Source organism: Pleurodeles waltl, chromosome 8 (assembly GCF_031143425.1).
Source record: "Pleurodeles waltl isolate 20211129_DDA chromosome 8, aPleWal1.hap1.20221129, whole genome shotgun sequence".
Lineage (NCBI taxonomy): Eukaryota > Metazoa > Chordata > Amphibia > Caudata > Salamandridae > Pleurodeles > Pleurodeles waltl.
The window spans coordinates 1340236032-1341389464 of record NC_090447.1 but is presented as its reverse complement, the minus strand read 5'-3'; the positions used below and the strand labels follow the sequence as shown (position 1 = coordinate 1341389464).

General features: G+C 44.5%; 1 protein-coding gene across 5 annotated transcripts; it reads left to right on the top strand.

The window, feature by feature from the left end:
• The first annotated feature begins 203967 nt into the window (after window positions 1-203967).
• GRIA4 (glutamate ionotropic receptor AMPA type subunit 4) lies at window positions 203968-1096278 on the top strand. 5 transcript variants are annotated; one of them, XM_069202351.1, is made up of 16 exons: window positions 203968-204959; window positions 206013-206171; window positions 562117-562356; window positions 862823-863007; window positions 904652-904705; window positions 908878-909036; window positions 952445-952612; window positions 974040-974144; window positions 992083-992193; window positions 1037191-1037397; window positions 1038189-1038559; window positions 1039899-1040097; window positions 1053928-1054175; window positions 1085070-1085184; window positions 1091378-1091512; window positions 1095132-1096277. In XM_069202351.1, exons 1-16 carry the CDS (start codon window positions 204872-204874, stop codon window positions 1095294-1095296), a joined length of 2709 nt encoding a protein of 902 aa, XP_069058452.1. In that variant the 5' UTR covers window positions 203968-204871; the 3' UTR covers window positions 1095297-1096277. The 5 variants fall into 5 exon arrangements, with proteins under 5 accessions (XP_069058452.1, XP_069058451.1, XP_069058455.1 ...); XM_069202350.1 differs by having other exon boundaries at window positions 204025-204959; window positions 1091378-1091625; window positions 1095132-1096278; XM_069202354.1 differs by lacking the exon at window positions 1085070-1085184 and adding an exon at window positions 1075635-1075749 and having other exon boundaries at window positions 204025-204959; window positions 1091378-1091625.
• The last annotated feature ends 57155 nt before the right edge of the window (window positions 1096279-1153433 follow it).

Sequence of the window (1153433 nt, the reverse complement as noted above, 5' to 3'; positions counted from 1 at the left end):
ATGGCAGCTACGGACGTGTCTGTGTTCCTGAAGGTGAGTGTCTCCTTTTATACTGGTCATTTCCGCCAGGGTTTTAGTGGTGGTCCGACCGTGCTGGATATCCTGGCGGTGTGTAACCGTGTAAAATGTTTTTTATCTTAGAACGAAAAAAATTAGTTTTGCGTAAAACAACATTTTTGCAATCATTCTTAGCGAGTACGTGTTCATACTGGAGTCCAAAAGTGCATACTTTCTCATCAAGGCTCATCAGCGACATGGAGCAATGGCACAGTGAAATAACTCACCCAAGTAAGTAACATACCATAATTGAGATACATTTGAACCTCTAATAATGACCTAAGGAATTATTGACACATCAAATGTACTAAAAATAGGAACATGAAAAAGGAGCATGTAGCTTTTGGTGTGCAAATACCAAAGAACTGTCAGTTCTAATCAAGCGACAGTTTTAAACTAAAGTGTTTTAAGATAGAACAAAAACTAAAGGGATTAAATTTGCACAAAACAACATTTTTACAATCACTGTAAGCAAGTACATGTTCATAATAGAGTTCTTGACTATATGCTCTCCTAATAGGGCTCAAGACCAAGAACGAGAGCTGCCTAAAATATTAGCGGAAACATATTCAAGTATCGGTCGAGATAGCTTAGGGGCCAGACCACAAAAACCTCAATTTCAGGGTAAATCAAATAAAGATAATTCCAAACAACAACCTGAGGGTAATAAGAAACGCTGGGATAAAAAGCAACAAACGCCTAAAAAAGAATGTCCACGTACGGAGACCCCACAGATTAGGTATAATCTCAGAAATAGAGATAATATCAAAACGCCTAATAGATATCAATATACTGATACACGCCAATCTCGTTCCTTTCAGGACTCATCGGAAAAGAGAAATGAGAGAGGTGGGCGATCAGAGCAAAGAACAGAGTACGTGAAACCGAGACAGGAATCACAACGCTCTTCGGAGGTTTCTGTTAAAAAGGAAGAGAAACCTGCCCAACAAAAGCAACAATGTAAAAAGAAAAAAGTAGCAGCAGTCGCAGTCCGACATGCCACACAGGAAGAGGGTTTTCTTGAAGTACAAGAATTGGGCTCTAGCACTGCTAGACAGCGCGGCAGAGGTCACAATAGTTCGCCGGAATTTTCTGGAGCATCTGGAGGTGAAAGCAACTGGTGTCTTTATACAAGTAGAAACAGCGGACATGCGTGACTCCAAGCCTGAGAGGGTGTACAAAGTGACGCTGCAATTAGAAGGATACATTGAACGCACAATAAACGCAATTTTTTGGGATCACATAGTAAAAGTGTATGATGTCTTGTTGGCCGAACAAGATTGGCCGCCTGACTTTGTCCGTACCTGCCCATATGGAGAAGATGTCATTAAGCCTTCCTTCCCCCCCTTGTTCCAGAGGAGCTGGCTGAATCCTATTCCACTGAATGGGCTCTAGCACAAGTGCCTGCATCATACAGAAATCACGTGGGGTGGGATAAAGACTCCCCCTACCATGTAATTCCAATTAAAAGTGAACCTCAGCCACAACCGCAGTATCCTATAAAACATGAAGCAAAAGCACCATCGTTAGAAATACTCACGCAATTAGAGTACCAGGGTGTGATTGAACCCTGTGTCTCGCCAATGAATAACCCTTTATTCCCCATAGCTAAACCGGACCATTCATACAGAATAGTCTTAGACTACCGACATTTAAACAGTCATACACGCACCTATGCTATACAAAATTCACGTAGCACTGCACTAATGAACAACATAGTGCGTAAAAAATACAAAACAACATTAGACATTTCAAATGGGTTTTTCTGCCAGAATATAGCACCTGAAAGCAGGGACCTAACAAGCTTTAGCGCCCTAGGCTCTCAGAAAATTCTGTCGTTTACTTCAGGGATATAAGAACAGCCCAGGACTGTTCGCGGCTCGTGTCACTGCCAGTTTACACGAGATTGACCCTGAAGCATTGTCCTATGTAGATGATATATATCTCACGGATGATGAGTTACTACAACATTGAAGATGGGTAGCCCGCATTGTTGTAGGGTTTGCCAAATTTGGCTACAAATTTAACTTCAAAAAAACAAAAATTGCCTTCCTCAGTGTCCTGTTTATAGGTTATGAGCTGTCAAGTGAAGGGAAGAGCCTAGCGCCACAATTTTTAGAAAAATGCGCACAGTTACAACCACCGAATACGATTAAAAAACTCCAATCATTATTGGGTTTCTTAAATTTTGGCAGAACCTATATTCCAGATTATGCTACGCGCATAAAACCTTAATATGACTTAATACGTCCCGAGTTTTCAAGTAAATTCTGGACAACTGAACATGCACGCATTCTTAGAGAATTGCATACAGACATGCTTGCAGCACAACATTTACACACAAGGGACAACAAAACACATTTAGTCATCAGGGTAGTAGCTGGGGCCATTGGTTTCACCTATGGTACATTTAATGAAGGTGAGACAGTCACGATTGCATACAAATCACATTTGTATTCAGTAGCTGAATAATGCTTTGCTCCCACAGAGAAAATTCTCACCGCTGTGCAGATGGCTGTTATTAAAGAAAGACCTCTTGCCCAAGGAAAACGCATTGTTGTTGTTTTTCCAGTCCCAGCCCTAGAAGCTGTTACAAAAGCTAGCGTTACAAATGCAAAAGCACTACATCCACGTTGGATACAATGGGCTACGTCATTAACAGCCACTGATGTAGACTACATTTTTGACCCAAAGTTACAAACCCAGGAATTCCTACAATATGAAGTAGAATATCCAGTTCCAGCAAGTGTCTTGCCTATTGATCAGTATCATAGAGTCATGTACACCGATGGCTCTGCACAACCTGCAATTGGAACTAAACATCAATATTCTGCTGCTTGCACAGTCGTAAGTGGCTATATGGAAGGGGATACATTTTGTCCTCTACATACCTTTACACAGACCCTAGGGGATTGTACAGCACAATTGGCTGAGCTAAAAGCTCTGCTTATGGCACTGGAACACATGGATCCAGCACAGCCTACGCTGATTGTTTGTGATTCATATTATTGTGTCCAGTCTTTTAATGAATACCTGCATTATTGGCGCCAGAATGGGTTTAGAGACTCCAAAGGCAACACCATTAAACACAGACTACCATGCGGGAAAGTAGCGGATCTGAAAGAGACGCTACCGAATGTCCATGCTGTGCATACACTTGGACACCAGCGCGTTGGAATACACGTTGCTGGAAATACATTGGCTGATGAAGCCGCAAAGTCAGCAGTGGCAGTAGCCACTGTAGCTGCAGTGACTCGCTCGAGTTCCAAACCAGACGCAGACATTTGGGCAGCGGTAAAAGCTACGGCTGATGGTACGCCCCATCCTAAAGGACTTCTTAACAAATATCAATACCATATGGGAAGTATGCTGAACGTTAAAATACCAGGCGTAGGCGTACGAGACGTCCCTAACGAAGATATAAGACCACAATTGATCAAAGCAGCACATGAGGGGGTGGCATCTGCACATGCTGGTGTGGCGGCTACAATTTTAATCTTACCGGCCCGTTATTGGTGGCCAGGTCTCTATAAAGAGACTAAGCAGAATGTCCTTTGTTGTGACATCTGTCAACAAATTCAAGTTTCCACGGCCAAGCGCCCGCCGCAGACACCCCTCTTAATTTCAAACAAACCATTACAGTGTGTGTACTTGGACCACTGCGTTCCTCTATCATCTGATAGTGCATACAAATACATATTAGTCGCTGTTGATTCATGCTCCAGATTTGTATGGGTGTGGCCACAACGCTCGGCTGACGCTCAGACTGTTATTAAAGATTTGCGAGTCTTTATCGGTACATATGCAGTTGCGGCATTCCATTCGGACCAGGGCCCTGCTTTTGCCTCAAGGGCATTCAGGGACACCATGGCTTTGTTGGGGGTCCAACTGCAGTACTCGTCTCCATTTCATCCTGAGGGAAATAGTGTTGTGGAGCGATTAAACCACGATTTAAAGCAATCCTTAACAGCCAGAGTCTTAGGTATGGGTCGTAGTTGGCTCAATCACCTGTATGGAGTCCAGAGAGCACTAAATAACCTGCCTAGAAGGTCCCTGGGGGGTCGTACTTCATATGAGTGCCTGTTCGAAAACCGAATGCTTGTTCCGGATCTTGATGGTCCTGGCATGGAGGCAGCAGAAACAGTTCCTGAATCCCTCTCACTACTGGAGAAGAAGTTCCGCTACAAGTTGTTTATACCAACACTGATACCTCTCCGAACTTGGGGAGGGTGGAAGATGATCTTGCATTAGTTCCACTAACATCAACTAATTTAGAAACGTTTGAACAAGTAAACTCGACTACAAGCCAAACGGATGGTGCCGTCTATAGCGTGCCACCACAGGAAACACCAACTCCACCACTGAAAACGGGTACGCCATTTGCACGAATTGCCTCTGGTTACTTTGCCGACTTCCCCGATGATTTCTCAGACTCATTCGCCTCTTCGACAGCTGATTTGTCAAGTGCACGTAAGCTAAAAAATTGGCTTAAAGAAACATATTTCATTTTTCCATGGAACTATGTATGGCTTTCTCTGACTGTCCTAGCCTTTCTCCTTTGGATTGGTTCTGTTATTACCTTTTTCTTATTAATACATGGTCATTTTCTTCCCGAAAGATCAGCGGTTGAACAGGTGGAGGAGGTTTTGAAACCACATTTTTCATCACATATGGTCCGAAGAGACTTATCCTTTGTGAATATTTCCGCAGTGCCAATTCCTGATGGGATTGTTTGGGAAAAAGTAATGTTTGATATATATGGTTCCACAGAAATTATTCAAATACAGTATGTGTTCAAATTATCAATGAATGATATAGTAATACCAGGCATTGTATCTGATGATTGGGATGTGAAAACAGTTGATTCGATGATGACAGAATTGCAATATTATATTGTCTTTGAAAACGAAGATGTTTACAAATTCAAAGAAAATTATGGTGATATATTTTGCTATAATTATTATGGGCACCACTTCGTACATAGGGCAAGTAGCCTGAAAACTATATTTAATTACATGCAATGGAAACATTGTCCAACTCCACCGCAAGGGAGTTCTAAAACTTATACTGAAAAGTTTACGTATTTTCCTGGGCACAATCAAAAGAATGCTGAGTCATATTATTTTAAAGTACCTTCCACTAAGGATATAAACATGTTATTGACCAATAGGAAATTCATATATTCGGAATCTTTTGTTTCCCGGTTATCACTAGAAGGTTATGAATATTGGTCCAAATCAATTGATTTGAAAAGCGTCTGGGTAACGAAAAATTAGCAGATCAAGGTAAAGGAAACATTGTTTAGAGCATGTCTCGTCCTTGTCCAAATGATCTTTTTAAATGAAACAGTGCAACAAACAAGTTGTTTAGGCTTAGCAACAATCAGAGAAATAAACATGCCCAGTATACCTGCCCCTGCAAAATTTGACAACTGGCAAAAATATATGAATGCAACTAAAGATGAGCTCAATGAGTGGGTCCAGAATGGTACGTTTAATGCTTCACTGACACATCCAGGCGGGTGGTTATTGTGGCCCATAGATGCCAACGGGTGTCATCAACGTTTTATTAACTCCTCGGGGGGTTTTAGGGCGGGTAGGCCAGACCAGACCCTCGCTATATATCGCCAGAACATGCAGATAGCATTACAACATATAGGGGGTCATTCTGACACTGGCGGTCAGTGTTAAAGCGGCGGCCAACCCGCCAACAGGCTGGCGGTCCAAAAAATGGAATTCTGACCCTGGCGGGAACCGCCAACACAAGCCGCCGCTTTAACACTCCGACCGCCACGGCGGAACAAACAAACAGCGCGGCGGTCACCGCCAACAGCCAGGCGACAGACAATGTACCGCCCACCCTATCACGACTCACCAATCCGCCACCTTTTCCGGGGCGGGAGCCCCGCCGATAAAAACACGGCGGAAACCGACATTTCCAATGGAAAACGCTCACCTCGACACACTCCGCGCGGAATCGGGACAGCATGGAACCGGAACTCCACATCCTCCCAGCCATTGCCTTCCTGCTCTTCTTCCAGGATCACGAACGTCGCCCCAGACGACAACGGTGAGTACTGCACCTACGACACAGGGGAGGGGGGAGGAGGAAAGGTTACGGGCACACACATACGCCACACACCCACCCCCACCCTCACCCCCACCGAAATACCTACACACCAATGCAGATTAAAAAGTCAGAGTGACACCCCCAAACCCCCAAAACAAAAATGCAAAGACAAAAGGCAATGATTTTAAAAATAGAACTATATTATAGCAATAATTAAGTATAGCGAACTTAGCAATATATAAAGAATTTTTACACATCTCGAACAATATATATACAAGTAGCAAAAGTCCGGCACAGTTTTGCAAAGTTCAAATGTCCGTGGGCCAATGTACAGCAACACATGGGCAAAGCCCACACACGAGATCGGGTCCATTGGAGAGAACACTGCTGGGGCATCACAAAAATAAAATACTGGCACCTCAGGGGGAAGGGAAGGGGGGGCACCTCAGCCACAAGAGTCCACGACGCCAGATCCACGAAGGGCCTCCATGCCCACTGTGCCATCCTGGGGAGTGCAAAGCCACAGTCTCTCAAGTCTCACAAGTGGGTGGATTGCCCACTGTGCCATCCTGGGGGGTGCAAAGCCACAGTCCATCAGGTGGATTACAGAGTGCACTGGTCATGGAGGAGGCATGGTGGGCAGAGTGCCTCGTGAAGCCCTGCCCGACACAGAACCGGGCCTGCCAATGGGCCAGCGGTGCTTGAGATGAGGGCCCAGCGGAGCGGTGCTTGAGATGAGGGCCCAGCGGAGCTTGACAGGAGGGCCCAGCGGAGCGGTGCTTGACAGGAGGGCCCAGCGGAGCGGTGCTTGACAGGAGGGCCCAGCGGAGCGGTGTTTGAGATGAGGGCCCAGCGGAGCGGTGCTTGACAGGAGGGCCCAGCGGAGCGGTGCTTGAGATGAGGGCCCAGCGGAGCGGTGCTTGACAGGAGGGCCCAGCGGAGCGGTGCTTGACAGGAGGGCCCAGCGGAGCGGTGCTTGACAGGAGGGCCCAGCGTAGCGGTGCTTGACAGGAGGGCCCAGCGGAGCGGTGCTTGAGATAAGGGCCCAGCGGAGCGGTGCTTGACAGGAGGGTCTTGTTCAGCGGTGCTCTTCACGGCGGGCCCAGTTCAGCGGTGCCTGTCTTGGCGGGGCCCTGTTCAGTGGTGCTCTTCACGGCGGGCCCAGTTCAGCGGTGCCTGTCTTGGCGGGGCCCTGTTCAGCGGTGCTCTTCACGGCGGGCCCAGTTCAGCGGTGCCTGTCTTGGCGGGGCCCTGTTCAGCGGTGCCTGTCTTGGCGGGGCCCTGTTCAGCGGTGCTTCTCACGGCGGGGCCTGTTCAGCGGTGCCTGTCTTGGCGGGGCCCTGTTCAGCGGTGCTTCTCACGGCGGGGCCCTGTTCAGCGGTGCTCTTCACGGCGGGCCCAGTTCAGCGGTGCCTGTCTTGGCGGGGCCCTGTTCAGCGGTGCTTCTCACGGCGGGCCCAGTTCAGCGGTGCCTGTCTTGGCGGGGCCCTGTTCAGCGGTGCTTCTCACGGCGGGGCCTGTTCAGAGGTGCCTGTCTTGGCGGGGCCCTGTTCAGCGGTGCTTCTCACGGCGGGCCCTGTTCAGCGGTGCCTGTCTTGGCGTGGCCCTGTTCAGCGGTGCCTGTCTTGTGTTTCGAGTGAACCACACCTGGCCAATACTTCCCGCTCAGTCAGCCTCGGACCTTTCCGTTGCGGGGCCCTCCTGTGATGGAGTCCTGGGGCCCTGGGTCTCCTTCGATACCCCCGGAATGGGGCTGGTGGGGCCCTCATGGCCAGGTCGGCTGCGCCCTGCCTTTTGCGCTTTGCTGCCCTTGCCCTCCTTGGCAGACTGGGGTAACCAGAGTCACCACCAGCCAATTGGCTGGTGGTGGCTGAGGTGTTTTGGGAACTCTTACGAGATGGAGGGGGTGGGTCAGGTGAGGAAAAGAGGTCCAGTTTAGAGAGGAATAGTTTTTTAGGAGCAATGGGAAGGGTAGCTGGAGTGGGTATGGGAGTGGAGGAAGAGGATGTGGTTGTAGGAGAGTCAAGTCTGGTGTCTTTGGGTGCAGGTGCTTGGGCTGGAGGCTGACGTGGGGTGGATGGCTGTTGGTTGGGTGCCTGCCTGCGTTTGTGTGGGTTGGAAGCGGGGGTGACAGACACACTGGGAGAGGACACAGGGGACGTGTACATGGCAGTGGGGGTGGTGAGTGCACGTGTGCGGACTGGTCTGGAGGGTGTGCTGGTGATGGGTGTACTGGCTGATGGTGGTGTGCATGCAGGTGTGAGTGTAGACGTCACAGGGAGGGAGGAGGGAGACGAGGAGGTGGGGGACACAGAGGAGGTAGTGGCTGTTGGCATGTCTGCATCTGTATGTTGCTTGTGTGAATGCTTGTGTGTTCTGTGGTGCTTATGTCTGGATGAGCTTCCCTTGGGTGTTGAGGTGTGTGCAGGCTGGTCTGTAGGTGTGGATGGGATAGGCAGAGGAACAGGGGAGTGGGACTGGGTGGAAGGAGTTAGAAGAGGGAGGCTGGAGACAGGGACAATCGCTGCCGTCAGTGCTGAGGCCAGAGCGTTGAACGATCGCTGATGGGCAGCCTGACCCGAATGAAGGCCCTCCAGGTATGCATTGCTTTGATGCACCTCCCTCTCCACACCCTGGATGGCATTCAAAAGGGTAGACTGCCCAACAATGATGGTCCTCAGGAGGTCAATGACCTCCTCACTGAGGGCAGCAGGGGTGACTGGGGCAGGGCAGGAGGTGCCTGGGGCGAAGGAGATGCCCACCTTCCTGGGTGAGCGGGCACGGGGCAAACGCTGAGGGGCTGCTGGGAGGGCGGAGCTGGTGCGCTGGGTGGCGGCTGTACCTGTAGTATCGGTGGGCACGGATGTTGCCGCCACCGCAAGGGAGCTCCCATCCGAGGACGTGTCAGTGTCACTGACGTCTGCCCGGGTCCCCGTGGTGGAGCCCCCCTCGCCCTCCGTCTCACTGGTCATGTCGGAGTCGGTTGCATGGCCCTCCGGGGCCATGTGAGATGCAGCTCCCTCTTGCGCCGATGCCACTTCTCCTCCGCCTGATGATGCTAATGCACACATTCACAGAAAAACAAAGAAAATGGGGGGGGGTGGAGAAATAAAGACAAGTTGAGTGCATGCATTGGGGACACCGTTGGCGGAGAGGACAGAAACAGAAGCCCCCTGCACTACGCTGCGCACTTGGGGTACACTACTCATTCACTGCGACATGCCCTACAAGCCTATGTGCGACAACTGCCCACACAGAATACACAGGTCCATGAATAGCGTTACTAGGCACCCTACAGAGGTGGGGGGCGGGGGCACAGGACCATACCTCACGGAGGGGCCTAGCCTACAGAAATCACCCTGGCCTATGGATACCCACAGCCCTCCTCCCCCACCCAGGCACCTCCACTGCGCGCAAATATAGCTGAATGTGCTGGTACTCACCCCCTTGTGTCTGCTGTGATGTCCTCAAGCGCCCATCTAAATCGGGGTAGGCCACCGCCAAGATCCGGGACATCAGGGGGGTCAAGGTACGACTGGCACCCCTCCTAGGTTGGGAGGCCATCCCCAGCAGAGCCTCGGCGGTCTTCCTGCTCCCGCGGCGGATGTCCTCCCACCTCTTGCGGCAGTGGGTGCCCCGTCTGTTGTGGACCCCCAGGGCCCGGACGTCCTTGGCGATGGCACGCCAAATATCGATCTTCTGATGGGCGCTGACCTATGTGACATGTACAGGGGGGGAGAAGAAACATCATCACTTTTCTGCATGCTCGATGTGAGTGGCCCCCCCTCCCCAAACTTGCCATGTGGCACATGCTCTCATCTGTCGTGCCATGCATTCGCAATTCACTCCCCTCCCCTCCATCGTACATCCCTCCCACTCATCACAGGCATTGCCCACTATGAATTGGCCCCCATGTACTCACCTGTTGGTCTGGAGGACCGTAGAGTAGCGCATACTGGGGGAGGACCCCGTCCACGAGCTTCTCCAACTCTTCGGAACTGAAGGCGGGGGCCCTTTCCCCAGTCGCAGCAGCCATTGTCACTTCCAGACTGAGGTCACAGCAGCACTTGCAGTATAGGTCCTCTCCCGTGGATGCTCAGGTCTCGTGTGATTAAGCAGAGAGAAAATGGGGGTCACGCCCGCGGCGGTGCGTACCGCGACCGCCGGCGCACATCGTCATTGGCTCCTGAAACCCATAGGGTTCAATGTTAACCAATGCTGCTTTGCGCCGCGGTCTTCGACCGCCTACCGCCACGGCATGCCACGCCAGCGCAATGACCTCACTTCACATTGTCACACTTCACAGGTCAGGCAGCCGCCATTTCAAGGGCCCACATGGCTTAATTCCTACTGCGTCACACATGGCTAGGCCTTGCTTCGACACTCATACAAGCCATTCAATCCAGAGAGAATCGTGTACTGTGCAGGCTGTGGGAACTTACCTGTGGGTTGATTGACTCTGTGCTCCATGTTGTCCTTCCTAGGCACCGTCCGCTGGGACTTGCGAGGAGACGGAGGAATCTTCCCGTGTACAGACCGCTGGTGGACCTGTCGACAATGGAAGAACGACATGTCATACTCACCTACAGACTCAACAGTGCCACTATACAGGAACTGTGTGGCCAGCTGGAGCCAGACCTGATGTCACCCATCCGCCAACCCACGGGGATTCCGCCTCTAGTGCAGGTGCTGTCAGTGCTCCATTTTTTGGCTAGTGGATCCTTTCAAACTACAGTGGCCATTTCATCTGGGATGTCTCAGCCTATGTTTTCCGGGGTATTGTCCAGAGTGTTGTCTGCCCTGATGAAATACATGCGGAGCTACATAATTTTCCCTGAGGTGGGTGACTTGCCTACAGTGAAGGGTGATTTCTATGCCCTTGGACACATTCCCAATATCATTGGTGCCATTGATGGTACCCATGTGGCTTTGGTCCCCCCAAAAGACAATGAACAGGTGTACAGGAATCGAAAAAGTTATCATTCAATGAATGTTCAGGTGGTCTGTTTGGCTGACCAGTACATCTCCCATTTAAATGCCAAGTTCCCAGGGTCAGTGCATGACGCGTACGTCATGCGAAATAGCAGCATCCTTTATGTGATGGAACAGCTACAGAGACAGCGTGTGTGGCTAATTGGTGACTCTGGTTACCCCAACCTGCCTTGGCTATTGACCCCAGTGAGGAATCCCAGGACAAGGGCAGAGGAACGGTACAATGAGGCCCATGGGCGTACTAGGAGGGTGATTGAGCGGACCTTCGGCCTCCTGAAGGCCAGGTTTAGGTGCCTGCATATGACAGGTGGATCCCTAATGTACTCACCAAAGAAGGTGTGTCATATCATCGTGGCCTGCTGCATGCTTCACAACCTGGCTTTGCGACGCCAGGTGCCTTTCCTGCAGGAGGATGGTCCAGATGGTGGGGTTGTGGCCGCTGTGGAGCCTGCGGAGAGTGAAGAGGAGGAAGACGAAGAGGACGACACAGACAACAGGGACAGAGTGATGCAGCAGTATTTTCAGTAACACACAGGTAAGAATCTACTCCTGCATTTTATTTTATCTGTAACAGTACTGGTTCTCTACTGTCTGACCTTTCACCCCAATGTATGGTAACTCTGTTGTGAATTTGCCTTCCTATTTCAGTGATCTGGTCCCCACGGAGTGTCCTCTGGTTTATTTCCCCATGGACTACCGCTGTGTGACACTGGTATGTTGTCATCACAATGTAATTTTAAATTTTTGGTTGGTTATATCGAATACATTTGGTTTAAAAAAATAAATAGCAGACTCCTGATGGTTTTGGTGCAATTATTGTGTTTATTGAAGTGCAAAAATTGGTGTATAGTTCAAAAAGGGTGATGGGTGATGGTGGATGCATGTCCATGGCAGAGTCCAGACTCTCGTTCGCACAGGTGCATTGTCCATATGCCTGTGGAAGGTGGAGCAGGGGCAGTTCAAGGAGGACAGGGTGAACAAGTGGGACAGTGGGATGACATCCGGGGGGATCCGTGCATGGCGAGGGTCTTGACATGCTACTCTGTCTTCTTCCTAGGTCTCAGGCCTTTCTTGAGGGGTGGTTCATGTTCTGCAGGGGGTGGGGTCCGGGTGGCCCGTTGCTGTTGTGTCGGGGCCTCCTGACCACTACCACCGGCGGAGGTGGCGGGCTGTTCTTCCTCCATGCTAGTGGCAGGGGCCCTTTGGGGGGCCACATGGTCCCGCAATGTGGTGACAATCTGGTTGAGTGCCATCACGATTGTACCCATTGCGGAACTGATGCTGCGCAGTTCTTCCCGGAACCCCATGTACTGGCCCTCCTGCATGGCCTGGACCTCCTGGAACCTGGCCAGGACCGTCGCCATCGTCTCTTGGGAGTGGTGGTACGCTCCCATGATGGTGGTGAGGGCCTCTTGGACAGTGGGTTCCCTAGGCCTGTCCTCCTTCTGTCGCACAGCAGCCCTCCCAGTTCCCCTTTGTTCCTGGGCCTCTCTCCCCTGGACGGTGTGCCCACTACCACTGCCCCCAGGTCCCTGTTGTTGTTGGGGTGGTGGGTTGCCCTGGGCGCCCTGTAGTGGTAGACACACCGCTGCTTGACCTGTCCTGGAGACAGAGGCATGGGCCCGCTGGGTGGGAGCTGTGCTGGGGTTTCCAGAGGGGGGTAGGTCTGCTGTGGCCTGTGGCTGCCTGAGGGGAACCAACTGTCTAGAGGTCCCCGATGGTCCAGGCTGGTCATCAGGTTCTAGGTCGACAGAGCTGCTGTCATCACTGGGGGCCTGTTCTGGGGGTGGGATGGACATTTCTGGACCCTCCGGGCCGGTGTGTTGGCGTTCGGGTCCTGCAGAGGTAAAAGAGTATGGTTATTGCTTCTGTGTGTGCCATGGCGTGCGATTTGTGGGTGCCCTTGTCCCCCAGTGCTGGCATTCCCTTGTGGGAGGAGTTGTGAGGGTGGTTTGGGGGGGGGATAGGTATGTGCAGTGGTCATGCTTAGGTGATGGGTGTCCATGGTTTGTGTTGGCATTCAGGGGTTGGTGTTGGTTTGGGTGGGTTGTGCTGGTGACACATTAGCAGGGAGGATATGTGCTGGGGGGTTGGGGGTGAGGGTGGGGGTGTGGGTTGGCATGCTGGTGGTTGGGGGGGTGAAGTAGTTGAGATTAGACTTACCAGAGTCCATTCCTCCGCCTACTCCAGCGAGGCCCTCAGGATGCAGGATGTTCAAGACCTCTTGCTCCCATGCTGTGAATTCGGGTGGAGTGGGTGGGGGTCCGCCGCCAGTCTTCTGCACAGCGATGTTGTGTCTTGACACCATCGTCCGCACCTTCCCCCGTAGGTCGTTCCAGCGCTTTCGGATGTCTTCCGATTTCTGGGATGCTGTCCCACAGCATTGACCCTGTCGACGATCCTTTGCCATAGCTCCGCCTTCCTGGCTATTGTGGTGTGCTGCACCTGTGTGCCGAAGAGCTGGGGCTCTACCCTAATTATTTCCTCCACCATGACCCTGAGTTCTTGGTCCGAGAACCTGGGGTGTCTTTGGGGTGCCATGGGGTGGTGTGGATGAGGTGTGGGGTGGTGTTTGTGGTGATGAGTGTAGTGGTGTGTGGTGTTTTGTGCGTAGATGTAGTGTGGGGGATGATGTTGGGTTCCTGTGTGTGTTGTGGTTTGCGTTCCCTGTGCTCTCTCTCTGTGTATTGCGCCTTGTCTCTGAATTTCGATTTGTAGGGGTTTGTGGGTGATGTGGGTGTGTGTTTTATATTGTATTGGGTGTGTGGGAGTGGTGTTTGTATGTGTATCAGGTGTGTGTATTTGTAATTGTCCAATGTGGCAGTGTTTTGAAAAGGTGTGTGTATTTTGAGCGCGGCGGTGTGTACCGCCAATGGGATACCGCGGTTGAAAGACCACCGCGTGGATTCGTGGGTCGTAATGGCATGGGCGTATTTCTGTTGGCGTGACGGTGGAGGTTTGGTCATCTCCAGTTTATCGCTGACCGCTGATGTGGCGGCCTGCAGTCGAGGTCGAGTTTTTGGCGGTTTGGCAGCTGTGGGTCAGAATGACCCTGGCGGGTTACCGCGGCCGCGGCGGTGTTCTGGCGGTCTTCTAACCGGCGGTAACTGCCTTTTACCGCCAGGGTCAGAATGACCCCCATAGTGTAGGAAAATTATGCCAACAGTGGCTAAAATCATCCTCACTAAATGAGGTTAAAGCACACCTCAATCTCTTGTCTAACACCACTGACTTACAAGATTTCTTGTCAAGCCCCAGAATACCACATAGGAAGCGTTTCTTATATGCAGTATACAATGAAATATGGAAACTTTCCCAACAAGATGCTGCAGCCCGGTTAAGGCGAAAAGATCTGGAAAATATGAAAAATGCATTAGCTGTTGTGGATAATGGAATCAACACCTTGTCCGACTGGATATATACAATTAACAACATTGTCTCTTCTGCCATAGACATTACACGATCTGATATGTCTTCTTTATATCATGGACAGAGTCAGACCAGATCCATTATGAAGTTGGGTTGGACGCTTCAAAAATTGAAGGGGGGTCGCGTTCCATGGCAGCACGTCAGTGCAAGGGAAATATTTTTTCCTTTAATCTAACGTGGCAACAACAACTAATGGCTAAGAAAGAAGCGACTTATTTCATGCTTAACATCGAGAAACTACAAAGCTTGTGTTAGACCTGACAGCCTTAGGGTGGTCACCCCGAACTTTTTGCCTGCCTCCCTCCACTTTTTGGACACTGTTTTTGCAGGTTTTTAGCCTCTGCACACTTTACCACTGCTAACCAGTGCTAAAGTGCATATGCTCTCTCCCTTCAAACATGGTAACATTGGATTATACCCAATTGGACTATTTAATTTACTTATAAGTCCCTAGTACTGTGCACTATATGTGCCCAGGGCCTGTAGATTAAATGCTACTAGTGGGCCTGCAGCACTGGTTGTGCCACCCTCTTAAGTAGCCCCTTACCTTGTCCCAGGCCTGCCATTGCAAGGCCTGTGTGTGCAGTTTCACTGCCACTTCGAATTGGCATTTAAAAGTACCTGCCAAGCCTAAAACTCCCCTTTTTCTACATATAAGACACCCCTAAGATATGCCCTAGGTAACCCATAGGGCAGGGTGCTGTGTAGGCAAAAGGCAGGACATGTGCCTATGTAGTTTACATGTCCTGGTAGTGTAAAACTCCCAAATTCGTTTTTACACTGCTGTGAGGCCTGCTCCCTTCATAGGCTAACATTGGGACTGTCCTCATATATTGTTTGAGTGGTAGCTGCTGATCTGAAAGGAGTAGGAAGGTCATATTTAATATGGCCATAATGGTGATATAAAATCCTGCTGACTGGTGAAGTTGGATTTAATATCACTATTTTAGAATTTTAGAAGTGAGCATTTCTCTGCACTTCTCTGCACTTAAACCTTTCTGTGCCTTACAATCCACGTCTGGCTGGGTTTAGTTGACAGCTCCTTGTGCATTCACTCAGACACACCCCAAACACAGGATACTCAGCCTCACTTGCATACATCTGCATTTTGAATGGGTCTTCCTGGGCTGGGAGGGTGGAGGGCCTGCTCTCACACAAAGGACTGCCACACCCCCTACTGGGACCCCGGCAGACAGGATTGAACTGAAAGGGGAGCTGGTGCACTTCTAAGCAACTCTTTGAAGTCTCCCCCATTTCAAAGGCACATTTAGGTATATAAACAGGGCCTCTGCCCCTCCCAACTCAGACACTTCCTGGAGAAGAAACTTGTAACCAGAACCTGTATCCTGCCCAGAAGAACTACCTGGCTGTCCAAAGGACTCACCTGACTGCTTTCTGTGAAGGACTGCTGCCTTGCTGTTGGCCTGCTGCCTTGCTGCTCTTTGGCGAAAAAGTGCTCTCCAAGGGCTTGGATAGAGCTTGCCTCCTGTTCCCTGAAGGCTCAGGACCAAAAAGACTTCTCTCTTGCAACTGGACTCCTTGTGTGGCGAAAATTCGATGCACAGCCTGTCCCGTGGTGAGAAATTCACTGCACGCCGAACCGGAACGACGCAGCCCGACTTCGCAAGGAAAAGATCGACGCGGCGCCTGCATTGCTACCGGAACTTCGATGCACAGCCCACCGGATCGACGCACAGCCGACATAGGACAATGCAGCCCGACTTCCAGAGGGGAAATCGACACAGCGCCTGCCGTGCGGGAGAAACTTCCCCGCAACGCCCACCGGAACAACGCAGAGCTTGTGACTTTGCTCCGCAAGCCCAGGATTCCACGCACAGATCCCGGGGCGTCTAAAAACCCCGCAACCCAAAGAGGATCCACGACCGAGAGCCGGAAATTGACGCACAGCCGTCCCTGCGTGGAAACTAAACAACGCATCGCCGTGTGCAGCCCGAGAAATCGACGCACACCCCTTTGTTTCCACGCTTCTCCTCCTCTGCGGCCCTTTGCAGAGATTTTTCATGCAAACCAGGTACTTTGTGCTTGAAAGAGACTTTGTTTGCTTTTAAAAGACTTAAGACACTTTGGGGGTCATTCTGACCTCGGCGGTAAAAGGCGCTTACCGCCGGTCAGAAGACCGCCATAACACCGCCGCGGCCGCGGAAAACCGCCACGGTCATTCTGACCCGCAACTGGCAAACCGCCAAAAACCCGACATCCACAAAAGTCCGCCACACCAAAGGGCAGCGAAAAAATGGCGAAGGTCAAACCTCCACCGTCACGCCAACAGAAATACGCCCATACCATTCCGACCCACAAATCCACGCGGCGGTCTTTCAAACGCGGTATTCCATTGGCGGTACACACCGCCGCGGTCAAAATGCACACACACATTGAAAACTCAGCCACATTGGTCAGTTTGAAATACACACACCTGATACACATACTAACACCACTCCCACACACCCAACACAATATAAAACACACACCCACATCACCCACATGCCCCTACGACCCGGAATCATTGACGAAGGCTAGAGAGAGAGCACAGAATAGACAATCCCACAACACAGAGGCACACAACACCATCACCCACACAGAATCCACGCACCAAACACCACACACCACCACACGCACCACACTCATCACCACAAACGCCACCCCACACCTCAACCACACCACCCCATGGCACCCCAAAGACACCCCAGGTTCAGTGACGCAGAACTCAGGGTCATGGTGGAGGAAATAGTCCGTGTAGAGCCCCAGCTATTCGGGGCACAGGTGCAGCACACCACAATTGCCAGGAAGATGGAGCTATGGCAAAGGATAGTGGACAGGGTCAACGCGGTGGGACAGCATCCACGCAATCGGGACGACATCAGGAAGAGATGGAACGACCTACGGGGGAAGGTGCGTTCCATGGTATCAAGGCACAACATTGTGGTGCAGAAGACTGGCGGCGGACCCCCACCTACTCCCCCAGAATTTACCGCGTGGGAGGAGGAAGTCTTGCACATCCTGCATCCTGAGGGCCTCGCAGGAGTATCTGGAGGAATGGACTCTGGTAAGGCAAATCTTCACTACTGCTTCCCACCCCCACCCCACCTGCATGCCAAATCATACCCCCACCCTCACCCCCTCCCCCATCACACCAACCCCTAGCAAAAGGCACACCATCACAACCCACCCATCCCAACACCAAGCCCTGCATGCGACCACAAAGCATGGACACCCATCACCAAAGCATGCCCACTGCACACACACATCACCCTCACAAGCCACACTCACAAAAGCCCCCACAAGGAAATGCCTGCACATGGGTACACGGACACCCACCCATCACACGAAATGCCACACACAGAAGCAATAACCATACCTTTATACCCCTGCAGGACCCGAACGCCACCACACCGCCACAGAGGGTCCAGAGATGTCCATCCCACCCCCAGAAGAGGCCCCCAGCGATGACAGCAGCTCTGTCTCCCTGGACCCAGACGACCAGCCCGGCCCATCGGGGACCTGTGGACAGTCGGTTCCCCACAGACAGCCACAGGCTACACCAGACCCAACCCCCTCTGGGAACACCAGCACAGCTCCCACCCAGCGGGCCCATGCCTCTGTCTCCAGGACACGTCAATCAGCGGTGTGTCCACCACTACAGGGCACCCAGGAAAACCCACCACCCCAACAACAACAGGGACCTGGGGGCAGTGGTAGTGGGCACACCGTCCAGGGGACAGAGGCCCAGGAACACAGGGGAACTGGGAGGGCTGCTGTGCGACAGGGGGGGGACAGGCCTGGGGAACCCACTCTCCAAGAGGCCCTCTCCTCCATCATGGGAGCATACCACCGCTCCCAGGAGACGATGGCAACGGTACTGGCCCGGTTCCAGGAGATCCAGGAACTGCAGGAGGAACGGTACATGGGGTTCAGGGAGGAACTGAGGAACATCGGTTCCGCAATGGGGACCATCGTCGTGGCCCTTACCCAGATCGTCACCACATTGCGGGACCATGTGGCACCCCAAAGGGCCCCTGTCACTAGCCCAGGCCAGGAACAGCCTACCACCTCCGCCGGCGCTAGTGGACAGGAGGCCCCCACACAAAGACAGGCCACCAGAACCCCACCTCCTGCAGAAGAAGAACCACCCCGCAAGCGGAACCTGAGATCTCACAAGAAGACAGAGTAGGATTGCAAGACCCCTGCCAGCCTAAGATACCCCCTGATGTCATCCCACTGTCCCACATTGTCACCCTGTCCAACTTTGGACTGCCCCTGCTCCATCCTTCCCCAGGCATATGGACAATGCACCTGTGCGACTGAGAACTGGACTCTGCCTAGTCACAATAACTGAGTAGTGTACCCCCATTGCGCGGCCTAGTTCAGGGGGCTTCTGTGTCTGTCCTCTCCGACAACGGTGTTGCCAATGCATGCACTCAACCTGTCTTCATTTCTCCCCCCCCCCATCTTCTTTGTCTTCCTGTTCATGTGTGCATTAGCATCATCAGGCGGAGGAGAAGTGGCATCGGCACACGAGGGAGCTGCATCTCACATGGCCCCGGAGGGCCATACAACAGACTCCGAGTACACCAGTGAGACGGAGGGCGAGGGGAGCTCCACAACGGGGACCCGTGGAGACGTCAGCGACACCGACACGTCTTCGGAAGGGAGCTCCCTAGCGGTGGCGGCAACATCTGTGCCCACCGCCACAACAGGTACAGCCGCCACCCAGCGCCCCAGCGCCGCCCTCCCAGCAGCCCCTCAGCCTTCGCTCCGTGCCCGCTCGCCAAGGAAGGCGGGCATCTCCTTCGCCCCAGGCACCTCAGGCCCTGCCCCAGTTACCCCTGCTGCCCTCAGTGAGGAGGTCATTGACCTCCTCAGGACACTCATTGTTGGGCAGTCTACCCTTTTGAATGCCATCCAGGGTGTAGAAAGGGAGGTGTATCGGAGCAATGCATACCTGGAGGGCATTCATTCGGGTCAGGCTGCCCATCAGCGATCGTTCAACGCTCTGGCCTCAGCACTGACGGCAGCCATTGTCCCTGTCTCCAGCCTCCCTCTTCTGACTCCCTCCACCCAGTCCCAGTCTCCTGTTCCTCTGCCTATCCCATCCACACCATCAGACCAGCCTGCACACACCTCTACACCCAAGGGCAGCTCATCCAGACATAAGCACCACAGGTCCCACAAACATTCACCCAAGCAAAATCCAGATGCAGACATGCCAACAGTCACTACCACCTCTGTGTCCCCCACCTCCTCACCTCCCTCCTCCCTCCCTGTGATGTCTCCACTCACACCTGCATGCACACCACCATCAGCCAGTACTTCCATCACCAGCACACCCTCCATTACAGTCCGCACACGTGCAGTCACCACCCCCACTGCCATTTACACGTCCCCTGTGTCCTCTCCCAGTGTGTCTGTCACCCCCTCTTCCAAAGCACACAAATGCAGGCAGCCACCCACCCAACAGCCATCCACCTCACGACAGCCTCCGTCACAAGCACCTGCACCCAAAGACAGCACACTTGACTCTCCTACAACCACATCCTCTTCCTCCACTCCCATACCCACCACACCTACCCGTCCCTGTCCTTCCCAAGTCCTTTTCCTTTCCAACCTTGAGCTCGTTCCAATCACTGACCCACCCCCTCCATCTGGTAAGAGTAAAAAAAGCACCTCAGCCACCACCAGCCCTGCATCTACTGTGACCAAAGTGCTGGGCTATTGGAGTCCACCAGATCCTAGGGCAGGGACATCGGTCAGCAGCAAGGGGACAGCCAGCCCACCCCCTGGGAAGAGGACAAAAAAGAAAAAGGCCCGGCGCGACAAGACTGAGACGGCTGCCACCAAGGAAAGTAGGCTTGCCCCGTCACCTGCCACATCATCCAAGGGAGGCAAGGGCCACAGAGCATCAGCGAAGGAGGGCAAGGGCAGCAGGGCGGAGAAGTCATGCAGCAGGCGAGCTGCCCAGGAGGGCCCCACCAGCCCCATTACGGGTCTGACGGACGACACCCACGGGCCCAGGACTCCATCACAGGAGGGCGCCGTGACCGCAAGTTCGGATGGTGAATGAGCGGGAAGTCTTGCCCAGGTCTGGCTCCCTAGACACACAGGACAAGCACCGCTGAACAGGGCCCCGCAAAGACAAGCACCGCTAAACAGGGCCCCGCCGGGAGGAGCACCGCTGAACAGGGCCCGCCAAGACAAGCACCGCTGAACAGGGCCCCGCCAAGACAAGCACCGCTGAACAGGGGCCGCCGTGAGAAGCACCGCTGAACAGGGACCCTCCAAGACAAGCACCGCTGAACAGGGGCCGCCGTGAGAAGCACCGCTGAACAGGGCCCCGCCAAGACAAGCACCGCTGAACAGGACCCCGCCGGGAGGAGCACCGCTGAACAGGGCCCCGCCAAGACAAGCACCGCTGAACTGGGCCCCGCCGGGAGGAGCACCGCTGAACAGGGCCCCGCCAAGACAAGCACCGCTGAACAGGGCCCCGCCAAGACAAGCACCGCTGAACAGGGGCCGCCGTGAGAAGCACCGCTGAACAGGGCCCCGCCAAGACAAGCACCGCTGTACAGGGGCCGCCGTGAGAAGCACTGCTGAACAGGGCCCCGCCAAGACAAGCACCGCTGAACAGGGGCCGCCGTGAGAAGCACTGCTGAACAGGGCCCCGCCAAGACAAGCACCGCTGAACAGGGCCCTTCATCTCAAGCACTGCTCCGCTGGGCCCTTCCTGTCAAGCACCGCTCCGCTGGGCCCCGCCGTCTCAAGCACCGCTCCGCTGGGCCCCGCCGTCTCAAGCACCGCTCCGCTGGACCCTTCCTGTCAAGCACCGCTCCGCTGGGCCCTTCCTGTCAAGCACCGCTCCGCTGGGCCCTTCCTGTCAAGCACCACTCCGCTGGGCTCTTCCTGTCAAGCACCGCTCCGCTGGGCCCCGCCGTCTCAAGCACCGCTCCGCTGGGCCCTTCCTGTCAAGCACCGCTCCGCTGGGCCCTTCCTGTCAAGCACCGCTCCGCTGGGCCCCGCCGTCTCAAGCACCGCTCCGCTGGGCCCTTCCTGTCAAGCACCGCTCCGCTGGGCCCCACCGTCTCAAGCACCGCTCCGCTGGGCCCCGCCGTCTCAAGCACCGCTCCGCTGGGCCCTTCCTGTCAAGCACCGCTCTGCTGGGACCTTCCTGTCAAGCACCGCTCCGCTGGGCCCTTCCTGTCAAGCACCGCTCCGCTGGGCCCCGCCGACTCAAGCACCGCTCCGCTGGGCCCTTCCTGTCAAGCACCGCTCCGCTGGGCCCCGCCGTCTCAAGCACCGCTCCGCTGGGCCCTTCCTGTCAAGCACCGCTCCGCTGGGCACTTCCTGTCAAGCACCGCTCCGCTGGGCCCCGCCGTCTCAAGCACCGCTCCGCTGGGCCCTTCCTGTCAAGCCCCGCTGGCCCATTGACAGTGCCGGTTCTGTGTCGAGCAGGGCTTCAGGAAGCACTCTGGGCACCATGCCTCCTCCATTAACAGTGGAGTCGGTAATCCATCTGATGGACTGTGGCTTTGCACTCCCCAGGATGGTACAGTGGGCAAGCCACCCACTGTAGAGACTTGTGAGACTGTGGCTTTGCACTCCCCAGGATGGTACAGTGGGCAAGCCACCCACTGTAGGGACTTGTGAGACTGTGGCTTTGCACTCCCCAGGATAGTACAGTGGGCATGGAGGCCCATCGTGAATCTGGCGTCGTGGACTCATGTGGCTGAGGTGCACCCCCTTCCCTTCCCCCTGAGGTGCCTGTAGTTTTATCATCTGATGCCCCTGCAGTGTTCTCTCCAATGGTATCTGGTCTCCGGTGTGGGCTTTGCCCATGTGTTGGTGCACATTGGCCCACGGACTATGGAACTTTGATGGAATGTGCAGGACTTTTTGCCTATGTATATATTGTTGAATCTGTTCATTCCTTATTTTTGTATCTTTTATATGGCATATTTCCCATACCTTCGATGGCGCTATTTATACATATATATTATAGTTCATTTTAATTGTGTCTTTGCATTATTCCGGGGGGTTTGTGTGGTGTCACTCTGACTTGTTGCTTGGCATTGGGGTGTAGGTATTTGTTGTGGGGGGGTGGGTGTATGGCGCATGTGTGTGCCCGTAAGCTTTCCTCCTCCCCCCTCGCCTGTGTCGTAGGTGCAGTACTCACCGTTGTCGTCTGCGCCGGCGTTCGTACTCCTGGTAGATGAGCAGGTAGACAATAGCTGGTAGGATGTGTAATTCGGGTTCCATGCTGTCCTCCTTCCTCGTGGAGTGTGTATAGGTGAGCGTTTTCCCGTTCGTAGTCTGTTTCCGCCGTGTTTTTATCGGCGGGGCTCCCGCCCCGGAAAAGGTGGCGGATTGGTGGGTTGTGATAGGGTGGGCGGTACATTGTCTGCCGCCTGCCTGTTGGCGGTGACCGCCGCGGTGTTTGTCTGTCCCTCCGTGGCGGTCGGACTGTTAAAGTGGCGGGCTGTGTTGGCGGTTCCCGCCAGGGTCAGAATTCCATTTTTTTGACCGCCTGCCTGTTGGCGGGTTGGCCGCTGCTTTAACACCGACCTCCAGGGTTGGAATGACCCCCTTTATATCACATTTCAGTGATATCTCTACATTTACTTATTGCATCTTTTATCGTTTTGACCTGCAAAGATCCAGATAAATATCATATATTTTTCTAAACACTGTGTGGTGTGTTTTTGTGGTGCTATATTGTGTTATTGTATGATTTATTGCACAAATACTTTACACATTGCCTTCTAAGTTAAGCCTGACTGCTCAGTGCCAAGCTATCAGAGGGTGGGCACAGGATGAAAATTGGATTGTGTGTGACTTACCCTGACTACAGTGAGAGTCCTTGCTTGGACGGGGGTAACCTGACTGCCAACCAAAGACCCCATTTCTAACAGGTTGCTTTTCACTGTGGCCGAAATACCATAGGCAGAGTGGTTAATACATGGGGTTAGTAATCTTATTTCAACACTACAATTCTCCTCCTGTTTGAAACATATTCAAGTAGGCAGATATGAAAAACTGGGAGATAGTTACATCCATGAGGTGTGGGAGCTTCCCTTCTCATACAAATGCTTCAATGGCATGAAAGAGGTCTTTCTTAGTGGTAGTGAATCCAAAACTTCTGTCATCCATTCGATGATTTGTAAACAGCTGTCCTTGCATGGGGCGTGTAACGCCTCGGCTGAAAACTTGGCTTGTTATCTTAAGGGAGTTCCAGTCCCCTTGATTAGACCTACGTTCCAGGTGCTTTCAAACAGCAGCTACGTCCTTCTCAATAGTGAAGACTGTTGTGGCATGCGAGCCGGAATAGTTTGCGTTGTTTCGGTCTCTAAGGTTGTTACATGCTGCGGGAACGTACTGTTTCCCCCCACTAAAATGAAGGAGGTAGCCGATATCTGGCCTCACATTGCTACTTCAAACGTGAATTTTGACAAGTTAAGTAGACTCAAGGCTTTATTGTTTCAAACGCATGTGGCCCTTACCTCTGCACGCGAGACCTACGCACTTCAAGTGGCAAGGTTTTCAGCAGAACTTCAGTCCCTGTTAAAGACGAACTTTCGAGACACTTTGGTGAACTCGTGGGACGAATATTTAATGCGTCCAGCAAGGCTGGATTAGCACATTTTTTCAAAGCTGTTGGTTCTTGTTTTGTTCACACCTTCTCCTCCATATTCGGTTTGATACCTTCAGCTATCCACTCAATTTTTGGTGGTATTTTTGGGGGATTTCCGATAACTTTGGCTTTATTAGCCGACATTCTGCTGTTGCTGTTGTTTATGCGCAATGGCTGTCCCGCCGCAACAAGGACAAATGACGGCGCTCCCATCAGCGCAGCTGTGTCGTGAACGTATGATGGAGCATTTCGGAGCAACACTCCTGGAGCATTTTGAGTGTAACTGGTCTTTGTCATTCAGACCGGTTTTCGATTGTGGGTAGCCTGTGTTCCGGTGCCATTGGTGCTCTTTTGAACATGCACTGGAAGTTTGTCTTTCACAGTAGTGCCCCCAGCAACAGATGCTGATCTGTTGATGTTCTCGTTGAGGGTTCATCACCAGACATGCGCACTGAGGCTGCGTTTGCTACGTGAAGCTAATTATGAGATACCCTTCCTGGAGGAAGTTGCCAGCAACTCATCAATGGGCACTGCACGGGATGCCGCCTTGGTTGATACTGGGGCTATGGAACACACATGCTCCTCGATCATTTTTGGCGCAGACTTTCCGGTTTTGTCATTTGCCGGAGTCGAAGATCTCCTGCTTTCCATGACTCGTGTTTGATTTGTAACTCTTCTAAATTGACATTTTCATTGAATTTGGTTCTAAGCCACATGCTCATGTTTTAAATTGCCAAGTACTATGCTTGTGTGTCCTTTTAACTTGTCAAAATTGAGTAGGGTTTTAGGTATATCTTAGGTTGAGATATTTTAGTTTTGGCTTGAACCACTTTCTACCGACAAGGGGAGGGTGTTGGGTAGCCATTTTAGTTATAGCTCCATGCACGTTAGTTTAATACAATAGGCCGCTGTGCACCTTGACCTAGATATATTTTATTCAGCTTCGCATTGTTATTTTTACAATAACCAGTTTTACAGTCTTGTTTTAATTTCTTCTATCTAACTGTTTTGCTTAGTCTAGCACTGAGTTCTCAAACAACACATTCTGGATCACTCTGTGCTTCAGTCAAGGCTACAGTCTAGTACATTGCCGGTAAACGTGGTAGAAGTTTAGTCTCCAACATTCGTAGAAAATACACACCCTTACGCAGGGACATTTTCTTAGAACATCAGCTGTGTTAATTATAAAAACACTTTCTAGTCCCATTACACATCAAGAGGGAGATTCCAGTCAGGGAACCACAACTGTATACTGAATGCTTCGCTGCAGATGCTGACGCAGATTACAGGCCTTTGCTCAGGTATGAGGGTTGATGTCCTCCCAGGGGAACCTGAAAGGCAGGATTAGAGCTTAACATGCCGTGCTCAAAATATGATTTAGATAGGAAATAGTCCATCGATTCTAGTGGCAATATGATAGCATTATTCTTATGCTTCACTCTCATCGTCACCATTTCAATATTGTTGTGTTGTGTCATTCTGGTTATTGCAGCTCACACTTTGCTATCTAAAATGCAGTCATTTTATTAAACGAATCTTTAAAACTTATACTGCTCTTATTGTCATATATGTATGGGACCGAATCGTGAATGAGAGAACCGGATGCGACCTGAGTGACCACGACTTCCCTGAAAAGTACGATATGTCATGTGCTCGGCTGCCCAATCATCTCTACCTTTCGGGAGGGATGAGGCACTGCTAGTTAGCCAGAGCAAAGTCCAGATTTGGAGCGACAGGTGTCACCCACCGTGGGTCAGACTCAGTCTCCCACACTGTGGATGATCTTGCTGCTAAAAATCCAGTAGTCTCATTAGAATAATGAGAGCCTACACAACAGGTGTACTTATGGTTGTTGTCGTCGTCGCTGGTTCTGGAGTTGTAGGGTGGTCAGGAACAGTGGGAAGACTTCAAGTTCAGGTACAATGGCAGCTCTGGACGTGTCTGTGTTCCTGAAGGTGAGTGTCTCCTTTTATACTGGTCATTTCCGCCAGGGTTTTGGTGGTGGTCCGACCGTGCTGGATATCCTGGCGGTGTGTACCCTTGTAAAATGTTCAGCAGTAACATGGTCCCTGCTGGACTGGAGATGTCTGCTGCTGGCTACATCGGTCCGTCCGCACTGGCAGTACTGGTGGTATATTGGTTGTGTCCCGTTGGGAACATTGCTATGGTCATAATATGGCGGTCTTCTCCAACGGGCCTGCCGCGGTGCGGCTTCTACCTCTACTGTGACAGTCCTCGGACTACCAAACTCGTAATGAGGCCCTAAATGTGACAACAGGATTTAGCTGCTCTGTATTATTTGAACTTCTTATTCCTTTCTGTTGGACTTGGCACTCTCTGCAGGGTCACCGTAAATTTTTGCCTTCACCCCACTTGTTTTGCTGAATTTGGTTTTGTTGGCCTTGGGACTCTGTGCACTTAACCATTTCTAATCAGTACTAAAGTGCTTGTGGTCTCTCCTTTAAACATAGTAAAATTGGCTTACACCCAATTGACACATTTTATGTACGTATATGTCTCTATTAAAGTGGTACTACATGTACACAGAACCTGTAAATTAAATGCTATTAGTGAGCCTCCAGCACTTATAGTGCCACCCTACGCTTGTAGCCTTTCTAAACATGTCCCAAGTCTGCCATTGCAGCCTGTGAGCAGTTTTAAATTGCCAATTTGATGTGGCAAAATAATCCCCCGTAAAGCCTAAAACTCACTTTTTATTACGTATATTACCCTTAATGTAGGCCTTAGACAGGTCATAGGGAGGGTGCATTGTAATTAAAACTTGGACAGATACTTTTAAGTTTTACCTGTCCTGGTAGCAAAAATATCACAAATTTGCTTTTTATTAATGTAAGGTCAACCTCTCCTATAGGACAACATTGGGTTTCTGTATTACGTTTAAAAAGTGCTAACTTCTGATTGGGAGCAGGTAGGAAAGTCATGTTTTGTTTCTGAGGAACTGTAATTTAAAATCATCTTTAATGTTAAAGACGTATTTCAAGTCACAATTCTGAAAATGTTACTTTTGGAAAGTTTGCATTTTCTTGTCCTAACCATTTGGTGCCTGCAGACTGTTCCTGTGTCACATGACTAGGAATAGCTGCTGCCTTAAGCCTACTTTGTGCCTCCAGAAATCTGCCCTGCTGCTTGAGACCTGCTTTTCTGCCTGAACCTAGGACTTCCAGAGTGACTCCAAGGGTTAGTTTGCTGGCCTCTGGTCAGAGCCTAAGGGACAGAAAAGGATTTGACCATCTTGAACCCACACTTGGACCATGCCTGAGTGAGTCCTGGCCCACCAAGTAGTGCCCCACAAGTCATGGACGTATCGAAGTGGAAGGTGCCCAAATCCAAAACTTGGGATTTAGCTACGACTATGTTCTTCTCACCAGCAGCAAATAATGTTCAGCGGCTATTCACAGAGGGGATATCCAGCTTCATGGAGCCGTTGTCCGCTACAGCCTGCAGGTTAATCCCACTGGAGATTTTCGTCTTCCAAAAAAAGGACTAGGTCCGAATGTAAAAATCTTCACCTCCAGTGGCTCTCCGACGATGACGTCTCCACCTTGGACACCATCTGCTGCCTTGCCCCGCTGAACTCTTACCCTCTAAGGCATTTTTCTTCAACATTTCTTCTTAGTCTGAAGGTAAGCAGAGACTGGGAGCAATCCACTTTGCTTACTCGACTCACACTCCATCACATTTGGCCATAACACTTGACTTTGTCCCAGTCTCATGCAACTAGATGCCCGTAGTAGTGCTGACATCATTTAGGCAGTAATTTTCACTTTAAATTTTAACAATTCATCAGTCTGGGTCTAATGATTTGATTTTTGTCATTTGGTATCAACAAATGTATTACCATTTACTTTATTCTTCTCCATTGGTGTGTTGTATTTTCACTTTATTGGTGTTTAAGTGCTGCTTAAATACTTTACACATTGTCTCTAAGTTAACCCTGACTGCCTTTGTGTGAAGTTACCAGAGAGTTAAGCACAGGTTAATTTAGTCACTTTCTGTGGTTCACCCTGACAAGGTTTGTGGCTGCTGCTTGAGAAAGGCTCGGGCCCACCTCAACCAACAGTCCAATTTCTCACACTTTCTGTGTCGCAATGCTGCTTTTAGTTTGTCTTTCTTCTTAGCTGTCCAATCTACCTTTGGGTAACATCACTACTGCACCCTCACACAGTTTTATAAACAAAGTGCCACTTGATATGAACTTATTCTTGTCTGAAGAGAGCCTAGGGTAAATACAAATGGCATGTTTTGTCAGTGAGTAAGTGGTGAGTAAGTGACTCTGCAGAAGGAGTGCTTAATTTGAACCAGTGGGTGCCAGTGGAAATAAATATATATACTAAATGCAAATGATAACTATATTGTTTTAAAATAAATAATTCTCATTTAAATATAACTAATAAAAATAGTAATGCAATTGATTATAATTACAAACACTAGATTTTAAATAATAAGAAAAATATACAGTCATATTAGCATAAATAATAGTATAATAATAAATAATAAAAATCAGATAAAAAGAATTAGAGATGGAAGGATCACATTTACTACTTCCACTCAAACCTGAGAAACAGTGGGGAAAGTGTTGGACACTGGAGGGATGAGATTTACTATTCCTTCTACAACATACACAACAGTAGAGAAAGTGCTGGGCTTTGGAGAAGTTAGATTCCCACTCCAACATAAGCAACTGTAGGGAAAATGTAGGATTATGGAGGGATCAGATTTATTATTACCACTCCAACATGGGCAACAACAAGGAAAGTGTTGGGGTTCATAGGAGTCAGATTTACTATTCCTATTTCAACATAAGCAACAGTAGGGGAAGTGTTGGACTTTTGAGGGATTAGATGTACTATTCACACTATTACATGAGCAACAAAAGGTGAAGTATTGGACTTTGGTGGGATCAGATTTACTCCAGTATAAGCAACAGCAGGGAAAGAGCCAGACTTTGGACGTGTCCGATTTACTATTCTGACTCCGACATGAGAAACAGTTGCAAAAGTGTTGGACTATGTGGGGTTAGATTTACTATCCCTGCTGAAACCTAATGAACAGTAGGGAAAGTGCTAGACTTTGTAGGGGTCAGGACTACTATTCCCACATAAGCAACAATAAAGAAAACATTTTAAGACAATTTTTAAACTAAAGAGCCACAAGCCGACTTATAACTTTGTGCTGTGTACTGCTGTACCCGGAGTGTATTTCCTGCAACCATTGATGCACTGTAGGCAGAGGTTACCCTCCAAGCAGGTGGAGATTTCTCAATATGTCAGGTGCTCATCTACCAGGAGAGCAAAGGTTAAAGACTCTGCTGACTTGTCAGAACAGACTATAGCATAAAGAAATGACTCTATGAGTTGCTCACAAATTGAATATCCCTTGGAGAATTTCCTCAATTGCATGCTTAAATACCTTTTGCCAGCATAGTATACTGTGACTGTTCGAGTATGTGCCGCCTGACAGGGAAAATATTAGCATATAAAGGTTGTGACCTTTTACACCATGGAAGGAATGAGCAGTAACTACAAAAAACTAAAAGAAATAAGGTAAACTCTCTGTTTTATATCAGAAACATTACTTAAAGCTTACAGCTTCACAGATATGTTTTGTGCCTCTTTCAACATTCATCAAATCTTTCTCAGCTAACAAACACTCAAAAAGTGATGGGAGGAATGCATGTTTTGGGATGGAAATGTACCTTAAGCCCAAGGAGATAAGAGAAAGTAAGAGAAAAGTAGGGTGCTAGATGTCTCTTGGCAATGGCTTGATTGATCTGGCTTAGTGCGTAGACAATGTGAGATGAGTTAACCAGAGAACAAGCTGCACATCAGTCTCAGATTGGGTCTGGGATCATTCAGGATTTGTAGGGAACAGGACAAGGTAGTTTGCAAAAGAAAAGGCAGACTCAGAACGGCAAAGGCTGTGAAAGCCATCACTTCTGCTCCAGATTGAGGTGAGGATGAGGGTCCTGAAGTGAACTAGTTGCTAGAGTCTGGGTTGCTTCCAGAGCTGCAGGGTTTGCTAGCTGTGGAAGTACATTCTCAAGAAGATTTCTGCAAGGCACAGGATGCGTGTCCTATGGACTTCAGAAGGAAGCCCAGGAACAGGTCAGCAAAGGACTGGTCGGGCAACATTATGTTGGCTGGGGGGATGACCTATTTCATGGTGATCCAGTAAATTCTGAGCCAGGAACTATAGAGAGGCTAGTGGCTCCATCAGTGTACAGAAATTTCCTGTTGTCACTAACCCATAAAAGACCCCTAGCATGCCTCTAAAGGATTAGAAAAATTCATGATAGATTTGGCCCTCTGTTCTATTGGCCAGGGATGCACTGAGACACATACAGGTTCTCTAGAATCTGCCCCACTTGAAAGATGAGTTGTAAGACAGGACGGAGGACCAAGGTATCATTAGAGCCTCTACCAGATGTTGGTGTTCCATGTGAGTGGGTGGAAATAGACATAATTGGCTCTTCTGATCCCATTTCACAGTCAGGTAACAAGTACCTCTCGGTTGTGGTGGATCCTGCTACCAAGTACTCTGAAGCTGTATCTCACGAGGAGCATGATTGCACAGGTGGTAGGGAGAGCTCTCCTGGGGATCTTTTCCAGAGTCAAATACAAGGACAGTAATTTCTGACTGGAGAACCAACTTTATCTCCTGGTACATGAGATAGATGTAGGAGCAAGTTGGTGTGACATACCACTTCTACATGACGTACCACACACAAACCGATGATTTGGTAGAGCGGATGGGAATACGGGAGGAAGTGGGATCTTCTCCTGCCATGTCTTGTTTGCCTATATAAGGAAGTAGGGTCAGCCCCTTTGAACTTCTGTATGGACACCCGGTTCAGGGTTCACTCACCTTAGTCAGAGAAGGGTGAGAAGGAACCTCAGAGTCACCGCAGAAAGATGTAGTGGACCATGTGACTGGCCTCAGGAAGCTGATGCGCAACAGTCAGGCAAAGGAAAACCTTCAAGCCAGCCATGCCTTGATAAAGGAATGGTACAACCAGAAAGCTACATTGACTGTGTGTCAGGAAGTTCAGGAGTTGCTGGTGCTAAAGCCAATTTGTCCAAGGGCTTTGGAGGATAAATTGTGTGAACTATACAAAGTGACTTAGAAAGTTTCAGCAAAAAACTACTTGGTGGACACAGGTGCCACAAGGAAATTCAAGATGGTGTTCCATGTGAGTAGGCTGAAGCCTTACTTCTGGAGAGATTAGACAGTGAGTATCATTGCTATGGCAGAGGAAGTTGAGGAAGACAGTGAGCTTCTTCCTGACTTTCTGCAGAGTGATACGAAGGATGGAACTTTACAAGAGGTTCACATAACCCCCGAATTAACACCAGAGAAGCAGAGAGAATATAGAGACGTGTTGGGACAGTTTGCCAAACTCTTCTCCTTGACTTCAGGGTTGACACCTGTCCGTATGCATATCACAGACAGAGGTGACAGTGTGGCAGTGAGTGTCAGGATATACAGAATGCCTGACCCCTGATCCAGGATACATTAAAGTGGAAGTTGAAAAAATGTTCTACCTGGGGATCATTGACAGATCTCTTAGCCCTTGGTCTAGTCCTTGGGTACTTGTACCAAAGCAATGGTCTACTGACTTGAGGTTCTGTGTGTACTACCTAGCCTTCAATGATATAACCAAAACTGTTGCCCCTCCAATTCCCGGAGTGGGTGAGCGTGTGGGTCAGTTAGGTTCTGTCCAGTACTTGAGCACCCTGAATATTGGCAGACTGCTTTGGCACCAAACTCCAAGGACAAGATTGCATTTTCTATGCCGGAGGAGCTATATCGGTTCAAGGTGATGCACTTTTGGTTGGAGAATGCTCCTACCACTTTTCAGAGACTGGTGTACATTGTTCTCACAGGACTGGACAGGGTCTGTGTGTTGCTTACCTGGATGACATTGCAGTGTTCAGCAATTCATGGTAAGACTACCTGAGACACTCAGGACAGGTGTTGGCTATAGAAGGTGAAACTGACTATCAAGGCACCCAGAAGTGGGGAATGGGAAGATTTGTCCTTTGGATGCCAAGTGATGGAGTGGAAAGTGACTACTACCAAGACTGAAGAGAGGGCCATCCTAGGACTGACCAGGTATACAGGAACTTTGTGGTGAACTATGGAAGTATAGTTGCCCCACTGACCGCTGTAATCTCCAAGAAGCAGCCCAGATAAGTGATATGGACTGCAGAGTGTCAGAAAACAGTTGAGGAACTGAAGAAGGCATCTGTATGGAAAGGACCTGACTCCAGTCAGCCTTTCATTGTACAGATAGATGCCTCTGACAAAGAAGTTGGAGTGGTGTTAGCTCAAATGGATGACAAACGAAGAGAGTATCCAATAGCCTTTATTAGTAGGATATTAGTACCCAAAGAAAAGAACTGGATGGCTATTGAGGAGCAGTGCTTTGCCACAGTGTGGGCCTTACATAAGTTTGGCACTTAGGCCCTCATAACGAACATGGCGGCAATCACGGCCAACCGCCGTGGCAATGGTGAACAGAAGACCGCCAGTGGCGGTGAACAGAACACTGCCAAAAACGAAAACCTCAAAAAATCCTGCAAGCTCCAGCCTCCGCCAGGGCCCAGGATGGCAAAAAAGGCTGTTCACCTCACCCCGCCACCGCCATGCAGACAAAACCTCCGCCCACCAAATAATGATACACAAATCACTGTGGCGGATAGTGGATGTCGAATGAACATTGGCGGTACGGACCACCAAGGCCAGCAATGGGACCCAACAATAACAAATGCACACATTGGCAAGTTTGAAACCCACACACCTGACACACATCCACAGCACTATAAAGCACTGACATACACACCCCAACAATCCTTTGCAACACCAATTGCACGAATGAGACTGACAACACAACACACATACACTGAACACAACATAACAAAAGTCACACATACAAATATACAACAGCACCATCACCAATACACCCATAACACCACACCCATAACACACAATGGCACCCCCTAAGCACCCATGCTTCACATATAGGGAGCTAAGAACCATGGTGGACGAAGTACTGAAGGTCGAGCCACAGCTTTTCGGGGCACAGGTACAGCAGACAACCATCCCCAGGAAGATGGAGTTATGGCAGACGATTGTCAACAAAGTCAACGCAGTGGGAAACCATCCACGCACAAGGGCGACATCCACAAGAGATGGAACGACCTGCGCGGAAAGGTGAGGTCTATTGCATCCAGGCACAACATTGCAGTACAGAAGACTGGTGGAGGACCCCCACCTACACCCCCGACTATACCGACTGGGAGGAGAAGGTACTGGCTATCCTACACCCGGAGGGCCTCACTGAACTCACTGGAGGACTGGACCCAGGTAAGTCAACTACAATTACTTCATATCCATCACACCTGTAATGCATGTACCACCTCACCACTCCCAGTACCACCAGGACCGCATCCCCACCCAGGCCACAACATCCACATCCAGTCACCCTGCATGCCCACAAAACCACTAACCTGACCCTAACCCTGAGCACAGTCACCTACCCCTGCAAGGATTCGCAATGGCACTACTGCACCCACAATGAACCTCCACCCCCCACGCAAAATGAAAGCATAAATCCATAAAAGGACCCTGCATGGCCTGACAGGGGAATAAAAGCACAAAATAGGGCAGCGCTGTGCATCCATTTCCGAATTAGTACATGTAACATACATGGCCATTCCCCCCCCCACAGGCACCACTACCCATGCCACCTGGACGGAAAGGCCAAGGAGTGCCAGCGCCCCACATGGAGGCAGAGGCCCCACTCAGGAGACTGGAAAGGGATGTATGGACAGTGAGTAATACCCTGGCCTGTCACACAGTCCTGGACTGTTTCCCTCCAGCAGCCCCACCCAGGATACCACTGACAGCCCTACCACCCAGCCACCACCATCAGCTCTGGCCAAACGACCCCACACCAGTGTCTCCAGGCTACAGACTGGCGGACCACATGTACAGAGGCCAGAGTGTCCACCCACCAACAGGCAGGATGATGATGGCCCCAGTGCAAGTGGGACTGCCAGACCTGTGCAGGGGACACAGGCACAGGGGGCAAGGGCCAGTGGGAGGGCATCAGTGGCCCAGCGGGGAGGCCAAAGGATGGATGCTGCAGCCCAGAAGGTGATCTCTGAGGTCCTGGGAGCATACCACCATATCCAGGACAGGATGGGCCAGACCCTGGCCACCCTGGAGCAGAATCAAAGGGTGCAGATAGCACAACACCAAGAGGCCATGGAGCAATGGAAACAACTCAATGCCACCATGACCACCATTGCCGGGGTGCTGCAGCACCACTACCCTACACAGCCTGAGACCCCCACCCACCTGCAAGCCCCTACCACTAGCCAGGACACTGCCCTGCCATCTACATCTGCATCAGCAACTGGACTGGTGGCACTCTCAGAGGACACACAGGAGACCAGCACCCCTAGCCCTGCAGCCCAGCACCAGTCACTCAAACGTGCCCTCTGGCCCAGATATGGCAATGGAACACCTGCCAAGACCAAGGCTCCCGCTAAGAAGTGACTCTGCCCTGAAATGTCTCTCATTCTGTCATTGTGCTACCATGTTGACCCGCCAATACCAACACAGCATCTACTGAGGGACAAATGGACCAATACCCTCTGCCACCAACAGCTCAGCCCATGCACCAGAGTATGGAAATGCACCATGAGCCCACTCCATATCACTATACAGCGAACTTACAATTTTGTGACACTTAATAAAACACATCTACACCAAATCGTATGTCCTCTGTCATTATGAGTATATAATTGTGAGTGTGTATGCATTAGCCAGGCAATTTCATAATCATACCTTTATTGCAGGAAGGGTATCCCATGCACTGTAGTGTATGAAGTAAGTCACAATGTACACCATTTCGGTTTCCCTGGCACATGCCACTTCAGTCTTCAGTTAACAGTGTCAATGACTACAGACACCACATCACCAATCACATGAGTCAGACTTACACTATGCAGTGAAGACAACAGCATCAGTGAACAGTACCTCATAGTCACTAGAAGTATAGGCGGATCAGCTGGTTCCTGGAGTTGACATCTTCCCCCTCTTCATCCTCACCATTACTCTCATCCCCTCTCAGAGGTTGCAGGTCTGGTTGGACAGCACCCTCCTCCTCTAGAAGGGGGAGAGCCTTCCTCGCAGCCAAGTTGTGCAGCATGCAGCAGGCCACTACTATTCTACACACCTTCTCAGGGCCATAGCACAGGGATCCCTCAGATAGATGGAGGCAACAAAATCTAGCCTTCAGGAGACCTATAGTGCGCTCAATCAACCTCCTAGTACGTCCATGGGCCTCATTATAATTCCTCTCTGCATCTGTCCTGGGATTCCTCACAGGTGTCAGGAGCCATTACAAGTCGGGGTACCAAGAATCATCTGCAAAAGTGGGCAAAAGAGGACTTTAACAAACTGCCATTACTTGCATACAGCCTGGCTTTCAGCTATGTACCAATCCAGTGTCATTCACACTCACCTATGAGCCATCCTCTGTCCCCTTGTAGTTCTTCCATTAAGTGTGGGACACTGCTATTCCTCAGGACAAAGGAATCATGGACTGATCCTGGAAACCTGGCATTTACATGTGATATGTACTGGTCAGCAGTACACACCAATTGTATGTTCATGGAGTGGAAGTTCTTTCGATTCCTGTACACCTGTTCATTCTCTCATGGGGGTGTGAGAGCTATGTGGGTCCCATCAATGGCACCTATCACATGGGGAATGTTAGCAAAGGCATAAAATCCAGACTTGATGGCAGGTAGTTCAGACCTTTGGGGAAACTGAACATATGTCTGCAGGATGAATGCATCCAGGAATTTTGACAGGATGAGGCTAACCATTGGCTGTGAGAACCCTGCACCCAGGCCCACTGTCACCTGAAATGAGCCTGTAGCCAAAAATGGAGTACAGATCGTACTTGTACTTCAGTAGGGATGGCATGCTGATTCTGATTAGCCGGTCCAAGTACAGGATCCAGTAAGGCACATAGGTCATGGATTGTTGCACGATTGAGTCTGTAGGTGACAATGATGTGACGTTCATCCATGGTTTCCAAATCAACAAGAGGTCTGTACACAGATGGGGCCCTCCCTCGCCACATGGGTCTGTACCTATCGGGGATGAAAGAACACATATGAGGGGCACACATACACATACAAAACAGGTTGTGAATGTATTAATGGATGTGCAATACATAGGTTACACACACAGATGCTATGTATTATGTACAACGCTAGGCACATGTTTGCAGAGTCTCTGTTGTAATGGCATCCCAGTGTGGACACATTTCATAAGATGGGTGCATGTGAGGATCAGTCACTCATGTGAGAAAGCGACTAAGGGCTGAGATTTGGAGGCCCTGAATGGGGCCCCTGGCCAGGATATAGGTACGTGGTGCTAGCAAGATGGCAGCCTCCTGCCATCCAGGTCTGATGGAGTGAAAGTGACATAATTTCGCTGGCGGTAGTCGTCATGGCGGAAGGCGCTGTTCACCGCCGTGCACCCAATCATTGGATTACATGGTTGTTAATGGGGAACCTGAGCATATCATGATCGCCGCCGGCGGTGACGGTGCCCATCACCGTGGAACGTACACCATGTCGTCACACCCATGACACTTGACTCCTGATATCCGTGCAAGCAAGTACTCCACTGCATCCCAGATGCAGCAATGCATAACTGGAAGGCATTCACTGTGCCATGTCTGGCCTACAGAGATCTTTTCAGGCTCTTGCCTCCTCTTTGATGGCAGCCAGTGTCCCTGGTCTTTCCGACCCCCCTCCAACAACCATTACCCCTTCCAGCACCCCACTCCTTTCACCCATCCCAAGCTCACATCCAGACAGCCATGCACACACATCAACACACAAGCAGCAGACAGACACACACAAGCACCACCCTTCCCAACACAGGCATACACACACCCAACATACAAAGGTACATACAACGACATCCACTTCCCCCAGTGTGTCCACCTCTTCCGCCTCCCTGTCTGTCACCTCAACATGCACACCCACAAGCACTGCACCCTCAGTCACTGCTGCTGTCCCCATTCTTGCAGTCACAACATCTAACATCCAGTCATCCACCCGACACCACACCTGCACTCACCTCAACTACTTTGACTGACACATGCAGCACACTCACCAGATCTGCAGACACCCAGACAACAACCATGTACACTGGCAGCCTATCTTGTCCCACTGTGTCTACCCCCCTCCTCCCAAAACACTCAAACATTCACAGACACCCACACAACACACATCCACCACACATAAGCATACTGCACAGGCACCTGCATCCACGTCTGGCATACACCTGGTACAAGCACTCCCTCTACCTCCACTCCCACACCTTCCTCCAAATCCACCCCAACTGCCCCTAAGAAACTTTTCCTCTCTCGTGTTGACCTGTTTGAACCCACTGGCCCACCCCGTCTCGTACCTAAAGGTGCACATCTCCTTGCCCAGTCCACTCCTTCCTCGTCCAAGTCCGCAACAATCCACCCTTCCCATTCCTGTGCCTCTTCCCCAGGGAGGAAGAAGCCCTGTGTTGCCCCAGGTCCCTCTGCCACCCCCGGTCCAAGCCCACTCACCCACCTTCCAAGGGCAAGCCCAAACCCCCTCCATCTCCCAAAGGTAAGCCCAAACCACCCCCTTCCAGATGTAAGTCCCCACCCCCACCAGCCCCTGCCCCTGTTCTCTAAGGTGCCTGGCTGCCACATTGATGTCCCTTTACAGTGAAATGCCCTGTGACATGTGGGAGTCAAGTCCGGCCTATTTGGGCCCTTCAGGGTATTCGATATGGACTGGCAAATGGCCTTATTCGGACATTACATTTTTCTACTTATATTAAAGGTTGAGTGCCCGGTGGTGCTATTGGCACAATATGGTGACGTTGTTCATCGTTTCCTTGTAGGAGTGTGGTGTGCACATGTGTGTACTTTGGTGCCGGTCTTTGGTGCCTTGTCCTGGGTAAGCACATCTTGTTCTGGTGTGTATGATATGGGATGGTGTGAGGGGTTGGGTATGCATTGCAGGGTGGGTGGGGTGGGTGTGTAACTGTGCCCTTTCATCTCATGTGTACTAGGTTGTTGTACTTACCGTTGTCGTCTTTGTCGGCGGTCACGGTCGTGGAGGTATATGCCAAGGAGCAGCAGTGGCATTATTTGCAACTCTCTCCACATGTCTGCTTTGGCGTGTTGTGTGTACCCCCGGTGAGTGTTGCCTTTTATTTAGGTTGTTTCCACCACGGGTTTCCGCCCCGGAACTGCCTGCGGTCTTGTGCTTCATTATTTGGTTGGCGGTGAGGCCTTTCCGCCAGACTGTGGGTGGTCTCCTCCGTCCTCGTTGCCACTCCAATGCTGGCGGTGTGTGGCTAGACCGCTACTTGTTTCTCATGTGCTTCATTATTTGGTGGTCTGGACCACCACCACCGCCATGTTCATAATAACCACCTTAGTTTGTGGTGCAAACAGTTCATAAACCACTGAAACGATTGATGGCTTTGAAGGGAGAGAATCCCAATTTGTTGAGGTGGTCTGTTTCTTTGTAAGTTTAAGCTTTGTAGTGGAGAACGGAGCCATATTGAACCACAACAATGCTGATGGACATTCCTGTTGGTTATATCAATCTGACCACCTAACCTTTCCAGGTTGTCAACCCGTCAAGCCAAGGTTGTTAACATACATTTGTATCAAAATATTATAAATCATGTTTATTTCGTAATGCTTTCATTCATTTTAATCAGTGTGATTGAGGCTGGGTGAATGGTAGTTTTTTCTTGTCTTTTTTGCTTATTTTTTGCGGCCTTTCCCAAGTTATTTATTGATTTTCACACACATATATTTATATGTATATATATATATATATATATATATATACACATATGTACAGCATCAAATGAATGTAATTATAATTACAAAATAAACATGATTTATAATATTTTGATACAAATGTGTGTTATTGACCTTGGCTTGACGGGTTGACATTATCAAATTCAGGGATTCCGTTTTACTGGAAACGCTGGTGAAGGTGGGTTAATTCATTTGTGTTGTAGGAGTTGGCTTGGCCCGTTCTGATCTGAGAGGGTGTCTTTTGGGGTGGAAAAGTCCTCTACAAGGTAAGGGACATGTACCCCTGCCCTGTGTGTTAAACTGTACTAATTTCTGGATCCCTAATGCTGATTTTTCTTTTCATGGGCAAACACGGCTCATGCGTGCGTGCCATGTCATATCCCTGTCTCACGGATTGTGGTCTTGTTGGACCAGGAGGGGCACCCAAAGCGCTACCCTCATAGGGAAAAGGGTACTACCTTCACCATAAGTTATGCATAAACAAAAAGCTCCTTCAAGGTTTTGTTCTCTAAAACATTTGCAATAGTAATTGATTAATAATTAGTCCAATCACAAATGTATTCAGAACATATTGCTAAATCAAACTATATGGAGACTTGGAAAGGAAACTTTTTTTTTAATAATCAAAGTATTTAGCAGAAAAGTTCAAAATACTATACAAGAGTATCTCCACCTAATAACAGTACTGTTCTGTAAAGTAAGGCGATCACACAGTGCAAAGTTAAAATTATTCAAAAAAGGCATGCTTTGTAAAGGCAAATAGGCGATGAGCTGGTCAATTACAGGACTAGTACATAGGAAAAATTGTAGGTCACAAGAAGTGAAGTTATTATAAACTTGACCAGGTTCATAATAAGCTGTCTTTGTGCCTTTGATGTCGATGGAGTTACTACCCTTAAAACAATTTATGGGTCATCATCAGAATAAGAGACAATTGTAGAGAGCATGGGTAGATCTATGAAAGGTATACATTGGAATATGGCTGCACTTGGCTAGAAAGAGAGTACTCAAAATTAGCCATAATGCTTTAAGCACTTGTATGGCTTATGTTGTTGTGAAAAAGGCCACAAGCATTTACTCAAGCAATTACTTAAAGCACATAGTTATGGTGGCGTATGGAGTAGTCTTGAAAACTGATATACCAGAAGGACCAAAATTTAAGTGCCCCACTAGAAAAAAAGGATTAAAGTATATTAAAATTCCAGGGGCAAAAATTAATCAAGGCCACCAAAGAACTTTAAAAGGAGCTTACTGTAATGAGCCAGCCATCTATATCAACTGGAGTGCAGAAGAACTAATCAAAGATTCAGCCATCTCCGAATGTAAAGGAATAAATCCCAGTGGCAGTGCGGAAAGGAATGGTAAGTATGAGGAAGGCATATAGAGATAAAGTAGCATGTTGTCATGGTGACAGCAGCATCAAGAAGGCAATGCCTATAGTCTTGTCCATCATCTTGGAGGATGTTGTAAGAGTGTAAAAAGGTGAAAATCTGTAATTGAAGAGAGAAAAACGTGACTTGTGTATGTAGAAAAAAGGGGGACATTAGAAACCCAAAAATTATTTAGAGAGCATCAAGGGGTAAGTGCAATACTGGAATTATAAATAAAATGTCAACCAGGACATTGAAATGGAAAAAAGAGAAAAATTACTGTGAAACTGGCCACCATATTGGAGTAAAATACTCCATATAGCAATTAGGATTGAAAAAGGATGGGCACCAAAAAGGGAATACAGCTATTAAAATTGTTTGTATGATCACACATTTCAAAAAAGCATCATGGAGGGAACAGTTAATACAGTTGACCTCCTATTTATGAGACACAACAGACTAATTGCAAAAAAACAATAATTACAAGAGTCACACAGAGACAGATTATATCAAAGATTTCCATTCATACAAAGTATTAGGACCTTGGATTGCTACGGAACATTTCATAATCCACCTAGATTCACATCTATTTAATAGCACTTGGATATCTCCTCCAGTGGGGGTGAGTTTAACATAGTCAATCACTACCCATCTAAAAGGTGTCTTTGGGTGGCACATATTTCTGAAGTGAGCAACCAATGAGGCATTCACAACTTGTCTTCTAATCCAACTTTTATGTTGTGTGATTCTAGCTTTTATTTTGAGTGGTCTGTACTATATAAATTAAATTATATGGACACATAATAGAATAAACCTTGTTGTTTGAGTTACAATTTATAAAGTGTATGTATGACATTGTTATGTTCAAATGTTTTTGTGTCAAAGGTTTGGTTACAGATAGAGCACTTGAGGCATTTGTAATGGCCTACTGTTCAAGGTAGGTACAATAATACAGAAGGCAAAGTCTGAGTGGGTTTCCAAATCATAACACTGATCAAGTGATCTCCTATATTTCTGCCTCTGCAAAACAAAAAAAGTAGAAGTTTGTTTATTAAACCTGGGGTTCTTCCCAATTTTTTTTACATTTTGATAGAAGCTGGGAAAAATGTTGTCATACATGCCATCTGATTGGTTTAATTACAGGATTTGGGGGAAAACTAAGTTTCCCTTGGACAATACCACGCATGATTCAGGGAAAGTGATATTAAACTTTTAGGATATCCACTCTCTCTAGGTTTTGGCTAAAACCTCTGCTTTTCTGAAATTGTCACTTTTCAATTTACAATTTCTATGAATTCTAAGAAACTGGCCATATGGTAAATTGTTCTTTAGGCAACAATGGTGAAAGCTGCTGTAGGATAAAAGGATGTTATGTTCAGTTAGCTTTCCCTATAGATCAGTCCATACTTTACCAGGTTAGATGTTAAATCAAGAAATGCCAATGAGGTATCACTGAAATTATGAGTGAAATGTTAATGTGTATGATTATGGGGGTCATTATGACCCGGTGATGAGTGGTAATGTGGCGGTAGTACCGCCAACATGCTGGCGGTACATACCACCACATTATGAGAATGGCGGGTTGCCCAACCCGCCACTTCTCCACTCAGACCACCATGGCGGTAGTAGCCGCCGGGCCGGGGATATCAATCTCCAGCCCGGCGGCCGCTATAGTACCGCTGGCAGCATTATGGGCCATCCTACCACCATGGTTTTCATTGTGTTAGCAAAGCCACAAAAACCATAGCGGTAGGCCCTAACAGTGACAGGGAATTCCTTCCCTGTCACTGGCAGGAGGCTCACCCACCCCCCAAACACTCCCCAGACACCCCTTAGCCCCCCATCCATGCTCCCCCCTTTCAATCTCCATTCCCCATACACACAAACACCCGCAGACACACTGGCATACACGCATACATCCAGCCATGCTCGCACACATCCGTATACACATTCATACTGACATACGGACATACAGTCACATTTCCATTCTTACACGCATTAACACACATGCATACATCCACGCAAACAACACTACACACACATACGCATTCATGTACACACTCACACATTCATGCACACAACCCCACGCAAACACACACACACACAACACCCCCCACCCCCACTCCCCTGTCAGAAGCCCAACTTACCTTCATCCAGGTGGTTTTCCGTCAGGGAACAGGACGTGGTGCTGCTACCGCCAGCAGAACACCATCAGGCCGTATCACAGGTCATGATACGGCTGGCGTGGTCTACTGGCGGGCGGTGCTGGTGGTAGCAGCGCCACCTTACCACCATCCGCCAGTATGGCCAAGGCCAGATTTCTGCCCTTCTTGTGGCGGAAGTAGGAAGTACCGCTGTGGTCATAATCTGGTGGACGGATGGTAGCCGTGGCGATGGTCTTTTGGCAGCCGTCATCACGGCGGTAGGCGGTTTCTACCACCACTGTCATAATATGGGCCTATATGTCATAAAAGGATATGGGTTCTGTGATGTTGCCCCTCCAGGTCATGAAAACATCATCTATAATATGTTTCCATCTTCTGATGCTGGTGTGGAAAAGGTTACTATGCTATACAATAAGCTGATTATCAAAATTATTAGGATAGATGACAGCAAAATTAAAGGCAAAACAAGCCCCTATAGGTACTCCTTTACACTGTTGGTAAAGTGTTTTCAAATTGGAAAAAGCTTTTCGTGAGGGTGATTTGAAGAAGTGATGTTGGGCAAGATGTAGGGTAGTTCTACTTTCCCATAGGGTAAGTGATTACATCAGTGCCTTCTATCTCAGGGATGTTGGTACAGAGGGGTTCCAAATCCAACCCTACTAACCAATCTTGTTGTGAGTCATAATTAAGGTCCTCAGTCTGATTAATGGGATGCATACTGTCTTTTATGTATGTAGTAGCGTGAGAGACAAGATCTTTAATAAAGAGGCCCTGGTATTTTCCTATAGGTCAGAGAATATAGCCACAACCAGAGAAAATCAGGGCCTTATTTATGAAATTGAGCAAATCACCTTGTTGTGCTGCACTGAGATACAGCAAAAGGGCAGGAATGCACCATATTTAAAATAATATAATTCATTCCTGCCTTATCCCAGTGCTGGTGCCTTTTTGGCTGCCTAGTGCCAACACCACCACTTTTACACCACGGTGTAAGGATGCCTGCATTGCAGACAGAATTTTGTTTGTGCAGGAAGAGGCACCTTCCTGCACAAAAACAATCCCCTGAGGAATTGTCCCCTTTCTATGTGTGCTGGAGAAAGCAGCATGCAAAGACAGAGGAAAAACAAGGTGAAATAAAGATCTTTCCTCTCATTACACCTCACCTAGGGAGGCATAGCAGTTTTTGTACATTCCCAAGTCTATCACTCATGGTAAATCGAAATGCATAAAAATCCAAGTGTGTTGCATGGAAACACCCACGCAACACCCATGGAATGCCTCCCTGGGACAGAGTAATGCAAAGCAACAATTTGCACTGCATTGCTCTACTCTGGATATATCAAGCCACTCAGGGCCATGCAAGGTGGCCTTGCATGGCTTGATAAATTGCATTTTGGAGTTGGGCCATGCATGTACCACGTTGCTTGGTGAAAGAACGACACAACTTATAAACATGACTCTTGATCTCCCTTCTGGGTTGTTCATGCTCTTATGAAATTTAAGCAGCAAATATATGACAGGCATTCTAGGTGTTTTGTTGTTTAAAAAATAGTTCATGATGGCTGAAAAACCAACTTTCTTCTCTAATTTTGATATTTTGGAGTATACCTTTCTGTATGTTTTTGGTTGGGTTTCCTTTCAAAGGTAGGTAATGTTCTGTGTTTGCCAGCTGGTAGAGGATTTCCATCCTATTATCTGTGTGATTCATTAACACTATACCTTTGCCTTTATCTGCTGGTTTGATGATAAGGTCTTTATTGTTTTTTGAGGGAATGAAATACTTTTCTTTCCAATTGTGTGATGTCAGAAGGGACATATTCAAATGATTCTTTTAATTTGGCCACATACTTCAAACCACGTTTTTAAATGTAAGCACCTCACTGGGCATACAAAGACTGGAAGGATTAAAAGTAGATTGTGGACATAGATTTGTGGCATTTTGTGAGCCCAGGCCAGGTTTACCTTGTAAATGATTAAGAAACATATTCTTAAGAAGAACCTGAGCAGATCTTCCTGTAGTTGGAAGAAGTCACTTCTCTCCATGGGTATTGATGTTTAACCTTTCCTCAACATTAGTCTCTTCGGCAGTAAGAATGTGTGAGCATACGTTGAAAATGGGAATAGTAATAGTAAGATTTGGGTTTCTGCCCCTGCCAGACAGCAGTGGCTGGCTGGAGTCATAATAACCCAGCTCTAAGACAACGTTGATAAGAACAGGTCTTCTGCACTCACCAGACCCCACCACCCAGGCTTCCTACCGCAGCATATCTTCCCATCTCCCATCCACCACCACTGATGGTGATGGTGCTCCACACTGTTATCAGCAGTAAAAAAGACTGCCTCCAATTCCCACAACTTCCGGACCCATCATTGCAATTCACTCACTCTGGTATATCCTGTCCCAAGTGAGTAGTGCATCTTATATTTTCTCACCTTGTCATGCCTTCATATAACAGGTTAATCTATTACTGCAGTCTATCACTGCAGTGAGTTACCATTGGGTACGGTGCACAGCCATTTATCCTCTCTGACCTTTTTGGCCAAACAGTTCAGGCCCCAATTATCATACAGCCCTGAAGAAAACTCTATTTGGCATGTATGTTTTGCAAGTGTTTTTTTAGAGTGTGGCTTTTCCCCCATGAGGGTATCCAGGCTCTAGGAGGGTGTTATCTAAGTCTAGTTGAGGATGATGAAGGAACTAGTGTACTAGTCTAAGTGCCAGGTCTACAGCTTCTTTCAGAATCCCAGCATTGATGTGGAGGTCCTAATGTAGAGGGGGAGGTCAATCCAGGATATCACTATGAGATGGGGGGAGGATTGGTCTCCACCTCTGCTTCTGCTTATGAGATGTGCATGGGCATATCGGAGAGATGCAGAGTGAAGGTGCCTGGAGGGCTGGTGGAAGTTGAGGTAGTGGTTGAGATAGGATGGTCCAGTGTTGTGCAATGCATTGAATGCATGTGTGAAGAGCTTGAAATGGCATAGTTTCTGGACCATGGGCCAGTGCTGCTGCCTGAGGTAGGGGGCAATGTGAATGCGATCAGGGAGGTCAAGGATGAGTCTGGTGGTGGTGTTCTGGATGGTCTGGAGTCTTTGGAGGAAGTAGGTTGGTATTACTACATAGAGTGTGTTGCTGTAATCCAGTCTCCTTGTGACAAGGGCCTGGATGACGGTGTGCCTTGAGTCCTGGAGAGCCACTTGAAGATATTGTTTAGCATACTCAGGATGAAGAAGCAGGAGGATGTGACAGCACTGATTTGTGTTCAAGGGTGATTCTGAGGTTTCTGGCTGACTCAGTCGGGATTGGTGTGGGACCAAGCTCTGAGGGCCACCATGAGATCCATGCGGACTTCCTGCTTCTGAAGGTCAGCACCTCTGTCTTGTCAGTGCTGAGATTTAGGCAGTTCTCATTCATCCAGTCTGTGACAATGCAGTTGTGGAAATTATTCTTGGTGTTAGTAGGGTCTTCATTGTTTGCTGTGGCAGGTTTGGAGAATTCCTTGACAATTGCAAAGAGGTTCTTGTTGTTTTAGGGTTGGTTTTGATTCCTGCTGTGAGGGCTTTTTTCCTTGTTTCCCATAGTTTGCAGTGGTAGTGGTTGTGTCTTTGCTGGTAATCCATCTCCTCTCAAGTTGTTTGCAGTGGCGCCTTGAGTTCCTGATGTTTTCAGTATACCATCTTGCTTGCTTGATTGCTCTTTTGTGTTTGGTCTGCTTGTCTAGCGCAAGGGTGTTGGTGCAGTCCATGATCCAGGTATTGAAGTTTCTGACATTAAGGTCCAGGCTGCTGGTGGGTTCCTGCGTGTTGGATGTGAGAGCATTGATACAGTCTGACTCTGTGACATTGCTCCTTTTTCAGCTGGGACTGCCAGGCCTTCCTAGGGGCTGTTGGGGGGGAGCCTGTGGAGTGATGATGCTGAAATGTATTGCGGAGTGGTCTGTCCTTGTAAGCTGGGTGGTGTGGCTGTAAGTGATTATGTCGTTGGAGGTGAAAATGGGGTGAGTGTATGTCCTACAATGTGTGTGGGGTCATGGACAAAGTGGGAGAGCCCATTATAGTGTAAGCAGTTAAGGAGGTCTGTTGAGTTAGGGCCCATGAGGTCATCTAGATGGAAATTGAGGTCACTGAGGAACATGTAAACTTTGGAGTTGATGATGAGGGGACGAGGGAGACTGTAATGAGATTTGCAAATTTGGTTCGTGATCCCAGGGGTGGTACACGAGGGTCCCCATTATGGTGGTTCTTTCGTTGATCTGGAGTTTGAAGTTCATGTGTTCTATGGCACTGGTAGTGTCATCCATGGAAGTGGCGCATTGGATGAAATCTCTGTGGATGATGGTGATTCCTTCTTCTGGTTTGTTGATGCAGTCACCACTGCTGATCCTGTATTTCCAGGACAGTCACAGCGATGTTGGGGTCAGATGACAGGTTGAGCCAGGGCTCAGTGAGGAAGAGGGTGTCTGGTGCAAGCGAGCCAATGAGGTCCCAGACTTTGGTTGAGTGTTTTGCGAACATGTGCTGAGGAGTGTGCAAGGGTTATGCTGTGTTGTTGCTGATGTAGTATGTGAAATAGTCAGAGGGGGCTGGAGGCAGTTGGAGTGTGTATGGTGTGGCAGGTGAAGTGTCAGGCGCTACAGGTTAAAAGTCCTATTGTGGAGAGAGAGACTGGGTTTTAACAATGATTGTGGCACCATTCGGTGTCAAGGGTGCAGACAGCAGCCAAACTGTGGGTCTGGGGACAGACCAGGGTTTGTGGCACTGGGCACGGTCCTGGTGCTGACAGTTGCAGACAAGCTTGCCTTTGATACACCTGCTGTGCAGCTGCATTGCAGCTACCATTAAGTAGGTCCTGGGGTCGGCAGGGAGGGAGGGAATGGGGGGAGCCTGCGAGGTAGGAAAAGGAGGCAGGAAATTGTGCAGGAGAACAGGTAAAGAGGGACAGCAAAAAGGGGTGATGACAAGAAAAAAAGTCAAAAGAGATTAAAAGGAGTCAAAAGGCTGAGAGCAAAGAGCATTAAGGCAAAAAAGTGGGCCAAAGCAACAGAGAGAGGTGAAAGCTGAGAAGGACAAGAATGAGAGCAATGAAACATGAGTGAATGGAAGAAATTAGCCACAGAGAGACAAAGCGAGGCAAAAGCTGGAAAAAGCACGAGTGGGTGCAAATAAAACACAAATGGAATGAAAAAAGGGGCACAGAGAGATAAAGAGAGCCCAAGCTGAAAAAAGAGTGAGTGAAAAGGGTGAAAGAGACAGAGTACGGAGAGATAACAAGAGGTCTACAATGGGAACACTGAGCAGGATCTAAAAGGTCCTTGACTGACCAGAGGACCAATTAAGGTAAGTGGCGTTCCTGGGTCATGAAACGTCCTCAACAGTCTAACACACTAATTGAATTACAATGTCTTATTAAGTTATCAATAAAAATTACTCAAATGTGTGTTTTGGAAATACATGCCTGAAAGTGTGTTGTCAATAATTGGTGTAATCTTTTCACTTCTCTGTAATTTCTCCTCACTGAGACATTGTGCACCTTTTATGTATTTTTGTTGTGCAATTTTGTCTCAAATCACTTTGTATTTTTGTATGTTTGCATACTGGGTTCTGGTTTGTGTATATTCGCAGTAAAAACCCTTACACCAAATGTTGGAATTTTCAATGTGTTTTCAATTTATGGGTACTATGAGTACACCTTTGCGAGCTCCTAAACGTATGATTTATGTTATGACAGGCAAACCACTATATTTAGTTAACACTGATTGCCCAGTTTTCCTCTGGTTTCCAGGCTGTCCTTGTTTTTGTACATACACAACAGCAGCAGCACCTTACTGTACTCAGGCAAAGAGGGCAGAAAGGCAGTGGCGAGCATGTTTAAAGCATCTTGTTTTGGGTGCCTTAGAATCAAGGGCAAAACATTAGTCTGGTGTAATTGAAAAATTTAAAGGGTCCACAGGGTACTATGTTATTGGCAGGGTTGCCCACAACTACCATGTCATAATATTCAATTAGGAGTGGGTGAATGGCCAACACCTGTTTCCAGGAATTTGTTTTTATAACATTTGAATAGAGGGCTCTTAAATTTTTAACACAGTAAAAGCCCTGTAAACTAGACAGAGCCCTGACAGGGTGAGTGTGAGAGGTAATGAGATGTGAGAGAGGGTATTTGTAGGAAAGTACTATCTTGCCTGGCATGTTACCCCCATATTTCACTGTATATATGTTGTTTTAGTCTATGTGTCACTGGGACCCTGCCAGGCAGGGCCCCAGTGCTCATAAGTGTGTGCCCTGTATGTGTTCCCTGTGTGATGCCTAACTGTCTCACAGAGGCTCTGCTAACCAGAACCTCAGTGGTTATGCTCTCTCTGCTTTCCAAATTTGTCACTAACAGGCTAGTGACTAAATTTACCAATTCACATTGGCATACTGGTACACCCATATAATTCCCTAGTATATGGTACTGAGGTACCCAGGGTATTGGGGTTCCAGGAGATCCCTATGGGCTGCAGCATTTCTTTTGCCACCCATAGGGAGCTCTGACAATTCTTACACAGGCCTGCCAGTGCAGCCTGAGTGAAATAACGTCCACGTTATTTCACAGCTATTTACCACTGCATTTAAGTAACTTATAAGTCACCTATATGTCTAACCTTCACCTAGTGAAGGTTGGGTGAAAAGTTACTTAGTGTGTGGGCACCGTGGCACTAGCCAAGGTGCCCCCACATCGTTCAGGGCAAATTCCCCGGACTTTGTGAGTGTGGGGACACCATTACACGCGTGCACTGTTCAAAGGTCACTACCTATGTACAGCGTCACCATGGTAACTCCGAACATGGCCATGTAACATGTCTAAGATCATGGAATTGTCACCCCAATGCCATTATGGCATTGGGGGGACAATTCCATGATCCCCTGGGTCTCTAGCACAGAACCCGGGTACTGCCAAACTGCCTTTCCGGGGTCTCCACTGCAGCTGCTGCCAACCCCTCAGACAGGTTTCTGCCCTCCTGGGGTCCAGGCAGCCCTGGCCCAGGAAGGCAGAACAAAGGACTTCCTCTGAGAGAGGGTATAACACCCTCTCCCTTTGGAAATAGGTGTGAGGGCTGGGGAGGAGTAGCCTCCCCCAGCCTCTGGAAATGCTTTGATGGGCACAGATGGTGCCCATCTCTGCATAAGCCAGTCTACACAGGTTCAGGGATCCCCCAGCCCTGCTCTGGCGCAAAACTGGACAAAGGAAAAGGGAGTGACCACTCCCCTGACCTGCACCTCCCAGGGGAGGTGCCCAGAGCTCCTCCAGTGTGTCCCAGACCTCTGCCATCTTGGAAACAGAGGTGTTTGTGGCACACTGGACTGCTCTGAGTGGCCAGTGTCAGCAGGTGACGTCAGAGGCTCCTTCTGATAGGCTCTTACCTCTCTTGGTAGCCAATCCTCCTTCCTTGGTAGCCAAACCTCCTTTTCTGGCTATTTAGGGTCTCTGCTTTGGGGATCTCACCAGATAACGAATGCAAGAGCTCACCAGAGTTCCTCTGCATCTCCCTCTTCACCTTCTACCAAAGGATCGACCGCTGACTGCTCAGGACGCCTGCAAAACCGCAACAAAGTAGCAAGACGACTACTAGCAACCTTGTATCGCTTCATCCTGCCGGCTTTCTCGACTGTTTCCAGGTGGTGCATCCTCTGGGGGTAGCCTGCCTCCTATCTGCACCAGGAGCTCTGAAGAAATCTCCCGTGGGTTGACGGAATCTTCCCCCTGCAACCGCAGACACCAAAAGACTGTATCACTGGTTCTCTGGGTCTCCTCTCAGCACGACGAGCGTGGTTCCTGGAACTCAGCAACTCTGTCCAAGTGACTCCCACAGTCCAGTGACTCTTCAGTCCAAGTTTGGTGGAGGTAAGTCCTTGCCTCCCCACGCTAGACTGCATTGCTGGGTACCGTGTGATTTGCAGCTGCTCCGGCCCCTGTGCACTCTTCTAGGATTTCCTTCATGCACAGCCAAGCCTGGGTCCCCGACACTCTAACCTGCAGTGCCCTCTGAGTTGTCCTCCGGCGTCGTGGGACTCCCTTTTGTGACTTCGGGTGGACTCTGGTTCACTTTTCTTCCAAGTGCCTGTTCAGATACTTCTGCGGGTGCTGCCTGCTTCTGTGAGGGCTCCCTGACTTGCTGGGCGCCCCCTCTGTCTCCTCCTCCAAGTGGAGACATCCTGGTCCCTCCTGGGGTACAGCAGCACCCAAAAACCTCTACCACGACCCTTGCAGCTAGCAAGGCTTGTTTGCAGTCTTTCTGCGTGGGAACACCTCTACAAGCTTCATCGCGATGTGGAACATCCATCCTCCAAAGGGGAAGTTCCTAGTCCTCTTCTTTCTTGCAGAACTCCAAGTTTCTTCCAACAGGTGGCAGCTTCCTTGCACCCTCAGCTGGCATTTCCTGGGCTCCTGCCCACTCTCGACACTGTCGCAACTATTGGACTTGGTCTCCTTGTGTTACAGGTACTCAGGTCTGGAAATCCACTGTTGTTGCATTGCTGGTGTTTGTTCTTCCTGCAGAATCCCCCTATCACGACTTCTGTGCTCTCTGGGGGTAGTAGGTGCACTTTACACCTACCTTTCAGGGCTTTGGGGTGGACTATTTTTCTAACCCTCACTGTTTTCTTACAGTCCCAGCGACCCTCTACAAGCTCACATAGGTTTGGGGTCCATTCGTGGTTTGCATTCCACTTTTGGAGTATATGGTTTTTGTTGCCCCTATACCTATGTGCTCCTATTGCAATCTACTGTAACTTTACATTGCTTGCATTACTTTTCTTGCTATTACCTGCATAATTTTGGTTTGTGTACATATATCTTGGGTATATATCTTATCCTCATACTGAGGGTACTCACTGAGATACTTTTGGCATATTGTCATAAAAATAAAGTACCTTTATTTTTAGTACTTCTGTGTATTGTGTTTTCTTATGATATTGTGCATACGACACCAGTGGTATAGTAGGAGCTTTACATGTCTCCTAGTTCAGCCTAGGCTGCTTTGCCATAGCTACCTTCTATCAGCCTAAGCTGCTAGAAACACCTCTTCTACACTAATAAGGGATAACTGGACCTGGCACAAGGTGTAAGTACCTCTGGTACCCACTACAAGCCAGGCCAGCCTCCTACATTGGTTGTGCAGCGGTGGGATAAGTACTTGTAACTACTTACCACTTTGTCATTGTGTACTTTTCATAAGAGACTATTATACAAAACAAGTTCAATGTATGTACACCTAACCAAAAAGTTTTGCTTTTCTCCTCTTAAACTTTTAACAAAGTTCTGAAAAGTTTCTCTAAACTTCTAAAAGTTTATAAAAGTTTATAAAAGTTTTTTTTCTCTGTTCTTTAAAAAGTTCTGAAACTTTTTCTTTCTTCTCACTGTCTCTAAACCTTCTTCTATCATGTCTGATGTAGAGTCTGCTCTTAAAATGGTCAATACTACCTATGACAATTTAAATTACAAGAGCCTAAGGAGTCTCTGCTTGGATAGAGGTTTAGTGATAGGAAAGAACCCCACAAAAGAGTTTCTATATAACATGCTTATTGTGAATGATGAGTGACAAGCAGGCACTTCAAATGAGAGGTTAATAGAAGGCTCCCATTCTGACTCAGGGGATCACCTTGAGGGAGGTGGGGAGGGTTCTGTTAAAAATCTGCCCCTTAGCAGACCACCTAGTAATACTGGTAGTAATGGAGGCTACCATCATAGTAGGGGTGTCTTTATTCCTGGAGGCCATGTTATTAGAGTCCAGTCAGTTAGGGACAGATCTCCCTCTGTTGTTTCCAATTTATCTTCTGTTTCCAAGCATTCCCAACCCACCCACCCTGAAGATAACATGTTAGAAAGGGAACTCAAAAAGTTGAGAGTGGAAGAGACCAGACTGAAGCTTAAACAGCAACAGCTGGCCTTAGACAAGGAATCCCTAGACCTGGAGAAGGAGAGACAGAGATTGGGGTTTGGACTCCATGGTGGCAGCAGCAGTATTCCTGATAGTAATCCTGTCAGAGAGCATGATTCCAGGAATCTGCACAAGATAGTCCCCCCTTACAAGGAGGGGGGTGACATCAACAAGTGGTTTGCTGCACTTGAGAGGGCCTGTATGGTACAAGGGGTCCCTCAAAGGCAGTGGGCTTCTGTATTGTGGCTATCTTTCAATAGAAAGGGTAGGGATGGGCTCCTTACTGTTAGAGAAAGTGATGCTAACAATTTTGCAGTTTTGAAGGATGCACTCTTGGATGGAGTTTGCTTAACCACTGAACAATACAGGATTAAGTTCAGAGACACCAGAAAAGAGTCCTCACAAGACTGGATAGACTTTGTTGACTGTTCAGTGAAGGCCTTGGAAGGGTGGTTACATGGCAGTAAAGTTTCTGACTATGAAAGCCTGTATAATCTTATTCTGAGAGAGCATATTCTGAATAACTGTGTGTCTGACTTGTTACACTAATATTTAGTGGACTCAGATCTGACCTCTCCCCAAGAATTGGGAAAGAAGGCAGACAAATGGGTCAGAACAAGAGTGAACATAAAAGTTGATACGGGGGTGACAAGGATGGCAAGAAGAAGGATGGTAAGTCTTCTGACAAGGGTGGGGACAAAAGTAAAACTGAGTCTTCATCAGGCCCACAAAAATCCTCTGGTGGGGGTGGTGGGTCCAAATCCTCTTCAAATAATCAAGTTAAAAAGCCTTGGTGTTATTTGTGTAAAGTCAAAGGCCATTGGACAACTGATGCCAGTTGTCCAAAGAAAAACACCAAACCTCCCACTACCACAACCCCTACTGCAAATTCTAGTGCCCCTAGTTATAGCAATGGTGGTGGGAGCAAACCTACTAATAGCCAATCCAAGGGAGTAGCTGGGCTCACTTTTGTTAATTTATTTGGGGTTGGTCTTGTTAGGGAGACCACAGAGGCTGTGTTTGTCTCTGAAGGTGCCATTGATTTGGCCACCTTGGTTGCTTGTCCCCTTAATATGGATAAGTACAAGCAACTTCCCCTAATAAATGGTGTTGAGGTTCAGGCCTACAGGGACACAGGTGCCAGTGTTACCATGGTAATAGAGAAACTGGTGCACCCTGAACAACACCTACTTGGTCAGCAGTACCAAGTGACGGACGCTCATAACAACACTCTTAGCCACCCCATGGCTGTTGTGAATCTCAACTGGGGGGGGGGGGATTACTGGTCCAAAGAAAGTTGTGGTTGCCTCAGATTTACCTGTAGACTGTCTACTATGGAACGATTTAGAGACATCAGCTTGGGCAGAAGTGGAGTTGGAGGCTCATGCAGCAATGCTGGGCATTCCTGGGATTATTTTTGCTTTGACAAGGGCTCAGGCCAAAAAGCAAAAAGGACAGGGTGACTTGGATCCTGGAACAATGGACCAAGTGCTCCCTAAAGCTAGGGGTAGCAAGGGTAAATCCCTACCCACTATCCCTCCCTCTACAGATGATTCTCCTTCTGAGGAAGAAGAATTTCCTCCCTGTGCAGAACCTTCACCAGAGCTGGCAGCAGACACTGCTGAGCTTTTGGGTGGAGGGGGGCCTGCCAGGGAAGAGCTGAGTGTGGCACAGCAATCGTGTCCCACATTAGAGGGTCTCAGACAGCAAGCTGTCAAGCAGCAAAATGGGGATGTCAGTGACTCACATAGAGTTTACTGGGAGGACAACCTCTTGTACACAGAGGCAAGGGACCCAAAACCTGGAGCAGCCAGGAGATTGGTCATTCCCCTGCAGTACAGAGAGTTCCTCCTAACTCTGGCACATGACATTCCTTTGGCTGGGCATTTGGGTCAAATCAAAACATGGGAAAGGCGTGTCCCCCTGTTTCACTGGCCTAGGATGTCAGAGGACACAAAAGATTTTTGTAAGTCTTGTGTGACCTGCCAAGTCAGTGGCAAGACTGGTGGCACAGTAAAGGCTCCCCTTATTCCACTACCTGTGGTTGGGGTCCCCTTTGAAAGGGTAGGGGTTGACATAGTTGGCCCCCTTGACCCTCCTACTGCTTCAGGCAATAGGTTTATCTTGGTGGTTGTGGACCATGCCACAAGATCTCCTGAAGCAATTCCTCTAAGGACCACTACAGCTCCTGCAGTCGCAAAAGCCCTCCTGAGAATCTTTTCCAGGATGGGCTTCCCAAAAGAGGTTGTATCAGACAGGGGTAGCAACTTTATGTCTGCATACTTGAAAGCTATGTGGAAGGAATGTGGTGTAACCTACAAATTCACCACACCTTATCATCCACAGACTAATGGACTGGTAGAGAGGTTTAATAAAACTCTCAAAGGTATGATAATGGGACTCCCTGAAAAACTCAGGAGGAGATGGCATGTCCTGTTACCTTGCCTCTTTTTTGCTTACAGGGAGGTACCCCAGAAAGGAGTGGACTTCAGCCCCTTTGAAATCCTCTTTGGACACCCTGTAAGAGGTCCACTAATACTTGTGAAGGAGGGTTGGGAACAACCTTTAAAAGCTCCCAAACAGGACATAGTGGACTATGTACTTGGCCTAAGATCCGGAATGGCTGAGTACATGAAAAAGGCCAGTAAAAACCTGCAGGCCAGCCAAGAGCTCCAAAAGCAATGGCATGACCAGAAGGCTGTTCTGATCCAGTACCAACCAGAACAGAAGGTGTGGGTATTGGAGCCTGTGGCCCCAAAAGCACTCCAGGACAAATGGAGTGGACCCCATCTAATTGTTGAGAAAAAGGGCGAGGTCACCTCTTTGGTAGACCTGGGCACTGCCAGGAGTCCCCTTAGGGTGATTCATGTCAACCGCCTAAAACCCTACTATGACAGGGCTGATCTCACCCTGCTCATGGCAACAGATGAAGGACAGGAAGAAGAGAGTGACCCTCTCCCTGATCTCTTCTCCTCCACTGAAGAGGATGCTTTAGTGGAGGGAGTAGTTTTAGCAGATTGTCTTACTGCAGAACAGAAAGACAACTGCATACATCTCCTTGGACAATTTTCTGAACTCTTTTCAACTGTGCCAGGCACCACATCTTGGTGTGAACACACAATTGATACTGGAGACAGCTTGCCTGTCAAAAGTAAAATCTATAGGCAGCCTGACCATGTCAGGGACTGCATAAAACAAGAGGTTCAGAAAATGCTTGATCTAGGAGTGGTTGAACCTTCTGAAAGCCCATGGGCGAGTCCTGTGGTGCTTGTACCAAAGCCTCACTCAAAAGATGAAAAAAGGGAGATGAGGTTTTGTGTAGACTACAGAGGTCTCAATCAGGTAACAAAAACTGATGCTCACCCAATACCCAGGGCAGATGAGCTCATAGATACACTGGCATCTGCCAAGTATCTAAGCACCTTTGATTTGACTGCAGGGTATTGGCAGATCAAATTGGCTGAGGATGCTAAACCTAAAACTGCATTTTCAACTATAGGAGGGCACTACCAATTTACAGTGATGCCCTTTGGGTTGAAAAATGCACCTGCCGCTTTTCAGAGGTTGGTGAACACAGTCCTGCAAGGGTTGGAGGCTTTTAGTGCAGCATATCTAGATGATATAGCTGTCTTTAGCTCCACCTGGGATGAGCACCTGGTCCACCTTTGGAAAGTTTTGGAGGCCCTGCAAAAGGCAGGCCTCGCTATCAAAGACTCAAAGTGCCAGACAGGGCAGGGAAAAGTGGTTTATCTGGGACACCTGGTAGGTGGAGAACAGATTGCACCACTTCAGGGGAAAATCCAGACAATCATGGATTGGGTTCCCCCTACAACTCAGACCCAGGTGAGAGCCTTCCTAGGCCTCACTGGGTATTACAGGAGATTAATTAAAAACTATGGCTCCATAGCAGCCCCACTTAATGATCTCACCAGTAAAAAGATGCCTAAAAAGGTATTTTCGACAGCTAGCTGTCAGAAAGCTTTTGAGGAACTCAAACAGGCCATGTGCACTGCACCTGTCCTAAAAAGCCCATGTTACTCCAAGAAATTCATTGTTCAAACTGATGCATCTGAATTAGGGGTAGGGGCAGTCTTATCACAACTGAATTCTGAGGGCCAGGATCAACCAGTTGCTTTAATCAGCAGAAGGTTGACCCCTAGAGAAAAGCGTTGGTCTGCCATAGAGAGGGAGGCCTTTGCTGTGGTCTGGGCTCTGAAAAAGTTGAGGCCATACCTGTTTGGCACTCACTTTATTGTTCAGACAGACCACAAACCTCTACTTTGGCTAAAACAAATGAAAGGTGAAAACCCTAAATTGTTGAGGTGGTCCATATCCCTACAGGGAATGGACTATACAGTGGAACATAGACCTGGGAGAACCCACTCCAATGCAGATGGACTCTCCAGATATTTCCACTTAGACAATAAAGACTCATCAGGTCATGGCTAGTCTTATTGTCCTTCGTTTGGGGGGGGGTGTAGGAAAGTACCATCTTGCCTGGCATGTTACCCCCATATTTCACTGTATATATGTTCTTTTAGTCTATGTGTCACTGGGACCCTGCCAGGCAGGGCCCCAGTGCCCATAAGTATGTGGCCTGTATGTGTTCCCTGTGTGATGCCTAACTGTCTCACTGAGGCTCTGCTAACCAGAACCTCAGTGGTTATGCTCTCTCTGCTTTCCAAATTTGTCACTAACAGGCTAGTGACTAAATTTACCAATTCACATTGGCATATTGGTACACCCATATAATTCCCTAGTATATGGTACTGAGGTACCCAGGGTATTGGGGTTACAGGAGATCCCTATGGGCTGCAGCATTTCTTTTGCCACCCATAGGGAGCTCTGACAATTCTTACACAGGCCTGCCAGTGCAGCCTGAGTGAAATAACGTCCACGTTATTTCACAGCCATTTACCACTGCACTTAAGTAACTTATAAGTCACCTATATGTCTAACCTTCACCTAGTGAAGGTTGGGTGCAAAGTTACTTAGTGTGTGGGCACCCTGGCACTAGCCAAGGTGCCCCCACATCGTTCAGGGCAAATTCCCCGGACTTTGTGAGTGCCGGGACACCATTACACGCGTGCACTGTTCATAGGTCACTACCTATGTACAGCATCACAATGGTAACTCCGAACATGACCATGTAACATGTCTAAGATCATGGAATTGTCACCCTAATGCCATTCTGGCATTGGGGGGACAATTCCATGATCCCCCGGGTTTCTAGCACAGAACCTGGGTACTGCCAAACTGCCTTTCCGGGGTCTCCACTGCAGCTGCTGCTGCTGCCAACCCCTCAGACAGGTTTCTGCCCTCCTGGGGTCCAGTCAGCCCTGGCCCAGGAAGGCAGAACAAAGGACTTCCTCTGAGAGAGGGTGTAACACCCTCTCCCTTTGGAAATAGGTGTGAGGGCTGGGGAGGAGTAGCCTCCCCAGCCTCTGGAAATGCTTTGATGGGCACAGATGGTGCCTATCTCTGCATAAGCCAGTCTACACCGGTTCAGGGATCCCCCAGCCCTGCTCTGGCGCGAAACTGGACAAAGGAAGGGGGAGTGACCACTCCCCTGACCTGCACCTCCCAGGGGAGGTGCCCAGAGCTCCTCCAGTGTGTCCCAGACCTCTGTCATCTTGGAAACAGAGGTGTTTGTGGCACACTGGACTGCTCTGAGTGGCCAGTGCCAGCAGGTGACGTCAGAGGCTCCTTCTGATAGGCTCTTACCTCTCTTGGTAGCCAATCCTCCTTCCTAGGTAGCCAAACCTCCTTTTCTGGCTATTTAGGGTCTCTGCTTTGGGGATCTCACCAGATAACGAATGCAAGAGCTCACCAGAGTTCCTCTGCATCTCCCTCTTCACCTTCTACCAAAGGATCGACCGCTGACTGCTCAGGACGCCTGCAAAACCGCAACAAAGTAGCAAGACGACTACTAGCAACCTTGTATCTCTTCATCCCGCCGGCTTTCTCGACTGTTTCCAGGTGGTGCATGCTCTGGGGGTAGCCAGCGTCCTCTCTGCACCAGGAGCTCTGAAAAAATCTCTAGTGGGTTGACGGAATCTTCCCCCTGCAACCGCAGGCACCAAAAGACTGCATCACTGGTCCTCTGGGTCCCCTCTCAGCACAACGAGTGTGGTCCCTGGAACTCAGCAACTCTGTTCAAGTGACTCCCACAGTCCAGTGACTTTTCAGTCCAAGTTTGGTGGAGGTAAGTCCTTGCCTCCCCACGCTAGACTGCATTGCTGGGTACCGCGTGATTTGCAGCTGCTCCGGCTCCTGTGCACTCTTCCAGGATTTCCTTAGTGCACAGCCAAGCCTGGGTCCCCATCACTCTAACCTGCAGTGCACAACCTTCTGAGTTGTCCTCCAGCGTCGTGGCACTCCCTTTTGTGACTTCGGGTGGACTCCAGTTAATTTGTCTTCTAAGTACCTGTTCAGGTACTTCTCCGGGTGCTGCCTGCTTCTGTGAGGGCTCCCTGACTTGCTGGGTGCCCCCTCTGTCTCCTCCTCCAAGTGGCATCATCCTGGTCCCTCCTGGGCCACAGCAGCACCCAAAACCCTCTACTGCGACCCTTGCAGGTAGCAAGGCTTGTTTGCAGTCTTTCTGCGTGGTAGCACCTCTGCAAGCTTCATCGCGACGTGGGACATCCATCCTCCAAAGGGGAAGTTCCTAGTCCTCTTCTTTCTTGCAGAACTCCAAGCTTCTTCCAACAGGTGGCAGCTTCCTTGCACTCTTAGCTGCCATTTCCTGTGCTCCTGCCCACTCTCGACACTGTCGCGACTATTGGACTTGGTCCCCTTGTCTTACAGGTACTCAGGTCCGGAAATCCACTGTTGTTACATTGCTGGTGTTTGTTCTTCCTGCAGAATCCCTCTATCACGACTTCTGTGCTCTCTGGGGGTAGTAGGTGCACTTTACACCTACTTTTCAGGGTCTTGGAGTGGGCTATTTTTCTAACCCTCACTGTTTTCTTACAGTCCCAGCAATCCTCTACAAGCTCACATAGGTTTGGGGTCCATTCGTGGTTCGCATTCCACTTTTGGAATGTATGGTTTGTGTTGCCCCTATACCTATGTGCTCCTATTGCAATCTACTGTAACTTTACATTGCTTGCATTACTTTTCTTGCTATTACCTGCATAATTTTGGTTTGTGTACATATATCTTGTATATATATCTTATCCTCATACTGAGGGTACTCACTGAGATACTTTTGGCATATTGTCATAAAAATAAAGTACCTTTATTTTTAGTACTTCTGTGTATTGTGTTTTCTTATGATATTGTGCATATGACACCAGTGGTATAGTAGGAGCTTTACATGTCTCCTAGTTCAGCCTAAGCTGCTTTGCCATAGCTACCTTCTATCAGCCTAGGCTGCTAGAAACACCTCTTCTACACTAGTAAGGGATAACTGGACCTGGCACAAGGTGTAAGTACCTCTGGTACCCACTACAAGCCAGGCCAGCCTCCTACAGTAATGAGAAGTGAATGAAAGTAATAGCACAATGAAAAACATTCTATGCTTAAAACAGTCTGACTTAAGCCCATTGGACACACTGCCAATATAAAGACCCAGCATACCCTGCATGACTTCTCCTTTAAATTAAATATGTGCTTTAGAAAAATCACTGCAATAAACAATGGGGGTCATTACAACATTGGCTGTAAAAGCCGCTTACCGCCGTGCAGAAGACCGCCAATACACCGCCGCCGCGGCGGGAGACCGCCACAGCTATTATGACACACATCACGGAATCCGCCGAAATTCAGACACCCACACAAGTCCGCCACACCAAAGGTCAGCGATAAATATGCGGAAACAAATCCTCCACCTCCACGCCAACAGAAACACGCCCATGCTATTACGACCCACGAATCCACGCGGCGGTATTTCAACCGCGGTATTCCATTGGCGGTACACACCGCCGTGCTCAAAATACACACACAAACACCACTCCCACACATCCAATACAATATAAAACACACACTCACATCACCCATAAACCCCTACGACCACAAATTAGAGACGAAGGCCAGAGAGAGACAGCACAGAATAGATAACTCCATCACACAGAGGCACACTACACCATCACCCACACAACATCCACGCACAAAACACCACATACCACTACACCCACCACACTCATCAACACATACACCACCCCACACATCACACACACCACCCCATGTCACGCCAAAGACACCCCCGCTTCTCCGAGGAGGAGCTCAGGGTCATGGTGGAGGAAATCATCAGGGTAGAGGCACAGCTATTTGGCGCACAGGTACAGTACACATCCATAGCCAGGAAGATGGAGCAGTCAACAGGGTCAACGCTGTGGGACAGCACCCAAGAAATAGGGAGGACATCAGGAAGAGGTGGAACGACCTACGGGGGAAGGTGCGTTCCGTGGTATCAAGACACAACATTGCGGTACAGCGGACTGGCGGCGGACCCCCACCTCCTCCCCCACAACTAACAACATGGGAGGAGCAAGTCTTGTCCATCTTGCATCCTGAGGGCCTCGGAGGAGTCGTCGGAGGAACGGACACTGGTAAGTCTAATCTTCACTATCACATCCCCCACCCTACCTGCATGCTAAAACACACCCCCACCCTCACACCCTCCCCTATCACCCTAACTCCTCACTAATCTACCCATAACACCAACCACCCATCCCAACCCCAAGACCTGCATGACACAACTAAGCATGGACACCCATCACTAAAGCATGCCCACTGCACAGACCCACAACACCCCCCAACCATAACCACACAAGCCCCCACACAGGAATGCCTGCACTGGGGTTCACGCACACCCATCCGTTGCACACCATGAAACACACACATGCAATAATCATGTTCTCATACCCCTCCAGGAACCCGAAGGACCGTCACCACACCAGAGGGTCCAGACAACACCACTCCACCCCCAGAAGAGGCCCACAGTGACGACAGCAGCTCTGCCCTACTGGATCTTGATGACCAGCCCGGCCCATCGTGGGCCTCAGGACAGTCGGTTCCCCTTGCCCAGCCACAGCCCAACACCGAAATGCCACCCTCTGGGAACACCAGCACAGCACCCACCCAGCGGACCCATACCTCCCTACCCAGGACAGGTCAATCAGCGGTGTGTCCACCACTACAGGGCACCCAGGCTAACCCACCACCCCAACAACAACAGGGACCTGGGGGCAGTGGTAGTGGGCACACGGTCCAGGGGACGGAGGCACAGGAACACAGGGGAACTGGGAGGGCTGCTGTGCGACAGAGGGAGGACAGGCCAAGGGAACCCACTCTCCACGAGGCCCTATCCTCCATCATGGGAGCATACCACCACTCCCAGGAGTCGATGGCAACGGTCCTGGACAAGTTGCAGGAGACCCTGCGCCTGCAGGAGGAGCAGTATTTGTGGTTCAGGGAGGAGCTCAGGACCATCGGCTCCGCCCTGGGCACCATCGTAGGGGTGCTGACGGACTTTCAAAAGACCTTGAGGGACACCGTGGCACACCAAGGGGCCCCTGACACTAGCCAGGACGACGAACTGCCCACCACCTCCTACGGCGCTAGTGGACAGGACGCCCCGCCACAGGACCACCACACCAGCACCCCACCCTCTGCAGACGGACAACCACCACGCAAGCGGGCCCTGAGATCCAGGAACAGGACAGAGCAAGATGGCAAGACCCCCGCCAGGAAATAAGACTACCTTGATTGTACCCCCACTGTCCCACTTTGTTACCCTGTCCAGATTGGAACTGCCCCAGCTCCACTTCCAATGGCCAGATGTGCAATGTACCTGTGAGAGTAATAGACTGGACTCTGCCATGGACAGTATTCCACCATGACCTCTCCCCATTTCACAATCCCCCTACATTTTTATGCACTTCAATAAACACCCTTGAAACCTCAATAATATTGGAGTCAGTCAATGATTGTGAACTTTGTATTGTCAATTACAGTGTTAAAAAAGGTTAGCCATTGGAAGGTTAACATACCAATGTCACACATCACAAGCCTTTCAAGGGTGCAAGCTGTTGACACGTAGGTCAACACATTAGTGAAACTGAAATGGAAGGGGACAACTCAGTTACCAAATAGGGAGTGAAATGTAGGTACAGGATAGAGGTAGACGTGTGAAATGTAATATAATGTGAAACATGAAATTGTACTCACCTGTGTCTCATTGAAAATATTGCTGTATGACTGACTCCCTGTTGTCGTTTTCATCTTCATCAGCTTCGTCCTCATCACTGTCCACAGGCTCCCCAGGCTCCCCCGCTGCAACAACACCGTCATCTGGATCATCCTCCTGCAGAAAAGGCACCTGGCATCGCAATGCCAAGTTATGGAGCAGGCGATGATGATGTCGCACACCTTCTTCGGTGAGTAGAATAGGGACCCACCTTTCATATGGAGGCACCTGAACCTGGCCTTCAGGAGGCCGAAGGTCCGCTCGATTACCCTCCTAGTCCGCCCATGGGCCTCATTGTAGCGTTCCTCTGCCCTGGTCCTGGGATTCCTCACTGGGGTCAGTAGCCAGGACGGGTTGGGGTAACCAGAGTCCACCAATAGCCATACACAGTGCCTCTGGAGTTCACCCATCATATCAGGGATGCTGCTATTCCGCAGGATGTAGGCGTCATGCACTGAGCCAGGGAACATTGCATTTACCTGCGAGATGTACTGGTCTGCCAAACAGACCATCTGGATATTCATCGAATGATAACTCTTCCGGTTCCTGTACACCTGTTCATTCCTGCGGGGGGGGACCAGAGCTACATGGGTCCCATCAATGGCACCTATGACGTTGGGGATATGTCCGAGGGAATAGAAGTCACCTTTCACTGTAGGCAAATCCGCCACCTCAGGGAAAATGATGTATCTCCTTACGTGTTTCAGCAGGGCAGCCAACACTCTGGACAAGACGTTGGAAAACATAGGCTGGGACATCCCTGATGCCATGGCCACTGTTGTCTGAAAAGACCCACTTGCTAAGAAATGGAGCACTGACAGCACCTGCACGTCAGGGGGTATTCCAGTCGGATGGCGGATTGGTGACATCAGGTCAGGCTCCAACTGGGTACATAGTTCCCGGATTGTGGCACGGTCAAACCGGTAGGTCACGATGACATGTCGATCTTCCATTGTCAACAGGTCTACCAGCGGTCGGTACACCGGCGGATTCTGCCATCTTCCAATATGTCCCAACTGACGGTGCCTTAGAAGGACAACAGCGAAAAAACTGTCAGCATTCCTCCAGATATGTACCCACAGTCATACACAAGACTACACCAGACAATTAACCCATCTGGGAAAGGTTTTGAGTGTAGGCCTCGGTATGTGTGACGCAGTAGTAAATGAAGCCATGTGGGCCCCTGAAATGGCGGCTGCCTGACCTCTAAAATGGGACAATGGAATTGTGGGGTAACTGCGCTGGCGTTGCACACCGTCACGGTAGGCGGTCGTGGGGAGCGGCGCAATGCTGCATTGGTTAACATTGGACCCTATGGGTCCCAGGAGCCAATGAACAGGTGCGCTGGCGGTGATGATGCGCACCGCCGCGGACGTCACCGCCGCAGACGTCACCACCATTTTCTATCTGTTCAATCACTAGATACCTGACCTTCGACAGGAGAGGACCTACACTGCTAGTGCTGCTGTGACCTCGGTCTGGAAGCGACGATGGCTGCTGCGTCTGGGGAAAGGGCCCCTGCCTTCACTGCACAGGAGTTGGAGAAACTTGTGGATGGGGTCCTCCCCCAGTATACGCTACTCTACGGTCCTCCAGACCAACAGGTTAGTACACAGGGAGCACGTTGTATGGGCTAGGCCTGGGTGGAGAGGGCTGGGTGGATGAGGGAAGGGGGCAGAGTACATAGAACAGTCATGCATGGGGATGAATGGGCCACAGGGATAGAGTTGGGAGGGGGCCAATTACAACGACGGTGCAGTAGGTAATGACTGATCCTCTTTCCTTGTGCATGTCATGTAGGTCAGCGCCCACCAGAAGAGGGACATTTGGCGTGCCATCGCCAAGGAGGTCTGGACCCTGGGGCCCACCATAGACGGGGCACCCACTGCCGGAAGAGATGGGAGGACATTCGCTGCTGCAGAAAGAAGACAGCGGAGGCTCAGTTGGGAATGGCCTCCCAACGTGGGAGGGGTGCCCGTTGCACCATGACCCCCCTGATGTTCCGGATCCTGGCGGTGGCCTACCCGGAGTTGGATGGGCGCTTAAGGACATCAACAGCAGACACAAGGGGGTGAGTTCAACCTCATGCAATGGACTTTGCGTGCTGTGGAGCTGTCTGGGTGGGGGTGGTGGGCTGTGGGTGACCCTAGGCCAGGGCGAGTTAGGTAGGCAAGGCCCCTCCGTTATGTAGGCCATGTGGCACTCTACCCCAGCTAAAAAATAAAGGCAAATTGATGTATAGTTGCCCCTTTGCCATCCATGTGCGCAGATGTCTACCATTGCCATGTAGGCCATTTCCCAGGAATTGCATGTGCAGAGGGCAGGAGCACGGCGTAATGCAGGGGGCTGCTGCGTTTGTCTTGTCTGGCAACGGTAGCGGTATGCCATGCACTAAAACTCTCTTTCTTCTGTCTCCACCCTTTTTCTGCTCTCCCTGTCCTTCTGTACATCAGCATCATCAGGCGGAGGTACAGTGGCACCGGGGCACGAGGGAGCTGCATCCCACATGGCCATGGAGGGCCACACCACAGACTCTGATTTCACCAGTGGGACGGAGGGCGAGGGGAGCTTCACGTCCGCCGCAGGATCACCAAACAGCGACACGGACTCGTCCGCCGATGGGAGCTCCCCTGTGGTGGCGGCACCATCTGTGCGCCCCACTTCTACAGGTACAGCCGCCACCTCCCCTACCAGCACCGCCCTCCCAGCAGCCCCTCAGTGTTCGCCCCGTGCCCGCTCACCCAGGAGGGTGGGCATCACCTTCGCCCCAGGCACCTCAGGCCCTGCCCCTGTCACCCCTGCTGCCCTCAGTGAGGAGGCCATTGACCTCCTCAGGTCATTCACTGTTGGGCAGTCTACCATTGTGAATGCCATCCAGGGTGTAGAACGAGAGTTGAAACACTGTAATGCATTCCTGGAAGGCATTCATTCTGGTCAGGCTGTCCTTCAGCGAACCCTGCAATCTCTGGCCTCAGCACTGATGGCAGCCATTGTCCCTGTGTCCAGCCTCCCCCCTCCAACTTCCTCCACCCAGACCCAATCCCCTGTACCCCAGCCCATCCCAAGCACACCTACAGACCAGCTTGCACACAAGTCAACACCCAAAAGTAGCTCAAGCAAACATAGGCACCACACTCACCACAAGCACTCACACAAGCATCAGACCCATACAGACACAGCAACATCCACTGTCTCCACTGTGTCCCCCTCCTCCTCTTCTCCCTCCTCCCTCCCAGTCTCGTCTACACACACACCTGCATGCACCACATCAACAGGCACTAGGACTCGCACCAGGACACCCAGCACCACAAGCCGCTCACCTGCACTCACCACCTCCACTGCCATATACACGTCCCCTGTGTCCTCTCCCAGTGTGTCTGTGACGCCCCCTCCCAAAGTACACAAACGCCGGCAATCACTCACCCAACATCCTCACGACAGCCTCCAGTACCTGCACCCAAAACACCTAAATTTACACCTCCTACAACCACCTCCTCTTCCTCCACTCCCAGAGCCCCTCCAACTACCCATCCCAGTGTACATCAGAAACTGTCCCTATGTCAAATTGACCTTTTTGCCCCCACCCCTCCCTCCAATTCATCAGTCCCGTCGCAGCACCTCAGCCAAAATGCCTCCAGTACCAGTGGTGCGTGTTCCAGGTTTTTGGAGTGCCCCGTCCACCAGGGCAGGGAGTAGGACCCGGAGCCAAGGCACTGTCAGCCCACCCCCTGTGAAGGCTCCGAAATTGGAGATTGGACGACGGGACCATGTCAAGACTCCTGGTGGTACAAACAGTGAAATAGGATCCAAGGCGATTGGTGAGTCATCTGTAACTCAAAAGAAGGTGGGGAAGGTCCAGAGGAAGTCTCCCCAACCTGTTGTGAGTGTCACGGCGGAGAAGTGCGCCATCATTTCCGGCGGTCCAGACACAAACGCCAGCACCCTCGTTACTGGTCAGGAGACCACCGCCAGAGTTATAGCCCAGGAGGGCTCAAGTATCGTCACTGGTCCAGAGACCACCGCCAGAGTCATAGCCCAGGAGGGCTCAAGTATCGTTAAGTATCGTCACTGGTCCAGAGACAATGAATACAGATAGACCAAGGCACACAGAGAGGTAAAAGTTCTTCGATGTTTCTGGGACGCAAGTAAAGCCCAAGTATTGTAAATCCAGAGGTGAAGAGTAAAAGCGATGAATCCAAGTTGTTGATATGTTAGAGTCTTTATTCGCAGGTATAGGTTTGTGTCGTCTTACAGGAAACAGCCAACACGTGTTTCGTCACGCAAGTGACTTTATCAAGGCTGTAAAGAAGTAATAGAAACATACCGATATGTACAATTGGTCTGAAGGTATGTACTAATTAAGTGTTAGAGACATAATGGTGAGCCCATAATCCGGTAAGGAAGGATGCATGTGCGATTGCAAACACGTGAGTGAGGTTTCATGCGGCATGGCACAGTATATGTTGTCGTAAACGCTAAAGACCAAGTGCAAGTTACAACAAAGACTATAATCAGTGATTTAGGTGTAGAGAACGTCTATGGTGGGTATTTGGTGAACCGAATATTGGTGAATTAGGTGCCAAAGAGATAAAGAAGCAGTGGTGACAGTGCTAGTAGAGTAGGGTAGGTAAAGCCAGGTGAGTAGGTATACACGAGGTATCCCTTAAAAAGTGGTAAAAAAATGGATAGAAAGTTGGGTACCAGATAGAAATACAGTTAAGATAAGAGAGGAACGTGCTAGGGGGTAATGATGGAGCTTGTGCAAAGGTACTCAGTAGTGAGACCCTACCTGGGCCCGTCCGGCCAGGTGCAGAAGACAGCAGTGAGTTCAGAAAGGCAAAAAATACGATGGTCAGTCCCGGGTGGGACTGCCGCGGGTATGCGGTGATCCCAGTAGTCAAAAGGCTGGTGCTAACGAGGCCCTGATAAGCCCGAAGTATTGATCCTGGTTGGAGAAAATGTATGAATAAAATTACTAAAGGTTGGGACCTCCAAGTAAGACTGCGTGTACAGCGAATCTAACGAGAGGTGTGACAACAGGGGAGGACCCAGATCCCAAATGTAACTGATTATGGACAATGCACACAGGACCGCCGTCAGATGGGTTTCAAGGTGGCTGTAAGGTGATCCAGAAGTATGAGGCCGGGGCCCAATAGTGGCATTAATTACTAGCGTGTGCAGAGACCTAAGCGTGATACCGGGCACGTCCAACATAGTTAAAATGGAGCAAGTCCAAGCTGGAGGCCAATATGTAAATCGCCTCGAGCAATCATATAACGGTACTTTGTAATGTAAGTACCGGCGCACGCGAGAACCGCGTTTAAGCGGGAGCGGAGTGTTGGTTTGTATGCCAATAGTTGATAATAAGTGGCGACGGGCTTGACTGCTAACAAAAGGATAACGGTCCAACATTGGAAGATCCCCCGAACAGTGGAAAAATGTTGAAAAGGGTTCCCGAATACCTGAAATTCAGTAAGGTAGCGTCCAGTCCATCACGCGAGGCGAGTCTGTATGCTCGATGTCGCGCGATCTATTTGAGCCGACTCTCGGTTAGAGAAAATAGAGGACGGACTGTTTTTTACAATGGTGTCGGGGTGGAAAGTAAAGAACACAGGAGAAGGACGGAAACCATGGCGGCCATATTAGAAAGAGAAAATTATTAAAGTCAGAGACAGTAGAAAAGTATGAGAGACGATTGGGAAGAAGGAAAGGTAACAAGCGATCAAGAGCAAGTAGGTGAATATTAGGCCTTAATATAATGGCAACAGTGTGGGGAAAGGTAGCGTATTGAGTGGGAGTTGGAAAGTGAAGAGTGGGATTGATGTGGTGTGTAAAGACACCCAAGAGGGTTGTGCGACGTACTGGAAAAAACTGTAATAGGGGAAGGTAGAGCTAAGAAAAATGGCCCGTTTATGCTATTCATCCTTAAAGGACACAAACTGTGATTCGGGCGTCACATTGTACAGGGTAGTGACTTAGCAGCACAACAGAAAAATATAGACAATGTAGAGGCGAAAGGCAGTAGAAGAGTTGAAAAACACATGGTACTGTAGAAATGTTAGGGAAAGCAACCAGATGCTTGATAACAGCAATAATAGGATAACAACAAATTAGCGAGGTAACTTTGAGCTAGTGAGAACGTACGATACATAAGGAAAATACAGTCAGATGACAAGTGGAGCTGGTGCCAAAAAAACATCCTAGGGCATTCTAAAACAAATTAGACAGAACAATGCAAATCAAATGAGAGAAAATAAACAGTAATGTATGTCAAAGAATACAGATATTTGTATCATTAGTTGTGAAAACATTTCATGCGAGGAAGTAATGTAATTCATGGTCGGTGTTAAGTCCAAATTCAACTGCACGGAGTTTGAGAATCCATTTGGCCTCGCACTTACGGAGGTCCCTGGTTCTATCACCCAGTCTGGGTGATCCTGTGACCTGAGCAATCCAGTGGAATTTGATGTTAAGTATGTCTCTTTCCCCATGTGTGGTGTTGAAATGAACAGCCAGCGGGTATGCATTATTGTTGTTTCTGATAGCCCTAATGTGTTCCTGAATACGTTCTTTGAGTGGCCGTGTGGTACTGCCAATATAGATGCGGCCACATGCACAGATGATACAGTACACAGTGTATCTAGTGTTACAGTTGATGAAGCTCCTAACAGTATATACCATCCTGGTATTGTAAGAGAAAGAAGTGGTTTTGTTGAGAGCCATTTGGCATGAAATGCAACCACCACATTTGAAGAATCCATTGGGTTTGGTAGGAATCCATGTTGAAGGGCATGTATGTGTGTGGGGCATGAGAAAGCTGGGGCATAGGATGTTCCTAAGGGTGCGTCCCCTGCTGTGAGTCATGGTAGGGGCGTTGTTGATGTAGTTTCTAAGACCTGAGTCTAGGAGTAGTAAATGCCAGTGTCGTTTGAGGATGTGGAGCACAGTTTTACTAGCAGGGCTGAATTGAGTGATGAAGGAAACAGGACGTTTGTTGGACGTTTTAGGCGTTTTTTTGGGGCCCCTGATGAGAAGCGAGTGTTGGTCAATAGAGGATACGCGTTTGGAAGCCGTTGATATAAGCTTGTCAGTGTACCCACGTGCTTGGAAGCGGCGTGTCAGATTCTTCAGTTCGTGTTTAAAGATGTCAGTGTCGGTGCAGTTTCGTCGAATTCTGATCATTTCCCCATAGGGAATCGCTTTGATTTGTGTCAATGGATGGGCACTATGCGCATGTAAGATAGAGTTGCAGGCTGTTGGTTTTCTGTATAACCTGGAGGTAATTCTATTGTTGGTAGTGTATAGGAGAAGGTCAAGGAACTCGATTTGAGTACGGTCCGCCTTATGTGTGAAGGTAAGATTGTAGTCATTGGTGTTAAGGTGGACTATAAGTGTGTCAAGATCAGGGATATTGCCTGTCCAGATTGTCAGGATATCATCAATGTACCTTCCCCAAAACAAGATGTGTTGAGTAATGTGTGCCGGGCACTTGGACCAAAGGTGAAACTTTTCAAATTGCCCCATGTACAGATTGGCATATGATGGAGAGAATTTGGCACCCATCGCTACCCCCTGGCATTGTCGGTACCATTTGCCATTATGTAAGAACACATTGTTTTCAAGAACCAAGCGCGTCAGATCGAGGAGCATCATTGTGTGTTCGTACAAGGTAGCATCGCGTGAGATGAGAGTCTTTGAGAGCATCTCCAGACCCTTTTCCAGGGGGATTGAGGTGTACAGAGAACTGACATCCAAACTGACGAACATACAGTCATCATTCCATTCTATGTCCTCAAGTTGGCATAGGAGATCCCTGGTATCCTGAATGTAAGAGGGAAGATTCCGGACCATAGGTTGTAGAAAGGAGTCAATATACTCAGAGATGTGTTCTGTGGGAGAACCGATTCCTGAGATAATGGGTCTGCCTTGTGGGAAGCTGCCTTGTTTGTGTACTTTTGGTAGAACGTAAATGCAAGGTGCTCGTGGTGCTGTCACATATAGGTATTTAAACTCCTGATCGGATATGAGACAGTTGTTTTTCCAATGGGTCAGTTTACTCTCGATTAGTGTGGTGATGTGAGGAAGAGGGTTAGTGTGGATTGTAATGTAAGCCCGTGTGTCTTCAAGTTGTCTGTTTATTTCAGAGATATAGTCAGATCTGTCCATCACCACTACGTTGCCCCCTTTGTCAGCTTCCTTGATGACTAAGTCTGTGCGTTTAGAAAGACTTTGTAGGGCTAAGATTTCTTTCTGTGTCAAATTGTTGTTACGTCTGTACGTGCACGTCCCAAGTTTGTCCTCGAGCTGGAAGAGGTCGGTACTGACTGCCTTGTAAAAGACGTCAATGCAGTTGTCAGGTGGTAGTGTCGGCATAAAGGTGGATTTAGGTCTGAGTCCACTGTTCAGATCCAAATTGGAAGGAACATCGAGTTGGATTAATAGTTCGTCCAGACAGTTGGAGGACAGTGAAGGGTTATCTAGTGAGAGTATTGTCTGTACATCTTGCAGATCCTTAATGGATCTGTTGCACAGTAGTGTTGGGTTAGGTAGATCCTTGTTGGGTGCTATTTTGTTGTGAAATAATTTTTTAAGTTTGAGATTACGTATGAATTTAAAAAGATCAATGTGTATGTTGGTGTAATTAGGCGTGGAAGTAGGACAGAAGCCCAGTCCTTTTTTCAGAACATTTATTTCATGTATAGACAGACAAGCGCTATAAAGGTTAATAACCTGTACAGAGTTATCTAGTGCGGTTGACGTAGCCTGATCTGATATGCTACTCAAGACTTCTGAGTTTTTGAGGTGGAGCGAGTTGTCACTCCCTCTCTTGTGTTTGTTGTTCCGTCTGAGCCCTCCCCTACGGGTGTGTTTCTGTTTGGACCTAATATGTTGAAATTCTGCCGTATCCCTTTTCTGTATCGGCCTAGTTCCTCTAAAAAAGCATTTGGTTGGTGAGAGGCATTTGGACGGATAGTGTTGTCAGATGACCTGTCCAAGGACAAGCCCGTGCTGTCACTAGAGAGATTGGAGACGTCAGAAAGACTATCGGAGATGGACTCACCCGGAGTGTTGATTCTAGCCAATTTGTTGGTGGTTTCCCTATTGACCTGATCAAACTTGCGTGCAAATGTGTAAATTCTTCCACTACTATAGTCATTCTCGTCCCTAATGAGCTTTCTCATCTTTTTATCTTTTACATATAGTTGGTATCCATTCAGGATGTCTTTCATGATGGCATAGTTCTTATTGGTTGCTTCAGTAAGGTTGAGATTCTTGATCTCCTCCTCTAGTGAAGCAATATCCAAAAGTAATTTGTTTCGTTTTCTGTCGGCATGTTTAATGAGTATGTTAATCATGCCGAAAGAGGTAGAGGATATGAGATGTTCCCATTCTCCCAGTAGGTCAGGGTCTAAGTCTTCAAATGAGGGAAATATTATGACACGTAGTCCCCTCGGGACTTGTTTTATTTCTAAGTAACGTTTGAGAGTTGTAATGTCCCACCAGCGAGCTAGTTCCTGTTTCCTAAGTCTCTCTAGTTTAATGAATTTATGTTTAAGCCCCTCTTTGGGTGGTGCAGAATTGATACTGCGTGTGGTGATTGATTTTTTTGAGAACAATTCAGCAGCCAAAATATCTCGGTTATCGTCAAAAGATGCCATGCCTAAGAGTTTAATGAAGAGTACGTCTTGGAAGTAAACCACAGCTGATGGTGCAAAATGTGTTAAAGTTGGCGGAGTGCAGCTATACCACAATGGAGGCAAGACCAAGCCAGAGACAAAAAATACAAGGGTAGTGCGTGGTAAGAAAGCCGCACTTCCGTTCCGTTACAGTTCTTGTTTGAGCAACAAAGTAAGTCCGATAAGAGAAAGAAGGTGCCACTCGGTCAGGTGCCCCACTACCCTGTTGGGCACAAAGAGTTGTGTACCAGGGTACACAATGACAATGAATACAGATAGACCAAGGCACACAGAGAGGTAAAAGTTCTTCGATGTTTCTGGGACGCAAGTAAAGTCCAAGTATTGTAAATCCAGAGGTGAAGAGTAAAAGCGATGAATCCAAGTTGTTGATATGTTAGAGTCTTTATTCGCAGGTATAGGTTTGTGTCGTCTTACAGGAAACAGCCAACACGTGTTTCGTCGCGCAAGTGACTTTATCAAGGCTGTAAAGAAGTAATAGAAACATACCGATATGTACAATTGGTCTGAAGGTATGTACTAATTAAGTGTTAGAGACATAATGGTGAGCCCATAATCCGCTAAGGAAGGATGCATGTGCGATTGCAAACACGTGAGTGAGGTTTCATGCGGCATGGCACAGTATATGTTGTCGTAAACGCTAAAGACCAAGTGCAAGTTACAGCAAAGACTATAATCAGTGATTTAGGTGTAGAGAACGTCTATGGTGGGTATTTGGTGAACCGAATATTGGTGAATTAGGTGCCAAAGAGATAAAGAAGCAGTGGTGACAGTGCTAGTAGAGTAGGGTAGGTAAAGCCAGGTGAGTAGGTATACACGAGGTATCCCTTAAAAAGTGGTAAAAAAATGAATAGAAAGTTGGGTACCAGATAGAAATACAGTTAAGATAAGAGAGGAACGTGCTAGGGGGTAATGATGGAGCTTGTGCAAAGGTACTCAGTAGTGAGACCCTACCTGGGCCCGTCCGGCCAGGTGCAGAAGACAGCAGTGAGTTCAGAAAGGCAAAAAATACGATGGTCAGTCCCGGGTGGGACTGCCGCGGGTATGTGGTGATCCCAGTAGTCAAAAGGCTGGTGCTAACGAGGCCCTGATAAGCCCGAAGTATTGATCCTGGTTGGAGAAAATGTATGAATAAAATTACTAAAGGTTGGGACCTCCAAGTAAGACTGCGTGTACAGCGAATCTAACGAGAGGTGTGACAACAGGGGAGGACCCAGATCCCAAATGTAACTGATTATGGACAATGCACACAGGACCGCCGTCAGATGGGTTTCAAGGTGGCTGTAAGGTGATCCAGAAGTATGAGGCCGGGGCCCAATAGTGGCATTAATTACTAGCGTGTGCAGAGACCTAAGCGTGATACCGGGCACGTCCAACATAGTTAAAATGGAGCAAGTCCAAGCTGGAGGCCAATATGTAAATCGCCTCGAGCAATCATATAACGGTACTTTGTAATGTAAGTACCGGCGCACGCGAGAACCGCGTTTAAGCGGGAGCGGAGTGTTGGTTTGTATGCCAATAGTTGATAATAAGTGGCGACGGGCTTGACTTCTAACAAAAGGATAACGGTCCAACATTGGAAGATCCCCCGAACAGTGGAAAAATGTTGAAAAGGGTTCCCGAATACCTGAAATTCAGTAAGGTAGCGTCCAGTCCATCACGCGAGGCGAGTCTGTATGCTCGATGTCGCGCGATCTATTTGAGCCGACTCTCGGTTAGAGAAAATAGAGGACGGACTGTTTTTTACAATGGTGTCGGGGTGGAAAGTAAAGAACACAGGAGAAGGACGGAAACCATGGCGGCCATATTAGAAAGAGAAAATTATTAAAGTCAGAGACAGTAGAAAAGTATGAGAGACGATTGGGAAGAAGGAAAGGTAACAAGCGATCAAGAGCAAGTAGGTGAATATTAGGCCTTAATATAATGGCAACAGTGTGGGGAAAGGTAGCGTATTGAGTGGGAGTTGGAAAGTGAAGAGTGGGATTGATGTGGTGTGTAAAGACACCCAAGAGGGTTGTGCGACGTACTGGAAAAAACTGTAATAGGGGAAGGTAGAGCTAAGAAAAATGGCCCGTTAATGCTATTCATCCTTAAAGGACACAAACTGTGATTCGGGCGTCACATTGTACAGGGTAGTGACTTGGCAGCACAACAGAAAAATATAGACAATGTAGAGGCGAAAGGCAGTAGAAGAGTTGAAAAACACATGGTACTGTAGAAATGTTAGGGAAAGCAACCAGATGCTTGATAACAGCAATAATAGGATAACAACAAATTAGCGAGGTAACTTTGAGCTAGTGAGAACGTACGATACATAAGGAAAATACAGTCAGATGACAAGTGGAGCTGGTGCCAAAAATACATCCTAGGGCATTCTAAAACAAATTAGACAGAACAATGCAAATCAAATGAGAGAAAATAAACAGTAATGTATGTCAAAGAATACAGATATTTGTATCATTAGTTGTGAAAACATTTCATGCGAGGAAGTAATGTAATTCATGGTCGGTGTTAAGTCCAAATTCAACTGCACGGAGTTTGAGAATCCATTTGGCCTCGCACTTACGGAGGTCCCTGGTTCTATCACCCAGTCTGGGTGATCCTGTGACCTGAGCAATCCCGTGGAATTTGATGTTAAGTATGTCTCTTTCCCCATGTGTGGTGTTGAAATGAACAGCCAGCGGGTATGCATTATTGTTGTTTCTGATAGCCCTAATGTGTTCCTGAATACGTTCTTTGAGTGGGCGTGTGGTACTGCCAATATAGATGCGGCCACATGCACAGATGATACAGTACACAGTGTATCTAGTGTTACAGTTGATGAAGCTCCTAACAGTATATACCATCCTGGTATTGTAAGAGAAAGAAGTGGTTTTGTTGAGAGCCATTTGGCATGAAATGCAACCACCACATTTGAAGAAAACTCAAAAACTCCCTCTCTTGTGTTTGTTGTTCCGTCTGAGCCCTCCCCTACGGGTGTGTTTCTGTTTGGACCTAATCTGTTGAAATTCTGCCGTATCCCTTTTCTGTACCGGCCTAGTTCCTCTAAAAAAGCATTTGGTTGGTGAGAGGCATTTGGACGGGTAGTGTTGTCAGAGGACCTGTCCAAGGACAAGCCCGTGCTGTCACTAGAGAGATTGGAGACGTCAGAAAGACTATCGGAGATGGACTCACCCGGAGTGTTGATTCTAGCCAATTTGTTGGTGGTTTCCCTATTGACCTGATCAAACTTGCGTGCAAATGTGTAAATTCTTCCACTACTATAATCATTCTCGTCCCTAATGAGCTTTCTCATCTTTTTATCTTTTACATATAGTTGGTATCCATTCAGGATGTCTTTCATGATGGCATAGTTCTTATTGGTTGCTTCAGTAAGGTTGAGATTCTTGATCTCCTCCTCTAGTGAAGCAATATCCAAAAGTAATTTGTTTCGTTTTCTGTCGGCATGTTTAATGAGTATGTTAATCATGCCGAAAGAGGTAGAGGATATGAGATGTTCCCATTCTCCCAGTAGGTCAGGGTCTAAGTCTTCAAATGAGGGAAATATTATGACACGTAGTCCCCTCGGGACTTGTTTTATTTCTAAGTAACGTTTGAGAGTTGTAATGTCCCACCAGCGAGCTAGTTCCTGTTTCCTAAGTCTCTCTAGTTTAATGAATTTATGTTTAAGCCCCTCTTTGGGTGGTGCAGAATTGATACTGCGTGTGGTGATTGATTTTTTTTAGAACAATTCAGCAGCCAAAATATCTCGGTTATCGTCAAAAGATGCCATGCCTAAGAGTTTAATGAAGAGTACGCCTTGGAAGTAAACCACAGCTGATGGTGCAAAATGTGTTAAAGTTGTCGGAGTGCAGCTATACCACAATGGAGGCAAGACCAAGCCAGAGACAAAAAATACAAGGGTAGTGCGTGGTAAGAAAGCCGCACTTCCGTTCCGTTACAGTTCTTGTTTGAGCAACAAAGTAAGTCCGATAAGAGAAAGAAGGTGCCACTCGGTCAGGTGCCCCACTACCCTGTTGGGCACAAAGAGTTGTGTACCAGGGTACACAATGACAATGAATACAGATAAACCAAGGCACACAGAGAGGTAAAAGTTCTTCGATGTTTCTGGGACGCAAGTAAAGCCCAAGTATTGTAAATCCAGAGGTGAAGAGTAAAAGCGATGAATCCAAGTTGTTGATATGTTAGAGTCTTTATTCGCAGGTATAGGTTTGTGTCCTCTTACAGGAAACAGCCAACACGTGTTTCGTCACGCAAGTGACTTTATCAAGGCTGTAAAGAAGTAATAGAAACATACCGATATGTACAATTGGTCTGAAGGTATGTACTAATTAAGTGTTAGAGACATAATGGTGAGCCCATAATCCGCTAAGGAAGGATGCATGTGCGATTGCAAACATGTGAGTGAGGTTTCATGCGGCATGGCACAGTATATGTTGTCGTAAACGCTAAAGACCAAGTGCAAGTTACAACAAAGACTATAATCAGTGATTTAGGTGTAGAGAACGTCTATGGTGGGTATTTGGTGAACCGAATATTGGTGAATTAGGTGCCAAAGAGATAAAGAAGCAGTGGTGACAGTGCTAGTAGAGTAGGGTAGGTAAAGCCAGGTGAGTAGGTATACACGAGGTATCCCTTAAAAAGTGGTAAAAAAATGGATAGAAAGTTGGGTACCAGATAGAAATACAGTTAAGATAAGAGAGGAACGTGCTAGGGGGTAATGATGGAGCTTGTGCAAAGGTACTCAGTAGTGAGACCCTACCTGGGCCCGTCCGGCCAGGTGCAGAAGACAGCAGTGAGTTCAGAAAGGCAAAGAATACGATGGTCAGTCCCGGGTGGGACTGCCGCGGGTATGCGGTGATCCCAGTAGTCAAAAGGCTGGTGCTAACGAGGCCCTGATAAGCCCGAAGTATTGATCCTGGTTGGAGAAAATGTATGAATAAAATTACTAAAGGTTGGGACCTCCAAGTAAGACTGCGTGTACAGCGAATCTAACGAGAGGTGTGACAACAGGGGAGGACCCAGATCCCAAATGTAACTGATTATGGACAATGCACACAGGACCGCCGTCAGATGGGTTTCAAGGTGGCTGTAAGGTGATCCAGAAGTATGAGGCCGGGGCCCAATAGTGGCATTAATTACTAGCGTGTGCAGAGACCTAAGCGTGATACCGGGCACGTCCAACATAGTTAAAATGGAGCAAGTCCAAGCTGGAGGCCAATATGTAAATCGCCTCGAACAATCATATAACGGTACTTTGTAATGTAAGTACCGGCGCACGCGAGAACCACGTTTAAGCGGGAGCGGAGTGTTGGTTTGTATGCCAATAGTTGATAATAAGTGGCGACGGGCTTGACTGCTAACAAAAGGATAACGGTCCAACATTGGAAGATCCCCCGAACAGTGGAAAAATGTTGAAAAGGGTTCCCGAATACCTGAAATTCAGTAAGGTAGCGTCCAGTCCATCACGCGAGGCGAGTCTGTATGCTCGATGTCGCGCGATCTATTTGAGCCGACTCTCGGTTAGAGAAAATAGAGGACGGACTGTTTTTTACAATGGTGTCGGGGTGGAAAGTAAAGAACACAGGAGAAGGACGGAAACCATGGCGGCCATATTAGAAAGAGAAAATTATTAAAGTCAGAGACAGTAGAAAAGTATGAGAGACGATTGGGAAGAAGGAAAGGTAACAAGCGATCAAGAGCAAGTAGGTGAATATTAGGCCTTAATATAATGGCAACAGTGTGGGGAAAGGTAGCGTATTGAGTGGGAGTTGGAAAGTGAAGAGTGGGATTGATGTGGTGTGTAAAGACACCCAAGAGGGTTGTGCGACGTACTGGAAAAAACTGTAATAGGGGAAGGTAGAGCTAAGAAAAATGGCCCGTTTATGCTATTCATCCTTAAAGGACACAAACTGTGATTCGGGCGTCACATTGTACAGGGTAGTGACTTAGCAGCACAACAGAAAAATATAGACAATGTAGAGGCGAAAGGCAGTAGAAGAGTTGAAAAACACATGGTACTGTAGAAATGTTAGGGAAAGCAACCAGATGCTTGATAACAGCAATAATAGGATAACAACAAATTAGCGAGGTAACTTTGAGCTAGTGAGAACGTACGATACATAAGGAAAATACAGTCAGATGACAAGTGGAGCTGGTGCCAAAAATACATCCTAGGGCATTCTAAAACAAGTTAGACAGAACAATGCAAATCAAATGAGAGAAAATAAACAGTAATGTATGTCAAAGAATACAGATATTTGTATCATTAGTTGTGAAAACATTTCATGCGAGGAAGTAATGTAATTCATGGTCGGTGTTAAGTCCAAATTCAACTGCACGGAGTTTGAGAATCCATTTGGCCTCGCACTTACGGACGTCCCTGGTTCTATCACCCAGTCTGGGTGATCCTGTGACCTGAGCAATCCCGTGGAATTTGATGTTAAGTATGTCTCTTTCCCCATGTGTGGTGTTGAAATGAACAGCCAGCGGGTATGCATTATTGTTGTTTCTGATAGCCCTAATGTGTTCCTGATTACGTTCTTTGAGTGGGCGTGTGGTACTGCCAATATAGATGCGGCCACATGCACAGATGATACAGTACACAGGGCCTGATTCTAACTTGTGAGGACGGTTTTAAACCGTCCCAAAAGTGGCGGATATACCACCTACCGTATTACGAGTCCATTATATCCTATGGAACTCGTAATACGGTAGGTGGTATATCCGCCACTTTTGGGACGGTTTAACACCGTCCTCCAAAGTTAGAATCAGGCCCACAGTGTATCTAGTGTTACAGTTGATGAAGCTCCTAACAGTATATACCATCCTGGTATTGTAAGAGAAAGAAGTGGTTTTGTTGAGAGCCATTTGGCATGAAATGCAACCACCACATTTGAAGAATCCATTGGGTTTGGTAGGAATCCATGTTGAAGGGCATGTATGTGTGTGGGTCATGAGAAAGCTGGGGCATAGGATGTTCCTAAGGGTGCGTCCCCTGCTGTGAGTCATGGTAGGGGCGTTGTTGATGTAGTTTCTAAGACCTGAGTCTAGGAGTAGTAAATGCCAGTGTCGTTTGAGGATGTGGAGCACAGTTTTACTAGCAGGGCTGAATTGAGTGATGAAGGAAACAGGACGTTTCGAGCATACAGACTCGCCTCGCGTGATGGACTGGACGCTACCTTACTGAATTTCAGGTATTCGGGAACCCTTTTCAACATTTTTCCACTGTTCGGGGGATCTTCCAATGTTGGACCGTTATCCTTTTGTTAGCAGTCAAGCCCGTCGCCACTTATTATCAACTATTGGCATACAAACCAACACTCCGCTCCCGCTTAAACGCGGTTCTCGCGTGCGCCGGTACTTACATTACAAAGTACCGTTATATGATTGCTCGAGGCGATTTACATATTGGCCTCCAGCTTGGACTTGCTCCATTTTAACTATGTTGGACGTGCCCGGTATCACGCTTAGGTCTCTGCACACGCTAGTAATTAATGCCACTATTGGGCCCCGGCCTCATACTTCTGGATCACCTTACAGCCACCTTGAAACCCATCTGACGGCGGTCCTGTGTGCATTGTCCATAATCAGTTACATTTGGGATCTGGGTCCTCCCCTGTTGTCACACCTCTCGTTAGATTCGCTGTACACGCAGTCTTACTTGGAGGTCCCAACATTTAGTAATTTTATTCATACATTTTCTCCAACCAGGATCAATACTTCGGGCTTATCAGGGCCTCGTTAGCACCAGCCTTTTGACTACTGGGATCACCGCATACCCGCGGCAGTCCCACCCGGGACTGACCATCGTATTTTTTGCCTTTCTGAACTCACTGCTGTCTTCTGCACCTGGCCGGACGGGCCCAGGTAGGGTCTCACTACTGAGTACCTTTGCACAAGCTCCATCATTACCCCCTAGCACGTTCCTCTCTTATCTTAACTGTATTTCTATCTGGTACCCAACTTTCTATCCATTTTTTTACCACTTTTTAAGGGATACCTCGTGTATACCTACTCACCTGGCTTTATCTACCCTACTCTACTAGCACTGTCACCACTGCTTCTTTATCTCTTTGGCACCTAATTCACCAATATTCGGTTCACCAAATACCCACCATAGACGTTCTCTACACCTAAATCACTGATTATAGTCTTTGTTGTAACTTGCACTTGGTCTTTAGCGTTTACGACAACATATACTGTGCCATGCCGCATGAAACCTCACTCACGTGTTTGCAATCGCACATGCATCCTTCCTTAGCGGATTATGGGCTCACCATTATGTCTCTAACACTTAATTAGTACATACCTTCAGACCAATTGTACATATCGGTATGTTTCTATTACTTCTTTACAGCCTTGATAAAGTCACTTGCGTGACGAAACACGTGTTGGCTGTTTCCTGTAAGACGACACAAACCTATACCTGCGAATAAAGACTCTAACATATCAACAACTTGGATTCATCGCTTTTACTCTTCACCTCTGGATTTACAATACTTGGGCTTTACTTGCGTCCCAGAAACATCGAAGAACTTTTACCTCTCTGTGTGCCTTGGTCTATCTGTATTCATTGTCATTGTGTACCCTGGTACACAACTCTTTGTGCCCAACAGGGTAGTGGGGCACCTGACCGAGTGGCACCTTCTTTCTCTTATCGGACTTACTTTGTTGCTCAAACAAGAACTGTAACGGAACGGAAGTGCGGCTTTCTTACCACGCACTACCCTTGTATTTACTGGTCCAGAGACCACCGCCAGAGTCATAGCCCAGGAGGGCTCAAGTATCGTCACTGGTCCAGAGACCACCGCCAGAGTCATAGCCCAGGAGGGCTCAAGTATCGTTACTGGTCCGGAGACCACCGCCAGAGTCACACCCCAGGAGGGTCCAGAATCTCACAGCCCCGCTGGGCAATGATGGAACGTCATGCCACACACCAATGTCCAGTGTGGAGATCGTCATGCCACACACCAATGTCCAGTGTGGAGTTCGTCATGCCACACACCAATGTCAGTATCTGAACCGCCATCTTAGGCTACCGCTGAACAGTCCATAGGCAGCCATGGCAAAGCACCGCTGAACAAGGCCAAGACCGCCATGGTGAAGACCTCTGAACAGGGCAAAGGCCGCCATGGCAAAGCACCGCTGAACAAGGCCAAGACCGCCATGGTGAAGACCGCTGAACAGGGCAAAGACCACCATGGCAAAGCACCGCTGAACAGTCCATAGGCAGCCATGGCAAAGCACCGCTGAACAAGGCCAAGACCGCCATGGTGAAGACCGCTGAACAGGGCAAAGACCGCCATGGCAAAGCACCGCTGAACAGTCCATAGGCAGCCATGGCAAAGCACCGCTGAACAAGGCCAAGACCGCCATGGTGAAGACCGCTGAACAGGGCAAAGACCGTGTGGGTATGAATAGTCCGGCACATCAGGCATCGTTCTCCCATGTGCAGCTGGGACAGTGACAGGACAGGTACTTTCACGGGGAGACTCATCCAGTCTGGGCACCAGTCCCCCTCAAGAACCAGTGGAGACCTGCATCTACCTGAGAGACTGTGGCTTTGCACTCCCCAGGATATGGCAGTGGGCAATCCACCCACTGTAGAGACTTGAGAGACTGTGGCTTTGCACTCCCCAGGATATGGCAGTGGGCAATCCACCCACTGTAGAGACTTGAGAGACTGTGGCTTTGCACTCCCCAGGATGGCACAGTGGGCAACCCACCCACTGTAGAGACTTGAGAGACTGTGGCTTTGCACTCCCCGGGATGGCACAGTGGGCAAACCACCCACTGTAGTGACTTGAGAGACTGTGGCTTTGCAGGATACATCAATGGGCATGGAGCCCCGTCGTGGATCTGGCTTCGCATTCATGTGGCTGAGGTGCCCCCCTTTCCCTTCCCCCTGAGGTGCCTGTAGTGTTTCTATCTGATGCCCCGGCAGTGTTCTCTCGGATTTTGGTCAGGTATCTATTGTGGGCGTCGCCCATGCATTTTTGGACTGTTGGTGCACGGAGATTGTTGTGTACATATCTGCACTACTTCTTGTTTTGTACATTTATTTTTGACAGATTTTGTGATATATATCCGTATATTTTTTAATGAGTAGTATATTGGCAAAATACAAAGTTTGACCGCTATTCGCTTTGTCATTGCATTCTTCCGGGGGGGGGTGTGGGTTGTTACTGTGATTTTTGTGACTGCATTGGTGTGTATGTTGTAATATGCGAGGGTGGGGGTGTTTGGTGGGTGTCCCTGTAACTTTTGCCTTCCCCCTCCCCGTGTCGTAGGTGCAGTACTCACCGGTATGTTCTGCGCCTACATCGCTGTTGGTCGTAGATGAGCAGGAATGCAAGGGCAGGTAAGATTTGTAGTCCCGGGTCCATGGAGTCCTCGTTCCTCGTGGGATGTGTTGAGGTGAGCGTTTTCCCATAGCAAAAGCTGTTTCCGCCGTGTCTTTATTCACGGTGAATCCGCCCCGGAAAAGGTGGCGGATTGGTGTGTTGTGATAGTGTGGGCGGTACATTGTCTTCCGCATGTCTGTTGGCGGTGACCGCCACGCTGTTTGTCTGTACCGCCCTGGTGGGCGATGTGTTAAAGTGGCTGTCTTTGTTGGCGGTTTCCGCCAGGGTCGTAATTCAATTTTTTTGTCCGCCGGCCTGTTTGCGGTATTACCGCAGCTTTAACACCGTCCGCCAGGGTTGTAATCACCACCAATATGTTTTGTAAACACTGGAATGGCACATTTTGTGTCTATTTTGAGAGTTAGACACCTAAATAAACATTGATAAGCAATGAATTAACGTTTGAAAAACACTGAGAAAACACCAGTGAAAAAACACACTGAGTAAACAGTGGAAACAGAGCAGCCTATCTATGTGAAAAAAAGACTATGCTAGCTGAAATATATAGGGTCCATCAACTATCTTCTGTGAAAGTGAATCTTGGAACATATCAGAGCTATTAATACTAAAGATTACAGCTACCCTATGGCTCATTATGATGAGACTGTTCATCAAGGAGATTAAAGGTCGATTAAATACTATGAAATAAGTATAGTGACAAAACAATGAGCATACTGGCATTCACACGAGAAAATTATGACAACTTAAATTAAAATACATAATAAAAGTAAAGACTGAAAGCTTGATTTAGACGTTAACGGATAGGCTGTTGTTCCTCTGTCATGGCAGAACTGATTGTTCTGTCGGACAGGCAGTTAATCTTCCACCACATTTAATGTTTGGGCTGACAGTCCACCATCCACCGTGACAGAGGAAGGCTGTCTGCGGACCTTCAGTCCTCTGTCATCAGTTCCCTCATCTTCCATCGACAGACAGCCCTCACTCAATATTGAAATAGCATCTTCCATATGTAGATTTGCCCGCCATCAGAGGTGGATAGAAGGATTCTCACAACAAAGGACAGGAATGAAGGAAGGGGTTTCTGATGGTGATGCATTTGTCAGTGTTGACGGATACATCCGTCAACACATGCCAGCTCAAAATCAACTACTCAACAACACCTCTAGAAAAAAAGACACTCTTCAAGTCACACAAACCCTTTATCACTCCTAACAGTATCAAAACGCCTGGACAAAAAGCTTCAACCATGGCTGGTAGAAGGCAAACCAAATTCTCAAAAAATGAGCAACTGTGGATGATGTAACTAGGGTTGACCCCAGTTATTTTGAGCACGGGCCCAGACAACAACCATGAACCACAGAAGGAAAATGTGTACCAGAATATTAGATAATGTGAATGCCGTCTCCAACGCCAGACTCTCAAAGAAGAATACTCGCAAGAAATGGAACAACCCTTGAGGGAGAGTCTGTTACTTCACTGCCAGGGTACACCAGGATGCATTACAAACTGCCCTGAAAGGCGAAGGTGTTGTCTGTACTCCACTCTAAAGGTGCTGTGGAAGTTTCAGGCAGAGTGGAGACTAGCAAGTACAAACACTAGCTCTCTCTCACTGATAAATTCACCATCTCCTCATTCTGGCACCTTAATTTGCTATTGGAAATCTCTGCACTGAAGATAATCTATTTGCACAAGTATGCTAACTGATGTTTTTTCAACTCATTACATTGCCCATGTCTTCACTATTTACCATTTCCTGACTCAGTCACAACATTGTCCTTAACACAAATTATATTAGAAACCCATTCAGACAGGTGTAACAACTCACACCCTTCCCTGTGTAACGCCATCAATTATTAGTTTACTCGTCCCTATCTAAGGAGCACCAACTTTTAACATAATCAGGTGGCACATACTGCCTCTCAGGAGCAACTACAGGGCCCTATCAAAAATTGCCAGCAGTACAAGGCAAAGCAGATAACTACATGTCCCTTGGACTAACCTGTTCCAGTTCATGGTTTGATTTTAGCGTATCATTTCATCCTGGATGTTTTGTTTGATTGTAATTACCTATTTAACATAGACACATGATTCTAATGTAACTTTAAATCAAAGCCAAGAAATGAAAAACTACTGTCACAATGACAGGGAATCCTCTTATCAACAAAGTAACACACTACTGTTGCATTCATAATCCTCATCCATAACAATGAGTAGGTTTGGGCTTAACAAGAGCAAAAACAACCGTTTTTATGAAAAACAACCCTCATCTATCACCCCATTTATAGTGAAGTGAGTATGATATAGAGAAAACCCTCAAGAACATTGTAAAGTGGCCTGGGTTCGGGGAACTGATTGGCCCATTTGTGTCCCTCAGCTGTGACAACCATATCTCTGGTAAAAACACATTGCAAGTAGAAAGGGCACACTTTCCTGCTGATGTCCACCGAAGGTTTTAAAGTCTGTAGCACAAATTAAGTCACAGATACTATATAAGAACTGAGGGGTAGTGCAGCACCTGCACAGCATTTCTTGATGTGGTATCACATATTGCCCTCTCTTATTGTGACATTCTGAAATACTACAATTGTTAATATATCTGATACTACAAAAGGAGGTGGGTTGGGTCTCAGGGAATTAGTAATCCTAGATGCCTTTTTCCCATGTCTCCATAATACGTAATTTGCATTTTTGTTATTTAGTGACATAAAGTCCACTTTTTACTGAATCTTAAGCATTGGTTGTGTGTTGCGATCTGACTGAAGCCTATGACTGACCACCATTGCCAACACTGACAGTTAAGTGCTCTTGCACAGTGTTGCTAAGGCATATTATGACAGGGACAAGAGAACAAAACAGCTATAGGCTCCACAGCTGAGAAACAGTAGTCCAAGCTGTCCCTGTGTCTCCACAAATGCCATTTCAAAATCAGTAACACAACAAGCTGGGTGTATATAAAATGCCCATGGTCAGTACACATAAGTATCATTAAAAAAAGATAAAAGGTTATATTTTTGGAAGTAACTCATATTACTATATCATCAACACAATACACTGCACAGCAAGATAAAATCTGATAAAAGTATTATTTTTTTGCAATTAATGTGTTGATGAATTTAGCTGCATAAACTCATACCTGAAAAGTACCTGAGGAGTGGCTGGCCTCCCACATAGCAGCACAACCTGCACACTCAGGTCAGTAAACAATATAAATGGAAGGAGCACCATAGGCTAAATATACTAGTAAAAAATGTGCCATAGCTATATGCTACAACAAACACCATAATGTTGCACACATGATAGATTTTTCAAACCACTGTCAGGACAGATCACAGTTTAACTATTTGCTGTGAAGTCTGTTTGAATTACTCTTAAAAGGTCAATTAAAAGTTGTTGGAAATTTAGGAAGATATTAAAGACATCACTTATACTTTGAATGAGAATGTAACTGAGAACAGTTGTTGATTAACATCATGGGGGTCATTATGACCCCAGCGGTGAGTGGTAATGTGGCGGTAGCACATTATGAGAATGGCGGATTGGCTGCAGCCAACCCGCCACTTCTCCACTCAGACCGCAATGGCGGTAGCAGCTGCCGGGCAGGAGATATCAATCCCCAGGCCGGCGGCCGCTATAGTACCACCGGCGGCAGTATGAGCCAGCCTACCACCAAGGTTTTCGTGGCATTAGCAATGCCACAAAAACCATGGAGGTAGGCCCTGCCAGTGACAAGGAATTCCTTCCCTGTCACTGGTAGGAGGCTCACCCACCCCCAAACACTCCCCTGATGCCCCCCTCCTCCATCCACGCTCCCCCTTCTGATTCCCCCGCCCCCCATGCAAGCAAACACCCACAGGCACGCACCACGCATACACCCCCTCCCTCACTCACTCTGGCATACACGCATTCATACACGCATACATCCAGTCATGCTCACACACATCCGTATACAAATTCACACTGACATGTAGACACACATTCACATTTCCTTCTTACACGCATTCACACATATGCATACACCCATGCAAACAGCACTACACACACATACGCATTCAAGCACACACCCACACATTCATGTACACAACCCCCCCCACACACACACACACAACACCCCCCACCCCCACTCCCCTGTCGGAAGCCCAGCTTACCTTCATCCAGGAGGTCTTCCATCAGGGAATGGGATGGGGCGCTGCTACCGCCAGCAGCGGCTGCCAGCAGAAAACTGCCAGGCCGTCTCACAGGTCATGATACGGCTGGTGGTGGTCTATCGGTGTGCGGATGCTGGTGGTAGCAGCACTACCTTACCACCATCCATCAGTATGGCCATGGCTGGATTTCCGTCCTTCTTGTGGCGGATGTCCGGCTGTGGTCATAATCTGGCGGACAGGTGGTAACCACGGCAACGGTCTTCTGGCAGCCATCATCGTTTCGGTAGGCAGTTTTCACCGCCACTGTTATAATGTGGGCTTATATCTCCAAATAACATATCATGCTGCCTGTGTGCCCTTCTATAAAGAATATTAGATTATTAAAAGAAGAGAGAACGTTCAGTAAGACTTCACTCTGTATAAATAGGCTGCCCTATATATCTGAGTTATGTTTCTTAAAATCTGGCCCCCTCAATTCCATCAATAGGGGGAAGAAAATAAGTGATGAGTTGTCTGACCTTACAAGCAGCAATAAAGAATAAGGCGGTGATTCTAACCGCCAAATGACCGCACCGCGGTCACAAGACCGCGGCGGCCATTCTGGCTTTCCCGCTGTGCTGGCGGGCGACCGCCAAAAGGCCGCCCGCCAGCACAACGGGAAAGACCCAGCAACGATGAAGCCGGCTCCGAATGGAGCCGGCGGAGTTGCTGGAGTGCGACGGGTGCAGTAGCACCCGTCGCGAATTTCAGTGTCTGCTAGGCAGACACTGAAATTCCTTTTGGGGCCCTCTTACGGGGGCCCCTGCAGTGCCCATGCCATTGGCATGGGCACTGCAGGGGCCCCCAGGGGCCCCGCGGCACCCCCTACCGCCATCCTGTTCCTGGCGGGAGACCCGCCAGGAACAGGATGGCGGTAGGGGGTGTCAGAATCCCCATGGCGGCGGAGCGTGGAGGATTCTCAAGGGCAGCGGAAAGTCGGCGGGACACCGCCGACTTTCCGTTTCTGGCCGCGGCTGAACCGCCGCGGTCAGAATGCCCAGCGGTGCACCGTCAGCCTGTTGGCGGTGCTACCGCGGTCATTCGCCCTGGCGGTTTTTACCGCCAGGGTTAGAATGACCCCCTAAATGTTTAATAGCGTAGCATTGTAAATTATATATTAACAGCCTTAATTCCCAAACCGCATGTTATCTTTTTCTTATTTTCTTCTTCCCAAACTGCATTGAGCACTCTGCCTGAGGATACAAGATTCCAAGCTTTCAGTATATGCAGCACTCCCACTTATGAGGAAGATCTTGATGACTAGTCTGGACCATTATGTTTGAGCAGTGCCCTATACCTCTCCCTGAGGACACAAGACTGAGAACGTCCAGCAGATTTCAGTCTCTGTTACCAACATCAGTGCCCCCACAAGCTCCCTGTAGCCCCACCCATGTCCTGGCTAATGTAAACCACAGTCATAACATCCGCAATATAGCCTGGACATATTGCATGTGGCCACCAAGTCATAGTCAAATAACAGTTTCGGAAGTGTTGGGGTGGGACCTGTTGCAAAGACATAGCCTTAGGGTATGGTCACCTATGTCAGCACCATGAGTAGAGACATGGGCCCATATTATAGACATGTATATAGACAGGGAATTCTGACATCAATCCCCTGACTGCACCTGTCTGGAGGGGAATGTCCATGAGACCCCCTTTCACCCCTTTCACCCTTCCAGAGTGCTGCCCTCAGGGGGCTGTGCACCACCTCCTTGCAACACTGTTAGTGTGCCACCTGGTGGTTTCTTTGCCTCTGATTCTACAACCATAATATAGCATAGTCACAGAGGCAAACTGATTTCTTCATTTGTACAGAGGCATAGCCCCAGGCAAATGAGGCAACATCCTTTTAGAATAGCTTGAGCACTATAAATGCACTGGTGCTATCTGTATGACATAAGAGACATAAAAGGCATAGGAGTATCTGCAATCTGCACCCTCTTCTGCAATACTACAGTGCCTGGGGACAGAAAATGGACACAGAGCAGGAGGATCAGCTGGGCCAGAATATTGAACTAATAGGAGCCCAGAATGAGAATCAGAGGGCCCAAGATGATATCCTTGAGTGTCACCTTAGTAGGTAAAGTTTACATTCTGGAGTGGGGCAGAATGACTTCAAACAGAGACTGCAGCACTGGTTTATTTGGCTAGAGCTCTCCGTGGTCAAGTACCATCTGCTGGGAGATCTGTTTTTAAAATGTCTCCAGTGGCAACTCCTTGGAAAGTGGGACTCCTTCGAAGTGCACATAGAGCCACCTACCCCTCACCCCCTCCCCGTTCTCAGTTTACTTCAGGTTACTTCAGTGGCCCAGCTGGCCCAGTTGAGAACTTGGCCAAATGACTTACCACGAAGAGAAGCAAAAACGTTTTGTGTTAATGTGAATTCCTGGACTATTCTCTTTATCCACCAGATGATCACATATTTCTCATCTGCTCATAGACCTTTGTCTGCAAAAGGACTCTCAACTACTGTTGGCTTATCGTAATTTTCTCATCCAACGTTTACCTTATCTTACTTTCTGGGAATCATACAGGGTATAGGAATTGGAAACAATATTGATTTGATCATAAATACATTCAATTGTTAATCAAAATATTAAATGTAATCACTTCTTTGAATCATTTTGCAACATATATATTTATTCTAACCCATGCAGTCTTCACATCAAAGTTAAAGTTAAATTATCTGATAATCATTTCATGACCACAAACTTTCACAACAGTAATGTTTAATTAACATGTGGGAGACCCCCAGAAGCCCAGCGAGAGGGACACATGAACAGTGTGCACTGACATACAGATCATGCTGACAGGACACCACATTTATTGAATTTAAAAATTTGGATGAAGCATGTTGAAGAATGAAATCTAACTTATCCAAAGGACACAACATTAATTAAATATAAAAATGTGGATGAAGCATGTTGAAGAATGAAATATGACTTATTCAATACAAGTTATGTAATGAATTCATGGATTGTGAAGATATAAATCAATGTTGCAGAACAGTGACAACTTGCCCTTTAATACAGTAGCTGTCCTCATGTTTTCCACCGTATTGGAAATTTGCTTTTTCTGTAGGGCTGCCCCAATTTTTTAAAACTTTTTTGCTGAACTCCATTTTTAGTGGATGCAGAACTCTGAGCATCTTTACTCGGAGTAACTCCTCTATTTAACATGGTAAAATTGGTATACTCCTGATTGGCATATTTTACTAACCTATAAGTCCCTAATATATGGTACCAAGGTGTACCCAGGACTCATAAGTTAAATATCACAAGTGGACTGCAGTGCTCATTGTGCCATCCACTATAGTGACAATGTTAATAGTGCAGAACTACCAGCAATAGCCTGTCTGTGCAGGTTTCAACTGCAAATTTGACTTGTCAAAAGGACCACTTTTGACAGGCCTAAACCTTCCTTTTCAATTTATAAGTCAACTCTAAGTAGTCCTTATTGCTCATAAGGCAACATGCAAGGTATTTAAAAGCCCTAAAGCTATTTTCACTGCGGCAGGTTTGCCTTTTGCATAGGGAAGCAGTGGGATACAATATGAAAAGACTTGGGCCTGATTTAGAGTTTGGCGGACAGGTTATATCCTATGGAAATCATAATATGGTGGACAGGATGTCTGTCACAAATGTGAAGTAGTAACCCATACGTCAAACCCTAAATCAGGCCTGTAGGGCCTGATTTAGATATTAGCGGACAGGTTACTCCGTTATAACAGTGACCCATATCCCATCCACCAATATCTAAATCCCATATGATATCATGGGATTTAGACATTGTGACGGAGTAACTCGTCCTCCAGTATCCAAATCAGGCAGTAATACTAAATCTAGGGAATGGGACTAGCTGAGCTTAATATTGGCTGTTAGACTTTTAATCCTTGGCGTGGTTTCCCCCAACTTTTTGCCTCTGTTTCCCAGGTTGTTGATGTGTGCTGGTTTTTGCTGTTTTTGTTACTCTGGGCACTTTACCACTGCTATCCAGTGCTAAAGTGCAAGTGCTCCTGTACAAAATGTGTATGTGTTGGAAAATGGGTTATTGGTAGGGCAGGTAGGTACCTACACCTAGCAACAAGCCACAAACCTCCACAAAAGTACAGTTAGGTCTCAGTAAATTAATCCCAGCTCTACCCTTGGTAGCTTGGCATCGAGCGTCAAGGCTTAACTTAGGAGACAAAGTGTAAAGCATTCAAATATCACAAAACAGTAATTAAATAAAACACAGGAAACAGTTTAAAAATCCAAAACCAATTTATAAAAATAGCTTATATTTTTATCTTTAAAATGACACAAAAACGATTAAAATCGGTTCAGGGGAACCGGAGATATGAATTTTTAAAGTATTATTATTTTCTAGCGCTTAGAAACAAAAAGCGCCAATCGGGTCATCTGGTTGCACCAGGACCGGGGCAAAGTCAAACTTTCAGGCCGACCGCGATGGAGCCCTGCTCGGCTACAAGTCGCGGGAGGCCTCGGTTAAAAAGTTACCTTCTGACTTAGTCTTTATTTTGAAGTTTTTCTTCACCGGGACGAACCTGCCAGTTGAATCCGACCTCCTGGAGCCCTTGTCCGGATACGCGAAGTCGGTTTCCTCGGTGGTGATTTTTACCTTCGGACTTAGTCGTTTTTTCGAGATGAAAATCCTTCGACCGGGGTAAACCTGGATCTTAATCCGACGTCCATGGAGCCCTTCTCGGATACGATGGCTGGGAGGTCCCGGTCAACTTTTTACGTTCGGACTTAGTCTCTTTTTTGGATGTTTTTCTTTACCGGGACGAACCACGAAGTCAGGCCGGGTCGCGGTTGAGGCAAGCCGGCTAGAATTTCCGCGTCGGGTCGGTCACTTTATGGAGCTTTTTTCCAAAATTTCTCCAATCTTTTCCAAACTTCTGGGGCTTCACCCAGATGTTCTTTTAAGGTTCTTTTGGGGTCCACAGCTCACCCCAAGGGTCCAGAAGTTCTGTGATGGTCCTTGGGAAGTGCGGACTTCAACTCCCAGAGTGCACCTGGCGCAAACTCCTTTTTGGCCACTGGACAGTGGTCAGCTGGTCACTTTTTCAGGAGTTGGTGCAGGGGACTCTGGTTAGCAATTTTTCACCTGTAGCAAACAGGGAGTCCCTCCTTGAACCAGTGGAAGCCAGGCAAAGTCCTTCTTGTGGTGAAGCCCAAGTGTGCAGCTGGTGCAGTCTTTCTGAGTGCAGGGTCCAGGTGCAGGCCAGGGGTCCAGCAGGGCAGTCCTTCTTCTCCTTGTAGTTCTTTCTTCTTGAAATTTGGTGGGGATCTGAGGCGTGGGTGCAGGTCTGCCAGTTTTATCCTTGCTCCTGGGTGAAAAGCAGGGGGGGCCCTGGTCCTCCAATCAGGGACAGGGTCGTCCCCCTGTGATGACCACTTCCTGGGAAGTGTGGCAAAAATCCATCCCAGAAGGCAACAGTCTCTAAAAATCCAAAATGGATGAATCTGATTTTTGGAGGAGAGATCTGGCTGAGCCCACCCACTGGTGTGGCTAAAAATCATAAACACACCCCTCTCCTGCCCTCTCCTAATCTAATCAAGGGGGCACCTAGCTGTCTGGGGTTGCAGGATGTGGGGGTGTTGCTGGGTGCTGCAAATGTCCTTCTCTGCCTTTGAAGACCAGTTTGGCAGCCCTCCCCCTTCCTGCCTCACCATCTGCTGAGGGGAGATTCTCTCCCCCAAGCACATTCCTTTGTGTGAAGTCAGGCCACTTCACACCTCATTAAAGTAGCCTGGCAGAAGCTGCTGCAGGCTGGCCAATCAGAGCACAGCAGCAAAAACAATGCAGAGCTGAAATTGGCAACTTTTTAGGTAAAGTCTAAACTTTTTACCTGCACTAGTTATATTAAATCCAACAACTGGAAGTTGTGGGATTTATTATAACAATCAGTTTGATACCAAATTCTTGGTATGTAACATTTAAGGAGACTTTAAAATTTTAAATAAAGTCTGCCCATTCTAGCCTATGAAGGCCATTTACTTCAATGAGGGAAAAATGAATTTGGCTGTTTTTACCTCACCAGGGCTTATAAATCTACTTTTATAAAGTCCCTGCTTATAGTTACATGGCACCCAGCCCTAGGGGCACATAGGGCACACCTTAGGGGTGACTTATATGTAAAAATAAGGTAGTTTAAGACTTTGGAAGTACCTTTAATTCCAAAGTCGAATTTGCATATAACTTTAATTTAAAAGCAGCCAGCAAGGCAGGCTTGCTTTTAAAATGACACTGGGCACCTCAGCAATGCACCTAGGTGTGCACCACCTATGCTGTGGCCCCTAAACCTACATGCCCTACCATATACTAGGGACTTATAGGTAGGTTAACTTAGCCAATTATAATTAGCCTAATTTGCATATCCATTTTACACAGAGCACAGGCCCTGGGACTGGTTAGCAGTACCCAGGGCACCATCAGAGTCAGGAAAACACCAGCATAAAGTGGAAAATGGGGGCAAAAAGTTATGGGGCCTCTGCAATCAGCCCCAGTTTCTCACACAACCCCCCCCCCAGCCCACACGCCCAGGAGACTCAGCCCAACCCTGGGAGAGTCTTCCTGGCTTGTTAGGCGAGGAAGACAGTGAAGAAAACTGGCTGTCCCTTTGCAGGGCCTACTCTGCCTTATATCCTCCTGTCAGGGTCACTCCCTCTGGGTAGTGATCCCACCTCAACAATGAAAGGACCCATCTCAAACTGAAACTTCCCTCTAGGGGGGTTTTCCTCCTCTCTCTCTGCCAACTTGGGTAGTGAGGTGCCCACCTCCCCTACTCTTAACTTTGCTAGGGCAACACCTAGCTTACCCAAAGAGGTCACCCAACACTTGAGCAACCCCACCATGACCAACAGGGTCAGGGGGCCTACTTTGCTATTGGCCTTGGGGTCTGCCTCCCAGGCCAAGTACAGTGCTGCCAGGAAGGCTAGCACCCAGCAGAGGCTACTGACAGCTGTCAGTACCCAGAACCACACCCTAAGCTCTCCACTGACAGGTGGCTGAGCTGCTTTAGGGGCATCTTTGGGGTCCTGGCACCCCTCTTGCTGTCTAGAGTGGGGGGCTACCACCTCCTGTGGCAGACACCCTCCTTCCACTCTCCCTTCTGTCAGTGCAGGGGCAACACCTTGCATCTGGACAGCTGCCTGACTACTCAGGACTTCCTTGGGGTCAGGTGAGGCCTCACCAGTGCCAACTCTGGGCTCCCCCCCTACTGGGGCAGAAGGCCTTTGGCTCCTTGGAACTCTCTTTAAGAGTGGCCTACCCTTCCTTTTCTTCTTTCCTTTTCTTGGGGACCCCTGTCTCCTAACTGTAGGGACTGACTCCCCAGGACTTTGGGTTGGGGGGGCGCCCTGGGCGACCACCCCATCTGTGACCAGACTCACCTCTGGGAGGTCATTGCCCAGGATACAATCTAGGGGAAGGTCAGCACTGACTACCACCCTAATCCAGTCAAGGATACCCTCCCTCTCTAGGGGCACTATGGCTACAGGTTTGGAGGTGACCTCCCCTGTGGCTATCCTGACTTTCTTTGTCTTTCCTGGGACATACATGTCTGGGGTCACTAACCGGTCACTCACTACAGTGTGACTGGCACAGGTGTCTCTCAGGCCAGTGGTAGGGATCCCATTCACTTGAATGTGGTGGAAGTGCCTACTCCCACCCTCAGGGATCACCAGCTTACCATCTGGTCCTGTCTCCCAGCACAATGCTAGGAGGACTTCATCAGCTGAGGAATCCTCCTCTATGGCTACACTGGACAGCCCAGTGCTAACCACTTTCTTTGGACAGGCTGCATCTCCTCTGAAGTGACCTGTCTGCTGACAGTCAAAGCAAGCCCTACTGTCCAAGAGCTTTTTTAACCCTGGGTCTAACTGTCTCTGCTGGTCAGAGTGGGATTTACTCTCCTCCTTCTTAGGGTTCTGGGGTACAGAGGGAGTCTCTGTGGTGGGCTTACCACCTCCCTCCTTAGGTTTTTGGGGACCTGTCCCCCCCTTCTTGGAGTCTCCCCCCTGGGACTTGACAACCACCCTGGTTCTCAACCACTCATCAGCTGCCTCCCCTAGCTCTCTAGGGTTGGTCTGCTTAGAGTCCACTAGATGCTGGCGTAACCTTTCTTGGATACAATTGGTCAAGATGTGCTCTCTCATGATCAGATTGTATAACCCCTCATAAGTATTTACTTTGTTGCCAATAATCCAGCCCTCCAGTGCCTTTAGTGAGGTGTCTACAAAGTCAACCCAAGACTGGGTACTGACCTTCTGGGTGTCCCTGAACTTCATTCTATATTGCTCTGGGGTCAGACCAAACTTCTTGGCTAAGCACCTTTTCATACTAGGGTATGAATCTGCCTCCTCCCCCCTTAAGGTCAGAAGCCTATCCCTCCCTGAGTTGGGGACCAACTCCCACAAAAGGGAACCCCAGTATTGAGGCCTAACCCTTCTCATTTGGAGTGCCCTCTCAAAGGCCTCCAGCCACTTATCTATGTCATCCCCCTCTACATAAGCAGGAACCACCCCCTTGGGTAATCTGGGGCAAACTCCCCCACCCATGGACACCTCAGCTTCTTTATCGCTGCTTCCATCTTTTTTTTCTTTGCTTGCCCACTTTTTCTTTTCTAGGGCAAGCTTATCTGCTTCCAAAGCTATGTAGGCTAGCTGGGCTTCCAGCTCTCTCTCCCTGATGGATGGGTTCTCTCCTCCTGAAAGGACCCTCTTCCTACCACTAGCTTTGGGTCTGCCCCTAGTGGCTGTGTCCAGTGAGGACCGTTCCTCCTCTTCCTCACTTGGGGTCTGATGCCTTCCCTCCCCTGAGTGGTTAGAGTTAGCATCTTCCTCTTCTTCTTCCTCCTCTGGAGCTTCCTCTGTCTCTACCTCTTGGGCCTCAGCCCATGCTGTCAGGGATTTAATCAGGATTTGCTTCCTGAGATCAGGGGTTGCAGGCAACCCCCTCTCAATACACAACCCCCTAAGCTGGACTACTGTCAGTGTGGGTAGGCTAGCCAGATCAAGCTCCATGGTTCCCTAGTTTTGTGTCAACAAAAACTTTTTGCAAAAATTGGTAACCAGAATTTAGAAAAATTACAAAAATCCAATAATTGAAATTAATCCAAATTAATAAAAAAAATTAAAATTAAAAATTAAAAACAATTTTTGCACTAGGACAATTTAAAGGATTTTTAATTTGTTTTATCTAAAACTGTAACGTGATATTGAACACAAGTACAGGATCCCGTCGCTGCTTCCAATTATGTTGGAAAATGGGTTATTGGTAGGGCAGGTAGGTACGTACACCTAGCAACAAGCCACAAACCTCCACAAAAGTACAGTTAGGTCTCAGTAAATTAATCCCAGCTCTACCCTTGGTAGCTTGGCATCGAGCGTCAAGGCTTAACTTAGGAGACAAAGTGTAAAGCATTCAAATATCACAAAACAGTAATTAAATAAAACACAGGAAACAGTTTAAAAATCCAAAACCAATTTATAAAAATAGCTTATATTTTTATCTTTAAAATGACACAAAAACGATTAAAATCGGTTCAGGGGAACCGGAGATATGAATTTTTAAAGTATTATTATTTTCTAGCGCTTAGAAACAAAAAGCGCCAATCGGGTCATCTGGTTGCACCAGGACCGGGGCAAAGTCAAACTTTCAGGCCGACCGCGATGGAGCCCTGCTCGGCTACAAGTCGCGGGAGGCCTCGGTTAAAAAGTTACCTTCTGACTTAGTCTTTATTTTGAAGTTTTTCTTCACCGGGACGAACCTGCCAGTTGAATCCGACCTCCTGGAGCCCTTGTCCGGATACGCGAAGTCGGTTTCCTCGGTGGTGATTTTTACCTTCGGACTTAGTCGTTTTTTCGAGATGAAAATCCTTCGACCGGGGTAAACCTGGATCTTAATCCGACGTCCATGGAGCCCTTCTCGGATACGATGGCTGGGAGGTCCCGGTCAACTTTTTACGTTCGGACTTAGTCTCTTTTTTGGATGTTTTTCTTTACCGGGACGAACCACGAAGTCAGGCCGGGTCGCGGTTGAGGCAAGCCGGCTAGAATTTCCGCGTCGGGTCGGTCACTTTATGGAGCTTTTTTCCAAAATTTCTCCAATCTTTTCCAAACTTCTGGGGCTTCACCCAGATGTTCTTTTAAGGTTCTTTTGGGGTCCACAGCTCACCCCAAGGGTCCAGAAGTTCTGTGATGGTCCTTGGGAAGTGCGGACTTCAACTCCCAGAGTGCACCTGGCGCAAACTCCTTTTTGGCCACTGGACAGTGGTCAGCTGGTCACTTTTTCAGGAGTTGGTGCAGGGGACTCTGGTTAGCAATTTTTCACCTGTAACAAACAGGGAGTCCCTCCTTGAACCAGTGGAAGCCAGGCAAAGTCCTTCTTGTGGTGAAGCCCAAGTGTGCAGCTGGTGCAGTCTTTCTGAGTGCAGGGTCCAGGTGCAGGCCAGGGGTCCAGCAGGGCAGTCCTTCTTCTCCTTGTAGTTCTTTCTTCTTGAAATTTGGTGGGGATCTGAGGCGTGGGTGCAGGTCTGCCAGTTTTATCCTTGCTCCTGGGTGAAAAGCAGGGGGGGCCCTGGTCCTCCAATCAGGGACAGGGTCGTCCCCCTGTGATGACCACTTCCTGGGAAGTGTGGCAAAAATCCATCCCAGAAGGCAACAGTCTCTAAAAATCCAAAATGGATGAATCTGATTTTTGGAGGAGAGATCTGGCTGAGCCCACCCACTGGTGTGGCTAAAAATCATAAACACACCCCTCTCCTGCCCTCTCCTAATCTAATCAAGGGGGCACCTAGCTGTCTGGGGTTGCAGGATGTGGGGGTGTTGCTGGGTGCTGCAAATGTCCTTCTCTGCCTTTGAAGACCAGTTTGGCAGCCCTCCCCCTTCCTGCCTCACCATCTGCTGAGGGGAGATTCTCTCCCCCAAGCACATTCCTTTGTGTGAAGTCAGGCCACTTCACACCTCATTAAAGTAGCCTGGCAGAAGCTGCTGCAGGCTGGCCAATCAGAGCACAGCAGCAAAAACAATGCAGAGCTGAAATTGGCAACTTTTTAGGTAAAGTCTAAACTTTTTACCTGCACTAGTTATATTAAATCCAACAACTGGAAGTTGTGGGATTTATTATAACAATCAGTTTGATACCAAATTCTTGGTATGTAACATTTAAGGAGACTTTAAAATTTTAAATAAAGTCTGCCCATTCTAGCCTATGAAGGCCATTTACTTCAATGAGGGAAAAATGAATTTGGCTGTTTTTACCTCACCAGGGCTTATAAATCTACTTTTATAAAGTCCCTGCTTATAGTTACATGGCACCCAGCCCTAGGGGCACATAGGGCACACCTTAGGGGTGACTTATATGTAAAAATAAGGTAGTTTAAGACTTTGGAAGTACCTTTAATTCCAAAGTCGAATTTGCATATAACTTTAATTTAAAAGCAGCCAGCAAGGCAGGCTTGCTTTTAAAATGACACTGGGCACCTCAGCAATGCACCTAGGTGTGCACCACCTATGCTGTGGCCCCTAAACCTACATGCCCTACCATATACTAGGGACTTATAGGTAGGTTAACTTAGCCAATTATAATTAGCCTAATTTGCATATCCATTTTACACAGAGCACAGGCCCTGGGACTGGTTAGCAGTACCCAGGGCACCATCAGAGTCAGGAAAACACCAGCATAAAGTGGAAAATGGGGGCAAAAAGTTATGGGGCCTCTGCAATCAGCCCCAGTTTCTCACACAACCCCCCCCCCAGCCCACACGCCCAGGAGACTCAGCCCAACCCTGGGAGAGTCTTCCTGGCTTGTTAGGCGAGGAAGACAGTGAAGAAAACTGGCTGTCCCTTTGCAGGGCCTACTCTGCCTTATATCCTCCTGTCAGGGTCACTCCCTCTGGGTAGTGATCCCACCTCAACAATGAAAGGACCCATCTCAAACTGAAACTTCCCTCTAGGGGGGTTTTCCTCCTCTCTCTCTGCCAACTTGGGTAGTGAGGTGCCCACCTCCCCTACTCTTAACTTTGCTAGGGCAACACCTAGCTTACCCAAAGAGGTCACCCAACACTTGAGCAACCCCACCATGACCAACAGGGTCAGGGGGCCTACTTTGCTATTGGCCTTGGGGTCTGCCTCCCAGGCCAAGTACAGTGCTGCCAGGAAGGCTAGCACCCAGCAGAGGCTACTGACAGCTGTCAGTACCCAGAACCACACCCTAAGCTCTCCACTGACAGGTGGCTGAGCTGCTTTAGGGGCATCTTTGGGGTCCTGGCACCCCTCTTGCTGTCTAGAGTGGGGGGCTACCACCTCCTGTGGCAGACACCCTCCTTCCACTCTCCCTTCTGTCAGTGCAGGGGCAACACCTTGCATCTGGACAGCTGCCTGACTACTCAGGACTTCCTTGGGGTCAGGTGAGGCCTCACCAGTGCCAACTCTGGGCTCCCCCCCTACTGGGGCAGAAGGCCTTTGGCTCCTTGGAACTCTCTTTAAGAGTGGCCTACCCTTCCTTTTCTTCTTTCCTTTTCTTGGGGACCCCTGTCTCCTAACTGTAGGGACTGACTCCCCAGGACTTTGGGTTGGGGGGGCGCCCTGGGCGACCACCCCATCTGTGACCAGACTCACCTCTGGGAGGTCATTGCCCAGGATACAATCTAGGGGAAGGTCAGCACTGACTACCACCCTAATCCAGTCAAGGATACCCTCCCTCTCTAGGGGCACTATGGCTACAGGTTTGGAGGTGACCTCCCCTGTGGCTATCCTGACTTTCTTTGTCTTTCCTGGGACATACATGTCTGGGGTCACTAACCGGTCACTCACTACAGTGTGACTGGCACAGGTGTCTCTCAGGCCAGTGGTAGGGATCCCATTCACTTGAATGTGGTGGAAGTGCCTACTCCCACCCTCAGGGATCACCAGCTTACCATCTGGTCCTGTCTCCCAGCACAATGCTAGGAGGACTTCATCAGCTGAGGAATCCTCCTCTATGGCTACACTGGACAGCCCAGTGCTAACCACTTTCTTTGGACAGGCTGCATCTCCTCTGAAGTGACCTGTCTGCTGACAGTCAAAGCAAGCCCTACTGTCCAAGAGCTTTTTTAACCCTGGGTCTAACTGTCTCTGCTGGTCAGAGTGGGATTTACTCTCCTCCTTCTTAGGGTTCTGGGGTACAGAGGGAGTCTCTGTGGTGGGCTTACCACCTCCCTCCTTAGGTTTTTGGGGACCTGTCCCCCCCTTCTTGGAGTCTCCCCCCTGGGACTTGACAACCACCCTGGTTCTCAACCACTCATCAGCTGCCTCCCCTAGCTCTCTAGGGTTGGTCTGCTTAGAGTCCACTAGATGCTGGCGTAACCTTTCTTGGATACAATTGGTCAAGATGTGCTCTCTCATGATCAGATTGTATAACCCCTCATAAGTATTTACTTTGTTGCCAATAATCCAGCCCTCCAGTGCCTTTAGTGAGGTGTCTACAAAGTCAACCCAAAACTGGGTACTGACCTTCTGGGTGTCCCTGAACTTCATTCTATATTGCTCTGGGGTCAGACCAAACTTCTTGGCTAAGCACCTTTTCATACTAGGGTATGAATCTGCCTCCTCCCCCCTTAAGGTCAGAAGCCTATCCCTCCCTGAGTTGGGGACCAACTCCCACAAAAGGGAACCCCAGTATTGAGGCCTAACCCTTCTCATTTGGAGTGCCCTCTCAAAGGCCTCCAGCCACTTATCTATGTCATCCCCCTCTACATAAGCAGGAACCACCCCCTTGGGTAATCTGGGGCAAACTCCCCCACCCATGGACACCTCAGCTTCTTTATCGCTGCTTCCATCTTTTTTTTCTTTGCTTGCCCACTTTTTCTTTTCTAGGGCAAGCTTATCTGCTTCCAAAGCTATGTAGGCTAGCTGGGCTTCCAGCTCTCTCTCCCTGATGGATGGGTTCTCTCCTCCTGAAAGGACCCTCTTCCTACCACTAGCTTTGGGTCTGCCCCTAGTGGCTGTGTCCAGTGAGGACCGTTCCTCCTCTTCCTCACTTGGGGTCTGATGCCTTCCCTCCCCTGAGTGGTTAGAGTTAGCATCTTCCTCTTCTTCTTCCTCCTCTGGAGCTTCCTCTGTCTCTACCTCTTGGGCCTCAGCCCATGCTGTCAGGGATTTAATCAGGATTTGCTTCCTGAGATCAGGGGTTGCAGGCAACCCCCTCTCAATACACAACCCCCTAAGCTGGACTACTGTCAGTGTGGGTAGGCTAGCCAGATCAAGCTCCATGGTTCCCTAGTTTTGTGTCAACAAAAACTTTTTGCAAAAATTGGTAACCAGAATTTAGAAAAATTACAAAAATCCAATAATTGAAATTAATCCAAATTAATAAAAAAAATTAAAATTAAAAATTAAAAACAATTTTTGCACTAGGACAATTTAAAGGATTTTTAATTTGTTTTATCTAAAACTGTAACGTGATATTGAACACAAGTACAGGATCCCGTCGCTGCTTCCAATTATGTTGGAAAATGGGTTATTGGTAGGGCAGGTAGGTACGTACACCTAGCAACAAGCCACAAACCTCCACAAAAGTACAGTTAGGTCTCAGTAAATTAATCCCAGCTCTACCCTTGGTAGCTTGGCATCGAGCGTCAAGGCTTAACTTAGGAGACAAAGTGTAAAGCATTCAAATATCACAAAACAGTAATTAAATAAAACACAGGAAACAGTTTAAAAATCCAAAACCAATTTATAAAAATAGCTTATATTTTTATCTTTAAAATGACACAAAAACGATTAAAATCGGTTCAGGGGAACCGGAGATATGAATTTTTAAAGTATTATTATTTTCTAGCGCTTAGAAACAAAAAGCGCCAATCGGGTCATCTGGTTGCACCAGGACCGGGGCAAAGTCAAACTTTCAGGCCGACCGCGATGGAGCCCTGCTCGGCTACAAGTCGCGGGAGGCCTCGGTTAAAAAGTTACCTTCTGACTTAGTCTTTATTTTGAAGTTTTTCTTCACCGGGACGAACCTGCCAGTTGAATCCGACCTCCTGGAGCCCTTGTCCGGATACGCGAAGTCGGTTTCCTCGGTGGTGATTTTTACCTTCGGACTTAGTCGTTTTTTCGAGATGAAAATCCTTCGACCGGGGTAAACCTGGATCTTAATCCGACGTCCATGGAGCCCTTCTCGGATACGATGGCTGGGAGGTCCCGGTCAACTTTTTACGTTCGGACTTAGTCTCTTTTTTGGATGTTTTTCTTTACCGGGACGAACCACGAAGTCAGGCCGGGTCGCGGTTGAGGCAAGCCGGCTAGAATTTCCGCGTCGGGTCGGTCACTTTATGGAGCTTTTTTCCAAAATTTCTCCAATCTTTTCCAAACTTCTGGGGCTTCACCCAGATGTTCTTTTAAGGTTCTTTTGGGGTCCACAGCTCACCCCAAGGGTCCAGAAGTTCTGTGATGGTCCTTGGGAAGTGCGGACTTCAACTCCCAGAGTGCACCTGGCGCAAACTCCTTTTTGGCCACTGGACAGTGGTCAGCTGGTCACTTTTTCAGGAGTTGGTGCAGGGGACTCTGGTTAGCAATTTTTCACCTGTAACAAACAGGGAGTCCCTCCTTGAACCAGTGGAAGCCAGGCAAAGTCCTTCTTGTGGTGAAGCCCAAGTGTGCAGCTGGTGCAGTCTTTCTGAGTGCAGGGTCCAGGTGCAGGCCAGGGGTCCAGCAGGGCAGTCCTTCTTCTCCTTGTAGTTCTTTCTTCTTGAAATTTGGTGGGGATCTGAGGCGTGGGTGCAGGTCTGCCAGTTTTATCCTTGCTCCTGGGTGAAAAGCAGGGGGGGCCCTGGTCCTCCAATCAGGGACAGGGTCGTCCCCCTGTGATGACCACTTCCTGGGAAGTGTGGCAAAAATCCATCCCAGAAGGCAACAGTCTCTAAAAATCCAAAATGGATGAATCTGATTTTTGGAGGAGAGATCTGGCTGAGCCCACCCACTGGTGTGGCTAAAAATCATAAACACACCCCTCTCCTGCCCTCTCCTAATCTAATCAAGGGGGCACCTAGCTGTCTGGGGTTGCAGGATGTGGGGGTGTTGCTGGGTGCTGCAAATGTCCTTCTCTGCCTTTGAAGACCAGTTTGGCAGCCCTCCCCCTTCCTGCCTCACCATCTGCTGAGGGGAGATTCTCTCCCCCAAGCACATTCCTTTGTGTGAAGTCAGGCCACTTCACACCTCATTAAAGTAGCCTGGCAGAAGCTGCTGCAGGCTGGCCAATCAGAGCACAGCAGCAAAAACAATGCAGAGCTGAAATTGGCAACTTTTTAGGTAAAGTCTAAACTTTTTACCTGCACTAGTTATATTAAATCCAACAACTGGAAGTTGTGGGATTTATTATAACAATCAATTTGATACCAAATTCTTGGTATGTAACATTTAAGGAGACTTTAAAATTTTAAATAAAGTCTGCCCATTCTAGCCTATGAAGGCCATTTACTTCAATGAGGGAAAAATGAATTTGGCTGTTTTTACCTCACCAGGGCTTATAAATCTACTTTTATAAAGTCCCTGCTTATAGTTACATGGCACCCAGCCCTAGGGGCACATAGGGCACACCTTAGGGGTGACTTATATGTAAAAATAAGGTAGTTTAAGACTTTGGAAGTACCTTTAATTCCAAAGTCGAATTTGCATATAACTTTAATTTAAAAGCAGCCAGCAAGGCAGGCTTGCTTTTAAAATGACACTGGGCACCTCAGCAATGCACCTAGGTGTGCACCACCTATGCTGTGGCCCCTAAACCTACATGCCCTACCATATACTAGGGACTTATAGGTAGGTTAACTTAGCCAATTATAATTAGCCTAATTTGCATATCCATTTTACACAGAGCACAGGCCCTGGGACTGGTTAGCAGTACCCAGGGCACCATCAGAGTCAGGAAAACACCAGCATAAAGTGGAAAATGGGGGCAAAAAGTTATGGGGCCTCTGCAATCAGCCCCAGTTTCTCACAGTATGTGATTGATTATCCATGATTGGCACATTTGATTTACTAGTAAGTCCCTAGGAAAATGCACTAGAGGTGCTCAGGGCCTTTAAATCAAATGCTACTAGTGGGCCTGCAGCACTGGTTGTGCCACCCACATTAGTAGCTCTGTAAACATGGCTCAGATCTGCCACTGCAGTGTCTGTGTGTGTACAGTGTTTAACCACCAATTCGACTTGGCAAGTATGCCCACTTGCCAGGCCTAAACCTTCCCCTTTCTTACATGTAAGACACCCGAAGGTGGGCCCTAGGTAGCCCCATGGGCAGGGTGCAGTGTATGTTTAAGGTAGGACATATACTAATGTGTTTTATATATCCTGACAGTGAAATACTGCCAAATTCAGTTCTCACTGTTGCAAAGCCTATCTCTCTCATAGGTTAACATGGGGGCTACCTTTAAAAATGATTAAAGCGACGATTCCCTTTGGGAGCAGATAGACATATGGAGTTTGGGGTCTCTGAGCTCACAATTTAAAAATACATCTTTTAGTAAAGTCGGTTTTAAAATTGTGTGTTTGAAAATGGCACTTTTAGAAAGTGGGCATTTTCTTCCTTAAACCATTTCTGTGACTCTGCCTGTTTGTGGATTCCCTGTCTGGGTCAGTTTGACAGATGGGCTGTTTGCACCTCTCTCTAGACAGTGACACAAAGGGAGCTGGGGTGTAGTCTGCATTTCCTGATGAGCCATCTGTGCTAGGAGGAAGGAGAGGAGTGGTCACTTACACCTGAAAGGGCTGTGCCTGCCCTCACACAATGCAGTCTCCAACCCCCTGGTGAGTGTCTGGGGCCTGGCCTGGGGAAGGCAGGATTTCACAAAGAAGAGAGACTTTTCTTTGAAGTAAGCCTATTTCAAAGGGCAAAATGGGTATAAGAAGGGCACCCAGAACCACAGACTTTAGATCACTTCTGGACATCAAGATGAACCTCTGCCTGGAGAAGAGCTAAAGAGATGAGGAGGAGTGCTGCCCTGCCTAAGACTGTGCTTTGTGGAGCCATCCTGCAGTTGCTTCTTCTGCCTGTGCAAGAAGACAAAGACTGGATTTTGTGTGTCTTCTTGCTTGTGAAGAAATCTCCAAGGGCTTGAAATAGAGCTTGCCTCCTATTGTTGAAGTCCTAGAGACAGAAAACACTTCTCTCTGCCAGCACCTGGAGCCTCTGCTGAGACTCCTGCCCTGCCAGGTGGTGCCCATCCAGTTCCTGGGACTCTGAAAGGAGAAGCTGGCAGAACAAGACTGAAAATCCACACACAGACCGCCGTGCGGGGAAAAAAACAATGTGCCGACCGGCTTCGTGGCAGAAATCGACGCTCCACCTGCATCGCGGCTGGAAAATCAACACACAGAGCTGGAAGAGCGACACTCACACCTGCTGACAGAGGCTGTTAACATCGCAACCCACATTGTGCGGTTTTGCTGAGACCGTGCGGCAGGAATTTCGATGCAAACCTTGCTGGGCCTGGAAAAACGACAAAACACCTGCCCGGACCCTAGTGTTTCCCGGATCGATGCATCGCTCCCCTGCGGGGAGGAAAAACGACACATGCCAGCCCGACTGGAGAAGGAGAAACAACGCATGAGCTCACTTGTGGGTAAGAAATCGACGCACTGCTTACCTTTTTCGACACACACTTGCTCATGCATATTATTTTGACGCAACCCAGGTACATTTCCACTCTAACCGAGTTAGGGTTGTGTTTAAAATCACATGAAGACTCTTAGGTTTTTAATTGATAACTTGACTTGTGTGTGTTGGATGTTTGTTGTTTTGGCCTTGTTTTGTTAGATAAATATTTTCTATTTTTCTACACCTGTGTTGTGTCATTTTGAAGTGTTTCATTAAGTTACAGTGTGTGTTGGTACAAACACTTTACACCTGCACTCTGGAGTTAAGTCTGCCTGCTCGTGCCAAGCTACCAAGGGGGGGAGCGGGGGTTAGCTGAGGGTGATTCTCCTTTACCCCGACTAGAGTGAGGGTCCTTGCTTGGACAGGGGGAAACCTGACTGTCAATCAAAAGACCCCATTTCTAACATTGGCAATAACTATTACAGGTCATGTAGAAACAAGAAAGACTCTGAGATTAGGAAAATTGTGTTTTTACATGTGTGGTCATATGTATGGGCTCATAGATCCTAGTGAAGTGGACTGTTAAGTTCAGAGGGTGCAACCTTTAACTTATGCAACTGGGGTGTGTTAGAAAAACTTGAAGCTATGTGAGTGGTGTGTGTGCAACTATTCTGATTGTAGACCCAGCCAACCAGCTGAAGGGAGGCATCATTCTACTTTCCCTTATGGACCTTTGATTTCTTAGGTTACTCACCCCAGCTCGTGAACTTTTGCACATTAGGAAAGTTTCAAGTGGCAGTCCATAGAAAATAGTGAGAGTGACATTAGAGACATGGTTCACTCCCCATGTGGTTGCACACAGTAAGCCCTCTTCTCCACCCAATCCTGTTAATCGAGGGCATCAGTCAACAAATTTTTGTGTAGGGAAGATACACTTTTAAAAGTTGATTTGTTTAGGGTCTACTTCTTTAGCAACATTTTATTGTTTTTATATACACAATTCAGTAATTGTAGGCTCCTTTTGTGGTGTAGCAGTAGAAATATATTATAAGATTTTCTTAGAAATAGATTTATCAGACCCTCTATCTATTTGTGATTCTGCATTTTGCAAAATGATACCGAAGTTCTCTGTAAAAACGGATCTCACGATTTTCCTGACATTTGCTGCTATAAAAGCAGAGGAACCTTGCAGTCAGTTGAAACCATGGCAAAGATCAAGGAAATGTTCTATAAAACTGTCAACACTTTGGGCCTCATTAGGGGTCTGGTGGTCTGAGGACCGCCATGAAGGCAGTCGTACTGCCAACAGGCTGGTGGAGAATACCGCCAAATTATGACCATGGCGGTATTCACAACAGAATACAGCCAAACCACCTCCGGAGCCACCAATGCTGTCAAGCCGCCACTGACGATTGTGTCCGCTGTACAGATAACGAGGTTGCATACTGGAAAGGTTTCTGTCGGGGTCGCACCCCCATGGAAACCCAGGCGGAAACCAACTGAATAGAAGGACACACTCACCTTCAGGAAGCCATACTCGCCTGGAGCCGCCATGGACCTAGAACTAAACATCTTCCCGCTGCTCCTGCTCACCCAACGACTTAGGAATCAGCGACGACGACAGTAACAGCTATCGTGAGTTCACACACTTACCTGTAACTGTTGTAAAATGTCAAATTACCTACTCACACACCACAAACCAATCGAGAACGGAAGGTGACACACAGACGTAACCACACACTAACATGCACACTCACACATAGCCACATACACACACACAAACACAGTACACACACTACAGCCATCACACGCACGCAATCACACATCAATAACACACACCTATCCCCAGAAACACAGCACCGGGACAGTCAAACACAACACCACCAAACGGCACCACAAAACCACAACCACAGCCCCATCAAAGCATTGGCAAGCACCCACAACAGACACTACCCATTGACAAATCACACATACAACACAATGTACCACCAACAAGGAACGAATACACACTATCACACAACCATACAACGCAGCATTCGACATACCCCGACAAACACACATCACAATGTATCTGACATTCTATTCATGACACTCGCTCACGCACACAGTCCAAACACACAAAGGCACACAACACTGCAACAAACACGTCAACCACTCAATACCATCACAAGAACATGTCTCCAACATACACATGCCCATCACACAACACACACCTATCACTGGAGGACAAATGCACTGCATACAACCTCACATGCTGCCAAGACAAAACAGGTAGCACAACCACTACTTGCACACAAATGTCAGCCAGGAACAGATATGTCCTAACAAAAGAAATGCTAGACAAAGATGTAACTTCAAAACCAACAACTGGTTGGCCCAATTATATTATTAAGGAATAAATAATTCAAAAAGCTAGAAGCCAGTCCAAAACTACAATGCGCAATATGCACACCATTCACATGTGTGTGCCCCTAACTTGACTCCTGACTGCCATTTAACCTACACAGGTAGTGGAATCAAGGGGGGAGGCAGGCACCTCAGGGATTGGGGGACAGAAAGGGAGTGTTTGGGCATTGGTTTGGGAGGGGATCTTTGGGTTTGGGTTTGGAAGGGGGTTTAGGCCTAGGCTTAGGGGAGGGTTGGGTACTCTTGGGAGGGGTAGACTTCTTAGTGGGGTGAGGGGCATGGGTACTTGCGGGGGGCAGGGGAGGTGTTGGAGGTAGAAGGGACGGGCCTAGGAAGGGAAACTGAGTATTTAAGGGTCTCAGAGGGGGGAAGAGGAGAAGGGAAAGGGTCAAAACATGAAAGGAACACTTTTTTAGACACATGGGGACAGTCATAAAAGGGGGGTTTGGGAGTGGAGGGTGAGGGAATGGTTGTAGTTGGTGGGTGTCTGTTGGATGGGGGAATAATGGCGTTTATGTGTTTGGACTGAGGGGATGGAGGTGCTGGGGATGCTGTGGTGGCTGGGTGACTTGTTGGGGTAGTGACTACAGGTATGGTGGATGTGCTGCTTGTAGGTGTGTCAGTGTTTGTGGTGTCTGTGGATGCGGTGTCTGGGGTGGAAGTCTGAGGGTCTGCTGTTGTGCTATCTGTGGGTAAGATAGGTATAGTGGCTGGATCTGTGAATGATGCTGTGGAGTCTGCCGGTATGTCTGGTGTACTGTCTGTGATGCTCGGGTGGTGGGGTGTCAGGGCAGGTTGTGACTGTTGCTGTGTCTGCAGAAGTATGTAGTTTGTGTGCATGCCAGAGGTGTGTCTTGTGGTGCTTGTGTTTGTCTGACCTACCCTTGGATGTTGAGGTGGGTGCATGCTTGTCTGTCTGTGTGCTTTGCCTGGGTCGGGGAAGAGGGATTTGGGATTGGGAAGAAAAAGGTGGAGGGGGGACGGAAGACAAAGGGTGACTGGCTGCCCTCAGTGTGGAGGCGAGAGCCTGAAAGATCTCTGTAGGCAAGCCAGTGCACCGTGAATGCTCTCCAGGAATGCATTACTCTGTTGGACTTGATTTGCAAGTCCCTGGTTGGCATTCACAGAGATCGACCTCAGGAGGTCAATAGCCTCCTCAATGAGGGCAGCAGTGCTGACAGGGGTAGGGGCAGAGGTGCCTGCGGCAAAGGAGACGCCCTCTTGGGTGATCGGGCACGGCCAACTGGATGGGAAGCTACAGGGAGGGCGGTGGTATAAAAAGGGGGTAGCGGACAGAGATGGTGCTGGGGTGGTTCCAGATGGGTCTGCCACCGCCAGAGAGTGTCCAGTGGAGGAGGACTCCAAAGATGATGATGTCAATCCTGTCTCCCCTGTGGCACTCCCCTCCCCCTCCTGGCCACTGGGTCCCTCGCTATCGGTGGTCTCAGCACTCCAGGTCCCGTGGCCGGCAGCTTCCCTAATCGCCTGTGCCCGTCTTCTTCTCCTGCTGATGCTGATGCACACAAACAGAGAGAGAGGGAGAGAGAGAGAGGGTCATCACATTCTTCAAACACACAAACATTACAACATGCACAACAGTCGCTTTACATCTCTTGCTAGGAAAGGCCCAGTCAAATACCCTTCATAACCTACATCATGTCACAAGAAGATACTTCCAACTTTCCCATTTGACAACAGTCTCACCAACAACATAAGCCAACCATCTGACCACTACTTGACCATCCCATCAAATCACCTGTTACTCAAAAGCATCATGCACTAGATGGATTGACTAAACCAAAACATGTCTTCCCATACAGCTTATCACTGTCCATCATAACATCAGTCTAAGGAAATGCAGGGGACTGATAACACAATATCATGCGTACTCCGACTCCACACCTGCCCAGTCTGTCACCAGAAGACATGTTACATGAAAGATAAGTCATCGTTCTTCACATACAACACAGCATCTTGACTTCCAATCACATATCTAACTGATCATTCTGTACATTACTTACTGTTAGAAATTGGGTTTTTGGTTGGCAGTCAGGTTACCCCCTGTCCAAGCAAAAGCCCTCACTCTAGTCAGGGTAAGTCACACACAATCCAAGATTATCCTGTGCCCACCCTCTGGTAGCTTGGCACGAGCAGTCAGGCTTAACTTAGAAGGCAATGTGTAAAGTATTTGTGCAATAAATCATACAATACCACCATATAGCACCACAAAAATACACCACACAGTGTTTAGAAAAAAATATAATATTTATCAGGATAATTGTAGGTCAAAACGAATAAAGTTGCAATATGAATTTGTAGAGATATCACTGAAAAGTGATATGAAGTGTCTTAAGTCTTTAAAAAGCAAACAAAGTCTCTTTCAAGCACAAAGTACCTGGTTTGGAGTGGAAAATCTCCTCAGAGGGCCACAGAAGAAAAGATACGTGGAAAAAGGGTGTGTGCGTCAATTTCTCCCCAGCACACACGGACTTGCGTCGTTATTTTTCACGCGGGGAAGTCGTGCGTCGTTTTACGGCACGCGGACAGTCTCTGTCTGTGGATCGCGGGGATTACCAGATGTCCCGGGTCTGTGCGTGGATTCTCCTGCTTGTTTACCGGCTGCGCGTCGTTTGCGGGGCTGTGTGTCGAAGTTTCGCTCTCACGGCAGGCGTCGTGTCGATTTCTCCTCTGGAGGTCGGGCGGCGTTGTCCTTGCGAGGCCGTGCGTCGAAGTTCCGGTCGTCCCGAAGGCGTCGCGTCGATCAGCGTCGGTGTGCGGCGGTTTTCTCGCCACGGAACAAGCTGTGCGTCGAAAATTTCGGCGCACGAAGCGTCCAAGTGAAAAAGAGAAGTCTTTTTGGTCCTGAGACTTCAGGGAACAGGAGGCAAGCTCTATCCAAGCCCTTGGAGAGCACTTTTACAGCCAGACAAGAGTTCAGCAAGGCAGCAGGGCAACAGCAAGGCAGCAGGCCTTTGTAGAAAGCAGTCAGGTGAGTCCTTTACGCAGCCAGGCAGTTCTTCTTGGCAGGATGCAGGGTCTGGTTCAGGTTTCTTCTCCAGCAAGTGTCGGATGAGGTAGGGCAGAGGCCCTGTTTTATACCCAAATGTGCCTTTGAAGTGGGGGAGACTTCAAAGAGTGGCTAAGAAGTACACCAGGTCCCCTTTCAGTTCAATCCTGTCTGCCAGGGTCCCAGTAGGGGGTGTGGCAGTCCTTTGTGTCAGAGCAGGCCCTCCACCCTCCCAGCCCAGGAAGACCCATTCAAAATGCAGATGTATGCAAGTGAGGCTGAGTACCCTGTGTTTGGGGTGTGTCTGAGTGAATGCACAAGGAGCTGTCAACTAAGCCCAGCCAGACGTGGATTGTAAGGCACAGAAAGATTTAAGTGCAAAGAAATGCTCACTTTCTAAAAGTGGCATTTCTAGAATAGTAATATTAAATCCAACTTCACCAGTCAGCAGGATTTTATATTACCATTCTGGCCATACTAAATATGACCTTCCTACTCCTTTCAGATCAGCAGCTACCACTCCAATACTATATGAGGGCAGCCCCAATGTTAGCCTATGAAGGGAGCAGGCCTCACAGCAGTGCAAAAAACGAATTTAGGAGTTTTACACTACCAAGACATGTAAACTACACAGGTACATGTCCTGCCTTTCACCCACACAGCACCCTGCTCTAGGGGTTACTAGGGCACACATTAGAGGTGACTTATAAGTGGAGAAAGGGGAGGTTTAGGCTTGGCAAGTATTTTTAAATGCCAAGTCGAGGTGACAGTGAAACTGCACACACAGGCCTTGCAGTGGCAGGCCTGAGACAAGGAAAAGGGGCTACTTAAGTGGTTGGCACAACCAGTGCTGCAGGCCCACTAGTAGCATTTAATCTACAGGTCCTAGGCACATATGGTGCACATTACTAGGGACTTATAAGTAAATTAAATAGTCCAATCAGGTATGATTCAAGGTTACCATGTTTTAAGGGAGAGAGCATATGCACTTTAGCACTGGTTAGCAGTGGTAAAGTGCGCAGAGTCTAAAAGCCAGCAAAAACAGTGTCCAAAGAGTGGAGGGAGGCAGACAAAAAGTTAGGGGTGACCACCCTAAGGCTGTCAGGTCTAACATGTGTCCCCCCCAGCTGAAAGTGGGGAGAGCTACCCGACCTCCTGGGAGCTCTCATCGCTAAGGCGGAAGTATCTGGAGAGACCATCAGCATTGGCGTGGTCAACCCTGGGGCGATGTTCCACCGTGAAGTCCATCCCCTGTAGGGAAATGGACCACCTCAAGAGTTTTGGATTCTCAGCCCTCATCTGCATGAGCCATCTGAGGGGCCTGTGGTCTGTCTGAACCCGGAAGTGAGTCCCAAACAGGTAGGGTCTTAGCTTCTTCAGTGCCCAGACCACAGCAAAAGCTTCTCTTTCAATAGCACCCCACCTCTGTTCCTGTGGTAATAGCCTTCTGCTAATAAAGACTACTGGTTGGTCTAGGCCCTCCTCATTTAGCTGTGCTAGGACCGCCCCTATGCCATGCTCTGAAGCGTCTGTCTGCACGATAAATTCCTGGGAGTAGTCAGGGGCCTATGGCTTCCTTCAGGGAGTCAAAGGCTTTCTGACAAGCCTCTGTCCAATTCACCAACCTAGGTTGTTTCTTGGAAGTGAGTTCTGTCAAGGGTGACACAATGGTACCATAACCCTTGACAAATCTGCGGTAGTATCCTGTGAGGCCTAAAAAGGCTCTCACCTCAGTCTGAGTTCTAGGTGGTTGCCAGGCCTTGATAGTTTCAATCTTGGCCTGGAGTGGCTGCACCTTGCCACCACCCACTAGGTGTCCCAAGTACACCACGGAACCCTGCCCAATCTGGCACTTACTAGACTTGATGGTCAGCCCTGCCTGTTGCAGGGCCTGAAACACCTCCTTGAGGTGGAGCAGGTGTTCCTCCCACCTGGAACTATAGACAGCTATGTCATCCAGGTAGGCTGCACAGAAGGCATCCTTGCCAGCTAAGACCCCGTTAACCAACCGTTGGAAGGTAGCGGGGGCATTTTTCAATCCAAATGGCATCACCCGGAACTGGTAATGACCATCAGGGATTGAAAATGCGGATCTCTCTTTAGCCCCCTCAGTCAGGGCGATCTGCCAGTACCCTGAAGTAAGATCAAACGTACTCAGGAACTTGGCAGCGCCCAGCCTGTCAACGAGCTCATCAGCTCGGGGGATGGGGTGAGCATCAGTCCGGGTGACTGAGTTGAGACCCCGGTAGTCCACACAGAACCAGAGTTCTGGCTTCGCACCTGGGGCAGTAGCCTTAGGGACCAACACCACTGGGCTGGCCCAGGGACTACTGGATTTCTCGATAACCCTTAAAGCTAACATCTTGGAGACCTCCTCCTTGATGCTGGCTTTCACCTTATCCGATAACCTGTAAATTTTGTTCTTCACAGGGAGACTGTCACCGGTGTCAATGTCATGAACACAGAGGTGGGTCAGTCCAGGAGTAAGGGAGAACAGGGTGGTGAACTGCTCCAACAGCTCATAGCAGTCTCCTTTCTGGTTTAGAGTCAGGGAGTCAGAGAGGATGACTCCTTTCACTGACCCATCACCTTCTTGGGCAGAGAGGAGGACGGGGAGAGGTTCACTCTCCTCTTCCATTCCTTCATCTGTGACCAGAAGCATGTTGACCTCAGACCTCTCAAAATGAGCCTTTAGTCAGTTGACATGGAGCACCCTTAGTGGGTTCCTAGGGGTTTGGAGGTCCACTAAGTAAGTGGCCTCCCCTTTCCGCTCCTTTACTTCAAATGGGCCAGACCAGCGGTCCTGGAGAGCTCTAGGCTCTACTGGCTCCATCACCCACACTTTGTCTCCAGGTTGAAACTTCTGGTCATACCAGCGTTTCATTACCTCTTGACTGGCCTCAAGGTTACTTTGGGCCTCTTTCCAGAAGCGGGTCATCTGGTTGCAGAGGGCCAACATGTAGCTGACCACATCCTGAGGGGGCGCCTTTGGAGCTCTCTCCAACCCCTCCTTGACAATGCTTAAGGGTCCCCTGACAGGGTACCCATAGAGAAGCTCAAAGGGACTGAACCACACCCCCCTCTGGGGGACCTCTCGGTAAGCAAAGAGAAGGCATGGTAAGAGGACGTCCCACTTACGCCTCATGGCCTCAGGGAGGCCACCAATCATGCCTTTCAAGGTCTTGTTGAACCTCTCCACAAGACCATTAGATTGGGGGTGATAGGGTGTGGTGAACTTGTAGGTTACACCACACGCATCCCACAGAGACTTCATGTATGTAGACATGAAGTTAGTGCCTCTGTCAGACACTATCTCCTTGGGGAATCCCACACGGGTAAACATCCCTATCAGAGTTCTGGTCACCACCGGTGCAGTTACGGTCCTCAGAGGGATTGCCTATGGGTAACGGGTGGCATGGTCCACCAAAACCAGGATGAACCTGTTGTCTAAGGCAGTTTTGGGGTCCAATGGACCAACAATGTCGATGCCCACCCTTTCAAAGGGGGTGCCAACGACAGGAAGTGGAATCATGGGGGGTTTTAACCCTTTTCCCTGCTTTACCTCTGGCCTGGCAGGTAGGACAAGATCTACAGAACTTATCTGAGTTTGTCCTCATTCTGGGCCAATAAAAGTGGGTGACAAGCCTGTCAAAGGTCTTGCCTTGCCCCAAATGTCCTGCCAGGGGAATGTCGTGAGCCAGACCAAGTAGGAAGGTTCGGTAACACTGGGGGACCACCAGCGCACGCGCTGCCCCAAAGGCCGGAACCTTAGGCTCACTGTAGAGGAGATTATTCTCCCAATATATGTGGTGATCGCCAGAGGCATCACCTGCCGCCTGGTCGGAGGCTTGCTTCCTCAGACCCTCTAGAGTGGGACATTCTTTCTGCGTCTTGCAGAATTCCTCCCTGGTGGGTCCACCCTCAACTTACCAGCCAGCAAGCTCAGGTAGGTCACCTAGGGTGGCAATGTCTTCCCCAGTTGGCTCTGGAGCCTCCTCCTCAGGAGCCCCGTCAACCACTGCGGGAACTTCTGGGACCGGTTTCCCGCGCCCCTTGCCCCTCCTCTTGGCAGCTCTCTGGGCCATTGTTCCAGGCTCCAGACGCCCTTGACTTCCCTCTCGGTCAGCCATGGACCGTGTGGTCATGCAGACCCACTCAGGTAACCCTAACATCTCCAGGTGAGATCTGAGCTCCCCTTTTTTCCAAGCAGTATGCTCAAGATCATTGCCTAACAGACAATCTACAGGCATGGCAGGACTCACAGCTACTTTCAGAGTACCAGAGACCCCCCCACTCAAAGGGAACCAGAGCCACCGGTAGTTGACTCTCACGATTGTCAGCGACTATGACCTGGTGGAATGTATAAGGGACTATCTGCTCTGTTGACACCAGCTGACTCTTGATAGTAGTCATACTGGCTCTTGTGTCACGCAGAGCCTCCACCTTCTGCCCATCAATGGTGACCCACTGCCTGTACTTGGAAGTATTTTGGGGCATGTGGGCTTTGGGCACCATTTCTCCTTCTCCCAGGGACACTAGGGAAATCTCTACCTGTTCCCCAAAGCTATCTGAGTCCATCTCCCCCGAGCGCTGCACTGTCCGGTAGTGGACAGTGCTCTCTTGGAGCACTGGGGGTCGCATTTATAGTGACCATACTGGTAACACTCCATGCATTTGGGGTTAGATTTCCCTGACCTATCATATGTCCCTGGCTTTTTCCCAAATCTAGAAAAGGAATGGTTGCCACCCCCTCCCTGGGAATTCTTTTGGGGGCCTTTGGAGAGTTCCTTATCTGTAAGTTTATCTCCCCCCTCTTTTTTCTGTTGGGAACCCTGACCACCTTTGTGGGTGTCCCCCCCAGGTACCTTCTTGGACACTCTGGTGCTAACCCAGAGGTCCGCCTCCTCAGCAAGCTTCCTGGGATCAGTCAGCTTACTATCCACCAAGTGCTGGCGCAACTCTGTAAAAGTAGTATTAAGCATATGCTCTCTCAGAATCAAGTCATATAACCCTTTATAATCATCTACTTTGTTGCTCCGCACCCATCCATTCAGTGCCTTACTGGAAAAGTCAAAGAAATCTACCCATGTTTGTGTGGTTTGTTTGGTGATGTCCCTGAACCTCTGATGGTATCCCTCAGGGGTCAGCCCAAACTTGGCAAGTAAAGTGGCTTTCTGAAGAGGGTATGTGTTTTGATCAGGTTGATCCAATGTGAGAAGTGTGTCCCTCCCCAATGGCGGCACATAACCCCACATAGCTACCCCCATTGCCCTTCAGGAACCTCATGAGCCCTTAGTGCAACTTCATAAGCAGCTAACCATTTATCTATGTCATCTCCCACCACAAAACTGGGCACCACATTTTTGGGTATACAAACCTTCTTTTCTCCAGCAGGTCCTGTCAGTATGCTGCCACCATTATTGCTGGATTCAGACTGCTTTGCCTTGAGATCCAGCTCCTTGAGACTCAGTTCATGAGCCAATAACAGTTTATTTTCAGCCAAGGCTCTCTCAGCTGCAGCTTCAGCTCTTTCAGCTTCAATCTGTTTGGCTGCTCTTTCAGCCTCAGCTTGCTTGGCTTCTCTCTCTGCCCTTCTTTCCTCCTGTTGAGCCTCAATTTTCAGTTTTGCCATTTGCAATTGGAACTCCCTTTCCTCTCTCCTTTCCTCTACAGTCAGGCTTTGCACAGAGACACTGCTCCCTGGCCTGGAAGGGGCACAATTGCAGTGGTAACACCATCCACAGATAGCAACAAATCCTCTGAGGGGCCATTTTCTGGCTCCTCTTCCTCATCATCCTCTTCTAAATGGGCTTCTGCCCAGGCCCTCAGTGCCATTTGAAAGTCCTCCTTTTTGGAGGTCCCTTGGGTGGGTACCCTCATTGCCCTGCAGAATCCTTTTAGTTGTTTGACCGTATATGTATCCAACAGGACTAGGTCAAAGTCTCCTATCTGAGACCCAGTCAGAGGCATGTTGAGTGAGGATTTAGTTTTTGAAAATTGTCAGGAAAAAACAAATTTGAAAAAGAGATAAAAATCAAGTTGACCTTCAACTGTGGGTAGGTAGTGAAATACTTAGCTACTGTATGTCACTGCACAAATATAAGTCCTATCCTCACCGCTGATCACAATGTTAGAAATGGGGTTTTTGGTTGGCAGTCATGTTACCCCCTGTCCAAGCAAAAGCCCTCACTCTAGTCAGGGTAAGTCACACACAATCCAAGATTATCCTGTGCCCACCCTCTGGTAGCTTGGCACGAGCAGTCAGGCTTAACTTAGAAGGCAATGTGTAAAGTATTTGTGCAATAAATCATACAATACCACCATATAGCACCACAAAAATACACCACACAGTGTTTAGAAAAATATATAATATTTAACAGGATAATTGTAGGTCAAAACGAATAAAGTTGCAATGTGAATTTGTAGAGATATCACTGAAAAGTGATATGAAGTGTCTTAAGTCTTTAAAAAGCAAACAAAGGGGGTCATTCCGACCCCGGGGGGGGGGGGCGGAAGCCGCCAAAAGACCGTACTTCGAATGGAGCCGGCGGAGTTGAAGGGGTGCGACGGGTGCAGTGGCACCCGTCGCGATTTTCAGTGTCTGCACAGCAGACACTGAAAACCTTTATGGGGCCCTGTTAGGGGGCCCCTGCACTGCCCATGCCAGTGGCATGGGCAGTGCAGGGGCCCCCAGGGGCCCCACGACACCCATTCCCGCCATCCTGTTCCTGCGGTAAGAACCGCCAGGAACAGGATGGCGGGAAGGGGGTCGGAATCCCCATGGCGGCGCTGCAAGCAGCGCCGCCACGGAGGATTCCCTGGGCCAAGGGAAAACCGGTGGGAAACCGCCGGTTCCCCTTTTCTGACCGCGGCTTTACCGCCGCGGTCAGAATGGCCCAGGAAGCACCACCAGCCTGTTGGCGGTGCTTCCGCGGTCATTGGCCCTGGCGGTCGGTGACCGCCAGGGTCAGAATGACCCCCAAAGTCTCTTTCAAGCACAAAGTACCTGGTTTGGAGTGGAAAATCTCCTCAGAGGGCCACAGAAGAAAAGATACGTGGAAAAAGGGTGTGTGCGTCGATTTCTCCCCAGCACACACGGACTTGCGTCGTTATTTTTCACGCGGGTAAGTCGTGCGTCGTTTTCCGGCGCGTGGACAGTCTCTTTCTGTGGATCGCGGGGATTACCAGATGTCCCGGGTCTGTGCGTGGATTCTCCTGCTTGTTTACCGGCTGCGCGTCGTTCTGCGGGGCTGTGCGTCGAAGTTTCGCTCTCACAGCAGGCGTTGCGGCGATTTCTCCTCTGGAGGTCGGGCGGCGTTGTCCTTGCGAGGCTGTGCGTCGAAGTTCCGGTCGTCCCGAAGGTGTCGCGTCGATCAGCGTCGGTGTGTGGTGTTTTTCTCACCGCGGAACAAGCTGTGCGCCGAAAATTTTGGCGCACGAAGCGTCCAAGTGAAAAAGAGAAGTCTTTTTGGTCCTGAGACTTCAGGGAACAGGAGGCAAGCTCTATCCAAGCCCTTGGAGAGCACTTTTACAGCCAGACAAGAGTTCAGCAAGGCAGCAGGGCAACAGCAAGGCAGCAGTCCTTTATAGAAAGCAGTCAGGTGAGTCCTTTAGGCAGCCAGGCAATTCTTCTTGGCAGGATGCAGGGTCTGGTTCAGGTTTCTTCTCCAGCAACTGTCTGATGAGGTAGGGCAGAGGCCCTGTTTTATACTCAAATGTGCCTTTGAAGTGGGGGAGACTTCAAAGAGTGGCTAAGAAGTGCACCAGGTCCCCTTTCAGTTCAATCCTGTCTGCCAGGGTCCCAGTAGGGGGTGTGGCAGTCCTTTGTGTGAGAGCAGGCCCTCCACCCTCCCAGCCCAGGAAGACCCATTCAAAATGCAGATGTATGCAAGTGAGGCTGAGTACCCTGTGTTTGGGGTGTGTCTGAGTGAATACACAAGGAGCTGTCAACTAAGCCCAGCCAGACGTGGATTGTAAGGCACAGAAAGATTTAAGTGCAAAGAAATGCTCACTTTCTAAAAGTGGCATTTCTAGAATAGTAATATTAAATCCAAATTCACCAGTCAGCAGGATTTTATATTACCATTCTGGCCATACTAAATATGACCTTCCTGCTCCTTTCAGATCAGCAGCTACCACTCCAATGCTGTATGAGGGCAGCCCCAATGTTAGCCTATGAAGGGAGCAGGCCTCACAGTAGTGCAAAAACGAATTTAGGAGTTTTACACTACCAGGACATGTAAACTACACAGGTACATGTCCTGCCTTTCACCCACACAGCACCATGCTCTAGGGGTTACCTAGGGCACACATTAGAGGTGACTTATATGTGGAGAAAGGGGAGGTTTAGGCTTGGCAAGTATTTTTAAATGCCAAGTCAAGGTGACAGTGAAACTGCACACACAGGCCTTGCAGTGGCAGGCCTGAGACAAGGAAAAGGGGCTACTTAAGTGGTTGGCACAACCAGTGCTGCAGGCCCACTAGTAGCATTTAATCTACATCCCTAGGCACATAGAGTGCACATTACTAGGGACTTATAAGTAAATTAAATAGTCCAATCAGGTATGATTCAAGGTTACCATGTTTTAAGGGAGAGAGCATATGCACTTTAGCACTGGTTAGCAGTGGTAAAGTGCGCAGAGTCTAAAAGCCAGCAAAAACAGTGTCCAAAGCGTGGAGGGAGGCAGGCAAAAAGTTAGGGGTGACCACCCTAAGGCTGTCAGGTCTAACACTTACACAATGGCATAATTTTCTGAGGAATATAATACATGTGTCATTTCCATATAGTGGGCATCACTAAATCACAGTATGTCTGGGAAACATCCATCAAAATACTAGGAAACATCCATCAAAATACTGGCTATAGATTCATCAGGAGTTTCTGCAGTCTCTAATCAGATGCATAGTCACATATACATCAACTTTATGTACTGCAATTGTGGGCTCCCTAGCACACAGGATACACCCACAGACAACCACAGGGAGCATAGTTACAGCAGCATAATAATGGACACCATACATTGTGCTTGAAGGACTTATATCATGCCACCAGTCATACTGAATAGAAGCATTGCATAACAACAGCTACATCACTAACAACTGTCCTGACATGTGATCCTAACTACCTAAGTACAGAGTTAACACGTACACAACTGATAACCAGTGTACCCATGAATGACACCTCCACCTACAGGAAAGCTATTTCACTTGCAACATATCCCACAACACCTACAGGTATATGTGATATGGAATAACTGCTACACCATAAAGTCAGGCAGAAATCAGCATAACCATAACTGGCCAAACAGCCTGAGAGCAGCTATGGTAAGTATGGGAAAAAAAATCTCATCAAAATGAAGTATCAATTGACACATGATGTAGGCAGCAAATAGCATATATTGCTTTCATATAGGTATGGCATAGGCCTATCTAGAATGGACAATGCACATGTGCTTAGGGTTAAGCAGCCTAGCTGCTTGCCTTCTCTACAACAAACACATTGGGATACAAGTTCACTTTTAAACATGTCAATGATATACCATGAAATGTGAAGGTCTAATGGACTACAGCGGTTCCACATTGTAGGATGTCCACCCTTATCAAACTTCACAATTCTTATAATATGAATATAACAAGAAGATGGGGACACCTCCTCAAACCTCATAGGGACAGTACTAAGTTGGCCATAACAAAAGCCAAATTTGGATGACAGCCTCACATGCAGTGTACAAATATTTCAGGACACAGGATTACTGGGCCCTGTAACTCATCTGTCAGACCTAATGTTGCACATAGAGCAGATCCTGTGAAATAGGAGAATTACACGTTAGTGCAACATTACTCACCATTTGGATGAATGAGCTTGAGGACACTAGGTGGGAAAAATGACGAAGCAGGGAAGATTTATATATGGCGGATTAGAGTCACACATATGACTCAGTCACATGTGCATCTCCACATGCAGTCATACAATTTGTTACATACAGGTGATCAACATGTTTCCATGAATATTACAATGGCCATATCTGTGTCTGCATATTGGCTACTCGAGTACCATGTATTCCCGCTAGTAGCACCTACAACATCTTCACAGCTGAAATAGTACTTACCCCCTTGTGGCTGCTGTGCTGCCCTCAAATGCCCATCCACCTCAGGGTAGTCCACCACCAAAATGTGGGCCATTAGGGGGATCAAAGTCCAACGGGCACCCCTCCCTCATTGGGAGGACATCCCTAGTGGGGCCTCTGCTGTCTTCCAGGCCCAGTGTCTCAGGTCCTCCTATTGCTTCCTACAGTGGGTGCTCTGCCGGCTGTGGACTCCCAGGGTCTGCACTTGCTTGGCAATGGCACGGCAGATTCCCTTCTTCTGATGCATGTTGACCTGCATGGATGACACAGACAAAAGGAGAAAGTCATGTCCACATGCACTATAACAATAGTAGTGGATAGAACATCTATAACAGCAAGTAGGCACACCATCCATCCTCTCAGCTCACACTCCTTCACAAAATACCATCTGCATGCATCAATACCTTCACTAGTTGTTGGACGTTTGTGCTTATGCAGGATCATCCCCAATCTTTTTGCCTCCTGCCTCCTATTTTTTCTGACCTATTGCTGTTGGCTTTTGAACTCTGAGCACTTTACCACTGCTAACCAGTGCTAAAGTGCGTATGCTCTCTGTGTAAATTGTATGTCATTGGTTTATCCATGATTGGCATATTTGATTTACTAGTAAGTCCCTAGTGAAGTGCACTAGAGGTGCCAGGGCCTGTAAATCAAATGGTACTAGTGGGCCTGCAGGACTGGTTGTGCCACCCATATGAGCAGCTCTGTAATCATGTCTTAGACCTGCCATTGCAGTGTCTGTGTGTGCAGTTTTAACTGTAAATTTGACTTGGCAAGTGTACCAACTTGCCAGGCCTAAAACTTCCCTTTTCCTACATGTAAAGCACCACTAAGGTAGGTCCTAGGTAGCCGCAAGGGGAGGGTGCAGTGTGTGGTTACGGTAGGACATATAGTAATGTGTTTTATATGTCCTGACAGTGAAATATTGCTAAATTCGTTTTTCACTGTTGCAAGGCATGTCCCTCTCATAGGTTAACATGGGGGCTACCTTTAAATATGATTAAAGTGTAGATTCCCTTTGGGAGCGGATGGACACATGGAGTTTGGGGTCTCTGAGCTCACAATTAAAAAATACATCTTTTAGTAAAGTTGATTTTACGATTGTGTGTTTGAAAATGCCACTTTTAGAAAGTGTGCATTTTCTTGCTTATACCATTTCTGTGACTCTGCCTGTTTGTGAATTCCCTGTCTGGGTCAGTTTGACAGTTGGGCTGGTTGCACCTCACACTAGACAGTGACACAAAGGGAGCTGGGGTGTAATCTGCATTTCCTGATGAGCCATCTGTGCTAGGAGGGAGGGGAGGAGTGGTCACTTACACCTGAATGCGCTGTGCCTGTCCTCACACAATGCCGTCTCCAACCCTATGGTGAGTGTCTGGGGCCTGGCCTGGGAAAGGCAGGATTTCACATTCAAAAGAGAATTTACTTTAAAGTATGCCTACTTCAAAGGAGAAATTGGGTATAAGAAGGGCACCCAAAACCACAGACTTTAGATCACTTCTGGACATCAAGAGGAACCTCTACCTGGAGAAGAGCTGAAGAGCTGAGGAGAAGTGCTGCCCTGCCTGTGACTGTGCTTTGTGGAGCTATCCTGCAGTTGCTGCTTCTGCCAGAGTAAGAGGGCAAAGATTGGACTTTGTGTGCCTTCCATCTTGTGAAGAAATCTCCAAGGGCTTGATTTAGAGCTTGCCTCCTGTTGTTTGAAGTCTCAGGGACAGCAAAGACTTCTCTCTGCCAGCACCTGGAGTCTCTGGAGAGACTCCTGCTCTGACAAGTGGTGCCCTATCCAGTCCCTGGGCCCTTGAGAGGAAAACTGGTAGAAATCCAAGAAAATCGACTTCAGATGACTTCGGACCAACGCCGCTGCTGAATCCGGAGACGTCGCCTGCAGCCGACTCCGTGATCTTCGCTGGAACGCGACGACCTTCGCAGGCCTGATGCCACTGCAGCCCCGCTGAAGTCTGCGACCCCGTGGAAGTCGCCGCTCCACGCCGTGACCGACGCCGCTCAAAGTGCATGGATTCAACTTTTCGCACACACGCCGTGATCCCCGAATTCATGCATCGACTTGTTTTCACTCTTCACCAAAGGTACTGTACTTGGGGGTCTACTCGACTCCGTGTCCGGCGCTGCTGGTGTTTGCTTGTTGGGAACGACTCCGTCACGACGCCGTATTAACACCTCATCGAAGCATTTTGTGTTTCTAAGCACTATTTTTTTGTTTAATCTTTAAAAATTCATAACTTGACTTGCGTATGTTGGATTTTTGTCGTTTTGGTCTTGTTTTGTTTAGATAAATATTTCCTATTTTTCTAAACTGTTGTTGTGGCATTTTGTAGTGTTTTCATTGAGTTACTGTGTTTGTTGGTACAAATACTTTACACCTAGCACTCTGAAGTTAAGCCTACTGCTCTGCCAAGCTACCAAGGGGGTAAGCAGGGATTAGCTGAGGGTGATTCTGAACCTGACTGTCAACCAAAGACCCCATTTCTAACACTAGTCTACATAAACTGTGCACCTTCGTTCACCATACCTATCACACATTGGTATGACATTGGACACACCTTCTCCTGTGGTGCACTATATAGCTGTTCACACAGGTTCCACTAGCTTCTCCAGCTCTTAAGGGGTGAAGGCAGGGGCCCTATCACCTGCAAGACGTGGCATGATAGCTCCCAGAGGCAATACACAGCATCTCAGGTCTTGGAGGTCTTGTTGGCAGCAGTGTCAGGAGTCAAGTGAGCAATGACGCAGAAGGTGGAAGTCACGCCTGCCATGTACACGACTGTCACTGCCGGCAGACTTCACCACTGGCCCAAGTCTGCCAAAAGCAGCAATGTGTTTCAATGGCAAATTACACAGCTGTTGTGACTGCCTACCGCCATGACGACTTCTGCCGGCGGACTTAGGTCACTTCCACAGTCCAGTACTGTAGGTCAGGCGGCTGCCATTTTGAACACATTTCATGTATGGAAGGGTAAAATGATCTGCGCCATTAACTATGCCCCATATTGTGCAGTACATCTGTTGGTCCTGCCCTGATGTGTAGGTGACTTTTTGTGCATCTGTGCTGTCAATGCATTGTTGTTGGAGGACATATGGTGACAGTAATGTCCAAGTCTTCAGAGGTTCCTATGTGTTTATAAATTATCAATAATGTCCCAAAACATGTCACACATGTCTAAATCTTCATCTTACAAACATGCAAGGTAACAGGTGAATTATTAAGTGTAATCCCATATTTAGTTGAGGTAATATGGATCAAGGAGGCTGTCATTGGATGCATAGCTATGTGCTGCACTGTATATGTCAGAGGTAGTTGCCGTCCTCGACAGCTGTTATGTTTGAGTAATTTATTAAACTGTACTTGATATGAGCATGCTGCATGTCACATACTATGTTTACATGTTTTCACATAGTTTTCCTGCCACGAGGAGAGGAAGACGACTACCAGTGTGCCATCCACTAGTAGAGCTGCACACCATGGAGGAAAGACATTGTATTCAGACATATTGTCTGAATCGTCCTACTATCATGGACCTTTGTAAACAGTTGGAGCCAGATCTGTTGCCTGCCATCCGCAATCTCTACAGCATACCTCCCATTGTTCAGGTTTTTTCAGTGCTACACTTCTTGACCACTGACTCCTTTCAGAATACAGTGGCTCTCGCTACAGTGATGTCTCAGCCCATGTTCAGTCTGGTTTTAAAGGATTACTGTGTGCATTGTTGAAAGACCTGGACAGCTACATCAGGCTTCCCGAAAATGCGGATTTGGCCTATGTGAAGGCTGACTTTTATGCAATGGGACACATTCCATATGTAAATGGAGCCATTGATGGCACCCATGTAGCCTTGGTTCCCCCCAGTGCCAATGAACAGGTGTATAGGAACAGGAAAAAAACTACCACTCCATCAACATTCAGGTTGTATGTCTGGCAGAGCAGTACATTCCACAAGTCACAGCAAAATATCCAGGATCAGTCCATTATTCCTTCATCATGCGGAACAGCAATGTTCCACTGCTAATAACAGGACTCGACACAGAGAGGGCCTTGCTGGTTGGTAAGTTGCAATTGAAATGCCTGTTTGCCATATATGTTTCCTTCTATCACAATGTTGCATGTCCCACATACATGTTTGTGTTGTTCTACCATTTTGTTCACAGGTGACTCTGGCTATCCAAACCGTCCTTGGCTGTTAACACCAGTGAGGAACCCAACAACACCAGGGGAAGTATGCTACAATGAGGCCCACGATAGGACAAGGCATGTAGTTGAGTGGACCTTTGGCCTCCTGAAGGCACAATTTAGGTGCTTAGACTTATCAGGATGAGACCTCCTCTATTCACCCACCAAGGAATGTCAAATTATAGTAGCCTGCTGCGTGCTACACAATCTTGCCCTGAGATGTCAGATATCATTAATACCAATTGACAGGGAGGCAGGAGTACCTGTGGGAGGAAATGCAGAAATGCCAAGTGATGAAGAGCCAGAGGAAGATGACGCAGGAGACTCTAGGGCAGATCTCATCAATCACTACTTCAACTGACTAATAGTTATGTGAAGTTGACATATTGTTCTGATGTAATTGTGCAAGCACATGTTTCCTCCTTTCTTGCATCATCTGTGGGGGTGTAGTGAGCTCCAATGCCTATGAATGAGTTGTGAATGCAGACTGAAAGCTTGCATTGCGTACAAGACAGAGTGATCTACAGTATAATGGACTGTAACAGCAGATGCAAATTTACACTTCCAAACATGCCTTCTCTGATGTGAGGATTGTATTGTGCTATGTCCTATCCCTTTACCCTTTCACTCACAGATTGCCCTAGATCCTGGTTGGCTCTGCAACCTTGGCTAATGTAAGATAGTGTCAGAAGCAGATGCAAATTGCTGACAGACATGAGAAGTGGACATGACTGAAACCAGGTGATATTTGTGTTGTGTAAGTTGGGTGCAACCGAGATTGTTAGACCGTCTGGACACTGGGGTGAAAAAGTGTTTGCCCGTTTCTTTCACCTTTTGGTAACAGGAGGTTGTCAAATGGTGTATATGTGTCTGGAGATGTGTCTGCCTCATGTGTAAATGTTGGAACATAGTCTCCCGTATTAGAATGGACTTAGTTGTTTGTGAGCTACATTGGACCTAGCTGTCATTGTGTTCACACTTTGCAGACCAAGGTGCATGTCACTGTAGACTGACATTGGTGAGTGACAATCCTACAGGTATGGGACCAATGTAAGTGAGAGGTTTCAGGACTAGGTACTTCAGTAAACATCTATGTATGTTCCATGGGATATGTGAATTTGGAGCTATGGTATAGGTATGTGATGAGGCTATACCAGTTGATACAGAGGACCTATCAGTCTGGCTCCTGCCTTATTTTAAGTGTACCATGACCCTGAATTCTGTATCCTGTGTTTTTGCAATGTGTGACCTATGTGCTGTTTGCAATTCTACCTATAAATGTGTGAAGAACTAAATATCAACATATTTGGAATCTGTCCTGTTACATTTCTGTTGAAATGAGTCTCCTGCTGATGGAGTCCCCGTTTGATGTCCATACCAACGGGTGTACAATACAGGGACACATAATCAGACCACAGTTGGCATGCATGACTATTATACATGGATGATAAAAGAGACATTCACAGGACCTGTGTTTAAGTTTGGTTCATTGTGCTTATCAAAATAATATATGTGACTATAAAAGGAATTAAATGAAAAATATGTGATGGGTGATTACATCATCAGGGTAGCTGCTACACAAGTGAGATACACAAGTCCAGTGCCCTTGTATCATGGGAAAATGGAGTTAGGTCTCAGAACAGTCAACAGGGTGTATCTGTGGCACACAAGGGGAACAGTTCAGGAGAGGCTCACTTCCTGGCAGTGGGTTTGGTCTTGGCATCTGCTCCTGCTGAATGTCTGTTTGGACATCCACATTTGTGGGGGGTTCTTCAGCTACAGAGGGAGGGGTGCCTGAGGCATGCCCTTCCCCTGGCAGGGCCTCCATTCCACTATCAGCCGCAGATGTGGAAGGGGCTGATGTTTTATTGCTAATGGAAGGGGCCAGATGTGGGGTATAAAACCTATTCAGGGTAGTATTCAGGTCCCTCGGCACCCCTGCTATGGAAGCCAGGTGGGCATTTTGTGCCTGCCACTGCACCATGACTTCCTGGTGGTGATCCTTCTATAACATTTGAATTTCCCCCTACATGGTGATGACTTGGGAACTTTGGTAGGCTCCCAAGACTTGGGAGAAGGTTCCCTGGTCAGTTGTGTCCCTTTGAGGCCCCATTATCTGGCCCACATCATCCCTCCCGTACACCCTAACACCACCATTGTCAGGGATGGCAAGGTTAGACTCAGGTACCTGTACTGTGGGGCACACCATAGATGTTACAGTCCTTGGGACACAGGTTTGGGGGCGAATGGTTGCCTGTGATGTCAATGCAACAGGGCTGGGAGGAGGTGATGTGGGCAGGGTGAATGCAGAGAGTAGTTGACTGGTTGTTCAACAGTGTCCAAGGCTGTTGTCCTCACTGGGACCTTCATCCAGAGGTGGAGTGACAGTCTCTGGTATTGTTTCCATGGTGGTAATGGCAAGGTTACCTGTGGAGGGAGTGAGACATTATATATTGTTGCATTTGTGTGAGATACAGACAGTGCTTTAACATGATTCCCAGCAATGACAAATAGACAGCTGCTGCACAGCATACCTCAGTAGTACATAGAACTCTGTGACTTGATTTCCATACTCCTTGTAAAGAGTTTTAATACTAGGTTGGTAATGATTGTACTGCTGATAGCATCTGATATTGTCTGATTATGGACCTGACTGTTCACCTCTGTCATCTAGTGAACAGTCAGGCATGCTAGATGGCACAAATTAGAGCTGTACAATGCACAATGATGCCCTTGCAGGAACACAGTATGTGTGTAAGCAAGGGACATTGACCTGTATATGAATGTACTGCATGTGCATCGACTCAGCCATCTGTCTTTCCAAACCAGTTGAGTACATTTATAGTTTGGAATCTTTAATCTATGGCCATTATTAATGGCCATTATTTATTCTATGGCCATAATTATTAGCTGTGTTTTGCCTGGGATGCAGGTGTGAGTGAGCCATAGCATTGCTGTCTTTGCCATGTACTGTACCACACTAGTACTATCAAGATGGTATAGATAGTAAATTAGTTATACATGCATGACATGATATTTTGTGCACATTCCAGGTTTTCACAATGATGGGATGGTACATTCTGGGAGTTGTAGTGATATGATTAGCCAGTAGTTCACGTGCCATTTCCATGGACTGTGAGGCCAGCTGAGTTCAATTGAGATGTGGCATGCCAGAGAGGGGTATTAGGTGATTTGGGTGAGAGGTGTAGTGGGTGGATGTTAATTGGGGTGGCTTTAGGTGGTGATGGAGCATGCAGGACAGGAGAACTGTGTAACATGAATGTTAGGGGTACTTACCAGACTCCACTCCCCCAGGTATTCCTGTCAGGCCCGCAGGATGTTAAAAATCTTCTCCTCCCATGATGTGAAAATAGGGGAAGGAGGTGGGGGCCCACCACCAGTCTTCTGTATGGTTAGCAGGTTCCTGGATGCCATGGAATGCACATTCACTGTAGGCTGTTCTACCTCTTCCGGATGTCCTCCCTTGTGTGTAGATGACTGCCTACAGAATTGACACTGTTGACTATTCTTTTCCACAACTCAATTTTCCTGTTAATAGATGTTTGTCGGACCTGTGCTCCAAACAGGTGTGGCTCTACTGTTACAATTTCATCCACCATGACCCTCAACTCATCGTCAGTGAAATATGAGTGTTTTTGTGGGGACATGTTAGTAGTTTAGGAGACGGTGTGTGGGAGTGTTGTGAGTGAAAGGGTGCAGTGTTTGGTAAATGGTGAGGAGCAGGTACTGTAATGTGAGTGGGTGACGGTGGCAGCGGATCGTGTGTGCTAGTGAAGTGTGTAATGTGAATGTTGTGCTGATGTGGAGTAAGTGCTGAGTGAAATAGGTATGAATGTATGTTTAGAATTGGACCGTCATAAAGCCAGCGGCAATCATCAAGAGAGATGCAGACTTTGTGGTAAATACAGAGATGGTGGTAAATCAGACCCTGCAGGATATTGCAGCATTGATTTAAGAATTCTGCAGCATAAAATCTGACATTTTGTGGCACGCAGTTGCATTTATTGCAGCATTTTTGTGGCAAATACAGTGATGATTAAAATGTAATTATTATTATATATTTTTTGGGGGGGCTACCGCAGTGGGCTACTCTGTCTCAGAAGGCCATTCCAGGCATCTTGCTGTGCATAAACCATCCCTAAAGACCTATATACTTGGCATCCTGTATCTTTTACCACCTGCCAAAAGATTTTTTAAATAAAGGCACTTGGATTAAAATCTGTTGCACGGTTTAGAAAAGCTGTACATTCCTGCTTTGTCCATTTTTTTTTCTAGTTAGCCCTTCATTTTCCACTAGTGAATCTCACAATCACACAAATCCATTGGAAGAGCACCTTTTTTTATTGCTGTTTGCCATCCTTGTGGTGCTTGAGTGGCCAGAGTCGACCTATGTGTATCCTGCTCTCAAGTTGCTACTGCCCCTTCAACCCAAACTATGTTGTAACTGGAATTGATGGTAGTGGCTTTGTAGTAGAGGGTCAGAGGCCTTTATTCCTATAGCTGTAAGTGGAGGATGCCCACTGACATTCCCTAATTAAGGATCCATCAAGTCACTATAGATTGGTTTGTTTGCTTTCATCATGTGTGAACATATGTGAAAGTTGTGTGTTGATGTGGTTTACACAAGAAAGAGTACATTGCAGTTCCATTTTGACCCTGTTTGTATAGGATAATGACTATCTTCTGAAAAAACTGGGTATTTGCGGCCTGACACTTCTCCCTCACAGGCCAGCCGCCTCAACAACAGAATAATGGGAGGTCACTAGCCTGTTGTTTTGCTGTAAGTGGTATGTTACAATATTGTTACTAAAAATATCATCAGAAATAGTGTGTTTTTATACCCTTCAAACATATTGTGCAATTAGGTGTAAATTATTTATTGTAAACTCCAGTGGGATGAGAAGATGGCAAAATATATTTAGGATTCACAAAATATACATAGGATTCAATATTTCTGTCCAACAATATTTGGTTGCAATATTCTGGTACCGCACTGCCTGAATGAAACTCACCCATCTCCATCTTTCAGTATTATTGCTGGTCTTCAATTAAATGGCAGAAAATGGAGAACTGTGTTTGATCTACAATTCATACACTAACAGGGCAGTTGATACTACCTTGACCTGTGAAACCTATGAAAACTGTACAATGACTGTGAGATGGACTTTGGCCACCATAGGAGAACTAACACTTAAGACATTATTTTGTTCATGGTCTGTTTTTATGAGGTTGGTTCTACATCAGAACAGGAAAGGATATTACAGTAAGATCATAGCCCTGCTGAGTTGCTGCTTTCTATCCACTCTGGCTGAAGTGCATGAATCCTTTGTGAAACTGCTTTGATGACTTGAGAAAATGATAGCCTATGTGACTGCATTAGGAGCTAGACTCCCTCTTTGTTTTTTGGAAAATAAAAGACAAATGGCCCACTCATCCTCAGTGTATTCTCCTGGGTTATGAAGGTCATTTTGTTTTTTTCCTCACCAAATCTTTTATGGTTGTGAGGGACAGGAAACAAATGTATTACACCATCCACCCAAAATAGGGTGGACAGTGTAGTGTCCTTCCCCTACAGCCTCGACTCTGCCATGATGTTGGAGGAAGCATTCAATCAAAGGAGACAAAGGGTCTTTGTCAACAGAATACTTATGGTTCACCTGACTCTAAATGAGACGGGCAAGCAAAGGTTTGGCAGACAGCCAAACTCTAAATCAGCTGCATAGTCATTTCAAATCCTGTTAACCCCTTCTCTGCTAGGCCCTTACCCCCTTTAGGCCTCCATAACTTTTTGTCCACATAAGCTATCCACACCAAATTTGTGTCCTATTTTCCAACATCCTCGGGATTCTAAAGGTGTCCAGAGTTTGTGGATTTCCCCAGAGGGGACTGAGAAAATAGGCAAAATATAGCAAAATGTTGAGCTTTTTGAGAAAAATAGGGAAAAAGTGCTTGAGATAAAAGTGTCTGTTTTTTCATTAAAAATCGTTTTCATGAATGGTTTGCTGTACTAAACTCACCATCCTCCCAGCTTTCAGGGACATGCAAAGCTGAATCAAAAAACTAATTTTGGACCACCATTTTGCCAATTTTCTAAGAGGTAGCCTATTTTCCCTATTTTGTATGCTTCCAGTTTGTGGTAGAAACCAGTGTGAAACCCATGGGTGATCCAGAAGAGCTTTTGATTTGTGAAAAGAAGTTACAATTCTAAATCCATCAAGGGGTCATGTGTGTAGATCCCTCAAAGCTTTCATAAGAAAAATAATTGTTGAAATAAAGAAATATTGAACAAAGAAAGGAAATAATGGGTATTTGTGACAACATTTTCATCTCTAACATTTTGTCACCATGGACAATTGACAAAAGCAATATATAATTACGTCTGCTACACCCTTCTAGTTGTAGGGATATATAGGGCTTGTAGGTTCTCCAAGAACCCAGGGTACCCAGATCAAACAACTGAGCTACACCGTACAATGTTTTTTCATTGAGTACCTAGTGTAGACCAATTCTTGTAGCGAAATAGGCAGAGTGAAAAATGGGAAACTTATGTATTTCTGAAATGGGCATAAGATATAGGCCCTCAGTAAGACATTGGCAATCTTTTCCGAAGACCGTCATGGTGACAGCCACCAACAGACTGCCGTGGAGGAGGTAATCCACCCACCAGATTATGACACACAAACACAAAACTGACAGAAACCAGCCACAACCACAAGTCTGTCAGACCCAACGAAGGCAAAGAACTGTTGGATGCACCACTCTCCTCACTACGCCAGCAATACACTGCCCTCCAAATTATGACTCACGAATCACCACAGCGGACATTCAACAGCGGTCAGCCATTGGCGGAGCACACCGCCACGCCAGGAATTGGGCACCGAACACCACTTTAAGCCTAGAACATTGGTCAGATCAAAAAACCCACACCTGACACATATACACATACCCTACACACCGACCTACAGCACCAGAAAACACCCCCCACCTAACCCACAATCCTTTGCAAACATGAAAAGACTGCTACACCTTGCCAGGCCAAGCCCTTAGAGAACTGCTCACACAGCACATCTACCTATACAACAATCAGGCATTTCCACCACATACCCTACCTCAACACCAAACACCCTCTGCACAACACACAGACCACACAATAGGCATGTCCCCACAAAAGCACCCCCTTTTACTGAAGAGGAGTTGCAGGTGATGGTGGAAGAAATCGTCAGGGTAGAGCCACAGATGTTTGGTGCACTGGTCCAGCAGATCTCCATTGCCAGGAAGATGGAGCTATGGCGGAAGATTGTGGACAGGTTGAATTCTGTGGGACAATTTCCACACACAAAGGACGACATTCGAAAGAGGTGGAATGACCTATGGGAGAAGATGAGTTCCATTGCATCAAGGCACCACGTCACCATCATGAGGAATGGCAGTGGACCCCCACCTCCTCCCCCACAGTTCACAGCATGGGAGGAGCCAGTGTTGGCAATCCTGCATGCTGAGGACTTCACTGGAGTCACTGAAGGGCTGGACACTGGTAATTCACCATTACTGACCTACCTCCACAGGTACCTGCACAGCACATCACCCCCTCACCCTGATTCCCTATGCCCCACTCCATCCCATACAGTGCACCATCCCTATGAACACCCTCAATTGTGTACCGCTGCATGCCCTACCCACTACAAGCACACTCCTCCTAGCTCTGCATGCACGCACAACAGCAATGCATGGACAGCATGTAGCTCTACCAATCCTATAATCCATTACCATACCCTAACCAAAGTTGGGAGGACAACACTAAACCCAAGGGAAAGACAGAAATGTGGAATATGTGACAGACATTGACCCTAACAAATCGCTTACATCTCCACAGGTGCCCCAGCCAATGTGCAGGTGCCATCAGTGATGACAGCAACTCTGGATGTCCCGAGCTGGATGAACTCCCTGGCCCATCTGGGACCACAGGTCAGTCGGCTTCCACATCCCACAGCCAGTCCACCTCAGGAACCCCCCTCCGACTCCAACACCACAGCAGCCAGCCAAAGTCCCCAAACCCCTGTCACAGGACATGTCGATTAATAGTGTGCCCACCTGTACAGGGACCCGAGTTGACACCACACAGGCAAGATGGTGAAGGTCCTGGTGTAAGAGGGAGTGGGCACATCATTCAGGAGACACAGGTACAGGGGGACCGAGACAGTGGGAGGATAGCTGTGTGCCAGGGGAAGGCCAGTAGCAGGGAACCGACTGCCCCGGAGGCACTCACACCTGTCCTGGGGGCATACCAAAAATCCCAGGACAGGATGGGCCAGGTGATCACCATCATGCAGGGGAACCAGCGGCTGCAGGGGGTACACCACCAGGAGGTCATGCAGCAGTTCCAGGCCCTAAATGCCAACATGGTTTCCATTGTAGGGGTGCTGGGTGACATGGCCAACACCATGCGGGAGAACAGAGCACACCAGCCGCCCACTTCCACTAGCCAGTCCACTCACCAGCCATCAACATCTGCTGCAGCTAGTGGCCAGGAGGACCTGCAACACCACCCACAGGCCAACAGCACCTTTCCCCCTGCAGATGGTGAACTACCCCGCAAATGTTCCCTGTGATGCAGACAGACACCAGAGATTGTTGCCAAGATCAAGACCACCGCCAGGAAATTAGCCCCTCCAGAATGTTCCCCTTGTGTGCCACTGAGTCACCTTGTTCACTTTGGACTGCCATTGCTCCTTTTTCTATGGCCCCATTGACACTGGGCCTGTGCTACAAACCAACTGGGCCACTACACTCAAGTTTCCGTCTACCATCACCCCACTCAATTGCACTATCCCTTCCTTTTTGTCACTTAAATAAACTCCCTTGAACACAACTGGAGTATTTGTGCTTTATCATACAATGTATTGGACTGTATTATCCTGTGCAAACTTCCTGTAAGGTGTGACGTCATCCAACAAATGTGTTTAAGCAGTCTGTAGTCATCACATCAGTACACAGTTGTGACCACACCAACATCTGCAAAAAGGGCAGTCATAAGTGACAGTCTATGGAAAAGAAAAGGTAGTGATTGGCACAACACAGGTGGAACACAGCACTTAACTTAAATGGAGATATGAACAGAATTACAGTCTTACCTGAGTGTCAATAAAAGTACTGCTGTATGATATGTGTCCTGTTGTCCACATTCTCCTCCTCCTCCTCATCACTGTCTTCAGTGTCCTCTGCTGACATATGTGCATTGTCTCCACCCTCCTCCTGCAGGTAGGGCACATGGCGCCTGAGGCCCAAATTGTGCAGCATGCACTAAGCCATCACTATCTGGCAGACCTTCTTAGGGGCGTAGCACAGGGATCCTGTCCTGTCAAATGGAGGCACCAAAAACTGGCTTTCAGTAGACCAAATGTGCGTTCGGCAACCCTCCTAGAACGGCCATGTCCTTCATTGTAACAACATTCTGCCCCCGTTCTCAGATTCCTCACAGGGGTCAAGAGCCAGGACAGGTTTGGGTATCCGGAGTCACCTGGAAGTAGTGAGGGACACACATTACTCAAGTACAATGGCATGGAGTACAACTCCAGTTAGCATACACTGACATACATTGTGTGAAGACTCAAGCTCACCTATTAGCCACAATCTGTGCCTCTGTAGTCGTGCCATCACCTGTGGGACACTGCTATTCCTCAATACATAGGCATCATGCACAGATCCAGGAAACTTGGCAGTGATGTGGGAGATGTATTGATCAGCAAGGCACACCATCTGGACATTTAGAGAGTGGTAACTTCTTCTATTCCTGCAGACCTGCTCATTTGCCTTGCGAGGGACCAAGGCAATATGGGTCCTGTTAGTGGCCCCAATCACATGTGGTATGTGTCCCATTACACAGAATCCAGCCTTCACAGTGGGCAAATCTTCACTCTGGGGGAATGAGATGTAGCTGCTCATGTGTTTGGGCAAGGCAACCAAAACCCTTCCAAGCACAATCAAAAACATTGACTGTGGCATTCCTACAGCTAAGCCCACTGTCACCTGGAATAAACCACTTGCCAGGAAGTGGAGCACTGACAGTACCTGTACTACAGGAGGAATTGCTGTACTTCTACGGATAGCAGGAACTAGATCCGTCTCCAACTGTTGACACAGCTCAGTAATTGTGGCCCTGTGCAGACGATAGCTGAGTATGATGTGCCGGTCCTCCAGTGTAGCCAAGTCCACTAGGGGTCTGTACACGGGTGCTTGCCTCCTCCTCTTCCTCCGCAGTGGTTGGTATCTAAGTAAGTCAAACAGGAGATGCGTGTGACTACAGGAAGTATAGACACACAATATCACAGTACACAGAGCATGTAGGTATGTAGAAGACTGGAATTGTCGTGGTATGTTCAATCGATGCCTATGACACACATAAATTTGTCCAACATAAGTACCAGCATAAGGAAATGAAAACCGCCTGTCCTGTATGCAGGGACAGGTGGAAGTGACTTCACTCCACTGGCATTTGGTGTCATGGTGGAAGGAGGTCTACACCGCCGTGCAACTCCTCATTGGCTAACATGGAGCACTATGGAGTATAGAAACCAATGATGATCAATGCGGGCGGTGATGGTGTTCACCACCGCGGATGTGACCGCCATTTTCTCTGTACCACTTCACTTGATTCCTGACTCTCTCCGGTTCAACATCTCCTCTATGTCCTGTGTCTGGAACCTGCGATGGCCCATGCTACAAGGGCAAGAGCCCCAACCTTCACATCCGAGAAGTTGGAGAAGCTTGTGTATGGGGTCCCCCTCCTGTATGGGGAGTTGTATGGGCCTCCAGACCAACAGGTGAGTACATCATGGGTACGTTGGATGCAACATGTCTACATGAAGATGTATGTGTGTGCTGGTAGTGTGTCATTTGGGAGGGTGGTTTCGCTGCATGCAATATGTATGCAGAGGTACGGGTTATGTGTGTGCTTAATGTGGGTCCTATGCAGTATGTAAGCCATTTGTGTTACAGAATGGAATGTTGAGTTCATGGTGTCCTTCTATCTGTGTCTCCTCTGCAGGTCAGCAACCATTAGAAAAAAAGGGTTGTGGCGAGCCATTGCCAAGGACGTGCAGACACTAGGGGTCCATAGACGGCAAAGCACTCACTGCAGGAAACGGTGGGAGGACCTGAAACGCTGGGCCCAAAAGGCCGCAGAGCCCCAGCTGGGGACGGCCTCCCAACGAGGGAGGGGTGCCCATCGGAGACTGAACCCCCCCGACCCGCATATTGGCAGTGGCCAATCTTGAGTTGGATGGGCGTTTGAGGGCAGCACAGGAGCCACAAAGGGGAGAGTACAGACTGTGTGGTATTTTGTTTTTGTTGCATGCCATGGGGTTTGGGTGTACCTTTCTAGTCAGTGTATGACCCAATATGCTGGTTTAGCTATTCTTGTGTGGACCTGCTTAGCAATGTAGGGTGGTATGCATATTTGGTATTGGTAAGTAGCTAGCATACAATGGCAGACATGGCTTAGTGAGTCCCAGTAGGTGTGCAGATGGTAGTGTTTGGGTTCTTTACTGCTGTTGTACCCTGGTATTGGTTTGTCATTGTGGTCCATACTGCACAGTGTTAGTCCCAGTGAGTGATTGTGATGTGTATGCCTTAAGTGCTGTTGCTGCTGTGACTGACCCTCTGCTCCCTTTCTTTCTCCCCCACCCTCTTTCCTTTTCTCATCCTGTCCTTGTGTGCATTAGCATCATCTGGCGAAGGAGCAGGGGCACCGACAAGTGGAGGACCTGGAGCCCACGGAACCCAGGAGGCAAAGTCCACAGATGCCGAGGGGACCAGTGGGTTGCAGGGCAAGGGGAGCACTATTGGGGAGACAGGACCAACTACATCCGACTCAGATTCCTCCTCCGAAGGAAGCTCCCTGGTGGTGGCAGACCCCTCTGGGACAATCCCAGCTACAAGATCTCCTGTCACCCCCGTACCAGCACTGATCTCCCAGTAGCCACCCACCCATTTGCCCGTGCCCGCTCACCCAGGAGGGTGGGTGTCTCCTTGGCCTCAGGCACCTCAGGCCCTGCCCCAGTCAACCCTGCTGCCATCACTGTGGAGGCTATTGACCTCCTGCAATCCATCTCTGTAAGGCAGTCAACCATAGTGAATGCCATCCAGGGGCTGGCATCCCAGATGCAGCAATGCAATGCTTACCTGAAGGGCATTCACGGTGGCTTAGCTACCCTACAGACATCGTTTCAGGCTCTGGCCTCCTCTTTGATGGCAGCTAGTGTCCCTGACTCTTCCGTTCCCCCTCCAACTACCTGTTCACAGTCCCAAAGCCCTCTCCCCCAACCTTTCCCATGCACACAATCTGAAAAGCATGCACCCAAAACAGCAGACAGGACTCGCACAGACAGAACACAAGCACCACACTTCACTCCACAAGCACACACACAGTCAACATACAGATGCACATATAACAACGGCCACTGCCTCCACTGTCTACCCCTCCTTCTCCTCCCTCACAGTCACATCAACACTCACACCTGTATGCACTGCATCATCAGTCCCAGGTCCTGCCACCTGTACAGCCTTGCCCACAGTCACCACAACACCAGACAAGCAGACTAGCACCCTATATACCACATGGGCAGTCACCACCATCACAACCTCATGCAGCACACCCACCTCACTTGCAGACACCACCACAACATACATACACATGTCCTGTTTGTCCTCCCCCACCCTGTCTGCCTCTCCCTCCAATAACAGATACACGCACCCACTCAGACACTTAACAGTCATCCACCTCACACATGCACACTGTCCATGCACCTGCACCCAAGTCCAGCACACTCCTCCTCCTACAACCACTCCCTCTACCTCCATTCCCAAACCTCCTCCCACAACCCACCCCATTGATCCTAAGAAACCTTTCCTTTCCCATCTTGACCTCTTCCCTCCTCCTCCCGTCCTGCCCATAAGAGAAAGAGCCCTCTCCCCCAGCCCAGTATCTCCAGCTCCCAGTCCTCTCATGCCCCTCCCCCTGCAGCTAAACCTAGCAGTAGGGACACAAGGCTACCACTCCGGCCCCCCCTCCAAGCCCACTCCTCCGTCCCTAAACAAAAGAATAAGGAACCACCCCCTCCCAAGCCCAAGTCCAAAGACCACCATCCCAAGAAGAAACCCCTCCCACCCCCTGAGGTGTCTGTCTACCATCACCATGATCCCTCTGCCCAGTAGAGTGACTTGGGCTGTCAGGAGTCAAGTTGGGCCTTGGACATTGCCTTGTGGCCATTAATTGACTATGAACTGACAAATGGCCCTTCCTGTATATTTGTGCATATATATATATATATATATATATATATATATAGATATATATATATATATATATATCTATCTATATATATATATATATATATCTATATATATATATATATGAATGTATATGAATATATATATATATTTATATATTAAATTGAGGTCGCTGTTCCCACATAATTACAGTGTTTGGACCAGAGGTATGTGTCCTAGCTTTCTCTACTCCTGGGTTATGTTGATGTTGATTAGCTCTGCAGATGGTTCTTGGTGTGTTCTGTGTGTATGGTGTATGTTGTGCATGTGTCACTCTCCCCTCCCTCCCTTGTGTGCTAGGCGGCTGTACTCACCCTCATCATCTTCGTCGGCGTTGGTGCTCCTGGATTGCCATCACGTGGTACAGCATCGGCAGGACTTCCAATTCGTGTTCCATTGCGGCTGCGGACTCCTCTGTGTCCCTGGAGATGAGTGTTTCCTTTTATATGAGGTGTTTCCGCCAGGCTTTTGGTGGCAGTGATCCCGCCCCGGAAGTCCTGGTGGTCTGCTATGTCATAATATGGTGGGCGGGTCTTTGTCTTCCCCCAGCCTGAAGATGCCTACCGCCGTGGTCAGTGGACAGACCGCATTGGCGGTTCGGGTGGTACATTGGCTGTCTATGGGAGGGATCACTGCCATGGTCAAAATTTGGCAGTCTTCACCGCCAGCCTGGCGACGATACTACCGCCATGGCCGGCGTGGCGGTCAGCTGACCGCCAATGTCATAATGAGGGCCATTGAGTTCAGCAGCAGTGATTATTTCTACATCTCTGAATTTATGCGTACCCATACTAGCGTATGATTTGAAGGCTTTTTTTCAAAATGTCATCTTTCCTATACACTGGCTTACATTTGAAAGCACAAATGCAGAGAAATACAACTGGTAGTACCAAATGTGCTACTATTCTATGCTCCCACAAGTCTCCCCATAAAAACAGTACCTCACTTGTGTGGGAAGCCCTAGTGGCCGTCATAGGAAACAGCCCAAAATGCAACATTGACATAGCACATTTTTCCACAGAAAACTGACCCTCTTTTTTATGTGGGTAGGTCTAGGTTTCAGACAGTAGCTCAACCGGCACCTAGGGAAACCTGGCCAACCTGTCAATTTTTTAAAACTAGACACCTAGCAGTATCCAGTATTGGCTGACTTGAGTGACTCTCACCACGTTTTCTACCCAGAATCCCTTGTGATCCTCAAACTTTAACTAAACAAACACATTTGCCTCTCATTTCTATGATGGGAAGTTCTGGGATCTGTGGGGAGCCATAAACGTACTTCTACATAGAAATCCCCCAAGTCTCCCAATAAAAATGGTACCTCACTTCTGCGGTCGGCCTATTGCCTGCAACAGGCAATGGCCCAAAACACAAACGGATGCAGTACATTTTTCCACCGAAAAGTGACCCTCTTTTACCTATGTGGGTAGTTCTAGATTTTGAACCCTACCTCAGCCAGCACCTAGGGAAACCTAGCCAACCTACACATTTTTGAAAACTAGACACAAAGGTGTCAACCGGAGGCTGACTTGCATGGCTCTCAACACATTTTTTACTCAGAATCCCTTGCAAACCTCACACTTTGACTAAAGAACACATTTTCCTCCCATTTCTGTGATGAACAGTTCTGGAATCTGTGGGGAGCCACAAACTTCCTTCCACCCAGCATTCCTAAAAGTCCCCAGATAAAAATGGTACCTCACTTATGTGGGTAGACCTAGTGCCCACCAAAGGAAACAGCCCAAAATGCAACATGGAAGCAGCACATTTTTCCACCGAAAACTGACCCTCTTTTTCCGATGTAGGTAGCTCTAGACTTTGGACCCTAGATCATCTAGGGAAACCGAGCCAACCTGTACATTTTTAAAGACTAGACACATAGGGGAACCCAGGATTGTGTGACTTGCATGGATCCTATTTGGTTTTTCACCCAAAATGGTCTACAAACCTCAAACTTTGCCCAAAATCACACTTTCCTTTACATTTCTGCAATGGAAACTTCTGGAATCCGTAGGAATCCACAAAATTCCTAACACCCAGCATTGCCCCACCTGTGCCAATAAAAACACTACCCCATTTGTGTGGCTGGGCCTAGTCTTGCTATAAGAACGGATCAAACACAGGACAATGGGATCCCTTGCATGGAGACTACTATAGACCTCGGTTGGATGCACTGTTGTCGCTGGCAGGAGGTCCAGCCACAGCCTCTTTAGAAAAAAAGCAATTCTTTGCTGGAATCTAGTGGGCTATCTGACTCCCTGGGGGGTATATGGAGGTAATAAACCCCATCTGTCCCCCAGGGGGGCAGAAACACTGTACACATTTTTTGTGGTGGGGCATGGCCATACCTATTCTGGGCAGCCCCCACCTCTACAGTAAAAAGAAAATAGTCCTTGGTGCCTACTGGGCTTTATGCTCCCCCAGGGGAGATCAGGAGATACTGCACCCCATCTGCCCCATCAGGAGTGTTAGCAAGACTGAATTTAAAAACAAAATACCCAGGAGGAGGAAAAGCCCTTGCCCAAGAGGCTGCTCTCCCCTCCTTGGTGTCTAGGGGTGGATTCCTGGTTGGGGATCGCCCTCCTGCAGCGGGCCCCAAGCAAGGATAAACTAGGGAAAGGTTTCTGCAGATAGGCTCATTTTACTTTCAAGCCGCCCTGCGCATACATGTGATTAAATGTCAAACTGAGGTATAAGACAAAAAATATGCCTCATATGTATACCCAACTGGTCTCTGTTCTGCCAAACAACTGAGTCTGGGTACAGATTTTATAGTGATACATGTACATTCTTAGTTTTGGTTCATAAACACTTGCAAGTGTAAATTAGCAACACCTTGTGGAGGTCTAGAATCAAATTTTATTTAAAGAACTGCAGCACTTCATCTCATTGCTGTGCCACTGGCTGCTTGCTCAATCCTTGCTTTTCCTCCCTTTGTAGTGCTAGACTCTCTACTTCAGCCCAATGACAGTATATCTCCAGCTATTCACAGAGAAAGTCTTGAGGACTGCTAGAGTAAGGTAATAGCTCTCTTATCTAAGATTAGTGCCATTCAATGAATGTCGAAGCCCCTTTGCACCCTTTAGGTTTTTGAAATACCCCCAGAACACAGGCCTACATTTGCAGTCATGGTTATGCTATCTGTAATTTCCACCCAGAAGCCTCCAATCCCATACCATATGCATGAAGCCTGCTGGTGTCTTCTGGTACCATAGACACTCTAATGATACATTTATGTAAATCATGTTAAGTGTCTGTTGGGTGAGGCAAACCCTAGCAGTAGGTTAAATTGTATGTACTTTAAGGAGGAGTACTGGGACATCCTATGAAGGCAGGGGCATGCTGTGATTAAGTGTTACTAAACACACACTGTATGTCTTTCTCCCAAAAGTCACTGTGTGGCATGAGTGATACACCTGAATGTTTAAATATTGCTTTAAAGAAAGAAGCTACCAAGGCCATCATTTTGACTTTGGTGGTCTTTTCCAAAGACCTCCAAAGCCGCGGGTGCCAGAAGACCGCCAGTGCTGGTGGTCTTCCGCCCACCAGATCAGAAGTACTGAAGGATGTCTGCCACATTTTGGGCAGATATCCTCCAGTAGTCGTACTGGCGGTCAGAGGCGCATGGGTGGTTCCACACCGGCCCGCCCCACCAAAAGGACTCCACCAGCCATATTATGAGCAGTAATATGGCCTGGTGGTGTCCTGATGGCGTGGCGCTGCTGGTGGTAGAAGCACCATTCCTGTTCCCTGTCGGACGACCTCCTCGCTGGACAAGGTAAGTGGGCGTCAAACAGGTGTGAGCGGTGGAAGGGTGGGGGGTGTTGTGTGTGACTGAGTGTTGCCTGCGTGTGTGTATGCGTGTTTGTATGCGTGTGTATATGTGTGTGTATGGGTGTGTGTATGCGTGTTTGAATGTATGTGTGTATGTGTGGTTGAAAGCATGTATGGATGTTGAAGTGAGTGCATGTATGGATGCTTGTGATTGAATGTGTGTATGTCAGTGTTGGTGTATGAGTGTAGGCAGGGTGCGCGTGGGTGCTGTTCTGGTAGAGGGTGGCAGGAGGAGAACACTATACTAGAGAGGGGGAGGGGGCACTGTACTAGAGGAGTGGGTGGGGGGTGCTGTACTGGGGTGGGAGGTGGGGGTGCTGTACTGGTAGTGGGTGCTGTTCTGGTAGGGGTGTTCTGGTATGGAGGGGAGGTGGGGGTATTGGGCTTGCAGGGAGGGTGGGGGAGTCATCTAGTGGTGACAGGAAAGAAATTTCCTGTTACCAGTAGCCTTTCCACCAGGGTTTTTATGGCAGTGCTACTGCTGCGGAAATCCTGGTGGAAAGCCGGCTCCCAATAGCGTTGGTGGTCTTCATTGGACCGTCAGGTCGGAGATGCTAATCTCTGGCCCAGCGAGTCCAACCGCCCTGGTGGTACAAGTGGGGATGTGGCGGGTTGACAGTGGCCAACCCGCCACACTCATAATGTGGCGGTCTTCACCGCCAGCCCGTTGGCGGTAGAACCGCCATCGTGGACCTGGCGCTCAGAAGACCCCCAGGGTCATAATGAGGGCCCATGTGTCTGCTGTCCCCATTGAATGCAAACCCTGCATGGCTACATGTGATTAAGTTTCTTTCTAATGATGCCTCAATGAACTTTGATCACTTTTTATGATTCTCCTATACAATAGCAATTGGTCACGGTCATGTCCATTGTCTTGTTCCAGTAACAGTAAGTTCAGTAGTGTCCTGTCTTTCAATTGTTTCCCAAGCCAACAAGTCCTTTGCGAGGAGGATACTAAATGGTGTATGGAGCCATTAAATGGAAGCGTAGGTGCATATGATTTAATTACCTGAGTTTTGTTCAGACTATGCGTCAAACAACCCAGGGCAATGCAAGTTAGAATTGGAGGGTTTTCAGCAGGGGGGACCAGGAAAGAAGGCCTCAAGCAATGGTCATATACTTTGTTGCTCCAGGGTACACCAAGACTCAGCCAGGTGACTCTCTGCCAGCAAATGTGCCACGGACTACAATTAAGCAGCCATATAATATGCTTGATAGACCAGACTGCCTTTAGGTGGTCATCCCCTAACTTTTTGCCTGCCTCCCTCAACTTTTCGGATAATGTTTGTGCTGGTTTTAGAACTCTGTGCACTTTACCAGTCCTAACCAGTGCTAAAGTGCATATGCTCTCTCCCTTAAACATGGTAACATTGGTTCATCCCTGTGATAGTTAGGTAATATTTGGGGAGGTCTAGGTTCTTATGAGCATACTCCAAATAGGAGACTACACTGGTTATGGTGAAAAAATTAGCTGGTGTTCATTTTATTGTTCATAAGGGACTGGAAGGGATTTATTAATGCCTATTCCTAGGAAAGGTTTGTGTGGTTTTATGTCCCCACTCCTTGTTCTTCGGTCGCCTTTAATGTTTCTTCTCTCTTCTCTCTGCAGGAAAGTTGCAGTTTCACCATGGAATACTCCCACGGGGCCAGAGAGGGAAAGAGAGATAAGGAGAAAAATAAAAAGCCTCTATTAGGTAAGTGTTTTGTGTTATATATGTTCTTTCTTAATTTTTTTCTTTTTCTTTTCCTCTTTTCCTCTTTTGTTCTTTTTTTTTCTTTTAGCACTTCACACTCTACCACCTGTGCTTTTTAATGAACACAGTTTATTATAGCAGTGCGTTTAATCTGTGCATTACTCCTTTCTGTGCTTACTGTTTTTATATTATCTTTTATTTAACTTTTTTTTTTTCCTGTTATACAACTTAGTGCTCCCCATAAGTGAGTCTCTATTTTATAAGTGTTTTCTTTACACTCAAGTGTGGTATCACACAAAGAATATAACAATAAAATTAAAAAAACACAACCGACAACAGAAAAGAAACACAGCTGCCGGTGTTCATGCGCATCGTATGTGATGTTATTCCCACCCATCTCCTTCTCTCCGTCTGGGTTGTGGCATCTTTCTCCACCGCTGCACTCGGGGTCCTGCGCCATCTTCCGTTGGTCTCTTCTGCCGTCTTCCCTCTCGCCGTCTGTCTCTGCTCCCCCTTTACATTTGATCTCCTCCCCCTCATCTTTTTCCTTTGATTCGTCTTCTTCCTCCGATCCGCCTTCTTCCTCCCGCTTCTCCTCCTCTTCCTGTCTGTCTCGCCCTTCCCAACACCTTTCCTCTAACCTCAGGACACCATTTGCAGTTGCGGGAGTATACTCTTGTGAGTTCCCCCAGGTAACTCAGAGTACCTCTCCTGCTGCCAAGTCTTCTGTGCCCTGCCACATTTGTTCTCCCCAGAAAGTGGCTGTTTGAGCCATGAGTTCGTAGGGTATTGAGACAAACAATCAGCATTGGTCAATAAAGAGCCCGGGAATGCCTGACCTGAAACATAAAGTGCTGTAGGGATAAGAACTATCGGGGAACCCTGGCATTAGTATCCTTATGTCTGGCCAACTATGTCAAAGGGGCATGATCAGTGAGAAGGGTGAAAGGTCTCCCTAATAGGTAGTATTGTAGGGACTCGATAGCCTACTTGATGGCCAATTATTCTTTTTCTAATGTGGAATAGTTCTTCTCTCTAGCCAACAGTTTCCTTCCAATAAATATCAGTGGATGTAGCTCTCTGTCCTCACCTTCTTGAGACAGAACAGCCCCCAAACCTTGATCAGATGCGTCTGTCTCCAACAGATATGATTTCTGGAAGTTGGGGCAATGCAAATGGGTTTGGTAGTGAGAGGGTTTTTGAGGGACACATAACTTAGATACTGACTACAAGGCAGCCTGGATATTTTGTTAGGGCGAACTTTCTTGGGAAGGGATGTTAGGGGGGCTGCTAGGGTAGAGAAATCAGGAATGAAACGCCTGTAGTACCCTACCATTCCCAGAAAGGCTCTTATGTCTCATTTGCTTTTTGGAATGGGTATTTGTTTGATTGCCTCAACTTTATTGACTTGTGGTTTAATATACCCCTTTTCAATTATATAGCCAAGGTAATTAATAGAAGAGTTGCCTAAGAGACACTTTTCGGCATTGGCTTGTTGTAAGGCCTGTAGGACTTTAGATACTTGATCCAAGTGTTGTTCCCAAGTTTTACTATAGATAACAATATCATCTAGATATGCGGCTGCATACTCTTGATGAGCTTTTAGGATGAGATCCATTAATCTCTGAAATGAAGCCGGGGCTCTATGTGGTCCGAAAGGTAAGATAGTAAACTGATGAGTCCAGAAGGGGTGAAGAAGGTAGTCTTCTCCTTATCAGAGGTTTTCAGTGGAGTTTGCCAGTACCCCTTTGTCAGGTCTAAGGTAGTTAGAAAATGGGCTTATCTCAATCGCTCGATTAGATCATTGATTCTGGGCATAGGGTATATATCGAATTGAGACATGGAGTTCAGCTGACAAACATCTATACAAAACCTGATCTTACCGTTTGGTTTGGGTATCAGCACTACTGGAGAACACCAGGGACTGGAGGAGGGCTCTACTATACCGGCTTCTACCATATCCCCTACCTCTTTTTCCACAAGTTGTCTCCTGGCTTCTGGTATTCAGTAGGGTTTTTGTCTAGAAACCTTCCCTTCAACTGTTCAAATGTGATGTTATATTAAATGAGTTCTGCCTGGGATTCTAGGAAAGACTCTTCTGTTGGTTTCCACTACCAACGCTACTTGTGCTCTTTGGACTTCAGTTAACTCTACCCCATAGTTAGGTTCAATATCTTGGTTTTTGTCGTTGAGTGTGGGAAGAACGGGAGTCTCCAAGGGTTGGGTTGTGGTAACGTATAAGGCTGTATTATTATTATTATCAATGGGGTTCTCACTCTCCTTCCGTTCCTTTAATAAATTAATGTGGTATATCTGGCTTTTATTGGAATCTTCGGGAATTTCAATTCTGTAAGTAACAGGGGTTATTTTATCGATAACTTGGTATGGTCCTTGCCATTTTGCCAGGAGCTTATTTTCCGAGGTGGGTAGAAGGATCAATACTTTGTGCCCTACAGTCCGTTCGTGTAATTTCTTGCCTTAATCATATTGTGCCTCTTGCTTCCCTTGATCCTCCTCTAGATGGGAATGTACCTCTTCCCAAATCGAGTTTAGATTCTCTTTTAGTTCCTCGGTATATGTGAGGATATCCCTTGATTCTTCCTCAGTTTCTTCCCACTGTTCTGCTGTCATATCTAACAAAGTTCTTGGCTGTCTCCCAAATAATAGTTCGAAGGGACTATGTGCGGTTGAGGACTGAACGTGTGAGCGGATTCCGTATAACACTAGGGGGGATTTCCTATCCCAATCTTTCCCGGTTTCATTTATGGACTTTCATAACAGATTCTCAATAGTTTTATTATATCGCTCCACTAGGCCATCAGTTTGGGGATGATAGACAGTGGTTCGTATCTGTCGGACGTCTAACAGTTGACAGACTTCTGCCATGAATCGGGACATGAATGGTGTTCCTTGATCCGTTACTATTTCCTTGGGAAAACCTACCCTAGAAAAGAACCCAATCATGGTCTGTGCTATGTTCTTGGTCATCAAGCTGGGGAGGGGAATAGCTTCTGGGTATCTGGTGGTGTATTCAACCAGAACTAACAGGTATTGGTGCCCCTTGGAGGAAGGCACCAGTGGACCTACCAAATCCATTCCTACTCGGGTAAATGGTGTTTCTATGATTGGTAGAGGGAACAGTGGAGGCTTCGGCTCATTGTTGGGATTAATCAATTGGCACTTGGGACATTTCTGGCAATGTCTCCTGATATCCTGTCATACTCCTGGCCAGTAAAATCGTCTCAGTAAGTATTCTTCTGTATTATCCCGACCAAAATGTCCTCCCCCCACCTGTCCATGGGCCAAATGCAATAGCTGTTCCCTGTATTCCTGGGGTACTACTAGTTGAGTTTTTTTTATTTCCTTGTTGTTGGAGAATCCTGTATAACAGTCCATTCTTGATCAGAAAATAGGGACCCACCTGATCTGTAGGATTTGAAAGAGACGTATTCCAGGCGTGTTTGAGGGTGGGATCATCTCTTTGACATATTCTGAACTCCCCAGAGCTGGTTTGTACCTTTTTCTCATTATTATTGTTCTCCCCCTTATTTCTGATGGTCTCCAGTCGATACGCAGTTTTTTGTAGTCTCTTCTGGGTTTTAGTCAGGTGGTCCTTACTCTTCATCTGTTCAATCTCATCCCGGCAGAAAGGAGCCTCTTCCCACCAAGGCTCCATTGTGTTTGTCATCTTCCAGCTATCTAAAAGATGCTGAAAGGCGGCATAATCTGTCCCTATGATAATATCCTCTACCAGTTCAGGAATCCCCCCAACCTTTAGCCATTCTTCCCCTCCTCTCCAATGTATAGTGATCTCTGCAACAGGATATGTTTTACTGTCTCCATGTACAAATGTAATGACAACAAATTCCTCCGGTAACCATTGTTCTGGTTGGACCTGTTTTCTGGTCACGACGCTCTCACTGCTGCCTAAATCTATTAAAGCCTGTTGGGTTTGGTTATTAACAGTTAGACTTGTTGTATACCTAGGTGTTGTGTCTCCTAACCACAGGACCCTCCGTTTAGCCATTCCTATTTCCATAGGTTCAACTGGACTCCATTTTTTAGGACAATTTAGGGCTATATGTCTCCATTCCACCCAATGGTAACACTGGGGAGCTGACATGGGTTCCTTAACGGAGAGACGGAGGGGTGGGTTTTTGTCAGTGGGTAACCCAATCATACATTTTACAGGGGGAATACGAGGTTGGTCTTTGAGGTCGACAGTTACATCTGAATTTGGGTGCTCTATGATATGCACAGGCTAATTCAATTGCTGAAGAACTGTCAACACTGGGATGTTGCCTTATCAAATTTCATGTGACTGAGGGTCGAGCGTCCAAGTATTGTCCTAACAATATGGCGTGTAACATTTCTTCTTTTGTGGACTCGTTAGGATTAAGCCATTTACATCCCTCACCCTGTACCCTATAAAATAAGGCGCGGGGATTGTCTGAAGGGCTCCATTTAGTGCAACGGAATGGATTTCTACAGCTTTCTTTATCTAGTCCAACCCTTTCCAATATCGCTTTTTTATATCTGTATAAGGTGTTATTCCACCCGGGTTCACAGCTTGGTAGACCGATTGTAAAGTGCCAGTTAAGAGTGGGGTGATATATTGTCCCCAACGATCCTGGAGCCAATTAGCGGAACCCGCAGCTCTCTCAAAGTTTGTGAAGAAATAATCTGGGTCCTCCCCTTTCTGATATTTTTGTAGTACCGAGCTAGGAACTGTGTGGTGAACTCTAGTTGTGGCAATGGACTCAGTAGGTTTTTCTAGGGCTGTTTCATGAACCAATTGATTACTAGCAATAATTGTAGCCTGGTTCTTTATAGCGTTCTGGAGAGCGTCACTATCTGACCTTGAGACCTTCACTTGTTCCTCCCATAACAGCTGGAGACGTCTCTGTCTTTCTGCTAATTGAGCTATCATGTCCGCCAGGGTGGGTTTGACCTCTATGTTACCTTACTGTCAAACGTTATTTCTAAATCCCACTTCTGACACCACTGTGATAGCTGGGTAATATTCGGGGAGGTCTAGGTTCATATAAGCTTACTCCAAATAGGACACTACACTGGTTATGGTGAAAAAATTAGCTGGTGTTCATTTTATTGTTCATAAGGGATTGGAAGGGATTTATTAATGTTTGTTCCTAGGAATGGTTTGTGTGGTTTTATGTCCCCACTCCTTGTTCTTCGGTCCTCTTTAATGTTTCTTCTCTCTTCTGTCTGCAGAAAAGTTGCAGTTTCACCATGGAATACTCCCACGAGGCCAGAGAGGGAAAGAGAGAGAAGGAGAAAAATAAAAAGCCTCTATTTGGTAAATGATTTGTGTTATATATGTTTTTTCTTTTTTTGTTAGCTTTTCTTTTCCTGTTTTATTCTTTTTATTCTCCTTTAGTGCGCCACACTCTGCCACCCGTGCCTTTTAATGAACGCAGTTTATTATAGTAGTGGGTTTAGTCTGTGAGTTACTCCTTTCTTTGCTTACTATTTTTATATTATCTTTTATTTAACTTTTGTTAGTTTTTTTTCCTGTTATACAACTTAGTGCTCCCCATAAGTGAGTCTCTATTTTATAAGGGTTTTCATTACACTCGAGTGCGGTATTCACACAAAGAATATAACAATAAAATTAAAAAAACACAACCGACAACAGAAAAGAAACACAGCTGCTGGTGTATGTGACGTTATTCCCAGTTTGTGCTGCTATATTAGGACAGGTGTGGCTCCCTCCTGCCCTCCCTTTTCACTCCCCACTCCTCCCCAGCCTTCCTGATTATATTTGGGACTGAACCACATAAGCGGTTCTGTACCTGTGAAAGCCACGTCCCTCCGGGAACATGGCTGGCTTCTCTGCCTGTCTACTGCTCTCCGTCTGGATTGTGGCGTCTTCCTCCGCCATCGCACTCAGGGTCCTGCGCCATCTTCCGTTGGTCTCTTCTGCCATCTTCCCTCTCGCTGTCTGTCTCTGCTCCCTCTTTACGCTTGCTCTCCTCCCCCTTGTCTTCTTCCTCCGATAAGTCTTCTTCCTCCGACCCATCTTCTTTCTCCTGCTTCTCCTCCTGTTCCTATCCGTCTCGCCCTTCACAACTCCTTTCCTCTAACCTCAGGATGCTGTGTCCTTCCCTGATGTCAACGCGCCCCATTTGCAGTTGCGGGAGGATACTCCTGCCAGTCCTCCCGTGGAACTCAGAGTACATCTCCGGCTGCCGAGTCTCCTGTGCCCTGCCACAAATCCCAATTGGCATATTTGATTTACTTGTAAGTCCCTAGTAAAGTGCACTACATGTGCCCAGGGCCTGTTAATTGAATGCTACTAGTGGACCTGTAGCACTGGTTGTGCCACTAACATAAGTAGCCCCTTAACCATGTTTCAGGTCTGCCATTGCAAGATCTGTGTGTGCAGTTTCACTGTCACTTTGACTTGGCATTTAAAATGACTTGCCAAGCCTTAAACTCCCCTTTTTCTACATTTAAGTCACCCCTAAGGTAGGCCCGAGGTAGCCTATAGGCCAGGGGGCTGTGTAGGTAAAAGAAAGGACATGTACATATGTCTTTTAAATGTCCTGGTAGTGGAAAACTCCTTAATTCATTTTCCACTACTGTGATGCCTGCTCCTTTCACAGGATAGCATTAGGGCTACCCGCATATACTGTTTGAGTGGTAGATTCTGATCAGAAAGGGGTAACCAGGTCATATTTAGTATGGCCAGATGGTAACAGAAAATCCTGCTTATTGGTGAGGTAGGATTTTATTTATTTATTTATTTTATTTTAGAAATGCCACTTTTCGAAAGTGAGCATTTCTATGCACTTAAAATATATCTGAGCCTTACATCCTGTCTCCAATCAATGTCTGGACAGGGCTGGTTTACAGCTTCCTTGTGCATTTCACCCAGACAACCACAAACACAGGCTACTCAGTCACACCTGCTCTCATCTGCATACTGAATGGGTCTTCTTGGGCTGGAAGGGTGAAGGGTCTGACACCTATATTTCAAAGGCTAGTGGCCTGCCCTCACACAATCGACTGCCAAACCCCCTAGTAGGAACCTTTGCAGACAGACCTGTACTGAAAAGGGAACCATTCTTTGAAGTGTCCATCACTTCAAATTTATTTTCTGGTATATAAACTGGGTCCCTGACCCCACCAAATCAGACACTTATGGACCTGAACCTGCCTGGCTGTCCAAAGGACTCATCCAGACTGCTTGGGTGAGAAGGACTGCTGCCCTGCTGTTGTCCTGCTGTCTTGCTGCCCTCTGACTTTGCTGAGAAGTGCTCTCCAAGGGCTTGGATTGAGCTTGCCTCCTGTTTTCTGAAGTATCAGAGCCAAAAAGACTTCATCTCTTCAGAAAACTCCTTGTGCGCTGCAAATCACCACACAGCCTGCTGGAAATGACGCACAGCCGTTTTGGAACTGAGAAATTGCAGCACATATGAGCCAAAATGACGCAGCCCAAATTCCCAAGTGAAGAATTAAGGCAGCGGCTGCCTTGCAGCCAGAAATTCGACACACAGCCTATCAGATCGACGCACAGCCGAACTGGAACGACACAGCCCAACTTCCAGAATGAAGAATCAATGCATCGCCTGCCGTGCATGAGAAAATTTTACACACCACCTACCGGATCGACGCAACGCATGTGACTTCTTCCCGCATGCCCAAGATTTCCCTGCATCATCCAAGGGTGTTAAAAAGATCCCCGCATCACAGTGAGGAATCAAGACGGCACACCGGAAATCAACGCAAAGCCCCTTGCAGCCCCAGGCACACACCAGGTGGTTGGAGACTTTATTGTGAGAGGGCAAGCACAGGCCATTCAGGTGTAAGTGACCACTCCTCCCTCCACTCTAGCTCATATGGCTCATCAGGATATCCATGCTACTCCCCAGCTCATTTCATCTCACTGTCTAGAGGGGATTCACTAACAGCCCAACTGTCAAACTGACCCAGACAGGGAATCCACAAGCAGGCAGAGTCACAGAATGGTTAAAGCAGGAAAATGCCTACTTTTAAAAGTGGCATTTTCAAACTAACAATCTAAAAATAAACTTCACTAAAAGATGTATTTTGAAAGTTTGAGTTCTCCATAATTCTATCTGTTCTCAAATGGAATCTGCACTTTAATAATATTTAAAAGGACCTCCCATGTTAACCTATGAGAGAGATAGGCCTTGCAACTTTGAAAACTGAATTTAGCAGTATTTCAGTGTTAGGACATGTAAAAACACACAGGTACATGTCCCACCTTTAACATGCACTGCACCCTGCCCATGGGGCTACCTAGGGCCTACCGTAGGGGTGCCTTACATGTATAAAAAGGGAAGGTTGAGGCCTGGTAAGTGTGTACACCTGCCAAATCAAATTGGCAGTTTAAAACTGCACCTACAGACACTGCAGCTGCAGTGGCAGGGCTGAGCCATGTTTACAGGACTACTGATGTGGGTGCTACAGGCCCACTAGTAGTATTTGATTTACAGGCCCTGGGCACCTCTAGTGCACTCTACTAGGGGCTCACTAGTAAATAAAATATGCCAATCATGGATAGCCAATTACACATACATTTTACACAGGAACACCTGCACTTTAATGCTGCTTAGCAGTGGTAAAGCACCCAGAGTATCAAAAACAGCACAGACAGAGTCCAGCACACACCAACAACCTGGGAAGCAGAGGCAAAAACGGTAAGGCACACCATGCCAAGGATGCCAAGTTTAACATACTGTATGATTTATTGCACAAATACTTTACACATTGCCTTCTAAGTTAAGCCTGATTGCTCAGTGCCAAGCTGCCAGAGGGTGGGCACAGGATAATGTGGATTGTGTGTGACTTACCCTGACTAGGATTGTGGTCTCTACTTGGACAGGGTATATATCTCTGCCTACTAGAGACCCCATTTCTAACAGTGCTTCAAAATCAGGGGTCTCCAGCACTCATTTATCTGTTAGAAAAAGTAATTTTGCTAATGCCACTTCCATTCTCTGAGATTCCTACAACCAGGGCATTTTGCACAGAATCAAGCTCAAGGAGGGGAGATTCATAAAAAATAAAGAAGTGGTAGCATAACCATTTTTATACAACCCACAGCATATAAGAGAGTGTACAGCAGAAAGCAATTTGAGATCTCAGCGACTGCATTAGAACACCCACATTGTCCTCCAAGAGAAATAACTCCACAGGGTGGTACTGTATGGGATAACGAGAATATGCTAAGCTTGCTCACTTAATATTGAAGCAGGAAACATCATAGAAGGAGTTGAGTGTGTTCATGATAGTTAAGAGATTACTTTCTATGTCCGTGACGTAGAGCTGCATGTCTTCTGTATAAAATGACATTGCATGATTGGTGCACTTGAGTTATATTTCTCATCTCACTGCTAGCAATGTCAGATGGGCAGTTATTATTGAAGTGATAAGCATTTGAGGTATTGTTGTTTGCACTTTCTTGCACACATAACCTATTTATTACTCCACCACACCAAGGAGATGGCAGTTATTTTTGACTACAGACTGTTGGTCTGTCTGCACTGAGACAACTACTGCATGACATGAAGCCTCCACCTAGACCAGCACAAGCTGAGGCTTTGAATGCTTGGGAGTATGCTGCTTATTGCAGGGATGTGAAGAGATACTGGACTAGGTCCGGGAAGAAAAAGATGCTTGCTCTCAGAAAAATGTAGTTCTGACAACTTCCCTGATGAACTATTGTGTTCCTGGCCTCCACCTTAAAATGCTTCCCAGTCCACTAGTGACAAGGAAGTCACGTCAAGCAATAGTGAGCCAAGATGTGATGTTGACAGAAGCACAACTTCCGACTAATCCAACTACAACTGTACCCATCCCAAAAGCTACTATCATAAGTATTCCCGCCCCTACGGCCCAGTCGTGCCTGCTTTTAGGTCAGTGCCTCCTGTTGTGACAACTAGGGTGCTGACCAGTCCAGATGTAACAGCCCCTGTGACCACTGCCCTAATGTCCATAGTTTGAGGAGCAGTTGGTGGAACTCCTACGATTGTTTTTGCACCTACATTGCAGAATTCACAGGTGGCCATATGAAGTCTCCAAAAATTGTAAAAACATACAGGATCAGGGGTGAGAGAAGTATTTATGACCCCACTTGCCCAAGGTGGTTCAGTGTGTTGGGCTTTGGACTGTTGCCCCAATGATTTGAGGAATCTCCAGACAGTGGAAAGACCGAGGAAGGTGAGACGGACCTAGTAGTTCAGTCAAAGCTGCGACCCTTAGAATAGGAGAAATAAGGCAGTGTTGGTGTTAGAAATGGGGCCTTTGGTTGGTAGTCAGGTTACCCCCTGTCCAAGCAAGGACCCTCACTCTAGACAGGGTAAAGGAGAATCACCGTCACTTAACCCCCGCTCACGCCCTTGGTAGCTTGGCACGAGCAGGCAGGCTTAACTTCAGAAGCAATGTGTAAAGTATTTGTACCAACATACACAGTAACTCAGAGAAAACACTACAAAATGACACACAGGTTTAGAAAAATAGGTAATAGTTATCTAAACAAAACAAGACCAAAATGACAAAAATCCAACATACACAAGTTAAGTTATGAATTTTCAAAGAAATAAGAGTGTTAATCCTTAGAAAACAGTGAGAATGCTGTTATTACACAAAGTAAAAACAACAAGTGATGGACGGAATGCTGAACATTGTCAAACACTCACCCCCAGTCATAGATCTGGGTTTAATCCATTGTTCTTTTGCTCACCATGCCACCCCAGTTTGGACCCAGCCATATGCAAATCAGTCTTGACCCTGTTCCTCATGGGAACAGTCCAGACCGAACTGCCAAGCCAGGTCCTCACTGGACCGGAAACAAGCATCCTGGGACCGGTTTCAGGGTTTCACCCCTCATCAGCCAGGCTAGCTTGAATCCAGTGGCATGGGAAGCACGGGACCCACGTCTGGGCATACCCTTCCCACTTAGGGCGACAAAGCAAAAACAACAAGTGATGGACGGAATGCTGAACATTGTCAAACACTTACACAAAGTACCTGCGTAGCGTCAAAATAAAGCTGCATGGGTGAGTGTGCGTTGAAAAAGGCCTGTGATGCGTTGATTTACCCCTCGCAAGTGAGACCGTGCGTCGTTCCTCCTCGGGTGGGTCGGCGTGCGTCATTTCTTCTCTCCTGCAAGAGAACTATGCTTCGATCCAGACAGGCACCTCGGGTCCAGGAAGGATTTGTGCTGATTTTCCACACCCAGCGATGTTGCATTGAAAATCCGGTCGCACAGTATCACAAAACCATGCTGCCTGGGGTTTGCGTCATTATCAGCCTCCATTAGCGGATGTTGCACATCATTTCTTCTGCCGCATTGCATCAGCCTGCCATCCGCGATGCAGGTGCAGCATTGATTTCAGCCGCGAAGCCGGCGGTCCGTCGTTTATCAGCCGCGTCTCGGAAGGTGCGTTGAAAATTTGCCCACACAGCGGTCTGTGCATAGATTTTCAGTTCTTGTCTGCCAACTTCACCTTTCAAGGGCCCAGGAACTGGATAGGGCACCACTTGGCAGGGCAGGAGTCTCAGCAGAGAGTCCAGGTGCTGGTAGGGAAAATCTTTGATGGCATTGAGACTTCAACAACAGGAGGCAAACTCAGTTCAAGCCCTTGGAGATTCTTCTCAAGCAGGAATGCACAACAAAGTCCAGTCTTTGTCCCCTTTCACAGGCAGAAGCAGCAACTGCAGGATAGCTCAACAAAGCACAGTCACAGGCAAGGGCAGCACTTCTCCTCAGGTCCTCAGCGCTTCTCTTTGGCAGAGGTTCCTCTTGATTCCAGAAGTGATCTAATTTTCAGGGGGTTTTGGGTGCCCTTCATATACCCCTTTCTGCCTTTGAAGTAGGCCTACTTGAAAGAGAAGCCTCTTCTGTTTTCAAGATCCTGCCTTGCCCAGGCCAGGCCCCAGACACACACTAAGGAGTTAGACACTGCATATTATGAGGGCAGGCACAGCCCATTCAGGTGTAAGTGACCACTTCTCCTCTCCCCTGCCCTTAGCCCAGATGGCTCACCAGGATATGCAGCCTACACCCCAGCTCCCTCTGTGTCACTTTCTACAGGAGAGGTGCAAACAGCCCATCTGTCAAACTGACCCAGACAGGGAATCCACAAACAAGCAGAGTCACAGAATGGTCTAAGCAAGAAAATGACTACTTTCTAAAAGTGGCATTTTCAACCACACAATCTAAAAATCAACTTCACTAAAAGATGTAATTTTAAATTTTGAGTTCAGAGACCCCAAACACAATGTCTCTCTGCTCCCAAAGGAAATCTACGCTTTAATCATATTTAAAGGCAGCCCCCATGTTAACTTATGGGAGAGATAGGCCTTGCAACAGTGAAAAACGAATTTGGAAGTATTTCACTGTCAGGCCTACCTTTTTAACGTATAAAAAGGGAAGGTTTAGGACTGGCAAGTGGAATTGGCAGTTTAAAACTGCACTCACAGTCACTGCAGTGGCAAGACTGAGCCATGTTTACAGGACTACTAATGTCGGTGGCACAACCAGTGCTGCGGGTTCGCTAGTAGTTTGATTTACAGGCCCTGGGTACATATAGTGCACTGTACTAGGGACTTACTAGTAAATAAAATATGGCAATCATGGATAAGTCAATTACACATACATTTTATATAGGAGCAAGTGTACTTTAACACTGGATAGCAGTGGTAAAGTGCCAAGAGTAACAAAAACAGCAAAAACAGAGTCCAGCATACATCAACAACCTGGGAAACGGAGGCAAAAAGTTAGGGGAGACCACGCCAAGGATGCCAAGTCTAGCAGTTGGTATAATTTGAGGTGGTGAACAAAGGAGAAAATGGGCACAAAGCTCCAAATAGCTGTTAACACAGGAGATAGACCATCTACAGCTATATCACCAGCTCACCATAAGAAGCTGGTAGAATACACTATTAAAGCAGAAGTCCTGACTGAAGTCAGTAACACTGACACATTGGCAGAATGTCTAAGGGACATGGGTCAGTGGCATGCCCCCCTCACAACTGTGTTTTTAGTAGTTATCATATATTTTCATTCAAAACATGCACATTTGATAGCCATGTGGCAAACACCCTGCCCAGTCAACATATTTTATAACATAATTTGGCTCAGCACATGACGAAATATATGGCATGCACTCTGGGGGTTATAATATTTAAAACTGTAGCTGTAAGGACAGCCAATATTAGAACTGAGCTCTAAATTCCTTGTACTATATCAATAATTACAAAAGTACTGTCATTCTTACTTTCTACCTGGCTGTCCAATACTACTTAGTGATTCTTTTCAAAATACTTTTGATGATATGTACTGCAATTTGTCATGAATTATATATAACCAGAAGAAAATAAAAGTGCCATGGGATATGAAGATGAGGGTGCATAAAGGGAAAGACCTGTATAGCCCAAACTGTAACAAAAGAATATGTGGGATCCTTATCCACCCCCACAAGAAGAGTCTAATGCAGTCCCTATGAAACCCAGCCACCACAACAACATTCAGCAGCAAGATGTCTGCCATCTACGAAGTCACATCTGCAGAATATAAAGCAGATGAGAAGTCATAGTCCTAACATCGGACATAGAAGAGTTAGAAGGAAGAACAACAATGCCCAACCTCATCAGAAAATCTTTGTTTGGTTAAAAAAGCATAAAAGACAATAAAATTAGGAAACAACGTCTAAAATCATGAATGAGTTAATAGCACATACAATGGTATAAGATACAAAAATATAAAAGTGCAGATACATATGTCATGAGGTTAGCCGTTAGGCACATACTCACACCCATTTTAGCTTAGGTCTGAGGCCTGTGATTCTTCTCTGGGTCACTTGGCATTTTATTCCTTGTATTATTTTAGCAAGGCATAATTTTAGTGGTAAACTTTTATTATTGTTATCTATTGTACTTCTTTGCAGATTTTTGTTATTCATTGCTTTGCATGACATTTCATTATGTGCTTGCATCACGGTTATATATGAGAGGTTCCCGGGCATTGCTGGTTCAGAGAGTACAGAAAGGGATGAATTGTCATGTCATCGCAGTTCCTAGAGTAACACAAAGTTTATTATAAAACAGCAGACTACCTTAGTATCCTTAGAGAGGACATTCCAGTCAGATCACCTTCTTATGCTGTCCGACGTCTTCGCAGGTTCATGCAGAAACTTGGCGTATCCTCCTTTGTCACAGAGGAAGATTTCCAACTGACTAATCAGCCTCTCCTTTACCTTCAACACAAAGATGGGGCTCGTGCTACACTCCCGGGACTAGATAGGCCAATTAGGACTGTCACCACTACTTGCTCTCATGTAGGAATGTTAGTAGTGTGTGTAGGAATATTAGTAATGCTATTATGGCAAATATGGTGGGGCTGTTTTTATGTTTCCCTTTCTTGGCCACGGTTGTAATAGTGTCTGGTTTCATCATCCTTATAATCGCACTTCATGCCTTTTTATATAGAATGTATTTGCTTCAATAAATCCTATTGAACCAAGATGTGCTTCTGCTTGTCATTACATGTATGAGCCTTGTGTAACTGAGAAGATGGGCATGATCTGTTACCATCATAACTTACCGAGGAATCTAAGAGTGTCATGCGATGGGCTGCCACAAATCACTTTTTCCTACGGTATCTGCTGATAGCTGGACAGAAGTGTTAGGACAACAGCTGCCACACGGTTTGGGAGCGGACTCAGTTTCCTATGCTTGGTGGTGCCGCCACCAAAAACTCAGCATTCTCGTTATTTTGACAAGAGTCTTGCAACACATATTAGAAGTTCAAAAATATAACAATCGTCAGGGAGCAACTTAAGCGGAAGGGCATGAAGTGTCATGAGCAAATATAAGCAAGCAGAAACACAGCATAAATACCAAATACATTACCAAGCTGTTTGCTTACTATCTTTCTCAGTCTCACAGTTGTAGAGATAAATGTATATCTCATCATACATACATCTTCGCTTTGTACAATCTGGAGGTAGAGCAGGGCCAGTCTACACCTCCTTATTGTCAGACTTCTTAACAAAGGTGTTAAAAATTACTTTCTAGGTTCAGCATATAATTTCCAAAAGAAACCAAAATGCAACACAGACTGAGATGAACAAGAATCACAGGGACATAACTCAAGAGCAGAAAAAGAATATGCCTTACTGGGATATGATACTAAGAAGTGAGAAATCTTAAACCTAAACCTCACCAGATAAAATCTTTCATGAGTTTGGAATAAAAACAGGAGATATCGTTCAATATAATCCATGGTCACTAAAGGGAGATAACTCTCCAACCTTTATTATCCCATCACGGTATGCTCTCTACTTTTTTTTAAATGGATCAAGCAGTCCTGCTTCAGTTTGTGTCTTCGGATAGTTAAACTACTCTATGGTCGATCAAAGCAATCAGACCTTCCTATTGCTGCCAGTTGCTCCTTATTGTATCTTAACCATTGGATACTAAGTGGGTGGTCTAGAGATAAACAATCATTTACAATCTCTTGGTCAAGCAAAGTCTCTTGTTTAGACCATATTGAATGCCACAACTTAATCAGGGCAAGTCTGATGCGTTCTTCCAGTGGTCCAAGGCCTAATTCATAGTGACATAAAAACGTAGCCATACTATTGGGCACTGTCAGAAGCCTTCTCAGGTACATATTCTCTTTAGTTTGCAGGTTCCAGATATCGCAGTAGCCACAAACTCCAGACCTGTAAGTAACACTAGAAAAGCAATGTGCCTCATTTATCATGATCATGGCATCCAGGGGTTTGGATCCCAGCTTCCCAGAAAATCTAAAGAGGGCCTCAATGATTTGGTCAACCCAAAGCCTTCTACTCTTGGTCAGGTGAAAACAGTTGTAGGAGGCTGGACTGGCTTGTAGTGAGTACCAAGGGGTACTTGCACCTTGCACCAGGCCCAGTTATCCCTTATTAGTGTATAGGGTGTCTAGCAGCATAGGCTGATAGATAATGGTAGCTTAGCAGAGCAGCTTAGGCTGAACTAGGAGACGAGTGAAGCTCCTACAGTACCACTTAGTGTCATATGCACAATATCATAAGAAAACACAATACACAGTTATACTAAAAATAAAGGTACTTTATTTTTATGACAATGTGCCAAAGTATCTCAGAGTGTACCCTCAGTGAGAGGATAGGAAATATACACAAGATATATATACACAATACCAAAATATGCAGTAATAGTCTTAGAAACCAGTGCAAACAATGTATAGTTACAATAGGATGCAATGGGGACACAAAGGGATAGGGGCAACACAAACCATATACTCCAAAAGTGGAATGCGAACCACGAATGGACCCCAAACCTATGTGACCTTGTAGAGGGTCGCTGGGACTATTAGAAAATAGTGAGGGTTAGAAAAATAGCCCACCCCAAGACCCTGAAAAGTGAGTGCAAATTGCACTAAAGTTCCCCAAAGGACAAAGAAGTCGTGATAGGGGAATAATGCAGGAAAGACACAAACCAACAATGCAACAACGATGGATTTCCAGTAGAGGGTACCTGTGGAACAAGGGGACCAAGTCCAAAAGTCACAAGCAAGTCGGAGATGGGCAGATGCCCAGGAAATGCCAGCTGTGGGTGCAAAGAAGCTTCTACTGGACAGAAGAAGCTGAGGTTTCTGCAGGAACAAAAAGGGCTAGAGACTTCCCCTTTGGTGGAGGGATGCCTCTCGCCTTGGAGAGTCGTGCAGAAGTGTTTTCCCGCCGAAAGACCGCCAACAAGCCTTGCTAGCTGCAAATCGTGCGGTAAGCGTTTTTGGATGCTGCTGTGGCCCAGGAAGGACCAGGATGTCGCAAATTGCGTCAGGAGAGAGAAGGGACGTCGAGCAAGACAAGGAGCCCTCTCAGCAGCAGGTAGCACCCGGAGAAGTGCCAGAAACAGGCACTATGAGGATGCGTGAAACGGTGCTCACCCGAAGTCGCACAAAGGAGTCCCACGTCGCCGGAGAACAACTTAGGAGGTCGTGCAATGCAGGTTAGAGTGCCGTGGACCCAGGCTGGACTGTGCACAAAGGATTTCCGCCGGAAGTGCACGGAGGCCGGAGTAGCTGCAAAAGTCGCGGTTTCCAACAATGCAGTCTGGCGTGGGGAGGCAAGGACTTACCTCCACCAAACTTGGACTGAAGAGTCACTGGACTGTGGGAGTCACTTGGACAGAGTTGCTGGATTCAAGGGACCTCGCTCGTCATGCTGAGAGGAGACCCAAAGTACCGGTGATGCAGTTCTTTGGTGCCTGCGGTTGCAGGGGGACGATTCCGTCGACCCACGGGAGATTTCTTCGGAGCTTCTAGTGCAGAGAGGAGGCAGACTACCCCCACAGCATGCACCACCAGGAAAACAGTCGAGAAGGCGGCAGGATCAGCGTTACAGAGTTGCAGTAGTCGTCTTTGCTACTATGTTGCAGTTTTGCAGGCTTCCAGCGCGGTCAGCAGTCGATTCCTTGGCAGAAGGTGAAGAGAGAGATGCAGAGGAACTCAGATGAGCTCTTGCATTCGTTATCTAAAGTTTCCCCAGAGACAGAAACCCTAAATAGCCAGAAAAGAGGGTTTGGCTACCTAGGAGAGAGGATAGGCTAGCAACACCTGAAGGAGCCTATCAGAAGGAGTCTCTGACGTCACCTGGTGGCACTGGCCACTCAGAGCAGTCCAGTGTGCCAGCAGCACCTCTGTTTCCAAGATGGCAGAGGTCTGGAGCACACTGGAGGAGCTCTGGACACCTCCCAGGGGAGGTGCAGGTCAGGGGAGTGGTCACTCCCCTTTCCTTTGTCCAGTTTCGGCCAGAGCAGGGCTAAGGGGTCCCCTGAACCGGTGTAGACTGGCTTATGCAGAATTGGGCACATCTGTGCCCAAGAAAGCATTTCCAGAGGCTGGGGGAGGCTACTCCTCCCCTGCCTTCACACCATTTTCCAAAGGGAGAGGGTGTAACACCCTCTCTCAGAGGAAGTTCTTTGTTCTGCCATCCTGGGCCAGGCCTTGCTGGACCCCAGGAGGGCAGATGCCTGTCTGAGGGGTTGGCAGTAGCAGCAGCTGCAGTGAAACCCCAGGAAAGGCAGTTTGGCAGTACCAGGGTCTGTGCTACAGACCACTGGGATCATGGGATTGTGCCAACTATGCCAGGATGGCATAGAGGGGGCAATCCCATGATCATAGACATGTTACATGGCCATATTCGGAGTTACCATTGCGAAGCTACATATAGGTAGTGACCTATATGTAGTGCACGCGTGTAATGGTGTCCCCGCACTCACAAAGTCCGGGGAATTGGCCCTGAACAATGTGGGGGCACCTTGGCTAGTGCCAGGGTGCCCTCACACTAAGTAACTTTGCACCTAACCTTTACCAGGTAAAGGTTAGACATATAGGTGACTTATAAGTTACTTAAGTGCAGTGTAAAATGGCTGTGAAATAACGTGTGCGTTATTTCACTCAGGCTGCAGTGGCAGGCCTGTGTAAGAATTGTCAGAGCTCCCTATGGGTGGCAAAAGAAATGCTGCAACCCATAGGGATCTCCTGGAACCCCAATACCCTGGGTACCTCAGTACCATATACTAGGGAATTATAAGGGTGTTCCAGTAAGCCAATGTAAATTGGTAAAATTGGTCACTAGCCTGTTAGTGACAATTTGAAAGAAATGAGAGAGCATAACCACTGAGGTTCTGATTAGCAGAGCCTCAGTGAGACAGTTAGTCACTACACAGGTAACACATTCAGGCACACTTATGAGCACTGGGGCCCTGGGTGACAGGGTCCCAGTGACACATACAACTAAAACAACATATATACAGTGAAAAATGGGGGTAACATGCCAGGCAAGATGGTACTTTCCTACACAACCCCCCCCCCCCCAAACGAAGGACAATAAGACTAGCCATGACCTGATGAGTCTTCATTGTCTAAGTGGAAATATCTGGAGAGTCCATCTGCATTGGAGTGGCTACTCCCAGGTCTATGTTCCACTGTATAGTCCATTCCCTGTAGGGATATGGACCACCTCAATAATTTAGGATTTTCACCTTTCATTTGTTTTAGCCAAAGTAGAGGTTTGTGGTCTGTCTGAATAATGAAGTGAGTGCCAAAGAGGTATGGCCTCAACTTCTTCAGAGCCCAGACCACAGCAAAGGCCTCCCTCTCTATGGCAGACCAACGCTTTTCTCTAGGGGTCAACCTCCTACTAATAAAAGCAACAGGTTGATCCTGGCCCTCAGAATTAAGTTGTGATAGGACTGCCCCTACTCCTAATTCAGATGCATCAGTTTGGACATAGAATTTTTTAGAGTAACAAGGGCTTTTCAGGACAGGTGCAGAGCACATGGCCTGCTTCAGCTCCTCAAAAGCTTTCTGACAGTTTGCTGTCCATAATACCTTTTTAGGCATTTTCTTGGATGTGAGGTCATTAAGAGGGGCTGCAATGGAGCCATAGTTCTTAATGAACCTCCTGTAATACCCAGTGAGGCCTAGGAAGGCTCTCACCTGAGTCTGAGTGGTAGGGGGAACCCAATCAATAATTGTTTGGATTTTCCCCTGAAGTGGTGCAATCTGTTCCCCACCAACAAGGTGTCCCAGATAAACCACCTTACCCTGCCCTATCTGGCACTTTGAAGCATTGATAGTGAGGCCTGCCTTGTGCAGGGCCTCTAAAACTTTCCATAGGTGGACCAGGTGATCATCCCAACTGGAGCTAAATACAGCTATATCGTCCAAATATGCTGCACTGAAAGCTTCCAGCCCTTGCAGGACTGTGTTCACCAACCTCTGAAAAGTGGCAGGTGCATTTTTCAAACCAAAAGGCATTACAGTAAATTGGTAATGGCCTCCAATGGTTGAAAATGCAGTTTTAGGTTTAGCATCTTCTGACAATTTGATCTGCCAATACCCTGCAGTCAAATCAAAAGTGCTTAGATACTTGGCAGATGCCAGTGTATCTATGAGCTCATCTGCCCTGGGTATAGGGTGAGCATCAGTTTTGGTTACCTGGTTGAGACCTCTGTAGTCTACACAAAACCGCATTTCCTTCTTTCCATCTTTGGAATGGGGTTTTGGTACAAGTACCACAGGAGAAGCCCATGGACTTTCAGAGTGTTCAACCACTCCCAGTTCTAGCATTTTCTGCACCTCTTGCTTTATGCAGTCCCTGACATGGTCAGGCTGCCTACAGATTTTACTTTTGACAGGTAAACTGTCTCCAGTATCTATAGTGTGCTCACACCAAGAAGTGGTACCTGGCACAGTAGAGAAGAGTTCAGAAAACTGACCCAGGAGATTTATGCAATGGTCTTTCTGCTCAGCAGTAAGACAATCAGCCAAAACTACACCTTCCACAAGAGCATCTTGTTCTGTGGAAGAGAAGAGATCAGGTAGAGGATCACTGTCTTCTTCCTGTCCCTCATCAGTTGCCATGAGCAGGGTGAGATCAGCCCTGTCATAGTAGGGTTTCAGGCGGTTGACATGGAGCACCCTAAGGGGACTCTTGGCAGTGCCTAAGTCAACTAAATAGCTGACTTCTCCCTTCTTTTCAACAATTGTGTGGGGTCCACTCCATTTATCTTGGAGTGCTCTTGGGGCCACAGGCTCCAAGACCCACACTTTCTGCCCTGGTTTGTACTGAACCAAAACAGCCTTCTGATCATGCCATTGCTTATGGAGCTCTTGGCTGGCCTGAAGGTTTTTACTGGCCTTTTTCATATACTCAGCCATCCTTGATCTGAGGCCAAGTACATAATCCACAATATCTTGTTTTGGAGCTTTTAAAGGTTGTTCCCAACCCTCCTTGACAAGTGTTAGTGGACCCCTAACAGGGTGACCAAAGAGGAGTTCAAAGGGGCTGAAGCCCACTCCTTTCTGGGGTACCTCCCTGTAGGCAAAAAGGAGGCATGGTAACAGGATATCCCATCTCCTGCTGAGTTTTTCAGGGAGACCCATAATCATGCCTTTGAGAGTTTTATTAAATCTCTCCACCAGTCCATTTGTTTGTGGATGATAGGGTGTAGTGAACTTGTAAGTCACACCACACTCCTTCCACATGGCCTTTAAGTATGCAGACATGAAATTGCTTCCCCTGTCTGATACTACTTCCTTTGGGAAGCCCACCCTAGAAAATATTCCCAGGAGGGCCTTTGCCACTGCAGGTGCTGTAGTGGTCCTTAAAGGAATTGCTTCAGGATATCTTGTGGCATGGTCCACTACCACCAAGATAAACCTATTGCCTGAAGCAGTAGGAGGGTCAAGGGGGCCAACTATGTCAACCCCTACCCTTTCAAAGGGAACCCCAACCACAGGCAGTGGAATAAGGGGTGCCTTTGGAGTGCCACCTGTTTTGCCACTGGCTTGACAGGTTTCACAGGACTTACAAAATTCCTTTGTGTCCTCAGACATCCTAGGCCAATGAAACAAGGGGACAAGTCTGTCCCAAGTTTTCATTTGTCCTAGGTGTCCAGCTAGGGGAATGTCGTGGGCTAGAGTTAGGAGGAACTTTCTGTACTCCTGAGGAATCACTAACCTCCTGGCAGTTCCAGGTTTAGGATCCCTTGCTTCAGTGTACAAGAGGTTGTCCTCCCAGTAAACTCTGTGAGAGTCACTGACATCCCCATTAGCCTGTTTGACAGCTTGCTGTCTTAGACCCTCTAGTGTGGGACAGGTTTGCTGTGCCACACTCAGCTCCTCCCTGGCAGGCCCCCCTTCACCCAAAAGCTCAGCAGTGTCTGCTTCCAGCTCCTCTGGTGTAGGTTCTGCACAGGGTGGAAATTCTTCTTCCTCAGAAGTAGAATCCACTGTAGAGGGAGGGATAGTAGGAAGTGGTTTGCTTCTACTAGCCCTAGCTTTAGGGATCACTTGGTCCATTGTTCCAGGATCCAAGCTTCCCTGTCCTTTTTGCTTTTTGGCCTGAGCCCTGGTTAAAGCAAAAATATGCCCTGGGATGCCCAGCATTGCTGCATGGGCCTCCAACTCCACATCTGACCAAGCTGATGTCTCCAAATCATTTCCTAGTAGACAGTCTACAGGTAAATCTGTGGCTACCACAACTTTCTTTGGACCAGTAACCCCCACCCCAGTTGAGATTAACAACAGCCATGGGGTGGCTAAGTGTGTTGTTGTGAGCATCGGTTACTTGGTACTGGTGACCAAGTAGGTGTTGTTCAGGGTGGACCAGTTTCTCTATGACCATAGTCCCACTGGCCCCAGTGTCCCTGTAGGCCTGAACCTCAACACCATTTATTAGGGGTAGCTGCTTGTACTTATCCATATTAAGGGGACAAGCAACTAAGGTGGCTAAATCAATAGCCCCCTCAGAGACTAACACAGCCTCTGTGGCCTCCCTAACAAGACCAACCCCAACTAAGTTACCAATAGTGAGCCCAGCTACTCCCTTGGATTGGCTATTAGTAGGGTTGCTCCCACCACCACTGCTATTAGTAGGGACACTAGGTGTAGCAGTAGGGGTTGTAGTGGTAGGAGGCTTGGTGCTTTTCTTTGGACAACTGGGATCTGTTGTCCAATGGCCTTTTATTTTACATAAATAGCACCATGGTTTATTTTCTTTGTTTTGATTAAAAGAGGATTTGGGCCCACCACCCCCACCAGAGTGTTTTTGTGGGCCTGATGAAGACTCATTTTTAGATTTGTCCCCACCCTTGTCAGAAGACTTACCATCCTTCTTTTTGTTGCCATCTTTGTCACCCCCTGTATGAACTTTTCTGTTCACCCTTGTTCTGACACATTTGTCTGCCTTCTTGGGGAGAGGTCAGATCAGAGTCCACCAAGTACTGGTGCAACAAATCAGACACACAATTGTTAAGAATATGCTCTCTCAGGATTAAGTTATACAGGCTGTCATAATCAGTAACTTTACTGCCATATAACCACCCCTCCAAGGCCTTCACTGAATGGTCAATGAAATCAACCCAGTCTTGTGAAGACTCCTTTTTGGTCTTTCTGAACTTTATCCTGTATTGTTCAGTGGTTAAGCCATAACCATCCAGGAGTGCATTCTTAAGAACTGTAAAATTATTGGCATCACTTTCTTTCACAGTAAGGAGCCTATCCCTACCTTTTCCACTAAATGATAGCCATAGGATAGCAGCCCACTGCCTTTGAGGGACATCCTGTACAACACAGGCCCTCTCAAGTGCAGCAAACCACTTGTTAATGTCATCCCCCTCCTTATAAGGGGGAACTATCTTATGCAGATTCCTGGAATCATGCTCTTTTGCAGGATGACTATGGGGAATACTGCTGCTGCCACCATGGGTTTCTAAACCCAACTTCTGTCTTTCCTTCTCTAATTCTAAAGACTGTCTATCCAAATCCAGCTGTTGCTTTTTAAGCTTCAGTCTGGTTTGTTCCACTCTCAACTTATTGAGTTCCCTTTCTAACAATCTGTCATCAGGGTTGGTGGGAGGGACATTTCTAGATACAGAGGTATGATGGGAATGAACAGAAGCTTGGCTGACAGTGTAATGTGAGAGCACATCATCTATATGATGTGACTCCACCTCAGTACCAACTATGCTAGACTGTCTAGTAATGGGCAGGCTCAGAAGTTTCTTTCCTGAATCTTTTCCTGGGGGAGCCCCTGGATCAGATTGGGAACCATTAGCTACTTTTTCAACAGATGGGGCACTTTTAGCCTTATCTTGTTCTCTAAGCATATTAAGTAACAATTCCAAGGAATGATTCTTCCCTACACTCAAACCTCTCTCTACACAGAGACTCCTTGCTCCTTTCCAGCTAAGGTGGTCATATGCAAGTTTGGACAGATCAACATTTTGGCCTGTGCCAGACATTTTTTAGAGAGAGTTAAAAGTGATAGAAAAAGAGAAAAAAGTTTTCAGAACTTTTTAGAAAGACAGAAAAAAACTTTTTAAACTTTTAAGAACTTTTTAGAAAGTTTAGAAGTACTTTTCAGCACTTAGAAAAGAGTGAAAAGAGGAAATGCAAAACTTTTTGGTTATGTGTATATACACTGAACTTGTTTTGTATATTTTTCTCTTATGAAAAGTACAATGACAAGAGTGGTAAGTAGTCTCAAAGCACTTATCCCACCGCTGCACAACCAATGTAGGAGGCTGGACTGGCTTGTAGTGAGTACCAAGGGGTACTTGCACCTTGCACCAGGCCCAGTTACCCTTATTAATGTATAGGGTGTCTAGCAGCATAGGCTGATAGATAATGGTAGCTTAGCAGAGCAGCTTAGGCTGAACTAGGAGACGAGTGAAGCTCCTACAGTACCACTTAGTGTCATATGCACAATATCATAAGAAAACACAATACACAGTTATACTAAAAATAAAGGTACTTTATTTTTATGACAATGTGCCAAAGTATCTCAGAGTGTACCCTCAGTGAGAGGATAGGAAATATACACAAGATATATATACACAATACCAAAATATGCAGTAATAGTCTTAGAAACCAGTGCAAACAATGTATAGTTACAATAGGATGCAAAGGGGACACATAGGGATAGGGGCAACACAAACCATATACTCCAAAAGTGGAATGCGAACCACGAATGGACCCCAAACCTATGTGACCTTGTAGAGGGTCGCTGGGACTATTAGAAAATAGTGAGGGTTAGAAGAATAGCCCACCCCAAGACCCTGAAAAGTGAGTGCAAAGTGCACTAAAGTTCCCCAAAGGACAAAGAAGTCGTGATAGGGGAATAATGCAGGAAAGACACAAACCAACAATGCAACAACGATGGATTTCCAGTCGAGGGTACCTGTGGAACAAGGGGACCAAGTCCAAAAGTCACAAGCAAGTCGGAGATGGGCAGATGCCCAGGAAATGCCAGCTGTGGGTGCAAAGAAGCTTCTACTGGACAGAAGAAGCTGAGGTTTCTGCAGGAACGAAAAGGGCTAGAGACTTCCCCTTTGGTGGACGGATCCCTCTCGCCTTGGAGAGTCGTGCGGAAGTGTTTTCCCGCCGAAAGACCGCCAACAAGCCTTGCTAACTGCAAATCGTGCGGTAAGCGTTTTTGGATGCTGCTGTGGCCCAGGAAGGACCAGGATGTCGCAAATTGCGTCAGGAGAGAGAGGGGACGTCGAGCAAGCAAGGAGCCCTCTCAGCAGCAGGTAGCACCAGGAGAAGTGCCAGAAACAGGCACTACGAGGATGCATGAAACGGTGCTCACCCGAAGTCGCACGAAGGAGTCCCACGTCGCCGGAGAACAACTTAGGAGGTCGTGCAATGCAGGTTAGAGTGCCGTGGACCCAGGCTGGACTGTGCACAAAGGATTTCCGCCGGAAGTGCACGGAGGCCGGAGTAGCTGCAAAAGTCGCGGTTTCCAACAATGCAGTCTGGCGTGGGGAGGCAAGGACTTACCTCCACCAAACTTGGACTGAAGAGTCACTGGACTGTGGGAGTCACTTGGACAGAGTTGCTGGATTCAAGGGACCTCGCTCGTTGTGCTGAGAGGAGACCCAAGGTACCGGTGATGCAGTTCTTTGGTGCCTGCGGTTGCAGGGGGACGATTCCGTTGACCCACAGGAGATTTCTTCAGAGCTTCTAGTGCAGAGAGGAGGGAGACTACCCCCACAGCATGCACCACCAGGAAAACAGTCGAGAAGGCGGCAGGATCAGCGTTACAGAGTTGCAGTAGTCGTCTTTGCTACTATGTTGCAGTTTTGCAGGCTTCCAGCGCGGTCAGCAGTCGATTCCTTGGCAGAAGGTGAAGAGAGAGATGCAGAGGAACTCGGATGAGCTCTTTCATTCGTTATCTAAAGTTTCCCCAGAGACAGAGACCCTAAATAGCCAGAAAAGAGGGTTTGGCTACCTAGGAGAGAGGATAGGCTAGCAACACCTGAAGGAGCCTATCACTGTTGGCACTGGCCACTCAGAGCAGTCCAGTGTGCCAGCAGCACCTCTGTTTCCAAGATGGCAGAGGTCTGGAGCACACTGGAGGAGCTCTGGACACCTCCCAGGGGAGGTGCAGGTCAGGGGAGGTCACTCCCCTTTCCTTTGTCCAGTTTCGCGCCAGAGCAGGGCTAAGGGGTCCCCTGAACCGGTGTAGACTGGCTTATGCAGAATTGGGCACATCTGTGCCCAAGAAAGCATTTCCAGAGGCTGGGGGAGGCTACTCCTCCCCTGCCTTCACACCATTTTCCAAAGGGAAGGGGTGTAACACCCTCTCTCAGAGGAAGTTCTTTGTTCTGCCATCCTGGGCCAGGCCTGGCTGGACCCCCGGAGGGCAGATGCCTGTCTGAGGGGTTGGCAGCAGCAGCAGCTGCAGTGAAACCCCAGGAAAGGCAGTTTGGCAGTACCAGGGTCTGTGCTACAGACCACTGGGATCATGGGATTGTGCCATCTATGCCAGGATGGCATAGAGGGGGCAATTCCATGATCGTAGACATGTTACATGGCCATATTCGGAGTTACCATTGTGAAGCTACATATAGGTAGTGACCTATATGTAGTGCACGTGTGTAATGGTGTCCCCGCACTCACAAAGTCCGGGGAATTGGCCCTGAACAATGTGGGGGCACCTTGGCTAGTGCCAGGGTGCCCTCACACTAAGTAACTTTGCACCTAACCTTTACCAGGTAAAGGTTAGACATATAGGTGACTTATAAGTTACTTAAGTGCAGTGTAAAATGGCTGTGAAATAACGTGTGCGTTATTTCACTCAGGCTGCAGTGGCAGGCCTGTGAAAGAATTGTCAGAGCTCCCTATGGGTGGCAAAAGAAATGCTGCAGCCCATAGGGATCTCCTGGAACCCCAATACCCTGGGTACCTCAGTACCATATACTAGGGAATTATAAGGGTGGTCCAGTAAGCCAATGTAAATTGGTAAAATTGGTCACTAGCCTGTTAGTGACAATTTGAAAGAAATGAGAGAGCATAACCACTGAGGTTCTGATTAGCAGAGCCTCAGTGAGACAGTTAGTCACTACACAGGTAACACATTCAGGCACACTTATGAGCACTGGGGCCCTGGGTGACAGGGTCCCAGTGACACATACAACTAAAACAACATATATACAGTGAAAAATGGGGGTAACATGCCAGGCAAGATGGTACTTTCCTACATCAGTTGCCTTTGGAATCAAATGGACGCCCAAGTAATTGAAGGACGGGACTTTAGCTAGCTTTTCTCCATAGACATAATGCAGTTTCAGGCCATTGAGTATTTTGCTCACAACCATCACACGTGACTTGGCCACATTGATTCTTAGACCTACATCAACCATGAATAAGACAAATGTATCTAATAATTCCTGTAGATCAACACAATCCTTGACATCACAACACAATTGTCTGCCTAAAGCAGGGCGGGGAGTCTCCTGATACCCACCCGGGGTGTATTGCACCATCTTTTAACCATATTTTAAAATCCTTAATATATAAACAAAATAAGAAAGGTGCCAACACACCCATGACTCACAAGAAAGTTGCTGGCACACACCCCTGCCTCTGCCATGTCACATCTTGTCGGGAACTGTGCACTCCCCATTAACGCTGTATCTTATGCAACCAGTGATATCTTTGTGTAACTGGGCCGGAAAATAGATCAAAGCTTCATCTACACTCGTGGCTAGCATTTTGTACTATAGCTTCCCCTGTTTACCTAGTCAAAAGCTGAGGTAAGGTCTATGAAGGCTAAATGGAGACAGCCATGCTCTGCTATTGTGTATTCATTAATAACAAGGGGAAGATTAAGGCACTGGTCGATGGTGCTGAGGCCCTTTCTAAACCCATTTTTCACATCAAACAAGCAACCCTTCTCTGCCACCCAGGTTTTAAACCAACTCTTCAGGATCCTCCTCAGGACTTTGCTGGATGAATCAATTACTAAAATGTGATGGTGGCATCGAGGATCTGCCCTGTCTTTCTTAAAAATGCAAACTATGATATAGCTAGACCATGACTTAGGAGCCCACTACAAACGCATATTGAAAATACATTAGTCTATTACGGGGCCCAAAAGTCTAGCTTATCAATGAAAAATCAGCTGTCACTGTGTTAGGGCCCGGAGCCTTGTTTTTAGCACTCTGTTCCAGTGCACATATAACCTCATTCAAAGTTGGACGCAGTGACTCCACACTGCCCTGAGGATAGTCCAGTGGGTAACATAAGGGGAGCCAGCACCAATGGCATCACTGTCACAAAACTTAGAAAACGGATCCAGCTATTTGTCCGGTGGAATCATAGCATCTATGTGCATATTATGCATGTCACAGAAGTAAGAGCCAGTGACTATTTTCCAAAAGTGCCAGAAATTATTTCTTGTGTATGGTTCATGCAATTGTTCACAGGCTTCTCTCCTAATGCCATCCTTCCTCTGAGCAATAGCTTGCTTGTAACTCAGCCTACATGTTCTCATCATCCCCTATCCCTGGGTGCCTGTTTCAAAGTGAGAATGAGGTCTTTATGGGCTTTAGAGCACTTGACATCAAACCACATCTGAGGCTTAATATTCCTAGCCTTCCCCTCCGTAGAAAGAAGGCCAGCAACACAATGACAGATCCTCGCAAAAGCCTGCAACGCACACTTGGGGTCAGATTCAGTATCCAGACATACCATCACCTCTTCCGTACTCCTGCCTATTAAATATCTAAGGGTGGCCTCTGCATCCACAGAGGCCTATTTGCGCAGGACACGCTTGTTATGGTGATAGGCAATTGGAGTTGCAGTAAGGACACCCTGCTTCTTACTGCCCAGATTGAGGCTAAAGGATAATGATCACTCACGCAAATATGGACTGTAGTGAAGTGTACAATTCTACTTCAACAATGATGGGGCAACACAACAAAATCTACAAGACTACCCATGCCTCTACCAGCATAAGTCACATGGCCTGTTGTGGATGGTGGTACAAGATTGATTGCAATTAACAGTGAATACTTGTTTAAGATGGAATTTAAAATATCTCTATATGGACTGTGCTCACAATGCAAGTGATCCTGAGTACCACAACCTAATTCCCCACATACTGCATTTTTAGAGATTGGACACAGTCAACAATTAAAATCACCACCCCAAGTTATTATACAATTTGTATTGATCTCAGTGAGGATCCTGCTAAGTGACTGCTTAAGAGTGGCTGCTAAATCAATATTATTAGATATGACGTGATAATGATAAAAAATAACACTCACAATCATTTCCCAGGGTTTGACCAAAAAGGTAATCTGTATCTGTAATTTACACCCAGATGTAAGAAGAATCAAGGTATGTTTTTGGGGTTACCGCACTCACAGTGGTTAAGATCAAGGTTAAAAGACCGCCTTTATGATGTCCCCTCCTTGATGGCTTCGCCAGTATGTGAATCCATGAAGATCCATTCATAAACATCAGCTCACACAATGTCAAAGTTCTTAATAGTGTCAAACCATTCAGTGTTACCTAACTTGCTTGAGAGACCAACCACATTCCAAAACATGAATTTAAATTTGGATCTAGAACCCATGTGTTGAGGGCTACCCCCTAAAGCAGAATAGAGTTAGCAGCATTTGGGGTAGTCTGTATCCACCTAGCCACTTGTGAGCCAGAGTCTTGCATATCATTAGCCAAGGCAAGATCTATTATTTCATCAATGGAATCATGGGTTAGAGGGGGCATCAACAAAGATTCATGCCTAGCTTGGTTCTGTTAAACATAAATTAAGTTAATGGATATATCACCCAAACAATGAGTGTGCAGTAGACTAGCTGGTAAGGGCCCTAGATTCAGGAGTCGGTTGACTTGTTCCAGGGGGGAGAACCGACTGTATGTTGGGATCACAAAAAGGCTGTAAACCTGAATGTCTACAGCAGAGGGTTTAAATATGTTCATACCCACTGGATTATAAAAATAGCGCAACAGGACTTCTGTGATGCAGTCGTAGGAGGAGCAGTTGAGGGACAGTTTTTCAAGCAAATTTCTGTAACATGTTTGTGCCTGAATTTAATCACTATACAGTCACCCAATTCATTTTTTTCAGCTGGACCTATCCAATAAACACAGTGCACACTCATAATATTATAACCTTAGAGCCCGCCGTAGCGGGCTCTACCAGCCATTAAAGGCCCGCTCCAGCGTTAAAGGCCTGAGCCGAAGGAGAGGGCCTTTAACAAGGGAGCGGGCCATTAATTGCCAGTAGAGCACGCTACGGCAGGCTCTAAGGCTATTGAAACATTCTGCAACTAGAGAGCAGAATGTTTCTAATAAATAAAACAAAGTCCTCACGGAACCCCAGGGGATTAAATCCCCTCTGGCTCCCTGATGCCTGTGTTCACAGCTATTGCTGTGAACAAAGAGAACATTGGAATGTTGACGCTCAGGGCTTTTACCAGCCAGTAAAAGCCCGGAACACTCCATTATCTGCAATGGAGATCCCAACATTCCAATGTTCTAATATAGCCTTAGAACCCGGCGTAGCAGGCTCTACCGGCTATTAAAGGCCCGCTCCCGCGTTTACCAAGGGAAAGGGCCTTTAATAGCCGGTAGAGCCCGCTACCGCGGGTTCTAAGGCTATTAGAACATTCTGCCACTCAGGACAGAATGTTCTATTAAATAAAAAAACAAATTGCTCACGGAGCCCACGGGTTCCGTGAGGCTTTGTTCACAGCTGTTGCTGTGACCAAAGCGAACATTGGAATGTTGGCGCTGCGGGCTTTTACCGGCCAGTAAAAGCCCGCAGCACTCCATTGTCTTCAATGTACATGCCAACATTACAATGTTCTAATACAAGATAGAAACTAATAGCGGTAAATATCCAATGTAGTTGTCAGCCAGTGCACAACTTTATTTTTTTAACTGGTGGTTATCTTCCTCCTCTTTGAGTTTTAAGGCTGGCATATTCTTTAATATTATCACCAGTGGTGTAGACTCAGGCGGTAAATGAAGTAAGCTATTTGTGACTCTACGGTCCAGACTCTGGGAATTGAAACCCCCTGTGCTAATGCTATGCTGTGATAACCCGGCATGTTGCTGGTGTTCTTCTGGTTGAGTATGATTTACTGGTCGTGCCTCCTCTTGAATACTCTGAAAGTTTGACTTGGGTTTTGCAAGACTACGATGTGCCTGCGTTCCCTGGTGTCCCTGATTGCCATTCTAAAGAACAGCATTTGCTCCTGCACAGGGCTTACAAGGTGATATGGTTTCTGAATTTGCCAGCACTCCTGCTATTCCCTTGCTCAATCAGGGTTTTCAATGAGGAGCCAATACCCCTAACAGTAGTTAGCACTGGCTCCAGATGTTTGGCTATGACAGCCTCAAGTGCGGCTGTGAACAGAACATAGGCCGGATCTTGCCCATGGGAATCCTTCCCCTGGCTCCCCTTGAGAGTCCCTGCTGATTCAATTGCATCTTAAGGTTTCTTAGCACTTACAAGCTGCATAGAGCATGTGGCAGTTTTCCTCTCAATGTTTTGGCTTTTTTAGATGGGGGGCTCATGTGGCTATTGCGATCAGTCTGATTGCTGCTAGTGTCAATTACAAGGCCGTCATTAAAGACACATGGGTTGGAGGATGAAGTATTTTCATTCTTTACAGTAGAACAAGATGGATATACATCCCTAATATCGATGACCACTGGGGCTAGTGAAAGAGCTTTTTTAGTAGCTCCAGTCTCTCCTCCACACTCTCAATCTCATTGTTAATTGCCCCATTGCATTTGTGAGGACGTTTGTGATAGTTGTGGTCAATTGGAGCTCTTTGGGATCCAAAGTTGTGGACTTCCCTTTTTCCCTTTGGTATTTCCCTTGAATGGGCCAGCAGATGGCACTAGGCAGGCAGATTGCAGTGGCAAGGGGGGTGGCCCAGCCCAGCCTCAATCGGCCGCAGACAGGCACAGACAGGCCTGCTCTTGGCCAGGTCTTCACTCAGGCAGCTTGCTGGCACATTTTGTGCACTTCCCACACTGAGCATGCCAGGTATGCACTTTATAGCATTGAAGTGCCTCCCAAATTGGCAGCAGGTGTGAAGATAAAAGGGCTGCCTCCTTGGCCCCTCAGTACCTGAGGGGAGTAGTTCTTAACACAAAGTATCGCCCGCTGTGAGTGCCAAGTATGTGGTTTATAACGCTGAAGTGTATCCCAAATTGGCAGCAACTGGAACAAATAGTTCTTAACACAAGTATCCCGCCAACAGTGCCCAATTTTCATACTCATGTGTTTTCATAATGTAGAAACAATCAGTGCTAGCTCATCAGCAACAATGGTTAAAGAGAATGAATACATTGGCATTCCAACCCATTGCTCGGGTAGCATTCCAACCAATTGTTCTTTTGCCCACCATGCCAGATCAGATAGACCCTGCCTTATGCAAATCAGCCTCCAACAGGAATCAGCAATCCAATAGGAACAGTCCATCCCGAACTGCCAGGCCAGGTCCTCTCTGCATTGAAATAAAAGCAATCCAAGAAAGGTTTTGTCCTGATTAGGGCAAATCAGGCAGGTGGAGCTTGATTCCATTGGCGTAGTGAGCATGGAAACCAACATCTAGGCATATAATGACATCAAACACACAAAAAAGTGATGCGTGGGATGCTTGCACTTTGGCTAACCACTGGCAATCACTCCTAGTATAATTCCAACCCGCTGTGTTTTTGCCCACCAAGCCAACCCAGTTTGGACCCCGCCATATGCAAATCAGTCTTCACCTAACTCCAATGAGAACACTTTCGTCTGAACTGCCAGGCCAGGTCTTCCCTGCACCAAAATCAGATATTTATGTCACTAACATAAGCACTGTTCTAGTGGTTGTTACTAATACGTTTTCTACACTTCTTTCCTTTAGCAGCTCGTATAGCTACTGCCCTGTTTCTGCTTGCTGTAGTAGCTTGGGGACTTCATCATCAGCGTCACCATTGTTGGAGTCAATTATCTTTGTGTCACTATGATACATAGGATAGCACAACAAGCTATGATTTATCTAACACCTTAGTGTAGGTACATAAATCTGCCTCCACCATTTAGTGTATTCTCTTGTGAGTCATATTATAGATCCTTTCCCTTGGTGTACTGGGAAATAGTTATGGTGTCCTGATTCATGTTTTGTTTTGCATTATTGAAAAATAATCAAAGATAAATACAGCACAATATGTGAATATACTTAAAATTGAGACATGCCATATAGAAAGCAGCATAAGTAATAGAGGAGAAATAAAGTATACATTAAATCCAATTACAGATGCTATGTAAAATAAGACAAATCTCAATGAGAAAATAAAGAAGCAGTTTTGCAACATAACACTAATGGCATTTTATAAATGATGTGTATTTTATAAAAGAAAATAGAGGATAGAAAGAAATAGGAGAGGGAGAAACTATGGTATATGAAACGTAATAAAGAACTAAGAAGCAAAGGAGGAGGCTGGCGATGGAATTAAAGAAATGAAAGAGCAAGAGGTGTACAGAAGGGTATGTAGTGAGATAGGAAATAACCAAAGAGGAAGTCCAGAAAAAATTTAATTCAAGGAGGTTTAGAGACTTCAACAGATTTAACATTAGTAGAGAAATGGCATGAAAGGTATGAAGTCAAGGGAAGCCATATCAAAACTCTCTTAGGCTGTCTGTAACGAGGAAGAGTGAGAGTTGTCCAATCTATGATTATAACATATCAGGTTCCACCATGTTACGTAGGAGACCATGTAAAAATGTTTCTACTTAGAAGCAATAACCTGAGCGGCAACTGCCAGGAGAAGATTTACGAACATGCCGTTGGTCTTGTTGCCTGACCATGTGACCGAACAACCGCCAGGAGAAAGACTAACTACATGAAAAGGAGATGAGATAGAAAATAATTGAGAACTTTAATGCCATACTTGCTGCCAAAAAGTTGAGAGCTTGGGAAAAAGGACAACCACATGAAGATGGTCACTGTTAAAGGAACCACAAGACCATCAGTTGTTATTAAGCAGCAGTTTCATTTTGAACAAAGTGGAAGAAGTTAGAAACAGCCTATTATAGAACAAAACATGGTCTGAGTAGTGCTGGCTGAATGAGAAATATATTATATCTTCGGCCACAATTTGTTCCATAATTTATAGAAAAGGTAGACTGAAGGTCCTGTTCCCAGACGAGTTCAGTTTTGGTTTTGACCCTGTCTGGATCTGGGAGAGAAAGCTGTTTATATATGAAAGAGCCTTTAAATTCTATAGAAAAGTAATTGTAAGGTGTAAGATCATTAAGAGATTGGAATAAGGTGGAAGAAGGATCAGCATGGTTTTGTCAAAGAATATTCAAGAGAAGAGAATATGTGTGTTTATGACAAAGAGGAATATGAAAATGGCTATACAACTCCTCAAAGGAGATTAACTTGTTATTATAAGTGATTTGGGAAATGTATATAATACCAGAGGTGAACCAGTAGGGCCTTTTAAGAACTTGTTAGATATGGTGATAGTAGGATTATACCAAATAAGAGATAGTAACAAGAGTTGGGAGGGAGAATATGTTTGGCTGTGTAACTGAATAGTTTAATAAAGGGGAAGACGTATGCCTAGGGTTTTGAGAAATAAGGACAAATTTAAGAAAATAAAAGGGAAAAATGAGTGAAAGTTTGAGAGATCACCAAAGGAGAGAAGAAAAATTAGATTCACCTAATGAGGACCAAATCTGCTTGAGGACAAAGGCTGAATGATTTTGTGAGAAGTCAGGAAAGTTCACCTCACTGTTTATTTTCAGCATCTTGAGTTTGGATAAAGAAATTTGACCCGGACATTTGTTCCGTAAGAACTTAGATAGTAGACTATGAAAGAAAACCGAAGAAGGTGCATTTGTAAGTAACAGTTAATAAAGGGCAAGAGCATTGTTTTAATAATAGCCAATCTGCCCCACCAAGAAAGGTGAAGACTGGACCATTTGGCAGAAAAGGTAGTAATTTTCTGTTGTAGAGTGTTTCTTTGATGGATGGGGAATAAAGAATTCCTAAACATTTAATCCTGTAGGAGTTCAATAAGAAACCAGTATCTTTAAACATAACCTTGAGACAAAATTTTAAAAGGCACAACTTCAGATTTGTCTATGTTAAGTCAATAACCGGAAACCGCAGAGTAACAGGGCAAAAGTCGAAAGAACTCAGAGATAGAGGTTGAAGGGTCAGAAATAAAATAAAATGTCATCAGCGTAGGCCGTAAATGTATTATGCAATTATTTATGGATATAGCAGTGAGAGCTTGGGAAATAAATAGCGATTCTAGGAATGGTTCAAATGCAAGGATAAACAGTAAGGGAGAAAGGTGGCAGCCTTGTCTGGTACCTCCATTGAGGGGAAAATATGGAGACTGAAGACCATTAGTAAAGGCAGAGGTAGAGGGAAAAGAGTATACATTGTTAATATGTTGCAAAAATTGAGCACCAAAGCTATGCCTCTTGAGAGCTCTAAAAAGGAAAGCCAGTTGACTTGGTCAAACTCTTTTTCTGCATCCAAGGTGTTCACAGCCAAGGGTATTTTACCTTTGTGAACTCCATGAATAATATTTAGTAAGGTGGAAAAAAATCAGAAATTTTACGACCCTTGATGAAACTGGACTGTTCAATTCTAACTAAATAAGGGATGAAATTGTGAGCCCGGAGTGCCAATATTTTGGAGATCATTTTGCAGTCCATGTTAATAAGGGAAATTAGTCTATAGTTCTTACATTCTGCTAAGTCTTTATCTTTCTTAGGGATCAAAAAAATCATGGCTTCCATAAAAGAGCCAGCCTTGGTGTTGAATAATAAAATGTGCTGAAGAAATTAGACACATGACAAACCAAAAGAGAGGAGAATTTAGAATAGAATTTGACTGTAAAACCATCAAGACCTGATGCTTTGTCCATTGGGAGTTTAGAGATGGGCGTAAGTAATTCAGAAAAAGAAATATCAGCTTCCAAAGGGGAGAATTCAACCTGTGGGGCTTGTGAATTTGGAATCATGTTAAAGAAGGACTCTAGAGAATCCCCAGATGGCCGTGTCCTCAGTGCAAAGATTAATGCAGACTTCGGCAAAACAGGTCTTAATTTCCTGATCTTTAAATAATTTAAATAATTTATTACCAGATGCACCATATATGACCTCTATCCTAGATCTCTGTTTTTTAACTTTTAAATAGTTGGCCAGCATCTTACCTTCTTTGTTAGAAATGCTATACTACTTTGCATTGATTTTTAGAAGAGCATTGTTAGCATTGGTGATGGAAGATCTATTACAATCAAGTTTGGCTTGAATTAGTTTATCTAGTACGTCTTTGTGAAACAGAGTAGTATGCATGTTCTAATTTCTTTGTGTGATGTGAAAGAGTAGAGAATTCCCTGCCAGCAGCCGTTTTGTTCCGGGATACATAATTTAGAATATACCCTCTCACTGTAGCCCTAAGGGAGTCCCAAACGTGGTGAAACTGAACATCTGGACTAACATTGTCCTAAAATAAAATCAGTAATACATTTCTGAAATCCTCTGACAAACTGATGATCTTGTAACAGCCAATTGTTGATGTGCCATCTGTTAGAGCAAGTGGAAGATTGGGCAGGTTCTAAATCAATAATCACTGGGGCATGATTGGAGAGAAGGATGGGGCCTAGTTCAGCATGTATGAGATGTTGTGAAAGATTTTCATCCAGAAAAATATAATCTATTCTAGAGGCACAATGGTGGGTAGGAGAAAAAAAGAGTATTCTGAAAGGTTAGGTTACAATGACACCAAGCGTCAACTTATCCTCTGTGTGTTATTGTTTTGTTAAAGGCCTTTTACATGTTGTTAGGGATATATTTGAAAGCAAATTTTTAATCTAAAAAGGAATCCATGAGTTGGCTGCAATCACCTCCAAAATCTAAGTTGGCATGCATTACAGACATTAGTTTCGGTGGAGTGAATCGTAAAGGGGACATCTATCCCAGTGGGTCTGTAAACTTTAAAAAAGGAGTGGGGAGAGCTATTCATGTTAGTGAGAAGAAGTAGCCATGTGCCATTAACATCAGTTTCTGGTCACATTTAGACATTTATGAAACAAAATAACCACAACAGCGGAAGAATAGTAAACAGAACCAACCCAACTTTTTTTTTACATATGTATATCTTTTTCGAGAAGATGAGTTTCTTCTAATATAGCAAAGTGATAGGACAATTTAGAACAGTGAGTAAGAATTCTCTGTCTCTTAACAGGGCTTCTGAGGAGCTTGACGTTCCTGGATACAATTAGAAAACTATTCATAAGGAATGCAGAAAAAAATCATATACATAAAAAGAGTAACCTTTCGTAAATAAAGAGAAAACAAAATGTTGCAACTGTATACCATCCAATTCAAACAGAACACAGTAGGAAAAGAAGAAGGGACCACAGGAAAGGGGAAGAAAGGAGAGAGAGGGAGTGAGTCCAAAAAAGACCCACAAGAAGAAAAGCAATAGTAGGATGATAAAAGGTTAAAAAAAACAGAGCCATCAGGAAAAAATGTAAGTGAGAAAAAGTATTGAATGAAGCGCAATGAGAGGCCATAAGTGATGGACCAGTTCTGGAGAACCCAGTCCAGAAACAAAAAGGAAACGAAAAACAGAGACCAGAGAGTAAGAAATAAGAAAGTAATAGAAATGTAAATGAGGTAACACCATACTATACATAACTGAACCATATTGCCCATTTACGAAAAGACAATTGGGATGAACTTTGGTAGGAAAAAAAACTAGACAATAGGTGGATAACGCACAATGGAAAGACACTAATGGTGACAAACAAGGGAACTGGAGAGAAAAAGAGACAACCCACTAATAAAAGACTAAAACAGTAATACAATAGAAACACACCATTCATGATTTAAAATAGAATTAGAAAGAATTCAGAACCCAGATATAACTTCAAGAAGTGCTCGTGTCCATAGATTCTATCTTGTGGAGATGAATAAATCCCTTAAGTTTTGTTGGAGAGTTGAAGGAAGTGGTCCTGTCATTGTAGGTGACCTTGAAAGTGCATTGACAAAGAAGGCAATATCTTGCATTCACAATGTGCAAAAGGGGGTGCATGGTTAAGAATTGTTTGCAATGAGCTGCTGTGACAGAGGAGACGTCTGTCAGAGAAATATCTTGTGGCTAGACCATATCAGATGTTTTCGCTCCTTGGAGGCTGCTAGAACCTACATCAAGTCAGTATATTAGAGGAAAACAATAATTATGCCTCTGGGTTTAGAGTTAGTTGTGGAAGCTCTGGGGCCAAGATGATGGGCATTTTGACTGTTAAGTGATGAACCGCTGGAAAGACCCACTGACTTTGGTAAGCTAGTCTGTAGGAAAGCAATCATATCTCTTCTTTTCGCCCCTTCTGAAAAACCATAAACGTGAAGATTGTTCTGTCTGTTATGATTTTCTAAGTCCTTAGTCTGTCGTTTGAGGGAGGCTTTTTCCTGAGTCATGTTGGTAACCTTTGAGGGGATGTTGCGAGCCTCAGATATTTGTTGTTCAACGTCCATGTTGGACATGGACCTCCTTAGGGAAAAATCCTGAAACCTTTGTCTTTTTGCCTCCTCGTGCTGGGCCATAGGACTCTGGACACTTCCCCGCTGTCTGGGAGGGAGGAAGTGAGTTTCCCACCCTACCTGTAGTAGGAAGAGGCAGGGAGGATGTGGCGGGCACCACAACCCAGTTAGCCCCATTAGAAAGGTGCATTGGATACCTGGGTGGGTGAATAACCCTGGTTAGCAGGAGACATTTGGGCACCTATGTTGTCCCAATTGTCGACCGCCTTAGCCCCGTCCAAGGCCTGATTGAGTAGGCCTGCGGGGCCTGCGGACACCGGCGCTCAGGGTGGGGAACCCTTGAAGGGGAGCTCATCCTGATTGGGCCCTACCCTGTCCCCAGAGGGCCCCCGTAGAGGGGTCGGAGGATGAGGTAAAGCCAGATGAGCGCATCGCAAAGGATGATCTCAGGTAGGGAAGGTCACCGAGAACACATGTGTGCACTACTCTTGAGAGTTGCTTTACCCATATGGTGATATGGGAAGCTGAGACATATCAAGTCTGGTTGCAATATTAGATTGCAGGGGAGCGACCTCATGCTGTTTGGTATTGTTGAAATCAGGATGACAAGCCTGCACCGTTGACCACGGTAGTTTTGCCATCACTGCCTGAGAAGTGCTACTTTGAGGAACTGGGCATTTCTAGGTCAGACTGGTTCTGGGACCCTGTAAATTAGGTTTCATTCCATCAGTCCCTAGGGGAAGAGAACATCTGCACATTCCCCAGATGACCGCTATAAAACTCGGCATCCAGAACAACAGATCCCTGCCATTTAGGGCCTGGTCAGATAGTTTTGGGGAGAGGTTGTGTAATTTGACCTCCCGGAGCCAGAGCCTGGCACCCATAATGATACAGCTCTCCATTCCAGGTCCCAAGGCAGACAGGGAGGACATTTAGGGGAGACATCTGTGGTTCGAAGGAATACCCTTTGAACGACCCGACTTCAAAGCATTTACCTAGTATAAATAGGGGTACTCAACATCTGCAACTTAGAGTGCCACTTACGGATACGCAGGACCAGTGCAGCTAGACCATTTTGGTGGTGCACTGTCAGAGGACTCTGGGTGCCCAGGAGGATAACTTTCCAAGGTGGGGATCTGCACACTCATCCAGATTAGAGACTGGCCTGTGGCTAATTGCCTGCTGCTGTGTGGCATCCGTAAAAGCACTCACCAAGGGCAGGTTGGCTTGCCCCATATTCTCAGCAGAAGTCTCAGGGGCATCAAAGACCTCAGGAGGGGGACTTACAGCATAATTGGTAATATCTGGAGAGCGGTGTTCTCTTTTGCATGTACACTGTGCCAGATTCCACCTGACAGGAAAAGTGCACATGTGGCCTAAGGGAGACGTCTGGAAGACAGGGCGCATCAGGTGCATGGTAGCACAGTACTACATGCATCACTGGTGTGTGGTCCTTCAAAGTGAGGACTACTGCACCCCAAGAAGGCTTGTGAGGTGAACAGATCACTTTTGTGGGACCCTGGAGGCTTTGTGGAGGTAAGGCGGCTGCATGCTCATTGTATGCTGTGCTCGTTCATAGGTTAGAATCCTCAGGGGTGTGGGCACAACCTGAGCAGTGTGGTGATTGGCCTAGTACTGAATGACGGAACTTGCGTCTAGTGTGTTCGTCCAGAGTGACGGATGGAGTACCTCAATCCACAGGGGTACAAGAACCAGGAGTTAGTTGGAGCAACCTTCTGCCATCAGGGAACCACAAGTCATTACATCCCTGTCTAGTGTCCCCTTTTTGTGGGGCACAGCACTGAGCACTTTCTACCTTGGATCAAACCTATCTGTTGAGGGCCTGTGGAAGTTCCCGGGCACCAGACAGGGTGTCTCCAGTCCAGAGGCACAGACCTGGTAACTTGCTGTGTACACTCTGAGCTCTCTTGGGCGGATCGAGACAACACGCCCTTACAGCAACTCTCCATTCTAGAAGTGCTGAACTTTGTTATAATTCTGCAACACTGGACTGTCTGGTGGGGCTGGACGCCTCCAAGTCTGTCGGCTGGCCTCAGTGACACTCCCCCTGTATTTTGCAGACCTCTGAGTGAACCTCCTACTTGTAGCCTGAACATCTCCACCTTGTTTGCATGGTGGCTGTTGTTTTTCCTGTCCCACACCATAATCCTGACACCTGAGGTGCTGTGACATGGTCGGGAGCGACTAGGAGCCCATGGGAAAGTACCATCCTCTGTGGGTTGCGCTGGGATGAGGTTGACTAGAGTGCTGGGTGGCAGGTGAAGGGTGGATTGGGATCCAGGGTGTTTGAAAGTAAATGGGCAACCACTTTCTAGTTATCAGGGCACTGCATTAGGGTGCCAGAAGTGAGTGCATATGAGAGTGTGTGCACGTGCACCTCTGCCAGCTGATACTCGGGTCCTCTGCCTAGGCGCGGGTTGGCTGTAAGCGAGTGAGTCTAAATGAGAACGAGTGAGTCCTGGCACAGCACTGTGATGTTGCTGGGTACTTGGTTTCTGCCACAGAGGTCCTAAGGTTGACATAGCATTTTATTAGCGCAGCTGAGTCGGTGGGTCTGAGTGAGAGAGTGTGAGTTCCGTGATGTACATTTTTGATGCTACTGCCAGCCCAGAGGCACACCCTGGATTACATGTGTTGCAATGATTGTGGGGGAATGTGAGGGTGGGCCTAGTGTTGACTGTGGGGGGGGGGCATATTATCTGGATGTGGGGAGGGAATCAGCACTTTCTCCATTGTATATACAGTAATTGATGTTCAACGCAGTGAGGTCTATTATCATGTGTTGCTTTGTTCACTGAGATTCATGCCCATGTTTACATTTTCTATTATTGTGCGTTGTGAGCTCATTGACCCTTAGGCTCAGATCACATTGAAATCCAACTGTGTTGCTAATGTGTGTGTGTGTGTTGAATATAAGTTTTCTATACAAAAAACCGGTGTGAAGTCTCTTTTTGGGGTTGTTCTACCAGGGTGTTGTGGGAACGTGCTGTTGCTTTACACAGTGCCTGTGAGACAAGCCTGACTGCTCTGTGCCAAGCTACCCAAGTTTGAGCATAGCTTATTTAGCAGGTGTGTCTGATCACCTCGGACAGGAGTAGCACGCTCCGCCTGGCTAGGCTCATGCTTTAGCCAACCGGACGGAACTGCCTCCAACATTTGTGACATTGCGAGTCTCAGAAATCTGTTGCTCAATGTCGAGACCCTAGACTCAGGAGATTACCATTTTTCTTCAAGACATTCAAGAGTAGAAGCAGGTTCTATCGTGAAGTGTTTAAGCATTTTCAATTTGTCCATTAAGCCTGCCATTGATATAGGGAGAGGAGATTTCCTTGGAGAAGCTGGGCCTTTTTTGAGGGGGTTACCACCTCAGCTGGTATTCTCCCTGCGGGATACCGAAGCATTGTTGTTGAGAAGGCCATTTTTTAACAGAAGTTTCCGTCCTCTGCCATCTTGATAATGTGAAGAACTAAAAAAGGAGGAACAGAACCACCAGCAGTAAAGCGGGACAGAAAAAGGCCATCAATTACTAAACTGAGTTAAAAAAACAGCAAAGGGTAAGCTAGCAGCAATGAAAAATGTATGGGAATAAGTTGTAAGCCAAAGTATATTAGGAAAAATAAAGGACTGAATAAAACAAAATGCCAAATATTTAGGAATTAAATTAGAGCATATTAAAATTCTAAAGGCAAAAATTTGGGAAGGCAGAGGCCAAAAAAGTAATTGTAACAAAAGCGGTCACGCTGAGAACAAGTTGGCGCTTAAAAACTGTAAACTTTACACTTGTATAGAGCACTACTCACCCATTAGGGTCTCAAGGCACTGTACTCATACTGCTATGGAACCCCTCCTGGCTTTTCCCTGTGAGGTGCCCACTCCTGGGCACCCCCAGGGTGAAGCCAAGCATCCAAGCACTGTTGGGGCCATTGTGGAGATTAAGCAAGCTATTGCCCAGAGTTGCAGAGTGGGACTCATTAATTAGATTAGGCACTGAGGCGAGAATTATCTGGTCCAAGGGAATTGAGCCCAAGACCTGGCAAAGCAGGACTTGAACCCTGGTCTTGAGCCAGATCTCTGTTTTAGGGTCTGCCACGCTAACCATTGTGCCACACTTCTCTACTATCCTGTTGACATCATCAATGGAGGGAAGAGCGCTGGCCACACTAAGCCGCAATGGAGAAGTGCGGTTTACTGGATGGCTGATGAAATAATCTATAAAAGACCTCACCGCCTAAGGCCCCTGACGTTCATGTGTACATTCTTGGCATTTTAAGAGGTCGAGTGAAAGAAAAAAATCTTGACTGGGGAGCTGGAAGTTTTCTAGCTGCCGACAGCCATCTTGTGGGCGACCCAGCCACAAATCCTCTCATTCATGTTTTGTTGGCATATGCTCTGTTCCCTATGATAAATTTCAAGCCATTGAATGTGGCAGGTGTGTTTAAAACATACAATTACGGGATTATGCATTTAAACTTACCTAAGAGTTAACCATATTGAAGTTCTCCTCTTTCAAAAGGCTCATCCAGGCCATAATGGTGAATCATGAGTGTATCCTGTGTACTGCCAAGATATCAAGCACCAAAACTGTGACAAGACAGTTGAAATTGCACATCGAGTGCAAATTGAGTGGATGTTGGCTTTTTCTGTTGCGTACAACGAATCTGTTGCTGATAGGAAAAAAAACACTCACAAAGCCAATCCTTGAGAGGATTAGGCTACACAATAAAAATAAGCCATTGAGACCTGCAACTCCTGTTGTGTGCTTACAAATGAAATATGTTGATACATCTTATTTAAGAGAGAATTCAAGAATACTCGGAAAGTAAGGAAAGGCATTATGGGATAATTCTGCTTACTAATACAACAATGTACTGCATGATGACAGCAGGAATAGAGAGTAAGACCTGGGCATAGGTAGGTATTGGCTTACTGTGCTGGGTGTTTCTGCTCAAACAGGGTGTAAGACAACAATTAATTTTAACATTAACCCCTCTGCTTAATCTTTATTTCCTACCAGCAATTTATTATTGATTCTGTATGGATGCAATTCAAATGTGCGAAAAAAAACAAAAGCAGTCTTTCAGGCGTTTATAGATTGTAACCAGAACATTTGCGTCTGGTCACTAAAATGGAAAACATTTTTACATGAGATATTAAAAGTAAATGTACGTCACGTCATATACATTCTCCATATATACAGATGAAAATCAAGATTGCCTTGCTGAACAGGGACAACTTCGAAGTAAAAACACCCATGCAGAGGACCCTAAGCAGCCACTATTTCACTCTAGGAAAACATAAAACTAGAAGAAGAGATGCTGAGTACACTTTAGTGCTCCTCTTCTAAGTCACCTCCCTCGCCCTCTTGAGGAGAGCAGTTGCGCAGAGGAACAGTAGTACTTTTCCTACTCTGCCCTTTCCACGACAGACAAGATATTTAACATGTTTTGTATGGAATTCTGTAAGTGGCTTGTAAGATAACAAGCAAAGGAAATCTTTTCTGGGGATACAAATAACAAAAATAATGGTTTCAAAATGTGAGCATTTGCTCTGCATCAGCTTGTTAGAGAGCCCTTGTATTTCCAAGAGTATTAATCCTTTCACTGTGTGTTCATGTGCCCTGAGTGTGCCCAGGGAACATTTCAACGCTTGATAAGGAACTTTGCCTATGAGTTCAGTGCTGCTGATCGCAGATTGAAACAGACCAATACATAGCCATGTCCTGATATCGTGGGGCTCAATTAAAAACTTAACAATGCATTTTTTTAAGGTGAATCCTAAATCTTTTACAAATATGCCCTTGGATGAGGGAGCACATTGTTGTTCTGGCACAGAAAGGGAATTTGAGCACTGCTTGGCTAAATGAAAATCAGACATGCTTCGCCCAAGCTTAACATTTGGTGAGGGACTTTTTGCTTATTCCGCTAGTGATGAAGGGCAGTCACTGAAATGCTGGCATCGTTACTGATGCTGGTGTCCACACAGGCACGTGAGGAATTTTATCTAATTTCCTAGGTCCTGTGAGTGTGTTGGGAGAAGATAATAAACTCATATCCTTCTTATGAACTACCCTAAATGGAAGATGATGATCAATGTTAATGAGACTTCCCACAAGGTGGCGATTAATTTGTTCAGAAAGGCATTTATGGATGAATGTGCATCTTGTGTCTTTAGTACTGATGAAGCTGAAATGAAGGTTTTACATTTATTTGACGCATAAACGTAGTGCTGCAATAATCATGTGTGACTTTAACCGAACTAATAAAGATTGTACGGGGACAAAATGTGCCCTCAGAGTAGTTTGCCAACATTTATAAGCGTGCTTTATATAATGTGATGTATTAGAATTGCACTAATCCGACATAATCGTCAACGTGTGCTATGATTTGCTTGTTTGAAATGTTTTAGCTTAGCATTACTTTAGTGCAGGCTTCGGCCTAGTTGCCTGGTCTCACGGTTTAGATGCTCGTATTTTTCCAATGTGCTATTAAACGTGTATTTCTGCTTGAAGCTGTACTTTTCCACTGAGATCGTTCACATGCTTATCTTAAGGTTTCGTGCCAGCCTGGCATTTTTCTCTTTGCTCCAAGGTCAATCTGCAGGTGCGGACAATGGAAGCTCTGAAAATGAGTTAATTGGTATAAAATGTTGCAACTTGCGTACCCGTCTCCAAGGATAATGTATGCTTAAGTAAAAGCTTGAGAACTGTTGTTTTTGATTGGACAATTTGAAGCTAACCTATGAACCCTCCAATGGAAGACCCTACTGGATTTGAACTGTTGTGTATTTAAACCAGGTGCACAAGAAGAAAGTAGCCATTACGGACATTACAGCCCATATACCCGTCATTTTGCAGGACATTGCAGCTATTATGGCCCACCTTGCTGCGACGCCATTTTGAGAGACTTTGATGCTTTCTCTAATCGAGAGAAAGAGACTTAAATGATTCTTACCCTAGAGACTTTAACTTTGATTTGTCCCTTTGCATGAAGTAGTAGTTTATCTTGCCGCCGTGAGGCAACTGCCCCGTCCACCCCGCCCCTTTTGCCCCGTCCCATGCCGATCGAGAAACGGTACCTGTGAGACGAAGACTTCCTTGAATGCTGATTGAAATTGGTAAATATGAAAGGAAATTGTACAATTGCATTGTGTTTCTTTTAGGTAACCAACTGCTGATTTTTGATAAGAGCCCTAGTTAGGAGTTTTCTAAATTAATGTTGCTAAATTGTTTTTGCATGAAGTCCCACATGCTGATGCTGATTTGAGGTTAGATGAGGATTCCTTTTGTCGCACGATGCAATTTGAGACCTTGTTATGCTGACTAAATGTATGCAATTAGCTCATTACAGATTATAGTCTTAGTGATTTGCATTGCTATTATCGAATGCCTTGTTATTCAAATGCTGCATAGATTGCACCTGTTTCGCCGTTATGGACAGCTATTAATGTTCATTTACGTTTATCATTTGGTGCTGAGACACATCTATATTGTGCTAGCTTTGTTAATATAGGGAAATAAATTCACTTACTTTGAATAAACTGGTGTGGTTATTCCTGACTGAAAGGTCAGGGTTCGCCGAAATGTATTCTGGATTAATTGTTAAGTGTTATGTTGATCAGGGCATTGCTTACGTTCGTTATTGATTATTGGTTTGATTAACTTGACTGACTAAGGGTGGAGAGGGTCCCACTTAGCCAAAAGATTCATCGGCCAAAAGAGCGTCCAAAGTACAGGTAAATTACTAGTACGGAACGCTCTATCAGTAGATGGTAGCAGAGGATGGTTACGCCTTTTGGGACCCCGTACTCTTAAAGTACATGGTGTTGAATTAACGGTTACGCCCTTTGAGACCCCACTCGAGAAGTTGAATTAGATTTTTCTTGGATAAAACAGATTGAGAGAATGATGATGGGCTAAGTCCACCGCGACTTTCCCGGGATCTCGGAGCTTGCCAATGAAGAGAATGGAGGTGTGAGATCGGCGTGGGTGGTACTAGTGACGGTATGAGAGGAGTTAGGATTTTGCACTTGCACAGCTTATTGCCGCAGATTGTGTGAAAAGATTGCGAGGATTTTAGAGAATAGCGGAGGTGCGACTCCGAGTGTAGAAGTAGGGAAGTCGTCGAACTTCATAGAAATAGCGGAGGTGCGACTGAGTGTGAGAGTAGGGAAGTCGTCGAACTTCATGTGCATGTGGCGCTTCGTGCATAAAAAGGTCCACGTGGTTGCTGTTGTTGAGACGGGCCCTGCGAGGTCAAGAGACTCCGGAGTATGTTGAAAAGTGTATGAGACACTTGTTTTATGTTGTGGTCTGGTCGGTTTAATAGGTTGATCGGGCGTGGTCAACAAGTCGGTACGTGTGTTAAGGGAGTGAAAGAAGCTTCGACTTCGGGCTTTGACAAAATTCTAAGTGCACTAGAATAGATCACTGACAAGTTGAGAGCAGAGTCTGCGGGTCAGATTTGCTTGCGAACGTGGGGACCGAGAAAGATGGAATAACTGCCGAGGCTAGTGAAAAATCCCTAAGGTCCTGAAGCGATTGTGTTACCCTTCCTGTAGTAAACCGACAGATCTGTTTTATTATTATTTGGTTGCTCGCGATACATGCAAGAAGTTGTTACGAGAGGAGCTGAGTGGAGGAGGACTAGCCGCGAGGCTTTGTCAGCCGCAGTGTGTGTGAGTGTGACGTCACTAGGAGCCGCGCTGAGATAGGTTGGTTGTAGAGAAGGGTCGCGCACGGATTGGACGCAGTCCGTGGGGCTCGATTGGAAGGGGAAAGGCAAGCGAAGAGTATTCCGGGAATTAAAGTCACCTATTGATTACATATTTTGTGAAATAAAAGACGAGAAAATGAAATTTTTTAAATCGTTAAGGAGTGCGATGAAGGGGGAGTCTTACATTAAAGCGAGCGTAGGAGAGGAGACGCCGCCCGAAGGTACACCAGCTTACATTGTAATGGAGGAAAAAGGGGTAGCTCCGTGCCTTTGGCTAAAGCAATGGCACAAGCTGACAGAGAAACATGGGAGCGTAGCGTTCCCGGTCCATGGGACATTCAATATAAGGATCCTAGAGAATTTGAGATTCGCGATGTACGACATGAAGGTACCTCCAAGGCCAGCACAGTTTGAGGCTCTAGCAATTTGGGAACTAATGGCTGGACAGCAGCAGCAAAATAAGTTCGAGACTAGGATAAGGAAGGTAGAAAAGACACTAGCGGACGCTAGGTGGGATAATGCACAGAAGGTGTGGAGGTCAGATGTATTGCAGGGGATAAAATTGTTTCCCGCAATTACTAAGGAAGAAGAGGAGACAGGTAAGAAAGCTACCTGTAAGACAAACAGGAGGTGTTCCAAGGATAGAGAGGACGAGGAAAAGTTGAGAAGAGAAGAGGAGTTAGAGGATGAGGAGTTAATAATGCAATTGCTGAACGACCGTCCACCACCTTATGCGGAGAGTGGACAAGGTCCAAGTACCAGTTCTGCCCCTCCGGCACCGGTACAGAACAGTGAAACTCAGAGTTCAGGAGCATCATCGGGATCTAAGGACCCGAGTTTACTGTTCACCCCGCAGATACCACAGGTTAGGAGAATATATCCAGATGTGCCCATGTTGAAACCGGCAGAAAATTATCAGCCGCAGGCCCCAAGGTACTACAGCAGTGACAATAGTACGGGAATGATTCTAGATCCAGCCGCAATGGGAGGACAGAATGGTCACAACCCAACACTGGCACAAGCTGAATCAACCCAGTTTTTGATGCCTCAAAAGCAGATGCAGGGGGGGAACGCACATGCTCAGATGACGGGGAGTCAGATGGGCATGCCGGCAATGATGACCCATAGTGTGGGAATGAACATGTCTCAGAACATGGGAAATGGACAGAACCCAGACGCGATATCACTACCCATTACTGTAGGTCCGCCGGTACCTTTGTACAGTCAGCCTAACTTAGGAATGAGCGGTCAGGGATCAATGCTGCAGAGTGGGACAGAAAGGAGGTGCATAGAAAACACTCCAGGGATAACTCCGATAGCGGCTCAGCCAACCGGATCTGGGTCCTTGATGGAGTTTAGTCCCATATGTGCTCAGTCGACAGTGGTGAGGTCGAGCCCCCCACTGATAATACCTCTAACATCGAACACTGAAAAGTTGCCGCAACCATCAATGGCAGTCGATGTGAATGCTACACTGATGGGGTTGAATGCGCAACAGCTGACACAGTGGTTCAACAGTCTGAATTCCACACAAAGCTCAGCCAGTGGGAAGGGAGAAGATTATCTGAATAGGGTCAGGTTGAACATGGAAGCACAAGAATTGGTGGAAGGGACTATGGGTGTGAATAGGTTAGAGTCCTACTCGGAAGAAGAGCTGAGGTATCTATGTCCCAGGATTACGAGAGAAGTGAACAAGGTACATAAAAGCTTGCAGGAAATAGCTGACAAAAACGGGGTTGACATAGACAAGACAAAACACTTGAGCAGGAGCTACAGGTTGGATTTCGGGACCACAGATTTTGAACACAAGAGGTCAGCAGGCATGAAGGCGCACCTTAGAGAATTGTTGCAGAGTGCACAAGTATGGAGGTGCTTAGACAAATGGGAAAGCAGATGGGTAAAGAGAAAGGAAAAGAGGAAAGACAGTGTCCCAGAGCTAAACGAAAAGACACCACAGAGTAGTGATGCAGTAACCATGTTACCAATGAGGGAGACAGCAGGGGGACAATTAATACATGTACCATGGCTTAGAAGCGACATTCAGTCTTTTACGGATGATTTTCCCAAACTGAGAGAGAAACCGATTGAATGGTATCAACAGACTGACAGGTTTGTGAAGCTTGCAAAATGTCTCTGGGAAGACCTGAACACTCTCTTTGAGATTGTGGTTCCGGCAGATTTGTGGGAGGATTGCAAAAGAGCTGTAGGTTGGCCGACAAGTGAACCGGAGAGAGACAGGGATACGGGTGCACCATCACCTATGGTGATGAGCTTGTACTATAAGGTGATTGAGCATTTGAAGACGAAGGTTGCCGCAAAAATGTGGATTGGCAGAAGATTGATCGAACTGCCCAAGAAGCTAAAGAGTCGATTCATAGTTACTATGAGAGGTTGTTGAAGGCGTTCAAGAACTACAGTGGCACGGAAACAATAGAGGCGAAGGACATGCTTCATTTTGTGTTTAGATTTGTGGAAGGGCTGAGACCAGAGATAAGTCAGATGATAAAGTCGCATTTGATTTGTTGGCAGTCGAAACCTATTGATGAAGTATTGAATTATGCGAAATACTGTAGCGACGAAATTGAAGTGAAACAGAAAAAGTTGAAAGAGAAAGTGATGATGATGCAGCTTAAAGCAGCTCAGACAGGTTTGCAAGGTCTGCAAGGGTTGCAAGGGTTCCAACAACAGGTACCGCAACCGCAGCCGCAGTTGCAGGGAAATATGGCGTTTCAGCCACAGGCGAGAGGCAGAGGCAAAGGAGGTTTTGTGAATAATGGTCCGGATTTGAACACTGTTGTGACTCCAAATGGTGTGCAGGCATTGAAAAAGGTGATGCCGTGTCACGTGTGCGGAATTGTCGGTCATTGGAAACGCGAGTGCCCGATGGTGGTGCAGGAAGGTGCAGGTGTTGGTCAGCAAAACAATGATGTCAATGCATTTCAGACAATGAGGGGACCGAAAATGAGAGGTCCAAACCCAAATTTTCAGACCATAAATCAATTACAGGGATTACAGCCCATGCAGCCGCAGCAGATGCAGATGCCTCGTATGCAGATGACGCAAATGCAGCCAATGCAACAGCAGTTTCCCATGGTACCTAATCAGCAAATGCAAATACCTTTGGCACCAATGAGTCAGCAGCAAGTGATGGTTCCTCCACAGGTCTCGGGTCAGGTAATGAATACAAATGGCACCATACAACAGTTCCCATTACACAGTGAGAGTGGAATAAACAATGTATGGGAGAGTGAAAGTTCAGGAGAGGAAGGAGATTGTGTGCTTGCAGCATCCTTGGAAGTTGATCAAAAGGGTCCGTACGTGGAGGGAAGAGTAATGGGTCATCGTGTCTCATTCTTGGTTGACACAGGAGCCACACGTTCAACTGTTAAGAGCATTGAAGTACCAAATTTGCCACTCTCAGGAAGGACAGTTCAAGTGGTGGGAGTAGCAAACAGGCACCTGACAAACCCAATTACAGATCCGGTACCAGTCAGCATTGGTAACTATCAAGGGTTACACAAATTTGTGGTATGTGACTCAAGCCCGATAGCACTGTTAGGGAGAGACCTATTGTGCAAATTGGGTTGTTCGATTATGTGTTCGAACGAGGGAATTAAAATACAGACGAGCAGTGATGGGGAAGAAGAGGACAGTGAAGAGGGGGATGAGATGGAAACTGTCGATGAAGAGTATCCTCTGATTTGTCTCTTCCCGATGATAACTGAAGAAGATATTCCAGCTGAATTACGGGAAACAGTTGGAAAGGAAGTGTGGGATATGACAGGGAAAGAGGTGGGATTGATAAAAGGAGTGGAACCAGTGAAAGTGACTGTAAAGCCCAATGCAACCTTTCCCCAGACCCCACAATACCACATGGCACAAGACACCCTCATGAAAGTTGCCCAACTCATTGACGAATTTGTAAAACAGGGAGTACTGAAAGAAGTGTTAAGCAGTCCATGTAATTCACCAATCATGGGACTAATAAAGCCAAGTGGAAAGGTCCGACTTGTACAGGACTTGAGGAAAATAAATGACATCATAGTCAAATGCTGCCCTGTCATACCAAATCCAGCTGTGATAATGTTTCAGGTCCCTTGCGATGCCGAGTGGTTCTCAGTCATCGACTTGTCACAAGCATTCTTTTCGGTGCCTCTTCATGAGGACAGCCAATTTCTCTTTTGTTTCAAATTCTTAGACAGAGTGTACAGTTGGTGTCGAATTCCTCAAGGGTTTTCTGAGTCACCGTCAATATTCAATCAGATTCTAAAGAAAGACTTGGAAGCATTAGAATTGCCATTCGAGTCAACCCTAGTACAGTACATCGATGACTTACTGATTGCATCAAAGACAGAAAGTGGCTGCACAGCCGATACCATTGCTCTGTTGAACCATTTGGGAAGGAATGGACACAAGGTGTCTCCTTCCAAATTGCAGTTCTGTCAGAAGAAGGTGAAATACTTGGGTCACCAGATAGAGAAAGGGTCAAGGAGAATAATGAAGGAAAGAATAACGAGTGTACTTCAAATGAGTCCACCAAAGACAAGGAGGGAGGTGAGGAAGTTTTTGGGAATGGTGGGCTACTGTCGTCAGTGGATTCCCAACTTCTCAACTCTAGCAAAGCCTTTACTGAAGCTGACCCAGAAGGATGCCTTGGATCAAATTGAGCTGAAAGGAGATGAGATGGATGCTTTTATTGAATTGAAAGAATGCATGTGCAGGGCTCCAGCTTTAGGTATGCCTGATTACACAAAGCCCTTCACATTGTTTTGTCATGAACGTGATGCATGTTCTTTGTCTGTCTTGACTCAAGCCCATGGTGGCATAAACAGACCAGTAGCGTATTTTTCAGCTACCTTGGATCCGGTCGCAGCAGCACTTCCAGGGTGTTTGCGCGCCGTAGCAGCAGTTGGTATCAGCCTCACTCAGAGTGAAGGAATAGTGATGGGACACCCAGTAACAGTCATGGTCCCTCACTCAGTTGAGATACTTTTGACCCGCTCCCGAACGCAACACATGACTGGAGCAAGACTCACAAGGTATGAAACGATAATTCTGGGCTCACCGAATGTGCAGCTGAAAAGGTGCACTACGCTGAATCCAGCAACCTTGCTTCCCGGTGAAAATGCTGAAATTGAGGACGCTGAAGACGTCGAGCATGACTGCCTTCAGGTGACTGAATTTTGCACAAAACCTCGACCTGACATTAAGGATACTAAGCTTGATGAAAATGACCAAATTGTTTTTGTTGATGGTTCATGTCTAAGAGATGGGATGGGGATTTTGAAAGCAGGATATGCTATTATGTACTGTAACAGGTGTCTTGGAAGCGTCCTGGCTTCAAGGAGTCTATACAGCACAAGTAGCAGAACTTGTAGCCCTTACAAGAGCATGTCAATTGTCTGCATTGATGAAAGTCACCATTTACACTGATAGTCAGTACGGGTTTGGAATTGTGCACGACTTTGGGCAATTATGGTCACAGAGAGGTTTCCTGACTTCTTCAGGATCCCCAGTGAAAAACGGGGAGAGGATAAGGGAATTGTTACACGCCATTCAAATGCCAGCCGAAGTTGCAGTGGTAAAGTGTAGTGCTCATACAAAAGGACAGGACTATGTTTCTCTGGGAAATGCATATGCAGATCAAGTCGCAAGATTTTGTGCCTTGAACTGTATATTACTCAGGGATGAATGGAATTCGATAAGTGAACCAGAACTCGAACCAGCTGAAGCATTTGCCTTGAAGGTCGTAGATACAATAGATGAACTAAAAGCATTACAGAATAACGTCAGGGAGGATGAAAGAGATTCCTGGATTAAATCACAATGTATAAAGAGACCAGATGAGTTATGGGTTTCAAATGAGGGAAAATTTGTTTTGCCAAATAGTCTCTTATCACAGCTTGCGCGGTTCTATCATGGGCAGGCTCACCTAGGGAGAGATGCCATGATAAGATTGTTCAAAACTGATTGGTTTAACCCCAGATTTCGTCAAGCTGCAGAAGCAGTTTGCCATCGATGTGTTATTTGCCAGCAGATGAACCCAGGAAAGGGAACAGTTGTGAACGCGAGCCACATTGGCAGAGCCAGTGGCCCGTTTAGTAGAATGCAGATGGACTTCATTGAGATGCCTGTGCATGGAGGTTTGAAGTATGTGTTGGTGATTGTGTGCATTTTTAGTCACTGGATTGAAGCATACCCCACACGTAGAAATGACAGCCTTACAGTTGCAAAACTATTGTTGAGGGAGTTAATACCACGTTTCGGATTCCCGATCTCTTTAGAATCCGATAGGGGAAGTCACTTCAATAACGAGGTGATAAAGTTACTTTGCGCAGCGCTGAACATTGAGCAAAAACTGCATTGTAGCTATCGCCCTGAAGCATCAGGACTGGTGGAGCAAATGAATGGTACACTGAAATCAAGAATGGCGAAAATATGTGCATCGACAAATTTGAAATGGCCTGACGCATTGCCCTTGGTGCTAATGTCAATGAGAAACACCCCTGATAGAAAGACTGGATTGTCTCCGCACAAAATTCTCATGGGCAGGGCCATGAGACTTCCTGCAGTTCCCGCAAACGCGCTTTTGAATATTACAGATGATATGGTGTTAGACTACTGCAAGGGTCTGGCTGACGTGGTTCGCTCTTTCTCTCACCAGGTGGAAGCAACCACCTTGCCACCGATCCAAGGTCCAGGACACACACTGAAAGCAGGTGACTGGGTTGTGGTAAAGAAGCACCTGAGAAAGTCGTGTCTGGAACCCCGTTGGAAAGGCCCTTTCCAAGTGATCCTGACGACCACTACCGCTGTGAAGTGTGCGGGAGTTCCCAACTGGATTCACGCCAGTCACACAAAGAAAGTGTTGTGTCCCACAGATGAGGAAGTTGAAGCGCTGAAACTACCAGTGCCTGATAAAACAGTGCTGAGCGCTGAGACAGAGCAAAACCGAACTGAAAGCGAACAGGCAGGAACGGAAGAGAGAGAGATATTCTCTGAGGACGAAGAGACAAACTCGCTTGGGGAAGACCAAGGAGAAAGTTCAGACAGCGACGAACCAGCTGAAGGTGACAAAGAACCTGAAGCAGCTGAGGGTAGCAAAGAGCCTGAAGCAGCTGAAGGTGACAAAGAGCCTGAAGCAGCTGAAAGTGATAAAGAATCTGAAGAAAATAACGGTGACGAAGAGCTCGAAAGAGGTGAAAAAGCAGGAGAGCCTGATCAGAGGAGGGCTTTCCCAGAAGCAGACGATAGAGAAAAAGAAAAGGAGAACGTGATTGATTCCCCAGAAGGAGGGGACAAGGCAGAACAGAACGAAACAGTTCAAGCTTCCACAGAATAGGTCGCAAGTCCATCAAATGGACACGGTGCAAAGAGGAGACTAAGTATATCACCAAAAAAAAAAAAAAACTAAAGAAAGTTTGAACGACGGAGAAAGGCCAAAAGTGAAAGAGAAAAGAAAGGAAGTGACTGTCGTGGTACCATCCTCAAGTGAAGGAAAAGACTTGGCCAAAGAGGAAAGTACCAGTGAGGCAGAATCGAAAAGAGAGGCAAAATTGAAAAGGAAAAGGATACCAAACAGGAGATATTCCGGTCCAGAATGGGCATATGCAGTCAATGACGATTGGACTGACGAATTTGTATCTCTTAGCCTCGAGAACGAAGAAGAAGAGATGCCAATAGAAAAGAAAAGTTTTATGGACTCTGTCGATTGAAAGGGTAATAAATGACATTGCTTGCTATAATCTAACATGATACAACCAGCTGAGACATTGCTAAACCGGATGAGACATTTGCTAACTTGATAAGACTTTGAAAACCTGATTGACTCTTAAACCCGATTTGAGCCGATAAGTGACTGGCCTCTTGAAGAAGACTGTGTGAACATCGCGCTCGTTCAGCTTTGTAACTGAATTACTAAATAGTTTCTTTACAGGTGCTTCTAGCTCTCTGATTCTATACAGATCATGACGCAAAACAGTAGAAAGAAATATTGTAAATATGTGTGTATAGGCTTGGTAATTGCATGTGTACTAATAATAATGATAATGGTGCTTGCAATGCATGGTAAGAGTGAGAATGAGAAAATTGATGCTTCTACTCTTGCTCCTGTTACTGTCACTGAACTAACCGCATTGAAAAGACTAGAATTAGATGAAAGACACTTGCATGATAAGAAAGAACTTTCGTATAATGTTTTCTATCGCTTGCTAACAGAATATGTTGAGACTATGGATGCGAAAGATTGTTATGTGTGTACACAGATACCGACATCAGTAAAGGAAGGGGTGACTTATCACCACATGCCTCTTACATACAGGATTACATGTAGTATAGTAATGTCTAGGTTTTATGGTCAGGCTAACATACAGTATTTTTACTCGAATTATGATGTTACCTTTGCATATGTTCCTATAATAGCGCAGCTAAGCCAGATTGCTAAAGATTGGGATGCTAAAATAATGAGGGAATTTTTCGACCCAATGCAACCTTTTGAAACGGCTCACGCTCATAGGGAAAACCTTACCTGCTCGCTCTCTGCAGTAGAAATAAGCTTTTTAGATCGCACAGATGATAGGAGGGCACAAATGAATGCGAAATTAGAAAAAGAGCTACATAAGAGGACTTCAGTAGATAATTATGATTTTGCCGCAATAAAGACACAAGGGAGAATAGCTTTAGATGCTTGGCATGTAGGGAAATTTTGTATATATCGAGGTGAATCTTATTATGATAACATTTTTGTAGGAGCGAGTGAGTGTAAACATACTTTTATCTTTAAGGCCAAATGGACATTCATGATGAACGGACTTGACCCTGTCATTCCAGGTGTATATTACATTTGTGGGTATAATGCCTATTATCGTCTTCCAAAGGGATGGTGGGGGAGATGTTATTTGGGTATAGTGTTCCCAAAGGTTTATCAACTGGATGACCTATCGATGATTTCAAAGACATCTGGATCCCATCGTATCCAGAGAAGAGAGACCGCAGCTGCTGTGGTAGGAGATATATTTGGAGCCATGATTCCTTCGTTGGGAGTTGTGCTGAATTCCATCAAAATAAGAAAGTTGTCTACTATAGTTGATAACATGTTGACAAAGTTTTCAGGTGCTATAATCCTGATAGATGCTGAACTTGCAGCGGAAAGAGCTCTGACTCTTCAAAACAGGCTTGCCTTAGACATTCTTTTAGCAAAGGATGGCGGCGTTTGCAAAATGCTTGGTGCACGACACTGTTGCACGTATATTCCAGACAATAGTGTGAAAATTAAAACAATGCTTGCTAATCTAACAAAAGAAAGTGGAGATTTGAAGGAACTGAAAGAACCAGGGGTGTGGGAGAAGGTTGGAAAAGGACTTGCTTCAGTGGAAAATTGGATTGGGGGAATTTGGAATGGAATATTACTAAAAATAATACAGGGAATACTAATAGTACTAATTTGCATATTTGGAATTTGGGGAATAAAAAGGGGAATAATAATGATTATGGAAAGAATTAAAAGAAGGAAGGAAGAGAAAATGATGAAAAGAATGGCAGAAGAATACAAAGCGAAAACTAGGGGAATTAAAAGGAAAAGAGAACTGACAGAATTTTAATGGAATAAAATTTGTGGGCATGATTTGGTGTGATGACAAGTAGTCATCAGAGGAGGGATTGATGAAGCTGAAATGAAGGTTTTACATTTATTTGACGCATAAACGTAGTGCTGCAATAATCATGTGTGACTTTAACCGAACTAATAAAGATTGTACGGGGACAAAATGTGCCCTCAGAGTAGTTTGCCAACATTTATAAGCGTGCTTTATATAATGTGATGTATTAGAATTGCACTAATCCGACATAATCGTCAACGTGTGCTATGATTTGCTTGTTTGAAATGTTTTAGCTTAGCATTACTTTAGTGCAGGCTTCGGCCTAGTTGCCTGGTCTCACGGTTTAGATGCTCGTATTTTTCCAATGTGCTATTAAACGTGTATTTCTGCTTGAAGCTGTACTTTTCCACTGAGATCGTTCACATGCTTATCTTAAGGTTTCGTGCCAGCCTGGCATTTTTCTCTTTGCTCCAAGGTCAATCTGCAGGTGCGGACAATGGAAGCTCTGAAAATGAGTTAATTGGTATAAAATGTTGCAACTTGCGTACCCGTCTCCAAGGATAATGTATGCTTAAGTAAAAGCTTGAGGACTGTTGTTTTTGATTGGACAATTTGAAGCTAACCTATGAACCCTCCAATGGAAGACCCTACTGGATTTGAACTGTTGTGTATTTAAACCAGGTGCACGAGAAGAAAGTAGCCATTACGGACATTACAGCCCATATACCCGTCATTTTGCAGGACATTGCAGCTATTATGGCCCACCTTGCTGCGACGCCATTTTGAGAGACTTTGATGCTTTCTCTAATCGAGAGAAAGAGACTTAAATGATTCTTACCCTAGAGACTTTAACTTTGATTTGTCCCTTTGCATGAAGTAGTAGTTTATCTTGCCACCGTGAGGCAACTGCCCCGTCCACCCCTGCCCCTTTTTCCCCGTCCCATGCTGATCGAGAAACGGTACCTGTGAGACGAAGACTTCCTTGAATGCTGATTGAAATTGGTAAATATGAAAGGAAATTGTACAATTGCATTGTGTTTCTTTTAGGTAACCAACTGCTGATTTTTGATAAGAGCCCTAGTTAGGAGTTTTCTAAATTAATGTTGCTAAATTGTTTTTGCATGAAGTCCCACATGCCGATGCTGATTTGAGGTTAGATGAGGATTCCTTTTGTCGCACGATGCAATTTGAGACCTTGTTATGCTGACTAAATGTATGCAATTAGCTCATTACAGATTATAGTTTTAGTGATTTGCATTGCTATTATCGAATGCCTTGTTATTCAAATGCTGCATAGATTGCACCTGTTTCGCCGTTATGGACAGCTATTAATGTTCATTTACGTTTATCATTTGGTGCTGAGACACATCTATATTGTGCTAGCTTTGTTAATATAGGGAAATAAATTCACTAACTTTGAATAAACTGGTGTGGTTATTCCTGACTGAAAGGTCAGGGTTCGCCGAAATGTATTCTGGATTAATTGTTAAGTGTTATGTTGATCAGGGCATTGCTTACGTTCGTTATTGATTATTGGTTTGATTAACTTGACTGACTAAGGGTGGAGAGGGTCCCACTTAGCCAAAAGATTCATCGGCCAAAAGAGCGTCCAAAGTACAGGTAAATTACTAGTACGGAACGCTCTATCAGTACCAATAAGGATGTGCAAGGCAATGCATTTTATTTAATGAGTCTACTCTGGTACAAGAAGCTGCAGGAGCTCTCTGGTTGACTTCAGCTGGAGCACTACACTACACCCTGTAGCACCATGGCTGCTTCCTCTTTTATTTCTCTGACATGCAGCAAATATGGAACATGGGTTGTATGTGCTAAACGTAGAAAGAGCTGAGTGGATGTGAGTGAAGCTCTAGGTTATGGTGGAAGAGATTGGCAGGAGTCTTAGCCAATTGAAGCAGAATTATAAAAAGCTGAGAGGGGACTGGAGGTGTGGCAATGGTGTGGCAGTTTGGGTGGTGGTGTGAAATGCTTGGTACACGATGAAACATGTGGTATTTCCTAAACCAAGAAGTGAATGAGAAATTGTTGTTTTGAAGATGTGGAGCATGGGCAATGTCCGCAAGTTGAGGTTTCCATGGAATACTCCATGGGCAGTTGATGCTTTTCTAATGATGGGTTAGGGGTCTGGAGTATGTTTGCTGTCTGGTCTGAGTGTGGATTGTATGAGTGTGTGTTAGTGTGCTCACTGTGTAGTGTCTTTTCAGAGGTGGTATACTGTGATCATACTAGTATTACTGGAGAAATATTATAGGTTGTCTGCCAGGGTTGACGTCAGTGATTGTTAGCGTTATCTGTTAAGCAATCAATATCTGGGTAGCTACACTCTGGACTTTCTTCTTCAAATACCCTATCGTTACCCTGTCATGCCAGAGAACTCACAGTTAGGTTGAAGAATCGGGACTGTCAGATCTGTGTAAGGGGCACCACTGGTTCTTGCTTGTGGTTGTAAATTCGGAGGGTTGGAGGATGTGTTCTTTATGTATGTATTAGTTTGCATTACTAAGATACTTGAGTCTGTCTTGATGGAAACACCGAGCAAGACCAGTCCAAAATAAAATTAGAATTTCCCAAATTTCACAACTTAATATTTATGTGATTCTTCCCCAATAAATTATGCTTTTCACATATCAATTTTCGTTTCACAAACCGTAGCCAAACCAAGTGCTTGTTTGAATGGAAAGTGAAATGGGTGGGGTATCAAACTCTATTAATTGCCATCAGAACAGCTAAGAACATAAATATGCCAGTGTTCCATTTCTCGTAGACTTGCGATACGTCTTCAAACTTAATGAATAGCATTCCTGGGCTGGTACGAGTCTTCTTGGCAAAGTCATTCATATCACACCTGGTCTGCATAAAATAAAAGTTCTCGGTATTAACCATAACCTCCTTGTCGCTAGTGTGCACATTATAGCCCGGGTCAAGCATAATCATCATACTTATGATTTTATGCTCATCTCCCATTGACTCCCGTGCGAAAATTACCATTTTAAAAAGACTCTGGCTTAAAACCCTATATTATCTTGAGCACTTCAGGGAAACGGCAACGCACGTCACTATCTGAACCCAAAGCGGCTCTCGTTTGCCCTCTGAAATGTTGAGAGCTTTGGGAGAAGTCATGCCGCAGTTAGCCTGAAAGCTAATCCTTTCTCCATCAGGCAGGCTTTTCTCGCCGCTGGCCCCACAACAGGACGCCAGCAGCCCGTGAGGACTCGGGTGCGGACCCCACACTGCCGCATGGGTGGGCTTCGAGGGGGTGGGTGGGGTAAGGACGCGTGCGGAACCGGCGGCGAAGGCGCCTGACCTTGACTGACCCTCCCCAGCGCTAAGTCCCGGTTCGCTCGTCCTCCCCGTCCACTTTCTCACCGGCTCTCGGGCGAGAGCTGAGACGTTTTTGCTGCAGTGACTCCAAAGTCCACGTGCACCTGCCGCCGCCGAGGGCTGGCTGCAGAGCCGCGCAGGGCAGCAGAGGAGGCAGCCTCTGGGTGAGCGCGCAGCCCGCCCTCCCCCCAGTAGCGCCAGAGGAGGGGACGTGCCTGGGCTGGACGTCGCGCATCCCGGACCGCGCTATCCTGAGCGAGGGCTGCGGGGAGCCTGGAGGAGCCGTGGACCGAGGAAAGTCAGTGGAGGCTGCGCGCCCACTGCGAAGACAGGGGAGATAGCGCATGTCTCATCCCTCCGTGCTGGTACCAGACGCCCCCACCGCCAACAACACCACCATCTTTGCATGTGCCACATTTGCAGCCGGACACAACCTCTACCAGGGCGATGGAGACTGCGGGAAAAATCCGACTCAGGATGGACGGTTGCTAAGAAGCTGCTCTCCGGGCCCCAAGCCTTTATATGGTTTTTATTTTTTATTTTAGCGGCGGTCCTGCTTCCAATGCCTCTCTGCAACAACTGAGAGAGAAAAACGGGACAGAGAAAGAATAAAGAAGATGAGGATTATTTTTAGGCAGATTGTTTTGTTATTTTCTGGGTTTTGGGGACTCGCAATGGGCGCTTTTCCAAGCAGTGTACAAATAGGTAAGTGTTTCGCCACCTGCCACCTTTCTGTGCGTCTGTAAAAAGTGTTGTGGATGATAATTACAATATTATTTTTGGGTGGTATTGCGGGGAGAGGTCTGATGGGGACAGTCTGGTGTGAAATTGGTGTTGGTTTGGTGCCTGGAAGGTGGGATTGCTGTTGCAGTGGCTGTGCAAGTTTAGCAGCAGTGGCGGCTTTACAACAGCATCTCCCCGATTGCACAAGAGATGCTCCATTGAGGAGACAGAATGCTCTCACTGGCTGAGGCTTCAGCGAGGATGTTGCTACAGCCAGTGATGCTGTGAGATGTTGCTAGCGCCTTATTGTCTCTGTGTTTTCTCTTAAACACAGCCTGATTTAAAGTTAAAAGTGGACATTTGTGCCCTGTCTGCGCAAATGGGATTGGGCCCCGCACGCTGAGCTGGGCTCTGCCTCGCCCTGTCCCCTCTGCCTCTTGTGGGACGCAGCCACGCGCGCAGCTCTCATCTGCCCGGGCAGCAGCACTGCATCATCCATCGTGCAGGACTTCCAATGAGCCTGCTGCTAATGAGATTCTGAGAGCGAGCTGACTCGGCCTTCCATGTATAATGAGGGGCTGCCGAGGCTGCCCAGAAACTTCATTTAATCCGCTTTGCTGTTCTCCCTTATTCATCTGGATAGGTGGACAGCTAATAGATAGCAGAGAGGCGCCTTTGTCGCGTGCGGCACACGCCGTCTGCCCCTGCATCTCTCCAATGGGCGAACTAGCGAATGTGCCTAGGGTAGTGCAGTGAGAGGCGCTCGGGATATGCGTTTAGATCATTCCTACCAGAGTGGACGTGCGTGCTGGAAAGGAGGGCGTGCTTATGTGGTGCAAGGGAGTTCGAAAGATGGGCAGTGGTGCAAGCTTTCGATTGCATTGCATAGGAAAGTCATTTTGAACGAGGCAATGCTTTTTGGCTGCTTGTCTTCTCACGCTCACTGGGGCAATGCACCATAGACAGCTGCATGGCAGGATCTTGAACCAGTGCTCTTTCACTAAACGTGCCCCCTTTTGTGCTGTCTTTCCGTAGGTGGCCTCTTCATCCGAAACACAGACCAGGAGTACACTGCTTTCCGATTAGCAATCTTCCTCCACAACACCAGCCCCAACGCCTCGGAGGCGCCCTTTAATTTGGTTCCTCATGTGGACAACATTGAAACAGCCAACAGCTTTGCTGTAACGAACGCCTGTGAGTAAATGAGCCACCCAGCTGCAGAGGTTATGCATAAATTATGTACAATGAGCACCACGTGCAGTGGGGCAATTGTCTCGGGCGGGAGGACCAGGGGAAATGTAGCACTTTATTTTCAGCAGGTGTCCCACTGAAAGGACCCGGCGGGATGGAGGGAGGTTACTTGTGTATGTTTCCAAACTTCAGAAATGCACTTCCTCAAAAATACTTCCTCGCCGTTGTAGGGTTTCCTCTCCAAGGCCGTAGTTAACATTAGCTCCACAGGTGAAATTGCATCTGGACCCATGAGTGTGAGGGCCCCACAAACTCAACAAACTCAACTACTCAATCCTTCCCTGGGACACATTCTGTTATTGCAATAGGGCTTATGGCACCCTTGCTGCACAAACGTTTTTCTTTTCCCCTCTATTCTACCAGATAGGAAACCCCAAGTATGGCACAGAACCACTATCTATAAAGACCATGCCCTCCGCCTGCGTCTCGAAGATGTGTGCGGCGCATTCGTGGATTCTGTGCTATTTGATGGGAAGGCTAGTTGCCTTTCGAAGGAGGCAGTGAGAAGCCAGCGGAGCAGTGATGTGTGCAATAATATATGTGCCCGGTTGATGCTGCAGTTGATCTGGTGATGTCACTTGAGGCTGCCCTGCTCCTCTATTCTGGGCTGTAAATGTCTCCTAGAATCACGCAGCGCATATATCCTCTGGATGGCTCTGCATGCGTCCATGCATCGGTGCCACATCACGTTAGCATCTGCTCCCCTTGGCTGCACAAGGGCCCCAACTGGTCATCACCCCAGCATAGCCATTACAGAGGACAGGACTTGCCCAGAGTTGTAATACATCAAATCATTTAAATCCCTTTAAGCACTGGTCGGCCCAATTTACGTTTCAAATCTTATTGTTTTGTAAAATAGATTATTTACATCGGTACATCTCGTTGCTTTTTTGTTCGTCTTCAAGAGACAATGCTCTGGTACAAGTTCATCGAATCTGAGAAGGAAATTAATGTGCGATTCATAGGTCCTCGTTATGCATAGTAATTATTCATGTCATTGAGGTGCAAGCAGTAGCTGATTAGAGTAAACCTATCCGCACAATATGGGGGTTCGGGTCATTTCGCTCCCCAGGGAAATGTCTTCTAGAGGGATTCCAGTTTCCTCTTTCACTTAAAACACCACGTCTAAGAAATATGTTTTAGCTTGTGCACGGGTTTGTGTATAAGCACATTAAAGCTGCCATCTCTAAACGTAACTTGTCTACAATTATCCGTAACTGTGAAATAATGTATCTTTTTTCCTGCTAGGCCTATTGATGTATAATTCTATACAGCGTAACTCAATGCAAACACATTTTTTGTGATGTCATTCTACTTTTTATGGCCGTGAGTCAAATATACAAAGTATACATGTGATATTCTAGAAATTTCCCACTTCTGCTATGTTTTGCTCAGTCTGTATAAATGCTTTTCTCCGTCGAATATCACGAGTTTGTAAAAATCACTCTAGCACATGGAGAAGTCCCCTTAGTGGAGAAAAGTTCGTCAAAAGTAATCTTTCAGTTTTGGGGCGGGCCTTTATCATGTACAAAAGGGATTTGTTGAAGCTGCATCACCGTTTCTAACATTCCTCGTGATTGGTAGATGGTAAATGTCACATCTGCATAACTTTTATGTACACCACATCTAAGCCTGTGAGCTGTCTTTTCTGGCACACTGGCTGCAGTGGTCTCTCTAACAGGTGGACTACCCTCCACCAGAAGGTCCACGGCTTCACAGCATATCAGGTAAAGGTAGTGGCAAAGCATTTCTCAAAAGTTCAGAGTTTCAGATGTGGAATGGGCACTGTTTCCAGACCCAGTGAAACCGACGGCACATATAATATACAGCTTATAGTGACTCATTGCAAGACTAGGGGAACCTTTGTGTTTTAGATGGAAGCCCTTCAGAGTTGGATAACTGTCATCACTCATGGAAGCCTTCAAATAGATTGGTTGTTCAGTGGAAAGATTGAGGTTGAATGATTCTGTGCAATGAGAGTTATGACAAACTGAGCTAATTTGTGTTGGAAATTATAAAAAATGTAAGATTTTTTGGAATTTTAGTAGGTTTAACATTTGTTGTAAAGTTAAAAATGTTCTTCTAATAACATATTGATCTGTAGAAATTCCACAGATAAGGCTAATGATACACATGAGGAGAGTATGGATTCTTGCGTAAATCTGGCATGGACTAGGCGAGGTGTGACAGAATATATTAACTAATAAGTGTAGGATGACTGTAGAGTTATGGTCACGGGATCCCAGTGGATATAATACAGTGTTTAGATATGCCCCCATTTCTCGACTAGTACTTTCCTTTGTTTATAGATATGAACAACATTGTTAGAATTCCCGTATTAAGAAGTAGCAGAGTTCTGTCTTCGATCCCACCAACGTGAATCATCATCCTCCCTTTTGGACTCTGCTTCAGCATAAGTCGTCTCAAGTCAACTAATATCAATAAACTGGCCGCAGTGTGTTAGACAAATTATAGTATGGTTTAGCACATGAGATCATGTAACATGGGTAGTTAATAGCCACAATGGCTGATTAATATTCTGTTTCAAAATAATTGAGGTAACCTTGACAGAGAGATCTGTGTGCCACTAGAAAGAACCTGGATTCAATGCACCAAAGCTGACCCTTCTGTCTGAGATGCAACCATCTTTATGTAAGTGTATCATCGGTCATATTTACACTCGAAAAATTACAAGTTACTGGTAATCTAAACATACTAGCTGGTGGTGTTATTAAGAAATGCGTATCTCAGGCAATTTGAGCACCATCTTTGGTTTTCCGCCTCACATCATTTATTTGATTAAGGTTTCAGGCCTCATGAGGTCAGCCTACTTCTGCGCTTGTGATTCTGATCTTTAAGTTTTCTTAAGTTACCCTTATATGATTCTCATATACATGCGTTGTATATTCAATTGATGGTCCAGTATAAACTACATATAGTTCCCAGGACTGGTAGAGTTGAAGCTCTCACTTTATGCATTTATATTTTAGCATTTACATTATTGAAATCCATAGCACTGCTCAATTAGTTCCATTCAAAATTTTCATAGGAATATATTGTTATAGAAGTATCGTAGACTGTACAGTGGGCATAAGTACAAAATTAGGGGAAGAATGGAAAGTTATTATTATTGAGCAGAGGTTGTAATATAATAAAGTCTTCAAAAACGGGAACAAGAGTAGGCATTTGAGCACAGGTCTGAACCAGTGGTAGGTAGATGGTCTCATATAGATACCCATAAGAGAGAGATTGCCAATAGACTAGTATCTCAAAACCCACATAGTGAATGTTGAAACTGATGAATAAGATGGCTTATCTTACTATCATTGCAGGGTACCATTCTATTCTAGGGAACAGATTTATGCCCTGCCCAAGCTGTGTAAAGAGCACAGCTCTGTTTGAGCTCCGTTGTCCCAGAACTGACTGGCTCCACTGATCACTGTCTGTCTTACATGTGTTCTTAGCCAAAAAGCATCCATTCTTTATGGCCAAATAGTGGTGGTGAGGAATGAAAAGTAAGGATACAGGTTGTGTAGTGGCAGAACAGGAAGATTCCTAGGATTGGTGGCAAAAAGGTTTTCAGGGAGTGGGGAGTGAACAGAAACAAGGAGCACACAACATGAACTAAATAGAAAACCACAGTTGGGGAACTAACTGAAATTTCAAGCTGACTCTGAGCCAGAGGGAGTGAAGACAACGTTTTTATGGAAAATCAAGTAATTGGCTAATTCAAAATCTATGCAGATAGCAAAACTGTAAAAGGTTGGAGAGAAAGTCAAGTAATTAGCTAATTGAAATGGTGTCCAGATGGCTCAACTGATGTTATTAGAAACAAGCTTCAACACTCTGTGACATGTGCATAACATAGCATTTGTTACTCACTTTTCCAGATTTTCCAGGAGGATCTTTACAATTGAAGGACTAAATCAAATGCAGCTACACATGACTGCTATGTGCTGTTCATATAAAATGAATCATATAAAACATGATTTCAGCTTCTCATTCTTGCTAGTTATTGCCATGGATGAATGTCTTTAAAAATACTTGATTAATCACTGGTAACAGGCACAGGTGTTGGACTGTAGCTGAAAAATGACAAAAGCATCCTTCCATTCCTGGCACAGTATTACACCTTTGGATTGGAAATGCCATTCAAGCCAACATGGAATGCATAAAAGTAACCACAGGCATATGTGTTTCACTCTTATTAGAGCTCATCAGAGAGGTATAGATTGTTCAGACACAATCTAGCAACCATTTCAACACAATACCCTACAAAGGCATGCCCTTTCCAAATCCAAAACTGTAATATTTTGTCTAAAATGTTAAAAAAACATTCGCCATTTTTCATCTAGGCGTGGATGGCACTTGCTAATCCAGTGATTAAATACTTTGCTCTAAAAATGTCAAAATGCTTTGTCACTTTCTAGCTTGGTGTTGGTGTCCCTGAGCTTATCTTGTGTTTTAAAACTCTGCTATAAAACAGACATTTCAGATGAGCAAATTTGGAGTGTCTTTGTTATAAAGTATTCCATACAAGAGAGCAGCTCTCCTGTAAAACTTGGAAACTACTCAGAGTTCCATGATTTTTTTTTTTGCATAATTTATGCAGCACGCTAAGCTTGAAAGGACATTGTTTTTACTTGATTTATGATGGGAAATTGGCCTCCAAAGCCTCAGTGACTCTCAGGGTAGCAGTGGACAAGCAGTTGTCTTAGCTCAAAGACAGTGATATGTGGTTGAGTATGGATACTCTATAACAAAGATATTATAGTTGCAGTAAAGCTTTTTTAACAACACAACACTTTCAAGACATCCTATTGTATATATATGTGTAGAGTAGAAACAAGGTGAATAGCTAAAATACATAAATCAGAATACTCAACCAAAGAATAATACAGTGATATTTCAGTGATAAAACTTGGGCCCCAGGATATAAACATTGCATACCATTTGTGATTGGCAGGTTATCGTGAACACCTAAACACAAAGTAGTACTGTCAAGTTATTATTATAAATATGATTAAGTGATTCACACAATGTATACAAACATATGCTGTTTGTGATCTCCATCTTATTTTGAAAAACATACCTCAAAACGATGGACGTAAATTCAGACTGAATAATTCATTCTCCATAGTAATTTAAAGTGTCTCAGAATTAAAGGAAGTGGATGGGGCTGCTAGACATTTTTTTCAGTGTAGGGTAAGTGGTAGTCAATCCCTCTAAATATGGATATCTTGTGACCTGTGAGTCCTAGAGGCCCAGGGTCAGTGGTTCCACACTCTCCCAGCATTGGCCCACACGGGAAAAGAAGCTGAATTTCATCCTACCCATAGAGGCCAGTCACAAGGGCATACATTGGGTTAATCAGCTGCGTTTCAGTCCAGGTAGCACACAGCAAAAACGGATGCTGTACCATTGCAAACACATTTGCTCCTAAGAGACTCAAAGGTAATAAAAGGTGTTGTATGGGAGGCTGTGCTCAGCAGGCAAAAGCACCAGTCTGTGCACCTGCAGATAATGAAATTTGTTACTTGAGGCAGCCTTCTTTTGCCCTCTAGGTCCTGAGTCTGTGGGCTTATATCAGGCTTAGGGCTTCCAAGAAGAGCAGCCAGAGCATAGCAGCCCACCAGAGCCTCTGGGTTTATTCATAGCGTAGAGTGAATTGGTATTGCACATCTCCACATTCTAAATGCACCTTAGCAGGACACATGCAGGTTTTGTCTCTCCCAAATCGGTCTTCAACATTGTGTCCATACCAATATTTAATCTGTGTGCAAATCCTATTCCTTTCATCGTATGTAGTTCAGCCATTAAGCCAACCATGGGGGACACCATGATGCGTGTCCTTGAACTTCAGAACAACATAATTCTACAACCAGGCATTCCAAAAAGTGGTCTGCCAAAGTTCTGAAGTTCAAGGACACGCTTCATGTTGAAGACAGATTGGGGAGAGATGTGTCTCTTGATGAAAGAATTTTTGGTGCCCTGAGGAAGTTCACAGGAAGTGAGAGAAACACATTGGCTGTGCTGCTTTGCACCGTTGATGAAAATGAAGTGTGAAATTTTCAGTATTGATCTGGACTTAATTGAAAAGAGATATACAATATTGGTGCACTATCAGTTGTATTTTTTGGATGGTTCTAGCCCCTCTTGGAGATGCACCCTTGGAGCAGCAGGTGCTTGTGTTACTGTGCACGTACTGGAACTTCTCATTTGATGGACTAATTGGGAGGTGCAGTGTTGTTAAAGGCTTGCTGCCTGCGGTTGTTGATAGATATCACATGCAGGTTTGATCTGAGTTGGTGCAATCTTACTCAAGCTGGACTTGAATTGCAACTTATTTGTCCTGTTTATGTCAGTCATGCAGCAGCTCACTGTCAATCAGTCAGTGCAAATTTTCAGCTCTAACATCTAATGACCAGTTTGGGGCAAAGCAAGAGAGGAAAAAGAAGCAGGGGCTGACTTTTCTTGTTCTCTAAGGGTAGCAGTCATACCCATAATAAAATAGCATTCAGACACATCTAAAGATGTTAGGAACCAGCCAAGGCAGCCAAGGATAATGCTGATGGCATGTGCATCGATAGTGATCATTAACTATGTTATCTGTGCATCCATTTCTATATTTATGAAACAAATGGAAACCCAATGCACAGAATGGTCACACACATTTCCACCCATACAAATGATCACAAAATGTCCCCTATTTCCCTCCGATTTAATTTGGAAGGTACAGTTTCTGCATCCCAAACAACTATAATGTTGGCCCAGCAAACTCTATGTGAGGAAGATCCAGGTGGGCTGCCCCTTTAGGACTAGAGGTTGGTGACCCATAAGGAAATTTTCCCCTTCTCAGGCAGCCAGAAGCTGTTTTGAGGATAACTAGATTACCAGTTGCATGGGTTCCTTAGTATCGGGGGCTCCACAAACTTGTCACAAATAAAAAAATGGGAGGGAACATCAGGAGAAAGATAAACTACATGAATGGTTCAGATTTAGAGGAGCCCAGGCTCTTACATCCTACCAACATTCAAAAGTAGCTTTTCAGGGGACAAGGAAGTTCATGGAAAATCATTTTTGGGCTATGTAGGTTGACCTGACCTAGCAGGTCATATGATATGTCCATAATTAAGTTACAGCAAGTGCATATCAAGGACAGAAGGGATACTGTTGTAGGTTAGCTCAGTTTTATGGGATTTAAGAGTTTCTGTGTTCATGTTTAAAGCACAATAATAATTCAAACATTCGCACAGACATAACTAAATCTTCAGTAGTCAGAACACCCAGTTTAACTTCAGGAATTAGTAGACAGGCAGGCAGTGAAGATGTAAATCAGAAGAACTCCTCTTAACAAATTATTTACTATGAGGTGAAGGATCTTACGTTTTTTAACAAGCGCTCAGCGTGTGTCTGAAAAATAAATGGGGATACATGCTAGGCCAATGAGACTTGTTACTGCTTGTGTAAGAAACACTTTGGCTTTTCCATGGCAGACTAGAAGATTTTTCTCTCTGTTACTTGGGTCATCCCTGCAGCACTCAATCCAGAAAACTAGATTCTTTCAGGATTGGTGGACAGTGTACTTGTGCTGCCTGGCTGGCAAGGAGACTGCTGAGCAAGGCTTCTCAAAGGCTTTTGCTTGCTGTCTAGGGATGCTTTTTAAGGGCTCATAGTAGTTTCAGACTCATGGGAGATCTCTTCTATAACGGAGTATTTCGGTTTTGTTAGCTCCAGGTAAAGCCATAAAACAGAGCATACTTTTTTAAAATCCAAAGCATGAATATTGAGGCTATTTATCTAATAAAATATTGAAAATCAGAAAATGAAAGGTCGATGCTACATCTGATGCACAGAAACATGTTTCACTTGCTTATAATTTGGCCTAAGTTATTTTATGTGAGTTTTATGTTTCCACTGAGATTGGTAATCAGTGTAGCAAGTGCAATAAAAAAAACCTTGTCACTCCAAAATGTTTGAAAATCGTTTCTAAAACAATCCATTCAATCGTTGTAGGGCCATCCATTATGAAGTGGCATTCACTCAGGATCTGGGACAACAGTCCTCGGACGCGGAGGAGGGCTCTTTCACACTTCACCTGAAATAGAGGAATGAAAGATCTCCTACCCCATCTCTAATCTACTCTCATACCTCCACCCTCTTTCTTGACCTGCCCACCTCGTAATATTAGCTCTTACCTTTCATAATATAGGCGTTGCTTCACTCATTACAGTATCTATAGATTTATCGAGCACCCAGGTTTTGAGTATGTGCATTTAGTATGTTTTTAAATGTAGTACCCATATTTAAACATGTACTTATATGTATGTAATATATTTTGTCTGCAATGCCTTTTTGGCTCAGTATTAGTTTGCCTCTGGTTTTACACATATATGCCCTACGGATACATTTTCTCCAAAATATAATCTTCCACTCTACACATCGGGCAGACACATGAAATGACCACGACACTCGCTTAAAGGGGTAAAAGGCCGCTTTAATAGAACAGGTCTGGCAAAATTACAACCTTGGCATAATAGCCTCACAAAACTACCCAATCCTCACTAATACAAAATTCATCACCTAACCCCTCCCCCTCCCTCTAAAATGACCCCACTGCACTACCCCTTGTCCCATCCCCACCTTGACTCGACCAACCATTGACCCATGTGTCCTGCAGTCACCTTCTCCAGTTCCCCTTGTCTGTGCAAACTCCCTGCCCTCTCATCTTTCTGATCTACCCCTTCCCCCCCAAAAGGCCACTTTATTAAACATAGAAAACCCCACCAGACCCGCCTATCAGCGGCAAAAATAAAAAACCACCCCCCCCCCCTTATTCACATATCTATGCCGTTGTCATCATAATGAAAAACAAAATAAAACAGAGTTGGTACCTATCCGATTCTAGCAAAAGTTAAATTTCAAACCCCAAAACCAAAACTCCTTAACAAACGTAATGTTCAAATCTACAAAAAACCACCTAAACGCAACACTAATATCTAACAAAAATTACAGGGAGGGCGGGCGGGCACAAAAACAAAACGCCCACTGGGTGTGACAACGGCCAAAGAGGCCTCCCACACCGAGCCCTTGCTCTTTATCCTCCCGCCTAAGCCACCGCCCCATCCTGTCCAGCCAACCAATCCCCGTTCGTGATCGTGGTTCATACCACGTCAGCCCGATAAGCCCGGGGGGAGACCGGGCAAGCCCATTGCTCCCCCCAAGCCCCCATCGGGCAGACACATGAAATGACCACGACACTCGCTTAAAGGGGTAAAAGGCCGCTTTAATAGAACAGGTCTGGCAAAATTACAACCTTGGCATAATAGCCTCACAAAACTACCCAATCCTCACTAATACAAAATTCATCACCTAACCCCTCCCCCTCCCTCTAAAATGACCCCACTGCACTACCCCTTGTCCCATCCCCACCTTGACTCGACCAACCATTGACCCATGTGTCCTGCAGTCACCTTCTCCAGTTCCCCTTGTCTGTGCAAACTCCCTGCCCTCTCATCTTTCTGATCTACCCCTTCCCCCCCAAAAGGCCACACAGGAAAACCCGCACCGGCGTTTTCCTGCCCCACCCAAAATTTTTTACTTATCCCATAAGTTTTCGCCCAATAACTTAGCAATCAACGACCTAAGTTCTAACAAGTAATGCTCATTACCCAAAAACGATAAGTGAACCCCATCCTGCCGAAACAATTCTACATCAGAAACCCCAATATTCTCATGTGTAAGCACCGAAAAACCTTGATCCTTACAAAAACTCCTCATTTCCCTGTTCACCTTTTTTCGTTGCTTCTCAATTCCTTTAAAAGAATAAGCACCCCTCCAAACCCTTCTAGGTACAAAACTCGTCCAAACAATATGTGTACCTGACCAACGCTCTTTGATCCTACATAAATCTAACTTCATCGCCTTCAACAAACCAATGCCCGAAAGCGCAACCAAATCATTTTCACCCAAGTGTAAAACTAATACATCAGGACAAACACCACGATCAAACCTTTTTGCCAAAACGTACAGCAACTCCCCCCATCTCATGCCACTCTTACCTACCCAACTAAGCTTTATTCTGGCCCCATCCAGCCCCAATTGCCTTCCAAAATGCCGCGATGCCGCTTGCTTCTCCGCCCAGCAAACGAAGGAGTGACCCACGATCCAAACGGCACAAACCTTGTCCGGCCCCCCGACGCAACCTACAAGAGAAATATGTTAATACACATCTTAAATTATAACAATCAAAACATACAGAAAAAATTGGCAGAGAGCATTTGTAAAAGAGCGGTACAGCAAATCAGCAACACTTGTACAAAACTACCCATACATAAAAAAACTCCCAAGAAATACCTAACTACTGCTTAAACGAGCGCACATACCTCTGAAAAGATCTAGACCTCCACCTGCCTAATTGCTTAATTGACTGATCTGATTCACCTTGTCTCCTCGCTTCCGTCGCAGCCCCGATCCTAAAAGAGTGTGTACCGTAACTACTAGGGTCTAAACCCAATCTCCTAACTGCCATCCTTAAAACTGCTAAAAACTGTGATGCTAACAGCGGCGAACCATCCTGATGAATAAATACAAACCTGTAATAATGTAACCGTAATGCCATGAAAGACAACCAACAACTCACTGGACAGTCCTTGGATCGTGATGCCTTCAATAACAGCTCTTGGCACCTGCCCAGCTGGTCCCCTTTGGAAAAAGGTAACCATATGCAAACTCCTTGAACACTCACATGCACGTTCTCCAATATAAGCCCCTGCCTCCCTTTTAACCCTAAAAGCTCCGAAATCCTAAAAGCCCCATGAAACAACCAGGACATGCAAAGAGAAATTAAAGAGACCTCCCACTCAGAAAAACAGACTTCCCCCAAACACCCCAACAGAGGCCTCAGCAAATCATGAGTTATAGGACGCCTCCTATCACACCTCACCCCACCCACCCTGGCCCAACCAGCTAAAATTCTCTTACATAACTCACCCTCCACCGGATCGTACCCCCAAAAATACTTACCATAAAAAGAAACCCCTGATAACTTACCCGAAATAGTCACTGCAGCCAGACCTAACTCAATCTGTTGCATAATGAATCGAACTGCATCGTCCTGTCTCTTATATATAACATCAGTCTCACCCCACCTACGTACCGCACCTGAATCCAGAAAATCCAACCATGCCTGACAGTAAGTCCTCCTCGTCGATGGAGCTATTGATTGCTGAACTAACTCCAACATCCTCACTCTCCTAGATCCCACAACTCCCCAGGTATAACTGTCTTCCGAACATCTGCTCCCGGCGCCAAACCACGAAATCTCTGCCACTGAAATCGAGATAAAGCATCAGCGATGTTATTAAAAACACCAGGCACGTGTCTAGCTTTGAACAAGATATTGAACTTCAAACAGTTCAGCAAGAAAATCCTCAATAATTTCAGCACTTTCTCATCTTTTGCCTTCTGTGAATTAACCAAATGTACTACGGCCTGATTGTCTACATTAAAAACTACATTCCTGTTGGCTAAAAACCGGCCCCAAAGCACCAACGCAACCACTAAAGGAAAAAATTCTAAAAATGCAATGCTAAACTTCGACTGTTTCCATTTAGCGGGCCAAGCCTCCGCTGCCCAATGACCGTCCCAAAATAGACCAAAACCATGAGCACCAGAGGCATCTGAAAAAATCTGAACGTGCCAAAACCAACTTTCATCTTCCACTAACATAGTCACACCGTTGAATTCCTTCAAAAACTCGATCCACATCTTCAAATCATCCTTAATACTTGCCCGAAGGCGAATGTGGTGATGTGGTAAAACAGCTCCCCGCATGGAAAAACCAAGCCTGCGACAAAATGCCCTGCCAACCCTAACCACCTTGCAGGCAAAATTCAAATGACCAAGCAATGATTGTGCCTGCCGCAACTCAATCTTTGGTTTTGCCACTGCCTCCTCCAACAAAGAAATCAAATGTTGCACTTTGTTTTCAGGCAACCTCACTTCCATTCTTTCCGAATCCAGTTCTATACCCAAAAAGGTAAGACATGACACAGGCCCTTCTGTCTTGTCACTCGCCAATGGAACACCAAATCTGGACATCAACTTCTCAAAATCCTGCAATGCTCTGCCACAACCGCCAGACCCAGACTTGCCAACAAAAAAGAAATCATCTAAATAATGGGTCACCAAAGAACCGCGGCTGCAAAATAAAAAACACCATTCCAAAAATGAGCTAAACATCTCGAACAAAGAACAAGAAACTGAACAACCCATAGGCAACATCCTGTCCACATATATGGCCTCCTCAAATTGCATGCCCAACAAAGAAAAATCATCTGGGTGCACCGGCAACAAACGAAATGCTGACTCCACATCTGACTTCGCCATCTCTGCGCCTTTTCCACATTTTCGTACCAAGGCAATAGCCTCATCCACAGATGCATAATGCACCAGTGAATCTTCTGCAGCGATGAAATCATTTATAGAGGCCCCCGCCGGCCAAGACAAATGATGTATCAACCTAAATTCCCCATCCTGTTTCTTCGGAACCACACCTAGCGGGGAAATAGTCAAATTTGACAGCGGCCAATCTAAAAAGGGGCCAACAATCCTGCCTAAATTCACTTCTTTTCCCAGCTTTGTTCTCACAACTTCTGGATGCTCTCTTGCTGACTTCAAATTATTAGCCCATCTCCTCAACCTCAAACCTTGGTAACGTAACCTGAAACCTTCTATAAAGCCATCCAACAAAAGTTTAGCATCGTCCCTCCTTGGATAAAACTGCAACCAATAAGCCATAACGTCCCATTTAATAGGAGTAGGACCCTTTTCCTGCAACTTGCTGTGTAAATCCTCTACCCCTGTCCCCTCCTCTTGACGATTGCACGTGCCAAGACCCTTGCATCCCACCAAAACATTGTGACACAGGGTGTCTCCCCCCACAATTGGAGCAGTCATGTCTAAATTTGCATTGTTGCCTGTTACAAAACCCGCTGTTAAAAGACCAACAGGACCCATTTGCTTGGAATTGCCCTCTATGCCCGAAACCCACCCCAACTTGGGTGGGACGCCCTTGAAAGGGTTTATATTGCACCGGCAAACCACTTGCTGTATGCATCGTTGGCGCGTTTCTTGCAGTCCTTAACCACTGCATCCATAATTCATTATCAATTTCTCCCCACAATTTAGATGAATCCATTACCTTCCTTGCTCTAAATTCTTCATCATACCTGAACCAACCAAAACCTCCAAAATCCATTTGAGCTCTCCGAACCACGTCCATGTATTTCAATAACGCTACACAAGAATCTTGATGCTTTTCACAATAAACACTTGCATAAATCAAAAAAGCCGAAGTCCAATTCTCTATCGTATTTGGAACTCGAGGTCTCCTAGCTAGCTCCCATTCTTCTTCTTTTGACCCTTCTTTTGCCTGAACCTCCCTATGCAATAATTTGAAAACATCAATAAACTCCCCTTTCCAGATCTTGTCTTTCAAATGCTGAGTGAGATGCGCCCCCAAAGGCATCGACACTCCCATGTAAGGCAACTTCTTTAACTTATTACCACTCACCGTCACGTCCCCACTAGAAATAGCACCCGACTTACCACCCACACCTGCTTCATCCTTTTCTAATGACTTATCAACGTTACCCCCACTTACTTCCTTCTTGCCTTCCGTTTCAGTGACCGCACTCACTTGAATCGCAGCATCCACCTTGTTTTGCAGCTCCTTGGAGCCCCTTGCAACATTAGAAACATTAGCCCGACTCAACTTCCCCGAAATATCACCACCACCATGAACGCCTCCCTCCTCACCTCTAGGTAAGCTGCCCGCTGTTCTCTCCTGACGATGAACTGGAACATGGCCGCCCTGAACCCCAAGCGGCTCTTCATCTGCCACTACTACTCTCTTCTTCGACATGACAGGCACCTCCACTTCTTCGTAATCGAGTAATTCTTCATCCAACCCAGCCCAATCATCACCAGCGCTCTGGCTAGTGGATGGCTGAGCCGCCACTGAAACTTCTGCATCCCTCGAAGTCGGATGGACCGCTCCTGATCGCACCCTCCCTTCAGGCCGATGTTTTGAAGGCGCCCGGACCTTCACCGGCAAGCTCTTATCACCAACAATCCGCCCAGATTGCCGATATATCGCCTGCACCCCATGCTCGCCCGAAACATGCGATGTGTCACACCCAGATGTACCCTCATTAACAAGTTGCCGACTATCTAAACCCACATAAACCTTATCCAGCATGCCCGAAATCCCAGCCTCACTACATACTATACCTTTAAACACTGCCCCACTGTCATCCACTAGCTCCACCTGCTCACCTAATTGAAATGCATCCTGATTATTAATTTCCCATGACTGAACCTTATGTATCATTGGACTGACCAATCTAGGGGTCCAATGTATCAACCTGTTTTTTATTGAGCCATGAGAAACCCGCGTACCACCCAAAACCGGGTCTAAAATCCTTCTGTCAGCTTCTTGCAATTCTTCTTCGCTGTCAATAATGACTACCACCTCATTAATTAACTGTGAACCAGCATTTACAGGCACATCTGGCTTGCCCACTACTGTTTCACTTATGACCGGCATCGATTGAAACTTTTTTCTGGGCGCCGCCATCTTGCGAGAGCCAGCTAACGTCCTTTCCTCGTCCTTCCTTGAATCTTGCTCAGCGCCTCTTTCTACGGGCGATTGGGCTTGTAAGCGCGCGCTCACTTGCACCTGCGCGCCTTTTCCCTGCGCCACCATGCGGCCCGCACTTGCTACCGCAGGCCTAGTCAGAGCGCTGCGGCCGCCTGACGAAATTCTCCTCACAAATGACGAACCTCTCCGCCGGGGCAAATACCCCCCTCGTCTCCCTCGTGACCTTGACGCCGAAACCGACAGCAAGGAAGTATTAGTATCAGACCCCAAATCAGGTGAGTGACAGACCTTCCGACCCTCAACACTTTTTCGTAAAAACTTCTTTCCCGATTTAGGGGGAGAACAAGCAGCCACTGCGGCTGACACACCCTCTGCCGAACGACGTTTCGGTCTTCTCAAACCCACCCAAGCCTCCTCTAATACACCCTCTTTTATTAAATCCTCCCTTCCTTCGTCTTGTAAAACTTTTAACGCCATAACCACTTTACTAGGCTCCATTGTCACAAATTCAAATAAAATTATTAAAATTAGCCTAACTCCACCCAATAACTCCTCAAAACACACCCCCTCTCTTGCAAATAAACGCCTACCTAGAACACTTTCACAAAAACAAAACGCCCACTGGGTGTGACAACGGCCAAAGAGGCCTCCCACACCGAGCCCTTGCTCTTTATCCTCCCGCCTAAGCCACCGCCCCATCCTGTCCAGCCAACCAATCCCCGTTCGTGATCGTGGTTCATACCACGTCAGCCCGATAAGCCCGGGGGGAGACCGGGCAAGCCCATTGCTCCCCCCAAGCCCCCATTGCAGATTTACTGAGTTTGTACATGTGCTATAGGCAGCACAATTCCTTCAGAAATAAGCACAATGATCCTTACTGTGCCTGTGCAACAGGATCACCATATGGCTGTTGGTGTCTTTGATAGTGTAACAGATCCTTTAACTCACTTTTTTGAAATTTCCTCTACTCTCTTAAAATATGGACTTGGATTTTCGAGCCACAGTTTCAGCTTCTTCTTTACAATGGACTAACTTTCAGATGAGTGGAGTGAACACCTCTTCTTTGTTATTTCCTTACTGATCATTGTGAAAGGTTGTAATGTGTTCTGGAGTGGACAGAATACATTTCTTAAACAATCAACTGAGAGGGCTCACTTGGCTGCGTGGCCAGGGATGTCTCATGAGAGAGTTAGAAGAATGGTTAGGCAGTCTTCCTGAGTCGTGTAAGCACTCCTAGTGGTTCAGGGTCAGTTCTGAACCAAAGCTTGGCTTTCCCCACATTTCATGATTGACAAATATCACTCAGTCATGTACTCACATCCCATTTCTTGTCTTTCAGGAATGGTCTGATATCATACTGAGACAGGCCGCTCGACAGTCATGCTTACACACAATCATGCAGAGGGCATAGAGAAGCTGCTCCAGATCCCCAAGGCCTGCTTGTTACCATGCAGAGCATCAAGGCAAAATACAAGATTGACTTACGTTACAAATTTAGTCTGAAATTATATAGTTTCTCACATGCATTATTGATCAAAGGACTTATTTATTGTTTCTATATAGCACAAGATACACGTGTTACTTGGAATTGTAAATCTCACCTGATTGCACTCTACATCGAGCCATATATTGTTGCATTAAAGGTGGCCAAATAATCCAGTGGACAGCTTAGTGTGCTGACATTGATTTAACTTGGGAAAATGAAGACATGCAATTGTACCAATTCGGAAACAAACTGCTAGCATGGATATGTTTTATATGAAATTGCAACAATTGGTCATAAACTTTCTATGAAGTATGTGACTCAAGATCAAGATAGGGTATAAAGCTTTGTTCAGCTATTCTTTTGAGCCATCATCTGGTTCAAAGTAAGACATTATCTGCATAAATAAATCTGCTGTGCTCTGTTATTTTGTATTTATTTTATATTTGGAATTTCAGGTTTCTCTTCCTTGAGAGTCTCAGACATTAGCAGTAGACTAGAAGAACTGAGTTGCTAACAACTATCATCTGCATCTGTGTTGCACTACAGCAAACCTGTGCAGTTGAATTTGATTAGAGCTCCTTTAGGAATGCAATGAATTCTGGCATCATAAATTATTTTGATCTTTCTACACGAAGCATGACGGGTTTCTTTTGCCTGGTGATTTCTAGGTTTTAATTTTATTGTCCATTACCTGCAATCATAACTTCTCCAAATGAGCCGTAATAAGCATGGAATGTTGTCCATTCTCAGGTACTCCTGTTTTCTGTTGAAGAAGGATAGGATGAAATCCCATTTGCTACCTGTTAGAAATGGTTGGCTAGGGTATACACCTCAGCCACGCAGAACCCACCACTCTAGCCAGGGCAAGTAAGTTACACACTAAGGATAACATGTGCTCACCCCCGGTAGCTTGGCACCAAGCAGTCAGGCCTATCCCCAGAGGACATGCGTAAAGCATCTGCACAGCACACTCGCACCAATAAATACACCACAAAAGAGACTCCACACCAAGATGTATAAAAATATGTACAATATACATATATATATATATATATATACATATATATATATATATATATATATATATATATACACACACACACATATATATATATATATATATATATATATATATATATATATATATATATATAGTTGTATTCCAAAGCGACATGAATCATAAAAAGTGTACATGTAAACCATTACTAAATGATGGTATCTATAGTCCTGAATCATACAATAATCACCCATGACCCGATCCTTAAATGCTGTGCAGGCATCAGAACTACTCCAATATTATGACATGTGGGCATTAAATACAACAGTTACTTTAGAAGTAAACTCATAAGCCATCATGGAATCACAGGGCACAGCGCTCCTGTGCTGTTACTAAATAGTATACAGTAATTCACCCCCGAATGAGGGTGACAGGTAGACCTGCATCCCTACTTCCTTGATTACGGTAATTTGCAAGGGCAGGGGAAGGCAAAATCGGAACCAACATGGAGGATTCACCCGTCCTGCCATCCATATCCAGTTACTCGGGGTTCTAAAGCACATATGTAGGTGCTCCCTCCATGGGAGTTACAGTATTTCAGGCAGGTGGGGGGCGCTCTAGTCTCTTGTGTAGCTGTCCCCAGCTAGGAGGTCATCATTGATGGTGGGGCCACCTCATGCCCCTGGCTGGGCCCAATACAAGCTCATAGCACTCCCACTCTCAGTGATACACGGGGGGAATGCCTGAGTCCTTGCACTGTGGTGGAGTTAAATGCTGCTGGAGGAAGGCAGCCACCACCCCCCGGGATCCAAACTGTGGTGTGAGCAGTGCCTTGGGCTTGATGATGGGACTTCCTGTGGCTTGAGAATGGCCGTACTGGGGGAAGTTCCCAAGGTGCGACTGGCAATCACCATCGGACCACAGCAAATCCCTCCTGCGGCTGTGCGCCCCATCTTACTTCTGCCACACAGTCTCCAGGGAACAGCACACAGGGGAGGGTGTGTGGTTGCAGTCCGTCTCTCCTATTAGAGGCAGTTGTGGCTGGGGCAGCTGGTTCCTCCTTTGCCTGGGCTACGCCCCCTACACTCTCTGGTGGGCAGGGCAGTGAAACAGGGTGAGGCTGCACTCAGTACTGCAGCCTCAGGGCATACAAACTTGGGAGCCAAACCGGGCTAAGTCCCCAGCCTACCCCAGCGCTCAACATGTGCTTTCTTCGCAGGAGGAGATTAAGGAAGTGCTCACTCTTAACTGGTTGCAATATGCAGGGGAAAATGTGCAGCGCTCCCCATACAGGCTCCCAGAGAGTAACAGGTCAAGTGCACACCATGCGCTTGTGTGCAGATGGCGGCAAGGACTGGGCTCAAAGTTCCACTGGCATGGATGGGGCAGCCACTAGTCACAGGACAATACTTTGGGGCACAAGGGCAGTAGGCAAGCAGGCCAGCACACTTGTCACAGTGGCAGCCTCTCCGCCCCCAGCCAGCAATGTAGCCAGCACAACAAAGAAAGTTTCTTGGAGTGGCAGTTCCTCAAGCAGCCCCACAGAACCTTGGCATTCCAGAGTCTGGAAACATGCTGGCAGCAGGGCAAGATGCAGAAAAGCAATCCAGTTGAACCCCCTTTGGGCCACCCAATAGACACCAGGCAGCAGGGCAACAAAAGAAGAGCAGTCCAGATGAGTCCTTTGTGCAGTCCAGTAGTCCCTCTGGCAGCGATTTGGTCCCCGTTCCAAAAGTGCTCTCCCAATCAGGGTGCTGCAGCCCCTCTACTTATACTTAGAAATGCCTTTGTTCAGGGGGTAACTTCAAAAGAGCCTTTCAAGAGAAGCACAGCACCCTATCAACCCAGCCCTGTCTCCAGACATCAGTAGGAGGTAATTAGTCCATTGTGTGATGGCAGGACACTGCCTATTCACACGTAAGGTGTGAACGGCCCTCCCTCTCCCCAGCCCAGGAAGACTATAAGCATGATGATGCCACTTCTGTCACACCTAGCCCTTCCTGTGTTATGGCTCACTGGAAAGTATGCACCAAGTGGAGCTGTCACTCTACCCCAGATGTGGATTGGACTCAGGCTGCAAAGTGCTAGATTTATAACGTCAGAGAAATGCCCACTTTCTGAAAGTGGCATTTCTAAAATAGTAATGTAAAATCCACGTACACCAGTAAGCAGGATTTCTCGCCACCATTCCAAGCATACAAAACATGCCTATGCTACTCATTATAGATCAGAAGATATCACTTAGACATATGTCAGGGCATTTCCAATGCAATCCTATGAGAGGAGCAGTACTCACAGAAGTGAGAAACTAAATGGGCTGTTTGTCACTACTAGGACATCTAACATATAAAGACATGTGTCCTACCTTTAACATACACAGCACCCTGCCCATAGTGTTATCTAGGGCCTGCCTTAGGGGTGACTTAGGTGTAGAAAAAAGGGAGTTTAGGCCTTGGCAAGTAGTTTGACTTGCCAAGTCAGTGTGGCAGTAAACTGTGCATGGGGGCACTGCAGTGGCAGGCCGGAGACAAGTTTGAAAGGCTTCTTCTGTGGGTTGCACAATCTGTGCTGCAGGCCCACTTGTAGCATTTAATGTACAGGCCCAGGGTTTATGTTATACCATTTTAAAAGGATTTACAGGTAAATTAAGTAGCCAAACAGGTGTAAGCCAATCATACATAGTTTTAGGGGTGAGAGCACATGCATGTTAGCACTGATTAGCAGTGGTAAAGTGCCCAGAGCCCTAAAGCCAACAAAAAGAGGATCAGACCAATAGGAGGAGAAAGGCTACACGTTTGGACATAACCCTGCATAAAGGACCATTTCTAACTCTACCTCTTGGGGTCTCCTGTACATTTTTCATTGTCTTAATGTTTTTAACTTTGTCATTGAAGTAATGGGTTTGGCTAAGTAACACGGATGTCTTGTGTGATAAATATGTTGAATCCCCTTTGATTTTTAGTCTCAGGACTATTAGGGATATCCTGACGCAAGGTTCATTTTAAGTTAGTGGTCAAAGCATGATCCCTCTTTGCCATCACTAATTTTGTGGGGGGTCTTCAACCATATTTCCTTCCTGGTTCAATTGTTCCAGGGCTGATTAATGTGTGATGTGCAATAGGTCTCTCAGTGTTTGGCCTCACAGAGCTAGGGATTACTTTAGCCACACTCTCAGTTTGTCTAAATGGTCCATCTTTGGTAGGAATTGAAACTGTCCAGAGTTTCTTCTTTCACACACTGACATCAAGGTGTCGAGTGCTCTCCCTCTTTCATTTGCTTGTGGTGTGTGCTTTACTCTGCATAGGATCTTTCATTGGGCATTATCCAGCTCTTTCAATTAGCGTTGTTCTTCCCGTACTCACCCAGTGTATGACAAACTTTAATGTGTCTTTACAGTTTTTCTGAATTTTCAGGTTGAGAACATTAGCCTCTGTTGGTACTTTCAATGTCATGTTATTTGTGTTGGGGAGTTTTGTGTCGAATATGGGGAGTCACATGCTTGGCCAACAGGGTAGCACAGCGAGCAACCATACTGCTCATTCCCTAGGTGCAGGTAAACATTACTTGTTTTAAAAAACCCAGTTCTCACTTCTGTTTATCTGGTGTGTTGTAGTTACACTGTGGTATGTTATATAGGTGTTGTAATTGGTTCTAATAATGCTGTTAAGTGTCTTTTGTGCAGACTATTATCCGATTGTTGTTATTTCAAAACATTTTGAATTGCTTCGAATAAGTGTTAGGATTTGAAGCCTTCCTCCAACTTTTACAGTTTTGATCTGGCCCTTATTCTTCCTTTTATGGATACACATCAGACTCTCCCCGTCTGATCAACTGATATGTAATTGTCTGCTGGTTGAGACCTTTCATCTGTCCGAAGCTATTGTAATTCTTTGTGGAAGGCACAACATGGTTCTCTGAAGTTTGGAAAGGACCACATTGTGCAACATTGTGTAGAAGTAATTGCAATAAATTGCAGTAGTTACAGGGTCAGTGTCTTGGATTGCGGCATATGTAGAGACTGCATACCCACAGTGCAGAGGGCCAAGTTATATGTGTCGTGTAGGAAACGTAAAATCACAGCTGTTTAGCATCATCAGGGGCGTTGAAATCCTTTTTGGAGCAGAAATGTGTCTGCAGTTCAGTGCAAGGACGCTGTACACTGTAATCTGAAGCACTATTAAGCGAGGAGGATTAGAACACCTAGGAGCCAATAGCAATTGGTGAGATGAAAATGCCCCTCAGATCTGGACTAGAATATGAGTGGCACATTCTGCAAGAAATGGCTGAAATGAACTATTTTGGTATTGATGTTATGAGCTCAGACGGGCAAATAGAGCTGTCTGTTGTCAGAATTAAAAATGAGGTTTGAAGTATGTCAGATTATGAGCCTGGAATCCAAGTGGAAAAAAACAATCAAACATGTAAATTCATAGAATCTCATTGTAGAGGCGACAAATTCCTAGTCCACCAGGCTGTGCAGTAATGAGCATGCCAATTTGGTGAATAATCCACACTGATATGTTAAGAAACTGACAGCAGAGTAATCTAATTGTTTACTAGAAGAAACACTAGAATGGAATGTTTGGTGGTTTGCGTTTTATGAGAAAGATGTGTATGTATGTACAATTTGTATATATTTGTGTTGGCACAATTCATATTGGCAAACTCATAAGGCAATTTTAATCAAGGTAAACTGAAGGTTGGCGACTGAGAGAACATTGCAGTAAGACAGGCTAAACCACTGTGACGTGACAGGCAAGAGCAGTGAAGAAGCCTATGGAAACTTAAAAGCAGTGATTAATGTCTATGAAGTGTAAAGTACCTACGGAAAAGGAGAGATTGAATTGAAAACTGAGATGCAGAATTGTGACAGGAAAGACTGAATTAGGATAGCGATCTGATGACAATATGGGCAAGTGCAGGTATAAATTACAACAGCATATTCTGGAGAATGTTTCATCATAAAATCTCTGAAACAGACAGGAGTCTATTGGCTGCATATACTAACTTAATGTAATCACTTAAATGTGTCCACTGCTTTTGAGCTTTAATGCATTACAATGCGCTGTAGGTGGATTAATATATTGCTTGTGACTAAACTACTTTGAATTTTGCTACCAAGTGAACGTTCTGCCAACAAATGTAAGCTCCGCCAAATTTTAGTTTTAAAGTCAAAACAGATAAATTACGCAGACGAATACATTTCTTTCAAGCATTTAATGAAAATATGTGAAAGATCCCACCTGTTTATTATACAACCTCTGATTTTGTTTGAGATTTTTGACTAAACTCTAGTTCTCGGTCCTCCACTGATGATTGAAACCCTCACGTGCCTTTTCATCAAGCGCTGCACTGGTAATGCAAAAGTCGCAAAGACCAGGTATATTGGTGTGTATCTGGTGTTATATTTTACATTAAAGTTCACATAGGAATGAACTCCCTGTGCGTCTGGACCGAAACTCATACCAGAAATGGTGTTGGGACAGATGCACAAAACAGGATAGCTTGACCAGATTTCTATATATATCTGCCATGTGAATTATGATGGCCTCGGACAGGAAATAATGAACATGTCCTTCATGTGCAAGGAGAAAACTCCCAACATACCAAGGCTAATTTCAATGTGGATCCTGGTACGGTACCCCCAATTAGGAGTTCCGTTTCACAAACTCAAATTTGGTTAAAGAGGACAGTGGTGGGCACAAAAGGGCACTTCATAGGAGTCCGAAATAAATTAAGTTGGACATGGTGTGGGTACAATAGGGCCAGAGACAAGAGCAACTGGATCTGAGAGGGTCACCACAGAGTTGGTCACGCACAGCAGCCACAGTGTTTCAACCACAGTGGGTCCTGTAGCCCAGCTTCTGCAAGTGAAAAAACACATCAACCACCTTGCTAACAAAGTCAGAATTGGTTAGATGCGCCCCTGCAGGTGTGGTACTGGTGCTTCCTCGGAGACACCAGATCTTCAATCAGACCTTAGACTTTATTTGGCAGCTGATGTTCTGGTATTGTGATGGGGACATCCTGTGGAGAGATTTTGGACGGCGCTAGTCTGCTATAACTGCATGTACCCATGACCTACTGGCGAAGGATGTACAGGGTCATCCCTCCATACTTTAAATGTATCCATATTTCATGGATATTTACATGCATTTGTCTGTACATATAGATTGTCAAGCAACCAGAACTATAACATTAATAGTTTTAATAACATTTCCCATAGACCAAAGTGGCACAAGTTTGGACTGAGACTTACCTTACTGTGTAGAGGATGTTGAATCTTTCATATAGGTCTCTCACGCCTAGCTTTGGGTCTAGCAAGATAATAATAATAATGATGATAAGGCGATTTCACAGGGTGTGGTCATCAGAACGAGACAAGGTTTAATATCCTAAATTCAAATGTTTAGCCTGAATCTGGTCCTCATCCTATAATTTGACTTTGTCTAAAATGGCCCAACTGAACCCTTTTGCACTGTCCACGTCCACATCTGAATAAAGACAGATCAATACCGCTTATTGGGAGTTAGACGGGGAAACATGCAGCTATACTATTTCCCTTGTTATTCCTTAAAAATGTATGACCTCTGGTCTTTCCCTGTCCCTGATTTATCTGGACCTCTGTTAATGGTAATTCCGTTGGTAGGAATGTAACAGGGACTACTGTGGGCCTTTAATATTGAAGACCTGTGCCTTAAAAGGCATCCAATTATATAGGAGCGTCACACAAAAGGAAGAGCAAAACCTTGAAGAGGTTTCCAACAACGCTCATATTGAACGTTTCTTAAGACTAAAGGCAGCTTGTTCCAGAGACTTGCTCCTGCAGCTGCCAGCCTACTATCCTCCATCTTTACTTTCCTACAATGAGGCTGGCTCCAGTAACCAGCCCACATCATTTCTAAATCCAGCTTCACCATCTCCAAAGCCATCATGGCCGCCATCCGAGCTTGTCACCTGGCTGTCGAGCTCACCATCTCTGGTGTCTGGCAGGACAAAGCCAAGATAGCATCGGATTGCAGGCGAAGTGCCAAACAGAAAAACCAAGGCAGCAGACCATCTCCATGTATGCACCCAGGTTCTAGAACAACATTGCAAAGACCATAAGAACTGCCCATACCCTGCTGCAATTTAAGAAGGAGCTGAAGACAAAACACTTTAAAGAACAATACATCAAATTAAAGTAACATTTCCAGGCTTAACTCACCCACCCCTCCAGTTGTACATAGACTGTATCTTTATCTGTGTCCCTGTGGTACCCTACGCTGCCTTTCGTTAGGTTTGCACTATGAAATCCCCACATTAATGCATACATATATACAATGAGGTAAAGTAACCAGTCCCTTATTTGTCAATCTTGAGACTCTCTCTGGAGTCCACCAAACAGATTTTTTTCGAGTATTATAATGCTCCTGACTGGAAAAGGCTTAGGACTTATGACGGCCATCTAAATAAAGGGATTATTTTCTTTTATGGGTGCTGGTGCATCTTTATGAAATTGGTGGACTGTAACTCATCCTAGGAATTTTTGGTGAGAGTCCCCACCTGTCATATTTGGAATGCATTGCAGATTTGTTTTCGTTTTCTCTCTCCATCCAATATATAACACGTTACAATAGTCTATTGAAGAACATGTAAATGGCCCCTAGCAATGTAGCCATTCCTTTCTTTCCATGAAATAGTTGTGGCCTGTGCAAAAGCTGTGTATAGTAGTTATAGATTTTTTGTAGCTACACGTATTTGGTGCTCCACCAGTATAGCAGAATTGAAGGTAACTCGCAGCATTTTCTTTTATCGAGGGCAGTATCAGTTATCTTCATAGACAAATTCTTTATGATGAACTGCCACACTACCTAATTTTGTGGCATATTTACAAGCCCCTTGCGCCACCTTGCATCACCCAGGCATAATTTTGTTTTTTTTACACTAAGGTGGCCTTTTCCCTGCATCAGATTTACAAAGTGGTGCAATGCTTGCATTGCGCCACTTTGGAAACCTTTGCGCCACATTATGTCTGCGTCAGGCATAATGTATGCAAGGGGGGTGTTCCCATGTAGGGAGGCCTGAAAAAATGACACAGTGAAATTTACAATATTTCACTTCGCCATTTTCTCTGTAATTTTTAATGCCTGCTCAGAGAAGGCATTAAAATAACACACCCATACTAACCTAAGGGCCTTCCTGTGCTTTGTTGCACTAGCATCAACATTTTTGATGCTAGTGCAGTAAAGCACTACAGTAGCATAAAAAATGTTTACTCTATTGTGTTAACGACTGCCATGGTGTGCCATAGTATTAATATGGCGCAACCATGGTGGCGTGGGAGAGTGCAAGAAAAGTGGTGCATCGGGACCCAAGCGCCACTTTCTTGTAGATCTGCCCTATATTCTTTTCCAACATAATCTCTGCCTTCAATAGTTTTAACCGCCTAACATTTTTATTTATCCAAACCTATAAGGCACTGACATTATTGGTTAACGTGTGGAATGATTTGTAAATTTCACTGATAAACTGAATTCTCCCCATAATTATGTGGTCTCATCCCCAGCACAGGAACAAAACGCATAATATCTTAATATATCCATCAGATAGACAAGATGAGAGGATTGCAGCCTACTGAGCTTCTCAATCCGACCAAATATTCTTTAGACTTTGTAATAGTTGGGCAAGCGTACATATTATTTTAAGGTAACTTCATTTTCATGCTCGAAAGATTCTCCTTCCAAGATAGTTCCAGATTGTCCACGTGCAACTGGTCCATTATTTTGATTATACTTTGGCTACTTGCCTAATGTTGGAATAATATTTTGGAAACACAGAACGGTTATCAAAGCCCATCACAGACCCTTTGGTACGTTCTATTGATCAAATTACGCATTTCTCGTATCGGAAAAAAAGATGGCTCAATGCGTTTTGCCTGCCAGCCTTTTTTAGTTGCTTGTAAAATGTACTTTTAAACTCAACTCTTTGGCTGTACTGAACAGCACTTGAGGACTGACGATCAAGCCCAAATTATTTAGCCCCACTCAGTTCACTCTACGAGGTAGAGAAACCTTTGACACCTTACAGATAAACACCTTTTTTTCATCCTCAAACGGGTGCTATCACTGTTCCTTCCAGATCTTCAGACAAGACCTAGCCTTTCTTCCAAAATCAAACTGTAGTGATGTTTATGCAGATTAATACACATTAAGACTTTTCTGGGTGAAAGTTGTGAAGCTATGTGCTGACATAGGATTTTGCTCTACATGTCCAATGTATAGTTGTTATGGAGGTCCCCTGTAGTTTTGCTTACAGGGCTTCATTCACCATGAGAGTGTTTGAATTTATTACAGTAAGTGTTTGTTTGCTACTGCCATGATCACGTGACTTCAGCCTTGTAAGCAGGTGCCTAAAATGTCACATTTAAATGGTCCTGTAGGGTTGCTATTCGACTGCGAGAGGCAGTTGTACAGCAACTGGAGCCAGAGGCACAAGACCATGTGCCCGGGTTTGTTTCCTGTGGACGATCCAAAACCTAGAGGAAGAGTCTAGGGGATGAGCTTGTTTAAAATACTGCCTAGTCCCTCCACATCCTGCTGATGAGATGGGGTGGCCCAGAGAATCCTGTCTTCATGTCACAAGATAGCAGGGTCTCCCCTTCTAACGTCTGGAAGGAGTGGACAAGAGTTAGACCAAAGTAAGACTTGTGTCACTGAGTTGAGTTGATAACAGATGGGTAACGGACATTCAGATTACTCTAAATTCAGAAATGCAGGAGACACTTCATTTATCTTTATTAAGATGGGTTTTAGAAATGACCACTCTATATTCCTGGTAATGTAATGTGATTTCTTGCAAAGACTAGAAATAGACTGCTTGAATCATCACAATATTGCCCATTGCAAAAAACAAATCTATTCACTCAATAGTTACTCCATGCATATTACGAGTTAGAAATTGCTCAATTACGTCTCGTAAAGTAAATCAGTGTGAGTTTCTAAACATGTTGCTCGGTTTATTGTAGGCATTTAGCTCACCTATTTGGTACACTGAAAACATAAATGAAGTCTCCAAATAATAATGCTGTTTTATATTTGCATTCTGGTAGGTATGTGCTAACATGCGTATAAATATGCGAATAGGAAAAGCTTCTTCTATTGCTAATCATTGGTGAAATCACTGTTTGTCAATTGTCCTAGTTTCCCTTAATCAATTAATTCGGTGTAAACATATACACTTTTGAAGCACTGAAGATACTGTTTTAGGGCTTGATTTCGAGTTTGGCAGATGGGGTTACTCTGTCACAAATGTGACGGATATCACGTCCACCATCTTACGATCCCATTAAATCCTATAGGAATCGTAATACAGTGGACTGTAGTATCTGTCACGTTTGTGACTGAGTAACTCATCTGTTAAACTCTAAATCAGGCCCTTAGTTTTGGGGAGTTAGCAAAAGATGCTAATCCTTAATTATTTGAAAATTCCACCATGGGGCAACACAGAGTTTACTCCAGTTTTGAACACGGCTTCATACCAACAGTGGTCAGAAGTGGGTGTAAGACCCTTAGGGGCATGTTTGGCCATGACATAATTAAAACATTTGTGCTGCCCAAGACAAAATATACACTCCCAGAATCAGAGCACTACAAATACCAGCATCTATGCCATTGGCTATTGAATCCCATGATCAAACAGGGAGCCACTAGGATGCTGACCCCCCCCCCCTTTTTGAAAAATACTGGATGACCTGCTCTGGAGCTAAGCATTCCACTTCCAAAATCTATATCTTGAACCTCAAAGGGGGACCAGAAATTCACATGTCAATGTGCTTGGAAGCAAAAATACTACACATTAGTGGGGACCAGAAACAATAGGAGGACATACTAACTCGAACTAACAACTTTAGTACCCATGCTGGAGGGAGGAACTATGCTGAAAATATTAGATTGTTGAAATTACACCCAGGCTAGGCTGCATATGTGAAGAAGGGATCATTTCACATTGCAGGGTGGAATACCAACACATATTTTGTGGCCCTGCCCTAGACATAAACAATTCTGAAACTCTGTGTTATCATCCATAGTGCAGAATACAGGGTCAGATTGTCCAGCGGGTTGGACAACTGGTCACAGACATCTGCCCCTGGCAGCCAGGCTTGACCCATTTCTGATTCACTACTGGCGGCCAAAAAAAGATCCTCTCCCTCTGGGCACAACACAAAATCCCCTCTGAACATACACAGTTAGAAAAACTTTGGTGGATTCTGGAAATAGAAAAACTCTCAAGAGCAGCAAACAGTGAGAAAAAAACAGTTTGGAAAACAGTGGAGTCAGCTCCTTGCCTTCTTCAGCGAGGTCTCAGGAACTCTCATGCCCAAGAAACTCAGGGCCTTAAAGATTCTAAATGATTCAACGCTTGATGATTACTATGACATGGTGCTACACAGGTCTCAAGGCCAGTCTGTACTAATTCTTGAACATTTTTGTGCATTTAAAGGGGAGCAGATTATTACAGTGACCTGGGTTTCAGTATGTGGTGGAAAGAAGGGGGCAGATATGTAATATGGTGGGATACGTGTAAGAGGATCAAGGCGGAGGAGTTTTGACTCTTGGGGACTTTTATACTTCTTAAACTGGTTGTAATGAGGATTTTTTTATTAAATGCCTGTAAGAATTTACTCAACCCAAACTAGTTGAAACTAATAAAAGAAAGATTCTGTTGGTGTATCAATGACTTTCTATATCTTTGGTCACTAATGAGCTATCTGCTGGCCTATGTTTGTCTGTCTTTCTATCCTTGTGGATGTCCATTGGTCGACTGTTCTGTCGGTCTGTCTGTCTGTTACCATAACTAGGTTGCTAGCTATTTGTCTTTCTGTCTGTCAATCTACCTAGCTAAGTATCAGTCGTTCTCCCTGCCTGCCTATATATCTAGCTTGCTTTCTAGCTATATGTCTTTCTGTCAGTCCAGCTAGCTTGCTAGCCATTTGTCTGTCTGTTGGTTTGTGTGCCTTTCTTCACGTCTGTCTGTGTGCCTGTCTGCTTCCCACCTTCACCATCCCCAGCTTCACCATTCCTGTACCCCTCCACAGATATATAGGGTGCGCTATAGAAGATCCACATGCTGGTAGTATTTAACTAATTATTTTAATGGTAGCACATGACACTGTCACAGTGCTCCACTTTGAATTCATTTAAAATGTATGAATGAGGTCAGCTTTGGCAGGCTAACACGAACATCTTCAACTGGAGTGAAGCTTTGTTTTTTCTGTCCGAAGGGTACCTTTTCTGTATTAAAGTAATTGATTACTCTTCCTGATCTGTGGAATCAGTATCACATTTTTTGGGAAAAAGGCGTTTTTGATTGTGCTTCAGAAACTATACAAAGCTTTATGTAAAATCAGTAAAGCTATATTTAAAACCGTAGTGTTATATAGAGGAGACATATGCCCAGCCCTGTATTGCTTTGTAGTTGAGTTTGTTCTGTGTCAGAAATGTTCATACATCCCTACAGAGCCAATTAGGATAGGTGACTTGCAATCCATCAGGATAAGTCAATTATGTCATGCCTCTGGAACTTACCTTTCAAGCTCTACTTCTTGGTACCCTTAGCACAGGTGACCAAATGATACGCTCTTCAAATTCAGATGTATGCCAACAACACCCAGGCCACCCTTTAACTGGAACTCACCCGGTGCTTGGGAATGCCCTAGCTCGCATCCACTTCCTCATGGCGAAATGTACCTTGGCCAGAATGAGAGAAAAATAATGGTGCTGGACAGAGCAAAATATCGTAAACTTCAATCACTCCCTTTTAGAGCAAACTAAAGCATACCACAACAGAGTCATCCTTCTGCCCTTTTTATATGGGCAGGTAAAAACAATTTTGCCCACTTCCGTTCGACCTAGCTCCTACAGCTTTAGCGGTGCATGCCCCAACTTCCCACAGCAAGTTTAGCAGTGTACACCCCAACTTCTTGCAGTGCCTTTAGTGGTGTACGCTCCAACTTTCCACAACACCTTTAGTGGTGTACGCCCCTTTGAAAAATATGCATGATTCCTGCCTCCGCTGCCTCTGTCAGACATTTTGTCGACAGAGGCAACAGGAACCTGTCTGCCTCTTGGGAGGGTGACCAGATTTTCACAACCTAAAACTAGGATGGGCACAAACATAGAAATAGAACTACATGTTGATACGTCATTCAGCAAGATATATATATATAGATTTATATCACTGAATGACGTGTTGTTTAGTGACATATGTGTATGTATAATACCCTCCCCCAATTGCTGTCAGAAGCTGCAGTGTCCGACTGTTGATGACCTGGGCCCAAGCTTATGGGAGACCTTATTCACCTCTCATTAAATCCTGCTTTGCTGCTTGGATGATGCGAAGCAGCACAGCAGACGACTCATGCACATGTTAAGTTGTGTCTCTGGTGTGATAAGAGGGCGGGATGAAAGAGCCTGCACAACTCTGTGATTAATGTCCACGTTCATCCGTTCTCTCAAAAACCGGGACATGTCTTTGTTTTGACAAAAAGTGTTGGAATACTGGGTCCTTAAACAAACGAGACTGTCCGGGCAAAACGGGGACGTCTGGTGTTAGTCCCGACAGCCTTAGGGTGGTCAGCCCCAACTTTTTACCTGCCTCCCTCCACTTTTTGACACTGTTTTTGCTGTTTTTAGGACTCTGCGCACTTTGCCACTGCTAACAAGTGCTAAAGTGCATATGCTCTCTGACTTAAAATATGGTAACATTGGTTCATACCCAATTGGCATATTTGATCTACTGGTAATTCCCTAGTAAAAGTGCACTACATGTGCCCAGGGCCTGTAGATTGAATGCTCCTAGTGGGCCTGCAGCACTGGTTGTGCCACCCAGATAAATAGCCCCTTAACCATGTACCAGGCCCGCCATTGCAAGGCCTGTGTGTGCAGTTTCACTGCCACTTCGACTTGGCATTTAAAAGTAATTGCCAAGCCGTAAACTCCCCTTTTTTCTACATATAAGTCACCCCTAAAGTAGGCCCTAGGTAACCCAGAGGGCAGAGTGCTGTGTAGGTAAAAGGTAGGGCATATATCTGTGTGTTTTATATGTCCTGGTAGTGGAAAACTCTTACATTCGTTTTCCACTGCTGTGAGGCTTGCTCCTTTCATAGGCTAACATTAGGGCTACCCTCATAAATTGTTTGGGTGGTAGATTCTGATTAGAAAGGAGTAAACAGGTCATATTTAGTATGGCCAGAATGGTAATGCAAAATCCTGCTGACTGGTGAGGTTGGATTTTCTATTACTATTTTAGAAATGCTACTTTTAGAAAGTGAGCATTTCTCTGCACTTAAATCCTTCTGTGCCTTACAGCCTGTCTCCAATCCAGGTCTTGGCTGTTTGACAGATCCCTTATACCTTTCACCCAGACAACCACAAACACAGGATGCTCAGTCATACCTGAACACATCTGCATGCTGAGTGGGTCTTCCTGGGCTGGAAGGGTGGAGGGCCTAACAGGTACATTTTATAGGACTGTGGCCTTCCCTCACACAATAGACTGCCAACCTCCCTACTGGAACTCTGGCAGACAGGGTTGTACTGAAAGGGGACCTTGTGCACTTAAAAAACACTCTTTGATGTCTCCCCCACTTTGAGGACACTTTTAGGTATATAAACTGTGTCGCTGACCCTACCAATTCAGACACTTCTTGGGGCAGGCACTCTGCACCAGAACCTGCAACCTGCCAAGAGAAGCTGCCTGGCTGCCCAAAGGACTCACCTGGACTGCTTTGCTGTAAAGGACTGCTGCCTTGCTGTTGCCCTGCTGCCTTGCTGGCCTCTGGCTGTGCTGAGAGGTGCTCTCCAAGGGCTTAGATTGATCTTGCCTCTTGTTCCTGAAGTCTCAGGGCCAAAAAGGCTTCATCTCTGCAAGAAAACTCCTTGTGCGGTGAAAATCGACGCACAGCCTGAGAAGCGGTGAGAAAATCACTGCATCGCCGAATTGGAATGACGCAGTCCGACTTCCTGTGAGAGGAATCGACACAGCGCCAGCCGTGCAGCAGAAATTCCTCTGCATCACCCACCGGATCGACGCAACAGCTGTGACTTCGTCCTGCACACCCAGGATTTCCACGCATCATCCCTGGGCATCTAAAGACCCCACATCGCAAAGAGGATTCAAGCCTGCACGCCGGAATTCAATGCAAAGCCTTTGCTGCGTGAAAAAGAATCAACACATCGTCTGTGAGTGCCCGGAAAACCGAGACACACCAACCTTTTTCCATGCAGCTCCTCTGCGGTCTTCGTGCGTGTAATTTTGACACAAGCCAGGTACTTTGTGTTTGCAAGAGACAATTGTTGCTTTGAAGGACTAAAGACTCTTCCTATCATTACAAAAGTGATATTTCAACTTGTGATTTTCAAATCTTGACCGTTTTGACCTTAATTTAATCAGATAAATATCTTATATTTTTCTAAACCTGTATGGGGTCTTTTTGTAGTATTCTCACTGTATTATTGCATGATTTATTGCACAAATACTTTACACATTGCTTTCTAAGTTAAGCCTGACTGCTCAGTGCCAAGCTACCAGAGGGTGGGCACAGGATAATTTGGATTGTGTATGACTTACCCTGGCTAGGATTGTAGTCTGTACATGAACAAGGGTGTATACCTGTGCCAACTAGAGACCCCATTTCTAACATCTGGTCACTCTACCTCTTTTGTTTTGCAGTTTTAACGATGGGATCTTAGGTGATTCCACAGACTCCAAAAACTAGTCTGTAACTAGTCTTGGCAATAGGAAAAAAAAATCCTGCGTTTGCTACCATGTATCAGCATACATACGGGTACAGTCATTCATATTTCAGTTATATTTTATGGTTTGGATTTTATAAATGGCTAAACCATTTCCCTTTGTTTTGATTTGGCGCTATTGTATGGATTACAACTATGTTGCTTGAATCATGCAAAATAAATCTAAGCAGGCATCACCTACCCGTGTGCGTCTTGTCTTTGTTAGAAATCTGACAGTGAGCTGCTGACTTTGCCCTTGCAAAGTGTAGCATTTGTTGTCCGTAAGCACATTTCACGGTTCTTTGATGCATTCAGACCACCTAGCTGCATACAGCAGCACCAACAGTTAATAATGCTATTTGTATTTTCATTTTAGGTAGCGATGAGCTAATGTGAGAGTAAATATGAGAAGCACCGCGCTGTTTAGTAACTGACTTGTGAAAGCATTATTTGGCAATGGCCCTCCGTCCCGTTTGTGAGCAATTTCTATGAGAGCATATCAGATTTTTAAGCACTCAGGCCCATATTTATACTCAGTTTGTGCTGTATTTTTTTACGCTATATCAGCACAAGCCTAACTCCATATTTAGACTTTGGCGCTAGACACGTCTAGTGCCAAAATAATGGAGTTTACGTCATTTTCTGAACGTGGAAACCTACCTTGCATCAATGAGATGCAAGGTAGGCGTTCCTGTGCAGAAAACAACAATATGGCCTTAGCACCATATTTATCCCCACTGTGCTAAAATCTAGCACGGGGGATGGGGGCCTTAAATAATGGCGCTAAGCTTGCTTAGCGCCATTATTTAACGCCTGGGTCAGGGCAGGCGTTAGGGGACCTGTGGGCCTGTTTCCATGGTCGGAGACCATGGAAAGAGCCCACAGGTGTCCTTCCCTGGCCCCAGGGACACCCTCACCCACCCCCACCCACCAGGAAGACACCTAAGGATGGGGGGACCCCATCCCAGGTAAGTAGAGGTAATTATGGGTAAGTATTTTCTTCTTTTTTTTTGTTTTCGAAGTGCTATGGGGGGGCCTAACTTGTGCCCCTCTACATGGCACTGGGCCCAATGGCCATACCCAGGGGACATATGTCCCCTGGGCATGGCCATTGAGCTTGGGGGCATGACTCCTGTCTTAACTGAGACAGGAGTCATATGTCCATGGGTTTCTAATGTCAAAATTTTTTTGGGCCTCTGCCCGTACTAGCGTCATGCTCTGATGCTAAACCCCCTGCTCCCCCTACACCTCCCCCACCGGCTAGCATCCTTTTTTATGACACTAGCCGTGCCTTACCGCCGACTAGCGTCATACCAAAAATATGATGCCCGGCCGGTTTCTTGGTATGGCGCTAGCCGGCGGTAAACTTTTCGATGCTGAACTGCGTTAGTGCTGTTCAGCATCAAAAAGTATAAATATGGGCCTCAGTTGCTTGGTTTTTGGATGTTCTAAGAAAGAACTATTGAAGACATCCCTGCAGGAGGGCAACACACTCCAACCACCAGCTAGTAGCCTTATTTTCTCGAGGATGGTTTGGCAGCTTGGTCTGCATCTTTCTTTGCCCAGGTGCATTGCCCAGGATCTAGGATTTACTCTGTGCACAGGGAGACGTAAGCCAAATAATAATAATAACTTTAGACATAGCGCTTACTACAGCACATCTGCCGTTTCTAAGTGCAACATTTTGATTATTTTGTTGACCTCAGAAAGATGGAAGGGTGAGTCGGCTTTGCAAGGATTAAAAAGAATATGTAATATTGACCTTACTGCTAAGTCTACCAAACGTGATTTAATGCCAGAGCAGAGGGTAAATTATTTTGCCATGTGACCAACCCCTGAACAGCCCCTCTCCAAGGACACAGGGGCTCAGCTTTGAGAACCTACCTCCATCTGCAGTCTGCCTATCCTGTGCCTACAATGATCACCCCCTATAAGTGGATGTGTTCCATATGGTGCACTCTACAGTCTTCATAAAGTCACTTTGGTAATTAATCATAAACCTGAACACCGGTCCCAATTTATGATGCCACTTTGCTAGGTTAATAGGTAAAAGTGGGTGAACCAACAACTTAACAGGGAGAGCGGAGCCAGAGCAAAGTCGAGTGTCTGGGTCTGATCTTAGAGCCCCAGAAAATATGTTATATAAATTATACAATAAACCCCGTAAAATATGATGAAGTCTCTTCAAAGTTCAAAAAGATATATTTTTTTAACATGTGGAAGGTTTGACATTATTAAGGCACATAATAGCACTGCACTGAGAAGTACTTTTAAAAGTGATAGTTGTACCAACTGGTTGTTACTTTGAACTCACATATTCGAAAGTGCTTCCATATGTGATGATGAAGAAAAGATAGCTTTTGTGAAATAAAATATTTACAGCAGCGATTTATCCAGGTTTTCTGGTTTCGCTCCATACAAAGTCAGTAAATAGGTGTCTGTATTTTATTTTCCTATGGCTGTGTTTTTACCTCTTAGTGCATTCTTTTGCAGTTTTTGAAATATAAACTAAACTCGATTCAAGGTATTGGAGCTCTTTACATGAGCAGCAGTTACATTATGCAGGGTGACGTGCATTCTTTATAGGCATAGGGGGATTAAGTGATTGGTCCAGAATCGCATGACGTTGAGCCAAAGCTCCATAGTCGGCTGCTGTAGCTTTAACACCACATCCCGGATAGAGGTAGGGAGGCAGAACCACATGAAAGCTTGGCTCATTATGGGCTCAAGGTTCCTACAGGACCTCAAGCCGAGCAGCTTTCAGGGGCTCTTCCGCCCATACCAGTAACTGGCTTCTCTGGTGCTGCAGCTGTATGTACGCCAAAGGCCTCATAATTACATCTAACGGAGTCCATGTTGTATGGCACTTCAGATGTCTGGATTTGAAAATATAATATTATTTGGATTCCAAACAGGTATTCTTCTATACAGAGTAAATAATTAACGAGTAATTAAAAAATCCTCTTGAAATAAAAAATCAACAGTCCTTCGCACCTATAGGGTGTGTTTTTTAAAATGATCAATGCATCATTTTACATTTTTTATTATTTGTTCAATGTTTTTTCTTTATTTTATGTAATAAAAACATTTGAAATTTATGAACCATGAAAAAAGTAATGCTTTGCTATTTTATCAATAATATATAGGGTGATCTGTACTCTTCTTCAATAAAATAAAACAGAACACTTACCGTAGGTAGCTGGAATATGTATTTACGAGTTAAACACATGCAGGCGTCAAATAACCTCTTGGTATTAACTGAATCCTCCCCTTCAGTAATTGATTTCTACAGTCTGGTGTTGTATCGTCGTCTTTTAGAAATATGCCTATGCTGATGACGCAGCTCACAGGCCTGGTACGTGCACAGTCGACTCTGATGATGGAAGCGGTAGCTAGATGCGAGGGCAGGCTGCTTTCTCTCAAAGAGGAGTTCCTTCCAAAATGTTGTTCGAAGGCTTTTTAAACAGACAAACGACTTTCTGTGCAAATCAAGACACAGTGAGCAGCGAAGGAATGAATGAATGCACCGCAAACTAAATTTAAGAAGAATCCTGAAAAGAATGAATTGTCTATTATCTGGCAGACACACGATCAACGTGATTGAATCAGCTCGGTTCACAAGCGTTCCCGGTGCACACGTGCGCAATTTTCCGGCGTAATTAAAGATAAGAAAACCAGCATGTGGCGACATATTTTACCAATTTCAATATTTAAAATAATACCCTTCTGTAAATGTTGGATGGGGAATAATATGCTACTGGCGTTGAATCTTACTTAAATTTTACAGAATTAGCGCGTCGTTGACTGATGCGTTGCTTCAGAGCGGCTGGACTGAAATGAATATTCATGTGAGGTCAAGCATTAGGATCTAAGACGTGACCGGTTAGCATTAATTCCATTTCACTGCAGAGGCCGCGGTGAAACGTGCAGTGACTGAAGCATTGTGGGCCGTGGGGAGGGTAGTCCATTCGGCTTCCTGTCACATCGTGTACAGCTCGTGGGCAGGGAATTGCGCCCTGTTTGAACACAGTTTATGTAATTTCCATCTTTTGTGTACATTTCTTTTCTGCCATGAGCCTTGACGTACCTTTTTATTGAGTGGACAAGGATAGATATTGTTATTGAGCCGTCTATAACTGTAGTGTTAACCAAAGCCATTTATTTCCTGGGTATGTATCTATCTATCTATCTATCTATCTATCTATCTATCTATCTATCTATCTATCTATCTATCTATCTATCTATCTATCTATCTATCTATCTATCTATCTATCTATCTTCCCTTCCTTCAACGATGGTAATAAACAGCATATTACCTTTTACTCTTCACCAGTTCCCCACTGCTGCCACACTTGCCAGGTTCCTTGCCCAGGCTCTCCCTGACGCACCTAGGCATCCAGGGGCCATAACCAAGGCCTCAGGGGCCAGCGGCACACCTTCACCACCACACCGGTCTCTCCCAGATTTTCTATTTTTGCCATCCTTTTCACCCATGCTGTATTCTTCTTGTTCCCTGTCCCTTGCTTCCTTAGTACCCTGCCCCCAGGCAAGACTGTCTGTGCCCAGCTATGCCTGGACCGCGCCCAGTGCTAGGAACCGCTGGCTCGCCACACACATGGATACCATGCCACAGACCTCATCACCCTGAACCCCGGATGAAACAACAAAGGCTACATCGCTTCTCCTCACTCCACAGCAGGACCCTTCACCTACATCCACTCCAGATTCACCTCCACACCAGGATCGACCACCACCACACCAACCGACACCACGCCATCCCCACCAGCTAAGTCCCACCCGGGACCCGGGACAATCCAGCATTATCTTGATCAATGGCAGATCACTCTGCAAACACTCCATCAAAATCTGGAACACCATCTTCACCCTCGCACCCGACTGAACTTTGCTCACAGAGACCTGGCTCATCCCGCTTCCTCCCCAGACATCACCACTCCCATCAGCTACAAGATGAAACACCGCAACCACACCAACAGGCACAGAGGCTGAGTTGCCATCATTCACAGATAGTCCATCACCTGCACCACTACAGATGACAAGACCACGCCAATCATGGACCATGTGAACTTCCAGCTTCGCCCTGACTACAACACAACCATCAAAGGCACCCTCACCTACAGACCCCCAGGACCCCAAACAGGCCTTAGCAACACCATTGCTGAATTCATTAACCCACTCGCCATTGAATCCGAGCACTACCTCTTCCTGGGAGATCTCAACTTCCACTTGGATGACCCCACAGACACTAACTAACACCGGCCTCAAGCAACTGGTCACAGACCCCACACACAAAGCAGGGCACACACTGGACCCCATTTCATGTCCAGTGACATAATCAGCTACAGCCACACCACAGAGATCACCTGGTCAGACCATTCCATCATACATTTTACCATCACCGTACCACACCGTACAACCCCCAACAACCACAGCACCCCATCTCGCAACTAGACCAGGGTCACTCAACACCAATGGAAACACGCCGTCAACACCACCCAACCCAATGCCACCACAGACCGGAACCAGGCAGTAGAGAAATTCAAATCTTGGATCACTGACGCCATTGAGCTAGTCACTCTCATCAAACCAGCCAGACCGCGTAGATCCAATAGGCAAGCCAGCAGGTATACCCCAGAACTCAGCGCAGTGAAACGCGAATGCAAACAACTTGAAAGAAAATGTCCGACTAGCAGAAACAACAATGACTGGGCCACCTTCGAAGCGGCCATGAACTACTACCACCACTATCTCAAAGCAAAGAAGAAGGAGGCCCTGAGATGAAGAATCAAGACCAGCACCAACCAAACCAAGGAACTCTTTACCATTGTCTATGAGTTAACCTGATAGCGAGCCACCGAAAGCTCAATCCCACCCTTACTGGATCTCTGCAACCCCATGGCCATCCCCTTCAACAACAAGATAGAAACCATCTACAGATACTTTGACCCCCAACAACAGACTGCCCCTGCAACACTCCCACCTCCGCCACCAACCACCCTCTCACCACATGGGACAGCTCACAACATTGAACATGTTGGAATTGCCCTTTCTGCAGGGTTTCCCTTACCTTTTTGGCTCCTGGCCTCCTATTTTTTTCATCCTGTGCTGAACTTCGTTTTTGCTAGCTTTAGTACTCTAGGCATTTTACCACTGCTAACCAATGTTAAAGTATAAGTGCTTTCTGTCTAAATGATATTGGCGATTGGATTATCCATGATTGGCATATTTGATTTAATACTAAGTCCTTAGTAATGTGCACTATCTGCCTGAAAATCAATTGCTACCAGTGGGCCTGCAGCACTGATTGTGCCACCCACGAGTAGCCCTGTAAAACATGTCTCAGACCTGCCACTGCAGTGTCAGTGTGGGCAGTTTGGAACTGTCAGTTCAACCTGGCAAGTGTCCCCACTTGCCAGGCACAAACATTCCCCTTTACTACATGTAAGGCACCCCTAAGGTAGGCCTAAGGCAGCCCCATGGGCAGGGTGCAGTGTGTTTACAAGGTAGGGCATGTACTGGTGTGTTTTACATGTCCTGATAGTGAAATACATCTAAATTAGTTTTTTACAATTGCAAGGTCTATCTCTTCCATAGGTTAACATGGGGATTGCCTTGAAATAAGTGTAATTTCCCCATTGGGAGCATTTAGAGATATGGAGTTTGTGGTCTCTGAACTCACAATTTAATTGCACAACTTAAAAAAAATATTTTGGGAAAGTTGGTTTTTAAAAAATAAGTTTGAAAATGACACTGTTAGAAAGTGGCCATTTTCTTTCTTAACCATTCTGTGCCTCTGCCAGGCTGTGGAACACATGTCTGGGTCAGGATGACAGTTGGGCTGTTTGTGAATTCACTCTAGACAGTCACAGAAAGGGAGCTGAGGTGTGCCATGCATATCCTGATGGGTCTTGCTGGGCTAGATTGGTGGGAGGAGCTGACACGTGCACCTGAATTGGGCTTTGCCTGTTCTTACATAAAGCAGTTTTCAACCCCCTGGAGTGCACCTGGGGCCAGGGCAGGAAGAATATGGTCCTGTGCACTACAAAGACTTTGCTTTGAAGTTTGCCTACTTCAAAGGCAGAAATTAGTATAAGTATTGGGCCTCTGAGACCACAATTTCAGTACACTTCTGGACTGAGGACATTCTGCTAGGAAGAAGAGCTGGATGCTATAGGAGGAACTGCCACTCTGCCTGCTGCTTTGTTGTGCTAGCCTGCTGCCTGCTGCTTCTGTCCTGGGAGTGAAAGGACTAGACTTTGCTTTCTGCATTCGTTTTCCAAGGTTCTCCAAGGACTTGAACTGAGCTTGCCTCCTGTTGGAAGTCCCAGGGACATCAAAGACTTCGCCTATCAGTGCATGGACTCTTCTGCTGAGAGTTCTGATTTTCCAAGAGGTGCCAAATCCAGTCCCTGGGCCCTTGGAAGTGGAAACTGGCATCATGAGGAAGAAAATTGATGCATCGGATTGTCATGGATGAAAATTAACACATCATCTTGCTTGCGGCAGAAGGATTGAGGCAGCTCCTGTAGGACCAGCACAGCGCCTGTTCCACTGCTGCTCTATCATCACTGTGTGACTGAATTTTCCCCCACATCGTCCCTGGGTGTCATTTTCACATCGACCCCGCACTGCAGCAAGGAGCTGAGGCTGCGTGAGGGGAAACTGCTGCATCCCCTCTCCTGCAGGGAGAGAACCGGCGCATCACTTCACCTGCCAGTAAGGAACCGACACATCACCTCCCCTGCAAGTAAGGAACCGATGCATCATCTTTCCTGTGAGGAGAGAATCGACATATCATCTCCCCTGTCAGTAAGGAACCAACCCATCACTTTTCCTGTAAGGTAAGGAACCGATGCATCGTTTTGTTTTCCGGCACCTCTCCTCCTCTGTGGCCCTTATTGTCTTTGTTTTTGATGCATCCAAGGTACTGTTTGTTAAAAAGGAACAAACATTAATTGCTCTAGATTAAGACTCTTTGCAACTTTTTAAAAGTGATATCTTTGCTTAGTATGTTGGATTATTGTCATTTTGGTCTTGTTTATTCAGATAAAAATTGGCTATTTTTTGGGGGTCGAGCGCGCAAGCGCTCTGTCCCAGTTGTAATCTCTCCGTGGGCTTTTAATCACGCCCATGTCAAGCCCATCACTTTCGTTGATTTGTGGGCTCACCTTTTAAAATTTGTTTCATTTCATTTGTGAAAGGCATGCATACGTCATGCCTTTCCGGTGTTTAGCCCTCCTCGAGCGCACCCGCCAACTACTGAAAACAAATGAGGCTCCATGTTTTCTATATGGTTTCTTAACTACTTTTTCTCTTTATTTTGTAGGCAGTGTGATCTCACTGGGAAGTAATTGAGTGCTTTTCATGACTACAAGTTTAATTCTATTGTTTATCCTAGCGCTCCTTTGCGAATTCAAGGTTTCACACAGCGCGATCACACTCGTTTTTTTTTTTTTCCATTACTATGCAAAGGTGAAACCGGACCGGTCTTTTTGTTCTTATTAATCACCTTCATGCGCATTGCATTGCGCTTTAAATCAGCTCCCTTATATGAAATTGTATTACTTTTCATTTTCAGTTTATGTGGCAAGAAAAGGCCGGTTAGGAGTTTCTAACGCTAATAACTCTAACTCGAGCAAACGCGTGACCTATTGCACTGTTTAAACTGGTGTGAAGTCCTTTTGTAGTGTTTTCACTGTGTTACTGTGTGTGTACAAATACCTTCCACATTGCCTCTGAGATAAGCCTGACTGCTCATGCCAAGCTATCAAGCGGGTGAGCAGGGGTTATCTTAGCTATGTGGCTCCATTACCCTAACTAGTGTGAGGGTCCCTATTTGGACAGGGTGGCAACCACTGCCATCTAGAGACCCCATTTCTAACAGAATACCAACACGCTCATGAACTCCATCCACTTGGAGCACCCACTGACCCATGCCCCTACTGACTCTTCAACTTAGCAAGAGACGAGATCAGTATCTAGCTTACCACAATCCCCAACATCTCTATTATCACAATCATCTTTCTTGATGCCAGGACACACGCAGACGTAAGATCGCTCCTCAAGAAACCATCGACCGACCCCAGGAACCTCCAGAACTACCATCACATCACTCTGCTCCCATTCCCCACTAAAGTCCTGGAAAAGGCCATCAATTTCCAGCTCACAGAACTCCTGGAAGGAAACAACCTATTGGACCCATTACAATCAGGTTTCAGAGCCAACCACTGCACCAAGACAGCTCTCATCCCCGCAGCTGATGACATTCGCACCCTGCTCGACAAAGGAGAATTGGCAGCCCTGATCCTGTTCGACCTCCCCGCAGTCTTTGACACCATCTCTCACCGCACACTCGTCCACTTCTTGAGACAGATCAGAATCACAGACGTGCGCTCAAATGGATAGCATCCTTTCTCTCAACGGACCCAGAGTTTCAGACTCCCTCCCTTCACATTGCAACCCAAGCACACAATATGCAGCTTCCCTCAAGGTTCCTCCTTCCGTGTCACTCTCTTCAATATCTACATGATTCTATTCGCGGACATAATCAGATCCCATGACATCAACATAGTCTCCTATGCCGATGACACTCAACTCATCCTTTCGCTCTCAGTAGACTCCACTACAGTGAAGACCAACTTCCACAACTGCATGAAGAGCACCTCATCCTGGATGAAGAACCACTTCCTGAAGCGCAACATGGAAAAAGACGAAGTACTGATCTTCAGCAGACACAACTCTCTCTGGAACGACTCCTGGTGTGCATCAGAACTCTAACCCACACCCACTCCAAAAGACTGCTCCCGCAATCTCTGCATCATTCTGGATGGTGAACTCTCCATGAAATACCAGGTCAATGCAGCTACGTCATCCTGCGTCTACACCCTCCTCCAACTCCACAAAGTCTTTAAGTGGCTCCCAGTCAGGAAAACAGTGATGCAGATTCTCATCACAAGCAGACTGGACTACGGCAATGCACTTTACGCCAGCACCTCCACAAAATGTATTAAATGACTCCTGATGATCCAGAACTCTGCAGCCAGACTGATCCTCAACTTGCCTAAAAGGACCCACATCTCCCAGCACCTAAAAGGCTTCCACTGGCTCCCCATTTATAAAAGATGTCAATAAAAGCTGCTGACCCACGCCTAAAAAATCCCTCCATGATCTAGGACCCACATACGTGAGCCACCGCATGAGATTCCATCTACCTCCTAGGACGTCTGCTCCATTCACCTAGCCCTCGTTCAGCTACCACGCATCAGCCGCAGCTGCACTGAAGGTCGCTCCTTCTCCTAGCTAGCTGCCAAGTCTTGAATTTTCCTCACCCTCTACCTTTGCACCTTACCCTTTCTGACCCACTTCAGGAAGGGGCTCGAAGCCTAGCTCTTCAACTGCTGCAGAAACACAGCACCTGCATACCTGCTCAGGTGACAAGCCTCACTTTATAAATACAATTTGATTGATTAATTGATTGATTTATGTGTCAGCATATATGGTTTTTGTCATGATCATTAGTCATAGTTGAGAGTGTTATAAAACACAGATAGAAATTGAGCTATAGTTCTGGCTCAAGCATGTAAAGCCATGGAAATTGACAGTTTTGGTTCATTGCATGCACAACGTGCTGTATATAAAACATTATCCGTTGTGGTCCAAACAACAATTTGCCAATGGCACAGGTAGGACAGGAAATCTAGCGTTATGTTTCTTATGGGCATGTGTTGCATTGCAAACCGTGACTGGTGAATTTCAGTGGATTTGTACATTTAAACCAAAACCATAACTCAGTTTATAACTGTTTTTTTTCAGTAAATATATATATATCTTCTATGTATCAAATCTGGAACATGGCACATGGCCATCTGTTGTGTGACTGGGGCTTGTTGCAGGTTGACTGGTAGACTCCTTAAACATTGCAAATCAGTGCTTGAAATCTTTAAAGAATCACGAGTTAGTCCAGAGCAGCTATTGCACATATATATTTATTTCAGAGCAGAGGAAAACAGCAACAACGCATTTACATCGCTTTTGAGGCTTGAGCCTATGACCCGGAAGAGGTCAAAATGCATTGTTGCTGTTTTTACTAATGCTATATATATCATGGTAGGTAAAGTGTGTCCCAATAACACATATGTTTTTAGAGCAATCATACTAAATAAACACTCATTTACACACGTATTATTGTAGTGCAATGTATTCATAGTAGGAGCAAGCAAATTTGCAAAGTCACAGATGTTAAAACTATTTTTTTTTAAAACTGCACAAACTTCACAAAGTTGGTGAAGTTAAACATAAAAAATATAGCTAAGAAGGAGTTCTGCCGATTAGCAGCCATTTTGATTCCGTGCTGCTGCTAAGATTATGTTTGGGAATTACTCTTGACTATAACCTTATGTTCTATCCACTTTGGGTGGGACATTCAGCTGCAGAGAATCGAGTTAGAACTGAAACTATTCAGGCAAACGTTGGAAATGGAATATTCTTTCAAATAGTGTGAAGTTCCGGGAATTTGCCCGACTGCATAGGTGCAATTAAAACTCGGCTAACCCTAATCCATAGGAGGTATTCCCACCTTAGTCAGCTCTCTAAGACCAAAATTCATAATAGGATAGAAAGTAGTAAATAGCAGTCACATGAAAGAAAAATCACAGTATGTTCACTTGCACTTTCCATATCGTAGGCTGTATGGTGCATGTAAAAACAATGTTACTTAAGTCACACTTCTCATAGCTGAATAACTGCAGCATATCACCTAAACCAACATGCATGTGGCTTGTCCTATCATTCCCTCCCTGCCTGATAGAGCATGGCCAGGATCAAGGAAAGAAGAAGGCTGTGCCTCGAGTCTTATTCCAGTTTCTGCATGTGTTTCCCAGTGCTTAATTTGTGCTTGTTGTTTCCGGTGCTGAGCACCGGCACTTATTGTTGAGGGCCGGGACTTATTCTTCTGCCTCAAGCATTTGCTGCGAGCAAAAGACACATGGGAAAGACGGAGGAAGGGAAAAATGAAAAGGCGTCACAATGGGAGAAAATAGAAAGCTGCAAGAGTGAGCTGAAGTGGCAGGGAGTGGCTTTATATGGATTGAAGAGACCCGAGATGGCTTCAGGATTGCCCTGCCTCAGTATTCTGTGTTCGTACATTTAAATGCAGCAGCCGCGAGTTTAAGAGGAGGGTTTTGGGCACCGGCACCTTTTTATTTACAATTAAGCACTGGTGTTTCCTAATGGGCTGATATAAGGGTTGAGAGAGGGTGATGAGCCAAGACCGGGAGGAACCAGGCTCGGATGGAAAGGTCCAGCGCTAACTCGCTACATGTTGGAAAGTAAGTTGGGGGTGCAGAGGGGCAGGATTAAGAAAAGTGCCTGCGAGTCGGAACGTGGTAGCAGGGAATGTTTGTTTCTTGGCGTTAAATGCACTCCTTACTCCTAGGTAAAGACCAGAAGGGGTGTTGGATTAGCAGTCATCCAATGTGACAGGCTCTCTCACAAACGAAGGCATCAAAAGAACAGCATTCAAATAAGTGGTTACTTGCAGAGACGTTTTAAGACAGGGACAAAGTAAGCTCTGGCCAGCGCCCAAAGCTTTTCAGGGAGCCCCCTCAAAGAGCTCTCCTGCAGAGTCTTGCCCCGATGAACTTGAATTATTCCTAAACAGGACAGTTAAAAATACCGTTTTCCTTGAGTTTATTGTTGATATGGGTGATGTGCGATAGTCTTTTACAGACATTTTTCAGAGAAATGTTATGTTTGTGTTTCATGCAGCATCCATAAAAAAGTTTCTCAATTCAGAACAGGGGACCTCACATATGAAAAAATGGAGGGTGGCACAGAGATTATTTGCAGGTGATATTAGTGAGCTGCTGGTGTTTTACAATATTAAGAGAACATATCACTATCCCTGAATATTAGATTATTAGAATTTAGAGGTGCCTGAGCACTGTCTGTGACCTGGCCACAAAGGGCATAAAAAAGCTGCATTTGGATCATAAATATAAAGCTGTTCTGGACAAGGGCCCCCAAAATCCTTAAGATGTCCCTGGTTACTTGAGGTCTGTTAACTTCAGTATATCTGGTATTTGTCCGCTGCAGCATGGATATTAAAAAAAAAAATTCTGGAAAATACTCTTAACCAGCCTTACACTTCCAAATAATTATCTCAATAAGTGACTTTGCCTACAGCTTCACACATGAAATATCAGAAACCTTCAAGCAGAAACAAACCTACTTGATAACAGCAAAACAATTGCATTCCACAATTCATGCAAAATCACAGCAACCACAAAACAAAAGAGAAGTAAGGATATCAGATGACTCTGAACTATAACCACCCAAGAATTAGAACCTATTCCCATTAAGGGATGGTAGACAAAACCACATTTGAAACTATCTCTCACTTTACCTTTCCAGGCATAAGAGCAGCTACGTGATCACCGTGGCATAGGAAGTGTATTCCACTTCCCATGGCACGCAACATCAAAGGACATTGACTGCTCTCCTAATACACACCCTTCTTCCCAGACCCAACAATAACTTTAAGGTAAACTTCATCAATCATTTTCTTACGCATATTCACTCTACCACATTATATCTGCCATTATCAATATAAAGCACCATTCTGGTCCTCACACCCAACATCAAAGCACTTCCTACATAGGCCTCAATGCCACTCAACATACTTCAAACCAAACAGATTCTACATTTAGAGTGGTACCCAGTATGATGATGCTGGTGAAAAGATAATGGTGTCAATTCTTGATGTATCACCACACTTTATAGCTGCCCCCAGGTTTTCTTCACACCACTGAATGAGGCAGGAGGTGCATGACTTGGGCTCTTGGAATTCATAGAGACAAAAAAGGACTGCAGACTGCAGCAACCTGCTTCTGTTCGTTAAGAGAAAATAAAACAACCATCAAGAGGTAGAAGGATGCCTCCAAAAAAGAGATTTAAGAGTATAAAGTGACACACACCTGTTTTCAAATAACATATGGTTAGGTAGGTGCAGTCGGTCGTCTTCCTGGGCCTGGTGATTGCAGTGGTCAGAGAAGAATCCTATGTATACTGCCCAGGACACCAAGATGCAAATTGATGTCAACCTTAGCTGAAGTAAGAGGAACTGTGGGATTGATCGAAAAGATCCTGGTGCGGTGACTTATTCAAGGCGTAGCGTAGGCCAGTGTTAAGGAAGTACGCTGCTTCCCGATTTTCAAGAAAATGACAGATCAAGTGCACAGAGAGAGTGATAGCGGACCAGAAAATAAGATGGTGGGGGAGGGGGATTTAAAGGTAGCGAGTTAAATGGGGGAGTCGGAGTAGGCAGGAAGAAGTGGGGTCCCGCCTATGTAAGCATTTTAAGTGCATGCATTTAGAGATAAGTGTACATGGTCTGTTCTCGCAAACACCAATAATAAGACTACAGGTGAAAATTGGGACAACAGGTGATAAAAGCGTTGATGTTCAGACTCAGAGACTACGTTTTTCAGACAAGCATAAGAAATTGTATTAGTTACTTCTTACGGTATTTCCAAAATTATAACTTAAGTTGATTATTTCACAGACTGGAAACTACTAGCAAATGTATTTCATTTCTGGAGTATTCCATTTTCATTTCTTTACTTTGTGCAATGAATGTGTTTGCTATACTATTCATCCATTGCAATCGAAGCATTCTGTAGCAGGCTGAATAATGCACCACGCAATAGCAGGATGGTGAGAAAGAAATACTCCCTTGAACTTCCCTTCCATGCATATTTTTTGTAAAAATAGTGCCCTGCTCTGGCAGACAACTAAAGCTGCCAAGCGAAGCCTAAACCCCAAGACGGAAGAGTTTAGGTCCATCTAAAAACAAGATTTCTCAGGTAAAAGTATCTTTTACAAATGGAAGATAAAAAGCACTGGCTTGCTTGGACTCGGACCAGAAATTATATATGACCTGGTGTGTCTACCACAGAGGTGGCACAGAAGTGGACCCTGTAGACAAAAATACATATATTTTTGTCAGTTTCTTCTGATGAGGATGCTGTCACATGAAAACACAAGCCAGTCTAACATAATCTTCAGTTACCAAATATGAAAACGATATGCTACTTTATCGTAATACTACAAGAATATTCATGAGACATAGTATTATTAGGATATATGATGAACTGCTTAATGAAGTCCGTTGAAGTTACCAAAATAAGATTCACCAATACCACAGCATGGAAGGAGAACATATTCATTATAATATCCAAAGAAATGAAGTTTAATTAACAAATGTTCCAACATACACTGAAGCATTTTTCACTTTTGTTACAGTCAAATAATACAGCCTTTCCTTTAAATGAAAGGTCAGGAAATGTAACTCTAAGGTAGACCAGAGCCATATTGTTTTCCTACATGCTCCAAAAGTTCAATTAAATTAAATCAAAGAATGCATTGCCTTGCATGGGATTATATAGTTTGTCAGATCTGTTATGCTGACATGAACTAAACAGCGGGATTATCAAAAGTGCTCGGTCTATATAGCTATTATAGTCACACCATTGGTTGGAATGCATTGGCTCGTATATTTGAATGCGGCTTGTTTGGCCGTATATATGATAAATGAAAGACAGAAGTAGGCGCTTAATGTTTGATAGCGAGGTTGAATGTTGGGAACCTAACTGGAGTCAAAATAACAGATAAAATAAACAGCGACGAGTCATACATGTGCATCCTAAACCCCAAAATATATTGGTTTGTGTCTTTATCCAGAAGACAGGGTTGATTATCCTTATTGTTGAAAGCAGGTACCTCCGGGGTGTCTTAAGTTCTCGTACTGGATATGTGTACATTTCGCACGCTAAGCCTGAATGTGCCTTTCACTAGAGTGCATACTGGTTACAAGGATTGGACTCAATAGTTTTTTACCTGGGATATATTGATATCATGCAGCTGATGTTGGTGGCAACCACCAAGTATTTCACTCATGCCACCAATTATCACAAATTCCATAAGACTATGTACTCACATTGTACCAAAGCTCCCCACTACTGACTTGTCCCACATATCAACATCATTGGACGAGATCAGTAGGTTATTCACCTATTAGACCGAACAGATCTAGGTAAGGGTCCTTCTACTGCCTAGCTGCACAGAAACGTTTGTCCCTTGTTCACTTAGATTACTCTATACCTGATGTACCTTTATATAATATAGAACGTAACCCCAAGACATTTTTAAATTAGGTTTTGTTAGCCCATCTTCTGTAGAAATCCACAATATAATATGGATATCTTCATGGAACATTACCGATTTTTTGTCCATTATTACCCTACTTGCCCTAACAAAAAAATTAAACAAGACAGTAAGCTCAGCAGTTTTTAAAATCTCTTGGATGTCTCGCATATTCTGAAACAAGTTCCATATGGATTCACACCCACCATAGGAACAAAACTACCTTGCTTGGTATATGAGACAACACACTCAACATCATTAATTAGGATGCTGCCACCCTATTAGTTGTGCTAGATCAATCTAAAATATTTGATATGGCGGTCCATCAGATTCTAATAAGACAGATGTGGTTCAGAGCCCGTTTTGAAGATTAGATGACAGTAGGAAAAGATGGGCTCTGTAACCTCAAATAACATCCCTCTCTCGTTTGCAATGTCTGCTTTCAGCATCTACCTCACATGATTCTTTGATGTCTTCCGGGACACCCACATGTCAGCCTAATCATTTGGAAGTAATATCTAACTCCATTAATTGTTCTTGTACTTGTCTTTCTGTAGACTTTGAGAGAACATATAGGTTGCTAACCTTTTCCAGCTTAATAGCTCAGAGAGCAAAGCAATCATTTTTGGAGTTAGGGCAGGTCATTCTTATCTCTTAAACAACAAAAACAGTTTATCCTCAGTTTAAAAGTCGCTGAAACAGTTTAAAAAACAGGGAAATGTGTTGCACTATGACGTTACTATGATGCATCAGAATAGTGCATTAAGCAGTGGTTATTTTCCTGAATTTAACACATTGCAACCCAATCTTCATCTGTTCACGACAGAAACTGTACTCTGGCTGAAGGGCAGTGATCAATTTCTGTCTAAAGCACTGCTATGACCCACGTAGTGCTACACCTAAAATGCATCTGTTCGGTCTACAGTAGGACTGAAGGTATGGCACCAAAGTTAATCGATTGGAATGTCTTTGCACCTGCTCAGAAAATACATTGTAAGTATGTGTGGTATTTTGCTGGATATACAAGAACATAATCCTTTGCTTTTGTAGCATGGGCTCATTTGCTGGTGTGTGATTAGTGTACTTTGATCAGTATGAAGTTCCAAAGTGATTTGTGTGATTTTATGTAAAAATAGCATTACCTCCAAGTAGGAAGCTCTAAGTTGTGTTTTATGTGTATGTTTGGACTTCCTGGTTGTTTCCCTTCAGTGGAGGACGTTTGTCCATTGCTTGGCTAGAGCACTGTGTTTTCTTCTACTTATGCATCACTATCCATAATGTGGTACCTCATTATGGCAATTACTGTTTAGCTTCGTATAAGTGCAATATACAGAGTACCCTTCAGTACAGCAATTGCATGTATGTGTTTCTGCTTCACAAAAAATATGGAACTCGAGACACGCAGTAGGAATGCAACTATGTCTTGCAGAAATTGCACATTTCTATGCTATTTGCAGCCCCACCTGCCAAGAATAAAGGGGAGCTATAGTTGTTATAGTTTTCTTGAAGTTTTCTAGTTTGCAATAGCCATCCACACGTGAGGTGTCACAAACTGCAGAAAATCTGCAGAGATTTAAAGGTACTGTGACGTTTTGCTGCTATTTTTCACCACATACCGATACTTACTTCTGCAGAAATTATACTTTTGTAGTCACTTGCCCACAATTTTCATACTTTTTACAAATATGATGTCATTGCTTACGTTTAGAAGCACAGACAAACATGGGAATGTTTAATTTGTAAATACCCATAAAGTTTCAAATTTCAGTGTTCTCATTTACATTACCCAATATTCCGCCAACGCCCCTGGAACACCCACTTTCCCAGGCATATAAATCTCTTACAGCTATGAAAAAATCTTCATAGCGTGTTAGTTTTCTGCTTTGTAAGGAACGTTTGCCACGTAAAGAGCTTAAGAGAATGTGCTGAGCACAAAATATTTTTGACTGGCACTTGAAAGAAATTAGGTTATTAGTCAAGGTGGGGAGATTAACCAAAATGAGTAATAATCACAATCCTGGTCATGAAGATCCTTCCAAATCACAAAATCAATCTGATCTCAATCCTGTGGTAACTACATCAAAGAGCAAACAGGCTTAACTTAGGTCAATGTGTAAAACATTTGTGCAGTACCAAAACAGTAACAAAGTCAAACCATAGCATAGTAAAAATCCAAGAATTAGAAACAAATAGAGAACATTGGAATAATAAAGTGACACCAGATAACAAAAATCCATTAAGGGGAACCGGAGATATGAATTTAAAATGACAATTATTTCTAAATAAAAATAGCACCGCAAGGCATTAAGCTCCAACCGCATTCAACCTATAGTGGTAGCCCGGGACCTCGGTGACGCAGTCAAAGGTTTTACCTTAAGACTTAGGGCCTGATTACGAGTTTGGCATTCTGACGAGTCGACCGCCAAACTTGCGGGGACGAGACCACCATCAACCTGACAGTCCCACCCAGTTGTATTACAATGTTCCCACCGGGCTGACCGATGGGAACATCGTATTATGACATTCCTGCCGGTCAGCCAAGAGGGGTACGGTACTATTGTATTAGCCTCTGCTTCCTTAAGGGAGGTGAGGCCAATATCGTAGCAAAGCATCACCCTCGGAATGCGCACTGCCTGCCTAGCATTGCCAGTGCCTAGCAGACAGTGCGCATTCTGAGGGTGCTGCGCAGGGGGGCCCATGCACTGCCCACGACCCGGTCGTGATCAGCATGGCGGTGCTGAACACAGTACCGCTGTGGCTGACCACGAGTCCAACCACCGTCAGCCCGTTAGACACCATGTTCCTGGCGGGGACTGCGGTCCCCTGGTGGTCCAACAGGCAGGGTCATAATGTGACAGTACGACCACCTGGAGTGTGGTAGTCCGACACCCACCGCGAGGCTGGCGGTCTCAAGATCACTAGCCTCGTAATGAGTCCCCTAGTCTTCAAAATGGATGTACCAAATTTTCAGTGGTGCAAGACACAAGGCGGTAGCTGAAGAGGACCCTGAGCAGGTTTCTCACTAGCCTGTTACTTTTGCTGCATTGACCCTTTCAAGATTTCCAAGTTCACAGTTGCTCATTGTTTCTGCTCCTGAAACCCTTCATTAGGGCAGCCACAGAGGACTACATGAGGTTGAATACCTTCTCTGCATGGTCTAGCTGAATCGACTTTACTGCTGTGGAGAACTCCAAATGGGAGAAACCTTAATTTTCAACCTAGCTTCAACGCACCTCAGTTGGATCAGCTTGGCAAGGTTTGTCCCGGTCATCCACAGGTCTTGAAGTTTCAAAAGTTCCTATGTATTAGGCTTTCTGGTGCGGCAGAAGAAGTACAGGCAGACACAGCGATGTGTTCCAGGACCTCAAGGATAATACTTGGGGGTCAGGGCTCACTCCAGCAGAGGCCAATAGCAGAGTGCAGAGCAGGTCCAGTTGGGACTGGTCAGCTGGGCAGTTGCAGGAAAAGCCTCAAGTAATTTGTTGTACCCCTGTAGCTTGAGCAGGGGGTCAGCCTTATGACCTTTGGAGTCTACATCTTTATCATGCATACAAGAGGGAGTAGCTTTCATCCTTCAGGATGCCTCTTAGGTCATAGACAGCAGGTCCAGCTTCCTCTGCTTTTTCCTAGATCCTGAAAGAAGAGGGTGTCAGTGGATTCCACATTTATGCCTGGCACTAGCCTAAGGGTAGGGCTGACTCCTGGTCCCTCCCTAACAAATGAAGCAAAAATTATCAGCTATGAACCTACCTACTTATGCAGTAGTTCCTTTATGCTGCAATCAGTTCCACAGTGCCCATCTCTGCCTAAATACAAAATAGTGAAACCCTTCTGCCTTGTTCAGAGCCCTTGTGTCCATCAAGAGGTGAGGCCAGGTTAATGAGTGCCTCTTCCTCTATGATTACTTGAAACCAGTTCTGGGGGCAGCTCCCCTCCAGCAGAACTTGCTGTCTGACGACTGGGAGAACAAAAGAAAGGGCCTGTCCAGGTGTCATCTGACATCTGCATGTGACAGGGAAGGGTCGTTGTAAGTATATTAAGTTCCGAGGCAGAACACGGATGGTCATCCTGCCAGAGGAACAAAAACTCCTCCAACATCCCAGCTTTTTCTCTGCTCTGAGAGGAGTTTTCACACCCCATCAGGACTTGAACAGTCAAAGGCCTGCAACTAGAGGCTTTTGCCAATTAGCCTCCAAAGGCTTTAGGAAGAGTAAAGCTAACTTTCTGAAAGCACATTTTCCTTGTTATTGAAAAAAATCTGATTTCACCCTTAAGTAGGGATTTTGCTAAATATTTAAAAAGTTGTTGAATCATATTTCTAGCTGGTCCCTATCCGAGAGAGCAGATTTAGGGCCTCATTCTGACCCTGGCGGCCGGTGACCGCCAGGGTCACCGGCCACGGGAGCACCGCCGACAGGCTGGCGGTGCTCCGAAGGGCATTCTGACCGCGGCGGTTCAGCCGCGGTCAGAAAGGGTAAACCGGCGGTCACCCGCCGGTTTACCGCTGCCCTTCTGAATCATCCATGGCGGCGGAGCACGCTCCGCCGCCATGGGGATTCAGACACCCCCTACCGCCATCCTGTTCATGGCGGGAAACCCGCCATGAACAGGATGGCGGTAGGGGGTGCCGCAGGGGCCCCCGTAAGAGGGCCCCGCAAAGTATTTCAGTGTCTGCCATGCAGACACTGAAATACGCGACGGGTGCCACTGCACCCGTCGCACCTTCCCACTACTCCGGCTCAATTCTGAGCCGGCGTCCTCGTGGGAAGGTTGATTTGCCCTGGGCTGGCGGGCGGCCTTTTGGCGGCCGCCCGCCAGCCCAGGGCAAATCTCAGAATCACAGCAGCAGTCTTTCGACCGCGGTGCGGTGTTCTGACGGGGTTACTTTGGCGGTCGGCCTCCGCCGCCCGCCAAAGTAAAAATGACCCCCTTAATATGTAAAATTGTTTCCCAATGTTTCTCTATCTGTCAGCCAGGCATCCTACAGAGCAAATAGTTTAGGGTGCTATTCACCGTAAGGACATGTTAACATTAAATTTCTTCATATACAATTTGTTTTGTAATTTTAACATGTATTAATACTATCTGGACCGAAGCATAACTGCAGCATCATTTTAACACCTGAATTCAGTGATAATAAACTAAAGGTTACCAAGTAACCTAAGTGAAATGTACCAGTTAACCTCTGTTATGCGTCTGCCAATACACTGTGTGGGGTGTATATTTCTAGAAACTTTGATTTGCTGTATCTAGGAGTCAAGTGTTTTTGTTGAAACCTGCAAAAGTATAGTAAATCAATAATTATGCAGAATTTATCACAGCAGCCAAACCATATTTTTTCTGTGTCCCAGTCTGTTTTGGTCAGATCAACTCTGGAACAGAAACTGATATTTTAAATATATAGCCTGGTTTAAAGACAGTAAATATCTTCCACACCAACTCTGGTTCTAAGGCCTCCCAGGTTTGGGTCTCTATGGTGGTGCACATGGTACCAGCAGAGAATTATCTGGCTCTGGTTGACATATAGGGGGTTATTACAACTTTGGAGGAGGTGTTAATCCGTCCCAAAAGTGACGGTAAAGTGACGGATATACCACCAGCCGTATTACAAGTCCATTATATCCTATGGAACTCGTAATACGGCTGGTGGTATATCCGTCACTTTACCGTCACTTTTGGGACGGATTAACACCTCCTCCAAAGTTGTAATAACCCCCATAATCCATCGAGGTTTGAATGTAACTATATCATTAAAGGTAGCTGATAAGCTGCCCAATTTAAAGTGAGTGATCCAATAACGTCTTTTTGGAGGTGCTGTAGGGAAGGAGACATACAAAGAATTTAGGGGTGTGGTGTCCCTATTATGCTGAGAAACCCAGATATACATTTTGCAGATGGAATGTGATGCAATTTGAAGCTTTGTAACTATTTGTAAAGTGAAATTTAGGTGTAAGAAAACAACGCTGCAGAAAAGGGGTGGCTCACTCAAAAAGTATTGTGCCACAAATGTATATTGGACCTATGAGACTTCAGTTTCGCAAGCTGAGAGAGTACGTGTATCCCATCCCCTGCCCCTCTCCAATTTCGCTGGTATCAGCAGCTAACATGTTAATCCGGCAATTGTATAAATATTAACCGCTCCTTTCTATGCAAGGTTTGCTTTATTGTTAAAAATGCAGTCATTCTTTGTCAGTTTTCATATTGACACTTTTGTTTTCTTCATTTCTTTTCCGATTATTTTTTTAGGAAGACCTAGCTCGCATTTTTAGAGTAATGATGTAGTGTTCAGATTCATCTAAGTTGTCTTAATTTTTAAGATATATTTGAAAACATTTAAATATATGTAGCATTTCCTCCAGATAAGTTACCTAAAGCACTTGCTTCAAATTATTCTTAACCACATCTGTTTTCTTTTATGCTAATATGCCTTCTCGGGGATAATTACTGAGGACTGGCCAGAAAGTGTTTCATTTTGTGCTTCTTTTTCTCACACTAATCTTTTCACATGCTTTGGTACGAAAAAAGTGTAAACGTTTTAGCAACATAAAAAAGAAATGTACCAGGGAGCAGATTACCTGAAGCAAATTGGCCAATGGGAATTATCCACACTCACCTTAATACAGCACCCAGAAATCTCGCAGACTGCCCATTTGTCTACATTCCAGACTTTGAATTTACATATTTAACTTTTCAATTTTTCCAATTTACAAGCTAGCAATTTGAAAGAATTACCCTCAGGATTTTCTGCAGAAAGCAGTGCAGCTGGCAGTTATTTGGCTGGTCATTCATGATCATTAATTTAGCTCGTTAAGATTACTGTAAAAGGATTGTCTCAGAGATGCTAATAAAAAACATACATTGGAAATAGGATTGTTAATACCAACAATGTGCAGGTGAATGTTTGCATCCTTATCCTTTGTGCACCGTCACTGTGATTTAGGTCTTCCAGCTGGGCTGCCTGGAAGCACATGTTCATAACTTCAGAAACTGCTCATCCTAAAACGTCCCTTCTAGATTTATGGGTGTCTCATGCGGTATCACAGTGAGAGAGGCCAAGAAAATACGAAAGACTCGAGTGGATCCAGAGGCACAGCTATCAGTGGGGAAACCAGTGCAGGGGCACCAGGGCCCAGGTCCTCCAGGGCCTACTGAACCCTGATTGTGGCTATACGTGGCAGCCTAACAAGTATGCATGGACTCCGTTTTTTTTGCTGGTACTGATGCCTATGGCACCCTTGCTACAACATTGATCAGAGGCTGATATTTGCCATGGGGCATAACTATTTGTTATGTGAATTGCAATACTATCAATAATGACTTCTGAGCTGCACAGTGATGTTACTCGTCAAGTTCAGTATATCAGAAACCATCTAAGTTTTCTCTATCAACAAAATCATTCAACATTTAAAAGACAATAAAATGATGCAACATAGAAAACAGTAGGCCTGTTAAGGAACAGATGAGAACTGGACCTGCTGTCTGTGACCTTTGTGGAGAACTGAAGGGCGGTAACTTCTTTCACATGTAACCAAAACTGAAGACTGGACTCCAAGGATGAGTTGGCTGACCTCCTGTAAAGCTACAGGGACATGCTGCACAAAGCCCTTTTTCCTGGAGTGACCAACTGACCAATAATAACTGGACCTGGACCGGACACTGTTGGTGGCATCTGGTGGAGTGAATGCAGGCTGCTAATTGCTGCCCAGAGGCCATTGGAGCCATAGCAGAGACCTAGAAGAATGACATCAGAAAATCTTAAAAGTTGGTACGTAAAAAATCTTTGGATTTCTAAGACCGTCAGAGCTTGAGCATAACCAAGAAGCAAAGGTGTTTGATTTCAAGAGGACTTTGTCATGTACAGGTTCCCGGCTTGAACTGCTGGAGGATTTTAAGCTCCAAAAAAGAGGCTAAGTTTGAACGTAGAAATCTTGAAGGAGCAAAGGAGCGAAAAGTGTCTGACTGATAAGAATTTCCCTGCCCGAAGCTTTTGCACTGGATTCAGTGACACATTGGCCAATTTGCATCTGATTTCCTCGGATACAGCCTTCAGCCTTTCCCCGCTGGAAGAGTTCAGCTTATGTATCATGTTTATCTTTGTGTATCTGACCTATGCTCACTGCAGTCACCCTGAAATTTTCCATATGTCCCACCAACAGCAAACAGTGACTCCAGATTGGCTCCCGACGTTTTCTTGGCACTTTCTAACCTGTACCATCCCAAATTCATATTTCCGGTTCCCCTTTTGGATTTTTATAATTGTTTTTCTTTTTCTAAATAATATTTTCTCTAGTTTGAAAATTGTTTCGGGGAATTCTATTGCGTTGGATTTTAACATTTTAACTGTTTTAGTACTGCTGGTAATTTACTTCTATTTTGGAATTTGTTACATGGGTATTTGTTTTTACAAACGTAATAAACACAAACATAATACAATAATGTGTTCAAGTGACCACCTTTGATAGGGATCCCATTCTAGCGTGTAATATAATTAGTTTAGCAGTTTATCCTGTACATGATAGGGTAATTTGTTCTCATATTCCTTTCTAAAATTTTAGATTATGTTTATGAAAATTATATAGAACAATGTCAACACTTTTAGCGTAGTGGACAAGGTATAGATGATAATTTCAAATCTGTAAATTTGATTATAACATAGGAGACAATTACAATTGTTAAAGTTAAACTTTAAAATGAAACTCAACTATTTAACTGATAGTAAGTTAACAGTCTTCTCCCAATGTATATTGTTTTTGCCATGTGACTTTGTTTACTACGAAAATCAACAGTTTGTTGTGCTCTTTACACCCACTTTTCAATATAATGCACCTCCATTAGGTCCTTTTGGTCTTAACTGCAGCAGGCTTTCTACCATTGCAGTTTTAATATGTACATGATATGTCATAATTTGACTTTAATTGATTATCAAATGGTTTGCAGTAAAAAAGCATGACTGTACTTATTAGTTAACAATTTATCCTTTCAGTTTATTATACCTCTAATTACCTCCAGGAACCTCCTGTCCTCGTCCCATTCATTACTAGTGAGATAATCCTATCTCGCTGACAGAAAAAAAAAGAACAAGGAATTCTGAGAACCCTACCCACTGGCAGTACATAAGGCGTAGTTACCCAGCATTCTGCCTGTTCTTTTTTCTGTCTGCCAACAAGATGTTCTGCACAAGGAAGGATGGTGGCTCCTCCAGGGCTGGGACTCGTCCTGGATTGCGTTTCTCATCGCCGGCCGGCATCTTAGCTGGGCGAGTGTGTCTGCTGGCTGAATACCCACCTCCCTCCCTGAGTGGCTTGGGGGGAGTGGTGTGGTGCTACGAGTGGCCAGGTGCCCTGGCTGTTGCTGGTGGTTTAGGTCGTTGGATCACTGGTGGTCATGTGCTGCTGCTGCTTGCTCCTGGTGAGTTTTACTGATGCCTCTGTTTGGGGCTAGCCCACCTGGTGAAGGGTGCAATTGTCCCCACTGGGCGGGGTTGTTGCTGCTTTTCTGGCGAGTGTCCTTGTCCTCTGCTTGGTAGGGTGAGGGGAACACAGTGCTCTGGCGTGCTGTGGATGCATGTGGCCTTGTTGCTTTACGGGTCTAGATTGAGGGTAGGCTGTGAGCATTTTTGGGCAGGTCCTTCTTCTGTCATGCTGTTCTGGCACGGGCTGGCCCTGCCTATGCAGTTCTATTCTGGCATGGGCTGGTCCAGCTTCCTACCTGTGTTTGTGGCTTCCTGGTCCTTCCGGTGGTTGGGCTGTGCATGTCTGCATTGCACAAAGCCCTGAGGCCTGGGAGTCATGTGGCTCCCACCATCCTTGGGTTTGGCTCTGCCAGGTCGGATTTGTTTTCTTCTCCCTAGCCACGGTCTAGCTTACTTCGTGGCGGGTCTGCTGTCTGCATGCTGGTCGGAGGGGTCAGGGCTTTCAGGCCTCCTGTACATCCAGAAGTCAGGCAGTGTGTGTTTCTGCTTCGCACAGCCTTGTGCGATTCAGTCATGGTCCTCCGGTTTGAATGAGTCTTTGTGTGTGCCGTGTTTCGTCCCGGGGACTGGCGTTCATCAGGTGAGGGCTATCTGCTTGTTTGTTTCACCGCCCCGTATTACTTAGCCGGTTTGCGTCCCATGGTCGCATGGTTTCTTTTGTTCCACCCCACCAGGAATCGGCCGGCTCGGGGGCCTGTGGTTCACCATACCCGGCAAAGCGATTGTCAAGCAGCCCGGCAGCTTGGGCCCAGTGGTCCAACCAAATTAGAAGAGGTCAGGTGGCGCCAGGTCTCGGATGCCGTCTGGCAGGTCTGGTCACCCATGTGCTACGCCATCGTCCACCCAGCACATTTCCACATCAGCTCGTGACGACGTTTCTCAGGGTGTCATCATGGGGTTCTATTTGATTTCTTGGCTATGGTCTTAGCACCCAGCAATGGAGCTTCAGGGTTCTGGTCCGGTCTGGATATGTATATTGCCCATTTCCCTGCTACTCCCGGCTCATCACTGGCCCAGCATGGTTTGATGGGATCCTGGTTTTGTTTCTTTTTTTTACTGAGAGGGCTTCTGGGCCCTCCAGGGTTGCCCCACCTGTCTGTTTTGTTTTCTCCCACCTTTCTCTGTGGTTGTGTCCTGGATGTTGTCCCATTTTAGGCCCTTTGTGCAGGGGTGTTGTGCCTCCTCTTTTTGTCTCTCTTCTTGGCTCAATTGGGTTCTGTGCTTTAGAGATGCCCTTCGGCTGTGTTGCTTTGTTCTGGGTCTCTGCCTTTTGGGGATTTTTGTGGGAGGGGCTTGGCTTTGGTGCCCCCCTCAATGGATGTCTGTTCCCTATTCCTGGTTCCCGTACTGAGGGCTGGCGGTCTGTGGGCAGATGCTGGGGGGCTGAATTTGGCCGCTTGGTTGGCTGTTTCTTTTCCCTTTTTGCAAGGGGTTCACATGTCTTGGGGCTTCCACCGTGTGCTCTGTGTATGCGCTGGCTTTTCCTGGGGCCCTCTTTTGTCTTGCTCTTTTGGCCTTTCTGCTTGCGTTGGCTTTCCTGCTGTTTTTTTGGGTGATGGTTTCCGAGTTTCTGTCTCTGGTGTTTCGCTTGCCCCTTCTTGGGGTCTAGGCAGTTTTTCTTTGCTGGTTCTCTCCTGTGTGGTTGCGTTGGTGGTGTACCTGGCATACCTTGCAGCTGGCCTCTCCTCCCTGCAGTCTCTGGTTGTGGGGTTCCCTGCGGTTGGGTTGGTTCAGTCTGGAGCCTGGTTTGGTATTTCTCGCCTGTCCTCCTGTTTGCTTTGCTGATTCACTTGGGGGGATTGTATCTCATTGGGGGTCTCTCTTGCTTGCCCAGCTTTCATTTCTTTTGTCTTTCTTCTTTAGTCCCAGCTACATCTGGCTGGGGTTTTCTCGGTTCCTTAGAGTGTCCCTATTGTGGAATTCTCCATTGCGGTTCCTTCCAGTTGGGGTCCTCTTGGATAGTTTTGTGGTCCTAGTGGGCTGTATCTTTGAGTTTTTAATGGGTTCTCTGTTGGCTGTTTGGTCACTGTTCGGAATTCTCTTTATCGCTTGTCTTCCTCTGCCTCTGTTGGGGGTTCTGCCAGGTGTTTCCTGGTCAATATCCTCCTCTGGTTTCTAGGCTGTCTGTGGTTTCCCCTTGAAGTACTGCTTTTGCTTGTTTCTGAGGTGTCCTCCATCTTCTGGCTGTTTTTTAATGAAGGCCAGATTCTTGGCTTGGGTATGCTCTCTAGCAATGAATGGGATGTGGACGGGAGGGACCTGGAGGTAATGCTCTATTACTTACCAGTAATCTTCATTACTCCTGGTTCAGTTGTCCTTGTCCTATTCATTGCGAACCTCCCTCCCTCCTTGACGTCCGGCCTTCTTCAGGGGGCTTGGTAGTTCAGGCAGAATGCTGGGTAAATACGCCTTATGTACTTCTAGTGGGAGGGGGTTGTAGGGTAGGGTTTCCAGCATTCCTTGTTCATTTTTTTTCTGTCGGCGAGATAGGGTTATCTCACTCGTAATGAATGGGACAAGAACAACAGGACCAAGAGTAATGAAGATTACCGGTAAGTAAAAGAGCACTAGTCTTGTAAAAGAAACAACATTTTAGTTACATTGCCAGATAGCCCAATGTTTCCTACAGCATAGCCCTAGTATCAGGACTTAATACAACCTGAGTTTTAAATTAGTCTGCATAAGTTTTTCCTTGCACGCTAATAAGGAACTGCTGTTCGCTGAAACATCTGCATCAATAAAATGAAATATTTGAATGCCTGCATTGTATTTCTATGCAAGTTCTTGGCCAAAGCAATATCTTTTTCTAGAACATGTATTTTCATAAGCCTTTTTGAAGGAGTGCTTTGGTTAATTTGTAAGTCTCAAAAACTTTTGATAACCTCAATTGCCTGAATATAAAAAGGAGTACTTCCTGAATGTACAGCCATGAAACCCAGATTTGCTAGTGGCAGTATACGTAGAAGTATACATTTTTCTATCATTTAAAGCAATCACTTAGCTAGGCTTCATTTTATATTTCATATCTGTTTGCTATGTTCATTAATTGAGAGTCAACTGATAAAACGCAAGTATTTTGGATCATTGGGTTTAAATCTGTTTTATAATGTTAAGTTGGAGCTTGAATACTTCTCAAGAGAATAATGTTTTGTTCCATGTTTGGCAGTGGTTTGAAAATCCAATATACCATCCGGCCTTTGGCTGAAAGTTGACTCAAGCGATAAACATCGGTCTTCACAATGTATGTGTTTTTTGTTAACCCTCACATACCATTTATCACAGCAAAGGCTTCTAATTAGAAAATCTAAAGCTATTGTGAGGAATTTTTCATTGGAAGTTCATGCAGGTGCCACAATATTGTATTGAAGAAGGTCCTGTTAGATTCATTCTATTATAATCCGTGCTCTCCCTTTAGTTCAGCTGGTTTATATTCAAGTATGGACACGACCAAGCTCAAATTAATGAATAGACTTTGCCCGTGCATGTGCTTTCATTACAGAGCCATTCACATAGGTAAAGGAACTTTAGTTAGATGTGCTACTTGTTTTCCACTCCAGTGTGCTTTTTGTTGGAGAATGGAGTCCTATAATCCCTCTGAACACCTAAGAGGATGTGAAGCCAGAGTGAAGATGAGGGTGTAGTGAAGATACTCCGAGACTGCTAGTATAACTGGAACTGTGATGGTAGTAGGTACATATGTGTCATGATCTCTGACCCTTGTGGAAGGACCTGAGGTTATCACTAGGGTCAGCAAGGGCACACATGGAAGGTTAAGCTGCTGTCTGCTGTGTGTATAGAGGGGCGTGCTTGTGGTGCATGCATTCGGGGTGTGTATTTACTGCACTATTCCCTAAGCATCTTTTTTTTGGCCCTTGATGGTGAAACTGTGGGTGGAAGAAGACAGGCATGCTTTACTCCACATTAAGGTGATTGGGATACAGGCAGACATTAAAATCAGTGGTTTTTAACCTTTTGGCTTCTGTGGACCCCAACTTAATCATTACTGTAACCTGGGACCCCCCACTGAATTATTATTACAAACTGGTAACCCTCTACTGAACCATTACAGGAGGCCAGGGGCACCAGCCTAAGCATTTGATGATTTGAATCGCAAACCGATGGACGGAAACAAGCACTCATTAGAACAAATAAAACAAACAATGAAGTATTTTGTTTATTTCACAAACAAATATAAAAATATCAAAACTTTAATTGTAATGTGAAGGTTAAAGCTTTCCTTAATTTAATTTAGGCAACTCATTGGCCATACTGTAATCTGTTTGATGCACTTGCACTGCTCCCAGGAATCAATCTGAGGACACTAGCTTAATTTTTATCCTCCAGTTGCAAATTCGTTCAAATTTACAGAACGTTTTACATTTTTCAACTTTACATTTTGCTTCTTTATTTAGGTATACTTTATTAATCTGTTAATATTTAATTGTCTAAGCAGTCGCAGACCCTCTGAGTAGATTTTGCAGACCCCAGATGTCCCCGGACGCAGGTAAGAATCACTAGGCTAGAGCACTAGACAGACAATGTACAGTCCGAGGTATCCCCAGCCTGCCTCTGCACAGTGCCACTGTGCAAGCAAGGGGGAAAGCAGAACCCCCAGTACATTTTTAAGAGCTGAACAGATGTGAAGTGAAAATTGCAAGCAAAACAAAACTACCGAACCCTTGCATTCCATTTTGATAAAACATCTTTCCTGCAGCGTAGGTACTCTCTGGTGGAGCATGCACTTTTTTGAGTAAATGCATCTGCATTTTTTCGAACAGCGAAAACACCACCTAAGTTTTAAGGATTCCTTTGTCTCTGTGACGCGCGTTCTTTAGCACCGGGAAAAATGATCCTTGAATTGTTTTTTGTTAATAATGGAGATGCAACCCCCCGCCCCCCCAAAAAAGCATTAAATGGTTATTTCTCATGCAGACAATATCTGCCCTCTGGTTATAATTTTGGTGACAGACTGTGAAAAATCGGCTTCGCTCATGTACAAATACATTCCTAGTGTCGTCGGCAGTGCAATTTTTCATTTCGTTCGCTTCATTCAGTGAGCGCATTTTGCTTTGCACAGCGTTTCCATAAACTGGAATACAAGTTAAATCTACATTACGTTTTAAAGAATGTGCACACTAAACGACTAAAATAACTTCACTTAATATGTAAAAATCTTCTACTTGCATTGTTTTCGATCTCTTCATTCAACTATCCAATTCTATGACAGAGGATTGTGTATTTTGGGCACTACAATTTCAGATTGTCCACAGCAGGCAAGGGTTTCTCAAAGGCCACTGAAATTGCAATACCAAGGTCCTCCTTATGTGTTTGGCGGTCATGGTGGGACCGCCAATCTCACGGGGAGGAATCCACAGCCATAGCGGTGACGTTCCCCCTGAGCATATTACAATGTTCCCACCGGGCTGACTGGTGGGAACATTGGTCTTATCAGACCCTGTATGTTGTCAGTCACACTCTTTACACAGATGTTCTAAGGCATGGGCAAGTGGACAATTGCCCATTTCCCCCACCTTCCAGGGAGGCCCATGGGAAATTTGACTTTCCCTCCATTTGACTTCTGTTTACTCTGTTTCTCTTTCTAAGCCTCTCTCCCTCCTTACCTACAACTCTCTTAAACTCTGTGTGTCTATTCAGTATCTCGGGCAAGACATAGACTGTTATTTGTGTCCCTGTTAAAATTTAACATACAATTTAGTATTAATGGACATCATTCAGACTCGAATTAGCAGGAAATGGGTAATACAATTCAAAATTATTCCATAGAGAGGCTCCTAAATATGTCTTGCCCAGGGCCCCTACAATCCTTAAGATGACACTGCACATTTACTAGGAAGGGAGGTGTGTGAGGTGATATAGAATTTTTAGATGAAGGTGCCAGTAAGACAAATATCATTCAGGTAAAAGTAGAAAACAAAAAAAATTCTAAATTCCCACCATGTTCAGCTCGGTTGCTTGCAGGGTAAAATGCAGTCTCAATTGAATTGGCCTAGTGAATTCGTGCTGGCATGAACATCATCCAAAATTCATATCCAAGAATACATACTTTTGCACATATTTTCCCATTGTCTGGTAATGTACACTGCCCACTCTACAATCACACACTCTAGCTCTGTTTGACTCAGGTTGGTATATATCCTTCCCTTTTTGAGAAATATTCATCCTCAACACTATCATGGCCTATTCAAGTCACTTCTTGAGGAGAGCTATATTTCCTCATACACAGGGATTAGACCCAGTACTCTTGTGAGCTATATATCCAAAAACTACATGGTAACAATTTACCTATACCTGCCTATCCCTTCCCAATATTCCTTTCTTTAGGCAGCGTTCAGGAATCAACCTTGAATGGTCGGGAAGGAGGGTGGCTAAAACACTGTTCTGTGCTATGGCAAACATTTTATAGTATCCAGCTGGTGGAAACCCCACTGAAATAGACCAAAACCCAAAAAAAGAGATCTCTGGTTTGTTATCTACTAGCACACCCAGAGCCAAGAACTGATTTTTGGGGAATGTGAGGTAAAATAAACGTAAATAGCAATATAGTTGTGAGATAAAGACTATAAAGTTACAAACCAAGGTTCCAAGATAAGTAAGAAAATTGTCATAACGAGATATAAAACAAATTATAGTGAAAATTAGACAATCAGTTTCACAATGTATTTTTATAAGGCGAGTGGTGAGCAAGATTCGTGCGCTGTTTAATGCTTTGAGGTTTCGGTTTATTTTCCTGAGCTGCTTGCAACCCACAATGCTATAAACTACTCAGGTTCATGAGCCCAGTTGCAGCATTGCTGGGAGAGTAATCTCTGTAAATTCAACTCTAACATCAACACAGAGGTGATATAGAAGGAGTATTGAGAATTACCCAAGTCCCACAAGCCCAAAAGCTGTAATGTTGTTACAATTACTCAAATACAGTCAACTCAGATGGGAGGTGTTGGCAATTGGCAGTTTTTGACATTCAACTTTTTGGTCTAACCTTCAGCAGAGGTCTTGTTTGCATGAGGGAGGTGCAGGGTTAGAGTTTCTTCAGTAATATTTACATTACATAATTATATTATAGTAATTAGGCTTCAATATATTGCATGGGTCGGAAGTAATGAAGTAATGTGGTAATGTGGTATTAATGAGACAGTTTGATACGTTATTGTCCATCTTTGGATAACAAAATGCAGACGCAGAAAAATTAGCCACTCTCAATCTTAGGTGCGGTTCCATTCCCACTACCAGAGGGTTATTCTTGGTTCTTGCTAAAGCCTTTCCTAGCTCAAACTGGGTCAAATAGTGAAATGGCTTCAAGAAGGTGGCCTTTAACTTGGCCAGGGCAAAGCACCAAAGTTGGACACAACTTCAGTCATGTAGACTTAGGTGGGCAAAAGAAAGTCACTGGGCTGATGGGTGTCATCTTGCTAGGCACATCCAGCCATTAGGATCAGGAAACAATAATATTAGGAACACCCTTCAGTGGCCTCAAAAAATCAACAAGATCCTGTCAAAAAGCTTCTCAGTAATGGGCAGTACAAATTCCAAAGTTAATGTACTCAATCCCAAATATATACAAAAAAGTAATGTAGTGTGACATTTTGCCAAATGACTAGGAATAGGGTTATCAATCAAGGAGTCATTTGGTAGAAAATCTAGATTGTGGTCTACATTGAGACCTTTCTACATAGAAGTTTGCTCCTGACACATTTGTGGTAAGAATGTTGGCAGGTGCTTAGATGGGTTTTGCTGGAGTTGTGCAGTAGATGAATAAGTACGTTTTTTTCTGCTGTGTAGTGAGTAGTGTGGTAAACTACAAGTTCAATCAATGTGTCTGCATATGAGAATAAAATGGAGCAGAGAATTTTGACACAATGAGACTAGACAGGTGTTGAAGGGTGACTTGTGGTTGTAGATTTAGGGGGTCATTCTGACCCCGGCGGGCGCCGGGAGCCGCCTGCCTGGAGGGAACCGCCAGAATACCGCTGCGCGGTCAAAAGCCAACAGGCCGCCCGCCAGCCCAGTGGGAAACACCCCTCCATGAGGATGCCGGCTCCGAATGGAGCCGGCGGAGTGGAGGATGTGCGACGGGTGCAGTAGCACCCGTCGCAAATTTCAGTGTCTGCTAAGCAGACACTGAAATTCAGGGTGGGGCCCTCTTACAGGGGCCCCTGCAGTGCCCATGCCATTGGCATGGGCTCTGCAGGGGCCCCCAGGGGCCCCACGACACCCCATACCGCCATCCTGTTCCTGGCGGCCGAAGCCGCCAGGAACAGGATGGCGGTATGGGGGTCAGAATCCCCATGGCGGCACAGCAAGCTGCGCCGCCATGGAGGATTCTACAGGGCAGCGGAAAACCGGCGGGAGACCGCCGGTTTTCCCTTTCTGGCCGCGGCTGAACCGCTGCGGTCAGAATACCCTGTGGAGCACCGCCAGCCTGTTGGCGGTGCTCCCGCCGACCCCGGCCCCGGCGGTCCTTGACCGCCGGGGTCGGAATCACCCCCTTACTTCTCATGGTCAGGCAGGTATATGTGGCCTAATCATATTTGCTCTTTTAGTAGTTTAGAGGTGGCCCTGCTACATGTTAAGTAACAGTAGAAAGAAATAGAACAAATGAGCAGAAAACACATGATTAAGCACCCCTCAAGCTTCTCTCTCAAGTTTGTTGTCATTTATTTTAGCTGTGTTACTCAATTGATTATTGTAATGATTTGAACATGGCTGTAGCTCCTTTAATGACGTTTTTTTCATTAGTCTTAAGCCACTTCCAAAGAAGTGTGACAGGGCTGTGTGTAAAATTCTGATTTCCTTGGTGCCACTCTGGAAAGTTTTGAAAGTGATGAACCAGCAACTTGGCAAAATGTAGATCAGTGTCAAATAAAACACGGACATTAGTTTTACAATCTTCATAATTGAAAATGCCAGCCTATCACTGTGGGCATGACCTGTGCAGCCGTGCACAAGATGTCTTATATCAAACTCACTATAGTGCTAATGTGGAGGAGGTGACCTGGCCATGAGTACGAAAGACCATGTCAGATAGAAAGATGTCTATTTCCTATGAATTCGTCTTTTTCTTTGGCAGTTGATACAAACCTCTGTCTCAGTTTACCACGGGTCTTTGCAGACTATTTCAAGAGCAATGTGCATAACAGAGATGTTACCATTTTTACACAGGTATTTGAACAATAAAAGCGTGCAGAAGCAAAGATTGTAAATATTTTTTTTCTAAGTGGTAGTTTTATTAAACTCACAAAGTGTATGCCTATGCAGGATTTTCAACATATCTCTTTCCCATATGATAGAGAGCCATTTTAGCCTGCCCTGTATTATTCCACGCCTTCCAATGTTAACAAGTTCTGCGATGAGCTGCTTCCTTTTGCCATGAATTTCATAAATTTTAACTTTCACTTTCCCAGACAGAAACATGCCAGAGTGACAAAGGTATTGTTTGTATATTCAGTTTGAAGTAATCACTGTCAACTTTAATATATTCTACTACTGCTTAGATTATTGGAAATCTGGCAGTAGTTAAAACTTTGATATTTTAAGGAAGGAGCCTACAGGCCAAGTAAAGTTAGTTGTCCAATTTTCCTTCTTGCAGTGTTGGTGACTGGTCAGTTAAATTGCTGATGCTGGTGGACTTCTCAGCTGTTTTTGACACCTTCGACCACCCTCTCTTTTTGAATAGGGGACAGTGGTGGAGCTATTCAGGTGGACTCATGACTAATTACTTGCATATCTCTTGGTCAACCTGGCCTTTAGAGTCAGCGTGCAAAACACTGCACCAGTCGCAGTTGGGTGTGCAGTGTCTCTATGGTTCCTGCCTGTCCCTAGCACTTTTTAACACTTACCTTTACCACTCTGTAATCAGTGCAGTCCTGAAAGTGTATTCCCAAAACTAGGTGGTTGATAAAAAGGTTATTTTCAAATTATTGCCATCTTGTGAAACGCATCTTGTGTTCATTCATTCATTCAGATGCCCGGAATGCCACCTAAAACTCTAGTGCTAGACCTCAAAAAAATTCATTGCAACCTTTCAAAATATCTAAATTCCAAGTGGTAAGTATATATACCAGAGAGAATGTCATCTTAGAGAATGTTTTAGTTTTAAGTACCATACACTGTTAGTCTCTTTGTTGCATCCAACCCGAGGTGGCGGAAGAACTTTCATTTTCCATGATAGCTGACTCCGGAACGCATTACAGTAATCTTTTCTAGCCAGAAAGAATATGTAATACCCTTCTGTACATTGATAAAAAAATCTGACACTGTTATCTGTCCACTGAAGTAGCACTTTCAAGTCACTGATTTGTAGCACTATATAAATGTAAAGACATTTACATTGATGAATATGTAAGCACCACAATGACAGTGTGACCTTCGAATCGCTGGTATAATCTTGTAGGAAACTTTGGGCCTCAATACAAGTGTGGCCGTCTGAAGATGGCCACACTCCGGTCGATGGTCGGACCACCGCAACTTTGGCAGCCTGACCGCCTAATTACAACCCTGGTGGGCAGATCCGCCAGTTGACTACTGTCCCTGCCGAAAATGTGGTTCCCGATTAAGAGCCTGATTACAACCTCGGCGGATGGGAAACTCCATCATAAATGTGACGGATATGCTGTGCGCCCTATTACAAGTTTCATTGTATCTTATGTAACTTGTAAAACTGCAAGTAGGACATCTGTCACATATGTGATGGAGTATCCTCTCCGCCAAGGTCGTAATCACGCTCTTAATCTCACTTTATTCTGTTTGATAATGTATGGAGTCAAAATTGTTCAATCACAATGCACTGTAAATTTGCATGCATTTCGTTGCAAGTTCTCTCCTTTCCATAAGCATAACCGTGCACCTCTCAATGTACATTGAACACATGCATAATATCTTTATTTGAAAATCAAAGAACTACGTTGAACCTTCAGAAAACCCTGGCTTTAGATTTGTATATCAGCAATAGGTTCCAGCTTGTGTGACGTTTGCCACCCGAATTACCTGCTAACGAAGGAGCACTTAATCTGTGTATGCGGTGGCACCAACATTCGTTTTTGAGGGCCAGGACTATTTTTTCATCATCAGAGAGAGAAAAACAGGAAAATAAAAAAGAGAAAGAAAAGAATAGCAAAACAGTGGCAAAGTCAAAACGCACGGGTGATAAGGTACCTGCAGGAGTAAGACAAAGAGAAAGGAAGTGGAGGGTGGTGGAAGAAAGAGGCTTGAGCTGGAGACCAAACTAGGGACTCTTGGTATTTGGCATCTGGATCGGCTCCTGAGTTAAATTTTGGACCCCTGCACTTTTTTCTAATTTGATGAGTTAATCACTGTGCTTAAGTAAAAAATGCATTACATACAAAAAGCCTTCACTTTCAATGAACCTGAATACTGTAAACCTTCTCCGTGGATCATCCCAAACAAAGCAGGTTCTAAAGAACCAGACAAAGTAGTTGCAATAACACAGTGATGCCACGTGACCCATTTAAAAAAACCTCATGCCTTCCTACCACTCAATGCATTCAAATGAAAATACTCATCCAGACCACCTAGCATTGTTTCTACATGTTTAAACTGTAGAATCAAACCAATAAAAAGGACGCGACCCTATCGTTTCTTTCTTAAAAAAAAAAAGGCAAGGTGCGTCTTCTCTGCCATGGTTTGTCTTTAGAACTGCATTTCCAGTCCCCACCCTTCATTTCTATAATTTCTAGAAAACATAAGGAATGACCTTTTACCAAGTAGTCCTGTACCTCCATCAATCAAACAGACATCCCTCTCATCCTAGGCGCACAACATCCGCACTCCACAGTACAAAACATTCTGATGAATTTTGCTCTTTGAAAATAACAAATTATTTTTCTTCATTACAGTATTATGGCATTTGGCACGCTGCTTTACGAAATTCAAAAGGAACATGGAAAACAGCATTTTCGTAGTAAAAGAAGGATGCTTGCTTTATAAAAATTGCAGAGACTTCCGATCAGAACGCAGGGTTCAATCGTTGCTCTGGAAACACACACCTAGTTAGATAACTATAATAAAAATAGCTCAGACGGCATATGTGCCCGTAAGGTTCAGTGAAAGTAAAAAGAAATAATTTAGAAGGCGGTTTTCTGGGTGCCTAAAACATTGTAATCCCTATTTTTAATCCCTATTAACCGCTCTCAGAATTCTCAAATAATAATAGCTATAATAATTGCAGGAAAGTCGTCAACCGTAGTGTTTCCCCAAAAGAATTTGATTTTGAAAAAAATTGGAATCGCATATGCAGAGGTTATGAAGTCTTAGATAGGTGCTCAATTATATACCTAATCTGTAATTAACACGCGAGCCTCCTTTATGTTAATATAATTGAAGGGAAGAATCTTTTTCTGTGGCCTTTAAAAATCTGTCTTGTGCAGCATACGTTGTGGCAACTATAAATACGTTTATCCTAAAAGTATACATAATAGAATGCAGTTGACAGACGCGGTAACCTCAGTCAACATGCTCCACAAGCATGATGCAAGAAACTGGTCCCCTGAACTATGACACTAAAAGTTAGTCCCTGCTAGGAGATGAGTGATCTCTCAGAGATCATTACTTGCTGGTCGGACAAAAGTTCAGGTCAGCTATTGGCAACCTTTAGTAGTACGTTTTGCTCATAGGAGCGGGTTATGGCTACTTGCTGACAGTCCGCAAGGTCTGAATAGCTTTACTTTTTATTGTATGCAATAAAGATCCATGTTCTAACTTTGCATGGCCTAGAACTGAAGGGGAGTTAGCAGGGGAAATAGATTCCCTTAGTGACTACATAATTCCACTGCAACCAAAGACCCAGTTTGATATAAATAAAACGTCTGTGTTCACAAAAACACATTCACCTCAGGGTTTTGCCTTCAATCTTTACAGATGTGCTTGTAATTACTAAAAACAACTGCAGGCTGAAAGTAGTTAATCACCAAACTATGGTGACTGGTCCATTTGAACCAGGGTAACTTTGCCAAATCCTTCTTTTCAGTTTGTCTGCTTGCTTCTTCGTCTGCCATTACGTATGGGGAAGAGGGTGGTGTGAGGGTGGGTGGCTGCATCCGAGCTGGGGTAGACCCCTTTTACGTCTTGAATCGCGAAGCAGCAAGCACTGGACAGATGGTGTCCTTAAGCACCCCAATACGCCATCATTCTCAAGACCAGCTTTCATGCTAGCCTTGTCACATTGTCAGCAAGCAGGTAAGAAAGTTCACTGACTAGTACCGTAGCATCAAGAGTCCATAAGTGGCTATAAAAAGGGATTGTTCCCCATTTTATATAGAGATCGAGGTAAAACTAACCCAACACAACTGCAACCTGCCTAATGTAAGAAATACCCTCCTTTCACGGATAACTCTAGCATACGTTTGCTTTCTGCAAACTTGTTCTTTTTTAATTCTGCTTGAGCCAAGTCCTTTTCAGCAAACGCCAAACTCTAGATATTTTGCTTTGAAATGGTTTTCCTACCCTTTAGCAGAGTCCTTTTGGGTGGTGAAGAGCTGCTGCTGTGAGTTCTTAATTATTACAAACTAGTTCAATGTTAACTGACCATCCCTTACATGGGTGACCTTGTATGATCAAATGCGTACCTGTGGTCTGAGACTAAAAAGTCCAATTGATTTCTACTGGTGTTTAGGGGCAGGAAGAAGCATAATTTATGGAAGCAATGTCGAATGTAGTATAATATTGCTCAATGTGAAAAGAAAATTGATATAACTCAGTTGGAGGCAAACAAAGTTAAAGTATCTGGAATATGTGAAAGATCAAATCAGTATCCAGAGCAAAACTCAATTATAAAGCACATTACCCCTGCTGTGGGAGGTATCAGCCAGCTGAAATCAATAAAACTCAGTTCACAGGATGTGATAAAGGGCAACAAATCCAGACTAATTCTTAGCCAACTCAGATGGCCTTACGGTGCTGTAAGTGCCTTTGTAAGTTGTAGCACTTTTGAGTTCCACTCAACTTACTGACTTTGGATAATTCTTTCCCTTCATTCTCAAGTGAGATAAGGATAATCCTTTGTAGTACTAGAGGTGGGAAACATGGCTGAGACACTGGTTATGATCTCAAGGAGGCAACTCATCTATCTTGGAAGACAGAGAAAATGGCCAGTGAGAACCCCCTGAACTAAATTCAAATCTTACAGTCTTAAATTTTTTTAATTGTATAATTAAGTGGCAAAAGGGGATGTAAAGAAAATGAGATTCTTTTTCAGCTTCAATCCCTAGGAGACTTAGACTTAGTGCCAGTGCCAGAGAAGCTAATTATCTCACACAGTTCTCAGGCTCAAAGAGACCTTGGTTTGTACTATTGCTTTCAGCTTGCGGTCCTGAGACGAAGGGACCAGAAGTCTTATCAGACAGTCCCTGCAGTACTGGACTTTGTGGAGGTTAGAAAGGACTTTAAACCTGTTTTAAAGTCTGCGCTGTTCACCGGGTGCTGGGGGCAAGTGGGCAGAGTTTGTTAGACCAGTTCTGAGGAGTTCTGTAAAATCATTTAAATAGCAATGTTTCCAGTGCCCATGCTCTGCAGAGACAACTTCACTACAAGGAAAAACGTTAGCATTTGTCGGTGAATCATCTGAGACTTCAGTGGGTCTGGGGTGCCCTTCCAAGAAAGACATGACATTCCTAGATTTATGGTGTCTCGCCCCATGTGGAGAGATTACAAATTTACAAAGCTTGCCCAGCAAGAGCTTATGTAACTGTTACAGGAATTTGTGGACCAAAACCTAATTAAACATTTCCATCTGAGCCTGTAGACTGATTGCTACAAGGGAACCAGACATGATGCGTTTGATAATAAGATTGATCTATTCACCTGTGGTGCATGCAGTGCTTAATTTGAGCAGGTGGATTCCGGTGTGGGGCACCGGCTCTCTTTTTTGAGGGCCGGCACGTATTTTTCTGCCTCAAGCATTTACTGCGAGCAAAAGGCACATAAGGGAAAGACAGAGGAAGAGAAAAATGAGAAAGAGTCACAAAGGAAGAAAGCTGAAAGCTGCAAGAGAGAGCTAAAGGGGCAGGTAGTGTCTGTAAATGGATTAAAGAAGCCCGAGATGGCTTCAGGATTACACTGCCTGAGAATTGCGTGCTCGCACATTTAATTGTATCAGCCCCATGTTTCAAAGGAGAGCTTTGGGCACCAGCATGTTTTTATTTACAAACTAAGCACTGGGTGCATGCTCTGCATGTCCGATGCAAACGGAGCTAGGTCACACACATCCCCTGCACCTTCATCCGGCTGGACTGAAATTTTGTCTAAATCGGTCGTTTATGGCCCTGCCGACCAGGCGGCTGTTGGGAGACTCAGCAAGCTCTGAATAATATCTAAATGAGGCCTTAACATGAAAGTAAAACCTATGACTGTTCTAACCCCAATATTTTTATATGAATATGTTCACTCTCATGTTGTCTTCACCCGCCCCATAGGCTTCACTGAGAAACTCACAAAGGTCCTTATTTTTTTTGGGAGATTTTACATTTTCCAAAAGAAATACACATTGACACACCTGAATTAACTACATTGATCCCAATTGGAAATGTTTGGATGTATGTTTTATCTTTGAAACTTGCTTTACATTTTCTTTTTAGTTCATATTTAATACATGTTTAATCTTTGTTTATTTTTTTTAGAAACCTGAAGATTGGAGTTTTACATTTTTTATCTCTCAGTTGTATTGTTGTATGTTCTGTAGTCTACTTGCTCAACTTATGCCACTGAAAGGGACACATTTGTGCCAGTTACAAAAATAACCCAGAAAAAATCCTTTTGGGCGCAGAGGCCCCCATTATGACCCTGGTGGTCACCAGACCGCCAGGGTCACGGTGGCAGTTGGACCGCCGTGGTCGTGGAAGTCCGACTGCCACATTATGACCGTGGCGGAGCCACCACGGCCCAACCGCCGACACCGCCAGGCTGGCGGTCCCGGCGGTTGTAGTCCACCAAGGCAGCGATGCACCCAGCGCTGCCCTTGGGACTACGAGCCCCGTCTGCCAGCTTGTCCATGGCGGTTTACACTGCCATGGAAAGGATGGTGGAATGTGGCACTTAGGAGGCCCCATGGGGCCCCTGCACTGCCCATGCACTTGCATGGGCAGTGCAGGGGTCCCCATGCACAGCCCCGTTGCAGTGGCGCTGGCTCCATTACCAGCCGGTTGCAATGTTAAGGCCCTTTTCCCCGGTGGGCGGGCGGACACACTGTTTCTGCCCAGCATTTAACTCAAATTAGGGCTGGCAGGGTTCAGGCCCACCAAACTCATAATGGGGACCACTGTGTTTTCCCTCTTGAAAAACCCCCGATCAGGTCATCATGGGTGATTAGCTTCAGCACAGAAACAGTATTTGTCTACTCTAAATATACATATATCAGAAACCAAGAAGAAAATGTCACCAGAAGTTATAAGTGTGAGACAAATTCATTTGAGCAGTGTGACACATACTCCAGTGTGAGAAACGTTACTGTGTTGAGGTACAAACACAGAAAAACTAGAAGATGCTGCATCTTGCTTGAATATCACCAGCTCCAGTTGGAACTATTTCCAGTTTCACACGTTACACAATTAGGCATCATTGCCAAGTCAGAATGATGACATTGAATTTTACATGCCTACAGCACACATCTCCTCCCGCTGTCTAGGTACCTTTCTCATTCCTCTCAATCCCACACTCAATTTGGTTCATGTGCGCCTGCAAGGCATCCTCCACATACAAATACAATGAAATATCTAAAGACCACAAAAGCCATTTCACCAACAAGTGGGCTCATTAACTTAAGTTGCAAAATGTGTCAACATTACAAAAGATGAGTGTTCATCTCTTCATTGTGCACAACCTAATAGCGTTCAATCTTAGGGTCGTATTGTTACCATCTTGAGGAAGCCTTATTAACAGTCCTTCCATTAGACGCATTTAGCAAACAGTAGTGCATTAAAACAATGGTAAATTTGTATTGCTTGAGATTGAAAACGGTTCTTCGATGGCAGTATTAACAAAGCCTCTATAAGAGCATGCAGTTGAGCAATCTGTTCGTTGGCACCCTAAACTATCAAAAGCTTGCCAAATGAGCATTTATTTCTGCTCCAGCCTATCACGTTTGATCTGATTTTTGTTTCTGCCAATGCATTTTCAGCATGAGTGTCTACTTTTGGCATGTTTTGTAGCAGTTCAAATACTTGCATATGGTGTTTCTAACGTGACTGCATATGCTAAAAGAATACTTGTAGGATTAGGTTAATATAATCATGAGGCCTCGGGCACCTCAGAGGAAGTGACGACATGGACAGGAACAAGACTGTGAGTGGCAGTGTGTCTACAAAGAATGCTGTGTTAATAATCTTTGAGAAAACAGCGGAATGCTACTAAAAAAATAAGGGCCTTATCATTTACAAGAACAGACGCATCAGCATCGATGCTTCAGTATTCTTGAGACTGCCGCAAATGCCCTTACGACTCCATGGATTTGCTGTATTCAGAATACAGGGATCCATGGCCCAAGGATTCACTTATGCGTCAGAAATTCTGATGCATCTTTTGGCACTAAAGTGATGCATTGCTGGAAGTGGTCGTAATACTGAATCTACTTCAGCCACCCATCAGAACACAGAGGTGAGTCCAATGTTAAAAGCCCTGCGTCAATCCTTACACCTGGTCTGGGGAAGCGTTGGGAGTTTTACACAGCAAATCGTAGAGTGACACAGTGAAAAGTTGGATATTTCACTGCATCAGTTTTACATGTCTTTTAACGTGGGATGCCTACCCTACATAGTTTATACCTGGCGCAGGTATAATGTGATGCAGGCCTCTACAAACTGACTCATTGGGCCCAATGCATCAGTTTGTAAATATGGTGCAGTGTGGAGCACTGATTGCGCTGCTGCTACATAAAAAACAAATGACACTGCAGTGGAGCAAAGCTCCTTGTAAATGAGGCCCTACATTTGGTAAAAGGTTTACATGTCTAAGCAGCACATAAACGAGGACGCATATTTGCATTGCTGTAACCCTTTTACGCATATTTTGCTTTAAAAACACCATAGTGCCAATCCATGTGCAGCACTAACTCATTATTCAGCTAGAGAGCCTGAGAAAAGAGTACGTTCTTTCTCTCTCTATGGTAGTCTGAGAGGCGTGTGGCCCTCTTGCGCATTGCACTCAACTTCAAATGTTCCTGAGTTTCTTTCTGAAATGTAGTCTGCTTATCCAGCTCAGCCAAGTGCCAAGCATCACATTTTAATGCTATTGTCAACATCACAGGAACTTTATCCTATGTCACCCCCAATTAAGCTCTTGGGAATTGTGCAACGAGGCACTGTAGCTCTCAGAACGCTGGTTGGCAGCACGCTTGCTGAGCTGCCCCAGGCAGTTGGAGGGTGATTTGGGCCTAAGTCCAGGTGAGATGTGGATATAAAACCATCTCAGCCTGCGTCCGATTTATTTACTTTAATGTCTAGCATTACCTCACACTCACAGTTAGTGCACAGTAACACTGAGGAGGCTGCCCCCAGCTTCATCTTCTCATGTTACATGCTATCCTGATGATCTGGCTCAGTTCTCTCTGATTTGGCCATCCAACACCATCCTCAACAAGTCTGAAAGGATGGCACCACATGGCCCTAGCCTGGGATAAGCACACCATTGACTGCAATGGTCTTTACTGATGCAGAGTACACCAGACCGCTGGTCATGGCACAAAGGTTGTGATAGAAATATTTTCTTCAATGTTTGTTGATGGGCTAATTTAGGGGTCACATGTATTCTCCCCACTCTGCTCACCAGAATCTCAGATCAGAGAAGTGGTCACAAATAGTGGCACCATATGCTTACACCTGTGTCCCGGGCATCCTGGCCACACTGAAGACTTAAAAGCAGCACCAGGAAATTATGTATTTATTTATTCATAGATTTGTGCACAGTGCAGCTATCACTCCAAAGGAGTCCTTTAGTGCTATTCGAGATTATGGGTGGGTGTGTGACTGGGCAGAACTAAGAGCTCTGGAGTTGAGGTTCACGGCAGTAAGCACAGTTTCTGAGTGTCGGTCATAAAGGTGTTCAGACTACAAGCTCATCTAGTCCTTGGTCTCTCTGGTGATTTTCACACCTATTGCAGTTGTAATTATCATTTTGTATGAAAGCATTTGTAGGAGGTAAATGGATGTTGAAATATTGACCGTGCCAAAGGCAAACAAAATGGTGTGTGCAGGTGATTAGAGAAAGAGTCGGTAGGTGTGTAGTCATGGTACTGCGACCAAAGGAAGTAGATGCAGAAGGACAGGGTGAAAGACAGTGAGAGAGAGGAATGAGATGATGTATGTGTTGTGCAGGTGGAAGATTTCAGAGAGAGGGGAGAAAAAGGTCATACGTGGCTAACAGTGCAAGACCGCAGAGGAATATGACGTGAAGGGGACAACAGGAGTGTTTGAGACATTCCGAAGACCAATACCACTCTGATAGAAATGGGGTTTTTGGTTGGCATCAGGTTGCCCTCTGTCCAAGCAAGAACCCTCACTCTAGTCAGGGTAAGTCACACACAATCCAAAATCAGCCTGTGCTCACCCTCCGGTAGCTTGGCACGAGCAGTCAGGCTTAACTTAGAAGGCAATGTGTAAAGCATTTGTGCAGTAAATCATACAACACCATAGCATAACACCCCAAAAATACACCACACAGTGTTTAGAAAAATATATAATATTTATCTCAATCAATCAATCAATCACGGTATTTGTAAAGCGCGCTATGTACCCGTCAGGGTTTCGAGGCGCTGGGGGGAACGGGGGGGGGGGTGGAGGTGTGCTGCAGTTAGCGGTCGAAGAGCCAGGTTTTGAGGAGTCTCCTGAAGGCGAGGAGGTCCTGGGTCTGGCGTAGAGATGTGGGGAGAGAGTTCCAGGACTTGGCGGCGAGGAAGGAGAAGGATCTGCCGCCGCAGGTCTTGCGCTGGATTCGGGGGACGACGGCGAGGGCGAGGTTGGCGGATCGAAGTTGACGTGTGGGAGCGTAGAAATTGAGTCTGGAGTTGAGGTAGGAGGGTCCGGCGTTGTGAAGTGCTTTGTGAGCGTGGGTGAGGAGTTTAAAGGTGATCCTCTTCTCCACCGGGAGCCAGTGGAGTTCCCTCAGGTGAGGGGAGATGTGACATCGGCGGGGTATGTCGAGGATCAGTCGGGCAGAGGCATTTTGGATACGCTGGAGTCGTTTGATGTCTTTGGTTGGAATGCCTGTGTAGAGTGCGTTGCCGTAGTCAAGTCTGCTGCTGACGAGGGCTTGGGTCACCATCTTTCTGGTCTCTGTTGGAATCCACTTGAAGATTCTGCGGAGCATGCGGAGGGTGTTGAAACGGAGGAGACGGAGCTGACCTGTTTGGACATGGTGAGTGCAGAGTCCAGGATGAAGCCGAGGTTTCTTGCGTGGCTGGCAGGGGTGGGTGGGGGTCCGAGGTTGGCGGGCCACCATGAGTCGTTCCAGGCCGAAGGAGAGCGCCCGAGGATGAGGATTTCCGTCTTGTCGGAGTTGAGTTTCAGGCGACTGTTGTTCATCCATTCGGCGATGGATTTTAGTCCTTCGTGGAGGTTTGTTTTGGCGGTGAGTGGGTCTTTGGTCAGGGAGAGGATGAGCTGGGTGTCGTCGGCGTAGGAGATGATGCTGAGGTGATGCTGGCGGGCCAGTTTTGCGAGGGGGGCCATGTAGACGTTGAACAAAGTAGGGCTGAGGGAGGATCCTTGGGGGACGCCGCAGATGAGGTTGGTGGCTTTGGAGCGAAAGGGGGAGAGTCGGACTCTCTGAGTTCTGTCTGAGAGAAAGGATGAGATCCAGTGGAGGGCTTTGTCTTGGATGCCGGCTTCCTGGAGGCGGGTCAGTAGGGTGCGGTGGCAGACTGTGTCAAAAGCGGCTGATAGGTCGAGGAGGATGAGGGCCGAGGTTTCGCCGTTGTCCATTTGATGTCTGATGTCATCTGTGGCGGCGAGGAGAGCAGTCTCCGTGCTGTGGTTTCGTCTGAATCCGGATTGTGAGGGGTCCAGGATGGAGTTGTCTTCGAGGAAGTGGGTGAGTTGTGTGTTGACGATCTTCTCGATGACTTTTGCTGGAAAAGGGAGGAGAGAGATCGGACGGAAGTTTTTGAGATCGTTGGGGTCGGCCTTGGGTTTCTTGAGGAGGGGTTGGATTTCAGCATGTTTCCAGCTGTCCGGGAAGGTGGCGGAAGTGAAGGAGAGGTTGATGATCTTGCGGAGTTTGGGGGCGATGGTGGCGTTGGCTGTGTTGAAAACATGATGAGGGCATGGGTCCGTGGGGGAGCCTGAGTGGATGGTGTTCATGGTTGCCATGGTTTCTGCATCGTCCACGTGGGTCCAGGCGGTGAGGCGGCAGTCGCGGTTGGAGACGTCGGGGGAGGATCTGGCGGTGGGTCGGTGTTGAAGCTGTTGTGGATGGTAGCGATTTTCTGGTGGAAGAAGGTGGAGAGGTCGTCGCAGAGTTTCTGGGAGGGCGGGATGTCGTTGGCGTTGGCTTTTGGATTTGAGAGTTCTTTCACGATGCCGAAGAGTTCTTTGCAGTCGTGGGCGTTGTTGTTGATGCGTTCGGTGAAGTGGGCGCGCTTGGCGACGCGGATCCGTTGGTGGTGTTCACGGTTTGCGTCTTTGAGGGAGGCGAGGTTGTCGGGCGTGCGTTCTAGGATCCATTTCTTTTTGAGCTTCTGACAACGGCTTTTGGAGGTGGTCAGTTCGTCTGTGAACCAGGCTGGTTTTTTCTTTCCTTGGTTGGCGGTGGGCTTCTTGAGTGGGGCTAAGGTGTTGGCGCAGTCGAGGATCCATTGATGGAGGTTGATGGCGGCTGTGCTCGGGTCGGTCGCGTCGGGTGGAGGGTTTTTAACGAGGGTGCTGGTCAGTTGATCTTGGGTGACTTTGCCCCAGCGGCGGTAGGGGGGTAGATGGATGCGGTGCTGCTCTGTAATTTTCTTATAGGAGAAGTGGACGCAGTGGTGGTCGGTCCAGTGGAGTTCGGAGGTGTGGCTGAAAGAGATGTGGTTGCTTGAGGTGAAGAGGGGGTCGAGGGTGTGTCCAGCGATGTGGGTGGGAGTGTTGACCAGCTGGCGGAGTCCGAGGTTGAGGAGGTTGGAGGTCAGTGCTGCGGTGTTGACGTCGTTGTTATTTTCCATGTGGTAGTTTAGGTCTCCCAGGAGGATGTAATCCGGGGAAGCGAGGGCGTGGGTGCTTGCGAGGTCGGCGATGGTGTCGCTGAAGGGTGTTCTTGGTCCTGGAGGGCGGTATATGAGGGTTCCTCTGAGGGTCGTGTTGGGGTCTGTGTGGATCTGGAAGTGGAGGTGTTCGGCTGTCTTGAGGGTGTCGTCAGTGTGGGTGTGGATTTTGAGGGTAGCTTTGTGAGCGATGGCTATTCCGCCGCCGATTCCGTTGGTTCGGTCCCTTCTGGTGATTTTGTAACCGTCCGGTATCTGGGTATCTTCAGGTCAAAAATGATCAAAGTTGCAATACGAATTTGTAAAGATATCACTGAAAACTGATATCAAGTGTCTTAAGTCTTTAGAATATTAACAAAGTCTCTTTCAAGCACAAGTACCTGGTTTAGCGTGGAAAAATCTCCTCAGAGGGCCACAAGAGAAGAGGTGCGCGGAAAAAGGGTGTGTGCGTCGATTTCTCCCCAGCACACACGGACTTGCGTCGTTATTTTCCACGCGGGGAGGCCGGCGTCGTTTTCCGGCGCGCGGACTGTCTCTTTCTGTGGATCGCGGGGATTACCAGATGTCCCGGGTCTGTGCGTGGATTTTCCTGCTGGTTCTCCGGCTGCGCGTCGGTCTGCGGGGCTGCGCGTCGAAATTACGATCTCACGGCAGGCGTCGCGTCGATTTCCCCTCTGGATGTCGATCTGCGGGGCTGCGCGTTGAAATTCCGATCTCACGGCAGGCGTCGCGGCGATTTCTCCTCCGGATGTCGACCTGCGGGGCTGCGCGTTGAAATTACGATCTCACGGCAGGCGTCGCGTCGATTTCTCCTCTAGAGGTCGGGTGGCGTTGTCCTTGTGAGGCCGTGCGTCGGATTCTCGATCGTCCCAAGAGCGTCGTGTCGATCAGCGTCGGTGTGCGCCGTTTTTCTCGCCGCCGAACAAGCTGTGCGTCGAAATTTTCGGCGCACGGACGTCCAAGTAAAAGAGAGAAGTCTTTTTGGCCCTGAGACTTCAAGGAACAGGAGGCAAGCTCTATCCAAGCCCTTGGAGAGCACTTTCACAGCCAGACAAGAGTTCAGCAAGGCAGCAGGGCAACAGCAAGGCAGCAGTCCTTTGTAGAAAGCAGACAGGTGAGTCCTTTGAGCAGCCAGGCAGTTCTTCTTGGCAGGATGTAGTTTCTGGTTCAGGTTTCTTCTCCAGCAAGTGTCTGATGAGGTAGGGCAGAGGCCCTGTTTTATACTAAGTTGTGCCTTTGAAGTGGGGGTGACTTCAAAGAGTCTCTAAGAAATGCACCAAGTTCCCTTTCAGCTCAATCCTGTCTGCCAGAGTCCCAGTAGGGGGTGTGGCAGTCCTTTGTGTGAGGGCAGGCCCTCCACCCTCCCAGCCCAGGAAGACCCATTCAAAATGCAGATGTATGCAATTGAGGCTGAGTACCCTGTGTTTGGGGTGTGTGTGAGTGAATGCACAAGGAGCTGTCAACTAAACCTAGCCAGACGTGGATTGAAGGGCACAACAAGATTTTAGTGCAAAGAAATGCTCACTTTCTAAAAGTGGCATTTCTAGAATAGTAATATTAAATCCGACTTCACCAGTCAGCAGGATTTTGTATTACCATTCTGGCCATACTAAATATGACCTTCCTGCTCCTTTCAGATCAGCAGCTGCCACTTCAACAGTGTATGAGGGCAGCCCCAATGTTAGCCTATGAAGGGAGCAGGCCTCACAGTAGTGTAAAAACGAATTTAGGAGTTTTACACTACTAGGACATATAACTACCCAGGTACATGTCCTGCCTTTTACCTACACAGCACCCTGCTCTAGGGGTTACCTAGGGCACACATTAGGGATGACTTACATGTAGTAAAAGGGGAGTTCTAGGCTTGGCAAGTACTTTTAAATGCCAAGTCGAAGTGGCAGTGAAACTGCACACACAGGCCTTGCAATGGCAGGCCTGAGACAGGGTTAAGGGGCTACTGAGGTGGGTGGCACAACCAGTGCTGCAGGCCCACTAGTAGCATTTAATTTACCTGCCCTAGGCACATGTAGTGCACTCTACCAGGGACTTACAAGTAAATTAAATAGTCAATCATGGATAAACCAATCAGTAGTACAATTTACACAGAGAGCATATGCACTTTAGCACTGGTTAGCAGTGGTAAAGTGCCCAGAGGTCAAAAGCCAACAACAACAGGTCAGAAAAAATAGGAGGAAGGAGGCAAAAAGTTTGGGGATGTCACCGTCAAAAAGCCAGGTCCAACATGACCCCCTACCAGCCTAAAGCCAGGGGAGAACAATCACTATCCAGATGTACTTCCCTGTTTGAGGCGACAGAACAAGGACCCAGGCCCACAACAGCAGGGGCATGCTCCAGTTCTTTGCCTTCCTGACTCCAATTGGATCACTCTGTCCATACTCTCAGGGCCCACTAAGCCAACCCATGGGGAACCTTTCTCCTTACCTGCGGATCCCATCTGTGCAGCACCTAACCTTACTTTGCTCACAGATGTATCCCAGGAGCAGGATAGTACCACCATGACCAACACAGTGGTGTTGCCCACTCTACCCCCGGGGTGTGACACTTGTCCCCTCCCCAGGGATAACTCGGTCCACCCGGACAGCAAGCCACAGTGATTAATGACAGCTGCCAGGGATGAGAGCCAGGCCCCAGGCCTCTCAAAGCTCTCCAACCACTGTGGCTGTGGAGAGTGGGGGGCGGTAGCCCCAGGTGCTGGGCACCCTTTAACCACTCTCTCTTCCACCAGTGCAGGGATGACAGCCTGAACCTGGTCCTCCCCTCTGGGGCTCTGTACCCTCCCTCCTGGAGCGGTACCCCCACAGTCCAACATGCTCAGGGTGCTTACAGAAGTCGCCCTGTACCATTCCTCCACCAGTGCAGGGCTGTTAACCTGCAACTGGCCCTCCAACCTGGGGTCTGTACCTTCAGGTTGGACTAGGGCCCGGGGTGAGGCTTCCCTCCCCCTGCCCTCCCTTCTGGGGTCCAGCACCCTCCAACTAGGAGTGGCCTCCTCAGAAGACAACATGGTAGGGGCACTGTTATCAGTAGCCCCTCCCTCCAGGTCCGGGGGGACACCCTGAACCTGGTCTTCCAGCCCAGGGTCTGTACCCTCAGACTGGATCACTGCCTGGCAAACCAGGACTTCCTGGGAGGCACACCTACCCCCCACCAGGTCAGAGTTTAACCTCTGCACCTGACCATTCAACTCAGAGTCACCACCCTGAAGTTGAACAATTGCCTGGCACGCCAGGACTTCCTGTAGGGCACACTGAACCTCCACCAGGTCAGAGTTTAACCTCTGAACTTGGCCATTCAATTCAGAGTCACCACCCTGAAGTTGAACAATTGCCTGGCATGCCAGGACTTCCTGGAGGGCACACTGACCCTCCACCAGGTCAGAGTTTAACCTCTGAACTGGGCCATTCAACTCAGAGTCACCACCCTGAAGTTGAACAATTGCCTGGTGCACCAGGACTTTCTGGGAGGCACACCTACCTCCCACCAGGTCAGAGTTTAACCTCTGAGCCTGGTTTCCCAACCCAGGGTCACCACCCTGAGGTTGGGCAATTGCCTGGCACAGCAGGACTTCTTGGGAGGCACACCTACCTCCCACCAGGTCAGAGTTTAATCTCTGAACCTGGGTATCCAACCCAGAGTCACCACCCTGAGGTTGAACAATTGCCTGGCACGCCAGGACTTTCTGGGGGGCACACCTACCCCCCACCAGGTCAGAGTTTAACCTCTGAACCCGGTTAGCCAACCCAGAGTCACCACCCTGAGGTTGAACCATTGCCTGGCAGGCCAGGACTTCCAGGGAGGCACACCTACCTCCCACCAGGTCAGAGTTTAACCTCTGAGCCTGGTTCCCCAACCCAGGGTCACCACCCTGAGGTTGGGCAATTGCCTGGCACACCAGGACTTTCTGGGGGGCACACCTACCCCCCACCAGGTCAGAGTTTAACCTCTGAACCTGGTCACCCAACCCAGAGTCAACACCCTGAGGTTGGACAATTGCCTGGCACAGCAGGACTTCTTGGGAAGCACATCTACCTCCCACCAGGTCAGAGTTTAACCTCTGAACCTGGGTATCCAACCCAGAGTCACCACCCTGAGGTTGAATCTTTGCCTGGCATGCCAGGACTTCCTGGGGGGCACTCTCCCCCCCACAAGGGACACACCGTCCCCAAGGGCCACACAAGAGTCTGGTTGGCGCAGGTCTCCCGACCTCTGCCCATCCGGCAGAGTCTGGGTTTCCCCCAAACCAGAAACGGTTTCACCTGGGTCATTCCTGGGGGGCTCTGCTCTCAGAGCTGTCCCCTGACTCTCAAGGTCCTCCACTGGGGTCTGCAACCCCCTCTCAACCCTATGTCTGGACTTCTGCACCCCCTCACTAGGAGGGGTACTGCCAGGCACCAGAACTGTTGGGATGCTGGCTACAGTCACCCCCCCAAGTTCTTCTGACACTGCGGGGCTTCCCTCAAAAGGTGGCCCTACGGTACAGGCTAGGCTTCCCTCCTGGTGTTCCCTCATGGAACCCTCTAGGACCTGGGACCTACCTGGGACACTACAATCCTTTCCCACCTCATTCGGTTGGGAACCACCTAGACCACTCCCTTCAGGAGCACCCCCAAATGCCTCTTCAGACTCTCTGGTACTCACCCAGAAGTCTGCCTCCATTGTAAGTTCCCTGGGGTCAGAGAACTCACACTCCACCTGGTGTTGGCGTAGCTCTGGAAAATAAGGACCAGACATATGCTCTCCAGCAATTACATCACTCTGCCCTTCACATGTATTAACCACAGTACCCTTCACCCAACCACCCAGTAACTCAGCCTTGGAAAAGCACTCTACATCACCCTCTTGAGACTGGTGAGACAGTATCTGCCTGTCCCTGACACTCAACCCATACTCTTCTGGGATGTCTCTACACTCTATATCCAGGACGTCCACCAGGGGGGAACCCTTTTCTCTGTCACTCTCTGCTAGAGTCAGTAAAGTGTCCCTTCCCCCAGTAGGAATATGACTCCCTGTGCCAGTTCCCCAATCCTTCTCAGGGACCCTGTGCATAACGGGAACTACCTCATACCCTTGAACCACCTGGGGTGTGTCAACTACCTTCTTCAAGTTGGGCACCACATCTATGGGCTTGTGCCCTTCTTCAGCAGTACTGGATGCAAGATTTTTGCTGCCACCATCTGAACTGGATTCAGCCAATCCGGCCTCCAGTTTCAGCTCTTTACAGCTCAGCTCTTGAGCTGCAATCTTTTCTTCTTCCAGGGCTAAGAGACTTGCTGCCTCAGCCCTTTCAAGAAACTCATCTAGCTCTTCCATACACCGTTGTAGAGCTAGGAGCCCTTCATCTCCCACTAGTTCTCTTTCCTCATCTGAGTAGTCTTCCTCCTCATGTGAGCAGTCTTCCTCCTCGTGTGAGTAGTCCTCCTCCTCATCTGAGGGGTACTTAGTCATTTGGTTTCTTGCTGCCTCTCTCTCTGCCCATCTTTCCTCCCCCCAGACTATGTAGTGATGTAGCATCTCCGCCTTAGTAGATCTCCTTGCTACAGGAAGGCCCCATTTTCTGCAAAGCTTTCTTAGGTCAGCCTTAGTGAGGTGGTCAGTACGAACAAAGAATGAGTAGGTACACAATCCCATTCTGATAAGATTTTACCAGCAAGAACCAAAATCCCAAGTCCAAAATATCAATAGTATATCCTGGAGGACATCAGAGAACCAAAAGTGAAAAAGATGAAAAATCAAGTTGACCTTCAACTGTGGGTAGGTAGTGAAATACTTATCTACTGTATGTCACTGCACAAACACAAGTCCTATCCTCACCGCTGATCACCAATGTTAGAAATGGGGTTTTTGGTTGGCATCAGGTTGCCCCCTGTCCAAGCAAGAACCCTCACTCTAGTCAGGGTAAGTCACACACAATCCAAAATCAGCCTGTGCTCACCCTCCGGTAGCTTGGCACGAGCAGTCAGGCTTAACTTAGAAGGCAATGTGTAAAGCATTTGTGCAGTAAATCATACAACACCATAGCATAACACCCCAAAAATACACCACACAGTATTTAGAAAAATATATAATATTTATCTGGGTATCTTCAGGTCAGAAATGATCAAAGTTGCAATACGAATTTGTAAAGATATCACTGAAAAGTGATATCAAGTGTCTTAAGTCTTTAGAATATTAACAAAGTCTCTTTCAAGCACAAGTACCTGGTTTAGCATGGAAAAATCTCCTCAGAGGGCCACAAGAGAAGAGGTGCGCGGAAAAAGGGTGTGTGCGTCGATTTCTCCCCCGCACACACGGACTTGCGTCGTTATTTTCCACGCGGGGAGTCCGGCGTCGTTTTCCGGCGCGCGGACTGTCTCTTTCTGTGGATCGCGGGGATTACCAGATGTCCCGGGTCTGTGCGTGGATTTTCCTGCTTGTTCTCCGGCTGCGCGTCGGTCTGCGGGGCTGCGCGTCGAAATTACGATCTCACGGCAGGCGTCGCGTCGATTTCCCCTCTGGATGTCGATCTGCGGGGCTGCGCGTTGAAATTACGATCTCACGGCAGGCGTCGCGTCGATTTCTCCTCCGGATGTCGACCTGCGGGGCTGCGCGTTGAAATTACGATCTCACGGCAGGCGTCGCGTCAATTTCTCCTCTAGAGGTCGGGCGGTGTTGTCCTTGCGAGGCCGTGCGTCGGATTCTCGATCGTCCCAAGAGCGTCGCGTCGATCAGTGTCGGTGTGCGGCGTTTTTCTCGCCGCCGAACAAGCTGTGCGTCTAAATTTTCGGCGCACGGAGCGTCCAAGTAAAAGAGAGAAGTCTTTTTGGCCCTGAGACTTCAAGGAACAGGAGGCAAGCTCTATCCAAGCCCTTGGAGAGCACTTTCACAGCCAGACAAGAGTTCAGCAAGGCAGCAGGGCAACAGCAAGGCAGCAGTCCTTTGTAGAAAGCAGACAGGTGAGTCCTTTGAGCAGCCAGGCAGTTCTTCTTGGCAGGATGTAGTTTCTGGTTCAGGTTTCTTCTCCAGCAAGTGTCTGATGAGGTAGGGCAGAGGCCCTGTTTTATACTAAGTTGTGCCTTTGAAGTGGGGGTGACTTCAAAGAGTCTCTAAGAAATGCACCAAGTTCCCTTTCAGCTCAATCCTGTCTGCCAGAGTCCCAGTAGGGGGTGTGGCAGTCCTTTGTGTGAGGGCAGGCCCTCCACCCTCCCAGCCCAGGAAGACCCATTCAAAATGCAGATGTATGCAAGTGAGGCTGAGTACCCTGTGTTTGGGGTGTGTCTGAGTGAATGCACAAGGAGCTGTCAACTAAACCTAGCCAGACGTGGATTGAAGGGCACAACAAGATTTTAGTGCAAAGAAATGCTCACTTTCTAAAAGTGGCATTTCTAGAATAGTAATATTAAATCCGACTTCACCAGTCAGCAGGATTTTGTATTACCATTCTGGCCATACTAAATATGACCTTCCTGCTCCTTTCAGATCAGCAGCTGCCACTTCAACAGTGTATGAGGGCAGCCCCAATGTTAGCCTATGAAGGGAGCAGGCCTCACAGTAGTGTAAAAACGAATTTAGGAGTTTTACACTACTAGGACATATAACTACCCAGGTACATGTCCTGCCTTTTACCTACACAGCACCCTGCTCTAGGGGTTACCTAGGGCACACATTAGGGATGACTTACATGTAGTAAAAGGGGAGTTCTAGGCTTGGCAAGTACTTTTAAATGCCAAGTCGAAGTGGCAGTGAAACTGCACACACAGGCCTTGCAATGGCAGGCCTGAGACAGGGTTAAGGGGCTACTGAGGTGGGTGGCACAACCAGTGCTGCAGGCCCACTAGTAGCATTTAATTTACCTGCCCTAGGTACATGTAGTGTACTCTACCAGGGACTTACAAGTAAATTAAATAGTCAATCATGGATAAACCAATCAGTAGTACAATTTACACAGAGAGCATATGCACTTTAGCACTGGTTAGCAGTGGTAAAGTGCCCAGAGGTCAAAAGCCAACAACAACAGGTCAGAAAAAATAGGAGGAAGGAGGCAAAAAGTTTGGGGATGTCCCCGTCAAAAAGCCAGGTCCAACACACTCCCACAGTTCTTAATAGCGCTAAATGAACAGTCTACTATTTTCACAATTGTAACATTTTCAAGTCTAATTAGTCACAACAAAATCATTGTTATTTGATAGAGCTAACAACCATTGGCAATGCTAAGTGGTCTGGCTTGTTTTGACCGTATGTTCATTGCTATGTAATATGTCTGGATGCAATAACGCACAGAGAGGTACACAAATACTGGTGTTTGCTTTGATTTACTCACAAAAAAGTGTCACTCAGAGGGTTACAGATTTGGTAGTAGAATGCCCATTATACGCACACTGAAACCATTGAAGTATCACGCAAAAGCAATCGGACCACTTGGGAGCTATGATAATCCTAGCCAAACCACATGTTTTGGTTTTCATCCATTTGTTATTTGCTGTATCTTAATGTGGTGAATCTCAGAACAATTGGAAAAAAACACTGTTTTTGGAGTAGTCATGAAATAAACAAGTGCTTTGTTAGTTGTGTAGTGATTTTCAATTATTTTGTTTTAAATGACTGCATCTCACGACCTTCATTTAAAACACGTTCTGATTATCTAAATGCAGATTAGCTCTCATTTATCACATAACCAATATTGCTGGTGCAGTGCAGCTTCAAAATGGCGCTTGCCATTGTGAGCACGTTCACAATTAAGACCTTTTACAGCACGTCGGGAGCATTGCCACTGAAGCAAAATGAAACCCACTGATAGATGATGTCATTACAAACATGCTTGCGTGCCAAGACGCCGCACAGGCCGCACCCTCCCCCTCCTGTGTTGGAGGGTTGCCTTGAGACCAAGGTATATTAAAAGGTATTGATATACTGGGATGGCGGTTTGTTCTCCGTTCAATACAATCCTGCAGGGGGTTTTTGCCTGCCAAAAATGTTGCTTTCCCGACTTGAAATAATTAAGGTTTTTGTGAATTATATTAGCCAGCTACAATAATAAATTGCATGCTGCAGCATTTGTATCATAGTGGTCCTGAACTGCATTCCCCCCCTCCTCCCCCCACAGAGTAGAAGCAACACATATGTTTTAATGTTCATATTCTGAAGCATTCCTAATATATGTTAGGCAACATCTTGTGGTGTAGGGGAGACGGATAGCTATATTTGCGTTATTTAAATATGTTATCCTCTTTTGATGTTAACAGAACTGACTTTTGTAATAAATCATTCGGCCAAGTAATACTTTATACATACTTGCCACAATAGTAAAAAGGTTCTACTCAAATAGTGCTTCACAATAAGGGCAATTTTAAGTACTCCCGTGCTTTTTGCATAATTATTATAATTATTATTATCATTAGAGACAATATTGGCCAAGAGGAACCACTAGAGCTGTGCCAAAAGCAGTCTCATATATGCTCTCGTAAACGTTTGTAGAGCACACTGTTGACTATTATTGTGGCAGATTAATCAGTAGGCATTGCAGCCATTTTGCAGGAGGCATTTGACTGTAGAAAATGAATGCATGAAACGCTATAGCGAGGGCTGCATCCCAGATCTAAGTATAGCCACTTGTCTTTTTGATCATGTCAACCAAATAATCTAGACATGGCAGCCTGTCCTTTAAAAATACAATAGCTTCCAAATAAATCCACAAAGACTTTACTGAAAACCTTAGTTTATTTCCAGATAGCACAGAGGCACGGTGAAAAAAAACCTTTAGCGGAGCCCAGCTCTCAGCAGGATCACTTTGGATAATGCCAGGCTGGAAGACAAGCTGTTAGAAATGTGCTAGGCCATTGTGTAAGGGAAGCAGTAAAAAGAAACACTCATCCCCACCTGACAAGCCTACACACAAAGATGCCTTGGCGATCCAAGGGGACTGTCCTCGGAATGACGGGTAAAAATAGGATTCTGACATTTTAGCTCTTGACAGCAAGTGACTTCTTGCTCAAACAAGTATATGATGTGATTCGTAATGTTAAAAATATGTTTTTGTCTTGAGTTCTGCTCCTCTAAAATGTTCTTTTGAGAACAAGCGGAGTGCGCACACCAACAAACAAACACAGTCGCACACACACACACACACACACACACACATATATTAAACACCAGCGACAAATGAATTAGATTTTGTGTAGTGAGAATAGCCGCCCTAAAACCAGTGCATCCCAGTGCTGCATACACAAGATTGGTGGTAGGAGGATGTTATATTCAATGGATGGGTTGTGGAATGGTAGGGGGAGAGGGAGACCATTGAAGTGAGGTCCGAGGGGAAAGAAGCAAGCCAGACAAGGTGTGAAGTCATGTATCTTCAGCCTGAAAAGGCATCCCAACCAGATGGGATGGATGATAGTTTCAAACACCGTAGAAGGCTGAGTAAGATAAGGGCGGCTGAGCCTCCCCCACCTGGAGATTAGATAATATCAGTTGAAATCCTGCTAAAAAAGCAGATTCTCTACTGTATAAAGGCCTGATGCTGTACTATGAACAGGGGGTTGGATTTAGAAAAAATGGAGAGATGCTTATTGACAAAGCTTTACAGGATCTTAGGGCCAGATGTATCAAAAAAAAATTGCGATGGCCATTTTCGATCGCAAAAATGCATTTTAATATGCAATAAGTCCACTTTGCGATTCGGTAACTTCTTACTGAATCACAAATTGGATTTGCGACTACATACAAATTCGGTATTATGAAGGGGTGCTTCAAGAGCGTCCCTTCCTGTGAGAGAACAGGGCTGATTGCAGAAGCCCCATAACTTTTTGCCCCAATTTTCCCCTTTTTGCTGGTGTTTTTCTGACTCTGATGGTGCCCTGGGTACTGCTAACCAGTCCCAGGGCCTGTGCTTTGTGTAAACACAGTATGCAAATTAGGCTAATTATAATTGGCTAAGTCAACCTACCTATAAGTCCCTAGTATATGGTAGGGCATGTAGGTTTAGGGACCCCAGCATAGGTAGTGCACCCATAGGTGCACTGCCGAGGCGCCCAGTGTCATTTTAAAGCCAGGCCTGCCTTGCTTGTTATATGCAAATTCGACTTTGGAATTAAAAGTAGTTCCAAAGTCTTAAACTACCTTATTTTTACACCCCTAAGGTGTGCCCTATGTGCCCCTAGGGCTGGGTGCTATGTAACTATAAGCAGGGACCTTATAAAAATAGTTTTATAAGCCCTGGTGAGGTAAAACAGCCAAATTTGTTTTCCCTCATTGTAGTGAATGGCATCCTCAGGCTAGGATGGGGAGACTTTATTTTAATTTTAAAAGTCCCCTTAAGTAACAGATACCAGAAGTTTGGTATCAAATTAATTGTTATAATAAATCCCACAACTTCCAGTTGTGGGATTTAATATAACTTGTTCCGGTAAAGAGTTTTAAACTTTACCTGAAAAGTTGCCATCTTCAGCCCTGCAGTGTTTTTGCTGCTGTGCTCTGATTGGCCAGCCTTTGGAAGCCTTGCCAGGCTGCCTTAATGAGGTGTGAAGTGGCCTGGCTCCACACAAAGAGATGTGCCTAGGGGAGGAAGTCTCCCCTCAGCAGATGGTGAAGCAGGAAGGGGGAGGGCTGCCAAACTGGTCTTCCAAGGCACAGAAGGATATTTGGAGCAACCCAGCAACACCCTCACATCCTGCAAACCCAGACAATTGGGTGCCCCCTTGATTAGATTAGGAGAGGGGTGTGTTTAGGATTTTTAGCCACACCAGTGGGTGGGCTCAGCCAGATGTACCCTCCAAAAGTCACTTTCAGCCATGATGGATTTTTGAGGAATGTTGCTCCATGAGATTGATTTTTGCCACACTTCCCAGGAAGTGGTCATCACAGGGGGAAGGACCCTGCCCCTGATTGGAGAACCAGGACCCCCTGTTTTTCACCCAGGAGGAAGGATAAAACTGGCAGACCTGCACCCACATATCAGTTCCCCACCAGATCCCTATCAGATTCCAACAAGGAAGAACTATAGGAGAAGAAGAAATGCCCTGGGGGACCCCTGACCTGCACCTGGACACTGCACTCTGGAGGACTGCACCAGCTGCACACTTGGGCTTCACCACTAAACGGACTTTACCTGTCTTCTACTGCTTCAAGAAGGGACTCCCTGTTTGCTACAGGTACAAAGGAGCTGCCCAGAGCCCCCTGCATCAAGTCCTGCAAGCAGAGCCCAGCTGACCAGCGTCTAGAGGCCATTTGAGAATTCTGACCAGGTGCATTCTGGGAAATGTAGTCCCAACTCCCAAGGAGCAACTCAGAGCTTCTGGAACCTTGGATCAAGTTGTGGATACTTCAAGGACCCAAAAAGGACCTCTGGAAGAAGATCCAGACATTTGGAGACGTTTAAAGCAACTCCATAAGTTGAAGAGGTGCATTGTGGGAGTTGTAGTCCCAGCCCCCAAGAGGCACACCAGAGCCTCTGAACGCTTGGCTGGTGCTGTGGACCACTTTCCTGAATCAAGAAACACTTCTGAAAGTAAGTGTGACAGTGTTACCTCGTCGGTGTCCTGAACTCTGGACTTTGTTCCTTTCCAGTGCTTCCTTTCTTTTTTAACCCGTTGTGCGCTAGTTGCTTCTATGTGCTAGAAAGCATTAATTCTTTAAAAATTCATATCTCCGGTTCCCCTTATCTGATTTTATTCGCTTTGGTGTCAATTTAAAGATAAAAATATAATCTATTTTTATAAATTGATTTTGGATTTTTAAACTGTTTCCTGTGTTTTATTTAATTACTGTTTTGTGATATTTGAATGCTTTACGCTTTGTCTCCTAAGTTAAGCCTTGTCGTTCGTTGCCAAGCTACCAAGGGTTGAGCTAGGTTTAATTTACTGAGACCTGACTGGACCTAAGTGGAGGTTAGTGGCCTATTGCTAAGTGTTGGTACTTACCTGCTCTTTCCAATAACCCATTTTCCAACACTTCCTATTACTGTATTGCAGAGGTATGTATGATTGTTTTATGACCGTGAATACGGTCGCAAAACAATCATAGTTACCAACAATTTCAAATTGGTTGTAACGCATTCACAAAGAGGAAGGGGTCCCCAAGGGACCCCTTCCTCTTTGTGAATGGATGCAAAAATGTTTTTTAAGAGCAGGCAGTGCTCCCAAGGACCACTGCCTACTCTTAAAAAATGAAAATAAAACATTTCATTTTTCATTTTTAAACGCATCCCGTTTTCCTTTAAGGAAAATGGGCTGCATTAAAAAAAAATAAAGATTGCTTTATTGAAAAGCAATCACAGACATGGTGGTCTGCTGAGCCCAGCAGGCCACCATCCTTGTCATTGTAGCCATTCGCAATGGGTCGCAAATTGAGACCTACCTCTTGAATATTAATGAGGTAGGTTCATTTGCGAGCCCTTGCAAATCGCAGAATGAAACTCCTGGACTTTCATACATTCCAATAGCAATTACTTAATTGCGATTTCCTAAAAATCGCACTTAGGGAATTGCTATTGTGAAGAATGATACATCTGGCCCTTAGATGCTAGTAGAAGTAAAGAAATAGACCTGACATTTAATAGGACTGTGAGATCAGTAAAGAATGTCTAATTAGGTCAGAGTTTTCATTGCCATTCCAATGTGCATTACACTTTCCGATACAAATGAAATTATGTGGGTTAGGTTCAGCTTGACAAGATTCATGCAGATCCATCAAATGGGGGACCAAAAAAGGTGGGATCAAAAAACGTGACATGCTTAATTTAATTCCCCTAGAATTCATTTTCTTCAATGCAGAAAAAAGACTGAACAGAATGACAACAAACTTAGGCATTGAAGTGTCTTATCTTGGTTTGGTGTACATCTGTTATGTGGTTTTTGAGAAATTAGCATTTAAAAAAATATGCTAGAGGGCTTGAACGGCCTAAAACGTCTTCCCAAGCAGATGGGATGGATGACAGTATCAAAGACTGTGGAAAGGTTGAGTAAGATAAGGACAGCTGAGTCTCCCTGATAGAGATTAGATCATATCTGTTAAACTCGGTTCGCAGACATTGAATTGACCACAAATATAAAAAATATTCATATCTGATTGGAGGATGGTTCTTTTTCCCCATCTGCCATTTCAGCCCTGTGTTCCCAAAGCCCAATTGACTGAACTGAAGCTATTTGACTGAGTGGCAGGAAGTTCAGGAAAAAAAATTGTCTGCTATCACAGGATGTGAGGATGTGGTCCCTGCATATTATAAATAAAGAAAAATGGAAAATAGTCATAAGGGGAAAGTAGCATCCCCTGACATGAGGGTATGAGGGTGGGATTGTGCGGTCTTTCGCTCTTATGTTTGGCCTTCATCCATCGCTTTCTGTAAACAGCTGAGCTTAGTTGTGGGCCCTAAAGGAATACCTCTGTGATTAAATTAGAAATGAAAGCTCTAATGGTTCTGTGGTGTTTGCAGTCCTTCCTCAAGTTCCATAAACTCTTTGCAATGTGATGCAAACCAACTCAAGTGCCTTGGATCCATGCATTGGAGAGAGAAATTGGCTTGCTGGTTGAGGGGGGTGTGAGCCCTTCTCAGGCAGCAGCCACAATCCTTGTTTAGATGAACCACAGTGAGTCACCAAATTAACCTATGCTTAACCCCATTTTACCTTGGCATGAAAACAGTCAGGCTTATTTTAGAGGCAATGTGTAAAGTATTTATGCAGCACACAAACGGTAATAAAGTGAAAACACAACACAAGGAAAATCCCACACCAATTTAGAAAATTAGTAAGTAAGTTTATATTATTGCATATTTACTTAAAATCATTGCAAAAGCAATTAAAAAGCCATAAAATACAAATAATAAAATGTGGTACCAATTATAAAATTTAAAAACAGATTTCATACAGATCCTTAAGAAACTAAACGTGTACAAAACAACAGCACTTGTTAGAGACACAGCCCGCACCTAGTCTCGAATTACTTTTCCGAGGCCAGGTACACTATTAGAAAGTGAGAGCGCCTCATGCAAACTGCCTTGTACGTTTTTGCAGGCTAAGGCCCTTCCTTGGGAACCTAAGTACAGAAGCCAGGAACCAAAGTGCCAAAGTGCCAGTGCAAAAATATATAGAGGCCCAAAAGTGTCTTGTACATTTCTTAGTAACAGAGGCTTCAGTAATTTAGCCAAAAGTGTTGTGTGCACTTAAAAAGAAACCCAGGGTAAATCTCTGCTGGCAGGTAGGGATGTGCAGTTCCTATCTCCTGATGGCCAGGACATATTGTTTGGGAATAAGGGCAACAAGTTAACATGTTTATTTTGGCTTTGGGACAGGTAGGCCCAACCCCCTGCAGCACAAACCCTTTGGTTGCCACTGTACAGACAAGGGAACTATCTGCAGTTGAGGTAATACGTGTCTGTGTGTTACAGCTGTTTGAACTTGTATTCATGGTTCATTAATGAAAAGCCTTTATTATTAGAGTGAGCGCTGTAAATAAACGTTTTAAGGTCACACTGCACTACTGACAGTGGTTCCAGTGGGGAAAGAAAGTGTACACGCATGTTTGAAAAGTTTAACAATATGAGGCTAAGTATAATGCTCCCAGAATGCTCTCTGATTAGATGTAAATGTCTGCAGAAGCTCATAAGCAAGAGTGATGATTCTTTGCTTTCAAAATAAAATGTTCAGAAAAAAATGCAAGTAGGAAAAATACGTTTCGCTACTTTGAAAATGTAGATGTTATTTCTTTGAAGCTCCATTTAGTAAAATGTGTTGATGCATGCTAGTATTTCCCCCAAAAAAATTCCTAATGGAAAATCAGTGTAATCCTTTTCAACAAGATTATGGGAAGCATGAAAATAAACAAGCTCTGGCAAAGCCAACCGACCCAACTTTTTTGTTTGTTTTTGGAGTGTTTTGATTTCATCAATGCGTGTCTTGTTTTGGCATGGCTTTTGTAACACTTTATTGATGTGGGAGTTGCCAGGCCCTCGTCATTGTAACAAACACTGGCAAAAAGAAAAAAAAGTTTTTGGTCTCAAAAAGCACACATTGACACCAGTGGTGTCCCAAAGGCCCCGCAGCCCCCTCCAGCGGGGCCTTCTCAGCACAGCACCTGCCCTGGGTGAGTCTGGAGGGGAGGGATGGGTCTCCATGTTCTTTCATGGCCCTCTCCAGTTTCGTTACGCCACTGACTGCCACAGTAGTTCCTGGCACTGAACAAAACTACTTTGTATGCCAATATGCTTCTTGTGGAAGGGCAGAATGTGATCACTCACAGCAAAGCCAGCCGATAGATAGAAAAAGAAATAGAAGTTTTTTAAAAACAAAATGTCTTTGTTAATGCCAGACCTAATTAGGGGCCCAATTCACAAAAGCGCACCCATGGTATATGTCTTTGAATTAGTGGCTTTCATGAATTCACAAGAAATTACAGAAGTAGACCAGGAAATCGTACTCCTAGAAAATATTTTTGAACTGTATTTTGGCATGAGCAAATATGCATGTGTAGATGTTCTCATTTGAAAATCTATTGAGTGTTTACAAATTCACTTTCCCTCCAACCACTTTTTTCCCAACTCTGGAAGAACTTCTACTTCTGCCATTGTCAGGAGTACATTTCCAACCTTTCTTATTTTGGGAAAAGATTAGAGAAGAGCTGGTAAAAATCCTCAAAACATGCAAGTTAGTAGATTTACAGACTCAAAGACAGTCCAGCCCTAGAACTATTGCTTACTGCTTCCTCCAGCCCCGGGTACATAGATCTACGGAAAAGTGGCAAATTAAGGACATTGCTATAGTAGGGATCGAAATTGCAAGTATCCAAGGCCTTCAATAGTAGTCCTGGCATAATCAGAGCTCGTATATAATGAGATTGCTGCCATAATGTGTCGCCGCACTACATGGCACCAAAGAGATAAGTAGATTTTTTTACAGGACAAGTAGATTTAAGAAGCAACTTGTCCCATGGACAAGTAGCTATTTTAATAAATTCCACACCCGTGCTCAGGGCCCATGTGCAAATGTTGCCAGGAGCATCCACGTGGCTGTCACTTCAGTTATAACAGTGAAAAGGTAGACAAATTATATTTTCAACTAAGCGCAACTGTTATGACAGTGAAAAGGTAAACACTTTTTATTTACAACTGGGCACAACTGGGGACTGGGAAAATCCAGGTCAAGGTGCAGTGGCATCTGCCTTTGGCATTTTCTTAGAAGCCAATGCAAGACATTTTACAAATCGGCAGTTCAGTTGAGGGTCTCCAGGGGCGAAGCAGGCCACCACTGCCTGTCTACGAAAACGGATCCCCCTTTGGTTAAAGTTTTTTTTTAGCAAATGTCTTATTTCCTCCAATGGACCCTTGCAGATACACAGTGTGGCTTATCTTCCAAGTCCGTGCCACATAATCTGCAGACATTCATTGTATTAACACTCTGCCAGTGAGGGAGATGCCGAGAGCAGGGCAGCAGACCCAGACGATGTTCCAGAAATGTCTCTTTCCAAAATCTGGAAAAACCTAAACTTAGGTGTTTCTGGGCTGCTAACATGGTGTAGGTATGCAAGATCATCCAGGCATGAGCTCTGCCAGAGAAGGTTGCATTGTCTTCCATCAACAATTGGAGTTTGATCGATTTCTACACTGCTTTTTTAAACATATTGTGATTGGTCTGGACTTCCCACAGCTCGGTTAACCCGGTCTTAACCAGAGAGACTTTAAAGTAGATTCAGGCCGGTGATATTTCTCCCTGTTGTAACTCCCGCCATAAGTAGTGGTTAAGTGCACCAGGCAGCTCCTTCCTTATCCCAGAAGATGTTGAGAGCTCCTTGCCTTGCCAAAGACTGTTTTAACAGACAAACTTCAACCTGATCTGTGCCGGAAAGGTGTACTTTGGCAGGCTAACGATTATTCTAAATGCCTTCACTAAGGTGTTGTCCAGGATTTTTGCATCCGTGTCCCTCTGGACTTTGCTACCATATGTTAGTGTCAGTAGGAGTTTGACTTGCAGTACCTGGGGAGACAGTGTTGGTCTATTTCAGCTATTCAGCTCTTAGGTTCTTTAGCAACACTGCCAGTGCACCCCTTTGTATTTTATTGCTTCCCTTTGGCGTGTAAAATTGCCTTCCTTGTCCACTATTACCCCTAAATATTTAAATTCTGTTCTTGACACACTAGCTGTGTTGCTCCAGAACCAAGTCTGAATCTTTTTCTGATTGTAATTTATGGACATGGGGCGTGTCTTGTCTAAGTTGAGGCTTAGACCATTTTTGTCACAGTATTTCTGTACTTTGTGGAGGATGTGTTGCAGGCCCACTGGAGTGCAGTTGACTAAAACTATGTCGTCTGCATAAAGGAAGCTCGACATTGGCAGACCCCTCAGCCTTCGGGCAAGGGAATTACAGTTGTCAAGTGCCAAGGTCAGATCAGCCAGGAATCAGTTGAAGAGTGTGGGAGCTAGGACAAACTCCTGCTTTAGCCCTTTGGTTGTTGGTATTCACCTTGAGAGGTGCGTCCCTTCACCCAGCTTCACCTGCACCGATGTATCTGTATGAAGAGTGATCCCCCAACCTGCCAACTTGCTACAAAGCCTGGTCCACTCCACGTGGTCAAAGGCAGCTCTGATGTCAATAAAGCAAAACTGGAGTGGTTGTTTTAAAGCTTTCGCCCTGTCTACAAGTAGTGCAATGGCCATGATGTTGGTAGTCATCCTGGAGATTTTTGAAAAGCCAGTTTGGTTAAGTAGAAATATTGAATTTTCTGTTGCCCAGACCAGGATTTCTTCAAGTAGGGTACCCGCAAAATATTTTGCCTCGTTGTCAATTAGGGCAATTAGACAATAGGTTTTTGGCAGGGACTCATCTGCACTTTTGTGTATTGGGGATATTAACGATCATCTCCAGAAATCCAGAATTATGCCAGTGAGCATAATTTCTAAGAAAAGTGGCTCTAAAGCCTCTGCCCAGAAGTCTCCATTCTATTTAAAAATAGCCAACGGGATACCATTTAGACCTGGTGCCCCTTCTTTCCTGCCTTTGCCTATTTGCCGCCTGATTAAAGTCGCATGTGTAGAGCTGGGAGAGAGCAATGACCCATTTGTTAACCAAGATAAATGTGTTGTAGAATTCCCTTAATTTGGAGAGAAGTTACAAAAAAGTGTTTTTCTTGCTGTTGTACCAGTTTCCCAGTCAATAATGGAAACAATAGCTCCTTGATTGAAGTGCTGCCCCAAGAATTTCGCCAAGTTCTCTCCTGGAATATATGAGGTTATACCCCAGTGTGATGGGCCCGCCAGTTTGTTTATCGTTTTCTAGAAACGAGCCCCATTGTTATGCTTGATTACTAGGGACTTATAAGTAAATTAAATGTGCCAAATGGGTGTAAGCCAGTTTTACCATATTTAAATGAGAGAAAACAAACACTTTAGCACTGGTTAACTGCAGAGAGTCCAAAAGTAAAAAAACACAGGTTCAGAAAACAGGAGGGATGAAGGCAAAAAGTTTGGGGATGACCCTGCAGAGAGGACCACGTCCAACAGTTGGCCTCCCATGGTTGGGTGCACCAAGGGTGGGCCTTGCACAAGGGTCCAGATCTCTTGTGAAATATGAGCTCCACAACACAAACACCCTAAGAACAGTTGGGATGGTAAAATATAATGTATTCACAGCACCTGTTAAATACCAATACATATGGGTGCAGTATTTAGAGGGTACAGAAAAATAACTTGTGATCCAAGCTTTCCTTTGGAAAATGGGAAGCTACAAGCAAAGCAGATGTTTGCAACATAAAATTCTGCAGATATGGGAGTTTGTCCAAATTATGTTCTCCAGACAGTTCTGACAGGAATGACCTGTCAACCTGCTGTTGTGTATAAATGTGCTGATTGCTCAGGGATCAGAATTTCCTCCCTTACTTAATCAAGGCATACCTCCTAAAGTAGCTTGGATTTATTCAGCAACACCATGTGCGTACACAAAATGACCTCTCTTTGGCCCAGGTTCCAGTGAAAAAGTCCATAGAGTTTTCTAGCCAGCTTTTTTTTACAATTGCTTCCTTGTGCACTGCTTTGATTTTCAGATATTACTGTGTAAATGATGGCCCCAGTGACCTATACTGAAATAGATAAAGACGTTTTACTTCAGTTTAAATTTAATGATTTGTTCAAATTTATTGTCCTGATTACTTTGTTTTCTTTATTTGCACTTGATTGGAATTTATAGTATTTGTTCTTTTACCTATACTGTTTATCTGAGATAATAAACAATACACGAAGCATTCCGTCTTTTTCTGTGATGTGCTGCTGACCAGCTGCTTATCCATTGTTTGTGTAAAAGTCTTATATCACTCAATCTGCAAAGGTAAATTTATCGCAACATGTATTGATACTGCTAGGAGAAGGGTGAACACTCAGTGTAAAGGGTTTAGATGGATACAGATTGATCATAATCTAAAGACGCCTTCGTAGTTGACATTGGAGAGCAAGTATGAGTTAATAGGCATTCTTCAGTGCACTGTCTTCACTATGAATCTTTTCAATGTATGATTACTCTGAAAGTTAGGCAACAAACAGAGAGAAAACTACATAAACAAGTACAACATCCCCAGTAATTGGAAAAGAATAATGTCACAATTTATTTGCTGTTATTTGCACAATATTTTTAATTACAAGCAAATTTGAAAGTGTGTTGGTTCCACACGTTTATGGCCAAAACAACACAAGAATACATGTGTAAATGTATTCAAATACTTTGTGAATTTGAGTTATGCAACAATCTTTGCAGAGTAGAATAAATCATATGATAAATCACAAGACCCTCTGGAACTTGGTTCCACAACTACATCATGGCAGTCTTTCTTGCTATCAAGTTTCAACTCAGAGTAAATTGGAAAGATTTTTTCATCTTTATAGAAATGCATGATCTTAAAATGAGGACCAGTCAGAAAGATGACTTAAAATAATTATGTTGAGCTCCACACTAAGGGGCATATTTATACTCCATTTGCGCCGAATTTGCGTCATTTTTTTAATGCAAATTTGGTGCAAAACTAACTCCATATTTATATTTAGATGTTAGACACATCTAACGTCAAAATATTGGAGTCGGTACCATTTTTTAGATGTGTGAACCTACCTTGCGTCAATGAGACGGAAGGTAGGCTTTTCCAACTAAAAAATGGTGCTAACCCCATAGCCCCAGAAAAAGAACTAAAACTTTCAGAACTTGTAGGCTAGTGGATGAATGGAAAGGAGAAGGGTTGAGTAGTGGTCAGTAGTGTTGGATTAAGGAAGAGCAGAGCTTGACACACTTCATATACAGGGAGTGTCACATCCTGCAATCAATACAGGCCATGGCGACCTTATGGGGCTCCGAAAAGGAGAAAGCAATGCGCAGAATGGAGGGTTAAAGGAAGTGAATCATAACAGAACGATGGGAGTGATGATAAGATGGATGGGAGCAGGAGTTCTCACCTTATGAGCATTACATTGAGGCAATACTAGTACTTGACACCCCAATTGCATAGGGTGAAAAATATTGCTTTTCAAGGACTCCGCGGGTACTTTCACTTGCTCTGTGTCTTCCTTGTGATGAGGAAATGGGGGAAAAGGCAAGTGGATAGAAAAAATCACAAATGGTGATAGGTTGATGAAATTGTGATGATTGATGAAATTGTAGATGTTGAAATCAGCCTGATCAGTTTCCACTTCAGCGTGCTGCACACGCAGGGTACTTTTACAGAAGTGTCAGGGGAATGGGAAAGGTATTTGCATCCATTTTTGCAACCCCCCTTTTCAGTTCAAAAAGTTTGCACCAGCGCAATGATCAGAAGACCTTCACACGTTTGCTTGTTCCTATTTTGTAATACTGATAAACATAAATACAAATAGGCTTGCCAGAGGAGAGCATGGGAGGTGAGTGCCGTTAATTAGGCCACCAAAGGCACCATTTCTCACACAGAACAGGGTGCCCCGGAGGCATTCAGGCATTCCCCTTGCAAGTTTGTAAGTCACACGTGAAAATCACAGGTCTGTGTGTCAGAGCCGTGTTGTTCTTTGTACAGGCACGAGATTGCATCTGTGCTGGGAAGAGCAGTTTTTTTCTAATAGGCACAAACTGGGACCATTCACCATTTTATATGATACCACCTCAAGAGTCCGACCCAGAGAGGGTTACTTTCGTTGATAGACCTTTGACAAATTTCTCTGCGGCTTTCACAAAACATTTTGGTGCACTGTTAATGATGGTTTCTGCTACAGACCCGTAATTCCAGGATTTTGGCAATGCACCGCAGATTCAGAGAATTCCAACGTTTCTCCGATATTTAGGCTTCGATTTTAACCAACGTGGACAGAGATCTCCAGGGCACTGCCATCCACCTCACATAGCTAGGTACAAGACAGTGGCTAAGAAGGGAATAGCAGCAATCAGGTGGTGGTCTCCCTACCTTTACCACCCACAGCAGGTGCCAAACGTTTGACATGTAAGAGTCAGGTGGCACTATTCACTGCCCCATGTGTACCTGGCTTAGTGGGTCATAAGAATTGTTGATGTGCCCCCCCCCCCCCCCACCCCAGTCAGGTAGTAGCCCAGATCTCACACGTTCACATTTCTATGAGACTGCCAAGGGATTCTCCCCAGACCGCTGTGCATGCATGAGTAGCTGAGGTAGAATTAATATCTAAGCCCCAGAGAGAATGGAGTACCCACAAAATAAAAGTACGCCCCTACAATGACACCGAGTGACCCTAGCAAGGACAATGCTCCCTGGAAGAGTTCTCTTCATTCTTCCTACCAGTGAACTATGGATCCACCCTCTGATCCTTCCATGCACCCAATTATCTATCCACTAATTTACCTTCCCATCCTTCAACCTTTCATCCATCAAACTTCCGTCTATGAATCTACACATTCTGTTACCATTGCATCCATCCATCTGTTTATGCACCCACTCATCCCTGCATCTGTCCATACATTCATCCTACCTGTAATATTCTGTGTACTTCCCTTTAACTTTCTTAAGTGTAATTCAACTCTGGTCTCATGCCAGCTCTCTGTTCTGTGAGTTCCGTTATAGAATGGTTGAGGACAGATTGGTTGTGCTGCCAGTCTGATCAGATTGGTACAGTGCTGTCTCCAATAAAGATACTTTTAACCACATATTGAAGCATTTATCTTTGGATGTTTCACTACCACCATCTATCCTGTTACAAATTGGGATTCTGGTTGGCAGAGGTGTGCACCCTGTCCAAGCAGGAATGGTAATCCTGGTCAGGGTAAGTCACAAAAACACCCTAAATTAACCTGTGCTCACCATCTGGTAGCTTGGCACAGTGCAGTTAGGCTTAATTTAAGAGGCAATGTGTATACTACAACTGGTTAGAAAAATATAACATGATAAATAAAACAAGACAAAAACGATATAAATCCAATAAGTAGAACTTGTGTTATGACTTTTTTAAGAATAAACTGTAGAATAGCTCTGAGAAGCAAGAAGCACCAATAAGGGACATTTGGTTGTACCAGACCAGGACAAAGTCAAGAGTACAGGCCAACCGCTATGGAGCATGGACCAGTTACAGGGACTAAAATAGGCCAGCTGAACAAAAGTACCTTGATCCTGGTTGCGTTGATGTTGAAGGCCTTGCAAAAGGGTTATTTTATCAGGTCGACATGTCAGTGCAAAACTGTGCACACAGGCTCTGCAATGGCAGGCCTGAGACATGGTTGGAGGGCTATATAAGTGGGTGGCACAATCAGTGCTGCAGTTCCACAAGTAACATTTAATTTACAGGCTCTGGCACGCGTAGTGCACTTTACTGGGGACTTCTATACAGTTGTTCTTAATCCAATGGCACCATGTTTGAGGAGCCAGAACACAAGCTCTTTAGCACTGTTTAGCTATGGTAATGTGCACAGTGTCCTACAGCCAGCATAAACGAGGTCAGAAAATTGGAGGAGGTAGGCAAAAGGTTGGAGGAAAGAACACCGTAAGACTGTCAGGTATAACACATCCATTCATTTTGCAAATGTACATTTTCTTTTAAATGTTAGAACTAGTCAGATATTAACGAGGTGAAAATATATGTGTAGTGGTTATGGCAAGCTTACATTTTCAGAGTAGGGCAGTTTGTTTTGCTTAACATATTTTCGTGGAGAATCAGGCTTTGATTTTTTTCAAACATGAGACATTTTCTCTAGCTTGACAAAGGCATTGCAGTGTTTTGTTCTGCATGAGGCAGCCATTGAAAGGTGCCCGTCACCCTGCAGGATTTAGCTGCATCACATAGTGAGTAAACAGTGGGATTCTTAGCCCCTAATTGAAATTCCTCTGGATTCTTGCACAATTGTTCAGGTCAAACAGTGCAAGGGCAAACTTCTCTGAGGAGCCTGGCCGTGCACAGTATGTTTCTAAACGGTAGGAGCAGACAATGATAGCCTTCAGCCACTCCCTGTGACACTGAATTCTTCCACGGAGCATGCTCTTGTCAAAGAATGGTGCGAAAGACAGTGAAGGCTTGTGAAATGCAATAATAAATCATGCCGTTTAAATTAATGGAGCAGCTAAATATTCATATTTAAACTTCTGACATGTTGCCAGACGAATTCTTTGATGATTTATATTGTGCTGCGTGTGGGAAAATCCCACTCCCAAGTGATTACATTTACAGCTGAATGACCACGAAATTAAGTATTTTTACAAGATCACTTCGGGCTGTGTTGAGAAATCATTTTGGTTACAAAGCAATCAAAAACCAGAGAGAAATGAGCTGCTGCAAGATGATTTCAGGTTGCACTCGCATCAATCTCTGGTTTGCTATGGGCTTTGTCTGATTATAAAAAAAGGTCAATCGTAGACACGTACATTCGAGGCCAAAATAGATCCACTGCAATAAATACTCACCACAACAAAGACAGCCTGTCCACTAAGGTGCTCTGTTAGCATTAAAGATGATCGATATAAGCGTATCTTCATTGTCTCACTTGCATGGATATTGCTTCTGTATTATCTGTCTCAACAGTCCAGTCTCTTTTATTTATCTGTTTATTGCTTCTGTTGTTAATTGGGCTCACTGACCATGCCACTAAATGTTCACAATAATTATCATTTGAAATGATGTAGTCAAAGGTGAAGTGTTCCATTTTGCGGTCTATCAATTTTTATCAATAAGGGCCTTATTTAGAATTTGGCAGGCTGGTTACAACGTCACAAACGTCTTCTTTATTAGAAGATCGGTGCATCTTAAGGCACTTGTAATAAAGCAGAGGAGATAGCTGCCACATATGTGACCGAGCAGCCTCTCTGCCAAACTCTAAATTGGACCCTAAGCCTCCTAACTCCATTTGGTAGATTCTTGAATATCCTCCTAAAACATGATAGATACAGTTGAGATTTATTTCCTTTTGCCTTCCTAATTATATTTAGGCTGGAATTGGCTTGAGACAAATTATGGGGTGCTTTTCCAGCTTGCTATGGAATATTTGGGCTTTTGTTACCACAGAGTAATACCAGGAGCATAGCTTCAGGGGGACGTGTAGTGTGTTACACCCCCTAATAAATGTATTTTCTGATAAATAGTTGGGTACAGGTGCTGTCAGTTGGGTATTGTGAACTGTCAGTCCGATTTCACCAGAAATGTGTACAAGCACACAGACAAAAACGCACACACATTCTCTCTCTCTCTGCTTTAAAAGTACTCAAAAATATTGGTTATTTTGACAAAATATTGTTTTCTGTGTACCAATCTGCATTCCTCTCCCTTTTCACTTCCCCTTTGGCCCCTCTCATGCACCCTGCTTGTTGTATAACATATTTAAACATTATAGGCCAGCTTCATTGTTACGAAACTGTGAAGCTCACACCACTGCAATCTTTATGACCAAGCGATGCACCCTGAGTAGTATTACTACGCCCTGGGCAGTGGAAGGGTCCAGACTTTTGCATAAGTCTCTCCTTACCTGTTGGAAAATGGGTTATTGGTAAGGGCAGGTAGGTACCTACACCTAGCAACAAGCCACCAACCTCCACTTAGGTACAGTTAGGTCTCAGTAAATTAATCCCAGCTCAACCCTTGGTAGCTTGGCAACAAGCGTCAAGGCTTAACTTAGGAGACAGTGTGTAAAGCATTCAAATATCACAAAACAGTAATTAAATAAAACACAGGAAACAGTTTAAAAATCCAATACCAATTTATAAAAATAGTTTATATTTTTATCTTTAAAATGACACAAAAACGAATAAAATCGGATAAAGGGAACCGGAGATATGAATTTTTAAAGAATTATTATTTTTCTAGCGCTTAGAAACAAAAAGCGCCAATCGGGTCATCTGGTTGCACCTCGACCGGGGCAAAGTCAAAGTTTCAGGCCGACCGCGATGGAGCCCTGCTCGGCTAAAAGTCGCGGGAGGCTTCGGTTAAAAAGTTACCTTCTGACTTAGTCTTTATTTTGAAGATTTTCTTCAGCGGGACGAACCTGCCAGTCGAATCCGACCTCCTGGAGCCCTTGTCCGGATACGCGATGCTGGATTCCTCGTGGAGATTTTTACCTTCGGACTTAGTCGTTTTTTCGAGGTGAAAATCCTTCGACCGGGGTAAACCTGGATCTTGATCCGACGTCCGTGGAGCCCTTCTCGGATACGATGGCTGGGAGGTCCCGGTCAACTTTTTACCTTCGGACTTAGTCTCTTTTTCGGAGATTTTTCTTTACCGGGACGAACCACCAAGTCAGGCCGGGTCGCGGTTGAGGCAAGCCGGCTAGAATTTCCGCGGCGGGTCGGTCCCTCTCTGGAGCTTTTTTACAAAAATTCTCAAATCTTCTCCAAACTTTTGGGGCTTCACCCAGATGTTCTTTTAAGGTTCTTTTGGGGTTCACAGCTCACCCCAAGGGTCCAGAAGTTCTGAGATGGTCCTTGGGGGGTGCGGACTTCAACTCCCAGAATGCACCTGGCGCAAACTTCTTTTTGGCCACTGGATAGTGGTCAGCTGGTCACTTTTCAGGAGTTGGTGCAGGGGGACTCTGGATAGCAATTTTTCACCTGTAGCAAACAGGGAGTCCCTCCTTGAACCAGTTGAAGCCAGGCAAAGTCCTTCTTGTGGTGAAGCCGAAGTGTGCAGCTGGTGCAGTCCTTCTGAGTGCAGGTTCCAGGTGCAGGCCAGGGGTCCAGCAGGGCAGTCCTTCTTCTCCTTTAGTTCTTTTCTTCTTGAAATCTGGCGGGGATCTGAGGTGTGGGGGCAGGTCTGCCAGTTTTATCCTTGCTCCTGGGTGAAAAGCAGGGGGGTCCTGGTTCTCCAGTCAGGTACAGGGTCGTCCCCCTGTGATGACTACTTCCTGGGAAGTGTGGCAAAAATCCATCCCAAAAGGCAACATTCTCTAAAAATCCAACATGGCTGAATCTGATTTTTGGAGGTTACATCTGGCTGAGCCCACCCACTGGTGTGGCTAAAAATCATAAACACACCCCTCTCCTGCCCTCTCCTAATCTAATCAAGGGGGCACCTAGTTGTCTGGGGTTGCAGGATGTGGGGGTGTTGCTGGTTGCTCCAAATGTCCTTCTCTGCCTTTGAAGACCAGTTTGGCAGCCCTCCCCCTTCCTGTCTCACCATCTGCTGAGGGGAGATTCTCTCCCCCAAGCACATTCCTTTGTGTGAAGCCAGGCCACTTCACACCTCATCAAGGCAGCTTGGCAAAGCTGCTGCAGGCTGGCCAATCAGAGCACAGCAGCAAAAACAATGCAGGGCTGAAATTGGCAACTTTTTAAGTAAAGTCTAAAACTTTTTACCTGAACATGTTATATTAAATCCAACAACTGGAAGTTGTGGGATTTATTACAACAATTAATTTGATACCAAATTCTTGGTATGCAACATTTAAGGAGACTTTAAAATTTAAAATAAAGTCTCCCCATTCTAGCCTATGAAGGCCATTTACTTCAATGAGGGAAAAACGAATTTGGCTGTTTTTACCTCACCAGGGTTTATAAATCTATTTTTATAAAGTCCCTGCTTATAGTTACATGGCACCCAGCCCTAGGGGCACATAGGGCACACCTTAGGGGTGACTTATATGTAAAAATAAGGTAGTTTAAGACTTTGGAACTACTTTTAATTCCAAAGTCGAATTTGCATATAACTTTAATTTAAAAGCAGCCAGCAAGGCAGGCCTGCCTTTAAAATGACACTGGACACCTCAGCAGTGCACCTAGGTGTGCACCACCTATGCTGTGGTCCCTAAACCTACATGCCCTACCATATACTAGGGACTTATAGGTAGGTTAACTTAGCCAATTATAATTAGCCTAATTTGCATATCCATTTTACACAGAGCACTGGCCCTGGGACTGGTAGGCAGTACCCAGGGCACAGCCAAGAGTCAGTAACCACCAGTACCTGTCCAAAAAGTGTGGAGGTGATCAGGGCAAAAAAGGAGGACTTTCCTACACTGCCCCCCCCCCCCCCAGATGAAAGGTGATGGGTACTAACCTACACCCTGGTAGTCCTCATCAGCTAAGTGGAAAAACCTGGAAAGGCCATCTGCATTGGCATGGGCAGTCCCAGGTCTGTGCTCCACTGTGAAGTCCATCCCCTGTAGGGAAATGGACCACCTTAACAGTTTTGGGTTCTCCCCCCTCATCTGCATCAACCATCTGAGAGGTCTGTGGTCAGTTTGTACACAGAAGTGAGTGCCAAACAAGTAAGGCCTCAACTTCTTCAGGGACCAGACCACAGCAAAGTCCTCCCTCTCAATGGCACTCCATTTTTTCTCTCTGGGGAGTAGTCGCCTGCTGATGAAGGCAACTGGGTGATCTTGGCCCTCTTCATTAACTTGTGCTAACACTGCCCCAATCCCTTCCTCTGAAGCATCTGTTTGCACTATAAACTCCTTGCTATAGTCAGGGGCCAGTAACACTGGTGCTGAACACATAGCCTGTTTTAGGGTGTCAAAAGCTTTCTGACACTCTGGGGTCCAAATGACCTTCTTGGGCTGTTTCTTGGAGGTAAGCTCAGTCAGAGGGGCCACTATGGTCCCAAAATTCTGAACAAACCTCCGGTAGTACCCAGTCAGGCCCAGAAAGGCCCTGACCTGAGTCTGGGTTTTAGGAGCCTCCCAATCCAGGATAGTCTGGATCTTGGGCTGGAGAGGTTGTACATGGCCTCCACCAACAAGGTGGCCCAGGTACACAACTGAGCTTTGCCCTATCTGGCACTTGCTTGCCTTGATAGTCAGGCCTGCTTGAAGCAGGGCCTGGAGCACTTCCTTCAGGTGGACCAGGTGGTCCTTCCAGGTGGAACTAAATACAGCTATATCATCCAGATAAGCTGCACTGAAAGATTCCAACCCAGACAGGACTCTATTCACCAACCGTTGGAAGGTGGCAGGAGCATTTTTCATGCCAAAGGGCATCACCTTGAACTGAAAGTGGCCCTCTGGTGTGGAAAATGCTGACCTCTCCTTAGCTCCTGGACTTAAGGCAATCTGCCAATATCCTGAGGTCAGATCAAATGTGCTCAGGAATTTGGCAACCCCCAACCTGTCAATGAGCTCATCAGCTCTAGGTATGGGGTGAGCATCAGTCCTAGTGACTGCGTTTAGACCTCTGTAGTCCACACAAAATCTCAATTCTTTCTTCCCACCTTGGGGATTAGGTTTGGGCACCAGTACCCCTGGACTGGACCAAGGACTATCAGAGGGCTCAATTACCTTGAGCTCCAACATCTTAGCCACTTCAGCTTTGATATTGGCCTTGACCTGGTCAGACAGCCTGTACAGCTTGTTCTTGACAGGCAAGCTGTCACCAGTGTCAACATCATGGACACACCAATTGGTGAGTCCAGGGGTCAGGGAGAACAGACTAGCAAACTGTTTCAAAACTTGTTTGCAGTCTTTTTGTTGCTGATCTGTCAATTTGGGAGAGAGTACCACTCCCTCCACTGACCCATCTTGTGCCTTTGAGGACAGGAGGTCTGGCAGAGGTTCACCCTCCTCCTCCTTCCCTTCATCAGTGACCATCAGCATGGTCATGTCTGCCCTGTCCTGGTGGGGTTTCATCCTGTTAACATGCAGGATCCTGTGAGAATTCCTGGGGGTGCCAAGGTCCACCAAGTAGGTGACCTCACCTTTTTTCTCCAGAATTGGATAGGGCCCAGTCCATTTGGCCTGAAGTGCCCTAGGAGCCATGGGCTCCAAAACCCACACCAGCTGTCCTGGGTGATACTCAGGCATGGTAGCCTTTTGATCATGCCAGAGCTTCATGAGCTCCTGGCTGGCCTCCAGGTTTCTGCTTGCCTTCTTCATGTACTCAGCCATGCGTGACCGCAGACCCAGCACATAATCTAGCACATTCTCCTTGGACTCTTTGAGAGGCTTTTCCCAAGACTCTCTCACCAAGCACAATGGGCCTCTTACTGGGTGCCCAAACAGTAAGTCAAAGGGGCTGAATCCAACCCCCTTCTGTGGCACCTCTCTGTAGGCAAACAGCAGGCATGGGAGGAGGACATCCCATCTCCTCCTGAGTTTGTCAGACAAACCCATGATCATGCCCTTCAGGGTCTTATTAAATCTTTCCACCAGACCATTGGTCTGTGGATGATAGGGGGTGGTGAACTTATAAGTAACACCACACTCATCCCACATGGCTTTCAGATAGGCTGACATAAAGTTTGTGCCCCTATCTGAGACCACCTCCTTTGGGAACCCCACTCTGGTGAACACACCAAGTAGGGCCCTAGCCACTGTGGGAGCAGTGACTGTCCGGAGGGGTATTGCCTCAGGGTACCTGGTGGCATGGTCCACAACCACCACAATGTACCTGTTACCTGAGGCAGTTGGTGGGTCTAGGGGACCAACAATGTCAATCCCCACCCGCTCAAAGGGAGTCCCAACCACTGGCAGTGGTATCAAGGGAGCCTTTGGCTTGCCCCCTGTCTTGCCACTGGCTTGGCAGGTGACACAGGAGCTGCAAAACTCCTTGACTTTTTCTGACATTTGGGGCCAATAAAAATGGTTGACCAGCCTGTTCCAGGTATTGGTCTGTCCCAAATGTCCAGCTAAGGGGATATCATGGCTTAAGGTAAGGAGGAATTCTCTATACTTCTGGGGGACCACTACTCTCCTAGTAGCCCCTGGTTTGAGGGCCCTTGCCTCAGTGTAGAGAACTCCATCCTCCCAGTAAACCTTGTGGGTCCCACTGGTATCCCCTTGTTCTTGCCTGGCAGCAGTCTGCCTCAGGCCCTCAAGAGTGGGACACTCTCTTTGTCCCAGGCACAAATCTTCTCTGCTGGGCCTACCTGCCCCTTGCAGTTCTGCCAAGTCAGGCAGAGCTTGCAGAGGAAGTGTCCCTCCCTCAGAGTTCAGATCCTCCCCCTCAGGGTTGGATTCTTCCTGACCCTCTGTATTTGTAGGGGCTGGCAAGCCAGACCCAGTGCCCTTTCGCTTCTTCTTGGAGGCTTGGCCCATTGTTCCAGGGTCCAAGTGTCCAGCACTTCCCTGTCGTGCTGCCTGTGACCTTGTCACAGCACACACCCATTCAGGGAGGTCCAGCATCTGTGCATGGACCCTTCTCTCCACCTCTGACCATTCAGATGCTTCAAGATCATTTCCCAGCAGACACTCTACTGGGAAGGCAGGAGCTACAGCTACTTTCTTAGGGCCAGTCACACCTCCCCATTCCAGACTCACCATGGCCATGGGATGGAGTTAGGTTCTGCTATCTGCATAAGTCACCTGGTGGAAGACACCAGGTAAGACCTGTTCAGGAGAAACCAGCTTCTCTGTGACCATTGTCACACTGGCTCTTGTATCTCTCAGAGCTTCCACCTCAGTCCCATTGACTTTAGGCCTCTGCCTATACCTCTCCATGATGGGAGGTAAGGTGGCCATAGTTGCAATGTCCACCCCACCCACGGATACTAAGGTGACCTCTGTGTACCCTGATTCCAGCCCTGGGCCAACTTCCACCCCAAACCCTACACTAGCAATCCCCTGGGATTGCCCACCAGTGGGGGGCTTCTTGGAGCAGATAGCATCTCCTCTTTTATGTCCAGGTTGATGACAGTCAAAACACTTGCCGGCCTTAGCAAGCTCCTGAAACCTTCCTGCTTTAGCAGGATCATAATTCTTTCCCTGATACCCTTTCCCTTTAAAAGTGAAATGGCTCGGGGCTCCCCCTCCCTGAGAAGTTTTTGGTGACTCTTGTGAGGACTCCTTGGGCTTTTTATCATCTTTCCCTTGGTTCTTCCCCTGAGAAGAACCATGTCCTCCCTTTTTCTGATCACCCCCTGGGGGTTTCTGGTTAACCCTAGTTCTTAACCAGTCATCTGCTGCCTCCCCCAGCTCTCTGGGGTTGATCAACCTAGAGTCAACTAGATACTGGCGGAGCTTCTCTTGGACACAAATGGTTAGAAGGTGCTCCCTCATAATCAAATTGTACAGCCCCTCAAAGGTACTTACCTTGTTGCCCTGTATCCAGCCCTCCAGTGCCTTTACTGAAATGTCCACAAAGTCCAACCAGGACTGGGTGCTTGTCTTTTGGGTGTCCTTAAACTTGAGCCTATACTGCTCTGGGGTCAGACCAAACTTTTTAGTCAAGCAACTCTTCATACTGGGGTATGAGTCTGCATCCTCCCCACTCATGGTTAGGAGCCTATCCCTCCCAGAGTTGGGAACTAACTCCCAAAGAAGTGAACCCCAGTACTGAGGCTTGACTCTCCTCATCTGGAGGGCCCTCTCAAAGGCCCCCAGCCACTTATCTATGTCATCCCCCTCTACATAGGCAGGAACCACCCCTTTGGGTAATCTGGGGGAAAAACCCCCACCCTGGGACACCTCAGCTTCTTTATCGCTGCCACCATCTCTTTTCTCCTTGTTTGCCCACTTTTTCTTTTCTAGGGCCAGCTTGTCTGCCTCCAAAGCTATGTATGCTAGCTGGGCCTCCAGCTCTCTTTCTCTGATGGATGGGTTCTCTCTTCCTGAAAGGACCCCCTTCCCACCACTAGCTTTGGGTCTGCCCCTAGTGACTGTATTTACTGAGGACCGTTCTTCCTCATCCTCACTTAGGCTCAGATGCCTTCCCTCCCCTGAGTGGTTAGAGCTAGCATCCTCCCCTTTTTCTCCCTCCTCTGGAGCTTCCTCTGCGTCTACCTCTTGGGCCTCAGCCCACGCTGTCAGGTATTTGATCAGGATTTGCTTCCTGAGATCAGTGGTTGCAGGCAACCCTCTTTCAATACACAACCCCCTAAGCTGGACTACTGTCAGTGTGGGTAGGCTAGCCAGATCAAGCTCCATGGTTCCCTAGTTTTGTGTCAACAAAAACTTTTTGCAAAAATTGGAAACAAGAATTTAGAAAAAATTACAAAAATTCAATAATTGAAATTAATCCAAATTAATAATAAAAAAAATAATAAATTTTTTTTTGCACTAAGACAATTTAAAGGATTTTTCATTTGTTTTACTTAAAACTGTAACGTGATACTGAACACAAGTACAGGATCCCACCGCTGCCACCAAAAATGTTGGAAAATGGGTTATTGGTAAGGGCAGGTAGGTACCTACACCTAGCAACAAGCCACCAACCTCCACTTAGGTACAGTTAGGTCTCAGTAAATTAATCCCAGCTCAACCCTTGGTACCTTGGCAACGAGCGTCAAGGCTTAACTTAGGAGACAGTGTGTAAAGCATTCAAATATCACAAAACAGTAATTAAATAAAACACAGGAAACAGTTTAAAAATCCAATACCAATTTATAAAAATAGTTTATATTTTTATCTTTAAAATGACACAAAAACGAATAAAATCGGATAAAGGGAACCGGAGATATGAATTTTTAAAGAATTATTATTTTTCTATCGCTTAGAAACAAAAAGCGCCAATCGGGTCATCTGGTTGCACCTCGACCGGGGCAAAGTCAAAGTTTCAGGCCGACTGCGATGTAGCCCTGCTCGGCTACAAGTCGCGGGAGGCCTCGGTTAAAAAGTTACCTTCTGACTTAGTCTTTATTTTGAAGATTTTCTTCAGCGGGACGAACCTGCCAGTCGAATCCGACCTCCTGGAGCCCTTGTCCGGATACGCGATGCTGGATTCCTCGGTGGAGATTTTTACCTTCGGACTTAGTCGTTTTTTCGAGGTGAAAATCCTTCGACCGGGGTAAACCTGGATCTTGATCCGACGTCCGTGGAGCCCTTCTCGGATACGATGGCTGGAAGGTCCCGGTCAACTTTTTACCTTCGGACTTAGTCTCTTTTTCGAGATTTTTCTTTACCAGGACGAACCACCAAGTCAGGCCGGGTCGCGGTTGAGGCAAGCCGGCTAGAATTTCCACGGCGGGTCGGTCCCTCTCTGGAGCTTTTTTACAAAAATTCTCAAATCTTCTCCAAACTTCTGGGGCTTCACCCAGATGTTCTTTTAAGGTTCTTTTGGGGTCCACAGCTCACCCCAAGGGTCCAGAAGTTCTGAGATGGTCCTTGGGGGGTGCAGACTTCAACTCCCAGAATGCACCTGGCGCAAACTCCTTTTTGGCCACTGGATAGAGGTCAGCTGGTCACTTTTCAGGAGTTGGTGCAGGGGGACTCTGGATAGCAATTTTTCACCTGTAACAAACAGGGAGTTCCTCCTTGAACCAGTTGAAGCCAGGCAAAGTCCTTCTTGTGGTGAAGCACAAGTGTGCAGCTGGTGCAGTCCTTCTGAGTGCAGGTTCCAGGTGCAGGCCAGGGGTCCAGCAGGGCAGTCCTTCTTCTCCTTTAGTTCTTTTCTTCTTGAAATCTGGCGGGGATCTGAGGTGTGGGGGCAGGTCTGCCAGTTTTATCCTTGCTCCTGGGTGAAAAGCAGGGGGGTCCTGGTTCTCCAATCAGGTACAGGGTCGTCCCCCTGTGATGACTACTTCCTGGGAAGTGTGGCAAAAATCCATCCCAAAAGGCAACATTCTCTAAAAATCCAACATGGCTGAATCTGATTTTTGGAGGTTACATCTGGCTGAGCCCACCCACTGGTGTGGCTAAAAATCATAAACACACCCCTCTCCTGCCCTCTCCTAATCTAATCAAGGGGGCACCTAGTTGTCTGGGGTTGCAGGATGTGGGGGTGTTGCTGGTTGCTCCAAATGTCCTTCTCTGCCTTTGAAGACCAGTTTGGCAGCCCTCCCCCTTCCTGCCTCACCATCTGCTGAGGGGAGATTCTCTCCCCCAAGCACATTCCTTTGTGTGAAGCCAGGCCACTTCACACCTCATCAAGGCAGCTTGGCAAAGCTGCTGCAGGCTGGCCAATCAGAGCACAGCAGCAAAAACAATGCAGGGCTGAAATTGGCAACTTTTTAAGTAAAGTCTAAAACTTTTTACCTGAACATGTTATATTAAATCCAACAACTGGAAGTTGTGGGATTTATTACAACAATTAATTTGATACCAAATTCTTGGTATGCAACATTTAAGGAGACTTTAAAATTAAAAATAAAGTCTCCCCATTCTAGCCTATGAAGGCCATTTACTTCAATGAGGGAAAAACGAATTTGGCTGTTTTTACCTCACCAGGGTTTATAAATCTATTTTTATAAAGTCCCTGCTTATAGTTACATGGCACCCAGCCCTAGGGGCACATAGGGCACACCTTAGGGGTGACTTATAGGTAAAAGTAAGGTAGTTTAAGACTTTGGAACTACTTTTAATTCCATAGTCGAATTTGCATATAACTTTAATTTAAAAGCAGCCAGCAAGGCAGGCCTGCCTTTAAAATGACACTGGACACCTCAGCAGTGCACCTAGGTGTGCACCACCTATGCTGTGGTCCCTAAACCTACATGCCCTACCATATACTAGGGACTTATAGGTAGGTTAACTTAGCCAATTATAATTAGCCTAATTTGCATATCCATTTTACACAGAGCACTGGCCCTGGGACTGGTAGGCAGTACCCAGGGCACAGCCAAGAGTCAGTAACCACCAGTACCTGTCCAAAAAGTGTGGAGGTGATCAGGGCTAAAAAGGAGGACTTTCCTACATTACCTTAGCCCCATACGATTTAAAGCTAGGCAAATATCGTGGCTTCCCTGACTTCCACCAGGCGCTCTCATTTCAATTTATTTCCGCCTGCAGGAAGTCACATTGTGGACAGCATTTCTCAGATGGCTAAAATTGGAGGTTGGGTCATTAGTTGAGTGGCCTACACAAGTTGTTGGTCTGCACTCAACTACTACTGGGAACCAAACACCCCATTGTAGCGCTTGACTGTTATAGGGTAGGGTTGCAGAGAAGTCCAATGCTTAATCAAGGGAGGTGGTGCGGGCTAGTAATCACCATTCACAAGCACATAATAAATGATTGTTCAGTCTGTGTTTTGTCTTTTGATAAAGCAAAAGTACATCTATTAAACATACATTATTCAATAAAATGCAACAATTCAGAAATATACACAAGCTGATGTAATTACTTTTGGATGACATAGTGTAATTATTCTTGTCTCTTCCAAAAGGAGATATAAACCAACAACCCACATGGCAGAACATTCACTTGTATGTCAATGCAATATTTGACTGTAACTTTGAATGAGAGCACCTAATACTAGCGATAAAGTACATCTACTTTGATCACAAGTGGCTGTCAGGCTCATTCCTCAAATAAGCATCCACAAGGAGCATGTCTAAGCAGGTTGGAGTGGTTTTCACTGTTACGATTACCCTCAGCATGATCTACGCAGTCCACCCACACCCCTACAGGGTGTGGGCCAACATTCATCATATTCCACATTGAAAAATTCAACATAAACCTGATGCACAGTTGACCCAGTTCCTAAAGGACATACCTTGGTTGTTAATCATTATGTAATACCATCTTCCACCCCTAGAGGGTGAATTTTCATATGACCCTACACAAGTCATATTATTGGCCACAATGCTGCAGCCATACATTTTGAATCACATTTAGCATATATGCTGCCATTTTAACCATAATCCCTAAAGGACTAAATATTTGTAACAACACATGCAATTACAGCCTTTCACACCTAGAGGGTGTTCACCATTGTAACAACCCATTGTTATTACCATTCAGGCCACAAGGACTGCAGCCATGATCTTCACCCCTAGAAATGGCAGTTCCCCCACCCTGAAACAAAAGTTCCAGCTGGGACTGACTTGAAAACACATTGAAACCTTTGAGGGGGCCATCATTTCCAAGTCCCCTGAAACTGAGGGTGGGGACAGTTGATAACTTCCTGGGGGGAGACTGTGCTCCTCATGAAGCTCCCCCCACCCTTGGTGACCCTTTTGATGGTGAACCCGCTCTTCTGGCGTCACCATGATGCCAAAACAAGTGTATTTCGGCAAGCTTTTGGCCAGGTCCCGCAGGCAATATGGGGCGCTCCTCGTGGAGCGCGCATACTTAATTAGCATCTCTCCTGCTGCACTGGGGAGAGCCACTGGCTGCCTTTTAGGGTTCCTCTTCCGTCTTTGTGACCTCGTGCCACAGTGCCTTCTGTTCCTGGGGTGTCTGGTCCCACCCAGACACCCCCACCCCAGGTAGGTTCCCTTGGGGAGCGGTGCTGCTCCCACTGGCTTTGTGCGTGATCAGCACGCTTCAGTGCTGCCCCGGGGGCTGGCACTCTGCAGCGATCTGCCCGCTGCTGCGGGCAGTCTGCTTCAGTCTTGCTGGTAGTCTGTCCTCTCCTGTGGGCAGATCAGGATAAGGTGACCATGGGGGAGGCGCACCGGCAATCCCCTGCCTCTTTGTGTTCTGTCTGCCCGTTCCTGCAGGCAGGTACAATTCTATCGACGACCGGCCTGGCCGCATGTGGGAGTGAGGCGGCACACCCACCCTCCTTCTCTTGTCATTGGGAGTCCCGGGGTAGGGTCCGGGGCACCCCCTCTACCATCTTCACAGGGGTGCGACGGCGTCCCACACTTGGCATCATAGCGGGGCCCCAGGATGGTGGCTGGAGACCCTTTCTCCATCTTCACGAGGAGCGTGATGGCACTCACTGGCTTTGGTTCTTTGTGGGGCCCCATGATGAGGTCCGGGGCCTCTCTCCTCATCTTCGCAGAGGTGCCACAGCATCCCTGACTTTGCTTCCTTGTGAGACCCTTGATGGGGTCCATGGCATCTCCCCTCACCTTTGAGGAAGCGAGTCAACACTCCCTCAATACAGCATGTTCGTCGGAATTTGCAACAGTGTTCCTGGCTCCATTCTTCTTTGGGGGCAGCCCCTCGGCACAGGCCCTCCCCGGGGGTAACATTGGAATCAGTGGCGGAGCCCCACATGCTTCGCTGCCGGTCCTCCCTGGGGTCAAAGGTCACGTACCTTCCCTTTGGGATATCTTGGGCCCCTTGTGCCAATTTCACAGATCTTCGGCTCATTTTGCTCCTGGTGGTGAGCCCTAGCCACCTGGAGCATTCTCTTTAGGCCTCCTGCCCTAGAGGTTTCCCAACTCGGTAGGGAGCAGTGTCACTGACTCCTTGCACCAGTCTTTCATCTGGGTACCTTCATTTCTTCTGGGCAGCACACTCTTCTTGCTCCAGAGCCCATTCTTTCCTCCAACTGCTTCTCAGGGAAGTAAGGGAACCAGCTTACCTGTTCCTGGGGTGTGTCCCACTGGGTGTGGAGTCATTCAGGGGCAGAGTCCTTCTCCCAGTGGGCAGTCAGAGGGTTCTTCTTTCCAGTTGTCCATGACGCCCATCTTCAGTCCCAGTGTTCTGCAGAGAAGCACAGCCAAGAGAGAGAGCCCTGCCCTGTGCAAGACCTTTTAAGTGGGGCAGAAGTGTCCATCAGGGCTGTGCCACTGGCCTATCCTGATGTGTCACGTCACTTCTCTGCCCCTGTCCCAACCTTCCTGAACAGTCTTCTGGGATAACTCAAAATGGCATTGCCCAGGAGTCAGTTGCCACATGTGTGCTGAGAGACTCAGCCTCTCCAACCTGACATTCCTGCCAGGGCTCCTCCCAGCAATTCCTCGATGGAGCCCTTCCTCGCTGCGGGTCCTGGGGCAGGCCCAGTTCATGACACGGAATGACAGCTGGCTGATTAATGCAAGGCCCTGCTCCTGCAGCTGAACAGAGCAGTGATTGGCCCTAATCCTGAGCTGAATCAGAGAAAGATGACATTCCTGAATGACCCATGAGCTGTACAAATATGCTTTTGAAAACTACTGCATTATTCTTTTCATACAGGTTACAGTGTGCGTTGGTGTGACTCTGGAGTCTGTAGACCCTAGGGAACTGGAGTTGCGCTCTAGGCCAGCCTTTCACATTGGGATATAATGGAGTGTCACTACAATCAAGACAGTAAGCACACTGACTACCCCTCACATCTGTACACCCATCTCATATGGCCAGGTCATCACCCACTCTGCATGGTCCCTTCAATGCCAGGCTACCTAATCGCAGTTCTTGGGTTGCGCAAACAGGGAATCCTCCCCACCCAACCCTCACACCAGTCCACATGCGTGTGAGCACATAATCACGTGTAACCAGCCCTGGACCTCCTACCCTTGCTGCATCACAGCAGCCTTTGCTTAACAAGGCAGCACTGGCGGTAAATGTGCAGTCCATTTTACCATGAGTTTACTGTGGGTAAAACTCAAACTATGAGGCTCCCTCACAATAAAAGGTCAAAAGCCAGGTGTGCAAAAAAACAAAACATCAGTGCGGACCAGATAGTTAGAACCAGTGCTTAATTTGTGCTTGTTGTTTCCGGTGCTGAGCACCGGCACTTATTTTTGAGGGCAGGGGCTTAGTCTTCTGCCTCAAGCATTTGCTGCGAGCAAAAGGCACATTTGGGAAAGACTGAGGAAGATGAAAATGAACAAGTGTCACAAAGGTAGAAAGTAGAAAGTTGCAAGAGTGAGCTGAAGGGGCAGGGAGTTGCTTTAAATGGATTGACGAGGTCCGAGATGGCTTCGGAATTATGCTGCCTCAGTATTCCGTGTTCGCACATTTAATTGCAGCAGCCGCGTGTTTAAGAGGGGGGCTTTGGGCACCGGCACCTTTTTATTTACAAATGAAGCACATATATCCTCCACTCTACTGTCTTAAAAGTGGAAGCGTTGCTCGGTTTGTAAAGACGACTTACTTAGAGGATGAAAATGGTGTCATAATTTTGTTCACTGCAACTCTTTATGCTTGGCTGATATGTTGCTACATGGGACTGGCATAGTAAATTTGATATGTAGATCCATCGAGATAATCAAATTATATGGGCAAAATTTGGATTTGAATTAATTTTAAAAAGCCATTAATACTCTTGAATATGTCTGGTCATCCACGCCTGAAACACTTTTAACTCTCATGGTAGAGTCCACCTTTTTCTGGTACTTGGGATATCTTGGAGCCAGTATTTGTTTTCTGCATACAACCTTGACCCACTGTAAAAATATATCTGATAAATGTATGTCATTGGCGGGTGCTGTCATTGACACTAGAACGTGCAGCCCTATTTAAAATGATTGCACTTTCCTGATTTGTATGTACACAACAAAATATGCTTTACAAGCTGCAAGATAAATTCTTCGATAGACTAAATTAATTAATTAGGTGATTGCTGTGAAGAGGAGGTACGCCTAGGATTTCACTAGCGACACTGAAAAAGTGAACATATGAAGGTGGCATTGTAAAAGCAAGGGGCATGTACAACCAATTTTAGCGGTCAGAAACAGAGATTCAGCATGTTTGTGACTGCTAAAACGGCCTCTGGCATATACAAAGCATATTTTGCAAGTCAGTAACCTATTACCGACTCACAAAATAGGGTTTGTGAGTCGCTTTTAGCAAGGGGAGTGCCAAGGGCATCCCTTCCTAAAAGCGAGCACGAGTTATGTACAATTGTTTTGCGACCAGAATGTGGACGCATAACGATTGCAGTTTACCACCTACTTCGAGTAGGTGGTAAGCCAGTCGCAAATGAGAAGGGGTCCCTTGGGACCCCTTTCCCTTTGTGAATGGTAGCGAAAATATTTTTTAAGAGCAGGCAGTGACCAAGGACCATTTAAAAAAAAAGTTGCTTTATTTAAAAGCAAACACAGACATGTGGTCTTCTGTCCCCAGCAGGCCACCAACCCTGTGTTATTGCCCATTCCCAATGGGTCACAAATTGGGACCTGCCTCATGAATATTGATGAGGCAGGTCAATTGCGACCCCATTGGGAATCGCTAAATGTGTCTGTGACAGATTAGTACATTTCCTTTTGCGACTCGCAAATTGCACTTAGCAAAAATTCGCAATTTGCAAGCCACAAAAGAAAATGGTTATACATCTGCCTCCAAATGTTCAAAAATTGTATGATGCTGCACAGATTCCGGTGTTCAATGATTGGGCTTTTGCACCACATAACGAGCAGGACTTGAGAGTAGATGGTGACGCCCATTTACTGTGTGGAGGGAAGCTGACAATGAAGCTTCCTCCAGCCATGTAAGAAGTGGCTGGTAAATAGGAAGACACTGCTACAGCCATGGAATGGAAAGGTCACAAGACCAGAACCTCTTTTTGGGTGTTGGCCTGGCTCAAAAAACATAATATTCTGTCAGGTAATAGGTGGAACACTGTTGGTATCTGTGTGACACTTTGGGTGACACAACTATTAAGAAATGACGGCAAATGAAGGAGAAATTTAGTTTAGGGGATGCATAGTTCCTCGGGTATTTCCATCTCAAGTATGCAGTGAGCAAGCATGGCAGTAAAAACGTGGCATTACCTGAAGCCTCACCATCTGCATATAGGCTTATAGATAAAAGATTGACCATAAATCCAATATTCCGAATTTATGATACATTACAAAACAATATGTTACAACCATTAGACAATCTGAAAACACCCTACAAATGAGACTTTGGAGTTATTGAAGACATAGGTTGGGAAGAGGTATTAATGCACACTAGAGAAGTCTCTCATCACTCTGCATTTTTTCTCATTCAAATAAAAGTATTACACGGAATCTACTTTACAAGGAAACTGCTCCTGAAGTTTGCAAACGTAGACGTGCTTAAAGCAATGTGAGCAGAGAGATGCTTTTTACTATACATAGTGGAAATGCTCATGACTTTGGATTTCTTGAGTGAGGTGGAAAGAGAGTTAGAGGCTGTAGGGAGCCAGTCATTTTGTTTGGAGGCACCCCTGAAATTTCCGGGTATGTGGGGTGACCAAGAGGTAACCATATACCAAAAAGATTTTGGGAACCTAGGGTTGGCAATTAAGATAAATAGTGCAGAGAAGGGGAAGGCCATGCAAACTCCACGACTCTGAATTGAGTTCACAGCATCAATTGGTGTGTGGAAGTGGAGGGGGTGTTTTCCAAGAGCAGGGATTGTCTTCATAAATCTTAGAAGATATGGGGTCGATCGACAGAATATTACAACTTAGAATTGTGGGTCTTGTTATAGATATAGAGTACCCTTGAGTTTAGTTTCTGGGCGGTATGCTTTCCTACCTTCAAGAATGTGCAGTGTCAGGTAGAATGCAATTAGACAGTGTATGGCTCTCAATTATCTGCTTAATATTGCTTATGCTGTACAGTAACAAAAATGTTGCATACAACTGGAAGTTTGATGATATTACCAATATTACATACATTGGTTTAGTTATTATGTTCGGTGTAACAAAATATAAAAAGTAATACAAAAAGTGTAAGAGTCGCTGGTTAGAAAAGATTTAAATTGGTTATTTTAGGTGAATAAAATATAACCGATCCAGAATAGAGATTACCCTGCTTAACGATAGCACTAGGCCACCTAAGTGAATCTTCTTAGGGTTGCAGAAACCCAGCTAAGCAATGCCTACAGAGTCCGATCCAGGCTAAGAAGAGATTCCAGTTATCACCAGCTGGTCTCCAGAGAACAGGCACAGGACATGCCTGCCCCCTCCCTTCATGGACTGCCCAATTTCTGCAAGCCTGCCTATTAATACTTTCCCAGGTTCATAGTATAAGGAGACAGTATATTCAGACGTGAGGGTCTTCTTACTTCTATATCCTGCAGGGCGCTGATTGCCTGTGCGGCGTTTGATATCTATAATTTTATATAGAGTTAGAGTAGTACCATCATTTGGGTTAAGTCTTGTAGTATGAAGTATGAAACACTAACTGATTGAAGTGTGGGTTTTCTGTAAAGGGGTCTTTTGAAATCACCTCGAAGTCTGCATTCAAATATAAGCACCCCTTGCCATCTGCCAGAGGAGTGTGAATTGTATCTCGGGCAGCAGGAATAGGATGCTTTAACTATTTACTGATGAGTTAGCTCCATTCATGTTTTTGGGCTATTAGTTGGCTCTTTTACATCCCTTTTACCCAAACACTTTAACTATGTTTCATTTGTACACTTACTGGACACTATGGGGGTCATTTTGAGTTTGGCGGACGGAAAAGGCTGTCTGCTATACTCCTGCAAACAGATTGCCGTCAGTGTGGCCGCCTTCCCATTGGCCTCATTTCGAGTTTCCCCTCTGGCCCAACGGGGGACAGCCTACAACATTGACGCAGGCTCATACTTGAGCTGGCGGCAATGTTGCAGTGCGTAGGGTTCACCAGCACCTGTGGATCTGTTCACTGTCTGCAGTGCAGACCTCCTGCACCCCATCTCCGTCAGCCTTTACATGGTGGTGCTACCGCCATGTAAAAGCTTGCGGAAAGCGGGGTTGTAATCCCCAGGGCAGCACTGCATGCAGCACTGCCCTGGCGGATTAAGACCGCCCGCACCACAAGCTCCTCCTGTGGAGGGAAATTGGCGGGTATGGTGGTCCGACCGGATGGTCTGATGGCAGTCAGACCATCACCAAAGCAGTCGGACCACCGCTTTGGCGGTGGTCCAACCACCACCACGACCCTGGCGGTCCAAAGACTGCCAGGATCGTAATGAACCCCATCGTCTTTATTTTGTAACTGTTTTACATAGATTTTTATTTCTTGCATACGGCAGAGTCTCCATTATACCACAGATAGCCTTAATCCTGCCTTTGTTTCTGGTCAGCTTGATTTGGAGATTGTCAAAACTCTGCTTCCTCATATTGTCTGTGCCGGCCTATTTTTTTTTTCTAAAACCCTTTCTCATTATCTAGTTCTTCTGCTATCTATTTATGTCATGCAGCCCATCTCCTCCATATCTCACTATTTCTAAGACTTCTAGATCTTCTATCTTATATAGCTGTCTTATATCTCTGCAATTTCGTTCATTTGAATTTGAATATCAGTTCTAACTCATTCAGCTGTCTTCCTAATTTTTCTATCTGCTTTTTGGAAGTCTTCTATGTTAGTTATCTGCTAATCTGCTCCTTCTTTTTTGTCTCCGGTCAATCAAAGTAATAAAAAACGTTCATTAGCCACCAAACCAATAAAAGGTATTGAGGCAACTGCATGGTGGAATCCTTATGTGGTAAACGTTTTAGAAAGCAGAAGTGTTGTTCTTTTTTTGTTAAACTAGACAAAGTCATCAGGCTTTCTGACTCTGCTACGGAGATTATTTCACTAGCACGCTCTGCATCCTGTAGAAGATTGCTGCTTTTAAGCACAGGAATCTCTAGTCATTCCTTTTCCATAAATTTGAAAGACATTCATTGTTTGAGTTAACATGACGTTCTAGTGTGTCAAAACGTTTTTAAAGGACTATTTCAAAAATCATGATAAGATCCTGAAATTCTGACCCTGCTCCTGCCACAAGAAATAAGCCAACCATGGCCGTGCAACAAACTATTGAATTTTTTAAGTGAACCTATAATGTTTTGTGGCAGCTACAAAAAGATTCCAGCAATAGTCAAGTCTTAAACCCAACGATTGTTACCCACTCTCTGAATGCATGGTCATTCTCGACGTAGGAAAACATGAGCACACAACAAAAATATGCTGGTAAGAGTCCTTTTAAAAACCACATAGTCATCTATGTAGGGATTATCTGCATATTGGATCAGAGTATCCCCTTCGCTTCAATTTCACCTTTGTTTGCTATATAATTTTTGGTGTTTGTAAAATATGACCTACCCTCCAACATTGTAGAGCTTGCTCAGGTTTCTATTTGTGGAGTTGGTTTAGACAGGGCATCAGCATCCACTTTGGAATCTTCACTCATGGGGTGAAGCAGGTGGAGTGGAATTGGCATAGATGTTAACACCTGTCCCACATGCTGTGAAAAGATTGTGCTGGGTCTTCATATAATTTTTGAAAAGCAAAAGAAATGGGGGAGCCTTAAGGCACTTTACATGTCAGTTCCACTGCTGGTGCTGTCACCCCATCCATGACCATCTGGGATGTCCTATTTATAATGAATTTCTTGAATCATTCAAAAGATGATGGCAAACACAAGCTATTTGTTGCAGGTGCTTAATGATAGTTGTTGAAAATGGCTGAAAGGTAACGCAGCACTAACAGCTGCTTTCCACCCTTCCACTATTTCTAACAGCCTTTCTTTTATGTCTATTAGCACAGTTTCTGTGCTAGAATGAAGCCTACAACCAGATTGAGATTAGGAGTAACTCATGTAATTCACTATACTGTACATATTCATGTGGAATTACTTAAAAATTCTGCAAGGCTATTCCTTCATTACAAGAGAAGAGTACTTTTTTAGCGCAATTTCTTAGCACAAAGATGCACCCTCGATTCCGAAATGAATGTGAGAATGCGTTTTATGCTAAGAAATAATGCTACATGCAACAGAACACATATAGCAAGCGGACGCTTGTGCTCACTAAATTTACTCTTGAGGTAGGATTTTTCTCCTAATTTACTACCGACAAATTCCCTCATGTCCAATATCGACGAGAGGATGCATTTTGTGCTAAGAAAACAGCACTAAATGCAGCAGAACACAAATAGCGAGCATGAGTGGCAGTTCGCACTCAGTAAATGTGCTCTTGCAGTAGGATTTTTTCCCCCAAATTACTCTTAATTACACAAGGTGGAGGAATCGCACAATTATCATCAAAGAGTAATGCCGAAATACTGAAATTACTTCAATTACTCTGGTGTAATTGAAATTCCGCCTAGGCTTAATTGAAACTTTCCCAAGGCATTGTTGTCTTTCATTTGTTTAGGTAACTTCTTTGTGAGCAGCTTAGCTAGGATTTTCTTGAGCAGGGGGTCCAATTTGTAAGATTATAGCTTTCTGCATCAGTAGGGTACAAGCATTCTTGGCTAACCCAAGCATGCCTTGTACACTGCAAATATTCCCTTCCGCCAGCAAGCTGTTAGTATTTCCTAATATTACTTTGTGAAGAATGTTCACAAGAAAGAAGAATATGCATCACCTTGGCATCGTGTAACATTCATACTGCTAATGATAACCTCCATCTTGTAAGATGCCACAGGTATCAATGAGAAGACCAGTGTAACAGATGGGTAGGCCTTCCGGATTCTTTGATTCCATGAACGATGAATGCTTTCCTCTTCCTCCAGATTCTGCGACTGTTTTCTCTCTGGTAGGTAGAACTGTGTTCACAAAGATCTCCTTGGTCACCTAATCTAACATCAAACACTTCCGTTATCCCAAAATGCTCTTTTATTGGTCTGGTTGTGTTCTTCCCTCATAGAATATTAATAGACTCTTCTGTTTATCTGAGCTCGTTTAGCTGCCAGTCTCTTGTGACACTTCAGTTTATGCCTTCTGTGTATCTCGTAGGGCTTTTGGCCAACTCTCTTCCCTGAAACACCAGGCACTTGCCTAGAGCAGTAACTCCACACGTGTGGTACATACCCCTAAAAAACACAAGTAGAACATGAATAAATAGACTGACAGTGTAATTTTGCCAGAAACCCTAAAATGTGCTTAAATCATCGCTAGAATAATTTAATAAAATGTTCTGAGCACAGTGCTCGGACTGGGAGCAGTGACTATATCTGTCTCTTTCAATAAATAAGACAAATGATTGATTTCTGTCAATCTTTTGGTTAAGGAAGAGACTATGAACAAAGCGCAATGTGATAGACACACTTGTAGTGATAGCGCCGCTCCTGTGTAATGGCGCAGGATTATCTTACACACATAAGGGAATAGGTCATTTGACAGATGAGCCACAGTCTGTGCACGGTCGAACCCAGATAGAACTTATATTTTTCAGCAGTGTTGCATCAAAATTCATCTTGAAGGTGGTACTTTTGTAGTCAGCTAGACATAGGAAAACTCTGTCAAAAACCTTTGATTGGTATTATTTTCACATCCTGGACTGCTTGCTGAGATTGAATTTCCAGTGACTTCACACATGCACTAAGCACTTTTCCCACTAACTGCCCTCTATTATTTCTCGTTTGATTGATAGATTTGTGCCATTAGCCAGTGTCAATGCTCCAACACATTTGGGTGCAGAGAGGGAGTAACAAGTATAATGAACCCTGGGATGGTGCTGACAGATCTCCCAGTCTGCCATCTGGAACATTTACTTTCCTGCCACGAAGTTTTAAAGTGACAATGCAGTGTCCTGCATATTGCATTTATCTAGATAAATGATTATTTCATGGCTACAGGTATTACTGTCATAGACCTCAGCAATACTGTAAAATCTGCCTAGAAGGATACAAATGGGCTGGAACTATTTTAACTGGTCTCTGACAGCAGCTTTGCCAAGCATGTAAAACGTATTCCTGGCTCGTATTTTATGGCCTCATTATGAGGTGCCTGTTAATGAGATGGGGGAAACTTTGTCCCGAGTTAACAATTCTGCCTGATATCATTTACCAAGAATCACGAGTTTTTTGGCCCTGGGATGAGTAATAACTCCCGGGACCCAGATTTAGCAATTCAAACACCCAGGACTTTCCTGATTCTGGGGCCATTTTCCTGCACATTTGTCGGAATGCGAGAAGGAGGACAACGTGCACGGAAACACATCCAGTAAAACTTATACTCTAGTGGGGCAATATTTCGACCATGGATACCACTGTCCCTGGCTTGTAATTCGCCCATTAATAGATTACATCAAGTTTGGGTGAAAGGATCAGCAATTTAAACATTAATTTGGCAAAGAAAAAAAAATATTATAGTCCAAACCATGTTTATCAAAGTTGTACCAATTTCTTAATTAAGTGGCTCTTAAATATTATGTAAAATATAATTGATAACACCAGATAAAATAAGTAAAAAACTATTTTATTAGAAGTAAGTCAAAAGGAATCAATGCATAAAGTGCAGGAGGTGATGGAAAAGACAGAAACATGTTTGAATGTTCCAGGTCACGTTGTTTACCTGAAAACTTCCCTTTCTTGTAGATCAGTTTTCTTCAGTGATGGTAATATTGCAATTTTCTGTCATGAATTCGGTGAAGTTAGTCTGAAATTAATGTTAATTTTTACAAACTCTTCAGCCATTAAATTCTTTCAAAATAGAAAAGGGGCACCTCAGGAGTCAGGGGCCAGCTGGTGGTTGAGATGTCAACATACAACTCATCTTGAGTCCTTACTCACCATGGATTCGACCAGTGCTTAATTTGTGCTACTGTTTGCTGGTGCTCGGCACCAGCACTTAATTCTGAACACTGGCACTTTTTTATGACACCCCACCACATGGCGGTGCTGTTTGCCTACTTTAAGCAGAGCACATTAGTTTAGTAATAGCAGTCCATCCATAGGCCATTAGTACTGGCATTTTGACATACTGTCTGACGCAATTGGTGGGGGAAGCTGCAGTTACATTGTTAGCAATACCTTGGCCCCTGCACTTATGCTTTATCGAAATTACGCACTGGACTGGACTGTGTGGAACCGACTTAGAGGCTTTGTACGTGCAGACAGATTGTTTTGCACCTCTTGTGTTTATCACCACTTATTCTTTCCTCATTTGCCACTATCCCTGTATTGCACCTTTCTCTCACTAACACTGTAGAAACCAGGGCCGGCTTTCGCATGGGGGAGCTGGGCCCACGCCGCCGACCTTCAGAGAGGCACATAGAGCTGTCTGCATACAGAATATTCAAAGATCCCCTTTCATCTCCTTCATACTTTTTCAAATGAGGGCGGGAAAGGAGTGAGGAAGTTTGTGTAATCAGCTAAGGCCTGGTTACAGAATAGCACCCCATCTCCGCACCCTTCAACGTCCCTACTGTCATATTTTACTCAGGAGCAGAGCGGAAGTCTTGGTCGAACAGGACAGCAGAGAGCCAGGCAGTGATGGTCTCTGTCGGGAGCCCCTAAACCCCTAAAAATATTGTTTTCTAAATGAGAAAATCTTCTGCCTCTCTGGGCAAATATTTGTAAGTGCGAAAGTGTTGTTGGACCTTTAGTAGTATTTTATTAAGTTGTTCAGTGTCTCTTCGCACTCCAGTACTTGTAGTTGTGTTTGTCCACACTATTAGTGCAGGACTACAAGTACCAGGATGCAAACAAAAATGTATTTGAAAAGTCAATGCAGTTAATGGTTTGCACTTTGTGTATCTTCAAATATCAAGTTGAATTCTACAGCTAGGAAGAAATGCATGCAAGGATGGTGTGGGTGGGGGGAGGGTATGGTCAAATTTGATTTCAGCCCAGAGCACTGTCAGAGCAAAGCCCAGCCCTGGTAGCAACGAACAATCTTTTGAAACATTGCTGTTTCAAATGTATGTTGAGATTTGAGCTGTACTTGTTTGTTGTAGATTAACTGACTGGGTAATACAAATTATTACTTACTTCAGTGGGATATCCCTTTATTGTTCTAAGCTGTTTTCATAATGAATCTGAGGAGACTACTGTTTTCTTGCACATAGTTCATACTCGGGTTCAAAGGAGTACAGTGTATTTGTTTTTCACTGTTTAAATGGTAGCACTGGGCCAACCACTTATCCCTCTTCACCCACATACGCTTGTGGCTTAATGGACTTCTCACAACTGGGTCTCGATTAGCTGTGTACTAGCCCGTGCTAAATACTGCACTGAGTCTGGGTTGGCCTCTGCATCATACCTATACTATAACTGAAGAAGTATTACGTGCAGACTCCTTTTTTCTATAAAATATGTGTGGCATGGTATAAGTACTACAAACTAAATTGAATGTATTTACTTATTTTTGCAGTTCTGTTTATTGCAAACATGACCTAAAGGGGTCAGAGCAATTTACGAATACATAATCAGGTGCTTACAAAATGGATAGCCTTAACCGTAAAAATAATAGTCTAATCAAGCTAACAGTTAAATGGCACTAGAAATAAAATAAAATATACTGTCGCGGGTTGCGACTCGGCAAAGTGGGGGGGGGGAGCAAAAAAAAAACAAATGTATATATATATATATATATATAAGTATATATATACAAAAATGTAACTGCCACCGTACTCCAGGACATACTCCAGGCACAGGCTCCCAGTCTGCCCTGTGCCAATCATGATTTTTATGATTGGCTGGAGCGTCCTGGCTGGGTGCTCCAATGCAGACTGGGAGCCTGGGCCGATTCTCTCCAACTCAGAAACACAGTGCTGGGTTGAAGTGAGCCCTTGTGCGCATGTGTGTTTAGCCGACCAAACATACATGCGCCCTGAGGGGAGTGCTCTCTGCACTCCCCTCACTGCTCGTCACACGCATGGCCCGCCCTTTTAAAAATAAAACATTAATAAACAGCGTACATTATTGTTTTATTTCTAAAGGTTTGCAGCTCCTGCTGGCGGGGGGCAATGCTCCTCCGCCCTAACGGAGGAGCCGCCGCTGAAACTATATACAATAACAGAAGACAAATGTGTGGCATAAATCCACTAACTGCTCGAAAGAGAATGGGGGTATAGGAATGAAGGAAATGTGGAGAGAAAACAACAAATACAAAGAAAAGAAAAAAACAGCAGGTTTAATCTTCAAATAGAATAGACTATCGCTGGAAGAGGAAAGGTTTCAGCTCTTTCTTAAAGGTTGCCAAAAAGGTGGTGGTGTACTCATTAAATAAGTACCAGAACCAAATGAAAATGTGTTCTTTAAGATTGCATTCTGTACAACTGTGCATAGCCCTTTTTGATATATTATTTATAGTATGCTTAGAAAGTAATGTTTTCCCATTTCCCACTAATAATTGTTACCTCTCTAGAACAAAACACAAAGGGCCTGATTCTAACTTTGGAGGACGGTGTTAAACCGTCCCAAAAGTGGCGGATATACCACCTACTGTATTACGAGTTCCATAGGATATAATGGACTCGTAATACGGTAGGTGGTATATCCGCCACTTTTGGGACGGTTTAACACCGTCCTCCAAAGTTAGAATCAGGCCCAAACTGTCTAAAGTTATTTCAAAGCAAAGCAGCATGCAAAGTAATCCTGACACAATACACCAGAACAACCCCAGAAATGTGTTTTCCCTTGTGTATGGTGAATTAATGAAACACCTTAAAGAGTATTCAGGGTGACATGCTTAGCACCTTCGAAAATAAATATAAAGATCTGCAGAAAGACCCTTAATTATAGTCACCTGTTAAGGCAAAATTCTGTTAGGTCACCCGCACCATCTCCTCCACTTCCTCCTGTCTTGGCTCAATTTGCATTTCAAAGAAAAAAATATAATAGCATTTTAGACGAGATTCTCAAAACATGATGCTTTTGCCTCAACATGGCCCCAAAACTTCCTTTGAAATTTCTAATAACCATTCTCTGCCTTACCTTTAATATAACATCTTTTACTTGTCAACACCTCTGCTTGTGCTGAATCACATGCGGCCGATGAGGCTCACAGAACTGTCATTAGAAAAGTCAGCAGTCTCGTGTCTCTCATGCCAGCCCTATATCTCCACAGTCATAGGTTACTCTTTCCCCTTTTCACTGTGTTTGTGCTCTTAGGACTGTGCTTTCAAATACACTTCCTGTATAAAACACTATTCAGTTGGCACAATGGTTACCCCGGATACCTCTGTAGAGAAGCCCAGTTTTTCCTGAGCTTATATTTGAAGATGCCGAGGAAGGTCTTCAAATGACTCACAAGCAGCACTAGAAAAATCATCACTCACACCCTAGTTCCCAGAAAGTAGGACTAGGGGAACACCTTCTACCCTGGGGTCACCAAAGAACTCATCAGAAGATTATAAACCATCCAGAACTCAGCAGCCAGACTCATTCTCAACCACCCACACAAAACTCACATCACACTGCACCTCAGGGAACTCCACTGGTTCCCGATACAGAAATGCGCTGATTTCAAATTCCTCACTCACACATTCAAGGCCCTACACAACTCAGCCCCAACCTACCTGGGGGTCACACTTCCTTCCACCAACTACCCAGATACCTTTGCTCCACAGGATTCCTACTCACACACATCCCATGCATGCACACAACCAGATCAGGACAGGCTTTCTCTTACATCACTTCTAAAGCATGGAACAATGTCTCACTTCTCATCAGAGACTCCTTCTCTCTTTTTGAATTCTGCAAGAAGCTGAAGACTTGGCTTATCAATTACCCAACCTACCACTGGCAAGGCTAGGCAGCCACACCTGCTCAGTGCCAGGATACAAATACATGTAACATAGCATCTACCAAACCTGGCTTGAGAATCAACAACAAGAAATATGAAACTTCTTACACCGCTGTATTGAACAGTTCTGTGTGTTATATATGGCACCTTTTCAAGCTTAAGTGATCCTGTTGCCAAAGTATTTTACATTCATAAACTGAACAGCACATAATGTGTGACCTACAAGCACAAATACAGATCTAGATTCACAGACTCAGGGACTGCAAACATTTAAACTAACAGATGGAATTTGTAAATCAAGAAAAACACAAGTATGGTAGTGAGCACACACAAAGCCACAGCTTTGTGGGGATGCACTAACCATCTCAACAATTCGGTAACCAATTCACATTCAGTGCAAAAAAATAATCTCGAATATATCCAGTGTGTGGATTCCACCACATTCTCTGAATGCTCTCGGAAATGTATTTCTTCACTTGGAAAAAGGTTTCCAAGTAAAGAAAAAAGACAAACTTTAATGTGAATTTTAGCCTTAATCCTTTAAGACCATCAGATTTACCTTAGAGGTAAAAACACCAGTTCTAAGTAAGCGTAGACGTAGAGACATGGCTCTTTTTGTGAACACCTACGAATATGTAATGTTGCAAAAATCGTAGGAGTACATCTACTTTACATAAGCTGTTATTTTCTTTCTCAAGGTGTTCCTTAAATTATATCACACATTTTTCAAAGGGCCAAAAATTCACAATCCACGCTGTACAACTAATTTAGCAAAGTGTACATGATTTAAAGAGGTCCGTTGACTAAATTTTCCACTTTTTATTCATTGCTAGACTGTCACAAACACATTAGCGGATTAACGGATCACTTGAACTTGCTAGAAAAAACGATGTGTTAATGGCGCTTTTCAATACATGTTTGACTGTATAAATCTGCGGGCAAATCTATGCTTGGTGTACATGCCATAGTAAAGTATTGTTGCTTACAAACAATCCCTCACACCTTTAATGGAAGCCTTATCTAATGATAATTGCTCCAGATCTAATGATATTTGCTCCAGATCTAATATTTGATCCACTCATGCTATGTTTTGTGTTTTTATTGTTATTTCCTTGCATGGAATTTCTGTTTTGAATTACCTGGCTGGTGTTGGTAGGATGCGCCCACAGCAGCGAAACTTGAGGGGGCCCTCTGCACCCTTCGAAATGTTCAGTCTCTATTAGAAACATCTTGCATCCTCATTTTCTGAGCTTTACTCTGTGGTGAGAGTACATTGGTCTCCATCTTGGCGACAAGAAAAAACTGCTTTTCCTTTCAATGGGAACACAAATGTTGATGTGACAGATCTATCTATGGCTTCAGTATTTCTCTGCTCACCTACACCTGTGAGTATTGTGCATATGGACGGCAGGACTTTGACAGGGAGGGACCACATTTTCCTCAATAGTGTCTGGGTTTGTAAGTAAGGGATGGATGAAGCAGAAAGATGTGCTCTCATGAGTGCTCATTACTAGTGCCCCGGTCATCCATCTGGTGTCGGTAACAGTAGCTACTGTATTACAGGTTTTGACATTTCACATGGAGATTTTTACTGCTCCCATCTGAAAATATTATCAGGGGAAGAAGTAAGGGAACTGCCACAGAAACAGCTATTTCCATCTTAGAGAGATGTTTGCAAGACGATTCTGAACTTCTGCTTTAAAATTAATAAACCCTTTAATACATTTTACATTTCCCCAGCTCATATGCCCTTTCCACAACTGTCCCTTTTATGATATAGATCGCATATTTTAGCATAAATCACTGTCATCATGATAGAAGCTGTGCTTTGTGATTAATAGTTCTAATAAACTGTACAATTGCTATATATTTTTTATTTCGTCAATAAAAAATGTTAAATCCTACCAGGATCTGTTTGTTATCGCAACTGCTAGCACCTCAGAGGACAAGCTTTAGGCCAAATGTCCCTTTCGGTGGATGTCTTTAATGAACTTTGTTATCATCCTGTTCTGTTGGATGTCACATGTTATTTCTAGAGATAAGAGTGGATTCTGATTTTGTGACATGTAGAATAGATTACTCAAAGTAGACCTTCAGGGCTATCATGAAGTGTCTTTCCAAGCTCTAACACTTAGGACCAGATGGACAAAAAACTGGCCACAAAATACTGGTCCCAATTTGCAACCAGTGTGGTGTTTTGCAAAATGACTCGTGCACTAATAGAAAAAAGAGTCATAGTGGGTCACAATTTGACCTACCTCATGAATATAAATTAGGTACGTTGCAAGTTGCAACTCACTATGATTCGCTGCCATCACATGGATGGTGGCCTGCTAGGGTCAGGAGACCACCATGTTGGTGATTGCTTTTTAATAAAGCAAACTTTTTTTATAGATCCATTCTGTTTTCCTCAAAGGAAACCAGACTTTATTTACAAAGAAAATGTTCTTTTTTTTTTGTTCAAGAGAAGGCCTTGATCACATGTACTGCTGCCTCCTTTTAAACAAGTTATGTTTTTACATCCACAAAGAAGGGTTCCAGAATGGTTGACTCCCTTCTTTAAGGTGCTGGTAAAATATCAATGCTTTGTGACTGGATTTCAGTTGGAAATCATTGATACATTGCATACTCATTTCGTGTTTGGAAGGGACACTCACAAAACACCCCTACCAAATACCGAATTGTTATCAAATTTGAAGCACATCTAGCAATTCGGAAACACTTTTCTGAATTGCTAACTGCATTTAATACATAGGAGAAAGGGTTTTAGCAATCACAAACCCTCTGATTAACGGACCAAGTGGGTTTCCAAATGCTAAAATGCTTTAGGCCCCATCTGCTTTCATTCTCTGCAAGCTTCTCATTGGTAATAATTTATCAGTGTAAAATGAAGAAAGAGTAATTATTTAATCGTACGTGTACCTGATACTGCTCTTCTATGAGATATTCCTCTCAAAGCCTGTTCCTTTAGCTCCAGTAAACAGAACTCTGCTTCCCCTACCTACAAGTGTGACTAAAGGTCAGAAGGGCAGCTGGTGTAGGTGCCTGAGAAAAGGATACATACAGTCCATGCACTTGACATCTGCTTATTCAGAAGCGTTGCTGAAGCCTGAGCAGGAAGGGATTTGGAGGTTATTTGCAAATAGGAGAAAACATGTGGAGGAATAGGTCTTGGGTAGGACAACTTTCACTCCCCAAAATTGCTGCAGGTGAATGTATGGTCCTACCTTTCTCAAAGACTTTTTCAATTGGTTTAGAGAAGGAAGGACACTAAGTTCCGCATCAGCTAAGTTTGCCATTGTCCCCAGATTCAAACTCTTGGCCTAGGGTGGCAGAAGTTTTCTTTGAGGAGCAATGAAGGCCTGGAATGCTCTGCTTATCACCATCAAATCAACTCCTAACTTACTGGCTTTCAGGAAAGCCGTGAAAACCTAACACTAATCTGGATTTCTCTTGGCTCTATGGTACACAGGAAGAGAACTGGTCCATATTGTCATTTCAAGCTAGTGCCAAGACACCTTCGGGTAAATGTTGCCCCCTAAGACCTGATTTAACATAACATATTCAGCCTATATTTCATAAAGTCTAGAACATCCTCTGCTCTTTGAAAATCCAACATCCTATGAATTGAAGACTATTATTTCTAAGACCTTCAATGCAGACCATACACGTTACTTTATCAGACCTGATGACGATGAATATAGAACACATAGGTGATATTGCCCATGTCCTGATGAAGGCCTCGTGTGGAAAAAATTGATCATTTATTTTCGTATATCGACTTGGGAGGCAGAAAGATTGGCCCTAAAGTCTTGCCTCTTTAGGATGGCAAGAGCTGCAGCACATTCCCTATAAACCCTAAACAGACAGGCTACTGATAGATCTCAGCGCCACCCCCAGCCAATCACAGAATTTTCTCTTTTCACCATCTTTCCACTTTATCTTTAACAAGATTATTTGGGACATCTTGCTGCAACGACTAGTCTGAGAATGTGGCCTGGGGCTTTAAGTTTCTAGATTACTTAATTTTATCAAAGAAACTACATCCAGTTTGCAAAGTTTACCTTCCCCATATTTTTGGAATTCATAATTTTAATCCAGTCAGTTTCATTTAAAACACAATGGACTATATAGTTAAGTAAAGTACTAGGACTGGAATAAGGACCTAAGTGATATGTGGCCAGTCTATGATCTTACATTTAGATTGTAACCCTTAGTCTTTTCCTGTTAAAAATAGTAACTGAGTCACCAATGTTTGGCTCTTCCTGGTCGAGCGTTTTCACATTATTTTGCCTACTGCAGAAACCGCTCCAGAGTAAAGGTCTGTTATCATAAACCGCATAGTAATATTAGATCAGGAATGTGGTGCTAACTCTGAAGTACTTAAATAGTGGTGATGGCTGCTATCTAGAGAAAATAGAACGGATGCTAGACTTTACACTCTTTATTTGTTTTCAGGGGATTAAAGTCAAGTTGATTGCTGTAGACACATTACACAGAAAGAATCAATTTTGCAACATTTCAGTAACAAAGCAAGCAGAATACACAGCTGTTATTTGGGTACATCAGGTAACGATATCTAATCACTAACATGCACCCATCTTCATTGCATTGGACGTAGTAGATTGGCTGGTACTGTAACTAAACGTGGCATTGAAAAGTAGCCATTCATCTTTTGCACCCGCTTTTAAATGTGCCAACCAGTGAATGATGCCAGAGTAGGTCTCCAAACATTAACAAAAAATAATCAAACAAACATTCCTGAATGCCCATAGTTGGCTATTGTTTTAGTACACGGCTGAGTGAAGGAGGCTGTTTCGTCTTTTCGTTGGGTGGCCCATTTAAGACCTCCAAATACAGACTGGGGGACATACGTATATAAGAACTGGCACTCAAAATGCTCAAGACTGTAGTGTTTAATTAGTGACATCTCTACCTGAAATATGTCTTCATTTTGCCCTCAAAATCAGAAGAGAATGGATGTAAGCATCTTCCTCTCCTTTCCTGACTGATGGGTAAGAAGCAACACGTCCATGCTGTTAGGAGGAGACATGAAAGAGGTGTTGGAAAGAATAATTAATATGGGTCAGTAACAACATAGTCTGGTGAGGTTGGGACATGGCATAAATACTATGTTTAAATAGTTTTTGAAGAAATGATTGCATTCTTTTCAGTGGTTATCTGTGGTGCCGGAGCAGGAAGGAAAGCCCGTTGCTTGCAACTTTGCAGAGCTGCAAAATCATTAAGAAGTTGCCAACATTCAATTAAAAATAAAATTATAATTAGACAAGTTAAGTGAAAAAATGAAAAACAAACTCCACAGTATCATAAAAACACATTTGAATATGCGGGAATGGTTAAGAAATGGTAACTTGCAAAGTATGCTTTGAATCTATCAATCAATGCAAGTTTTAAACTCTGTATTAGTGCTCAAACATATGTCTTTCTAGGCGTAATAAAGTATCATTTAAAAAAAAAAGTGTTCTTATGACAATATTGACATTGCAGTTGAACACCAGTGTATTTATAACAATACACAGTTAAAATGGCATCCTCAACAGCACGTTTCAAAAGGTTCTGTCTCTTTTTTAAGATACATTTTAAGTATAAATTATGTTAAGGGAAGCTCGAAATAAGATGTGTAGGGAAAACAGGACAGAGTGTTGAAAATGCGGTTTTGAGTTGTCATTAGATGTGTCACCAAGACTCCTGGAACGGTAGTACTACACCTTGAAATACAAATTCTCAAGGTGTGGTAACTTCCAAGTGTGATGTTATAACATAGATCTTTAGGAATGGGAAATTACCCCAGGAATCAGCTTTTCCACACCTGTCTTCGCATCTTTTTCTCCCATTCTTGGCTGCTATCCTTGGAGATTCCTTGGAGATTTATCAATCCACAAAAGGCCAACCTGTGTGGCCCTGCGTGGCTTGGTGCATCTAGTGTAACACAAAACACCGCAAGTAGCTGCCTTGCGTTACACTACATCGTGAGGATGTCACATGGGTGGAGCATGAGTGTACCCATGCATCCATCCATGTATTCTACCGAATTCCCAGATTAACGAAGAGAGGTAGCCCTAGGAATGCATCAGAATAGTACTACCTTCCCCCAAGAGGCACAACGAGGAAAAATATCTTTGTTTCTCCTCGTTGTTTCCTCTTTCAAGGTTGCTGCATTCTGTAATTTATTTTATTACACTAATAGTGAATAATATTACTTTAGTCACTAGTAGTGTAATAAAAAATGAAGTACAGTTAGCTGGAATATGGCCTTCCCTAGTGGCTGAAGTAAGCAAAAATTGCTTTTAAATGTATGTTGTGTGCGTGCTTGCTGGTGAGACTGTGTTTATGTGAGAGACATTGTGTGTATGTGTGTGTATGTGTAAGCATGTATGTGCATGGGTGAAAGGGAAGGTCAAAGGGCGTGTGATGTCACTTTCCGCTACCCCTGGCATTTTGGTGAATTGACGTCCATGGTCAAAGGGTGCATGCAGGGCAACAGAAACACCAAAATGAGAAAAACCTGTTCTCACACTCGAGAGACTTAAATAGTATGTGATTTAGTGTGGGAGTGGAAGAGTCTGTGAGGTGTGGGTGAGTGAGAACACCTATACATAAATCAGTGGCAGAATGAACTTTCTTGGGATGCCTGAGACTGCCATGTTATAGAGGTGGTGGTGTTCTGCCTTGTAGAAGAGTCACACAAATATTTTTACGCAGGTCTCCTTTTTGTCAAAATCCTTAGGAAGTGAACACAGCGATCCTCTCTGCATAACAAATAAACGTCATATGTATGCCCTGACAGGGCAAGCACAAAAAATAATTAAACACTTTTGCAGACGTTGTCCACCTCCATCAATGCTCCCGAGCTCTGTGTCACTGCCGTCAGTGCCCACCAACAAAAATCATGCTGCACATGTGGGTTGACTTTGTACTGGACTTGAGTCATGCTCTGAGTTGCAGATGCCCACAGTCTCTGGTTATTGTTGGGGCCTATATACATTTCCTGCTATAGTCTGGTGACAAGTGATATTACTTACAAGCATGACTTGAATCAGCTTGCAAGTAAGAATAACGTTAAAACTGCATCTTCTTTGGTTGTAGGTCTGAAACCAGTGAGCAAGGGGGCCTGGGTGCAGGACCTTCAAAGAGTGGTTGTTTCCACAAATGCTGCAGCCCATGTCTCCTCTGATCAGTAGGAGGACCTGTGCTGCTGCCTGGAGACTTCAGTTCCTGTGGGGACCTCACACCACTTGCCTCTCTGCTAGTACAAGCCCTGCTTGTTTGTGTATCTTCTTTCTTCAACTGTCTTATTATTGACCTAAGTGAAACTATGAGATCCTTCCGGTCATTGCTTGCTTCGCATTACTACTTCATGATTGACTGAAGGGTTAGGCACTTGGCCTACATTAGTAATTAATTCAAGAGCATTTTGCTGGTAAATATTGATTCGTCATGACACAGGCAAACTATTTTTTTTTCAGGTGTACAGTTTCTTTACGAGCAGATGTCGAAAATTGATCATTTTACGTGGGAAAACCAATTTCTAAACTAAGATGTAGAGACTTTTTTCTAATTGTGACAGATGTCCTGGATCTGTATATAGCCCTGTGCATCAGCTTTATTAGAGACATTTAAAATCATATTTGCAAGTTTATTTGTATTTATTAATAATGTTCACTTATATACTTCACTACTACCATTTGTCTGGTCTCTGAGCTAATCGCAGATGTTGATTGGCTATGCAGCTTGGATACTGATTGTGAAAGTGTATACGTGTTCGCATGTGTATGTGAATGTGCATATCTATGCACTTCTTAATTTTCTTATGTTCCAACTGGTCTTGGTGCCAGATCTGCTTCTACCCTGTTACAGGCTTGCATGGAAAGACCTTTGTAAATGTCTAGTCATGGTGTGGTTCATTTTATTTGAAGACATCTAAAAAATATTAAATGCTATAGTCCTGATGTTAAATGCTTTTAATAGTGCACTCACTGGAGAGGAGCCTGAGCTGTGAAAGGGCGTTTTTAAAACATCAAAGAAGTGTTAAATGCTGTTGAGCTAGTGGCTTTACAGAACACCTCTGGTTTGCTGACCTGGCTCACACCAGTCTTGCAGGTTTCAACATAATGGATTGACCAATGAAGGCAAGGAATTACAAATAAGTAGCATAATATGGTTATGGCAAAGGCTAAGCATAGCTCACTGTAAATAGCATGTGACTATCCATTATCCGATGCTAAGGTTAGAAAATTCTAAATGCTAGCCCTTAAAAAATCCTGCAAAAGTGCAAGGGGGGATTTCATCGACATCAACTTCAACGGATGACTATTAATGTTTTGTAAATAGCTCACACCTCACTTTCTACTCCGCAGCAAGTTTCATGTTGGCACTTCTAGTCCAATACATAAAGAAGAGCAAAACCATCATTTGTATCATTAGAAACATCTTCTGTAGTGTAACAGGAGAAGTTTTCTGTTGAGCTCTCAAATTTTATGTGTCAAGTGTGAGAAGCATGGTAGTCTAAATATTTTAACTCAGAATCACTTTTGCACTTTGACTCTTGGATTGTCCCACAATGACCACAAGAAACAGGAGCTCTATGGTGAGTTGATAAGTTAGTAGAAAATTATAGTTACATTCAAGGGGCAAAATCCTTTGAGTTATTTTCTATTGTAATTTTATTTGATTATTTTTGACAGAAGTACGCTTTCTTGATGTTTTTTAGCATCTGGCATATATTACCTCTTGCTTTCTTTTTTTTTTTTTACCATGGTTACAGTGGTGAGAAAAAAAAGTTAGTTGATATGACAACCACCTCACTTTAGAGTGTACTCTTCTGCACAATGTTATCAATTAGAATGTAATTTAATAAAAACAGCAAGCTACCTATTTTATACTAGATGCCCCCAATCAAAGTGTGTATTTTTATTATGTGCCATTTAGTGTATGAAACGGTGGGATATAATATAGCAAAGCGTGAAGAGAGCATCCTCAATCCTAATCCATCACTATATTTAGGTTCATTCTCTCTGCCTTCTTGCCATCATTGCTAAAACAAAGCTAGGTGCTATTCCGAGGGTGTCAGTTTTCAATGGGCCCTTCTTGTCAACAAGATCCAGAAGCTCCATCCCCAATATTGATGTACAACTTAAATTTCCAGTTAGACAATACCAAAGGTAGCCGTTAACAGGATCATTTCTTCCATATCCAATAGTATTTTACTGCACTAAAATAAAGCAAAAAGCTTGGGTGGCAGTCAACACATTTTTCTGAGGGCACCATGTATAGAGATGAAACTAACTGCCAGGGATCAAAGGGATCGCTACACTAAGGTAGAAGCTGAGAAGGATTACTGTGAATGGGAAGTGTCTCATCAGTTGAAGGTCTTTCTGAGATGTTCTGGCTTGCTAGGCAGTTGGGCTGCCTAACTATGATGTGACTGAAAAGCCTTCTAATGCATTTATTCTTTTTGAGGTTAGTTGTTTTAATAGGCAGTGCACATAGATGTATTACACCCTTGGGATTCATAAGGGTGAAGAAGTGATCAGATCAGTGGAGACTGAATGAATTTTAGTATAGGGGTGCTGTCCAGGCATAGTTTAACAGTGTTTCTTTTAAAACACAAAAATGCTACTAGAAGAGAACCCTTCTTCATTCTCTCTCCAAACTCCTTCAGGTTTTATGGTGGTACTGCAACATCTTCCACATCCTAGTTCCACACGACTGGTTCAGATCTTGTGCCAAGGTGGGGAATTCAAAGCTAATTTTAAGTAGCCTCGACGAAGTATCTTTTAGAAAACATTAGAGGATGGCATAAGGGATCCAGATGTAATTCATGTTTTCTTTGGATCAAAGCTGTTTACTCAAATGTCGTCAAGATAGCAATCCCAAAGCATGAGTCAGTAAACTCCAAGGTCTTCAGAATAATAGTGCATATCTCATTACACATATCTGCTTGCTTCCTGGTCAGGCCTTATTAAAAGAATGACTTTAAAATAGGAGGCGGTTTGCTAACAACTTTTAACAAACTCTCATATGAATCTGCTTATCATGCTAAAGAAAATGGGGTTCTTAGATGTTAGAAGCAGAAACTTGTGAAACTCTCTGAACTGAACCTCACCTTAGTGTTTACCACAGGACATTTCACATTTTGAAGTGTCCTGAAGTTCTGAATGTTTCTAGATGTTTCCTAAGAGTAAAAGCTTTATTTAAAGCTCAGCTGATGGGTTACTCCGTCACAAACATTGGCTATATTGCATTTGTAATACAGCAGATGGGATATCCCACGTTTGTGACGTACCATTAAAAAGTTAATTGGCCTCTTTTTAAAGGGCTCATGTAGCTTGGAGATTCCCCATTCAAAAATGGAAAGCTTGGGTTTGAATATGTGTGGCTGTAAGTTAAAGCCACCGAATGAATGTAATTGTCAGAACCCCATTCAGAGGGCCACGGTGTAAGTAGGCATTGCTGCCCTCAAATGCGGGGGTTGAGGTCTTTTACTCCTGCTGTCCCGAGACCCAACCTATAATAGGATCCTGAGCAACTAGATGAAGTACCCTTTCAACAATTGACTCTCATTGGTAGCACAGTTCAAGCATTTCAAGGCTTCTCGTGGTGGAAGGGTACACACAGGGGGGGTGAACATAAGCTCACATCTCAAAATGGACAATAAATGGATATTCCCATCAAATACTTACTTTATGGAAAAGGAGTATTTATATTTGACCACAAAGTAAAATATGACATTCACAAACAATACAAGGAGTCCCCTAAAGTCAGGGCACTAGTGTTTTCATAAACTGATTCCTGTGTCCCACTCCCCTCAAGCTAGTGGAATTGGTCATTCTCCATTCACTGTAGATGACATTCAGGTTAAGCTCCACTAATAGTCAGAGTCTCAGGAGTCCCTCTCTGACTCTATATTAAAGTCAAATGTGTTCTAGTGCAGCATCACTATCTGGTAAGCAAGTTCTCCATGGCCTAAAATAAGTCTTACCTGCACAAGCAAGTCCTGAGCGACCATAGTCTCTGAGCATGCCCCCTCTGTGGGCACTGGAGCTGCAGTGGCCAGCTTCTGTAAGTCTTTCTCATGCAGCCTAGGCAGGCTGCGCTTGGCTGTCCTAGAGTTCTCTCACATGCGGTCCTGCAGAGGCCTGGTTTTTTTTGCAGCTGCTCCCAGCTGGAAAAGTTCTTCAGTTATTCCCCCAGGTAGTGGGGTGTGTGATGATCCTGGCATTGGTATTCAGTCAAGGCTTAGACCGCTTGGGTCAACACAGTGGCCTCTTTCCTCCGCTAATGATCCTGACTAGCCCACAGTTCTTGCTTGATCCTGGTGCCCCCTTCTGACATACTGCATCACCGTTCCTGACTTCACACATGCTCTGGCCTGCCTATACAGCAGCAGAGTTCAGGGTGCCACCCCCAGCATACAGGGTCACATACCTAGCACCACGCACAGCAGCACTCTTCACAGCATCCCTACTTGGCATCACTTGGCTTATGGGGTCACCAGCATTACACTACACAAGGGCTACAGCCCGCTCGGCATGCCAGCACTTTTCACAATGGCCCCACGTAGCATATAAGGTCACCGACTTAACACGGCACACGGGCTATGGCCCACTTGGCACGGCAGCACTGTTCACGGTGATCCCACGTGGTATATGGGGTTGCAGACTTTGCACTGCACATGGACAATGACCTGTCCGGTGCAGCAATGATCAAGGCTCACTTCACAGCGGCCATCCTCTGGCATATGGGGATCACTGACTTTCCCTGGACATGGGCAATGCCTTGATTGGTGAGGCAGCGGTCTCCTCATATCTTTCTAAGGGAATCCACTAACCAGGATTCCCCACTGAAACTTGCTCTAGCCAACACTCTTCTCTTCCTCACAAGAAACACTGGTCTTGGCAAGCAGGCCAGTGCTGGTGCTCCCAGCTCCAGGGAAGGTGGTCTTGGATTCCCCAGGTAATGCCCCCTCACCCAGCTGAGATGCTAGCAGGCTTTGGCTCCCAGTCCTGGTCACAGGCAGACTTCTCCTCCTTGCACACACAGCCTGAACAGCTGTTTGGCAGTTGACCATTTTTGGGGTCTCAAGCTCCTTTCATTATAGTCCATTTCCAGACACCAAATGGGAATTAGTCTGAGCCTTTGAAGTGATATATGTATCAAAAGGTTACCCCAACGCCTCAGCCCTACTCATTATGATTATCTTATCAGCCCCATCTCCTCCTGAGATGTACCCAGACTCCTTCTTTATGACATCTTTCAATCAAAGATCACCCTTTGAAGTGTACTGGAGAGCCTGACTCTCCCTTCCTCCAGATTGTTCCATCCAGCTTACAGGAATGCAGCAATACACAAACCTGTCTGGGGCAATTCCTCTACCTCCTCTCCTCATGTTTCTGCATCCAGCCCTGGGTCTCCTACAAGGGAACCCAGAGGCTTCTATGTGTTGTATCCTTCATAGGCATATATACACCCAACACATGCATATAGCATTTATGCACTGCAGAACCCTACACATTTTATGTACGGTACCATTAACAGGAACACATACACTCAGCACATACATATAATATGCATGCATTACAGCACATGGATACCACACATTCACTGAGCAGCACTACACACCAAACCGATGAAGGCCAAGGGTGAGTTAAGCACACAGTAGTTGAACTTTAAATGAGTGAGCCTGTAGGCCTCACTCGAGTGCCACAGGGTAAAAGGGCATGGTATGCTGCCACCCCCGCACTTGTGCTACTTACATCCTGGTGAACGCAGTAGCCTTTCACCACTATAAGGATAAAGCTTTTGGTGGCCCTCAGGGTCCAACAAGATCGCAATCTGGGAGACAGACCTATGTCATGGCGCACACGCCAACTCTGGTTGCCTGTGACAAGAAAAGTCAGTATTAGGGATCCAGACATCAGTAATGTAGGGCACTTTTGGTAGCGGTGCATGCCCATTGCCATGCAAGGGACTTTTGTGTCCCAACAGCAACTTTTTTGTACATTCCTATCAAAAACAAGCACTTGCAACCAATTTTGAACAAAAGTGACCTACATTTAATTTTGCAGCAAGTGATTTATTTATTTTTTTGCTTCAGCTAGCTCTTCCAGTAGGAGAATTCTTAAGGGGCACAATAAATATTACCTGTTAATTTGACAAATCTAATGTTGGTATTATTAACAGTATTATAAATGGAATGTGAAAATATTGTAACGTTTGTTCTGATAATTGTGTTTCGGAATTAGATTAAATGATTTTGTTATGACTGCAGCTATTTACAAGGCCGCTAGAATAATAAGAGTTATTTGACTGAAACTTTTTCTTTGGGCAATATCTAATGCTTCCCCCTAATTTCACACATCTAATTTAATTCTGTTTGTATGGGTAGAAATGTAAATTCCAAGTCATTGTTTATTGTCATTGCTCTACCCCTTGAATATTTTTGCTTCTGGGTATTGTGTAATTTCTGCACTTGCTTTAATCGGATTCGAAGTAGCGAAATTCCAGATAGGATATGGTTTTCAAGACTCACTCAAATCCTTGGAGGGTCCGCAGATCCTTTGAAGCTATATTCCAAATATATTCCTCTAAACATAATTTGATAAACTTCAGCATCTTTTAACAAAATGCTAATGGCTGAAGTTGTGAACCTGCAGCATAGGAAATACTTTATGGCAGATGGGGGTTGCTGCAGGAAATGTCTCACTCTGCACCATTTCTGCATCTGCAGATGAGCGAGCAGCCAGTGAGGGTCATCGGCAGCAGATGTGTTTAGGGCCAAGCTTCTGTTCCCGCCTCTCCTGAAAATTAAAAAGGTTTCATTTGAAACACTGAGTTGCTGTGCTCCTCAGAGCCTTGCTGTGCAGTGAGGCATATGCAGGCAATCGCAGCATGTTTTGAATGCATGCTGCAGTGCACACAATCCATTTTTTACTTCGCGTTTAATCACTAACGCAGGGGTGGGGGCAGTTTGCCACAAGTCTCAGGGCTGGTGAGCGAAATATAAAAACGAAAAACATATGGAAAAACATTATGAACGTTGTCACGAAATGATTTATAGGCGCTCAGCTTTTCATTGGTGCCCAGAATCGGTCAACGTCTGGTGGCTAGCGTTCTTCAATAATTGAAAAATAAATAAAAAGAAATAAAAAATAAATAAAATAAGAAGAATCGATAAAAGCTGCCGCTCCACAAATTAGAGCTGTCCTTTGCTGCACATCACATACAATGACGACTGTGAAAAAAGTGAGTTACATGGTAAAAGGCACACAATGTGTAAATACAGGAGGGCCAGATCCACGCCAGAGATATCCAATGCCTTAGTGAGTTCCATTTGGAGTGACTTTATGTACATTCATATGACTGTATGACCTATACATGACTCCCCTGTTTTATCGCTTGCAGTCGCGGCTCAGCTCTCCTTCTATGCTGTGCTGCCAGTGACCGGCCTCCAAAACTGACCACTTGGTGTCTGCTGGTAGCAATGTAGGGCAGATGGCGCTAGCCTTTATGCTCGAGGGTTGCGGTGGCGAGTTTAGCGATGGAGAAGTCGCGGACTGGCAGCAAGCCTCACCTTTAGGAGAGCATGGAGGACAGTGAGCATCATGACATTTATCCCAAATTGATTGTAAGTAACAATGTAGAGGAGGGTTGTGATGCTTGGCAGGCTTGTCTAGATTGAGTGAGTCCTCAGGTAAGTACTGTTCGCCTTCCATTTCGGGGATAATATATGAGATGGAAAATCATGGCGCATGGGCAGAGCAAGGGTTCAGGAGCTCCAGTGGACTCCACTAGTATGGGGTCTTGTCCCCATTCACTTCGGTAGAGTAAACATGTATAGGTGGGGTGGTTCCCTTGATAAAGGCTTTCCTTCGCACAAATTCGTGTTCAAGCCTGTGCAAAAAGGGCTGGAGCCTGTTCAGAGTCAGCCTCTTGCGCTCTGGTGGGCTTATGTTGAATTCTCGCCGCCTCCCATACTTCTGCCCTTCAGCCATCATAATGCAAACACAGCAGAAGCCCAGGGAGCAGAAAGCAAAGCAAGGCAGTCAGGCCTGATCATTTCCCCAGCCCTCACTTCTAACAGGGCAGCAAAATACATGATTATCTGCAGGTAGAAATGGCTGTGTGCTGCACCCTCAACAAGTGCTTAATTTGCTGTTGTAAGTGGTTCTTGATGTTTGCGGCTCTCGTTTCTTGCTGTGCACTGAAAATGGAACATAGTGGAGGGCGCACACACATACACCCATGCCCCTCCTTGCCTTTTAAATTTCTAAGGCAGGAAAACGTTTCTTTGGTTTGGTTATACAGGGAAGTATATTTTCATTTGTTCTACTGAATTAGGATGCAGTGTAAAAACCTCACAATACATTTTTTCTTGGTGGCACAAGTGTAGCCTTCGGTATATAACATAAATGACTCTGCATGTCTATAAAGGATAAAATTAGGCAGCAGTAATGCTGCTGAGAGGAAATCAGCTTGCTGTACCACGTTTTACCTGTTCTTTTTGAACTTTTGATGTGTGGCTTCCGTTGAGAACTAAGGCTTGCATGATAGGCCTCTGTCCTGTGTGAGCTGACAACACACTATGCTTTTTTCGTGCCAGCACAATACCCACTACTGTAGCACTCTCCCGGTTCATTGAAAAGGCACTAGCCTAACAGCGAAAACACTACAAATGTTAAGATGAAGTCATTCATCAGACAACTGTAATTGTACTGGGCCACCCGGTTGGTTGTCCGGGAGTCAGCTAAGGAACTTGTAGAACTGTTTTATTCTTCTACTCCTCAGTTTATACACATGTTCCGGCTTGCTTAGAGCCTGTACTGACAGTGGTTCTAAAGAAACCACATCAAAGAAATGTAAATTGAACATTTTAGATCTGAAGTTTTCTAAATGTGATCAATACCAAAATTATCACATGTAGGTAACTCGGATTGAAAATACCAAATCTGAGCTATCTTGCTGCATACCGTCAGAAAATACAAACGTAAGACCGTGCATGAGCCAGACCGACTGAATGAATGAGTTATCACTGCTTTTCTTATAGCTCGAACAACAGTCAAATCTTCAGCTGGAGAAACCAGTTTCATTTACATTTTTTGACAAACCTGCCCAAGCCATCTCCCTCCTGTAGAAAGAGATACCACACATTTCTCAAGAAATTAGATGTGAGTCTGACTTAAGCTTGGTGTCATGATATAGTATTTCATGTTTTTTTTATTTTTTGTTATGTTTTGTTATGGCTATATATTGAACACGCAATCACCCTCATGTTTCTTGGTACTAATCAGAGCCCTAATCATAGCTAGTCAAGACATTAAATGAGTTGGAAGAACAACAATATTTAGGTGTTTAGAAAAGAGAAATTAATTAATATGACTCTTGTCAAAAATTGGGTTACTGGTGGAGGGAAGTGAAACCCTTCTCAAGCAGCAACTACAATTCTTCTCTGAGTGAAGTCACAAGTAAATCCTAAATTAACCTGTGCTCAGCCTTCAGATAGCTTGGCACAGAGCAGTCAGGCTTAACTCAGAGGCAATGTGCAAAGTATTTGCTCAATGCTTCAAACAGTAACACAGGGAAAACGCAGCACACAAAGATCACACACCAAGTTAGAAAAATAGAGTAAAATGTAATACATAAATCAAGACCAAAATGACAAAAGTCCAATCAGTAGAACCAAAGTTGTGAATTTTTAAAGAAGTTAGTGAATATAGTACCAAAAACCACAAAGCACCAACTTGGGGAATCTGGTCGCGGTGGACCAAGTCATAGTCACACTTTCAAGCCGACCATAATGGAGCGCAGGCCAGCTACAGTCTCCAGGTTGGGCCAGCTGAAGTTTACCTTTGGAAATTTGTGCCAAGAGCCCCGTTTACATTTAAGAGGGCTGCAAGAAGTAGGGAGAGTGTCACAGGAGGCTGTCTGCATAGTACGAAGAGCCAGTCAACATCACAGGCGGGCTGGCATTACTGGAACTTTGGGTTGCTGGTCCCCACTAGTAGTTGATGCTGGAGTGCAAAGAGTCAGGCTGAAGGAGCTTTGTGTTGAATCCTGATGCAAGTGCTGAGGTCTTGGTGTGAATCGCCTGTTTGCAGTCGCAGAGAGCCCAAAAGCTTGAATTCATCTCCCTTGAGCCACACCAGGGGTCCAGGCTCATTACTGGATATTGCTGCCTAGGATGAATACACAAAGTCCAACTGTCAGCTACACCCAGTCATGTGACCAGAAACAGGCTACAGGCACTACATGGCTAAAGCAGTAAAATGCCAACTTTCTAAAAGTGGCATTTTCAAAATTGTAATTTAAAATCTGACTTCACCCAAGGTTAGGCTTTTAAATTGAAATTCCAGAAACACCAAACATAAACTATTTACATGTTCTTATTTGTAAATTACACTTATAAAATATGATAGGGTAACTTTAATGTTAATCTATGGGAGAGGTAGGCCTTGCAAAAGTGAAAATTGAATTTAAGAGTTTTTCACTACCAGAACATGTCCTACTTTTTAAATAAATTACACCCTGCTCTCTGGACTCCTCCTGGCTGCTCTCTGGACTCCTCCTGGCCTACCCTACAGGTGACTTATATGTATTAAAAAGGAAGGTTTGGGTTTAGCAAAAGGTTTATTTTGCCAGGTCGAAATGGCAGTTTAAAACTGCCCCAAAGGTTGCAATGGCAGGGCTGTGACATGTGTAAAGGGCTACATAAGTGGGTGGCACAGTCGGGCTGCAGGCTGGGTGTTAGAAATGGGGTCTTTGGTTGGCAGGCAGGTTACCCCCTGTCCAAGCAAGGACCTTCACTCTAGTCAGGGTAAGTCACACACAATCCAAATTATCCTGTGCCCACCCTCTGGTAGCTTGGCACTGAGCAGTCAGGCTTAACTTAGAAGGCAATGTGTAAAGTATTTGTGCAATAAATCATACAATAACACAATATAGCACCACAAAAATACACCACACAGTGTTTAGAAAAATATATAATATTTATCTGGATATTTGCAGGTCAAAACGATAAAAGATGCAATAAGAAATTGTAAAGGTATCACTGGAAAGTGATATAAAGTGTCTTAAGTCTTTAAAAAGCAAACAAAGTCTCTTTCAAGCACAAAGCACCTGGTTGGAGTGAAAAATCTCCGCAAAGGGCCGCAGAGGAGGATATGGGTGGAAAATGGTGTGTGCGTCAATTTTGCCCCTTCACACACGGACTTGCGTCGTTATTTTTCACGCGGGGAAGACGTTGCGTCGATTTCCGGCATTTGGACGGGTCTCCTCTTTGGGTCGCGGGGTTTAAAGACGCTCCGGAGTCTGTGCGTGGCATCCTGGGCTTGTTGACCAGCTCTGCGTCGTTCCGGTGGGCGATGCGTGGAAATTTCTCCCTCACGGCAGGCGTGGCGTCGATTTCCCATCTGGAAGTCGGGCGGCGTTGTCCAGCGGGCCGTGCGTCGAAGTTCCGGTCGCACCGCAGGCGCCACGTCGATCTTTTCCTCGCGAAGTCGAGCAGCGTAGTTCCAGTTCGGCGAGCGGTGAATTTTTCACAGCGGAACAAGCTGTGCATCTAAATTTTCACCGCACAAGGGTCCAGTTGCAAGAGAGAAGTTTTTTTGGTCCTGAGACTTCAGGGAACAGGAGGCAAGCTCTATCCAAGCCCTTGGAGAGCACTTCTGCAGCAAAGCAAGAGAGCAGCAAGACAGCAGGGCAACAGCAAGGCAGCAGTCCTCTGTAGAAAGCAGTCAGGTGAGTCCTTTAGGCAGCCAGGCAGTTCTTCTTGTCAGGGTGCAGGTTCTGGTTCAGGTTTCTTTTCCAGGAAGTGTCTTAGGTGGTAGGGCAGAGGCCCTGTTTTATACCCAAATGCGTCTTTGAAGTGGGGGGCACTTCAAAGAGTGGCTTAGAAGTGCAGCAGGTCCCCTTTCAGTTCAATCCTGTCTGCCAGGGTCCCAGTAGGGTGTGTGGCAGTCCTTTGTGTGAGAGCAGGCCCTCTACCCTCCCAGCCCAGGAAGATCCATTCAAAATGCAGATGTATGCAAGTGAGGCTGAGTACCCTGTGTTTGGGGGGTGTCTGAGTGAATGCACAAGGAGCTGTCAACTAAACCCAGCCAGACGTGGATTGTAAGGCACAGAAAGATTTAAGTGCAGAGAAATGCTCACTTTCTAAAAGTGGCATTTCTAAAATAGTAATATTAAATCCAACTTCACCAGTCAGCAGGATTTTGTATTACTTCTGGCCATACTAAATATGACCTTCCTACTCCTTTCAGATCAGCAGCTACCACTTCAACAGTGTATGAGGGCAGCCCCAATGCTAGCCTATGAAGGGAGCAGGCCTCACAGTAGTGTAAAAACGAATTTAGGAGTTTTACACTACCAGGACATGTAAATTACACAGGTACATGCCCTGCCTTTTACCCACACAGCACCCTGCTCTAGGGGTTACCTAGGGCACACATTAGGGGTGACTTATATGTAGAAAAGGGGGAGTTTTAGGCTTGGCAAGTACTTTTAAATGCCAGGTCGAAGTGACAGTGAAACTGCACACACAGGCCTTGCAAGGGCAGGCCTGAGACAAGGTAAAGGGGCTACCAAAGTGGGTGGCACAACCAGTGCTGCAGGCCCACTAGTTACATTTAATCTACAGGGCCTGGGCACATACAGTGCACCTTACTAGGGACTTATAGGTAAATTAAATAGTCCAATTGGGTATGATCCAATTTTACCAGGTTTAAAGGGAGTGAGCATATGCACTTTAGCACGGGTTAGCAGTGGTAAAGTGCACAGAGTCTAAAAACCAGCAAAAATGAGGTCAGAAAAAGAGAAGGAGGAAGGCAAAAAGTCTGGGGCTAACCCTGCAGAAGTGCCATTTCCAACACTGGGCATGAGCCATTGTCACTATGGTTTAAGGAATGAGCATATGCTTTTAGCACTGGTTAGCAGCGGTAAAGTTTGCAGAGTCCTAAGGCCAGCAAAAATGAGGTCAGCAAAAATGGAGGAGGAAGGCAAAAGGTTTGTTGAGGGGACACCACCCCAGGGCTAACAGGCTTTACAAGTGTCAGTTACAGAGGAGGGTGATTATAAAAGATAGGACTATCACTGAAAATTATCATCCACCAAGTTTTTTTCCAGGATAGTGGAATAATGAGTATATAATGGTCCTGGGGTCTGGGATTCTTTGTAGGATAGTAACAAATACCTTTGTTTCTGATGAATAGCAGGGTCTGGTCATAGAAGGCATGCAGCGGGTTGTGTACTGAGTCCGTAAGGAGGCTGAAGTTTTCAGAAAAACATCTCTAGGAAGGCTAAATTTAATCTGCATCCACTAAAAGCAAATTGGACTGCTTCATTCTACATCAATTGAAGATGATGAGGAGAGCCTGTGTAGAGGCAAAGGTACAAAGAACAAACCTCATAAAGGTGCTTGGTGATATGCTTCCTAATGGAATATAATAGGAAATGATTCTAGCTAAGACTCATCAAGAGAAAATTAGTTTTGAAAAAAAATCTTTACTATTTTAAGAAAAAGGTGTTGAAGTGCCCTGTAAGTGAACTAGAATGACCTTTTTGATTATGTTGGGCTGGAGTGCAAATGGGAACCTCTTAGGCTTTCTCAGCTGTCAGGGATGATTGTTTATGGTTAGATACAGTGCCAGAACACAGTCACATCACAGTATTTTGAAAACTGGAGGGTAGAGTATGGTCTCATTATAGGGAATACATCAGGATCAACTTCTAATGACATTGTAGCTCCACTTTCACTAACAGACTCTTGGATGAATGATGCTCAAGAACAAGGATGGATCAGGAAGAAGGCAGGCGACCTTCCTGCTGCAGGAAGTTATTGCGCTGCCTGTTGCTGAAACCATGCAAAAGGTGTTCCTCTTCCTGAGTTAAATATCTGCTTCCAAACCTTGATTCAAGAACTGGGATACTAGTTTGATGACCTGGGTCCACAAGGATAGTTGGGCTTGTGTATGCTGGACATGAGCTTGCTGGAGGCCTACTTACTTGAAAAAATGAAGGGGCACATTGTTCCCGATGCGCCAATTTTCTTGAGTCGCCCCGGCCCCGTCTAACGACACCATGGTTGTGCTGCATTTACAATACAGTGCACCATGGCGTCGTGAGGACAATTGTGTCAACATTTTTTACACAGTTGAGGTGCTTTGCTGCAGTAGCGTCAAACATATTGGCGCTAGTGCAACAAAGCACAGGGAGGCCATTGATTAAAATGGGTGAGACTTAATAACGCCTGCTCTGAGCAGGTGTTAAAAATGATGGAAAAAATGGTGCAGTGAAATGTTGTAAATTTCACTGTGCCATTTTTTTCAGGCCTCCCTGTGTCGGAACGCCCCCCCCTTGAATTCATTATGCCTGACGCAGGCATAATGTGGTGCAAGGGGTTGCAGAGTGGCGTAATGCATGCATTGTGCCACTTTGTAAATCTTGTGTGAGGGAATTGCCACCTTAACGCTACCTTAGGGTCATAAAAATGACGCTAAGACTGCGTTAAGGTGATGCTAAGGGCTTGTGAATATGCCCCTAAGTATTTCCTGTAGTTGAGGCAGCTATTGAGCAGAGATAAATTCAAACTCATGTACTGGGCTAGGCATAACCTGTGCTGAAGAACTACTGAATTGTGTTATTGTAGATCTGCCTTTATCCTTTTAGAATCTTCAAACCTTGTACATCTTCCATATTGAACTAAAGACTAATATGAAAGACTGGCACTCAAATGAAGCCAATGATTCAAGAAGCATTTGATTTACAGGCCCTGGGCACACATAGTGCACTTTATTAGGGACTTGCCAGTAAATCCAATGTGCCAATCAGGGAAACCCAATTACCAATATCTTTTAGACAGAGAGCACTTGCACTTTAACACTGGTTAGCAGTGGAAAAGTACCCAGAGTATCAAAGACAGCAAAAACGAATTACAGCACAGGATCCAAAAACAGGGGGGCAGAAACAAAAAGTACAGGGAAACCATACTAAGAGCTGCCAGGTCTAACAGACACTTTGACCTGGACACTTCCATATTTCCTTTCCTTGACGAGCACTGCATTGTGGTTAAAACTGCTGAACCTACAGGCGCTTCAAAACCTTCATACAAGATGAATCAAGACCTTCACACTCTAAATGTTTTGGTTTCAGCCTAAGGTACCATCCAGGTTTTGGCTTGCCCTCCAGCCAAGAGTATCAAATCCTGGCTCTGAAGGGAACCCTTTGATGGCTGGAACTCTGGCCTGCCTGAGCAAATGACGAACCTTTACTTTTAGCCACTCACATCCAGGTCCAACATAAGACTGAGAAACACAGCCTTGGTGCCCAACCAACTGGAACTGGCTCTAGCTGAATATTCATTGAATCACAAGATAAATCATACCATATCCAAGGCAGGCAATCACTTTTGCTTGTTGGCCTGTCCTGAGTCCAATGTTCAATCTAAGACGTCTGTACACTCCCACCCCCCGAACCCTTGTATTATTTGTTATCATCATTTTAAATTTTTACTTAATCTTGATGTGGTTGTTTAGGCTTATTTTCTATCTTACTGTAAGTGCTGTTTGTGTTACGCTTTTCTCTGTAGATTACCTTGCTACTCAGGCCCAGGTGTCAAAAATGAGCTGGGACTGTTTAGACTGGGCTGGGCTATCGGGCAGTGTTAGAGCTTAGTTGCAACTCATTCTAAGATGGTGATCCCTCCACCTTAGTATGTCGAGATATTGTCCTACAGATAGCTTTGTGAAGCATGAAAGGAATTATATTTTCAGATGAAATGCTACTTGTCTAACGTAACATTAAAATATACTTATTTTTATGTTGCTATGAAGTGCTTTGTTCAGGGCAGTATTATTCGTTCTGGTCTTGAAAAATGCCAGGGTTGACCAGTGAATATGAATATTTGTATTTACACATAGCTTATTTTTTTCAAAATGGGAGTTTGCAGTGGATCCAGCGCACAAAGTCTACCCATTTTTAGGGTCGAGCCTGCGTCGCATGCGCTTGCACATGCGTTTCGCTTGCAAGATGCTTTAGTAATTAGAAAATGGCTCGGAGCCCCGTCCATGTCACGTCAGTGTCTTTCATTGGTTCGAGGGCTTGCCTTTCAAAATCTGCTTGCTTTCATTAGTGGAAGGCACGCATACGTCATGCCTTTTCTGGTGATTAGCCCTCCTCAAGCGCAGCGACCAAGTACTGAAAACATGCGAGGCTCGCTCTTTCCTGCCAGGTTTGTGGACAACTTTTTATCTTTTTTTCGCAGCGCGATCTCGCTTGGCAGAAGTCGAGCGCTTTCCATAACATCGACCCTGTTACATAGTTAATTGCACTTTTGCTGGTTACGTAGATAATAGCACTTTTGCCGATAGGTTTCTCTACGCGTGAACTGAAGCAGCGCTGTTTTTTTTTTTTTTTATGTGGCAAGAAAAATCCGATTGGGAGTTTACAACTCCTAATAGCTCTAACTCAGAGAAATGCGAGACCCTATTGCATTGCAAATGCTTGTTGATCTTGTAAGCTGCTTTTCTTTACGCTTATCTTTGCATTATTAGTGTAGCTTTGGTCATGTATTTAGTCGTCAAAATTCATTTAATAACTGTATCAAATAGAGCCACAGCTCTAAGTGTGAGATCTAATGAAATCTTCATCAGTGTGGCCTTAATTGGCAAGAAGGCTATCCTATAACATCTAATGTCTACACCAAACACTGCAGTGATATTTGATGCTAAAATGGTTTGCTGACGTACAATAGAATTTGGGGGATATAATTCTTGTCTGAATTGCCTTGATTTGCTCCCTGCCCTAAAAATATGACGCGTTTTTGAGATAGCATATTGGGGGTCCACCCAGGTTGGAGGCTAAGGTATTTAAAGAAAACTATTGAATATTCTCAGGTGTGTGCTCCATGGTCTCAGGCGTAAGTGTTTGCATCGCATCTTGTCTGGGGTCTTAAAATCTACGTCATATTCATTTACCTCGATTTTTTTTTTGATTGGGTTCTTTTAATTATAGCAGTGCACATGAACTTTTGTGAAGAGTGGAATGTCAGTATGCTGTGCTTACATTAGGAAATATCATTGGCATGTGATAAAAATTGATTATGATTTTTTATTCTTTTTTTAAATAGGATTTCATTTTTAATGGATGTATGCTGTTATTGCATTTCGAGGCCCATGACATTGAAATACATAGATAAAAATAAATAATCGAATAACAGTGAACACTGCTCATTTTACCGGCCTCAGTGGATGACGTCGGAGTCTGTCTTGCTTGGTATTTATCATACATGTGGCCTGCAAGTTACACCCATTTAATAAGTGAAAGATTCGGAACAACACGTCCGGAACCATGCCTGCGTTGTTCATGCAAGCGGAACAACGCTTGCCTGAACAACGCAGGCCTTTTTCTCTGCTTTAACCACTCATGTGCTGAACAAAGCACATGTGTAGTTAAGGCAGAGAAAAAGGAAGATCCATCGGGAGAGGACGCGGTCGTGTAAGTGGGGCTGGGGCAGGGTTGGGGGTAGTTTTTAGGGGTGGGACGAGGGAGTTAAGGGGTTGGGGTGGTTAGGTTATTTTATTTTTTTAAGGGGCGGGGAGGGGGATCAGTACTATAATTTTTAGGGTGGGGGTGGGGGGTTGTTTTTTTTTGTTTTTAGAGGTAGAGGTGGGGAGTCTGGGTAATTTTGTATTTAGGGGTTGGGGTTTTAGTGGCGGGGGTCGGGTAATTTTGTATTTAGGGCAGGGGGTCAGGTTTTTACAGGCGGGGTGTGGGGTCCGGGTAATTTTGTATTTCGGGGGTTGTGGTAGTTATGTTTTTAGAGCTGGCGGGCGGGTTTTTAGGGGTGAGGGTTGGGGTAATTTTGTATTTAGGGCAGGCGGGGTTGGGTTTTTAGGGTTGGGGGGTCAGGGTAATTTTGTTTTTAGGGGTTGGGTAGTTTAATTTTTGGGGGTGGGGGTCGGTTTTAGGGCTAAGGGTGGGAGGGTGGTATCGGAGTAGTTTTTAAAGGTGGGAGGTCAGGGTACTTTTGTTTTTAGGGGCAGGCGGGGTGGAGGGGTCGGGGTAATTTTGTTTTTAGGGATTGGGTTGTTTTATTTTTGGGGGTGGGGGTCGGTTTTAGGGCTCAGGGTGGGTGGGGGTATCGGGTAGTTTTTAAGGGTGGGAGTCGGTGTACTTCTGTTTTTAGGGGTGGGTTGGGATGGGTTGGGTTCATTTTGTTTTTAGGGGTTGGGTTGTTTTATTTTTGGGGGTGGGAGGTCGGTTTTAGGGCTCAGGGTGGGTGGGAGTATTGGGGCAGTTTTTAAGGGTGGGGGGTCGGGTACTTCTGTTTTTAGGGTGGGAGTGGCATGCGACAACCATGCATGCCGTTCCCACACATACCTTTACTAGGCATGCCTTTACAACGAAAAAACATTTTATAGACAGGCGTGGTAAAGGCATGAGTGGAAACAATGCGGTCGTTGTTCTGACCGCGTTGTTCAGGCATGCGTGGTTGCCACATGTGTGGTTTCATCATACAACCATTTAATAATCCCTTTCACTCAACCCACTGAGCTATCCATATACCTCTCCTCTATGCTTTCTTTGATTTCACAGATATTAGATAAGTGAGGTTTGTTTGAGAATGCTTAGGGGTCTCTTGCAAGGTGAAAATCATTGTATACCACGGATTACCAATTTGTACTTTCAATGTCATATATTTTATTAGTTAGTTATAATTAACCATTACGCCTGCTCAATTTAATTTAGCTGACATTTGCTCCATTATTAAATGTTTCAAACCTCTGAAGGAATACTGCTTGTAGAATGGTCCCCCTGCCTTTGAGAGCCAATTAATGTAAAACAATTTAAATTATTAAAACAACTACTGTTCTCGGTGTTAAATGAATGCAGCTAACGCTGCAGGGAAATTAAAAAAGCTTGTGTCGGCACAATTAAATGGGCACTTCATTCATTTTCTGTGGAGCACCTTCAAACTGTTTGCATGTTTCAGATGAAACCTTTACATTACGAACGCCTCAGTGGCAGAACAGAGAAACCTTGGTGCACAGCTAATACCACTGAGACAGAGGGAGGCAGTGTATGTGGATGTCACTAATGAAGGCACATGCTTACCCCACACTTAGAAATATAAGCTTCCCAGAGGTTATAGTCTTTCTTTTGAAATGCATCTTAAAACTGGATGGCTGGTGGTGATGTTTTTTTTCCTTGTGACAACTTGAAATTGGGTACAAAAGCTCCGATTTTAATGTGAAAAACTACATACCATAAAATGGGCATTTGTGAAGATTTGTGAAGAGAATGTTCAACCCTTGAGGTCCCTTGGCACTGAATAACATATATTTATTGTTACCCACTCAGTAGCATCTATTTTATCAACCTCAAAAGTATGAAAAGCTTCAGGGCGAGGATTAAATTCCCCGTTATTCGTTAAAGGTTGTTAGACCTCTAACTTGCGTTCTATTTCACATTCTCTTGGCCAGGTTGCATTCACCAGACCTATAACTCTGCATATATTTGAATTCCCAGGTAAAACACATAATAATGTCACCTGCATAAACGCTGCAATTAATCTCTAGTGGGCTAAACTCCTGTCCATTGGCATCAAGTAGAATGTAGTACCTTGTTGATCACAGGTGTGCCTCATCAATAGCTTGGCACACTGTGACATTATATCAACTGCCTCCTGAAGGACTTGAGATCTATGAAATTGGAAAGTGGGAAAATCGGTTTCGAACAGGGCTGATCAGAGAACTGAGAAAGGAGTTCGACAGGAAGGAAAGGCACAACATGGCTGACCTTACACCCACCTCGTGCAAGTGTATGTGTCTCTCATATTGATCATGAGAGATCAGTATGTCAAGAGTGGTATATTGGCCCAATAAGTAAATCAGAAGTTTTTTATATATTATTCTATATCCATTAAGTGTAGGACTGAAAGAAAACTATTTTGAGGACAGTCATCCAGGTGTAAACAAGTGAGGCTGGGTAATCATAAGCCCAACACTCAACTAAATCGTATTGTTTTGTGCAGCGTGTCTACAGTGCTTACTACCCCTCTGTGGGGAATTGAAGAACTTACCTACATGAGCAGCAAGTTAAGCCATATATTGTGTGGGGTTGGAGTGTGTTGTCTTTGTCTTGATCCTATGTGGGAAATGTTCCATTCCATGCGTGATGACCACTACAGTGCAGTTATCGTGTTATGGAATTTATCTTTAGCAGTGTGGTTGAAGAATAGCTGTGAGAGTTAGACGCATAGTTTATGGTTTTCAATAACCTGTCAGCTTTGCACAGCTCTGTGGGTCCCTTTATTATATTTCTTATGAACATAGTCTACTTTGTTGGTTATTGCACTGTGTGTTTTCCCAAGAGCAGATAGCATAATACAGCACGTTGTTGACCTGAGAAATGCTATTTTGCCTAATGAGGGCTGTACTGACTGTCAAAAAACATCCACCTTTGTGTGCCCTCCACTCCTGTAATAGCACCCACCTGACAACGGTTGCAAAAACACACAGAGCACTAGAAAACATGCACACAAACAGAGACAGGCATGGGCAGAATCCTGCTCAAGGCATGCAGAGCATGCATCAGGCAGATATCTCGTCATGGGGAGCATTAGGTACAGCAAGCGAGACAGACGTGGGAGCATGAAAGCAGGGGTCATGCACACTACCTTAGAAACTGTACATGTTGCCAATCTTTACATATTCCTGAGGCCTTGGGCAATGGAAATCAGGCCCCTGTAAGGCACATTGAATGACTCCACCATTTTCTTGCAGTGTTGGCACTTGCTGTGGGTGGGGCTTTAAATCCCCTACTCCTCCCACCTCCTCATTCACAGTCTGGAAATAACCTTTCACTTGATGCTAAATTTTATTTTATGGATTTGATTAGTGTTTGCTTTTGTTTTGGTTTGAACAGCTATTGAAGAATAGCTTAAGGCCTATAGAACAGGGGTCTTAGGATTTTTCTTATATATCAGTTGTAGCAGACACCATTGGCTGGCATGTTTCTTTCACGTTATTTGTACGTAGCAGAAGAAAAGTAGAAGGAACCTTGGACCTGATTACGATTGGGTCGATTAATTCCGACCCAAGTGTTAACCCCTGTTTACACATGGGTAGGAGTTACGAGTTTGACGGTATTTAATGTATTTGATAATTACTGATTGTGTTCAATGCATCATGCTTAATTACATTTTAGCGGGTCAAATCTTCCGAAATTTAGCAGAGGAAATATATGGGAAACATCCTGAACAACTAGGTCTAAACCACTACTTGCCTGAACCACTACTGCTAAACAACTAAAAAGTCTCTACAACTAATTACTGAACAACTACTGTCTAAACAACAATTGTGCCTGAATAACAATTGCCTGAACAACTAATTTTAAGGTAAGGTTTAGTTTTGGTTTTTATGGTTTATTAGTTGTTTAGAATATATATATATATATATATATATATATATATATATATATATATATATATATAAGTTGTTCAGGCAATTGTTATTCAGGCACAATTGTTGTTTAGAAAGTAGTTGTTCAGTACTTAGTTGTAGAGACTTTTTAGTTGTTTAGCAATAGTGGTTTAGGCTATAGTTGTTTAGGACCTAGTTGTTTTGTCACATATTCGAAATATATATGTTATTTACAGTACCAAGTGGATTGTGGTGCATTAAACACCAAAATACACGTTATTCACCACAAACTCGTGATAGGTGCTATTTATGGCAAACGAGAAATAACGTACCACGTGGTATCATTATTTATAAGGTGCAGTCAACAGCATCTACACTCATAATCAGGGCCTTAGTGTATTCCTATAGTTGAAATTCGTTTAGTTTATACAAATTTCATACACACATTTCAATAGAATTTGACTCTGGGCAAACTGGCATTGTCATTTCTGGACTGTGATTGATAATCTGGAGTTTGTTTACTAATTGGGAGTGATGTAAGCCCAGCTGGGGCATGGATTAGAAGACTGGATTTAATCAGCGACAATGCTTTAGAAAAAAACCTGTTTATTGTGAAAAAAGAGCTTGAAATGAAGGGTCTGTAATGATCCAAAAATGATGCAATTAGGTCAAGCAGTCTATGCTTTGATAAACTAATATGAAGTGCAGATGATCACTGTTATAGATATGGAGATAAAGACTGTAGAAGCGAGTGGAATTTATCAAATACAGTTTCAGCTGCAAACAAATGACTGATGTTGAAGAGTTGTATTTAGTCTGTGTCCTCACAAACAGTTCACCTTAGTACTCTGTTTTTCCTATCCCTCTATTGCTATTAAAAATTGCTTTTTTATCATTGGTCTTTTTTAATATCTTTTTTCCAACACTTAAACATTTTGGACTCGAGCTGTCTCCTAAGAGTTTCATGCTCTTGCCAAGCATTTTGCCATTGAATATTATGCCACATAAGGCATACACCCAAATGGTTGTTGAGGTTTGTTGGTGTTGAGCACTGTTTGTGAGCAAAGTCTCCCCTGCGTGCCCCATCATATTGTAGGTAAATATATATACTGTAACTCTGCTGCAAACAGTGTCCAACCATAAAACATACTTCCAGCTCTTAGATCCCAGATCCCAGTCTGATAATCAATGAGTATTCACTGCACAGGTGGGCACTGGAACTATTATGCTAAGAGAGTATATGTGCCCCACCTCTCTCATTGGGACTTGGTTTGCTCCTGGGCCTTATTGGCTGTTCTGCAACATTTTCCCGGTGATCTGAGCTTTTTCAGAGCAGGGGGGACTGCCGAGGCCCGCCCATGCCCACGTGGCCTTTTTCTGATCGCGGCCTTCTGCAGTGCGGTGCTAATTTTATCATTTTGCTAAGCCTAATTTTGGTTTCCAGTCCAGCCCTGGTTTGTGTTACTTCAATACTGAGATCAAGTTCACTATACGAGATGCTAAAATAAATGTATGTGGTGCGTGTTCAGCATATGATAGTTACGGTAAATCTTTGCATGGCAAGCTGCAGTAACAACACCTAGACATTAAGAAATTAAAACAAGTATATGGCATTTAAGGAGTGTGTGCATTTTCTGCAATTCAGCTCTTTAAGAAAGGTTTAAGTGGGATCTGCCCCTAAATGCCTTGTCACACGCAATGCTGTACTAACAGACAAACACACACAGAGGTACCGATTTTAAAGAATCATTGTCAGGTGTAGACATATTAACAGGACCGGTCATGCTCAGGTAGCACCCAGGGCAGAACCAAATGAGCACCACATCAGTCTAGTTGCAGCCTAGAACTTGCTTGATGGAGCAACCCGGTGGGCTAACAAATTAACATTTTCTTTGTATCCTGGTACCTCAGTTATAGGAAGGAGAAAAGAAGAAAACTGCGAGTACAAGGATGCAATGAGAGACGGTAGAACCTAATGCAATACTCACACTATATGAAATACAGCAATGTCCTGCTTGATAACATTATGACCACAAAGTGGAGGGATTTTGAAAACAAAAATGAGTATTAAGAGAAACTGACTGGAAATTAACATCTGACAACCTTTGGCAGGCATGACGATGACATTACGTTACATACAAGTGACCTGGGTCGGGAAAAATGTTCCTTTTGAGTTCTGACCAAGCTGGCATCATCAGAAATACATCTCATGACATGAAAGAGTGACCTTAAAGAATCATGACGCTTTTAACCTTTCCAAAGCTTTTCTTCATCTGAAGACCTTCCAGTGCAGTGCAATGATAACAGCTAGTAGTAACTCCACCTGCAGTTTTGAGTCATTCCTGTGAGAACACTGTACAGGTTTTGAACACCCTGAGGTAATTGTCTTCCTGGTCAACCTGCAGATGTTTTCACTAAAGGTTAAACGCGTGCACACTTAGCAGCAAACCCTATATTTTATAAGCCCCCCAGACACTTTGGCCATTCTTGGCACCAGTATGCCTTAGGCTTCTCTCCTGAGTGACTGTAAGCACACTGTGGCTGCAGGCCCCAGGGCGATCCTGCAGTGGCCCTAAGCACACAGTGGTCTCAGGCCTATTGTCTGGGCAGAGTGACCCTTCATATGTGGTATCAGAAGGCCACATAAATGAGGTCCACTGGCACAGTGGCCATTCCTAGCAGCAGCAAGTGTCTCTCCTGTGAGGACCTCAGAGATGCGGTCCCAGCAGCTCACAGGCCTATACCCCCTGGAATCCCCAAAGACAGGGGATCTTTGTGGCAACAGCAGGCCCCAGGCTTCTCTTTTGTGAGGTCCTGGGTGCCTTTAAGCATAAAGTGGCAGAAGGTTTCAGGTCTCGTGAGACCCGAAGGCACAGTGACCATTGACACACTCTTCCAGCAGACCCTAGACTTTTCTCTTAAGGGGCTGTCCCGACACAGTGGCCCTTTCTGGCAGCAGCAGGACACTGGTGAGTCTCTATGAGCCGCTAAGCACACAGGGGGCTCCAGGCCTCAGGGATGTCTTCTGTGAGGCCCCTTGACATGGTACTTCTTCACATCATGGTACCATTAGGCCTCCAGCCTATGAAGCATATGGGAACAGTGGTCCTTCCTGACAGCAGCAGCCCCCACCATTTCTATCCCCTCAGTCCTTGAGTGAACCTAAGCATGCTATAGAAACAAGCCCCAAGTTTCTCTCCTGTGAGACCCAAGGATACAGTGGCCATTAACACACAGTAGCAGCAGGTCATGGGTCTATCTCTTCTGAGTCCCCTGGATGCAGTATCTTATCCTGGCAGCAGCAGGTCCCAGGCCTCTTTTCTATGAGGCCCTGAGTAGCTTTAAGGACACAGTGGCAGAAGGTCACAGGCCTCTCTCCTGCCAGGATCCTGGGCACAGTGACTTTTTACAAAGGGTATAAGCAGGCCCTTTGGCGATGAGGTCCCATACAGAGTGACACTTTCTAGCAGCAGTAGGCCCAGTTCTTTTCTCCATTGAGACCTTCAGTGGTCCTAAGCCGACTGGCGCTGCAGGCCCTAGATCTCTCTCCTATGAGGCCCAAGTACACAGTGACCTTTAACACACTGTGTCAGTAGGTCCCATGTCTATCTCCTGTGGGGCCCCTGGACACAGTGGCCCTTTCTGGTACTAGCAGGCCCCAGGTTTCTCTTCCTGTGAGTCCCTGAAGACACAATGGCAGCAGGCCCCACGCCTTTCTCGTTCATGCCGCTTAACCAAAGTGGCCCTTTGCACAAGCTAGCAGAAGGCCCCGGGTCAATGCACCCCAACCTTCCATCCCAAACACAGTGGCCCTTCCTAGCATCAGCAGGCCAAAATCTTCTCACCGATGGGGCCTTGAGTGGTTCTAGAGCATACTGTCACAGCAGGCTCCAAGCCCCTCACACGCAGGTGCTGCTGCTACGGGTCTCACTGTTCTCACCACTGGCCAGGCCACATTCCCCAGCACCTACCCAAACCCCACGATCCTTCTGCCTCCTACCTGTAACTGAGATGCTGTCTATTATCCAGCCAAATTAGTAAAAAAGGAGACAATGCTACCAGGTGGTGATGGCAAGTTAGGGAGGGAATGCTGCTCTTGCCGTTGACCTTTGCTGCTTGGCTGATGATTCAAAGCTCCCAAGTCTTCCAGATCCATTCTTGAATAGTTCATCTAAATCAGGATTCTCTAGTATTCTGGGGCTTGTAATACTGATTTAACTATGAGAAAAACAAAACTACAGATCCCGGAATGTAAGGAAAAATTATTGTCTGGATGATCTACTCACACATGGTTCTTAGTATCTTAAGAGCTCTGATGATGGATGATGACTCATGTCCCATCCGTTATCGTCTTCCTCATTGCTGCTGGTGAGTAAAACAAAGCAATGGGGCCCTTTTGTGTTCACTGGTCATTCCTGACTGATTGCAACTGAATAGGAACTTGCCCAGGACCATCCCTGCTCCTCCCTTACCTCAGTTGGATCACCCACAGCTCAGGTTCTTTAAGCAGTCCTCATTTAGAGATGAGCGGCAGGTCAAGTGGAAAGGAATGGGGGATAGGTGGAAAGGGATGGGAAACTAGGTGAAAGGAACAAGTTGTTAAACACACACCTGTGACACACACCTGCGACATCTGTAGGAAACAAATATTAAAAGCAGTGTAAACTGAATTGCTGGGGTCAGGTTGGAGCGAGTCTGTTGCATGCTTGATCTTAATGAAGACAGTTCTTTGCACCCACCTGAATGTAACTGCCCTGGACATGGGCCCAGCCAGCCGAAGCTAAAGATCAACCCTGCAAATTAAGTAAATTCTAAAGTGACCATTGTTCCACTGATACACATTCCAGTTGATGAGTCACAAATTGTTTCTGCAAGATTCAGTATGTAGGGTTTGGGTCTGGAATATCACAGAAAAAATAGTGAACAGTCACAGTTTCATGACCAGAATATTGAAGCCCAACATATATAAGTATGTGTAGATTTTCAACAACTAACTCTATATCTAAATGCCTTGACGGGATGGATGGATGGATTCTTCAAGAGTCTTAAATGTAGAGTTAAGGATAGTAAATCTATACCTCCCTCTGTGCACTTACCTCCTTGATATGTTGGTCACAATATTACAGCCACCTACTTTCCTTCTTGGATATTCAAGACTACAAGCAGTAGGAAGCACATATATATATATATATATATCTTTGGATATATCATTAAATACTATTGAGAAAATACCAGTTTACTTTAGTTGTGTCTTGAAAGTGGGTATTATTGTCTGTACTGTGTTACAGGTTTGGGTGATGTTTTTATTCACCTGTAAAATGTGGATTTCTCCCTTGGGTATATGTAGGCAAATGCCCTAAAAGCAATGTGTAGAATACTCTAGAAACCATCGCTAAGCAGTCAACTGGAAATTTGATCCAAGTTGGTGTGATTTTCTATTTTCCTCTGTCACTTCTCTATCGAAATATCTTTGTCCACGCACTCTTTCTAATCCCAAACTCCCTTCCATGCCTCTCTCTTTACCTCTTTCTTATTACTCTTTCATTTTGTTGCCCCTCTCTTTTTCACGTTTCTTTCCTTTGTCATTTGTCTCTCTCTCCCTCCCTCTCTCCCTATTCTTCACCTCACTTCTCGACTCTTACCTCTCTCCCTACATTCCTATCTCCCCAGCACATTTCTTCTTTCTCGTTCACCCTCTTTTCCTAGCTCGTGTTATTTTCTCCCTCTCCTTGCCTCTTTCTCTCTCACTCTCTCTTTTAAAGTCCCACACTCACTCTCTTTCTTTCACTCTCCCCTGTTCCATTTTTTTTTCTTGTACATCTCTCTATGTATAACTTGCTCTCTTTCCTGTTTGGCTCTCTGTATCCCTCCATTCTACTGTTCTCTCTCTCACTCGCTCTGTCTCCCTCACGTTCCCTTTCTCCCTAGTTTGTTCCTCACTCATTCCTGCTTTGCCAGCTTCTCTTTATTTTTCTTACTCTCTTCTAATTCTATATCACTCCCTCTTTCCTGCTCCTTTCTCTTTCTGTCTGTTCACCACTCCCACTGTTTTTCTCCCTCTCTTTTACAGAGTTCTACTAGCTCCCCTGCACCCCATTCTCATGACTTTCCTGCTTTTTCCCTCAGTTTTTCCCGCTTTCCTGCTCTTTCTTACTATCTCTCTTTGCCCCATCTCACTCCTGATCGTTCTTTTCTTCCCCCTTCTACTCAAAAACAAATTATACAATCCATCATATGTGCTCACTTGGTTACCAGAAATCCAGCCTTCTGCTGCTCTCTCTCTGAGGTGGTCCAGAAATCCACCCACAACTGTGTACTCATTTTCTTGGTATCTCTGAACTTCACCCTGTACTGCTCTGGGGTCAAACCAAATGTCTCAACTAAGCATCTCCTCATGTGGGTGTAAGATTTAGCCTCCCCCTGCAGGGTCAAGAGCCTATCCCTCCCAGCTACTGGAATCAGTTCCCACAGGAGTGAACCCCACTCCTCACATCTCAAGGGCCCTTTCAAATGCAGTTAGCCATTTGTCTATGTCATCTCCCTCTATGTACCTGGGTACTATTCCCTTGGGAAGCTTGGAATCAAGCCCCCCACCCCTGGGCACCTCAACATCTTCTTAATTGGTACTGTCACCAATTATCTTGCTTTTTTCTCCTTCCACTGCTCCTTGTCTAACTCTAGTTAATGTCTGCTCCAAAGCGATTAACGTTAATTTGGCCTCAAATTGTCTCTCTGCGAGGGACAGTGGTGGTTCCTAAGTAGAGGCCCCTACCCTCCTCCCACCATCTGAAGTGACGGACTTTGTACTGGATGCATTGGTGTTCTAAGGCAATTAAGTAGATGTTTACTGATCTCAACTTAAACACTAAGTCCTCACACCACCGGTGTGACCAAAATGTTGGAGAGTGGGTTAGTGGTAGTGTTAAGCATGAACCTACCACTGGCAATAAGGCCACTAACCAAATATAGATTCAGTAAAGGTCTCTGTAAATCAGCCCCTTGCTCAACCCTTGGTAGCTGTAACCAAGCAGGCAGGCCTAACATAGGAGACAAGGGTGTAAAACAATAAAAAAAGCACCAATACACTTAGGGCCATATGTACGAAAGCTTTTTCCCATAGACACAGAATGGGTAAAATCCTTTGGTACATCTGGCCCTAAATGACTGAGACACAACACTCCATAAAAATCCCATACCAATTTATACAAATATATTATATTTGTATGAGTACGTAGACACCAAAACAACAAAAATCCAATGTAGGGAACCAGAAATATGAATTTTTGAATAATAAACACTTTCTAGTGCTTAGAAACACAAAGTGCCAACTTTACCAAAATTCTCCAAACTTTAGGAGGTAAATCCTGAAGTCCTCCTTGCAGGTACACAGGGTCCACAACACAAATCCCATGGTCTGGAATCTCCTGGATGCTCCTGGGAACCAGATATATGCTTTTTGTTTAAGAATAAACACTTCCTAGTGCTTAGAAACACAAAGCTGCAACTTTACCAAATTCCTCCAAACGTCTCCAAACTTCAGGAGGTGTTTCCCTCCTTGCAGGTGCAAAGGGTCTAAAACACAAATCCAAGGGTCTGGAATCTCCTGGATGGTCCTTGGAAATTTGCAACTCAATTCCTACAATGCACCTGGCCAAATCCCTAAAAGTCCACTGGATGCACTCCAGGCTGGGGGCTCTTGCTGAGGATGATGCAGGTGAGGCTCTGTTAACCTGTAGCTGCAGGGAGTCCACCCCAGAGTCCTGCTTGAAGCAAGGCACTGCTTGTAGTACCAGATTGTGCAGTAGGCACAGTTCACTTAGAAGTGCAGGCCAAGGGTGTAGATCCAGCTCCAGCAGGGCAATCCTTCTTCCTCTTGTAGTTTCAGGCAGCAGATCTGAGAGGCTGTGCGCCTATCACATATTTATTCTCAACTCCTTGGCATCAGGAAGGGGGGGGGGGGCACCCTGACCAATAGAATGCAGAGTGATACCCAGATGCATTACCACTTCCTCCAAAGTGTGGCTCATTCCTGTCCAAGAAAGCACCATTCTTCCAAAATTCATGATGGCTGAAATTTCAGAAGAGCAGTAAGAGCTGACTAAATCATTCCACAGTGTGGCTCATTTCCATAGCTCTCCTCCTCCTAACATCTGCAATGACCTTCCTTACACCTGGTATCTGGCTGAGGTGTCCAGAAGGGGAGGGGAGGTTAGGTGACATAGCATTCCCTCCTGTCCTGTTCTCCTTTGAGACTCTATGTTTTATTACCCCTCCCCCTGCTCTGGCATTCCTGTGGAACCCCAGAGCTGCCCTTCACCAGCTAGGCTCTCTCTGAACAGTCTCTTATCACTTAATCAATCAGCTCGGCTTATCCTGTATGCTGGATTTTGATTTACAGAAAGAAAAGCCTTATAACTTCTTCTGCTATAAATTCATTAATGTCAAATTGTCAGATTTATCAAAACAAATCTTTTGAGTCATTGAATGACTTTTCTATGCTTTTCCTTGCTATATTTACAATACACTACAATATTGCAATGATAAGCCTATAAAGCTCAGTATCTACAATGGGGCAAAATGAAATGAGCAGTTTTTCCCTCACAAGGGTTTATAAAACATCCTTTATAAGGCCCCTGTTTATAGTTAAATGACCACCCCACCCCCCGCCCCCCCAACACCCCCCTGGGACACCTAGGGGAGTATCTTGAGGTACTTAATATGTGCAAATAAAGATCATCATATTTAAAGTGCCTATAGCACCAAGGTTGAATTGCGACACCATTTCCATTTAAATGCAGTCTCCAGTGTCAGCCTGCATTTAAAGGTGACAGAAAACCTCCAACAGTGCCCACAGGCAAAGGGCAACAGTTCTGCTGGGCCTCTACTTCCATGCCCTATTATGTAATAGGGTCTTATAGGTAGTTGGCACCGCCTTGCCTTAATATTTACTATGGACTTATAGCTTCTGTCATGCAAATGGTATGAATTTGACTTTTAAAGACATGCTGCAAGGCAGGCTTGTACTTAAAAGGACAGAAGGCACACACCCGTGCACACATGCATGTGCAGAAATTCTGCTGGGCATCTAATCTCAATGCCCTGTTATGTACTATGGACTTTTAGGCAGATTGTACCCCCTTGCCCTACTATACACTAGGGTCTTACAAGGTCTGTTAGGTGAAGGCCACCGTAATACCTACTGTACTCTACTACATGTGTGTATTTTAACATAGCACTGGCCTCTGTCTGGCTAACAGCCCAGGGCACAGTCAGAGTCAGTTACCATCAGTCAGCAACAAGAAATGGAGGTGAAGGGGTCAAAGAGATGACTTTGCAACACTCTCCCTCCCTCATTCTTTGCCCCACTCTTTCTCTTCCTCTGTCATTCTATCACTTTCTCTCTCTCTTGTTTGTTAATTTCTGTTACTCATCTCTCAATACATTTCCTGTGACGCCATGGACTACTCACTCTTCAAGTAGCTGCCTTGCTTGGAATCATTTCGCTTCTTGTTTCAGGTGTCTCGCATTACCCTGATCCTGTGTTACATTGTAAAGCTGTGCCGCATGCAAAGTCAGCACAAAGCGATGGATGAGCAGAATTGTAAGGGTTGAAAATGTTTTGTTGCACAACTCGCACGGTAAAACATTTCCTCCAAGCTGTACTCATCTGTAAGCAAATGTAGATTTGATACCGAACCAATTACTTCTAATTCTCAAAGAATACACTGGATGTAAAAATGAACCGTGTTTTCGAGCAGGCGTCAGACTAAGCAGGAATGTACGTGAATGGCCCCCGCAGAAGCAGACAGATGTATTAGTAATCTTGCTCCAGTCTGTGTGCTGACAAGCAGTGCATAAGTAATGAAAAAGGGCTTTCCAATGTGACCCTATTACAGAGCAATAATGAAAAAAACATTTGCATTATCAGTCGATAGGACACACCGGAATAAGCCAAAAGAGAGGTATCTGAGCCCTTGAGAGATGTAATTTATTTATTTTCAACCCAATTAGTTGAGAGAAAACAGTCTTTCGCATTCCCCTTCCTCAGTTCTGTTCCTGGTCGGTGTTTTTGTGCAGCACAACACTCCATTCACTGCCCCCTCATAAGATGAGCTCTGACAGCACTGAGGGAGCACAGAAAAAAGTAAGAAGATATTTTTTATGGTATTTTTAGAAGCTTTTCAAAACTGGGAGTATCAGGAACCCTAGACCTCTGAGCTCTTGAAGGGATAGTAATACTTCCACGAGTAATAGAGAGAATGTGGGATCTGGTGGCTAAGTTGTTGGCACTGGAATTCGGGGACCTTGGTGCAAATCCCTGCCTCACTTCTTCATTGAGGAGTTATATGGCTAAAGCAGAATCGGTGGTGTGGACTAAGATATTGTTCCCAAGATGGACAATCTGAAAAGGGACCTACAGGGGCACTCCCTCTCTCTATCTGAGAGGTGCGATTGCACTTATACAAGTGACATTTCTTTAGGCTCTTCATATTCTACAAACCTACCCTTTTCACCTCTGAGCCACCATTGTTAAATGCCTAACAAATAGGCTTTTTAAGCCTTGGGTAAAGTCAAGTGTGCAATTGCACAGGGCCCGAGCCCTTCCTAGGACACCCCTGGGAAGGTTATCTTTTATCTTGCTTTCTCATCTCTGTCTCTCTATCTCGACCTCTCTTTGCGTACCTCAAACTCTCTCTACCCAGTCTCACCAGAAGGATCCATGGGGCTCTGGGCAGGACATTTTTCATCTGTTTTTGTGAGACCTCCCCCCGTCAGAAAGTGTAATGTTTAGTTCAGTATTGAATGGCATCAGATGGACTTGCATTAGCAGAAAAAGAGCTAAAAAATTCAAATTGTTCCTAAAACAGGGCCCCAAGATATATAAAACTCATGCGGGGCAAGAAAATCCTTGTGTTGACACTATCATCCTTGATGCGCTCTTTCCTACAGCAAAACAGAGCTCCTAGGATAGGCGTGGCAAACTTCATGTCCTAATGTGAAGTGGCTTGTCATACTAGGCAATGCTAGGCCGTATGGAGCAGGTGAAGACTGGCTTATTGAACTGAATAATGGGGGAAACTTCATTATTACGCTACCTATACAGAAGCCATCATCAAAAGACACCTCTAGAATATTTATGACGATATTCAAAGCCTGGAAAGATGCGACTGAGCAAATGAAATGTCAAGGGAAACTAACCATTGAAACCACTCTCTTCTCCAACTCTCTGCACTAGCAAGCTTCAGTGAAGGGACGGCTGGGGCTAGCATCTTTAGGGGCAGCCATCTCCTACAACGTTTTAAAATATTTTGTAGAGCTCAAGGAGAGGTCTGGACTCATGCAGTTCCAGTTTTAGAAATACGTGTAGCACCAACACTTATTGTCTCCTTACTATGCTCAAATTGACTCACTATCAGATTTTAATCTCTAGAGGCAAAATTTACCACAAATCTATTTTGGGAAGTAAATTGCTAGACTAGTCAGATCATTACTCATACACACGCCTGACACTTTCTTTAGCTTTAGGCAGGCCTAGAATTTGGGACCGCTCAAAGATATTGACTGGCAAGAGGCACTTGCGTGCCCATGGAGGTGGCCATATCAGCAATATGTCAACTCATACATTCTTAGTATTTACAATGAGTATATTACATGATGCTGAGACTATGTCGTGTGCACAGGGACACCTCACAAATGTGCCTGTGGTGTCAAGTGGTCTGAGCTTGCTTCCCTCTCCAAGGGTTCTAGGATTCAACTGAGGGAGTATGAGCAGAAGTATAGTACTCAGCCCTTACTCCAGGGATGGTTCTACTGAACATCCATTGGACACTCTTCTCACTAGCTACGAAAGGATATTCCTGAGTCTGGGCTTGGCTAGGCGGGATATTCCTCAGAATTTGATGAACCGTGAAATGCCAAGTATTGCTAAATAGAAACGTCAACTCAATGAATGAAGAATGCTGGAAGCACCCATATATGAGGCAGGAGGATGCCAAAAAATACACCAGGACTTATGGGGCGATGGGTGCAATACCGTGGCTTGGGGGCGTGGTGGAAGAGTGCAACTTTGACAGTCAAGTTATGCTAATTGAAGGATATGTGAGATACCGAGCTCTACATTTCTGGGTTGAATTCTTTGTTTTGTGTATAGCAAACACCAATTAAAATTGTTCATCCACAATGAAAAAGATGTTTGCATATGTGAATTCTTCCAAATTTGATATTCCTTTTTTATTTTATGAACTTAATTTCTCTATGGCAAAATGTAAGTTCCATAGCGCTTAATTCGAATTGCCCCTCAATAAAAATAAGTCATGGTGAAAATGATCTACTTCCTCCTATTCCTATGCTGCAGGCACGACGACATTAATCATTTTATTCTTTCAGTGAAAACAGTGTCGCTCGGAATCTAAAAGGCTATCAAAAGTCAATTTTATCAACTCGCCACTCTGTGGGTCTAGTTATAAACGCCTGGCGAAAGGTGTCTCTGCTGTTACCTGCAGAGTGAGAAAGAACAAAGAGCTGTGTTTCCCAGATCAGCGCCGCCTCACTGCTGTCCCAGGAGCAAGGGCTTGTGTTGACACAGGGCACAGAGTCACAGACACCTCCACATCAACCTGTAGACCTTGTTTGTATTCTGCCTGTGGTGGTGACCAGGAAAGGAGCATCACCGCTGTGCATACTTCCTGCAAGGTGTCAGGGAACCTGATGAGTTGGTGGCCCCTGCTGCGGGGTGAACCACTCTTTGCCCTCTCCATGTAGGTCTTTGCATTGCTGGTGACAGATGAACGCCAATCCTGAAATCCTCATATAAAATGTAATAGTGATGGAGATACTAGGTGCTTTGATGCAAACTTGCATAGCGCAAAGACAAGTTATGCAAAAAAAAGGTAAGCAGACTATAAAGGAATGCTTTCAAGTTCATGTATTAATAAAAAACTTCAATAGTGTCGTGAGGAAGTGATATGAGGAGGAGAATACTGGAATTTCCTTCACTGTAAGTAGAGAATGAATGAGAAAGTTGCACCGGTGGATTCTCTGTCAGCCTTAGCACTTCCTCTGGAAACGCAATTACCACCCAACTTTAAATTAACCCTAAGGGTACGTTGAACTTTCTGGTATTAAAGAAATGTTAATTTCACCATAGGCAAGAGCAAGGGAGTCTCAGCTTGTGTGTTGTACTTGTTCTCTAGAGCATACTATATTTATGTAGTGCTCCCTAGCCAAAAGGGACTCTCCGCTCTAGGTACTGTTTTTCTGGCACACTACATCAATCCCCTTTAAACGTGCCACTCTGAAACTTGTCAGTTTATGGCAAACATGCTCATTCTTAGTGTGTAAGCTGGAGTACAGAAACACTTCCTGTGGCAATGCCAACATGAAGGGCCTTAAAATGGTGCTGTGTTTCATGGCAGCTGTGAGGTGTCAGAGAACACTGTGGCAAAAAAAAGCATTAGTAGGGATTTTCGTCTTGTAAAGTTGTGCACATCAGCTGTTTGAGGATGGGTTGACATTTCAAAGCACTTTCTCCCGTATAGTAATTTAAATTGGTCATCCATCACACTGTACTCGTGTGGCCTGTGAGATACCTTCCCCTTCCGCAACACAGTCAGTGTGCATGGGGAATTTGTGATGCATCTACAGCAAGCAGGCCAAGTTCCAACAAAACTGCTAAAAAATAAAAATACACCCCCTTGATAGCTGTAAACGTATTGTTAAGTTGTGCATACAATCTTATATTGTCCATAAAAACAGAGATGGAGTGTTCTATGTAACCCCAAGAGTTTGGGACGATAAAGCAAAGAAAGTACTCTCCAAGATGAATTGAAATCCTACTGCCAATGCACCAAGGATTTAATAATAATAACGAAGTTAATTCATAGTTCATATATACCACATAGTGCAGCAAAAGCTATGCCCAAAACAAATTCATATCTATAAAATACAAATATATGCCTGTTAGAGAAACACAATTAATTATTTCTTAAGTAAGTGTCACAATTGCGTTAGAATGGACTATGAGAAAAATTAGCACCTCGTCTGAAATTATTTGGCTTCCTCAATGCCAGACCAGCTCCAATCACGAGCATGGACTTATAATAATACATGAACTCAATGATAAGAGGTTAAAATTGACCATCGAGTCACTTTAAGGTGTAATTGTGTCAACTACTTCTGTACCATATTGGTTAAGCATAATATATAAAGGAAAATATCCATAGGTATTAAGAATTTAATACCTTAATTCGCCCAACAAAAATAGCTTATTTGCAAGCTTTCATGACCAATATATCACTTTATCAGGCCATTTGCGAATGAGGGTTTGACAAAATTGATCCACAGCGTATCCTGAAAAAGAAGGATATTGGATTGACGTCGACTTGCCCATTTTACGAACTCGCCAATGGTTTTCCTTGAACAGTTTTCTTTGACAAGGGTTGCGCCTCTGCTGTGACCTTTTCCTGTAGATGTCTTCTGCCTCTGACCAGTGTACGCTTCCGTAGCAGCCCCACGTCGTTCATCAGCTCAGCGGGGGCGCAGCTATGCAGGGAGCCCATTCATCATTCGCCGACTCCACGCTATTGAAGGAGAGAGCCCTGGGAGTTCCTCGGACACCAATTATATTCTATTTCTTATATTTTGTTGCAGTTTTAATACGTGCACACGACTTCAAAGGAGGGGGTGGTTACAGTGCAATACACACAATTATAAAAAGAATAGAAAAGGTATCCTGTACAATGGCACAAAAATAGTGTTCACTGTGCCCTAAACTTGCACATAGCAGATATTTTCTCTTGTCAGTATATTTTCCAATTTACACTGAATTACCTTCAAAATGTAGATTCTAGATTAATTTCTTAGATGAATATCTGAGAATATTTTTGAGAATGTGCTGTCTTTTAATGATCTAATGATAAACTAAACCTTTTCTTTCATATCATGCCAAACACCACACTTCTGCTATTGCTCAGTGCCACAAATAGCAGATATTATGCATATCCAATTTGTGGGACTCAATTTACCAACCAAGAAAAGGATGGGGGGTTGAGCCTGCCTTGCCAGGAGTCAAACTCATGCCTTCTGGCAAACCACATTTTGTCATTGATAAACATTTAGCTCACTGAATAATCCTGCAGACCAGTCTATGGAATGCCGAGAGATCACTCTCCAACTTCAAATCGACAGGTAAATTGTTTCAGTATTAAAAGCATAACCTGAGATGGCCCAACTCAAAGTAGCCTCTTTTTGACACAGGCACTAGGACACTCACAAAGATTTTACTTCCGGATTAACACTGTCAGCATGGTACTCTGGACTTCGAAAAATAATTTCCTTATGAAAGGTCATAGCCAGCCTCATGATGCTGCAGAACAAATGGTGGTCCTCTGCTTCCTAGACATTCTGTCATTGCTATGTAGCGTGTTTGGCCCTGTCATGAGACTATAGCATTACTGGCCCCGCTGAAACTACAAAACCTGCAAAATATTCAGTTTGAAACATCAGCTGAGGATATTTTGCATTCCATGCCTTACCAGGGAAGGCTTTATAGGGGCATTTAGACCGGTCACATTGGCCCAAACATCTTTTAACTGGTCAGCATTCAAACCAGTATGATTGATACAAACATACATGTCGGTATGAAAAAGTGGAATAACCATGCATGTATTCCAACAGGGAAGAACTTTGTCCTCCGGAGATTCTGCCCATTCCGTCTGGTATTGCCTGGAAATAAGGCATGCATTCTATGTTTTATAGCATGTCTCCAAGGAAAACCACTGCAGGCATTGGTGCACTGGAGGTATATGTTGTTATAACTAGTGACACTTCTTTACCACTGCTGTAGCTAGCCCCTTGATGTGTAGGGACAGAGTTTAGAAAGCTTACCAGAATGACATTATCATTTTCCACAATAACTTCAAACTTGTAGTTCTAAAACTTGTTGAAGCATTTTGCCCTTTAAAACATACAGACCTGGATGGCTCATAACAGATCTGGGTAAATAGTTCAACATTTTTGTCGATGTGCACATAGAGTCTGCCGCAATAATTGCCTGCCTAGTACAGTATTGTTAATCACTTCACCTTTTCAGTGGTGTAGCTAAGTGCCTTTGGTGTGTTGTAGCCCTTGAGCACCGCCTACAAGGTAAACTCTTAATTCTATTGACTGCCCATCACCTGCCTTACTTCACATAACTGTTCCAACAACCGTTAGTATTAAAGAGTGGTCCTGCTTAGGCACACACAAATTAACCACTCTTAAACAATTGTATTACACATTTCACAGATTTAACTAAAGGAAACTTAAACTCGTGTGTCAGTGATTGTTTTTTGGTCGAGCAAGCAAGCGTTCTGGCCTGTTGTAGTCTATCTGTGGGCTTTTAACCATGCTCACAGCATGCCCTTCACTATCACTCGTTCATGGGCTTGCCTTTCAAAAATCCTTTGTAATCATTGGTAAATGCTTTACGTTTGTCCTCCTTGGGGCAGTTTTGTTACGGCCTTGGCCAACGACCCTGTTACAAGGATAATTGCACTTTTGCCAATACGTTTGACTGCAAGCGAACTTCTTTTTACTTTTGTGTCTCTTGAGCAAAGGCGAGACCCTTTGCATTGCAAATGCTTGTTTCATGCCCCAGTCCTTCCTGACTTCTCACTTGAAGTCAAAAGGAAAGACTAGTGATGAGTCTACCCAGTGGAGGATGGTAAACGTTGAAAGTGGTGGGACGTACATACGTACCTGTAATTGGGGCAAACAAGCAAAGTTGACACTCCAAAGGTGGGTTCAGGGGGTGTTTACCCTGCAAGCACATTTTGAGAAAACATTGCCAAATGGGCATTTTAGTGCACAAATCTAATGTAAATTTGCTAACAATTCAGAGGTGCTGAATGAAATATTCTAGTGCTTTTTTGGGGTGCTACTCCCAGCCAGTGTGTTGGAACACAACTTCTATAAAACAATTTTGAAAAAATCGTGGCATTATATTGTAGGGTTTCATCATAATTTCCCTTGGACCTGGGTAAAGAGCTGTATGTGATAGAGGGGTTAAAACATGGCTACGCCATAACACAAGCCCATCATTTATCAAAATGCACATAGCATTGTCCTTCATTTTTTCAACTTGCCTTTTCACAATGAGAATCACAGTCATATGTGTGAGGAAATTTCTGCATGGAAGGGAAACACATTTGGAGTCAACAGCAACACAAATGCAGGTATAATCAACTGCAGGCAAGTTGCCACAGTGCTAGTACAGCAATAAAAAAAAATAATAATAATTTTAAACAGTAGTCAGCAGTCTGCAGTGAAGTGCATTTTCAGTTACTGTTGGAAGACACCCATGGACACCCATGGAACACAAGGATCCTTAAAATATTAGCAGTGCTTAAGACAGAGGCTGTGCATAGTGACAGAAATAATGGCCACCCAACTGCAAATTAACTCAAACTTATACCATGTTTCTTCCCGCCCTTTTTCTGTTTAACCATGGCAAGATTGGAGGCTGAAGCACAGGTTTGTCTATATCGTCCATATGGTTATTATGGCACCATACAAAGTCATTCAGGGTTAGAGAGTGGGAAGACTGATTCCTCTCCTGGCTGAAACCAATGGGTTTGTGTGGGTGTTGGATTATGAGAAGTAAAAAATGATGATTGATGGGGCCAGGTCGATTATGTGGTTACTTGACATTTAAAACAGAGAAGTAACATGGATTAATGGAAAAAGGAGAGCAAAGACTTTGCAAAGGAGGCACATGACTGCCAAAAGGGGACCAATGGTAGATGCATGTAAGGGAAGTTGTAGGACAATTTGCATGATATTTAGAAGAGACTGCAAAGTATAGAGCAGTGCATATGAATATTAAGCACTTGCAGGGTATACATTCAGACTGTAGTAGAAACAAGATTTGAGTAATGTAGAATGAGGATTTAATCATGGCCAAGGCAACATAATCAAAGTAAAATGACTGTCACACTCTATTGGTGAAAAGGTTAATTAAAATACATATTAGAGCTAAGCTTTTTAAATATGATATATTTGAGTCCAGGAGGTCGGTATAGGAATGCAGTAAAATATTTTTTCCACTCCATCGAACCCCACAAAGCTTTGATATAATATTAGTCATTTTTACATGATGGATTTGGTAGGAACAATGTTTCAAGGATCTTTGATGGAATCTGCTGAATGAGTGGGATGGTCCATGACAACTTTCCTGATTTAGGGTTTTGTACTACACATTTTCAGTGTATGGCGCGAATGGCAGTGTGTGAGAGGCAACGTTTTGGCAAATTTTGTCATAGCGCTGGGGACATTTTTATAAGTGGTCACTTTGCTTACGGTGATTGCTGTAGATGCTCTCACTAGGAATCATTGTATATCATGATCTGACATTCATAAAAAAAATGCTTGCTCTTCCAAAATATGCAAAGACAGATATGAAAAGGCTGGTAGCTAATAAAGGGGTCTTGTAAGGAAGGTGTGCACATGATGCTGTATTCAGAATAATTGTGCACTATACAAGTGTGCACAGAATGTCCCCTGAAGACTGTCACTGCTCCTATGTAGGGGAACAAGCCAGAGGAGGACTGTACCTGCATCTTGAACCCAGGACCACCAGAGTGCCTCCAAGGTCTAGTGGGCTGGCCTCCTGAACATAGCCTAAGGGACAAAAAAGGCCCCAACCACCTTAAAGCTAACACCTAGACTCTGTCTGCTGTGAGTCTTGCCCCAAGAGGTGCTACCCCAGTCCTGAACCCTTGGACATGGGCCTGAAGGGCTCTGCCAGCCCAGAAGTGATTCCTGCCAGAACTGACACAGCACAACTCATCTCCTAGCAGCCCCACCTTAGAACCGCCTCTGAGCGACACATCCCCTATGCAGGAATTTACTTTGCAGCCCACATTCCATCGGAACCACTGCTGTGCAACTCATCCTCTCGCAAAGCTGCCTGGAACTGCCACTGTGTGTCACAACACTCTGCAACCAGGATTTAAGGTACTTTTTTCAGTGGGCCCAACTTCATCCCTGATTCAGGCCACACGCCATCATGGTCAGCCTAAACTTGTGACTTTGTTGCAGTCCAGCTCGACCAGATAACCACAGTTGGTGCTTTGTGCTTCTAAGCACTGGTTTCACTTAAATCTGTAAAATTCCATATCTCCAGTTCTGTTGATTAAATTACTGTCATTTTAATCTCAAAATAATTTATTAAATTGTACTCTATTTTCCTAAATTGTTGTTAGACTTTTCTTGTGTTGTGTTTTCACTTTATTGCTGTTTAAACTACTTCATAAATACTTTACACTTTGCCTCTAGGTTCAGAATGGCTGTGTTTGTGCCACACTGCCAGAGAGTTAAACACAGGTTAATATGGGGGTTGCTTCTGTTTCACCTGACAAGAATTGTGGTTGGTGCTTGAGTAGGGTTTCACCCTTCTCAACCAGGAACTCTATTTCCTACAGGTGAAAATCTGCAAGTATAGATTTACTAATTTATCAATCAGGCCCATTATATTTCAAAATAAAAACAGACTCAAAATGTACGTCTATTTTTTCCTTGTAAATTAAAACATCCACAAATAAGATGTTCGTGTGTAGGTCATCCTAACACAAAGGACATGTGTTGTGTGCATATTTCAGTTAATTTGTCACTCCTGTGACCCATTACACCTTAAGCATTCCTAATTTGAAATTAATTTAAAAACAGGAGACTTTCACAATAACAGGGCATGCCTTGTTGTCAAACGCATCAAGGAGCCTACTTTTCTTCACAGTGAATTATTCAAGACTGTGATTCTGTTCCTCATCTGATTTCACCTAATACCATGCCATATCCTGGGTAAGTTTATTTCCTAAAAATCCCTTACTCTTGAAAGACTTGAGAATTGTTTTCTTTCTGTGATGACTGTATGAACATAACACCTCAAATCAATGCACTTTCGTGGAGGGTCTGTCATCATCTGTGACATAGTCTGTGGTTCTCCTCATTTCCAGGGCTCATTAAGAGTACAGTATATTTGACCCAATATTCTTCCCCCCAAGCTACTTCTATTCAGGGCATTTTTAACTCCAGGGGAGTGGGGGTACGCTGTATTGCGTGTTTTGGGGATTAACAGTCAGGAACAACGATTCCCTAATATTTTCTCCAATACTGCTTTTGGGGAGTTACCAGGAGCCACAGAGCTGATGAAACATGGAAACTTATAAGCCAGATGGGGCCGATAACTGCTCTACCAGGCCCATAGAGATTAGTGGGCCTCAAAGAATGAGGACCTGAACCAACCACACAATAACTCAATGGTGCTCAGTATTGCAACAACATGATGGCCTCCAGGCAAGAACTATCTGACAAATCCCCTCCCACTACAGTGCTGGGTTCAAGAAGACTTCTTAAAATTCCGAATTTCTGCTGTCCACCACCACTTATGACCTAATGTTGAGCCATAATTTCTCAAAACACCACATCTAGACTTGCCACGTGATCTGGATGTCCCTAAATCTGCTTAGAAGTGCTCTGAAATTGGAGATCACTATTTTTGACCACTGTAATCATGTATAAATGAGTACATGCGTTTTTATCTCAGTTGTTTTCCTCAGTGTAAACATCTTTTCGTTGAATCCCATGTAAATGTTAAAATTCACATCTAAACATGTCTTATTTTGCGTGATCTTGATAACACGGATGGGGGTTGCTATTGGCCTTAGGGCAGACGTTTGCTGAGGATGGCTTGCTGTGATAAGTCGCTGCAGTTTTTAAAATGCTGTGTTCTTTCATGAAAATAGGCGTCCAGGCAAACTGTGAGCCCTCTGCCAAGAAGAAAAGTAGACCTTTCACGGTTCCCTAATTACCGGAGAATAATTGGCCACCCTCCAAGCAGTTGACTGTGAACTAGCAGGGAGGCTACCCAGTGAATAAAATGTTTTATTTGTTCAAAACGGACTTCTGTGTTAGCTATTAGCGTCCGTCGTTCCATTTCAGCAAAATCTTAGTACTGAAAGCAAGAATGTGTACATTGTGACTTCATGATATATGTAAATTACACACGCTAATAGGCAAACATCTAATACATATAAATATTATTTGATGTCATGCAAATAAATATTGTTATTTTTTTCTAGCTGTTATAATTGCAAGTACTGAGTTAATTAGATAAGGTTTTACAACACAGGCGCCAGGCTTTCAGTAAATTGTCATCGAATAGGTACAACATACTCTGCTTGAAGGCAGTTCCTGCAAAGGCTATGAATGTTAGATCATCCCCCACACCAAGAAGTAGAAGATCTGGCGATGCAGTCTTCCACTTTTACCACCAGGCTTTATAGAATATTTTGCCTGCTGATGTTGCTTTCTTGACTACTATTAGTGCCACAAATACGAAATACCAAGTATTGCTGATAGCTATGTAGTTCATGACAACAGTGGGAGCCTTAAGAACTCCAGAGGAATTCTTGGCTGCAAAGCTTCCTGACTGTAAAGACTTTTACATTTTGTAGAATCCCTTCTGAAACTAGAGCAAAACCCCAGTATTAGGGTGGGACAGAGTGGCTTCCAAGGCCTCTACAACACATCATGCTTGGACCTTTTCCATGTCAGAAAACTTTCCACAGCAAACTCCCAAAATCCTTATCCAAAGTTGTAAAAACTCTTTTCAAACACGGCCTGCAACATTCACTTACAGGGCAGATATAACTCTGATGACCATGTCCCCCCACAGCGATATGTATTTTCTAAGAAATACTATCAGATAAGTGCTCAGTTAAATATTTAGGTTGCTCTGATTTGAATATATTCAAGTTAATTGTCTAGGTGGATGATGGTCGACGTGCAATGTCTGCTCTTACATAATCAGAAGTGTGATGAAAAGTCCGCTTTACAAGTCAAAAATGATGCCAGAAGCAGCTTTGGCAATATACCAAAAGTCATCAGTGGAAGAAAGTGCAGAAACTGTACAGTTGAACAAAATTGCCAACAACCAATCAGCACCACTGGACAATAATAACCAAATCAGAAATGCAACTGCAAATCAACTGAACCTTTCTCCATAACAATTCAGTATCTGTACAAAAGCCCTTGTACTAGCAGTTGTAACCAGTATAAACTGTTTTTAATTACTCATTGCCCCTTTAATGGTGGCAGCAATAGCAGAACTGCGGTACTTTTTTGCCTCTAATTTGTGTCTGTTCCCACTGCCTTGCCTGGGTGTATTATGCTGTGATAAATCTGTAAACAGAAGAGAAGAAAGACTATGAAACATGTCATATGGGCAACCCGTGTTTCATACTAAAATTATTAATGTTTTTTTAAATACTTATTTCTTAAATTTTAGCACTTAATAATGGACCTCAACTCAATTCCCAGTCAGGGTATTTTTATTTTTTTCTAAACTAGTTCCTTAGAATTGCTTCGGATGAAAATCAAGCTGTTCCTTGAAGAAACAGAGAGCGACTCCGGATAGATTCAGAATCAAGATCTTTCTTATGTTCTGCTTTAAAGAAACTCAGCTACAACTCGGACTCCGCACGCGCCTTGTATACATGGACTCGTTAGAAAATGAATAAGAAGACTCCGAATATTTTAAAAACACAAATTATGATTTTCCTTTTTTCCAAAGCTAATGATTGGGCCAAGATTTGCAAATGAACACATCTATATGCATTTCATGGCTCTCACATACATGTTTATTCATGGGACTGAAGCAAAATCATCTGTGCTAATGAAAGATTCAGTTCCCAGGAGATGGCTTGCATCACCAGTGAAGTAAATATGAATGCAAAGGTATGGCCTGCATATGAACTTTCACATTAAACTTTGGCAGCGATCCTTGGATACAGGCAACCATGTAATCAATATAAAACTGAGAAGCTTTGCTCTGCTGTTCTGACAGTCCGTAGCAATAGTTGCTTAGCAACAGGTGTTCACAGTAAACACATTGCCCGACATACGTTGGTATATACATTATGGAGCTGATTTGCATAAGTCCCCAGGTGTGCTCCTCGAAATCTATGCAAGCTGTAGATTTCTATGAGTTCTCCTCCTCTACTTTTGCGCCTGCAGATTGTCCACAGTGCTAGAAAGAGTTATCTAGGTAACGTGCAGATGCCAAATAATGAAGGCAAAAACAAGGATGTGCCCTTGTTCCCATTGAACATCCATTTGCTGTTGCCCGGGCAATACCACATAGGACTCCCATGCCTGCTCAGCACTCTTAAAAGCCGTCACTGAACCATTTATTTACTCACTCGTGGGTGTCCTAAACTTCTTTAGCACATCATCCCCTATAAAGGTAAATCTTACACTAAACAATCCATAGGACGGTAATATCTGGGTTACTGTTCCGAGTGACCCCCATTCTCATTCGGTCGACTTAATTATCTGAAGGATGCTTTCTAACCGCATGCCCTAGTTCCTACATTTTAATCTTCTTTCACAGCGTCTTCATTTCTGATATTTAAAGCATCTGCATGTCTCCCTTCCTAATCTCTTTCTGTTATTTCTGTTTAACATTTTTTTTACCATTTAGCAGTAAATAACATGAAAACCTTCCAAAATATTTTGACGTCATTTTATGAATCTTATAACATTTAATTCTATGGCAGTGCTTGGAGTGGCAAGCGTTTAATACATCAATGTGCCCCCTATGGTGTCACCCTTTGCACATAACTCAGTCACCAGAACATCTATAGTTAACCTTTTATAAACAAATGAAACGAAGACCCTGCCTTACCTCACTGCCTCTCTATCCAGATCACTCACTTTCAGACTTGGGTGATTGCATATCCCACCCACGAAACCGGGTTCTTCATAAAACTAATTCAGCAACGTGTGCATGCTTCAATTTGTGTTCAAGAAAGAGCTCAGTTATCTATGGCCAAGGAGAGTGCCAGCTGTTTCAGCCTGTCTACCTATTACATGACCAAAGCATTAGTCGTTCATATAATATCTTATATACACTAAATATATTTATTTCTAATCTATTCAATGAACAAAAAAATAGTTTTCTATAATAAACTAACTTTAAGATTTGGGGGGTCATTCTGACCCTGGCGGTCATGGACCGCCAGGGCCAACGACCGCGGAAGCACCGCCAACAGGCTGGCGGTGCTTCCATGGGCATTCTGACCGCGGCGTGTCCCGCCGGTTTCCCGCTGCCCCAGGGAATCCTCCACGGCGGCACTGCAAGCAGCGCCGCCATGGGGATTCCGACCCCCTTCCCGCCAGCCTGGTTCTGGCGGTTTTCACCGCCAGAACCTGGCTAGCGGGAACGGGTGTCGTGGGGCCCCTGGGGGCCCCTGCAGTGCCCATGCCATTGGCATGGGCACTGCAGGGGCCCCCTAACAGGGCCCCACATTGATTTTCAGTGTCTGCTTGGCAGACATTGAAAATCGCGACGGGTGCAACTGCACCCGTCGCACACCAGCAACTCCGCCGGCTCCATTTGGAGCCAGCATCCTCGTTGCTGGTGCTTTCCCGCTGGGTGGGGCGGGCGGCCTTTTGGCAGTCGCCCGCCAGCCCAGCGGGAAAGCCAGAATGACCGCCGCGGTCTTTTGACCGCGGTGCGGTCTTCTGGCGGCGGAACTTTGGCGGGCGGCCTCTGCCGCCCGCCAAAGTTGGAATGACCCCCTTGATCTCTTAATATGTTTGACTCTAGCTAACAAACGTGTGATTGATGTTTTAACCATCATAATTTCTAAGTAAGATGCCCTAAGTGCCATAGAATGCCCAGATGTGGGTTCCATGCCTATATCTCAGAAGACTCAATCTGCACCTTGCCAAAGGTGCAATAGACTAAAACCAGCCAGGGGTTGCTTCTGTTTCAGTCTGAATAGGACCAAGCCTGGCAGGTTCAGCTGGACTATTTATTGGAGCAGACTCAGGATTATTTCCACACCACCTCCACTCCTTTTGTTAGTAATCATTTCAAATTCAAATTACAAATATATTGCCAATGTGCATAGTCAATTAAACCCATTACACTTTCTCACGATAAAACAGCTAAAATAAATGTTTTGTTTTTTCACTTGGACAGTAATAGAACACTGCAGTGAAAAACGTAAAATGATCAATTTTTTCAAATCTTTTCGAGCCAGCATAGAGTCGATTCACACAAATTGAAGTCATAAAGAGCGTGGTTTGCAAAGTGCCTGTACACAAGTCTCCTCCTGTGGACGTAGTCATCGTGGGTTCAAATGTGCCAATGGTTGGCAGCTCAGGATAGTCCTTTGGAATCAATGGCGGCGCCACCCCAGGGTGCCCAAGTAGCAGCTCTGTCATCATAATTGCCCTGGTAGTGCTGGCTTTCTGATGGTCAAGATGAATTTGCTTTCATCCCTTTTGATTTGCTAATAGTAGAGTCTGGGAATTTACCCAGCTCAAGCCAACGTGCCTTGAGAATTCAGAGTTATCTTCGTCATTGTTTGACATTTAGCATTTCTTGAAATTTCAACTGCCTCTCATAATCCACTGGCTCCAACCGTGAAGGAAACTTAAATTTTTTTTATTTTAAAGTGTTATGTTTTTTTTTGTGTGTTTACTGTGCTCGATAGGATTTGATTTGTGTGCTTTGAGTTATGTGTGCTTTCTTAAGCTTTTTCCACCTACTTTGGGGTGGAGGATGCTTTCAGATAAGGATTTTTTGTGGCTTTGAGGCTCCTAATTATGCATGTTTCTCCTAGCATTTTGAGTAGTAATTTTGACGCCACTTGACCTAGCACCTGTGCGTACATCATTGCTGCTAAATTCCCCAGTGCAGACAGAGATAGGATAAACGAGCACTTGCTTCGTTTATTTGTGGTGTTCCTGTTTAAGCACGCTTCCAGTAAAACCACAGAAACTAAAGGACTGTTTTTTCCTTTTTGGAGCATGTTATTTCAAGTTCTAGCTGTGTGTAGATGTTATTTTGTTGATTTGACATGCGGATGTGCCTTTTTACTCATCAAGTTTTTAGTTTGCACAGATTCAGGACAGACAGTTTACAAGGATGATCTGCGAGAAATGAAGGCGGACAGGGTTTTTACTAAGGCTGCCTTTGTTTATATAGGTGCGAAATGACCAAACAAGGATGCTCTGTTTGCCCAACAACTTTTGTTGAGATAATGATCTACAGTGTGGCATGTGCATTTACTTCAATTACTTCAGCCAGCCACATGAACGCAGGAACAAGGTAGAATTCTCTATGCACGTATGTTGGCCCAGAGCTTAGATTCGAGGGACGGTCTGTCCAGTAACTGGGAGACAAAGAGGTTTACTCTTGTAGCCACGTCTCATGGTATAAGAGTTATTGTGAGCCTACAGCTGATTTAATTGCATGTAAGTCTAGCCTCATCTGGCACAAAGGCACTAGTAGGGCTATGGTGCTCTGTCTCACTTCAGTGACTTCTAGATTGGAAATAAGTAGCTGGCCTTGTCCACAGCTGGATTGTACCGGTGCGCGTACCATGGTTAGAACGAACAGTTAGAGATGTATCTGGAGGTTGAGTCTTTCATATAGGGCTGTTTCTTCTGAGGATGTAGTATGGAGCATTATCTGCTTTTGTAACTAACCAAGACGTTATTGTAGGACAACAAGCAGGCTTGACCCCATCCGACCAGACGCCACGCCTGTCGCCACATCATGTGAGGCTCCTTGATTCACGCAAAAGTGGCGCCATTAAAAGCTAAGAGTGAGTAGATGCAGGATCATCTTCTTTACTAGCCTTCTACTGTAAACAGATTTTCCTGGGGGTGAATACATTACAAATTGTCTCAGGGGGATAAGCATTAGTTGCAGGTCATCCACGTGAATCTTGGCAGTGCCGACTCAGCATTTAAAAAATGATTGCCGTTAAACTGATTAACGGAAACGCCCCCATTTTTGCAGCACACAAAAACAGCAAAACCGCTGTATTACGTGGTATATGAAATATAAATGTATAATTATGCTTATTAGTGAAAAAACCAGATCACTACACAATACTACCTGAGCGAGAAGGCGGCCCAAGGCAGTAATACAGGATGGTGCGGCTTGATCCTGACTTTGTCTCATAGCCTGATAGTGTTAACACCTGCATTGCACTCGGGCGCCCGCTCTCTCAGCTAGCACTGATTGAAAAAGGTTTTGTTGCGCCACACGTCTGCCCCAGAATCCAAAGCAGCATCCTGGCTGTACTGCTGACCATCTGCTCTGTTTCCTAATATAGTCATAGTTTGTATATTGCCATCTTCTATTTCTATATACCTCTGTTGTATAACCATTATATATTGTTAACTCTTATTCTTTTTAATACCAAATGTCATTGTGTTTGCCAGTTACTATTTGGTTGCCGAAGCCCTCATATACACACTGCAATATGGTGGTCTTTGGTAAAGCTGACACATCTGTTCTTCAACTGGCCAATGACTATCTGACTTTCACTCCTACTGATTAACCACGGATTAATACGGGAAGCTTGCTATGGAAGGTTTTTAGACCCACATTGTTATGGGCAGATTCTGATGGTGATATTGATCACAGGAGGGAAAGATGGTAAATTAGGTATTTGGGGGATTGCATGAGACCTTTTCTCATTTCACTTTTAACAATACACATTCACTCACTTGGCAGTGGAACACTTAATACAAACTTGTTCAGGCACTTTTTGAGAGATAAGCACAGTACTTAAATGGTACTCTACTGAACTAACTGCAGGCACTGCAAGTGCATTTTAGACCCTGGAATGGTATGGTTTCTTTTATTTGCATATAGTTCCAGATGTGATTTGCCTATTATGGTTTTAAGTCTCTGTCTAGGAATGTATATAGGAAGTTTCCTGAATTAGTTTAAGCGCCAGAAGATTGAACGCTGACCCTTGTATTCCCGTGATAGATTGTGATAGAATACAGCTAAATTAAAGAACTGTGCAATTGCACCACAGAAACTCTAATCAAATGTGCAATTTACTTTTGAATGTGCGTTTGTTAAAATGGGAGCTTGTAATCTAGGTTTGTGTGCAGCTGCTGTGGCTTTTACCCTTTGAAAGTGGTGGGGCAAGTTAAGTGCGCCTCCACTTCCCAAACAAAATCTCCACTCCCTCAAAAAGCCCAAACCATAACATCAAATACAACATAAACAAAGCCATTACACTTACACGCACTACACACATACATGCATTACACACACATGCGTTATACACATGCATTAAACATTTAAAATAAATATAAAAAATGGCACTTACCCGCTAGCTGTGCATCCTTCTCTGTGCTCTTCTCCGATGCCAGAAGACCTTCCTTTACCAATCTCGACACTGCTCTCATGCTGGTAACCAGCAGGAGAGGGGTGCTTGGATTGGATGGAGAAGCCTGGTTGGATGCTCCTTCAGGCCCAAGAGGCCTGTGCTTGGTCTCCACCCAGCTGTCTTAAGACAGCTGAGTGGAGAGCTTCAAAGTGCGAATGTCACTTTGGCCCGGCGCAAAACAGCCGGCCAAAGTGACATGCGCACTTTGGAGCATCCAGTTAAGCCAGTGTTCCAGTCCTCTGCTGTCGGCAGCAGAGGACACGACCAGCATGTCTTTGGGCTGGTGCGCACTGTGCAAGTTAAAATAAAATGCCAATGAAATCTTTTTATTGCCATTTTATTTTTGCCTGCGCAGCTCGCAGCGGGGGGGTCTACCACTCCCCCCCCGAAGAAATTGCTGCTGGTGTGCAGTACGCTAAACTGCAAATAAAGGTTCTCTCTCTGTCTAATATATTCATCCTAGCATTTGGTTTGTGTAGTTACAAAATGAAAATACTGTACAAGGTAACGCAGGCATCTGCAATGCCAGTGTGTGTAGCCTTGGCAAGTAATGTTTTGCTAACATTTGAAATGAGCAGTAAAAGTTTAAAAGTAATACAAATCAAAACTTCTACCATGTCAAGGCGGCATGCATATGTTTGCAAAGAAAAACCCTAAAATGTGACCCATTATAGAAAGAAATAAGAATGAAATGTAAGTAGGAAAAAAGCAGGGTTGTTCCCCAGCCATGGCTACAGGGTGGGCAACTTTCTAGGTGGATGTGCACAAGAAGATTCCCGTCACTCGCAGTGAGGAGAGCCAGTGGCTGAAGTGGACTGACCCAGTGGCCCATGCTATGTGCTGTGGTCTGCGGAAGCAAAATGTGAGTGACAAGTGAGCAGACCAATGGTTGAAGGCAGAGCCAAACTCCCCCTATGTATGCTAATATATATGATTTATCATGAGTTTATCTGGAAATATGAGAGTAGCTAAACAACTAAAGTGGTCTCTTGTCCAGAAGTGCTTGTACCTTTCTTTTTTCCGCTTAGTGATGTACTTTGGTCAAGGCACTTTCACAGTATGTTAATCTTAACAAAATAGTATATGTCATGCATGTATGCATTTATCCATGAGACTTTTGAGACTTGATTGCGCTATCTGGGCCATTGCCACTTGTGGGGGGTGCTTGTGTGTCTCAGAAAGAAGAGCTCTCAGTAGTGCCGCAAACAAGTATATGGCACAATGTCAAATGTGTTTAGTAAGCTGCAGTCAATGTACCATTATCAAAATGCCTTCATGTTTAAAACAAGAGCCATGCCCAGGTGGCTTGTATGTTATGAATGCTCCAAAGAATAATTAATTACAAGTAGGTTTCCTCGTAGGATTGTAATGAATATATGCCACAAGTTAGTACGTTTCCCTTTCCATCTGCTTAATGCACCGGTTTCCATGGTATCCTGTTCTGGCCAACACTGTAGACACAAAAATAGGCACACATATATAAACATGTTAATTAAATAAATTAAATGGTTATGTTTCTTGGAAATGCAGGCCTTCGGTATTATAGCATCATGTTCAAAATAAGATAATTCTGTGTTACATTGATTCTGCAGTGCTAAAGGGGGCTTTTTTGTATACCTCACCATGCCTGTCCTCTGTTTTGAACATTTGTTTAACTGCTTTGATGCAAACTATTTCCAAAATTACCTCTACTGAGTGGCACCGGTCCGTACTTGCCTAGATAGGTAGTTAACAGTAGGGCTATGTATTGTGGGCAGGTCCGTCACAATTTGCAGCACATTTGACTGCCATCTGGAAAAGCACGTGAGGTGCAAGAACGCGATCAACAATTTTTGGGCGTCTTCTGCCTTCACTCCATTTCAATCCATGTCTCACTGCATAAAAGTGGGATCTGTTGACTTCATTGTTGAGGGAGATGGGGCGGTCCAGCACGCTGAAGTGTGTGGTAGGTGCACACTGCTGTGAGCGTGCGTACTGGACTCAGTGCAGGTTGCTGTTGAATGTCGATAAGTATTTGTGTAGGTGCTCACTGATAACTGGGACAAGCACAAGCTGAGAAAACAGACCGTGGCTTGTATGCAAGGATGAAGCAGGGGATGGTGGTTATGGTCTAGCTGAAAGGTTGAGATGTTATTCAAAGTGAAAAAGGCCGATAGTAGATGACAGTGCATCAACATTAGTTCTCTGAGCTAAGTAAGGCGGAGAGATTAGAGGATGACAGCATAGGATGAGGGGTGTGTGCATACATTTAGAACCTGTAGGCCCTAAGGTGACAGGAGGCAGAGGGAGACAATCGGTGGGATGAGTAGCTTTTTGAAATGGATCTCATAATGCCTCACCTTCACCTGATCATCCCCTTACATTTTCACAAAGGCATTTCTGTGCATAGTGCTTAGACAAGAAAGGAGCTTCCAAGAAAACACCCCCACCACCGAACCTTGAGCGGCCCTAATAAGGGAGAGCCTACCAAGCACATAAGCATATTAGGATTCTTCTCAGTCCTTAGGGACAAAGCTACTATTCAGAATGGGGAGATGTAAGGAAGGTAAGGGAGGGATGAGGGGGCAACATGACCCTTGCTATTACTCACTTCATAGATATTTCCAATAATTATTCGGTGAATGTCAAAACTATGTGAAATCAACCTTGGGACCAAAATAAATTCCAGCAATTACTCTAACCAGGAGGCAACACACATGAGATCATGTATACATTGGCAATTCGCCTAAGCCCCACAAAAATGTTATTATTTTAGGACGGCTACCGTTAGAAATGGGGTCTTTGGTTGACAGTCAGGTTACCCCCTGTTCAAGCAAAGACCCTCACTCTAGTCAGGGTAAAAGAGAATCACCCTCAGCTAACCCCTGCTTACCCCCTTGGTAGCTTGGCAGAGCAGTAGGCTTAACCTCAGAGTGCTAGGTGTAAAGTATTTGTACCAACACACACAGTAACTTAATGAAAACACTACAAAATGACACAACACCAGTTTAGAAAAATAGGAAATATTTATCTAAACAAAACAAGACCAAAACGACAAAAATCCACCATACACAAGTCAAGTTATTAATTAAAAATCAAAAAGAGTCTTTAAGTAGTTTTAAAAACACACTAGCGCTGCTAGGGTGAAAATGTACCTGGTGTGCGCCAAAAATAACCCCGCACGGGCAGGTGTGCGTCAAAAATAACTCTGCACGGCGGTACTTGAGTCAAAAATCCAGCCGCACGATGATTTGAAAATCCCGCCGCGCAGGTTGCGATCTCCCAGCCTCCGTCAGCGATGCTGAGAGTCTGGCTGGCGCAGGTCTCCTGACCTCTGCCCATCTGACAGAGTCTGGATTCCCCCCAACCCAGAAATGGTCTTACCAAGGTCATTCCTGGGGGGCTCTGCTCTCAGAGCTGACCCCTGACCCTCCAGGTTCTCCACTGGGGTCCGCAACCCCCTCTCAACCCTCTGTCTGGACTTCTGCACCCCCTCACTAGGAGTGGTACTGCCAGACACCAGAACTGGTGGGACGCTGGCTACAGCCGCCCCCCCAAGTTCTCCTGACACTGTGGGGTCTCCCTCAACAGATGGCCCTATTGTACAGGCTAGGCTCCCCTCCTGGTGTTCCCTCATGGAACCCTCCAGGACCTGGGACCGGATCTCGGGCACCTTGGGCCTCAACCCATCCCCATTCCCTCTCCTCTGAGACTGGACATGGGGTCCCTCACCCATCCCACTACACTGGGACCTACCTGGGACACTACAATCCTTCCCTACCTCACCTGGTTGGGAACTACCTAGACCACTCCTCTCAGGAGCACCCCCAAATGCCTCTTCAGACTCTCTGGTACTCACCCAGAAGTCTGCCTCCATTGCAAGCTCCCTGGGGTCAGAGAACTCACACTCCACCTGGTGTTGGCGTAGCTCTGGAAAATAAGGACTAGACATATACTCTCCAGCAATTACATCACTCAGCCCCTCACATGAATTAACCAAAGTACCCTTCACCCAACCATCCAGTGACTCTGCTTTGAAAAAGCACCCCACATCACCCTCCTGAGACTGGTGAGACAGTACCTGACTGTCCCTGACACTCAACCCAAACTCTTCTGGGATGTCTTCACACTCCATAACCAGGACTTCTACCTGGGGGGAACCCCTCTCCCTGTCACTCTCACCTAGAGTCAGTAGAGTGTCCCTCCCACCAGTAGGAATATGACTCCCCGTGCCAGTTCCCCAATCCACCTCAGGGACCCTGTGCATCACTGGAGCTACCTCATACCCCTGAACCTCCTGGTGTGTGTTAACTCCCTCCTTCAAGTAGGGCACCACATCTCTGGGCATGTGCACTTCTTCAGCAGCACTAGATACAAAATTGTTGCTGCCACCATTCCAGCTGGATTCAGCCCTCATGACCTCCAGCTCCTTCATTTTGAGCTCATAAGCCCAAATCCTCTTTTTGATCTCTAAGTCCCTCCTCCTTTCTTCCAACTCCTTCTCCCTTTGCATCCTCAACTCCTTGAACCGGCGAGCCCTCTCTGCCTGTCTGTCCTGTAACTCTTCAGGAGTCAGACCCTTGGATGACACCCTGCTACCCCTCCTGGGGACCCTCCCCCCAGGCGTAACAGGTACCTCCACTACACCACTGTGTATCCTCTGCACTTCCCCCCCCACATTCTCCTCCTCTGTGTGCCCTCCAGCCTTCTTGATTGTCACCCAGGCCCTCTGTGCCTTTTGCAGCTCCCCCTCCCTGGTGGGGCTCTCAGTGGGACAGTCAAGATCTTTAAGGAACTGTTTCAATTGAGCAACTGAGTACTCCTTCAGTTTCTCTATTTCAAACACAGCTCCAGCTGTTGCATCTCCAGATTGAGACATGATAGTCACAAGTGCAAAGTTCCAAAGGCAGAAAATAAGTTCCCAATGAAGTAAAAAGAATCAGTCAAGGGATCCGCAAAATCATGGAAGTAAAACAAAAAGGAGTCCTTAAGAGAAAAAGCAACAGATCACCAAACAAGTAGTATGTGGTCACATAGTGGTCTGAACTCAAACAGTAGTGTACACTTAATCACTGTATGTCAAGTACAAATACAAATCCAAATCCCGTCCGCTGATCACCAATGTTAGAAATGGGGTCTTTGGTTGACAGTCAGGTTACCCCCTGTTCAAGCAAAGACCCTCACTCTAGTCAGGGTAAAAGAGAATCACCCTCAGCTAACCCCTGCCTACCCCCTTGGTAGCTTGGCAGAGCAGTAGGCTTAACCTCAGAGTGCTAGGTGTAAAGTATTTGTACCAACACACACAGTAACTTAATGAAAACACTACAAAATGACACAACACCAGTTTAGAAAAATAGGAAATATTTATCTAAACAAAACAAGACCAAAACGACAAAAATCCACCATACACAAGTCAAGTTATTAATTAAAAATCAAAAAGAGTCTTTAAGTAGTTTTAAAAACACACTAGCGCTGCTAGGGTGAAAATGTACCTGGTGTGCGTCAAAAATAACCCCGCACGGGCAGGTGTGCGTCAAAAATAACTCTGCACGGCGGTACTTGAGTCAAAAATCCAGCCGCACGATGATTTGAAAATCCCGCCGCGCAGGTTGCGATCTCCCAGCCTCCGTCAGCGATGCTGCGCGTCGTTTCTCCTGCTCCGTGCGTCGATTTTTCGGTCGCGTTTCCTGCGAGCGTCGTTTCTCAGCTGCGAAGCCGGCGGCGCGTCGTTTTTTCAGCCGCAGATCTGATTTGCGTCAATCTTTTCCCCGCACGGCGCTCTGTGCGTGGATTTTCTTGTCTTTAGGCTGCCAGCTTCTCCTTTCAGGGTCCCAGGAACTGGATGGGCACCACAGGGCAGAGTAGGAGTCTCTCCAGAGACTCCAGGTGCTGGCAGAGAGAAGTATTTGCTGTCCCTGAGACTTCAAACAACAGGAGGCAAGTTCTAGATCAAGCCCTTGGAGATTTCTTCACAAGATGGAAGGCACACAAAGTCCAGTCTTTGCCCTCTTACTCTGGCAGAAGCAGCACTGCAGGAAAGCTCCACAAAGCACAGTCACAGGCAGGGCAGCACTTCTTCCTCAGCTATCAGCTCTTCTCCAGGCAGAGGTTCCTCTTGGTTCCAGAAGTGTTTCTAAAGTCTGTAGATTTGGGTGCCCTTCTTATACCCATTTTAGTCTTTGAAGTCACCTTTCTTCAAAGGGGACTCACACCTACTTGTGAAATCCTGCCTTGCCCAGGCAAGGCCTCAGACACACACCAGGGGGTTGGAGCCGGCATTGTTAGAGGCAGGCACAGTCCTTTCAGATGAGAGTGACCACTCCACCCCTCCCTCCTAGCAGAGATGGCTAATCAGGAAATGCAGGTTACACCCCAGCTCCCTTTGTGTCACTGTCTGGTGTGAGGTGAAAAACAATCAACTGTCAAACTGACCCAGACAGGGAATCCACAAACAAGGCAGAGTCACAGAATGGTTTAAGCAAGAAAATGCTCACTTTCTAAAAGTGGCATTTTCAAACGCACAATCTTAAAATCAACTTTACTAAAAGATGTATTTTTAAATTGTGAGTTCAGGGACCCCAAACTCCACATGTCCATCTACTCTCTAGGGGAATCTACACTTTAACCATATTTAAAGGTAGCCCCCATATTATCCTATGAGAGAGACAGGCTTTGCAACAGTGAAAAACGAAATTGGCAGTATTTCACTGTCAGGACATATAAACCACATTACTATATGTCCTACCTTATCCATACACTGCACCCTGCCCTTGGGGCTACCTAGGGCCTACCTTAGGGGTGCCTTACATGTAAGAAAAGGGAAGGTTTAGACCTGGCAAGTGGGTACACTTGCCAAGTCGAATTTACAGTGTAAAAATACACACACAGACACTGCAGTGGCAGGTCTGAGACATGATTACAGAGCTACTTATGTGGGTGGCACAACCAGTGCTGCAGGCCCACTAGTAGCATTTGATTTACAGGCCCTGGCACCTCTAGTGCACCTTACTAGGGACTTACTAGTAAATCAAATAGACCAATCATGGATAAACCAATTACATACAATTTACACGGAGAGCATATGCACTTTAGCACTGGTTAGCAGTGGGAAAGTGCTCAGAGTTCAAAAGCCAACAGCAACAGGTCAGAAGAAAATAGGAGGCAGGAGGCAAAAAGACTGGGGATGACCCTGCATAAGCAAAAGTCCAACAGCTACAATATAGTGTTCACATACCGTGCTCTGTTTCAGAGGAGAGAGAAAAGCAAGGCAATAATGTGGGTCTTCCTATAAGCAGAAATCTGACCATATTTGAAGTTTGTATGAATGAGCCCAGCAGGAGGCTATCAGCAGTAGATGAGGGATATTGCCAGCAACATTCCCATTTCCAAATTCAAGATATTTGTCTCTGGCATTGGGGGAGCAAGTGCAATAAGTAAGTGCTTGACTGGCACACCAGGGTAAAAGAATCATGTTACTGTCAGAAGGCCACTGGGGGCCTTTAATAAAAGCCACTTTATCCCCACTACAACAAAAATAGGAAAGCAAAATATGAAGATAATGTACCAAAATACCAGTATTTCTCTATACACATGCACATAACCTGAAAGCAACCAGGTATAGAATGTTGAAGAATGCTGGAAAAAGTGAATTTCCACTCTTATGTGTGTTAGTAGCATGCAAAATAATTGCATACATAACAATTCTGCAATGCGCATTCTTTGCAGTGCTTCAACAGTGCTTTCTCCCATTTTGTGGTTGAAGCTTAATTTGTATCTCACAAATGTGATGCATTTTGCATGGTGATAGATTCACCGGAGAAGGGAGTGCTTGGCCTGGCATCCAGATAGGAATGCCTACTATGGCTAGCTACATGCATGGTATCTTAGCTGAGAATGCAGCCCTTGGCAGATGTGTTTTTATTAGTCTAATTTGTGAGACAAACGATCTTTAACGATGTGGTAAAGCCTCAACTTCCAGATCATACATGCCATGTTTGTCCTCTCCTTGCCGCTCTTTTATATGTTAATTTAATACATTAACCCTCTTTGCTTTCCTTTCCCTTATTCGTGCACAACTATATTGGTTTCTCTATATTAGAGCGTAGTTGTACATTTTGGCGAGAGAGGCGTTTTTAAATGAGGTACAAAATACATGTAACAGAAACGGGAGGATTGTTGGTGTCAGCACACACATTTCTGTGTAGATAATATGGTGAATCAGTAAAAAAAAGTAAGGAGCTGAAAGTGTAGGGTGACTTTCCCTACATCTCCCCCACACACAGATTTTTATCATCTAGTTAGTGCCTTCAGGCGTTTAACCCAAAGGTACTGGATCATAGAAGCATTTCACAGCTTAGTTTGGGTGCTCAAATTGGCCACCTAAAGTGGATACTCATCATAGGCATTGTGGTTAACAGACAGTGGGAGAAGTCAAGGAATCCTTATGCTCTAGAGTCTCATTCCTACCAGCGTTCTGCTGCTTGAACCCAAGCACATGCCCGTTGGCAGAGTGTGATCCTAGATATCCTGCTCCATCTCCCTCTCGAGCAGATTCTGGGTGTGTGACCTCCATACAATTATCCTGATTCATTGACACTGTGTAAATGTGTTCTGCTCATCACATTGATTAGTTAAAAATAGCATCAGCTCACAGAGTGATAGGTTATTACTCATGACAGCTCTGTGTATACAATATAGAATGAAGATAATTTTTTTTAAATCTAGCACAAAGATTCACTCTTTACTAAGTAACTCATTCTAATTTCAGAGATTATCTACATTAAGAAATGAAACTCTCATTCAACTAATTCTTCTGTCTTTCACAGCGCACTCGGGGCTGCATCACATAAAAATCCTTTGTTTTTGTGGTACTGGAATTTGTCTGCAGTATGGAAAGTATCATATAAACAGATGTGTGTTAGCAGTATTTGAATTTGTCATCAGTGCATTTTTTTGGGTTTTATACATTTATTGAAGTAAAGCAGTATATGCTAAAGAACAAGCATTCCATTACAAAAGTACAACATTGTAGAATACAAATAGCAAGAAGCCATAATCTGCAACTAACTGAGCATAATACTACGCAAACCCCAAAGGAAGGGCAGCTATGACAAAATATATAGGGAAAAGATTACAGGGAGAAAGAGAAAGTAGAAGGAGAAAGGAAGTGATAGAGGAAAAAAGCATCTAACAACACAAATCTTCATATAACAGTATCCATAGCTTTATAATGATCACATTAAGTCAGGGTTAAAACAGGACAAATGGAGTGCAAAGTAAAAACAATATAGTTTGAAAAGAAAAACTATGGGCCTGATTTAGAGCTTGGTGGAGGAATTACTCTGACACAAATGTGACGAATATCCCATCCACCGTATTATGATCCCATTATAGCGTACGGAGATCGTAATACGGCGGATGGGATATCCTTCATTTCCATGACGGAGTAACCCGTCCGACAAACTGTAAATCAGGCACTATGTCTTGGAAGTCATAGAAGCATTACAAATTGTGGTCCTAGACAGCTACCTGGTAAGTGGTGACTACAACATATCACGTTTAACCAATAAATGACAAGAATGCAAATTACACCCGTCCAGTCTATGATTATGGCAAACTAAATTTCACCACTGTTGAATGGTGATATTATCTGTGGATTTCCAGTAAGAGGTAATCATCTGCAAACCAAGTGTGATTAGAAGGTCCACTAATTTACCAAGAGTTTTATTATAGCACCAAAAATGGTGTAAGCAACCTAGGAATAATGGGTCCAGTGAGCATGGTGTAGAAAAGTCTGTCCCATAGTTGATCTTCTAGGGCATAAAAAAAACACATGAATCTAGAAACCAGAATGAGTAATACAATGCTAACAGGCATCTTTTTAAAAAGGTTTACGTTTAAATAAGCATGCTAGAGTGTAAAATAATCTATTGTTAAAAAATATATAACATTTGGGTGAGGTTGGTCAGACGAACAGTAGAATATATACTCACCCATAAATTATCCCATAAGGAGATAGGCCAGTTATAGTGTAAGTTGGACTCCCATTAAGGTTCCTGCTTGGATTTAGACCTGTTGATATTAGGAGCTCTAAATGTTGTATATATGAGTGCTGCTTTAGAAGAGGTCATAACGAAGCTGGGGATGGTCTGCAAATCGTCACCCGGAGTAAGAGAAGGTGTGAAAGATGTAAGTGCAACTTGAAGAACAAGTTCTAATTTGTTATGTTGTTTAAGCCACTTAGAATGACGATTATTGGAAGAATATATTGATTCAAAAGGAATAATTAAGTTATTATTATGTAGTAATCGAGTAATAGTAAAGGGACCCTTATCTAACCAAGTCTGTTACGTCAATGTCTTCCCATTCTGTCTGACCATTTCCTATTCCAGATTTGATTGTGAATAAATTGCTATAAAGGGGATATGTTAGAGACCAAATACAGCTTAAGCAAAGAGCAAGAGTGAGGTATAACTGATGGTATTCAGTATTTGGGAGGTTGACACAAGTAAAGAATATGGCCCTCATTATGACTTTGGCAGTCCCCGAGCGAGACCGCCAAAGCCATGGGCGCCAGAAGACCGCCATACAAAGGGTACTGCCGGATTTCCGCCACCATTTGGTTGGATATCCGGCAGTAGCCATGCTGGCTGGCAGTGGCGCACTTGTGTTGCTACCACCTGCACTCCTTGCCAGAAGGACACCGCCAGCTGTATTAAGACCATTAATACGGCCTAGCAGTGTCCTAGTGGCAGGGCGCTACCACCGGTGGCAACACCCCTTCCCTGCCAGACAACCTCCTTGCTGGACAATGTAAGTCAGGCGTCCAACAGGGGAGGGGTTGGAAGGGTGGGGGGTGTTGTGTGTGTGTATCTGAGTGTATAGTGTCTGCGTGTGTGCATGCATGTGTGTGTGCATGTGTGAATGTGACTGTGAGTGCTTTGGTGTATGTGTGGTTGTATGCATGTGAGTGACTACGTGTATGAATGTTGAAGTGAGTGTGTGTCTGCATGTCATTGTGTATGCGTGAGAGGATGTGTGTTTGGATGTTTGTGTGTATGAGTGCCCGAATGCATGTGAGTATGTGTGAGTGAATGCGTGTATAAATGAGTGTGAGTGAATATGTGTATGGATGAGTGTGAGTGGATGCGTGTATAGATGAGTGTGAGTGGATGCGTGTCTGGAAGTGTAGGTGAGTGGCTGTATGCATGGTGTGTGTGAGTGTCTGTGTGCATGTATGCAGGGAGGGGGGTAGGGGTGCTATGTGAGTAGGGGGTTGCTATGTTAGTAGGGGGAATAGGGAGGCTGAGGGGTGCTGTGACTGTAGGCGGGTGGGGAGTGCCAGGTGCTTGCTGGGGCGGGGAGCTGTCTATTGGTGACAGGGAAGGAATTCTCTGTAACTGGTAGCCCTACCGCTATGGTTTTCATGGCGGTGCCTCTTTGGACCACCGGGTCAGAGATGAACATCTCTGGCCCGGCGGTTCAGACTGTCATGGTGATATGGGTGGAGATGTAGCGGGTTGGCAGCGGCCAACCCTCCACACTCATAATGTGGCAGTCCTCACTGCCAGCCTGTTGGCGGTGATATTGCGACATTAACCATGGCAGTCTCAAGACCTCCAGGGTCATAATGACCACCTCTGTTTCTGGGAAAAAAGAGATATGACTGACTCTTAATGAAACCACAATATATTGCTGGAATCTGGGGAGTCAGAGAAGCATCTCTGTATATGCTTAATGCCAAATGCTTTGTGTTAGAGAACAAATCCAGGAAAATTCATCCCTACTAAATCCTTGGGAAGTTTCAGTCTATCTAGAGAAATACAAGAAGGTTTCCCATTCCAAAGAAAATTACATAATAGCTTGCCTAGTGCAGGCAAATTATTTTATGGGAATTTTGATAGCTAACATCAAAAGAAAGACGCAATAAAATTAAGACGCAGTGAATATAATGTCAAATGTAAACGTAAATGTGCATATAAAGGATGGAGTCTAAACTGCACTACTCCAGTGCCAATTCTATCATGCACTGCAAAATAAAGTACAGCTGACAAATTCAGAGAGAGCTGGCACAGTGTTGTTTAACTGGCACAGCCTCTAATGCGGACAAATTAAATTACCTCTGATACAAAACCGTTTCTGGGATACCGCGTGGTATGCTTTGCGGGGGCCCTTACAATGAGGTAAATGCAGTCCTTGCTGCTTTATTTTTGCCTCTATTTGCAAATGACGCAGCTGCGGTGCTAGATTTAGTGTCAGTCGGCAGACAGCGCGCTGATGCCTCTTTATGGGGGAGGCATGACGAGCAGGACAGACTGGAGCCTGCATTATTCTGCCCCTTCCAATATTCCCTCGGGTGCGGAGTTCATTTGCTGTGGCTGCAGCGCGAGGCTCGGTGACGTGGGCGTCGTCTTCTGCTTGAACGCACACTGAACTGAAACAGTTGTCCATGCTTTCTCTGAGGGGTCTCTAGAGCTTTCCCGGTGGCTTCTCCTAGATGCTTTTTCTGTCTAAATAATCTCAGGCATTTTTAAAATGCCATCGCACGGGGCCTTGTTTATCCATTTCTGTTGGGCAGGTTGTTCACACGTATAGAAGAATCACAGTGATTTATCAAACTTTTTAGAAACAAAATGTGTTTTTTAATTATTGTTTTCAAACGTAATTGTATCGATTTTATTCATATTATATTTCGATGCATAGCCTATTGTCACTAATATAGTGGTGTTTGAGAAGGTGGTTAGGTATGCGTTCACACAGAACGAATAAGTGAGTTGGGAATCTCATAAAGCAGCGTAAACCTTGGACCTGATCAGTCTTGGACATAATGCATCAGACTTTTCAACCTCAAACGGACTGCTCCGCGTTAAGTAGCAAGCTTGACGTGGGTGTCAAGGCCAATGGCAACGCATTACAGTGAGATTTGGCCTTGCAAATATCTGTCATTTACAGTGCAAGTGATAGAGCGTTCCGACCTAATAAATTACCTGTATGTGGACGCTCTTGGGTCGATGAATCTTTTGCCCAAGTGGGGCTCTCCTCACCCAAGATCAGTCAATTTAATCAAATCAATAATCAATAACGAACATAAGCAATGCCCTGATCAACATAACACTTCACAATTAATCCAGAAAACATTTAGGCGAACTATGACCTTTCGGCCATAAATAACCACACCAGTTTATTCAAAGTTAATGAATTTATTTCCCTATATTAACAAAGCTAGCACGATATAAATGTGTCTCAACACCAAATGATATATGTAAATGAACATTAATAGCTGTCCATATCGGCGGAAAAGATGCAATCTATGCAACATTTGAATAACAAGGCATTCGATAATAGCAATGCAAATCACTAAAACTATAATCTGTAATGAGCTAATTGCATACATTGATCAGCATAACAAGGTCTCAAATTGCATCGTGCAACAAATGAATCCTCATCTATCCTCAAATTAGCATCTGCATGTGGGACTTCATGCGAAAACAATTTAGCAACATTAATTTGGAAAACTCCTAACTAGGGCTCTTATCAAAAATCAGCAGTTGGTTACCTAAAAGAAACACAATGCAATTGTACATTTCCTTTCATATTTACCAAATTCAATCAGCATTCAAGGAAGTCTTCGTCTCACAGGTACCGGTTTCGATCAGCATGGGTACCGGTTCCGATCAGCATGGGACGGGGCAAGGGGCAGGGTGGACGGGGCAATTGCCTCACAGCGGCAAGATAAAAGGACAAAACTACTACTTCATGCAAAGGGACGAATCAAAGTTAAAGTCTCTAGGGCGAGAATCTCTTTCTCTCGATTAGAGAAAGCATCAAAGTCTCTTTCAAAATGGCGTCGCAGCCAGATGGGCCATAATAGCTGCAATGTCCTGCAAAATGGCGGGTAAAGCTGGTAATGGCGAATAAGGCTAATGGCTGTAATGTCCGATGGGTAATGGCTGCTTTTCTCCTTGTGCACCTGGTTTAAATAGACAACAGTTCAAATCCAGTAGGGTCTTCCATTGGAGGGTTCATAGGTTGGCTTCAAATTGTCCAATCAAAAACTACAGTTCACAAGCTTCTACCTAAGCATACATTATCCTTGGAGTCGGGAACGTAAGTTGCAACATATTTTACCAATTAACTCACTTTCAGAGCGTCCATTGTCTGCACCTGCAGATTGACCTTGGAGCAAAGAAGAAGATGCCAGGCTGGCACGAAACCTTAAAGATAAGCATGTGAACCGATCTCACTGGAAAAGTACAGCTTCAAGCAAGAATACACGTTTTACTAACACATTGGAAAAACACGAGCATCGAAATCGTGAGACAAGGCAACTAGGCCGAAGCCTCCACTAAAGTAATGCTAAGCTAATACATTTCTAACAAGCAAATCATGGCACACGTTTACGGTTATGTCAAATACGTACAATTCTAATACATCACGTTATATAAAGCACGCTTATAAATGTTGGCAAACTACTCTGAGGGCACATTTGTCCCCGTACAATCTTTATTAGTTCGGCTAAAGTCACACTTGATTATTGCAGTACTACGTTTATGCGCTAATAAATGTAAAGCCTTCATTTCTGCGTCATCACAAGTGTGGTGATTCCTTGGGAGTCGAAAGAAAACAGTCCGTAAATGGACATTCCTTGTCTCCTGCAGTGAACGAAAAAAAGTGCTTCGCAACAGCTCCTGGGGCTTAACACAGGCCCCGCAGTCCCTTCGGCAACCCCCCCAACCCCCCCACACACATACACACATTAGACCCAAGCAAATTAATGTCATATAAAGGGGATTTATGAACCGTTGTCACGTTCTGCCGGCTCGACCCACCATTTTGATTTGCTTTACGCCACTGAACAGCTGATGTGTTCTCACACTGGGCCGGCACTACCGCGGTTGGCGCCAGGTGCAATAATCCTTTTGCCACCCCCAACAGCTCTCCAGTTCATGGATTCACTCACTACCACACCCTAACAGTGCCCCTAATCTCCCCACGGCCCCTTTCCTACGTCCATTTAATATGTTTTATAGATCAGCTCATACCAGCATAGGGAATCACAGCACTTTCCATCACCGATACATTATGCAGAGACAACAACTCATATGTGTGTAAATAACTCTATAGGAAATTTTACATAAAACAACGAGGATTACGGGGTTGAGGAATCGCATGCAAGCCATACTAGCAGAAAGTATATGTTAAGAGTGTTTGATCTGGAGAAGCACAAACTCCGAATTTAAAATGTACCACTGTGGTTGGGGGTTGGCCTTACTAATAAGACTGTATTCCTACTCAAACTAACCGTTGTAAGCCACATTAAGATAATGAGAGACTGGGGAAAAACATAAAGTCAATAGGTCACTGTACTATATTAGGATTGTACTTAATGAACTGCGAGTAACAAAAGGATTTATGTGACAAAAGCAATAACCCACTGAGTAACCACATTAAATACTGTGACCTACATGGTGCACTTTCTTTGCAGCAGGCATAGCAAACGCTCTGTGCTACTTTATGACGTGTCAAAAGTGCCACTAGACAAAACTCCAATCTTTCTCCAGCGGGAACACTAATCACCAGAGTTATATTCACATTTTTATTGTTGCCTGAAAACTGCTGAAGGCACAAGGAAAAAAGCAGCAGGTGCTTTTAAAACTATAAGTTTTTTTTTAAACGGAGTGCCCCTACAGGTCAGCGCCAGGTGCATCTCCCTAAAGCCAGCCCTGGTCTCCCATTATTGAAAGTGTACTAGTAGCGCTTGTCCAGTATCCATGTGTGTAGTGGAAACTGTCAGTGAGAATCATCTTCCACTGTGTGAACGACAGGTGTGGACACAAGGCTGTGTAGTAGGCAGCAATCCCCTGGTTGCTCCCGCAATGTCCCTTTTCCAAAATGTCAGTTTAAGCACCACAACCAGAGTCTCTTTAAGGGATAAAAATTGCATTAACGGCACTTCACGAATGCAGAGATAGAGGTCTGTTGTCCCTTGCAAGCCCCCCTCTCTTCATTGGGATCTGGTTGCAAGGATTCACAGAAGCAATCCTGCTCAATGAATATTGTGGAAGCAGGGTTTCTGCCAATCTTCCGAAACACAGTGAACATCTGGCACTGTGCAAAGAATGGTCTAGGCCGCAGACTAAGCTAATAACCCCCCCCCATGAGCTACAAAAGAAATTGTATTTGCGAGCTTGTCTGTTATAAAACATCACTAAAGTCGTTTAGGAATGTTCATCCTGATATGCACATGCACAAAGGGAGCATTTGTACTCTGTTCGAGAGTGACCTATGGGTAGGTCTGCATTTCATTAAATTCATAGGCTCGGCTTCTAGATGGCTCGTTTTTTTTGCGATCCCTGCATAATTGCAAGTGCAAGGGGTGAGGAATTTATCACACCAGGAATTTATCAAATGTCCTTCAGAGTTTTCCCTCGTTAAATCGCAGCAGGTCAAACCTACCATAATTTTGTACGTGAAAACATCCTGGTAAAAAATGAAATAATAGGCTGCTAGTAATGAGGCCCTTTGTGGAGAAATGCCACAAAACACGATTGCACTTCTACTGATTTCTTAAAGACTTCAGTACAATGTTGAGTACAATAAAGACCTAATGATGATGCGTCATAGCAGAAAAAAAAGTGGCCACTATCGATTGAGGCATCTTGAACAGGTCTGACCAGGAACAGATGAATTCTGGTCCAAGGAAAACCTCACATTGTGATTGCACATAATGGCCTGTTATGACCCCTCATACATGAATGATTGCCATTCAAGGAACAATTCAACCTCTTACAAAACGTAAGACAAGTCCAAGCAGACCAAGCATTGGAGAAGAGCCAACACAATCACAGTAGAATGAAAAATATATGCAGGTTTTGAATTGAAGTGTGTTCCCAAAACTATACAGATTCCTAGGTGATGCCACATACTCCGCCAGTCGACACCAGAGCTTGTACTCATTTTCAGGCTATCTGAAGTCATAGCAGTTCCATGTATCCTCATATTTGCACCAATGCTTGAGAAAGTGTAAATAGTTTTAACAAAACCAGATCATAATGTTGAAAAATCACATTTGAGTAGTATTCTGCTTTGCTTTCCAGGTCTGTCTGCTCTACCTTCTTTCAATCGTTTGTTGCATGTGCATGTGTTGCCTGTGTTTAGGGATCTTCAATGTGATGAGGCATTCTACCAAAAAGTGTACTTTTTGTCCACCACTCCATTAAATTTCCATTTGCTCTGATTCTGTATCTGTCTTCCATAGTCAGAGGTATGTCCGTTTTCAGCCGCCCTCCTGTTTCTCTTGATCCTATGGAAAGTGTGTATCTCAGCCACAGGTGCGTGGAGATGTTTAACTACTGTTTGCTCTTATCTACATGCCCAGTATGACATAGTAGTTCCTAGTGTAGTCAAGAAATATGCTATCAAATTCACTATTGGCCTCATTACGACCCTGGCGATCTTGAGACCACCAGGGTTGCAGTAGTGGTCTGACCGCCGTCAAAGCGGTGGTCCGACCGCTTTGGCAGCTGTCTGATTGCCACATTATGACCGTGGCAGTTGCGCCATGGTCAGACCGCCAGCACTGCCAGTTTACCTCCACAGGAGGGGCTGGCGGTGCTGGTGGTCCTAATGCGCGCGGGCAACGCTGCATGCATGGTGGTAGCACCACCATGTAAAGGCTGGCGGAGATGAGGTGCAGGGGACTCCGGGGAGGGGGACCTACACTGCCCATGCACTTGGCATGGCCAGTACAGTGGCACCCATGGTCAGCCCCGTCGCACTGTTCACTGCCTGCTTTTCAAAGCAGACAGTGAACAGCGCAACGGGTGCTGGTGCACACTACACACTGCAGCATTCCCTCCAGCTCAATTATGAGCTGGCGCCAATGTTGTAGGTTGTTTCCCGCTGGGCCAGTGGGCAGAAACATTGTTTCTGTCTGCTGACCCAGCGGGAAACTCCTAATGTGGCCTACGGAAAGGCTGCCACACTGGAGGTAACCTGACCGCTGGAGTTTGTCAGAAGGCCTTTTCCATTCACCAAATTCATAATGACCCCCTATGTTTCTAAATGTCTTCCAAGTATCTGAAGACTGTTCTATTTCTCAGGAAGGGATAGGATGTTGTAGGAAATTCAATTGCTATTCTATGGAGGAGCAGGGTACAGTTTGAATATGTGCCCTACTGACACAATGACCAAAGGTAGGAAGTCTGAAGTGCATGCACTTTTCAATCAGGCTATCATGGCTCATTGTTGGCAGCATAGGCTGAGAAGCAAGATAATCATTTGAGAAAATGCATGAGGTGTTGTATGTAGCAACCCAAACTAACAACTCACTCAACCAGACAGGCAGGTTGAGTCTGTGGGGTGGCACAGTGGGTATGTTCCTCTGTTCTTTTATTGGTTATATGGCCCCTGAGCAGCAGAGTATAAGAAAGTATGACACAGACATTTAGGAGCCGAAGTAGGGGATGGAGAGTTAATAAGGACTCCTGATAGTTCTCTCTAGTACTGTGCAGACTGTGATTTAAACATCTTTGGACCTACCCTGCTAAGTTGCAGGCTGTCCTAACAGTTTTTGGAGCATCAACTTTTTATTTTCAACCTGTATTTTTCACAGTGTGTTAGCTCTCAATTAGATAGAAGAGCGACTGGGATCACAGCTCCCTAATATACCTCAACTATTTACATACAATGAAAGTAAATCTCTTTTCATATTGCAGATTTCCTGTTGCATAAAGATCTGCCTATTTATGGTGTCAGCATTTATGCTAATATGGATTTCTAGGAAAATGAAATGTTTCTTTCTTAAGTATGATTGATGATTTAAGAAGTTTTATTTTACAGATGTTAACTATTGAACATTACTGAGATGACTGCTCTAGAACATTTGCATAAAAACAGTGAACACAGCTGGAAATCTTTACTATGGGAAATTAATCACAGTTTGGGTACTAACGTCATAAATCTTTGGAAGCAGCTTTAGAACACTGTGAGTGTGGTGTAGAATATCTGAGTGATGTGGTGAAACATTAACTGCCCGCAGCAAGCAGTCCCCACCTTTTGCAAGACAGTATTTAATGAGGCCAATTTGTGCACATTCACCATCAGACATAAAAAAAATGTAAAAATTGTAATATTAATTTGTCACTCAATCCTCATATCCAAAGAACGTAATCTGTCTGGGTTTGCTACTACAGGTAGCTAATTAGGCCTATAAGTTGGAGGGTTGCTAGGTTTTTTAAAACAATAACCAAGACAGGATATAGAAATGAAAGAAAGACTATAACTTGTTGTAGGTTATTGATAAACTGAGAAAGGGTGCAGGGACGTCACTCATCATAATAGCTGGACTAGTGAAATGCAGGCCCGATGAAAATTTATCATTGTTTTTTATATTGGTTTTGCATTTTACGTATTTCCACAGGCCAGAGAGTGTACCTAGTAGTGCTTAGCAACGGGAAGCAATTACTAAAGTCACAACAATACCTGATACACATAGTATGATCTTATGCTGCTAATTCTGCACAATCACTGGAATTTCTCGTTGAGACGGTGATTCAGAATTGGTTTGAATCTCGGCCCTCTGTGCACCCAGATAGCTTTGCATGACCTGGGTCTGAATGAAGGCACTTTCACTAGTCAAGGGACGCCTCTCTTTCTTCCACAGTGTCAGTCATGCTCCAAGAGCTAAAGAGGTGCAGTGGTAATGTAACACAGCATTCCCGCCTAGAGAATACAAGAGTTACCACTCTGAATGTGTGATATTCATATGACATTTTACTCATAGTCTTTTCTTATAAGATGTGCTGATATTCGCTGTTCAGTAAGCATTTTGTGATTGCTAATCCTTTCTGTAATCCATCTTGAATTTCCATTAGTGTCCACTGATCAGCAGTCATCTCATTCACGTTTATAATAGCAGACCCCTGTTTCTCTCAAAGATGAGCGCTGTTAAGTGATATTTCTCAATTAATGGACAGTATTGCTAGCCCACTCTCTGTATTATCTTATTATAATACATTTCTGCAGGCGTAACTTTTTAAGAGTTATTCTTTGTCGGTTTTGGGATGGTCATTACCTCATACTTCAGTATAATCAACAGGAAATGCTTAATGAACGCTATCTGTAAAACCTATGCAAATTTAATCTGAATAAAAAGTAACATTTGAATCACAGAAACACAGTTTCACCACTTGGGTCCTTTACGTACTAGAATTTCAACTTTAAGAAGGACTCTGCTGGTTGAGTGGATTGCACCTGCTCTGAGGGGAATTACACCAAGACACAGCATCTGTGGTGTACTATTTGAATATTAGTGGCTATTCTCACCAGGCACGTATCTCATTCACATACATTTGTTGGAATGTTTTCAGTCATTTTGGGTGTGCTGAAATGTATCCAACTTTAGTTTAGAGCAGAGAAAGATTGTTGAATATTTTGTTCCTCCAGAATGTCTACTGACTTTCCATCATTTGTGTAGTGCTTGATGGTACTTTCAGAAAGAGGACATATACATCGTGTCTTAATACTAAGTTTACCATGACAGTGTGACATACATGCCTGTTTAATTAACTAGCATTTGTTATCCATTCAAATTCCAGCAGGTTTGACCTGCCAAAGTTTAATGAATGGACGAAATTCATTGCACCTGCTCATTACCAGGTGTGATAAATACTACACAGCTGATAATGGTGATCCCTGCACAACATGTGTTCTGCACAGATCATAATTTAATTAAGCACTCATCATCAGGCCCTGAACATATTTAAGATTTTTAGGTTAACCAGAGGAATCCATACTAAATATTATCTCATACTGTAGTTTTCGTGCTGGCAATAGCTGTAAATTAGCTGCTAAAATCATTCATATTTGTACTGACGAAAAAGTAGCTAAACAAGAACTTTATAGTAGTTATATTTTTTTAAATTGTCCTTCAAAGATACACGGTCACTTGCCAATGACCTGGGGCATTGAGTACACTAATGTCAGAAAAATATGTAATCCCACTAGTGTAACACACCGACTGACATTTCTATAATTGGGCATTTAATGACAATTGATTGGCTCCTCCTTATGGCAGAGTTTCATAAACATCACGTGGATCCTATTTTATTGTGGTTTACACTTTTGATAATGATGGAGCAGGGGGTGGGGGGCTGGGGTTTGCACCGTGCAAAGCCTTAGTGCAAATTTCAAATCCCATCTGTACTCAAGTGGATGGATATTTATCTCGAATTGAGGCTTATGATCAACAGTTCAATAGCATATGAATCGCAATAAGCATAATTTGCCCCAGAAGAATGATAGGGAGTAATAGATTTGCAACCTGTATAGCTTTATTAGCAAATTCTCAAATTCAGCTTTATTTCGATTTAAATTAATAAACCATCAAAGCAAAACCACCACAAATGTTAACCCTTTAGCAGCTAAGCCTTCCCTCCCCACCCCGTGCTAAGCCTTTTTTTTTGGCTTTTTGACATAGTTCGCGCCCCCATAACTTTTTGTCCACATATGATATCCATGTCAAATTTGTGCCCTTTTTTCCAACATCCCAGGAATTCTAAACATTCTAAACATACACAGGGTTTGTGGAATCCCCGGGAGGGGATTGATAAATTAGCCAAAATGCAGCTAAATTTTGTTTAGTTTTTTGGAAAAATGGGAAAAAAGTGCTTAAGAAGAAAGCTTCTGTGTTTTTTCCCTGCAGATGGCATCAATGAAGGGTTTGGAGTGCTAAACGCACCATCTTCTCAGCTTTCAGGAACAGGCAGACCTGAATCAAAAAAACAAATTTTCCAACGTTTTGGCATTTTACTGTGTCATAGCCCATTTTTCCAATTTTGTGTGCTTTTAACCTCCTTCCAGATAGTGGTAGAAATGGGTGTGAAACCAATGAGGGATCACAGAAAGCTATACATTTCTGAAAAGTAGACAGAATTGTGAATTCAGCATGGGGTCATTTGTGGAGATCCTTCAAGGTTTTCCCCAAAGAAAGTGACAGTTGAAATAAAATAATATTGAAATTAAGTTGAAAAAAAAACAGCCATTTGTGTCTATGTTTTCATCTGTAACTTCTAGCTATGGCAGATTTGTGAAGGTAATATAACGTTATGTCCCCTGGACCCTTCTGTTTGTGGGGATGTATAGGGCTTGTAGGTTCACCAAGAACCCTAGGTACCCAGAGCCAGTAACTGAGCTGCACCCTGCAATGGTTTTTCATTGTGTACCGGGTATACGGTAATTCATTTGGTAAAATATAAAGAGTGAAAAATAGGTATCAAGGAAACCTATGTACTTCTGAAATGGGCACACTAGCATGTGAATTAGAGGGCATTTCTCAATCCCACTAACTCCCTGTGCCAGCCTTTTATCTGGGTGCTTTCTTTTCTTCTGGGTGGTGCGTCCTCCTTGTGCCAGCCCAGTCTTCCCCCAACCAGTCCTCAGGGGGGTTAAGGTGGGCAGCTTACCTGGCCCTGTATGCACCTCTCGGGGTCTGATCTCACTCAGGGGCAGAGTCCTCACCCCAGTGGGCAGTCAGGGTGTTCTTCTTTCCAGTTGTCCATGACGCCTGTCTTCAGTCCCATTGTCATCCAGGGAAGCACAGCCAAGAGAAATAGCCCTCCCTTGTGCAAGACCCTTTAAATGGGGGCGGAAGTGTTCTGCAGGCCTGCACCTTTGGCCTATCCAGATGTGCCACATCACTTCTTTGCCCCTGTCCCCTCTTTCCTGCATAGTTGTCTGGGATAGCGCAAGATGGTGTTGTTCAGGAACAAGTTGCCACATGCTCTGAAAGCCTCAGCTCCTCCTCCCTGAAATTTCTTCCAGGGTCTCTCCGGCCTGTTCCTGGCACAGAATGATAGCTGACTGATTGATGTAAGGCCCTGCTCGGGCAGCTGGACCGAGCAGTAATTGGCCCTAATCTTGAGCTGAGTCAGAGAAAGATGACATTCCTGGATGACCCATAAATTGTACAAATATGCTTTTGTAACATACTACATCATTGTTCCCTAATGGGTTACAGTGTACATTAGTGTGACTCTGGAGCCTGACCCTAGGGAACGGGAATTGCGCCATAGGCCAGCCTTTCCCATTGACATTTAATGGAGTGCCATGACAATGAAAAGAAACTAAGCACACTGACTATCTATCCCTTACATGTGTACACACACTCCAGGTCACCACCCACTCTGCCTTGTCCCTTCTGCGCTAGACTACCTGGTTGCAGTTCTTGGGTTGTGCACGACAGGAGTCTTCCCCATGCAGGCCTCACACAGGTGCACTTGCATGTGCATACGTGTTTACGTGTAACCACCACTCAGCCTCCTACCCTTGCGGCATCGCTGCAGCCTCATCTTAGCAAGGCGGCACCGGTGGCAAACACGCACAGTCCACTTTACCTTGAGTTTACTATGGGTAAGTCCCAGTCTTTGAGGCTATCTCACAGTGAAAGGTCAAAAACAGGGTGATCCAAAAGCAAAACATTGGGGTGGACCAGATAGTCAGAACTGCCTTCTCACACTTGCAAACCTCAAACTTTGACAAAAAAACACATTCCCCTCATATTTCTAGGATGTAAAGTTCTGGAATCTGCACAGAACCACAAACTTCCTTCCACACAGCATTCTCCTACATCTTTTGATGAAAATGGTATCGCACTTGTGTGGGTAGGCCTAGTTTCCGCGATAGGAAACGGTCCAAAATGCAACATGGATACATCAAAATTTTCCACGCAAAACTGACCTGTTTTTTGCAAGGTAGCTGTGGTTTTTGGGCGCTACCTCAGCTCACACGTATGGAAACCTAGAAAATCTGTGCATTTTTTAAAACTAGACACACAGGGGAATCCAGGATGGAGTGACTTGTGTGGCTCTCACCAGGTTCCGTTACCCAGAGTCCCTTACAGACCTTTTCCTCACATTTCTTGATGGAAATTTCTGGAATCTGAAGGGAGCCACACATTTCATACCACCCAGCATGCCCCCCGGTCTCCTTACAAAGACAAGCATCGGCAAAGCCAATAGGTTTCACCTTTGTTTTTTCTTTTGCATTCTATATTACTATCTAACTGGATTATAAATATTAGAAAAAGGCTATAATAATGTTTGTTTTATTTGATAAACCATAAATAGTTGCTCATATTGTTCATTAATTCAAAACAAATCCAATAGGTTTCGTCTTTGTCTTACAAATATTAGAAAAATGTTATAATATTGGTTGTTTTATCAACATTACATCTCAGCAAACTTCTCAGTGCTAACTTTTGGTTCATCTCACATTCCTCTATGTGGGAGCACCTAAAAGACGGGCTTGTGCTATATAAACATGTTGAAAGCACAAAATGAATCATGACATTGCTGTAAACCAGCAATAGCATCTCTGTCGGTAACATTGAGTCATCTTGGTGGCCTGTGTAGCGCTTATGTAGGCTGCTTCAAGGCACTGCAATGTTACAGAAGAGAGGAGGGCCATGTAGGACTGAACAAGAACTAAAGAAGATCTGAGAGTGAAGAAAGGGGTGTATAGGATGGAGAACTCTCTCCCTCCTGCGATCTCTCACAACCCACAAGCCCCCGAAAGCCTCTTTACTGCAGACCCCGCCCCCGCTCCCTTCAGTAATTGTGCACAACATATTGAGGGACCCCCTCGCAGCAACCTCATGCCTCTGCCGTAGCTAACATTGACCATTAACTGTCAACCAGAGTGTTAGATTACAGATTCTTGCACCGGAGTAACGAGTTACAGATTACTGGGGCAGCCAAGGTGGTCGATTACAGTATGATGAGACACCAAAGTGACTGATTACAGATTACTTTGGAACTAGGATAATGGGCTACATATTACTCTTGCAGCAAAGATGGTTGATTATAGTATAATAAGACACCAAAAGTGACTGATTACAGAATACTCTGGTACTAAAATAAAAGGTTACATATTACTGTGGCAGAAAATGTGTCTGGTTACAGAATAATAAGACACCAAAAGTGACTGATTACAGATTACTGTGGTACTAAAATAACAGCTTACAGATTACTGCAGCAGCAAAGGTGGTCGGTTACAGTATGATGAGACACCAAAAGTGACTGATTACAGATTACTCTTGTACTAAAATAATGGGTTGCAGACTACTGGGGCACCAAAGTTCACAGATTACAGTCCAGGATAATGAGACACCAAAGTGGTAGTGTGCGGGTCACGGGGGCACTACAGCAATTGATTATTCATTATAGGCCCATCAAGTAAAAGGCTTGCTTGTTACTGGCGAATTTTAATGAACAGGGCACCAACTTGGCATGTAATAGATTCCCAAACCATAAAGTGACATATTGCTGCTTAAAGTGATAGATACATGTTTAATGAAGCGTCACAGTGATAGATTACTAGGCATTAAACGACTGATTACATATCATTGGGCAGAGGCATAACGAATCCATTGCATCCTGTGGATTACCTTTGCTCACACTTATACCTGTGTTTGACAACTAGGGTGACCACCCATCCGTAATTTTCACGGACTGCCCGTAATTTCACCCTGCCGTCCGTTGTACGTGATGAAAGGCTTAACGGACGGCATTTGTCCATAATTTTAGCCTTTCACCAAAAGGACAGGGGACGGCAGGGCAAAATTATGGGCAGATTAGTTTCCCCAGCTGGGTTGAAAGGCAGGGAGTCTCCTGTGCTCTGATGGAGGGAGGGGCAGACAGATAAACAGAACTTCTTGCCAGGGTGTCTCCTTCCCTAAAGAAATGCAAATGTGGTCAACTAGTAAATCTGCAAATGCAAAGGGGCTTGAAAATCTACATTGACTTTAACCAAAGGAGCCACTTGAAGCTTTCTGATGGCAAAGATATTTTTCCTTTTAGAGAAGTACTGTAATGATGTTCCAAGGTGAGCTGTGGAGTGTGTGGTTTTAATGGAGTGTTATAAAAAATGTTAGTACTAAGTTTAAACTGTATATTTTTCGAATCTGTATTTGAGAAGCACTTTTTTATTTAACCGAAATGTATTTGCACATTTTGTAGCAGCCTATAATATGATGTAATTGTATTTATATAGCGCTTACTTCTCCTAACGAGGCGTCGAATGCATGTTTAAAATAAGGACTTGCATATTCACACTTCTTTTAGGGACTTCGGTACCTCATAGTACTAACAAACATTGATAAAGCCAATAAGTCTTGTCTACGCAAGAGTTATTGGCTTTGCCAATGTGTTTTAGCCATGTTATACACCAGAGTGGCTGCTGTTCAGCATGGCTAAAAGTTAGTGGTATAGTGGTGTGGAGTGGAATAGAGTGGTGTAGGAGCAGTGGCGTAGAGCCCAGTGGTGCTGAGTACAGTGCAGTTGTTCAGAGAGCATTAGCGTAGAGTGCAGTGGCATGGAGTGGCATGGGACAGAGTAGAGTAGCATAGAGTGCAGTGGAGTAGAGTGGCATACAATAGAGTTGAAGAGAGTGCAGAAGTTTAGAGTGGTGCAGTGGCATAGAGTGCAGAGTAGACTCGCGTGGCAGAAAGTACAGTGGCATAGTGTAGAGTGGTGCAGTGCAGAGTAGAGTATAAGGCTGTAGAGTGCAGTCACATAGAGTGGAGTGATGCAGAGTAGAGTGGCATAGAGGGCATTGGTATAGAGTGCAGTGGCATAGAATGCAGTAGTACAGAGTAGATTGGTGTACAATATAGTGGCGGAGAGTGCAATGTTGCAGAGTAGAGTGTCAGTGCAGTGATGTAGAGTGGAGTAGAGTGGCACAGAGAGCAGTGGCGTAGAGTACAGTGGTGCAGAGTAGAGGGCAGTGGCGTACAGTGCAGTTAGAGTGCATTGGTGCAGAGTGCAGTGGCATGGAATGGCATGGGGTAGAGTAGCATAGTGTGCAGTGGAGTAGAGTGGCATACAATAGAGTGGCAGAGAGTGCAGTAATGCAGAGTGGTGCAGTGTCATAGAGTGCAGAGTAGACTAATGTGGCATAGAGTACAGTGGCACAGAGTGGTGCAGAGTCGAGTATTGTAGAGTGGTGCAGTGCAGAGTAGAGTATAGTGCCTAGAGTGCAGTGGCGTAGAGTGCAGTGATGCACAGTGCAGTAGTATAGAGGGCAGTGGCATAGAGTGCAGTAGTACAGAGTAGAGTGGTGTAGAGTGAGGGGCAGTCAGTGCAGTGGTGTAGAGTGGTACAGAGAACAGTGGAATAGAGTACATTGGTGCAGAGGAAAGGGCAGTGGCATACAGTGCAGTTGTTTGGTGTGCACTGGTGTAGAGTGCAGTGGCATAGAGTGGCATGGGGCAGAGTAGAGTGGCATGGAGTGCAGTGGAATAGAGTGTACTGGTGCAGAATGTAGTAGTACAGAGTAGAGTGGTGTATAGTGGCGGCCAGTGCAGTGTTGCAGAGTAGAGTGTCAGCGTGCAGTGGTGTAGAGTGCATTGAACTAGAGTGCAGTGGTCAGAGTGGCATAGAGTGCAGTGGCGTAGAATAGATTGTTTCAGAGTAGAATGCAGTTGCATAGAGTGGAGAGGTGCAGGGTAAGGTGCAGTGGCATAGAATGCAGTGGCACAGATTGCAGTGGCATAAAGTGGATTGTTTCGCAGTAGAGTGAAGTGGCTTAGAGTGGAGAGGTGCAGTGTGAGTGGAGTTGCATAGAGTGGCATAGGGTGTGATGGCATAGAGTAAAGTGGTGTAGAGTGCCGTGGCATAGAGTGCAGAGGTGCAGAAGAGATTAGAGTGATGTACAGTGTATTGATGTAGAGTGCAGGGGCATATAGTTGAGTGTAACAGTGTAAAGTGCACTAGCATAGAGTGTATTAGCTGAGAGTGCAGTGGCGTACAGTGCAGTGTTGCAGAGTGGCATAGAGTGAAGTTGTGTGGACTAGATTGTGTTGCCTAGACTGGAGTGGTATAGCGTGCAGAGGAGCTGAGCCCAGAGGTGTAGAGAGGTGTAAAGTGCATTGGCATAGAGTAGAGTTGTACAGAGTAGAGAGGCATAGCGTGAAGTAGCATAGACTGCAGTGGCATAATGTGGAGTGGTTCAGAATGGAGAAGAGTGCAGTGCAGTGGCATGGAGTGGCGTAAAGTGGAGTGATACAGAGTAGGGTGCAGTGGTGTGGAGTGGTGCAGAGCAGAGTGGAGTGGAGTATGCATGAAGTGGTAACACACTGCCATTACAGACAACACATTTTTTATTGAAATGACCATTACATTTGCACAGACATACAGTTTTTCAAATAAAACTATACTGTGCACAGACGATGATGTGTGGAAATTGCATCACCTAATGCAATGATTTGTTTTAATCATGTAAAGGTATTTGTTTCCGGCACAGTTCAGAATTAACAACAATGTGCTTTGTTTGTACTCCTAATTCTGATATATTCTGAAGTTTATTTAAATGTTGTCATGTGATAGAAAAAACTCTTTCCTAACCTCAGTATCCAGCAAGATTGTGGCATAAATCCTCGTACTTTGAAGTCAGAGAAGGAAAAGTAAACACTAAGGGGGTTATTCCAACTTTGGAGGAGGTGTTAATCCGTCCCAAAAGTGACGGAAAAGTGACGGATTTACCACCAGCCGTATTACGAGTCCATTATATCCTATGGAACTCGTAATACGGCTGGTGGTAAATCCGTCACTTTACCATCACTTTTGGGACGGATTAACACCTCCTCCAAAGTTGGAATAACCCCCTAAGTTCCCACCGAAGACAGAGCCTGACATTTGACGTTGTTCTTTTAATGCACAGCAAATGTGAAGAGATAAGAACAAGATTTACAGGCCTTTTTACAGAACGGGAACACTCGGAATGATACTGTAAATAAGGTTTTGGCAAGGGAAGGGACGAACTCAAGCTGCATAGCCTAAAACAAATAAAGCCAGCAAATTGAAAGCAACAAAATGTGACTTACAAACCACAAGGCCAATGGCAAGCAACGGGTGGAATGCATTTGCAAGGAAGCACTATGAATGTACTTAAAGTGACAGCCATGGGATACTTTGTGGGGATAGTCCAGTATTTTAGCCCAGTCCATATCTTGCAGAGATTTGGCAGCATCAATCACCCAGGTAGTATGACGAGAAGACCTGGAGTGGTTTCCATGTTGCAGGAAAGGTCTGTACACCCATTCTCAGTTTGCCACCAGTTCCTATGGTGTAGAGCTTCTGGCACACCTCTTGTAGGGTTAGTGCTAGGTAGCAGACATGAAATAGGGCATTTAATGATTATTTAAGGTGGTTGTAAGTAAGGAGTTGACCAGGGTGAAGATGGTAGTCTGCCACAAGGGTTTGGAAATTTAGTAGCTCGCCGTCCAGAAACAAATTCCCCAATTTTAAGATACCTGCAGCATGCCACTGATGGAGTTTCTCTGAGCACAGTCATCCTGTGCGAGTGGGAAGGCTTAGCAAAGGTAGTGCAGGAGCATAGGGTTCCTTTGTGTCAGTGAGTTTACAAGTTCTAGCAAGGCAAGAGAAAGATGTGCATGATAACCCTGGATGGTGATCCGTAGAATGGTCAGTAGGAAACAATGAGGAGTGCATTAAGCCTTCATTAAAAGTCTTTATTAGTAAACCTCATCTCGTGCAGGGAGGTGGGCACAAAGCCAACGAGCCACCCATTGGACCTAAGCAGCTGAATTATAACATTCTAAGTCCAGAAGACCTAATTCACCCGCACTAACGGGTAGCTTTAGAATGGAAAGAGCTACCCGACGGCACCACAGCAACCAAATCAGATGTGTGGCATGTCTGAAGAAGGAATGAAGGACGAGCAGGGGAAGGTTTGCAAAATAATACTATCACGGGGGTAGCACACCATCTTCACTAATGCCACATAGCCTACTACAGAAAGCAGAAGAGAAGACCAGAAAGCAAACTGGGCTTGGAGGGACCGTGATGCTCTGCCGAGATTTCCATCCTACAAATCAGTGGGAGAATATTAGGTATTAATCTATAGGTATCAAAAGGTAACTGGTTCCCAGTTCAATCTGAGATCCAATTGTATATAAAGGGGAAAACAGTGCCATATGTTAAAGAAACACTAATTACATTTTACAATTCTTACATTTTGTATGTGCAATTTACTACCCAAATATTTTGAATATTCTATGTGTACTTGACACTTAAGGATAACCCAGATCAATAGTTTGGCTTTTGCTCAATTTCAAAACCTTTAAAGATATGGACAAAGCGGGCAATTGCCTTGCACAACCTTGCAAGGGGTCTGGCCCTGCTCACCCTTCACAAGTATGAACAGCAGACCATTGCACCAGAAGAGTTTGCCACAGTGGATGGGTGTTGCTTGTTCAACCACTTGACAGTGCCTCTTCCGTTTCTCTCCTGTGTGCAGAGACAACTCTCCAGGTAACCAATACCTTCTGTTAGTCTTGGTGGACCCATCTTGTCTGATTTTAGGAATTGTCCCACCTTGTTCTTCTCCACCTTATTTATCCAGTTCTTAGCAACAACCCTTTGAATCACTTGCCGTGGATTTCCCATTTGATCTAAATTTCATCCTCCTCTTTTATCATCTTTGATTGGTAGTCCGGGCTCCCGTTTCTGAGATAAATGTAGAGTCCCAGAGATACACTCTAGTGCTGTGATACTACAGACAAGTTGTGGGTACCTCACATCCTGACATTAAGTGTGAGACTGTCACCCACACCATCTGCCCTACCTCTTTAAATTTTTTTAGGATGAAAGTCCATGGGCGATTGGGGTAAGCCAGATGTTTTTGTTCAATTTGTTTAAACTAGCATAAGGGTAATTACCTTAATGTTTCCCAAACTGTTTGCCAGAGGTTTTTCATGTTTTTCAGGTTTTTGATGTTCAGAAACACATCAAAATGTTGCTGTTACTTTCTCTTCAAGAAAGATTAGGTAGATTTGGGTAGGGGTGATAGCCTTGCTGCAGTACTGAAGGCCATTAATTTACTACTGAACAAGGACGTAATTTGACACCTGAATGTAGGATACCAGGAGGCAATCACAAAAAGAACCAAAATGAATAAATAGTGCTATGTTAAAAAAGAGCAAATAGATGCACTGACAACACGATGAGGCATGGCCTCGCTTGCGTGTGTCTTTAGAACTGTTGTTTGTTCTTGAATTTTTGTCCTGAATTTTGACCTTTTGTCTTGAATTTTTGTCCTGAATTTTGATCCTTTGTCCTGAATTTTTTACAGTCCTGTCCAGAATTTGCCTCAATGCCAGATGGTCACCCTATTGACAACTGTGTTTAATTAAATTGACATTCAGTGGTCTCACCCTCAGGCACAATGGGAACTTTTCTTTTGGAAGAGGGGCCTGTATACTCCCCTCTACGATCAAAATTAAAACACAAAGCGTGTCAATAACTCTGCTTCATACATCTCTGAGTTGTCTGCAAATCACAACGTCAGTCCCAGACGTTCATCCTTCCAGCGTTGATAAAAGGCGTCCTAACAATTTGCTAATTGATAGCACCTGTTGTGTAGAGCCCTGTGAAGCCACAATCCTGTGGTAGAGCGACCTGCATTAATAAGGTTATTATAGTACAAGACGCATGGAACGCTGCGAGGGATCTCTGCTGGCTGTGTTACCCAAAGGCTGTGGTGTATTAATTTAAACTATTTTCCAATAGGTCGCCTCCCGCTTTTTGCTGAATGCACATGCGCAGTATCTGAGGGGAAAAAACAACCTCAACAGCGCCAGTTAGTAAGGCTATGGCACAAAGACGGTTTGTTTTTACAAAAATTAACAAACGAACCAGATTGAACGCCTGAGTTCCTCTTGTCAAATCGACCCCGTTTTCAGCGTAATCCTTATATTTATAAGTGCAACTGCCTCAAAAGATGTCAGATTTATAGGCAGCGCTGCGAAGCGTTGTCAATAACAAGAGCCATCCTTACCCAATGCGATTGTTTGCACTTAATTGCCTACGCATTTAATGGCATCCGAAGGTTGAAAGCTTGAGCGAATTAGCAAAGACCGGTGACTAGCAAGTTGCACACATATTTTAAGTGCAGTAGCTCACTGAGCTAACATTGGCTTTGAATAAAGGTTTACTTTAAGAGAGGGGGGTAGGGCGCTTGTTGCCACGCTACTGAACAGTGGCAACGCTCCAAAGTATCATGCAATGAAATTGCTCACTCAACAGGACTAATGTTTTCGACCTAGGAAGGATGAAACCCTGAGATAAGACCCTGTGACCTTCAAGTTTCACACAGGTCTCAGCAGGAAGCAATTTAAACCTCTTAGACGTTTTACTGGTTGTGAAGTCCGTTCGTCCTTTCTGCAGAGCGCTTGCTGCTGAAATGCTGAATTTTCACATCCGCTGGGATTCCAAACAGCAGGTTGCACAAATCTATACGCAGCTGTGACTTCAACACTCTGCACTATCTCACCACTTTGCGGCTGGAAGTGTGCAGAGTTGGCACCACAGTCCCACGAATCTGAGTGTCATCACTGGCGGTGAACATAAAACACGAAAAGCAACCAAGCTAAATAAAAAATAAAACATATATTTTCTGGAATTTAGGCACCACCTTGTCTTTCGAACACCTTCTTCAAATGGTGTCTGAATAAACGTTTGCTTTTCAGTAATGGGTGTAGTAAATTCAAGCATTGGCCCAGCCAATGGGTTTCACCTTTGTCTCTTTTTTTCTATGTAACTATCTGGCTTACAAATATTAGAGACATGTTATAAAAATGTTTGTTTTATTAAATTAAAACAAATATTTTTAGAACATGTTTCTAATATTTTTAAGCCAGTTACTTAGAAAAAAAAAGACAAAGGCGAAACGTATTGTCATGCATTGTCAAGGAAAAAGATAGAAGAAAGAAGACAGAAGATGGCAGAAGACAGGAGGTGGAAGAAGACAGAAGACAGAAGAAGTCAGAAGGTGTGAGAGGACAGAAGGCGGAAGAAGACAGAAAATGTGAGCAGACGTAAGAAGACAGAAGACAGGACAAGAGAGGAGAACGGAGAGGAGAGAAGACAGAAGGCGTGAGAAGACAAGACGTAAGAAGACAGAAGAAATGAGAAGAGTGCAGAGGTGAGAAGACAGAAGACGGCATGCAGTAAAGAAGATAGCAAAGACAGAAGATGGTATTCAGAAAGAAAAAAGGAGATGGACAGCAATGAAGAAAAAAGACAGAGAAGAAGGCATTGAAGAAAGAAGAAGTCAGCAAAGTAAGAAAACGGCATGCTGAAAGAAAAAAGACAGCACCGAAGAAAAAAGACAGAGAAGACGGCAGATAAGAAAGAAGACGTCAGAGAAGAAAGAAGATGGCATGCAAGAAGAAAATAGAAGCACCTTACGCATCACACCAGAGAAAGGACACTGGCCAGTGTCCAATAAGAAATGACCAGAAGGAGTACTTGGTCCACACGCAAGTCGACGGCAAGATTGGCGAACAAGACAAAGATCCCAACAGGAAGTGACATGAAGATGATGTGCTGGCCAATTCAAAGCAGGTAAATCAGCGTGACGGAGTGAGCCAATGCTGAGTTCAGGAAAGTAAGGGGCTGGTTCCAAGCCCCTTTAAAATAAAAAAATTCTACTAACAAAAGATTTTGCAAGCAGGCGTGCAAGCACGCATTGAGGCGACATCTAATGATACCTCACTTGTGTAGGTGGGCCAAGTGCCTGTCACAGGGAAGGGCAAAAAACATGTAGAAATTGATGCAGAACCAAAGCGGGTCCAAAAGGGCTGATTTTTTTTCTGACTCTGCTCTGGACACCCACACAAGAAAATACATGATTTCAGGCAAAGTTGGATGTCTTTAGGGCATTGTGGGTAAGAAAATTGTGTGGAGTGCAAGTGAAGCACACCACCCTGGACTCCCCCCATATGTTTAGGTTTCAGAAGTGTCTGGGTCTAGTAGGATTTTCACGGTGGCATCGCACCCAAGTCCAAAAAGTGCAGTCGCTCACCATTGCAGTTGGGACGATATTGGGAGTTAGCCAAGCTCTCTTGGCCCATATGTAAAATAAAAACCCAAAAGAGTCATATGTCCTCTTCTTTGCCAGTGGGATGAAATGCATTAGCATGCGGGAGGACAGAAAGACTGTTGTCCCCTTCAGTTGGGGTAGGGGGCATTACCATGCACATGGTGGTGGGAAGCCCCCACCCCTCTATTTAAAAAAAAAATACATTGTTTAAAAAATGCTTCCCTGGTGTTTAGTGGGCATTCAAACCACCCTGCCTACACTGGGGGGCAGATCAGAGTTAATAATCCCCAGAAAGGCTGTCTCCATTTATTTGTTTTGGGGGGGGTGGTTCATTACCATGCCCATTCTGGGCAGCCACCACCCCTACACTACCAAAGACAATCCCTGGTGCCTAGTGGACTTTCTGCCTCCTCTTGGGGGGAAGCGGGGGGCAGATTGGGGGCTATTGCCCCCATCTTCCCCCAGCAGGGGTAGAAAGACTGTGCTGATTTTGTTTGAGGGGGTGGGGCATTGCAATGCCCATACTGGTCAGTTCCAACCTATAGATGGATAAAAAGAAATCCCTGGTGCCTTGTGGACTTTCTGCTCCCCGGGGGCAGATCGGGGGCTATTGCCCCCAACCCCCCCGGGTGCAGATATACTGTGCTGTTTTTTCAAAGGAGTGGGGGCATTACAATGCCCATTTAGGGCAGCTCCCACCCTTAGATGTATATACAAAAATAAGTCCCTGGTTTCTAGTGGGCTTTTTACCCTCCGAGAGGAAAGATCAGGGGCTACGACCCCTATATGCCCCCCAAGGGGGTTAGAAAGACTGAATATGCCCAAAACAAACAGGGGGAAGCAAAACCCTTGCCCAAAAAAACTCCCTGGTGCCCAGCTATTTCCCCATCTGGCCCCAGGGGCAGAAAGACTGTGCTGATTTTGTGGGGGGAGGGGTCAAGGTATTGCAGTGCCCTTTCTGGGCAGCCTCTAGCCATAGATGAATAAAAAAATCCCTGGTGCCTAGTGGGCTTTTTGCCTCCACTGGGGGGGCAGATTGGAGGCTATTGACCACATCTGCCCCCCAGCAGGAGCAGAAAGACTGTGCTGATTTTTTTGGGGGGTGGGGGCATTGCAGTTCAACTACTGGGCAATTTCCCCCCTAGATGAATGAAAAAAATCCCTGGTGTCTAGTGGACTTTCTGCCCCCTGACTTTCCGCCCCCCTGGGAGGGCAGAAAGACTGTGCTGCTTTTTGGAAGGGATGGGGCATTACAATGCCCCTTTAGGGCAGCCCTTACCCCTAGATGTATATTCAAAATAAATCCCCGATTTCTAGTGGGCTTTTAGTCCTCCGAGGGGGGAGATCAGGGGCTACTGCCCACATCTGCTCCCCCCCCCAGAGGGACTGAAAGACTGAATGTGCCCTAAACAAACAGGGGGAGCAAAAGCCCTTGCCGAAGGGGCCGCTGCCCCCTCACTGGAGCCTAATGGCTTGACCACTGCTTGGAGATCACCCTGCAGCGGTGATCCCCAAGCAGAGATTCACTAGGGAGGGGTACCATTCAAAAGGAGAGATTGGTGGTCATTACAACCTCGGCGGTCTTTTTACAAGACCGCCGAGGGACCGCCGTGCTGAAGACCGCCAGTGCAGGCGGTTTTCCGCTCGACGCATTATGACCGCTGGCAGCCCTCCGTCCTTTTCCGGACAGAGAGCCGCCAGCAGCCATACTGGCGGACGGCGGGGAAGTGGAGGTAGCTCCTCCTTCACCGCCCCGTCAACAGAACACCGCCCAGCGAATCACGTCCTGTGACTCGGCGTGGCGGTGTTCTGTTGACGGGGTGCTGGCGGCGGAGCTGCCCCCATTGATCCCGTCCCCTCTCGGAGGATCAACGGACCAGGTAAGTTGATCGTCTGTTAGGGGAGGGGGGTGGAGGGGTGTTGTGTGATGTGTGGGTGCATGGGGGTGTGCGTGTGTGTATGTAGAGGGGGTTTGTGAGTGCGTGTATGCATGCAGGGGTGTTGTGTGTTTGGAAATGAGTGTGTGTCTGTCTGTATGTATGTCTGTATGGATGTGTGTGTGTATGTCTGAATGTGTGAGTTTCTGTTGGCATGTATGTTGGTGTGTGTGCGGGTATGTGTGTTGGTGGTGCCTGCGTGCGTGTCGGGTGTGAATGTGTAATGTAATGTTGGGGGTAGGGGTGGGGAGGGGGGTCCTGCCACCTTTGGGGGTGATGGGGGGTGTAGGGGAAGGACTCGGGGTAGGGGTGGGGGGTGGGGGAGACCCCTATCAGTGCCAGGGAAGGAATTCCCTGGCACTGATAGTGCTCACCGCCATGGATTTCATGGCGGTTCCAAACCCCAAGAAATCCACGGCAGTCAGCTGGGTCATGATACCGCCGGCGGTATTGTGACAACCGCCAGGCTGGAGACCAAGGTCTCCAACCCAGCGGTCGGATCGGAGAAGTGGCGGATGACCATGGCGGTAACCGCCATGGTCATAATTGCAAATTTTTTACCGCCAGCCTGTTGGTGGTAAGACCGCCGCTTCTCCTCCGACCGCCAGGGTTGTAATGAGGGCCATTGTCTCCTTTCCATTCATACCTCCACCGTCTGCCTCGGTGCTTGGGGGGCTGAGATAGTCTCCTAAGCACCAAGGAGGTGAAAGTGAAATGATTCAATCGACACATTCCACTTTCAGTGAAATGATGTCAGTGCGCCGTACGCCCTGATCATCATTTCACTGAAAGAAAAGAAACAGCCTCTGGTGATGGGAAGCTCTCCCCCATCTATTGAGGCTTCTTTTTTCTAAAAGAAATCCCCCTGGTGCCCGCACCAGAGGTATTCCAGTGCCATGTGTGCAGATGGCAGGGAACTGTCTGACGCACATGAGCACTGTAGCGTCAGGCGGCTCCCAGCCTTCTGACACACAGAAGTGGTTAAAACACCATCAGATAAAAACACATTACATCAATAAGAGGCGGAGGTGCTGAGGCATCCAGTAAGTACATAGCAGCATGAATTAATTAAAAAATCACAATTCATAATAAATAAATAACAGAACACAATATTGAAACACCGAATAAAAACAAAAAACGTAAGATACCCAGGTCACAAAATCAATTAGACTGGAACACCAAGGCATGCCTGTTCTGTAAGGCATGTTTAAGAACTGAGGTGACTCCTAGGCAAACCTTTTTGTCTGGGAGGGTCTGCTAATACAAGGGGCCGGGATGTGCCTGGAAATTGAGACCTCTCTTAAGAATGGGAACAGACACAACTTAGTATAGCAATTGTAGAACTCACCCAAAAAAGTAAAATGAGCAAGGGTTTTTAGGGATTGCTTGTCACAAGGACGTTACAATGTCCTCTGGATTAAACTGCCTCTGAGGGAAAGAAAGTTGACAACAAATCAAACCCAACCTGAACCTAGTGAGAAGCGTCTTGTCCCTTGCACATGGTAGCATCACCAGGTATTACTTCAAACCCTGGGTTGTCTGCACCAGCACATAATCTTTATTAGCGGGTTTCAACAATTCACAAGCCTCCCTTACCTTAACCATGATATCCTTATAAGCGTTTTTAAGCCACATCTCATCCGCCGCTGTCAGATGGCCAGAGGAGCTGAAAATATCCTACCTGCCCTGCTTATGGCACACATCTTTCACATGTCTTAACCATAGGATGCATAATCCCCCGTCACAAGCAAGGCAGTCCAAAATGATGTCTCTGTTCAGCGTAGCCTCCTTGTTACACCAAATGGAGCATCGTAACATCAAAGGAGCCAACTTAATGCCACCCTCCACATATGGCAAGCCCAATTCTTCATGAAGTGCTAAACTGAAAGAGCCGGGGGCATGCCTCGTAAATTTCTGCAGATCCTATTTTCTTCGGTCTGGAGGCTCTTGACATCTTTGTACCCCCACAGGCCAGCACCATAGTAAGTGTTGGGACACATTTCATTACATAAATTTCAATTAGGGCCGCCAATGACTTACTGCCTATTTTGGACACCAGACCAAAAAGAAAACCCGCTGAGGAACAAAGCTTCAGATGCCTTTGTTTCAGACAAAGATCCCAGGACCCATTTGGATAAAAAAAACAGTACCCAGATACGGGATTTAGTAGGTTAAGGTCAGAGAGGTACTTTGTAGTAGGAACCGGCAGGATTTAACTTACTTACAGCACCATGGCATCACAAGTGTTTTAGTTTGGTTTGTACACAGCCGCAAACTACTCATAAAATCAGCAAAATAATTCAATAGGGCCCAGGGGCCATTGGGTGTTTGAGACATTAAAACAGCATGGAGGTAGAGGTTTAGACATTGCTTCTGAGTCCCCAACACAGATCTAAACACATATTGGAATGGAATTCTGTAAGGATGCTATTACCTCAAGCCCATGACAGAATCCTATCCAAAAAACCCTGCCAATAACTTTGAAGGCAGAATCAGGAAGGGAAATAGGCCGATAACAACATGGTGAGGCTCTGCCTCCCTTTATAAAAATGGGGAAAAAAATTGCTGAAGGTTAGGTCTTGGGGTCTGGGTTTATTAGCAGATTATCAAAATTACAAATTCAAATTAGTCAGCGTAGTCATAATTCAACAGTCACCTGGCTACAGCAGGAGTCAATATAATCCAAAGTAATCCAAAGTAAACAAAAAAACAGTAACTAATAAGACAAGTTATATAAAGATTATTGTAGACAAATCAGTAAAGTTTGGTTATTCTGAAGGAAACTCCTTAATGCTAAGCTAAGGTTTCAAGTGAAGTCAGGGAAGTTTTAAGCAGAATATGTCAGCAATTAAAGCTGCTAAGGCAGACCCAAATGAAGGTTTGTGTCAGGCAAAGGAGGAATGCATTTGCTCGAGAATATAACTCTATGAGCAGCAATAAAATAAGCACATGGTCTTAAGAAAGACAGAAGGGCACATGCCTTCAAGTTTAGACAGGAGCCATCTAATTCTAGCTACCTTAGCAATGCACAACTAAACCAAGATTCAACATCTTGAAACACATCCCACCATTCCCAGGAACCAATCAAACTTTAACAACTCGTTGATAAGATGTCACCCCCTTTCTCAGGCATCCAACAAAAGATGCTCAGAGCTGTATGCCCTTCATGTTTTCTTGTTCTGACTGGTTCCTCTCAAACAGACAGTTCTCAAAACAGGTGCAGAATACTCATTATAGTGTTTTCTGTAAAACTTAAATGTATATACATCTCCCATAAAACTGACAAATGGGCTGCAATTAGATAAACATAGTTACTGCATTGCTTCTTCTGAATTAAGAGAAATAATGTGATAATGCACTGGAGCCGAGAACACATTTCAGCATTTAATATGAATTATTTTAGATAAGGCCTAGATCAGCAATGGCTACCTTAACATGAACACACTTTAACTAGAGATAACTATTAATGTAAGAACCACTAACTATCCTCAATCGGATCAGAAAGTCACACTTGATTATAAGTATACAATAATTCTATATGATGTGCATCGGCAAGTGGTCAAGCAAAGATGAAAAACAATGCAAACACGTCACCAATGGGATGAGCGAATAGGCAGCATATGCACTGCATCTCCTTGGTAGGATTATGTAGCTGTTAACAAAGGTTTGAAAGCATCATAGTGGGGTCAAAACCCCACATTTATACTTAATAGTTATGGTGAACTATTCATGTCCGTCCATCTGCACAGAACTATATAGATAAACAATGGGTTCTTAACAACATATAATTTTACATGCAGGTTCTTGTGGGGATTAAAGCATTTCTTTGGCTGGCTAAGATAAGCTAAGTGTATAGGGAGGAAATAAATGCCAGCAGAGAGTGCTAGAGAGCAAATGCAAACAAAAGTCAATTGTACTACACTTCTTTGCTTTGTATGAGTAATTTAAAAAAAAATAGCTATCTAGCTGAAAGCTTTCTTAACAAAAAGAATGAAGGATTCACTTGGGCTTTCACAGCGATGAATCACGAATCACGTCTTCTCAATGTAAAAGTCACAGCTTTAAGTAGTCAAAACATGTCATCTGCAGGAAGTGTGGGTATTGATGTGAGGGGGTGAACACTAGTGGTTTCTTCGAGCTGTGAAAAGAGTTTGGATGTGGAATGTCAAAGTGGTCTTTCAGACTCAAAAAGTCGACTTTTGTTTTCACATGTTGCTAACGTTAACAAAGAGATTTCTTGAGGTGTAGTACTTACCATAGACGATAATGCTATCTGTGGTGAAATATTTATCTCTTTTTAGGATTAACAGTGCATGATGGAGAGGGGAACATACTTACCAACAGCAATCCCCTGGTAGACTAACAACACCCTTATGCTCAGTGGTAGGTGGAGGTGGAAGTTCCCCAAAAGGGGTCAGCAGGACTTTGCATTCCTCTGTAATTCCCCAGGATTTTCTACATGATCTGTATTTGCTTATTATTCCAAAGCACCATAAAAAGCCTATCTTGAGGCTGTTCTTATTTATTAGAGTGTCAGAAAAAGTCCTGTGATTCGGTCAAGCAGCAGATTAGAATTATCCTTTTGCATTGTGAGGTATTTCAGCACACCAGCAAGTACCAGGTTAGGGTTACCACCATGATGGTATGGAAGCTCTGCAAGGCAGTACTCTTAGTTTAACACATTCTTCTATAACGGTTGTAGTGGATCACTAACACTTTGGTACCACCAATCCGAGAGGTCTTCTACAAACCAGACTTTTTAATCATGACTCAATCTACGACTGTTTATTCAAGTGTATGTTTAGCTTACATACTGTTAGATTCAAATTGCTAATTTACTAGCATTGTTAAGTCACCAGGGTGTTAAATGAATGATTTATCCTTTTGGGGCAAATGGTCAATGGTATGGAAAGATGCAGTTGCTTAAATTTAATCGTAGGGCAAAAGACAGTATCTTATAGAAGTAACATTGAATTGACTTCCATGAACACATACCTTTTGAAATAACATGAGCTTTCTTGTGGTATTTTTACCTTGACTAGTGGAGAGTGAAGTAGTTTTCAGGCACTGAGTTGTCAAAGACAGGAGCAGAGTGGTTCAGTAACAATGTTTTGCTATGAAAGAAAATCTCAAGATTTGCTTTAAAGGCAGCATACAAGATTTGAAATGATTGAGCAGAACGCGTATGTAGGGGAGAATAGTGTGCCGAAAAAAGGCATATGGCAAGGCAGCAAATAATATTACTGAGTTTGTCTATGAAATGCCCATCAACCCTTCTTGTGAGGCCTAATCTGGGAGCGTGACTTGTACTATCTCGCACAGAGTCTCTTTTTTTAATGTAGAAACTATCATACGTGTATCAATGGAAATGAAGTTATTAAGAAAGCAGCTGTGTTAATAATGGCGATGGAGGTGTTTATAGGTGCACATAAAAACAAAAAAAGGTAGAGTGACATTCCTAGACTTGGTTATACCCCACCAATTATAACATCTATAGAAAAATCAATTGACCTGGAAATATAGAGGCAGAAAAAAGGTGGTTCTTTATAGAGCAATGGTCCACCTTGCCCCTGATGTAATCATTGTACTCTAAGGACTATCTCACCAATATTAATCTTGTTCTGTTCCCCATCATATATAATATATTGCTGTAAAAAGAAATGTATGTCTTTATTCATGAAATGAAGATAAGGTACCTCATGACCCCAGAAGGCTTTTTCAGGTTCTAAAAATATTGTTCACTCCTACTCTTTGTTATGATAGGCACCACCATCTGTTTCATAAAGGGGACTATCATTACCTCTAGCTCTTGCAAACACAAAAGCAGTGGCTTTTTAATGACCTGTTAAGACGTATACTACTGTTGGCAGTTTATCTCCTAACACTGAGGGGGTGATTCTAACATTGGCGGGCGGCGGAGGCCGCCCGCCAATGTTCCCCCGTCAAAATACCGCTCCGCGGTCACAAGACCGCTGAGGGTATTTTGAGATTTGCCCTGGGCTGGCGGGCGGCCGGCAAAAGGCCGCCCGCCAGCCCAGGGCAAATCTACCTTCCCACGAGGACGCCGGCTCCGAATGGAGCCAGCGTAGTGGGAAGGTGCGACGGGTGCAGTTGCACCCGTCACGTATTTCAGTGTCTGCTTTGCAGACACTGAAATACTTTGTGGGGCCCTCTTACAGGGGCCCCTGGAGTGCCATGCCATTGGGGGGTGTCAGAATCCCCATGGCGGCGGAGCGCGCTCCGCCGCCATGGAGGATTCTGTAGGGCAGTGGTAAACCGGCGGGAGACCGCCGGTTTACCCTTTCTGGCCGCGGCTGAACCGCCGCGGTCAGAATGCCCTTGGGAGCACCGCCAGCCTGTTGGTGGTGCTCCCGTGGTCGGTGACCCTGGCGGTCACCGGCCGCCAGGGTCAGAATGACCCCCTGAGTGTCAAAACATTTTGAATACTCACAGGTCATTTTTCAAGCCAAAGTGCCAAAATAATTTTTAATTGGGAAGCATCAGTGATTTGTGCTGGAATTCACACTACTGTGTATAATACATATCTTATAAGAGCTCAAAGTCAGAACCTACTGCAGAGCAGCCTTGCATGTATACTCTCTCTTTAACCAGTAGTCCCCTTACCATATATTTGCCCTTTTCTGCAAAACACTGTTCTGTGATCTAATTTGAGGCCAATGGAGTCTGTACTAAGAGTATACCTAGGAAATCGGGTAATAACCAATCAACATTTAATTTACTGTGTAGCCAATTTGGCCACACAATGAAAACCCTAATCGGAAATAAGGTTAAATGCATAATTACAAATTATTACTCAGGTTAATATAAAAAACTCTCAAGAATATACTGGAAAGATACAAAATCACCAGGGGTAGTCAAATCATCTGAAGAAATTTAGTTGAGTTAACATGAGGCATACCAAGCATTCAGTAACCGCAATGCAAAATATTAACAATAGAATCTGATGTTCTGAAAATAAGTCCTGGTCATTTCTCTTTCACATTAGTGCAAGTTAAAAGCATCTAGCTAAGTTAACTAAGGGCAATTAGGGAAATTCCTTAGAGGCTAAATGATCGAAAATGAGAATCGAAGTAAACAACATAAGAGCAAAAGGTGAAAAGCAAAACCAGGACAAAAAATTTTGAAAAATGAAAAATAATTTAAATGAAGGTGGAAGGGAAGGTATCAGCATTTCAGAAGCTTTGTCAAGAGTTTTTCTTTAGGAATGAAGTGTAAGCCTAAGCCACACTCGGAAAAGGATAGGGTAAAGCATGGGGTAAAGAGGGAAAGTTAGAGGTATGTACCTTTCAAAGTCCAAGGGACTTTTCCTTCCAGTCAATTGTTGTATGTCCTAGATAATACTGCACAACTCAATCAGGTAATACCTTCTGGATCACACCACCACAAACTCAGTTATTCTCCTGTCCCACTGTGTTAAGTCCTAGTTAATACTGAACAACTCAATCAGGTAATGCCTTCTGGATCATGCCACCACAAACTCAGTTATTCTCCTGTCCCACGGTGTTACTTGCAACAGCAGGTTTTGGTGCCACAACAGTCCTGGGAAGGTTGCTGTTCTTGTTCTCCTGTACATCCTTTTCAACATGCATGAATAAAGGTCAGTCTTCACATTCTTGGTCTTTCTATGTACCTTCTCCAAGGTTGTTTCCTCAGACTGTATGAATAAGACAATAGCACATCTATTTCCAAACTAACAGTTCATGGAAAAATACCTACAATGAAATGTCACGTTAGCAGAAAATGGAAAACAGTTTCTCAGGTTAAAGAAATTCAGGCCTAGTCAAGCTAATATTAAACAAATTAACATTTTTCGGACGCAAATCGGTGCAAAACTAACTCCATATTTATACTTTGGCCCTAGACCCGTCTAGCACCAAATTTATGGAGTTAAAGTAATTTTTTGGACCTGGAAACCTACTTTGCGTCAATGAGATGCAAAGTAGGCATTCCTGTGCAAAAAATAACTCTATGGCCTTAGCGCCATATTATCCTCCTGTGCTAAAATCACACACGGTGGTGAGGAGGGGTCAAATAATTGTGCAAAGCTTGCTTTGCACCATTATTTAATGCCTGGGTCAGGGCAGGTGTTAGGGACCTGTGGAATAAGTCCACAGGTGCTCTCCCCAGGCCCCAGGGCCACCTCCATCCACACCAGAGGGACAGCGGAGGATGGGGGACCCCATCCCAGGTAAGTATAGGTAAGTACAGGTAAGTTTTTTTTATTCTAAAGTGCTATTAGGGGCCCTGTAATGGGCTCCCCCTACATGGCACTGGGTGCAATGGCCATGCCCAGGTGACCATGGTCCCCTGTGCAGGCCACTGGGGTGGTGGGCATGACTCCTGTCTTCCCTAAGACAGGAGTCATGTGGTATGGATTGTTTTGAGTCAGAAAATGACTCTAGGCTGGTTAGAGTAATTTATTTTTCCTCTGACCTGGCTAAGGTAATTTTTTGGTGCAAAACCCCTTTCTTCCATACCGCCAGCCACACCCGGCTAACGTCATTTTTCTTTACACTAGCCTACCCTTTCCACGGCTTGCACCATTCCATGAATATGGTGCTCGGCTGGTGCTCAGAAATGGTGCACACCGGTGCTAATCTTTTTTGTGCAAAACTGCGTCAGTGCAGTTTTGCATCAAAAAGTATAAATCAGGGCCACAGTATATGTATTTCGAACACTACAGTGAATGCATTCCATGATTATGTTCCAGTGCGCCCCCTTACATTAATTAGAGGTTAAATCACACAGTTTTTTTTATTCCTCATGAATATATATAGGTCACTTTTATGACATCAGCGGTAGCAGCCAATTATGTTCTGCACCAATAGGACAAATAAATATTCATGCACCAGAGATGACTCTGGAACAGATTGCCTTAAACAATCAGGCTATACAGCTTTTGAACATCAAGAGAGTGTGGTGATGAGACTGTCCTCTTTCAGTGAAAGGCAGTGTCTAGTCTTCCAGGCAAAGAACTGACAAGGACGAGGATTTTAGCATCCACTCTTTTCAGTGACATAGTCCTAACCATTTCACACTTTTATATAATGATTTAGTGAAATGCTTTGGGGTTGTTCCTGTCTTTTCAATTTGGTCAAATAGGAGAAAAAGCTGCACTGCCCATCTGACTAAATAGGATTTCAAAAATCCCACTGTAAAACATCTGTCCACAGTGGCTTTACTCTTAGTTTCCTACTACAGTAATAGTATGGGAAAACCCTAATTAGCTGATAACAGCCTCAAGGGGGGCAGATGGTTCTCTTTCTAGGGGCAGATTGAAGAGCTGTTAAAGGGCAGTTTCAAGTACCTGTGAATTTCTCTGATTTTGGGAAATGTATTAGGTGATAAGCCTGATGTTGTCTCTCTTTTTTAAGCAGTGAATTCTCCATTCCCTTAATAAACCAGCTGGTCTCATTTTTCTCGATTATTTGCCAAACAGTCTGCCTTGCATGTTTAATGATTGCAGACAAATAGCACTGCTCACTTTAGTTACAATTTGGTAGACATGTTTATAATTTCACATGAGGAATTAAATTATATTGTTAATGATGGTTTCCTTTATCCATTCAGGTCAACAGCACTGTTTGTAGTATTCATTTTATAGATTTGAAAGGTTGCATGCTTGGCATACTATGTGATTGTATATGTTTCCTAGCAGCCTGCAGGCCCTTTCCAACTACATGAAATGTATTTGTCATTTAAGTGCAAATATTGATAGGAAATGCCAAAAAACACTTTTACAATACACAGCTAATATACCCTGAAAGGATGAATGGTGAAATTTAATTCTAGAATTCAGTAGAGTTAAATTCAAAACTGATACCCCTGCATACGTTTTGGAGTAGCAGGTAAGCTCAGCTGAACAGAGTTCTAAAAGGCATATACATTTCTGTTGGGGATCACCCAACATTCACACCTTATTAGAAGAGGGACTGCCAACTGCTGACTGGTTTATCGTTCAAAATACCTTACATGATCCATTGCAAGGAAATACCATGCTTGGACCTGGAGAAGAAATACATGGTTTCTGCAAATACGAACTTCTTACTGTGAGTGAGTAGCATACATGGCCTCAAGCTGGCTTGATATTTAGCTTCCCTCTCCCTTCTCCATAATGAACAGGGGCATTTCTCTGAACTTTGACCCATAGGAACATTTGGATCAATCGCTTGATAACAGCCTGCCTGCTGGAGTAACTTTGCTGCTGGAGGCACGATTGCAGAAAAACTATGAAAAGCTGGAAATTGTTACACTGCTAAGGTGAAACATCCTGGGGATGCAAAGTGTTTTAGGAAGGCTATGTAGACCTGGGGCAGAGACGGAGCTGTTCAGAGAGACATCTAAAGAGTGCTGGACTCAAACAAACCTCCTAAAGGAACCAATACCTTTTTGGGGAATTTCTGCAGTTTTCCTTGAGACATCAAGCTGCCATAACACTTTAGTTTTGAGCCGCAATCTGATCTGCATCCCAAAGCATGACCTGAAACCCCAAGATATTTATCTGGCTCCTCCTGGGATCAATCCTGCCTCAGTCAGCTGCTCTTCCATGATTTAATCTGTTTGACATAGACTCTGTGGAACCCCAGTCTCTGAGAGCCATTTGTGTTGGGAACCAGCAACTGTGAATTGCTTTGTCTTCATGTTTCCAGCAATGCAAATTAATACCTTCGCCACACATCAACTTCTCAATGTCAGAACTCCAGTGACACTTCCTGAACCTTTCATCCGTTGAGGTTGTTTCAGTAGGTAAAACAGTGAGCTGAATTCAAACTCTAGATTCATTTGGACCATTGTTGGCCCATTTTAGTATGGATTTTTTACATATAGTTTACAACATCCCTTTGATATAATTATCATTCTTCATAGTGTGTGATATGACTTGCTTTATTAAATTTTTATATTTTAACTCCCCAACTTGAAGTGCTTTATATGTTATCTCTATTTTTGTTTAACTAGTTGTTGCACGCATAAGGCACACATTCTGTGAGACAAGACTTGCTGTTGGAGCCATGCTACCAGTGGTGAGTCGATGATTTATTAAAGAAACAAGGTTAACTCTGTGGGACAGATTGTCTAGTTCTGGTGCAGCAGTAGCATCTCACGTCAAGAAGTTGGCTTCTCTCTCCCATAACTCTGCAATCTGATTAGTTAAGGTTGATTTTAATTTAAGGATTAGGTAATGCCATATAATCATGCTTAATCATAGTTTTGTTTCTTGCTCTTTATTTGGTTTTGTCAATGAGACATACTTTATATATTTTGTGTTCATTTCCTTATAGTGGAATACCCAGGAAAACCCATGATGCCCATGGAGATAGCTGATATTTACTCTGTGTAATTTAATGAAGTAATAGGATGATTGATGAAAATGTGAAAAAGTGTTGTTTTTACGGTTCATTTGTTTGCTTTGGCATTTTGACCACTGAGTAATTGTCTGGTGTATGTTACTTTTAAGAAGTTTATTTTGTCTTACTAAACAAAGTATATCAGTTGTACTTAGTGATATGTTTTAATGTGCCTCCCTGCTTTGTTCAGTTGTCATTTTTTCATTTTGCTTTGTTTGTGTATGACCTATTTTGTCGAGGTTCCTAGGGGAATGCTTTTATGACATCGGGTCCCAATCCCTTTGAGTAAATGACATAGATGGTTTGGAAAACTGTATTGGTATATCTTAAATCTTAGATGAAAACTTAAACAAATAATTGTCAGGGATCTCTATGGTGAACCTCTTCGCCAAATACCTCTGACACAGAAGCAATTCCTCCCTGATTCTCATTCACCAACACCATGAAGATTTGATGATGGTAGTCAAGGACCCAACCCCTACCCCAGTGGATACATACAGTGGAAGTAAAGATATCCCTGGGTTTCCAGATCTTCGAGACAACCATTTGTCCACCCTGCAAAAAACAACAGAATTTTATAGAAACAGCCTGACATAGAGAGAAACTCATACTTATCTGTTGCCAACTTCATCTAGCATTGGTTTTTCAGATGGATGAAACTTGGAGGCAAATCGCTAGGAGTTCAACGTCCAAGACTGTTAAATCCTAACCAATTCACATGTTCTTCAGGAAACACTTGAAAACTCCTGGAAACTCAATTATTCAGTCTTGCATTACAAATGAACCGTCTTGCTATCACAGAACACAGGCACTTACATTCTCTGATTGAATGAGTTATCCTTCTCCTTTACACTGCTTTTTCTCCATATTGTACGCTGTTCACATCTTCCTTGTAATCAAAAGGTTACACATAGCATATAATGAAATTCGAAAAATAAATACATCATTACTACTCAAGAGCTTTCAAATGACACTGAGGGCACAAGCACTTGCAGGAGTGAGCATGAGCAGTGTGGCTTGTCAGCGTTCTGTTTTGGTCGCCCTGCAGCGTTCCATAGCCAGCGACACTTCTTTGAAAACTGCTGCCTGTAATACGGAAAAGTTGTCATCTGCCGTGCTTTGATTATAGTGGTTACAGCAATGAACAGGTGGCTCGGTTAAAAAAAAAGGAAAAGAACAGTAACAGCCATTAAGCGAGTTGTCACGTTCAAGAGATAGAGGTCAAAGTGCTTTGTTCTTTTCTGGGTGAGCGAGCCTGTTCTGGCTACTCAGACTTCAAGGCCCTCGTAGGAGACTTTCTGTTTTACAAATATCACCAGAGGTATACTATTCAGGATGCAAGTATCCTCACCCACCTAGGTGGCATGCTTCATCATTGGGTCCTGGCCCACGCTAGGCAAGCAGTGGAATGCCCAGCAGACTCCTGAACTGGGTGTTCTATGGTGTAGATCTTTTCCCTGCCCTTGTGAGTGGTAGTTTATCAGTGGTAATGGTGGGTAGCGAGTGCAGTGGGGAATATTGAAATTGCATAATCATTGCCCACAATCTTTGTGAGTTTAATTAGATTTTATAACAAAGTGTGTCATTTGCATCCCTATTCCTTGGTTTGGTGCGCAGTGATGATTACTAAATTCCTTGTGCCATAAACCAAGGGCCCTGTGGCTCTATCTCTAATCTGGAATCTTTGGAATGTGCACATCAGTCTGAATGTATTGTCATAGGGTGTGAGAACAGCAATCTCCCTGATTTCATGAGGAGACGCAAGAGAGCCCCCATCTTCTGCACTCACCAACAGTTGCAGTTACAGTTGCCCTAATCATTCCATTTTGTGCTAACTCAGATTGATCCAGCATACTAATAAGAAGTTTCTGCACTATGTTGCATTACTTGTTACCAAATGTTCTATCTTTAAGTCTTATTGTTCTTTGTAGCCCCAATTTGACTACAAAGATGATCGAGAAAAGTCTAGCTACAATTAGGAATTGAGCAAGTACTTGGAAAGACTGTTATTTTACTACTTTTTACCCTGGTAGCAGCCGCAGCCCATACTTTAGGGCGGAGGGGCCACGCCCCCCTCCTTTTGCCCCTCATGAAGAGTGCCTGTCAGGCTGAGCAAAGGTCAGCCTGACAGGCACTCTTCATGTTTAGCTCAGGCAGCCAGGAGCAAGACATACATGATTTGAGCAGACTCCTGGCTGCCTGAGCTGAACTTTGCCTTGCTGAAGAGGTCACAGCTCCTATGGGCGTGACCTCCTCTGCTTAGCAAAGGTGCCTCGTGGCCCTCTCCCTCAGTGACAAGGGGAAGCGTCACCAATTGACTCCGACCTGGGCGCTTCAGTTTTAAGCCTTGAAGCGCCCAGGGTCAGTGACACCTCGTCACAGAGTGGAGTGGGGTCATAAGTCTCACTGACCCCATCCCAAACTGTGACAAAGTTTGGACTGCCGCCTTCCCTCACTGGCTGACCTAAGGTCAGCCAAAGAGGGAAGGCAGCAGTCCCAACCCTCCTTGGACCTCCGAGCTGAAGGTAAGTGTGTGTGGTTTTTAAATGAATGTTTGGTGCGTGCGTGTATGTTTGAATGTTGATGAGTGTTGTGAATGGATGTGCGTCTGTGCGTGAATGAATGCGTGTGTGTGTGCTACCTGCCCGCCCCCCTCCCTCCTAAAATTACCGGCCGCCACTGCCTCGTAGGCACAGGCCTAATGCCCGAATGCCTAATAAAAATGCAAAATGCAAATTCATTACACAAAACAACTAAAATGGGTTCTATTTACAAAGAGACATTTATTTCATTTTCTATTACACGCCCAATTTTTCTCCCCACATGATCACATGAAAAAAGGACATGGAAGATAGAAAAATACATAGTTATATCAGGCATGACATAACATTTCCCTTGCACTGTCCCTTCTCAAGCGGATGTACTAAGTCATTTCCTCAGGCTTCACCAAAAATGCTATTCTGCATCAGTCCGTTGTAAATTATGCATAACTTCCTTTGCAGAAATTACACGAAATTCTAAAAAATACATGACATTATGCGAAATGCCAATCCAGCATTTTTAGCACATTTTATGTACAAGGGTGCATTTGTGAAAGAAATAGTGAAAAATCCCTTTAGCGCAAACTTCAGAACTCTCCTCTCTGTTCACATTGTTTCTGTTCTCCCACAACAGGATTTTTGCCCGAAAAGAATCTAAATGATAGAACATGGCCTAATGGCATAATTGCAGCAGTAGCGGCTCACAGGAGGGAAAAGTGGCAGGGCGGCTTGTGGCGGGGATGGATGTTAGGGGGGAACACCACATAAAAGAAATATATATAATGAAAAAAAACATACCCTTTTGCTCCGCAGCACGTCTCGCAGCTCCCATCTCATCCTAGACTGCACTGCATCCAGCTGGCAGCATGAAAGCAGCGTTAGGATTGGACGGAACTCCCAGCCAGGGTGCTCCATGGCAGAGTAGAAGCAATGCAGTGCCTGTGTTGCTGGGTTGGAGAGAACCCAGTGTGCATGAATGTTTGGCCAGCCGCCTCAGGCTGGCCAAACATACATGCATCCTGAAGGGGAGTGCTGTGCACTCCCTCTTGTCCTTGTCACAGCCCCATGGTCCTCCCCCTTTCACTATAAAACAATATTAACTGTAAATGTATTATCCTTTTATAGTGAAAGGTTTGCAGTTGCTGGTTCTGGCAGAGGAGTCGCCCCTGAATAGCAGGCACTTTGCATAACAACCCTAACATGAAATGACGGAAATTATGCAAGAGTTTGCAAGTGTAAACACAGTTTCACCCAGGCCTAGTCAGAATGTGGGTCCTGGAAAACACAGTACCTCTGTTTCCTTGCAGCCAAGCCTGCACAGAGACCTACATGGCTCTAGTCTACAGGGCCGTGGTGCTTGTTACACATTGTCCAACTTCTTTTTTGTTTCTTCCTAAAGTAAAGCCATTGTTGTCTTTGTGTTTTTACATTGATGACTTCTTTGCTCAATTTAATAAGCATCACTCTTCAGTACTTGTGAATAGACCGTCCTTATTTCTGACATGGGCATGGGCACACAACGTGATGGGCAGTTTTCAAATGATAGCCTGTGGAAAAAACATGTGTTGTATCATTGCTGCACTCTGAATAAAAGTATTGGGTGTGTGCCCAAAACTTGGGCATTAATTGGATTTTGTCACATCTGTTGGCAGAGAACAGTGACCTGCTAATGCTGGACGGCCTCAGACTCAGCACTTAAATGATGGATGGGAGAGTGGCTATAAAAATGTATCCTCGAGGGGCAATGATTTATAATAAAAACTTGACATTTCTACCTCTAAGGGTGTTCACAAAGAGCACTGCAGAATAACAGGGGGTGCAGTGCATGAGTGTTGATGTACAGGCAGTAAATGGCCTGAAATGATCCTTCTTTCACTTCAGGCCTAGAGTTAGCATACCCATTGGTGAGTAAGAAAGGCACCTGCTCATCATGACCCTGTAGGAGATCTTACTTGTGCAAATCCACATGTTCTGGGCTTGCTGAACCTCTTTGTGTACATTATAATTTATAAGGTATTCTGCATCATATATTTTCACAGGAGTGTGGAACATCTGTGTTATCACAACATTGTCAGCTCTCAGAAGATGAGGTTTTGGGGCCTCTAGTCAGAGGGAAATCTGACACCTTTTACACCATGTTTGGCCAAGGTGTTACTGCCATTTTTCCACTTACATTGTAGCATATTTAGGCCAACAGCATAAGCTGTCCCTAGAGTATCTGGTGGTTCTACCACTAAAAAATAAACTAGTGGTTGCTCCTCCTTACTTTGGGTGCTTTACGTAGTTAAAACATTTGGGTTATTTCACTGCTCCGCAGCATAGCAGCAGTGAGCACTCCATTCACAAACTATATAGAGGATCTAGGACAATTGGATTTGTTGCATATCCGGTTCTTCCCATAGGGGAATAGAAAATGTTCCTATGTCTTTGCTCAAATGCCTGGATGGTGGCCAATGGCAGCAGTATCACTGCTATTGTTTTGTTTACCGACAGTCTTTGACCAACTATAACAACCTGATCAGCCATAACTTCCAATTTTACATGCACATGGATAACGTACAAATCCTCCTGAGGCTTTAGAGGAAATGGGGGTTGGCTTGCAAAAAAGATCAACAGTTAATGACCGGAAAATGGGAATGGACTGCAGCAAGGGGCTGAAGCTATACTGCTCTAAAATCGAAACCATTGTAGTAGGTGGCATTATTGACGTCTGTGGCACACTTTTGGACTCCCATAAAGGAAAAGTGTTTCACCCATTTCACTTTGGATACAATCTAATGCTAAAATATGTCTGTTACCATAGGTGAATACACTTGCCTCAGCATTGCTTCTTTCACCATCCTGTGTTGAAGCAATGTTTTGCCCTACTTGACCACTAGTGGATAAATCAACTGTAATGTCTATCCTGCTGAAACTAAGAGAATGCACTTTACTAATTAACAGGCTACCTGAATGCGATAGTTTATTTGGTCACCACATTTAAAAGCTTGATAATGTTATCCCACTCCTGACATAACTGTGGTTGTCTGAATCTCAACCAGAAACATATTGTGGTACAAAAATATGTTAGTAAGAATATCAAAAACAAATATATCATAAAATCAAGTGTATAATAGTTAAGAATAGATTTACTAGATATTATGTGTATGTATTTACTATATACCATGTACTAAGATGCATATATCAAGGACAGGGATGTGAAGTGAAATATAGTAAATCCATTTCTTCATCTTTGCAATATTTTTGTTGTTGATATTCTTGGTGCATTATGGTCGCAGCGCAATAGTTAGGACTCCATATTCTGGTAGTAAACTCTCCAACTTTCCTTTAGGAACGTTATCCCAAATCCTGTATTCAATTTGTGTAGTAGAAGTCAGGCTTAAATTGTTTTTGGTTGATTCCTGAGACAAAGAAAGTGATGTTGGCATTGACTCCGCACCTCATGGCTAGTACTGTTTTTTTTTCAAAAGAAATTGAAGGCTTTCTTGTTCAGATCTTCTCTTTAGTTCTTTCTTGTCCACATCTACATTCAGCAGTTCTAATAAACCCACAAATGAATGAGTTCTTCATAAGCATAAATAACATAATATAGCAATAAAATATTTATTCACGTATTTCTCCAGTTAGATTTGTAGATATCATAGAAATAACCTCAAGGTTACTCAAATCACAGGCCCTGTTGAGTGCATTGTCATGGTTTTTGGTGTTATAATCTTTGTATGAAACTCCGTGTAATTGTCTGCATGGCGCGTTGTTAGTTTGGTTGCTGCATTTATACTTTTATTCTTTCTTCAAAACGAAGCCATCATCAATTCAGTGTTTATTATGCTGACAAAGAATAGTCTTAGAAATTATAGTTTTAATTATCCAACAAATGTATATATTAATGTTTTAAATCTCTTAATGATATTAATAATGAATCCTTTGTCGGGGGGAGGTAAAATTGAGTGCGCAGTTCAGGAATTAAAGGAAAGGAAAGGAAAGGTAACCGCTTTGTGATTTCAATTTGGGATTCGTTTGTGCTGTAGACCTCATAAAGCCTTCAAGGCTGAAAGCCATCCCTGAAAACTATTCGGTTACAGGCCTGTCAGAGGCATTTTACCAGCCAGGCATGGGAGATGATAATGGCGGCTGAGAGATTTGTCCATGAGACAAGGGACTGGCAAATTTGTATGTAATCCATGTGCCTCCTGTTCCAAACTTCTCTTGAACAGCAGCTCCTAACCTTTTGCCTTCTTTGGACCCAGACTGAATTACCTGGGGACCCACATCTAGACATCTACAATTTGACCCTCAAAACAATACACAAAAATACAAAAACAGGTATACAGCAAACAAATACACAAATTGATTAAATATTTCATTTTATTTATAAACGAAAAATGCAAAATTGTAATGAGAACCCAGAGATTTCCAAACTGTAGTTTTGTTTCTGAAAGACAAAGTAATATGCCAGGCTCTAGCTTATCATGTTGTCTTTTTTTTCACCTAATTCTCCAAAATTTAGTAAGTCTCCTTGAAGTTTCAGATATGTAGGTGGGAGTTCAGTTTGTAATTTTATATCTTTAATGTGGCTTGTGGGTCCTAAGCTCTTACATTTAAAAAAATCTATAAACATACAATTGCAGGAAAGTATACAGATTATTGTGGTTCTGGTTCCAAAAGGCCTTTTCTTTTCCCTAACTTCTATAAAAAAAATTGACCTAGGAATGGCCTTTGGATAGCCTAGATTTACCACGCTTCTATCTTTCATTGCTGTTTTATTTTGGTATTCCTTCTTTAGAGAACTTTATCAAAGAACATTTGTAATGTTATAAGCTGCATAATTAATTTGCTGTCGGGGAAGGTAATGGCTGAGGACTCCGTATTCTACAGTACATGAGCATTCCTCATGCACTAACTATTTGCTCTTTCTGTTCCTGTTCAAGCTGTTTCTAGTACAATAGAAGTGTTAAGCTTTAAGGATTGCTTGTAAGGATTTCCTGCATTAGGTCTTCTCTTGTAAGATAAATCAAGACTCCTATCAAGACTTCTGTGCTTCATCTGGTGGCCTAGCCTTCCGTGAGATGTCGATTAAAATGTGTAAGTGGAACTGAAGAAAAGAACCACACATTCTTCTTTACATTGTACTGGGAACTCAGGAGTCACCCAGCAAAAAACCCGCATTTGTATAGATCGTAAAGCACGAGTCCTTGCCCGAGGGGGCCCTTGGGAAGGATCATATAATTTGTACATAGTTTCGACAGAGCAGTCAGTTGTTCATTGCCTTAGTTTAGTATCCAAAGATTAACACATTTTTCAAGACAAAACGTTTCCTATTGATTTTCTGCACTACATTTTAGGACCAGACATTAATTATGAGAAAAGGACAAAGGTCATCCCTCATATTTGTTTCGTGATGGGGGTCGAGGGGAGTGGGAAAGGAGCTTCTAATTATCTTTCGGGAATTGAGTAAAAGAGAAGGGGACTTTTGGAGCCATGTGCCATAACTTTCGGTGCTATGGAGCAGCATGAATGAATAAATACCCTGAAGCAACACTATCAAAAGAGCAGTCGCAGGTCACACGACACTGAAGGGGTGGGGCGGTGCGCAGGGGGAGAGGGGATTAATAGGGGGAGAGAGTGACAGGGGGATTAAATTAAAAATAAAAAGATACACTTACCTGTGACGCTGCCTTCACTGTGGCGCTGCTCCTCTCCTCTTCTCTCCCAGCCTGCCCTGCACCAATCCTGGCGCTGCTGAGCAGCGTCAGGATTGTCTGAGAGCACCCAGCCAGGGTGCTCCCAGGCAGACTGGGAGCCTGTGCAGGCTCTCTCCAGCCCAGCAACTGTGTTACTGGGCTGGAGAGAGCCCTGTGCGCATGTGTGTTTGGCCGGGACGGCTGGTCAAACATGCAAGCGCTCTCAGGGGGGAGTGCTGGGCACTCCCCCTCACACTCGTCACCTCCAAGGCATCGCTCCTTTTCCACAAAAACAATAATAAACAAAGTTTATTATTGTTTTTGTGGAAATGGACTGCAGCTGATGCTGCTGGCGGGTGGGTGATGCTCCTCCACCCTTATGGAAGAGCCGCCCCTGCAAAAGAGGCCCCTGAAATGTTTTTTGTTGTGTTTTGATCTGCATCATTTGAAAGCTGTTACGTTCTTGAAGGTCCTACTTCATAGGATGGTATATTGACCAGGGGTGGCTCCTCCATGAGGGCGGAGGAGCATCGTCCCTCCCCCCGCCAGCAGCGACAGCTGCAAAACTTTTACCAAAAAACGATAATAAACTGTGTTTATTATCGCTGTTTGGTAAAAGGCCGTGCCCACTGGGGTGACAAACAGTGAGGGGGAGTGCTCGGCACTCCCCCTCAAAGCGCATGTGTGTTTGGCCGGCCGTCTCGGGTTGGCCATACACACATGCGCTGTAGGCTCTCTCCAGCCCAGCCCAGCCAATCCTGATTCTGATTTGAGCAGCATCAGGATTGGCCGCATGGCAGGCTGGGAGCCTGTGCCTGCAGTTGACAAGGGACAGAGGAGCTGCGCGTGGGGGACGAGGTGTTTTTAAAAAAAAAAAATATTTTAATACCCCCCACTCCCTTCCCCGCGCACTGCCCTGCCCCTTTACCTTGCCACAAGCCGCTCCTAATATAGACCCTGGTAGGTCGCGTAGTTCGGCCTAAGTGAGGTGGCCAGAGCATTGGAATAAAAGACACACAACACCAGTTTTTCTCTCTCTCTGACCACATAGCTCGGAGCCCTGGGACTTTTTATTGCCTTACAAGTCATGGCTAATTCCATTCCTGTCTTGCGTGACAACGGTCACCCACCTATTTCCCCCTCACTCATTTCACAAATTGTGATGTTCCTATCCCAACATAACATTCCTCCTTTACCCAAACAAAAACGATACATAAAAAAAACACAAATTAAATCAATACAGCATGCTAGGACCTGCTTGCAAACTAAACTTTTAGAAATATCATACCCAGAGCTTTACCTGAAAGCCTTCAGACACCATCACATGATGAACCAGAGAATAGGCAGGTACAGACTGCACCTAAACAGTAAAGAAAACATTCTCAGATTAATACAAAATCCTTCAATTTCGTGGAAGTCACTGGTCAAAGTCATGAATTATATCTCCCTTTGCCTTGCCTATGGGAACCAGGCTCACCCATCTCAGGCTCTTATCGATCTGCGCCAGTGCTGTCTCCCCGACTATTTCCATGGAGTTCGAGTGAACCTGTTTGCCGGGGATGACCATCAAGCTTCTTAGGTGGTGACGATAGAGATGTGCTGGTACCACCTTGCAGACCTCGAGTGTCCTCATCATCATCTCCCAGTTCACCCTCCTGAGCCTCCCCATGAGTATTTCCCGACTCAGAATCTGGTTGCCTGTACAGTTTGAAGAGAGAGATGTTTCTTGTGATCGTTTCACCATTTTTCCAGACAGGGACCATAGTTCCTTTCATGGCATTCTCCATGGCTCAACCTCAGATGGCAACATAAACTTGTTACCTGAATGTTTGTTCATGACTAGCACCAAATCACCGATCTGGAAAATCCCTTGCTTGGCCTGTCTCCTCCTTGACATGCTGTCATTCTGTGCTTGGTGTAGGTGCAACACGTCAGCAGCTTTCTCTCTGATTTTGGAAGTCTCTCCAACATGGGGAGTGATGTCTCCCACCGTCTGATTCATGCACAATGTGCTGGTGGACACTCCAGTTGTAGCATGCACTGTGAGACAATACTCACGAAGGAAAGCATACAAAGCACATTCCATGTTCTGACCATTGACTAACTCAATTCTCAGAACTATGTTCAAAGTTTGCATGAAGCGTTCTGCCTCACTATTAGCCTGCGGCCAGTGGAGAGTGAGCTTACAATGATGAACCCTCAAGAGGCCATATTCTTAGCAAACTCCTGATGAGAAAAAGTTGGCCCATTATCTACCGTAAGTTCCTACAACAGACCATGAGTGGCCATAACTTTCTCCAGTCGAGGTATGGTCTGGGCCACAGTTACTAATTCTAGAACCTCCACTTCAGGGTACTTTGAAAAATTGGCTTTCACCACCAACATGTGGCAACCATCCGGTAGGCTTTCGAAGTCAGCACTTGCTCGGTACCAGGGAAGGGATGGAATGGCTTTTGTCATGAGGGGTGCAGGCAGCTCCGCAGTACCAGCAGCTTGGCACAGAAAACACTACCTCATGGTCATCCAAACCAGGAAACCATACCGTGCACCTGAGCCTAGATTTCATCTTCACTACTCCTTGGTGGGCAGAGTGGGCTAAATTGACCACCTGCTTTTCCAATGATGCAGGAATCACCAACCGAGAAGCTTCATCTGTACAATGAGAGGCATTATGAGTGAGTGTGTGCCAGTTCCCAGATATTACGGCAGAGATTGCTAATTGAAGACAGTCATCTGACTGAGTAGCTGCTATGATGTCGTCCAGGGAGATAGACAGAGGACGTGACTGCTCTACCACCGGCCGCACATACTCTTCCACGTCCTCAGCTTCTGATGCTTCACCAGCTATGGCAGGTCTGTCATGCCAAGACAAATTGTCAGCTGGATTCTGTGATCCTGGTTGGTACACTATAGAGAAGCAGTATTCCTGTAGTTAAAGGATCCACTTCCACTCCGGAGTAAAGACCCACAACACCAGCTACTTTTTCTCTCTCTCTGACCACGAGGCTCGGAGCCCCAGGCCTGTTTATTGTCTGCCTGTATACATCATGGCTAATACCATTCTGGTCATGCATGACCACGTCACCCACTTATTTCCCCCTCCCTAACTTCATAAATTGGGATGCTCCAATCTCAACATAACCAACCCCTTCAATGGAGTAGTTACAGCTATAGAATTTAAACAGAAGGCAACTGCAACTATGGCAATATTATTAGAGATGAAAAACGCATACATCAGACCTGCACAGCTGACTGTACTTCCACGTTTTTGATGCCTTTCTGCTTTGCAGCCACTAATTATGGTTACAACCCTGTAGTTTATAAACATTTTTACCAATATGAGATGTGTCTGTCCTTGGACAGGGCCTTCTAAAAGGCATTACACTACTTGTGTTCCGTAGATGTTCTGAACAAGAATAATCCTTTCCATGTTTGGAATAGCTGAGTGATTTTTATGTATTTAGGAATTCTTTTTATATTTTATATGACTATCGCTCAGTTACAGCCTGTCCATATTGGATTAAGTATACTTGGGTGTTGGAAAATGGGTTATTGGTAGGGCAGGTAGGTACCTACACCTAGCAACAAGCCACAAACCTCCACAAAAGTACAGTTAGGTCTCAGTAAATTAATCCCAGCTCTACCCTTGGTAGCTTGGCATCGAGCGTCAAGGCTTAACTTAGGAGACAAAGTGTAAAGCATTCAAATATCACAAAACAGTAATTAAATAAAACACAGGAAACAGTTTAAAAATCCAAAACCAATTTATAAAAATAGCTTATATTTTTATCTTTAAAATGACACAAAAACGATTAAAATCGGTTCAGGGGAACCGGAGATATGAATTTTTAAAGTATTATTATTTTCTAGCGCTTAGAAACAAAAAGCGCCAATCGGGTCATCTGGTTGCACCAGGACCGGGACAAAGTCAAACTTTCAGGCCGACCGCGATGGAGCCCTGCTCAGCTACAGGTCGCGGGAAGCCTCGGTTAAAAAGTTACCTTCTGACTTAGTCTTTATTTTGAAGTTTTTCTTCACCGGGACGAACCTGCCAGTTGGATCCGACCTCCTGGAGCCCTTGTCCGGATACGCGAAGTCGGTTTCCTCGGTGGTGATTTTTACCTTCGGACTTAGTCGTTTTTTCGAGATGAAAATCCTTCGACCGGGGTAAACCTGGATCTTGATCCGACGTCCGTGGAGCCCTTCTCGGATACGATGGCTGGAAGGTCCCGGTCAACTTTTTACGTTCGGACTTAGTCTCTTTTTTGGATGTTTTTCTTTACCGGGACGAACCACGAAGTCAGGCCGGGTCGCGGTTGAGGCAAGCCGGCTAGAATTTCCGCGTCGGGTCGGTCACTTTATGGAGCTTTTTTCCAAAATTTCTCCAATCTTTTCCAAACTTCTGGGGCTTCACCCAGATGTTCTTTTAAGGTTCTTTTGGGGTCCACAGCTCACCCCAAGGGTCCAGAAGTTCTGTGATGGTCCTTGGGAAGTGCGGACTTCAACTCCCAGAATGCACCTGGCGCAAACTCCTTTTTGGCCACTGGACAGTGGTCAGCTGGTCACTTTTTCAGGAGTTGGTGCAGGGGACTCTGGTTAGCAATTTTTCACCTGTAGCAAACAGGGAGTCCCTCCTTGAACCAGTGGAAGCCAGGCAAAGTCCTTCTTGTGGTGAAGCCCAAGTGTGCAGCTGGCGCAGTCTTTCTGAGTGCAGGTTCCAGGTGCAGGCCAGGGGTCCAGCAGGGCAGTCCTTCTTCTCCTTGTAGTTCTTTCTTCTTGAAATTTGGTGGGGATCTGAGGCGTGGGTGCAGGTCTGCCAGTTTTATCCTTGCTCCTGGGTGAAAATCAGGGGGGCCCTGGTTCTCCAATCAGGGACAGGGTCGTCCCCCTGTGATGACCACTTCCTGGGAAGTGTGGCAAAAATCCATCCCAGAAGGCAACAGTCTCTAAAAATCCAAAATGGATGAATCTGATTTTTGGAGGAGAGATCTGGCTGAGCCCACCCACTGGTGTGGCTAAAAATCATAAACACACCCCTCTCCTGCCCTCTCCTAATCTAATCAAGGGGGCACCTAATTGTCTGGGGTTGCAGGATGTGGGGGTGTTGCTGGGTGCTCCAGATGTCCTTCTCTGCCTTTGAAGACCAGTTTGGCAGCCCTCCCCCTTCCTGCCTCACCATCTGCTGAGGGGAGATTCTCTCCCCCAAGCACATTCCTTTGTGTGAAGTCAGGCCACTTCACACCTCATTAAAGTAGCCTGGCAGAAGCTGCTGCAGGCTGGCCAATCAGAGCACAGCAGCAAAAACAATGCAGAGCTGAAATTGGCAACTTTTTAGGTAAAGTCTAAACTTTTTACCTGCACTAGTTATATTAAATCCAACAACTGGAAGTTGTGGGATTTATTATAACAATCAATTTGATACCAAATTCTTGGTATGTAACATTTAAGGAGACTTTAAAATTTAAAATAAAGTCTGCCCATTCTAGCCTATGAAGGCCATTTACTTCAATGAGGGAAAAACGAATTTGGCTGTTTTTACCTCACCAGGGCTTATAAATCTATTTTTATAAAGTCCCTGCTTATAGTTACATGGCACCCAGCCCTAGGGGCACATAGGGCACACCTTAGGGGTGACTTATATGTAAAAATAAGGTAGTTTAAAACTTTGGAAGTACCTTTAATTCCAAAGTCGAATTTGCATATAACTTTAATTTAAAAGCAGCCAGCAAGGCAGGCTTGCTTTTAAAATGACACTGGGCACCTCAGCAATGCACCTAGGTGTGCACCACCTATGCTGTGGTCCCTAAACCTACATGCCCTACCATATACTAGGGACTTATAGGTAGGTTAACTTAGCCAATTATAATTAGCCTAATTTGCATATCCATTTTACACAGAGCACAGGCCCTGGGACTGGTTAGCAGTACCCAGGGCACCATCAGAGTCAGGAAAACACCAGCATAAAGTGGAAAATGGGGGCAAAAAGTTATGGGGCCTCTGCAATCAGCCCCAGTTTCTCACATTGGGTTTACTCTTGAACCCAATTTAGGGGATTCTAATCCAATCACTTCCTCTTTTATGTACTGCATAGGTAGTTCCTATAAACAACAAAAATAGAGTCTGAACAGCATCCCCCACATATCAGCAAAAAAAAATTCAATATTAGATGGCTTGCAAAATAATCTTGAGCTAATGACACAAATAGGCAACAGCATGTGTATCAATTTAGACTGCAGATCCTCATCAATGTAGTGAATGAGGACCAGAAGGAGCCTATAAAATGTGTCAACCGGAGTTAAGAATGCTTTGTCACAGAACCCGGGTTAATGTCACTGGGCAACACTTATGTTATCTCAAACTGTGTCCAGAGCATATATTATCCACTTTATTGCCTATAACAGACTCTCAGATTTTTCTGCCTTAATGTGGAAAACACTGATTGTTCCTCTCTTCAAAGTTACCACAATCAATCAATTAAGGATTTGTAGAGCGCAGTTAATCACCCATAGGGTCTCAAGGCACTGTATGTAGGCGTGCTGCTCAGTCAAAGAGCCAGGTCTTGAGGTTCTTCCTGAACTGCTTGCGGTCTGCCTGAGCTTGAGAGTTAGTGCGTTCCATGTCCGGGCTGCCAGGTAGGAGAAGGATTTACCTGCTGTGGTTTTCTGGATCCTGGGGATGGGTGCAAGGGCGAGCTGGGAGGAACGGAGACTTCTGTTGGGTACGTAGAGGGTGAGGCGGTGGTTGGGGTATGCTGGTCCTGTGCTGTGCAGTGCCTTGTAAGTGTGGATCAGGAGTTTGTATGTGATACGCTTGTTGACTGGGAGCCAGTGTAGGCCTTTGAGGTGGGAAGAGATGCAGCTGTGTCGGGGTTTGTCCAGGATGAGCCTGGCTTTTGCAATCTCGACTCTTTGTAGTCTTGATTGAAGTTTCTTGGTGATGCCGGCATAGAGTGTGTTGCGGTAGTCCAGTTTGCTAGTGATGAGTTGGTAGGTGACTGTCTTCCTCGTGTCGGGGGGAATCTATTTGAAAATCTTCTGCAGGAGTCAGAGGGTGTGGAAGCATGATGAAGAGACGGCGTTGACTTGGCTGGTCATCAAGAGAGAGGAGGGCAGGATGATGCCCAGGTTGCGCGCATGGCCAGTGAATGTGGGGGCATTACCCAGAGTTGTGGGCCACCAGGAGTCGTTCTAGGCAGAGGGGGTGGAGCCAATCACGAGGATTTCTGTCTTGTCCGAATTGAGCTTGAGGCATCTGGCCTCCATCCAGGCGGTGACTGCTCTCATCCCATTGTAGAAATTCCTCTTGGCTTGAGCAGAGTCCTCGGACTGGGAGAGGATCAGTTGGATGTTAAGCTGTAACCTCAATGACCATCGCACGTTAGCACCATATCCTTTTTGGAATCAGACTACACCGAAACAGTGGCTTGTATGGTGCACAAAAAGGAAAGTTAGTCATGGCTTCCTCCTCACACTGTTAGTAAATAGTGAAAAATACAAAAAAAGAGTTAGCTTCCCATCCAATCCCTCCTAATTTTGAGGCACTAGTAGATGTGTGAGAATATGTCCTAGGTTTAGTTAAATGAACCTAGGAGTATTCAATATGTTAATTAAAGTTTGATTCCTGTGACTTTAGACATTAGTCAACTTATATAATTAGGTTGTTTATACAACTTAAAAAGCATGAAGAAGAATAGAGCTGTAACAGGGGCTCTCACAAAAAACGAAAACACCCATGAAACTTGACTAAAGATTTTAGAGAGGAAAGAGAAATATGAAAAAGTAGGTCATTTCTGCAGGTAGACAGAAAATGTGAATCTATGACAGTTGTCAGTCTTGTGTCTTAGTTGACACTATGCATCATACACTGTTTTTGAGTTTGACCTATTGGGCATCCATCATACATCACCATATTACCACTATCACTCAAAAATTCTTCATCACTCTTTTTCACAATGTTGTATGTTTGTTTTTATTGCTAGCACTGCTTCCCAACTTGTAGTATTGGGCTGAATACAGTACTTCATGGCTGAATTGAAAATAGAGTTTTTCATCACAGATCTCTTTTGAACGCTCTTTAATATGATACACCTTGATATTGAGGTCTCGAATGGGCCAGAGGAAGAGCAAAGATTATATGGTGTAATATTCTAATGGATGAGTAATTGATATCAGTCAAGAATTCTTAGCTATCATCTCTACCTCTAAGCAATTGCAGAACATTCTCATCTCTAATGTATTCTACAATACAAAGGGGGTTATTACAACTTTGGAGGAGGTGTTAATCCGTCCCAAAAGTGACGGTAAAGTGACGGATATACCACCAGCCGTATTACGAGTTCCATAGGATATAATGAACTCGTAATACGGCTGGTGGTATATCCGTCACTTTACCGTCACTTTTGGGACGGATTAACACCTCCTCCAAAGTTGTAATAACCCCCAAAGTCTCTAACAAAAAAATCTAATTTGTCATTTTTAGTGTGATAGAACCAAAATGTATCTGTAAATTGTATTTCTCTTTCAAAATTATTGGCTCATATTTAAAGTGTGAAGATGGTTTTGCCCATGAACACGGTTTGATATCATTTAGAATGAAATGTCATATTCAGATGCATGGAGATACACAAAATATTTTCTTGCATGTGCTACCTTGTATCTGATGACAACCATTGTTATCATACAGTTGGACTTGGCCCTTTCTGCAGGGTCTCTCCCAAAAGTTTTGTCTCCACACCTCTTCTTTTCTAAACATGTTTTTATTGGCTTTAAAGATTCTGTCCATTTTCACACTGCTAATGTATGTTAAAGTGCCTGTGGTCTGCCCCAAAACATGGTACAATTGGATTACTCTTGATTGGTACATTTAATTTACGTGAAAGTCCCTCGTATATGGTAGCATGGGTACCTAGGGTCTATAAATTAAATGCTAACAGTGGGAAGCGGCACTCATTGTGCCACCCACTAAACGTAGTCTTTTAAAACACATCTCAGGCCTGCCGTTGTTGCCTGTAGCTCATTTGTAAACTGCCAATTCAACCTTGCAGAATAAACCTTTTGCCAGGCCTAAACCTCCCTTTTTAATACATATTATCCATCCCTAAAGTAGACCCTAAAAAGTCCATAGGGCAGGATGAATTGTACTTAAAAAGTAGGACATCTGTTTTGAATTGCTACTTTTCCTGATAGTGAAAAGCTCCTAAGTTCATTTTTTATTACAGTAAGGACTACCGCCCCATAGGATAACATTGGGTTTCCTTATTACATTTAATACGTGCTAACTTTTGATTAGGAGCAGGTGCAAATGTAATTTTTGGACTCAAATTGTAATTTGAAAATCTTCTTTATTGGTAATGTTGGATTTTAGAGTACAATTTTGGAAATTCCACTTTTAGAAAGTTGGCACTTACCTGCCCTAAACTTTCTGAGATCTTCTGGGAGCTTCCAGCCACATGGGTCTTTTGATGCTCCTTCATCAGGAATGCATGTTGGGCCCAGAAAGTGAACAAAAGGACCTGGGTATATCTGGGAGAAGACCATCCTGCCAGGATGTGAGGGGCAGAGTTGTTCCCTGCCCCACTTGCATAAAGGAACTTGACACCATCCTATTGTCACCCTAGATCAGTTAGAGGTTGGGCAAGGGAATAAAAGGAAGGAAGGAACTTTCCAGAACCAGATGTAGGGAGTGGACTAGATGTTTCTCTCACTTCAAAGGGTTGCACCAGATATAAATATTGGACCTCCTGAGCCATTCATCTGTACACTCCTGAAACTGTGGACATTACAGAAGAAGGACTGCCTTGTTCCCCAGAGAACTGCCCTGCTAGATGAGGCCTCTCTTGTTCCTCCAGAGGACTGCCCTGCGGCCTGAGGCCTGCCTTGCTCCCCAGGGGACTGCCCTGCTGCTTGGGGCCTGCCTTGCTTTCTGAGAAGAAACACTGGACTTGCTCCCTTCCTACCAGGCTGACCAGAGTGACTCCAAGGGTCACTTGACTGACCTCCTGTTCTGAGGTGCAGGGAAAAAGCAAGCTGCAGAGGACTCTCTGCAACTGCCAAGCTTATCTGCTGCAACCGATCATGCTTGGACCTGCAATTGGAACTGCCTGAGCTATGCTGGCCTCTGCTAGAGTGAGTCCCTGACAGTGTCATGTTAAGGATTTTGGGTGTGCTGAGCAAGACTTTTTAAGGGCCCATTTTCAGAACAAATTTGAATTTTGATACCCATTTCCTGCTAATTTAAGCCTACGTGATGCCAAGCAATACTGAATTATTTATTGATCTTTAAGAAGGTCACATAAAACAGATGAAATATGTCTTGCCTGGGGCACCAAAAACCAATAAGATTACAGTGGGTAAAGAGACTGAGTCAGAGGTAAATATAGGCAGAGAGGGAGAGAGGTTTAGCAGGAGAAATTGAATAGATAAAGGTCACATAATAAGAGCATTCATCTTCCCTGGATGCCTATTGGAAGGTGGGGGTCCTGGGCAATTGCCTACTTTGGCTATGACTTAGACGACTGAGGTCCCTGATACCCAAGAGGTGCCTTCCCAGGTCCTTGACCCTTGGTTGACATCAGAGTGCACTCTCCTACAAGAAAAGGAGAAATCCTGAGGTTTTGTACTCTTCACATCAGACTTTGAGAAGGGAACTTTTTTAGCAGGTGTAGCCTGGTCCCTGTATCCAGCCCACACTTCATCTTGGTAGGCCTGAACTTATGACTTTCCGCTGGTATCGCATGACCAGTAGCACTTTGTGGTTTTAGGACCTATACATATCTAAAAAAAATGTAAGATTGCATATCTCCAGTTCTACTGATTGGATTCTTGTCATTTTGTTTTCAGTTTATGTATTACAATTTACTCAATTGTTCTGGATTGGTTGGTATTTTTCTTGTGTTGTGTTTTCACTTTATTACTCTTCTTGTGCTGCATAAATACGTTACAAATTCCCTCTAAGCTTGACTGCGGTATGCCAAGATATTAGAGGGTTAAACACAGGATAATCTAGTTACTTTTGTGGTTTACCCTGACAATGATTATGGTTGTTGCCTGAGTGGGACCTCCACGCCCTCACCCAATAACCCAATTTCTTACTCACACATCTGTATATTCGGATCAGCTATGGTGGAATATTAATACAAAAACATTAATACAATGCTCGGCAAATAAAATACACTGATTAAGGATCTTAATGTACATCAATACAACTAATTCCTCCTAATTATCAGTGAACTATTGATGCGTGTATGAATCCTGTGAAAATAATCAGTAGCAGAGTCAGTATTCTGGAAACATAGGGGCTGATTACAACCTTGGCAGATGTGATATTCCATCACAAACATAATACGGATATAATGGAACTTGTGATGTAGGAGACAGGATATCTGTCACGTTTGTGATGGAGTATCCCATCCGCCAAGGTAAATCAGGCCCTTAGTCTCTGAAGTGGTAAACATCCCTAAATTGAAAGCAAGGTACTCTTAGATAATATTGAAATGTCTGAAAATATCTATTCCTTACTTGGTGAAAGAGGTGGGGTTTGTTGTAATTAGTCATTTTCACAAATGATATTTCTAGCACAGAAAATGTCTGTCAACTCATATGGACAGGTATGCAGGTCTAGCTTTCAAACTAGCCTTGTAATAGAGGCTAGAAATGTCTGCATTCTTTGGCGCAAGGAAGGGAAATTTGTCTAGCCTGCTTGTTGGCTCTGTTAGTGGTGTGATTTACATTGAAATCTACTTTACATAGGCAAAATACTGTATTCTATCTTGCAAAGACATATTTATAGGCATTTCAGGCATTGTATTTCGCAGGAAAGCATCAACATCTGAATAGTAGTAAAAAATGCTTGTAATAAAGCACAGTTGGCATGCTGTTGTGTGGGACAACAGCTCCAGAGTCCTCAGATGTGATGATTATTAGGGGGACTATCACTCTTCGAAGTAAGCTCACAGTAGAATAACAGGGCATTCCTGCTTCCAGGTTTTCTCTTTTTAAATCTGATTTGTGTGTTACACTGTGTTTCTTTGGTCAGTGGGCCATCACAGGATATGTGTTTTTCCAACCTTCCTCTTTGTTACAATTCATGCAAGTTTTCTCTATTCAGAAATTTAATTGGGTATCACAAAGTATGTTGTCAATCGGCTATGTCTAACTGTAGTATTACTTTTACTGTAATTGTTTGTTGGTACCGTTTTCAACTGCTCTTCCTTTCTATGATTTAATTTGATCAATTCCAAAACAATACAACTTTATGGACTTTCTAGAGGACATGGACAAGTAGGGGTTCTTTAATCCATTTTAAGACAAGGAAAGGAAGACAGAAATGACTGCTGGTGCATGCTCATAGATGACAGTACCTGGCACACCCCTGAAACTGAACTTAACAAGATAAATTAAAGCAGTAGCTGTCATACCTCCTGGTAGAACACAAGGAAGTGCTTTTAGATCAAGCCTGAGTCAATATCTCTAAGAGATTTTTCTATTACCGTGGCTCACAGGACATTTTCAAGAAAAGTATTATCCTATTATCCATGTGTTTTTAGAAAATGTCTTTATTGGAGTTTATATAAGTAGAATACAGAAACATGCACACCATCGCATTCACCACTGTTGGGTGTCCAGCAACAAGAGCATAACAAGCATGAGAAGATACACTCTAGGAAATGTTGATCCAAATCATTATTTCACCCTGGTACAATTCAAGTTTACAGATGAAATACACAAGGTTCATACCCAAAGGAGTCTAGAAATCTACCTGGGACAAGGTATTTGTCACAATATTGAATTGGTGGGTGTGAGGGGCCATGAAATATAAGTGGATAAGACACTCAGAGAGGATAGGTGGAGGAACTGTGAGGGTGAAGGACAGGTCAGGAGAGGAGAAAAAGGGCCATTGCGTAGGGCCTGCAATTGCCCCTGATATGAACCAAGAGCGTCTAAACAAGGTACATAATGGTGTAATAAGCAGAAAGGACTTGTGTCTATCCCATGCTAATCATCCTCACTCTTCCAGCAGTAGCTAACTGCCAGCAATTGGTATGGAGTCGCAGTGCTTAATGACACTGTTCGAGTGGGACAGATAGAAGGGTAGGAAAAGGCGTGCATTTCTAGAAACTGTGATTTCAACAAGAGTCCAGGCAAGGCCTACATAAATGGTAAAATAGCATAATCTTGTCCCTTACTCCTTTTATAATGTGTTGATGTATTGCAAAACACAGCAGTACAGTCAGCAGTTCTTTTAGTGTTAGCATGCCAGTTGTTCTGTAATGTTTGGGGATAAATATATTGGTGAAAGACAGTGATGGGGCCATCCATCACTGCCAATGAAAGGTCATTTGATCCAGATCAGAAATGTCATGAAATAGTGTCATCCTGCTAAACTCCCGCTCCTTATGCAAACATACCACGGAAATCAGGCACACCATCATCACATATGACCCGTACGTCACCTTCATCACCGAAACATGGCTAACACTCTCCTCAAACCCTGACATCGCCGCAGCCATCACTAACGGCTACAAGATGATACACCTAGACTGCACCAACAAGCATGGCAGGGGCAACACCTTTATCTTCAAGGAAACCATTCAATGCACCATCACCAACGACGCCCCACTACCCCACATGGAGCACATCAGCTTCTGACTCCAGACCGATGCCAACACAATGATGCAGAGCACCCTCACATACAGACCCCACTACATCCTACTCAGCGATCTCATTTTCCACCTTAATGACCCCAACAACACCAATTCCACTTCCCTCATAGAGAACCTCAGAAACATCAACCTCACCCATCTGGTTACGAAACCCACGCACAAAGCTGGACACACACTGGAAACCATCATCACTTTTAGCGACAGATGAATTTCACCCATGTGACTGAACTCACCTGGACTGACCACTTTATCATCCACTTTGCCATATACAATTCCCAGCACACCACCTCCAAGCACCTCAGCACATCCTACTGAAGCTGGAGCAAGGTAACCATGAGCCTATGGGCACTGACCCTAGGCACCGCACAAACCGAGCCCACGGCAGACCTTGACCGGAACCAGGCCATCCAAATCTTCACCACATGGGCCACCAAATCCACCAACAGAGTCCCCCTGCTGAAACCAGCTAAAACAAACATCACCTCCAATCCAGTGAGATGGTACACTCAGGAGCTCAGAAACTCCAAACGCAACTGCCACCGACTCGAGAAACAGTGGTATGTGACCAAGGACCCCTCCGTAAGAGTCAATTACAAGGCAGCCCTCAACAGCTACCACCACCACCACATTCAAGGCAGCAAAAAGAGCAACAATCAAAGCCTGTATCAACACTGCAGTTAACCGCACAAAAGAACTCTTCAGAATCATCACCGAAATTCTCTAACCCAATAGCCACAGAGACCACCATCCTCCCATCCCAGGAACTCTGCGACACCCTCTCAGACTACTTCTACAGCAAGATCACAACCATATACAACAATTTCAGCCCTCCACCTCTAGCCTAGACAACATCTCTCAAGCAGCAAACACCAGCCACATGATAACTCCTGGTCCCTGATTACCACACAGACCACTGCAGCCATCATGTCATCCATCCGACCTCTGACCCCACCAGCTTTTCAACCTCGTAGCTTACACTGTTAGCACAGAACTAACCTGCATCCTCAACACCCCCATCTCCACCACAAACGACCTGGATGAATGAAAGCATGCAGAGGTCAGACCCCTTCTAAAGAAGCCCTCCACTGACCCCAGTGACCTAAATATCTACAGAGTAATCTCCCTGTGTCCTTTCCCGGCCAAAGTGCTCTAGATAGCCCTCAACCAACAGCTCACTGACTTTAGTGGGTCGCCTCTTTCCTCTCAGGCCACACACAGAGCATCCACCTTCCTCCCTTCACTTCTACACCCAAGAACATCACCTGAGGCATACCCCAAGGATCCTCCCTCAGCCCAACCCTGTGCAACATCTACCTGACCCCCCTCGCAGACATAGTCAGATCCTACGGACTCAATATAGTCTCCTATGCTGATGACACTCAACTAATCCTCTCACTCACCCAAGACTCCCACAACGCCAAGGCCAACTTATGCAACGCCTTGACCAACGTAGCAACATGGATGAAAAACAGCTGTCTCAAACTAAACACAGACAAAATGGAAGTTCTGATCTTTGGAAAGAACACCTCCGTATGGGACTACAGCAGGTGGACAGAACTACTACCAACACCCTCTCCATCAGACCACGCATGAAACCTCAGCATCCTTCTCGACTGCCAACTATCCATGAATTGACAAGTAAACTCATTCCCCACCTCCTGCTTATACGTCCTCTGTATGCTCGGCCACATCTTCAAATGGATCCCTAGCGACACCAGAAAGTCAGTCATGCACGCCCTGGTCACCAGCTGCCTCAACTATGGCAACACTTCTCTGCGCCAGAGTGTCCTCCCAGCTACCTAAAAGACTCAAGACTCTACAGAACACCACAGCCAGACTCATCCTTAAACTCCCCAAGCACTCAAGCATCACTCCACACCTCAGGAACCTCCACTGGCTCCCTGTCCGAAATAGATGCCAATTCAGAATCCTCACACTCACATTCAAGGCTCTCCATTGTAAGAAGTTGACTCTGTATTTACTGTATCAAAATCTGATGTAGTGTGCACAGAATCTACGGGTTCCCCAGAGACTTAACAGAGGCTAAAGTAGAAAATACTAATGCTGTCTTTTGTGGTAGTGTGGTTGAGCAGTTAGACTTATCAGAGTGTAGTGCAAGGCATTTGTTGTGCACACACAGTCAAGAAATGAGGCATACACTCAGTGACTAACTCCAGACCAATGTTTGTATATAGCAAAAATATATGTTTGTGACTTTATTACTAGAACCAAAAGGTCTTTGTTGCAGGTAAGTACAGTTGTAAGTAAGTATCAGACATATGTAACAAATGTACTTTGTTTGGGTTTTGCAGATAAAGCAGTTTACAAGCAAGTAACACTTTTCAATTTTTCATAGGAATCAATTCAGTCGTGGGGAGGAAAAGTGTTAACACATTTAACAGGTAAGTACTCAACTTACAATCCCAGTCTTCGGGGGTTAGGATGTCCACAAGTCGAAGTTTAGGTTGGCCCCAAAGATGCGCCACTAGCAACATGGGTCTGGCTGGGTGCAGAGGTCAAAGTTGGCGTCGGTTTTTCATTGGAATCCTATGAGAACTAGGGGTGGTCGGTAGAAAACAGATTGCCGGTAAGTACCTGTGGTTTCAGGACAGAGGCCAAAGGGGGTTTATGTCAGCACCGAGGGGCCAAAGGTCAACACCAAAAACACACCCTCAGTGGCACACGGGTATCCGGGTGTAGGGTGTAAACACAGTGCTGAGTGCCCAATGCGTTTTAACGAGGGGGACTCGGGGGTCACAAAAGATGCAGCAGGCTGGATCCAGGGGGTCAGTTCTGGAATACAAAGGCTAGACAAGTAGGAGAGGTGTCCGCTGGACGTTGCTGAACTGTCAGTCAGATTCCCCAAGTCCAGGGGACTGGGGCTGAAGGGGTAACTTGGGCGTCGGGAATCCTTGCCGGATCTGGTCACGGTCGGGAGGGTCCTCTGGATTCAGGCTGCAGGTGTTATTGTGTTGGTTAGGAGGGGTCAGCCCAGGGTGAACTCAAGGTCGGAATCGCCTGGGGACCTTCTCTGGACCGGTGGGCCACCTGGACTCAGACCGTGGGCGTTGGGTGCAGAGTAGGCAGGGCTCACAGATCCGGGGTGGTTCTGGAGTTCTTTTGAAGGGTTTCTTCTGGACAGGGCCACTGTCCTCAAGAGTTCTTGGTCCTCTGCTAGGAAGGCAGTCTACTGGGGGTTTGTAGAGGTCGCTGGTCCTGCAGGATGTGTCGCCTTTTTGTAGCAGGAGTTTTGAAGCTGCAGACAGGCCCATAGGGCTGGGGCCAGGTCAGTTGTCGCCTGGAGTCTTCACTACAGGGTCAGCTTTGCAGTCCTTCTTCTTTCTTGATGTCACCAGGAATCTGGTGAGTAAGGTTCAAGGGTGCCCTTAAATACTATATTTAGGGGTGTTACAGGGGTCAAGGGGCAGTAGATAATGGCTACTGTCCCTAAGGGTGGCTGTACCCTTCCTGTGCCCACTCCCTTTGGGGAGGGGGGCACATTCCTATCTCTATTGGTCCCTCTCCCCCAAACCAAGATGGAGGATTTTGCAAGGAGGGGGTCACTTCAGCGCTGGACACCTTAGGGGTGGTCCTAGCTTCAGTGGTCACACCTCTGTGTTTTACCTAATTTTTCACCTGGACTTGCTGCCAAAAATGGGGCTTGGTCAGGAGGGTGGGCATCTCCACTAGCTGGAGTGCCCTGGGGCACTGTAACATGAGGCCTGGGCCTTTGAGGCTCACTGCCATGTGTTGCAGTTTCTGCAGGTGGGAGGTGTGAAGCACCTCCACCCAGAGAAGGCTTTTTTCCTGACCACAGAGAGTGCAAAGGGTCTCACCCCATGCGATGAGAAACTGGTCTGTTAGTGGCAGGCTGGCACAAACTGATCAGTCCTGCACTAAAGGGTTGGGTAATATACAGGGGTCATCTCTAAGATGCCCTCTGAGGTGCATTTTACAATAAATCCAACACTGGCATCAGTGTGGGTTTATTGTGCTGAGAAGTTTGATACCAAATGTCCCAGCCTTCAGTGAAGCTATTGTATAGCTGTGGAGTTCGTAATGACAGACTCCCAACCCATGTACTTAATATGGCCACACTGCACGTACAATGTCTAAGAATGGACTTAGACACTGTAGGGGCCAATTGCTCATGCAGCTATGCCCTCACCAGTGGTATAATGCACCCTGTCTTAGGGCTGTAAGGCCTGCTAGAGGGGTGACTTACCTATGCCACAGGCAGTGGCTTGTGGGCATGGCACCCTGAGACGGTTGTCATGTCGACTTTACCTTTTCCTCCCCACCAACACATACAACAGCAGAGTGCATGTGTTCGGTTAGGGATCCTTTACAGTGGCAAATACATGCTGCAGCCCTTAGGGACCCTCCCTGGCCACAGAGCCCTTGGTACCACTGGTACCTTTTACAAGAGACTTAGCTGTGTGCTAGGCGTGTGCCAATTGTGGAAACAATGGTACAGCTCAGGGAAAGAACACTGGTGCTGGGGCCTGGTTAGCAGGATCCCAGCACACAATCAGTCACATTAGCATCAACACCGGGCAAAACGTGGGGGATAACCATGCCACTTTCCTACACCCACAACCTAGGGCTGTCCCATATCAACCATTGACTGAGGTTCTACATCCTAGCAAGACAACTACACTCTGCCTTGCTAAACCTCGCACAACCCCCCACATCCATCAGAGCTGCAGTGGAGGCTTCTCCTTCTCCTACACAGCAGCCAAGTACTGGTGCAGCCTGCCCCTTCACCTCTGAACAGCTCCCTCCCTGGCAGACATCAGAAGGAGACTCAACACATGGTTTTTTGATGAAGACACAGCACCCTCAGTTCCCAGATACCCTTAGAAGTGATAGTGCTGTGCTTTACAAATGCTATGATTGATTGATCTTTTCTGATATTTGAAAGGGAAAGTCTCTTGTCAACTGGAACTGCCAACGTCCTTACAGTATGAGACAACCTATGACTGGATCCGAATAAATGGGATAGGTCACAGTTCTGTAAACCACAGCTCCAGCACAATTCAGTTAAAACAGTTTTGCCATGTTACATTTGGCCAGTGACCAATACGAGTTGTGGAGTATTTTAAACTATGCATATTGAAGACGTGCTTCTCTCAGGACTGTATTGTGGCTATCGAATATAGAGGCCCAGTCCTCAGGTGTGTACTCTAATTGCAGCATCTTCTGAGATCTAAATCTGGCCTCTTGTTCTACCATTTTGTAAAGCAGGTGAGAAATTAGGACATTGCAAAGGCCAAAGATCACCCTTCAGAATTTATCTCACTTTGTAACATACAAAAGGATCAGAGTATCTTGAAGAGTATTTGACCATCTCTCAAATCTACCTTTCAGGAAGCCCATTAGTAGCGGGTGTTTCTGTCCCGGTCCTTGGATGAGGTGAAATTCCTGTCTAAGGTCCCTGAATGATTTAAATGCGTATTCCTGAAATAGGTCATCAAATTGTGTCTGTGCCCTGAGACTTCCATTCTTGTTACCTAAATTTGTTCAGAAAATAGGACCCTCCATTTTACCTCTTGATCCTCCCCCTAGGGAGAAATGAAGGGACGCCCACTGTGAGAAATCATTGTTAGTTTTGTCTATTAAGGGTTGCAGATTGTTCGTGACCATATTGTCCAGGCCCCTGTTAACCAAAACTCCAAGTTACTTTAAGCATGATATCCATCATTTACAATACAGCCACTAAGCCATTATTTTATTGTAGCCCTTGGTGAGTGACAGTAACTTACTTTCATCCCTCAAAAAGGATCTAAAATGGCTTTTAGGAAGGTATGTTCCCCTTTTTCTTGGGGTTAGCATGATGTTATCCGCATATAGCAATGACTTGGATAGTTCTGCATCTGTGCCCATCCATTTTATCCTTTCTGACTGTCTAATTGCTGCCACTAAGGGTTCTAGTGTGAAGAGGAAAAGTACTGAATGGGCAGCCGATTCTGTTAAGTTGTGTATCACAAGAATGCTGGAGTCTATTAACGTTGTCAAATCATTGTATAATCACTGCATTTTGCTAGTAAGTTTGGACATATCCTCACTCTTTTTTCAAAATGCAAAAGAGATAGGCCCACTGAACATGGTGAATCACCTTTTCAGCATCCAATGATATTGTCACAGCATCTATGGGGTTCCAGCACAAAGCTGACCTGTGTGTTATCAATAAGATATGGAATAACTTCTTAACCAGTTGCCCGAGACTTTAGACAGAATTTTAATATCAAAATTGATAAGTGAGATAGGCTTCTAATAAGAGAGCTGTAGTGAGACACTGCAGAGGTTTGAAATGATAACCTTATTAATCTCCAGACAAATCCCTCTTAAGAACTCATGCTCTTTAAACACCTCATACAAGACCAGGGTTGTCTATGTTTTGGTTATTCTGTAAAACTCATTGGGTAGACCATTGTTACCAGGTACTTTGCCAAATGGGAGCTCTGAGATCACCTCCTCAATCTCTTCCTGTATGATTTCACCCACCATCAGCACCCAGCCTTCTGTACACAAAATGGGAATTTGGACTCCATTACATCCTTTCTTGGTTCAATCAAATCCAATGGCTATCAAGAGGGATACATGTCCCATAAGTAGTTAAGGAATGCCTTCAGGATGGCAAATTAATTAGCTATGTGTATTGCCATCATCCTATATCACATGTCTAGCAGATTTAAATTCCTGTTGTTAAAAGTTACCACCAGCAATCTGCCCACTTTATTGCCCTAGTCCTAATAATGCTGACATTTCAGGTGCTCTACTCTTTATTGTGTTTTGGGTGTGAAAAGGGCATTATAGTTCAATGTTTTCCCTCTCAAGGCCCTTCCACAAAATAAGAGCCAGCCATGGCTCAGAGGTTTAGTTTAGTTTACTGCATTAATAGAGTGCATGACTACCCGAATGCTTCCCAGTGCTAAAACGGAACCACTGAACTAGGAAGTGCCTATACTGAGAATAATAAAGTCTTCAGTTTCCTGCGAAAGGAGTGTTCCGAGTTGTCTTGACGAAGTTCCAGAGGGAGAGAGTTTCAGAGGTTGGCCACGTGAAGGCAAGGGATCTGCCTCCTCCTATTGCTTTCTTAACACAAGGGGTGTTAATTAGCGAGTCGGAGGAAGATCTGAGTGCCCTCTGAGGGATATAAAATGTTATGATTTGCCTAAGGAAGGCCGCAGCCTTATTATGAAGGGCTTTGTATACCATACACATGGCTTTAAAATTAATACGTTGTTCTAAAAGAAGCCAGTGGAGTGAAGCCAGTGCTGATTTAGCAGAGAGATGTTTAGGAATGTTCATGAGTAAACAAGCCGCAGCCTTCTGCACAAGCTGCAGTCTCTTTATTACGTAGCTGGGAGAACTCAGGAAAAGAGAATTTCCATAGTCTAAGCATGACAATATAAGGGCCTGAAAGATTAATCTTTTGGCCAGAAATGGAAGAACTTTGAAAATGTTCCTGATAGTTCTTAGTAAGCTGAAACAGGTCACTGACAGCTTTTTGGAGTGGCATTCCATAGTGAGACAGGGGGTCTAACCAGAAACCTAAGCTCTTTATGTTCTCTTTAGGCAGAGGGAGATCTTTTAATCCTTCCAAAACAGGGGACGGGGACTTGAGGAGAGAGAAGTTCACAACCAACACTACTTCTGATTTCTCATCATTGAGTTTAAGTTTGCAGTCAGCACCCATCTGGCCACATCCAGAAGACAAGAGGATAAATTAGCCTGTTCAAGGTTAACATTGGTGGAGAAAGAGAGGAAAGACTGCATGATTCCACGATGTTGGCTAGAGGGGACATATAAATGTTAAAAACAGTGGGACTCAAAGAAGAGCCTTGCGGTACCCCACAGGTGAGGGAGAGCGTGTTTGAAAAAAGTGAACAGTCAAGAACTTGGAAGGTCCTATCTCTCAGAAAGGACGAGAACCAATTGAAAGTGGTCCCTTCAATTCCTACCAGTGATATTCTTTGCAGTAATATATTATGATCCACATTAGCCTGGTCATCCCTAATTATATGGCTAAGTTGGGAAGAGTGCCACATGTTGTCTCCAGGGGGCCACAGTGTCTGCGAAGCTGAAACAGAGTCCATTTTGGTTTCACACAATTTATCCCTCAAACAAGTTTTCTCCATCGGTTGTTTGTACCTTGTGACATTAATTCTCCACCTCTTGGACATAGGTGTGACATGGCCAACCAGTGAGGGATTTGCGATCCTACCCACTAGAACAGAACAGTGAAATAGGATCCTCAGGAATATATAAGAAACCTAGAAAGAAGTATATGCTTGAGTATGTAACATGCACACATAGTAGGAAGGTAAATTCCTTATGCGTAGGATGGGATATGCATCTAGGGTCCAACATTCGATGGTCTTGCATGTTGTAATGAAGTATCACCATATTTCTCCCAATGTTTTCTGTCAGCCAGGCCAGTTCTATCTGTAACGAGATATAATGCCAGATTCTAGTCACCTTCAATCACGATCCTCACAGATCAAAAGTCTATGAAGAGCTGTGATAAAGTGGAGAAGAGCGAAGATCTATGCTCGTTAGGGGCATAGATGAAACCAGCAATCAAAACCGGAGTCAAATGTGTTGATCTTGATGCATATATATCATCCTAAGGTATTGGTCCAAGTTTTCCAAACTGTATGGTGTACAGGGTTTTGGATGAGGATTCCAATACCACAAAGCTAGATGAGGAGTGGTGTTAGCCATGTGGGGGATCAGATAAGTGGTGCATTCTACTGCTTCTAATCTTCCTCCCAACCCAGTCACATTTTGCATTCCAGATTCAACCATGGAAATATATGTTTCTTGTAGGAGTGCAATGTTGGGTGATTTTGTGACCAGGTAAAATAATACCTTTGTACAATTAACAACATTTTCCATACTGTTAACATTTGGGGATTTCATGGTGAGGGGATTGTGGTGAGGCGTGGCATGCAGTGGTCCTGTGGCAGCAACACTTCCCTGCAAACGTTGTTTTCAGCACAGTCGTAACAAGACCACTGAAGAAGGGCTCAAGGGAAGGAAAAGAGTGAAGGGTAAATTGTGGGTTGAAGATGTAGGGAGGAGTTGGTAAGGGGCGGATGTTGTCAATTAGTTTGAAAAAGTAAAAGCATGGGGGTGACCAGTTAGTGTAATGATTAGAAGGTCGATAGGAAGGATTTGGCAAGGAATGACCACCAAACAATTAAAATGGAAGTGAAGAGCAGGAAAAGGTGACAAGAGACACACAAGTTTCCAAATCCGTTATCCACCCTTAGCGAAAGAGGTCACAGAAGGACACTGTAAATAGAGGCTTATGATATAACTTAAAGTCTAACTTTATCTGTAAACAATAAAGCATAGGTCCCTGTGACCCACATGCCATCATGAAATCAAAGTAAAACAGCAGTACTCTGTTAGCAACCTAATAATCAACCATTGAGCCATGGTAGGGACCAAAAAAGGCACTGGATATCATAGCAGCGCCAATCATTGGTCTGTCCAGGTGCTACCTTTTTGCTGGGAGGCATGTGTTTTAGGCCAGGACAGAATCAGTACCAAATATGCATTTCATGGTTTCAAGGGTAATCTAGACTTGTCCTTCCATGAGGGGACCATCTGTATCAGTTTTTGGCCCTATCCATTCAATGCTTGGTGACAGATCCAAGTCTTTCACGTTAACACATCTGTGATGTGGCATCAGATGCTGGTGTAGCTGTCTGTCCGAGCATTCCCCTGACATAAGCAGTTTGGAAGTGTCCATGGCTAGTGAGTCCATTTCATATAGGAGGCAATTCAGGTCTTCTAACTCATTGAATTTCCTATCCCTTACATGAACAATCAGCAACATTGTGGTTGATTCTAGCAGACTCCCATTTATAAAGCTGTGAGCGTAAGGCCAAGACACTTTTCAGGCACACAGTTGTGTTGAGGAAAACATTAGTCGTCATTACGATTTTGTGACCTCTATAGGTGATAGGGCTATTTTGCTTCCTTGCCACAGCGACTGCCTGGTGTTCCTGTTGGTTTTGCTGGGAAAAAGGATGTCAGAGGCTTGGTGGAATTTTGAGATTTGGAGTTCTTGAGTACATCCTGTGTGTATGTTAGAATCTAATGGTGGATTATAAAGTTGATTCATGAGTTCTGGCAAGAAGGTCTGGATCAAATTGACCACGTATTTTCTTTCAAGGCCCTCTGGAATCCCCCCAGAAACAGACATTGTTTTGCCAACTCCTGTCCTCCATGTCACTCATCTTTAGCTGCAAGTACCATAATTCCCATCTCAAGTCTAGGCCTTTGTTGATAAAATCCTTGTGATCCTCCAAGGCAGCCTATTTACTATTGTATCCATCTTGGATTACAAACTACATAATTCCGTCTGCATTGATTGATATGTTTTGCTGTCACCAAAGTCTCATCTCACAAGGAATCTATCGTAGTTCAGACAGCGGTAAGTTCCTTCATTAAGGGTTCCAGAATGATCATTGCCATTTTCGATGGTGTAGGCTTTTGCTTTTCAACCACAGCTTTCAAGAACAGAAGTTGTCTTCAGGACTTGTGCTTTGACGTGGCAGATCAAAATTCAATGTACATTTCAAATTTAAGGGAAGGGTTCTTTAATATGTTTATATTGTGTTACGCCTACTAGGTTCACAAAGTCAGGATACATCAGTGGGTCTGAATGCTATAGATAAATTGGGAGCATACCTCAGCAGAAGTCTGTATAAGGCAAAAACAATGGACATAGTCCAACTAGGGCTCACAGCTTCCAGACAGCATTGATGGTGCTAGATTAATCTCTGTAAGTCACTTCATCCTTCTGTCATCACATCCAGGCACAGGCAGCATGCAAAGTACAGTTTTTCAACATATGGCAGTCAGCCTTAGGGGGTAGTCTGGGACCTATCAGTATTATTGCATTTACATAATACTTACTTTCACTCTATGGTCCATGCTGATGACGCAGCATGATCTACCATCTCAGAAGTGCTTCAATGGAAGGCAACTTTTGAAATATAAGATGGCAAAGAAAACAATCCTACAGTATTATGAGGTTCAGCTGTAGTCAGATTCCATGGATAGATTGCAGGCTGTACATAAAAGTGACTAGAGAAATGGTTCACTGCCTTTGTCCAGCATCAGTGCTGCATAAATCGGTTCCATTATCATGTGCAGCTTGGTAGGCCTTGCAACATTAGGGCCTGCACTGATTAGTGTCATTCACACCAGATTTGAGGAGCTCCTTGTGTCGCAGAAGGTATAGGCAATAGTAAGGTCCCACCATTGTCACCTACTGCATGCAGAGATTTGGTGTAGTCTGTGTGGGGGAAAAGAGGTCCAGTGGGCAGAGGCCCTCCTCTTTGATGGCTCCTTCTCAACCTTTGCATTTCTGAGACTCAAGATAACAGTTCCTGTGGGATCCCAGATGTCACGATGCAGTTCTCCTGACTGGAGTTGTGTTCAGCCATAGAAGCGGGATTGATCGTGTACGCGATGGCTACACTTCTAATGGCCCCCACTCGAGCGTCTGATCCACAGCGCAAGCGTCCACAATCACCAATGGATGTTGGGGTTAACAAGAACTAAATCTAGAGCTGGCTATTTTAGAGTCCACCAAGCTTTGCCTCTGAGCCATGTTTTTATGTTATAATAAATGATGCACTTATTTTTCTAAAGGGTATATTTATGGCATAACTTAACATAGCAAATGTATAACCAGGTGTATTCCCAGGTTTCTTGCTTTCTGTAATATGGCTACAAACCAGCCCACCCCGTTTTAGTGGCATCTCGTTTCTTTCCACATTTGGTCCCAGCTACAAACCAATTTCTATGTGCATAGTTAGACATATTTTTAGGTGTTATCATCCTACCAAAATGTGACATTCGTAGGGCAAGGAAGCTAATGGACAGGTAGGATAACTACATTTCAAGAGCATGAAAAATTGCTTGCGAAAATGTATCCTTTAATGTGGTTTGATTCTTTTTTCATGATTCCTTGTTTAGTCTGGAACTTAATAGCATGCAGTTGGCATATATTTTTCTTTTAGTTGTCCTGATTTATTTTTTAAATAGCACAAGGATAGACAGCAAAACCTGTATTTAACGTTTGACTTTTCACTCCCTTATAATACCTGGAAAAGGGGTAACTAATTTTTAAGTGCTAAACAGAATCATTAGTTCTTAAGAACATGCTCTCAATTCTTTGACGATCATATCTTTGTCTTAACTTCCAAAGGCAATTAACTTTGAAAGCTTCCATAAAAACAAGAAAACCTTAAAAGTACTTGAAGAGAAAATTAAGAATGAAACGCGTTATTAGTGTTAAGTACAAATACACATTACAATCATGTGAATATAATTGTCCTCGAGATTCAGCATCTTTATATAAAGCCCAGAGCAGTGGTTCCCAACCTTTTGATTTATGTGGACCCCCATTTTAACATTAATGGAACCCAGGGACCCCCACTGAATCATCATTGGAATACGGGGACCCCCACCTGAATCATTACTGGAAGCTGGGGACCTAATTTGTCAATATTTGTTAATATTTTTTAATTTTCTAAGCAGTCGCGGACCCCCTGAGAAGGCTTTGCGGACCCCCACGGGTCCCCGGACCACAGTTTGGGAACCACTGGCCCAGAGTGATAACCAGGTAAATTTGGTTCTTTAATATGTTTGAGAAATATGACAGGTGAAGTTATAACATTGCTTTGAGATCTTCTTTGGTGCTATAAAAAGCAAAACTGTAGGGTTTCCTCATCTAAAAGGTTAACTCCCACAGCTTCTGCTTGGCTGCATTTATGGAAAGGCAAACCTAATATGTTAATACAGTCAGTCAAATAGATAAGCACGAGGTAAGGGCATGTCATATGCATACATCAACCAAGGTAAGACAGACACTAGTAACCTTTTTCCTATTGCCATTTTTGTTTATATTGCAAGGAAAATAGAAAAATAGCTTGGTATTTTAGTGTTTTCCTTGCCGTGCTTGTTCGCACCTGCTGAACAACCTTTTCACTTCAAGGATACAGTTGAGAAACATGGCACAGATACACCGAGCCTTTTTAATAAATTAGTTTAGCAAAATAGACAAACTGCTGGCAGTCAGAGAGGTCAGGTGAGAGGGAGGGACTTCAGAACAGATATATTGGTCAGTTTTAATTAAATTACATTAATGAAATGGATCACAAAGTGCCATTACAACTAGTTTGACATGAAAAAACAATCCTTGTAGGCTGTACATGAACTCTGTTAACAGTGGGCTGTGGGAAGGCAAATTTACCCTAAGGACAGATAGAAATACATATACAGTGGTGCTATATAATAGTAGAGGACCTAAAATTTGCTGAGCAAGTGTGGTCATTGGAATGCACTAGAAATGCCGAATGCACTTATATTGCCATGGTTCTAAAAGAGAAGAGTCTAGTCATAATGTATTGATACATTTATGCCTTTTAACAAGGAATAGAGAACACTGATTCACACCTATGTATTTTTTAGGAGAACAAAAAAAGCACTCCATTTTTGATATTAGCAGAAAGCAAGAAAGAAGGAGTATCTTAGGTTATGAGTGTGAGAAAATAAGTACATAAGATGAGTCGATGTTGGACGCCAGAGTTGTTAAGTGCTTCTGATGAAAAACATTTAGGGGGTCATTCTGACCCTGGCGGTCTTAGACCGCCAGGGTCGCGAATGACGGAAGCACCGCCAACAGGCTGGCGGTGCTTCTAAGCCCATTCTGACCGCGGCGGTAAAGCTGCGGTCAGAAAACCGGGACCGGCGGTTTCCCGCCGGTTTTCCCCCGGCTGGGCGAATCCGCCAGGGCAGCGCTGCAAGCAGCGCTGCCATGGGGATTCTGACCCCCTTCCCGCCAGCCTGTTTCTGGCGGTTGTCACCGCCAGGAAGAGGCTGGTGGGAACGGGTGTCTTGGGGTCCCTGGGGGCCCCAGCACTGCCCATGCCACTGGCATGGGCAGTGCAGGGGCCCCCTAACAGGGCCCCATGAAGCTTTTCACTGTCTGCCTAGCAGACAGTGAAAAGCGCGACGGGTGCAACTGCACCCGTCGCACCGCTGCAACACCGCCGGCTCTATTCGGAGCCGGCTCCTGTGTTGCGGCCCCCATTCCCGCTGGGCTGGCCGGCGCTTACTTGGTTAGCGCCCGCTGGCCCAGCGGGAATGTCCGAATGCGGGAAGCGGTATTTTGGACGCATGGCGGCCAAATGCCGGTTCCTGCATGGCGCAGAGTCGGAATGAGGGCCTTAATGTATTGCAGTCATATAAATGTATTATTTCATATGTAGGTAATATCTTAAATATATGCATGTTGTAATTTTATGCGGGTATCCGAGCAAATAGGATCTGAGGTCACGGTACAAACTCTATTTATAAAGTTGGAATTCTACTCACTGTGAGCCTCACTGTGAGCCTTGGAGTGAATTTGTGAGTTTTTAAGATTTCTTAGGAAGTTCCAGGAATACTGTATGGCTGTGTTACAAATAGAGCACACTGCCTCTGCTTGTACCATGATGCACCTTCAAATTTGTGTACCAGGCCCAAACAGTGAGAGTGCACCCAATAACTGATAATGCACTGACCCAGGACACACCAGAACATGCGCCTGACTGGGGACCTCCTTATTTTCGAAAGATTGAGTAGCTTTTTGAAGCAGCCAGTCTGTGTCTAGCAGTGCAGGCACCACCCAGCGTGCACTTTAAGGAGGAGTGAGGAATCCCCCTGCAGGCAGATGCAGGAACCAACTGCAACGGACCTCATTTTCCCACTGCAAAGGCTGCCATCAGGGGGCACACTAATTGTGTACCACCTCTTTGTGACACACAATGAGTGTGCCTCCTGACAGCCTTTTTACCTGTACGCCCATCTTCATAATATGACATAAGTGTAGAGGCAAGTGTTTGGTGTATGTCTTATTTGCATGGGGCCAAGCCTCCCATGCATATGAAGGTATGCCTTCAAGAAATTGGGTTACTGGTTGAGTAGGTGAAACCCTGCTCAAGCTGGAACTACAATCTGCCAGGATGAATTCACAAGCAAACCCTAAATTTACCTGTGCTCAACCCACTGGCACAGAGCAGTCAGGCTTAACTTAGAGGCAGTGTGTGAAGTATTTATGCAGCACTTCAAACAGTAATCAAGTGAAACCACAACACATCAAGAATACCACACCAGATTAGGAAAATAGAGTCAATTTTAATAAATAAATAAAACAATACCAAAACAACAAAAAACTCAATCTGTAGAACCAGAGATATGCAATTTTAATGATCTGAGTGATCGAGTCACAAGTTCAGCCCAATCATGGAGCATGGGCCAGCTACAGTGACCCAGTTATGCCCGCTGAACTCCAGTACCTTAAATCCTGGCTGCAGAGCATTGCAAGATCCTGTATCGAGGATGCATTGCACAGCCAAGACAGTGTTAGGTCCTAGTCAGAGATGCATCACCCAGTGTCGGTTCCAAGGAGCTGCAAGGCTGTGTTGTGAGGTCCTGTGTCTTCATCAAAGGGGCCGTCATTGAAGAGATCTTGTGATGCAAATTCCTGCATCGAGGATGCGTAGCACACAGGCTGGGTCCAAAGAGTCCGTAGGACTTGCAATGCAACGTCCTGAGTCATCATTGAGGCTGCCATCTACAAGGGCTTGTAATGCGAGGGTCTGCATTTGGGGATGCATTGTGCAGCAACTTTTCCGATGATGCTGCAGGCAGTGAGTTCAATGTGAAGTCCTTGTGTTAGTAGAAAACTCTTGCTGCAGATGCAATGTAACCGTTCAGATGGATCCACAAGTGGGCTGGCAGAGCACCTGCAGGCCCACTTCAAATGGTCCAGGACTTGGCTGGCACCACTTGACAAGGTGGAACTCACTGTTGCAGAGTCCATGTGGTATTTACAAGGGACTGGCTCTTAGAGTCAATCTGGTGGTCCTGGGTACAGGTTGCAGGCCCAGTCCTCACTGATGCAAGAGGCCACCAGGGTGGCACAGCAGGCAGCGGTCCTTCAGGGCAGCAGTCTAGCTCAGTGGCATTCTTTTCAGCAGCACAACAGTCCTTCCTTCTGGCAGATCCTCCCACGGGTCCAAATGTATACTGAAGAGTTGGTGTCTAAGGTCCAATACTTATACCAGGTGCCTCCTTTGAATTTGGAGACGCTTCTAGAGTTTTCCATTTGAAGGGCACAGTTGTCCTGCCTCCCCTGCCTTGGCTCCAGATGAACGATAGAGTATATGCAATCCTTTATGTGAAGGAAGGGCACAGCCTATTCTGGTGTAAGTAAGGTTATGCTCAACTTTGCCCTTCCATCCTGCCAGTGATGGTCTATCCAGGCATACATAAGTCCTCTAACATGTGTGGCTGTCTAATAGGAATACACAAAGACCAACTGCCAACTACACAGTCATGTGACCCTAAAACATGCTGCAGACACTAAGGCCCTCATTCCGACTTCGGCGGGCGGTGCCTGCCGGTCGAAAACCGCCGAAAGACCGCACCGCGGTCATAAGACCGCGGGGGTCAGTTTGACTTTCCCGCTGGGCCGGCGGACGATCGCCAGAAGATCGCCCGCCGGCCCAGCAGGAAAGCCCCTGCAACGAGGAAGCCGGCTCCGAATGGAGCCGGCGGAGTTGTAGGGGTGCGACGGGTGCAGTGGCACCCGTCGCGATTTTCACTGTCTGCAAAGCAGACAGTGAAAATCTGTATGGGGCCCCCAGGGGCCCCACGACACCCGTTCCCGCCATCCTGGTTCTGGCGGTGAAAACCGCCAGTAACAGGCTGGCGGGAAGGGGGTCAGAATCCCCAGGGCGGCGCTGCAAGCAGCGCCGCCATGGAGGATTCCCTGGGCCAGGGGAAAACCGACGGGAAACCGCCGGTTCCCCTTTTCTGACCACGGCTTTACCGCCGCGGTCAGAATAGCCCAGGAAGCACTGCTTCCGCTGCCCTCCGCCCTGGCGGTCAGAGACCGCCAGGGTTGGAATGAGGGCCTAAATGCCTAAGGCAGAAAAATGCCAACTTTCTAAAAGTGGCAGTACAAAAATGTAATTAATAATCCAACTTCACCATAAAAGAGTATTTTTCATTAAAATTCCAAAGACACCAAACAGAAACTATTTACCTGTTCCCATTTGGAAGTTACAGCTTAATAAATGTAATAAGGTAACCCCAGTGTTTTTGCATAAGTGAAGAATGAATTTAAGAGTTTTTCACAACCAGGACATGTAAAACTTAAAATTGCACGTCCTACTTTTTAAATACATTACACCCTGCCCTGTGGGCTATTTAGGGCCCAATCTAAGGAGGATGTATATATATTTTAAAAAAACAGGTTTGAGCCTGGCAAAAGGTGTATTTGTCAGGTGGAAATGGCAGTTTAAAACTGCACACACAGGATGCATTGACATGCCTGGGACATTTTAAAAAGGCTACTTAACCGGAAGGCCTAATAAGTGCTGTAGGCACACAAGTAGCATTTAATTCACAAGCCCTGGGTACACGTAGTACCACTTTATTAGGGTCCTACATGTAAATTAAATGTGTCCATTGAGGACAAGCCAATGTTACAGTGATTAAAGGAATGAGCACATGCACTTTAGCACTGGTTAGAGGTGGTAAATTGGATATAATCCTAAGGCCAACAAAAACAAGATACAAAATATGGAGGAGTAAAGCAAAAAGGTTGGGGGAACCAACCTAAGGTTGACAGGTCTAACAACACCCTCTTAAGACAACACTGGCACTGTACATTTGCATGTGGTGTCTGTAATACAGAATGGGACACATAAGCATCACAAGCCCATTCTGTAATACTACAGTCCCCCAGGATTGCAAATAGCTGTCACAAGCTCCTGTTGTGCATCTACGCATTGTACCTAATATGGCCCCAGGTGTACTGCTGGAAAATTGCGCCTTTCACAGTCTCCAGATGTACTCACTCTAAGAAACTGGGTTATTGGTTGAGGGGGTGGAAGCCCCACTCAGGCAACAACCACAGTCCTTGTCAGGGTGAACCACAAATGCCACTAAAATAACCTCTGCTTAACCCTCTAGAAGCTTGACACAAAGCAGTCAGGCTTAACTTAGAGATACAGTGTAAAGTATTTATGCAGCACAAATAGTAATAAAGTGAAAATACTACACAAGAAAAATCTCAAACCAATTTAGGAAAATAAAGTAAATGTTAGTGAATACAATGATACAAGAACAAAACAAATCGAATCCGTAGGACCAGATATATGAAATTTTAAAGTTTTAAGTCAACATAGTTCCCAAAGCACAATGTGCCACTCAAGGTCATCTGGTCGTGCTAGACTGGGGAAGACACAAGTTCAGGCCGACCTCAATGTAGCAGGCTGGATACAAGTGGTTGCTGTAGTGTGAAGAGTCTGGTTCACTGGAGCTTCACATTGGCGGACATCAGGGGTGGCAGAGTCTCTACATGAATGGGCCTGTTCACTGTCACGAAGAAACAAGGACTTCAGGGTTTCGCCTTTCTTCACAGGAGGACCTTAGCTGATGCCAACCAAATGTGTAGGACCGAGGTAGGCACCTCATTCCAGAAGAGGCCAGCATGGCTCAGGCAGGTTGAGTTGCAGGTCCAGGCTGCTCCAGTGCAGCCAGTCAGCTAGGCAGTTGCAGGGATGCCTCTGGACCTTGTTGTGTACCTGTAACTCAGACAAGAGTCAACCAACTGACCCTTCAAGTCACTCAAGTTAGGCTTGGATGAGGGAACGGGTCTAGTCTTCCTTCTCCAAGGGCAGTCCTCAAGCAGCAGGGCATCTCTCTGGGGGTCAAGGCAGTCCCCAAGTCACAGGGCAGTCCTCTGGCAACTGCAGGGCATTCCTCTGGGGAGCACGTCAGGCCTCAAGCAGCATTACAGTCCTCTGGAGTGCAAGGCAGCCCTTCTTCCTTAACATCCACAGGTCCAGGAGTATAGTGATGAGTGGCCCTTGAGGTCCAATATGTATATGTGGTACCAGACTTTGAAGTGGGGGTTGCCTATATTACCCCCACATCTGGTTTTGGAAAGTTAATCCATTCTCTGTCAAGACTCCAAGAAGCCTGGGGTGACAAAAGATTAGTGTCTGATTCCTTTGTGTGTGCTCGAGGCAAGCCCTTTGAAGTGTAAGTGGGGCTAGGTACAGCTCCGCTCAACCATCCTGGCAGGATTACCTATTCTGTCCATGCTTAATCCCCTTTGTGTCAATTTCTGGAAGTAGTACACACATCCCAACAGCAGAACTATTCCCAGTCATGTTACCCAGGATACTGGCAGAAGACACAAATGGTTAGAAGAAAAAATACCAAATTCTAAAAGTGACATTTGCGGAATTGTGACCTAAAATCCGACTTCAGCTTTAAAGGGTATTTTAGATTACAATTCATTTTAGTGTAAACACCATATCTCTATCCACTCTCAATCAAAGGTTAACACCTTTTAAATGTAATAAGGTGACCCAGTGTTAGACAATGGGAGAGCTAGGCGAAAAACGGCTTCAGGAATTTTTCAGTACTAGGGCATGTAAATTTAAACCCACATGTTCTACTTTTTAAATACAGTGGACTTGCCCTATGGCTTGTAGAGCCTACTTTAGAGGTGATATATGTATTAAAAAGTGAATCTTAGGCCTAATAACAGGTTTATTGTGGCAGCTCGAAATGGCCTTTTAAAACTTCCATACAGGCTGCAGTGGCAGTCCTGATACATATTTTAAAGGGCTACTTCAGTCAGAGGCACAATGGATGCTGCAGCCTCACTAGTAGCATTTGTTTACAGGCCCTGCGTAGATGTAGTACCATTCACTAGGCACTTACAAGTAAGTTAGATGTGCAAATTAGGTGCAAGTCAATTTTACCATGTTCGAAGGAGGGAGCACAAGTACTTTAGCACTGATTAGCAGTGGTAAAGTGAAGAGTACTAATGCCAACACAAATGGGTTCAGGAACAGAAGGCAACAATCTGAGGGAGACCCTGCAAAAAGGGTCACGTCCAGCACCCACTTAAAACAATATTTACATTTTGTAACCGGTGTACACATAGACATATGTAAATATAATGTCCCAGTGCATTTGTGCTTGAGAATTGTAGAAGGTATACACCTAGACATGTGTAAATATAAAGGTCCAGTACATTTGCATTTATGGACCTTTTTCCTTTTTCACCAGGAAAATATTTTTCCTTGTGAAGAAGCCCTTAAATTACAGAATCATTAATTGTGCCAGACACCCCTCCCTGTCCTCACTGTGGATGGAGAGTGAGGGCCTTATTATGAGTTTGGTGGTCCCAAACTCGCAGGGAAGACACCACTGCATGTCGGTGGTGTCCCCCCCATCATATTACAATGTTCCCGCCAGGCTGATCGACGGTAACATTGTAGTACACAGTTCCCGCCGGGCTGCCCGGTGGGAACAGTGCTACGATATTGGTCTAGGCTCCCATTAGGGGATCCCACCACGAGAAGGCTGGTGGAAAGCTGAGTTGTAATCAGCCAGGCAGCACTGAACTCAGTGCCTCCCTGGCTGAGTACAACTCAGACCACCATTGTACTGTCGTAAACCACATTCCCAGTAGAGACGACGGACCCATGTGTTTCCGCCTGCCAGAGTTGTAATGTGGTGGTTGGACTGGCAAAGTTGAGGCAGTCCAACCGTCACCACAAGGCTGGAGGTCCTTGGACATAATGTGGCCCCTAGTGCTTCATTTAGGGTTCGATACCTTTCACTGGGAGAAACACAGAGTAATACAATAAAACTTTACAACAAGGTCTGTCTCTAGTCTGTAGGTGAGAGAGTAGCCTTAATATAGCTCCCCCTTAAGAAAAACATCTCTTACTGTGAACAAACTTCAACATCAACTACGGGCATAATTTAGGGTGTAGTTAAATTGGCCATCTGCTGTAAATCTACAGATTGTGTTGTGCCACACTAGCCCTTAAGTATCTCTTTCTGCCTTCTTCTTTCCAGCATTTTTGTTGCCTTAAGGGCTTGCATCTCAGACAACCTTTGCTGAATGTAAAACTCCAATTTCTATACAGTGTATAATACTGGGGAAGTGCCTATTTCTAAATATACTTTTGGCACGTAAGAGGGATATTATGTGTTTTTCATAGATCAAACAATTTACTAAAGAAGGAAACCGGGGACTCTATAGCCAACAATCAAAGCTGTTCTCATGTATATTTGAGATACCATAATTCTAAATCAGTTATCTTTTTTTCCACTCTAAATAAAACTGTCTTGCTTCAAACTCTAGAAAATAAATATTTTAGCATCTTTTTACTCTGTATTTCATTCACGTTTTGTCTCCCCAACCCCTATTCGCTTGATCTTTGTAACTTTTCTCTTTACTCATAACGTTTATCATCTTAATGACTGCCATGTGTGTGTACCATAGCACATATATGTGCGTATTTCTTCAATTATTTTTGGATAGTGTTGCATACAATTTGTAGTTACCTTATACGGGTTTACAGAGAAGGGATTACATGAATACAATGGGATTAAGCAGGCTCTTTGGAAAAACAAGCACATCACAAAGAGGCAATTTTTGAAAGCCCAAAGTATAAGGAATTCCACTGTCCAGATAGTGTCGTTGCTCAGACCTCTTTGCTATTATCTGGATGACGATAGTATGGTGATAAAATCATAAAAATAAAAAGTATAGATAATCGTGCACTGACCAAGTAGATTGGTGAATGATGGAGGTCGATATTAGGCAGATGAGCCCTTGGCTATGCAAAAATAAAATACAGGCGAAACTATATAAACATGTGAAACAGGAGTGTGGAAGGCATGACAGCTGTTTGAAACTCCACGTCCTGATTCACTGAAACAGGATTAGAGGAAATTCAGTCTCTCACTTGGGACATAACAGTCAAAACAGATACGTTTGTGCATATAAACAAACACATCTGTAAATTACTCCCAAAGAAAGATGGAGTCAGTATCTCCAGTCTGTGAGATTGTGGAGAGAAACTTCAAAATGTGTTTGCCTTTAGAGAAGGGATTTATTCACATGGAAAAATGTACCTACATAGAAATGCAAATGTGCTTTTCCACCATATGATGGATTGTCCGCCTCGTTATCAATCTACCTCACCATGAATATAAAGGAGGAGAACTCCACACTTTTGTAAATCTCATAAAGTCTGGGCGCGACCACAAACACAGGAGGAAACCAAAGAATTCTTTGTGTTCCTTTTAAAGCGGGACTTTTCGTTTCAAACCCCAAATAAATTCAAGAAGGGAAAATGGTTTTCCTCAAAGCAGTTGCTTGACTTGGCCAATGCAAAGGTAATAAACAACAGCAAATTCCCCCTAAAAAATGCTGGAGAAAGTGTGCAAAATATAGTGAAATAATTTGTCAGAAGCTCCGAATTTCCCGAGAATACAGAAGTGACAAAGCAAAAATAAAGTTGTAATGTATTTCTACACATTTCTGCAACACGTATTGCTGCTGATTATCCACTTTGGACAATCCACAGCTTTACAAAAGTACCCCTGAGGATTTTTGTGCCTCGCCTGTAAGTCTAGGTTTTTTTGCAGGCAATAAGAGTAAATCTATGATTTATAATTTTCGGACTTTGGAGAAGTATTTATAAATCAGCGTCGTGATTGGATCCTTTTGTGGATAATTTAAGTTGTGCTTGACAGATGTCAAAACAAGGCAATGTCTTCTAGCCCAATGCTTTATTACAACTCAAGCTTTCAATTGTAGAGACAAAATATTATCATGTTACCATGACTACGAGAAATGTATAGCCAAGCTGCCGAATTAAAGACGTGCAGGCACCTCATAGAAAACGATTAAAATGTTACCAATGTATCCCACTGCTGCAATTAAACAAATCTTAGTAATTTCACATCTTGACAGTAAGTGGGGCTGAAACAATCTTTTCAAGCACATCTCATAATCGCCGCAATAATTATGTTGAACAGGAAGGCACTGTGGGTGCCACAGTCTCTTCTTTGGGATATAATCCTAAAAATATGTAAACGTTTCATCATAAATGTACATTTAATAGGCCACTGTTTCACCATAGGATTTAATATTTCCATAACACTCACTCAAAAACTGGTTTAAAGAATATTCCAATGCTTGGCTACATCGGTAATGTGCACAGCCTCGTCATCTGCAGTTTTGAATGTTTTTGGAAGGGCCAGCCCCGGCCTACTCAGTGGCTACAATCAGAACGTATTAAAAATGAACAGGATAAATAACTGGTGAGTCTGGTAATCTGTTTGCTAATTCTAACCGGTATCTCGGGGTCCCACACTTTTAAATCGATGTATGCAACTATAAAAAGTTTCAGAATGAATGCTCACAAAAACTTTCTGGTCATAATTCTTTCAGATACAAGTTTATTCACTCCACTTTGCAAAGTTATCCTGGCACGGCCCAAACAGTCTTATTTAAGATCGCTAATAGTAGTACAGACAGTTTTCTTTTGCTTCAAATGAAACAAACTTTACTTGAAAACACCTGAAAAAAGAGTGCAATGCATGAGATGGGGCAGAACTGGGCACTGGAATAGTTGGACCAAAATGGGGAAATGAGGTGTTGGTAAAAGCAGGAGAGTATTCATTGATATGCGGTATCATTGAACTAGAAATGCGACAGTACTGTATCTAGCAAGCTCGGATTCGTCATGTGTCACCATGGCTTCCTTTAATGGCTCTGTTAAAAGAAAATGCCTAGGCTGCCAGTGGCAGGTGTGAATAGAACACGCAATATTTAAATGCATTATTTCTATGCAGGCTTATTTATATATGGGATTTTTTATTATCTTGTTTTAAGGATGCCTGGAGCTCATTAGGCACTTGATAGTTGGTGTTAGAAATCAATGTGTGTTAGGTTGCAAATATATAAGGTTTTTAGGGAATGTTTCTTTTTTTCATTTTAGCTCATTTGCATATTCACTGTTCGAAAAGAGAAAAATCTCATTCACTCCATGTTTTCTAGCACAGTTAAAATGAACACTGACTACCTCTACCCTGAACTATTTCCTTCCATGGCACCTGTTTCAGGAACTCAGTCTTCTTTTTGGTTTTGTATATTTGTTCTTGATAGTCAGTGTCTTTAAGCTTGGACCTTCAAGGACAGTCACATATACTGATAAAGGTCCAGCAGGTTTTATCCACCAATACCCAACTGAGAACTAAGATTTACCACTACTATGATAGAGGGAGCAAATACAAGTTTCGGATTGCCTTAAAAACTGAATTTAATACAGTATCCCTCAACCTTGGGAACATTCGCAGGGAACTTTAAGGTTCAACATTTTTCAATAGAATCTCTGACATCAAACAAAGCTGAGCACCTACAAGCACCAGAGGGGAGGGGTGATGTATGGATCATGCACTTCAGCAGGATCTGGATCTCAATATAAATGGGAAATGTATTCAATCTGGTTTTACTCTCTTAAGGGGCATACTCTATCATTTAATCCAATCAACTCTTTTCATCCACTCACCATCCATTCAATTCAACATCAGTACCTCTGTCTTTGTCTCTCCTAAGTATGTGCCACCTACATGGTATCATATCCTGTAAAGCTCTGCTGTAGGTTTTCTATGAGTGGTGACATTGCCTCAGCATGTTCCATTGTGCAGGTACCACTCCCATATTTTTACCACATTTAGAATTTACTTCTAACGTGTCGGCAGTGTTCTAAGGCCCACATGCATTCTGAACAAGTTTATAACAATTCTGATCATTCATATAGCTTTTTACCTCTAAATTTGGTTAATACAATAAAAAAATATGGGAATCATTCAAAAACGCTATGCTACTTAAGTGCTGTGATGTGATGGTTCTCTATAAGGGATTTAATATTCATTAGTGGGTTTGTTCCTTATTGAGTATTTATTATAGGCCATCTTCTTGGCCTTCTCATTCTGCCTATTGTGTTACCTCCTCTAGACATGATGGTGCTAGTGAATACGCATGTACTGAGTCTCAAATATTTTCCGATAGGAGTCGGGTTTGACCATACTGCTTGAGCTTTCTATCACTCCCGATGCCTTGGCGTATTCCTGTGTGTTACCAAATTAGTTTGTAGTGCTTTCCAGAATGTTTACTGGAAATCCAACCCCACTGAACGGTTTTATTTTCATATTATGGAAGTTCTAAAGTGTCCATTTGGCTTCCTGATGCAATATGACTTGATATCAGATGGCTGAAACTGCACGAAATTCCTATGGACACTAGTGAAGTGTATACAATAGCCTATGAAGTCTGAACCTCTGTATCCTTCCTTAAAGTTAGTTTATCACAATGTTTAGTTCATAAAAAACCTAAATTTTCTGCTTTATCCATCATTAAATATCATGCAAGATGTATCTAATCCACTAATACATAATATAAATTGAGTAACATTCACTTATCGTTTGTGTAACTAAGACGAGAGAATTAAACTCTTTAAAATCTTCAAATTTTAAAGTTCATCTATCACAACCTATAAAATATTTAATATTTGAGGTCTTGTTACATGTCTTTCTTCACTGGGTTCGAGAGTTATTTCTTCCAGAAAATAAATACATTAACTTCTGTGGAAATCCATGTTTGGGTTACTAGTACATTTTATATTACAATCAAATGAAGGCCCTTTAACTCTAGGATATAGCTCAGAAACATGTTTGGAGGTGGCAACAGTCATTCAACGTGCTCATAAACAAGGGTACATTATATTTAATTATAGGTGCATGTTTCTGATTCTATCTGGTACACAACTTTAGCCCAGCATGTCAAAGAAGAAAACATAATTGATTCTGTTTTCAGCATTGCACACTCAACCCACTCCTCCACTCTTATTGGGTAGCTATATAACTTGATATTTCAATGCAGACCTTTGATGCAGGTTTAATTTGAAGTTTCAACTATCCCTGCATGTCCTGCGTTTATTACAGCTATGCACTTGTATAAATACACAAATGTACTATAAGGTATTTAAGCTAATAAGATGTAAGCATTTTTGATATTGAAGATGAGAGATTTATGACTTTTCTTCTGGTAAAGTTAGAGGAGGTCACAGAGTCAAATGAGCCTTCAATCCAACAAATACATCGACTACATTTAGTCTTCTGGTTCATCAGAGAAGACAGACAGAGGATAAAATAGGAGGCACTGGTTGAATTTGAACATTGGACATCATGTGCCAGTAGACAGGCAAGGTTGGCCACCATGTTTTGTGGATTCAGAGTTAGAAGGAATGTTTTGATAGTATAGTAGGTGTGTTGAAGTCCCAGAAATGGCTGCTCGTTGAGTATGGAGATGATGATCAAAATTTCTTTATGGGACCATTGGTTGTAAGAATCTATTGTTTGATAGAGTTCAAACGTTATTACATGCATTTCCAATGTTAATGCTGATTGACGAATCATAACTAAAGATGTGTCTCATCTGCATAGTTGTGGTAGAGGAGGATGTGCATCTGAAGGATGGTGAAAGGCGTAGGTGACAGCCTTTTAGGAACATTGCATGTCATCTGACAGGAGTAATGCAATTTGAGTGTCAGTGTGAAAAGTCAGGACTGACAGAAGCAAACCAGGAGAATGAGGATTATCCTGTTCCTCCGAAAACTGCAGAAATACAACATCAAAGGGTCTTAATAATGTTTATTCTTAATTTACAGGTTTACCAATAGTGGTGTCTTCAGACTAACAAACACAAAATAGCATACTCTGCAGGGTTTGAAGTTTGTGTTTGCCAGTTTTCCAGTCAAAAAGCAGTAGTGCATTGCCTTTTCAAGGAATACATACAGAAAATAATGAGCCTACCACTCCAATCTGTACAATTGACTGCAACCTAAAATAGCGAGATGTGGGAAAATCTGCGCTGGTGACTGAGATATATCAAATTAAAACAGATGCATAGGTCCAGCTATAATTAACAAGCTCTTATTAGAGAAGAATAATGCCCAATATTTTGAAGTTGTATGCTTCTAATTTGCAACTGTCTTTAGGAAAATTCACATCAGTAACATTATTTTTTGGAGAGTGGCTGCCAATGGCCTTGATGCTGTTAAGACATTGAATTCTGCTTCCTTCTTTTTAATTTAAAATTGACACATGACATTTCGTAGAAGAATTGGTTAGCTTCATAATTGCAGCATATCCAGCCATCTTCAGCACCAATGTTTTCTGACCTGTGGTTCTTGTGATATATAAACCCCAAAAGAGGACATTATTGTTTATAGATTCTGATTACAAAAATAAGAGGCAAGACCAATGTAAATTTATAAGACTACTTCAAAACGGCAAAAGCTGAGAACACCGCACTTTGATGATTTTTTGGGGTTGCTTTATTCCATTTCACCTAAATACATTTAAAACAAAATCAGATTCATTTGAGCCAATCCCTTGCTATATATTGAATTACAGACATTTTCTTTGAAAACTATTTCCTCAAAAAGTAATCGAAAAAAGTATTGATGTCCCTTGACATCCGTTTCTTCTGTAGTAATATGAATTTGTATGTTTTTCCAAAGTGTTTTTAGGAATACCGTGAACCATAACTCTAGCCCTAGCAATCCCAAGACCTGTGTTTCATCCAGGCTCAAATGTTTGGCCTAACCATACTCAAACCTTCTACATCACCCCCCCCCTCAACTCTAACAGAACTCTGAGTTCAAACTATGGCCCTCATTCTGACCCTGGCGGTCGGTGATAAAGCGGCGGCCAACCCGCCAACAGGCCGGCGGTCCAAAATATGCAATTCTGACCCTGGCGGGAACCGCCAACACAGCCCGCCGCATTAACACTCCGCCCGCCACGGCGGAACAAACAAACAGCGCGGCGGTCCCCGCCAACAGCCAGGCGGCAGACAATGTACCGCCCACCCTATCACGACCCACCAATCCGCCACCTTTTCCGGGGCGGGAGCACCGCCGATAAAAACACGGTGGAAACAGACTACGAACGGGAAAACGCTCACCTCCACATACTCCACGCGAGATTCCGGCAGTATGGAACCCGAGTTGCAGGTCATCCCCGCACTCCTATACCTGCTCCTGTACCAGGAGCACGCCCGGCGGCGCGGAAGACATCGGTGAGTACTGCACCTACGACATAGGGGAGGGAAAAGATTACCGGCACACACCCACCCACCCACACCCACTACAACACACACATCAATGCATTCCCACAGATCACTGTCACAACCCACAAACCCCCCCCTCCGAAATAATGCAAAGACCAAAAGAAGAGATCTTAAACGGGCAGATATATTGAAAAATGGACAGCAGTAATCCCAATAAATAAATAAACTATGTACAAAATATATACATCTACTAAATGTAGTCCAACCACTGTCCGTGGACCACAGGGGTCCTGAGCAAAGGGGCAAGGCCCAGTCCCACGACAAGAACTCCACGGAGAGAACACTGCAGGGGCATCAGAAAGAAAAAAGGACAGGCACCTCAGGGGGAAGGGAAGGGGGGGCACCTCAGCCACTTGAGTACACGACGCCAGATCCACGAGGGGACTCCATGACCACTGGCCCATCCTGGGGAGAGCAAAGCCACAGTCCATACAGTCCATACAGTGGGTGGCCTGCCCACTGGGCCATCCTGGGGAGAGCAAAGCCACAGTCCATACAGTCCATACAGTGGGTGGCCTGCCCACTGGGCCATCCTGGGGAGAGCAAAGCCACAGTCCAAACAGTCCATACAGTGGGTGGCCTGCCCACTGGGCCATCCTGGGGAGAGCAAAGCCACAGTCCAAACAGTCCATACAGTGGGTGGCCTGCCCACTGGGCCATCCTGGGGAGAGCAAAGCCACAGTCCAAACAGTCCATACAGTGGGTGGCCTGCCCACTGGGCCATCCTGGGGAGAGCAAAGCCACAGTCCAAACAGTCCATACAGTGGGTGGCCTGCCCACTGGGCCATCCTGGGGAGAGCAAAGCCACAGTCCAAACAGTCCATGCAGTGGGTGGCCTGCCCACTGGGCCATCCTGGGGAGAGCAAAGCCACAGTCCAAACAGTCCATAACAGACTCCACTGCCACTGGAGGAGGCATGTTGGCCAGAGGACATCCTGCAGCCCTGCCCGAGACAGATCCTGCCCTGCCACGTCTGCCAAAGGGCCAGCGGTTCCTGCCTGGAAGGGCCCAGTTCAGCGGTTCTTGCCTTGAAGGGCCCAGTTCAGCGGTTCTTGAGACGGCGGTCCCCAGCGGAGCGGTGCTGGAGACGGCGGGGCCCAGTTCAGCGGTTCTTGCCTTGAAGGGCCCAGTTCAGCGGTTCTTGAGACGGCGGTCCCCAGCGGAGCGGTGCTGGAGACGGCGGGGCCCAGTTCAGCGGTTCTTGAGACGGCGGTCCCCAGCGGAGCGGTGCTGGAGACGGCAGGGCCCAGTTCAGCGGTTCTTGCCTTGAAGGGCCCAGTTCAGCGGTTCTTGAGACGGCGGTCCCCAGCGGAGCGGTGCTGGAGACGGCGGACATTCTATGGCCAACTGCTCATTGCCTGGTGGTGCCCTCCTGGGCAGCGGGGATGGTGCTCCTTCAATGCCCACCTGGGCTGTGGGTGGTGGGGCCCTCCTGGCCAGCTGGGCTGGGTCCTCCCTGGGCAGCGGCTATGGGGGTGGTGGGCTCTCCCGGGGCAGCTGTGCCGGTTCCTCCCGGGGCAGCGGCTATGGGGGTTGCGGGCTCCTCCTGGGCAGCTGTGACGGGTCCTCCATGGGCAGCAGGCCTGCTGCCTGACTTCTCCGCCTTGCTGCCCTTGCCCTCCTTAGTCGGGAGTCTGTGGCCCTTTCCTCCCTTTGGAGCTGTGGCTGTTGACGGTGGCTGGCTAGTGTCCTGGGGGGATATAGAACCCGGGCTCCGGCGGCGGCCCTTCCGCCTTCTGCTCCTCTTCCCAGGGGGTGGGCTGGCTGTCCCCTTGCTGCTGGGCGAAGATCCAGACCTGCGGGCTGGTGGGCTCCAATACCCCTGCACCCTTGTCAAGGGGGCTGCAGGGCTGGTGGTGGCTGAGGTGCTCTTCTTACCCCGACGAGAAGGAGGGGGGGGCTCAGGGTCAGGAAAGAAGGTAGCAGTAGAGAGATAGATTTTCCTGGGACAATGGATAGTGGTAGGTACAGTGGGAATGGGAGTGGAGGGAGAGGATGTGGTTGTAGGCGAGACAACTTTGCTGTCTTTGGGTGCAGGTGCAGGAGCGGGAGGCTGTCGTGAGGTGGATGGCTGTTGGGTGGGTGGGTGGCTGCGTTTGTGTGGTGTGGAAGAGGGGGTGACAGACACAGTGGGAGAGGACACAGGGGACGTGTAAATGGCAGTGGGGGTGGTGACTGCACGTGTGCGGACTGGACTGGAGGGTGTGCTGGTGATGGAAACACTGGCTGATGGTGAGGTGAATGAAGGTGTGAGTGTAGACGTCACAGGGAGGGAGGAGGGAGACGAGGAGGTGGGGGTCACAGAGGTGGTAGTGACTGTTGGCATGTCTGCATCGGAATGTTGCTTGTGTGAATGTCTGCGTGATCTGTGGTGCTTATGTTTGGATGAGCTGCTCTTGGGTGTTGAGGTGTGTGCAGGCTGGTCTGATGGTGTGGGTGGGACAGGCAGAGGAACAGGAGACTGGGAGGAGGGAGTTAGTAGAGGGAGGCAGGAGACAGGGACAATGGCTGCCGTCAGTGCTGAGGCCAGAGCCTGGAACGATCGCTGATGGGCAGCCTGACCCGAATGAATGCCCTCCAGGTACGCATTGCTGCGATGAACCTCCCTCTCCACCCCCTGGATGGCATTCAAAAGGGTAGTCTGCCCAACAATGAGCGTTCGGAGGAGGTCAATGACCTCCTCACTGAGGGCAGCGGGGGTAACAGGGGCAGGGCCTGAGGTGCCTGGGGCGAAGGAGATGCCCGGCTTCCTGGCAGAGCGGGCACGGGGCGAACGCTGAGGGGCTGCTGGGAGGGCGGAGATGGTGCGCTGGGTGGCGGCTGTACCTGTAATGGCGGGGGGCACGGATGGTGCCACCCCCGCAAGGGAGCTCCCTTCCGAGGACGTGTCCGTGTCGCTGCAGGGTCCAGTCGTCCCCGTTGTGGAGCTCCCCTCGCCCTCCGTCTCACTGGTCCAGTCAGACTCTGTGGCATGGCCCTCCTGGGCCATGTGAGATGCAGCTCCCTCCTGCCCCGATGCCAATTCTCCTCCGCCTGATGATGCTGATCCACACAAGCACAGAAAGACAAACAAAAAGGGGGGGGGGAGAGAGAAATAAAGAGATTTTGAGTACATGGATCACCGGTACAGTTAGCGGACATGACAGACACAGATGCCCCCTGCACTAAGTTGCGCACTTGGGGTCCCCTACGCATTCCGTGGAACATGCCCTACACGCCTAGAGTTGACAACTGCACCCATGGATGACACGGCCCAGGGATGGCTGTACTGGCACACTACTGAGGGTGGTGGCTGGGGACACAGGGGCTTACGGGGGTGCCCAGCCTACAGATATCGCCCTGGCCTAGGGGGACCCACAGCCCTCCTTCCCCACCCAGACACCTCCACTGCGCGACAACAGAGTAGATAATGCTTGTACTCACCCCCTTGTGTCTGCTGTGCTGCCCTCACGCGCCCATCCAAATCAGGGTAGGCCACCGCCAGGATCCGGAACATCAGGGGGGTCAGTTGACGGCAGGCACCCCACCTACGTTGGGAGGCCATCCCCAGCAGAGACTCGGCGGTCTTCTTGGTCCCGCGGCGGATGTCCTCCCACCTCTTGCGGCAGTGGGTGCCCCGTCGATGGTGGACCCCCAGGGTCCGGACTTCCTTGGCGATGGCACGCCAAATCCCGATCTTCTCATGGGCGCGGACCTATGTGACACGTACAGGGAGGGAGAAATACCACGTTCAAGTTTGTCTGCATTTTCGTTGCCAGTGGCCCAACGCCCCCCATCCCCGCCAGGCCCCCCGCCAGGCCCCCCGCCAGGCCCAACATGCCCCCCATCCCCGCCAGGCCCCCCGCCAGGCCCCCCGCCAGGCCCAACATGCCCCCCATCCCCGCCAGGCCCCCCGCCATGCCCCCCGCCAGGCCCAACATGCCCCCCATCCCCGCCAGGCCCCCCGCCAGGCCCCCCGCCAGGCCCAACATGCCCCCCATCCCCGCCAGGCCCCCCGCCAGGCCCCCGCCAGGCCCAACATGCCCCCCATCCCCGCCAGGCCCCCCACCAGGCCCCCCGCCAGGCCCAACATGCCCCCCATCCCCGCCAGGCCCCCCGCCATGCCCCCCGCCAGGCCCAACATGCCCCCCATCCCCGCCAGGCCCCCCGCCAGGCCCCCCGCCAGGCCCAACATGCCCCCCATCCCCGCCAGGCCCCCCGCCATGCCCCCCGCCAGGCCCAACATGCCCCCCATCCCCGCCAGGCCCCCCGCCATGCCCCCCGCCAGGCCCAACATGCCCCCCATCCCCGCCAGGCCCCCCGCCAGGCCCCCAAGCCAGCCAGTGGCCCCAAATCCATATTGAATTAAACTCACTTGTTGGTCTGGAGGACCGTAGAGTAGCGCATACTGGGGGAGGACCCCATCCACAAGTTTCTCCAACTCTTCTCCGGTGAAGGCAGGGGTCCTTTCCCCAGGCGCAGCAGCCATTGTCCCTTCCAGACCGAGGTCACAGCAACACTTGCAGTATAGGTCCTCTCCTGTGAAAGTTCAAGTCGCAAGTGAATAAGTAGATAGAAAATGGCGGTCACGTCCGCGGCGGTGCGTACCGCGGCGGTGCGTACCGCCACCGCCGGCGCCCTTCGCCATTGGCTCCTGAAACCCATAGGCTTCAATGTTAACCAATGCGGCTTTGCGCCGCGGTCTTCGACCGCCGACCGCCGCGGTGTGCCACGCCAGCGCATTGACCTCACATCCCATTGTCACACTTCACAGGTCAGGCAGCCGCCATTTCGAGGATCCACATGGCTCAATTTCAACTGCGTCACACAGGCCTAGGCCTTGCATAGCCACTCAGACACGCCATTCACTGCATAGAGAATCGTTTACTGTGCAAGCTGTGAGTACGTACCTGTGGGTTGCTTGACTGTGTGCTCCATGTTGTCCTTCCTAGGCACCGTCCGCTGGGTTTGGCGAGGAGACGGATGAATCCTCCCGTGTACAGGCCGCTGGTGGACCTGTCAACAATGGAAGCACGCCACATTATCCTGACCTACCAGCTTGACCGTGCCACTATACATGAACTGTGTGCCCAGCTGGAGCCCGACCTGATGTCCCCCATCCGCCAACCCACAGGGATTCCCCCTCTGGTGCAGGTCCTGTCAGTACTCCACTTCTTGGCAAGTGGGTAATTTCAGACAACAGTGGGAATTGCTTCTGGGATGTCTCAGCCCATGTTTTCGAAGGTGTTATCCAGAGTGTTGTCGGCCCTGATGAAATACATGAGGAGCTACATCCTTTTCCCTGAGGTGGGCGAATTGGCTGCAGTGAAGTGTGATTTCTATGCCCTTGGACATATTCCCAACGTCATTGGTGCCATTGATGGGACCCATGTGGCTTTGGTTCCCCCAAGAGACAGGGAGCAGGTGTACAGGAACAGAAAAAGTTACCATTCCATGAACATCCAGGTGGTGTGTTTGGCTGACCAGTACATCTCGCATGTAAATGCCAAATTCCCAGGGTCAGTGCATGACGCCTACATCCTAAGGAATAGCAGCATCCCTTACGTGATGGAACAGCTAGAGAGACACCGTGTATGGCTATTGGGGGACTCTGGGTACCCCAACCTGTCGTGGCTACTGACCCCAGTAAGGAATCCCCGGACCAGGGCAGAGGAACGGTACAATGAGGCCCATGGGCGTACCAGGAGGGTGATCGAACGCACCTTCGGCCTCCTAAAGGCCAGGTTTCGGTGCCTGCATATGACAGGTGGATCCCTAATGTACTCACCTAAGAAGGTGTGTCACATCATCGTGGCCTGCTGCATGCTTCACAACCTGGCTTTGCGCCGCCAGGTGCCTTTCCTGCAGGAGGATGGTCGAGACGGTGGTGTTGTGGCAGCTGTGGAACCTGTGGAGAGTGACGAGGAGGAAGACGACGGGGCTGAAACAGACAACAGGGACAGAATCATTGAACAGTACTTCCAATAGGACACAGGTAACAATTCAAACATAATTTAGTAAATGTGAACTACTGTCCTGCATCTCTGCTGCCTGTCTATTTGCCCCAGTGTATGATGACTGAGTTGTGGCTTTTCCCTCCCTATTTCAGATCTGGGGTCCCCACTACGAGTCCTGTGCTTCGTTTCCCCATGGACTACAGCTTTGTGGCAGCTGTTTGTTGACTTCACTATGTACAAGGACATATTTGCACTGTCATGTCAATTACAATATTTTGAAATCACAGCCAGACTCCACATAGTTTTGTGCAAAATAGGTGTTTATTTCAGTGCTCAAAATGGGATGGGTGGTTTCAAGTGGGTGGGGGCTATGGTGAAGGAATGTCCATGGCAGAGTCCAGAGTAACAGTCACACAGGTGCATTGTCCAGAGGCCTGTGGAGAGATGGAGCATGGGCAGTTCAAGGATGGACAGGGTGACAATGTGGGACAGTGGGATGACATCAGGTGGTATCCTTTGCTGGCGGGGGTCTTGACATCCTACTCTGTCTTCTTGCGAGATCTCAGGGCCCTCTTGCGGGGTGGTTCTTCTCCTGCAGGAGGTGGGGGTCTGGTGGGCTGCTGTTGTGCGGGGGCCTCCTGTCCACTAGCGCCGGCGGAGGTGGTTGGCTGTTCTTGGTCCAGGCTAGTGGCAGGGGCCCTTTGTTGTTGTTGAGTGTCCGTCCTGGTGTTGATGAGGTCCTGCAACAGCCCTACCATGGTAACCAGGGTGGAGGTGAGGGCTCTGATGTCCTCCCTGTACCCCCGATAGTGTTCCTCCTGCAGTACCTGGATCTCCTGGAACCGGGCCAGTACCGTCGCCATCGTCTCCTGGGAGCGGTTGTATGCTCCCATGATGGTGGTGAGGGCCTCGTGGAGAGTGGGTTCCCTGGGCCCGTCCCCACCCTGTCGCACAGCTGCCCTCCGAGTTGCCCTGTTTCCCTGGGCCTCTGCCCCCTGGCCGGTGTGCCCACTACCACTGCCCCCAGGTCCCTGTTGTTGTTGGGGTGGTGGGTTATCCTGGGTGCCCTGTAGTGGTAGACACACCGCAGATTGACGCGCCCTGGAGACAGAGGCATGGGCCCGCTGGGTGGGAGCTGTGCTGGTGTTCCCAGAGGGGTTTGGGTCTGTAGTGGCCTGTGCCTGTGTGAGGGGAACCAACTGTCCAGAGGTCCCCGATGGTCCGGGCTGGTCATCAGTGTCCAGGTCGACAGAGCTGCTGTCATCGCTGACGGCCTCTTGGGTGGGGGGTGTGGAGAATTCTGGGCCCTCCGTGGCGGTGTGTTGACGGTCGGGTCCTGCAGGGGTATAGAGGTATGGTTATAGTTTCAATGTGTGGCATATGGGTGTATCTGTGGGTTCCCGTGTCCCCAAGTGCTGGCATTCGTGTGTGGGGGCTTTGGTGAGGGTGGCTTGTGGGGGGGATGTGTATATGCATTGGGCATGCTTTGGTGATGGGTGTCCATGCTTAGTGGACGCATGCAGGCCTAGGTTTTGGGATGTGTGGGTTGTGATGGTGAGACATTGGCAGGGAATAGGTGTGCTGGGGGTGGGGGTGAGGATGGTGGTGGGGGTGAGGATGGTGGTGGGGGTGAGGGTGGGGGTGAGGATGGGGGTGGGGGTGAGGGTGGGGTTCGAGGATGGGGGTGAGGGTTGGGGTATGATTTGGCATGCAGGTGGGGGGGAAGCAGTAGTGAAGCTTCAACTTACCAGAATCCATTCCTCCACCGACTCCTGCGAGGCCGTCAGGATGCAGGATGTTCAAGACTTCCTCCTCCCATGTTGTAAATTGTGGGGGTTGTGGTGGGGGTCCTCCGCCAGTCTTCTGCACGGCGATGTTGTGCCTGGATACCATGGAACGCACCTTCCCCCGTAGGTCGTTCCATCGCTTCCTGATGTCTTCCCGATTTCTGGGGTGCTGTCCCACAGCGTTGACCCTGTCGACAATCCTCTGCCATAGCTCCGTCCTCCGGGCAATGCTGGTGTATTGGATCTGTGTGCCGAAGAGCTGGGGCTCTACCCGAACGATTTCCTCCACCATGACCCTGAGTTCTTCGTCTGAGAAGCGGGGGTGTCTTTGGGGTGCCATGGAGTGGTGTGTATGATGGGTGGGGTGGAGTATGTGTAGTTAAGTGTGTTGAGTGTGGTGGTGTGTGTTGTTTTGTGTGTGGATATTGTGTGGGTGATGGTGTAGTGTGCCTCTGTGTGATGGTATTCTGTGATCGCTGATGTGTCTCTCAGTGCTTCTTTTCGGATTTTGGTCGAAGGGGTTTGTGGGTGATGTGGGTGTGTGTTTTATATTGTATTGTGTGTGTGGGAGTGGTGTGTGTATGTGTATCAGGTGTGTGGAATTCAAATCGGCCAATGTGGCTGAGTTTTGTTAGTTTGTGTGTATTCTGACCGCGGCGGTGTGTACCGCCAATGGAAAACCGCGTTTGAAAGACCGCCGCGTGGATTCGTGGGTTGTAATGGCATGGGCGTATTTGTAATGGCATGGGCGTATTTCTGTTGGCGTGACGGTGGAGGTTTGGTCACCTCCACTTTTCCGCCGACCGCTGGTCTGGCGGTCTGTTGTGGCTGTCGGATTTTCGGAGGTTTGCCTGCTGCGGGTCAGAATGACCGTGGCGGGTTACCGCGACCGCGGCGGAATTATGGAGGATTTCTGACCGGCGGTAGGCGCCTTTTACCGCCGAGGTCAGAATGACCACCTATATCTTCACTTTAATCATTATTCTACACCTAATTTTTAACTCTGACCCTAAATATTGAATAACCCTGACTTGTTCCTAACACTTATCCTAACACCAGCCTCACTCTAACACACAAAAGGTGCTATCTGTCTGACTGCTAGCAACTGCTCAGGGCAGCATTGCAACCCATCATTCTTTTGCCCACCATGTTGCCTCAGTTTGGACACAGCCGTAGGCAAATCAGTCTTGACCTTGCTGCAAAAAGAACAGTCCAGCTCAAACTCCAAGACCAGAGCAACCCAAGACCGCCAGGGTGCAGGCTGGCTGCAGCCTGGTGGTGCCGGCGGTTTGACCGTATCTGCCAAGGTCATAATAAGGTGGTCGGGTGGCCAGCCTCGTAATGAGGCCCTATATCTAATCCAGACCTTGAAACACACCTTTCCACCCAACTTTTGGCAAACTATATTTCTTTGATTTCGTGTCTGAATAAAGTTAATGTGCAATGAGATATCATCATTCAGATGTTTTCTCCTGTGCATTGTAATGGTAGGATGCCATAATGGACATTCCCAGAAGAATGTAATCTCAACACAGTTACAAACATTTTTTTTTCAAAAGTATAACTGGGGCACAAAACTCTCAAAAAACTGAAAAAGTTCTAAGAAAGGCATGTTCTGAAAATACTATATTGTCATTGTGTGCTAATGGACATTTATATTTGTAATCAACATTTATTTGAGAATGTGTAATATTTGTCATTGTATTTTTTATGCCTCATCCTACTTACGAAACAATGATCGGTCAGCACATTTAATGCATATTATCTTGCTTGATGGAACAAGGTCTACAAAAACATTTGCTAGGCTGTTGTTTCTACTCTGATTAATCTTTTTTATTGCTGTAATAGCACATTTTTGTAATCCATCCATAAAATTATCCGTTTGTGGAAACAGAAATCCTTGGTTTTTGGAACATTAGCAACATTGCTAATAGTACTGCTCGAGAATGAATAGCAAAAACTGTATTTTACTGTGCATGTGTGTGTGTGTGTCTGTGTGTGTGTGTGACAGGGAGAGAGAGAGAGAGAAAGAGAACCCTGTTTTTTTAAATCAACATGCTTTATTCTCTACTCTAAAGACATGCATCTTTTTATCATATTTGTATTATTTTGGGATTCATATATAATACCAATGCTGAGGCTATTATTGGATGACATTTAAGTGGGGTAATTCTATAGCAGTTAATAGTCTTTGAACAGGAAGAACAACTCAGGATAGTGCGAAATATTACTCACCACCCCCAAACTAGACCTTAATTATGTTTTTTTTCACTCAACCACAGAAAGCAGTTCACTGACAATCAGTACTTCAACAGCATAGGTAACCCAATGATTTATTTTTTATTTGGATTTTTTTAAATTGACAGCTTTAGCTGTCTGAAAAAAATATTATTTACGAAATATGATGTGTGCTCTCAGTCAGTTCCCTCTGGCCATTCTTTGGGGTTAATCTCATTATGGAAAGGAGTACACTTTTCCTACGTCATGCTATTAACTGCTTGTTGTACCTTCCCACTTCTAAGGGAGTGCTTCTATTGTCATGCATAAGGGACATTATTTTCAGCATTTGCAAGGGACTGTTTGCTGAATGTAGAATCCATCTTCAAAATAAACCTTCATCCATTAAAAGTGATCTGCGATTGCAGGATCAATGCTGCTTTTGGTGGGCACACACACAGTCACACACATACACGCACAGTCTCTCTCTCTCCCTCTCTCTCACTGTCTCTCTCTATCAATCAGAGGCCTGCTCAAGCCCAGTTTTCTGACCACTACCTTTCACAAAGCCACTGTTTAGAGAACACAAACACTGACAGCGGTATCAAAGGTGGTCACTGCTTGGGGGTGCACCAAAAATGAATGAACAGGAAGTTTTGTCTTTGTTATCTACCCTGCCATCTACTTTACGGTTATGTGCCAAGGATAGCTGTGATATCCATGCTGTTTGATTGCAAAGAGAAGGGGCTGCTGGGGTGTTAAATACTAAATGAGCTGGACCAGACTATGTCCACCTTGGTTGGTAGTCAATATCCCAACAGCCCTAGAACACATTCTGCCCAGCATGAGTTAGCACCAGGACCTGGCTTTCAAGAAAGGATATGCATCAAAATATTCATGAGCTGCCAAGTCACCTCACACACAGCCTTCAGTCCTGCACACCGTGGTTAACCACAGGCTGGAATCTGGCCCTGCACCAATATAGAGGCAGCCACTCCCCACTGCATACAGCCTTTAGCCATATGCAGCACCAGCTGGATGTCAGATCAGGCTGTTGGCCAAGCTCTGCGTCCGTTCCTCCACAGACAGTCAATCCCTTCCTGAATATGGTCTTTATTTACGCTTCACAGTCTAATGTCAACACCACTGTCATTGATGATGTATTAGTGACATTATCAACTATATTATTTCAGATATCATGAGTGATATCATCAATGATGTGATGTGATGTTATTAATGATGTCAATATTATGTCATAAAGCAGTTCAGTAGCAGTGCCTGGGAGCGAGTTATAGTTAGTTTCCCTAACCAGAGCATGATATAGTGTACATACATACACAACAATCCTGCTAACCTATAATATAAGTCCCTTGTTGTATCCAAGCAAACCAGGATATATTTTCGCTTTGAATGTTCATAGATGTAGTATTCCATAAACTAGAAATGGCTGTCAGTCTAGAATTTTCCATCCACTTAGAGACAATCTGAGGTGAAACAAAACAAGTCGTTTTCACAGAGTTTAGTAAGTGCAATCTAGACTTCAGTCTATTTGCAGTTGGCAAACTGGGAGTGCAGATGGTGCACCAGATTCAAAGTAAACCCATTTGCTCGTTTCAGAGTAGAAATTGGGAGGCTGAACCACTACTAGGCATTGAATTATATGTCATCCTAAAACAGCAGCAACATATTACTGCATATCCAAGGTATCCTTTTATCAGTGTATTGATTTCTCTGGTTATTACGTTTGCCCCGCCTTGCTCAAGAAATTATTGTAACCCTCATCTTCAAACATGTTACACCAGAATTTTAGGGAAAGGCTGTCTGCAGCTTTCAGAAATCAGAGAGTGGGTCTCACCCTTCTCTCGAAATTAATCCTGGAACACTTATGTTTTTAAATTTTGATGGATTCTAAACTTTACCACTTGTGACTTCAGTACTTGTGAAAGTACTTAGGAACTTTGGTATTTGGCATTCAGTTTATCATATGCATTCTTACTTGAAGCTTACACTTGCCCTAAAATCCTTTCAACTATACCTAATTTGTTCACGGTTCTCATGACAATAGAAGCATCTTGGCAGTGAATGAAAATAGACTGTGGACTTTTCTAACTCATTTTTATTATTGACACTTCAGAGTAACCCAGACCCAACACTTCACTGCTGGTCCTTCAAACTGGACCTTGCATCTGTGAAGTGAGCTAAGACAATGAATAACAAAGCTTACAGGTTTCATGGAGATATAGCTTTTACAGCTTTGTGATTATTTTGTCAATTCAAAAGAAAAGCCTATTAAACCGAGTTTGGCCATGTGATGCTTTATTCAGTCACTTATATTAGGTACGTGGGGCCAGATGTACAAAGCATTTTTCTGGTCGTAAATGGCTCGATTTACGGAATCAGGCAGTTTACGACCAGAAAAATGGTTTTTCAAATATGATTCAGTTACTTGTTACCGAATCATAATTTGCATTTGTGGTTATGTATTTGGAAGGGGCATGTTATGGGCATCTCTTTCAAATACCGAATCGGTATGGTATGTATTACTGTTTTGCAACCGAATTCCTATCTGAAAACAGTAACACGTTACCACCATTTCAAAATTGACTGTAACCCTTTTGCAGATGGGAAGGGGCCCCCTAGGGGCCGCTTCACCTTTGAGAATGTTGAAAACATATTTTTAAGGGCAGGCAGTACTGCCTACTTTTAAAAACTGTAACTTCAAAGTTTCTTTTTTGTTTCTTTTTAATCACATCCTGGTCTTTTTTTTTTTTTTTTTTTTTTTAGAAAGCAGTCTCAGACATGGTGGTCTGACCTCATCAGGCCACCATCCCTGTGATGGCTGCATTTCCTAATGGGTTGCAAATTGAATCCTACTTCATTAATATTCAAAAGGTATGTCGATTTGCAACCCACTAGGAATTGCAAATTAAGAAATAACATTTCATACATTTAGAATACTGATTACCAAACAGCAATTTGGAAAAAAAATTGCTATTTGGGAATCGTGATTCTAAAGGTGCGTACATCTGGCCCCTACTGAGTTGTCACCAAGGAATAGCAATGCAAAAAAAGATTATCTGCATTTGCTGAGTCTTATCAGAGGTTATGTGGTTATTAACAAATTCTTGTTGTGCACTGAAAAAAATGTAGTTGGTTTTTCTTTGCAGCAAACTAAATTGACATACAAGGCGATCTGTTTTCATTTTAGAGAGGTATTTTTGAACCATCCTGTCTGACTAAATTTTAGAGTGTAATTTCTATGTTCTGTTAGATGTCTTCCACTTTTATACAGTCCAAAAGAAATGTATTCTTCTTGGCTTTACATTTTCTCCCCACTGTCATTCACATCTTACTGTTACTTCTTTTGATAGTATTCCTTCAATTCATGCACAAATGCAAGAATTTTCAAGATCCTGATATATATATATCTCGAAAAAAGTGGATCACTGAAATTTATAATTTTGCCTACATTCCGCTTGACACACTTACCTATTAGAATCATACCCTTATCTGATGCAGAGGTGCCATTAACTCACATCCCAGCAAACTATTTTTTTGAACGAACACATCCTCTGTTACGGCTAGATGTCTGTCATAGTCTCTCTAGATCATTGTTCTTCACACCACAGCTTGCCACTAAATTCCTGTGAATCATTTAGCATTCTGCAGGAACATATTGATACCGGTAAAGAAGGAACTGGTACTATTGGAAACTATGCCATGCATTTTGATGGCTACATTAACCTGAAATGTCTACAACTGTTTCCATTAAGAGTACGTACATAAACAGAATGTCAAGGTAGACCTTGTTTTGTTCACCTATGTCTTATTACCAGGTCATACGTAGGCAGTGTGGTTACAGTCAAATTCTGCTGGAATATCCACTGTTACTGCGTGCAGAAAAAACATGGAATCTCAGGAAAATGCTCTATATAAAGGAAAGTATGTCTTTAACTTCTATTTCCTTAATAACGATCATCCCTTTCCGAAGTTCCTTAAAACGACTCACGTTTGCAGTTCATTAAGATTAGGGGCCACATGTACCAAGGTCTGAATTAATGATTTCCTAATTGCGATGTCCTGCAAATCGCAGTTAGGGAATCGCTAATTCAAATGCATGAAACTCTTTTGAGTTTCATTTGCGATTCACAGTGGGTCGCAAATAAACCTACCTCAGGAATATTAATGATGTTGGTCTCACTTTGCAACCCATTGGAAATCGCAAAAAGCACAGGAATGGTGGTTTGCTGGTTTCAGCAGACCACCATGTCTGTGATTGCTTTTAAACAAAGCAATCTTTTTTTTTAAATACAGCCCGCCTTCTTTAAAGGAAAACTGACTGCGTTTAAAAAAGAAAATGAAAAGTTTAATTTTTTTTTTTTTAAAGCAGGCAGTGTCCCTCGGACCACTGCCTGCTCTTAAAAAATGCTTTTAGAAACATTCAGAAAGGGAAAAGGGTCTCTTGGGGACCAACGCCCATTTGAGAACATGATTCAAACAATTTTAAATTGGTGGTAAAATGCGAACATTCACACATACCACTGTGATTCAATATTAGGAAGGGATGCCCTCAACACACCCCTTCCAAATACCGAATCGCAAATCCCAAATTGCGATTCAGTAACAAGTTACCAAATCCCAACTTGTGCTTTGTACATCCCAAAAAGCATTTTTCTAGTCGCAAACGGGCCGAGTCTGCAAATCGACCCATTTGCAACTGGGAAAATGCTTTATACATGTGGCTGTAGATTCTTTGCTTGATTTGGATTTTGCTAACATATTTTGCTTTCTTGAAAAGAGTTCAATACTAAATGTAAAGATAGAGCAGGAGTGATTTATTAGAAAAAAAGGAAATACCAAAAAAAAGCATCTGATAAGTTTTTTTTAGTTATTAAGGGCATCCTTAGAAGCATAACTAAATATTTTGCTTAATTTGAATTCAGTTTAAAGTAACAACATGGCTCATGTTGTGTTATTAATACGTCCGAGAAAATATAGTTCTGAAGTTCTGTCATAGTAAAAAAAGTGACTGGCCTTTGGTCATCCAAACATCGCTAATAGTGAGGATGAGGAAGTCTAAATATGAAGAAAAATTTGACCATATAATGACAGTTTAATACAATAATTTCAGATTGTATAGTGTCAAATAATAAAATAAGAAATTGTTTGTCAAATTATAAAATAGGAGCAGCAGTGCTGATATTGTGTTTGAACTCTGCTCAAAATGAATTATTTTGAGGCAAATCACTTTGCGAATCATTTTAAAGTGAGATGTTTTGAAACGCTTAATTTTGTGGGTGAGACATTTTTAATAGCAGGTACTTATTGAATAGCTGTGGTGACGTGATGGAGGATGAGGACTGGCTACCAGCTTATCCACTTGGGTAGAGTATTGCTAGTGAGTCTGTTAGGAATGATTTTGCACAGTGCACACCCAGTACTCAGATACTTATCTAGACAATGAAAGATATAAAAGGTGAGCTTGAGGCACTTGATACTAAACTTGGATAAAGGAGAAATGCTCAGAGATGAGACGACAAAGCTGTAATACCATGGCAGTTAATTTACAACACTGCCAAGGTAAGCCCTGACTGCAACTGACTGGAGATACTGCTGATTCTTAACAATGAAAGGGTTAGTTAGGTAGGTATGCAGTAATATGACTCATGGAGTTTGTACAGAGCAGGTCACAGAATCTTTTCAAATGAAAGAAGTTTTAAACGTAACATAAAATTTGAATGACGGTAACCCTTGTCTCCAAAGTCTAATAGAAAACTGTTTTGTTCTCTAGAGGACAGATGTCATTTTTTGTTTTGATGTTCTGGGTTTTCTGGATTAGGTATTGGTTGAAAGATAGATGGATGTAGGGATCAATAGATGGATCAATGGAGGAAGGAAGGAAAGAACAGAGGTTGTGTAGGGAGATAAGAAATTTAAGTGGTGAATCCCTGAAAACTAGTAGCCTCATTATGAGTTTTGGCAGTCCCAACGCGGGGGGAGGACACCACCGCCATGGTGGTGGCATCCCCCTGCCCTATTACAATGTTCCCACTGGTCAGTATTGTAATAGAGTGTTCCCACCAGTCAGACCGGCAGGAACAGTGCTACGAGATAACACTTGGCTCCCTGAAGGGAGCTGAGTGCTATCTCATAGCACAGAGGGGGCCAACCAGCATCCTTGGAATGCGCACTCTCTGCAAAGCAGAGAGTGCGCATTCCGAGGGTAATGGGCACGGGGTGCCCTGCACTTCCCATGCCATTGGGCAGTGCAGGGGGCCCCCTGTGGCCCCAAGCACACCCTCACCACCAGCCTTTCCATGCCAGTGAAACTGCATGGAAAGGCTGGCAGTGAGGGGACTTGTAATCAGCCAGACAGCGCTGAGTTCAGCACCTCCCTGGCTGAGTACAACTCAGACCGCTGTCACCATTTCAGGAACCATGTTCCCGGCGGGGGTGGTGGTCCCCTGGTGGGTGCACCAGCCAGGGTAATTGGGCAGACAGACCTCCCGGAGTGCGGCGGTCCAACCATCAACACAAGAGTTACAGTCCAAAGACTAAATTTGTAATAAGGCCCTAGGTGTCCTCAAAGTAATTCTGGTTTGGATGTGTGGGGGCACGAGGAATTAAGATAAGTAAATTTTAAGATATTTATTATGAAAGCAAGTTGGTTCTCCTCTTTTAGGCTATTCAACAGGTGAGGTGTAGCTGTTTATGGGGTACTCTTAATAAAACAATATGTCTCAAACAGGATGTGCATTCCTTAGCTGGTGTCCCACAACAGTAAACCATCTGCCTCCTTTCAAGCTATAGACTCTTTAAAGCAACTGGAGCTCTATTATGTATAGGGTGCTCTCTTCACCCCGGCACACCCTTTCCTGGGTGCGCTGTATGCAGATCGTTATAGTGCACTAGAAACAGTGAGTGGGCTGTTTACTGTGCATGTGTGAACATGCACCTGACCTGTAACAGCCCATAGGACCACCATAAAGTGCTCCACGACTGTGTGCTGAGCTGTGCCCCGATGTAAATAAGGGAATGTTCCTCGTGATTGTGCTGGCACAATTGTGCATCAACACAATCCGTATTATAGAAGGGGTGAAAATATCAACTGCAGCCCTTGTGTAATAACAAAGTGCCCTGAGCGGCATTTTGCAAGCACACTCACAAATTGTCCCCCAGAGGCATTTCTGTAATACAGTCCCTGTTTTTGTTAGTTAAATGTGTACAGTAATTATTTACTGTGTAGACTTGGCATTTATTTATTAAGTTTTGGGGCTCTTCTTTTTTCTTCGTAGATGTACTTTTTGAGAACGTATATTAAAATGGATTTAATAAAATACACGAGGAGTGGTGATAAATCTCAGGACAGTACTTCTGGCTACATCTACAATTATGTGATAATTCAGTTGTAAACGCTGCGAGAATGGGGTCAGTAAGATCAGGGGGTGTGAGCTTCAGATTTTCCAACAATCACGCTGGCATACAATGTCAAAATACATTATAGGACAAGCAGGGTTAGAGTGGGGCTAAAGAGGCAGTGGAAAGGGAGAGGAATACGGATTGATAGGGGTACTAAGTTAGATAAAACACAATGGGCCTGATTACAACTTTGGCGGAGTGTGTTAATCCATCCCAAATGTGACTGATATACCACCCGCCGTATTACTAGTCCATTATATCCTATGGAACTCGTAATACGGTGGGTGGAATATCTGTCACATTTGGGACGGATTAACACCCTCCGCCAAAGTTGTAATCTGGCCCAATATTTTGTAATATAACTGTTGGACTTTTTGCCTTACGCAGGGTCATCCCCAGTCTTTTTGCCTCCTTCCTCCTGGTTTTTCTGACCTCTCGCTGTTGGCGCTCGGACTCTGAGCACTTTATCACTGCTGACCAATGCTAAAGTGCAGGTGCTCTCCCATCTAAAGTTGGTATGATTGGCTTATACCTAGTTGGCATATTTAATTTACCTATAAGTCCCTTGTACAGTGGTATCTCTATACCCAGGGACTGTAAATTAAATACTACTAGTGGGCCTGCAGCGCTGCTTGCGCCACCCACTGAAGTAGACTTTTAAACCTGTCTCAGGCCTGCTAGCGCAGGGCCTGTGTGCACAGTTTTCTGCCACAGGGACCTGGCATCTAAACTTACTTGCCAGGCCCAGAACTCCCCTTTTACTACATGTAAGTCACCCCTAAGGTACGCCCTAGCCAGCCTTATGGGCAGGGTGCCATGTATGTAGAAAGGCAGGACATGTGCCATATTGCATGGCCTGTCCTGGTAGTGACAAACAGCCTAACTGGTGTCTCACTGCTGTGAGTGCTGCCTTCTCATAGGATTTGCATTAGAAATGCCCTGCCTTATGTGTAAGGGGTATTGTCTGATTTATGAGGGGTAGCGTAGGCGTGTTTGGTATGGTTGTGATGGTGATAATAAATGCTGCTTACTGGTGTGGGTGTATTTGTTATTACTATCACAGAAATGCCACTTCTAGAAAGTGCACATTTATCTGTGCTTATGACTCTGGTGTTTTGCAGCTTGACTCTAATCCACGTCTGGGCAGAGTGACAGTTGGGGCTTTGTGCATACTTTTCAGACAGCCTGTACACAGGGAGGGTGGAGGTGTCACAGAGGTGCATCTGCATACTGAATAGTCTTCCTGGGCTGAGAGAAGGGAGAGGCGGGCACACCTGCATTTGTAAAGACTGTGCCCTGGCCTCACACAATAGGGTCGTTAACCCCCCACTGATGTTTGGAGCCTGTGCTGAAAGGAGAGAGGGGGCACTGCCAGAACAGTTGTAACTGGCTGGAACCTCCTCTCCCTACCATTGTAAAACACTGTAAGAACTGACTATAAGTACAGGGGAATTTTCCCCACAATTTGGAGACTCTTGGAATCATCTTGGAACTGGACACCAAAGGCTGAAAGGACTCACCAGGAACCGCCATGGACTGCTGCTGCTGTGCTGACCTGTGACCTGCCTGGTCACTGTGAAGGACTTGCCACTTGCTGCCTTTCCCTTGTGCTGGCCTGTAGCTGGGCCCTCCACCTGAGGACCTTGTCTTAAGATTCTGCTCCCCAGGGGCAGGGTGCTGTGGCCCCTGACCCCTGCATCCATTTCTTCACGAGGGGTGCTTCTCCGTGGTTGCGGCTGCCATAGCGCTGATTGCAGCACGCTTATGGAGCCTTGGGAGCTCGTAGGCTCCTTGCTGCATTGTGCCCCTTTAAATAAGATCACCGCAGCGGCCAGGGAAGCTGGAAGAACACTCGCGCACTGCATCGGGTGCAGGCGAGTGTCTGCTCGGGCCCCAGGAGGGGTCCGATCTTCTTGTGGCTTCACGGCAGGACCAGGGGAAGGCACGGGGAGTGCCCCCTTCCCCCTGGCCTCTGCGTTAGGAGCAGGACGCTCCTTTTCTGCTGTTAGGCAAAACGGGCATTATTGTGGGCCCCCCCCTTGGTGGAAGAGCCAGTGGAGGTCCGGGGGGGGCCCCCCGAGATCCCGCATCCCGGGAGGGGCCTGTCATTAAACCGGAGGGGGTGAGTGGTGCCCCCCTCCTGCCCTAAGTTGTTTTTGCTGGCTTTGCCCCCCTCATGAGGGCCGGTTAAGGCCCTGGGGGCCCCCAGTAATCACGGTCCCCGGAGGGGCCTGTCTATAAAAGAGAGGAGGTGCATGTCGCCCTCCTCTGACCCCAGAGTATAAGGGAGGCCCCCATTTTGCGCATAGGAGCGCCGGGGGCCCCATTGTTCGCCTTCTAGGCACTGGAGGTGCCTTCATCCAACCAGGTATTGTTTAAAGGACCAATATAGTTGCAATCCAAAGTTCTTTCTACAGACTTTTGTTTGATTCATATATTACCTACCTGCGTTTGATGTTTTTACATATGTGTATGCAAATGTTCCTTTTATGGACATGCTTGCTAATATGTTTTTCTAACTTGCCATATGTTTTCTAATGTTCCTACTATGGGCATTTTATGATATTCTTATGACAAGTGCTGTGATGTAATAACGTGTTTTCCTGACTACTGCTTATCTTGAAGAATACTGAGTAACCTGTGTGTTATGTGTGACTACTGCTAGGTTGCAGAGTAACTAATGTGTAACGTTCTGACAACTGCTAATTGCCTTGTGTACAATACAGTATATTTTCATATAATCTGGTGTTGTGTTTCCTTTGTGGTGGAGATATTGCGTCACATGTGTTGTGTGTGTTGTGCAAACGCTTTACACATTGCCTCCAGGTTAAGCCTGACTGCTCGTGCCAAGCTACCAAGGCGGTGAGCAGGGGTTATCTTGGACGTGTAACTCCCTTGCCCTGACTAGAGTGGGTAAGTTCTGCCTGGCTGAGGTGCATACCCTAGCCAACCAGAAACCCCATTTATAACAATAACAAACACTTTTGAAGACTTCCAAAGCTGAGAGAGAGAGCGTGTTCTTGTCTGTGTGCATATAAAAATTCCTTGTGAAAGCTGACAGGACACCTCACCCTGCCCTACTGAAAACACCTGTACCCAACTCTTTTACTTACATTTATTATGGCGGTGTAACACACCAAACACCCTCCCTGAAGCTACGCCCCTGTCTTCACCTGCAAAGTCCCTTACAGTGAGTGCCATTATATTTTTGCTGACTGTTATAGACGGTGACTCTTCAGGCAGCTTTGACTAATGTTGCAAAAGGCACCAGCGGCCTTTGGGGGTCATTCTGACCCTGGCGGTCATGGACCGCTAGGGCCAACGACCGCGGAAGCACCGCCAACAGGCTGGCGGTGCTTCCGGGGGCATTCTGACCGCGGTGGTAAAGCCGCGGTCAGAAAAGGGAAGCCGGCGGTTTCCCGCCGGCTTCCCGCTGCCCCAGGGAATCCTCCACGGCGGCGCTGCAAGCAGCGCCGCCATGGGGATTCCGACCCCCTTCACCGTCAGAAACAGGATGGCGGGAACGGGTGTCGTGGGGCCCCTGGGGGCCCCTGCAGTGCCCATGCCACTGGCATGGGCACTGCGGGGGCCCCCTAACAGGGCCCCATTGAGATTTTCAGTGTCTGCTTGGCAGACACTGAAAATCGCGACCGGTGCAACTGCACCCGTCGCACACCAGCAACTCCGCCGGCTCCATTTGGAGCCGGCATCCTCGTTGCTGGTGCTTTCCCCCTGGGCGGGCGGGTGGCCTTTTGGCGGTCGCCCGCCAGCCCAGCGGGAAAGTCAGAATGACCGCCGCGGTCTTTTGACCGCGGTACGGTCTTCTGGCGGTTCCCGCCAGGCCGGCGGCTTCCGCCGCCGGCATGGGTCAGAATGACCCCCTTTGTCTCTAGGCGCAATTTAATTGAAAATACCTCAAAGGTATTCGTGTTAGCTGCACTTTGATTTCTGTGAGCAATGGCTAGCAGTGTGGAAATACAAAAACGTACATCTAAAATACCACTGACACATTTTTTTCCAATGTGTGATTCTGTTTTTTATAAATTCAAATTTGTTATTAGGTCATTCTCTCCAGAAAATGGCTGAGCCTGTAAAATAATTTCTGCAAAATGCTACCCCCAAATTTTCTTCACAGTATATTTTGTCTTTTTCTGTTTTTGCCATACCGTGGGAAAAATATAAGTCCTCGGCATTTCTATTTTTAGTGCTTTTCTCGCCACAGCGTTTTGAGGAGTTTGACTAATGAATCCTGGTGATGCCTCATGTAATATGCAGTGGTGACCGAGTTAAGTGCCTGCTAATGCAGTTAAGAGAATTGCTAAGGATTTCTGCATTGGCAATCTATTGTACAGCTTAACCACAGTCAGAGTAAATAAGTCCTTCCTCTGAAAGGAACCAGACATTCTTATGTCCAGATACAATTGATTTCCTTTGTGTCGGGTTAAGCACGACCATCTCGTGAAACGGTGCTGTTATGTATATGTGAGGGATGGTGTGAGTTGCTAAGAGGGCCACATGCTGGCTTTGTCTTTTACTCATTGATTCCCCCACCTGCAGTCTCTGCTGTTTGCTAATCACTGTATTGTAATGTGAAATCTAATTGCGCCTGCTGCAGTATATGATTAGGTTTGTTTCTGCCTGACCACTTGTCCAATCATCTGATTCACTTTAACATAAGAAACTACAAGCACTGGCAAAGTCAATAGGTCTCACATATGCAAGAGCAACTGGCTTTGCCAATGTGTTTTGCCATGTTGTACACCAGCGTGACTGCTGTTCAGCATGGCTAAAAGTTAGTGACATAGAGATGAGTTTCATGGAATGCCATAGCGTGGAATAGCGAAGAGTGGAATAGAGTGTTGTAGAGTGGAGAGGCAGAATGTTGTGTATTGATTGGAGTGGCATAGTGTGGAGTTGCAGAGTGGAATACATGGGAGTGGCACAGAGTAGAGTTGACTAGTGTAGTTTGCATTGGTGTAGAGTGTTGCAGAGTATAGTAGCATCAGGTGCAGTGTCATTTAGTGCAGTGGCACTGAATTCAATGGCATACAGTGCAGCGTGGTAGAAGTGGTGTGGATTAGAGTGGTGGATAGTAGAGTGCAGTGGTGCAGAGTGGAGGGGCACATAGTGGAGTGGCGCAGAGTAGAGTGGCGCAGAAAAGAGTGGCATAGACTGCAGTGGCATAGAGTAGACTGGTGTAGAGTGGTGCAGAGTGGAGTGGCATAGAGTTAAGTGATGCAGAGGACAGTGCTGCAGAGTAGAGTTGAGTGCTGTAGAGTGTAGAGTAGAGTCGAGTGGCATAGAGGGCAGTGGTTTAGAGTGATGCAGAGTAGAGTAGAATTGAGTGGTGCAGCATAGAGTATAGTGCCACAGAGTGCAGTGGCACAGAGTGCAGTTGCATAGAGTGGAGTAGTGCAGAGTAGAGTTATGTAGAGTTCGGTGGCGGAGAGTGCAGTGTTGCAGAGTAAGGTGTCAGAGTGCAGTGGTGTACAGTCGAATAGAGTGGCAAAGAGCACAGTGATGCAGAGTAGAGTGAAGTGGCATAGAGTGCAGTGCTATAGACTGCAGTTATGTAGAGTGCAGCAGTGTAGAGTACAGTGGCAAAGAGTGCATTGGAATACAGTAGAGTGGTACAGGGTAGAGTAGAGAGGCACAGCATGAAGTGGAATAGAGTGCAGTGTTGTAGAGTGAAGTGGTGCAGAGTGCAGTAGCGTGGAGTGGTGTGAAGTGTAGTGGTGCAGAGTAGAGTGCAGTGGTGTGGAGTGGTGCAGAGTAGAGTGGAGTATCATAGAGTGGACTATGCATGGTATGGTAGCACACTGCCATTACAGACAACACATTTTCAATTGTGAAATTCAAGTGCTGGCTGTACTTGGTCTGTGTTGATAACACACAAAGGAATGGGCCTTTCCCAGTGAGCATTCCGAGGGACAGAGGAGCAGTACTTTTCCCTGATGCAAACATTGCCAGGCTAAAACTCTCTTATCACGTCTACCTTCAACATCCCCCATGTTATGTTCCTGCACAGTGTAACTCGGTGCTGGTGAGAAAAGCGCAACCACATTCTATGTGGAAAACTAGCTCGGTGTGGAAAAACCCTGCGCCACCGATGTGACGGCACCTGAAGCTAAGCACAAAAATGGAGTCAGTGGTAAAAAATGGAGTAATTGGTCAAAGACAGATCGATAGTATTATACATGCTTATCAGTGTCATGAGACCAATGAATGAAAATATGTGTTTCAAATGCACCATAAGAGTCACTGGTAGCACTCAGTCAAATGCCGGGTGCTGAACACAGCAGTCTGTGAGTACCTACATGTTCTTACCTAAAACTTTTAAGGGGCCCCCGAAATTTCCCATATGGACGGCTATATTTTAAATCTGTGTCCACTCTTGTGGTTGGCTCAAGGTCACCTAAATGCTGAGTTCATCGGAAAAAAAGGGAAATAAACCTTATCTCCCAACCCTTGGCTGCATTCTTTGGTAGTACGTTGCTCTCTAACTGCACCCTGCAGGTAATAGGCGGCTCCAAAGGTTGCCCCTGCAAACACTGAAAGGATTCGAGGACGGGTGCTTTGAATATCCATCATCTCATGGTTATTGACATGGGGACCTGAACCACACAAATGAAGGACCACCCACTTTTTAATACCTGGCCCTTATATTTCTGAAAACTCATTTAGAATTACTGACAGAGACTTTTATCTTTTTTTGTATTACAAATCTGTGCCCCCCCAGGTTGATTGCTCATGAGGTAATCTAGTCTGTAGCAGAGTCATGCTTTGAGAATAAACACAAAACTGGTGTGTATATTTCTAAATGTTGCTAAAACAGTGCCCTCTTTTCAGTGTCCTCATACAGTTACTACAAATAGAGGGAGATCCACTTGCTGAACATGAATGTGGTGAAACTCCTCTTTGACTGCCATTGTGTGTAGTTCAGTGCTGTCAGTGAATGCTCCAGTAGTCACATAAGGGCTTCGGACAGATGTTTACCAAGTCCTTCAGGCATTCATTGAGGCAACTAGTCCTGCTGATTAGTCACAGCAGGGTGAGCATGATTCATGCCCCCTTGACATATCTATTTTTTAGGGAAGATGCTTTCCAGAACAGAGAAAAGGAGCTAAAAGAATAAAGTTAATATCATACTTCTGCTGGTGGCAAGCGATACCTGATTTTCAGGAGGACTCTTGAACAGCATCCAATTAAAATGTTAGAAGTATCTGGCAATCCCCCTATTCACTTCAAAATAAAAGAGGTATTGTCCAAAATTTGTCAGAAAATGGGGAATCCTGGAGCATCACGTAGAGGAAGGTGCAAAAACATTGATAAAACTGATCTCCCTACAATCATTTTAACAAAGTTCTACTGTTTCCCTGGTCTTCTATAGTTATTTCTGCATCAATTTAGCATTTATATTTTGATATGATGTGTCTAAGAAGTGTGTACTGGTTGGAATAATCATATAACTATGTCACAAATGATTCTCATGACTGAAACAGTCAAATGTTTTGACTTACACAAGATGTAATACTTTCCTTCTAGAGTAAGAATCATTCAAACCACATTTTAATAAAGATAGTAATACAAGCATTGTGTTTATTGCCTGAAGTGGAGGTCATTCTTAACATTATTTACATGTGTGACCTTGAGTAACTTGCACAAATAGCTTAACTTATCAGTGCATATCAACTTTTGCAAATTTGTTTAAAATTCTTTTGAACTCTTAAATGGATCTACTTATACAGACGTTTCCATGTTAGTAGTAGTAGTCAAACTTTATTTGGGGTTACCGAGGTAACCATAAAAGTACAGTACAAAAGTTAAAACACAATAAGATAAGAAACCATCGCAGACAACAAAACCTAGGGCTAGACAGGTAAATGTTCAATCACCATCAGGTCGTCCAGCAAATATATCGACCTGCACCACGAGGGACCTACACCCCGCAATGTTGCAGGCAATGTAAGGTGTGAATGCCAGATTAAAACATCTTTAGATTTCTTCGGTTAACATCGCATTTTTAAAAACTACATATTTGGATGGAGTGTCGAACATTTGCAGATATCCCAGTGCCTCCTTCGACTTTTGATGTCCTGTTTTCTTATAACTGAGAGTAAACCCCGTTTGATAAATGCATAGTTAAAATTAGAAAATAATGTAAAATGCAACAGGCTCTGAGAAGAAGATTCACAAGGACACAGCATAGTTTTTTGGGGGGCTAATTGGCCCAAAGGGAACCCTAGGTGCCAGGGAACAACCAGTCTGAAGCAGATGAGTAACATTCTGCCCCAGGAGCGATCAAACCACTCCAAATGCGGCTCTACACTGGGAGCGCAACATAGCGAGGCTGATTCCCTGACTGAAGTTTTAGCGAACTCAGGGGCATGTCTGTGGTGATGGCTATATGATTTAAAAGAGGTTTTAACCCTGGCCATGTCTTCTTTTGCCATGCTCAACAAATAGATGCAACTCACCTAGGTCTGCCAAAATGGTCTTAATGAGATGGAGATTGAACCAAGAAATGTTTACACCTCTATCACATGACAAACAGTCTTTGAGGATTTCCCTGTTAAGGGAAGCGTGCAGGTTAGTCCATATTGAGCACCACAGAAGTACAGGGGCCAATTGAATTGGATCTACTACGTATTCAACCCCGAGCCCCTGGTGCAAGATAAAGGTTGAGAACGCTGGTAGAACACCCAGTAATGTCCTCAGTACAAACAGGTTTGGATTGATATAACCCCAAATACCTGAACCATACAATAAGGTGGGGAGACAGTTTCTTCTCTAGATCTCCAACATAGGTGCCACAGGTTTTTTGCCAATACATCTGGAAAGATTAAAAATATATCCAACTGAGGTAGTACATTTCTGGCGACCTTTAGCAGTACAAGGCCCCAGCTACCTTTCCATGTGAGTAAATCTCTTGCTTAGTGAAGGAAATGGGCATTCAAAGGCAGAAATACCCTGGAGGTTTCTGACTACCTAAAAACGAGTATGCTTAGGGGTACCCACAAACTTCTTTTGACGCCTTCCCACATTTTGCAAGGTTGTTGATTTACTTCTGGCAAGGGCAGGGGTAAATCACATGGGAAATGTAGGTACACAACCTCATAATTGGTGTAGGAGAAGGTATTGCTAAAAGGGAAATGTATATTCCTCATTTAGGGAAAGCTAGAAGGTATGTTTGCTCGACCTTCCTAATGCAAAATATATGTCTGCATGTATGTTTTGTACGAGAACACTGGATTCACAATGAACTTCCAAAAGGATGTGTGAAACGAAGAACATGTAAGCTCCAAACGGTACACTAGAATTCCTCCAGGGTATCAGAAGGTTCCTCTTTTTCAAGGCTTCTGCAACACTTACTTCATGGGGAAAGCACTCTTCACTTTCAGGACTTTGACCAATTTTTCTCTGAGGGTCGGCAGGGACCTGTTAAAATTGCTAGAAGCAGAGGTTAGTGCAGAGCAGGACACATCTCTCTTCAATGGTTTTCAGCAGATAGGCAATAATGCATGAGTGAAAAAGACAGGGAAGTTGCCTTTCCTCTCAAATTACAGGAAGATTATTTCACTAGAGGAGGTGAAGCAGGGTGTTTTGAAGGGTGAACCAGTCAGTTGCTAGTCCGGAAGTCTTAACAACCGTAATGTAATTCCCAGGCTTCCAACTCTCAGTTATCCAGCAGAGCAACACGGTTTGTTCATTTGCACCAGTTAACCATTTCCATTGTTTTAAGCACCAGAGATTCAAAATGGTAATCCTCTGCCTCATTTTATTAGGTCTGTTTCCTGTTTCTCAGCGAAACTAATGGTCCTCCCAGGAACAACTCACTGAGCTTCAAAGGAAATGGGCCTACTCATGTCCTGACTCCAATGGATATCTTGTCCTTCCCTTTTCAAAGAAGATAATTTAAATAAGGTATTTTTAGGTACAGATGCCATGACTTGGCAGGCCCCAGGCTTTTCCTCCCACCCATGTTAGACATTGTTAACTAGTCATTTCAAGATGCAGTTGGGACGCAGGGCCTTCAAAAAGAGTTAATGGAGTATAGTCCCAGACACAAAGGTGCATACTTTTGAGAATGCATCTATGCTGAGCACAGGCAAAAATATTATCTCTTAAAAAGTTATCTCCTAAGTGCAATAAAATTAAAGACCGAAATGAAACCTTACCTATGGCTCTTTCAGCCCAGATTATCTAACCATTATTTTGTCTCTGCTATTAGTATTGGATGAACTGTTTTTGTATTTATAAGCCAATTGTATTCCGATCTTGACATTTTATGCTTTTAATGTAACATTTATGGTATTTTTGTGAATGAGGTTGATTAACTAACTAACTACCCATCCACTGCACATGCTCTTTTGAGGGCACTATCCAATCTTATGGCATCAATTCATGTTGAATAGGAGCAAATATGTCATACAGCAGAGTCTGCAAGAGAAATCTGCACTCTTGCTTTCTGTATCGGCACTCTGTTCCGCTGACCAGAAAACCTGCACACAGACAGCTGACAGAATGACAGTGATACAGTGACACATGTTATACTACTTGTCCATAACAAAAACCACGAGGGAGCACTTAAAAAACAATAGATTTCTACGGGGCCATTATCATAGATGGCAGGACCAGTGGCAATAGCTCCAAATGCAGCGAGCATCAATTGACATATCCCTCCAGTGACTGCGTACAGTGGTATCTGGATCCACAACAGAATGATATAAAGGAATCACCAGAGCCAAGGCGCACCAGCAAGGCAGGAGCACGTCAGGATTCTCATTCAAATGATATATATGTATGCGAGCCAGTTACTGGGCAACTGACTGTTTACATTATTGAATTGCAAAGGCAGCCACAGAGTGACCATACACTATGTAGAAAAAGGCATGTGAGCTCCTTATGCCCCATGTTTATTCCTGAGACTTTGTCGTATCCAGCAAAGAAAGTGAGGCTGATGGATGCCATTGCATTACTGTCACGTCCATGAAAATTGAAATTCTCAGTGATGAGCCCTGGTAGATGCTACATAGTCTTGACACTCTGTGTCTGAGTATCTGTACAGTAATACACTAGTTGTGATGGCTGTCTGCAGTGTCAAACAGGTCTATATATCAGCTGACATTATTTATGGTCCTTAACTGTGAAGCAAAATTTTACTTAACATTAACTTGAGATAGTCTGTTTATCTCATTCCAGATGAATCATTCAACAATGTCTGGTGGTTATGATACTGAAAGTACTGGATGCTTGAAGAGCAAAGAAAATGTCTGGCTGTGTTGGAGGCAATGTGTGATGCTATACAACCACAGAAAGTTTAAGGCAGACCAAATTTGGGGGAGATGGGCTTGGTCAGTTTTCCTCGTTGGTAGGAATATTATCTCCTTAATGATAGTGGGAAGGCAATAGTGGTTGGTGGTCTGATGGGGGGGTGTTGTCTCTCTTGTCCTACTTGTAAGTACCCCTCGGGCTTTTCATGATACCAGTGCCTGGGCTATTGGGGATATTGTTACCTTAAATGTGCAAGTCTTATCAGTATCTACTCCTGTTGGTCACAACCACCCTTATGGGACACTGCTTTTAAAATTACCTGCACCCCTTGGTGGACTGTAAATAATGGGCCTGCGGTACCCAAAGTCCTTGGTAAGAGGAAGAAACATGGATATACATCATCTAGCAGTAGTCAGGGTTTTCTTAAGATTTCCCATTTCTTCCTGTGGGCCTGTAAAAACTATTCTTATATTTGCATTTTCTCTTGCTGGCATATATTTTTAATATATTTAAGTTACATTAATAGGGGTTGGAGGAGATTACATACCATTAGAATGGATGTAGGGTCGGGTGTAACAAAGGCTGTGGTTAGTTGTGTTTGGTCTTGATTGGAGGAACAGAGAGAATGTTAGCAAATTTTACAGCACTAAGCATAAAGGTGTTACATATTTAACCATATGTTAAATATAATCATAATAGATGCCATGTATTCTGCATTGCTTAACCAGCTAATTATTAATACTATATATCTTGTTTTGGCATTATTTGGTTTTCATGCATATAAAAAATCATCATAGTTACAAGAGAAACATTGTTTTTTGTGATTATTTTCCTGAATGACACACTGTAGCAGGTTCTCTAAACATTTTCTCGTTCATGCTAATATTTTATTCCCCAGCTCGACCTAGCGTTACCTACCTCTATGCGGTTTATTAACTTTGTCACCTTTGCGTCGCTGCGCTTTTCTGTTCAGACGGATGAGTGACTAACTTTTCTGAACCCTAGAAAATGCGTTTCGTGTTTCGCGGCAGCTTAATCTAAATATGCCGGCCATCATGATGACAGACAGCACCCTTGCCGCAAGGACACAATATATGGAGTGACATTTCAGAATTTTCGCTTCCCTCACGTCAGAGAGAAGGTCAAAGTGTGCTTGTCTCGAGCAGCTTTTTACTTTCTATTCTGTGCAAAAAGAAACTACTATAAACATATGTCAAAATCACGTTTTTTTGTGCTCTCCCTATCTCTTTATTTATACGTATATACCCATGACGGTTATGTGTATCGGTAGGGAGGACGGGTGTAGCTATAGCAGTGCTTAATTTGTGCTTGTTGTTTCCGGTGCTGAGCCCCGGCACTTATTTTTGAGGGCCGGTGCTTAATCTTCTGCCTCAAGCATTTGCTGTGAGCAAAAGACACAAATGGGAAAGACAGAGGAAGGGAAAAACGAAAAAGCGTCACAAAGGGAGAAAGTAGAAAGCTGCAAGAGTGAGCTGACGGGGCAGGGAGTGGCTTTATATTGATTGAAGAGGCCCGAGATGACTTCAGGATTACATCGCCTCAGTATTCTGTGTTCGCACACTTAATTGCTGCAGCCGCGTGTTTAATAGGAGAGCTTTGAGCACCGGCACCTTTTTATTTACAAATTAAGCACTGAGCTATAGTGCGAAGCACAATAGGTTGTATTTCTGCTGCCCTGCTCAAATGAGTCAAGCAGGCATGGTGCGCTCACAACCTGCAAGTCGCTGCCCCTCCCCTCCCAGAGAAAACTCACAAGGTGAGAGAAAAACTTCGATTATGGATAGCCATGGCGCAGCCCATTATTCACACAGCATCAGTGAGAAATGAGAGCCATAGCTAAACAGACATTATAGTTATGAGAATACAGGACTTAAGATCAGCAAAGGAGCTCAAAGATTGTACAAGCAATATAACAATTGCATCCACTTTCCATTTCAGCAAAACACTTCAGAATGCATAGTGCCAGAAGGCCTCTATTACTTTTCCATCACCCATGCCCTCAACCAAGAGCATACCTTGGAGGCAACTTCCCCACCGTCTCAGGGAGGGATGGGAAATGCCTGCAGTTCCATACCAACACATACACCAGGAAACTGCAGAGTGCTCCATACCTGCAGGGGTACCTGTCAACCAGGCAAAGCTCCCTTACCCCTCCACAATGTACAACTCAAGGCAGAGTCCAAGACCACCAGCAGGTCAGTCCCTCCTCTTGCCTGCCCAGTGCCAACACAAATCAACACCCCTGCACAGGTCAGCTCAGTAAATCAGTCAACATTTTTGGGTAGCCTCCTTTTTCTGCTCCTAGAAATTCCACCACGGGGCGAAGAGGCCACAGGCAGTCTGGCCTGCTCCCTTGCCGCCACTTGAGAACTTCCGGAAGGCCCCAAAGATTGTGAGAATGCCGAAACGAAGAGTTTTTGGCCCCCTCCACAAGCTTGTGCCCCTCCAATGCACCCCATCACCCTGGGGCAGCTCTCTGTCCCCACGACACCACACTATGGGTGCTTCCAGTTATCCCTCTGCACCACATTTACCATTGGGTAACTGTTCACTTATTGACTGCACCAGGATGTTAAAGCATAGGCCGTACCGCACCCTTAGTGTGCACCATCAGACCTTCCTCAAAGGCATGTATAGATTCCATCTGGCTATGTAAATATTCCACCAAATCAGAGTTTCCACCCACTAGGAGGCTAACGTGCCCTAGCTCAAAGCCAGATTTACCCATGTATGGATGTTCACTTCTGTGCCTTCTCGGCATCTTCCTAGCTTACCTAGGACCCTATACCCCACCAATGGAGCCCGCCACTGTCATGTTTCTCTGCCTTCTAGCACCCAGAATCAATTGCTTGCTTGATGGTATCAATAGCTGAGTCCACAAATAGTCAAATACTTTGGAAATTAGACTCTGTATCGCAGGATTCACCTTTGCACCTTGTAGAATGACCACTGGGCCATACTAAGCAAGATATTCTCTCCAACTGAGAACGCTTTAGTTCCAGGGTTTGGCTTATCATTTTTATTCAGTGCCTCTCCTGGTGTGTGAAAAAGAGGCCAAGCCCTTGCTTCTTGATGCTTTAAAGCTCCCACCTGGCCGCCTCTCAATGACATCTCAAAACCTCCTTGACCACGAAAAAGAGAAAGGGCTCCTCACCTTGGCTTCTGCCCGTGGAGTGACTAATGTCACCCCTCCGCTATTTGCAGGGGGCACTTGGCCAATAGCACAATATTGGGTATCCAAGAAGAGTATCTAGTAAAAAATCCAACGTTTTTATGTTAGCCAATAAATCCCTCCAGTTGTTTCGATCAAATGTCTGTCTCTGTGCAGTTCATGATTTAAAGGCAGAGTTTAAAGGGGGGCAGTCAACTGCAATTGCAAGAAGAGGCCCAAAAGATGCAATCAAACTAGTTAGTAATGGATTACATCAGATTTAAAGAATTACATGGGTGTAATGTATAATTCATCAGCAGATAATTGTTCACGTATTTTCTCAGCATCCTGGAACTTGTGCTTACTTCTCATTTTTAATCATGCATTGAAGCTCTTTCTGTTGGCCGCAACTACAGAACCATGGCACGCTACTGCCGCCATTACTGTAATTTTAAACGGCGAGGAAGATATAGGAACGGGGAGAAAGAAAATGGTTGCTGCAAGTTAGCAGATGGCAACATGAACCCTGGGGAAAACGCCAACTCTCTATTGGCATATTCAGCTGTATTGGAAGGCAGCTGTTCTGCTGAGACATTTTATCTGAACGTTGTGCGGCAACTGCTCTTTTTTCATGAGAACAAAATAAATTAACCCAGAAGAGCTGAGTAACCTCACAAGGAAGAACTGCAGGCAGTAATTGCAGGAAAATCTCAGAAGCAAATATTCGGGTTCAGGAAGTATCTCCATCCTGTCATTTGCATCTGCATTAAGTGGCTGTCACTGCAATTCTTTACCAGGGCCCCTTTTGAAAGAGTGATGATTGAATAGTATATGGCATCGCTCAAAACCTCTTCAGTGCATCTAGCATTAGAGGAGAAACTATGAATATAACCTCACTTCATTATCTCATATCAGTGCTTAAATTGTTAAAAACAAAAAAAAAACTACATTGGCCCAATTATTTTTCCATTTACTACCATTGCTAGGACAGCACAACTTCACCTCTGATGCTGCGCATGACCTTAGCAACTATAGTCTTATGATATTAATAATCTGTACAGTTTTATAGTGCAGTTATACGAATTGAGATGTCTCTGATGACAGGGATTATTACAAAGCTCAGTAGCATTTGTGTACCTCAATAGGATGAAATTCCCAGTGGATGTTAGAGGTAGGTGAGCCAACAAATTAATATGTTGTCCCAAGCCAGCGCCGAGGCATGGGTCTGGCTCGGATCTTAGTGCCCGTGCACCAGCTGAGCCCTGAAAATCTGTTAGGTAAACCATAGAACAAACCACGGACAATATGATAAAGTCTCTTTAAAGTTAAAAAAACATGTGGAAGCTTTGTTATTAATAGGGCACAATATCACACTTTGCTGAGAAGTACTTGTAAAGGTTTTGTACAGCTGGTAGTCTGAACTCATGTGTTGAAAAGTGCTTCAACACACAAAAATGAAGAAAAAAGAGTTTTGTTGAAATAAAATACTTGAATATCACACAATCTAGGTAGTGAAGCCATGATTAATCCATTTTTTCTGGTTTTACTCTGTACAAATCAGCCAGTAAATGGGTATCTGTCTTTTCTTATGTTAAGTGTTGCAATGGACCTTTTTGCAGGGCTATCCCCAAACTTTCTGCTTCTGACCTCCTGCATTTTTTAATCCTGTGCTGAATTTCGTTTTTGCTGGCTTTAGGACTCTGGCACCCTTTACCACTGCTGGCTAATACAAAAGTGCATGTGCTTCCTGTGTAAATTTGTACTGGTAATTGGTTTTTTTCTGTGATTGGTATATCTGATTTACTAGTAAGTCCCTGGTAAAGTGAACTATCTGTATCCAGGCCCTGTAAATCAAATGCTACTAGTGGACCTGCAGCACTGATTGTGTCACCCAAATGAGTAGCCCTGTAAAATGTCTCGGACCTGCCACTGCAGTGTCTGCATGTGCACTTTTAAACTGTCATTTCGACCCTGCAAGTGCACCCGCTTGCCAAGATCAAGCCCTTCCTTTTACTACATGTAAGTCACCCCTAAGGTTGCCCCATAGGGAGGGTGCAGTGTATTTAAAAGGTAGGACATGTACTGGTGTGAAATACCGCTAAATTCGTTTTTTCTATTGCATGGCCTATCTCTTCCATAGGGTAACATGGGATTGCCTTGAAAATTCTTTTAAGTGTAATTTACCATTGGGAGAAGACAAAGATATATGGAGTTTGGGGTCTATGAACTCACAATTTAAAATACATTTTTTGGTGAAGTTGGTTTTTACATTGTAAGTTTGAAAATGGTACTTTTAGAAAGTGGGCATTTTTGTTTTTTACCCATTCTGTGCCTCGGCCTGTCTGTGGAATACACGTCTGGGTCAGGATGACAGTTATGCTGTTTGTGAATTCAATCTAGAGAGTCACACAAGGGGAGCTAAGTTGTGCCTTGCATATCTTGATGGGTCTTTCTGAACTAGAGTGGTGGGAGACGCTGGCACTTGCACCTGCATTGTTCTTACACAAGGCAGTCTCCAACTCCCTAGAGTGTGTCTGGGGCCAGGGCAGGGAAAGGCAGGGTCTTGTGCACTACAAAGACTTCTCTTTGAAGTTTACCTACTTCAAAGACAGTACTGGACGTCTGACCCCATATAGTTAGAATCCTTCTGGAATGAGGACATTCAGACAGGAAGAATAACTGGATGCTGTAGGAGGGACTGCCACACTGCCTGCTGCTTTGCTGTGCTGGCATGCTGCTTACTGCTTCTGTCCTTGGAGTGAAAGGGCTGGGCTTTGCTTTCTACAATCAGCTTTCTAAGGTCTCCAAGGGCTTGAACTGAGTTTGCCTCCTGTTAAGAAGTCTCAGGGGCATCAAAGATTTCATATACCAGTGCCTGAGGTTTTCTGCTGAGAAGCCTGACTTGCCAAGTGGTGCTAACTTCAGTCCCTGTGCCCTTGGAAATGAAAACCATTGACCTGAAGGAGAAAATCCATGCACCTATGTGCTGCAGCACTTGTACCGGGGCTGAAGAATTGACGCAGTGTTGGTCTTGCGGCTGAAGAATCGACGCAGGGCCTGCTTCAGCCTGATTCCATCTACTCAGCGCATCTGTATTTTCCACACATCACACCTGGTTGGCAATTTCTCATCAACCCCACACTACAGTTAGGAACAGAGACTGCTTTTCCAGAAATCAACGCATCGCCTTTCCTGCGAGGAAACAATCGACGCATCACCTCCCCGGCCAGTAAGGAACAAACACATCATCTCACCTGTGAGGAAAGAATCTACGCATCACTTACCCTGCGCAGTAAGCTTTTCCGGTGCCTCACCTACCCTGAGACCCGAATTGTCTTTGTTTTTGACGCATCCCAGGTACTGTGTGTTAAAAGGATACAACTATTGATTCCTATGGGTTAAGACACATTTAAGCCTTTGAAAAGTGACATTGGTACTAGTATATGTTGGATTTTTGTCCTTTTAGTCTTGTTTTACTCAGCTATCTGTGCTGTGCCACCTCCTCCTCTCCGCACTGCATCTGAGAGCAAAGGACCTAAGCAGAGAGTAACAGCAAAGCTGACATCTTAGGACCTCAAAGAAGGGCAGCAGATCACCAAGCAATATGGCTGAAAACATTATTGGAGGTCGTGGGCCCAGCAGTATATTGGCCAATCACCATGGAGTATATTGTTTGAACACCCAACAATATACAGTAAAATTATTGGTCAATGTATTACAAATATCTGCCTCACAGTGATGGTGCTTGCACGTATAAATTTGCAAATGCACAGAAAGAAGGTGGCCTGATGGTGTATGCGAATATATGAACAGGGTTGCTGAGCTATCCTGATGATCAAAAGAGCACATAGGATCATATGCCATGTGTGAATGGCCCTAGGTGGGATGGAATAAACAGTACATTCCATTATCGGTACTGCTGGCCAAGGGAGAATCAGAGGAGTCCAAGTCCCCAAAAGGGAGTGCTGATGGCGCCACTAGGAAACCACTGGCACAAATTAACCAGTGGCTCACAAATATTTTGTAATTGGCAAATACCTGAATATAACGCCTCTTTATGAGTCTGAACAAGCTTGAGGCACTTTGGCAGACAGTGTGGGATAGCTGGCAGTGACACAGAGGGATTTACCTTTTAGTGTCCCGGATTGGTGACATTTCAAACCTAAAGGGCAAAAATTGCAACAGCTCTATGAAAAACATATGTCCTCTTAAGTGTTGCCTTGGCATGCCTTAAATTCAGAGCGGTGACAAGTGAAAGTCAATCATCAATTAAGTGTTATTTGTAGATCGCCGCTTGTCACCTGCAAGGGTGTCCATGGCAGTTTGCTGTAGGTCTCATTTGAAGAGCCAGGTCTTGAGCCCCTTCCTGATGTCAGTCAGCGAGGTGCAGAGGTTGACTTTGTTTCTATTTTTTAGGTCTGGCATTAACCAAGATTTTTTGATTTTAATAAAATTATATGGATTATATATTTACTTAAAGAGGATTTCAGCCAGTTATCTTCATCCATTGGTCTGTTGTGTTATTTACATTTGTCTTCCCCACTACAGCATATAATGCATGGGGCAGTTGGTCAGCCTCATGCAGCCACTGACTAAATTCACTTGAAGTGACTTTATTTTGCCCTTTTACAAGTAACACATCCACAAACAAGGTAGTTCCCCACTGTAATAGTGTTTTTGTTTTTACTTCATTACTTTTGTGTTGCGTTTGTGTTTATAGTCTCTTGGGATAGCAGGACACTTTTTCACCAGGTATGAGCACAGGACACATCCCAGGTTTCTGCCTCCTGTTAATGCAGTTGCAAATTCCTTGTGGAGTAACTTTTGTTTATCTGAATGTTACTATTTTACAGCATACCACATTGCGTCCATTTGAAACTGATCTTTAAGAAGTTATCCTCTTTTTAGTATGCAGTAATGAAGTGCTTTTATAACTAGGCTGTATGTCATGCTGGCATATATTTTATTTGAGGACGACAATTATACTTGTAAATCCAATTTAGGGCCTGATTTAGAGTTTAGCAGAGAGTTGCTCCATCACAAATGTAGCAGATATCCCATCTGCTGTATTACAAGTCCCATAGGCTGTAATGGAATTGTAATACGGTGGACCGGATATCAGTCATGTTTGTGACAGAATGCCCCCTCCACCAAGCTCTAATCAGGCCCTTAGTCTGTTCGACCTGGTTGCCAGGATTTATAGTATGTTTGATTATTCTTGTATGTTGTGCTTATATAGACATTTAAGTATTATATTACTAATTGATCTATCTATCTATCTATCTATCTATCTATCTATCTATCTATCTATCTATCTATCTATCTATCTATCTATCTATCTATCTGTATGAAATTGGGTTACTGGTTGAGGGTGGTGAATCCCTACCCAGGCAGCATCCACAATTCTTGTCAGTGTGAAATCATAAGCAAACCTTAAATTAACCTGTGCTCACCCTCTGGTAGCTTGGTGCAGAGCAGTCAAGCTTAACTTAGAGGCAATGTGTATAGTATTTGTGCAACACTTCAATCAGTAACAAAATGCAAACACTTCTCAAAAAGGATCCCATATAAAATAGAAGGATTTGAATAAATAAAACAATATAAAAATGACAAAAATACAATCAGTAGATCCAGAGATCTTAAACTATTTCTGTGAATATAGCACCAAAAAAACCAAAGTGCCACTAACTGGTATCTGGTCATGCGAGACTGGGGGAAAGTCGCACGTTCAGGCAGACTACAATGGAGCATGCATTGAATGCTAGAACCAGGTTATTCCCACTGAAAACCTACCTTCACAGTACAGCACAAAGAGTTCCATTAGACGAAGGGGGAGATCAGAGAAGCAGAAAAGCAACAAAAGCTGTTGTCGATGTACTACGAAGAGCAGTTTTGGCTTCATTGTAGCTCAAAGATTCTGTTGTCATCAAGAATGGTTGGACTGGTACTCCACGATGGCACTGTCTGCGAGCGGTCAATGCTGTAGCATTAAGGGTCAGGCTGATAGAACTTTGGGTTGGCGGGTCAAGGACTTGCTTCAGCTGAATCTGGGTGCTGGTTTACGTGGTTAGGAGCCTGTTATGTTCCTGTGGCTCTGAAAAGGAGACCAGCAGACTAACCCTTGGAGTCACTCTGGCAGTCCTGGCTTCGGATGTAGGTCCAAATCCCTTTGACTGAGGCAGGTGGGCAGGAGGGCCACACAGCAGTCCTTCCTGGCAGAGTCTCCACAGGGCCATTAGTGTATTGAAGAGTTTGTTTCTGAGGTCCAATAATTATACCTGTTTCTTCCTTCCTTCCTTTGAAGTGGGAGAAGCTTCTAGAGGTTTCCATTTGAATTACTCAGGCTTCCTGCCTTCCCTGCCTGGCACCAGACTTATTACAGAGAGTATGCAGCCCTTTGTGTGGAGGCAGGACACAGCCTTTTCAAGTATAAATAGGACTGTGACCAGCTCTGCCCACCCATCATGCCAGTGATGGCCCATCCTGGCACAAATAAGCTCTCTATAGTATGTGACTTGTCTAGGAGGAATACACAAAGGTCATCAGTTGGCTACACCCAGCCATGTGGCCTAGAGACAGGCTGCAGGCACTAAATAGCTGAGGCAGGAAAATGCCAACTTTCTAAAAGTGGCATTTTCAAAATTGTAATTCAAAATACGACTTCACCATAAGGAAGGATTTTTTGGTTACAAGTCCAAAGACACCAAACATGGACTGTTTTCCTATTCACATTTGAAAATCACAGCTTATGAAATGTAATAAGCTAACTCTTATTTTATCCTATTGGAGATGTACGCCTTTCAATAGTGAAAAATGAATGTAATAGTTTTTCACCATTACGACATGTAAGACTTAAAGGTACATGTCCTACTTTTTAAATACATTGCATCCTATCCTCTGGGCTGTCCAGGGCCTACTCTAGGGGTGACATATGTATTAAAAAGGAATGCTTTGGGCATGCCAAATGTTTTTATAGTAGGTCGAAATGGCATTTTAAAAACTCCACACATGAGCTGCAATAGCAGGCCTGATATATGTTTAAAAGGCTGCTTGTGTGGGTAGCACAATGAGTGCTGCAGGCCCACTAGTAGCATTTCATTTACACGCCCACTTTACTAGACAATTACAAGTACATAAATAGGCCTATTGGATGTAAACTATTTCTGCCAGGCTAAATGGAGAGTGCACAAGCAGTGAAGCACTGGTTAGCAGTGGTAAAGTGCACAGAGTTTTGAAGGCCAACAAAAATGGGTGTTAGAAAACAACAGGAGGGTGAAGGTAAAAAGTTTAGGGATGGACCTGCAGAAAGGGCCATGCCCAACGTTGTCTATCTATCTATCCATCTGTCTGTCTACCTATCTGCCTGTCTATCTATCTATCTATCTATCTATCTATCTATCTATCTATCTATCTATCTATCTATCTATCTATCTATCTATCTATCTATCTATCTATCTATCTATCTACCCATCTAGCTATCTATGCTGTCTTCTTTATCTGTCTTTCTAACCTACTGTCTCTGTGTATCTACTTTTCAACCATATCTACTTATCAATCTTTTTTCAACCCTCTCTCTCTGTCTGTCACTTTTTAATCCTGTCAATCTATCATTGCAACCCCTGTACCTATTTATCTATCGTTTCAACTGTCTACCTATTTATAGTAAATATTTGCAAAAACATCAGATAAAAGCATTAGAAGTATTAGCAAAGGCAAAAGGTTGGCAGCCAGCACCAAACCAATTGATTTTTAGGGTCAAGAGCGAGCAAGCACCTGTTGGAATGTCATTGTGGGCTTGCCTTTTAAAATTCGCTTGATTTCATTAGTGAATGGCATGCATACGTCATTCCTTTTCCGGTGTTTAGTCTTCCTCTACAGTGCCGGTAAACTACTGAAAACATACAAGGCTCTGTGTTTTCCAAATGGTTTCTGCACTATTTATTTTTATTTCCTAAGCATCGTGATCTCGCTGGGCAGTAGTCTGGCGCTTTGCATGACATCGACGCTGTTATATGAATAATTCTACTTTTGCTGGTTACATGGATAATTGAATTTTTTCCGATACTTTTATCTGCGAGCTAACTTCTGGTTCCTTTTCTGTGTCTCCTTCACGCTCATGGCGATTGTCGGCTCGCATATGTGAAACTGTTTTACTTTTCATTATCAGTTTATTTGGCAAGAAAAGTCTGGTTAGGAGTTTACAGCGCTGATAGCTCTAACTCAAGCAAATGTGAGACCCATTGCATTGCAAATGCTTGTTTTAGGTCTGTGTTAGCCACAAACCTTTAGATGTTGCTACAGTTATGTGCATAACATAGTTCCTTATAGGGGTTATCACCCAGATTTTATCTATTAGTGTCTGGCTGTGTCATTTTTAATTTTTCTGCCACCCACTCAAGCATGCATCAGAGGGCACTGGATTGGCCCAGTTCAGCCATTGGCTTCACTGTTAGATATGGCAGGCTGCCTCTTCCCACAAGAAGCACATCAATGCACATAGTGGTTCTCTTCAGTGGCTAGGACTACTATGGTAATAAGGGTTTCCCTAACAAACACTTCATACAATTAAGTAGTAAAATTAAGTGTTTTTTATGGAATCCCTTATTCCCACCTAAGTAACTAACCCTGGAATTAAGTGTTCGTTTTGGTAACCCTTATTCCTAGCAAAGTAATAACAATGCATCTAAGAATGAGTCTTTTTAGAATTACTGTCAGGGCCGGCTTTTGGGCGGTGCGAGCGGTGTGGTCGCACCTGGATTGGGAGGGCACTGTGTTTAGCAATAACTTACGAAACTTGTGAACTTAAAAGCACCTGCAGGAAAGTTCCCTGTGTGTCCAGCCTTCAGCAAGCAATTAAAAAGTCAAGATACCTCTTGTAATGAATGTTCCTGCTAATGAGAGTGATGGAAGTTTTGTCTATCTGCAGCTTTGCCTCGCCATAGAGTAACTTTGAGGGTTGATGTATCTGCTGCAGAGAACCGAACTATGTTTTATGTGGATAGCTGAGTGGATTAGTAAAACCAGTCTTTACAAGCGCTTTAAAACAAATTAATGTATGTGAAAGGGGGGCTATGCAGAGATGATGGGGACATTTGCCATGTGAGGGAATCCAAGGAGGTGGTGATGGGGCGGGGGACACCAAAAAAGACTGTTGCACATGGCGTCACCAGCACTAAAGCCGGCCCGGACTACTGTTGATGTATTTTGTCACTGAGACGACTTTAGATATGATTTGATTATATATAGTTCCTGTTATTTAATAATGTTGTGTTGTGTCATGCTCTTATTTATTGGTATAATTATTGTGAGATCATACACATTGAGTTTGATGTGCCGTACAGAAATGGACATGCACTGGTGTAACAAAGGCTCCTTCAGCCCCCACGGTGCGGGTGGGGGGCTAGCTCCAGGTGCTCCCTCATCCAAAGTACCCTGGTCTGAGAGCTCACAAGTAAGTCTGAAGATGTGGCCCCTCCATGTACTGTGCAGGCCCCCCCCTCAAGTTTTGTTATGCTACATTGGACATTGGACCTATATACCTGACATTCTAACATAGCACACTGAAGAGCACACACAGTTCTATATGAGCCACACAAAATAGAGAGCTAAAAGAAAGGCATACTCTGGAATTCATATAGAAACCTCCAAACACCCCTCCGTCAGGACCGCCACCTCCATGATTAAAACACCTCCTCAAGGAAGTGTATGTGATGTTGCGCAAAGGGGCAATATAACTTGTTCCATCTCTTCACAGGAACCAAGGATTCTATTCACGTATTTTTCTATTAAAGAAACCTTCAGGGGTTTGGCTGGATTCAAGCTAGCCTGGCTGATGAGGGGTGAAACCCCGAAACCGGTCCCAGGATGCTTGTTTCCAGTCCAGGGAAGACCTGGCCTAGCAGTTCGGGCTGGACTGTTCCCATGGGGAACAGGGTCAAGACTGATTTGCATATGGCTGGGTCCAAACTGGAATGGCATGGGCAGCAAAAAAACGATGGATTAAACCCAGATCTGTGACTGGGGGTGAATGTCTGACAATGTTCAGCATTCCGTCCATCACCTGTTGTTTCTGCATTTGTCGCCCTAAGTGGGAAGGGTATGCCCAGACGTGGGTCCTGTGCTTCCCATGCCACTGGATTCAAGCTAGCCTGGCTGATGAGGGGTGAAACCCCGAAACCGGTCCCAGGATGCTTGTTTCCAGTCCAGGGAAGACCTGGCCTAGCAGTTCGGGCTGGACTGTTCCCATGGGGAACAGGGTCAAGACTGATCTGCATATGGCTGGGTCCAAACTGGAATGGCATGGGCAGCAAAAAAACGATGGATTAAACCCAGATCTGTGACTGGGGGTGAATGTCTGACAATGTTCAGCATTCCGTCCATCACTTGTTGTTTCTGCATTTGTTGCCCTAAGTGGGAAGGGTATGCCCAGACGTGGGTCCTGTGCTTCCCATGCCACTGGATTCAAGCTAGCCTGGCTGATGAGGGGTGAAACCCCGAAACCGGTCCCAGGATGCTTGTTTCCAGTCCAGGGAAGACCTGGCCTAGCAGTTCGGGCTGGACTGTTCCCATGGGGAACAGGGTCAAGACTGATTTGCATATGGCTGGGTCCAAACTGGAATGGCATGGGCAGCAAAAAAACGATGGATTAAACCCAGATCTGTGACTGGGGGTGAATGTCTGACAATGTTCAGCATTCCGTCCATCACTTGTTGTTTCTGCATTTGTCGCCCTAAGTGGGAAGGGTATGCCCAGACGTGGGTCCCGTGCTTCCCATGCCACTGGATTCAAGCTAGCCTGGCTGATGAGAGGTGAAACCCCGAAACCGGTCCCAGGATGCTTGTTTCCAGTCCAGGGAAGACCTGGCCTAGCAGTTCGGGCTGGACTGTTCCCATGGGGAACAGGGTCAAGACTGATTTGCATATGGCTGGGTCCAAACTGGAATGGCATGGGCAGCAAAAAAACGATGGATTAAACCCAGATCTGTGACTGGGGGTGAATGTCTGACAATGTTCAGCATTCCGTCCATCACTTGTTGTTTCTGCATTTGTCGCCCTAAGTGGGAAGGGTATGCCCAGACGTGGGTCCCGTGCTTCCCATGCCACTGGATTCAAGCTAGCCTGGCTGATGAGGGGTGAAACCCCGAAACCGGTCCCAGGATGCTTGCTTCCAGTCCAGGGAAGACCTGGCCTAGCAGTTCGGGCTGGACTGTTCCCATGGGGAACAGGGTCAAGACTGATTTGCATATGGCTGGGTCCAAACTGGAATGGCATGGGCAGCAAAAAAACGATGGATTAAACCCAGATCTGTGACTGGGGGTGAATGTCTGACAATGTTCAGCATTCCGTCCATCACTTGTTGTTTCTGCGTTTGGCATCCCATCCCAGACCTAAGATCCTTAAACAAGTTCATGAAGAAGCAGTCGTTTCATATGGTAACACCACAGGACATCCAATGCCTCTTCATAATTCATAATTCCGATATTGGTTTTAACAAGAGTTACCACACATATCAGAATTTAATGGCCCACGTGTAGTGAGGGCCTTGGGGACAAGAACTGCATTCTGGACTTTAAAGAGCAGATATCTGCAGTGTGCGCCCCAGCTCTTGGGAATGTAAATGCTGCAGAAATATATCAAACTGCAATAAATGCTCTCCTATAAACTCTTTCTGATAAGACTAGAAGCAGCTTTTAAACCCTCCGACTGTTGCTGCACTATTGTTGTGCCATAAGAGTACTTTACTAAGATTTTGGTGTTATTTTATTTTGATCTTCTTGACATTCATCATTTCGCTAATGCATGCCTCTCAGCTCAGCCTCAAAAGGAGGGTGTCATTCTCCTTAGGCTCAACCTTATCCTCAAAACTGGCAAACTAGCTAAATGTCTCCCATACGCTTTAATGGAAAACCTTCCTCACCCTCCAAAATTATTTTCTTCTGCTTTTTTTCCAATGGGCTTATGCACCAAAACCACTTAATCTCTCACTTCTTAGGGACTCAAAAGGTGGATTTGTAAGTTAATGTCACTATTGAGGTGCGTAATTGTGTACTACCATGTCTAATTTACAAGTATTTCGAAATAGTTAAGTGTGGTAAGTATCTCTACAGATACCAAAATAATACATCACATACAAACATAACTCTCCATTTAATTGGGAACTCCACATCTCAGTGCACTAAATGGCTTTATGCTTTCCAACTAGCACGACAATGGAAGTCAATAGGGAAATTCCCTTTCATAGATTTCTTGGTAGATGTGCCCGCTTCTGTTTTCTCAAATGAGGATGTTCTCTTGCTCACGAAGACATGCACCCAAAAGTAACTAGATACAAGGCTTGCCCCTTTCACCAATAAAAATACCTGTCATACTTGTTCATTTTTTCACAGTTTATAAGAGACCAAAAGGGGCCAATTTATTTTGCTGATCTTGACTCCACAATGCTGACCATGGCACAAAAATACTGACCTGGTGACTATCCTGGTGTACTTGGGCACTGATGCCCACCATACTATATCATACCTGATGGCTTTGCTAAACCGCCATCTGCTGTTATAGTAGCGATAGATATACAGGGAGTGCAGAATTATTAGGCAAATTTGTATTTTGACCACATCATCCTCTTTATGCATGTTGTCTTACTCCAAGCTGTATAGGCTCGAAAGCCTACTACCAATTAAGCATATAAGGTGATGTGCATCTCTGTAATGAGAAGGGGTGTGGTCTAATGACATCAACACCCTATATCAGGTGTGCATAATTATTAGGCAACTTCCTTTCCTTTGGCAAAATGGGTCAAAAGAAGGACTTGACAGGCTCAGAAAAGTCAAAAATAGTGAGATATCTTGCAGAGGGATGCAGCACTCTTAAAATTGCAAAGCTTCTGAAGCGTGATCATCAAACAATCAAGCGTTTCATTCAAAATAGTCAACAGGGTCGCAAGAAGCGTGTGGAAAAACCAAGGCGCAAAATAACTGCCCATGAACTGAGAAAAGTCAAGCGTGCAGCTGCCACGATGCCACTTGCCACCAGTTTGGCCATATTTCAGAGCTGCAACATCACTGGAGTGCCCAAAAGCACAAGGTGTGCAATACTCAGAGACATGGCCAAGGTAAGAAAGGCTGAAAGACGACCACCACTGAACAAGACACACAAGCTGAAACGGCAAGACTGGGCCAAGAAATATCTCAAGACTGATTTTTCTAAGGTTTTATGGACTGATGAAATGAGAGTGAGTCTTGATGGGCCAGATGGATGGGCCCGTGGCTGGATTGGTAAAGGGCAGAGAGCTCCAGTCCGACTCAGACGCCAGCAAGGTGGAGGTGGAGTACTGGTTTGGGCTGGTATCATCAAAGATGAGCTTGTGGGGCCTTTTCGGGTTGAGGATGGAGTCAAGCTCAACTCCCAGTCCTACTGCCAGTTCCTGGAAGACACCTTCTTCAAGCAGTGGTACAGGAAGAAGTCTGCATCCTTCAAGAAAAACATGATTCTCATGCAGGACAATGCTCCATCACACGCGTCCAAGTACTCCACAGCATGGCTGGCAAGAAAGGGTATAAAAGAAGGAAATCTAATGACATGGCCTCCTTGTTCACCTGATCTGAACCCCATTGAGAACCTGTGGTCCATCATCAAATGTGAGATTTACAAGGAGGGAAAACAGTACACCTCTCTGAACAGTGTCTGGGAGGCTGTGGTTGCTGCTGCACGCAATGTTGATGGTGAACAGATCAAAACACTGACAGAATCCATGGATGGCAGGCTTTTGAGTGTCCTTGCAAAGAAAGGTGGCTATATTGGTCGCTGATTTGTTTTTGTTTTGTTTTTGAATGTCAGAAATGTATATTTGTGAATGTTGAGATGTTATATTGGTTTCACTGGTAATAATAAATAATTGAAATGGGTATATATATTATTTTTTGTTAAGTTGCCTAATAATTATGCACAGTAATAGTCACCTGCACACACAGATATCCCCCTAACATAGCTAAAACTAAAAACAAACTAAAAACTACTTCCAAAAATATTCAGCTTTGATATTAATGAGTTTTTTGGGTTCATTGAGAACATGGTTGTTGTTCAATAATAAAATTAATCCTCAAAAATACAACTTGCCTAATAATTCTGCACTCCCTGTATTGCTGGAATGACTTGATTCTCAGCTTACCAATGATACCTCTCCCAAATCACAAAGGCACAGGCACCTTTTTCTCACAGTGCACCCAGGGGTAGAGGGAAAAATGCTAATGAGAATTGACCATTGTGTTTCATTTATATTGGTAGGGGGTTGACATCATGCTTTTTTGTGGCCGCTCCCCACCTTAACAGACTAAAACTCCCTGGTGCTTAGTGGACACACAAGGCAATCACACCCCTGTCTCATCAAGTGGTGCTTTTAAAGATGGAGTGGTTGTACTGAAAAATGGAGACTTTTCAGCGTGGTGAACAGGTCTTTTATGTATATCCTTGGTGCCCTCAGGAAAACCATGAAGTGCTGTGCGGGCTGCTGGTCCTGCAACTGATGCCAGCACATCTGTAACACAGATGTGTCAGCTGCTGGTGAGCCCAGCCTCATCGTTCACTCCGGTGGAACAGTCAGGGGCGCGTACAGCACTGAAGCTGTACGCATCAGCAGCTCTCCGGCTGCTGGGTGCTTGATTGTGCCCTCCAGATCCGTAGCACCCAAGAGGTAGCGAACTAGGCATGGAGGTCACATGCAGAGGAAGTGGTAGGTACCAATGATACGGGCCTTTACATATATGTACTAGTGTGTCTGTCCCCATAAATATAGCGTTTTTTACTATTGATAATAAATATCAAAATAATACTAATACCACTAATATTGCTACGAATAACAATATTGCATGTACTACTACAACTACTACTACTAATTATAATATAATATTATTGATGGGGATAATAGTCATTTATGGGAGCGTCAGGTTTCCAACCCGTGTTCTCACAGTGAAAAGAGGATGCTGTCTTTTTGACCCAGCACAAGCATCCAATAAATGCAGCTATTACACCTGAGGTCAGTTCTTCGACCTTGAGGGGAATGGCGGAGGGCGGGAGGCTGACACTGTTTCCCTGCCTCTGAAGAGCGTCGCCGCACTTGCCCTCTTGTGTTTTGTAACATGTAATTAATGCCAGAAGTCTCTCCAGATACGTTCCGCGACTATCATCTTTCAGAACTTCCAGAGCTTGAGCCTGAATGGTAATAAAGCGTGTCGATGGCTCCAAGGCTTAAAATAATGAATTCTGTTCATGGTTTGCTCAGAAACGCGACTGCAGAGTTTTACATTTCAATCTACACCGGCAGGGAACACTCTCTTCCGTTCACTTCAGCGGAGAAGTGGGAAATAATGGAACGATAGCGTTTTAAGAGCAAACCATTGCTTTTAAGAGAAATTGAATATCATTTCAAATTCGGCAGTATAAGCAGAAACGTGTATTTAACCAGCTCAAGGCAGTTTATAAGTTGCTTTATCAGGGTGAAAATATGCTTTTTCGATTGACGACTGAATGAAAGTAAAAGATAAATCACCAAAAATGACTGGAGAATTTCTTACTGAGATATCTGTGCAATTTTGAACCACTGCAAGAAAAACAAACATTCGATCTGATTCTAAAAATGGGAAGCCTGTTACCCAAGCTTGTCCCTCTCAGTTTACACAGTCCTGCACCAAGGTGCATCATCACCCCACTGAGATGACTAACCAGTGCCAGTATCACTATCATCTTCACTCTTGCTGCACCACCAGTGAACCAGTCTCAATCTCCAATCTTTGGGGGCAGCCCAGCGGGTACAAAGTAATAGGGTGTCGGTACCCCCCCAGCTATACCCATCTTTGTACATAGTGCTAATTTAGCTAAATTCAATGATTTTCTGAAAGATCACTTTCCAAGAAAATCCTGAAAGTGTATGGGCTCAGCTCACAAAGATTTTGCTGTGATTAGATGTGCCACACTTTTAATACTCCTGGCTACTCCACAATTCCATAAACAAGCTAGGAGTATGCATGACTTACTCCTAACTTAACTCAGGAGTAAGCCTGCAGTACTTTATGAGTAAGAAAAATATGTGTGAATCCGACTGTGTTCAGAGTCTAAATGGTGCCCCTAAAGGGTGACTGGACAGGATGAGAGAAATGAAGAAAAGGGAAGGGGCACGCTGGTAATTGTAAAGATTAATAGTTGCAATAACAGATATAGGTGGTTGGAGAAAAGGGTATGGAGAAAGGGAATGGGTCATGGCGAAGAACTGCCAGGATACAAAGTTACACTAAGAGACATGTAGGCAGCTGGGTATAAAGGTAATACTGAAGAAAGGGAGGTGTTCAGTGCTGCAGAATGCCAAGATATATAGTTGCACTAGCACATGTGTTGTCTGGGCAAGAGGAGGGTAATGAAGGGTGTGGGTGTGTGTGTGGCCGGGGTGTACCATAAGACATAGTTGTGCTCACAGACACTTTAAGTTTCTCTTTGTTATGTAGGCTAAAATAAGTGCGAACGGTTATAGAGTGCAACACCACACTCCAAGTTGTTCCAACATTCGGGTGCTCTGCCCCTTTGGTTAACTGTTTAAAAAACCTAATATCATGAACTTTGTATGAATACATATAAAAGGAGCACTGCATAGACAATATTAGCGTACTGTACTAATCAAGAAAGGTTATTAATATTCAATTTATATTCCAAAACAAAATAGATGGATTCTTCTTTGTCGTGAAAATGCTGTGTTCTGTATTCTTTCTAAGAGAGGAAAATAAAGAATAATATTTTGACTGCAAACAAGAATCCATCTAGTTTATTTTGAAATATAAATTGAATATTAATACTCTTTCTTGATTATTATGGCATACTCTTATTGTCTTTGGAGTGCTCCTTCTATACATGTGCATTGCAATGTAAGCTTTAGTTATGAATAAGCAAATAATGTACTGTACTTACATATTATGTGGGATAAAGTACCTCCTACTGTGTATTATAAAGATATTGCAAGTCACTGAGGAGTCCGTTACCATATAAAGATGATGTACTGACAATATATGGTCACACCTTTACCGTTCCCATAAATTGCTTAAATCACGGTACCTTGCTCTTTAATGTTCAATGCAAACAAGACGAATAAAAGCAGAATCTGTCCTGTAAAATGAAACACATCAAAAAGCAGTTAGTAATAGTTGCAAAAAAGATGTTCAAGTCATTTCAATATGTCAGTGTAAAAAATTGATGTGGCTCCGATTGTTTAGGAGCATGCAAATTTTATTTTCCTTTAACGACCTGTAGTGTGGGAAAAAGTAAGCATATTTCCATAACTATCTCCTTTCTGATGATCAGTTTTTAGAAAAACATATCAGAAGAATGAAAAGCAGCTCCAGTTTACTTTATTTAAAGTGTAGCTGTAATTATGTTCCCCAACATGGCTTTCACCTTGGCTGCTGACTCTTGGAACTGGCATCATCACATCAAAATTCCACTATAATAATGTATTATATTTGAGCAGCTCTATCATTTTGTTATGATATGTCACAATCTACCTGTAATAAAGAAATGTGAGTAATTTGAGTCTTGCTTTTTTTACAGGGATTCCAGGTTCCCATGTAATATGAAGCACTTGCTAGCCCAGATAACTAACATACAAACAATCTTAGAGATATCACTTTCGTTTCGCCAAGGTAGAAACATTTCTGTCACCATTTCCTGCTTGCGATCATTACCAAACATTTCATATGCACAATGTTGTAACACATTGTTATTCTCATTGTTTCAGAATATATTTTGTGGGTAGGAACAACTTTTCTTTAACAATATATATGCAACATTATCCATATCACAATTTAGTTAATTGTTATAGGACTGGAACTTGACTCCGAAGCCTAGCAGTCAAGAAAATAAATTACTTTTTTGCTACAGTTTATAGTTATTTGTGTGCTGTACCAGATAATATGCTATTTGGTTTTTAAACTTGCATGCACATAGAAGCAAACCGCATATTTATGGAATACATAAAGATAATTACTATTATTTAATTAAAAACTAAAAATGAAAAAGTGACTATTCAATGTTGTCATTAAATTAAGAGCAAAAAACTGTTTAGCCCGCAACAAATTACAAAAGTCTTTGTAAATTTACAGGCTTAAATTATTTACATTCTTTTTTTTCTCTTGACGGACTTATTCAACATCTGCGGTAACCACCTAAATTCACAGGTTGCCAAGCCAAGTCACTGCAAATGCTCACTCTCTATGTCTACCTGAGTCACAGGGAAGACTAGTGGTATAAGAGAAAGTATCTCTTGGCAGTGTGCAGAATTCGCTTATTATGGGCCTACTAGGCTAATAGAGTTATTTCTGCTTGAGATGACCTGGTTTTGAATAAGCTTCAGGTAAAAAACATACTCGTTTTTGTCCCCTCAATGTCATTTAGTGTTATATTTTGATTATGTTGTATTATTATTTTATTGACCTTATTTTTAGAACACACATAGCCTGAAGCCTCTTAGTGCTGACACCATGCACATGAGATGTAAAAGATATCTAGATCACATAGTTGCTATGTGAACAGCTAGACTTTTTGCCTTTATCAGAAAAGTGTGTAAATGAACTTACTGGTGCAGATGAGCTGCCAGTTTATTCCATGCTTTGCCTCCCAGTACTGAAAAGATCTATCCCTGCCACCCTCACAACTCTGACAAATTTAAATCATGGGGTCGTTAACAAACTCAAATTCTCTTGGTTTAATGCCTAGTTGGGAATGTGCCTCTTGACAGGAATGAGCATAGGCTACTAATCAGTTGACCTGTGTTTCCAGGATAAATCCTTTGTGTACCCCATTTCAGATTACAATGTTGTCAATCCTTTTGAATTGTTCACTTGACCCTTTAGATTTAGTAATCTAGCCAAGAAGAACCAGTGTGTGCACCTTACCTTAGTTAAAGAGAAATGGGGCTCCAGAGGCTTTACAAAGGGAAAAGGTAACTACCTACAACTACCTTTTCCAAAATATTTTTTACAGATCTGTCTTTACTAGTGAATTGGCCTCCTAATATATATTTTAAAAAGTCCAAGCATTGAATGTGCAGCTGTTTCCGAGCCAAAGATAACATTATTAACTTTGCTATCCGATAGAACTGCTAACCCTGTTACTTGGAAATAGCTTTCAGGGCCTTTTCACTGTAAGGACATGTTTAACACTACATTTTTAAATGCCTTACTTTTAAATACCAGCACCCTTTCCCATAGGCAGTAAGGCCTCCATAGGGGTGACTTATTAATATTTAAAAGGAATGTTAAGGTCTGTTAAATGGGTTTATTGAGACAGGAGAAATGTATAGTTTTTAAGTTCCCATCCAGCCTACAATGTTAGGCCTGCAGTCATATTTGCACTGTCATTGTAGTGAAGGGCACATTGGGTGCTACAGTCCACTAGTGACCACTAGTGACATTTAACTTAAAGGCCATGAATACTCTTAAAACTATTTCAGAGGAGCTTACAGGTAATTCAGATCAGCCAATTAGGAGAACAGCCAATTGTTCATGTTTTAGGTGTCGAAGCACATGTACTGGGGTCTTGTTAGCAGGGGCACAGAGTAAAAAAAACAGCAGCATCAGTCCAACTAAATTGGTTGTTAATGCAAAAGAGGTATTTTCCTGCAGCAGTGTTTGTTAAACCGGAGTTAGAATAGTAAATCCACCACCTAGCCCCCCAAATGTTCACACATCTTGGAATGTTTGTTAGAAATTAGTTAGCATAGTAAATCTGTATCTCCAAAGTAAAGACATTCCCCAACGTTTTTAAGATTGGAGTTAAAATAGTAAAACTAAACCTCATCCCTAAATGTATACATGTGCCCCAATGTTGGTTCAACTGTAGTTATAATAGTAAATATGCTGCCTCCTTGAAATATGTGTGCTTTCTCAAATGTTTAATTGGAGTTAGAAGAGTAAATATGCCCCTTCCAAACAATGAATTCATTTTCCTTAGTGGTTTTAGGATTGTAGTGATAATAGTGAATTTTAATTGTAGTTATTACTTTATATTTTTTAATGTTTTTTAGTTCGAGTTAGGTTACAAAATTTTAAAGATATTTAAAGCATATTCAATAGAAGTAAAACATCATTAATTTAGGTTATTTCTTTGTATTAGGTTTCTAGTTGTTTAACTAATAACTATTCTATTTTTGCCATGTGTTTTAGTATTTTAGAAATACAAAATTTGGCTACATATTTTCTTAAATTATTTTTAATGGTGTAATAATTTTTAAATATTTGTATATATTTTTACATTACTAATTATACTTGTTTATATTGTTATTTTCATTTAATCTATTCTATTTGTATTCAAATGTATTTGTATAAGAAATGTATTGTAATTTATTTCAATAATAATTAATACAATTATTTTACAGTTATATTTCCTAAGATTTGGTTAAGTTAATAAATTAATGCTTCTACGTTGTTTTTATGTTATATTGTTTTCAAATATTCCATTTAAAAATAAGACATAATTTAAATTTTATTTTCAATCATAATGCTAATTACTACTAAATACTTATTCTTACCAGCATAATGTTGATATTTTGAACCACAGTGTTTCAGTAGTGATACTTTTCTACTTATGTTATATGTACATAAAGATGTCCATTTATTTCTCAATATTTTGACAATGATATTTATGTACCACAATATATTTGTGGTCAATATTCTGTAATGTAACCACACTTTGGGCCTCATTACCAGTTTGGTGGCCCCACCAAGAGAGCCCCTTAAGGGAGCCGAGGCCAATATCCTAACACTCCAGCACCCGTGGAATGTGCACTGTCTGCAAAGCAAAGCAAAGCAAGCAAACAGTGCGCATTCCAACTGTGCTGGGCTGGGGGCCCCTACACTTTCCATGACGTGGTCAGGGGCAGTGCAGGGGCCCTCCTCTGGCCCCCAGGGCTTCTTTTCTGCCAGCCTTTTCATGGTGGGCTACCCGCCATGAAAAGGCTGTCGGAAAGAGGGGTTGTAATCAGCCAGGGGTGCTGAGTTCAGTGCCGCGATGGCTGGTTGCAAGAACGACTGCCGTCATGCTGCCAGGAACCATGTTCCCAGCGGGGACAGAGGTCCTTTGGTGGTCCAACCGTCAAAGTCATCATTTGGTGGTCGGACTGCGAAAGCTGCGGCAGTGGGACCGCCACCGCGTGATTAACGCTGTCATGACTGCCAAACTCGTAATGAGGACCTTTGACATCTAGTCATGTTTAGGAAGCATGTAAAAATAAAGTTGTCGACTGCATAAAATTGGTAGGAGAGTCAGCTCCTCTGTGTCCTTATTACAAGTCATAATACTATACAATACTACAATACACAACAAAAGGTTTGACTATTACTAGCAATCAATACAGAAAATATATTGCACATTTCATGCTAAAACTGGTCTCTACACAATAAATAGGTGCACCATAGAAGGGAACCGTCAAATTGCCTTTGCTGCACCAGTTTCAATGAGCTTGATTCACTTAAGTCTAACTGACTGGGCAACTGGTGCATTGATGCAAGTATCGTTTTCTGCTTTGCAAGCAGCAGAGCATCATATAAATAATGAAGCACCCTAGGTTCTTTGGTTGTCACAAATCATGAATGCACAAAGTCTCAGATCCCTGCAGGAGTGTGCTTTATTAAATGAAAGATGGACCTTTGGCAGATCTCAACAGATCCCCAGTGCACACACTCAGAGTAGCAGTAAGGATATCTCACCATTGTTGTAGAAGTAGAGTTAAGAGTAAAGTCACTGTAAAAGGGATGCAACCCCACAAATGCCAGGCACATGCTGCAGTGCAATTAGTGCACTGGCTTTGGTTGCTGTTGCAAACCTTTGCAAAGGAGCAAATGCAGAAAATTACAATTTAGGTGGTCTGGGTTCAGGTTTGTAACAAACTTGACATCTCTAGTAAATGTGACGACCAAATCATTGAGGAGCATTTGAGGAGGCATGTCTACTTCCACAGTGTAAGATCCTACACAGAGCAAGCCCTTTATAAAAACTTCACTTTTTCTAACCCAGTTAAAACTCGACTTCAGTGAAAGGAATCACTTGGGCACAAAACAAACAAATGTCCATTCTTTTCCACTGCACATCAGTGCTCTGTTGCAGTACCATGAAAGTTGAAGCCAGTGTGCACCTGCCTTGCTCCCTGAGAGAGCCCAGATAATATTAATCCAAAGCTGTTCTGCAGAGGATATGAAGGGTGCAGATTGTTCTCACTTCATCCTGCTGTAGCACCAGAATCAGTGCTTCTCCTGGTTCCTAAGTCCTACCCACTCAATGCTACACCAGCATGGAGTGGTACACCGACGCCTGAGGGGAAAAGCTGTGAAGGGGTTTTGGTGAGGGGGGGCTGAGGGGAACGGGTGGTTGTGCAGCATTGTACAGAGACACACTCAAATAGAGGCTGCAGGGCTGACGAGTGCCATATTAGTCAAAGCATTTTTTTTATTTATTGCAAATGTTTTGTGTTTCCCACATGTAAGAGCAGAGTAACAGTAGCCTACAATATTAGCAAACCTCATTGTTGTATTGAGAGCATGATGGAGACAACCTACTTTTGGCCACAATGTAAGAATCTGCCAAGTGCTGTGGGCTGTTTAGATTCTGTGCCTTGATGGACAGACCACTGAGCCAGTGTGTGAAGGATGCTAACCTTTTCTTGCTTTAAAACAAGTATTTGATGGTCGGACTATACAGCAGAAACAATTTTACTTGGTTGAAGCCAATCTGGACACGCCCCCCCACCTTTTGCCCCTCATGAAGAGTGACTGTCAGGCTGAACAAAGGTCAGCCTGACAGATACTCTTCGTGTTCAGGTCAGGCAGCCAGGAGTAGAAATGCGCGATTTGCGCAGACTCCTGGCTGCCTGAGCTGAACTTTGCTGGGCTGAGGAGGTCACAGCTCCTATGGGCGTGACCTCCTCGGCTCAGCAAAGGTGCCTCGAGGCCCTCCCCTGGATGACGAGGAAAGCGTCACCCATTGACTTCAACCTGGGCGCTTCAGGTTTAAGCCCTGAAGCGCCCAGGGCGAGAGTCAATCAGTGACACTTCGTCACAGAGTGGGGTGGGGTCAGCAGTCTCACTGACCCCATCCCACTCTGTGACGAGGCTTGGACTGCTGCCTTAGGTCAGCCAATGAGGGAAGGCAGCAGTCCCAACCCTCTGGGACCTCTGAGGCGGAAGGCAAGTGTGTGTGTGTGTGTGTGTGTGATCTTTTAAAATGAATGTTTTGTGTGTGCGTGCATGTTTGAATGTTATGAGTGTTGTTTATGGATGTGCGTGTGTGTGTGAAAGAATGAGTGTGTGTGTGATCTTTTAAAATGAATGTTTGGTGCGTGCGTGCATGTTTGAATGTTATGAGTGTTGTTAATGGATGTGCCTGCGTGTGTGTGCGTGAAAGAATGAGTGTGTGTGTGCTTCCCGCCTGGCCCCTCCCTCCTAAAGCTGCCAGTTGCCACTGAATCTGGAGGATGTAAACTCAAATAATTTGGAAGGAAAACTCACATAGACTGTGATAAAATGAAATTAGAAGAGTACCAGCATGGAACTTTCGATCTGCCAAAGACCATTGTGGCACCTTATATGTCCACATCGGTACAGTAGTTCACATAGTGGTTCACAATGTCCACATCAATACAGTGGTTCAGGCTAAGGTAGTGCATCAAATTAGCTATAGGGTGGAGATTTGGGGCATGAAAAGGTGTGAAATAATTGGCCCCTTTGAAAGAAGACTGGGGAAGAAACCATTCATTCTCCTAGGCAGCTTTCTTACAAAGGCACTACAGATTGATGTATTTATACCTCTAGCAGCTCTATGTGCAAAATGGCCCCAGTAAAGCGTTCGATGTGCCTTCAGATTAGAAATAGAAAACACCCAGAGGCTGAAAACAAGGCTCTAAGCCTGGAGTCCTTTTTTTGAGACTGAATGATTGTTTCAGAATGACCTATAATCTTAAAAATCCTGCAGTCCAAAAGCACATCCCTGGTGGTTCAGACATTTGAAAACGCGCTGTGCACCAAGGCCTTGGGGATATTTCTTACTTAACCTTTCCTTCAACGTTATTTAATGGAACTTGGCAATAGAGAAGGAAGAAAAGATTTTGCACTTATAGGGAGTGGAACTCAACAAATCATGGAGACTATGTAGAATCTGACAAATGTGGATATGCATCTCCCATGAAGATTTGATACATTTTGTTATGCATTGCCCATTTTTTTTTTTTTTAAATGAACAAGAGATGACAATCGCCACATAATTACAGAGGGCTTGGATCCAAGTATAAAGATACTGTTTTTCTATGCAGTGACCTCTTTGGCTCAATGTTTAAATCAATGGCGTGTTGCCTAGCAAAAAGATGGATTTAGTGGGGATGACTAAATTCTTAACTGAAGAAGGAACTGAATGATTGATGCAAGGTAACTGACATGTTGGGCACTATTTAGTTAAGCATCAGATAAGTGTTAACTACCATAAGCTTAAGAAATTACTCCTTATCATTAATTAGAGGTCTAGTGGTGAGCATGTTTTAATGATGTCTTGCAGAGCCCTAAGCCCATGTGCCAAATACTATTTCTAAACGCCCCCTACAAGACTGAAAGAAGATGTTGGATTCTGGAAAAGGGACTGTGACAAGTTTTGTATTCTGAGTATTTTATTATTTCTTTTATTTTTTAAAACATGTTGTCTTTTGTAAATACGTTTTGTATCTGGGATTAAAAGGCTAAACATAAAAGCATTTAACAATAAAATGTTAAACCATGTCACCCACAAAAGCCAATAGCTGATGAGGTTCAGCTCAATCACCACATCATTTACAGTGGCCATTCTAATGCCACAGATAAATTCAACGGTAATACCTCAGTAACCAAGCTACATTTGAGGACTGTAACAAAATAGGCAGTTTGCTGTGGTCTAATTTGTTAGCCCTCATGGTTTTTTATAGTCCTTATTTACTAATGTGCCAGTTGCTTTATGGAGCTCAAGTGCACTACATGTATTTTAGGCATCAAAGTCATGAGTGACTTAGCTTCAGCCTACCTCTATCTAGTTTACTCCATAGTTGATCAGAATAAAATTTACTTCCTAACACCAGTTTCCAGGTAAATTCAACATATCTTCTTAGATTGATTACCCATGCCCACCTGTTGTGTGAAGATTGCTTGTCTCCATTTTTCAAGCAGGGCATCACTGATATAGATATAATCACAATCAAGAGAACTTAATGGGGGGTAAGTCAGAGAGGGGTTAGTTTAGATTCGGCTTGTGGCATATACCAAAAAGCACACACAGATTAGTTTGAATACAAGATCAGAGTCAAAGTACTTTATAATTTTGCACAACTACTGTGGCCCTACACTACCGTTATTTGCCTACTTCTTTATTATGAGCCTGAGATAAAGGTCAGGGTGAGTAAAGAGAAAGGACACTGAGAGCTATCAACACATGGCAAATAAGACATTTGCAGTTGCCCAACCACAAACTCTAAAACTACAGACACACAAACAAATTCAAAACTCATGTTTGCTCAGATTCCTACAGTGCCACTCAGGAACTGAATAGCCCCCATAATGAAATATGACCTTACTCCCATGGCAGAGACAGAGACTTTGGATGTGAGGAGGTGTCCATTCCTTGGCCATGGATAAACATCTGGGCTCTGCCCAGAACTTGATTGACTTAAAGAGGCCTACCCTGTCAAAGACAGTCTAGACCAACAAACACTTGGTGAAGAGCATGTTTCGGAGGGTCTGATTACTACACCCAAATAATATAAGTAGTTATTGAAAAACAATTAAAATATAAACAAACAACTAAAAAACTGACATTCCAATTTGAAGAAATGTGAAAGAATCATTACAAATTTTAAAAAAATGTACATATGTATTGCAATTGTTAAAAATATGTTAAATAAAACATTTTGAAATATAAAGTATCTCTAAACCCCCCTCTTTATTATCTTACAATAATGAAAATTGGTTATCAAAAATAAAGCAATTCATGCTTTCTTAATTTCACATATATTTTATATAACTATAATTTAATACTTTTTTAGAGAATACAATTTATGGACTATCAAATAAATCCCCAATAAAGCCTACATCCTAAAAATAGGGGTCTGTTTTATATAAATAGTTTTGAAATATAAATTAAAAATGATCAGTAGCTACTATAAACTATAAAAATATCTTTACCTACCCAAACCCCAGCACACACACCACATATGTAAATAACTGATAAAATAAGTTTAATTTCACATCAATTCATTTGCACAGTTAAAACGTACATATGTATCTTATTTAAAACACTACTCACCCATTCTTCAGTAAATCCCACAATCCTAAATTTAAATGTATTACATAATTAAGAAAAAAAACATACTCAAATGCTAAATAAATATTAATCAAGATGAACATATAATTTTAATAATAAATCTACTACACTCTCATCTCCCAATAAACCCAAGAACACAACAGATTATACATTTGTATAATGTTTTTTTTAATCATTGCAAAGAAATTTATCATCAACATAAATAAAATGAAAAGAATACAACACAATAAAAGAGCATACTAAAACACTATATATAGTAATCAGTACTTTAAAATATTATTCTAAGACAGGAAAAAAACATGTTCACCTTCGACATCTTTGTCCACAGTATTTTTGTGATACAAATATTTTGACCACGATATTATGGTTAGATGAGATTTTTTGTCAATATTTAGTTGCAGTTCCTCAAAGTGCTTTTGGGGGATGGGTAGCATGATAGTTATTCATTTTGCGCCAAGAATGAGAGCTCGGTGGGATAAATACAGACTTTGAGCCTCTGCCCAATCCTATATTAACCACAGTTTGAGTTTGTGCAGTTCTCTGGAAGTAACTATTTTAATTGTCGTTTACTCCAAACTGTTCTTAAACAGATATAAATATGTTCCTCTATGACTAACTTTTACATAGCAGGCTAACTAACCACATGTCAGATTCTGTACTGTTGAAAATATTCCTTAGCTAATGCTTTAACGCTCTCACACAGTCCATCAAAATATAATTCCTCTAAAAAAATAATGCAAACCTGTGTTCTTGTTAGCCTGTTGGCATAGAGACGGCGTTGACGGTCTCCGGAGAGGCGCTGGCTATGAAGAACAGCCGAGACGTATTCTAAAAGCCAGCTGAAAAGTCCTTTTTTGAAGTAATTGTGTTGGCCTTTGTGATATATGGCTTTCTTAATCAGCTGAGTTACCGCTAAAGCAAAATGATGAAACTCAGGAAAGAATTCTAGTTAAGCTTCACCACCTACAATACATTTTACATTGTTTTGGAACATGTATACATTGATAAGTTGTGTCGAAAATGAAACATTTACAAGTAAAAAGATGACTGGGGTTTAGCGAGAGGCGAGTAGAGCTCTCTTCCTGTCGGTGGTATAATGTGGAACCATTTTACCTACACGATCTTACTGTTTTATATTTAGCTCACATCAATAGTAACCGAAAGTCATTACTGTGTGATTGATGTCTGCTAGCCACTGGAAAATGAATTGCTGGTTTGAGACCTGATCCTACCAGACACAACACTAAAAGCACTATCAGAGTTGACACTAATAGGCACCTAGTTGTCAGTCTAAGCAGAAAGGCAATGGGCCTGGAGGCTGGCCTGCAATTCTCTTGTATTACTGACAACATTAGCAAATATGGTTCCTTGAATGCAAAGTGGTCTTTGCTGTAGCTTCTGTTAACCTGCTCTGAACGTTTCCTGAAAAACGTATACTAAACTTTTTCTTTCACATTGATGGTCCACTTTACTAAATAGGCTGTTAAATGCCAGTCCCTCCAATTCATTATCCACGTTTTTAATATTTGCTACAATAGTACAGTCCACCCATCAATGTAAAATTAAATACCCTGACAGTAAAGCAATTCCATCTTGATTCTATATATGATTGCCTATTATTTAGGCAATAAAACATAAATTGCAAAGTCCCATAGCCCACACTCCCATAGCCCACAGTCCCATAGCCCACAGCGTTTCCACACATTTCTGATGTAAGCTGCCATAAGAAATTGGAGTATTAGTAGAGGGGGTTTGAACCCATCTGAAATATTAATCACTGTCTTTGTCGGAGTGAACCACTCAGGTCACTAAATAGGCATGTGCCTAACTCTCAGGTAGTCTGGTAAAAAGCAGTCAGGCTTAATTTAGAGGCAACGTGTGAAGTATTTATGCAGCACTTAAACAGTAATAAAATGAAAACACAATTCAACTAAAATTTAGAAAACTAGGGTAAATTGTAATAAATAAAATGACCCCAAATGACAAAAATCTAATATGTAGAAGTGGAGATATGATTTTTTACATTTTGAATGAAAAATAGCACCGAAAAGCAAAAAACGCCAACCGTGGTTATCTGGCTGCACTAGACCAGGTCAAACTCAAAAGTTAAGGACAAGTTAAGGCCAACCCCGATGGATACAGGACCAGGGGCCAGATGTAGCAAAGGGTTTTACCCATTCTGTCCTTATGGCAAAATGTGTTCGTACATATGGCCCTAGGCTTTTACAGGTGGAAAGTTTACCTTCAGACTTAAAAACATTTATGGAAAAAAGTGGTCATTAGGGGTATATGCTGCAAGCTGGATCTGAAGCGGGGCTCGATAATGACGAGTTTCCTGAAGAGTGGGGTCCCATTGCCATTGTGGATGAAGGTGGGAAAGCTCCAAGTGGAAAAAGGCCAAAGTCTCTGCCCACAACAGCCTCAACTTCAATGGGTTACCCCTTGACATTTGTCCTAATGAAGCAAACTATGTTCAACTTAGAAACGTTTTGAGAAGTCAAATCTTTTTCAGCAGGATGAACCAGCATGTTGAGGTTGCAGCTTCAACAGTGGTCCTGGCCTCTGACAGTTGTCCAGGCAGAATGTTGGCAAAAAGTCCCACTTCTTGCAGTCGGGGCAGGGGGAGGAGTACACTCTAACATCAGCCAAGGCTCCATGACCTGGGGGACACCACTCAGAGGTCCTGTTGGTATTAGTCAGTTTGGAAATTGTATGAAAAGACCTCTGGAAGCTTGCGTGTTCCTGTAGCTCAACCAACAGGGCAATCAACTGTCCCTTGGGTCATTTTCGGGGTCCTGGGATCAAGACAAACATGTCCAGTCTTCCTTCAGGTTTCAGACAGTGAGGCTGTCCTTCTTCGGATCTTCACAGCTGCAGGAGTATTCTGAAGAGATTTTTTTTTGGTCTACTTTTATGCCCAGTTCCAGCATGTGGGTGGAAGGCAAGCCTTTGTCCAGCCCCTAAACCAGTTCGGATCAGTTCCTCTATCGACACTGGGTTTGGTGCTATCCTGACTAGATAGGCAAATGGGGGCAGGCCTAGGTGTGAGCTTCATCTGTAAGTAGCAGCGTAGGCACCCTTTGAAGCTCCTCAAGAAGGGACTGGGCACTGCACCCAGGCCTTTCTGTGAATGGAGGCGCTCCACTCTCCCCACTTGCAGGACACTTTGTTCACTGTCTGGGAACAATACACATCTTACCACAGGGACGTGATCAGGTGACAGCTGAGTACTGGCAGAAAAGCCTTTTTGGTTACGTACAAAACTGACAACTTTCTAAAGGTGTAATTTCCAAAATAGTAATGTAAAGTCTGACTTGACCAATAAGATACATTTAAATTATTATTAAAAGGAGTGTTTGGGAAGGTCTGGGAGAGGTGGTGAGCCTATTACAATACATTGGGCCTCTAGGGTCAGAGACCGGAGCCTTATTCTCTTCCCCTTGGTGGTACTATCTTATAATCGCCTGTGACAATACAATGTATGTATGTAACATATTTTTGTTTTTTGTACTGTTTTTTATAGCAAAGATCAATAAAATGTGGTTATAAAAAAGAATCCCTCAGCCATTTTTCTAGCTACTCCCAAGATGAGTTTAGCACTTTCAGAGTCATAGTGTAAATCTATGCAGGAGCCAGCCTTGCCAGGGTGAAAAATGGTCATGTAGGTTTTTCACTGCCAGGACATTAAATATCCTACTTTTTAGATACCATGCACCCTGTCTTATGGGCACTTGTAAGTATTAGGAGTTTTAGGCCTGCCAAACGGGTTATTTTGCAAGGAAGAAAAGGCACTGTAAAATTGCACACCTAGGCTAAACTGACAGGCCTCTAGACATGTTTAAGTGGGCTACTTTACTGCCTGGCACAATGAGTGCTGCAGGCCATTAGGCACATTTAATTTACAGGCCCCTGGTAGCTGTTGCACTACATACTAGGGACTTATAACTAAATTAAATGTGACAATTGGGTCTGTGCCAATTTGTACCATGTTTGAATGGGAGAGCACAGCACTTTACCACTTGTTAGCAGGAGTAAAGTGCATATAGTCCTAGGGCCAACTAAACGTGTTCAGCAAATAAAAGCAAAAATCTTGGGGAATGCCATACAAAAGATGGTCCCTTCCAGCAGCTGTCACTAACTTCAATATTACTAATGCCATAGAGTTAGGTAAATTGTGAGACTCAGTTAACCAAACACTCTAGTTGCCTCCACCAGGTGACAAATACATTTGTAAAAAATATTCACTTTCCAATCTTAAAGACATAAGGTAAGCATAAAATTATTTTTTACAGTTTTCTTTCTTGTTGAACAGCTCAGCTAACAAAGCACACTGCACAAAAGGTTGAGTGAATTGCCTTTTACTAATTAATCAGCTGAAAATATATGCAGATGTGTTTAAGAAACGTGTGCAGAACTGTAAATGTATAATAATTCATATGCAGAAGGATTGTGAATAGTTCTGGAAATTCTAAACCATATGGATAACTTCATCTAGAGAGTAGCTAGAAAATGTAAATAGCACCTATTTTGATCTAAAGATCTGAAGGGACAGAGCAAGTGAAGCAGGTGAGCTTGACTGTACCCGGTAGAGATGTTTCTTCCACTGAAGCACCTAACGATTCATTCTTTCACCCTCCTGTCCCCCTGCTGATACCCACCATTTACCCTTACATTTTTTCATCTGTACATTTTGTCATTCATCATTCAGACTTTCTCTATTCAATTCCATCCTTTCTTTCACCCATCCATTCACCTATCTACTCATTCTTTCACCTAAACACCGTTTCAACTACCATTTCACCCATCCATCTATTCACCCACTGACTCATCCTTTCACCAAACCGAAAATCATTTTATCTACCCTTTGACCCATCCTTTCACCCACCCAATGATTTCAAACTTTTCCTACCTACCCTCTCACATACATAAATATTCTATCACCCACCCATGCCTCCTTTCACCCACCCCATCCTATCACCCCAAAACATCCTGCCACTAACCCATCTTTTCACCCGCCCATGCATTCTTTCCCTCATCCTTTCACCCACATATCCACCCTTTCACCCTTCCACCCATCCATTTTTCTAGCCTTCCACCCTCTTTCCTTCTTCTATCAACCCATCTTTCTTTAGTGTTACATATGAGCTTTCCACTGTGAAGTTGCAGACAGAAGAGGCCATTAAGAACTCCATCCCTACTGTGGCTGATAAAGCTGGTGGTTCACTATGTCCTTGAACTTCATGTTTATAAGTAATCTCTGTTTGTTGTGTTCCATTTCATCCCACTGATTCCAAAGGTATTTAGTCCTGGAAGTTATAAAAAATAGCTCAGAAACATGCCTTATAAATTTAGCATAGTTTACATTTACATTTTACAACAAAGCTTTGAAGTTGGTACGAAGTTAGTTGAAACATCACAACATTCATAATATCCCAGCTTATTTTATCTGGAATAAAATCCATTCCAGATTTTATTGATAGTCCTACAAAAAGTACCCATAGAAAAAGTCCATCATGTGAGTTACTTGGAACAAGGAAAGTTAGATGAACTGACACTCATCTATTTACATTGCACTCAATGATGTGTTAATGGCGAACTTGAATACATTAAGCACTTTTACTAATGTTGCTATTGTATTACATTCCAGTGTTCACTGTTAATAATTACAAAATTGACAGTAAATAGCTATGCACTAGGCATTACCACTGAATCACTGCCCTTCACTATGGTATTTATGTAAGATGTGTGAAATAACAGAAGAAGCAGAAGCAGAGCTTATCACTAACCTGTTATTGATTTATGGAAGGGTATAAGGTTATATAAAAAGTATCAAGGTAAATAAAGAAACGTAGATATATCAAAGATCACTTCAGCAGACAAACTAACTTGAATGATCCCCCATGAACAACAATGTCATCCAGAAATCTCATGCTCAAAGCAAATTGAATGATCCACCTGCTCTGGAGTGTGACAGTGATAAGAAGTAATAGATGAAATTACATACATTAATCTTAACTAATGGAAGTTGTTTTGAGCACAATTCTTCATGTGTCACTAACAACCATTTGAAGATTGGTTTTGACCTCTCCCATTAGACTGTGCTGTGAATAACAGCTTATGGGATGATATTGAGACATGCCTCCTAACTATGGCTGTCCACAACAGGAAAGGATACATAAAAGAACCCCCCATGAAGCAGAATATTGGGTACTATTAATAATTTTAAAAATAATTTATTTTCAGTTGTGCTAACTGCCTGGATATCACATGATTTTTAGGCAAATGAGATAAATGTGTTTTGAGATTGTCATCAATTTACAGAAATAGACTTATGCTTGATCAGATCCAGCATCACTAAGATGCATCCTCCTTTGTGGATATTCATTTTATTTATGGTATTTGTAAAGTGATGCAAACCACCAAGAAGTGGCTTTGAATTGGGTCACCATATGAGTAGAAAAAGCAGTCCGGTCTCACTATTGGAACAGAGAACAGACCCAATCTGAAAACCTGCAGCAAAGAACAATGCAGGAAAAGGTACATCAACAAATATGATCTCAGTGGGGTGTTAAAAGACTTGAGGGTGAAAAACCGCATGGGTCCAGGTGGGACAAGCAATCATGCCTTTGGCTCTGACTGAGAGGACTTAGGAAAACATGACAGGTGTATCAGGTGTGGAGATGATCAAAAAAGCCAAGATGAAAAATTAATTTTTTAAGGGTTTTCTGAATTTGAATTAGCCACTTTCCTGTCCTAAATGAAAGTTCCAGCTGGAAGTGCCCTGGAAGTGGATTTATCAGACACCAAACCTTCTCCAGATGAGTGGTCAGATCAACAGTGGCCTCCTATTGGTAGATCAGAAACATGATGATGGGATGGCTGTACGCAAGGAACAGTTTATCAAGATAATTTGAGGCACTGCCAAGAAGTACCTTGTGTGCTAAGCATAAAAGTTTTAAGGACAAGATTTCCCTTACCAGTAACCAATGGAGGTATTTGAACATTTCATATCAAGCCACACAGAATTAAGTTAAACACTGCTGATGTTCATTCCTTCGATAATCTACTTACTATGTTGTTATTAGATCAATATGGTGCTCTGGAGTCATAGTCAATCCTGATTTTATTAAGGTATACTTTGCAGTATTTTATATTTGTTTTGGCCAGGAGTAAATCCTGGATAGCATATAGTCCCCTTTTGTAAGCCCATACCACAATTTACACATCTCTATGTCTTTGAACCTTTTGATCTATCTTTGAAGACTTTCATATATATGCCATAATTATGTATCAATAATATTTAAAGAGTAAGTGAAAATGTAATTTTTGTCTGTATAATTTCATCCTACTTTCTACAAGTTACACAATACCTCGATGGCTGCATTCTTTGGTAAAAAAATTTAAGCATGTCTTTATTTTCAAAATCAACATGATGAAAAATGTTTAAAAGTAAATATTGATACCATCTTCACTGTAGCGTTAAGCAGAATATTACTGTTATTCTGAAAATCAGTATTCATAAGTAAATTATCGATATCGGAGTTTGAAGAGAAGAAATCAGTAAGGTATTTGCAGTCACATGGTCAAGCTCTTTTGGATGCAGGGAATCATCCATTACACATCCCAGTGGCAATAAATACGTTCTGATTATGGATAAAAATAAATGACCCCGTAAATTGATGGCCTTCCAAACAATAGCCAACTGGACTTTAACATGATTAAAAAGTCACCCCATTTTTGGTCTACCAGTAGTTGAGACCTTTTGATTTTTTTTTAAATATATGCACAATAGACTTATTTAAAAAGGTGTTCATCCAGCTTTCTTCATTCATTGGTTTGTTGGTGTGTTTCCACCCACTACAGCATACAGCCTGGGGCAGAGGGTCCGCCCACTTCAGGCACAAGACAACTTAACTTTGATTGAATAAATTGTGCTCTTTCACAAGAAGCACATCTACACACAAGCTAGTTCCCTTCTGTGCCAATGTTTTTTAATGTATTATTTTGATGTTGCCTTTGTGTTTAAAGTCTGATGCAACAGCAGGACGGTAAACAGGCTACATTCCACATTCATCAGCTCCTGTCTCCTGCCAATGCTGTTGTAAATTCCTTCTGGAGTGTCATTTGTTTACGGTTTGACGGCTGGTATCTTACAGCATAACAGATTGTATCCATTTGAAAATGTTTTGTAATAAGTTATTGAAAGCATCGATATTATACTTGTGAATTCATAAGCAGACAATTCTTCAAAACACATTTTTTCTAGATTCAATTTCATCAATGACTCTTCAATAAACTTTGACCAGGAAAAAAACAGCCTTATGGTGTTTAATTTGCAGCACTTGTAACACTTTTCTATTGCGTTCTTTCCATTCTTTTTTCTTTCTTTCCTTCTTCCTTCTTTTTATTTTTTAACACTTTTATTGCCTTATTTACTTTCTTCTTTTTTCCTTTTTTCTCTCTTTCTATCTTCCTTCTTTCTTTTATTCTTTATTTCATGCTTTCTTGCTGTATTTAATTTTTTCATCCCTTTTCTTCTCTTTCCTTTCCTTTCTCCATTCCTTTTTCTTTCATTCTATTTTCTTTCTTTTCCTTTGTCTTTCATTTATTTTATCCTTCTTACTTGCTGTCCCTTTTTCTATCATCCCATCTTTCCTTCTTTCCGTTTATCATTTGTTTATTCTTTCTTTCTTTACTGCTTTATTTCATTCCTTTCTTTCCTTCGATTCTTTCTTTCTTTTTTTCCTTCACTCTTTCTTTCGTTACTTCTTTTTTGCCTTTCTTTCATTCCTCCATTATGGCTGTGGTTTTTCTTTAGTTCCTTCTTTACAGCTTTCTTTTTCTTGTTTTCGTTTCTTCTCCCTTCCTTCCTTTTTCTCCTACCTTCTTTCCTTCTTGCTTTAATTCCTTCATTCCTCCTTTCTTGCATTTGTTCCTTCTTTCTTGCTTTATTTTGCTTTCTCCTATTCTTTTTTCTTATTCTTTCTGTCTTTGTTTCTTTCTTTCATTATTTCTTTCTTTCATTCTTTCTTTCTATTTATTTTTTCTTGTTTGTATTCCTTCTTTCCTTTTTTCTTGCTTTCTGTCTTTCCATCCTTCCTTTTTTCTTTCTATCTGTCTTCCTATTCTTTCCTTATTTCTTTGTTGTGTTTTTTCTTTCCTTGATTCTTGCCTTCCTTCTTACTTCTTGCTTGTCTTCCTTTTTCCCTTTTGTCTTTCTTTCTTTCCTCCTTCCCTTCTTTCTTTCCATCCTCCTTTCACTCTTTCATTCTTTCTTTTTTCTTTCCTCCTTTCTTTCCTCTTTTCCTCCCTCCTTTCCTCCTGTCCTTCTTTCTTCCTTCCTTTCTTTCTTCCTTTCTTTCTCTCCCAAGCGCAAGAGACTGGCAGCCATTGGTGCATTATTTGCCTTTTTTAGGTGTGTGCAAGTCAAGACATTTTGATTTTACTGAAATTATTTGAATGTCATAGTTACATGCAAAGATTTTCACCCACACTTCATCATTGCCTATGGTTGTGTCATTATCATTTTACTCCAATCCACTCGAGCATGCATCTAGGGGCAATGCATCACCCCACTTTAGCCATTAGCTAGCTTCACTATAAATTATATTGTGCTGCCCTCTCACAAGGAGCACATCCACACACAATGTAGTTCCCTTCAGGTCCAGGGAGTACTATACTAATGTGTACTATTTAAGACCAAAACACTTTTGCCTTTAATCATTTTGTTTTTGGATTGACGAATTCCTAGCAGCTTTACAAACTATTTTTTTTACAAAAGCCATGAAAAAACAAACAAGAATTGCCAAAAGACTGGCGCATGATGCCAAACCTATTGGCTTCGCCAATGCTGATTCACTTTATGCTTCAGTAATGGATACATTTTAATTGTAGTACAGAACACCTCTCTATGTGAAGCTTGTTGAATGTAGAATCATTTTTGGCCCTGATGAAATACAATATTAATATTAGAATATAGAATATGTTTTGTTTTATGGGCATCACCCAACAGATATTTTGTGCTATTTGAAATTCCAGAGGACCTCCTTCTGAACAATTCAACATTTTTTAGCAACACTATGAAGTTCTGCGTTTTCAAATAATGTAATAACATTAAACTATATTTTAGGACTCTTTTATTTGAAAAGTATGTTATGATACAACAGGCGTACTATTATGATCTTCAACGGTATCTACAGATATGAAACTAGTATTTGCTAGTGTTTTGATGTCAGGAATTATATAAGAACACTCGGTTGTTTTCAGCACTCTGTATTATCCACGAAGGAACATGCAGTGCCTCGTAAAGGTTCTAAATAACTAAATTATATCATATTTACATCTTGCCTTTTTAGACCCTCAACTCTACCAGTCGTTATGCATTCATGTGCAATTACTGTTAAGTTATAAACATGTACACCTATTTAGCCATTTTAAACAAACGTGACTTAGCTTTCAATATTTGTTTTAGCCTTGTACTTTGTAAATATTATGTGGTATTTTAGGAACATTGACTTGTTGTTACCTAATACTGATGTAATATCTCTCTTCCCTATATTTCATTAAGTGTTTCCAGCTGAATAGTGAAATATTGATATCTGTGAAAATGTACTGCTTGCCATTTTAACGCTTGACAATATGAAATCCCCCCTAGCAATCTTGAAAATCCTAAAGACATTTGGACACATCAGAAAACAAAGTTTAGTAGCTGTCTGTCAGTGTTTTTGTGCCCTTCACACTCTGTTGCCTAATATTTGAATGTGACTAGATCTTTGCAAATCCCTATGCAAACATTGATCAAATGTTCCTTTTTTCCAGTTTGCTCCCAGTATTCCAGAGGGGTCTTTGCCATCTTTGGACTGTACGACAAGAGATCGGTACACACCTTGACCTCCTTCTGCAGCGCCTTGCACATCTCCCTCATCACGCCAAGTTTCCCCACTGAAGGCGAAAGTCAATTTGTATTGCAGCTTAGACCTTCATTACGAGGAGCGCTTATGAGCCTTTTGGACCACTATGGGTGGAATCATTATGTCTTCTTATACGATACAGACAGGGGTAAGATTTTTACCAGATTTTCTGGGGGGATTTGTTTTGGGAAGGTTCAGTTTTAGTCATTGATCTGTATATTCTGTTCATGGGCGTATGTTATTAATTCAAGTAGAACACATTTAAATTGTAGGTGATTTTCTTCTGAGTACTGATATTTGTTGATTTATAGAAGAGAAGATCAACAATCCACTTGTGTAAGTGAAATGTTTAGAAAGTAAAATTAATTTATTATGTTGTGAGTTTTAAGGAGTGACAGATGAGCCAGTTGTATTTTGATAAAACCTTTTCAGAATTGTAATATTTTAATATTTGCATATTTTTGAGTAAATGTATAGGGGTAAAACAATTGATTCATGAAATTAGCAAAAACTGGTTTCTGTCCTTTTGTGTAGACCGTTGTCAGCAATTATTTACAAAAGCATTTTGTTTAACCCAACTAGCATTTCCTTATATTAAAAAAATGAAATATTTAACAAAATCAAGAACAGATAAATAAAGTAAGTTGCTACTGCTTACTCTTAATACAAAATGTTTCATCAAGTGGTGGTGGGAAGGGGAGAAAGCATATCATGTCTGAAAATACGATTATCCAGATCTCTTGTTACAAACGAAACTCAAATCTTTCCAGTTATTGTTAACAATAGAGTATCCCCACGTCTGATTCCCAGACTAACTCTTAGGGTCTGATTCACAGACTGGTGCTTATGCCTGGAATTCAAGAGTACTACAAGAGTAAGTCACAGCAAAATCTTTGTTGAGTAGGTCTTATATCTCCACATGGCTTTATATAGCAGGGGTTCCCTATGTAGGTGCAGTAGAGCCAATCCATGCGAGGTTTTTAGGATTTCAATATATTATCAATTTACATACTTCAAAGATAATCTAAATCCTTATCGATCCACTTCAGTTGAAATTAATCTATTCAGAGTTTATTTGCATAGTGAATAATCGTCCAAATCTAGCATTGATCTAGCCCTCTTGGACCTCATTTTGGATACTCCTGCTTTAGAGTCTGCGTCAATGTGGTGCAAACCTTTACCCTTTCAAACTGTTTCAAGTGAGTGCATGCAAAGCAGTTTAACATTTGAAAACAAGTATACGAGACAGAGTCCAGCCTTGAAGTACTGACAGATCGAGCTAGGTTTAAAAAAAAAGGGTTTGGTGCAGTTGGCCTTCTTTGACTCGATGGCTGAGATCCAGGATAAGCATGGTCCCTTAACACCTTTATCAGTGAACAGAATATTTCTTATGCCACAGTGGTCTATAATGTCCAAGGCTAGCAGGATTTCAAGAATAATGAACACATGCCCCTCCAACGTCTAGGATGCTGACTACGTTAATGATAGCAGTTTCAGCATGACATCAATATAGAGGGTCCTGTTTCCCAGCAGGGCACTGGAGAGGACGAACTTTTAGAGTGGACCGGCAATGCATGGTTTGCTAACGTTTCTAAGATCCCGATTACAAGGTGACCAAAAATCGTGGGTGGAAATTACACACCCAGTAAATAGTACTATTGTTGCAGGGAGCATTTAACAGGTACACAGTTTCCACCGAATACCGAAATTCCTCGAATGACATGGCAAATTTTGTGCAAATTGTCCATCAGTTACCCAGCCCGGCAGTGCACCAATAATCTTATGGAATTTATACAGGTAAACTGAAGCAGATTTTACCTGCTGTACATCACAGGTGCAAACTCTTGTGTCAGGCACAATTGTGCGTGACTTGTAGTCCTATTTCTAGCAGAATTGGCAGTTTGCATACTGAACAGAATTACTGGCCTTGTTGCAATTATGATTTAAGAAGAGGAGAAGCTGGTGATAGGATTGCTGCGGTTTAGGTTGGTTTGGTAACACATTTTTTATATCAGAATGGAGAGTACTGAGTTTGATCTTGGGCGGAAGGAAAAACACCCTGTTCGAGTCAGAAAGTTAAGACGTGAGCCAGGTGGGGAAGTACTTCAAAACTGCTTTAGCTTGTTTAATGTAGAGACAATGGATGGCGACTTTCAGAATGAAAAGTACTTTGGCCAGAGAAGTAGAATTTTGGGAGGGTGGTAGACTCTTCAAGAGAGAAATCTTTGACACTGGAGGTGGTTAATGCTGCACTTTTTCCTTAAACTTTTCACTGAGGCAAAAGAGAAATTGGAGATTAGCAGACTTCTCTAGTGCTTTGATTATGAGGTGAAAGCATTTAATAGATGACTGATAGGCATGTATGTGTGTTTGTGCGAAAACCATGGACATGCGGTTTAAGGTGAAAGGCGGGTACATGGTTAAGCAATATGAATTTTAACTTCTGTATACTGCTTTTCCGGTAAATGAACGCAGCTTTATTACAGTGAATAATATTATGCCTGGGGATCTTGGTATCAAAGGCTGTATGATCTCCAAGTAACCCCGACTAATACTCTGCTATTTTATAGCCAGCTATTAGCCCCCTGTAGCGGGCTTTACCAGTGAATAAAGGCCTGCTGCAGCGTTAAAGGCCTGAACCAAAGATGAGGGGCCTTTAACAAGGGAGCAGGACTTTAATGCTGGCATAGCCCAGCTACGAACGGCTATAAAGCTATTTGAACATTTTGCCACCAGAAGGCAGAATGTTCTAATAAATAAAACGAAGGGCACACAGAGCACAAGGGGATTGAAATCCTTTCAGGCTCCGTGAGGCCTTTGTTCACAGCAACAGCTGTGAACAAAAACATTGGAATGTCGGTGCTCCAGGTTTTTACCAACCAATAAAAGCTAGAGCACTCCATTGTCTCCAATGGAGCATCCAATGTTCTAATACTTGTAGCTGAGGGAATGAAAAAAATAGCTGCAATCCCATTTTTCTCCCTCATAGAAGGAACTTTCAAACACAGATCGTTAGGTTTTTCTTTGCAAAATGTAGGTGGATAAACAAAATCCAGAGTGAGATGTAATCACAAATCTTGTAAATATTATTTGGCTGGTTATTCAAGTTACTATCTGATTTGGACCACTTCCGGGCTTATAATGAAGCCTTGATTAGATCACTTTTGAATAAATATTATTTGAAGGTATGGCTAAAGAAAGTTGGATCCTGCCTTGATTTTGCGAAAACAAATCCATTTGCTCATTCATGTGGCCGGAGAAGAGACAACTGAACAGAATTTCCATAACATATTTCCAGACCACAACATTTTGTTTAATCATCAATATGTGTAAATTTATAGCTTTTATCTGGACATTCTGGGGGTTATTCTAACTTTGCAGGAGGTGTTAATCCGTCCCAAAAGTGACGGAAAAGTGACGGATTTACCACCAGCCGTATTACGAGTCCATTATATCCTATGGAACTCGTAATACGGCTGGTGGTATATCCGTCACTTTACCGTCACTTTTGGGACGGATTAACACTCCTCCAAAGTTAGAATAACCCCCTCTGTGTTTGCAGAATCCCAAACTAAGTCCCTTCTGGCATGCAGAAACTGATTTTGCTGTGAAGAACATCTTCAGTATATATCATGTGGTTAGTGACCAGCTATATGACAGGAGTAGTAGTCAAACGAGGCAGAAAGTTATGTGGTTGGCCAAATGGAAGACAGCAGCCGTCATGGGATTCACATATGGTTTTTCATGTGGCTCTTTTTGACTAATGCTTCACAAGTAGAAATCGCCTCACTATAACATTACATTCTTCTTTGAGTTAAATTCTATTTTTTTTCTGTTGTGTGGATAGATTTCTTTTGGTGTAATTCATGGGTGAGACACAAAATATCATACTTGGGCCAAGTCACAAATTTGGGTGCTTTATATGACATATAGACTCCCTGGTGCCCAATGCATTATGCAATAGGACAGTTTCCTAAACATCCTGCAAGTGACGAATGTGCCCGGATCATAGGACAAGACTATTCATATTCAAGTTGTCAAGGCCAGAGCTAATCTTATTGCTGAGCTGTTTCACTCCACAGGAAAAGTTAATCATTGTCTCAGGTCCACCAATTGAAAGACAATACATTGCATTACTACAAGGTGAGCAATGGCTATGAGGAATGTAACCTTTTATAGTTAATATAACTGGGAGTAAGGGTGTCCTATCCTACCTATGATTGAAGAGTTCTGAGTGCATAATTATAATTTCTGATTGAACCCACTCGTTTAGCAGTAACCGTACACATGATTAGGAATGAAAACACTTGTTGAAAGGCATGGGATATTTCAGCAGCAAAGGAGATCTTTCTCTGCAATATGGTAAACAAATAGCACAGAAACTTTATGCAACAACATTTAGTCATCAAAATCAAAGCTGAAGAATGCAAATCCATGTGTGTACTAGTGGATAGCTAAACATTGTTGTACTGTATATCAGCCACTTGCTCCAGGAGCAGCAAACAGATACGCTTGGCAAGATTTAGCAGGGTCCTGACAGAGTTAAAAAAATAGTACTGAATGGCATGTGTAAGTATCCCACAGGGTAGGCTGAGAAGTAATGGTGACCAAAACTCGAGTTAGGGCCCGATTTTTGTTTTGGGGGATGGAGTAATCTCTGTTGGCCTGGCAGAGGACTTAACTTTTGCCAGCTAAATACTACTCACACAGGATAGTTGAAGAACAAACCAAGTTTAGCTGGAGCATCTGCCGCCTGTCATTCAAGTTAAATGTATTGATTGGCATCACTCTGCACTTTGACACGGGCCGAGAGGCTGGGCTGAACCACACCTCCCAGCAGGACCTGAGGGAGGAGGCCGCCCACAATGCTCTGACGTGCCAAAAGTGCCTTAATTGGGACTCGCGCTTCCGCTGCGCGCATCACTCTGCATTTGGATACGGTGCGGAAGGCTGGGCTAAACCACACCTCCCAGCAGAACCTGAGGGACGAGGCCACCCATAACGCTCCGACGTGCCAAAAGCACCTTAATTGGGACTTGCGCTTCCGCTGCACGCATCACTCTGCACTTGGACACAGGAGCGGAAGGCTGGGCTGAACCACACCTCCCAGCAGAACCTGAAGGACGAGGCCGCCCACAACGCTCCGACACGCCGAAGGCGCCTTAATTGGGACTCACGCTTCTGCTGCACGGAACGTGTGTGGGATGAGCCCGGCCAAGAGCGGGCCCGTGTGCGCCGGTCAGCAGCCGACAGAGGCTGGGCTGGGCCCACCCTATTGGTTTTTAACCTTTTTTCCTTATGTTTTATACTTGTACATATTCATTGACCTTTTAAACTTTACTGTTATCTAGCATATAGTGTGACAAGAACAGAACTGCAACCAGGTCAAAATCAATACCACAAACACAAGGCCTTTGGGTAACAAAGCCATAGATAGCCCACAACTACTTTAGGAGGCGGTAAATCTATAACCCAGTAATGGGCATGAGGAAGGTGGGGGGACAGAAGGTAGATATGGAACCCGGCCGCACAGCGATTGACTCCTTCCTAGTTAGAGCGGTAGGGGTCATCTCAAAAGAAATTGACCTCGCCGAAAGACACTTATAACTGGGGACAGCAGGACTGGGAGATGCGACATGGGGAACTTTAGCACCACATGAATCTACACCAGTTATTCACCCCTCAGCTGACACAGTGGCTCAGATGAATGGAGATTCCCAGATAGAGGTAATGATCCCCACAGGTAAAAACCCCACACCTCAAAGTCAGTCAGCCATTATAAAAAGAAAGAAACAATGCAGAAGGGGGGCTGATATTAACTTGGCCCTACCATGGGTGAAAATATGGTATCTACTGACTGGAAAGACCTCACACTCCTCCTTGATAATCTGCTTAAACCTATCCTTACTAAACAGGATAAATTGGAAGAGGAGATGGAAAAAATTCTAGAGATCTGCCAGAAACCCCGCCTGCCAACTCTGTCCCCTAACCATAAGACTCCTGTGGTTCAGTATACCACTTCTAGTGTGCCAGGACATTCACATGTATCACAGGGCACAGACTCCTTAGATGTGCAAGGAATTGTGTTGAACACTAACTCCTGGGCATCCTAGGCACCTAAGGGTGGTCCAAAATATTGATCATCCTAGTGGGGGGCACATAGCCTCTAAGAACAGAAAAACGGGCGCCGCTCCAGATGATCCACAACCACTACCAAACCATGCAGCTCCAGGACACTTTTCTTCTAACCCCCCCCTCCCCGAAAAATGGCTCCGCCTGCTTACATATAAGAGAAGAACTGCCTGTTGTTAAGCTACCCCCTGAGTCCTGCCCCTATGTTATTATCATGACCAAAGTCCCCCCTCTACGGTTTGATCAGAATGAGCAACAAGGTGACCTGAAGAACAAGGTATGCACTGGTTAGCACAGAACAATATTTTCTCAATGAATGATGCCCATCAGATAATCCTAACCCGGAAAGTAGGGTGGGTGGGCCCCAAAGATCATGGGGGGACTGTGTTGGGCCCCAAAGATCATGGGGGGACTGTGTAATTATTAATTTCCGAAACCCCTGGATGGTGAGGGACATCTTTTGCAGGGCCTCTTTTCGCCCCCAAGATAGAAGCTCCCCAGAACTGTTCCTGCTAGGTGTATTTTATAGACATTTACAATCGGGCCAGTCAGGACACAGATCCGTGCCCTGTATGCCGTCACGGTCCATATTGGCATACCCAGGCCAGATCCTACCAATAATGCACACTCCACCACACCATTACTACCAAGCAATAAATATCAGATATTAAGTTAATTTTCAGATAATGACTGACTGTTAAGCAAGGGGTCTATAGCCTGTGAGAGGACGAGGCTAAGGGCAGAGGAAACAACCATTCATAGGGTGGCTATGAGCCCTAACAGGTTATTATTAGCCCAGCAGGACAAGGATGATATGGGCAAAAGGGATACAGCACACAATGGGGATGGGGAACCAATTGAAGTAGCTCCAAATGCAGTAAGTTATGGCGGGGAAAAATCATGGAGTCAGGAGCCTGTTGATAACACCATTGGGCTCCATTATCTTGCTACCCGGAAGGTGCAGGGCCTACGTGGCAAAACTGAGACTGAAGAGTGGGGTTCATTAATCAGTAAGCTAGTTGTGGTTTGCTTCCAAGAAACCTGGTGTACCTCACCTGCCTATGTGCATGGATTTACCTCACACTCACTGCCAGTTACGCCATCACCATCTGGGAGGACCATAGGGGGGCTCCTGGTGCTTATTTCCAATAAACTCCCTGTAGTGGCTAAAAAGACATTTATGGATAACACACACTTTCAACTTCTGTGGCTTGAACACAAGAATAAGGTAGATATGGTCATAATTAACTACTATAATAACATCTTTGATGCCACCCGATGTAGGGTTGCCCATGCCCTGAATCAAAGTGTAAATAAGTTTCTAAAATGCATCCGCTCTCATCCCATTATTATTTGGGCTGGGGACTTTAATATCCAGCCATGCATATGCACCTCCCCTCAGTCCTGTGGATTTACTACCCCCAACGGGACAGAATTTGATAATTTTTGTCACAATGAGTATGGAGAAGTGTTGGAAAATGGGTTATTGGTAGGGCAGGTAGGTACCTACACCTAGCAACAAGCCACTAACCTCCACCTAGGTACAGTTAGGTCTCAGTAAATTAATCCCAGCTCAACCCTTGGTAGCTTGGCAACGAGCGTCAAGGCTTAACTTAGGAGACAAAGTGTAAAGCATTCAAATATCCCAAAACAGTAATTAAATAAAACACAGGAAACAGTTTAAAAATCCAAAACCAATTTATAAAAATAGTTTATATTTTTATCTTTAAAATGACACAAAAACGATTAAAATCGGTTCAGGGGAACCGGAGATATGAATTTTTAAAGAATTATTACTTTTCTAGCGCTTAGAAACAAAAAGCGCCAATCGGGTCATCTGGTTGCACCTCGACCGGGGCAAAGTCAAACTTTCAGGCCGACCGCGATGGAGCCCTGCTCGGCTACAGGTCGCGGGAGGCCTCGGTTAAAAAGTTACCTTCTGACTTAGTCTTTATTTTGAAGTTTTTCTTCACCGGGACGAACCTGCCAGTTGAATCCGACCTCCTGGAGCCCTTGTCCGGATACGCGATGTGGGTTTCCTCGGTGGAGACTTTTACCTTCGGACTTAGTCGTTTTTTCGAGATGAAAATCCTTCGACCGGGGTAAACCTGGATCTTGATCCGACGTCCATGGAGCCCTTCTCGGATACGATGGCTGGGAGGTCCCGGTCAACTTTTTACGTTCGGACTTAGTCTCTTTTTTGGATGTTTTTCTTTACCAGGACGAACCACGAAGTCAGGCCGGGTCGCGGTTGAGGCAAGCCGGCTAGAATTTCCGCGGCGGGTCGGTCCCTCTCTGGAGCTTTTTTCCAAAAATTCTCAAATCTTTTCCAAACTTCTGGGGCTTCACCCAGATGTTCTTTTAAGGTTCTTTTGGGGTCCACAGCTCACCCCAAGGGTCCAGAAGTTCTGTGATGGTCCTTGGGGGGTGCGGACTTCAACTCCCAGAATGCACCTGGCGCAAACTCCTTTTTGGCCACTGGACAGTGGTCAGCTGGTCGCTTTCTTCAGGAGTTGGTGCAGGGGACTCTGGTTTAGCAATTTTTCACCTGTAGCAAACAGGGAGTCCCTCCTTGAACCAGTTGAAGCCAGGCAAAGTCCTTCTTGTGGTGAAGCCCAAGTGTGCAGCTTGTGCAGTCCTTCTGAGTGCAGGGTCCAGGTGCAGGCCAGGGGTCCAGCAGGGCAGTCCTTCTTCTTCTTTAGTTCCTTTCTTGTTGAAATCTGGTAGGGATCTGAGGCGTGGGTGCAGGTCTGCCAGTTTTATCCTTGCTCCTGGGTGAAAAGCAGGGGGGCCCTGGTTCTCCAATCAGGGACAGGGTCGTCCCCCTGTGATGACCACTTCCTGGGAAGTGTGGCAAAAATCCATCCCAGAAGGCAACAGTCTCTAAAAATCCAACATGAATGAATCTGATTTTTGGAGGTTACATCTGGCTGAGCCCACCCACTGGTGTGGCTAAAAATCATAAACACACCCCTCTCCTGCCCTCTCCTAATCTAATCAAGGGGGCACCTAATTGTCTGGGGTTGCAGGATGTGGGGGTGTTGCTGGGTGCTGCAAATGTCCTTCTCTGCCTTTGAAGACCAGTTTGGCAGCCCTCCCCCTTCCTGCCTCACCATCTGCTGAGGGGAGATTCTCTCCCCCAAGCACATTCCTTTGTGTGAAGCCTGGCCACTTCACACCTCATCAAGGCAGCCTGGCAGAAGCTGCTGCAGGCTGGCCAATCAGAGCACAGCAGCAAAAACAATGCAGAGCTGAAATTGGCAACTTTTTAGGTAAAGTCTAAACTTTTTACCTGAACTAGTTATATTAAATCCAACAACTGGAAGTTGTAGGATTTATTACAACAATTAATTTGATACCAAATTCTTGGTATGCAGCATTTAAGGAGACTTTAAAATTTAAAATAAAGTCTGCCCATTCTAGCCTATGAAGGCCATTTACTTCAATGAGGGAAAAACGAATTTGGCTGTTTTTACCTCACCAGGGCTTATAAATCTATTTTTATAAAGTCCCTGCTTATAGTTACATGGCACCCAGCCCTAGGGGCACATAGGGCACACCTTAGGGGTGACTTATATGTAAAAATAAGGTAGTTTAAGACTTTGGAAGTACCTTTAATTCCAAAGTCGAATTTGCATATAACTTTAATTTAAAAGCAGCCAGCAAAGCAGGCCTGCCTTTAAAATGACACTGGGCACCTCAGCAGTGCACCTAGGTGTGCACCACCTATGCTGTGGTCCCTAAACCTACATGCCCTACCATATACTAGGGACTTATAGGTAGGTTAACTTAGCCAATTATAATTAGCCTAATTTGCATATCCATTTTATACAGAGCACAGGCCCTGGGACTGGTTAGCAGTACCCAGGGCACCATCAAAGTCAGGAAAACACCAGCAAAAAGAGGAAAATGGGGGCAAAAAGTTATGGGGCCTCTGCAATCAGCCCTGTTTTCTCACACAACCCCCCCCCCAGCCCACACGCCCAGGAGACTCAGCCCAACCCCGGGAGACTCTTCCTGGCTTGTTAGGCGAGGAAGACAGTGAAGAAAACTGGCTGTCCCTTTGCAGGGCCTACTCTGCCTTATATCCTCCTGTCAGGGTCACTCCCTATGGGTAGTGAAGCCATCCCAACAGTAAAAGGACCCAACTCAAACTGAAACTTTCCTCTAGGGGGGTCTTCCTCCTTTCTCTCTGCCAACTTGGGTAGTGAGGTGCCCACCTCCCCTACTCCAAACTTTGCTAGGGCAACACCTAGCTTACCCAAAGAGGTCACCCAACACTTGAGCAACCCCACCATGACCAATAGGGTCAGGGGGCCTACTTTGCTATTGGCCCTGGGGTCTGCCTCCCAGGCCAAGTACATTGCTGCCAGGAAGGCTAGCACCCAGCAGTGGCTACTGACAGCTGTCAGTACCCAGAACCACACCCTAAGCTCTCCACTGACAGGTGGCTGAGCTGCTTTAGGGGCAACTTTGGGGTCCTGGCACCCCTCTTGCTGTCTAGAGTGGGGGGCTACCACCTCCTGTGGCAGACACCCTCCTTCCACTCTCCCTTCTGTCAGTGCAGGGGCAACATCCTGCATCTGGACAGCTGCCTGACTACTCAGGACTTCCTTGGGGTCAGGTGAGGCCTCACCAGTGCCAACTCTGGGCTCCCCCCTTACTGGGGCAGAAGGCCCTTGGCTCCCTGGAACTCTCTTTAAGAGTGGCCTTCCCTTCCTTTTCTTCTTTCCTTTTCTTGGGGACCCCTGTCTCCTAACTGTAGGGACTGACTCCCCAGGACTTTGGGTTGGGGGGGCGCCCTAGGCGACCACCCCATCTGTGACCAGACTCACCTCTGGGAGGTCATTGCCCAGGATACAATCTAGGGGAAGGTCAGCACTGACTACCACCCTAATCCAGTCAAGGATACCCTCCCTCTCTAGGGGCACTATGGCTACAGGTTTGGAGGTGACCTCCCCTGTGGCTATCCTGACTTTCTTTGTCGTTCCTGGGACATACATGTCTGGGGTCACTAACCGGTCACTCACTATAGTGTGACTGGCACAGGTGTCTCTCAGGCCAGTGGTAGGGATCCCATTCACTTGAATGTGGTGGAAGTGTTTACTCCCACCCTCAGGGATCACCAGCTTACCATCTGGTCCTGTCTCCCAGCTCAATGCTAGGAGGACTTCATCATCTGAGGAATCCTCCTCTATGGCTACACTGGACAGCCCAGTGCTAACCACCTTCTTTGGACAGGCTGCATGTCCTCTGAAGTGACCTGTCTGCTGACAGTCAAAGCAAGCCCTACTGTCCAAGAGCTTTTTTAACCCTGGGTCTCCCTGTCTCTGCTTGTCAGAGTGGGAGTGGGATTTACTCTCCTCCTTCTTAGGGTTCTGGGGTACAGAGGGAGTCTCTGTGGTGGGCTTACCACCTCCCTCCTTAGGTTTTTGGGGACCTGTCCCCCCCTTCTTAGAGTCTCCCCCCTGGGACTTGACAACCACCCTGGTTCTTAACCACTCATCAGCTGCCTCCCCTAGCTCTCTAGGGTTGGTCTGCTTAGAGTCCACTAGATGCTGGCGTAACCTTTCTTGGGTACAATTGGTCAAGATGTGCTCTCTCATGATCAGATTGTATAACCCCTCATAAGTATCTACTTTGTTACCAATAATCCAGCCCTCTAGTGCCTTTAGTGAAATGTCCACAAAGTCAACCCAAGACTGGGTGCTGACCTTCTGGGTGTCCCTGAACTTCATTCTATATTGCTCTGGGGTCAGACCAAACTTCTTGGCTAAGCACCTCTTCATACTAGGGTATGAATCTGCCTCCTCCCCCCTTAAGGTCAGAAGCCTATCCCTCCCTGAGTTGGGGACCAACTCCCACAAAAGGGAACCCCAGTATTGAGGCCTAACCCTTCTCATTTGGAGTGCCCTCTCAAAGGCCCCCAGCCACTTATCTATGTCATCCCCCTCTACATAAGCAGGAACTACCCCCTTGGGTAATCTGGGGCAAACTCCCCCACCCATGGACACCTCAGCTTCTTTATCGCTGCTTCCATCTCTTTTCTCTTTGTATGCCCACTTTTTCTTTTCTAGGGCCAGCTTCTCTGCTTCCAAAGCTATGTATGCTAGCTGGGCTTCCAGCTCTCTTTCTCTGATGGATGGGTTCTCTTCTCCTGAAAGGACCCTCTTCCCACCACTAGCTTTGGATCTGCCCCTAGTGGCTGTATCTACTGAGGACCGTTCTTCCTCATCCTCACTTAGGCTCAGATGCCTTCCCTCCCCTGAGTGGTTAGAGCTAGCATCCTCCCTTCTTTCTCCCTCCTCTGGAGCTTCTTCTGACTCTACCTCTTGGGCCTCAGCCCATGCTGTCAGGGATGTGATCAGGATTTGCTTCCTGAGATCAGTGGTTGCAGGCAACCCTCTTTCAATACACAACCCCCTAAGCTGGACTACTGTCAGTGTGGGTAGGCTAGCCAGATCAAGCTCCATGGTTCCCTAGTTTTGTGTCAACAAAAACTTTTTGCAAAAATTGGAAACAAGAATTTAGAAAAATTACAAAAATTCAATAATTGAAATTAATCCAAATTAAAAACAATTTTTGCACTAGGACAATTTAAAGGATTTTTAATTTGTTTTACCTAAAACTGTAACGTGATATTGAACACAAGTACAGGATCCCGTCGCTGCTTCCAATTATGTTGGAAAATGGGTTATTGGTAGGGCAGGTAGGTACCTACACCTAGCAACAAGCCACTAACCTCCACCTAGGTACAGTTAGGTCTCAGTAAATTAATCCCAGCTCAACCCTTGGTAGCTTGGCAACGAGCGTCAAGGCTTAACTTAGGAGACAAAGTGTAAAGCATTCAAATATCACAAAACAGTAATTAAATAAAACACAGGAAACAGTTTAAAAATCCAAAACCAATTTATAAAAATAGTTTATATTTTTATCTTTAAAATGACACAAAAACAATTAAAATCGGTTCAGGGGAACCGGAGATATGAATTTTTAAAGAATTATTACTTTTCTAGCGCTTAGAAACAAAAAGCGCCAATCGGGTCATCTGGTTGCACCTCAACCGGGGCAAAGTCAAACTTTCAGGCCGACCGCGATGGAGCCCTGCTCGGCTACAGGTCGCGGGAGGCCTCGGTTAAAAAGTTACCTTCTGACTTAGTCTTTATTTTGAAGTTTTTCTTCACCGGGACGAACCTGCCAGTTGAATCCGACCTCCTGGAGCCCTTGTCCGGATACGCGATGTGGGTTTCCTCGGTGGAGACTTTTACCTTCGGACTTAGTCGTTTTTTCGAGATGAAAATCCTTCGACCGGGTTAAACCTGGATCTTGATCCGACGTCCATGGAGCCCTTCTCGGATACGATGGCTGGGAGGTCCCGGTCAACTTTTTACGTTCGGACTTAGTCTCTTTTTTGGATGTTTTTCTTTACCAGGACGAACCACGAAGTCAGGCCGGGTCGCGGTTGAGGCAAGCCGGCTAGAATTTCCGCGGCGGGTCGGTCCCTCTCTGGAGCTTTTTTCCAAAAATTCTCAAATCTTTTCCAAACTTCTGGGGCTTCACCCAGATGTTCTTTTAAGGTTCTTTTGGGGTCCACAGCTCACCCCAAGGGTCCAGAAGTTCTGTGATGGTCCTTGGGGGGTGCGGACTTCAACTCCCAGAATGCACCTGGCGCAAACTCCTTTTTGGCCACTGGACAGTGGTCAGCTGGTCGCTTTCTTCAGGAGTTGGTGCAGGGGACTCTGGTTTAGCAATTTTTCACCTGTAGCAAACAGGGAGTCCCTCCTTGAACCAGTTGAAGCCAGGCAAAGTCCTTCTTGTGGTGAAGCCCAAGTGTGCAGCTGGTGCAGTCCTTCTGAGTGCAGGGTCCAGGTGCAGGCCAGGGGTCCAGCAGGGCAGACCTTCTTCTTCTTTAGTTCCTTTCTTGTTGAAATCTGGTAGGGATCTGAGGCGTGGGTGCAGGTCTGCCAGTTTTATCCTTGCTCCTGGGTGAAAAGCAGGGGGGCCCTGGTTCTCCAATCAGGGACAGGGTCGTCCCCCTGTGATGACCACTTCCTGGGAAGTGTGGCAAAAATCCATCCCAGAAGGCAACAGTCTCTAAAAATCCAACATGGATGAATCTGATTTTTGGAGGTTACATCTGGCTGAACCCACCCACTGGTGTGGCTAAAAATCATAAACACACCCCTCTCCTGCCCTCTCCTAATCTAATCAAGGGGGCACCTAATTGTCTGGGGTTGCAGGATGTGGGGGTGTTGCTGGGTGCTGCAAATGTCCTTCTCTGCCTTTGAAGACCAGTTTGGCAGCCCTCCCCCTTCCTGCCTCACCATCTGCTGAGGGGAGATTCTCTCCCCCAAGCACATTCCTTTGTGTGAAGCCTGGCCACTTCACACCTCATCAAGGCAGCCTGGCAGAAGCTGCTGCAGGCTAGCCAATCAGAGCACAGCAGCAAAAACAATGCAGAGCTGAAATTGGCAACTTTTTAGGTAAAGTCTAAACTTTTTACCTGAACTAGTTATATTAAATCCAACAACTGGAAGTTGTAGGATTTATTACAACAATTAATTTGATACCAAATTCTTGGTATGCAACATTTAAGGAGACTTTAAAATTTAAAATAAAGTCTGCCCATTCTAGCCTATGAAGGCCATTTACTTCAATGAGGGAAAAACGAATTTGGCTGTTTTTACCTCACCAGGGCTTATAAATCTATTTTTATAAAGTCCCTGCTTATAGTTACATGGCACCCAGCCTAGGGGCACATAGGGCACACCTTAGGGGTGACGTATATGTAAAAATAAGGTAGTTTAAGACTTTGGAAGTACCTTTAATTCCAAAGTCGAATTTGCATATAACTTTAATTTAAAAGCAGCCAGCAAAGCAGGCCTGCCTTTAAAATGACACTGGGCACCAGAGCAGTGCACCTAGGTGTGCACCACCTATGCTGTGGTCCCTAAACCTACATGCCCTACCATATACTAGGGACTTATAGGTAGGTTAACTTAGCCAATTATAATTAGCCTAATTTGCATATCCATTTTACACAGAGCACAGGCCCTGGGACTGGTTAGCAGTACCCAGGGCACCATCAAAGTCAGGAAAACACCAGCAAAAAGAGGAAAATGGGGGCAAAAAGTTATGGGGCCTCTGCAATCAGCCCGGTTTTCTCACAAGAAGCCCTTAATCTGATGCTGTCCACTTATGACCTAACGCTTATGGAGCGTAAGCACGGTGTTTCTGATGAAATAATTCCAACTCATAGAGGCCCCAACTCATCCTTCCTTATAGACCACATTATTTTGTCATCCTTTGCACTAAATGGCAGCAACACACCCTATACTGTGCTGACCCTTCTTAGTGATCATGATCCGATTATCCTCCCTACCTCCTTCTGGGGGCCAAGGGATGTGTTTTACCCTACCCCGAATCGGATCGAAGTACATAGAACCACAGGGGTGAGACAGAAATGGGAAGATATTGTGCCTGCTGATATTCTGCGGGATGTTTTATGTGGCTGTCAGCATGAAATTGGTTATGGTTTACAGGAGGATGTTGAGGTTCCCCTGTTATTAAGATGTTTTGATACAATCACCGCTTATATACAGGGGCTGCTGACCTAGAGCCCACAATATAGACAATCTTTGCATAAAATGGGGTGGTTTGACCAGGCCTGCACGAAAGCTAGGAGGAATCTTAAACTAGCCCTGCAGACATCCCCTAGAGACCCGATAGAATCTAAGGGGGTTATTCTAACTTTGGAGGAGGTGTTAATCCGTCCCAAACGTGACGGAAAAGTGACGGATTTACCACCATCCGTATTACGAGTCCATTATATCCTATGGAACTCGTAATACGGCTGGTGGTATATCCGTCACTTTACCGTCACTTTTGGGATGGATTAACACTCCTCCAAAGTTAGAATAACCCCCTAAGTCCCTTAGAGTAAAATACAAGAAGACACAGAAACAAAGGAAAAAGGAATTAAGGGAAGAGGCATGGTCTAAATTAGCCATGACGACAGAGACTAATAATACCAAATTGTTTTAGGAAACCATTAATGCCCCCTTCCTTTCACAATGGATGCCATCAGATCTGGGATCCAGTGTAGACTGCGTAACATGGATGGACCACTACTCAGAGGGGACTAGGTCGGTAGATATAACCGGGCAGATCGAGCTGGGTCAACCTAACTTTTTAGAGATCACTACAGATGAGGTTCACTCTGCTATCTTAGCTGGTGCTGAAGGTAAGGCCCCAGGACCAGATGGTGTCCCAGTGAATGTCTTTAAACATAACATCTCTTTTTGGGTACCAATTTTGACTATAATATTAAATTTGACCATATCTGGTGATATACTGCTGACATGGTACACATCTATTATTATACCAATATATAAGAAGGGAGATAAGGCCGACCCTAAAAACTATCAACCAGTTTACCTGCTGGACTCCTCCTTGAAAACATGTAGTAGAATTATATTGGAAAGATTAAACGACTGGGTCATAGAAAATAACATCTTATCACCGGTTCAGTTTGGTTTTAGGAAAGGTCTAGGAACTATAGATCAATGTGTTAACCTAGACCTAATTATAGGAAAGTATACTAAGGCTAAAAAAGGTGATCTATATTTATATTTTGCAGACCTCAGTAGTGCATTCGCCTTAGTAGAACATGCTCTCTTATGGCCTACTCTAATTGAGTCAGGCGCCCCCAGGTATATCATCAATTTCTTGGCTCTCCTGTATAGAGATTTGACATGCAAAGCATGTTTTGGAAAACTTGGAGAATACGCCACCTTTTTCAAGATAGGTAGAGGTATCTGCCAAGGTTATGTCCTTGCCTCGTTATTGTTCTCTCTATACATTAATTGGGTAGATAAACATTTGAAGAGTTTACAGGCCAATCCCCCTTAAATGGTCGGATGCCCGGTGCCCGCCCTACTTTATGCAGACGATGTTGTCCTGATCTCCAGAACACCCAAGGGGCCCCAGAAGCTAATGTGTGGATTTGAACAGTTTATGTCATCTAAGGGTATGATAATCAATAAATCCAAAACATTTACCATGGCCTGTGGCAAGAAGGTAAAGAAATGCAGAAGTTTTTACATTCAGAATATGGATATTAATACTGCTTTAACTATCTGGGGGTATTATTCTCTAGCAATGGAAAGTAGGACCAGCTGGTTTGTTCGGGTAGGAACAAACAGAAGAAATTCAGGTGCTGTCTTCAGATTTGCTAGTAAACTAGGGAGTCGGCCTATAGGCACCATGTTGGATATTTACAGGGCTAGAGTTGTCTCCACGATTGCGTATGGTGCTGGGGTGTGGGGTTACACCAAAAGTGCTCCCCTACAATTAGAGGACAATTGCTTCCTAAAACGTCTGTTATGTCCACCCACAACAACCTCTAATTGGATTCCGCATCAAGAAATTGGTTTACACAATTTGGAAGATGTGCTACAGGTGAGACCCTTCTTTATGGCACAGTATATGGTCTAAGGAAGCCACTGGTTTTACTAAAGATCTTATACTAGACTGTATGAAACTGGACAAGGCCATGTGTATACCCTGATAGCTTTTATTGAATCCTCATTTAAATCTGTTTTTAACAGATCTATAAAACATAATAATCCAGAGGACGTGCTGTCATATTCAAAAACATTTATCAAGGACACTTTTATGATATTTAAGCCGGACGCAAGGAAACTAACTGAATCTACTAAAACCACTGTTGGTCTTTACTTGTCTTACTTATTGGATGTAAGCAGATTTGGCTATCTTTCCATGGTCACCAACATGCAACACATGTTTGTGTTAACTAGACTAAGACTGGGTATTGCTCACCATCTAGCAGCACTTCCGCAACCTAGCCATTGCCCTCTAGAGTCAGATAGATGCCCTTGTGATGCAGTTAGCAAACAAAGCACTTTGCATTTTGTCCTATTCTGTAAATTCTATGAACATCCTAGAATCACCTGTCTTAAACCACTTTTTAATGCACTTAATATAAGGAAGCACTGGAACTCCTGTTAGCCTTAGACTCCCCGAATGTATGTTACAGGGTGGCAAACTATATCATAAAAGAAATTCATGTCAGGAAAAGTCTTACTGCACTGTAAAATTAGTTTTAAGTATCAATTGTATTTTAACTATTTTATATGTATTTACTTCCAACCTTTTATGAGCTTATTGTTTCATGTTTTATTGCTTTACTGTATTCCATTATGCACTTTTATGGCTTACTCTTGTGTTAGACTTTTCATCCTTGGCGTGGTCTCCATTAACTTTTTGTCTCTGTTTCCCAGGTTGTTGATGTGTGCTGGACTCTCATTTTGCTGTTTTTGTTACTCTGGGCACTTTACCACTGCTAACCAGTGCTAAAGTGCAAGTGCTCCTTTACAAAATGTATATGTAATTGGCTTATCCATGATTGGCATATTTGATTTACTAGTAAGTCCCTAGTAAAGTGCACTAGAGGTGCCCAGGGCCTGTAAACCAAATGCTACTAGTGGTCCTGCAGCACTGGTTGTGCCACCCACCTTAGTAGCTCTGTAATCATGTCTCAGATCTGCCACTGCCTAACCTTCCCTTTTCTTACATGTAAGGCACCACTAAGGTAGGCCCTAGGTAGCCCCAAGGGCAGGGTGCAGTGTATGGTTAAGGTAGGACATATAGTAATGTGTTTTGTATGTCCTGACAGTGAAATATTGCTAAATTTGTTTTTCACTGTTGCAAGGCCTGTCCCTCTCATAGGTTAACATGGGGGCTACCTTTAAATCTGATTAAAGTGTAGATTCCCTTTGGGAGAGGATGGGCATGTGGAGTTTGGAGTCTCTGAGCTCACAATTTAAAAATACATCTTTTAGTAAAGTTGATTTTAAGATTGTGTGTTTGAAAATGCCACTTTTAGAAAGTGAGCATTTTCTTCCTTATACCATTTTTGTGACTCTGCCTGTTTGTGGATTCCCTGTCTGGGTCAGTTTGACAGTTTGGCTGGTTGCACCTCACACTAGACAGTGATACAAAGGGAGCTGAGGTGTAGTCTGCATTTCCTGATGACCCATCTGTGCTAGGAGGGAGGGGAGCAGTGGCCACTCACCCCTGAAAGGGCTGTGCCTGCCCTCAACCAATGCAGTCTCCAACCCTCTGGTGAGTGTCTGGGGCCTGGCCTGGGGAAGGCAGGATTTCACATTCAAGAGAGACTTTGCTTTGAAGTAGGCCTACAGCAAAGGAGAAATTGGGTATAAGAAGGGCACCCAAAACCAAAGACTTTATAACACTTCTGGAAACCAAGAGGAACCTCTGCCTGGAGAAGAGCTGAAGAAGAAGAGCTGCCCTGCCTGTGACTGTGCTTTTTGGAGCTATCCTGCAGTTGCTGCTTTTGCCTGTGCTAGAGGACAAAGACTGGACCTTGTGTGCCTTCCATCTTGTCAAGATCTCCAAGGGCTTGATTTAGAGCTTGCCTCCTGTTGTTTGAAGTCTCAGGGACAGCAAAGACGTCTCTCTGCCAGCCCCTGTAGCTTCTGGAGAGACTCCTACTGTGCCAAGTGGTGCCCATCCAGTTCCTGGGACCCTGAAAGGAGAAGCTGGCAGCCTAAGAGGAAGAAATCCACGCACAGAACGCCGTGCGGGGAAAAGATCGACGTGACTTTGATCTGCGGCTGAAAAATCGGCACGCCGCTGGCTTCACGGTTGAAATTCGATGCACGCCTGCAACGCGACCCGAAGATCGACGCCCGGGGCTGGAGAAACGACGCACAGCATTGCTGATGGAGGCTGATGAGATTGCAACCCATGCTGCGTGGTTTTTGGATTATCGTGCAGCTGGATTTCCCGACGCAAATACCCCTGGGCGTGTAAAAACAACAAAAGGCCTGCCCTAACCCGAGATTGCTGACTGGATTGACCATTGCTCTCCCGCGGACAGAAGAAACAACGCACCCCGACTCAACGAAAGGAGAAACAACGCAAAGTCTAGCTTGTGAGTGAAATTGACGCATCGCAAGCCCTTTTTGACGCACACTCGCCCGTGCAGGGTTATTTTTGACACATGAAGACTCATTTTGCATTTTTAGTGATGACTTGTGTTTTGTGGATTTTTGTCATTTTTATCTTGTTTTATTTAGATAAATATTTCCTATTTTTCTAAACTGGTGTTGTGTCATTTTGTAGTGTTTTCATTAAGTTACTGTGTGTGTTGGTACAAATACTTTACACCTAGCACTCTGAAGTTAAGCCAACTGCTCGTGCCAAGCTACTAAGGGGGTAAGCAGGTGTTAGCTGAGGGTGATTCTCTGTTACCCTGAGTAGAGTGAGGGTCCTTACTTGGACAGGACGTAACCTGACTGCCAACCAAAGACCCCATTTCTGGCATATTGGTATAGCCGAATGAAAATTATGAACTGAACTGAACTGAACTACTACTCTGACTGCCACAGCAGTTCCTGTCAATGTTTTTAAAGTTTGGTGCACTGCTCTGTCCTGAAGCTGGATTTTTTTCTGAAAATAAAAAATAAAATGCTCCCTTCACCATGGCAGTCCTCTCCCATTTCGAGGGGAGCATTTAGCAGTTTTCACAGGCCCTTGCTGCCATGGTTTTCCTGTGCAGTAACAGGCAGTGAAAACTGATCTCTAATTTCACCCCTTAAATTAGGTGGGCGGACTTAGAGGCCGATCTCTGACGGCTCTTACTCTAATGGGCCATTGGAGGGGTTTAATCATGGTAATCATGGTGGAGATGGAGTATCCTATGTGCCTCTAAGAACATTGCACAGCAAATGCAAGCTCACAAGAATCAAATAGGCATGGATAACAGATGGATATGCTCAGACCTGAAGGTCTTTGCATGCCTAGATTTCTCTGCTTTTGATGGGACCCATCTTGGTTCAGGGGAGGTATTGGATGTCTTGAATGGGTCCTAATAGGATGTCCTGGTACTCAGGTTCTTCTCCATACATTTTCAATGGTCCAAGTACCCCTGTATAAACAAAAATGCAGACATTTTGCAGGTGGTGGGGTCCTCTGTTTCCAGGACCACACAGCTCAGCTACAAAACATGCACACAAGTCTACAGGAACTTTGGTACTAGACAGGACGGTTATGCAGACCAAGGACATTGCTGTATGCTACAGAGTGATATAAAATCTTTGAAGAGAGTTGGTTTCTGACACGCCCCATCTCAAACTCAGCTTTAATTATTTTCCTAAATGAAGCATGTCTCTCCCTGGGATGAAGTGCTATAACTGTATTTGTCCTTCCATTCTTCTTTAAGTGAGAAGCCAGTGACAAGTAAGAAACGAGAGAAAGTTAGGAACCAGACAGGACTTCCTTGTGTGGATACATTGTTTACCACTAGGCTAATTAGCAAAGCAATGGCACACAATTTGCATGGTGAAAACTTTCACTTCGACCTTCTCAAGATGGTTCATCAAGAATGTTGAACTGAGTGAATTAAAATATTATATTGTATACTTTTAGTGAATAATATAATATAGCAGCAAGATCCACCCAAACTAAATTCACAATTAGATGGTTCATCAAAGGGTAAATTAATCTTGACATGTTCAGGTCTACTGCATTAGTCACCAAGAATTGGTGAACAAGTACATCTGCTAATTTAGCCAGACATTTATGAGGTGCAAGGCCTGTAGGCAGGAGGTCACACGGACAGAGTGCAGCACACAAGCATGTAAACAACAGTCTGCTTGGCTGGCATCGAGTAATACATATTTTGTCAGTGTTTTGTGTACAAGGATGAGATGCTCTATCCTCAATCTAAATCAATGAATTGTAATGAAAGCATAAAATGAGTCAGTTCACAGTGGCTCTGATGGTACTAATACTGTATGCTGTAGCCCGCCCAAAGTCCCTGTTATTGACGACCATAGCTAGTGCATAAGCCACTGAATTAGAGAAAGCACAAAGACATCAAATGAAAACATAGCGTGGAAAATAGAAATAGGATGAAGACATAAAATAGTTAAGAATAGAGGCATATTTGGGCAACCACCTTGTTTTCCAATTTTTGGCCGACGTTCCAAAGTATTAGTTAAAATACGTTTTTGCCCCCATAGTTTTAACTACGCTTGAACATTTATTTATCTGTGCGCAATCAATGGTTGCCCCTAATTGGATACCAGTTGTGTTCCAACTGCAACTAGATGCTTTACCCTCCTAGTGCCTATTTAAGCCATTTATGTTAAAACATGTAAAACCCAAGTAGTTACGTTCAGAAACAAAAAGTTCCATTTATGGTGGTATTTTGGAGACGGCCACTTGCAGATGTTATCTGAATACCATTATGTGGGAATATGTTCACTCATTGCTTGTCATGCGGTATGAACTGGAAGATGGTTTGAGTAGGGTCGTGTCATCTATGAGAGGTCTGGGTAATGTAACCAGCTCTACGGGTGCTCGTCAGTCATTCCTTTAATGACAACGTGTAAACCCACAGTAACATTGATGGTACAGTAATGGCATGGGCGTTATTTAGGGGTCGCCCGTGCGCTTTGCGACCCCTGGCAGTGCCTTTGCGCCCCCCAGGCTTCGTAGTTGGCAATTTTTAGTGCTAAGAACACAGTGGCAGCTCGTCATTATGGACATGGGTTATGGCTCTGTTCTCTTTGTTTTCTGACAATTTGTTATTAAAGTAATAGTGAATAATACCATAACTGTAATAAAAACAGTGAATATGCCCTTCCATGGCAGCTGAAGTAAGTAAAAATGCTTTTAAATGTATGTTGTGTGTGTGCTTGCGGGTGAGAGTGTGTTTACGTGAGAGAGCGTGTGTGTAAGTGTGAATTTGTGTAAATATGTGTGTATGAGTGAAAGTGGAGGTCAAAGGGGACGTGGTCACTTCCACTACCCCTGGCATTTTGGTGAACTGACGCACATGAGTGATGGTACAGAGTGTTGCCCAGTTATGATTTTGAATAGCGATAAACAAATTCTTATGTTTGGAGCCATAATGTTTAGAGAATTCTCTATTACTTCCTGGGTCTACAATGGTGGAGCCTTGCCTTTAGAGACATGCCTGCCTGTCTGTGTAAAGCGTTAAAAGGACCCTGTGTGACTATGGTAAAACCCTTTATAATTGAATAAATAAACCACCATGTACAAGAAGACCCTTGAACGCGCGATTGATGTAGTCTGATGAGTCTTTTGAAGGGAAGAAGTCTCTGCTCTTTCCCTCCTATCGAAAATACACTTGGGTCGACCACTGGATGAAAAGCAAAGAAAGCAGGGACACCGCTCTAAACTAATGTAAAATGTTTGGGGAATTAAACGCTGGAAGGATGCCTTTGAGATTTTCAACTACGTCACGAAATACTACAGTTGGGTTAGCCATGGAAAAATTCTTAAAAATGAGCCAAGATGTGTTTTAATTGTGTTCGTATTAAATAAAATTAATGTAACGTGATGTCATGGGTTTAATGCCCGCCTAACGTATAATAATAATAATAATAATTATTATTATAATTATTATTATTATTATTATTATTATTATTATTATTATTATTATTAGTTAGCAAAAAACGGAATGAAGAATGCATGCAACCTTCCAAAGCCCTACAAAAGGAGTAAATAAATACGTTTTTAATGTACATAGAACTTAAACACTCACATATTCCCCAAAATAAAGAGAGAAACAATGCCTTTACCCACAGATCTCTGAGAACAAAATGGAAGAACCATTCGGCCTTGCATACGCTTAAGTCACGAAAAGAGATGATTGTCAAGCTTTCACGCCTCTGTCATACTCATGTAAAGAAATGAAGACAATAATTGCACATCTCCACATCTTGATCCATAGAAACAGGTCAAATATACTATGCAACTAGAAACAGAAAAGAGGCAAAATTTGTATGAATCGAGCTCATTATGCATTAGCAATATAAGGGGGGTATTCACTGCTCTCTGTTATTTTTGCAGAATAAGGGAACGCATGATACAGATGCCTTAGTATTTGTCAGCCATAATGTTATAAGAATGAATGGTATAATTTGAACTCACCCACAGATATAGGCGAAAGCTAAGCATTCCATTCACTACTGCCTTTAACATAAACATAGAGAAAGGACAACATTTTTTACATCAATGCTTCCAGTCAATATGGATAAAATGAATAACTGAATAATCCTGGAAATGAAAGAGCAGTTATTGTAACTGTATTTACATAGCGCTTCCTACCCCTGACGGGGCGTCATAGCATGTTTTGCCGAGCAGCATGCGTCTCTGGAACCCAAAAAGGATTAGTGGTGGATTAAGGTGGGGAAATATGAGTTAATTTGTGAGGTGGACATGAGAGTCTGTTCGTTGGATTGGATAGGATAATGGATTGATAGAGAAGCGAAGTGTCTAGAAAGTGTTATTAGGGAGATCGTAGCAGTAAAATGAGATTTGGGATAAGTCAAAGGGAGATACCTGAGGGAAGAATTTAGAATGGGTTATTTTGGTGATCATATTAGTAAAATGAGGTTTGGGATGAGCCAAGGAGGTATAGAGGAGATAGAGTCTAGAAAGGATTATTTTGGAGATCATAGTAGTAGAATGAGGTTTGGGATGAGTCAGAGAGTGGTGGAAGAGGAAACATTGAGAGAGGTATAGGATGCGATAGAGAGTAGTGTATTGGAGGGAGTCAAAGGTTTTTTTTGTTTTTGTTTCTTGTACAGTAGGAGTAAAGTAATAAATATATCAATACAGAACTATAAAGGAAGGGTTTTAGTGTATAAGGAATATAAAATATTGAGATATAAAGTTGTATTGTATCAACCCAGACTTTCAAGTGTTGCTGTACTCGAAATCTAATTTATTTATATATTTTTATAACTATATATTTTTTATTATTTTTTATTTTTATATGTTCCTCAATATTTCAATAATGAAGCACTGGTAGATAAAATAGTTATGGTAATAATTACATATTTACACATACTGATACATACTGATAGCTAAATAAAAAAGATACTCATAGGTATATATATATATATATATATATGTATATATATAAGTATATATATATATATATATATCAAACATGATGAGATATCACTCGTCGAAGAGCTGCACCACAATATGCATCCACTGCTTCAATTGCGCACAATAGAGAACGACCGTTTGGTGTATCAAAATCATATTTTTTTTTATGAATAGCCTGCTGCTCCCGAACAGACTGGAGTATCAATGCGTTTCGGCTGACGCCTTCTACTGGACACTCCCCGCTATGAACACATTTTCCTCATCGCATACTAGTCCTATGTCTATTATCACTGCTGAACATTGCAGGCCTAAACGGCTGCCATTTTATAGTGTCACTCAGTCTATACAATATCAAGTATTTCATGTGCTTTCTAATTAGACAAGCCATTAGCCTGTATAAAAAATTCTACCATCATGAGTGCAATCATTCAAGATCCATATATGCACAAGTGTTGCTAACCAACATGATCTGCTATGCAGTAAGTAATTGAAGTAAAGTGGCATGTGCAAACATAGATAAGTCCTCCTGTATATCTCAACTTCAATCTGACAAAAACATATGACCTCACGTCCTCCCCATTATGTATGTCTAATTACTCCACTATGGAATATGTATACCTATGTCCAACTTCTTTATTGGTTTTCAAGTCTAGCTCATTAGAGCTTGTCCATATGTCTATGAAAACCTGGGACAACTGTGATATACAAATCCAAGGGGTCATGTCTCAATCATGATAAAAGAGGCTAATTATCACATTTTCACTGTTGCACATGAATAAATAACCTAAACATAGTAACTGTATGCAATCTATGATAAGGATTGCTATGCAGATAAAAGAATAGATGAGCGACGTACATTAAGTCCATCATGACAAACATATATCCTATCTGCAACACTCTGTGACCGCAAGTCACACAATATTGCAGAATCATATAGGAGCACCACAAACGGACAACAGTGTATGGTATTAAGCACAATTTATGATGCAGACAGTGGACTTAAGTGTGACTGATAGTTAAGCAATAAACCCTATAGTAAGAGGATGTGCTCATAATCTAATAAAGTGCTAATATATAGTGCAATTAAAAACAATTTCTTGAAAATTTCAGAGAATCTGATTGATATATCAATATATCTATTGTTCCAGTATACCATTGTCAAGTGGTACCCATCATATAAATCACATACACAGTCATGCGCATGATGGGCCTAACACCCAGAGCAAAAAGTCTGTAATGGAGCATGTCTCTCAATAATTGAGAGCCCACTATGGGGCATTCTTCTTTAGTGTATTACAAGTGCATATGTAATTCAGCATCGAAATTATGACCCCAGGGTCGTTCTGAGCCCAATAGAAGAATCATCTTAGATTCCATTCGCCTTAGTTCCAATGTCTTGTCTCCCAGTCGGGGACCTAGTTTTATCATTTTGATACCATAGAAGGTAAGTGTACTACGGTCCCCTCCATGTATGTCCCTGAAGTGTTTGTCTAGTTGATAAGGGCTGTCCTGATTTCTTATGGCTCTAAGATGTTGCAAAAACCTGATCTTGAGTTTTTGAATGGTACTGCCCACATATTTCCTGTGACAGCCACATTGTATAACATAAACCACATATTCAGTTTCACAGATTATTCTGTCTGTAACGGGACACGTTCTCCCTTCAAAGGTTTCAAAACTTTGCATATTAACAGCATATTTACAGGCTTTGCAATGTCCACAGTTCCAAAACCCAATGCTCTTTTTTGTCAGCCAGGAAGTGTTCTCCTTACTCCCTTTCCTCCAAAATAGACTTTTAGTTAGTTGGTCACCCAGCGAACTAGCCTTTCGATATCTAATTTGGGGGTGTTGGCCTACTTATGTCTTAATACGCTGATCTTGTTGCAAAACATGTCAGTTATATGTCATAATAATGTGTTGGTGTTTATATTCCAAGAAGAGTCTTGGTGTAGACATATTTAACCATAAGTATGTACATTTATTTAGCAGACCTAAAGAATATCTATATATTGTAAAACCAAAGTTTTTAATATTATTTGTATAAAGAAATACAAATATCTAAATACATGCATATTTTCAAATTATAAATGTTTTATACACATGGATATGCTGTACATTAGTGTTTAGATGGTTATGTAGGAAAGAGCCAACTGTTGAGTTGTCTTCTAAAATAGTTATCTGTGGGTCTTATGTTTAAGGGTAGTGAATTCTATAGTCTGACTGCTTAAATAGAGAAAGATGTACCACCAGTATTTTTTTTTCTTATATGGTGGGGTTTTGAGGCGATGTGCCAATCTGCAGCAGAGGTTCCTTAGTTGAACGTATTTCGTGATTATACTCCTGGTGAAAAGCATGTATTGATTTGTGTGTGATACAGGCCCCTCAAGGCAAGGGAGATGTGGGCCTGTAGCTTTACATGTAGGAGTGGCCCAACAGCGGAGTTCTGAATTCGTTGTGATCATTTCATTGGTGACAAAGATGATGCATGATAGAAGGCATTGGTGTAATCAAGTTTAGACAGTTCAAAAAAGAAAGAGATTTGTTATGTTGGCATATGTGCGGTAGGTTTCTATGAAGATAGAAAATGGGGGAGTAAAGATGGTTTAGGATGTGTAATATTTGTGTAGACATAAGTTGTGGTTAGACTGTACTATGATATTTTGTGTGAGATATGGATTTGCTTTTGTATGTTATGTTTTGTTTTTTGCGGCATAGTGAGAGGAGGCATTGGTGTAGTGGTTTTCTGAGAAGGATTTGCATGTAAAGCACTGTTGATGAGAGAAAGTTGAATGGTTAATGGGGTGGTGATGTGGTTTGTGAAAGAGCGTATGTGGTGTGTGAGAGGGGATGAAGGAGTTATGAGTGTTTGTGTTAGATTTGATAGCTGGAAGAGGAAATATGTGTGGTGGAGTGTAATGATTGTTTGTTTGTGTGTTTTTCAGTAAAAAAAGAATAGGAAAGTGTTGGTGGGTGATATGATTGAGGGCGGAATATTGGTTTGATGGTGACAGAAAGGCGTGTCTGTTAGGAGCAGGTAGAGGTTAGAGATGACACTCTGCATGAACAGGGAGTGTGTGTCTGGTTGGATTAAAGTTATCTATATTGTGAATTTGGGTTGTGTTGATGATGTGTGGATTTATTAGTAGTATAAGACAGAGTGGTGTACTGTGTGAAAGTAAGGTGCCGTTGTGTGGTAATTGGAGTGTAAGGGTGTAAGGTGCAGTGTTGGGGGTTTTGTATTGGTTGTTGTGACATTTTAATGTGGATAGGGTGTGTTTGTAGTAAATGAGACAAGTGCATTTGCTGAGTGTGTGTTATTATATTTGTGGATGTAGATGGGCTAAGCGGATGGCTGAGGAATGGAAAAAAGGGCAGCATCTCTGGACCTAGGCCCAACCTGACCTGAACAGGCCCAAACAGGCATCTGTCCTTTTTCTCTCTGCCCTTAGGTTCGGCTCTCAGGCTGAGGCACTCTGAGCCCTAAGGTTAAATAGCCCTAGGTCGGGTGACACCTTTGGCAATGAGAACCATAGCCCTAACCCCAGGGCCAATGGGAGACATGGCCCTGTCAACCAATCACAGCCATGTCACTATCAGCCAATCAAAACCAACCCCTAAGCCCTAAGTGCAATAGAAACTCTAGCACTTATGACCAATGAGATCCTTAACCCTATCAGCCAAACAAATCTCAAACCCTAAATCCTATATCCTATAGAACCCCTAACCCTAGCAGCTAATCAGAACCCTAGCTCTATCTGCCAGTCATATCTCAAATCCTAAGCCCTAAGTCTAATAGAAACCCTAACCCTAGGAGCCAGTCAGAGCACAGATGCAACGCCCATTAAGAAACTTGTATAAGGGATATGTGACTTTAAGTGCATGAAAAATAAAGACAGTCAATACATTCCCTGAGCTCAGATGTAGAAATAGAAGAGAGGACACAAAGGACATACATTCACAACCCTAAGTCGTAGTAAAGAAGGACAAAGAAACAACGTGCATTTGTAGCTGTTCACTTCTTCCCAGAATCCACTACATTGCAGCTAAAAATTCCAGATTAAAACCTTTCATTGTTCTGAAAACAAATGCACTTATATTTAAGCTGCAGACTAGTTAATTTAGACTTGCAAGCAACAGTTAGGGTACTTTCACCAGCCACACGTACCCTTTGGAAACTATGCATGAGAACATTTTTATCTCCCTTCAAACGAAATTACAATAGAAAAAATTGTAACAGGTGCAGTACAGGTCCCTGGAGTCCCTGCAGTGGAGGGGGGAGCACCAGCCTTCAGAGCCGTCATTCAGGCTCACAACTATAAGTATCTGTGGCATATGGGAGTCTCCGGGCCCCTCAACACTTTCTACAGAGGGCCCGTACGGTTGTATTATGTTGTTGAAAACAGCCCCCCTATAACTGTAACAACAGACAGCACTTCACACTTCCGGTTATGGAGCTCTCTCAATGTTAGAATGACCTATTAGTTTAGGAAGCCATTGTGCCCATACTTCAGACATTTGATAGACGTTTACTTTCAAGGCCTCTGCATTTGCAGGGTTAAATGGACCTTTATCAGAGACCTAGCATTATAAACACCCTACCCCAATATATCAGGGATGCATTTATCTTTTATCATAGTTTTTGATAGGATCAAGCAGCTGGTTCTTTGTGCTCTGAACTGTGTATTGACGTATTTCCCAGTTTAAGGGATGAGGTTATAAACCTACAATAACATGGAACCACACCAGTCTTTAAAAACAAATATTAGAAGTATAAAATGCAATGGGCCCATTGATCTGTAGAACCGAATATAAACAGACGAAGCTTGGCATGCTTCCAGCTAAGTCACAAGAATAAGAGCAAATAATGTTGGTACACTAGCCATCAAAACAAAAGAAAGAAAAGCACTCAAGGCACCCACAGATCTCATCCTTAAATAAAAAGGGGATATCCTTCACTCATGCTTACACAGCCTTAAGAAATAGCAACGACTGAAGGATCTGAGGCACACTCAAGAAACAAGCTTCATAAATACTTCTTTTGATATACTTGTGATGGATATAAATTGAGTCGCTACTCAAGAGAAAGCTGTGTTATCACCAGTGTTCACAGGAGACTACCCCCATAGTGTCCCATGGTATTACTGCCACTGATGCAGTAAGCAGCAACAGCACAGGCACTCTCACTTCAGATGCTTCTGTATTCTGTATTAAGGTGGTCAGGGCTAGATTGGTCATTCGAGCAGCCTGACATTTACCCAATGAGCTGTAAGTTCGAGGGCTGCTTTCAGGGCAGGATTGGCTGCCACGACCCAATCCTGAACTTCCTTAGCCAATATATTTGAAAAGAATGTGCTTTAAGTTGCACCGTTTGGGCCCATTTTTTTACTAAACATATTATTTGTGGGGCCACCCCACGCGAACACTAGCAACACACAGAAACAAGCTTGCTCGTTATGCTCACCCACACAGAGCAGTCCAGGGCTATATTGAACATTTTTTGCCCTGGCTGATTTTGATTCCAAGTCCAGCCCTGATGGTGGTGTTATCAACCAGATCTTGGCCAGTGTTCCATTCCTCTGCCAGATTTTATAACCAGTGCAGTGATGGTATGAATGAAGGGGGGATTTATAGCCGACAGTATTCCATAGTAGACATTGTTAGTTCATGGTCGCAGCAAAGGTCTAGGAGATGGGACATTCTTTTAGTCATCTTTATTCTGTGCTGCAGTTTATGATGGTCTTACTGTAGAGATTTGTTTTGACTGGAAATGGAGAAGTTGTTACTAAGACTCTGATTACGGTACGAGCAGAGTGACTGCGGCTCAAGTAGGCATGTGATTACACCAGTGCGTTTCTGGAGTACTGAAACTACTACCAGCACTTCTCAACCAGACCTGGTAAAATGGGTTTGGAGGACTCGTTTGAATGAGAGCGGCTTGACTCCCCTTAACAGGCTCTTTTGCCTGACACAGCCAGAGTTGGAGAAAAGTATGTTCAGTCTCAGCGGTGCCATATTTTCAGTAGTAAGGTCCTCAGTGAGTGGATGTACATGATGTAGGAATGCAAAGGTAATTGTGCCTATTCAGGTTAGTTTTATTTCTACATGAATCTTACTAATAATGTGCCTCAACCTTGGGTGCTGTATATGCACACCATAATGTCTAATTTTAGAATAATGTCTAATGTGAATTATCACAAGCATCTGAGGCCACTTATATTGTCATGTACACCATCATCTGTGATAGCATGAATAAAAATAATGGTTTCAAGTTATATTTTATTATTTGTCCCTGTGGTTTTAAAAAACTGATTGCTAAAGTAATATTAAACTTCTAAAAAATTGCAACATTCATAATGTGATCTCAGTTATGGGGAATCACCCTCATTTTAGCTCCATTCCAGAATTATCACTACTGGGGAGCCTAATAATTCTGGGGGAGGGTAATTAATAGAATTTATGGGATTTTGAGTAGCAGCACGGTGGGATCTGTTTCTGTGCCTCGTTTTTTCCTCAGATGATTCACGTGAGAATTTCAGCCACATTGTTCTGCCGAAATTCTGTGTGAAATACCACAATTTACCATTTCAATGGGCCCGGTAATTCGCGTTACCAGGCCCACTGGAACTAACGGGCCTCTTGTACTCGAGGCCTTGAGTCGTCAACCGTGTCCTTATCTGAGCATCATATGTAGCACTGTTCACTGAAATGAAAGTATGCGCAGCACATTGTTGGCGGGTCTTGTGATCATCCCATCTAATTTCGGCTCCAAATTGTGTTTAGTGCAGTTGCATTTTTTAAAGTAAAACAGTTTTTCAGTGTTTTTAACAGAAACTCTTTCGGCAATAGAGCACACTTTGCCCCCTTATCTTCTAGGACTTGTCACTGCTGGGTGCTTTCAATACAGCTCAGCAGGGATTGGTATCTTTATTTATTTTTTTAACTATTGATGGTGCCTATTTTGCCACATCCATCTGTTCACCTTTTGTGCATTTGATCGCTCGGGTCCCCGGCCACTGCCTTCCTTAAAACACAGATGTCAACTCAAAACCATTCTCCGAGAGACGGAAAACAATTGGACAAGTCGAGGCGACCATTTGTAAAACAGCACATTTTCCAATCTGAACAGAGGAATCCATTGCCCTGCCACATAACTGCTGACCTTAGTCATTGTGATTAGTCTCTGCAGTTATTATTTGTCCCGGGATCAATAAATTATGTTAACCGCAGCAGAAATCAATATCACCGGATTATGCATGATCAGAATATGAGAGAATCATCGTACTGTGGCAGTCCGCAAACCAATGGCACCAAACGCCGCCCCATCCCACGTAATCCATGTCACTGAAGCCAACGCGCCGGAAAACCATCAGAATAAATGTGCGGTAATAACCTGAGCGTATCCTATGGGACCAAATTAACAAAACGTGTGTCTTTTCTTCAAACAACATCTTCACAGAAAGGAAGCTCATCTGCAGCCTCTATGCCCTGTGTGGATCTTTAAAAATGCTTCGAAGGCAGTCACACGCTTTTCGTAGAAAAGCAGAACAAGAATAGAATAGGTGCTGGTTAGAGTAACAGAAGAACATAAAAAAGAAAAAGAGTGGTTGTTTTTATCGCCACTGTTGGCAAGCGGCGCAATCTGCTGGCCATTAAGCAAGTTTAGAAAAAAACAAGGGACAACCCACAGGTACTAAGAGGCCGGGGATATTTTCAAAGGAACAAGGGTCGCTTAGAAGAAAACCTTTTTGAAATTAAATTTAACATGGAGCTACAATGAGGTCTATGAGAAATAAAGCATAAAACAAATATATTTTTATTTCAAACAAAATAAAAGCAATATAGTGGGAAAACGAAGCAACTTTAGAAAGCAAAATATATACAAGTGACAAAGTATATACATACCATCGAAGTCCCAACAAGACTGTTAGTAACTGAAGCGCTCGCCACTGCATTGCATCTGGTCTCTTTCTGGTACTGCTTGATGTGTCTGCAAATGTATTTGTTTTATTGTTTATTTCTCGTAGACCTCATTGTAGTTCTATGATACATTTATTTTCAAAAAGGTTTTCTTCTAAGCGACCCTTGTTCCTTTGAAATTAAGCAAGTTGCAGCAGAAGTTCAGGGGCTTCGACTTCAGGTGCCCCCGCCACGCTGGTTATTGCGGCGATTTAAACAATGGTCCCTTGGTCGATCTTCTGGTGAACTACACACCTGAAGAATTAGCGATGCACGAGGACCTATCCTAGGTCTCTGCTGGTTGGGGTAACACCAGTATTTTCCAAATGCGCCAGGTGCAGAGCATTGTAACGGAGCCTAAAGTAATGACATCCATCGTCTTGCTGTGCGAAACAAGTCAGTGGGATCGATATTTGATAGCACTCTTTTTTAAAGTAAAAAGAAAGTTGTCAGGAAGGAGAGGGGCACTACTGATCTTTAACAGTGCAGCACACGAGGAGTTTGGAGTAGGACGCATTTCTCCCTCTATCAATAAAGAGCAAGTCTGCAGAGGAATTCTACTTCTGAGCAAAGCAAATGTGCATAACGTGTAAAGTACTAATGTGGGCTGACCTTTTAAAAGTGTAGTTTTCTTAGTGGGGAATACCTTGATTTTTCTGCTAGAGGATTACAGACATACACACGTGCGTATGTGTGTCTATGCCCTCATGTGCTAATGCGCTTGTTTGTGTGCGTGTAGGTAGTTCATTAATATTGACAGAAAGTCATTTTGCACTACTCAGACTGGCGTTGGCCCTACAGCAAATAAAACCCTGTTATAATCTTCCCATCCAGAAATCAGGCATTCGATTTTGCACTGTTCTCCCTCATTCCTGGATTCCAGTAAGGCACCATGATTGGAAATAAGAGTGGTGATGTGAATGGGGAGCTACACCCGTCAGTAGAAAATTGGGGGGCATCATGGCTTACCTCACCTTAATGTAATAGTGGCGCTGCTGAATAGGTGACATTTTTCTTGGTACATGATGGATTGTTTCTCTACAGTGCTTCAAAAGCAAATGCCATTAAAAAAACATGCGTCTGCAAGTCGGCCTTCAATATGTGATGGATTGCTATAGGGCTCTTCACACTGTGCATACCTCCTCCCTGGTTCCCTTCTGCCTGCTCTTGCACTTAGAAGTTCATTTCCACTGCAGATGTTCCATAAATGTATTACATTTCCCCTCATCCATTCACCTGTTGGCATTTTACCTCTTCCAGGGTTGAAGAAGTTGCCATCTGAATTGTGGTCATTGATCACAGTTGTTTGTTCGTGGCCTTAGCTGGCATTTTTGTCTGATAAACTACACAATCACTTCCCAAAAGAAGGCCATTGTTCACTGGTAAGAAAACAGAAAAAAACAATATCTGAGATAAAACTCCAAGGTCATTACGTTCCAAACCACATTGAGGTTTCATAAAACCAGCTGCCATGCATTTTTTTAATTCTATGGAAATGCACAATGTTATGATGCTGCACTTTAAAAATGCAAGTGTTTGTGACGTTTGTCAACTTGACCAAATGCAGATAGCTGGCATTTTTAAAACAGGCTCCGGGTACCGCAGAGCCAGTGGACAAAGGTCTGGGTGCACCTACCTTCCAATTAAGTGCCCAACGCCAGCAGTTTGCGAAGGTAAACTGTACCGAATATGATTCATAGCAGCAGCATTGGTGGAATTTTACTCTTGTGAAATGTGTTTACAAATCTCGAAAAAACACCAGCATGGTGTTTTTTTTTCTTTCGTGAATAAAGGAGCAAAAATGTGGGCAGTCTAGAGAGGCGTTTTGGCATCGCAGATTGCATTGGACTCACATAGACTTGTAAGTTTGGGCACTCATCATCAATTTGTAGTTATTTTCTTACATGAAAACCAAGACTAAGGCTCCATTGTGCTACTCTCTGATCACAAAGCATCCCCAGTTTTTTACAGTGACTACCTCGTGACTGGAGAATATTTTTGTGCTGCTACGATGTAGTAAAACCACAAGGGACAGAAGATATCCACTGCTGCATTGCGATTTACAAAATACCGACCTTGAAGGCCCTGTCCCTCAAATGGCCAGGGGAAGCAATTTAAGCTAATGCAGCACCATGTTAAGGGCCTTTTGGGGACATAGAGTCGCCTCTGGGACAGCTGTGTTCTCCCAATAATGCCCAAAGACCACATTTACACAAAGGATGCTGTTCTTGCAGGATATTTCCACCTAACAAATATATACCCCCGTTTTTTAGGTGTTGATAACCAGTCAGTGGTTTGTGACTGCAGTTGTGGTCCCAAACATTTGATACAGTTCATTGCGAATCTCTAGGAAGGGAAATTAGCCAGTTCATGTTCCCTTTTTCCTATCGATTTGTAACAAGAAGCTCAACAGCTGTAAAAAGTTGTGTCTTGTAATTAGGGCCACTGGAGTCAAGTGAATATGCAGCACTTGTGTTTTCTTAAAAATAATTGATTTGCCACAGTTGCCACACAATCCATCACCTGCTGCATAACTTACAGATTTTAACAACACAAAAAAAATGTTTCTTGCTCAAACGTTATCATAAATTGGCCGCCAAGAATGCTACCGCTCCGTGGAAGAGTCTTTGCTAAGGTTAACTGGTCATTGTTAATTTGCTAATAGCTCTATTTAGGTATTAAACTGATATATTAATCTACACTTAGGCCATTGTGAGTCAGGCTTATTATAGTGACATTGCCTTCAATTTTACAAATGTCGGGCTTTGCAACAACAAGAAAATGTAATACATTGGGCCTGTGCATCTTTCGAAGATGGGAAAGAGAACGAATCCTCTGTTTGTCTCAGGCTTAAGGAAAGAGATGGAAAGGGGTGCATGGAAATAATTTCTCCATTGAAGCGTATGTGTACAAATGCAAATTTCCACACACTTAGGGCCAGATGTAGCAAAGGTTTTTACCCATTCTGTGTCTATGGGAAAAAGTGTTCGTACTTATGGCCCTTAATGTGCAAGTCCCCATGTAGTAGAATATTTTTGTACAACATGCTCTGCACATTGCAGAACTCTTGAAATGCAATGACTGGCTAAGATGTCCATGATGCTTCTAGGATTCTTCTTGTATCCCATGAAAACAAAGAAATCTACTCAAATTGTACAATTGGTCTTACAAAGGCCTATTTCTAATTTTACAAAATTGTCCTTTGGAAATTGGATCCCACATTTTTTTTGTAACTATCATGTCAGAATAACTCCTTAACTCATGTCCTGGTGTTTGTCAATAAGTGATTAGCAAATTATGATCTGTGCACACTTTTGTTTTTGTGACTGGCATGCTACTGATCTCCCGTTGTCAAATAAGCCTGACTTTTATTGCTACAACAATGTGGATGCAGAGTCATAAAGGTTTTTGTTTTGCTTGAGGCCAGGGTAGGTAAACTTACAACTTTTTTATAAGGCCTAATACATTTTCATTAGTTGTAAACTCAGTGCAACTCAATTGTAAAATAGTACCACCTCTATTTTGTAAGTTGCTTTAAAATATCTGAACGGATGTAGCAATTGCTATACAAAAGCAAGGAATTTTGTGCATTAGGTTTTGCCGTTCTTCAACAGTGGCGTAATTAGATGAGAGTGGACCCCATTTGAGCCATTTTCTAAATCACCAGATTATTTTTATTTTTGTGAGCTTTTTTTCTTTTCCTTTTGATTTTTAACCACGTTCATTTGCCAAGTGTCTTGTTTCTTGCAGTATACTGCTCACGTTGCATGCACCCGTTTCTTCCATTGTGTTCTTCCTTTGTGAAGTGCTCCACAGACATGTTAATTACTCTATTCGTGTTTTGATTACCCATCTCCCCCCTTTGATTTCCCCTAATTTTAGTCTAATTCGTTCTGCTTTGATTGCAGTACAGCACATTGTGTTGTCATTTCTTTCAATTTTAATACTCATGATTTTCGTTCCTAAAACATCTGACCCTTTATTTTTAGCTACACGAAACAACACCAGCTTTAATGTAATCTCATCAATTAAAAAACAAATATGTATAAAAGAAGGTAATTTCCACAACTCCCGAAACGTGGTGGGAGGTAGAGAGAACAGTAAGTAGACAATTACAAGATCAGCCAATCTCAGATGTCAATAAGAATGTCAACTATCACATGGGGTGTAATTTCTTTGAATTCTAAAGAATTCTTAAAAGGATTTGTAGCAGTAGACTTCTCAGCAGTCACGCGATCAAGAAGAAGACAAATGTAATTATTAAAGTGCAGTTGAGAAATTAATTATGAGGCAATGCCATCCTCTATTTCGTAAGTAAAATGAGGTTTTCCTTACTAAATGTTAATGTTATAATACTACTTCCTATTATGATAGTTTGAACAATATCATCAGTAATCAGTCTTTTTCGTATTCATCACTCAAGCCCTTTGGAGGATCATCTACACTTTGCAGTAGTGTTAGCCATGAAACTCCCCAGCTGAATCTAGGAACTTGTGAAGTTATCCAAAGCCTTCAGCCCTCAAATCTTGGTCAATTGAACTTTGCACAGAAATGAGCTATGTTCACAGGTAACTTTACTCACTGTGACTAAATGCAGCTGCCTGCTTGTCGGGGACGTTTCCTTCCCAGTCAGCCAATTTCTCGCAAATTCAGGATATGCCATTCAGTGGATCTGTTAAAACAAAAATGGCTAAGAAGTGCCCTGTTTAGAGTGTATAGGATCCCTGTGCTCTCTAAAGAGGGCAGATGGGACAGTCACTGAATTGGAAATGCAGTACAATCAAGGAACAGAAAATCAAGTAATAGAGATTGCGGCTGGAACAACAGTGGAAGAGCATAGGAGTGGATGCGACATACGTTTTAACAAAACTAAGGCATAAATGCTAAGAATGCTGAAGAATTCTGAGAGGGATGGAGGCACTGGCCAGGATGATAGAGGATATGGAGCAGTGGCAGAGAATAAAAGCAGGATTCTGCATAAGGAGCACACAGGGCATGCCACTGGGAAGGGAGTCCTAAAAGCAGAGACCCGCATAAAAATTGGCAACAGGAGAGTTGAAGGCTAGAAGTTGCAGCAAACTTTAGCCAGAGCTGAGGAACAGTCACCATAGAGCAGCAGTAGGGCTTATTAAAGGAGAAATGGCTCAGACTCTTAAAGGTCAGTAAAAAGAACTGTGGAATGATGCTGATTAAGTGCACTCCTACAAAATTAAATGTCTTAGAAGAAACAAGTTGAAGACACGCACCTGGATAAGAATGATCTCTCTCCTCCGTTTCTGAGTCTTATGAAGTGATAAGGGAGCTGGGGATGGTAGCTCTCAGATGTGAGTTTCTTATGTTTATCAAACCACTAACCAGTGAACTAAAGGGCTTGTAGTCCATGCAGTACAGCACAGAACATGAAACCTTACCAAATTCTTTCTGAGGCATGTAGAGACAAAAGGTTAGCTCAGGACTGACCCTGGTGTTGAAGTCCATGTCTAGTCAGTCTGCTAATGGCACTTTTTAGTGTTTGCTTGACAGCATTGTAACAAGAGCAGAGAGAAATGTTTCTTACTTAGTAAGACAGAGCAAATGCAGGCATGTGCTTATTATTGTACACTAGTTGTGCTGGGTGATTCTGCAATTTCACGTTTTCTGTGCCTCCTATCTCTGGACCCTGTTTTTAGGTTGCGCCTAGGCAGCACACATGCACTGTCTGCAAGACATGCTGTATTTAGTCTATGGGCTTCAACTATGCTCACAATTGTGACTCGTTCTTCATTGTGCTTGTCTTAAATGCTTCCTTTTTATTGGTGCATTTTTCTTAATATCTCTCCTATATGTGCTTAGTTCCCTCCCAGGTGTTTGCACTAAGCGGATATTTTTGTTGGCCATCACACTACGTTCATGCACATTCATACTTCCTCCTGTTAAGGTGTGTGCAGGCTCTTAGCCAATCAGAGCCTCAAGACACCTTTTTCTGCGTGAGTACTAATTTTGTGGGCTGGTCCCGTTTTCAACCTTTTTCTTTGGATTGTTGGGCTTCAGTCCTTACAGCGCCTGCTGCTACCTCTGTCCTGGAAAAGACGATGGTATTGTTGCTTAGCTTTTGGGGTGACTGGTCTGTCGTGTGGCACCATCACAACTGCCTGTGTCTCTGCTGCGAAAAGGACATCTAAGAATGGAAGTGAGCACTGGGAAATCGTTGAGCCGTCCATTTCCAACTTGAAACGGGAGGAGCGAAGCAACATCCTCAGCACTGTGCAGGGCTGCAGAAAAGTACCATCTAACCCCCCCAACTCTCAATATGCACCTCATTAACCGTCACAGTGTTCAGTTGTGCTGTCTCCGTCTTATTACTAGTTTGTGTGTATCATCTACATTTTCTCCAGTTCTGCCTCCCTTATACCACATCTACTAATTTGTGTGTACTATCCCAATTTTCTTCAGTTCTGCCTCCAACATACCACATCTTTCTGTTGCACCTTGTGTGTCCTGCTAGTCTGCAGGTGTCATCCACCATGCTAGACCAGTCCTCTCCTCCCACATGCCGCTCGGAAGTGCACACCAGCCCCATTCCTCTGATAACGAACTGCTGCCCTTTCTGAAACATCAGTTGTTTCTCTAGTGTTCTAATGTTTAACTGCTAGGTAGTGATCCATGATCTCATCCTGCCTTCACTTGTGTGACTTTTCGTCTATGGACCTTTTTAACATTTATATAGCTGGAGCTTAGCCCAAAATCATAAGAACTCTTCATAAGAAGCAAAAGTCTTAAGAATGAGCACCAGAATATGTGTCCCCTTTTTTATGCATGGGGAGAGGAAGTGATTTGGCCAGATCACAGGATGCTGAGCCGAGGCCGGGACTCAAATCCTTTAGTTCCAAATTTGTCAGCTCTGGCTATTAGGCCAGATCACGTCCCTCCTTCTCATCAGGATCTACTCCTTTCTCTTTCCTGAACCCATGTCTAGATTTTCAACACTTATTCTTGCCCTTGTTTCCTTTTCCCCGACCTTAACCATACTAGCCCCTCAATTACTCCTTTTGTTACCACTGTTTTGCTTACATCAGTAATGTTCTCTCATTTTGACACACCCAAAATACAAACTTTTTTTCCAGTAGATTTAATGATAATTGGTAACACTGTAGTTGTGTCAAAGATGCAGTGGCATGGTGGTCATAGATTAAATAATGTTTTGTTATCGACTCTTTCTATTAGGTATATATATGCCTCTGTCTGTCTGTAATTTTAAGATAGCAGTATGTTTCCACTTTCTGAAGACATTGACTATGCATAACACAGACAAACGTCCAGCATTTCTGAAAAGACTTGAAAATATGTGGTTCTCTGTCAGAGCTGCTCTTTGAATAAGAGTTGTCTAGTGGAAGTGTAGCTTGCGTTTAAAATATCTGTGTAATGGGGGTTCTGTGTATCGTGAAACACAAAATTGAAAGAAATTGTTATTCAGAAAATATCTAAAACATCAACACCTTTTTAGAATAAAATAGAATAATTCAGATCTCCTTTTAGTAAAAAGTACTTGCAATGTGAGTTATGTTATGAGTAGGACCACTGCAATTCTGCTGCAAGGGAGGGCCAAATTATGCAGCAAATTTGAGTAAATTATGATGCAAGAAAAGGCCAATAATGCAGCACATTTTGTGATAGTATTACTTCTGCCCATTACAGTCTAAGTGTATGAAAGAATGTACAAATACAGTTTATTTTTTATAAAGATTTAAGGTGCTACATGGGTAAATACTTATGAGGTCTCAAAGGTAAGACCCATTGGCTATGCCAATGCTTGTTTATTCCTCTAGCTAATGGTGTTGCATGACCCCTTTTTTTACCACTAATTAGGTGAAATTGTAAAAAAAAACTGACGTAAAAGGCAGGGAAAGCAAAAGTGAGCACAACCTGCGAGCGGTATGTTGGCAACACTCAGCTCAGCCCGCCCCTGGAATCAGGGTGCTAAGCTAATATTACAATTTTCTTAAATCATGTTAACTGTTGAATAAATCAATCTACATCTCACTTTAGGCATTCAAGTGAGTGAAATACCTTTTTGTGGTGCACATCTGGGGAGTTTGCCAGCCCCAGAACCTGAAAGGAAAGAACCAGGTCCTAATACTCCTGATATTTAACACTGACCAACAAACACAGGAGTTAATGGAACCAGCTTCCTGCTCTCCAGGCCACAAAAAGACTCTGCCTCTCGTAAAACAGCACATCAGAGCGCAGTGCCTACCAGATCCCTGCTCACGGTGCATCTGGAGTACAGCTTTGTAATCGGTACTGTAATCAGCGAGTACTGATCCAGATGGCAAGTGTCTGAAAATGAAAAAGCATACACATGTAAGCTCTGAGCTGGAATAATCCATGGAGTGTAGGATCAAATTTATTCAAACTTATTGGACCATACACAAGTTATTTTGTAGCAAGAAACCTATTAAAGCTGCCCATACTACCCGACATCCACTATGCAGAAAACATACAGACTGCAAACCAAAGTTCAAGAGCCAAAAAGTGTGGCACCTGGTGTCTGTGAATCTGTATAACCCTATGTTCTGGAATGCCTCAATATACCCTTGGAAATCTAGCCGCCCGCTTACTATTCCCGAAGATGCCGAAAACAAGACTTGCACTGAAGATTCGGTGCAGGAAATGCATGCACAAGCAATGTAAAAGCAGAGACCTTCCTCATATCCTGTCAGAAGCTACCCCTGGTGGTTAGTCTGGACTATTCTCTATCAACACAATAGGATCTCACTACTGACCCACTGCAACGAGACAGAACCATCGGTGAATGCGGCCCTGTGCTATGGCATGCCTCACCCACTTGTGCTATGTTCGAACTCCATCTTGGGCACATGCGATCTTACCCGCATGGACACATTGTGCATGTACATGCATACATATGAATCAAGGGTCTGCCATGCTCTCAAGGTACCATGTCTGGCAGTGTATAAGACACCTGATGTAAAAATGCTGCCACTTCGTGATAGAATCGATTTTATGACATGGCAGGAGTACTGAAATATTCATTCATATGCTGCCATATTTGTTGGTCTGAAGCTGCCAGGGACTTCATTAAATGGAAGGCTTTCTGTGTAAAGTGTTGCTGAGTTTGTGCACGGCCTTGCCTATCCAAGCAGAGAGGATGGAGCTCTTGCTTCTATCTGCCAAGGCCGAAGCCTTAAAATCTACTATTTTTTATTGTACAGCTTGTACGACTTGCGGACAGCCAGGCCCGTCAGTGGTCTCTTTTTCGCCCACTTAACGGAAGACTTTGTTTAATTTTCAATATCATAATTTGCTTACATGTAGATTAAAAACATACATCGCATGTGGCCATTCGTGCAATATTTCCATATGCTGCAGTTGGTCGCAGTCCTGTTTCTATGACACTGCTACATTTGAAGATACGTAGGTGTTCCTTTTAGGCCGCCTAGGTCACACACCTTTCCTCCAAACCTATCTCCAGTCCACTAGCAGTACCATTAATAAAGAACTCCAAGCCCCAACCACGATTTAAATAAAAAGTAACTTGTATTAATTATAAATCCTGAGATGTAGCAAAGCAGCAGGTAGAAATCATAACATAAAAATTGAACTGAAGCGCTCTCACTGGCAGTGTTAGTCTTAGGGTGATGCCAATGCAGGTACCTTTTCTGATAGTCACTGGCATCTGGAGTAAAATTGAAAGAAATGAACAGAACTGAACAGAAGTTTCGCTTGTGCCACACTGGGGTGGAAGAGCTTGACCTTTCCTTATTTCCGTGTAAAGCGCTTCTTGTTTTTCCATCTACAAGGAGGGCGCTATTATTCTAAAGTGAACTCGTATGGCGAAGTGATTTACTCTTTAATAAACTTAAAGGCACTTCATTAGTATGTTTTTTAATAAAATATTTAGTGTGATCCACATGTAATAACAGCAATATACTTTTAGGTACGTTCGTGTTTTCGCATTAAACCGAATAGATATTTTTTAATGAAATCGTGTTTGGTAACATACCAAAATTTGCGAAAAAATGAAGAATTGCGGATCGTGGTAAACATATGCGACGCGTGTGATGGTCTAGAAGTACACGGCAGAGGTGATGTTCTTGTGCAGCTGTGGCTTTTGCTAACACATGATGTAACTCTGCATCACGAGTGCAATCTACGCCTGCTTGGTCGGAGAAGCAGGGCGCTCCATCCTGCAGCCCGCCTGGGAGCGCACTGTGCTGCCTCTTTGCCAATCGCTGAACTGCTATTCACTACTCAACTAAATGTAATTGGACAGGATTCAAAGCTCTTTTCAAGGATGCTACAGATAGAAAGGGGAGAGCACTTCCGTTAGGCTTCGATGTGCCACTCACTTGTGTCCAAGGGCTGCCAAGGCCACTTGGGAGATCAGGAATTCAGAACATGGCAGCAAAAGGATGCTTCTGTGCCAAACATCTCTATGAATATGGAAATCTTTTTTCATCCGAGCAACCAGCCTTGAAAGATAAAAGGAGCGACTGAATGGCTACATGGCCACCTTATTACTAACTATGTTACCACCAATAGTCTAACGTGTCTGTAATATGTTTAAATAAATAAACACCATCATGACCAGAATGCAGTAGCATTTTTGGTAAAGTTTGACCAACTTTTTTGTTAAATGTTTATAGCAATTTTCTCTTTGGAAATCAAGTTTCAACACAGAGAGCCTTACAGGCATATTTTTCGAGTTTGGCTGGAAGATTTTCCATGCGCCACTGTGGCAGAATGAGCTGTTTCCACAGCGTTGACAGCGGAGAATCCACTGCATGGTGAGTAAGGTTTTGCGGGAAACATCCCCGACCACGACTCCGGAACAACAAAGTAGTGAACAATGAAAGCAGAACAACGCTTTCGTTAACCACCACTTTGTTGTTGTGTGCCATAACCACGCATGTGCAGAACAACGCACATGCGTGGTTAAGGCACAGAAGGAGGGAGTCGGCTTCGTCGGAGGACGCAATCAGGTAAGTGGGGCTGGGGCTGTTGTAGGGGCAGGGTGGTCTGGGTATTTTTTGTTTTTTGGGGAGGGGAGGGGCTCGGGGTAGTTTAGGTTTTAGGAATGGGGGTCACGGTAGTTTTAGGGTTGGGGGGTCGCTGTAGTTTTAGGGGCAGGGGTTGGGGGTCGGGGTATTTTTAGTTTTTAGGGGTGGGGGTCGGGGTAGTTTAGGTTTTAGTGGGTGGATGGTCGCTGTAGTTTTAGCGGTGGGGTGGGGGGTCGCTGTAGTTTTAGAGGCGGGGTGGGGGTTGGAGTATTTTTAGTTTTTTGAGGCGGGGTGGGGGGTCGGGTAGTTTAGGTTTTAGGGGGTTAGGGGTCCTGGTACTTTTAGGGGCAGGGGGACCAATGTATTTTTAGTTTTTAGGGGCAGGTTGGGGGTGTTAGGGTAATTTAGGTTTTAAGGGGGGTCAGGGTAATTTGCGTTTTAAGAAGGGTGGGGGTCATGGTAGTTTTCGGGGTGGGGTGTGGTTATTTTTAGTTTTTAGGGGCGGGGGTCGGGCAGTTTTAGGGGCAGGGGTGGAGGGTCGGGGTATTTTTAATTATTGGGGGGTAGAGGGTTGCGGTAGTTTTAGGGGCGGGGTAGTTTAAGTTTTAGAGGCGGGGGTCGGGTAGTAGTATAATGGTTTTTAGGGGTAGGGGAGGGGGTGCGATTGTTTTAGGGGTGGGAGGGTCAGGGTGGGGGAGTCGCATGCTGGAATCACACATGCTGTTCCATGCATACCTTTACCAGGAATGCCTTTATAACGAAAAATCGTTGTTAAGGCATTCGTGGTAAAAGCATTTGTGGTTCTGACCACGTTGTTTAGGCATGTGTGGTTCCAGCATTCGTGGTTTCGACTCCTATTCGGTTTTGCCTTCAAAGTTAGTTTATGTGCCATAGATAGAGGTACTTTTGGTGAGTGGGGGGCGGGGGGAGTCAAGGAGTCAAGTGCACATTAGGGAACACATTTCAGTTTTCATTAACATCCTGTGTTTCTGGGTGAATCACGTGATCCCCCTGTGCCTACGAAAAAAATAATAATGAATGTGTCCTTGTGTCATGTAACTGGTGCTCCTGTATAGCGCTGCAATATTTGTGCTATATAAAAAATAAATAAATAAATACCTTGTTCGAAAAATTCACTACAATTTAATTGGTAGGCTTACATAGAGTTGCCATAAATGCTGGTGGATCAGTTGGCCTACAACCATATCTGTCAGAGTTGACCCTGATCCCAGACAAACCTAATTGGGGGGGGCAGAGGAGTTTCTTCTGCTGTGATGTCTGTCATTTAGTGTCCCCAGAATACAGTGGCTAGACTACTGGAGGAGCAATCCCTTTCTACTTCTGCCTTGTGAATTTCATATTGACTGACTCTTTTCACCCCATTTTCAACAATCTTATCCAGATTTAGGAATACGTTCCCAGAACTGTTACTGGTATATTTCAAAACGAAGTCAAATTCGACTACTTTATTGCCTTTCTCAAAATAAACACTGCATGTTATTGACTAGTTCCCGATGCAGCCATATCATCATGGATTCATGCTTTCACACTTACTTACCTTCTGCTGTGTAATATACAGAATTCATATGTGTATTATGCATGCATAACATAGATGCTTTTGAGTTTCTGCATGCTTCGTTCTTTTCAAATTACCCATGCTTAGACATATCTTATTCCATGTGTAAGACAGACTTACATATGGAATTTTTTTTACATGGTCTATTCATCCGTTTCATGGTAAATCTGACAAAACAATATACTTCTGACTGGGACTGAAAGGGCAACAGGGATTATGTGTAATAGGGACGCAGGATAACCCATATTAGCAGGAATAAAAAAATAGTCTTATACAAAAACCGTCAATGGTAAGGGGCCAAGGTGCTACACAGACTAGTTCAAGCACTTTGACTTCAGCCCGATTGTAAGAAATCCATTTGGCAGTCTCAGAACAGAGAATGTCCAAAGATTTTCACATACCATTGCCAAGCTCTCATGACATTCTGATCAATAACCCACAAAGAGGCAAATCACTGTCTTCCGAAGCTGTTCCTTTCCTCTTCTTCTTGTCTGAGCTTTAGAGATAGGAGTTCATTTAATGTTTGGTTTGTGGCTGGCACATGGCTATGGTGGTGGAGGCACCACCTACACTGGTCCAGTGGTGACCCACCATTCTTTGATTTCCCTTCTGGACCGTTAGGTATTTTCTGGCAAAGTATCTCCCAGCTCAATGTTGGGAACCGCTTCGGTGAAACAAAAAGGTGTAATGCCATGATGATATGGAGAACCTATGGGCACTTCTTATATTTTTGAAGATGGACTACCAAAACTAGGATCTGTGACCAGATAGATTTTGGGAGTTCTCTGTTAGCCCATGTAGACTTTTTTAGATTTTTCATAACTTGTACCACAATAGTCTACATGACTGTCTCAAACAGGAAAAAAGGGCGGGCCTTCTAACACCATGTCCGGCTGTGGTTGCCATCTCCAAGGGTTACTATGACGTCAGTGCTGTCTGCAGTTTTGCCGTTGGGAAACCTCAATCTCTAGTCTATAATGGAGAAGGGCATGTGAAAGATGGCCAAAAAAGTGCAGTTTTTGGTGGGTGCTTTATTGTCATCCACTTTTAACTGGCCATCTTTCTCTTTCAGCCATATGATAGTTTGCCGAAACAGCAAAGTAGCTTGCAATGCTATTAGAAAACGACCTTGAGGTCCAACCAAAATTAAAAAAAACTGTAAAATGCCTCAATTAGGAACCTTAAGTGTAGAAAAGTAACACATAGAGAGCAAAAAAGAAAACATAAGTTTGTGTCCTCAATGATAGTCAGTGGTGGCAATGTTAGTCTTTAGGTGATGAACAATGTGTAGCCTCCCTCAGAGACCTTCCACTGAACTTGAATGGCTAGTGAAGAAGGGGTCAGCCAAGAATTCTACCTTCATCCAAGTCTCTCCCATGGATAAGATTATACTCATGTTGAAAGAGACTGTAGACGATATATTTTGTGAATACCATATTTTGCATACTTGTTGTAGAGCATCCTGGACATTTTATTTTATTTTATTTTATTTAATGCGTTTTTATATAGCGCGGACTATACCCGAGGGTGTCAGAGCGCTTCACAATAGGCAAAGTAGAGATACAAGAGGAGAAGAATTACAAGTGAGCCTGTTACAAAAACAAACGTTACATTACATGAGGCAATAGTGAAAATTGTGCAAGTATCAAGAGCAAAAAAGTCCACGAGGTAGCAAACGATACGTTACGAAAGGAAAAAGTGACGTGTGCAGGTTACAAGAGCACATAAAGTACGAGTAAAGGTAAAAAAAATTGCAATAAATGGTAGACACTCAAAACACTCAAACAATAGTTCCGTTACATGAGGCAGTGGTGGCCGTTGTGCATGTATCAAAAGTAAACAAGATATAAGAGGTAGCAAATGATACGTTGTAAAAGGAAAGGTGCCGTGTGCAAGATACAAAAGAGTACAAAATACAGGTAGAGGTATAAAACTGCACTAAATGGCAGACACTCAAAACACAAAAACACCCTGGGAAGGCACTTCTATAGGCGTGGAGAACAGAATTTCCTATAATGGAAGGACTTCCTTCAGGAAACAGAGAACTAGAATTAAATTTGGAAGTGTCTTTGAAGGAGGAGAGCTTTGAGGTCAGTTTTGAAGGCCTGGGAAGAGGTGGTGGTCCGAAGCTGAGGCGGAAGTGAGTTCCAGATTCTCACCGCGTTGCCTGAAAAGGATTGGGCCATCGATCTTTCCTTCTTGAAAATGGGAGGTTCAAGCAGTAACTTTTCTGCATTACGTGATGGTCTGGAGCCCCCAGAGAGTTTCAGTTTATTCACCAGGTAGCGAGGGGAGGAGGAGTGCAAGGCTTTGTGGGTGATACATGCAGTTTTGTAGATAGATCTTGCCTCTATGGGAAGCCAACGGAGGGTGGATAAAATGGGTGTGATGTGGTCGCTTCTTTTGGCCCCATATATGAAACGAGCTGCTGAATGGAGAATAGACTTCAGGGGGGAAAGGTGGGATTTGGGAAGGCCAGTAAGAAGAGAGTTGCAGTAGTCCAATCTGGAGAGAACCAGCGATTGGACCAGGGTTTTAAGGTCATGCTCCGGGAAGAAGCGACGAATCCCCCAAAGAAGGCGCAGTTGGTGTCGAGCAGACTTTGCAATGGAGTCGATGTGGGAGAGTAGATTGAGTTTTTTGTCGAGAGTGACACCAAGGGATTTTGTGCTCTCGACAATGATGGGCTTATTGTTCATTAGATTGATCTGATCCATCCATGTTTGCACTGGGGGATGAGAAAGTGAGGAGGAGAGGAGGAGGAATTCTGTTTTGGAGGGATTCAGGATCAGTTGATGAGTTACCATCCAGTTTTGAATGGAGTCGAGAGTAGAGCTAAGGAAGGAGAGATCGTGAGTGGAGGCCACCTTGAGGTAGATCTGAGTGTCATCCGCATATAGATGATAGTGGATCCCGGATTTACTCAGGAGATTTCCCAACGGTTCTAAATAGAGATTGAACAGTGTGGGTGCAAGTATGGAGCCTTGAGGAACACCTTGACTGACCGCTAAAGGAGCTGAAAGACTGTTCGCTATTTTGATCATTTGGGATCTATCAGAGAGGAAGGAGGCAAACCATTTGAGCACAGTGCCCTCCATGCCCATTCTCTGTTGAAGAGTGTTAAGGAGAGTGTTGTGATTGACAGTGTCAAAAGCTGCAGAAAGGTCGAGAAGAATTAGAAGACACGACTCCCCTGAATCGAGTATCCGCAGCGCGTCATCAATCACTCGCAGCAGGGCTGTTTCAGTGCTGCAGTTTTGAATGAAGCCGGACTGGAAATTGTCAAGAAGATCATTTTCTTTGATATGGCGAGAGAGTTGTTTCGCTACACATTTTTCTGTGATTTTTGCAAGAAAGGGTAGGTTAGTGATGGGACGGTAATTGTTGAGGTCGTTCGCATCAGCAGTGGGTTTTTTAAGCAGAGGGGTGACCTGCCCAGTTTTGAAGGAAACAGGAAGGGAGCCTTGACTGAGGGAGAGGTTGACCAGAGTGGTCCAATAGGAAAGAGAATTAGTATAGAAGTCAATGGCAATGGCACTAGGGATGGGGTCAGGAGAGTGGTTAGAGGGCTTTGTATCGAGGATGCATTTAAGGAGAGCATCGTCAGAGATGGGGTCAAAGTTTTGCCAAATGGTTAAGGATTTGCGCTCCTCTGTAGGGGTAGGATGAATGACCTGATCTACAAGTGATTTTACTTTTTCGTCAAAGAATACAGCGAATTCCGCTGCTTTCTTTGTGGAATCTTCCAATTTGGAGGTTGGGTGAGAGCTGTTTGGGTTCTTGATGAGGTCGAATAGTTTTTTGGGTCTATTTTTGGCTGAGTCAAGGAGGGATTTGTAGTGCGACGCTTTTCCATGGAAGATGAGCTTGTGGTACTTGGATCTTGTTAAACGAAGAGTGGCCAAATTTTCAGTGGAGGGCGCTTGTCTCCATTGTTTCTCAAGGGCTCTTAGGAACTTCCTTTCTTGATAGAGGGATTTGTTGAACCAAGGTGCTGAGGGAGTGGGCCTTTTCTTTTTGCTTTGGAGCGGAGCGACATTATTGATTTCGACTGCAAGGACTGTGAGGCATTGGGAGGTGAGTTCGTTAACATCTAGGTCCGGGTCTAGCCTTGGAAGTGATAGCAAAGCAGAGTCACAGAGGGTGCTGAGGTCAATATTTTTAGTGTCACGGAACCAGGAAGTAGCCCTCTTGGGCTGGCCAAGAGTTATAGAGTGTGATAGGTGAATAGAGAATGGGATGAGGAGGTGGTCTGACCAGTCTACATGGATAGGGGTAGCGATAGTCAGCAAACCTGCTTTAGAAATAACAAGGTCCAGGATTGAGCCTTTAGAGTGTGTTGTTTCTGTGCAGTGTTGGCTAAGATCGTTTGCAGAGAGGAAGGTGGCCAGCAGATTCGCATAGGTGTCTTGAGGCGAGCCCCAATGGACATTGAAGTCACCCACGAAGATCTGATTGTCACTTTGCGTGTATTGGTCGCTGATGCAGTCCGTGAGTTCCTCCATAAACGAAGGGCTGCTACCAGGTGGGTGGTAAATAACATGGAATCTGAGAGGTGAGCGGTGGTGCAATTGAAGCTCAAGAGATAGGCATTCAAAAGTGTGGAAGGAGCTGTTAGGAAGAGCCTTAAGTTGAAGGGAGTTTCTAAAGATGACTGCAACACCTCCCCCAACTTTGTCAATTCTGTCATTTCTAAGTATAGAATAGCCTGTGGGTACCAGGAGATCAAACATAGAGTGAGAGGTATCGTTGAACCAGGTCTCTGTGAGGAAGAGCATGTCAATATTGTGCAAGTTGATGGTATCGGAGATTTCAAGTTTGTGTTTTATTGCAGATCTGCAGTTGTGGAGCAAACAGCGCAGCTCTGACACAACTGTTTTGGTGATGAGGGCACTTGGGCTATGAGGGGTGATAGGGATATTGTACTTATATGAGGGCGCTCAGGATTTAGGTGGGCGAGTGGTTCTGACAGAGGAGATGGTCGGAATAGAGTAGATAACAGGGTTACTGGGAAGTGAAAGTGAAGGAAGGGTGGCATTCGAGTGTTTGTGTGGATTTGCAGACAACAGGCTATGCTTAGCTATAATGGGATGTGGGGGTGAGGTGCATCTCGTGGAAGGGTGAGTGGTTGTCAAAGGAATTGAGGTGTGTGGGAAAGTCGAGATCTTGGAGCTTAAAACTAAAATGGTTGCTTCAAGTTGGGAGATGGCGGTGATTAGAGAGCCTAGCTTATTTTCCAGAGAGAGTGAGGGAGAGCACGGCATGTTGGGTGGCTCGAAGGAAACAGGAGGGGGTGCACTAGGCAGTGTACGGCAGGGAGAGGTGGGGGAACGGGAGGGGAGTAGGGGTATAGGGTTCAGAGGTGGGGAAAGGTTTTGGATGAGAGCAGGAGTTGGTGCATCAGGGGTGAGAGGAGAGTTGTTGTTGTTGGCATTGCAAGAAGGTTAGGAATTAAGGGCAAAATTAGGGGGCGATAGGAGAGGAGTGGGGCGGTGGGGCGGAAGGAGAGGGGAGGAGTGTGAGGAGTCATAGGGATTAGGGAGGTTTGGAAGGAAGGGAGGGGAGGGGGTTGGATAGGTCCTGGTCGCTAAGTGAGGTGGCTGTGAGGGAGCGGGTATCAGGCAGAGTGGGGGGGACTGGGAGAAAGGGAATTTGAAGAAAGGAGGTGATTCTGCTCGGACCGAGGGAGGGAAGGGGTTACCCGGGGAGGAAAGGGGGTAGTACAGCATTGCTGAAGGAGAGTGGGGAGGGAGAGAGATGGAATGTAGTTGTGGGGAAATCGGGGAACATAGTGAGGGGAGGAGTGGGTGGAAAAGCAGAGAGGAGGAGGGAACAAGGGGAACGTAGGGAACATAGACAAGGGGAGAGGGCTGGAGGAGAGGTGGTCTATGGAGGGGGGTGGCCGAAAGGGATAGGGGGGAGGAGATGAGAATGGAGTGCCGGGACAGTGCAGAATGGACGAGGAGCGTGTTAGCTAGAGGTAATGCTGAAGTGAAGAGGGGAGGGGCAAACTGTGAGGGGGGAAGAATAGGAGGGGAGGTCCGAGGGGAGAGAAGAGGGTCGACCTGTGCCTCCCTAGGGTGCAGCCTGTTGGAGAGTGGGGGGGTCAAGGGAGGAGAAAGGGAGTAATTGGTGGAGCTGGATGGAGAGTCAAGGGATAGCCCGGTCGCAGGGTAGGGGAGTAGGGAAGGGAAGAGGCGGTCAAAGAGAGAGAGATAGGTGTCTTTGGCTTGTATCATAACAGTGCCGTTGTTATAGAGTGAGATAGTGAGGGAGCCGTTAAAGCCCGCAGAGGGGGAAATTTTTAGCTGTTTCCCATGAGGGATAGAGGAGGAGGAGGTGACTTTAAAGGAATTGTAAAAGCTGGTAGACCAAGAGGGTATGTCGTGCGTGAAGAAAATTAGATCGTTTTTGAGCCCCCCATACCGACCATTGTAAAACTGATCGACAAAAAGGGAATCGGGGAAACATTCAATGGTGTTATGCTTGAAACGTTTTGCTGCAGTTTTGGTCAGGTTAGGAGGGTAGATGATTTTGTAGCAATTAATTCCAGACTTAATTCGAGCGGTGGCCATGTTGGGAAATTGTGGAGGAGGCGGGTGGTGGGGATGAGGGAAGGGTGTTACTAGGACGGTGGTGGTGAGGAGAAGAATGAGTGCAAGAGGGGGGCACAAAATCCAGGCGTCGGGTGACGGATCCTGAGTTATTGAGGAGACGGGAAAGTGAGGCAATTAGGGATAGATTGATACTTCAGAACAAGGCTGATTCAACAAGATAGGACTGCAGATGGAGTGGTGTAAGAGGTAAATCACTGTACTTATCATCCTGAGATATAAACCATATAAAGCACAGCATCACAATAGGTGTCAAACGCATTATACGCCCAAAATCTCAACAGTCTAATATTAGCCACCCACCTCCTACGTATCACCTGCATTATGGGCAAAAAGCACAGGGTGGAACATAATTTCACTAGCATAACCCCAAGTATGCACGACAACCTCAAAATCATCACAGTTTAGAGGTGGCCAGAACAGGGTCTGAGAATCAAACTACAAGAAATACATTTCCTAACACCACAAATACACAATGGGGCCTGGCGCCCTATACACCACCAGGACCCCCTGGTCCAATGGCCAAGTCAAAGGGGCTCAAATGCCCTGTGTCCAGAATGTCAGGGCTGCTGCCAATGCAGCGAAAGACCAGCGTGCGTAGTTGCGCAAACCTAAACGTTGCAACTGGCACTAAGTGCTGCACAGTTGTGAAGAAATGGTGCAAGGAGTGCATCTCACTCCTAACTCAGACAGACCTACCTCCAAAAGCCCTAAGAGTCTAGAGGAAGGTAACTTTCAGTAAGACTCCCTATGGGATCCGTCTAGGTCCCCCCTATCATCAGGCGGTTTTGCCACTATGAGGGGAGAGGGCGCCCCGCCGACCTCCACTAATATGGTTCGCTCGTCAGGGCCTCTGTGCCAGCTGAGGCCGCCTCGGAACCCCCCCCCGGTCCCAGGACCCCCCTCTCTCGCCTTCCTCAAGTGTAGTCTGGCTCCCCCCCTGGGGCCCCGAAACACCGCAGCAGCCCCCGCCGAACCTGTCGGGGCTGCCACTCCGTGCGTCGCTGGGACCCCTCCCCTCAGCTCAGGGGGTGAAGAACGCCTCTGCTCCCTCCGGGAGAGTGATCCTCCCGATGGCGGCCGCCATCTTGTTTTATTTGTGGCTCCGTGCTGCTTTGCCTTAGAGCCTCCGGTCACGAGCCTCGAGCTGGTCAGCCGTCTTCAGACCGGCCCGCAGTTTCCCCGCACCTACAGCCACTTCTGAGCTGCGCTGCCCCCGCGCTGAATTCGTAGTGCGGTTCCCTCATCTCTCACCGCTTCCCAGCGCTGCAGGGCGCCGCCATCTTGGGTCGGGGGACGCCTCACCCCCTCCGGGCCTGTCCTGCTGCTCCGGGGTCTCCTCTACCGCGCGGGCCTGCGCTATATGTCCGCCCCCGTTCTCTGGCCTGTCTCTCCTGCCCCCCGGGTCTGCGCTGCGTCTCCGAGATCCCCGAGCTTAGGCGCTGCGAGCCAGCAGACACGTGATCCGGGAGAGAGCCTCTCCCTCCAGCCTCACCTGCGCCTCCGCCGTCGGTGCTTTCGCGGTGTGTCCCCGCGCGCTCTCCGGGGCCCCTGCTTGGCGGAACCCCGACACCCCCGCGTCTCTGCCCCTCCTGGACCCCGGGGGAGACCTCCGCGGGGTGCTGCGGATCACCGGGCGGGAACAATGGCTAGGTGGCCGGCCCTGGCAGGATCGCAATCCGCGACATGAAGATATGTTGTAGACAAAAGCTAATGTACCTATCAGTGGTCGATACTCAATACAAAGATATCAGTACTCATTGGAACGTGCTCACAGTCAGTAGTTTTTTCGTTGATTCCCTAGATACATCATGGATAGGCTCAGTAAATGTTTTTGTTAGGATGATGCTGAACATTGGCTCTGAATACTTGGGTTGTAGTCGTAGCAGCTCATATTCTTGCAATTTAATTTTCTTCTTAAGAGATGAGGCACGTTTGCAGCCTGAGAAGGTTGAGTCTTTCTCGAGAGGGTGTCTCTGGTTCTCTGACAGTTCTCAAAAGGGAACAAAAGGGTTTTCTTGGCAAAACTTGTCTGGTTGTAGCAGTGCTTCCTAAATTATTTTTCAGAATCTTTCTAGACTGATTTCAACAAACTCAATCTGTGTGGATACTGCGCCTATACAGTAATGACAGACCACAGGTGCAGACCTAGTGCTTCTACCGACAGCTAAGGATCAGAGCTAAGAGGGCACAGTTCTTGTCTTTAGAGTGCTGTTACAGTCCCTCTAACGATTTTCTGTCTATGATCACACAGCTACCAGACAGACTGCAGATGTGTAGAACTCCAGCCGATGTTTGTTGGAAGTGTGATAAGTTGCCACAATATACAGTGTCTCTGATTTTTCAGCAGTTCACTTATAGATGATTGCAGAGCAAACTGCGTAGTAGTGGATGCAAATTGTGACTTGCTGTGCACTGTAGCTGCAGCACGCATTCAGCACAGCCATGCCACAGTGGCAATGCCTTTTGTTATGTAGTGTATGTTTCAAACTAGCCTTTTAAACTTGAATGATGCATGCATATCCAGTACCAGGTAATTTATCAAATATTTGTTGATATTGTGATAGATCATGTTTTATTTGTAGCTTTTTATTGGGTTATATCACAAAGAGGATAAAGGTAAACATTCGGCATTGTGAAATAAAAAGGATTACTCACAGACATGTATGATCACACTGAGGCCTATTTATGTGATACCATACATCATCAAAAAAGGAAAGAACAATATCTTCCACAGCAACCAAATTAAATTCCCCACCACCACTCCCTAGCACTTGAGTGTGTAATACACAAAGCATGGCATAGAGAGTCTGATAAACACGCTGACGACCAGGCCATGGGGAAATTCAGTCAACCATACACACACAGACACACACACACACATACAAATTAAACATCAGCAGGGAGAAATAAAGGTAACATGTACCAAGGGAATCAGCTACTCCACAAATACAGTGTGGACCAACGTTTAGTCATGTGTTAAGCATCTGTGTTGGAAGATCGTCCGATTTAGCTTCAATGGCCGTGAGAAAACCCTTCCAAATAGCCACCCATATTCCACCTTCCCCTCTACTCTGAAGTGCACGGAAAGCAGTAACATCTGCCAGGGATGATTTATGTAACTTCCTCAAACTGCTGACTATAGCCAGCACACCACATGTATTCCAGGGTGTTGCAGTACTCATTTTAACCAGAAAAAAATCTAAGTCTATGATGCATCAGATGTGTTTAAGATTTTTGGTCTACTTTATTAAGCCCACGGGACAGAGTATAGCTCCAAGGAGACCTTCATAACCACCCCCCAGCTCACTAATCTCTTTTATCACCTTCTTCCAAAACGACCAAATTACTGGGCACATCCAAATGATGTAATAGAAATCTGTCTGCCGTTGGTGGCATCTAGGACTGAGATCCGCTGGTCCAGGAAAAAGTTTAACCAACCTCCTAGGTGATAAGTAAGTTTGGTGCAAGTAATTTATTTTCATATTTGAATTGTGGATTCATCATTGCTAGCTAGGGGTACCTCAGCATGGTGGACCATTTTGTATCAGTAAATTCCTTCCCCAGGTACTGCTCTCAGCGAGCTCTCAAGGGATCGGGGAAGACTGGGGCTGTAGCAGTATATACTATGGTCATTGTATGTCGGACATTGCAGTGCCTGAACTCCTTGGGCCGGCCACAGCTCCTCAGCTACTCCTAGGCCTTCCTGGTGCTTGACAGCTCTGTCTGCATTCATGTTTGCTCGCATTTCCTGACGCTCTTTTCCTGCCTCTGCCACTCCTGCCCTCCCGCCTCCCAGGACGTTTAATGGAGGCTGCTGTGCAGACTGGATGAGCAGTGCCTGACCTCCTTGGGCTGACCACAGCTCCCCAGCAGCTCCTAGGCCTTCCTGCCACTTGACAGCACTGCTCTCTGATCACATCTGCTGACGCTCTTTTCCCGCCTCTGCTACTCTCGCCCTTCTACTGCCCACCCCAGCCCATCCCACCTTCCAGGACGTTTAACGGAGGCTGCTGCTTGGCCACGCAGCGGACACAAGCAGCGTGGGTGTTGCCAGCATACCTAAGGCAAGCCCATCTGCACCCATCCATGCCTGTCCCGCGCCCAGTGCCAAGACCCCTGATCCTCCCACCTTCTACCACTACACCACGAAGGAGCTTCAGATGCAGAACATCAGACTCCGCAACAACAGCTGCTTCACTGCCTCCCCACGATCAAACAAAGGACCCTTCAGCTGCCGATACTGCCACTTCTTCTGCAACTCAGGCCCACCTGCCCTCACTGACGCTTGCACCGCACCCACGTAGAGGACTATGAACAACCCACAACCTCTCCAGTGCATGTTACTCAACAGCTGCTCCCTATGCAAACATGCCACAGAATCTGGGAAACCATCGCCATCTATGACCAAGGCATTGCCTTCATCACTGAAACATGGCTAAACCCCTCCTCATACCCGAACATAGCCACAGCCACCCTCAAGGGCTACAATATGGTACACTAAGACCGCACTAACAAAAACGGCGCAGGCATCGCCATCATATTCAAGGAAACCATCAAAATGCACCATCTCCAACTAGAAACCAACGCCCCTCATGGAACACCTCAACTTCCGACTCCAGATCAATGCCAACACCATGATGCGAGGCACCCTCATGTACAGACCTGGTACTACATCCAGCTTTCTGCAACACCATCCCCAACCTCATAGCCCCCTCGCCATTGACTCTTTTCACTATGTCCTACTTGGCGACTTCAACTTCCACCTCAACAACACCAACAACACCAACTCTACCTCTCTACTGAAGAACCTCAGCAACATCGGCCTGACCCAACTGGCCACCAAACCCATGCACAAAGCTGGCCACATGCTTGACGTCATCTTCACTTCCAGTGATAGAAACAAATTCACCCACGTCACTGAACTCACCTGGACCGACCATGACATTGTCCACTTCACCATCTCCGACATCCATCACACCATCTCCATGCACCTCAGCATCCCCCACTGAAGCTGGGTCAAAGGAACCGAGACCCTATGGACACATGCTCTGGGCACCTCGCAACCCGAGCCCACAGCAGACCTCAACCAGGCTGTCAAGAACTTCACTACCTGGTTCACCAGATGCGCCGACAGACTTGCCGTGCTGAAACCAGCAAAAACCAACAACACCTCCAAGCAAGCAAGATGGTACACTCCAGAGCTCAGAAACTCTAAATGCAACTGCCACCAGCTCGAGAAACAATGGTGCATGACCAAGGACTCCTCCAACAGAGCAGTTCACAAGCCAGCCCTCAACAACTACCACTGCCACATCCAGGCAGCCAAGAGAGAAGTAATCACCACCCGCATCAACACCTCAGCCAACCACATGAAAGAACTCTTCAAAATCATCAGGAAATTCTCCAACCCATCAGCCACAGAGACCACCATCCACCCATCCCAGGAGCTCTGCAATACCCTCTTAGACTACTTCCACAGCAAGATCACCACCATCTACAACAACTTCTACACCCAACCCACCACTTCCAGCCTGGACTACATCCCTCAAACAGCAAACAACAGCCCCAATCACCTCACAGACCACTGCAGCCATCATGTCATCCAGCCACTCAAGAGCACTCCGACCCCTGCCATCACCATCTCTTCAACCTTAGAACCAACACTATCAGCACAGAACTAACCAGCATCCTCATCATCTCCACGGCAACATTCCAGGACAGATGGAAGCATGCAGAAGTCAGACCCCTCCTTAAGAAACTTTCCACTGACCTTAGCAACCTCGAAAATTACAGACGATCTCTCTGCTCCCCTGCCAAAGTACTCGAGAAAGCCATCAACCAACAACTCGCCGATACCTCGAACCGAACCACCTTCTCGACACCTCCCAATCAGGATTCCGGGCCAACCACAGCGCGGAGACCGCACTATTTGCCGCCACGGACGACATCAGGACCCTCCTCGACCGAGGAGAAACAGCAGCTCTAATCCTCCTGCACCTCTCCACAGCTTTCAACACATTCTCCCACCACACTCTCCTCAACGGACACACAAAATAGGCATTCAACAAAACGCCCTCAAGTGGATAGCCTTCTTCCTCTCAGGCCACATTCAGAGCATCCGCCTTCCTCCTTTCACCTCTGCACCCAAGACCATCACCTGTGGTGTACCCTAAGGATCTTCCCTCAGCCTCACCCTTTTCAGCATCTACATGACCCCCCTCGCAGACATCAACAGATCCAACGCACTCAACTTAGTCTCCTATGCCAAAAACACTCAGCTGATACTTTCACTCACCGAGGACCTCCACAACACCAAAACCAACTAATGCAATGTCATGAGCAGCATGGATGAAAGACAGCTCCCTCAAACTAAACACTGACAAAACTGAAGTCTTGATCTTCGAGAGGAGCACCTCCATATAGGACTATAGCTGTTGGCTGGCAGAACTCAGTCCAACACCCACTCCATAAGACCATGCACAAAATCTCGGCATCATCCTCGACAGCCAACCTTGGGATCGACAAGTAAACTCAATTGACTCCAACTGCTTCCACATTCTGTGAATACTCTGCTGAATTTTCAAATGGATCACTGCAGAAACCAGAAAAATAATCACACATGTACTGGTCACCAGCTTCCTTGACTACGGCAACACTTTCTATGCCTGAATTTCCATCCAGCTACTCAAAAGACTCCTGACTTTACAGAACACCGTAGCCAGGCTCCTCCTGAACCTCCCCAAATGCTCCAGCATCACCTCTCACCTCAGAGACCTCCACTGGCTCCCGCCTCAAAAGAGATGCCAGTTCAAGATCCTTATACTTGTGTACAAGACTCTACACAACCAAGGGCCATCCTACATCAACCACCGACTAAGCTACACCACCCCCACAAGACAACTGCATTCTTCCATGCTCAACCTCGCACACACACCCCACATCCATTGCACCAGCAGCAGGAGCTGCCCCTTCTACTACATCGCAGCCAAGTCCTGGAGCAACCTGCCCCTCCACCTCCTGACAGCTTCCTCCTAGGTAGAGTTCAGAAGGAGACTCAAGACATGGCTCTTTGATGGAGACACGGCACCCTCAGCGCCCAGATACCCTTAGGAGTGACAGTGCTGTGCTATACACCTACGTAGATTTCAATTAATCGATTGATCTGCAGGTCCCACCGGTAAGTATAGTTGTTAGTGCAGCTGATCTAGTGGGTTTCACATCCTTGACCAGTTGTATAGCGGATATATGTTAGGTAATGTTGGTTTAAAGATTTTTGTCACAGGGATAAATAATAAAGCAAGGGATAGGCATCCATGGAACCCTGAAATTAGCTGCTTTTTGGATAAAGCGGCCCTTGTCAAGTTTCACTAGTAACCTTTCATGAATGTATACAATTTCTTATGACTAATTTTCTGTGGAATCAAACCACTTTATTTCTAGCCTCTAGCTATCAATGAATTCTGCTTTCTTTTTTAGGTCTCCCCTGCAGGCAGCACGCATGCGCTCCTGCTTGGTGGCGATCTGCTGCATCTAAGAAAAAAAATCTCTAAGAAGTGGCTTTTAGTCTTTCCATTACTCATCATTCATTGGTATCATTATCACTGTTTTTGCTGTCGTCTCATTCAGCAACACGTGCGAGGCGTCACTTGCTTTGTCACTTTCTTGACTTTGTGTGAAGCGTGGACCAAGTACAGATTGATGTAACTTTATTACTGTCCATCTGCTGCACCCACTGTGATAGAGGTGATATTTTTTTTTTTTTATTTTTTTTTGCATTTTTGAATATCTTGAACTCGACCCGACAGGAAGGTATTTTGGCGTTTTGCATGACCACTAATTACATTACACAAGTTAACATTCATTTTTGTCGGTTTAACTGTGTTCAATATTACCGCAATAAATATCCATGTAGGTATATGTAATAAGGCCCCACGTGTTTGCTATACTTGTTGCAGTAGGGTGACTGCTTTCCACTCAGTTGTATTAAAATCAATAAAGAGAGTCTTTAAAAAAATACCCATACAGGTGGAATAAGGGCCTAGCTAGTAATTGTACCACTTGGGCAATTTCTAACCTTAAAAGTCTTTTACACTTTCAGCAGGCACATCAAGCTCACAAAATCACAGCTTTGAAAGTTAACAAAACGCAGAGGACAGTCAGATCTTTCCTGGTGAAAGAAAGAAAATTGTGCTGATGTCTCTTGAAAGGCCAACCAGATGCAAAGTAATTCATAATTGCTCCATCATTCAGCGCCTCTCACAGCCATCCCCAACACTCAGATGTATGCGCCGCCAGCACATGTACAGTATCAGCTGGGGAAGGGAGCCAAAGAACCTGATTGAGTCAAGCAAGGAAGTCAGCCATCGACTCAAATGTTTCCGATTTCGCCTTACATTCTTGTGTTGACAACTGATTCCTGCAGCTGCTGTGTGTGTGTCACGTAACATGGCCAGGTGTCGACTTCTTCACTAGAGTCAGTCGAAGAAGCAGACAAAAGGAGAGCATGGACAGACTGCCAGCAGCCACGGGCAGTGCCAGCACAACTCTGCGATCGCTGTGCTTATATCTGCCAAGTTGATTCAGTCTGTTTTTATTTAGAAAACACACGCTTATGTCTTCAAAAGCATCATCTGCGCCTGCCTGATATTTTTAGCTTTCCTTGGCGTCAAATACAGGCATTTTATGTTCAGCAGTACTCACAAGAAATAGTCAAGTAAGGACGAATTTTACTTCTGACTCTTGACACCTCCTCTGGGATAGAGGCTTTCTATATCAGAAACCTAGGGGTGCCCAGTACAGCATCTTCGACAAGTGCTGAAAACGACGTAATTGATTGTGGACCTTGAGTGTGGTTGTGAGGCGGAGAGAAGCTGGAGGGATGAGTGAGTGCATGACTAGGGGGGAGTGAGAGAGTACATGCATGAATGGTTAAGTAATGAGTACATGGCGGAATGAATGAGTGCGTTCATCGGTGACTGAGAGCATTGATGAATTCAGACAGGCTACAGCAACCTTAAATGCTGAGCCCCAGACAGCAAAAGTGTTAATGTTGTAAAAATGACCATTGCCACCGATATTTTAGATCAACCACAACATTGAAAAAAGTTATAACGTTGAGTTTATTCCCACCAAATAGCTACACCTAATAGGGAAACAATGGCTGTTCGTCAGGATTCACTAACTGCATTTTGTAATACATAAAATAGTACTGCAGTAGTACTTGCATGGTAACATATGGCCAAAGGCCTCTGTCTCTTCTGTCTTTTCCGTGCAGCTATCTTACAGTGTAAGTATACTACATCATAGTACATGATGGACAGGCAGTGATGGTAATATGACGTACAAATACTCAGAAATGGGGGTAGGTTGCAAAATTAAGGAGGGGTATGGGAGGGACATGTTCATACAAAACACCCACACCCACAATAGAGTAATAACATTGCAATTCATAAAATACATCTTAAAATTACTACTGTGCTAAAAACATCAAAACAGGCATAAATGTATTGCATCTCAGCCTTGGAGAAAGTCAAGCACCACACGCGGTCCACCACTGGTACCACAGTAAATGACACCCCATTGGAATTAATGTTACATTAAATAATTTGTTTTAACAGTTAAACTGTGTATATGTATTTTAATGATAAAAATCATGTTTAAATATTTTTTTATTTTTTTAAGTAAGTTAATAAACTTGATTAAAAAAGTAAATGTTAAAACTTTAAAAATATAAAACATCTTAAATGAATTAAATGCATAACTTCTAACCATGTTTACTAAAAATTAAACAAACAAATACATGGTGGTGAGGTATGGTAATTTTAGTTTTGATTTATTGTTCGAAAAATGATTTATATTTATAAATGAAATCAATATATTTAAATTATTTGAAATTTAATACAGATATCATTTGGGGCGTTAACGTGCTATTACCTTTTATTATATTAGTTAGAGGTTAATATTAATTTTATTTTCAATTAATATACTTAAATCATTTTACATTAAAATGTATATATGTTTTTAGCAAATTGCATTACATTTCCCTATGCTTTACTATACAAGAGAGCTCCATCTTACTGGCAGAGATCATCACCAACACATGAAAAATTGCTTGCAGTAACTTTATACTCATAAATTCTGTTGCAGGAGGTTCCACCCATTCATTAAGAGGGTGGAGATGCAAGTCTACACCTAGGTGGAAATCGCCTCCTCGAAATGGCAAATAGCCAAAAGTGTAGAGTTACACCTTGGTGCAGGAGTAGTACTACACACTAGTAAATCTAAATCTGTACATTTGCCTTTGTAACTTTTTCTCAAAGTGTTTAAGTACCTCATTATTTAGAAACATCGCCTGCGGCATGTTTTTTAACATTTACTGCATAATATACAGATGTACAAAATATTGTGTCCAAGAATAGCACTTTTACTTTTCTTTCCATAAGTTTTTTCCTTAGAGTGCGAGCAGGATGTGCATGTGTTTTTCTAGAAAGGACGCTATAATTGACTATTAAAGCTACTTTTTCTCAAAGGTTTTTAAAGAACCAGTGAGCCAGATAAGCACAAATAGTACACAAATGTGAGTGAAAGATGTGTTTTTGGAGACTTCTGCAGACAGTTTTTGTTCTGCAGTTAGTTTTTTCTAGACATAGACAAGAAAAGGGCAAAACATGCCAATGAGCTACATTTTCAGAAGGTATTTTGGAAAGTTCAAATTAGACTGGAATGAAAGCCAATAAAGCTTTGAGCTGACAGTCCCAAAGTAATAGTAATCACTAAATAGGGTAACACCTGTGCTGGGAGAGAAAACGTTGAGACTGGAATACTGAGTTTTCAAGTATCTGACCCACCAAACATCCATGAAGTCCTGCGTCAAATTTGGCCTAGCGCTGGTGAGAAGGCACATCAGTTTTGCTTGCTTTTAATTTGGAAAGGAAGATTAATGATAACTTTCTGGATAGAGCTAATATGTCAGAGACCTTCAACTTTGAAATTTCCACTGATGCCCATGTTGCACTATAATTAATGAGGTGGGTAGGACGACTGGTTTTGATGAGACTCATCCAATAATTTCTGGATCAAAACGTTGACAATTAATCCCTTGGTTTGTGAAGAAAATTTCATACTGGGATTGCCTGTGAAATGTTAACAGGCCGTGCTATCAATTATTATGAAAACCATGGATTACGTACAGTGTTGTTTTTAATCTTTAGATGATTTACTCTCCATGTCTTTTTGTATAACGCACCGTCTGCACTTCTGTCACAATGTTTTCTGTTATGCACCTATAAAAATATGTAGAACATAGAGAACTATAATCAAGCTAAACCAAAAGGAGACTATGTTGTAACCATTTCTTGTTTGCACTTTCATTAATTGATTCATGAAAGTTTGAAATTGGATTGTGTTACCGCTGATTTGTTCTTCACTGTGACTTTACAAAGGAGTATCAGTGGACCATTTTTGCTTTTAGGACCTGGTCAGTGCATTGCTCTGCCTCCCGTGGCTCCAACCTCTGAGTAGAGCCCTTTCCCTGGCTCCTCTGAAATCCTGATCCCTGTCAGGAGTTCGAGGCCCTCCTCCACCCGCAGGCTTCTGCCTGTGCCTCATCCCTGGTGTCTAGTGGGAGAGCACTGCTTTCCTACTAGGCTACCTTCTGCCTCTCTCCTCCTTTTCTCTGCTTTGCTTTGCTTTGCTCTCTGCTCCACTACTGTCCCTTAGTGCTCCTTTTCCCTGTTTCTCTCTCACTTTGCTCGCTCTCTCTCTCACTTTGCTCTCCCCCCTCTCTCTCTCCCATGCCGCTGCTGCCCCTGTGGCCCCACACCCTTTTTCGTCTCAGCCCCCTTTTGCGTGCCATTTTACATCCCCCTCCCGCCTCCCAGGTGTCCTCTCCTCTCCCCACCTCCCTACTTAATGGCAGCCGCTGTGTGGCCACGCAGCGGACGCACACAGCGGGCACATCGCTGGAGCACCAAAGGCAAGCCCGGCTGCACCCGTCCGCGCCTGGACTGCGCCCAGTGCCAGAACCCCTAGCTTCCATCCCCCCCACTGCTGCCACACGTGTCTTCACTACGACGTCTGCGCCCTCTACACCAGCCGCTCCCCTGCCTGCCTTCAAGCCTCCCCACAGACCACCCACAGACCCTTCTCCTACTGCAACTGCACCTTCACCAGCCTCCATGCCAACGACCCACCCGCCAAGGCAGGACGCAACAATCTCAGATGTATTCTCCTCAACACCCGCTCCGTCCACACAGTAGAGCTATGGAATTTACTCAATTCAGCCTCCCCTGACATCGCCTTCCTGACAGAGGCCTGGATGAACCCCTCCTCAGTGCCTGACATCGCCATTGCCATCCCGGACAGCTACAAGATCACCCGCAGGGACCGCTCCAACAAATGAAGAGGAGGCATCGCCATCATCCACAAGAACACCCTCAGGATCACGACCAACACTGAAGACACCCTTAGCACCGCCGAACTCCTGCACTTCCAAATCCACACTGACCCAAACACCATCTCATGCACTGACTACATACTCCTCAGAGACTTAAACTTCCACCTCGAGAACATCAACGACAACAACACCGCCACCCTACTCGACAACCTCTCCAACCTCAGCCTCATACAGCTCATCACGACACCAACCCACTCCGCAGGAAACACACTTGACCATTTTTTCTCTGCCAGCAATCACATCTCTTTCAGTCACACCACCGAACTCCACTGGACAGACCACTGCTGCATCCACTTCTCCTTCAAGAAACCCACAACACACCACCACCCACAACGGATCCCCCACCGCAGTTGAAACAAGGTCACTGTAGACCAACTTATCGCGACCGTCTCCCAGAACCCACCCATCAACACCACCGACACTGATGCAGCTGCCCGCAACTTCAGGCAATGGTTCAACACCTATGCCAATACTCTCGCCCCAATCAAGAATCCCTCCAATAGACGCACCGACAGTAAGGCCTTCTGGTTTACCGCCGACCTCCACGAATCTAAGCAAAGCTGCCGAAGACTCGAAAGAAAGTGGTGCCAAGATCAGACTCTGGACAACCACACAGTCTTCAAAAACACCACCCGCAGACACCACCAACTCATCCGTGCCACCAAAAGAACCGCCTTCAAAGACGGAATCAACAATAATGCACACAGCCACAAGGAGCTTTTCAAGGTCGTGGAGGAACTCTCCAACCCCAGTTTCAACGCCAGTGGCATTCCTCCATCCCAAGACCTCTGCGACTCCCTAGCCTCCTACTTCCACCGTAAGATTGCAGACATCCACGACAGCTTCAACACCCAGACCCCCCCCCCCCCCCCGGCAACAACCAACAGCACAGATTCACTTCCGACCAACCTCCTGCTCTCCTGGACCCCCATCAACGACAACAACACCATCGAAATCATCCACTCTGGCTCTCCATCTGACCCCTGCCCTCACCACATCCTCAACAAAGCAAGCTTCGTCATCGCACCCCAACTATGGAACATCATCAACAGCTCCTTTGAGTCCGCCACATCCATGGAGAGCTGGAAACACGCCGAGATCAATGCCCTCCTCAAAAAAACCAAGGCGGACCCAAAGGACCTCAAGAACTTCCGGTCTATCTCCCTGCTCCCCTTCCCGGCAAAAGTCATTGAGAAGGCCATCAACAGAAAACTAAGCCGCTTCCTAGAGGAGAACCGCACCCTGGACCCTTCCCAATCCGGATTCCGCTGCAACCACAGCAGCGAAACCGTGCTCATTGCCGCCACCGACGACATCAGAACCATATTGGACAGCAGCGAAACCGCAGCCAAAATCCTCCTGGACCTCTCGGCCACCTTCGACACCGTCTGCCACCACAGCCTACGCTCACGCCTCAGCAATGCTGGAATCCGCAACAGAGCCCTGGACTGGGTCACCTCCTTTCTCACCGGCAGAACCCAGAGAGTCTGCCTTTCCCCATTCTGCTTGGAGGCCACCGACATCATCTGCAGCGTACCCCAGGGTTCCTCCCTCAGCCCGACCCTCTTCAACATCTACATGTCCCCGCTCGCTAACATAGCCCGATCCCACAACCTCAACATCATCTCATATACCGACGACACCCAGCTGATCCTCTCCCTCACCAGGGACTCCACCAAGACCTACCTCCACGAAGGAATGAAGGCCATGAATGGATGAAGAGCAGCTGCCTCAAACTCAATACCGACAAGACGGAAGTCCTCTTTTTCGGCTCCATCCCCTCCGCATGGGATGAATCCTGGTGGCCTGCCACTCTCGGAACCGCTCTGACTCCCACCGACCACGCACGCAACCTAGGATTCATCCTGGACCCCTCACTATCCATGACCCAGCAAGTCAACGCCATCTCCTCCTCCTGCTTCAACACCCTCCACATGCTCCGAAAGATCTACAAATGGATACCCACTGAAACAAGAAGAACAGTCACCCAAGCCCTCGTAAGCAGCAAACTGGACTACTGCAATGCCCTCTATGCAAGAACCACAGCCGAACTCCAGAAGAGGCTGCAACGCATCCAGAACGCCTCCACACGCCTCATCCTGGACATCCCCCGCCACTGCCACATCACAGACCACCTGAAAAACCTGCACTGGCTCCAAGTCAACAAGAAAATCACCTTCAAACTCCTCACCCACGCTCACAAAGCACTTCACAACACCGGACCTGAATACCTCAACAGACTACTCTCCTTCTACACGCCGACCCGGCATCTCCGCTCTGCCGACCTGGTCCCTCGCAACCGTCCCACGGGTCCACAGAACTGCAACCGGTGGTAGATCATTCTCTCACCTCGCCGCCAAAACGTGGAACACTCTTCCCTCCCACCTGCACCAGACCAAAGACCTCCTTACCTTCAGAAAACTTCTCAAGACCTGGCTGTTCGCCTAGCAGCACCTACCCCCCCTGCAACTTCTCTCCCCTCCCCTCCTCAGCACATTGAGACCCTCACGAGTGGGTAGTGGGCTTTACAAATCCCCTGATTGATTGATTGATTGATAGGATGTATATCCCGGTCCTGGTGAGCACATCAGGCTGGTCTTTGTTTGGAGTAACATTACTGTGCTTAAGGAAATGCTGATCTGGAGATCCTCCATCTGAAATCAGGTAACCTGAGCACACCACTTCAGGATAGGAGTAAAATTAACAAAACACTAGTGAAAAGTGTCTTGCCTGCCATGCAGGACATCAACATAAGACAGCATTGGACTTGTTGTGTAGTAAGAAACATTGCAAGAGAAGGTGGGCTACACCTACAGGATAGCAAGAGAACTGCAGCAGACCTAAATTAATTTGATGTCCATCTTCAAATGTGTATGGTAATCATCTTTCTAACTCTTGAGGGCTACATATATCAGAAGCAATAGCACTCGGAAAATGTATTTTAATTTGATCTGAAAACTTCAGTTTCTTGCATTCTCTGGAGAAGGTTGCCTAACAGAATGGCAGAGATGCCAGGCTGTTGCAGAGAAAGTTTCTGATACCGGCTTGCATGCAGCACAGAAGATGTGAAACTCCTTTACACAAAGGAAAACATGAAGCAGCAGGAACAAGAGGATCTGACTGCTTATCATGTGTTACACAAGTGTTTGGAATGCTGAAAGGTGATTGAACAGCAAGCTCTGAAATTTTGCTGGTTTACCAGAAGCAGCACATCTGCACCAAACACACTATATTTCTCTTTTTTGCTTGAGTCTCTGCTTCCTGTGACAACACATTTGTTTAGGTTCACTGCCATCACCCAACATGGTATAATAGCATAGCATTGTCAAAAGAAAAACAATTCAGAAAGGCAAAAATTAAAGAAATAGATAAAATGAAAGATTAGGTCATGAGCTCTGTTTTTGAAGTGCACTATTTTGGAGGTGGATGGGCACATGGCCACGGGTAAAATATTATCACACATGCTGAGAGGAGTCACAATCTGAAGTCTGATGACCCATTATCTCATGCTGTGTGCTGTGGTGAGTGGAAGCAAAATGTGGATGACAAATTACCAAACCATTGGATGAAGAATTCTCACTCAAAGTCCATATTTATGCATATATGCTAATAAATAGGTGGGTATATATATAAGCCACTTTTTCCTCATGCATTTTCTATAGGAAAAATTAAACAAGAATACGGAGAAAAAGACTAAATGTAAACACACCAAATGTAGTAGAAATCTAGATCTTTGCACAGAAAGCATGGTTTTTGTGAGTTAGTGTAAATTTGTCAGTATTTTTGAGAAATGAAGTATCAATATTTATAGCTATGTTGACAGTTGATCCCACAAGACTTTAAATTGAAGTACTGGAGTGTTCTGACTGGCCATGATGGCTTTGTTCTCATTTTAGGGCAGAAGGTGGCTCAGTCCGGTCGAACTCAAACTAGGGGAGCAAGTAATCTAATTCACCATACGAAACATGATAGAAAATGTTGCGGCTACCATTACAGAACACAGGGACTCAGGCCCTGTGTCTGGAAAATGTAAAAAAGATATGTATAAGGTAGTAAGGGGCATGGTTGAGTTACACAGACGTCCCTGGCACCTATGGGCACCTAACATATGTTATTCTCTCATGAAGGGTTGGGCACAGTGCCTGGCCATGGACAATACCCATCCCTACCACCACTTTCATGCAAGGCTGAATTTGTTGGCCCAAACGTATGATACAGTTATTAAAGAAAAACATTGAAATTCACTGGATAACACAAAGGTTGAAGTAGTGGAGTTATCCATGAGGAAAGCTGTAAGATTTTAACTTTTTAAAAAACTTGTAAATTCATTGAAAAATTACTACCAAACAACAAAATATGGAAATTCTACTAACTGACATAAATATAACTTGCACAACTGGGATGGCCTGTTTAAGACCTCACATAATACATCACTGATGACATCTGAAATATGTGGCAGTGCAAGGTATATTAATGTTGGTTACATATAACTGGTGAATTTCATTTTTTTTTTAACTGTAGTGCTTTTCAGTGATTTCGACTTTATGAGTTTTTCACTACCAGAACAGATAAACCTTAAAGCTACATGTTCTACTTTTTAAATACAATGCACCCAGCCCTTGGAGCTTTTAGGGCCCATCTTAAGAGTGGCTATCTGTGTTAAAAAGGAAGGTTTATGCCTGTCAAAAGATTTATTTTGACTGGTGAGAATGACAGCTTAAAAATACACTACAGGCTGCAGTGGGAGCATGAGGTGTTTTAAAGGACTACTGTTGTAGGTGGCACAATGAGTTCTGTAGGTTGACTAGTACCATTCACTTTACAGGCCTTGGTACACGTAGTGCCACTTTACTAGGGACTTACAAGTAAATTAAATGTGCTAATCAGGTGTAAGCCAATTGTACCATGTTTTAGGGAGAGAGCACAAACACTTTAGCACTGGTTAGCAGTGTTAAAGTGCACAGAGTCCTAAAGCCAATAAAAACGAATTCAGCAAAACAGGATGGATGAGACAAAACGTTTGAGGGACTACCAACTAACAGGCTCCCTCAACACTCAGTAGGGTCACAGTGGGGGGAGTATTGGAAACTATTACATACAATACTACAGGCTTGTAATATGTTTTAGAAGTGAGACAAAAGGTTTGAGGGACTACCGCCCAAGGGTATGAAGGAACGTACCAATTGTACATTATTCAGTTTACCATCACACAGGATATGTCAGGTATGAGCATACACAAGTAAGCAAAGCTTTAGAACTACAAAGTACAGGACTCAGTGGGTTCACTTCATGTGGACTGCATATGTCTTATTTGCTCATCCATGCCATTACTAAGGAATGTTGTTTGCACAACTGTTTGTCTCGTCCTAATGGTCCAGGAAGAGCCTGAACTAATAAAAATGTGATCCAGTGGCACAGATGGATAAAAGACCAATATAGTCATGCTGGAGCATCCATACTAAATACATATTTGTGAATCTTTGTATTTTTAAGGTGTGCCTTGTGTTTTTTCTCTCCCTTATTATTGAGTGTATCTGGAAACAGACATTGCACCCTTACTCTGTAAATAAACTTCTTGCTTTTCATATGTATCCAAGTACACAACCCACGAGTATGAGTTACACTATAGCAACTTTAATTTAAAATCCTTTTATGGGTTATGTTCTTGAAAGTTCAGAGGCGGGTTGGGGAACCAAAAGCAGCCCTGGCAAAAATGTTCAAACCATCCCAACTCCCTTGGTCTCCTAGTGCTACTCTCTATTTCCATCCATCTAGTCTATCTCTCTCCTCTCTTCTCTGTCTCTGATCGCCTTATTTCTACCTTTCTCCTTCATCCCGCATGTAAAGCCTCCCTGTACCTTCTGCAATTAACCTCAGGGAGCAGGGGAAACTGCCAGAGACCCAGCAGGGGCCATGGGCTTTCAGAACCGGCTTCCGAGGGGCGGTCCTCCAGGGGAAATGCCCGGTAAAAAAATAAAAGGCCTCTGTGGCCCTGTCAGAGTTGGGGGAAATGTTGCCCCTCTCCTGAATCACATCATCCACATGGAGTACGTATGGGCCGAAAGTTTTTATATATGTTTGATGCAATGGATGATTTTACCGCACTAATCTGTCAGGGAAGCAAAGGAGCGTTTCTAAAACTGCATGTGGACTGTACCACATTTTTAATTATTATCTTTTCAATTAGAGTGCTGAATGGAAAGTTGAAAGTGAGCATGACACGGAGAACATTAATTGTAAATAGAAATTACAAAGCAGAATAAAGGGAGTGTCACTTTGTGCCAGTCCCATGTTGGGCCTAAACACACACACGGCCTGTGTTGTCTCAAATAATATGCTAAAGTTTGTCCCAGTAGCTATTTATGACACACAATTAGACGTCTTTTACTTTACGAAAGATGCGCAATTTTGCCTGATCTCTGAGGTGCTATGAAAACTAATTAATACTACTTGTGTAGTGGCTTTCCTTACAGCAATACAAATGAGACTGAGTTAAAAACCTAATTGTGTGTTAATGGTCCCAGTGAAGGGGGGTAGCTTGTTAAATCATCTCTGAACGCATCTCCGTTTTATGAGACACCCCTGGTTAAACATCTGCGCTATTGTCATGGGAGCTTCTGTGGCGTTGCTTTGGACGTAAGGTTAATTGTGTTACTGCTCAGAACACAGCGAGCAGGGGCAGGAAGCGACCGGAAAGCAGACATCACTAAAAGCCGCTGGGATCATCCATTTTATATCGTCGTAACCTGCATGCAATCGGGGGGAGTCAGAGAACATCGTCTCCCCTCACTGTCTGCCTAATGTTATAGTAAAATGAGCCCTTCTCCTCAGCGGAATATTTTTTAGAGAAGGAAAGCTAAGAATACCTTTGTAGTTTGCGATGTTCCCCCGCATGTGCTGTCTGGTTGTATCCAATCAAAAGATGGCTTCATCTGCTGGACGTTGTAGAGAATGGAATGTGCCATAAGGCAATTGTGCAACTCTCGGGGGAGTTCAGTTCATTGCTTATACATATCCTGTGCTGCTGGCGGAATGCCTGTGAATGGCTACTGGGAAAAATCAGCATCAGGTTAAATTACTCTTTTTCCTCCATTGATTTTGCAGGCGTTTGTTTTGATGTAGTAAGCTACTACCTTACTCTAAAACTCCCTCCATTTCTGTCACAGCTGCAATGGCACTGATGAGGATATTGACGTAGAATTGGATTAGTTGGTTGGTTCTGAGCGCTTTAGCATGGAGTACTCTACGGAAAGTCCAGAAGGACATTAAAAGTCATAGACTCAACGGAAAATGGCACCAAGATGAATGAGGTCGCAGTGATGCGGTTTCTAAAGTGTTTGCTTAATTATTGCTATCAATAAAGATAGCTCGATAATAAATAGTTTATAGGAAAGATCAGTAATTTATACATAGTAAAGTGAAAAGAGGAATTTACAGATAGAAAAATGAGATACAGATATTAAAGAAGGTTCAGCAATGCTTTATAATGAATATCGAACAGTAATAAAAAATAAACCAATCCATTAGCATTCTCCTGCAAATCAAATTGTTTTCTAGTACATCTTTGAAAATAATCACTGCTGCATTGTTTTAATTATGTTTCGAATATTCTATGAGCCAAATTTGCTGTAGTTTATTTGCTAAGTATTTAGCAAATAAAAGTTTGGCTTGTAACACACAGTAGGCACATTTATCACTATTTTCTACCAGGCCACAGAGATTTGCAAAACCAATAAAGAATTAGCTTATGATTAGTTTGATGAACCAGGGTGTGATCCTGCTGCTGCCAACACTTCCTTCTGCTTACATGTAGAGAGACACTCAGAACAAGGTAGACATTAAACCAGGTGTTAGGCCTGGCATCCTTGGTGTGGTTTCCCGTTTTTGCCTTCGTCTTTGCTGGCTTTAAAACTCGAGGTACTTTTCCACTGTTTCCCTACAATATGATGACATTGGCTTGTCCACAATTGGTATATTTACTTTACTTATAATTCACTAGTAAAGTGCACTACCTGTGCCCAGTACCTATAAATTAAATGCTACTAGTGGGCTTGCAGCACTGATTGTGGCACCCACAGCAGTAGCCCTTCAAACATGGCTCATGCCTGCCATTGCAGATCCTGTGTGTGCACTTTTTAATTGCAAGTCACCCCTAATTCACCCCTAAGGTGGGCCCTGGACAGTCCAGAGGGCAGGATGCAATGCGTTCCAAAAGTAGGGCATTTACTTTTAAGATTTATATGGCCTGCTAGTGAACAACTCTTAAATATGTTTTTCACTACTGCAAGTCCTATTTCTCCCAAAGGATAACATAGGGATTCCCTTATTTCCTTCTATAAGTGTAAATTCCAAATGAAAAGAAATAATTAGTTCATGTTTGGTGTCTCTGGAATGTTAATTTAAAATCCTAACTTATGGGGAATTCAGATTTTAAATTGCTATTCTGAAAATGCCACTTATAAAAAAGTTCTTCGAAAAACAGTGGTTCTTATTAGATAATAAAAGAATATACAATGGAACCAAAATGCAATCATATTAATATCACAAGATTAGAAAGATAAGAAGGGAAGGCAGCCTCAATTAGTAGCAAAAAGAACAAGGTCAAACACTGAAATCAGTCTTTACACCAATATATTTGTTTATGGTTCACATGTGGCTTTGAAATGTCCCAAAAGATATGGAACCTACAATTCACAAAAGAAACGTGCATTTGCACATTACAACAAACAAAGGTTTCCAAAGTTTGGCAAAATTACCTAATTTAACTATTGTCGATGCACATGACCCAATTAAAGTCAAAGAGTCACGGTATTAGGTTCTTTAAAAGCTCAGTCGATGAAATTTCAACCTGATAAGCAATGTGGGGGTCTCATCAGGACTAAACAAATAAAAGAGACACCTGATGTGGAGACAGTTCCCAAGGTAACACCACCAATAGTGCAATCATATAGAACCTACTTACATGGGTTCCCATTTGTTACTTGATATAGAAGCCAAAAAATCATATTGTCCTAGCCGCCAGTCAGCTTCTAATCTGTACTAAGTGATATTAGTAGCGTAAGGCTGTCCCCATTGTGGTTGCAGCAGGGCCAATATAGTCTGCCATTTTCTATACACCATTGTGTGTTCCAGTTTCCTACAGACCCTACAGCCCACTATAAGTGGCATAGACAGTATTGCATGCCTCATTTTCTGCCATCGGGTGCTTCAGTTGAGTACAGATGCCACAGCCCGCTGCACATTATCCACTGTCGGCTTTCTGGTGAGAGACAAACTTATTCCAGCTTGTCACCTACACGGTTCCCTTAAGCTACCAATACCACTTAGTACAGGTCAGAAGCGGACTGATGATATTCACATGGCCGCTAGGACAATACATTTTTGGGCTTCTGTGTCTGAGGTACAAAGGGAACCCATATAAGTAGGACCTATATGATTGCACTGTTGGTAATGTACACTTGGGATTTGGCTCTACATCAGGTGTCCCTACTTACAGATCTGCAATTAGGTGATCCACCGTACTGTTCAGAAATGTGCAACCTGCCCACAGACAAGGAATGGGCACCATCCAGTATGGCAAGCAGAGAGGTCATGGTTAAAGTTGCCCAACAGTGATATTAGACCTCAGCCCACATACACTTGTGGTCTTATAGGTCCCAGAATTGCTGGAGAGGGTGCTGAGCACCTGGCATCCTGGTCTACTTATAGCAGTACTGCCCAAAACAATAGCTACATTGGGTGGCAGTACTGCACAACATTAACCACATTTCACACACCAAAATCCCTCCATTCCCACCCTATACTGTCTTGGGAATACCCAATGCACTCATGTTCCCACTATGCTTACATAGATGTAGAGCGATTGCCCTGACACTTTGCACTGCTAGGCAGGTTATTCTGGCCCACTGGTGTAAAGATACTATTTAAGACTACAGTATTTTGCTGCCTCTGGTATTTATTGGGGATGGAAACGATCTCCACTTCACCAGAGGCAAAGGAACCATGGTTTGAGAAAAATTGGGGCCCCTGCATCACCTTCCTTGCACAAGAATATTGGGAACACACATGTCCCAAATACATATGGATATTTTGCCTTAGAGATTCTCCTACCAAATCTTAGTACTGCATGTGCCTCACTTTACCAGGGCCGCTGGTCAGCAGGACACACAAAGTTCCTCCAGGCTTGGTGCATACTTGAGCGGTGTGGGTCAGGTTGTGGAGTTACGGGAAGTGAGTGCAGGAGGAAGTTTCTCTAACAGAAAGAAGGAGGGTTTGACATCTTCAGTTGCGATGGAAGGGACCTTGTTTGCAATATTGTTTGGTATCTCAATTTACAGGGTCCACCAGCCTTTGGATATAGGTGGTTTATGTTGTAAATCAATAAACAGATTTAAATCATAAAAAATAAAATTGTTCTAACATTTCTACTTTTTCTCAATAAAAATAAATCTGCTCTAAGCTGGTCTTAAATGGTATCAAACCATTATCAGATGGAACTTGGTGAAGTACATGCTAAGCATGGTCCCTCCCTTTTTTATATAATAAAACTTTAATTTCTGGAGTGTGGTATTTTTTACTATTGGGGTAAATGTTTTGCCAGTGATTAAAAAAATAATACTGTTGTAACTGCAAAAATCCTGAAAATTAATAAAGCCATACCGCCTACAGCAAAGCTCAAAACCAACACAATGGAAATTCCCATCAGACAAAGTTTTAACTTTGACAGCATGGCCTTTTATCACCAGAGGTATGATCAGCAGAACAAGTGTAACTGTGCAATCTATTGATGTCCTTCTAATCACGAAAATTCCTTTGATGGTATGCCTCGATTACCTAACTTTCGTTACTGCCCCACTAAAACCATACATTTTTCACTTTCTGAAACCAGTAATGAGATCCCACTATAACTTCACCCTTTGCTATTATCTAATTTATTTCAAATCCTGGCCTAAAGCTATATTAATAGAAAATGTCCTAGAATTCACAAACAAGGAAAGCCTCTCAATGAAGAAACTGTATTAAGAAGGGAGAAATAAAGGAATTTATTTAAACAGGATTATCGAAGGGTGAGGTGCAATGATGTCACAGTGTCATGGTCATACCTTCATTCACTGTGATGTATATATAGACCTGTATGTGACAGTTGAGGTAGCTGGGGTTCACTTCTTGCTGCAGCACTGTTTGATATCAATGCGCACTACAACCTCTCTCTGCCTTCTGTCATTATTTCCTTTGACAAGGATTACGGGATACCATTTTGTTGTGTGTGAGGTCCTGTTCACTTTACGTTGCTGATGGTGTAGCCAAGGACTGCTGTCGGTGATCAGAGGATTTGCATCTGGAAATGTTGCTGCACTTCCACCCCAAGGCACTTTGTCCTGGCGATGCACAGCCTGTACCTAGGATAATTCACATCTGATCAAGGCCAAGCCCACCTGCAAAGAGGGACGTATCCTAGTCAGTACGATTAGAGGGGTCTGAGCTTCATATTTCCCAACAATCACGCTGGTTAAAATACATTATATAAGAACCATGGCGGGATTGGGGCTTAAGGTGCAGTAGGAAGGGAGAGGACTGCAGGTTGTGAGGAGTTTTTAAAACTTAATATTTTGTAAAATAACAATTTTTAAGACCTTTAAAACAGAGACAGGAGCTTATGTGTTTTGTCTGCATGTGCATGTAAAAATCCCAGGTGAAATCCGACAAACACCTCACCATACCCGACTTAAGGCACCTTTATCCAACTATTTATTACAGAATATATTCATTAGGGAGATGTATCACCCCAAATACCTACCCTCAAGCTACTTCCCTGCCTCCAAGATATCATCATGCCTATTCCTACATGCCCATCGTCTACAAGCTTCCCAGTCTTCATAGAGTTAGAGCTACTGGCCGGGTAGATGGTTCAATGGTTATATGGATGTTCTTTCCCAGTGCTTGCTGGTCTCCCTCTGACAGATTTTATCAGTCGCAGATGAATGGCATTATGGGCCTAATGTTTGTAAGCTCATTGTGCTGTTCATTACACTGTGTGATATTTTCATTGCTTTTCATTTGTGAAATTAAGTATTGGTAGTATTAACTAGTAAACAATAAAAAAGACTAAAGTACCTACAAAATTACATATTGAAAATTAATTAAATCTTCTGTCAAAATTGCCATACAAATGAGGAGTAAGTAATAGAATGCACCTATCCCTTTTCCCTAATTAACTTTTCTATCTAATGAAAACATTTTATACACACACAATTATTATCAAACTGAACCCCAATGCTGCACGGCAAGTGCAAACCAGTCACTGATGGACTTCCTGCTTCTTGCAAATGTGTGCTACCTACTGCCTAGTATCAAGGTAAAGAGCAATGTCGATGGTGGAGGTCAGTTGATGTTGGAGTGTCTTCTGGTCTACTTAGTGGACCGGGACCCAAGAAACTTCTTTGCCTCTTGGAAAGTAGTGGGCAGGCCCTGTTTAAGCCATCCTTTAGGAAGTAACACAACAGTTTTATACTATGGGCGGAATGTGGGTACTGTTATGGGTGCCTTTGGGTTGTAAAGTTTGTTGTGGGCAGGCAAGTAAATATATTTGTGTGTAAGAAGTGCCTGCCCTTGAACAATACACCAGCACTGGTATGGAAACCTGCCAACTCTGTGATGGGCCTTTAGAACGATTTGGGGCAGAGTCAGGACAATGTCAGACATGGTCGAATCCCTACTGGCTTTGCATAGGTGTCATCTTGTTATTAGGGATGTGGGGAATTTCAGTCACAAGTCTGACTGTGTGTAATATAACTATGTGTGCACCAGACACACCTGCCTTGCATAGTGTTGGAAATTGGGTTATAAGAAGTGATAAGCAGGAACCTACCACTAGTAGTATGGCCACAAAAACATTAAAAGGTTCCGTCTGGGTCTCAGTAAACTAATCCCTTGCTCAACCCCTGGTAGCTGGAAACAAGCAGGCAGGCTTAATTTAGGAGACAGGTGTGGATAGCATTTAAAAATACCAATCCATTACATAAGTAAGACATAACACACAATAAAAGTCCAACGTCAATTTATAAAAATAGGAAATATTTCTATCTTTAAAATTAAAATGACACCAAAATGACAAAACTCTAATGCAGGGAACAAGGGATATGAATTCTTAAAGAATAATTCAAAAAATGTGCTTTCTAGTGCTTAAAAACTGAGAGTGCCAACTGGAGACATCTGGTCACACTTGACAGGGACCAAGTCACAATTTGAGGCTGACCGTAATCGAGCCATACTCGAATACACTGAGCAGGAGGCCTTGGTCAAAGTTTTACCTTTGGACATAGTCGTTTTTCTGGAGCTTTTTCTCTCATTGTTGGGTGAGGCTCCTCCTCAGGCCGGGATCCAATGTAATGTTGTTGGCTTGACTCAGCGTGAGCTCCCGGTCAACTACTGGATGTCTCGTCAACAGGGAAAAGCTCCAGAGCTTCAGCGGGACAAACCTGAATTTCAGGCTGTGGTTCAACGCTGGTGGCTTGACTCTCGTCAACTGGTGGATCACCTTATGGAGCTTCTTTCCAAAAGTTCCCCAATCTTCTCCAGACTTCTGGATCTTCTTCCTGAAGTCCTCCTTTGGGTCTCTAGTGGTCCACAACACCAATCCAAGGGTCTAGAAGCCCTGAGATCGTCCTTGAGATGTTTGGACTACATTTTGCCAGAATGTATCTGGTAGATCCTCAAAAGTCCAGTTGAAGGTGGTCAGCTGGGTCCTTCTTGGTGAGGAAGTTGCAGGTGAAGCTCTTTTAACCTATTGCTTTCAGGGCATCTACTCCTTCCCTCTCTTGAAGCCAGGCAAAGTCCTTAGAGCTGTAGTTATTCAGTATGCAGCAGGTGCAGTCATGTAGAGTACAGTCCTTTGGGGGGTGCAGACTAGGGTTTCAGCAGAGCAGTCTTTTTTCTCTTTGTAGTTCAGGCAGTGATCTGAATTGCTGGGAAACTCTCTCATATTTATGAGCAAGCACAGGGGCACCCATGACTAATGGGGTGCAGGGTACCACCCTCTGGGGTGACCACTTCCTGCAAGTGAACCAATGCGAGGAACCACTATTTTTCCAAAATCCAAGATGGAGGAATTCTGTCCTTGGGGTTAAGGTCTGGCTAAGCCATCCCACTGGTGTGGCTTATTTCCCTTAACACTCCCTCTCCAGCCCCTCTACTAATCTAATCACTAGGGCTCCAATCTGGCTGGGGCGGCAGGAAGTGAGGGTGAGCCTCTGTCCTATCCTAAGTGTCATTCTCTGTTTGAAGACCAGTTTGGTCACCCAGCCCCTTACTGCCTTTTGCTCTGCAGCTTGCAGATCTCCCCTCACCAAATGTCCCATTGTCTCAATGCAGGCCACTTTACACTTCACCCACACAGCTTGGCTCAGCTAGGCAATGGCTGGCCGAGCAGAGAAGAGTTGCTGGAAGGCTGGATTTTGGCTCACAAAAAAAGAAAGTTCTATAACTTATTTTCTGTGATAGTTATAATAAATCTAGCAGTGGCAAAGTGTTGGATTTAGTCTGTCATTTTAAGTCCAAGAATGAAAATTGTAGCCCTTTCCTCACGATAGTTAGACGTTAACAAAGTTTTCCTATGTTAGCACATGGAGCTACGGTACTACAATGGGGAAAAACAAAATTGGCAGTTGTTCCCTCACCAGGGCATATAAACCATATTTTATAATGTCCCTACTTAGCAGGACTGCCTTTCAAATAATAGCAGGTGCTACAGCAGTGTACACTAGAGTGCATTAAACCCACTGGTGCATTGATCACAAAGATGTTCTGGATGCTGACTAGTTTGGTTTTCGGAAATCCCACAGTACGGAAGCTGCACTGATTGTAGTTACTGAGGAGGTCAGGGACATTTTGGATAAAGGTGGTAAGGCTGTGGTGGTCCTTTTGAACTTATCTGCAACCTTTGACACAGTAAGCCACTCTGTCCTGAAGAGGCAGTTGATCGAGATCGCCATTAGGAGCCCTGCCCTTGATCTGCTCTGCTACTTTCTTGGGGAACGGGAGTAAATGTTGCCATGGGAGATTTCACTTCTAAGCTTTTCTCCCTTCCTTGTGGTGTACCTCAGGGATCATCACTTAGCCCCACTCTTTTTAATATTTATGTGATCCCGCTTCTGAAACTAATAAGGTCCTTTGGTGTTGCCACTGTTTTCTACGCTGACGATACCCAAATAGCGGTGCCTGTTTTCACCAACATAGAGGAGGTGGCCTCACGCTTCAGGAATTGTGTGTCCATGATGGACAACTGGATGAGCACCCACTGGCTAAAACCTAATGGTGTCATGACCGAGGTGCTCCTTTTTGGATGAGACACCTCCTTTTGGACCAGCAGCTGGTGGCCCCCGTCTCTTGAGACACCCACTATACCAGTTGTTAATGTGAGAAATTAAGGAATCATCTTTGATCACTGCCTTTCTTTCACCGAACAGATAAACCAACTTACATCATCCTGCTTTTCCACCCTTGGGACAGTGAAGACAATTCTTTGTTAATTACCTCCCCATTTGCTGAAAACAGTCATCTTTTCCCTGGTCCTCTCAAAGCTGGATTATTGTAATACCGTATATGCTGGGTCACAATCAGGAATTTAAAAAAAGCTTTGAGGATTTCAAAGTGGCGCAATCTGGCTCTTTAGATTATAAGGAAATTTGAGTCTGTTTCAAAAGCAAGATCATTTTTACATTGGCTCCCTATGAGGAAGACAGTAGCTTTCAAGGCTCTTTGCATTGCTCATAAAATGTTCCACTATTCAGGTCCAGCTCCTTTAAAAAAATAAAATCGCATGGCACATCCCCCGTAAAAATATCTGTTAGCCACCCCCAAGAAACTGTTGGTTACCAAAATTCCCAAAACTTCTTGGGGAGGCAGAAGTTGGTCTTATACCATCTGTCACCTTTGAAATTGAATGTCTTGACATTTGAGATACCAACCCAACATACGGATTTTCAGGAAATATTGTAAAACCTGGCTGTTTACCATTCCTATTCTATCACTAAATTGAGCTGTAATGTCTGATCCTCTTTTGTAGAAGCAAGCATCAAGATGCCCTCGGGCATTTAGAGCACTCTATAAATCGAATCGAATCTTAATTTAATCTAATTCTACATGCCCTATTATATTTTAGGGACTTATAGGTATGCTGACAAAGCCAATTATAACTATGCCTAATTTGCATATTCCTTTTACACAGAGCACTGGTCCTGTCTCGTGTTAGCAAAGCCCAGGGCACAATCAGAGACAGTAACCACCAGTATCAGTCACAAAAAATGTGGGTGATCAGGGCAAAAGGACGACTTTCTCACCCATAGACACCAACTAAAACATTTCATTAAGTCACGTGGCAGCTATAGTCTGACATGTTCTTGATTCTACACAGCCTCTCAGAGCAACCAGGCTAATGTAGCATTTTTATTTAACTAGTGCTCTTCTGCACTAGTGCATGTTTACGAGGCAGCTGACACCTTTTCTTCATAGGCCTGTTCCTCACTAAGAACATGTGTTACCCTGAAAGAATGGAAACCAAAACTGGTGCATTAATTAACTATTGAGGTTTGATGCTGGGGCGATGTCTTAATAAAATATATATGCTTGACTTGGTTATGGTTTAGTCAAGGTATTTGCTTGTACCCTGCGGCAAGAATTTCTGGTGACACATCTTGTCAGTAGTGTATAGTTCTTTCAGGTTGTAGTCTTCCATTTCTACAGCCATGTTGTTGCTATTATCATTTCACTAGGTGCAGTGTCACCATGTCTGAGGGGTGCGAGAGGCATTCTATTGATTACTGTCTTTTACTTCACAAACAGGGACAATTGTGGGGCCCATTTTCAAGGCTGAATTGGGCCCATGGCACCTTTGATACGCTACAGGATTTATTTCACCAAAAATACATGAAGTTTGAGCAAAATAAACAGCTTGCAATCGTAGGGGACAAATATTTAATTCATAAAGGCAAAATATTTGCGGGGTGGGAGACAGGTAGGCAAAAGGACTTCTACAACAATGTTAGAAAAACTTTAAAGTTAATTAGGGCTTTCAATCTGAAACCCAAAGCAGTGGTTCTTAACCTGTGGTCTGGGGAACCCTGGGAGTCCACAAAATCTTCTCACGTGGTCTGTGACTGCTTAGAAAATTAAATAATCTTAACAGATTAATACAGTGTATTTAAACAAAGAAGCAAAATTGAAGATTTAAAATTTTAAACATTCTGTAAGTGTGAAGGAATTTCAAATGGAGGGCTACAAATTAAGTTAGTTTCATTCATGGGGGCAGTGCAAGTGTATCAAACAAAATACAGTATGGATGATGAATGGCCTCAATTGAATTGGAAAAAATCAAACCTCCCCATTAAAATAAAAATTTAGGCCCTCATTAAGATCCAGGTGGTCTCTAAAATGCCCAGGTCATGGTCACGGTCAGACCTCCACCAAAGCGGCAGTCTGACCGCGACTTTACACCTGTGGCATTACCGCCACAGCTGGACCAACAGCAGTGCCACTTTTCTGCCACCCGTTGGCCTGGAGGTGCTTGCGGTCCCAATCCGCCAGGGCACTGCTGCAAGCAGTGCTGACCTGGGGAGTACGACCCCTCTCTCCGCCGGCGTTTAAAGGGCAGTTTTACCACCATGTAAAGGCTGGCAGAGACGGACAACAGCATTGCTGACGGCTCTATTATGAGCCGGCATCAATGTTGTTGTGCGTTTCCTGCTGGGCCACTGGGCCTGCTGACCCAGCTGGAAACTCATAATAGAGCCGCGGGAAGGAGACGACACTGGTGGTCTCCTGACCGCAGGAGTTTGGCAGGCAGCCTTTTCCCCCCACTAAACTCCGAATTAGGGCTTTAGCTTTGTTTATATGTGTTTGTGAATGAAATAAAATATTACTCATAATATTTATGTATTTGTTTGATAGTTGCTTGTTTATGCATTTTTAATGTATTGTTTTGGGGTTCAAATTATTGAAAATGCTTAAGTCGGGGCCCCCGGCTTCCAGTATTTACTCAGTGTTGGTACAGGATTCCATTAGGGTACCGGGTTCCAGTAATAATTAAGTGGGGGTCCACAGAAGTCAAAAGGTTAAGAGCCTCTCCTCTAAAGCATATTTCATAACACAGGGCTTCTGATGTGCTCATGAGTCACCTACTGCCTCTATTAATAAATATATCATTTTTACCTTTAACGTGTACATGTTGTGTCATATTTGTCAGAAATTAGATTTTTTATGTGAATCCTATGTGCATTTTGTGGTGTCTATACAACTTTTTTCTTTAGCACTCTGAACCTATTTTGGGTTGACCATAAAATTCTAATTCAAGTCTGCTTATAAGTGGTCACCTTTAAATTCCAGGATTAATGAAATATTTTTTTAAAATATGCAGGAACTCATTAACGATTTAGGGCCTGACTTAGAGTTTGGCAAATGGGATACTCTTGTCACAAATGTGACAGATATCCCCTCCACATGCTACAAGTTAGTACATGTGCATTATATCCTTTGGCACTTCTAATATGGATGGGATATCCTGTCTGCAGATTGTACCGTCCCCTGATGTTCTGTCCTCCGTATTACAAGTGCTATAGGCTATAATGCACTTGTAAAATGCCTCTTATAATAGGACCTTTAAATCACGCCTTTAGGCTTCGAAACTCCACTTCTTCAATCAGATGCGGAGCTCAGATTTCTGCCTAGGTATGGCTTGATGGCCTACAGCAACTACTCTGATGTAAGATCTTTTTAAGTTGCCAATTTGACCGCATCAAAGTATCTCTCACTTGAGCTCAGTTGCTCCTTCCTTAGTAGTTAGAAATAACATACGATCATACAAGTCATAAACGTGGCCTACTATATTTGATTGTTTTTACGTGTATAAGATTAAACAGAATTACATAAAGATTTGCTTTGTTCCTATCAACTGTAAATGTCCACCATTCAACTTGTTCAGAAGCTATTAAATATTTAATTGCCTGTCATATTAGTTTCTTTATCGCACAGCCTGTATTTTTATAATCTAATCATTAAATGAAGTACAGCAATCAGGCAGCCTATTTAGTGCCAGCTGTTGCTTAACATTTGTAACAATGTAATAAAGTAAACTAAAGGAATAGCATTTAAAGTCCACTATCTAAAACCTTCTTTGCTGTATAAAACATACACACTGAAGTTTATAATTGCAACTCTCAGGGTGTATATATCACATGTGTATCATCTTATGATTCATCAAAACAAAAACAAAATATTACTACATTCACCAAATGCCAAAACGAGAATTGTAAACATCAACACATCAAGAAGTGAAACATCGACAAATGTACACATCATATGGTCATTTGTTGTTTTTCCTGACCATTCTTCCAAACATTACAGGGGATTTATATCTCTTTTGAGTCCCTTATTCACTTTGAGGTAGCCAGAAAGTCAAGTCTGAAACAAAATATGCATTTCTTCAGACCTATTCCACGCTAATATTCTTTTAAAAAGTCAATTTTTTATTGGCTCCTCTAATAAAACACAGGCCAACGGGTTTGGCCTATTCCCTTTTCCAGGCCTCTACAGGACCAGCAGAAGACAAGTGGCCGTACTCCAAAAGAGTATCACTTTACAACACAACACATTAGTAACTTATGTTTATGTACGTACAAGTACAGAGCCTCATGTCCGTTATCAGTGCATCCGAAAAGCATGCCTGTGTTAACAGCTGCCAAGTGGAAAACATGCTGATTTTAAACCTTAACGGAGCATGCAATGTCACCCGCTTCTTTTAGCACCCATATGTGCAAGTGTAGGTCACCGCTTTGTGCAATATCCCAAAGAGGACCAGAACTCACAAAGGGGTTAGTATGTATGATGCCCTTACCACATATTACCATGTGTGTCCTGAGGACCTCTAAATTGCACATGATCCTACCATGTAGCCACTTACTGGCCCAGAGAACACCCCATGAATGAATCACGGAAAGAACCTGGTCACCCGGCAGAACACATATAAGGTGTCAATGAGACCCAAAAAAGGGGGTGTCGAAGAGTCTACTCCCATGAGCACTGCCCTATCTTAGCTAGTTCGATGACTGTGTACCAGAATGTAAACCTCTTGCCTTCAAACCATCCACTCTGGTACATACACACATCGTGGTTACCTGCTACCATATGTGAAGTTAATAGATTTCGAAGAACTTCACTATTAAGACTCATCAAATACATTAGCTTTGTTTTGCAACAATATTATCTCCTGCGATCGATCCTCACATTCTAATTTGTCATGATATTGTTATGATATGATATTAGGGCAGTGAAAGTTATTGCCCCCTCTTTCTCTTCCTTCTGTTAGGGAGTACAAAGGCAGTTTTGCAAAAGAAGCCATGCTCTACACCAGTGGTTTCCAACCAGTTGTATGGGGGACCCTAGGAGTCCACAAAGTCTCCTTAGGGGAACCATGATTGCTTTGAAAATTAACTAATATAAGCAGATTAATAAAGTGTATATAAATAGGGAGGCTAAATGTACAATTTAAGAAGTACTGTAAATGTCAAGCTATTTGAAATTGGAGGCTAAAAATTTAATTAGTGTCCACAGATTGATTTGTGGGAGCAGTGCATGTGCATTAAGCAGACGATATGTGGCTTCAATTGAATTTAGAAGAGCTACAACCTTCCTATTAAAATTAAAATTGTTCGTTTTTTTATTTGATTTGTTTGCAAATTAAATAAAATGTGTTATCATGTGTGTATGTGTTTGATGGAATGCTTGTCTCTGTATTTTATGTGTAATGTTTTATGATTCAAATCATCAACAGTGTTTAGGCCTGGCTCCCCAGCTTCAAATAATGAATCAGTGGCAGGTCCCCGGATTCCAATAATGATTCAGTGGAGGTCCCCGGGTTCCAGTAATGATAAAGTGGGGGTCCACAGAGGTCAAAAGGTTGGGGACCACTGCTCTACATAGGTCCTAGTCTTGTGCTTGTCCTTTTGGTTAGACTAGCTCATCTAATCTGTGGACACTCCAGCAGTGTGTCTTTTACACAGGATTCAGAAACAAGGCTTTGCCCTTGGATATTGCCGTCTTCTAAACCTTGGAGGGAACAACATGTTGACATCCTGGTCTGCTATCGTCCTATACTACACTAAAGGGGTACCAGACGTGCATTGCCCCATTGAGTGCATTGCACACATAGTAAGGGAGGAGGCCTCACTGTCATCAACAAGTCCTCAAGATCCTGTAGCTTAGGCAAGGAAGTGACAACCAACTCCTTTGAGCCCCTGACATGCCACTTTCCACATTCTGCAACCCAGACTGCGATCTTTTGTCTTATCTATGCACTTCAAAGGCAAAACAAGGACTTCATTGATAAATTCTCAATCTCCTTACCACTTCATTTATCCAACTACCCACAACACCCAAAACAAGAAACACATTCCTCAACCTTATCAACACATTCTGTGTGGTACAGCATGCCACCCAACTGAACAAGAAACACCTTCCTCAACCTTATCAACACATTCAGTGTGGTACAGCATGTCACCCAACCAATGTTCTCCAAAGGCTACATCCGCTACCTCATTTCAGCATGACTAACAATCCACTGTAAACCATCCTGGACTGGACTAGACTGATCACCTCGCCGTCTTATTTCCCTATTTAGCAATCTACCAACAAACGGAGGTCAACCCAAAAAAAAAGACCAAACTTTCAGATCTCACAGCATGTCTCTCTTCCTACTGTACTTCCCATTTCAACATCCTTCTAACATTCCAAAATCCCACATTTTTTGGAAAACTATGTGAACATCCACGTTCCAAGAAAAACATAGAAGTACCGGCGAAAACCGTCAGCACCTTGCTATAGTATAGAACTCACTGACAATAAATGCTCCATCTGCAGGCAGGGAAGAAAATGGAAGAAAAAAAGAACTTCTGATGGCTTTGTGATACTGAAGTCCCTTCATCCAACACGTAAAGAGCTCACCATGTCAGCCAAAGCAAAGTACTATACCAATAACATCAGAGAAGCCAACAAAAGCAGCAGAGAGCTCCTCAAGATACTCAAGCACTGCTCAGCTCCCCTATCTGTACCTCCCACTCACTCTCCACAGACAGGTGCAGTTCCCTCAACCTCTTCTTCAGTGACAAAATACAGAAGAACCGACAACTTATCTAAAGCTTCAAGCATGCATCTTCTCTTACACTCACGCCTTGTACAATCTTGTAATTGTCACCCTTCAAAGCCCTACCTCTCGCAGATTTCACCAACATACAACAGCCACTTCTTGTGGAGATGATATTTTTCCCTTGTCCTTCATCTAAGCTCTTTCAAGTGAAGCTCCCACCATTGTCAATGCCTCCTGCACTCAACGCATCTTCCAAGAAGTGGCAAAACAGGCCATATCGTCTCACTTTTAAAGAAACCTACACTAGACCATGAATGACCTATCCTTCATCAGGAAGATCACTGAAAAAGCCATCCATGCTCAACTTCAACATCACATCAGTGCATCTGATTATGCTGTAGCCTGGAGTCCGCTACCTTAAACATCAGTTACAATGTCTCCTGGCCAAAGAGGAAAATGACCCCTGCCTCTTAATATTGCTTGACTGCTCAGTTGCCTTTAACACAGTCGACCCGCCCACCTTCAACCACATCCTGAAGTCTTTTGGGATTCAATGAGAATGTCCTTCACTGATTCTCCTCCTGCCTTCCCAAACAGCACCAATTTATTGAAATGGCAAGAAAGTAGGAATGAAAGCAAGAAAGAAGGCTCGAAAGCAAGAAAGAAGGATAAAGGCCGGAAAGAAGGAATTAAAGTGAGAAAGAAAGAAGGAATGAAAGCAAGAAAGAGGAAAAAAAGAAGGCAAGAGACGAAGGAAGGAAGGCAAGAGAGGAAGAAAGCACGTATGACCTTATTAAGTAAACTTACAAGGCGACGCAAATTGGTCGATTAACCTTTTGACTATGCTTAAGATGTTCCCACCATATATCCCGTTTACGCAGATTAATAATCAATAACAATCAATAACATTAGCAATCAATAGGAGTCAGTAATTGTCACACACCATCACCTTGCAGTCATGAATAACCACAGCTTTATGTAAAAGTTAGAATATGTATTTCCCTATATTAACAATGCTAATGTCACGTAGGTTAATATAAAAATCAAATGATAAACATACAGAAACAACACTGGCTGAAAGAAATGAAAAAAGAACCGCAATCTAATAAAAGCTTGAGCTACTACACATTCCAAAATTACAGTGCAAATTAATAATAAGAACAACTGCGCAAGCGATATCACATACCTTTAGATTCAGCAACGAAAAGACATCATCTGTTCCTTCATAAAGCGGTCTTCATTAGTGAGGAGTTTAACTAACATTAGATTAGAATTAGCATGCTGGGCTTCATGCAAAACAATTTAGTCAACACAAATTTGGAAAAGCATCTAACTATGGCTCTATCAAAATAGCGCAGTTGGTACCTAAAAACAAAAGCAAATAGATATAGCAAACAATATCATAATCAATATACCTATTCTCAGTTTGGATCAACAAGCTGGGACAGTCTTCGCCATCAGGGCATCAGTCTGGTCAGAAAGGCATCAGGATTCAGCATCAAAGTTCAGAAAAGGCAAAGTCTTTTAAGTAGTAAAGTCTAGCACGTCTCTTCTCAAGACAGTCAAGAAAGTATTGGTGGTATCTCCCCTCTGTACAGTCTGGATAAGTTAGATTTCCTAAAACTACTTCCCAAGTCCCTATTGGTCAAGGGATCGCATGTTCACACTTTGTCCAGTAAAACTAAAACTTAAAATCTACATTCCTACTAGTACACGGTTCACATGTCGATGATTGGCTCCTTTCGTACTGTTCTCATCCATCTGGCTCGTCGGGTAGCAATGTTGTTGCAGCTTAAACTCCAGTCAGTGTCTTCATTGTATTCTCCTGAGAAAGTCAGTCTTATACACATTACATTAAAAATGTTGCAGTAGCTAGTTCAGCATCTTGTAGCAAGCAGTTCTCATGGGAAAGACTTTTAGCTACTAGCACATTAGGTCAGCACAGTGGAAAATCACAATTTAATTATCTTAGCAGACATTTTATTAAATGCCTAAGAAATACAGTTTGACATGAGGCCGTGCAACTAGGCCAAGACCTCCACTAAGTTAAAGCTTACAATTAATAAAACTAATAAATAATGCATAACCCTAAATATTACATATTACTACATTAATCAAGGATAAGCTCAACATTTCATATTAATTAATAAGATATTAATAAGTACACTTTTTGAACATTGATGGCCACTCACATGGTCACACTTTCAAATGCGTGCGTTATTTTCCTCTAAGTTATTTCATTTCCAACGCAAATTCAACACTCAATACATGAATAATCATTAATAATTACATTAATAATTCTGCGTTAACAATCCCTCCTCTGATGACTAAATGTGTCTTCATACCAAACGTCCATTCACAAATTTTTGCTTCTGCTAAAATTCTATCATCTCTAACCCTTCAAATTTGTGTTCCCTTTTTGAATTTTCCCTAGACAATTTTTCCCTTTTCTTTTCTTCCCTCCTCTGATTATTCTTTGCCTTCTTTAATTTAACTCTTTTACACAATGTGGATATTGCCCATAGTTCAATTAAGCAGATCACAATAATCAATATCTCTTGTTTTATTTTCAATACAATCCCTTTTCCAATGTTGCTGAGCTAATTTCCCACTGAAGCAAATTCCTTGCCAACTTTCTCCCAATCACCTAGTGCCTTCAACTCTCTCAAATCAGCATTCTCATTAGTCAGATTAGTAAGTAAGCTTCTAATGTCTTTACTATTGTCAGGAATGAACAAACAGCAATGCCTAGAATTAAGCATTGTGCAAACTCTGCCATCCTTTGCTAAAAGAATGTCTAACGCAAGATGGTTCTGAAGAGTCATAGCTCTTTCAGCAGCTAATTCAGTATCTATCAGGAGTATGGTTCCTGAAAAATTTGTCAGCATGTTATCCACAATAGTAGACATTTTTCGAATCTTTATCGAATTCAGAACATCTGCCACTGAAGCTATCACCAAATATATCTCCCACTTTCCTAGAAGGAGACTCTCTCCTGTGTCTAATATGATGTAACTCAGTCACTTTCGGAAATTTCTTTAAGTCGGCAAGTTGAAAAATCTTTGGGAAAACTATCCCCAAATAACATGTCCCATACCATCCTCTTGGAAGATGGTAATAAGCATTAGGACCACAGGTGTGAGATATCCCAGGAATCACTGGATCCTATCCATTCAACATAAATGTCCACTTACTCTGAAACAAAAACACATGTCTACATTCACTCGTTCCCACAAATAAAGTGTCAGTGTGAGATTTAGGCCTATATACTCAAAGCTTCCCTACGTGTTACGCATCTAGAGCTAATTTCCCCTGCGTTTTTACTGTACTATAAGCATAATCATTTGTATAATTCCTTTTATCTAAGCCCTTTTCTAACTTCTCCTTCAATGCCTTTCTCCTGTCATCTGTGTGATCTAAGAAGCTCTTCTCCAAAGGTGTAAGCAAGAATGTCAAGTTATTTCTGTGAGCGGAAGCTGTGCCAAAAGATAATGTAGGCTCAAAGAACCCTCTAACTAATACCATGTCATTATGTTTAGTTACTGTACTCAGGTACCTAATTATGGGAACAAACGAAAACACCACATCTTGGTTGTAGTAGAAGTACTGAATGTACTCTTGGTATAGAATCTTGTTAGTAGCAGACTACAACTTATCCCATAAGTGAGAGGCAAACTATGATAAGTAACTCCTTCTTTGACTGATGAAGGAATCTGCATACACACAAAACAATTCTTGGCATCCATCGTCTCAACATACTCTCTCAATAAGCGATAAAATACATTAGAAGAAAGTTCCCCTTGGGTATTACTACCTACATGCAGATACTTCTAATCTAACCTAAACTTCTCTTTTGTTGTTAATGTAGTAGTTGTCTCTAAAGCTGAAGTATGTTTGGCCTTTCTCTTGTCAAGAATAGTCATACCTACAATCAATATCACAAACAATATCCCACACACAGTTGCCAAACCAATACTCATGTATTTACAGCACCTGTTCTTCCTACCCTGCTGGCCAATAATACTCATGATCTGTAAAGAATCAGAAAGCAGAAGAGAACATTTAGAAAAAATGCAGCAAAAATCAAAAACTACAACTAAAATCTTCTTTCAGCAGTTATTTACAGCTTTCAGTCTCACTTGTAGGATCTTTTGTCAAAATCGGTTTTAGTAGCTTGTCACAATCAGGTTTTCAAACTTGTCAAATGAGGTTATCAAAGTCTTATCCAGTTACTTTCAACAGTCTCCTTCTCTTAGTATTTTTCTCAGATTGTTCCTGACAGTTCAGTTCATCGGCTTCCTTCAAATGCCAATATATTGACCTGGAATGTCTTGATCAAAACAAAAAGGAAAAAATTATTTCTGCCATTCACTTTTAGTAGCATACACCCATTCAGGACCTGCGTACCTTCGACTTGCTATTCTCTTTCTTTTCAACTTTCAATCTCCATTCAACTCTTGTTCACTTAGATCTTCTCTCGTTGTTGTATCTACTTCTTCCTCTATTGTTGTGTGAACAACTGCTTCCTTTCTCTCTGCTTGCCACTCTGGCCACTTGTCTCCTTTCAGAGGGCATGTGGTCAATGCTCTTTTCAATGTTGAACCTGAGACTTCTTCTTGCTCTGTGGTGTTTTCTCTTGACAGACCTGCAACTGGTTCAGGAAGAATTAGATCACATTGGCTTTGATCTGCCTCAACACCTTCCCCCTCGGGGTCTGGTAACTGCTTTATTTGTCTCCCAAAATCGTCTGCTTCTGGGAAAGCCCTCCTCTGACTAGTCTCTCCTGCTGCTTCAACTGAGATTGGCTCACCGTCACCATCCTGGAGGTCTTCTTCTTCGTCTCCCACAGGAGTGATTGAACCACCCTCAGCGGGCTCAGATCCGGTCTCAGTTCCTCTTTCTTCTCCTTCCGGCTCTGAGGCTTGTTTGGTCATTGTTGGTACTCTCAACACCTCTTCTTCATTGTCAAAAGGACATGCCACCTTCGTCGTGTGGCTGGCGTGGATCCAGTTCGGAACTCCAGCGCACTTCACAGCTGTGGTAGTGGTAAAAACTACCTTTAATGGAATCTTCCAACGAGGCTCCAAACATGTTTTCCTCACGTGTTTCCAGATGATAACCCAGTCACCGGCTCTCAGGTTGTGCCCTGGGTCATGTATTGGTGGCAGTGTGGTGGCCACAACCTGCTGAGAGAAAGAGCAAACCACATCAGCCAGACCCTTGCAGTAGTCCAACACCATATCATTTATTATGTTGATGAGTACATTTGCAGGCACCGCTGGCAACCTCATGGCTCGGCCCATAAGGATCTCATGCGGTGACAATCCTGTCTTCCTGTCGGGTGTGTTTCTCATTGTCATCAGAACTAAAGGCAGTGCGTCAGGCCGTTTCAGATTTGTCGAAGCAGCACATCTTTGCAGCTCTTGACTTCAAGGTACCATTCATCTGTTTCTCTAGTCTTGATCCTTCAGGGCGGTAACTACAATGCAACTTGTGCTCAATGTTCAATGCAGCACACAGTTATATTAATTACTTCATTGTTGAGGTGACTTCCCCTATCTGATTCTAAAGAGATCGGAAACCCAAAACATGGTATCCATTCCCTAAGCACCAAATTCGCCGCTGTGAGGCTGTCATTTCTTCAGGTAGAGTACGCTTCAATCAAGTGACTAAGCATGCAATCACTAACACATATCTCAAACCTCCATACAAAGGCATCTCAATAAAATCCATTTGCATTCTGCTGAATGGATCTCTTGCTCTTCCAATGTGGCTCAAACTAATCACTGTCCTTTTCCCTGCATTAATCTATTGTCAAATGACGCAACAATGGCAAACGGCTTCAGCAACTTGTCTAAACCTTGGGTTGAACCAATTGTGCTTGAACAAACGAATCATGGCATCCCTCCCAACATGCGCTTGACCATGGTAACACCTAGCCATTTGAGACAACATACTTTTGGGCAAAACGAATTGACCCTCTTCTGAAACCCACAATTCATTCTGTCTCTTACACATTTCACTTTGTTCCATGATTGTTTTTCCTCCCTGTCAACATCCTGCAATGTTTTCAATTCTTCCAATGTATCAATTACTTTCAATGCAAAACTTGGACATGTTTCATCCTCTTCAGGTAACAATTCCCACTTATCTTTGAACGATATACAGTTCAATGTGCCAAACCTTGTGACTTGATCCTCATACCCATTCCCCATTGACACAAAATCTTGTGATTTCAGATGTGCACTGCATTTCACCACGGCAATCTTTTCAGGCATTTGGATAGCATGCAACAATTCTTTAATTCTCTTACCGTTTCTCACTGGTGTACTAGAAGAGATCATGAAACCTCTCTGCGACCACAACTGGCCAAAATTATGGACTATTCCAAATCCATACTGGCTATCCGTATAGATGGTAACTTCTAACTGAGCAGAAACATGGCACTCTCTAGTAAGGGCTACCAGTTCTGCTACTTGTGCAGAATTTACTGCCCGAAGCCAAGACGCTTCCAAGATACCAGTAATGGTGCACACAACATATCCTGCTCTCAGAGTTCCTGTATTGTCTCTTAGACAACAACCATTAACAAAGGTAATTTGGTCATTTTCTTCCAATTGTGTGTCTCTAATATCAGGTCTAGGTTTTGTGCAGAGATCAGTTACTTCAAGACAATCATGCTCAATGTCTTCCACTTTTTCAATTTCAACATTTTCATTTGGAAGTAAGGTTGCCGGGTTCAGCACTATACATCTTTTCAATGATATATTTAGTGACCCTAAAATACTTGTCTCATATCTGGTCAACCTTGCACCTGTTAGGTATTGGGTTTTTGTCTTTGTGCATAGGATTTCAATGGAGTGAGGGACCATAATAGTTAAGGGGTTTCCCATCACAATGTCTTCAGACTGTGTGAGGCTCTGTCTAACCGATGCAACTGCACGCACACAGTCTGGTAAAGCTGCTGCGACTGAGTCCAAAGTAGCTGAAAAATATGCTGCTGGGCAGTTTACACCTCCATGGACCTGAGTTAAGACAGACAAAGAGCATGCATCGCGTTCATGACAAAAGAAAGTGAAAGATTTTGTGGAGTCAGGCATACCCAAAGCCGGAGCTCTGCACAGACTCTCTCTCAATTCAGAAAACACTTTCATGCAAGCCTGGTCTAACACTATGGGATCGGTGACCTCCTTGTGGGTCAGCTTTTGAAAGGGCTTGGAAATTACTGAAAAATTGGGAATCCATTGGCAGCAGTAGCCTACCATCCCTAGAAACATTCTGACATCTCTCTGTGTGGTCGGGGGATTCATCTGCAATATGACCCTTTCTCTGGATATTTTCCGTGACCTGTTGACCCAAATATTTCACCTCTTTCTGACAGTATTGCAATTTAAATGGAGGCACTTTTGAAAGGGCTTGGAAATAACTGAAAAATTGGGAATCCATTGGCAGCAGTAGCCTACCATCCCTAGAAACATTCTGACATCTCTCTGTGTGGTTGGGGGATTCATCTGCAATATGACCCTTTCTCTGGATATTTTCCGTGACCCGTTGACCCAAATATTTCACCTCTTTCTGACAGTATTGCAATTTAAATAGAGGCACTTTATGACCATTCTTTTCCAAGTAATTCAGTAAGGCAATTGTGTCATACTTGCACCTGTCCATCATTTTGGACGCAATCATTAAGGGGGTCATTTTGACCTCAGTGGTCTTTTCCCAAGACCGCCAAGGGACTGCCGTGCGGAAGGCCGCCAGTGGTGGCGGTTTGCCGCTCAGCCTATTATAACCGTTGGCAGCTCTCCGTCCTTTTACGGACGGAGAGCCGCCAACAGCCATACTGGCGGGCGGCGGGGAAGTGGAGGTTGCTCCACCTCCACCGCCATGCCAACAGAACCCCGCCCAGCGAATCACGTCCTGTGATTCGGCGTGGCGGTGTTCTGTTGGCGGTGTGGTTTCGGCGGAGCAGCCCCCATGGCTCCCGTCCCCTCCCGGAGGATCGTCCGACCAGGTAAGTCGATCGTCCGTGAGGGGAGGGGGGGGGAGAGGTGTTGTGTGTTGTGTGCGTGCATGGGGGTGTGCGTGTGTGTATGTAGAGGGGGTGTGTGAGTGCGTATATGCTTGCAGGGGTGTTGTGTGTTTGGGAATGAGTGCGTGTATGTCTGTAGGTATGTCTGTATGGATGTGTACGTGTATGTTTGAATGTGGATGTGTGTGTCTGACTGTGTGTGTGGATGTTTGCATGTATGTCGGTGTGTGTGTGTGTATGTGTGTTGGTGGTGCCTGCGTGCGCGTCGTGTGTGTATGAGTGATGTTATGTTGGGGGGAGGGGGGTCCTGCCACCTTTGGGGGGTGGCAGGGGTGGTGGGGGGTGTAGGGGAGGGAGTCGGGTGGGGGTGGGTGGTGGGGGAGACCCCTATCAGTGCCAGGGAAGGAATTCCCTGGCACTGATAGTGCTTAACGCCATGGATTTCATGGCGGTTTCAAACCGCATGAAATCCATGGTGGTAAGCCGGGTCAAAATACCGCTGGCGGTATAGTGACGGCTGCCTGGCTGGAGACCCTGGTCTCCAGACCTGCGGGCGGACCGGAGAACCGGCGGATGACCATGGCGGTAACCGCCATGGTCATAATACAAAAAAAAAAGACCGCCAGCCTGTTGGCAGTCTTACCGCCGCTTCTCCGCCTTCCGCCAGGGTCATAATGACCCCCGATGTCATAAATGTACCGTACCAAGGTCGATTGGAAAGGCAATTCCAAAAACTCCAAATTCTTTTTCAAGATCTGATTGAATATGGAAGGTGACTCTGAAAACCCTTGAGGAATTCGAAACTAACAGTAAACTCGGTCTAAAAATTTGAAACAAATGAGAAATTGTCTGTCCTCATGAAGAGGCACATAAAGGAAGGCTTGTGACAAGTCTATGACAGTGAACCACTCAGCATCACATGGAATCTGAATCATTATCACAGCTGGATTTGGCACCACGGGCAACATTTGATCACAATGTCATTTATTTTTCTCAAATCTTGGACAATTTGAACTTTCCCACAGGGCTTTTTCAGTCCCATTATCAGTGAATTACATGGGCTGTTCAACACTTCTTTCTTGACCTCTTGTTCCACAAATTCTGCAGTTATCTGGGCAACCTTCGTAAGGACATCTTGTGGCATTTGGTACCGGGGTATCTGAGGAATAATTGCATTGGCTTACAGAAACTTTAACTGGCTCAACTCCCTTTATCAGACCTATCTCTTTCCCTGTCAGGTCCCGCACCTTCTCTTTAACTGTTCCTTGTAAGTCAGGATGAAGTCCCTTCACTGTGAACACTGGGAAGAAATTAACCATGGGGTATTCTTCATTTATCGTCTCACACTCGTCTGTATTTTGATTCCATCATTTGAGCAAGTGATAGAGCACCTGGTTTTAAACAGCAAGTCCCTTCCCAGTAGGAATACCTGACTTTCATCACAGACTATGAATTTGTGCAATCCCTGGAAGTTGCCAATCTTAACCTGTACTGGATCTTTAATTGGGTTGATCAAGTATTGATTTGCTACTCCTACAACCTGGACTGTCTTTCATGAAAGGGGCAAGTTTGGAACCTCTGCAGATCTTACTGTGGAGCTTGTAGCTCCTGTGTCAACCAAGATTGAAATTCTGTGACTCATGACTCTTCCCTTCAAATAATGACCTTTGTGATCTACTTATAAGGAAGCTGAAAGCACACATTCCTCTTCATCTGAACTCTTGTTCACCCAATCATCGTTTACTTCAATCTCACTGTGTAACTGGAATTGGTGAACTGTATTATTACTTTTGTTGGACCTGTGACCTATTGAGGAAGCATCACCTTTTGCTGTTCCACTGGGATTTGAGGTATTTGAATTTGCTGTCTAGGTACCATGGGAACCTGCTGTTGCATTGGCTGCAACTCTGTAATTTGTACATGTGGCATTTGCTCCTGCTGCATGGGTTGAAAATTCTGCACTCGATTCACAATATTTTGAAAATTCGGATTAGGACCTCTCATTCTTGGTCCCCTCATGTTTTGGAATGAGTTGATGTCATTAGTCTGCTGAATGACACCTTCCTGCACAATCACTAGACACTCCTGTTTCCAATGTTCAACTGCTCCATAAGCATGACAAGGCAGCAATTTCTTCATTCCCTGCACATCATTCTGAACCACTACAGTACCCATGTCTGGATCACAGTTCACATTGACCTCTACCTCTCATCTGATATTGAAATACCATGTTTCCCTGCTGCTGTGGCAGCTGTGGAAAACTTCCCTGCATCCCTGTTTGTGCAGCTTTAATCTGCATCACCATTGCCTTCTCCTTCAACTTCCTCTGCTTCAATTCAATCTCATCACTACAGTACTTTTCACACTACAATACCTCATCAGTCAGCTTTGCTTGCCAGCAAATCAAATGGCTCTTAATCATCTGGCTAATTTCAGGTCTCAATCCTTCCAGTAATCTGAACACAAAATGAATCATGTCTTTCAGCTCAATTGTTTCTGTACATCTGTAATGCTTGAAAGCCTGTAAAAATCTCTCATAATGTGCATGTATTGACTCTTTTGCTTCCTGAGCTGTCCTGTCAATGTTTTTGGGCAAAATTCCAATTTTCAGGAATTCAATCACCTTGTAGTAATATTTCATTACCTCAGGAGACAGCGCACCCGTAACCCGATCTCTCTCTGGTTCTTTTGTCGGCCAATCTACACTCCTCTTACACTCCATCCACAGATCAGCAGGAACTACTATCTCTAATAGAGTGTTCAAGTCCTCCCACAGGCACTTTGTGAGTTTCATGAACCTGTGTGTCTGCTGATACCATTCTACTGGCTTCTCTCCCAATCTGAGATAATCATTTGTAAATGACAAAATGTCACTTCTGCTCCAAGGGACATGAACAAATTCCCTCCGGGAATCTCCTTCATTGGCAACATTTTTACTGGAGCCTTATCCTGCTGCACATTTGCAGTTAGCTCCACATAATTCCTTTTTCTCTTATCTCTTTTCTTTACCCATCTGCCTTCCCATTTGTCTAATGCTTCCCAGGTCTGCGCACTTTGAAGCAACTCCTTAAGGTGTGCCTTCATGCCGGCATATCTCGTGTGTTCAAAATTGTTAGTCTTAAAATCTAACCTGTAACTCCTTTTCAAATGTTTTGTTTTCTCTATTTCTATGCTGTATTTCTATGCCAGGTCTGCTAGCTTTTGATGCACATTGCTCACTTCCCTTGTAATCTTCGGGCACAGATATCTAAACTCTGCTTCTGTGTAGGACTCTAACCTATTCACACCCATAGTTCCCTCAATGAGCTCACCTGCTTCCATTCCTAGTCTAGTGTAGTTCAAGTACTCCTCTCCTTTCGGAGCACTCTGCGGGGTATTCAGCTTGTCTAACCATTCAGTCAATTGCTGGGCAGTCAAACCTTGCAACAAAATGTTGCTGACCTGGGCAGGTGGTACTTGTTGCACAACTGTATTCAGGATCTCCGGTGTCAGTAATTTCAAGTTCTGACTAATGGTCGACCCTATCACAGTATCCAGAGGAACTCCAAATGGACTAAGGTCTAACAAAGATCTATATCCATCAAAGGTCTGTCCCACAGGAGAGACTACTTGAATATTCTCATTAAGTCCCCCCCTCATTGAATTCTGATTCAGGACTCCCTGTCCATCTGCACTGAGTTTTTCTTGTGCAAACAATGGCACAATCTGACCTATGGTAATAGGTACAGATACAGCATCTGGACTTGGCCTAACACTTAAGTTCTGTAGTTGCATAATTCCCATATTATGACTCATCAGTGCAGACATATCTGTCTGGGTCCCTGTTAACTGAGTGTATTTCCGCATTACCTGTGGCTGCACCTGAGGCAGTAAAAATTGAGTTGGTTCTGTCTGAACCAACATCGGTCTTGGGGAAATGTTTCCCATTGGCACTATTAGGTTTGTGGCAATAGTCCACAATAGTCACATCAGTGTAAATTCTCTGGCCATTCAGCTGTGGCACCTGATTTTATACTACTGGAGTAGTAGGTGCATTAAGACTGCTCTGCTTCAGACTCTGTGTTGGGCTAGGATTACCCTGCACCAGACTCGTTGTCAAATTAACCTGTGTTGGAGCTGAAGGATCAGCACTGGTATTCGGACTACTCTCATGTGTTGCATATGGTGGGGGACTATTTCTCAATAACTGCAAAATAAACTAATCATCGTCTGACTCTTCCTCATATATCAAAGATTTTCTAGCCTCCCTACTCTTGGAGGGGCTTCTATTAGTCTTCCTAGTAGCTTTCCTCCCTTCTTTCTCACTGTCTTGTGTAATTGCTGGGACTAACGTAAGGCCCTGCAAAGTTTTGGTTCTCCAAAACTTTTGAGCATGGTCCCATCTGGCCTCTGCTAGTGTCTTCTCTGCCTTTCTCACTCTCTTTTCAAATTTCTGTTGTTGTTGCTGTATGGCTACTAACTACCAGATCGCTAATGCCTCGAACCGTGCTAGTCTCAGAGGGGGTTTGAAATCATACAGCACCCTCCTCAAATGCTCTCAACTCCTCCAATTGAATGTTCTGTTAGCAGGAAATGCTAAGCTCCCATCCTTCGCTGTCACTTTGCACCATTGCTTTAGCCAAAGACATGGCACAGTGCCCTTTTCTTCTATTACAATGTAAGCTAGTGTACCTTCTGGTGGTGAAATATTCCCTATACTCGTTGTAATGTATGTATCTCCCCTTAAAGCACTCTTTAAAGCTTTGAAAAATGTAATCTTTCCGACCTTTATGTTATCAAATTCAAATCAGGAAGTGACTTTTAATCCCAGAATTCTCTTCACCCACCTTCTCAACCAATTGCGCTTCACAGGTGACTGCCAATCTGTGCGCAACCCTTCTCACTAACCAACCTATCCCAGCACAGCTTCAATGACGTCACACTCACACATACTGCGGCTGACAAAGTCTTGTGGCCCGTTCTCCCAAACTCACATTGACACAAAACTAATGCAAAATTATTGCGAGCACTAAACAAAATCAAAACCCAATTAATCGATTTACTAAAGGTAGGGTAACACATTTGCTTCAGAAACTTTACGGATTTTTCACTGATGGCGTTTCACTCTAACAGCTACTCCTTCTTTCTCAGTCTCCCTGATTTGACCTGCAAATTTTGGGTCTGTCTTGGTGCACATAGGAGTCGCCAGATCTCAGTCGAAAAATTATTTCACTCACTTTGACTCACACTCTGACTTGTCCACCACGCTCAATTGACCTATTAACCCAGAAAAACAAGTGTCTCATACACTTTTCAATATACTCCAGCGTCTTAGACCACGCAGGACAACCACGTGGACAATTTGTTAGCACAAAGCGCCACCCACATGTGAAGTTTGACGGCTTCCCTACTCTCACACTTTGGAGTACGTACACTCCTTCTACAACTTCATTTAGAGTACGCAGACTCCCTAAACCCTCACAAACATCAAATTCATCTGCGATTTGCATAAGCTGTGCAAGCGCAACACCTACTTCATTCACACTGTCTCTAGAACACTGAGAACATCCTCAAACAACCATTGGCAAGCTCCAAGATTGCGGTAAAGTCATTTTAAAGACTTAAGGGCACATTTTCCCTCCAATTTGCATCATTGAAAAAGTAAATCCAAATCTCAGTGATGATGAGTTCTCAAAAAGACAAGACCATCAAGCTACTACCACCTCTGGGAACACCTGTTATTTCTCTCTTACAATCTCAGGGACCAAATACTCCACTACCTCTCTTTCTGGGCTGTATAATGGGCTCTTAAGGATACAAACCATCCTCTGCTACCATCCTCTGCTACATACATATGTGGGCTATGTTTAAATTAGGATCCAGGTCAACCAAGATTAAATCATAAAACAATCTCTCACAGTGAACTTGCTAACTGTATTGTTAATACCGGTTCCGTAGAATTACAGGGCTTGCCTTGTACTAATCTATGAAGCATACTTGTTAGGCATGAATCAATAAAACTATTAATTTCACATTCAAGTATAATAGCATGTTGAGCACAACTTGACTCCCCTTTCATCTCCTATATGCCATCACAAAGATTTCTACAAAATATAAATCACAAGGTCTCATGTCTAAACACTTTCCCAAGATGTAGGACAATACTTAACATGACATCATCGTACTTTAATATTGCAGGACCCTATACCTTTATTGTTTGTTCTGTAAATTAGTGATTTTTTCTCTGCGATTTTCACCTTAAAAACACATTCTTATAATTCTGATTCTGTGTAGAGAGATACATGTTTTCTTGTCTCATCCTGTGGCCTGTTCATAGGTGTAAGAGTCCAAGATGGCAAGTGATGATAGTGGGAATGAAAATGATTTGTGATGGGACTTCCTGAAAGAACAAGGTAGGACTTAATATTAGGGTTCTTCAACTTAACTCTGGGTAAAAAGGAATTCGCCATAGATTTCCTGGCACCCTGGAAAAGTCCAAACTCGGCGCCTACTATCTACACTGCCTTCTACCTCATATAACCTCTGCTGTTTAAGAGACATGATGCATAATTTTATTGTTTCAGATGGGATCCTAATGTCCACTACATTGGTTTGTCTAAACAAAGATCCTTGATCAGTCCACGCCTCAGCTAGTGAACCGTCAGGGGCCAATTACCGACATTTCATTATGCAATCATCCCACAATACTGTAAAAGTCCTGTATGATCCATGGCAAGTTAAGAGTCAGATACATGGAGCAGAAGCCAAACACTGAATTTCTAGAGAGGGAATGCCTTAGTTTTCCATGGGTAGGTTGAACCTTTTAAGAATATATAAATGCCTAAATTCGTCTTACATCCCCAATGCAGATAGCAAAAATCACTTACAAGATTCACATCTTCAGGTAGGAACTTCACATCAACAAGAATGTTCAGGTCACATAGAAAATTCACAGAGGCCAGACAACAAATCTATGAGCCTAAGCATTTTGCAGTCCAACTTGACCAGCATAGTCTTGCATGAAGCACCACAAGCGGGATTTTATTATCACAACTATGCTGTTGCAGCATTTGAGGATGGATAAAAGAGCCCTGTAAACATCTCTATACACTCCTAAAAAGGTGTGTTTTGTCTCATGTATTACCTTAAAGTGGATTTGCCTGTTTTTGCCTATCCTGATTCCATTCAGAACTAAGGGCCCCATGTAGGTAGCTTTTTGCACGTTGCAAACAGCGAATTTCGCTGTTTGCGCCGTGCAAAAAGCACATCGCAATGCACAAACCCAGTTTTGCGATTTGGTAACCTGGTTACCGAATCGCAAAACGGTTGTGCGACTCGCAATTAGGAAGGGGTGTTCCCTTCCTAATTGCGACTCGCAGTGCAATGTAGGATTGTTTTGTGACCGCGAACCGCAGGTGCTAACCCATTCACAAAAGGGAAGGGGTCCCCACGGGACCCCTTCCCCATTGTGAATGTCACTGTAAAAATCTTTTCAGAGCAGGCAGTGGTCCGTAGGACCACTGCCCGCTCTGTAAAAATGAAACAAAAACGTTTCATGTTTTGCTTTTGTAATGCATCTCGTTTTCCTTTAAGGAAAACGAGCTGCATTTTTTTTTTTTTAACTGCTTTATTTATTTAAAGCAGTCACAGACATGGTGGTCTACTGTCTCCAGCAGGCCACCATCCCTGTGAGGGCCGCCATTCCCAAGGGGGTCGCAAATTGCAACCTACCTCATGAATATTCATGAGGTGGGCATTTGCGACCCCCTTGCAAATCGCAAATGGTGTCGCTCTGACTCGCAATTTGCGGGTCGCAAATCTGAACCTACATACATGTGACCCCAGGTCTTGTAATGAGCATTTATGATTCTAACTAGCATCCAACTAGAAGTAAATCAATAAATTTGAAAAAATATTTGCATAACAGTGCTCTGTTTATCAAAAAGTTTTCTCTTAGTGCATACACATTGCTTTATGTGCCAAGAGTTAAATATAAAAAGCAGAGCTGTCAATTTACCAAAAATTCAAGGTAAGCAGAAGTTACATCAAGCACTCTTTTACCCCCAATGAAATCAGGAGAACGTAAATATGTTTCTTAGAGACCCTGTTCCTAATACTGCCCTCTAAGAAATTGGGCTATTGGTTGAGGGGGTGAAAGCCCTACTCAGGCAGCAACCACAATCTCTGTCAGGGCAAACTACAAAAGTCACTAAATCATCCTGTGCTTAACCCTTTGGCAGCTTGACACAAAGCAGTAAGGCTTAAGTTAGAGGCAATGTTTAAAGTGGTTATGCAGCACGTAAACCAGTAAAAAAATTAAAACACAGCACAAGAAAAATCCCAAACCAATTTAGAATAATGGAATACTTTTTATTAAATAAAATGACACCAGAACAACTAATGCCTTGAAGTAGAGAACCCCCACTCGGGTTACCTGGTACTGTGGAGTGGGACAAATTCACAAGTTTAAAGAGGTTGCGATGGAGTGCAGGCTGGGCACATCACCAAGTTTGGCTTGCTGCAAGTTTTACCTTAAGTTCTTGGTGCGAGGACTGTGCAGCGTTGCTTTATAAGGCTTTGTATCGCTCGCCATCAGTTCCGATGAAGCTTTCAACTGTGTGGCAAGGCTTTGCAGGTCTTCTTCTGTGGCTTCCATAGGTCCAGGAGTATTCTAAAGGGTAGATGTAGGGGTCCAATATTTATACGTGGTGTTAACCTTTGTATGTGGGTGAACTCCGCTTCTACCCAGACATATGGTTAGGGAAAGTTCTTCCCTTCCCTTGTCACGGCTCCAAACATCTGGGGTGACAAAAGGCTGGTGTCCAGCTCCTTTACGTGTGCTGGAGGCAAGCCCTTTGAAGTGTAAGTGGTGCAGGGTACAGCTCCGCCCCAGCCATTCTGGCAGGATGACCTATCCTGCTCACACTTAGTACCATTTTGTGTCATAGGCTGCGAGAAATGCACAAACCATAACAGCAGTGCCATTCACAGTCATGTGACCCAGGACACTGGCAAAAGGCAGAAATGGTTAAGACATGAAAACACCAAATATCTAAAAGTGGCATTTTCAGAATTTAGCATTAAAGTGGATTTTAAATTATAATTAATTTGAGTCTAAATAGCATAGGTCTATCTGCTCCCAATCCAAAGTTAGCACTTACTAATTGTAATAAAGTAACACAGCAATAGTCAATGGGAGAGACAGTTTATACAGTGTGAAAAACAGCTTTTTAAATATCATGCACTTTGCCCTCTGAGCTTTTAGGCCTACCCTATGGGTGGCTTATAAGCATTAAAAAGGAAGGTTTAGGCCTAGCAAAATGTTTATTTTGCCAGGGTGAGAAAATGACCTACAAACTACTATGGTAGGCCTGAGGCATGTTTTAAAGTGCTACTTTATTAGGTGGAACAATGAGTGCTGCAGGCCCACTAGTACTATATGATTTATAGGCCTTGGGTATGTTAGTACCATATACTATGGATTTACCAGTAAATTAAATGTGCCAATCAGGTGTAGGCCAGTTGCACCATGTTTTAAGGAGAGAGCACAAGCTTTTTAACAATGATTTTCAGTGGTTAAGTGCACAGAGTCCTCAAGCCAGAAAACCGAATTCAGAAAAACAGGAGGGGTGAAGGTGAAAGGTTTGGTGGTGGCCCTGCAAACAGGACCCATTCCAGCATGTCTTAACTGCATTTTTGAGCAGCAAAAGCAAAGATTTGTCACACTGGCATGAAAAGGGCAAGTCTTGGTAGACATCCATGGTAATTTGTGGCAAAATACCTATTTATCCACAGTGCACACGTTTTTGCTCACACACTGTTCAACAGCTATGTACTCAACATAAAGCCAACAAGTGAGATGTTAAAGCCACACACAAATTACTGATTCATCTGCGGTCTTCAAAAAATAAGTAATGATTTTATGCAATTTGTTAATTATGGACACAAAAACATGTCTAGAGAAGACTGCATAAAATGAGGGATAAGAGTATCAAGCTGGGTGTGACCTTTCATTAAAGGCTGACAGGACTAATTAATTCAAAGGCATGCCTTCCTCCAATTAGTTTGCACCAATTAGTAAACACTTCCTTAAATATCTAAATAATAGAACAAAAAGCAAATAACCTTTGAAAAAGTGTTATTTTTCAGGAGAAGGGGCAAAATTGCAATAAATTACCACCATTATTGTTGCATCTCAGCATGGAGTAAGTTGTGTTGCATTTCTTCTCTGTGAGGCATTATCACCTCATGTGGTAAAAACAATGCAGGTGTGTTTGTGTGTGCATATCCTCATGTTTGTGTGTGTGAGAGAGAGAGACTTAAGGTAGTAGGAAATTGTAGATGAAGGGACCGAAAGCCAGAACAGGCAGCATAGCAACCCTGAAAGAAATGGAAAAGAATAAGACAAAGTGGAGGTGTTGAGGAAAAGTAGTTTTGAAAATAAAGGCAGAGAGGTGAAGCTTGGAAGCTCAAACAACGCAAGGGAGAATTGATAGAGTGAGAATAACAAACACTGACTATAGGAGGCTAGCCTGGCTTATAGTGGGTACCTGATGGTACTTACACCTTGTGCCAGGTCCAGTTATCCCTTATTAGTAGATTAGTAGTGTTCTAGCAGCTTAGGCTGATAGAGGTAGCTATAGCAGAGCAGCTTATGCTGAACTAGGAGACATGCAAAGCTCCTACTATACCACTTATACCATTTATCACAATACTCGGAGTTACTAAAATAAAGGTACTTTATTTTAGTGACAATGTGCCAAAAATATCTCAGAGGATATACTCCCTTAGGAGGTAAGTAAAATACACAAAATGTACACAAAAACCAAAATCAGGTAAGTAGACAGTTACAAAAGTAGTGCAAACACTGTAGAATACAATAGGATGCAATAGGCCTAGGGGCAACACAAACTATATACTAATAAAGTGGAATGCAAACCACTTAGGGACCCCAGGGCTAGTGTGGTGTGTGGAAGGTCGCTGGGAGCGTTAGAAAACACTAAGGGTGTCCAAGATACCCCACTCCAAGACCCTGAAAAGTAGGAGTAAAGTTACCCTACTTCCCCAGAAACACACTAAAGTTGTGATAGGAGATTCTACAAGGACAACAACTGACTGCAAAGCACTGAAGACGGATTCCTGGACCTGTGGACCTGTAAAGGAAGGGGAGCAAGTCCAAGAGTCACAAAATTGTCCTGGAGGGCAGGAGCTGAAGATTCTGCAACAACAGAAGATGCCAGGAACTTCTCCTTTGCTCAGAATATGTCCCACGGCGTGTTGGAGGATGCAGAGTTGTTTCCATGCAGAAAGACAGCAAACAAGCCTTGCTAGCTGCAAAGGTCGCGGTTGAAGAAAATGGGTGCTACCCGGGCCCAGGAAGGACCAGGAGGAAGAGATAGAGGGGGCGCTCAGCAGCACAGAGAGCCCATGCAGAAGCAGGCAGCACCCGCAGAAGTACTTGAACAATGGTTCAAGAAATCTGAGCACAGCGGTTGTCTCAACACTACAAAGGAGGGTCCCACGAAGCCTGTGGTAAACTCAGCGACGGGAATGCGCACCGGAGGGTAGGTCCTTCGTGTAGGACCGTGGACAAATGTTGTCTATGCAGACCTTGGGCTCGCGCTTACTATGGAGCTACTCCTCCTAGTTGGGGTTGGGCGACCGTTTTTGATGTAATTTAACAGTTGACTAAATGTAAGTGATTGCTTTGTTCTTTCCTAATGTTAATTGAAGAAGCTATTTTTTGGTCCTGATGAAGCGTCAACGGATCCACCTGGACCTTTGGATGTGAAACATGTCGACCCTTTGTTAGAGGTACCACACATTTAGAGATCCTCTAGTAGTGTTTTGAAAGTTGTTGAGCATTGCACTCATTTCTTACTTTCCTTCGTGCTTTTAACCTTGGTCTTCATTTCTCTTTACTGATTAAATTTATGATGTGAAATGAATAACCAATTTTAACAATACTTTTTGCTCTCCTGGTTTTTAATTGGTGGTTTGTTCCTTCCTTCCACCAGTCATCACATCAGCAATTACGGCTGACAGCTCTCTTCTTGGGGGCACGTCAGGCATTGCAGCGCCGGCCTGACGTGGAGCAATTCCCGATGATGATGCCTGTCATCCAATGTGATGCGTGTGGGCTTTTGCTCCTGAACATTCAGGTTCCCTGGAACTTTTTGTTTTTTAGGAACAGTGTACTCTTTATTTGTTTATGATTATTTTGGGAGACCGTACACTGGACCTTTAACCTCCCAGTCCCTCCCTCTCCTTTGATTTCTTTGAGACCCTAAATAGCCCTCAGAGGAGGAATGGCCACCTAACAAGGTAAGCACCTATCAGGAGAGGTCTCTAACGTCACCTGCTGGCACTGGCCACTCAGAGGCCTCCATTGTGCCCTCACACCTCTGCATTCAAGATGGCAGAGGTCTGGGACACACTGGAGGAGCTCTGGGCACCACCCCTGGGGTGGTGATGGACAGGGGAGTGGACCCTCCCCTTTTCTTTGTCCAGTTTCACGCTAGAGCAGGGGCTGGGGGATCCCTGAACGGGTGTAGACTGACTTACACAAGGATGGCACCATCTGTGCCCTTCAAAGCATTTCCAAAGGCTGGGAGAGCCTACTCCTCCCAAGCCCTTAACACCTATTTCCAAAGGGAGAGGGTGTAACATCCTCTCTCAGAGGAAATCCTTTGTTCTGCCTTCCTGGGACTGGGCTGCCCAGACCCCAGGAGAGCAGAACCTGTCTGTGGGTTGGCAGCAGCGGTAGCTGGAGTGAATACCCCAGAGAGCTAGTTTGGCATACCCAGGGTCCATGCTGGAGCCCCGTGGATGCATGAGATTGGCACCCCAATACCAGATTTGGCATGGGCATGGGGGGACAATTCCATGATCTTAGACATATTACATGGCCAAATTCGGAGTTACCATTGTGAAGCTACATATAGGTATTGACCTATATGTACGGCACGCGTGTAATGGTGTTCCTGCACTCACAGAGTCCGGGGAAACAGCCCTGAACAATGTGGGGGCACCTTAGCTAGTGCCAGGGTGCCCTCACACTTAGTAACTTTGCACCTAACATCACTAGGAGAGGGTTAGACATATAGGTGACTTATAAGTTACTTAACTGCATTGTAAAATGGCTGTGAAATAACTTGGACGTTATTTCACTCAGGATGCAGTGGCAGTCCTGTGTAATATTGGTCTGAGCTCCCTATGGATGGCAAAAGAAATGCTGCAGCCCATAGGGATCTCCTGGAACCCCAGTACCCTGGGTACCTAGGTACCATATACTAGGGAATTATGAGGGTGTCCCAGTGTGCCAATCAGAATTGGTAAAAATGGTCACTAGCCTGCAGTGACAATTTTAAAAGCAGAGAGAGCATAAGCACTGAGGTTCTGGTTAGCAGAGCCTCAGTGACACAGTTAGGCACCACACAGGGAACACATTCAGGCCACAAACTATGAACACTGGGGTCCTGGCTAGCAGGATCCCAGTGAGACAGACAAGAACAAACTGACACACAAGTAAAAATGGGGGTAACATGTCAGGCAAGATGGTACTTTCCTAGAGTGACCAAGAAGAGGATTAAGCATTCTACAATCGATTTATGAGGACATATGCAATATATCAAAACATATTGTGGGAACCAGCATGGAGGTAATTATGAAAAATGCCAAAGGGAGAAAAGAAGCAATGCATAATTCAAGAGTAAATGTTTTCCAAGAGTGATAGGAAACTTACAGAGGGTCCGGACACCAGTCCCAAGATAGACCATGTACCAAGGCTGCTCACAGCCTACGCCCCTGGCAGAACCTGAGCGCTAGGCACTGACAACTCTTTCAGAGTTACGACAGAAACCATGAGAAGTATGAAACAGTTCTGTTAAACCAGAAGTCACCAAAAACAACAATCAAAAATGTTTCATTTTATATGTTAAAGTCAGCCAGCAAAACACCAATAATTGACTTATTGTGTAAACAGAAGCTCATCAATGATTAGGCAAATATCTGCACCAACTTAAAGGAACATCCAGCAGAATCCGAATAGTGCAAACTATCAAAACACCTTTGAGGCAAATCTCTCTCTGCCAACTAGAAATTACCTATTTCACTAGCTTGTAAATCCCAGAGATGGGTGGTCTATTAACAAAACCAGCCACAAAGTTAGTGTAAAGCTCTACCCCACAGTTAACCAACAGATCAATTAGAGATCAATGCGTGGCAAGGGTGACCCCATAACAGTGACAGTGCAGTGCCAATCAGTATTCATAGCACAAAGGCAAACTTTCTTTCAAGCAAAACCAAACCTAGGGGTGCAATAGGCAGAACACTTGAGACCCCCTAAAGGTGGCTATAAGTTGCATAACTATGCAAGTCATGGATTGTGGTCCTAACCTTAACTTGTGAATTTTAGTGTTTTTCAGTTTTAATTGGTTATCCTAAATTCACTTTTGTTGTTGGTTCTGAGTTTTTTTTTTAAACATATGTTAAGGTGTTATAAGAAAGCCAGCCATAACCTAAGTTTGACCTTTGTTTATTTTAGTCAATATGTCAGAAATGTGGGTATTAGTTTGGGAGAGGGTACCCCAAACATGTTAATAAATCCACCCTGATTAAGTCAAAATACAGTTCTAAGAGAATCTCGGCTCAACCTCTGGTAGCGACAGCACAAGCAGCAGGGAATCCCCAGGTAAGGGACTCCCCCAGAGTAGGGAGTGTCAGTTCAGACTCTACCAACATTTTGTTTTATTAACATTTTAATACATAGAAGTAGACCACAAAACAGTGCACTGTGAAGTTACATTGAACGTGGATCTAGGGCCACATAAGAGAGACAATTACTTTAGAACAAACCGGTTTGTTACAAGCAATTATGGCCAAGAGCATAGTACATTCCTTAGCAACATGCAGACATTTGTACAGGCAAAATCACAAGTCTAATTTGACTAAGTTAGGGGTCTAGGTCTGAGCACATCCACCCCAACACGAAGTGGTGTATTTCTAGCCATTGTCATGAGTCTCTTGGGATGTAGGAGGGGTGGACAAACAGCCGATAGCAGAGCTAGCAGATGATCTCTCTGGCAAGGATGAGCCCCCTCTCGCCACCAAAAGTGTCATCAGTGGGCTCCATATGTCTCTTGTTCTAGAATTCACAGGCATTAAGTCAACATAACATTCCAGTTGTTTTTGGCAGTAGGCAGTGTCTCACACCCAAGTGTTATGGCCGGGTGCAGTTAGTCTACTCCAGGTGATAGCAACCCTTACTTTAAGCCAACAGGAGCAGAATAGCAGTGAGTCCGCAGACGGAAGGCTGAACTTCTTCAACTTAGACAAGCGAAGCGATCATCAGTGTCTGTATGGTCACAAACTTAGTTATCATCTCAATAGTGGTAAAGAACTCCACCTAGAATAAAGAGACTGCAGGGCATTCCCAAGGCAAGTGCAAGAAGGTACCATTTCACACATCTGAACAGATGCACGATAAACCTTATGCAGATACTAGATGTGTATTAAATGCAGGTTATAGTTCTCAGGGAGGCAGCAGTGGACTGGGTGCAGCAGTATCACCACTGCTCCTCACCTCTGAAGGTATATCTGGTCCTCTTCATTACTGTGTATAAGCAAGTGATACGTTTATGGGAAGAGAGGTTAGTGAGTATCATTTCTAAGGCATGAAGTGTTGGCAGAGCTGTGGGGAAGTGCTGTGCATTTCGCGGGCAACAAAGAATAGCTCTTGGTAAGCACATCCCAGAGGGTTTGAGATGCATTGCTCAGGATATGTTTAGGAGGAGGAAAGTGGCCTGCTGGGTAAGGATCCCTGAAATTGTAAAGCCGCAGCCATTTCAGATGACCTCAGACCCCCAGGTCAGCCAGCATAGTAAGTGATGGGTGTCCAGGAAGTGGAACATTCGCGGCAGAAATGTGTTCCCGGTGCGCTCGTTACCTTAGTCTATCCCCACCCAGATAGTTCAGGCTATGGTATTTACCTCAGTTTTGGGCCGCCTCGTGGGGAGCTACAAAGCAGCACTGAGAGGACAGGATGCAACATATGCAGTTGGAAGAGAGTACGATGCGGCCAGTAGTGGGCAAACTGTGCCTGAGCACAGTAAAAATACAACTCCATCTATAGGACACATAGGCCCTCATTCTGACCCTGGCGGTCGGTGATAATGCGGCGGCCAAGCCACCAACAGGCCGGCGGTCCAAAATATGCTATTCTGACCCTGGCGGGAACCGCCAACACAACCCGCCGCATTAACACTCCGACCGCCACGGCGGGACAGACAAACAGCGCGGCGGTCCCCGCCAACAGCCAGGCGGCAGACAATGTACCGCCCACCCTATTACGACCCACCAATCCGCCACCTTTTCCGGGGCGGGAGCACCGCCGATAAAAACACGGCGGAAACAGACTACGAACGGGAAAACGCTCACCTCTACGCACTCCACGCGAGATTCCGGCAGTATGGAACCCGAGTTGCAGGTCATCCCCGCACTCCTATACCTGCTCCTGTACCAGGAGCACGCCCGGCGGCGCGGAAGACATCGGTGAGTACTGCACCTACGACACAGGGGAGGGAAAAGATTACCGGCACACACCCACCCACTCATACCCACTACAACACACACATCAATGCATTCCCACAGATCACTGTCACAACCCACAAACCCCCCCCTCCGAAATGATGCAAAGACCAAAAGAAGAGATCATAAACGGGCAGATATATTGAAATATGGACACCAGTAATCCCAATAAATAAATAAACGATGTACAAAATATATACAGCTACTAAATGTAGTCCTACCACTGTCCGTGGACCACAGGGGTCCTGTGCAAAGGGGCAAGGCCCAGTCCCACAACAAGAACTCCACGGAGAGAACACTGCAGGGGCATCAGAAAGAAAATAGGACAGGCACCTCAGGGGGAAGGGAAGGGGGGGCACCTCAGCCACTTGAGTACACGACGCCAGATCCACGAGGGGACTCCATGACCACTGGCCCATCCTGGGGAGAGCAAAGCCACAGTCCAAACAGTCCATACAGTGGGTGGCCTGCCCACTGGGCCATCCTGGGGATTGCAAAGCCACAGTCCATACAGTGGGTGGCCTGCCCACTGGGCCATCCTGGGGAGTGCAAAGCCACAGTCCATACAGTCCATAACAGACCCCACTGCCACTGGAGGAGGCATGTTGGCCAGAGGACATCCTGCAGCCCTGCCCGAGACAGATCCTGCCCTGCCACGTCTGCCAAAGGGCCAGCGCTTCTTGCCTTGAAGGGCCCAGTTCTGCGCTTCTTGCCTTGAAGGTCCCAGTTCAGCGGGTCTTGCCTTGAAGGGCCCAGTTCAGCGGTGCTTGAGACGGCGGGGCCCAGCGGAGCAGTGCTTGAGACGGCGGGGCCCAGTTCAGCGGTTCTTGAGACGGCGGGGCCCAGTTCAGCGGTTCTTGAGACGGCGGGGCCCAGTTCAGCGGTGCTGGAGACGGCGGGGCCCAGCGGAGCGGTGCTTGAGACGGCGGGGCCCAGTTCAGCGGTGCTTGAGACGGCGGGGCCCAGTTCAGCGGTTCTTGAGACGGCGGGGCCCAGCGGAGCGGTGCTTGAGACGGCGGGGCCCAGTTCAGCGGTTCTTGAGACGGCGGGGCCCAGTTCAGCGGTGCTTGAGACGGCGGGGCCCAGTTCAGCGGTGCTGGAGACGGCGGGGCCCAGCGGAGCGGTGCTTGAGACGGCGGGGCCCAGTTCAGCGGTGCTGGAGACGGCGGGGCCCAGTTCAGCGGTTCTTGAGACGGCGGGGCCCAGTTCAGCGGTGCTTGAGACGGCGGGGCCCAGTTCAGCGGTTCTTGAGACGGCGGGGCCCAGCGGAGCGGTGCTTGAGACGGCGGGGCCCAGTTCAGCGGTTCTTGAGACGGCGGGGCCCAGTTCAGCGGTTCTTGAGATGGCGGGGCCCAGTTCAGCGGTGCTTGAGACGGCGGGGCCCAGTTCAGCGGTTCTTGAGACGGCGGGGCCCAGTTCAGCGGTGCTTGAGACGGCGGGGCCCAGTTCAGCGGTTCTTGAGACGGCGGGGCCCAGTTCAGCGGTTCTTGAGACGGCGGGGCCCAGTTCAACGGTTCTTGAGACGGCGGGGCCCAGTTCAGCGGTGCTTGAGACGGCGGGGCCCAGTTCAGCGGTGCTTGAGACGGCGGGGCCCAGTTCAGCGGTTCTTGAGACGGCGGGGCCCAGCGGAGCGGTTCTTGAGACGGCGGGGCCCAGTTCAGCGGTTCTTGAGACGGCGGGGCCCAGCGGAGCGGTTCTTGAGACGGCGGGGCCCAGTTCAGCGGTGCTTGAGACGGCGGGGCCCAGTTCAGCGGTTCTTGAGACGGCGGCCGGTCTATGGCCAACTGCTCATTGCCTGGTGGTGCCCTCCTGGGCAGCGGGGATGGTGCTCCTTCAATGCCCACCTGGGCTGTGGGTGGTGGGGCCCTCCTGGCCAGCTGGGCTGGGTCCTCCCTGGGCAGCGGCTATGGGGGTGGTGGGCTCCTCCTGGGCAGCAGGCCTGCAGCCTGACCTCTCCGACTTGCTGCCCTTGCCCTCCTTAGTCGGGAGTCTGTGGCCCTTTCCTCCCTTTGGAGCTGTGGCTGGTGACTGTGTCTGGGTGGTGTCCGGGGGGGATGTAGAAGCCGGGCTCCTGCGGCGCCCCTTCCGCCTTCTGCTCCTCTTCCCAGGGGGTGGGCTGGCTGTCCCCTTGCTGCTGGGCGAAGATCCAGACATGCGGGCTGGTGGGCTCCAATACCCCTGCACCCTTGTCAAGGGGGCTGCAGGGCTGGTGGTGGCTGAGGTGCTCTTCTTACCCCGACGAGAAGGAGGGGGGGGCTCAGGGTCAGGAAAGAAGTTAGCAGTGGCGAGGAAGAGTTTCTTGGGACAATGGAGAGTGGTAGGTACAGTGGGAATGGGAGTGGAGGGAGAGGATGTGGTTGTAGGTGAGTCACGTTTGCTGTCTTTGGGTGCAGGTGCAGGAGGGATAGGCTGTCGTGAGGTGGATGGCTGTTGGGTGGGTGGGTGGCTGCGTTTGTGTGGTGTGGAAGAGGGGGTGACAGACACAGTGGGAGAGGACACAGGGGACGTGTAAATGGCAGTGGGGGTGGTGACTGCACGTGTGCGGACTGGAGTGGAGGGTGTGCTGGTGATGGAAACACTGGCTGATGGTGAGGTGAATGGAGGTGTGAGTGTAGACGTCACAGGGAGGGAGGAGGGAGACGAGGAGGTGGGGGTCACAGAGGTGGTAGTGACTGTTGGCATGTCTGCATCGGAATGTTGCATGTGTGAATATCTGCGTGATCTGTGGTGCTTATGTTTGGATGAGCTTCTCTTGGGTGTTGAGGTGTGTGCAGGCTGGTCTGATGGTGTGGGTGGGACAGGCAGAGGAACAGGAGACTGGGAGGAGGGAGTTAGTAGAGGGAGGCAGGAGACAGGGACAATGGCTGCCGTCAGTGCTGAGGCCAGAGCCTGGAACGATCGCTGATGGGCAGCCTGACCCGAATGAATGCCCTCCAGGTACGCATTGCTGCGATGAACCTCCCTCTCCACCCCCTGGATGGCATTCAAAAGGGTAGTCTGCCCAACAATGAGCGTTCGGAGGAGGTCAATGACCTCCTCACTGAGGGCAGCGGGGGTAACAGGGGCAGGGCCTGAGGTGCCTGGGGCGAAGGAGATGCCCGGCTTCCTGGCAGAGCGGGCACGGGGCGAACGCTGAGGGGCTGCTGGGAGGGCGGAGATGGTGCGCTGGGTGGCGGCTGTACCTGTAATGGCGGGGGGCACGGATGGTGCCACCCCCGCAAGGGAGCTCCCTTCCGAGGACGTGTCCGTGTCGCTGCAGGGTCCAGTCGTCCCCGTTGTGGAGCTCCCCTCGCCCTCCGTCTCACTGGTCCAGTCTGACTCTGTGGCATGGCCCTCCTGGGCCATGTGAGATGCAGCTCCCTCCTGCCCCGATGCCACTTCTCCTCCGCCTGATGATGCTGATGCACACAAGCACAGAAAGACAAACAAAAAGGGGGGGGGAGAGAGAAATAAAGGGATATTGAGTACATGGATCTCCGGTACAGTTAGCGGACATGACAGACACAGATGCCCCCTGCACTAAGTTGCGCACTTGGGGTCCGCTACGCATTCCGTGGAACATGCCCTACACGCCTAGAGTTGACAACTGCACCCATGGATGACACGGCCCAGGGATGGCTGTACTGACAAACTACTGAGGGTGGTGGCTGGGGACACAGGGGCTTACGGGGGTGCCCAGCCTACAGATATCGCCCTGGCCTAGGGGGACCCACAGCCCTCCTCCCCCACCCAGACACCTCCACTGCGCGACAACAGAGTAGATAATGCTTGTACTCACCCCCTTGTGTCTGCTGTGCTGCCCTCACGCGCCCATCCAAATCAGGGTAGGCCACCGCCAGGATCCGGAACATCAGGGGGGTCAGTTGACGGCAGGCACCCCGCCTACGTTGGGAGGCCATCCCCAGCAGAGACTCGGCGGTCTTCTTGCTCCCGCGGCGGATGTCCTCCCACCTCTTGCGGCAGTGGGTGCCCCGTCGATGGTGGACCCCCAGGGTCCGGACTTCCTTGGCGATGGCACGCCAAATCCCGATCTTCTCATGGGCGCGGACCTATGTGACACGTACAGGGAGGGAGAAATACCACGTTCAAGTTTGTCTGCATTTTCGTTGCCAGTGGCCCAACGCCCCCCATCCCCGCCAGGCCCCCCGCCATGCCCCCCGCCAGCCCCAACATGCCCCCCCATCCCCGCCAGGCCCCCCGCCATGCCCCAACATGCCCCCCATCCCCGCCAGGCCCCCCGCCAGCCCCAACATGCCCCCCCATCCCCGCCAGGCCCCCCGCCAGCCCCAACATGCCCCCCCATCCCCGCCAGGCCCCCCGCCATGCCCCCCGCCAGCCCCAACATGCCCCCCCATCCCCGCCAGGCCCCCCGCCAGGCCCCCAAGCCAGCCAGTGGCCCCAAATCCAGATTGAAGTAAACTCACTTGTTGGTCTGGAGGACCGTAGAGTAGCGCATACTGGGGGAGGACCCCATCCACAAGTTTCTCCAACTCCTCTCCAGTGAAGGCAGGGGCCCTTTCCCCAGGCGCAGCAGCCATTGTCCCTTCCAGACCGAGGTCACAGCAACACTTGCAGTATAGGTCCTCTCCTGTGAAAGTTCAAGTCGCAAGTGGATAAGTAGATAGAAAATGGCGGTCACGTCCGCGGCGGTGCGTACCGCGGCCGTGCGTACCGCCACCGCCGGCGCCCTTCGCCATTGGCTCCTGAAACCCATAGGCTTCAATGTTAACCAATGCGGCTTCGCGCCGCGGTCTTCGCCCGCCGCCCGCCGCGGTGTGCCACGCCAGCGCATTGACCTCACATCCCATTGTCACACTTCACAGGTCAGGCAGCCGCCATTTCGAGGGTCCACATGGCTCAATTTCAACTGCGTCACACAGGCCTAGGCCTTGCATAGCCACTCAGACACGCCATTCACTGCATAGAGAATCGTTTACTGTGCTAGCTGTGAGTACGTACCTGTGGGTTGCTTGACTGTGTGCTCCATGTTGTCCTTCCTAGGCACCGTCCGCTGGGTTTGGCGAGGAGACGGATGAATCCTCCCGTGTACCGACCGCTGGTGGACCTGTCGACAATGGAAGAACGCCACATTATCCTGACCTACCGTCTTAACCGTGCCACTATACATGAACTGTGTGCCCAGCTGGAGCCCGACCTGATGTCCCCCATCCGCCAACCCACAGGGATTCCCCCTCTGGTGCAGGTCCTGTCAGTACTCCATTTCTTGGCAAGTGGGTCATTTCAGACAACAGTGGGAATTGCTTCTGGGATGTCTCAGCCCATGTTTTCGAAGGTGTTATCCAGAGTGTTGTCTGCCCTGATGAAATACGTGAGGAGCTACATCATTTTCCCTGAGGCGGGCGAATTGGCTACAGTGAAGGGTGATTTCTACACCCTTGGACATATTCCCAACGTCATTGGTGCCATTGATGGGACCCATGTGGCTTTGGTTCCCCCAAGAGACAGGGAGCAGGTGTACAGGAACAGAAAAAGTTACCATTCAATGAACATCCAGGTGGTGTGTTTGGCTGACCAGTACATCTCGCATGTAAATGCCAAATTCCCAGGGTCAGTGCATGACGCCTACATCCTGAGGAATAGCAGCATCCCTTACGTGATGGAACAGCTAGAGAGACACCGTGTATGGCTATTGGGGGACTCTGGGTACCCCAACCTGTCGTGGCTACTGACCCCAGTAAGGAATCCCCGGACCAGGGCAGAGGAACGGTACAATGAGGCCCATGGGCGTACTAGGAGGGTGATCGAACGCACCTTTGGCCTCCTAAAGGCCAGGTTTCGGTGCCTGCATATGACAGGTGGATCCCTAATGTACTCACCTAAGAAGGTGTGTCACATCATCGTGGCCTGCTGCATGCTTCACAACCTGGCTTTGCGCCGCCAGGTGCCTTTCCTGCAGGAGGATGGTCGAGACGGTGGTGTTGTGGCAGCGGTGGAACCTGAGGAGAGTGACGAGGAGGAAGACGACGGGGCTGAAACAGACAACAGGGACAGAATCATTGAACAGTACTTCCAATAGGACACAGGTAACAATTCAAAGATAATTTAGTAAATGTGAACTACTCTCCTGCATCTCTGCTGCCTGTCTATTTGCCCCAGTGTATGATGACTGAGTTGTGGCTTTTCCCTCCCTATTTCAGATCTGGGGTCCCCACTACGAGTCCTGTGCTTCGTTTCCCCATGGACTACAGCTTTGTGGCAGCTGTTTGTTGACTTCACTATGTACAAGGACATATTTGCACTGTCATGTCAATTACAATATTTTGAAATCACAGCCAGACTCCAGATAGTTTTGTGCAAAATAGGTGTTTATTTAAGTGCTCAAAATGGGATGGGTGGTTTCAAGTGGGTGGGGGCTATGGTGAAGGAATGTCCATGGCAGAGTCCAGAGTAACAGTCACACAGGTGCATTGTCCAGAGGCCTGTGGAGAGATGGAGCATGGGCAGTTCAAGGATGGACAGGGTGACAATGTGGGACAGTGGGATGACATCAGGTGGTATCCTTTGCTGGCGGGGGTCTTGACATCCTACTCTGTCTTCTTGCGAGATCTCAGGGCCCTCTTGCGGGGTGGTTCTTCTCCTGCAGGAGGTGGGGGTCTGGTGGGCTGCTGCTGTGCGGGGGCCTCCTGTCCACTAGCGCCGGCGGAGGTGGTTGGCTGTTCTTGGTCCAGGCTAGTGGCTGGGGCCCTTGGGTGTTGTTGAGTGTCCGTCCTGGTGTTGACGAGGTCCTGCAGCAGCCCTACCATGGTAACCAGGGTGGAGGTGAGGGCTCTGATGTCCTCCCTGTACCCCCGATAGTGTTCCTCCTGCAGTACCTGGATCTCCTGGAACCGGGCCAGTACCGTCGCCATCGTCTCCTGGGAGCGGTTGTATGCTCCCATGATGGTGGTGAGGGCCTCGTGGAGAGTGGGTTCCCTGGGCCCGTCCCCCCCCCTGTCGCACAGCTGCCCTCCGAGTTGCCCTATTTCCCTGGGCCTCTGCCCCCTGGCCGGTGTGCCCACTACCACTGCCCCCAGGTCCCTGTTGTTGTTGGGGTGGTGGGTTATCCTGGGTGCCCTGTAGTGGTAGACACACCGCAGATTGACGCGCCCTGGAGACAGAGGCATGGGCCCGCTGGGTGGGAGCTGTGCTGGTGTTCCCAGAGGGGTTTGGGTCTGTAGTGGCCTGGGCCTGTGTGAGGGGAACCGACTGTCCAGAGGTCCCCGATGGTCCGGGCTGGTCATCGGTGTCCAGGTCGACAGAGCTGCTGTCATCGCTGACGGCCTCTTGGGTGGGGGGTGTGGAGAATTCTGGGCCCTCCGCGGCGGTGTGTTGACGGTCGGGTCCTGCAGGGGTATAGAGGTATGGTTATAGTTTCAATGTGTGGCATCTGGGTGTATCTGTGGGTTCCCGTGTCCCCAAGTGCTGGCATTCGTGTGTGGGGTCTTTGGTGAGGGTGGCTTGTGGGGGGAATGTGTATATGCATTGGGCATGCTTTGGTGATGGGTGTCCATGCTTAGTGGACGCATGCAGGCCTAGGTTTTGGGATGTGTGGGTTGTGATGGTGAGACATTGGCAGGGAATAGGTGTGCTGGGGGTAGGAGTGAGGATGGTGGTGGGGGTGAGGATGGTGGTGGGGGTGAGGGTGGGGGTGAGGATGGTGGTGGGGGTGAGGGTGGGGTTCGAGGATGGGGGTGAGGGTTGGGGTATGATTTGGCATGCAGGGGGGGGGGAAGCAGTAGTGAAGCTTCAACTTACCAGTATCCATTCCTCCGCCGACTCCTGCGAGGCCGTCAGGATGCAGGATGTTCAAGACTTCCTCCTCCCATGTTGTAAATTGTGGGGGTTGAGGTGGGGGTCCTCCGCCAGTCTTCTGCACGGCGATGTTGTGCCTGGATACCATGGAACGCACCTTCCCCCGTAGGTCGTTCCATCGCTTCCTGATGTCTTCCCGATTTCTGGGGTGCTGTCCCACAGCGTTGACCCTGTCGACAATCCTCTGCCATAGCTCCGTCCTCCGGGCAATGCTGGTGTATTGGACCTGTGTGCCGAAGAGCTGGGGCTCTACCCGAACGATTTCCTCCACCATGACCCTGAGTTCTTCGTCTGTGAAGCGGGGGTGTCTTTGGGGTGCCATGGGGTGGTGTGTATGATGTGTGGGGTGGAGTATGTGTAGTTAAGTGTGTTGAGTGTGGTGGTGTGTGTTGTTTTGTGTGTGGATAGTGTGTGGGTGATGGTGTTGAGTGGCTGTGGCTGCTAGTTTGTGGATGGTGGTGTCTCGCTCTGGCCTTCTTTCAGAATTTTCTGTCGTAGGGGTTTGTGGGTGATGTGGGTGTGTGTTTTATATTGTATTGTGTGTGTGGGAGTGGTGTGTGTATGTGTATCAGGTGTGTGGTATTCAAATCGGCCAATGTGGCTGAGTTTTGTTCGTTTGTGTGTATTCTGACCGCGGCGGTGTGTCCCTCCAATGGAATACCGCGTTTGAAAGACCGCCGCGTGGATTCGTGGGTCGTAATGGCATGGGCGTATTTCTGTTGGCGTGACGGTGGAGGTTTTGTCACCTCCACTTTTCCGCCGACCGCTGGTCTGGCGGTCTGTTGTGGATGTCGGATTTTCGGAGGTTTGCCTTCTGCGGGTCAGAATGACCGTGGCGGGTTTCCGCGGCCGCGGCGGGATTATGGAGGATTTCTGACCGGCGGTAGGCGCCTTTTACCGCCGAGGTCAGAATGACCACCATAGTCCACCTTGCTCAAAAGGGAAAGTGAGGATTTCCCACTTGACTCGTAGTTGTCTGCCCACCAAAGCCAGTGTGTCTAGGTTTGAGCGGGGCTGGTGGCGAAAGGAGCCAGTGACCGGAAGGTTTTGAAATAAGTAAAGGAATTTGGGGAGTACCACCATTTTGGCAAGTGCAATACTTCCCACCAAAGACAGCGGCAACTGGCTTCATGACTGTACACGATCCTCAAACCACGGCATAAGCCTCTCATAGTTAGCACTCCAAAGTTCACTTAGATTGCGGCTAACTCCTAAATATCGAACTAGTGCCTTTGCCCATTGCAGGGAATATTCTCAGTCGAAGGGTTGCATAGTTAAGGTAAACGGGAATATTGCAGATTTGGGCCAGTTAATAGTTATTCCAGCATAGCCACAAAAATTGATAATTTCCCTAACAACAGCAGCAAGATTGGTTGCCCGGTTACCAATACACAGGGTGGCATTGTCTGCATACATGCATACTAACATTCTTCAGGGAGTAAATGCCAGCCCCCAGTAAGAGTGGTTCTTCTGTAGCCTTTCTGCCAGGGGCTCCATTGTAATGGCAAATAGAATGGGTGACAGGGGTCATCCCTGCCTGGTTCCCCTCAAAACAACGAAGGGAGGAGTGACTGTCCCGTTCATCCACAAACAGGCCAGTAGTTGACTCTACCAGCAACTTTGAAGGAAAGAATATAACAGAATAAAATTCCCAAACCACTTTAGAAAAGTAGACAAAAATGAGTGAACAAAAAGGCACCAAGATTATCAAAATATATTAAGGGGAACTATGGATAATATTTATTTATAGTCACTGTCAAACGTCAAACGTCACTGTTCATGTTTGACTTCTACACACAATATGAGGCCAACAGCAATGGAGCGAAGGTTGGATATACCAAGCAGGTCATCTCTGTCAAAGGGTTTAACTTCTGACTTGGTCTCCTAAGCTATGAAACATTCTCTGGTCATTCCTGGTCCTAGTTCCTCAGGGCAGGATTCTGGACACCAGGTCCATCTCAGGCCAAGTCTCCTGCAGTATCTAGTCCTCAGTGGGGAGCTTGAACGTCTTAGGATCAGGAGTCTTTCTGCTTTTTGTCTCCCTGAAGCAGCACAACAAGAGGCCAACCTCTTGACTCTTGGAGAGCAGTTCCAGTCACTGGGCGCCAACAGTATTCAGGAATGCTGAAACTTGGAGTACTTTTGCGAGTCCCCTTTTTCCAGCAGGGCCTTCTACTTCAGATGGAGTCTTCTCAGGTCCAGGAATGTTCAGAGTAGGTGGTGGTTTAAGTGCTAGGTTTATTTTTTTTGTGAACGAGTGACTGGAAAAATTCTATCATCCCATCCTAACATTTTTTTGCAGGTCCACCACCTCCATTTGTAGCATTTCCTCTGTGCCTTACAGTAACATTACCCAGGACCCCTTGTTTCAAATGGCGAAACCAAGCTGCCACCAGACACACTAGTTCCTCTATGGACTTGCAAATCCACTAAATGTTTGAGACGTCATTTAAAATAAAGACATACCATTGAACAAGAGAGCAAAACTACTACATTCCACCTGGTTGGCCATCAGAGAAACATTTCTTTTGTAACCCCCATTACCCTACGCGGTGCTCAAAAAAATAAAACAGAAAAACAAACAGAAAAGGGGCATAAGGATGCAAAGTGAACCAAACCTTACTCTCAGGCCCATATGGATTTCTGAATCCTATGCTAAATTCATAGATCCCTGGCCCTCGTGGCCCTCAAGATAGTCAAGTTCAGCTTAGCATTAGCAGATCCTGCCAAAAGTGAAAAAAAAAATGTATTCAGAGATTAAAGAATTAATCTTGTACTAGACCAAAGGACCCATTAAGGGGTTGACCTAATTTGGCGGGATGGGAGCACGACCTGGCTGTAATCCAGACCCTATGGCGTTGCAGTAGGGGGCCTTGACTTACAGTGCCAAAGGCCATGTACAAGGGACGTTGGACTGCCTGGTGAGAATATGGAGGAAGACCTGACTGGAGGGTTGAGGCAGTACCTGACCAAACAGCATGCCTTGCTGCAAATCCAAGTCCACTGGGAGTTGAGCGCAGTGGCTGGCTGGAGGCAGGGCTCTGAAGTCAACCACACTGCACACTATCAAAGGCGGCATGCTGAGGATTTTGGCCGGCTGTGGAAGTTTCAGCGTAGGGCCTAGCAGAGGTTTGTGTGCAGCTGGTATTGAGAAAAAGAATTCAGCAAATGATTTTCACATTCTGAAACAAAAATATTTTGATTATTTTATTCCTGTGGGTCCTTTGGTGCCCATCACAAGAGCCTCGGGTAGGGCAGGCTCGCCTTGCCCCCTTATGCCCTTTTTTTTTCTTCTTTCCTAGCACGTGTTCAGTGTTCAATGTTGGCTAATTATGGTTCCACCATATGTTTTTCTGTCACAGCCAGTCAATTGGTGCCCAAGGAGAGATATAGCTTCCTAATCCAACGGTGTGCAATAAATTATTTAATTGGATTTGTGAATCCTATGACTGATCTGTGTCTAGCCTGGATAGCTCTAAAATGAAAACGTTGTGCCCAGAATTGAACACATTTTAAACTTCGATTTCTCAAAAACGTTTCTCTCTGCTCCTGCTGGGTAGGAGCCATCTACAGTGTCCACAGGAATGATGTCGCTAAGACATTAACCTTGACTAGACCCCAGGGGATAAGTTCCTTGGGCTCTAACATGGCTCTGTGAGGGAAGCCTCATGCCCCCGCCCCTAAAAAGCTAAATTGGCCAAAGAAGATGTGTCCTCAAGTGCTTCGAATGGCTTAGGGAGGGGGGATAGGGTGCCTGCACCCTTTCCCAAAAAAAACAATGTGCTGACTCCCTGGCCATGGACCACTCTGAGGGACTTTTAAATGAAAAGGTCAGGAGCCTGCCTCATTTTTAAGACACTTTACTGCAGTACACAGGGCACAGTGCCACTAAAATAAAATGCAGCGTTAGACCCCCACCCACCAAGCTTATGGGATCAGGCTATCCCTATCTTGCTCTTTCTATGTGATATTCTTATTTTTTGGGGGGGTTGTGGAGAGAGTCCCATAGTCCAAAATCGCTGCCAAACATCTTTGTTGATATGAGGCAGCCAATCAGATCTTATCTTTAGCTCTCCCAGAGCTATTGTAGTGCTGCGTCTCATTATATACATACATTAGTAACTTCAATTTTTAAAAAACTACTGAACAGAGTTAGACCTAAATACAAAAAGCACACTTTCAGGGTAAAGATCTAGCTTTCTGCCAAATTTGGTATAATTCCATTCAGCATTTTTTTGGTCTATTGCTCTTCAATATTCCTGTTGAAAACTGCGTGGGAAAACACACTTTGGGACCCAGTCTTTTTTCGGCCCCAGCTTAACAGACCTCGCCAGAACTTTCCAGGAAGGAGCTGAGTTAGCTTAAACATTTTTTGTGGAGAGATTTGTGAAGATTTGTCAAATGGTGCCAAAGATTTTAGTGAATCCAAATATATATATATATAGCCTACTGGCGAATCCAGAGATAAATTGAAAAAAAAACCTACTGCATCCATCCGTGGCCGGGTGCAGTTTGGGTGCATGCAGGAGCCATGCGCCCAACTACCGCTGGGCATAGACGAAGTCATTCATCGGCGCTGGTTATATTAACATGCACACTTGCTTTCTAAAGAAAAAATAGAAATTTACTGAAAACACAAGGTTTACAGGGACATTATACTTAGTTTCTTAATTTACCCACCCTCGTCATGTGCAGACAATTACCCCACATATTACATCATTGATGATTCCTTCTATGGTATCATAAATATTATCACTAAAACGTGAGAAAACTGTGCATGATGGGGGCGGGAGTTATAGGTACCTTAGGGCACGAGTTATAGTAATTTGCGTTAACCATTACTACACTTCTGAATTTCTACGGTTTTGTGCAAGTAAATTGGAAACCTAACTATAATGTCCCTGCAACCTTTTTTTCAATGAATATATAAATTTAAATAGATAAATATATAGATCGCTAGTAGGTATTTATAGTTAGGACCTAATTTCCATGAGAAGAGAAGAGCATTTTTGGTTTTACCAATAACTTTGGAGCTGCTTGACGAGTCTTCACAAAATTCACTGAAACTTATACTTCAGTGGGTTCTGCTGCTGTCTTGAAAGTTTTGGGATGATCCATCAAGTAGGGGCCGTGAAAAAGGGTCCCAAAATGTGTTTTCTCCATTCATTTTTCCAAAGGGTCCTTAGACACCCCTACAGCTCAAATTGATGAAAGGATTTACACCGAATTCAAAAGTAGATATTGTTGTGCAGATTGTGCTTTTTGTAATTTGGTGTAAATCCATTCAGTTTTTTTTTAGATTTTAAAGGTGAAAAAATAAAGCTGTATAGGGATGTGGATCAAACTGTCTTTGTGCTAATATCTGCCAACATTTTAAAAAGGAAGTGCTGATAGCCATCTTGGGACTCAGCTTCAGTTGGGTCCCAGAAAACAACCTTAAAAAATAGAGGGTCCTGGGTAGGGTTATCCTGACCCCCTAGCCTTGGTCTAGGTGTCCCCCACCGATCCTGCCAGGGCTAAAAAGCATTTTGTGAAAATCAGATCTCAGAAAAATGGATGGGTCCACCGATTTTACCAAGATTTTTTTTTTTTAAAAGGGTGGTGTTGGAAATGACCTTTCTGTAGGGTCAACCCCAAAAGTTTTGCCTGCCTCCTTCTCTTTTTCTGACCTAATTTTTTCTGGCTTTAGGACTCTGCGTAGTTTACCACTGCTAATCAATGCTAAAGTGCATATGCTCTCTCCCTAAAACATGGTGACATTGGTTCACACCCAGTTGTCATATTGAATTTACTAGTAAGTCCCTGACAAAGTGCACTACGTGTGTCCAGGGCCTGTTAATCAAATACTACTAGGCCTGCAGCACTGGTTGTGCCACCCACATAAGCAGCCCTTAACCATGTCTCAGGCCTGCCACTGCAAGGCCTGTGTGTGCAGTTTCACTGCCACTTCGACTTGGCATTTAAAAGTATTTGCCAAGCCTTAAACTCCCCCTTTTCTACATATAGGTCACCCCTAAGGTAGGGCCTACGCAGCCCATATGGCAGGGTGCTATGTAGGTAAAAGGCAGGACATGAACATGGGTGTTCTATATGTCCTGGTAGTGTAAAACTCCTAAATTTGTTTTACACTGCTGTGAGGCCTGCTTCTTTCATGGGATAGCATTAGGGCTACCCTCATATACTGTTTGAGTGGTAGATTCGATCTGAAAGGAGCAACCAGGTCATATTTAGTATGGCCAGAATAGTAATACAAAATCCTGCTTATTGGTGAAGGTGGATTTAATATTACTATTCTAGAAATGCAGTTTTTAGAAAGTGAGCATTTCTCTACCCTTAAATCCTTCTGTGCCTTACAATCCATGTCTGGCTAGGTTAGTTGACAGCTCCCTTGTGCATTTCACTTAGACAACCCAAAATACAGGATGCTCAGTCACACCTGCACACATCTGCATACTAAATGGGTCTTCCTGGGCTGGGAGGGTGGAGGGCCTGACACTTACATTTGAAAGGAAAGTGGCCTGCCCTCACACAATGGACTGCCAAATCCCCTACTGGGACCCTGGCAGATAGGAACTAATAGGGGAAATTGTGCCCTTCTAAGCCACTCTTTGAAGTCTCCCCCACTTCGAAGGCACATTTGGATATTTAAACCGGGTCTCTGACCCTACCAACTCAGACACTTCTGGACAAGTTATCACTGGGGAAGAAACTCTGAAACAGAACCTGCAATCTGCCAAGATAAGCTGCCTGGCTGCCCAAAGGACTCACCTGACTGCTTTGCTGAAAGGGACTGCTGCCTTGCTGTTGCCCTGCTGCCTTGCTGCCCTCTGGCTCTGCTGAGAAGTGCTCTCCAAGGGCTTGGATTGAGCTTGCCTCCTGTTACCTAAAGTCTCAGGGCCAAAAAGACTTCATCTCTGCAAAGAACACCCTGTGCGGCAAAATGTTGACACACAGCTTGCCAGAAACGATGCACAGCCTGCATCGCAGTGAGAAAATCACAGCATGCCGAACCGGAACTACACAGCTTAGCTCCCCAAGTGGAGATCGGTGCAGCGCCTGCCTTGCGACAGAAATTCCCCTGCATCGCCCACCGGATCGACGCAGCTCCTGTGACTTCGTCCTGCAGGCCCAGGATTTCTCTGCATCGTCCCCGGGGTGTCCAAATACACTGCAACCCGAAGAGGATCCAAGTCTTTTATGTGACTTTCCACTGGTGATGAATCTCCAAGGGCTTGAATTAAGCTTGCCTCCTGTTGTTGAGGTCTCAGGGACAACAAAGACTTCTCTCTGCCAGCACTTGGGCTTTCTGCTGAGAGTCCTGCCTGCCAAGTGGTACCCTAACCTGTCTCTGGGCCCTTGAAAGGTGCAGCTGGTGGAAAAGGACAGAAATCTACGCAAAGACCACCGTACGGAGAAACCTTCGGCTCACCACCCGATTCGCGGCTGAAAAATTATGCACCGCCAGCCTTGCAGTTAAAATCGACGCTCCACCTGCTGGGAGATCAATGCAACGTGGCTGGAGAAAAGACGTGCAACACCCACAGCAGCTGCTGTTAACCAAGCAAGCATCCACGCAGTGCGGTTTATTCAGACCGTGCGACTAGATTTCGACACAACATAGCTGGGCACAGAAAATCAATGGAAAGCCTGCCCGGACCCGAGGTGCCCGTCTGGATCGCCGCATCACTCTCTTGCGGGAGAGAAGAAACGACGCACGTCGACCCATCCGGAACGATGCTCGCTCTCGCTTGCAAGGGAGAAATTGATGCATCACTGGCCTTTTCCGACACACACTCGCCTGTGCGGCTTTTTGTTTATGCTACCCAGGTACTTTTGTATGCTTACAACGTTCTCACTGTTTTCTAAAGGCTTTAAGACTCTTTTGCTTTTAAATTCATAACTTGACTTGTGTATGTTGGATTTTTGTTGTTTTGATCTTGTTTTGTTTAGATAAATATTATCTATTTTTCTAAACCTGTGTTGTGTCATTTTGAGGTGTTTTCACTGGGTTACTGTGTGTGTTGGTAAAAATACTTTACACCTTGCTTCTGAAATTAAGCTTGTCTGCTTGTGCCAAGCTACCAAGGAGGTGAGCGGTGGTTAACTGAGGTTGATTCCCGTTTACCATGACTAGAGTGAGGGTCCTTGCTTGGACAGTGGGTAACTTGACTGCCAATCAAAGACCCCATTTCTAATATATATATATATAACATGTGTGTGTTCCAGATGCTTACAAATGTTACAACATATTTGCTTAAGCATATAAATAAACATAATGCAAACAATAACCCCAGCATATTGTTTCACTTTGAAAGAGGAGAACTTCTCCTCACCTTTTATCAAGCAACAGCCTACCATGAGCAATTGGACTTGAAATTTTTATGAATAACGACAGTCAGTTTATCTGTCAAATAAAAGCACCTTTATGAAAAGAAAGTATGGTAACCATGGCAACAAGATAACTGATGAGTTAGTAGACCATAGAGAGCCAGTAAAGAATAGTAAACTAGGGGTTGAATTATTAAATGATTGTTCAATTGATTTTAACAAGTTACATGAATGACACTCAAATAGTACATTTCACTTACAACAAACCAAGCGAGCGCTGCTGTAAGTAGAGCGTGTCGAATACCAATTCTGTTAGTTTCAGTTAGTCACATTTTGACATATTGATTTAGAAATGGAGGATGTGCTTTGTGTTTTGTTAAGGTTTAACAGAATCTTTTTGTGTAGGGGGTAGCACAAAAGCTGGCTTGAGCACGAGAACACCCTTGTAATAGGTAGTATTGTGCTAATATTCACTTTGTTGCAGTTACTACTACCAGAGCAGTTTTACTAATATGGCCAGAGTGTGAGGCCCCAAACTGACATCTGCCTGTGTCTTTTCGCACCATCACACCATGGTTGCCAGTAAATACAACTTGCAGACTGTAGGAGGCTGACCTAGCTTATAGAGGGTACCTGATGGTACTTACACCTTGTGCCAGGTCCAGTTATCCCTTATTAGAAGATTAGTAGTGTTCTAGCAGCTTAGACTGATAGAGGTAACCATAGCAGAGCAGCTTAGGCTGAACTAGGAGACATGCAAAGCTCCTACTATACCACTTATATCATACAGCACTATATCATAAGAATCACAATACTCAGAGTTACTAAAAATAAAGGTATTTTATTTTAGTGACAATGTGTCAGAAATATCTCAGAGAATATACTCCCTTAGGAGGTAAGTTAAATACACAAAATATACACACAAACCAAAATCGGGTAAGTAAACAGTTAGAAAAGTAGTGCAAACACTGTAGATCACAATAGGATGCAATAGGCCTAGGGGCAACACAAACCATATACTCTAAAAGTGGAATGCGAACCACAAATGGACCCGAGGCCTCGTGTAGTGTGTAGAGGGTCGCTGGTACTATTAGAAAACACTAAGGGTGTCCAAGATACCCCACCCCAAGACCCTGAAAAGTAGGAGTAAAGTTACGCTACTTCCCCAGAAACACACTAAAGTTGTGACAGGAGATTCTGCTAGGACAACAACTGACTGCAAAGCACTGAAGATGGATTCCTGGACCTGAGGACCTGTAAAGGAAGGGGACCAAGTCCAAGAGTCACAAAATTGTTAGGGGGGGCAGGGGCCCACTAAACCCCAGATGAAGGTGCAAAATGGCTGCCTCTGGGTGGAAGAAGCTGAAGATTCTGCAACAATGGAAGATGCCAGGAACTTCTCCTTTACACAGAAGATGTCCCACGGCGTGCTGGAGGATGCAGAGTTGTTTCCATGCAGAAAGACCGCAATCAAGCCTTGGTAGCTGCAAAGGTTGTGTTTAAAGAAAATGGGTGCTTCCTGGGCCTAGGGTGGACCAGGAGATTGCCCCTTGGAGGAGGAGATAGAGGAGGTGCTCAGCAGTACAGAGAGCCCACGCAGAAGCAGACAGCACCCGCAGAAGCACTTGAGCAGGTGTTCAAGAAATCTGAGCACCGCAGTCATCTCAAAACTACAAAGGAGGGTCCCACAAGGCCGGTGGTCAACTCAGCGAGTTGAGCAATGCAGGACGGAGTGCTGGGGACCTGGGCTATGTTGTGCACGAAGGGTTCCTTGCAAAAGTGCACAGAAGCCCTAGCAGCTGCAGATCACGCAGTACACAGGATTACTGTCTGGCATGGGGAGGAAAGGACTTACCTCCACCAAATTTGGACAGAAGGACCATTGGACTGTCGGGGTCACTTGGATCCAGCTCCTGTGTTCCAGGGACAACGCTCGTCAAGATGAGAGGGGACCCAGAGGACCGGTGATGCAGAAGTTTGGTGCCTGCGTTAGCAGGGGAAAGATTACATCGACCCACTGGAGATTTCTTCTTGGCTTCCAGTGCAGGGTGAAGGCAGACAGCCCTCAGAGCATGCACCACCAGGAAACAGTCGAGAAAGCCGTCAGGATTAGGCACTACAATGTTGCTGGTAGTCGTCTTGCTACTTTGTTGCAGTTTTGCACATGTCCTGGAGCAGACAGAGGTCGATCCTTGGCAGAAGTCGAAGAGAGAGATGCAGAGGAACTCTGGTGAGCTCTTGCATTCGTTATCTTAACAGAAACCACAGGAGAGACCCTAAATAGCCCTCAGAGGAGGATTGGCCACCCAACCAGGTAAGCACCTATCAGGAGGGGTCTATGACATCACCTGCTGGCACTGGCCACTCAGAGGCCTCCATTGTGCCCTCACACCTCTGCATTTAAGATGGCAGAGGTCTGGGACACACTGGAAGAGCTCTGGGCACCACCCCTGGGGTGGTGATGGACAGGGGAGTGGTTCCTCCCCTTTCCTTTGTCCAGTTTCACGCCAGAGCAGGGGCTGGGGGATCCCTGAACCGGTGTAGACTGGCTTATGCAAGGAGGGCACCATCTGTGCCCTTCAAAGCATTTCCAGAGGCTGGGGGAGGCTACTCCTCCCCCAGCCCTTAACACCTATTTCCAAAGGAAGAGGGTGTAACACCCTCTCTCAGAGGAAATCCTTTGTTCTACCTTCCTGGGACTGGGCTGCCCAGACCCCAGGAGGGCAGAAGCCTGTCTGTGGGTTGGCAACAGCGGTAGCTGCAGTGAAAACCCCAGAGAGCTAGTTTGGCAGTCCCCGGGGTCCATGCTGGAGCCCTGGAGATGTATGGGATTGGCACCCCAATACCAGATTTGGCATGGGGGAACAATTTCATGATCTTAGACATGTTACATGGTCATATTCGGAGTTACCATTGTGAAGCTACATGTAGGTATTGACCTATATGTAGTGCACGCGTGTAATGGTGTCCCCGCACTCACAAAGTCCGGGGGAATTGCCCTGAACTATGTGGGGGCACCTTGGCTAGTGCCAGGGTGCCCTCACACTTAGTAACTTGGCACCTAACCTTCACCAAGTGAGGGTTAGATAGATAGGTGACTTATACGTTACTTAAGTGCAGTGTAAAATGGCTGTGAAATAACATGGATGTTATTTCACTCAGGCTGCAGTGGCAGTCCTGTGTAAGAATTGTCTGAGCTCCCGATGGGTGGCAAAAGAAATGCTGCAGCCCATAGGGATCTCCTGGAACCCCAATTCCCTGGGTACCTAGGTACCATATACTAGGGAATTATAAGGGTGTTCCAGTGTGCCAATTAAAATTGGTAAAAATGGTCACTAGCCTGCAGTAACAATTTTAAAAGCCGAGAGAGCATAAGCACTGAGGTTCTGGTTAGCAGAGCCTCAGTGACACAGTTAGGAACCACACAGGAAACACATTCAGGCCACAAACTATGAGCACTGGGGTCCTGGCTAGCAGGATCCCAGTAAGACAGGCAAAAACAAACTGACACACAAGTAAAAATAGGGGTAACATGCCAGGCAACATGGTACTTTCCTACACAGATTTTGTTTGCGCTCTTGCCCCCTCAGGCACTCGTGCAGTCTACCACTTCGAGTGATTTTTTTCAAGTGGAATAACGAAATGCATTAGTTCGAATACGTACAAACTTCCCATGCACATCTAATGACATCATGTTAGGACATCTTCCTTAATTACCAGAAAGCAAGTTAACAGGTTTTACACTGATGCAAACAATTCATCTCAGTTCCATCGTGCAGTATTGACCATTTGAAGCGTGTTTGTGAAAATACAGTTGCGAAGCCTGTTTTTGAGGTGACAGTATTATGCCAAAATGCCAGGCTCTCAATAATAGCTTGAGGTATTCTAGACTGTACGAAAAAGCTTCAAAAGTGAGGTATAAACGATTTCTGAAATGAATGCCATAAAGGATGCACCTTTCTCTTGGTCATGCTAGCTTTAACTCTTCCATTAAGGTCAATTATGCCTTATGTCTCTGGACTGTCTGACCCAATTGATAAAAGCAGTCAACTCTAACAAACCTCGTGACCCATGTTATTCTACAATTGTTCGTTGGATAGTTACAGTGGTGCTCAGTCACTAATATATTCTTCTTAGACCTAAGCTGTAGTACCCCTAGAATGGAAAAGGAGCCTCTGTGATGCCTCCGGTAAAAAACACACTTTGTAGCCAAGGTAACTCAGGAAGATATCTTCTTTCATTTCTCATTTCACAAGCAGCCCTCCTCCCCTTTCAAGGCACTGAAGAGGCTTTCATTGATGCACAGAATGAGCTTTGCATGGTCCTAGACCAGAAGGGCACAGCGGCTCTCATTCTTCTCAATCTCTACACGTCTTTTGATACTGTGCTCCATGCAGCGTTGATTGAAAGGCTGCATGGAGCAGAGCTCAAGGGTCAAATATAGAATTGGATTTCCTCCTTTCTATATGAGCAGTGACAGAAAATTGTAATGCCACGTTTCCATCCCCGTCCAGAAACAAACTTGCTTGTGGGGTAAGGATCCTCACCTAGCCCTATCTTACTGAGAATTTGTGTGACTGCATTAGTAAGGCTTACTTGATCATGTGGTCTGTCCTCCATGTGCTACGCTGGTGATACTCAGATCATATTGAGATTATTACTCCTTTAATGAAGCACACCTGCTTTTAGCATAACACAGCCAGAATAGAGATGGTGGTGATGACCCCCTCTTCCACAGTCTATCAGTCTGGTGGACAGAGGTCAAAGTTGTCCTTTTTCTTCCAGATCACACCTATTTAATATCATCCAGGCCAAGACTTCTCCCACCTTGCATTATGCCAACTCCCCTGTAATGTATCCACGATTCACTCTCTAAGTGGTTCAAAATATTGTGGCCTAAGTACTGCTCATACTCCCATTCAGGATTCTGATTTCCCATCTTTTGAAGAAACTCCATCAGCCCCTTAGCTCCAATGCACTAACAGGTTATGTTAAAAAATCTTTGTACTTCTCTCAAACCTATTCTTTGCAATGGCCTTCCCCTCATACTGCAACTTTTTAATCAGTATACTCCTTCGAGCTGCCTGTGTTGGGTCCATGCTTCCTTACTCAGTGTTTCCAAGATCTAGAAATCCCATCCAGAGAGACATACCTTTTCTTTTCAGGTGTTCTCTCTTTGGAACAAACCTCCTATTGAGAGATTTTGGCTGTTCCAGCTTTAACTTGCCTAGTTGCAACCTCTGTTTGTTCAGCGGACTTCGCTCCAGGTCGTCTTTGTGCATTAGTGAGCTCTATTAAAATCGAAAGAGAAAAAAAGAATGTCCATACAAATAAAGAGATTTTAATATATTGATATCTATGTCTATCTGTAAATTCCATAAAATAATTTAACCAATGTGTCCCAGATCGCCGGGAATATTTTGACCTGGAAGGAAATAGGAAATATTTAATTGAACCCCTTAAGTTAAATTCATCATACCTGTTGCTGTAAAGTATACGTTTTAACCATTTTTAAGAGGGAGTTTTTATGAAAGAGTTTTTGACAACATTTGAAATTGCTTTATTGTAGCAAAAGTAGCCGTTGAAAATCTGGAGGACGAAGTCTTGCTCAGATTTAACAAAAACACTCAGACGCAGAACCTCAGTACTTCGATTTTCATAAACATGGCTCTGCTTACGGATAATCAAGAGACAGACTCTAGAACTAAGGATCAAATGTCTCTGCTTTTTAGGTTTCGCCTGTACAGTGCTTGCGCTGTGCTTGCACAATTTCTTGTAAACAAAAAAAAACTGTTGATTGCCTGCCCCGATCCCTTTGTTGTTTGTTGTGTTTTTTACATGTTGGTTTAAAGCAAAAAAAATATTATGCCACAAACAACGCAGACCGCGTCATGGCGCTTTTATTTTAGGTCATTGTCTGTAGGCCAGTCCTTTCTTTTCCTTTAACATTCCTGTAGCCAGTGTGACAGTGTCTATTTGTAAATAAAAACGTGCCGGTCCCGAAAGCCCTCCTCTTAAACACGCGGCTGCTGCAATTGAATGTGGGAACACGGAATACTGAGGCAGCGTAATCCTGAAGCCATCTGGGCCTCTTCATTCCATATAAAGCCACTCCCTTCCCCTTCAGCTCACTCTTGCAGCTTTCTACTTTCTCCCTTTATTACGCTTTTTCGTTTTTCCTTTCTTCCGTCTTTCCCATGTGTGTCTTTTGCTCCCAGCAAATGCTTGAGACGAAGAATAAGCCCCGGCCCTCAAAAATAAGTGCCGGTGCTCATCACTGGAAACAGCAAGCACAAATTAAGCACTGCCATTTTATCTCCTAAAACGAGACACAGCATTATTGTGTCATATTTGTTGCCTTGGCGTCATTGTTATACCAGAAGCAACACGGAGACCGTCCTCTTGCATGCAGGCTGAAGCTGGGTCTTATCTGCACGGTTACAAAATGTTTGCACACAGTTATTCACATTTTAAGGACCTTGGTCGTTTTGCTTAGCATATAAACATTCTATGTACAACAGGCCCATTTTCATGCGTTCAGTTTACTAGCAGTTTCGCATCAAGAAAATTCCTGCCAAATGACTTTGAAGATTGAGGGATTAAGCACCAAAGGGCTACTTTATTCCCAAAAAAAAACGGCACTAATATCAATTTATGCAGTGTCCAAATTCACGATTTTGGCTCTAAAATGGCTGCATTGTACTTGTGGCTTTAGCAGGCTGGTGTGATCCTGGTCCAGTCGGTCTCTCACTGGACATCCTACTTTTGATTGTGAAAATTGTGAGGAGTTCAACAAGAGCATGTGGCAATTTAATTTGTGGTATGCTTTAAAAATCTGAATTTGCATTGGAAATGTATTAAATATTGTACTGCAGTCTAAAGCAGTGCTTTTTGGCGATGGGTTGCCAGACTGTGGACTGTTCCATCACGGGCCAATACGATATCTGCTGTGATTATAAAATATGCTTTTCTTGCATATTTTCTAAATGCATATGTGTATATACTACATCAAAATGAGATATAGTGTGCAGAGAGTCCAGGGGTTCACCAGAGGCTTAACAGAGGCTAAAGTAGATAATACTGATGGTCTCTTTTGTGTTAGTGCCCGAGCAGTTAGACTTATCAGAGGGTAGTGCAAAGCATATGTTGTACACACACAGACAATAGAAGAAGCACACACTCAATAGCATAACTCCAGACCAATTGTTTTTATATAGCAAAAATATATTTTGTTACTTTATTTCTAGAACCACAAGATTCAAGTTGCAGGTAAGTATAAATAAATATTTCACATTTTTATCAATACAACTTTGATTAGAATTGGCAAGTTGTACAGTTTTTAAATACATGGCAATAATCTGTTTTAAAAGTTGACACTGCAATTTTCAGAACAGTTCCTGGGGGGAAGAAAAGTTAGTATGTTTTGCAGGTATGTACAACACCTACAGTTCCAGTCTGCGGGGGTTAGGAAGTGCACTGGTCGGGGTTCAAGTTACCCCCAAACACCCACCACCAACACAGGGTTGGCCAGGTGCAGAGGTCAAAGATGAGGCAAGTTTAACATGGGCTTCTAATGAGACTGGGGGCACTCGGCTTCAAACCTGCTGGCAGGTAAGTACCCGTGTCTTTGGAGGGCAGACCTGGGGGGATTAGAGGAGCACAGGGCAGGGCAATAAGGATGCACCAAACCTACCCTCAGCGGCGCAGGGGAAGCCGGGTGCAGGGTGCAAACAGAACGTTGGGCTCCCAATGCTTTCCTATGAGGGTGCCCCAGGGGTCACCTAGATGCTGCAGGCTAGGCCTAGGGGATCGGTTATCAGGGCAAGTAGGGAGTCCACCTGCTGAATGTTGCTGCACTGGAGGTCGGGTTCTCCAAGACCTGGGTGCTGCAGTGTACCTTTTGGCATTGAATATCTTCATCCAGAGCTTTTGCTGTTAGGGGGATCCTCTGGATGTCGTGGGGGACAGGAGAGGACAGGAGAGGTCAACCCAGGTTGTGCACTTGCTTAGAATCACCTGGGGATCCTCTATAGTTGGTTGGGCCACCTGGACACGGGCCATGGGTGTCGGGTGCAGAGTGGTCAGGACTCACAGATCCGGGGAGGCTCTGGAGTCCTTAGATGTAGTTTCTTCTTGAACAGGGCCGCTGTCCATGGGAGTTTTTGGCCCTCTGTGATGCAGGCAGTCATCTGAAAGCGTGGCAGAAGTCCCTGGATCCTCAGGACGCATCTGCTTCTTTTGCAGGGCTGTTAAAGCAGGAGACAGGCCGGTAGGGCTGGAGCCAAGTCAGTTTTCATCTTCCTCCTTCTCTGCTGGGGTTTCAGCTTAGCAGTCCTTCTTCTTTCTTCTTAGCAGTCCTTCTTCTTTCTTCTTTTGAGATTGCCAGGAATCTGATGACTTTGGTTCAGGGGAGCCCATAAATCCTGGATTTAGGGGCATTACAGGGGTCAGAGGACAGTCGCCAATGGCTACTGACACTGAAGGTGGTTACACCCTTCTTGTGTCCACTCCCTTTGGGGAGGGGGACACAAACCTAACCCTATTGGTCACTGTCCTCCAAATCAAGATGGAGGATTCTGCAGGGATGGGGTCACCTCAGCAGCTGGACTCCCTAGAGGTGGTCCTAGCTGGGGTTGTCACTCCTTCCTGCTTTCCCTAATTTTTCCGCTGGACTTGCTGCCAAAAGTGGGGCTTTGACCGGGGGGCTGGCAGCTCCACTAGCTGGGGTGCCCTGGGGCACTGCAACAAGAGGCCAGAGCCTTTGAGGCTCACCGCCAGGTGTTACAGTTCCTGCAGGGGGAAGGTGTGAAGCACCACCAGTGCAGGCTTTGTTTCTGGCCACCAAGAGCAGAAAGGCTCTCGCCCCATGTGGCCAAAAACTTGTCTCTTAGAGGCTGGCTGGCTGGCGCAGTCCAGTCAGTCCTGCACTAAAAGATTGGGTAAAATACAGGGGACATCTCTAAGATTCCCTCTTGGTGCATTGTTCAATAAACCCAACACTGGCAGCAGTGTGGGTTTATTGTGCTGAGAAGTTTGATACCAAACTTCCCACTATTCAGTGAAGCCATTATGGAGCTGTGGAGTTCGTAATGACAAACTCCCAGACCAGATACTCAATATGGCTACACTGCATTTACAATGTCTAAGAATGGACTTACACATTGTAGGGGCATATGTAGCTATGCCCTCACCTGTTGTGTAATGCACCCTGCCATAGGGCTGTAAGACCTGCTAGAGAGGTGACTTACCTATGACACAGGCAGTGGTTTGTGGGCATGGCACTGTGAGAGGGGTGCCATGTCGACTCTGCCTCTTTCTCCCCACCAGCACACACAGGCTGCAGAGGCAGTGTGCATGTGCTTGGTGAGAGGTCCCCTGGGTGGCATAATACGTGCTGCAGCCCTTGGGGACCTTCCCTGGCCACAGGTCTTTTGGTACCATGGGTACCTTTTACAAGGGACTTATCTGGGTGCCAGGGGTGTACAAATTGTATAAACAAAGTTACAGATTTTGGGAAAGAACACTGGTGCTGGGGCCTAGTTAGCAGGGTCCCAGCACTCTCCCAATCAAAGTTGGCATCAATACCCGGCAAACAGTGGGGAGTAACCATGCCAACAAGGGCACTTTCATACAATATGTATTTGTTCCCCTTAGCTTTCTGAGGCCAACATTGAGTGCAGATTTGATTGATTAACTTTTTCCCATCCTTACTGTCTGCCTGTAGGTCATTATTTTGCTTGCTGCTTCTAATCATGTTGAGCAGTTTTTTGGGGGATTCTTCAGATTTTGTTGCAGTATTTCAAATGCATCTTTCATACCTAGAATAGGAGTACAAGCAGCACTTTGGTACATTTATGACTCACTTGCAATCACAAGTCATTGTTTTTTTTCATTTATTTATTTTTCAAAGATTTTTTTTCTCCATTTAGTATAACAACCGGACAGCAAATAATGGCTTGACAGTTCCTGGTGAGGTACAGAAAACGTAATGGTAGACGTTACAGGTTCACAGTAAGCATGAGCAAAATCAAGGCAAACAAACTGCATTTTGAAATACGTGCAGCGATAGAAAGGGTATGACCCATTATATAAATATAAGTGTCCATATTAGATATTGCCTAAAGTTCAGTGGACGATATCCATTTCAGACCTACTACACATTCGTGCAGTCAGTGAATGACGCCTTGCCTAAGGACAATCCCACACACGGCCAGCGCTAGCGTGACACTCTTTTGAAAGGCAGAGAGGCAACTATACCGCAACATATCTACGTCACTACGCCACTCATTACTTCGCCCTCAACAGCAACATCCCTCAAGTACTCGAGATACGCCTGACAAATGTCCTTCAGTCAGCTGCAGAATGGCATAAGATTATGATACGCATCAGATTGACTACTGCAGTATGTCAAATCAGTATGCCATATGTGCTGTGCCCTGTGTTCAGGAGACCTTTAATACAATGCATGGGTATTTTACGCCACGCCAGTAGGAACCCCATTGCTACAAGCCTCCTGCCGGCCCATGGGACCTCCTGATCATAGCCTAATATTGCTAAAGGGGTGTAGATATCTTCAAATCAGCAGTGATCTCCTGCTTTACCTGGATCACAGCAAGCAAGAACTGCTGTATGCCTGGGCAAGACCATGATACATGAGCAAAGTTGGCAGCCTCCGTAGTGCAGACAGCAGGAGTCCTTATCTCAGCCATAGTGAATTAATCAAGCCAGGGTGTAATACACCCGGTTAAGGAATTTGAAGTGTATCAAGCGATGCTGGCTATTGAAAAAGACAGACCGAACCACTGAACAACAATAGGCCCATTGCTTGTCACTGATCACTATCTCCAAATCTTGCTGCCAGTCCATATGAGCCATAGAGACGCTGGGATTACGGGCCTCTTTTGAGAAAGTGTGCAACTTAGCCACCACACACCATTATATTGCCGCTTGCAGCAAATTGGTCAGAGAGGGTAACCGGTTGTTCCTCTAGAGAACTATCCAGCAGAGCCTGTAGCGTGTGACACGCTCTTTAGTAATAGTATTGAAACTGTGCTAGAACGATGGCTGCTCCACATTGGGTACTCACCTGATCCCAATCAATGAGCGTGTCCTCTTCAAAGAAATTGCCCATACACCTCAGTCCAGTCCCTTGAAGAGCGCGTGCTGTGGCCCTCTCCTGCACCAGGGGAACCACGTACACCACTCCAGTGGAAGCCGGGGGTATAGCAGAGACCCAGACTGCAGATCAGCAAGTTTCTTCCAGAGGCATTGTGTGGTACCAGTAAGGTCCATTATGAGGTATGGACGCGTAACCCTGCTGCACAAAAAGTCTGGCAAAAACAATGGGAGAACAGCATCCCGTTCTAACCATGGGTGAGGGAGATCCACAGGGCCGTGAAGCCAGAAGTGAGCGAACATAATTGAGCAGCACAATAATAAGCTTCATGATATGCCACGTTCAAGACCCCTGACACATAAGCCTCATGGTCAGCTTTGTTGCTGTATGAATGAGGCCCCAGGGAAGTACAAGGCCCACTTACACTGCTGTGTGTAAGGCAGAGGTCTTCAGGAGAGCCCCCGCCAATCACCCACCTAATGCCCCTTAGGGAGGCAGGAGGTGCAAGATAATGCTCAGCCTCCAAGCCGAACCATGTCCCAGGCTCCCAGCACAGCTCCCTGCAGTGCCGACAGCCAGCAGTGAGAGACCTGGTCCTCGCTGCAGGATACCTTCACTAGTCACATCATCTGTGTCCGACAAGCTCCAGCTCACACACAGATACAGGTGACTGGGGCTGCAAAGTCTCCTTCCCTAGCACCAGGCGCAGTGAGGATAGGTGAGCGGGACCCCACACCATTTCACAAGCCATGCAATAGGCCCTGTGGCCCACGCTGTGTCTCACATGTGTGGCAGACAGCAATGAGTGGCTAGAGGGCTCCTCTACGTCGCAGACTTTTGGAAGCATAGGGCACTCCAAGTGTTCAGCAGGCAGGGTAACTTTGCATGCAGATTTGGGCACAGTATTCTTGAGGATTAAATAAATCAGCTGAAGGAGCTTGGCTAAATTGCGGCCATCTTCAGACCAGGCAAGCTCCATCCCATCACAAGGCATTTCTGTGAACATTTACAACTCCTTCAGTCTTGGCTTCGCAAGTGTGATATATCTTTTTTGTGCTTTTTACCAAAATGTTTTTTTCTCTGTCATTCTTCCTGTGTCCTCATATGGATGAATTCCAAGAGAGCTATTTGTCTTTTTCAGTGTGTTTTTAGGCATGTTACATTGAGCTAGGGGCTGCTGTACAACATGGCTGAAGGTAAAATAAAATAAAAAGGGATTTGACACGCTCAATGCTGGCTGGGTCATAATGCTTTTTTTCATTACTTGAAGCCATGTCACACAGCAGCCCGCTGTAGACTTATACTTGACATTGTCTCACTAAATACGAATATCACACATGATAACAGTATTGTGGCAGTGAAACATTTTTGAGAACCAGATCCATAGAACTATTGGATCATACAGACATGTTGATTTCAATGGCTAAACTCATATTGGAAGGTTATGTTTCCCTGTTTAATGGTGATTGGTTTAGGCAATTACAGAGTACCGTGATGGGATCCAGATTTAGCACTTCATATGCCAACCTCTTCATGGGTTGGTTTGAGGAGGGGCAGATCTGTGGTCTGGGGTAGATTTATCAATTGCTGTTTTATGATTTGGACAGGTGATGAACTTAACAGTTTTTAGAGTACCTCAATAGGGGGATTCTAACATGCATTTTGCATATCAGTACATTTCTAAACTTTTTTTATGTTGTTTTGGATAACTGCATCTTGTAATTTGCTATTACATACTGTTAGACCTGACAGCCTTAGGGTGGTCACCCCTAACTTTTTGCCTGCCCCCCTCCACTTTTTAGACACTGTTTTTGCTGGCTTTTAGACTCTGCACATTTGACCACTGCTAACCAGTGCTAAAGTGCATATGCTCTCTCCCTTTAAACATGGTAACCTTGGATCACACCCAGTTGGTCTATTTAATTTACTTATAAGTCCCTAGTAAAGTGCCCTGTATGTGCCTAGGGCCTGTAGATTAAATGCTACTAGTGGGCCTGCAGCACTGGTTGTGCCACCCACTTAAATAGCCCCTTTACCTTGTCTCAGGCCTGCCATTGCAAGGCCTGTGTGTGCAGTTTCACTGCCACTTCGACTTGGCATTTAAAACTACTTTTCAAGCCTAAACCTCCCCTTTCTCTACATATAAGTCACCTCTTATGTGTGCCCTAGGTAACCCCTAGAGCAGGGTGCTGTGTGGGTAAAAGGCAGGATATGTACCTGTGTAGTTTACATGTCCTGGTAGTGTAAAACTCCTAAATTTGTTTTTACACTACTGTGAGGCCTGCTCCCTTCATAGGCTAACATTGGGGCTGCCCTCCTACATTATTGAAGTGGTAGCTGCTGATCTGAAAGGAGTAGGAAGGTCATATTTAGTATGGCCAGGATGGTAATACAAAATCCTGCTGACTGGTGAAGTTGGATTTAATTCTAGAAATGCCACTTTTAGAAAGTGAGCATTTCTTTGCACTTAAATCTTTCTGTGCCTTACAATCCACGTCTGGCTGAGTTTAGTTGACAGCTCCTTGTGCATTCACTCAGACACACCCCAAACAGAGGGTACTCAGCCTCACTTGCATACATCTGCATTTTGAATGGGTCTTCCTGGGCTGGGAGGGTGGAGGGCCTGCCCTCACACAAAGGACAGCCACACCCCCTACTGGGTCCCTGGAAGACAGGATTGAACTGAAAGGGGACCTGGTGCACTTCTAAGCCACTCTTTGAAGTCTTCCCCCACTTCAAAGGCACATTTGGGTATAAAACAGGGCCTCTGCCCTACCACGTCAGATACTTCCTGGAGAAGAAAACTTGTAACCAGAACCTGCATCCTGCCAAGAAGAACTGCCTGGCTGCCCAAAGCACTCACCTGACTGCTTTCTACAAAGGACTGCTGCCTTGCTGTTGCCCTTCTGCCTTGCTGAACTCTTGCCTTGCTGCAGAAGTGCTCTCCAAGGGCTTGGATAGAGCTTGCCTCCTGTTCTTTGAAGTCTCAGGACCAAAAAGACTTCTTTCTTTCAACTGGACTCCATGTGCGGCGAAAAATTTGACGCACAGCTTGCTCCATGGTGAAAAATTCAGGGACGACGACGCTCGACTTCGCAAGGAAAAGATCGACGCGACACCTGCGGTGCGACCGGAACTTCGACGCACGGCCCACCTGGACAACGCCGCCCGACTTCCAGAGAGGGAATCGACGCAACGCCTGCTGTGAGGAAGAAAATTCCACGCACAGCCCACCGGAACGACGCGCAGACGGACAACAAGCCCGGGATTCCACGCACAGACCCCGGGGCGTCTGAGAACCCCACGACCCACAGAGGAGACTGTCCGCACGCCCGAAATCGACGCAACGTCTTCCCCGCGTGAAAAATAATGACCCAAGTCCGTGTGTGAAGGGGCGAAACCGACGCAGATGCCATTTTCCACGCATCTCTTCCTCTGCGGCCCTCTGCGGAGATTTTTCATTCCAAACCAGGTACTTTGTGCTTGAAAGAGACTTTGTTTGCTTTTTAAAGACTTAAGGACACTTCATTCTACAATTTCTTATTGCATCTTTTATCGTTTTGACCTGCAAATATCCAGATAAATATTATATATTTTTCCAAACACTGTGTGGTGTATTTTTGTGGTGCTATATTGTGTTATTGTATGATTTATTGCACAAATACTTTAGACTTTGCCTTCTAAGTTAAGCCTGACTGCTCAGTGCCAAGCTACAAGAGGGTGGGCACAGGATAATTTGGATTGTGTGTGACTTACCCTGACTAGAGTGAGGGTCCTTGCTTGGACAGGGGGTAACCTGACTGCCAACCAAAGACCCCATTTCTAACACATACTACCAGCTTGCATGTCTATTTATTTTCAAAGCAATACTGTACCCTTTGGTGAGGTGGTTAGGGTGACACATAATTGTAGTGAGTATAGCAAATTTCAAGAATGTTTATGGATATGGAACGAAGATTCATTATGACAGGTTATAATGCACATGTGATAGGATCTACTAAAACTAGAATTCAGAGGTTAGACAGAAAGGCTACGTTATGCACCAATATGGTTCAAAAGAGTACACATAATATTAACAAAGTGAGATTGATTACAAACTATAATTGGAGTTCTGGAAAACTCTGGAAAGGTTTATGGAAACTGTGGCACTTACTTCAGGCAGATACGTCATTGAATTAATTTATCTCAGATCACCCTGCTACTACTTATCATAAAGGAAGATCTTTAAAAAGTATCCTTAGTCCCAGTTATCCTAGACAACAGATTAGTTGGTTGACTTTTGTATCTAGAGGTTTCTATAAATGTGGTCATTGTTGCATGTGTAGATGGGCTCTGGATAACACTAAGGGGGTCATTACGACCCTGGCGGTCGGCGGAGAAGCAGCGGTTTTACCGCCAACAGGCTGGCGGCAAAAATTTTGGAATTATGACCATGGCGGTTCCGCCATGGTCATCCGCCACTTCTCCATTCCGACCGCCAGGGCGGAGACGACCGCTGGGCTGGAGGCCTGGGTCTCCAGCCCGGCGGCCGTCACAATACTGCCGGCGGTATCATGACCCTGTTGACCACCATGGAATTCATGGGGTTTGAAACCGCCATGAAATCCATGGCGGTAAGCACTATCAGTGCCAGGGAATTCATTCCCTGGCACTGATAGGGGTCTCCCCCACCCCCCACCACCCCTGCCACCCCCAAATGTGGCAGGACCCCCCTCCCCACCCCAACATTAACTTACACATACACACCCGACACGCACGCAGGCACCACCAACACACATACCCGCACACACATCAACATACATGCCAACAGCCACACCCACAGTCATGCGCACCCACCCACATTCAGACATACACGCACACATCCATACAGACATACATACATACACGCTCTCATTTCCAAACACACAACACCCCGCATGCATACACACACTCACACACCCCCTCCTCCGGGAGGGGACGGGATCCAAGGGGGCTGCTCTGCCGCCACCACACCGTCAACAGAACACCGCCACGCCGAATCACAGGACGTGATTCGGTGGCCGGTGTTCTGTTGACGTGGCGGTGGAGGTGGAGCAACCTCCACTTCCCTGCCGCCCGCCAGTATGGCTGCTGGCGGCTCTCCATCCGAAAAAGGACAGAGGTCTGCCAGCAGTCATAATACGCCGAGCGGAAAACCGCCACCACTGGCGGTCTTCAGCACTGCGGTCCCTCAGCGGTCTTGGAAAAAGACCGCCGAGGTCAAAATGACCTCCTTAACAATTTAATTATGGTACTGATCAGGAATATACGATTCACAAAAATATTAAATGTGGGAGAAAATTGGTGGGTTATATACTTGTATGTAAATGCCACAAATATTTGTGGGAAGTACAATCAGATTATGTAATAGGATTAGAGAACACTTTAGAGCCTGAAACCAGGTGATATCAAATATCCTATGGCTTCACATGCAAGGGAATGCAAAGCAAAGGATCATTACTGAAGTTTTCAATTTTATGGTATAGATTATACTGTTAGGAACCATAGGTGTGGTAGCCGTGAACTAAATCTTTAACAATGTGAAGTCGTGTGGATCATGAGATTAAAAGTGGTGGAGAAAGAGTTGAATTTGGACCAGGAACTACAACATGTCCTAGGAGATCAACAACATGTTTTGTAACGTGACAGATTCCATATGGCTAAAAAGATTAAAACTTTGCTTGAAACTTGAAAATTCGAAACTGGAAGCACAAAGATTAAATGAAGCGATGGATTGGTGATACTATTACAGTGGATCCTTTGATTTTGTCTGCTCAGAGGTGATTTTTCAATGTTTTTAACCTCTATGGTTCACAAAGTTTGTCTGGTGGCGGCCATCCTTCCATTTGGAGCACGTAGTATAGACAAGATGGAACTATTTAACTTTTGGAAATGTGAATATGCACAAGTAGCTATACCCAGCCACTGTGGTAGTTGTTCCCTGCTGTGCAACAGGTCTGCAAAACATTGACAAAGACAATAGATTTTGCATAGGCGAAACCTCTTAGGTCTGCCAATGCATGTTACCAACTACTGCTGCTTGGCAAGCTAAAATATGAGAAGATGTCCCTATAAAACTTAGAAACAGAGAAGCAAGGGTAACAGCTTCATTACACCTAGGTATTTCCTGACACTAGAGATAATTTTTTATGATGACTATTACAAAGACACCGGCAAGATAGAGGCCGGAGAGATGTAAATGAATAGTGTATTACATGAAGGCTTTCACAAAATCACTATCTGCTGTCCATAAACAGAGCTGGAAATTCGTTGGAGCTGATGAAGTTCCTCTGGTCGGGCTAACCGGAGTTCTAGTTATGAATATGATGATGTCCTCAGATGGAAAATGTGCTTTTTTATGAAAATAAAGCTCTTGAAGCCATTGCTGCTATAGTGAGTCTCAGTCCGATATAATGTACTTATACAACTAAAGTGAAGGAATTTCTCCTAGAAAGAGCTGTTGATTCACGAGACCACAACAAGATGAGAAGTCTTGGGATTGAGGCAGTAGTCACTCTCTGTCAGGGTTATTTTGGGTGGTGACGAGTCCTGCAGCAGTTACAGGTGCAGATGTTTTCCAAAGTGGTCACTGTTACCCAAATTCATCTCTGATTCTCTTTTGGTAGGTCTTCTCTTATACGATTCCTTTAAGGCTAGCAAAGTGGAGTTTGCAACTGCTCATCCGATCCAGGACAGAAGTTGTCTGTTCATCACCAAGGATGGTGCAAATTATTTTTGCCTTTGGTCTATTGTGTAGTTCTTTAAAATACTGACTTCAACAGGTTCTTCAAAACCAAAAGTCATTGGGTTGGGTGTTTAATATTTTCCTATCCTTTTGATAAGAGGAGCTGTCATCACATCAAGACATGAAAAAGATGCTTGTACGTAGAGAGGTTAATACTTCGATTAGAGAGACTCTAGAACCAAAGACCAAATTGTTTGACAAAATATTCCTGGCCACAAATCAGAAAATGCTTGTACTGTAGAAGCTCATCCTTTGCCCTGACAATGGCATCTTTGCAGCACTTGGATGGGAAGAGGCTTCTATCGCTATTGAGTTCTATTTGTCGTTATAGAGGCAGCATGTAGGGACCCCATGTTATTGGCCCATGCTTTTCTTCAGCACCCACACACACTATTTGTCACCTTTTGCATAGTAAGGCGCAGCATAAGTGATTCTAGATTCATTATCATAAAAGTCTCGTGCCACAAACATGCGTTGTTTCGTACATACTTTGCAGGATGAAACTGGCTTCCTGTTCTGCATTTTGTGAAATGAGGTATAGTGCTTTTCTTCTTTCTTGGATAAAAATCTAGAAAGTTCCTACCTTTTTCGAAAGCAAGAATTTGATTTTCAGACCTATTAGCACGTCTGATGCCCAGTAACAAGGTCAGTTTATTTTCTGACGCCGCATGAAATAAGGAATAATACTTAAATTTCACATTTCCACCTCTGATTAGCCCTGGGCTCTGCGAAAGGATAAAACCTGGTGACATCTCCATGTGTGAAGTGACTGAAAAATGGAGAATTATCAAAAGAACTGGGTGTGGTAATAATGATTCTTGTGACAGTTCCCCATTTCTTTGGGTTCTTAGAATAGTCAATACAACTGGTAGTGGTAATTACAGGTGTGAGCATGCTACTTCGGGATTCAGAATGAGATACGGAGAACTTGTTTCAGTTATGTTCCCTGTTTTGAAGGGATACACTGTTAAGAGATCCATCTACAGAGAGAATGTCAAGATCTCGCATTTTATTACACTGGGAGCCTAGGCATGGAATGTGACATGTAAAATCCACAAAAGTGTTGGTTGAATGAAGGAGCAATGTATACAACACAAACTTTCTGCAGTGGTAAACTCTGTGAAGCCTATTTCTAATTATTATTATTTTTATCACGCAAACGTTTCTGCTGCCACTAAAAAATCTTACCACAGTTTTTAGTCATGAAGCAAGCATTAATGGACAGTTTGTCACCGGACTGCCTTGTGCTCATCATAATCATTCATTATCTATTTATGGTTGTACATTGTTCTATGCTGATTAAGTGTTTTTGAGTTCCTTGCGCAAATAGTGTGTCTGCCAGTGCAGCCCTAGAACACCTTGCTGACTCCTGCATGTCATGCATCTTTAAAGACCATAAGCTGGAGGGAAGTGAAGGGTCCCCTTTGTCATGAACGTCTAGAAGTGGTAGGCAGAGAAAGATTGCATTTGATTTCTTACTGTACATGTTAGAAAGTAGCCTCTTTCTAGCCTTGTTACCCCCACTTTTGGCCTGTTTGTGAGTGCATGTCAGGGTGTTGTCACTGTCTCACTGGGATCCTGCTAGCCAGGGCCCAGTGCTCATAGTGAAAACCCTATGTTTTCAGTATGTTTGTTATGTGTCACTGGGACCCTGCTAGTCAGGACCCCAGTGCTCATAAGTTTGTGACCTATAGGTATGTGTTCCCTGTGTGATGCCTAACTGTCTCACTGAGGCTCTGCTAACCAGAACCTCAGTGGTTATGCTCTCTCTTTACAAATTGTCACTAACAGGCTAGTGACCAATTTCACCAATTTACATTGGCATACTGGAACACCCTTATAATTCCCTTATATATGGTACTGAGGTACCCAGGGTATTGGGGTTCCAGGAGATCCCTATGGGCTGCAGCATTTCTTTTGCCACCCATAGGGAGCTCTGACAATTCTTACACAGGCCTGCCACTGCAGCCTGAGTGAAATAACGTCCACGTTATTTCACAGCCATTTACCACTGCACATAAGTAACTTATAAGTCACCTATATGTCTAACCTTTACCTGGTAAAGGTTGGGTGCTAAGTTACTTAGTGTGTGGGAACCCTGGCACTAGCCAAGGTGTCCCCACATGGTTCAGGGCCAATTCCCCGGACTTTGTGAGTGCGGGGACACCATTACACGCGTGCACTACATATAGGTCACTACCTATGTGTAGCTTCACAATGGTAACTCCGAATATGGCCATGTAACATGTCTAAGATCATGGAATTGCCCCCTCTATGCCATCCTGGCATTGTTGGCACAATCCCATGATCCCACGGGTCTGTAGCACAGACCCGGGTACTGCCAAACTGCCTTTTCAGGGGTTTCACTGCAGCTGCTGCTGCTGCCAACCACTCAGACAGGTTTCTGCCCTCCTGGGGTCCAGCCAGGCTTGGCCCAGGATGGCAGAACAAAGGACTTCCTCAGAGAGAGGGTGTTACACCCTCTCCCTTTGGAAAAAGGTGTTCAGGCAGGGGAGGAGTAGCCACCCCCAGCCTCTGGAAATGCTTTCATGGGCACACATGGTGCCCATTTCTGCATAAGCCAGTCTACACCGGTTCAGGGACCCCTCAGCCCTGCTCTGGCGCGAAACTGGACAAAGGAAAGGGAAGTGACCACTCCCCTGACCTGCACCTCCCCTGGGAGGTGCCCAGAGCTCCTCCAGTGTGCTCCAGACCTCTGCCATCTTGGAAACGGAGGTGCTGCTGGCACACTGGACTGCTCTGAGTGGCCAGGGCCAGCAGGTGACGTCAGGGACTCCTTCTGAAAGGCTCCTTCAGGTGTTGCTAGCCTATCTTCTCTCCTAAGTAGCCAAACCCTCTTTTCTGGCTATTTAGGGTCTCTGCTTTGGGGATTTCCTTAGATAACGAATGCAAGAGCTCATCAGAGTTCCTCTGCATCTCTCTCTTCACCTTCTGCCAAGGAATCGACTGCTGACCGCGCTGGAAGCCTGCAAAACTGCAACAAAGTAGCGAAGACGACTACTGCAACTCTGTAACGCTGATCCTGCCGCCTTCTCGACTGCTTTCCTGGTGGTGCATGCTGTGGGGGTAGTCTGCTTCCTCTCTGCACTAGAAGCTCTGAAGAAATCTCCTGTGGGTCGACGGAATCGTCCCCCTGCAACCGCAGGCCCCAAAGAACTGCATCATCAGTCCCCTGGGTCTCCTCTCAGCACGACAAGCGAGGTCCCTTGAATCCAGCAACTCTGTCCAAGTGACTCCCACAGTCCAGTGACTCTTCAGTCCAAGTTTGGTGGAGGTAAGTCCTTGCCTCCCCACGCCAGACTGCATTGCTGGGAACCGCGTCTTTTGCAGCTACTCCGGCTCCTGTGCACTTTCCGAGGGAATCCTTTGTGCACAGCCAAGCCTGGGTCCACGGCACTCTAACCTGCATTGCACGACCTCCTGAGTTGTCCTCCGGCGGCGTGGGACTCCTTTGTGCAACTTCGGGTGAGCACCGTTTCACTCTACTTCGTAGTGCCTGTTCCGGCACTTCTGCGGGTGCTGCCTGCGTCTGAGAGGGCTCCTTGTCTTGCTGGGTGCCCCCTCTGTCCCCTGACGCAATTGGCGACATCCTGGTCCCTCCTGGGCCACAGCAGCATCCAAAAACCCTAACCGCACGACTTGCAGCTAGCAAGGCCTGTTTGCGGTCCTCCTTCAGGAAAACACTTCTGCACGACTCTCCACGGCGTGGGACATCTATCCTCCAAAGGGGAAGTTTCTAGCCCTTGTCGTTCCTGCAGAATCCTCAGCTTCTACTTCCTAGTAGCAGCTTCTTTGCACCCACAGCTGGCATTTCCTGGGCATCTGCCCACTCTCGACTTGGTCGTGACTTTTGGACTTGGTCCCCTTGTTCCACAGGTACCCTCGTCTGGAAATCCATCGTTGTTGCATTGCTGGTTTTGGTCTTTCCTGCAGAATTCCCCTATCACGACTTCTGTGCTCTTTGGGAAACTTTAGTGAACTTTGCACTCACTTTTCAGGGTCTTGGGGTGGGCTATTTTTCTAACCCTCACTGTTTTCTTACAGTCCCAGAGACCCTCTACAAGGTCACATAGGTTTGGGGTCCATTCGTGGTTCGCATTCCACTTTTGGAGTATATGGTTTGTGTTGCCCCTATCCCTATGTGTCCCCATTGCATCCTATTGTAACTATACATTGTTTGCACTGTTTTCTAATACTATACTGCATATTTTTGGTATTGTGTACATATATCTTGTGTATATTTACTATCCTCATACTGAGGGTAGTCACTGAGATACTTTTGGCATATTGTCATAAAAATAAAGTACCTTTATTTTTAGTATATCTGTGTATTGTGTTTTCTTATGATATTGTGCATATGACACTAGTGGTACTGTAGGAGCTTCACTCGTCTCCTAGTTCAGCCTAAGCTGCTCTGCTAAGCTACCATTATCTATCAGCCTAAGCTGCTAGACACCCTATACACTAATAAGGGATACCAGGGCCTGGTGCAAGGTGTAAGTACCCCTTGGTACTCACTACAAGCCAGTCCAGCCTCCTACAGTACATTATGTGGGAGAACGTCTCATGGGGAATGGGTACCAGGTTAAAGTCACAAGAGAAGATAATCTTTAGTCCTTTTATGCATCCACACTCAGATGCAGTGAGAAGCAGTGGTGTTCTTCTTCAATTTTAAGTGTAGGCCCTTATATGTGGTGGGAGTACCTTTGATGTACCCAAATGTAGCTACACCTGATCAGGGTCGGACTGGCCTACTGGGAAATCAGGCAGTGCCCTAGGAACTGGTCTGGAAACTCAGTGGGTGGGCCAGTTTCTTGGCTGTTTTATGGTTTGGTGGGACACTTTTTACTGTTGATGTCCGTGATATTAAAAAATGCATTCAAAGAGTTCAAATTCATGCTGTCTTCCATACCTTGCAAAAACACTCATAACATGTCTTTAAAATTTAAAAACTACCCCAGTTTGCAAAGATGGGCCGCTTTTTTATCAATTTAATTCACTAATGCGTGCCCTTTTATTTTGGTGTCCCGACCTTTTTTCTGTCCCAATCCGAATATGCACCTGATCAGAGAACTAACTGATGCCAAAGTACATAACACAAGCCACTTTAGATCCAAGATACATTATTCTACTTTGTGCTTTTGTAGCAGACTTGGTCCCTTGGCATGGCCTCTAAGCGCAGTGATGGACCCTGATAGGATACCTTACACTGTTGCTAGCTGTGGCCAAGATTGAGTATATGTCTTTGCATTTCTTCAGCAGATGCAACACACCTTCTTCCACCTTCAGGCAAAATATGCTGTAATTCTTGGTAAAAACACCCAGTCTATTTCAAAGTTGCATTGTTGTTTTCTTATTGGCCTTCACATGGGTAAAACATAGGGCCCTTGTCAGTGGAGGGCTTTGCCTCATCATAACTACATATTTTAGCGGATGCCCAGAAAATCTAATCCTTTCCACAGTACTACACATCATAGAATGAAAGTTCAAATAATTTGGAATCTATCTTAATTTGTAGTTATCCATTACTCGTTTGAGGCTACATGAGAAACACTGATCCTAGAAGTAGTATCCGGTGCTTTGAATAGAAAAATACGAGTTCAAATTTCCACTGTTTAGAGTACTGGTTTGTTCCTGAGAAGTGCCAGTACTCTCCCAATAAATGTATTGCAGCAGTGCTGAGAAGCGCAGGTTTTCTCACTTTCAAAGTAAAGAAGTTATGGTACTGAATACTGGACAGTACCTTCCCACTTAAAGCACTCGCAGTATCAGCTCTAGGCATTGAGAAAACTGCAATGGTTGGTAGTCCCTCGTAGTAAATGAAGGTGATCGGTACCATTACAAAGATATCAAAAATAAATAAGAAATTACGTAGAGTGGAAAAGCTATTCAGGACTACTGCAAATGCCTTAAGATATTATTATATGTATCCAACTAACGTTGGTTCTTGCCGATGCTGGCAAATCTCTCACTGGAAAGACATGTTGCCTACATCTTTCTTGGAGTGCTCAATGATTTAGCTTTCCATAATTATGTAAAGGAAAGTGTTCCTTCATATATTGATCTGACTCCGAGGTCAAAAGACGTGATGGGGCATCAGAGACCATTTGTGAGAGCTGTAAATTCCCAAATAATCAATGGTCTCTTGAATTGTTCAAGCTCTTCATCCCCATCACAATGCTGATCAGCTCGCTCACAAATATGAACAAGCTGCTGAAGAAACCTACTAGTCCAAAAAAACTAGGATTAATTGCTTGCAGGCAATATTTTACTTCCCAGATGCGGTTTTTAATGGTTGCCAAGTTGGCAATGCATTTTTTCAAACCTGCTTTGTTATTGCCTTATTACACTGGGCAATAGACACTTGCATTGCAATTACTTACCGTGTGTATATTGAATAACACATGTATATTTGTTAATAGATGTTATTCTGGGTTGTCTGTGACCCAGAAGCCGATGGAGATGAGGGTTTTATCATGTCATGTATATGTCAATTATGATGCATACGGTGTTTTGCCTTATAATCTTTCATTACAGCGTAGCAGTTTTGATATAATGCAGAATTGAATATTTCCATATAGAATGAAAAAATAGTCAATGAGTGTTTATTAGAGTTGGACCTACAAGGCTTGTCTTGATTCCTACATCATAACTCTATCAAGTACATGTTCTAAATTTTATGCACGTTTCTTTGACGTTGTTTTTTTCTCCCATTTTCAGATTTATGCAAAATACACATTGTTATTTTGCCAATGTGTTTCTAGCTGCTAAGTGCACTGTTTTCTGCTTAATAGTATTCATTGTTGTCCCGAAATCTGTCTTTTTTTTTTGTTTTTTTGTTTTGTCATGAGCTGTATTCTTCTACAATAGTTGTTGCTTGGTCTTTATCTAAACATTTGTACTCGTTGCATTACTTTGTTATTTTAATATATACAAATTAAATAAGCAACTAAAGTAAAAGCTGAAATACTTGTGATTTTCAGGACTGTGCTGCTACATGTATTTTATAGTTTATGCATGGGAATGGAGAGAACTCAATACTGAAATGTGGAGAAGAAATTGGAAATAAATTATGCAACATGTGACATTTTGTCCCTCAGTTCACAGCAATTCTGCTCTGCCTGAACCCTTCACAATAGCCAGGCTATTTTCCATTATCCACACATGCTCAGATTAAATAATCATAGACCAGTTTAAAAGTTAATATGGCAAGTTCTTGATTTATGGTCAGTGTGGACTGTTTAATGTAAAAAGGAGCGCCCAGTGTGACTGAACATCTTCACAACCTGATCAATCTTTAACAGGCCTCAGGGAAGAGCCTGAGGGATTAACAGATTAATATCTCAATCGATGATATATCACTTCAGTGTATCAGAGCCTGTCTTTATCATGCACAGGGGAGGGATGAGGTCGTAAATCCCGAGGTGGTCACATTGCGACGATTTGTGCCAGGGCAGGCTCAGTGAGGTTTTCATCACATCAGCAGGGTCAGTGTTTAAGAAGTCCATTTTTGGTTAAGCTGAACCGCGAACACTCTGCTTAACGGATACGTTTTCCACTAGATGTAAACTGGGTCATTCAACATAGATTAAAACAATCTTCCGCCCTTAATGAAAGCAATCTGAAATTTCGCTGTTTTCCCTTGGTTTACAATTAGATTTCTTGGCATTGCAAAATATGCTTTCTATAGCGCTATACTAAAAAGAGAAGCACTTTATTTTTACCGTTATCAACACAAAGTAAAATACGACATTCACACACAATTACACAGTCCCCTGAGGTCAGGGCTCTAATGTTTCTTTAGGTGATCCCTCAGGGTCCCACTCCCTCTTCACTCCCAGTGATAATAGTTATTCCTCATTCATGATAGGCAGCATCCAGGGTGCATTAGCCATTTTCTCACACCTTGCAAAGGGAGTCCACTTGACAGGGTTCCCCACTGGACATCATGGCTCTCCCGCTTCAGTGTGTTGCCCACAGAAATACTCAAATCTTTCTGCGGCAGTACACATCTGTCTGGGGGTGTTCCCCTACCTCCTGATGTTTCATTATGGAGGCCTGGGTCTCCCAAAATGGAACCATAGTTTGCCATGTACTGTACCATTCACCGACACACTTACACTGCACAGCACTGTAGCCCTCTTATACTATCCCACTCATAGGTGCATATAAACCCAGCATAAACACTTAGAATGTAAGCACTGCAAAATACCGTATCCTTCATGTACTGTACCAATCATAGGCACACATACCTCCAGCAGATACTTTTAAGATGCATGCACTGCACAGCGCTACAACTTTCATGTCCTGCACCACTCATCAGTTCACATACACCCAGCATATGCATTCAACTTGCACAAACTGCACAGTACTGCATTATCCCTATATGGTATCTATCCCAGGCACAAATACACCCAGCGCCACTGAAGCGCTGCACAGCAATTCACAACAAACCGATGTAGGCCTAGGTGAGTCAAGCACACTGCAACAGAACTTTTAAATTGAGTGAGCCTGTAGGCCTCACTCAAGTGACAGGTTAAAAAGGGCTAGTTCACTCCTACTGATCACTACTCCGTATGCTGCTACCAATGCATGTGTGCTGCTTAACTCCTGGTGAAGGCAGTAGCCTCTCACCACTATGAGGGTAGTAATTTGGGTGCCCCTCCTGGTCCAACAAGTCCACAGTCCATTAGTCAGGCATATGTCATGTCACACATGCAAGATCTGTGTTTGCCTTTGACAAAAAAAGTCAGTATTAGGAATCCAGACATCAGTACATTCGGGCACTCAGCACAGGGGTGAACATTCATTACCATGTGGAGGACCTTTCCATCCTAACAGCCACTGATAGTAAGCAGCCATTTTTCTGTCCAAAACAAATGTACCTTTTGGAAAATTTCCAGGGTCACATGACTCTTAAGACTCTCCTCTGGTATGATTAATATATTCCTTGCAGCTAGGGGACAAAAAAAGCCTTGGGTGTGGGCAAGGGTGTTTCTCTCCTCCGCAGGATAGCCTGGGGGTTGTACAGAGCCCCTCCTCAGCTTCAAAGGGTAGCCTGGGGGCTGTACCCAGACCCTTTCTGACCTCAGAAAATGCTTTCCCTGCCTCTGGCAATTATTACCCACACCTGGGCCTGCCTGCCCTTTGCTTCTTTAGACAGGCTGGAACAAAACCAGGGAAACGTTAAGAAACAAACAGAACCAGTTTCGGTTTAGACACAGGGTTGTCCCCCATCTAAAGGCTTGCACTGAGTATATATGTGATACCCTCATAACCTCTCACAGATTACTTTTGGACCTGTGGAGACTCAGAAGAAGGACTGCACTGCTGTCTGAAATCTGAAGGAAGACTGGATCTGCTTGCCTTGAACCCAAGAAGTTACTCACAGAGTCAGTTTGCTGATTTCCTGTTTGAGCTAGAGGGACACACCATGCTTCCAGAGGCCATTCCCTGCAAATGCTCAGCTGACCAGTACCAATCTCACCTGCCTGAACTCTACTACTGGCCTCTTCTTTCACCAAGAGGACCCCTTTGGCTGATGTTAGAGAGTGTGCCTCAAACCCTAAAAATGCAAGAACTGGACTCTAAGTGAAAAGTCAAGGCCTTGAAAAAAACTTTCCCTGGTCTCCTCGTGAACACAAATTAATTTCACCTAGGCCAATGTGGGAACTACATCCAAATGCTGTAAGTCCTTCCTGGATACAGGCCCAGGACATCACCACCTAGTACTCTTCTTGTAGACAATAACAGTCCAGCGTTTCTAGCCAACACAAAGTTCCAAATAATCTACCAGCTCTTCACACTAACAATGACCACACCGCCAACACGAAGTCCCGACCTAGACCTGGGACTTCAGCAATCTGCTGTCGATGAGCCCCTCTCTGGATTCAGCCTGCAGCCAGGCTGCCAGCAACCTCATGAAACTGGACTAAGTTAGAAGGTAAATTTTCCACCAGAAAAAGCCTGGTGCCTGATTCTCACTCCATTGTGGTCGGCTTGAACTTTGACCTGGTCCAGCGCGACTAGATTAGCGCTATTGTTGCTTTGTGCTTTTGGCACTATTTTACTGAAAACTTAAAATAAATCATGTTTTCGGTTCTATATATTGGATTTAGGTTCTTTTTAGTGTAAATTTTATTTATTAAAATGTATGTGTTTTTTCTAAATTATTTTGGGATTTTTCTTGTGTTGTATTTTCACTTCATAACTATTTGCATGCTGCATATATACTTTGCACATTTCCTCTAAATTAAGCTTGACTGCTTTTTTTGACAAGCTATCAGAGAGGTTAAGCCCAAGTTTTAATTTGTGACTTTTTTGTTTACCATGACAGGGATTGTGGTTATTGCTTGAGTGGGACTCTCACCCCTCTGCACTAATAACTCAATTTCTTACAGGATCCTTCTTAAACAGTGTGTCAAACAGGAATTCCCAGTGTTAAAAAGTTATCCTTTACCAAGAGGTTCCACATATAACATAATTCCTGAGAGGTTCCAACTGCAACTACATTTTTGTATTTATAGGTCTGTCATTAGCTGGCTGTGTAGTACAATTATCAACTACTCAACAATGCTGTCATGCGTCTATTCCAGGCATCTCCAACAAGTAGCTCATGAGCTACCAGTAGCTCCCCACCTACGTGTGAGTAGCTCTCCTCTGTGCACTGCAGCCTGCTAAATATGAAAACCTTTGCTTGGTTGAAATATTCTTTGTTTCCCAAATATAAAATACATGTATTTGAGACAACATGTGTGCATTTTCAGAACTCATAAGCTGATGATTGGAGAAAAATGATTCAATTTTCAAAATACATTTAAAGCTGTTATTTTAATTGGATAGATGTATTACTCATATTATTTTGGTGCCAGGGGATTGCATATATTGGCTGTTATGCATTACCCATGTATATGCATTCCAAATTAAGGCCCTCATTACAACCCGGGCAGTCGGTGATAAAGCGGTGGTAATACCGCCAACAGGCCGGCGGTAAAAAAGTGGAATTATGACCACGGCGGAAACTGCTCACACAGACAGCCACTTTAGCACACCGACCGCCACAGTGGTAGCAACAAGCACCACGGCGGTAACCGTCAACAGCCAGGCGGAAGACAATGTACCGCCCACACTATTACAACAGGCCTATCCTCCACCTTTTCCGGGGCGGTACCAACAACATCAAAAGCACGGCGGAAACAGTGCACAGAAGGGAAACAAGTCACCCCTGGAGACTCAAGGAAGAACCACGCCGCTATGGATCCCGAGTTGCAGGTGTTCCCATGCTTGTCTATCTCCTTCTTCACCATGAATACCAATGCCGGCGAAGACGACCACGATCAGTACTGCCGCCTAGCACACAAGGGAGGGGGCCAGGAAAAAGAGAGTGACACACACACGCAAGACGCAACATCCCCACCCCCAACACCACACACACACTCTGATGCAGTAAAATTACATATACATCCCGTACCCCTCAGGAATAATGCAAGCACAAAAGGAATTGATTAAAGTGAGTGTAATAGGATAAAATGGTATAAATACGTCCTTCAAAATCAAAACAGTATATACATATATAAAAAATGGAGGGACACTGTCCAGGCCACAATGTCCGTTGGCCACAGGGCCACATCACATAGACTAAGGCCCCACTTGACTCCTGCAACAACACAGAGAGAGCACTGCAGGGGCATCAGGTCGAAAATACACAGACACCTCAGGGGGATGTGGGCCGGGGGGGCACCTCAGACGGAAGATGGCACAACACCACTGGTCCTGGAGGGGGCTACATGCTCATCACACTCTCTTGAGGAGTGCAAAGCCACAGTCTCTCTAGTGGGTGGTCTGCCCACTGCCTTGTCCTGGGGAGTGCAAAGCCACAGTCTCTCAAGTGGGTGGACTGCCCACTGCCTGGTCCTAGGGAGTGCAAAGCCACAGTCTCTCCAGTGGATGCCTTCTTCCACTGGTTCTGGAGGAGGCTTTGTGTCCAGTGTGCTTCATCCTGGCAAGCAGGGGGTGAGTGGATGGCGTTTCCACTGGTTCTGGAGGGGGCCTTGTGCCCAGTGTGCTTCATCTTGGCAAGGATGGGGTGACTGGATGCCTTCTTCCACTGGTTCTGGAGGGGGCTTTGTTCCCAGTGTGCTTCATCCTGGCAAGGAGGGAGTGAGTGGATGCCTTCTCCCACTGGTTCTTGACAGGGCCTTGTGCCCAGTGTGCTTCATCCTGGTAAGGATGGGGTGAGTGGATGCCTTCTTCCACTGGTTCTGGAGGGGGCTTTGTGTCCTGTGATACAGCACATGGGATGTTGAAGGTCACAGTCTCTCACCTGGGTGTCGCACCCACAGGATTTGCAGGGGCCAGGACGCACTACAGTCCATGGAGGCAGGACTACACACTGCCCGCCAGCGGTGACGGCTGCTCAGTGGTGGCAGTGGCAGGGCTGGTGTCGGGGATGCCAGTGGTGGGAGGCTCCTGCCCGTCCCCTGCAGCCTCGGACGGCTGCCCACTGGGGCTGCTGGCAGTGCTGGTAGTGGTGGGGGGATGCTCCTGCCTGTCCCCTGCAGCCTGGGACGGCTGCCCACTGGGGCTGCTGCTGCTGGCACTGCTGCAGGCAGTTATGCTGGTGGTGGGGCTGCTGTCGGGAATGCCCGTGGTGGGGGGAGTCTCCAGCCCTTCCCCCACAGCCTCGGATGGCTGCCCACTGGGGCTGCTGGCATTGCTACAGACAGTGATGCTGGTGGCGGTGCTGGTGGCGGTGTTGGTGGTGGTGCTAGTGTTGGTGTTGGGAATGCCCGTGGTGAGGGGAGGCTCCAGCCCTTCCCCTGCAGCCTCAGACGGCGGCCCACTGGGGCTGCTGGCACTGCTGCAGGCAGTGATGCTGGTGGCGGTGCTGGTGTTGGGAATGCCCGTGGTTGGGGGAGGCTCCAGCCCTTCCCCTGCAGCCTCGGACGGCTGAACCGCCATGGTTGGTGGTGGGGGGTCAGATTCAGTCACTGCAAGGGGCCTGCCCCTGCAGGCAGGAAGGTCAGGTCCTGCCTGCAGGGTCAGGCCCCTTGCCCTTGCCCTTCCCAGTTTGTGGTGCCTCTTTGTCCTTCACCTTGGCAGCCGGTGGTGCCTCCTTGCCCTTGTCGTTCACAGCTGGTGGTGCCTCCTTGCCCTTCACAGCTGGTGGTGCCTCCTTGCCCTTGCTCTTCACAGCTGGTGGTGCCTCCTTGCCCTTGCCCTTCACAGCGGGTGGTGCCTCCTTGTCCTTCCCTTTGGCAGCTGATGGGTGCAGGCACAATGTCAGTGGTTATGGCTAGTTCCCTGGAGCATCTCCCACCTGCAGTAGCTGCCGACACTACTGTGGCCGTGGACTGTGTGGCTGAGGTGCTAACCTTGGTTCTGACCACCCTGGCCCGACGTGAATGAAGGGGAGGGGGAGGGGTAGGGAAGAGGTCAACGGCAGAGAGGAAAAGCTTCTTAGAGACATTGGGGTGGGAAGAGGGTGAAGGACTGGGAGTGGATGAAGAGGGAGTTGTTGTAGGAGGTGTCAGTCTGCTGTGTTTGGATGCAGGTGCGTGGGCTGGATGCTGTTGGGTGTCTGAGTGCTTGTGTACTTTGGGAGGAGGGGGCACAGACACAGTGGGAGAGGACCCAGGGGACGTGTGCATGGATGTTGGGGTGGTGGTGACTGCCAGTGAGGGGTGTGTAGTGATAGGCATGATGGTGATGGAGGTAGTGGATGAGGATGTAGTGCATGCAGGTGTGAGTGGAGATACTACTGGGAGGGTGGACGAAGAGGAGGGGGACACAGTGGAGGCAGTGGATGTTGGTGTGTCTGATTCTGGATGGTGTTTGTGTGAGTGCCTGTGGGATGATGTGTGGTGCTTGTGTTTGCCTGAGCCACTCCTGTGTGTTGTCTTGGGTGCATACTGGTCTGAATGTGTGATTGGGATAGGTTGGGGTTCAGGGGAATGGGACTGGGTAGAGGAAGTTGAAGGGGGAGGCTAGAGACAGGGACAATGTCTGCCATCAGGGAGGAGGTCAGAGCCTGGAATGATCTCTGTTGGGCCGCCATGCCAGAGTGAATGCCCTCCGAGAATGCATTTGTTTGTTGCAAATGGCCTGCCAGTTCCTGGATGGCATTCACTATGGTTGACTGCCCAACAGAGATGGATCTCAGGAGGCAATAGCCTCCTTACTCAGGGCAGCAGGGCTAACTAAGACAGGGCCTGAGGTGTCTGGGGCGAAGGAGATGCCCACGCTCCTGGGTGAGTGGGCACGGGAAACTTGCTGAAGGGCTACTGGGAGGGTGGTGCTGGTACTGGGGTGGCGGCTGTACCTGTAGTTGGGGTGGCCACAGAGGTGTCGGTCACCAGCAGGGAGCTTCCATCCGAGTAGGTATCACTGTCCGAACTGTCCCCTCCTGTCTCCGCCGTGGTGCTCCCCTCGCCCTCCATCCCACTAGTGCCCTCACCGTCAGTGGATTCGGCCTCCTGGGCCATGTGGGATGCAGCTCCCTCCGTCACCGGTGCCTCTGCTCCTCCTCCAGATGATGCTGATGCACACAAGGACAGGGTGACAAAACAAAAAAAGGGGGGAGACAAAGGATACACTTGGTCAATGGCTGCACCAACACCACCGTTGGCGTACACAGCGCACTCACACAGGGAACAGGCCTACGCACTATGCAATGCACTACCAGTCACAATGCTAGTCACCAGCCCTAGGACAGTAATACCTAAGGCCAATAGCAGCATACCTGATACCCACAGACCCCTGCCCAGTAGTGGAGGCCTACTAGCTTGGTTGGAGGAATTTTACATCAGAACCCTGCCCTACATGGGACCTACCATGCAATGCTCTGCCTGGCCTAGGGGCACCCACAGGCCCACATCCCCCACCCGGAGACCACTTCACCACGCACAAGTTGTAGATTTGGAAACTGTACTCACCCCTTGTCGCTGCTGTGGTGCCCTCAAGCGCCCATCCAGCTCCGGATAGGCCACCGCCAGTATGCGGAACATCAGGGGGGCCAGGGTTCGACGGGCACCCCTTCCTCATTGGGAGGCCATCCCCAGCTGGGCCTCCGCCGTCTTCCGTGCCCAGCATCTCAGGTCCTCCCACCATTTGCGACAGTGGGTGCTCCGCCTGCCGTAGACCCTCAGGGTCCGCACGTCCTTGGCGATGGCACGCCATATACCATTTTTCTGATGGGCCCTGACCTGCAGACAAATAAACATAGAAAAAAGGTATCAGTTGTACCGTCCAGCCTCTTACACTCATGGCCCACCATGTCCCTCACATCCCCTTATGCACAGACATTGACCACCATACATGCAGCACTCTGCCCAGGACCCTTCCACCCCCCCTTACACGAGGCCCTCAGACACACACCGCTCCATGCATTCATGCTCCATGCATCATGCACCCAGTGTACTCACCTGTTGGTCTGGAGGCCCATACAGCATTCGGTACTGGGGTAGGACCCCATCCACCAGTCTCTCCAACTCTGCAGCGGTGAAGGCAGGGGCCCTTTCCCCAGTGACTAGAGCCATGGTCGGTTCCAGACACAGGTCACAGCAGCACTTGCAGCGTAGGTCCTCTCCTGTTGAAGGTCAGGTAGCAAGTGAGAGAACAGATAGAAAATGGCGGTCACGTCCGCGGCGGTGCGTACTGTTACCGCCGGCATACATCACCATTGGCCACTGTAACCCATAGGGCCCATAGACAACTAATGAGGAGTTGCACGGCGGTACTCGACAGCCTCCCGCAACGGTGCACAAAGTAAGCAGCACTACCTCATTTCCACCTCATTTCCACCTGTCCATCCACACAGGACGGACGGACGCCATTTCATGGGGGGCAGGCCATGGTCCTTAACTGCATCACAGTACACATAGGCACCATTTGGGCCTATTCAACAACATACTGTTACAGTCACAACATGCAATGTAGTGTACAGTTTGGAAATGTGGAATACTGACCAGATGCTCACTGTTTTGCCCCCTAGATTGCAACCACTGCTGATGAATAGGAGATGGATATATCCCCCGTGTACAGACCCCTGGTGGACTTGGTAACAATGGAGAACAGGCACATTATCCTCACCTACAGACTTGACAGGGCCACAATCCAAGAGCTGTGTGCCCAATTGGAGCTAGACCTGATATCTGCTATCCGTCACCCCACTGGGACCCCCCCTCTTGTGCAGGTGCTATCTGTGCTCCATTTCTTGGCAACTGTTTGTTTCCAAGTGACAGTGGGCTTGACAGCAGGAATGTTCTCAATAGCGCCAACAAGAGTGTTTTCTGCCCTGATGAAATACATGCACAGCTATATTGTTTTCCCCCAGGTTGAGGATTTGGCTACAGTAAAATCTGACTTCTATGTAATGGGACATATCCCCAACATTATTAGGGCAATTGATGGAACACATATTGCCTTTGCCCCCCCCGCCCCCTGGAGAAATGAACAGGTGTTCAGAAATCGAAAGAGCTTTCACTCAATGAATGTTCAGATAGTGTGCCTGGAGGACCAGTACATCTCCCTTGTCAATGCAAAGTATCCTGGCTCTGTGCATGATGCCTTTAGCCTGAGGAATAGCAGCATTCCATATGTGATGGCTCAACTCCAGAGGCACTGGGTGTGGCTAATAGGTGAGCCCCTGGTTCCCACCCAGTATATGTTGGTGTATGGGTATGGGGTTGGCCCTAAGGGTTAGTGTTTGGCTAACAGTTATCCCTCGATATTTGCAGGTGACTCTGGTTATCCCAACCTCTCGTGGCTACTGCCCTCTGTGAGAAATCCCAGGACAAGGGCAGAGGAACATTAAAATTAGGCACATGGGCGAACAAGAAGGATTATAGAGAGGACATTCAGCCTGCTGAAGGCCAGGTTTCGGTGCCTCCATCTAACAGGTGGTTCCCTGTGCTACTCACCCAAGAAGGTCTGCCAGAATATCGTGGCATGTTGTATGTTGCACAACCTTGCCTTACGTCACCAGGTGCCTTTTCTGCAGGAGGATGAGGCTGGAGATGGGCGTGTGGCAGCATTGGACCCTGTGGACAGGGACAAAGAAGAGGCAGAGGATGAGGACAACAGAACAACAATCACATGACAGTACTTCCAGTGACACACAGGTAAGACGTTGTAACTTCACCTTTCACTGACAGTTTTGTGTTGGATATTGTCACTGGCAGGCTGATTTTCCTACTTCTATGGCCACTTACTGTACCCTTTGGCATGTCTTTTTTCAGATATCTGTGCCCCACTCTGGCTCCTGGTGTGTTGACTGCAGCCAACTACAGGTCATACCTATGTATACATTACTGTACAGTTGAATTGCAATGTTCCAGCTTGTTAAACAAATACATAGGTCAATCAATTGACAGATTCCATACTTGTATTTTTACAAGGGTGTTTATTATTTATGTGCTAATAAGTGGAGGGGGTATTGCAATGGGGTGGGGTGGTGGTGTAGGAGAGTCCAGGGTAAAGTTCCAGTCTATTTGTATCACAGGTGCACGGGCCAAGGGGGCATATGAAGTGGAGCAATGGCAGTTCAAGGTGGACAGGGTGACAGAGTGAGACACAAGGGTGACATTCAGGAGAGTCTTATTTCCTGGCGGGGTGTTGGCAATATTCTCTGGCTTCTGCCTGGATCGCAGGGACTGTTTGCGTGGTGGTTCTCCTTCTGCATGGAGAGGGGTGCTGATGGCAGGGCCTCCTGTCCACTAGCGTCAGCAGAGGTGGAAGGCTGTTCATCAGTTTGGCTAGTGTCAGGGGCCCGGTGGTGTGCCACTGCCTCCCTCATGGTGTTGGCCATGTCTGCCAGCACCCCTGCAATGGTGACCAGGGTGGTGTGGATGTCTCTCAGGTCCTCCCTGATCCCCAGGTACTGTCCCTCCTGCAGCCGCTGGGTCTCCTGCAACTTGGCCAGTATCTGGTCCATCGTCTCCTGGAAATGGTGGTATGCTCCCAGGATGTTGGTGAGTGCCTGATGGAGAGTCGGTTCCCTGGGCCTGTCCTCCCCCTGTCGCACAGGAGTCCTCCCAGCTTTCCTGTTGTCCTTTGCCTCTGTCCCCTGGACCGTGTGCCCACTGCCACTGACCCCAGGTCCCTGATTGTCCTGTGTTTGTGTGGTGTCCTGGGGTCCCTGTAGTGGTGGACACACTGCTGATTGACATGTCCTGGGGGCAGTGGTATGGGCCCGCTGGGTGGGTGCTGTGGTGGTGTTTCCTGAGGGGGTATGGGACTGTGCCTGGGTAACCCACTGTCCAGAGGTCCCTGATGGGCCAGGTTGGTCATCCAGACCCAGGCGTGCAGAGCTGCTGTCATCACTGTGGGCCTCTTCTGTGGGGGGACTGGATGTTGCTGGCACCTCCTGTCCGGTGACGTTGGGTAGGGGACCTGTGGGGATGTAAATGCAGTGTTATTGTTTCTGTGTGTGCTATCTTGAGCATGGGTGTGTTGCCCTCTATGGTTGTTATTGCTCTGGCAGCTTAGGCTTGTGTGAGTGGTGATTTGGTGGGCTAGGTGATTGTCTCAATTGTGCATGCTTTGGTGATGGGTGTCCATGCAGGTCTGTGATGGATGTTCATGCATTGGTGTTGCATGCAGGGCTTGGTTGTGAGAGGGGTGTGTTTTGATGGTGGGGTGTGTGGGAGGTGGTGGGGTGATGGGAGTGAGGGTGAAGGTGGGGGTATGTGATGGCATGCAGGTAGGGGGGTGAAAGTAGTAAAGATTTGACTTACCAGAGCCCAGTCCTCCTGCTACTCCTGCCAGGCCCTCAGGATGCATGATTGCCAAGACTTGCTCCTCCCAAGTTGTTAGTTGTGGGGGAGGAGGTGGGGGACCACCACCAGTCCTCTGTACTGCTATCTGGTGTTTTTCTGCTGTGGAATGCACTTTCCCCCGTAGGTCGTTCCACCTCTTCCTGATGTCATCCCTTGTTCTTGGATGCTGTCACATGGCGTTGACCCTGTCCACGATCCTCCGCCATAGCTCCATCTTCCTAGCAATGGATGTCTGCTGCACCTGTGATCCAAATAGCGGTGGCTCTACCCGGATGATTTTCTCCACCATGACTCTTAGCTCCTCCTCTGAGAACCTGGGGTGTCTTTGTGGTGCCATGGGTGTAGTGTGAGTGGTGTGTGTGAGGGTGTGTGGGGTGATGTGTTGGGGGGTGTGCTGTAAGGTACGTGGATGGTGTATGGGTGATGGCATTTTGTGGCTTTAGTTCTGTGGGTGCTGTTGGTCTGTCTCTCTCAGTTGGCAATGTTTTTGAGTTGTAAGGGGTTGTGGGTAGTGTGGGTGTGTGTTTTATAGTTGTATGTGGGTGTGGTGTGTATGTGTGTCAGGTGTGTGTAGTTTGAATTGTCCAATGTAGTGTTGTTTTGTATTTATGTGTGTATTTTGAGCACAGCAGTATGTACCGCCAATGGTTTACCGTGGTTGAATGTCCGCCGCGGTGATTCATGGGTCATAATGCTGTGGGCGTAGTTCCCTTTGCGTAACGGTGTGGGTTTTGCTACCGCCAGTTTATCACTGACCTTTGGGCTGACGGACGTGTGTATGTCTGTATAGTGACAGATTGCTATTTGTGTGTCATAATATGGGTAGCGGTAAACCGCTGTGGCAGCTCTATGTTGGCGGCAGTCGGCATGGCGGTAAGCGGGACTTACTGCCAATGTCATAATGAGGGCCAAAGTGTTTTTTAACTTTAATGCTGGCGACCCTGCCTAATGCACTGATGTGATCACTGCTGACGGTGTTGGAGGGACTATCACAGTAGCTCAGGATAATTTTCATTGAACATAAGTAGCTCTTATTACAGAAAAGGGTGGATACACCTGATCTAGTCTGTGATTCCATTCAACTCCTTACATATTTGGCTCTATCTGAAACAGTTCAGTATTCGATTCAGGGGCTTCTATGTTTTTCTACATAAAATGTTTCTCCTTGAGCGTCGTAGTTTTAGTAGGCTGTTAAAGTGATATTTTTCAACAAGGTGATGTATAAACACTTCAGTGGGTAGTGTATAAAACATATATCCCTTTCTAGCAGAAGTTGAACAAAGGTGTTTCAAAAACATTCTGCAGCCTTTAGTGAAACCATTAATATTTTGCATAGGTATAGGGTCTTCCAATAGAAAACCATAGAAGAAATAACAGTTGGCCTTCCTAATCATCAACATACTTACAGGCAAATAATAATAGAGTCTGATCATTCCAAAAGGTTCTCTGGTACCAATCAGGAAGCTAAATATAGCAGTAAAGATTGCTAATGCTTTTCACAATGGCCCTTTTCCTCCCTTGGCCCAATGGCCCTTTACCATCCTAGAAATCGGAAATCAATCCTTCTGTGTTGAACTGTCAGAATTTTTCTAAAATAAAGTAAGCACCTCTAACTCCTCAGCGCCAAGGCAACTTAGGGCAGCCACGCACTTTACAAAAATTAACATTAACACTAACACCATTTGGTTTCAAAATATGTTCTATTGAGAAGTCACCGTTATTATGGTTTGAGTAACTCTATAAGAATGAGAAGAAGATTAGTATCCTACTGGAGGAGGGCATTTAATTTTCCCAAACGTCATGTGCAATCTGGAAGAATGATACTCTTAAAGGAACAAATAAGGCAAGGGATATCTAAGCACAGTGGCTAGTCGCTTAATAAAAAGGTAACTAGGCATGGTGAGAAGTTGGGACACAGAACTAATTCAAGAATACAGAGGACACTCCACAGCTAGGTTGTATCAAAAGAATAGGTTTATTAAAACACCTCAGCCAACATTTATTTGTCAGGTTGGCACACTTTCTGACTCTACACGTTCAGCAGTGAGAACTGTTAGATGACATACGGGCACATATTCTAACATAGATTAAATATACAACAGCATCACTGGCTATTCTAGCCAACAGAGTACTGGAAGTTGGGTGGGTCTGTAAGGGCGGGACTAAAAAACAGCACAAAGAAAACACTTCCAGGTACTAATCTATCAGAGACAAGTACACATCTGTACTTCCAGGGCAGCATAGCCAGTAACAGCATATCACAGCCCTTCTCAGAGTAGACTATGCCTGGGAACAAGAGTTGAAAGGCTACTCATACACTTGACACAAATGGACCATTCGCATCCCTGCATCTTTGTTATGTTTATTTCTCTTTCCCTGGCCCCTTGTGTATAGGTATTTCATTATAAGGCTTCCTGCTTTCCTGCTTGCCTCCTTAGGGCTGCCCTGCTCTTACTGCTAGAAGATCTGTTGGAACCTCTGATTACACTCCTTAGCTGGTGGTGGTTTCTTGGCTGTATACAGGTACCACAGGAGATAAATGTGACACTTCCAAATCAAACAGTTGGTAAGAGTGGTCTTAGAGGTCAGAGGGGATTTACATTCCTGTTTTTTTTGTTTATCTATGATAGCTGATTGTTCTCTTGCTTTAAGATCTGCCACCAACCTGTCCATTCTGACCAGCTGAGGCAGTATCTTGTGGAAAGACTCAGCCCCAGGTAATGGCACAGTAATCCGATGTGTGAGAATGCAATCTTGTTCTCACGAGATGTGAGCAAGCCGTTGTTGGACTGTCAGCAGAGAACGGCTATTGAGTGTCTGTTGATTGTTTGTTGCTGATCTGTTCCTCCCTGCTCACCCACCTTAGCACCCTACAAAGCAACAGCATCCCTGCAATATGACTGAGACCAACCCGTAAAACGTTTCCAGCATCTGACGCTGGTAGTACAGATGTTGATTCAATAAATGCAAGACATATTTCAAACCACGTCGGATGAGATAATTGACAGAATATATCAGACGAGTGGGCGTATTGATGACTTGGAGAAGAACATTGCAGAACTCATGACACAAGCATGAGTTGAAGAGGAAGAATTATGGATTAAACACAGATCTTTGTGACTGGGGTAAATGTTTCCATTGTTCAACATTCTGTCCATCATCTGTTCTTTTTGCCTTTGTTTCTCTAAGTGGGAAGGGTATGCCCAGACGTGGTTCCTGTGCTCAGTGTACCCCTGGATTCAAGCTAGCCTGGTTGATGAGGGTTGATGCCCCAAAACCGGTCCCAGGATGCTTGCTTCCGGTCCAGGGAGGACCTGGCCTGGCAGTTTGGGCTGGACTGTTCCCATGGGGAGCAGGTTCAAGACTGATTTGCATATGGCTGGGTCCAAACTGGGGTGGTGTGGTGGGCAGAAAAATTATGGATTACCCCCAGATCTTTGTGACTGAGGGTGAATGTGCATTGTTCAGCATTACGTCCATCATCTGTTCTTTTTGCATTTTCAAATGGAAAGCACAGCAAAGTTGTCCAGCATTAAACACAGAGATAAATAAAAAAGACTGTTAAATATATTTTAGCAGTATCACTACACTGTATTCATTTTTTGTTTCTTCCGTCACATTGACTAGGAATGTGTCAGTAAACATTGCAGTAGGATCAAAAAGTCTTCAAGTATCACATCTCCAGCTACATATAATAGCATCGGACCTAAGGCTAATGTTATATACAATCTTGTCCCTAGTGATATAAAATTACAAAATGTTTATGTTCATATCTTGTCCCAGAAGGCTCTAGCACTTGATGGTTTTAATGTATATCAGATTTTTAACTGATATTTTTACTTATACATAAATAAAAGTGTAAATAAAAGCCAAAGTCTTCTTTGAGTATTAAAACATTGAGTTCAGTTAGTGTTATTCACTGTCATGCTGTATCTGAGCATCCTAACCACTGCCACTTCTTAAAGTAGGCCTTTTCTGCCTGAGTTTCCTAATCCAGAAGTGCCCAAAGGGAGCAAATTAGTTATCTAATTGAAGAGCAATATCTGATTGCCCCAGGGCGCAAACAAAACCCTTGCGTTGTTGGGCAGGTGGTGAGATTGCTAAATTTAAAATTTCAGAAAGCCCTAAATACCACTTCAAAAAGTCTAGAGCATTTACTAGATGGGACCTGTTAATGTGACTGATAATAAGGCCCTCCTTACAAGACTGGGGGTCATTAGACCCCCAGCCTTGCTGTGGCGGTCCTACCGCCGCAGAGCTGGCGGTAAGGACCACCACATTAAGAGTTGTGAGGCTTGGTAGACGCCAAGCCTCCACAACCCCGCCTGGCCCACCGGTGTGGTCGCACCAACGTGGCCGGCGGTGAGTACCTCCAACCCGATGGTAGGCCTCAGCCTGCCATCCGGATTATGAGGCTGCAAACCGCCAGGCTTTCCGTGACTGTCACCCCATCAAGAAAACCCTGGCAGTCACGCACCTGGCGACAGGAATCTCCATTCCTGTCACCAGCACACATGTCCCCACACATGCACACATCTCCCCCACCCGTCCACACACTCACAAACACATCCCCCACCCTTTCATGCATGCATGCATTCACATACACACCCATTCAGCGTATGCATCGGTGCACTCAGACACCCCCACTCACTCACAGACATGCACACAGACACCCCCACTCACTTGCATTCATCAACACTAACACCCCCACTCACTCGCATTCATCAACACAGACAGCCCCATACATGTGCACACACATTCACTTTCACACGCATACACGCACGCATACACCACCCCCTCCGTAGACAAGCACCCACACACAGACGCCCTTCTCCTCCACCCCCCCTTTTGGATGCCCACTTACCTTCTCTGTCGAGGAGGATGTCCAGGAGGGGATGAGTCCTGGTGGTCTTGCATCGCCAGCACCACCACGCCAGCAGGACTCCGCCAAGCCATATTACGGCTTGTAATACGACAGGCGGAGTCCTGCAGCCGTGGTGGTGCTGGCGATGCAACCACCTCTGCACCGCTGACCGCCAGCACTGGCGACTTTCTACCACAAATATGGCGGACAGCTGCCAGCACTCGTAGTATGGTGGTCTGCAGACTACCTGCACTGGTGGTCTAGTGGCGGGTTTGGCTTTGGCGGGAAGGGAAATTGACTGGCAAAGTCCAAATGAGGGCCTAAGATGTAGGAGCAATCTGGTGTGAGGGTAAGGTGCCTCAAGGCAATAGTACTGAAGGAGATTTGTGGCATGGAGAGGCTTAACTAGGCTAGTTTAGAAAAAGATCAGTTTGTTGCAGCTATTATGGCTTTTCCTGGCAATGTAACTTGGTTCTCTGATTAAAGGAATATTTGTAGGTCAGTGCCCTCAGATGGCAGGGCTAGCAGTCTGGTTTCTCCAGGACACAGGGCCCATGTAGCCTCCACCACCCAAGCTTCTACCCTCGACCAGTACACTAGCCTAGCAGTCCAAGTTACTAGTGTGCACCACTTGGAACCTCTGAAATAATAGCCTGCTGCATGCAGACACTAACCTCAGGATGGAAGACGATGGCTTATTTGTGCCATCATCCTTGCAGTTGAATAAAGACCATCCTGGAGTTGAATGAGAGAATGCACAATCAGAGAATGAAAGCTGCCCTAGTTAGTCAGTTTCAACTGACCTCAGACTTATACAAATATAACTTTAAAAGTTTGACTTAGTGAGTATATGTTGAGACCTGGCTGCATGTTGCAAAGAGAAAGATGGGCATGTCATTGAAAGGACTTTAGTATACCATCTCTTGTTTGGTGAATGGGCAATGGAGAAGTATTAACTGGAGCTGAAACTACATATTACTGACTGTAATTTAACTGATTCTAAGATGTTGGACAAAATAACTTAGAAGTGGGCATTGTGTACAATAAGACAGTAAGCGTAAGGCCAGCAGCCTGTTAAACCACAGGAATGTGTTGGTCCATAGCATCATAGTAAAATGCTTGTAAGTAGCAATTCTCAATGCTCCCACCTGGGACTGACGCTCAATGCTCCCACCTGAGACTGAAGCACAAAGGAATTGAGTAAGGACCCTTCCTTCCTTGGAAAGCTGGTGGTTGCTTTGAATGTAGCAGAAAGAACCACACCAGTAAATAAGCATTTGCAATGCAATGGGTCTCGTGTTTGCTTGAGTTAGAGCTATTAGCGTTGTAAATTCCTAACTGGACTTTTCTTGCCACATAAATTGAAAATGAAAAGTAAAGCAGTTGACATAAGCGAGCCAGTTCAAAGCACCACGGCCACTGTGAGTGCGTGCTCAAAAATGAGACACAAAGGGAAAAAGACGTTCGCTCGCAGTCAAACATATCGGCAATTGTGCAACTATCCATGTAACTGGGTCGCTGGCCAAAGCGGTAACAAAACTGCCCCAAGAAGGGAAAACGTAAAGCATTTACCAATGATAACAAAGGATTTTTGAAAGGCAAGCTCATGAACAAGTGATACTGATGGGCGTGGTTAAAAGCCCACATCGAAGCCAACATGTCAGGAAAGCAGCGCTTGCGCGCTACTATGCTCAACCTCAAAAGTGATGAGCAGAGTAGTCATCTACATTCATTTCTTTGATTTCCATCCTTATTTTTAAAGTAGATGGGGGGGTACGAATATGGCTCAGTCAAACTACCATTGGTGTAGTTTGGTTTGTGGGAGGCAGAGCCCATTATTTTTGCTAGCGGCTCCCATCATCCACCAATACCGCTACACAGTGTGCATCGGGTGTGCACAGTATTTTCTGAGATTTGGGACAAGTATACCCCTGGTCGACCATCACTATGTCCCTGATAAGAAAATCATCACTGGGTCCCAAAAAGTGGCATACATCTCCCTGTGTTGCCTGCTAAGATGTTGATCCTGAGGATATGAAGAAACATGATACTCCTATGTATTGTACGTTATTTTGGGGGATTGTCCCCGCAGAGTACAAGAAAATATGAATATCATTAAGAAACTGTTTTCAATTCAATAATAAGCCCAGGGAACTGATGTGTTGTGATGTAAACCTTGGATTCCTGCACCTGATGCACTGATCCAATGATTCAAGAGTGTTCCAGATATAAAGTCTTACATAAGGTGTGAAGTTGAAAACTGGGTATAATTAAAAATTATAAAAGCGGGGGTAATATCAGTGGTAACAGCAACTCAAAATTTTGTTGCGTTACAAACGTACTATTAAAAAGCAAAACAATATTTTTTTAACAAATACCATATGCAGTAAAAGGAAATCCATTTATTCCCCTATCACAGAGGATGATTTATAACAGCATTACAAAGGTCTGTCAGAGATGATCTCAACAAATGATCAGGTTGAGGTGAGGTGGCTTGATATAGCACTAACTCATTCACAGTCTGCAGCTACCTACGTAGTATTCAAGGAGAATCACCCTTTATAGTAATCTCAGAAATCCCTGACATGCCCACTAATGACAGGTTCAGAGCTGACTGATCCACACAGAATGATGGCTGAATACCCTGCTGGGGGCAAGGGTTTAGGGTGTGCGGCTATGCCAAAGTTGCAGAAGTTCTTGATTACTTTGGGTCCCATTGTGGAAGAGTGTTGTCAGGTTCATAGGGTTGGTAAGACTAGGCCTACACATTATGGCTGAGGAGTGCACCAAAGACGAAGCAGCTGAGTGCTTCAACGTCTCATAGGAAGATGCCTGCTTTAGAGTGAGCCTTCTAATCTAGTTAATGTTTTGCACAGAGGCTGTTTGTCACCCAGGACTACAGAAGTTTCCTCACGCAATTGGCCTGTGAGGCACACTTGGCTGGGGACTATAGTTCAAGAAACCAGAGGAACATCTCTCTCTCTCATACTTGTTCTACTGGCCAACCACATGAGTATATACAAATACATTTTGTGGCCCCTGCCCAATTTTGGCAGACATAGGCTACATGTATACCAATGTCAGTAGTTGGAATGCACAAGCAGAAGGTGGGGATTGACCTTTTCAGTTTCCTGAAACCCCCTACAACCACAAGAAACACATATATCTTTGTGGTGGTAGACAATGGCTCCATATATCATAAGACTATGACCATGAAGACTAGAACTGTTGCTGTATTGGCTAGAGCTCTCTGTGAGACCATTCACAGTGTCAGATTTCCTAGTAACGTGGGACAGAGGAAGCAACTTCATCTTCAGTTAGAAATGGCTATTTGAGATTAATGAAGTGCAAACCTTGTATACTGTATCCTACAATCCACAGACCAAAGGATCAGTGGAGAGGATTAAAAAACATGAATAAATTATGGGAGCATTGAAGCACATTGAAGATGAAAGCAGGGCATCCTCCTGCCATGTCTGATCTCTGCTTATTCAGATGTTTCCTCTGAAAGTAGTCATGTTCAAACCGTTTGAAATTTTCTATGGACTTCGGATCTACAGCCTATCACTTTGGTGATGGAGATGCAGGACTGTGTGCTGGGCCACTGTAAAATGATTACCCAGTTGGTTCACAAGGTCAGGGACTACATTTGTGCCTAGTTATGAATGAAGTAGCCAGAGAAGTGCTGGCATAGACCTAATTCAAACTCATAATGATCAATTCAATACAATAGTCCACTGAAAATAAGGTTGATCACGGGTGCTTAGCTCAGAGGGAGAACAGCCACTCCTGTGCTCACCAAGGAAGGAACCAGATTCCAATCAGATATGAAAATTGATGCTCATACACTCTTAGAGTACTGGGTTAATCAAGAGACCTTTATCTAAGTCTTCTTTTATTCTGTGCATCTTAATGGTATAGGATGGTCCAGATAGCCAACAAGTGTTTCGTTACAGGGTTGGCCACAATGACTTTGTCAGGGTTTGTCTTTAGTAGAGTATCATGCTCCAAAATGAATGTGATCTATGCTAGCTTTTTCGAAGTAATTGGTAGTGTGTCATTATGCAGAACAGCATCATGAACACTATCAATTATACCTACATATAGAATTTGATAACTTACTATTCTAAGAGTGCTGAGCAAACATCAATGTTCCTACTTTCATACTAACCAGGAGCTCATGAAGGGGTTGTTCGATAAGAAAGTAACCCATATTGCTTATTGAGAGAGGTACAACACAACAGCAGTGCAAATAAGTGGACAATGCTGGGCACTTTGTCCAGCATTTCCACTGACACCTGGAATAACTGAAGTGCATGTCCATTACATAGATACAGGGGCAGTCTCCTTTAAAAGCCTGACATACAGGAATTCGATGAAGGTCCAGGAGTACACTGGAGCTGTGTCTGTGTCTGTCAAGATTCTGGGTCTAAGAGTGTCTGAACATCTGAATTCTAAAGAAGAGGTCCAATCTCTCTTTTTTAGTCACACTTCTTCCTAATCTCAAAACATATTTTCAGACACAATATAGAATGCCTGACCAGACTTTAATTCTTCTGTCCTGAACTGACACCTTTAACGCTTATTGCCAGCAGGTGGATATATTACTTTCCCAGAACGAGTATATCTGGTTTACTGGAGCTTCTCTCTGTCCTCATAAAGTCAGGAACATATCAGATATTACTCATTGTCACCCAAAGAACAGAGCGAAGATAAAGCACAGTGACATTTCGGTTTTCACTGTTGCATGTTAAACTGAAATTAATAAACTGTCTTTATTTTATCTTTGCGGGAAATTACATATCTTGGTGAGCATCCAATTCAATTCCTGCAGTGTATGAGGTAACACCATCTCCGCGGCAACTGATAAAATGTGATTTACAACTCAGAAATCTAATTATTAATCTGCCCAAGAGGATTGCTGGTTTTATTGCACTCCAGCAGTTTCAATGTATTAAAATTCAGAGTGTGTTGTGTTGTAGTATGTTCACACCAATCGCTTTTTGTAAAAGTATAAACGAAGCATGCATCTCTGGTAGTAAAAGCAATTTTTCTTGATTAATATTTTTGCAGAAGCGCAATATACAGAATGGCATTGCATAAAATGCACCTAACTTTATTTGAAAACGATTGTAGAGCAGTGGGGAACCAGACTACAACATGCTGTAAAAACACCCACTAGTGCTGGTTCCTAGTAAGGCCAGTTCTTTATAATACTACTCTTTAAAAAAAAATCTAATACCACTACATCCCTTTTGCCTCGGGCTCAGTGCTTAATTTGTAAATAACAAGGTGCCGGTGCTCAAATCTTTCCTCTTAAACACGCGGCTTCTGCAATTAAATGTGGGAACACGGAATATTGAGGTAGGGTAATCCTGAAGCCATCTCGGGCCTCTTCATTCCATTTAAAGCCGCTCCCTGCCACTTCAGCACACTTTTGCAGCTTACTGTTTCTCCGATTGTGACACTTTTTCGTTTTTCTCTTCCTCAACTTTCCCATATGTGTCTTTTGCTCGCAGCAAATGCTTGAGGGCGAAGAATAAGCGCCAGCCCTCAACAATAAGTGCCGGTTCTCAGCACCGGAAACAACAAGCACAAATTAAGCACTGCTCGGGCTATACCAGATGTTAATGGTGCTGTCCCTCATTACAGGCCGCAGCCTGATTAGCCCTTCTCAGTGAGCTATAATGTTATATTAAGGCTCCCCAAGAGAACATTATACTTAGGGAAATTAACAGCTTTTTCATGCAACAAGACAAAGTGCCAGAGGTATCATTATGCTGGTTGAAATTGAAACCCATATTTTTGCGACCAGTATTCAATTTTGCAAATCAACCTATGCACTGATTTGGTTCATAAACTCCGAATTGGTGTGGGTCGTAATCTATCCTAAGTAATTCATATTCATTAGGTTGCTCTCAAATTGTGACTCACTCACTCCAATTGGAAACACTCATGCCTGCACCGGTCGCCAGACCACCATGTCAGTGATTGCATTTGAATAAACGTTTTGAGAGCAACCCGGTTTCTTTAAAGGAAAGGGGCTGTTTTAAAAAAAAGCTGTCCTTTTTTAAAAGTTTCTCGTAGAGTTGGTGTTGTTCCCTCGGACCACTGCCTCCTCTCTTTGAAACGTGTACCCCAATTCCCATGGGGATGGGGACCTAAATTTGGGAGTCAGTAATTTTTCAATGGTTTTGAGACTGCAAACCATTTTACGTCTGGTGCCGATATAGGTATTTGGAAGGTATGTCCCAGACCTGCCCGCTTCCAAATACTGAATCCATAATGAGTCACTATCTCATTTTAGGAGTGAGTAAAATTGGATTGATACATAGCAAAACCTTTTTTTGGAAGCCGCAAACGCTGATGTTTGTGACAGAAAAAAAGGTTAGTCCCTTGGGCCCAACTTTTCAATGAATAGTACATAAAAAAGGCCTCAGAACTGGCCAGCTGTTATTTCCATTGGTATTTGATATGGGTTTTACACTAGAATATTGTATCCAAAAAATCATCTCAGATAAATATTGTGTTCTAAATATATTTTACAAACATGCCCCATTAAGTGTACATTTTATGTTACTTTCTACTATTGAGTGTTAAAGAGTGGATTATTATTAAGAGCAGTAGGTACCAACACTTAGTAACAGGCCACCACCCCACTCTAGGTCCATTCAAGGTCTCAATACAACATCCCCTGGCTCAACCCCTGGTAGCTAGCTGTGAGCAGGCAGGCTTAGCTCAGGAGACATGTATGTAAAGCATTTAAATGCACCAATACATTAAATAAGTAGGACACAACACACAATAAAAATCACAAACCAATTTATAAAAATAGGAAATAGTTTTATCTTTAAAATGACACCAGTATAGGCAACTGGAGATATGAATTTCTAAAGAATAAATCAAAAAAATGTGCTTTCTAGTGCCTAAAAACCAATAGCCTCAACCTGGGACATCTGGTTGCACTTCACTGGGATCAAGTCACAATTTGGGACAAACCAAGATGAAGCCCGGCCCAGATACGATGAGCGGGAGGCTTCGATCAAAGTTTTACCTTCAGACTTAGTTGTTTTTTGGAGCTTTTTCTCTTGTCATGAGGTGAGGCTCCTCATCAGGCCGGGATCCGATATAACGTTATCAGCTTGGCTCAGCGCGATTTCCAGGTCAACTCCTGGAAGTCTCATCAATGGGGAAAAGCTCCTGAGCTTCAGCAGGATGAACCTGAAATCATGGCTGGGTCACTGTCCGACAGCTTGATTAACATCAATGAGTTTGTCACCTCATGGAGCTTTTTCCAAAAGCTGCTCCAAACTTTTCCAAACTTCCCGAACTTCTTCCTGAAGTTCCCTTTAAGGGTTCAATATGTCCCCACACACACATTTAAGGGTCTAGAAGCTCCGAGATGGTCCTTGAAAGTTAAGACCTCAATTCCCACAATGCACCTGGCCCAATCCTTAAAAGTCTGCTGGGCGCACTCCAGGCTGGGGGCTTCCTGAGGGAGATGGTGCAGGGAACCTGTTGCTTTCAGTAAGTATACTCCTTAATCCTCTTGGGAGCAAGGCAAAAATCCTCAGGGCTGTAGTTCCCAGTGTACAACAGAAGCAGTCCTTCAGAGAGCAGTCCTTTGGGGTGCAGGCCAGGTTTCCAGCAGGACAGTCCTTCTTCTAATTGTGGTTTTAGGTAACAGATGTGAGTTGCTATGCAGCTCTCAGATGTTTATGTAATGATCTGGGGGGACAAGCATGGGGGCCCCCCTTTCGAATGAAATGCAGGGTGCCATGCCAAAGCATGACAGATTCCTCCAAACTGTGGCATTATTGTCCCACAAAGCACTGCACTTCTAACATCCAAGATGGTGGATTTCTCTCCAGCAGAGTAAGACCTGGCTAAATCAACCTACTGGTGTGACTCATTTCCATTAACACTCGTCCTCTAGACCATCGTCAAATTCCATTCCTGGGCCTGCCATCTGGCTTTGGTACAGGAAGAGGAGGTAGGACCGGCTGTCATTCCTTACTGCCCTGTTCTCTTTGAAGCCTAGTTTGATTTACACAGCCCCCTTTCTTGCATGTGCTCTTGCAGCTGCAGAGCTCCCCCCACCAGATGACCTCAGCTCAATGCAGGCCACTTATCACCTCATCAAAGCAGCTTGGCTAGGCCTGTTATGGCTGACCAATCAGGAGAGGCTGCTAGAAAGCAGAATTTTGTCTCACAGAAAAGAAAGTATCTTCTCTTCTGGATTAGTTATGATAAATTCAACAGTGGCAAGTTGTTGGATTTATCATTACCAATCTTTTGAGTCCTTAAAGGACATTTCTAACTGTTAGCCTTCTGGAGCTAGGTATCTACAATGGGGAAAAACAAAATGGGCAGTTTTTCCCTCACCAGGGCATATAAAAAATATTTTATACTGTCCTTGCTTTTAGTTACAGGGCACACCACCCCTGGGGCACCTAGAGGGGACACCTACAGGAGACCTTAGGGGTGACTTATATGTACAAATAGGGTAGTTACCCCTTTAGAAGTACCTTTAATTTCAAAGTTAAATGTGCATATATTTTACTTTTAAAGACAGTCTGCAAATCAAAGTGACAGTAGGCAACACAGCAGTGTAGGAAATCTACTGGGCCTCTAAACCTCCCTGCCCTGTTATACGCTAGGGACCTTTTGGTAGTTTGCGTCCCCCTTGTCTTATATATTAGGGACTTACAGGGGTCTGTCATTTCCAATTGTATTTATACCTAATTACCATACATTTTTCATCAGAGCATTAGCCCTGGGCCTGGTAAGCAGAGACCAAGACATAGTCAGTCAGTTACCACCAGTATCAGTTAGGAGAAACCGGTTTGAACGGGACTAAAAGAACGACTTTCTCACATTAAGTCCACTTTTTTCTCGCTGTGATGTTCTAATGCCATACCCTGATAGGTTCTTCCGACACTTTGAATTTGTGAAGTCGTTGCTATCATATTTTTACATTTCATTAATTCATAAGCTTCTAAGCACTCGTTTTTCATCATTCCGCTGCTCTCTAGCTATGCTCGTCCCCTAACACTCTCACTGCTTAAATACGCTTCCCTAAGCACTGCGGTAGCACAGGGCTGGTCTATGCCGCCTTACTAGACAGGCTGTGACAGTGGGTAAAGCAGTCTATAAATGATGCATGCAATGACTGGCGGCTGCTGAGGATTTTGTTGGAAACATCAGTGTGCAGCAGTCACAGAGATACAAACATTTAATGTAGGTGAATCACACAGCTCATCTGAAGCCAGTGTTCCACACTGCAGACTGTCAACGGTGTATTCCCTTTTTGCACATGAAGGGAAATGACAATGGGGTGCCTCTGGGAGAAGTGCGCTTCTCTTGAGATGCGCCTTCTGCACATCAGATGCCGCAGGACTGCATTACCTCATGTGATACACGTTGTCAGGCATGGTAAGCTGCGTTTTTTGTTTCGTTTGTACTACTTTCGTGAGGTTTTCAAACACACTCCATTGTTTAAAACCAATAACTGCATTAATTTGAATGCACACTGGGCCAGTGATTTTAAAGTGATTCCGAAATGTATCTTACATATACAATAATAAACATGGATTTGCCCGAGTGGCTTGGATAGGTGAAATAATGGGCATACCGTGACTCATATAGCTGAAGCCATAGGAAAATAATTTGTTACGGATAGGAAAAAAATACATCTTGACAGCGATCCCCTTGGGTTGCCGGGGGAGGGGTGAAATGCAGAAGTGACATGCGCAGGGGACATCAACCCTTATGCTGTTGTAACTTCCATTATGAGCAGTGCTTAATTTGTAAATAAAAACCTGCCGGTGCCCGAAGCCCTCCTCTTAAACACGGGGCTGTTGCAATTAAATGTGGGAACACGGAATACTGAGGCGGCGTAATCCTGACGCCATCTCGGGCCTCTTCAATCCTTTCAAAGCCACTCCCTGGCCCTTCAGCTCACTCTTGCAGCTTTCTACTTTCTGCCTTTGTGACGCTTTTTCGTTTTACCCTTCCTCAGTCTTTCCCAAGTGTGACTTTTGCTCGCAGCAAATGCTTGAGACAGAAATAAAACCCCCTGCCCTCAAACATAAGTGCCGGTGCATGGCAGCAGCTGGGTGTAGGTGTAAAACCTTTATTCAATGTCCGACTGTGACATGTTTTCTATCATTATTGCTCTGGCCTCATCCAACCCTCCTGGGTCACCTGAGCGTTCTTTGAATGACTACACGCACTAGGACAGACCGGTCATGCATGTTTATCCAGTAATCTGGGAGTTATCTCCAAAGCCATCACCTTTCTTGTGTTGTTATGGTGACGGTGATCCCTGTTATTATCAGGAACAATAATAATAGTTCAATATTGCTTTTGGGTCATAGATTTATTGTAGCAAATTAAAACAACCATCTTACACATCATTATTAAAAAGTTAAGACGGAATAAAATAATATACAATCTAAAAATATAACAGAATTGAGATTGGGTCATTAATATACACTGTCAGAATTCAGTAGTCACCAACCCCGTTTTCCAAACCTAATATATTTATTTAAGAAAGCTTATTTAATCTCTTTGAACATAGTAATCAGTAATGATGAACTCAAGATTTTCACGGCAACCTGACAACAATGCACATTGTTGTTAAAGCCAGATTCAAAATGTAATAAAGCCTCATTTCTCATTCCCGCAGAGCAAAAATGTAGCTCATTTCTTATTTTTTTTCTATGGGTGTAGCTACTATGGACAAAGGAATACAGCATGAGCAAGTGTATCCTCTTTAGTAAAACATAATCTGAATTGAGTTGTCTTTAATTGTGTACTCAGTCCTGCATTATAGTTCCACATTCTCTCAAGCACTGTACCCAATCAAGCATGATGTGCTGCTCTCACCTTCTGAAGACGTTCATTGAGCAACAGAAGTGCTAGAGAGGCAAAATGCTTACAGGGGCCATCCAATTTAGAGGAAAAAAACTGTTCTTGACAAGCATCTTTAACAATCACAAAAAATTGGCATTCTAGAATGTTGCTTGGTGATGGCTGCTGGGACTTTGGGATGTATTGTGACTTCATTCACTGGATGTCCTCTTGAAGACGTTTTCACTCAGTTCCCGCAAGCATTTTAATCCAGCAATTCACAATGAGGGGCAGGGCAAGACTTTGGTAGCCACACCTGAGTTTACATCTCAGTTCAGAAGATCCAGAACGAAAGGTCCTAATCAAAGTTGTTGTAGAAATAGTGCCAATAAATTAGCTAAGTACAATTAAAAAGTCAATTGTATGCAAAGCTAAAATTCCCTTTGATGTAATGGAAATCACTAGAAGCCCATGAAAGTGTATGAGGCTGTTGAAAATGTTTAGTTGTGCGAAGTTCAGTTAGGCCGAACTCTCAGTGGCCAGTCTAGCAATGGCTGGACCCAATGAGATGAAAGATTAACACAGGTGGAAAAGGTTCTGGTTGGACTTTTAGGGTTTCTTGAAGCACTTTGAAACACAATGGTGCCTATCCACATCCTGGGTCTGAAGTGGGCAACGGAGTCTCAGATTGGTTCCTACAGCTGTTTGTCTAGAGAAGGACCACACAGCTGCAGCTTTTGAAAGGCATAGCTCTACAAATATGTCTCATTTGAGGAAAGCTTTCACAGAAGCAACAACATTTCACCTTTAGCTCATGTTCACCCTAAAAACTGGTTAATGCAGATTGGGTACTGGGGAAACAGGGGACTTATCCTACTCCTACTGTATAGCCACATCAACATTTACATTGAAGCCATTGATGACCCATAAAGATCTTACTCAGCATTTCCCATAGAATTCTGAACGCAGTGTGAAATCTAGAGGGTTTAACTCATGCCTGTATCCATCATTTAATTATTAAGGACAACTCCTGTTGTGAAACAGTTACCTAAGTGGAATTCATGCAACGTGAAGGTTATTATTATGAGAAGCGAAAGTACTTGATTTTAAAGAATGACTCAGAGGTTATTGTGATATCCACCAACTAGTGCTAATATTTCTAACACAGTTTCTGCATCAAATATTCCCAGTACGTGGAAGCCTGTAGTGACAAGAGCCAGCGTGTTACAGACCTATTTCTTTTCTTGATTCAGTGGTCAAAATTGGGGGGCGGATTGTTTTGCATCGCTTAGAGGACTGGGTGCAATCCAATAATATCTGATGTGCAGCCCAGTATGGTTTCAGGGAAGGGAGAGGAACAAAGGAACAATGCATAAACCTAAATTTGATAATTGGTAAATACATGGTCGCCAAGAAGAGAATGCTGTGTTTGGTGCTTATGGACCTTTGTTGCACCTTTGACTGGGTGAACCGGTCCGTTCTTTGGGGCATATTGGCCACTCTTGGTCTGCCACAATCATTTATAGATTATTTGCAGGCCTTACATTGTGCTGTTAACATGTGTGTTAGGTATGGGCAGGGTGGGGAATGCACAGATTCCTTTTCCTTTCCAAAGGGGGGGGGGTCACCAGTTTTGTGCATTAGTGCCTATTTTCTTCGTGCTTTACATTAATGGGCTTAGTTCTTTTTTGTCTGAAAAAGGGAGAGATTTGCTGAAAATTAAATTAATTGTCACCAGTACCAGTTTTGATGTATGCAGACGACGCTACCCTCCTTTCCCGCACACCTATGTGCTTAAATGTTTGGCCAATCTTTTCATAGAGTTTATGGATAACCTTGAACTTGATATGAATGTCGGGAAAACACATTACATGGTTTTTGGGAATGATCAGCTAAGTCAAGACCCATTTTAGTTAAGGCGAAGCCTCTTGCAAGCATGGCTTCCTCTCCTTATTTAGGGTTCACATTTGATCAGCTTAATAATTGGTCCCCTTGTCTTGCTAACAGCTGTCTTTGATTTAATCAAGCCTGTGGTTTCCTTTTTAGATTTGCTGCTGCTTTGGTCAGCAAACCCATTGAACCCCTGTTGCAGATCTATAACATGAAGTTCTAACCTGTGCTGCAGAACGGTGTGGCAAATTGGGGGATTAGGGATTGTTCTGGTAGTCAGCGGGAGGCAAACCATTTTTGCAGGTGGTTGCTAGGAGTAGGTCCTGCTGCAGCCATCAATTTTGTGCACGATGAATTGGGCTTAGATTATGTTGAGGACCCTACCTCGATTGCCCCACTACTTCTGTGAGTGGGGGTATGGTGAGGAGAGTCAACAGCTTTTGACAGGGATGTGATAGAAGATTGCTTGGGCTGTGACCTGGGCCTAAGCATTCCATAGTTGAATTATATTAAGAGTGTTGCTGAGTTTCTGGGGATGCCTGAATTATTTGTCACTCTGTGACAGCTCTGTAAAGGGGATGGTAAGAGGGCTAAGGATATATTTTTTCCCACACCAAGGAGCGTAGAGTGAATTTGGTTCAGAGCAGGTCTGCACCGTATTTTCAGATTTGAATACCTCTTTTGCTGGGGAACCTTACCTCTACTGGGTCAGAAAGCCTTGGGAGAGATTGCTTCTTTTTCGTTTCGTTTGGGCTCCATCAGGTTACATCTTTGTTTTCTACCAGGGAAGTTTGCAACTTCCTCTATGGTGGTCCGCCCATGTGATAACCGCTCCCTGCATACCTTGGAACACCTGGCCCTTTGGTGTGAATTTTATAGCCCCGCCCATCAGAGGATTTTGTTGCCCATTTTCAAGTTCAAGGGTTTTTATCAATATAGACTTGCATTTCTTCACCTGCAGTTATTGGGTGAAGAGGCCGTGTCCTTTGGGATGTGTTGTTTTTTAAAAAGTGCCTTGTTTTGGAACAAGATAATGAATTCTTAAACTAGTGCAATATATAAAATGCATCAGTTATCTGAAGGCAGAAGGGAAGTTTCCCTATTGACTTTATGGCAGATATGAAGTTACTGCTTTACCAGTCCCCTAAACCTCATTCATTAACTTGTCTACTTCAATATTCACTTTCAAATTCATTTCTGGAAAGGTTTGACTGGCAAAATAGCTGTCCCTCTAAATCGAACTAAAGGATTCTGCTAAAGCAGTTGTTGCCTACAGTAAAACAGGACTCCAGATCATCTAATGTGTTTCCAAGTTTGGTATTGAATACATCCTCAGACTCAACCGTCCTCATAAACATCCCAGTTGTTCCCAATTGGCTTGTATGGAATGCAGTGTCACATTTAATATAATACAGTATTTAAATAGTGGTCACTTCCTAAGCACTACATCTTTGAAGAATGGTAAATAGGAGCTTGTTGAAATAAATCAAAACAAATATTTGAAACAACTGAGCAGGATGCGATACTGATTTTGTCATTGGTGATTAAAACATGAAATTTGCTGACAGCACAGATATTAGGAACAGGTGTTTAACCCAGTGATCTGTCCCTATTATGTTGGAAATGACCATCTTTTGTGGGGCATCCTCCTAGATTTTTGCATATTTAGCTGAACTTGTTTTTGTTGGCCATAGGACTCTGCACACTTTACTCCTGCTACCCAGTAGTAAAGTGTGCTTGTGCTCTCTCTTTTAAACATGGTAAAACTGTATTTATCTAATTGACACATTTAATTTACTTAAAACTCTCTCACATATAGTACTAGTAAATGAAATACTACTGGTGGGCTGCAGGACTCATTTGGCTACCCTCTAAGGTAGTATTAGTAAAACATGCCTCCAGGCCTGCCAATGCAGGCTAGGCGTGCAGTTTTAAAACTGTAATTTCAACTGGGCAAATCAAAACTTTCGCAGGCCTAGACCCCCCTTTTTTATAATTATGTCACCCCTAAGGTAGGCCCTAAATGCCTATAGGGCAGGGCACATTATACTTCAAATGTAGGACATGTATAATTTATGTTTATCATGTCCTGGCAGTGAAAAACCTACAAAGACCAAAACTACAAAGCCACTGTGGCAAGGCTGGCTCTCCCATAGGTTAATACTGTTTTACACTATTACCATAATAAGTCCTAAGTTCAGTTTGGGAGTAGTTAGAAAAATGCTTCCTTCAATCCAATCATTTTAGTAATATTTTAAATATTAAAATCCAACGTAATGGTAAAGTCAGATTTTATGTTACTATTTTGGAAATGGTACTTTTAGTTGCCGTGTTCTTGGGAAAAGCCAAAAGGCGTTTCTACCAGTGTCCAGCTGTCACCAGTCCCCTGATGACCCCCCCTGTGGTGAGATGTGTATTGCTCCCAGACAGTGAACAAAGGACCCTGGGAGTGAGAAGGGAGTTTCTTCCCTTGACAGGATGGCCCAGCCTCTTCCTGAGCTTCAAAGGATTCCTACCTTGTCAATGGCAGATGAGGCTCACAGCAATGCTTTCCTCCCCTTTGTCTCTCTAGTCAGTCTGGCACCAATGCCACTGGGGTTAGTGGAACTGAGCAGAGCTGATTTAGGGGTGAATAAAGACTTGGTCTCTACCTACAGGCTCTCAATGGGCATAAAAGTGGGTCCCACAGACTTCCCCTCAGACCTGTGGAGAATCAGAAGGACTACCCCACTGTCTGTAGAACTTGAAGGAAGATTGCACCTACTTACCTTAAACCCAGGGGCCCAGAACTGAATCTGAAGGTTAGGTGGCTGGCCTCCTGGTAAAGCTACTGGCACACAATACACTTCCAGAGCCCTGTCTACGTGCAAATGGCAAGTTGACCAGTTCCAACTGGACCCGCCCTGGACCCTGCTGCTGGCCTCTGCTGCAGTGAGTCCTAACCCTTAAGTGTTGCACCCCAGGTCCTGGACTTACGGCTGGTGTTAGAGTGCACTCTACTGTCCCCCAAACAACAAGACGTGGAACATAGAAATGGTGTCACATTTCTGCCTGGAGAATGGATTGAGACTAGGATCTCTCTTGAAGCCACAGCCTTTAATGTCAAATCACCAGTCCACCTCATCGTGCTAATTTGCCCTGCTGAAGGAAATCTGACAGAAAGGTTTCTATGTAGAAGGCTTCACCGAGACTCACGCTGAACTGAAGCTGATCAATGCCGAGTTTTTCCTGGGCATGTACTCATGACTTTGCCACTTGACCCTGTCCTGCCTTTGTTGCTGACTGCACAGGAACTCAGCACTTCTGCAATTTATCATTGTTGTGCCCCACTTCAGATCCAGCTTGCCCCACTTATGATAACCAATTTTCCTACAGAAACAAGAACAAAAACATTTATTATTGCATTGTCTTTAATCATACAAAAAAAATAACACTAATAACCTAAAAAGATTCCATTAATACTGTACATCCACCGTAACTACTTGTTTCAAAGTTACATTAAAAGCACAATATTTCACAATCTAAATTTCATCAATTTCAATACATTAAAAAAAACTATCAACAAACCCCAACCATTACACAATCACACTGTAATAAAATCAGGCTTTTTGCACGTTTCCCCAAATTTCTGGCCCTTTTTTGGACTACTAGCTGCTGGTTTTCGATTTTGAGAGTGCCCTGAGGCCTGCTCTCCAGACCTCAGTGCCAGTGTTCTTTCCCTTTCTAAAGAGATATGTTGGATTGGATACCCCAAATTGGCATGTGCTGACTTACCTATAAGTCCCTAGTATATGGTACTTAGGTACCAAGTGCATGCAAGGCTGGCTGTCCGCCCAAGAGATGTAGCACTGGTTGTTCCACTCTGTGTGTGACTAAGTGAAAACACGACTTTCAGCTGCTATTGCAGACTGCAGATGCTGTGCATGCACTGCATACCTGATTTTGCAATTTCCACTGTTGCAAAGCCTACTAGTCCCTTAATTATATATGCAAGTCTCCTCTAAGTCAGGCCTATGAAACCCTATGGCAAGGAGATTTATATTGTGAAGATAGGCATATTTTCTTATATGTCTATGCAAAAAAGCCCTAAAGTGTTGGTGTTTGCAGAGGATGGCTACATATCCTTAAAAGGTAACTGCAGAGTTAACGGTTGGCACTCCAAAGCGTCTAACTTCTGACAGAGGCTACCTAACACTGTTATGTACGGTATCAAATTAAAGGGGGCATCAAATGCAACTCAACGGTGCAGTCTATATTTATGTCCACTTAGATGCTAGCCACTTTTGCGAAAGTTACCATACTTTGACCCAGCTATTCCCGTGGTTGAGACAGGTCTCTGCCTGCCTGGGGAGATGTGTGAATGACTCCCAGGCTGAGAACAAAGGCTATTGCTTCACTGGAGGTCCGACCCCCCCTACCGCCATCCAGATCCCGGCGGTCCGACCGCCGGGATCCGGATGGCGGTAGGGGGGGTCGCGGGGCCCCTGGGGGCCCCTGCAGTGCCCATGCCACTGGCATGGGCATTGCAGGGGCCCCCGTAAGAGGGCCCCTAAATGTATTTCACTGTCTGCTGCGCAGACAGTGAAATACGCGACGGGTGCAACTGCACCCGTCGCACAGCTTCCACTCCGCCGGCTCGATTCCGAGCCGGCTTCATCGTGGAAGCCTCTTTCCCGCTGGGCTGGCGGGCGGCCTGAAGGCGACCGCCCGCCAGCCCAGCGGGAAAGTCAGAATTACCGCCGCGGTCTTTCGACCGCGGAACGGTAAGCTGACGGCGGGACTTTGGCGGGCGGCCTCCGCCGCCCGCCAAGGTCAGAATGAGGGCCTTAGTAACCTGTTCTGCATGCCTGGCTCAGAGAAAAGTTGATTCCTGGTCCCAATCCAAAGCAGAGACTTCAAGGGTTAGTTGGGTGGTCTACAGAATGGCACTGGGGATATTAAAACTGGAAGAGCCCAAACTGCATTCATGGCAGCCACCGCAGCTGTTTTGCTGCTACCAGATGCCAGGATCTTCAGTGGACAAATTGGGAATAGCCAGAAGTTGCACCCGAGTCTGTTGGACCCATGGGTGTTAGTTGTGATTGGATTTGTCTAACCCCCACCAAAGGTGTGCACCATAACCAATGTTTTGCAAGAACATAAGGTCTGCACCAGCAGCTCTTTGACCCCTACATAGAGGACTTCATGGACCCCCAAGATTCATGGCTGGAGTCCCCCACTCACCTATGGACCGAGGACTCGAGTGGACTTCACCACCTTGAACCACACAGCATCTGGTGCATCCATTGAGCATCCATAATCCTGCATCCCTCAGCATTCAGACCACTCCATAGAAGTCAATGGCAGTTGTCCTGTAAAGTTTTGAACTTGCTTCAAAGAAGCTCCGGTGGCCAAGTAACTGTCCAGAGTTTCCTTTCTAGACTCCTAGACTGCTGCCTTTTTGGATTTGGTTACCGAACTTGGGTCGGAATAATTAAATTCAGTGTATCAAACTTTTACAAAGTTTTAAAAAATTTGCAAAGTTATGACTTGCCAGGGCTTATTTGTGCTTGATGATAAAGTTTGTAAACGCTTTAAGAATTTTTGTCTCTGGAACCCTCCACAGGGTTTTAGTCATCAAGGACTCTAAAAATTCATAAAAATATGCCTTATTTTTATAAATTCTTGTTGTGTCACTTTCCTGGTTGGTGATCCACAGTGTTGATCTGAGGGTCGAGCAAATAACTCTGGGGGTTATTACAACTTTGGAGGAGGTGTTAATCCGTCCCAGAAGTGACGGTAAAGTGACGGATATACCACCAGCCATATTAAGAGTTCCATAGGATATAATGGACTCGTAATACGGCTGGTGGTATATCCGTCACTTTACCGTCACTTTTGGGACGGATTAACTCCTCCTCCAAAGTTGTAATAACCCCCTCTGACTGGACCCAAGGAGACAAATGTGAGTGTACTATGTGACAAGGCCCCAACCTTGCTATATAGTACACCCATTCTCTTACACACACCAAACATACACAGTCACACTTCCTCCCCAAAAAAAATTCTAGTTCCCCCTGGTACCTTTTTAATAACACAGAGAGGAGACCACTCTTCAATCTTCCATCGCTGTGTCTTTAACCAAGGGCCCAACAATTGGTCAACGCATGTTTCGGTGGCCTTAATGATTCAAAACCACCTTCTTCAGAACCCCTCTTTTAATATCCTTTTTCATATGGGGAAATACATGGGGTTTGTTAGTTTATCAAGCGCTGTGATTCCTGTATTGGGCATACGTCATCAGCTACCCATTTTTCAAATTTTATGCACATAAATAAGCAACCCTCTACTCCCTAGTGGGTAATGAGATCTTGCATCTACAAGTCACCACATTCAAAGTATACAGAACACACATCACTGCCCATCATTTCCAGCTCGGTGTCAATAATTATATTTGAGGTGGCCCCAAAATTTTGTATCTTCAACACACCACCCTCGTTCATAAAGGTAATCCTTCATCCATGGTCACGCAGCTCTAATACAGTGGAACTGCTGATGCCCATTTTTACCATTTATGAACTAGTCGATGACCAAATTTCCTCCATAGTATTTCTAACAAACTTGGTCCCTGTATCCCACCCACTCTCTATTGCGCTTGGCCTTAGCTTTTGACTTTGACCCGATCTAGTGTGATCAGATAACCGTGGTTGGTGCTTTGTGCTTTTTGGAGCTATTTTTAATTCAAACTTTAAAAATTCATATCTCCAGTTCTACGTATTGTTTTTTTGCCATTTTGTCATCTTTTTTTTTTTTTTTTACTTTATTAAAATATTCTCTTGTTTTTTTCCAAATTCATTTGGGATTTTTCTGCATTGTCTTTTCACTTCATTACAGTGTAAATGCTGCATAAAAGCTTGCCTCTAATTTTAGCTTGCTTTGTAGCAAGCTACCAGAGGGTTAAGCACAGGTTTATATAGTGACTTTAACTTTGACAAGGATTGTGATTATTATTTGAAGTTGGTTCCCACCCCCCCTCAACTAATACTCCAATTTCTCACATGTACAAATTGTTACTGGTAGTGGCATTACACTGACAGTGACCGAGCTGTAGGTGGTGATGGTTGTTAATGATCCCTACACCACTGGTGTATTTAAACCAATGCCATAACATTATAGTCTGTAATTCTTCAGAGGACAAATGTCAACATTTGTTGCCACACTTTATCTTGTGTAAAGCATTTCTGACACTTGATTCTGTTGTGTTCTATACACTGAATCCCGTTTACATGACTCTAAGCCTACCTGCATTAAATGCAAAACTCTGAGCATATAGTAATCTGTTAGGCTAAAACTGACATCCCTGCCCCATGAATGCAGCATTCCTCACCTGCTGCCTTTTTGGGTAAAACATTAACATTCCTTCCTTCTTTAAAATGATTTGTATTCAGAACAATACGTTAGGAATTGCTAATTACTTTGCATTGGGCCTGTTTATCATTCAATAGAACAACTCTACCTTTATCTTCACAGGTGTCTGGTGCATATCGTATTTAACATTCTCTCCTCGTTATAAATTCGGAACAACCTGTACATTGTTAGGAATTGCTAATTATTTTGCATTGTGCCTGTTTATCATTCAATAGAACAACTCTACCTTTATCTTCTCAGGTGTGTGGTGTATCTCTTATTTAACACTCCCTCCTCATTATAAATTCAAGCACACGCTTAGGAGCTCCTAGAGAGTCAAGTGCCGAAACGTCCTCTCCTCAAATGTGGATTGATATTTAAATGTGGTCAGAAGGGGCCACTAAGTATTAAGAATTGATGTCCCATCCTGTTCTAATTCCTTGTCGTTAAACACTAGCTGGGTCCCTGCAAACAGCCCGGGATGCTGGGGACTTTCTATTTTCTATACTCTGGCATCCAGCCTTGAGATGACCATGATCAGTAGTAGACTGCCTCTCATTGGTCGAGAACTTACCATTTTGTGAATAGGAAGGGAAAGCTGTCTTGTACAGTTGCAAGGTCAACTAACTATGACATCCATGGTATCTCACAAATAGTTTCTCACAGCAAATGTCTTTTGTTGACAGCCTTGACATTATTCTTATCTGTTTTTGCATCCAGCAAGGTAGGCATGGATTCTCCCTCTGCTACCTTCTCACCATATTTCCTTGCATTGCTAAAGAAGTGTTGCCTTTCAGCGAGCTGCAGACATCAACTTGAAGCAGGCAGTCAGTAATTCAATTTTCAAGTTGGCTGTGTTTTGTTAACCTATAAATGGCTGACTGCGACCTTAACCAATGTAGGTTTCATTGTGAGACTTCGATTTCAATCAACTAACAAAACCACACATGATCCCCAGTCTATGTAGCAAGGCCACGAGGCAGATTTCAAAGGACTCCAGCTGTTGAGTGAGTTTGCCTTGAAGTGAAAGAGAATTTCTGGCAGTGCATCTATTTGGAATTTCTCCTTGAGGAATTCAGCTGCTGCCCAAACCACCATGTATCATAGATTAGAGAAACTATTTATTGCTAATGACTGAATATGTTTTATTTATAAACGATGCAGGAATGGTTTAACTTTCTTAATTAGGGATAAGTAAGAGAAGCAGTAAGTGGCAAAAGCTTCAATGTGGTTCCTCTCCTTTAAGCTGTGTATTGGTGATATTGTATCGCCCCAGATGGTAAGCTGTTTCTTCAAGTTTTGAGGGGCACTCTAAGGTAGAGTTTATCCATCTATCAGAACTTGTTAGCTAGCTCATTACCTCCTCAATTGTCTGAGATCTACATACCTGCTTCAGCACTGTGAATGTCTGATTATTTGACTAACGTTTCCCTTGTACACACATCACAGTGGGAGTAAAACTAAAACTTATAATAAGTTTCCTTATCTACCTCCGAGACCAATAAGTTATTCTGCTTGCTGGTTTGTTTTTTCTTGCTTACTGTGGTAAACCTAAGTAAGAAATCCTGTAAGATTCAGCACCTGAGTTAGTCTCCATCCTGTGCCTTTCTGTGGACGGGAGGTGTAACAGAGGTTCGCATGGCACCTTCAAAATCTCTGGTATGCCTGGGCTTGCTTTATGTGCAACACAAAAGGATGCTAGACAGACTGCTGAAACCTTTCAGACACTCACTGCCAGTCACAGATCTGGGTTAAAACCATTGTTCTTTTGCTCACCATACCACCCCAGCTTAGACCCAACCATATGCTACTCAGTCTTGCGACGAGGGGTGAATGTTTGCACGATTCAGCATTCCGTCCATCATCTGATCTTTTTGCTTGCTCTATGTGACCAACATGACATTCCTGAACCTAAGTTACTATCTAATCTTAAAACACTGCCAGTCTCACTAGACACCCTAAATAGTGTGCACCTTTTTGGTACCAAAATATTTCTTTCGTTCCTAGATGAAAATGCCTGCATACTACAGAAGATCAGTGTGCACGTAGCAAAGCAACTGACTTTGCTCCCCTATACCCACCAGCCCATGTGGACACCCTGGGTATATCCAAGCTATTGTATTTTCTGTCGAATGTTTCAAACCTTTCCATGTTGAACATATCAATAAATAGGGTAAAACATGACATCTTTCGGATTATCCTCCTCTACATTTTCAGATTCCTTATTTATTGACATCATGACTCTGGGCTCTGTGACACTGGCATTCTGTGACGGTGCATGTGCTATGCTCCTTGAAACGTGAGGTAAAATTGGCTACACCCATTTGGTTAAATAACTTTCCAATACGACTGTGAGGTAAAACTGGCCACACACAATTTTATACTTAACTTTCTGGTAAGGCTATCATTAATTGGCACAAGAAGTACACCAGTGGCACGGCTGTTCAATTTCATACATGGGCTGCAATGTGTATTTACTCCTCTCACATGTATGATTAAATGTGTATGGCTCCATAGGCACCATTTTTTTCTTGAATGGCTGCAGCTTAAATACTGCAGTTGCACATTTTAGAGAAAAAATCCTTGTCATACAGAAACCCTTCTTTAATCCATTAGGGACGTTTCCCATACCTTTCCCCAGGTTTGCCCTGCAAGCTCATATGGTTAGCTGGTTTGGGTATAAAAGCAAGACTCGCTATATATTAAGTACGCCCCACAGTGACCAGCTCACAAATGCTTTTTGTTACTATGTAGGTAAAATAGCAGTTTTCATTAAAAGTGGTTTGATAGTGAATAGACATCTATTTTCATAATTTTTCATGGGAAAATTCTAGAAAGTTTTTTGAAAGTACCTATTTACATTTTATCCTAAATTTAGTTCAGTGTTCAAAGTATATTTTTTAATATCTGGAGTGCAAAAGTAACATGCACTATATAAATCCTACTTTCTTCTGCTTAGACATCTACAGGAGTAAACCGGATTTTCCTTTCGTCCATTGACAGTGATTAGAATTCCATTTAGATGTGAAGTGATCGGCCGGATGGAAACAATAGGCCAATTTCAAAGAGTAGGAAGACTGTTATGGGGCCCCTCGCCATGCCCTGCTGAAAGACACTGAAAAACAAAAAGGTAGCAAAGTCACTCGATACAATATTTGGGCAGTGAAGCCATCAAGACTTACCTGACCCCTGCTCCATCCTGTGCTGTCAGAAGGGACAGTCAGAAGGGGCATTATACACCTGGTGGTGCACTTTTTTAAGCTTTATGTATTAAAATCTATTTATAGATTTAGAATGAACCCTGTCCTTTTTATACCAGGAACAGATAACACCAGATACTGGAGCTGTTGTGCTTTATCTTTGGCTGAGTACATTTTTTAACTTAGAAACACAGGGGCGGCTGGTGTTCAAGGGCTATGGGGCTGCGCCCCTAGCCTTTTCTGGCCTCTCTAGTGAAGCATATATTTAAATAATTATTAAAGTAAAACATTTTGTGCACAACATTTTCCGAGTGAAAGTTGTGCACTTTCAAAAGCCCCACTGCGCCTGAGTATGTGGCTGAAAGCTGCACAGTGGGGCTGACAGGGCTTGCCCACGCAAAGCCCTTACGTTTTCTCAGAACGCAGTGACATCCCTGGTTTATCTCCTTCTCCACCAGGAGCACTGATAGTAAAAAGCCTGGAGCGTTTTTCTGTGCAGCCCAGGTTTCTAAAGACTTCACGCCACTCAGATGTTATTACTCCACCCTTTCCTATATACTCAAATGGTGGGGTGTGATCAGAAGGCCTTACTGACCACGCCCCACTCTATGACGAAAGGGTTAAGGGTGGGTGACGTTACAAGAGGTCACATTTTATTAAGAGAATGTGGCATTGCTCAAAATAAATCCCCTTTTCCCCCATTACAAGGAGTCTGTGGCAGAGAAATGGAATAAATACAATAAATAAATTCATCCAGGGCTCTCTGGGAGACAGGAGTATGACCTGAAGACCTCAAGTCATAAATATGCCAAAGACAACCGTGCACACAAGTAAGTTGGTGTTCTATATTTTTTACAGACAATAAGAAAAAAATCTGTTCTCTCAGCTCTCCTCTCCCTTCCCTTAACTGCCTCTGTACGTGATTTCATCTCTCAAAGGCAGTAATGGCTCCAGTAGTTTATCACGGCTAGTTATGCTTGTTTTATTTCTTCTGTAGAATAATGACATGTGATATGTCATATTAAACATGTAATCTGCAGCTCAAATAAAAGCATAGCTTGTATCACTGAAACTGCTGGATAGTAGATGGGTGAGGCTGTGTGTGTTTGTTTGAATAAGTGTTTGCAGGGCTTGACTGAGTGGCTGAGAAAATGTGGGTGTGTGCATAAGAGTTGTATGATTGGCAGTGGATGACTTAATGTGGATGGGTGAATGGGTAGGCGACCAAAGGCAGTGGGTGAGTAGATGAATGGAAATAAGTGTGTAGTGAGGCTCACTCACAAGGTGCAATTCCATCTTGCATTTGTGCCCCACCACTGCTTCAGTCACCAGCCACCACTGTAGAAACAGATGCCTGTGACCTAGGAGGCCAGGTATGAGTTTTGTGACCTGAGCACCACAAGAATGTCTGATATGCCTGGCTCTATTGCAAATGACCATAAATCATGCCTGGGCCGTGATCTGGGTCTAGGATCTATGTCATAAAGTTTAATTGCCACTCTGCTGTTTTTTTTTTTATTTGAGACGATAAACTCTATCTCACAGGTGGCCAATTTTGCCTCATTTTGCCTATTACGATTTTCTGCTAGAATCAAAGAAGATAGCGATTTCAGGGAATTTGATTTGGGCATTTTATTTTGTGGTTTTACAACCTATTATGTTATTTGATGCTGCCTACGAATATCACACCTTCATCAGACGAATAGTCTCTTGCTTATGCCAAAACGACCAGGGGTTTGGCAAAGTTTTCTTTGAAACTGCATTGTATCATAACATAATTTTGTTATACAAATTTGGTAGGGTTGCCCCTCCTAATTTTTAGCCCACTTATTAATACTTTGTACAAAAGAGAGCTTTTCTATGGTTGATTGACAACACTTTTGTCCTCTAACAAATTTGTGGCCAAATTAATTATCCCTCCAAAATATGTTTTCTACCTTCGATTTTATAATTGTTTTCTGCAGAGATAGATAGATAGATAGATAGACAGATTAAAAGAGCTCTCACATTTCCAGTAGTGTAGCTGACTTCATACTTTCTCACCAGCCTGCATGGACATTCGGGGCATGCCCTTTTCTTCAATGTGAATAAACCTGGTGCTTTTAAGACCTCTAGAAAATACGCTTTGAAAAAAAAAGCTCTTAGCATTATATTTCACAGTATTTTCTACCCTTTCCATTTCAAAATTATTTCTCATTGATTGCAATTTTTAAGTTTGAAAAACACTCTTGAAAGGTTGCTTTTCTACATTTGCGGCCACAATAGTTTAATAAACATACATTTGATACCAACAAAGATTTGATACCACCAAAGACCATTTTTCGCAACTTACAAATTATCATTTTTCTTCACTTTTTTGCAGAATAGTTACATACCAGTTTATTTAGGAATACTATGTAACACTAATTTTCAAACATCTTAAGAAATGAAGAGTATTATAGAGACAGTATTCAAGTTGGCAGGGCAGATGTTCTGGGTGGGCTATGCATTAAACAAATGTTGGCCATAGTTCATGATATGCGTTGGCCACGGATGTTAAGTATTATATGGGTTTTTTGGTGTCTTCAGAATCTAAAGAAACCTACTTCAAGTCTCAGATGAAAGGGAAGAGATTTTTTGCGAAGGGTAAAGATTGCCCATGAATAGATAATCCTCCAAACCCCCTAGAATTTAACAGGTTGGATGGCAACATGGTTTGGGTATGCTCCCCAAGAGGCCTTAGGAGTCCTGAGACTTTTAAAATTGGGGGTTGGGAGAAGGCCCTTCCGTTGAAGACATTGTGGACTATGCAGATTGATGTTAACTGTCATGTGCTGCTTCTACTTTTCCAGTCATTTTTTTCAGATGACTGGTGTAAACAAAATCACAGTAGTCCATCCTGAATGTAGCTTCAGCAAGGACCAATGTGATCTGGCGAATAAGGATCAGCATGGTTAGGATTCCCTGAAGTAGGCACAGGTGGTCAAAGATGATGATGACCGCATTACTTTGTGGTGAAGGTTTGATAAGAATCATAGATCCTCAAGAAATGTACTCATGCTGGGATCCCCATTGGTCAGCCAGCTAGGTGAAAGTGAGGTTGGCTCTTAAAATCTCAGTTGTGGAGGTATTAAAGACTGGTCTATAGTAGGGCATCTAACCTTGATTAGTCTGTGCAAATGGAATATGTTTGTATGGTTTTAAGATTTTAGGGACTGATGTAGCTCTTGGTGGTAATGGTCCCGCTGTCTGTTTTCCATCACAAAACCCGTCTACCACCTTGGCAGTCCGCCCGCACGATTTAGATGTTGGCGGGAACATAGGCAAAAGACCACCCAAGCCCTGCCTATTCTGCCGGGAATCTCCACCTGCATCCACAGCGCCACTGAAAATAGTGGCTGGCGGAAGGACTCCAGCCACCCTTCCCACCAAGCAGATTACAATGTGCCTTTCTGTGGCAGTGTTACCTCCACACCTGAGTTGACGGATTGGAAGGTACATTACATTAAACCCTACAGATTTTCCTACTTCCACCTCGGTTTTCGACTGGCATGACTAGAGACTAGACCTGCTGTTGCTTTTGCCACTGGACCATCGAGGACGGCCGTTGCCGGACTTGAAGGTAGGGATTCAGCATTACCTGTGTACATTGTGTGGTCACTGCACATCAGCTCGAGAACACTACGGTCATATACATGTCACAGTATTTCTTTTTAAATACCTGTGACATGCATATGTCGGGAAAACATTTGTGTCAAAGATTGATGAGGACACTCTAGTACAAGACACATATCGATCACATACACAACTGTTATTTTGGTGTCAGCATCCATTGCTAAATAAATGCTGGCACCACAATAACAATGACATCACACTTGTCAACCATGTTCATGTGTGCGCATTGCAAGGACACCTGTACCTGTAATGTTGTGCTTCCAGTAGTGTATGTGAGTCAGTACATGTATGTGTGTGTGTGAGGTTGTATTGTATTGTTGGGGTGGAGGGAGCTGGAGTGGGTGATGTGGTTGTGTCAGTATGTATGCCACTTGCATATGGGTCTGATGGTTTTTGTGAATGTTTGGTTGTGTGTTCTTCTGCTGTTTGCAATATAGGTGAGTGTTGTAGGTGTCTGGTGGTTGTTGTGATATGTGTAGTTGTGCTTTTGTGTGAGTGTGTTTGTGTAGATGAGTATGTACTGTGTTGTTGTTGTGGTTGTGTTGTGTGTGGGTGTAGTGTTGTTAGTGTGTGTATGTTGTGTCATGGATGTATGACCATGTGTGTTTTCAGCATATACATGTTGACATGTGGTGGAATGGCAATGGATAACAGTGTGTATGAAGGATGTTGTGTAGTGTGTTGTGTAGGTGGGCACATACGGCTAAGGTACAGTGTGTGTGTGTGTGTGTGTGTTTAACTTACCTCTATTCTACAGCCACTGCAATTGTACAATGTACATTGGCTCCCACAATGAGCTCCCTCCGTCAGGAATCCGCCACCTGCAGAACTGTAACATCTAAATATGGTTGGCAGGAACCCACCAGGCTGGCGGCTAAGAAGAACACTCCGTCGTGGCGGTCAGTGGCTCAGCAGCAATACATCTAAATCAGCAGCCAGATGAAGGCATCTCCATGGTTACAACTAGCTAATTGCCTGGTTTTATTAGGGGAGGTTAGTGGCACAGTGTGGGAGTAAGTAACATAGAAAATCAGTAAGGGTGAAGTTAGGTAACAGATTTTCTAGATACTAAAATCTGAAGAACATTGGCCACGTTTGTAGGCCTCTTATGGATCTAAAACTAATTTGGATTCCAAAATCCATCTCCAGTTTGTTCTTTTTACAAGCTTGGTTTGCACTTTATATGTTATTTGTTAACAACTGGATTGCTGTTTGAGTTGTTTTCTTGTCCCCATTCTCCCTCACACTTGCTGAGAATAAGGGCATCAATTAGAACAGGGCATTATTGGACAAAAATGCCTATACATCCAATTTGTGTTTCCTTTTCTCATAGAGAGGTGGGGGAACAACCAAGTTTACAATAACGATACCTCAGCCAGGTCTGGTTGGGAAACTACTCTAACACCTGAATTATATTAAATTAAGCCATGTTGTAAATTGTTAAAAAGGGTTTTACTGTCAAACGATGTCCTTCACATGTGTCATAGGTCCTCAATTAGAGTTTGACGGATGGAATATTTTTGTCGAGATGGCAGGGGACAGAAGGACATTAGCTCCGCCATCTCAATGATACTCTGCACGGCAAATTTAGAGATGACCGCCAACTCAGCAGTCATCTCTGTACATTGAAGAGAACTGTCATCACAGCAGTTCCTTTCAGTTTACTAAAAGTTTGGTGAATGGCCTCTGTTGGTTTTTATGGCCATCTTTAAACTTTTGGCATTTTTTTTTACTTTTCAGAAACAAACTCTCAAAGCAGGAATTTGTTTGTGAAAAATATAAAACTAATAACTCCGCACCTTGAGAAATTTCTCCCAGGGTGTTTGGGTAATTGTGTCTTTTTTCTGTCCCTCACATCTATCATTTTTCATTACACCATCTATCCTAATACGATGAAAGGTGCAATGCCCTTCCTCTAACGCCCCCTAGTGCATTGGGCCGCTGGAGGAAGTATTCTATTTACGGAACCGATGGGGCTCTATCAATGGAATACTTAAGGTCCACCTGTCTTTAAATGAGGCAGTCCACCCAAGGGTTTGGCAGGCTGGGTACTATGTTCCTTTTGGAAAGGAGCACCCTGACCCCAAGCTCTAAATCAGGCCCATAGCAATTTTCCACTTCCTCCTATGTCTTATGTTCTTAAATAGTACCTTCCTCAAACGATAATCAAGCTTTATTTCTGATATACACTGAGAATGTGAAATTAGTAAATAAGGAGCATTTGTTTAAAGTGATACATTAAGCATGCTACACGTGATCATGACACCAGAATGTTTTTTGTAAAACATGCAACTTTGAAATGCCCAAATTGGGAAGGAAAAATACCAGCGGCAGGATGCACTTCCGGGTGATAGTGCGCTTTACAAATGCACATAACATAACTGTAGCAAACCGTATAAAAAATAAAAAAGTAGAAACGAACATTAGTTTTCTGTGGTAAGTTTTACGAGCGCCTTTGTTGTTTATTTTTATATTATAAGCCAGGGGGATGGTTTATGAGTTTAAATCTCAGCAAAGCAGACTCAGTTTTTCATCTTTCTGAGGTCTGAAAATTCAATATCATAAATTGGGTAAAATACAGTGAAGTGGCAGGTGTGCAGTACCAAACGCTACACAGACAGCCTTAAAAAAACAAATAATTATTTGTTTCCTACGAACATTAGTTTACATTCACTTTAAGCTTTCTAAACTGAAATTCCTTATAATTTTGTTGAGGAAAGACGAAGCAATTGTAGAATATATGTTGAAGCGAGGGCTGCTTTCCAATATGGATATTAAATTCTTGCTACATTACGAATTTTTACTGTCCATGTAAGTGTCAGGCTACCATAATTTCAACTCTCCGGTGGATTCAGCAGACATTTAGGCTTGGGGGTTGCCTAAAGCAAGCTAACAATAAAATAGGTTGTCTGTTCAGGCTGGGGGCATCATTTATCATGGCCTACAGCACAGAGCTGGCTAGAATACACTTCAGACTTTGCAGTGAGGGAACCCACCAATCTGACTTTTCAGGGCATTTATCACGCCCTGAAAAGACAATGTATTCATCACATTGACAGGAAAAAGTCAGCTCTTTGCATACATCTTTCCAGATAATATTTCTTTTCATTCATGGGCCTACTTGCCTTACAAAGCTATTTTATGATAAAAACGACTTTCAAGGAAGATCCTGTTTCCTATAGATAGATAGATTCCACAGTAACAAGGTAATACATTTGTAAGGGTTTTATTTAGCAAAAAAATTGAAATAAAAGACAATAAAGTTACAGTTATTCGGGGAAGAAGAAACTTCGCAGTTCCTTGAAACTGGCAGAACTGGAGGTTAATGCGTTTAATATGCAAAATATGGACAGATATTGTACAGTACTAAGTTACAGTTAATTCGTGCTCATTGTGACTACTTACGTCCATGAGTATATTACCCCATAGTATCTTCATTTGTCCCAGTAACATACATTTTAGTTGGAATTGAATCTTACATATTAACTCCACTTCAAAGCCTAACAGTTTTCTTTTGGTTGCCAATGGAGACCTAGTGCCTTTACCCATGTTTTTTGCTGATGCTGTTTAGCTTCTGCAGAAAGAAATACTTGTTGCCACTTGTGCAGCACAACTCATGTATGCATGCATACATCATGAAGCATGTGCATCTGTGTGTATTGGTGCTGTGGCGGCCCAGTATGATGACTTTTGTGCCGAACTGCATCACCATGCACGTATGACATGACGCTGTCTCCATTATGTTTTTTTTAATTTGATGGTGGATGCTAACCTTGAAACAGTAAATAAAAAAAATGAGTTTTAAAGTGTGTGAAACCTCACTTTCTAACAGGAATAAGCAAAAGCAAATGCAAATTGCAGCAGCCACGCCTCTCAAAAACAAATGTTTTTTTTAAAAAGAGTCTACTGGAGGGTTGGGGAATCAAGCTGGAGTTGGTTGGCATAGTAGCAGCAGAAGCTTGAGGCGGGAGGATAAAAAATAAATAAAAGCAAAGAAAAACTTTGTTGTGAGGGGTGACTGAGCAACAGACATGCTCGGGCAGGAGGGAACAACACGGAGCACCTGGGGAGGTGGGTGTTTGAGAAGGCAAACACCTCACAGGCAAGCGTGCAAAAAAACACCAGACTATGGATTGTTGAAAGGAAAAGTCAAAAGTATTTCCCTGAATGTAAACAGTGGAAGGCTACAACTCATCAAAACAAAAATATGGTAAATAAGCTATGACCCAGGGGTAGAACAAACCAGAGAAGAGAAAGGAAAGCCATTAAACAAGATGACAAGAAAACCAATACATGGTAAGCAACAGGCTGATCAAAAGCTCACTATATACGTATTGATGTAGTACACAATAAGTCTTTGACAACAAACAGCTAAATATGGTCTTTAGGTGAGACCTAAAATGGAGTTTGCCCAATATCCTTAGGAATCTTGGTAATCTATATTTTGATTAAAAAGTGTTTCTTTGGAGTTATTTACAGACAAATTATTTGTTATATAACGCAAAATAATTGCTATCCATATCTAATACTGCAATATATTGTTATGGAGCATCATTAATTATAGTAATATATTTGCTTAATTTTCCCATCTTATAAATTTAAAACATATGTGGTTACCACCTAGTAAGTCATATTGCAAAATATATTATGTCTATATATGCATATATGGTACTTCTTACGTGCTCACCTATCTAAAAGGCAGCAGAGCACTATACAGGGTCAAAGAAAAGCATAAAGACAACGAGTAATTGTAATGGGTAGCTGTTTTGTTGACTAGTGATGCATTGTGATGACGTGTTAGAAAAAAAACACTTAACTTAAATCTGTTCATAATATATTTATAACACATGTGTATGTCCAAATGAGTTTAAATCATGAGGGGTGCCATCTAAGGTGAAGAAGGGTGGCCATTCAGTACTTAAGAGAAGGAAGGGTGTAAATGAAATCCTATAATGAAAGTACAGTTCCAATAAGAGAAGCTAGATCATTTTAACTGTTACAAAATCGGTTTCTTTGTAGAAACAGTGAGGTTTTCCATCTTAGCTGTAATATTATTTTGATGTTTTTACTCCATTTATAAACAAATTCAGGGGGTCTTCATTAGAATAGAATACCTGGGGCACTCAAAAATCACCCTTAGGGTTATGCAACAGTGAATCCAATAGTTTATCCTACTATATAGGGATTAAAAGTAGGGTGACTCAGGATATTGACTTTGCCAGCGACCAAAAAGATCCAGTGATGGTAAATAAGGCCATCATGCCTTCCCACTGTAGTGTAGGAAAATGGAGACACATAGGGCCTGATTCTAACTTTGGAGGACGGTGTTAAACCGTCCCAAAAGTGGCGGATATACCACCTACCGTATTACGAGTCCATTATATCCTATGGAACTCGTAATACGGTAGGTGGTATATCCGCCACTTTTGGGACGGTTTAACACCGTCCTCCAAAGTTAGAATCAGGCCCTTATTCTTTAAGTGCATATTTAATACATGTTCCACCTCTGCTTATATAAAGACTATATTCATCATTGTGAAGTGTAATATGTTGCATTCAGTAAAAAAACGTTAAACATAACATAAATCCCTGCTGATTATGATGTGGGGTAATGTAATGCTACTACTGAGATGACTTGTTAAGGATTTTGTGAATTTATCCTACACAGACTTCCTATGTGCACGTAGTCCAATCTTTCAGAATAGGCACCCTTTCATTGTAAATTCTGAATTAGAGAGGGCCAAAAGACAATTTTGCTTTTCTCAAGCAGGTGCCTTGATGGTTTTCATTTGTTGAAAAATATCAAGATGTCCACCATTACAATTTATTTTTTCTCAAAGTTTCGAATGTGACACTGACAAACTGCGACATGCAGGTATTTGCATTGGCATACAAAAGGCTTTGCAATGGTATTTTGATTTTAAAAGTGGAGACATTGTGGCCCTTGATCCTTGGAATCCTGTGCAATGCCCTTGTTGTTATTGTATTTCAGAAATTTGAAAATTCATAATGGAACTTTCACATATGCAGTAAAGGAAGATTTCTTTACAGTTCCTTGTGAATCATAACATGGGCTTTCTGGCCAATGACCTGTTCCTCGCAGACGTTTTAATGATGTGCGAAATCTCTTCACTGTCTAGTTGAGAAATCTGAGCCCCACTTATAAAATGTTCTTAAATAAGTATATGTCACTTATTCATAAAATGCAGGAGTAAAGCACTACAATGTCAAATATAAACCCCACTTCCTTACAGAAACCCTATGTGAATCTGGCTGTATATGGTTGTCAGCCCCTTGCCTTTTATAGCACTTTACTTTCTCTGGCTTCTGTCTGACCACAACAGTAGTGCTGCCTTTTGTTAACTTGCAGCAAATGGGTGCATTTTGTGAAGTAAGAATTGGAAAATGGCAGTGTTTTTACATATTGGGGAGTGCCTTCCTGTCCTTTGTATTCATATATGCTTAACTCTCCCTGATGACACTCAAAGACCAAAGATCACTTATTTGGGTAAAGAGTTTAGAGCAATAGGACTTGTAGAGCGCCTCAGGGCTTCCTATGTGTCACTGTCAGAATTTACAGACCACCTAAACACCACCATCCCCTCTTCTTCCATATATTCTGATATTGCAGGGTGTGTGTGTTTGAACAGAAATGTCCAGTGCACTGCATACAGTCATGTTCCCCTGTCCTCTATGCCCAACTGCAAGCATCTGCTATCCTGGCCTTTGCATTTTGCCCCCATTCTCCAGTTTCTTAACATTAATGAGGTGCTGAACTTGAAGGGTGAACACAGAAAGCCCCCATTTGGTTGACAGTAACTACCATACTTGTGATGGATTTAGCATGCAGAACAGTGGTGGCAAGTGTGCCATGTTTTGTGAATACGTTTTTGTAACCAAACCTTTTTATCTGTCTCACAGGAGTGTAGGCCTACCGACCCACTCATGTAAAGTTCATCTGCTACTTGCTAACCCATGTCGTATCACTGACATCCAAGTGAATGGTTACATAAGTATGTCTGTGCCCCCCTTGGTGAATACATTATGTATGAGTGAATCAGAGTATTGGAGGGCTGTGGGTTGCATTATAGAAGGTCCTAGTCTTTTCATCTGCACAAGATGGATGTGAGATTGTTTTCCCAGACAGTGGGTGTGTTTTCATTACATTCCCGATGCTGGAGGGAGGGGACATAGACACTGAAGTGGGGAAAGAAGAGACGGCTCTGTTTAGAAATTCAGTAAGGTATTTTTGGTGCAAAAATTTGATGACTAGTCTTCCTGAGCATTGCCATTTAGTAGATGGTGAGGGCATAGAATGGGACTGCAATCTCTGTTGTTCAGAATGCGAAGGATCCTTTATATGAGACCAGCTTTTTGTCTCTATTGCTGATGGCTGTTAAGATTGCCTATTGGTCATGTGCACAAAGCCCACACTTGAGATGACCCTGCTGTAAGGAGCATTACTCCAGTCTGGAAAAGGCACATTAAAGAAGAACCAAACTGTTCAACTAGGCCATTTCTAACAGGTCACCTTAGGTTGTTGGCTTTCTTTTGTGAACCTTTGGTTGTTTGTTGGCTATTAGGACTCTGCTCACTTTACTCTTGCTAACCGGTGATAAAGTGTTTGTGCTCTCCTCCTAAGCATGGTAAATTCAGCCAGCACCTGATTGGATATTTAGTTTGCAATGAGTCAGTTGATTATGGTACTGCATGTACCTAGGCCTGTAAATTAAATGATGCGAGAAGTCTGCAGTACTCATTGTGACACCCACTAAAGTAGCACTGTAAAACATGCCTCAGGCCTGCCACTTCAGCTTATAGTGCCCTTATTTTTTAACCTGGTCAAATGAGCCTTTTGCCAAGCCTATATCTTCCTTTTTAGTACTTATTAGCCATCCCTAAGGTAGGCCCTGAAATGTTTTAAGGCAGGGTGCATGGGGTTGAAAAAGTAGTACATGTGTTTACATTTATGTCCTGACAGTGAGCAATTCCTAAATTTGTTGGTCACTATAGCAAGATTATCTCTCCTGTAGACTAATATTTGGGTCCAGATGTATCAAAGCTTTTTGCATTTGCAAACGGTGCAAACGGCCGTTTGCGAATGCAAAAATGCCTTTCAGTGTATGAAAGGCATTCGCTATGCAATATTAAGGAATTCCTTAAAATTGCGACCCCGTTTAGAGAATCGCAAATTGCGATTCTCTAAATAAGAAATCGCAAATAAGGAATCTTTATTTGCGATTTCTTAGGCACGTGTAACAAGCTTTTCCTTAATGCGAATTGGGCTTTAAGGAATCGCTATTACCACCAAATTCAATTTGGTGGTAACCATGTGCAAATTTTAAAAATGCATTAAAAATGCATTTTTAAAATTGACTTGTAACGTACACATGCCCCTTTGTCATGTCCTAAAATAAGTTTTTGGGGTGCAGCAGAGGGGGCCTTAGGCTCCCAGCACCCTGGGGTTTGCATTTCCCAAATTGCGAATTCCAGTTAGGAATTCACAATTTGGGAAATGCAAAAAATTTGCAAATATGGGCCTTCACTATTACCGAATTGCAAATATAATACATACCATTTTGCATTTCTGAAATAGCGATTTCTTAAAAATCTCTATTAGAGAATCGGAAAATGGTTTGTTGATATATCTGGCCCATGGTTACCTTATTGCACGTAATAAGTGATAACTTCATTTTGGAAACAGATAAAGAAATGCTTCTTCCACTCCTTTGAATTGTAATTTAAAATTCTCTTTAATGGGAAAGTCCTTTTTAGGTCACTATTCCTAAAATGCTGCTTTTAGAAAATTGCAATTTTCTACTTAAACCAATGGTATCTTTCGACCAGTGTCCCGAATTGCGTTACTGTGATGGCTTTCCTGTGGTGTGCTGTGTATTTCTTCAAGACATGAGGACAAAAGGGGCCTGAGTGTAGAGGTCGTGGGTCTTCCTGAAAGGATGGCTGGAGAAGGGTTGTGCTCAGCCCTGATTACATTTTAAACCACCCTGCCTGCAGCACACACACAAAGGAAACTGGTACTAGGCCTGTTCTTGCCATTGTCACCCTTGACAGTTTGATACCAAACCCAGGGGAAGAGAAGGAACTGACCAAACCAGTTTGGGAGCAGTCCAGGGATTGCCCCAACCACAGAGAGTGGCAATTGGTATAAATGTGGCACCCTCTGAACCTCTCATCAGAACACTTATAGACCTGTCGAAGATTCAGACAAAGGACTGTCCTGCTGTCTGAAGAAGGAAGACTGGACCTTCTTGCCTTGAACTCAGGATTACCAGAAGTGAATCCTAGGGTCAGTCGGCTGACCTGTTCAAGCTGCAGGGATACAACAAGTTTCCATGGGTCTTCCATGCAACTGCCCAGCTGACCAGCACCAACTGGACCTGCCTGAGCCCTACTGCTGGCCTTTGCTGGAGTGAATGCTGATCCCCAGAGGTGGTCCATCAGGTCCTGGACCCTTGACTGATATCAGAGGGTATTCCTCCTCCTTCAAAACTGCAAAGACAGAGCTACAGGTAAAACTCCAGATGTTTTGGGTTCTTCCTGACTGCTAGTGGACTCTTCCCATCAGCAATGACTCCCCTCATTTCCTGTCAGCTGCTCCTCTCACTGACAATGATCTCCTTATGTCCCCTGCCAATGAGAAGCTCCAGCCGAAGCTCTCCACATGGACCTGGACAATGAGAAGGTAAACTCTGCCCAGATGAACTTGGTCCTCGGATCCAACCCATGCTCCACCGCTGAACTGTTGACTTTGACCCGGTCAGATCTGACCAGATACCAGCACATAGCGCATTGTGCTTTTTGGCACTATTTTCACCTGAAAATTTAAAAAGTTCATAACTCCAGTTCGACTTTTTAGATTTTTGTCATTTTGGTGTCCTTTTATTTATTAAAATGTACTCTATTTTTCTAAGTTGGTGTATGATTTTTCTCCTATTGTGTTTTAACTTTATTAGTGCTTGCATGCTACATAAATTCTTTACATATTGCCTCTAAGTTCGGTTTCACTGCTTTTGTGCCAATCTACTAGAAAGTTAACCCCTTCGCTGCCAGGCTTTTTCCCCCTCCTGTGCCGAGCCTTTTTTTGGCTATTTGGGGCAGTTCGCGCTTAGGCCCTCATAACTTTTTGTTCACATAAGCTACCCACGCCAAATTTGCGTCCTTTTTTTCCAACATCCTAGGGATTCTAGAGGTACCCAGACTTTGTGGGTTCCCCAGAAGGAGGCCAAGAAATTAGCCAAAATACAGTGAAAATTCGATTTTTTTCTTTTTAAAAATGGGAAAAAGGGGCTGCAGAAGAAGGCTTGTGTTTTTTTCCCTGAAAATGGCATCAACAAAGGGTTTGCCGTGCTAAAATCACCAGCTTCCCAGCTTTCAGGAACAGGCAGACTTGAATCAGAAAACCCAATTTTTCAACACAATTTTGGCATTTTACTGGGACATACCCCATTTTTACGATTTTTTGTGCTTTCAGCCTCCTTCCAGTCAGTGACAGAAATGGGCATGAAACCAATGCTGGATGTCAGAAACCGCAACATTTCTGAAAAGTAGACAAAATTCTGAATTCAGCAAAGGGTAATTTGTGTAGATCCTACAAGGGTTTCCTACAGAAAATAACAATTGAAAAAACAAATATTGAAATTGAGGTGAAAAAATCTGCAATTTTTCTCTACGTTTTACTCTGTAACTTTTTCCTGCAATGTCAGATTTTTTAAAGCAATATACCGTTACGTCTGCTGGACATATAGGGCTTGTAGGTTCATCAAGAACTCTAGGTACCCAGAGTCAATAAATGACCTGCACCCTGCAGTGGGTTTTCATTCTATACCGGGTATAAAGCAATTAATTTCCTGAAATATAAAGAGTAAAAAATAGCTATCAAGAAAACCTTTGTATTTCCAAAATGGGCACAAGATAAGGTGTTGAGGAGCAGTGGTTATTTGCACATCTCTGAATTCCGGGGTGCCCATACTAGTATGTGAATTACAGGGCATTTCTCAAATAGACGTCTTTTTTACACACTGTCTTACATTTGGAAGGAAAAAATGTAGAGAAAGACAAGGGGCAATAACACTTGTTTTGCTATTCTATGTTCCCCCAAGTCTCCCGATAAAAATGATACCTCACTTGTGTGGGTAGGCCTAGCGCCCGTGACAGGATATGCCCCAAAACACAACGTGGACACATCACATTTTCAGAAAGAAAAAAGAGCTGTTTTTTTACAAAGTGCCTAGCTGTGGATTTTGGCCTCTAGCTCAGCTGGCATCTGCGGAAACCTAGCAAACCTGTGCATTTTTGAAAACTAGACACCTAGGGGAATCCAAGATGGGGTGACTTGTGGGGCTCTGACCAGGTTCTGTTACCCAGAATCTTTTGCAAATCTCAAAATTTGGCAAAAGAAACACTTTTTCCTGTAATTTCGGTGACAGAAAGTTCTGGAATCTGAGAGGAGCCACAAATTTCCTTCCACCCAGCGTTCCCCCAAGTCTCCCGATAAAAATGGTACCTCACTTGTGTGGGTAGGCCTAGCGCCCGTGACAGGATATGCCCCAAAACACGACATGGACACATCACATTTTCAGAAAGAAAACAGAGCTGTTTTTTACTAAGTGCCTAGCTGTGGATTTTGGCCTCTAGCTCAGCCGGCACCTAGGGAAACCTACCAAACCTGTGCATTTTTAAAAACTAGAGACCTAGGGGAATCCACGTTGGGGTGACTTGTGGGGCTCAGACCAGGTTCTGTTACCCAGAATCCTTTGCAAACCTCAAAATTTGGCTAAGAAAACACTTTTTCCTGTCATTTCGGTGACAGAAAGTTCTTGAATCTGAGAGGAGCCCCAAATTTCCTTCCACCCAGCGTTCCCCCAAGTCTCCCGATAAAAATGGTACCTCACTTGTGTGGGTAGGCCTAGCGCCCGTGACAGGATATGCCCCAAAACACAACATGGACACATTCCATTTTTTCACAGAAAACAGAGCTGTTTTTTGCAAAGTGCCTACCTGTAGATTTTGGCCTCTAGCTCAGCCAGCACCTAGGGAAACCTACCACACCTGTGCATTTTTGAAAACTAAAGACCTAGGGGAATCCAAGATGGGGGGACTTGTGGGGCTCTGACCAGGTTCTTTTACCCAGAATCCTTTGCAAACCTCAAAATGTGGCTAAAAAAACACTTTTCCCTGTCATTTCGGTGACAGAAAGTTCTGGAAGCTGAGAGGAGCCACAAATTTCCTTCCACCCAGCGTTCCCCCAAGTCTCCCGATAAAAATGGTACCTCACTTGTGTGGGTAGGCCTAGCGCCCGCGACAGGATGTGCCCCAAAACACAACATGGACACATTCCATTTTTTCACAGAAAACAGAGCTGTTTTTTGCAAAGTGCCTACGTGTAGATTTTGGCCTCTAGCTCAGCCGGCACCTAGGGAAACCTACCAAACCTGTGCATTTTTGAAAACTAGAGACCTAGGGGAATCCAAGATGGGGTGACTTGTTGGGCTCTGACCAGGTCCTGTTATCCAGAATCCTTTGCAAACCTCAAAATTTGGCTAAAAAAACACATTTTCCTCACATTATGGTGACAGAAAGTTCTGGAATCTGAGAGGAGCCACAAATTTCCTTCCACCCAGCGTTCCCCCAAGTCTGCCAATAAAAATGATACCTGACTTGTGTGGGTAGGCCTAGCGCCCGCGACAGGAAATGCCCCAAAACACAACGTGGACACATCCCATTTTTTCACAGAAAACAGAGGTGTTTTTTGCAAAGTGCCTACCTGTAGATTTTGGCCTCTAGCTCAGCGGGCACTTTGAGAAACCTACCAAACCTGTGCATTTTTGAAAACTAGACACCTAGGGGAATCCAAGATGGGGTGACTTGTGGGGCTCTGACCAGGTTCTGTTACCCAGAATCCTTTGCAAACCTCAAAATTTGGCTAAAAAACACTTTTTCCTGTCATTTCGGTGAAAGAAAGTTCTGGAATCTGAGAGAAGCCACAAATTTCCTTCCCCCAGCGTTTCCCCAAGTCTCCCAATAAAAATGATACCTCCCTTGTGTGGGTAGGCATAGCGCCCGCGACAGGAAATGCCCCAAAGCACAACGTGGACACATCCCATTTTTTCACAGAAAACAGAGCTGTTTTTTGCAAAGTGCCTACCTGTAGATTTTGGCCTCTAGCTCAGCCGGCACCTAGGGAAACCTACCAAACCTGTGCATTTTTGAAAACTAGAGACCTAGGGGAATCCAAGATGGGGTGACTTGTGGGGCTCTGACCAGGTTCTGTTACCCAGAATCCTTTGCAAACCTCAAAACTTGGCTAAAAAAAACACATTTTCCTCACATTTCAGTGACAGAAAGTTCTGGAATCTGAGAGGAGCCACAAATTTCCTTCCACCCAGCGTTCCCCCAAGTCTCCCGGTAAAAATGATACCTCACTTGTGTGGGTGGGCCAGGTGCCTGCAACAGAATAAGGCCCAAACCTTGTAGAGATAGAGGGGATAGCACAGCGAGTTTATAAGGACATATTCTTCTTTTATACATCTTTAGGCTGACTTTGCTTTGGGGACCCACATAAGTGAGGTGTCATTTTACTTGGGAGACTGAGGGGAACACTGGGGAGTAGGAATTTTGTGCTGGAGCGGTGATCCTACTAAGAAAAGTCAGGAAAATATGTTTTTTTAAGCAAATTTTGAAGTTTACAGAGGAGTCTGGTAAAGAAAATGTTGGGGGATCCACGCAAGCCACACCTCCCTGGACTCCTTGGGGTGTCTAGTTTAAAACAATGTCTGGGTTTGGTAGGTTTCCCTAGATGAAGGCCGCACCCAGGACCAAAAACATAGGTGCCCCCTCCCCCTAAACACAGGTAGTTTTGTAATATATCATTTTGATGTGTCCACATACGTCTGTGATGTGCCAAACACTAAAATTGTGAAAAGAAACGCACTTAGGTTATGTGAAAAATACCCCTCACCCACCAACCAAGTTGGTGGCATGCTTCATCATCGGGGTCCCACCGAGGCACCTAACGTGTCACAGGTGTGCTGCGACGCCTGATTACAGCGGAGCAGGTTTTGTCATTTTTACCACACATACTGGTTGGGTTTGGCACGAGGGTGAGTGATGGTTCAGTGGATCAAATTTTATTAACAAGAGATTTCACAAAAATGAAATGCACTGTTAATAACTGAAAGGCAAAAAACTGAACCAATGACTCACAGCTCGTGAGCTGTAAAGCCGCGACAAGGCACCAACCACTTTACAGTCCATTCACACACCTTTCATACATGACACTCACAAGACCATTCACACCCCCAGACACGGGCCCAGCACATTACAACACTCACATCGACAGACAACGCCACTCAAGGGCCCATCACTTACATACGCCCACATGCCTGCTACAACAATCACACCAGCTGATGGGAGTGTGTGGTCTGGTGTTTGGCTGGCGGTGTGTTGCAGTAGCCAACAGCAAGTCAATATGTACACTATGTACACCCTCGGCCAAGCCCCACTCCACACACAATGGCATCATTTTTTTTTTTTTTTTTTTTAAACAGAGGAACCCCTAACTAAGTAGAAATAATTACAAAACTACAAACACAAAAGCTCTAACTAAGTACATGACAGAAATGCTAACCATGAAACTGAACACATGAAAATACAAAACAGACATGAGTTTACACTCATGGTTGTTCCCAGTAATTCTTCTGGGTGTGGTTATTCTTAAAACAACCACCCTCACACAGCCCAGGCTTTGACGGACAATCTGGGCAGTACATTCGAGTCTCCCTCCGGATACCTCTTCGAAAACACACTCTACATTTCTGAGCTGGAAAGTCTTTTTTGGGTGTGGGAGGAATGTGCTCAGCAAAGTGGCGATCTTTCAATCTAGCCACATCCTCCACCACTGCTTCTCTAGGAACTCTGGCCTGTTCCACCACAATAAGGCTCTCTATCACTGACTCCTGAAATTTCACAAATGTCATCTTTGACTCTGGAGACCTATCCCTAAACACAATAAAAGCATTAAAGGTTGCTAAGTGGAAGAGGTGAATTGCTAACTTCTTATACCAAACGTAAGACTTACGAATAGCAGTATAAGGTTCCAACCTCTGATCAACTCTATCTACACCTCCCATGTGCTTATTATAATCTAAAATGCACACAGGTTTGCGCACTTCAGCAACCTGGCCCCAAACAGTCACGGGGGAAGTACTCTCATCATGGATGGTACTTAGCATGTAGACATCCCTCTTGTCTGAAAATTTCAAAGCTAGCAGCTCATCATTCCGCAAGGCACAGCACTGTCCCCTCTCAAGTTTTTTACAAACAAGCTCCCTTGGATAGCCTTTCCGGTTACAACGAATTGTGCCACAAGCAACAGTGTCCACTTTAAACAATTCCTTGAACAACTGCACTCCAGTGTAGAAGTTATCTACATACAAATGGTGACCTTTGTTGAACAGTCGTCTACCAAGATCCCACACAATTTTCTCAGTGGCTCCAAAAGTGGGAGGACAACCAGGGGGGTCAATACTGGAATCCCTACCAGTGTAGACACGGAAACTATACACATATCCTGTACTACTTTCAGACAGCATATACAATTTAATTCCATATCGTGCCCTTTTGCTAGGAATGTACTGCCTAAAAACCAAACGACCCTTGAAGAGGGCCAAAGACTCGTCCACACTTATCTCTTTGCCTGGAACATAGACCTCCGAAAACCGATCTACAAAATGATCAAGGACAGGCCTAATCTTAAAAAGACGGTCAGAATCTGGGTGATCTGGTGGCAAGGCTAATGCATTGTCAACAAAATGCAGCATCCTAAGAAGAAGCAAATACCGATTACGACTCATGGTCGCAGGAAATATAGCTGTTGCCATCAAGGGACTAGTAGACCAAAAAGAAACCAGTGACGGCTTCCTTATCAACCCCATCAAAAAAGTCAAACCCAAAAACTTTTTTATCTCCTCCAAACTTGTGGGAATCCACTGGGCAGCTCTAGAGTGTGGCCTAAGTCTAGCAGCGTTGTCCCTCAAATGCTGCTCCGCATACAAATTAGTCTGCTCAACAATCTCTTCCAAAAACACATCATCCATGAATAACTCAAAGAAATTGACAGGCAAAAAGTTCTCTGTATTGGCGCTACACCCCGGGAGACCAGTAAAGGCAGGCAACTCTGGCTGCTCCATGTTTTGGGCAACCCAGACATCAGCTCTTATAACGGGAAACCTTTCAGCCCCATGTTGCTGCACTAATGGCACATCAGTGTCCTCCTCTAAAACAGGCCCTTCATCTGCACTGAGTGTGGCTTCTTCATCAGAAGATTCCTCTCCAACAGAAACATCACTGCCAGAATCTCTCACTTCCTCCTCTGCCTCAGATGCAGAGTCCGTCTCATAATCATGATCTGACAATGACTCAAAAAGCATACCAACCACCTGCTGAGCGGTCATCCTGCGGCTAGCCGTGATCTTTCCTACTAAAATTAACTGGACATATTCACCACCAACAACCAGCACTGTGTAAGATAAGTAATAAAGTGTAGCTTTATTAGTAAGCGTTATAAACTCAAAAACTATACCGCTCACTTGCCTGAAAAAGCTTGAATCACCAGCAACTACTCTGCACAGACACAGCAAACACCAATGATATCCCACTAAAAAGAAAGAAAGAAAAGCAAATTAGAAATAAGACAAAGCAAATATCATTGTGCACAAATCTAAGGACAATTTCACACACAATCCTGCATTTAGTACACCCCTACAAACATGTCATTCATGCATGGCAACAATAATCCTTTGGAGTAAATTGTTTTTACTGAACTAAAACATGCAACTATGCAAACCGCAGGTCAACCACTGCCAAAACCGCAAGGAGCCACAGTAAATAAAGCAAAAGCTTTGAACTAGAACAAAAAGGAGGAAAAGATTTTTTATCACAAATGCAAATACTTCATCAGTTGACAAACACCCCACCATCAAACATTTAGAAATTGGTGCCTAAGTGGATTCTGCCATAGGGGCAGATGGGCCTACTAAAAAGATAGGCCAATCTTCCCCAAGGAGGGCAGAAAATACCTTTATTAGTGTGTCCCCATGGGGAGCGACCCTTGCCCAAGGGGACAGCCCCCAAACAAAATAAACACACACACAATATCCCTGGTGCCTCAGTGGCTTCTGCCCCCCTTGGGGGCAGATGGGCCTAAAAATAATAGGCCCATCTGCCCCCAAAGGGGGCAGAAATGGCCAACAGGTCAATGTCCCCCTTGGGGGGGCGCCTCTTGCCCAAGGGGATGCCCCATCCCCCCACAAAAATAAACATATAAAAAAAAATCCCTGACGTTCCTGTGGTTTCTGCCCCCCTTGGGGGCAGATCAGCCTAAAAATAATAGGAGGACCTGGGTCAGACGTAGGTTGAAGGGGAGGGAGTTCCATGTTTAGGCGGCAAGGTGGAAGAAGGATATACCGCCACATGTGGTGTGATGAATGCGGCAGCAAGGGCGAGGTTGGCGGAGCAGAGTTGGCGTGTGGGGATGTGGAAGTTGAGACGCTCGTTGAGATAGGCCGGTCCGCCATCGTGGAGACCTTTGTGAGCGTGGATCAGGAGCTTGAAGACGATCCTTTTGTTGACAGGGAGCCAGTGGAGATCTCTGAGGTGGGCTGAGATGTGTTCATGGCGCGGGAGGTTGAGGATGAGTCGTGCTGAGGTGTTCTGGATGCACTGGAGTTTCTTCTGGAGCTTTGCCATTGTTCCCGCGTAGAGGGCGTTGCAGTAGTCCAGTCTACTGCTGACGAGGGCGTGTGTGACCTTTCTTCTGGTTTCCAGGGGGATCCATCTGAAGGTCTTGCGGAACATGCGAAGGGTGTTGTAGCATGAGGATGTTGTAGCATGAGTGATGACGTTGACTTGCTGGGTCATGGAGAGAGAAGAGTCCAGTATGAAGCTGAGGTTGCATGCGTGGGTGGTGGGCTTTGGGGCCGACCCCAGGGTGGCAGGCCACCAGGAGTCGTCCCATGCTGATCTGTTGGGGCCAAAGATGATGATCTCAGTTTTCTCCAAGTTTAGCTTGAGGCGGCTTTCTTTCATCCAGTTGGCACTGGCGTGGAGTCCGGTGTGGAGGTTGTTCTTGGCGGTTGCGGGGACCTTCTTGAGAGAGAGGATGAGCTGAGTGCCGTCTGCGTAGGAGACAATGTTGAGGCCGTGGAATCGGATGATGTTGGCAAGCGGAGCCATGTAGACATTGAAGAGGGTGGGGCTGAGTGAGGGTCCCTGGGGAACTCCGCAGATGGTTTTGGTGGCCTTGGACAGGAACAGGGGAAGGCAGACTCTCTGGGTTCTTCTAGAGAGGAAGGAGGTGAGCCAGTCCAGGGCTCTGTTGTGAATTCCGGCATCGGAGAGGCGTGTGCGAAGGGTGTGGTGGCAGACGGTGTCGAAGGCTGCAGAAAGGTCAAGCAGGATGAGGGCGACGGTTTCTCCTTTGTCGAGTCTGCTCCTGATGTCGTCGGTGCAGGCGATAAGGGCGGTCTCGGTGCTGTGGTTGTTGCAGAATCCTGACTGGGAGACGTCCAGTAGGCTGTTGTCCCCCAGGAAGCTGGATAGCTGGTTGTTGACTATCTTCTTGATGAACTGCACGGGGAATGGGAGAAGGGAGATGGGTCTGTAGTTTTTGAAGTCTTCTGGGTCGGCTTTGGACTTTTTGAGCAGGGCGTTGACTTTGGTGTGTTTCCAGCTCTCTGGGAAGACGGCAGTCTCGAAGGAGATGTTGATGATGGTCCGGAGCTGGGGGGCAATGATTTAACTGGCTTTATTGAGAATGTGGTGGGGGCAGGGGTCAGCGGGAGAGCCGGAGTGGATGGTGCTCATGGTCTTGGTGGTTTCCTCATCATCGGTGGGGGTCCAGGACGTTGGTGTGGCAGGGTGTGTTGGGGTTGACCTTGGCCGTGGTGGGGGTGAGGGGGCGGTGGTGCGAATCTTCCATGGATGTCGGTGATCTTGCTGTGAAAGAAGGTGGTGAGGGAGTCGCAGAGGTCTTGTGAGTTGGGTGGGTCGGCGGACTTGGGGTTGGTGAGTTCCTTGATGATGCTGAAGAGCTCCTTGCTATTGTGTGTATTGTTGTCAATTTGCTCTTTGTAGAAAGATTTTTTGGTGGCTTGGATGAGCTGGTGATGTTTGTGCATTGCTGATTTGAGGGTGGCATGATTGTTTTCTGAATGTTATTGGCGCCAGATCTTCTCGGCTTTCCAGCATTCGCGTTTGGATGCCTGAAGTTCTGATGTGAACCTGGGAGCTTTCTTGTTGGCGCGGTTGTTGGTGGTTTTTTGAGTGGGGTGAGGATGTTAGCACAGTCGTCGAGCCATTGTTTGAGGTTGAGGGCAGTGGTGTTGGGGTCGTTGGTTTTGGGTGGTACGGCGTGAGCGAGGTTGGAGATCAGTTGGTCCTTGGAAATCTTGTTCCACTTGCGGTGAGGGATCCGGTGTTGTTGGTGGTGGCTGGTGGGCTTCTGGAAGGAAAAGTGAACACAACAGTGGTCAGTCCAATGGAGTTCGGTGGTGTGAGTGAAGTTGACGTGGCTGCTGGAGGAAAAGATGGCGTTGAGTGTGTGACCGGCTGAGTGGGTGGGCGAGGTGACCAGTTGCTTGAGGTCGAGGTTGGCCAAGTTGTCCAGTAGGGCTGAGGAGTTGCAGTCGCCGGTGTTCTCCAGGTGGAAGTTCAGGTCACCGAGGAGCAGGTAGTCTGTGGAGGCGAGGGCGTGGGTGCTGATAGTGTTGGCGATGGCGTCGCAGAATTGTGGGCGGGGACCCAGGGGTCTGTAGATGAGGGTTCCTCTCAGCGTGGTGTTGGCATTGACATATATATCTGGAAGTGCAGGTGTTCTGCAGTAACTAGGGCGTTGTGGGTGTTGGTTGCGATTCTGATGGAGCTTCTGTGGACGATGGCGATTCCTCCTCCTGGTTTGTTGGTATGGTCTCTTCGGGTGATCTTGTAGCCCTCTGGGATGGCTGTGGCATAGTCCAGTTCTGATGAGGGATTCATCCAGGTTTCGGTGAGGAAGGCGATGTCGGAGGAGGTTGATGTGAGCAGGTCCCAGAGTTCGATGGCGTGCTTGTGGACGGAGCGGGAGTTGAGGAGAATGCAGTTGAGGTGGTTGGGCGGGGCAGCGTTGTTGTGATGCTTGGTGGCTTGAGCGTAGGTGAAGTGACATGAGCGGCAAGAAAAAGGTCCGTGGGTGTGCCCAAGAGAGGCCTGGATGCAGGCGGTTGGGTGACCGGGGTTGAGCGGGAGGAGGTGCGAGGTGGTGTAGTGGCGTCTGGCGGCATGGGAGGTGCGAGGGGCAGGGGGACAGGCACGGACGGGCACAGACGGGCTTGCCTCTGGTGCGCCTCTGGTACGCCAGCGGCACAGCCGCACAGCGGCCGCCATTAAGAAGGGGAGGTGGGAGGGAGGAGCAGCTGGGAGGCGGTGGCGAATGGGGATGTAGGGGCGGGGACGCAGCGGCGGGAACGGGACCCCTCATAATCACTCCACAGCAACTTCTGCCATCCCCGGAATGACAGATTGAGGACCATTGGTCCCTCATACAGCAGAAGGTGCAAGCACTTTTGATAAAAAGGGCATTTGAGAGGGTGCCTGCACCAGAAGTGGGTCACAGTTGTTATTCCTGCTGCTTTCTGCTGCCAAAGAAGGATAGAGTTGTTTGTCCTATTTTAGACCAGTGCCATCTCAATGCCTTCTTCTGGAAGGACAATTTCAGTATGCTCAACCTGGCTTTGGTCTTGCCTGCCCTTGACCCTGGTTGGTGGCATTGGATCGGCAGGACTCCTATTTCTATATACTCATCCTTCAGGCTCATTGGCCCTACCTGCGGTTTCTTGTCGGAACAGGAGCATTGTCAGTTCATTGTGATCCTCTTTGGTTTCACAGTGCACCTCAGGTATTCACAAAATTGATGGCACTGGTAGTAGCACTCTTAGGAGGTTAGGGGTCCCACTCTTCTCCTACCTTGATGACTGGCTGTTGAACGCAGACTCAAAGCATACAGTCATCAACCACTCCAGACCATGGCAAACCTTCTGTCCTCATTGGGGTTCACTATCTACATACATGCAGAAGTCACACTCCACTCCTTCTCAGATGCTCCCCTTTATCAGAACCATTCAAGGCACGGTTTGAGGCCTTTCCCCCAGAAAGAAGGGTCCAGCATATTCAGGCTATGATTGTGATGTTTTTAGCCTCTGTCCTCGATTTCAGTATGGTCAACTCAGAGGCTTCTGGCACTAATGGCCTTCTGCATGATGCTGGTCAAGTATGCCAGGTGGTATATGCAGGCTCTGCAGTGGGATTTGAAGTCTCAGTGGGCCTAACAACAAGGGGACCTCTCAGACCATGTCCAGATTTCGGAGTAGGCTGCAAAAGATCTTCAGTGGTGGCTACAGGACCGTGATTATATCAGCTCTCTCCCCACCCGAGCTGACAATGGTGAACATTGGATCACTTCTTGGTTGGGACGGCCACCTGGGAAAGAAGATCAGAGGCCTCTGATCTCAGTGGGAGTCCCGGCTCCATATCAACATTCTGAAGCAGAGAGCGCAGAGTAAAATCAATAGGATTCTGTTTGTGATATCCCGATACGGAGAGCAGCGAGACGGGGCAGCCCACCATCGCCGATGCTCTTTGCAATTGAAGGATCCCTCATAGTGACTGGTCCCAGTCTTTGCGTTAGTGATGAAGACCCTGGGGGATTGATACGAATCAACGCCCAACTTAAGGGTTGGGGATGGGAACACACGTGGGAAGAGCGCATTTCTTTATAAGCAAATGATGTCCTGTGATATCTGGCAAAGCCTGAACAATCCCTGATGAGAACAGGGAAAATATTTGAGATTTAAGGAATGTACTCAGGGCTAAAAATAAACTGGGAGAAGTCACTGATATATCCGATGGGCACTTGGATGGTGGCTGCCCGCCTGACTCCCCATACCATTAAAAGTCGAGAATCAACAAGTAACTGGGACTATGGCTCTAAAGAGATGAGAGATAGCACTATGAGGACAATTTGACCCCGCTACTCTAGAGATTAGACGAAGACGGAAAACACTGGAGGACAACGGCACTCATACTCATGGGTCATGCAGTGATCTTTAATATGATTATACTACCTAAATTCACATACATACTTCAAAACAGTCCATACTCTATAGCCAAGTCATTCTTCCAGGCTATAAACAGACTAAGACCATGCACTACAGGCTGTAGTATCACAAGAGCAGGAGAGCATGAAGAGCTCACCTGTCCTTCTTGAGACTACATCTCATACCGTATTCCCTTCATGTTTTTACTTTATTATGTCCACAGGCGGGCCTTCATGTTTTCATGAAATCAGCTTTGTCCTGAAGATGATTTTATGACCAAAACTTCGACGCTTAACACACCTTTCCTAGAAAATGTGTTTTTACGCATGTATTGATGTTTTGTTATAAAGACAGACACCATTGCATTATTCAGGAAGCAGGCACTCAGTTCACTGTTACTTGTCTTCAATTTGTGCTATAATTATATATCTGTGTATCATAACAAACAATGCCGATGTACTAGAAACAATATTGATTGTACCCCTATAATCATAAGTTTATGTTTTATGGTTACTCAGATAATCTATTCATAACACAAAATTTCACAAGATACACTTACTTGTCATGATTCATACCTGTCATTCAATTGTGAATCAATTCAGAAAATTCTAAAATAAAGTGGTTTATGTTCAAATACTTATAACGCAAGGGAGATCTCAACAGAAGACATCATTATACTCAATTGAATTCATGTAAATGTTTTACTTCCCACAAGATCCCTTGTAAGCACCTTCACCTACTTCACCTTTATCACCCCAGCCCACAAAGTCATATCAGGTTACACTTTTCAGATATTGTTGTTGTCATCTAAGTAGCCAGGTGTCCCTCAACAAAAACCGTATGCCTGCCATTGGGTCACATTTGTGGCTTGGTGCGGCACACAACTCCTCCAAGAAAAGTTATTTGATGTTCTGTTGTATGTTTCATCTCTTGCCCTGTAAAGCTTTGCTTTGTGCACAGTTAAATTGTATTTTTTAGCTCTTTCAGCCTTTTTGCCATTGCTAAATTAGCCCTCATTATTTAAATCATCTTTTGTGGCGCATTATTCAACGGTCTACAACATATCTTTCCTGCCCCTCTCCCTTTGTCATGATACATTGGGACCTTCACTTGGTCCTCACATATTTAATATGTACTCCCTTTGACCTGCTTCACAGCTGTCTTTTGTGGCTTTCCAGCCTTAAGACAGTGTTCCTCATCTCTGTAACATTAGCAGTGTGTATAAGTGTGCTTCAAGTTCTCTTTGCCAACCCACCATACACCACCTTCTTTCCAGACAAACTGTTTCTGTGGACCCGTGCATCTTTATTGATGAAAGTCGTGTCCCCATTTCACGTTGCTCAAAATATCACCTTACTGGTGTTCTTTGCCCTGCCTCATCATCCACCATTGCTTGGACCCCGAAAGAGCACTGAGATTTTACATTGATCATACCAGAGAACACTGGATGGATGATCAGCTCTTTGTGGGGTTCGCCGAAGGGAAAAAAGGCAAGGCTGTGTGGAAGAAGACCATCTCCAGCAGGAATGTGCCCTGTATTACAATCTACTCTACACTGGCCAAAACGTAGCCTCCGAAAGAGCTGCGTGCTCATTGCACCAGAGCCAAACTGTTTCCTATGTGTTGACATGCAGAGTTCCAGTCCTAGATAGCTGCAAGCAGCTACGTGGGCGTCCCTCTATATGTTCATGAGGCACTACTGACTTGATAGACAGGCTCCCTAAGAGTGTCCTTTCACCCACTTGTCCTATTGGATTTTTTTTTTAAGTCAATTCACAGACCTACCCTAAATAAGTACTGCTGTGGTATCTTTCCATAAGGTGAGGAATCTGTGGTTAGAGCCACTACCAGAAGAACAAGTAACCTACTTTCAATAACTTTCTTTCTGATAGAGACTCTGGGGGTTATTCTAACTTTGGAGGAGTGTTAATCCGTCCCAAAAGTGACGGTAAAGTGACGGATATACCACCAGCCGTATTACGAGTTCCATAGGATATAATGGACTCGTAATACGGCTGGTGGTAAATCCGTCACTTTTCCGTCACTTTTGGGACGGATTAACACCTCCTCCAAAGTTAGAATAACCCCCTCTGTCTAACCATAGATTCCTCACCACATCCCCATTCTGTGAATTGGACTCTACCCATTGATAAGATCCCAAGCTTAGGAATCTGCACACTGGTCAAAGCTAAGTTGTTGTTGGGGCTCTGCATCTGGGGGCATGGACATCCTTGAAGGCAACTGTCATCTTCATTTGGGAATTCAACTATACAGACTCCACATGTCATTTGTGAAGTGGAATTGCATCATTGTGAAGCCGCATGTAGCACAGAGGTACTGCACATACTTTTCTGAATCCAGTATGATACTTGGGGAATATTCAAAAGGTGAGGAATCTGTGGTTGTTCAATAGGACCAGAGAACCGATGCACTCACAGCTGGTGCTTGTTCCTGGAGGAGGGAGAAAGGACCAGATGTATGCTGCAGGCTACAGTCGTGACCAGCTGGAGAAAAGGACTGGCATTGGTGGAATTCACATACTGAGACTAAAACTGTAAAACTGAGTACACAAACTCTGCAGAAAAGGGATAGCATTGCGCCTGTGCTTGAAACCAGCCATACAATGTCTTGCAACTAATTAGGGGAAGGAAAACATGAACCCTGAGTATGGTGGCCTGCACCAGTGGTTACTGATAGCTACATATTGCAGTGTGAAGTATTTTGTTTTTGGGTATAGTAAAGTTCTTTCTTTAAATAAAAGATAAGCTCTGGGTTGGACCATCAGTTCTTGCACTGCTGAGTGATTTTGAGCTCTGAGCTTGATGCACCCCCACACTACCTCCCAGAGAAGGCTGTGACTGCTTGCCATAACTACCACTGAGTCTAGCTCTGAAGTACTTGTTCTTGGTTCAGTTTGCAGAGCTATAGCAGGACAGACCATCGGACAAGAGATGCAAACTTACATCTGAAGCTCAGTAGCCACTGTTTGCCCTGGCCCCACTCCCATGAACAGTGTCTGATAACGTGCCCCAGGTTACAAAGCTTTTAGATACTGGTGCTACTTGTATCTTTTTCTTCTTTAGGCTTCAGGGTTTAAAGGCCAGGCCCTTTGCCCGGTAGAAAGAACCTAACTGCTTTGCTACAGGTGATTATCAGAATTGGAAATAGGGCAGTGCAGACCTTCCACTGTGTACTTACAGAGATGGAACCAGGTCAAGTGCTAGTTGTAGTATTAGCAAGTATCCTTACCCAGAAGAAAACTGAACGCATTAATGACTGTATGTTTCATTTCCCATATAAATCAAAAGTTGTGTTTGTGCTTGCAGCTTTCCCCAGTACCTTCATTGCAACTTAAAACTAAAAACTATCCCCTGGAAACAGGTAGACAGGAGAAGTACTAATAATGCCCATCCACAAAAAGCAAATAAGCCCTTCCAAATGACTTTCACATGATTTCTGTAGAGTTATTTCAGACACAAATATGGATTTATGTTTCACTGCCACACCAGAGTTTTTCAAATCATTTACATTTCTTATATTCATCGCTAATCGAATATGTGATCATTTGCATAGCCATAATATTCCACTATCTTGTTGCCCACAATGTAGGTGGGTTCAGGTCCTTCTGAGGACTTGCAATTACCTGTTTTGTGGTAGGCAGCATGTGAAAGATCAACGCCCTGTCCACTTTTCCCGGCCTTATCCACATTACCACTCCTGAATCGTGTGGTATTGGGGATCCTACCACCCCCTTATGTAATTTGGTATCTCCTTCCAGTACACCTGCAAGAGAGCACAAAACCACCAGATGAGCAGTTCATTGCCATCTTCTCCACAGCCCTTCCAACATTTCGCAGTGGTATTGGGGTAAATCACCTTTAACATTTTTGGGGTCATATACCAATTAGTCCTGATCTTTGATGCCTTTTCCATATTTTTGTTCACATTTTTTTTTTTTTTAGCTAGAGTGATATGGTGGTGAAGATAAAGTTTGCCTTATCGGTTTCCCATGCTGTTTTTAATATACATATTACACATTAAATATGATTCATTGGAAATGGAGTGGCACATATGGCCTAAAAATATTGTTACTCCTTTATTGCCGAGATTAAAAGAAATGTTCTATGACGTGGACTGGATCAAAAACGGATTGTCCCTTTTTGCATCTAACATGAATGAAAACAGGTGGAAATGAATTTCCCCTTTTTTTTAACCAGCCCAAAGTTTCTGCCCTAAGACATTCTGCGTGATTGCCACTCTCACTGGGAAAGAGGTTAGAAACATAGCCCCGTTGTTTAGGGGACTGGTAGGTGGGTGCTTCGTGTGAAAAGTGCTGTCATCAAAATATATCACTGGCAAAGTCTACATTCAACCACACATTTAGGGTTATAAGAAGTCCTTTCTCATGCAGAGTGTGAGGCAATTATTCCAATACAAGTGGCATGAACCGAGTAGCAGTTAGGTGAATTGAATAATACTTTCAGTTGATCACACAAAAGCGCGCCTTGTTTTATGACTTCAGTCTGCTGCTTTTTCTGGTAGCTCTCTGTGATGCCTTTATTCAGAATTAACTAGTGTTTGCTTCCACATGAGTTTTATTTGTTAGACTTCTCTCCTATTGCCAGGATGCTATCAGAGGCTTTTGTGCAGATGCATTCAGTTGTTCGCTCATTGACCAATAGCTGAGGAAATTTGTGTATCCTTCCTTCACAAAGCAGACCAGTGGGGTTGCGGGGACCACCTGCAATCTGCATGGGGAGCACAGCTGCCCCCCTCATTTCAAATTCTAGTCCAGATTTCATGGCCCATGAATATTCAATTGGGCGGCACTTTTTGCCTGTTTAGAATGAAAAAGACGAAACAGAGTTTCAAACCCAGCAGCCACGTCTTCATTCACTCTTTCAAATGGCGTCACCGAATGCAGAGCCCAAATAGGCCTTCTTCATTGCCAGGGCCTAAGTATAAATTGGCTAGCTGGTAAAATGTCCTTTCATAAAAAATAAAGATAACAGGTGCATGGGCATAGCAGTGTGTACAGAAAGCACAGTAGACAGGAGTCAAATTCACTCCAATATTTATGGTGTATGCGTCCTCCTATTAATGCATATGATATACATATTTGAAATCCGGATGTTAAATTCCATCTATGTTTAACAATGCCACAAATCTTTATTCAACATTATCTCACTTCAGGAGTTTGCATAATAGCACGGAAAGGTCTGCCAGGCGGCTGCCTTCTTACCATAATTTGATGTTGAACAATGTGAACCTGTGTAAAATTGATTTACATACCTAAATTTACACAGATGCATCCATGTCACTGTCATTTATGCACCTAACTGAGGATTAGTTGCATGGATGCATGTCTTTTAGACAGCACACCACATGAGGCTCCACTGAAACTTGCACTCAGAGCAGTAGATGAAACATTGCATACAACCTGCTTATTTGTAGGTCCGGCGGTCAGATTTTGAAAATCTCTGCTCCCTTCTGCGATGGTAGTTCTGTGGATTATCCTATCCGGAGTCAAAGATTTGACCCACAGGGTACTCGGCATTCCACCATGGACAACAATCTTGGTAGAGGAGAAAGGACCTTTCTTTCCACAACTTTGCTCCATTAGCCAGTTTCAGCATATTCTGCCTGCCTTGAAAAGATTTTTCATTAAATCCAAGCATCAAAAGACCGCGTTTTGCAGCAATTAAAGTAGCCATTCTGTGTGAACAATTTGGTTTTTAAATTTCCAATGAACAGCTCAATGAAAAGAAGTTCTTATTACATCTGTAGTCCTACCATCTTTCAGCAAGACAAGTGGCCAACTGGGCCCACTTTGCCTCCTACAATGTGTCCAAATCCATAGAACACATTGTTGCCACTCTGCAGCAACCACTTTAACAACCTACCTCACCCCTGCTTCCAGCACGCCCACACCACTGCATTAAGTAACTACATCTGAGGTTGTCTCAAAGCTCTGGGAAGTATGGAGATCTGGACCCATATTTACTAGGACTTTAGATTTCCCTTGCATTGCACAAGGTAACGCAGGGCAATGCAAAGGCCATTTGGAATATACAAGCCATGCAAGGCTTGATTTGCATGGCCTGCTGCTTTGCATTACATTTCTTAGTGGTAAGCGTTCCATGGGTGGAACATAGGTGTTCATGTGCATCCATCCATGGAATTCAGGCAATTCAAGATTTACTAAGGTTTGTAGAGCTGGAATTGTGTGAAATTGGTAGGCCTAACAGAGGGTGGTGTAACAATGATCAATTTGCTTATTTCTCCTTGTTATTTCCTCTTTCCATGTTTCTTTGGATTGTTTTGTGCAGGAATGTGCTCCTTCCTACACAAACACAATCCAGCCTGTGATGCAGGCACCCTCACAGCATGGCGCAAGGGTGCCTGCATTGGTGCTAGGCATCCAAAGTGCACTTGCACAGGGAGAGAGCTGGAGAGCACCTTAACTTTGCAAATATGGCACTCTTCAGCTCTTTCCCATTTGCTGCACTGGTTGCATGAATTCTTAGTAAATTTGTCCCTCAGTCTAAACCAAGTCACCATTTTGATTTCTAAGGGTGTGATGATTTTAGATGATATTGGTGTTCAATACAGCCTCAGGGTCCTGGTGAGCCTCCAACATGGACCCCAGATCCATGCTTAATCTACTACCAGTATAGGAACTCATCTAAATGCTGAAAGTGGCTTTGCGCAGTACAGGAGCTAGGGCAATGTAGCTCATTATGGTTGACCTTCATGGAGCTCACCAAGCTCATCACTCCTAACAGTCAGTAATTTTTCAATGGTTAGGATCACAGTGTGGTAAAAAAACACTTCTACATTTCATTGCTAATAGCAATTAAGAAGGGATACTCGACTGCCTTTTGCCTAGGTTTGCACTCTCGAAATATACACAAGTCTCTTTCATGCTCCTTCTAATTATAATTTGTAAAGCGCCGCAAAAGGCACTTTTAAGTTAGGAAGGGTTTTTTCTAACTCCCAAATGCCTTTGATACATGGCATCCTTGCAGTTTGTGCTCACAAAATCTCGGATTTGCAAATCTCTGGTTATGCAACACCAAAGTGCTAGGAGACATGGCCCCCTAAAATCCTCCACACATCATAATGTGCATGTCCATTTATCCATTAAATAACTGTGGAAGTAGTCTACTTTTAACTTCATTTTACGACCTCGCTCTGATTATATTGAGTGCTGAATGGGAATTAAATATTCTTAAGAGCTAGCATAGCCCCCATGCCACTTAAAATTTCTCATAGAAAGAAAGCCGCTGACCTTTCCTATATGAACGCAACAGGGAACGAAAAAAAACACCAAAAAGAGCGAGCATTGAAAATGAAATTTTAGACTTTGATGTTATGAGCCAAACTCCCAGTGCGAAATGTGCACGACTGGCTTTCTCGGATTGATATCAAGACCGCATAAATGCCTTCACATTGGAACCACGCTATTATCTGTTCATAGCTGCCAGTTGCATGAGATTCTCTGCAGCTTTCATTGAAAGCCACGCTCTTTTCTTTTCTCGTCTTCCGCGGCCAGTTTTAGACCTGGGGAAAGTTAAGACCTCAGCTGAAGACGGTGACTGACGCCTTCTGCTGATTTGGAAACACATTAATCTCTTCGAAAGTCGCATCAAAGCTCTCCCAGGAACTTACGCACTCGATCCAGTTCAGTATAATGCTAGTGACTCGCAGTGGAAAAGGACAGAAAGTGAAGGAACTTCAGAAGAGCCCTATTCTCCTTCGCGCGCCCTTTTTTTTTAAACGAAAATACTTGTTAAAAGAGACAAGGACAGTGACCCAGGGAGGTGTGCAAGAAACGTAGCGCTTGGAAACGTTGTTCGTAGTTAAATCCCCATTTTTCCAAAACAATTTTTAGAATTTGGATTTCCTCACTGAACATATGAAGTCCCAACCGATCCATGTGTTCCACGAGGATGGTGGTGGTTGGAATGAAAGTCTGTTCCCCTTGCCTGTGTCTCACCTGTGTTGATCTTTCCCTGTCTCTGCATCACAGATTATGGCCCTCATTACAAGTCTGGCGGTCCTAGGACCACCAGAATGGTGGTGGTGGTCGGACCGCCACCAAGGCGGCGGACAGCCCCCCATATTATGACCATTGCGAACATGGCATTGCTATTTTTTCGCCGGCCTGGAGATGCAAGTGATCCTAATACGAGTTCCCTCTCCGTCGGCTTTTACATGGCAGTTGCATCGCCATATAAAAGCTGGCAGAGACGGAGTGCTGGGGGCCCCATGGGGGCCACTGAACTGCCCATGCACTTGGCATGGGCCCCCATGGACAGCCCTGTTGCGCTTTTCACTGTCTGCTGCTGCACCCTACGTACCGATCCGTTGGACACTAAGAAATAACTTACAATGTTATAGGTAGCCCGTCTACCCTCTCCATTCTGTGCTCAGCTGTTTACACAATAGCCCATACTCAGAGTAGGAATGACTGTGTCCAGTACTTAAACCCAGTGGCCACTAAAGAATGCATGGCATCACAAAAGGAACCAGAGTTACAGAGTTCACTTTGGTTGCAGGTTACTATGAAACTGAAATATACCTACAACAAAATGCTCTTCCCATTAATTGTAATTCCAGGGACGTTATGCTTCTTCCAGTCTCTGCGTGTATTGTGTCTCAAATATGTCACTTAGTTCATTCCTTGATTAGCAGACATCGGCATTTGAGTTTGGATTTCTATTTAATGAAGATCATCTTCTCAATTTCCATATGCTTTTGGATGTAATGTTCTGGCTAGTGGATCACGCCCTAGGTATACAGAAAGTTTTAAGTATAAGTGAATAATAGGCCTTGTCCCTCAATGACTTAATTTTGACTAAAGTTTGCCACTGGATTCCAGTGCTTGAGTCTAGTCGTCCACCTTTGCTTCAATCCGAGATTTCTAATGAGTGCGAACACTGTCATGAAATATATATGAAAACAGATGCCGGGTGAAGCAAATAGGAAGACATGCATCTTATTTGAATTGTAATGAGATCAAGCAGGGAAGAACAGATTCTCCTCTCAATGTGCAAAGCCTCTTAAGGATACATCAGTCGCGTAATATAAAAATACATATTCAACAATCATGTCACAGGTGTATTGTCCACAATTACTGAACACATAAGATCAATGCAATTAATTAATGCACTTCAGACTGCTCCGAAGCAGTGACAATTAAATAATTCATTTACCACCTAGAATATAAGAGTCATGCCTAAGAAATCTTAGTGTTTTGACAAGCTTCGTATGGCCTCATTCCACGTTACCCCTTGTTTACATGCAGTAATGCTGCCAGGGGAATATATGGTATTTTCCCCAGATCTGCATTATCCGTAACCACATTCAGATACAAACCCTTATTTGTACCTTAATCAGAAAATCGTGTTTACCAGGGCACTGAGAAATAAGCTATTACTAGAATAATGATATCTCAACGTTATGGAAATTAAAGGTGTGCTTTGTTATAAACTTCTTGGGGGTTTTCAAAACTTTACAAGATTTTTTAAGTTTAGGAAATTTCACAAAGTTTTAAGAAAAACACTGCAGTAAAAAACTCGAGAAAAAAATGCTATTGCAAAACCTCACTGTTAGAGGGAATTTAGAAATATACTTTGGCTGGAAACGTTCTCGTCAGAAGGTTTTAAGGTTTTTCCTAGCTCTTTTACCTCACAGAAGAAATTTTGCAAAGGTGATACATTTAGAAACATTGCAAAGTTCATAACGGTTGAAAAAAATTCCTAACAGAATTATAATTTTGCACACTTAAATCAAATTAAAACCATAAACCTCATTTTGTGAAGCTAATTTCTTCGGGAGATTGGTGTTGCAGTTTTACATTTTCGGGGCATTTTTTCTGACTAGGACGCTTAACAAAGACTTTCTTCAATATAGACTAATGCAGCAAGCATCTTTGGTAAACAGTCCAGTGTCAAACCATTCTCTCAGTCCAATAACATTTACATTTTAAAAATTTTTTAGTTTTCAAAATATATTGAAATTTGTGGTTCATACATCTTGTTTCCTGTCATCCTCATTCTAAACAGCCATCTTCTAAAGTCCTTGAGTCCCACTGAGTGTAACACATGGTTGTCACATTTTCATTATTCATAATGAGGCACTGTAAATTGTTCATTAGCTTTATCAAGGTGGTTCTTTATTCTGCATGTGTGGCAACAACACTGGCTGGTGGTAATTCTGTGAGACCTTATGGCTTTTTCTGGGTATGGTTTACCAATTGATGAATTAACACTGGACCAAGAAAGCTTTGTAAATTATCAAAGTAATGGCTGCAAATAGCATTACCCCTCCCATTGAAGAATCCTGTTTGCAAATAAGTTTGCCACTGTGACAAAATTGTATTACTCGTTGAGAGGGATGAAACCCTACTTAAGCAGCAACCACAGTCCATGTCAGGATGAGGCACAAGCAAACCCAAAATAACCTGTGCTCAACATTCTGGTATCTTGGCCCAGAGCAGTCAGGCTTAATTTTGAGGCAATTTGTAAAGCATTTATGCAGCACCTGAAGCAGCAATAAAATAAAAACATAACACAAGAAAAAATCTCACACCAATTTAGAAATGTAGAGTACGAAATGTAATAAATAAACCAAGACCAGAATGACAAAAATCCAATCAATAGAACCAGAGATATGCAGTTTTAAAGGTTTAAGTGAAAATAGAGCCAAAAAGCGCAAACCGCCACCTGCGGCTACTTGGTCAAGAGAGATTGGAAGAAAGTTCAGGCCGACTACAATGCAGCATGGGTCACATACAGGTGGCAGGTTAGTCCTGCTGTAAAATTCCCTTCTCAGTCCAGCATTGAGAGTCCCGTTTGCATGGAGGCGGCTGCGATGAGAAGGGAAGTGTCATGGACAGCCATCGATGTAGTGCCAAGATCCTGTTGTCGGTGTGAACAGTTGGGCTGGAGCTTCACAGTGGTGCTCACAAGGAGCAGTAAGTGTTGTAGCATGAAAAGTGGGACTGATAGATCTTTGTGTTGGTGGGTTGTGCAAGAGTCAAGGTTTTGATGCCAACAGGCTTGTTCGTGGTCACAAAGAGCCCAGAAACTTCAATTCAACCTCTGTGAGGCCACACCAAGGGTCCAGGACCTAGTGGGCACCACTTGGGGGTCAGGGGCTTTCTCCAGCCGGATTTTGGTGCAGCTTCAAGTGGTTTGAAGCTTGCTATGTCCCTTTGGCTCTGAACAGGTGGCCAGCAGACTAGCCCTTGGAGGCACTCTGGGAGTCCTGGGTTCAGGTGCAGGTCCAGCAGAAGGACAACAGTGCATCAATCTAGAAGGGCAGCAGTCCATCAAGGGAATAGCTCAGCAGTCCAGCAGACTGGCAGTCCTTTTGGCAGCACAACAATCTTTCTCCCTAGTGGAGTCTCCGCAGGTCTAGAAGCATATAGCAGAGTTGGTGTCTGAATTCCAATATTTGTACCTGGTGCTTCCTTTGAAGTGGAAGAAACTTCTACAGGTTTCCATTTGAAGTGCACATATTTTCTGCCTCCCCTGTCCTGGCTCCGGACTAACTACAGGGAGTGTGCAGCCCTATGTGTGGAGGCAGGACACAGCATATTCAAGTGTAAGTAGAGCTGTGCCTAGCTCTAGCCTTCAGTCTGCCAGTGATGGCTCAACTCTCTAATGTGTGTGACTGTCTAGGAGGAATACAGGAAGTTCACTGTCTGCAGCACCCAGTCATGTGACCCAGAGGCAGGCTGCAGGTACCAAATGGCTAAGGCAGGAAAATGCCAACTTTCTAAAAGTGCCACTTTCCAAAATGTAATAAAAAATCCAACTTCTCCATAAAAGAGAATTTTTCATTATGATTCCAAAGACACTAAACATGAACTGGTTAGCTGTTCCCATGTGGACGTTACAGCTTATGTAACTGCTATGTAATAAGGGAACTCCATGTTATTCTCTGGGAAAGGTAGACCTTGTAGTACTGAAAAACAAACTCGATTTTTTCACTATCACAATGTGTAAAACTTAAAAGTACAAGTCAGACTTTTGAAATACACTGCACCCTGCCCTCTGGACTATCCAGGGCAGACCTTAGGGGTGGCATATATGTATTAAAAATGAAGGCCTGGGCCTGGCAATGGCAGGCTTGAAACATGTTCAGAGTGCTTCTTAAGTAGGTGGTATGGTCAGTGCTGTAGGCCTACTATAGCATCTAATTTACAGGTCATGGGCACATGTAGTGCAACTTTACTAGGAATTTACAAGTAAATGAAATATGCCAATTGAGTGTAAGCCACTTCTACAATGATTTAAGGAGACAGCACAAGTATTTTAGCACTGGTTAGCAGTGGTAAAGTGCGCAGAGTCCAAGGCCAGCAAAAACAAAGAAAGCAAAACAGGAGGGTTGAAAGCAAAAATGTAGGGGGGAAACCACACCAAGGATGCCAGGTCTTGCAGCCTCCTACAATTACCATTCTCTTAAAAAACATTGTATAAGTCAGAAGGGTTTTGATGACAACCCAGCTATGGGTCCAATAAAACATTTCCTACCACAAAGTATACAAAAGGCATACTGAGGGGCCTTCCTGTTTCCTTGGGTAATAGGCCCCATTTGAGACAGAATAGTCATTACCTGTAAAGGCCTACATCTAAGCCTCAGTTAAATTCTGCAGGTGCCTAGTACCGTACACAGTGCACTATAATCAGGGCACAGAAATTATGTGATTGTGCGGCTGTGGCAATTTTCACATAGTTGTAGATTTGCTGCCTTTGTCACATAGTCCATCATCTGCTGCATAATCTGAAGATCTTAACAAACAATAAAGTGTTTCTTGCTCAAACGGTTCACAGATAGTAAAAATGCAGCAACACATGTTGCCGCACAACAGAAGGCCCTTTGCAAAGTTTGACTAGCCACCTTTCTGTAGCTTATTGCTATATGTGGGTGCTAAACTGGTACTAATGAGGTACAACTATTGCCCAGACAGTGTTAACAAGTTTAAAAATGCATAAATAATGAAGTAATACTGTCACTAAATTTGCCGCATTATGCAGCATAATTTGCCTTTTCTTGCTGCATAATTCCCTAAACACTCCCCGCATAATTTGACCCTTGTCTGCTCCGTAATTCCAGTGGCCCTACCTATAGTGCACTAGGTGTGGTCTGTCACAAGTAGAGGTCAGAGGGGCACTGTTCTGCAGGCCTGGTTCTTTTTCAGAGTCCTACGCTCGTGCTGCAGCAGGTGCTTATGACATTTGGGACCTGCAAAGTTCTTGGCCTATCAAAACTTCGGACATTACTTGTGTTAGACCTGACAGCCTTAGGGTAGTCACCCCTAACTTTTTGCCTGCCTCCCTCCATTTTTTTGGACACTGTTTTTGCTGGTTTATAGACTCTGCGCACTTTACCACTGCTAACCAGTGCTAAAGTGCATATGCTCTCTCCCTTAAAACATGGTAACCTGGAATCATACCTGATTGGACTATTAATTTACTTATAAGTCCCTAGTAAGGTGCACTTTATGTGCATAGGGCTGGTAAATTAAATGCTACTAGTGGGCCTGCAGCACTGGTTGTGCCACCCACTTAAGTAGCCCCTTTTTCCTTGTCTCAGGCCTGCCATTGCAAGGCCTGTGTGTGCAGTTTCACTGCCACCTCGACTTGGCATTGAAAAGTACTTGCCAAGCCTAGAACTCCCCTTTTTCTACATATAAGTCACCCTTAAGGTGTGCCCTAGGTAACCCCTAGGGCAGGGTGCTGTGTAGGTAAAAGGCAGGACATGTACCTGTGTAGTTATATGTCCTGGTAGTGTAAAACTCCTAAATTCGTTTTCACACTACTGAGAGGCCTGCTCCCTTCATAGGCTAACATTAGGGCTGCCCTCATCCACTGTTGAAGTGGCAGCTGCTGATCTGAAAGGAGCAGGGAGGTCATATTTAGTATGGCCAGAATGGTAATACAAAGTCCTACTGACTGGTGAAGTCGGATTTAATATTACTATTCTAGAAATGCCACTTTTAGAAAGTGAGCATTTCTTTGCACTTAAATCCTTCTGTGCCTTACAATCCACGTCTGGCTGGGCTTGGTTGACAGCTCCTTGTGCATTCACTCAGACACACCCCAAACACAGGGTACTCAGCCTCACTTGCATACATCTGCATTTTGAATGGGTCTTCCTGGGCTGGGAGGGTGGAGGGCCTGCTCTCACACAAAGGACTGCCACACCCCCTACTGGGACCCTGGCAGACAGGAATAAACTGAAAGGGGACCTGGTGCACTTCTTAGCCACTCTTTGAAGTCTCCCCCACTTCAAAGGCACATTTGGGTATAAAACAGGGCCTCTGCCCTACCTCATCAGACACTTGCTGGAGAAGAACCCTGAACCAGAAACTACATCCTGCCAAGAAGAACTGCCTGGCTGCTCAAAGGACTCACCTGTCTGCTTTCTACAAAGGACTGCTGCCTTGCTGTTGCCCTGCTGCCTTGCTGAACTCTTGTCTGGCTGTGAAAGTGCTCTCCAAGGGCTTGGATAGAGCTTGCCTCCTGTTCCCTGAAGTCTCAGGACCAAAAAGACTTCTCTCTTTTACTTGGACGCTCCGTGCGCCGAAAATTTCGATGCACAGCTTGTTTCGCGGCGAGAAAAACGCCGCACACCGACGCTGATCGACGCGACGCTCTTGGGACGATCGAAGATCCGACGCACGGCCTCGCAAGGACAACGCCGCCCGACCTCTAGAGGAGAAATCGACGCGACGCCTGCCGTGAGATCGTAATTTCAACGCGCAGCCCCGCAGATCGAAGTCTAGAGGAGAAATCGACGCGACGCCTGCCTTGAGTTCGTAAATTCGACGCGCAGCCCCGCAGATCGACGCACAGCCGGAGAACAAGCAGGAGAATCCACGCACAGACCCGGGACATCTGGTAATCCCCGCGATCCACAGAAAGAGACTGTCCACGTGCCGGAAAACGACGCCCGACTTCCCCACGTGGAAAATAACGACGCAAGTCCGTGTGTGCTGGGGAGAAATCGACGCACACACCCTTTTTCCACGCACCTCTTCTCTTGTGGCCCTCCGAGGAGATTTTTCCACTCCTAACCAGGTACTTGTGCTTGAAAGAGACTTTTGTTACATTCTAAAGACTTAAGACACTTTTATCACTTCCCTGTGATATTTCTACAATTTTCCATTGCAACTTTATTCTTTTTGACCTACAATTATCCTGATAAATATTATATATTTTTCTAAACACTGTGTGGTGTATTTTTGTGGTGCTATATGGTGGTATTGTATGATTTATTGCACAAATACTTTACACATTGCCTTCTAAGTTAAGCCTGACTGCTCGTGCCAAGCTACCAGAGGGTGGGCACAGGATAATCTTGGATAGTGTGTGACTTACCCTGACTAGAGTGAGGGCTTTTGCTTGGACAGAGGGTAACCTGACTGCCAACCAAAAACCCCATTTCTAACAACTTGTATGCCCATTCCTGAACAATATGCTAAGAAACATTTGCATCTTAGAAAGAGTGAGGCGTCTGTAGCTCCAGCACCCACCTACAATTGGGATCATTTAACCCGGGAAACCATGGTGCCCTTTTCCCGTTCTGACCCTTAGGTAAACAATGAAGAATGAGGTAGCTCATTACCTCCTTGTACCTCTTCCTCATCCAGTCCTTACTGCATGAGGAGTCCCCTGTTTCCACAGATATTAAATACCTGAGAAAGCCAAAAAACATACCCCAAAATGGCCACCCCTATCCCAGCATGCCTTATTACAGGAAGCCTCACCTGACCACATCCTCCTTTTTTTGTTCTGTGAGAAAGTATTGATACCTGCAGACCAGCCGAAAGTTTTTCTTCTCCCTCTTTCTTCTTTTTTTTTTGTATTTCATTTCATAATTAAGTTCATTTTTATTATATACTTTTATTCCTTCTTAAAAACCTGCTATACCAGTTTTTCAATTCAGGGTGTCATTACCGAAGCGCTCGCAGTTCAGCAGTTCAGGACTTGTTTTGCAGATAATGGGACTTGGAGGTTCTTTCTGTGGGCAAATAAGGCACTGCTGGGCAACATGAGGCATGCGTGGCTCTCTTAACTCTGGTGTTTGACGGTCAGTGGGGGACACCAGTAATAACGCTTCAGGGGAATCAGTGCCCTCTTTAAAACTGGCCACCTTTTATCCTCTTGTGATGTTCGGGCAGGATTAGAGCCTCGTTGCTGGGCAACAAAAGGTCTAATCCGTGGAGTGCCAGCAGGAGGGTTTTTTTTTTCCACTGGCACAATAGAATCTGACCAGGCCGAGTGCGTTGAAGAGCAGGCGTAGCCCTCCTCTGCCCTTCCTTCTATGGAGATCCTACGCACTATGATCACAATAGCAGTTGAAGCTGCTTTGAGGCTAAGGGATTCTCCTGCCCCCAATAAAATATGTCACCTGGATCCTGATCTTTTGCCTGAGATGGATGAAGAGGATGCTAAAGTTAAAGATTGGTTTGTTCAGGCAACATATTTATGGAGGTGTTGGCATACAAAGGGGAAAACTTGGGGTTTTCTGCTCCTGAGGTGACATTGACAGAGGAGGATTTCCTCGCACATTATCAGTGCACCGAACTAGAGTGCCTTCCTTTACCCAGTTCTGTAAGGAGGGTGTTGAATAATGAATGGAAGAATTTGAGTGCCAATCTTTTCCTCGTTTTCTTCTGAAAAGATATCCTATGGAATGTTTTTCGGAGGAAGTTCCCTCAAATGTTAAAGTGGGCTATCTTATGGCAGGACTTTCCACTTAGAGGTCAGCAGTGGCAAAGGATGCTCTTCCCTCAGGCCCTGTGTATAAACAAATTGAGACTGCAGTCAAAACATCTTATTCCGCCTCTAATTACTCTGTCAGAGCTAATGCTTATTCTATATATGCTGTTCATTCCCTGCTGTGGGATTTCTAGGTTTATCTGAGGAGATGACTGATGGGGTTGATTGCTCTTCTCTCATGGGGGCCATGGAGCAACAGGTCCATTATCTTTCAGATATTTCATTTGATAGCTTATGTGCTTCTGCAGCTGACTCTGGGGCATCTATTTCGGCAGGAAGGATTATCTGGATGCATTCTTAGAAGAAGGATACCTCTCAGAAGGCAATGCTCTTCAAGTTACCTTTTTCAGACCAATAGCTTGAGGATTTTGTTAAGAAAACTGTGGAAAATAGGAAGCTGATCAATCTGCCAAAGCCATTTCAGTAGGGGTTGTGGATTTGGCTATTGTAGGGCTTTTGGACCAGGTTCCTCCAGAGATTAACACTCAGCTCCTTTGTGGCAGTGGTCGCAGCCGGTGCTCCCCTGGATTGTACAATTCCCAGTTCCAGCACCAAGCCTGTTTTGGCAATTCAACCCCACTGTCCCCTCACCAAAAGCATAACTATGCCACCACGCTGCTGGGAGTGGGAGGGATCTCCAAGCTTTCATTCATATTTAGTGGATTCAGCAGTATTTCAGAGTGTCTCTGGGTCCGGCAACCCCCATAAAATGACTCAGGTTACTGGACGGTATTCAGTTTCTCCTGGACAAGACAGCAATTTCAGTACTCCCACAGGAAAAGAGGGTTGGGGCTACTACTCAATCCTGTTTTTGGTGCAGAAACCCTTGGGGGCATACCAAGCAGTGCTGGATTTGAAGGGCATCAACAAGTTCATTCCTTGCCAGTCATTCAGAATGGTTTTCTTTCAGTCCATCATGCCATTGATCAAACCAGGGGACTTCAGGTGTTGAATACACATGCAAGATGCCTACCTACACATACCCACCCATCCAATTTCGTGCCAATGCCTCCAGTTTACAGTCCATGGCATCCACTACCAGTTCAAGGACCTGCCGTTTGGTCTTTCTTCCACCCACAGGGTATTCACCAAGGTGGTCACTGCTCTAGTGGGTATTATTCATTCTGATGGCATTCAGGCTTACACTTATTTGGATGATTGGCTCAAAGCTGCTCCTTCGCCCTTTAAGTCACAAGAAGATATCCAGCATGTATGTGCAGTCCTGGAGAAGCACAGATTTCCTCTCAACTTGGAGAAATGTCACCTGATTCCCTCTTAGTGGCTCCAGTTCATTTGAGCTCTTTTCCAAACAGACATGGGGCAAGTGCTTTTGCCAGTAGAGTGGAAGTTCAGATTAATAATTCACCTGACATCTCTCTTGGCCAACAAAGTGGTCACTGTGACAATTTGATTGTGAAGTCAGGGGGAGATGGTGTTGACTCTGGCCATAATCCGTTAGAGTTATTTGCATGTGTTTCCTCTAGTCCACCATGTTCTCCAGCATTGGAATCCAGTGTCACAGGAATATTGTTGAAGCTCCTTAGCCAGTTTCCACAATATGAATTCCTAGTTCCAGTGTGTTATGTATTGGGCCTCTAGTTGTCAGAGGTTGGCACTCTGTCCAAGTAGAGACTACAATTCTGGTAAGGGCAAGTAAGATACACTCTAAAAGTTTACCTGTGCTCACCCTCTGGTAGCATGGCACAGCACAGTTAGGTTAAACTAAAGAGGCAATGTGTAAAGTGTTTGAGCACACACACAGTAACAGAGTGAAAACACCACAAAAGGAATTCACACCAGTTTAGAAACATAGCCAATATTAACCGAGTCAAACAAGACCAAAACAACAAAGATCCAACATACACAAGTCAAGTTATGAATTTTTAAAGATTACATCGAAATGCAGTGCTTAGAAGTCAATAGCTCCAACCGGGGTTATATGGTCGCGCTGGACCGGGTCAAATCTAAAGGTTCAATCCCACTGTGATGGAGTGCAGGCCGGGTGCAGGAGTCATGCAGACCAACCAACAGTACCTTGGTTGCATTGATGCTCAGGATGATGCAATGATCCAAAGGAGGGGATGGGTCACTATTGCATGTGCTGCGTCATTTCCTGATCGGGCAATGTCGTTGAGGTGTCGATGTCCAGAAGTGATGGGTATTGGTTCCAATGCATCAGTGCTGCATCGGCCAAGTCAGGGCTCCATTGAAAGTCAAGGTTGTTGAGTCGCACAGTCAGCAAGCGGTATCTGCGACTTCGGTGCAGGCCACGGCGAAGTGTTGTTTCTGCAGCAGGATGCTCGGTTCCAATTGAAACGCCGGGTTTAATGCATCAGTTTCAATTGTCATGCCAGTGTCGATGCATCAGTTTCTTGAGTTACAGCACCACACTTACTTCCAAGGACCCAGGAATGGATTTGCCACCACTTGGCAGAGCAGGAATATCAGCAGAGGAGCCCAGGTGCTTGTAGCAAGATGCAGGTAAGGTTTTTGATGTCCCTGAGACTTCAGAAACAAGAGGCAAGCTCAGTCAGGCCCTTGGAGAAACTTTAGATTGCAGGATGGAGATAGTTAAGTCCAGTCCTCTCACTACCAGGCAAGAAGCAGCAGGCAGCAGGCCAACACAGCAAAGCACACAGGCAAATTGGTAGCCCCTCTTGACAGCACGACAGTCCTTCTGCCTGGCAGACTGTCCTCAGTCCAGAAGTGTTCTATGTATATGGTGCCAGAGGTCCATTACTTATACCCAAAAGGCCTTTAAAGAAAGTTACTTTAAAGAAACTCTCTGAAGTGCACAAGGATCCCTTTCAACCCAGCCCTGGCTCCAGACTACCAAGAGCGGGTAAACCAGCCCTTTGTGTAAGGGCAGGACACAACCTATTTGGATGTGTCAACAACCTCTCCCTATGTAGATAAATGCATATGTATCCCCTGTCACACCCAGCCCTTCCTGTGTTGTGGCTGTCCAGAGAGAAAACACAAGTATACCTGTCACCTAAACCCAGATGTGTAGTTAGAGACAGGCTAAGGCACAGAATGGTTAATTTAAAGACATGGCAACTTTCTAAAAGTGGCGTTTTCAGACCTGCAATTTAAAGACTAACTTTACCAATTTGCGTTTTAAATTTTGAATTCAGAGACATATTTTCCCAATTGGAAATCACACTTAAAAGGTGCTTTAAGGTAGCCCCAATGTTAGTCTATGGGAGAGACAGTCCTTACAATAGTGTAAAACAGTGGTTCCCAACCTTTTGACTTCTGTGGACCCCCCCTTTATCAATACTGGAACCCAGGGACCCCCACTGAATCATAAATGGAATCTGGGGACCCCCCCACTAAGTCATTATTAAAAGCTGGGGACCTAATCTGTTAATATTAATGAATTTTCTAAACAGTCGCGGACCCCCTAAGGAGGCTTCACGGACCCCGAGGGGTCCCCGGACCACAGACTGGGAACCACTGTTGTAAAACAAATGCAAGTTTTTTTTACTAACTGGACATGTTACACTTAAAAGTACATGTCCAAATTTTTAAATACACTGCACCCTGCCCTTGGGGCTAACTACGGTCTACCTTAGGGGTGTCTTACAGGTAATAAAAAGGAAGGTTTAGGCCTATCAAGTGGGTACACTTGCCAGGTCAAAATGGCAGTTTAAAACTGCACAGACAGGCTCTGCAGTGGCAGGTGTGTGACAGGTTTGAAAGGCAGCTGTAGTGAGTGGCAAAACAGTGCTGCAGGCCCACTAGTAGCATTTGTTTTACATGCCCTGGGCACACATAATGCACTCTACTATGGTCTTACCAGGAAATCAAATATGTCAATTATGGAGATACCCAATATATCCCATTTTGGACACAGAGCACATGCACTTTAGCACTGGTCAGCAGTGAAAAAGTACACAGAGTTGTAAAGCCAGCAAGTACGAAGTTCAGCATACAGTCAAAACAGAAGGTGAGAAAGGAAAACGTCAGGGGAAACCACTCCAAATGCTGCCAGGTCTAACACAGTAACATTGGAAATCCAGCGGTATCTGCATTGGTGGTTGATGGAGGATCACGTTTTGAAGGGGTTCCTTCTGAATCTTTATCTTGTTTGCATAGTGACCGCAGATGCCAACAGGGCAAGCTGGGATGCCATTTGCCTGCAGAAGTCTACACATGGGAGGGGGTTGCCAGCTCAGGCCTCTTTTTCCTCTAATTGTTGGGAATCAATAGCCTTTTAGATGGCTCTTCTCAGGTGTGCCCCGTTGATCAGAGCCCAGGCAATTTGCATCCTGACTGACAACCAAGTACACACCAACAGACAATGAGAAATGGTGTCCCCTGATCTTGCTCTTCTGACCTGGAGGATTTCCAATTGAGCAGAGCAGAATCTCCTAGATCTGTAGACAGTGTATTTTCCGGGGAAGAAGAATGGGCCTGCAGATCACTTCAGATGTCATTTCCCATGTTAAATATCCTTCTGTCTGTCTTGTCTCCTCACCTTTATTTACCTGATCACGGTTCGGTACGGGACTCCTTAGTTGGATCTGTTCCCCATAGAGGGCAACACTCTCCTCCCCTTCTTTTGGTCCCTAATTCCATCTAAGCGGGCATGTGCAATGGATGCTCTATCTGTCCCATGGCCATCAAGTCTCCTTTATTGTTTCTCTTCCTTCCAGTTGATCTCCAGAATAGTGAGAAAGATTCGGTCAGATCATGTGGAGGTTCCCCTGGATGGACAAGGAGGTCCTCTTCTCAATCAATTGTCAGTGTGTCCCCAGTGGCAGTTTCCCTATCTCCCATCTCAACCGAGGTCTTCCCGCCTTCCGCTGGAGTCTGCGAGTAGGCTTAAGCTGGGGGATCTGGTATTTGGGAGGGTGAGATTGATTTCGCAAGGTTGTTCTGTGGTGGTGGCTGACACTATTCAGCAATCTCCGCATCCCTCTACACTGAAGATATATTGGTGTCGTTAGAAGAATTTTGATAAGTGGTGCATGACTAAGGGCCTGATTTAGAGTTTGGGAGATGGGGTTACTCTGTCACAATGTGAAGGATATCCCATCCACCATACTACGTTTCCATTATATCCTATGGAAATCGTAATATGGAGGACCGCATATCCGTCATGTTTGTGACAGAGTAACCCATCCGCCAAACTCTACATCAGGCCCTAAGTCTTTGTCTCCTTATATATGCACCCCCAATTGTATCTTGGAATTTATGAGAGATGTTTTTCCAATGGATCTGGAGGTTTTCACTATTCACAGCCAGTGGATAGCAATCCAGGCTATTAGTGGTACAGAGGTTTTGGCTATCTCGGTTCTGGCTTAATGCCTTTTGAGAAGTTGTATTCCTAAACTGCCAGTTTACACTCCCCTGTTCCCCAGTGGGATTTTCCCCGGGTTCTGAATCGTCTACAAGATCCTCCATTTGAAGCCCTGGAAACTTCTTATTTGAAATGTGTTTTTGCCAAGGTACTGTTTCTTTTGGCCATCTGCTCTGGAGGACGGATTGGAGAAAGTGGAGCATTGGTGTCATCTCCTCCTTGTACTCTATTTCATTCTGATCCAATTGTTTTGAGACCCAGTCCTTTTTTCCTGCCTAATGTGCCTACATCTTTTCATTGTTTAGAGGATATCATCCTTCCATTTTTTTCCAGATCCTTCCTCAGAAGAGTAAGCCAGGTTTCTTACCTTGGATGTCCATTGGGCATTATCAATTTACTTGTCTAGGATGGAATCTTTCCATACAGTTGGTTCTTTGTTTGTCACGTTTGGCCTGTCTACTAAGGGTCTTTGCCCCTCTTCTGCTACGTTATCCAGGTGGGCTAAATTGACAGTCACAGGCGCCTATGACTCTGTGGGACAGCTACAGCCTTCCTCTGTCCAAGGCAGGTCAACAGGGGGGATTTCTGCCTCTTGGGTTGCTTTCAAGGGAGCATTGCTCAGTGATATTTGTAGTGCTGCTACTTGGTGCTCTCAGTACTTTTATGTCTCACTTTTGCCTGCAGGCTGGGGGGTCATCATCCATCACTTTTTGCTGAGCATGTGTTATCTGTGGTGAATGATGTTTAATTATCTTCCAGCAATTTTCTTTAAATAACCACCTCTTTCTGCAGTCTGGTTCCTGGTTGGAATTTCTTCTTTCTGTACAAGGAGGTAATGCCTGGTTACTCACCGGTAAACTTCATTAATCTGAGCACAGTCCTGAATCTCACCCTCCCAGCTCCCATCCTGTAATTTGGTTAATGTTGGCTTGGATACATTCAGGATGTGGTCAACTGAGGCTTCCTGTTTTATGGCATGCTGGGATAGGGGCGGCCATATTGGGGATATGTTTTTTGACTGGCTCAGGTAATTAATATCCTTAGGAGCAGAGGACCGCTCATGCTGTAAGGACTGAGACGAGCCTCAATGGCCTGTTCTCGGAATAATGAAGTTTACCAGCGAGTAACCGCGCATGTTCATTTTTCAGCTTGTCTTTCTGTTTTTTATGGTGGTAGACAACATGGCAAAATAGTATGGTGTGATCCCGTTCTTGTAACGTGTTTGGAAGGCAAGAAAGCAGGGTGCCTCTTTTCATCCAGGAAAACAAATATACATTCAGTTGCTATTTTAGCCTTACTGTACTGCCGTTTTTAGGATGGAGTATGTTTGTATGTGGTGTAGGTATCTTATGATGTTTTATGTATGTTATGGCTAATGTCTAAATGAAACGATTGTGATTTGTGATGGCTATGCCGACAATAAACCTGTCTCGACTTCATTGTCTGCCCGAATGAGAATTCAAAGCTAAATAGGTAGAGCACGCTCCACCGTCAGCAATTGCAGAGGAAGTGTTCTGTCCACACGACCTCACACACTGACTTGTCACATCATCATAACATATCCCCACCAAGATGCAAGTGATAAAGTTCACAAGGTAATGCAAAAACGAAAAGAAGATAGAAAATATAAATTGTTTATATAAAAATAGAAAACAAATATATGAGGATAAAAAGAGATTTCGTTAAATATTACAGATATTAAAAAATAGGGCATGATGAATAAATGTTAGTGAATGAAGCAAAGATTGATTGAATTAGAGGGAAGACATTTGTCAAAACGCTTTGGCCTCTGATGGGGTTTTAAGGGGCTAATGGAAACACCCAAACAGAGCATAACAAGGAAAGAGAGTTGGCAAGTAAGTCTTTGATCAAATTGGAAAATGAATGCCTGAGTGATAAGAACAGTCTTCCAACACGTTCCTTAGCTTTTCTGGCCTGTGTGTAATCTCATAATGAAGCCCACATGTTGAGGATTGAAAATACCCAAGCTCGAGCTCACAGTGGCAGCATGAATATTTTCAAGGGCAAGTAGAGGCATGCTTCAAGTTCTAGATTGTGGACATAAAGCCTAGAACATTAGTGAGTTATTGAGGAATTTAGCACACCATCCCGGTTTTTTTATTTTGTTTTTTAACATATCAAGTATTCACTGCAAATCAGGACTGCATCTATTGATACGTCAAAATCCCTTGTATTAATTTTGTCAAAAATGTATATTATTCCTCAGCCTGAAATCAAAAATAACTTTACAGTCCCTGTTATCTTTGTATGACAGAAATGTGATTAAATAAAGATACTGGAATACCAGTGTTCTCTTTCAGTGTCACACAAGTCACCATGCAATCATCAGTTACAGATAAAGTATAGCCGAATAGTTGGAAGATAATATATCCATTAAGTTAAATTATAGATGCAATTTTCTCATGACACTCAGAATGAAAACTTATGCTGACAGGATGAAAATCGCCACCTGAAAAATGTCTGAGGAGTGTTTGCACTGTAGAATACTTGAACTTCACAGTATCTTTCTCTAAGCCATGCATGTTCAAGCTTAGCTACATGCTGCGTTTGACCACTGACCTGGTCAGTTTTTAGGTTAAAAGGCGGTTAAAGAGTGGCCCTCAGTTCTCAGAGTCACCTTCTAAACCTCCTTCCAAGTTTTTATTAATGTGCAACATATTCCTTATCGATTTAGAGATGTGCTGGAAATAGAAAAAATACTACAGAAACCCAAAAATTGGGGGTCAGAGTGTGACATCAGAAGGTGTATGGGGTCACAAGGGGCAGGTTTATGAAAAGCAGATTTGGACAGTCAACTTCTACACTATGGGCCAGATGTATCATCACGGCCCTTTGCGATTCGGAAATAGCGATTTTTAAGAAATCGCTATTTCCGACTCGCAAAGTGCCATGTATCACATATGCGATTCAGTAATAGTGATTTCTTAAAAATCGCAAATGCTATTACCGAATCGCAAATTGCGATACCGGCCCCATTCGCAGCTATGGGCCTTTTGGCCCATATCTGCAAATTTTTTGCATTTCCAAAATTGCGATTTCTGAACCAGAAATCGCAATTTTGGAAATGCAAAACCCCAGGGTGCTGGGGGGCTAAGGCTGCAAACTTTTTTGGGGGGACATGTAAGGTGCACACACGCCAAAAGGGCATGTGTGCTTTACATGTACAATTTAAAAATGCATTTTAAATGCATTTTTACATTTTGCACATGGTTACCACCAAGTTCAACTTGGTGGTAATTAGCGATTCCTAAATGCCAAAATCGCATTTAGGAATTGCTTCATACATGTGCTAAGAAATTACAAATAAGGAATCCTTATTTGCGTTTTCTAATTTAGAGAGTAGCAATTTGCGACTCTCTAAACAGGGTCGCAATTTTAAGGAATCGCTATTTTAGCGATTCCTTAAAATTGCGTTCAGAATGTATTCCATACATTCTGAACTGCCATTTTCCATTCGCAAACAGGCATTCGCACCGTTTGTGAATGCAAAATGCTTTCATACATCTGGCCCTCTGTTTTCTAAAACTCTGCCTCCAACAAATTGGCAACAAGGACAAATGTGAAAGTAAATCTGTCATATCTCACTTAAGTGATCACAAATAGGGTGCATTTTAAATATGGGGTTAAGGCACCTGCTGCAGAGATTCTTGTGTGCCCAGAAGGTATCAGGAGATAATAATGATAAGAAAACTCTGGTGGTTAATACATTTGCTTGAGAGATCCGTGTTTTATGAATCACAGTTTTAACTAGAATGTTAATATGCAAGCTTCAAAGTACATTGCGTAACATGCAGATCACAGATTTGTACTTTATGTAGATAGCTCAGCAGGTTACTGTTTTTAGCACATAGATCCTTTTGTTTTCTGCAGTTCATAAGTTGCAATCCATCTAAAATAGCACAGTGAACTATGAAACGGCATCAAGGAGCTGCATACAAACTGCAAGGCATTTTTTTTTTTCTCAATCATTCATTATTCTAAGGTTGCTAAAAAAAGTTTCTTTGGGCATTAGTAAACCTCGACCACTGCAGAATGCTTAACATCCTGATTTGGTTTTACATTGATTTACATACTTGTATGATTTATTGTGTTTGTATAATGTGTGTGATTTGAACCGCTCTGACACCCTACGTTGGGATGACAAACACTATAAAATAAATTAAATAAATTAAATTAGTGAGTCTTTTTATAGATAGATACAGTTGATATTCTTACAATGTGTGCAAACCTCCTACACACATAGGTTTAGCAAAACCAAAAACCTCCCTCCACACTATGGTTTCTCTTAAGTACTTGTGAAGTTATAGCAAGCTGTGTTCCTTTATTTTCCACCATTGCACTGGCATCTAAGTGCTAGGTTCCAGATACTCCCAGCCAGGATGATACTCAAATAAAAGGACGTCTAATTGCCTTTTAAATCCGGCCTTTGTTTTGGGCCATCTGGAAGTGAAAATAAGAAAAGACCCTGGCTGCCTACATGTTGTTGCTCTGAATAGAAAGCAGACAATGTATGGGCACTTCTAAATGTTAATATTTCTATCCCCTAAGAAACAGGAGCAATTGCATTACAATTGAACACATTATTCCGTTTCTTGACTAGGCTTACAAACAACCAACAGTCAAGAAAAGTATATGAAATATGATAAGGAAATGAGTTAATGAGCATATACCTGGATAAGGCGCAAAGTAGTGATGAATGTCTTTCAATATATGTATCCTCAACTATATCGTCTGATGATAAATCAAGGTGCTATTTTCTGGTGGAGACTCTGATTTGCTTTGATACATGTTTTTTATATTATGAAACACCTAAAAACGTAATGCTTCCAATGATCTACAGCTTGTGGCAATGCATTTGTTCAACCCTCTGGTAAGTAGGAGTAGCCATAAATAAATAAGTTGTCCCTATTCATGTTAATTTTTTTCAGACATCTGACTAATACTGATGTAACATTGGGTACAAGAGCTGCACATCTTTTATATCAGTCTGATCCATTGTGCAACTTTGTGACGATCTTATTGGTTATAACTCGATCATCCTAGCCATGGTGAAATACACCCATAATAAAATTTGGTTGTTGCTCTACTCAGAGCTAATACAGACAAGTAAAAAGGCTTTCTGGGGGTATCTTCCATTGCATCAGTTTGGTGGCATTGATTGCAATGAGTTAGACCTCACACGCCTAAGGATTTGCTAAAGACGATAGCAGGCATGCAACCAGTGAAACTCCGGGGGCCTAATTGGATCCAAAACGAAGTCTTAGAAAAGCCAAAAATGTGGCTAATTCCCACATCTGGAGCATGTTTACAAACGATATAGGCAGGATTCCTCTTTATAGACCTTCGAGCGGGGGTGGAGCAAAGATGGCAGCGGTGTAGGAGTGCCTCTGCAGAGCTCTGTCATCAGCTGCAGGCCAAAAGCAGCCACGGAGATGACCGGACCTCGCGGCTCCACCCAGGGCCGCAGGAGACTCCCACGAAGCTGGTGTGGTGCTTTGGGCCCCTGCGGGGGATAGATAGAAGGCCTGGTGGACCCAGGCGGAGATTCAGCGCTGTAAGCAGGATGGCGGGCGCGGCTCCGAGGCGCAGATAGCCCGCGCGCAAAGAGACACAGACGGGCTCATGTGGAGAGGAGCGGTGCACTAACCCGGTGAGGCGGGGTTGAGATCCTGCAACCCCCAGTCGAAGGGAGATAAGAGCTGTGGCTGGCCCAGTGGGCTGAAAGGAAGTGGTGGAGGGCCCCTTCCCCCCCAACAAGCGGAGAAGGAGTAGATCGGGATCCTGGAGACCTGCGAGGTACCCCGGGGAGACGAAGTGGCCCCGCAGATTGCAACGGTCGGGGGTGATTTGGCCCATAGAAGGAGCGGTCAACCGGAAGTGGAGACCCTTCAGAGAGCATGATAAGCAGGTTGGAATGAGGGTAGAGAGGTTTAGGATGGCTGGTGCAGAAAGCAGTGGTATCTTGGGGGATCAGGTGTGCATTGGGATAGAGGCCCTATTCTTTGGTGCTGACACTGCAGAACACACACAATAGAGCTGGGCCTCCCTGGAGTTCGGTTGAGAAGGGAGAGACCGTGGCTGGCGGCTGGACCTTGGAGGCCTGGTGAAGGGAGCTGGAGCCTTGGCACTAACAGCAGGGCCAGGGACCAACACAGGGCCCAGCACGGCCGATTGAGTGGTGGGTTGGGACGGGAGAACATGGCGGCGCAAAAGCAGAGCAAAAAGGACAGCAACTTGAGAGATCTCTTTGCTAAAACCCCAGCGAAGAAGCAGGATCCCACACACGAGCTGGGCTCAGATCCAGGAGGTGACAGCGGTGACGGGACGGTAGATGAGGATGCCAACTCAGTGACGAAAGCCTTCATTGAACAACTATTTGGAGCACTTCGAGAGGATCTTGCTGCCCTTAGGCAGGAGCTAGATACGACAGTCAAGGAACTGAAGGGAGAGGTGACGGAGCTGGGCCAAAGACTGGATACAATGGAACGCACTTGCGATAGATAGCAGGAAGACCTGGACCTCCACCGGCAGGAGATCATCGCCTTACAAGACAGCAACCGGGACCTGCAGTATAGACTGGAGGACTTGGAGAATAGGTCCCGACGATCCAACATTTGAATACGAGGAGTTCCGGCGCAGGCTATCGTGGGCCCCCTGGAGGGATTTGTAATCCGTCTGTTCAAACATGTGGCGCCGGCACTCGACGACCAAGATATAATACTGGATCATACACATCGGACTGGGCGTCCCTCTCAGGCTCCAGGCCAGCTGAGGGATATTCTCACATGCTTTCACTATTATGAGCAGAAGGAGCAAATTCTGACTGCGGTCAGGGACAAGAATGCCATAGACTTTGAGGGCCATAAGCTATATCTGTTCAAGATCTCTCAACACAGACAATGCAGCGTCGATGCGGCTTGTGGCCTGTCTCGACCCTACTTCAGGGAAGGGGTATCCGATATAAATGGGGCCACCCTTTCCGTCTCCAATTTGTGTGGCAGAACAAGCTGCGCAATATTCGTTCACTTGCAGAGGCGGAAGCCCTCCAAGGCATGGATTTGAGTTTGAGGGATAGCCCTCCTGGGGAAACAATGGACTCCTTGCGGGGGTATCAAAAGCCCCAGGGGCAATCAGTTTGTTGATGGAAGAAGAAACCCCCTAAACCAGAGTAAGAAAGAACGAGAGGACTTGCTCCGTAGGTTGTGACACCAGGAGGGCCCACCGGAGACGTGACATAGAACCTAACAGTTCCCCGGTGCTGGCCATGGGGAGACCATAGTGACACTGACTGAGGCTGCCCCAGCTTGAGTTGGGGAGCTCTGGGTGTGCTGTGCATTCTGAGAGGAGGTGCCATGTGAAACCTGCAATAATGATGTCTAAAGGGAGATGGAGGAGCTCCTACTGTGGAAATGATGTCTGGGACAGTGAAATCTTGGTACACTCAGGTGTATCCCCCCGAGGATCTCTACATAGTTCCCAGGTGGGGAACAGACTGTGTTTGCTGTGTTTTACAATGTTGGTTAGTAATTAGCTTGACTATGATTCCCGTGCCTTACTTTCTAATGCTAGGCGAAGCAGTGTTAATGGCAGGATCACTGGGTAATAGGAGACTCCCTCATAAGCCCACGGGCGCTATCTCCCCAGACATGCATGTTGGTTAAAGTACTTAGGGGGTTATTCCAACTTTGGAGGAGGTGTTAATCCGTCCCAAAAGTGACGGAAAAGTGACAGATTTACCACCAGCCGTATTACGAGTCCATTATATCCTATGGAACTCGTAATACGGTTGGTGGTATATCCGTCACTTTACCGTCACTTTTGGGACGGATTAACACCTCCTCTAAAATTGGAATAACCCCCTTAGTCTTAATGTTAGGGGTCTCAATTCCACAGTGATGCGGCGGGCACTGGTAGCGATGCTGAGGGAGGCCAAGGGGGACATATGCTTGCTCCAAGGGGTACACTTGCTGAGATCAGATTGGAAAAAAGGTGAGACCACAATGGTTTGATAGACAATACCAGTCTTCTGGGCCACGGAGGAGGGCGACAGTTGCAATCCTACTGGCGACACATTTCCCGGGGCAGCTATTAGGTGTGCAGGCTTAGATGAACAGTTAACTAATTTCCTTGCGCATAGATGTCAACGGGCGTGCTATTACGATTGCTTGTGTATACGGCCCCAGTGAGCACCAAGAGGAGTTTTTGAGGGAGGCTATTGGGCGGGTTCTGGCTACGACGGATGCGGCTGTCCTCATAGGAGGGGATTTTAACTTGGTCCCTGATACCCATGTAGATAGGTCAGCGCAGCGAAGTGGACAGGCAGGGGCATTCTCCGTGGGTTTTTAAAAGTGGTTGGAATGACGGATGTTTGGCGTGCACAGAACCCGAACCTGCGGGCGTATACGTTTTTTTCGGCCGCACACCAGTCCTATGCGAGACTTGACCTCTTCCTGGCCTGCCCAGATCTGCTGCATGCAATTATGCACTCAAGGATTGGGGTGGCGTCCTTGTCGGATCACGCTCCGATCACAGTAAGCCTTACGCTGCCAGGCCCGGGTAAAGGAGTCCGGCTATGGGAATACGTCAAGAAATAAGGGATACGATTACATCATATCTAAGCTTTAATGACACGCCGGAGATTGTGTGGGGACGGTCTGGAAGACGCTGAAGACGGTGGTCAGGGGGCAGTGTATAGCTATTGTGGCTCCCGCCAATGCTTTGCGGAGGGATAAGAGGCGGCAGCTAGAGGATCAAATAAGAGAGCTGAAAGGACAGCATGGGGCTATGGGTGCACAGAGAGTAAAGCGTCAGTTGATGGTGATGGGTAAACAGTTGAAAGCAATAGATATGGATGGGGCGGAATTCGCTCTTCTGCGCACTGAACAGATGTACTATGCTGGGGGCAATAAGGCAGGGCAGCTCCTGGTGCACCGGTTGTGCGCTCAGGTGGCACACCGCCGGATAAACTCCATACAGACAAGAGGGGGAGTGATCAATACAGATGAAGGGCTGATCCTGAACACATTTGAATATTTCTATGCCTCATTATATACTGCAGAGATCCTAGATGAGAGGGCAATAGTGATTTACCTACATGAGATACCCTTACCCCAAGTGCCTAATATGCTAGCCAGTGAGTTAGACAAGGATATTACTCCCGCAGAGATCCTGGAGTCTATCAGGTGGCTTCGAGTGGGGAAGGCACCAGGACAGGACGGGTTCAGGGCAGAATTCAATAAGATTTTTGGTGAGCTCCTGGCTCCAGTGCTGGCGAGGTTGTTCAAAGGTTTCGCTTCTGCCGGATCAATGCCCCAGTCAATGCGTACGGGCACTATTGCAGTTATCCAGAAGCTTGGCAAAGTCCCAACTCTGTGTGCATCGTACCGACAGATCACAATACTGAATGTGGACGTTAAACTCTTTTCTGGCATCCTGGCGCACAGGTTAGGCCCCTATATGCCGGGCCTAATAAATCCGGATCAAACCTGGTTCATTCCGGAGAGAACTTGTGCGGATAATACTAAGAGGCTCTGTCACCTTCTAGATAAGGTGCAACGGGCCTGTATCCCCTCGATATTGCTTTCTATCGATGCGAAGATGGCCAGCGACCGGGTGCATTTGAGTTTTTTATTTTCTGTACTACCTTGGTACGGTTTGGCCTGAGATTTTGTGACTGGGTGCAGAGCAATTATTGTCTCCTCCAGACCTGGGTGAGTGTGAATGGTGGACTTTCAGAGATTTTCTTTATTGCCAGGGGGACTAGGCAGGGCTGCCCCTCTCGCCGCTGTTGTATGCGTTGTATATGGAGCCCTTCGTGGAGCATATCTGGCAAAACCAGGCCATCAGGGGCATCCCAATTGGGGGCAGATCCCATAAAATAGCATTGTATGCTGATGATGTGCTGCTGTTTCTGACGGAACCGAAGACCTCCCTTGTGACAGTGGTGAATGAGTTGGGGGCTTTTGGAGAAGTGGCAGGTTTTAAAACTAACCTGTTTAAATCCTCTATTCTTAATCTGACGGTGACGGAGAAAGACGTGGAGGACTTGAGACCCCTCTTGCCTTTTGTGAGGGCCCCACAGGAAATACAATACTTATCCTTGCAGATATGTCCTACGCCGGTGGCTATCGCGGAATGTAACTATACTGCCCTGCTTCGCGACGCGAGGGAGGCTCCGGCCCGGTGGAGGGGATTCGGCCTTTCGTGGCTGGGGTGTATTGCAGCGGTGAAGATGACTCTTCGGCCTAAAGTGCTGTTCATCTTGCAAATTCTAGCATTACAGCCCCCATTGGGCTTCTTGGAGGCAATGCAGAGGTTGATATGGGATTTCATATGGGCAGGCAAGAAGGCGCGCATGTCAAAGGAGCAGGCCTACCTGCCGCAGTGGAAGGGGGGATGGAGGTTCTATACTTATTGGGGAACGATGAGGCTGCCCAACTGCAATACTTAGTGGAATGGTCTTGTACAAGTACTGAAAAGTACTGGTGTTTCATTGATCAGACAGTTGCGGGGTTCATATTTGGAAGGTCCCCTGGCTGACGAGGGTGTGTCGTTCGAGAAGTGCATATGTGTCCCCAGTCCTGCGAGCAACTATGGAAGTATGGGATAAAGTACAAACGCGCAGGGCCTTGTCCTCACCGATATCCCCGTAAACGCCAATTATTGGCAACCCGGACTTTCCCCCTGCACTCATGGGGTCTTCTTACCAATCGTGGCAGAACTCCAATTGTAAAAGGGAGGGGGATCTGTTTGATACGCAGATGATCTTGAAGTTTCCCCAACTTAAGGAGATTTACAGTCTCCCACAGGAGGCCTACTAGCAGTACTTGGCTATCAGACATTGGGTTTTGTCCCCGGCGGCGAGACCCCACGCGGCTCAGCCCCTCCTTTGAGCGCTGGCTGTTGACGCGCTCGTCAGATAAGAAACTTAACTCAGATATTTATGGCTTCCTATTGGCGCGACCGCATCTCCTCCAGACTTCGGCGAGGCAGAGATGGGAGGTCGAATGTGGGCGGGCCTTTACTGATAAGGAATGGCGGGATGTGCTGCACAGAGCGCTTGTTACGGCCTGTACTATGACTACTAAGGAATTCCTTCTGAAAATAGCGCACTACTGGTATTACACTCCGGCGCAGGTGGCTGGCTGACAAACGGGCACCACGGACAGTTGCTGGTGGGGTTGTGGCCAGAAGGGTACACTGACACATATTCTATGGCAATGTCCGTGTTTGGCTGCCTTCTGTGAGAACGTGCTGGACGCTATTGACAGAATGTATGACACAGTAGTGCCCCGTTTCCCCAGCTATGTTTTACTGGGGCTTCCAAACCCACAGACCTACCCCCTCAGGACCCTGAAGGGTAGGGAAATCACACTTGCGATTGGAGCTGACAAACAGCTACTTTTAGCTAGATGGGGCTCAGAGTTGGTGCCCTCACAAAAGGACTGGCTACACAAGCTGTGGGAAGTCCTGGGGATGGAAATATTTACGGCAATGGCCATGGGATCCCTACCCCAGTTTGATAAGGTATGGGGGCCCTGTATCTCCTTCCTTTCAGATGAGTTCAGGGAGCTGACGTGCCTGCGCTATTTGCAAGTGCTGCGCTTGACGAGCTCTACTACAGTCCCGGTGAGAGTGTCAGGTGCGATTTGAGTTGGAAAGGGCTAGTGGGAAGGGGGAGAGAGTGATCAGGTGATAACGCAGGATATAGGAATGGTACAGGGAGGCATGATATTTTGTTACAAGTTTTATTCAATTTAATCCACCGGCCAGTGGTTGTAGGTGGAAAAGTTGTATATGAAAAAATGTCAATAAAACAGATTCACTCCTAAAAGACCTTTGAGCCATAGGTAAGATCCAAGGAGGGACAGTCAGCTAACTGATGCGTCTCATGTTGGCTGATCATCCTATAAATTTTGAAGATAAAGTACTCACCAAAGCTATCCCCACTGCGTGCTTGTTGAGGTTGTCAGATCTCCTTCGTACCTTGCTCGGAACGGATTTAAGCCCTGCCATGCAAAAAGGCACAATCTTACTCATTTTATATAATACCCTGACCCATGTCCATGTAATATCTCGTCTGAGGACACTGATCCTATTGAGGTATCGTGAGATATTATTGAAATACAGGATTGAAGTTGCTCATTGAATGTTTGCTTAACTGAAGCATCTGGTGATGTGCTTCTAACTTTACGAGTAATTCCTAATACAGAATTGGATTATTAGGATCAAAATAAACTTTGAAGTTGAAATTAGGTCTAGGACTTCTAGGTCCTAATTCCTACTTCCAGTCCTCTAGTCAGTATTGCTTCATTTAAGTTTATCAGACATTCAGCAGCCTAGCTCATGTCTCAGTCTCTAGAGTTTTCTGAACTGTCATGGCAAGGCAGTTTTTAAAGGACCTTTGTATTACTTATGCAGGTTTGTAAAGTGTCAACCTAGCAACAAAGCAATGGAGTGCTGTCCAGTAGAATACAGTACACAACTGTTGGACTTGGCCCCTTCTCTTCTACAGGGTCATCCCCAAACTGTTTGCCTTTGTAAAGTGTCAGCCTAGCTGCAAAACAATGGAGTGGTGTCCAGTAGAATACAGTACAAGACAGTTGGACTTGGCCCCTTCTGCAGGGTCATCCGCAAACTGCTTGCTTTCACCCTCCTGTTAACCTATTTTTGTTGGCTTTTAGGTCTCTACCCACTTCTTTGCTAACCAGTACTAAAGTGCTCTCTCATCTAAACATGGTAAATTTGGCTTATACCCAACTGGCACATTTGATTTACTTGTAAGTCCCTAGTAAAGTGGTACTACATGTACCCAGGGCCTGAAATTAAATGCTACTAGTGAGCCTGCAACACTGATTGTGCCATCCACTTCAGTAATCTTTAAACATGTCTCATGCCTGCCATTGCAGCCCGTGTGTGCAGTTTTAAACTGCCATTTTGACTAGGCAAAATAAACCTTCCTACAGGTCTAGACCTTTTTTATAAAAGTTACTTCCAGTGTAGGCCCTGTACAACCCAGTGGGGTGCGTAAAGTGTATTTAAACAGGTGGGCATGTGCTTGTAAGTTTTACACGTCTTGGTTGTGAAAAAGCTGTTATATTCATGTTTCACTAGTGCAAGGCCTACCTCTCCCATAGGATAACATTGTGTTACCTTTTTACATTTAATAAATGCTAACTGTCAATTAGGAGCATGAATGAATGTCGACTTTGGTGTTTAAAGAATTGGAATTTAAACCCTCTTTAAAGGTAAGGTCGGATTTTAAGTCACAATTCTGAAAATACCCTCTTTAGAAAGTTGGCATTTTCTTGTTTTAAGTATTTCATGCCTGGAGCCTGTAGTCTGGGTCACATGACTAAGTATAGCTGGCAGTTGGTCTTTGTGTATTTCTCCCAGACAGTGAGACAAAGGAGCATAGGTGTTGGCAGAATGGATAATCTCTGACTTGATGATTGGGGGCCTGTCACTTATCATACTTGCACGTCACAAAGGCTCTGCCTGGGCACACTCACAAAGGGTTTGACATGAGTATATTGTGACCCCAGACAATCTGTGGCCAGGGCAGGGAGGCCTGAAATTCCAAGCAACTCTAGGGGTGGAAACCTCCAGAACAAACCTTATCCTACTTCAAAATGAGCACAAGGTACCATCAGACCCAACTCTTTAGTATATCTCTCGATCTGCGGAAGACTTAAAAGTACTGCTGTGCTGCTGTGCAAGTAGGACTGCTACTCATAGCATCAGGGACATAAAAGGCTCCAACCACCTTGAGCCTAGCACCTGGACTCTGACTGCTGTGAGTCCTATCCACCAAGTGGTGCCACACCAGTCCTGGACCCTTGGAAGTCGGCCTGAAGGTGCTTTGCCAGCCCAGCTGTGGTCCTGTGAGCAGAACCAGTGTAGCACAACATATTTCTTGGCAGCCGCTTCGGAACTGCTGCTGTGTGACCCATACTTGGCACAGGCCTTCACAGCAGAAGCCACTCGTCAATGGCATCCTCGACAATGGCACAGGGCTCTGCATGGCAGCCCCGCAGCTTCTTCAGAACTGTCAGTGTGCAGTGCATTTTCGACATAGGCCTTTGCATCACAAGCCCTTCATCTATGGAATCCTCAGTGATGGCGCAGGACTCTACATCGCAGACATGCATCACCTCTGAACCACCACTGTTTGACACAGTCTCAATGGAGGTTTCTCAACTTTCTGCAAACCAGCATGTCAGGCACTTTGTTCAGTGGGCCTAACTAGGTCCCTGTATCTGGCCCGAGCCTCATTGTGGTCGCCCTAAACATACGACTTTGTCTTGGTCTGACACAACCAGATAACCACAGTTGGAGCTTTGTGCTTCTAGGCATTATTTTTAACCAAAACCTTTCTTTTAAATTGCATATCTCTGGTTCTAGTGATCGAATTTTTGTTGTTTTAGTCTCAAATAAGTTACTCAATTTTACTCTATTTTTCTAAATTGATGAGGGATATGTCTTGCATTGTGTTTTCACGTTATTACTTTTTTAAGTGCTGCACAAATACTTTACATATTAACTCTAAGCTAAGCCTGGCTGCTTATGTGCAAAGCTAGCAGAGGGTTAAGCACAAGTTAATTTGGGGTTTGCTTGTGTTTCACCCTGACAGTGACTGTGGTTGTGCTTGAGTAGGGTTTCAGTCCCCTCAATCAGTAACCCAATTTCCACCAACAACAAAGGGGTTGGTTGGGCGGACTAGGATACAGGGTAAGGAAAGAAGTAAGCGGGGATATGGAGGGATTTTTCTTAAAGTATCACTTCTTCCAGGAGTGAGATGACAGTGAACTCAGAGACTTATAAAGTTATGTGATGTTGCTTGAACCTCAGGGTTCTGAAGTGATGGATGAACAATGCCTAATGTGATTTGACTAACGGAATTGAAATCCCTCACTGTGCAGGAAGAGACGTTTTGTCCTTCTAGCAATTCCTGGTCTCTACTCTGGTGATACTAATGCAGTGTCTTGTGAACATTTACAGTTTCAACTGTAGTAGCACAGAAGCAATTACTGTACACCAATTGGGAGCAGCCTGGAAGAATACTGTAGTTAAGTTCATAGTACCTACATTTAATAAGCAAGCACAGCAGAACACACATACATATGCAGGTGCCGTGAAACAGTACTTCATTTATTGGCCAGCTGCTGCACTTCATGCATCCCTGATCTGTTTCGGGTGTAAAAAGCATTCGAAAACACATCTGTGTAAAATGCACTCAAGTCTGTGTAGATGTCTACTTTTACATCAGAAGAAATGCATTCTACCATTTAACTCTACCTTTAAGTAGGTATTTTGTCATCTCCAGTGGGCTTCTGGGTTTATCTAATTCATTACAAGAGATAAACAAATGGAATACATGCAAACAAATGAAATATATAATAAGGTGGCCTGTCCATAAATACCTTTGCTTTGTGCTGGGGTGTATGCAATTCCATACCAGTCGATAAGCCGATAAGCCGGTCGTATGGTTACTACAGCGGTACTAGCAGTTCTGTGCATTCCATGCACCCCTAGGCAATTATTGCTGAATGGAGGCATCCATATACACTTGCTGTATGTTAGGAGTCACAATGAAAAGTGTTTCCTAATCTTTAAATGTAAGCAAGCCCATTAGATAAGTAATCCTCAATAGTACTGGGGATCAAATGAGTTTGCCACTAGCAATGCAGTAGTGCCATTAGACATTAAGAACAGCTAGAATATAGTGCACATTTCTGTGCTGTCCCTCAGTCAGCCTATGTGAAGGTAGCAATTAGTGAAACTTTCCAAATCTGCTGTGTGATGTCCATATAAATTTGTTTTTTCAAGCTTTCATGACATTTTAAGCATTTCCTTGCCAAATTTCAAAACACCAGCTTCCTGCAGTGCTGATTCTTTGGAGCAATTGCCGGGCCCCTTTAGGCAACAGCTGTGTGTAGGGGTTTCCTGCAGGCCCCTAACAAGCAGGAGAAAGGTTTGGTGTTAACTTCCCAAGGATAACCTCATGACGGAATCATTCAGTTCCACTCTAGAGAAAACTCACACCACATTTAGTGGCAGTAAATCTACCCCATTCTTCTTGAATTCCTTACACTTTCAAATTTCCCTCCTGTTCGCCTCGGGTGCTCCCTTGTAAAAGGATCAAAAATAATTAAATACAATATGTAGCTCCCAGAAGCCCTGAAGGGCCACAATTTAGAATCGTCCACTGCCCTCAAATACCATTAGCAAATGAGGTGCTAACAAAGCATAAATATGGGCCTAACTTTGATGTAGAGCAAATGGAGCACTCAGACAAGTGTCTTAGAAACCCATCCAAACTCTGGAACTGAAGTTGCAGATGGCTTTGTGCACTTTACAAAGTGCTTTGAACTGTATGCACTCTACACTGGAAGCTAGAGATAAGATTGCTGGTAAGCAAAGATATGATCATAAGTCATCCATTGTGGAGGGCATGTATGCATTGACCAGTGCCATTGAATGAAGGAAGGAAAAAAATGAAGGACCAATCAAATTTAAAATGGTATAGGATTGGTTTGAGAATGCATCAGCATTATCTAAAATGCAAAGGTTTCTCACTACTTATAGGCGAGGACGGCAAGTTTACTCATTTGTATCCCCCCACCCACTAGTTACGATTGGCCAGTATTTCGACTCAGATGGATTCCATTTAAAATTACCTTTAGCTCATAAAAAATGCTTCCAAGTATCATCCCGAGTTTCCCCTTCGGTTGAAGAATTAGTTGCAAGAGTGTACATAAAAAATGTATACCATAAGCATAAAGAGCTGTAGTGAGTAGTTGAAGGCAGACATTAAAGAACAAATGGAAAAGCAGCAGAGTCGTAAAGAACTCTCAACTCCACTACTTTTGAACTTAACTCGAATAGCTTCAGCGTAGCAGAGAATAGTCAGAAAAGTAAAGATGCTATGCAGGCCCAGGTTACAGCTTTAATACTAGCTTCAGGCACGCTTCACAGGAGCAGCAAGTGGTGAGAGGAATGATATGCCAGTATCAAACCTAAAAGTATTAGTGTACTGATGGTACCTCTGTTTCCACTCTTTTAGGAACACCCAGGGCTGCTAGTGCCGGGCTCTCGGGGTCTTGGGGGGGGGGGGGGGATGAAGTCCTGTTTAGTGCAGATTGAAGATCTTGCAGATGTCAGCATACTTTCGAACCTGTAAGGTCACTGCCATTTAACAGTACAGCAATTTAGCATATCTCCCGAACTTCCTCGATAGTATCCCTTTCTCCCCCTGCTGCGTCCCACTAAACTAATGTTTTTTAACTCTGTGTTTTTGCAGTTACTGGCTTCAGCTGTTATTGTAAACCTAACTGTCTCTTTTAGCATGTTAGTTCTGTACCCTCTTGTTGTGTGCAGTTCTCTGATAAACCTAGGGTCTACGTCATTGATTTATAACTCCTCCCCCGTCCCCCCAAATAAAACAAATAGATAAGAGTGGTTGTAATAATAATCTGCTGGGTCTGCAGGGCTCAACCTAAATTGGCTCAGAAATGGTGTCACCACCGCTAACTTCAGAGTGTAGGAGACTCCTGCTGGGAAAGGGCAGGCTGGACAAATGACTAAAATGGATCTAGTTTGGGCAAACAAAGACTAGAGTGAATTATATAGTTTCCGGCGGCATATAAATGGTAAAGTCTGCAAAAAAGAAGAGGTAGACCAGTACTCAGGCTTGGCCAGATGGCACACCTAGTAATATCAGAGGAAGATCAGCAGAGCATCAAGTGTTTCATTTTTGTGGTTATTCTGCTCCAGGGATGTATGCACGTCTGTAGTGGAGCCATTATTTGTACTTTTTTTTGTGCTGACAGGAACACGCTGAAGAAAGAATTTTCTTCTGCAACAATTTCAGGTGGACTTGCTTCTTAATGGTGTGTAGATCTGCCCAGGTATAAATCATGGACAATCATTGAGAACATAAATTATATAGATATGGGTGAAATCGCGATGCAGGAGAAACACTCAGCAGCGTTAGCTAAGCGTTGTGCACACGGGAGTCAGGGTGCAGCTCGCAGCTGCCTTCTCCTAATACTGTCTAAATCATGGGTACTCACAAACATTTTCCCAGGGGCCAAAAAGTTTGGTCTGTGACGTGCCTGGGGGCCGCATTGATGCCAGGGTAGTGGCGGTTGGGTGGGGTGGCTAGGGGGATTGATCGCAAGGTAGGTGTAGGGGAAGCAAAGGATATACATCTAGTGGCTGAAATAAACAATAGTAAACCAGAAAACCTGGAATTAATCCCGGCTTACCCACTTTTCCAAATTGTGTGATCCTAGGCAATTGTTTAGTGTCACTTTCCCTCCTTTTTCTGCATTATCACATTTAAGATGACCTCGAAATACATGATTCATGTATGATAGGAACCCAGGCCACCCATAAAGTGCACATACCAAGTGAATGCCTCTTTAATTTACTATTGGTGTTGTTCTCAGGGTAAGGAAAATAATTAATGTTTCCAAATTTGTTTCCAAATGTATCTTTGAAAACTATAACTTTTAAATGAATACATCTCAATGCACTGATAAAATAAATTGTACTAAGACTAAAAGGTTCTGCATGTTAACTAAATACACTTTTTTTATTTTGAAGCGACTGTCTTAGTTTTACACTTATGCTGCAAGATGTCTTTAAAAATGAAGGCGTTTCTAAAGTTAAGTGCAAGAATCCCTAGTTACATCCTTTCTTTAACACCAATTCAGTTTGAAATAAATGATAAATAAATGATTTATTATGTGTATTTAATATTTTTGTTAGTGCAGAGTCAAGCAAACAGCCGCCCAGTGCTCCTGTCCCCAAGGGGCCGCATGTAAAGGTCAGAGGGGCCGCATGAGGCCCGCGGGCCGTACTTTGAGTATCCCTGGTCTAAATCATAAATTTACAACATGGCTTTTCGAAATTTGCATTGCGGAGCAGAGCTTGAAAAATTGAGAGTTTTATCAGTGTAATGAAGATGGAGCAGAGGCACTTGAATAAAATCCATGCGAGCAATCTGTTTTAGACACTGTAATCTTCAGTCTCTTTCCCAAAATGCTCCGGTTGTCTTGGGTTGAAGCATAGCTGGACAGCGTAGCCCTCAAGCTAATTGGAGTTGTACAATCATCATCACGTGGGCAGCAGATTCACAGTCGGTCTCACTGACCTTGGCAGGGCGTCCGTGGTCACATTTCGGCACAGATGGCCTGCTCTCAAACAGTGGCATTCAGTATATTAGTCATAAATAGATTTTCTCTCTCAGCGCAGGACCGCCTCCCTCCCTCCATGGACGGCTGGCCGGCACACATTTGTGGCTCGCGCAGGCCTGGATGAATGAATGGGGAAGGCCTGCGCGATTTACAGAAGGCTTTCTGTGTTATTGCTGCCAATAAATCATGGACTATAGTGCATTGAATGGGCTTTATACTATTTATTTAATTTGTTCCGGTACCAGGATGGACCTTTGACCTACCTGTCTGATGGGAAGTCGACCATTGCATCTCCTGACCTCCACCTGCTTGCGCATCACCGTTACAAATGAGTAAATGCGATTTGAAGCATGGCGGCACTTTTTTTCCCTGTTTCAAGTTCAGTTTATATCCCTTCTGACGCCACTGCAGTTAGAAGTTACTGCAAAATGGATGAAATGGCATGTTGGAATTGTTTGTAATTATTAGGAATCTCTACGAACGTTTATCGTCAGCAAACCTCTAGGAATGTTGTGGCAGACAGAGATTTGTAATAGTCAAGTTCAGTCTATTTTTGCCTAGGTATGAGCAGTTTGTTAAAGGCATACTCCAGGTACTGCAGACTTAAATTACAGTCATGGGGTGGCATGTGAACTAATAACCACTATACCTTCTCCTTGTGTACGATAACAAAAATACAGTGACTATACATGATTCTTTCTTCACCAATAACCACAAAATGCCATGAATAGAGACAACAAAATGGAAACCTGAAATAGATGAGAAAAATCTACTTGAAATTTGTTATCTGAGTTTTGAAAAATCTATAGTTACACTTTATCACTGTTTCATTTTATATATATATATATATATATATATATATATATATATATATATATATATATATATATGAGTATGTTTTTAACATGTTAATTTTAGGTTACGGAAAAAAAACAGTAAAACCTATAATCAAAACATGCAAAAAAATAAAGGGGACGTGGTCTGTGTATCATTGAGCTGAATAGTGCAATGCATATTTGTCAACAGGTCGAAAAAGAAACATTTCAAAAAGGACAGTACTGCATAAAACCCTACCAAATACTTTTTTTAAAATTGGTGAACGTTGTTTTTGTATTAGAGTTATGTAGGAGGTACAAGTCTGTTTTAAGAACTTTACAGAAGACGTTAAAAGGCAATGTGGTCCAAAAAAAGAGTGTGTGTCAAGAATAGTAATGGAAATCACATTCAGTACAGGCATTCTTGTAGATTCAGTATCGGTTTTTAAGATCGATCAAAGCTACAGTACTCACCTCAACTGACAGATGGCAAGTGGTGCTATAAAAAATGGCACAGTTTTGTTCATCAGCATAAAAACTTCTAACATTTGCAAACAATTGGATTTTAGTGACAAACAGATTTGGAGATTCTTGAGAGCATCTAAATCTATTTTCCTCCAAAGCCCAAAATCCATTAAGATCCTTTGCTTTTATTGATAGCATCAGATTAGTCCTAGGAAAATGTTTCTATTATCTGTATTTCTTCGTTCAAGTGTTGTGATAGTGGGATTGGTAACTTTTGCTTAAGGTAGATTTATTTTTCAGGACGTGGGGCTAAGGACCATATTAAATATCAGTTACCAAAATTCTTTCTAAGGAATACAAGAACCTGTAGCACAGTTTTGCCTGTTGTACCAAGAATGGTTACATGCCAGCTTTGCTCTGCTCACCATCGAGGCTGTAAAATGATTTTGTTGAAGTGGGAGACGAAACCTCTTCAGAATTTAGAGTATATAGATTGTATGTAAATCTGAACCTGAGCTTGTTCAGCAAACCTGTTCTTCCCATAGGTGTCACAGGCAGAAGAAATGTGGCCGTCTGCAGAGCAATCTGATATCCTGGTTTGTAAAACAAAGGTCTGTGAGATTTCTTTATGCCCACATCAGCAGGAAATCGAATGTGCTGGTTTATCTGTAGTAGCTTATGCTTTGTGTAGGATGAGAAAAGCTGTAAATTGTGAAAAAGGAGTGGGGAATACAGTTTCACAAACATTTGTGCCCCTACATTAACTGCTCTCCCAAACCTTCACCTGCAAAAGTAGTCAAATGGAGAGCAGACGATGCGTGAAGTGTACTATATACATCCCTGTTTTAAGAGGATGCTGCAAAGGAGATTTCTTCTCAAGGAACAATATTTCACTGTGAGGAAAGAAAGGCTTATGGTTAGATATAACACGTATACCTTGGAAAAGTCATAGATTTCTATTACAAATGCTGCAAACATTTTTAATTTAAATTAAACTGGAAAACCTATGAAATTGTAGGTTTGTAGATTTCCTCGATTTTGTGAACCAAGCCTACGGCCAGACCATTCAACATGCATTGTCTTTTAAATTAACTCACATGTAATGGAAAATAAGACAACTGACTTCAACGAACAATTCACAACCGAAATCCGAGGTTTGCAGGACTTGGGGGCATATTACAATGGATTGATATAGGGCAGTGCCACAAGTATTTTTGCTGTGCTGCCCTACACAAATTTGAAAGGGCAGGATTGCACCGTAGTTAGAGATGTGGTGCATTCCTGTCCTTTCAGGCAGTGCACAGTTTGCTGCCTAGCACCAACACAGGCACTCTTGCACCATGGTGCAAGAGTGTCTGTGTTGTTGGTAGGATTGCTTTTGTGCAGGAAGGTGTTCCCTCCAGCACAAGAACAATCCATGGAGGCCTTTCACCATGTCTACGAGGCCATGCAAAGCCACGTAAAGTGGCTTTGCGTGGCCTGGTAGATATGGGTCTGCACTCTGTCTCCTGGGCATCACAAAAAAAGGAACAGCAGCACAATGGGCTTGTAAATAAGCATCTGAATACCGATCTCCTTCAGAGTCCAGGACATCTGTCGCTTCTCTGCCCGCATCTCTCTGAAGAAGACTCCTTCCAAAAGTCACTTTTTTCCAATCAGATATGATTAAGGGCCAGATGTAGCAAGCCGTTTGCATGTCGCAAACTGCGAAAAATGCAGTTTGCGCCATGCAAACGGCCTCCCGCGATGCACATTCACAAATTGCGAGTCGGTACCGTGTTCCCTTCCTATTTGCAACTCGCATCGCAATTCAGACTTGCTTTGTGACCGCGAATGCGGTCGCAAAGCAACTCGCAGTTACCACCAGTGTCACACTGGTGATAACTCATTCGCATAAGGAAAGGGGTCCCCATGGGACCCCTTCCCCTTTGTGAATGTCAACAAAAATATTTTTTCAGAGTACTCTGAAAAAAACTAAACCAAATGGTTTCGGTATTTTTTTCATTTTGCAACTCGTTTTCCCTTAAGGAAAACGGGCTGCAAAATGAAAAAAAAAACTGCTTTATTTAAAAAGCAGTCACAGACATGTAGGTCTGCTGACTTCAGCAGGCCACCATCCCTGTGAGTGCAGGGACTCGCTATGGGGTCGCAAAATGCGACCCACCTCGTGAATATTGATGAGGTGGGTCTTTGCGACCCCATAGCGAGTCGCAGAAGGTGTCTGAGACACCATTCTGCATATGCTTTTGCGATTCTGAAATTGCGAGTCGCACCGACTCGCAATTTCAGAATCGCAAAAGCATATCTTGCTACATCTGGCCCTAAGTAGCTCTGTGGACCAGGTCAGTAATCTACAACAAAGACCTGATCAAATTCAGAATAGGGGGCAGAGGCAGAACAATCCTCATTCAATGCCTTGGGAGGCAGTGAACTTCATCTTTCAGTATCTAAATAGGAATGTCTTTATCAGTGATTTAAGCAGGTTCTGAAGTGGCAGTAGGCCAAAAAACAAGTTCTTAACACAGGAACTCTGACAGCCTTGATTGTGGCCTTAAACCAATCTCTAGAAATACTTCTCAGACCTGTGAGAGAACAGGGCTGATTGCAGAGGCCCCCTAACTTTTTGCCCCCATTTTCCACTTTTTGCTGGTGTTTTCCTGACTCTGACGGTGCCCTGGGTACTGCTAACCAGTCCCATGGCCTGTGCTCTGTGTAAAATCAGTATGCAAATTAGGCTAATAATAATTGGCTAAGTCAACCTACATATAAGTCCCTAGTACATGGTAGGGCATGGAGGTTTAGGGACCCCAGCATGGGTAGTGCCCCCATAGGTGCACAGCTGAGGTGCCCAGTGCCATTTTAAAGGCAGGCCTGCCTTGCCGGCTGCTTTTAATTTTAAAGTTATATGCAGATTCGACTTTGGAATTAAAAGTAGTTCCAAAGTCTTAAACTACCTTATTTTTAAATATGAGTCACCCCTAGGGTGTGCCCTATGTGCCCCTAGGGCTGGGTGCAGTGTAACTATAAGCAGGGACCTTATAAAAATAGTTTTATAAGACCTGGTGAGGTAAAACAGCCAAATTTGTTTTCTCCTCATTGTAGTTAATGGCCTCCATAGGCTAGAATGGGGAGACTTTATTTTAATTTTAAATGCCCCCTTAAGTAACAGATACCAGAAGTATGGTATCAAATTAATTGTTATAATAAATCCCACAACTTCTAGTTGTGGGATTTAATATAACTTGTTCAGGTAAAGAGTTTTAAACTTTACCTGAAAAGTTGCCAACTTCAGCCCTGCAGTGTTTTTGCTGCTGTGCTCTGATTGGCCAGCCTCTGGCAGCCTGGCCAGGCTGCCTTGATGAGGTGTGAAGTGGCCTGGCTCTACACAAAGAGATGTGCCTGGGGGAGGAGGTCTCCCCTCAGCAGATGGTGAAGCAGGAAGGGGGAGGGCTGCCAAACTGGTCTTCAAAGGCAGAGAAGGACATTTGGAGCAACCCAGCAAAACCCTCACATCCTGCAAACCCAGACAATTAGGTGTCCCCTTGATTAGATTAGGAGAGGGCAGGAGAGGGGTGTTTTTAGAATTTTTAGCCACACCAGTGGGTGGGCTCAGCCAGATGTAGCCTCCAAAAAGCACTGTCAGCCATGATGGATTTTTGAGGAATGTTGCACCCTGGGATTGATTTTTGCCACACTTCCCAGGAAGTGGTCTTCACAGGGGGAAGGACCCTGCACCTGATTGGAGAACCAGGACCCCCCTTTGTTTCACCCAGGAGCAAGGATAAAACTGGCAGACCTGCACCCACACCTCAGATCCCCATCAGATTCCAACAAGGAAGAACTACAGGAGAAGAAGGACTGCCCTGCTGGACCCCTGGCCTGCACCTGGACCCTGCACTCTGAAGGACTGCACCAGCTGCACATTTGGGCTTCACAACAAGAAGGACTTTGCCTAGCTTCAACTAGGTTAAGGAGGGACTCCCTTTTTTCTACAGGTGAAAAATTGCTAACCAGAGTCCCCTGCACCAACTCCTGAAAAAAACAACCAGCTGACCACTGTCCAGTGGCCAAAAAGGAGTTTGCACCACATTCTGGGAGTTGTAGTCCACACTCCCAAGGAGCATCTCAGAGCTTCTGGAACCTTGGGGTGAGCTGTGGACCCCAAAAGAACCTTAAAGGAACATATGGAAGGAGATCCAGAAGTTTGGGGAACTTTGGAGAACTTTTAGAAAAAAAGCTCCATAGAGGGACCGATCCGCCGCAGCAACTCTAGCCGGCTTGCCTCAACCACGACCCAGCCTGACTTGCAGGTTCGTCCAAGTGAAGAAAATCTCCAAAAAACAGACTAGGTCCGAATGTAGGAAGTTGACTGGGACCTCCCAGCCAGCATATCCGAGGAGGGCTCCAAGGACGTCGGATCAAGATCCAGGTTTGCCCCGGTCGAAGGATTTTCACCTCGAAAAAACGACTAAGTCCGAAGGTAAAAATTTCCACGGGGGCTCCCGTGACGCCTATCTGAGGAAGAGTTCCAGGAGGCCGGATTGGACTGGCAGGTTCGTCCCGCTGAAGAAAATTTTCAGAAAAACGAGTAAGTCCTAAGGTAAACTTTTGACCGAGGCCTCCCGCGGGCTGTAGCCGAGCCGAGCCAGGCCTTAAACTTTGACTTTGCCCCGGTCGAGGTGCGACCAGATGACTAGATTCCCGCTTTTTGTTTCTAGGCGCTAGAAACTATAATTCTTTCAAAATTCATATCTCCGGTTCCCCTTATTCAATTTTATTTGTTTTTGTGTCATTTTAAAGATAAAAATATAATCTATTTTTATAAATTGATTTTTAATTTTGAAACTGTTTCCTGTGTTTTATTTAATTACTGTTTTGTGATATTTGAATGCTTTACACTCTGTCTCCTAAGTTAAGCCTTGTCGCTTGTTGCCAAGATACCAAGGGTTGAGCTGGGTTTAATTTACTGAGACCTAACTGGACCTAAGTGGAGGTTAGTGGCCTATTGCTAAGTGTAGGTACTTACCTGCCCTTACCAATAACCCATTTTCCAACAAGACCCAAATCCAATTCCAAAGTAAAAGCTATCTGCGGCCACTGATGGTTAACTCTCTTCTGAGTCTTTGTAATTTAAAATATAGCCCATCCTACCTCAAATCATTTGTAGATCCAGCAGCCAGTGCTGGACCCCTACTTCAAAATTACTTTCTGTGAGCAGATTTTCTCTTTACTAATGACCAGAAAAAACTCACAGGTTAGATCTTTTCTAGTTTTCCTAGCCATTATGAGCTCTTTGTTTGCTGAAAGGCAGAAGATGTCCCCCAGAAAAAGTGTGAAAAGGCATGGGCTGGCTATATGTGACAAAAAGGCAAATATCGGTGAAAATGTTATCGCTAAAGTATGTGGCAAAGGGGCAAGATAGATGTGAAAAAGTCACACCATATAATATTTTATAGGTTAGATTTATTAAAGATTAATTGGTACCAGGGTCAGCTGTAGCACTGGGGCACCCTGTGCAGAAATCTTTGTTGGACCCCTAATGACCTACTTCTCCACTGATTCTCTCACTACCACATTCCAGCAGTGGCTCGCATCTCTCCATAGCTCCTCTCTAACATATATTTGAATTGTTTTATAGTGCTACTCAAACCATTTTGGGTACAAGAGAACTTTTACATCACACACACACACATAATACAGAGACAATGAATCATACATGTGCAAATCAGTGTATAAGACAATGAGGACTATAAGGTGTAGGAGTCACATGTCATCTATACTGGAAGGCAATATATTTTAAGGGTGCTTGGTCTGGCGAAGTACAAACTCATGATTTAAAAGGAAACACAATGGTTGGGGTTGGCTTTGCTGATAAGAATTTATTTCCACTCAAAAAAAACCTTTTTTATTAACATTCGGATAATGAAATACTGGTGAAAACATAATGTTCTAACCCATACTTTGCAGTTTTCATGTAGCTCTCTTGATGATGGTTCATAGCTCACTGTGATATATTAGGATTGTGAGTTACAAACTGCAAGTAACAAAAGGACCTGTGTGACAAAAGCAGTAACCCACTGAGCTATCTATAAAAAATAGAATTATGTGATCTGCATGGTTGACATCCTTTGCAGGAGGCTTATCAACACTCTAAGCTACTTTATTATGAGTCACAACTACAATTAGACAAAACTCTCATCTCTCTCCAAGCAGCTACGTTAATCACCAAAGTTATGTTGACATTTTTACTGTTGCCTAAAAATTGCCCAACATACAAGGAACTTCGCAGCAGGTGTTTTTAAACCTATAAGGTATTTCAAACTACAGGCCCTCCTGATCTCGGTGCTCAGTGCGATGGCACCTCCCTAAAGCTGGCCCTGATTAAAACCATTATTAAAATAATGAAAATAAAGAAAATTGCTTAGGCACTGATGAGCCTCTTATATACAGAGTTTAAAATACATGTTTCTACATCATTGTGCACTTGCAAAAGTCGTCATACAAGGGTCTCAATGGCATAAAACATGATTATTTCAATAAAGATAGTCCCAATTGTTATAGAACATAGAACACCTAGCAGTCGCAAAATAATAACTTATAAACTTAATCAAAATATGTCACAATTATTTGAAAAAGACTAAAGATCAAAGTTATTAAAATAATTTCAACTGGTTTCCTCAAAATTCGCCTCCCCTGGTCTATAACATTGGTCCTAAGTATCTTCACTCTGTCTAAAGTCGTGGGCAAATGCATAAAATATGTGTATAGTTTATCTTACATCCCCCACGTAGACAACACTCTCAAGCTGAAACATTATGTCGTCCAACCCTGCCTGAACTGATGGATCGGCAATAACATGGACTTAGAAGTAAGGGGCATATTTATGAGCCCCTAGTGCCACCGAGCGTCACTTTTCGTGACGCTCTGGTGGCGCAATGCACTGCGCCGTATTTATAAGGTGGCATTAAGCCACTTTTTGTAAATATGGCCCCTTCACATGATGGGGTGTTGCTGTGGGCGTGCCACTGCAAAACCCATTGCGTTTTTATGCTGTCTCAGATTTATGAGTATTCGTAAACCTGACAAAGTGGCAAAATCTAACGCTACCCCGGGGGTAGTGTTAGCAAGGCACACCAATCAGGAGGAATACTTTTATTCCTCCTCGTTTTTTGCTTTTTTTATGTGCACACAAAGAAAGAGCAAAATGCCAGGCATGATTGTTTATGTGTAGGCTTCCTGCGCATAAACAATCATTTCAAAATGACGCTTTGGCACTTCTGTGTGTGCTGCATCTTCTATAACTAAAGCTCCAGCAGCTAAACAATGCTGCTGACATACAAGACACAAGTTAATAATATTTTAGCAGGCTTCAGACTGTGTGGTATGGTAAATCATAGCATATTGGCCTAGAGCCTATTTAACAGACCACAGTCCACAGCAGAGGTTTTAAAATTTAATTTTTAGAAAGACAAAAGCATGGGGAAAGAGGCGGGGAACAAACATGAAGACAGACATCCTCACACCATCCAATTGGCCAGCTCCAATTGATTTAAACGTACTTCCAACCTCTTCTCTGCTGGCGTTCAGCTCTTTCATTGCTTTCTGTGAAATTAAACCTACCTGATTGGAAGTGTGGTTTCACTTCTGGCATGCTCACCCTGGAACAGCATACCCACCATCTGCAAACCAAGAACGACTATTCTGGTTTTATCCTTTATTCAGTTTAGTGCCAAGATGTCTAGTGCGCTTTGTGAATAATACGTGCATACAAGTACATGTTACATGTATGCTGTAATACGTGCAGTGACATTTTGTTTTTCGTACACCCGCACTTCTGTTATTTTAAGAGCAGTGGGACCTGGCAATTTTTTAATGGAATATATGTGATTTCAAGTTATAATTATGCAGACACAGTATATCTAAATAATTTTCCTATTGGGCAAAACACGAAGAGCCCCTCCCCCCTTGCAATAATTTTAAATGTTCCGGCCTGGAGTGTTTCAATTGGGTAACAAAGATTAATTTGCACCTTTGCAGCCTTCTGAAAAACAGCGAACAATTAACAGAGCATAAGGATTTAGTGGCAATGTCTCCTCATGAAAAATCAGAAACATTTGCTCTACCCGAGTTTTTCTAAAGCAGATATCTATAGCATCGAGGCTCTATATTCACAAGAAGGGGTTCTGTGGAATACCCATTTCGCCTCCAGCTTGTTATACTGCGTGCAATATTCACATTCTTGCACATACAATTTATGTTTGCACCACATGTGCATTTCACAGATGCCTATTTCTATAATTCCTTTGATAAACTTACATGATCAGAACTATAGCATTTTGTGAACACCTTTGTATTTGAAAGATAAAACTCTTAGGTTTTTGTGGTGTTCCGGGCTTTTTTTGTTTGATCAGTGTGATAGAAAAGACCAACAGCAAACATCTATGATAAAAATAAAAGAGCACATATGAAATAGAAATGTTTCCAGTTCTAGACCAGCAGGTTTCCTTCACTCGCGCCAGGGGATCCTCACCACTTTACTGCTGCTTGAAGCCCAGAGGGAGACTGAGCTCTCGGAGCTTTGTACCGAGTGTTAGAAAGGTCATGACCTTTCTGATATGTATCGAAATGTGATGAGACAAAGGGATGGCTTCGGATGCTGGATTGGCAGGCGGGACATGCTTTTTTCACGGAGGTAATTCCCTGCAGCGCCGGCTGCTCGTGCTATCAGTGCTTCTTGTACAGCCAAGGAATGAAAAATACAGATTGCTTTCAAGTATTTACGTTCTTTTCTTTTACAAACCTGCAGAAATCGAGTAGTAATATTACTAATGTATTTTTATATCGGATTCCTAACAACTCTAACATTTCTAAGAGTTGGAAACAACACATTTTACTTTTTCCCAATTTAGGCTCTCATTACCATGGGGAAATAAAAATCCTGATTGAAGTCGATTTTACCATGCCTATTGCTGCATATTTCCCCGGTGTTTCCACCCAGAGACTTGCCTTTTTGCAGCAGGACAAATCTTCCTGTGGAATACCACTGCTAAACTTACAATTCCGATGACCTGGCAACCGCACCTATTTTAATTAGAGGACTACTAATAATTAGGTCCTCGACGGTACTCAATTTACCGACCTCCGAAGGATGGAAAGCCTTGAAATAGATCTCAACTTGTGACCTGCAGCTCATTGTAAGTCTCAGCAGGGATTGAATAACTGCCCGAGTAGCTGCCGTACTCTTTGCACTTAATGGCAGCAAAAATACAATTACGATAGGCAGCAATATATTTATTCATCTTCGTGCTATTCCCAAAATTCAAATATTGTAAAAATTGCGCTTCTTACGATAGTGTAATACATCGGGGGCCACCACAAATATGAAGGGGAGGGGTGGGAGTGAGGGGATGGGAGGGAATAAAAAATAATTTAAAAATTAACTTACCTCTTTCCGTCGCCACTGCCAATGTAAGCAGCATCAGGATTGGTCTGAGCGGCAGCCACTGCCGCTCAGACACAAGCCTCGGATCGCTGCAGTTTCTCCAGCCTGGCTGTGTATGCAGCCGGGATGCAGAAAGCTAAGTGTGCATGTGTGTTTGGCCGGACTTAGACGGCTGGCCAAACACACATGTGCACTAAGTGCACTCTTCCCCCTCCCACAGCCCAGCCCCGCCCCTCCCTGCGCTGCTGTGCCAGAAGCAGAAACGAGTGCGGCGACGCTCATGCGCAATAGTGAAGGAGCCGCCCCTGGTATAATAGTGGTACGGACACCTGTATGTCTCAGGATTCCATTTTAACTCTACACATGCTAGGGCCTTTGCATTGGCAAAGAATTGGGCAAAACAGAAAGGAAAGAAGTTAATGATATAATTTTGCAGCCATTCATATTTTTTTCTTTGCTGCAAAGCAGTGCTCAGGTTTGAACTAAGAAGTAGGCTTTATCACATGAGAGTAACAGGATGAGCTACCTGTGGCCTTTAGAATGGTGAACGTCCCAGTGAACACTGGTGACTTGCGCCTTCTTTAACAGAGGTGGCAGTAATACATGGCAGATTTGACACAGCCACCAAGAACCAATGGTAAAAGCAGTGCTGCTAGGACCACAATGAAAATATAATGTGCTCATAAATGGAAAGCAAAGACATGCCTGCTCTACGTTCATAAAATCTGAAAGTCTCACATCTGACACATTATTGTATTCTTCTTGGTGTGCACTACTAATGAACACAGCACAGAACGTGAAGGATGGAGTGCGTGAATCAATCTCTGCCACTGGTAATTATTCTGAGTTACATTCCATTCCACCGGTTGTAGATTGTTTTATACACGGGGACCATATGCAGACACATCCACCTATGAACACAGCACAAAAAGTGATGGATGGAATGCTTGAATTAATCACAGCTACTGTTTTTTTACATTTTTTTAGACCATCTCTGCCCTTACACACACAGACCCATCACAAGCAAATCGGCCTCGGCCTGCCCTAAATGGGACAGTGCTGTCTGAATTATCAGACCACATCCCTTCTGAATAAAAACACAAGGAAATCCAGACTAGTTCTGGTCTTGTTGAGCTCATCAACGAGGTACAGCTTGAGTGCTACGGCATAGTCAGTAATACTTCATCTAGTCTGACAAATATTGGAAATATTTGTATTTGTGTTTAAACAGTTAATAAAAGAGTCAGTAAATGTTGTGGACCGCATCCGTTTTGTGGGGATGTTTGATGTTCTGATTGCTTTTGTTTTAGTGCAGATTTTCCAAAGTTGCTGCTACATGAACACTCTCCATTTGAAATGTCATGGGGGTTGTTGTTAGGGTGGGATAGCTTTAGGAACTGGATAGTAATGGGAGTGCAAGAGGTTTATCCCGTGGTTTGTTGCTTTGTCGGTACGTATCTTGCTTTAAGTAGTCTTTCGGTTATTTAGAGGGGTCATTTTCAACATAAGTGTTTTGTGCTGTTCCAGCATTGGTGGGAAATTAAGGGTGGACTTTGGAATTCTCTCCACTGCACAAATTGACTGCCTGTTTAGGAGACTGTGTTGAACTTGTTTTGGAGAAAAAAGGGGCAAGTCTGTTGTCTATGAGGCTATTTTGATTTGATCAGTGTTAGAGGGTCATCAAAGCGGATAGTTCATAATAGTAGAGAGGAAAATGGGTTTCAGTTTACCTCATGTAAGGAGCAATTTTCCTTAAACCCCAGTGCTGGAACTGTTGCACGCAGTTATTGTGATTCAGCCCTAGTAACATTCAGGTACTTATTTAGTCTCGGTCTTCCAGTCAGGAAACAAACCTTACTGTTTCAAATATTTTCAAACATTGAAATTAAACTAATTATTTCAGTGGACCCTATTCAAGAGCTGGACATTGGAAGATGGCTCTTCCCTCCAATAAACCACTAGCAGACGATAGCTATCCTTTTACATAGATCATGGCTGTAGGGTCTCTAAAGAGAAGCACATTCTTTTCATTGTCACTGTCTTGGATAGGCTTTTGGTTGTCCGTCTAGCCCACCCTATGTTGATTAAGCAATTCCTCATCCTAGATCATGATATAGAGATGGCTGTTTGCCATTACCCACTAGAATAATGTTCTGAACTGCTGTGTACATGGGGATTTTTTGGTGCTGTTTTGATGATATCCTTTAAACTGTGACTGTAGGAAAATGGGTTATTAGTTGTGTAGCCTGCAAATGTAATAGGTACACAATTCTCCTTACTGGGAACCAAGAACCCCATTTTTTTCCTTGACTTTGTTTAAACATATACAGGCCACAATAATTGCACCAATAAAATCAGCCCCTAGAAGAAACACAACTCCCAGCTGTAGAGCTAAAGCTTCAGCCTTGCAGGTGCTTTGGAAACAGTAAGGAAATACCTGGAAGGTTCTGGAATTCTGGGTCTGGCAGATATAGGTTCACTCTCTTTTGACAACTCTTAAGGGGGAGCTGCTGTATTCCTGCAGCCACCCCCATACTTTCTTTAGCTCATTACTGGTGTCCTCTGTCCATTTTGAATGTGCAGTTAAGAAAGCCTAGCAGGGTATTATGGTGCACTCCAGCCGAAGCAGTGCATATTTTATAAGCTGCTCTCCCACTGTGTCAGTGAGAGCCACTTTAATTTTTCTTCATGCACAGCCTTTTGCCACAGTCTCCTTTGTGTTCTCTTTTCTTTTCTTTTGGGGTGCCCAGCTCCACCCGGACACCCCATGTGCTCCTAATATTGGGGGCAGCCCAGGGAGCCCACTCCTGTCAGCCCCTCAAGCTTCCGTATGGCCAGCATCTCCTTGTGTAGCCACAACAGCCAGCAGCTTCTCTCTCACTGCCCAAAGGATCTCCTTTTTCGCAGTGGATGCCTGCTTCCCCCAGACACAGGAGCAGAGCAGGACCACTGCTACTGGCGGGGTGGGGGGCATTTGACAGAGCTCCCTTTTCTGCTTGGCATTCAGGGATTGGGGATGGGGTCCCGGCCTCCTTCTTGGCAACTACAGCCCGGGGATGAGATCCCTGGGCCAAAAGAGAATCTGGGGAGGGGGCACCATGCATGCCTCTCCCTGGAAACATTGAGTAAAAACATTATGGGTCAACCAACGGGCCCTGGCCTACACCAGGGATAAAGTGAGGAAACACAGTGGACCGCCACACGCTCTGCTCAGTGAGGAAAGGTCAAAGGTCGCCAGTCTTCAAAATGCCATGAGTTGGGTCCAGTTGGGACGATGTTGATGATCTTGGCCTCATTTTACTCCGGGTGGTAAGCTCTAGCCACCAGGGGCAGTTGCAGCAAACCTCCTCACCCCCAAAGCAGTGTAGTCCTCAGAGAGATGGTTCTCCTGACTCCCTGCACCAGCCTTCCTCCTGGTCTTTGTCACTGGGCGCAGAAGTTCAGGGCTTTCCTCCAACTGGTCCTCATAGGGTGTCACTACAGACACAGCAGTAAATCATGTTGACCTTCCCTATTAGTGTACATTAACATTACAAAGCCTACCCGAGGTCAATATCTAATTCTGCAGAGGCCCTTCTGCAACAGGCTACCTGTGCATAGTTATCAGGCTGCACACAACAGTAGAATTCCACTTGAAACCTGAGCACGTGTGCACAAGTGTGGGTACGTGTTCATTTGTAACCAGCCAAGTGTCCCTTACCCCTTATCTTAAAAGACGGGCACGGGTGGTAAATGTGTGGAGGGAGACTCACCTACATTAAAAAGTCCATACCAGGTGATACAAAAAGCAAAACAAAAACCTGGGAGTACTTATGGGTGGAACTCAACTGCAACACTGACTTAAACACAGGGCCATTGAAATTATGTGGCATTGGAGGAACAAATTATCTGACATAGTTAATTAAATTATGCTGTAATAGAAAAAAAAAAATTATAGCACATTCTGTGGCAGTACTGGTAGGTAATTTTGTTATTGTAATACACATTAATACTGTCTGGTCAAAAGTTTAAACTTTTTAGAGACTGTTTACACCTGAATATAGCATTCAGAAACTGAAACACGACCAGGTCGCCACCAGGTACCCTTTGAAAGTGACCTACATCTTTGCCTTTTTCGTTACTTTTCATTCATTGGTGCTAGAAACGATTGGTTTGCTGAAACCTGTAAGTTATGAAGCAGATGGTGAATTATGTACCAGGAGTTGTACGTTCATCCTTGAGCAGAATATTCAACTGCCACAGAATCGCATAGTCTCCCTATGGGTTGGTTTTGTCTGTTTACATGCACACACACATCCTGCTGCAGGAGAAAACTGACTTTTGAGCATTCGTTTAATATGGGCCCCAGCTGTCTTTCTGTAATGCATCTATGAGCTAGAGACATCTTATTTGGCAATTGTCAGAGTTTAAATAGAAATTGCATTTTCTTGACTGGGAAACATCCGGCATGCAATCACTAAGGGCTAAGACAGTCCCTGCCTTAGAGGATTAGACACTGTTGCCCTAGAGGATGAGACAGCATTCCGGCTCCTGTACTCTTTCAACACCAGTACCAAACAGACCATGTGTGGAAACTATTGGCTCCAGAGACACAGAAGACCTGGACAACTTTTGTGAATATGTTCACACATCTTGATGTTAGTTTGCATGGTTCTTGACTGTAAACCTGGATTTTTTTTAGATTTCTTTCGATGCATATATGGTTAGTGATAATGTTGGTGTGGGTGTATCACAGTATTGTAGCTGACATCTTGCTGTGGCGGTGTATGTATAGTGCTCAATTCTGATGGACGTGTTGAAATGTCGGCACATTGCATTTGGAGTTACTTTGGAGCAGGTGACTGGTGTCCACGCGTGACTGGCTTGCCAGTTGCTTTGTCTATTCAAAGGCAAAACCTCTAGTGTTCATAGAGCAGTTACATTTATTTCAGATATTTTGAGAGTATCTTTGTAGGTTCCTGGATAACTCTCTTTACAATACAACCATATGAACAATTAGGAGACTAATACTCTCTACAATGTTTAAGCGAAAGTATTACTGTCAAGCAGGTCTTGGTAGTACTATGCATTACAGATTAATTTAGAGTTAATTATACCCTTTTGCGAAAAAGTGAGCGGATTTGTATTTGCTTCAGGAACATCTATTGTTTCGGTTCTACTATGCAACCACATACTTTAGTTAGTTTAAACCCAATTTTCTGTGAAATCATGTGATTTCCCTTCCTGCGCTAGCATTGCTAAGTCATAGGCATTTCAAATGAAGACCTGTAATGTCACCAGAGAAAGTGTCGTTCACCGTAGCACTCACATCAAAACCCCCGGCTGAAAGTCACATTATAAAATATGTGAAATCTGACAGACGGTGGTAGGAGGTTGGCATTGCACTGGTGGGGACTGATGATTTACAATGATGTTTACTACTAAACTGCCAATAATGGCAACTTTCACCACAGTAGCAGTTGGTGATTTGAGATGATGGGGCAAGTAGCGGCTTGGAATATTTTGATTGATGGTGATTTATTCTGGGGCCGGTTTGAGACTACAACACTGGTAGTGAATTTGACCAATTTTGCTAAACTATGGCACTGAGTGTGGCTGACGTAGATTGCGATAGGCAAGTAGAACTGGGGACTCCTTGGCTACGGGTTGTGATGTCGGCTGGAGAAACAGGTGGTGAAAGCTATTGCTGGTGACAGGACACAATAGCACGGACGGCGACTCCAGGCACTGGCACTAATCATGATATAGGACATTGGCCCTGATGGTGACAAGCTTTGATGATGGCTGGTGTTACCACTCTTCAGACACGCTGACACACTGTAAAGTAACTAATGATTCTCTCTTCCACTGAAAACTGGGCCCTGGATTTCTGTTCCTGCTTGATATGCTTATGTAAACTGATACAGCTTTTCACCCTTGTACAATCCACACTAGTAAAACAAGTGCGACTTGATACCATCAGACCTATACCATTCTTGTTAATTTAACATACATATAGTCTTGCAGCCTCTGCCACCTTTTGTATTACTTGTTAAAACACACGAAGAGAACATACTTGTATCAAATAGTACCCATCAAAAGACCCTTACTCCAGCCTACAACTGTTAAACGTCTTTCAAGAACTCTCCCAAGGCACCCCAGCAAGGCTATCTCAGTGCTGAAGCATCTAAACTGCGCCCAAGAAGACATAGGAGGGACATCAACCCAGGACTACACAAGCACCAGGCGTTAGGGCATAGTCTTCCATGCACTGGATCATTGAGAAGAAAGGTAATGTTTTTTTTTTATTCAAGCACCCTGTCAGAAGTTAGATATCACCCAGATTTCAGAAAAAAGAAGGTGGCATGGGTTCTTTAACACAGTGAGGTGCACCCAAAAAGAGATCCCTCAACCAGTGACCAAGCAAGCCTTCACAGATACAACCCAGACAGACAGATGACCAGATAGTAACCAATGGAAACAACATGTCATGTACCCTGAAGGATCTCAAAACTGCCAAGAGAACCATACTGTTATACTTAACTCATGGTATTGAACTAAAGGGTTTGACCCCATTCACATGACCCTAGGCACAACATCTACCCATCCAGCAAAAGTCACCAACAATAGAACAATAGCGAGGGTTGAGGAGGCCTTTACTTGGTGGTTCAACACCAACCACACTGTTGTATGTTTATTTGTAAATTTATTTGGGGGGAGGAGGGCTGCATGGCCACCCTCCCCAGGCTGATCTTGGCCCTGGGGACACCATACTCTGGGACCCAGCCTAAATATTTATTTATTTGGAAAGGATCAGGGGCCCCAGGAACCCCTTCTTCCGGGCCCGGCCTAATTGTATGTTTTTTTGGGGGGGGAGGTCACGCTCCTTCTGCACTACTGAGCCTTGCCCATCAACCTCTTTGTGATGCTGCCACCAAAGATGGAAGGGCAATCCGTAGAACCAGTTGCAGGGCCTTTTATTTGAGACATCCTGCATTTATTTGCACAAGTCAAAATGCATTGCCATGGTTGCAGACTGGATGCAAACCAACTGCCTGAAGCTCAGCTCCAACAAGACGAAAGTACTGGTCTTTGGCAATGAGATTTCTCCATGGGGTTGCACCTGGTGGCCATCGGAGCTAGGACCAACACCCACAGACCACACAAGAAATCTAGGGATCATCCTAGATGACAAGTTCAACATGACGGCTCAAGTCAATGAAGTGAGCATCTCCTGCTCCACATCCTAAGCAAGCTGCCTAAGATCTTCGAATAGTTCCATCAGAACACCAGTCGGACTGTCACACACATAAGCACTCATCTCCAGCAGGCTGGACTATGGCAACACTCTCTAAGCCAGAATCTCCAAACAACTCCTAGTCAGACTCCAGACCCTCCATAATGCTACTGCAAGACTCATACTTGACCTTCCACGCTGCTCTCACATCACACCCCACCTCAGGATGCTTCATTGGCTCCCCATTCTCCTACATCATACCCAAGACAAGGCACCCAACCTCACTCAACACATCAGAGCCTCTTCCTCCTCACTTCTTGTGTTCCGCAAGAAGCTGAAAAACTGGCTCTTCGTATAAGCACCTAGGGGAACACACACATGCCTAAGCACCTGGATACCCCATCGGGTGATTAGCACACTATTCAAATTGACATAACCTAACATAACAAAATGCAATTGCTCGGGCCTCCACCAGCAGTCAGTAGAGAGGTACATCTCAGTGCGGGAAAGGACCATAGGCTTCCAAGTGAAGAGCAGCAGCACATTATCCAGCAGTTAGAGTGGAAGGAGATGCTATTGTGCTTTCCTCTCCTGCAGCCGTGTATAAGCTAGAGGCCTCAGCAGTTATGCACTCAAACACCCACAGCACTCCAATGGGGGCCCTTTAAAAGGACAGACCAGAACTGCCAACATGCAAGCCACATGGAGCTCCCAACCATATCTCCCACCATCCTTCGGCAAACTTCAGTGGCAGTAGTACCCTCACAACCAGCATCGTGCCCACATATGGCTTAAGCAGCAGCAGCTGTAATGAAGAGTGGGGGCAACACCTCTTGTTATCAACTTCCATTGATGTGCCTCACAATCAAGAGAATAGTTGGGGACAGTAAACCATTGCACTCAGAAGGAAACACAATGGAGCTCTGACATATCAAACGCTCAGGCTGCCAGTCCTGAACAATAATGGCACAAGAACAAAACAGTGTTTTCGTTGAGCCTACACTTTAGGTCCTGTGTGGGGGTGTAGCCACAGTAAGAGACAAGGGGAAAATTCAGGATATTTTGTTAAATGCAAACTGCTTTATGAGGGTGCATATCGTAAGCACCCTCCAATGAGCACGTAATGTGTTCTATCTTAATTATCCTTCACGTGTCACTATTGGCTCATGAGTAGTTCTTTCTACAAGCTTCTAGTGGTTCATGATTAGAATGTAGAATGCCAATGCGGTTAGGAAGGGACTTTAGGAACGTTGTTGGACAAGAAAGTAGGAAGCTGGAGGGAGAGGACAGGAAAGAGAGTTTTCCTGTGTTTGGTGTTGATGTAATTTGTTGGTCCTGAGTGAAGAATAAACTTAACAAGTACTTAAAGAGGCATTGTGTGCGACTCTTGAACATAAGAAAATTGGCAATGAAGGCTCAGGACCATTCCCGAACCTATTCGATCACCAGCAAGAGGTTTTATCGCCAGTGTGAACCATTTAATCTCCAAGTAAGACGTTTTATCGCCAGCGCCTCAGCGTAATACTTCTGGAGTATGATATACATTTGTATTAAGTTTAAACAACAGTCAATTAATTTGTGATGGGTTGATGCTCCTCACTGTAACATCTGTATGGTTTAAGTGTCTGCTCGCGGCCCACTCCACGCGTGCTTCCTTCTCAGCCAAACCGTGTGTGCATGCATCATACGGAGCTGTCTTTCCTCTCTGCTTATACCTCTTCTGGCAGACGTAAGCACATACGCTCATGCACGTGGCTGCCATCTTGGATTGGGCCATTATCACGTATTATAACAAACGCAGCGTGTCTTCTGTGAAATTGGAAGCGAGTTACAAAGCGTGTTACCTGTGACAGGCACACCTGACGAAAGTAAACAGCGCAACCCTGTGCAAAGCATAGGCTAGTGTATAACCAGCAGAAAACATACAGAACAGTTACATTTTTATACCGGTGACAGGAACACCTGGCAGTAGACAAAAGTGCTTTCATCCGGTTACAAAGCCTGTTATCGGTGACAGGCACACCCTACAGAAAGTAATCTGGGCACGCCTATATTACAGCTAGCAGGAAATATACGGAGCACTTTGTTTCTACTTTGATATTGGCTCTCCAAACACAGTGATGAGCACAGCTATTTATAATTAGAACTTTTGAATTTTGGGAGCTCCATTGCAGACAATAGAGTGTTCTGGGTTTTTACTCCCTGGTAAAAGCCTGGAGCATCAACATTCCAATGTTCTTTGTTCACAGCATAAACTGTGAACAAAGCCTCACGGAGCCTGAGGGGATTTTAATCTCCTTGGGCTTCGTGAGGAATTTGTTTTATTTGATATAATATTCTGCCCTCTAGTGGCAGAATGTTCTAATAGCCTTAGAACCTGCCGCAGCAGGCTCTACTGGCCAGTAAAGGCCCTTTCCCTTGTTAAAGGAGCCAAAACGCGTGAGCGAGCCTTTCATGGCCGGTAGAGCCCGCTACGGTGGGTTCTAAGGCTATATTAGAAGATATTCTGTACTGGAGTCAAGAAGCAACAGTATACAGTCCAAGTACTTGCAGACATGACGCCCATTAATTTATTGTCACCACAGCTATTCATGATAAAAGAAAATGCCCTAAATATTTAAAATGGGAGGACCGGAAGGATTATTTCATTAATACATTCAGACACTTAAAGACATGTCACCAGAAAAAAGATGAACGTTCTGCTACATTGTCTAGACCCCTGAAGGTTTAAAAATATACAACCGCATGGAGAAAAAGCCTCACTCAGAGGATGAAGGAGATGTATTTACGAATGCACTAGCAGATTTAGATGCGTATTTTGCACCTACTGTATGCAAAGCGATTGCTCGGTATAACGTTTATCATAGGAAACAATGCCCTAATGAGAAAATTGAGGATTATGTAGCTGCACTAAGAAAAATAGCAATGTCCTGCAGATTTGGGCTGTTGAAGGATGAATTGATATGGGATCAAGTAATTATGCACTGCAACAATCCAAATTTGCATGACAGATTATGGGTACATAGTGAATCCAGCTCGCAGGAGATCACTGCAATCACTAGCAAATCAGAACTTACAACAAGGTGTGCTAGCGGGAGTGGCATCTGGCAAAACTAAAGATGAAGAAGAATGTGTAAAAATTGTTTAAAAAAAATACAACCTAAAAGTAGTCAGGAGAAACAAAGAAGGGTAGAAAAGAATGTTGGGAAACATAAGAATAGTTTAGGTATGGAGAATTTGAAAGGAAAATGTTACAGGTGCAGAAGCTCTAACCACTTAGCCCATGATAGAAAATGTCCAGCTTTAGGCCAGAAGTGAGCCAAGTGTGGCATAAAAGGCAATTTTGCGCGTGTGTGTTGTAAAAACAAATGTTAAGTGCAATGTCTAAGAGTGTGAAGAGGACAACAACTCTAGTTCTGATGTAGATGGTCCACAATTTTTGTGCATACAAGAGGAAGAAGTATTGTGTATGGAAGGATCATGTAGAAATAATCCCAAGTTTGATATACTTATAGGAGGAGTTCAAGTAACATCAGTAGCTGATTCAGGATCACTGATTACTATCATCAATAAAAATATGTGCTCCAAGTTCTTCTGTGAGAAAATTGGTGATACGTTAGAAAAAACTGATATTCATCCTCCTAGCTTTACAGGTGAAACGATCAGTCTGCTTGGCTTCCGTAAATTATTATTCAAGTTCTAGGGCAGGAAAGCAGAATGCAAATTGTATGTTGAAGTATCTGGAGCATGTGTACTAGGATGTGGGATCAAGGTGAACTAGACATTGTGTCAGGTAGTCGCTTTTGCATCTCGAGCACTCACTCCAGCACAGAAAAGATATTCCTTAATCAAGAGGGAGACCTTAGGGTGTGTATGGGGGTTAAAGCACTTTAGACAATTTATATGGGGCACTGAAGTAATTGTAAGGAGCGATCATAAACCCCTTACCTAGGTGCTTACATCACAGGGTCTAAACAACATACCACCGAGGATACGTAGGTTGTCCATGAAGATACTAGATTTTATTTACGAAGTAAAATAGGTTCCTGGTGCACACAACAGAATTGCAGATTTTTTAAGTAGACTACCATTACCTATTGAGGATACATGAAAAAATGAATGGTTTGAGTACTTAGTAGCTATGATAAATACTGAAGTATTACAAAATATAGCATAGGAGGAATGGTCTGATTCACTTGTGAAAGATAACACTTTTAATACTGTCAAAATATATGTTAAGGAGGGCTAGCCAGAGAAAAGTATTTTAAAAGAAGATTTGATTCCCTTTTGGAGGTAAGAATCGAACTGTCCCCTAGTGAAGAACTTTTGTTAAGAGGAGGGAAATGTGTTCCACCTAAAGTGTTGAGGGAAAAAAATAATTCATTTGTGCCATGAGGGTCACCTAGACATCGTGAAAACCAAGAGTAGCGTTAAGCAAATTTATGAGTGGCCAGGTAATGATAAAGCTGTGGAAAAAATGGGAAGCAGAATGTGTTCAGTGTAGCAATTCTTTCAAAACCATGGTTACCTTTAAACCACCATTACATCCCATAGGAATTTCACAGGTGCCGTGGGAAAGGACAGGGGTGGATATTTTTGGACCTGTACAGGATAAGAATGGTGTTTGAAAATTGATTTTGGTATTGGTAGACCATTTTTCTAAATGGCCAGAATACAAGGTAGTATGTAACGCAGATTTGGAAGCTCTAATGGATTTTTTGAAGGAGGTGTTCAGCCATGAAGGACGTCCGAAAATTATAATTTCAGATAATAGAGCATAGTTCATCTCAGATATGTTCAGCAACTTCACATAAAAAACAGGAATAGAACAAAAAACGACATTGTTATACCACTCTGAGGTAAATGGTAATGTTGAACGATTCAACAGAGTGATCAAAGGTAATACAGAATTATCCAACAGTAATGGCTTAAATTGGAAAGACCAATTAAGGAAGACAGTTTGAGATTACAGAATAACTAAATGTGAGATGCCTGAAGTCTCTTCTAATTAATGAGAGGGAGCTGTCCACGCACTAGAGGCAATATGGGATGGTTATTAAACATTGAGAAAGTGACATGGTCCCCTAAGAAGGTGAGGAAACATATGGAACAAGGTCAAATTAAGTATAAACAGAGATATAACTCTGTGCATGGGGTGAGGAAAGTTGATCTCAAAATAGAGGATAAAGTGAAAGTTAAAAAAGGAAGACCAGTATGTAAAGGGGAAAGAAAATACTCTACACCTTTAAGAGTAATTTAGAGTTTATGTAATTCATCCTTATTAAGTGATGGAAAGGTGTGGCATGCTAAAAGGTTGGCATTGTTTAAAGGGAAGAGTTCAGTTCCTTAAAGAGTAGAAAATAATCCATGTGGTCAGAGATCTAAAATAACTGAGTGGATGGATGATATACAAGTAAGTGGAGAGTGTATGAATAGTCAAAGCCTCAGTCTCAAACCATCATGTAGTCATGATGGGAATTATGTTGAGAAATTAGTACAGATTGAACTACATCTGTTGGTATCCACAATCTGAATAGAGTGCCTGGAAAACATATTGATTAAGAACTTCTAAAAGAAATAAAGACAACTAAGTCTGGCAGAGTATGTAAAAAAGCTAAACGTTTTGATGACTCTGTAAATACATGAATGTGCCAATATGTTTAAGTAACCTGCCATTTAAAGAAGTGTTATGTTTATAGAATGTTCAGTAATATATCTTAAGTTTACCTATTGCAAAAGCTATATTTTATGTTGGTAAGGATTCTAAATAAGTTATTAATTTAGGGGGGAGGATAGTGTTATAACTTAATTATCCTTCATGTGCCACTATTGGCTCCTGAGTAGTTCTTCCCACGAGTTTTAGTGGCTCGTGATTAGAATGCGGAATGCCAATGCAGTTAGGAAGGGACTGGAGGAACTTTGTTGGACAAGAGAGTAGGTCGCTGGAGGGAGAGGACAGAAAGTAGAGTTTTCCTGCATTTGCTGTTGATGTAATTCATTGGTCCGGACTGAAGATTAAACCTAACAAATATTTAAGGAGGCATCGTGTGTGCGTGCCTTGAACATAAGAAAATGGTACCAAGAATGGGATGAGGAGGTAATTAATAATTCTTTAAAATGTGGTTGTTCTAAATAAAGTGCACCCCTTGCCGTCGCTTGCAGTCTGTATAATGTGATTAGAACAACTGATAGCATTCGGATTATGGAAGCATGCCATATTTCGATATATGAAAATGTGCATTGTAAATGGCCCAGATGAAACTTATTTTCTCTCTTTAGCTACTTTACCAGGGAGTTGTGTGGGTGAAGGGGGCTTTTGCCCATAAAAATCTGTCTCATCAACGCTAGTTTCAGGTGCAATCATTCCGATTAAATGATGTTTGAATAAGGTGGAAAAGGTTGGTCCTTTATATTTCTGTACATCAAAAATTCGATCTGAAGTGTGAACACGAACGGCGAATGAGCACAAGGAGGACTCTGAAGTGTTCTATTGAAACTAAGAGAAAGAGGAAAGGAGTCGAAAGAAAAGAGCCGAGGCATGTTATGAAAAGGTCACTGCAGCTTGGTTACCGGGAAAGGCAGCAAAGCAGAGATGAAACGAAATATGGAATAAAGAAGGAGCCATCTTTTTCTGTCTTTAAATGATGTACGCTCAGGCAAGAAGCCAAAGTAAAAGAAAAAAAATACTTCGACGGTCAAAATGTCAAGCAATTCAAATTGAAGAAAAAAAACCCTTAGGACGAGGAGCTGATCTCCTTTAACATTGTGCTACATTTATATGTAGAGAAAACTCTTAGATTGATTTGCCGGGGTAACTACTGTTCAAAAATGATATATCGTTCCTTGGTGAAGAATGCACATATACTACACAGGAGTCCGGTCCGATGAATAAGGAAAGTCTGATGATGTGCATGTTCAGCGTCGAAGCCTACACTAGCAGCAGGATACAAGTGTATATAACGCTTGCAATACTTGGCATTCATTTTCAATTACACTAGGGACAGGTTCCTTGATCCGCTGAACAGGGAAAGTTTTCAGGATATGGACCATGAGCAACAATAAAGGAATTTACATAAAATGAATTAAATTGGAAATGATTTGCATATTTATTGGCTTTTGGGAGAACTCAACTGAATTGTTCTAAGCAGTATGCAGGCTATACCGACTCTAAGACATAGGGGGTAACAATGTAATGTTCTAAAACCTAGAACATTACGTTTCCTAGAATCTAGGTGAAATCGAACAGATGGAAGATTTCAGGGAACTCAAATGTCGACGTGGGTTTTAAGAGTGGTGTTAAGCCCATGAAGTAGGGCCTGATTAAGAAGATCTGTTCCCAGCTTCATTCATGTGTCAGACAGCTTTAAATCAGGAAATGGGTGTGCAATATATGCAGATTATCCTTCAGGTGCTTGGGTTATGCAGCGTGAGTGTGTGGAAAAATGTGGAGAGGGGGAGCTCTAAATCTGCCAAATCCCCTCCTTTGCATATGCAAATGAGAGTGTCAAAGACGAAGCAAGGCAAATTAAATTTCAGCCACAAAGAAACACATTTCACAAAGAAGTTCCTTATTCACAAACATGGGGGATGTGATTTCCTCTTCTTTATCTCAGGTGCTAGCTGGCCCTATTCCATCAAGCGCTTAGAGGGCTTCAGATTCAGGCATCATTATTGTTGCTGTTGTTTACGGAAGATATTCTCGGCTACAATTAAGTAGGGGTATCGAAGGAGCAAACTTATTTTTCTGATAAAGTCAGCAAAGTTTCATGGAAAACTTAACCAAGGTTTATTCTTTCCCCACATTTGCATGAAATTGCAAAACTTTCCCCCAAAAGATAAACATGCATAAAACAAATTCTAACGAACATTTTCTACCGTTATGCTATAGAAAAATTATCTGGCAATGTAGTGAAAAGTATCTCACAATGTGCAGAAAACATTCCACGGGTGGATGCGAACATACACCAGGATCCTTTCAACTTCTCAAAACTTTGCTGGCGTCAGAAAAAGTTGCACACTCTTCAAGATAATGTGTATGCCACTATGCAACTTGTGTCCCATTTGGAAGGTTGCAATTTGACACTGAATCTCTTTTTAAATTTCATAGAAAGGACATCTGGGGCGGACGGACAGAATTATCCCAGTCCATTACCAGAGATGCTCAGTTATAGGCTTCTCCAAAAATGGCTTCAATTAAAGTTGACAATAAAAGAGTCAATGTAGAAGCCAGAGCTAAACCTTCATGCTCTCTGTTGTTACAAAGGTAAAGGAAATTTATTAGTTAGAAAATCTCAATTGACGCTTGCAGTACTAGGTAAAAAGAAAAAGCAGCACCGATTTAACCAACTTCAAAAACAAACCCAAGCTATTTTTCTTTATGTGTCTGTGTCGCTGGACGCAATATGATGAATTTAGAGGCCAACATTTAGGGACACATTTACAAACGCGCAGCGCAGCAAGTGAAGTTGCTGCACTGCGTGAAAGCAAGAGAGCAGAAATGTGCCATGTTTTCTAAGAAATGGCGCTATGCTACTTTCTCCCTGTACTGGCTCACTTTGGGCTGCGTAGGGCAACTCAGGCACATAGTGCAATGGCGCCTGCGTTATGGTCAGGATAGAAAAGGGTGCTTTCCTGAAAAAAAACTGTGCTTGGAGGTTATTTTCTTTTGGCATGTGCCGCAGAAAAAGAAATAACAAGTAGAAATAAAGATATTTCTCCTTGTTACACCAGTCTCAGGGAGGAAAACCATTTTGGTGTAAACTCATTTATACACATCTTTGTAAATATGATTTTGCATCAAAATCCATGTGTGGATACACGGGGATGCCCATGCACCCTCCAAGGAGTGCCTACGTGGCACTGCCTTGCATTACTATAGCATTAGAACCTGCAGTAGCCGGCTCTACTAGCCATTAAAGGCCCGCTCCCGCATTAAAGGCCCGAGCGGAAGGCTTTTACCAAGGGAAAGGGCCTTTAATGGCTGGTAGAGCCCACTACGGCTGGTTCTAAGGCTATTAGAACATTCTGCCACTAGTGGGCAGAATATTCTATCAAATAAAACAAATTCCTCAGGAAGCCCGAGGGGATTAAAATCCCCTCAGGCTCCATGAGGCTTTGTTCACAGCTGATGCTGTGAACAAAGAATGTTGGAATGTTGATGCTCTGGGCTTTTACCAGCGAGTAAAAGCCTGGAGCACTCCATTGTCTGCAGTGGAGCCCCAACATTCCAATGTTCTAATATAGCCCTAGAACCCGCCGTAGCAGACTCTACCGGCCATTAAAGGCCTGCTCCCGCGTTAAAGGCCCGAGTCGAACATTGGAATGTTGGCTCCGGGCTTTTACCGGCCAGTAAAAGCCCGGAGCACTCCAGTGTCTGCAATGGAGAGCCGAACATTCCAATGTTCTAATTTTTCTAACAAAACCACTCAAATCAACATATACATGGCTTTGTAAATGCACAGAAGGATTTTGTGTTGGGCTGCAATAAAGAAGTGATGCAAGTCTGATGCAAAATATTCAAATACATTTTTATACAACCAAGAGCGATTGCGTCTATTTATTCATGTGCAATTTGTTACTGGAGATTTTTACTAGAGACAGGACTTTGTTAAAGCTACCCCTCCTGTGTGCCAGCGGTGAAATAACAAACGTGCTGTGACAATGAAGCGCATAAAGCGATATTTTATTTGTCATGCTAAAGTGGGGCTGATTGGTAGCCAGAGAGGTTTTATTGTAAGAGAAAAATATGTGACATTTATAATGTTGGAATTTGTGGTGGAGAGACTATTTTTTCAATTCCCATTGCTCTCATCACATTCTCCTTAATTGTCTTTTCGATGAGCTGCTAGGATCATGGACACCTCTGTAGAAAAAGACTACCACAGAGGTTCCTTTTTTTCAGCATTAATTAGATAATCGTACTCTACATCAAATGTACAATTTCTATATTAAGGACTCTACATAGATTTCTTGTTCCCTTGACCAGTAGTCATTATATTTCATTTATTGAGCAAACAATAGGCACTTCTAGCAAAGATGCTGAACATACTACCAGAGTACTAAAGTCCACATACCAATTAGGTAGAAGGAGCAGATATTTGTATGTTAGATGAGTAACATGTGTTGATTAACATACAGTACAGGTAAGGTACACAGTTAACAACAGATAGGTTAGACAGCTTAGGGCCTGATTTAGATATTGGCATATATAGAAACCAGCAATACCTTTGTGCTCAGTGTCAACACTCTAAATTGTGGTTTGTTATAAACAGTGTTTATAATGGACCACAACTGAGAGCTCTTGAGTTTAGGCTGAAAGGCAGTGTGAGTTTCTCACAGTGCCTATCAGTGGGTCAAAAAGGTGCTGAGTTGTGCCAGATTAAATACAACTTGTTGGAAATGGCCCTTTGTGCAGGGTCACCCCCAAACCTTTTGTCTTCCTCCGTCTAGTTTTGCAAAATTTGTTTCTGTTGGCCTTAGAACTCTGTGCACTTTACCACTGCTAACCAGTGCTAACGTGCTTGTGCATTCTCCTTAAAACATGTGAGAAATGGCATATAACCAATCAGCATACTTAATTTACTTATAAGTCCCTAGAAATGTGTACCGCATGTGCCCAGGGCCTGTATATTACATGATTCTAGTTGGCCTGCAGCACTGATTGTGCTACCCACTTAAGTATCCCTTTAAACATGTCTCAGACCTGCCGTTGCAGCGCCTGTGTGTACAGTTGTAAACTGCCATGTGGACCTGGCAAAATAAACCTTTTGCTAGGCTCAAACCTTCCTTTTTCACCCAATAGGTCACTCCTATGGTAGGCCCTGGGCAGCCCAGAATGCAGGACGTAATGTTATAAAAAGTATGACATGTACTTTTAAGTTTCACATGTTTTGGTAGCTAAAAACTCTTAAATTCATTTTCCCTACTGCAAGGCCTTTCTCTCCCATAGGATACCATTAGAGTTGCCTTATTACATTTTCTAAGTTAAATTTCCAAATGGGAAGAGATAACTGGTTCATCTTTGGTGTCTCTGGAATCCTAATTTAAAATCCTAACATGATGAAGTCAGATTTTAAATTACTATTCTGAAAATGCCACTTTTAGAAAGTTCGTATTTTCTTTCCTTAGCCATTGGGTGCATGCAGCCTGTCGCTGGTCACATGCCAGGTTGTAGTTGGCAGTTGGACTTTGAGTATTCCTCCTAGACAGTCACACACAATGGGAGCTTATGTGTGACTGGATGGGCCATCACTGGCAGGATAGCAGGGAGGGGTTGTCCCAGTCTCACTTGCACCTAAACAGGCTGTGTCTTGTCTCCACACAAAGGACTTAACTTCCCTGACTTGTTACTACAGCCAGCTTGGAGCCCTATGGAGGCAGGGATTTCCATTCACTTCATAGACACTGTATAGAAGCTTCTCCCACTTTCCAGAACCAGGGCACTAGTGTATAAAAGAAGGACCTCAGATATCACCACTTCTGAACCTATCTATACTCTGCCAGGAAGAAAGACTGCTCTTCTGATCCAGTGACTGCCACTCTGCTGGACTGCTGTTCTGAAAGAGCTGCTACATTGTTGTGCTGACCTGCTGCCCTCTTTCCAAGGGATGAAGAACAGGACCTGAAACCCATCTTGAACTGAAGACCCCAGAGTGGTTCATAGGGCTACTCTGCTGGCCTCCTGAACTGAGCCTCAGGGACATAACAGGCTCCTCAAAAACTCCTGGACACATCTACAGTGAGTTTGTAACCCCCAAAGGGTACCTCTCAGGCCCTGGACCCTTGGTGTGGCTCTTGAGGTCATAACTTTAAGCTTTTGAGCTCTACGGGACCACATACCGGCCAGTTAGCACCGAAACAGCACCACTTACACTGAAAATCAGTGTGAGCCGCAACCTGCCCCTCTCTTTGCACAGCAGCATCAACCACTTGTGGGAGACCACCAGTGCAAACGCACCAGCCTGCCAGTCTGTGATGCCCAGCCTGCTCCTCACACCACACCGATCACTGACCGTGATTCTCTGTTTGCTCCTCACAAACCCCTTCAATGCAAACAGGACTCTTAGCTCAAAACTTAAGAATCTTCAATGGGACTAATCTGGGATTGTATCCGACCACGCTTCATTGCGGTTGGCCTTAACATTTGAATTTGACCCGGTCCAATATGACCAGATAGCCGCAATTGTCGCTTTATGCTTTTAGACCCTATATTGCAGTGTATTCTTTAAAAATGTCTTCCACCAACTAACCAGACACCTACACTCCGCCACCTTCTCCTTAGCAGTCACCCCCTGGATCTGCCAAAGCAACAGTGGAGGATGATCCTTCTCACACCTAGCAGCCAAAGCTTGGAACACCTACCCCTACACCTCAGAACCTCATCATAGCTACAAAAATTCAGGCAAGGATTCAAGGCTTGGCTGTTGGACTGAGCAGATGACCACCTACCAGTTACCTGCTTCAGCGCCTAGAGACCCCCATGGGTGATTTGACACACTTTACAAATCATTGAAAGATTGATTGAAAAATGTATAATTCCACATCTACTGATTAGATTTTTGTCATTTTGGTCCTGTTCTATTTATTAAATTAAGTTCTATTTTTCAAACCTGTGATACCTCCTGTGTAGTGTTTTCACTGTTTTACTGTTTGAAGTGTTGCACAATTATTTTACACATTGCCTCCAAGTTAAACCTGACTGCTCTATGTCAAGCTACCATATTTAACTTTAAAAAGATAATTTAATGCATGTCAGTGATTTAGTTACTGTTTATATTGCTTACATATTTTAGAAGAAAATGAAATGTTTACTCACCCACTGACTCCGAGTCTTCCAGCACTCTGTGTTCTTCTCCAGTTGTCCGAGTGTGGGGTCCTAGAGCCAGCTTCCCTAACCAGTTCAGACAGTGCTCTTGTGCTGTTAATGTTAATCAGCATAGGAAAAGCATCGCAATTGGTTGGTGTAGGCTGGTTCGGGCATGTATGATGGAACAACACATGCGCCAACCGTGCATGCCTGAACAACGCAGTCAGAACAACGACTGCGTTGTTTCCACAAATGCCTTTACCATGCATGCCTTTACAACAATGATTTTTCGTTCTAAAGGCATGCCTAGTAAAGGCATTTGTGGAATGGCATGCGTGGTTTTCGCATGCCATCCCCTCCACCCGCCCCAAAAAATACAACTGCCCCGATATCCCCCACCAACCCTGAGCCCTAAAACCTACTCCAACCCCCACCTGCCCTAAAAACAACCGACCCCACCCCCAAAAATAAAACTACCACACCCCTAAAAACAAAATTACCCCACCGCCAAAAGCCAATGAACCCCCACCCCTCACCCCCAAAAACCAAACTACCCCATCCCCAAAAAAACAAACTACTCCGATCCCCATCCCAAAAACCAAACTACCCCGACCTCCACCCCTAAAAACGAAACTACCCTGATCCCCCACCCTCCACCCTAATAACCTAACTACCACAACCCCACCACCCCCAAAAACCAATGACCTTCCTACCCCCACCCCGAAAAACCAAACTACCACGACTCCCCCACCCCAAAAAGCAAACTACCCCGACCCCCCGCCCCCAAAAGCAAACTACCCTTATCCCCCACCACCAAAAACAAAAGTACCCTCACCCCAAAACAAAACTACCGCAACCCTCCCACCCCACCCCTAAAAACAGAACTGCTCCGATCCCCGCCCCTAAAAACAGAACAGCCCTGATTCCCCCACTCCTTAAAAACAGAACTACCCCGATCCCCCGATTCCCCAACCCCTGCCCCTAAAAAAACAAACTACCCTGACCCCCCACCCCAAGACCTTAATCCACCCCCACCCCAAAAAAGTACCCCAACCCTGCCCCAGCCCCACTTACCTGACCGCGTCCTCTCCTGATGCTGACTCCCTTTTTCTCTGCCTTAACCACACATGTGCGTTGTTTAGCACATGCGTGGTTAAGACAGAGAAAAAGGGATTCGTTGTTAACGCAAGCGTGATTCCGCTTGCATTAACAACGACATTGTGGTTCAGGAGTCATTGTTCCGGATGTTCCCCCTGGTTCGGTGCTTATGTAGACCTGAGGGCCTGTGCCTGCTCTTTTCCTGGTTGTCTAATTAGGCTCAGGTTCGAGAAGTTTAAATTGTGCATCGCAAGACAGCCAGCCACACTGACATGTGATGGCTAAACTGGTGGAGTGGCCCGTTCCGTCATGACACTTGGTTCGTTCGTGCAACCAGTAGTAAAAAAAAATGGTAATAAAATAATTCTACTACCTTTTTATTTTTTCATATTTGCTGTGCTCATAGCGGGGGCGACTCTCGACTGCGCGATTGGAAAGGCTGCTGCTGCATTTAAGGTAGATAGCTGTAGGATAGACCAGTTAGAAGTTAGACATTTTTTTTTAAAAAAATTTTTTATGGTAATAGTAGGATATGGGGTGTATTTAGGATGGACATGAAGGATTGCTATATCCAAGTTTAATTCTTTATGTAGTGGCAGGAATGAGTACTGAGGAAAACCAACAAACAGGATGTTGCAATAATATCAGTTGCTGAGAACTAGGTTGCACAGTATTGTTCTTGGCCATATGAAAGCAAACATGGGTATGGATTTGTTGGATGTAGGTGATGTCTGGCAGAGGTGGCTGAGGCTGTGGAAGTGATGGAAGATTCCAGGTTTATTGTTATTACTAATTCCACCATCTATTACACACCTGTCATTTTTTCTGTCTGTCACCACCAAGTGAAACCAAGTGAAACCTGGTGGTGAGAGGCAGAAAAAAACAACTGACCCCCCCCCCCCCTCCCAGGGAAAAACTTCCTGGAAGTGGGTATCATTAATATTTTTGTTTTTCACTAACAACCCCCCAATTTGAAAAACAAAAAAGTTTTGTACCTTGAAACAACCCGCCATGATGAAGATTCCTGCCAAGGTACAGAGATCATAGCTAAACCAGCAGTAATCTCTAAATCTGGTAGACAGTAGTCCATCAGGGTGGTGTATGTAATGTAGTCCGGCAGAATATGGTCCCTCAAACTCCAGATCAGGCTCTAAAACTCCACCCCTCATGAAATGCATGAACACTGTAGTGCAGAATTACATTCCCATTCTTAATTTTGGGTGCAAATTTGATTCTTTGCATTGAGATGTATTAGTCCTCTAAAACCCCTACGTTTCAATGTGCTCCCATAGGTAATGTTGGTGATGGGCCAGAGATTGCTGACATCCGCAGGCACTGATCACCATGCCTATGTCGCTTGAGAGACAATGCATAACAGAGCAGTGCATGGAGGCCTATGCTGAAACCTCAGCTGCAGCATCCGCTCTCGCTTCCTGACCATTACCCTGCCTACATGTCACAATCATGAGTTAGTACCTAAGGGCCTTGCAGCTGTGTCTGAGCATTCGCAAGAACTGTTTTGCTCCTTGCCCTTGAATGAATGAACCAGGCCTTTAAAAATTGAGGCACAGCTTTAAAGAAAACGGCATGCTACAAAGCTACCCAGCATGAAAATCATGCATCCGAAAATCCTAAACTGTGAATGTTGCCTCTTGATCCATTAAAGAGGAAATTATTTTCTGTGGCTGACCAACAAATATTCAACCTGATAGATTTTCCATTACAATGAGATCCACTGCTTCCTTTTTACAGAGAAATGCAGTGGGACCACAAGCAGCTTATCGATCCGCTAAATTCTTATTTCGACTAGTGTCTCTAGAACATCTCACTAAATTAAAGTGAAGCACACAGAATGTTCTTCACGAAAAAAACTGACCTTTTGTGAAGGGAATAGCAACACCAAAAACAAGACAAATAAAAACATGGATTTTAGGAACAAGACAAATCAAATAGAATGGAAGAATGAAGAAATAGCATTAGGTCTAGTACCTTCTATCAATATCATACTTCTGAAAATATTATAGTGTATTAGTTCCAATCGTTATTTTTTAGTTTCCTTTATATTCGTTTGCACTGATGCAGTTTTCAATGTCATAAATTATATATTTTCTAACGTTTTACTGTCCCTTTTTTCTCCCAACAAACGACATGGAAAACACATGGGAAAAACGTCCATACCTACTATTAGGGCTACTTATTAGGAACTCACCAGGGCTCAGTCTATCTGTAAGAACGAAAGACACTGACACACTGTGCAGCTATGCCAGGCCGCAATTGTTTCCTTTTTGTCCCTCAATTCTCCCACTATTTTCCATTTTGGCAGTAGTTTATGGGGTCCTAGCACGTAGAGACACTCAAAATGCAGATTGGTCCTCACCAGTCACCCTCTTGGGGGATTCTGGGAGAGCAGTTCCCCAATTGGTCTCCCTAACTATAGTTGTAAGGAAGTAATCCCTGTCACTTCCCACAGCTTGAAGCATGGTTGATAAAGATCCTAAGGCGCTGTCTACTTTCCATCAGTGCTTAATATATAAAAAAAAGGTAAGTGCCAGGGCCAAGAGGCCACTTCAGCTTGCACCACCCATTGCTCCTGCCAGCAATGCCAATGACAGTATCAACACAGCTACTAGCCATCACACTCCTACAATTGTGACAATGCAGAATATTGCTGGCCACCCAAAGCTTTAAGAAAGGCATTGGTGCCAAGAATTCTTTTTCACAAATATAATGTTTGCAAATAGTATGCGAGGCATTAGCAGAATAGGACTTGACAAATTTGAAAATGCGTGAGTTAAAACAAAAGGCTTCGTAAACACTTTAAGCACATGTGTTGTTAGGATTACTATTAACAGTTGCAAACAGAACGGTATTTGCAAGATGGAGGAGGAATTCTCTCCATGGAGAACAAATGAATCTTCCACTGTTTCTTCCTTCTCTTTCTTTGTGAAATGCCTATTTGACTGTTTTACTTATGGCACTGTGATCCTTCTTTTGCAATTGTGTGTGTTTTGTTCATGTTCTTATGGTTATGAACCTCAACAGATATTGAAGTAATACAAACTACCCCGTTTTGTTAGGAAATTTCTGAACCTCCATTTTGCAGCAAGGTATGTTTAAAGCTTTTCAAACATTACCTGTTGCAAACCTTGCTTTTTTGTACACGTTCTTCATCACACTTGTTTTGTGTCCTTCACATCCAGGGGCCACATTACTTGCATGGTGCACTTTTCCTTTTTGCACCGCAGCGCACCCTTTAAAAGGTGCACTGGGCGCAAACAGGGACAGTGCATCATATTACATTACATCACATTACATTACATTACATATCTGCCCCATCATCCCTAATACAGCGCAGGTGCAGTGGCAAAGTGATTCCTTTATTTGCATGGAGCTATACACCCCTGCAGATGAGGGAACACCCTCTCATGCTAACACTGACAGTACAGGTGCACCAACGCTATCAGTATTACAGAAGGGTATGTACAAGCATCTGCGGCCCCTTCTGTAATACCATTGTGCCCGGAGGGCACAAAGCAAGAGCACATGCCTGTTGTGCCCCCGGGGTACAGTGTCTAATAGGGCCCCAGGTGTATTCCGAACTTTGCAAATATTAGAGGGTCCTACATTCATCAATGTTTAGTGTGTTTACATTTTTTTTCTATTTGGTTATCTTTTATATGATTACGGTTCTCATTATGAGAATATTGTCTCATATCATTAGTAAGTTAGACTTGTTATTGTGATTTACACAATAACAAACACTATTTTCTGGTTACTATTTATTCTTTAAAACTATCTATGAGTTGTTACTAAAAGTTTATGTATAACACATAGGGGCTGATTATGAGTTTGGCGGATGGTTTACTTCTGATGGGGAGGTTGCCGCTAAGAATTTCCTGCTAGGTCAGCGGGCGGAAACCTGAGTTTACGCTAGCTGGCCTTGCGGGAAACAGCCTACAGCATTGCCTCTGGCACATAATCGAGTTGGTGGCAATGCTGTAGAGCGCAGGGTGCACCAGCACCCTCGCAATGTTCACTGTCTGCAAAGCATTACCGCATTGGCAGTGGTCCGACCGCCATCTGCCAGACTCGGAATGAGGCCCATAATCTTCATTGGAAATGTATGATTTATTCCAACTGTGATGATATTATGTATTGTATGTAGACTTGTACCACCCATCTCCCTTGAGTTATGCCTTGTCAGCTTGACCACCTCTACCCAGAGAGTCAAGAAAATTTAGGAGAGGCTCAATTTGTTGTGGACCTGGTAGCTTAAGCATTGAGTGGTAAGGGCCCCTGATCTATTAAAGACTCCTGTTACTCACTGGAGAGCTAGTCCAACAGTTGGAATGACTGACACTTAAGGAAATAGGCATTTAGCAGACATTTTTGATACTATATTTCAACTGCTATCATAAAGGCTTATTTGTGGCCTAACCAAAAGTAATTCCTTTCTGGCTGACTTCACATTACATTTTAATTCTCTGGATTTTCTTGGCATCTACATTTGTAATGGAAAGCAGAAATAAATGCATGAACACCTTATGGAAAAGTCTCAGAGAATTTCATTCCTAATTACGCTTGCCCATACCCTTTAATTTATCTAAAAAAATAACTTTTAAGAGGGCTATTCACAAACATGTAAACTTACATGCGGGTAAATCTGCACGTATAAGTTTTCTCATACTTTTGAGTATGTTTAACATTTTTGGTTAGTTTCCCTTTCAGAGTATATAGGGGCAGATTTATGGAAAGTGGCGCTGCACCGAGTGCAGCACCATTTTCCCTGTGCCCTTTAGCACCCCCGCTACCGCCACCATGTGTGCGCTGTATGCAAAATACGGCGCACCATGGCGCAGGGTAGGAGGAAAAAACATCATTTCACATGACAATTTTGATGTATTCTGCAGGAGTATTGCCAAAATATTGGCGCTACTGGTGCAGAGTACCTAGGGCTCCATTCTAAAGAATGGAAGCCCCCTTTTAACGTCTGCCCTTGAGCAGGCGTTAAAAGTGCTGTAAAAAATGGCACAAGGAAATCTCATAGATTTGCTTGTGTTATTTTTCCGACTCCCCTTACGGGGGAATGCCCCCTTTGCATACGTTATGCCTGGCGCAGGCATAATTTAGCGCAAAGGGTTACAGGGTGATGCAATACATCCATTGCGACACCATGTAAATACGGCGTAGGGATTTTGGTCTCGTTGGGCCACATCAACGTAAAAAATAATTACAATAATGTGGCGCAAGGTGGCACTAGGGCATCATAAATATGCCCCAAAGTATTTCAAAAGTGTAGACTTACACGCTCCCATCTCCTGAATTGAGGGGATGGAGCCTAATTACAAATGTAAATTTGTTACATGTAACTTCTCATAGGTAGGTGGAAATCTCTGCCACCGGGGCAGAGATCTCCCTATGTTAAAGTACTGGGAAAAGTTTCAACGTTTATTAAAAATAAAATAAATGTATAAGATAGTTATTGTTAAATATTAATGTAAAATAATTGGACAAAAAAATTCTATGAAGAACAAAATAAAAATGGTACCAGATTTACTTAATTATTATTTAAATATGACATTATTTTTAATTCTATTAAATTAAATTAAAATTATTTGTCTTAAGAAGTAACTAAAGTATAACATTTATATTTGGACACCTTTTAAATGTATGTATAGAAATTCATTAAAATATATTTTTGAATTAGTTACATTATTGTTGAAAATAAAAAAAGTTTCCTATGTTTTACATGTATTGATAAATGTTAAAATATGTTAATTTAATGTAACATTAGTTACCTTAGGCTTTTATTTTAAGTCCCTGTCTCTATTGTTTTCTATTCAAGGATATTGTAGAACCAGGTGTTAGCCATATGTGGTGCATTGCTTACTCCATTTCTGAGATGGAGTACATTTACAACTGTTTTGGCAGTCGGATTTATAGAAGAGTGGTTTGTGAATAGCAGTGGGCTTACTGTTTTGTGGATGGGTGCATGTCCCTCCCTTAACCTTTTCTTACGCTCATTGTTTCATAAATATTCCCCATTTTTACACTTATTCCTTGGAGTCCCTCTCACATTTATGACTAAAAGATAACACTTCAGGAGATCTCCTGCACTGAGGGCAGCGATCTTTGCACATAAAAGATAGGGGAGGCAGAAGCATAGACCTCTGCATGTATGTTAGCGAACAGCATTTTGTAGTGTGTTAGTATTACTTTTCTAGTACCACTAATGCATTTCAGATGCAGTTTGTGAGCAAGTCAACCTTCAGAAGAAAGGTAAAACATATGCCTGCCTGCTATAAAAAGCTTGTAGCTTAAGAGATTGGTTTTTAACCTGTGGGTTAAAAAAATGAAATAGCGCTAAATGCTATGTGCCTACTCATGTGTCATTGCTTAGAAAATAATAATAGTAACAGATTAATAAAGTATATAAAACAAAAGAGCAAAATGGAACATTGAAAATGTTTTAATGTGAAGGAATTGGAAATTGGAAATTAAAATTAAATTGGTATCATCAGATTGATTAGTGGGAGCAGTGCAAGTGTATCAAAACAAAATATAGTATGAACAATGGATGGCCTCAATTGAATTTAGAAAAATTCCTCCATTAAAATGTATTTTTTTATATTTATGAATGAAATAAAATATTTCATCATTTGTTTGTTTCCATATTTTTGTGTATTGTTTTGTGGTTCAAAACAACGAAATTGCTTAGACCATGGTTCTCAAGCTCAAATAATGACTCATTGGGGATCTCTGGATCAAGATAGTGATTCAGTGGGGTCCCCATACTCCAGTAATGATTAAGTGGCGTCACAGTAGTCAAAAGGAACCACTGTTTTAGGACGCCGTCCACTACTTGACCCATAGCCCAGATAGTTATAACAGTATAAGTTTTAGACCAGAGACACTGGCTTTCACATGGAAAGTGAATGGTGTAAGAGAGAGGGCCGGCATCACTCACATCTACCTTATGCATGCACTTAAAGCAGCACCAATGATGATAAACCCAGACTGACAGCTGAGCTAAACATGCTGTGCTTTCGGTGAATGTGTAAGGGTTCAAACTAAACACTTGTTTACATGCTCTTATGCAATAAAACATAGGACACAGGTTTTAGACGATCCACTCTAGAGCCAGGTCTAGTTAAAGATATTCCTTTATTAGATGATATAAAGAGCACAATCCATGCTTTCAGTTTTTATTTCCTAGTCAGAATTCAATTAAGGTGAATCAAAGGCTCTGCCCCTTGTACTCTCCTGAACACTGTAGTTCAGTGTTCACACATTTTCTCACATTGGCAAGTTGGAAAACTGCAGTGCGACAAATGCTGGCAGTCAAGCTTTCAATCTGGAGAATGGTCGAACAGAAAAAAAACATCCAGGCTGATGAGAATCTGTCAACTTTAATCAAATCTTGAATTGGACAGAGAACCAAATCGTCAATCCAATCTGAAAATGTACACAGTTGGTATAATTCTTACAATTACTAAAACAATGGGAAATTGTAAGAATACTTTCATTAGAAAGGGGCAAATGATCTTGGAAAGCCAGCACAATACAGGTCACGTTAGTTGGTTTTCTGTGTCTTCTGTGACCTAACGAGCAAAAAATAAGGATAGGAGGCCACATTTACGTAGAAAAGGACCGGAAACAGTATTGCTTTGTGGGAATAGGCAAAGCATAGGAGAGGGAGGGATGTTTTTGAGGTGGAGGCCAGAAGAGGATGGAGGAAAATATAGATGGGAAAGGTTACCAAAAATGTCAGTGGTCTGGAGGGAGGAAAATGGTGAATGAGGAAGAGGGAATATCGGTATGGAAAGAGAGGGGAAGAGGAAATCAAAAGAACGACACAAACATAGGCAGTATTTTAAAGAGACAAGGTACTCACAGAACAGGCAGTCGGGCTCCATCTTGTGAAGGCATAGGTGGGTGACAGAAGTGGATAAAAAACAGATGACATCCGGGGTTCCACTGTACATATAAAAACAGCAACGTTTGTGAAAAATGTTGTCTGGTTGAATGGATTTGTCTAAAGGCACAATCTATATCCAGGAAAAATAATCAAATATTTTCTATCCCCAAGTCGACAATTTAACATGGAGGAGGACGCCACGTTCACATAGAACCACTGTAGAAATGAGTGATTCACTAGTGATATAATCTGTTTGCTGTGAAAGGACATTGGATGGTTGTATTTGCCTGCTACGCCAGCTGTTTTCTGATAATCCAATTTGATATGAAATTATATATGTCATTGAACTAGGGCAAGTGAGAAACATCTCCTTTTTCACTGGCTGCTCAAAAAGACTCTATAACATTTTTTTTTATAGGATTTGCATAGCGGTTCCTCTGCTCGGAAAGGACCCTGCTTTGAAATTGTTTCATAGTACAACCCTTAAAAACTGTTGGAATATTGATAGATTTATACTACTACTGCGCCATTTATCATTTATAATAAGTGGGCCTGAGCGGAATTCCAATTAAGCCACAGTAATCAGAGTAATTTCTGTAATTTTGTGCTACTCTTTGAAGTGGATTTACCAATAATAATGTGATTTTTCCTGCTTGTGAAATTAAGAGTAATTTCGGGGTCAAAATTCTGTCACAAGAGCTCATTTAGTGAGTGTGAATGGCCGCTCAAGCTTTCTAATTATGTTCTGCTGCATTCAGTACTATTTCTTTATGCAAAATGCATCCTTGTGCTAAGAAAATAGTGCTAAATACTGGGAGTAAATTGGAGGAAAAACCTACCCCAAAAGCACATTTAGCAAGCAAGAAGCGATGCTCAGGCTCGCCATTTGTGTACTCATTATGTAGCACAGTTTCATTTTCATTTTCGTTTTGGATGTGCGGGGGAAAGGGGACATGGCGCTGAACACAGAATTACTCTTCACACGTAATTCTGCGTAATTGCACTGAATTCTTAGGTAATTCTACATGATTACGCTACACAGAATTATGCAAATTACACACATCTCTAATAATAAGTTTCCATGACTGATAACTGATGAAAGGGAACATGGGCAACACTTCCTTCTGAATAATCTGAAAATTGTTATTGACATAGCTTACCTTTTTGAAGAATATCCTGAAGGGGATCCCCATTGATTATTTCTGAGTCTTCTTTATATGTAAAACTCATGTGGTATTTCAAAACATATATTTATAAACTTTCTTTTACTCTACTGTAGGTTATTCAATACTTCAAGCTATTATGGAAAAAGCAGGACAAAATGGCTGGCAAGTCAGTGCCATATGTGTGGAGAATTTCAATGATGCAAGCTACAGACGGCTTTTGGAAGACTTGGACCGAAGACAAGAAAATAAGTTTGTAATAGACTGTGAAGTAGAGAGACTTCAGAACATCTTAGAACAGGTGATTTTTGTTATTAATGGGAAAAGGGAATCTAAACAATGTGTGTCTAATGCAGCAATTTCTGGACAATAATAACCTTTCTGCACATAATGCAGCAAAGTATGACTGCTGGAAATGGTTTCTCTTTGTGCATATTGTATACCTTTTTTGTGTGCAGTATTCGACTCAAAAAGAAACTAAGGGGGTCATTCTGACCCCGGCGGGCGGCGGGAGCCGCCCGCCTGGAGAGAACCGCCAGAATACCGCTGCGCGGTCAAAAGACCGCCGCGGGTATTCTGGGTTTCCCACTGGGCTGGCGGGCGACCGCCAAAAGGCCGCCCGCCAGCCCAGTGGGAAACACCCCTCCATGAGGATGCCGGCTCTGAATGGAGCCGGCGGAGTGGCGGATGTGCGACGGGTGGAGTAGCACCCGTCGCGAATTTCAGTGTCTGCTAAGCAGACACTGAAATTCAGGGTGGGGCCCTCTTACGGGGGCCCCTGCAGTGCCCATGCCATTGGCATGGGCACTGCAGGGGCCCCCAGGGGCCCCACGACACCCCATACCGCCATCTTCGGCCGCCAGGAACAGGATGGCGGTCAGAATCCCCATGGCGGCGCAGCAAGCTGCGCCGCCATGGAGGATTCTACAGGGCAGCGGAAAACCGGCAGGAGACCGACGGTTTTCCCTTTCTGGCCGCGGCTGAACCGCCGCGGTCAGAATACCCTGGGGAGCACCGTCAGCCTGTTGGCGGTGCTCCCGCCGACCCCGGCCCCGGCGGTCCTTGACCGCCGGGGTCGGAATCAGGCCCTAAGTATTCAGATTAGCGTTGGAGACGTGCAAGAGTTCTGTGCACTAAATGGAGACACAGTCAACAAGACATTGTGTGAATTTCCAACCAGAGAAAAAAATTTATGTGAATCAATAGAGAAGATAAGAGTCCATGCCCAAAGGAGGTAGCATGCTCGGCCACCTATTGCAATGCATGCAGACACAGCATCCCAAAGGGTGTGGGCCACGTGTATGCCACCTATTCCTACTTACTTCTTAAGAAGAACCCCATTGTCATTCGAGAAGTGACTGTCTTTCCATGGAGGCCTGTACTGGCCTTCTGCAAGATGGAGCGAGAGCGGGAACTTCTCTTCCTATTGCCACCACTGCCGCCTCCTGGAGTGGTGGGGCAAGTGTAGACATAGTGAATTACATGGGCACCCTGCTTTGGGTGGTATTGTAGTGACACAAAGACACGTATGGCACATGTATGTGGGTGGAGGGAGTGAGGTCCAGCTCATGCAGAGAGGGCGGAGAGTGAAGGGGGGTATATGGAGAAGCGAGGGGCATCCAAGCTGCTTTACACCGATTTGGGTAGATAATGTGTTGGCTCCCGAAAATCTATCCTGTGTTTCCAAGTACAATCAAAGGCCTTGGCAAATGGTAATTAGGTGTGAGTATTTGGAAGTCGAATAAGTGGGCAAGATATTGGGTGTTTGAGACACACAATTTGCATTCGGTACGTTGGTTCCCTCTATTGAAAGACAAGTGTAAATAAGAACCTCCTTATTTGCAAATCACAACTACTGTGTGCGTTGAGCTCGGTGCGATGTGCAATGAACTTGTAGGATATTGTGCTATAGACTGGTCCTGAAACCCATCCATCATTCCTATTTGATCACTGGGGCTTAGTCGTATCGCCTTAACATGCCGTGACCTTGACTCAGTGGAAGTCAACAAAGAAACAGACAGAACCCTCAATGTCATTTTAGATTATGATCCTCTGTCATGGCTTTCCAGTGTCCCCTGACAATTGATTTGTATCAGAGGTCATGCCGCAGGATAATACTGATTGGTCTCTGCAGGGCTGTTGTGCGCCTTCGAGGTGTGCTGCGTTACTTTTGCAGACCTGACAACCTTGAAAATATTTTCACCGTCTGCGCCTCCAGAGAGCGGAGAAGGGTCTTTGCATGGTATGTCCTTAGAGAGGGCGGGACTTCGATCCCAGCACTGCCTGACCAACCACACCTCTCCAAAAACACAAAGCCGTACACCCCCGAGTTAAAGTTTGGAGAATATGCAATGACTTAAAACGGTTCAGCGTGTGATATTGGCCCTTCACGGGGCCAATGTGTGTGAAGGCTGCTGATAATCACGTGACACACGCTGGCAGCTTGTAAGCAAACATGTATGGAAGGGTCTTGTGTTGTAAACGCAGGTCAGGTACATGAGACTGGCATTGACTGCAAAGAAGCATCTGTGCGCACGAGGAGCGGTAAATAACATATTTGTGTACAGGGATGCTGCCTTACGCACGGATTGGGAGTATTTTTAGCAGAAGCATAAACAAGTAGTAATGGCTAGGAAAGAACGTTTTGCAAAATTGTTAGATAATGGCAGAGAGAGCTAGATGGCATTTACTTTTCACATTACCTCAAAATGTTAGCCTTCGTATGGTCTTCTGACTGTGTGAAGGGAAATTGCAGTGAATCGATGCCATCTAGTGGCATCTGCGTGTGCTTTCCTTTTTAATATGAGACACTAAACGTATAGCCGTGGTCTTTTTTTAGAGGATCAATCGTGCATCATTCAACAAGCATTTGCAATGCAATGGGTCTCGCATTTGCTCGAGTTAGAGCTAACAGGGTTGTAAACTCCTAACGAGACTTTTCTTGCTACATAAAATGAAAAGTAAAACATTTTCACATAAGCGAGCTGATTCACAGCGCCACCGACACCATGAGCATCAGCGTGAAGAGACACACAAAAGGAAAAATAAGTTATGTCGCAGTCAAACTTATGGGCAAATGTGCAATTAGCCATGTAACAGGGGCATAACAAAACCTCCCCAAGGAGGGACAAACGTAAACCATTTACCAGTTTCATCAATGGATTTTTGAAAGGCAAGCCCACGAACGTAAGGTCGGCATTGTTAAAAGCCCCTATACATACCCACTCGTCGGAAAAGCAGCGCTTGCGCGTGCCTATGCTCAACCTAAAAAGGAACATTCACCCAAAGCTTATTTGGCAGGTTAATTCACAGGTTATTTTTCAGTTTGTTTTTCTTTTCAAATCCAATTTATTTTGATGTAAACTCCTTTGTTAGGCATGGAAATGAAACAGCAACTGTTTCTGCTCACAAAGCTTTAGGTAATTACTGTTTCTGCAATAAATTAACTAAATATTTATATGTATTGTATGGTATTGTATTTCAATATTTATATAACACATACCACCCTTATGTGGGGCACTGAAGCACTTGCCTAAAAGGGGAGCATGCTGTACAGCAGTGGTCTTCAAACATTTTAATGGCACGCTCCTCCAGTGAAGAAACATCATCAGGGCCCCCTCTGAATTTTTCACAACATTTTATTAAATTGGCAATGTTTAAATATGTCTAGTCTTATTTAAACATTGCAGTTAAATGCAGTCAAATACATGATGCCAAACATACTATTCTGGCCAGGCAGGCCAACTCACATGCACATTATTCACAGTGTGATTATTAAAAGTGGGGGGTGTGGGTTTTGAAGAGCATTTTGAGTCCATTTCCTTTTGACACATACTCCCTGCTTGGATATAAATGACAAAACATGTTAGTGATGGACCTTTACAGAGTGGTGTACTGCTGCTCATTTTTTACAGCTTAAAACAATGCCCTGCTATCAGCTGTTATCGGCATGATGCTTCTTTTGGCCACAGCCTGCCCCCCCCCCATGGGATAACTTGAGGTCACTGTTCGAAGGTCCGTGCTATAGAGTGTAGGGTGTGTGGTAGGAGAGTGTTGTCTTTTTTGATCCTATGTGGGAGGTGTTTCCATGTTGTGCGTGATGACCATCGAGGTGTGGTTATCGTGCTATGGGATGCAGCACTTAGCAGTGTGATGGATGGAGAAGTATGAGATACAGGCATGCACTTCATGGTTTTCAGTAAGCTGGCAGCTTTGAGCAGGACTCCCGGTCCCTTCTTGGCTTTTTTTTTGTTCATAGTTCACTAACCTAGTTACTCTACTGTGTTGTTCATTCAGAGATGTTGTGTTTAAAGTTTGTGGTCACAGGCACAGGCAAAAGGGAGAAGTGCTGGAGAGATCTGCTGGGATAGATTTTGCTAATATCCTCTCAAATCTGATCGTCATTGTGAGATGCGAATATGTGGCCGTAGCATGTTGCTAGTCGGGACCTAAAATGTTGGACTAAATTAGAGGCCTCCATTGGTCAGTGGTCTATGCAAGATTTCTTTAGTTATACTGTGCCCTGTTCAATTGGTGATGCATGGTTTACTGCTGTGGGCTGCTATTGTACTGGGTGATGTATAAGACCATTAGCAGTATTGTATCATGTGAGTTTAAGAGTGTCAGGCAGTAGAAGGGAATAAATAAGTAGCCTGTATGAACTATAATCGACTGGCTTAAGAGTGTTATAGTATTAGTTTAAGTCTGTGTTATAACTACACTAGTTGCTAATATCTTACTAGGAATATATAGGGGTAATTGACTGATGTACTCCAGTTCTAAGTACACAGTCCTCCAGGTGATGTGTAACAGTGAAGATATATGTTATCAAATACTTTAAAAGGTATTGTTGTTAGACCTACAAACTCACAGGGTGCCACTGTGCATCACATAATATCAGGTCTCCTCACACTGTCACCCGGTGAATGTCGAGCCTGAGCCAACATCATATGCACAAGGTGAGCTGGAACCTCATACCTAAAATGGGTTTCTATCTCTTGTGTGGAGGCTCAGTACTTTTGAAATCCCTTACGGATTCCACAGCCACCTCCTCAGGATTCGCACAGCCACAGAAACCTTTTGTTTTTTTCTCCAGGATAGCCATATACCTCTTCAGGCCCACCCCTCCAGTATCTCTTCATTGCAGCTCAGGCTATGATGGAATGAAAATTCCACCCCCACCCCCAGTCCATCCTCCAAGGCCCCACCTTCTCTCTTACATGGAGAAAAATGTTTCCAAGGTGGTGGATCTGCATTGTAGATGATTAAGTCTGTACCACATTATATACAAAACTGACCTGCTGTCAGCCATTGAACAGTAATATTTCCTTATTGTATGTGTATGCTAAAATCTTTGCATGAACATTGCAAAGATTTTGCAGGAATAAAGACATATAAAACGTGCACCATTTACAGTACTGCTACTAATATGTGCAATCTGGTATGCCGAGGGTGTGATTCACAAAGTTATATTTTTGGCTTGCACAAAGAGCCTTTTTTATCGATTGTGTGCCAGAATATTGAGGAAAAATGATTGTGCTACAAAGATACGGTATCAAGATTATAGTATCCCAAAATATTGTAAAAGTGAGTGTTTATAGGTGAGTACAGATTTACTATTCTTACCTCCACATTCACAATCCTTCAAAATATAGATAATGTCAAGGTACTTATGCATAAAGTTAAATATTGTAACTGTATACTTGCCAAAAAACCTAAGGATATTTTTCTGCTTGATGTCTAGGCCACAATCGTTTGTATGATAATAGTCAGTCCAAGATATTCTGGTACAACATCTTTTAAACAAAGACAAAATCACATTTCTAATTCTGAAACGTTGGTTTTGTACTCTCTGAATGTTTCCCATACTGGAAGATGTTGGGGATATATGCAGGGGTAAGTTGATTTCCAGGCTTTTAGTCATCTAGCCATGGTTATGGTTGCTTATCTACAGAAGCAATATTGTTGTTATAGGGAGGTTACTCTATGATGGCTTTGGCTTGGTAGTCAAGAGGATGGATATGCAACAACTTAAAATCACACATGAAATCTTAAATCTGTGATCTTTTTCAGTTAGCTACTAGTGAAGGATCGACATTCCATGGTCAGCAGAGTGAATCTGGTCAGGTTTAACTTCAAGATCACATCATGATAACCATTTCCTGCACGACTGCCAGTCTGGCCTCTGATCACACTGCAGCACGAGGCCACTGGCTTATACATCTTAGAAAATTCCCTCCTGAGCACAGATAAAGATAACCCCTGCCTCTTAATATTGGTGGACATTTCACCTGTCTTAAACACAGTTGACCATCCTGAATGGGACCCTCCAGCACTGAGCACCTCCTTATCTTTAAAGATCCCAATCACCGGTGGAGTCCCCTAAGGATCCATACCGTCTCCTTTCATCTTCAACCTCTACATGGAGCTGATTAGTGCTCTACTCGCAGATAACAGCATCAAGATTCACCAATATGCCGATGATACACAACTCTACTGGAAAGTGTCCTCTGCTTCAGACATTCAAAGCCTCACACACTGTCTGCATATTATCCAGGCCCAGATGTAGAGTGCCTACCTGAAGCTCAACCCGTCCAAGACAGAATTCCTGTTATTTGTCAACAATAACAAACAACAAATAGCACAAACCACCTGACTTGATGACATAAACCTTTATGTGTTTGAACCCTAACTTTTACTGAATGGCATGTTACACGGATTCATCCGGTACACCAACCTCTCCATCAAGGAACACATTGCCAAGAAACAACAATCTCTTCTAAAGAAAATGAAACAGCTTTTTCCAGAAAGCAACTTCAGAACTTCTGTACAAGCCCTCAGACTCTTGCATCTGGATGGAAGTAGCTCCCTGCTGCACGGCCTTCCAGACTCCACACTGGCACCCCTTCAGGGCAACTTCTACCCTGCAGTATGTCTCATCCATGGTCTGAAGTCACCCCCATCCTAATTGAACTCCTTTGAAATACCATATATATGTATACATTAATACATGCATACGAAGTCTAAACGTGAGCTGGGCTGCATAGTTCTGGACACTGGATTTTGATGAGAGTCTTGGGCAATAGGTGTCTGAAATAATCTAGGTATAGCATTGACACCAATAGATATAAGAACATTTTGTAAGATGTTTGTTGCAAGGGCAGAATAATTTCAAATAACTAATGAATATGAAAGAAAACATGTTTTTGTTAATTAATTTAACTGCATTGCTATGGTAAGCTTCTTGTTGAACAGCACTCGCAAGCTGTATGGCATTCTTGCAGGTGTGGTCGGACAACATTGTATCAGGTCTGTCATAGAGAAGCATTGTCATTGATGATTTGTTTGAGGCAAAGAAGATAATTATTCACTTTCCTTTATGAAGACTGATTCAGAATTGGTGAATTCTATGTTAAACAAGCATCAGACCATTTGTTACTTGGAGCTAGCTTATAGGTTCTACTTGTTAGTTTGGGTGTAGCTAGGTTTCCAGGGCATGTTTACATGGTTCCTTGTGAGAACTCTGGGTTGGAGGCTCCCAGGACAGTCAGAAGGTTTTAGGCAGGTTTTATAACAATTGCAGTCCTTCAGCTCTGGTGTCTTAGGGCCCAATTATTGACACCCCCAAACTTGGATCCAAATATTCCTTTTGGCACTTGACTCTAAATGAGGCAGAGCAGTTCAAGGCTTACTCAGGTGAGATGCTGTGGGCTACAGACTCAGGACTGACCAACATAATAAACCACACTGATCCAAGATCTAGTCTGTAAGTAAGGTAATTATTGTATACGGTGATCAGTCTCTCATCTCAATGTCTTCCCCCAGTCAGGATTCCTACCTTGATACTTTGTCTCTGGATTAGGGCTTGATTTCTCCAAAAGTCAAGATGGTAGGCTGTGTCAGAGGAAGCTGCACAGGGTCATATAACTTCTTGTTTAGCACCTGCTGAAACAAATGTGCTGATGCGGAGAAGATCCAAGTGGAAAAAAAACATTTTCTCAGCCCAGCTCAGTTGTACCTTCTCCTGATCGGCTATGGTGGTTGGTCCTGGTCCTCCAGTGTTTGGAAGTCAGAATTTTTCCAAGTCCCAAAACTTTGCAGTGGAACACATGTTTTTCTTCAGCTGTTCGTCTCAGGCTGCCAGGCTTCAGGGCCTTTTAGGACTCCACTGCTTGGTTCAGCAAAGGCCTTGTGCAGGGACACGTGCAGGTGCAGTTGTGACTGGGCAAGTAGTCATCCAGAAGAAAGCATTTTTTCAACTTGCTGTGTCCATGTAGCTACACAGGCGGTCAGCCCACTGTCTCTTTGAGCCCACTTCTTTGTCTTGGATACAAGAGGAAATGGGTCCAGTACTACAGGGCTCCTCTCAGTTTACGGCATGCAGGGTTCAGTAATTTTCTTATCTTCTGCACATCCAGAAAGAGATCTGATGAGTGTTCCTAGAGGTGCAACATATGTTGTTGGCACTAGCCTGTGGGTAGGGGTGATTCCTGGCTACCCCCTAACCAATGATGTAAAAGTTGTAAAAGTTCCCATGGTCAATCCTACCCAGTTTTTTAGGAGCTCCTGTTTGGCCTACTGCAACCAATTCCACAGTGCACCTCCCCACTAAAATCCAAAATCCAAAGTGAGAAAAACCCTTCCTCTCTTGTTCAGAGTCTTTATGTCTACCCAGATGTTCCCAGGTAAACGAGCAGTCCCTTTGGGAGCAGCTCCCTTCCACTTAGCTTGGAGCCAAACTGGCATATGTAGGTCGGAGGGACAAAAGCTGGTCTTCTCCCAAGTTTCAGTTTACTTATGAAAGGGCAGGTTTTATCTTGCTCCTTTACAAATCAATGAAGTTCCTAGATGCACCTCAATCCTTTCTGCATGGCAGAAAACACCTTCCCAAACCCAGGCTATTGTCACTGCTCTTGGAGAAATGTTCACTCCTCATTAATGTCAAGCACCGTCAGACCAGTTGTCAGTAGGCTAGTACTTATTAGCCTACTGGAGGTTTAGGCGGGTAAAATATTGCTTATAGAAAGTTATGTTTCCTAAATATTTATTGAAAACCTGGCTTTACCATTAGCTTTAATTTTTCATAAATATTTAAAACAGTCTTTGAATAACTTTTATACCCATTTCATGTCGAACGTTACAGATTAAAGTCTATAATCTGTACTTTGACATTTTCTAGGATTCAGCTCCAGCACTGCCAGTGAAAATAGCTTTGGAGGCCTACTCACAACAGGAACATGACAGTTTTAATTTTGCATATGTTCCGCTTTGAAATATCAGGTACCCTACCTCGTTGGCAACAATGTGTACTTAGAGGTGACTTAATAATATTTACAAGCAGGGTTTCCTGCCTGTCAAAAGGGTTATTTTGACAGATTTATACAGTAGGTTTTAGGCTGCTGCAGTCAGGCTACACAGGGTATGCTTAAAAACTGTGTTTTCCTGGTCACTTTAGTGGATGAGACAGTAAATGCTGTAGTCTAAAAGTAACATTTACCTTTCAATGCCACTGATGTATTTTCTGCACAACATACTATGGCCTTACAGGAAATGTAATATGTCAATTCAACCTTTTGTGCACAGGCCCTTGACACTTGTTTAGCAGGACTTAAATTCATTGAGTTATAAATCCAGCAAAAAAAAGGTCCAGAAAAAGGTGAAAACCCTGCGCTGAACATGCAGAAAAGGCAGGATTGCCTTTCAGTTTAAACTTTTTCTTTTAAAAATGAACATTGCTTTATTACTCACAAAACTAAATACTATGCAGAAATTCACAAATATACTGAAACTGGCAGGTCGAAATGCCTGTGGAGACTGCTTCTGAAGGGTTTCACAACCTCCCAGAGCGCACAACAAAGAAAGGTCATATGGATCATGTAACCCCTGGAATGTACCCCGGACCACCTGTGCTGGAGACGCATCCAACAGTTTACATACCAGCTAAGCTTCCTCCTCCATATGAGGAGTGTGTAAAAAAAGGCAGGCATGCTGGTTATGTCAGGGTGTCAACATGTTAAGCAATTGACACCACAAGCTCTTAATGTCAGTGAAACATTCCAACCTTATAGAACGTGTCAGGTGATATTGAAAATAAGCCCTGAATTTAACTTTCACTTTTATACCAAGAAAATACATTGACTTTAACCTTCATATATACACACACTGTAGAAATAAAAATTGGAAACAGTGAATATTTCATGTCAGTCTTATTTTTTATATTGGACACAGCTGCCTAGCAGCTTCAAAGAACTGATCAAGCAGTACTCACACTGTTTTGATTAATTTTGAGATAAATACTCCAGGGGACACTTTTAGTGACCCATGATCCTTAGGGTCACAATCACAAAGTCCATTTGGGGTTACAGGAGGATTATCGGGGTGTCCACTGGTTCTCCTGGGTGATCCCTCAACACCAATTACCTCTCTTGGTGGTGCCCCTGCAATCCTAGTGCATAGTGCACCAAATAATCACATTTTAGGGGTGCTAGGTGCTTTCCGAGGCGTGCCCTTTCCTTCGGCTGTTTTCTGTTTAAATCATCCAGGCCAGTAAATATTTTCTCTCACTTTGTTGTCGTTTTAAAACCAAACACATCCCCTGTACGATTCTGTTTTTTTCCAAGCGGATGCTCCTGTCTCACATATGGCACTCATGCACACTCTAATTTTGACCACGCAGGAGCAAAGGACCGATCAGACATACTGGCTCCAGCCAGCCTGGCAATTTGTCTCTTGCTAGCAGGCTTGGATTTCGTCTCTTCTGTCCCCGGAGTTCACGCAGCAGGTTCTTCTGAGTCTTGTGGCCAAACAGGCAAATATTATTTTCCTGTATTTTATGTTGAAAACACAAATAAGCATGCTTTCATTCTTCCGAATCTGTCCGCATATAATCAAAGAGCCTTCTGGGAGCATTGTAAATAGACATAAAATTTAACATTTTACAATTATGAGCTCCTGTTTTTGTTTTGGAATCACCGTCAGTGATGGAAGCTGGGCTTACAGCACACCGATTTCCTTATAGCACTGACCCTAATAGTAAAGGCTTTGCGTTAATAAACTTAATATACAATTTTAACCATTTGATAACTGTTGATGCATACCTTAGCAGCAGACAATCCTCTTTCCTGCAAGCAAACATATTGCAAACTGTAAATTTCAAGTCAAATATTTTGTAGTGCAGTGGTTTGATTCTGCTTGTCCAGTGGACAAAATAAATATGAAAACTTGCCCTAGATCTCTAACAATATATCCTGGTGTGGGACTATAGGAATGGTACACCCCTACTGGTTTTAGTTGGCATAACCCCTCCCAGATTGTCGAGTCCCCTTGCATCCCCCAAGCCGTTTCACATGCACCCCTACCCAGTGCTTAATTTGTAAATAAAAAGGTGCTGGTGCCCAAAGTCCTCCTCTTAAACACGCGGGGGTTGCAATTAAATGTGTGAGCACTGAATACAGAGGCAGCGTAATCCTGAAGCCACCCACAACTTCTTTAATCCATTTACAGCCACTCCCTGCCCCTTCAGCTCACTCTTGCAGCTTTCTGCTTTCTCCCATTGTGATGCTTTTTCGTTTTTCCCTTCCTCCACCTTTCCCATGTGCGTCTTTTGCTCGCAGCAAATGCTTGAGGCAGAAGAATAAGCCCCGGCCCTCAAAAATAAGTGCCGGTGCTCAGCACCGGAAACAACAAGCACAAATTAAGCACTGATTATTAGCACTGCCCCCACCCCTTTCTGTGACAACACGTGTCATTCTTGGTGCAAAAACGGCCGCAGTTTATTAATTCAACCGCAAACGGTCAAACATAACAGTACAACATCCTGATCCCCCAACTTAACCCAAAGATTTTTGTGTCTCATTGTTTATGGGTACAGCTCTGTCAGTATTACTTTGGCCAGCAATTTTTGCCAGAGCCTAGAGCGAATAGCCCCTTTTTTCCAAGAATCTAGCACTTCCTGCGGCTTCTAGGCTACACCTTGCTGCAGAGTGTTGTGGGTGTCCCCCCTGTGCCTACCTGAGCTGCAAGTGCTGTGTCTGACCACTGCAGACTACTTGCTAACTGTTGGCCTGCTCCCCGAGTCCCTGCCATGAGCCATTCCAAGGGCACTCTCTTGAGCGGCTCCTCCTTTGGCTATAGCACTCACCCTGCTGTCCGTCTGTACTGGTTCCACCACACTGCCTGTGTTTCCACAACCTCAGGCAGCTCCCCCGCTCATTCTCTCCTAACAATTACTTGAAATCTAGTTGCTCCAGGACCCCCTCATTGTTAGGTGAACCCCATCCGGCTCATAGTAGCCCTGTGTTTTCAGACTGATTAGCCCATGCCTCACAAAGCCCCACCCATTCGCTTGACATACTTTGGACATGGTGATGTTCAGTTTCCTTCTAGAGCTCTCAACTGCTCTGTGATCTCCCATACCCTCCAATTGAAGGGGGGTATGATTTCTGACCAGATCAACTCCGCAGGATGAATGAGCCTGGAAACTGCTGTCATCCCGGTCATCATTGCCCCAGGTAAATCCCAGCTCTCCATTTCAGCAAGGCAATTTCCTCCTAAGTGCACTACAATGGTATCTGGCCTTCCTTCAAGCTGGAGTCTGTGTTGCACTGTGACTAGCAAGTGTTCTCAATTCCAGGCTCGCCCATCCAGGATACTGTTGTGTTGTGCAGCACCATGCCCTCATATGTTTTGCACACCAACACCAACCGCTGCACCCTTGCGACGAAAGAGTGACCCAAGATCCACACCCTGCATGCCTGGTCCTTGGAGGCCTGTTGTGGGGAAAGAACAATTCAGCTTAGCTGAGGATGGATATAGCCATGAAATGCCCTGGAGGCCCAGCGGCTGATCATCTTGAGGTGCTCCCCATCGAGGCCACTGGCTGCTGCCATCATTCCAGCACCTAAACGAAAGGAGTGCGGCGCAAGTTCTTTTGGTGGAAGACCTGCCGCCCCAATAGCCATTCTCAGGACCTCATTAAATTGGAAGCAGCTGAGGTAAGAGCCATCCTCATGCCGGAAAAGGGTCTGGCTGGTCTGCCGGGGCACCACCCTCTTGGTAGCTGCATATGCAGCACATCGGGAAGCATTCAGGGGGTCATTCTGACCCTGGCGGCCGGTGACCGCCAGGGTCACCGACCACGGGAGCACCGCCAACAGGCTGGCGGTGCTCCCGAGGGCATTCTGACCGCGGCGGTTCAGCCGCGGTCAGAAAGGGTAAACCGGCGGTCTCCCGCCGGTTTACCGCTGCCCCATTGAATCCTCCATGGCGGCGGAGCGCGCTCCGCCGCCATGGGGATTCAGACACCCCCTACTGCCATCCTGTTCATGGCGGGAAACCCGCCATGAACAGGATGGCGGTAGGGGGTGCCGCGGGGCCCCTGGGGGCCCCTGCAGTGCCCATGCCAACAGCATGGGCACTGCAGGGGCCCCCGTAAGAGGGCCCCGCAAAGTATTTCAGTGTCTGCTTTGCAGACACTGAAATACGCGACGGGTGCAACTGCACCCGTCGCACCCCTGCAACTACGCCGGCTCAATTCTGAGCCGGCGTCCTCGTTGCAGGGGCATTTCTGCTGGGCCGGCGGGCGCTCTTTCGGAGAGCGCCCGCCGGCCCAGCGGAAATGTTTAAATGGCCGCCGCGGTCTTTTGACCACGGTGCGGTCATTTCACGGCGGTACCTTGGCGGACGGCCTCCGCCGTCCGCCAAGGTTAAAATCACCCCCTCAGTGTCCTCCAAGCAGTACAGGTGTGTGACCTTGCCTTTGCCCTCCTGGTCTGTTTTGTACTGGCATAGTTGAATCGTCATGGAGCCCTAAGCTATACGCATATCCCTCCCGTTCAGGCAAGTTGACTCTGTATTGAATCTGGTGGGGGCTACTAGTTTGCTAACCTGTAAGCCCTGAAGAATAGCAGCAGAAAAGCAGCCTTAAACAGTACTACCTCATGCTTCTCACTTCAAACGCTCTGAAGTACCTTGAATAATGCTTGCAAGGTGCCAAAACTTATCAGGCGCTTCCTATCTCTCTGCTTTGGGTGAGGCGCCCCCACTCTTTCATTGCTACCCGGCAGTTAAAAGTGTTGGCTGGGTCCTTGATCCCTGTCAGCTTTGCATATTAGGAAATTGAACTGATGCGACCATGACCTCATCTTACCCTTAGAGAACGCCCAATGAATAAAAAGTTTGACCTCTCTGATTGACAACTTATCAAACACTGGCACACCAGTTATCTCCTGAAACATACCCACCAAAACTTACAGTTGCAGCAGTCTTAGGGGCTAGGGCATTCTCCATGAGCATGGTCAGGTCTGGTCTACCAGCACCCAGAGGTATTGAGGTACTGCTGTCCTGATGGGGTTTGCGTTCAGAGGCAGCTCCCTGAATTTCTGCCATTAAAAATGAGACACTGCATCAGCTACCACATTTTCGCTGCCAGGTATATGCCTGGCCCTGATTTCAATGTTTGTCATGAGCTGGCAGCCTACCAGATTCCTCAACATATGCACTACTATCGGGCAAAGTGCTGTCCCTGAACATAAGACCTGCACCACAGCGTGGTTGTCAACCCACACAACTATCTGCTTGTTTGTAAGCTGTTCTTCCCATATAGGTAAAGCAACCTCAATGGGAAAGATCTCCAGTACCGTCAGCACCTAGCAGCGGCCCATGCTGACCCCGAAATGACTCCAAATCCCTCACCCCTAGCTGCGTCGGTGAAGCGCTCATGTTCTCTGGTTGACACCCATGGTTCCCGCCAAATCAAAGTCCCATTAAAATAATTCAAGAAGGTTGGCCATTGGCAGAGGTCTTCCTTCACACCCTGTGTGATCCAGACCCTGTGCTGCCTCCTTGTCAAACCTTTGGTTAACCAGGCCAACCATCTGGCGAATGGCCTCCCCGCCAGTATGACACAGCTGGCAAATTTCAGTTTGCCCAGCAACTGTTGTATCTCATCCAAAGTGGCATTATTTCTCCCTAGCAGTGTCAAAACAAGGTGTTTCATGTCCTCTATCTTATTAGTTGGCAGCCTGCATACACTCTTCTCCATGTCCGGCTCAATGCCAAGGAAAGCTAGTGGTGTGCTAGGACCCTCTGATTTGTCCTGAGCTAACGGGCCTCTGAGCTCCTCTGCAATTGCCATGAAGTACTCCATCAAGTCTGCACATTCAGAGGAACTTGGTGGGTCAATGAACAAGAAATGGCCTAGATATTGGATACGACCTCCTGATGGGTGTGGGTCCCTAACATCCGTTCTAGCAAGCTGCTACAAATCTCGAAGTAGGTGCAAGAAATTGCACACCCCATGGGAAGGCAGTTGTCTTAGTAATAACCGTCTTCCAGCTTGAAACCCAGCAAGTGATAGCTGCCAGGGTGTACGGGTAGGAGGCGGAAGGTGGAATCAATGTCATCCTTGGCTAACAAGGCCCCTTTACTTAGTGACCTGATCATATGTATTGTATCATCTATCGTTGCTTAGGATGCTGAGCAGCTACCCTGATTAGCCAATCATTTATGGATCCCCTGGGGAGTGCGATTAATGGTGAATAAGCCTGAAATGACCTTACTTCTTTTTGAGCATCCCAGGCACAAGCTGCACTGTGCCATTACCAACATGCCACCGCGCTGCAGCATGATTGTGTCTCACCATTCTCTCCTGCCCCTTCAGTGACTTCTCTGCTTGAAGATTTCCTCTGTGCTGTTGTCGTGCCTACATGTGCCACCTGCTATCCGTGCTCGCTGTCCTCCTCGCTATCAGAACCCTTATCCATAGTGGCCTGATATGGTGATGGGCTCCTTCTCCTTTCTTGTGACCTTAAGCGATGCTTTCTTGTGAGTTTTCCCAAGGGGGCCGCCATTTCCGGCTACAGGCCTCCTGCCAGTAATACCCCGCCTTTGGGCTTTCTTGACTTTTTTGTCGCTTTCTCCCCCTACTCCCTCTCTGTACCGTCTGCACGTGTGGTGGGGTCCTGTTCCTGGGCATGCTGCCTGCCTGCCTTCCTGGCACTACCTCCCTTCGCACCTGAAAGGTTAAAGCTGTGTAAGTTAGTTACTTCTGCAGGCTCCTGGACTGCAGTCACTGCAGCTAAATGTATGTGGGCACTTGTCCAAGCGACACTGAGGCACTACTGAGAATTGAACTGAAGATCCGCACTACACTCTTGTAGGCCACAGTGCCACGCTGTCTCTTCAAATGAGGGTGGGCCAGGGGTGCAGGCTCTGCCCAGTCGATGCTGTCAATTTCTAAACAAGCACAAACACGTGGGAGGTGCTCACCGTCCCCGCGGCGCTCCTGTTCCTGAGCCTGGCTTCATACAGCAATATGTCCCCAAAAACAGCTTGCATAATAATTCCAGTTAGGGCCGCCTTTGTTGCATTAGGGGCCAGCGTGGTAAGACAGAGTATTTCTCTGCCGGGCTCGCAACACTGTTGTTGCCAATGCTGTGCCAAGCCGCTATAGCCCAGCTTGTGCCCCGGCAAGTGCTGCTGAATGGAGCGACCACGTGCCCGCTTGTGTTCGGGCGGTGGTCCCAGCATGAGCGAAGCTGAGCGGTGCCCATCAGCGTCCTCCCGTGCTCAGACAGCACAGCCTCAGCTGGTGACTGATTCCCTCAGTTATGGCTTGCTCGGGTGAGGCGTAGTTCCCACAGCAGCTCCAGTGATGATGGTTTGTCCAGCAGCGAAGGCATTTGATCCTTTGGGACCCCCCTGGCCATTTAACTTGGTGCCGCCACAGGGGGGCCTGTTGAATGGCCATTTAGATACTGGCCACTTCGGGCTCTGCATTTTTTTGCGGGCTTGGCCTCCTGCTTTCAGGTGCCCACCTCTCGCTAAGGGTTTATCGCAGGCCAGTCATCGGTCTGGCAGCGCCTCCTCAGCCCGCGCAATGTACATCTAGTATTGAGAGGAAGAACAGCATACTCCTTCCTACCACCTTGATGTGCGTATTTTGACATTGATAGATTCTCAAACACTCCCAGTGGACTCTAGGAATGGTGTAATGCTGTCCACATAGATGATGAAGCAGATGCTGATGCTGTGTACGTATCAGCACAGTGTAAAAGTAATCTATCCTAGATAGGGTAAGGAAGTGGACCACAGATTAAGATTTAAAATCATCCTCTAGAACTAAACGTCTGATCTGCTATTGCACCGCTTTAGTGAGGGAATTTATTTGAGGATGTAGGCTCATTTTTTTTCCAGTGTAAATACCTGTGATGTTAGTGGCAGGCTTACAGTCAAACATGTTGAGTTGGTTTTGCACTGGAGAAGGGCATTGCGGAGGAAAAGATCAGAAGAAACTCAGTATGGTGCAATTTGAGATGCTAGAGAGACATATTTAAGACTGAATATTGACGAGCCGCTAGGAAAAAGGAAGGGATATCCTATGAGGAGAAGACTTTTTCATACTGTTGTGTTTCATCAGACTGAAGCTAGTAAGAAATGTTTAAGATCTTTACGAAGAGCATCAAGACATCCTGTGTACAGGTCAAAGAGCATAGGGGTTTGAATGTAGCATCATGGATCCCAACTTGTGAATGAAGAGGTTGTGGAGAGTTTGATATTTCATGTACTAGGAATTGCTATTGAGATAAAATTAGAAATTCCAGAATTGTCTCACTCTCCCCAATTTATTGTTCCAGTAATTATTTAGGAAACAGCAGTACTTAGCCTTGTCAACCACTGTTGACATATCAAGAGTGCAGCAAAGCAATGGTAAGGCAAGTCGACACAGAGCATCCCCTTACACGGAGCTGTGTTTTCAACGATGGCGCTCTGCATGGAATGCCATCCATCGCTAGAAAAAATAGGGCAAGGCATCTTTTATTAGGGAAGTCATAATTTAAAAGTACATAATTCACAATTAGAAAAGATTCCTGCCTCCTGCTGATGGGTGCAAGTGAAATGTTTGTGGCCACTGATGCATTGCTGAGAACTCACCATATGGTGAGCAGTCACATAAAAAGTGTGACTTGACAACCTCTTCAACTTTGCAAATTCTTTGCACCATTTCAGCGCTGAGCCACATCAGTGAATAATTAGAGGCCACTTTTGTGGTCACTCAGCGGTCCACTTCTTTATCTTCACAGTCTGCGCACACCAACCCCCAGAATCCTCTTCCAGAAAGGACACGCAGAGATACTAATGCAGCCCCAGCTCACTTCTTGTGGAACTGATAGTTTAGTACATCTGATCCAAATTATTTAAAAATAGGATAATATTATGCCTTTACACATCGCTAAATTATACCTTCTTCCACTTAGCAGCAAGATATTGCTGTATGTGTACAGGAATAAGTATGTTCTAGGCAGACTGTGTTATATATAGGGCAGAAGTGCAAACCAACATTTCACCAGGTAAAATCCGCATCTTGCTGAAGACGTCGAGTAGAATGTGGGTACATGGGTCTGGGTGGCTCATAGCAGTCCGTCGTGGTCTAAAATAAGCCTTCTAGCCTGCAGCCCCCCAGGGAAATGCCAGAGTGACATAATGGCCAGTCCAGCCGTGATAACATGGTAACAAACAAAGCAAGTGGTAATCAAGTTCCTAGAGGAAATTCTGCATGCAGAAGCCAGGGACTGACCATACTTTGTTTGAACCCTGTAATTCGATAACCGAAGCCTGTGATTCTAAAACCATGCACAAACACCGTTTATACCCAGTTTTACACACTGGACAGCACTTGGGGCGATGTTTATCGAATTACATGAAACAAAACCTGATTAGGTCCCTCAGCCAGCGAGAAAGCCCGGGTCTCTGCAGAAAGCCATTCCGGCAGCTGAGAACACCACGAGGCCATACAAATGGGAGAAATACTCTACAAATTGTCATATAATGAGATATCACAGCAATTACTAACCTGGCAAGCAAATGAGGGATGCATAACTTGCTCTGAGTCTTTCCCTCAGATGATGTGAAATGCAGAGCTGTGCCTGACTATATTTCAGAAACATGAACTGGGCTCTGCTCGGATTTTTTCCCTTTAGACCTTTAAAGACGAAAAATCAGCCGGTGTAAAATTACTGAGCCATCAAAGAGTCTACTGGGAACAGAGAGGCTTGCTTAGAGAGCAGGCAGCGTTCTCCTAATAAAAAGGAATACATTGAAAGTTGTGTTCCAGGAATCCTTGGTTTCCATGACTCCTGTCTTTTTCAGTTCGTACCTCTATGAATTATTGCAATTTACATATCAGTAAAACATTAAAGAGGAGCAAACCATTCACTGGGATTGCAGTGTTATATCGTCTCAATTGAAATGCAAAAATGTTAATTGCACCTGAAAATTCGAAAAGTCAAAATTAACATAGGCTTTGCAAAGTTGCAGAACACAAGCCCCCCCCCCCCGGCCCCCCACCACCCCAATACATACCCACCGTACCAATGTCATACCTCTCAAGGTCTCTTATTTTCCACATTTGATTACAGTTACAGACGAGTTCTGTTTGCCACACTCCACCCTGAATTCTATTATGATTTTAACCCCACTAGCCACGCTTTTGCGAGGGATTTTATGCACCCACTGTTCTTTCTATGCCACAATTTCCTTGTATCCCTCGTGGTTCCATCACATAACGCCTTCAAAATATGTCCCCTTTATTTATTAATTTTCAATATTTGTGATGTTCAAAACGGCATGAATCCAACTATATAGTCAGTTGGAATAAGGCAGTGACCCTTTCGAGATTTCAAGAAACAGAAAAGTCCTTTTTTTCGCAAAGACAGAAGGGAAGGCTGATGATTCATGGAAGCTGGCAAACTATGATATATTTTTCACCTCACAACAGAAAGCCTTTTCTCTCAAACTGGTCTTACTCTTGCTGCGCAGAATCACCAGAAGGGCTTCCTCAGGAGTACTTAAGGGCCTGGAGGGATGATAGCAGAAATATTTGCAAAAGATCAGGATCTACCTTGAACAGACATTTGAATGCTATAGTCACTATTTTAAAATGTACTCTGCCTTAGATACAATGCTCATGTCTAATGTGATTTCCTCTACCAAAATATATTTATACTTGAAGCATTTTGAATCTATACATCCTGATCTACTCTCACCCCTAATTTCCCTCTGGAGAGCATGTTTAAAGAGTGAAAAGTCTTTGTCACTTTACTACTTTTAAATGCATGTCTTCTCCTCTTGTGAAGTGTTCTCTCCACAGATGTAGAACAGTACTACTTATGGACCATTTCTTGAGATCAGTACCTCTTATGCAGCATTCCTTGTTATCAGTAACCCTTATGGGGTTTTCCTACAGAACAGTACTTCTTATGGAGAATTCCTTGAGATCAGTACTTCCTGTGGAGAATTCCTTGAAAACAGTACTTCTTATGGGTATACCTTGAGCTCATCAAACTATGTTGCGGCCAAAGCAAGGATTTTCGATGCCCTAAGCAAAGAGACATTTTTGCTTTGAAAAAGAGCACAATTTTCCTCTTTAATTACTTGACTGCAGTCATTAGAATGATTTAAATTGAATATAATGGTCAAGAAAAGCTGATGTGGTTCATATTTCTCTCCATAGATACAGAACAGTACTTCTTATGAGGCATTCCTTGAGATCAGTACTTCTGATGGGGCATTCCTAGATATGAGTACTTTTTATGGAAAATTCCTTCAGATTAGTACTTCTTATTGGGTATTCCTAAAGATGAGTTCTTTTTCATGGGGATTTCCTTCTGATTAGTACTTCTTATGGGGTATCCTGGATGTCAGTACTTATGGGGAATTTTTTTAAATCAGTACTTCTTATGGGGAATTCCTTGAGATCAGTACTTCTAATGGGGTATTGCCTGAGCTCCTCAAACTGTGTTGTGGTCAAAGCATGGATTCTTAATATCCTAAGCGACAACACATTTTGCTCCGCTCTCCCCTGTCAATGGGAACATATTTATTTTTTTTCGAAGCTATTGAGCACCCCTTGCTTGTGATTCTGTTGGCAGCTTCCTGGGCTTGCCTTGATGTTCCCCAGAAATAAATGTTTTTTCGAATACACTAGCTTCCAGTTCCTTCAAATATATACTTCTCTTGTTGCTTGGATTCCTTGATATTTTTCGATACGATCCAAACTGAACAACTAACTTGCTTTATGATCCAAAAAGACCATCCTCTAGCTTCCTTTTGGGTTTTATACACCACATGTAGGAGTTGAGCTGTTTACTATCCTATTCAACTACATATTCTTGACTTGTCATGTGCTCTTCTACTTCTGTACTTCTAAATTAGATGATGTCCTCTCCACCACTCATGTGCAATATGCCATATTAACAATGGATGCACAGCAACTAAATTGCAATGTGAGCCATAAAGGCCGACCCATTGCTTTTAAATGTGCAACTTGGGTCTCATGACATTCAACATCCTTCTTAATAATTGTAGACTCTTTTGTATAGTTACCTTGTGGTTAGTAAGGAAACGAGGGATGCCCCTTTGCTGTCCCCAGCTCTTGCGACTTGTAAATATAGTGCATTGAAGATCGCGATTGGAAATCATTGTGCGATTTTGTACTTTGCAAAGTTCAACGATTCTTGTGCAAATCCTTATTGGCATTATCACATTGGTCCAGGTGTGAAATCCTCTCTGTCGGTTGCACATGGTTGTAGCCACCTCTTATTGCTTCCTGCAGGAGTGGTGGTGGCACCTTTTTAGGTTGAGCGCACAAGCGCTCTGACGTGTTGTAATCTATATGTGGGTTTTTAACCACACCAACCTCACACCCAGCACCATCACTTGTTCATGGGACTGCCTTTCAAAAATCTTTATCATTGGTAAATGCTTTACGTTTGTCCCTCCTTCGGGCAGTTTTGTTACCGCCTTGGCCATCAACCCTTTTACATGGATAATTGCACGATTGCCGATACGTTACACTGAGAGCGAACATCTTTTTTATTTTGTGTCTCTCCTCCGCGCTCACACTCATGGTAGCCATGACACTTTCAATCGGCTCGCTTATGTCAACTGTTTTACTTTTCATTTTCAATTTATGTGGCAAGAAAAGTCTAGTGTGGAAGGAATTTACAACGCTAATAGCTCTAACTCGAGCAAACACGAGACCCATTGCATTTCAAATACTTGTTTAACCATCTGTGCTGTGCCCATGTCCTACACTTAATAAGGTTTGGCCAAAAACATTAAATTCTACCATTTTAATAAAAGTAGGTCAGCGCTAAGAGGTGAGTGTATGCACATTGAAACTTGGCACGGCCAGGTTTCTAATCTGTCTGGACAAAAGGGCTTTACCAGAATAAATGATTGTTCTTGTACTGAAGTGCTCGCTGGATTTCATCTGCACTCACTATTGAGTGCATGTCTCTGTATATTTTGAAGATGCGGTTGAGGGGAATTAAAATGTCTTTATAATCCTAAACTAATGCAAAACCACTACTGCAGATTCCAGAGTCTACACGTACCGAATACAAATGCAGTTTTAGGGAAAGACAGTGTTGATTTCCTAAAGAACCAATTCATGTTTTCATCTTGCTAACTCGAGTTTGCAAACCTCCCAGCTTGGTAGGTTGCCAAGCTGCGCTCGTCGCATCCTCATGTTTTATTGAGAAGAGCAAACGCTGACAGAGAAACAAAAGTGTTGGTTTGGGAGGGAGAACTGAAGGAGACACGAACTTTAAATACAACATCGCGCACATTTGCCCCAGGCACCTTTTAGCACGACATGACATTTAATGCAGTAATTCCAGCAGCAGAATATACATTTAAAATTTAGGATTTGTGAGAAAAACGTATTCTGAACAAGTGCTCGATTCTCCACTTTTGCTACTTGTCTGCAGTCATTATAGTTATTTAAATTGAAAATGAAGGTCAAGAAAATGAGCGCGCGGGGTTGATTAATGCAGATCCGTCTGTTTAGGGCAAGGGCAAATTGAACATGATTGCGGGTCTTAACATATAGGCGTGATTGAAACTCGGGGTGAGCGGGGGCAAGGTAAAAGGAAGGTGACAGAGCACAAAGACCTCCCTCCTGTCTTTCATGGCCTATTTGTGTAATGTTGTGTGCCTCAGATACAGTGAATGACCGTTTTACTGTTACCTAAGGATAAGGCCCATATCATGTAGCTCTGCACAACTTTGCCATTTTTATGTGACTTCACTTTCTAAAGCCCACACATTCTGCTAGGGCTGAGGCGCATCGCACACCGCCAGCAGCAGTAGCTGCAAACCTTTTACAAAAAAAACATAATAAACAGCCACCTCTTCTTGCTTCCTGCACAAGTGGTGGTGGCACCTTTTTTACCCCCCCCCCCCCCCCCCACCTGCCGCCCCCACCCATATTAAGCACCGGGACCCGCTCCTGCATTTAACTTGGAATTTCTACGCGTTAGTAGTGCATGAACTGGTGACAGCACAGCTCTCAAACAGAAAGAGACAATCCCTGCTGGCTGTTTCTGAGCTCTAATGTCTGCAGCAGAGAAATTTCAAGTTAAATGCATGGGATTAAGAAAGTGTAATCACATATAAACAGAGCATAGCTGTGCCCTGCAGACACGTATTCCCTGTTGATATGGTCCTTGAACTGCACTGAAATGACTAGGTTGTATGTGTATTTGGAGGGAAACATTGGAAGCGTTTCTTTGTGAAATCTACCGCGAACGTCTTCAGTTAGTGTGCTCTGTGATCGTACTCGCTACTGCGTGTCTTACCTCATTCGTACTTGCAGCTTTTAGCATTATTTTTGCTATAAGGAGTTGGTTGTTTTTGCATAGCATGACAGGAATGAACCTCATTCTGAAACCGGACTTGAAGACAGTATGTCCCGCTTCACCCGTCTCTCAGACTGATGGAGTAGGCCATCGATATCTTCTTTCTTGGGCTTTGGCAGTATTTTTGTCTTACCATTATCAGCCTGTCCCTATCATCTTGAATATTCTTATTATATAGGTCCATTACCCACAAGTCATTTTTTAAATTAAAATATGTTTACTCCAGATGAAGTTTGTGGAGGACTGAGAGATCACTCTCGAGAGTTGCCTACATTCAGTTTCAGAATCACTGAGATTCATCTCATATCTCCCCTGGCCTCCGCACCCAAACCAGACTTTAAGCCGCGTCCAGAGGAAAAAGTGCATACCTTTTTACAGTACTCAGTTTATCCCAAAAGTACTTTACACGTGTACACATACATATTTGTACCTGTTCTTGCATGGCTTATATGGCCCACATACAGACAGAGGGAATACAAAGTCAGTCACCCTCGGCCATTGATTGTTATAATTGTCATTCTTATGTTGATGAGCTCACATTCAGCAACCACTGGTTGATTGTAACTGTTTTTCATAATGTATAGAGTTTTGCAAAAGTGTGAGAAAAGAGGGCTGATTGCAGAGGCCCCCTTACTTTTTGCTCCCATTTTTCACTTTTTGCTGGTGTTTTCCTGACTCTGATGGTGCCCCAGTTATCTCTAACCAGTCCCAGGGCCTGTGCTCTGTATAAAAGCTCTATATAAGTATAAGTATGCAAATTAGGTTAATTATAATTGGCTATTTCAACCTAACTATAAGTCCCTAGTATATGGCAGGGCATGTAGGTTTAGGGACCCCAGCATAGATAGTGCACCCATAGGTGCACTGCTGAGGTGCTCAGGGTCATTTTAAAGGCAAGCCTGCCTTGTTGACTGCTTTTAAATTAAAGTTATATGCAAATTTGACTTTGGAATTAAAAGTACTTCCAAAGTCTTAAACTACCTTATTTTTACATATGCCCACCCCTAAGGGGTGCCCTATGTGCTCTTAGGGCTGGGTGCCATGTAACTATAAGCAGGGACCTGATACAAATGCATGAATGAATGAGTAAACCAATTGATCAATGGATGAATGAATGGGTGAGTAAGTGCTTGGATGGGTGCTTGATAAATAGGGGAGTGGCAGGACGCATCAACAAGCTATTCATCCAGCCTTACATAAATAGTACTCTCCTGATTTCTCCTTACATTTAACCATGCAGATATATTCATCCCTCCATCATCCCTCACATTCATTATCCATCCTTCATTCCATGTATACCACCACTGTTACGTTGGGACAGACTTGGTCCCACTGTGGTTATTGTCCAAGGGGAGTCTGGTGATAAACCCCTCTGCACCAGCGAGGTTATGGTTCGGACCATCACGTGCATGGGATGTATAGAAAATACTGGCAAGGCCCGGACCGCATGGCTTTTTCACAAACTACATGCATGTGTGATTTGTGATTACTGGAGAGGGAGGGAGGCTGCTGATAAGGGCCTTGCAACAGGGGATGACATACACATCTAATTGGCGACAAGGACGTGTGTTGGATCCCTGCGCCCATCGTTTACCTGCTATAAGGCAACCTGTGGTGCCCAGGGAGGTCACTGTTCCCCTCTGTACCACTGTAACGCTTGATTGCTGCCTGTTGCTGCGAGCCCGGGGTGAGTGTCCTGAGTCCCTGAGGCTCTTCAGTATATGTGTCTCTCTTCTTTCTCTCTTCTTTCGCTCTCTGCCTGTCTTTGGCACTTCCTCATAGTGTTGTGCTCCGCCGCCCAAACCTCCACGGTGGTGTATTCGGTTTCCAAGGAAGGGGCTGCATGAGTCTCTGCTGCTCGTGGCATGGGGCCCTGCCCACCTCAGCCCTGCCCACCTCAGCCCTGCCTGTCTTTTCTCGGCAATGTGCAAGTGCCTGAAGCTCATGTTCGGAAGCAAACGCATAGTCTGCACGTCTACACACATGAGACGGTCAGCCTTGGGGGACTATCTCCAGTTTTGCAACACTGCCATCCAGTGGCACATGAGTGCAGTGCCACCGGCATCGGTTGTGGACCTTACAGTCCGTAATCTTTTGGGCCTACCTTCTTCTGGCTCAGATTGCCACTGCTTGTCCTGCTACTGTTGTGTTTGTTGTGGTCTCTTCCTTGGTGTGAGTGTACATGACTTTCGTGGGTGGTCTTGCTTTCCACCTGACCATCCTCAGTCAGTGTTGCACAATAAAGGGGGTGTAGAATCCTATATCTGGCTGCCCCACATTTCAGCTGGGGTTGGTTCCCTGAATTCACCTGCACACCTAGGGTGCACCACCAGATGTTTTACTGCTGTGCTCTGCCTGTTTTCCTGCTGACTCATTCACTTTGTGCATTTGGTGTAAACTACTAAAGAGGCCATGGCATCAGTCCCAGCTTTGGAGTTGTTTGTAGTGGAAGGGCCTCCGTCCTCACAGGCAGAAAAATGGAAGGGCTGGGAGGACTATCTGGAAACTTACTGCGCTGCTGAAGGTTTGGATAATGACAGAAAGCGACCTATGCTTTTACATTTGGCGGTTTCTGTCATTCAAAAGATTGCGAAGACAATTTCTAGAAGCTGGCCCATCTTTCACTTACAGTACCCTGAAACAAACCTTAACTGGCCACTCTAAACCTCACGCAAATCCTGATTATGAGTGATTTTTCTTGGGTCGGGCATGACAGTCAGTGGACTTATTCTATGCCTCTCTAAAAGACTTGGCCAGCACCTGCACACTGCTGGACATGGATGATGAGATCAGGGCTCAGGTTTCTTCTCCAAATTGCCGGAACACATTCTTCAAGTTCCTGGAATGTCCATGGTCAACATGCTCACCACAGGCCAATGGAAAGAACTCTAAAAAAACCTGTGCCGCACACCTGAAAGCAGCCCTTCAACAGCCCGTCAAATCAGAACCCATCAATTTGGTTTCCTAAGCTAGTTTGGACAAAAAGAAGGTTTGTCCCAAGTCCACTTCTAAAATGTGCTGCTGGTTTGGAGGCCCGTATCCTCATGAAGGTGACCTTCCAGCGCAAGTGAAAAGGTAGTCCACCTGCAACATACTCAGTCACTTCTCTAAGGTCTACCGTTCCACTGAATCATAGAAAACACAGATGCAAACATCAGTAAATGCCATGGCCATTCCTGCAACTCAGGAAGATGAGGAGAATATGAGGATGATGATGTGGAAGGGGCGGTGCACATCATACGTGCCATGCATCCTGAGGAGCCTTACAGGTGGCGCACATCACGCTGCGTGATCGCCGTCGCAGGCCATCAGATTCCTGCTCTGATTGATCCTGGTGCTTCAATAAACATCGTGGCACAGACTCTCCTGGAGACGCTCCCAGCGCAGCCCATCCTCCACCCCACGGTGACTCAGGTATATGCCTATGGCTTGTCTTTGCCCCTCCCACTGGCTGGTGTGTTTACCACAGAGGTGTGACCCATGCGTCCCCAAGGTCTATGTAACAAAGGAGGGGTCAAGGATGCTGATCAGTTGCCAAACAGCAGAATGCCTCCAACTAGTGATTTTTGCTTTCAGTGTTCACTCATTCCATGTGGAGGCCCTGTTGGCAGAGTTTATTCCACTGTTTGAGGACATTGGGTGCCTCAAGGGCTGCATAGTTCACCTTCATATTGACAAGACGATTCACCCGGTTGTTATGAGGCATTGCCGCATCGCTTTCCAACTACGTCCCAAGGTTGAGAAAGAGCTCCGAAAGCTGGAACAGGCTGACATTATTGAAAAGGTGGAAGGTACGATTCCATGGGTATCCCCAATAGTTGTGGCTTAGAAACCCAAGCAACCAGGGGAGGTCAGGATTTGCGTGGACATATGACTACTCAACATGGCTGTTAGACTTGGCATCCTTGGCATGGTCTCCCCTAACTTTTTGCCTCTGTTTCCCAGGTTGTTGATGTGTGCTGGACTCTGTTTTTGTTACTCTGGGCACTTTACCACTGCTATCCTATGCTAAAGTGCAAGTGCTGCTATGTAAAATGTATGTGCAATTGGATTTCCATGACTGGCTTATTTGATTTACTGGTAAGTCCCTAGTACAGTGCACTAGAGGTGCCCAGGGCCTGTAAATCACATGCTTTTAGTGGGCCTGCAGCACTAGTTGTGCCACCCACATTAGTAGCCCTGTAAACATGGCTCAGACCTGCCACTGCAGTGTCTGTGTGTGCAGTTTTAAGCTGCCAATTTGACTTGGCAAGTATACCCACTTGCCAGGCATAAACCTTCCATTTTCATACATGTAGGACACCCCTAAGGTAAGCCCTAGGTAGCCACATGGGCAGGGTGCAGTGTATGTTTAAGGTAGGACATATACTAAGGTGTTTTATATGTCCTGACAGTGAAATGCCAAATTCGTTTTTCACTGTTGCAAAGCCTATCTCTCTCATAGGTTAACATGGGGGCTACCTTTAAATATGATTAAAGCATAGATTCCCTTTGGGACATCACAATTTAAAAATGCATCTTTTAGTAAAATTGGTTTTGAGATTGTGTGTGTTTGAAAATGCCAATTTTAGAATGTGGGCATTTTCTTGCTTAAACCATTCTGTGACGCTGCCTTTTTGTGGATTCCCTTGTCTGGGTTAGTTTGACAGTGGGCTGTTGGCACCTCTCCCTAGACAGTGACACAAAGGAAGGGGATAACCCACATAGCGCGGTTTTGCTGGTACCGTACGGCAGGATTTTCTATGCAAACCTTGCTGGGCGCAGAAAAATGACGCAAAGCCTGCCTGGACCCGAGTGCTTGCCCAGATCGACGCATCACTCTCCGACCCGACCGGAGGAGGAGAAACAATGCACGGTCTCGCTTGCAGGTGAGAAATCGCCAGATCGCTAGCCTTTTCCGATGCACACTGCCCCGTGCGTGTTATTTTGACGCTACCCAGGTACTTTTCAATGCTACAGTGTTCTTACTCTTTTCTCAAGGATTTAAGATTCTTTTTGCTTTTTAATTAATAACTTGACTTGTGTATGTTGGATTTTTGTCGTTTAGGTCTTGTTTTGTTTAGATAAACATTTCCTATTTCTCTAAACCTGTGTTGTGTCATTTTGTAGTGTTTTCACTGAGTTACTGTGTGTGTTGGTATAAATACTTTACACCTAGACTCCCAAGTTAAGCCTGCCTGTTTGTGCCAAGCTACCAAGGGGGTGAGCGGGGGTTAACTAAGGGTGATTCTCCTTTACCGTGACTAGAGTGAGGGTCCTAGCTTGGACAGGGGGTAACCTGACTGCCAACCAAAGACCCCATTTCTAACAATGGTGATCAGACGTGAGATGCATATAACGCCCTCAGTAGATGATATAGTGGCAGAGTTCACTGGCTCAAAGTAGTTCGTTAAAATGGACCTAAAAGCTGGGTAACATCAACTAATGCTACAGCCTGAATCCTGAGCAATCACCACATTTTCCACCCATGTGAGACTGCAGAGATATAAAGCTTTGGGGTGTCCAGTGCTGCCAAAGTATTCCAGGATACCATCAGGAGAGTGTTCGCAGGCATTCCCGATGTCATAAATGTCAGTGATGACATCTTGGTGCATGCCCCCACACCTAGCCTGGTTGAGCGCCATTTATCTGCAGCTGTCTGAGAATGGCCTCACACTTCATTGTGAGAAGCGCGCTTTCCTTTAGGGAGAAATCTGTTTCTTTGGATACCATTTCTCTGAGAATGGTGACATGCAGTTTCCTGCAAAAGCAAAGACATAAATTCAGCCTGCATCCCTACCAACATCATAGGAATATGCAGTTCCTAGGGATGGTGACTTATTGTGATCACTTTATTCAAAATTTTACCACACTCACTAGTCTGCTCAGAGAGCTGACCAAGACCAAAGCAGTCTGGGAGTTGGGCCCCAACCAAGAGAAAGCTTCTCAAGCAACCAAACAAGCTGTGTCAGAATACACAACATTAGCCTACTTTGAGCCTTGTCATCAATCGAAACTGTCAGTGGATGCTAGTCCCACCAGACTTGGGGCAGTACTGTCACAAAAACAGGATAATGGAGAATGTGCCCACATAGTCTAGGTCAGTCATGTGTTGACAGATACAGAGCAGCACTATTCGCACATTGAGGCGGGGGCCATAGCGATCTATTGGGGGTTCCGCCATTTTCACCATATACTTTTATGGTCATCCATTTGCAATACACACTGACCACAAGCCTCTTATTCCTTTGTTCACTGGATCTTCCTCCAAACCGCCTCCAAGAATCAGAAAATGGATTATTCTGTTCCTAGAATACCAGTTTCCCATGAATTACCAACCCGAAACACAAAACCCGGTGGACTACTTATCCTTATATGTGAGACCAGCCACCAGTCGTGAGGAATCAGAAGATGAAAAGGTCGAAGAGTATGTAAAGCGTGTGGTGGAACGGTTCTGCCCACTACCCATTTCCCTAGAGGAGATTGTGGATGCCACTAAGGTCAACAAATGTCTTCTTCAGTTAGCCTTGTCAGCAGTAGTGTCAGGGAATTGGAAGACTTTGACACAAACTTTATTCCATTGAACCGCAGATGCCCGGTAGACTTTACTCTCACTGCATCGTGTCTATCATGATTTGGCAGCATCTCCAGAGGATTGTCTGTTGGGAGGACTGAGGTTGGTGATTTCTGGCAGTTTACAACTGCAGGCGGTGGATTTAGCACATGCTGCTCACCAAGGTGTAGATAAGACGAAGTTTTGACTACAGTGCAAAGTTTAGTTCCCTGGGCTTGATGACTGGGTCGTACAGACAGTGTGACACTGCTCGCTAAGCCAAGCCCTTGACCTGCAGATACATCTGCACCCATTATTACCTAAGACATTGCTCGTCTTCCATGGCATAGGGCAAGTGCTGATTTTGGAAGCCTGTTCGATGGCCGACATATGATGGTCATAATCAATGATTTTTCAAAGTATCTCGAGGAGGAAATACATCCTTGACTCTGTGACCACTGCTCAAATTGTGCCCCAGTTGGAGAAAACCATAGCTACTCATGGACTGCTGAGTGAACCCCGTACTGACAGTGGGTCCACGTTCTCCAGCCAAGAGTTCACTGAATATCTAAAGTCAGGAGGCAGTGCTCTAAAACCTTCAACCCATCTGGGAAATGCCCAAAGAGGTAATCAGCCAGTTCAGCCCTAGCAATATCAGGCCAATTTTAGTTTGGAATGGGTAACTGGCCAACTAATGCATGTCAAATACCACATTTTGATACTTTTGGATCTAGAGAAGAAAAATCCCCTTTTGGGTGACAAAGATCTTGGTTGAAGACAGCACTGTAACAATCACTGAAATGGGTGAGTAAGAAGTACTTCTTTTGAACTGTAGGTATTTGGGAGATTAGAATTAAAACCACTCTTACCTCATTTTTGTAATTTGATTTATGATCTGATTATCATCTCAGTCAACTTCTCACTCAAAATAAAGCAGTTACAGTGACTGATGGTTTAAATAAGCTGTTAACCAAGATCAGGCATCATTCAAGAGCATGCACTGGGAGGAGGTGTTACCACCTCACCCAGGCAGGATGGACATTCCAGGCCAGGCCAGGAAGCTTCAAAGGCCTTGCCACCTTTGTAATGTGAGCCAGGTCTCTCCAAATGGCAGAGATGACTAACCCCCTCTGTTCTGACCCTACTTTTGGCAGCACAGGCGGGAACATTAGGCAGAATAGGAGGTGTGCCCACTTCATGCCAGTCCCTCCCCTAAGGTGGACGAGCTGAAGTGGACACCACTTCTCAAATTCCTCCATATTGCTTGGAAGGAATTTGGCCACTAGGGTTAGGGTTATGCCCGCTTCCCAACTGAAGTGGTCATAAGAAGGGTGAAGTCACCCTAATGTTGGGCAGCCCATTGGCTACCACCTGGCACTTCTTGTAATGCCCCTAAGTTGAGTATTTAGGTAGCACCCCTGAATCCCAGAACTCAGATCCTGATAACCTACAGAGACATGCACCCTCAGAAGAAGAAAAGAAGAAGCAGCTGACCACTCCAGACTGAATGCTGATCTCTTCCATTCCCAGGTCCATCATGGGAACTTCATTCCTCCATGTAGCTCCACACAGGATTGAAACATTTTTATAATTTATTAGTCCATCTATTCAGGTTGTTCCAATCTCAAAGACACTCTTACACTTTCTTTCCATGTCTAAACAATAGGGCCTATTACCAAAGTTAGTCTTCTCATGGGAACGAAGTCTGAAAGAAAGCTTGTATTATGAAAAAAATGAATCAGCATTTCCTGCACAGTCACGAAATACAAGACTAACAGTCCTCACTTAAGCTAACACAAGTGAATTAAAACAATACATTTAGTTAATATGCTTTAATAAACACATTTTTAATATGCAAACTTATAAATTCAACATTCACAATGCTTCAATAATATGCATGTTACATTCGTTTTAAATGAAAAAAGACTGCTAATGCATTTCCACTGCTGTAACGTGGAACAGCGTTTCTCTATTTTTACACATTATTTAAATCATTAATCATTAGAAATTCAATATCTTTTCAAAATATTCTCTTAGTCTAAGGTCTAAAGTATAACAACATATCAATCAAAACTTGCAAACATTTGATTTATAAGCATTACCGCCAGAGGTTATAACACTATTTTAATTCAATGCACAGTTATAATGATTTCTCATGGCATCTTTCTACATTCAACATATTAGTACTTTGGTTAACATAATGCATATAGTGTCACTTATTGTTGACTTCTTTGACATGAGGGACAGTACTAAAATTCGACTACATTACAGGCATTGAACTTGATCAGGTTACTAGGCACCTTGTCCATGAGGGAGAGAATGAATTGTGTGTCATTGGTGTAGGAGAAGATGTTGGTATCATGAGAGCAGATGATACTGGGCTGAGGGATCATGTATGCATTGAAGAGGATCAGGCTTATGGAAGATCCTTACAGAATTCCACAGGTGAGGTTGCTGGCATCTGTGATGTACGGTGCCAGACTGACTGACTAGGTCCTTCCAGTCAGGAAGAAGCAGATCCATCAGAGAGTATGTCCTTCCATTCCTATGTCATGTAGTTGTTGGATGAAGATGGGGTGGGAGACTGTGTCAAATACTGCGGAGAGGTGCAAGAGGATGAGAGCTGCCATGTCTCCTCTGAGTCATGCATACGTCACCCATAGCAGCAATGAGGGCAGTTTTCATGCTGTGGTTGCATTTCAAACCAGAGTGAGTGGTAGTTGATGGTCATTGAGGTGCTCGGAGAGGTGCCTGTTGATGATTTCCTCTGAGACTTTGGCTGGGAATGGTAGCAGGGAGATTGGTCTGTAGATGGTGAGCATTGAAGGGTCCTCAGAGGCTTTCTTCGGCAATGGGAGGACAGTTGTGTATTTCCACATATTTGGGAAGATCACTGAAGACATGGAGGCATTCAGAATGGATGTGAGCATGGCGCTGATGGGTTGCAGTCCTCTAGAGTAGGTGTGGTGAGGGCAGGAGTCTAATGGAGCCCCTGATTGCATGAACCTCATGGTGGCAGCAGTTTCTTCTGGGCTGAAGATGGGCCATGTGGTTAGCATTGGTCCTTTGGATACGATCGGGAGGCATTTGGCGAGGTTTGTCGGGTTCGTTGTGGACTGAAGTTGCTGTAAATGGCAGCGATATTACTGCTGAAGAATTGAGAGAGATTGTTGCAGAGGTCCTGAGAAGAGGTGATCAAGTCAGAGGTGGTTGAAATCTTTCACAATGGCAAAGATTCCAATTTCTTTGCCTCTCTTTGCACTGGCATTGATATGTTTTGCCAGAGTGATGTGTTTGGTGGTCTGGGTCATTTGCTGGTACTGTCTAGGGGGAATTTAAATGTGCTCCTGTCTACCTGGCATTACTAATAATCATCTGAAACAGTTGGGAATCATCCCTTTACCAACACTTTACTATGCATATACTGTAGTGTTAGTCTTGCGCAGCCACGAGAGACCACATCAGATAGTTGTTATCAGCACACTCAGCCAGAATAGTATGAATGCAAACTAAAATCAAGTTCATGGTTTTCTTGTGTCTGAGAAGTTATAGGAATGGCTATTTTACTGGTAGTCGCTTAGAAGTAGTCCGCAGTTACAGATACCCAAAGATCACTGCTTTTTTTATATTTGAAGGAAGTGTTTTCTAAGTTAAGCTTTGGTTCAGTGTATTATTGATTTTAAGTTAAGTATAAGTAATAAGTAAGTGGTTAATAAATATACTCTTTTTGAAATGCAATTTCAATGTATTGTTTATTTGTAGCCAAATCAACCTTTAAATAAATGATATTTTTTGTGATTAACACAAATATTTTTTAATAAACCACAAGATATAGGCTTAAGAATTGTGTAAAAATGATAAGCCTATCTTCATCAGGTCTGAAGCATGAAAGGAGCAAGGGATCCAAAATGTTTTTCTTTTCTTTCTGACTCGTGGTCCCAGATAATGTGTGATACATTGCACCATGACTGGCATTTTATCGAAATAGCTATTTACATTGTGGAACTTGTAATTTTGCTTTAAGTGTCATAACTATTCATATGTATCCCAAACGTATCTCTTTCCCACACAGAACTTGTGGTATACTTCTATCTCTTTGCTGTAGCGACTCACATTAACTGCAATGAAATATTGTATTTGCCTAGAGTTGTATTATGTTAGGCATGAATAGATCGCCCAGCCGGGGTTATGACCCTTTGCATTCCGATGGCAATGCTTCGGACCTACCATAAAGGGTAGTTCAGCAAGATAAGTGGGAATCAAAGTGGATTCAGGAACTGCGCCCAGAGTTCCACCAGTGGCACTCACCTGGGGCCAGATGTAGGTAGCGTTTTTGCATGGCGCAAACTGCGAAAATCGCAGTTTGTGCCATGCAAAATGTGCATCGCGATGCACATTCCCATTTTGCGAGTCGGTACCGACTCGCAAAATGTGAATGTGACTCACAAATAGCAACGGGTGTTCCCTTCCTATTTGCGACTCGCACCGCGATGCAGAAAGCAATTCGCAGTTACCACCAGTGTCACACTGGTGGTAACCCATTCGCAAAAGGGAAGGGGTTCCCAGGGGACCCCTTCCCCTTTGTGAATGTCGCCATTAATGGTTTTTCAGAGCAGGCAGTGGTCCAATGGACCACTGCCTACTCTGAAAAACCGAAACCAAATGGTTTCGTTTTTTTTTGTATTGCAACTCGTTTTCTTTTAAGAAAAACGGGCTGCAATACAAAGAAAAAAAAACTGCTTTATTTAAAAAGCAGTCACAGACATGGAGGTCTGTTGTCTCCAGCAGGCCACCATCCCTGTGAGTGCAGGGAATCTCAATGGGGTCGCAAAATGCGACCCACCTCATTAATATTAATGATGTGGGTCTGTGCGACCCCATTGAGATTCGCAGACGGTGTCTGAGACACTGTTCTGCATCCGATTTTGCGAATCGGAAATTACGAGTCGCACCGACTCGCAATTTCCGATTCGCAAAATCGGATTTTTCTACATCTGGCCCTTAGTCTTTTCAAAATATTTGATTTATTTAGTAAATATAATTGACAACACAGTAGTAATTTGACCAGCAAAAATAGTACCAATCATCAGTAAAAGTGTGTGCTCACAGCAAATAAATTGCCTAAAGAACAATAGGGAAGTCAAACTAAAAGAACATACTCAAATAGCCAGATCACTGGATTGAGTAACTCAGCACAAGACCAAAGTGTGCTTAGTGCCCATAAAACGTGTTTCTATCACAAACTATGCCCATAAAGTAAGCTTTGCTATGCTGTTACAAATGATCGAAGAGATCTATTTTCTTGCAGGATTTTGAACAATCTGAACAGTCCATGTTTACAGAACTAATTATGACACATTTAATATCTCACATAAACAGTAACGGGAATAAAATACTTTCTCTTGCTTTCCATTCAGACACTTTTGTCTTTAAAATATAAATACCCTAAGATTTTCTTTGCAGACATTCATCAGGTTTATACAATCTTTCCACCAGAAGCAAAATAACAACTTCAAAATATATTGTATTAAATTTTTTCTTCGCACAATATTTTCGTGCGCGTTGTCAATGCTGGAAGGACGCTTTGCATGAATATAACACACTGAGGACATTTGCACTTCTGCCAAAACACCTGTTAGCCATGGAAAGGTACAACAGACAAGCATGCCAGGCAGATTCAAACCAATTCACAATATGTTTCCCATTTCACGGAAAAACAACTGAGTGTGCATTTCATTGTCATGCATTTTTAAGACAGGTACATTTGATGCCACATACAATTCTAAAAATGTATGCCATATGCATTAGTAATTTGTTTCTAATCTTTCTCGCTGCCAAATGTAGTACTGAATTTATAACATGTAAAGTGAAAATGAAAGTACAGCAATGGCACATAAAAAACAAGGCCGAGGCCTAGGAAGAGTTGCACAACCACTCTTCCAGCATTGGACAGTTTTGCGTTGCACCTGCTGTCCTTTTTTATGGTAAATCAATGAACACATTGATTTCCATAGCTTAACAACACACAAGTTCCTATGTAAAACCTTAGTAAACAATGCCCTAAGAATGCATGAGCTACTCTTGCCATGCATATGGTAGCTTGAGGTGTTTAAGTAAGTGAAATATGATGAAATAAAGCAAAGTACATAACCACAAAAACACCTGCCATTGTTAAATGTTGCTGTCTTCTAGGTCTGTGCATCATGCTGCTGTAGTCACCTTTCTAAGTCACTTGGGCGCTTACTGTAATTGTTTTGTGGCCTTGGTGGCTGACAGTTTGTAGTCCTGTATCTCTCAACAACTGATCTGGCTTTGGAATTCTAATAACGCCCCAAAGCTGTCATCTCCAAGGGCCAAGCCATACAATGGAGAATGCCCCAGTCACATCGCTGAAAATGTGTTATCTCCACCTCCCTAGAGGTGGCAAGCTGCAGCACCGCATAAGTGCTACATTATTAATTGCACCTGCCCCTTGGAAAGGAAGCACCTGAAGTCGCTGAGCGGAGACCCTCAGGTGAAAGTGTAATAAGCTTCAATACTGTATGTCACCCTGGAAGTGTATGTTGTTGATGCAGTGCTTTAAATGAGAGATGGCAGCGCAACTCTTATGCACTATTTGTGGTTTTCTGTAAACGTGTAAATATATGGGATTTCGTGAAAACAATTGGTATGCCTATGTGTAAGCACCAAGGGGCTGTCCTTTTTGAATTGGAATAACATGACAAATGAATAAATAAAGCAATATTTTAAAAAAGAAAACGTGTGATTAGCTCTGATCAGACCACTGCAACAGAGGAAAAAGTGGCTGCCCCTCCACCTTCAGAGATGCAGTCAACTAATTGCTGATGAATGTAACCTATCAGTATGTCAATGATACTGTAGGGAATTATTTATTTCTGTGTTTTATCTAAATCTTATGATTTTTGGACAACTGGGCCCATATTATAGTCAGGACGCACTCTCCCTGTTTGTGTCAAGAAGCGCCTTTAAATGAGTGCACTGGGTGCAAACAGGGATGGTGTGCCCTACTGCAAATAATGCATTGCCCTCAGGCTCCTGAGAACTCGAGCTGCACTGGGGCGACAGCCCATTCAGTAAAACAGACCAACTGAGCAGCCACTCTGTCTTTCTGGGTGAAGGGACAGAGATCCCCCTGGAGGTGGATGCAATGATGGAGTGTACCCTGCCTGCAGAGGGATATCTTGGGGCCCATTCAGTGCTTAATTTGTGCTTGTTGGTTCTGGTGCTGAGCACAACACTTATTTCTGAGGGCCGGCGCTTAGTTTTCGGTCTTAAGCATTTACTGCGAGCAAAAGACACGTGGGAAAGACGGAGGAAGAGAAAAATGAAAAAGCGTCAGAAAGGAGAAAAGCAGGAAGCTGCAAGAGTGAGCTGAAGGGGCAGGGAGTGACTGTAAATGGATTGAAGAGGCGCGAGGTGGCTTCAGGATTACGCTGCCTCAGTATCATGTGCTTGCACTTTTAACTGAAGCAGCGGCGTGTTTAAGAGGAGGGCTTTGAGCACCTGCACCTTTTTATTTACAAATTAAGCACTGGGCCCATGGGACCCCGTTTTATCCCTTCGAGAGGGCTGCCCTCACGGAGCACACTCTTTTGTGGAGTACTGTCAGTGTACCTCCTAAAGTCTTATTTACTCTGCACCCATGCCCAGAATAGGTTGCGAGCGCAGAGGCAAAGTGATTCCTTCATTTGCATTGGGCCATGCCCCACTGCAAATGAGGGAATGTCTTCTTAACAAAGCGCTGCCGCTACATCTGCACCAGCACTATCAATGCTACAGAAGGGGCCACACTAGCATTTGCAGCCGCTTCTGTAAAATCATGGTGCTTGGATGGGGTGGAGTGCATGCAGCAGCTGCATATGCCTGTTGTGCACAGTGCATAATACGGCCCGTGGAGTTTTGACCTCTCAGCAGCTGACTGTTAACAGTTCCAACTGCAGGTGACCTTCCAACAACATGAAATAGATTTTGTATTTAAATTGGCATCTGTAAATTTACAGAGACATTTACTTCATGTGCAAAAACTGCAACATGGTCTGAATCAAAGCCATGTAGTAGCATACAATAGGCCACTTTTTAAAAATATAACTAAAACCATTTTTGTATTTAAAATGACAGATTTATTACTCTGTAGGGCAGTCTAATGGTGCATTCAAAAATTAAATTGTTTTTAGGAGGAGTTGGTTGAGGGACAGAGAAAACGAAGAAAGGTTCATAGCTGTTACTACGTAAAACTGCAGCACAAAGCGTAATTTTTTGCAGCATAGCAGAAACTCATTCACGGAGCAGTACAAGGCAGAAAATCTGTGCCAAAATTAGCTTGATTTCATATGGTATTTTTTCCATTCACAGCTGAGATTACCTGTACAAACTGCTGAATAATACTTAGCAGGGAAGTTGAAGAAATTCATTTTTATTTGTAAAAGGTCTGTAGAGGGGAGTCTTTAGATTTACCTTGAGTTTCTGGCACTAATGGCTGCTCAAGGGAATAAGGAACCTAGCCTCTTTCTGTCGCCCAAGGAGCCCAGGACCTGATTCTGATGTCTGCTGGCTTTATGGAACTTATATCCTAAGTTCAGAGAGTGTGGAAGAGCAATAAGTCAGAGGGTATTGATAAGCCTTAAATAAACCAGAAAGTAATTGTTAGCTGGACATTGGCTGTAGACCTGAATGGGAGTGGTAGGAGGGCGTTTCCCCTCGTAAACCAATGGCCACCTGTCTAAGACAACTTCACTGAATGTTCTAGGACTTTTGGAACACCAGAGGAAAACTTACATAACTATGCTTGTACTTCTCTAATTAATCAGTGCAACTAGAAATCATGGAGTTGTGTCTGAAGCATAGGATCTGGTTAATTGTGTCAGGTGTTTTTTTAAACAATAGCAAAAACAACAGATGATGGACGGAATGCAGAGCAAATCAAACATTCACCCCCAGTCACAGATCTGGGTTTAATCCATCAGTTTTTTTGCTTGCCATGCCATAACAGTCTGGACCCAGCCATATGCAAATCAGTCTTGACCCTGTTCCCTCATGGGAACAGTCCAGCCCGAACTGCCAGGCCAGGTCCTCCCTGGACCAGAAAAAAGCATCCTGGGACCGGTTTTAGGGTATCACCCTTCATCAGCCAGGCTAGCTTGAATCTGGTGGCATAGCAAGCACGGGACCAACGTCTGGGCATACCCTTCCCACTTGGGGCAACAAAAGCAAAAACAACAGATGATGGATGGAATGCAGAGCAAATCAAACATTCACCCCCAGTCACAGATCTGGGTTTAATCCATCAGTTTTATTGCTTGCCATGCCATACCAGTTTGGACCTAGCCCTATGCAAATCTGTCTCGACCCTGTTCCCTCATGGGAACAGTCCACCCCGAACTGCCAGGCCAGGTCCTCCCTGAACCTGATAAAAGCACCCTGGGACCGGTTTCAGGGCATCACCCTTCATCAGCCAGGCTAGCTTGAATCTGGTGGCATAGCAAGCACAGGACCCACGTCTGGGCATACCGTTCCCACTTGGGGCGACAAAAGCAAAAACAACAGATGATGGACAGAATGCAGAGCAAAATCATCTGTGGCGTACCGCAGGGATCATCCCCCATCTCGACCCTCTTTAACTTCTACATGGCTCCGCTCGCAAACATCGCCCGATCTCACAACCTCAACATCATCTCATACGCCGATGACACCCAGCTGATCCTCTCCCTCACCAAGGAACCCCCCATTGCCAAAACTAACCTCCTCGAAGGAATGAAGGACATTGCTGAATAGATGAAGAACAGCTGCCTGAAACTGAATTCTGACAAAACTGAGGTCCTCATCCTCGGCTCCACCCCTTCCGCATGGGACGACTCCTGCTGGACTGCCACACTGGGAACCGCACCGACACCTACCGACCACACATGCAACCTGGGATTCATCCTGGACTCATCACTATCAATGACCCAGCAAGTCAACGCCATCTCATCCTTCTGCTTCAACATCCTCTGCATGATTTGGAATATCTACAAAAGGACGGTCACGTAAGCACTCGTAAGCAGCAAAGTGGACAATGGCAATGCCCTCTACGCAGGAACCACGGCCAAGCTCCAGAAAAGACTGCAACGGATACAGAACGCCTCCGCACGCATCATTCTGGACATCCCCGTCACTGCCACATCACAGCCCACCTGAGAGACCTATAGTGGCTCCCCGTCAACAAGAGAATCATGTTCAAACTCTTCACCCACGCTCACAAGGCACTGCACAACACATGACCAGAATACCTCCACAGATGGTTGTCCTTCTACACCCCGACCTGGCAGCTTTGCTTCACCGACCTTGCCCTCGCCACCATCCCACGCATCCACAGAACGACCGCCAGTGGCAGATCGTTCTCCCACCTCGCCGCCAAGACATGGAACACTCTTTCCAGCCACCTGCGACAGACACAGGACCTACTTACCTTCAGGAGACACCTCAAGACATGGCGGTTCGAGCAGTAGCAGACCCCCCCATCAGCGCCTTGAGACCCTCACGGGTGAGTAGTGCGCTTTACAAATGCTCTGATTGATTGATTGATTGATTGATTGAAGAAGTGGGCAACTGACTTAAAGGACAAAAACATTTCTAAAGCTAATTCTGTTCAACAAATTCTCTGGGGTGGCGAATTGCCTCATTTCAGTGCCAAAATACAATGCACTGCTGCCATATGCCCCCCTAAGCAGCCAGCTCTTACTGCCTAGTTAAACTCTCAGTTATTAAATATTTGTTCCAAATACCACTCTATTTAATTCTTCTGATATCCAATTGCTCCTAAATCTGGTTTACCTAACTTTGTTGTTTTTAACAAAATTGCTGTAGATTATTCAACTGTCCTTTTGTTTTGGTGTTGGGGTCAGTTTGGAAATGTCTCAATAATCAGGAACTAGATTGTTTTGACTTTTTGGGAGCTGATAACTTACAAACATATTGCAACGGGGATTTATTTGTGACCCTCCACTTACTGCATTAATAGTACAAGCTGTTGTGATATAGTCAAGGTTGTATTTAGCCAATCCTAGAAACAACATGTTTCAGACATCCCTATTGAAAGCTGTGTAAGTGTGTATGGTAAATGCAGATATTCACCAAATATATGTTTACACCTACTCAAGTTTTCAGACATTAAATGGTGATATGTTTCATGTTTTTATTTATATGTGCAAATGTACATTTGTAGTCAAACTTTAATACTACATTATAAAATTCTTGTAGCACTCAGCTACATTTCCAGGTTTGCAGGCTTTCGAAGGGTATGTTATTCATCCTCAATATATTGTGACAATTCTATGAGAAAAGGAAATTGCAATGTACTGTAACAGTTTCTAGTATAACTTAGTTGACAGCATGTAATGATTGTGTCCATTGATGTAAGGCAAAATACAGCTCCCTGTAAAATTATGGAGCACCCCAGGACTAGCCACCTTACACAAAGGCCTTGGGCCTAATGGTGATGGATGGGGGGGGGCGGGGGTAGTGGCATCCATGTTGACACTTGCAAAATTATAATATGCTGTACACTGCACCTACAAATGTAACCAATAAACAGGTTATAACATTTTATATAAATGCTACAGTAACATTGACAGACACTATACTACCACAGGATACTAGGATGTAAAACGTGTGCTTTTATATCTAAAATTGAAATACCTATGTTTCTTCTTACACAGATTGTAAGTGTTGGGAAGCATGTGAAAGGATACCATTATATTATTGCAAACTTGGTAGGTATGGTTTATTTCATTACTTGATTGAAAACATGGTTAACAAAGCAATGTGTTTTATCTTTAAGCTTGATGACCACGTTTAAAATTAATATGTGATTTCCAGCCAAAGATTTATATGAAAGAACTTTGTTTGGTGGCACCCATTTATGGTACTACTCTGTCACTGCCACTATCATTGTACCGTTCAACAGCATGTCAGTTCTAAAATGTTGTCTACAAGAGCTTTTTGAAGTAGAGGTGGTTAGTACTGCTCTCAGTTGTGGGCTCTGGCCTTTCCAAATAGTAAAGCCCTGAACATCCAATGATGTGATTCAGTGTTTCTGTTATTTGACAATCCATTGCAGAATAATCCATGGGTTGCCTAAACAATGTTCCACACTAGCATAGATTTTATGATTAGGCATCCTCGCCGTGCACAGTGATGTTATCAATTATGTCATTTATGATTCCATCAGTGATGTTATCAATGATGTCATCGAACATATCATGTGTGATAAAGTAAGATATTGAATCTGACTATAATTTCACTTTACCCTTTGTTTTTCAGGAAATTTCTAGTATTTGTTTTGGTAAAGTAAGATTTTATTACCATACGTAACTATGCCAACAACCGCAGCGCACGGCCTTTGGTGGCCACGCCCTGCGCCCACCTCTGACATGCTGGCAACATTTCTCCATGCACGGCATAACCACAATATTTCCCTTCATGATGTGGCTAACTTTAATTTCTCAAAAATTCCAGAACTGATTTACACCAAATCACAAAAAACATGCTTTCTGGGTAAAGAACTTGCTCTCTACAAATTTGGTGTAACTCTGTTGAGCCGTTTTGGCAATAGCTCTGTTCAAAAATATCTATGGAAATTGCATGGGGAAACTGCGTTTGTGACCCATCCTTTTTCTTAGCCCCTTTGATGGATCACCCCAAAACCTTCCAGGAAGGAGCTGAGATGGATGACCCTTATTTTTTGGAAACTTTTGTGAAGATTCATCAAACAGTGCCAAAGGTATTAGCAAACCAAAAAATCCATATTCTATGTTAACTAGGACCTAATTGTAACTGCACAATGGCGAAGGAATTCCCTGTCACTGGTAGGGCCTATCGCCATGGTTTTCATGGCGTTATGAACACCACAAAACCCATGGCGGTAGGCAGGGTCATAATGCCACTGGTGGGACAGTAGCAGCCACCGGGTTGGAGATTGTTATTTCCAGCCCGGCGGCTGCTACTCCCATGGCAGTCGGTGTGGTACATTGGCAGGTTGGCTTCAGCATAGCAGACAGTGAAACTCGCGACGGGTGCAACTGCACCCGTCGCACCCCTGCATCACCGCCGGCTCCATTCGGAGCCGGCCTCTGTGTTGCAGGGCCTTTCCCGCTGGGCCGGCGGGCGCTTCCTTGGCGGGCGCCCGCCGGCCCAGCGGGAAAGTCAGAATGGCCTCCGCGTTCTTCTGACCGCGGAGCGGCCATTTGGCGGTTCCCGCCAGGCGGGCGGCGTCCGCCGCCCGCCCAGGTCAGAATGACCCCCATATTCTCTTTTTTGGATCAGAAAATTTACCAGAGGGGCACAGTTGAAAGCTGTAGCCAGACAGAGCTCCATGGGAATGGATGCAATTACTGTGAGCTCCTGAGGAACCAGATTTCAATAAGGTGGAACAAAACTGATTTTCTTGTCTGCCTTTGTGCACTCTTAGTAGGAAAACTTTAGCAGTTTCTCCCATTTTTCTCCAACTGCTGGGAAAGTTAATTATGGTAACTCCTGCAGCCCCTAGTTCCTCAGGGGTCTTTCAGTCACCAAGGGACATATTTATAGTCCTCTAGCGCCACCTTGTGCCACATTAGTGTCATTATTTTTTACGTTAACGTGGCCCAACAAGGCCAAATCCCTGTGTCGTATTTACAGAGTGGTGCAATGCATGCATTGCGCTACTCTGTAACCCTTTGCGCTACATAATGGCATATTGTATGTAAAGGGGGCGTTCCCCCATGAGCGGGGCAGAAAAAATGCTGCAAGGAAATCTATGAGATTTACTTTCGTCATTTTGTATGGCACTTTTAACGCCTGCTCAGAGCAGGCATTAAAAGGGGGCTTCCATTATTTTTAATGGGCCCCTATGTACTCTGCAGGAGTAGCACACATATTTTGACGTTAGTCCTGCAGAGTACATCAATAGCGTCATTAAAAATGATGCTATTGCTCCACACCCTGCACCATGGTGCGCCGTATTTTAAATTCGGCACACACATGGTGGCGGCAGGGGGGGACCTAAGGGGCACAGGGAAAGTGGCGCTGCCACAGTACAACGCCACTTTCCATAAATCTGCCCCCAAGTATCTCACCAGCCACGGCTCCTGCAGGATCAGTTCCTCAGTCATCACCTGGGCCCTCCAAGAGTCAGTAATGTTTCCTCTTTTGTGTCCCTGGAGCATGCAAACAGGAGGTCAACCACTTGACACTTGCAGAGCAGTTTCGGTGCCTCAGCAGGTGTCAGGAGCCCTTGAGTTCTTTTCTTCCAGTAGAGCCTTCATTCTTCAGGTGTTGTCCGGGATTGTTCTGAGGAGGTGTGACGAAGTTCCATGTATATCTTGTGCACTAGCCACTAAATCTGATTTTTTTCTACCCATCCTTGTCTTCTCTTCTACTTTATGCCCACTTCTTTTTGCAGGGCTTCCTCTTTGCTTTACCATAAAAATTCCCACAATCCTAAATCTAAGATGCTACCTCCAGATAGGACTCTATCTCTCCCTTAGCCACATCCCTAGTTAGATGAAGTGTCCTTTTGTCTGTAAGGGTCAAAAACTGTCTCTCCCCCCGCTGGGGTCTGAGCCAGAAAGTCTGTTAGGGCCCTGGGACTGAATGGGAGCTGATCGTGTCAGCCCCGTTTGGAATCATCAAGTCAAAGTTAAATCCCATAAGGCTAATATCTATTGAATACTAGATCTTGACAGCACCCCTGCCTGCCTTGGCCTAGAGTCCAAGCCGTTTTCCTCTGGGTTGTTTACTGTCAGCTATGAATGTGTATTAGGCATCTAGGATGAGTTGTGAGGCAGAGTTGATTCTAAACCAAGTCTGTCTCAGTCAACACATAGTACACTTTTATAAATTTACTTTTCCATTGTCAAAATCTAATTTTACTGTTAAATTAGATTTTTGAAACTAAGGGGATAATAACTGTGAATCATTTTTCTAACATTTGCCAAAGCAGCGATGAGAAACAAAGCTTTTAATCCCATCTAGCATAACCACACAGAAAAAAACAGCCTTGCAATATTTATTCATTGTGAAGGCATACTCTTCCCAATGTGTAATATGTCTTTTTGTATACATTGAGCACCCAATCCTGTGGGCTAGCAAGGCACACATTAGGGGTTAATTATCTAAAATATAAAAATTGATTTTTGTATATCACAAAGTAACTTTTCCCCACCAGGTGTCACAGTAGTGCTTTTTAACCATAGCCCAGCCAGAGCATAAGAATGCACCTGTCAGCTATATACTTTAGTCATATAGGTGGGTGGTGTAAATACACACTGCAGCCCACATATGATAATTAACTGCCTTACATTGGTGCATTTTCTGCATCATCTAATCTGGCCTTATTGGAAAATTATGTAGTCCAATTTTAACAGCACCATTTTAGGAGGCAACTACATACTCTGTGGCCCTGAATAGCGGTGTCACAGAGAAAGTCCTAATAGCAGCAAAACTATGGCCCAGAAAAAGACAAAAAACTCAGGGTGACCATGCACATAAAGGTAATCTGGTGTTTACAATTTGATGCATGTACTATTTGGGCCCAGTTACGAGTTTTTCACTATATATAAGGGAATAACATGCTTTCTAATGATTGTAAACAGTAGATGTGTGTTATTTGCCCCTTCAATTTATGCCGGATTTCACCTGGCACAAACCACTGGAGTAAAACACCTGTGATGTATGCCACCGCTTTAATCCTATTTTAGATGTCAGCCAGGAATTAGCGCCCATAGCTACATTATTGGGCCATCAGGATCCGGCGCTCTAGGGATGTTTTAATAGCGGAGATTGTCAGTTATCTAGTGTTACAGGTAAGAAACTGCTTCTTGTAAACAGTTTGCTGATGCACGCTCTGCTGGCGAATCTGACGGCATATGACTTAAAACGTCAAAGTGTAACATTTATTTTATAGGGATTCAAGGATATTTCTCTTGAAAGGTTTATGCATGGAGGAGCCAACGTAACAGGATTCCAGTTAGTAAATTTCAACACTCCAATTGTCACTAGACTTATGCAGCGCTGGAAAAAGCTCGACCAAAGGGAGTACCCAGGATCTGAGAGCCCTCCCAAGGTATTTACTGAATTGTGCATGCTCACGTTATGGACACGTTGTATAAATCGCTTTGACAGAAAGTATGAAAGCAAAACAATATTTCAATAATAGATCTGTATTCAAAATGTATTGTGATCTCATTTAAAGCTCCCTGGGTGGAAGCCCTGATATAGTTTCCCTGCTAAGTCTGCCATGCATGTCACGGTGGACCTGGGCAGGTAAAATCTTCAAAGGCCGCATTTGTAGGTTAAAAAACCCCTATTAAGAATATTTTGTATTGTGTTTTTTTTAAAGAAATAAACTCCCTTTTTGGAGTTTGTTTCTGACAAACAAGAAGGAATGAGAAGCGGGCTGCTAGAACATTGGGCCCCTTCTGGCACACATTTCTAACTAAAGTGCTGTGTTGGCAGGAGAATGTTCCACAAAAATGAACGGCCAGAGTGTTTGTTCTTTCTAAACACGATGCGTTTTCTGCCAGGTAGTGGGAGGTGGCGGGTGGGGATTCTTTAAAGACTTGGGCCTGTTGTGCATTTATTGAACAGTAATGATTGGACGGAATTTCTGAAATTTTAGAATCTCACAAAAATCCCTAGAAGACCTGTGCCACCTTAGTTTCCCAGGAGTACTCACCTGAAGAAATGTTTCCACTTTTTGGAATGTAACAGGTTTCTTAATGGAGATATGAGACTCAAAATGTATTTGCGTTTAACTTTTAAATTGCTAAACTTTCTAACTTGCTAAAACGTGGGGTGGTGTTCCCTCGTAATTCCCTCCCTATACCAGCTTTACTCATGCCCCTGACAGCATAGTTCCACTCTAGGGTGGCAATCTAGCTGCACATATTCAGTGAGTGGCCAGAAAGTTAAGAGTAGATTTCCTCACAAAGAAATTCCCCTAAGTCGAATGTATTGATTTTCCATGTGTTACAATTCCATTTGTGAGAGCGAAATACCAGAATTTCCAAGAATGTGAATCAGGATAGGTTTTTCCCACCTCACTGATGAACTTATTTGGGCATCCAGGGAAAGCTTAGGTGTGCGAATATATTTGTGAATTGGGTCCTAAGCCCGATTGGGAGTTTGACGGTAAAAAAAAAACATTCTGGAGAAAGGGGGAAACATGGAGGAGTATATAGTTGGAAAGTCTGCCTTTGAACTATCCTTTTAATTAAGCATTTCCTCCTCAAATTCCTGGATTTCCTGTTACCATCCAATTTGAAAATATGACCTCAGCTTTAACATTTACATACTTTACTAAATGTGCCCATTGTAAACCCTACCACGATTAATTCTGCTACAATATATGAAATAGATTTACAAATTGTTCCAGCATACATTTCACAGCACATTTCCTGTTTTCCCTTTTTTTCCAACTTCGTGGCAACAGGAATATCAGCAATTCCATTGCTCTTGTTGTTTTTTTATTACCATTACTCGGTTTTCCCACTTTTGTGCACATCATCCCTCATTGTATTGTATCTTTGTTCAAAGTCTAAACCAATGTTGTTTAACTTAGCAAGATTTCTCTGTAGGCCAAGCTGAGCAATTAGCTTTTCTGATCTTGCATGTTGTTCGATATTTTCACCTCTGTGCCAATCAATTATATTGTCTCATATCTCCATGCTCTGCAAAATGGAATGGGATGATATAAGTGTTTGTCTTATACTTGAAAGAGCAGTGTGCCCCTGTATATTTAATTCACAGTGTGCAGCAGTTATTGACTCGTTGCTGCATGCTATGCGATTTAAACACTATTTTCTGGTATGTATTACTGCTTCCTAAAAATGAAGTCTTCTCTTCCTCTAAAATGGACATTCCTATAGTTTTCGCAAGAGTTACTCAAGAGAATAATTGTCATGTTTTAAATACACGATTTAGTCCATGATCCTTTTATACATCTGTTGTTCCATGGCAATAGTTGCAATAGGAACCAAACAGACATTACAACATGTTCTGAAGCATTGTCTCTGTGCATTGCTGATTACAATGGGGTACCTAATGGTATTGGTACTTAAATGTAAAGTTTATAAGTATCTTAGCACGCTGCACTACTTTACAAATAGTGTTTTGACAACTTCTGCATTAGAGGGAGCCCACTGCTATTACCCTACTATTAGACCACTTGTTCAAATATTACAGCTACAATACAACATCCTGTGCCCTGTTTTACACAACTGAACACTGAATTTAATAATAGAAGAGACCTCCTAGTTTATTGCTTAGAGCATGATTACAGGTAGCATTTTAAAAATATGACAAAAAAGTTTAAAAAAAGCCTCTAAATGTTCTATACATCAGGAAAACAAATAGTTAACTTCTCTGCATTTACATCCAACCAGGTCATTTTTTAAAGAGTTGTGCTGACAGTGGACGGTGCAAAACATTAATTACCAAGAAAGTTAAGCACTGAGGCACACATGAACATCTCCAAACAGAGACCTATCCAAGCATCATAATAATAATGCAGGAGTTCTCTTTAGCGTGTTTACACATGCAGGACTTCCTGACATACTCCCCGCACTCAAACCACCAAATATAAGGTCAACTTTCTTCAATACACTTATCATTATCTCTCTCTCAGGAGAATCACTCACATCTCTCTTAAACATTTGTCAGCACATCCTTTCCTTCTCTAAAGTACTCAAATATGGGGCATTACTCAGGTTACTAAAAAAAGAAAATGATAATCCCAATGACCTGGAATTACGGACCCACAATTCACTTAAAAATCCACACACATATTAATGTTCTCAAAATGTTGATTGAAAACAGCAATCTCGTATGTGACACCAGAATTCGGTTATGCTTATTGAATATAATTTGAAAATAAGGGGATGAGAGGTTAACATTTTAAAATGTATCAGTAAAATGAGAAAATAGATGTATCTTACATATGTGCCTGGCAGCAGAAGGCAATTCTGGAAAGTGTATGACCTCCTTCTTCACCTGTCCCATCACCAGTGGGCAGTTAGGGGCAGTATGTCATATATTGACTGTGAGATAAAACATGAATCACTACAGCACACATTTCCATTGTCTGCGTTCTTAAGTTCCTGGGAGTGTAGGGTTAGGGGACTTGACCAAAGAGGGTTTTTTACAAACCTAAAGACGTATTGCTTCAATATGGTATTGTCAGCAGGGCTTATCCTACCTAGGCCAGCCAACACTCTAAGACTTAAAGACATAGGCTTGCATATCACCAGTATAAAAGTAGGCATTAGGCACATAAGGGACATCTAGGGATTTGTTTAGTGGCACCCTCACATGAAACATATCATGAATCTATTTATTGCCATGCTGGACACATTTACACTCACACTGGTACAAGCCTCTAAAACAAAAACCAATTAAGCTGTCAGGAATTCTGCCTGAGTCTCTACTAAACTAAGAGTTTGTTGCCAGGTACATGAGCCTCCCCATTGATGCTCGAAACCAGCGGAGTCTCTGGCTTGCTGTGCTATCTGCAAAACTGTATTTGGATTCTTCCTCCAAAGACTGAACAGCCTGGTTGCGGAATAATCCTGAGGATAGCGGAGTTTGCTGCCTGCTGACAAGCCTTCCCACTGCCTGTCCTGGTGTACATTTTGAAGGGCTTAAATGAATTGTGGCCAGCAGTCTTTGGAAACAAATGTCATAGGGGGAGATTCCAAACTTGGCGGGCGGCGGTAGCCGCCTACCAGGCGGGAACTGCCAAGCGGCCGCCATGCGGCCAAAATAACGCTGCCCCTATTCCAACATGGCCCAGCGGGAATGAGGCTGCAACACAGGAGCCGGCTCCTAATGGAGCCGGCGGTGTTGCGGCTGTGCGACAGGTGCAGTTGCACCCGTTGCGCTTTTCACTGTCTGCCATGCAGCCATGCATGCCCTGTTAGGGGGCCCCTGCACTGCCCATGCCAGTGGCAGGGGCCCCAAGACACCCCTTACCGCCAGCCTCTTCCTGGTGGTGAAAACCGCCAGAAACAGGCTGGCGGTAAGGGGGTCATAATCCCCAGGGCAGCGCTGCAAGCAGCGCTGCCCTGGTGGATTATATCCGCCGGGGCAGAAATGGCGGGAAACCGCCAGCCCCGGTGGTCCGACCGCGGCTTTACCGCCGCGGTCAGAATGGGACACGAAAACACTGCCAGCCTGTTGGCGGTGCTTTGGTCTTTTTCACCCTGATGACCCCCATAATCTTGATGTCAGCTGCCACGTAGGTAAACAGTTGCCACTGGAGGTATCATCTGATATATATTTTGTAGCACGGCCTGAGCTTCAAGTCAGACCTTCATGTAAAGAAATGTTCTTAAAATAGCATATTTTTTATCTGAAAAGATAAAGCATAAAATGACTGAAAAAATAACAAGATTGTTAAAGGGTTCAAAAGTTATTGGAGCAAGTCTAACCATTACATTTCATGCAAGGCAAAAAGATATTTCAGTGTTGATCCCGGGGATTAGTTCCTTTGAACAAATTACAGAGTCCCTCATGTAGGACCCATAGGCAATTTGGAAGGTAGAAAGTGAGAATGACACTTTGTCAGACTGATTTGGGGATTTGTTCAACTGAATTTGGGAGTATGGCCAGAGTCAGAGAATTTACTTCCACAATGTAACACTTTTCTGAAAGTTGATTGCACTCAGGAGGAGGAAACAAGAGTCAGTATCAAGTGAAGTAACCCTGGTAATCAATTAACAAGGCTCGAGATGCATAATTGTACAGGTCGCAAATTGTGACCAGTATTTTTACAACCTGTACTGAATTTTGCAAACCATTTTATGTACTAATAAGTCAGTTCATAATATTCTGAATTGGAGTGGGTCGCAATTTGACCGACCTAATTAATATTCATTGGTTAGGTCTCAAATTGTGACTAACTCCAATTGGTTACAATTGCAGGGCTGGTGGCCTGCAAGGGTCAGCAGACCTTATGATTGTGATTGCATCTAAATAAAGAAAACTGGACTGCCTTAATAAAAACAGAATTTGGCAGCAGTCCCAATCACTACTGTCTATTCCCCAGAATGTTTATTAACAATTCACAGACTGAAGGGGGGGGGTGAAAGTAAACACCTTCTCTTTTGCATATGAATTACCACCCTAACCTGTCGATTCTGTAATTTTCAATGGTTTGCGCCAGGAATTACAGTTGTAAACTATTAATAAATAGGGTATAGACTTGGTATTTTGAAGGTACAACCAAAACAACCCTCTATCCAGTGACAGTCCAATTTTAGGAGTTGGTAAATCTTTGTTGACTCCTAAAATAGGATTGGGTCATAGGAAACCTCTTTTTTTTTGCAGTCACAAACTCCGATTTGGAATGTTTGTGACCGTAAAGAAGGTTAGTACATCTGGCCAAAACTTTGCATGGATGAAAAAGCAATAAGTGGGACAAGGAGGATTTTATATCAGAAGAAATTCCACCTTTATCAGAATCTCCTATTCTTAAAATGCAAAGTTGGATGTTTTAACACACAAAAAAGTGAAATGTTTCCCTCACCAAAGTCCCAATCCCCACAAAATGGCAATGTCAAGGTAAAAGTTGGCTTCTCTATTCAGTGAACCTTGCACCCCATGCATTCCATTCCTAGGAAACAGTCTCTGCCATAGGTTTCAGTCTATCTACAGCAATCCAGCACTCTTCTCACAACTGACAGTAGGTCTCCAGAGTGCTCCCAAAACACCACTAGTTACTTACTTTTCAAGTGAGGGTAAAACATATTTTGTGTCAAATCCTTCCAGTCCAGACACAAAAAGCTCAGGAAGTGGATTCCACTGTAGGTTACAGGCTGTCCACAGTATGCCCAAAGTCTTTTCAGGATGCCTCCCACAAAGAGCTTGACAAGACAAGTCCTTCAGGAACCCTGGGCTTCGTTGAGGGTCTTTCTCATCTAGCTTGCAGTTGCAGATACTGGAGCAGGGATTCTCAAATTTCAAATGTCTGGTCTAATCATCATACAGACCCCACCATCGGTCATATGGACCTTTGTTAGTCGAAGAAGGGACTGATTTACATTTACATTAATTTCCACATACAGTGAACAACAATTGATACTTCACATGAAAAAACAAAGAGAAGATGAATCAGTTAAAAGGGACTTATTAGAGTAATCATTAGTCCATTATGTTTACAGATTTAAATACTCTAAAAGTTTAAATTTCAAAATAACGTAAATTAGAACATTAGTAAGAATTACAACAGAATGCGCAATATGCAACGTGTGCTCAATCAGTCAATACATTTCTAAAGTGCATGGCCACTCAAAAAGAGTTTACCACCGTTGAAGGGTAAAAAGAGACAATAATAGCCTAAAAGAGTAAGGTTTTTAACAATCTATAGAAATCCAAAAGAGAGGTACAAGTTTGGATTTTTCCAGATTTTTCCAGGAAAGAGTTCCATAATATATATGTTTATAAAAGTTAAGAACTGATTTCCAGAGTGAAGGGAATGCTCAGGAGGATACCAATACACCAATGCTCTGATGTAAGAAGCGCCACCACCATACAAAACCCTTTGCATGAAGCACAAAGGTTTGAAATGGATGTGTTTCTCTACAGAGAGCGAAACTGGGCGGTGACTGAGAAATGGAGGGTGACATGACTGAGCAATTGTGCCACTGAATTTTGTAAAATCTGAAGTCCCTTTAATGTTTTTTTCAGGGCACCAAGATAAAGCATGTTGCCATAGCCTAACCTGGATATAATCAAAGTATGAACCACCATTTTCTTAGCAGAAATGGGGAGGAGCCCAAGAATTTTCTTTAGGCTTTTTAGTAACTAAAAACAATAGGCCACAATTTTAGAGGTATGAACATTCATGAAGTGTCTTGGTCCAGCCAGACGCCAAGGCTCTTGACAGCTTTACAGGGAGTGGAGAGAGGCCCAACGTCAGTTGGCCACCAATAAGGACCCCAAAGTTAGGGTTGGTTGCCCACCACCAATGCCTCGGTCTTATCACCAATTTCAACATAAGAAAATCAAGTCTCATCCCTCTTCTGTGAGACAGAGGTGAAAATTGGTAACATTGTCTCCATTCTCTGCATTGAGCATTAAGATAATCTGAGTATCCATGCATACATGAAATGTGAGAGGCCACAGCTCGCGACTAGATCAGCCAAGCGTTTAACACAGATGTCAAAAAGTGTGGGGCTCAATGAAGAGTCCTGTAGCACTCCACTCGGAAGAGAGAATGTAGATGATTCATGTGGCTTTAGAAGACCTGAAAAGTACAATCCTGCAAAAATAATGAAAACCAGAAGAGTGCAGAGTCCTTAATGCCAATATCTATCAGTCTCTGCAATAGGATTGGATGAGATACTGTATCCAAAGCAGAACTAATATCTAGGAGAATGAGCGCAGTAGTGCCCCGAAGATCAAGTTGTTTCCTAACATGTTCCTCTGCATGGCGAAGGGCAGATTCTGAACTAAAAGCGAGACAAAATCCCAACTGAGAGGAATGCAACAGATCAGAGGTCTCCAAATAGCAAGCAAGCTGGTCATTGACATGCTTTTCTACCTCGGCACAGATAGGAAGTAGCAAAATTAGACGACAGCTAGTCCGATTTTTTATGGCTTATAGGCTTTTTAAGCAAAGGAACCACCATTGCATGTATTTATGATGGAGGAACTCTACCTTCCATCAAAGAAGCATTTAAAAGTGACAGAAGATGGGAATATAACATATTGTTGGTTTTCTTCATCTGCTCCGGGGAAGAGGATCACAAGAGGAACCTGACTTAATGGAATCTAGAAGGGATAGAAGTGTGGAAAATTAGAGAATTCCAAAAGAAAATCCCCTAATCTGAATTAAAAAGGGATAGTCGAAAAGGGCATATATGCAATAAAGTAACGGGTCCGCTTCAGAAAACCAAATGAAGATTTCTGATGAAAGAAACTGAATTTTCAGGTATGAAGCCTTTGCATTGAAGCAGTGGAGATTGGCAGTGTTGATCTCTTCTCAGATCAAAGTCAGCAAGCATCACTGGGGGTTGCTTCTCCTCTCCTAACTAGTCTAAAGAATACACTCTATTATAACTTAAACAACCTCTAAATGCAACATTTCAGCGTGTTCTCCCACTCAGGAACCAGTCATTCTAAGCCAAAAGATGGGAGCAGGTAAACGCTAATAATTCCCATGTTTTTACAGTTGTTCGTACATGGCTGTGTTCTTGAGTTGTTACACTGGGCAGAGTATCTGCTGCTGACAGCTCTTCTCCTGAGTCACACTTACTAACATCTTCTCCTCCTCTCCATGAGAACCTCACTATCAGTCATCTGTTATATAACAAAGGCCTAATTCCTAGCTAATAGGAGGTTTCTGGGAAACAACAGCATCTGTAGTGGGAAGAGAAAAAGGAAAACACATCATGCAAAACAAATGCGCAAATATGTGAACATAACTCTTCGCCTTAAATCTGTGAAGTCAACATTCAAAAATGCTATTAATATTAGGTTAACTTAATTCATTACACCACGTTAACTTGAGTGTTGCTTATAAAAGGCCCATAAAACACTAATTGCTCCTATGTTCTCTAATTCAAGTTTAAATCAGAAATGTTCTTCTATAATCTTACTCTTGTCTGGTACATATAAGCAACAATGTTGCACTTTTAAAATCTTACAGACTCAGCCTTTCCCTGCTAACAATATGTCTAAGGCTAATCAGTTTCGCTAGATCATTGATCTAATAGCTACTAATTTTGTATCTACTGCTAAAAAAGCACCATGGCCCAAATTTAAGAAAAGTGGTGCAGCATTATATGCAGCACAATTTTTCTTGCACTCCTTAACGCCCCCCCTAATGCCACCATGTGTGCGCTGTATTAAACGTACGGCGCACCATGCGCAGGTTAGGTACAAAAGTGTCAACATTTTTTATGCTATTGTAATACTTTGCCGGATTAGCGGCAAAAATGTTGGTGCTAATCCTGCAAAGTTCATGGAGACCCATTATAAATAATGGTGTGCCTCATTTTAATGCCTGCTCTGTGCAGGCATTACAAAATGGTGCAAAAAGTGGTGCAGTGGAATCTCAGAGTTTCCACTGCACCATTTTTGCAGTCTCCCTAACGGGGTAACACTCCCCTTGCGCATACATTATGCCTGGTGCAGGCATAATGTGGCGCACAGGGTTACAAAGTGCTGCAATGCATGCATAGCACCACTTTGTAAATCTGGTGTGGCGAATTTGGCCTTGTTGAGTTACATTAGTGTCATAAAAAATTACGCTAATGTGGCACAAGTAGGCGATAGGACCTCTTAAATTTGGGCCCAAATGTACTAGTGGCTAATTTATCCACTAACGTAGAAAGCTTTCTAATTTTCTCATCATTTAGGACTGCTTCTACTGGGGGAATAATAACACCGAAAATATCACCCACTCATTGTGTCCCATCATTAGTACTACGTTTATGCTGGTGAGATGGATTCATCTTTAAAGCTTCTAAACTATTCACATGATACATTTTTCTGAAATATTAAGGCTAAATGACAAATACCTTCCCATTCAGCCGGCAGATGGAAATAGGTATTCTGTCTTCATACGAAGTATACTCCAGAGATAACTGTTTTTTCGCTAGTTAATATTTGAATTGGCCCTTCAAGAACTTTGAATCTGTGTCCATAAGTACCTATTCCCATCTGTCCGATTCTAGTGTGAGTTCTTCTCTTACAAAAACATAGTTTTCCTTTCTGTCTAATTCCAACCTAAGTCATACCATCTTGCCTGTGTGATCATCTCCCTACTTTTTCCACATGTTCTTTAAAACTTCTTCTTTCCACATTGCATTATGAAACATGTGAGTTCTCCCTTTCTCTAAAAGCTTGTATACATTTCTTCCCTAATGGATTCATTCAAAATGTCAATTAACAGGACCTATTCTGGTAGGGGACCCAAAGAAATGCCAAGCTGTTTCCATCTCCTTAGCCAGTTCATTATCTTGCGAAAGGGAATTTCTGAAAGGATAAAATCATATGTGGAAAAATAATGCTCAAAACGATTCTGCCTATAAAATAAACTAAGCAGTATACTATCGTTGACTGCAAATAAAAAGTGTAATATGATAATGAGTTACATCCTCAGTAGCTGAGGCAGGTAAGTGTGCACATACTTAACAATCCTTGGCACCTAGAGTATGTGTGTATTCTTGCACTAATCTAGAGTAAAAGGTTTATGTGAAATCTCCTTCTGAAGTATTCAAGTATGAAACCTTTATTTTTGTCTCATCTATTGAATGTGCAGGGTGTAGAAAATAATTCACTGTGTTCTTCAAGTATATTGTAGGTCCTTTATTGAAGCATCCCATCCACCAGCAGCCCTGTACAACAGCTCTCCTCTTTGTTCTCCTCCAACACTACCAACACTCCACATTCCATCATGAGGTCATATGTGACCTCAGCTTGAGGCTGAGCTATGTGAGCAATCCGCTCCTGCTGAGATCACATAAGCTAAATACCACGAAACTAAGCCAAAAGGCATCCTTATGAATCTAAATGTGCCAAACTGAGTGATGAACGTAGTCTAGTCACGCGAATCCGGGTGGAATTTAATCTGACGGTATGCAGAAGTCAGATCAAATTTACTAAAGTATTTAGAACCGGATAGCATAGTGACCATTTCCGAGATGTTAGGCAAAGGAAACTGGTCGCTGACCACACATCTGTCGACGTTCCTCAGGTCAATGCACAATCTTAGCTCTCCGGGCTGTTTCCTTGCCACAACAATTGGCGAAATCCACTCAGATGATTCTACTGGCTCAATGATACCCTCAACACACAATCCCTTAATTTCTCTCTCTACATCTTCTTTAAGAGAAATAGGGACAGGACGCACCTTAGACGCCACCGGAACCGAACCTTCTTTCAACCTTATCTGATGAGTGTATTTTGTCAAACAGCCTAATTTCTCATTAAAAACTTCCTTGAACTCCTCAACAAATCCAGGTAAAGACACATGCTCCTGCACATCCAACTCACATACATGATGCAAAGTGTTAACATAGTCTTTCTTGATCATGACAGGAGAAAGACCGTTAGGATCCAGAATGACTCTCAGACCTTTCTTATGAGGCCAACTCAAGACACTGTCTCCTTTAACAGGAACATAAACCTTTCCACGGACAGGTTTTGACTTGAAAGCAATCTCAGCCTCAAAATAACCCCTCAGATCAATGACTTGACCTCCATAACCTCCCGGAACCACGTCAGGATCTTTTAACTTTACTTTGTGACTCAGTTGTTCATCAAAAACTTCATTGGAGATCAACGACAACCAAGTCCCAGAGTCAAATAACATTTCACTTGATACTCCTAAAATGGTGACTATATCTTTGGGATGTTTCTTCTTTTCCATGCCCAAGGAGACTGATAATATGCAGTCCTCGACTACTTTCACAGTCATCTGACTCCTTTGAGATTTGCAACATTTACCAAAATGTCCTTTCTTGTTGCATAATCTACAGGTTGAGTTCATAGCTGGACATTTTCTGTAGGATGCATAGGGGGTCATTCTGACCCTGGCGGTCCATGACCGCCATGGCGGAGGGCGGCGGAAGCACCGCCAACAGGCTGGCGGTGCTTCCTGGGCTATTCTGACCGTGGCGGTAAAGCCGCGGTCAGAAAAGGGGAACCGGCGGTTTCCCGCCGGTTTTCCCCTGGCCCAGGGAATCCGCCATGGCGGCGCTGCTGCACCTGCATGGGCATTGCAGGGGCCCCCTAACAGGGCACCACAAAGATTTTCACTGTCTGCTTTGCAGACAGTGAAAATCGCGACGGGTGCCACTGCACCCGTCGCACCCGTGCAACTCCGTCGGCTCCATTCGGAGCCGGCTTCCTCGTTGCAGGGGCTTTCCCGCTGGGCCGGCGGACGGCCTTTTGGCGGTCGCCCGCCGGCCCAGCGGGAAAGTTGGAATGACCGCCGCGGTCTTTTGACCGCGGTGCGGTCATTCGGCGGTAACCGCATGGCGGGCGGCGACTGCCGCCCGCCGTGGTCAGAATGACCGCCATAGTGTCCTACGCTCCCACAACGGAAACACTTTGCATCCTTGTACCTGTTCACTAATCCTTGATCAACTTTATCATCCTCTCATTCAACGTAGTTCCCTTTTGCACCAGAAAGTTCTTTTTTTGTGGTGATTTTGTTCACGTCTATGCTTTTTCCTTTTTCCACTTCCTCAACACAAGCTAAGGTGTGCTCCACGCTCTTGGCAAGGATGATGACTTCTTGCAACGTAGGATCATCTTTGCTCCATAGCTCCTGTCTGATTTTGTCACTAGCACACCTTAACATAAACTGATCATGGATCCTCTCTTCAATAGTGCTCCCAAATTTACATGTAGAAGCAAGTTTCCTAAGGGCAGTAATGTACTCCTCAATGCTTTCACCTTGTCTTTGCTCCCTCATACCAAAATGATACCGCTCCAAAATAGTACTGATCTTAGGTAAATAGTGTAAATCAAGCTTCTTCAAACACATCTCAAACTAATTTAGATCTGTAGCTTCTTCACCAGGATCCGGCAGGTTTTTTAAAATTTCCTGACCCTCACAACCCAGACAATGCATAAGAAGTGCTGTCTTTCTCTCATTGGATAGATTCGTTCCACAGACCTTGGAGTAATGGAGAAACTTTTTTTCCCATTTGGACCATTTTATCAGTGGTTCGCCTGGTGTGGTTAAGCAGAAAGGAGGTGGAGAAATATTCTGCATTATGATGGGATTGACTTAAATTTGCAGTAAGTTGATATTGTTCTTTAAAAACAGTCCCTTCATTGTTCTTTTAGAAATAGAAAATTGCTGAAATTGGTACACAAATAGTGTAATACTGCAAACTTAAAACAAATTAAAAAACACTTCTTTAAGTTCAACAATATTAGTTGGTAAGTAACCAACATTCTAATGCAGACAGATCCATATCTGTTTATGAAATTGTTTCTTTCGGTTTGGTTTCTTTAGGAAATAGTCCTTGTTCCTTTATTTATTTTTTCCACTTCCTGAAACGACGAAGATCCACTGACGCGCAAGTCAGCACCTGAGAGAGGAAGCGAAATGGTGGAGCCGTAATCTGCACAATACGACTCTTTCTTATGTTGCTTGCGCTCTCCTGAGCGCGAGTGAAAAGACGGCTTTAGTACGAGTGCTTTTACTCGCGCGCTACTGAGCGCGAGTGAGAAGAAGGCACACGCAGACACAACATGAACAACTCACGCGCTCCTGAGCACGAGTACAAGAACACGAGTGCAGCGTTAAAGCTGCACAGGCAAGTAGAACGCGCTCCTGAGCACGAGCTCAAAGCTGTTGAGCCGTTGAAGAAGTTAAATGCAGAAGAAGTACTTTGATTGTAAGCAAAGTAAATATATATGATTCAAATAAAAGTACCTTTGTAATCCAATAAGTTCAGCAAAGAAACAATTTGTAAATAAAAGCAATGGGAAGCTTGCCAAGGGGTCTTGACTCCCAGAGTTCAAAGCTGACTTCCTTGAGGTGACAGTTTGTGTTGAGATGCTCCAAAGACCCTCGTCCCCAGTGTAGAAAAGAATTCATCCGTGTTCTTCAAGTATATTTTAGGTCCTTTATTGAAGCATCCCATCCACCAGCAGCCCTGTACAACAGCTCTCCTCTTTGCTCTCCTGCAACACCACCCACACTGCACAGTCCATCATGAGGTCATATGTGACCTCAGCTTGAGGCTGAGCTATGTGAGCAATCCGCTACTGCTGAGATCACATAAGCTAAATACCATACAAGTGATGTGAGTTTAGGGGTAGACCTAAGGGTACTTATTTTGTGAGTAATACACCAACTAAAAGGGTTAAAATGCTAGTACCACCCCTGTTAACATCACAACAATCACTACCCTACTTTTGATCTTGGTAAGGAAGCACATGTTTGTCGACAGTCAGGCCTTAAGTAGAATATAGCAGCAAGATAACTTGTAATATTCTGTGTTTGGTTCTACTTGTGGAAATTGAGCAAAACTAGTTGTTGGTAATCTGTGGTTATTTCATCCTATCATGTATAAATATATATACATCAGTATTAGTGAGGCATTCCTAGCCCTACTCCATATTTTTCTAGAATGGCACACTACTTTTCTGCTTCAGCCTTGGCTCTAGGGAATCTTCTTATTTCTTCAGTTTTATTAGCTATGTTTCTTCTCATATGCAGTAATGGTGCGTTTATTTATTGGTTGTCACAGTCTGTTCAATAACTTAGTTCAGACACAGTTCATTTTAAAGAAGCAATTTGTATTACTGAATTGAATCATTCAAATGTCAAATGACTTGCTCTCAATTAGAAATTAAGTTAAGAGATGTATTGTGTGCTGTGATGGTGTGGCATTTATCATGGGTGTTCAGTTGGACCTGTTCTCAGATCATTTGGGTCATTGGCTGTTTGTGTAATAAATCCACTCAGGTGCAAAATACCTGCTGCAGGGTATGCCTGCTCTCTTAAACCTCCTAGGTTTTGTTGATCTTCCTCCTAAGTCTCTCTCTGCTCCTTGGCCACTCCTCTCTCCTTTGGGCTCTCCCACTTCTCTCACTTGTTCCTTTTTTCGGGGTCACTCATTTGCACCTGTGGTTGCTCTGCAGTACTTCCCCTCTGTAGCCTTATCGCTTCCTCCTCTGGAGATTATTCCAAACCACTCCGTTAGGTGGTAGTTACTTGAATAGCTGGGGAACTTTGGTGTTGGGTGAGTGGCCATGAGTATGGGTCTTATTATGCTCACCAGCAGAGTGTAAGTACACTTTGCTTGATTTTATAGTACCATCTTTCACAATTGGATCCCTCAGTCTATTTGGAGGTTTGCAATGTTCTCCCTTGGGATGAGTATGAAGAATAAAGTATGATTGTGTGTGGCACCACAGACTAACATATATCCTTTTGTTGAGAGCATGTCTGTCAATAAAAGAAAACTCATTTTTTATAAATCAGTTTTTTAATAAAAAAATGTTTTTTAAAGGACTATAATTTTTTCTGTCGGTCTCTATGGGTTTGTGTCCTAAACGACAACAGATATCTATGAGAGCTTTGGCCTCCCTTTTCTGCATGGGATGCATGTATCATATGCGTAGGGAGTTCTTTGGCTCGGATGATCACCTTTGACCAGCATTACCATTATTGTTAGGTCAAAACATGTAGTGTGGATCATTATGGTCTACCTTTATACAACAATACTAATGTTAACTTATACCAGAGGTACCCATTAATAAAGGAATTTCCTTTGAGTATAGCCCTAGGTAATTTTAACTTTTCATCTGGACCTTTGAATGTGTCCTGTAAAAAGTATCCAAGAACTTCCAATTTTGTTTGGTTGGGTCCACTGGAATGGTGCTGCCCTATTCCAGTGTGAGGGGCCGCCTATGATGAAGCATGCCATGATAAGTTATAAGTGAGGAGAACTCTCAAAATCTTAACTTGAGTCTGTAAGTGAAGACCTGCTTCTGTATTTAGGTATAGGGCACAATTTACTTGTCTCTTCCAGTACTCAAGTACCTTATGTTATGGTAAAACTTTGCTGTACGACACCTTCTAGTCCATTTGAATGTTTTTATACACAAGCTCCTGGACCTTCTTCAAATGTCACCACCTCTCACCTGTCGCCATCGCCGACACCATCAGCTCCCACGCCCTCGCCTCCACGGACTACATGCTCCTCGGCGACCTGAATTTCAACCTGGAGAACACCAGCGCCAGCAACTCCTCAGCCCTAGTGGCCAACCTTGCCAACCTCGGCCTCAAGCAACTGGTCACCTCGCCCACCCACTCAACCGGTCACACACTCAACGCCATCTTCTCCTCCAGCAGTCACGTCATCTTCACTCACACCACCGAACTCCATTGGACTGACCAACGTTGTGTTAATTTTTCCTTCATAAAGCCCACCACCAACAGCATCAGATCCCTCACCGCAAGTGGAACAAGATCTTCAAGGACCAACTGATCTCCAACCTCGCCCACACCCTACAACCTAAAACCAACTACCCCAACACCGCCTCCCACAACCTCAACCAATGGCTCGACGACTGCTCCAACAAACTCGCTCCACTCAAGAAAACCACCAACACCCGCGCCAAGAAGAAAGCTCCCTGGTTCACCTCAGACCTTCAGGCCTCCAAACAAGAATGCCGGAAAGCCGAGAAGATCTGGCGCCAAGATCAATCAGAAAGCAACCACGCCGCCCTCAAATCAGCCATCCGCAAACATCACCAGCTCATCCAGACCACCAAAAGATCTTTCTACAAAGAACGAACTGACAACAACGCACACAATAGCAAGGAGTTCTTCAGCATCATCAAGGAACTCACCAACCCCAAGTCCTGCCCCGCCAACCCACCCCACTCGCAAGATCTCTGCGACTCCCTCGCCACCTTCTTTCACCGCTAGATCACAGACATCCATGGAAGCTTTGCACCGCCGTCCCCCACCACCACCACTGCCAAGGTCGACCCCAACGCACCCTGCCACACCAACATACTGAGCGCCTGGACCCCCACCAACGATGAGGAAACTACCAAGACCATGAGCACCATCCACTCCGGCTCTCCCGCTGACCCCTGCCCTCACCACGTCTTAAATAAAGCCAGCCAAATCATCGCTCCCCAGCTCCGGACCATCTTCAACAGCTCCTTTGAGACTGCCATCTTGCCGGAGAGCTGGAAACACACCGAAGTCAACGTCCTGCTCAAAAAGCCCAAAGCTGACCCTGAAGACCTCAAAAACTACCGACCTATCTCCCTACTCCGCTTCCCTGCAAAGGTCATCGAGAAGATAGTCAACAACCAACTAGCCCGCTTCCTGGAGGACAACAGCCTACTCGATGTCTCCCAGTCCGGATTCCGCAAGAACCACAGCACCGAGACCGCCCTTATCGCCTGCACCGACGACATCAGGAGCAGGTTCGACAAAGGTGAAACCATTGCCCTCATCCTCCTTGACCTTTCCGCAGCCTTCAACACCGTCTGTCACCGCACCCTTTGCACACGCCTCTTTGATGCCGGAATTCGCCACAGAGCCCTGGACTGGCTTCCCTCCTTCCTTTCTGGAAGAACCCAAAGAGTCCGCCTCCCCTTGTTCCTGTCTAAACCCACCAAGACCATTTGCGGAGTTCCCCAGGGATCCTCACTCAGCCCCACCCTCTTCAACGTCTACATGGCTCCACTCACCAACATCGTCCGATCCCACGGCCTCAACATCGTCTCCTTCACAGACGACACTCAGCTCATCCTCTCACTCACGAAGGGCCCCGCAACCGCTAAGAACAACCTCCACACCGGACTCCACACCATCACCAACTGGATGAAAGCATGCTGCCTCAAGCTGAACTCGGAGAAGACCGAGGTCATCATCTTCGGCCCCAACAGATCAGCATGGGACGACTCCTGGTGGCCTGCCACTCTGGGGCCAGTCCCAACGCCCACCACCCACGCAGGCAACCTCAGCTTCATACTGAACTCTTCTCTTTCTGTGAACCAGCAAGTCAACGCCATCTCGTCCTCATGCTTGAACATCCTTCGCATGCTCCGCAAGACTTTCAGATGGATCCCCATGGAAACTAGAAGAACGGTTACCCACGCCCTCGTCAGCAGCAGACTGGACTACAGCAATGCCCTCTACGTGGGAACAACGGCCAAGCTCCAGAAGAAACTCCAACACATCCAGAATGCCTCAGCACGACTCATCCTCAACCTCCCTCGCCACGAACACATCTCAGGCCACCTCAGAGACCTCCACTGGCTACCCGTCAACAAAAGGATTGTCTTCAAACTCCTGATCCAAGCTCACAAAGCTCTCCATGACGCCAGACCGGCCTACCTCAACGAGCATCTCAACGTCCACATCCTGACATGCCAACTCCGCTCCGCCAACCTCGCAACTGTTCCCCACATACACCGTACCACAACCGGCTGCAGATCCTTCTCCCACCTTGCTGCCAAAACCTGGAACTCCCTCCCTGTCAACTTACGTCTGACCCAGGACCTCCTGACCTTCAGGAAGTGCCTCAAGACCTGGCTCTTCAAGCAGTAGCACCCCTTCCCCAGCGCCTTGAGACCCTTCCGGGTGAGTAGCGCGCTTAACAAATTACTGATTGATTGAACCTCTTCGAGTAGGCATCTCACTCTGGGAATGGGAGGCATGTATCTAATTAGGAAATCTACCACATTTCACAGCAGTATTGGTCATCAGGATTACCTGGTAAGATCCTTTCCACCTTGGCTCCAAACACAACTTCCGTACATGCTTTTTCACTATACCTTGATCACCAGGACCTAAGGTCATGACATTGCTAGAACATACGATACCAGCCACTCCTTTGCAGTAGTTGAGAATCATGTCCTCTTTGATATTTACAAGTGCATTCACAAGCACAACAGGCAATCGCATGGCACAACCCATGAGCATTTCATGTGGTGACAATCCTGTTCTTCTGTCAGGAGTAATTTGGAGACTCATTAAAACCAAAGGCAAAGCGTCTGGCCATTTTAGAGTGGTAGATGCGAATACCTTGGCCAAATGATTTTTTAGTCTCCCATTAATATGTTCAACGATTCCTAAAGCTTCTGGTCTGTAACTACAGTGTAATCTCTGTTCCACTTGTAGTGCCACAACCAACATTTCTCTGCTTCCACTGAGACAAAATGCACAGTATGACCAGGATGTATTTCAGTCTGTTATAGACAGGCATCTCAATGAAGTCCAGCTGCATCCTTTTAAAGGATCATCCAGATCTGTCTATGTGACTCATGGTTGCAGGTGTTCTTCTCCCTATATTCAGTTGCTGACTGGTCATGCATCTAGGGCACAATTCCTCAGCCATGACTCTAAATCGGGAATTGACCCAATTTTGTCTGAGCAATCTAACCATGGCTTCTCTCCCTAATGTGCAGGACCATTAAAATATCTAGTCAGTGAGAACAACAAACTGTCAGGCAATAGAAAGCTTCCATCAGCTGATACCCAGATCTAATTTTCATTCTTAATGCTTCCTGTTCTGACCCATCCTTGTTGTTCTGCTTCACACACTTCATCCTGGAATCTAGATTCCCTCTCAAGTATCAGCTACAGACAACAGCATAGAGAAATTGGTGCCCTCATGAGATTTATTTGCACATTCTCCATTAAATACTCAAGCCACAGTAGCACAATACAGAGCAACCTTATCGGCATATCTGTTTTCTAGTAGTTACATAATCATTTCCACGTCTGTGGCCTACGCATTTAACAACTGCAATTTCTTATGGCAATTGTAAAGCTTCCAACTGCCTCATCACATATTCCCTACTCTAGATAGGACAGTTGGATGAAGTCACAAATCATCTCTGCAACCATAACTGTACAGAGTCATGAACCACATCAAAGCCATATTGACTGTTGATGAATATTGTCACCCTCAGTTGATCCAAAAGGTAACAAGCTGCAATAAGGGCAACCAATTCTGCTACTTGAGCAGAGTTGACACCTCAAAGCCATGAGGCTTCCACCACTTCCTGCACTGTACAGACAACATAAGCTGCTCTCAATTTTCCCTCATTATCTCTCACACATGAGCCATCAACAAACAGCACATGATCACACAGTCAGGCTTGTCATGGGGTTCATCCTTATATCAGGCCTTGGTTTGTTGCACAATCCATGACATAGAGACAGTTATGCTCAACCTCTACCCCATCAATTTCATTTTCAGGCAATGGTAACAATGTAGCTGGGTTAAGGATCTGACATCTGTTCAGAATACCATGTCAGCACCAAGAATCAATTGTTCATACTTTCTGAGCCTACTGTGAGTCATATATTGTAGCTTAGTGCGTGTGAACAAAATCTCCACTGAATTTGGGACCATTTCAGTAACAGGATGCTCCATACCTATGTTCACACTTCTCTCAATACTGACACCAGCAGCTGCAGCTGCTTTAAGGCAGCTGGGCAGTCTTGCGGCTACGGGGTCCAGAGTGGTCAAGAAATATGCCACAGGTGTTCAAGAGTCTCCATGCAACTGAGTAAGCATTGAGAGAGAGCAGCCCTCCCTTTTACTGCAAAATAGAGTGAACATTTTACTGTAATCACGCATTCCTATTGCAGGACATGACAGAGACTTTCTCTTAGTTCTAAGAATGCTTTTAAGCAACCGTTGTCCCATGGAAGTGGATCAGGCACATCCTTGTGCATCAACCTCAGTAAAGGCTTGGTGATAGAAACTGGGGTTCTGGTTGTCAGAGTATGCATCCTGTACACGCAGGAACCACAATCCAAGTCAGGGTAAGTCAGATACACACTTAGGGAATACCTGTGCTCATCCTCTGGTAGCATGGCACAGACCAGTCAGGCTAATCTAAAGAGGCAATGTGTAAAGTATTTGTGCAACACACATATACCACAACACAATAAAAACCACAACAAAAAGACTCCACACAGGTTTAGAAGACTAGATTATTATATTTTGAACAAAACAAGACCAAAACGACGACAATCCTATAAACACAAGTTGAGATATGAGTTTTAGAAGACTATGGCCCTCATTATAACCCTGGCGGTTGGTGTTAAAGCGGGCCGGCAGTAAAAAAAATGGGATTTTGTCCCTGGCGGTAACCGACATCAAAGACCGCCACTTTAATACACTGACCGCCAGGGTGGTAACAGACCCTGGGCTGGAGACTTCAGTCTCCAGCTTGGCGGCCATCACAATCCCACCCTCGGGATTACGACCCGGCCTACTGCCATGGTTTTCGTGCCAAACAAACCGCCACAAAAACCATGGCGGTAGGCACTATCAGTGCCAGGGAATCCCTTCTCTGGCACTGATAGGGGTCTCTCCTGCCCCCCTATCCCTCAACAGAGTCCTCCCGCACCCTCCCCTCCCTCTCCTGCCCCCGCACATATACGCACCCGCATGCGTACCCGTATACATACACGCATACCCACCACCACCCACGGATGCACACATACATACCCACACACCGCAACACACACCAACATATCTTGTCACTCACATGCATTCACAACACACAGCTCTCACAAACACTCATTCACACATGCATTCAATGCGACTCACACCCGCATGTATGCATTCCAACACATACACACATACCCCCCACATACACACAACACCACCCTCCTCCCTTTGCTGTCGGAAAACCCAACTTACCTGCTTGCAGGGGGTCCTCCGGCTGGAGAGAATCCCCGGCGTTGCTTTCAGCAGCAGCGTCCGCCACCAAAACACCACCAGGCCGGATCATTGGTCATGATACAGTCAGCGGTGTTTTGCTGGCATGGCTGTGCTGCTGTCAGCAGCGCCGTCTTACAGCCGTCCGCCGCCATGACCGTCAGTGGTGTTCCGCCAGCATTCTGGCGGTATACTGTCGGTGGTCATGATACGCGTAGACAGCTGGTAGCCATGGTGGCGGTGGTAGGCAGTAGTTATCGCCAATGTTGTAATGAGGGCCTAAGGGCCTGATTTAGATTTTGGAGGAAGGGTTACTCCGTCACAACAGTGACGGATATCCCATTCGGCAAAAACTAAATCCCATTATATCCAAAAGGATTTAGATTTTGGCAGACAGGATATCCATCACTGTTGTAATGGAATAACAAAAACAACAATTGATGGACAGAATGCTGAACATTGTCAAACACTCACCCCCAGTCACAGATCTGGGTTTAATCCATCGTTCTTTTGCTCACCATGCCACCCCAGTTTGGACCCAACCATATGCAAATCAGTCTTGACCCTGTTCCTCATGGGAACAGTCTAGCCCGAACTGCCAAGCCAGGTCCTCACTGGACCGGAAACAAGCATCCTGGGACCGGTTTCGGGGTTTCACCCCTCATCAGCCAGGCTAGCTTGAATCCAGTGGCATGGGAAGCACGGGACCCACGTCTGGGCATACCCTTCCCACTTAGGGCGACAAAGCAAAAACAACAATTGATGGACGGAATGCTGAACATTGTCAAACACTCACCCCCAGTCACAGATCTGGGTTTAATCCATCGTTCTTTTGCTCACCATGCCACCCCAGTTTGGACCCAGCCATATGCAAATCAGTCTTGACCCTGTTCCTCATGGGAACAGTCCAGCCCGAACTGCCAAGCCAGGTCCTCACTGGACCGGAAACAAGCATCCTGGGACCGGTTTCGGGGTTTCACCTCTCATCAGCCAGGCTAGCTTGAATCCAGTGGCATGGGAAGCACGGGACCCACGTCTGGGCATACCCTTCCCACTTAGGGCGACAAAGCAAAAACAACAATTGATGGACGGAATGCTGAACATTGTCAAACACTCACCCCCAGTCACAGATCTGGGTTTAATCCATCGTTTTTTTGCTGCCCATGCCATTCCAGTTTGGACCCAGCCATATGCAAATCAGTCTTGACCCTGTTCCCCATGGGAACAGTCCAGCCCGAACTGCTAGGTCAGGTCTTCCCTGGACTGGAAACAAGCATCCTGGGACCGGTTTCGGGGTTTCACCCCTCATCAGCCAGGCTAGCTTGAATCCAGTGGCATGGGAAGCACGGGACCCACGTCTGGGCATACCCTTCCCACTTAGGGCGACAAAGCAAAAACAACAATTGATGGACGGAATGCTGAACATTGTCAAACACTCACCCCCAGTCACAGATCTGGGTTTAATCCATCGTTCTTTTGCTCACCATGCCACCCCAGTCAGGGAAGACCTGACCTAGCAGTTCGGGCTGGACTGTTCCCATGGGGAACAGGGTCAAGACTGATTTGCATATGGCTGGGTCCAAACTGGAATGGCATGGGCAGCAAAAAAACGATGGATTAAACCCAGATCTGTGACTGGGGGTGAATGTTTGACAATGTTCAGCATTCCGTCCATCACTTGTTGTTTTTGCATTTGTCGCCCTAAGTGGGAAGGGTATGCCCAGACGTGGGTCCCGTGCTTCCCATGCCACTGGATTCAAGCTAGCCTGGCTGATGAGGGGTGAAACCCCGAAACCGGTCCCAGGATGCTTGTTTGAAGTCCAGGGAAGACCTGACCTAGCAGTTCCGGCTGGACTGTTCCCATGGGGAACAGGGTCAAGACTGATTTGCATATGGCTGGGTCCAAACTGGAATGGCATGGGCAGCAAAAAAACGATGGATTAAACCCAGATCTGTGACTGGGGGTGAATGTTTGACAATGTTCAGCATTCCGTCCATCACTTGTTGTTTTTGCATTTGTCGCCCTAAGTGGGAAGGGTATGCCCAGACGTGGGTCCCGTGCTTCCCATGCCACTGGATTCAAGCTAGCCTGGCTGATGAGGGGTGAAACCCCGAAACCGGTCCCAGGATGCTTGTTTCCAGTCCAGGGAAGACCTGACCTAGCAGTTCGGGCTGGACTGTTCCCATGGGGAACAGGGTCAAGACTGATTTGCATATGGCTGGGTCCAAACTGGAATGGCATGGGCAGCAAAAAAACGATGGATTAAACCCAGATCTGTGACTGGGGGTGAATGTTTGACAATGTTCAGCATTCCGTCCATCACTTGTAGTTTTTGCATTTGTTGCCCTAAGTGGGAAGGGTATGCCCAGACGTGGGTCCCGTGCTTCCCATGCCACTGGATTCAAGCTAGCCTGGCTGATGAGGGGTGAAACCCCGAAACCGGTCCCAGGATGCTTGTTTCCAGTCCAGGGAAGACCTGACCTAGCAGTTCGGGCTGGACTGTTCCCATGGAGAACAGGGTCAAGACTGATTTGCATATGGCTGGGTCCAAACTGGAATGGCATGGGCAGCAAAAAAACGATGGATTAAACCCAGATCTGTGACTGGGGGTGAATGTTTGACAATGTTCAGCATTCCGTCCATCACTTGTTGTTTTTGCATTTGTCGCCCTAAGTGGGAAGGGTATGCCCAGACGTGGGTCCCGTGCTTCCCATGCCACTGGATTCAAGTTAGCCTGGCTGATGAGGGGTGAAACCCCGAAACCGGTCCCAGGATGCTTGTTTCCAGTCCAGGGAAGACCTGACCTAGCAGTTCGGGCTGGACTGTTCCCATGGGGAACAGGGTCAAGACTGATTTGCATATGGCTGGGTCCAAACTGGAATGGCATGGGCAGCAAAAAAACGATGGATTAAACCCAGATCTGTGACTGGGGGTGAATGTTTGACAATGTTCAGCATTCCGTCCATCACTTGTTGTTTTTGCATTTGTCGCCCTAAGTGGGAAGGGTATGCCCAGACGTGGGTCCCGTGCTTCCCATGCCACTGGATTCAAGCTAGCCTGGCTGATGAGGGGTGAAACCCCGAAACCGGTCCCAGGATGCTTGTTTCCAGTCCAGGGAAGACCTGACCTAGCAGTTCGGGCTGGACTGTTCCCATGGGGAACAGGGTCAAGACTGATTTGCATATGGCTGGGTCCAAACTGGAATGGCATGGGCAGCAAAAAAACGATGGATTAAACCCAGATCTGTGACTGGGGGTGAATGTTTGACAATGTTCAGCATTCCGTCCATCACTTGTTGTTTTTGCATTTGTCGCCCTAAGTGGGAAGGGTATGCCCAGACGTGGGTCCCGTGCTTCCCATGCCACTGGATTCAAGCTAGCCTGGCTGATGAGGGGTGAAACCCCGAAACCGGTCCCAGGATGCTTGTTTCCAGTCCAGGGAAGACCTGACCTAGCAGTTCGGGCTGGACTGTTCCCATGGGGAACAGGGTCAAGACTGATTTGCATATGGCTGGGTCCAAACTGGAATGGCATGGGCAGCAAAAAAACGATGGATTAAACCCAGATCTGTGACTGGGGGTGAATGTTTGACAATGTTCAGCATTCCGTCCATCACTTGTTGTTTTTGCATTTGTCGCCCTAAGTGGGAAGGGTATGCCCAGACGTGGGTCCCGTGCTTCCCATGCCACTGGATTCAAGCTAGCCTGGCTGATGAGGGGTGAAACCCCGAAACCGGTCCCAGGATGCTTGTTTCCAGTCCAGGGAAGACCTGACCTAGCAGTTCGGGCTGGACTGTTCCCATGGGGAACAGGGTCAAGACTGATTTGCATATGGCTGGGTCCAAACTGGAATGGCATGGGCAGCAAAAAAACGATGGATTAAACCCAGATCTGTGACTGGGGGTGAATGTTTGACAATGTTCAGCATTCCGTCCATCACTTGTTGTTTTTGCATTTGTCGCCCTAAGTGGGAAGGGTATGCCCAGACGTGGGTCCCGTGCTTCCCATGCCACTGGATTCAAGCTAGCCTGGCTGATGAGGGGTGAAACCCTGAAACCGGTCCCAGGATGCTTGTTTCCAGTCCAGGGAAGACCTGACTTAGCAGTTCGGGCTGGACTGTTCCCATGGGGAACAGGGTCAAGACTGATTTGCATATGGCTGGGTCCAAACTGGAATGGCATGGGCAGCAAAAAAACGATGGATTAAACCCAGATCTGTGACTGGGGGTGAATGTTTGACAATGTTCAGCATTCCGTCCATCACTTGTTGTTTTTGCGTAATGGAATAACCCCTTTGTCAATCAGGGCCCCTTCTTCTAAATCAGGACCACAGTGTAAAAATAGTGATTAGAAGCAAATCGTGCTTTAGAGGTTACTTGAGGTCTTGCTAGACTGGGGCAAAGTCAAGAGTTCAAGCCGAAAGCAATGGAGCACAGGCTGGGTACAGGAGCCACCCAGGCCCAGGGATCAGAGTACCTTGATCCTTGCTGCAAACATGAGATGCGGGGTCGATGAGTTGATGGATGCATCAATGTCACTCCCGCAGTTGGGGGATGCGTTGATTTTTCACATGCATTGATGGCGATGAGTTGGTTTCCAAAGATGAACTTGGAGCCATTGCCCCAGCGTTTCTACAGTGATGCATTGATCGTCGTTCAGCTATGGCAGCGATGCAGTGGTTTCAGTGATGGGCCGATATGTCGGGTGCTGCTTCTAGGAGGCATGGGATGCATCGGTCAATGTAGCAGTTCCAGAGATGCTGCTCGGGCCCCAAGTGCGATGCGCTGATTTTACTCCTGCAACAGGGTTGAAGGATTGGTTGCTGCTTCCAGTAGGATGGAGATGCATCGATTTCACTGGTGCAAGTATCTGGGTCCACTTCCAGTGAACCAGGAACAGGAGCAGGGGGAGAGACTTTGATTTCTATGAGTCTCAGCTACAGGAGGTAAGTCAACAAGCCCTTGCAGATCACTTTGGGTTGCAAGGCAAAGTCCAGCTCTCCCTCAGCAGGGTCAGAGAGCAGCAGGGCAGCACAACAGAAATGCAGTTTTTCCAGGTCACCAGTCCAGCAGAGTTAACAGTCCTTGATGCAGCATAGCAGTTCTTCTGACAAAGTTCAGTTGTAGGTCCAGAAGTGTCTGATTTGGTGGGGTCAGAGACCCAGTATTTATACCCAAATCTGCTGTTGAGGGGGGGGGGGGTCTGCCTTCAAAGAAGGGTCTTTGAAGTGTATAAACATCCTTTCTTTCTCAACCATGGCTCCAGACTACCTGTGGGGGGCAATCAGCCCTTTGTATGCGGTGAGACCACTACCTCTTCAGATGTGAGTGTCAGCCCCTCCCTCCTTTCTTGCTCAGGAAGATCCATCAGAATGTAGGTGAATGCAAATAAGCCCTTGGACACATCTTACCTTCTTGTGTTTGTGGCTGTCTACAGGGAATGCACAAAGTGTAATTGTCACCTACCCAAGACGTGTACTGGAGACAGGCTGCAGGCTCACAGAGCTGTAAGAGCAGAGAAATGCCCACTTTCTAACAGTGGCATTTCTATAATAATAATGTTAAATCCAGCCTTACCAGTAAAGAGGATTCATCATTACCATTCCAAAGATATGAAACATGACATAACTGCTCCTTTCTCATCAGGAGTTACAGTTTAAACGTGTATTAAGGAATTCCCAATGTTAACCTATGAGAGGATTAGGCCTCACAGTAGTGAAAAAATATTTTTGCCCTACCAGGACATGCAAAACTTAAAAGTACATGTCCTACCTTTTACCTAGACATCACTCTGCCCTATTGACTACCTAGGGCCTACCTTAGGGGGGAGTATGTGTAATAAAAAGGGAGTTTAAGGCTTGGCAAAGGGTTTTAAATGCCAAGTCTGAGAGGCAGTAAAACTGCACACACAGGCTCTGCAGTGGCAGGCCTGAGACATGTTTAAAGGGCTACTTGCGTGTTTGGCTAAAGCAGTACTGCCGGCCCACTACTAGCATTTGATTTACCAGTTTATAACAAACTAACCATTTATTTAAATAACATGCACTTTAGCACTGGTCTGCAGTGGTAAAGTGCTCAGAGTCCTAAGGCCAACAAAAAGAATCAGCAAAAACAGGAGGTAAGCCGGCAAAATGTTTGGGGGAAGACCACCCTAAGGATGATAGGTCTAACACTTGGCCATTAGGGAACCGTTGGGTATTTACTGTCTGTAGTAGTCCACCATTACCAGAAACATTCTGACTTCTGTCTACGTTTTAGATAGATTCATTTTCAAAATCGCAGTAATTCTCTCTTGCAATACCTTCCTTGCTCCCTTCTCAATGAGATGTCTTAGATACAGGACCTCTTTTTGACATTACTGTAATTTGTTCGGGACACCTTGTGTCCACTTTCAGCAAATTGATTTTGTAGATCAATTGTATCTAATTTACACGCTTCTTGTGTATTTGATGCCACAAGCAGGTCATCTATATATTGCACAAGATCGGAATTAAAAGGCATTTGTTAAGACTCAAGATTCTTTTTCAGGATCTGTTTAAAGATCATTGGGCTCTCGGTATACCCTTGTGAAACTCAGCACCCCACCAATAGTCTATTTGGGAACTAAGAGGAAAATAAAAACTTACTATCGTCATGCATAGGGACTGAAAAGAAGGCCTCGCAAAGATCAGCCATTGTGAAACATTCCACATCACAGGGTATCTGTAAAATATTGTAGTAGAATTTGGTATCACGGGACAACATGTTAGGTTATGTTATGTTACGTATGTTATGTTATGTTATGTTATAGTATGTGGATTTGTACAGAGCAATAATCATCCAGGAGGTGGTTAGATGTGTGATCCCCAAGTCGCTTATACGAAGATACAGGTCTTCAGTGTCTTGCGGAACTCAAGAAGTGAGGAGGAGGCTCTGATGTGTTGAAGGAGGTTGTTCCCTGCTTGAGTGCGATGTAGAAGAATGAGCAACCTCCAGTTTTGCTTTTGTGGATGCAGTAAGTGTGTGCGAGTGAGAATGAGGGAAAGCATAGGTGTCTGGTGGGTTGCTGAAAGTGTATGAGGCTGTTCAGGTATTCTGGTCCTATGTTGTGTAGGGCTTTTATGTGTTCATGAGAAGTTTGAATTGGCTGCCCTTGTGAATGGGGAGCCAGTGAAGCTTCCTGACGTGAGGCTTAGGAGGTCGAGTATGAGTCTTGCGTCTGAGCAAGGGATTCCAGAGTAAAGATTATTGCCATAGTCCAAACAGCTTGTGATGAGTGCTTATAGGACAGTCAGTCTAGTGTTCTGAAGCAACCATTTTATGATCTTTCACAGCATGTATATTATGTGGAAGCAGGAGGTGCACACTGCGTTGACTTAAGCCGTCATGTTGAGTTTGGCTTCTGGGATGATCCCTAGATATCTTGCATGGTCTGTGGGAGTGGATGTTGGTCCTAGCTCCGACGGTCACCAAGTGGAGTCCCATGAGGAGATCTTGTTGCTGAAGACCAGTACTTTCGTCTTATCAGTGGTGAGCATCAGGCTGTTGGTTTGCATCCAGCCTGCTTCCATGATCATGCAGTTGTTGAAGTTGGTTCCTCTGGTGATTGTCTTGTCCATCAGGAAGAGGATGAGTTGGGTGTCATTGGTGTGTGAGGTCTTTTGATCAGATGAGCGGTTTCATGTATATGTTGAAAAGGGTGGGGGTGAGGGACTATCCCTGTGGGACTCCACATATCAGTTTCTTGATCTCTGATGTGAAGGGTGGCAATCTGAACTTTTGGGTTCTTCCCATGATGAAGGAAAAGATCCATTTGAGAGTGGATCCTTGTGTGCCTATCCTGTGAAGTCTTCTGATGAGGGTGTAATGGGAAACATTGTCGTAGGCCTCAGAGAGCTTGAGCAGGATGAGGGCCTCTGTATATCCTCAGTCCAGGATGATTGAAATATATTCGGTTGCCGCAATGAGTGCTGTTTCCATGCTGTGGTTCTTTCTGAATCCTGATTGAGTCTTTCCTATGATGAAAATCGAGGTGAGTCGTGAGTTGCTTGTTGATGGTCTTCTCAATCACTTTGGCTGGATAGGGGAACAGAGAGATGGGTTGGACGTTGCTCAGTTGATTCAGACCAGCTGTGGGGTTCTTGAGCTGGGCATTGATTTCTGCAAGTTTTCATTCATCCAGAAGAGTGGCAGATGTGATGGGGATGTTGATGATGTGGATCAGGGTGGTGCTGATTGGTGATGTTCTCTGGTTGTAGATATAATGGTTACACAAGTCTTTTGGGGCCACTGAGTGAATGCTCCACATGATTACTGCTACGTCATTTCTGATGAGGGTTCTACATTTGGTCAGATGGCCATCTTGATTGGTGATGGGTAGGTTAGCAATGAGTTCTCTGGGGTTGGGTTGGTGCGTGACGTTGCTGTAGATATTTATAATTTCGCTGTAGGGAGAAGTTAGATAGGTTGTCACATAATTGTTGGAAGTCAGTGCTGTTGTTTACAGTGGCTGTGGGCCAGGTGAAATACTTGACAATACAGAAAATATCCTTGCAGCTGTTGAAGCTTCCTTCAATGCGATCTACTAGTGCTTTTTTCTTGGTGTCTCTTATTTGCTGGTAATATCGTCTGAGTGCAGCCTTGTAGGTAGTTCTGTTGGTGGTGTTATGGCTGTAGGTTTGTGTGAGTTAGGAATAACTGAACCGTCTAGGCTCCTGAAGGGCTCCGTAGAATTATGACTGAAGTGTTAGAATTTGGTGAAGTGAATGCAGGTTTGGAATGCTGAGTTCGCAATGGCACACAGACAAATTCAGACGTTCAATATACATCTTCATGTTTGGCGTAGTGATAGGCAGGTACCCCAGCTGGGGAAGATGCCACAACTGGTAACTAAATAAAGGATAAGTAACCCGAAGATAGATAGACTGTGGTCCAAGCAAACTATTTGTGCATGCCACGAGTGCCTCGGTCAAAGTGTAGTCGACATTTAGCATATGTGGAGTCAAAGCGCAGATCCAGCCCATGTGAAGCATTTGAAGAGAAAGCGTCACTGAGAAGTCTACACATCGGTGACCAGGAACCTGTTCACAAGGCCATAAAGAGAGGTACTGCACTGCTATGCAACATAAAGCTAATAGAGTATGGAGTAATAACGCTGAAGGTGGCTACAAATAGATAAAGAAAAGAAGTGCTGAAACTATCATAGTCAAATCTGAGAAGGATGCATGAAAGCACTAGCTGACAGAACAATTGATAATAAAGTCATCTGTGTTAACACGTACCAAAGCCTGGAGAAGAAGAGCTCTACAACCTTTGCAGTGGGAGAGGAGACCCAAGAAGAAGCATGGGGGGTTATGCTGACTGGGCTGTCCAGTACCTGAAATGGTACACCATCAAGCTGACAGATGTCAGCTCAGAACAACTCCAGAGACCTCCAGAAAAATGAAGGATTCCCATGGAGACCAAGAAAGATGTCATAGTTCCATGGACTGTCAAGATGACCCAGAGGCCAGTACATCGATGGGCATTAGAGATGTCACGGAAGAAGGGGGTCCTAGTGGACAGCAGACAGTATCAGATAGAACTCTATTTTCAGTATCAGCCAATCCTGTAAACAGTTATAATGCTGCCATCTTCCTGAAACTACCACCACCATTCGATACCGCCAAAAAGTAGAATATTGACTACAGGTGGACTACTTGGATAGATTTGATTATTTCCTTGATGCATTAGAAATAGCAGATAACAAGAAGATTATCAAATACTCTAAAGAATTTTGCTAGTGAAGGTGTTAAAGAAGTCATAAAGAAAATGCTGTGAATATTGTTAAATTATAGAAGCCTTTAATCTCAAATTCAATCCAACACCGAATTCGGATTATGAAAGGGACATTTTCAGTCAAGAACAACAAAGAGTTGGTGAAACCAAAAACTAATTTGTTGACAGACTGTATACACTCATCAAACACGGTAGGTTCAATGAATGTAATGATAAGGAAGCAGTATGACTCTGAGTTATTGATGGATGCTTGTCAGATTCATTCATACGAAGAATGATGACTGAAACACTGATTCTGGTGCAAGTCCTCATGGCTGCCAAAGCTAGAGTGCGCCAAACAACAAGCTGCTTACATGGAGGCTAAAGGTGCCAGAAGTGAGTCAATCATGAACATGAAAAGTAGGCAGAAGCACAGAAGCGTGAAGGCTCCAAGGAAAAAGAAGATATGCTTCATGTGTGGATTGTCATTTCCACACCAAGGTAAATGTCCCACCATTGAACAGATTTGAAAGCCTGTGGGCAAGAGAACCATTTCGTAACGGTTTGCAAGGTGAAGGAAAAAGTAAGTGTTCCAGACCGAGAAGACAAAATGATCACCCATACGTTCCAAAAGCATGTTTGTCGCACACCCACAACGCCAAGCGATAACACAAACTGAGACAAATCAACACCAAAGTTGATCATCATCTAAATCATAATTAAAAAGTTAGTCATTATCAATACAAAGTGGAAGTGAAGAAGATGATTGTGCAATGTTGATGTTTACCTCTGAAAAATGTGAGCATGTTGGACTGGCTGGATGTGAATTAAAATACCAGTCAAAGAAAAGTCGACTTGAAAGAGCACCAATGTCATTCAAACATTGTCTGAAAATTACACTGAAAGTAAACGTTTCTTCAATACCTTTCATTATCAACAGTGGTGCGTTGATAAACATTATGCCTGAAAATATAGGGCCAGATGTATCAAGATTCCTGGTAGAGATTTCCAAATTGCGATTTTTAAGAAATCACAATTTTAGAAATGCAAAACGCGATGTAGCAAATTTGAAAATCGCAAATAGCGATTTCTTAAAATTCGCAAACGCTATTTGCGAGATGCAAAAAATCAGTAACTGAAATTCGCAAATAGCAAAAATGGAAAACCAGAACAGCCTGATGACATCACAACCAGGAAGTGAGTCAGCCCATGCTGTTTCCAGATGCCACACCCATAGGAGCAGTGAGAGAGACACAGCCCAGCACCAGGGAGTCAGCATTGTGAGGAAGCCAGGATCAAACTGCAACATGGCCAATGCTGGCAATGGGAAGGAGAAGGGAGACAGGAAGAGGAAGCTTAAATTCAGTGAGAAAGAATTGGAGGTGCCCATTGAGGAGGTTGTTGGGAACCATGATAGACTCTTTGGCAAGACCTCACTCCAAGTACCTGAGAGTGAGAAGCGGAAACTCTGGTCTGAAAAAAATATGCGCAGTGGGTGTTGTGCAGCGCTCTGTGGAGGAGATACGCAAGCGATGGTATGACTTGCGGTCCCATCACAAGGAGAGGGTGGCCAGCAGGCTTAGGGAGGCAAGGAGCACTGGAGGCGCACCATCCACCCACACACCGTCCACCCCTATGGAAGACCTGGTGGAGTCCACATTGCTGCCAGAAGCTGTCAGTGGTGTAACTGAAATTGACACCTCAGGGACACCCAGCACCAGCAAAGGTAAGGCCAGTGATTATGTGTATTTCCACATGTGCATGTACACATGCCCCTTAGGAAATAGAACATAGCTTGATGCACAATGAAAAGTAGTCCATGTTACATCTTACACACAACACAACAGTGCCTTGTGGGAGTGGTAGTACACAACCCTAAGGTGAATACACAACATAAATAGCAAGATAGTGGTCAGCCACATAGAGAAACACCACAAATGACTCCGGGTGACACAATTTAATTGTACATTTAAAGCAACACTGTGGAAATCTGTGACAAATGCTAGAACTGACATGCTGCACATTATCCTTGCAGATGACTCGGTCCCTGCTGCTGCAGAATATGAAAAAGTGGGGAAGCAGAAACACAGCCACAGTCAGACTCAAATATAAGTGAGTCCTACAGTATTGTTCCCACTAAACTCAGGGCAAGGGTGTTACCAATGCCAGAGTACAACCTGGACTCAGATGAGATGCCAGAACATGAACCCACACCACCACCAGAGCCGAGTACCACAGGAAGACAGCAGTCCCTGCACCAGCGCCAGCGTCAGTCAACTCCCCTCAGGAGGTGCCACGATGCAGGCAGACAGGGCCCAGAAGAAGGAGTGGACCCATCAATCTTTTGGCGGCCTGGAAGCTTCCATGCTGAAGCCGCGGCGCCTGCAATGCAAACATTTGAAGTCACTGCACAGACAGTTGTGTCTCACAATAGCAATGTGGGGTTACAAAACAAGCACTTGGAGACCCTGATTGAGGGATAGCAGAGAGTTGCTGAAAACACCAAGGAGTTGATACGGGCCATTGGGGAACTATGCACTGAGATACAGAAGGAGCGCGTCAGCCATTGCAGGTGCCATCACCAATATTTGGCTAAGTTTGACAGCTTCTGTAGATCAGTCATTCGGCTTGCAAGTTCAAAAGTCCAGAGTGTCATTGACACACAGTTGGAGATGGCACATTGCAGTCGGGATATTGCACAGGGACTGGTGCAAATTACCCACATAGTGTATGCCATGCAAACAGCACGCAGTGCCACAACCAGGGAACTGGGTGTTGGTGACAATGTGGAGTTCACTAGCCTCAGCAGTCTGACAGTCCCGGTGACTGATTCGAGGCGTCGCAGTGCCAGACACAGTACTGCAGGTGAACCTGCTACTAGAGGGGCCAGCGAGGGCACTGAGCACTCAATTGGAGCACGTGGACGTAAGAAGTGATGTGGAGGGCTACAGGGGACCACCTCAACATGTGTAATAAAGTCATGCCATGATGCTAATCGTGTGACACTGTTAATAGATCATGTCTGCCCATTGTGAATAGCTATGTCCTACTGACACATAGTTTACCTGAAGTCAAGGTAATAAAGATGCCAACTACTGAAATACATATTATTGAAGTGGATTTGTCATTACTTACATCAAAAATGTTTGCGTGTGATGTCAGCACGTCTTTGCCTGCCTTCTGCTGCACTGGTCCTGTCTGCTGGTAGAAGGGGTGGTAAGGGATCATCATCCTCATCTGAGTCTGGCTCCGTGAGTTCCACTGGTATGCCCGTGGTGGTTGCTATGTTGTGCAGGATAGCACATGTGGCCACAATTTTGCATGTTGTCTCAGGGCTGTACTGTAGTGCACCTCCACTCCTATGAATGCACCTGAAACGGCTCTTCAACAGCCCAAAAGTGCGCTCCACCACATGGTGGGTAGCCCTATGTGCAGCATTGTACCTCCTCTCTGCTGGGGTGGCAGGGCTCAGGTAGGGCGTTAGCATAGAGGTGCGCACTGCGTCGGCACTGTCTCCTGAATGCACACAGAGTAAAATGAGTACATTTGCTGTCTGACGTCATGCTTACATCAATGCATTATTGTGAGCTATCAAATTACCTAGTAGATATCCTTCCCCAAACTCCCCAGCTAGCAGTCTTGTGTGTTTCCCACTGTGGCGAAAGATGTAGGACTCATGTGTGCTCCCTGGGTATCTGGCCACGAGATCGGTAATGATGTAGGAGGCATTGCATATCACCTGTATGTTCATGGAATGATGTTTTTTACGGTTGTGATACACATACTCGGTGGCCGATGGTGGACAGATTGCTACATGTGTCCCATCAATGGCACCTAGCACATGGGAAACTGTGCTATCTGGTAAAAATTTACTTTGGTTCGTTATACTGCCTGTGGGGTGTTGGGGAATCTGATGTACAGTTGTATTCTGCTCAGCATGGCATTGAGAAATGCGTTGAAAAATCTAGAAAGGGCACTCTGTGATACCCCTCCAGCTGCTGCAATGACCCCTTGATAGCTCCCTTAGGCTAGTAGGTGCAGGGAGCATAATACCTGCACATGTGTGGGTATGCTACTGGTCCTGTGTGTTGTGCGCTGCAGCATGGGTTGTAGCTCAGTTATCAGGTCAAGTATCATGGCTGAGCTTAACCTGCACTTATCATATATTTCCTCCTCAGTCTGGTAAAAAAGGGTTATGCGCACTCTGAAAATGCGCTCCTGTCTCCTCCTCTCTCTCCTCAAACCTGCCAAGATCCTCATTCTCCTCGCCATGACTTAGAGTGCAGCCATTGTGGAAGAGGAACTGAGGCATTCTGGGTCTCTTTATATAGGTTGCAGCTGGTTACCACCTGGTTTCAGTTCGTGGTAAATTGCATGTGCAACTGGCCATTCTGTAAAAAATTGCAATTTGCGATTTTTTGCTACATCGCATTGCGAATCCGTTTTTGCGTGTCGCAATCTGCATCACGCAAATAGCGACACGATTTAGGAAATCGCTATCTGCGAATCGCTATTCTGTACCGCAATTAGCGTTTCGCTAAAAGCGATTCGGTAAATCATATCGCTATTTGCGATACTCTGCTTGCAACACGCTAATTGGTCTCTCATTCGCACCATTTGCAAATGCAAAAACGCTTGATACATCTGGCCCATAGTGAGCTATCTCCACTGACGCGGTTGATGCCATTGAAAACTAAAGTATATACCTGGGCCGCATATACTCCATTGAAAATTCACGGTTCATTTGTAGCAATGATAAAACAGAAGAACACAAAGGTGCAAGCACCCATTCATGTGCTTCAACGTACAGCGTCAAGTGCCTTTTTACTCATTTTCAGGACAGCTGCTGATATGGGACTGATCTCAGTGAACTAAAACATTAATGCTCGTCATGAAAGAGTAGGTCAGTTACCTTCTTTGCTTCATGGATTAGGAAACTTTAAGACTATGAAAGTACAATTGCATATTAACAAGGATGTCCACCTTATTGCACTAAGACACCGAGGAATTGCATGTCACTTACAAGAAGCCATTGAAAAAGAACTCAGGTCATTCCTTAAACATGATATGCTACTGATCCAATGCTATGTGTTTCTCCTATAGTGGTAGTGCCCAAAAAAGACAGTGTAGGAGCTGTATGCATCTGTGTGTATATGCGTCAAGCAAACAAGGCAATTGAAAGAGAACAACATCCAAGTCTGCACATTGCTGACATGATAACACAATTGCATGGTGCAAAAGTCTTCTCTTGCCTTTATTTCAAATAAAATAAACAATATAATCAGCTGGAACTAGAGGAGAATTGTAGGTTCATTATAACCTATTTTACACATGTTGGTCTATTTCGATATCAAAGACTAAGCTTTGGTATGTCATCAGCTGCAGGGATTTTTCAAGATTTCATTTAATGTATCATACAGCATATCATGAATGATTTTGACTATAATGATGATATATTAGTCTTCGAAGCTACACAGAAAAAGCACGCTAAAGTTCTCAAACAAGAGTGTCATTTACTGGTTAATGCAGGTTTAACATAAAAGCTGAAAAATGTGAATTCAATAAAACAAAGGTAACATTCCTCAGCCATATCCTTTCTGTTGGGGGTATGTCTCTTGATCCCACTAATGTGCAAGATTTTTTCAACTCCAAGTCCCCCACAAGATGTTTCCGTGTTACGTACATTCTTTGGCATGGCCAGTTACTGTTCCAGATGCATACAAGACTTTACTATTGTGAGTGCTCCATTGAGAGATTTGACGACAAAGAATGTTTAATTTCATTGGTCACATGAATGCAAGCAAAGTTTTAAGAGAATCAAACAAGTTATCGAGAACGCTAAGGAATATTTTGATCCAAAGCTGCATACAGAAGTTGCTGTTGACGCTAGGCTAAGTGCAATCCTTGCACAGCATAGCAGACACCCAAACTCTCAAAGACATTGTGGCATATGCAAGCAAAGGTTTGCCCCAAGCTGAATGTGCTTAATCACAATCTGAAAAAGAAAGTTTAGAAGTGATGTGGGCTTGTGAATATTTACACATGTTCTTATACGGAAAGCCTTTTACACTTGTGACAGATCATCAAGCATTGTTGACCATCTTTGACAATCCAAAAGCCAATATGTCTCCTCCTATTTTACGTCCGTCTTTGACAATCCAAATGCCAATATGTCTCCTCACATTGAACGTTGGGGTCTATGACTACAAGAGTAAACTACACAATCGTGCATCATCCAGGTAAAGATCAAAATCCTACTGATTACTTCTCCAGAGAGCCTATCCAGTGACAGCTGAAGCCTACATAATCTTGAATATGAAATCAAACACACCAGCTGCCATTTTATTGGAGCAAATTATCACTGCTATGAGTAAAGACAGTGACATGTTAAAACTGAAAGACATTATTACACATCAGTCTTGGAACCAGCAGACTCGATCTCGATCGCGAATACAGAAGTTCAAGAATGTCAAAGATGAACTGTCCGTGACTCATGAAGGCATTATTCTGAAAGATTTGAGAACTGTTATTCCAGAGAGTCTGCGATAACAGATAATTGAAGTGGCCCATGGAAGACATTGTGGAGTAGTTGCTGCAAAGTGAGCTCTCCAATACTGAGTTTGGTTTCCTCATTTCGATGAAAGAGTTGAAAGAGAGTTGAAAGCCTGTCATCTACGCAACTGCCTGTTATTGGAAAACACTCAAAACCCTTTAAGCATGTCAGAGGTGCCAAAACATGCATGAGAAAGAACTGCTGTTGAGTTTTTCTGTTCTTTTGACAATGGATATCACTTGATGGTGATTGTTGATGAATACTCCTGTTTTCCATTGGTAGAAGATCTCTCCTCAATCACTCAAGTGAGAGTCATTGAGAGATTAGATGACATCTGTGCGACATGGGCTATTTTTGCAAACCAAAAATGGCCCACCTTTCAACAGTTGAGAATTCAGAGACTTTTTCAGTCATCTCAGTGTGAAGCATCAGAAAATCACATCTCTTTGGCCACTGGCTAATGGCTTTGTCTAACAGTTCATGGGTACATCAAAGAAAACTGTTCAGTGCCATATTGTGAAAACTCGACCTTAAAACTCTTTTGAGTTCTACCCTGCGAGCTACCGTTCAACTCCTCACTCAACCACAGGTGAAAGCCCTGCAACTTTCATGTTCGGGAGAGCAATGAAGATCAAGTTATCCCATTGAACCAACACAAGAACAAGCACTGAGGAAGAAACCTGTGCCAAAGACTTGGACCGTAAAATGAAAATGAAGGCCCAGGCAGACAATCAACAACATGTAAAAGACATTGTATTCATGAGAGGAAATTGAGTTCTTGTCCGTCAGCTGAGAAAAAGTAAGTCTGATGCTCCATTTGATGCTGAGCCATTCTGTGTTGTAACAAGCAAAGAACACATGGTGACTGCCAAATTTCCTGGAAAATTCATTACAATAGATTCCTAGCATTTCAAACATGTGGCTCACCATTCATCAGAAGCTAATTTCAATGTAGAACTGGTTCGCAAAGGACAATTGAAAAATCCTCTGTCTACTATCACTCCTGATCACGAACGCAAATAATGGGCACTCCTATTGCTGGTTCCCGATTTCTGAAGACACGATCCGAGGAGTAATCAGAGCACCATGAAGGCTCATCACAGAGCTATGATTGTATTTAAATTTGTAAAATAATAATTGTCTTTTTTTATTTAACATAAAGGGGGATATGTAGTGTCTCCTGATTTAGGAATGACAGAACCCTCTTGGCTCCTCAAGGACCCCAAAGAACTGTGACATAAGTGTTAGAACGTGGTGAAGTGAATGCAAGTCTAGAATTTTGAGTTTATGGTTACACGCAGACAAATAAAGGCATTTAATATACAGCTCTGTTTGTGGCATAGTTATTGGCAAGCACTCCGACTGGGGAAGGCACTACAATGGCTGGCTCTCCATTTCCCTTCTAGCTGTGTACAGTTTTGTTTGGTATCTCAGAGGTCTTCTGTGTACCAGCTGGGCTGCTTGTATGATCTATGATGAATGATGAGTGTGAGGGAGTCTGCACAGTTCTTGATTCAGTTGTTGAAGTTATTGATGTCCTTGTCAAGGTTGTCTGTAGGGCTAGGTTGATTCATGCTAAAGGCATCTGCTTCTGTGATTTTGCCACAACTGCCGCTTGGAATCCTGAGCCTGTTAGGGGTGTTGACTTGAGGTGTGTTGATTTGGAAGTAGGTAATAGAGTGGCTGGTGCATGTGAGCGGTGTGATGGAGTTGTATTTGATGCTGTCGCTTGTGGTGAAGGTGGGGTCCAGTGTGTGTTCTGTGATGTGTGTTGGTTCTGCGATGAGCTGGGGGAGTCCGATGTTTCTCAAGCTTGTGACGAGTGCTGTGGATCAGGGGTCTTTTTGGTCTTCCAGGTGAGAGTTGAGGTCACCAAGGAGCCTGTAGGCTCTGGAGTCAAAGGTGAGCAGAGTGAAGAAGTCTGTCATGACGTTGGTAAAGGGGCTTAGGGTCTGAGTGGTTGGTAGGTATGGCCTCAGTTCAGGGTGAAGCCGGAGATTTGCAACTTGAAGTGCAGGTGTTCCATGAATAGGATGGCGGTGTCTGTGGATGTTGTGCATTTGATGGATTCTGTGTAGATGATAGCAACTCCTCTTCCTGGCTTGTGAAGGCAGGTCTGTCGAGTGATCTTGTAGCCCACTAGGATTGCTGTAATTAAGCCAGGAGCAAATGAGGGGTTGAGCCAAGTTTCTGTGATGAAGAGGCTGTTGTGCACTGCTACTCAGCAGGCCCCATATTTTGGTAGTGTGTTCAGAAGCATGCATGCAAGTGGGAGTCGATTTGCAGGTTCGCTGTGGCTTGTGGTGTAGGGTGGGGGCATGTGTGTTGTTGGTGCTTCTGCGTCCTGCGTATTCGGAGGAGGTGTCGAGGGCATTATTAGTATTTGTGTGGGGGTGTAGGTGAGTGGCTGGAGAACCAGCATGGCGTGAGGCACAGCAGCCGCTGAGGGGGTGGCGTCTGGGGTCTAGCAAGTAAAGGAGTGCTGTGGAGTATTGCTCAGCAGTGATCAGACAAGAATTTTCTGGTGCTGAGGGTGGTTCAGGCGTGCATGGGCTCAGAAGGGCTTGCATTTAGCACACCATCAGCATACCCATCCCATGTGTCTGTTGCATGTCTTTGTTGCAGCTGCCATTGAGTAGGTACTGGGGGGGGAGGAGCACAGGGTGCCATTATGTAATTGTTTCTGCTGATGAACAATAGAAAATGAAGCTTCTTGCTTTGCTTCTTCTTTTTCCAATTTGGTGGGAAAACCAGTAATGTTACTTCCTGTCCAAATTGATGATGGGGAATTCAGTAATTTCACTTTCTGTGCAGGTAGATGATGGCAGATCCAGTAATGTCACTGTTAGAAATGGGGGTTTTGGTTGGCAGTCAGGTTACCCCCTGTCCAAGCAAGAACCCTCACTCTAGTCAGGGTAAGTCACACACAATCCAAAATTATCCTGTGCCCACCCTCTGGTAGCTTGGCACGGGCAGTCAGGCTTAACTTAGAAGGCAATGTGTAAAGTATTTGTGCAATAAATCATACAATAACACCATATTGCACTACAAAAATACACCACACAGTGTTTAGAAAAATATATAATATTTATCTGGATAATTGAAGGTTAAAACGAATAAAGATGCAATATGAAATTGTAGAAATATCACTGAAAAGTGATATAAAGGGTCTTAAGTCTTTAAAAAGCAAACAAAGTCTCTTTCAAGCACAAAGTACCTGGTTTAAAGTGGAAAATCTCCGCAAAGGGCCGCAGAAGAAGAGATACGTAGAAAAATTGGGTGTGCGTCGATTTCTCCCCAGCACACACGGACTTGCGCCGTTATTTTTCACGCAGGGAAGTCAGTCGTCATTTTCCGGCGCGCAGACAGTCTCTTTCTGTGGTTCGCGGGATTACCAGATGTTCCGGGGTCTGTGCGTGGAATCCTAGGCTTGTTTTCCGGCTGCGCGCCGTTCCGGTGGGCTGTGCGTGGAATCTTCTCCCTCACAGAGGCGTCGCATCGATTTCCTTTCTGGAGTCGGGCGGCGTTTGTCCAGGCGAGGCCGTGTGTCGAAGTTCAGGTCGCACCGCAGGCGTGGCGTCGAGCAGCGTCTTTCCGGATCGGCGTGCAGTGAATTTTTCACCACGGAGCAAGCTGTGCGTCTAACTTTTCGGCGCACAAGGCGTCCAAATGAAAAAGAGAAGTCTTTTTGGTCCTGAGACTTCAGGGAACAGGAGGCAAGCTCTATCCAAGCCCTCAGAGAGCACTTCAGCAGCAAGACAAGAGTTCAGCAAGGCAGCAGGGCAACAGCAAGGCAGCAGTCCTTTGTAGAAAGCAGTCAGGTGAGTCCTTTAGGCAGCCAGGCAGTTCTTCTTGGCAGGATGCAGGTTCTGGTTTAGGTTTCTTCTCCAGCAAGTGTCTGATGAGGTAGGGCAGAGGCCCTGTTTTATACCCAAATGTGCCTTTGAAGTGGGGGAGACTTCAAAGAGTGGCTAAGAAGTGCACCAGGTCCCCTTTCAGTTCAATCCTGTCTGCTAGGGTCCCAGTAGGGGGTGTTGCAGTCCTTTGTGTGAGAGCAGGCCCTCCACCCTCCCAGCCCAGGAAGACCCATTCAAAATGCAGATGTATGCAAGTGACGCTGAGTACCCTGTGTTTGGGGGGTGTCTGAGTGAATGCACAAGGAGCTGTCAACTAAGCCCAGCCAGACGTGGATTGTAAGGCACAGAAAGATTTAAGTGCAAAGTAATGCTCACTTTCTAAAAGTGGCATTTCTAGAATAGTAATATTAAATCCAACTTCACCAGTCAGCAGGATTTGGTATTACCATTCTGGCCATACTAAATATGACCTTCCTACTCCTTTCAGATCAGTAGCTACCACTTCAGTACTGTATGAGGGCAGCCCCAATGTTAGCCTATGAAGGGAGCAGGCCTCACAGTAGTGCAAAAACGAATTTAGGAGTTTTACACTACCAGGACATGTAAACTACACAGGTACATGTCCTGCCGTTCACCCACACAGCACCCTGCTCTAGGGGTTACCTAGGGCACACATTAGAGGTGACTTATATGTGGAGAAAGGGGAGGTTTAGGCTTGGCAAGTACTTTTAAATGCCAAGTCGAGGTGACAGTGAAACTGCACACACAGGCCTTGCAATGGCAGGCCAGAGACAAGGTAAAGGGGCTACTTAGGTGGTTGGCACAACCAGTGCTGCAGGCCCACTAGTAGCATTTAATCTACGGGCCCTAGGCACATATAGTGCACATTACTAGGGACTTATAAGTAAATTAAATAGTCCAATCAGGCATGATCCAAGGTTACCATGTTTAAAGGGAGAGAGCATATGCACTTTAGCACTGGTTAGCAGTGGTAAAGTGCGCAGAGTCTAAAAGCCAGCAAAAACAGTGTCCAAAAAGTGGAGGGAGGCAGGCAAAAAGTTAGGGGTGACCACCCTAAGGCTGTCAGGCCTAACAGCATGCATATAGGATACATAGTTCTCCCAAAGATGTGTGCCTCCTTTCATGCCGTCTTTGTAACAATGATAAAGAGAGCAAACTGCAGCATCCAACTTAAAAAATAGACACAAGCACTGTTAAAATATAAAAGTTTAGTAACTATCATGTGAACGAACTAGGGCACAGTTCAACTGACATTTTGTATTCTTGGATCATTAAGGCACATTTCACAAATAACACTTTGGATTTGATGTACCATATTCATAAAATCAAGAACCAGAACATGTACAAAGAGTGTATATTTTTTACACATATGATTAAGTGGATCTAATATTGAGCACAGAAGACGGTTACTGAGTCTGACTGCTGTAATTTGCTGATAGCACGAGACAGGAGGACAAGACCGCCTTAATCTAAGAGACAAGATGGATACCCTGGTCGCAAAACAAAGCAATTTTCTTGATCTCAGCCATGCAGAAAAGTAATCAGCTAGTAAACTCGCCGGTGATATAGAGGTCTTGTATTAGGAAAATAGCACACCTTATAAATGCCAAGTTTCCTAAGGTAAGGAATAACTGCTGGAATGTCTTGGCCAGCCCTTTTTAGGGAATGGTGCTTCTAATGGTTCATAATTCACAAACAAATGTAAATGCTGCCTGAAACCTTGATAGTCAAACACGTTATATTCTTGTTACACAAATGACACAGGCGGATGGAAACTGTAAATGTGTAAAGATCCTAACTATAGCAGGAGTAAGATTAGTAAATTATCATTCTTTTAAAAATAGGATGGATAACTAACAAACTGTTGCATTACTGAACCATGTGGGAGTCTCCCGCACCTCATATAAAACATACTTCTGACTCGACAAGCAACCGAAAATATTACCTCTGTAAGATGGGACAAAGCCGTTTTTTTAAATGTGTGTATTTTTCAGTAAATGAAGCATGTTTATTATAACCCATGATGAAAGTGGTTGTGTAACTAAATACTATGCCAATTTATGTGAAATGATTTGTTATAATGGGTGGATATGAATTTATCATTGAAGTGGGCTAATATCCTGTTTCTAGTATACATCTGCGTTGACCTACGATGGGGTTCTCGTGATGGCTGAAGCTTTCCGCATTCTTCGAAAGCAAAAAATTGACATTTCAAGAAGAGGCAATGCTGGGGACTGTCTCGCAAATCCTGCTGCTCCGTGGGCCCAAGGAATTGACATGGAGCGAACACTCAAGCAGGTATTTTATTCATTTCTTTATGTTCAGTCTTGCATTTATGTATTCATTTTTATTTAGTTTCATACGATCGAGTGGTGAGTTAATCAATGAAAGTATATGTTAAATATTTATAAAATTATCTTTTCATAGCTTCAGTAGAGACAAGTTTCTACTAGCAAGCATCTGCTCAAAATTATTCTGTAGAGCTACGATTTAATGCAAGTGTTTATGCAGGGCCTGTTGATATATGGGTGGATGGAAGTTATACTGGGTTGAGAAAAGTTGAATAGGCATGTGTAGATGAATGGAGGAATTAATTCTACATGAATATATGTATATGGAAGAATGAATGAGTAAGGCGTATGTGGGCCAGTTGATACTTTTCTGAGTGAGATTTCTCTCCCTGAGCTCCTCTGTAAGGAAGGCGGATCTTGAGTGCTCTAAATAAACAATTCTGTAGATATCTGTAGAAATATTACAATCAGAAAGACTAATCAGTTTCATTTTAGAAAGTTCGTTGCTAAACACAAACTGATCTCTGAATATTTAAGATATATACCTCTGAATCTAAGACAGGCCCCTCAGCAGATCAATTGTTGACGACGGAAACCAAGACCGAAGAAGGCAATAGAGAAAGCAGTGAGGATGTTAATGCTGGGGTGGTACAATGAGATGTGGTGGCAAATCTTGCAGGAAAAAGAATGGAGTCACTGGGGTTGTTTGTAATTAACCATGCAGATGAAGTTGAATGCAAAAGGACTTGTGGATCGAGTGCTCTGCTTGAGGAAATGCCCCGTATTTATATTCGATACAGTGGCCATCATCTTCTTTGCTACCCCCACCTTCAGTGCTAGTGGGCCATCCTTGCTGCACACAATAACGTGATGAAAGAACTGTTCCTGCTGGAGCAGGAGTCAGACTGATTTGCATAGGTAAGTCTCTGTCTAGAGTAGTATACAAGTTGAAAAGCAATAAAGCGATTGCCAGTGGCGGAGAATAATTCAAGCATTCCTTCCATCATCATGTTTTTTGTTATGCCATCCTTGGTCATAGACTATATTATCATCTCACCATCATATTGTTCAGACTTTTGTAACATGAAAGTCATAGAGAGGGTGGAGAATGACCACAACCCTTTTGTAATAACATATGGACAATCGCAAACAAGACAAGATTAGGATTGAGTCAGAGTGGACAAGAAAGAAATGAAAGCCAGAATGAAATCTCTATAGAAATCCTTCCTGAAAAAGCAATTTATTGAACTCAAGGGAATCTTAACCATTGACAAACACTGTAAGCTAACTAAGAACAGGAAACTGCTTTGCGGACAATGGCCATTATGAAACTTTTCGGAAACTGGATATTGAAAGCAACCTCAGTTTTCAATTGCACGAACAATCGGAGCCCACAGATACAGGTAAGCTGGTATGATGAGGAGTATGCAAAAAGGAAAACAATCATTGGCAGAGCCAATAGGCCTCAGATATAGAAGGCCAGTGGCAACCTAATGTCTTTGCCATTGCTTGCTTAAAATCACGTTCAGCATCCGTTTTGTGTGTGTTTACTATTCCAGCGTCACTCTTTGAACATGCAGGAACAGTCAAATAAAAAAAATAATGGTATAAAAAACAGAATGGCTACCGCATGCCAGGGCATTTGCATGAACATGTAGCATGATGCATACACGTTACAAAACCTAAATACAATGCCACACAGTGTCAGTGTTGGTTACCATTATAAGATACCTGCAGTGGACACATATGCACGCAGTGCAAGTGTGCAGATGTGTTGCACTACTTGTGACTTGTGTATGCTTATGTTATGGCATTTGGCAGCGACTGCGTCTATTTTTACTTTACCGTTCCAACATGGCTGATAGTCATGTCATAACAGCAAATTACAAATAAAAAAAAATGACGTTTGCAAAGGACGTAAAGGTGAAGTGAGTCTACTGGTAGCCCTTGGCAGGCCCTCAGGATTTAAAATGAACTTGCTAAAAATGCCATTGTATGTCATGAGCACGAGCGTGGGAGCTCTAAAATGAACAGGTAAGGGGTGGTAGAAGGGGGGTTGAATTATATAGAAAGAGCACGGGGGGCGTGGACCCTCCTAATTTAAAAAAATGAAAAACAATAATTTAATGCCAATGTATGGGAGGACTACTTTTTAAAATAGTCAAAATCCACGAAATTCCATGGGATGATATAAAGCTCACAGACAACCCTGTTAATAACTAAATCCAGCTAAACCATCGCACCCAGTGGTTGAAGGGGGCTGTCCAATAGCTCTTTCTGTATCTGAATGTATGTATGTATGCATGTATGTATGTATATGTTGTGTGTTGAGTAGTGTGTGTGATATCATGAGCTCATGCCAGAAAGGTAAAGCTTTCTGTAGACAAGACATAAAAAGCTGGTACAAGAATTTCATGGTCCTGCTTCAACAACTGATATCTAAATAGCTGTGGCACCCTACAGACAATTACTTTGTCTTAGTTTATTTAATTGCATTGGGGAGGGTGGGAGACATTACAAAAACCTAGCAGAGGGACAATGTTAATTTTAGAGAGCAAAAGTCTTGTGTACCAATAAGGCGGTTACAGAAGGTCAGTCAGAGATTTAGGAGTAAGACAATGTTGGAGGCAGAATATGCTTTAAAAATAGCAGACTGAGCAGATTTCCAAGAGAGAAAGGGATGTGAAAGATGGGCTCAAGCATTGGAAGTGTGGAGTGTGGTTGGTACAAAGAGAAGACAAAGGGGGTCATTCTGACCCTGGCGGCCGGTGACCGCCAGGGTCACCGACCACGGGAGCACCGCCAACAGGCTGGCGGTGCCCCGTCGAGCATTCTGACCGCGGCGGTTCAGCCGCGGTCAGAAACGGAAAGTCGACGGTCTCCCGCCGACTTTCCGCTGCTCGGGAGAATCCTCCATGGCTGCGGAGCACGCTCCGCAGCCATGGGGATTCTGACACCCCCTACCGCCATCCTGTTCCTGGCGGGTCTCCCACCAGGAACAGGATGGCGGTAGGGGGTGCCGCGGGGCCCCCATAAGAGGGCCCCACAAAGTATTTCAGTGTCTGCAAAGCAGACACAGAAATACGCGACGGGTGCAACAGCACCCGTCGCACCTTCCCACTTCGGAGCCGGCGTCCTCGTGGGAAGGTAGATTTGCCCTGGGCTGGCGGGCGGCCTTTTGGCGGCCGCCCGCCAGCCCAGGGCAAATCTCGAAATACCCTCCGCGGTCTTGCGACCGCGGAGCGGTATTTTGTCGGGGGTAGACTGGCCAGTCTCGGAATCACCCCCAAAGTGTTTTTTGAAAGTGAAAGATACGTGAGGGCGCTACATGAAACCCACAAAAGATGATGGGAGGATGCTGGCAAAAAGTCTAACCACTGGCAATAGCTCGGGTAGCATTCCAACCGATTATTCTTTTTCTCACCATGCCACCTCAGTTTGGTCCCAGCCATATGCAAATCATTCTTGACCATGTTCCTATTGCAAACAGTTCAGCTCAAACTGCCATGCCAAGTCCTCCCTGAACCACGACACAAGCAACCTGGGACCTGTTTCACCCTAGTTATGGGGTCCTCAGCCAGTTACACGTTGGTTCTAGAGACACAGAGAGTACTGGACCTACATCTGGGCATACCCATACCACTTATAGCTGTACATGAAACACACAGAAGGTAATGGGAAAGTGCTTGCAAAAAGTCTAACCACTGGCAATAGCGAGGGGTAGCACTCAAACCCATCATTCTTATGCTCACTATGTCACTTCAATTTGGCCCCAGCCACATGCAAATCAGCCAGGTACAGCTTGGTTTCTCTGACACACTGAGAATGAGACCCACGTATTGGCATACCCATGACACTTAGGTCAGTACATGAAACACACAAAAGGTGATTGGGAGGTGCATGCAAAAAGTTCACCCACTGGCAGTAGCATGGGGTAGCACTCTAGCCCATTGTTCTTTTGCTCACTTTGCCACCTGGGTTTAGACCCAGCCATGCACAAATCAGTCTTGACCCTTCTCCTAATAGGAACCGTCAAGCCTGAACTGCCAATACAGATTTGTCCTGAACCGGAACGCCAGCAACCCAGGACCGCTTTCGCCCAAAGAATGGAGTGATCAGCCGGGTACAGCTTGGTTACAATGACACAGTGAGCATGGGACTTATGTCTGGGCATACCCATACCAGTTAGGCTATACATGAAACACCCAAAATTTGATAGGAGAGTGCTTGCAAAAAGTCAAAACGTGGGTCCCATGCTCACTGTTTCACTGGACCCAAGCTATACCTGGTTGATGGGCCCATAACTAGGGAAAAAACAGTCCTGGGCTGCTTGTGTTCTGGTTCAGGGAGGGCCTGTCCTGGCAGTTTAGGCTTGACGGTTCCCATTAATATCGCTAGGTCCAAATTGAGGTGGCAAGGTAAGCAAAAGAATGATGGGTTGGGATGAACCCGAAGTGATCGCCAGTGATTAGGCAAATTACAAGCCTTCCTCCCATCACCTTTTGTATGTTTCAGATATGTAAGGGGCCAGACTCAGATGAAGAGTTATATCCAACAAAAGCGTATAGGTCACACCAGGCTTTGGGAACTAATGCTTAAGTCAAACCCATCTAGCCAACCCCTAACCCTTTATTTAGGAAACATGAACCATCACTTGGGCAATGTGCATGTATTAAAAGGAGAGTGGTAAAATTGATTTTTACCCTGGTTATTATGTGAATTGAGAAAGGTACACCTGTTTGTGGGCAAAAAAGAGGAAATTTGTGTTGCATCATTTTGCACCTAGTCGAGCAAAGGCACTTCATAGAGATGAAAGCCCATTACATTAGCGGACAAATATGCAGCAAGTGTTTCCATTTCCTGTTTAATGAGTAGAACGCTATTGCCCTAAATTAATTTGCTATTTGTGTGCCTGATAAAAATTGTATATCTTCTAGGTATCAGCATGCATTTGAAATGTGAAATAATGTTTTCATGCAAATACCTAACTGTGTCTAACTGTGGGCTGTTGAAATACAAGCCTCATTGTGCAACCTAATATATTGGAAAATGATTTTGTACAGTAAAGTGCATATGGGAAAAGCATTCTTCATCTATTTTACATTTTAAAACACGCAATCAAATATTTGGAATTATTTTGAGAATAAAATAATTTGCACATGCGATATTAACATGATTATTTTAAGCAGCAGTATAGGCTTGTATCCATACTTTAAGTGGTGTAACAGATAGGTTTGTAGATGTATGAAATAGAAAACTATTAGTATAAGGCCTGCACAGGCCAGTGAATAATTTACTATTTACGTTGTTTGTGAGATATAGCTTTGAAGGAAAGTATTCTTTCATGCTAACCATATATATTGCAGAAGTAACAACACATATCCTTTGATTCCGGATGAGAATACAGGAAATTACATCACTTGATCTTTGGCCTGATGGCAACAATTGTAACTTTTTTTGAACAATCATCATAATAAATTTGCTCTTACAGGATTTTAACTGTGATCTAAGTAGACCTAAGTGAAATTTTTGTATACTCCTTTGTGGAGATTACGCAAAATGTGCAGAATTATGCATTTTTATGTGAAATGCTGGCTTTGACGTTTCCATATTTATTAGCATGCCCTTGTGCCCTTTTTTGCATGGAAATGCATTTCGTGCCAAAATTAGCACAAAATCTGGTGTGAAGCGAACAGCTGCTCACGTTTGGTTCATTCACATCCTTTCTGTGCTCGCGCTACAGGATGTTTACTTGGAAGAAGTCTCATTTAGGCGACTGTATGATGGCATAATTCAGCCGGGGCCCGTCCATTGGGGCTGAGGGGCCACGACCCTCCCCACCTTTTGCCCCTCAAGAAGAGTGTCTGTCAGGCTGAGCAAAGGCCAGCCTGACAGACACTCTTCATCTTCAGGTCAGGCAGCCAGAAGCTAGACATGCTCATTTGCGCAGGCTCCTGGCTGCCTGAGCTGAACTTTGCTGGGCTGAAGAGGTCACAGCTCCTATAGGCGTGACTTCTTCAGCTCAGCAAAAGTGCCTCAAGGCCCTCCCCCTTGACGAGGGGAAGATCACCCATAGACTCCGACATGGGCGCTTCAGGTTTAAGCCCTGAACCTCCCAGGGCAAGTGTCAATCAGTGACACCTCGTCACAGAGTGGCGTTGGGTCAGAAGTCTCACTGACCCCATTCCACTCTGTGACAAAGTTGGGACTGCTGCCTTCCCTCATTGGCAGCAGACCCAACCCTCCTGGGACCTCCGAGGCAGAGCTGAAGGTAAGTGTGTGTGTTTTTTAAAAGGAATGTTTGGTGCATGCGTATATGTTTGCAATATTTGATAATGGGTGCTGTGAATCAATGTGTGTGTGAATGAATGAATGAATGAGTGAGTGTGAGTGTGCATGTGTGTTCCACTCCCCTCCCTCCTAAATTTACCGGCCGACACTGGCATAATCCCAGGCCTTCCCAGAGACAATCAGTGCAAAATTCTGAAAATTATATGAGATTACTGCCAATGTGAATGAATTTTCATTTGGGCCCTATTCAGAACAAAGACAAAGCAAGACAAAAATGTAGGCATAGTTTTTTTAACAAAATATATCACAGGTCATTCTGGTTACTGTGACTCACCAGACCGACCCGGTGTTGTTGAAAGAAGTTTCATAGCGGCCAGTCTCTCTGGAGTTAAGACTGACAGTCAGGAGTTTATGAAATTTTAAGTTTTGTTGAGTATATTTTAATAGGTACAGAAATAACACAGTATTAATGTATTTATTATTATTTTTGTAAATTGATCAATGCAGCTGTTAACCATCTTAGAGTGGAGGTACAGGGTGCAGCAGGAAGACTGAGGTCGAGTGATGCTATTGTTCTCGGTCTGCCCTGAGGGCATGGCCCCAGATCATCTTTTTTCTAAATAAAAAAATGACACACACAGAACAATGGCTCAGACAATATTATGCAATTATAAATACACGTTGTTAGAAATGGGATTTTTGGTTGGCAGTCAGGTTACCCCCTGTCCAAGCAAAAGCCCTCACTCTAGTCAGGGTAAGTCACACACAATCCAAGATTATCCTGTGCCCACCCTCTGGTAGCTTGGCACGAGCAGTCAGGCTTAACTTAGAAGGCAATGTGTAAAGTATTTGTGCAATAAATCATACAATACTACCATATAGCACCACAAAAATACACCACACAGTGTTTAGAAAAATATATATAATATTTATCTGGGTAATTGTAGGTCAAAAAGAATAAAGTTGCAATGGGAAATTGTAGAGATATCACTGAAAAGTGATATAAAGTGTCTTAAGTCTTTAGAATATAAACAAAGTCTCTTTCAAGCATAAGTACCTGGTTTAGAGTGGAAAAATCTCCTCAGAGGGCCACAAAAGAAGAGGTGCGTGGAAAAAGGGTGTGTGCGTCGATTTCTCCTCAGCACACACGGACTTGCGTCGTTATTTTCCACGCGGGGAAGTCGTGCGTCGTTTTCCGGCGCGCGGACAGTCTCTTTTCGTGGATCGCGGGGATTACCAGATGTCCCGGGTCTGTGCGTGGATTTTCCTGCTTGTTTTCCGGCTGCACGTCGTTCTGCGGGGCTGCGCGTCGAAATTACAATCTCACGGCAGGCGTCGCGTCGATTTCTCCTCTAGAGGTCGGGCGGCGTTGTCCTTGCGAAGCCGTGCGTCGGATTTTCGGTCGTCCCAAGAGCGTTGCGTCGATCAGCGTCGGTGTGCGGTGTTTTTCTCGCCGCGGCACAAGCTGTGCGTCGAAATTTTCGCGCACGGAGCGTCCAAGCGAAAGAGGGAAGTCTTTTTGGTCCTGAGACTTCATGGAACAGGAGGCAAGCTCTATCCAAGCCCTTGGAGAGCACTTTCACAGCCAGACAAGAGTTCAGCAAGGCAGCAGGCCAACAGCAAGGCAGCAGTCCTTTGTAGAAAGCAGACAGGTGAGTCCTTTGAGCAGCCAGGCAGTTCTTCTTGGCAGGATGTAGTTTCTGGTTCAGGTTTCTTCTCCAGCAAGTGTCTGCTGAGGTAGGGCAGAGGGCCTGTTTTATACCCAAATGTGCCTTTGAAGTGGGGGAGACTTCAAAGAGTGGCTAAGAAGTGCACCAGGTCCCCTTTCAGTTCAATCCTGTCTGCCAGGGTCCCAGTAGGGGGTGTGGCAGTCCTTTGTGTGAGAGCAGGCCCTCCACCCTCCCAGCCCAGGAAGACCCATTCAAAATGCAGATGTATGCAAGTGAGGCTGAGTACCCTGTGTTTGGGGGGTGTCTGAGTGAATGCACAAGGAGCTGTCAACCAAGCCCAGCCAGACGAGGATTGTAAGGCACAGAAGGATTTAAGTGCAAAGAAATGCTCACTTTCTAAAAGTAGCATTTCTAGAAGAGTAATATTAAATCCGACTTCACCAGTCAGCAGGATTTTGTATTACCATTCTGGCCATACTAAATATGACTTTCCTGCTCCTTTCAGATCAGCAGCTGCCACTTCAACAGTGTATGAGGGCAGCCCCAATGTTAGCCTATGAAGGGAGCAGGCCTCACAGTAGTGTAAAAACGAATTTAGGAGTTTTACACTACCAGGACATATAACTACACAGGTACATGTCCTGCCTTTTACCCACACAGCACCCTGCTCTAGGGGTTACCTAGGGCACACATTAAGGGTGACTTATATGTAGAAAAAGGGGAGTTCTAGGCTTGGTAAGTACTTTTAAATGCCAAGTCGAGTTGGCAGTGAAACCGCACACACAGGCCTTGCAATGGCAGGCCTGAGACAAGGAAAAGGGGCTACTTAAGTGGGTGGCACAACCAGTGCTGCTGGCCCACTAGTAGCATTTAATTTACCAGCCCTATGCACATAAAGTGCACCTTACTAGGGACTTATAAGTAAATTAATAGTCCAGTCAGATATGATTCAAGGTTACCATGTTTTAAGGGAGAGAGCATATGCACTTTAGCACTGGTTAGCAGTGGTAAAGTGCGCAGAGTCCAAAAAACAGCAAAAACAGTGTCCACAAAGTGGAGGGAGGCAGGCAAAAAGTTAGGGGTGACTACCCTAAGGCTGTCAGGTCTAATATGTGTGTCCCCCAGCTGAAAGTGGGAAGAGCTACCCGACCTCCTGGGAGCTCTCATCGCTAAGGCGGAAGTACCTGGAGAGACCATCAGCACTGGCGTGGTCAACCCCTGGGCGATGTTCCACCGTAAAGTCCATCCCCTGTAGGGAAATGGACCACCTCAAGAGTTTTGGATTCTCACCTCTCATCTGCATGAGCCATCTGAGGGGCCTGTGGTCTGTCTGGACCCGGAAATGAGTCCCAAACAGGTAGGGTCTTAGCTTCTTTAGTGCCCAGACCACAGCAAAAGCTTCTCTCTCAATAGCACTCCACCTCTGTTCCCGGGGTAATAGCCTTCTGCTAATAAAGACTACCGGTTGATCTCGGCCCTCCTCATTTAGCTGTGCTAGGACTGCCCCTATGCCATGCTCTGAAGCGTCTGTCTGCACGATAAATTCCTGGGAGTAGTCAGGGGCCTTGAGCACGGGGGCCGTGCACATGGCTTCCTTCAGGGCGTCAAAGGCTTTCTGACAAGCCTCGGTCCAATTCACCAACCTAGGTTGTTTCTTGGAAGTGAGCTCTGTCAAGGGTGATACAATGGTACCATAGCCCTTGACAAATCTGCGGTAGTATCCTGTGAGGCCTAAAAAGGCTCTCACCTCAGTCTGCGTTCGCAGTGGTTGCCAGGCCTTGATAGTTTCAATCTTGGCCTGGAGTGGCTGCACCTTGCCACCACCCACTAGGTGTCCCAAGTACACCACGGAACCCTGCCCAATCTGGCACTTACTAGCCTTGATGGTCAGGCCTGCCTGTTGCAGGGCCTGAAGCACCTCCTTGAGGTGAAGCAGGTGTTCCTCCCAGCTGGAACTGTAGACAGCTATGTCATCCAGGTAGGCTGCACAGAAGGCATCCTTGCCAGCTAGGACCCCGTTAACCAACCGTTGGAAGGTAGCGAGGGCATTTTTCAATCCAAACGGCATCACCCGGAACTGGTAATGGCCATCAGGGGTTGAAAATGCGGATCTTTCCTTAGCCCCCTCAGTCAGGGCGATCTGCCAGTACCCTGAAGTAAGATCAAACGTACTCAGGAACTTGGCAGCGCCCAGCCTGTCAACGAGCTCATCAGCTCAGGGGATGGGGTGAGCATCAGTCCGTGTGACTGAGTTGAGACCCCGGTAGTCCACACAGAACCGGAGTTCTGGCTTCGCACCTGGGGCAGTAGCCTTAGGGACCAACACCACTGGGCTGGCCCAGGGACTACTGGATTTCTCGATAACTCCTAGAGTCAACATCTTGGAGACCTCCTCCTTGATGCTGGCCTTCACCTTATCCGACAACCTGTAAATTTTGTTATTCACAGGGAGACTGTCACCGGTGTCAATATCATGAACACAGAGGTGGGTCAGTCCAGGAGTAAGGGAGAACAGGGGGGAGAACTGCTCCAACAGCTCATAGCAGTCTCCTTTCTGGTTTAGAGTCAGGGAGTCAGAAAGAATGACCCCGCTTACTGACCCATCACCTTCTTGGGCAGAGAGGAGGTCGGGGAGAGGTTCACTCTCCTCTTCCTTTCCTTCATCTGTGACCAGAAGCATGTTGATCTCCGACCTCTCACAGTGAGCCTTTAGTCGGTTCACATGGAGCACCCTTAGGGGATTCCTAGGGGTTTGGAGGTCCACTAGGTAAGTGGCCTCCCCTTTCCGCTCCTTGATTTCAAATGGGCCAGACCAGCGGTCCTGGAGAGCTCTAGGCTCTACTGGCTCCATTACCCACACTTTGTCTCCAGGTTGAAACTCTACCAGGGTGGCCTTCTGGTCATACCAGAGTTTCATTACCTCTTGACTGGCCTCAAGGTTACTTTGGGCCTCTTTCCAGAAGCGGGTCATCTGGTTGCGGAGGGCCAACATGTAGCTGACCACGTCCTGAGGGGGTGCCTTTGGAGCTTTCTCCAATCCCTCCTTGACAATGCTTAACGGTCCCCTGACAGGGTACCCATAGAGAAGCTCAAAGGGACTGAACCCTACCCCCCTCTGGGGGACCTCTCTGTAAGCAAAGAGAAGGCATGGTAAGAGGACGTCCCACTTACGCCTCATGGCCTCAGGGAGGCCACCAATCATACCTTTCAGGATCTTGTTGAATCTCTCCACAAGACCATTAGACTGGGGGTGATAGGGTGTGGTGAACTTGTAGGTTACACCACACGCATCCCACAGAGACTTCATGTATGCAGACATGAAGTTAGTGCCTCTGTCAGACACTATGGGGGTGATTCTGACCCCGGCGGTCTTAGACCGCCGGGGCCAGGGTCGGCGGGAGCACCGCCGACAGGCCGGCGGTGCCCCGCAGGGCATTCTGATCGCGGCGCTTTGGCAGCGGTCAGTGCAGGAAAACCGGCGGTCTCCCGCCGGTTTTCCGCTGCCCGTCAGAATCCTCCAAGGCGGCGCAGCATGCTGCGCCGCCTTGGGGATTCTGACACCCCCTACCGCCATCCTGTTCCTGGCGGTTCGCCCGCCAGGAACAGGATGGCGGTAGGGGGTGTCGCGGGGCCCCTGGGGGCCCCTGCAGTGCCCATGCCCATGGCATGGGCACTGCAGGGGCCCCCGTAAGAGGGCCCCGCAAAGTATTTCAGTGTCTGCAAAGCAGACACTGAAATACGCGACGGGTGCAACTGCACCCGTCGCACCTTCCCACTACGCCGGCTCCATTCAGAGCCGGCGTCCTCGTGGGAAGGTCGATTTGCCCTGGGCTGGCGGGCGGCCTTTTGGCGGCCGCCCGCCAGCCCAGGGCAAATCCCAAAATACCCTCAGCGGTCTTTTGACCGCGGAGCGGTATTTTGGAGGGGGAACATTGGCGGGCGGCCTCCGCCGCCCGCCAATGTTAGAATCACCCCCTATCTCCTTGGGGAATCCCACACGGGTAAATATCCCCATCAGAGTTCTGGTCACCACCGGTGCAGTTACGGTCCTCAGAGGGATTGCCTCTGGGTAACGGGTGGCATGGTCCACCAAAACCAGGATGAACCTGTTGCCTAAGGCAGTTTTGGGGTCCAAGGGACCAACAATGTCCATGCCCACCCTTTCAAAGGGGGTGCCAATGACAGGAAGTGGAATCAGGGGGCTTTTACCCCTTTTTCCTGCTTTACCACTGGCCTGGCAGGTAGGACAAGATCTGCAGAATTTATCTGAGTGTGTCCTCATTTTGGGCCAATAAAAGTGGGTGACAAGCCTGTTAAAGGTCTTGCCTTGCCCCAAATGTCCTGCCAGGGGAATGTCGTGAGCCAGACCCAGTAGGAAGGTTCGGTAACATTGGGGGACCACCAGCGTACGTGCTGCCCCAAAGGCCGGAACCTTACGCTCACTGTAGAGGAGATCATTCTCCCAATATAGGTGGTGATCGCCAGAGGTGTCACCTGCTGCCTGGTTTGAGGCTTGTTTCCTCAGACCTTCTAGAGTGGGACATTCTTTCTGCGCCTTGCAGAATTCCTCCCTGGTGGGTCCACCCTCAACTTGCCAGCCAGCAAGCTCAGGTAAGTCACCTAGGGTGGCAATGTCTTCCCCAGTTGGCTCGGGAGCCTCCTCCTCAGGAGCCCCGTCAGCCACTGCAGGAACTTCTGGGGCCGGTTTCCCGTGCCCCTGGTCCCTCCTCTTGGCAGCTCTCTGGGCCATCGTTCCAGGCTCCAGATGCCCTTGACTTCCCCTTGTCAGCCATGGACCGTGTGGTCATGCAGACCCACTCAGGTAACCCTAACATCTCCAGGTGAGACTTGAGCTCCACTTCTTTCCAAGCAGTATGCTCAAGATCATTGCCTAACAGACAATCTACAGGCATGGCAGGACTCACAGCTACTTTCAGAGTACCAGAGACCCCCCCCCCCCACTCAAAGGGAACCAGAGCCACCGGTAGGTGACTCTCACGATTGTCAGCGACTATGACCTGGTGGAATGTATTAGGTATTATCTGCTCTGTTGACACCAGCTGACTCTTGATAGTAGTCATACTGGCTCCTGTGTCACGCAGAGCCTCCACCTTCTGCCCATCAATGGTGACCCACTGCCGGTACTTGGAAGTATTTTTGGGCATGTGGACCTTGGGCACCATTTCTCCTTCTCCCAGGGACACTAGGGAAATCTCTACCTGTTCCCCAAAGCTATCTGGGTCCATCTCCCCCCCGAGTGCTACACTAGTCAACCCAGGTGCCTGTCCGGTAGTGGACGGTGCCCTCTTGGGGCACTGGGGATCGCCTTTATAGTGACCATACTGGTAACACTCCAGGCATTTGGGCTTAGGTTTCCCTGACCTGTCATATGTCCCTGGCTTTTTCCCAAATTTGGAAAAGGAAGGGTTGCCACCCCCTCCCTGAAGATTCTTTTGGGTGCCTTTAGAGAGTTCCTTATCTGCAAGTTTATCTCCCCCCTCTTTCTTCTGTTGGGAACCCTGACCACCTTTGTGGGAGTCCCCCCCAGGTACCTTCTTGGACACTCTGGTGCTAACCCAGAGGTCCGCCTCCTCAGCAAGCTTCCTGGGATCAGTCAGCTTGCTATCCACTAAGTGCTGGCGCAACTCTGTATAAGTAGTATTAAGCATATGCTCTCTTAGAATCAAGTCATATAAACCTTTATAATCAGCTACTTTGTTGCCCCGCACCCATCCATTCAGTGCCTTACTGGAGAAGTCAAAGAAATCTACCCATGTTTGTGTGGTTTGTTTGGTGCTGTCCCTGAACCTCTGACGGTATCCCTCAGGGGTCAGCCCAAACTTGGCAAGTAAAATGGCTTTCTGAAGTGGGTATGTGTTTTGATCAGGTTGATCCAATGTGAGGAGTGTATCCCTCCCCAATGGCGGTACATAACCCCACATAGCTACCCCCCATTGCCCTTCAGGAACCTCATGAGCCCTTAGTGCAACTTCATAAGCAGCTAACCATTTATCTGTGTCATCTCCCTCCACAAAACTGGGCACCACATTTTTGGGTATACAAACCTTCTTTTCTCCAGCAGGTCCTGTCAGTATGCTGCCACCATTATTGCTGGATTCAGACTGTCTTGCCTTGATCTCCAGCTCCTTGAGACTCAGTTCATGAGCCAACAATAGTTTCTTTTCAGCCAAAGCTCTTTCAGCTTCCACTTGTTTGGCTGCTCTTTCAGCTTCCGCTTGTTTGGCTGCCCTTTCAGCTTCTGCTTGAATCTGTTTGGCTGTTCTTTCAGCTTCAATCTGTTTGGCTGCTCTTTCAGCCTCAGCTTGTTTGGCTTCTCTTTCTGCCCTTCTCTCCTCCTGTTGAGCCTCAATTTTCAGTTTTGCCATTTGCAATTGGAACTCCCTTTCTTCTCTCCTTTCCTCTGCGGTCAGGCTTTGCACAGAGACACTGCTCCCTGGTCTGGAAGGGTGCACAATTGCAGTGGTAACACCATCCACAGATAGTGAAAATTCCTCTGAGGGGCCATTTTCTGGCTCCTCTTCCTCATCATCCTCTAAATGGGCTTCTGCCCAGGCCCTCAGCGCCACTTGAAAGTCCTCCTTTCTGGAGGCCCCTTGGGTGGGTACCCTCAATGCCCTGCAGAATCCTCTTAGTTGTTTGACCGTATATGTATCCAACTGGACTAGGTCAAAGTCCCCTGTCTGAGACCCAGTCAGAGACATGTTGAGTGAGGATTTAGTTTTTGAAAATTGTCAGGAAAAAAAACGGATTTGCAAAAAGAGATAAAAACCAAGTTGACCTTCAACTGTGGGTAGGTAGTGAAATACTTAGCTACTGTATGTCACTGCACAAATACAAGTCCTATCCTCACTGCTGATCACCAATGTTAGAAATGGGGTTTTTGGTTGGCAGTCAGGTTACCCCCTGTCCAAGCAAAAGCCCTCACTCTAGTCAGGGTAAGTCACACACAATCCAAGATTATCCTGTGCCCACCCTCTGGTAGCTTGGCACGAGCAGTCAGGCTTAACTTAGAAGGCAATGTGTAAAGTATTTGTGCAATAAATCATACAATACCACCATATAGCACCACAAAAATACACCACACAGTGTTTAGAAAAATATATATGGGCCCGTATTTATACTCCGTTTGCGCCGAATTTGCGTCGTTTTTTTCGATGCAAATTCGGCGCAAAACTAACGCCATATTTATACTTTGGCGTTAGACGCGTCTAGCGCCAAAGTATGGGCAAAGAGCGTCATTTTTTTGCGTGAACGCCTTCCTTGCGTTAATGAGATGCAAGGAAGGCGTTCCCGTCTAAAAAAATGACGGCGACGCAAATGCGTCGTATTTATACTCCCGGGCAAAAATCACGCCCGGGAGGTGGAGGGTCAAAAAACCCCGCATTTGCGCCACTTTTTAACGCCTGGGTCAGGGTAGGCGTTAAGGGGCCTGTGGGCTCAAAATGAGCCCACAGGTGCCCTCCCCTGCCCCCAGGGACCCCCCCTGCCACCCCTGCCCACCCCAGGAGGACACCCAAGGATGGAGGGACCCACCCCAGGGACATTCAGGTAAGTTCACGTAAGTATAATTTTTTATATTTTTCAATTTTTTTTGGGTGGCATAGGGGGGCCTTATTTGTGCCCCCCTACATGCCACTATGCCCAATGACCATGCCCAGGGGACATAAGTCCCCTGGGCATGGCCATTGGGCAAGGGGGCATGACTCCTGTCTTTACTAAGACAGGAGTCATTTAAATGGCGTCTGGGCGTCGAAAAAATGGCGTCAACCCGACTTGCGCCATTTTAAGACGCCCTAGCGCCATTTTCCCCCTACGCCGGCGCTGCCTGGTCTACGTGGTTTTTTTCCACGCACACCAGGCAGCGCCGGTCTGCTTGCGCCGGCTAACGCCATTCCATAAATACGGCGCCCGCATGGCGCTTCGGAATGGCGTTAGACGGCGCTAAATTTTTTGACGCTAAACTGCGTTAGCGCAGTTTAGCGTCAAAAAGTATAAATATGGGCCATAATATTTATCTGGGTAATTGTAGGTAAAAAAGAATAAAGTTGCAATGGGAAATTGTAGAGATATCACTGAAAAGTGATATAAAGTGTCTTAAGTCTTTAGAATATAAACAAAGTCTCTTTCAAGCACAAGTACCTGGTTTAGAGTGGAAAAATCTCTTCAGAGGGCCACAAAAGAAGAGGTGCGTGGAAAAAGGGTGTGTGCGTCGATTTCTCCTCAGCACACATGGACTTGCGTCATTATTTTCCACGCGGGGAAGTCGTGCGTCGTTTTCCGGCGCGCGGACAGTCTCTTTTCGTGGATCGCGGGGATTACCAGATGTCCTGGGTCTGTGCGTGGATTTTCCTGCTTGTTTTCCGGCTGCGCGTCGTTCTGCAGGGCTGCGCGTCGAAATTACAATCTCACGGCAGGCGTCGGGTCGATTTCTCCTCTAGAGGTCGGGCGGCGTTGTCCTTGCGAAGCCGTGCGTCGGGTTTTCGGTCGTCCCAAGAGCGTCGCGTCGATCAGCGTCGGTGTGCGGCGTTTTTCTCGCCGCGGCACAAGCTGTGCGTCTAAATTTTCGCGCACAGAGCATCCAAGCGAAAGAGGGAAGTCTTTTTGGTCCTGAGACTTCAGGGAACAGGAGGCAAGCTCTATCCAAGCCCTTGGAGAGCACTTTCACAGCCAGACAAGAGTTCAGCAAGGCAGCAGGCCAACAGCAAGGCAGAAGTCCTTTGTAGAAAGCAGACAGGTGAGTCCTTTGAGCAGCCAGGCAGTTCTTCTTGGCAGGATGTAGTTTCTGGTTCAGGTTTCTTCTCCAGCAAGTGTCTGCTGAGGTAGGGCAGAGGGCCTGTTTTATACCCAAATGTGCCTTTGAAGTGGGGGAGACTTCAAAGAGTGGCTAAGAAGTGCACCAGGTCCCCTTTCAGTTCAATCCTGTCTGCCATGGTCCCAGTAGGGGGTGTGGCAGTCCTTTGTGTGAGAGCAGGCCCTCCACCCTCCCAGCCCAGGAAGACCCATTCAAAATGCAGATGTATGCAAGTGAGGCTGACTACCCTGTGTTTGGGGTGTGTCTGAGTGAATGCACAAGGAGCTGTCAACCAAGCCCAGCCAGACGTGGATTGTAAGGCACAGAAGGATTTAAGTGCAAAGAAATGCTCACTTTCTAAAAGTGGCATTTCTAGAATAGTAATATTAAATCCGACTTCACCAGTCAGCAGGATTTTGTATTACCATTCTGGCCAAACTAAATATGACTTTCCTGCTCCTTTCAGATCAGCAGCTGCCACTTCAACAGTGTATGAGGGCAGCCCCAATGTTAGCCTATGAAGGGAGCAGGCCTCACAGTAGTGTAAAAACGAATTTAGGAGTTTTACACTACCAGGACATATAACTACACAGGTACATGTCCTGCCTTTTACCCACACAGCACCCTGCTCTAGGGGTTACCTAGGGCACACATTAAGGGTGACTTATATGTAGAAAAAGGGGAGTTCTAGGCTTGGCAAGTACTTTTAAATGCCAAGTCGAGGTGGCAGTGAAACTGCACACACAGGCCTTGCAATGGCAGGCCTGAGACAAGGAAAAGGGGCTACTTAAGTGGGTGGCACAACCAGTGCTGCTGGCCCACTAGTAGCATTTAATTTACCAGCCCTATGCACATAAAGTGCACCTTACTAGGGACTTATAAGTAAATTAATAGTCCAATCAGGTATGATTCAAGGTTACCATGTTTTAAGGGAGAGAGCATATGCACTTTAGCACAGGTTAGCAGTGATAAAGTGCGCAGAGTCTAAAAACCAGCAAAAACAGTGTCCACAAAGTGGAGGGAGGCAGGCAAAAAGTTAGGGGTGACTACCCTAAGGCTGTCAGGTCTAACACACGTTATACGAGTTATGGACAACTGTGATATGGCACATTCATCATGAACATGGTTGACGAAGCTACTAGACATATACTGGATTGTAGCATGGGACCTATAGCACCATAATCTGAAAATGACCCCACCACTAACCTAGATCTTTTTGTGTTTTTGTGATCATCCCTTCACCCTGTGTAAGAAATTGGGTTACTGGTTGAGGGGGAGAAACCCTACTCAAGTAGTAACTACCATCGCTGTCAGGGTAAAATCACACTTAAACCCCAAATGACCAATGCTTAACCCTCTGGTGGCATGGCACAAAGCAGTCAGGCTTAACTTAGAAACAATGTGTAAAATATTTATGAAGTACATGAAACAGTAATAATAACGTAAAAACACCACATAAGTGTTGGAAAATGGGTTATTGGTAAGGGCATATTCTTGCTGTAGTGATACTATTTTGATTCACTCTCTTTTCAACATAGATTATTTTTGTATCAGATTGTTATTGATGTATATGCATTCATTTACTTTCTGAGTATGGTTTCTATATGTCAGTATTTATTGTACTTTTTATGTATTGGCCTATTAATGTTGTCATACGTGTAAGAAAATTTTGATTTGATCATATTGTTCATTGTCGTCTAGTTTGACTGTGGTGTGCCTGAATTAGAATATTAGTGTTTTATAAATTTATTAAAAAAAATATATATATATTTTTACTTCATTATTATTTGCCTATTTATAGTATTTAATTAAAGTTTTTCTTGTCGTGATTTTGTTCCCAGTTTTTTCGTGTCATTATTTGATTCTGTCTAGCAGTCCGGCATCATTTCCTTCAATGATCTTAATTTATCAGTCTTCATTTATTAGTCCCTACAGGGCGTTACTTCTGAAGATTATTCGATCTTCAGACAATATATTATTATTGTAGCTCACGTCGTAGTTTCTCCTACTTATATTTTTCCCTGATTGAGCTACTAGTATTCTCTTAGGGAACCCCTTTATAGTTTTTCACTCACAGGTACCTACACTTAGCAATAGGCCACTAACCTCCACTTAGGTCCAGTTAGGTCTCAGTAAATTAAACCCAGCTCAACCCTTGGTAGCTTGGCAATGAGCGACAAGGCTTAACTTAGGAGACAGAGTGTAAAGCATTCAAATATCACAAAACAGTAATTAAATAAAACACAGGAAACATTTTGAAAATCCAAAACCAATTTATAAAAATAGATAATATATAGATAATATCTTTAGAATGACACAATAACGAATAAAATCGGATAAGGGGAACCGGAGATATGAATTTTTAAAGAATTATAGTTTTTTTAGCGCCTAGAAACAAAAAGCGCCAATCGGGTTATCTGGTTGCACCTCGACCGGGGCAAAGTCAAAGTTTAAGGCCGACCGCGATGGAGCCCTGCTCGGCTACAGCTCGCGGGAGGCCTCGGTCAAAAGTTTACCTTCGGACTTAGTCTCTTTTCTGAAGATTTTCTTCAGCGGGACGAACCTGCCAGTCCAATCCGACCTCCTGGAACTCCTCTCCGGGTATGCGTTGCGGGAGCCCTCGGTGGAGGTTTTACCTTCGGACTTAGTCGTTTTTTCGAGGTGAAAATCCTTCGACTGGGGCAAACCTGGATCTTGATCTGATGTCCCTGGAGCCCTCCTCGGATACGCTGGATGGGAGATCCCGGTCAACTTTCTACCTTCGGATTTAGTCTCTTTTTCAGAGATTTTCTTCAGTGGGACGAACCTGCAAATCAGGCCGGGTCGCGGTTGAGGCAAGCCGGGTAGAGTTGCCACGGCAGGTCGGTCCCTCTATGGAGCTTTTTTTTAAAAGCTCTCCAAACTTCTGGGGCTTCTCCCAGATGTTCTTTTAAGGTTCTTTTGGGGTCCACAGCTCACCCCAGGGGTCCAGAAGCTCTGAGATGATCCTTGGGGGTGCGGACTACAACTCCCAGAATGCACCTGGCACAAACTCCTTTTTGGCCACCGGGCAGTGGTCAGCTGGTTGATTTCTTCAGGAGGTGGTGCAGGGGACTCTGGTTAGCAATTTTTCACCTGTAGCAAACAGGGAGGCCCTCCTTGAACCAGTTGAAGCCAGGCAAAGTCCTTCTTGTGGTGAAGCCCAAGTGTGCAGCTGGTGCAGTCCTTCTGAGTGCAGGTTCCAGGTGCAGGCCAGGGGTCCTGCAGTGCAGCCCTTCTTCTTCTGTAGTTCTTCCTGGTAGGAATGTGGTAGGGAACTGAGGTGTGGGTGCAGGTCTGCCAGTTTTATCCTTGCTTCTGGGTGAAAAACAGGGGGGTCCTGATTCTCCAATCAGGTGCAGGGTCCTTCCCCCTGTGATGAACACTTCCTGGGAAGTGTGGCAAAAATCAATCCCAGGAGGCAACATTCTTCAAAAATCCATCATGGCTGAATCTGATTTTTGGAGGTTACATCTGGCTGAGCCCACCCACTGGTGTGGCTAAAAATCATAAACACACCCCTCTCTTGCCCTCTCCTAATCTAATCAAGGGGGCACCTAGTTGTCTGGGGTTTGCAGGATGTGGGTGTGTTGCTGGGGTGCCCCAAATGTCCTTCTCTGCCTTTGAAGACCACTTTGGCAGCCCTCCCCTTCCTGCCTCACCATCTGCTGAGGGGAAATTCCCTCCCACAGGCACATCTCTTTGTGTGAAGCCAGGCCACTTCACACCTCATCAGGCTGCCAGAGGCTGGCTTATCAGGACACAGCAGCAAAAACAATGCAGGGCTGAAATTGGCAACTTTTCAGGTAAAGTTTAAAACTCTTGGTCTAAAAATGCGAATTGGGCATTTAGGAAATGTAATTACCACCAAATCCAATTTGGTGGTAAGCATGTGCAATTTTTTAAAATGCATTATAAATGCATTTTTTTAAATGACATGTAGCGCACACATGCCCCTAGGGCATGTATGTGCTTCACATGTCCGCAAATATTTTTTTGGGGTGCATCAGAGGGAGCCTTAGGCCCCCAGCACTCTGGGGTTTGCATTACCTAATTTGCGAATTCCTAACTGGAATTCGCAAATTGGGAAATGCAAAACCATTCTTAACTATAGGGATGAATGGAGTCCCATTCTCTAATTGCGATTTGGTAATATTGATTGCCCATTTAAAAAAATCGCTATTACCGAATCACAAATTTCATACATCCCATTTTGCATTTCTTAAATAGCGATTTCTCAAAATTTGCTATTTAAGAAATGCAAAATGGATCTTTGATACATCTGGCTCTTAGTTCTGAAGATGTTTGAGTATTTGGCTGTAAAGCCAAGGTGACTTGGAAACTGTTTCTTCACCTAACATTTCGGGGAGCAATCTGCCTGGATTGCTTGGAGGAAGAGTGTGTGTAGGTGTATTATCAATATTTAACAATTTTGAGGTTTACTTGTAAGAGCCACCAGTAGCCTGCTATATGTCACCAAAACGTTTTACTAACTAACCCAAATAATAATGTCCAGTGCTTGTTTAAAATGTCATAATTGTTATTTATGTTTACATTTAAAAGTAACGTCAGTCCTGCTGCACCAGGAAAAAAATCCACATGTGCCAAGTAGTTGTAAATGTTGATGCTGTGTTTCATTTTAGGTTCGGATACAAGGGCTGACGGGAAATGTTCAATTTGATCACTATGGGCGTAGAGTCAACTACACTATGGACGTCCTTGAACTGAAGAGCACAGGTCCCGTGAGGGTACGGAGTAACTTTCATCAAAATACTTCAACATATGTTTTAAATGTGAAATACATAGACAACATGTTATAATGAGTTTTACAGAGCTGGAATTATGTTGCATACCTTCTACCTGGACTTTCTTGACAATTCACCATGGCCATACATACCCGGTGTCACTCTAAGTGCACTATCTCGATATGGGTAAAAAACATATTACAAGATGTAGGCATACTTTTTATCTAGTGCTTTTTCAGATCGTGGAAGTTCTGAACAAATTAAAATGTGTAGTTTTACCTTGGTATACCTCATTTCTCCTTTCAAGACTTTCAACATGGAGGTATTGCTGCACAGGGAAAACATCAGGTCCAATATTACCTTAAGTACTGGGCCACTAAGAATGTCAACTACATGTGACAGATTTTTTTCCTGAAGTGTAAACAACTCGTTAAAATCAACCGCGTTTTAGCAGACAGCTATTTCTTCGGCTGCACACTACACAAACTATGTTTATATACAAAAATATAAATACATATCTTAAATGAAGCTCATTGGAGAAAGGATACCCTACCGACTTATGACACCTAAATACATTTTGGCCCAGATGTATCAAAAAGTTTTGCACTCGTAAACGGTGCGAATCAGTAAATTCGGCCATTTGCGAGTGCAAAACAGTGGTCTGCGATGCATGAAATGCATTCGCAGACCACAAATAAGAAATCGCAAAAATTGCGATTTCTTGCGTTGCGACCTGGAAATTGCGAGTTGCAATGCTGGAAAAAATCGCAAATTGCGATTTTTCCACAAATGGCATTTTACACTTGCAAAATACCATGCTTTGCAACCAAGTGGTAACCTGGTGCAAAATTTAAAAATGCAGTTAAACTGCATTTTTAAATGTAACATGTAAAGCACACATGCCCTTTTGGCATGTGTGTACCTTTCATGTTAAAAAAAAAGTTTTTGGGGTGCAGGAGAGGGGGCCTTAGGCCCCCAGCACCCTGGCCTTTTGCATTTCCAAAATTGTGATTTCTGGTTCAGAAATCGCAATTTTGGAAATGCAAAAAATTTGCAGCTATCGGCCCATAGCTGGGAATGGGGCCGGTATCGCAATTTCGGTAGGTTTTTAAGAAATCGCTATTACCGATTCGCAAATGTGATACATGGCCCTTTGCGAGTCAGTAATAGCGATTTTTTAAAAATCGCTATTACCGAATCGCAATGGGCCGTGATGGTACATCTGGCCCTTTGTGCCCAAAGATAGAAAGGAAAGGCACTGATTCACCAAAACGTTCAGAAGTGGTATTACTTGGCACTCTTTTATGGACCTTTACACGTCTTTGTGTATCACCCCCTAAAAATCTAACTCCATATTACTAAGGGTGCAAAAAGGGCACAACACTGTCTATTTGTACTAGTTGCACATGGATACTCCTATTTTATATATGTTGATGCCAGTTCACAAAGGCATGTCGAAATGCATAAATGAGTGCTACAGCAGTACTTTTTATGTTCACTTACATGCCTTTGTGAATTGGCTTCACAGTTGTGAAAGTCCATGACAAGAATAAAGGGCATCAAATAAAAACACAGATTTGAAATAGTTGACATCCATTACCCACTGCAATATGTAGTGTGGCATGTACCCGACTATTCATAAGTGAAGCCTAATTTTCTTGGGGCCATGTCTATGGGTGTGCAGATCTACAGTTTGTTCAACTTAAATAAATGCCGAAGTGCCGATCACGGTAGGCCAATTCTGCAGACGAAAATGGCATATTTCTCTAAAGTATATTACTTTACCTTGTTAGAGCGTCCAGTGTTGGGCTGCTTTCTTGCAAGGTGCCTCAGTTGTTGGGAGTGAAAGGTACCCCCCGCCCCCATGAAATTTACATAATCCAACACAAGAGCAGGATTTTGAATATACCTCAGAAATCAAAATAATGCTCTGGTTTATGGAGGCTTTTTACCACCTTTACCTTATAAAGAAGTGTGTTTTTTCTTGTGTAAATTGTATAAAAGAAGAGAGGTTGCATAGGACATTTCCGCAGCTATACCTAATGTATTCAGCAGTGCTCCTGTAGACCAACTAAGACTACTCAAGGGGCCCTAACTGAAGGTCGCCCCACCTTAGAGGGCTACATGCTAAAAGTATGGGGGGATTCCTAGTGGATGCTCCTGAGGCTGCAACCAGGGAGCTCTGCATGTCATCCATACACCACGCTCTCTGCATTTGTCCAGTGACCTGAGGGCCCCCCTCAAAGGTACTTACTATGTAATATCAGTCCATGTCGATAGCCTTGATGACTTAACAGATGAGATGAGATAGTGAACTCAAAACATTTTAGGATATATCATTTTATAGTGCATGCTTACACAGTAAAAACTGTGAAATGTTACTGTATATAGAGCTATTCTCTAAATACAGTTTTATGTTATTAAGATTAAAAAAAATATGAAAGCCTGTGTGTTATAAAAAAACACCCCTAAGAACCAATAGAAGCATTTGTCAGCGTTATTTAAGTGCAATCGAGCTAGAGTAGAAAATGCCACGGCACAGAGGCAAGGCAGATCCAAGTTGAAAATTCAAAAATGTGCATCCAACTACCTTTATAAACTTTTAAGATAAAATAAGTAGTCTGCTGTTGCCTAGAGGTTCAACTTCTAAGAATACTTGAAAGTCTGTTTCGTAGAGATTCCTCTCCTCACATCTCACTTTTCAGGTACTTATGTTGCAATCAACACGGTTTAATCTTTAATCTGTAAGTATTTTACTGTTACTAAAATGAAAAAACCTGATTGTCCCTAATAAAACACACTGCATTTAATTCAATTAGTTCCTCATTTACTGTGGTCTGGAAATACTTCAACAGGCGCAAAACTTTTTGTGCCCGCCTCTGTTGGTGCAGTAAAACCCGTGCATTTGCCACATGCTTTTTTGCATTTAATACGTGGTGAAAATTGGTCGGTAGTTGCAAAAATGTGCAGAATTTGGCAGGATAGTTCTTATTCTGTACCTTATCTCTCATTCTGAACGGAAGATCTCAGAATAATGTTGTAATTATGTGCAGTGGCAAAATCGTAAAGTGCAGTAATTAATTTCCCAGGGCACTATTAGCACACCGTATGTCCCGCCCAATCAGGATGTCCCAAAATGATGAAACATTTAGGATCCCTCAACGAATGTTGTGGTGTTAAATTACTTTGCTTAAATAGTGAAGGCTTGTTACCCTTAGAGAAACACTTGTGCACCGAGGCCCAATTATGTACTCAGTACACATTTCTCATTGCCTTTCCTGAGTTACCCACAAACGGCCTTGCGAATCACACCACCACCACTAATGCTGCCACCAGTGGGCCAGGTCCAAAGGACTTAGGGGCAGATTTAAGGAAAGTGGCACTTCACCCAGTTGGGTGCCACTTTCCTCCTCCCCTTAGCGCCCCCCTACTGCCACGATGTGTCCCCCATATCTAAGAAACGGTGCACCATGGTGCAGGGTAAAGGGGAACAGAGTCAAAAAAATTTGATGTTACTGATGTACTGTTCAGGGTTAGCACCAACATTTTTGCGCTAACCCTGAACAGTACATAGGGGCCCATTGTAAACAATGGTGTGCCCCCTTTTAACGCCTGATATAAGCAGGCATTACAAGTGCGTAAAACTTTGCACCATTGTTTTGGCCCCCTAACAGGGGAATGCCCCCTGTGCATGCATTATGTCTGGTGCAGGCATAATGTAGCGCAAAGTATTACAAAGTGGTGTATCCCATTTCACAAAACTGAGTAATGTTAAAGATCAGCAAGGACACCCTTCCATCCATCTTCTGCACAGTGGGGCAGGTTCAGTGGTTGCCGCAATCATTCAGTTTGGATGCACACTTCCATTTCATGAGGGTACAGAAAAATGTAGTGTAGTTGTCTATGGTATGCTTTCCTACTCTGAGACAGGGCTGAAATAATCGATTCTACTTACATCTCTCTAACACATAACCAGACATCAGTTATAAACTCTATGGAGCAGCACTATTTTAAATACTCTTAGGTGCCTTTGTAAATCAGCCATGAAAGGTCCAAGTATCTAGTAGTCAAAGTGCACATTAAGCGTAGTCCTTTCTTTTTGTGCTAATTGCATAGGAACACTACTTCAATATTCACATTTTATTCACATTTTATGTGTTTTCCATCCAAATCACAAAGACATGTAAAAGTATCAAAGAGTACTAGAAGATTACTACTTTACTATACTACAAAAGGCCTTGGTGAAAAGGCACCCATGTGTTCAGGACTGGAGTTTTGACCACACAGACACTCCTGCATGGGTGCAGTCTTCTAGGTGGGAAGGTTCCCTAATTTTGTGCGTGTTGTCCAAAAGCTGCTTTCATTATGTGGCATTATTGATTTCAGTATGTTTTGTGCAATATGATCTTCTAGAAATGAGTGAACGTCTTCAATCTTATAAACCCTATAGTAGATTCCATATAAACAAATAAGCGCATCAGGACATTGCACATTTGCCCCGGAGGTATGTCAACATTTTATTCGAATCAAGAAACAATGTTTCTAAAATTAAATGAGGTCATTGATGAGTTTATCAGGATCGAGTAAGTGGGCCTATGCATTGTTTCTGCTTTGGACAAAGCAAACAAGAGGCTATGAACAGTGATCTGAAAAGTGCATAGTTTGTGTCAAATGTAAGAGCAGCACGTGGCCCCCAGTGCAACTACACATGTGGCCTCATTATGAGTTTGGCGGGCGGCTTGGCCACCTTCCAAATTCTTCTTGCCATCAGGCCGCCTGTGCGGGCTGAACCCCGCCCGCCCTATTAGGAGTTCACCAGTGGGCTGGCGGGCAGAAACAGGGTTCCCACCCACCAGCCCTGTGGTGAACAGGGCCTTACCATTGGAGCCGGCTCCTAGTGGAGCCGGCTGCAATGTGGTGGTGTGGCGGGTGCAGCAGCTCCTGTCGCGCATTTCACTGCCTGTAATTCTCCGCTGACGGCAGCCTGGAGGTGTCGGCGGTTGAACCGTGGCGGCTCTGCCACGGTCATAATGTCACGTTGGACTGCCACTTTGGCGGCAGTCGGACCGCAACTGTGACCCATCAGGCCCATGGTCTGTAGGGATCAATGGGGCTGAAATTTTTTCCCCAGAACTGGGGATAAAGACACAAAAGGACCTGGTGTTCTTGGGATTTGTGCAGTTCTTCCCAATTTCAGGGGAAAATGTATAAATGCTGGAATTTGATGAAACATTATAAGCTGGAATCGGAGATTCTGGGCTCCTGGTATCGCCGCAATAAATTCTGGCAAAGTCATAATCAGGCCCTAAATCGGATGTGGAAATTCTGGAAAGGGAGCGTCACCATTTCCAGCAGCATAGCGATGGTTGCCTTTTGAAAGTGGGCAAAGATAAACAATATTATCCTTTTTTGTAAGCTTTCTGGGACTGTACTAGAGTCAAGTGAAGGTACAACATAGAAAGAACTAAACATTGAGAGAAGTAGTAATACAGGTACATTCCTGGGTACGTTCACCTAAAATTGATATCTTTCAAACAAGCATGGGCGGGGTATGGGTTGGTGAGTCAATGTGGTAATGCACCATAAATAACGTCATGTTACTCATGTGAGACGATAACCAGAGTGCTAACCAAAGGAATGCTTTACCAACATTTTCAAGAAAATGGAAAGAATTAAGATTTTTATTCCTGAGTTAAAAATATAATGCATTTAATTAGGTATTATTAGCAGTATCAAAACATCTTAAAAATAATGCAAATAAGAAGAAATATTTTTGTCATACTCGAGCATTCAGCCTTTAATGTTCCATTTCCATCTGTTGAGGTTCAACTTAATGGTATCTTTATGTTGTGACAAATGTCAATTTGGATAAATTACAGACATTTTAAATATTCACTATGGAGAAATTATAATGGCTTTCATAAGTATGGAACACACATTCACATGTACCAGGAAACAGATCTTTCAAAGGAGGCTAATGTGCTGTGCGTGCCGAGTATTCCTTATTTACCAATGTATAATGCAAATCACCATTCAGTTTGTAGACACCTCGATTGGCTTTACCTTATGCATGGTCATGAATCTTAAATTTGCAGTGTAAAAGATTTATAGGGAATTTAGCATTATAGAGTTGGTCATTTTTAGATACAGTTTAACTTTATATGCCTTTGCATAAAATTGACATCAAATTATCTCTCAGTCTTCTGTCTCCAAATGAAAGCTATAAACTCTAGTATACATTGATACAAGCGTACATGTCTTGGGAATTTTTGGAGAGATATAGCTCCAATTTCTTGTATGCGTGGGAAGGTAACATTACTGTGTTCACATTATCACCTAAAAACATTTTAAATAGTCTTCTGGTTACTTGAACAACAATGGGCCTTCCACAAATTTACGGCCTGATTTAGAGTTTAGTGGATGGGATACTCCACCAGAAACATATTTGTATTATTCCTTCTCATCAAGATCATCATTTTCACATGTGCACTGTGTTTGCCGAAAAGTTTTTTACTGTGAGCCTGCAAAAAAAGGCTTGCAGTGGATGGAAATACTAAAATAAAATAAATATACTACCCTTGTGCTCAGGAAGGTTGACGGTGGAGGGGCACACATGATGATGATGTTTACTGACAAGTCTGCACTACTTAGCCCCAAATAGATCAATTGTGAACCCAGGCCTGCTCCATCAAGACATCCTGGCTACACAACTAATTACAAGCTTACTACTAACATTACAACTATCATATAAACTCTTGCAGCCTTATTTCAGCCACAGAAAAGGATTCAGGTAATTGACATATGGCATCAGCATCACCCTGATACACACATATATTCCTGTTACACCTGAGCCACGGTCACACACAGCTGCCTCAACTACTTTTTTGTGCATGCGACAGCTACACATAGGGTTTTAGATATACAATACCTTGCCAGGTATCTATTGGACCACTTGGCACTCTTGCTTTCCTACTCCTTAAATAGGCAGCCACAAGGATCCTGGTGTGGAGGCGTAATGCCAAAATTCTGTTACACCTGGTTTTCAGGGATACAATGCTGAGAGCACTGATCTAATATTTTGAGGACAACTAGAAAACTGTGAGTGGTCGAGCAGTGGAATGGGATGCCTTGAAGTTGGTGATAAAAAGGGGTGTGCCTGACGACCACTTTAGGGGTGAAATGCACATTAGAAACTGACCTTACCCAACAGGAAAAGGAACTTGAGAGACTGCGGAACATGCTTCCCTCTAACCCCTCCACATTGAAGGACTGAGATAGTCAGAAACAGAAGGTGTGTGAGTTATGGAATCTGTTGGAGAAGTACACTAAGAATACAACAAAGAGACAATGGTAGTTTGAAGTAGATGGGGGAAGAGGATGCTGGCTCATTTGATAAGAGCAAACACAGCACCACAACCGATACTACGTGTAGGAGGGTGAGGGGTAGAGAAATCCACACACAACAGGCCACCATTGCTACAGTTGCAGCTCGCTTCCAAAAGGTGTATGATGCCCCACAACATGAGGAATAGCCACAGAAACTGTCTGATTGTTTAGAGACACTGCAATGCCTGGGCCCAGGGGAGAGAGAGTCACTGGAGGCCCCAGTCTCCAAACAGGAGCTATTTGGAGCAGTGAAGGCCTTAAAGCCTGCAAAATTATTGGGAGTGATGGAGTGCCTGTGGAATTTTATGAATGTTTCCCTGTGGCCCTACTAGATACATTATTGGTGGTATTAGCCAAGGCCCTCAATAAAGGAGAGCTTCTGAAATCAATGAGGGAAGCATTGATAACAGTGAACCCAAAGCCTGCTAAATACCACTTGGAGACCCGTTCCTACTGACCTTGCTTCATGCTGAATGTCAACCTTAAAATTCCAAGTCATGTCCTAGCTCAGCCCCTACTCCCCTACTTATCCTGGCTGATCCACAACGATCAATTTGGCTTTATCCTACACATGCATACCCTGCGTAACTTGCATTGCCTCATACACGTTTTTAACTCACCAGGACTGCCAGATGATCCCTATGCACTTGTCATTTTATTTTAGATATTCAACATGCATTTGATTCAGTGACGTGGGAGTACATTTGGCAGGTGATGGCCAGACTGAGACTTGGCCCAGGCTATATTAGGTGGGTTAAATTAATTTACAGGAATCTACAGGCGAGGGTCCACACCAGATGGTATGTGTTGGCTACGATCCTATTGCAAAGTGGCACTTGGCAGGGACGTCCTCTATCCCCCTTATATTATCCATGGCAATGGAGCCATTAGCATGCAGACTCTGTGAAATGCTTTGGGCTGGGGAATAACAGTAAGAAACTCTGAACACAAAGTCCCTCATTAGGAGTTTGGCGGGCGGTGGAGGCCCAGTGGGAAACAGGGCCTTAACATTGATGCCAGCTCATAATCGAGCCAGCAGCAATGTGGTGGTGCGGCTGGTGCAGCAGCACTGGCCGTGCTTTCCACTGCCTATAATTCGGGCAGGGGAAAGTACAACGGGGCTGTCCATGGGGGCCCCTGCACTGCCCATACCACCAACGCCCCCATTCCGCCAGTCTTTCCATGGTGGTCCAACCAACATGAAAAGGCTGGCAGATTGGGGAGTCATAATCCCCAGGGCGGCGCTGCATGCAGCGCCACCCAGGCGGATTACAACCACCTAGACTGCCAGGATGTCGACTGTTGGCCACGGTTGTAATGTGTGACGGTCAGACTGCCACAACTGTTGCAGCCTGACTGTCACCATGAGTCTGGTGGTTTTAAGACCACCAGACTCGTAATGAGGGCCATAGTCTTGCTATATGCCGATGATGCAATGATCTATCTGCACCAGCCGGGCAGCTCAGTCCCGATATTATTAAATATAATGGCTTAATTCTGGGAGATGTTGGGACTTCGGATAAATCCGAACAAATCAGACCTGTTTCCACTGGGACAACTAGAAGGTCATTTGCTAGCCTCCCTCCCAAATTCTGGATTGCCCTGAACAATTGATGAGGTAAAATATCAGGGTATCTATATTGCGCATGACCGGACCCAGTTCTATGACCACAACATGGGCCGGGCCTCTATCTGGTTCTGGATGGTGATAATAGCTTATGGGGAAAATAGCTCTTATATACATGGTGGTGTTGCCAGTGTGTCTATATGTCATGCAGAATGCTTTTTATGAACCACCCCAGGCAGTGTTCAAGAAACTCAACAAGTTATTATTGGAGATCCGAGGGCAGGGCAGGCATTGTAGGGTTCGTTTGTCCACTCTTATGTGGGAGTGAGGTAAGGGAGGAATGGAAGTCTCAGACCTTGAATTGTATTACTTTGCGGCTCAGTAGCAGCATGCACTTCATTGGTTAAACGGGGAACAATTCCTATTGGCAGACACACACGGTGACCACCAGCTTGGGGCCCTCATGATGAGGGGTGAAGGTTTGCCTCAGGACTTCCCAAACTTAATTTGCCTGATGGGTGGGATTTGGGAGCAGGCAGTGAGGCGGGTTGTCAAGAGGGCACTGTATGTTCCAGACCTTGACCTATGGCTGATCTACCCCTATGAACAGATGGCTGGAGTGATGTTCATTGACAAATGGCAGGAGGGGAGATGTATCTTGTAATCAGATCTGTAACCAAAAGGACGCTTTATTTCCTTCCAGGATATCATAAATGTATTTAATCTAGGCCCTGGCCAGTTCTTCCAGTACGCTAAGATAGGAGCAACGGCTCAACAATTGTGGCCTACATTTCCAGAGGCCCCAGAGCCCACACATACTCTGATAACTCTGTTATCCATGGCGGGGGCCACAAGCTTATTCCCCATGTATATCGAGCACTGCTCTATGAATAGAGGAAACATGGCAACTATTCACAGAGAGACCCCTTACTGTGAAAGATTGGTCCAAAATACATGCAGTGGTTCACAGATTGGCAGTGAGTGCTAGGTTCAAGCAGATATAATACAGCATAGTCCATATGACATACTTGTCCCCAAAAAGGCGACATTCTATTTACCCCTTGAGAGGACAGTGATGCTTTAAATGTGGAGCAGGGGAGAAACATTATATGCATATGATATGACACAGCCCTCTCCTGGTCTCCTTTTGAATCCAGATGTTGGCCTAGCTAAAATGAGTGACGGGCTGGGATATTTCCCCGCACAGTTAATAAATGCTTATTAGGCATCCCAGAGAATCCAAAAAGAAAGCTCAGGAGATGCTATGCCGTACTAGGCTTCACGGTGGCAAAGAGACGTATAGCTATACATTGGATGGGTTTGCACCCCCCCTAACACGAAAAGCTTGGGAGACGGTTATGCTAGAGTGAGCGGGTGCAGAGGAGGCTCACTTGAAAAAAACAAGGTAGGATGAGAAAGCACAGGATGTTCTGATGGCCTGGGCTGCAATAACACAGACCCTACTGAAATCATTGGATCCAGACCCACATTCTAGTACCCTAGTGCAAGGTATGGGTGGGGTGCTGCAGGGCAGTATTGGGGCTCCAGACTTTCAGTCCAAACAATTGTAGTATCAGAAAATGAATAGGATCAGTATGATGGAATGTGTTGTTGAATCTGTAGAAGCTAAACGTGAGGGAGTGGGAAGAGGAGGGAGGGGCAGAGGAGTTCTTGGCCTGTTTTCGGGAGGTTTGATGCTTCTAACTAACGGATAAGAGGAGAATTACAGTTTCTTCTTTGGACAAGCTGGTGTGCTTTCTGTTATACAAGATCCAGTCTGTATTCTATTAAAACTGTCAATATTTTTTTTGTTATTATCTGAACACTTGAGAAGGCTTAGTGCGCTACTGACGCAAATATTTATGTGTTTGCAATTGTGCTTTGCACAGGGGATGCTTTATTATCCCTTAGTTGAGGAAGAGGTTTTGGTGAATTTCTTAAGGACCATCATTTTCTAAAATGTGGATTGAACAGTTTTTAAAATTGCAATAGCAATAAACCTCATGCAGTAGATTCATGTATACTCGCAGCCCCTGGGCGTATTTCATTATAAACTGCAGCCATGATTTCCAGGCTGCCTGAATGAAAAAGTATCTTTTTTGCAGCAGTGCAATCAATTACCAAATTCTGCAGCCATTTCAAATGAATTCAGCATTGCTCATGATTTACTGGAAGCTAAAGGTATACTTAAAACAAGTACTTTGCTTTTACTTGCAGAGAGGTAGCAATGTGAAACTACTGGTGTACATGGAAGCCTGGAACCCTACTGTACATTACATGGTCTTTCTTATTATGTGACATCCCATGGGCTAATTAGAGAACAATAGTGCTTGGTTCAAAAGCAATTTTGCATATGAACTATAGTTTCATCACTGTCATTCAATTTAAAGGCACTCTTTTTTAGTACCCTTTCATAGCTTTGTGTATTAGCCTCACAACAACTTAAATGAGACTAAAATGGAAATGCCCATTTAAAAGTAGTACAACCAGAAAGGACTGTAGCCTCTGTGTATGTCTGCTGAAAGTGAGTTGGAAATTTCAGGCCAATTAACAATGGGTAAGAGTACGTACTGAGTGCTCTCACAGTTCTACTTCGTGTACTCGTAAATGCTTTTGTGAATGGACAACCAAATCCTTTTTGCATGGTTCAATTTTATGCCCCCGGTCCTACTTAACTGAAACATGATATACAAAAATAACTGCATTCTGTGGTAACTAAGTTGTAGCAAATAGATATTGTCTGTCCTTCATTCAAAATCTGGAGTGGTGGTTCATACGTGTCGAAGCGACCTTTGACCCTGTCACCAGGCAGGTCGCTCCCCCCATCTGCCACTCAGCCCCCTGTGGGTTGAACCTCCGTTGCCACTTTTGCCGTCTGACTACTCGCTCCCTTTTTTCTATTCCCCTGAGCTTGTGCTTCTGTGCCACTTGTTTTTTTTTTCATTCTGTGCCCCTGTGTTTTGCTTTCTGTACCCCTGTGCTCTGTTGTCCCTCTTCCGCCGTCTTTTCCCGCCGTTTTTTCCCTGGGTTTTCCCCTCTGTTTTTCCCCGGGTTTTTCCCTTGCTGCTGAGCCCCTGCTGCCCTGCCCCCTTCACTCCCATTGGCCGCCCCGCTCCCACCTCCCAGCTGCTCCTCCCTCCCTCTGCCCTCATATGGAGGCCGCGCAGCGGGCGCGCCGCTGGCGAGCCGAAGGCGCGCCTAAGGCAAGCCCGTCTGTGCCCGTCCGCGCCTGGACCGCACCCAGCACCAGAACCCCTGGAACCCGCACCCCCCGCAACGCCAGACTGCAGTACAACGCAAGCACCCTCCACGCACTCAACACCAGATGAGACCACCCCTGCTACCGGGCCACCCCGAAACGCACCCAGGGGCCTTTCACCTGCCGGAACTGCAGATTCACCAGCATCCAACCCTCCACACCACCAGCCAGAGAACCCAACCACCTCCGCTGCATCCTCCTCAACACCCGCTCCGCTCGCAAGCACGCCATCGAACTTTGGGACCTCCTAGACTCCACTGCCCCTGACGTTGCCTTCCTGACGGAGACCTGGCTGAACGCCACCTCAGCACCAGACATTGCCATAGCCATCCCACAGGGCTACAAGATCTCCCGCAGAGACCGCACCAACGGAGTGGGAGGAGGAATCGCCATCATCCACAAAGACTCCATCAAAATCTCAACGAACACCGATGACACCCTCACCACCGCCGAGCACATGCACTTCCAGATCCACACCACCCCAACACCACCCTCAGAGGAACTCTCATCTACAGACCTCCCGGACCCCGCCCACAGTTCAGTGACACCATCGCTGACCTCATCAGCACCCACGCCCTCGCTTCCACGGACTACATCCTCCTCGGGGACCTGAACTTCCACCTCGAGAACAACAACGACGCCAACTCCACCGCCCTGATCGCCAACTTCGCCAACCTCGGACTCAAACAGCTAGTAACGACCCCCACTCACGCCGCTGGACACACGCTTGACCCCATCTTCTCCGCAAGCCCCCACGTCTCCTTCAACCACACCACCGAACCACACTGGACCGACCACAGATGCGTCCACTTCACCTTCAGAAAACCCACCACACACCACCGCACCCAACAGCTTACACGCCGCTGCTGGGGCAAGGTCACAGGGGATCAACTGAGTACCGCCCTCGCCCTGAGATCACCCACTGACCCCACCGACCCAGACACTGCCGCGACCAACCTCACACAGTGGATCAACGACTGCGCCAACACCCTCGCCCCTCTCAAGACCTTTACAACCAACCACACCAACAAGAAAGCCGCCTGGTTCACCGAGGACCTCCGGATCTCCAAGCACACCTGTCGGAAGCTGGAGAAGAAATGGCTCCACGACCGAACACCAGACAACCACACAGCCCTCAAGAGCGCCACCCGCAGACATCACCAACTCATCAGGACCGCCAAGAAGACCGCCTTCAAGGACCGCCTAGACAACAACGCACACAACACCAAAGAGCTCTTCAGCATCGTGAAAGAACTCTCCAACCCCAGCTCCATCACCAACGACATCCCGCCATCTCAAGACCTGTGCGACTCCCTGGCCACCTTCTTCCACCGCAAGATCACTGACATCCACAACAGCTTCAACCCCGACCCCCCCTCACCCACCACCGAGTCCACCACCCCTGCGACTACCACTCGCACCAGTCGCCTGACCGTCTGGTCCAGCGTCAGCGACGAAGACACCATCAAAACCATGAACTCCATCCACTCCGGATCCCCATCGGACCCCTGCCCTCACCACGTCTTCAACAAAGCCAGCACAGCCATCGCGCCCCACCTCCGGAAAACAATCAACTGTTCCTTCGAGACAGCAACCTTCCCAGAAAGCTGGAAGCACGCCGAGATCAACGCCCTTCTGAAGAAGCCCAAGGCAGACCCCAAGGACCTCAAGAACTTCCGTCCCATCTCCCTGCTCTCTTTCCCGGCAAAAGTGACCGAGAAGATTGTCAACAAACAGCTGACCCGCTACCTCGAAGTCAACAACATCCTGGACCCGTCCCAATCTGGTTTTCGCAGTAACCACAGCACCGAGACCGCCCTCATCGCCGCCACTGACGACATCCGGACCCTGATGGACAAAGGAGAAACAGCTGCCCTCATCCTCCTGGACCTATCAGCAGCCTTTGACACGGTCTGCCACCGCACCCTATCAGCACGCCTCCATGACGCCGGTATCCAAGAGAAGGCCCTGGCCTGGACCATATCCTTCCTCTCCGGCAGAACCCAGAGCGTCCGCCTCCCACCCTTCTGCTCCAAAACCACTGAGATCATCTGCGGCGTCCCACAGGGATCCTCCCTCAGCCCGACACTGTTCAATATCTACATGGCCCCCCTCGCCCACGTCGCACGACAACACAACCTCAACATCATCTCCTACGCCGACGACACCCAGCTGATCATATCCCTCACCGAAGATCCCGACACCGCCAAAGCTAACCTCCACCGAGGAATGAAGGCCATAGCCGACTGGATGAAGGACAGCAGACTGAAGCTGAACTCAGACAAGACGGAGGTCCTCATTCTCGGACCCACCCCATCAGCCTGGGATGACTCTTGGTGGCCCACGTCACTAGGCACAGCCCCAGAACCCACAGACCACGCACGCAACCTGGGGGTCATCCTCGACTCCACTCTCTCCATGACCAGGCAAGTCAACGCCGTCTCCGCGTCCTGCTTCAACACCCTCCGTATGCTCCGCGGGATCTTCAAATGGATCCCCCTTGACACGAGAAAAACCGTTACCCAGGCCCTCATCACCAACAGACTCGACTACGGGAACGCCCTCTACTCAGGAACTACAAACAAGCTCCTGAGACGACTCCAACGCATCCAGAACGCCTCGGCCCGACTCATCCTCGATGTCCCCCACCGCAGCCACATCACACTCCACCTGAGAGGCCTGCACTGGCTCCCCATCAACAAAAGGATCACCTTCAAGCTCCTGATCCACGCACACAAAGCACTGCACAACACCGGACCCACCTACCTCAACAACCGACTCAGCTTCCACACCCCCACCCGAAGCCTCCGCTCAGCCAACCTCGCCCTCGCCACAGTCCCCCGCATCAGAAAAACCACCGCCGGCGGCAGATCCTTCTCCTACCTCGCCGCCAAGACCTGGAACACTCTCCCCACCATCCTACGACAGACACAGGACCTGCTGGCCTTCAGAAGACTCCTCAAGACCTGGCTCTTCGACCAGTAGCACCCCCCCTCCCCAGCGCCTTGAGACCCTTGCGGGTATGTAGCGCGCTTTACAAATGCAGTGATTGATTGATTGATTGATTGAAAAGCACAATGACATGCTTTACAATACAACCATGTTTTTAATTTTAATTTGCTACTCTTTTGTAGCAGATGGTAAGCTAATGTTAAAGACATGTGGTACATGCTAGGCAAATTGACTATTTCATAAAGCCCCATTAGCTGTGGAGTCTTTCAATGGGTATGATGAATATTCTACTTTGTGGTTTCCAATGAATACAATCCCAAATCTTCAAGAGGTATGGAAGATTAAACTAGCTAGTGATCTCCAGGAAGGTCATATTTGTATGGAACTATCCTTGTATACAAAGGGGGTTCCGCTAGGAATAAGAAAATGCTTCCCTTCACTCATCCATTCTATAGACTGTAGTATTTACCCTACTGATTGGATGTTATTTGCAGATGACTTTTTTCCCTTAAAAAGACTCATATATTTGGCCAATCCATATCTGAAGTTGAACCACAAATAGGTGAATTATCTGCCCTTTTGTAAGGAAACTACATTGGGCTGCTTGATGTGGATGGCACACATGATGATGGACCTTAAGCTGTGAAAAATATTATATTTATTGAGTGAATACACCAAGTAAAATGCCTTAATCAGAAATCTAAAACAGAAGCATAACAATACCAACATTCACCCTCAAACAACTCCTCATTGAAGTCATGGCCTCCTCATCCTTTTTGTGCAAACTCCTATGGCTCTCAGAGCCCTAACTTAACCATGTTGACTTGATGGCTATCATTAGAGCTCTTGGCCAATGTTTATCTGTTGGTGTTATGGTCATGGCCAATTCATCTAGCTTTGCTCCTAAATGCATCTTCCATTCTTGCTCCACTTAACCTCAACTGCTCTTCAACAAAGTAACTGTGTGGAGATGGAACAACCTTCCAAAATGAAACAATTTAAGAAGGACCCTTGCACCAATCATTTAATGCAGCCGATAACTTTGTAAATCATGTTACGCCCAATAGAAAAAGTGCCCCATTCATAATCAACCCATTGCTGACACCAGTGCCAAAAGTATACATGGTGCAATAACTCGGGTGCACATATTTGAATCTCTCCGTGACACATTACTCATGTGACCCACCAGTGAAATTGAGTGGGCAAGTAGTCCAAATCCATAACCTAACATGCATTCCTAGCACACAGCAGTGATTCCAGGGAATATGGAGATCCTGGCCTTCCTCTAATGCAATATTGGAATATTGCTAAAACGAAGCAGAAATTCAACAGCATTGTGGAAAAAAAATTGCAAAGTAGACAAGACTAGAACTGAAACCTAAGGGTAGGTAAAATAGTAAATGTAAGCACAGAATATGAAAGTCTAGCATCATGAAAGAAAAATAGATGGAAGATGAGGGAAGTGCCATAAGTGACCATGCAGAGGTAAGAATAGCTGTTAAAAGCAGTGTCCTTAAAATAATGGAAATGTTCCTTCTTTGAGGTTTCCATTGAGCTGTGCTGCTGCAGGCATACCTACTATCTGTAGTGCCCCTTGTGTCTGCTTCCTCTTATGTACCTGGAGAACAAGTTCCAAAATGTGTCCACAAACAGCATATTTTGTCTTTGCAGTGGCATTGAAGATATTTGATTAAAAAAAAAAAATTCATTGCCCCAAATATAATAGTGGTTCTCCAACATCTGTCTATTCAGATATGCTTCCAATCTACATTGTGATGGGGTGTGTAATAAGCAAAGCACAGTATTGCCCTGGGCCTAGGGTTTTTCCTCATTATCAAATGAGCTCCAGCACAAACCCATAAACTATGCGAAATGTTCATTTTGCCCTATTGTAGGTAGACCAGAAAGGTCCCGGGTTGTCAAGTTATGCACAGCCTTTACTCATCGTCTTTATGCATTTACACTTTGGGTTGAGACAACAAATATCTATAGGCAAGTACGTACCTTTGTATTCCTTTGTTATATGGGCATGTTGATGTGTAATAATCAATTTTATTTGCTGGTACAGTTTATTTATATGCATACGTGAGTTAACCATCACTCAGTAGCTTTGCTTGGCCCCCTTAAAGCCCTGGGAGCACCTTTTGTCTGGAAACAACTACATTAGTCACCCAATCCAATTCAACCAAAAGAAGCATGGGGAAAACCCCTAGACATTGAGGCTCACAACCCTGAAATATCTTACAACCACACTGCCAACTAGATTTTAGGAAAGCCTTAAAGATATGCACCCCCCCCCCCTTTATAACTAAGACCTACTCCTCCAACTTATACTTAGATCATTGTCTGAAGATATTTTAATTTTGTCTTACGAATATACTCTGTGATATTCAACCCGTAACTCCATCTGTAGTTTTTCGGTTGCTATGTATTTAACCTTATGTTGGTCAACATATTTTGACTTCTTTATGTTGTATTGTCATAAACTTATTTTTTGTTGATTATTGCTTCTCTGTCCAGACAGTGCAAGTCATTTAACAGGTTCAGATTTCTTATTAAGGACATTTACTACCACTTTATGTTTCATAAATCCATTAAAATCTATATTGACTCACAATAACAGCTGATAACTTGCTTCTCTGGCATTATGATTTGAACATGAGTTTCAGGTAAAAAAGACCATAGTGATGGAGCATAATCATTTGTGAATAACATGCATCTTCTTAAAGCATTCTCTAAATCTTTGCATCGTACCAATCCATATTTTTGTTTTGTAGGTTGGTTTCTGGAATGACATGGATAAGCTTGTTTTGATTCAGGCTGAGCCACAGGCTGGGAATGGCACTTCAGCCATTGAGAACAGAACAGTAGTTGTTACAACAATATTGGTAAGTCTTTTTTTGGGACTGATTTTAACATGTTCTATATACATCCCCCTCTGGTTCCTTTCTGATTAATTGCATTTGACTGTAAGGGGATGTTGCAAAATACTTATAATTGATCAGGGAAACGTTTTTCACATATATGTAGGTTATGCTCTGAACTATTTAAGAATAAACTGAAAGAAAATTAAGTTATTTTCTTTACATTTTCAAACAACCCACATGCTTTATTACCATGCTAAGCATCTCTGGAAAGTTAAGAGTATTTCAGTCTGGGATGTTTGTATGTTACTGTCTAAGGCTACAAGGAGGGCCCATCTAACCAAAGCAAGAAGAAAGAGGAAGAATTCCTGTCAGCCTCATCTCCCATGACATGCCATATGCACAGACACTTTATTTATAACAGTTTACAAAACAGTCATACATTTTTTTATTTGTAGTCCTGTAAGATATTTTAAAAAAAAGCATAGGCCCCAGGAATTAGAAATTGTTTTCATGTTAATTCCATTTTTATAGGTAGGACCTCATTGTCAGTTTAGTGCAGTCTGTAAGGTTAGTACATTACCACCTTTTCACTTAATACTATCAATGAAATGTGTTGTTAACTTAATCAGTTTTCAAGTGTTGTATTGAAAATGCTGAAACAGTAATGTACCTTGTGCAAATTATATGTAGTTTCAACCTTTATTTAACAGGGTATTCTTATTTTCAAGCCAGACACTCCATTTTAAAAACTAATGCCACATAGAACTGTCAAACAAATTACCTTTAAGTGTCTACATTTAGGAATTCCATATTTCACATTTGTTTTCCTCCAAAGTCATTGCCTGCCTTATTTGGGAGGTATCATTAAAATATTTGCAAAGGAGAAATTGTCTGACTTGAGATAAGAGAATACTTGCCGTCTGTAGCACTCTTCAGCAGTGCATGTTTAAGACTGTAAACTGTAACGCAAAAGCCTTGTACAGAAACACTGAAAAGTTTTATTAAAATGTTCATTAACCCCCAGAAGTACTTCTGGCAATAAATCCCGTCCAGTCATTTTAAATGTTAACTAATCAACATGCATTTCAAAACATAGTGCATAAACCGATTTTTTGTTGTGACGTGCATGGGACCTTTTAAAATATTAGAAATATATAAATATTTTACCTGAAGGAAACAGTAATAGAAACTCATACTTCAGTACAGTCCTCCTCTTTTCAGCCTCTGATGAAGAATCCAATTTTAAGAAATTGACCAAGAAAGAAACGATTTCCAAGATCCTGCGAACATTCCTTACTCTGGCTCAAGTATTACTCTCCACTGTAGTTATCTTAAACTCATTTTTCATATGGATTACTGTCTTGACTGCATGACCAGGCATTGGAACATTGACAGTAACCACTCTGCACCATTCTGAATTAGTTAAAACAGCAGAAGAGTGAACACCTAAGGTGTTGCAGATGTGATGAGTAAAATAAATATAACACGCTGTTGGGTGGCTTTTACCAATAGATCCCAATCCCTATGTGTTTTATGAGGCTAATGTGCATGAAGTGTGTAAATACCCATCTCCAAAGTTAGGAGGAACACGTAAGAAGTATGAATTTGTGTTCTTATTTGCCCCAAGACTCAATATGCATTGTTTTAAAAATGTATGGCTTTGTGTATTGCTTGCAGTGAAAGATATTGATGTGCAAAGCAAAATGATAATCTAAAGAAAGCTTTTTTTGTTTTTTTTATAAAAAAGCATTGTCAGTAGCACTTTTGAACCAATAATCTGATGGGATTGAAAAGCATGGCAATTTTTTTGTGCAGGTTCCCAAATGCCATTGTTTCAAATAACTGCAGTTTTTTATATTGTGTTGTTCAAATATGCAATGAGTTAAGAAGTGAGGTTGCTGTCATTATATATTCAACATAGATACATTCTAGTCTTGTGATAAATACCAAACACATTAAATTACATTCCTGTGGCATGTCAAAGTCAGATTGCACTTATTTGTGCTGACGTATGAACACTACATGTCGCACAATGAGAAGAGGATGAACACTACTTTTTCCACTTCATATTGAAGGAAATTTGACTCAGTGTACTCTAAGTGCAGAGAGATAGCAAAGGTGTCTAGCATTTGTTATTTCCTGTGTTGTTGGGTAAAAACATATTTTTTTGTAACGCAATATTACTGGTTCCTGTTATAGGAAAGAATGTTAACAAGTACAGTGCCCAAAATTAGAGGACATATAATTTCAAACTGTTGTAAAGTAAAAATGTAAAAAGCCTTTAATATATTTAGCATGGCATATGTTAGTTTTTCAAACATAAACTAACTTTATTATCTTTGTACCACATTTCTGTATGTAGCACTTTGCTTCATTGTGTTGTAATGTTTAACTTTACCATCAAACAATAAAAAAAATCAAATGAGATAAAATATGTATGGTATTTGAGTTTTCAATAAAAACACTAATGAGTTGTGCCATAATATGAAACTGCATAGTATTGTAATGTAATTTTGAATGTTAGTTTGCTAATGATGATAAAGAAAGGAAGTTATTGGTGCGGTCCACTTCTGACCATTCATTTTTCATTATAATACATGGTGTTTGCTAATATAAAATTATATAAAAATACACGTTTTTATGTTATGTGATCAGAAATGCTTTACAACATAAGACAGCAGTTTTTCCATGAAAAGGCTATCTGGGTATTGAATCAAACACTGAAGTTGCATTACACATAAAGAGGAGAATGAGTTTAAAGCAATAATTGTGATAAAGATGCATATTTACCAATGTAATTTCCAAGCTCCCACGCTTATCAACACACATATATCAAAATAACTTCCACAAAACTAAATCTTAGCAGTCATAAGTAACTCCCTTATGTTAGGAGTGTGGCAATATAAAATAAATTACGTCAGATTGTAAAAATAAAAACAAATGTATAAACGGAATGAATATCCACATTTATTTGAAAAAGTATCTTACAGTAAAATGTTGTACTTTAATTTCTTACATCTTACATAATGAAACACCAAAATCAGTATTCTACATTTTTTGTTATAAATAGACATTTCTCAGATTTCCCAGTGTGTTTCCAGAATAGATACTTTAAATAATTTGTATTATGTCTTTTAAAGATTGTTTTCCTTAATTTGCCTCATGTAAACCCTGAGTAGATGGTAGTTATGTATATCTTTATGCTTCTACCATGTAGGCTAACACCAAACATAATTTATGATAGCACTTTTAATACTGTTTAACTTTGTTAAAGAAATAGAAATATAGCAACAGTTCTACATTAATTGAATTAGCCTCATTTATTTATGCCTAAAAAGTTCATGAAAACCTCTTTCTTTGTTTACATTATTGTAGGGACATTACAAACAAAATCAAATCAAGATGAAAATTGCATATAATATTCTGCTTTAATTATTATGCTATATTGGTATTTATTAATGTGGTATTATTGGAGAGTACAGTTCCCCAACACTGTATACATTGGTTAGATGGTTCTTAACTAATCTAAACACAATACACACATTAGTAATCAGTGTCAAACAGGCCTAATATTGTCAATGGTATTATACGAGAAAGTACCCAGTTACATTGAAAGGCATGCTCTTCTTCAAAGAGAATGGAATTGGATCAGTCTCTAGATGGTTTAAGGTACCTTTTTCCACACATTAATTTACAATAGTGAACATCTGCTTATGACCCAAATTGTGTCCAATAATATTTCACAGGCTTGTGTACTGATTATGCCATGTTTTCATGTTAGTCTCGATAATGATTATAACAATTCATATGTGCAACAGCAAAACACTGAAAGTTCCTTAATTCACATATGTGAGCATTGTTGCCTGTCTAATTTTGATTTTAAACTCATTTATATAGTTCCACCAAATATTTTACATATTACTTTTCATATTAAACATATGATACTTACAGAATTGTGCCAACCTTCGCCATTAAAGTACCTGCATGTAATTATTAATTAAACAATAATTTCTCTGTCATTAGTGGATACATCATCTTGTATAGATGTCAGTATATTCACTGGGTGAATCCCACATACTCCTGTCACTCTTTTATGTTTATTACCTCAATCTCTTAGATTAGCCCAGAAGTTATACTTGAAACATGCTACGTGATTCAGCTCTGTTGCTATCTGAGTGAACTTATCTCATTTAAGTATACTTGCCTGTAGTATATCACTATTATTCAATTACAACCCTTTATATAACCAAAAAGTAAATATGATATTCAGACATTTACTTTAACTATTCACATATCTTTATCCTACGTCGAAACCTTTTATCAACCTCTTCTGTCAATGTTCACATTCTGAGGTTCATAGCTAAGATTAGCCCTCATACTTCTATTACTACTCTTTGGATGAACACTGCTGCAACTTCATATGTTTCATTAATATTTTTCACTTTTGCATTAGAACTTTGTCTGAATAGTCTGAATTAACTCAATGTTTTCCTATTTACTACATTGCATTAATTGTTGAGTTCAAATTACCATTTTGTTATGTGTGACTTAGTTTAGCTAGTCCTTCTATAATGGTTGAGATATCTAACCCTGACACATTTTATAAAGTGGATTTTTGTGAGTCATAACATTGTGGCCAAGGTACACACAGGTTTGTGGGAAAGTTAGTCTAAATTCTAAATGTTGAGCTCATATTGCAAAGTCCTGACTCACAAAGGTAGCTTACAATTTGAGTAATTTAATCTTTTGAGTATGTTTGCTACTTTTTGCTTATTCACAAAATCTGGGTGTACAGATAACAATAATTTAATTTTAAAAAGTATAAACAAAGGAGTATATATTTAGCATTTATTTATACTATACTTTATTACCATATTTTGAAAGTAAAAATGAAGGCAAAACACCTTTTTTGTTTTCTGTACATGTGAATATATTTTTTTAATTTAAACTTCAGAAAAATATTTTTAATTTAATAATTCATTTCATTAAAGATTTATTTCAAACTTACGTTAATATTACGGTAGTATTTTTTTTATTTTCTGTGGCATTTAAAATACACATTTAAATGAATTTATATTAATATATGACATAAAAGTAGTTTTAATATTTATCTTCAAGTTGAAAAATCTTTTTTATTTTTTCCTGAACTCTGGAATGGGAAGATCCTTCCGACTGTGGAGTTTCCCTGTGGTAAACTATAGGAAACATTTTTAAAATATTTTGTTTGCCTATGATGAACAAAGCCAAATGGAAGATCAACACAAAATGATAAGCATCACCTTTATCCAATGTCCATAGAATGTTCTTGAGTACTTTTGTTTCAGTGCTGCATTTAAGGTAGAATCCACATAGAAATGAATGTAGCAGAGTTGGTTCTGTTAGCCATATGAGGCAGAGATTGGGTAGAGACAGTTTTCTCAATACATTTCTCTTTCAATGGAGGCCTGGAGACTGGTCTTAAGTTCTAGTGTCTCCTGGATAAAGATTTTCTTTGTCAGGAGAGCAGTATTCCGGTCATATGTTATTCAGAAAGGGAATATTTTTTTTTTTCTTCTTTTAAGGATTTGATGATTCAAAGAATTAGTCCGGCACTGTTATGAGCACATCAGTTTATTAACGTGGAACCACCGAGTCATCAGCATAATGGATGAGTGGAGCATATATTTTCAGTAGTACAAGTGAGTCTAGTTGTTGAAAGGATGGGTATTTTCAGATAATTGTCACCATTATGTGAAGGGGGGTAATGTTTGAGAGCTCAATGTCAGTATTTCATGGTTTTTCAAAGTTATTAGCAAAAATGGTTAAGCTGAGATTGATGTAATCTTTAATATTTTTTAAGAGAGATTTAGGATAATTTACAACATTGTTAATCTGTTTGGGAAATAATTTGCTTTAGTGAGCATTGTCACTAGGGAGGTCGTGGAGAGAAATCTTCGAGTCTAACAAGTTCAACATTTAACTGCTCAGAATCTTTAAACATGTTTGAACATGCTTATTATTACACTATATCAGTAAAGAGTAAAGTTAAAAAACATGTTTCATTAGCTTGTTTTCTTTATTGTTTGTCCAAATTGTTTAGCAGCTATAGGAAAGTGTATTATAATTTGGAGTGGAAGTGAGTCCATCATACTTAAAAAAGTCTACAAACTTGTTAGGGTGAAACACAGTTTCAATAACTTAAACCTGTCCTGAACCACCTGTTAGCTATGGCACAAAGCAGGCAGGCTTAACTTAGGAAAATGTGTGCAGTATTGAACAGTAAGAAACAGTACAAACATCAAAACAAATACAATAAAAATTCCTACAACCAATTTATAAAAAAGGAGAAAGAACAGCAATCAGCATAAAAACTGCCACACAACAGAAAAATAAAAAAAGAGGAACCAGATATATGATTTTTTAAAGTTTTAAGACAAAAATGTGACAAGAAAAAGTAAAGACCCAATCAGTGGTCGCTGTTGATGGCTTATTGGGACTTAGGTGTCATTTCAGGCTGACCACGATGCAGTGCAGGACAGATAACCATTCGGTTCTTCCCATTCAAAGATTTTACCTTGTGACTTAGTCTATTAAATGGGAGTTGAAGTCCTCCAGTGGGCAAGGCTGTAGTATGCATCTGTCGAATTCCTGTTTTGGAGCCAAATACGTACTGGGTGAGGTCCCGCTGAAGCTGCTGATTTTGGCAGGAAAAGCTCAGCACGTGCACATTTTGCAGAAGCTGAAGTACTCGGATGAAGTGAGTAGTTTTCACTCCTTCACCCAGTCAAGATAGCTACCTTCAGACTTGAAGCCTCATTACAAGTTGAGCAGTTGAACCTCCACAAATCCAATACGGCAGTGGTGAGGCGGTCATTAAGCTGGCGGCCTCACCTCCATTGTATTACGATGTTTTCACCCAACTGACCATCGAAAAGTCATATTACAACATTTCTGATGGCCAGCCCAGTGGAAACAGTACAGCAACATTGGCCTCGCCTCCAACAGAGAGCCAAGGTCAATGCCATCGCACACAACACCCTGGGAATATGCACTATCTGCCATAACAGACAATGAGCATTCCCACAGTCCTGGCAGTGGCCCCCAGCATTGCTTATCCACCAGTCTTTTCATGGCAAGAACCCTGACATGAAAAGGCTGGCGGAAAGCAAACTTGGCACCCCGTGGCTGACCATAACTTTGACCACTGCCAACCCATTCAGATCCCTGATTTCAGTAGAGACGCCGGTCTCCTGGTGGATCGTGGTCCGACAAACTCATAATTAGTCCCTTAGTCTTTTTTATGGAACTCAAACTCCACCAGCGTGACAAGTCTGGAGCTGTATTTGACTGAGTCCTCTTGAAATCAGTCACTGTTACTGCTAAGTACAGCTGAAACATCAGAGGTCTTGAAAGTCCTAAAACTTTTTAAGTCATAACTTTTCAGAGTTTCTTGAGCAGTTCCTCTTGGTGACTTCTATGTATCGCAGGCCCTCAAGAATAGCACTGAGGGGTCATGTCCGACTCTGTCAGAGACCAGCACCAAGGTCCAGCCCAGTTCTAGTTGCTACTAGTCAGTAGGACACTTCAAGGAAAATGCCTCCTTCAGTTTGTTGTGTCTCTGAAGCCACACCAGAGATAAGTCAACTGACCCTGGAGTCCACTTTGTAATGCTGGTAGCAGTGACAACAGAACCAATCATTCAGGTCTGCACACAGGTCTCAAGCAGCAGGTCCAGTCCTCTTCTTTTTTTCCGCTGGTTCAGAGAGAGTTCTCACAAGCTGCGGGTGAGGAGCCAGCTTTGTAGGTTTCTCTAGCCAGAGGGTGGGTGCGACTCAGAAGTACTCCCTAACCATTGAGAAAAAAAGTTCCCAGGGACAACCCTTCCCACTTTTCCAGACACATTCTGTTTGCCTTAATGAGAACTATTCCACAGTACACTAGTGTGAGACAAATCTAATAATCTTTCTTCTGCTGAAAGGACTTTCTGAACCAGCCTGGGTGTACTTAGAGAAATGAGCAACCCTTCTTCTTCAGCTACACCAAGTGCTTTTGGGATCAGTTCATCTTCCCCACCACTGAGTTGGTGACAGGTTAGCTATTGAGTGCCTACAGAACAAAGGCTTCTCTTCCTCAGATCTCCCTTTACACTTAACTGTGACTATGCAGGGCTCACCTTGGTAAGTTTCATGTCAAAATCCCAGACCAGCTCCACCCGTGGCAGGTCTCCCTGACTCTGCCTACAGTCATGTCTTTTGCCCGTGTGTGCCTCATTTTGCCTAGTGACAATAGCAGGTGTGCTACCTGCTAGCCTCTGAGTCTTCTTCTTTGCTGTATTTGTGTTGGCCTAATTTTTGCTTGGTATAAATAGCATTCGTGCTGCCTGCTAGCCTCCTTTTCTTTGCCATATTTGCACCTCACTGTTATTTTCCTGTCTTACTGAATTCAGGTTTACTAATACTTTCCACTCCGTTTTAGAAGCGGCCTGCTCCTTTTCCATCCACTTTGTTCCTGTCTGCTCACTTCACTGGTTCCAGCCACCCATCACCCAACCCCCCTCCCAGGACCTACTTGATGGAGGCCGCAGCGCGGGCATGTGAAAGGTGCACCAAAGTCAAGCCCGTCTGCATCCATCCGTGCCTGGACCACACCCAGTGCCAGGAACCCTGACCCTCTGGCCACCCACAGACACTTCTCTGCAGAACTTCAAGCCCTGGACATAACAACACTTGCTGCCTCACCTCTCCTCCATCAATGGTAGGACCCCTTTTTAATGCCTCTAAGCAGGCGTTAAAAATGGTGAAAAAAATGATGCAAAGAAAGCCTTTAACGCAAGCATAATGTGGTGCAAGAGGTTACAAAGTGGTGCAATGCATGCATTCCGCCACTTTGTAAATTTGGTTCGCCATTTTTGCCATAATATTGCCACATTAGAGTAAAAGAATTACGCTATTGTGGCAATATTATTGCGCAACGGGTTATTAAATCTGCTCCCTGGAGAGCAACGACCTGATGGACACTTCCCAATCTATTTTACACGTGAGCTACAGCACCAAGACCGCCCTGATTGCTGCCATCAGCAACATTAGAACGGGGAGAGACAGCGGCCCTGATCCTTCTCGACTTCTCAACTGCATTCAATACCGTATCCCACTACACCCTTAACAAGAGACTCTACCACATTAGGATCCATGGAGATGCACTCAAATGGATCTCATCCTTCCTCACAGGACGAACCCTGAAAATCCACCTACCACCCTTTCACTTAGTAAGCCAAGAGCATCATCTGCAGCGTCCCTCAAGGCACATCCCTCAGCCCCAACCTGTTTAACACATATATAACGCCCCTAGCCAGCATCATCACAACCCACAGCCTCAACATCATATCCTATGCAGACGACACCCAGCTCATCCTCTCTCAAGACCCCTCTACCTCTAGGACCAACTTCCACAAATGCATGACGAGCATTGCCGATTGGATGAAGCTAAACACAGACAAGATAGACGTACCACCTCCCCGTGGAATAACACCTGGCGGCCTGCTGAAGTCAGACCCACACTGAAAGACCATACCCGCAACCTCTGCAACCTCAGCATCATCCTGGACAGCACATCTCACCATGAAACACCACATCAATGCATTCCACACCCTCTGCATGATCCGAAAGATCTTCAGATGGCTCCCCGTCAACACAAGGAAAGCAGCCCCTCAACCCTAGTCATTAGCTGGCTGGACTAGGGCAACACATTCTGTGCAGAACTCACCACTAAGCTCCTAAAATGACTCCAGACAGTACAAAACTCAGCTGCCAGACTCATTCTCGCCCTTCCCAAACTGATCCACAACACCCCTCACCTCAGGAACCCACTCTGGCTCCCCATTTAGAAAGGATGCCAATTCAAGATGCTGATACACGCCTACAAGGCTCTCCATTACCAAAAAAGTGAGCATTAGTATTATTTACTTTAGCTTCTGTTAAGCCTCTGGGGAACCCCTGGACTCTGTGCGCACTATACCTCATTTTGGTATAGCATATACCGAGCCAACTTCCTACAATGTTACTGAAGGTAAGTAACTTGCTCATATGGTAGAGACAAACTAGAACGTCCTGCAGGACCGCACGGACGAAATGCCCATCCCTGCCGACCTGACTATCCAGGCAGCACTGTTTTGCAAAAGTGTGAAGGGATGACCACACTGCTGCCTGACAGATGTCTAGGACAGGGGCTCCATGGGGTAACACCATGGTGGCAGCTTTTTTCCTGGTAGAATGGGCTTGTAAACCATCAGGAGGCTATGCTTTAGCCAGGGCGTAGCAGATCTTTATACAGAGAATAACCCAGCGCAAAAAGGTTTGTTTCTGTATTGCCTGAACTTTGTTTGGTTCCACATATCCCACAAGAGTTGGTCATCCACCTGGAACTCTTTTTTGCAGTCAAGGTAGAACGACAATGCCCTTTTTGGGTCCATTGAATTGGACTTTTAATTAGCATTTAAATAGTGTCTAAATTCTTGAAGCAGCGTCTCCCAAACCAGAGATAACAGGGTTAAGTATATGTTTTCATAGGACAGCTACAGCCCTTAGAGTGTAAATAGCTATTGGAGGCTAGTGACTATATAAACATGGCACCATACCCTGTGGGCTACATTGGCTACTTTGAGGTGACTTAGTTAATATTTGAAAGAGTAGTTCTTTCCTGTCAAAAAGCTTTTTTTCACATGTACGCTTGCAGGTTTAAAAGCTGCTTGAGTAATCCTACACAGATAGGTTTGAAGCCATGTCTTCTGTGTCATTCTAATGGATGGCACAATAAGTGCTGCATTCCACATGAAGCATTTGATTTTCTATGCCATGTGTGTATTTTCCTGTACCATATATGATGGCCTTACTATAAAGTTAAATATGTCAGTTAAGGATTAGCCATTTGACCATGTGTTGGTCATCAAAACACATACACTAGGCCTGGATACAGGGTCCCAGTGTGCAGAACTGAAAAACCAACAAAACCAGTCAGCAAAGAAATAGGAGTGAATAACCAAAAAGAGAGACTTTCTTACACTGCCCCCCCACCCAGATAAATGGTGAGGCATCACTCAGCTTTTCCCTTGGTAGTTATTATCACCTAAGTGAAACAGATCTAGAAAAGTCATCTATATAGGCATGCTTGGTTCCAGACTCACATCATACTGAAAGGCCACTCCTTTGAGGAGATCGACTACCTCAAAAGCTTTAGGCCTTCCCTCAATATCTGATCTGACAATACTTCCACTCCGTCAAACTTAGCCCCAGCCACTATCCTGATCCATATTGAACACTTCATATTTGCAGGCCACATCTCGGAGAGGACTATCCCTAGCTTACCTCCCTAGCCCCAACTTAGGCCAGCTGTGCCTAAAAGGCAAGCACCCAAGAGAGGGCACTGACAGCTGTTAGTGTCAGCAACTAGGAAACTGGTCATCCTTGATAGGTAGATGCTTCAATCCTGGGTTTTGAGTAAGCCTCATTTTCCAGCAAGTTGGCTAGCAAGGAGTCACTCATTTGTTCCTAAGGTCTGTCAAGGCTCCTAGGTTTCTTAGAGTGGGCGGCTACAACCTCAGGCTGCAGACAGCCGCCTTCCACACTCACTCCTTCTACCTCAGGGGTGTCACCTTGTGGCTATACAACTGCCTTTTAGCCCAGGAATTCTTGGGTAGATACACAGCCCCCCAAAACGGTGACATATTCTGTGGGATAGCACATAAAACACCTTTAGGACAGCATTGGTCTCGCCAGTGCCAGTCTTTGGGTCTGTTCCTGTCACAGTAGCTAATCTCTGGCCATCTGTCTTCTCACTGTGTACACCTTACTTTTCCTGTGGGTCTCTGACCTCCAACCTAAGGGACAGATCTGCGGTGGACCATCCTGGGTGTTCATGTCCGCTGACTCCCTACCTGCCAGTCGGAGCTCACTGCCAATGATGCAGACTGTGGGCAAGCAGGAACGTATACTCATCCTTCTCTGGACCACTACTTCTCTCCACTCTAGCAATAAAGTGATCAGGCTCTCCCTGTGGGTATTCCTTACCCTACAGATGTTTCTTAGCAGGTACTGTTCTGGAGACATCAACCTTTCCACCGCCTGGGTCTGGGTGACACAAGTTTCTTGCACAGCAGTGACAGGGATCCCATTCACTCTGGCATTCTGAAAGTGATTTGTACCACCCCTTGAGATTGCCAGCTTACTTTTAGGGTCAACTTCGGAATTAAGTAGCAGTAGTACATGACCACTGCCGTACTCTTAAGTAATGCTCCTGAGCCAGTGCTTCACTAAGCACTCCTGTACAGTGCCAACTGATGAGCACCATCTTCTTGCGGAATAAGGAATCCACCCCTCTTGTGCCTTGAGAGTATATAGTCAAAACGAATTCACTTCTCAGAGAGCCTCTTTCCCCTGGGTTCCCAACTTTCTGCTTACTGGTAGTGGTTTGGGACACTTTCTCCTTGTCAGGAATGTGGGACCGTAAAGAGTTCTCTTTGTAACCCGTGTTGCTCCCCTACGTTCACTGCTGTGGGCCTGCTCCTGTTATTGGGATCATTCCCCTGGGGCATTTAGACTCCCTAGTAAGCATCCACACATTGGCTACCTTACCAAGCTGTCTGGGGTCAGTCAGCTTGGAATCCAGTAAATGCTTTTACAACTCTAAAGGGCAGTTACTCAGGTTGTGTTCTTTCATCAACAAATTCTGCAGTTCATCAGAAGTATTCACTTCACTGATCGTCACCAGACCCTTCTGTACTTTTATAGAGGTATCTACAGAGTCTACTCAAGATTGTTATGAGTGTTTGCATGTGTCAAAAACTACACTTCAGGAGTGAGATGAAACCCTTGCAGTTGTGTGTCTTTCAAGTTGGTGTACGCATAAGTTATTTGGACAGGCTCATCTGCGGATTTAAAAACTGCAGGAGTCATTCCACACAGGTTGTCCTGAAGTCATAGTTTCTTTGTCATCCTAGTTAGTGACACAACATATGCTGCAGTCCACTGTGACACTTACATTTTCCATACCATGGGTGCATTCCAGCACCTTGTATTATGTTCTCACCGGGAAATTAAATATGCCATTTATGAGTTAATCCATTTTATCATGGTTGAGGGGATGAACCGAAGTGCCCTAGTGTGCAGAGTTTACAAATCAACAATACCAGTCAACAATGAATATGGATGACCACTCAGAAAGAGGAAGGCTCACAGCCATCATTCTTCTTCAGTACAGTACCATTGAGAATAAATAATAGAGTAGATTGTATTACTACTGAAGGCTAATTCTAACAGAAGCCTGATTTAGTTGCATCAGTGATCCATAAATCATGTAGTGTCCCTTCAACCTTCATTCTATGAGGTCTACAATTTTATCTGATGCGTAGTATGTGAGGTCTACCTTATGTAATCATCTAAATCTCACTATACACATTCTGCTGTTCGTTCATTTTAAGAGAAGATATTGAGGAACAAATTTATTTTCATTCATATTTTGCACAATTTTGGCTAGAGGTGTTTTGAATGTCAAAACTATGAGTAGATGGGAACCCTTATTTCTGGTTTCTGGATCTATGAGCAGGCACGGGAGACTGGTCTGCTTCAATCTAATTTCTTCCCTGTATTGCAACAGATGTATTTCTTACCAATATAGAAAGCCATTGCAGCAGAAGTATTATGTGTGTGTGGTCTGCACAATTATGTCTGGTACAATGTACAGTTCTCATATTGATTCTACATCAAATTTTATTGAAAATAGTTTGTTGATAACGTAAACTCATGACATTCTTTAAAGTTCTTAAAAGTGACTACATTCTTTTAAAGTGTCATGAGTCCTTCTCTTTACATATCCACATTTTTTATGTTGTACCATGCATACAATTGTGTTACTACATATATGTATGTGTATGTATATATATATATATATATATATATATATATATATATATATATATTCACTGAAAACATCAAAGGTTACAGGGAAGTTATAGCTAGAAATTAGCATTTAAAAAACCTTAGAAATTCACTGAAAAAAACAAAGGTTACAGGGTCCTTATAGTTAAGATCGTGCCCTAAGGTAACTATAACTCTTACCCTGTCATGCAGAGTTTTCAGATCAATAATTTTACTGCAAATGTTGCAATGATATTATCAATGATGTCATAGAAGATGCAATTACTGATGTAATATGTGGGGTAATTAGCAGTGCATGGCTAGGGCGCAAGTTATAGTTACCTTAGGGCATGAGTTATAGTTACTTGAAATAATTCTACTATAACAGCTGAATTTCTGTGGTTTTGTATGTGTAAATTCTGATACTACCTATAATGTCCCTGTAACATTTGTTTTTTTCAGTGAATTTCTAAGGTTTTTATTAATGCAGCGGGGGTTGGCCTGAGGGCCTGACCGTAGGCTGTGTTTCCAACCCTGTGCGTGCATCCAACTCCCTGCTGCACATGGGCAAAGTTGGCTGCAGGGCCTGGCCTCAGGCCAGACCCTGCATTCATACCCTCCATTTGCATCAAACCCACCACGTACATTGAATGCCACCCCATGAGGGAGAAGCAAGGAGAAGGCACTCAAAACATGTGGGAAATAGCAAAGAGAAGGTAGTTAAAACTAGGGAAGACAAGGATAACACACACAAATCATGGAGGGAAAAGCAAGGTGAAAGCAGTGCGAAGAAGGGAAAAGCAAGGAGCGGGCACACAAAAAATGGGGGAAAAGGCAGGAGAAAGCACTGACAATGAAGGAAAAGCAAGGAGAGGGCACACAGAAATCGGGTGAAAAAGCAAAGTAAAAGCAGTGAGAACAAGGGAAAAGCAAGGAAAAGGCACTCAAAAACAGGGGAGAAAGCAGGGAGAAGACAGAAACAAGAATGATGAAAATCTGGGCCTTTTGTATTATTTTTGCCACAGATCCATGGATCCACTGCAATTTTGTGGCAACATTTTTTTAAAAAAAAGGTTTTGACCCCCTGCGGGGATCCCCCTACCAGGTCTAGGGGTTCAGGATATTCCTACCTTGCTCCCTTCCAATTTGTTTTTACTTTTGTTTTGGGACTCAACCGTGTCTGAGTCCCAAGATGGATGCCAGCACTTACTGGTTGAAGTGCTGGCAGCCAATCAGATCTCAGCATGAGATCTGTCAGATCCATGGAGGATCCACGTCCCTAGATACACAAATACATTTTTCCTTTACTAACTCCAAAACTGCTGAATGGATTTACACCAAATTACAAAAAGGGCTCTTTCTGGACCAAGAGCTAGCTTTCTGTCACATTTGGTGTAATTCCTTCAGCAATACAGGCTGTAGTTGTTTCTAAAATCCCTATGGGAAATGGCATGGGGACACCCCCTTTTTCTCGGCCCCCGCTTGATGCATTACCCTGAAACACAGCAGCTGAAGTGAGTGGCATACAAGTTTTGAAAGTTTTGTGAAGATTCGTCATATGGCGGCAAAGTTATAAGCAAAACAAACAATGCTTTTATTATGGAAACTAGTTCCTAACTATAACTACCTACTGGTAATATATCAATGGATGATTTTGAATTTGGACACATTATAGTTATAGGGTAGTTATACTTTTACTCTTTTTTTGCGTGGATAAACCTATTCATTGATAGAAATGTGATACTGCAGGATGGGACCATAGATCATACAGAAGAGACTTGGCACACATTTAGGATTCGAGTCATGCTGGTAGTAGGAGATTATAGCAGTGAAAATGATAAAATTCTAATCTGAGTTTCCAGCATCAGTGCAATCACTGATTCATTGGATTGTATATATATGTTCTATCAAGATAAGCTGTAGGACATCTGGGGTAAAATATTTAATTATCATTATCAATCTATGAGAAAAGGATTATCATCAACTAATCGAAGAGAGCTGTTACTCTGTAGCATCACATGTGACATTTTTTTAAACTTTTGATCCCCTTGATCTAGCCACAACTTGAAAGGTACACAGCAGAGGATGAGTTATGAGCAATCGTATACGTCCAGTCCGTATTCAGAATTTGTAACAAAATGAGCAACAGGGCCCTAGTCAGGAGGGCACTGCAGCTTGCACCTCCCATTGCCCTTGCCAGTGCTGCCAATAATAGTACCAACACAACTACTAACCATCACTCTCCTACAAGTGCAACAATTCAAAATATTCCTTGCCCTCAAAGCTGTAAGAATAGCTTGGGTGGCAGGCAGTAGACTGGTATTAGTTTTCAAACTGGTTTTGCTTCCATAAGAACTCAATGTAATGGGCATGATTTCATCCCTTATCTTTTATGTGAAAAAATACCTCACATTTTTGTTTACCTTGGCTCCTATTCACAAATGTGTCACTCTCTCAGGGATTTTCTGAGGCATTTTTAATTCTAGACAGCATCCACCTCTATTAAGAAATTGTGCTGGACATACTGGTATGACAAACATCAATGCTTCCTATGCTGAAATCATATAGTCATCTTGGTGTGAAATATACTATCCTGGCAACTCCTAAATGATCTATCCAGTCCATGTTGTTGCTTGTAGTACATGTATTCAATTGTGTATTTCACATATGATGTGTTTTGCTCATTGGAGCTTTTTCAAGGCTACATACTTTCAGCTATAAACAGAGATAAAGATGTTATTGTTTATCAAATCAAAAAGTAACCACTTTTTCAATGAACATGAGGCATGCATTTTTCTTTATAAACTAAAATTGCCCATATGCATCTGATTATGTGCCTGATGAGTAGTAAGTGTATGTGTACCTAAAATAATGCCTTGAGCTCAGAGTTTTTACATTTATAAAGCAGGCATTTTTTAGCAGCCAGACAGTAGTTAGGTGCTGTATAGAACAAGCTATTTTGTGTTGGCTTAATGTGAGTTTTGCTTACATAGGTTATTCCTTCTAGGTTGTTTGTGTAGGAGTGAGGAACATCTGTCCTCCCTTCAGTCCAAACTTTCATTACAAATGAAAAACGTTTTATGTTCATTTCATGGCATTGAGGTGTTGCACACTCTTGCGTTTTTTAGGTCCTTGACATGTCCTGATGAGTCTTAGGGGCCAACAACCTTAGGTGTATATTCATATCAAAATGTTTTGTATTTCACTACATTAATTTTGTGTCGGATTTGGTTCATTTAATTAATGTTGTTGGGGCTCACATCAATAACTTTATCTCAGTCATTTGTTGATTTTGAAACACACTGTGCGATTGGTAATCACATGTGAATTTTACTTGTGTTGTTTCAGTGAGGTAAATCTAGATATGTAAGTCCTATTACTTGCTTCCACAGCAGGACTCAGTTGTTGTAATTCATAACTGCAGTGCATGAACTGCCGAGTTTCCAATTAAAAGATATTCTAAGGAATAAATGTAATAATTGTAAGGCTGAGTAACATCACTTACCAGATGTCTTGTGTCTTTCAGAAAGCATGAGGTTAACACTTAAAGTTCAGAATTATTCTAATATTATCAGCTCTTAACTTCCCCATTTTAACATCAAATTGCTCCTTCAAAATTAAGCCTGTTTTTTGTCCCTAATCTCTAGTGAAACACCTTAAATCATGTGTTAAGGAAGAAATTGGGCTTTTCTCTGAGTCTGAACCTTCATCTACATACAATTAGGTAGAAAAGGTAGAGAGAGATACAAAACCTGGTCTGTGGCAGTAGAGGTTTCTAGTCTATTTGTGAGCACTGAGTTGTTTAGCTTTTTGTGTTTGGCTACTCACCAACTGGCTGTAGCCAAGAGTCTGGATACTTTCATGGTAGTTCAAGTTGTGAGTCACATCCATCAGCCTAGAGGTTGAAACTATCCCTGATCATGTAGCATGCAGGTGTGTAATAACTTTGAGGGTCCAAAAATGTTAGTTTGTGTCCCAGGGAGCAACAAATCTCAGCTAGAATGCCCTCAGGTAATTTAAATAGTTGTACTGGTGTGCTCATTTTATGGTTTTAGGTGACCTCAATGTGCTCATGGACAAGGTAGATGATAGTGAGGATAAGGAGATCAGAGAAATTATGTCTTATTTGAACCTTAGTCATTCAAATCGACTCACAAAGCTGGTGAGGTGTTTTTGAACATTGTGTTGCAAACTGAAGATCCCATACCTCAGGTTTGGTCAGTCCATTACCAGTTTGAATTCTCTTGGCAGGTTTAAAGTTTACTCTCCTGCTATCAGACATCCGGGTATTTCAAGAGCGTTTCCTACAACTCCCTCTCTCTCAGGTCAGGTGGAGAAGGATGTTGCACTGCTCGACAACTGGATTAGAGACTCCACCGACAAAAATGGCACCATCTATCCTCATAGGGCAAGCAGAACTAAGCCCTCTTGTCCTTGGGTTTCTGCAAAGTGCTAGGAAGACAATGGAGGAAAGAATATAACATGGATGCTAGGGAAACCTATAGATCAGCTCTTAAGAAATATGACGCAGAAATAAGTACTACTAAACAAGAATACCTAGAAGGTAAGATTGAGAAAGCAGGAAAAAAAGCCAGAGACATTTTTACTATTGTCAAAAATCTAATGTCGCTGGCAGCAAGCGTGAGGTCCCACCATCCATCAGTGGAATCGTGTGAAAAGTTGGCCACTTAATTTCAGGCTGAGATCCTGAGGATCCAAGCCTATCTGTCATCTGGTGGATGGCCAGAAGTAGATCTACCGGGCCTGTTGCAGGCCAGTATGAGCTCCTCTACTAATGTGACTCTTGCAAGCTTTGAGCCTATATCACTGGAGAGTTTGCAAACAGTCTTGCGTACTCTGAAATCAGGCTCTCCATTGGATCCAGGTCCACCTAATCTGGTAGTGTCAGTGGCTCCTATCATTAACCCTCTGGTGAACATGGTGCTCAACATGCTGTTAGCAACTGCTATAGTACCCTATTCCTGTATACAAGCAAAGATTTTACAGCTGATAAAGAAACCATCTGCGAATGGCTTCAAATTACAAGTCAATCTCACAGCTTCCAGCACCATCCAAGATACTTGAAAAACATGTGAATCAACAGCTTTCCCTATACCTGGAATGAATCCAGTCACCTGCGTCATCCTAGCCAGTCCAGCTAGAGAGACAGCACTTATGGAGGTCTCTGAATACATCAAAGGCACTCTAGATACTAGGGGAAAGGAGCTGATCATGTTAGACTGATTAGCAGCCTTTGATATGGTCCCCCACTTCAGATTTCCGGGGCGTGTCTAGGCCATTGGTCTGACGGGGCTAGCCTTCGCATGGCTCGCCTCCTTTTTGGCAGGCAGAAGCCAAGAAATCTAGATTTCTACTTTCTCTTCTAAACTGTGTGAACTGACAGTGGGAGTCCCCCAGTGCTCCGCACTAGTCCAACTCTATTTAAGATGTTCTCACTCTTCTGACCCAGATTGCTGAAGCCCTTGAGGCAAAAGTTATATCATACATTGATAACCCGGAGCTGCTGTTTTCATGTGGCAAGGGAAAAGAGATTTATGGAACTTAGATTAAAACCTGTCTGACTGCATTTTTCTATTGGTTCAAGTACAATGACAAAACCAAAATTCTGTTTTTTAACAGTACCCTGTCTGAATTTTGGCAGACCTTTTGGCTTGAAGATGCTTCTCCCCCAGTCTTGCAACTGGGCATAGTCTAGAATTTAGGGGTTAAGTTTGATGACAAGTTGTCTTTTAAACCCCAAATTTGGTCAGAGGTTGGCACTTGCTTCAGAATCCTGTGGTTCTTAAAGAGGTTTTTGCAAGTTCTGTCCTTCTCTGTGAAAAAGGCTGTTATTCAGGCCCTGATAACCTCCAGGTTGGACTACAGTAATGACCTCTATTTTGGACTGCCCGAACAGCTGCTAGGTAGGCTCCAAGTAGTTCAAAATGCTGCAGCTCGCCTGCTTCTAAACCTGCCAATCAGAACGTGGACATCTTTTCATCTGCGTGCTCTCCACTGACTCTCTATCAGGAAAAGAATAGTGTTCTAAGCTCTAGTTTTGGTTCACAGTGCTCTGTACCAGTCTGGAGCTGTCAATTCTAGAGCAAGATTCAGTGTCCACGCTCCACCAAAAAACTTGAGATCGGCTAACAAACTGTTAGCGGTAAGTCTCAAAAATTGTCAGGCCAGAACGGGAGAAACATCACTCACCTACCTAGGATTAGCAGCATGGAATCAGCTCCATTTGGAGCTTCGCTCCCTTTGTAATACTGCACATTTTAAAAAGGCTGTAAACCTGGCTTTTTCTGCAGGATTAACTACTAATTGGCTCCATCCACAGACCTTGTGCATCTGCGATAGGGCACTCTTTGGACTATCTTTGTACAACACACGTTGTTCATCATCCTCATCACCATTACTGTTCATACTTATCAGCAAAGTATAGTATGGCTTTCTTGCTTCTTTCTTTTAGCCTTTCCATTTATGTGAATGGTTTTCATTGACAGAGAAAGATGTTTGTTAAGGCTATTGATTGAACTGTCTTTGTATCATGTTTGTTAGAACTCTTGTGGGAAAGCTGATTTCATTTTGCACAGTAGTGGCTGGGTGGTAATATAAGCAGAATGGGCAATGATGAGTCTCAGTTTTATGTTTGTACTACTTTCATCTGGAAGGGTGGACTAGCATGGGCAATGGAAAATCTTCAGCACTTATAATATGTAGTATGTGAGGTTTAATGGAATTATGTCTGCAGAGTTTGGAATTCTCTGGTAGGTCCAAGGAGAGATGGAGTGATGAGAGTATTGGCCTTGAGCTGGCATGTGTGTTACCTTCCCAATGTAATGGGAAACAGGAGATTTCATGGGATAGGATAGGGTGGTGGAGGGTTGATGATGTGTTGAGCAGCCTACAGTAGGGTTGAAGAACAGATGTGGATGGTTACAGATTAGAAGTAGTGTTTTATTTGGCTATTTTGAGTTTTTGGATGGTTCTTTCAAAGTCTTGCAAATCTTTTACCTTGGCCTGAATAATGACTGTACATTTTGATGATAGATGTTTAGTGATGGTTTTTATAAGGAAGCTAGATTTAAGGACTCCATTGACTTTGTGGATGCCTTTGATTTCTTATATTTTAATTATGACAAGTGAAACACTTGCATTGTAGGAAATCAGGTCACTTTGGGAGAATGTAAGGATGGATGTAGATAGGAAGTGAAGTGAATAGGACTGGGGTAGGATTTTATTATGCAGCTGCAACTACACCACTTCATTTTGCTGATGTGCAGCTGCAGGGGGAGGATGTTCTGCTCCTTGCTCTTCCACTGACCAATAAATAACATACCAAGACAGCTCAGAGGATAAAGGTGGTAGGAATATTGGTTTAATGATGTATTGTGGTATTTTGATCTTGTATTTTTATGATGTCAGTCATCCTTCCAGCCTTAAATCTCCCACCATTGCCAGTGGCCCTTGGCAGTAGTACATTTTTGCAAGTGCTCAACTGCCATGGAGAATGGGGATGGAGTGGGAATGCTGATGGAGGGGAAGTAAACACAAACACTCTTCCAGATGGAATAAAATTTAAAGAACACATAAATATGGTGCAGTGATTTTAAGCCCTTATCTGATTAATGGGAGATTTCTTTTGCACTCACACTTCTGAAAAAATGTGAGTCAATCCACATCCAATTCATTAGATACCACCTCTTCAAAGCATTGTGGCATCAATGAATGCTATTCAGCACAGAGCACCAAATCAACTTTATGGAACCAGTTGAATTTCTGGTAGGTTCGGAGAGGCTGATCTTAGTCCTGCCTAGCCGGTGGTGACAGATGGCACTAGTGAAGTAAACTGGTTCCATTTCATGGTATACCATGTATACAAGACACAATGCTTCTTTTGTTGATAGTAAGCAAAGACTGAGGGAGTCAATATGAGTTCAGCAGATGGTTTTTACCGTCTGCCCAACTTCCAACGGGGAGGTTGCCGCCATACAGGCTACCCCCCCCACTGCAAGCCCCATTAGGAGTTTCCCGCTGGGTCAGCTGGCGGAAACCTGAGTTTTCCCCCGTTAACCTAGTGGGAAACAGGCTACAACATTGTCTTCAGCTCATAATCGAGCCAGCGGCAATGCTGTAGCCTGCAGGGTGCACCAGCACACTTGCAGAGCAGACAGTGAACATTGCAAGGGTGCTGGCCAGGGGGGCCCCTACACTGCCCATGCACCCGTTCTCTGCCAGCCTTTTCATGACAGTGCTACCCCCAAGAAAAGACTGTCAGAGAACAAGGTTGTAATCCCCAGGGCAGCGCTACTTGCAGCACTGCCATGGTGGATTAGGACTGCCACCAACCTCCAGACGGCTGCGATCTCTGATCCTAGCTGAGCTGTGGTTCCCTGGCAGCCCGACCACCAAGGTTGTAATGTGGCAGTCGGACCGCTGCATTGGCGGTGCTCCGACCATAATCCGTGAGTCTGGCAGTCTAGTGACCGTCAGACTCATAATGAGTGATGTGGTGAGACATCTCAGTCCAAAGGGATATGGACAGGATAGATGTTGATTCTTTAGGGATTTACAAAGGTTCTTGGTAGGCGTCATGGTATTGTAGTAGTGGAACCCAGGCCGAGGAAGCCAGATAAATAGTGGAACTACTCTCCTCAGCTGTCACAGTTGTTAGAAGACAATTCTGGAGATTTGTTTGACAACTACAATTAAAGTTCTATTGAAAGTTGAACAGAGCTCCCTCCCCACCCAGAAGTGTACAGAAAGATGTATGTTATAAGTCTTCCTTTCCAATGTCTTTATAACATAATATTTTACTATTTAGTAAGGCCCTAGACTTTTAGAAAAATGTGTTGACTCTCATTTATGTTTATACTCTCAATATAGAATTGCAGACCTAATATGTGTCATAACGAAACAAAGGCCTGGGGTCTGACACTAAGCACCTTATGTGATTTGAAAAGATCTTTCTAACTCGGAAAAGGGGTTCACAGTCTAATTCCAAATTGCACTTTGGAAGGGATGTAATTGGAGCATCCCCTCCTAATTGTTGATTGTAAATTGCAACACAATGTATTAATTGTCTGTGACCACAAGTGCAGGGGCAAACCATTGATAAGTTACCAACTCCTAAAAGGTGGTGGTAAACTATTCGCAAAAGAGAAGGTTTCCCCAATAACTCGTCTTCCCTTTGGATATTGTGTTGGACATCTCCAGGGGTAGAAGGAAGTGGACCACACCCTGTTCCCCATGTGTTCCCAAAGAGGATTTTTTTTTCTCCACAATACTGGTTCTTTTAAGGAACACAGATTGCTTTAAAAAAAGAAAAACATTTGGGAATAAAATGCAAGTGCTGGGATAGTGGTCTCCTGTGCCACGAGGAAGGTCAATCATCGACCATACAGACACCACCACCCAATCCCCCCTCACGTGACTTAGGATTTAGGGAAGGAACCCATTAGTGTACAAGTTGCACAATCACTGTCAGGTCTCAGAAAGTTGATGGACAATTTTCAACTACTGTTGTGAAATATAAGAATCAGGCTACATCAAGTGCACATGCTTGCTTAAATTCATAATTTAAAAGCAATTGAGAAAAGCCAATATGCTCATTGGTACAACCTAATATCCACAAAAGCAGAAGAAACAGAATTTGAAAGGTTTTTAGAAGATACGTCCAGAATAAGGCATGGACAGACATTGAGTGTTGACCGAAACAAAACCAGAAGCATTCTCAGGAAGTGTTTTTCAGCCAATTGTTTGGGCATTGCATTAGTATAGCCCCATATACCGTTACCCCTAAGAATACAGTCTAAATACTTAACATTTGGCAAATCTGTAAAGAGTGTCATAAAACTGCTCTTATCACCTTTTAATATACAAAATGGCTAATAAATGGCAGTGATTAATTATTCATTGTTTTTGTTTTACTTTAAGGGTTCCAAGAACCAGAATTTGGCCCTCATTACGACTTCGGTGGCCTTTCAAAAAGACTGCTTAAGCCGCGGGCGCCACTATACCGCCAGTGCTGGCAGTATTGGTGGCTCCCTATTATGACATTTCTGCTGGGCCAGCAGACGGAAACAGCGTTTCGGTACGCTGGCCCAGTGGAACAGTCACATCAACATTGCAGCCGGCTCATAACAGAGCCGGCGGCAATGTTGATGTGCAGCTGGTTCAGCAGAACCCGTCACGCATTTCACTGCCTGAAATTCAGGCAGTGAAATGCGCAATGGGGCTGTGCCTTGGTGCCCCTGCACTGCCCATGCCAAGGGCATGGGCAGTGCAGGGGCCCCCAGGGGCACCCCGAGTCCCCCTTACCGCCAGCATGTCCATGGCAGTGTTTACCGCCATGGACAGGCTGGCGGTTGGGGATTATTACCGCCTGGCGAAAGCCCGGCGGTCAAGTGGAGGGGCTGACGATATGGCTGTGGCTAATGTGCCATGGTCATAATACACTGCCAGAACACCGGCAGCCTGTTAGCGGTGTTACCGCCAGTGTACCACCGGCCGCCAGGGTCATAATGAGGCCCTTTGTGTTTTACTTTTGACATATCATCTATATTTGCCTCTCATCGGATCCTTTATAGGAGACATCAACTGAATGGATGGAAATGCAGCAGGCTATTTAGTTGTTGTTGCTAGAAAGGAAGAGGGAGGAGGAATTTGTGAGATTTCCAGTAATGTAAATGAGATCAGACATTCTCCAAGCAGATTCTCTTCGCAAGTGCACTCACCCAAATTCTAGCAGTATATTTCACAAAGTTGACTATCGATAGTCAATGGTCAACAAAAATCTTGACTTTATAGGACGTTTCTCTTATTCCACCTCATGTGTTGATAATAGCAAGGAAGTGCCCACTTTCTTGCCCAGAATTTACTAAATGGTACATACATGACATAAAGCATAGAATGGAAGACTTTTTCTGAAAGATAGTATGAGAAACACAGTTCCAAGCATGACATCTACTAGAAATATATTTTGTACAACACCCAGTACATGCTTCTCTTCTGGGTCTAATGAAAACAGTATCAGCAACACTGCCATGCTGCTTACGTATCCAAGGAATCACCAAAAAGAATGATGGCCTACACCAGCAGTCCAAACTTCTAATGTCTCTTTTTGCAGAGACCAAAATGCAGAGAGAGATACTAGGTAGGGGGTCTATGCAAGGCAGCAGTCCCTTCAAGTCTTGAGATTCAAGGCCTTCTGAGGCAAAGAATGGATGCAAAGACAGATTCCAACGCTTGAAAACCAGGTGATTGCCGCTCTTTGTGTCACATGATGTGGACAGCAGTGTGTCTGCTACTCTTGTAGATCAATCAGGGAGCAATCAACTAGGGTGATGGACAACACACAGGAAGTAAGTCCTTCAGCCAGCAAGCAGTATGGTACGGCATGCAGTGCGGACTAGAATTGACGCTTTGTTGCAGAGGTGAGTATGCCCTCAGTTTATTGTTGTGTTTTGATAACTTCAGCATATCTTAATAGCTGGTTATGTTACAGAAGGAACTCCACCAAACATTATGGCCACAGGTGGGACTAAACAAAATAACACTGATGACATCAAAATATAGCACATTGCCTTGACACATGCATTCTTCAACAGAGTGCATCCTTCATTTTAGAAAGGTGCACAGAAAATCTGAGTCATGTTGAATTTTTCACAAAATAGCACTTGCTTATTATAAGCTTATTTGTGTTCATGAAAAATAAATTGGCATTATGCAAGATAGAAACCCAGTTGCAGTCATTCCGCTAATAAAAATTTTCCTTGTACTAATGTTAATGTGCTTTTTTTGTAATAGTCCTTCTATTTACGATTCCTTAAGAATGCTACTACTCTCTCCAGGAATCTTGGCTGATAGCCATTGCACTGTTGTGCCAATTTGAGCAAATCTACTGACTCATTTCCACTGCCAATACACAGATTCAGTCCATAAACTGTTCTCTTTTGAAATTGAATGCAACATAATAACATCTTTATGTTAATCAATCAATAAATCGATCAGGATTTATAAAGCACAGCAAATCACCCGTGAGGATCTCAAGGTGCTGGATTTGCTAGCTGCTTTGTGGTGCTCTGTACATTCAAACAACCATGTCTTGAGTCCTTTTCTGAATTTCTGGAGCGATGCGGCATTCCTGAGGTCCAAGAGAAGACCATTCCAGATTTTGGCTGCCAAGTGAGAGAAGGAGCATCCTCTGCTGGTGGATCAACAGAACTGGGGGGAGGGGAGTTTGTGAGGAAGAGGGTGGCAGATCGCAGGTGTCTGGTTGGTTGGTGGAAGGTCATTCATTTGTTGAGGTATGCTGGTCCTTTATTGTGCAGGGCTTTGTATACGTGGGTCAGCATCTTGAACTAGCATCTTTTCTGGGAGACAATGTAGCTTCTTTGGTGGAAGGTGATTTAAGTTCATCTGGGGAGGTCAAGGATGAGCCTTACTGCTGAGTTTTGTATTGTCTGTAGCCTCTTCAAGAGGTGTGCAGTGATTCCTACGTAAAGAGTGTTATCATAGTCCAGCCTGCTGGTGATGAGGTCTTGAGTGACAGCCCTTCAGTCCCTTTGATTGTGAGCCACTTGAAGATCTATCGGAGCATCCATAAGGGTGTGGAAGCAGATGTATGAGACTGTCCAGTTTCTACATAGATAACTGGCTGTCCAAGATGATGCCAATGTTGCAGGTGTGATCTGTCGGGTGGGGGATGGGCCGAGTTAAGCAGGCCACCAGTCTTCCATGGGGAGGTGTTGTTCCCAAAGATGAGGGCTTCGGTCTTGTTCGTCTTGAGCTTGAGGCAATGTCCTTCATCCAGTCTGCAGCCTTCATCATACATCTGTGGAAGTTGGTTCTGGTGGTGGAGGAATCTTCTGAGTGCAACAGAATGAGCTGGGTGTCATTGGCATAGGAGATGATGATGAGTCCGTGCGATCTGACGGTGTTGGCCGGGGGTCATGTACATGTTGAAGAGGGTGGGGCTGAGGGATGATCCTTGTCAGAAGCCACAGATGATCTTCTTGAGTTCTGAGGCAAATGGTGGGAGACAGATTCTCTGGGGTCTTCCTGTGAGGTATGAGGCAATCCATTTGAGGGTGTCTCCCCGGATTCCGATTTGATGGAGTCTGTTCATTAAGGTGTGGTGGGAGACGATGTTAAAGGCGGGTGACAGGTTCAGGAGGATGAGGTCTGCTGTTTTGCGTGATGTCATCAGTGGCTGCGATCAGGGCTGTCTCAGTGCTGCGGTTGGCTCGGAACCCAGATTGAGAGGAGTTTAGGAGGTTATAGTGTTCTAAGTGTTTAGTGAGTTGCTGGTTGATTGCCTTTTCGAGAACCTTCAACAGAAAGGGGAGCAGGGAAATGGGTTGGTAGTTCTTTGGATCTGCTGGGTCGGTGGATGGTTTCTTCAGGATGGGCCTCACTTCAGCATGTTTCCAGTCCTCTGGGAAGGAGACCCTGGTGAAGGAAGCATTCAGAACTTTCTTGAGCTCATCACCAAAAGTCTTGCTACCGAGGTTGAAAATGTGGTGGGAACATGGGTCCAATGGTGCTTCCAAGTATACAGAGTTAATGATGGAGATTGTGGCTTGAGCTCTGAGAGGGTTCCACTAGGTGAGAAGGTGTTTGGGGAATGTGTTCATGGGTGTGAGTGGGCTGGTGCTGTTGGCAGCAGTGGGTTGGGGTTTGAAATTGCTGAGATCTTGTGATGGAAGAAGTCCACCAAGGTGTCACACAGTTCTTGGGAGTGGTTGATGTCATTCCTGGTGGCTGCAGTGTTGGAGAACTCTCCTTTAAAACAGCACAGAGCTCCTTGCTGTGGTTTGTGCTGGCTTCTCTGTGGTCTGCTAGAGCGTTCTTCTTTGCTTCTCTCTGGAGGCAGTGGTTCTAGTTGAATGCTGTTTTGAAGGTGGTGTTGTCTTTCGTTTTTCACTAGTACACCACTTCCTTTATAGTTGCCGGCAGTTGCATTTGGAGGATTTCAGGTCTGCGGTGAGCCAGCTGGCTCTTCTCACCAGTACTTTGGGCTTGGCTGGGTTGGCAGGGGAGATTTTGTTGACGAATTCCGTGATCTACTGGGAGAAGTTCTTTGCAGCCTGTTCTGGGTGGGGTGATGTGTCTAGGAGGTGGAAGTTGAGAGGGTTGTTCCACTGGTTTTCTGATTCCTTTTTGTGAAGAGAATTATTTTTTATTAGTTAATAAAAACCATAAAATGATCCGTCATCGTTACATTGTAAAACATTATTAAGGACAGTCAGCAAAATCAATACAATAAACGTGATGGTCTCTTCCGGCTCCAATGAACCTGCTTAAAAACATTTATAATCAAAAACATAAAATGAAAGATTATTGAGTCCATAATAATATCTGTATCCCCTCCCCTAAATGACTCTATTCGGGGTGTAGCCTTTCCTTCTATCATATCTAGGATGGATTATCTGCTTATCAGTGGCTTTCACTTGCCTAAGACCCAAAGATTTTGAGGGGGTGGTTAGGGACAGGAACTGGTGGGTGTGGTGCCAGTGTTGGTAGATCCTGAAATGGTGAAATGGACGCTCTAGTGGCCAGCACAGGTGACCTGTGAGAAGTGGTCATACTTGACTCTGTTGCTGGATGTAAAAATGTAAGCAAATGTGTGTCCTGAAATGTTGGTGGGGTCAGTGAAAAGTTGCTGGAGGCTGATGTTGCTCATGCTTTCCAGGAGGTCGGTTGTGTTGGTGCTGTGGAGTCATTGAGGTGGAAGTTAGATCTCCTAGGAAGATGTAGTGCTGAGAGTTGATGGCAATCGGGACAATGAGGTCCAGGATGGCATTGCAGAAGCTGGGGCAAAGTCCCGGTGGTCTGTATGCGAGGGTGCTTCTGATGGTGCTTTTTCTGTCTGTGTGATGTTGGAAATTAAGCTGCTCCATTATCAGGGTTGGGTCGTCTGAGGAGGTTGTGAAGCAGATGGTGTCCTTGGATAAGATGGCAATTCCACCTCCATGTTTGTTGATTCCGTCCCAGTGTGTTATCTTGTACTCTTTGGGTGTGGTGCTGGTGATGTCTGGCACGGAAGCAGGTTTCAGCCAGGTCTCTGTGAGGAAGATGATGTCCAGGGTGAGGAATGAGATTATATCCCGGATCTCTGTGGCATGTTTGCCAAGCGATTGTGCAGACTGAGGAGAATGCACTGGAGTTGTGCCGTGGCGGTCTCAGTCACCATGGTGGGTGCAGTCATATGTGCAGTGCCTCTGAATGATATGTGAATTTAAATAGCAATGACATCTCACAAATTAATTTGAATATTTATGCCATTGCTTGGCTAGCATTAAGAATAATTGCCATTAATAACCTACTGTATATTTCTGTTTTCATAAATTTAAATCTACTTATTCATACAGTTATCAAATTTTCATGCTAAATTTACATTATATAGAACTCTGTCTCAAGTCATGGATCAACATGCTACAAAAAGTGACCTCAGGTGTGTTCTGCTCAATGGAGTGGCCTTTGGGAACCTAGTATGGGTATGCTACTCTGTCTAGGATACCCCAGGATCAACATTGTACTGCTCTGTGGTATGATTTGCAGGACTCTGAGGTACTGTGGTTGTCATAGTTCTCTAAATTTGACAGGATGGACATGTATGGAGCCCAATCTATCTCGTACAATTTATGGCACTGATTCAGATATAGGCCCTCAGGACAACTTTAGGGTTAAATTCCTACCGTCGTGCAAACCCTTTGTTTGCACAGGCATCAGAATTATGAGTTGTGTGCTAATTATCGCACCCTTGGAGTTTTCCCCTGATATACTCTGACAGGTCAAACCTGACAAAATCTAGCAGAGGAAAAAGGCCCAGTCTTGACCAGTACATGCTGACTTTGGTGTGGTAAGGACCAAATTACACATGGTATTCCCAAAAAGGTTGCAATAAGGTGATATTTATCGCACCCGATAAATTCCGACTCTGTGGAGCCGGATTTTATCAGCTGCGATAAATATAACACTGTTTATGGGCGTCTTATAATGAGGGAGATACAGGGAGTGCAGAATTATTAGGCAAGTTGTATTTTTGAGGATTAATTTTATTATTGAACAACAACCATGTTCTCAATGAACCCAAAAAACTCATCAATATCAAAGCTGAATATTTTTGGAAGTAGTTTTCAGTTTGTTTTTAGTTTTAGCTATGTTAGGGGGATATCTGTGTGTGCAGGTGACTATTACTGTGCATAATTATTAGGCAACTTAACAAAAAAAAATATATACCCATTTCAATTATTCATTATTACCAGTGAAACCAATATAACATCTCAACATTCACAAATATACATTTCTGACATTCAAAAACAAAACAAAAACAAATCAGTGACCAATATAGCCACCTTTCTTTGCAAGGACACTCAAAAGCCTGCCATCCATGGATTCTGTCAGTGTTTTGATCTGTTCACCATCAACATTGCGTGCAGCAGCAACCACAGCCTCCCAGACACTGTTCAGAGAGGTGTACTGTTTTCCCTCCTTGTAAATCTCACATTTGATGATGGACCACAGGTTCTCAATGGGGTTCAGATCAGGTGAACAAGGAGGCCATGTCATTAGATTTCCTTCTTTTATACCCTTTCTTGCCAGCAACGCTGTGGAGTACTTGGACGCGTGTGATGGAGCATTGTCCTGCATGAAAATCATGTTTTTCTTGAAGGATGCAGACTTCTTCCTGTACCACTGCTTGAAGAAGGTGTCTTCCAGGAACTGGCAGTAGGACTGGGAGTTGAGCTTGACTCCATCCTCAACCCGAAAAGGCCCCAAAAGCTCATCTTTGATGATACCAGCCCAAACCAGTACTCCACCTCCACCTTGCTGGCGTCTGAGTCGGACTGGAGCTCTCTGCCCTTTACCAATCCAGCCACGGGCCCATCCATCTGGCCCATCAAGACTCACTCTCATTTCATCAGTCCATAAAACCTTAGAAAAATCAGTCTTGAGATATTTCTTGGCCCAGTCTTGACGTTTCAGCTTGTGTGTCTTGTTCAGTGGTGGTCGTCTTTCAGCCTTTCTTACCTTGGCCATGTCTCTGAGTATTGCACACCTTGTGCTTTTGGGCACTCCAGTGATGTTGCAGCTCTGAAATATGGCCAAACTGGTGGCAAGTGGCATCGTGGCAGCTGCACGCTTGACTTTTCTCAGTTCATGGGCAGTTATTTTGCGCCTTGGTTTTTCCACACGCTTCTTGCGACCCTGTTGACTATTTTGAATGAAACGCTTGATTGTTCGATGATCACGCTTCAGAAGCTTTGCAATTTTAAGAGTGCTGCATCCCTCTGCAAGATATCTCACTATTTTTGACTTTTCTGAGCCTGTCAAGTCCTTCTTTTGACCCATTTTGCCAAAGGAAAGGAAGTTGCCTAATAATTATGCACACCTGATATGGGGTGTTGATGTCATTAGACCACACCCCTTCTCATTACAGAGATGCACATCACCTAATATGCTTAGTTGGTAGTAGGCTTTCGAGCCTATACAGCTTGGAGTAAGACAACATGCATAAAGAGGATGATGTGGTCAAAATACTCATTTGCCTAATAATTCTGCACTCCCTGTAGTGTTATTTTCACGGCTAAATATCTTTCCCCAGCTTAGGAATAACAAATATGGCGACTTTCTTCATTGAAATCAGCTATTTCACTATTCTCTTCAAACTTATTATACAGCTTGGTAAGTATCTGTGCTAGGGATGAATAAAATAACGTATAGAATAAAACTGAAAAACTGTTGGGCCCTTGCACTTCCCCTGCTTTGAACTATGAACTGCGCCTTAACCCCTCATTACGACCCTGGCGGATGGCGGTATTTTGGAGAAAAGTACTGCCAACAGGCTGGCGGTATTCCTCCCAAAAATATGACATTGGCGGTTTGTCTCAGGCTCCGTTCGCCAGGCGTCTGTCACTGTCCCACCTGCGGGATTATGACCCCGCCTACCGCCATGGTTTTCATGGCTTCCTTACCACCACGAGAACCATGGCGGTAGGCACTATCAGTGACAGAGAATTCCTTCCCTGTCACTGATAGAGGTCTCCCCTGCTTCCCCCCCTCCCCAGGCTCCTCCCCCAACCCCCCCTCTCTCACTCCAGAGCCCCCCATGACAGACATGCACATTCACGCACCATCCTACACACGCATACACACACTCATACCCACATTCACTCATGCATGCATACATCCAGGAGTTCCAGGAGAAATGTCTGGGGTGGTGTTGTCTAATATGAAAACCTTGATCTTATGAGCAAGGTTTGCTCTAATTACCGGATCTCACTGCTGAAATTTGTTCAGCCGCCATGTATGCACAGTGGCTTCTTGGCCAGAGGAGCGCAGGTGAATGCTGACTGGTACATGATCAGATATAGCTATGTTACCAATACAGATGTCTTCTATGAGCGCACATAATCTGGTAGACAGCAAAATTAGTCTAGACATGCACATATTATATGCACTACTAAGTAAAATGTATTATCTATTTCTGCATGAAAGTGTCACCACCCATCCACTAGTCCCACCTCCTCTAACCAGACATCAAGGCCCGCAGGGGCCAATCTTCTCCATCACGCTTCTACTGCGTACATTTCTTTACTGCATCTAATGATTCATTTAAGTCCCCACCAATCAGGAGTTCCGCTTCTGACAGATCAAATAGCTCAGAATTACAAGTTTTAAGGAACGGTTTGTATCTAATAGTAGATTCACAGAGAGACAGTATAGTGTAAGTCTACCCACTTATTTTCACTGCTATCCCAGACTTCTACCCGCTCCATCTACATGTGTCTTCTTGACTTGTCCCTGAAATTTGTTACTGCACGAAATTGCTGCACCTGTACACTTCACGATTTAGGTGCCAAAATGTGTTGGGGTAAATAATTGGACCTTCATTTATGGGGATTTGACATAGGGCAGCGCAGCAAGTCACCTTACTGCGGATCATAAGAAGATCAAGACTGCCAGCCTCTTTTGTGGAGAGTTTATGCCCCTAGCATTGAGACCCATGTCGTTTGGTATGCAGAAACAGCATAAAGGTGTCTTCCTTTCCACTGTAATGCTCCAGACTTGAGCATAAGGCTATATTAATCACATGTCACACTCTCCACCTACCCCTTCCCCCTTATGCTCCTAATATCCCCAACTCCAATTCCTACAGAGCATCAAACAAAGTGACAAAACCCCAAAATCATGTTTCCCCAAGATCCCCTCAACATTGTTTACCTTCAACAGTTCTAGAGCTTAGAGCCACCACAGTTTTCTGCTCCACGAACCCCACCAAATCTCATCTAATTTGCATGCTGCTATCAGTTTTGACTTTTAGAGGTCACCTACGGCCCTCACACATCAAAGGCCACTGTTGAGCCCTAAACAGTGTTGCAAGATTCATCTATAAATCTACCCACTTCTTTTATTGCTTCCTGCTTGGCTTTCTGTACCTCGTTTTTGGAGAGTGACAGCTGCTTTCCATGGTTGCAGACAGTTGTCCAGGTTCTGTCTCTGCAGTCACCCTTAGGGCTTGACTCCACCTTGAGGTCCCTACATCAGAGATGCCCAAGATGACACAGATATCCTCTACTATTTTGATGACATGGTTCTGGGAGTTTCACAAAAATATCAGCTTGAAGAGGTGTTGCCACTGTTAACGCATGTTGTATCTTCATAGACTTTCAGTGATTGCTTTTAACTCTTGTGGCCATCTCGGAGAGCTTGATGCTAAGTCATGAAAGAAGAGAATGTTATGACCTTCAAAGTCAACTTGAGCACCATTGCGCAACAATCCCATGATCTCTTTCTCATTGAATTAATTAACCCATGCTATTAGATCCAAAAGGGCTAATCTAGGGCTCCCAGGTGCCAACTCTTGATATGAGGTGTCAATTCTAATGGAAGTATCATCTGACCAGCTCTGGATGTGGTATAAGAGCAGCTGCACATAGGACCAGAAATCTGCTCCCTAGGCTCCAGTGGACATGCCTCTCATTTTAATATTGCTCCTCCTGGATCTGTGGATCTATCCATTAAGTTTTCTTGCTTAAGGTGTACTTCATAATATTGCTCATCTAGGCTTACGATTCTGACACCCACATGATAAAGCTCTTCAGAACGATCATCAACTGTGCGTTCCAGGACATCAGCCCTCATCCCCAATTCAGTGATATTTTCTGATTCCCTTTCAGATATTCCTTGATTGTCTCTACCTGTACCTGTTGTGAAGGGAATCTTGACCTTCCCCTCACTTTGGCAATTTTCTAACGGAAGTCTTTTGCCTTTGTCCACTTTCCCTCCTTTAATAGTCAGCAGCTCTTCAATAGAGATATATCTTCCGGCTCTGTTTGCTGCCATTTTCCAGGCATCCTTTATTCACTGTGACAGAAATTAGGACTACAGTTGCTTTTGCTTTGCTGCTTTCCATTCTTAATATGTTGTGGATGTATAGTCTTGGCACTATGGGACCTCAGCTACAACATGTGGTCTTGTTCGCTCGAGCTAGTTCAAACTTCGTGGGAAGGCAGCCAGGGAGTTCTCAGGGATTTTAAAGGCTGAATCGCTAGCCCAGCCAGTGCAACCTGAGACACACCCACCAGGTGTGAATGCATGTTCCTCATGGCCTCTTTCTTTTACCTAGGCTTCTGGGGTATGTCCAACTTTCCTCTGAGCTTAGTCAGTGCCAGGCATTCTTTGCTCAGGTAGGTTCAATCTTTTTAAAAATGCACTTCCTTTTAAATGGGGGACAACCCCTTGAGGCTGGCCTGGTTAGCATCTCTTTGCTATTAAATAGAGGGTAGGTGTGGGTGGAATCTTTTTTTTTCAGTTTGAGCCATGGCAAACCATTATATGGCATGCAAAGACTCTGCCAGAAGGCACTAGCAGTCTCTGGCTGCTTAGTCTCTGTGCCTTCAAGCAAGCACCCTAGTGTGCACCTCCGGTAGTGTGAAGATGTTGCTGATCACCGCCCAGGTGCCTGCCTCACCCTTCTTCTGTTTCCGCAGGCACACCTGGCTTCCCCACGGCCTTCATCACTGTTGACAGGACATCAACAGGTAAAGGGTAAGGCATTGTAGAGAATCTTGCATCCAATCGTTGACCAATTCCTTTATACTTGTAGTTTTGGAGGGATGCAGTTGAAAACATATCACATCTAAATTCACAAAAGTAGATTACTGTCTTGAATGCAAAACACTGATTGCAGACATTCCTCAGCTTCCAGATACTGAAGCTTTATATCACCATTGCCATGCTATTATGTGTGCTAACGGTTAAGTACTGTTTGGATCTCCCAACCGAGTGAGGTAGACGTGCATCATCACTGATTCTATCCAACACAATTCAAAATGGGGCAAACTCGCTGATTACTTGCATAATTAATGATATGACTCTGAGAAGAAGTCATATGTTCAAAAAATAAGCACCCATATAAATGTATTTTGTATTGCCTTCGAAATTGATCTTACAGCAGGTTGTACACCTGTTCCACATAGCAGTAGTGAAATGTATCATCTCATGTCACATCTTTGATGTCTCCACATGACAGTGATTAGTTTTATTGTATGCAAAACTATTACACGCTGTAGTGAGTTGTCCATGTCTGATTTGTTGTCCTGGGCATTCACTTTATGATCTGATCTTGCATGTGAGATGGTACATATATGGTAGCCAATCTAACTTACAATTACATTTGTAAGAGAAGACACCCTCATGAAATTTAAAAAGGACTATCCAAAACTCAGATATTAGGAATTTAAATAGGGACAAAGGATTGGTATTAGCATCACATTGCAATTCCTTCCTGTTGTTTGTTTATTTTCTATGTAGTGAAACATCTAATGCAATTTTAGGGAGACCGAGTCTCTTTTTTTTAATTATGAAGTACAACTCCATCATTTTCTGTGAGCACTTTCTCAAGCATTAAGGGGCATACTTAAGAAAAGTGCTACTTTTATTGCACCCTTTAGTGCCCCCCTGCTGCCAAATGTGTGCACTGTATTTAAAACATGGCGCACCATGGCGCAGGGTAGGGACAATAACGTTTTTTTTTTACCCCTATTGATGTACTCTGCAGGAGTAGTGCCAATAATTTGGCACTACTGCTGCAGAGTACATAGGGGCCCATTGTATTCAATGTTGTATGTTAGATTTCCTTATGCCATTTTTTCGGCGCCACTAATGGGGATATGCCCCCTTTGCATACATTATGCCTGGTGCAGGCATAATGTAGAGCAAAGGGTTACAGAGTGGCACAATACATGCATTCCACCACTTTGTAAATATGGAGCCTTCTCATGCCACATTAGCGTATAAAAATGGCGCTAATGTGACATTAGAATAGCACTAGGGGCTCTTAAATATGCACCTAATTTGGTACAAAGATATCCTACATGACTGAAGAGAACTTTCAATCAACAAGTAGAGTCTTATTTATTCATTTGAATTTGTCAAATACAGCCCTATTTTTTTAATTTAAAATAAGATTTGAACTACAGATATTTTACCGTGTTCAAAACTAACTGTATTAAGAACACAACTCTTATGCTTCAGGCTCTTTCATTCGTGCCCACTCACATCCTCATGCAAACTATTCTCAACATTCCTCTAACTAAATTTAATTCTGGATGTTAAGGGCTACTCCTCAAGTAGAAAAGTCAGATTATAAGATATTTTCAAGCCACTTGGACTGGAATTTCAACTTGTAGAATAGTGATCCAAACTCATATTCCTGGTGGAGTTGATCCGAAATAATTGGTGACAAAGCTGGAACGTAATTTTACTTCTTCTATATATACACCTTCTAATATTCACGCGTTCCATCAGATGTCCCGCAAATGCACACTTCTATTTTTGAAATTTATTTTGTTTGAAAAAAACATCTTTTAGGTCATATGTATCAATTCCAACTCAATATAAAACATTCTGGCCCATATTTATACTTTTTAATTCAAAACTGCACAAATTTATGGAATCCTGCAAGCCGGCACTAATTGTGGGCTAGCATCTGGTAAAATGACGTTTGCCAGGTGGACGAGGCGGTATGGGGGAAGAGGGTTTTTACCTCAAAAAATGACACTAGGCTGGTTAGAGGCAAAACAAAAATGCCATTAACCAGCCTAGCGTCATTTCCTGATGCAAAACCAACCATACCATGACTCCTGTCTTACAAAAGACAGGAGTCATACCCACCAACCCAATGGCCAGCACAGGGGACCAGTGTCCCCTGGGCATGGCCATTGCAGCCAGTGCCATGTAGAGTGGCCCATTTCAGGGCCCCCAATGGCACTTACATTTTAAAAAAAAATACTTACCTATACTTACCCTAATTACCTGGGATGGGGTCCCCATCCTGTGGTGTCCCTCTGGTGTGGGTAGGGGTGTTCCTGGTGCTTCGGGTGGGCACCTGTGGGCCCGTCCATGGTGTTTGATGACGAACCCCTGCTCTGACCCAGGGGTTAAATAATGGTGCTAAGCAGGCTTAGCACCATTATTTGGGCCTGGCTCCCACCGTGCACCTTTTTTGCATGGGAGGATAAATAAGGCACTAGGGGCATTGAGTCATTTTTTTGGACGGGAACACCTTCCTTGCATCTCATTGACACAAGGTAGTTTCACTAATCCAAAAAATGATTTGACTCAAATATTTTGATTCTAGATGGGTCTACCGTCAAAATATAAATATGGAGTTAAGTTTGTGCTGAATTTGCGTAAATGAATTGACGCAACTTCAGCGCAAACAGAGTATAAATATGGCCCACATGTTTTTTAACAAAACCTGTGTTTACTGTTTTAGTAAATCACCACCACATGGTTTAATACATATTTTGCCTACTGAAAGGTCATACATTTCTGTAAATCTTTGGAATATCATTGCTGGGTTTCAGAGTTTCTTCATCCTCTGTGAAACAGACACTAAAAAGTGTCCTCTATGCAAGTCCTAAAATCGGATCTTTAAAGGAAGAAAAATATATTGTTAAAAATATCCTTTCAAGGATGATTGTAGTTATTTTAATACGCTACTTCAAAAGTCGAATCTGGCTTCTACTTTTTCCATATTATTGGGTATGAATATCATTTCCCATTCTTTGCCCCATTATTTATTTTAAAAAAGTCATGAAATGGTGTAGATGCCTAAAACGATTCCACAATCTAATTGAGTCTTAGCCATAGCACAAATAAATTGAGCCCATAGCCCAAGTAGATTTAATTAGGGGTGTGATGTGAAGGGTCAGCATAATGAGGTGTGCTTTGGGTGTTTGTGAAACTATTTCTGTCTGAAACATTTTCAAAGCAACAATGTTTTGTTCTAAATATGTTTGATATAATAAAATCAAAAAAGGACTACATAAATTGTTTGAGAGTTCTTTTAAGAGATAGTCATGTGGAATACATTTTGATAAAATTATTGTTTGAGAAAGATACTACTGCAGTATTGAAAGAGGTTTTGTTAATAAAAAAGGCGAAATATCTCTCCCTAATACTGTGCTAGTTGTTTCAATAAATTGTAAATAATTTAAAAAAAAGTTAAAAGTGTGGCTTTAAATATAAGCTTCCACTTGTCTTAGATTTGTATTAGTTTTGTAAGTCAAAAAATACCTCATGTTTCTGAATGACTAAGGGCAAGATTTACGAGGCCTTAGCGCCTCCTTGTGCGTAATTCTTTTCTTATGCTAATGTGGCTCAAGAAGGCAATTTTCACCATGCTATATTCACAAAGCGGCACAATGCATGCACTGTACCACTTTGTGATCCCTTGCACCATATTATTCCTGGGTCAGGCATAATGTATGCAAAGGTGTGTTCCGGTGTTAGGAGGCCCACAAAAATGTACCATTTTTGGTGTCATTTTTGTTAAAATGACGCACCCATATTAACCTATGGGCCTCCTTGCACTTTGCTCCACTAGCGTCAACATTTTGTATGCTAGTGGAGCAAAGCACCACAAGAGCGTAAATATTATGACACTATTGGCCTAAAGACCGCCATGGTGCACCGTATTGTAAATATGGCGCACACATGGTGTTGTTAGGTGGGGCAGGGGCAACGCATGCAAAATGCTGCATCAGTACTGATGCGCCAGTTTTTTGTAATTCTGGCCCTAAGTCTTATTCCAAACTCTTAATCCTAGTCAAATGGCTGCATGTAGAAAATTGCACCCATACACAAACTCCTGTGCACTAGTGAACATTACCCCTTCAGTGAATTAGAAAATGTGCCAGTAGTATAGCTAGAACACTTTGCTATTTACAGTTTTCCAGGTGTACTACTGAGAAAGTCATGCAATTTTTTTTAGATATTGGTGTTCCCACAATACGGAATTGTATGCAGTGCAAATCTGTATTTTGGGACACAAGGATCTGTGTGGCATGGCATTCTTTTCATTTTTGTTTCCCTGAAGAAAATGTTTTTCCTTGTGGAAATATTCTACCCAACACATATTATGAGTTCAGCGGACAGCCTAGGCCATCTGCCGAACTTCCAAAGGGGAGGTTGCCGCCATAGTGGCTGCCTCCCCGCCGGGCCCATTCTGAGTTTTCTGCTAGGTCGGCAGGTGGAAACCAAAGTTTCCGTCTGCCGGCCTAGTGGGAAACAGCATTGTCACTAGCTCGTAATCGAGACGGCACCAATGCTGTAGGATGCAGGGTGCACCAACACCCTCACAATGTTCACCGTCTGCAAAGCAAGAGATGCCAAGAGCATGAGCAGTGCAGGGGCCCCCCGGGGACTCCTGCACTCGTTCTCTGCCAACATTTTTATGGCGGTGTTACTGCCATGAAATCGCTGGTGGAGAACAAATTTGTAATCCCAGGGCAGCACTGCTTGCAGTGCTGCCCTGGTAGATTAGGACCACCACGATCGCCAGACCACCGGAACGACTAATCCTAGCAGTGCTGGCAGTCCGACTGCGTCACAACCGCTGTTGCCATAAAGTGGCATTCAGTACACCATCCCAAGTCTGGTGGTCAAGAGACCACCAGACTCGTAATGAGGCTCATAGTTTGGAGGTGTTCTGTTCTCCTTCCTGCTCTGGACAGGCATATACTCCAGCCTTGGACTGGGGTAGGTCAAGGATGGGAAAGAGTTGAAGAGGAATTTGAGAATACTCACAAGCAGACATTTGAAGAAATTCATGAATGTACAAAGCAAACCATGCCTAGTTCTGCTCATTCACCAACCTTTACAGAGGATTTTATGTGGGAGTAAGTGGATCCACACCAGCAAGATAACTTTTAGTGAATGTCTTTCAAGCATAGATCCAACCGGTTTGATCATAAAAGTACTATTGCACTTGAAAGTTCTTTTGTGCATCAGGCCCATTATGTTTGGATTTAGGAAGAAGACTGAATTAGTTGGAACATTGTTTGCACTGGTTTCCCAGCTTTGTTTCCTAGATGGGCAACACCATTTTCACAATGGTTTGAAATGGGAATTAATTTGTTGTCTTTCCCAAACCTTTTGTAAGTTTGCAATTACATATGTTTGCATGGTGGAAACTATCTATGAAACATTTCTATTTCTAAATCCACCAGAGGGAATTCCCAAATGTTTGCGGGAGTTCCCAAAGATATTGCTTGGTCTTTCCCCATCTTCATTCTTTCTCTTGTATCTGTCCCATCTTATCTGCATTATTGAAACAAAAAAGCCTGCCAGGTAGGTGGTCATTTCCACTTAATTAGGTATATGTCTGCTTGGAAATCATGCTTCTGTGCTTCTAGGTTTACATTCAGAATAAATGATTCACTTAGGTACACCCATAGTTTCAGGTACAGAAAGGATTATGAATTGGCTCCCAAGTACTTATTTCCAAGTTGAAACATCTTTTTAAAGGTACATATTGGAAGATCTTTAATGCTGAAAATGATTTGATTTTGATGATAAGCTCATGAATTGTAGATGATCCTGCTATAAAGACTTTTGGGATTATGGTGTTAGCTGTTAATTAGAATTGCATTTATCGTGTTGAATTGTTTATTCAACACTGGAAATAGAAAACATCTGTTGAGTTAATTAAGTATTTCACATGGGGATTGTCAGAAAGTGTGAACGTTGCTTTGAACAAAAGAAGCAACCAAAAGTATACAAGGGTTGTGAGGTTTCACTCCCATTGAGGCTGTTTAATCATTTCTGTCATACTTGATAACATATGTCACCCAGGTCAACGTGACTTTATGTTTTGTGAAGTGTAGCTCATGGTGGCAGACATTTGAAAAAAAAAACAGTAGGGAATGATATCATTGTGGCGTTCAACAAAGTAATCTTCATATTTTGACCTCCATGTGTCCACCCTCCATTTGCAGGCCTCATGTGCACATCATTCAAATGTGGAATTCTATTTCATGGGCCTTATCTCTCTTTCAAACCTAATTTGTTTTCTCTACTCTTTTGGATCCCAGATCTCTGCACCACATGACATGTATTTTTGCACTTTATTAACTCCCTTTGGTTTGCCATTCTTTATTCATCAATTACTAGTTTGATGTACTTTATTTCCATATCTCAGTCTTTAGTACCTCATTTACCTAATTCCCCCTCTGCTCACTCCATAGAAATTGGAATCACAAGTTATTCAAAGTGCTCATCAGTCCAGTACCATTCCAACTTTGTCTTGCTTGATCTTCACCTTCTTTTGAAAGAAATCTGCACAATATGCTCTTGACAATCTCTCATTTGTGAGCATTTCAGGAACTATTATCAGAATATTTTACTTACTTTTTATTCACTTTTTATTTAAAATTACTTGGTAAACTATATTTGGCTCTTATTGTACCTTACTTTCTAAACTCTATAGGGCTCTGAAATGCTCCGTACTTAGTCCTCTTTGGCTTCTGCTTTGCTATCAGCTGTGTCTTTCTCTTGCATGCAACCCCTGTATGATAAGCTTCATAAATACTCTGTACTGTTCAAATATGGACATCTTACTACTTCCAAGCATTAGTCCTTCTAAAACAAAAATCACCTCTTCCGAGGTCTTACTTCTCTGCATTTTATTTCCCTCTCTTGGATTATAGGGCCAGCTCACTCCCATAATACTATTCTCATTACGTTAGTGCTACCCCTGACACATCTCTTGACTTTTCTTCTCTTATCTCTTCTAAATCCCATACCCCTTGCTTTCAGCCTTTTTGTCCTTGATGAAATCCCACTCTTTATTAACTTTTCTTGCACAGAAGATCTTATTCTTACTGTCATGTGCGCTCACCCACACTATTGATTCTCTCTTTATCACCTTTTCAAAGCACTGGTCCTCTCATATTTTTCACATTTTTATTTCCCCCAGTTAGATTTCAATTGGGTTTGCTTTCATTTTTTTATTGTAACAAGCTTTTAGACCTGTTCAAGAACCAAAGGCAAGATATCCATTTCGTTCTCTGTTTTCAATCCGTACTCTTCACTCCTCTCATCAATTTTTTGTTTCACAACTATTTCCCAGAGCTTCCTCTGAAGTCACCTAATCACACATTTGCTATAAAATCCTTTTTCGTCTCATACAGGTTTATAACACAGACCTATCTGAAACAGTTTGTATTTTGCCATGCTTACCCTAAGGCCCATATTTATACTTTTTAGCACCACATTCGCATTGTTTTTTGATGCAAATGCGGCGCAAACTTACAAAATATAATTGGATTTTGTAAATTTGTGCTGCTTTTGCGTCAAAAAGTGACACAAAAGAAGTATAAATATGGGCCTTACAGGCTACTCAAGTCAAAATATTGTATTTCAGCATTACATGATTTTGTAATGTGTTTTCTATGTAAAGTTTTACTGCTCAGAAAGCACGAATTCTAATGTATAAATGAATGAATCAAAATAAGTTATACTTCTGCATTAAGTTTCTTTTTCGTGGTTTCGTCAGATTCATTGAAGCCATAGTACAGTACAGTCATGCACTTTTCATATTTGTTTTTTTCATAGATAATATTTATTACAATCTTTCCAAGTGTTTGTTATCTTCTCTTTCATTGTGATGTTAACATTGATCCAGTACAAGTGGTTTACATACAATAGTGCTCCACGCTGAAGCTGCTTGGGTCCCTATCCTGATTGGTCTTATTTTTTAAAGTACAAATTGTGCACCTCCAAATGGTCAATAGTGCAGAGTTCACAAATGTGTAATTGTGCAATTTACATCCACTTGCAGGAATGGAGTGTAGCACCCAAATTGCACATGTTATTCCCCATCCCTGCTTGCTCAAACAGTGCATTTTTCAAATTGACACATGACTTGCATCAAGATTTCCAGACTGCAAATCGCAGATGGAACAACTTGCATTCTGCATTCAAAATATCCTTCACTTTTGAGCACAAATGTGAATCTGAGCCCAAAACTGTATTTGTAGGCCGATCATGATTGGGGTTAAGACTCATTGCACTCTACCCTGTCGTTTCCAAGTACATTTGAAATCTTGGCAAATCACAACGGTGACAGATATCCCGTCCGCTGAAATCTAAATCCCATAGGACATAAGGGGATTTAGATTTCGGAGAACGGGATATTCATCACTATTGTGACGGAGTAACCCATCCATCAATATCTGAATCAGGCCCTAAGAGTCTTAAAGGATGTACATATTTTGTTTTCCTTCGTATGTATTTTTGTACTATTACATTATTTGCATTATGATGTGTGTTAAATTATGTTGACATTATGATGTATGTTAAATTATATTGACTTCACATCAGACAAATACAGTAGTGCGTATTTTAGACATGTCAAGTAAAATATAATTGTTAGCATACACTACTAAAGTAATTTAGTGGGCCTGCTCCATTACATTATTTATAATTTCTGTGCTTCCTATTTGATATATACCGTACCTTCAAAATCACTGTTTCAATGTAACAATTGAGCTTATATAACCATAATACAATAATGTGTTTATTTTGTTATTTGAATACATCAGCTACAACTCCATTCAGCATGATGTTGAGTGCTGAACATGATAAATGCAAACTTCATGTCCATCTTAACTTCAGTGTATTACGCAAACAGGTATAAACATTAATAGTAAGCATATTGCTGGTGGAGTACTAGGTTTTCAGTGTCATCAAACTATATTTATTTATTTTATCTATGGTGCAGTTTTGACCTTTCAGAACTGCAAAGTAAAGCTTTTTTTCACAGCTGTCAATAAACCATAGGAGTAAAGGGGATGTTTTCATCTACACAGTGCTAGACAAAGTTAAATATTTTGAAAAAAAATAAATTACCCATCAAAGAAAACTCTTTTGTGTTTTAGAAAACTTTGTCCTCCTTCCTCACACAGCATTTAGTGGCAAAGATGGCACTGTTTGTACTAAATAAGCGGTTCCTGAATCTGAGTTGATATAACAACGACAGCTGATGAGCTCTGAAATGAGATGTAGTCTTAAAATGCATTGCATAAGTTGTTTTTCGATGGTCTTTTGTCCCTGATGATGATGCCCATACTTTCAAAATTGAGATTGTTGTTGAGTTTGTACTACAAAATTATGAAGGCTTTTGTGACATAACACACAAGAGTTGCTTTTGAATGTGTGCATGTGTACTCATAAATGCAGTTAATTATGTACCTAATTTATTATGAATGTGTCATACACTCTTCTCTTTTTCTCAATTGATCAACATAAATATTGTCTTTGGCTTATACCTTAAATATACCTACAAAATGTAAAGATAGTAGTTTCTATATGCCATTAATAGTCAAATTATCATGGTGGTTCTCTTAGAATTATTTAAAAAATAATATGTACCAACCAAATATGCAATAAAGTCTTATTTATTTACTGTTGCTCTCTGATTAGCAGTTTTCCGCAATAAGTTAAGGTATGCATTTGTAGTAAGTGAACATACATTTCACATCTATGTTGAAATTAATGTGTTCTTGTGAAGGTTGAGTTTAAATGTTACATATTTATATTCTATGTTTATATATGCATATAACAGCATATGTGTATAACTGTATACACACATATGTATATACACACACATATATGCATATATATGTGTGTGTGTTTACACATAGAAGTTCTTGTGTTATTGGTAACCATTCTCAGAATAATGAACATAATACACAATCTGTGTTACCACATTTACTTAAGTAGATCCCATACTGCGTGTTTCTTCTTTACAGTTATACTTCTTTCCTTATAGGAAGCCCCATATGTCATGTACAAGAAAAACCATGAGACCTTTGAGGGAAATGACAAGTTTGAAGGCTACTGTGTAGATCTTGCATCAGAAATAGCAAAACACATTGGATTTAAGTATAAAATTGCCATTGTTCCTGATGGAAAATATGGAGCAAGGGATTCTGAAACAAAAATATGGAATGGAATGGTGGGAGAGCTGGTTTATGGAGTAAGTAGGATTAAACTTCACCCAAGACTATATTTTCAGATGTGTGCTGCATGAATTAGGCAACATCCAGTGAACTATCCAGGATGTTTTTTGTATATTTTTATTTTGCTTAAGGGACATTAAATTTTGCTAACAGCCAGACTCAATATTGTATATAGCAAAGCTGATGTGTTCTGGCAAGACTGGCTCTAAGTTATTTTTTACATATATTTATTTTGCTGTCACTTGTGGGAAGGTATTTATTTGTTATGAACATCAGTATGATGTTTTTGCTGAAGTAGTAGTCCTAAAAATATAGAATATATTTTTGCTTGCTTTCTCAGTGGTGCAGTTGATGGGATGGCTAAAATGAATTCAGATTTTTTTTTTTTTTAAACAGGACTATTTTTAAATGCCAAATGTATTATGCTTAATATTCTACAGTCTACAATATTTGTAGTTTCTTTCATCCCTGGATAAACAAGAGTACTTTCCCTTTTCAATTGCATTTATGTCCAGTCAATCTACATCTTTTAGTGTTTGGATAATTAAGTCTACTATATTTTGTTCAGCATGGGTTGCATTTAAAAAAGTGTCCTGCAACAAGAATTATGGATCCTACTTGAAGACCAGAGCTTAGAATTGCTGCTTAACTTAATGACGTAAATGGTATGAGTGGTTCTACAACCGTGTCCTTATCCAGTACTATTGAAATCAATACATAACTGTATTTCTTTCTATTTACCTTTAAATAAAACTTAACATGATTGTTCCCTATTTTAAAGCATATTACCTTCTGTTTATTTCTACAGAAAGCAGAGATTGCAGTTGCCCCTTTGACCATTACACTTGTGCGAGAAGAAGTTATTGATTTTTCTAAGCCTTTTATGAGTTTGGGGATCTCCATTATGATCAAAAAGCCCCAGAAATCAAAGCCAGGGGTGTTTTCCTTTTTGGACCCTTTGGCGTATGAGATTTGGATGTGTATAGTTTTTGCCTACATTGGGGTCAGTGTGGTCTTGTTCCTGGTCAGCAGGTTTAGCCCTTACGAATGGCATACAGAGGAGCCTGAAGATGGGAAAGAGGGGCCTAGTGACCAACCACCTAACGAATTTGGAATTTTCAACAGCCTCTGGTTTTCTCTGGGTGCCTTTATGCAACAAGGATGTGACATCTCACCGAGGTTGGTAAATTTGCAATTGAGACAATGCATTATGAAGTAAACACTGGATAGCAAATTACATGACCAGCTTTTGCATTTATTTATAATGGTAAAATATTATTTTTTTTATTCTGTTTTCATTTGTTCTATCTTGAAATATAAAGTAATAGCCTATACAAATATGTAAATCTATCACAAGTTGGGGAACATCTAAGAACTGTTTGCACTATATTTTATTTTTATAAGCCTTATTTGGTTGACTTTAGTTTGTGGGAAAAGGGGTAGAAAATGGTTAGTTACCTTCTAGAACATGATTTAAAAAATGTTGCTTCAAAAACTTTAAGGTGGCTTATTAGCATGGTTTTACATTTTCTGATAATTACTATAAAATGACTGTCACAGTGATTTAGACCAAAGTGACTATGAACCTGTGTCATTGGCAGTATACAAAGCAATGATTTGCATACATATTTTTTACACAGTAATGATCATTAGTGTGTTGAACAATGATTTTTAAAAAGTTATCATTTTAGTGGATTTAAATTTGAATTTGCACAACCCACCTTCTGGAAATTGTTCTTTGTTTACTGGGGACACTTCTACATATCATATGGTGCCACACTGCTGCTCAAAATGATGTCCCTTCCAGTGTTCATGTGCCAGAAATGCTGTAAACAAGTGGCATGAACATGTCCATTTTGGATTAAACTATATGTTGTGGTGTTTATTAGTTTTCCAAAGTGCTATTATGGGATGGGGAATAGTTACCGGATGGTGTCTGATACTAATTTCCCTCATGTACTTTGCTACAGGGAGTTAGGCAAGCTTACTGTCAAAGGCAGAACTTCAACTGTGTGTTGCTTATTGGAGTGTCCAATGTGCATATTGAATTTGAGACTGTATTCATTTATGAATGCTCCGTAGGAAAAGACTAGGCAGGCTTCTGGAGGCTTGCTCTCCCCCTTACTCAGCCTTATCCCATTTTTCCATTTAGTGAGCATATGCTTATGCAGAAAACCACAAGTGAATAATTCTGATAACGTCATGCAAAATTTAATTTTTTAAAAAAATTACTCCTAAAACAGTCAGTTATCTGATTTTTTTCAGTATAGTTATACAATCTAATCTCTTCCGTGTCATTATTTGAAAGGTGCATTCCGATTCATTTTCATTAATAATGAACACATGCACTGGTTTACATTTCTTGCCATTGCAAGTCAGTTCCTGCATGATTTATTTTATCTATGGTTGATTATGATAGAGATTTTGAGGTCAATGTTTTAGTACCAGTAATAGTCCACAAATTAAAAAGCACCACTGCTTTTACAAGAATAAAATGTATTTTCTTGCTCATGTTTAGATCCCTCTCAGGTCGCATTGTTGGGGGTGTGTGGTGGTTCTTCACACTAATCATTATATCATCATATACTGCTAACCTCGCTGCTTTCCTGACTGTTGAGAGGATGGTCTCCCCTATAGAAAGTGCAGAAGACCTTGCCAAACAATCAGAAATTGCATATGGAACACTTGACTCAGGATCAACAAAGGAATTTTTCAAAGTAAGTTATCTAACGGTGAATTTGATATAAGTTCTTCTGCAAATGCTCTAAAGGAATTTGTTTTACATTGTTCTGATATATAATAAAAACTGACTAAGCATAAAATGTGAAAATTTGATGTTTTTATCAATCAATAAATCAATCAGTCTGTAGATTTGTAGAGTGCTTCTTGTTACCAGTGAGGATACCTGGGTATTGGCAGGGTCTAGTTGAGCCGAATAGCTAGGTCTTTAGGGACCTATGGAATTCTAGAAGGGAATCGGAGGTCCAGACATGAAAGGGTAACTTGTTCCATGTCTTTGCTGCTAGGTAGTAGAAGAAGGGACCTTGCAATCTGCTACGTCAGATGCAGGGGGTGAGGGTTAGAGAAAGGGAATCTGAGCAAAGGTGTTTGGTGAGCTGATGGAAATTCAGGCGGTGGTTCAAGAAGTTGGGTCCACAGTTGTATAGGGCCTTGTATACATGGGTCAGAAGCTTAAACTGCCATCTTTTCTGTACGAGGAGCCAGTGGAGTTTCCTGAGGTAGGGAGCAATGTGGGTTCATCTTGGGAGATCCAGAACAGGTCTGGCTGCAGTGTGCTGTATGGTCTGCAGTCATCAGAGGAGGTGAGCTGCGATCCCTGCGTAGAGAGCGTGCCGTAGTCCAGTCAGCTTGAGATGGGGGCCGAGTGATGGTGCATCTTGAGCTTTCGGGTAGCCATCATATTACATGATTATAAAAATAACTTCGATTTTGAATTGAGCATGACCATTTGTGAAACACAAACCTGAGAGACAGCATTGGTTTAAATATTTTAAACAATACAAATTATTTTCCAAATTTTACATTTATTTAGCTTTAAAATAAGACTAAGGCCCTCATGTAGCATTTGGCAGACCACTATTACCATCATAAATTGGGAGTTCATCAGCACCCACCAAACTCTCAGGTCCTCTGCCCCATTTAAAGGACTCATCTGGACTGCTTTGCTGAAAAGGACTGCTGCCCTGCTGTTGCCCTGTTGCCCTCTGACTTTGCTGAGAAGTGCTCTCCAAGGGCTTGGATTGAGCTTGCCTCCTGTTTTCTGAAGTCTCAGGGCCAAAAAGACTTCATCTCTTTATGGAACTCCTTGTGCGCCAAAAATCGACACACAGCCTGCTGGAAACAATGCACAGCCTGCCTTGCAATGAGAAAATCGCCGCACAGCTGAACCGGAACGTCGAAGCCCGACTTCCCAAGTGAAGAATCAATGCAGCACCTGCCTTGTGGCCGGAAATTTGACACAAAGCCTACCAGATCGACGCACAGCTGAACTAGAACGAAGCAGCCCAACTTCCTGAGTGAAGAATCGATGCAGCGCTTGCCGTGCCACAGAAAATTTGACACATCTCCTGTGACTTTGTCCGCACGGCCAGGATTTTCAATCTTCGTCCCTGGGCGTCAAAAAGATCCCTGCATCGCAGTGAGGAACCAAGACTGCGTACCGGCAATCAACGCAAAGCCCCTTGCAGCTTGGAAAGAAACTATGCAACGCCTTTGCCGTGCTGGAAATTCTGATGCACACCCTATTTTTCCACACATCTCCTCCTCTGCAGTCTCTGTGCGTGTTATTTTTTACACAAACCAGGTACTTTGTGAAACCAAGAGACAACTGTTGATTTCTAAAATTTAAGACTCTTTTTAATCATGCAAAAGTGATATCTCAACTTGTGCTTATTGAATATTTATTGTTTTGATCTTAATTTAACCAGACAAATATCCTATATTTTTCTAAACCTGTATGGTGTATTTTTGTGGTGTTTTCACTGTGTTACTATATGATTTATTGCACAAATACTTTACACATTGCCTTCTATGTTAAGCCAGACTGCTCAGTGCCAAGCTACCAGAGGGTGGGCACAGGATAATTTGGATTGTGTGTGACTTACCCTGACTAGGATTGTGGTCCCTATTTGATAAGGGTGTATACCTCTGCCAACTAGGGACCCTATTTCTAACAGTAACCCTGTGAACATGTCTCAGTCCTGCAACGGTGCAGAGTCTGTGTGTGCAGTCTGGCACTGCCAATTCCACCTGGCAGGTGAACCCACTTGCCAGGCCCTAAGCATCCCTTTTACTACATGTACGGCACCACTAAGGTAGGCCCTAGGTAGCCCCATGGGCACAGTGCAGTGTATTTAAAAGGTGTGCCATGTACTGGTGTGTTTTACATGTCCTGATAGTGAAATACTGCCAAGTTTGTTTTTCACTATTGTAAGGCCTATCTCCCCCATAGGTTAACATGCAGACTGCCTTTAAATATCTTTTAAGTTAAGTTTCCCATTGGGAGCAGATAGAGGTGTGGAGTTCGGGGTCTCTTAACTGACAATTTAAAAATGCATCTTTTGGTACAGTTGGTTTTTAGATTGTCTGTTTGAAAATGCCACTTTTAGAACTTGGGCATTTTCTTGCTTTCAGGGTCAGACTGCCAGTTGGGCTGTTTGTGAATTCCCTCTACACAGTGACAAAAAGGGAGCTGGGGTGTAGTCTGCATATCCTGATGAGTCTCCTGGGCTAGAGTGGGGAGGGAGGAGCTGGCACCTGCACCTGAAGGGGCTGTGCCTGTCCTCACACAATGCAGTCTACAGCCCTCTGGAGTGTGTCTGGAGCCAGGCCTGGGCAAGGCAGGATCTTGTCAACAACAGACTTCCCTTTGAAATTTCCCTACTTCAAAGGCAGAAATGGGTATAAGTAATGGACCCAAACCCCCAGACTTTTAGAACACTTCTGGATCAAGAGGAACCTCTGCCAAGGAGAAGAGCAGAAGGAGGAGTACTGTCCCTTTGCTGTGCTTGCTGGGTTGGCCTGCAGTTGCTGCTTCTGCCTTAAAGAGGAGGACAAAGATTGGACTTTGCTGTGTATCCTGCTTGTGAAGTTTTCTCTGAGAACTGTGTGTTATTTGCTGCAACAGAAGAAAAACCACCACGATGCTGTCAACAACGCCGCTGCCAGCACCGTGACCTGATGACGCCACATGGAGCTGTGTCCCACTTCGCACCTCAACCCTGGTCTTACCGACCCCGCCATCTGACGCCATCACTGAGCCGCTGCTTGCACTCTCACCCATCGGCCCCGCACCACGCATCCCCTTGTTCACACCGAAGAGTTGGCATCCCGAACAATGACGCTCCACACTGACCCCGACGCCGCTGCCTGCACCGTGGCCTGAGGAGGCTGGTCGCGCGGTACACAATGCACCGTTCTGTCTCGCACTGCAGCCTCGGTCTACTGACTTCAGCGCCATCGACTCCAGCATCATCAACAGATGCCCCTGTCTGCACTTCGAACCTTGGGAGCTGCCTGGAGCCTGCTCCGCACCACACCGTCGCCTTGGACTTACCGATGACAGCGCTTCAGAAATTAGAACGCCGCTGCCTGCACCGTGACCTGGAGACTGCACGTCACACTGCCCCACTTCACACTGCAGCCTTGGTCTGACCGACACTGCAGGAGAGTGTCACCGAGTCGCTGCCTGCACCGTGACCTGGGGCACTGCACATCGCTTCGTCCCACTTCGCACCGCAGCCCTAACGCCATCAACGCCAGCACTTCTGACTTCATTATCAGCCCGGAGTTCGAACTGCAACATGTGTGACTTCAAGGGCTCGACAACCCTTGCAGTGACCTCCGGAACTGACACCTGCAACGCCGCACTCCGGATCTCATCACGAGGATCACAACAACTGCATTTCCAAGGTACTGTTTGAGAGTCTTCCCGACATCGTAGCTGGCCTGTGACACTGCAGCTAGCCTGAACTGTTGGATTTATTGTTCACGATGCTGTGACATCCCCAGAAGGAGCTATCGACTTCAAGGAACTGTACTTTTTAAGTTAATTCTTACTAAATTCATATCTTTATTAGTGTATGGTTTTTCTCTCGTTTTGGTCTTGTTTCACACAGATAGATATTGGCTGTTTTCTAAAACTGGTCTGGTGTCCTTTTGTAGTGTTTTCACTGTATTACTGTGTGTTATGTGCAAATGTTTTAAACATTGCTTCTGAGGTAAGCCTGACTGCTCGTGCCAAACTACCAAGGGGGTGAGCAGAGGTTATCTGAGCTGGGTATCTTCCTTGCCCTGACTAGAGTGAGGGTCCCTACTTGGACAGGATGTAAACCGACTTCCATCTACAGACCCCATTTCTAACATGTAGATTCATGTTATGGTATTACCAACAGAACTGTTATGATGCATCTTAGCAGAAGCATTAGGCTAGATATTATAATTAGGGTAGGAGATGTTGCCTAAAGGCCAGAAGTACCGACCTCACATATAGGAACCCAGGATTGAGTCCCGGCCACAGTTGAACATCCTGTGCAGCTTCAGCTCCTCCACAATGGCAGAGGTGCATCTCCCCACTGCGCCAGAGCCAGCAGCTGCAAAATAAAACAATATTTTTTGTATTATTGTTTCATTTTTCAGCTGCTTGTTCTGAACCAGCATGTGCAGGGAGGGGGAGGCTAGGCCATTGGAGGGGGGAGGAGGACTGGAGTGGAGTGGAGTGCACTTAAGTCAGGATGTCTGTTTGGATGGCTGTCTTAGGCCGGTCAAACAGACATGCGCACTTAAGTTTCTCCAATCTAACTGTATTTGACAGCCAGGTTGGAGAAACAGCACAGTTTCTCCAGTGCCTGAGCGAGCGGTAAACCAGACTGCTCAGGCCAATCCCTGTGCTGCTCTCATGCTTAGTAATAGCATGTGAGCAGCACATGGAATGCACACAGAGTCTCTGCTGCTGTTCCAGGGACTGCTGGGACCAGGAAGCACAGGAGCGCGAGGCAGCCAGCAGCGCAAGTAGGTGGTGTTTTTTTTATTACTATAACTCCCCCTCCGCGCATCCCCCCCTATTATCCCCCATCCCGCGTGCACTCCCCCTTCATGCTTTTAAATTGCGGCACCCACCACTGGTCCTGTGATTCTGGGCAAATGATGTAATCTTCCCATGCTTAAAAAAGTCTAAAGCAAGCTAGTGTATGTGTAAAGTTCTCCAATGCCCTAGAGACAAGTTCACACTGCACAAAGAACAGCTTAGTTGTTCTCTAGTGCCTTCCATAGCAGCAGGTGGTTATGTGGGACACTTTTATTTTGGTGCCCAGGCCTAATTTTTGTCAGGTCTGACCCTGACTTTACTTAATTATAAATGCCTTCGTGAATCGGTCTCTGTGTTATTTGTACCAAAAGTAAAATATGGCGTGTTCAGAGCTTAAAAATAGAGCTTCGGTTTGCTTCCTGTCTTATGGCAAACTGTTTACGAACAGGAAACTAAGGTTTATTTTGGGGCGACTTGCACAGGGGTGAACAGAGGTCGTGGGAGAGGAGTTAGATAAAAAATTATGCAGTATGACCTTTTAGCATTTATGTAAAACAGTGGAAATAAACAGGTGGGCGTTTGAAGCCGTATAGATATAGGTAAGTTTTGATTACTGTATCGCTAAATTACCTTCAGCCCCTTACTTCCTCGATAATGTATACAGCGCAGTGCTTATCTTTACAGGTATGTCTTCACAAGCCGCTTTATTCATCCTCTGACACATACCTATGTTTTTTTTTTTATTTTAGCATCCCACTTACAGGACTTTGTGCATGATTTTTCTTGAAAACTGTATTTACTTTTATTGTGTGTTCCATACTTTTTATTCTTAATGGTGCAAATCTACTCAACCAAAGTTTTGCTCAGAAACAATTGCTTGGGCGGATGGTTTGCCTCCTGCCACAATTCCACAAAGTTTGTGGTTTCGATGGTAAGCTAACATTTGTGTTTCAAGAAACCTTGGCCCATCTTTAAGAAAAAGTGGCGCATCAGCCAAGATGCATCACTTTTCTTGCACCCCTTTCTCGGGGCTTAACAACACCATGGTTGCGCCATATTTATGATACGGTGCACCATGACGGTCATTAGCACATAGCATCAAACTTGATGCTATTGTGGCACGTTGCCACACTAGCGTCAAAAATATTGACGCTAGTGCAGCAAGTGCAAGGAGGTCTGTTAAATTTCACTTTGCCATTTTTGCGAGCCTCCTAGCACCAGAACACCCCCCCTTGCATACATTATGCCTGGTGCAGGTAAAATGTGGCACAAGGGCTTACAAAGTGGCACAATGTATGCATTGCACCACTTTGTAAATATGACACGGCAGAAAAGCCACTTTAGCATAAAAAAAAACAAATACGCTATGGCAGCACTAAGGTGGAGCTAAAGGCTCTTAAATATGCACCCTTGTTTAGGGTTTTAATGTACTTACAAATATGTGGCTGCTCACTGGCAATCATATGGGCTCTAGCTTCTTATATGTGAAAACAGTGTGTTTGCTCTGTATTCCGGATTACCACAGGAAACTCAGACCTCCCTAACAATTGTTACCTATCCGGGTTAGTGTTACTGAACCTTTACAAGCCTCAAAACTGACTTTGAGTAACCACCAAAATGAGGCCAAGTTTGTGCACTTATTAGGCAGCCTTACTTAGCGACCTTATCTGTCTCAGAGCTTCCTTCAGCCAGAGACACAATTTTCACTAAGGATTCGAACAACTGCCCAATGGATCTGTTTTGAGATGCAGCCTTTAAGTTGGTTGCACTTACTAAGTGTGATGGTAAGTGTAACCTTGACTGGCGTAATTCCCCAGTATGTAGCTATCTGTTTTCTCACCATCCACACGCAAGGGGTCAGTCACCATCAGTTATAGTGAGATCACTTAGAACCCTTTTCACTAACTCTACTTTACAAAACATTTCGATGCAATGTGTGTTCCCTCTCATTTTCGTTACTTATACTTTCATTTTCCAGAAGGTTCAAACCACTGTCAGTGTTTGTCTATGACTGTAGTGATCAGATCGCAGGAGGAAAGCAGTGGAAGTTGGCATTGCTCTGTCAAAACTATTTTGTATACTGCAAGGCGTGCTCAAGCTCCCAACCAATCATAGCTTTCTCAGTGCATAAGTGAAGACTCACTGCCAGGCCCCTCGCCATTTTATCCTTAGCTATCTTCTGACTGCTTCTTATGATTGGCCCATCTATAGAGAGATTCCTGTTGCTATGCAACTGAAATATTCTTACTTAATTTTGGTGCATCACTCTTACTTTGCCCATCGACTCGGCTATCTTTTTTGCTTATATCATATGTAAGGGCAAAATCCTGCAGAATTGATACCACTGTAATGATATCCACAGCGCCACAGGGCTGAATTTGTAATCTTTTTAATTTGCTCAGCGGTTATTGATTTTGGCACATCAGGCAAGAGAGCTGTATGTAATAATCATGATTACTTGCTCCTAAGGGAATGAGAAACCTAAAGATAATTAGAACAACATGGCACTGCTGATCCATCCCCGAGCCTCCAAACAATAGGCGCCATTGACTGCAGGCCGGTCTCTGGGGTTGCTGGCAGCTTTGCGTCTGTTAGTGAGTTATGATACCGGCTGCAGCATGCAATGCAGGAGCTAAAAATGACGAGTCCAAGAGACACAAAACCAGTGCGTTTTTGTGGATTATGGAAAAAAAATCAGGTTGTAGCGTTTCAGATTGTCTTCATTTCTTTTTGTTTTCAGTGTTCTTTTATTGCAGTGCTTTATTTCACTTGTTAAGAAACATATATTTTACTCCTTGTCCCGTCCCGCTCGATGCAGGTAACTTTCGTACTCAAAGAAGCGGCCTCCTGTTGGTACCGTCTTTTCTATGGAAGCCCTTGGGTTTGCTTGTTTGATTTGACAAGTTGAAAGCTAATGCAAGGACGTATATTTTGCTGCAGATACACAGAGTGCACCATGCATAGCCATATGGAAGTGTGCATGGGAACTTAAGTATATCCGGACGTAAAGGAATGCCGGAAAGGAATAAAAGGGTCTAAAGTCAGTATCTTCATTTTTAACTAAGCGATGCTGGTCATGGCAACTATTGCATACACCTTTGATGTTCAGATTCTCATCCATATTATGATGAACGTAGCAGTTTCTGGCAATGTAGGAAAATGTAGCAACAGTTCTTGTTGGCAGTGACAGACAGGATAAAAAAGGCTTTACACTGTCCACCTTAAAGAAGGCAGATGGTGTAATGTCCTTCCTCCAACAGCCCATGATCCATCTGGTCCTCAGAGCAACTATTCTGTTGACGGAGCCAATAGGGGCTTCATCGATGGAAAGGATTGTTACCCCACTCTGAGGCAGGCAGGTAGACGGTTTGATGGACACGGTATTCTGTCACTTTGCAACACAGTCTTCCAAACTCTAAATTAAGTCCTGTGCTCTCCACTACAGAACAAAAAAATCTGTAAATGTTATGATATCCCACTTGGAATGCAACAAGACCTTCATATCCATTCAGTTGATTTTCAGAAATTAGTGTTACAGTCGGGTGTGGGGTAGCCTTCAAAAAGTAAAATTATAGAGCTATCCTGACCATTAATTCACAGAATCTTCTTGGATCTGTGAATTAACTGACGACTCTCATTGCCACTTCAAAAAATAAAGGTACATCCTTGAATGAGGGGGCTTTTGATTCCATCGTCCATCGCAACTCTGTGCTCTTGGTTTGGCAGAATAACTTCTGTTGCTGCCACCATTACCCAATGCATTGCACTGAGCACTATGGTAGGAACAATAAGGTAAAAAAAGGATAGAAAGAGACAAGTTGAGCATACTCCAACCCCAAGGCCAATTTTGCATCTAGATAAATTTAAAAACGTGAAATTCAACAGTTATTTTTAACTGAAGTAACTATAACTTGTACATCCCGCCAAGCACAGTTTTGCCATCCTTGATGTTGTTTAAGGCGCTGCATTCATATTATCAGTTATGTCATAGAACATGTTATGGTATGTTATGTTAATTTTGTACCACACTAACCACCCAAGAGGGTATCCAGGCATGTGGGCAAGGTGTGTAGGTATATGGTCCAAAGGTGCTTGCATGAAGAGCCAGGTCTTCAGCTTCTTGCAGAACTCAGTAAGTGAGGAGGAGTCTCTTATGTGTTGAGGGAGGTCATTCCATGTCCTGGGTGCGATGTAGGAGAATGAGCGATGTGGGGTGTGTGAGTGAGTGAGGCAGAGCATAGGTGTCCGGTGGGTTGGTGAAAGTGTATGCAGCTGTTCAGGTATTCTGGTCCTGTGTTGTGTAGGGCTTTGTATGTTTGTGAGAATTTTGAATTGGATGTGTTTGTGAATGGGGAGCCAGTGAAGCTTCCTGGGTTGCGTTGTGATGTGGGTGTGGCGTGGGAGGTCTAGTATGAGTCTTGCACCTGCTTCTGGATGGTCTGGAGTCAGTGTAGGAGTTGTTTGGGGATTCCGGCATAGAGAGTGTTGCTGTAGTCCTGCCTGCTGGTGATGAGTACTTGTGTGACAGTCCGTTTGGTGTTCTGAGGCAACCATTTGAAGCTATTTTGCAGCATGCATAGGATGTGGAAGCAGGAGGTGCACAATGTATTGACTTGAGCAGTCATGTTGAGCTTGTCATTTAAGATGATCCCTAGATTTCTTGTGTGGTCTAAGGGTGCAGGTGTTGGTCCTGTCTCTGATGGCCACCAGGTGGAATCCCATGGGGAGGTCTTGTTGCCAAAGACCAGTACTTCTGTCTTGTTGGAACTGAGCTTTAGGCAGTTGGTTCACATCCAGTCCGCTACCATTGTCATGCAGTTGCTGATGTGGGTTCTGTTAGTGTTTGTCTTGTCTGGCAGGGAGGGGATGAGTTGAGTGTCATTGACGTAGGTGACGGTGGTGATGTCTTGTAATCTGATGATGTTAGCGAGCTGTGTCATATATATTTTAAAAAGAGTAGAGCTGAGGGACACTCCCTGTGGGACAGTGCATATCAATTTCTTGGTCACTGTTGTGAAGAGTGGCAGCCTTAAAATCGTGAGTGATATAATACATGATGTAATAAGTAGCGCATGGTGAGGACATGAGTTATAGTTACTTCAGTTCACTATAATTGATTCTTCAATTAACTTTTCAGTTTAAAATGTAACATTTTAACTTACATTTTCATCCAACTATAAGGTCAATTTAACTTTCATTTTGTTCAGTGAATTTCTCAGTTGTTTGTAATGTAAAGTAAAATATTATAACCAAACCTAACTACAACGTCATTTAGCCTTTGACTTTATTCAGTAATTCTCTAAGCTTTTTAAAAAAAATGTAAACCAATACTCTATTACCATACCTAACTAGGCTCCCCCAGTGCCCGTGTCCAGGGACTGTACCCAATTCTAATGAGTTTTTAACCCCTCTGACGTACCCAGTCTTTGGCTGTGCTAACAAGGGTTGGCCAACGGACGTGGTGTAATTCCATTCAGCAGTTTTTCTTGTATTGCTGTTCAATTTCATCAAAAGTCACTAAAGCCACTGCATAAGCGTAGGAAAAGCATTTTTTGTTTCTTTAACAACTTTGAGGTTGCTGGATGAATCTGCACAAAGCTTTCCTAAAAAAGAAGTTCAGTCACTTTGGCCTCTTCATGGTAAGTTTCACAGTGATCCATGAAGCGGGACCAAGAAAAAGGAAGTGTCTCAAAGGTGTGATTTCCCTTGTTAATTCTCATTGGAAATCAGTCTCTAGAATACAGAAAAAACTACTGAACGGATTTACACCAAAATTGGCAAAAAGGTAGCACTTTACACATAAAGTGTGGTTTTTGCAATGTGTTGTAAATCCTTTCTACTGTTTTCAATATATTCACTTTCAAAAAGTGCTCTGGGTGTGCATGGCCAGGTTAACATGACAAGGTATTTGTTTTCCAGATATGCTCTGATTGGCCCATTCAGGATAGATGAGTGCATTCCTAATTGGCTGGCCACAATATGGAGAGTATGTTGTGGCAGCCATTACAGGACTTGTGGACTTGCTCCAATTGTCCTGAAAAAAAAGAACAGCTACATGAGAGGGAACTATGGATATCCTCAGCCCCGCAGTCATGTGGGGTCAAGATTAAAATTGTATATATTTTGGGTCGCAGTACCAGTGACAGGTGCTGCAGCACCCAGCAGAGCACCAATGCTGTGCATGGGATGGGGATTGGGTGCTGACAGGGGGTTGGGTGACGGGCTTGGCCTCTGCCCAGGTCCTGGGTTGTTGGACCCCATGGGGGTTTTGGAGCAGGGCCTGGCCAGGAATTGGCACAAGCATTGGGTTAGCCAGATCCTGCAGGCAACTCACCAATGGGCATGGCTGAAGGTCATGCGTAGCTGGAAGGTTGGCTGCACGTTTTCTGAGGGAGATAGGTGTATGCTCAGCTTTAAATATGATTGAAAACAGAAAATCATTGGGAAAAAAACAAATGTAAGGTGATAGGTATGATGATAGGACCTTAGCATTTGGCAAAACAACTGAAATTCAAAGACACAACTAAGTAATAGGTGTTAAAATGAGATATGTACTAAAGCTTAAAAACTGAAAAACACTGAAATGCACCAGTTATAGTTTAGTGAAATAACTGTAACTCATTGCCCATCATGCTCTGCATATGAGCTCACATTTTACATCACTCATGGTATGTTAAAAGACATCACTGAAGACACCTCAAAATACATCATCCTTGATAGTGCTGTTCCCATTACACAATAAGCACTTACATCATTTTAGAAAATAAAGTTGTTAGTAAGGGACCTGTGGTTATAAACTGCATAGAATTACGGTGTTTACATGTGCGAATGCATAGAATCGAGATAGGGTATGCCATGCTGGCAAGTGAGGAATGCCCAAACTTCTGTTGACAATAGATTATCCATCACAGTATGGGTACTTGCCTATGTTAACTGCTTGTAATCCATTGCCAATAAACACATTCTATGTAACACAGACTTTTATAAGGTGCAGATGTTTCTTTGCAGAACTTCACTGAATATTTTGAGACATTGCAGATTGGTCAATAATGTAGAATGTAGCAGTGACCCACTTAGGGGTGGTTTTACTCACACTAGGGTTCGAAGCCTGGCTGTGAGGTTGTATGCCGTTGTGCTCATGTCAGGAATGTGTGTAGTGTATTTTGCCAAACTACAGAGTATTATTCAAAGGGCTTAGCAAAATATGTCTTATCAGTGGCAAATGCAAACCTGTCAATCTCATAATTTAAAATTGACGGGTCATGTGAATTCTTTTATAGGATGATCCTTTTAAGGTGAATACAATACAAACCTTTTTTGAAGGGTGTTAATGGTTTAAAAAGGAAATGACCCCATAAAAGTTTATGGAGGCATTTCGTTTGTTAGATGGGTGAATACCAGTAAAAAGAGGGTAACATCCACAAAATATGTGTGACGACATATATGCTATGTCTAGGGGTGTGCGGGAAGCTCCACTCTGCTGGTGGAGCTAATGGACTTTTTGTATCTCTACGATCTGCTTGGAGCGCGGAATTAGTCCAAAATCTCCGCTAGCCCTGCCAGTGGACCGGGGTTCACCCGGTGCGCACTGCAGCCCAGTTATGGGCTGCACAGCGCAAGCGCAGACAGTCTGCGTTCGCGCTGTGTAGCCCATAACTGGACTGCAGTGCTCACTGGAGCAGAGGGCCCAGAGGGAGGCAGCCGTTGCAGAGTCTGGACTCGTTGATGAGGAGAGGAGGACCCCCTGGAAGACCCAGGTAAGGCCTCGTCTCTTCTCTCTTTTTCATTGTTTGTGCACACTAGTGCACAAACAAGGACTGAAACTGCAGCTTTCGCTGCCTCTGGCACTGGCCTACATTCAGGGCAGGGCCGTAGGCAGTGAAAGCTGTTGTTTGAGGCCTCTTGTACACTGGCTTGTCTGGTGTGCACTGCACACGGGGCAGGCCGGTCGGTGCACAACAGGCATGGCAGCTTTCGCTTGCTATGGCCCTGGCCTGAATTCAGGCCAGGGCCATAGGCAGCAAAAGAAAGCTGCCATTTCAGGCCTCTTGTGCACCGGGCCCTGGGACACGTATTCAAAGCCATTTATTTTTATTTTACAATACTATCTAAATACTACTGAGAGAACAAGATGTTTTACTAGAAGAGAAACAATAAGCAATTAAAAGAGTACAGTTCTTTAAGGTTTGAAGAAACTGAAAACTTTAAGTAACCAGGATCCCAATGCTTCCTTGAAAATGTATTGTACAACTTTAAAACAAATACATAATACATATAGCTAAGTATGGTAAGTAAAACTCAGTTGTGTAGCAAAATGTCTGTAAGTGTTTCTCCTCATAAGTATTGCAGATAATGCATAGAATGTCCCGGAGTGGTCTGTCACGTACTTTGGGAGGGGTGCAGTAGTGGTTGTGTAAGTGTTTTGTGCTCCAGCTGAAGACTAGAGTATTTCCTCATGCTACGAAATAAAGCTCTGTGCTCTTAAATGCACCTGGATCGTTTATGTTCTGATATACTTTCTTCATGTTGAAATTGATAAGATGATTATTTCGGAATAAAAGTTATTGTATACAAACAGAGGAAGGGGCAAAAACAAACAGAACTGTGTAGACAGTAACTGGCGAAGGTTAATTATTATTAAATACAAATAAAAATATGTGTATAGAGAAGCGAAAGAGGAAGAGAAAATAAAAGGCATTTATGGGGTGTTTACAGCAGAGCGCCACTAAAATTATGAAGGAACAGGGGTTTTCATTGCAATGATATTGCAATTAAATAATAAAATTGGATTGCAATTATATCATTATTGGCGTGAAAAAAAAAAACAGCTATAAAATACTAAGTGCCATAATATTCATCTCCGGAGATTAATTCCGAAGTAAATAATAGCTCCAAAATAATCCTACAGAAATAAGGGAATTAAGAGAGTATGTACTATGTCCATCACCTATAGGTGTGTTTGAAACTGTTTTTTAAAATGTATTTTTCACTTTTTTTCTAGAGATCGAAAATAGCAGTGTATGAAAAGATGTGGACATATATGAAATCAGCCGAGCCATCAGTGTTCACAAAGACCACTGCCGAAGGAGTAGCCCGCGTCCGTAAATCCAAGGGGAAGTTTGCCTTCCTTCTGGAGTCCACCATGAATGAGTACATCGAGCAGAGAAAGCCATGCGACACGATGAAAGTGGGAGGAAACCTCGACTCCAAAGGCTACGGGGTCGCAACACCTAAGCATTCGTCATTAAGGTGGGTGGAATAGTATAACAATATGAAATGTGTTGTTATAGTATTCCACCTTCCCTGATGTCCCTAATATAGTTCTTTTTGTGTTGTGTTTGAACATGGTATGTTTCATTTCCTTTTCTTCCATTTCATTCTCACGATCATTGAGCAGGTAACACTGAGGAAGGCAGAGTGAGCATGGCTAGGTTAGTTTCTGTTCAAGGCCATATAAATAACAATCCAGCTGAATTTTTGCAGCGTTAATTTTTTTTTTTAAAAGCAGACCAAATGCAAACAATTTCTAGGGTTGTAACTTCCCAGGCTTTTGTAATTAGTTTGGTAAACTACATATTTTCTAGCGAAGGTCCTTTGTATGCTGTTTCACGGTAAGGCTTGGCTGTTGTCTCTAATCAAAAAAAGGAACTTTTGAAACAATTCTGAATGAAGAAAGCTGAATAAGGGCCTGTGGCACAGTTATCGTACGTGGTAGGTCTGTTTCTCTGCATACCTGCCAACAATCCCCATTCATGGGGGTGACTGACAATTTTTGGAGCCAAAAATGGCTTTATTTTGGCTGACTCCCGTCTGAAATTTCATCTGCCTCTATAGAATTCAGTGGCAGAAATACATTCTCCAGATTATTATTTTTTTAATCTCTCACTTTCCTCCTCTAAAATTTTGACATGGATGCCTCTGTTTGCAGGGGATCAGGACATTTTCAGTCCCACCTTCTTTGCTGCTGATACCAATTGCAAAATGTCCCTGATAATCCTCCCAGGGACAGGTCAGAAGTCTTTGAACTTCTGCACTGGAAGGTGCCACCTGAACATTTTTCAAAGTTGCCACTTGCAGCAGCAGGTTGCATGCAAAGGATTTGCATTTTTGTCTACTTTTACCACCTTAATTTGTAACATGCAACATTTGACCCTAGATTTCAGAATGATTCATTGCGTGCAGAGGGGAAAATTACAAGGCAATCTGTCTCCTTAGTTATCTTTTAAACCCCTGCAGTACTATGTACCTCCATAAGCATTAGCTCGCCAAAATGCCAGGAACAGCAGAAGTAACATCCAGCCGCTATTGACCACAAAATGTGACAAGGAAGGAATAGAAGACTATAGCCCTGTTTACTTTCTGTTTCTGCTGCTTCCCTTTTGAATGTTGATATTTGAGGTTGCAAGAACAGTCTCTGGGTTACAAAGCTGACAAAGCCGACCACCAGACTTGCGGTGAGGATACTGCTGCGGAGCTGGCAGTCTCCCCACCAGACCCATTACAAGGTTTCCACCGGGCTGACTAGTGGAAGCAAAGGTTTCCGCTGCTCAGCCCAATGGAAACTGTTCGGCAGCATTGGTCTCGGCTCCACATGGAGCCGAGGCCAATGCCATCGCACAAGGTAGGCCCCCAGCACCATCGGAATGCGCACTGTCTGCAAAGCAGACACTGCACAATCCGGTGGTGCTGAGCAGGGAAGCCCCAAGCATTGGTTTCTGCCAGCCTTTTCATGGCGGAAAGCTGAGTTGTAATCAGCCAGGCATCACTGAGTTCGGCACAGCCCTGGCAGAGTACAACTCTGTCAGCCATCAACCCGTCGGGCACCATGTTTCTGGCGGGGACAGGCGGTCCCCTGGCGGGTCCGCCCGCCAGGTTTGTAATATGGCATTTGAACCACCACAGTTGTGGTGATCCGACCGTCACTAGGAGGCTGGTGGTCCTTGGACCACCAGCTTTGTAATGAGGCCCTAAGTCTGGTCTAGCAACAGGTACATCTAGCTAACTGTAGCTTATGCCAATGGTTACACTCCTTGCAAGGGCCCATTCATTGCCAGCTAAGCTGGGTTTAGTCCTTCAAACATCACTTGCCATTGCCATGATAATTAACATAGATGAACAACCAGTCAGATGTTCTAGTCTTTGTGTTGAGAAATTTAGGCATTTTGAATTCCCTAAAATAAAGAGCTTTATATCACATCAAAGAATATATTTACAGAAAAAATGGAACAGAGAAAGATTAATTCAGAGGGATACATCTATAGAGAATTCACTAAGAACGAGGCTGAATAGCAGCTTTTATTATACATAAAGACTCCTAAGATTAAACAGTGACTACAAAGTGTAATATAATGACTAAATTCTAACTAAAAGGTGATCCACTCCCCACTTCCTAATCCTGAACATAACTCTAAATTCAACTCTTAAGACACACTATTGCTCTTACCCGTTCCTCTAAACCTTATTTGAACCCTAAATCTTACCATAAAAATAACTCTCACCTTTTTCTTTATGCCACTATCTGCCCTTTGTAGCATCATTAACTCTATTATATAATTGTTTTAATTACTTTTTAATGGGTTTTATTTGTCAGAAAAGCAAACAAATTATTTTATTTGTAAATACTTTCCTTTGTAGTGGTTTCTCTATACATATCTTACAAGTATATGCAACATATGAAAACCCAAGTTGTTTTGCTGGCATGGAAATCCAATATTTGTAATTACATTGTAACTAAGATTGAGGTCCTGAAACAGTTTGGTGATTCACAAACAAAGTCATTTATTTCGGCTGTATTTTGGAGAAAAACATCAACAGAATACAGAATCTTAAAATTAATGGATTAAATAATGCAGGCCTTAGATTATTAAAATCATCTCTTTGTTGCGAACATTTCATTATAAGGATACAGGATGGTATTTCAGCCCTGAAACCCCCTGTTTTGCTATCAAGAATTGTATTTATAAACAATCTATAATTTGAAGGCACTTTCGATGCAAAGCTTTCTAACAGAGACGCAGTGGGGTCAAGCAATTGACAAACAATTGTACAATGACTAATCACAGCTCAAAATTTATTCTTCTCATCCAAAATTTCTTAAATATGAAAGCAAAGCCCCAAGCTCCTACCAACCTTTATTTTATCCAACACCCAGCAGTGGTGAGGTCAAAGAACCAGTTTAGTGGTTGCATTTGGTTGCTTTTGAGTGGAGTGGAGGGGGTGGGTGGAGATGGTACTCAGAGCAGAGGGCAAAGTATTGAAAAGAAGCCATTCAAATTTTCATTATGTGACCACCCAGCCATATCATCACTGGTGCTCATTTGGCCTGAAACTGTTTTAGGCAATGATGTCTTCTGTCCAGAGGAATTATCATACCATAATGCTCTTCTGTGAGGCTATGCGTCCAAGCTAAAGGTGAATGGACACACCCTTGGGTATTATGTGGTGATAATACCATGCACCGTGGATATTATTGCTGCCTTTCACTGGTGTGTACATTTTATTTGATATATTGTAATATGAAGAACTAACTTTTATTTCCACAGAGAACTTTTAGATGAAGAACTGTTCTTGCCACTTTGAACTTTTAAAACCTTTTTTCTATAACATGCTTCTGAAAATGGAACAACTTCCAAACGTTAACTATCTTCAAAATGTCTGTTACAAACACATTGTTTTCATTAGATGAGCAGAAGAATTAGAGTGCATAACAACAATATTGTTAAGTCCACAATTTTTATGTATTGGCACCTAGTAATGTACAGAGGCAGCACTCTTGTAAAAAATGCTGCTAGTCTGACAGTTATTGATCCCATAACTGAGCCCAGGTTACTTAGAACAAAAGCTCTGTAAATATTACTCCTTACATAGAAAACTATTAGATTCCCACATTTGTTATATCCAAGGCAGGCCCTTTACCATGCTTTTACTAAGAATGTATCTGGAGCACTTGCCACAGGGCCTAGCAGCAGCAAATCAGGAAGGGGGTAAAATCTGACTTTGTCTAACACCAACTCTGGCCATCTCAGTTTCAATGTGAAAATTATACTGTTGCCTTCAACTCACCGTAAACGGTTCAAATAGCCAGAAAATTTGTTATATTTGTTTTAGATATTTGATATAGTAGATTGTGTCTCATGTGAGGTGCTCTAACAGTGTGTCTGTGTGTTTTATAACATACCATGGGGATAAGGCCAGTCCTCACACTGTTGGTTAACCCAAATAACACCAGACAAACACCATCTCTGCAAGGACAATCACGCTATGGGAACTTGTTCCCGTAATGTGTTTAGGCACTTTAAAGCAAGTGCATCAAAAAATTAAAAGCATAGTTATATTTGCTTTGATTTCAAGTATCAAGACAGCCGCAGAGTTAGAAGAGTAAATGCACACTCCTTTAGGAACAATTGCTAGTCCTTGTAAATATAGGTATGACACAGTGTGGGCATGTGTGCATGAAAAGTGGTGTGGTAAAAGTGGCAGTAGAACAGCAACCATTATTACTAACACAAGAGTACCAGTGATGCTGGGTTCCGGTACTAGGAGCCCAGAAGTTGATCCATTTCAAACTCCAGTGGGGAATAACATGCATAATTTATTGACACTACACCATTTTCTTTATGTAATTCATTATTCATTTCCATTTACAAGGGACAAATCCTCCAGGTTTTGCCTGGAGGATTTGTCCCTGGTTAAAGATGCGGTATTACCACATTTAGGAATATTGATATTGAACCCATTTATGATTCCTGTTACTGACCCCATCAACAATTATAGACCACTCTTAATGAGGGTCCCTAATGTGATGTGGGTATGTCAAAACATGTAACTGCGACAGTAATAACACACTGTAAAGTGGCTAGTTATATTACTCATATTTGAATTACATTGTACAGTTTCATGCTCTGAAATTAGTTGCATACAATGACATGATTTTGCTAACGGCGTTAACTTAGGGTTTAAAGACTCTTTAAGTTCCAAAATTAGGATCATATTCAAAGGACCATGGCCCATATTTATACTTTTTGACGCAAAACTGCGCTAACGCAGTTTTGCGTCAAAATAATTAGCGCCGGCTAACGCCATTCTGAAGCGCCATACGGGCGCCGTATTTATCGAATGACGTTAGCCGGCGTTAGCCGCCGGCGCCGTCTGGTGTGCGTTAAAAAAAACGACGTACACCAGGCAGCGCGGGCGTAGGGGGATATGGGGCTTGGGCGTCAAGAAATGGGGCAAGTCAGGTTGAGGCAATTTTTTCGCCTCAACCCGATTTGCGCCATTTTTTTTCACCCCCAACCCCCATAGAAATGACTCCTGTCTTAGCAAAGACAGGAGTCATGCCCCCTTGCCCAATGGCCATGCCCAGGGGACTTCTGTCCCCTGGGCATGGTCATTGGGCATAGTGGCATGTAGGGGGGCACAAATCAGGCCCCCCTATGCCACAAAAAAAAAAAAAAAAAAAACACTTACCTGAACTTTCCTTAATGTCCCTGGGATGGGTCCCTCCAGCCTTGGGTGTCCTCCTGGGGTGGGCAAGGGTGACAGGGGGTGTCCCTGGGGGCATGGGAGGGAACCTCTGGGCTCCTTCAGAGCCCACAGGTCCCTTAACGCCTGCCTTTTGCAGGCGCAAAAAAACGGTGCAAAAGCGGCCGTACGTCATTTTTTTGACCCGCCCACTCCCGGGTGTGAATTTTGCGACGCACATGCCTCAGAGTCGATTTTTTGGACGGGAACGCCTACCTTGCATATAATTAACGCAAAGTAGGTGTCCACGCTAAAAAATGACGCTAACTCCATGGACTTTGGCGCTAGATGCGTCTAACGCCAAAGTATAAATATGGAGTTAGTTTTGCGTCGGAATTGCGTCAAAAAAAACGACGCAATTCCGGCGCAAACGGAGTATAAATATGCCCCCATATCTTTTTTCTCTGTTGAAATATCTATCAACCACAGTTGAATTTGATAGCCATGTTGACCCCCGAACACAACTGAAAGTACATAGGGCCAGATTTACTAAAAACTAGCGCAGCCCGGGGCTGCACCAAAATTTGCAGCACCAGGCTGCATCACTTTCAAAATGCAGGGATGTGCTGTATTTACTAAAATACTGCACACCATGTGTTTCCCCCTGTGCAGGCACTACATTTAGTTGCCAGCGCCAATGCAGGCATCCTTGCACCATAGTGCAAGGGTGTCTGCATTGAGGAGATTGATTGTTTATGTGCAAGAAGGTGTCCCTTCCTGCACATAATCTACAATGGCAATTTGCACTTCTATGTGTGCTGCAAAATGCAGCACACGTAGACGTACCAAATCGTCATTTTTAAATGATTGTTTATGTGCAGGAAGGTGTCAATTCCTCCACATAAACAATCATTCATGGCCTTTTGCTCTTTCTATGTGTGCTGCAGAATGCAGCACACAAGGAAAAAGCAAAAACAAGGAGGAATAAAGTATTCCTCCTCATAGTGCCATGCTAACACCACCCCTGGGGTATCGTTAGTTTTTGGTGCTCCCACAGATTTTAGACTTGTAGATCTGGAGCAGCCTTAAAGCAATGGGTAGTGTTGTGGAACGCCACAGCAACACCCATTGCAGTGTTGTGGAACGCCACAGCAACACCCATTGCACGCCCCTCTGACGCAGAAAACTGTGTTGGAGGGGCCCATATTTACAAGGTTGCATACTGTGACACTGCTAATGAGTACTACTGTGCGTGTGCTCTGGCTCTAAGATTGATATTGAGATTAACAAAGTTGGTTTCACTCATTTGGAATATTTGTCTTTATTGTAAGGTCATATAGGATAACACAAAAGTGCACCAATGGCAGGGAAGTAAAATGTTATATATGGGTCGCAGATACATGCCAAATATATATTGCTGGAGAAGTACATCTGTATCTAGCTGGAATGCCGTATAGAAGCATTGCAGTAACACATAGCAAGGGAAAGTGCATTTGGTGTAGGAAATCCTATTCTTATTTATTAATAGGTCATACCTAAAGTATGCCTTGCAACTCCACAAGGCAGATTGCATAATATATCAAAAACTATCACACTACACACTTAAAATGTGTGCCCTCACAGTTACCAAATGACAAAATCTGGTTCACTGTGTTGGTTCAGCTACTTTTTCCAAAGGACAGGCCTAGGTGTGATTATAACAGTTTATTTTGTGTTATTGTCTGGGAAGATGCTAGCCACTTCTTTTAAGATACCTTCCTCAGAGCAATGCATTTATATACCATTCACTTCATTCATCATCTTCTTAATGCTGATTAGTATAGAGAAGGAGTGATATGGAGTTCATAGTGTTCACATCTTATATGAGTATTCTCCCCACATTGTGTATAAATGCAGGTGCCTGGTACAATCTTCTTATTTAAAATATAAGGAATCTCTTTTAGGGCCAGATTTACAAGGCCCTTGCGCCTCCTTGCGTCATACTAGTGTAATTTTTTTATATTAATGTGGCATTAAGGAGGCCAATTCCCTGCACCATATTGACAGTGTGGTGCACTTTGCAACTCCTTGCGCCACATTATACCTTTGCCAGGTATAATGTGTGCAAGGGGGCCTTCCAACAAAGAGAGGCCGCAAAAAATGGCACAGTGAAATCTACCAGATTTCACTGCAACATTTTTTCTGGCATTTTAACACCTGCTCTGGGGGGCATTAAAGTGATGGGCCAATAGTAACCTATGGGCCTCCCTAGTGCTTTGCTGCACTATCACCATAATTTATGGCGCTAATCCAGCAAAGCACTACAATAGTGTCATACATTATGATGCTATTGTGGAAACGAGCGCCATAGTGCGCAGTATTGTAAATACGGTGCAACCATGGTGTTGTTAGATGTGTCAGGGGTGGCACAAGAAAAGTGGCGCATCAGGACCAATGCAGCACTTTCTTGTAGATCTGGCCCTTAGAGTTTTCATTGATAGGCACAAATCTGGTGTCATTCAGGCCACCAAATGAAATTTAGGAGATCAAATTATTTATTGAAATCAGACCTCCTCTATGAAATCTTGTTTCTTGTATGGTAAAGAAACATTCTAGTTATTAGATAGCAGAGAACTCCCAACTTAATTAAGAAGACAATGAAAACATTGTCAACAAGAGTCACAATCAAATCAGCATGCCAAACACTGTGCTTCACAACAAGCACACTTTAGATTTTTGACAGGGCTCTGGAATGGGCAAGAAAGTGCATAGACATGTCCAAGGGTCTAATTTAGATTTTGGTAGAGTAGGGTCTTTATCATAAAATGATGGATACCTCTACTCTGTCAAATTTGTGTTTCCCCCAATTAATATAGTGTTGAGGGAAACGCTTGATAGCCTTTAGGTGCTGCCTCCTCTAGCTCCTAAGCCAGAACTCCTTGAGCGTCCACAACAGAGCTGCCAGTTCATAGTGATGGTCACCCCTCCATACTTAGGGGCATATTTACACGGACTGATGCATCGCTGCGCTAAGGAAGCGATGTGCCAAAATAACTTGTGCTGTGGTAAGACAGTTTACGACACCATGGATGCATCGTATTTACAATATGGTGCACCATGGCGTAAGGTCACAAGGGTGCATCAGAAATTCTGAGGCTTCTTTAGGAAATGATGCTGCAATGCATCAGCCCCAAAAGTGGTGCATTGCTGAAGTTGGGCTTATGACAAGTGAAAACTTCAGCAATGCGTCAAAATACATGGGCTGTGCTTCGGTCCTGACTAACACAAGTAGCCTAATGTGTTGGGACAAATGTAATAGAGTGTGAAATAGTGAAAACTCACCTTGGACTCTATTACATTGATCCTGTATGTAATGCATACAAGTATGAAATGTGGCTATGTGTCACATTACAGTGGGCATAGTCTACTGATATGTACAAAGATACCTAAGTATGGGTGACATACTGAGTGACACTTTAATGTGAGTGGATATAAGTATATGTTGTAATGTAAAGTGGTAACTCATGTGTTGCTTACTTTATGTGTGTATTTTCCTGTTGTAGTTTGTTGTACACTTGGCTGGACTTGGGGATCCCCTCCTATAAGGACTTGTGGCAAATTCTGGCCTGTCCATCACATGGAGTACACAGCGTAACACAGCATTGCTGCAGTGGATGATAATATATCAGGTGCCATGGTCCGAGGTTGGTCACAAATGATTGTTACCTGTGTAGGCCTACTACTAATCGAAGGGACATCATTTAATTAGTTATAACAGTGTGTTAAGTGACTTCAGCTGGTCAGATTTCTATTACACAGCCACTGCGTCATTTCCCATGCCTGGGTTACAGAGGCATAGGAGTTTTGATGCATTCCAGGTTTAGTGCAACACATCTAAAAGATGCATCACACATTGCCAAACTCGTAAATATCACAGCCTCAGTTGTGAGTGAGAATGTATGTAGGAATGCCTACCCTGCATACATTATAAACTGCGTGCCGCAGCCGGTTCTAGAGTATGTACTTCTCAACGCAGGCCTACAAAAACTGATGCATTGGGCCTAATGTGCCACTCTTTAAATATGGAGCAAGGAATGCGCTGCTGGAGCATCAAAAATAATAGCCCAATGGCAGAGCAAGCCCCTTTTAAATGTGCCCCTCAGGATTGGATGATCACCCCTGATTTTCACAACCTGGGTTGAACATACAGGGCTGCATCATCAGATGCATTGAAGGCACAAAGAAATCCACCAGGTAGGTGGATATTTCTAAATATGTTGGGTGGTCCTCCAAAGGAGTAGAGGCTAAGGCTTTTCTGGCCTGGTGAGTTGTTTACTACTCACCCAATTAGTGTCTGAGACAAGAAACTTATTTGAGTGGCTACAACATAGAAGATCCCTTCGCTATGTCTGCTACACTAAAGTCACTGACTTTTATTAAGAGGTTTTGACTCTAAGGGCCTTATTAAGACTTCAGCGGACAGAAAAGGCCGTCCAATGAAGTCCCGCGGTCAGGTTACCACCAGTGTGGTCCCCTTCCTGCAGGCTCTATTATGAGTTTCCTTCTGGCCCAGCGGGAAACAGCCCACAACATTGACGTTTGGCAAAGAAGTCAGTAAAAAGCATGACGGGGCTGGCCATGGGGGCCTCTGCACTGCCCGTGACAAGTGCATGGTCAGTGCAGGGAACCCCTGCACCCCGTCTCCATGTGCCTTTACATGTCAGTGCTACCACCATGTAATCGTGGGGAGAAGGGACTCGTAATCCCCAGGGCATTGCTGCTTGCAGCACTGCCCTGGCGCATTATGACCGCCATCACCGCCAGCCCCTCCAGTGGAGGAGAAGTGGCGGTTCTTGCAGTCCAACCATGGCGTAACTGCCACTGTCGTAATGTGGCTGTCGGACCGCCACATTGGCAGCGCTCTGACCGCCACCACGTCCCTGGTGGTCTTAAAACCGTCATCATCGTAATGAGGCCCTAACTCTTAGGTCGAGACTGTACTTTGTTAGTAGTACTCTTTTTTCATTTTCTTGGTACTGTGGCAGTGCCAGATAGCAAACAATACGGATTTCTTTCTACATTCACATTGTTTCCAATTGAGGCAAAGGAACAGGAAGTGATTTGCCAAAGTAGCCAAGTGCCAACCTGGGATCAAACTAGGGTATTTTAGGTATAAGACCCAAACACAAGCCACATTTACTGTCTGAGATCTGCACTGAAAAGGGGAAGGCATAAACCAGATATGCTAATGTAAACCTTTTATATGGATTGCATAGAAGGGCCTGCTATGGTTGTCGCAGAATCCAAACTAGTGAAATAACCCTAAGTACACAGTTAATGCAAATTTTGGTGTTCACCAATGAGACATGTATTACTCCTGGAGCTAACTCATAACCAATACTGGAAGCACTTAAAAAGAGACATTTTGATGTGTCCCATGACTGATTTAAGGCAAAAAACAGGGATCTACATTCAGGACACAATATTCCGAAATGTGGCTGGATGTTTAGCACGACATGTAGCAGGAATAGCAAGGCTGCTAAAGACATCTTGAAGCAGCAACCACTTTTACAGTATTTAGGTCCTGATGTACTAGGATTCTATTTGCAAAAAGTGGTAACAAACTGTGCTCTGACATTCGGTAAGTGGGATTATATGTGCTAATAGGTTGTTCACAAACTTATGATACCCAGGGGATTCGCAGAAAGACCTGCCTAATCAATATTCATTAGGCAGGTCATAATTTCCAAAACCCTGCGATTGGGTGCCAGCACAAGATCAGCGACCTTCAAGGAACAGCAAACAGGCATCCCAGTGTTTGCTTTCCCAAATGCGTTTTTTTTAAGCAGCGCAAGTTCCTTATAGGAACCAGAACTGCTTTTTTGTTTAAAAAAAAAAAAAAGGTTTCTTGCTCCAGAAAACTTCAGAAGAAGCAGGCAGTGGTCCCCTGGACTACTACCTACTACTCCTGAGGCTGCCAGGCCGATCCTCAAAAAGGAAGGGGAAGGGGTCCTAAAGAGATATTTCACTTAGTTGATCTCACTTGGGATTTAGTTAGAAAAAATGATATTTATATAGCAATTTATTATTTGTCTTTAGGGAATAAGTACAATTAGTTAATAACAAATCATGAATGTCACTATCCTTAAACATAAAAAGGACTTTATACTTGTACATGTATAGCAAACCCTAGCAACAGGTTTGAATGTCCATTTTCATTCTTATAGCACAACCACATGGGATCATTTTTCAACAACTTGTTACCCACTCTGCAAATTCTAAGTCCATTTCATAGCTGTAAAGAAGCCCCTTTTATCTACAGAATCACATTTTATTGATTTTGAAATTATGACATTTGTATCTGAGTGTAATAATGGGAGTGGGATGAGTCCTTACTGTCTTCACAAAAGCGTTCGCCCAGTGTAGTCAGTTACTAGACATGCCAACTACCTCAACTCCTTGCCCCAATTCTTCTAATGGTTTTGGGCGTATGCCCTGCCTCAGTATATTGCCTCTTCTATTTTGGAGCAGTGATTTGTTACCCTTCTCTATTCACTCACAAGTGGCACCTTCTCTGAAAGCCAGTCTGACAATGTCAGTTTTAGCCAATAGTCAGCTGATTCCAACTAGTTTTCTTTCACCACATATCACTATCTTAATGAATATGAAGCAGTTCTTTCTCCCTTTCATGAAATGCAGCACAGCAACTACACTTGCTGCCCTGTGATCCATAAAAGATTAGTAAATATGCCCTTAAGTTTAGAGATCCCTACAGTTTGCTGTTTGGGAGGTCTAGATTGACATACATTTCCAAACTTAATTTTTTAAAGGTATTGACTTTGGTAGATGTATTTATTATTACATGATAAAATAGTTCTGTGCATTTGCGCTAAATACCCTGTTTTTCTTACCATATTGATATCAAACATGAATCAGTCCACATTTTTAAACTAAAGGACATGAGTATACATACCCATTCATCTTTACTGCCACTAGCTTAACTCTACAAACTTCAAACTTTGCAAAATATTTTTAGTATACTGCATTATAAATATATTAAATACATATATTTTCAAAATATTACTGTTCCTTTTACATAGAGACATTGCTGCATACAATATACACAAATAGATTCCAGCTATCATAACTCTGCATTATATTTCTGCAGCGTAGTTTGGTTGGCAGTTTGCCTACCGCAGAGTCTTGAGTTTTATGTTGCAGATCAAAGTGCTTTCTTTTATCTGAATTTTACAGCTTTTAATTTCATTTATCCCTTCACTCAAGATGGTGGGAGCCTATTATGTCCCTGTGGCTCTGAACAGGAGTTCAGAAAAAGTAGCTGTTGGAGCCACGTCTAAAGTCCTGGATGCAGGTGAAGATGCAGGGCTTCACAGCAGGGCTAGCCCCAGAACGTCCAGGTTCCAGGCAGTAAAGCAGTCCTTCCAGGTACAGCAGCAGTCTGTCAGAGTGCCCAGCAGGTCACAACAGCAGGCAGTCTTCAGAGAGTCCCTCTGCAGGTCCAGTAGTGATCTGAGAGCCCTATTATTAAATCCTGAAGCCCTGCTACTAGAAGTTAGGAGTTTCCAGAAAGGTTATTTGAAGTTCCAGGAGTTTTCTGCCTTCCCTGCCTTTTCACGTAGCTGGTGTCACTGACAGTGCAGGTTATAGGGCCAGATTTACAAAACCCTTGCACCACCAGAGCATCACTTTTTGTGACGCTCCGGAGGCACTGTGCAGTGCCCCACATTTGCAAGGCTGGGCCCCTCCAATACAGTTTTATGCATCAGAGGGGCATGCGATGGGTGTTGCTGCGGGTTTTCCACCGCAACACCCATTGTTTTTGATGCTGCCCCAGATTTACAAGAAGTCTAAAATCTGTTGCAGTGCCAAAAACAAATGCCACCCCAGGGGTGGTGTTAGCATGGCACAATGAAGAGAAATACATTTATTCCTCCTTGTTTTTGCTTTTTTCATGTGTGCTGCATCCTGCACACATAGTCAGAACAAAAGGCCATGAATGATTGTTTATGTGCAGGGAGGAACACCTTCCTGCACATAAACAATCAGTCCCCTCAATGCAGGCACCCTTGCAGTATAGTGTAAGGATGCCTGTGTTGGCAGCTAAATTTAGCGTCGGCGCAGGGGGAAGCACAGGGATGCGTTGTATTTTAGTAAATATGGTGCATCTCTGCGTTTCTAAACGATGATGCAGCGCAGCACTGCAAATTTTGACCAGGCGCCGCACGGGCCACTTTTTAGTAAATCTGGCCCATAGTGTGGTGGCAGAGCACAGTCTATTCAGGTGCAAGTATGGCTTTGCTTAGCTCCCCCGCGATCATTCCAGTTCATGGACCATTCAGGCTCCGCTAATCCCACTGTTGTGAGACTGTCTGAAGGGAATTGACAAAGTCCTTACTGTCAATTACACCCAGTCATGTGACCTAAGACAGGCTGCAGGCACAGAAGGTTAAGGCCACTAAAATGCCAACTTTCTAAAAGTGGCATCTTCAAACTTGTAAAGATAAATCCGACTTTACCATTAAGGAGGGTTTATCATTACAAGTTCATAGATACCAAACATGATACAGCTACCACCTCTGGTTTAGGAATTACAGCTTATTAAATATAAAAGGAATCCTCAATGTTATCCTATCGGTCTGGTAGGCCCCACAGTAGTAAAAAGGGAATTTGAGAATTTTTTTACTACTAGGACATATAAAACGTAAAGTGTCCTATCTTTTAATACACAGCTCCCCGACACATGGCCTACCTTAGGGGTGACATATGTAAGAAAAGGGGAGTTTAAGGCTTGGCAATGGGTTTTAAATGTCAAGTTGACATGGCAGTGGAACCAGGCTGCAATGACAGGCCTGGGACATGTTTTAAAGTGCTACTTAAGTGGGTGAACAGTAAGTGCTTCAGACCCACTGGTAGCATTTAATTTACAGGTCATGGGTATATGGTATACCACTCTACAAGTGACTTACGTGTAAAATAAATATGACAATTAAACCATGTTTAGGGAAGTGAGCACGAGCACTTAAGCACTGGTTAGCAGTGGTAAGGTGCACAGAGACCTATGGCCAACAGGTACAAATCCCCCAATAATTAGTAGGAAGAAGGCAAAAACTTTGGGGGTGACCCTGTAGCGAGGTCCATTTCCAACAACTCCCATATATAATGAAAGTGTTTAAAGTGTACAATTTGCTCACATTTTTAGCATACTCCCAGGGGATTCTGTGAATCCTCAAAAATGTATCAATTGTCTAAATTGTGATCATACGTTGACAAAGTGTAGGTTCACATATATTTCAGCAAAATATGTTGTTAGAGTCTGCCAACTTCTCTTAAACCGATACTAAGTTTATCTTTGGCAGTATAGGCGGCACCAACTCTTGGATGTATTTTATGTAAATTAAATCACTAAATGCATTGTCATATCATACAGTGAAATATATACTTTCCAGAAGAAAAGAGATAATGACTTCCAAAATTAATGTAAGGCTGGAAGGCAGTGGAAAAGGGGAAGTGTTGCTCATGGACGAGATTAAAATATTCCTTAAAAATATTCAAAAAATTTATTTTAATATTATATTGAACATATATCCAATGCTTTAGTCATACAGGCTAGTAAAGTAATTTTTTTCTTAATCATAACCAATCATTCATGGTGCAGACTCTTGTGATGGGGCTCTTGAAAACTCAATATGACTTTTTAACATCCATCATATGTATAACGATAAGTGTACCTTAGTGTACACAATGTGTTAGAAATGGGGTCTTCGGTTGGCAGCCCCTGTCCAAGCAAGGACCCTAACTCAACTAGTCAGGTTAAGTCACACACAATCCAAATCATCCTGTGCCCAACCTCTGGTAGCTTGGCACTGAGCAGTCAGGCTTAAATTAGAAGGCAATGTATAAAGTATTTGTGCAATAAATCAAACAACAACACAGTAAAGCACCACAAAAATACACCACACAGTGTTTAGAAAAATATTTATCTGATAAGATATAGGTCAAAATGATTAAAATGCAATAAGTGAATGTTGAGATATCACTGTAAACGTGATATAAAGTGTCTTAAATCTTTGAAAAACAAATCAATGTCTCTTAAAAACAATAAAGGTCTCTTGCAAGCACAAAGTACCTGGTTTGCATTCAAAATCTCCAGAAGGGACCACACAGGAGGCGATGCGTGGAAAACGGGGAGGTGTTTGTTGGTTTCGCCCCTTTGCACACCGACTTGCGTCGTTATTTTCCACACAGGGGAACACTTTGCGTTGATTTCCGGCATGTGGATTTGGTTCCTCTTCGGTTTGCAGGATTTTCTGGCGCCCCGGGGATGGTGCTTGGAATCCTGGGCTTGAGGAGCAAAGTCACAAGCATTGAGTCAATCCAGTGGGCGTTGCGTGGATATTTCTCCCGCACGGCAGGCGCTGTGTTGATTTCTCTCTGGAAGTCGGGTTCGTCGTCCCAGGTCGGCTGTGCGTCAATCTGGTGGGCCGTGTGTTGAACTTTTGTTCGCTACGCAGGCGCTGCGTCGATCTTCTCCTTGCAAAGTCGGGCTGCGTTGTTCCGGTTCGGCGTGCAGTGAATTTCTCATGCGGGACAGGCTGTGCATCATTTGTAGCAGGCTGTGCGTCGAATTTTCACCGCACAAGGAGTCCAGTTGCAGGAGTAAAGTCTTTGTGGTCCTGAGACTTCAGGGAACAGGAGGCAAGTTCTATCCAAGCCCTTGGACAGCACTTCTCAGCACAGCCAGCGAGCAGCAAGGCAGCAGGGCAACAGCAAGGCAGCAGTCCTTCACAGAAAGCAGACAGGTGAGTCCTTTGGGCAGCCAGGCAGTTCTTCTTGGCAGGATGCAGGTTCTGGTTCAAGTTTCTTCTCCAGGAAGTGTCTGTGAGATACAGTGTCTACCCCAAGAAGTGTCTAAAGTCTGTGGTTTTCTTCTTATACCCATTTTGGCCTTTGAAGTAGGCTTACTTCAAAGGAAAGTCTCACTTTTTTGTGATATCCTGCTTTGCCCAGGCACGGCCTCAGACACAAACCAGGAGGTTGGAGTCTGCATTGTGTGAGGGCAGGCACAGCCCTTTCAGGTGCGAGTGACCACTCCTCCCCTCCCTCCTGGCACAGATGGCTCATCAGAATATGCAGGCTACACCCCAGCCCCCTTTGTGTCACTGTCTGGAGAGAGGTGCAAACAGTCCAACTGTCAAACTAGCCCAGACAGGGAATCCACAAACAGGCAGGGTCACAAAAATGGCTTAAGCAAAAAAAGTGGAATTTTCAAACACACAATCTCAAAACCAACTGTACTAAAAGATGTATTTTTAAATTGTGAGTTCAGAGGTCCAAAACTCCACGTCTACCTGCTCCCAAAGGTAATCCTAACCTATGAGAGATATAGGCCTTGCAACAGTGAAAACTGAATTTGGCAGTATGTCACTGTCAGGACATATAAAACACATTAGTATATGTCCTACCTTAACCATGCACTGCACCCTGCCCATGGGGCTACCTAGGGCCTACCTTATGGGTGTCTTATATTTAGGAAAAGGGAAGGGTTAGGCCTAGCAAGTGGGGACAATTGCTAAGTCGAATTCACAGTTTAAAACTGCACACACAGACACTGCAGTGGCAGGTCTGAGACATTATTACAGGGCTACTTAGGTGGGTGGCACAGCCAGTGCTGCAGGCCCACTAGTAGCACTTGATTTACAAGCCCTCGGCACCTCTAGTGCACTTTACTAGGGACTTACCAGTAAATCAAATATGCCAATCATGGATAAACCAACTAACAGTACAGTTTACACAGAGAGCATATGCACTTTAGCACTAGTTAGCAGTGGTAAAGTGCTCAGAGTTTTAAAGCCAACAAAAACAGGTCAGGAAAAATAGGAGGCAAAAAGTTTCGGGATGGCCCCTCAAAAAGGGCCAGGTCCAACACAATGCATTTATAAATGTTGTTTTGAAATGTTTTTATACAGTAGTAATCCCTTCATAGAACTAACACACACATATCTTGTCAGTTCAAAGCAAGGTTCTGAGCCTTGAGCATCAAAAGAACAGTGGTAGTAAACAAGTTGTGTATAATCCTGTGGGATGTGAATGAGTGTGCTGTCAGCTTCGGTCCTTCCATAATAATCTATACATTTGTAGTTGTGCTGAAATCACAAACTCCTTTTGTAATGATGAAGAAATAATAGAATGGTGTTTCTCTTGGACAATACCATCATAGACCATACAGAGGGAATTTGAGCAGGATCTTGTGCCATAGGCCACCCATCTTTGGGAGTAATCTCTGCTAATGGCCATTTCAAAATCAGCAAAATGGAAAACAAATAGATGAAGACGCTGAACTGAAGTTCTGAATCGGAGCTTTGCAGTGTTGTAAAACAGTACTGTGGGTTACTTAGTCATAAATTTTATGATCTTCTGCTTTGTTTATAATGTCAAGTAAACCTGTGGTGGCCGACTAAATCAAATTCCAGGCACTGTGGTATCATTTTATGATGAGTTATGGTAAGTCAAATCAAATGTACCGTATTCTATGCATAAATGCAAGTGTACTTAGCCAGTGCATTTATAAATGTGATTATGTGCCTTCTCGAATTTAATAGAGGTTTTAAGTATTATTGAAAATTAATGTGAGTTAAACCACAAACTCTGACAAATGTGAGGTAAGACTGCCACTCAACCTATTGCGCGCACCATAGTTCTGATTCTCTCATTTTGAACCATCTGTTTAGTAAAGAAGGAATGCTTGTACTAATATACGCTTCTGTGTTGCTTGTCATTACGGAAGATGCTACAGCAGAGGTGTGTCTCTCTAATCCTTCAAAATGCAACCTATCTTATCAAGCCTTGAACAAATATCCCTGAATGAGAAGTGTTATTTTTAAATATCCATGACATATTTGATAATTGTTTCAAGGTTCTTGATTTATGAAAGATTCTTTAGAGCATAGATGCTCAATTTTCAATGTTCTGGCCATACATTATGTATCTTTTCCCTGTGAGTAGCTGTGGCTTAGTACAGACGTCCTCCCTAATTTCCGGGAGAAACTCACACCTACTCATGGAATTTCACTATGTAAATCAGTCCTTTACAGTCTTTGAAATAGATTCTCAGAAGCGAAGAAGTAATTTATTAAATCTAAGTAGTATTCTACCGAGTTACTTGTGCCAGAGTTTCAATTGCCTATGGAAAGGTCTGTGTTCTAGGATTCACACTTGCATCATGTCATCAAGACACCATGTGTCCAGTTCTGACTTTCATCTACAAACTAATGCGTTCAGGGACTTGTAGTTTTCTTTATTTGAACCTATTAGACTGATGCACCTGTAACAATGACTTATACAAGAGATTAGGAGTGAAAAAATGGTTTCTTGTAAACAAGTGGTGCCAGTAAAAAGTACTGCATGACCGCTCAGTCAATTACTCTGTTTCTTTGTATGGAACACAAATGCATCCCTCCCATCATGAGAGAGAAACACTGACTTATAGAGAGACACAATGGTGCATCTTTTGGATTGAGTGTTCGCCTAACCTACACATATTATTGATTTTTTTGGTTTAAATCAAGTTTATAAAATGGTTTAATGAAGTGTTCTGAAAAAAACTGCAATAGAAATCTGAAGCTAGACTTGTTTTTATATGGCCTTCTATTTGTTACTTAAAATTGCAATTAATTGTTAGGCTTAGAAATGATAATTACATTGATACTAGGGTTTTCCATCAACATCCACTATTATCCCACATCACTCTTGATTTCAGCGTCTTTATTGTGTTGTGAAACGGTGCGTCATTATAGCTAATAACTCGGCTAAATAACCCTCTCATTTAATATTCTCTTTTTTGGAACTTTATCTGCCAGCTAAAACCAATCAAATATAATTGAAATACTTTATCAGGGATTCTTGCATTGGTTTGGATAAATTAGAATCGTTTGGGTAATCCTGATGCAGTTTCATTACGAGAAGCAAATGAGAAAGAGGATGAATATATTTTAGCAGCCAGATACTGCAGACATGTTTTAGCATAGTACTTAAATGCAGCTTGACTTTATATTTCCCTTTAACTATTAAATCAGCAAAGCAGTTGTCCTACTTGCAGTCATATAATATGAATCACAATTCAGTTTAACTATAAAACTGACAGACAGGCTGCATAGACCTGGTTTGCACTCAGCATTGCATCTCTGTGCTTGAAACTAATGCAAGCCATTAGCTGTAATATTGCACTGAATGGTTATCAGACTCAGGTATTTGGATGAGATGAAAATGTCATTAGAAAAAATATACGTTTAAACTTTTTAATTCTTTATGGTAATCAAACATCTACTCACATGCTTGCCTGTGTCCCTCTCTGCTGTCCTGTTCTCTCGTTGCGCCTGCACACACAGGGGCGTATTTACTGGAATGCTGGTGCAGGGCTACACAGCAAGTTACCTCGCATTCCTGTCCTTTCCCCCTGCACTGGCGCCATTTAGGCAGCCTAGTGCCAACACTGGCAACCTCTGTTGCGTGCAGGATTGTTTTTCTGCACGGAAACAGTCCATGGAGTCCTTTTCCTAATTTTATGTGTGCTGCATAACACAGCACACATAGAGGAAAAAACGAAGAGAAATAAAGATATTTCTTCTTATGTACGATTTTGACTTGTAAATCTGGAAATGTGTCAAAATCCATGTTTGTTGCGTGGGAAAACACACCTCCCTGGCAAAAAGTAAGGCAACATAGCAACTTGTGCTGCCTTGAATTACTTCATATCTATGAGGCCATGAAAATCCACACAATGTGGCTTTGTGTGGCCCTATACATAAGGTTCTGCAGTCTGCGCCACTGGAGCATCAAAAAAAAGTTATGCTGCCTTGAATTACTTCACATTCATGAGGCCATAAAAATCCACACAAGGTGGCTGTGCGTGGCCTCGTAGATATGGTTCTGCAGTCTGAGCCACTGGAGCATCAAAAAAGCTGATGCACCGGTGGTACACGGGACTCGTAAGCATGCCCCACAATGCGCCTTCTGTTACAAGGTGAAAAAGAGCAATAGCAACAAATGCATAAATCACAAAGATTCTGCTGTGAGTAGATGTGATTTACCTTATTAGAACTAAACTTGAATTGCAGGATGAGCTTGGAGAATTCCTGGAGTAAGTCACAACAAAATATTTGTGAACCAAGCCCCTAGAAGTGGCAGGTAACCAGACAGATTTGCACAAATCGGGATTAATACGCAACAACATATAGAAAAAGCTTTGTTTATCGCCCGATTCAGAAAGCTTTTTTCTGTCAATAATCACAATTGTCACTGCAGGATGGAATTTTGTAAAAAGACAATGACTCAATCAGTTGAATGCGCCCCACATTCATAGCTGGTTTTCTGTTTTGTAATTAGTGAAGACCTGGAGATTCCTGTCCATACTAAGAGCCATTCTGTCAGTGGCACAATAACAGAAACAATCGTTAGTACCCACAGGCTGTGAACTGTCAAAGAAAGGACAGATTAAAGACATCTGAACAGAGATCCTTTATTTAATTAGGAGCAAAATTAGCAAAGCTATCTTCCAAGAATATGCATGTCCTATTCATGGAAATCATGGTGTAAATCAACTATGTTTACAAGTGGAATTTCCACTATTGTGTACTGGTAGTGAAGGAAATTCAACCAGGGCTTAGAAGAACTTCTATGAACTAAACCTCAGACAGGGGCCATAAGGTTTACAGAGAGACTTTTTGCACCCTAATTGGCAAGAGTATTCCCAGATGTGGGTCCCTTGCTTGTTGGATTCAGGCTATCCTGACTGAAGAGGGGTGATACCCCAGACTGGGGTTGAGTGTTTGAAAAGTTTCAACACTTCGTCCATCATTTTATTTTGGTTTAACTACGTTTATTATCTGACAGAAAAAATCTTGCATTAGGAGATCCATACCTTATTTCATTTACTTTTAAAATTTGACAGTGGAAAGAGTCGCTTCACCATAACAAGACTTTTTTTTTGTTTTTCCCATCGTAATTTGAGATCATTTAAATGAATCACTTACAATTCCCTTGGACCGCTGGTTGATAAAAGGCTAACAGTAGTGACAATGGAACAATATAAGATTCCAATGTTTTTTAAATATTACTATATTTCTGACATTTCAAAATGAGAGGTTTATTTAGCAGTTGTAGCAAGGTATTGAGAGACTTTAAGCGCTCGTTCCGTCTAACATTTCCATTAAGCTGTGCCATATCTTACAAAATATGTTTTATCGTTTCAAGAAATGATGTTAACCTCGCAGTTTTAAAACTGAATGAACAAGGCCTCTTGGACAAATTGAAAAACAAATGGTGGTACGACAAAGGAGAATGTGGCAGCGGGGGCGGTGACTCCAAGGTTAGCCTCAATGTCACCAAAGCGGGTAAACAGTATGTCAAGTAACCGGAGCATCTGCTAGAGCGTATCTATCAACACCCTCTACTGTCATATTTTCAATTTGATCCACTCATGACACTCCTACAAACAGAAGTATGCACTTACTGTCAACCCAGAAATATTTGCATATGTTTAATTTGAATTAGGACCATTTATTCGAATCTGAGTGGAGCAAGAGGGGGTAGTTGGAAATAATTTCCTAAAGGGGATGGTTATTGCTAGTCTTTTACATTCCACAAGAGGATATAGAAACATGAGGTGCTGGTGGGAACAGGACAAGTTAAATGACTAGAGACAAAGCACTGAGAGAGTTTTGTGGGGAAAAGGTGGGTTTCTTATGTCATCCAATGATCATGCATGTTGGAAAATGTGATTACCTACTTTGTATGCTAAATAATACTGTGCAACATAATCCATGTTCTACAAACTTCTTTTAAATATCTGTTTCAGAGTTTCATCATTTGCAACAAATGTTCTCTGTATTTGTAAAATTAGATTTTTTTTTTCAGCATTGTTATATTTATTGCTGTGATATGTTTTGAGTACCTCACTTACAGGTCCTGGTTGGTTTTTGACTTCCTCTAATTGCTTTTGGCAATGGCCTTTGGTCAATTACATAACCAGGCCTCTGAGTGAGATAACTGGTGAGTGTCTGAGAGAGTATCCTGCATAGTCAGTCACTTCCAAGTGATGTCCCACGCAGAGTTCTGTTGCACAAGTTGATCCCTAGCTTGTTAAAGTAGAGTTTTAAAGATGTTCCAGACATTTGATTTCATTTTATTTGATTTGCAGTTAATTAATCCCTCCATTATTTCAAGTTCGAAATCAATTGCACCATGAGGTCATGAACTGTCCTTTGCCAACAAGATATTGACTGATAACAGCCATTGAATGCATGCAAGGGTGTTCTAATGTTCAATGCACGTTATGTCAAGGCATGTTTTGTACTTGTTTGTGATGCACTACTTTAGACATCAACATTTATTTTCTTTCTTAAGGTGCACCTTTACATTCAGTGAACGTGTCAGTAGGCTAAATCTTAAACAGACTTCCAGCTATGTAAATATATGTGTGTGTATATATATATATATATATATACATATATATATATATATATTTTTTTTTTTCCTAGTGTGAGCCAAAATAACATTATTGACTACTTGAAGTCCATAATGTTGCTGAAAATTCATACAAATTCAATAATGGCTTTTCTGGCTTAATGTACATGTTTCCATTACAATGATGGAGATTTGCTCTCTGACAAAAGTATTTGGTAGGTTACTTACCAAAATTTTACAGATGCATTTTATAAAACTAGCCATTGATGACAGTGTTTTTGTTCGGCAGTTCCTGAGCACTACCTTGCCATCCAAGGTGTGGACTATCTTATCTAGGAACATTCAGCTAGAATTAAATCTATCATGACTAGCATTCAGGACCTTTCCATTGTAATGAGGTTTTTGCTATTTGGTAAAGATCCTCAAATAGATCATTTCCCTATCAAAGTAATATGAACAGGAAAACAAAACTACATTGTTTAAAGATTACATGAATCATAGTAAGGGTGTAGATGAGCGTTAAGCTAGAAGTTTCATCAAAATCAGCAAGAAAAGGGAAAATGTCTCATTAAAGCCCAGGATTCCCAAACTCCAAAACTCTTAAGGTTGGTTATTTTTTCTTTGTCAGTTGATGCCTTGGTGGGTAAATGTGCGGCACAACACTCCTCTATGCTGTAGGTTGTGTAGCTCACACATTATTTTTCTATGGCTCACATTTTTACTGGGTTTTCATCAAAGTAGTTCGCTTGATCTTTTTCAGTAATATCAGTACTCTGCTGAGCTTTTCTAATACAATGATTTATTTTACTGCTGTAAGGCTTAAAGGCTGCACTGTGACAACATGTGAATATACCTGGAGAATTTTCTCAAGGAGAGTTGTGTAAGCTTATGTATGGTAACATCCGGTTACCACATAACCCCTGCAGCACTCCTGCTTGGTCTAACATTTCTGTCAAGGTACACCGTTATCTCTTCTGGTACCTTTGCAGCAAAATAATCAAAACCCCATGGTTACTGACACTCCTTCCTAAGGAAGGGTTTTGCTGTCTGTGATGCTCTGTTCCTTGAAGTATGGAAATGTTACCAATGGTCTCTAATATTCTGATGGAGCCACATTGGAAAGGTTGCCTTCCTCCTTCATATTTCATGCAGATGTCTTCCTGGAGATCTGTAGTATCTATAATACCTAATATATACCTGTAGTATCTATTAGTAATTCTCTTCAGCTAAACCCGCAGATTACATCTGGCCTTACTTGACTACAGCATTATTAAAGAAGAATTGGAGCATAGGTTTGATGCACTTCCTCCAATTCCTAAAGCACCAATTAGGAATGTGTATCGGAAGAAAATCCTGAAAGGTTGAAGTCCCCAAGCATGGCCATTAGGCTGAAATTGGAACATAATATTTTGATTGTGGAAATAAAGATGAATGGTAAATCCATCAATATGTTTACGCAATTAAATCGCAGAATCAAGGAGATCGGGCAAGGGTGCATGAACATGTTGCTTATGTTATTCAACTGGTGTTGCAACAGTTCTTCCAAAATACTATACTAATCATGGTTTTTATTATTTACTTGTGTGCTTCTTTTTCACATTTCAAACGTTATGTGTAAGGAAGTGCGATTCTTCCAGTCCTTCATGTGCAGTCAGTGCTTTTTTGAGAATACAAAAAAGCCTCGGATCCTCCAAGGTTTCCACATTATCTTAAAAATATACTGGATTCTACCTTAACAAAATATGATACACAATTCTCAATTTTTTCAGGTAAATCTGCTTATCATATTAATATCCTATGCATCTCAATTTATAGCAGCAGCCATCTTCATATGCCCATTGTTGGAGCATACCCATTGGCTGAACCTTGATGCAGCAACATTTAGATTCTCCTTGTAGGAGGTCTACCTAACATTTTAGCACTTCTTTCTTCAAGGTGAGATAAGGCTTCCTCGTTCATTGTATAGGTTATTGAGAGCCTAGTGTGGGGCAGCTCTGCCTTTGTGTTCAGTGTTGTACAGAGATTTTACCTTGTTTTAGCTCTGTGTAATTGTGGTTACAATTAAGTAACATCTTCAGCGGTCCAGGCACTGTGCGTGGAGGGCAGAGGTTACAGTACATTAAACACGTTACCCAGCCCTCACAGGCCCCTCCCACTTCTTCTTTTCCATTGGATCTCTTGCCCTGTTCACTGGCTTCCTGATTTGTTTGGGTTATTAAAGTTACAAAACAGTGGGAGTTCGTTGCCCAAGCTCTCTCTTACTTCCTTTCTTGCTAAACCAGAAGGAGATGTTTGAGCTGGTAGAATCCAAGTGAGGCTGGTCTCAGAGTGTTTGCTCCCTAACTTTCAAGGTGTATTTCTTGACGTATGAGGATGGTAAATCCCTAATAGGTGCTGGACCATGAGCCTTAAGGGATGCATCAATCTCTAACTTCAAATTCTCTTCTGGGAACTGCAAAGACACCATCTTACTCCTATCTGAGGTGTAATTTACTCCTGAATTTTCAAACCCCAAATCACATAGCATTTTCTATGAAACTCAAGATGCAACTGTTGCTTACGCAAGGATTTTCAGGAATAAGACGCTGTTGGAAATTGGGTCTCTAGTTAGCACCCTGTCCAAGAAGGGACCACAGTTCTAGTTAGGTTATGCCACAATATAACCTAAAATATCCTGTGCTCTCCCACAGTTAGCTTGGCACAGAGCAGGCAGGCTTAACTTAGAAGGCAATGTGTGAAATATTTGTGCAATAACTGATATAGTAACACAGTGAAAACACAGCAAAAAGACTCCACACAAGGTTAAAAAACTTTTTATGATTTTATCAATAAATTAAGGCCAGAGAATAAATGCATAATAGCGCTTAGAATCCAATAGTGCTCTTACGGGTTACTTGAGGTTGTGCTAAATAGGGGCAAAGTCAAAGTTCAGGCCGTCCGAGATGGAGCGCAGGCTGGCGACAGGGCCACGCAGGCCCCGAGTAACAAAGTACCTTTCCTGGTCACAACAGCAAGATGCGTGGTGACATGCGTTAATCGGGAACTCTCAGGGATGGCGATGCGCCAATTCCGAAGAAAAGCACTGGAGCTGTGATGCATTGGCTCCTAAGTGATTCACCAGGTTTTTCCACGCAGTCGAGGGATGCGTAGATCTCCGTAGATTGCAGCTGTTCTGAGAGCGATGCTCTAATTTTACTCCTGCAACTGGGTCAATATGCATTGATTTCTATCTTGCAAGTCTCAAGGTCCACTTCCAGGGAACCAGAAACTGGCATAGACACTTTGATGTTGCTGAGCCCCAAACATTAGCAGGCAAGCCAACAAGCCCTTGGAGATCACTTGTGGTGCAAGGCAGAGTCCAATTCTCTCACAGTATGGTCAGAGAGCAGCAAGCATGCAGGCGGTACAGCCGAAAAGCAGTGTTTCCAGGTTAGCAGCCCAGCAGAGTAACAGTACTTGTTGCAGCACAGCAGTTCTTCTGACAGAGTCCAGTTGTACGTCCAGAAGTGCCTGTTCCAGTGGGGTCTGAGATCCAGGACTTATACCCAAGTGTGCCTTTGAAGTGGGGAAGACCTCAAAGTGTGGTTTTGAAGTGCACAAGTAGCCCTTTCAACCTAGTCTTTTCGGACAGACTATCTGTGGGGGGGTAATCAGTCCTGTATGTGGGGACAGGCCACTACACTTGAAGTGGAAGTGTTAGCCCCTTCCTCCCTTCCTCCCTTCCTGCCCAGGGAGGGTCATCAGAATGCAGATGTATGTAGATGGCTACTCAGCCATAGCTAGCCTTCCTTTGTTTGTGGTTGTCTAGAGAGAATGCAGTAGTGTAGCTGTCACCCAGCCCAGATGTGTATTGGAGACAGGCGTTAAGCAGTAAGAGCAGAGAAAACTCCACTTTCTAACAAAAGGCATTACGAAAATAGTAATGTTAAATCCAACTTAACCAGTAAAGAAGATTTTTCATTACTATTCCAAAGATATGAAACATAATCTAGCTACTCCTCTCTCATCAGAAATTACTGCTTAAAAGTTTATTAAGGAAGTTCAATGCTGGCCTATAAGAGAAGTAAGCCTCACAGTAGTCAAAAGATACTTTGTTTTTTTTTCACAACCAGGGAATGTAAAACTCAAAAGTATATGTCCTGCCCTTTAAATACATCACACCCTGCCCTATGGGTCACATTGGGTCTGCTTTAGGGGTCACTTATATGTAATAAAAGGGGAGTTTAAGGCTTGGCAAGGGGCTTTGAATGCCAAATACAGGTGGCAGTAAACTGAACACACAAACCCTGCAATGGCAGTCATGAGACAAGATTAAGGGGCTACTTATGTGGAATGCACAATCAGTGCTGCAGACTCACTAGTAGCATTTACTTTACAGGCCCTGGGCACATTCACTGCACTCTACTAAGTACTTATAAGTAAATTTAATATGCCAGTTGGGTAGTAGCCAATATGATCATGTTTAGGGGAGGAAATGCAAGCACTTTACCACTGGTCAGAAGTGGTAAAGGGCCTGGAATCCTAAAACCAGCAAAAACAAAGGCCAGAAAAATGGAGGGAGGCAGGCAAAAATTTGCGGAGGACCACCCTAAGGCCTTACTCATGGAAATACTCTCCTATTCTCTCTCCCATTGCAGCCAGATAAATTCTCCAAAATATTCAATGCCTGATCCTAACTACTGCAGACATTGCAAAAATTAGCAGAGACTATTATTTAATTGTAACAACTTTACAGTGATGCAGTCTTTATTCTGCACCATCTCCCTACCAAACAGCTTAAATCAAATATTTGTTGAATCATGTTCAGAGTGCCACATCAGAGCCCTGCTCTCTAGCACATTAAACCAGTCAACACCCTTTTAGCAGATCTGCGCAGGTGGATATTGCCAGGACTCCTGACACATGATCTCAATCTATCATGATAATCCTGGGTGACCTTTGCATAGCAGAAAGATGTGCAACAAATGTAATTGCATTAGACTGTCCCCCATATTTCGTACGATGGACCACAATATTCTAACTTGCCTGGTCTCTTGGACTGGAAGAGCTGAAACAGCACTGAATTGGAGCTTTTCTTTCTTGGCTTATCACAATACTGTCTCTTTTAGAGTCTGCCCTTTTGTAGGTTCTTTATGGAGTAAAACTGAGTTCTCTTTTATTGGTTCTCCTTTACCTTTCATGTCTATCATTGAATCCTTTATATTTAAAGCGTACAACTATGCTGGAAATGCCCAGCCTGCGCTTGGCAGATACAACATTGGCAGAGAAATTAACTTAAGGTCCTTAGTTTGTCCCGGAAGAAATTTGTGGAGAGGAACCTTCCTTTCTGCAAGCAAAAACAAAACCACACCTTTTTGTGAATGCTGACCATGACAGACAGCTCATTTTCAAGCACTGCATCATAGAAACAATGACTACAGGCATAAAACAATCTCATAGGAAAATGTTTCATAGCGTTTTGTCAAACTAACAAATCTTTCCACAATGTTTTACACTGTTTGTCATGCAGGGGAAGAACTTTGAGCTCGGGATGGATTCATAGTTATTGTGTACTACATTTCTTTGATTTTTGAGGTGTTGCTATTAAGTCATTGTATGTTGTAACTACTGCACACATAGGCCCATACTTATACTTTTTTAGCGCCGCATTTGCGCCGCTTTTTGACGCAAAAGTGGCGCAAACTTACAAAAAACAATTGGGCCCTATTTATACTTTTTGGTGCAAAACTGCACCGTGGCAGTTTTGCACCAAAAAGTTTTGCACTGGCTTGCACCATTTTTTAGCACCAGCTGTGCACCATATTTATGGAATGGTGCAAGCCGGTGCAAAGGGTAGGCTATCTTTAAAAAAAATTACGTTAGGCAGGTTTGAGTCAAAATAAATGATTCTGACCAGATTAGCATCATTTTTTTACGCTAAGGGGCATATTTATACTCTGTTTGCACTGAATTAGCGTCATTTTCTTTTTACTCTAATTCAGTGCAAAACTAACTCCATATTTAAGCTTTGGTGCTAGACCCGTCTAGCGCCAAATTTATGGAGTTAAAGTCATTTTTTGGAAGTGGAAACCTACCTTTCCTTAATGAAATGCAAGGTAGGCGTTCCCGTGCAAAAAATTACTCTATGGCCTTAACGCCATATTTATACTCCCATGCAAAAATGGTGCAAGGGAGGGAGAAGGGGTCAAAAAATGGGGCAAAGCTTGCTTTGCCCCATTTTTTAAAGTCTGGGTCAGGGGAGGCGTTAGGGGACTTGTGGGCCTATTTCCATGGTGGAACACCACGGAATAAGCCCACAGGTGCCCTCCCCAGGCCCCGGGGGCACCCCCACCCACACCAGAGGGACTGCGGAGGATGGGGGACCCCATCCCAGGTAAGTACAGGTAAGATTGCATTTTATTTTTGAAAGTGCCATAGGGGGCCCTGAAATGGGCACAGGGTGCAATGGCCATGCCCAGGGGACCCCTGTCCTCTGTGCTGGCCATTGGGGTGGTGGGCATGACTCCCACCTTTTATAAGGTAGGAGTCATGTGGCATGGTAGGTTTAGCACCATAAAATGACGCTAATCTGGTTAGAGGCATTTTTTTTACTCTAACCTGCCTAAAGTCATTTTTTGGTGCTAAACCCTCTTCTTCTATACTGCCAGCCCCACCCGACTAAAGTCTTTTTTTTTTTACTCTAGCCTACCCTTTGCACTGGCTTGCACCATTCCATAAATATGGTGCCCGGCTGGTGCACAGAAATGGTGCAAGCCGGTGCTAAACTTTTTGGTGCAAAACTGAGTTAGTGCAGTTTTGCAGCAAAAAGTATAAATAAGGGCCAATATTTTGTAAGTTTGCGCCACTTTAGAGTCAAAAAATTACGTTAATGCGGCTTAAAAAAAGTATAAATCAGGGCCTTGGTGCTAGATGGGTCTAGCACCAAAGTATAAATATGGAGTTAGATTTCCACTGAATTAGAGTAAAAAAATGACGCTAATTCGGTGCAAACAGAGTATAAATATGCCGCAGAGTATAAGTATGCCCCTTAATATGGTGTTAAGGCCATAGAGTCATTTTTTGCATGGGAACGCCTACCTTGCATCTCATTAAGGCAAGGTAGGTCTCCACTTTCAAAAAATGACTTTAACTCCATAAATTTGGCGCTAGAGGGGTCTAGCACCAAAGTATAAATATGGAGTTAGTTTTGCACCGAATTAGAGTAAAAAAAAAAATGACACTAATTCGGTGCAAACAGAGTATAAATATGCCCCAATTGTATTTTGTAAGTTTGCGCAGCTTTTGCGTCAAAAAAGGACGCAAATCCGGTGCTAAAAAAGTATAAATATGGGCCTTAGTGAGATCGACTAGCAAAAAACTTTGTACAGTCCATCGCTTTTTAGCGGCCCTAAGCTGTATGCTGCAAGTTCAGCCAGTTCTAGCTTTTCATCCAACAGCACTTTGCATGATGGGTCTTGTATGACGCCCTAGCTAATGCGTGAAACTAAACTAAAAGTTCCAGAAGGGAAAGTGCTGTTGACTAAAGAATCTGGAATGACTTAAGGTGTTACTTAGGGCTACTGAACATATTACGAAACACGTAATTCCGGGAGATGTGTGACTGACTGATTGTGTATGCATGCCACATTAAAAAACTCTTTAAAAAAGCATTATGCATAAACTACATTTCTGTTGGGATGGATCCTGTTTGTGATGCTTCTATAGAACGGGGCAAAAGAGAAACAATGGCGAAGCAAAAAAGATCGAACGGTTTCAACAATTCCAAAATGAAAGAATTCCAGACATTTCTGATGCAGTAAGATCAATTGTAGCAGACTGGTTTAAGAAACGCATCCTTTCTGCGACGTTTAAAAGAGCAAATTGTACCCACAGAAAAAAAGCAAGTTAGTCACTTGTGAAATTGAAATCTGATTTCTGCCTCCAGCAAATGAAAGTAGTTTCGAATGCCATCAAAATGCACTTTTAATGCCCTCAAGCCAATAGTCCTGGGTTGACAGTAATTGCATGCCATTTATTTAAATGTGTTCTCTAGCAGTGTGCGCCTGTTACTTAAAGCGACAGAGCAGGCCCCAGCCACGTGTCTTGTTTTTAACCCTGGGCCTACACGACATAGCCTGGGCTGTGGCCTCCGCTCCGTCACTTGGCAATGCGATGCTATGCAGTTTGACTTGAATAACATAAAATAACATATATAATGTTATTTATGTTATTTTCCACGTGAAGAACTCCTGTAAACCATGCCGTTTTGAAACTCAGTGAGGCAGGCGTCTTAGACAAGCTGAAAAACAAATGGTGGTACGATAAAGGGGAATGTGGACCGAAGGACTCCGGAAGTAAGGTCAGTCTCTGCAGTTTGGGGCCTTCTGTTGTGTGCACAAAGCTGTGACGCAGTAATGCAAGGGCATTTTTCTGTGCAGATTTTCAAAATGAATCTGTAGGGATGCTCGCGACAGTAACGTCAAAAGCTACAGTTTTCACTTTGCTCACGTACCTTCTAATAATTTAAACTTGCACTATCTGTTTTTAATGGTACTGGACTCCATAGCATGTATTCCTTTTGGAAGTTACTGTTAATTACGCACTGCACCCGTCTACCGTGCCTACCTACTGGCGCATGGTTTTTTGAAATTATGATTAAATGATATGGAAAAATCCGATCTCAACCTAAAACTGTTTTTTTGTTCTCTCTAATAGCAGTGACGTGTGCCTTGTTCTTCGCTGGCCATAGGTGGCCGACTAGTCAAAACCCTCCCTCACATAACTAGTGGTGGAAACTATATGTAAATCCCCTGGAATTTCCACGACTGAACCATGCCCGTGACATCGGTTGGAATAGGAAATAGGAAATCATTTACATTTATTAATGGAAAATACAAAAACATAATTTTCCTCACTTAAAAACAGAAGTGCATTGTTAAATTATCAAATTGAAAGTTTTCTTTACCATGCATTATAAATTCACACAATTTATAACACATTGGTAAAATAAACAGAAGGTGTCTTCTAGATATTTGAGTAAAAAGAACACATTTTTCAAAGACCTCGAGGGCACTTTTAATACGTTTTGAGGTCAGTTAGAAAAGTTAACATATAATAAGTATGACTTTTGTTTTTGTTAAATGTAAGGTAATCTGAATAACTACATGCACTTGCTCTGAATCTGTGTTGCTCGAGAGGGCCCTGAAATCCTACCTTTGCAACTGGAGTGAGACTGATAGAGAACACAAACTGTTGGTGTTGCATCAAAGTGGAATATGAGCGGAAGGGGACAATTCCACTTCGAATCTGAGAGAATCAGTGGTGAATCAGGTGCAGGAGCAATGATCCCCCGTCTCCCAGATTTGTGCAGTGGGTTTAGTTCTGCTTCCATGTGATAGGGAGCACAATAGCTCCCTCTTCTCACGTTGTGCTTTGCTGAAACCCATTGTGGCAGACCTGTGGCTGTGTCCAAGCATGAAACATGCCCTCTGACTATAAGGCACTCCAGCCTAGGCAAGATTTGAAAGGGACGTTGGGCCAGATTCAGAGTTGAGTCCTACTGTAAATTCTACATCTTGCAAAGGAAGTGATAAATTCTTAGTTAGAGGGTTTTCTGCCCTGTGTTGAAGCACCTCCTTTAGCTGGATAATTCTCCAAAGGCAGAAAATGCACCACAAATCGAACGTTTCTTCATTACCACCCAACACTAAATCCAGTCTTACTCTCCACTGTCATAGAGACATAATGCACATAGGAGACCTTTTACGGAATTACATTTCCAATAAAGAACTGAAAAGTAGTACATTCAGATCTAATCAGCACTCAGTACTACCCGTTTTTGGTTACCCGTTTTTTTTCAAACTGTGAAATTTCCTGAAGCTCAGTCATAGCTTGCTTAAGAGTTTCTTGTTCACAATTTCCCTCTACAGTCTGTCGTTTTCATCAATTTCTTCTGTAGCACGAGCTTTTCCAACTTCTTTATGTTGAGGAAAGCTAATACTTGTAACAGCTGCTGACGTTTGTCGCTTGGGAAACCACAGTGTGCATCTGCAGGATCATGCACACTGATACATAATCTTACATCAGCCAAAGGGCTAGCAAAGGAGCGGAGATCAGGTGTTTAAAAAACAGAAGATGTAGACTACCCACAGCTACAAAATAAAGCATTACTCAAGGCCAGATTTAGTGAGACCGTTTTCATAAATTTTGTGTGTGTGTATGTGTGGCGTGAACTCCATTTGCTTTCAAGGGTTGCAGTGCGACACTTATATATTTTTTAATAAGCAGAGTTTGCCCTGTATCTAGCAATAATGTCAGTCAGAGGCTGATACTGGTGAGGCCTTGTGAGTGTGTATACCATCCTAGTTTTATATGCCTGTGCCACTGGAAGAAGCAGGAGAAAATATTATCCTGCAGCAAGCACATTTATGTTTCTACATTACCGGGCAGTTCATAAAACAAAATAAAAATATAGTCATAAAAAAGAGCTACTGCACATCTCATGTATTTCAGATAGATGTTGGCGTTTCCCGTGGAAACAGTGCCAGAAAGCAGTGAGATCCTTTTTCTATCTTAAAATTGTTCTTCCTGACAGGCTCTCTCTTCACATGATACAATTAAAGGTTGAGCCTGAGATAAAGAAAGAATTTCAATGGCATTTTATTACCTTATACAAAGGATGTATGCCTTGGAAAATGGCAAAAATGTCGAATGTAGTGGGCATCGGTGGCAGAAGAGAACCTAGCTTCATCTCATGTACTGGACAAGTATGCAGCCAGAAGATGTATGCATGCTTGAATCTTTGTACGAGAGTAAGGGCATAGCGGCCTGAACAGCACAGCCTCAGGTAAGAAAAGTTGCCTTCTTTGCCTACTGCAAACCAGAACAGATAACGTTACTCAGGCATATTTCACACAAGTCCGTATAGGTGTTTGAGCATCTGCTCTGGTAGGAGCAATTTCGGAGATGTCTTGATGCCACCTGTGAAGGAGGAACTGGAAGTTGGATTTAGTTGAAACATCTGTATTCATGAAGTTTCCATTTCTGTAACATGCCCTTACATTTATGAGAAAGTCCAGATTCCAGGCTTCCAGGGCTTATCCCTCTCATTTGTGAAAAGGGCCTTTTTGAGACTGGGAGCAAAGAAAAGAAGGCTTCTTGGTTCACCCGATATCACTCCTTTCCAAAACAAAAGAGTGATAATCCCAATCATTGAATGGCAGAGAAGGAAAAGCATCTTTTCATATGAGGACACACTAAAAACTTGCTAAAAACAGGAAATCCTCTGTATTGGACACATTTATTTTGTAGATTGTTCAGCATATGTATGAAGTACACCAGACAAGTGACCAACTCTACCTTTAACTCCTCACTGATGGAATGATTATGCTTTCAAAAAATCATATATTCATCAATATGTCAGTGGCAAAAAATCACCTCAAAATTAACTGCTTGCACTATGTGATAATGTGTATTCTCCTGGTGAGATTATTAGCTTTTGTGGAACTTAACAATACATACTTGCATTGTCCACATTGATGAAATCATCAAAGGTGCCTGATTTTTGGATTGTTGAGATAGGATTACCAGTTGTGCATTCTTCCCTGCTTATCAGGATCGTCTTATTCTGGATAGGAATTCTTACTCACTGAGGATGTTTCCATCCATGCTGTGATAGCTGGGTGGCTAGTCCAACCTCCTTCCAGGAAGCAGATAATGTAACATGTAATACTAATGGTGAATCTTTTCCAAAAGCATAGTCTTCTCTTAATTAAGACGAAGTCACACTGGTAGCCCTTTGCAAATCAACAAATTAAGATGTTTAATGGGACGTTTCAGGGTAAGACAGTAAGACTTCCTCTTGATTATATGTATGATGAACATTGAGAAGGACGCTTGAAGCTCATGTTACTGCTCAAAAGGCTTCTCAGATCTTTTGTTAAAAATTATTCTGTGTCCTTGCAGATTCTCAGTCTTTCACATTATAATACCAGTCACAAAGATGATTTCGATTGGGCTGCAGTTGTGGCTGCCATCTAAAACCTACTGTGAGGAACCATCTTCTGGATTCTCTTCTATGAAGTAAAGACACTCAATGCCAATGAGTAGGGTTGGGGTGACTTTGGAGCAACAAGCACAGCAATTATGTTTGTCACTGTTACCAAAAAGAAGATACTTTAATTAGAATGAACTTCTCGAAGTCCTTCAATAAAATGTATCTCTCCAGAAGTCAGTTATACTTGCTATGGTAGAAAACATTACAGTGACTGCTACAAGCCCCAGAGTACTGATTGCATCATTTTATCTGATATGAGAATTCTCAATTTTATGTGGCTGCGAAGACACCTTTAATCCATTCATGCGGTCTAGAAAGTTGTGAATAGTATCAGAGCAAATCTTATGAGTCAGGCATCTCTCTCAATTTGCATCTCCTAAAATGCCTCCAATGATCGGTCAGATTTCAGGAGAAAGCTGTCTTCAAGAATCTGTTAGGAGGCACAATGAAAATGATTGTTACCTCATCAAATTGGTTTACATTTCTTCATTTTTTAATGGATGTGTCGGATGCAGTTTCCCTTACTGCCTTCTTATCCTCCCAACCACATGAGAAGAGATAGGTAGCACTATCAAACAGGGCCCAGATCATTCAAATGCATCAAGTGTTCTTAAGGGGCATATCTTTCATTAAAAGTGCATGCATCCTTAACATATATTTCATGGGTCAAAGAGAGTACCCAATAGAAGACAGGCAATGTGAGCTCCACAATAACATTTCATTGTTCTTTTGGCCTTTCTGGGTCCTTGGTACTTCTGGTAGAGAAGTTGTTTTGCTTTAAAACATTCCATATGTTAGTAAAAACTTGCATTGTGGCTTCTCAGGTTTCTCTTAGGTACCTTTAGATTATTGTGAGATTCCTTGTGCTTTTCTTACAGGTCACATTGCATATAACAAGGAGAAATTCTGACATATGCCCCTTTCTGTTCCTTTGGGGAAGTCCTCCAAACTCCCTATGCATATTCAATGAGATTGCTACAATGCTGAGCTTGAAACATATCACTGGAGGTGCATTTAAATTCAGTTTTTAGCACGTTAGGGAAACAAACCTTTACTCTAAATGAATTAAAACTATTACAATAATGATAGCATATTCCATTCATATTAAAACACTGTTTCGTATTGAATCATGGATAAAACAACTGGCTTCTCACATAAATAAATTAAAAAATGGTTAATGCTAGTACAGTGTTTCATCCAGCAAGAGTCCAAACTGATTTATGTAATATTTATACATGTTCATTTATGTAATATAGCAGCTAAGAAGTTCCACTTGAAACTTGGTGGTGTTTTTCCTACGGATTCAAACTGCGGTGCGGTGAGGCATTTAAAGTAGTACCACTTTACGTACTCATAAATGTCTAGGCTCAAGTCACAAAGATTGATGTATGACTAAGTGTGATTTACTTTTGTACTCCCAAACTACTCATACATTTCTGAAGTCAGCCCGCAAGTATTACAAGAGTAAATCTCATCTACTCACACGCCAATCTTATTGAATCAAGCCCTTTCTGAATTAGCCCCAAAATTTCACATTTTCTATTTAAAAAAAAGTGCAAAGAGGGCACAGTTCTATTGATTTTGGATAATTGTATGAATAGTCTTTGAATATTCCCATTTTAGCTGTTTTGGCACTAAATAACAAAGGCATTTAGGAGTGTATGAAGCAGTGCTACAGAAGTACTAATTCACATACTTGTGCATGGTCATGTGAATTGGCTGCAGCTTCTATACAGATTCAAATACCTTCTGAGCTAAACATTACTTACAGCCAATTTTGCCTTTCACCTTTCAGAGCCACAAAATGCAGCATAAAGTTCTGTACCAGTAAGAGCCAATTCTCATTTAATTAGGGATTCCTTTATAGCTAATGTATTGAGTGCTGATTAGGAACTGAAATATTACTAAAATATTTGTAGACAGATGTATAAACAATACCTTGGAAATAAGTTAGAAACAGACATAAAATATGATTTTAATTGTGAGGTAACAACTACAGTTATATTTCATGTATGAAATTTCAGTAGTAAGGATTTATTGTTGTTAAATTATCATTTAATTCAGTTAAATATGTTAATATAATTTGTTAACAAATATGTCTTTTCTAATCATCATACTTTAGAAATTAAATTAAATATTATGTTTGAATAGTTATGCTAATTAATTTACTTTTTTGTGGATAGTAATGTCTTGTATGCCTATTTAATGTGATTAGAGACGTTTATATTTTAACCATAAGCTGACAGGGAATTGGAAATATAATAGAAAATGGATATCTAACTGCATCCTAAAAAATTAGCCCTACAACGTTTAATAATAGAAATTTTTCTAAAATGAGTGCTGGTATGCCAGGTCTTTTAATTTTAATTTGAATGTGTTTAAAGAGTGACTGTGAAGAGTTATGTTTGCTAAAAGTATGTGTATAAATGATAGCGGATTAAGTTAATTTTCATATGCAGCATTTCAATAGATAACTGAGACCATTCTGTTCCCTCAGGACAAGACGAGTGCCTTGAGTCTGAGCAACGTGGCTGGAGTGTTCTACATTCTCGTCGGTGGCTTGGGCTTGGCCATGCTGGTGGCTCTGATAGAGTTCTGCTACAAGTCCCGCGCTGAAGCGAAACGAATGAAGGTGGCAAAGAGTGCACAGAATTTTAACCCAACTTCCTCGCAGAATACCCAGAATTTAGCAACTTATAGAGAAGGTTACAACGTATATGGGACCGAAAGTGTTAAAATTTAGGGGTAGGACTTAGGCCTGCTACAGTGAGTGGGCGGTGCATTCTGTAATGCAGTGTCGTGTCTGTCAAGTGGCAATGCTTGCTTCTAAAAAGAGCTTTATTTTTTGGAAAATTTCAGTGCACAATGGTTCCATTTTGTTTTATTTTTGGCTGCAGATGTACTTACTGTATATGTATGCTAATAGACATCTGCATTACAATGTGCGTTAAATGAATGTTTCTTAAAGAGTGAACATGATAATTAGAATTGCAAGAAAGTGTAGCCTCACAAGATAATAGACATTTGTATTTAACAAGCGGCCTTTAGATTTATGTAAATGATAAGGACTTAATGAGATTATAAAGTGAGTGGTCCACAGGCTACACCCTATCCAACACAGTTATATTTACACAAGTAGATATCTATATTTCTATTCAAGGTAAGTAGATGACCCTCATTAAATGTAGTTTGTTTTGTATTTTTAGCCACCATACGAGTAGCATTTAACATAGTCACACATTTCATACATATTTATACATCTACAATCTTATTATTTATTAACTTTAATATCATGACTTCTATGCTTCAGGTGTAAAGGTGAGAAAAATATCACTGATACACTTAAATTCTGCTGTTCCAGAATTCCACCCATTCTGCACTCACTAAGGTGCATGCATTTTCCGGTGCTTCCCTCATCATTCTGGAAATGTGGTCCAGAAACAGGGATTTGCAACAATTAAAAATGATCTAAACAAAGGGAGTTCTGTTAAAAAGAAAAAGAAAGAGTGTTATACTTCCTGGTTCTAAATGTACCTTCAGCATGAAGGGCAGCAGGCTCCAGTGCTGTGTATACTTTGCCCCATGTGGTAAAGTATTCCACACTTACATTAATTTAATATCCACAGTACAAAGCACAAACTACATTGCCAAATATTTTCCTTTAATACAAAATAAGGCCACACCACTCCAATACCAGCAAGGCACACATACATAATGCTGCAAAATAGGTATATGATAGAAACAAATATTATTAGGTATCAAACATAACATTGGGCTTACAGCAACATTTCCACTAGGGTTCCCACATTCCACAATGCATTTCATATTCAGGTACTGGAACTCATGACCAAAACATAGGATTCCTGCCTTAGTTCTATCATTCAGCATTGAATTAAAATTTTAGTTCTGAGAACTCTGTTTCAAATCATAATATTACAGAAATAGTTCATAGTATTCTAAATGTAGCACAATCTCATTACACAATAGAGCCTGTGCATTTGTTCATATAATTTAAGCAGTAGTTTATAGGGATTGAGCATTAATAAGCTAATTAAACAATAAAACTCAAATTAGTTCTCTCAAAAGACAACTGGAAAATGGCGTGGAAATACACATCAGATGGAGATGAATTGTCAAAAAAAACAGTTCACTTACAGCAAGCCATTGGAAGTAATGTTCATGAGGTTCAGAAGCTCAGCATTTGTTCTCTCAGTCTTCAATAAATGTCCAGCATTCATATTCTTATTCTTACAAATATTCAAGTTTTTAAAAAAAATGTAGGGCCATATTTATACTTTTTGACGCAAAACTGCGCTATCGCAGTTTTGCGCCAAAAAGATTAGCGCCGGCTAACGCCATTCTGAAGCGCCATGCGGGCGCCGTATTTATTGAATGGCGTTAGCCGGCGCTAGCAGACCGGCGCTGCCTGGTGTGCGTGGAAAAAAACCACGTACACCAGGCAGCGCCGGCGTTGGGGAAAATGGCGTTAGGGCGTCTTAAAATGGGGCAAGTCAGGTTGAGGCAAAAAAATCGCCTCCACCCGATTTGCGCCATTTTTAACGACGCCCAGACGCCATTTACATGACTCCTGTCTTAGTAAAGACAGGAGTCATGCCCCCTTGCCCAATGGCCATGCCCAGGGGACTTATGTCCCCTGGGCATGGTCATTGGGCATTGTGGCATGTAGGGGGGCACAAATCAGGCCCCCCTATGCCAAAAAAAAAATATAAAAAAATATAAAAATTATACTTACCTGAACTTACCTGAATGTCCCTGGGATGGGTCCCTCCATCCTTGGGTGTCCTCCTGGGGTGGGCAAGGGTGGCAGGGGGGGTCCCTGGGGGCATGGGAGGGCAGCTGTGGGCTCATTTTGAGCCCACAGGTCCCTTAACGCCTGCCCTGACCCAGGCGTTAAAAAGAGGCGCAAATGCGGGTTTTTTTGCCCCGCCCACTCCCGGGCGTGATTTTTGCCCGGGAGTATAAATACGACGCATTTGCGTCGCAGTCATTTTTTTAGACGGGAACGCCTACCTTGCATCTCATTAACGCAAGGAAGGCGTTCACGCAAAAAAATGACGCTCATTCCTCATACTTTGGCGCTAGACGCGTCTAACGCCAAAGTATAAATATGGCGTTAGTTTTGCGCCAAATTTGCGTAAAAAAAACGACGCAAATTTGGCACAAACGGAGTATAAATATGCCCCTTAGTATCAGAGTTGGTTATAATTTAAATTACAACACATTGTGACTACATTGTGAAAAAAGAAAAATCTACATGATGGAAAGAAAATGTATTATTGTGTTAAACAAAGTTCAGGTTAGCTTGTTATTAAGTTCAGGTTAGCTTGTTCAAGTTATTTTTTTGCTAAATTCGGCGCAAACGGAGTATAAATATGCCCCTTAGTATCAGAGTTGGTTATAATTTAAATTACAACACATTGTGACTACATTGTGAAAAAAGAAAAATCTACATGATGGAAAGAAAATTTATTATTGTGTTAAACAAAGTTCAGGTTAGCTTGTTATTAAGTTCAGGTTAGCTTGTTCAAGTTATTTTTTTGCTAGTGATAAGGGCCAAATTTAAGGATAGTGGCACTTTATCCAATGCAGCGCCACTTTTCTTGCACCCTTTCTGTGCCCCCTAACACCACCATGTGTAAGCTAAAAATGCAAAGCTGCACACCTATGTGACTGGAGGATTCCAATTTCCTTAACATTGTAGCTTCCAGTGTCTTGGCATATAGTCAATTAAAAGGGATCAGACTTTGGTTGTAATTTGCTGAGTATAAAAGCCAGGAGATGCAGGGCAAAATTGTACAGTGCTAAAGAGCACAGCCCTTAGTAAATAAATCCCACAGTCTCAAAAACATAAGGACCATCCAAACATCTTATTAAGCTTGTTGGGTTTGCTCATCTGGTCTTATCTGCACACTAAATAGTAAAATTCAGTCAGGTATTCAGGATATCTGTAGTCCACACACATGCACCACATTTACATGCAGTGCATATTAATGGAAAGTGTTTGTATAATTGATGGATATCATGAAAGCCTTGCCCATTTTACTATTTGGTAGTCAATAAGCCCAACTCATCCTACAAGCACCTCGTACTTCATGTATATGCCTTAGAATAATATGAAAAAAATGCAGATGTCTAACTATTGTTATTGTGGTGTTTTGTTGTTGTGTGGTTTCACGGTGCAGTGGACTTGTTGTAATACTTTGTTTTTCTTCTTTTTCCCTTAAACCTAGTTGACCTTTTCTGAAGCCATAAGAAACAAAGCCAGACTATCCATTACAGGGAGCGTAGGGGAAAACGGCCGTGTCTTAACACCGGATTGCCCGAAGGCCGTGCACACTGGAACTGCATTTAGACAAAGTTCAGGATTGGCTGTAATTGCATCAGACTTACCATAAAAACCAAAAAACATATTGAGTGCCTTAATCAAACAGTGTTGGTGACTGATGGAAATACAGCACAGACTGTGACTCTGAACACGGGAGTGTCGTCGAAGATTTTATGATTTGACTGAGCACGGGAAGTACGTCCAAAATGCGCCAGAAAAACATCAGCAACAATGTGTGCATGAGCTCAGCTCGGAAACCCAAACTCAGATTTTATATCAGGAAAGTTCATAATTTAGTTTTTTTGGGGGGGGCAGAGGGGTGGTGGCCAGGGGTTAGATGGGAGTGTATAACTATTAACAGCAGCAAATTTCTTTTGAGGAGACTTTAAACTAATAAGACGTGCCACTTAGCACATTAAACTGTGAAGTCATGCGCGGGAAAGGACAGCACTTGGTTTCTGTCGTAACAAAGAGGGGAACATAGCTATAGAAGTCAATGAACCTGCTAACCTGTGTCTCAAGAACATCCATGCGTACAATGGACGAACATCCAGTGAAAGAAGGAAATCACTAAAACTGTGATCAAAAAATATGTAAATCCTGTGAAAAAATAAAGAAATTATTTACATTTTCTTTGAAAAAAGAGGAATATGAAAACATGCTTGCTTTTTAACAGATGTAAATTCAATAGCTGAAAACATGATTCTTTTTTCTAACCATCTTAGGGAACAATTCATTGCAATAATTGATATAAAATGCCATCACTGTAATAAAATTCAGAGTATTTTTTTTTATAAAAGTTGTTTGTCATCCTCTCATTCACTGTTCCATTTATTATGTTACACCATTCTGTCACATCATTAAGTGTACCACAAATTGCATCTGTCTAACTACGAAAAAGCAAATTGTTAGAGTATGTCATAAGTCTGCAGTGTAGAGTCAAAAGCGACTACGGGTCACTCATGTTACAAATATTATTTATAATCTTGTTCTCTGTAAAAATTTGTGGTTTTTGTACCCACCAAATGAATAAAACACAAAGCGTTCTTATAATATGTCCAAATTTTGATTTCTTTTCTGGTCAACAGGCAAAAGGTGTAAAACAAATCCCAAAGATCAGCATTTGAGCTAGGGGTTGCACTGAACTACCTCTCAGAACTGCAGTTGTTATGGTATCTTTGAGAAGTAGTAACAGATTATGGTTTTGCATCAACCAACATCAGCCCACCTCATTGTATTACTCACCTGTAGTTGTCATTGCTAACATCATTACAGTCAATTCTGTTTCACTGTGATGTGATAATCATTATCAGAGAAGACAACATGTGTCCTGTCATTTTGGTGTTATGATAGAATTTAAATATTCAGCATTGGCAGCCAAGTTGGCAAGCATCAACAGTTTAGGTGGCACAATTGTTATGCAAGCATTTACCCACTACAGTGCTTATATTTATATTAAACGGTGAAATAGCTAATAGGCCAGCAAGGACGTCCCACATTTTCCAGCACTGGTTACAGGAAGTGTGGTTTCTGATTTGACCGGTTTGACTACCATCTGAGTTACTTCAGGTTTTCCTCCATCGAAGAAAATTCACACAAGTACATGTTATTGTCATGTCTGAGCGCATCTGGCCTTATTTGGTCTTTGATAATATATTTATAAGGGGATGCGTTAGAGGTTGGATAGACCTTTTGACTCTGCTAAAAGTGTTCCAAGATTGGCACAAATTTTACTTGGGACATAACCAGCAACAATACAACTTTTTAATAAGGCATTATCAGAAATCTTTGAGTAACTAATCTTTACACACCTTGGCCCATGTGACCATGATTAACCACACCTTTTGGTAAAGTTAGAAAGTTAATTTCCCTAGATAACCAATTATAATATCACATAAAGTGATCTTAAAAACAAATGATAAACATATACAACCAACATAGGTTGACCAAAGTGGCGGAAAAACCTCAATCTAACCAAAGCATTTAACATTAAACATTCAAGAGTTATCATACAAATTTATAACAACCATAACTGAACAGTAGAAATGGCATACGTCTAGACTTGACAGGTGAATAAAATCAATCCTTTGTTAATAACATTTGTTTGAACATGGACACACTAATTAACCCTCTAATTCGCATGGCATGTTTGGCTTTCATGCAAAAGTTTGGACAAAAGTTAATTTGGAAAACATCTAGCTATGGCTCTAAATTAGCAGTTGAAACCTAAAAGAAAACAACAAAAATCTATAATAGAGACAATTTCATTTTGTTATACCTCTCCTGAATGGACCAGCAAGCAGAGACTTCTTCGTCAGTTGGACATCCATCTGGTCAGCATTGGCAGGGGAAAGTGAAGGGGATAGGCTCAGCCACAATTGGGCTCTAAGTTAACTGAACCAACTTAGAAAGGGCATCAAGCTAAGGAAACAGCATTAATAACATCAACAATCAATAATAGCAATAATTACACAATGAGACTAAAAGCTAGGAAGAAAGGGTATCTGGAATTGCACTGCTCCTGGTAAGTGCAGTCGGGATAAGTCAAATCCACAAAGTGATTTCTCAAGCCGTCATTGGTCAGAACGTTGGGTGTTCACAGTAGAACCAATAAACATTATTTCTTAAATCTGTGATATAGTTAGACAGTCTTTCACACGGCGATGATTGGCTCCTCTTCTCCCTTTCCCATCATCAGTTTTCGTCAGGTAACTTTTAGTTTCAATCATAACTCCAGTCAGTGAAGCCATTGTCATGTCCTGGGAACACTAGCTTCTTACGCATCAAAGATACAAATGTATCTGTAGCTAGTACATCGTATTACAGCAGACAGTTCTTACAAGAAAGTTTAAGACATTATCTAGTTTAACGTTGCGACATTACAAATCTATTTGGTCAGCACTGTATGAACAAAGAACAAGTGAAAATTCTGCTTGAGACAGAAAACATTTATGAACATCTATTTATGGCATGAAGCTTAACATGAGGCCTTGTCGACTAGGCTCATAATTTCAGAATTACTCTATGCCTCGTAGAATTAAGCAAATACATTTCATTAACACGTTAGTATGGTCCACGAGTACCTTTAATTCTATATGTGCATTTTATTTCTAAACAGTTAATATTATTTCTTTATTAATGCCGTACACGGTATGGTTTCCACCTGGGTGGGCACATTTTCCAAACACTCGATTTCTCTATTTTAGTATAATTCATGTCAATTCTTAGCTACTCATCAATGCAGATTTATTATTAATTAATTCAGCCTTCACAATCCTTTCTCTGATGACCAAATGTGTCATCACACCCTACATCACATAACACAATTTTTTTTTTAATCTAAAATGTGTTTCTTCATAAAGTCTGACATTTTCCCTCCTTCTCCAATTTTCATCAAATTATCTGCTTCTCAACTTTTTCAATTTAATTTCCTCCCTCCTCTGATAATTTTTCATTCTTTGTCTTTTAATTATAGTGTACAATTTGTAGGCTCCCATTAGGCAAATGATACAAATTATAATAATCAACACTGGTTTCAACATTATCCCTATGATACAATTTCCCAGATTGCCCAGGCAATTTCCCACAGTAGTAAAACCTGTGCCAACCTTTTCCCAAGCACCAGGTTCTTTTAGAACTTTTAAATCAGAGTTGATGTTAGTCAGATTATTAATAAAGCTTTTAATGTCTCTGCTGTTATCAGGAATATACGTGCAACAATGATGCGATTTCAGGCCCATATTTATACTTTTTTAGCGCCGCATTTGTGTTGTTTTTTTACGCAAGATCGGCACAAACTTACAAAATACAATTGTATTTTGTAAGTTTGCGCTGCTTTTGCATCAAAAAATGACACAAATGTGGCGCTAAAAAAGTATAAATATGAGCCTCAGTATTTTACAGACTCCCCCTTCCTTTGCTAAAAGGATGTCTACCGTAAGATGGTTCTGAAGAGTCATAGATCGTACCGCAGCAATTTCAGTGTCCATTAAGACCATGGATCCAGAAAAACTATTCAACATTTTATCCACAATAGTAGATAACTTTCGAATTTTCAAGGAATTTAGAATAACTCCCACAGAGGGAAGAACTGCTTCAAATATATCTCCAGTTATGCCATAACAAGATTCTCTCTTTGGTCTAGCAAGGTGTAATTCATTTAGCTTAGGGTTCTCGTTTAGTTTCTCAAGTTGATAAATCATTGGGAAAACAATTTCCAAATAACATGTGCCATACCATTCTCTTGGAAGACAGCAATAGGCATTCTGTCCACAGATATAGTAAACCCCAGGAATCGCTGGGTCTTGTCCTTTTAGCATAAAAGTCCATTAACTCTGGAAACGAAACACATATCGGCATTCACTCGTTCCCACAAATAAAGTGTCAATTCTAGACTGTGGACTGTATACACAAAACTTTCCTGCTGCCTCACTTGAGACTGGTTCACTGTCAATTTCCTGTAAGTCCTTGTCTCGTCTCTTACAGGGATATCTGGATTCTCCCCTGTCTGCTCAGAGTCTGTTTCTGATTCTCCTGTTTCCTTCTGTAGTTCTGGGTTTTGCCTGTATGTCGTTGGTACTCTCAACAACTCTTCTTCATTGTTCTATGAGTCCTGAGGCTTCAGGACGATAGCTTCATCCAACTTCTCTTCAATGTGTAAGGCTGAACATAGTAATTTAATTACTTCATTGTTGAAGTGACTTCCTCGATCTGATTCTAAAGAGACCGGAAACCAAAACGTGGTATCAGCTACCTAAGCAATAATTTTGCTATGGTAAGGCTGCATTCCTACGTGTGGGGTTGCTTCAGTCCAATGACTAAAAATGCAAAAAGTCACCAACATGCATCTCAATCATCCACACACAGGCATTTCAATGAAATCCATTTGCATTCTGCAGGATGGACAGTCCAGCTCATCCAGTGTGGCTCATTTTAGCTCTTCCAGTGTGGCTCATTTTAACTACTGTTCTTTTACCCGCATTCATCTGTTGACAGATGATATAACGGTGGCAAACTGCTTCGGCAACCTGTCTAAAATTTGTCTTAAACCGCCTGAATGTTTGAATCATAGTATCCCTCCCAACATGTGCTTGACCATGATAATATCTAGCCATTTAAGTCAGCAAACAGTTTGGCAAAACCACTTGTCCCTCCACAGACACCCAAATGCCATCTTCTCTTTGCACACATTTCATTTTAACCCATGTTTTCTTTTCTTCTTCGTTAACACTTCCTTGCAGGCTCTTTAACCCTTCCCAGGTATCAGCAACAGTCAATGTATAACTTGTACCAATTTCTTCTTCTGGCAACAGTTCCCATCCGTCTTTGAAGGATATACAATTCAGTGCACAAAACCTTGCGACTTGATCTGCATATCCATTTCCCATTGAAACACAAACTTGTGATCTCTAGTGTGCTCTGCATTTCACCACAGCAATTTTTTCAGGCATTTGTAAAGCTTGTAACAAATCATGGATTCTTTTACCGTTTCTAACTGGCGAACCGGAATAGGTCATGAAACCTCTCTGCGACCATATCTGGCCGAAGTCGTGCGCTATTCCAAATCCATACTGGCTGTCTGTATAAATGGTAACTTTAAGCTGTGTAGAAACATGACATGCTCTAGTATGAGCCACCAACTTGGCACTTGTGCAGAAAATACTCCCTGAAGCCAGGAAGCTTTGAGTATACCAGAAATTGTGCACAGTGAATATCCTCTTTTTAATGTTCCCATGTTATGTCTTTAACAGGAACCATCAACAAAACTTATTTGGTCATTTCCTTCCATTTGGGTATCTCGAATGTCAGGTCTAGGTTTAGTGTAAATTCAGTAACTTCAAGGCAGTCATGTTCACTCTGAGTGAGGCTCAATCCAACGGCTGCCACAGTTCGCAACAGCCAGGCAAAGCTGCTGTGACTGGGTCCAAAGTAGCTGAAAAATATGCTACAGGGCAGTTTAGACCACCAAGTACCTGTTTCAAAACAGAAAGAGAACATGCATCACGTTCATGGCAAAACAAGCAAACAAAACAGTAAAAGCTTTCATACAAGCTTGCCTAACTCTAGGGGATCAGTAACTTCTTTGTGGGTCAGCTTCTGCAGCGGTTTGGAAATGATTGAGAAATTGGGAATCCACTGGCGACAATAGCTCACCATTCCCCAAATCATTATGACATCTCTTTGTGTAGCTGGGGAATTCATCTGCAGTATGGCAGTGACTCGCTCTCTAGAAATCTTTCTTACTCCCTTTTCAATCTGATGTCCCAAATATTTCACTTCTTTCTGACAGTACTGCAATTTTGCCGGGGGCGCTTTGTGTCCATTTTTTCCCAGATGATTTAGTAAGGCAATAGTATCTTGCCTTCATTCTTCCTTCGTTTTTGAAGCGACCAACAAATCATCAATGTACTGAACCAATGTTGATTGGAAAGGCATTTCCAATGCCTCCAGGTTCTTCTTCAGTATCTGATTAAAAATGGATGGGGATTCTGAAAAACCTTGAGAAATTCTACACCAACAACATACACGAGCAAGGAATTTAAAGCCAAAAAGAAACTGGCTATCCTCATGAAGAGGTACATAAAAGGATGCTTGTGATAGGTCCACTACGATGAACCATTCAGCATCACATGGGATATGAAATATTATCACTACTGGATTTGGCACCACTGGACAACAATTTAATTACAATATCATTGAGTTTCATCAAATCTTGAACAATCCGAGATTTTCCACTGGGTTGTCGCAATCCCATGATAGGAGAGTGACATGGGCTGCTCAGCACTTCTTTTAGGACACCTTGTCTTATGAATTCTGCAATTATGGGTGCAATCCCTTCAATAGTGTCTTGTGTCATATGGTATTGGGGAATCTGGGAAAAAACTGCATTTGGCTTGACAGGGACTTTAACTGGCTCAACTCCTCTGATTAGACCAATGTCTTTCCCTGAAAAATCCCACACTTCCATATTAACTGTTCCCTGTAAGTCGGAAAGAAGATCTTGTACTGTAAAGACAGGAAAGAAACTGATCAATGGATACTCTTCATTTACTGAATTGTAATCAGTTTCCTCAGACTGGTCGTCTTCATCATCACTATTTGTCTGAATGGCAGTCCCATCATTTGAACAGGTAATTGAACATCTCGTTTTGCATTACAAGTCCCTTCCTAGTAAGGAAACCAGACTTGAGTCACAAACTACAAATTTGTGCAAGCTTTTGAAATTTCCAGTTTTAACTGGAACTGGTTCTGTAATTGGGTTTGTCAAGTACTTATTTGCAACTCCTACGATTTGTACTGTTTTCCTTGAAGGGGGCACATTGGGGACTTCTGCAGTTCTTATAGTGGAACATGTAGCTCCTGTATCAACTAAGAATGAGACTTTGTGACCCATTACCTTTTCCTTAACATATGGACCCTTTTGGTCTACTTCTATTGAAGTTTCCGATATGCAGTCTTCTTCATCTGAACTCTCACTCATCAACTTATCATTTGATTCATCGTCACTGTGTAATGTGTTATTACTGGAGGTAAACCGTTTACCTGTGCCCTGCTGAGGAAGCATAATTGGCTGCTTTTCCGTTGGGGCTTGTGGTATCTGGATTTGTTGCCTTGGTACCATTTGAACTTGGGCTTGTATTTGCTGTGACTGTTGAACCTGGAAATGTGGCATTTGCATCTGTTACATGGGCTGAGGACCTTGCAGTTGATTCACATTATTTTGGAAATTAAAATTTTGACCCCTCATTCTTGGTCCTCTTATGTCTGGAAAAGGATTGTTTTCATTTGTCTGTGTGACAACACCTTCCTGTCCTGGCATTGTACACTACTGCTTCTGATGTCCGAAGCCACCATAAGTTTGACAAGATAGCGTCCTTTTCCTTGCTTGTATATTCTGAGTAACTATAGTGCTCAAGTCAACACCACGGTCCACATTTCCACTTTCAACATGACCTATACCTTTTGCCTGATTCTGAAACCACGTGTTTCCCTGCTGCTGCTGTGGAAAACTTCCTTGCATTCCTGATTGTGCCGCTTTAATCTGCATCACCATTGCCTTCTCTTTCAACTTTCTCTGGTTCAATTCAATCTCATCACTACAGTATTTGGCATATTGCAATACTTCACCAATTGGCTTTGCTTCCCAACAAATCAAATGAATATTAATCATCTGGCTAATTTCATGTCTCAATCCTCCAACAAATCTGAACACAAAATGAATCATGTCTTTTGGCTCAATTGTTTCTGCACCGCTGTAATGTTTAAATGCTTGCAACAATCTCTCATAGTCAGGGGCCTTGAGCACGAGGGCTGTGCACATAGCTTACTTTAGAGAATCAAGGGCTTTCTGATAAGCCTCTGTCCAATTCACCAACCTAGGTTGTTTCTCTGAAGTGAGTTCTGTCAAGGCTGACACAATGGTACCATAGCACTTGACGAATCTGCAGTAGTATCTAGTGAGGCCTAAAAAGGCTCTCACTTCAGTCTATGTTCTAGGTGGTTGTCAGGCCTTGATAGTTTCAATCTTGGCCTGGAGTGGCTGCAACTTACCACCACCTACTAGGTGTCCCAAGTACACCACCGAACCCTGCCCAATCTGGCACGTACTAGTCTTGATGGTCAGGCCTGCCTGTTGCAGAGCCTGAAGCACTTCTTTGAGGTGGAGAAGGCATTCCTCCAATCTGGAACTGTAGACAGCTATATCATCCAGGTAGGCTGCAGTAGGCATCCTTGCCAGCTAGGACCCGGTTAACCAACCGTTGGAAGGTAGCGGGGGCATTTTTCAATCCAAATGGCATCACCCAGAACCGGTAATGGCCCTCAGGTGTTGAAAATGCTGATCTCTCTTTGGCCCCCTAAGTCAGGGCGATCTGCCAGTACCCTGAAGTAAGATCAAACGTACTCAGGAACTTGGCAGCGCCTAATCTGTCAACAAGCTCATCAGCTCGGGGGATGGGGTGAGCATCAGTCCGTGTGACTGAGTTGAGACCCCGGTAGTCCACACAAAACCTGAGTTCTGGCTTCGCACCAGGGGCAGCAGCCTTAGGAACCAGCACCACAGGACTGGCCCAGGGACTACTGGATTTCTCAATAACCCCTAAAGTCACCATCTTGGAGACCTCCTCCTTGATGCTGGCCTTCACGTTATCCAATAACCTGTAAATTTTGTTCTTTTCAGGGGGACTGTCACCAGTGTCAATTTCATGAACACATAGGTGGGTCAGTCCCGGAGTAAGAGAGAACAGGGAGGAGAACTGCTCTAACAGCTCATAGCAGTCTCCCCTCTGGTTTAGAGTCAGGGAGTTAGAAAGAATGACACCCTCCACTGACCCATCACCTTCTTTGGCAGAGAGGAGGTCAGGGAGAGGTTCACTCTCCTCTTCTGTGCCCTCATCTGTGACCAGGAGCATACTGATCTCAGACCTCTCAAAGTGAGGTTTGAGCCTGTTGTGATGGAGGACCCTTAGGGGGTGCCTAGGGGTCTTGAAGTCCATTAGGTAAGTGGCCTCCCCTTTACGCTCCTTGATCTCAAAGGGGCCAGTCCAGCGGTCCTGGAGAGCCTTGGGCTCTACTGACTCCATCACCCAAACCTTTTCTCCAGGTGAAAACTCAACCAGAGTGGTCTTCCGGTCATACCACTCCTTCATCATCTCTTGACTGGCCTCAAGGTTACTCTTGGCCTGCTTCCAGAAGCGTTGGGTGTGTTTGCGGAGGGCTAGCATGTAGCTGACCACATCCTGGGGAGGTGTCTTGGGAGCTTTCTCCCAGCCCTCTTTAACAATGCTTAGAGGTCCCCTGACAGGGTGACCACAGAGAAGCTCAAAGGGCCTGAACCCCCACCCCTTTCTGGGGCACCTCTCTGTAAGCAAACAACAGGCATGGTAAGAGGACGTCCCACTTATGCCTCATGGCTTCAGTCAGGCCATTATCATGCCCTTCAGGGTCTTGTTGAATCGCTCAACAAGCCCATTTGATTGAGGATGATAAGGGGTGGTAAACCGGTAGGTCACCCCGCACTCGTCCCACATGGACTTCATGTACGCTGATATGAAGTTTGTGCCCCTGTCAGACACAACCTCCTTAGGGAATCCCACATGGGTAAATATTCCCAACAGGGCTCTGGTCACCACCGGTGCAGTCACTGTTCTCAAAGGGATTGCCTCTGGATAGCAGGTGGCATGGTCCACCAAAACCAGGATGAACTTGTTGCCCAAGGCAGTTTTGGGGTCCAAGGGACCAACAATGTTGATGCCCACCCTTTCAAAGGGGGTGCCAACGACGGGGAGTGGGAGCAGGGGAGCCTTAAGATTTTTCCCTGTCTTCCCACTAGCCTGGCAGGTGGGGCAAGCTCTGTAGAACTTATCTGAGGCTAATCCCATTCTCGGCCAATGGAAGTGGGTGGCAAGCCTGTTAAAGGTTTCCTTGGCCCAGATGTCTGCCAGGGGAATGTCATGAGCCAGACCCAGTAGGAAGGCCCGGTAACACACGTGCTGCCCCAGGACCTGGAACCTTAGGCTCACTGTAAAGGAGCTCATTCTCCCAGTAAATATGGTGAGTGCCAGAGGTGTCACCTGCTGCTTGGGCTGTGGCCTGTTGCCTCAGACCCTCAAGGGTGGGCATTCCTTCTGCACCATGCAGAATTCTGCCCTGGTTGGCCCACCTTCTACTTGCCAGCCAGCAAGTTCAGGTAGGTTACCCAGGTCAGCTATGTCATCCCCAGTTGGCTCAGGGGCCTCCTCCTCCTCAGGGGCCAAGTCCACCAACATCTGAGGTGGGTTTCCCACGCCCCTTGCCCTTCCTCTTTGCAACTGTCTGGACCATTGTTCCAGGCTCCAGACGCCCTTGACTCCCTTCCTGGGCAGCCATGGACCGTGTGGTCATGCAGACTCACTCAGGCAAACCTAACATCCCCAGGTGGGATCTGAGCGATACCTCTTTCTAGGCAGTATGCTCAAGATCATTGCCTAACAGAAAAACTACAGGCATGGCAGGACTCACAGCTACTTTCAGAGTTACAGAGACCCCCCCACTCAAAGTGAAACAGAGCAACCGGTAGGAGACTCTCGCGATTGTCAGCGACTATGGCCTGGTGGAATGTATCTTGGACTATCTGCTCTGATGACACCAGCTGACTCTTGACAGTAGTCATACTGGCTCCTGTGTCACGCAGAGCCTCCACCCTTTGCCCATCAATTGTGACCCACTGCCTATACTTGGAAGTATTTTCTGGCATGTAGGCTTTAGGCACCATCTCTCTTTCTCCCAGGGACACTAGGGAAACCTCTGCCTGCTCCCCAAAGCTAACTGGGACTGTCTCCACCCCGAGCACTACACTAGCCAACCCAGGTGTCTGTCCAGTGGTGGACTGTGCCCTCATGAGGCACTGGGAGTCGCCCTTAGAGTGTCCATGCTGCTAGCACTCTAAGCATTTGAGGATGAATTTCCACAGCCCCCCCTTGGGAATTCTTTTGGGGGCCTTTCGAGAACTCCTTTTCTTTAAGTTTTTCTCCCCCCCTCTTTCTTCTGTTGGCAACCCTGACCACCTTTGTGGGAGTCCCCCCAGATGCCTTTTTGGACACTCTGGTTCTAACCCAGAGGTCCGCCTCCTCAGCAAGCTTCCTGGGGTCAGTCAGCTTATTATCTACCAAGTGCTGGCGCAACTCTGTGAAAGAAATATTGAGTATATGCTCTCTCAGAATCAAGTCCTATAACCCTTTATAATCATCTACTGACCTTCTGGCCGGAGCTCGCTCCCCTGCGCCGACAGCACCACCCTGCTGCGCCGCCTCTCCCTACCCCCGCCTACGCGACCAATCGCGTGTTCGAAGCCCTCCTCCTCTTCCCTGGTGTCCAGCGACACTAGTAAGTGTTTCTACTCTGTGCATTGTGTTATTTGTGCCTTCCTACTTCTTTTGACCTGATCTCTTTACCTTCTCTTTTCCGCTCTGCCGTTCTGTGCATTGCCTGTCTGTTATCATGCCTTCCTACTTCTTTTGACCTGATCTCTTTACCTTCTCTTTTCCGCTCTGCCGTTCTGTGCATTGTCTGTTTCTCGTAGTTTTTGCCTTTTTTCCCACAGTTTTTTCCATCTTCGAGCCATCTCGACCCTTGTGCGCTCTGTTTACTCCCCGCCGCTGCTTCCCTGTGGTCCCGCCCCCCTCCCGCCCCGATTCGCTCTCCCTTCCCGTCCGCCTCCCGCCTCCCAGCTGCCCCTCCCTCCCACCTCCCCCTCTTAATGGCGGTCGCTGCGCGGCCGCGCCGCTGGCGTGCCGGAAAGTTGCCAGAGGCAAGCCCGTCTGCGCCCGTCCGCGCCTGGACCGTGCCCAACGCCAGTCCCCCTGGCCCTACCAGCCAAATTCCCCCCAGACTCCACTACCACCCCCACTCGCTCCTCTCCCTCAACCCCAGAGCCTGCCCCAACTGCTTTCAAACCACCCCCTCTCACACACAAGGCCCCTTCTCCTGCCGTAACTTCCTATTCTCCTGCTTCACCCCCACACACCTCACACCAACACCAAACACAACATCCTCCACACAACAACATCCGCACCCACCAACAAACCTCACAACCCACACAAGCCCCACGCCATTGCCACCCCTACCCTCAGCAACACCACAAGCATCCCCGCAAACACTATCACACATCACAACAACCACACCACCCGCAATCATCTCAGCTGCCTGCTACTTAACACACGGTCCCTACACAAACACGCCATAGAACTCTGGGACCTCATCACATCACACTCACCTGACATCGTCTTCCTCACTGAAACGTGGACAAACCTCACATCCGAGCCAGACATAGCCATAGCCACCCCGGAGGGCTACAAACTCCAACGCAAAGACCGCCTCAACAGGCCAGGAGGCGGCATCGCCATCCTTCACAGAGACACCATCAAGGTCACCACCAACACCCTCGACACCCTCAACAACGCAGAACACATGCACTTCCTCATCCACATCAACAACACCACCACCCTCAGAGGCACACTAATATACAGACCCCCAGGACCACGCCCCCCCCTTCTGTGACACCATCGCTGACACCATCAGCACGTACGCTCTCACCTCCACCGACTACATACTCCTCGGCGACTTCAACTTCCACCTGGAAAACACTCACGACCACAACTCCTCCTCCCTCCTGGACAACCTCACCAATCTGGGACTCAAACAACTGGTCAGTGCCCCCACTGACTCGGCCGGACACACACTCGACGCAATTTTCACCTCAAGCCAACACGTTACCTACACCCACACCACCAAACTCCAATGGACGGATCACCATTGCGTCCACTTCTCCTACAACAAACCACCCACACACCAACACACCACCCCCTACCGCATGTGGGACAAGATCCCCACCGAGCTCCTGAACTTCCAACTGACACAAACCCCCCCAACAACTCCGACCCCAACACCGCCACACACAACCTCAACAAATGGATCACCACCTGTACCGACGCTCTCGCACCCCTCAGAAAAAACATCCCCACCCACAATATCAAGAACGCCCCTTGGTTCACCACTGAACTCCACGAGTCCAAACGCAAATGCCGCAAAGCAGAGAAATCTTGGAGACAAGAACCCTCCACCACTAACTTCTCCGCCCTCAAAGCCACCACACGCACCCACCACCAACTCATCCACACCACCAAAAGAGCACACTTCAAGGAATGCATTGACAACAACTCACATAGCAGCAAAGAACTCTTTACCATCATCAAAGAGCTCTCCAAACCCAAAGCCAGCAACCAAGACCCCACGCACACACAAACCCTCTGCAACTCCCTCTCAAATCCCTTCCATCGGAAAATCCTGGACATACACAACAGCTTCACACCTCACACCCCTCCCACACGTGCCCTCCACCCACCCAACACTAACCCACCACACACACCCCCAACCTACTCACCACCTGGGCCCCTACCACTAACGAAGAAACTGAAAACACTATGAAATCCATTCACTCTGGCTCCCCCTCTGAGCCATGCCCCCACCGAATATACAACAGGGCCAGCCCCGCCATCGCCCCCATACTTCGGGCCATTATCAACAGCTCATTCGAAACCGCCACCTTCCCAGACCTCTGGAAACACGCGGAAGTCACGCACTCCTTAAAAAACCCAAAGCCGACCCGGACGACCTCTTCAACTACCGCCCCATCTCCCTCTTACCATTCCCAGCCAAGGTCACAGAAAAAATAGTCAACTCCCACCTATCCCACTTCCTCGAGACAAACCTCACACTCGACCCCTCCCAATCTGGGTTCCCCAGGAACCACAGCACAGAAACCGCGCTCATCGCCTGCACCGATGAAATCAGATCCAGAGTCGACATGGGCGAGACCGTAGCACTCATACTCCTGGACCTCTCCGCAGCCTTTGACACTGTCTGCCACCACACACTCCGCACACGCCTTCACGACGCCGGGATCAGACACAAAGCCCTGGACTGGCTCACCTCCTTCCTCACCGAAGAGAACCCAAAAAGTCTGTCTGCCACCCTTCCAATCACCCGCCACCAAAATCACCTGCGGAGTCCCACAAGGCTCCTCCCTCAGCCCTACACTCTTTAACATCTACATGACCCCTCTAGACAACATACTAAGACCCCCACGGCATCACTATCCTCTCTTACGCTGATGACACTCAACTCATCTTCTCCCTCACCCGCAACCCCAACACCGACAAATCCAACCTACACACTGCACTCCTTGACACTGCTGCCTGGATGACAGCCAACCACCTTAAACTCAACTCCAACAAAACCGAAATAATCCTCTTCAGCCCACACAAAAACACCTGGGACCCCTCGTGGTGGCCCACCACGCTAGGCCCCGCACCCACCCCCGCAAACCACGCACGCAACCTCAGCATCATCCTGGACTCCTCCCTCTCGATGACCCAATAAATCAACGCCCTCACCTCCTCATGTTTCAACACACTCCGCACACTGAAAAAAACATTCAATTGGATCCCCACAGAGACCAGAAAGACAGTCACCCACGCACTCATCAGCAGCAGGCTAGACTACGGCAACACCCTCTACGCCGGCACCACACAAAAACTCAAGCACAAACTACAGCAAATCCAGAACTCAGCTGCACGACTCATCCTCGACCTCCGCCGACATGAACACATCTCACCACACCTCAAATCCCTCCACTGGCTCCCCATAGACAAAAGGATCACCTTCAAAATCCTCATCCACGCACATAAATCGCTCCACAACACTGGCCCAACCTACCTAAACGAAAAAGTGACCTTCCACACTCCCACACGCCACCTCCGCTCTGCCGACCTCTCTCTCGCACCTGTCCCTCTCATCAAACACACCACCACCGGAGGCAGATCTTTCTCCTACCTAGCCCCCAGGGCCTGTAACTCCCTCCCCACCCACCTCCGCAAGACCCAAGACCTGCTGCTCTTCAGGAAGAACCTTAAGAGCTGGCTCTTCGAACAGTGATCGCTCCTCCCCCTCAGCGCCTCGAGACCCTCACGGGTGAGTAGCGCGCTCTATAAGTCACTTTGATTGATTGATTGATTGATTGATCTACTTTGCTGCACGCACCCATCCATTTAGTGCCTTACTGGAAAAGTCAAATAAATCTACCCATGTTTGTGTGGACTGTTTGGTGTTGTCCCTGAACCTCTGATGGTATTTCTCAGGGGTCAGCCCAAATTTGGCAAGTAAAATGGCTTTCTGAAGTGGGTATGTGCTTTGATCCTTTGGATCCAGTGTGAGAAGTGTGCCCCTCCCCAGTGCTGGCACATAACTCCACATAGCTGTACCCCATTGCCCTTCAGGAACCTCATGAGCCCTTAGTGCAACTTCATAAGCAGCTAGCCATTTATCTATGTCATCTCCCATGACAAAACTGGGTACCACATTTTTGGGTATACGAACCTTCTTTTCTCCAGAAGGTCCTGCCTGTATGCTGCCACCATTACTGCTGGACTCAGACTGTCTTGCCTTGAACTCCAGCTCCTTGAGACTCAGTTCATGAGCCAACAATAGTTTTTTCTCAGCCAAGGCTCTCTCATCTGCAACTTCAGCTCTTTCAGCTTCAATCTGTTTGGCTGCTCTTTCAGCCTCAGCTTGCTTTGCTTCTCTCTCTGCCTTCCTTTCCTCCTGTTGAGCCTCAATTTTTGGCCTTGCCATTTGCAACTGAAGCTCTCTCTCCTCTCTCCTTTCCTCTGCGGTCAGGCTTTGATCAGAGACACTGCTCCCTGGTTTGGCAGGGGGCACAGTTGCAGTGGTAACATCCACTGATGGCAAAAAATCCTCCTGGGAGCCATCTTCAGGCTCCTCCTCCTCAGCATCCTCCTCTGAATGGGCTTCTGCCCAGGCCCTCAGCACCTTTTGAAATTCCTCTTTTCTGGAGGCACCTTGGGTGGGTACTCCCATAACCCGGCAGAACCCTTTCAGCTGTTTGACAGTGTATGTCTCCAACAGGGCTAGGTCAAAATCTCCTGCTTGAGACCCAGCCTGAGACATGTTGAGTGAGGATTTTGGTCACAAAATGGACAGGCAAAATGAAATTGCAGAAAAAAGATAAAAATCAAGTTGACCTTCAACTGTGGGTAGATAGTAAAAATACTTAGCTACTGTATGTCACTGCACAAATACAAGTCCTATCCTCACCGCTGATCACCAATGTTAGAAATGGGATCTTTGGTTGGCAGTCAGGTTACCCCCTGTCCAAGCAAGGACCCTCATTCTAGTCAGGGTAAGTCACACACAATCCAAATTATCCTGTGCCCACCCTCTGGTAGCTTGGCACTGAGCAGTCAGGCTTAACTTAGAAGGCAATGTCTAAAGTATTTGTGCAATATATCATACAATAAAACCAAATAGCACCACAAAAATAAACCATACAATGTTTAGAAAAATATAAAATATTTATCTGGATATTTGCAGGTCAAAACGATCAAAGATGCAATAAGTAAATGTAGAGATATCACTGAAAAGTGATATGAAGTGTCTTAAGTCTTTTTAAAGCAAACAAAGTCTCTTTATAGCACAAAGTACCTGGTTCGCGTGAAAAATCTCTGCAATGGGCCGCAGAGGAGGAGAAGCGTGGAAACAAAGGAGGTGTGTGTCGATTTCTCGGGCCGCACACGGTGATGCGTTGTTTAGTTTCCATGCAGGGACGGCTGTGCGTCGATTTCGGGCGCACGGTCATGGATCCTCTTCGGGTTGCGAGGTTTTCCGACACCCCAGGGTCTGTGCGTGGAGTCCTGGGCTTGTGGAGCGAAGTCACAAGCGCTGCATCGTTCCAGTTCAGCGTGCAGTGAATTTTTCACCACGGGGCAGGCTGTGCGTCGTTTTTAGCAAGCTGTGCGTCAAAGTTTCACCGCACAAGGAGACCAGTTGCAAGGGAGAAGTTGTTTTGGTCCTGAGACTTCTGGGAACAGGAGGCAAGCTCTATCCAAGCCCTTGGAGAGCACTTCTTCACAACAGCCAGGGAGCAGCAAGGCAGCAGGGCAACAGCAAGGCAGCAGTCCTTCACAGAAAGCAGTCAGGTGAGTCCTTTGGGCAGCCAGGTAGTTCTTCTTGGCAGGATGCAGGTTCTGGTTACAAGTTTCTTCTCCATGAAGTGTCTGAATTGGAAGGGGCAGAGGCCCTGTTTATATACCCAAATGTGCCTTTGAAGTCGGGGAGACTTCAAAGAGTAGCTTAGAAGTGCAACAGGTCCCCTTTCAATTCAATCCTGTCTGCCAGGGTCCCAGTACGGGGTGTGGCAGTCCTTTGTGTGAGAGCAGGCCCTCCACCCTCCCAGCCCAGGAAGACCTATTCAAAATGCAGGTGTATGCAAGTGAGGCTGAGTATCCTGTGTTTGGGGTGTGTCTGAGTGAATGCACAAGGAGCTGTCAACTAAACCCAGCCAGACGTGGATTGTAAGGCACAGAAAGATTTAAGTGCAGAGAAATGCTCACTTTCTAAAAGTGACATTTCTAAAATAGTAATATTAAATCCAACTTCACCAGTCAGTAGGGTTGTATAGCACCATTCTGACCATACTAAATATGACCTTCCTACTCCTTTCAGATCAGCAGCTACCACTCAAACAATATATGAGGACAGCCCCATTGTTAGCCCATGAAGGGAGCAGGCCTCACAGCAGTGTAAAAACGAATTTGGGAGTTTTACACTACCAGGACATGTAAACTACATAGGTACATGTCCTGCCTATTGCCCACGCAGCACCCTCTCCTATGGGTTACCTAGGGCATGCCTTAGGGGTATCTTATATGTAGAGAAACTGGAGTTTTAGGCTTGGCAAGTACTTTAAAATGCCAAGTCAAATTGGCAGTGAAACTGCGCACACAGGCCTTGCAATGGCAGGCCTGAGACAAGGTTAAGGGGCTACTTAAGTGGGTGGCACAACCAGTGCTGCAGGCCCACTAGTAGCATTTAATCTACAGCCCTCTGCACATATAGGGCCATATTTATACTTTGTTTGCGCCGGATTTGCGTCGTTTTTTTTTACGCAAATTCGACGCAAAACGAACTCCATATTTATACTTTGGCGTTAGACGCATCTAGCGCCAAAGGTCATGGAGTTTGCGTCATTTTTTAGCGTGGACACCTTCCTTGCGTTAATGATATGCAAGGTAGGCGTTCCCGTCTAAAAAATGACTCAGAGGCATGTGCGCCGTATTTATACTCCCGCGCAAAAATGACGCCTGGGAGTGGGCGGGTCCAAAAAAATGACGTCCAGCCGCTTTTGCGTCGTTTTTTAGCGCCTGGTCAGGGAAGGCGTTAAGGGACCTGTGGGCTCGGAAGGAGCCCAGAGGTGCCCTCCCATGCCCCCAGGGACACCCCCTGCCACCCTTGCCCACCCCAGGAGGACGCCCAAGGATGGAGGGACCCACCCCTGGGACATTAAGGTAAGTGCTGGTAAGTATTATTATTTTTTTTTTTGTGGCATAGGGGGCCTGATTTGTGCCCCCCTACATGCCACTATGCCCAATGACCATGCCCAGGGGACATAAGTCCCCTGGGCATGGCCATTGGGCTAGGGGGCATGACTCCTGTCTTTGCTAAGACAGGAGTCATTTCAATGGGGGTTGGGAGTCTAAAAAAATGGCGCAAATCGGGTTGAGGCGAAAATTTTGCCTCAGCCTGACTTGCCCCATTTTTTGACGCCCAAGCTCCATATTCCCCTACGCCGGCGCTACCTGGTGTAAGTCATTTTTTTTTATGCACACCAGGCAGCTCCGCCGGCTAACGCCGGCTAACGTCATTGAATAAATACGTCGCCCGCATGGCGCTTCAGAATGGCGTTAGCCGGCATTAAATTTTTTGACGCACAACTGCGTTGGCGCAGTTGTGCGTCGAAAAGTATAAATATGGCCCATAGTGCACAGTACTAGGGACTTATAAGTAAATTAAATAGTCTAATTGGGTATGATCTAATGTTACCATGTGAAAGGGAGAGAGCATATGCACTTTAGCACTGATTAGCAGTGGTAAAGTACGCAGAGTCTAAAAACCAGCAAAAACAGGGTCCAAAAAGTGGAGGGAGGCAGGCAAAAAGTTAGGGGTGACCACCCTAAGGCTGTCAGGTCTAACACACCGCCATGCAAAGGATGGCAGAGATGGGTGCTGGGGGCCCCATGTGGGCCCCTGCACTGCCCATGCACCTGACATGGGCAGTGCAGGGGCCCCCATGTACAGCCCTGTCATTCTTCTCACTGGCTGAATTACAGGCCGGCGTCAATGTTGTGGCCTGTTTTCCACTGGCCCAGTGGGAAACTCATAATAGAGCCAGCGGGCGGAAAACCAGAGTGGCAGTTTTCCGACCCAAGAGTTTGGCGGGCGGCCTCTGCCACCCAACAAACTCTTAATAAGGCCATGAATCTCTCCGTTTCTACGCTTGAATTCAAATTTTTCTATTCACTTTATTATTTACCTGAGCAAACAACGGTATAACAGGACCAATAGTAACAGGTACTGACACAGCATGTGAACTCAGTTGGACGTTTTGATTTCTAGAGTACATTACTCCTGTATTCTGACTTGTCAACGGAGAAGTATTTGTTTGTGACACTGTTATGGGGGTGTATCTTGGGATTGTCTGGGCTTGATTTGAGGATATCAAGTTAGGTGTAGATGCAGTTTGAATCAATGTCGGCTTCTGATGAACCTGTCTCATTTGGGAAACTTGTCCTGTCTGCACTACTATACTTGGTGTAGAATTTACAATAGGGACGTCTGGATAAATCCTAGGTATATCAACCTGAGGTATAGGTGTCTGAATTGTGGATGAATTGTGGATGTAGTAGGGACAGTATGGCGAACCTGCACTTGTGTTTGGTGGCTTTAGTGGGTACTGGAGCAGTAGGGACAGCACTAGTACTTGCACCTGTCTCATGTGCTGAATATGGTGGAGGTGACTTCTCAATGATTGCAAAATAAACTCGCCATCATCTGAGTTTTCATCATAGGACAAAAACTTTCTAGATTCTGTAGATTTCTGACCCTTTTCCTCAGAAGGATACAAACCCTTCTTTTTGGCATTCTGTTTGGCATTGCTCTTGTTCTCTTGTGTGATTGCAGGAAACAGCTTAATTCCCTGTAAAGTCTCAGCCAGGGAGCAGCAAGGCAGCAGGGCAACAGCAAGGCAGCAGTCCTTCACAGAAAGCAGTCAGGTGAGTCCTTTGGGCAGCCAGGTAGTTCTTCTTGGCAGGATGCAGGTTCTGGTTACAAGTTTCTTCTCCATGAAGTGTCTGAATTGGAAGGGGCAGAGGCCCTGTTTATATACCCAAATGTGCCTTTGAAGTCGGGGAGACTTCAAAGAGTAGCTTAGAAGTGCACCAGGTCCCCTTTCAATTCAATCCTGTCTGCCAGGGTCCCAGTACGGGGTGTGGCAGTCCTTTGTGTGAGAGCAGGCCCTCCACCCTCCCAGCCCAGGAAGACCTATTCAAAATGCAGGTGTATGCAAGTGAGGCTGAGTATCCTGTGTTTGGGGTGTGTCTGAGTGAATGCACAAGGAGCTGTCAACTAAACCCAGCCAGACGTGGATTGTAAGGCACAGAAAGATTTAAGTGCAGAGAAATGCTCACTTTCTAAAAGTGACATTTCTAAAATAGTAATATTAAATCCAACTTCACCAGTCAGTAGGGTTGTATAGCACCATTCTGACCATACTAAATATGACCTTCCTACTCCTTTCAGATCAGCAGCTACCACTCAAACAATATATGAGGACAGCCCCATTGTTAGCCCATGAAGGGAGCAGGCCTCACAGCAGTGTAAAAACGAATTTGGGAGCTTTACACTACCAGGACATGTAAACTACATAGGTACATGTCCTGCCTTTTACCCACACAGCACCCTCTCCTATGGGTTACCTAGGGCATGCCTTAGGGGTATCTTATATGTAGAGAAACTGGAGTTTTAGGCTTGGCAAGTACTTTAAAATGCCAAGTCAAATTGGCAGTGAAACTGCACACACAGGCCTTGCAATGGCAGGCCTGAGACAAGGTTAAGGGGCTACTTAAGTGGGTGGCACAACCAGTGCTGCAGGCCCACTAGTAGCATTTAATCTACAGCCCTCGGCACATATAGGGCCATATTTATACTTTGTTTGCGCCGGATTTGCGTCGTTTTCTTTTACGCAAATTCGACGCAAAACGAACTCCATATTTATACTTTGGCGTTAGACGCATCTAGCGCCAAAGTTCATGGAGTTTGCGTCATTTTTTAGCGTGGACACCTTTCTTGCGTTAATGATATGCAAGGTAGGCGTTCCCGTCTAAAAAATGGCTCCAAGGCATGTGCGCCGTATTTATACTCCCGGGCAAAAATGACGCCTGGGAGTGGGCGGGTCAAAATAAATGACGTCCAGCCGCTTTTGTGTCGTTTTTTAGCGCCTGGTCAGGGCAGGCGTTAAGGGACCTGTGGGCTCGGAAGGAGCCCAGAGGTGCCCTCCCATGCCCCCAGGGACACCCCCTGCCACCCTTGCCCACCCCAGGAGGACGCCCAAGGATGGAGGGACCCACCCCTGGGACATTAAGGTAAGTGCTGGTAAGTATATATATATATTTTTTTTTGTGGCATAGGGGGCCTGATTTGTGCCCCCCTACATGCCACTATGCCCAATGACCATGCCCAGGGGACATAAGTCCCCTGGGCATGGCCATTGGGCTAGGGGGCATGACTCCTGTCTTTGCTAAGACAAGAGTCATTTCAATGGGGGTTGGGAGTCTAAAAAAATGGCGCAAATCGGGTTGAGGCGAAAATTTTGCCTCTGCCTGACTTGCCCCATTTTTTGACGCCCAAGCTCCATATTCCCCTACGCCGGCGCTACCTGGTGTAAGTCATTTTTTTTTACGCACACCAGGCAGCTCCGCCGGCTAACGCCGGCTAACGTCATTGAATAAATACAGCGCCCGCATGGTGCTTCAGAATGGCGTTAGCCGGCGTTACATTTTTTGACGCACAACTGCGTTGGCGCAGTTGTGCGTCGAAAAGTATAAATATGGCCCATAGTGCACAGTACTAGGGACTTATAAGTAAATTAAATAGTCCAATTGGGTATGATCTAATGTTACCATGTGAAAGGGAGAGAGCATATGCACTTTAGCACTGATTAGCAGTGGTAAAGTACGCAGAGTCTAAAAACCAGCAAAAACAGTGTCCAAAAAGTGGAGGGAGGCAGGCAAAAAGTTAGGGGTGACCACCCTAAGGCTGTCAGGTCTAACACACCGCCATGCAAAGGATGGCAGAGATGGGTGCTGGGGGCCCCATGGGGGCCCCTGCACTGCCCATGCACCTGACATGGGCAGTGCAGGGGCCCCCATGTACAGCCCTGTCATTCTTCTCACTGGCTGAATTACAGGCCGGCGTCAATGTTGTGGCCTGTTTTCCACTGGCCCAGTGGGAAACTCATAATAGAGCCAGCGGGCGGAAAACCAGAGTGGCAGTTTTCCGACCCAAGAGTTTGGCGGGTGGCCTCTGCCACCCAACAAACTCTTAATAAGGCCATGAATCTCTCCGTTTCTACGCTTGAATTCAAATTTTTCTATTCACTTTATTATTTACCTGAGCAAACAACGGTATAACAGGACCAATAGTAACAGGTACTGACACAGCATGTGAACTCAGTTGGACGTTTTGATTTCTAGAGTACATTACTCCTGTATTCTGACTTGTCAACGGAGAAGTATTTGTTTGTGACACTGTTATGGGGGTGTATCTTGGGATTGTCTGGGCTGGATTTGAGGATATCAAGTTAGGTGTAGATGCAGTTTGAATCAATGTCGGCTTCTGATGAACCTGTCTCATTTGGGAAACTTGTCCTGTCTGCACTACTATACTTGGTGTAGAATTTACAATAGGGACGTCTGGATAAATCCTAGGTATATCAACCTGAGGTATAGGTGTCTGAATTGTGGATGAATTGTGGATGTAGTAGGGACAGTATGGCGAACCTGCACTTGTCTTTGGTGGCTTTAGTGGGTACTGGAGCAGTAGGGACGGCACTAGTACTTGCACCTGTCTCATGTGCTGAATATGGTGGAGGTGACTTCTCAATGATTGCAAAATAAACTCGCCATCATCTGAGTTTTCATCATAGGACAAAAACTTTCTAGATTCTGTAGATTTCTGACCCTTTTCCTCAGAAGGATACAAACCCTTCTTTTTGGCATTCTGTTTGCCATTGCTCTTGTTCTCTTGTGTGATTGCAGGAAACAGCTTAATTCCCTGTAAAGTCTCAGTTCTCCAAAATTTCTGCTCACTATCCCATCTCGCCTCAGCTAAAGTTTTCTCATTCTCCTCTCAAATTTCTGTTGCTGATGCTGTCTAGCCACTAACTCCCAAATATCTACTGCTTCTAACTGTGCAGGTCTCGAAGAGGTTTTGTATCATATAGTACTGTCCTCAGGTCCACCAAGATTCTCAGATTAAAAGTTCCATGGGCAGGAAACGCTAACCTTCCTTCCTTTTCTATATCTTTGCACCATTTTTTAACCAAAGACATGGTGCAGCACCCTGTTCTTCAAATAAGATATAGGCGGGTGTGACTTCTGGTGGTGTAATTTCTCCTATTCTAACTGGAAGGAGCACATCTCCCCTCATGGCACTCTTTAATGCTCTGAAATATTTTATTTTCATATTTAAGCTACGCTTCTATCAAAGCAGGGATTAAATTTAAATCCCAAAATCCTTTTTGCTTGCCTTGCTCAACCAATAACGCTTCACGGTTGTCCACCAATCCGTTTGCGGCTTTTCTTACCAACCAACCAATCCCAGCACGGACCTAGTGATGTCACACTCACACGTACAGTAGCTGACAAAGACCTCCGGCTTGTCCTCCTCAAATCAGATCCACTGCAAACTAAATGTAAATATTGTGAGCACCAAAGAAAATGTAATACACCAAACTTGTCTGCTTACTACAGGTAGGAAACACAATCGCTTCAGCAACCTTACTGAATTTTCTACTGCAGCTTTTAGCTCTAACAGATACTCTTCCAATCTCAGTTTCCCTGACTCGCAAGCAAAATTCGACCAGCAAATTCTACCCTTGACTGATCATCAAATCCTCCTGGTGCACTTAGGAATCACCAAATCTCCGTCAAGACTAACACTCAGTCTTAGACCACGCAGGGTCCGTATACCAACAACCATATGGACAATTTTGAGCACAAAGCGCCACACACATGTGATGTTCGACAACTTCCCTACATACAACCTTTGGAGTACGCACACTCCCTAAACAACTTAATTGGAGTACGCAAACTCCCTATCACTCATAGACATCACAGTTCACCTGAAATTCGCTTAAGCAGTGCAAGCTCAAAACCTATTTCATTCATAAACTACACTAGGAAAATTAAGAACATCTTCAAACAAGCATTGACAAAACCCAAGTTTGCCGGAGAGTCATCAAAAGGTATCTCTACATTAAAGACATGGTAATTTATTTAGGGAATATAGCCTTTCATTTCTGCTACTGGGGATTACTTAAGGAACAATTTTGTCAGCAAAACTGTGAGACCCGGATACTTATTCAAAGAGACGTGACCATTCACTTAATTACCTAGAACTGAGAAACATTGGCTACCTTTTACCTGCTACCAAAAACTGTGCACCTAGAACTTAAAAACCATGGCAGCCTTTTAGGGAGATGCAACCATCCATTTCTTATCTATAACTGGGAAATCATGGTGGTCTCTTCAGGTGACAAAACCATCCTCTGCTACCAAAAACTGTGAGCAAATCTGGCCTTATTTGGTCTTTAATAATATATTTATAAGGGGATTTCTTAGAGGTTCAATGGACCTTTTGACTCCGCTAAGAGTGTTCCACCATGGGCACAAATTTTACTTGTGACATAACCAGCAACATTACAACTTGTTTAACAAGGCATTATCAGAAATCTTTGGGTCAGTAATCTTTACACACCATGACCCATGTGACCGTTAATAACCACACCTTTTGGTAAAGTTAGAAAATGTATTTCTCTAGATTAACAATGCTAATATCACGTAAAGTAATCTTAAAACCAAATAATAAACATATACGAACAACACAGGTTGACCAAAGCGGTGGAAAAATCTCTATCTGACAAAGCATTTAATATTATACATGCAAGAGTTACCGTACATATTAATAACAACAATAACTGAACAGTAGAAATGGCATACATCTAGACTTGATAGATGAATACAATCCATCCTATGTTAATAGCATTTGTTTGAACATGGACTAACTAACTAACCCTCTAATTCAAATGGCATGTTTGGCTTGTTTGGGTTCCATGCAAAAATGTAGACAAAAGTTAATTTAGAAAACATCTAGCTATGGCTCTAAATTAGTGGTTGGTACCAAAAAAAAGAACAAAAATCTATAAAAGAGACAATTTCATTTTGTTACACCTCTCCTGAATGCATCAGCAAGCAGAGGCTTCTTCGTCAGTTGAATATCCATCTGGTCAGCGTTGGCAGGGGAAAGTGAAGGGGATAGGCTCAGCCACGATTGGGCTTTAAGTTAACTGAACCAACTTAGAACCAACTTAGAAAGGGCATCAAACTAAGGAAACAGCATCAATAGCATCAACAATCAATAATAGCAATAACTACGCGATGAGACTAAAAGCTAGGAAGAAAGGGTATCTGGAACTGCACTGCTCCTGGTAAGTGCAATCGGGATAAGTCAAATCCTCAAAGTAATTTCTCAAGCCGTCATTGGTCAGAACATCGGGTGTTCCCAGTAGAAGCAATAAACATTGGCCCGTATTTATACTTTTTTTGTGCCACATTTGCGTCGTTTTTTGACGCAAAAACGGCGCAAACTTGCAAAATGCCATTGTATTTTGTAGGTTTGCGCCGTTTTGCGTCAAAAAGCGGCGCAAATGCGGCGCTAAAAAAAGTATAAATACGGGCCATTATTTCTTAGATCTGTGATATAGTTAGACAGTCTTTAACACATCGATGATTGGCTCCTCTTCTCCCGTTCCCAGCACCAGTTTTCGTCAGATAGTTGCAATCATAATTCCAGTCAGTGAAGCCATTGTCATGTCCTGGGAACACTAGCTTGTTACGCATCAAAGATACAAATGTATCTGTAGCTAGTGCATCATATTACAGCAGACAGTTCTCACAAGAAAGTTTAAGATGTCATCTAGTTTAACGTTGTGACATTACAAATCAATTTGGTCACCACTGTGTGAACAAAGAAAAAGTGTAAATTCTGCCTGAGACAGAAAACATTTACAAACATCTATTTATGCCATGAAGCTTAACATGAGTCCTTGTTGACTAGGCCCATCATTTCACAATTACTCTATGTTTAGTAAAATTAAGAAAATACATTTCATTAACACGTTAGTATGGTCCACTAATACCTTTAATTCTATATGTGCGTTTTATTTCTAAACAGTTAATATTATTTCTTTATTAATTTCATTTTGCTTGCCACCTGGGTGGGCACATTTTGCAAACACTCGATTTTTCTATTTTAGTATACGTCATGTCAATTCTTAGCTACTAATCAATGCAGATTTATTATTAATTAATTCAGCTTTCACAATGCCAAAAAATAGAAAACAACTGAGGTAAAAGTTATGATTTTCTTAACTAGTCTGTGCACAAAGGGCCTATTACAACCTTGGTGGAGAGGATTACTCTGTCACAAATGTTTGTGACGGAGTAATCCCCTCTGCTAAGGTCGTAATCAAGCCCAAAGTCTCCATTGTAGTTAAAGACAGAGGCAAGTATTACCCTTATTAGCTTTCTTATTAGAACCATAGTCAAGTTAAACATGACTACTGTTCCAGAGATACTAGGGGCCAGATTTTTTTTAAAGTGGTGCAGTGCGGTGCTGCAACAAAATGGGCAGCGCTGCACTGCGTCACTTTAGAAACGCAGGGATGTGATGTATTTAAGGGAATGCGGCGCACCCCTGCATTTCCCCCTGTGCTGGCGCTAAATTTAGCTGCCAGCACCAACGCAGGCATCCTTGCACCATCGTGCAAGGATGTCTGTGTTGAGGGGTGTGATTGTTTATGTCTGGGAAGGTATCCCTTCCTGCACATAAGGAATCAATAATGGTGCTTTGGCACTTCTGTGTGTGCTGTACAATCCAGCACACACAGGAGTGCCAAAGCGTCATTTTCAAATGATTGTTTATGTGCAGGGAGGGACACCTTCCCGCATATAAACAATAATTTCTGGCATTTTGCTTTTTCTATGTGTGTGGCAGAATGCAGCACACATAGAAAAAGCAAAAAACGAGGAGGAATAAAGTATTCCTCCTCGTTGCGCCCTACTAACGCCACGCTTGGGGGTGACGTTAGATTTTGGTGTTGCCTCAGGTATACGAGATTTCATAAATCTGAGGCAGAGTCAAAATGCAATGAGTGTTGCTGTGGCACGCCCACAGCAACACCCATTGTATGCCTCTTCCACGCACAGTGCTGTGTGGTAAGGGGCCATTTTTACAAGGTGGCGTTAAGCCACAAAAAGTGGCTTGATGCCACTGTAGCCGGGCGGCGCAATGAGGACACGTAGTCAGTGGTCGAATGCTACGGTGAGTTTTATTTACAGTTAAAGGTATGAGTGCAGTAGTTTATGTTGCCCGCATCTTTGATGTCTGTTTTGTCAATTCTTCTCCTTGTCGTCTTGTTTCAGGGCTCCCAGGAGGTGCATGTGGGAAAACTAGACAAAGAACCGGTAAGTAGGCTGCTCTTAGTTATATTTTTTTTGTTTTCTTCTTATTTCCTGTCCTTCCTTCCCCCTCTCCCCCTCTCCTTCTGTCTTCTCTCTGACCTTTTCGCTATCTCTCTTTGACTTTTGTCAAATGTTGGCGGCTTCTCTCTTTTCTTAGTTTCTCTTCTTCTGTATTCAGCCTCCTTGTTGTTCCTTTTCCTTTTGCTAGTTTTCTTTCTGTTTTCCTGGGTCTTTCCTTTCCTTTTCTTGCTATTATTTCTTGCCTCCTGTTTCACTTTCTACTTCTTTCTAAATGCTCGGGTCTTGTCTCCTCCCTCTCATTCCTTTCTGGGGTTCCCTTGTCTTGTACTGTCCCTTCACCACAATTCCCGTTTGTTAATACCTTCTCTGTGCTGTCCCTTCACCAAAATACCTGTCTGTCATTCCTTTTTCTGTGCTGTCCCCTCCCCCTTCTCTCTACGTAACCACAAACAAACCAAAAGGCAAAATAAACAAAACAAATGCTGTAGCGTTGTAGACTCCTCCCATCCACCCCTTCTTTTCCGCAGCTTAGGTTTGCCACCCACCTGGGAGGGCCACGCTTTTCCCTAAGCGTGGCCGGAATTCTCGCTGGGTGCCTCCTGTGCCGCTGGTGCTGGCCTCTGGATCTCCACGTTGGGCTTCGGCTCCTCCGTCGTCCGTGGCATCTCCTCGGTTCCCGGTAACCCTCTCTGCTGTGCTGCTGCTCCTTTTGCGTCTCCTGTTCATCTCCTCCCCCTCCTCTTCCTCCAACTCCGGCTTTCACTGTCCAACGGCGCAAAGCCGCTTTCTCTGCCCTTCTGCTCACGGATGTACTAGGGGATTGGACGGCTCGCATCCCATTCCGGGTTGGGAGTGGCAGAGTCGTGCAGGTCCATAGATTCGGGAGGGTCCGTTGCTGTTAGCAACGGCCTGTTACAGACACTCCCCCTAGCGGGTGGCTGATAGAGCCACTCCGTAACTGGATAGCGAGCAAGGTAATCAGCATTGGCCATGCAGGATCCTGGAGAATGATGAACCTGGAAGGAAAAAGGCTGAACCATCTGAGAACCCAAGCATTAGTGTCCTTATGTTGAGCAAGCCAAGTCAAAGGAGCATGGTCCGTGAGCAACGTAAATTGCCGCCCTGCCAAATAATATCAGAGGGACTCCACAGCCCATTTGATAGCCAGACACTCCTTTTCAAGGGTAGGGTAGTGGCGCTCCCTGGGTAACAACTTTCGACTGATATATACAATGGGATGTAAAGCCTCATCCCTATCCGCCTGTGACAATACTGCCTCCATTCCCACATCCGAGGCATCAGTTTGAACTAAAAAAAGGTTTGGTAAAGTCTGGGCAACAGAGGACCAGTTCAGAGGTCAGGAGGGTGTTCAGGGATTCAAAACTCTGCTGTTCCGGCACAGAAAGGTTAGCTAAACGATTGGGACTTGTTTTCCTCAGTAAATCCGTAAGTGGTCCTGCTATGGTGGAAAAGCGGGGTATAAACCAGCGGTAATAACCCACCATTCCCAAGAAGGCACGAACATCTTTTTTTGTACGTGGGAGTGGTAGTTGGGTAATGGCTTGAATTTTCTCTATTTGGGGTCGAACCCGTCACTCCCCTATTACGTAGCCCAGATATTTGATGACGGTGTGACCTAACTTACATTTCTCCAGGTTTGCAGTCAGATTTGCTTCTCAGGGGGCCTCTATTATATGACATAAGTGCTCGAGATGTTCTTCCCAGCTGGCACTATAGACCACTAGGTCATCCAGATAAGCCGCTGCATACCTTTGGAAGGGTCTGAGAATTCTGTCAATAAGGCGTTGGAAGGTAGCAGGGGCCCTGTAAAGACCGAACGGCAGACCAGTAAATTGATAGAGACCGGAAGGTGTGGAAAATGCGGTCTTTTCCTTGTCTTCAACTCTAAGTGGAATCTGCCAGTAGCCTTTAGTCAGATCCAGGGTGGACATATATTTGGCTTGTCCTAAGCGGTCTAAGAGTTCATTGATTCGTGGCATTGAATATGAATAAAAATGTAACAATGCGTTGACTTGTCTAAAGTCAATACAGAATCTGGTGCTCCCATCAGGTTTCAATACTAAAACTACAGGGGAACACCAGGGACTGGCAGAGGGTTCGATTATGCCCGCTTTTAACATGGTTTCCACCTCTTGTTCCACTATCTGCCTCTTAGCCTCAGGTATTCTGTATGGCCGTTGTCGGGCTACTGTATTCTTACTGGTGCGAATGGGGTGTTGTATCAACAGGGTCTGACCGGTTATCTTGGAGAACACTTCGAGACTTGTAAAAACTAGGTCTTTGAGCTGTTTTAGTTGTGCTTGAGTGAGGGAATCATTTAACCGGGGTAGGGGAGTTTCTTTTGCTTGGGTCTCTGGGAATGGATATATGGGTATTTCCTGTTCTGTTTCTTTGGAAATATACATGGTCAGGCGGTTGTCAGTCATTTCATACCATCTCTCAAGAAGGTTAATGTGGTATATTTGTTCTCTGTTGGTCCCATGTGGTATCTCAATTTTATACGTGGTGGGAGTGACTTGTTCCACTACCGTATAGGGACCTTGCCACCGTGCGAGCAGCTTGTTCTCATTGGTGGGTAATAAAACCAGTACATTCTCCCCCACCTTTAGATTTTAGGGAGTGCTATTGATGTCATAGTATGTTTTCTGTTTGGCTTGGGCTTCTCTTAATGCATTGTGGGCTTCTTCCCACAGGGAGTGTAGATTATCTCTAAGGTCTTTAGGTCTATATTTATACTTTTTTAGCGCCGCATGTGTGTCGTTTTTTGACGCAAAATCGGCGCAAACATGCAAAATACAATTGTGTTTTGCAAGTTTGTGTCAGGATATCTTTAACCTCATCCTCTGATTCCTCCCAGTGTTCAGCTAGCATTTCTAGAAGGGTGCGGGGTTGTCGTCCAAATAGTAACTCAAAAGGGCTATGTCCAGTGGAGGATTGCGTATAGGACTAAGGGTAATTTCCTTTCCCAGTCTCTTCCTGACTCGCTGATGACCTTTCGTAGCAGTGTTTTAATGGTTTTATTATATCGTTCGACTAAGCCAGTGGTTCCCAACCTGTGGGCTGGGGACCCCTGGGGGTCCGCGAAGCCTCCTCAGAGGGTCCGCGGCTGCTTAAAAAATTTAATAATATAAGGTCCCAGCTATCAGTAATGATTTCTTGGGGGTCCCCCTGTTCCAATAATGATTCGGTGGGGGTCCCCGGGCTCCAGTATTGATAAAAGGGGGGTTCACAGAAGTCAAAAGGTTGGGAACCACTGGACTAAGCCATCAGTTTGCGGATGATATACAGATGTCCGTATCTGTTGTACCCCCAGGGTATGACATATTTCGGCCATAAGCCGGGACATGAAAGGGGTTCCCTGATTGGTAAATTGGTATGCATACTGGAGATGGGGATAGCTTCCGGATATCGAGTCGCATAATCAACTAATACCAAAATATATTGATGTCCCTTGACAGACGGGGTTAAGGGTCCCACAATATCCAAACCCACCAGTGAAAAGGGTATATCTATAATGGGTAGCAGTTGTAGGGGAGCCGCACAGTGGGGTTAGGAATTGATGAGTTGACATTTCGAGCACTCCTGACAGTGTTTTCTAATATCCCCATATATGCCTGGCCAAGAAAACCGTTGGAGAATTGCAGCCTCGGTTTTTTCCCTTCCCATATGTCCTTCCCCGTTATCCCCATGAGCCAAGTGGAGGACCTGTTCTCTATGGATTTGTGGAACCACTAGCTGAGGTGGTTTTCCCGGATTGTTAGGACAAGACCTATACTGTAAGTCATAAGTTATGGAGAAGGTGGGACCTACCAATACCTCATTAGGGGCTAATGCATGATGCCAGGCGTTTTTCAGGGTGGGGTCTTCCCTTTGTGCTTGTCGAAAGCTACCTGCCGCTGTTAACACTGCCGCGCTTTGATAGGCCAGACGAGTGGGATCTTCTTTAGGTTTGGCATGGTAAGACTGAGGTTGTTCCCGTTTTTTTTTCTACTGAGTTTTGGTCTAATGGTGGTCTCTTCTACGTCCACAGAGCCATAAGGTGTGTCTTCCCACCATGTATTGGTTGGATATTCCTGACTGGCCTTAGTTAACAAAGGTACAAAGTCCTCGTAATCGGTGCCAATAATCATGTCTTCACCCAAGGCAGGGATTACTCCCACAGAGATATGTTCCTCTGATTCTCTCCAATTGAGGGAGACCGTCGGTACAGGATACAGTCTTTGGGCTCCATGCAAACAGGTTATTAGGACTTGGGTGTAAGGGTTCCATTGTTCTGGTTTCACCAGGTCCTGTTTACCACACTTTAGCTCCACCCTGAATCTATCAAAGCTTTTCTTTCTTTACCGTTAAGACCCACGGTTATAGTGTATTTCGTTTTCTTGGTGCCAGACCATAACACTCGTCCCTTCATCATTCCTATCTCCATAGGTTCATCGGCTTCCTTCTTTAAGGGACAGTAGCGGGCGATATGTCCCCACTCGGAACAATTAAAACACTGTGGTCCGGTTAGTGTTTCTAGAGGGGACAAGGAGTGCGTAGGGGTTGTTCGTTCCGAACCATGAGTGACCAGGGTCCGAGGGTGTACTGGTTTTCCTATGTCCAACTGAGAAGAGGTGGAGGCTGTCTGTTTAGACTGGGCCCCTCAAAACTCGGGAGCTCGATGAAAAGCACACGCACAGTCTATGGCCGTGCGGTTGGTTAAATCAGGATGCTGTCTGACCCAAGTAAGGGTGCTTGCTGGAAGGGCTCCCAGGTATTGCTCGAGTATGATGGCATCGAACATTTCATCCTTTGTGGTCTCGGTGGGGTGTAGCCATTTCCCTCCTGCATGGTGCACCCTAAAGTATAATGTACGTGGATTTTCCTGCGATATCCATTTTATCTGACAGAACTTAACCCTATAGCTTTCCTGGTCCAAACCAATGTGTTCTAAGATCTGGTATGCGGCCTGAAGATGGCCAGTAAGGAGAGGGGCAATGTACTGCCCCCATTTGTCCATGGGCCAATTGGCGGTACTAGCCACTGATTCAAAATTCTGAAAAATGAGTCGGGTCCTCATTTTCCTGATACATGGGTGTACCTTGGTGTGTGCGATAGTATCCGTTAGTTTCCTCAAGGCATTTTCATGGACCAGTTGGTTATAAGCCATGATGATGATGGTGGCCTGGATTTTTAGAGCTGTCTGCAGGGCCTCCCATTCTTTCTTGGCCTCTTTCAGCTGCTGTTCCCAAACCAATTGCAGGCGCTGTTGTCCCTCGGCCAAATGAGCTATCATGTGTGAGAGTGTGGGCTTTTCCTCCATGACGGTGGTTTATAAATCCCTCTTCTGACACCACTTGTAGCCGGGCAGCGCTATGAGGACACGTAGTCAGTGGTCGAATGCTACGGTGAGTTTTATTTACAGTTAAAGGTATGAGTCCAGTAGTTTATGTTTCCCACATCTATGATGTCTGTTTCATTAATTCTTCTCCTTGTCATCTCGTTTCAGGGCTCCCTGGAGGTGCATGTGGGAAAATAAGACAAAGAACCGGTAAGTAGGCTGCCCTTAGTTACGTTTTTTTTGTTTTCTTCTTATTTCCTGTCCTTCCTTCCCCCTCTCCCCTTCTGTCTTCTCTCTGACCTTTTCTCTATCTCTCTTTGACTTTTGTCAAATGTTGGTGGCTTCTCTCTTTTCTTAGTTTCTCTTCTTCTGTATTCAGCCTCCTTGTTGTTCCTTTTCCTCTTACTAGGTTTCTTTCTGTTTTCCTGGGTCTTTCCTTTCCTTTTCTTGCTACTATTTCTTGCCTCCTGTTTCACTTTCTACTTCTTACTAAGTGCTCGGGGTCTTGTCTCCTCCCTCTCATTCCTTTCTGGGGTTCCCTTGTCTTGTACTGTCCCTTCACCACAATTCCCGTTTGTTAATACCTTCTCTGTGCTGTCCCTTCACCAAAATACCCGTCTGTCATTCCTTTTTCTGTGCTGTCCCCTCCCCCTTCTCTGTACGTAACCACAAACAAACCAAAAGGCAAAATAAACAAAACAAACACTGTAGCGTTGTAGTCTCCTCCCATCCACCCCTTGCTTTCCCCAGCTTAAGTTTGCCACCCACCTGGGAGGGCCACGCTTTTCCCTAAGCGTGGCCGGAATTGTCGCTGGGCGCCTCCCAAGCTGCTGGTGCTGGTCTCTGGACCTCCGCGTTGGGCTTCGGCTCCTCCGTCGTCCGTGGCATCTCCTCGGTTCCCAGTGATCCTCTCCACTGTGCTGCTGCTCCTTTTGCGTCTCCCGTTCGTCTCCTCCCCCTTCTCTTCCTCCATCTCCGGCTTTAACTGTCCAACGGTGCGAAGCCGTTTACTCTGCCCTTCCGGTCCCGGATTTACTAGGGGATTGGAAGGCTCGCATTCCCCTTCTGGGTCGGGAGTGGCAGAGTGGTGCAGGTCCATAGAATCGGGCGGGTCCGTTGCTGTTAGCAACGGCCCGTTACAGCCACTTTGTAAATACTGCGCTGTTCTTAGCACCACAGGAGCGTCACTAAAAGTGACGCTCCTGTGGCACTAGGGGCCTATAAGTACGGCCCTAGGCATGTGAAGTACACAACCTTCCAGTGTGTACATAACTATCCAACACACACAGCACATTGTTTGTCTATTTCTGAAAAGCACTCATTAGTAAAAATGAAAAGCAAACAGAGAAAGTCATGCGCACAATCCAAACAGGATCAAAAGCATCATCACCCAATTGGACTGTTCTTTGTGCATTTGCAACTAGAGTTGAGAGGAAATTCAGGAAATGGTTGTTTAATTAGGATGGAAACTTGAAAAGGCAGTCATTAAGCTGCAGCATTATACTAGCTTCCATATCCATAAAATCATTGAGGTTTTTGTGAATTTTATGGCAAGATGTGAGGGAATTTTAAATCATATTAACCAAAACCATGGATGCATTGATAGAGCGTTCCGTACTAGTAATTTTCCTGTATTTTGGACGCTCTTTAGGCCGATGAATCTTTTGGCTAAGTGGGACCCTCGCCACCCTTAATCAGTCAATTTCATTAAATCAATAATCAATAACGAACATAAGCAATTCCCTGATCAACATAACACTTAACAATTAATCCAGAATACATTTTCGGCGAACCCTGACCTTTCAGTCAGGAATAACCACACCAGTTTATTCAAAGTTAGTGAATTTATTTCCCTATATTAACAAGGCTAGCACAATATAGATGTGTCTCAACACCAAATGATAAACATAAATGAACATTAATAGCTGTCCATAACGGCGAAACAGGTGCAATCTATGCAACATTTGAATAACAAGGCATTCGATAATAGCAATGCAAATCACTAGAACTATAATCTGTAATGAGCTAACTGCATACATTTAGTCAGCATAACAAAAGTCTCAAATTGCATCGTGCGACAAAAGGAATACTCATCTAACCTCAAATTAGCATCGGCATGTGGGACTTCATGCAAAAACAATTTAGCAACATTAATTTAGAAAACTCCTAACTAGGGCTCTTATCAAAATCAGCAGTTGGTTACCTAAAAGAAACACAATGCAATTTTACAATTTCCTTTCATATTTACCATTACGATCAGCATACAAGGAAGTCTTCGTCTCACAGGTACCGTTTCTCGATCAGCATGGGACGGGGCAAAGGGGCAGGGGTGGACGGGGCAGTTGCCTCACGGCGGCAAGATGAACTACTACTTCATGCAAAGGGACAAATTCAAGTTAAAGTCTCTAGGGTAAGAATCATTTAAGTCTCTTTCTCTCGATTAGAGAAAGCATTAAAGTCTCTCAAAATGGCGTCGCAGCAACGTGGGCCATAATAGCTGCAATGTCCTGCAAAATGGCGGGTATGGGCGATGTCCAATAATGGCTGTAATGGCTGTAATGGCTACCTTCTTCTCGTGCACCTGGTTTAAATAGACAACAGTTCAAATCCAGTAGGGTCTTCCATTGGAGGGTTCATAGGTTAGCTTCAAATTGTCCAATCAAAAACAACAGTTCTCAAGCTTTTACTTAAGCATACATTATCCTTGGAGACGGGTACGCAAGTTGCAACATTTTATACCAATTAACTCATTTTCAGAGCTTCCATTGTCCGCACCTGCAGATTGACCTTGGAGTAGAGAGAAAAATGCCGGGCTGGCACGAAACCTTAAGATAAGCATGTGAACGATCTCAGTGGAAAAGTACAGCTTCAAGCAAGAATACACGTTTAATAGCACATTGGAAAAATACGAGCATCTAAACCGTGAGACCAGGCAACTAGGCCGAAGCCTGCACTAAAGTTATGCTAAGCTAAAACATTTCAAACAAGCAAATCATAGCACACGTTTATGATTATATCGGATTAGTGCAATTCTAATACATCACGTTATATAAAGCACGCTTATAAATGTTGGCAAACTACTCTGAGGGCACATTTGTTCCCCGTACAATCTTTATTAGTTCGGTTAAAGTCACACATGATTATTCCACACTACGTTTATGCGCTAATAAATGTAAAACCTTCATTTCAGCTTCATCAATCCCTCCTCTGATGACTACTTGTCATCACACCAAACCATGCCCACAAATTTTATTCCATTAAAATTCTGTCAGTTCTCTTTTCCTTTTAATTCCCCTAGTTTTCGCTTTGTATTCTTCTGCCATTCTTTTCATCATTTTCTCTTCCTTCCTTCTTCTGATCCTTTCCATAATAATTATTATTCCTCTTTTTATTCCCCAAATTCCAAAAATGCAAATTACTACTATTAATATTCCCTGTATTATTTTTAGCAATATTCCATTCCAAATTCCCCCAATCCAATTTCCCACTGAAGCAAGTCCTTTTCCAACCTTCTCCCACATTCCTGGTTCTTTCAGTTCCTTCAAATCTGCACTCTCTTTTGTTAGATTAGCAAGCATAGTTTTAATTTTCACACTGTTGTCGGGAATATACGTGCAACAGTGGCGCGCACCAAGCATTTTGCAAACGCCGCCATACTTTGCTAAAAGAATGTCTAAGGCAAGCCTATTTTGAAGAGTCATAGCTCTTTCCGCTGCAAGTTCAGCATCTATCAGGATTATAGCACCTGAAAACTTTGTCAACATGTTATCCACTATAGTAGACAACTTTCTTATTTTGATGGAATTCAACACAACTCCCAATGAAGGAATCATGGCTCCAAATATATCTCCTACCACAGCAGCTGCGGTCTCTCTTTTCTGGATACGATGGGATCCAGATGTCTTTGGAATCACTGATAGGTCATCCAGTTGATAAACCTTTGGGAACACTATACCCAAATAACATCTCCCCCACCATCCCTTTGGAAGACGATAATAGGCATTATACCCACAAATGTAATATACACCTGGAATGACAGGGTCAAGTCCGTTCATCATGAATGTCCATTTGGCCTTAAAGATAAACGTATGTTTACACTCACTCGCTCCTACGAAAATGTTATCATAATAAGATTCACCTCGATATATACAAAATTTCCCTACATGCCAAGCATCTAAAGCTATTCTCCCTTGTGTCTTTATTGCGGCAAAATCATAATTATCTACTGAAGTCCTCTTATGTAGCTCTTTTTCTAATTTCGCATTCATTTGTGCCCTTCTATCATCTGTGCGATCTAAAAAGCTTATTTCTACTGCAGAGAACGAGCAGGTAAGGTTTTCCCTATGAGCGTGAGCCGTTTCAAAAGGTTGCATTGGCTCGAAAAATTCCCTCATTTTTTTAGCATCCCAATCTTTAGCAATCTTGCTAAGCTGCGCTATTATAGGAACGTATGCAAAGGTAACATCATAATTTGAGTAAAAATACTGTATGTTAGTTTGACCATAAAACCTAGACATTACTATACTACATGTAATCCCGTATGTAAGAGGCATGTGGTGATAAGTCAACCCTTCCTTTACCGATGTCGGTATCTGTGTACACACATAACAATCTTTCGCATCCATAGTCTCAACATATTCTGTTAGCAAGCGATAGAAAACATTATACGAAAGTTCTTTCTTATCATGCAAGTGTCTCTCATCTAATTCTAGTCTTTTCAATGCGGTTAGTTCAGTGACAGTAACAGGAGCAAAAGTAGAAGCATCAATTTTCTCATTCTCACCCTTTCCATGCATTGCAAGCACAATTGCCATTATTATTAGTACACATGCAATTACCAAGCCTACACACACATATTTACAATATTTCTTTCTACTGTTTTACGTCATGATCTGTATAGAATCAGAGAGCTAGAAGCACCTATAAAGAAAGTATTTAGCAATTCAGTTACAAAGCTGAACGAGCGCAATGTTCACACAGTCTTCTTCAAGAGGCCAGTCACTTATCGGTTAGCAGCATTTGTCTCAATTCGGCAATAATTCAGTCTCTATTCGGCAATAAACAAAAGTCTTATCAGGTTAGCAAATGTCTCATCCGGTTTAGCAATGTCTCAGCTGGTTGTTTCGTATCACGTTAGATTGTAGCAAGCAATATCATTTATTACCCTTTCAATCGACAGAGTCCATAAAACTTTTCTTTTCTATTGGTATCTCTTCTTCTTCGTTCTCGAGGCTAAGAGATACAAATTAGTCAGTCCAATCGTCATTGACTACATATGCCCATTCTGGACCGGAATATCTCCTGTTTGGTATCCTTTTCCTTTTCAATTTCGCTTCTCTTTTCGATTCTGCCTCACTGGTACTTTCCTCTTTGGCCAAGTCTTTTCCTTCACTTGAGGATGGTACCACGACAGTCACTTCCTTTCTTTTCTCTTTCACTTTTGGCCTTTCTCCGTCGTTCAAACTTTCTTTAGTCCTCTGTTTTATTGGTGATATACTTAGTCTCCTCTTTGCACCGTGTCCATTCGATGGACTTGCGACCTTTTCTGTGGAAGCTTGAACTTTTTCGTTCTGTTCTGCCTTGTCCCCTCCTTCTGGGGAATCAATCACATTCTCCTTTTCTTTTTCTCTATCGTCTGCTTCTGGGAAAGCCCTCCTCTGATCAGGCTCTCCTGCTTTTTCACCTTTCTCGAGCCCGTCGTCACCGTTACTTTCTTCAGACTCTTTATCACTTCCAGCTGCTTCAGGCTCTTTATCACCTTCAGCTGCTTCAGGCTCTTTGCTACCCTCAGCTGCTTCAGGTTCTTTGTCACCTTCAGCTGCTTCGTCGCTGTCTGAACTTTCTCCTTGGTCTCCCCCAAGCGAGTTGGTCTCTTCGTCCTCAGAGAATATCTCTCTCTCTTCCGTTTCTGCCTGTTCGCTTTCAGTTTGATTTTGCTCTGTCTCAGCGCTCAGCACTGTTTTATCAGGCACTGGTAGTTTCAGCGCTTCAACTTCCTCATCTGTGGGACACAACACTTTCTTTGTGTGACTGGCGTGAATCCAGTTGGGAACCCCCGCACACTTCACAGCGGTAGTTGTCGTCAGAATCACTTGGAAAGGGCCTTTCCAACGGGGTTCCAGACACGACTTCCTCACGTGCTTCTTTACCACGACCCAGTCCCCTGCTTTCAGTGCGTGTCCTGGACCTTGGATCGGTGGCAAGGTGGTTGCTTCCACCTGGTGAGAGAAAGAGCGAACCACGTCAGCCAGACCCTTGCAGTAGTCTAACACCATATCATCTGTAATATTCAAAAGCGCGTTTGCGGGAACTGCAGGAAGTCTCATAGCCCTGCCCATAAGAATTTCGTGCGGAGACAATCCAGTCTTTCTATCAGGGGTGTTTCTCATTGACATTAGCACCAAGGGCAATGCGTCAGGCCATTTAAAATTTGTCGATGCACATATTTTCGCCATTCTTGATTTCAGTGTACCATTCATTTGCTCCACCAGTCCTGAGGCTTCAGGGCGATAGCTACAATGCAGTTTTTGCTCAATGTTCAGCGCTGCGCAAAGTAACTTTATCACCTCGTTATTGAAGTGACTTCCCCTATCTGATTCTAAAGAGATCGGGAATCCGAAACGTGGTATCAACTCTCTCAACAATAGCATTGCAACTGTAAGGCTGTCATTTCTACGTGTGGGGTATGCTTCAATCCAGTGACTAAAAATGCACACAATCACCAACACATACTTCAGACCTCCATGCACAGGCATCTCAATGAAGTCTATCTGCATCCTACTAAATGGGCCACTGGCTCTGCCAATGTGGCTCGCGTTCACAACCGTTCCCTTCCCTGGGTTCATCTGCTGGCAAGTGACACATCGATGGCAAACTGCTTCTGCAGCTTGACGGAATCTGGGGTTAAACCAATCAGTTTTGAACAATCTTATCATGGCATCTCTCCCTAGGTGAGCCTGTCCATGATAGAACCGCGCAAGCTGTGATAAGAGACTATGGGGGTCATTACGACCCTGGCGGAACAAGTCCGCCAGGGCCGTGGGACGCGGTGGCACCGCCGACAGGCCGGCGGTGCCCCGCGGGGCATTCTGACCGCGGCGGCTCAGCCGCGGTCAGAGAAGGGAAACCGGCGGTCTCCCGCCAGTTTCCCGCTGCCCCAAAGGAATCCTCCAAGCCGGCGCAGCATGCTGCGCCGGCATGGGGATTCCGACTCCCCCTCCCGCCATCCAGTTCCTGGCGGTTCTCCCGCCGGGAACCGGACGGCGGGAGGGGGAGTCGCGGGGCCCCTGGGGGCCCCTGCCGTGCCCATGCCTATGGCATGGGCACGGCAGGGGCCCCCGTAAGAGGGCCCCTAAAAGTATTTCAGTGTCTGCAAAGCAGACACTGAAATACGCGACGGGTGCAACTGCACCCGTCGCACCTTCCCACTCCGCCGGCTCTATTACGAGCCGGCGTCATCGTGGGAAGGGAGTTTTCCCCTGGGCTGGCGGGCGGTCTTGTGAAGACCGCCCGCCAGCCCAGGGGAAAACTCGGAATACCCTCCGCGGTCTTACGACCGCGGAGAGGTATTTCGGAGGGGGGAAGCCTGGCGGGCGGCCTCCGCCGCCCGCCAGGCTCGGAATGAGGGCCTATTTGGCAAAACAAATTTTCCCTCATTTGAAACCCATAACTCGTCTGGTCTCTTTATACATTGTGATTTAATCCAGGAATCTCTTTCATCCTCCCTGACGTTATTCTGTAATGCTTTTAATTCATCTATTGTATCTACGACCTTCAAGGCAAATGCTTCAGCTGGTTCGAGTTCTGGTTCACTTATCGAATTCCATTCATCTCTGAGTAATATACAGTTCAAGGCACAAAATCTTGCGACTTGATCCGCATATGCATTTCCCAGAGAAACATAGTCCTGTCCTTTTGTATGAGCACTACACTTTACCACTGCAACTTCGGCTGGCATTTGAATGGCGTGTAACAATTCCCTTATCCTTTCCCCGTTTTTCACTGGGGATCCTGAAGAAGTCAGGAAACCTCTCTGTGACCATAGTTGTCCAAAATCATGCACAATCCCAAACCCGTACTGACTATCGGTGTAAATGGTGACTTTCATCAATGCAGACAGTTGACATGCTCTTGTAAGGGCTACAAGTTCTGCTACTTGTGCAGAATAGACTCCTTGAAGCCAGGCCGCTTCCAAGACACCTGTTACAGTACATACAGCATATCCTGCTTTTAAAATCCCCATCCCATCTCTTAGACATGAACCATCAACAAAAACAATTTGGTCATTTTCATCAAGCTTAGTATCCTTAATATCAGGTCGGGGTTTGGTGCAAAATTCAGTCACCTGAAGGCAGTCATGCTCGACGTCTTCAGCGTCCTCAATTTCAGCATTTTCACCGGGAAGCAAGGTTGCTGGATTCAGCGTAGTGCACCTTTTCAGCTGCACATTCGGTGAGCCCAGAATTATCGTTTCATACCTTGTGAGTCTTGCTCCAGTCATGTGTTGCGTTCGGGAGCGGGTCAAAAGTATCTCAACTGAGTGAGGGACCATGACTGTTACTGGGTGTCCCATCACTATTCCTTCACTCTGAGTGAGGCTGATACCAACTGCTGCTACGGCGCGCAAACACCCTGGAAGTGCTGCTGCGACCGGATCCAAGGTAGCTGAAAAATACGCTACTGGTCTGTTTATGCCACCATGGGCTTGAGTCAAGACAGACAAAGAACATGCATCACGTTCATGACAAAACAATGTGAAGGGCTTTGTGTAATCAGGCATACCTAAAGCTGGAGCCCTGCACATGCATTCTTTCAATTCAACAAAAGCATCCATCTCATCTCCTTTCAGCTCAATTTGATCCAAGGCATCCTTCTGGGTCAGCTTCAGTAAAGGCTTTGCTAGAGTTGAGAAGTTGGGAATCCACTGACGACAGTAGCCCACCATTCCCAAAAACTTTCTCACCTCGCTCCTTGTCTTTGGTGGACTCATTTGAAGTACACTCGTTATTCTTTCCTTCATTATTCTCCGTGACCCTTTCTCTATCTGGTGACCCAAGTATTTCACTTTCTTCTGACAGAACTGTAATTTGGAAGGAGACACCTTGTGTCCATTCCTTCCCAAATGGTTCAACAGAGCAATGGTATCGGCTGTGCAGCCACTTTCTGTCTTTGATGCAATCAGTAAGTCATTGATGTACTGTACTAGGGTTGACTCGAATGGCAATTCTAATGCTTCCAAGTCTTTCTTTAGAATCTGATTGAATATTGACGGTGACTCAGAAAACCCTTGAGGAATTCGACACCAACTGTACACTCTGTCTAAGAATTTGAAACAAAAGAGAAATTGGCTGTCCTCATGAAGAGGCACCGAGAAAAACGCTTGTGACAAATCGATGACTGAGAACCACTCAGCATCGCAAGGGACTTGAAACATTATCACAGCTGGATTCGGTACTACAGGGCAGCATTTGACTATGATGTCATTTATTTTCCTCAAGTCCTGCACGAGTCGGACCTTTCCACTCGACTTTATTAGTCCCATGATTGGTGAATTACATGGACTGCTTAACACTTCTTTCAGTACTCCCTGTTTTACAAATTCGTCAATGAGTTGGGCAACTTTCATGAGGGTGTCTTGTGCCATGTGGTATTGTGGGGTCTGGGGAAAGGTTGCATTGGGCTTTACAGTCACTTTCACTGGTTCCACTCCTTTCATCAATCCCACCTCTTTCCCTGTCATGTCCCACACTTCCTTTCCGACTGTTTCCCGTAATTCAGCTGGAATATCTTCTTCAGTTATCATCGGGAACAGACAAATCAGAGGATAATCTTCATCGACCGTTTCCATCTCATCCCCCTCTGCACTGTCCTCTTCCTCCCCATCACTGCTCGTCTGTATTTTTATTCCCTCGTTCGAACACATAATCGAACAACCCAATTTGCACAATAGGTCTCTCCCTAGCAGTGCTATCGGGCTTGAGTCACATACCACAAATTGGTGTAACCCTTGATAGTTACCAATGCTGACTGGTACCAGATCTGTAATTGGGTTTGTCAGGTGCCTGTTTGCTACTCCCACCACTTGAACTGTTCTCCCTGAGAGTGGCAAATTTGGTACTTCAATGCTCTTAACAGTTGAACGTGTGGCTCCTGTGTCAACCAAGAATGTAACACGATGACCCATTACTCTTCCCTCCACGTACGGACCCTTTTGATCAACTTCCAAGGATGCTGCAAGCACACAATCTCCTTCCTCTCCTGAACTATCACTCTCCCATACATTGTTTATTCCACTCTCACTGTGTAATGGGAACTGTTGTACGGTGCCATTTGTATTCATTACCTGACCCGAAACCTGTGGAGGAACCATCACTTGCTGCTGACTCATTGGTGCCAAAGGTATTTGCATTTGCTGATTAGGTACCATGGGAAACTGCTGTTGCATTGGCTGCATTTGCGTCATCTGCATACGGGGCATCTGCATCTGCTGCGGCTGCATAGGTTGTAACCCCTGCAGCTGATTTATGGTCTGGAAATTTGGGTTTGGACCTCTCATTTTCGGTCCCCTCATTGTCTGAAATGCATTGACATCATTGTTTTGCTGACCAACACCTGCACCTTCCTGCACCACCATCGGGCACTCGCGTTTCCAATGTCCGACAATTCCGCACACGTGACACGGCATCACCTTCTTCATTGCCTGCACACCATTCACAACAGTGTTCAAATCCGGACCATTATTCACAAAATCTCCTCTGCCTCTGCCTCTCGCCTGTGGCTGAAACGCCATGTTTCCCTGCAACTGCGGCTGCGGTTGCGGTACCTGTTGTTGGAACCCTTGCAACCCTTGCAGACCTTGCAGACCTGTCTGAGCTGCCTTAAGCTGCATCATCATCACCTTCTCTTTCAACCTTTTCTGCTTCACTTCAATTTCGTCGCTACAGTATTTCGCATAATTCAATACTTCATCAATAGGTTTCGACTGCCAACAAATCAAATGCGACTTTATCATCTGACTTATCTCTGGTCTCAGCCCTTCCACAAATCTAAACACAAAATGAAGCATGTCCTTCGCCTCTATTGTTTCCGTGCCACTGTAGTTCTTGAACGCCTTCAACAACCTCTCATAGTAACTATGAATCGACTCTTTAGCTTCTTGGGCAGTTCGATCAATCTTCTGCCAATCCACATTTTTCGCGGCAACCTTCGTCTTCAAATGCTCAATCACCTTATAGTACAAGCTCAACACCATAGGTGATGGTGCACCCGTATCCCTGTCTCTCTCCGGTTCACTTGTCGGCCAACCTACAGCTCTTTTGCAATCCTCCCACAAGTCTGCTGGAACCACAATCTCAAAGGTCTTCCCAGAGACATTTTGCAAGCTTCACAAACCTGTCAGTCTGTTGATACCATTCGATCGGTTTCTCTCTCAGTTTGGGAAAATCATCGGTAAAAGACTGAATGTCGCTTCTATGCCATGGTACATGTATTAATTTTCCCCCTGCTGTCTCCCTCATTGGTAACATGGTTACTGCATCACTACTCTGTGGTCTTTTCTCGTTTAGCTCTGGGACACTGTCTTTCCTCTTTTCCTTTCTCTTTACCCATCTGCTTTCCCATTTGTCTAAGCACCTCCACACTTGTGCACTCTGCAGCAATTCTCTAAGGTGCGCCTTCATGCCTGCTGACCTCATGTGTTCAAAGTCTGTGGTCCCAAAATCCAACCTGTAGCTCCTGCTCAAGTGTTTTGTCTTGTCTATGTCAACTCCGTTTTTGTCAGCTATTTCCTGCAAGCTTTTATGTACTTTGTTCACTTCTCTCGTAATCCTGGGACATAGATACCTCAGCTCTTCTTCCGAGTAGGATTCTAACCTATTCACACCCATAGTCCCTTCCACCAATTCTTGCGCTTCCATGTTTAACCTGACCCTATTCAGATAATCTTCTCCCTTCCCACTGGCTGAACTTTGTGTGGAATTCAGACTGTTGAACCACTGTGACAGCTGTTGCGCATTCAGCCCCATCAGTGTAGCATTCACATCGACTGCCATTGATGGTTGCGGCAACTTTTCAGTGTTCGATGTTAGAGGTATTATCAGTGGGGGGCTTGACCTCACCAGTGTTGACTGAGCACATACGGGACTAAACTCCATCAAGGACCCAGATCCGGTTGGCTGAGCCGCTATCGGAGTTATCCCTGGAGTGTTTTCTATGCACCTCCTTTCTGTCCCACTCTGCAGCATTGATCCCTGACTGCTCATTCCTAAGTTAGGCTGACTGTACAAAGGTACCGGTGGGCCTACAGTAATGGGTAGTGATATCGCGTCTGGGTTCTGTCCATTTCCCATGTTCTGAGACATGTTCATTCCCACACTATGGGTCATCATTGCCGGCATGCCCATCTGACGCCCCGTCATTTGAGCATGTGCTGTTCCCCCCTGCATCTGCTTTTGAGGCATCAAAAACTGGGTTGATTCAGCTTGTGCCAGTGTTGGGTTGTGACCATTCTGTCCTCCCATTGCGGCTGGATCTAGAATCATTCCCGTACTGTTGTCACTGCTGTAGTATCTAGGGATCTGCGGCTGATAATTTTCTGCTGGTTTCAACATGGGCACATCTGGATATATTCTCCTAACCTGCGGTATCTGCGGGGTGAACAGTAAACTCGGGTCCTTAGACCCCGATGATGCTCCTGAACTCTGAGTTTCACTGTTCTGTACCGGTGCCGGAGGGGCAGAACTGGTACTTGGACCTTGTCCACTCTCTGCATAAGGTGGTGGACGGTCGTTCAGCAATTGCATGATTAACTCCTCATCCTCTAACTCCTCTTCTCTTCTCAACTTTTCCTCGTCCTCTCTATCCTTGGAACACCTCCTGTTTGTCTTACAGGTAGCTTTCTTACCTGTCTCCTCTTCTTCCTTAGTAATTGCGGGAAACAATTTTATCCCCTGCAATACATCTGACCTCCACACCTTCTGTGCATTGTCCCACCTAGCGTCCGCTAGTGTCTTTTCTACCTTCCTTATCCTAGTCTCGAACTTATTTTGCTGCTGCTGTCTAGCCATTAGTTCCCAAATTGCTAGAGCCTCAAACTGTGCTGGCCTTGGAGGTACCTTCATGTCGTACATCGCGAATCTCAAATTCTCTAGGATCCTTATATTGAATGTCCCATGTATCGGGAACGCTACGCTCCCATGTTTCTCTGTCAGCTTGTGCCATTGCTTTAGCCAAAGACACGGAGCTACCCCCTTTTCCTCCATTACAATGTAAGCTGGTGTGCCTTCGGGCGGCGTCTCCTCTCCTACGCTCGCTTTAACGTAAGACTCCCCCTTCATCGCACTCCTTAATGCTTTAAAAAAATTCATTTTCTCGTCTTTTATTTCACAAAGTTTGTAATCAATAGGTGACTTTAATTCCCGGAATACTCTTCGCTTGCCTTTCCCCTTCCAATCGAGCCCCACGGACTGCGTTCAATCCGTGCGCGACCCTTCTCTACAACCAACCTATCCCAGCGCGGCTCCTAGTGACGTCACACTCACACACACTGCGGCTGACAAAGCCTCGCGGCTAGTCCTCCTTCACTCAGCTCCTCTCGTAACAACTTCTTGCATGTATCGCGAGCTACCAAAAAAATATAAAACAGATCTGTCGGTTTACTATAGGAAGGGTAACACAATCGCTTCAGGACCTTAGGGATTTTTCACTAGCCTCGGCAGTTATTCCATCTTTCTCGGTCCCCACGTTCGCAAGCAAATCTGACCCGCAGACTCTGCTCTCAACTTGTCAGTGATCTATTCTAGTGCACTTAGGCCCATATTTATACTTTTTGACGCTAAACTGCGCTAACGCAGTTTAGCGTCAAAAAAATTTGCGCCGTCTAACGCCATTCTGAAGTGCCATGCGGGCGCCGTATTTATGGAATGGCGTTAGACGGCGCAATCAGACCGGCGCTGCCTGGTGTGCGTGGAAAAAAACCACGTAGACCAGGCAGCTCCGGCGTTGGGAAAAAATGACGTTAGGGCGTCTTAAAATGGCGCAAGTCAGGTTGACGCTAAAAAATCGTCTTAACCCGATTTGCGCCATTTTTTCGACGCCCAGACGCCATTTCATGACTCCTGTCTTAGTAAAGACAGGCGTCATGCCCCCTTGCCCAATGGCCATGCCCAGGGGACTTGTGTCCCCTGGGCATGGTCATTGGGCATAGTGGCATGTAGGGGGGCACAAATAAGGCCCCCCTATGCCACAAAAAAAATAAAAATATAAAAAAAATTATACTTACCTGAACTTACCTGTACTTCACTGGGATGGGTCCCTCCATCCTTGGGTGTCCTCCTGGGGTGGTCAGGGGTGGCAGGGGGGGTCCCTGGGGGCAGGGGAGGGCACCTGTGGGCTCATTCTGAGCCCACAGGTCCCTTAACGCCTACCCTGACCCAGGCGTTAAATTCAGGCGCAAATGCGGGTTTTTTTGACCCGCCACCTCCCGGGCGTGATTTTTGCCCGGGAGTATAAATACGACGCATTTGCGTCGCCGTCATTTTTTTAGACGGGAACGCCTTCCTTGCATCTCATTAACGCAAGGAAGGCGTTCACGCTAAAAAATGACGCTCTTTCTTCATACTTTGGCGCTAGACGCGTCTAACGCCAAAGTATAAATATGGCGTTAGTTTTGCGCCGAATTTGCGTCGAAAAAAACGACGCTAATTCGGCGCAAACGGAGTATAAATACGGGCCTTAGAATTTTTGTCAAAGCCCGAAGTCGAAGTTTCTTTCACTCCCTTAACACACGTACCGACTTGTTGACTACGCCCGATCAACCTACTAAACCGACCAGACCACAACATAAAACAACATACTCCGGAGTCTCTTGACCTCGCAGGGCCCGTCTCAACAACAACAACCACGTGGACCTTTTTATGCACGAAGCGCCACATGCACATGAAGTTCGACGACTTCCCTACTCTCACACTCGGAGTCGCACCTCCGCTATTTCTATGAAGTTCGACGACTTCCCTACTTCTACACTCGGAGTCGCACCTCCGCTATTCTCTAAAAAGAAAAAAATTCCTCGCAACCTTTTCACCCAATCTGCGGCAATAAGCTGTGCAAGCGCAAAATCCTAACTTCTCTCATACCGTCACTAGTACCACCAACGCCAATTCCACACCTCCATTCTCTTTATTCGCAAGCTCCGAGATCCCGGGAAAGTCGCGGTGGACTTAGCCCATCATCATTTTCTCAATCTGTTTCATCCAAGAAAAATCTAATCCAACTTTTCGAGTGGGGTCTCAAAGGGCGTAACCGTTAATTCAACACCATGTACTTTAAGAGTACGGGGTCCCAAAAGGCGAAACCGTCCTCTGCTACCATCTACTGATAGAGCGTTCCGTACTAGTAATTTTCCTGTATTTTGGACGCTCTTTAGACCGATGAATCTTTTGGCTAAGTGGGACCCTCGCCACCCTTAATCAGTCAATTTCATTAAATCAATAATCAATAACGAACATAAGCAATTCCCTGATCAACATAACACTTAACAATTAATCCAGAATACATTTTCGGCGAACCCTGACCTTTCAGTCAGGAATAACCACACCAGTTTATTCAAAGTTAGTGAATTTATTTCCCTATATTAACAAGGCTAGCACAATATAGATGTGTCTCAACACCAAATGATAAACATAAATGAACATTAATAGCTGTCCATAACGGCGAAACAGGTGCAATCTATGCAACATTTGAATAACAAGGCATTCGATAATAGCAATGCAAATCACTAGAACTATAATCTGTAATGAGCTAACTGCATACATTTAGTCAGCATAACAAAAGTCTCAAATTGCATCGTGCGACAAAAGGAATCCTCATCTAACCTCAAATTAGCATCGGCATGTGGGACTTCATGCAAAAACAATTTAGCAACATTAATTTAGAAAACTCCTAACTAGGGCTCTTATCAAAATCAGCAGTTGGTTACCTAAAAGAAACACAATGCAATTTTACAATTTCCTTTCATATTTACCAATTACGATCAGCATACAAGGAAGTCTTCGTCTCACAGGTACCGTTTCTCGATCAGCATGGGACGGGGCAAAGGGGCAGGGGTGGACGGGGCAGTTGCCTCACGGCGGCAAGATGAACTACTACTTCATGCAAAGGGACAAATTCAAGTTAAAGTCTCTAGGGTAAGAATCATTTAAGTCTCTTTCTCTCGATTAGAGAAAGCATTAAAGTCTCTCAAAATGGCGTCGCAGCAAGGTGGGCCATAATAGCTGCAATGTCCTGCAAAATGGCGGGTATGGGCGATGTCCAATAATGGCTGTAATGGCTGTAATGGCTACCTTCTTCTCGTGCACCTGGTTTAAATAGACAACAGTTCAAATCCAGTAGGGTCTTCCATTGGAGGGTTCATAGGTTAGCTTCAAATTGTCCAATCAAAAACAACAGTTCTCAAGCTTTTACTTAAGCATACATTATCCTTGGAGACGGGTACGCAAGTTGCAACATTTTATACCAATTAACTCATTTTCAGTGCTTCCATTGTCCGCACCTGCAGATTGACCTTGGAGTAGAGAGAAAAATGCCGGGCTGGCACGAAACCTTAAGATAAGCATGTGAACGATCTCAGTGGAAAAGTACAGCTTCAAGCAAGAATACACGTTTAATAGCGCATTGGAAAAATACGAGCATCTAAACCGTGAGACCAGGCAACTAGGCCGAAGCCTGCACTAAAGTTATGCTAAGCTAAAACATTTCAAACAAGCAAATCATAGCACACGTTTATGATTATGTCGGATTAGTGCAATTCTAATACATCACGTTATATAAAGCACGCTTATAAATGTTGGCAAACTACTCTGAGGGCACATTTGTTCCCCGTACAATCTTTATTAGTTCGGTTAAAGTCACACATGATTATTCCACACTACGTTTATGCGCTAATAAATGTAAAACCTTCATTTCAGCTTCATCACATGAATGAGCAACATGCAGCAAATGTACGAAAAGTTAAATCCCTAGATTGAATATGTGGATCAGAAAAGTCTTCAAATTTGCCATCAGTCAAAAACAATAGAAGCCATGAAACCCTTGATGGAATGCGCTCTGAAAGTTCACCTAAAAAGAAAGATGCAGTAACTAACAGAGTGAAAACTTCTCAGTGGCGTAGCTTGGTCATTAAGATTGGGGGGTGGGGAGGATGAGCTTCAGAATCCCCAACAATCATATTAGCATATAATTTTAAAATATACTACACGACAAGCAGGGCACAAAAGAGGGGCTAAAGGGGCAGTGGGAGGGTAGAGAAATGCTGATTGGTAGAGGTACTAAGGGGAATATTTACAAGCCCGTTGCGCGTCCTTGCACCACACTAGCATAATTTTCTTACTCTAATGTGACATTAAGGATGCAGTTTCCCCACACCATATTTACAATGTGGTGCATTGCATGCACATGTGTCTTACTAATATGAATTACTACTAAATACCCAGATCTGATTCAGCAACCATTTTCTGTGAGTAAGTATATCTTACTCCGAGCTTAGGTGTGACCCACTCATGAATTTCCAGGAGTGAGTCATGCAAACTCACTGAAAAGAAGCGTTGTAAATTACTACAGAGTTTTATTGTGTGAGTATGCATATTTAATTTGTAGAAATTTACAATTATGATTGTGTCACACTGTTAGAAATGAGGTCTTTGGTTGGCAGTCAGGTTACCCCCTGTCCAAGCAAGGACCCTCACTCTAGACACGGCAAAGGAGAAACACACCTGGTTCACCCCCACTCACCCCCTCGGTAGCTTGGCACAAGCAGGCAGGCTTAACTCAGAAGCAATGTGTAAAGTATTTGTACCAACACACACTGTAATACAGTGAAAACACTACAAAATGGACACCACACCAGTTTAGAAAAATAGGCAATATTTATCTAAATCAAAGAAGACCACAATGACAAAAATTCAACATACACAAGTCAAGTTAGAAATTTTCAAAAGAATAAGAGTCTTACTCCATAGAAAACAATGGAAACAATGGGCAAGCATGCATCGGAAAAGTCAGCAGTGCGTCAATTCCTTCCTCGCTAGAGAGTCTGTGCATCGTTTCATCTCTGGTCAGGTAGACAATGCATAGTTTTTCTCCCTCGCAAGAGAGTGATGCGTCAATTTCCAGAAGGGACACCTCGGATCCACGCAGGATCAGGATGACTTTGATGCCAAGGGATGATGCGTGGAAAATATGGTCGCATGGTGTTAGAAAACTGCGTTGCGTGGGGTTTGCATCTTTATCAGCAGCCGCAAGCATGTGTTGAGCGTCGTTTCTCCAGCTGCAATGCGTCGATCTCCCAGCAGCCATGCAGGTGGAGCATCTATTTCAGCTGCGAAGCCGGCGTCTCGTCGTTTGTCAGCCGCGTTTCAGATGGTGCATTGAAAATGTGCCCACACAGAGTTCTGTGCGTGGATTTCAGCTCTTGTTCTGCCAACTTCAACTTTCCAGGGCCTAGGGACTGAATAGAGCACCACTCAGCAGGGCAGGAGTCTCAGCATAGAGTCCAGGTGTTGGCAGAGGAAGCCTTTAATGGCCGTGAAAATTCAAAACAGGAGGAGCTCAGTTCAAGCCCTTGGAGATTCTTCACAAGGAGGAATATACCACAAAGTCCAGTCTTTGTCCCCTTTCACAGGCAGAATCAGCAACTGCAGGACAGCCCAACAAAGCACAGTCCCAGGCATGGGCAGCACTTTTCCTCAGCTCTTCTCCTTGGCAGAGGTTCCTCTTGAATCCAGAAGTGATCTAATTTCTAGGAGTTTGGGGTCCAATACTTATACCTCTTTCTGCCTTTGAAGTAGGCATACTTCAAAGGAAAGTCTCGGTTGTTCACAAGATCCTGCCTTGTCCAGGCCAGGCCCCAGACACAAAGCAGGGGGTTGGAGACTGCCTTGTGAGAGGGCAGGGATAGCCCATTCAGGTGTAAGTGACCACTCCTCCCTCCAGTCTAGCACAGATGGCTCTTCAGGATATGCAGGCCACATCCCAACTCCATTTGTCTCACTGTCTAGAGGGGATTCACAGCCCAACTGTGAAACTGACCCAGACAGGGAATCCACAAACAGACAGAGTCAGAATTCTTTAAGCAAGAAAATGCCTACTTTCTAAAAGTGGCATTTTCAAACTAACGTTACTAAAATATGTATTTTTTAATTGTGAGTTCTCAAAGATGCCAAACTCCATATTTCTATCTGCTCTCAAAGGGAAGTTGCACTTTAATGATATTTAAAGGCAGCCCCTATGTTAACCTATGAGAGAGATAGACCTTGCAACAGTGAAAACTGAATTTAGCAGTATTTCACTGTTAGGACATGTAACACACATCAGTATATGTCCCACCTTGAACATACACTGCACCCTGCCCATGGGGCTCCCTAGGGCCTACCTTAGAGGTGCCTTACATGTATAAAAAGGGAAGGTTTCGGCCTGGCAAGTGGTTACACTTGCCAAGTCGAATTAGCAGTTTAAAACTGCAAACACCCACACTGCAGTGGCAGGTCTGGACCATGTTTAAAGGGCTACTCATGTGGGTGGCACAACCAGTGCTGCAGGCCCAATAGTAGCCTGTGATTTACAGGCCCTGGGCACTTCTAGTACACTTTACTAGGGACTTACTTGTAAATCACATATGCCAATCATAGATAGCAAATTACACATACATTTTATACATGAGCACCTGCACTTTAGCACTGGTTAGCAATGGTAAAGTGCCCAGAGTATCAACAACAGAAAAACAGAGTCCAGCACACATCAACAATCTGGGAAGCAGAGTCAAAAAGTTAGGAGAGACCACGCCAAGGATGCCAAGTCTAACACATACCTATGTCAATTTCTTGATGCCTTGCAGAAATGGCAAAAACAAGCAATTAGCCACATCAATGCCCAATAGCTATATATAAATACATGATTTTAATGTCACACACGTGCCCCATACAGGACGTGGCTAACCTCCCTGATGTGTGCCCCTCTGGATCTAACACAAGGGTTAGATCCATAATGAATAAAAGGGGTGTGGTCGCAGGTGCTAATCACCTCAGAGGGTATAGGAAGGTTGGTTGTTCACAGTAATTATGATTTATTCTGTTATACTTACCACCATACATTCTTTAGATCAGTTGCTCATATTCTGGATGAATCCAATCTATGACATTATACCCACTCATGACAGATGCCACAATGAGACAGCAGTGGTTGGGTTATCCCTATCCAACATGGCAGATGTAATCTCACATCTCCCATGATGTGAATGGATTTGAATCTAAAGCATTTTCAAGTGTTTGTAGAGATGCCAACATGGAAAAAAAACTATTCCTGTTCATCTTCGTCTCTTCATTTCGTCCTAACTGAAGCTTTGCTGGAACTCTTTGCTGTAAACATTTGAAGTCCTGTTTGATTCTCTGAAAGAGTATATGCAAGCCAGTATTTCTGAACTTCTACATAGGAACTGGGGCTTAAACGCTTGTTAAACTTGCATTTCATTTCAGATTCTTAGCTTGTAGCAAAGTACTTTCCACTAGCTGGATCGAATAGTAGGACAATGTAAAGCAAGAGTTTCTATGAACCTTTTCCAAAAACAGAGGGCCATATTTATACTTTTTGACGCAAAACTGCGCTAACGCAGTTTTGCGTCAAAAAAATTAGCGCCGGCTAACGCCATTCTGAAGCGCCATGCGGGCGCCGTATTTATTCAATGACGTTAGCCGGCGTTAGCCGCCGGCGCTGCCTGGTGTGCGTGAAAAAAAATGACGTACACCAGGCAGCGCCGGCGTAGGGGAATATGGAGCTTGGGGCAAGTCAGGCTGAGGCAAATTTTTCGCCTCAACCCGATTTGTGCCATTTTTTCCGACTCCCAACCCCCATTGAAATGACTCCTGTCTTAGCAAAGACAGGAGTCATGCCCCCTTGCCCAATGGCCATGCCCAGGGGGCTTCTGTCCCCTGGGCATGGTCATTGGGCATAGTGGCATGTAGGGGGGCACAAATCAGGCCCCCCATGCCACAAAAAATAAATAAAAAAAACTTACCTGAACTTACCTTAATGTCCCTGGGATGGGTCCCTCCATCCTTGGGTGTCCTCCTGGGGTGGGCAAGGGTGGCAGGGGGTGTCCCTGGGGGCATGGGAGGGCACCTCTGGGCTCCTTCCGAGCCCACAGGTCCCTTAACGCCTGCCTTGTCCAGGCGCAAAAAAACTGCGCAAAAGCGGCTGGACGTCATTTTTTTTGACCCGCCCACTCCCGGGCGTGAGTTTTGCCCGGGAGTGTAAATACGGCGCACATGCCTCGGAGTCAATTTTTTAGACGGGAACGCCTACCTTGCATATCATTAACGCAAAGTAGGTGTCCACGCTAAAAAATGATGCAAACTCCATGGACTTTGGCGCTAGACGCGTCTAACGCCAAAGTATAAATATGGAGTTAGTTTTGCGTCGGAATTGCGTCAAAAAAAACGACGCAATTCCGGCGCAAACAGAGTATAAATATGCCCCAGAGTCTCTAAGTTCTGAACACCTTAAGATCCAGGATGATAACTTTTATGTATGAGTGTTTGCTTTATCTGCACACATTTAATTATAATATTAAACTCACATATTACTGTTTATTTCCAGGTTATCATAGGCACACTGTAACACAGAGCACAATACTTGAAGAGAAGGACAGTTAAAGAAAAAGTAAACCTGTATTTATTTACTATTGAGAAAGATTCCTTGTAATTCACAATTCTAAATACGGTGCTTTATGTTCTAGAATCAGAGGCAGCAGCTGCTAAACCAAAGCTCAAATATTGAATTGGTCCATTAGATAAGACATTTATCTTAGATTGTGCTTCTCTTCCCTATTCCTCTTTCCCTCAGAGCTTTGAGGTATTCATGATATATAATACGGTCAGAGCAAGATGGAGAAATCTCTGACTGGATATTATTGCAGACTTGATGAATCATGAAATACCCATCCAGATACCAATAAGCCCAAGACCACAATCCTTCTCAGAGTGAATCACAAAAGTCACTAAAATAACGTACGATTACCTCTCTGGTAGCTTGCCATGAAATCAGTCATGCAGCCCACAGACAAGGCTCAGGAAGGTCGAGTGCAGCAAGTCAAGTGGGCAGTTGCAGGAAGGCCTCTAGAACTTGTTGTGTCCCTGTGTTTTAGACAGGTCAGCCAACTTACACTTGGAGTCACTCTGGTTAGCCGGGAATGAAGCAAGCAGGTCCAGTCTTTCTTGTCAGACAGCAAAGCGATCCTTAGTCAGCAGGGAAGTCCTCTGGTAGCAGCAAGGCTTTCCTCTGGGGCAAGGCTGTACTTCTGTAATTTCTACAGGTCTAGGTGTGTACTGCAGTGTGGCTCTGGAGGTCAAGTATTTATTATTTATACCTGCTGCATACCTTTGAAGTGGGGGGATTCCCAATACTACCACCATATTTGGGTCAGGAAAGTTCTTCCCTGCCCCTCCCAAGGCTCCAAGATGTCTGGTGTAGTGTCAGGTTCCTTTGTGTGTGCTAGAGGCAAGCCCTTCAAAGTATAAGTGAGGCAGGGCACAGCACTGCCCCAGCCATCCTGGCAGGATTTGCCCAGCCTGCTGTCACATAGTCCCCATTTGTGTCACTGTCTGGAAGGAATATACAAACCCCAACAGGAGAGCCATTTACAGTTATATGACCCAGGACATGCTGGAAGGCGCGAATGGTTAGAACATGAAAATGCTAACTTTCTAAAAGTGACATTTTCAAAACTGTGACTTAAAATCTGACTTTACAATTAAAGAGGATTTTAAACTCAGATTAATTTGAGTATACACAGTATACCTCTACCTGCTCCTAATCAAATGGTATCCCTTATTAGATGTAATAAGGTAACCCAGTGTAAGTCAATGGGAGAGATAGCCTTATAACAGCGAAAAACGACTTTAGGAGTTTTTCAACTGTCAGGACATGTAAAGCTTTATTACACAGGTCCTACTTTTTAAATACAACAAACCCTGCCCTCTGAGCCTTGAGTGCCTATCTTACGGGTGAATTATATGTATTGAAAAGAAAGGTTTAGGCCTGGCAAAAGGTTTATTTTGCCAAGTCAAAATGGTAGTTTAAAACTGCACTACAGGCTGTAGTAGCAGTCTTGAGATAAAAGGTTACTTATGTGGGCATCACAATGAGTGCTGCAGGCCCACTAGGACCATTTAATTTACAGGCCCGAGGGACATGAAGTGCCGTTTACTTGGGCCAAACAAGTAAATTTCATGTTCCTGTTTGGTGTAAGAAAATTTTACCAAGTTTGAAGCAAAGAGTAAAATCACTTTAGTACTGATCAGCAGTGCTAAAGTGCACAGAGTCCTAAAGCCAACAAAAACAAATTCAGCAAAACAGGAGGAGTGAAGGCAAAACGTTTGGGGGAATACCACACCAAGGATGTTAGGTCTAACATTAGCAACAGCTGGCCACATACAACCTTTTCCAAAGATGTTAGGGCCAGCTTTACTAAATGTGGCGCAGCACAGTGCTGTGCCAAAATTTGAAGCACCGCGCTATGTCACTTTAGAAATCAGAGATGAGCTGTATTTACTAAAATATGGCTCACCCATGTTTCCTACTGCGCCGGCGCTAAATTTAGCTGCCAGCGCAGGCATCCTTGAACCACAGTGCAAGGGTGTCTGCATTGAGGGGATTCATTGTTTATGTGCACGAAGGTATTGCTTCCTGCGCATGAACAATCTACAATGGCAATTTGGCCCTTCTATGTGTGCTACAGAATGCTGCACACGTAGAAGGGCCAAATTGTCATTTTTGAATAATTGTTTTTGTGCAGGAAGGTGCACACATGGAAAAAAGCAAAAACGAGAAGGAATAAAAGTATTCCTCCTGCTGTGCCATGCTAACGCTACCCCAATGGTGGCATGCCCACAAGAACACCTATTGCATGCCGCTCTGACGCAGAAAACTGCATCGGAAGAGACCTATATTTACAAGGTTGTGTTAAGCCACACACAATTACTTAGCGCCACCTTTTGAATTGGGCACACTGCACAGTGCCACCAGAGCGCTACAGAAAGTGATGCTCCTGTGGCGCGGGGCCTTGTAAATCTGGTCCTAATTATGGTGACTGTATGAAATCCACCTTTCTGCTATTTCCCCTAACATTTGTTTGATTTTTGGACTCTTGGTAGCTGGCATTTTTTACATTTGGCAGTGAGAACCTGTCAGGATTTACAGAAAAGACAAGAGACAAGCTCCCCATATGAGTTGTTCCTTCAGCTCTATGGGAAAAAAACGACACTTTGGAAGTGCCTTATATACCAGTTGGAACTTGTTTTGGCGCAAGAAGATCCTCAAGATGGCTGCACTTTAAGGTTGATAGTACGCGTTCTAGTTGTTTTTTATGTTCTGAAAATATCTGGACATAGACTCTGACACCCTCAGTTGTAGTGTAAAAGGCCATTTATTAGGACAGACTTGCTTATCATGCTATACCAACAGTATAACCATAACTTGAATGACAACTTTATCTTAAAACTTGTAACTCCCCTTTGTACATCCTCACTTCAATCCACCACGGATCCTTGCTCACCCAATTTCCCTTTCATTCCCACACATCCTCATTCCTTCATACCCCGTGCCTGACTCG

What these genes read in the sequence shown, in the direction of transcription:
- GRIA4 (XM_069202351.1), top strand. Translation starts at nt 204,872, where the DNA reads ATGAGGATTATTTTTAGGCAGATTGTTTTGTTATTTTCTGGGTTTTGG. An exon ending in CTTTGCTGTAACGAACGCCT is followed by an intron (nt 206,172 to 562,116) that starts GTGAGTAAATGA and finishes CCTTTTTTCCAG; the next exon opens with TTTGCTCCCAGTATTCCAGA. An exon ending in CCTAAGCATTCGTCATTAAG is followed by an intron (nt 1,054,176 to 1,085,069) that starts GTGGGTGGAATA and finishes TTCCACGTGAAG; the next exon opens with AACTCCTGTAAACCATGCCG.